The 1,153,433-nt window shown below is 36.0% G+C and overlaps 10 protein-coding genes and 1 long non-coding RNA gene across 31 annotated transcripts; 6 read left to right on the top strand and 5 right to left on the bottom strand.

The window, feature by feature from the left end:
• The first annotated feature begins 10,153 nt into the window (after positions 1 to 10,153).
• LOC149078614 (uncharacterized) lies at positions 10,154 to 70,930 on the top strand. 2 transcript variants are annotated; one of them, XM_089240746.1, is made up of 3 exons: positions 10,154 to 10,526; positions 64,120 to 65,646; positions 66,818 to 70,930. In XM_089240746.1, the coding sequence occupies exons 1-3, from the start codon at positions 10,516 to 10,518 to the stop codon at positions 67,431 to 67,433; spliced, it is 2,154 nt and encodes a 717-aa protein (XP_089096872.1). In that variant the 5' UTR covers positions 10,154 to 10,515; the 3' UTR covers positions 67,434 to 70,930. The 2 variants fall into 2 exon arrangements, with proteins under 2 accessions (XP_089096872.1, XP_089096871.1); XM_089240745.1 differs by lacking the exon at positions 10,154 to 10,526 and adding an exon at positions 14,841 to 14,980.
• Positions 70,931 to 87,003: 16,073 nt separating this feature from the next.
• On the top strand, positions 87,004 to 137,571 carry LOC149078613 (solute carrier family 28 member 3-like). 2 transcript variants are annotated; one of them, XM_089240743.1, is made up of 13 exons: positions 87,004 to 87,355; positions 106,327 to 106,495; positions 107,959 to 108,129; positions 119,654 to 119,880; positions 120,754 to 120,895; positions 122,530 to 122,748; positions 123,019 to 123,180; positions 124,282 to 124,407; positions 128,693 to 128,820; positions 128,919 to 129,087; positions 131,241 to 131,399; positions 136,537 to 136,717; positions 136,817 to 137,571. In XM_089240743.1, the coding sequence occupies exons 1-13, from the start codon at positions 87,297 to 87,299 to the stop codon at positions 136,840 to 136,842; spliced, it is 1,938 nt and encodes a 645-aa protein (XP_089096869.1). In that variant the 5' UTR covers positions 87,004 to 87,296; the 3' UTR covers positions 136,843 to 137,571. The 2 variants fall into 2 exon arrangements, with proteins under 2 accessions (XP_089096869.1, XP_089096870.1); XM_089240744.1 differs by lacking the exon at positions 87,004 to 87,355 and adding an exon at positions 104,684 to 104,906.
• A 77,344-nt stretch (positions 137,572 to 214,915) lies between these two features.
• Positions 214,916 to 782,968, bottom strand: LOC149078611 (fat-like cadherin-related tumor suppressor homolog). Of its 4 annotated transcripts, XM_089240739.1 has the most exons (44): positions 782,425 to 782,968; positions 712,360 to 712,428; positions 624,783 to 627,085; positions 585,772 to 586,834; positions 408,322 to 408,642; positions 369,732 to 369,793; positions 353,151 to 353,309; positions 349,296 to 349,445; positions 346,478 to 346,721; positions 344,616 to 344,755; positions 342,837 to 343,000; positions 341,069 to 341,391; positions 336,031 to 336,699; positions 331,400 to 331,996; positions 327,503 to 327,768; positions 322,707 to 322,878; positions 319,217 to 319,438; positions 318,163 to 318,186; positions 303,070 to 303,339; positions 298,112 to 298,465; positions 294,695 to 295,000; positions 292,680 to 292,888; positions 274,675 to 274,822; positions 272,712 to 272,999; positions 272,395 to 272,595; positions 271,964 to 272,284; positions 271,359 to 271,618; positions 270,130 to 270,283; positions 269,622 to 269,861; positions 263,526 to 263,912; positions 256,694 to 256,908; positions 253,516 to 253,653; positions 252,482 to 252,625; positions 249,118 to 249,580; positions 248,025 to 248,446; positions 247,049 to 247,214; positions 244,635 to 244,811; positions 242,175 to 242,332; positions 241,682 to 242,070; positions 235,980 to 236,601; positions 222,757 to 223,204; positions 221,204 to 221,323; positions 219,671 to 219,796; positions 214,916 to 216,721 (listed from the first exon to the last, which is right to left on the bottom strand). In XM_089240739.1, exons 3-44 carry the CDS (start codon positions 627,048 to 627,050, stop codon positions 216,195 to 216,197), a joined length of 14,097 nt encoding a protein of 4,698 aa, XP_089096865.1. In that variant the 5' UTR covers positions 627,051 to 627,085; positions 712,360 to 712,428; positions 782,425 to 782,968; the 3' UTR covers positions 214,916 to 216,194. The 4 variants fall into 4 exon arrangements, with proteins under 4 accessions (XP_089096865.1, XP_089096867.1, XP_089096866.1 ...); XM_089240741.1 differs by lacking the exon at positions 318,163 to 318,186; XM_089240740.1 differs by lacking the exon at positions 712,360 to 712,428.
• LOC149078612 (uncharacterized) lies at positions 472,911 to 474,441 on the top strand. Its single transcript, XR_016193850.1, has 2 exons — positions 472,911 to 473,038; positions 474,226 to 474,441. It is a non-coding gene; the product is annotated as an uncharacterized LOC149078612 (long non-coding RNA).
• Positions 782,969 to 799,861: 16,893 nt separating the features above from the next.
• On the top strand, positions 799,862 to 827,392 carry LOC149078610 (uncharacterized). 8 transcript variants are annotated; one of them, XM_089240735.1, is made up of 5 exons: positions 799,862 to 799,998; positions 803,249 to 803,297; positions 803,426 to 803,505; positions 818,033 to 818,135; positions 827,079 to 827,183. In XM_089240735.1, exons 1-4 carry the CDS (start codon positions 799,941 to 799,943, stop codon positions 818,089 to 818,091), a joined length of 246 nt encoding a protein of 81 aa, XP_089096861.1. In that variant the 5' UTR covers positions 799,862 to 799,940; the 3' UTR covers positions 818,092 to 818,135; positions 827,079 to 827,183. The 8 variants fall into 8 exon arrangements, 7 of the variants coding, with proteins under 7 accessions (XP_089096861.1, XP_089096860.1, XP_089096863.1 ...); XM_089240734.1 differs by lacking the exon at positions 827,079 to 827,183 and adding an exon at positions 824,478 to 824,612; XM_089240737.1 differs by lacking the exons at positions 818,033 to 818,135; positions 827,079 to 827,183 and adding exons at positions 809,583 to 809,608; positions 809,702 to 809,813.
• A 2,264-nt stretch (positions 827,393 to 829,656) lies between these two features.
• On the top strand, positions 829,657 to 836,756 carry LOC149078609 (replication protein A 14 kDa subunit-like). The gene is made up of 4 exons (XM_089240738.1): positions 829,657 to 830,359; positions 833,005 to 833,079; positions 834,086 to 834,197; positions 836,635 to 836,756. The coding sequence occupies exons 1-4, from the start codon at positions 830,261 to 830,263 to the stop codon at positions 836,700 to 836,702; spliced, it is 354 nt and encodes a 117-aa protein (XP_089096864.1). The 5' UTR covers positions 829,657 to 830,260; the 3' UTR covers positions 836,703 to 836,756.
• On the bottom strand, positions 836,697 to 877,821 carry mio (GATOR complex protein mio). 2 transcript variants are annotated; one of them, XM_089240729.1, is made up of 28 exons: positions 877,753 to 877,821; positions 875,160 to 875,266; positions 871,826 to 871,899; positions 871,602 to 871,634; positions 868,888 to 868,955; positions 868,016 to 868,095; positions 867,863 to 867,909; positions 865,932 to 865,990; positions 865,666 to 865,840; positions 864,125 to 864,226; positions 861,602 to 861,696; positions 861,443 to 861,484; positions 860,404 to 860,459; positions 860,185 to 860,300; positions 857,911 to 858,029; positions 855,298 to 855,426; positions 853,596 to 853,667; positions 851,028 to 851,215; positions 849,155 to 849,226; positions 848,830 to 848,942; positions 848,565 to 848,734; positions 846,186 to 846,251; positions 844,780 to 844,852; positions 843,359 to 843,539; positions 840,634 to 840,814; positions 839,551 to 839,671; positions 837,078 to 837,168; positions 836,697 to 836,943 (listed from the first exon to the last, which is right to left on the bottom strand). In XM_089240729.1, exons 2-28 carry the CDS (start codon positions 875,207 to 875,209, stop codon positions 836,853 to 836,855), a joined length of 2,664 nt encoding a protein of 887 aa, XP_089096855.1. In that variant the 5' UTR covers positions 875,210 to 875,266; positions 877,753 to 877,821; the 3' UTR covers positions 836,697 to 836,852. The 2 variants fall into 2 exon arrangements, with proteins under 2 accessions (XP_089096855.1, XP_089096856.1); XM_089240730.1 differs by lacking the exons at positions 868,888 to 868,955; positions 877,753 to 877,821 and having other exon boundaries at positions 875,160 to 875,265.
• Positions 877,822 to 882,198: 4,377 nt separating this feature from the next.
• LOC149078607 (inositol hexakisphosphate kinase 2-like) lies at positions 882,199 to 987,053 on the bottom strand. Of its 7 annotated transcripts, none has more exons than XM_089240722.1 (6): positions 986,879 to 987,053; positions 895,664 to 896,063; positions 892,195 to 892,330; positions 890,081 to 890,163; positions 887,907 to 888,082; positions 882,199 to 885,116 (listed from the first exon to the last, which is right to left on the bottom strand). In XM_089240722.1, the coding sequence occupies exons 1-6, from the start codon at positions 986,924 to 986,926 to the stop codon at positions 884,496 to 884,498; spliced, it is 1,464 nt and encodes a 487-aa protein (XP_089096848.1). In that variant the 5' UTR covers positions 986,927 to 987,053; the 3' UTR covers positions 882,199 to 884,495. The 7 variants fall into 7 exon arrangements, with proteins under 7 accessions (XP_089096848.1, XP_089096849.1, XP_089096850.1 ...); XM_089240723.1 differs by lacking the exon at positions 986,879 to 987,053 and adding an exon at positions 975,737 to 976,139; XM_089240724.1 differs by lacking the exon at positions 986,879 to 987,053 and adding an exon at positions 937,687 to 937,928.
• A 33,138-nt stretch (positions 987,054 to 1,020,191) lies between these two features.
• Positions 1,020,192 to 1,057,195, top strand: LOC149078606 (tyrosine-protein phosphatase non-receptor type 3-like). Of its 2 annotated transcripts, XM_089240720.1 has the most exons (13): positions 1,020,192 to 1,020,640; positions 1,029,059 to 1,029,229; positions 1,044,123 to 1,044,311; positions 1,047,940 to 1,048,009; positions 1,049,206 to 1,049,372; positions 1,049,489 to 1,049,579; positions 1,049,688 to 1,049,755; positions 1,050,694 to 1,050,777; positions 1,051,429 to 1,051,620; positions 1,051,817 to 1,051,965; positions 1,052,576 to 1,052,711; positions 1,053,022 to 1,053,067; positions 1,054,193 to 1,057,195. In XM_089240720.1, the coding sequence occupies exons 1-13, from the start codon at positions 1,020,623 to 1,020,625 to the stop codon at positions 1,054,231 to 1,054,233; spliced, it is 1,422 nt and encodes a 473-aa protein (XP_089096846.1). In that variant the 5' UTR covers positions 1,020,192 to 1,020,622; the 3' UTR covers positions 1,054,234 to 1,057,195. The 2 variants fall into 2 exon arrangements, with proteins under 2 accessions (XP_089096846.1, XP_089096847.1); XM_089240721.1 differs by lacking the exons at positions 1,020,192 to 1,020,640; positions 1,029,059 to 1,029,229 and adding an exon at positions 1,034,318 to 1,034,782.
• A 3,384-nt stretch (positions 1,057,196 to 1,060,579) lies between these two features.
• Positions 1,060,580 to 1,085,650, bottom strand: LOC149078604 (transmembrane protein 177). The gene is made up of 4 exons (XM_089240718.1): positions 1,085,477 to 1,085,650; positions 1,070,341 to 1,070,512; positions 1,067,766 to 1,067,817; positions 1,060,580 to 1,063,334 (listed from the first exon to the last, which is right to left on the bottom strand). The coding sequence occupies exons 2-4, from the start codon at positions 1,070,481 to 1,070,483 to the stop codon at positions 1,062,603 to 1,062,605; spliced, it is 927 nt and encodes a 308-aa protein (XP_089096844.1). The 5' UTR covers positions 1,070,484 to 1,070,512; positions 1,085,477 to 1,085,650; the 3' UTR covers positions 1,060,580 to 1,062,602.
• Positions 1,083,882 to 1,085,093, bottom strand: LOC149078605 (P2R1A-PPP2R2A-interacting phosphatase regulator 1). The gene has a single exon (XM_089240719.1). The coding sequence runs from the start codon at positions 1,084,859 to 1,084,861 to the stop codon at positions 1,083,965 to 1,083,967; it is 897 nt and encodes a 298-aa protein (XP_089096845.1). The 5' UTR covers positions 1,084,862 to 1,085,093; the 3' UTR covers positions 1,083,882 to 1,083,964.
• Positions 1,085,651 to 1,153,433: the final 67,783 nt, after the last annotated feature.

The following is a 1,153,433-nucleotide window of genomic DNA, read 5'->3' as shown; positions in this document are numbered from 1 at the left end:
CGCAAGATTCAGTGATTTCGCAATTTAAACGCAGTCTATCTTTACTAGAAAATATGATTTTACTTCTCTTTTCGTAACACTAACTGTTATGGCTTCGCTTGCGAGGATTTGGTAATCTGAAAATTACTCAGCGATGATTCTCCCCATGTAACATTTAAACGCCTCACGACCCCCCGGGGTTGAATTTTCAAAAATCATGTCTTAGTAGGTATTTACATTAGTAATGATAATAAATTTATTGACACACAAACATACGAAAAGGGGGGGGGGAGAGATACAGCATGAATAGAGAAAAACAAACACAATGGAATGGGGACGGAGGGGAAATCAGTGAAAATATCCATAAAATAGTGACCCAAGAGATCTATATATGATCTATCCCAGGTCAAACCACAAAAAATTTCATCGCATAAAAATTATAAAATATAATACTAACCAAATTTCATGTTTATAGCTTCAGTGGTTTCGGCTCGGCTATGATTGCCCCAAATAACATTTGAACCACCTTATGGTTCAGCGGTTTCGGTTTGACGTGGTTTCTCTATGTAAACTGTGAACCCCCCTTCCCCTTCTTATGACCCCCTAGAGGTCGAATTTCGAAAAACCCATTGTTGGTAAGTATTTACTTAATCAAATAAAACTACTGACCAAATTTCATAATTATAGTTCCCAGCTGTTTCGGCTCGGTGTGATTTTTCTATGCAACCTATGAACCCCCTTATGACCACCTTAGGGGCTGAATTTTGAGAAAAACCCCTTCTTCGTTAGTTTTTACGTCATCAAATGAAACTACAGACCGAATTTCATAATTATAGTTCCCAGTTGTTTCGGCTCGGTGTGATTTTTCTATGCAACCTATGAACCCCCTTATGACCACCGTAGGGGTTGAATTTTGAGAAAAACCCCTTCTTCGTTAGTTTTTACGTCATCAAATGAAACTACTGACCGAATTTCATAATTATAGCTTCAGCGGTTTCGGCTCAGCGTGATTCTCTATATAACTATTGTACACAACCCCCCTTAAGACCCCCTTAGGGGTCGAATTTTGAAAAATACTTTCTTAGTGAGTCATGAAGTAAAACTACTGACAAAATTTCATATTTATAGTTTCAGTGGTTTCAGCTCGGCGATGATGAATCGGTCAGTCAGGACATATTAGTTTATATATGTAAATAGCCAACACAAAATGTATTCTCGATATTTTTTCCTTATTTTGTTCTTTCATTATGTCTTTCATTTTTGAAAATAATGCTAGTTTTACACATGAGCAATTACAAATTCATATGATGGGAAATCCAGATGGATAATAAGAAAATCCTCCAATATACAAACATTAAACTTTCTCACACCTCGCAGATTAATTCGTAAGCCATGAACATCAGAGGCTTTCTAGTGCGAGCCTAATCTCTACACAAGAGACCATCCTTTAATTTAATTATTAAAAAAATGATTAAATCCCGATGATGTGGGAGTTTAAAGCAGCTAAGTCAAGCAGCTAAATATTTCAGTGAAGTTTGCATAATGGGATAAATTGAATTTTCTTGCTTAAAATTGTTTAAATAGTCAATCAAGCAATCGCATGAGTGGGTATACCGGTAAGCATTATTTATTATTTATAATTAACATAGCCGGAAAGCCTAAAAAGCTATGCTGCAGTGTAAATATAATAAAAAAATGTTATTTAACCATAGATTTATTCATATTCGATACACATATTTCTGATTCTAATATGCTATGCTAGCGTTTCTCAACCTATGGTACGCAGGCAGACTTGATAATTCGATTCGACCTCAATGAAAAATTAATCAAAATTGTTGTAATTTATGTTACTAATATCCATGTGGGCTCAAATAAAAATTGTACCTTCATACTTACTCTAGGTTCACCATACCTCATCAAAGAAAATGCGGGAAATCGCGATCCTAAATATGGGATGCCACTGATTGTAGCCAAAAGATGTATTTTAGAACAAATTTGCTAATTACTGCAGAAATGAATGAAAGGGAGGGGGGGGGGAGGGGGAATACAAAAATAATACAAATACAACGCCACAACAGGCAAATTGCCCAACGAGGTGGCTGACTTAAGAACATCATGGATCCCCTAGCCATTTTTTTGGAGGCCCTACCTACTACTGCTACACCACACATGCACCCCGCCCACACCCCCCCCGTGGAACCCCCAACGAATCGGTACATGCGGGAATATGCGTGTATGTGTAGTGAAACCTGACGTGAAGTTTGTTTCTGTGTAATGCTTGTTATGTGTAGTGCTGCCACTATAACCACTCGACCACCACAGCAGCAATAATGAGCTAAAGAACTAATTTTGTTTCTGTACCAAGAAAATCTCACTTCGTAAGAATAACTTTTTTGCAAATCGTATACAAATATACCGATTCCTTCAATTTCATGAATTTTTAAACTAGTTACGACTTACATGGGGCACCCTTTATAATGGAGAATATGTGTACCCAATTTGAAGTAAATCAATCGATAAATAATATTTTTGGCATAACTAGCGTATGTTTTGAGGTTTTTGACATTTTAAGAAGTACGAGACTCCTTAAATAAGAACCAAACACGAAATTAAATGCTTCTGGTTGCGGACGACATTACGTGTCCTTGCATCACTGACGGAAGAAAGACCCCATAATAAAAGCAAAGACCGCAGATTCACGTTTCGATTCTTCTCGGAAAATCTTGTCTACATGAAACGGACGGTTCAGAAACATCTCACCAATGGTATTTATTTGACGATTGAGAAACATCCCGTCTTTTTCCTCGGGTACGAAGGATGAGGGGGAGTAGGGGGGGGGGGAGGGAATGGACACAAACGCACAACATCGGTGACCAATCGTCGTCATAACGACTGTCCAGCTTATCGGTCAACAACAGTAGGAATAATACATAATAAGATAGGAAAAATAAAACTGGAGACGTGTGTTCTTAGGCGATGGCTCGACACGCTTATTTGCACTTATTCATCGTAATCGCGATAGTTTGCTCAATTTTATGGAAGATGGAAGAAGTGTTGCAGTCGATTTCGGTCCTCTTTGTGACATCGCGTGGGCTTTCGCAACATGCCTTTTGTTGTTATTGTTGTTGTATTCCAGTGTAATAACCGAAAAAAAAAGGACGTATAAGGAGAAGTCCTTTAGACCTTCTTTGGTCCTAATCCATATTTTTATGGATGCGACGACCGCAGTCTGACGATTTTGTCATTTTGGTCGGGGCTATTCACTTTTATGACCGGCTTTTGTCCTGAAAAGAAGAGAAAATTTTTTTTTCTTCTCTTTTATACATAATTTATCTATTCAAATATTTATTTATACTATAAAACGATGATCCCGTTGTAGTAGAATAGTTTTTCGTAACGAAATTCATACTTTTTGAAAAAATATTTTTAGTAACTTATTAATTTTTTTTACAAGTTTACTGTCTTTTTTCACTGTCTCGAACCATTGACACTAAATCAAAAATATTCGTATAAGTTTTCAACTTTAGGGATATCTTTTTATTCTCTTGTGAAATAGGACATCTTGATGTGGTACATATGATTATTGTGAGCTTTATCTTTAAGACTTTACATAGACATATATATTTTTGAGGTACCATTCGTAAACACTCTAAAAAACATTTCAAATACTTATACTTGTAAGCGCAATAAAATAAACCAGAAAAATCATTTCCTATGAAAAATGTACTTCTCGGTGGAGAAAAACAACTTTTTCTATAAAACAAAAATGATCAGAATTATTTGTTTTTAAAATAACAAGATCTTCAGTAACAATGGGTTTCAGAACAGATTATCTCCTAAACAATAGTTTCTGAACTATAATTTCTGTAATAGTTGATTTTCAAATAATATCAAAGAAATATAAGAAAGTTTATTCTTTTTTTGATATATAGTTTTAGTAACTGTTTAAGTTTTCCACACGTTTACGTAATATTGTCTAGAACCATTGAAACTAAATCGAAAATATATTCATATAAATTTTCAACTTTAGTGATATATTTTTATTTATTTTTTTTGGAATAAAAGACTGCTTGATGTGGTACTTATGATGGTTATTATTCGCTATCTTTTGGATTTTGAACGTAAAAAAAATTGATATTTTGGAAAAAATTGGTATTTTTTATCTACTGCTCATAAACACTCTGAAAAACAGTTCAAACATTTATATAAACGTAATAACATGAACGAGAAAAATCATTTCCTATGAAAAATATACTTTCCAGTGGAGAAAAACAGTGGATAAACTAAATGGTCACAACTATTTTTTTTAAATCATCCTCCATATAACAATGGTTCCCAAATTCTTTCCAAAAAATAGTTTCTAAATAATAATTTCGGTAATAGATGATTTTTTTTTAATAATATGTAAATTACAATAAACTGGATTTTTATGTTCTCAATAAGGAAAAAAGTTTCTTTTTATTGTTAAAAATTCGAACACACTAAATGTAGGTATTACTAACAATAGTTTTGAAACAATACTTTTGGTGGAATTTTTGGAGTTTTCTCAAACAGTGGAGAGTTTTTTTAGTCCGTTTTTTTTTCTGTAATGGTTTGTGTTTTGGAAAACCGACGTGTTTTCTGAAAAAAATGGCAGCAACTGTGGATTTTTTTTTAAACAATGACATTGTCAGGTCTATTGCTTTATAAATTAGACTTAGAAACAATGATTTCTGGAATCAGTAAGAATTGTTTCGAATTTTCAAGAACAGAGTCGTTTCAACAGCATCATGGCAGGACCAGACAAAGTAAAGAAGCCTCCCTATTAAAATGAAAGGACAGCATTAGATTATCAATTTACATACTGTATGTATGTATTCTCGCATATTATAGCACCAGATCTCATCATCATAGATCCTCTTCGTACCTTAGACGGCCGAGACATAATAAATCCTATCAGTGTTATCAAAAAATATAACTCTGAAGAGTAATTTCATGCTTTTCCAAAATTTCAAGGTGTACTTCTGTAAAAAGAGGTTCTTTTTATCTGTTAGAAATAACTGTATAAAAAAAAAATATATATATTACATAAAATATGAGTATTTTAAATTCTCAACAAAATTTGGAGGAGTAAAATTGAATTTTGATGCATGAAAAAACACTGGGACCCATATAATGAGGTGACCCTATTCACAAAAAATATTTTTATGCGTAGATAAGAAAGTATAACAATTTTCATCTTGACTTTACTTTTTGATTTTCATTTTACACATAGAGCTAGATCATTCAAAATGTAAAATATTTATAATGGAAATTTTCTATTAAATCATGATAGAGTCAAATTATCACTGAATTAACCCTTTATCTACAGTCGAATCCCGTTTTAACGAATAACGTTATAGCAAAAATCTCGTTTTAACGAACACGTTTCTAATTCCCCCAGATAAGTTTACATAGGAACAATGCAAAAACTTTGAATTCCTTTATAACGAAATTTCGTTATAGGGAAGTGATTTCTCCGGTCTCTTGGAGTTCGTTATAACGGGATTCGACTGTACTATATACTGACGATACTTTAACGTACCACTGGAGGTTAGATAATTTGTTACGTATGTTCATTGTTTGGAAAACAGTACCTTTTTATTTTTCTTTGTTTTTATTAAAATTAAAAAGACCTACCAAATAATTTACATCATAATTATTTATTGTTATAATAATATTTATCTTTTTATTTATTAGAGCATTTTCTTCTTATTATAATTTTCTCAATGTGATGGATATAGGGTTAAAAATAAATTACAAATTCACGAATCAATTTCAGAGAAAATTCTTAATTAAAACGCTGAACACACATTGAAGAGCGAGAACAAACAGATATTGTTATTATTTAGCGCCATTACATTGTTACTATTTAGCACCGAAATTGTATAATTCATTACCACTGGAAATACAGAACATGGTCATACGTGACATTAAAAAAAAAATCATTATTCAAATAGACGATGTAAACTCTTATTTGGACGATAGACTCTTATTTTGGCATTTAGGGAGAGCAAAAATTTTTCCATTATAGCTTTGCCACTTTATAATTACAGTATTAATTCAGAAAAATTTGTTCTTGTTTGTGTTGTGTTGTGTATACTTGTGCGTGTTTTGTCCTATGTTTTGTTTAATTTGTACTTTTATCTGACATTACGAATTTTGTTTTGTTTGTGTTGTATTTGTGTTCTTCTTTTTAGTGTTTCGTGCATTTCGTATCTTTTAGTTGACATTCCTAAAAAAATTCAATTCTTTTTATCGTCTTTACATGCATCTAATTGCTTCTAGATAGTCTTTCCATGATAAATTTCTCAAAAAATGATTTTGATATTTTTCTATATGGAGCAGAGAAAAGAATAAAGTTGGCGTTATTTTATTATTGATGAAGATATGTATCTTTCACATTTAAGTAAAGAAGATATAAGAACAGAAACATCCGAATGAGAATGATTATATAGATGTCACGGTGAATGTGATAAATACGGCTATTTCACATAATAACCAGTTATTATGCATAATTGGCGAACATTTTGGCAAGTTTTATAAATTTCCTAAATTTATCACTTTTACCGTGATTATGCCTAGTACCCAAGCGTCATTGGTAAATTCCACAAATTTCCTTAAATTAATCATTTTTACCATGGATTAGATATAAACCTAAGTGTCGTTGGTAAATTTAATAAGTACTAAAAAACATTATCACTTCTTCTGGTGGTTATGCATAATACCCAAGCTTCAACGTGATAAATCGTAGTATATGATATACTATACATAATAATTCATTCATTTATTGTTTTATTATATCGGAGTACGATCGTAAAATTTGTTATTATATCACACTTTAAGAAATTTCATAAAAATCAGATTAGGAATCGCAACCAATTGAATCACATAAGGAAATTTCATCAAAAAAATCACACACTTTTCAAATTCCATAATTAATTACCTAGGGTGATTGCGTAATTGCAGATAAAGGCAATAAATTTCAAGTATTTATCAAATTTATGTATTTATATATTACCAACGACACTTAGTTATTATGCATAAACGTCAGTAAAAGTGATAATGTTTTCATTATTAATCAAATTTACCAACTACGCTTGTGTATGGGTTAATATGCATATTCACTGGTAAACGTGATAAATTTATCAAACTTACCAAGACGATTGATAAGTATGTATAATAACTGGTTATTATGTATAATAGATTTATCACACATTCACCGTAACATATATATAAATGAGGATTAAAAAATATATTAAAAATTAATTTTGGTTTTTCTAATGTTTTTTTTTAAATAAAAAAAAACTCATTGGGGAGAAAATTATTACGAAGATACTATGTGAAAGAAGAGAAGAATTACATTTCATTTCATATTCAAATTTTGTACATCATTTGCTATCATTTTGAAGAGGTGAAAGTATTATTCATTGCTACCTCTTCATTTACGATAAGAGTCAGAACGTTCCGTTCTGTTTCACTCACAGAATCTGGATCTTTTTATTCATTAGAGAATATACATGCATACATACATATATTTATGCAGATTCTTTTCTTAATGTATTTTCAGTTTTTTTTTGTTTCTTATCTCTCACATGTTTGCAAAGTAATTTCACTGGGATTTCGAAGAAGAAATAATAAGGATCGAAATCCTTTTATCCTTTTGCTTTCCTCTTTCTTTTTTTTTTCGTCTTGAAGCTTATTGAATTTTATTTCTCTCTGGAATTTCCCAACTAGATAGAGAGAAAGAGAGAAGAAAATTTAATATTTAAATAAAAAAATATGGATGCGCCATCATGGTGACGTATGCTCATACATTACCGCTGTTTTCAATAAGATTTTTAGATAAAAAAAAAAATTGGCACAAATGTTAAGTGAATTTCTTCGACTTACGATTATTATGACTATTTACAGAAGAAAAAACAAATTTTAAGTTTATAATTTTTTTTCATAATTATAATAACGGATTTTAATAAGTAAATATTTATTCATTTTTAATGAGGTAACACTCAATATTGAAGTGTATTATTTCTAACCTAAACATGGCAACGCAAAAACTTGTTTTAGATAAAGTTAGAAACTCATATTCAAAATATTCAATGACTTTAAAAAAAAAAAAAAAAAAAAAAAAAAAAAACACACACACACCACCACCACCACCACAAATACTAAATTAATTATTAAAAAAATTTCAGTGTAAAAAACAAAATTTCATATTTTTATATCTCGCATCACACTTGGACCTCTATTCATACTAAAACGCTACATTTAAATTCAAATAAAAATGTAAAAATATAGTTTTATCATTTATTTATTAACAGACAATATTGTAATGAGTAATACAGCAATAATTAAAAATTTTGCATCAAAACTTTTATAAATTTTTATATTCATTATACTTTTTAATTTACCATTTAATAAAAACTAGACAGATTTTTTTTTTAAGATATGAAATTTTTTAAAAATATGTCTCTTGCAAGGTTGGATTTTGTACAGGCTACTTCACCTACTCTTAAATTTTCTTCCAAGAATTCAAGCTGATATTTTAGTACAGATTATTGCTCTTAGTATTGTAAAAATCTTGCTTTGCACAAATATGGGATTGAGAACGGAAGAAGTATATTGCTCTTGGTATTTGTAGTAATACGATATTTAGAAATTCCTATCTAAGTGTTAAGCAAATTGTGAATAAATGTTTGCTGCTGAATACTCTAATTCCAACTTTTTGCGATTTCTGATTTCTTTAACTATTCTTCTGTAACATTTAAATTAGCTGCTTAAAACAAAAGGATTTCTCATCCGATCCAGAAATATTATGCCAAGCGTCACTCCTATAAATATGCTTCAGATTTCTTTCTTCTATGGAAAGTGGTTTAATCTATTTTCTTTAAAACATTTTTCGACACACCTGTTAAAAAAATCCTCATGTAACAACTTCAATACATCGAACATTTTTAAATATTATTTTTATTTGTTGAACTAAAAAAAAAGACAAAATATAATTATTTTCATTTTTAACCCTCTATAGTTCACCCCCATGAAAAAACATATTGAAATATATTTTTAAAAAATACGCATGTAAATAAGTGTTGTTAGCATATTTTTGATTCAAACAATAAATCACCACGACAATTAGTCGAATAAAGGTCAAATATACATTTTGCCTTCGTTTTAATGCTATTTATAAACAGATAAAATCTTGTTCAACGAAGTTCAATAGTTTTAACCTGGAATTTCACTTTCAATTCCCTCAGTTTGGTGCGATTTTATAAATCTCTCAGCACTTAATTTTTTTTCAGTTGCTCTCAAAAAATGACACCCTCAAGGAATCAACTGTTAAAAATATTGTATTTACATAGCCTTATTTTCTTCTGAAATGACACTAAAAGATGTACTTTCCAAAATATAAAAAAAATTGAGAAAAGAAATGGGTATTATGGGTTTTTTTTGACTAAGTATTTGCCGTGTAGATTCAAATATACACAGGATCATAGAGGGTTAAGAAATCTAGTAAGACATATTAAAAAACAGTAACGTCAATCTCTGGGAAATCTCTAAAAAAAACCCACAACAAATTGTAAAAAGGAAAGCATATCACATTATAACATTGAGTAAGATCTCTCTATCTTACAAAAAACCTCAAAGGGGCAAAGAGCGAAATGACAGGTAACTTTCTAGATCGCTTTCTGCAGACAAGACAAACTCGTTAAATAAAAAAATAAAAAAAAAGTACATACACAGACAACAAAGGATTTACTTTCATCAAATAAAAAAAAAAGAAGAAACAATATGAAAGAAAAACCCCTAAAATAAACAACATTGTCGAGCTCCATTGTTGATATCATTTAAGGCAATTATTGATCTATTAAAACGAACTCCGTAGGCTTTACAAGTAGTACGTTGCACTGTTCTTTATAACGTTTTTTTTTCACTAAAAAAAAAAAAGTTAAAAGTATTTATCTTTTTTTTTCTTTTTTCAAATAATTTCCCTTTTTTTTGTTTCTTTCTCTTATATTTATTTACTTATTTATTTTCTTTCTCCAGCACACGTTTTTCGAGGCGAAGACCGGTAAACCCGGTTAGACTTGTAGCCGAGACTCAATAAAAATTGAGGTCAGTTGTCCAAGAGACTCGCTATAAAACACAAGCGATCCTTTGGATAGAGTTTCGACTAATTTTGTTTTCACGCAGATCAGATCTTTTTCGGATCTGAGAGGCTGTGAGGTAAAAGAAAAAAAAAAAAAAAAAGGGAAAAAAGTGAAAAATAAAAAGGGCAAGAAAAGAAAGTTTGTTCTATATTAAGGAGATCCGTTCACTGGTTAGAGTGAGTTGCTGGTGCTTCGACAACCACCAGGGGAACCAGTCAACGGGTGGCGGGAATCTTAGAAGTGTGCAAAGAACGAGGGATAAGAAAAGGAAAAAAAAAAGAATTAGTCTACTTTGATTACTGTTATTTTATAAGTTAATCTTTTCTGCAAATTTACAAGAAGTCCTTGGTTTAAAGAAGAAGACGTAGAAATGGGGTTAAGGTAAGTCATTAATTCAATAATCATTTCTTTTTATATATACATTTATCTCCTATCATATTCATTACATGTGTGTTTTAATGTCCCGTTTAATAAGTGTCATTTTTTTACATTATTATTGAGAATCTGTCACACCTGGTCCGTGTATAAATGTCCTTAGGGTTTCGTGAAGGACGTAAAGGTGGGTTTTAATATTAAGATGACAATGTTAAATTGATTTTTTTTTCCATGTTTTCTTTGCTTGGTTCCGTTTTTCTGCTCGTTTTATTTTATTTCTTTTTCTTGTTGTAAATCATGGGTAAACTTGTCACGATCGCCTAAAGGGCAAAAATATAATTTTTTCTTTTTCTTATCTTCTATCTAACGTTTGTAAACGTGACTTACATAATCATGGACTTCCTCATTCTCCATATAACGTTACTTTAGTTTTAGAATACATGTTAAACACGTTGAAAATATTACACTGAAGTTTTTTGATAAAGTTTGTAAAAATTCTATTTTAAATAATATTTTCTAAGGTATTTGGTGGAAATTCCTTTGTGAAATCTTTAGTTAAAGTTTTTTTTTTTTCAAAGAATTTATTGGATAATATTTAGAAATTTAGTTTCAAGTAGTTTCAATAGTTATAATTGAAGACCAAGATTAGATACTCAAGATAATTTTATCCTATAATGGAATTAAAGGTTTACTACCTCAAAGTGGAAACGTCAACTCAAATTTTCATAAGAAACAAAAACTTTTTGTTTTTTGAAATACCATAGGATGTAAAAGAAAATAGATAATACAATTTCCTTTCTCATTTAATACGTCTTCATTAGTTTTATGTATCTCTAAATTTCTATGATTAATCTTAATGTATTTTGAATAACTAAAAAAAAATATTTTATAAGATTATATACAAAAGAAAAAATATTTTCAGTGAAGAATATTTTGACAGAAAATCTCTTTCTTATTTACCATAACAAAATATTACATATAGAATAATAAAAATCATTCCCATGGCACAAATTCTATCGAAAAAAAGCCGAAATCGAGTTAGAAGTAAGAGATTAAATTTCTCGTTTGGCTAATGATAGAATCAGGTAATATGTAATGGAATATAAATGTACAGTATATGCGATTGCTATTGATAAAAAGGAAGTAAAAATGCAAAATTTTAATCAAAATCAAACACAAAAACGCCTTTTCTGTTGTTTATAGCTAATGGAAATAATAATAATGAATGCCAAAGAAAATGGAAATGAAAAAGAAAATGGCTGCGGGTGATTTATTTATAGAGGAGAAAATATGTGTTCTGGATACCCACGTGGACAGAATATAATCTTCTCTCTTATTAGATATTTATTTAGTATTAAAAAAAAGTTATTGCTTCAGGCATAGTACACTTTTTGTTCATGTTACTGTATGATTATCCTTCCGAGAAGACGAATAGGTATTTTTTAAATGGAAAAGCAAACTCGTTTATATACGGTGTAATACGTATGCATTTCATTATACATTCCACGCTGAATAGCAATTATTTATGTTTCAGTAACCTCATCGTTAGTGGGAGACAGCAACGGGGGAAGAACAATCCTCCACCCTATACCAGTTTGGGACCTGAAAACTTACTGACATCTGAACTCCACGAATATGCCTGAAATTTAAATATATCTGTTTTGAACCTTGTATATATAGCATATCTTTTCTTTCATCTTCTCTCCCATTTTACAAGAAAACGTATTTAATCATTTTTTCGTACGTGCCAGACTTCGTACGTAAGGTTGTCTCGATATACGCAAGGCTCATCGAAATTTCTGGTGTCATTGTTTTGAATGAGCACAAATTTTCTTAAAGAAAAAAATATAAACTATTCAAGAGAAAAGGATATTCAACTCTTAAATGCTCATTTTTTTGTGATAATTTTTTTCCGATAATTTCCCTTATACTTAATGACACGCATTGAAAGCCCGAAAAATCATTAAAAAAAAAATCTGTTTCGAATTATACTGGTTATACAGGGTCTTATTGAAGACGTGCAAAGCCTCAAAAATCGCGCTTAAAATAAATGTATTGAAGTAATATTACTTTCATATATAACTACCTTCTTTGTGATTCAAACTATAGTAAGAAAAATTTCGGATTGTGAACTTCAAGGTGAAAAAAAAAAAGAAATAAAGAAAAAATAATTTTGACATAATAGCGAAACCACAGCCACACATGCTATGCAACAAACAAAGAGTTATTGTCGTTAATCGAGGACATCTAACAGTAAATTCAAAAACGTAAAAAGGAAAGAATATGACCTCACTTTATGTGCAAAGACGATTCTGAATTTTTATCTTCTAACTGGCTAAAGTAATAAATGTTTAAAGAATCATTTGCACGTATAGAAAGCAATGCGTATAAAGGTTAAGATGATATTGGCTAGATAAAGCGAAGTTGCGCTCAAATTTTTTGGGTAAAAACTGAAATTTTGATAATATTTAATTGAAAGTTCTTTACGAGATACCAAAACTGGGGTGCGAAAGAAAGACATTTTTTCCGATTTATGTTAGTAACATCAAAAAGTGTAACTTTTAATTTTAATTTGATATATATGACACTGACCAAGTGTTTTCGAAGTGAAAATAGAGATTATATTAAGAAAATAAATTCCAAAGTTATCGAACTATTGGACGTGACAATAGCCATATCTTTAGCAACGATTTATAAGAATTCATATTTAACCTTTTATCTACCACATCATGAAAAAGTAGAATAAGAAGAAAATGATAACAAACAAAACAAAAACTGTGACTGTTTAATCATTCTCCAAACATATATTTGTATTTACTGACACGAAGTACATTTATACAAATACAAATACAAATACAACGCCACAACAGGCAAATTGCCCAACGAGGTGGCCGACCCAAGAACATCATGGATCCCCGAGCCATTTTTTGGAGGCCCTACCTACTACTATTACACCACACATGTGCCCCCCCCCGAAACACCCCAACGAATCGCTACATGCGGGAATGTACGTGTAGTGAAACCTGACGTGAAGTTTTGTTGTTTCTCTGTAATGCTTGTTATGTGTAGTGCTGCCATCTGCCACTAGTTTTTCTAACTATGAGTGAAGTGTTATGATTGAATGATTTATTGTTGTAGGACTGTTGCTCTCTGTGGCGAGACTTTTTAACGGGGAGATCGGCTCGCATTTGCGCCTTGAAGTTGGGAACCACAGAAAACCAACTTCAGCCGACCACCACTGTGGGGTTCGAACCCGGATCCTCGCATCGCGAGTCCGTCACTATAACCATTCGACCACCACAGCGGCAGTGGTGGTACATTTGTCTGTGGTTACTGTATATACAGTCATAGTACATTCATACAGTACGATAACACTAAATATATAACTGCAGTAGAAAAAAAAAGTTCTTATCTGTAATTATTATTGGAGATTTTTATAAAATTTTTACAATGAATGCATTCAACGACGGCTCTTTTAAAAGTTTAGATTATGTCCTATTTTTGTAAAATCGGCAAGATTACAGCATCTCAATCTAGAGCATCTAATCTAGATTACTTTTTTTGAATTCTCACTGAGATATAACTGCAGCCACCTCCGTAATTGCTTCTCAACTAATACAAAGAAGATTGTTATTATTCTAAACACACAAAACGCAAATTAGAAAATTTTCTCTTGTGCTCTCAATAATTACTAGAATTGTATTTTGCCAAACCCATAACACAGTGAGCTTTCTAATAAAGCTTAAAAGTGAGCCCATGAAAGTGAGTTCCTAGTAAATGACGCTTAACTAGATGAAAATTATGACAAAATTGATGTAACGAGTAAATTATGAGTTTTTTTAATAGCCAAAAAATACATTTACACAATTAGATCGATCTATAATTAAACCTATTATGCTGATTGTATTCATTGTAAAAAAGAACAAACTTTACACTCAATAAAATTCGAAGTAAATTGATTGAAAAAAAAGGGTCATTCATTACGAAAGAAAAAGTAACACTTAATGGAAGAAAGAGTGACTCTCTCTTTTAGTAACTCCATTGAAATGCAACAAGCCGTTAATAATAACAACGATAATAAAAGAAAACTTGCTCTAAATACATTAACATTATTCAATGGGCAGTGCCAGCTTCAGACAAGTTAGTCGGCATCGCTTACGTGAAACACTTAATGCCTCGTTCGTCGTTGTTGTCGTCGTCGTCACAATCAGTGAAAGCGGCACAAAAAAAGTACTTTTATTTATTTAGTTTTTTGCACGCTCTTTTCCTCGTTTTGCGTACGTGTGCGCATCATCCGTGCTCCAAATTCATCTTAATTCCAGTTATGAGAGAAAACTCCTCTGTGTCCTCCATAATCCCTTTTTCCTTTTCTATATAATACAGTCTTTCAATAAGCTTTCCACATCTTTAGAGTTGACGCTGATGGATTTAATATCTTCGAAAAAGAAAAACCTATTTATGTGAGTATTCGATGCTATAATAGCATTGCGATGCCATTTTTGAAAAAGGGATTGTTATGAACGCGTTATTGAAATTACTGTTTCGTTCCAATTTCGATTTCACATGAAATGGGAAAAATATATACGGTGAATGTAGACCTACATAATTTTAAAAATGTATTGCAGCAAAATGTGTGGATTTTTCCTTTGAGTTTCTCTAATGGTGAAATTTATTTTCTATTTACTTATTGAGAATTAAAGGGGGGTGGCTCACGATCTTGGCTTCTCATGCTTTTCTATGTAAAAAAATCTCCTGTTTTTAGGAGCATTCAAAAACACTGTCTGTGCCACATTAAGCCCTCAATTTTTTCTTTAAATTTTATGATTATTTTTATGCAACTTAAGGAGCACTTTTGAGATTTTAGTTGCTGGTTTTTTTTCGAATTAATTAATTTTTGTACTAGACCCCTGTATTACTAGACTTGCACCACTATGCAATTGGCTTTATTAAACCAAACGCACCTCCACGTTAATATTAATGAGGAACTTCTCAAATATTCTTCTTTAATTGATTTTTGATTGACGCCTCTGATTTGGATCCAACCCCGATTATTGCCAGAAATATTTAGTGAGCAAATCTGCCACACATGGGATTTAGAGCGGGTTCAATTACGATTCCATATGATGCCAAACTCGTTAGAATTCTACGGGGCGGAGGGTGTCATGGGGTTTGAGGAGTCAATTATTAGATCAAGTGGTCGTGTTTAAGAGGGTTGGTGCACGATCTTTGCTTCCCATGCTTTCCTATGGGAAAAATCTCTTACCTTTAAGAAACATTTAAAATTTTTCTATTCACTTTAGACACTCCTTTTTTTCTCAAATACTATGGATAGTTTTATACAATCTAAAGCGAGTATTTAGGATGATTTTAATTGTTGGTTATTTTTTCCTCGAATTTTAACTTTAAAAATATAGAACTTTTTCAAAAATCACCAAAATTTACCCCTATTTTGTATCATAAAATTTTTTAAAAATAATTTTAATGAGAAGTCATCTCGTTCAAGTATATAACACCTCAGTGTTGAAAAACACACAAAAACAAGTGATGTTTAAAAATATGTTTCTTATATGACAAAAAAATTTTGAGAAAAGCGCATTTTAATGGAAAAATGGTGGGCATACCCAATTATAATGTGTGTCAGCGGTTGTATTAAAAAAATTAAAAATACTTCTCTCATGCAAGTAGAACCAAAAGTCAAACCCAGACACAGAAAATGTAATAGTATTTAAAAATTGAAAGATTAAAAAATGTGTTTTTTGACAAATTTGCGTGCACCAAACCCCCAGCTCCAAATTAATCTTAATTCCAGTTGTGAGAGGAAAACCTCTATACCGTTTATATATAATCCTACTTTTCTATTCCATATAAAACACTGCAGTCTTGCAGTAAGCTTTCCATATCTTGATACGTGACGCTGATGAATTCAATATCTTTGAGAAAGGAAAAACCTATTTATATGAATGTTCGATGCTGCAATAGCATTGCATGCCATTTTGGGAAAGAGATTATTATGCATGCGTTATTGAAATTGCTGCTTCGTTCTAATTTTCATCTTGTAATGAATGGAAAAATATGCTGGATTCTGACATGTATTGCAGTAAAATGGTATGTTGGCATTTCCTCGAGTTTTTCTAATGTTGAAATTTATTTGCTGTTAGCTTAATAAAGTTTAACATGACAGAGAATATATATTCTAGAGCAGTTCTCATTTCATTGACTATCAATATATATTTCATCTCTGTCCATGTTTTGCAAGCGTGTCAAAAATATTGTGACATGCGTCGTTTGATATGAGAGTGTTATAAAGGAATAAAAAAAATTTATGATACGCTTTTCTTTCATATGAAATTTCTATGGCTTACGGAAAGATATTTACTATGCGATTGACATTTTCGATATCGTTGGTGAAATTCGAGGAATATTTCTGAGAATTTTCGGTGGAAAAAAAGAAAAACATAAAAAAGATGGCTTAATTCTCGGAAAAGAATTTGGAAAGCTTTATCAGATTCATAACGTCACGTATATTGTTAAAGAAAAATACTAAGAAAATACATTATTGGGGTCGTTGAAACAGTAGCTGTTTCAATTTCTGTGCTCTCCAAGACGGAACAGTAAATTATATAAACAGTAAATATATAAAATACTTGTAAATGGGTATAATTATAATCAAGTGCACTTGTAACATTGTAACATACACCGTGGATATAACATACAGTTTCGTAATCCCTCCAATTTTTCGACTCCTTTCATTGCCCATTCACTCGTTCACATATTTTTATCTCTGTTGTAACATACCCTGCTCAATACATACACTGGATGATTATGAACTCGTTAGAAGACTACGAATGCGTTCTTGAAATTGCTATTTCGTTCCGATCTCACAATAAGTGGACGAATATACATGATTGTGACGTGTATTTCAGTTGAAATGATGTGGATTTTCTTTCGAGTTTTTCTCCGTTGAAATTTACTTGCTGTTAACGTACTGAAGTTTAACACGAGAGAAGTTTTCATTTTATTGACTATTAAATATATATTTTATCTCTGTCTATATTTTGTGCGCCGAAAATATTGTGACATTCATCTTTCGATGTGTCATGAAGGACTAAAATTTATTTTATGATATGTTTTTTTTTTGACATGAAATTTCTATGGCTTATGGAACGATATTTACTATACGATTGACATTTTCGATATCTTTGGCGAAATTCGAGGAATATTTCTGAGAATTTTCAGTAAAAAAAACCATAAAAAAGATAGCTTAGTTCTCGGAAAAGAATTTAGAAAGCTTTATCAGATTCATAACGCGTCACGCGTATGCCATTTAAAAAATTCCAAGAAAATACGTTATATTGGGACCATAGCAAGCAGCAGCTGTTCCAATTTCTATGTCTTAGCAAACTATATGAAACAGTAAAAGAACAACTTGTAAATGTGTACTAAACTATTCTTTTCCCGTGTTTTTTCACTCGTAACAACGACGGCCAAATGTAACACGATATCGTGATGAGACAAAAGAAACAAAAAAAAAAAAATAATAATCTTTTATCTCTATTCAATCACTTCTCTTTTTACGACATATTTTTACTTACATATTATAACATGAAGGTACATAAAGCTGAAAAGGCTGAGACATGTTCAACAGATCGTGAAGTTATTCTACGATCCTTAAAAAAAAAAAAAATCTCATTCAAATCTATTTTTGAATTCATTCATTTCCGTCAAGGTGCACTTTCACAGAATAATATTTCCATCATTGTTCATCAGAAGGATTAAGATCGTCGATTCGATTCTAGACTTCAATATTGAATATCTATCAAGAATCAGGAGAAAAAATAACTCCATTGTATCATCTCGAAAGTAACCCAAACTTATATAGACATCCTCAAAATGGTATTATCAAAGAAATATTGATGGATGAGTAAGGAAGTATTTTTTTTATTTTTGAGAGTATATCTTTTCCATTTCTTTGTGTGTGTGTGCTAGTCGGCTTAATGGGTAAATACCTCTTTTATAGACTCGGTCACATTGTTCTAGTTTCTCGAGATATATCCTTTTATAAAATCCCACAAAAGAATTCGACGCGACCTCAAAACTTTCACTTTGCTGGAAAATAAAAACCACATTTACACTCAAGTATTTTCTCTTTTCCGTTACTGTTACCATCATTTTTGGCCGAACTTGATGATTCACTCGTGTTTCAAATCATCGGGCGTTGTTTCGTACACACCACTGTGATGAAGGGCGTCATTTTTCTATTTCTTTTTTTAAAAATTAGTTCCAAGAAAATAACGGTTTTAAGCAAAAAAACAACTAGTTATTTCGCTTCTGTATGAATAGATGTCAGTAGGGAAGATTATGATGGGTTGTAGAAAGTCAAGATAGAAAAATGTTAGTTCTCACCAATAAGAAAACTAGCCCAAAAAACACCCACGAGAAACCTGTTCTTTTTTGGAACCGCAACTTTCGGCAATTTATTTATTTATTTTATACTCAATTTCTGCTTTCTCCACGTACGTTTTTTTTCTTGTCTTCTGTACGCGACAAATTGCCCCGAAGATAAAACATGTTTCTCTCTCACTCACTAGTTTGCGATGATAAAAACCCAGAGAGTTGACCCCATTCTTCGGAATATCTTCTACTTCTTAAATGAATTCTTTACCTTTTCTCTGTAATAAATACAATTTCTACGTAGCTTTTTTTTTTTCTTCTGTTGTTGTTGTTATTACTTCTTCCGCGAGAGCCTTGGAATTTAGGGAATGACACGTAACTGTCCCGATGTCTTTTTCAGTCAGCCCATAAAAAAACTGTTTTCTTCTATCTTGGTATGATTGAATTCTGGAAGCATATCTACATGATATATCACGTCGAGATTATATCCGTCTGAGATAAATCCTTTCTCTCTTGGATGACTTCTGGTTGTAGTACGAACACGTACGATCTTAAGAAAAACCCATTCAGCAATCTTGATGTGAATGAAGTGAGGGTAGTTTTTATTATTATTATTTTCTTTAATGAGCGGAAGACATTTTTTTACATGGAAAAATGATTTCCGTAGACTGTGTGTAATGAATTAAATAGCTTAATTGATGTGTGTCTGGCCCGGAAACATTTCTTGATTTTTGTGTTGATAAAGAGATTCTTGAAACGTGGATTTAACGTAGACTACGGTTTGTTTTTGGGTCTCCTTTTAAACGTGGGCCAAAAAGTTTTAAACTTTCTAGTAGAAATGCCATTAAAAATATTATGTTACAATTGATTTGTTTAAAAATTTTCATGAATATTTCCGATGATTCACGGAAAATGTCTCGCAACGCAATTCATCGATAGGAAAAATTAATCGTTAAGAAAACTCATCGACGAAAAAATAAAAACCGGGTAAATTCACAGACAGCAATTCGTTACCAGTGAGTGAGTGACCGTATGTATTATCACCGAGTGAGTAACCGTATGAGTGACTTAATAAGTGAGCGAGCGAGTAACCGTATGAGTGACCGAGTAAGTGAGCAAGTGAGTAATCGTATGAATGACCAATTGAATGAGCAACCGCATGAATAACCGAGCTAGTAAGAACCACGTGAGCGATCGAATGAGAACCTTCTGAGTGATCGAGTGTGAGAGCCGTCTGAGTGATCGAGTGAGTGAGAGCCGTCTGAGTGATCGAGTGAGTGAGAACTGTAAGAGTAATCTAGTTAGTGAAAACCGTGTGAGTGGGCGAGTTACCAAGTGAGCGAGTGGTTGAATGAGTGAGCATATGAGTGACTCACTCGCTCACTTTCTCACACACCCATTTGCTCACCCGCTCACTCACTAATTCCCTGACTCATTTGATCAATCACTCACTCACTATGCCATTTTGCCAATGAATTGTTTGTCGGCGATTTATTCCAGCGGTAAATTGTTGTCGGCGAATTTTCCGGCAGTGAATTGTTGGCGATGAATTTTTCACACGTGATTTTCTATTGTACATGCTATGCTATGCCCCAATACATTGTTTCACATACCTTTAACACTTATGTTTTACGCAGATTTTCAAATATTAAGAAAAAAAATTTAATTATTAACACATTGAGCGCATGATAAAATGACATGACATCAATGAAATTAATGAAAAAAAATTATTTAAAATAAAGAAAACTGTTCAGTTCATAAAATGAGGCAAAAGATTAAAATTAGATTGACTCAATCTTATTCGAAATTTAATTAAAATTTAATTTTAAAAATTTAATAATTGTTTTTTTAAATCAAGTACAGGGTGTTTATAAATAAACTGACGCTACTCAGCCGTATGTAGCGCCCGTTTTGATGGAGATGTTTTGATGAAACTTGATATATAGGATATTCAATAAAAAAAAAAGTTCAAGTTTTGGTCACCAGGTGGAAAAGTGACGATTTTTTCATCGCAGTTATCTTTTTCCCCCATGGTCTAAATAACGTATATGTTACCGCTAAAGCTCGAAAGCCGTTAATGTGCACATTATCTAGCTAATCTGCAGATTAACTGATTTGATACGTAGATAATCTGTAGAATAACTGATTTCTGCAGCTTAACGGTAACATATATACCAAGTTTCAATGAAATGCGTCCACTATAACGGGTGCTTCATAGGTCAGAGTAGTGTCACTTTAATTATACTCACTGGCAATCCCCATAAATGTATAACAAAGTTGCTCATCCCTATAGATGCCCAAGAGCTTCCGTGCCATCAGAAGTAGTAAGGTTGTGTATTTTCCCAGCAATTTGTAAGAAACTTGCTAAAAATATTTATTTTTGCATTTTTTCTATTACTTCCCGCGTTTTCCCAGAGATTGCTGATTTATTTTTCCTTGTACCTCTGAATATTCTGTCTCTCACCTTTATGGGTATGCGCATACTCACCCTTAGGGGGGTGTGTGAGAGGTGTGATAGCACCAGCCCCCCGTACTCCCGGTAAATTATTGGAGGATTTCACCAGATTTCAAATTATTTCTTGCAAAAGAATTTAATTCTGAATTTTCACTAATTGTGGAATTATCAATTTCATTAATTCTTAATTTTTATCAATTCTGGAATTTTTTTTGTACCGTTAATTCTTAATGTTCATCGATTGTGAAGTTATTAATTTCTTCAATTCTTAATTTTCATCAATTCTGGAATTCTTAATTTTCATCAATTCTGGAATTCTTAATTTTCATCAATTCTGGAATTCTTAATTTTCATCAATTCTGTGTGGAAAATTATTTCTTTCATAAATTCTGGAATTATTTATTTTATCAATTCTAGAATTATTTCTTTCGTTCTGAATTTTCATTAGTACTGGGGAATTATTTCTTTCAGTTATTTTTAGTTCATCAGTTCTAAAACTTTCGTTAGTTTCGGGAATTGTTTCTTTCATTAGTTTAAAATTACCCTCAGTGCTGAATTTTCATAAATTTTTGTGTTAATTTACATTTAGTTACACCTTTAAAATTTTTGTATGAAATTTTTTCAATATTCCTGTCTGTTCTGAAGCAATTGATGCCGATTTCCCTCCTCCAGCAAAATATATAAAATTGTGAAGATGCACCTGGCCCCGCGTCTGGTAAGAGCGACCCGGGGTATGCGTACTACAGGTTAGAAAGAATGGAGGAGAGCATTGGAATGCCTGTGCCTACGCGAAAAATACGTCCCGTGTGAAATGATTTTTTTTTTCCAGCAACTGTGCAATCCGACGTATCCTGAAATATTGATCATATCCCTCAATGATGGGATATGAGTCATGTTAGTTACTTCTATAAAACACAGGCAGCTGCTATTTTAACTTCAAAATGTGGAAAACCGGCGGTATAGCACCAGTACAACACAAAACATGTACATAACTCTGACAACATAAATACTTTGGCGCCACACAATGCACTCAGACACATTCGGCATGTACCAATCCGTTAGAAATCTCCCATAGGAATTTTTACTAGTTGTATGTATGTTTAAGTAGTAGAAGCAGAAATCTGGTTAAGAGCTTAACATACGATACACGTAATAATATACGAATTTTAGCTTGCAACGTTGTTATACGTGTCCCATAAATTGCGCAAATAGCTTGGAAGTTCATAAAAATTGGTATACGTTGAATGTGGTTTGCGAAAAAGTTATTTTCACGATGGGGGATTTTTTTGGCACAGAAAAAAAAAAGTATTTGAAATTTTTGTCAATAGAGGACGCTGCACAGCAGTCTGGCTAGAGTGATTGGACCTGAACCTTTCTTCAAACTCTTCGATGCCCGAAATGCTCGTGAAGCCGGCGATTCGTGGCTGAGTTTCACCAATTGTGTTTTATCTTCCGATGGCAGCATCACAATAGGAACCTCATGCAAGTGCCAGAACAGGAAAATTCAGAAATGAGCTAGAGATGGCTTGATGATATTTTTTCTCGGCTAAGATACATGAAATCAATAGGCTTTCTGGATATTATGCCGAGGTTAACAAGAAAAAAGTGTTGTTTCTCTCCACCGGGAAAGAGCTGTTAATCGTACACACTGCATTTTATAAGACTCTGATCTACATATTTCCAGTGATTAGCTTTCATGCAGCGTCTTCTATCTGTAGAAAGTTGAACTAATTTCATTTCTGTACCAAAAACATTCTCATTTTGTGAAAATAGCTTTTTGGCAAACCGCATTCAAAATATGTACCAATTTTTTTTTTTCAATTTTTATGCGTCTATGGGACACCTTGTACTCAGATACAGATGAAACATCCATAGGCGGCCACCTCTATTCAGCGGCCAACTTCCCATCGCGGCGTTTGTGTCGGAACTAGGCTAGTCAGAATAGGCTCCATAGACATAATACAAAAAATCACCCCTATTCCGCAGCCACCTCTGTATGCGGTCAGCGGCCACTTTTTTTTGACACGTCCCTCTCTCTCTCTCTGAAATGTGTTTTTCCTGTCATACAACCTCTATTCGGCGGTCACCTCCACAGACGGCCATTTTACGGATCTTAATTAAGGACTGTGAAACATTAACGTTAAATTAATTAATTAATAATTTATTTATTAATTTACATCGTATGATCCAAATGTAAATTTGCACCGTCTTTCAGCCATGTTTATAATTTGAAACTTACCATTAGTTTTAATGGACAAGAAAAAATTGAAAGTTTTTCTGACGTCATTCAAAATGGAATTAGTGACTTCCGATGAATTTTTCAGTCACACATTAAGATGGGTTTATAGCTCTTCTTCTGTGATGAGTTTTCCTATTTCAAGTACAGTTTCATAGGTACAGCTTCACGCAATGCATTGAAGGGTTTAAAGCTCTTCTGTGATGAGTTTCCACATTTTTAAATATAGTTTTTCAAAGATAAGAACCCAGTGGCTGACCAGTAATTTTGATAGCATCCAAGTGCTAACCTTTAGATATCATTGGTTAACCTTTATCGCTCTTTAAGCAGATTGATCACAAAATATAGAAAAAATTACTCTTCCTTATCAACAACGTATATCGAAGAAAATATACACACGTAGACATTTCTTCGAAGGAAAAAGAGAAAAAGTAGCCGAATTTTTCCTCTTTTAAACTAATTTTTTTTTCTTAGATATTTAGAACGACGCCAGAAAGGGCCGAACGATGCCAAAACACAACGGCATTAATGCATCGATGCAAAGTATAAATAAATCGCGAATGACCGACCGTACGTACGCGTACTCCTTCGCCTTTGATTGAGGTCTTTATTTATTTATTTATTTTATTATTTTTTCTTTTTTACCTTCCCTTCCTTCAGGGTTGGACATTATTTGAAGCCAACACGTTTATATAAAAAGTTCTCCACCCCGGCCCTTGTTCATAAGCCTAATTTTAGTGCCCTAGGCAAGCGAAACATTGAAAAGGCCGAGGAGTTCATCGGCCCCGGACATTTTCTTTTTGAACACACACATACGTACTCCACTCGCCATCTCTCTCTGGCTATTTTTCTTTGCTATGGGTCAACCTATTTTGTGTTGGGATCAGATGTTTCGCTGCGACCCCTGGTGTCATGCTATATATCATGCCTGGGGTTCGTCAACAGAGAAGGAAAAATTCAAATAAACAAAATTCATTAGTCGATGTATTTTTTTTCCTCTCTTAAATCATCGACTGTTTGATGACCATAATGGTGCGAATTTAATCTTTTGTGCGATATCTTTCTTAATCTACATCATAGTGATTTCTTTCCATGTCGGATATCATCGACATGGTCGTGACCCAAAGGAATGAGAGGAAATAAATCTTTTACTCATTTGTGTCGTATCACTAGGATTGGATGTTTACCAGATTCGTAAATAATGACTATGATGATGATAATATGAATAACAATAATAATAATAATAAATACTTAATGCTTGTTTTCGATTTCTTTATCTACTTGACCCATTAATAACGAAATGGCTCTCTTCAAACTAAGCCTGCTACGACGCCAAGGGTCAAATTTTTGTTGATAGAGGACGCTGCACGGAAGGGAATCAATTTTTTACGTGAACCTTTTATTTACCTTTCTTGGATCTCTTCTGTGTCCGAAATGCTTGCACAGATTTAGCGGCGATCCGTGGCTGAGGTGGAACTACTCAACCAATAGTGCGTAATCCATCAATGTCGGCATAACAATAGAAACCTTATATAATGCGTCAGTAGCAGGAAAATTCAAAAATGAGGCGGTTATACAATCGTAAACCTTGTATTTTATAGGATTCTGATTTGCATATTTCTACTGATTTGCTTTCTTACAATGCTCTCTATCGACGAAAATTCGCACTAACCCATTTTTTTGTTTAAAAAAAAGAAGTATTTCCCACTTCGTGAGAATAACTTTTTCGCAAACCGAAACCGCATTCAAAATATACCGATGCGGTTAAACAAAGTAATTTACAAACTAGTCAGAGAGATTGTTAGTCAGGTACATATATTGCTCCACACACTAAAAGGCGCATAGATGTCTTTGAGGGACTCTGTTTGGTTCTATACCAGTGTTTTTCAACCTGTGGTCCGCGGATCCCCGGTGGCTCTTGAGCACTATGTAAGGCAGTGGTTCTCAAACTTTTGTCACCTGCGTCTTCTCTGCCTAGTTCATTGTCCATATGCGGATCCCCAGAATAGTTTGGTAGATACTGTATTTTTAGATATAAAAGATCCACTTCAAAGCATAAGTAAGCACACAAATCAATAGCGCCGGATCACCTCGACGCCCCTGGCAAAGACATGCGATGCCCCTAGAGTCACGACACTGGAGGCCCATACTTTGAGAAACACTGATGCAAGGGGTCAGAGGTATCATTTCCATTTCCTACTATTGCATGAATGACACATTTTGTGTTATAACACATTGTAATTTATTCAATTTTTTATAATACGCAAATTGTATAAAAAAATGCATTTTTGGATTTTATGGGAGGTGGTTGTAAAAACTGACCTTCTGACGCTACGGGGGTTCCGCGAAGCATTAACCGGACCCGCATGTGTGGCGGTGCGTTAACTTTCAGGGGGGGGGGGGTCCGCGACACCAAAAAGGGGACATCAATTGGGAGAGAAACACTGTCTTATACGATAATAAATTTAAACAAGCTGCCCAAAGCTATAAAAAGTGACAAGAATGATTTCATGGTGTGTTTTTTATTCGTCCTTATGTTGTGAGTATTGCGATTTATGCATCAAAAATGTAAGGGGTAAATTTAAGTACCATTCATCCTGAATGTGAATTTCATTTGATTGGATATTTAAAAAAACAGTTCTGAAGAAGGGCATTTTCATGCAACAAACCTCCCTCTTCATTTCCTCCGCTTCTTGTAAAAAGCCTGCTAGGTCATTCATGGAAAAGAATTTGCAGATCAAAAACCACAGGATAAAATTTCGAAATATTTGAGTGATGACACGCATTAAATTTTTTAATACCCCAAAAATGTTAATTTCATAAAAAAATTTGTATGAATATTAATTCAATTTTGTTTTAAAGAAAGCGTTGCGCAAAAGCGTCATCCAAAAATAGGTTTGTGTTGAAAAACACACACGCACGCACTCATGCACGCACGTACAACACACACACACGCACACACATAAAAAGACACAACAGCAGCAGCTGAAACATTATGTTACCAAAGACCTTTCCAGGACGACCCGAAATAACTGACCACTAGTTGTTGAAGAGAATCATTGACCGTATACAGTGAAACCTTCTTACAGCGATACTCTATGGACCAAGAAAAAATATCGTTGTAGAGAGGTTACCGTTATTGACAAAGGTCGGCATTATCATCAGTCGCTGCCAAATTTATGCTGTTGTTGGCGTCTCTTCTAATTGGCGTTGTTGCTACCACCATGAAATAAATTTATAAGCATTTATTCACAGAAAAAAAAATTAATTGACTTAAAATCCAGTTAGTTGTTCTACACTGCGAAGTGGATTACCGCACAGCACTTTGTGTACTACACAAAAAGTAGCTTCACGGCAACTTCATTTACACTTTCGAACGGTAGATAGCGCAAAATACCGATGTTATCAAACACCCACGAACGAACAAACACTGATAACGAATTAAAAAATATATCGAAGGTGATTTTATCTTTTTTTGGTGGTTTCGAAACATCAAAAAATATCGTTATAAAAGGGGGTTCATCGTAGTAAAGGATATCGTTGTAACTAGAGGAGTTAAACATTAGACTATATGCTATTTCAAACAAGATCTAAAAAAATATCGTTTAGAGGGAATTTATCGATACATCAAGTATCGTTGTAGCGAGGTATCACTGTATACGATTACGAATCCCCGTATGCAACCTAATTATTCATCCACGTAATATCAAGAGATAACGACTCGAGATGATTTCGAATTGTGAGAAATTCGGAGAAACTAGACCCAAACCGGCTGAATGCCGTATCATGTCAATACCCTTTCGGTTTACTCTGCGCAAGTTGGTACACATTCAACAAAATTATCAGTGTTAGATGGATCATTCGAACGTTCATTCAAGCATGTTTATGCGATTCGGGAAGATTTTCGCTATCGATAACTGCAATGATAATAGTGTCATCAATACAGACGTCGAGAAAATTGATTGTTTTTCTTTCAATATTCCGCAAATCTACATGAACTGAAATTTTCTTTTTTTTTTCCTTTTGGAGCCTTGAGCGGAATTCAGAGCTTTTTTTTTTGGTTTAAGTGTGTCAAAGCGAAAGGGATAAAAGAAATAAGAAATTATGATCTATATTACAAGACTTCTGTCTGCGGCTATCATAATGGAGAGACAGGGAATGAGAATTGCACTGCTAGTTTGACAATGATTTTTTTCTTTTTTTACTTTGGCATTTATCAGTAATTTTGTTCGTTGACCTGATGAAGAGCGGCCTCTATTTATTGAGCACCGATTCTCGATGTTTTCAGTGTTATTAAAATTAGGAATTAGGAAGAATTTTTGTTGAAAGAAAAGACAATTTGTGTGTAACTCGTGATTTCTATTTACACGTGGGAACTAAAAGAAGTGTCTAAATGATAATTTTCGAAATACAGTAAAACTTCGATAAGTCGCCACCTTATGTTATCGAAAAGTTTTTGACTGCTTAAGCGGAGTGACGACTTAACCGAAGTGCCGTCAGTTTAATGTGCAATACTGTGAAAATCGTATGAATTTAAAGTAATATAATCTTTTAAAATATAAATTAAATTTACAATATCAACAAAATTTATGGATTGCAAAAGAAATAGACATTTTTACCTTTTTTTGAGCTTTTATTACTTAACTTATTATGGTAAAATAAACTGGTACACTTTGATTTATACTAGTAATTTGTAATTTAGACTAATCCCACTTTTCACTTGAGGAGGCCTTGGGTAGGGAAAAGCATACATTAGAAGATGTCTGGTCGAAAATGTCTGCTTTTCAACAAAAATATTTTGCCTAAATTTGAAGCCCTAAATTAGTGGGGCCCATGCAGAAATCAGGTTTAGCTCGAACATAAGGCTTTTATGGTGACTTTTAAGCATATGGCAATGCTGTTAACAAGCTTATTTTTTAAGGGAACCATAAAATTAATCTGTTCCACTCTCAAACTTTCTCACAGTGACGTGCTAACCGAAATTTTCTACGAATAAACGAGGGTTTAATAACATTGTCGTTTATGAAAGCTAGACGGGCCTGAAGAAAAACGACGACTTAATCGAAGTGACGACTTAACGGGGTTTTACTGTACTTACATTAGGACCTCCTCCAGACCAACCGTGACCTCTGCTCTGCCTCCCTAGGGGTATAAGCTGGTTCGTCTCAGCAGACGTGGACTACGGTGGAAATACATTAGGACCGCACTTGATCATTTTGAGCCCCTCTATAACAGCGTTTCTCAACCTTTTTGAACCCAAGGGCCAGTACAATATCTGAGATGATTCGACGGACCTTTAACTCTTTTTTTTTATTATCTCCCCGTTAAAAAGTCTCGCGACAGAGAGCAACAAGCCTAAAAACGGTACAAATATTCAATCATTACGACTCACTCACTTCACTTCTGAAATAAAGATGGCAGCAGGTGCTCAGTTTGAAAGAATAAAAGGACCTCTACTTACAGCATAATTTGTGTGATCACGTGTCCTGTATTTTATGGGACACTCCCATATTTTTGTCCGTTCCAACTTTACACAATTGTTTCGTTTTTTTCAATGAAGCTTATTCGAATTTGTAATACTTAATTAAAATGGTGAATGAAGATAGCTTTCATGGTTTATAAATTTATACTATGAAGGTTATGACTATTCTGAGGAGAGAATACGCATCTCACATACTCTCATAATCATTTCTTTCTGTGAACTACATTTCGAGTTACTGGATGAAGGAACGCCGGAACTTCACCACTGGACTTATCCCGTTGCCGAGATCTCTTCCAGCCCAACTTCGTGGCAGAGTGAAATACTTTATTTTATTTCAAGTTACTGTGAGTTCTAGTAGTGTACTTTCCCATTCACTCATACATAATTTTCAGCCATTTTAGCAACAAGTGGCGATTTTGCAAACTTCTGGCAATGTTTAAGGAAACAATTGGCAATATACGTATTTTGCCATACTTCAGATCACAGTTTCCCGTGTGGAAACTGATCATGAGAGTCCTTCAAACCCTTGTCCAGAGCATATAGATATTTCTAACCAAATCGGAACGGTTCCGATTGCTTGGATTCTTAATTTCGACAAACCCTTCGTGGTCAGTTTTTAGTTATTTTCAAATAATCAGAAGCAGTACCGATTGGAAAATTTCTCACATAAACGCTAAATCTCCGGAAGCAATGCAATGAAAATGCAAATGCTTAATTAATCATTCCGCTTCCATGTTTTCAAAACTGCTTAGGGACGTATTCTCCGACATGGTTTAAACTGTAGTCATAATTTTCTTATAAGAGATCAATATAGATTGGTTAAAAACTTGAATTTAACCAATCCGTGTCGATCTCTTATCAAAAAATTGTGTGATTATAGTTTAAACCATGTCGGTGGATACCGCCCTTAACGAATCATGGATTGTGATTGAAGTATTATCGAACTTGAAACACATAAAGTATTTAAACGAAATCGAGTCACTAGGACAAAAGTTCTTGAAAATGCCAGGAAAAACAATAGCAACGATATTCATTAATATAAAAAAATGCGATTCTTGTTATACTGCCTTTATTTTTAGTGATCCGATTCCAACAAAGAGATCCTAGTCGCTTTAATTCTTAATTCACAAAAATCCATCGTTTGTTTGTTGTAGATAAATTAAGTTATTTTCTATCCATCAAAAAGCAGTATCAAGCCGGAATATTTTTTTCCTTCAGGTAAACATCAAAAATAAGTAAATGCACTAATGAAAATGCAAATAATAAGACATTAATCCATCTCACTTATACGTTTCTAAACTGCTTTACGGATCTTTGATTGAAGTACTGATTATATTCATTCTTGATGTGTTCTAAAACTCGAATGATTTTTCGGGAAAAAAGACAATTTATAAGCAGTGATTGTTATTTACATATTACTTATATCGTGAGAAATCAAATATGAATGCCAAATATCCAACTTGAAATACGTCATATAGTATTTAAGTGAAATCGAGTCACTAGGGCAAGGCATTGAAAATGTTCAAAAAAAAAAACAATATCAATGATATCATTTTAATAAAAAGAAAATTGTTATTTTTGTTATACTGCTCTTAATCTTTTTGATCCGATTCGTTTGGATTCTTAATTCCCACAAAGCCTTCATTTGTTAGCTGTAGACCAATTAGGTTTTTTTCCCTCTATCAACCAAAAGCAGTATCAGGCCTGAATATTCTTCAGGTAAACACCGAAAATGCAAATGGTAAGTCATTAATCACATCCTACTTCCAAGTTTCCAAAATGCTGGATTGAAGCACTGACTATGTATTTATCTAGCATCCAGTCTTGATGTGATATAAAACTAAAGAAGACAAACAAACTGTGATTTTTATTTACACGTGAAAACTAAAGTGTGAATCTAAAATATTAAACAAGAAATGCATCACATTTGCGTAGAATCGAGTCACTAGGGCAATATCGACCTTGTATCAGAGAATCTAATGCACAAGGGGTATAAAACACATATACTTAACATTTCACTCACCCCCCCCCCCCCCGTGCTTTAGGCCCCTTCATATTTGAGTGAATTTACGGAAAATTCACCGTCACTGCTAGAAAAATTCACTGCTAGTGAAATTCACCGACTAACAATTCATCGACAACAGTTCGACGCGAGTCAGTGAGCCAGCAGAGTGAGCGACCTAGTAAGTTAGTGATTAAATGAGTGACCTAGTCAGGAAGTGAACGGCATGGTGATCGAGTTTGTGTGATAGCGTTAGCAACCTAGTGAGTTTACCGTTTTACCCGCATTTAATGTGTTTTTTCCCATTTTCTCTCCGCGTTTTTCGAATTCTATATATGTAACATCTCAGTGAATATTGCACTCAAAAACGTGGTTTTTTTGTTGGTATCAGGAGAGACAGGACATCAACTTTTTTAATTGGGTTTTTGAGCATACGGGGACTATAAAAAGTTAATTTTTTTACTTTAATAACTATACTACCCCTTGAAAACATGAATGGCATATCTGAGTACTTCCAAAGCCTTCTAGTAGTATCTAGGAGGCTTTGGTACTATACATTATTTGAAAACTTTTTCCTAACTGAAAGAATACTTTTAGGATCAGTCCGGAGTTGCGAGCGGTTCTATCTATCTATCTAGGATCAACAGTTCACCAGTAAAATGGCATATCTCCTCCCCCTGTTTGCTATGTACCCTGCATATATGGCTCTATTATACAGTATATTAAAGCCCCGGAAGGGCAAAAATTCCGTGATTGATTCTGATATCGTGGGAAATATTTATGCACATTGTTCTTTTTCACAAAATATGAGGCCCCTTCTGTTCTGCCACCTATTAAATAAAAACTAAAAACTATCTGTTATATTTTTTTAAAGTGAAGTTAGTTGTGTTGGTTTCAAACCGGTATGCAACATGAAGACGAACAAATGTATGAAATGACGAACATACGTAATGGATACTGTATATTGAGCTTATATTGCATATTGGAATAAATTTTACGCATAAAAATACCGGTTAATACCGAAAACCGAAAAACCATAATTGGTGAGACAGGGTTAATAAATTTTCTATATTTGTTACTAAATCACTATTTTGTAAAAATAAAAAACAACTAATAACCGGGTAATTTGGTGCATAAAATTAACATCGATATGCAGCGTAAAAATGAAAATAAATAATAGTTTCACACTTACATGTTGTTCATTTTCATTCTTCTGCACATCAGTTTAGAACCAACTATAACTTTTTTTTGGAGAATAAATAGTTTTGATTTTATTCAATAGGTGACAGCAGGAGTCCTAGCTCAAAGCGGTTTCTCGTATTTATAATAGCAAAGCATTTTAAAATTGAATTATAGTAAGTCAGAGGGGGTTATAAAAATAGGAAATTTTCCTCCAATTTTCACCGGTTTGCGAATTATTTTTCCCATTTTTGTGTTAATTCGCAAAAATTTTTACTTTACTTCAGCGGTCTATAATAGAAAAAAAAGTTTGAAGCACAATGAACTAAAAACAGTATAAGGACCGGGCTTTTGATGCTAATTGGTAATTTTATCAATTGCTTTACAATTCAACACTTTTACAATGTCCTCTGAAAAGTTTTCTTAAATACGTCCCTTGGTTTTTATCTGAATTTCCGTTACGTCCTGGTTTTTCAATCGCATGATCTAGCCACCCTATCCTAGGTCCGGTCCCGTACCGTACCGCAAATTGGCTATGATTCTATAAGTGATTAATTCTTTTTGAATTTAATGATTAATAGATTCTTTTTGAATTTTCGTCTTTCTTTCGAAATTTCGATTAAAAAAGGAAATTACGCCATTTTCGATATGTTTTTATCAAATAAATCGTGTTTTTTTTAAATTTCTAAAGTAAGTAAATCCAGTGTGAGATAACATTTTTCGGGTATGTAAAATATTGGATTGGGGGAATGTTATTTTTTTAAGTTTCATGCCAGAGCGGGTCTATAAAGTTTTTGAGATTTTGCCCTGATGGTTTATGAAACTAGAATGAGATTTTTCTGGAAAGAAAAAAAATAAACTGAATTTTTATTTATATATACACGCGGGAACTAAAGCGTGAATATAGGTAAAATGTTTATCTTGAAATAGACCATATTTGCGAGGAATCGGCTCAATAAACGAAAAAGTTCTTGAAAATGTCAGAAAAAGCGATAGCAACGATGTCAGTAACAGAAAATTCTGTGATTCTTGTTATACTTCTAATCCTTTCTGATTCGATCCTTACTAAAACATTCGATTCGCTTGGATTCTTAATTCACACAATTGCTTCATGGTCGGTTAAGTTATTTTCTATCAATCAGAAGCATTGTTACGGCGGAAACATTCTCATGTAAACACTGAAACTGCGGAAGTAATGCAGTAAAATGCAAATGATGTCATTAATCATCCCACTTCCATGTTTCGAAACTGCCGGATATTATCTTGGCTTGATCGAAGTGAAATATCGAGTGCATTTATCAAGCTTTATTGATTCTTTAGTCTTGGTGTTCGCTATTTCTAAAACTAGACCGGTTTTTCTGGAATAAGACAATTTGTAAGCTTATACGTGAGAACTAAAGCAATGCACAACAAAAATATCGACCTTGAAATACATCATATTTGAGTGGCATCGAGTCACTCACTACAAGATTCTTGATAAAAGCAAAAAATAACGATATCATTAAATAGGAAATTGAGGTTCTTGTTCTGGACCCGATCCCGACAAGAATTCGATTCTTCTCACCCATTGGAACATTTCCGATTCGCTTGGATTTTCACAGTTCACATAAATCCATCATGTAGGGGTCAGTTTTTGACTATATTCAAATAATCACAAACAGTATTTGGCTGGAAAATTTCTCACATGAACACTGAAAATACGGAAGTAGTTTTTTGTATATGCAGATGTCATTAATCATTAAACTTCCATGTTTCCAAACTGCTGGAAGGATTTTGGATTGATCAGAATGAAATACTGACTATTTATCTTCACCGAGTCTTGATGTGTTCTAAAACTAGAATGATTTTTCTGGAATAGGATGGTTTATAAGCTGTGATTTTTGTTTATGAATGAGAATAAAATAAGCGGAATCTAAAATATCGATATTACATCATGTTTGACTACTACACTAAACACCAACTCTGGCCATATTGCAATTTACTTCCAATAATAAGATGGGTTGGAATTGAGAAGGCGCTGTCTATCGGTGTTTCGCCCCAAGCTCGTTAAGGAAAATATCTTATCTATATTCTCCCTCGGTTTTGCAACTGGGACCGTGACAACAACCTTCACGGTGGTAGACGAGCATTTTACCACCACGTCACTCGGGAACTATCATATTTGACTGGAATCGACTCACTAGGGCAAGATACTAATCTTGAAACGTCAAAGATACTGATAGAAACTTGTGATTCTTTTACTATACTGCCCCCTTAATTTTCCTGATCTGAACCTAACAAAAATCCGATTCACTTGGATTCTTAATGCACACAAACCCTTCATGGTAAGAGTTAGGTTATTTCCCGTCAATAAAAAGAAGTGCCAGGCAGAAACTCTCATATAAACACCGAAAGTGTAGAAGTAATACAATAAGCGAATGATAATTGCATTGCCGTCTGGCGATCGAGTGGTTAGGGAACTAGCATCTCACTGGTCCCGGTTCGGGCATGGATGTGTCTACTAACATTAATAAATTCCCTGGACGGATCATGCCGATCCCTTGGGAATGCGTGAAGGTCACGTATATTATTATAAGTTTTTAATATTATGCAACGTTTTCATGTTTACAAACTGCTGATCGGATCTTGGATTGATCGAAGTGAAATACTCACTACGTCTATCGAGCTTTATCGATCTTGGTGTTCGCATTGTTCCAAAAGTAGGTTGGTTTTTCTGGAGTAAGACAATTTGTAAGCGACATGAGAACCATAGGAATGCACACCTAAAATATCGACCGTGAAGTACATCGTATTTGAGTGGAATCGAGCCAACTAGAGCAAGATTCTTGAAAAAACGAAAATAACAATGATGTCATTAATAAGAAAATTGAGTTTCTTTGTTTTTAATCTTCTCTCTGGATCCGATCTTGATCAGTATCAGATTCTTCTAACCAAATCGGGCAGTTCCGATTCACTTGGGTTCTCAGTAAACACACGTTTTTTAAGTTTTATAAATGAATTTTTATCAAACTTACATATTGTAATACCGGCCTAAGGAACCAGTTACATTCAAGTGAATGTAACCAATAGGGTAATCAGATGCTTTTCCAAGTTTTGTAAAAGATCTTTTATCAAACTTTTGTTGTGTAATCCCATTCTAATACCGGCCTTGGATTGATCAAAGTGAAGTACTGACTACGTTTTTCGAGCATTTCGTTTGGTGTTCGCAATGTTCTAATATTAGGATGATTTTTCTGGAAGAAAGCAATTTATAAGTTGTGATTTCTATTTACAAGCGAGGACTTGGAGAGTACATCAAAAATAGCGATCGTGAGATACACCATATGTAAGTGAAATCGAGTCACTAGGACAAGGCTCTCGAAAATAAGTGTTAAAAGGCAATAACAAACGGGAACACCATAGGGGAAAAAAAAATTGTGATGTTATATATTCTTTCTAATCTTCTGGATCCGATCTCAACAAGCAAAATGCGATTCTTCTAACCACATCGGGATATTTCAGAGATTCGCTTGAATTCTCAATACACATAAATCCTTCATGGTCAGTTTGGCTATCTCCAAATAATACAGACTGGAAACATTTCTCACATGAACACATCGATAGAGCGGATGCAATGCGATGATAAAAATGTAGATGATAAGTCATTAATCATCACACTTCCACGTTTCCCGCAAGCTAAAACGGGTCTTGGAAGTGGAACTAAGATGGTCGCGTACAATCGAACGAATCAGAGCCTAAAATTTCATCAGCTTTATCCAGTCGACGGGAAACTTCTCACGCTATAGTGAATATTTCACTCTAAAACGTGGAGAATTAAACGGATAACTGACGATGTGTGTGTTTGTGTATCTTTTGTTGTTGTTGTTTCTTTCCGTTTTCCATAACATTGAGTTTCGACCTGAAAATCACGCGCTCAGCGAGACATGAAATAGCTGGTCCGGTCATCCCTATATTGAATGTAGCTAAAATTGTGTGAAGGTTATTTACGGGCACGTGTGTGTGTGTTGGGATTATAAAGTGCCTTTATTATAACAGAAGAAAACCATAGATTTTATGGCTTGAAGATTTTAGCTTCAGCCACACACTGTTCAGGGGTGACGTGTAACTCCTAATGCGGTCGTTATCTCATATAATCATTCGTCATAGAGGTAGGGTTCTAATTTAAGAAATGCTCAAAATTTGTTCAAAAATCACTCTGCACCAGTTTCAAGAGTGAAAAATTCAGTGCGTCATAAAATAAACAAAAATCTAAATTTCTATACGGTCCCCGCTTTCCTCTGACTTCAAATTAGAAAGTTGTTGCCCTGTCTCTCCTGAGACAGACAAAAAAAATTCTTGTTTCTAAGTGCTATTCACTGAGATAGTTGAATTAAGAAAATCAGAGAAAAGTTAGGAGAATAACATCATAAATGAGAGAAAGGAACGCAGTCCGTTATTTTATGCTGTTCTTTCCCAACTTTCGGATTTTTTTAAATTAAAATATCTCAGCGAATAATTAAAAACATGGAATTTTTTTTGTGTTGGCCTCAGGAAAAAGACAGGGCAACAACTTTTTAATTGGAAGTTAGAGAACGGGGAAGAGCGTGTAAAAATTTAGGTTTTTATTTTATGACACACTGTATTTTCACTCTTACCAGAGTGATTTATGAACACATTTTGATCATTTTTTAAACTCGTACTTTTACAACGAACAGTTGATGAGATAAAGGACGCATTAGGATTTACAGGACACGCTGTATAACCATAAATCAGTAGACAATTTGAAGTTTAGACATTTATTCGAATTATCAGATAAATACTGGATGAAACATTCTGCAATTTCAGGCATGTAAACATGGTGCTTGAACTCGCACTTGCCAGTTCAGATTCGATTATTTTCTGCATTTGATAATACCATTGAGTTTGTTCATTTTGACATCACACACGCGTGTCAAGGCCGCTGCAGACTACTCTGACGTTACGTGGTCACACGTCACATCAGAGACGTTGTGTTATTCTAATTCGTGGAAATTTTTCCCACGTCACAATATAATCGAGAAATACCAATTGGGAAAAAATCCCTTATCATCTAGCTACTTTCAGCAAGTGACAGGAATTTTTTCTCACTGTATCGCCGATATCTTTCTGAATTTTCACGACATTCAACTGAAATTTTTATATAAGTAACACTATGAAAATTTGGCAATCGAATTATTTAAAAATAAAATTTAATTGATAATTCCTGCGAATGTGCGTGATTAAAAAATTACTTTAAAAATAATTTACTCTTAAAATGCTCATATCTCTCATCGAATAATATATTGTTGCATTTTAAATCCTTATGCCGTGTGTTTCATGTAAGGTGTCAAATTTTCTGTAAGTTTTGTAAAAATTTGGTTGAAAACTCCGCATATTTTAGCAAAAAAAAAAAACACGTGATGAGAAACGTGGAATTTTTGTAAGAAACATTTAGATCTTTGCGGATATACGTGCTATTTTCACGAAAAAGCACATGCGTATTGAACCAAAGTAATAAAAATATTCTGTAGAAGTTCAAAACCATTTTCCGTTTTTATGTGATACGGTGTAGATAACTTTTTTTTTCAAATTTTTTGTCGATCCCCTGAAAGCGTTCGTGACCAAATAAGCACTGAAAAGTGAGTTTAAGTATTATGCTTATATGCCCGAAACTACAGAACGATTCGTCCAATATTTTCCCTAGCTATTTGAGAAAATGTCTAAACTCACCAAAGCAGGCTGGACAAATCTACGCACCAGAACAATGCTTTAGGCACCAAAAAATTTTCCCACTTAGAAAAAGGTCCAAAATAATGCGTTTTTGACATTTTTAAAGCATAGTGGCTGTTTCACGTTGGCAGATACGCTTCTATAAATTGTAAAATTTTTATGCTGTTCGCAGCCTGCAATTTAGCAAAACTACACAAAGAAAATTTTAGGGTCCAATACCAATTCTTTAGTAGCCTGGGATTAGTCCAGCCCTGCTCCAAAGTGTCCACTGTCTTATGACTATTATAGTTTAATTTTAGTACTCGTAAGCTTTAGCAAGGAGTCAGATGAAGTTCTGTCTCAGGTATATATCGTGTCGAAGGTGAAGACTCAGGCGTTTGCAGCCGATCTAAATCTATTTTAAGTATTCTTGTGATTAGCCTACGTGAGAAATAACCGAAGAGCTGATGACAATAATAGAAACAAAAGAATTGCGTATTGTATAATGTTTTTTATTTCTAGAAACTGATTACCATCTTGAAATGTGAAGATAAAGATGATCATTTCGCTTGAAATAACTGTTGTAATCATTTACGAGGTCTTCGAACGCTTAAAACAAGGCCAGTTGTCTAGGGCCAGGCCATTTTCGGGGACAAATGCCAAGGTCACGAGCTTGACATTTAACCTCGAAAAACCACCTTTTCTTTTATTTTCATTTTTCCGTGTAATGAGTATTTCTTAATAAATGGCACCATGTTCGAGCCCAGGGTCTCGTCATGGTTCAGTCATCCTACACCTGTCATCGCGCTTAGTGAAGACGTCGAGTTTTGCATTGTGAAATTTTGTTCCAACTATAATTACTTTTTCTGAGAACGAAATTGGGGATAGGAGGAGTTGGTAAACATTTTCCCCTGTTCTATTTCTTAATCGATAAATTAGGACATTTTAAACAACTTGGAGCAGCTTTTACACGCTGTTCGCAAAGAATGCATACAAATTTTGATACATTGAATCCAGGCGATGGCTGCCATATTATGCTTGAAATCCTCGATGAATTTCGTTGTGATCATCATAGGCCCCTCTTCTTTCGAAAAGTTTATTGATAAAGTTCTTTAAAAATACTGAATCAATGGCTCCCGTATTATCATTGATGAATTTCGCGCAGATTAAAAGTTAGTTTTATATCTTTAGAGATTTAAAATTTCTCTTTGAAATTTTTTAAAAGAGTAGGAAGGTACACACACATATTATAGGATATCTTTATATAACTTTAATATAGGATTATAGGAGTTTTACTGATTTCTATCAAAGACGTATAACATAGAAACATTTTCAACACAGCTGTGCTCAACATTCAACATAAGTTCCATAGGATAGAAAAAGCTCAGTTTGGTCCTAAATGAACCAATCAATTTACGAATTATTAGTAATTAAAAATTTATAATCTTTTTTAAACGTTTTTCTTTAAATTTTAAATTTAATATCGATTTTTGTGAGCTAGAATACAAGAAAATAATTGAAATATTTTTGTTGTGTTGAATAAATGAATTTATTGATTATTGTCTATTACGTAGTACGTCAGTTACAAGATGTATTGGAGGGTTGTAGTACAGTATCCTTATTCAGATCCATCTGGAAGGGAGGGGGGGCAGTGGACGAAACAGCATCAAACTTGGTTGGCTGGTTGTTTTCACAAGACAAATGGGGAAACCATTTTGTGTTTAAAAAAAGTTTTTAAGATTACTGACAGGAGAAAATTTAGCACTTCGAAAAATAATAAGTGACACGAAATGCAACTGGTTATGAAAGAGTAGATAAAAAGCAGGAAAAGTTTTTCTATAAAATTCTGAAAATGTCAATCATATCACAGGTTTCCATTGTTCTTGGAAGATAAATTTCAGCTGCAAAGCACTCTCAACATCATTGCGATCGTCGAATAATGTTAATTTATCATTTTGTGATGGGCTTTTTTATGTCACGAACTTCCAACCCGTTACCGGAATTGTATTCAACAAATTCGCGCAGACAAGGCCATATATTTACCCCCATCGGTCATTTTTTTAAAAACTTTTCTGTAAAAAAACATTTTCCTTAAGTAAGCTACACACACGTTCAGGTTTGCTTGTACAAGTACGTTGAATGAAGAAATCAATACGTTCAGGTAACAAAATAAATAAAATGAAATGCAGTTATACCGGATGGCCTCAAGTTTACCTGTTAGATAACCTGAACGTGCGTAGCGGTCTTTATGGTCTAAAATGCATATTAACCATGTGTGGGACAGTTTTTCCCAATGATTCTGTCTTTGAATAAGGACACCGCATTTTCCTGCATATATATATATATATATATATAATCGGGCCTTCGTGACGTTCATTTCTCCCTCTCACCTACTAAACGGCCCAAGAGGTTTCTATGTAAGAAGGCGAAAATCACGAAGGCCCCGGTATAATCCGCCGATTATAGGTTAAAAACATAGGAATTTTTTAGTGCGAATTTTATATAAACCACTGCTCATTTTATCTATAGCTTTCCCCCCCCCCCTGAGGAAATCAGAATAGAAATAATTATTTTTAAATAATGATTTTATATAAGAAATAAATTCCTTTGAAGATTTATGACGCATAAGATAGCAGAAGAAAAAGAAAATCGATTAATTTCCTCCAAAATGTAACCAACAACCCCTTGAATTCCTCAAGATTTCATTATTGGTGAAATAAATTTACGGGCTATTTTCAAAGAAATTACGATACATTAGTTATAACCACTCAGTATATGGGAACGGCTCCACGCGGTGAAAATACTTGAGACTATAATGACACTGACATGGTGCAATGGACGAAATGAAATACAACATGTGCGTTTTTATGTTCCTAAAGAAAAGCTCTGCAGGAGCTGAAATATTTTCGAGTTTCATTTGTATAACGTAATAAAAAAAACAGAGAGAAAAAGTGAGAGAAAAGGTTAAACTTACTTAAAAAAAACCGGTCTACGAATTACTTCAAAGCGAATAATTTTTTTGTTTTTGATACTATTTATTCCGCTTCGAAGCAATAAAAATCGAATGCAATGCATTTCCCATGGTGTGTAACGAATTTCTTTCTTGTTATCTTTACTGTTCATGTGCATCGTTACCCTCCATTTACGAGTGTCTGTCTGGTTCTTCTTCTTGTTTTATTCGATTTCTTTGACGAAAGTTGAGAGTGCATTGACTTTTATCAAGTGAAACTTTTCGAGTATGTATATATCTGCGCAACATTTTATTTCATGAACGAGTTTGATTTTTATTGATCCGACTGATAAGGCACTTGAATATGATGTAAAAAAGCACTTCCAAAAGCCAGTTTGAGTGGGAAGAGGAATAAATAAACAGAGAAAGTATTCACTTTCATTTCCGATTGATAAAGATATGAGACTATGTAAGACACGAACGATATACAGACCAGTATTCTCCAACTGCTGGTCCACTGACCGGTGCGGTCAGTCGAAATTTCCTACTTTTCAACGAAACATTTCATCCGATTAATACAGCCCTTAAGTAATTTTAGATTGAATAAATATTATACCGTCTTCTATTAGGTTTTTATTTCTGCCTCAGCCGCCGGCAGATCTGCAAATTATTACTCCCATTCATTTTTAGCTGGTGCGTAAATTATCTCTCCCATCAATTTTTTGCTGGCCCTCAAATATTTATCACATTCATTTATTTTTTGCCGGACCGCAAATCATTTCTCCCATTTTTACCGGTTGCCGGTCAGCAGTTATAAAAACGTAGGTTGAAGACAGAACACTGGACCAGTGTTCTTTAACGGCTAAGACAAAAATTGAAAACTAATACGGAGACGGAAAAACGCATTTATTCAAATCTAAAACTGTGTAGTGCCTGTACTGAATTAACTGGGCGAAATGTTTTGCCTACCGACACCAGTCCGTGAACTTATGTTGAAGAATGCTGGTATAGATAAATCGATCACAAAATATATAGGCCTATCATTAACTAGTATGCAGGTTATTTGTATGAAAACTTACATGATATACTAATACTAAGTAATACTACTAATACAATGTCTTAAATGGTGACATTGAATTCCCATATTTTCATGGAATATATATATATTTTTAATGCATAGCTAAGTGCTAAGGAGGCAACAAGAGATGGAACGGCTTCAGATAAAGTACTCTCTTCCCTCACTCGGCAGCCAAAACGACCCTATGGAGAGAAATATGATGCAAGAATGGCAGCTAGCATGGGATACCGTTTTTCCGGCACGACCGCTCCCTCTGGGGTACAGAGCTTGTATCGATGGTTCGACAGAGCCTGGTCATGCTCGGTTCGTTTAGTTTAGTGTAATCCCGGGCCTAGACGCATTCAATACTGAGTTAACAGTGAAAAGGAGAAGTAATACTTCATTCGATAACTCACAATTACGGAAACTTTCTCATAAAGGACTACTTATCTCGAAAAGTCTATTTTCGACTTACACCACTGTTACACACAACAGCTCATACCGTATGTATAACAATAATAAATATAGGAAAGAAAAAAAATTACCCCCCCCCCCCCTATCAGTGATATTTAAGGATCGATAGCTCATTATATCGATTGATTTTTCCTGTCCGGAACATCGTATATATAGTAAAATCTGCTAAGAGAGGTAAACCATTTTTTCAGGGAAGGACCACATCACTACCCAGAACTACACCTTTTTTGAGTTTACCAGAAACATTTTGGTCATGGTGGTAAACTTACGCGGGCTTTAATGTATTTTTGAACGTGTAAATTGTGTGGCAAAATTAACTGCTTAAGTAAGAAAACTATTGGGGTACATTTCTCAAGTTTCTACCTGATCAGATTGTGACCATTCGATCTTGCTTCATTTGAGGTAACGGAAGTAAGTTGCTTTGCATCAGTGTGGGATTTTGTGTGAGCGGTTCTATTTATCTATCTAACCATTCTGATCCAGCTGATTCTGACCACGACGAAGATGATTTTGACGACGTTTGTTTTGAACGGACGCACCCTTTTTTTCCCAGCTGAGCAACCGGGAGTGAAGATTTGGTAACCAACCAAAAACGGATCGCTGCCAACGTGAATAGTTACCCTCCGAAGACAGCACCCATTGTACGTGTCGAAACGCGCTGTGTACGAATTTTCGTGGTTTTTCCTTCATTTGCCTTTGTTTTTTCGTTGCTCTCCTTGTGATTAACTCTTAGATAGTTTGCTGATCATTTTTAAGACATAGTTTTCAACAAATTTATCAGTTATATTACTATTATAACGAGAAAACACTAAACCGTCACAGCTAGGGTACATGAAATATTAATTGTCATTAACTGTTAAATTACAATCTATGAATATTTTACGTCTCGTGAAATTCCTTTAGTAGACATTTAAGAGATATTCAGCCTATTTGTTTACGCAAACTTCTGCAATTGACCTCAATATCTTTCCGCATCAGCTGCTCTCAAATGAGCTGAATTAGAGAGAGAAAAATAAAAGTAAAAACCTTTTCGCTTCCTTTTACTCTTAAAAGAAGAAAAATCAAAAGTAAGAACAAAAAAAAATCGATTTGAACACGTTCGAATAACCTGTGAGAATAAAGAGCGGAAGTCTGAAGAGAACGTTTTCCTGTATATGAAGTTAATTTAATGGCGTCGAGTCCACCATAAAACAACATGCATGACAATAAAATGTAAATTTTTACGTAAATTTAATGTAAATTTATATATATTTTTCACAATTTTTATTGCGAATTTTTTTTTCTACTCCATTGGAGACATCTTTAGAATGACAAGTAAGAAAATATTAGTCATAATTATTCGTAAAATAATATACAAGTAAGTACTTTAAAATTCTTTTCAATCTTGAATCTTGACTCGTATATCGGGGTGCCGTGGGCAACTCATACCCCCTCCATCATCGCTCTGCCAATTTTAATGCAGTTCTGCATTGAAACTGCCACGGTTGGTATAAGAGAATAGGGATGATGGCAGTTTAAGAGAGTCATCTCGTACCATCTTTGAGATGGCGAAAAATTTAAAAATGTGACTAAAAATGAATCTTTATCCCGGGAGTACCTAGCCACCTCCACAGGAACTAATGGATATAGTATATTGATGTTAATTGATGCTAACTAATTATATGTGATAATATGATGAATATGGCCACCATACGATGAGTAAGATGCATCATGTTAATAGTGATGTGATTAATGATACATGAAAATGAAGATATGTAAATAATTATGAATAATATTTCACTCGAGGTAAATGGGGAACATAATGTGTAGTCATGAAGTATTTACAATGACATATGCACAGCGTATCAATTCTGTCAGTACCAGAATGGACAGAATTAGCCATATAATACAAGTACGTGTCGAAGACCCAGAACACTGGGTCTGGACATCTCGCGAAAATTTTTAGGCAGGGCTAAGGACTTGCTTGCCTTTTTTAATAACTTCAAAATAGTGATGGGCGAACGAAAGACGTTTAGCGAAAATTACACCAAGGTATTTATGTGTATCAGAGGAATGAATAATGTTTCCTCGCACGTTTATAAATGCATTTGGGGGAAAGATCAATTTTTCCAGTTGCCTACATGAAAACAGTTTTTCTAGCATTTAATTAGGCCCGATTTTGAAGACACCACTCAGAACTTTTTGGTCCATCTTTTAAAGATTTGATAAGGCTTTCCTTGCTTTTTTTACTGATGGTACTATCATCAGCAGCATAAGTAGCAGTATATACAATGTTTTTATCTATTAAGATAAATTAATTTAAACAGTTAGATTGAACTTCGGAAGGCTAAGTTCAATTTAACTGATAATTGAATCAAACCAAACCACAAACAACATAAATTTGTAAATAGTTTAAAAATTTGCACAAACTAAAGTATGTTTTACATTTGAATTCGATTGCAAGTTTGAAAAGTTTTCAAGTTGACAAGTTTTGCAAATTGAAAAGTTTTTCACACGAAGGGGGGATTTCTTTTAGTACAGAAAAAGTTCAAACTTTTGACAGTAGATAGCGCTTTCTTTGTAAAAATTTGGAAATTATTTCTTCATTAATTAACTAATTTTAATTAATTAATTAATCTTCATTTATTTTAATCTTTTTCATTTATGAAATGATTTATTTTCTCGATGATGAAAGTGTTTATCTCATTATTATGAAATTGTTCATCTCATTATTCTGAAATTGTTCATCTCATTATTCTGAAATTGTTCATCTCATTATTCTGAAATTGTTCATCTCATTATTCTGAAATTGTTCATCTCATTATTCTGAAATTGTTCATCTCATTATTCTGAAATTGTTCATCTCATTATTCTGAAATTGTTCATCTCATTATTCTGAAATTGTTCATCTCATTATTCTGAAATTGTTCATCTCATTATTCTGAAATTGTTTATCTGATTATTCTGAAATTTTCCTATTATTTTGAAATTCTTTCTTTCATTATTCTGAAATCTTTTCCAATAGTTCCGAAATTACTTTTAATAATTCTAAAATTCTGAAACGATATTTTCATTTCCATTTAAAAATTTTTCAGTTATGAAATCATTTATTTCTCGCCGTTTTTGAAATATTTTCCATCACTTAATTCTGAAATTATTTCTTTCATTTTTCTGAATTTATTTCCTGCATTATTCTGAAATTATTTCTTTCATTAAATGGTTTCCAGTATTTCTGTAACTATGTACTTCATTTTGCATGTCGACTTTTCTCTCCTGAACTATATAAAATAAGGGAACTAACATTGATGAACTAGGTCGCGAGAGATTCTCCAAAATGAATCGAGCGGATAAGATAGAGTCGAATCCCGTTTTAATAAATACTGTTATAGCTAAAATCTCGTTTTAACGAACACTTTTCTAATCTCCCAGATAAGGTTTCCTAGGAAAAATGCAAAAACCTGGAATTCCTTTATAACGAAATTTCGATATAACGAAGTAATTTCTCCGATCTCTTGCAGTTCGTCAGGGAAACTTGTTAAGTTCAGGAAAACTTGTCTGGGAGATTAGAAAAGTGTTCGTTAAAACGAGATTTCCACTATAATGATATTCGTCAGGAATTTTTTCGGGAAAACGGAATTCGACTGTATTTCCAGTTAGTATTTATACAGGGTGAATCAGAAAGAATGTTCTGATTTTGAAATTATACATTTAAAAAAATTGAAAGCACAGAATGATAAGTAATATGCGATATAAGTAAGTATATATAAGTAATATGCAATCAATGACGCTAGTTTGACGTTCACAACTCGCTCTTCACTGAAGAAATAAAATGACGTCTATAGTCAACAAAAATCTTTCTGAGTTCTTGCGTTTTCATCATATTAGCCTGTAAATACCGTTCAGAGTGATAATGCGTCCACTGTTTAGCGGGTGTTGAGGAAACAAATGGGCTACAAGCCTGGTGATGAGCTAAAACAAGTGAAATTCGAAACGTGCATAGTTTGAAATTTCATGATAAAACAATCCAGTTGACTAAATATTGAAAAAAAAATTGATTTCATTTATCAATGAATGCGCAAACTAAAATCGAGATGAACAGGCGTCACGGAAAGTGCTTTCGGGGAGTGACACATTTGTCATCGAAAAATCAGGAATGTTATGAAAAAAAGGGACATATGGTCAACCTGTGTCTATGGGTCGCTGATAAAATTTTTGTGAAAAGGGAGAGTCGTGCTTCAAAAAAGTTTGGGAACTACTGCCGTTATGTATTCCTAAATGGGTGATTTTATTTCATAGTTACTACCGGGTACCGGCTAATACGTTATAAAATCAACATTAAAAATACACTGTCTTTTTCTTACCTTTGGTTATCTCGCTCAAGGCTAACGACATAAAACTTGACGGAGAATCGTATCAATTTTCGTCAAGGCAAACAACTCGATCTTCTCGAACTTCCGGCAGGCGGATTCGAATTGGCAAAATAAAATGATAACACACGGACCTCTCATAACAGATAGAGAGTAACACAAAAAATATCACTCGTGGCATGGAATATTATTCATTACTTATAAGTATCAATACAACACACACACACACACACTAGGTGGGCTATTCGAGCCCTCCTTTTTTTAAATATTTTATTTCATATTGTACTGTAATTATGTGTTTATTTAAAATTTTGAAATTCTCCCACGATCGCACAATCTTAACGGAGAATTTTGATGTTATACTATGGTTTAGGACTGTTGAAGTCTCTACTTGTTAACTAGGAGAAGACCCTTCAATTGCTTCATGATGAGGACTTGAAGGAATCGACTAGGAATAGAATCTTAAGGTACAATCCGCACCTTCTCATGGTGCAGCCCGTTAGCAGCCATGCTTGAAGAATACACGTGGTGAACGGACACGAATGGGCTTCCTACAACCAGCACCAGCTAGAGTGGAAGATTACGGTCAAAACCCTCTAAAAAGAAATATCAGACAGAATAACATGGAAAAATTTAGAGGAGATCTTCATCCAGCCGTGGATTGAAAATGGTTGATGATAATGACAGGTTTAAAACGTCATTTTGGAAGAAAATGTGGAAGTTTATTATTTTATTTTATTATGAAAGCATATTTATTGTAGTTCCATAACAGGCCTTGTTTTGTTTATATGATGCTTAGTACCGAAGGTACGCTCACTTTAGTACTACGTTTTTACATGCAAGTAATTCGTGAATGAAAACTTGAAACGCGTTTTACGAAGAATTACTTTTTTTGACATTCTACTCTTGAGTTTGAAACATGATTTTTAAAAATCTATCGATTGCATCGTTACGAAATTTTAATATAATATTTTGTCATATAATTTTAAAATTGTGTACCAAAATCTAAGGTCTATCAAATATACTTTTCTAATTACAGGGGTTTATACACGATATGTGGAAAGAAGGTTACGCGATACCTCATACTATTTAACAAAATCTATGTGGAAAAACAATTTTTTCCATATATTTTTTAATAAATTATTTTTGTTTATGGTCAGAACAAGAAAATCAGGATAAAACCGCTGAAAATTTAATAATTTTCAAAAAATTATAAAAAAAATTGAATTTCTTTGTGAAAAACTTTAGAAAATACTGGCACTCATAAAACCTTTTAGTTTCTAAAAATGATTGCTTATTACAAAAATTTGTTTGAAAACTTTTTCAACGAAGTGTTTCGTAAACACAACGTCAGTCAAAAAGGGTTCACGCCGAAGTCCTCAAATTGTTTTATGTAATCATAGAAAATAACGAATATACTATGACTAGGTAGTAATTATGCACGAAATTAAACAATGTGCTTGTAAACGAACATGTAATCACATATATTATCAATACATTAGACTGAGAAAATATGATAATACATATTATATAAAGTGCTTATAAAATCAGCATAATGGACGGAGGAAATTTCGTAATAACATTTTCAGTATATTTAATGCAGTTAAATGTTCGATACAAAACAAAAATCGAGTTTCCTTTAAATTATTCCTTAAAGTTATTCACAAAGAAATAAAGTAGCTTAAAATTAATTGCACAATGACTATTACAGAACGTATTTCTTTGAAACTATTAATTCCAAGTACAGAATTCAGTTCAGTATGGGAGGGATATACTCGTATTTCGAATTTTAATTAGTTAAGATGTTTTAGTAATTTAGTAATAAATAAATATTCAAATGTTTCATGCATACAGAAACCGAGAGGATTCACTTTTTTATGAATTATTTTTATTTCTTTTAGGCATTAAATTTTTCTAGTCCCGTGTATATTTGAATGTACATGGCAAATACATGGTAGAAAAACCCATTATACTCAATTTTTTTCCTATTTTCGATATTTTAAAAAGTACATTATTTAGTAGAATTTCAGTAAAAAATACGGCTATATATGTATAATCCTTTTCTTATCTTGAGAGAGTTGATTCCTTGCCGGTGTAGTTTTAAAATCAATCAAATCAAATTTTATATGTTCAGAGGTTTATGGATAGATAGAACCACTCACAATCCCAGACTGATGCAAAGCAACTTACTCCCGTTACCTCAAAAGAGGAAGGGTTTTGTCGGAAAAAGTTAGGAAATATTTATAGCAGTGATTCCCCCTTGCTCCGTGCTCGCAAGTATCAAATCACTCGCGTCGTTCTCCCCATGAAGACAGCTATCAAGTCGATATAGCGTACAAGCCATTTGACTGAAAATGGATAACTGAACTCAATGATCGGGGAGAAAAATTGCACGTGCTCCGAGTGGCACAAAAGGGATATCACACCACCTCTGGTCATACGTCATCACACGGCGATTTCCAACCAGTGGAGTGAGAAATGAAGGCGCCATCTAACGGGGTTCCCCCAGGATCGGTAGACAAGGAACTCGTTTCTGATGTTCGATGCCCGGGTTCAAACTCGTGTACTTTGATGGTAACCTTCAAAGTTGAAGACGAGCATCTTACCATTGCTCCAGTCGGGCACGCACATAGATTTATAAAAGCACCAGAGATTTATAAAAGCGCATCAAATTTTAAAATAGGATTGGAAATATAATTCAAGGTAAAAACTATTAAACTTTAGTAAACAAGATTTTATCAGTATATAACATTTAAATCAAGGCAAAAACTGTATATTCTACCCACAAATAAATATTTTCGCTAATTAGAAAAATTCACTCTAATTGATTAAACTTCTGTGTTGAACAACTTTTTTGACAGCTTTTTCGTGAAAAAATATTCAATATGTTTTTATGGGGGTGACCATAGAGGGTTAAATAAATAAAATATATTCAACGTAATCGCGAAGATTATCTTAATGATATCATCTCGTTATACTTCAACGAATTCTTCAAAATTAGAAACCAACGACAGAAAAAAAAAAAAAAAAATACCACACCCAAAATAAGCAATAGTTCCATAAGTTGAAAAATAGTAAATACGTTTATGATAGCGTAGGCAGTAATTTTACTTGTTCCCCTTGAAAAGTAATGACGCTGGTTCGAAAGAAAAACAACTTATAGTACAATAGTACGCCCTTTAAGTAGGATACGGTAAGGTTTTATACACACCACCTACATTTTCTTTTACTCTTTCTTTTGGACATTTATATCTTTCAATTCGTTTTCTACTTTATAAGTTCAGAATTATCCACTGAAATTCCCTATTTCTGTTTCTATTTACGAAACGTTAAAATGTTTGGTAGAATTTTTGGGATTTGTACGTAAATTTTTATTTTTACTGAGTTATCAGTTTGAATGTATATACAGGGTGCCCTGTGAGTCCTAATTCAGCCTTTATCTCATCAATCGTTTGTCGTAGACGTAGAGATATGGTTTCAATTTAAAAAATGTTCAGTATACATTCGTTAGAATGAGGAATATTAAAGAGGGGTCTATGTACAGTTGAGAAGAAGTAGTAATAGTATAAGTGTATTGTTTGCCATGACCTTTGCACTTTTATGGTAACAAAAGAATACCAGTTGAATATTTTAGATAGTAAAATCAATGTTATATAGGTTGTGGTAATAGATGAATTTTTTTTATTTTATTTACAACAAAAACCTCAACGGCATGCAATGCACTTACAGTGGAAAAGTGATAATAGGTGAAAATAATAATGGAATAAGATGATGTTACTTAAGAACTTCTTGAGACTGATTTGATTGGAATTCATGATTATGATTTTATTGAAGATTCTTGATTATAATTTCATTGAAATTCATGATTATGATTTTATTGAAGATTCTTGATTATAATTTCATTGAAATTCATGATTATGATTTTATTGAAGATTCTTGATTATAATTTCATTGAAATTCATGATTATGATTTTATTGAAGATTCTTGATTATAATTTCATTGAAATTCATGATTATGATTTTATTGAAGATTCTTGATTATAATTTCATTGAAATTCATGATTATGATTTTATTGAAATTCATGATTATGATTTTATTGAAGATTCTTGATTATAATTTCATTGAAATTCATGATCATGATTTTATTGAAGATTCTTGATTATAATTTCATTGAAATTCATGATTATGATTTTATTGAAGATTCTTGATTATAATTTCATTGAAATTCATGATTATTATTTCATTGAAATTCGTGATTACGATTTCGTTGAAATCCTTTAAAATGATTTCATCAAAAATTCTGAAAGTGATTTAATTACAATTTTCGACGTTAAAATTCTTGAAACTGATTAAATTAGCAATTCTCAATATTGGAATTTCATCATGAAATTCTATGTCTTGAAATTCTTAAAATTTATCTCATTGGAATTTTTTTCATATTTATCTCATTGGAATTTTTTTTGAAATTTATCTCTGAAATTTTTGAAATTTATCTCTGAAATTTTTGAAATTTATCTCTGAAATTTTTGAAATTCATCTCATTGAAATTATTTAGGATGATCTCAAAGGAATTCTTGAAATTGATTCCATTAGAATTATTTAAGGTGATCTCATTATGGACATCGAAATTTCGGTTTAAATTCTTGAAATTGATTTCATTTAAATTTTTGAAATTGATTTCATTTAAATTTTTGAAATTGATTTCATTTAAATTTTTGAAATTGATTTCATTTAAATTTTTGAAATTGATTTCATTTAAATTTTTGAAATTGATTTCATTGGAATTGTTGAGATTGAAATTTTTCAAATGAACTTGTGGTTTCAATTCTTGATTTCGAAGTTTTTGAAACTGATTTCAATGAAATGCTTGAGATTGATCTCCCACAAACAGTAAAATTCTTGATCATTGATAATTTTTGTCACACCACGGTCATTTTCTGCACACGAAGGCTAATTAGACAGGGATCTACAATTTATTGCCGATTCCGAACGGCAGCCTATTTTTATACTCATCGAGAGGTGTGTGAGCTTAACGCTTGATGTGGAACTCCCTGCGGTAGCAATATTTTTCTGTGGTCATGTCATCGTTTCTGTTGTACCCCTGTGTCGAGAAAGTTTCTGACAAGGGTGAACCCCCCTGGTATCGAACTCGCGATACTTCTAAACATCCTTTGGCACTTCAGGCGAGTATCTCATCGACCAGGGCTACCGATCCCAATTCTCGTAATTGATCTCATTGAAATTCTCGAAATTGATCTTATTGAAATTTTTTAAATTTATTCCAAGGAAATGCTTGAAACTAACTTCACACACAGGCACACACTTGAAATTGTTATTTCCGATCTCATTGTAATTCTAGAAACTTATAACTGTTAATAAAACTAAATTGTAATAAAACTATTTAGTTTTATTCACGTAACATTAGACAGATTACAGTATCTCTACAACAGTGGATAACACAGAGCAATCGAAAAAGAAGTGGGATCAGCGCATTTAGTAATTATCTCATGGTGTCTCACCACATTGCTTAATTAAAGGTATTGGAAGTAAAACCTTCTGCCGATGACCCGAACTATGTTCATCTAGAGAATTTCAAAATAATTTTTACCGTTTATTAAGAAATTTCCATCACTATATCTTGGAAATAAATTGTAGGGATGGGTTATAATTAGATTTGTTTTTTCATGTGATAGTTAACAGTTTAAGTTCAAAAAAGAACACGATATTTATTCATTAAAAAAAGTAATTTTTCGAAAAGCTATAAGTTGTTTTTTTTTCATTTCAAATGCACATTGACGTTGTGGATGACCCTCGCGTAATACTCAGTCACTAAAGGGCAGTTACCACGGTATCGGTTTCTCCAGTTCGGGTTCAACATTACCATCATTGGCACAAATGGTGATGCAACATACATACCAAACAACTGTTAACGGGGAGATAGGTGGAGGGGAAACAAGCCTATAGGCTACATTATAACTCGCAATGAAGAAGAAAGAAAGAGGTGGTCTCTCGAGAAAGAAAACTTGGAAGAAAGGAAACGAGGTTTTTCGTACTAACCATTCAGAAAAATAGAACTACTGCCCTACTTATATATATAGAGGTGGTAAACATAACCGCCGTAAACCGGAAAGTACTCGGGAAAATAAAATAATAATAATAATAATGAAAAAAATTGTAGAGAATTTCTCTGGAAAAAGAAAAAAAAAAAAACCTGTCGGATGTAGAAGCAATACACGTAAAATCTACAAATCTTTTGACCAAGTTTTTTCTCTCCATCGCCGTTGCAAGGACGTCTTGAAGAACCAGTTGATGAGATGGTCAGTTGACGTGAATCTTATGGGCAAGTTTAGCGTCGAAAGAGGGCATAAAAACTATTGATAACACTACTTTTATCAGCTTTGGTTCGGTTTCGCTTTCCCCTTCTTTAACATGTTGCAACGCACCTTTTTTCTTAATATTTTAAATCGAACACATCCCAGGCTCTATAGATTTTAGACAATTTTAGCCAATGCCCATGTCAAAGGGCGGGATCACGTGAAAATTATATGTACAAACTCAAAACTTTGCACACATATAATCGAATTCGGTTATAACGGCATAGAAAATTCTGTGAAATTTAGTCGTTATAGCAGAGGTTAACGTTTTCAATAACTGTTTTTGACGAAAATTTAATCGGATGTGTAATCAAATGCTGTGTATGAAGTTGTTTTTCATTGAGATCAAAATTTTCTTCTGTCAGTTATTTTCGAGGCATCGCAAATTTAATTGCATACACGCATTTTTGGCATCAATTCCAGAGACTGCATTCGAAAGAAAAAAAGGGAATTCGAATTATAACGGCATTTATGCAATTACGTGTAGAAAACTAATAAAAAATGTATATATATCTGGTTTTCAATTCATACTTGCACCCATTTTATACTTGAAAAATTTCGTTGTTCATAGGATTTGTCTTTATTAAAATAGATCAATTACTGTGGTGATTTTATACTAGTCGTACCGGGTGATGAGATTGTATTCGTGATCTTTTCTTTTCTAAGCACTTTTCACTGAACAACTAAATGATTTTTTGTTATTGTTACATTGTTATTTAATGTACAAGGTCTTTATAATTAAAGTTCCATTTTGAAGTGGCCATAAAAGGAAAACTACTGCACAAAATGTTATCAAACTTAGAAATAGTTTATAGGAGATCATGGGATTTAATTTTCCACAAAAAATAAAAATTGAAAAAACTCACCACCAGCAGGGAATGGTGCTGTATGCACTATTGTTAAACGAAATAAAACAAATACAAATACAACGCCACAACAGGCAAAATACCAAAATGCCCAACGAGGTGGCTGAGAAAAAGATGCCCATAAAAATATGGATGTCATATATTTCAAAAATACAGCAACCCAATTAAAAATGCAATTAACAAAAATTATAAACAAATATATACACATGACAAAATATTATACAATGCCCATAAAGAATACTTATGGTTGTCTTATTCTAAGAGTCCCTCTGTAGGTATGGTCTCCAAAACCTTACAGCATAATCCAGTCCAGGACGAACTAAGCCTCGAAAAGCGGAAGTAGATATTCATTAATTTCCCTCTGATGGGTGCTCTGTGGATAGTAAAAATCCCAGGCGCCAATTCACCATAGCGACTAAAAAAATAGGATTTGCACCTAAAATATTTTATGTGCGATTAAACTGGTATCTGAGGGGGCAATACAAAAATCTCGGAATTCACGTCATTGTGTCTCCTAACATGGAAAAAGATCACTAAAACCTTGAAAAGTCGGAGAAAAAAAGATAGGTTTTAGACTGTCTTTTATTCACGGGAAAAAATTGTCTGGCTCAAAAAAAATCTGACTCTCCGGCACCTAATTTTTTTAAAATTTGTCAAGCCCTGGTAGTTAGTTCTGAATTCGAAATGTAGTCATACTTTTCCCCGTCATTATTTCACTAAAATGCATTTTTTTTCAGAGATATCTGTGGCCTCTTTAATCACTTGATATAGCTCTACATTTTATTTGATTTTCATCCGTGGCCCCTTTAAAACACGAAGACATCGGTTTAAAATGCTGTTAATCGTTTCTAAAACGTGTTACAAAGCATGTTCAATGTGGTGTCTACCATTTTCTGAAAGCAAGTTAAATCGCATTACTGCGTTCTCAACAGTAGCTCTTAGCATATCAGGAGGAATGTTACGGCCATGTCGGTGCATCACATTTTTCAATTCCCCAAATTGTTTATGTTATCACCAAAAACAGTGGCTTTGAGGTAATCCCATAGCCAGAAGTCACAGGGGTTGAGGTCTGGTGACCGGGATGGCCAAGAAATGGGAAAGTGTCGGCTTATAATCCGGTCATCCGTGAAATGGCGCTGAAGTAACTGTTTGACGCAACGTACCAATGTGAGGTGGAGAACCGCCCTGCATAAAAATCGTGGTGTCTAAAATGCCACGTTGCTGAAGTAAACGTCCTAACATCGACTCTAAGGGAGCAGCAGTCACAGTGCATGTCACGGGCCCAATTGTTGATTGCTCTTCGAAGAAAAATGGAAAAGAAATTAGGAACGATTAAAAACTTTTTAAATCAATGTCTTCATGTCTTATTTCGTTCAACAATATTTCATGCAGTGCCATTCCCCACTGGTGGTGAGCTTTTGAACTATTTTTTCTTGCGGAAAATGATCTGTAACCATGACCTGTAAACTATTACCAAGTTTGATAACATTTTGTCCAGTAGTTTTTCTTTTATGGTCATTTCAAAGTGGAACTTTAATTATAAAGACTCTATACATACACTCTATATTATTCCAATTCCTCAAAAATTATATAAGAGAGTGAAAAACGACCAACGATCTCAAGTATTTTTCAAGCTCAGATTAAATAATTAATTTAATGACAGAATAATAAATTTTACATTGAATTTTCAATAATCCGAACGTGTTGCGTTGATGTAAATGAACAAAAATAAATTTAATCACATTTATTAGCTCTACGTCTACGTAATATGATTCCACACTGACGGAAAGCTTTTCATCTACGCAATCCATGGTAATAATAATTATCTAACATTAACTAAGAGCTCCCTATTCGTAACGTGTGATTAAATGTATTTTATAATAAGGATAAAATTTCCATTAACTGATGAAACGCTTTGCTATATTTTGTTCTGTACCCAGAAAACGTGAAAAATTTCTCGGTTGGGTCCCTATTTAGAAAATAAAACAAATTTAATGTATATACAACATTAATTTATTAATCAATCAGTTGGTTTTAATTAGTGGAATAATTATTAATGTTATGCAATAATAATTAATATAAAAAGCCCCTCGTATTCAATATATAGTAATTAATCATTAAGTGATTATTTATTGTCATAGGAAGAAGTAAACGTTAAGACCGGGCTCTGGACTCGTAAATTTTATTTACCTGGCCGCGGTCCCAAAAAGGTTAAAACTACTGTAATATACCGTATTAATGTTTTCTTCGAAATTTCGATTTTTTTTAAATGACGGCTAAACAACATGTCCACCCACAAATACCGAGTTTCTACCCAAACAATACGAATAAGTAATGTGTGGGCGACGGAAAGCGATATTCAGAGGAAAAAAATAAATTTACTGCCATCGTTTAAAAATATTTCCTTCCCATTTACTATTGGGATTTTCCGATTGTTCTCCCCTTGTGGGCGTAACACATGCACAGAGAAGGTTTAAACGAGATTTCAGGAGATCATTATCGCCCACACTTTTATTTTTATCAATGCCAGACAAAATCTCGTATAAATAGTTAGTTACTCTTATTTGAATATGCACGGAACCAGAATATGAGCCTTATTTCTCCTCAGTTTCAAAAGATATTTAGTTTTGATTACCATTCAGGGAAAAAGTTAAAACCAGTGACCTATCACACAGGATGTGGTTTATAAGAAACTTGTTTTTTGAATTACATCTTGAAATATTCGAGGAGCATTAAATTACATTTCCTGTGCAGAGCGTTGTTGGATCCCACATAATTCAGTGAAATTTCTCAAGTTGATATAAAAGCCAATTTTCACGGAAAATTAATTATTATGAGATAAATCTCACATTTTAGAAGAAAGTCTAAAAAAAAAAAAAACTTTTCTGGTTACCGTTCATTGAATCTACTATTCATTGCTTGAGGGGTTTCGACCTGAAATACGATAATTATGCAGCTGCAATTAAAGAAAAAAAACTATTTCAGATCAATGCTTTGGTGATTTCTAAGAGAGAAAAATTAATTATTTGAAAGGAATAGACAATTTTCAGGAAATATGAATCAAGAACAAAAGAAACCATACGTTTATTAGAAAAACATAATTTTCAATGCTAAGCTTATTAAGTATTAAGCTCCATCAATCAGAGTATTGTATTGATCAGTTGACAGGGGATTATACTGTGTTATAAAGAAGTTTATGAAGATAAATCTCTTTAAATCCGAAGCTTTCTATAATTTGGTAAATCAGCATGTGACATGCTAATGTTTTTTTTTTTTTAATTTCTGAATTTAGAGGACTTCAATCATGATTTTTATCGTAATTAAAAGTGTCTTTGATGCGGTTTTCAGCTGAAAAAATTATATGATTTACTCAGAAAATTGGAATTTTTTTCAGCAATAGCAAAGATAATGCAATGCTAAATACATTGTTTAAAAGTGACAAAAATTTAGAAATGAATAAAAATTAAAATCTAGAGATATGTATTTGTGTGTAAAAATATGTTCATCAAGTATTTCTACGATGATTTTGGATTCCAATCCCTTTGAATATTTGTTCAAAACCAAAAAATATACAATTAGGGATTCTTAATCCCTTTCAAAATTCAAATTGGTAATAATATTTCAAAAAGAGAAATTTTTGATTTGAATCGCGTCCCTGATTTGTTTTTACAATGAAGTTTATTAGAATTTGTTATCAATAGTTTGTTATAAATCTGCCACTGATGTGAAAACGAAATTTCAATAGAATTTATTTCTAGAAAATTTCAGTTTTTAAATAGATTTATGTATTCACACATCATGGGAATTTGTGTGAACCGGAGGTTCTTATCCTTTTCTGTTCGACGGACCAGTTATGTTAATGAGATAAAGAGCAGGACCCTTTATGCCAATGAGATGAAGATCCCTAACCATTTTACAGAAAATTAATAAGTAATGGTTTAAAAACAATAAGTTAATTGTTTTCTTATCCAAGCACATGGTTCAACTGAAACCATGAGCCCCAAGTACCACTGGTTAAGAAACCCTGGTGTGTATGTGTAGACAGTACGTATTTACATTTTGTTGGTTTCTCATTCATAACGAGATTGTTACAACAGAAAAAACTATTTAAAAAAACGATATTTTTCCAATTTATTTCACATTGAACTTTATGGACATGTTCCAGAATTTATTTTACAGCCAGTTAGTTCCTTCCCAAACGTAAATACAATTTTTATTCTTCATAATTAATACGAAAAATATTTTGAGTATCGGTCTGAATAATTGGCTTCTCATTCTGACCACGTTTTTGGTTGGTATAAAATCTCTTTGCACCCACGAGTATCGAAACAAATGTGGTGTGTTCTCAAATATATTTAACAACTTTACGATCAAAGACGTAAATCGTAGTATTGCGTCCAGACTTCAGTGGGATAAATTCGATCAAGTTGTCTCTGTTTTCTTTTCACTCTCCTCATCATCGTGAAGCGTTGTTGTAACGAAGTTAAATTTTATTTTCACCTCCGCCTATCTCTATAATACTATTAGTGGTTTTTTTGTACATATGGTCTATCCTTCTGCTATATACATATAAGAGCGAAAGAGAACAGGTAAGATGAGGGCGAAAAGAGGAATATACTTCGTTACTACTCTCTTATCAACTTATCTATTATATTGTTTATTTTCATTTGTTTTTATTTCTTCCTTTTTCCTTATACTTTTTCTTTCTCCTTTCTTTTTGTAACGTGCGGTTAGGTTAGAACAATTTTACCATATTTATCACCGATTGGTCAAATAGAGATCATCGAAATTCATCGCGAATATCTTGCAAGCGAAATGGTTAGAGCATGAAAAATTCGAGCAATAATAATAACTTTAACTAAAAATATGAAGGAAAGATGGCACCACCAACAAAAACACGAAATAAGCACAATTCTAACATAATAAATATATTGGGGTCACACATACACTCACAAGACACATTATGGGATGAACCAGTTCGTTAGAAATTCCGTAGATGAATGTGTACGGGATGCATGTACGGTTAAGTAGTTGTAGGTATGCATCTCGGGTTGTTATCTTGATCAGAAAAAATAATATTAGAACGAATGAAAAAATATCATAATTATTGAAAAAAAATCAGAATTTGTGAAAAAAGTATCAGATTTGGTGAAACAAATAATTTCAGAACAATTAAAAAAAATAATTTCTAGAAATATTGAAAGGTGATTTTTTTGAGAAATATCAATGATTTCAGGATTAACTGAAAGAAATAGAATCAGCACCATTTGAAGTAATTTCGGAATTAATCAATCAAAAAATTACCAGAATGGGTGATGAAAGAAATGATTCCAGAACGAATGAAAACCTTCAATAATTTGGAGATCTTGCTTTATCTCGGTTGCCAATCCATTAAGATGCCACTGTGTATCACGTAAAGTCCTTGGGCATCTGGATTATATCTTACAATTCTAAATACCGCAATATGACTTTGTGTGGTGGCCCACGGGCTTTATGAGTAGTTCGAATTTAGACCGCAATATCTGAATGGTTGAAGGCCCTACTCTACACGCTTTATCATTGCACATACAAATACCACAATTTACTTCAAAATTTTTTTTAGATACATGCTAATGTAAGTGATTTTGTCAAAAAATCTCAGTAATATTTATTTTTCTGTAAAATGTCGAAAGCGGTTGTTATTTTTGTGGCACCCTGCATTGTTTTTCTATTTAGAAGTCCATTTTCACCTTTCCCAAATTATTCAGGAAAGCACAAATACCTGATTTGAAAAATAAATATATAATTGCATGTTGCAATCGATTTAGTTTCTTGGCCATGAACAATGAAGAAGCTTATAACAGGTCTGCATTTATGTGTCATGACAGACATCACGAAACACAGAGAGGAGAGTATAAAATAATGAAATAGTGAAATGGGGAGATGCTCTCGACCTCGTTTCAAGCCTTTTCTTTCGACCCGTCAAAGGTCAGAGGTCGACGGGCATATGCCAAGGATAGGCCATACGAGACTGAATCAAAGAACACTGTATTACAATACCAGAAAAATCCAAATCCGACGAGGAAAGAAAGCAAAAAGAATGCAATTTCATCCATGCTATTCTTTTTATTCAAAGATTATAATGCTATTTTTTTTGTTATTGGAATGAGCTGTGCGATGAGATTTCAATGAGCAACTCATTCCATCATGTGTGAAGGTTATTAAGGGCTGGATACTTAAGGGGTCTCATACCTTTTAACATGGCCGAAAAGACTCAAAAACTATGATCTATTGAAATAACATCGAAAATATTAGTTAACCATTGATTTTTTACCTCAAGTTTGGTTTACATATTTTGTATAATATGCTATGAAACTACTATTTTTTGCATATCTTGAATACAAGGTGTCCCATAAATTCATGAATACTTTAAAATTCATAAGAACTGAAGGAATCGGTATACGGCGAAACCTCGCTACGACGATACTCGATATAACGATAAATCCATTTACAACAATTTCCGTTTTGTTTGGAAATGTTTATACTGTAATGTTAAACTGATGTCGCTAGATATAACGATAATCCCTTCTACAACGATATTTTTTCTTGGTCCACAAAGTATTATTATACCGAGGTTTCAATGTATTTGAATGCGATTTGCGAAAGAGTTATTTTCCCAAAGGGGGGGGGATTGTTTTTTGTGCAGAAAAAAAGTTCAAATTTTCGTTGATACAGGACACTGCACGAAAACAAATCAACAGAATTTTATTCCTGAACTTTTCTTCAATACCTTCTGTGTCCGAAATTTTCTTGAAGCTTCAGACGGGCTGAGGTAAAACAACTTCACCAATAGTGCGTTATCCACCAATTTCAGTCAACATCATAATGAGAGTCTTACGTGAGAGTGACGGAAAAATTCCGTACACCCTGCATTTTATAGTACTCTGATTTGCATATTTCTAGTGATTTACTTTTGTGCAGTGCACCCTGTACTTATTTTTCAAACATTATGGGGGGAAAAATGTATTATCAATAACTTTCATGCATGATGAAATAGCATAACATCTTGAATAAAAATGTATTCAAAATTAAAAAAAAAATAGTTTAGTTCATAAAATGAGGCAAAAGAGATTTCATTGACTTAATATTATCAGAAATTAAACTTAAATTCAAATTTTTAAAAACTAAAAAATCAAATATTAATGAATAAATTCTAAGATACTAGTACTGTACTCATTTTGTTTCCTTTATACAAATACAAATACAAATACAACGCCACAATAGGCAAATTGCCCAACGAGGTGGCTGACTTAAGAACATCATGGATCCCCGAGCCATTTTTTGGAGGCCCTACCTACTACTGCTACACCACACATGCACCCCACCCACACACCCCCCCGCGGAACCCCCAACGAATCGGTACATGCGGGAATGTGCGTGTACGTGTAGTGAAACTTGACGTGAAGTTTTTTGTTTCTCTGTAATGCTTGTTATGTGTAGTGCTGCCATCTGCCACCAGTTTTTCTAACTATGAGTGAAGTGTTATGATTGAATGATTTATCGTTGTAGGACTGTTGCTCTCTGTGGCGAGACTTTTTAACGGGGAGATCGGCTCGCATTTGCGCCTTGAAGTTGGGAACCACAGAAAACCAACTTCAGCCGGCCACCACTGTGGGGTTTGAATCCCACAGTTTCCAATGTTCCAAAAAATGATCCAATGGTTTAAATCATTTTTTATTTAATTCCATTGTACTTTATCATGTGCTATTTTACATGTTAATAATAAATTTGTGTCTTTATATTTCAAAATTCACAAAAAATAAGTGTGAGAGGCATGTAAAACATCGTATTGGCATAACTTAATAACTTAATAACAAATACTAAAAGAAAAAAAAATGCGTACCGTGTTTGAAACAAATCAATGGTAAAATACCATCTTTAATGACATTTCTACTAGAGCATAATTTTTGAGACCTTTGACCACGTTTAAAGGTATGATATCCCTTAGAAAATAAATTTGCATTATATTATATTGTGCGTATGCATTTAATAAGATATTTTTATAATATTTTTCCAACTCTCTCAATACATTGATAAAATATGTGAAATTATCACTATTCGGTATTTATTATTGATGGAATGCATTTTTTGATCTTTCTTAGTTACTGTACACTTTGAAAATGACGGAAAAATTTCCCGAGACATTCTTATTTTTTTTCTTCTAAACCATGTCTGAATTTATGCAAAAAAAATTAAAAATGTTGAGTTTCATTGCGATTATAATGAACTGAATACTGATTCAAGACTTATTTGCATTTCTTTCAAAAGAAAAAAAAATCAAAATAAATAAATAAAAGTAAATTCCCAGACTGAATAATTGATGCATTTATTTTTTGCTCGAAGGTCCCATTTTTTTTTTCTCCAGTAATGATCTTTTATAACACCTATAACTTTCCTGTTTCCTTATATTAAAGAAAAAAAATAAATGAAAATGTTGATGAGAGAAACTGTGCATTTATTTTATTATATGGCTTTTTTTTTTTGAATGAGATGTCGGTCATCTGTTTCATTTCAAGAGCAATTTACGTTTGACCGCGAATGCCACTTTCGAGTGAATCACATTTTCTCGCGTGTTCACTGAGTGGATATCCATATAATAATAATTATCGTCATTTGCCTGTAATCACATCTGCCCATCTAACTGCTAATATTACCTGCTAGTTTTTCCTCTCCATTTTCTTTATTGACTATATTATTACTAGACACGCCGATATACGTTCTTTTTTGCACCGGAGCCGTTTTTTAACGGGTGGCGTGCTGCTCGTCATAATTAAAGGGAGTGTGGAGGTTATGGTAAAAGCAGGCCAAGCATGGTGGAAGTGTAACACATTTATTTGTGCATATAATAAAACGCCAATTTGTTCGAGCATGGTGTCTTCATATGGGGGTTCTTGTCATCTTTCAAGCAGCATTTGACTTTTCTTTTATGTGTTATTTACAGGGCCGTACCGTTGGAGATTACCGTTCGGGGCCAATATGATAAGCGTTCTACGTCTAATTTGATTATCTAAGGGGACTACTATAAAGCTCATGACCCCAAGGTATTGCCCTGGTTGTCCTAGCGTAATTACGGCCCTACTTTTTCATATTTCAGTGGAATGTTATCGAATAAGATCGAAGCTTGTTGGAATCTCCTCCTTATATATCCAGGCCGTTCCGATTAATCCTTTCCGCAGTTTTTAAATTTCACTGATCCGCATTATAACTCGTACAATAATAAAATAATCAAATCATTCTATAAATGCCACATCTTTTTCCAAGAAGTCTTTCCAATTTTGTGCAGCGAATATTGCGCTTAGAAACGTGGAATTTTTTTGTGGGCACCAAGAGACACAGACAACAACTTTATAATGACGGTTTTGGGCACAGAGTATCCATATTAAAAAGTTGAGTTTTTTATTTTAATAACTATATAACCTCGCGTGCAACATGAATGACGTAGCTGAAATTTCTGATTTCGCACATTTATATTCTGTAAGAACGTATAATAATATGTCACCGTTTCTTGGTATCCCATTTTGAAAACCGCCAGTCGATTGTGGGACACTGTATATTTCAAACACCGCCTCTATCTTCCTCAGTTATCAAATAAAAGCTGACTCCGCCCGGTAGATGACTCCCCCACCACCTCGGCAGTTGATCCAAAAGGTTGGGGGAAATCAAAAATATATTCTTAAGAGAAGAAAAGTATCTGGGGTCGTCATTATCGAAATAAGAGAGTTTTAAGGAGGCAAAATATCTCGTCATTGCCGTAATATAAAGAATCAAATTAAGCGGGATATCTCGTGAATGCCACTTGGAAGGTTAACGAAATGAGAACGTGAGAGACTATGGGGTAAGTTTAGTTTAATATGAACAGTTTTGGACACGAATTTTGCTATTGAATTCAGTATGAACCTGTAACCGGACTAGGTTAATAGACATTGGGGACCCCTTTGCAATTTGAACTATTTTCTTGATTTGATTACACATGGACGTTTGAGATTTTATGACCAAATATTTAAACGATGTTATATAAAAGTATTTTTTTTCTCCTTCCAGGTTGCATCTGTATACATTCTTACTGCAGGCGATAGCCTTACAAGGACTTTATTCCGCTGAAATCAGGAGCAGAAGAGAAGCTCCGATTACAGTAGAAAACAAACAGATTCTAACAGAAAATATCGATAAACTTAAATCTAGTCTTGGCCTAAGGGAATCGTATCATCCTCCCTTGCTAGCAGCACCGCCAGCTCCGACCGTGACGGTACGAAATCCATATCAGCCACCGCTTCTTCTTGCTCAGTCAAACGACTACAAGCCTCTGATTTCCTCTTCTCAAACACAGTCCGTGAGGTACCAGCCACCAAATAGCCCACCACCGATTCCTGGAGCACCCATCACTTATTCATATCCTCAGTCAGCTGCTGCTGCTGCTGCTGCTCATCCCCCACCGCCAGCACCTCCTGGATATAGTGCACCGTTGCTGGCTAACATTCAACATTCCAATGCACTGCCAGCTTCCCAGGACTCCAGACAAGGTGGATTGGTTTATGCTGGAGACCACAGTAATCTGAATCAATTCAGCCAGTCTCCTCCTTCTGCTCAAGCGCAAGGTGCAGAAACCAAACCAGGAAGTGTCGTCGTGCCTAGTAATAGCGACGGCAAGCTCAACGACGAGTATGTGGTCTATTATTATTACTACTACGACAACGATACTGCGGCCAATGGCAGCTCGAACTTTGACGATATACCAACCCTGGAATCGTACGACGGAGATAAAAGCAAGCTCGAAGCCGATAAGAGCGCTAGTTCGAGAACTTTGTCCACCGATTTGAACTCTGTTCCAGTGAATGGACAAGACAACAGGAGACTCCAGGATGTAGGATTGTCCTCCCAACCGAGGTCTGTCTCGAGTGGTAGCCCAGCTCAGCAAGCTCCATTCATCAGATCAGACAAGCCTCAGGTAATACACGAGGACCCGAATGTCCAACCCTTGAAACCAGTATCCAACGTTTTCCGCTACGGTAGTAACGAAGTGCCCAGGTTTCCAGTCCTTCCTAATTTCGTGGTTTCCGAACCGCCACCGATTACCAGATCTGGAAATAATTTTACTCCGGACCATGTCCCACAAGACAGTCCCAGCACAGAAACAAGTGTGAGTGCTGCTGGTGGTGCCCAGGGCAGACAAGTTGACGGAAGCAACAGCAACAACAATAACAACAATAATCCACCTGAAGGAAACGACGAAGATAATACAGTCGTTGATCGTATTTCCGATGCCAAACCCGAAGAAGACCAAAATGTCGTAGAGGAACCGACCACAACGACTTCAACTGAACCACCCACGACAACCGAACCACCGACTACGACAACGGAAAAGTCACGAAGACGTCCGGGAGCTGGCGGCAGGCGGCGTTTCAATCCAAGTCCATCTTTCTCTCCCAGTAGACGGCCACCTACAGCTCGTTCGACGACAAGCACGACGACAACAACAACAACAGTTTCCCCCGGATCTTCTTCTACTAGAGGATCTTTCAGAGGGTCCAGTCGAACTCGTCCGAGGCCAACATTGGGAAGCCGAACCAGGTAAGAGACATCGCTGTTATTTTTGAATAAAAAAACAATATTATTATTATGATTTTTATATAGAAGGCGTATTCTTTCTTTCTGCTATAGTACAGCTTTATCAAAAACCGATGCTTTGAGAACAAAGGCATACTCTAGTTACAATACTTTGAGTGAGCACTGTTTGAAATACCTGCTGTCCACTTTCGCATAGAGGTAAATTAAAAATAACTGAGCCTGATTTTTTTCCCCGCCTCAATTAATGCGTCGTAACAAGTTGTCTTTCTTTGGATCGTGAAAGAGCCTTCGAATCATCTAATGAACGGAACCAAATGAGTCCAACCCACACCATATGTTCTTGCCATCAGCCGATAGTTATGTGAGAGTCTTTTCCTCGAAAAAAGTCGGGAAGTCGGGTACGAACTCAAACATTTACGTTATGAAAGCGCAATGAGATTCTTCAGTTCAGTCCAAGCGACCCCATTTAACTCTTCATTAGCTCAATAGGAATGAGTGAGTACACATAGTATGGGGAAATACCGATGTGAATAACATTTAGCGTATGCACACGAATGGCTACAATGACACACCTATGACTACAATGTACGATAAACTATGCGCACGCACTGACACATTGCTTCATCATCTCCATCAAACTTACTGTTAATGTCAGACACAGATGAAGTTTTCTCGTCATCATTTATGGACTCCCAAGCAAGAATTTTACGCAGGGCGTCAATTGCATGATAACCACAGCATATCATGAAAAGGTAACTGAAACAACATAGCTCTAACTGGACTTTCATTCTTTTTAAATACTTCTAAACAGCCTTTTGGCCATCATGACTGCCCTCTGTCGAAGTCCAATAAATCCTTACCGTGTCCTCTGCTGCAACGACACGAACCACTGCTCGACAGAGCACGATCTTAGGCATTTATCTACCACCTTTTCCATTTGATTGTCCCTAAAGACAACTTCTACTCGTAAAACTCTAGTAGTTTTAATGTTTATATGTTCGATGAATTTTTCAAATTCCGAAATTGAATAAAAATTCAATTAATTTACGTCTACAGCAAATGATGTGAAGAAAATTTGGACATGCTTTACAATGATGTGAATACGTATCATTCTTACAGTAATATTATTTATTCGAAGTGAGATATAATATTCTTTTTATCCTTAAAACAACAGGCCATCGTACAACAGAAACGCACCGTCATCATCAAGCGCTGACAGCGAAGACACTACAAAGTTATCATCGGAAGTTTCCTCGTCCACCACATCAACGACGGCCAGACCGAGATTCGGAGCGTCATCATCATCATCCTCAGGATCTCAGAGAAGATTCCAACCAACCAGGACCAGGTCCCAACCACCCGTCCCGTCCCAGAGATCGACCCGTTCTACAACAACCACTACGACAACCACGCTGCCTCCAAGGTCTTCCAGGCCCTCCGCGGGAGCACCAAGGCCCAGACCGAGTCTCATCCCGAACAGGGGACGATCAAGACCCAATTTCTTACGTCCGAGACCCGGTAGCGAACCGGAAGAACCAGAGACCACGACGGCGACCCCGGAAACTCCGACACCCGACGAGCCGTCCCCACCGTCTTCCGTGAACGAATCCTCTCTGGCGGAAGAGGACGAGACCGACGAGGATTCTGACGAGGAAGACACTGCCGATACGGAACCGGAAGTGCCCACCACAACAGAGAAGAGTAGGTTTTCGGCACTGTTCCGACCGAGGAACAGGAGTCCATTGAACAGACCAAGACCCCCCGTCCCAAGCAGAACCCGTAGGTCCTGATGAACTAATTGAAACTTTTATTATTTTTTCGGTGACATTCAAGTCTGTCTATCTATAATACGAACAATTTTCGACCGACATCATATGTAATTTGCCATACATATATATACATATATACTAGATGATTCTACGGACTTGATCGTATTTAAAAAACAACAACGTAATAATGACTTGGAACTGTGCTGAACTGATTGGCAAAGAGAGATTTATTTTGTATATGAACGATTTTTAGTTATTTTTTTCAGTGAATGCCATGTCAGCATGTACTCTTTGCAGCTTGAATAGGCTCGAGGGGCAAAGAGTAGTTAAATAATTGTGATCATTAATTAATCTGAATTAACCGTAGAAATTGCAATACTTATCGAATTTGTATAACCAATCACAATAGAGAGGAATGTATAGTGTGACCACGAACAGATGGACTCTGACCTTGTATGACCTTCATGAGGGAAAAGAGAGGGTTCATTAGGGAGAAATGAGGGAAAATAAACATCCCCAACGGTTGCTGCTGTGTAGTCCCCTTTTCCCCCCATTTCTCCCTAATGAAGAATGAATCCTCTCTTTTCGTGGTGAAGGTCAGATAAAGTTAGAGGTTATCTTTCAGAGGTCACTATACTTTTCTTACATGTCCATGGGGAATGTTGACCTCTCTTCCTCCGTTTCGTCACGACCATAGTCATTGGCGGATCCAGAAATTTTGACTATGAAAATTTTCACTCCGACATTTCGCTCCCGGTACGTTTATCCCACGATATTTCGCCTGCCCTGAATGTATGTGTGACCAAGTAAGTTACTGACTATGCCAATGACTAAGTGATTGGGCGAGTGAACGGATGAGTGACCGTAAAAGTGAGTGAGTGAGTGAACGATTGACTGTATGAGTGACCAAATGAGTTTGTGATTGACTGTATAAGTGTGTGATTGACTATATAAGTGTGTGATTGACTGTATAAGTGTGTGATTGACTGTATAAGTGTGTGATTGACTGCGAGTGCGGGAGTGACTGTATGAGTGACCGTATGTTGTGACTATGGGTGAGTGAATGACTGTATGAGTGACCGTATGTTGTGACTATAGGTGAGTGAATGACTGTATGAGTGACCGTATGTTGTGACTATAGGTGAGTGAATGACCATATGAGCGATCAAGTGAGTATGCGAGTGACAGTATGAGTGATCAAGTGAGTATGAGAGTGACAGTATGAGTGATCAAGTGAGTATGCGAGAGACAGTATGGATTATCAAGTGAGTATGCGAGTGATAGTATGGATGATCAAGTGAGTGAACACGTGAGCATTCAAGTGACAGTATGAATGACCACACTAACTTGGTGTCTCCAACGGTCATATACTGTCACTCATGATCACCCACTCACTCATTTGCTCACTCACGGTCATTCACATACGGTCACTCATTTCTTCAATTGGTCACTCATACAGTCACTCATGCACTCATTTGATCACTCACTCACTCACTCACTCACTTGATACGATCATTAACTTGATCACTCATATGGTCACACACTTGGTAACTCACACGATCAGGACAGGCGAAATGTCAGGGGTGAAATTTTCGGGGGCGAAATGTACCGGAGACGAAATGTGCCATGGGCGAAATGTTCTGGGGACGTAATGTTTCAGGGGCGAAATGTTGGAGGTGAAATTTCCGTAGACCGGCCACTGCGTATTCTTAGAAGCGCGGTTATTATAAAATATTTTTCTTCAAAATGAGAATTTTTACGTCTAGGAAACGTATATGTTAACAACAAGTGAACGTTGAAATGGGACACAAACGCACTTCGGACCATATTTTCTTCTCATACCCGTCTCACGAACAGCGCCTCTCCCTTCACATCTAGAACTTTCTACTTATTGAATTGATTTTTTCTGTAAACTAATAGTGAACAAATATTTTGTACATTAATTTTGTCTCCGAACCCCTGGGCTAGAAATCAGCTTCCCTCTTCTCCTCAATGACGTCTCAACATCATTGGCCCTTTGGCAAGGTGATTTCTGGGGGAAGGGGGAGTACCTAGAACAGGAAATAACGATAACAACAACGATAACGCATTTACTACCTGTTTCCGAAAATCATAGTATACTAGATCTCATCGAGCAGGCCATTTATGTGAACATGATTCCCCTCACACACGGGATATTCCCATGCGTTAAGATAGCCCTGGTTCTATGGGCGTTACTGCTTAGATTCTGAAATTAGTCGCGATTTTTTCTCACCCATATTTCACTTGAAAGCGTTATTACTCTACGACCATATGTCATGGCTTCCCTTCTATTTGATCTTCACTCGCGGTCCCTTTAGAATATCCCAGTAGTACAAGGTGGTCATATGTGTGATCCTCTGTTGAGAATCACTGTTTTAGAGAACCCCCATGAAATAATATCCATATTCTACAGTTCTTAACATCACTAACTATTTACACTGCTATATATGTCAGTATTTCTTACGGAAACAATGAATACCACAGAGTAAATAGTAGTTATAGTACGGCTATTGATTAGCATTTCACATGGAAATCCAAACGATGTTTCAGAAAATCCTGGGGTTCCGTGAAAACTCAGACGGGGAAGGGGTAACAATGGGCCGGAACACGATGGAATTGTCACTGCCAGCTCAAAACACGATTTTGGATGCACGCTCAGAATACTAAATCTGAAATATTAATAATAAATCAATTTATCAGTTATGAGGTAACTATTTTGACAACTTGACACTTTACTCGAATGATTTGTAGACTACCAAGTTGATAATAGACCAATAACAGTAGTGTCTTGTCTTAACGGGAAGGCCAATGAGGCCCGTGCCTCTAATTCCAAATCAAACAGGTGTTTCGAATCGCTTAAGACTCGCTTTCATTAATTCTGAAATTATTTCTTTACTATTTTTGGCACTATTCTAAAATTATTTTTTTTGTATTAATTCGGAATTTCCATTAAATATTTTTTGGCGAGTGAAAGTTTCAGCATTTTTGTGTATTATGTATACCTTTTTGGATGGGCTGGTTTTTTACCTTCAAAATTTGCTGTATAAAGAGGGTCTCAAGGGCCCCCTCCACCCAAATTTGTTAAGATGGTCTTGAACGAAGATCAAAAACAAAAATATAACTCCAATCTGATATAACTTTTAAAATATCGGATAACCGTAAGTTGAATAAATTAATCTAAGTAAGAAAATTAATCAACGTATAAATTAGGTAACAACGAAAATGAAAAAAAAATGTATCTGAATTTCCTTTTTGAAGAAATTTCGATGAAAAGTGTTTAACGATGAATATACGAAAACATACTCAATATGTTTACCTTTCGAAGAATTTTTAAGAAAAAAAAAAGCAATTTAAAAACCCTAATTAAAATGATAATTCAGTAGATCTTGCTTTTTTCTTAATTATAGAAAACAAATCAGTGTGTGAAAAAGATGAATGATATTTTCTTTTTTTTGTATGTTTGATTATAAAGACGAATAAAGCGATTTTGTCTAACATTTGTATGAGTATTTATTGTAGTTTTGTATATTTTTATACATCACGAAAACATAAAATTTTTCAAACAGAGAAAACAAGATAGGAGAAATTTCATTATTGTAGAAGAAAACAAGTAGAAGACAAATTTTTATTTGCACATAATTTCTAATAATAAAAGAATAATTTCATTTTATTTGTACTGCTAAACGAGAATTCACTATAAGAAAATTCAGGAAAACTCTGAAGTATATAATGATTAAAAGTTTTAAAAATATAAAATTTGTTTTTCAAAATTTACCTTATTATTTTTGTACAGAATTCTACGATATAATAATTTAATAAAAATTTTCATAGTGTAAAAGATAAATTTTAAAGAATAGAAATAATTTTAATATCAACAGATATTAATATCTTATGAGTCGTATGCACAGTATTAAATTTGCATGTTTGTCGCGAATTTAAATTTTTTTGTAATTTGTGTAACTAATTAATCCTGTATGTACTCAATGCTTTTTCAATAATTATGAAATGAGAGTGTATACAAACCTCATTATAATGCGTCAAGTAAACTTGTTTTAAATAACATTTATTAATGGATACCACTCAACTCTCATATCAAATTAACCGAGACATTGGCCAAGTGACCTGATGACATGATTAAACTGCATTTCTAAATATTGCAGAAACAATTTGTGTTTTAATTCTCATTTATCTGATCACTGATCAATTAAACCAGGCAATTCAATATTATAATTTTTGATAAGCTGAATGGCGTGATTAATTTTATCCAAGTAGAGCTGCCGTGAATACGCAGTTGAAATCAAAAAATGAAGAAAATATGTAAAAAAATATGTAAGAAAAAATGTAAGAAAAAATGTAAGAAAAAATGTAAGAAAATATGATGGCAATATGATTTAAAAAGCGATTATAAAGAGTTTACTTTTATACCCTCAAGGTATCATACCTACATTCCTTGGGAGATCATACCCTTGTATTCAGTTTGTGTGTAGTTTATGTGTTGTTTCTGTCATTTCGTTGTATGTATTTTATTCATGAAAAAATATAAGGACCCTTTTCCTCTCTCTCTTTCTCTCTCTAAAAAAACAATGTATATTATCACAATTCACACAATCTTTAACCACGTTTTTCTGAAAAACGTAAATTTTTGTCATTGCACTCATGATTACTCAAAAATTGTTTGACCAATCATTATGATTTAGTTTCACACTTACTAAACGAATATAGGGCTATATGTTTAGTAAATGTGAAAAATGTGAACAAGAATTTTTGAGATTTATTGAAAAAATTAAAAATTTTAAAAATGTTCAAATCTTGATAAGTGAAAGAATTCAAAATTTGAGCTCATAATTAGAAAAGAAAAAACTTTCCTTCGTAATTTCTTGAAACTGCTAGTGCATTGAAATTTCACATTCGTATCCATGAGAAACAAGCAAAAAACCATAGGTCTGAGTAAGAAATTACTAATATAATCATGAGTGCAAGATCAACACCTACTAGAGAATTGTTTTCTAGTGGGTGTTGGCAAGATACCCATTTTTCTGCAGGGGTACAATTTAATGCATGAGTAGTATGCTCCAAAAGTAGCCAAATATTGCTAAAATCACGGTCAATCACCGATGCGGGAAATGAAGCACTACTGTAAATTACAGTGGATTTAAACGAATTCCGTGAAATAAAATGTTCACCATGACAAATATGTTGTGATTATCATAAGCTAATTTATGAACTGAAAATAATTCCAATCTTTGATTTCAATAAATAATAAAAATTAAGGTTTCGCTTAAAAAAAGGGGAAAAGCGGGACATTTTTTCAAAAAAGTCGGGACGGCCAGAAAAAAAAAACCAGGATACGGGACGTATGGTCATGCAAGTAATAACCGATAACAACATACGGATACGGTTAAGGCTACAAGGTACGGAAACGAAGAAAGGAGGACGCATGCGCGCGCATCCTTAGTGACGTCCCTCATACCAATTTTCACAATAGATGACGCCACTATTCCGACCAATAAAACCGGCCACAACAATCATTTTTCTTTTTTATACAAAAATTGACACGTTTTTAAGACAAATAAAATTTAATTGGTCGAATGGTAGACGCGTGTGAATTTTGACCACGAGTTCCTGATGCCACAGCTCTCCATTGTAGAGCCGAAACGCGTCGACCAATTAAATTTTATGTCTTAAAAACGTGATAATTTTTTTGCATAAATTAAAACCAGACAAAGTTCTAATTTTTGTTGTAATAATTTTTCGCAATTCTAAAACAGAACTGCTTAAAAAAAAAACAGAAAAAGAAAAAATCCTGGGAATTCTTGTGGCTATTGGTAAATGCGTGTGGGGGGGGGGGGGGAGACACAAAATCCCTGATGTCAGTGAAGAAATATGTTTCGAAATGGGGAAAAAATTTCTCCGCCAAAAGAGAAAAATAATTCCGGAAACCTGAAAATAAGGACAAAAGAGCGAATTTTGTTGAAACGTAGGAGGACGCTTGAAATGGCATAAAAAAAGGAGGACGGTTGGTAACGTGAGGGCAAAGAAAGTGATATTTTTGGTGCTGCCATCTATGAGATACTCACATATATATAAACAACGGAGTAATATCCTTCCAGTCGAAAATACGATTACTGTACCCCATTATGTATCTGCACTGCATAATTGACTATATGTACACAGATATCAAAGACAGAGATTAATAAAATTTAACAACAAATTTTATTTTAAATCTGCGCCAGTAATAAATCAGATGTTAAATAAAATAATTTACATCTGCATTCGACATTATTATCAGACGCGAAGACAGGTTAATAATTTTTTTTTTATTCATTTCCCCACATCTCGCAGGAAGACCCCCAAGGATGGGAAATTTCGCGGGACCCTGGCCAAATATATTACGAGCCTTTTACATAGTGAATTCACAGTGTGAAAAATCGAAAAAGAAAAAATCAAGAATCGTCTCATGCTCCGGGCTGGAGTCCGGTCAGCTCGACCCTTGTAGTGGCCATGAATTTGATTACCGTATTTTAACGTGTATGAGTAACTTACCCCGACCCAGTGAATATGATTCGCCATACGGGGCTTCCCCGGAGGGAGCATTTATTTTTCTCAATGAAAAAAAAAACCATACGTCTTACCCCAGAGACCACCATCAACATCTCGCGAGCAGCAATTTGGTACCAACGGGGTTTACAACTTATTTTAATAATTCCTTGTATAGGGAACCCTCCCCCCCCCCACCCCGATTGTTTTGCGCTTAAAATTTTGAAAACGTTTTTTATCAATGATATTTTTCATGTTGAGATATAGGATACATAGATAGAAAGAACCACTCACAACCCCGGACTGATGCAAAGCACCTTACTCCCGTTACCTCAAAAGAGGCAGAGTTGTGTCGGAAAAGTTAGCAAAGATTTATAATGGTGGTTCCCCTTGCTCGCAAGATTCGTCAAGATCACTCGCGTCGTTCTCCCCATGAAGACAGCCATCAACTCGGTGCAACGTACAAGACATTTGACTGAAATGGACAGCTGAACCGAATGACTAGGGAGAAAAATTGCACGTGCACCCAGTGGCACATAAGGGCCGGAGACCGCAGCTTGATATTTCGAAAGAAGTGTAGAAAAGACTTGTGGGGAAGAAAGAAGAAAAAGAAGCTGGCATGTTGAAGTAGGAGAGATTTGAGAATGGTCTAAATACACAATATATACAAAATATATATATACAGCGCCTCCACTGCGACGGGAAACGAAGAAACAAAGCCTCCGTCCACAGTGATGGCAGTTTTGTTTCCCTTTCCTTTTACAGAACATGCAATATACACACACCTGTATACACCACCACTTATACACCTCTTATACACCACCAATATACACAGAGCCTGCACTGCGACGGGAGTACTCAAACAGAGCCTCCGTTGACAGTGCTGGTTTGAATTACAAGCAAACATTATTTACATTACAAAATTTCCCTTTTTTTATACTATTGGGAATGCACATAAACATTACTATGAAGGGGTACAAATATCACCATGAGCTTCTCGCATACAAATATTCAAGGTTACAAAATTACTAGCATATTATAAAAGTGCGGTGGGAACAATCAAATACAGCCCCCGCTTGCAGTGCTGAGTGGTAGCGATCACATTTAAATTACCCACATATATTTACATAATATTTATATAATATACGCTATTTACATAATATATATTTGCCTTTTTTATATAATTGTTGATACACATAAACATTACTATGCACGACACATATATTAAAAACAAATGCCATAATGAATATTTGCTCATACAAATATTCAAGGTTACTAAACCACCATCACACTATGAAATTGTATTTACAAAAACATTCATAAATTATACAGGGTGTATTACTTTGAGATATAGGATATATACATATAATACTTTTTATTCACTTCATAGAAGCCATTACTGCTCATGATTTTCATCTGACAAATCACATGACTACTTCATATCATCATCAGAGTTACTTTCATTTGAATTTGTTAATATCTATAATTCTACATGATAAGCGCCCCCTAATCTTTCGGACCCAGTTTTCGGGAAAGGGAAGGGGGTTCTTTATACGCATGACCTCCACATCCCAGGGAATTTCGCCTGTTGTGGCCTTTTATGAAAAAAAAGATTAAAATTCTCATACGCTTTGAAACACGGCAATTATCATTGTAATGGAAATTCACGTTCAGAGGTTTGCAAATAATTTCACAGCAAAAAAGACTGACACCGAGTAAAAAAAAGTATTTTATGTTGAAATCAGTTAATTTTTATCCATTTGTATATAAGAAATTTCCCCCTCCTCACATAAAAATTGAGAAATTTCATTGCATTTCTCAGAAATTAATCTATATAAATACTATTTCTCTCATGGGCAAGCTTTGCATTCGTCCAGAGCACTGATTCCCAACATGGGCGATGGAATGTTCCAGGGGGGGGGGGGGGCTGGTAGCAGCTACTGACTGGTATAGCATAGGATCCTATGGGTTAGATTTCGTTGGGAGAAAAAATTTCTGAAGGTTGGTAAACTATGGTCTAGAGCATAGTTTTTCAAACTATTTGTTCCTTCGCTCTAAGGAAGCCATATTGCCCACTTTGGACCAGAGCCTCATAAATGTAGAGGAACCAGAATTCACAAATTTTTGTGTATCCAATTATCAATTACAGAATATCATTCTTTTTATTTTTTATACTGCACTTTGGATTTATATCAACAAATTATTAATTTTTTTATAGAATTCCCTAGATGCCGATGAGTGACTTATTACTTAAATACTTTTATGCACTTTTGTTGGATTTCAAAAACCACGATATAGGACACGTATTTCTCGAAGCGATGTGAGTTTGAAGAGATAGATGGCAGCAGCAAGAGCATAATCATGAAATTCAACGCGAAAACTCGATTCTATTTTCAACAGATGGCGACACTACGATTACTAATCATTCACTATTCTTCTATATATATATATATATGTGTATATATATAGTGCTAAGAGATTATTTTTTTATTATACAGGGCGTCCATAATTAAAAACACTATTTTAAAGTATCAGTCAAAAATTGCGAAATCAGTCGTCAGAAAAGTGTGAAATTTTGTTGCCGTTGCTACTTGATGCGAAGTACCGAGCACTAAGCTCTCGTCTTCTGAAATTTTGTGGAGGACTTCACGAAGTGATGGGAATTTGTTTCGGGGGAGAAAAATCCACGTCGTGTCACCACCGGAGAGCGTTTCACTTTGAATACCTGTAGTAAACATGTAAATTTATGTGATGTCACGCAGCAGCTGTTATAAAACCTAGAAACATTCGCGGAGATCTTGTTTCTCAATGTGTTTGCTGCTCACAATGACGATAAGTTTACGAGATCGCGCTTTCGTGGTCTAATTGTTTTACCAAAAATCGCAGTAACTGTTCTATGATGAAAATATCGGACTCGGAAGAGGATTCGAAAATGTCCAATGAATGTTAAAAACCTTTGGAGTACGATGACGAAATTTGAAACCACAGGGTCGTTGGCTGTTCGTCCTGGAAGAGGAAGAAAATTCGTATCTATAGACGCAGTACAGGAGGTTTCGCTTCATGTGGAAGAGGGCAGAGCTTCGAATTCTCGTGGTAGCACTAGTGTCTGGGGTGTAGCACAGGCGTCGGATAGGCAACGTTCAACTATCCATAAGATCATGCGGAATATCCTCTGATATTATTCGTACAAACTTTCACTTGTGCAGCGGTTGCTTCCACAATCATACACAACACTAGATACGCACTCAGACTGTTAGGTACACGCACTTACACTTCCGGCACAACTCACTAGGTAGTAAATTGCCTATGGCAATAGACCTGAGTTGTGCTCGGTTTGAAAAAAAAAAAGGTTGCTTCCACATGATTATGACACTCGACTCCGGTTCTCACTGCAGTTTCTAGCTCCTCGCGTTGAGGTCGATTTAGAATGGCCTTGGAATATCCTCTGGGCAGACGAAGCGCATTTTCACTTGGATGATGCAGTCAATACTTACAACTGCCGAATTTGGGAACCAGAAAATCCGCACGCTATCATAGAGGTTCCGTTGCATTCATCAAAAGTGACGGTATGGGTGTGGATTTACTGCATCATTTATTCTCGGTCCCTAGAAGTAGGGATTGAGAAGTAGGAATCATCCTACTCCATGACCAGGGATATTCGTATGCTTTGCTCTGAACATCCTCACATATCCCTATCATGGGTCAAGGCACATGCACAGAACTGGGAGAAATGACGCAGCGGATCGACTGGCCAAAGTAACGGCAAAGACCAGACCAGACCAGAATTAAACTCTTTAGCCAATTCCTAGCCCATGGGGCCAACTGCCGGCATAAAAACTGGCCAAGAAGGCCTGTGAAGAGGAAAAAGGTGATAGTGTTCGTGAATAGATATATGATGCATGTTTGTGTAGTGCATGTAGAAAGAACTGGTCATAATTGGTTAAAAGTCATGATCTGGCGAAACAGGCAAAAGCCACCCCAACCACAGAAGCAAGCCCCACGGTCTGAAGTCAGCATCATCTGTTCGAAGTGGAATGGGGGAAAAACATCACATGGGGACCGTGACGCGAAAAACACCCAGCAGAAAACATCAAAAATGCATATAGGTAATAAAGTTCTGTTTCAGTGCATCAGAAATTAAAGGGGAATAGTTGGTAAAGTTTATGTCAACATCACAAGTTCAGATCATAAAGGGACTTCACTCTTCCCCCCCCCCCCCAAAAAAAAAAAGAAAAGAAAAAAAGAAAACCATATACATTATATGCAGTTCAATGGACCAGTGTACCAATTGCTAGAGAAGTGCGAGTGAATAAAAAAGTCAAATGATGCAGGTCATGGATACGAATAATGGATAAATGTGAATAATGTCGAATAGGTGTGAATAATGTCAGATAGATAATGTCAGAAACACAAATAGATATGAAAATGTCGAAGCAAATACACTCATGTCCATAAATTAAGAATAACTCAGAATCACTCGGAAATCGAAATCTAAAGTAAAAATTTCACCTGTAGAATTATCACACACATGTGCAAGAATGTTATGCAAATTTCAGGAAGCCACCAGATGATGCCGATAGTACGTCACAATGACGAGAGTGTAAGAGGGGGGTATATAAGGAATGGTGGCAAAGAAGTAAAATTGTTCACAAGAGTTCTGTAAGGCACTCAGTGCCATAAGCGAATAGTTATGACACAGAGGACGCATGTGGATGGATTTTTTACGTGGTAGAATTATCGGCCGCCTGGAATGTGGGCGTACTCAGATGAAAGTTTCCGAGGAACTTGGAATTGCCCAAAGAGTCATCTCTAGGCTTTGGCAACGATTCCAAGATAACGGAAATGCCAGTAGACGTTACAGTACAGGTCGCCCCCAAGTTACAACGCCGAATGAAGACCGGTATTTGGCAGTAACTGCCAAAAAAAAGCAGACGGAGCACAGCATCTGACCTGTCTCGTCAGCTATCTGCAGCCACGGGTACCACAGTTTCAAGGCAAACCGTGTACAGACGTTTGGGAGATATTGGTCTACATGCTCGCAGGCCTGTCAGATGTGTTCCGCTCACGGCAACTCACTGTCGGCAGCGATTAGCCTGGAGTAGAGAACATGCAATGTGGACATCGTCACAGTGGGTTTGTGTGATGTTTTCCGACGAGTCCAGGTTTAGCTTGCAGTCTGATTCGCGTCGAACTTTCATATGGAGAACGCCAGGTACCCGTTACCACCAAGACAACATCATTGAACGACAACGGTTACGGTGGTACAGCAGTGCTCGTTTGGGGTGGAATTATACTGGGTTCCAGAACAGATCTGCATGTTCAAACCGGAACCATGAAAGCCCAAATTTATCGAGACATCATTCTGGAACAACATGTACATTTTTTAGGGGTGCCATGGGCGCAGAATTTGTGTTTATGGATGACAACGCCCGTCCTCACTGAGCAAACATCGTTAACGAATGCCTTGAATCTGAGGATATAACCCGTATGGAATGGGCAGCATTCTCACCTGACTTGAATCCGACGGAGCATGTGTGGGACATGCTTGGCCGATGAGTTGCAGCCCGTCAACCACCTCCTACATGTGTATAGTCCTCCGACCACGAGATGAATTTTCGCTGCGTCACGTCACATCACGTCGGATGATTTTATTCAATTTTTTTTTGGTAAAACGATTGCACATCGAGAAAAGTTCATCAGTGACTGAGCTTTCACGATTGGCATGTCCTTCTAGGATAAAATAGAATCGTTTGACGTGACATAACGTGCCGTAGCCAAATCTCTTCTCGTGGTAGGAGGACTATACCGGAACTTCGGAGAGCATTGCTTGCTGAGTGGAGTGATCTTCCCCAAGATCAGATCGATAATTTGATACTCAGCATGCCTAGGCGTTGTACGGACTGTATTTCATCGCATGGGAGACATACAATGTATTAACCATCATACCAACCATGTAATAGTAAGGTTTTGTGAAGGAGATATTTTTTACAATTGCTCCAGGGAGCAAAAATCGTAGTTTTTATGAATGGTATCATACATACACCATCGTTTTTGTTCTTTATCTTTTGTTTAATAAATGGGCTTTATGAATAAATAACGTTTGTTTAGTTTCTGAACCTTTATTTGCCCGAGCTGGCATTATCCTTAATTTAGGGACATCAGTGTACATACAGAATATGAAAAGGTGTGGATATAGAAAAATGATTTGGGGAAAGTGCATTTCACAAATTATTTACATGAGGGAAGGTATCCTTACAAATTTTCCCATGTAAGGTGCCCAATTTGCTTGGGCCTCCTATATTTTCTCAAGAAGCCATTGTCATAATCAACAATTGCCCTCAGATGTTCGAATTGGGAATTAAACATTCGCTCGAATTGATCATTGTTTAATTTCTTAATGAATGTGAATATGTGAAGTATGTCCAATTCTTGTCTGATGTTTATTCCACGAACAAACCAAGGGGCTCCAACAAATCTTCTGAGTATTTTGTTCTGCATAGTCTGTAGTTTCTGATATTCGTTTTAAGTACAAGCATGCGCCTAAGCTGGCGAAGCATAGAGTAGAGTAGGTCTTATTATGGATTTAAAAAGAATAATTTTGTTCTTTAATGAAAGTTTTGTCTGTGGAAATGTGATACGATTGAGCATTCCCAAAATTCCGTTGGATTTGTTTATTACACATGATCAATGAGTGAAGAGAAAGATAGATTTTTATTGAGAATGCAGCCCAAATATTTTATTTGTCTGACAGGGCTTAATGATTGTGTGCCAAACGGCAAAGAGTGAAGAGATCGGTGTTTCACTGCCTTCCCCAGTTTTGTGGGCCAAAAAACTGTTGAAGGAGGATCTATTCAATAGATGGCAACATTACTGGGACTCCACAGTTCGTTCCGGGATGAAGTTCGCGAAATCCTCCCAGCAGTGGCCTTCCGGCGTCTCGGATGGACTAGGGAAATGATCTACTTCTTCACAGAGCAGGGCCATTTCCCTCGTACCTTCACCGATTTGGTAAGTGTGCCAGAGTACCTGTAAGTGCGGAGGTGAAGGAAATGTGACACATTACGCCATTTGAAGTGCAAATTTACCAAAAACTTTCATTTTGGGAAATTCTCTGAGGCAAACAAAACTCTCTGGAGAAAACATCTTCTTCAGAAGAAGTCCTGCTGTCAGCAAATTGCCAAACTAGTTCGTTTCATTGAAGACAATCATAATTCCATAATTCCCAAATTACATCTGAGGTGTCAACTAACAGATCCGGATGCTGACTCGTCGTCAAATTCTGATGAAGATTTCTTGCTATAAACAGTCGGTACCCACACGGTCACTGACATTCGGCCGATTTCCGTCGCTACACGCTATACTTGCGCGATTCGTCACGAACACTGGCAACTCCCTTGCTGGTCCCATACCCTTTCTTGTTCGAATATGCTATTTCTGAATTGCCAACCGAATCTCATGCACAGAGTTTTTTCGATCTTTCAAACGTTCTGTGAAATGATTCTGTGTGTTCTGAACATCTTTCGATACATTAATTTGCAAACATTCCGTTGTGTCAGTGTTCTGTAGTTGTATCAGGAGTAACCTTTGTCAAAGTTTTATTGGAAAGTGATTTGAATGTGATCATGCAGCAAGAGTAATTTTCAAATTTTAGACCGAATTTTGTATACTGAGTTTTTTGGCGTATATAGATGTTCGGTCAATCCTTCGTTATATTTGTATTTATGTTAGCACAAATCGAATGTTTTTGACTTTTCAGACTTCTTTTTTAAAATTTTTGATTTTGTACGTCGTATTTGTTGTATCTAAAGTATGATCACCATGTATCTATCATTCGCAATTCTTTTGTATCTTTTCATAATTGCATTGTTGTCTATATGCTCATATGTGTATAAATATATAACTTGTATAACTAGTTTTCGTGAGCCCCACTCGTGGCCTGCAGACGATGTGCGTCTCTGCACCTGTCCATGTTCACCCATGTGGAACATGTTTTGTTGCAGTAACAATTGTAAAAGTGATTAACTATTGTTAAAATTGCAAACGTTTGCCTAAATGTGTCATTTCTTAGTAAAACACTCTTTGGTGGCGACACGTGCAACTAGTTCTCTCCCCTCAAACAAATTCTCATCACTTCATGAAGTCCTCCACAAAAGTTCACAATTTCCTGATGACTGGATTCGCCTGTAGACTAATTTAAAAAACGGTCTTTTAATTTTTTTTTTTTTTTTTCAAACCGAGCACAACTCAGGTCTATTGCCATAGGTAATTTACTACCTAGTGAGTTGTGCCGGAAGTGTAAGTGCGTGTACCTAACAGTCTGAGTGCGTATCTAGAGTTGTGTATGATTTTTTAGTGCTGCCATCTATATCTCAGAAGTGAAGTGAGTGATGTGTAGTGACTGAATATTTGTACTGTTTGTAGTACTGCTGCTCTCTGTGGCGAGACTTTTTAACGGGGAGATCGGCTCGCATTTGCGCCTTGAAGTTGGGAACCACAGAAAACCAACTTCAGCCGACCACCACTGTGGTGACGGTGGGGCTCGAACCCGGGTCCCCGCGATGCGAGTCCGTCATTATGATCACTCGACCACCACAGCGGCAGGGTCTTTTAATTATGGATGCCCTGTATGTAGTGCATTCGGGTATTATGAAATAATCGGGTAATATGGAAATACGGGTTTTCTCCGCTTTCGGGTATGGCCGCTAAATAAAAAAGTTTACAAAGGCGTTTATTAATTATTGGAAATGTGCCCATTAATTTGAAACTAAGCACAATGTGCATTATAAGTGTTTTATTTTATTGTGCTGTGCTAATTTTTAGCTTGCGATTCTCTCCGGTAAAATGAAACTTTTTTTTTTACAGATGATGTGTCGGATAATATGGAATACATAAGTATTATCTGAATTGGGTTAGAATATCTCTTAAACATTGAAAGTTTAGTAAGATAAAAGAGAACAGGGGGGTGTCTACTAGTAATGCATGTCCGGTTCTCTGTGGTCCTTCCTTGACGGTTTTAGAGCAGATTAGAGGAATATTGCATTCGTGACTCTTGTAAATAGATTATGACGCCACCACATCATCAACTAAAGAAACATAAGGTAAAAGTATTATTTTTTGTTTAATAGACTCATTAAATTTTGTTTTGATAAAATTCGAATTAGTTTTCTTCATTTTGAATCCCCTTATTTCTTATCACCCGACTATTCTATATCACTCAATACTCAAAGAAAATGATTTTTTTAATGCCTTCTTTCATAGTTATGATATTTATTATCAAATACAATACATTTGTTAATGCAAAGACAATAAACCAAATTTTATACAAATACACGTATCAGGTTTCTTCCATGCTTCAACTTGAAATAATTGAAAAAAATAAAAGTGGTATTCCATATTACCCGAATGTACTCTATATATTAATTTGTTTTTTTGAAAATATGAATAATGTAAATTTTTATTAAAATTTCTCTTAGCTGTTATAAACGATTCAAAATATCTTTTCTCTCTCGGGAAATTAAAATAATTGCACGGGGAAAAGACACATCCTGAAACAGAGAAATTTCTTAAAATGCGAGATGTCTGATATCACAATTTCAAGATATTGACATTTTTCTCAGGTAATATAACTGCTTTTCTTTATCAACAAAAAGCAATAAACCCTCAAACAAGATTCGTTACCTTTGTTTATTTATTTATACAATATTGTTGGCCCTAGGGAATTGACCTTAAGAATTGAAACAGTGTTTTTAGCTCCCCACGCTGTTCATATTAATCCCGCTAATCAACACCAGTGAAAATACTTCTAATAAATAATTTTCATTATTAGTATTCGACCAAAAACACATCGCATAACAATGTATAATAATAATTAATGAAAGTATCAAAGGGAATCGTAACTAATTCAATTAATTAATGTGTATTTTTGATTTTCTCTATGAAAACATATTTTTTCTCCTATTGTTATCAGCGACAAGTCCCAATTACATTGATTGGGAATGAGTCATAATGAAAATTAAGTAAAACATTAAATTGTCAAGCATGTGATTACGTGCGTATCACTTATCGTTCGGCTCGGTGAAAGTAAACGCCACCTAATCCGATTATAAACTGGATCAAAATGAAAGCCACAATCGGTAAAAATAAAAGCTGGAAAAATAAGTAACAGTAAAGCAAGACGCAATTAATTAACAATGATTTTTATCACCTTGAAAATGGGAATTTCTGTGATTTTCTAAAAAAATTCCGAAAATAATTGCTAAAATGATCTCATATGGTGAATTCCGAGAGAACCCTGTGACAAATTTAACAAATATAGAGCTAACGTAACGGCATCGACTTTCGGAATCGGAAAACCTACCGCACTATATTCCGCTACCCTTATAGAAAAGACTTCGCAAACTTCTGATCTGAAGGTCCTGCTTCATTAAAATCTGATTAAAAAAAAAAAAATTTCAAACATTTTATATTCATGAAGTGATTTCATTCTTAAATATTTCAAAATGTAACAACAATATAATTATAGTTTCATTTTGTTCAGGTTTTTTCACCAATCCGTAGCGGCATAAATTTCGGAATAGGGAAAAATGACGCAAAGAATACCATTACTACTACTACTACTTAACCGAAGATGCACCTCGCACACATTCCTCAGCAGAATTGTTAATATATCGGTACGTGGTGGAAAATATTGTGTGAGTGTGTATTTATATTCAATGCCCTAACGTATTAATTTTGTTGTGACGCAATTGATACGTTGCTGAGTGGAGCTTGTTTCGTTTTCTTTCCGGTGCTGCCATCTGTGTTCTATCTTTTGAAGTAAAGATGATAAATGCTTGAATTTTCATATGTTATGTAAGTATCATATTGTAAGTCTGCCTGCGCTCTGCGGAGAGATTTTTCAAATTGGATACCGGTTTTCCTTACTCTAAAAGACTACAGACTGTCCCGAACTGTTTGCACAGCGGACTTCTCTGCCACCGTTGACTTCGGAAACATACTTTCAATTATAAAAAGTTTTCAAATGACTGGCGGTTATTCAAAATGTCTTAAACTTTTTAAGGGGTCGTTTATGTAAAAAAATAGAAAATTTTCTTTTAACTATTTCACGTAGAAGCTTTTGGTAACAAATTTGGATTGCAGTCGACCATCGTCGAACTTAAGTTCGACCAAACTTAATTCGTTCCTGAAGCCCGTTCGTAACCGACATTGCTTATATACGGAAACGATTTTTCACGTACATTTTATGATTGATTGTAAGAATGAATTATATCCAAATGAATTAATCCGTTCCGGGCACCCAGAAGTTTTCTTGTGTGCATTTTTACAGCAGCTCCTGTGGCTAACGTGAAACCGATGAAAATAATTTAATAACTTACCGAAAGATAAACCGCAGTATATAAAAGAGACAAAATGAAAACGACGCTGTAGCGCAATGTCCGATTTCATTAATATCATTTACAATAACCTACCAGTGTCAAAGCCCTCAAAATCTCTGCGTCCCTACGCAATCTAGACACAATATCCTCCAAGCCCAATTCCTAGTTCTGTAAAATATTTGTTGTTACGCTTTGTAGATGGTAGCAAATGTAATACAAAATTCGCAGTATGCAATGTAGAATATTAAAATAATGTTTCGCGAAGTAATTGAGAATATAATGCCAAAAATTATTGTAAAACATTTTTGAAAAAGTTTTCTGTTGTAGAGCTTCTTGAAGCTTGAAATGACTTGCGATCCATGGATTCCAGAGTGCATAATAGGAGTCGTATTTTGGGGCGTGAACACATTACTCAGATGAAATCAAATTCTTAAATATCCTTCTCTTGAGATTCGGTCCTTTTTGTGTGTTCATAAACAAAAACTTATTCGTAAACCAAATCATTTTCCGTTGTTCGCAAATCGAGCCATTCGTAAACCGAGGGTTGATTGTGTCTCTATTCGAAAAATCAGCAATGAATCTCGTCCTAACCTAATCGCACGTTAGAAAAAAGAAGGGGGAAAGGAAAAATATATAAAAAGGAAAAAGTATAAAATAGTGGTAAGAAACATAAGATAATTTTCAGGGTCCTCTTTTCACCCTCACCCCTACGTGTTCTCTTTCGCACTTACATGCATATAATAGAAAGATACATTATATGTGCAGGAGAAAAAACAACAACAGGAGTATAGAAAGAAAAGAGGCAAAGAAAAGCTGAGAGAAATGTTGAGAGAAAGAGAAAGAAACACATCTTTTTAAAATAAAAATCAGTCAAATCACAGAAAATCCATTTTCATCTGTCGTCCGAATAAATGCGAATTTTCAAACAATGCTATTTTTCAATAAAATGTTCTGACTTTTTAAAATAATGCTTATTCATCATTTTTTCACATTTTAACTAATGCTCATTTATTATAATTCTTTACATTTTATGCAATGCTTTCTAATCACGATTTTGACATTTCACCCGATATGCTCAAGTAATAAATTTTAACGAAGACAGGTAAACAATTTCTAAACAATGGTAAATTAAAAACCGTTCAAGAACAAAACTCGAACAACAATGCGTTTTAAATAACAATGATAAGATAAGTGTAACAATTATAAAATGATGGAACTCACAAGGCAATAAATCAACAATCTAAAATTTGAAATTAATCGTTTATAGAATTTTAAAATCAAATCAATAAAAAAATATGCGATATTTTTGAAATTCTCCTAAGCACAAACTGCAATCCTCGTAAGCAATTTAAAAAAAATGAGCTATCTACCTTGTGTATCTGATTTTTCAGGTACCTTTTAAATAAAAGTCAGATCAACGGAAAGTCTATTTTCATTGGTCGTCCGTAAATGCGGATTTTCCACATTTCCTTCCTTTTTATATATTTTATTTACTTATTTGTCTCATGCGAACAGATAGTCGTTATTTAGATTGTTAGGGATTTTTGTTTTGGCTGAAAAAGGGAAAAATGTAGTAAAACAGTAAAAATGCGTATATCGCAACTTCCTTGAGTCGCTCTCACTCGCGTATTCTAAAACGAAAATCGCCAACTTTTTTTCCTCTCTATCCGCTTATGCAATTTAGCGTATTGTAACCGCGGTAATCAACCAGTCCAACAACAAATTTTTTGGTGTCTGTTTTGAAGAATAGATTGTTGGTCAGCAGCCGACTGAGGACGTTACTCGGACCAACACGCGCGTTCTCAATCGTATTTATCATGTGCGTGGTCAATAGTTGATGTCATTGCATCAAAGTTCTTCCAGGTAATGAACTATTATATAGTTATAGTGCCATGAGAATAATATCAAGGATGATCCAGTGAGTTTTAGGTGGAAGGTAAAGAAAAAGACTATGACGCATAAAACCGGTCCAATGAACTCTGAACAAACTAGTAACATCAATAGAACGGGGTAAGTAGATGTTATATTAGTATAAATAACCAATTTTTTTTAAATACATGTATTTCACAAGGCAGAAAAAATTATTTTGAACTTTATTCTGTCCTCCGAAACCTATTATAATAGAATCTGCTTATCCCTATCTATTGTTTACCCCCATAAAAATGTATTAAAGTTTCTTTTAAATGGATGTAAATTGGTGCTGTTAGCATATTGTTAATTAAAATAATACATCAACACAACAATTTAATTAATGAGAGGATTGCATATTAAAATACACAGTGTGGGCACTTAACTCACTGTAGTTCAACTTCAAAATAAACGTATTTAAACTTTTTCTCTCACAAATATGCATGTAAATTAGTGCTGTTAGCCCCTCTCTCATGCTTTAATTTAAAGAATACATGAACAAAGCAATTCACCTAATTCGAGTGGATTTTTTTATTAGTTACAATGGTTAATTAAGGGTAAAATATAAGGGTAAATATAACAAAAGTTTTTTGTATTTTACAGAAAAACTTTTGACTTGATTACCTTATCAAATCTTACCTCGAATTTTATTTTCAATTTTCTCGGTTTGGAGCGATTTTATAAATCCCTGAACACGTAAAATTTAAGCAGCTCTCAAAAATTACACCAACAATGAATCAGCTCTTTGTAGATAAAAAAATAATTTCACTTATGTAGCCGTGTTTTGTACTGAAATGAAACTAATTTATCTTCTAAATGCAATGAAATTTTGAGAATAGAAATCGGTACAATGAGTTTTTCTGACTATATTTGCTATGTTGCCGAGGAAACGTCTTCTTCCACTCAAATATACACTGGACCATTAATGGTTAAAATGTAATTTCAAATTTGATCCCGGAAGAAAAATCTTATAATCTATTTTATCATTAATTTTGTGTTTTTCTCAGATGGTATGTCAGAATTGTTTGATAAAAATAATTAACCTTGATTAAATGGATTTCGATTGAAGAATTTCTGTTATCCATCGCCATTGATGTCTATTATTAATTTTTTTGTGCCTATTGCTTTAAAATTAAAATTTATTTTTGGCATTTTGTGTGTGTGTGCGTTAACCGATTTGAAAAGTTAAAAAACCTATTAATTAAATTTGTTATTATGATTAAAATTATTTATTAAAACTTAATGCACAATTAAAAACTATTTATTAAATTTACTAATTTGGGTGTAGATTTCATTTCAGTTTCAAAGAAAAACTTAAAGTATCATCATCCTATACTTTAAATGAAATTTTCTCAATACATTTTATATGGATACCAAAACATGTATGCAAATATAGATAGAACTATCCTAATGGAAATTGTTTATAAATTATGGTTAAAAGACATAAATATTACGAGATTTTTCTTTTCTAGAAATTCTCACAGATCCCGAAGGATAATGTAAAAAATACTTTTCGTCAAAAATGCATAAAATCTTTAAATACCAGCTTTGCGTAGTTTCGTTTTGAGATTGAGGTCATGCTTTTCTCTGATGTTTAAGTAACAGTTGTTAAGATATGCATTTTTAACAGCACTTATTTATTTATATTTTCTTGAAGATCCTAATTTGGCAAGTACAACATGTCACAACATAAGTAAATTATTTTACATCGTATATTTTTATGAACAGGAAATTACAAACTAGTAATGCTCAGCTTTAATGTTCTAGAGCAGCGTTTCTCAACCTCTCTGAATTAGAAAAATATCTGGAACAATTCGTTCGACGATTTGTGGCCCGTATTGCGGGACATTCCTGTATTTGTTTTTTGTTGTTCTGGCATTTTTTGCTCATTCGTCCCGTTCTTTAAACGATGTTCCTTTGAATTTGTAATATGCATTCATTGAATCATGAATAAACAGCGTTTTCTTAACTCATAAATTACATTATGATAGTTGTAGCTATAAATATAAATGCTCATCTCATATTTGTAAAGTTGAACGTTTTTTTTCCCACTGTTTTAACACAATTACTGATTTTGCTGACCTACAGCAACATGTTTCACGGCAAATGGCGATATATGTACAGTATTTTGCCGTATTTAAGATCCTAGTTCTTTTAATCAATGAAATATGGTTACACCGAATCATTCAGATGATCGATCTTTCGTGAAATGCATTTTCGTTTACTGTGATTTATAGCAGCTCTTTCTTTCTTTACCCTTTAGCGATTTTAGCAGTAATTAGCGTGCATTTCGTAAATTGAATTTTTTGGCTGTAATTATTGATAGCTTGTCCGTATATTTTCTAGATGATGTATGGCGAAGTATGAAGGTATAATATAAATTAACACTGGGTTCAGTTGAATTCAGAGTTGAATTAAATTGTCAAGTCTGCCAACGGTTCTGGAGTACTTATTCATTTTCCACTTTTGTCTGAATAATCTGAAACAAGTAAAATTTTTTTTGATACAGCATGAATGTGCTTATATCATTCGTACTGTTCCCGACTTTTTTTCGAAACGTTTGGTGTGCGAGGAAACTATTTCTGTGGCGAGGAAACGTCTTCTTCCACGCAAATGGGATGAAAGAGTTCGAATTCATAGTACACACCAGGAGAACAAAAGGACGATTTTCTTTTGTTTTCGAACTCGTTAAATCCGTGAATTATATAAGCCCTGTTTTTCCGAACATGACAGACGAAAATCATTGGGACGTGTTTCGTTGTGTTTCCCAGCAAAAAAAAATTGTGACGATGGAAGATGGGAAAAATACCAGGCAGTTGATTCATTAGCATACCAATCTTCAGTTCTACAGGCTCAATGGCACTGAATACTAATGAGTACCATTCAAGCCAGTAGTTCCCCTACCGATGTTATGCGAACCCCTGGAAGTACACGGCGTGTCATTAAGGGATACATGAAAAATAAGCAACAACAGCAGGTCGAGTAAAATAATAATAAAACGAATGTTCCGGCATAGAGTACAGTGTCAAGTGCCCAGACTTAGGACAGCGTCCTACGGTAACTTAGGAGATTTGGAGCTTTTTGTATTAATATGGGGAGGGGGGGGGGTTGGTAGTCCTGACGGTTGTTGCAGATTACGTTTAAAGGTCATACGTTTGATTGTTGTAAGGTATTAACATTTCATGATAGTTTCAATAGTGTAGAACGTGTTTCGCTTGAGAAAAAGTTTTTCATGTGCTTTCCAGGAATTCGGTAAATTTTTTTGATGAACTACTAAGGTTTGCAAGGTTTGCACCATAGTTACGTTTAGACATGAAGGGTTTCATGATCCAGGAAAATGTTAGGTAATGTCCCAATAAAATGCCGGTTCAGTCTTTTCGTTTACCGCCGTTGTTGTTAATTACAGCCCGGATGAGTAGAAAAACTCAAATTTGTCTACACTTGGGACACTGTCCCTCTGTTACGCACATGTGACATGAAATTACAAATTAATTGCATAGGAATGGCCATAGATGCTATTTCAGATGGGCAGCTCTTCACAATCCATTTCTGTAATGAAAATTCACAATCCATTTACACGTAATGAGAACTTGCATGGGTAAAACAGACGTATTATCATTTTCTGATGATTACATTGATGAAGTTTCAATGAATTGTGAAACCTCTTATCGTCGTCTGAGGATTGTTTACACTTTTGTTCTCTAACTTTTCAAACATTTCAAAATATTTTGTTCTTCGTTCGTGTCGGCCAATGTCGCTACACACATTAAAGTTTATTTCAACCACACTTTATAAAATATGAGCTATTCTTAATGACACCTTTACTAGGAATGAGAAAAAAACGAGATTCCCCCCGATTGATTGAGAAGTTCTCAAAAGACCTCCTTCTCCAGTAGACCTCTCAGATCTGAACAGACGCTTCATCTCATGTCCTGTCTCACTTATAAGTGTCCACTCAGTGCGTGGTCACAACATGCGTGGTCCTTGAGTGATTTGCTGGACTCCCGTACATAAGCAGATACATGATCTTCGGGGGGGGGGGTGTTCCGAGAGTGTGCGTGGTGATCGGGAGGGGGGATTGTCTACTTTTACCCTGCTGCCTTACGTATATTCTAGAAGGGCAATCCGAATCATAGGTGGACACAGGATCAAGGCACAAAAGGCTTAGAGGGCGCAATGAATTTCTTAAACAGATATTTTGAGTTCTTTCAAACAGCATAGAAATTAACAGAAATTGATTGTTAACGTATAAGGTATTTTCTTCCGATATTTTAATTTTTTTAAAAAATATTTTTAGCATTAAAAAAAAGCCGCTGCGGTGGTCGAGTGGTCATAGTGACGGACATAGCATCGCGAGGATCCGGGTTCGAACCCCACCGGCACCACAGTTGTGGTCTGCTGAAGTTGGTATTCTGTGGTTCCCAACTTCAAGGCCCGAATGTGAGCCGATCTCCCCGTTAAAAAGTCTCGCCACAGAGAGCAACAGGCCTACAACGTTACAGATATGCAATCATTAATTACACATCACTCACTATTTGAACCCACTATAGATGGCAGCACTGAAATATCATACACAGCACTAGCTACACACTCAGACTGTTAGGTACACTCACTTTGTTTCAGACTCTGCTATGAAGCTGGCTGAAAGAGATCTCGGCAATGGGATAAGTCCAGTGGCGGAGCCCCTGGTGTTCATTCATTCATGCATTAAAAATAAATTGCCGAATGCCTGGGGGCATAGGGTCACCACCCACGTACGTATCAATATGCATTGGGGGTGGGACAGAGCAGACGAAATTTTGCTGACGAGTGTGGAGGGGGGGGGGGCAAGAGTTTTGACTTATGCTGACTGGGAAGGGGGGGGGTAAAAAAGAAGCTAAAGATTAGCGGAATACTTTTACGGCCCGCCTTGAGTAGGTATTACGATTTTAAGCATTTTTTAAATCGGCTGTTATATATAAAGACGGAGAAATGTCCAAAATAATGGTGACTTCAGGTGAACTGAAAGTGTATAAAGATTTTGTTATCTCCAACTTGCGATAAGTAGATCTGGAAGTGTATTTTTGTATGTCACTGGGTGAAGCTTGACACGCACACATTATTTGTCTGCTTACGTGTTGTCTTTTATACACCGACATAAGACTTTTATTATTTTCGTCCATTGTTATCCATTCCAAGGGCACTATGTAAAGGATAATTTCTTTTTTACAAGGAGAATTACTCAAGAAAGAGTCGTTAATACGGCAACTACTAGTTTCTCTCAAGTTGTTTCCTCTTTCATTGTATCACATTTTTCTTCTATTATTTTCTGGTCACGTCACCTTTGTAAAACAAGAAACTACAATTATTGTAGTATAGTACAACTTGGTTGATTCGAACTTCGTATACAGTCCAATCCCGTTATAACGAATGCCAAGAGACCGGAGAAATAACTTCGTTAAAACGAAATTTCGTTATAAAGGAATTCCAGGTTACCTAGCATTGTTCCTATGTAAACGTACTTGTGGGATTAGAAAAGTGTTCGTTAAAAAGAGATTTTCGCTATAACGGTATTCGTTAAAACGGGATTCGATTGTATTCGAATTATGGATAAATCAAACTTTTACGAATTCCCCTTGAGTTTTCTATCTAATTTAATGTTATAATTTATTGTTTAATTGAATTTTTTTTTTCGAATTTTTCGGATAACTTGATGTAGGAGGAGGAAAATCATGATCTTTGTATGGGCAAATTTAAGTTTGGGAAAAATTCAACAAGAAGTCAGACTTGCTTTTCTCTGTCAAGTTGTTGAACAACAAATTTTTAAATACTAATAAAAGTTTGAGGACAATAAATAAAAGCATGAAAATTTAGATTTTTCTCTACTCATTTTTTGTTTTGATAATTTAATGCTCATTTTAACATTGTAAAGCTGGAGTGCATCAAGGCTGCTGTGTACGAGACTGTGCAAACATTCAAAATCTGAATCTTTTTGTCTTCATTAAGAAATTAAAGTATATTTCATGAACAGTTTCATAACGGATGATCGTGAACGCTCACGAGATATATATATATGATAATCACCATATATGTTTCCATAAGTCAGGCTTCGAACACGGTCAAGAAATTCTACAGTGATGCCGATTCCTGAGCAGTGGAATGATGTAGCAGCTAAGATCAATTATAACTAATAAACTATTAAAATTTTGGAAACAGTTTTGAAACCAATAATAACATTTAAAAACTGATAACCATTATCCCATGTGAATGCTGATGATTAAGTTGCAATTTATAGTAATTGTGCAGATCCAATGATGATCAATTGTGTAATTCGAATTTTGGATAATTCCAACCCTTTTTTCAGTGACTTTGGAATTCGAACTAACCAAGTTTGACTGCAGATGCTTGAAAAAAGGAGTTAATCCTTGAAATGTACAACAAAACAAAATGTATCCGTTTCATAATATTCACGTTGACTATAATATTTTAAGGTCCATAAATATTTTCTGGGAAATTATAAAAAAAAAAAATGGAATAATTTTTACAAAGAAAACACATTTTCTTTGAGGTTGCTTGGGAACAGTATTAACTGAAAACTAACGAAGACTGAATATTAAATACTTCGTCGTCATGAATGAATAAATCATTAAACATTCTCAGCTTTTCATTAAAAGTATAAGATATCATCTGATGTGAGAAATATTTTCCGTAATATCTTGAAAATCCCCTTTTTTTTCGGTAATTCACCGAAATTTTTATGGTTTCTTTCGAAATTTCTGGAAGTTTCGTGATTTTTCTTCAGATGTTTTTCTCTTAGAAACAACAAAAATTTCTTTGAAATAGTCGTTTTTTTCCAAACATTCCCTTAAAAAATATGTTTTTTCCCCCTTAAGTTCGCTGAATAAAAAAAAAACAAACCTTTTTAAAAAAGTAAGAAAATCCTTTGTTTATATACAGAATATGAAGTTGAATCTCTAAAAATATATAAATGAGATTTCATAAGAAAGTATTTAGAAGAATAGAAGAATATTAAGATGTTTCTCTCGCGTTTGTTTCATAATTTATAGTTGGTACGAGAATTATATACGCAATGCTTAAAACTTTTAGAATTTTAAGTATTTTTTCGGCGTTTGAGGTATTAAGAGGAATTGTATTCATGTTTGTTTTTCTTTTTAACCATACGAATAAAATTCGAGGATTAAAATATACAATGAAGCTGCGGCGTATTTCCAGTGGCGTATTTACAGAAGTGCGGCAAAGTTGAGGAATGAATGGCCGAGAAAATTAGTAGAATGGGAGATGGTTGGTGAAATTTGTACGACCCTAAATAAATCCACCCCTGCCGAGAAGTGCCTTCTTAACACATGGGTCTACCGGGCGTCTCAAGAGCAGAGGACAGGCTCATAAAAATGAGATCCGGTTAAAATTTTCTAGAGTAAAGAGTGTAAATTGGTACGGAAAAGCATTTTTAGACAGCTTAGGGCCTCAAAAATATCATTTTGCGCAGGAGCACTTGATGCTCGCAAGGTCAGCGAGTGACCAAAAACGTGACCTAGAGAAATTGCCAGCACGTGAGTGGGCAAAAGAGTGACTTGTAGCTTGACCAAGCGTATGAATGAGCAAAAGAGTGAGTCACAGAGCGAGGGACCAGGTCAGTGAATGGCTTAGAGCAAAAGAGTGAGCGAGAGCAGAGTTCTTTCTCCAACTTTTTTCCTAGTCGCGAGCATTGTCTTTACCCATCACCAATAAAGAACACATTTACGGCAAGTCTGACATACGAATGCATGGAATCAGGATGGTTTCAGTCCTTGAATGCAATTTGTAAAAGGTGTTTAGTTGGAAAATTGACCAAGTGCGCACCGAATCGGACACGAGCATCGAGTACTCTGGATTCCTGACCTTAAGCATGTGTAAACGATTAAGCTAGTGAACTATAAAGCAAATAATCACGTCATTGCGTGACCAAAGGAATGATCTCACTGACCAAAACAGTGTACAAGCATGTGAGTGACCAAAACAGTGTACAAGCATGTGAGTGACCAAAACAGTGTACAAGCATGTGAGTGACCAAAACAGTGTACAAGCATGTGAGTGACCAAAACAGTGTACAAGCATGTGAGTGACCGAAACAGTGTACAAGCATGTGAATGACTAAACGAGTGACAGATAGTGTGTGAACATGGGAGTGACCAAAAGAGCAACTTGAAGAAGTAGGTGTACTTGGAGGGGGAGGCCAAGCGGGTTATTGTACAGGGCGACGAATTCGGGGAAAGAGTAGTCAAGAAAATTAGACTGGAATTTGAGATGTGGGCGGCAAAATTCATGTAGCCCACAGGCGGCAAAACCACAATTTCGCCTCTGTGCAGCTCATACTGATTGTCTTTTTGCTTGGAAACAAATGATAATTTTACCACGTAACATATCACAATTGTACATCGATTTTTCATTTGGGAAATGAAAATGCCACCAAGATGGCATATGGCTACTTCAAAACTTACCGACACCGAACCGGTTAGTGCGTCAACCTACCTACGATAGACATGGAAGTAAAGCCAATCGAAATGACATTTTCAAACCTTGAAGGGTGGAATGAGGGTCCTCACTGGGTGTAGAATCAACTGATAGCCTCTTTATCATATCCATTCTGATTCTAAAACATTATTGCTCTAAGCAAATGACTTTAGTAGAGAATAATAGAGAATACTTTAAGAGTTTTTTTCTCTGGCGCCATTTTTGGGATAGAAAAACACAATGGATCCAGCAAAATCAAGTTAGACGGTGGGGGAGGAGGACCATACCTCTACCTGGTATAATATTATCATAGGTTAAGCAAATTTAGATGTGTGAAGATATTTTACGATGATAAGGTGAATAGTACTAAAAATATATATTGTGAAAATAATGAGAGTTTTTTAGTTAAAATTGTTCTCGATAGAGGGCGTTACATTAAAGCCCGACATGAATGAATGAAAACCACACAACAATGGTTCGACCTAACCTTTCTTCAAGCCTTTTTGTGTCCGAAACGTTCTTAAAGCTTTATATGGTGATTCGTGGCTCAGGTAAAACAAATTCACCAATATCAACGAAGAGGATAAAATGCAGGGCGTGCGATTAACAGCTCATTTCTGAATTTTCCTGTTTCTGGCGCATAATTTTTTCACTGTACCTCATTTTTAACGGTTTTAAATGGTTTTTAATGATTCTTTTTTCAAATCAAGACCAGAGCTTCACATATGTAATAAATGTAATAAATAAATAAATAAATAAATAAATCGATTAATTATTTGTTCTTCTGTTTAACGGGCTCCAAAAAAATCAATCTAAATTTCTTTTAATAATCAGTTTTGGCTCAGATGTCAAGATGTTGCAGGACTATGATTTGCATAATTACAGTGATTTGCTTTTGTGCAGTGCCCTGTATCGACAAGAACTTGAGCTAATTTTTTCCCTGTAAAAAAAAGAAAGAAAAAGAACCGTATTCAAGTATACTAATACCTTCAATGATTCCTCGAACTTTTAAACCACGAATTTTAACGAATTTATAGGACACCCTGTGAAAGGACTGGTTTCTTAAACAAAATATTTGAGAAGTGTAAAAAAAAATTGGAAATGTATTTTTACCTCGTTTTTCCTTTTAATTGATGGAAATTTCACGTTAATATAAATTAATTAACTCAATTTGATTGAAATAAGTGATTGAGTGAAATCTCATGCATCATGTACAAAAAATTTCACAATTCACAGAGAAATCTTTTTTTTCCTTTTGTTTATTGTCATGGAAAAGAAAAATTCCAGATCGAAAATCAGTATAAAATTTCTGAAAATTTCATTTCTTAAAAGCCATAAACAATTTAATTTCTTTGTAAAATTTTCTTAAAAAATACTTTGGCACTGATTGCATCTTTTAGTTCCTATAAATATTCGTTTCATACAAAAATTTGAATGAAAATTATAATTTTTAAACAAAGCGTTGTTCAATCTCAAAATCATTCCAAAATTTCACAGATGACTGTAGTAGCTCTTATAAGCATAAAACGATCCTGGTGCGACGAATAATCAAATACCGTTGACTTTATCTATAAATATTAGATGAGATTTCATATTCGGACATTGCCACTACTCATGTATATTTCTTTTATCTTTGTGTATGGCAGACAATGAATAGAATTTGACAACTGATAATAATTTGGGCGTCCCGTAATTGTTTAAATTTGACATTATTTCTCAATGGAAAACGAAAGACGCAGATAGTAATCTAAACTGCCATGAATGCTGATACAGCATAAAGATAATGAAAGTAATAGACTTATAGCTGTGTAAAATAAAAGTAGAATAAACAGAAAAACAAAGGCAGCCATTGGCAAATGGTTCATAGTTCACTTATTTGAAGAATCGGTTTTTCCCAACCTAATCATCTTCGATAGCTGACATCATTTATCTCATTAAGGTTGATCAAATAAAAAAGATGATGAGGGTTCGCTGACCACATACTGCAATATACAGGTTAGTTAGGAGTAGCCCTAGGCTTGTAGGCAGAAATCTTATTGTTCCGTCAGCCGGTGCATGTCCTTCTCAAAGAAAAATTCGACACATCTGATTGTTGACGGTGGCTCCGTGTTAGAAGAACTCAATCAGCAGCTGTCGTTGACCATCGAAGAAAATGACCCAAGTGCAGCGTTGAAAGTGAAATACTACTACGACTGCTCAATCGTATTTACACGTCTTAAACATTTCTTTGGAGAATTTAAAACGTATTGGTGCATGCTGGAAAGTATTGTGACATTTTTGTGCGGCCTTAAAATTTTTATGATGTCTGAAATTATGCGTGTTTGGGGATTGAGGGAAGTGCTGTCATGGGCAGGGCCGTCTTAAGAGCATCATGGGCCCCCGGGCCAAGTGATTTTTTTGAGACCCTACCTGGCAAATTTTCGAAAAATTCAACCAGTTCTCATTTTTCTTAGGCCCTTATTCTTTTGAGGGCCCCCAGGCCGCGCCCGAGTGGGCCCATGCGTTAAGATGCACTGGTCATGGGTCTTCTATATCAGACGTTAAAGTGGCAGATGCCTAGATTTTCGTGTTTTACGGAGATTTTTTTTAATATGGCTTGTATTCATCCTCCGAAATCGGAAAAACGTAGAAAACCGTTGTCTACTGCACTGCCTGCTGGTATTGAACCCGGGTTCTAACAATTGCTATAGGACCGCAAAGTGGCTGTGAGTGTGTCTTGGACAGATAGCATTTCTCGCGATATTTCTTACTGAAGATCAAAACGTAATCTGTTGTACACACTATGAAAATTACCCAATAAACGTTCGAAACAAGTAATAGTCGTACTACGCAAGACACCACATTTGGTTTCAAAAAATGTGCCGTGTATTTTTTTCCGCCGCACTGTCACCCTTTCATTTGATCAAATAATCAAATGTCCCTATTGGATCATTAATTACTAAAAAACTAATTCCAGGAACCACTACTCGGGTTACTTGAAGAGCTATACCCCTTGATTTAATTCTCCGTCGTTAATTAAAAATACAACACAATACTATTCCTCCGAAAAACAAGTTATTCATCGAAATATCTGTCCGTAATATCATTTTCCTAGAGATTTAAAGCGTAGGAAACATATCCCACACCAATGGTATACATCCAATTATAATTTTTCAAGCTCCTGACGCTAATTGATCTGATCAGATGATGCGAGCAAACGGTAAATAACGATACGCTAATATTCCATGAAGTGAACCTTCGTCGCATAATACTCTAAATCCACGCGAAATTCGGCGAAAACGTGATTTTCATCCGCCGGAATTCCAAACAGGATTGAATAAATTCCTCGAATTGATATGCTGTAAATCGACCGACCATATGCACGGGAGAAGGTGGAGTATGGCTTCAAAAGCATATATAAGAGCCAATATATTCGTATATACTCATATCTCTCTCTTTCCTATGCTTACCGCGAACTCCGTGATGGGTAGTTGAGCAGACATATAATATTTTATTTTCCCTCTTCTTCGGAAATATGCCCGCTTCCTGGATATTTCCGCTTTTTTTTTTCACTTCATATTGCCGGTAGATATCTGGCAGGTCGAGTATTTGCTCGGTAACCTAGCTGTATCCCGGAGGAACTGATGTTTTCCTCCCATTTAGAATAAAACCTCGCAATTTTAGTAGATTTTCTTATTTTATTATATATTACCTACTGACATGGAGCTTTATAAAAAAAAAAACATTCAATACGCATCATTGGCATTTCTTTACAGGCATTTCTTTCGAGTAAATAACAAAAGCACGTATATACATTGGTTTTCAAATAATTTTACGACACTGAAACAAATTAGAGCAGAGTTGAAATGAATGGTGAGATAGATTGAAAGAATAAACTGAACAGAATAAACCCGTGCATCGAGCATGTAATTTAAAATAATATATGAGAGCGAGCGAGAGAGAGAATGAATAAATTTTACATGCCCCGTATATACATATAAATGTCATCACTAGATTTACTTACTTTAAAACATTTAAAAAACGAATTGATTTATTTGCATAAAAAGTATCGAAACACATGATAATTTTCTCTTGAATATGATAATTTTGAATTGAATATGAAAATTCGAAAGGAATGTAGTCATCAATTAAAAATCTAAAATTAGTCAAATCTATTTCCCGCACTGCTGGCGTCGGAAAAGAAGTCAACTCGTGGTTGACTTCTTTTCCTCAATCTACCTAATTCAAAGTTCATCTGTGACTCCAGAGATTTTTTTTATATATTCACATAAAGTAATAACTTCAATGAGACTTCAAAAATGACTTCAACAGCTTCATAGAAAGGCACATAAATCAACATCTCAAACTCGCAGCGACGCACTTTTGGAGAAACACTGCCGTCCGAGATCGGACGACAGGCGTGGGCCTAAGATTTGGAAATTTCCCGACTGAGAAACGGGACAAATCCTGATAGAAACCTGGACATATTGAAAATGTTTTTTTTTTCAGATATCATTATAGTGTGGAATTGTAAAGCAATGGAAAAAATTAATTTTTGGGATATATATAGGCCTATATATATATAATCCTGGACCTAGTACGGTTAAGTTGAGTGTTCTTCAACCTTTTTCTCATTGCAGACCGCTGAAATTAAGCGAAAGTTTTCGAGAACCGGCATAAATAGAAGAAATAATTAGCAAACCGGTGAAAAAAAAAATTGGGCGACAATTTCCTAAGCTTCTGGCTTATTATAATTTAAAATTTTTTTAGTTTGCTATTATAAGAACGAAAAATCGCTTTAAGCTAGAAAATCTGCTGTCACCTATTGAATAAAATCAATGGTCTTCCATTTAAAAATTGTTACTCCACAGAGAGTTGGCAGACTTTCAACACAAGGCCAGTCATTTGTCATGCCTGGTGGCAGCACCAGCAGAGCATGAAACAAGCATAATTCTGACAGCATAAATACTTTAGGGCCGCATATACAATCAGAACACACATTTCGACATGTACCAATTCGTTAGAAATTACGCATAGAAATGTTTGAGGTGCATGTCTGCTAAGTAGTAGTAGTAGTAGTATGATTCATATTTGACATTTCATTCGTTACTACATTTCAAAAATTTAAATACGGGATAAGCATCATACAGAAAATATTTCCGGGACACTAGGACATTTCTTTTGACTTACGGGGCAATTTGAAAGTCCTCTGATAGTATGTATCATTTATGGCATTTGTTGTTCTATCACTACCACCAGACCAGAACATGATCCCCGCTCTGTCTCCGAAGGGGACTGAAGCAGTGGGATAGACCGTGCGCTGGGAGAACTTTTTAGCATCAGTGCGGCCATGAATTCCCAGTGGTACGCCTCAAGGAACTAAACTGAGCGGGGAAATCTGAAAGAAAATTGTTAAAAACATAGAGATGCAAAATTCAAAGGAATGAGCATTGAACGAACATTGATAAGAAGGTGCCCACTACATTCTATGGAAACAATCCATCAGAAGACATTGAGGATACATACAATCAGTATTAACTAAGAGAAAAATGAAATAAAAATATAAACCAACGACAAAAGATTAAATACACGCCAATTTGCACTAATTAGCTATGCACTATATTATATACATTCAAATTATAGAGATTATTATACCATCATTCAGCTTAGACTACCAATTATATAGCAGAAATCCTAGACATCATTGCTCATTGAAAATATGCATTCTATGCAATGAAAATATGCAGTAATTAACAAAAATCAAGTATTAAAGTATAGACGATACGCATGACACCTGGAGATCATTGGACTTCGTTGTCCAATAAAACGTATACAAAGTTAGTAGTTGTAATCAAAGAACATCACTGTTAAATGAAGTTGTAGATACATTATGTACGCAGAATAAGAAAAGTGACATTTTTTTACCTTCAAAAAAATCAATGGAATGAAATAGAATATTAACGAGAAGTCCACTATTTGAAACAATGGAGTGGAAATATAAAGAACATCACTGTCTGTTTTAGGATTTAAACAAAACATAACAGTGGAAATGTCATGAAAATATGTAAAATAAAATGAATAAAAAACAATGCAATTAAAATATTATATTGTAGTGGGAATGAAAGAACCTCATTGCACACTGTAAAATATGCATTATATAAAAGAAAAATACACGAAGAATAAAAAAAAAATTACATATGACATGAATGTCGCTCTCCACTTGTTAATACAAGATATACGGAAGACTGGATGTTGTGAAGATATTTATTATTTCAGATGTTTATTTTTTAAGGAAGGAAAAAACTCATCTCTGCCTCTACCGGGAGTCGAGGGACCCGGGTTCGACTCCCGGTAGAGGCAGAGATGAGTTTTTTCCTTCCTTAAAAAATAAACATCTGAAATAATAAATATCTTCACAACATCCAGTCTTCCGTATATCTTGTAAAAAATTACATGATAGTGCAGATCACTAGTCTCCATTGACCAAAAAGCTCATACAAAGTTAGTGGAAATCACGGAACGCATCACTCTCTATGAAATTGTAAATATATCATGTATACAATATGTATCTAACACACACACACACACACATATGTTGTTTCAGATGTTCTAACGGCACGCATGAAAAATGCCACATCCATCTAAAATAAAGATTTTCACAATTATTCGACGACAGCCGGATACAGCGTCAGTAGTATGTTCATCAAAACGTTAAACGTTTTTTTGCTAATATCGAAATTCCATTTGTCCTCAGGTAGACAACTGAAGCTGTTGGGAATTGCATCATACACAAAAAAAAAAAAAAAAAAAGATTTATATAATAGATGTCATAGTCTTTATATAAAGAAAAAGTCTAAATGACCTTGTGGTTTTTTTTATGTGTTAAAAAAAACTCTTCTTTCTATAAAATCACCATGAATACGAATAAGTGTTGCTATCGAGATATTTCAGAACCATCTTAATAAAAGACATTTAAAAAACAAACAGGTAAAGAGAAAGAGTAAATTTTTTCCCCCTATTTCGTCGCATATTAAACAATCGTTTCGTGAAGTCTTTTCTTGGGAAATGGATTTTTTTTTTCTCCCCCGACGAGACGTTTCGAAAGTGACGAGACTTTCAATTTCCATGTCTTGTGCTGAAATGAAATGAATGACGCGACTTATTCTTGGTTGTCTCTTTATCTTTTTTAATACAAAAACTTGTCTAGGATGAAGGTATGTTATTGTGTGTGAGAGGAATTTTGTGTTTTTATGCATCATTTTTTTCATTTGAATATCTCCCCCTCCCAAAAGGCCTTGAACGTACCTCCTATGGCGCGGGCTGGAAACAAAGAACTTGATTCTGGGCTGTCGTCAGCGGGCCACGCATAGCTTATTGAAATAAGAATGAACCTATTTTTTTGTCTTCTCAATACTTTTGGAAGAGAATTTTTTTTTTTTTTCGTATAAAAAAAACGAACTTGAAAGGAATAAGATTATTGATATTTTTTCGAGAGATTTTTGTACTTTGAGACGTTTTTTTCATTTGATGTTGATAAATATTATTATAGACTCTCGTGGATTGTTAGAGATTTTTCAGTAAGAGTATCTTCCAGATACAGTTAATAGTCATAGAATATTTTCGTATATTCAAAGTGATGTAGGTACCCGTCTTTTTTTTGAAGTATTGAAATTGGTTCTGCTATGAGGTTAGCAAATCACTTTATGAATTTTGTATGAGTGACTCAGTTTTTCTTCAAATTCAGCATACGTTTATATCAGGGGTGTACCATCTTTTTAGTCCAGGGGCCAGATATGCGATATTTTTTCCGCTTGCGGGGTAGAAACTGTTATGCATAGGGAATAGGGAGGCCCACAAGACCCGTATTTGACCGGAAACTTTGGCCATCCCGAATTTCATAAATTTTTTCATCTCTAAACTGACCATATTTTCCTAGAAAATACATACGGGAAATTGGTATCTCTAATACGGCAAAATTGCCACCAAATATTTTTGTCAATCGTTGGTAATCGTTAAGCAAAGTTGGTATATGTATATATGCTTATGTATTCATATATATATATATATTTCCCCCCCCCCCCAAGTTGTAATGTGACAAACTACACAACATTATGACACATAACTAGCTGTCTGGTTAACTTCCAAGTGCTAATCGTTGGATTCGCTTCTACTACCGGGTTCAAGTACCTCGAATCCAAGGTTTTGGTCTTCGAGTTTCTTGTAAGCTTAAGCAAAAATTTTTCAAGTATGTGGTTGCGGTTCTTTGATCATCTGCACTTCCACTAAACGAATATTTGAAGTTGCCTCAGCTGCATTATGGCCCAATTCCAACTCTTGAAGTAAATGCTCTCAATTTTGCAGCGTTGTACGTTTGCGCCTGTAAATTTTCACCTGTGATACTAAACAATGCTTCCGATTTATCAGCGCGACATTTGCCATACTAGACAACCTCTCAAGTAGCTTATTTTTCGGTGCAACCAGCGTTCCGGCACCTCACAAACTACACTATCAAGCAAATATTGCAGAAATGTTGTCCCACATCATTATTATCAACATCACATATGCTATTATAAGTAACAGCATTTGATATCATCAGTAAGGTAGAAATGTGTACTTTTTCTACGTTACCCGCGGATTAATATTGATTGAAATAGCACAGCTGTACAGGTGTATGTTATTGTAAGTAACACACACCTGTTTACATGTACTGTGTTACGACTTTTATTTTTGTTTCTTTTTCATTCATTAATCTCAGATTTCTTCTCGAAAAGCACGAACTTACTTATTCCAGACAAGAATAGCGCAGCAAATATGAAGTATCATTACTCGAGCTTAGCTCAGCTGAAAATTTTCTGCATTGTATTATCGTTACTGACTCGATAAGTGCAGCTCGAGTTCAGATAGCAGAGGAAAAAATAACTTTCACTTCCTAGGAGTTTCTATGCTTTCTGTTACAACTTTATGCATTGAGAAGATAGCGAATGCAAGTTCATGAGTTCGGCGTGATCTTGCAAAATGTGTATCTAATGAAAAAAAAAAAAGAGATGCAAGCAGAAAATCTATAGACCGAGAGGTTGAAATTGATTTCCTATGCGTCAGGCAATCTTATGAAAACATTATGGAGAGTCACATCTCTTCATAAATATATTCATTAATCCCTAATTCACCGTTTTCAATTCAAAAGGTAAGTAAGGACCTATTAGTAAATTTCCATAATAGCCATAATTTACCATTATTTTTCCCTTTATGTTTCGTTGGATTATTTTTTATGCATTTTTTCATTGATCTCGTAATCACAGCAAAACAATTTCCAAGAGTATAAAAAGACCGAATACCTGAAATATACAGTTTCCATTACTTTGACTGTGACTTTACAGTCATCATTATCCAAGATTTACACTGATTCGGTGACATCTGATCGGTGATATTTTGAAGTACTCAAAAAGACTACAACGCCTGTGGGGTGATTTTGTGTACGTATATATGTTAGGCCCTAACGCATTTATCATAGTAGCATAATTATGCATGTTTTGTGTACCAGTGGGGCTGCCCACTGCCTTACATATTAGAAGTGAGGGTCGCAGATGCTTGAATCTTCATGTTATCTAAGTATCATGTCGAAATTCAGTTGTTTAGCAGCAGTTATATCGAATCGCACTTAGATTATACTTACGTAACATGAAAATTAAATCATTTACCATTTTTACGTCAAAATACGGGAAATAGATGGCAGCAACAACAAGAACAAGTACAATTACGATAACATAAATACAATAGGCCACACACACACGCGCGCGCGCGCACGCACATGTACACACACGTCCTCATGTTAGAAATTCCACAGAGGCAAGTGTACCAGGTGCATGTACGGTTAAGTAGCACTATGAGCAAAGAAATGAATGTTTACGACATTGAGTTCCTATTTGAATTCAGTATTTATATAGTGTAGTTCCTATTTGAATTCAAATGGGAACTAAATATGGCTACCACTAAAACTCACTTGCACCTCGTAAACATTCATTTTTTAGAGCCGTTTCAAAACAAATTGGTGCATGTCGAAATGTGCCGTGTCGTGTACTTATAATGCGTACTAAAAATGTGTTGTGTACTTATGCTCTTAATGTGAAGTTTGTTTCTGAGGAATGCCTGCAAAGAAGAGAATTCTTGAAATGTGCCTGCAAAAAAAAATATTGGTATATACTTGGTATATTTCCCTTAAAGTGTGAAGTACTAAAGTTAATTTAAAAAAAACCAAAAATTTCATTCATTTCAGCGCGTATGTCATTTATTTTATTTAAATCACTTATTTTCAACGAAGAATAAAATTTGATTTTTTTTTTGGTTTTTAATTCTAATGTTGTGTCTATGGACATGGGTAAGCGCGAAAAACATTCAGGAATTTGTTTTTCCATGAATGACTTGTTCGATTGGTATCGAAACTGAACGATCAGAAGGGAGAAACAAAAGGAAGAGATAAAAAAAAATTCAATCCTTATCTAAATTCGGCCGGTAATAAGGTTATTATGGATATAATAATTTCGTACATTTCCTATTACATCCATGCATGAGCGACAAAATTTTCTTATAATTTCTTTCGTTTCTAGGAGAGTAGCAGATGAATCAGAACAACCATCCGTTGAATTGGATAACATAAGTTCTTCCGATAGGAACCATACAGATCCACGAGATGATGAAAATGCACCAGTAAAGGATGATGGCCTATGTATATCCCACCAAGGATGCGACAATTCTGCTTTCTCGATACATGACGAGGTAATTTCCGTTTTAAACTAACATACAACGATTCCAAGGAAACAGATTATGGATTTTATACCGAAGTCAACTCGGAAAGAAAAGTCTTCTGGTCCCCACCGGTAGTCGATCCCAGGCATTCTTGCATTCCGGGTAAGCACGCTACCATCTACACCTCTTGAGATACGACCCTGCCTTCCTTATTTCACGCACTGTCAAGTGAGGTGATGAAGTAGATGCATCAGTAGCCTTTCTTAACTTATCCCTAGCAAATTGTCCCTAGGTGAGACGATATCGATAGACGGATTTTTTGATAGAAGGAGAAACAGGTATTTTCTTGATTTTATGCCGAGGTGAACCAATACCTTCTAGATCAGTGTTTCTTAACCGCTGGGCCGCGGCCTGATACCGGGCCCTGATACGAGTCCCACCGGGTCCCCCGTGAGTGATTTACCTTTCCTTTTCCCCCATTTACTTTCCGTAATTACTTCATGTGTATGACCGGGCTTTCCGCCCGGATGTCACTGGATTTTTCCACCGTGGCCCACGTCTGCTGAGACAGACCATCTTATATCCCCTAGTGGGACAGAGCGGGTTGGTCTGGTGGGCTTTCCGCGCACAAAAATAAATGAAACCGGGCCGCAGGCTTTCAAAGGTTGAGAACCACAGTTCTAGATAGCTTAGTATCTAGGAGGTATTGGGTGAACTCGGAAAGAGAAAAGTCATCTGGCGGAGATCAGATGACTTTTAGAGGCTACTAATGCCTCTACTTCAGCTCCTCACACCACAGTGCGTGAAATAGGGGGGGGGGTGTCTCCAGTGGTGTAGATGGTAGCGTGCTTGCCCGGAATGCAAGAGGGCCTTTGTTCGAGTCCCGGTGGAGACCAAATGATTTTTCTTTCTGAGTTGTTCACCTAGCCATAAAATATATCTTTCCTTCATATGTTGGGCTGAGGGAAGAAAAGCCGTCTATTTCTATCTAAACAATGCTTTCCCCCTTCTTTTGTATGCTGTTCTTTCCAAACTTCCCTGCGATTTTTAAATTCAAATATCTCTGCGAATATTGTGCTTAGAAACGTGGAAGTTTTTTTTGTTGACATCAAGAGAGACAGGGCAACCACTTTCTAATTGGGTTTTTGGGAACAAGGTGTTCAAATGAAAAGTTATTTCTTTATTTCAGTAACTATCAGAGTTCTACACGTTAATTGGATAATTTTTCCAACTGGAAGTATGCCTGTAGGATCAACGGTTCACCGGTGAAATGCGACGAGGGGAATTAAGTAATGACCCTGTGTAAACAGTGACGGTTTTTTTAAAGACATAAAAATAATTTTGATATTCTTCACGGAAATAAAATATCAAAATTTACAAGGAATATTAGAAACACATTACGTATAAAACTCGTAAATAATCCATGTCCATTATGTTTCGAAACTTGTTTATAATTATGTGAGTTGTATACGTGTCACAAAATCCAATTTCAGGAAGTCCAAACAAATGTAGATATGCAAATAGAAGAAAACGGAAATGATAAAAAGTTATCTGAAGTGCCGGAAACGCATACCCGGAAGATGATCCATTTCACCTGCCGGTTGAAAGACCGAGTCCGTCAATGGATAAAATCCAATAAGAAATACTTGTGCTTTTCTTTCAAAGTAAGTTTTTTTTTTTCAATATTTCAAATACTCGTACACACATACATTCAGACAAAAGCGCAAAAAACACAGTGAACATAAAAAAGAAATGTAGACGAAAAACAATAGAGAAAAAAAACCAAATTTTTCGACTTGTATGGATCGTATGATACGTATGCAATCCTTCCATCAGGTCTAGATGAGACAGGTTGTTGCAATGCACCAGCGCTGGTTACTATGATATTTTAGTTGGTATTATAATATTCCGCTCGTTAATCTTATCTGAGTAATATTCAGGCGGAAAAAATTCCCGGAAAAATAACCGAAATGAAAAACGGTTTTCAGGTCACGGGGAATTTTTTTGACAGGAAAAAAAAAAAAAAAAAAACCAGCCGATAGGTAGCGCTTACGTATACAAGTAAAAGAAAAGATTGGCAAATAACGAGCAGAATGCCTCTGAATCGTATATTACAGCAGTACGTGTTCCACATGACCACCACCACAGGGAATCATACATAATGTGTTGTATAATGTGTGATAATGTGTTATTCATTCCCTGTAGTGGTGGTGGTGGTGGTCACGTGGAACACATACTGCTGTAATAAACGATTCGGAGGCATCCTATTCGTTATTTGCATATCTTTTCTTTGACTTATGTATGTGACGCCACTTATAGGCTGTTTTTTGAGTGTTTTCTTCCGTATCTTAAAAAAATTCTCGTGACTTAGCGATGCTAACCCTGCAAACCGTTTTCTATTTCGGTTATTTTTCCGGTTCTTATTCATTTTTAGTTTCTACGGACTTTTTGCCCACCCTGTATGTATGTGTGTATATACATATATAATTCAAAATTTTTTTTTAACAGTAAATAAATCCAAGAAAGTATTTTTCTGGAAATGAATACTGTAGCAGTAAATTTTTCTCCCTTAATCCCAATGATTTCCATCAAATCTTATTATATGGAATCTTTCTTTTGCTGATGAAAACATTTCAAAGTATGTGTAAAAGATGTCCCATAAATTCGTAATTAGTTTAAAAATTCATAAGAGTTGGAGAAAAATATATTTGAATGCGGTTCGCGAAAAAGTTAATTGCACGGAGAGGGATTTTTGTTTTTATTTGGTACGTAATAAAAATTTAGTTCAAATTTTTGTCGTTAGAGAGTGTTGCCCGAAAACAAACCACTGGAAATATGCGAAACAGAGTTCTGTAGAATGTAGGGTGTACGATTAACAGCTCATTTCTGAATTTTCCTATTACTTAAGCGTACATGAGGTTTTCACTGTGATGCTGACATTGGTAGACCAGACATTATTGGTGACGTTGTTTTACCTCACCTGCTAATCACCGGCTGAAGCTTTACTAATGCTTCGGACACAGAAGAGATTGAAAAACGTTTTAAGTCCGATCCTCTATGATTAGTGCTATCTATCGACAAAAAATTACAATAATTTTTTTTTCTTTACGAAAAAAAAGTATCTCTTTTGTGAGAATAACTTTCTCACAAACCGCATTGTACAAACCAATTCCTTCAATTTTTACGAATTTTTAAATTCTTTACGAATTTATGAGTAAAGTTCCCCTCTTCTTCTTATCGGTCGTAGGTCCTCGGCTGTACCTCCACTACGATTCCAGGGCGAAATAACTGGATTCTAGACTCCCAAAAGGAAGAAAACAACACTTTATTTAATTTATTATCCAACACCTCCACGAAACCGTCCTGTCTCTTCGGTACAAACTTTTACACTCCTCTTTTTTTCGAATGTCTCAACTCGTTCTCGTTTCTCTCTCTCGCGACTCCTGTTTCTCCTCGGCCTTTTTTCCAACCTCTTTTCTCCTGAACCTTACACGTCCCATCATCGAAAAGCACATCCATCATTTTTAAATGATGATGATGCTTCAAGAGCGTAACTCGGTTTCTCACTGCTACTGTGACAGGGCGTCGGCGTTATCTTGCGTATCACCCTTTCGGGTCCCCCAGGCCAACGCATGACGCTATCCGGTAGGCGAGTGTTGTACCGTGCAGTAGCAGCTACTTTGGCGGCGGCCATACCACCCTTGAATGGCATGTGGCGCTACTTGTCTTGTACAATTTTTATATTTTTATTATATTTTTTATGCCACTTACTAGCTAGGCATTATCTGGTGTGTTCTTGTATTGGAGTTCAGTCTGGCTCCAACTGTCGACCGAACATGTCCTAAAAGTCTCTCTCTCTTCTATTAAATAACTAAAAAAAGAAAGGAGTCATGATTGTATGTTTCCGAAATAACAACCAGACACATCCACCAGCACTAGCATCTCCACAGAATTGGTGACCCACGTAAAGCAGATGTTTGACAGCCACGAACTCGAAAGCAGACGAAAACAAGTACTCTTTCTCGCTTCGTAATATGTTACTTGCTGCCTTTCTTCTTTTTTTCCCTGTGTGTGGTGCGTTTGCTGACTGATTGAGGGGGCATCTCCTCAGTTCTCTTCCTGGATTGTGCTGCACTTTTTTTTGGATATGCCGAACGCTACCGAAGAAACAGGTATGTCTTCTGAATTAGAACTTTCGCGTGTTTCTTTTCGCGCGCCTTCGATTTGGAAATCCGATGTCGATCTTTGGTTTCTTCAGATTGAATCGAACTTTAAAATTGCCGGAATTACTGATCCTAAAACGCAATTTCACTGTGTTGTGACAGCTCTCGATGTTGAAGTGTTATCATATGTTAGCGATTTGATCAGAGCTCCTGTTACAGACGATTCTTACAACCAGTTAAAAACACGCATTTGTCAACAGTTTTCACTGTCGGAAACTTCCCGCTTACGAGTTCTACTCCAAGAGCTCACTCTTGGGGATAAGCGACCTTCTCAGTTGTTGCATGAGATGCATACATTAGCTGGCAAGAAAATTTCAGATGAAGTGCTTAAAACCCTTTGGTCACAACGTTTGCCTATCCATACACAGCAGATACTTTCTGTTAGTAAGGATACATTGCCGGATTTAGCAGAAATGGCAGATAAAATTACCGAAGTCACTGGGCACACACCGACTATTTCTGAGGTCAGCCGTAATGAAACCATCAGCTTGCAATCACTTCAAAGTCAAATTTCGACTTTGACCGTTGCTGTTAACCGCTTATCCCGCTATAGAGAGAAAAATTTTAACAAAAAGGGAAGAGTTCGTTCAAATTCTCGGTCTAGAGAGAGGTCTAGTGGTGATGGTACACCCAAACGTAAACCTTATTGTTGGTACCATTTCAAATTCGGTCGAAAAGCATCAAAATGCATTAAACCCTGTGATTGGTCGGAAAACTAACTGGCCCATCTGTTTTGGCGACAGCAGGTGATGGCCGGCGTTTAGTTCGCCTTTTTGTTCATGATCGAAAATCCGGTACTGGTTTTTTAGTGGACACAGGCGCTAGCATTTCGGTTTTCCCACGAGATACACAGGTACATAAAGCAGCAGATACAAACTTTTCGCTATACGCAGCTAATGATACTAAAATTTCTACGTATGGTTGCAAATCTTTATCAGTGGATTTAGGGTTACGCAGACTATTTAGATGGTCCTTCGTTATAGCTGATGTTAATCGCCCGATATTAGGTGCTGATTTCTTAGAACATTATGGTCTATTAGTTGACGTAAAAAAGTCTCGTTTGATTGACAGTTTGACTTCACTTTCAATCAAATGTAGCAATGCCAGTTGCCCTACATTAGGCTTAAAGACCATTAGTGGAGATTCGCCCTACTTGAAAATTTTATCTAAATTTCCTAATCTAACGAATCCTTCTATGCTTGGGGCTACTTCTAAAAAACACTGCGTTACACATTGCATTACTACTAAAGGTTCTCCTGTCTTTACCAAAGCCCGCAGACTTTCTCCAGAGAAACTTGCTATTGCAAAGCGTGAAGTTCAAACGCTAATGGATCAGGGCATACTGAGACCTTCAAAAAGTCCATGGGCAAGCCCGATACACATTGTTCCTAAACGTAATGGAGAATACCGTTTATGTGGGGATTACAGAAAACTTAATTCTATAACGTGTCCAGACAGATATCCTATACCACATGTACATGATTTCAGTTACGGTCTGCAGGGAAAAAACATTTTTTCTAAATTAGACTTGGTTAAGGCTTATCATCAGATACCTTTAGATCCCGAGTCTGTTGAAAAAACTGCCATTATTACCCCATTCGGACTTTATGAGTACTTATATATGTGTTTTGGATTGTCTAATGCGGCACAATCATTTCAACGGTTCATAGATATTGTCTTAAGAGACTTGAACTGTTATGCATATTTAGATGACGTACTAGTTGCATCAGCAACAGAAGAAGAACATCTTAAAGATCTAGAATTGGTTTCTGAACGTTTAAACAGTTTTGGTATAATTCTTAATCCTGATAAATGCATATTTGGAAAATTTGAGATAGAGTTCTTGGGATTTTTGGTTAACAGCAACGGCATTTCTCCTTTGCCAGAAAAAGTCGACATTCTTCGTAATTATCCGCAACCAAAAACGGTTGATGAACTTCGAAGATTTCTAGCAATTCTCAACTTTTACCACCGTTTCTTAAAAAACGCAGCATCTGACCAGGCTCCCTTACACGATTTGTGCAAAGGAAAGAAGAAAAAAGATAAATCTCTCATCGCCTGGTCGGGGGAAACTATTGCTGCTTTCGAAACGTGTAAACATGCTATTACCAATGCAACGCTTTTGGCTCATCCTAAACATGATGCTCATCTTTCGTTGACCGTCGACGCATCAGATTTCGCTCTCGGAGCTGTTTTACAACAAACTTCCGATGGTGTCGTTGAACCACTCTCATTTTTTTCTCGAAAGTTAACGACAACTGAAAAGAACTATAGTACTTATGATCGCGAGTTGCTTGCGGTTTATAGTTCTATTAAACATTTCAGACACATGTTAGAAGGCAGACCATTTACGATCTACAGTGATCATAGGCCTCTAACTTATGTTTTTCACAAAGTTAATGATAACAGCTCTCCCAGACAACGACGTCATTTAGAGTATATATCACAATTTTCTACGGACATTCGTTACATTCAGGGTGAGCGAAATGTTGTAGCGGATGCTTTTTCCAGATTATCCGAAATTAATTTACCTGACTCGATTGATTACGCAGCTATTGCTACTTCACAGAGTACAGACGCTGAATTAACAGCCCTCCGACAACCAGGTGGGGTGCTCGATATAAAACCTATCAAATTCGGTCCTCAGGGTACAGAACTTTTTTGTGATTTATCCACTGGAGTTATCCGTCCCTACGTACCAGAAAAACACCGATATCACGTGTTTACGGTCCTTCATAACCTCGCCCATCCAGGCGTTAAATCAACTGTAGACCTTATTCGTCAACGATTTGTGTGGAGTTCAATACGCAAGGATGTCACACGATGGACCAGGGCGTGCATCGAGTGCCAACGTTCAAAAGTGCATCGTCACACTCGATCTTCCATCGGTGCATACCCTTTGCCTCAATGCAGATTCTCACACATTAACATCGACATTGTTGGTCCTCTTCCTCCTTCTCGGGGTTTCACCTACTGCCTTACCTGTGTGGATCGATACACCAGGTGGGTAGAGGCTTTCCCGATGGAAAACCAAAAAGCAGAAACTGTCGCAGAGACATTCTACTCTGGCTGGATTAGCAGATTCGGAGTTCCGGAATCGGTTACCACCGATCAAGGGAGACAATTCGAAAGTGATTTGTTTCGCGCATTCGTTCGTTTTCTTGGAACTCAGAAAACACGCACGACAGCGTATCATCCGTCCTCCAATGGCATCGTTGAAAGATTCCACCGGCAGCTCAAAGGCGCCATACGCTGCCATGCCACGGAACGTTGGACTGAAGTGTTACCTACTATACTTCTGTCCATCCGAGCCAGCATCAAACCGGACATCAACACTTCTGCTGCTGAGATGGTTTACGGATCACCATTGCGCCTACCTGGTGAATTCTTCCGTAGTTCCGACCCTCAGCCAACACAGCCGGAATTTCTACGTGCTCTACGAGATCACATAAACACTTTACGTCCGATCCAAACTTCAAGGCATGGGACTCACAACGTTTTCGTTCATAAAGAACTTGCTGTTTCTTCCCATGTGTTCGTGCGGCTGGACACCGTACGAAAGCCCCTTCAACAACCATATTTGGGGCCATATGAAGTGATTGAACGATCTCCAAAAGTATATACAGTGAACATGAAAGGCAAACTAGCGAAAATCTCAATAGACAGATTGAAACCAGCATTTTTGCTTGATTGCACTTTTAATGAGCAATCACCGTTCACTGAACCGAAACAGCCTTATGTAACTCGATCAGGGCGTACGGTTCGTATAAGAATTCCTTAACATTATTCTTATTTGCATATTTTTTGAAAATAATAATATTATTGTTTTTTTTTTTTTTTTTTGCAACATTTTTTGAAAATTGGTATTATGTTTTGCAAAAAATTTTCATTTTTCAATGTTCTTATATGTATATTATATATGTCTATTATCTATTCTAGTAATCGTTTTTGCATATACATACATTTACTAATTTTTGATCATTTGTAATTTATTTTTTTTCCTCGACTATTAATTTGTGCATAAGGTATTTTCGTATTACGTATTTTTTGAATTTTTCGATTAAAAATTTTTTTTTGCACATGTCAATGCCATATTAGTTGCCGTAACGATATTGTCAAATCGTCGCAACTATACTGTCATATCGTCGTAACTATATTATCATATTTTGTACATTGTGCCATATGCCGTCCTTCAGACTCGTGGGGGAGTACTGTGGCGCTACTTGTCTTGTACAATTTTTATATTTTTATTATATTTTTTATGCCACTTACTAGCTAGGCATTATCTGGTGTGTTCTTGTATTGGAGTTCAGTCTGGCTCCAACTGTCGACCGAACATGTCCTAAAAGTCTCTCTCTCTTCTATTAAATAACTAAAAAAAGAAAGGAGTCATGATTGTATGTTTCCGAAATAACAACCAGACACATCCACCAGCACTAGCATCTCCACAGGCAAATAACGGTTGTTCATCCAAGAGTTTATGGGGTGGTGGTCACCACCGGCACAAGAGAAGGATGACCTTTCCCTGCCCTGATTCCTGGGTACGCCGTTGTTGACGATTGAAGATTTAGCCGGTTGGCTTCTGGTTTTCTCGGTCTTCGACTGCCGGTTCGTAGCTCTGTTGATTCCTTTGGCAAATGGACACGAAAACAATCGCCAGTCCGATTGCTTGGACGTTTCCTGCCTAGCCGGGAACTGGTTCGTTGCCGATCTCCTCCTGTTGACAGCATGACCATCGTCGTATCGTTTCGAGTTCATCTCCTTGAGCTGCGAGGCCTTGCCCTCGGATGCGGACGCGTCCCGATTGGTCTTGCACTTGACGAGGGCGAGCGTCTTCTTCACCATGTTCCCGTTGACGTAGGGACAGCGCCTCGTACAGACATATGGTATCTTGGATCCTCGATTGACGACTGCCACGTCGACGACTTCTCCGTGTTCTGATATAAACTGCGACACTGACTCGGGTGTCATTCCCTCGGACGGCATGTTGCAGACCGGGGTCATTTTAGCGCATCTGGTCTCGCAAGCCGGTACGGGCACAATACAGCGCACTTTAGTGCCTCCTCCGTTGACTTTAATTTGTTCGAGTTCCTGAGACAGTACCGGACGACCCTCCAGTCCTTGGTCAGAGTCTTGACCTTCCTGAAAGATGAGACCAACCTCAGGCTGATGTAGCCCTCCTTGTTTCTCTGGATTTGTTTCAGCAGAAAGTTGTTCTTCATGATGTTGAAGTTGGTGAAGTATCTCTCGACTTGGGATATGATCCTCTCTTCAAGTTCTTCGTTAGGTATGCAAAAAATCGTTGTTATTGCCGTTGTTGGCCTTCTGTTTGCCATCGGCAGATGAAGTACACACACCGTCCCTACGGCTCGGCTCATTGATCGGACTTGGAACTGGTACATTTTCCAAGAGTGCGTCGTATGCCGTCGGACATATTAACATTTCATTTATCAAGCGACTCGACACTGCGCAAGTAATTGGCACGTATCCGTGTTTGCCGTCGCTGATCTTCATCATACATATTTTGAGAGGGGCTATCTCACTTTCGCCAAATGCGGACTTGATCCTTATTCTCCCCTCGCCTTCACTGTCGTCGATCTCAACCAAATCAGATCTAACGACTGAGATCTGGGTCCCAGAATCAACTACGTCTCTTATTGTCTTCTGACCACATTTCAAACTCACGGTCTGCGGTGTGTCAATGTCCGCACCAACACCAGCTGCCGGCACCGTGATATGTGCTGTTAGAACTGTGGTTTCTTCAATCGTGTCCCCCTCTTCTGTCTGGACAGAGTTCACCTGGGCCCGACTCAATGGCTCCTGCTGGCCTCTTGCAGAACAAAACCTTGCTATATGGCCTTCTGCTCCACACGCATAACAAGTGACTGCAGCTCTCTCTCTGGAATTCGAACCCATCGTCACCTTAGGTGGGCAGGACTCACCCTGAAGCCTCTGGTTTCCGTTGGCTTTCCATCTCGGATTTTGATGAACCGGTCTTGGGGTTCTCGTCCTGTCACTAGGAAAGGGTGTCTTCAGAGTCCTCTTCACATCATCGAATCTATCTAGTTTCTCCGATAGCTCACTTGGTGACACCATATCACTCCATTCGTCCAGATAGTGTTCCTTAAAATCTGCTGGAACGCGTTTTTTCATTTGATCGCTGATGATTAAATCTCTTAGTTGCTCAAACGTCGTGACCCCCAAAGCCTCCGTCCATCCATCAAAATAGGTACACAGTTCGTGGTAGAAATCTCTCCAGGTGCCCTCTTGATTCTTGTGGCGCGAAGAAAACATCTGTCTGAACTTCTCTGGGGTGAGTTTGAATCTCCGCAATAACAATTCCTTAACTTGATTATAGTCCTGTACTTGCTCTTCCGGCTCGCGGGCAATTAACTGGTTCATCTCGTAGGGAAGAAGTCCCAAGAGCTCAGCTAACCAATCTTCCCGTGCCAGGGCCGCGCGACGAGCTTGCCGCTCGAACAGCACCAGGTACAGACTTATGTCTTCTTCCATTCTGAACTTCTGCATCATGTTCTGGAAATCCCGGCTGGGGGTTCTGCCGCGCCCAGCTTGATTATTCTCCTCTCTTCTGACTCCTGTCTCGATCCTCAGTCTTTCGAGTTCATGTTCCATCTCCTTTTCTCTACGCCGCGCCTCTCCTCCATCTCTTCTCTTTCTTTCCTATTGCCTATGATCGTTTTCAGCATCTCTCTGCACGTCGCTTCGTTGTACAGTTCACTTTCCTGTATGGTACTCACTAGTTGCATTAAGTTGAACTCCGGTCGGAATTCTAACCCCAAGTTGGCGGCCATGGTCTCCAGATCCTCCTTGTTCCCCTTTGCCAAATACGCCATCTTTATTTATCGTCTCGATACCGCCGTACAACACTTGCTCCTTTTTGCCTGGGCAGGATTGCCCCTCTCAGCACCGGTTGTCGGGTTGACTTCACGAAAAAAAAAAACAGCGTGGGTGCTCGACGCTGCTACTATCCTTCTATACGAACCGGGTGGTTCCACCGTCGCTAGGACACTCTTCTTCGAATTCAGCTCGCAATCTTGAGTCGTTGAAGCTACGACCTCATCCTGTCGACTGCGCCAGTAAAGTTCCCCTCTTCTTCTTATCGGTCGTAGGTCCTCGGCTGTACCTCCACTACGATTCCAGGGCGAAATAACTGGATTCTAGACTCCCAAAAGGAAGAAAACAACACTTTATTTAATTTATTATCCAACACCTCCACGAAACCGTCCTGTCTCTTCGGTACAAACTTTTACACTCCTCTCTTTTTCGAATGTCTCAACTCGTTCTCGTTTCTCTCTCTCGCGACTCCTGTTTCTCCTCGGCCTTTTTTCCAACCTCTTTTCTCCTGAACCTTACATTATGGGACACCCTGTGTATATATAGTCAAATTCGGCGTAAAACGTTATTTATTATTACCGTCAATTAAGGTGAGAATTGCTAAAATTACACGCATCTTGCTGTGCTACCAATACCCTTTAACATAGAGCCACTTCATTTTGTGTCACTGTACAGAAACTCCTACTCACCCCAAATTAAAACGAACTATTAATTTCTGAAAATTCGCTATGATCTTAATTTGAATTATGAAATTTAAGAAATACGCTCATTTTCTCTCACAGCAGCAATAGCTCGAGCACCACACACGTTGTTAACATCACCGGCAACGGAGGAAACACAGCTGTTCTAGAAGTGATACCAACATAACAAAAACTGAGCGAAATCTCTTATTTTTGCTAAATTTTTTTCTACATAAAGTTTATAAAATAAAATTTCAAACATGCTTATCATGTATAAATAGGTTGGTATACGTTTGAGCAAACTCGGTCCTCAGAGAAATGACGACAAGATTTTTTCGGAATATTTCTGAGCAAAAAATTGTGATTTTCTCCTCGTCTGACAATTCTTAGGCCAGGATTACACTATAAAAGTTTGATAAAACAAAAATTCTACCCATAAGATTATCGGTTACATTGTAGAAAATACAACCGACGATCTTATTGGTAGCATTTTCCAAGTTTTATAAAAGGACTTTTATCAAACGTTTATAGTGTAATCCCGGCCTTACCCTAGTTTGACGGTAACCAAACTTTATATTTGACCTCTCTTCGTAATGACATAGCTCAAGTCGTCTCTCCCATACCCATTCTACAATTTGCAGATGATATAAAGCTATTCTCAACGACGGACAACACAATGGGCCTCGAGACTGCCTGCTTTCGTCTCTTACCAGTGTAAGTGCATCTGCCTACTGGGTTGTGTGATAAATAAATAAATAGTATATTGACGAATAATTCGGGTGAAATGCTAAAAAAAAAACCGTTGTAGCATTTTGAAAATACTCTACAATACATTCTAAATATAGAGGGATTTATCGTAGCTAAACTATACCATTGTATCGAGAGGAGTTTAACATTAGGCATTGCGCAATTCCAAATATGATTTGAAAAAATATCGTTGTAGAGAGGATTATCGTTGTATCACGTGCCGTTGTAGTGAAGTTTCACTATATATAGACGATTCGACTTGAAAAGCTGATATTCATCAGTTTTAGCTTAAAAATGTTAAATATCAACATGAGATGAAAATATTTTTCGTTTCTTTTCTTACCTCAGAAAAGCCTGCTTTTACGGGGTTTGCTTCTTTTATTAATTCTGAGCACCTGAAACAGCATTCATAGCGGCTTGGCTGCCTGAAGCCTATAAATGCAGCTGCACAAATAACCGCCGTGGAAAAATCTTGATAAATCGTGCATGGAAATCGATGACGAATGCACATTCGTACATTTACAATTTTTATGAATTGTATCGGAAATATTTCGAATTTGGATCTGAGCAATGAATAATTATTATATTTCTAATCTTGGTTTTTATCACTTCGTATCTAATTACTATTTAAATAATTATTTCACATTCAATTTCGTATCTCTTTTCTTGTTATGTGGAGCTAGTTGCTGTTGCTGGTTCTGTACAACGTGTATCTGGGATTTGCGACGAGGCTGACGTGGAACGAAACGCCATCATGGTGCGAAGGTGTCAAGCTGCTGGTCCTGATTACATCTGTGGTGTACGTGTACCTGTTCTCTAAGTATTTCTTCAGTCCATTCGTATTGGCTCCGTTAGGGCGAGTAACGAAGCCTCTAATCGCCAGAATAGCGCAATTCAAGCACAGCAGCAAGTAAGAATATATTTGCAGATACGGTTTTATTAAGGTAATAAAATTTTAATGCTACACTATGTCGTAATCATAGCTTTTTATGAGCTCGACCAGGTGACACCGGTCGATCCAATAGCGTCGTCCGATTTCTTCATTTTCGATGCGTAAAATATAGTTGACGCCACTTATTAGAATCATGGATAACGCTATCGTTCGGGTATTAGTGTCATTTTTGCAAAGAACGGAACGAACCAATATCACAACAAAGGGATAAATTTGTTTATAGCTATCGGGACTTCGGATAGTGTTATTACTTCTTTTTCCGTCGAAAGCTTTTTAGTGTATTCTGAAGCTAAAGTTATACCTACCTTGTTATCTTATCCCGTAAGTTTTTGTTCTACCAATACTTGTTTTCCAAACGTCCCGTGGAAAAATGTTCCTTATCAAACTTAGTTTTGAGGAAAGAGCATTTTAGTGAAAAGCATTAGCATGTGTAATGCCTGCCAGCAGTTTATATTAAAGTATTTTAAAAATATTTTATAGTACAGGTAGAACAAAAACGTTAACATAGTTAGGCGCAAAAAATTTTATACTATTTAAAAATTGAAAAATTAGGAAATGTGATTTTTTTGGGAAATTTTGCTTGTACCAACCTCCTTAAATTTAAAATCAGGTAGTAATTATATGAATTGAACGAATTTTTCCCAGATCGGTAGGAAATACCCACGGACTGGCACCGGCCCTCCGAACAGCGGTTGAGAGACACTGCTTTAGAAGTTAATTTTTTCGCTTAAAAGAGGTAGCTACATACACAAACAATATTTTTATGCAAAAAAAAATTGTAAGCGTATATTCAGAAGTTTTGTTAATGCATATTCAATTTTATTTTGCCAGAATCATTTGGTCAGCCATATGGATAGCAGTAGTCATATTTTTGATCGTCGACAGCCAAAGAAACCTCAGGAGGCTTACATCAGCAGCTGGACTGCTTATTTTCCTCTTCTTCGGATACATATTCTCAGTGGCACCATCAAAAGTCAGTAGAGCACCTAAAACATATGAAGTTTGTCCCATATATTCGTAAATACTTTAAAAATTCATAAAAATTGAAAAAAAAATAAATTGGCATATTTGAATGTGGATTACAAAAAGTAATTCTCACGAAGGGGGAATTTTTTTTGGTACAGAAAAAAATTAGTTGAAAATTTTGTCGGCAGTAGGCACTGCATGCCAGTCCTGCAGGAATGATTTGATATTGACCTTATCTACAATCATTTCTGAATCCGAAACGTTTGTAAAGCTTCCGTTCATTTTGTCATCCAACGATAACGTAAAAAAAAGAATGGAAACCTCTTGCAAGCGCCAGTAGCAGGAAAATCCAGAATTAAATTGTAATCGTAATACAGTCGAATCCCGTTTTAACGAATACCGTTATAGAGAAAAAAATCTCGTTTTAATGGACACTTTTTTAACCCCCAGATAAGTTTACATAGGAACAATACAAAGACCTGGAATTCCTGAAAACAAAATTTTGTTTTAACAATGGGATTTCTCCGGTCTCTTGGAGTTCGTTATAACGGGATTCGATTGTACTGCATTTTATAGGACTCTGATTTGCATATGTTCAGTGATTTGCTTTCACGGAGTGTCATCTATCCGATAAAAACGTTACCTAAATTTCCTTTCAGTACTAAAAAAAATCCCCCCCCCCCCTTCGTGAGAATAACTTCAACCGCATTCAAATACAATAAATCTTAAACTATTTATGAATTTATGGGACACCCCCTGTACAGTACTTGAGCTATTTATTTTATTATTGTAATTGATTGTCTGGAGTTTTATAAGAATAATAATCATCACCATCAGAATAGTCAAACTCGGTTATAACGACATCGCAGATTTCGCGAAATTTTGTTACAGCCAAGATTGACGTTTTCTAGGCATTTTTTGGATTAGAAAATTCTATCAGGTGCAATCAAGTACTCGGAATAAAACTGTTATCCTATTTTGATTAGGGTGATCACACATTTGATCGAGCAAAATATGGGAATCATGAGATCATTGCTAAGATTCTCTGGTTAAAAATGTAGCCAATTTTCGATAACACATTGCCAATTATTCCATATAAATTACTTTTGGTGAGAAATGTTAAATATTAGGACTGTGAAAAAATAGATGAAAATACGTTGACTATACACATTTGCATCATGGCAGCCAAAGAAAGCTTTCTGTTACAATTTCATGCTTGTGTGTGTAAAAACATTTGCATCATCGTCGATGAAAAAACCAGAAAACAAAAATGGTATTTTTTCTATATGCATGTAGTTGAAAGTAATACAGTCGAATCCCGTTATAACGAGTTCCAAAAGACCGTAGAAATCACTTCGTTATAACGAAATTTCGTGGTAAAAGAATTCTAGTTTATTTAAAAATGTCCCTACGTAAACTTCTCTGAGGGATTAGAAAAGTGTTCGTTAGAACGAGAATTTCGCTATAACGGTATTCATCTGTACATGAATATCCAGTCAAAAGTTTTACATGCACCAGGCAACATATTTGCTCAATCCTGTATAACCGATTCAACTGTATAGATCTACTGATTATAAATTATGTATTCAGTGCGACGATTCTCATTGCGATAATTTAATTTTTTTTTGCGCATTTTACCAGATTGTGTGGAGACACGTTCATTGGGGGATTTTGACACAGTTTATGTTAGGGTTGGCAATCCTCAGGTGGAACGCAGGCCGAGACGTATTCCACTGCCTTGGCAATAAAGTAGGATCTTTCTTGGAATTTGCGGATGCAGGTTCCAGTTTTGTTTTCGGTTACCTCGTCACCGGCCAGCTGAAGGATATCCCCTCACAAGACGCCATCTTTGCATTCAAAGTAAGCGCAACGCTCTCTTTCTTTTTGTTTGTGCGTTAAGACTTCTTTGAAATAGTATTAGTACCAAATTGCAACTTATAGAGGTACGTGACACATTTAGGACATTATACGGTACACCAATACTTGTGCAAATAAAACTTTTCATAAATTTACATAGATACCTTTTTATATAGTACTGCAATCTGTGAGAACTGTTTTCTTTTATGATACTGTGTTTTTTCTTCATGTTTTTAAAAACGCGATTTTTATAATTATCACCTATTGTTTTAGGTACTGATGGTGATAGTGTTCTTCAGTTCGATAGTCTCGGTGCTGTATTACTTAGGAGTGATGCAAATGATTGTGCAGAAAGTAGGATGGCTTCTTCAAGTCACGGTCGGTACGACGGCGTGTGAATCGATGAACGCAGCGGGTAACATCTTCCTTGGAATGGTTATTGATTTCCTGAGACGTAATAAATAAATTAATCAATTGACGGAGTCTTTTTGGACAATTAAAATAATTGCCAATCAATGAAACATTTTTCAGTACACAACGACATTAACATTCCGTACTAATTTGTTCAATAGTTTATGTACAGGGGTTGGTTCTTTTAATGATGGTAACTATATTTACAAGTGTCACATAATATGGAATACCATACATGATTCTACATTAAATTTCACAGGCATTTCATGTTAGTCACTGGGATTCCGGAAGAGCGCGTTGACAGTGATGCGAAAGCCGTACAGTGAGAGAGAGGTATAATGTAGGGGTTCTCAAACCTTTGCCACTCACGGCTCCCTTGCTCTACTAATTTTTCATTAACGGCTCTCCGGAATAGTCTCGAAAAGAACTACTTCATAGCTCTAGATAGGAACACATCTATTTTGACAGCTCACCGTATCACCCCCTAGGAGCCACGACACTCATTTTGAGAGACACTGGTCTAATGTCTAAAGAATATCTGCAACTGTTCTAGAGTGAATATCGTGAAATGGTTCATTTAAATCTCAGATCCACACACAAGTGGTGTGTGGCTTCATACACACACACACCACTTGTGTGTGTGTGTATCAAGCTCTCTTGATACTGTTTTGTATAGTATCGCAGTTATCCTGCAAGCTTGTCGGAGTCTTTGGTGACACTATATGACTTCTTAAATAATCGATTTCTATCCAGTTCTACTCTGCATCTGATTTGAAAACGTCGTGATTATGTTAGACCACGTGCACACAATGGTCTTTGTTCCTGCCGCAAGTGCCCATACTCACGTAATAAAAGGAAAACTCATTTACTTTGAGGCATGGATAGATATGTAAAACACATGGTGCAAACGATATTGTCTGGCTCTGCTTCGTGACGTTTTTTCAGCAACGTTGCCACTATTGAAAAAACAACCCTTGCACATTCCCATTTCAATTTGATCGCATTGAGCTGATTTCTTTTTTTTAAAACTTCGAAGATTAGAGGAAACATTACCGAAAAGAAAAAAAAAGTTATAGTAGAGGTACAAGAGTATTAAAATAGAAAATTTGGAATTTTTAATTTCAGACCGAAAGTCCATTGCTTATCCGACCATATTTGCCACAAATGACGAAATCAGAACTGCACGCAGTTTTGACTGGAGGATTCGCAACTATAGCTGGTTCGGTGATGGCTGCGTACATCAATTTCGGTGTAAGTAAAAAATTTCTTGCTGGAATTAATGATATGGGAAAGATTACTAATATTAGTTACGTATTTGTATAGAGATATGCCACTTTCCACTATCCATACAAAGTATAGACAACTGGATAAAATGTACAGATAATTATTTTCAGAAGAAAAATTTACAGGCTTTCGTGGGGAATCTATACCTTGTCAATAATGGAAAGTGACATCATCTTTATACATTTCACCATCTGGTGGCTAATGTCGTTCAGGAACTATTAGCTGAGTCAGGCCACGCTATCATCACTTCACCGTACATGCACCACGTATAAACATTCCTCTACGGAATTTCTAACGAATCGGTTGCATGCCGGAAAGTTTTGGGTGTGTAAACGTGGTTTTATGTTGACATAGTTAGGCTAGTATCGTGTGATACTGGTGCTGTTATTTGTTTTCCATTTTGCTAAGTGAAATGGAAAATGTCAGAATTTTCAGGATATGTAAGTCTCGTGTTGAAAGTCTGCCTGTTTTCTGAGGAGGGAGAGTCAGGTCAGACTATTCATACATTGCACTGTCCCGTTAAGAGTATATGTGCTACTAGGAAAAAGTTTATCAGTGCTTCTGTAGTGAATTGGTTAGCTCACTCAGCGGGATTGCAAAGGGACAGTGATTGAACAGTGATTGACAGTGACAAAAGGACAGATTCACCACAGAGGCCAAATTTTTCTTTCAAAAATCATTACGACTACATTGAATTCAATTGACTATATCTCTTATTGGTTATTTTATTTACTGTCTTAGGCTGCTGTCATGACCGGCGTTCAATTAAGTACATATACAGCTTCAGAGCTGTAAGGATCTTCCAATTTCTCAGTCCTGGTCCGAAAAATTTACTTCTTGACGTTTCGCCTACATCTGTGTCGAACATCTTCGGACGTTTAGTAACGCGCAGGTCTCTGCGACAAGCGAGAACGACGGCTGCATACGACGCATGGCCTCATAGCTCGGAAGCTGCACATAATTCATTGAACGCTGCCCACCAAATATCTTAAGACAATAAATCAAATAACCAATATAACAACAAGTATGTAATGACATTTATTACTGCTAACTGCAGGCAAGAAAACTCCCAGAGAAATCTCGCGTTACATTTTACTGCATGGATATTCCTTCATATTTATTGCGAATTCGCGAACCGAAACAATTCCGCATCGAGATAACAAGCATTTACTATATTTCATGATCTAGTGCAGCTGTTACTGAATGCTCGACTTGACTACGTTACCCCCCATGTGATGGATTTTCGTCGCCTTATGGTTAGTAGCCTTGCTCGGTTAATCTTCTAGGAGAAGAGACGATCCGGCTTAACAAAGACGGAGGAGGAGGAGGTTACGAGAAAATCGTTCGACTACCCACTCCTTACATTCGAGCACGTTATTGGAAGGAAACAGGATTGCTATACAAACCATTATCGTACGTAATACCCATTCCGCAAGCTACACATCATCTTAAGCAGGCATAAATTTCAACGTACCCACATATTTTAACCACGGTATCTTGGACGCGGCCCGTTAATCTGTCTTGTTGTCTTTAGAGCCATAGAGTTGGTGACTTCATCGAGACAGAGAGAAATCGGGGTTAACGTTGTAATAAGGCGTTTGGGCTATTGTTCATTCCATTGTGTCTCCGAGTCACTTCGCTGCTCACAACGCGGGTATTGAATTAAGCAGGGGGTAGTAAATTGAAATATGCATTTCAACTACCGTTGAATGAATGAATATAATTTTTTCTTATAATGCTATGAATATTACGGTATATGGGCCAATCAAATTGATGATTATATTATCGAAAAATTACTTTGCATATATACAAATTTGAAATCTCAGACCACAACAGGCAAAATTACCAACAAGATGGCTGGAAAAAATACATATACATAAAAATAAAATTAGAAACCCCCCCCCCCCACCCCCAATAAAAATATGGTTGTCGTAGTGTAAATACAGCTTCCCAATAATAATAGTAAGTTAGAAAAAGAAATTAAACAACTGAAAAATCTGCCCATAGGAATATGGGTGTCATTCACATTTAAATATGGATAGTTTCTCGATTACACCAATTGATCTTATCGCATTTTCTCTTGAAAGTGGGGAATTCACGACATCAGAAGCTAAGCTATTCCATGAATTCACAACCCTGTTGGAGGAAAACTCCCTGCGACAAAACAACCTGGAATTATCCCTAACTAATCGAAATGCGTGTCCCCGAGTCAAAGCATTTGAAAGAGGCGTAACAATATTTCATGATCCATCATATATCGGTTCCCTTGAAAATCTTAAATACTTCAATCTCCACGACTGCTACGTTATTCCAAAAGAAAAAGAACATATTCAATGAAACAAGTCTCTCTTCATAGCTAAAGCCTTGCATATACTTGTATAAGGTGCTTTGTGGACACAAGTGCTCTAGCGGCTAGACACCCCTTTCAATCAAGTCTATATCCTTCTGAAGATAGGGTCTCAAAACCGAACGGCGTACTTTAGAACAAGGCGAACCAACCCCCGGAAAAGTGGAAGGACGGCTCTAAAGAGAACACGAAGAGACCTTTTCAAGGACTAAACCGAAGATTCTATTTGCTTTCTTTGGTCACCGTGAAATAATGTTCAGATAACCTCAGCCGCTCGTCAATAAGAATTCCTGAATCGGTGAGCCTAGTTGCATCCAGAATAGTTTTACCAATTAGCTCGTGAGTTAAACGTGGGTTGTTCGAGCCAAAATGAGCGATCATGCATTTATCAACGCCGAAGATCATGCTCCATTCATTTGTCCATGCTGCAATCTTATTTAAGTTGGTCTGGAGCAACTCTCCCCTTCCCCCGATTTGGCTTTTATATTCTTTTTGATTACAATTATAGAAAGCGTGAAGCGATAATATGTTACGAGTTTTGATAATGATGTTCTATCACACACAAATAACAACTGTTTACAAAAGTTTCGTAGCAAACTCGATAATTTAATTTATATATATTATTGCTTGTAAATTATGAACTACTATCATTTTTTTAATGTCTCTATATATATAGCCCTGCTATAGCAACCCCTTATATTTTAACCATTTAAGTGCCAATGACGAGATATCTCGTCTCCATAAAAGCCTCTTATTTTAGCATTGACAAGCCGGATATTTTGTAAAGTTGATTTCTCAATGGAAAACACTTTTCTCTACACCCCTTATCGGAAGTTAGGGGCGAGGGGGGGGGGGAGGATTTCTAATTGCCGCTTAAAGATTAAATCATCAACGTCACCCCCTTCAAGGGGATCGCGACAAACACTTTGGGAACCACTGTATCAAGGTGCTGGAAGTGAAGAAAGAAAAATCTTCTTTCTTATCTTAAGGGCGGAAAAATAGTATTCGCCTCAGGTGGTAGAATTTCTAGGACCGACCCTGGCCAAGAGTTATTTATCAGCAATGTTTGTCAACTTCCCGACAACACTGGCAACATGCTCGGTGAAAATCGGAGATGTCACATTTATTGTCTAAATTTCCCGTATTTTTTTCCATCAAATATGGTCACCGAATCATAATTAATTAAAAACTTCATGCGTAGTGTTTTATATTGTACCCGATTATATTTCTTAGGCCGGGATTACACTATAAAAGTATTATAAAAGTTGTTTCATGAAACTCGAAAAAAAAAAAAAAAACCAATAAGCTAGATTTGTTCGAATGTAACCGATACAAAGGTTTTTAACAGCTGGTTGATGCGAGATATATTTTTGGAAAGAGAGAGAATTCAACTGCCCCTGCGGGAAATCAAACCCACGTCCTTTCACTTTTGGGGTAAACGCACTAGACTAAAGAGGCAACGAATATCTCAATCTTTGGAGCTCGTGTGCACTGAACGGGACCGTGCATGGACGATCGGACACAGTTCAGGCCAAAGCTCACAATTGCTGACGATGGCACCAGATGGCGAATCATCTGAGGATAATGTCACTCTCCACTATCCATTGTTAAAAACCATTGTATGGATAGCGGAGAGTGACGTCATCCTCGGATGTAACCGATACGCTTATTGGTTACATCTTTCAAGTTTCATAAAAGAATTTTTTATAACTTTTATAGTATAATCCCAGTCTTACAGTTGAAAGGTCTTCAAAATATCCTCTTTAAACATCTGAAATTGTAACAACGCCTTGGTTGTCAGACACATCGGACCCTCAAACTTTCGGTAAATCTTCGGTGACGACGTTATAACCGAATTTGACTGTATTATGCTTCCAAATGTGATTACTGTATTTATATTCCCAGATAAGTCCAAGCCATTTACTATCGGCATCAGTCATGTCCGCACCAGCCGCCTTAGCGTATTCCAAAATGCTCTATCCGGAAACCGAAGAGAGCACTACAAAAGCGGAGGACATAAAAATCGAAAAACCGTAAGTTTCTATCATAAAAACAATTATTTTTCGTCCTTTTTTTTTTGGATAACTTTGAGCATAAATCGAGACTCACACACTATTATCTCCAACCGCAGGAACGAAAGGAACGTCCTAGAAGCCGCTAGCAACGGTGCGTCGACGTCCATCGGTCTCATCACGAACATCATAGCGAACCTCGTCGCAGCCGTATCCATCATAGCACTACTGGACGGTTTACTATCCTGGTTCGGCTCTTTGGTTCATTTTGAATTCATTACATTTGATGTAATTTTTTTATCTTTCCTCTGAATAATGAAATTCTTAGAAAAAAAAAAAAAAACCACATCTCTTAGGGAGCACGAATTACATACCCACTGTCGTCGAATAAATTAATTTGAAACGAAATGAATAAATAAAATGCTAATTTGCAAACAAGAAACATACGAAGGACTATTTAGTGAAATGCAAATTAATGCGATATTCTAATCGAAAAACTACACTGTAATTTGTAAGAAAACAGATGCAGAGAGAAAATTGTTTTTTCCCCCCCGTCTCTTTGTTTGTCTCTCTTAGATCGAAGATTAGAATTCCGGATGATAAATAGGCTTTTAACGGAATCTTGACTATTTAATAAGTCTCGGAATTAATAGTTTATGGCAGGTATTTTTCGATTTTGAGTCTAATTAGTGCACCTGAACTGAGACTCGCGTTTTAATTATATTTTAGTTTTTTTTTTCTATCTCCCTCTCTCGGGCTCAGATCTGAGATGAGCTTAAGTTTTGAATAAGTTAGATATTATGTAATACGCATTTCTTTTTAATCTATTTGTCGTCTTCTACTTGTATCAATAAAGGCACTTTAGGAAAATAAATTAATTCGTGTACCATTAAAAGTACCGACTTCCATATTACACGTTTTTCGCGCTGATAATGAAAAAATCTATAGTTGGAATCGTTTGAATATTTACTGAAACAGAAAAATAGATGGATTGTAGTTGGAGTTGTCATATTGTGTGTATGACGCAAAGCAAAACTAGAAGAGTTGGCTATACAGCAAAAGTTCGTTTTATCGCGAATCTCGCTATAACGAGTATTTGGAAGTAATTGTCAAAAGATATAAAAAAAAATATTTGGTTATAGCCAGTTCAAAAATTGAGAAGTATTCGCTTTTAACGTCAAAAACATGATCAAAAATGCCGGTTTTGGATGTCTAAATTTTATGAGTTGAAAATCTGACAAACTTCAGTAAACGGAGTATAGTAGACTCTCGACTACCCTTGCTCCGTATTATCCTTCTTAGTTTAAAATAATAATTACATTAATGACTTAATATTCTTTTTTCACATTTATGTAATCATCAATGAACGGTAAAACAAGTTCAAATAATATTTGTTAGAGCTTAGTCTATGCTTTATACGTTTATGCTTTGTTCATTTTGAAAGTGTGTATTTGCACTGTACGGCAGTGTTCCCAACAATGCAATGGACTCCTTCAGTAAAAGTGAAGGCTATAACGGACTTTATGTAGCGAAGGTAATTTTCCACGAAATCTCCAAGTCTCCCCAAGAAATCCAGAATATGTGTTGTTTCTCATGATTTGCATATCAAAATATTGACAATTATTATTGATTATCAACTTCAAAGTATTGAAGTTGAAAAATTACAAAATGTGAATGCAATAGTAGTAAATAATGATGATTAAATGGAGGCCATTCCACGGAGGACGGTCTCACGGGGGTCAGTTGAAAAACACTGCTGTACAGTGTATATGATTTTATGTTTCCTGCAATTAAGTTCGATTTTATAATGGTTTGATCATTTTATCATTTTTGTTGCACCACAGTCATTTTCTGCACAGAGGGCTAATTTGACCGGGACCTACAATTTGTCGTCAATTCCGAACGGCAGCGTTTTTTTTTATACTCACCGAGTTGGTGCGCTAACCCCTCGGTGTTGGACTCCCCTGCGGTAGCAATCTTTTCCTGTGGTTATGCCACCGTTTCTATTGTACCCCTGTGTCAGGAAAGTTTCTGACAAGGACGAACAAGGCATCGAACTCTCGACACCTCTAAACATCCTTTGGTACTTTAGGCGAGTATCTTATCGACCTGGGCTACCGTGACCACTTTATGAAGCTTATCTTGAAATATGTGCAATATTTTTATTCTTGGACTTCCTTTTCCGGATAGTTCTGTGCAGTAAATTTTTAAAACAAAACAGTTCACCGAAGTACATAACAAACACTTATTAAGTACTCGCATGTACGTCGAGGTCAGATAATATGAATAAAAAGTTTTTTGGTATAAAAAGATATTTCTATGGTGTGTGGGGGGGCTTCCACCACATTAGGCCGTATAGTACTAGTTCGATTTTTATTGAAAAGTATAATTTTTGAATTACAATATACATATGCTTTTTTTATAATTTTTTTTTGTATTAGTGGTTGATGTCGAAAGTGTTTGTGCCACTTTCGTTAGTGATGGGAGTCGAATGGAAAGATAAAGAGATGGTCGCAAATCTTCTTGGACTGAAGACAGTCGTCAACGAGTTCGTCGCTTATAGAAAGTTGGCGGAGTTTCAAAAGGAGAATCTTTTATCGGTATCTATAACACCATTCCTATACTTTAATCTTTTGATGCCGAATATTTTCGAAAATAATTTTTGTTACACAGTAATACATGTGTATTTCGAATCGTTGTAAAATATAAGAATATGCTAAACCAGGGGTCTCCAACCTTTCAGACCTTGCGGGCCAAATTAAACTTTCGACGAAGTCCGCGTCTATAAAATGTATTTGCAGCATTAGATTTGGCATTGCCATGCAGAAGTCCCACCGTCCAGACTTTTCAATTCCGTGATTTGAATGTGTTTGATCCTACGATGGAAAAAAAAGCCAAATATAATTTTACATGGATTTTTTTTCAAGAAGGAACCGAAAATTACCACGTTACAAAAAATGTTAACAGAAAATTGATTACTTAGAAAAGTAGCGGAGGAGTATTGTACGTTCCATGCATGTAAGAATATTTGACCCTTATGATACATAAAAGACTATTAAAGACGTCGGCGCACAGACATTTGTCAAAAAACACATATTTTTGGATTTTTTAATTCTTTAAAATTTTTTGCATCTAACTGCGTTCAAGTATTTGTTCTATTTGCAATGAAAGTATTTGTTCTACTTGCAATGAAAGTATTTGTTCTATTTGCAATGAAAGTATTTGTTCTACTTGCAATGAAAGTATTTGTTCTACTTGCAATGAAAGTATTTGTGATACTTGCAATGAAAGTATTTGTGATACTTGCAATGAAAGTATTTGTTCCACTTGCAATGAAAGTATTTGTTCCACTTGCAATGAAAGTATTTGTTCCACTTGCAATGAAAGTATTTGTTCCACTTGCAATGAAAGTATTTGTTCCACTTGCAATGAAAGTATTTTTAAAGTATTTCAATATTAACCATTGGCAGGCATGCTACTGTTTGCCATTGAAACGCTCTTTTCCTCAAACTATGTTTTTTGTCTGATAAGGAACATTTTTTTCGAGTGCGTCTCTCAGCAATGAAATGTTACATGCTTCGCTTTAACGAAAAGATTTCCCATTAAAATGATTAAAAAAAAAATTATAGTGCACAATATGGGTGAATTTGGGTGATTTCAGAGAGAGAAAATATTGCATGTTGTTGAAGTTAAAATTCCAAAAAAATAAAAATAACCAGCATCTAAAACACTAAAAGATCTTGCTAAATTGTACGAAAATATCCACAGAATTGGAGAAAAAAATTGAGGGCCTAAAATGAGAATAGGAAATTTTTCAATGTTTCTAGGATTTTCCCCATGAAAAAGCATGGGAAGCCAAGATCGTGCACCAACTCCGTTAAAGTTGAAACGACAAAAATGTGATGCACAAAAACATATTTAGCGCAAAAAAAAAAAAAACCCCACCAGTTAAACAAAATTGCAGTGCTTTCTTCCAATCTTAAGCAATACGATTTCGAAATAACATCTAATGGAAATTCTCTACTCAATTGAACAATTTTAAAGTTTTCTTTTTCTTTTATCCTTTCCGCTTCCATTTTTATGAAATGCAATGTCACGTAACTTTTCTTTTGAAAAAAAACAAAAAAACTTTTCTAGTTTCATGTATGCTATTAGACGCTACCAAATGACGTAACCGAATGTCGAAGTGAGAAAAAGGAGCCGTTATAAAAACAAAGCAAATGGGAATTATTGTTTCTGCGCCATCAGTTCGACTTTTACTTCTTTCTTGGACCAAAAGTTTGAAGATTGGAAAAGAAACTTTGTGTCCTCTATATACACACACACACACACAGAGAAAGTTGACGTCGTCGGTGGCAAAGAAAGATAAAAAGAGAAAATACGACTGTCGGAAAATCGACATACTCCGGGATGATGTTATTTTTGAGAGTGGAACTATCCAGTAACTCCGTAACATATCAAACCTATAAAATACTAATAAGAAGAGCAGCGAAAAATCAGGAAGAAAATGACAAGGAACTTCCTGCTCATGATTAAGCCGTCAAAAGACGGTATTTTCTATTTTTCTAAGGAAAAGGAAAGACGAAAACGTGACAAACGGGCTGTTGTAATGGGAAACAAAATGAAATTACAGTTAATGTTAAGAAGAAAAAAAAAAAAAATCACGATCCTAGAAGTAGTCATCGCTTTGCTGAAGAGCTTGAAGAAAGCAGTTATGCTTTAATGATAGGGGAGATCGTCCAAATACAGTCGGACCTGCTCAATCGCGTAACATACAGATAAATGGATATCCCGCTTGAACGGATTAAAATCACCTAGAAATAAAAAATTTCCCGTACAATAATAACCTTCCCTGCTGCATAGAATAATTTCAACTTCTCTCGTTATCGTATCTTGCAATTCACACGATAACTGTAAACATATTTTTACCATTATGTATATAGGGTGTACTGTAAGTCCTAATACGACCTCATCAACCGAGGGTTGTAGAGGTATAGTTTTATGGTTCTAATTTAAACAATGCGCCAAATGTGTTCAAGAATCACTCCGTACCGGTTTCGAGAGTAAAAAAAATCTAAATTTTTATACGGTCCTACTGTTTTCTAACTTCCGATTAAAATGTTGCTGCCCTGTCTCTTAGGAGGCCAACCAAAAATAAAATTCCTCTTTTCCAAGTGCACTATTCACTGATAGATTAAAATTCGAAAATCGGAGAAAAGTTGGGAAAGCACCGCATAAACTAACGAACAACGCTCCTTTCCCCTCATTTATGCGATTCTTTCCCAACTTTTTTTCTGGGTTTTGAATTCAAATATCTCAACGATTATTTCACGTATAGATATGGAATCATTTTTGTTTGCCTCAGGAGAGACAGGGCGACAATTTTTGAATTGGGAGTTAGAGGACATCGGGGAACAGTATAAAAATGTGGATTTCTTAATTTAAGACACGATATATTTCACTTTTGAAACCGGCGTGAAAGTGATTCCTAAACACATTTTGACACATTCATATTAAAACCATACCTCTACGACGAATGGTCGAACTCGCTGGACACCCTGTATAATATTTTTATTATTTAAAACATTTGATAATTATGGCAAATATGTTTGTAAGGTAACAACACTCACAAAAAACATAGACTTGGGAGGGGGGGGGGCTTAAAGTTTTTTAGTTGTATTCAGTACATTTAACTATTTATTTTACTTTTTGTTCTCTGTTGAGGGGCCACATACTTCTTAACATGGGAAAAAGTTAAAATATCATTAAAAATATTATTTAACCATTGATTTATTAGAGTTTTTTTTTATATTTGTGAATTCACATATTTGTGATTAAATATTATATGTTATATATACAGTATATGCTGGTATAAAATTTTATATATTTCTGATACTTAATGTTTTTGAAAATTTTCAACAAAAACACAATAAAAACAGCTTGCGTGCATGATAAAATGACATGAAATCAGTGAGCCCTTACAATATTGAAATTAAAATGAAGAAAAACGGTTCATTTCATAAAATTAACTAAAAGATTTCAGATCCATTTATAAATACTTGAGATTTATAAAAAAAAAAAATATATTTTTTTGAATTTTTGAAAATTTAAATTTTAAATTAAATTTTAAATAAGAATGAGTCAATGCAATTTTAACCTTTTAGTTCAGTTTATGAAATGAACCATTTTTTTTCTTCATTCTAATTTTAATATTGCATGGTTACATTGATGCCATGTCATTTTCTCATGCACGCAAGCTGTTTTTAATGTATTTCTTTGAAAAACTTTAAAATTTAAGTATTAAAGATATGCAAAATTTTATACCAGCATAGGATACGATATTTAATCGAAAATATGTGGAAAAAAGTTCTAATAAATCAATAATAGTATTTTTAGTGATATTTCAACTTTTCCCCATGTTAAGAGGTATGTGACTCATTAAGCCAAAAGGGAGCGCTGACTTTTTCAATAGAAGCAAATATATCAAAAATTTGTCTAAAAAACTATGGCTGTATGGTATGCAAAGATGTAAAATTAGAGAAAATTACCGCGCAAACAAAAAAAAAAAAAAGGATTTGAGTTTGTGCAATAAATTAAAAGTTTTGGGAGCAATAAATACAATAAAAAAACTCAAACTGAAATGGCCAAAAAGTATGGGATTTCTCAGAATGTCTGCATTAAGGAAAATATTAATGAAATTGAACATTGGCGAAAAAAACGGAAGCTTGATCAGAAGAGAAAATTTAATTGCGTTTGTATATTGCGATATTTTATGCTGAAAGAGCCAAAAATGCGTTAATCAACGACGCCATCATTAGATAAAAAGCACAGGAAATCAACAAAGATTTTGAGAAAACTGTGAATACTTTTCTGCTTCCGAAGGATGGTAAGTAAAGGAACAATTCGATTTCTAAGACATTGCGAAATATGTAAGATATCTTAAAAACTGTACTAATGGTCTAAAACATCAGTTGAATTATTACCCGCATAATCGAATACCCAGCTTAATCGGATAATATGTGCTTTAACACCGATATATTTCCGTTTAAGCGGTGCCGACTGTATGGTCCTCATGCTTCATTTTGGGGCCTGGCCAAACTATATGTACCTACTTTCACGATTTTGATATTTTTTAATACAACTGTTTTTTATATATAATAACGTGCTCCCCACGCATTCCTAAGGGATCAGCATGATCCGTCCAGGAAATTTGTTAATGTTAGTAGACATCCATGCCCGAACCGGGATTCGAACCCAGACCAGCGCAGTGAGAGGCTAGCTCCTCTAACTCAAAACATGTAAAGATGAAGATAGGAAGAAAAACAGGCTTTTAAATTATTTCGTGTATTTTAAAACAAATTTAATTACAAAAGTTTTGAAAATTGTAGTTTTTAAACGGTTTTCTAAATATGGACCCAACCGCCATGTAATTGGATAAATAATCTCTCAAAAAGTCAATTAGAAACATAGCCAGCCTTCGGAATACTAATTTTCTTCTCCCTGGGCACCCCCAGGATCTCCCTCTGCTTATGGCCAATGAAAGCCTATGACATAGTATCTATGTAATAAAGATCTCTTAAAATTTTTACCCAATTGTTATTTTATATAGATGCCACTACCACATTGAATTTTTTCTGTTGATCGTTTTTCATATTTATTTTTAGTTTTAGAATCACTTCCTTCGCACACGATGTATGTATTTGTAATAATTTTGTTCTCTAATTATTGTTTTTTCAGAGCCGTTCCGAAGCAATAGCGACTTTTGCTCTGTGTGGTTTCTCGAATATCAGCTCTATAGGTATCCAAATAGGTGCGTTAGGTTCCATGGCACCAGATAGGAAACCCGAACTGGCATCTCTTGCTTGGCGAGCGATGCTTGCTGGGTCTGTCGCTTGTTTTATGACAGCTTGTATCGCAGGTAATTCTGGAATACTTTTATCACTGCAAAAAGAAAAGTCTTCACTGTTTGTCCTTTTTAAATTATTTAACATTTATATTTTTCATTCTTGATATATAGGTGCGTTGCTGGAAGATTTCGATTGAGCACAAGCCATTGAATAGGATTGAAAATGTCGAATGAATAACTTATAGTGAAGCAGTGTTTCTCAATCTTTCTGTACCAAAGTACCAGTAAAATGTCTGGAACAATTCAACGGACCAATAATTTACAGCACGAGTAGTGGTCACGTGTTCCGTAATTTATGGGAAATTCTTGTATTTTCACATATTTTTTGCCCGTTGCGAATTTCTTCACGCAACTGTCCCGTTTTTTAACGAAGCTTATATTAATTTATATACGAGGCAAAATTTCAGTAAACATTAGTCACTCAAATTTTGCCTCTTAATAGCTTTTCGTATTTTTTTCTGTGCAATATAGTCGCCTAAGATAGGATGAACGACTTTTTTTTCTTCGTGAAATACATTTTTGTCTACTGTGATTTGAACAAGGGCCTTTATTCTTTGCAATTCAGCAATTCTAATGAATTCGTCCGAAATTGCATTTTTCGCCTACACTTAGCGATATCCTGCATTTCTATCGATGAGATATATTTAGTTATCCCGAGCATGAAGGCTTCATTTTCTTTGTTTGAATCCATGAGGATATTACTTATATCAGTTACAGAATTGGATGATGTTTCATTCAATTGCAATTAAATTATCAAGTCTGCTTGCGGACTATAGGTTGAGAAACGCTGCTGTAAAGAAGCAGTTTATGAGTGAAATGCTTAGTGATATTGTTTTTAAGTGAATAAAATAATTTGTCTTCAATTTTATTATTAGATATAGTGTGTCATTGATGGTGTAAGCACAATGTTTGAAATGCCTTTGGATATTACAATTCATTATTATATCACGGTTCATTGATCTATGCCCGAGATTCACCCTTAAAATCCACCCATGGACCGCGATCCTAACTCGAGTCGCAGGGCTTCCAAAATGGGTCGTTCAAATCCATCAACAGCCAAGGGCTCTTGAGCTATGGGTCACGTCCGAAACTTGATTCGCAGAAGCTTCCAAGACGAGTCTTAAAATCCACTGAGAGACAAGGATTCTTGAGCTATGGGTTACGACCTAAACCTGATTCATAGGGGTTTCCGAGATGGGTTGGTCTAATCCACTAACAGTCAGGGGCTTTTGAGTGACGGCTGACGAATGAAACCTGATTCGCAGGGGCATCCGAGATAGGTCTCAAAATCCACTTAAAAGCAGGTCACACAACCAATACCAGATTTGCAGGGGGTTTCCTAGCCGGGTCGTGCAACTCCACTAACAGGCAGAGATTCTTGAGCTAAAGGTAACGACCCACACTTGATGCGTCACGGGTTTCCTAAATTTCGAAAAACCAACAGTCCCATGGGTTCACGAAGCTGATATTGTTGTTGAATTTTTCTCGCGGCTGGGAAATGGTTAAGAATCCTGATGTGTGTATTTTCATGAATCTTATTTTACAAAGTGGTACGAGAAAAAAAAAAGATCTAATGTTTGTACGCATAAAATATTTTTGCTTAAAACTTCCCACGCTCCAAGTTTAAGACGCCAATTAACTAGAAGAAAAATTCGTATTTCCTGCGGACTTTCTTGGCGGAAAATGAACTTTTATATATTCTATTTTTTTCCCCTCTCATTCTTTCTCCCAGCTTTTGACAAGGGAGCTTATAATTAATTTCGTGTCTTATTAGATCATAAGTAAATGAAATGAGGAAGATGAAAAATATAAGAAAAGAGAGAGAGAGAAAGCTTAATGCTTTCTCAAAACAACGGGAAGAAAAGAAAGAGCGGAATTTTCAAGGGAAGCCCTCGATCAATGCGGTTACTTTATTAAAAGCCTCGCGCCAGGGCTTTTTTAAAAAGCTATGTCTTAGGTGACAGACTCCGAGTAATTCGTGGCTTGACGTCGCTGTTTATATAGCTATAAATGGTTAATTAATTGCTCGACGCACATGCATATCTTGTTCGCTAAAGAAAGGTTGACGGGGGTGAGAAACAGCTTTAATACATTCTTTACATTAATCGGAACAGCTGTTGAAAACAAAGTTAATAATTTTGTCATTTTGTTATGACACTTCTTTTATGCTAATGAAATATGTACATACAAGTTCACCGATCCCCTAGCCTTTTGAATAAATTGTCTCATAGACCGTTTCCTCCCCTCCCGAAATTCTTGAATGATTTTTTTTCGCTATTATACACTGAAAAAATAATACTCATTTGACCCAGTGGCTTTCTGCCCTTCCGAAACCAAGGACCTGTAAAATGTCTGAAACAATTCGACGGACCACTGATTTACAGCGTGAGTATTTTCTTTCTTTCAAACCGATTACAGTCCAGGCTCTACCGGCTTTAGCGAATTTTAGCCATTGTCCTTGCCAAGGGGGTGGGATCGTGTCAGAGATAAAACTTTATTAAACTCAGTTGTGTGAATGTATAAGTTACGGTAAAAAATGCTCAAATCCTCTAACTGCCAGGGGCTCTTGAGTGATGGGTGATGACTTAGGTATGCTTCAAAGGGGCATCCGAGATGGGATAAACTTAAAATCCACTTAAAGCCAGGGATTCTTGCGGTCACGCCACCAATAGCAGATTTGCAGGGGTTTCATTAGAGGGGTCGTACAACTCCATAACAGGCAGAGATTCTTGAGCTAGAGGTCACGACCCACACTTGATGCACAGCAGCTTCCTAGCCGGTTAATATATATAATAACCGGTTATTATGCATACTTATCAATCGTCTAAGTAAGTTTGATAAATTTATCACTTTTACCGGTGAATATGCATAATACACAAGCGTCGTCGTGAATTTGATAAATATGAAAATAATTCCAAATGAGTCTAGTATGTGTGATGAATATAGTCGGACCGCGCTATAACGATAACAAATTTTGCGATCGTAACCCGATATAATGATAATTTTACGATCACAAGAAATTATTATTATTATATTATCAATTTTAATTTACTTAAAATTATAAAATAATGTAACAAATTTGACGATATTACACCGATATAATGATACAATACATGTATGAATCACCATGCAATAATATAGTACGATTTATCATGTTTACCAACCACGCGAGTATTGGGTAATATGCATAATCTGCCCCTGAGTGTCTTGGTGGTAAGATGCTCGTCTACCAGCGTGAAGGTATCCGTCAGGTCCCAGGTTTGAACGGGGGGGGGGGATAATATACATAACAATACATTTTTTCCATAACGAGCTTGAGGTGACCACCGATAGATGGCGCCTTCATTTCTAACCCAACTTGTTAACGGCAGTAAATTGCATCAAAATGACATGCCGGGGTTGGTGTGTGGTGAAGTAGTCGATTTAATCTTTTCGGTAGTTCAGATATTAATGAGATCGAGACGGAACGAGATCAGCACATTTCCAGTCTTAGTCTCAGTAACTTTGAGACAAAACGATCTCAAACTCTGCTCCCATCTGCATTGAAAATGTCTTTTGTTTGTACATGGATATTAAATACTTTGGACATAAAACTAGACATAAACATAATATTCTTCTAGATCGTGATACTCTTTAGCACGTTATCTTCTTGCACAACTAATACGTCTGATTTATCCCAGGTGTAGACGAAACACTGAATCTTATATGGAATTGCCGTCTATAATTACAGACCTCGGTATACCCTGAGTACAATAAAACGCCTTTTAACAGACACCTATCAGATGCGGTCACCCCTATTTTATGGCCAAATAATAATTTCCCTGGTATTATAAAATGTATGCATCTCAAACCCCTGATTAACGGTCACCCCTCTATTAAGGACGCATGTTTTTGTCCCACTGGTGTCCCTCAAAAGAGAAGTTATACTGGATCAATAGAATTTTCTTCATCAATTAATTAATATTAATTTTATTCATCAATTAATTAATATTAATTTTATTCATCAATTAATTAATATTAATTTTATTCATCAATTAATTAATATTAATTTTATTCATCAATTAATTAATATTAATTTTCTTTATCTCCGAACGCGGTCCTTTCCCCTCTTACCTAGAACGCTTTAAACATAGAACAAATCTATGTAAATGCGGTGAAGAGGGTACCTGCCATTACGCAACATCATTTAAATTCACGGAAAATCTTCATTTTCTCGCGGGTGCACAGAAAAAAAAACTCGATTGTCTAGAAACACAACAAATAATTGAAGACAAGCCAAAGAAACAAAGGCTATTAAAGATTATCCAGTTCATTGACAGCAATCAAGAACAGGTGATCTCTGCAGAAACAATTGAAAGGAAAATTCCTCCATCGCACAGCACTCCAACAGCTACAATGTCTGACTCAGATTCAGACCTATTAATGGTTGAAGAGGATGGGCAATGAAGTTTGGATATTACCGTTGTCGTCAAATATTGTACAGTGTGTGTCTCAATAAAAAATATGAATGCTCTGCTTTATAACCGTATAGTGCATTTAACAAATGTTTTCCACAGATACATGGATGATTGTCGCATCAGCTAGGCGCTGTCTGCCCATATCCTCTGAAAATATCTGTACATATTACAGCCTTGTCTGTGCATATTTGTGCTTTTGTAAACATTTTTTTCCCTCTTTCTATGCTTTTTAAAATTATTTTTTTGTGCTTATTTATTTTATTTTAAATTAAAATTTTTTTTTTAATTCAGTTTAATTTTTATTTATGTAGGCTACTAATTTTTAAATGCAATAAATATGGGGCATGCAGAGATACATTGGGTGGGGTGTCACGAGGGGTGAGGTTGGCGTCTGGTCTCCCAGGAGCGAGGAATACTGCTAGGCTTTTTTTTCATGGCCCAGGTCTTTGACCACCATTTCTTATATCTCTTCGTTGAGACAGAGCGGCGGGTCCTGTTCTGGCCAGGAAAAAAAGCTATGCACCTGATGACTGAATAAGTGCAGGGTGACTTATTGACGAGCAATCCAAATTTGTTAATTATATCAGAGGAATCATCCTAAATTGACATTATAAGTGGGTGACGTTGAAAGTTATAGATGTTTTATCAAGTTCTGACTATATGAAAGTCTTGGCAAATATTATTGCATACTGTATTTGGTGCGTGAAAGACATTAAAATACAACTTGATGCACAGTATTTGATTGGATTTGATTGTGTTTTCCGTTAAAAAATATCTTGAAAACGTTGACCTCTTAGTTTCAACGTAACTTTCTGGATTCTTTGGTGACATTATGACCAAGTTTGACGGTGCATTAATAGACTTATAATACAATCGATATTATTTTCAGAATATGATTCAAACGTGTTCCCGACACGAGCATTTGAACTCCAAATTAAGAATTATAAGGTGGATGAAAATAAGGTGGACGAAATCATATAGAAATGGCAAAGGAAAAAACAATACCTATGGTCGTAATATTATTTATTGCAAACGTTAACAAAGTAAAAGGCAAAGCAAATCAACATTTTCACCCTAAACCCTGCCGAAATTTATACATACTCTTCCATTTTCATGTCAGCCATATAAATAACTCCCATATTCTCATAAGAAGCCTGGAAATTTTCACAATAAATAAACATAAATGATATTTGCTAATAACCTTTTAGTTGCCGCAAGTACGTTAAAACAGTGATTACATGCTTGAATCTTGATCAAACCCAAGTGACCATAGTTATAAACATAACTCATAAATAAATAAACTAAACCGTATGCTGTGTAGTAGAAGCACCGGGGATATAAATTCAGCTCACAGACCTCGACCCTAACGACCATGTTTTATTAATGGGGATTTTCTGACACCTTATGATGTTATCTCTTGTTCAAATAATAATGAAACATAAAAATAAATAAATGAATAAAATAACACATTTCACGTGAGACGGTAATTACTAAATACAAGTAAAAAAAAAAAAATAAAGGTTTTTTTTCACCAAAACGATTCCAACGCATTTTTTTTTATGGACTAAATACAAAGAAAATAGACTAAAATAAGGAAAAAGAGGGAAATATTTCTTAAACATGATGGGGGGGGGGGAGAATAGGAAATGCAGGATTTCTTAGACAGAAGACTTATAATACAATTTTTATTATATTCAGACTATGGTTCAAACGCGTTTTATGAACCCTAAACAAAGAGGTTAAAGAAATACAGAAATGGCAATGAGAAAAAAGAAAATCCATGGTCGTAATATTATTTATTGCAGACGTTAACAATGTAAAAGGCAGTCTAAAAAAAATATTTTCACCCGAAACAATGTCGTAATTTATACATATTGTTCCATTTTCATGTCAGCCATATAAATAACACCCGTATTCTCATAAGAAGCATGAAAATTTCCACGATAAATAAGAATAAATGATATTTACTAATAACCTCGTAGTTGCCGCGAGTCCGTTAAAACGGTGATTACGTGCTGGAATCTTGACCAAACCCATTTGACCATAGTTATGATCATAACTTAAATAAATAAATAAAAAACTAAACCGTATATGATGTGTAGGAGGAGCAAGAACGATCTTCCGGGATATTCCAAGCTATAAATTCAGCTCACAGACCTTAACCTTAACGACCATGTTTTATTAATCGGAATTTTCTGACATCTTATGATGTTATCTCTTGTTCAAATAATAATGAAACATAAAAGAAAAATAAGTAAAATAACATTCCACGTGAGACGATAATTACCTAATACAAGTAGAAAAATAAAGGTTTGTTTTCACCAAAACGATTCCAACATACTTTTTTTTAATGGAATAAATACGGAAAAAAAAGACTAAAATAAAGAAAAAGAGAGATATTTCTTAAACATGAAGGGAGGAAAAAATGAGAAAAAAGTATGAAATCCAGGATTTCTCGGACAAGACGCGGAAAACATGAGACTCATCAAAGTATAAAAACATTTAGGGTTTCTTGTTTTTGTTGCTCCCGAAGAAAAGAGAAAAATTGGGGAAAAAAAGAGTTTTTCTCCTTTTATCTGAAATTATATATATTATTTTTTTATTTTGGAAATATCATATTCTTTAAATTACATGTCCGAATAGAAAAATGTATTTTTATTTATTTTTTTTACTAATGTATGTGATAAGTAATCGAGGGGCTATATCCGTTTCGTTGAGAGATTTCCTTTTACTGAAGTTTTCATTTCGTTATGTTATTAAAGACCGAAAATAATCGGACCAAAAAAAAAACGGAAAAAAATTGATTTCTTAAAATTATATGTTTCCGACGGTAAAGTTTCTTCAATACTTCTTCTTACGCTGGTCTCTATTACGTAGTGTATTAAAACCCTCTCTGTCAGTCAATCATTTTTTTTTCTACCATTAGGGTTTTTTAAATCGTCAAATTGAACTTTCTCCCACGGAAACATTTCTTTTCAAGTTATAAATTTATGTTTTTATAAAAAAATATTTTTTTTTTGTCCTTGAGAGTAATGCCACTGTCAACTCAATCGGATGTATGAGTCCACAATTCCACGATGACCTATAATAATATTAAACCAAAAGAAAAAAAAAAAAATCTCGTAGTAGTGATCCATCATTATTTTCCTCAAGACCAATTCAAATAATGATAGTAATAATAAAGCAATGATGGATATCATTCCGGAAGTTTCCCGATCCTGAAATGTACAGGCATATAAAAAAAAGTATGCCCGGTCAAAATTTTTATATGCACAGGGCATGTCGGGTAATAAATAGATTTATCCAGCTCTGGGTCCTACGTTCAAACATAGCAAATAAGCATTACGATATTCAGTTTTACGTTATTTTATTTGTTCAGGCTCATGAAGGCAGAAGAAACATCGTATTAACCGATATTTCACTCTATTCGATTATTTTACAAGTGGGCACAACTTATCGAAATAATCAAGTATTCTAAAAATTATTGAAAAATTTATTTTTTAAATAAAAAAAGAACGACAGAGAAAAAGAAGTAAAAATAGGCCTAAAAATTCATGTATGAAATTAAAAATTACTCTTCAAAGCGAAACACAGATGACGCTAAAAACTTAACTAATTTATTCTGGCATGCACAAGTATCGAAACCGAAACTGACTAGAAAATTCTTTTTCCGCAAAGCAAAAAAAAAAAACAACTATGCTAACTGATAGTTGATTGAATCAAACTTCTCTCTATATAACTGAACTTAACTATAATAAATTTTATCAAATATAAGTTTATAATTAAATGAATCCAAAAAAATTGATAAACATGTGTTGCTAAAGTGTGTATTAATTCAAAATGCAGTGTTATAAGTCAACAGCAAATGACGCTGATAAGATGTTTTTTTATTGAAATGAAATTATTGGAATTGAAATTGTTGAAGTTTGGAAAGTCAATTGTAAGTATTGGGTACACGCTTAAAAGCACCATAGGTTCCAGGTTAACGTGATATTTTGGCGTCTCTAATTAGCTGAAAGTACCCGCTTATAAATATTTGCCCGGCCGGGGGCTAGTATCTCTTGCCCGAAAATAATTTCCATGATTTCTTTTTGAAAATCATAGCACGAAATCTCTCATTATGACAAGTTCCCCTTATGCATTTAAGGCCCCCGGGTTGTGCCCACGGCCGCTCTTATCAGACGCGGGGCCCGGTGTGAAAATAGTTTCGGGACTCGTTAGCCCCGATTATATATATTTTGTGTGGGGAAGGATCGGCACCGAAATATTCATGCATTGTCACAGAATATACAGGAACGCTGAAAAAAATCCACTCAAAAAATGTAGAGACAATTAAATGTAAATCAATTAACACAAAAATTAATGAAAATTTTGAATCGATAAAAATTCACAACTGAAGAAAAATTTTAAATTGATGAAAGAAAAAATTTCAAAACGAATGAAAATCAGAGCCTAATGATCTGAGAATAAATGAAATTTTAGAACTGATGAATCAAAAATGAAAAATAATTGAAAGATATGATTCCAGTAAAAATGAAAATTTAGAATTAGGTAATTAAAGAAAAAATCCCAGAATTGATGAAAAATCATAATTAACGAGATAAATAATTCAAGAATTGATGAAATAAAAAATATCAGAATTTTGAGAGAGAGAGCGACGAAAATTCAGAAATAACGAGGGAAAAATCCCAGAATTGAAGAAAGTTCAGATTTACAGAAAGGAATAATTTCAGAAATGGAATTAATTCGAAAATTCTATAATCGAATCAGTTTAAGCTCAGACACCTTATTTACTACAAAAATAAAAGAAAAAAACAATATAGTCTATATTGTATATTTTTTTATACTTCTTTTTCCACAAAGTGCCCTGCCCCGGGTTCATTATTGTTGTGCCCCCAGGGTTCATTTGTTGTTGTGCTTGTTTTAAAGAGTAAATACAGTTTTCAAACTTAGTTAAACATAAAAAAAGTTTAAACCAATTTTTTTTTTATCTTCAAAGGAATACAAAATGAATAATCGATATAATAAACAAAGGTAATTTTTATACATATTTATTGAAAGTCGTACAAACAGGGATGTATTGTACAGTCAAACTCGATTATAACGACCTTGGTTGTAACGAAACCTAGCTTATAACGTCAGTTTTGTGGCTTGAGCCGATTCCAATAGAGAATAATGTTAATGAACCCCTATAACGTCGATGAAAATGCTATGAATTCGGATATAACGACACAAGTTTCGCCGTTTAATGACTTTTTGATACCTAACGATGGGAAAAAGGATTTTTACGAAATTTGGAGCTCCGAAGTGTTCCTAATTAACATGACCAGTATACAGACATAACTATTTTCCTTGTAATTTCGTCCTTTCCGATTTTTTCCATTGCAAAAATGGCAAAAATCTTCTCCGGTAATTTTTTTTTGGCCTAAATTTACTTTAATTACTTATTCTTACTAGAATAAGTGATGGAGTTTTTTATGCATAATTTATAAACTGTATGAAAATGAATATATGGCTAGAAATATTCCTCTCTCTTATTTGGCATGTAAATTTTTATTTCCCGTGAAATGCATTTTAAGTCACAGTATATTTTCTTGTAGTGTATTTATTGTCATATTTGGCGATTTCTCTTATAGTTGGCAATATTTTTGGCGAGAATCGGTGATAGCTCGTATTTATGATCCAGATTTCTTGTTTTCTCTTGATCGAGTATGGTCATCCTAATCGATAATTAAATAGCTTCTTGCACAGCAAGCTGATGCAGGGCCACCCTTACCAGGCGTGAGGCCCAGTGCGAAAATTATAGCGGGGCCAGCGGCGTCTTAATAGTTTCGGTGCTGCTCCTTAGAGCCGATTATATATATTCTGTAGGAATGGAAAATGTCAGAAAATGGCAATGATGAAAATTCAGAATAAATGAAATAATTTCAGAATAAGTGAAAGAAGTAATTTCAGAATAAGTGAAAGAAATAATTTCAGAATAAGTGAAAGAAATAATTTCAGAAAAAATGAAAAAAATAATTTAAATTCAGATTTCCAGAAAAAGATAAAAATTCTAAAATTTATTTTAAAAAAAATTCCAGAATTACTGGAAATTCAGAATTTAGGAGAGAAATAATTCCAGAATTATTATTTATTTCTGGATAAGAAATGCAGAATCTATGAAAACTCAGAGTTCATGAAAGGAATTATTGTTACCATAAGCGGGGGGGCTCCTCAAAACGCGGGGCCCGGTGCTACCGCACACCCCCTAAGGGCGGCTCTGAGCTTATATATATATATATAGTTGTAATATTTACTCGCAAATTCAGTTCTACGAAGAAATCGAGAGACGGGTAATATTTCTGAAGTATAGATGGCGCCAAATCACAGTAATAAAATTCCCCGCTTTATTAATTGCTAATCAATCTCAGTAACCTTTGATAATTATGATGATGAAAGAAACCTTTTCCCAGGAATTGTTACGGTACTTATTATTTTTGCATTAATTTATTTCTGAAAAAGCGGAAATGAAAGGAATGAAATCTAATTCTCACCTAAACTGAACAATATACTATATAAAAAACGCATGTATTTTATCTAAAAATGTTTCATTAATTTAAGTTTTTAGGGATATTTCAGCTTTGAAGATATATTTTTACTAAATTAGAATTTAATATGTAGTTTTGATAAATTATTTATGCAAGATTTATAGTTTCTGAAAAAGTGATTCAATGAACTAAGGGTGGGGGGGGGGGGGGTCCTGACGACTTCGACTTAAGGAGGTTGGGAGCAGTGGCAAAATTGGCATTTAGCAGGCTCCCTTATAGTTAGGGTCAAATATATTTGGTTAGGGTTAGTTAATATTTTATGCTATTTGAATTCGGAAATGTGTGTTGTTGTTTATCGATAACTTGTAAATTTTATCAGTTCGTGCGGACATGTATGTCGTAAACATTTCTACGAGCAGTGCCTTCGGTGCCTGTGAGTACTGTTGGTGCTCATAGGCGGAAATAGACTTGAAAGTCTGGTGGGGGGGGCAAGTAAGACATTTGCCCTGGCCCTAATCGCATAAACTCAGATTCTTTCTAGAAATACTTACGATTTTTCATACATTGACATAAACTGTTGTATTCCACACATGGTCAACAACATCATAAATGAAGGATTTTTCAAAAGACAAATACAGACTCGAATCACACAGAGATTCAGAAATAAAATATCTTTTCTCTCACACAACAGAAATCAATTCCTCACCTCTAAAATTCAATATAAATACCCTTCAACACAATAACCCTGCAAATAGAACTTTCACGCATTCCAAAAAGTATATATTCAACAAAAGAGTTCGGTGAATTCTATTTTGAAACATGAAATATGTCCAATGTTCCTCCAATGAAACAAAATGTACTTTCTCTCACAACAGCAATCAAATCTCCACCCTAAAATGTAATATAAATACCTATCAATAAAATAACGCCGCAAATCAAACTTTTAAGCATTCAAAAAAATGTTCAACAAAAGAATTCAGAGAATTATACTTGGAGACATGAAATATTTCCAATATTTCTCTAATAAAACACAAAATAAAGATATGAAGACATACTCAACACATCCCATAACCCAACGAGTGCAAAAAAACAAACAAATTTCCATTAGATAGAAACATTTTCCCACAATCTTTAACAACTTTAAATTACAATTTTACGTGGAAAAAGTTCCGGTCTGAACCATTATTTTCAATTACATCTCAAAGAAAAGAATCTGCCCATCGTGTTAATAAACTTTATGTCTCGCAGTTCCAATAAGTTTTTTTTGAAAGAAAAATATTTCAATCTTTTAAAAAATGTATGATAATAATTTTATTTATATATATAGATTCCCCGTTTTACTTTTTTTTAAATATAAAATATATCAAAAAACGGAGCCACATCATATTTGAGAAGTGATAAATGTTCTTAATATTTGGACAAGTTCAGACAATTACTCATAAACTTTCATCTCTAGTGGGTCTTTTTCAATTTTCAAATACCACAGAAAAACCAATTTTTTAAATGGAATATTTTTTTTTGATATTATTTTTTTTTTCTTTTCTTGCCATTGGGAAGATTTCTCCCTCGATGTTCCCAAAAACCCTTTTCCCCTCGAAAATTACTGGCAAAAAAAGGCGAAGGTCCGATGCGTGTCAGTGACAAATGAAGTGGAAAGTCCGATAGATTTATGGCGAAGAAATATTTCTTTTTTTTTGTTATTATTATTAATATTTTTATATTTAAAATATTCCTCCGTCTTCTTTTTTAATATTTCATATTCTAACGTCAAATTCCTAAAGTAGAGATTGAATCGTCCATATAGTGAGACAGAGACTTTTATCTATTTTTTTTTTTTTTTTTGAAATTCAATATGAAGGTCACAAGAAATGTCTGAAAAAATATTGACGGCAAAATCTTTTTGAAATTAAATTCGATTTTGTATCAGTGAAATATGTTAAATTTATAGCGTTTTTTTAGCTATGGTTATTGAATTTGTATTTGGTATTTTTGTGTTCACCGTCCGTGGATTGGAAATGTTCATAAAATTATCATTATATAGTTCACATGTGAAAATTTCATTCATCAATAATGAAATCTTGAGGAGTAGAAGAGTTTATTTACCACAATTTTGTGAAGAAAATGACGATTTTTATACTGAAATCTGAAAGCCATATATATTAGGGCTGGTCTGATTAATCGATTAATCGGGGATTATTTGTTAATCGCAGCTAAAAATTTTAGTTGAGTTAATCGACTCGATCAATTCGATCAAAATTCGATTAAAGTTTTTATCAAAAGTTTATAATTTTACGTGATTTATTTGACTGAACTGATTAAATATCTTAAATTAAGTTCCTATACATGATATTTCAGATAAGTGACCTTTTAAATGTGGTCATAAGTTAAGAAATTCCAGGATATGAAAGTTTGTCCAGCATACCGTCCCCCTTATGTCAGAGACCATCCCAAATGTGCAAATTTTCACTTTTGGGTTTATCAGCTGGTTGCATCACTGGTTTTGATAGAAACGTGCAAATGTGCATCCCCTATTGAAACACTACTAAATCTACTTGCAAACTATTATACCGTTTAGGAGCTAGGAATAATCATCATTAAGAGGCTCGTTAATCATATTTTACAGGTCATTTAGAGAATAATCTGAGTAAAGAAGGATTTTGTGTCATGTTTCTTTTCTTTCAAACCGAGCACAACACCGGTCTATCGCCATGAACAATTTACTACCGATTGAGTTGCGGACTGTTGCTTTTTCTGGCAAGACTTTTAACGGGGAGATCGGCTCGTATTCGCGCCTTGAAGTTGGGGAACACAGAAAACCAACTTCAGCCCATCACCAGTGTGCCATTTGCATAAATGATCAGTTTCCCATTTATCATTTTTTTATTCATTACGTAAATCATTAAGATATACATATAAGGATAGCAGTGGTCCCAAAATTGACCCCTTGAAATCTCCGCCTTTGATCGACTGACTACTATTTAGTAAGCAATCTATTTCTACATATTGGTGTCGGTTTGCCAACTACGATTTGAAAATTTTGTACATATATATATATATATATATATATATATATATATAGACATTTCCAAGGCCTTCGATACAATTAATCACGAAAGTTTATTATATAAATTATGATGCCAACAGAAAATAATTTATATAATAAACTTTCGTGATTAATTGTATCAAAGGCCTTGGAAATGTCTTGAAATATTGCAATTGTTTCTTTATTATTGCCTACATTATTAAAGGTAAAATTAGTGAATGAGATTTGGGCTTCTTTCAGTGTTAGACTCAGGCAGAAATTCATATTGGTTTTTTGTAGAAGAAATGCATTGCATCTCGTTAATATATTAATATGAGTTTTAGAGAAAATTTTTAGTAATGTTGCATCGATTTCGTCTTCGTCAGAGCTTGTTCTTTCATTCTCAATCTTAGTATAATGGTTTGAACCTCACACTGGTCAGTTTCTGTATAATAAAAAGAATGCACGTTTGATTTTATATAAGACCTGAAATCATTTTGTATTACATTTGTGGAGTGATTCATTGAGGTGAAGCATTCATTGAAATAATGAGCTATGTGCCAATTGTCCCCCTCAGGAAGTATTGACCTTTTATTATTATTATTATTATTATTTTAAAATAGCATTAACAAACCCCCCATTTTTCTCTACTATTTGCGCATTCTTTAAGACGTTTGTAGTAATATTAATTTTTTGCTATTTTGATCTTATTTCTAAATACTTTGACTGTTGTTTTGTATGAGATCTGATAAAATTTATCTCCGGAGAATTTATTCATTAATTCGAAAAATATTTATTTATTTTCCATCTTCTCAGAAAAATTAGCTGCAGATAAGACGGAGCGGTATTTAATCCACAGTAAGAAATTCCGAAGTTTTATAACGTATAGTACACAAAAAAATAAGATTATGTAGCAAACAACCGTGTTCATGTAAATTTACCCGTGCACGTGACTTGAATCTATGTGAATATGCTGTTTGTTTATAAGCTCGGTTCAGAAGCAGTCACCCAAAATTACGATCGCTGCAATCTTAGAAGATGTTGCACTGCTGCAAAGGAGATCTCAATCATAAAAAACTGATAAAAAGTTTAATTAGATGTCTTTCCAACCCATTTGTACAAAAAATAATGTGAAAATAATTGAACGTAATAGATTTTTGAGCCGGATACCAGTGCTTTCTTTCTTTCAAATCGACAGAACAACTCCGGTCTATCACCACATGGGGAAGTTTCCTACCGAAGGAGTTGTACCAGAAGTATGCTTATGTACGTAGCAGTTCACGCGCGTATCTAGTATTCTGCGTAAATAGTGCTGCCACATATTTTTCAAACGCATACCTGTGCCGAAGCCTCGAAGCATTTCGCAGTGGCCTGGCGATTAAAATGCTTACACCTTACGTAGTTACCGAGTTTATAGAAATAATGAAGGAAAAACCTCAATGGAAATTGTATTCTAGAATTGGTGGAAGAAATAATTTTAAACTCCTTTTTAGAAAATATTTTCGAATCAATGACAAAAATAATAATAGAAATGATTTTACACATATTGACAGGATTAATTCAGAATTACATTGTATGATATAGAAAGTATTTTTGAATTAATGAAAGTTCATAATATAAATGAAACATATTTCCAGTATTATTGAAAGAAATGTTCTGAGAATAAAATGTAAGATATATATTTAACGAAAAAATAATTTCAGGATTGATGGAAATTGATATTTAAAAAAATAAATTTCGGAATGAATGAAAATTTTCACCGTATTAGATAAAAATAAATTTTAGAATTAATGAAATTATTATCAATGAAAAAAAAGGAATTCCAGATTAAATGAAATTATTATCAATGAAAAAAAAGGAATTCCAGATTAAATGAAATTATTATCAATGAAAAAAAAGGAATTCCAGATTAAATGAAGAAAGTAATCCCAGGATAAATAAAATTATCAATACAAGGTGCTTTTTCGTTTGAGCCCTGGGTCCCACTGGGTTCAAAGGTTAAGACGCTATATAGTGTGTGAGTCCAGATACCGCAGTATTTTATCTGGCCCGCAATGTCTGAAAAGTCGGACCCATATCTATGGAATGTTTTGAACTGTCATTATGATACAATCACGCACATGCCCTACAAAAGGTGTGTAAATTTCTAGACACCGGTCTATATTTCAATAGAAAAACCCCTCATAAATAAATTTTCATAACAAAATCAATATAAATGGATTAAAATTAATCACATTTCACTATCGTGATTTATATTTATTTCTATATTGTTAAAAATGGAACTATAAATATTTATCAAATATTTTTTATATTGTTTCATAATGAGAGCTTTATGCGGTTATTACACAAGAAAAGAAGCCGAAATTCCTCTTTTAAAAGATATTAAATTTTTGGTTTACGACGTAATAGCTTGCTTAGTAATTTCTTTTCATCATCAGAATGGATATAAATTTTTAAATTAGATTTTTCTTTAGTTTTTCTTTAATATTATCAAAAACCTTTTTTTGTATATTTCTCCGTGATAAATGCATGTCTGAGGACACGTCTGGTGCTTTGGGGGTTTCTTGAAGTTGATAACATTAAGAGATATGGAAGTTTGGCGATTTTTCTTCGGCGTCGCCAAGAGGGGATATCTTATTTATAGTCAGTTGTCTGAAATGTTGGTTCCCTTGCATGTTTTAATGAATTCGGAACTAGATAAGTAAGCGGGTTTTATTATTTACCTATCCAGAAGAGAGATTGATCGAAGTTTTTTAAAGAAAGTTCTGTGAGTGATGCTCGTCAAACAGGAGAGTGTAATTTTTCCTACAATGAGAAAAGTGAGTGTTGGCAACCCCAAAGTCCCAGGAGATTAATATTGACTCACGTTGTTTCTTTGAGCATGTCACGACAAAGTGTGTCCTGCATTTTTAAGTTTTCTTTAATCTTATTTCTTTCAAAATCCTGATAGTATAATTACTGAGCGATGCAAAAATAAACAAGAAGGAAATATTTTGATCAAATCTCAGTCTATGATAACATTTTATCCCCTTCACGTACAGGCTTTTGGCAACACATTTGGATGATTTCTATTTGACATATTAGAGCTAAATCTGGTAGTCTTGTCCTAACCTAACTGCATGTTAGAAAAAAGAAGAAGAAAAAAGCGAAAAAAAAGACCAGAAGAAAAGGAAGAAAAAATAAATAGAAAATGAGAGAAAAACAGGATAATATAAATCAGAAGATAATAGAATATACAATAGATTTCTTTTTCACCCTCACATCCTAGGTGTTCTCTTTCGCTCTTACATGTGTATAGTAGAAATATACAGTATATGTGGAGGAAAAAGTCACTAAAAGTAATATGAGTATAGAAAGAACGGGGAGGAAAAAACAACTTCGATTCATAGGGTTACAAGAAAGTTTCGTGATCGTGAGAAGAGAGGAAAGAAAACTGGATTGAATTTATCCCAATATCATAAAGGCGGTTATACAATATTTTCTGCTCAGGGGAAGCTGGTTTTTCTCTTAATGAGGCACTAAATGGACACAATAATAAGCACAATGCTTGTGAAACAAAAATAACCGTGCATTTCTCCAGAGGATGCTGCACAGTTCAAAAATGTGACTGTTGTATTACTTTCTTTCTTTTACTGAATCGTTCATCATCTTCGGACTTTAGCGCCCTCCCCAATTTTTTTCCTGAGACATTTGAAAGACAAAAGTATCGTGGACAAAAACCAATAGCTAAAGGAGACCTCAATCCTTTATTTGGCAATGTTGCTCTCAAAATTAACCCGAGTTTCTTACATTTTTCTAAGAAAGACATTGTATATTTTGAGCTCGTTCCGACATTGATGCTTCTAAGAAACTGCTAAATATTCAATTACTTGTGAGATGTCCATGAAGTACCCCGACAGAATGGCTCAAAGGTACAAATGTCTCCTATTTCTTGACAAGCCGAGGCAAGAACAATTTTTGACCCTTGTATTCTGGAGCAAAATACCATGTGTGGAGTAGACATATTGCTGTGCATTTTTCAACAATGATAGATAAGTAATTTGGCAAACAATGAATGCCATTTAGTACTATTCAAATCTACGTAGATGATATAAATACAGTGTGTTCCCTGAAGTGCACAATCCATATTTTTTTAAATATTGAAAATAATTTTTTTTTGTCTTTTAATAGCGATTAGGTTACGTACCTTATTTGTTCAATATATAACTCCTCAAAAAATTTTCTCCTCTGAACATTTCAATGCCTGTCAATTGAAGGGTTAAGCAGCTTCTGAATTAATCTAAAATAGTATAGAAAGAAAATTATAAGATCGATGTGCTATTATTAGTTTTGTTTTTACAAGACTTGCATCCATCCTTCGGGAAGGTTTGAAATCACATAAGTGATGGGAAACTGGGTACATCTGTACTTCAGGATCAGGTTCAGTGCTTATACATTTTCTTTTTAAAAATCCTAAACTAGTTATAACTATTCCTGTATTATTCGAGAGAGGATAGATATGGTGGCATGGATTTAAGGTATAAAGGTTTTGAAGTAAAATACAGGTCAAACTCGGTTATGACGACATCGAGGATTGCACAAATTTCATCGTTATACCCGAGGCTGAAGTTTCCAAGCCGCCCCCTTTTTTTAACGAAAAATAGTATGATCAGATGCAACTAAATGTCTGAAGTTGTTATTTAGTTATGGTTTCAGGCAGAGGCGTATGCGAGGGAGGGCATAGGATGCTCGTGCTACCTTAAGCTAATCAAAAATTTATTTTTTTGTAAAACATTCTAGTAAAAAAAATTAAATATCGAGATAAGATACCTTTTATGTACAGGTATTATTTTAATAGAAGTGATTTTGTGTGAGTGAAATACAAATTAATATAGCGATTTCGAAATATCGTCAAAAATGACGTTCTAGGTGGGTTTATCGTAATAAAGGATATCGTTGTATCGAGAGGAGTTGAGGAGTTTAGCGATAGACTATAAACGAACAGGTAAACCACTCGCTAATTGTACGAAGTATAGATGACACTGGATGCAAAGCGAAAATAGCTTCGGAAAGAGAAGTCACATTCCTCCGTGGGGAATCGAACCAAACTATAGGCATTTCCAAAAAAGATTTGAAAAAGTGCGTGGAATCATTATATAGACTATAGAGTATCGCTGTACCGAGGTTTCACTGTACCTTCGAGAAGTATACATGTTGCCTTGAAGAGCGCAAACATCTCGCGTTGGGCGCAACACCTCTCTCTCTCTCTCTCTCTACACAGCATGGCTAATCAGTTTATTGTCATTTTGACCGTGTGTATATAAAATTATCGCTCCGGGGAAAACTTCGAGTCCAACCAATAATTTCATGAAATTTGTGATTTTTCAACCAAATCACCTTCACCCAACGTCGCCCTGATAAAATTTCCAGCGGCATTCCTAACAACATTGGTTAATTATACCGTCGGAAATTTCATTAAATCATCTTTTCTCAAAAATATGTAAATGATTACCATAAATCGTGTTTCATTAATATCAATCAATCTCATAAAGCGCAAGTCTACTCAAATCATCTAATTAAGATGCATCATCATAATCATCGTCGTTGTACCGAAGCATCCCGTGCCTAATAAAGTCGCCGCTTAATTGCTGCCGTCGTTTGGGGCAAATAAGTTTATTCAAAGTAATAATTCGCGAACAGATTATTCATTTTTACATCATGCACACATTTTTCTCTCCCTCGCACTACTTTCCTTATTTTGTTGTGGATATTAGCCCAATTATCTCTCCATAAGGCGAGAGATTTTCATCTTTTTCTTATCAAAATAAGGTGTATATAAATCGGTAAATATCGTAAAAGAAAAGCCTCGCTACAGAGGAATTAAGCGAATCGCTTACGATCAGATAGATGCATCCTTCGATGGTACCGGGAGGAAACACTTTTTCTTTTTAGATTATTATAATTTTACGTCACACAATTACCGTCGAATAATACCCATGAATAATAAGTGGAGAAAACTTTAGCAACTCTCTTCTTATCTTTTGCTTGTTATGAATATAAACCACGAAAATATTCTCTAAGATGGCGTTTCTCAACCTTTCCAAGCCCAAGGACTGGTAAAATTTATGAAATAATTCGACGGACCATTGACTTTCAGCAGGGGAGTAATGTGACCATAAGTCCCGTATTTCATGGAACATACCTGTATTTTTGGCCGTTCTGACTTTTTGTCATGCAATTGTAGCAACCAAACGAAGTTTATTTGACACTGTAATCTTTACTGAAATCTTCAATGACGATAATTTCAATGCTTTATGTTATATTATGAGAATTACGGCTATGAATATTCATTCAACACAAGGGTGGCCAAAGCCACATTACTGTGTATTAAAATTTATTTTCTTATCATTATTTGAGCCATAATTTTCCACAGCAGACCTGATTAATAGACTGCTTACATTTATTATTTATAGTGACGATAGTAATTAGCTATGTTCTCATCACACTGCCTATTCGTGCACAAGTATTGCTCTTAAAGTTTGTTGTGGACATTTTTGCGCCATTTCTTTCCGCCACCTCGTTAGGCCAGTTGCATTTTTGTAACCCCTGTACTGTTTATAGCTGAATGCTTGTTCTGCTCACAATGACGAAACTTTTTCGAAGTGGAAGCCAACTCCCGATGACACCTCGAAATTACAACCTACTATTCTACGCAGACCCTAATAATTCCAAAGAAATGAAATGTGTCATATGGGATGGTCCAGTTCATATTTTGTGGTTGAACAAGAGAGTTCCACACCCAGACACGACGCTTTTTAGTGTCGAAAACAGAGAAGCAATCATCTCTAAATTTTGACGCAGCAGGTTGGTGGCATTCCACGTGGAAGCAGACTAACACTTTCTCAAACTAAAATACCGATATTCTGTTCCCAGCAGGTAACTGAAATATCTCAAATTTGGTTCCGTGTAGTCTCACGGACATACAAAAGCACCAGGTAATAATGCGTGTGCGCATCATTTCACATGCACAGATAGTTTACTTAGTTCATTTTATCTCGTTGATATTTCGGGATTACTCATGATAGTCAATACTATCCACACGACTGGCTTTTGGCACGCTTTCAATCAAAATAATAAAACTCCTCTTGAAGTCTACCCGTGCGTGAATCAATTCCTTGTGTGTTTATTCGACCCGTACTACTTGCAAAATCAGGAGTTAGGGATAAAAATAATTGCAGAAAAATTACTTTGCCTGTAAAATTCAAACTATGGATGTAATTGGATGGACTAATTTGCAGAATAAACTGTAATTTATGATGCATTGCATCTACTTAGCTGGAAGAACCAGAAAAACACTACTTCACACAGAGAAAGCTAACACTACAAGACATAAAATATGTTGTAATGGATTTTTTTATATTCTCACATTTTTTTTCATATTTATTAGATTTTCGAACTTTATTTGCGAACTAAGCATAATCGGATGCAAAAATGATATAAATATAGTGAAATTTAACCAAACTTTCTTTATCGAGACGATTAATGATTATGCATAACTACCAGTGTATCACTTCTACAATAACACATACACACATATAGAAATCAACCCATTCCCGGACGCTCCCCGTTAACGGACAACATTTTTGGTTCCACTGGTGTCCGCTATCGAATACTGTATAATTCTGTTCATATAATCGTCTTTTATCTGAATGAAAGATTGCGCAGAATATACAGATGCGTATTTATGGGGCTGGAGAGGGGGGGGGGGCTTAGCGGGCTATATTCCAAGGTGGCAAGTTCGGAGGAAAGGTAAATTTGGTGAATGAGTGGTAAAGAAAATTATTAGAATGGGAGAATCGTCGTAAAAAGTTTTATAGCCGACAAGCGATAGAAATCATAAGTCTGTCTCTGCCTAGAGAGCGAGACACTAGGTCAGTTAGTGACCAAATGAGTGACCCACATGGTTTGCAAACAAAGGAGTGTGCACGCACGTGAGGGATCAAAAGATTGACCAAGAGAGCAAAGACACTGCTAGTGAGTGACCAAAAGAGTGGCCGAGAGAACGAGGGATGAGGTCAGTTACCGACCAAAGAAGTGACTTAGAGAATGTCTGAGCGTGAGAGTGACGAAGATCAGGTCAGTGAGCGACCAAAAGAATAACCAAAAGAGTGTTTATGCATGTAAATAACCAAAAGAGCGTGTAAGCATGTAAATAACCAAAAGAGTGTGTAAGCATGTAAACAACCAAAAGAGTGACCTAACTAAAGAGTGACAAGGGAATACGTCAGTAAGTGTCAAAATAGTGATCCAGGGAGTATAGGAGCATGGGAGTGAACATAGATATCAAGGGACCAGGTTAGTGAACGACTAAAACGTTGTGAAAGCAGGGGAAATAACGAACACAGTGACCTACACAACGAGGTACCAAAACAGTGAGTGACCTAGAACCTTTGTGAGTACGTAAAGTAGCTAAAACAGTGCGTGAGCATTTGGGTGACCGCAAGAGTGACAAAAAGACAAAGGCGTATTTACAGAGGTGAGGGCCAAGAGGGTTACGGCGCGGGGCAGCGAATTCGAGTCAATAACATTAGACTTGAATGAGAGAAGGACGGCAGACTGCGCATAGCCCTCAAGGCGGCAAAACCATAAATACCTCTCTGAGAATGTACGAGAAGATCATCCTGTGACACACATGCATGTGCTGCCTCATTTTCATGTCAGGTGTTTAAATTGCGTGTGTGTGTCCACAGTCTTTCGATCAATTAAAAAAATGTTGTCACTTATTTTCGGATGAGCTCTCATCGACAAAGAGATATAAGAAAAAAAATTGTAGGGGAAAAATCCGATATATTGGATAATCGGAGTTTGTCGGGCGATGTGAATGCCACCGCCATAACAGAGATCCTTCCATTAATTACGCCAAGTTTTCAGTTTTCTCTACACTAAAATTAAGGTCCGAATTTTTTTTTTTCAAGTGCCACTTTCCTCGGAAATTGGTAGAAATTAATGAGTTTTCTATAAATCGAAAATATCTCCGGAGGTCGCGCCAAGTGAAATAATTGAATGGCCGGAGGAGTTTCCCCCAAGCAACAAAATATGATTTAATGTCGGTGATTCAACGACGACGAACAACCTCCTCCCGTCGTAAAATTTAATGCCATCCTCGTAAACTTTTTGGAACGGGACAGAGATTCGGCTAACAGAAATTTAAATATATGTTATGGGCATTATGTTGAATTACCGCCCGGGTTTTGTTCAAATCGTTCCTACAAACAGTTACGAATGAGAAATGCCAGATATCTCCAGATAAATCTCCTTTAAAGTATTTAAGTTTAGCGCTATTGGCTATGGATGAATTCTATACATATTCCTTTATAGATATCGTTTTAAATTTTTTTTTAGCATACATAAATATAGAGACTGTACGGAATTTTTAAACATTTATAGATATTTTTTTTAAAGGAAAGACTTTATGCATTTAATGATATATACAGGATTTACTGTAAAAGCTAATGCGGCCTTTATCTGATCAACCGTCCGTCGTAGAGGTAGTTTCAGTTTAGAAAATGCTCAAAAGGCGTTCAAAAATTACCCTGTACCTTTTTTGAGAGTGAAAACACAGTGTGTCTCAAAATAGAAAAATCTAAATTTTTTCGCGGTCCCCTTGTCCTCTAACTTACAATTAAAAAGTTGTTGCCCTGTCTCTCTTGTGAGGCCAACTAAAAAAATCTCTAAGTTTCTAAGTGCAATATTCATCGAGATATCCGAATTCAAAAATTAGAGAAAAGTTGGGAAATGACAGCATAAATTGAAGGCACAAAAAGTGATTTTATAGCTATCTGAGGGCAATATTAGCTGAGATATTTGAATTTTAAAAAATCGAAAAGAGATGAGAAACAGCATCATATATGAGGGGAAGGAGCGTTCAAGTTTTAGCTGTTCTTCCATAACTTTTCTCGGTTTTTTTGATTTCAGATATCTTGTCGAATATTGCACACACTTAAAAACATGGAATTTTTCCGTTGGCCTCAATAGATACAGGGCAACAACTTTCTAATTGGAAGTTAGAGAACAAGGGGTGGACCGTATAAAACTTTAGATTTTTTTTTTGTTACACACTGTATTTTCACTCTAAAAACGGGACCAGGGTAATTTTTAACGCCTTTTGAGTATTTTTTATATTGGTACCATACCTCTACGACAGACGGTTGATGAGATAAAGGCAATAACAGGACACCCTGTATAGTATTCGAAAATTATTGAATTTTCTGACTGGTCTAATCAATAAAAATTGAATTCGACCAAAATCGAAATCCTAAAATTATAAGCGAGAAATCAGATTTAAGCTTATTTCAAAGACATTGAAAGAAACAAAAAAGGCATACATATTTTTAGGGGAATTTCATTCCCGACAAGAAAATAGACATAACATAATAAGCAAATAATTGACTCCTAAAATTCGTCGGTCACTCACAGATAGAACAACAACAAAATCCCAAACCTAATCCCATTATTAACAACAGCAATTCCCAGAACAAATCGAATATATAAAAGCACTCATTTCATAAGAAATACATATTATATGCCGTTGAAATAATTTCTCAATATCGAACGATTCCACGGTCGGCCACCCACCACAGCCACTTATCAATATGTCATTTATAATATGGTAAGCGATTTAACCTAAAAAATAAATAAATAAACAAAATAAAAATCACATCTTAAACGAATTCAGTGAAGGGAAAAACCGAAAAACCAAATCCTGAAAAGACAGTTTTTTTCCCCTCAGAAATATTAATATAACTTTCTTTAAAGAAAAAGGTTGAGGCGGAAAAAGCAAATCCGCGTATAACTTTCTCTTCCACTATTTTTTAAAATATTCTCAACACACGCTCCACTAAAGATCCATACGCTTCTTCAAAAAAAGATAATAAAAGAAAAATGTATTTAAATGGAATATATTCCGCTTTTCTTATCCATGGAATATAATAGGAATATATTAAAAAGAAAAAAAAAATGGAAAGATACTTTGTTAAGGTATTTACTTGTCCTCAAGCTCCTCTAATTATCTTTCCGCTTCGGTTCAAAAAACTGATAATGATTGAAGAACTGCCTTGTGTTTTATATTAATATTATATTATAATAAAAAAGCTGCCGCCGCTGCTTTTCATCTATATTCCAAGGCCGCAAAAATACTTTAATAATGAAGATTAGAATAAGACATTAATAATAATATTATTTTTTTTTCAGTACTATTATCATTACTTCTTCGTCGTCACTGATACCTCATCGCTTTTTCGGGAGAGAAGAAATGCGAAAGCTTATTAAGAAGCTACCATTATGTACGAAACCCATTTTTTTTATGGTTATTTTTGGAACAATATTAATGTAGTGAGGAAATATTGGATGCAAAGGTTGTCATCGATGCGTTTTATTAGCTTCGGATTAAATTCTTTTGTTTCATATTTTTATGTTTCGATAAATTAGAGCGTTGAGATTACGTTTAATAAAATTGTGTGGGCGCGAAGCATAAACGGGACTAAAATAAATAAGTAAATTCACATATAAAAGAAAGTCTCGGGATTTTGAGTTATTCTAGTTGGATAATTTCCTTTATTCTCATTAATTTCAATATGATGTGTGTTTTTATGTCGTATTGTGAGGATATACACGTGTATATTATTTTTTTTTTATTGCTTGAATAAATTTCGAAACGTCCTATTGCTAATTGAGTAGAAAAATTCAAGGGAAGAATTTGTTTTTTTTGGGTTTTTAAAAACTATTTAAAAAAAAAAAGTGATTTTTTTATGTAGAATTCGAAAAGATGTGAGAAATTCTAAATACCTTTTTTAATTTTTTTATTAAAAAATTAAGAGTTAATTTTTCATGGAATGACTTCTTTAAATTCTTTAGAATGATGGTTTTTTTTTTAAATTTGCGGATAATTGGTTAATTTCTTTTAATGAAATTGTTTCAAAAATTTGCAATGTTTAACGTCTTTAAAATGAGAAATAACAGAAAAAAAATGTTTATTAAAGATAGATCTATTTCTCAATGCGTATTATTACAATGAAGTTAGATCGCTAAATTTTTTTTAAAATTAATTTCTCGTACACCGTCATTGACAAAATCCTAATACAATCTATTGCAGTAACCTTCAGCTTTTTTTTATACATCATGAGCCTCTATTTGACATCACTTTTGTTTCCATATGTTTTCATATTCATTTCCTTCCGTTTACGTATCTTTATATATTGTATTTTTGTGCAATGCACCTATTTTTCGAGTTTTTTTATTTTGGGTAGACCTGTCTTTGTCTTCCTAGTATCGAATTATCAATTTGTATTTCATTACGTATATATGTTTTTGTATTGTGTTTGTTGAGGATTTAATTCTTAACGTGGGAATCGATGAATTATTATTGTTTTACTTCCCTTTTATGTTTTCATTTTTGATGTCCATAGTGGTTTTTCATCTCTGTAATTGGGCTCAGCCTGTTGAGATACGTAGATGGATAGATAAATAGCTTCGGAATGACTAATGAATAAATTAATTTGCATGAAGCTCAAAAAGTGATAAATGGTAGAAATTATTGATATACCGGCGAAAAATAAATAGGTTAAATAATTTGCAGACTGTCCAAAATTGACATTTGAGGGAGAAGTAGTTTACTTCTCCCCAAGTAGTAGGACCCACACAAAAAAATTTGAAATTATAAATTAATTAAGGACCGACTGATATTAGGTATTTATATAGCGTAAATAAGATACATTATTACCAGACCAACAAAAACTAAATAAAAATAAATAAATTTGCGGACCGTGAACAAATAAATGGGACATAATACAAATAATGTGTATATAAATACAAGGCGGGCAAAAAGTCCTTAGAACTTTAAAAATGAATAAAAACCGGAAAAATAACCGAAATAAAAAACAGTTTGCAGGATTAGCATCGCTAGGTCACGGGAATTTTTTAAACAGGAAAACAAATAACTCAAAAACAGCCGGTAGATGACACTGACGTACACAAGTCAAAGAAAAGATATGCAAATAACGAACGGAATGCCTCCAAATCGTTTATTACAGCAGTATGTGTTCCACGTGACCACCACAGGGTATAACACATTGCATTCGAGTCACTAATGGACTGGATCGATGCACCCGGGATTTCAATTATCCCCATAACCAGAAGTCTGCCGGTGTCAGACCTGGAGACCGAGGAGGCCATGGGAACCTGCAACGCCTGCTAATGATTTCGTCTTCCCCGAACGTCTCCATCAGAAATGAATTGACCGGAGTAGTAGTGTGACTAGTTGCTCCATCTTGCATAAACGTGACGGTAGAAATCGCATTTCTTTCACACAAATATGGCACGATCTTCTCGCGCAGAAGCGTTAAATAACGCTGAGCATTCACCGTAGCCATCATGCAATAGTTTCTGCGTGTACTCACGTGGATTAGACGTCAACCCAGATGCGTCTGTTATGGGTATTAACGTCACCATGAAGCGAAAAATGAGCTTCATCTGTCCACAAGATGTTAAAGACCCAGATGGGACTCTGCATGATTTTGGAGAAAGCCCACCTCGCAAATGCTTCCCTCTGTACGGTATCCGCTGGTAAAAAATCACGGCTCAACTGCAATCTGTACGGGTGCATATCAAGGATTCCATGAAGAATACTGCGTATCGAGGATGAGGATAAGCTTAACGAGCACTGCTGGTCCCTGCAGCTGATTCGGACGCTAACGCTTCCATTTCTGCTGCAACATGCGGCGAACGTTCGCAGTCAGCATCCTTGTTTACATACACGGTTTACAACGATGAACTGTTTGTCGATTAGGAGTGCAAGTTCTTATAACCGTCTCATTTACATATTTTCATCGAACCAGCGCCATCTATAAATTGTTTTTTGAGTTATTTTTTCCTATCATAAAAAAATTCCCGTGACCCAGCTATGCTAATCCTGCTAACGGTTTTTTTTATTTCGGTTATTTTTCGGTTTTTATTCATTTTTAAAATTTCTCCGGACTTTTTGCCCACCCTATATAATGGACATAACTAATGTGAGATGTGTCATTTGCAAACCTGTTTGAGGGCTAAGACTGAAATAAAACCCATGTAGAGACTATGTTGGTAAGTATTCAAAATTAAATCTCCTTAATTATTTAACAGCTTTATGAATTGGGCGAAATCTTTCGCCGATCGAGAGAAGGTTAAGACGGACCAGCGATTAAAGAAAACTGACCTATAATTACATACAAGGGGCCGTGATATTTTTCCGTTTTAACGAAAGTACAGTCGAATCCCGTTTTAACGAATACCGTTATAGCGAAAATCTCATTTTAACGAACACTTTTCTAATCCCCCAAATAAGTTCACATAAGAACAATGCTATGTAATCTGGAATTTCTTTATAACGAAATTTCGTTTTAACTAAGTGATTCATCCGGTCTCTTGGCGTTCGTTATAACGGGATTCGACTGTATTAGCGAAACCGGCGTTTTAGTTTTACGGCGTTTTAGTATGAAATATACATACAATGAAAATACGAATGCGTTGTGATCGTTTTTATATAGTATTATGGTATAGGAAATCTTCGGCATTTAAGAATTCTACCCCATTATTAGAGCTTCTAGAAGCCTATGTATGTAAAAGAAAAATCTAAACCACGGAACTAAATTTGACTGGGAAACTAAACAAATCGAAGTTAATCATGTACAATAATATATCTTATTGTCCTTGATATCAAATGGAAAAAAAAATTAACAAATTAATATATTGAGCTCAAATTCTTAAAATTCCTATTGAAAACGAAATAATCTTTCACATAAAAGTGAAAGCAAAAGTGTTCGTCTTAGGTCTCTTATTTCCTAAGTCTTAGCGTTTTCATTGTTGTTATAAGCGAAATTCATTAGCATTACTGTCTTTAAGATAAACCGGAAACTTCATTAATTGATGCTACTGATAATGTCTCTTTACAACCGATTTCAACTATACATATTTAGTAAGACCCGACAGTTTAGGCGAAAAGTAAAATAAGGTATATTTTGAATTCGAATAAAAATTGTTTTCGGACGAATCTATGTATTGAATTGCGCAATTAACACCACATTATTTTTTGATTAGCTCATCATTGTATCAGGTATCAAATGGAAAATAAGAAAAACCTTTTAACAGTTTTTTGAACGGGAAAATTCATTTACTTTTTTTATTTTAGGGAAAGGTATCAGTAATAAATTATGCAGCTTTGGCGAGCAAAATATCAATTGCATTTTTTTTCCACATTTGTTATTACATTTTATTGATGTTATAAGCGAAGTTCATTAGCGTTAACGAATCAACAACTTCAGAATTAAGTAGCTTCAATTAGCTTCAGAAATCAACAGAAAACGCCATTTGTTGAGGCTACAGCTGAAGTCTCGTTACAACCGATTTTGACTACACATAAGTATAGTCAATTTCTACAATTCAGGCCAAAAAGGAAACAACGTTATACTATATCCTTTCAAATTTCGAATAAAAGTCATTTCAAAAGTTGATCACAGCACAGCCCAAATGATTTAAAAAGTTTTAAGTAATCAATATTGCAAAGAACACTTGGGCAGGTTCAATCAATCTATATCGCCGAATTCAATACAATTTATGTCGCAGGGAATTTTTCTCTAATAGAGTTGTTAATAAATGGAATACCTTACCCCCGGAGGTAGTAAATTGTAACACAATTGACACGTTTAAACAGAAATACTATAAACATGTTGGGGTTCATCGAGAAGCTATCCATACTTAGAATAAGACAACCATAAGTATTCTTATGGGCATTGCATAATTTTTCATCATGTATATATATATATTGTTTGTAATTGCATTTTTAATTGGGTTGCCGTATTTTGGAAACATATGACATTCATATTTATTATGGGCATCTTTTTCTCAGCCACCTGTGTGTATACTGCATATTCTGTAAAAGGAAAGGGAAACAATACTGCCCAGCACTGTGCACGGAGGCTTTGTTTCTTCATTTCCCGTCACAGTGGAGGCGCTGTGTATATATATTTTGTATACATTGCTGTTTAGACCATTTTCAAATCTCTCCCATTTCAACATGCCAGCTTCTTTCTTGCCCACAAGACTTAATTTTTCTCCCTAGTCAATTGGTTCAGCTGTCCATTTCAGTCAAATGTCTTGTACGTTGAATCGAGTTAGCTGTCTTCATGGGGAGAACGACGCGAGTGATTCGAAACTTGCGAGCACAGGGCAAGGGGAGCCACCACTATAAATGTTTGCCAACTTTTCCGGCACAACTCTGCCTCTTTTGAGGTAACGGAAGTAAGGTGCTTTGCACAAGTCCGGGATTGTGAGCGGTTCTATCTATCTATCTATCTCAGTCACCTCGTTGGGCATTTTGCCTGTTGTGGCGTTGTATTTGTATTATTTTTTGATTACCTCATCATTGTATAAGGTATCAAATGGAAACAGGGATAAAACCTCACAAGAGTTTTTTTGAAACAGAAACATTCTCATGTACTGTTTCATTTCAGAGAAAGGTATCAATTACAAATTACGAAGCTTTATTTTTCGACGAAACAAAGTATCAATTGCGTTTCTTTTTATAATTGCTATTACAATTCTACGCTTTGTTGGGCTCCTCTGTTAGAAGCGATGAGACAGGGTCGTGATTGCTTTTTCATTTGTCTTATCTCTGTTTCTTCCAAGCAATCCTTTCTTATACTATTATTCGTGATCTACGATCATAAAACTAATTATACTTTCTTATGAGAATTATACTTTCTTTACAAATGACTCAGACCTTTTGTCCTTCTTTTGTGGTTTTTTTTCTTATTCTTCTTCCGGAACAGTTACTGTCCATTCTGTAATCTTGTCACGTTGTTGTCCGTTCAATACTTTTTTACCCGTTCTTAGCGTTCTTCTTCGGTGGGTGTATGGCTCGTTTAAATTCGTTGATGCAAAAATAAATGGTCTTTGATGATGATACAGCGTCCCCATGAACTTCTTCAATTCAGCTTAGATCTGGCCAGCTTTCAACTTTTCTTAGATAAAGATGCCTTTTTCACGACAAGGCACTTACAACTATTCGTTTTCAAAGTAACTGCTAAAATCCGAACTTAAAACTACGCCAAAAAAAAAAATAATAATAAACCACAAGACTTTTACAGCTCAAGCTTGTTGGGTTATGTTTTGAAGAGTGATACTTATAATTGTAATAATTTGAAAGCAATCGTGCATCTATTTCACAGAAATTTATCTAACGACTCACGTATAAGCGAAATTCGTTATTATTCTCTTCAGAAATCAACAGCAAATGTTGATTTTTGATACTGATTTCCATATACGGCGTTACAGCTGAAGTCTCGTTATAACCGATTTCGACTACACATAGTTAGCCAACCCACTACAATTCAGATCAAAAAGAAAACAAGACTATCCTATATCTTTAAAAATAAAAATTTCTGATAAAAATCGTTTTCGGATCAATCTATCCATTAAATCGCCCAATCAACGTCAAATTATTTTTTGATAAGCTCATCATTGTATCAGTTATCAAATGAAAAACGAGAATTCAGCTTTAAATAATTTCTTTTTCCTCTTATTCTTCTAACGGATGAGAAGAGTTTTTTTTGATTAAAAAAAATCTCATCTACTTTTTCATTTTAAGGAAAGGTATCAATAGCAAACTGGGAAGCTGTACTTTACTATATTTACTAATACATTCTTCGTTTTGTTGGGCTGTTTTGTTTGAAGCCATGGGACATTTGGTTGTCCAAGCACACACGATTGCTTTTTCATTTGTCGTCCTATCTCTCTATCTCTTCCAAGCAATCCTTTCTTCTACTGCTATTCATTTCGGCGACCGTCTGGGAATTATACTTTCTTTACAATGACCCGGACTTTGCTGTTATTTGTTATCCTTCCTTCCTCATTCTTCTATTGGATCAGTTACTACCCATTTTGTTATCTTGTTTAACCCTTGTTTTCAACGGGGGCACCAAGGACGTTTTTCTTCTGCGGTGGGTGTATGGCCCGTTTAAATTAGTTGAACCAATAATAGATGGTCTTTGATGACGGTGCCGAGTCCTCATAAACTTTTTTTTATTTTTTTTTGAATTCAAATGAGATCTGGGCATCTTCTAACTTGTTTTGTTTTTTGGATAAAATTGTGTTTTTCACGGCAAGGTAAAGCACTTACAGCCACTGGTTTCCAAAGTAACTGTTGAAATTCGAATTTGAAACTACTCCAAAAAATAAACATCTCACACTGTTGCGACATGTTTTTCAAGAGTGATAGGAATCTGGAAGCGATCGTGCTGCTATATCATAGAAATTCACCTTACTTATTCACCTCATAGAAGTGAAGTTCATTGGTGTTATTCTTTTCGGTAACTAATAGGAAACTTCATTTACTGACACTACACCTGAAGTTTCGTTATAACCGATTTTGACTGCACATAGTTAGTCAGCATCTACAGTTCAGACAAAAAAGAAAGAAAGGGTATCCTATTTCTACCTACACCAAATTTTCAGGTAAAAATCGTTTTTGCATCAATCTATCTATCGAATCGCGCAATTGACGTCACATTATTTTTTGTGAAGCCGATTTTTTTTGATTAGCTCATCATTGTACCGGGTATCAAATGAAAAACAAGAATAAAACTTTTTAAAAATATATATTTTTTTCCTTATTTTTCTACCGGATAAGTTTTTTGACAAAAAAAAAACAAATTCTCATCGACTTTTTATTTTAAGGAAAGGTATCAATAACAAATTGAGAAGCTTTACTTCGACGAAACAAAATATCAATTGTAGTTTTTTGTTGTGTTTGCTATTACATTCTACGTTTTGTTGGGGGGTTCTTTTGTTTGAAGCCATGGAACAGGGCCGTGATTGCTTTTTCATTTGCCCTGTCCCTCTCTCTCTCTCTGACTCTTCCAAGCAATCCTTTCTTATATGCTATTCCTCTCTACGACCGTCTGGGAATTATACTTTCTTTACAATGACCCGGACCTTGTTCTCTTCTTTGTTATCCTTTTTTTTTCTTATTCTTCTACCGGATCAGTTACTGTCCATTCTGTAATCTTGTCACGTTGTTGTCCGTTCAACCCTTTTTCACCCGTTCCCGTTTTTTTTTTTATTTTATTCTGGAAACAACTCTGTCTTCTTCTTCAACAACTTCCCTCACATCTCAAATATTCTTTTCTCTCTCGCATGTCTTCATCTTTTTTCTTAACACGGAATTCCTTACTGTTATTTTTTTTTTCGTATTTTCTACCGTTTTTTTTCAAAGAAACGTTTTTTCCCCCCTTCAGAATAACAAATATAAAATACTATACAGCAGAATAAAGAAGAGGTGACCCGTCAATAGGAAAAAAGGAAGCAAGAAAAAATAGAGAATAGAAAGTAACTTCATTTTTAAGCATGGAAGAAGGTGTTAGACATTTTACATGCGCATTTTATTCTGTCGGATAGAGCCATTTTACAGTTCACCGAGTTTTTCCTTTTTTTTTTTTCTAACACTTTTGTTATTTTACCGTATATTTCATGATCTTGTTTACGATTTATTTACCTTTTTTTTTTTTTTTGTTGCTCTCCTGGAAAAAAGGATATAAACAGGAACATCTCGTAAAGATCTCCCAAACGGTCACAAGGCTATGTTAGGTCGTAATATTCTTCTCCTTTCAAAAGAAGTCTATCTTGAAAAATGTTTTTTCCACCCGTCATGAGAAATATTTTTAATATTTTTTATAGTGTGCATATACATAAACGTTTTTATTTTCATATAGAAATTTTATTTATTGTAATTTTTGTATGCGTGTGCCATTTATCGATCGATGTAAGATAACTCCCTTTTTTTTTGAACTTTGCATTTAAAAATTTCTATTTTTTTTATTCATAGTAATTTCATTTTCAATTGGTGCAATATGAAAAATATGAATATAGCATGCACGGTAAAAGTAAATTTAAATTCGTAAAATACCCCAAAGCTTTCTGAATTAAATAACTTCCCAGAACATTACATTTTCAAAATTTCTTTCTTTTCCTCCAAAAGTTTTAGAAAATGAAGCTATCTGGTATTTATACTGGGCTCTTCAGTTCCTCCTTGATTATTACTAGAACCCGGAAGTTCAAGGAAAATGCGATTTTTTGCTTATTTTCAAACTTTTTGTGAAAAAACGCCGTTTTTTAAGTTTTTACTGTCATAAATGCTTAATTTGAACATTGTTTAAAGTTTACTCTTGAATTTCAAAGTCTATATTCTGTAGAACTGTGATATTTTGATCACCGAGATCTTCAAAAGAATTGTTCCTTTTTAAAATCTCCAACTCTTAGTATATTAAGTATTATTAGAGGAAGCCCCCTCCCCACTCCAGCCCTATTTAAACGCGAATAAGTGCAAGTGCCTGAGAGATAGAAAATTTGGTGTTGCAAGCATTAACTATTGTTACTTTGTTTCGGCCGGATCTATGAGAACAAGAGGAGAAGAATGAGAAGTTTTTGTTTCTCCCAGACGTTTAATACAGAGTCTTGCTCACGCATTGGACTGCATTGTATATGTGTAGGTCTGTCCCAAGAGGTCATAGCTCACACTGGGCGGGGTAGGAGTTATAATGCTTTGGCCCTGCGGGGGAGGGGTCTCCATGTCGTTTTGATTTCTTTTTGCACCATAAATGCACTGTAAACAATCATGACCAATTATTTTAGATATATATTCGGTATTCCATTAATTGATCAGAGCCGCCTTCAGAGGTGTGCAACACAGGGCCCCGTGCTTGAAGGAGGTCCGCATATGTGGATAACACAAAAAGTTAAAAAAGAAAGAGTTAATTTTTTTACAACAATGTAACAAGGTAGCCATGCTTTAACTCTAAAAAATTTGATGAATATTCCAAATAACACAGCGAATATAGAAGATATATTCGTAATTCGAAGAAGCCCCGCGATCACTTTCTCTACTGGTTCTGTGTCTGATAGCGGTGGCTCTGGAATCGACCTAATCCTAAAGAACCAAAAACTCTTCATTTTCGGCATGAAATCTATTTATAATAACTGCCTTATCATCCAAGTTAAACTTGTTTGAAAGAGTAGATGAAGCCACTGAAGCCAAATTTTTGACTGTTTTCGGACATTCAATATCTAAACTTTTTGTTACGTTTCCTTTTATTTATTAATTATAAACGCCTTTATAGGGATTATTTTAAGCATTTTTCGTGCCTTTTTGCCTGCCTATTTTGACCATTTCTAGTGCATAATCATCCGGGTTCTAATTAATATTAGTGAATTGCTATATCGGTATTAAAGACGACCTATATTTCATTTCCATTTTGCATATTTAATTTATTTGTTTGAAATTGTGCCATACTAAGCTGAACTACTATTTTCTTTCTTAGTTTCAGCAAATAACTCTTTCAGCCAGCTCGTTGTGCATTTTTCTCGTTGTGACCTTTGTATTTGTATGTGTGAAACACGTATAAGGGAAAACAAATTGAAAAAAAAAAACTTCCAGGTGACGTAATATAATTTCGAGTATTCAAATTCTGGCTATGAAATTAAATCACTTTTAGCCTTTCAAATATCCACATATACAAATGAGTATTCACCATAGGTATTTCTCCAAACCATCTACGCAAAAAAAAAAAAAAAAGGAAAATAAGTTCTTTGATTCCATCACTTCGATGGACTGACTATATGTATAAGCACACTGTGTGTATCTTTTGATGTTTTTTTTTTCCTATCTGATGGAGAAGCGATTCATCATCAATTTTTCTTTGTGAAGTTACATTACGCGTAGAACAAAAAAGAAAGATGAGGAAGTGGAGCAGTTCGTTTAACGCCCCGCGGTTGTGATCTTTTCAGTTACTTTTTTAAAGGCTTTACAAAAACCGGAAATAACTCGATATTTTCTCTTTTCGTTTCCAAAAATGTTATTTTTTTTTCCCCTCCTCTCTTTGTTTTTAGTTCATCTTTTTTCGTTCAAACGAGCGATAAGTTCGACTTTATTGAATTTGTTTTATGCCTGAGGCGAATCGGTTATAGGTGCTGTATAGAAACATTCGATACACACACACACGCACTCACACACACAACCCTAAATAACTTTTCTTGAGATGAAAGCTCAGCAGAAGAAGGTTGTCTTTAGATGGAGGAAGGTGATGGTTTTTGTTTGATGTGTAACGTGTGTGTGTGAAACGAAAATAAATCTTGTTAATCGATATCGGTAATACACTATTTTTTCTATCTGAAATCATATTTTCTCAACAAAACAAAAGAACCCATTTACTCGAAAATAATGTAATATCAGTTATTATTGTCTCGAAATGCTCATCTCAATCAGGAAACGCTGCATTTTTTTTTTGGACATGACAATTTTTACCATTCAGCCACGTTCACTATTCACATAAAAATTTCACTATTTCATTCTTTCAATTTATTTTTGGTAGGATGAGCATGACAGTTTGGTTCTGGTTCAATGTGGCAATGGTAGCGTTATTGTGAAGATTTAGAAATGGCAGGAATTGTTTATTACCAGTAAGAAATTCATCACTACCTGAAGAAGAAATTTGGTAACATCCCCAAAGCAGAAAATGCTGAAATCTCCGGTGCACGTCGAAGAACGACCAGTGCTTTTGCAGAACAAACTGGAGGAATTTTAAGAAAAGTGTAGAAAACACTATTATGGTAATTTTTACCGCAGAACATTTCAAGTCAGCCGAGGGCTCGTTGCAGAACAATGCAAAACGTTCTGCTTTGGGGTTAACATGAGTCTTATGAAGAAGAAATTTGTGCTATCAGCTGCATCGGGAAGAAATTTTGCTCCATCGGCACTAGAAGAAAAATAATTGAGAAAGAAAAAGTAGCTACCACTAAATCGAAAACCGATTTAGCGTCATCTGTACTGGGAAAGACAGAATCGAGATGAAAAATATGAATGCCAAGGCTGTACAGGGAAGAAATTAAGAAATTTGGTTCCATCTGTACTGGAAACGGCAGAATCCCAACAGAAAATAAAGATATAAGCTGAATTTGAAAGACATTTGGTACCATCTCCAAAACAACAAAATCGAAGAAATGTATGTATGGATCATGGCATCATATGTATGAACCATTAAAAAAGGTTTGGTGCCATCTGCTTTAGAGAAGTCGGAATAAAAAAAAGGATGTGTATATACTAGTTGAATTTGGGAAGAAATTCGGTGCCACGTGCACTGCAAACGAGAGAAGTAGAAAGAAAATAAAGATGACAGCTGAATCGGGAGAAGACATTTTGGTTCGATGTGCAATAGAAACGGCAGAATCCGAAAAGAAAATATAGATACCAGCTGGATGGGGGAAAATTTGGTGCCACCTACTATGGAAGTGACAGAAAGGAGAAGACAAATGTAAATGCTATATTAGATTAATCAGGAAGATATTTGGTAGTATCTGCACAAGAAAAGACAGAATCCAAAAAGGTGATATAGATCGGTGGTTCTCAACCTGGGGCCATATGGCCCCCTTGTGGTCCTGGGATATTCTAAGGGGGGCCACGGGAGAAAATCAGAAGAAAGGTGATTCACGACAGGTGGTGAAGGGAGTCATAGAGAGCTGTGAAGAGAAAAAAGCTTTAAAAGTGAAACATGGTTGAAAAAAATATTACTTCTTTCACAATTCATCAGATCCGTTCATAGAACCAGGGTCAGCTTAATCCTTGGTCTATGTGGGCATGACCCGGGTCTTCATGTCTATAATGGAGGGAGGGGAACTGCACTATATGGGAATCTGGTATTATGATTTTCATCTGTTACTTCCAGCAAGTATGGAGGGCGTTGATGTGTTGGGAGGGTCGATTTATCGTGCATGTTCGTTGGATTGTACCGTATTTTACACAGACTGCTTTTTAACGTATAATTTGACTCCTGGGAGAGATGATAATCCGCCATTTTTGAGTCCGTGCCTAGCCAGGATTCCAGAGATTGGTCTGATTTATTAAAATTTCATTCATAATAAAAAAATAGAAAGTATCTCAGTCTTTGATGAGGGGAGAGGGGGCCCTGGATAGGACGGGGGGGGGCACGAGAAAAAAATGTGATCCATAGGGGGCCATGAGCTGAAAAAGGTTAAGAAATACTGATATAGATGCTAGCTGAATTGGAAAGAAATTCAGAACCATCTTACTGCAAACGACATAAAGGCGAAGGGAAATAAAGATGTTAGCAGCTGTATCAGGAAGACATACGATGTCATTTGCAATAGAAAAGACAGAATGAATGACAAAAATATAGATACCAGCTGAATGGGGAAAAACATTTTTGCCACGTGCACTGAAAACAACTGAATAGGAAAGTGTAACTTGGATGTCAGCTGAATCCTGGAGGAAAACCCAGTGACAACTGCGTGGAAACTGAACTCGGTGCCAACAGATTTGAGAAGAAATTGGGTTTCAGATAGATCGCAAATGGAACTATTTGATTCTTTAAGAATGCCCCTTTTTAGCTAGAACACTGGTGAAAAGACGCGAAGTATCACGATGTATATACGATCACGGCTCCTGTGCTCTTTTACGCTGAACTGATGACACCAAACGTAGTGTACTTATTTCTTTTATGAAAAAAGATTGGCAGTCAGAACGGAATCGAGTTGTTCACGCATGGTAACTAGAAAATAAACTGATAACATCAGTGACTTTCATCTTGCCTTCTACAAGAAACTCGGTATTACCAAGTTGAGAATTTTAGTGTTTCTAGTTCGGTGTTTCGAAAAAAAACTTTGTTTTCTCTCTTCAGTTGAATGTTTGTTTTCCAGTTCGGCAAACCACGGAAGCAAATCCACAGCGACATCAATTAAATTCTTGCCTGAATTCTCACCACGTAAACATTCGGTCCAGAGCCTAATAAAGAAACACCTTTGGAGAATTTCTGTGTTCCCGCTCTAGGAAACTTATACAGAAGGAAAGAAAAGCAACCGTAGAAACGACATCAGGAACAAAGCATCACGTACTTTTACTCTGATTTTCTTTTGTTTCGCTGAGAGAAATGTTTCGACTCTTCTTTTGTGATATCCAGCCATTGAACATTTACACAATGACAAAAATTACTGAAGAGGACAGACATGGGAGGGAGAAGGAATAGATCTCGCTCTCTCTTCTCCCTGTGTCTTGTAATGACCCGCTACTGTGCCATAAAAATCTGTACTCGTTATTACGATGACAACGACACCGGGAACTAACTACACGTAAAATAAATTATTCATTGGAATGGACTCTTACGCATCAAATGAGCTGCTGGTTCCACGTCGGAAAGTCTCGGAGCCATCCCTCCATCTACTCTACCCTGTATCCTATCTCCCTGTTTCTTACAGCTAAAACCCAAGTAATGTAGTTTACTGAAGACAAACGCGATATTCGTGAAGTCGTTAAAAAAAATCCGCGGACGAGTACATCATAACAAAAGTAGCAGGAAATCCTTTCTATTACATTAAGAAATCAAATTACTTCGTTTTTTTTGTCTTTCCCGCTTCGTTATTTAAAAGAACACGGGATTTATTATGTGGGTAAAAAGGGGAAAAAAACCCAAAACATTTCTACTCACACAATTCGACACAATCTACGTGATTTTGAAATGGTGATGTTTCTAAAAACCACGAGTCTCATGTTTTGAAACATTTCCAGTATTGTTAATCGCGATTCATCTAGCTCACGGACCCACTGAAACCTCTCCAAGGCCTCCCGTGGGATCCATGAACTCTTGGTTGAGAAACACTGGTATAGAAAATAATCTAAATCTTAAGAAAAAGCAAAAAAATAGATGTGGTTTACTTTGACTATTTGTATTTGTGCGTATAAGGCCATCCTATAGGCGTCGTAAAATAATCATAACTCAATTTTTGTCAAATGCTTTTGGCGGAAAATTTCCAGACCATGTGAATCATGGATGCAATCTCAATGCCATCCATCAGCAGGCAAACTTTTAGACCTGCCATACACATGCTACTAAGTAGCACGAAAGCATGCCACTTTCGAGCATATGCAACCAATGAGATTATTAGTAAAATTCATGCAATTGTTACCAATAATCTCATTGGTTGCACATGCTCGAAAGTGGCATACTTTCGTGCTACTTAGTAGTATGTGTATCATGGGCTTTAGTTCTACAGACTTGTGCACTTATTCAAGCTAAAGCAAGGATGTCTTTGTACACCCAAAACGGATGGACCCTAACCTGAAGGTTTCAATATGATACTTTCTTGACAGAGTGAAATAATTGTGCCAGTCAGTGAAAACCACATAAGTCTACTCTTCAACTCTCAAACACTACCTCAGTTCTAAATTAACCTTTCAATGTAATTTTAATGGAGTAATTTCCATGGAGGTGTATAGAGATTCATTATTTAGCACGGTACTCTAAAACAACAGTTTGAGGATGCCTGTTCTAGACATATTAGAGCAGCGAAAATTGCTATCGCTAGCTGGCTCAGCTTGTTTGTCATTATAACTAGCATTTGGAATGTGATGCCCATGGAGGTTTCCAGTTTTTCTAATGATTTAACGCACACATGCTTAACGCTTAACCTGAGGGCCAAATGCGTCCATTGATGTCATCTGATGTGGCCTGCGAAATCAAACTTAATTTTGTAAAAATGAAAAAAGCGGGACATTTTTCCAGATCACTTAAGTGATTCGCGGTAAAGTTTTACATGACTTGAGTGGCCCGTGACATATTCCCAGATCACTCAAGCGGCACGCGGAACACTCTGTCAGATCACTCAAGCGGCACGCGGAACACTCTGTCAGATCACTCAAGCGGCACGCGGAACACTCTGCCAGATCACTTAAGTGACCCGTGAGGCAGTTCCGGGTCACTTGAGTGTTTTGATCACATTCCCAGGTAACTTAATTAAGTGACCCGCTACACGTTCTCAAATTACTGAAGTGATCTTCACTCTTATAAAGATTGACCACTCTTGATCTAATAAGATGGACAAGCTCTCAGCATCTACACTTTCGCTTATATATATATATCCGCTCAGTAGCAAACAACTAAATTTCAGTTTACCCCAAAATCTGATCAACTATGTTTTCATAAGAAAACTATACTTCCAGGGAAGAGAACCGAGAATACACGAATCACTTGAATTAGAGCAATTCCACCTACTATTTCACACGAGACAGGCATCAACAGATTGCAAATTATACAAAACTTCCAACAAAAAAAGTCACAACGAACTGAGACATATTTCACATCATTATAAGAAAACGTTATTCCTTTTGAGGAACTCTCTTATATATACATTTATGTAATTTGAATAATTCATACGACGTCTCTGAATATTCAATTAGTTAATGAACCCGACTGTTGAATCTCACTACGAGTAAAAAAAAATAGATGAATGGGTGTAACTTATACACATGTCTTGAGGACATATCAAATGAATACACGCACATATCGAGAAAGTTATTCGCTATATTCCAGGATTCCTTTCTTCCCCTTCATTGAAATAACCTATCCATTTAACAAGTGTATCTTCAGGTTCCTCTTTATCATGCAGATAAAGCTTGAGAGTTGCTTTTCATGTTTAGTCCCAGCAGTTATTATTTTATATTCATAGAAAACTCCATTCCCTAACAGAAAGCATACATTGTCCTCCTCAGAAAAACTCGAAATTTATACACACTTTTATTCCTTTAAATACTTAAAATACATTTCCTAGAGTCCTAGTGATAATTCCACCGTAAGAGGCAAAAAAATAATATATACACGCATATATATATCCCAAGACCTGCATCATTCAGAGCGGAAGAATCTCATAGAGATAATATAGAAAACGAATAGAATATTTCAGACAGTTATAATACACACTGATAACTCTGTTTACTTTCCATTTTTTTCCCCCTTTTGGAATTATCATATATCCAATTTTTATTTCTAGAAGATTCTTATCATACACGGAACAGTAGTTGCGTCATAATTCTGTATGATAACAGCTGAGGTTTCATTTCGGTTCTTTCACATGAAAAAAATAGAATCATGAAAGCGTGAGAAAAATTAAAAAGAAATATATATATAAAATTGAAAACAGTAAATAAATCGATCCTACTGACACAAAGAAGAATCAGCTAACGGTAACTAAAGGAATGGAGAGAGAAAAAAAAAATAAGAACTTTAAGATAAGGTGTTCCGTAGGAAAAAATTCCAAGAATGGAAGAGAAATTCCTCAAGGAATCAGGTTATGCTTCTTTTTTCGTTTTTACTTCTCTTATACCTTTCTTGTAAATGATCCAATGTTGAAATGTGGAGAAAAAGATGAAAAAAAAAAAGAAAAATTGAATTGGATTTGAAAAAAGAAGAAAACCCTCTACCATGTCTATCTGAACCCTTTTCTCGTCTACCAGAGGTTGTCGATAAATATACGTATATCACGTTCCTCTATAAGCTTTTGTTCCACCCACCTTTTTTCCGATGTGTAATCTTTCAAAAGGCAAGAATCAATGCCATATACATCAGAACATGTTCGATGTTAGTATGTATACCTCTACTCACGGTGTTTGAGAGAAATAAATATAGATTTATTTATTTTTTGTTCCTTTTACGTAAGCTGGTAACGGTGTGAATTTTTCAGGAAGTTCTCTCGTGAGCTTCTGTTTTAAATAAAAATTGGTGATATTTTTTAGCATTGAATTTGAAAAAATATTCAGTCTAGTACAGTGTTTCTCAACCTATGGTCCGCAACGATGGCACAGATGGTTCACGGGAAGACTTGGTATTTTAGTTTCAACTGAATGAAAAATTGTTCAATTTGGGTACCATAAACCGGGGTAACTTTGTGACGTTGGGACAGCGGATTATTTTCGGCTTTTGAATTTTCCAGCCAAAATGTAGGGTAAACATATCTCGGCGAGAAAAATACGGGTAATGGATATCCTAAACGTATGACATCGCTAATTGTAGCAAAAGGAAAAAAAATCAATTTACGCGAAATTTACTGATTGTTGTCTGAAATCACTGTAGGGAGGGGAAGTAAAGAGCTGCTACAATATACTTATCCGTACATGCACCTCGTACACATTTACCTACGGAATTTACAAATACAAATACAACTCCACAACAGGCAAATTGCCCAACGAGGTGGCTGACTTAAGAACATCATGGATCCCTGAGCCACTTTTTGGAGGCCCTACCTACTACTGCTACACCACACATGAACCCCGCCCACACCCCCAACGATCTAACGAATTGGTTCATTCGGAATGTGCGTGTACGTGTTGTGAATCTAACGTTGTTTCTAAGTAATTGCTTGTTACGTATAGTGTGCCACCATCTGCCATCAATTTTTCTAACTATAAGTAAAGTATAATGATTGAATAATAGTAGCTTTCCTTTCCTTGGCAAGACTTTTTAACGGGGAGATCTGCTCGCATTTGCGCTTCGAAGTAGAGCTGCTGCAAATCGCAGTGGACAAAAATTTATTTCAATAGGAAAACATTCATCATGTGACTTGAGTGAGAATATTCCATTAAGAAAATTACGGGAAATTGGGATCTTAAATACAGTAAATTAGGGAACATCGGGAACAACATTTTTTTACCGAAACAATGGTTGCCACATTTTGGTGGGTAATTAAGTGGTGGGTAATTAAGAATTATGCTGGAAATCACAGGGAGTTAAAATGTATTTCATTCATAGAAAAACGCATAGGACATATAATTAACATATTATATTTTATAATTATGAAAATTATTTTCACTCATGATTTTGTTAAACATCACAAATTCAAATATGCTTTGTTGAAAAAAGCGGAACAAGTCGGAAATATGCTAGAATATCATTTAAAATACAGGACATTACTGTACATATATTTTATTCCCGAATTTTAAAAGTCATGTATTTTACGGGGCTTAGGGTCCCTTTACCGATGCCGTAAGTGGGTGGTCCGTCGAATTGGTTCAAACATTTCACTCAACGCGTCTATTTTATGAACATGAGAGCTAATTAGATCTGGCCTTCAACTTTTCTCATTCATTTTGATGTTTTTCATAGTTAGCTATTCAGAGTGAAACTTCCTGCGATTGCAAAATGCTTTTGTCCTTCAATAGCTGGGAATTGTAATTGTGTGCCAGGAACCGTTCCAACGGGGGATTGAAATGAATTTGAATCTTAATAGATGCGGAAACCTCTGAGTCTAGTTTCGTATAGTAGGCGCTTGTCATAGAGTGACATTTCACAGTTAACAGGAACATTTTTATAGTTTGAAAGCTTAATCTCATTGGATTTCCATCTCCAAACTAGAAATTATAGTGTCAACCGAACCAACTATACACATGTGACTAGGGCTCTGTTATAGACTGGTATTTTTAGTCATTACCTTCGTAAAAGAAGCTGTAGCTAGTGTATTAACCAAACAACTACCAGACTTTATGGAGCGATTACTTAAACTTCTAATTCTGACTTTTCGAATGTATAGAGATAAAAATAGCAGACAGGAGTCCGCTAGCTTTATGACTTATGATGAAACAATGCGTTATTCGTCTCCTTCCATCTAATAAACCTCGTTGTACCTCGGACAGTGAAAGAAGGCGAAATAGTACGATTCACTACATCAGCAAAAATATCAGATCGATTGCAGCTGTAGAAAACAACAGACCATAAAAGTACGCGAAGATATAGAAACACACACACACCCACACAAAATCAATACACAGAAATAGCAAGTCGATAATAGGGATGAATCAAAAAATTCAATATTTCTGAACGATTTTCTAGATACAAATACCCTAGTAAACACAGAGTCACTATAATTAAAGTTTCTATGCTCCGAGTTAACTAAAGCCATCAGAAAGTTACAGCATTTTTAAAATAAATTTATAAACCCTTATCCCTTTCAATGGCATTGACGAGATGTCTGGCCTCTCAAAAGCCTGTTATTTTAGCATTGACAAGACCAGATATTTTGTAAAGTTGATTTCTCAATGGACCACTTTTCCCAATATTCTCTTATTCTGAACCTGCTGAAAATCAGGAGAAAGCCTATTTCATTTAAAAAGATATACAGTATGTAGCATTTTACAGGATGCATTTACTGCTCTGACACAGATAGGGCTAATGAAGAATGGAAAAGAAATCCAACTTGGAACAAAAGTCAGGTCCGACATTAACCAGTAAAAGACATTTTTTTTTATAACGCTCATCATAATTTTTACTACCACGTGGCACATCTATCCGAGATTCATAGCAGGGTATCTAAACATCTTCAACTCGGGCAACTTGCATTCTTATTTCCGCACTAATGGGTATGAAGTTGACTTTACAAGAACACGCTTTGCTGGTGAAATTCTTTTACGAACACGATATCAATTATTTTCCTCATCAGAAATTTTATTAAGATTTTCGGTCCTTGAAGAAGGAGTTTTATATAATTCTCCCTATGAATTGATTAAATCATCACCGAGATTTTATAGCTATGTAATGAATATTTACAGCTATATAGACAGACAGAGAAATTTCAACAATAGTTACCATGTATGAAAACGTCTTCATGTATATGAAAACGCATAAATATTTATTCACGTAAGCGTTTAAAAAAAAATATATCCCGAGAGGTTTTCATCACAGTACCGCTCAAAACGAAGACGTTCTTAAAAGCCGTTTATGTACATATAACACTGAAAATAAGAGAAAATAAAATCCATTTGTTTTCTGGAAACTTAAAGAAAACTCGAGTTTTCAGGGAGAAAATTAGATAATACATGGGGTTTTTTTTTTCGGAAGAGAAAATAATAGACAAAAAATGAAGTAAAATAATAATAAGAAACGAAAAATTCGATATTATTATTATTATTTATTTTCTTTTCGTTTAACAGTAAATATTTCGGTAGGAGAAGTGAAAAATGCCACGTTCTAAAAGGCTTTAGGGGGGAACATACACATTTAAAAAAAAAAAAGATGAATAAAACTAAGTAAAATCGCACCAGTGAAGAAGAGTGAATTTACCCCGGAAAAAGGAAGTTGTGTGTATGTGGTGCCGCGGCTTATATTCCATTTGCAAGGGACGGTGTGGCATGGTTGGTCAGAGGAAAAACGGGACAGCGGTAAGATGTTGTAAAAAGAGAGGAAGTTTAAGATGAAAGGAAAAAAAAAAAAAAAGGTTTCCTCGCACTTAACAAGATTGAGGTAGCAAGCAAGCAAGCCAAGCCCAGTAGCAGCAAGTGGAGATGCAATTTGTGGCCGTATTCTCCAGGATTCGACATTTTCCTCTCTCTTCTCCACAAACACATTGCGCGATGTTGAATCTCTCTCTCTCTCTTTCTCTCAAACTGCATTCCACAGATTTCCTCTGGGTTCGAAAACCTTTCTGACGCCATCTAATTGTAGACATGGACATGAAAAAAAAATAAGAACTGGATTTTTCTCTTGAATCCTTTTTCTTTTTGGGCTTTTCAAGAAATGTGCGTTTTTTATTGCGTGAGGTATAAGTCTCTTGAGAGAAATTCGGACTCTGCGTTTGTTTGTGTCAAATGCATGTGCGGCCTTGAGGAATAAAATAAATATATAAGGTATATTTTCATTCTTGATCTCTCTATTTTTCAGAAGTAAAATACAGTAAAACCTCCTCTAACGGGAAACCTCTGAACAACGGTAATTTACGATTTTTGTTGGATCCGAACGCGTCCCATAAACTTAACATTACAAGAAATCTCCGAACAACGACCACTTTGCACACGGAGTCGGGAAAAAATACGCACATCGCGGTGCTAAAAATAATTTTCAACCTGATTTTTAAGGGATTTTTCTCCCTCCCCGAACTTTATGGGGAGAGAAAAGATTATGTATGCTTTCTTTTCATAGGTACAAATGCTACATGGATATATTGAACGCAGTGGAAAGGGGGAAAAAGTTGTTTTTGTAATATTACTGTAGATCGATGGATTATTATAACAATATTATTATGTATTTTACTTATAATATTTCAATGTAATTTTAATATAAATATATAACTATCGTAATCAGTTACAGAATGGATTGTCATTTCATATACTATGTACGTAGCTCACAAATTTTGGTTTTTTTTTCCTTCCAGAAATAAAACTACCACTCCCAATAGCTACCACATTTTCACGGTCCCGCTAGTGGCCGTTGTTGAGTGGTTTTACTGTAACTGGACAAAAACATTTACTGCCAAAGAATGGGAACAATAATATGTTGGGGCAATAATATATCCAGGGTTATTGGGGGTGTTTGTCTAGGTATCTACGTTTCACCAATATCAGGAATTTTCAGGGGTGTAATGGGAGATATTCTTGCTGATTGCAGAGACCCACGCTCAGTGACGCTTCCGAAGATATCCTCAGAAATTTTCTAGACAATCATCCAACATCCTGGAAGCAAGAGAAAAACCGTTATGCCGGTGTAACGAATATTAACATTTTTTTCTCACTAAATAGAAATTTGAAAAGCATACTTCTCACCCGTCAGTCATGTGGTCACTTCAAGATTTTGGTGAAATGTTCGGTGAACTGGCAGGAAATTACCACTTACCAGCGGTTGAAAAACGTCCTCTATACTCTATTATAGCATTTCTCAATCTATTGTCCGCGGACCAAAGGTGGTCTGCCACAATGGCGTAGGTGGTCCGCAGGCAGACTTGATAATTCAATTCCAATTGGATGAAAAATTATTCAATTGTTGTAATTAATATTATAGTATTATCCATATGGATTCACAAATAAAAATTGCACCTTCATACTTAGGTTCATTATTCATTATTCATTCACCTCATCAAGGAAAATGCGGGAAATTGCGATCCTGAATGCGGGATATCACCAATTTGCAGTCCAAAAATGCAATTTACGACAAATTTGCTAAATACTGCAAAAAAGAGGTGAAGGGGAGGGGCAATAAAAAAGGTTACTAAAAATCACAGAGAACAGAACTTTGATGGAAAAAAAACCCATTCAAATGACACGATTTTCGAAAAATACGGGATGCATAAAAATACTCAGAAAAATCCCCAATTGTAGTTAAAATTGCTGAAAAATTGAGGAAAAAAAACAGTTAAACTTGACAATGGTGAGATGAATATACGTATTTATACCCAAAATTATTAAAAGTTATAAAAACACTGTTTATAAACGACTAGCTATAATACCCGGCGCTGCCCGGGTTTTCTTCAATGAGGCTTTTTTGGATCACGTGATATCTCCCTCTCTTTTTCTTGAGGGACATACAAACCGTGTCCAAGTTAACCAATATGGCGACCTGCGCGATTCATGAAATAAACAAATCTAGATTTACACAGAAACCTAGAAATGAATATATATTTTTCTTTTTTTAAGGAGCGCTAGGTATTTCGATCCCCCCCTGAACTTCAAGTTATCCATCTGTCTGTTCCAGCTTCCAAAAATCCTTAGTTAAAGCTGTGGAATTTCTTCGATGCACTTTTCACGGGCTCATAACTAATTTTAAAATATCATAACCCACATGAATTTATGCAAATAAATATCAAAAGAGACAATATGGAGACATTAATTTTCATACTTGAGAAGATATAAATGAAATCAATGATATTGCTCGAATATCCAACTCAAAAGTATAGGTTTGGCTAATTACTTCATATTTAATCTCCTGGGCTTCGTATATCTCTAAGCGAACTGAATATTTCAAAAATCGAGAATTCAATACAATTTTTAAAATTATTGATGGGGCGGAAAATCCCACTAATTTCCGCATTTCTACAGTAAAATCGACAATTTTAGCACTGATTTCTATGAGGATCACCCTTTTCCTGACTCTCAAAGCGATGCTGATGATGACTATGACGTCTATTCAAAAAGCCTCATTACTGAGAGTATATTGAAAATGAGCCAAACCATTATAAAGGCATAAACTATTATACATATACTAACAGGATTAAAGAAGTGACAAACCGTTGTAAAGGCATATACACGTCTTAAACGCATTGCTAGGGAACCACGGTAACCAAAGTAAACGTTCGGAAAGTGATTGTTGAGGCCCAAAAACCATTGTTGCCGGAAAGTTTTTTGCCCATTTGGGGCATTTGCCCTGGTCTGACGAAATTTTAAAGTAGCCTATCGTTCAAGTCGGGTCCCATTTGGTATATATGAAAAATTTGGCGACGATCGATCTAAAATTGTAGATTTGTATAGAGAACACACACACACACACACACACACACACACACACACACACACACACACACACACACACACACACACACACACACACACAGAAAATGAATTTTATATATATAGATAGATAGATTTCATTGAACATTATGAATTTAAATAAAATGCAGATGTATGTATTTATTTTTTAGAAGTCTCGAAGCGAGACGCAGATTCTAGCCTCTGGGACAAACCTATGGTCACCAGCGGGTCATTTAGCTTCGAGTTCTTCAGAGAGCAAGTCCAAAACGAGGACTCTTACATCTTTTAGCATGGGCTCAACAGCCACCACGAAGAGGTTATTATGGACAATTGGCTCTTTGGGCTTTCTAGCCCAGGGGTTCTCAAACTGTGCTCCTCCAACCTTTGTCAGGGACGCCGCGGAGCGGTGAGGGGTGCTTCCAGTTGAAAAAGTTTGAGGACCCCTGCTCTAGCCTAATCCAACTTTGGCTGATGCGATATACTAAAACTACATGATCTTTCTTGGATCAAAAGATTCGGGAATCTGTCGAATTTTAAACTTTAATTCTCACACAGTGTTGACGAGATATCTCGTTTCGTTTAACCCTCTTATTTTGGCAGTGCTGAAATATCTCGTTTCCTTAAAACCCTGTTATTTCAGCAATGTAGAGATATCTCGCTTCCTCAAAACCTTTTTATTTCGGCAATGCATGGCTCAGATATTTTTGTAAGTTTTCTCCTCCAGATAGAGTATTTCCCAACGCCCCCAACCTGTCAGATCAACTGCCAGTGGGCGGAGTCAACTTTTGTTCAAAGTTTGATAACAGAAGAAGAAAGACGGTGTTTTTATTTCCCTTCTGGATAGTATAGGAATATGCGTATAATATAAATAATAGAAAAATATAGAGTATTTCTTTGCATTGTGTTTATTTTTTTCTCGTTATTAAGGGGGGCGAACACCCATCAGCTGCACAAAATCGGGAAAAATATTCTTGAAAAAAAAAAGTGGTATCTATAACAAAGGTTATTGTGAGTTTCACTGCGGCGGATCAATGAAATTTTGAAAACCGCTTAAAGGGTTGAAAGCCTCTTATTTTAGCATTGACAAGGCCAGATATTTTGTTAAGTTGATTCCTCAAAGGAACACTTTTCCCCTGAGCATGGAAGAGTAAATAATCCTTTGCCTGACATAATCACAAAACAAAGGCACCGATAAAAGGCAAATACAATGAAAAATACGGAATTCCTAGGAATTTCGTATCTTTCAGTGTATTTGTCTTTCTTCGTTGCTCTTGTTTTGTGACTTCTCCCCAAACCCTTCACTGATAATAATCAGAAGAAAGCGTACTTTATTAATTATAATATGATATTTTACTAGAGGAGGGTTGTAATTTCAATTATCCCGCGGGAAGTGTGTCAATAAAGCTATAGCCCCGTTAGACGCTGACCAAAATTCAATTAAAATGTTAAAATTTAATATCTAACTATTAGTTTACTGTCGGTGTAATTAACTACATCATGTAATGAAAAGCTCACACATTGTTATATTTACACAGGTAATAAGAAAGTGTTAACAAACTTACCGAAGGAATGAAAATCAAACGAAGAATCGGAAAAGTAATTCGATTTCAATCTCGAGTCTTTCCAGAGAAATACATCACCATTTGAGGGAGACCAACTCTAATACACGTATTTCCAAATTCCTTCCATCCATACATACCTCGAGATAGTTTATTAGTTTCTTGCGCGTCACTTAATGTTCAGGTATTTGATGGAGTGAAAAATTAAGACCGAGGGCCATGAAAACAGATAGGAAATAAGGAAGGACGCCGGGAATTACCTCTGCAACGACCCCCCAGAGGGCATTGAAGTTGTCGAACATTTCCACCACCTCATCGACGTCGAAAGCATATCCTTCTAGAGTTTTAACGGCTCGACGATTTTTAACTCTTTTCTCCACCTTTGCCATTGCACCCACCAGCCACCGACGACAGACAGATAGACAGACACCTTTGGAAAAGTTTAGTGTCACTGTTGGGAATACCACCTCCTCCTCTTACCCAGTTGTCAAGTTTTGCTCAGCTTATTACCTCTATTTCCAGCGACGACGACTACGATAATCTGTTGAAACATCTTTTAAAGGGAACTTTTCCCCAATCGTTTTGGTCACATGGAGTTTAAAAGACGACTTCATTCGGTGACATATCCGGATGTTTCAAACGGAATACTCTGGTGATTAAAAGGGAACATATTCGAAATTTCTATGCATAATTCAATTTCGTGAAATATTTCAGTTTATAATTTGAGATTTGTATAGGGAGTTTGGGTGAGAGAGATAGGGAGAATAGCACTTTTATTTTTTTTTCAATTATTCTGATTTGCAACATTTTAAGAACCTGAAACCTCTATTTCAATAAAATTTGATTTCTTGTCTTTTCATCGACAAGAATTTCGTATTTAAAAATAAATTTTACAACTAAGAAAAAAAGGCATTGGAAAAATTCATGTTTATCAGCTAACATGGAATAGTCGGGTAATGAGGAATAGAGGGTTCAAAATGAAGAAAATTAATTCGTATCGATCAAAAAAATATTTAATGAGTCTATGACAATGAAAAATAAAAACTGTATCGCATTTTTCTTGTAGTTGATGATGCGGTGATGTCATAGCTATTTACAAAAGTCACAAATGCAATATTCCTAATCTGCCCCAAAACCGTCAAGGTGGGGCCCACAGGGAACAGGACATACATTATATGTATATATTTCTGGACACCATTCCTCTTCTATCTAACTAAACTTTCCATCTTTCGTGGCACACATTCACTCAGAACACACATTCCGGCATTTGCTGATCCGTTAGAAATTCCGTAGAGGAATGTGTACGATGTTCATGTACGGTTAAGTGGTAGTAGTAGTAATAGCCCGACTCAGGTAATTACTTATAGTAATCCATATTACCCGACACACTATCTAGGAAAAAACAGCGTCCTAGGTAACGGAGAGACTCGATAGCTATAAATGAGCATAGCACAGTAAAATGCAACATCTGTGATGTACATTTTGTTTGGTTTTAAATTAGTGACCATATTTCCAATAATTAATAAACACTTTTGAAATCTTGAATAAAGTGAATTTCTGGAGAGACGTGGAGTAAAACATAAATTCTCCTATATGATGGTGACAACCGAGCGACGCTGTATCTATATAGCAGTGATTCCTAACCGGAGGTGCGGGAGAGCATTTTTGGAGGTTCGAGACGGAGAAAAAAATTACATGTTGACTTGATTATATTCAGAAAAATTAAAATTATTATAAAAATTGAATTTTTCAATTTCTAAAAAAAAGATATAAATCATACCAATATTTTGACATGCTGACATAAATGTGCCATACGAATTTTGCGTGGTTTTGTTACTTTTTCCATTAGCAATCGTAGTTGTTTTAGATTTCGGTTGAGAAAAAATACCATTATTTACTTTCACTATTTCGTAGTTTGTTTACATGCATCGTGGTAATACATCGTGTTATTAGCATGTTGTGCTTATATTTGATACTATTGTCAACACACATGATTCAAGAAAAACGGCAAAAAATGCAATCAAGTGTCAAAGAAACATTAATTTATAGTTGTTGCGGCTGTGGAATCAGTGAGTTATTAAACCAATATTTTCATCTTACCGCATTTCACAGCATTAGTCAAATTTTCCGGTAGTACTCGTATTTTCCAGCATGCAAAAATTCGAGTCACAGACTATAAGAATTGATTGAATTCGTTCTCGCATTTTAGGGTCATTTGTGTTTTACGAACTGTTCTCAGACAGTTCTAGCGTTATGTGCCTGCTTTTTGCTATCACAAATCTTGGTTATACTGCAAATGTCACATTCTTAGCGTATTCGTTCACGTAGATTAGACGAGCTAAATATAAAAACAAGTAGACTGCGAAGTATTTGGTATTCTTTAATCATGTGTGTTCAAGATTTTTGAATACGTAGAGCAGAAAATTGAAGGACTGATTGTTTTGTAAAACATGTTATTGGAATATAAAGAGACAGCATATTTCCTTAATCTCTAAAATAAAAAAAAACAGCGACAACATCTGTATTTCATATATCAGCCTGCGATAACTAAGTTAGAGCGATGAATAAATGCTTATCCAAGGGGATGATACCACTCTCCGCTATCCATATAAACGTTTTTAACAGCTGGCTGATGCGAAGATATATTTTGGGTGAAGGCCTTAGACCACTAGACTATAGAGGAAACAGCATCGCAATCTTTCCCTGGAGTCTAGTGGTCAAGAGGTATAGGGTGTTCACCCGGAAAGTGAAAAGACGTAGGTTCGATTCCCCGCAGGGGCAGTTGAATTTTCTCACTTTCCAAAATATATCTTCGCCAGCTGTTAAAAACCTTTATAAATGCTTTCCTTTCATTTTCATTATCAAACTCTTGGTCACGTGCGCCTGTGTCATGACTGGACCAGAAAGCTGGAGTACGGTTCTTGGACTTTTTAGTTCTATGTTTGTTACAGTGAAAACTACTGTATTGTTCCGATTCGCGTATTTATTGAGTATTTTATACCGATTGATATCAGTCCTTTGAATGTATCATGCAATTCTTATGGAACTTCGCGCTTCCCTGCATGCTTGGACAGGCGCGGATCCAGGACGATGTGATGTGAGGGACGAAATGTGTAAATTCGTTTGACCGTCTCGTATTTTACGGAACCGACACAATTTTCCATATTATTCAGCTCTTGGGAGGGGGAGTCGTTCCCATCGTTTCCCCGTATCCACACCTGAACGAAGGCAGACATCTTCTGCTGCGAGTGAAGCGGAGGCAGGCATCTTCAGCTGCTAATAAAGCCGAGACAGGTATCTTCAGCTGCGAATGGAGCGGAGTCAGGCGGCTAGGGCGATGTATCGGAGAAGCGACTTATTGCGTGCATCGGATCATCCCGTATTTTACGGGACAGACAAATTTTCCCCATATTATTGTGTTATTGGGAGGAGCAATCGCCCCCCCCCCTCTGGATCCGCGCCTGTGCCCTGATTGGACCAGAAAACTGGAGTACGGTTCTTGGACTTTTTAGTTCTATGAAAATAATTTATCTCCTACCATCTCACAAAAAAGGTGAATTTAATGCTTGCACCCCCCGCCCCCTCAAAGAAAGGACATATTGAGCAGTATGAATACAAAAAATAAATTCTTTATATATAGAGACGTTGGCAATTTTTACAGTCGATGAGCTCAGTTTTGCTCGGAAGCGAGACACGAGGGGATTCCATACGTCACAAGGGAGCTAAAAACACGCTATCGCTTTTCCATTTTTACTAAACCCCAAGTGAGATGTTTCGGGTATGTTTATTCTTCAGTAAAATATCCTTAGAAGTTGTTTTTGTGTACGTGAAACTCTCCAAAAAAAACAAAAAAAAACAAAAAAACACCGTCGTCAGAACCTGAAAATTTAAATACAAATTTTGTTTTTTCATGCTTATCCCAATGACGTGCGTGACTTATTATGTACGATTAGAGCAGTGGTTCGCAAACTTTTGTTCACTGTGGCTCGTTTGCTCAATTCATGGTTTATCTGTGGCTTCGCAGAATATAGTTACGGGGATATTTTCCCATATACAGGAATGTACAGGAACCACCAATTTTGCAAGTAGTTGTTAAAAAGGCACACAAATCAATATCCCGAGGTCATCGTGACTCCTCTGGTTGAGACGCCCCTCGGAGCCGCGATGCACATTTTGAGGTACACTCGAACAGAGTGATCACATGACACATTATTTTGTTTCAGGACTTTCTTAGGAAAATGACATGTTTTTTCTTAACGAAGCTTTCGTCATTTCCAATATTTACTGAGATCATGAATATAGATTATTTATATAAACTTGTAAATTATATCATAATATATAGTATATGATTATGAGCAAATATATTCATCTCACATTTCTATAATTTAACATTGATTTTTTTTCATTTAATGTATTTTAATCCACTAGATTCGCGAGCTTATATTTTTCGTTCTTCTGAAATTTTCAAGCAATTTTGCAAGTATTTGCTAACTAGCTCCCGAGTGCCGAGGTGGTAAGATGCTCGTCTGCCACTGTAAAGGTTACTGTAGTGATCCAGGGTTCGAACCCGAGGGAGGATATAAGTACTAGAGGTAACCAACCAATAGACTGTGCCTTCGCTTCCAACCTCATTAATGGCAGTAAATTGCAATACAGCGATATTGCCAGAGTTGGTGATGTAATAGTTATTTAACGCTGTTCTTTCCAAAATTCTTCCATAATTCGAATATGTCTACGAATATTGCACTTAGAAGCATGTAATTTTTTTTTTTTTGCCATCCGGAGAGAGAGGGCAACGAGGCTTTCTAATTGGGAGTGCACACAGGGCCACAGTATAAAAATTTAGATTTTTTTTATTTCGTCACAAACTGTATTTTCACTTTCAAAACTGGTACAGGCTAATTTTTTGCTCAGCAGCCTGTTGAGCATTTTTTGAATTGGAACCATACCTTTCTACTATGGGCGGTTTGGAAGATAAAGGCTGTGACCGGACACTCTGTACATATATAACCAATTATATGTGCAGCCGTGCACACATCTGCAAAATTGGCATTACCGGTCGGGCATGTAACTTAAAATAATAGATGCCCGAATAAAAATTTTACGTTCCCAAGAAATATTATCACTGGATTTACTTACGTGGAAAAAAAATTTAAAAACAAATCGATTTAGTTGCATATGAAAGGTATCGAAAATGATGTAATTCTTATTAAAATCAAAATTTTGAACCAAATATGGAAATTAAAAGGTAATGTGTGGTCACCAATTATAAAATCCAAAATTATTCGAACCACTAGTTATGATTTTTCGTGCTGTTGGCGTCGAAATACAGAAGTCACCAAGTTACAATTCATCACGCTTAGAATCACAGCCGATTTACGGTGCGGGACCGAACGGCAGGCGCTAGCCTAGGATAGGGTGGCCATATTATGCGACTGAGCAAACCGGAACATCTTGGAAAAAAAAATTTCAGAAGGCAATTGGTAAAATTACGTATTGTCACCAAAATCGTGGGCCTCGTACGGTTTAGTTCAGTGCTCTTAACCCTTCTTTTTTCATTCCGGACTTGTAAAATTTAGTGGACAGTTAATGTATTCAGGCCTAAAATAGTAAATGCTCAATCATGACACTTTACTCATAGTTCGAAAAATAGGTAGCACTATAACAAGCATAACACAGAAACAAGCTTCATGTTTATTTCACAACACGGACACGCTCATCCCAACATGTACCAATTCGTTAGAAGTTCCACGGAGGAATATGGACGAGGTGTGTGCGTGGTTTAGTAGTAGTATTCAATGTATTTGTACTACCCAAGTTTTTATCTTAGTTATTTGATTCTTCCGTTATATTTTTTTGAATTTGAGGTCGTTATACATAGTTGCCGGCCATTTTTATTATAGGTATTACTTCCCCTTTTTTGTTTACTCAGCCCCCTCGTTGGGAAATTTGCCTATTATGACCTTTGAGCTTGTACTTTTACAATTATTAGGACCTTTCTTATCGAAATCGAATGACAAGAATCGCATTTAACAGTTTCAAGATCGTATATAGAGGGGAATTCTTTTCTCAAGACAAAGAAGAATCTTCTTCTACCTAGAGAATATAGCATTGTCTTTGTCCATCATGGGGGGGTTCAAAGCTCTCTTTCTTCCTGCATTTTATCTATATATGTTGAAGAATTACAATTCTTTTTTACTTATTCACTCTAAGACGTCTTTTGTTCTTTGCGAGAGATTTAGTGGCTGTTCTCTTGGATAAATGAAGTAGAAAAAAAAAAAGAAGGGGGGGGGGAAATAGCCATTCCTTCTCCTTCCATTGTTTCAACAACTCACGATTTCCCTTGTTGAAGTGAATCATTCATTCTCATGCAGATCTTGAAAAAATAAGTGAAAAAAGACTATCAGTACAGTATTTTAGTCCCCTTTTTTTTTCCTGCTTATTGTATTTACATTGGCTTAAAAATCCTTTTCTATTTGAAGAAAAGAAGGTACTTTTTTTTTTTGCTCTTGTTACATCCTCCCATCTTTTAAAAATGCACTTGGTTTTCAAGAAATGGAGCGGCACACGTTGAATCCAATCTACGTTTTTGAGATTTCTTTCTTATTCTAAGAAATATATTTTTTTTTCTTGGCTATTTCTTCTTGTATACTGTCAAATCGAAACTTTCCCCAGTGAATAACATGGACTCACAAGAAAAGTCCACGGAAACAAATTCGTTTTCTTTTTTTTTCCATTCCAAAATGTCGTATTTCAAAAGAGCTCGTCTACAGAAATCAAGGATAGCTTATATAGATAGCAACTGGAATCGAAGATGGATTCGGTTTATTTTCTTCATTTTTATTTCTAGAGTCTTCTGGATCGGGCCCATAATTCAGTTGTGGATATGTCTTCTGGGAGAAAAGTTCATCGTTCTCTTGTGGATTTATTGAAAAAAACATATATGCCATTATTGTTATTATTAGAGAGAAGATGTTGATATGAACAACGTTTTTATAAACAAATACAAGTACAAGGCCACAACAGGCAAAATGCCCAACGAGGTAGCTGAAATGGTGGTGAAGATATACAAGTTGTGATTGGAAACTTTGGTTATTTCTGGTTATTTATACGTCGAAATTGCTGCATACTAGGGTGGAATTTTTAACTTTTATCATGGAATGTTTGGAATTAGGTTATCAGCTGTCTTTTCATTGAAAAGCATGCCGCAATGCTTTATTATCTACGTATTGCAGAAATCCAAGCTTCGGGTAGAAAAAAACTAAGTGAAAAGTTTATTATATATTAAATACAATGATACCTCGAAAGCAAAGGTGATTCGTTCCGGAATCAAGTTCGTTAGCCGAAACGTGATTTTACATAGGTTTCTATGGAGAATCGTTTGATTTGTTCCAAGATCTGCCCAAAATTTAAAGATAAGTTTTTAAAACATCAAGGAAGGCTTTAAAAAAAAAAGCAAAAACTGACCGAAGGCTAAAAGAACACCTTTAAAATTGGATAAACGAGAATCTACAGGAAGATGAGAGATATTAAAGATTTTTCATTTTACACTAATGCACACAACCAACACCAGCTTTAGCCTACTAAAGTTGGTGTCGATACAACCCAGTCGAGTTCATAAGGTGTCCCCATCCACTTGTGATTTGGTCAGCTCATTGTCTAATACAGCGGTTCTCAACCTTCCTGACTTGCGGAGCCCTTTTCAGTGAATAATTTCTATGGCGGAGCCCTGGTTAACTCGAGGAGCCCTTTTTAGTACATTATTTATATGGTGGTACCCTTTAGGCCTCTTTTTTGTTTGTTTATCAAATTTATTTATTTACTTTACTATTCTCGAGTAGCCGCAGAGCCCCTGGGAAGTGCACACGGAGAGGCTCCGTGGAGCACCGGTTGAGAACCACTGATCTAATACATGCAGATAGAAAAGATAAGCTCCTAGAATGTGTCCAGACTGAACAGTCTAGAGATATCAGTCCGAGGTATCACAGTTTGATGCTAAGAGTCTTGCACTGAAAGAACGCGTGCTCTTAATAATTTAGACATTAGTTATTCGGGTGACAGTAAGGTAATTCTGTCTACGATGACGATTGACCAAAAGATTTCTCTCACGATGCGGTTGTTTTATGCTAGCACGTGCACCCATACCCAAGAAAAAATATTCTTTAGTCGAATCCGTATTCGTCAGCTGAGGCTACAAAAAAAGCTTCGTTAGCTGAGGTATCACTGTACGTAACTTGAAAATGAAATTCAAGTAACGAAATGGAATTAAAAAAGACATTTAAGACGATTTCACAAAAACTGAAGAATTTATATACAAATACAAATACAAATACAACTTTCAAAAACATACTTCCGACGGGTTTCAGCACCAATTAATTTCTGCCAATTATGAAGCCAAGTCCAGACGGATCAATCAGATGCTCAAAACAACAGCCATGTTTATGACGTAGAACTTAGCCTGTGAAGTATGTGTAAAGAATAGCGGACTTATCATTTGAGCTAATTGCGCAATAGGGTTGCTCAGGGCTATGGCCAGAAGTAGTGTCTCGGACATCATTAAGAAAAAGAAAAACAGGATAGGCCAAAGTGATTCGCTATCACACTTTTCCTAAAAGATGGCGCATTGGTCAGTTTGGTATTTGTAGGGACTATAGCGAAATGTCCCATCGAAGTTCGTGATTAAAACACGCATCATTCCCATTTTTACCTTTGATAATGAAATCCAGAAGTGTCGACACGAGTCAGATGTTTTCCAGTCCTTTGTGAATATTGTCCTGATAAGTTATTTTAAGTTAAATTTATTTGATGTTGCAGAAAAAGTACAATTTTCCCCGACTATCTACGAATTCTCCGCATTCAACTAGCATAGAACGTTGGATTTAATGGATCAAATTAACGGTTTAGTTCGAAATTTTTAAATCGCAGTTACTGTATATGTGGCTCATTTTCACAAAAATTATGGAAAACAGTTGGCGGCACCAGTATAACACGAAACAAGCATAACTCTGACAATATAAATACGTTAGTGCCACGCATATGAACACACTTCACGTTCCAGCGTTTACCAATTCATTAGAAATTCTCCAGAGGAATGTTTACGATGGGCATGTACGCTAGCAGCAGTAGTAGTAGTAGTATACGTGACTGACACGACGGGAGCCGTTGATTGATTTGGACTTTTTTTGCCACGTCAGGGGTACACAATACTCCGATAAGGCTTTGTACCACGGATTTTTGTCTTATCTACCTCTAGATTATCTATATAATTTCGAAAAAATCTATTTGATTAAAATAATCCGACACTGGAAAGATTATTATTGACCTTTACGTCCCAATTGCGCGCATTACGTACGAAGAAATCGTGTTTACTAATTTAGTGTCAATCGTATTTTATAATCATACTCATTCGACCTAATAAGAAACGAGAATTATTCACCCCATCAAGTTTCCAAGCTCATTTATAATGATTGCAAAGATGGTGACCACAAGTAAATGTCATTTCCCATGCTATCCCTAATGACCCCCAGTGAGTTTCGCAACAAACGTGCCAATAAACAATTTCGCCTTGGCGCGTGAAACGCGGTGCAAGGTGTGCTTTAATTGCTTTAGAGGTACTTGAATGTCACCGTGTGTAAATAGGCATTGAATAATATGCGAGTACTGAAGTGAATATAAGTAGGTAATATATACAGGTCTTAGCATACATATAACAGCATCATCGAAGGCAATCAAGACCTACCCAATCACAGAGTGATTGTTATAGCGTGCAGAGCGAGATGTTATAGCGTGCAGTGACAGTCAGTTATTTGTGCCATAATACGGGGAATGCAATATCAGACCATCCGGAAGAAGTACGTCAGTTGCACGTAGTACGAGACTGGTTGTCTTTGACTGACTTGTTTTGATACGATACATAATATACTCTATCTCTCTCTCGCATCAATAAAAATTTTTCAAGTGCGAGAAGGGAAGCGCATTCAAAAAGAAAATCAAATCCAGAGATATCGTATACGTATGGCATTTTTCAAATTCCTAATACAGACATTCCAGACAATCAGTGAAAACACTGGAAGCTCGCCGAGTGAACAAAACGTTATCCGGAGGAAACAAGAAATGCAATTTGGCCTACTCCTGATGATGGAAACCATTAGCGTTGTAGAAACATTGACAAGACAATGAATTCAAATTATGAAAGTATTCATTCGCAGACAGTAAAAGTTTGCAAAGTTCAAGTTTTCTTTTGCTTTTAGTAATTTATAATCGAAAAGAATAAATACCAGAATAAGCCAGGCCAGGGAGGACTCGGACTTGGAAATTCTTACTAATGTTATTTTACAACATCTAAACAACAACTGTTAAAATTTCGAGGCAAACGCAATAATTCAACACGAAAAAAAATATATTAATTTTTATAAAGTATTTAGTAAAGATACGGTATTGTTTCTTTTAATGCAGCACATCAATCAAGAACCGGTCACCGACTCCAGTAGAAGAATTATAACAGTTGTGCTTTTTATTTGATAGGTGACAGTAAGAGTTCTAGTTCAATGATGTGTTTCCTATATACATGTGATATAATACTGTACGGCTGATAAAATTTTATTTTTACCAATTTGTTGATTATGGACAAAAGTAACTGAGAAAGGCAGAATTTTTTCCATGATGAATAAGTTTACAAAATATGGACGTTTAGAGTCTGAGAATGACTGACAATGCTTCCGTGTATAGAGAGTTTTTTGCAGTGAAGCAACAAATTTCCTACATTGTATTTGGTGTCATGTTGTTTTCTCATTCTAACCAGATATCAAAATTCTGTGCGCAGAGAAACAACAGGTCTGTGCAGGTGAACCAAAAAGAAAAAAAAGAGAAAGTGTTCCCTATCTGAAAAAAGTGAGAGGGCATTATTAAATTTAAATACATTTGTTGCTTTTCCTTGGAGTGCCACGGTGCTCACCATGGTCCAACATCCTAGAAGCAGACACACCTCTCCTCACCCACCCAGACTGAGGCCGTTGATGTTCCTCCTCTGTAGTGTGAAATTATAGTGCAAAAAATAATAAGATTAGTCCTGGGCCCCTTGCTACGGCTCTGCCAGTCTTGCGTGGGTGCCATGGGTCACTTAAACCATTGAGGATTGATGCGTAATTTGGTTCTCAAGAGATATGCACTGACAATTCAGATGAACACACTATTATTCAATGATTAGCATAGTAGATTAACCTTTTAACCTTTTAATGGCCAAAGTTCGCAATTGCATCGGTTAAAGAGCATTATGCATCGGTTAAAGAGCATTATGCATCGGTTAAAGAGCATTATGCATCGGTTTTATTAGTTAGAAAAACATATTTTTCTTACATGAAAGCATTTGATTTTTTTTCCCGTGGAAGTATGAGATTCCGAAATTTGCAAAACAAAAATTTTATTCATTTCAGTACATGTCATAATTTTTTTAAATGTTCTGTTTTTAATTTTTAATTTTAATGCATTTCCGCGGGTAAATCCAGAAAACATTCAGGGCACTTTTTTCTCGAATTTTACGGTTGATATCTCTAAAGTAAAGGATCAGAAGGGGAAAGAACAGAAAAAATAATAATAAGAAGAAAATTACATTACTTGGCCAGAAAAACGTTAATTGAGTTCAAGCATATGTCAGAGTTCTTGTACGGGTGCTTTTCTTCTGGCGATGATAATTACACCCGGATTATATGCGCCGAAAAGTGACGAAATATGCTCTAAAATATGCAAATATGCCCTTAAAAATGCTGAAATATTCACTTAAAATGCCGAAATATGCACTTAAAATGCCGAAATATGCACTTAAAATGCCGAAATATGCACTTAAAATGCCGAAATATGCACTTAAAATGCCGAAATATGCACTTGAAATGTCGAAATTTGCACTTAAAAATGCTAAAATATGCATTGAAACCCAAAATATACACAAAACGTTCATGAAAAAGTTAAAAATGATCAAAAATGAGAAAATATGCAGTTAAAAAATCACCATGCAAAAAAAGCAGATATGCTTTTAAAATGAATATTTTCTATTTTTTGTGCATATTCATTTACAAAAACATCCCCACATATATTTACCTGCATATGCGGAAAACTTCTGCATATTTTTTATATTTAGGCCTTTTTAATTTCTAGTTTGTTGTAGCTGCTCAGTAACGAAATACCAGTAACAAAAGAATTTCAACACTATTTCTAAAAAAATTTAACACTTTTTATATATCTCTAGAAATAGCCTTAATAATAGAACACTTGATATTTGTAAAATACGAACATCTCTATTAATTCACTAAGTTACACCTGCGGCAGAAAAATCGATGTTATAAACATACAGTGAAACCACCTCTTCATGGGCACCCCCTCACATGCGGTCACCCTTCTTTTACGGCCAAATAATATTTTGGCCTTGTATAACAGAAGTATTCATTTCGAATCCCTGATCAACGGCCGCATCTCTTTTTCGAACGAATATTTTTATCCCGCCGGTGAACGCAAAAGAGAGGTTTTAATGTATTATTAGCAATATTTATTTGGAAAAACATAAAAAAGTGATTACGCTTAAATAAACTTTCAAAAATATGCACTTATTTTGAAAATTCTTCGATTTTATGCATTTATATGCATTAATACTAAAAAGGCCAAAATACGCATATAATCTGGCACTAGTATTAATCAAAGCTCTTCATTATGAATATGCTTCCCAATAGGCTGACAGGGCTTCAACCTTGTGGCAACGCATTGACTTTAAGGCGTAGTAGTGCATATGTCTTAAGAACATCCTGGCCGTTCGGGGCACGTTATTTTCAAGTGCACCTATCTGGTTGAAATTCACAATCTACCGGTTTAGGCCTACATACTTTGTCTCCAAAATCACACTGCTGGATCCCAAATAATACTGCTACCCTCCTATGCATCCATAAAATAATTGAAAACACAAAATAATCGAAATTTGAATTAGTGGAAAACCCTTTATCATTTAGTTATATTCAGCAAGTTTCGAAATTACAGCTCACTGTATACCACCGATATCTTTCTGAATTTTCACAACATTCAGCTGAAATTTTCATATAAATTGCACCAATATCTAGCAATCAAATTATGAAGAAATAAAATCTATATTTATCTCGCCCATGCGCAATGGATAATAATTTACTAAGAATAATCATGTCTTATTCGGTAGTAATTTATCATATTTTAAATTTCTATACAGTATATCTCATGTGTAATGTCATTTTTTTCGTAAATTTTGTAAAAATTGGTTGAAACATCGCATGAAGCATTATAAGCAAAAACCGTGAGGTGAAAATTGGAATGTTTATAGAAATTCATATTTTCGTGAATGTACGTGCTATTCTCACGAAAAAGCACAGAAATATTACACAAAGTTACTAGTCATTTGTAACTTTTTCCAAAGGCAATGAGGACCCTACAGCGAATGCGGAATGCAGCGGGACCGCAGTGGGGCCTCAAAACAAAATACCGAAGGATTCTCTATACCCAAGTTGTGGTTAAGATAATTACATATGGAGCAGCCGCAGGGGGGGGGTGGGTCATCTATGACGGATGGATACATAGTGTATATTCGGCAAATTGGTCCGAGCTCTCAACCTCAAGTTTTTGCCACCAACGCCATATTACTTATAAAAAATATTGAATATGAGCCTCTGTCCAGAATTTTTCAGCCTGAGATGACCTGGTTCCCCCCGCCCCCCAACCCCGAGGGCCGACGTGCTAACGTTGCTTCTTGCGACAGAGCCTGGGTGACTCGAGGTTTCGCCAGTATTTTTTAGCCCCCCAAATTTTTCTTATAACTTCACGCTTGTGCCTATTTCATTCACAAGTTCCGATCACAGCAGCTTTCCGACCGATTCAAAAAAATTTTGAAATCCTGACTCTCAGAGAAGGGACTTGATCCTACTTCATTTTTTCACGAAATAATTTCTTTCAATTTCGTCTGTGTAGTTCAGCGACATTGGATTCCTCTGAAAATGAAATTCAAAGGAATTTCCGAGTCATGAATCACAGTGAAAAAAAGGTATTGAATATAGAGAAGAAATCAATTACTGTAACACATCCAAGGAATTGAGGAGTGAGAAAAATCATGTAATTGGTGAACCTTCTTCGATCGCTTCCCCGTGTTGCTCATTTAATTCGATGAACCTCATCCGAAAAGTAACGAGCGGTCGTTGTAGGAGATCCTGTCGGAGTAACGTCCCCGGCATTACTAGAGGAGCTCGTTAATTTTTAGCGTCCCTTTCTCTAAGGTTGGTGGGTTCTTTAACAAGCTACAGGTTGGTTGCAGCAGCAGCAGCAGCTATTACCGTATTGCAACCTGTTTCCTCGAGGATGGGCCCCATAATACCGTATCGTCGTTACTTTTCACCTCCACTTGGCCCTTTCACCCCCGTTCATTACATTAACGCGCAATTTCGCGGATTAAACACATGATCCCCATTCCTTCAATGCGTACTATGAGGCAACACACCCTTCCCTTTCTCCTTCTTTGTAATTACTTTAATGCGCTATCGTGGTAAAGGGGCTTAAGCTGCTAAACGCACGTGTGAGTGCTGCGGAGGAAACTACCAACAGTTATAAACCACACTTTGGCTGTTCTCTCTGCGTGTGTATCTCTCTCTCTCCCCAAAGTAATTTCGTGGCCATTATTAGTGTATGAGTTCAATTTGTTGTTTGCTCCATTATATGCACTACCGTCGATTAAACGCCTTTGCTTTCTAATTAGTGAAATTTCAACTCGAAAGGTGCGAATATGGGACCCTTTTATCTCTACTACCTTTTCTCCGTAAAAATTGAAGAAATTCTACTCTTTTGGGCTTCATTTTTCTAAGAGAGACGGCGAGTATGGGATTCAGGTAACAACAGGCTCTTTAATAAATTTGTTCATGAACTTTTGGTCTCTCATCAATTCTTAAATTAAAGACTCGAGGATCTTTCATCATATCCAAAGAGCTTGAACAATCAGCCGAAAAATGCATGGGTTATGTACCAATAAGTTTCGGAGAAGGAAAAGTACGATCGAACTTGGAAAAATGGGATTCAAGAGGCTAGTGTTATCCGAAAAAGTAATTTTGAAGATCCAAAATTTTAGGGTATTTTTGTAGAAAAAAAGGTATGTTTTTTAATGATGAGAGAAATATATAACTATATCAAAAGAATTACACTGAAGAGCCAAAAAAACTGGTACACCTGCCTAATATCGTGTAGAGCCCCCGCGAGCCCGCAGAAGTGCCGCAACATGACGTGGCATGGACTCGACTAATGTCTGAAGTAGTGCTGGAGGTAATTGACACCAAGAATCCTGCAGGGCTGTCCATAAATCCGTAGGAGTAAGAGGTTGTGGAGATCTATTCTGAACAGCACGTTGCAAGGCATCCCAGATATGTTCAATAATGTTCATGTTTGGGGATTTAGGTGGCCAGCGGAAGTGTCTAAAGTCAGAAGAGTGTTCCTGGAGCCACTTTGTAGCAATTCTGGACGTGTGGGGTGTCGCATTGTCCTGCTGAAATTGTCCAAGTCCGTCGGAATGCACAATGGACATGAATGGGTGCAGGTGATCAGACAGGATGCTTACGTATCTATCACCTGTCAGAGTCGTATCTGGAGGTATCAAGGGTCCCATATCACGCCAACTGCACACGCCCCATACCATCACAGAGCCCCCACCAGCTTGGACAGTCCCCTGTTGACATGTAGGGTCAATGGATCCATGAGGTTGTCTCCATACCCATCCATCAGCTCGAAGCAATTGGAACCGAGACTCGTCAGACCAGGCAACGTGTTTCCAGTCCTCAACAGTCCAATGTCGGTGTTGTGGCGTAAAGCTTTGTGTCGTGCAGTCATCAAGGGTACACGAGTGGGCCTTCGGCTCCGAAAGCCCATATCGATGACGTTTCGTTGAATGGTTCGCACGCTGACACTTGTTGATGGCCCAGCATTGAAATCAGCAGCAATTTGCGGAAGGGTTGCACGTCTGTCACGTTTAATGATTCTCGTTGGTCCCGTTCTTGCATGATAATTTTCCGGCCGCAGCGATGTCGTAGATTTAATTTTTTACCGGATTCCCGATATTCACGGTACACTCGTGAAATGGTCGTACGTGAAAATCCAAATTTCATCGCTACCTCGGAGATGCTATGTCCCATCTCTCGTGCGCCGACTATAACAACACGTTCAAACTCACTTAAATCTCGATAACCTGCCATTGTAGCAGCTGTAACCAATCTAACAACTATGCCAGACACTTGTTGTGTTATATAGACGTTGCCGACCGCAGCGCCGTACTCTGATTAGTTCCATATCTCTTTATTTGCATACGCATGCCTGTACCAGTTTTTTTGGCTCTTCAGTTAATATATATACATACCTAAAATATGAAGGAGTAGTTTCACTTTTTAACGAAATTCAGAGTGAAATAGAATTTTAGTGCGTATTGACGAACACTGTCACTACCTCCTACATACAACACTGTACGGTATTATTTAAAATGCAAGAAATATCATTTAATAGAGCTCATGCTGCCACCTATCATGTAAAAAATATAACTGTTATAACTGATGACAAATTTTAATTTATGTTTGCACCAAAAAAAAATTCTGTGTGAAATTAATGATAATTTTTAACAACAATATTAATTTAATTATTAAGTGTTTACTTCAAAATTTTAACAACTGATGTTTATGGATTGTAAAATGAAATTAGTAATATCCGCAAAATAATTATTTTAAAATAAATACTGTCACCTGAAAATGCGATGGTAGTTCTATTTTTCGGAATTTACCAATGTTATATTACAATGCAAAAGCGACAAATATTGAAATTCCGGTGCAAAATTGATAATCTGATATCATTGTTTAAAAAATAATTATAATGCCATATTATATCGTTTTTTCGTGCGGACACATCCATCAAAACCGGTCACCAATTTCAATTATAACAATCATGCTTTTATATGGTAGGTGGCTGCAGAGGCTCTAGTTCATGTTTTTTATGTTTTATATTATACTGCATATACTGCAGCGTTATTAAAAAAATTGTTTTTTTAAAGTAAATTTCACTCCTTTTCAAAATTTTAATGGTAATTTTTTAAGAAGAGAAGAACTTTTTTAAAGAAAAACAGAGAAGCAACTCCATTAGAAACCCCCCCCCCCCCAGCCCCTTAAAATTTGGAGTATTTTTACTCTTCGATAAAAATTTGAAGAAATTGTTTTTCAGAGATGAGTGGTGGCTGCTCAGCATGCGGACAAACCAATCTTAGGATTGATGCACCATTGATGATGGTGAATGTAATTTGGAGGGGTAAATTCGAATTTTATAATGCATGAGTCACACATCTAGATGCGTATTGCGAATAGTGCGAGATCGAGAATTTTTACAAGGTTCCGTTAAAGCCGAGGTTGAGGTTTTGAGACACTTTTATGAAAATTACAATGTAATGACACCACAAAATGATTAATTCAACAATAGATAAATAATGGATAAATAAAGAAATTGCAGCACCATGAGTTTTGAGGTTTTCGTATGTGGAGCACATTATAAAATATGAATTCACTAGCTAAAATACTCGGCGCTGCCCAGGTTTTCTTCAGTTACTGCATGGAGATTGGAAAAAAACCCAAAACCATTATAAAGGCCTGAACTATTGCTGTATTATGTATTACATAATACTGGCAGAGCATAAAAGAACTTGACGAGTTAGAATTAACTACTAAATTACTCGATGCGAGTAAACGTGCTTTTACCCATGTAAAACTTCGAATCACTTTTCACTAATCATTTTTTCACATTTTGCGGAACCAATTTTTGTCCCCCCCCCTCCCTCAAAATTTATGTTTTTTCGTTTTGTTTTGCTGTTATTTTGTTTACTATTACGTACTTGTGTATCATCTATACATATAAAATTGATTCTCTGTCTGTGTTTTATGTCCCTATGTGCATGTGTAACCAAATCAACAATTTTGAGCCGATCGCCGCCAAATTTCGCATATACCCCAAACAGGAACGGACTCGAACGATAGGCTACTTTAAAAGTTCGTCAGAGCTGGGAAAATGCCCGAAACGGGTGAAAATCCATCGGGCAACAATAGCTAGAGGGCCTTAACAATGACTTTCAAAATGCTTACTTAAGTTACCGTGGTTTTCAAACAATGCCTTCCAGACACATTCACTACTCCTTTACGATGGTTTGTCACTTTATGAATACTCCCAGTGTATAGAGAAAACCCGGGCAGCAACGGGTGTTATACCTAGTTTATTATAAATTGGCAATGCATCAACTAATCTGAGTCTCAACCCCTTTGGCTGATTTTTTCTGCTAATCGTGAATTTATGTAAGAAATGAAATCAATAACGCGAAATATATAGAAATCGGAAAAAAAAAAAAATCGATTGAAGCGAGGAACACCTATACAACACATCCTTCATTCACATTACTTCAACAATGGGCCAAAAACGGCAGAGAAAAGACACCAACAATATTCAATGACCCATTTCCCACAAGAAAACATCGACCGAAAACGAATCGGACAGCAGCAGCAGTAGCTACAAAACACAAAATTTCAGTCGGAAGTTAAAAAGAAATATATATATATATAGGACAAGAGACTAGAGAGAAGAGAATATTTTCAGATACTTGTCAAATCCGATAGCAATGTGAGATCTTCTCACGCAAGTTAAAAAAAAAAAAAAAAAGTAAAAGAATACACATAGAAGAAAGACACTTGTCGTTGTTCTAGGCTGGAAGATCCTCACTTACTTATGTCAATAAATCATGTGTACGAGCGACGCTTGTATCCAGAAGAGAACGGGTTGCACATTTTCCTCCAGTTCCTCTTCATTTCTCCTTGTCTTCGATCGGGTTCCGTCCTTTTCTCTTATACCCATTCTTGAACTGGAAGATCATTCATTCACTTTTCCGTTCTATCGCTTTTTTCCCATTTGTCACATGGGAACCAACTCTAAGGTAACAGCATTCCTCTAGTCGCGAGTTATATATCTATATATCCATTCTTTTTTTTTTTCTAATGCCCATCCTACATGCAGAGGAATGGAAGCGCCGATGATACACTTATCGAAAAACAAATCCTCTCTCTTTCTCTTATTCTTTTATATTTTCTTATATACCTATTGTTATTCGTTTTTTTCTTTCTTATTTTCTAAGGATAAGAAAAAGTGAGAACTTTCGTTATATTTATATGTTTTCGTACTTCGAGATCGGGCACTTATCTTACGATTTTTTTTATTTTATCGTAGATTAAGTGGAAGGTTTTTATTTGTATCCATTTTTTTTTCCGGATTCTTTTGGGAATATAAGAGTTTTATCGAGAGAGTGAGAGGGAAAAGAGGTTATAATTTATTGAAAAGGCTCTATCCACAACTATAGGGAGTTCTCAGTTTTTTTGATGAATTGTTATACGAGTCCTTCTGGCGAGGGGAAGAGGGACATATACGAAGACACGAGTTATTTCGTGGGAATGCTATCTTCGAGACTTGTCTTGATGTCTTATATGATAGATGGATGCATTTTCTCGCGTTAAGTGAGTTGTTATAGTGGTTTGGGGAGTACGCACCTGGGCAATATTATATTTTTATGAGTGATAGCGGCATAACTGGCACTTACATGGTTTCTTGTAATATTGAAATGATCAGAAACATTTAAAAGGGGATAGAGTGTGATAAATGTCTCTGTTCATCGGTGAAAAGCAGTCATAGCGTTTGTCTGAAAATTCTCCCAAACAACTCGTATTGATTTTCATATTTGAACAATATTTTGATTGTATAAATGCATGAATGAAAGTAATTTTTCTCGAGTTTTCTAATAGATATATTGCTTTCATATGATTTTTTAATGATAAAAAAAAATACAGACTCATCTCTACCTCATCTACGTTTTCGGAATTTTCGAGAACACGTATTTCAAGCTATCCGACTACGTTCGAAAGCACTTTTTTGTAAAATTGTAAGAGAGTGAACTTTAATGACATTTTTTTATAGAAAGTATCTCAAAACAGTGAAAACAATAATAAATTTAGGACTATATCACAGGTATAGTCCGAAATTTATTATTGTTTTCATAAGATAACGCATAATACTTGTGTTATTTTCTGTGAAAAAGTAATTTTTATGTCAAACTTTAAGCAAAATTCGTGTAATATTCGCAACACGGTTGCAAAAAAATTTATGAATTTGAATAAGAGGAGATACATCAACTTGTTCAAATCGTACTTTCATATCCAACAACAAGTAAGCATAACTAGCATAGTAAAAGTGAGTCTGATAGATAAGAAGTGGGATATTTCAGGGGTCGGTTCTGCACCTCCCCAATTTTTTCATTATTTATATAGTATTAATTATTTACATGATCTGCATATAAAAAACAAATTTTTCGTGTTTGTAGACGAAATTCACAAAATGTATGGATACACATATTAATTACTAGCTATAATGTCTATCGCGGCCTTAGTTTTATCCCGATACTGGCAGTATTGAAAAAGTTAGAAACCATTGCAAAAGAGTAAACATATATGAAACGCATTGTTAAACGATACGGGATCCAAGTGGAGAAATTGGAGAAACTACTAAATTTTACAAAATTCGTAACCTCAAAAATTCAGAAAAAGTTTCAGTTTGTTATCGAAATAGTGCAAAATCACTTTTACTTTCCTCTATATTTAGTTTTTTCCCCAATAGCTAAATTTGGTCTGGGCACAATTTGGTCTTGAACTACATACGCCTGTAAGCCGGCTTACTAGCATATTAGCATAGGTTATTATATGTATGATGCATACTTAGCATATTATATGATGCCCTATACGTTGTGAAAAAATATGTTTTCTATCTTGCTTAAAGATTTCAAAATAGTGCAATAAAGTTCCCAAATTCATCACTTGGTGGCGTTTTAATTAATCTCATTAAAGGTCATCTGGCATTTACTCATATTGTTATAAGCTACATCACATCAATTCTCTAACTTAGGCGTTGGCGTGCAAAGAATTGTTCAAGTTTATGTGCAATCAAAACCACGCTCTACATTTTGTTAAAATGTTTATATTTTTGAGCACCAAAACGATTTGAAGACGTTAAAAATTATCGTAACAGGCTGCGTTCTTACGTCCTAATGCATGAAACATTGAAGTGTTTGCAATTTACAACTTGTGAATGCATAAAAATAAAGCATCTTAATTTTATAACTAATTGTATTGAAGTATTAGGAGTTGTTGATTTTTTTTACCATCAATGTACTCATTTTGAGTGAATTGTATACTTCGACAGTTTTACTGCACATTGCTGCATAATTTTGCGTTTTAATTTTACTCCAAGTTTGCCTGGTTATCGCGATCACGCTAAAAAGTTCACGAACTAACCACCAGGGGGCGTTTCTGACCAGCTTAACTTGTAGCGCATATCCAATTTAGTAAACATTGACCTTTGTTCCATCGCTCTATCTTTTTCCGATCACAAGTTATAAACACTTTAATGCTTTATAAGTGACACATGCAGCCTCTGAGGATCATTTTCAACATCTCTAATCATTTTGGGATGCCCAGGAGCAAAAAGATAAACATTTTAGAGAAATGTAGAACATGGGAAATTCTACATAAATTGGAATAACTCTGGAAGTATTGTAGACAGAATCGTGAAAGTAATTTAATGCTATAGTAATATGGGTACGTGCAACACGATGAGCTGACTTTGAAAGCCACCTGGTGACAAATTTAGGAACTTTCTAATACTGTCTCAAAATCTAGGTGAAATATACAAAATTTCTAGTCCCCATGTTATAGAGGAACATCTAGTTAGTTTATAGAAATACGCAGTTTGAGAATAAATGTATCGATGTGTACTTGATATTTAGCTGTCTATGCATGAGGCAACGCGATCATTTTTCGGAAGGAATGACGTTACAAAAATGTATTTTTCCTCAAAAGCAGAAAATATTTTGAGGCAGTGTTCTTCATTTTGAAAGAATTTTAGATGTGAAAAACCTAACACTATTTCTGTTACGAAACCATTTTTTTTGTTACGATGCCCATATGTTTTTCAACGATCTTCGACATTTGTTAAGCTGTGATAATGTTTTAACGTACACTGCATTCGAGTAGGTAGTCTTTATACGAGTATATGATAAATAAAGATTGGTCAAAGAATTTCTACAGTTGTAATTCGTAGATTTCTATGATGAATAAAGTTTAATAAACAGAATTATATTACATTCTGAGTCATTCCATTGTTTAAAAAAATGCTACAACTATAGTTTTATGTAAAACATGCTTTAATTTTTTTTCTTCAAATAATCTCTGTTAGTTTTACACCAAGAACAAAGCGCAGAAAACTTGAATGTATCCATTTAACACGTCACATTAACTGATTAACAGTTTCAGGGGAAGGAAAGAAAACTAATTAAATTCCAATCACCAGAACCTGACGTTTCTTAAAACTTGAGGCAGGCAAAACGTTGTATAATCTCAATCGCGGGGTAGAAAAGCATTTTGTTGATTAATTAACGAAGAGAACGTCGGAACTTTTAACTTCGACACACACACGCGCACGCACCATCCCCCTAACCTCCATTTTATCTCTAGAGAATGCAACAAGTTCAACATAACACGATTCCTCATAATAAGAAAGAGAAGTATAATAGTAATAATAATAACAGCACACACTCACTAAAGTTCTTCCAAGAAAGTTTATACCGTGTTTTAAGGGCCTTGCACTAAATTTGCTTTCGCCGAGTTCGGGTTCAAGGGGAAGAAAGAGGTACTGTGTACATACAGTTCTGTGTGTGTTGCTTTCTCTCTCTCTCTCTCAATCAGTTGCAGGTGCTGTCCCCGTCAGCACCCATTTAATTAAAACCAGCGTTAAATGAAGAAATTACGCTTTCACTCGAAATCTCTTAAGCATATACTCACGAAGCCTCTTTCAAAAATGATTGGCTTGACAAGCGGATACTCATATTCCACAACGGTTGAACCCATTGCTTCCGCTTCGCCATCCACCAACGGTAAATACCAACCAATCTCACCCTCTGTTCTTCCATTTATGAACGCTCGATTATGCAGTACACAGTCGAAGAGAGGGGGTGGAGAGATCAGCCATTAAATCTTACCTTAAACTTAACAACGTTTTGGTTATTAGTTATTAAGCTTCACACACTCAACGTGACGAGACGATGATGGTGATGGCTGCTGAAAAGTTCTCTTGGCATCCATTATTATTGCTTCATTACTAGCGTGTCGTGGTATTTCACTGTTTAAAGCTAGTAATTCACTTAACGGTATCCATTCTTAGCTTTTTACCGTTTAAACTGCAGCACTTACAGAGTTTTTCACGTCCCAACTGGATATCATAAATTTATTTATAGCTTAAGCAGATCAATTTACTGGATGAAATATAAAAACGATATAATTTTTTATAAGGTATCGATTAGGGGTTCAGAAAGATTCTTTCTGGAAAATTCGAATCGCATTTAATCTGAGTATATTTTTCATTTTTTTCCTTTGAATAGTATGTAACATTATTATGGAAAATTACAGAATTTGACTAATGAGAATCATTTCATTATTATTGATAAAATATTAATATTGCTGTAACGCTTAATCGTAAGAACATGCGAATAATTTTGAGACGTTTCGTGCTGGTATAGGTTATGAAACTCTCTCTCACATTGTCGATTATACCCTTATTCACACTTATCATAATAATCAAAATCCATTACGAACTTATCACAATGATATGCATTTATATTGAAATGGTAATATAATAGCAGTATTATTATTTTAGAACACCATTTTTCACCCTTTAGTTTTAAGCTAAGACTTTGTAAAACAGTTCAAGTTAAAGTTTATTTACTCTGTCAAGTATCCTTTTCGAATCCTCTTCCAAGTCCGATATTTCTGTGGAACAGTTACTGCGAAATTGCTGTTTTGGTAAAACAATTTGACCAAGAAAGCGCGATCTCGTAAACTTATCGTCATTGTGAGCAGCAAACACATTGAGCAACAAGATCTCCGCGAATGTTTCTAGGTTTTATAACGGCTGCTGTCTGTCATCACATAAATTTACGTGTTTACTAAAGGTATTCAAAGTGAAACGCCCTCTGGTGGCGACACGTGCAACTAATTTCTTTCCCCCTGAAACAAATTCTCATCACTTCATGAAGACCTCCACAAAATTTCACACTTTTCTGATAACTGGTTTCGCCTGTAGGTTACTTTAAATTAGTTTCTTAATTATGGACATGCCCTGTATATTACAATTCAGTGCGATGCAAATAGAAAAAGTGAAGAAACACTGTCTTTCCGTAATGATTCCCAAACTTTTTACGAAGGGTACCTATTCCCCCAGGGTGCCTATGCTCGATCTCAAACAGGTACGGATCCAGTGACATGTGTCAGAAAAGGGGTGGGACTCGGCAAAAATATGATAGTCATATGACTAGTGTGGCCAGATGTCCCGGTTTTTCACCCTGTCCCGAAAAAGGCTTTTGAAACGTCTGTTTGTCCCGGTTTTTGATTGCGCACTGAAATAGAATTATTTCCAATATTTTTCCAATTTAACTTTTGGCCACGGTAGATTAGGCCACGGTGCTAGGAATTCGTTATTTTAATGTTATATTTTTGCCTTGTTAATACTGTACAACACTGCACTGAATTGCAGATAGCTCTTACTGGATATGGCAGTATACTTATTGACTGTATTGATTATACTGATTGGCACCAAGTGTGACTTACAGGAAATAAAAATTCAGTTTTGAAGGAATTGTGAACAGATTGCTTTGCAATCTTTCACAATTTTTTCACAATCTTTCACAAATTTCAAAATTTCTTCTCAAAGAAGTTTTGACATTGAGATTGTAGATGATACGGTAAAATCCCTCTTAATGGACACCCCTGTTTTACGGACGATTTTTCTTTTGTCCTACCGGTGTCCGCAAAACAGAAGTTACTGTATTAAAAAACCAGACATAGTCCCGCCTTTGTTCCGATATAGGATATAAGCCTGTTATCTCGTAAAATTGGGATTGCCTCTTCTCGGGAAAAGCGTTTTAAGTGTTCATCTAATGATTTCAATCGGTTTTAATTCATGCCCTTGAGCACAAAGCACTTCTGTGAAATTTCACACAAAAGTATTCGGAGTCTTTAAAATGAATTAATATTTCACATTTAATTCCTATGAAAAAAAAAACTATTTTGGTTCATGAAAAATTCAATTTACGAACGGACTTCCGGTACGTATTACATGGAGTCAATTCGTAAACTGAGGGTCTACTGTTCGTATAAGCATAGACATTATAATATGAGAGACCAAGAGTACTCATGCCCCACTCCCCACCCAGTAATTTATGAGTGCAGTCGAATCCCGTTTTAACGAATACCGTTATAGCGAAAATCTCGTTTTAACGAACACTTTTCTAATCCCCCAAATAAGTTTACATAGGAACAATGCCAGGTAACCCGGAATTCCTTTATAACGAAATTTTTTAACGAAGTGATTCCTTCGGTCACTTGGCGTTCGTTATAACGGGATTTGACTATATTATGTTATGCATTTCACCTTTCATGACATACGCCCTTTAATCACGTATATACGGGACGTCTGACAACCGTGGCTCCCATCCCGATTTTTTACTCATTTTTGCGGCTCTGTGTAGAAGTAGTGCGATAATATTTCATTATGCGTTCCCACTTTGCAATTTTACACTGTAATACCCACCAAATGAGAGTTGAATCTTTTGAAAATGTCCCGGTTATCATTAATGGATGTCCCGGTTATCATTAATGGATGTTCCGGTTTTTAACAATAATTTACAGGACTTGTCCCGATTTTGCAGGAACCTCATCTGGTCACCCTTCGTATGGCAGCGGTTCCCAAAACTTTTGTAGCCCGCGGCTCCCTTGCCTGATTCATGGCTCATCTGTGGCTCCACAGAATAGTTTATAATAAATATTTTCACTTATAATAAATAATCACTTCAAGCGTAAAAATAGGCACACATATCAATATCTACAGCTCGTCACGATGCATCCCAGGAGCCGCGACGCACACTTTGAGAAACACTGACGTATGGTGACGAAGAGTCCCGTATTTATATTGCAAAGAACCATTTTTTCCCTAATTATTTTGTGTTGTGAGGCTATTTAGGGCAAAGGGAGGGGGATTGATAGATACCTTCTGGATCCTTGTTAGATCTTAAAGCGCTAAAAAGGATTTATAACAGTAAAAATGCCGCAGCAAACCTTTTAGGAGCCTCAAGTCACACTTTACGTTCAAAATCTTGCTTTGAGTTGTGGTTGAGGTGATTTTGCAGTCAAAAGCTAGTTTTTGCGCGGCTGTTTAGTGCGGTGTATCAGGACCTGGCTTTCAATGTCTCGTGGTACCAAGTGGAGAAATCTCTACCTGAGGAGCTTATTTTTACTATCAGAAATTATTTAAGCATCAATGTAAATGCATCTTCTGATCTGAAGAATACACAGACAAATACAATATTTTAAAAATTTATTTCGGCTTTTGTTAAAAACTATGAAACATACAATATTGCATTTTTTCATATTTTTTCATCTTTCATATCAACAGTATTTTCAGTATATACAAAACATTATTTTTGAGAGATATTTTATGCCCATTTTATTATCAATATTTTTTTCTTTTCAAACAGTGGCGGGCATATTATATAGATATATATTTCAGGCAGTATGAAAAACAAACAAAAACGTAGCACCATATACATACATACATATATAATATATTTTTTTATTATATAGATATCTGTAATTTATTTACTAAATTTCCACGAATTTGGTTTTCCTTTCGCCAAATATTTATCAACATTTTAATATATTATTCGCGAAAAAAAGGATTCTCATTAGAGTGAAATTATTTGTTTTTAATTTAATTGTGAAAAAAAAAATTATAAAATTTGTCATGATATTGGAAAAAAAGGAATTTTTTTATAAAATTGAGAAAAACAGAAAAAATACATGAAATTCATTTTTAAAGTGAAAGAACATATAAAATTGGGAAAAAAATTAGATGAAATGTGTCCTAAAAGGTGAAAAATTTTAAATAATTTTTTTTCAAATACAAAAATTTTCCATCTCAAAAACTTTTCATTAAACTGGAAAAAAAATAGTGAAATTAAAGGAAAAAACATTTTTCTGAAATAGTCATTTCATTTCACACAATGAAATAGTCCAGAAGTTGAAAAAACTAAAATAAAATTCTGAAAATGGAAAAAAATGAAACGAAATTTATTTGGAAAGCAAAAAACTTAGAATTTCTATTTTTATTCCTAAAAAATTTCAACCCCATAAAAATTAATTTTTCACTAAAATTAAAAAAAATGGCAAATTAAACCACTCTAAAAATGAAAAAAAAAATCAAGTAAAATTTTTTCCTAGAATAAATAAATAAATAAACAAAATTCATTATAAAATTTAAAAAAAAACAAACTAATTAAAATTTTTAAATTTTTTCGTAAGTAAAATTTCAGAACTATTTTAAAATACAGAAAGAAATGGATGGATTAATTAATTTCATATGAGAAAAATCAGTGTGTTTGTGTATTTGTTCGTGCATTATAAAATTACATACAATATGGTAATTATTTTTCTAAATGAGAAATAAAAAAAATGCAAATTTTGATGAAAATTATATATTTAAAATATTAAAAAAAATTATACTGAATTAAAATTTCCGATGAAAATTTTTGAAAACCTTGAAAAAAATTTAATTAAAAAAAATTCAATGAATTTTTCGGAAAAAATGCATTTCTTTTTAAAAAATTGATAATTTTTGTCATTATAAAAGATGATATCACAGTCACGCTTTACAATCCTACGGGAGTCCGATTCCCGGAGAAATTTTATAATTAGTACTTATACATATGTATGTATAAATCTACTTATTCATTAATTTATAATTATAATTGTGTTTATGGTTTCATACAGCTCCAGGCTGATATTACCATTGTTTTCAACAATGTGACGCAATACATAATTTACAATACAAAAAAAAAATGTATTTTTGTATTTTTTCAACTCCATTTTCCTATAATAAGTTACTCTTTTCCCACTTGAGATCACATTCTTTTGCCCTTTCAAACTACTTACATCATGCTCGTGTAATATATGTATAATATATAGATATATATTTTAAAAAAATGAACTAGAAGGACCATAACATTACAAACATAAAATAGGAATATAGTATAAGAAATGCATGCAGGATTAATTATTTAATCCTCAGGTTTTTGGTCATGAAAATTGTTTATTTGAAAAATTTAAATGCAGTGATTCGACATGAATCGTCGTCATGTAAAATTCAAACATAACAAAGGTCCAATAAACGTTTTTTTTTCTTCTTTTGTGTGTGTGTGTCTTGGTATTTATTCACCATGTATGTCATGAGATGCTCCAAATGTTTTTTTTGGTTTATGATGATCGCCATTCGAAATTATGTTCCGTGCGCATGGATTTTCATATTGACATGAAAACATTTGATTATTGTAATTGATTCCTTGTGTTCGTCTGAAGCGTTATGAAACTTGCAAGACAGAGAAGTCAGTATAATAACTTTGGTCATTTTTCTCTCACGTTGTATGGATTCCACACACATTCTGGCGTCGAAGGTAATAACTAAATTTTACATGTTTAAAAATATTGACCAGTCAAAAATCACGGTAAGACCAGGCACTAGTAGATCCACTGGAATAATCAGGACAACAACAACTGTTGTTTTTGTTCCTCATAGTCGCACAAGTCTCGCTACGATCAGACATAGCTAGGTTCTTTGGCCATGTAGCATTTAGGAGGCCTGATATCCGACTCGTTATTGTCGTCGTTGTCGGTGAATTCCCTGACTCGACCAGCGGTTAGTGGCATCGTCCTTGCTGATGGACTGCGTGGAGTACCGGCAACGCTCCCGGATGACGGAGGCGGGTCGCCTTTCCCGTATAACGACACCGGGAATCCATACCCACCCGATGGCGGGAACCCGTACGTCTTGACGTCGTCGTCGTCGTCGCAGTCGTTGGCGAAACTCTTTGGAGGTGAGCAAACGGCGTTGTCGGGTTCGTCGTCGTCGTCCAGTAGATCGTCCGTGCTGTCCGCAACCGAATCGACGATGTTGTTCTTATCCGAACGTAGGAGGAGGTTCGAGACTGGTAACTCTATCTGGCTGACGAAACTGTTAGAGTCTGAACTCTGCGGACTTGAAGATTCCTCCTTTGGAGAAATATCGAAAGCACTGTTCACCACAGTCGGCGAGGTCGCCCAGTCTGATATGTCCCAATGATACCCTTCAGAAACATACAGAATAGAAAAAAAACAAACGTCAAGTCAGGAATTAAATTATACATGATATCCACGGCTGAATGAATATTAAATCACTGGAACGGCTGAGAAAACTTCCAAAAGTTTATTATCGTCATTTACTAAGCATATTTCGCGTATTTATAAAAAAAACCCACACACACGCATACACCAAGGGATTTTCTTGAGATTTTTGGCGGAAAATACGGAAGCTTAACGAGAAACTCACTCAGACAAAGATAATTCACGAAAATAATCATCGAGGCAAAAACTTTCCAGCGTGACTTCAGGGCATTAAACATGAATCCATCCATTAAGCATGAATACAAATATAATTTTTTTTTCTCCCTATTATTATTACTTCCGATTTTTGGTTGAAGAATAGCTTCTTACGAAGAAAAACACATGAGCATATTTGAATAGAAATTTTCAATTTTTTTTTTTTTTGGTATTTCTCAAACTGCTCTTGAAACCGTGAAATGAATGCTGTAATAATATGCTAACCAAATTAATTAAGAAATTCATTTAATATCACAGATATTCCTAAAATTTTCATAATTGAATTATAAAAGAAAGAAAAGGAGTTGCAATTATGCTTGTTAATACTATGTGCATGAATCTCGATTTGGAGAAAATTAAAAAAAAATTCTGTTGAGAAAATTTAAGAGATATTTCGTTTGATATTAAACGTGTATGTTTCAGAATATTTTCAAAGCTACTTAGCTTGTCGGTATACATATTGAGACATGAATGATTATAACACATGATAATACAAGACGAACATCAACAGCAGATTATCAAATACGCATTTGAAGTACATAGCATGTGAAGATGATCGTTAGTAAAAAGCGATATGCGTAACAAGATTTTACACATAGGATTATATTAAACACCGAAGACAATACACAACAATGATCACACAGGTCTGCAAAAAAAAAGTACTTTCTGAAAGCTTTCTTAGTTTTAACAACTGATTGTTATATTATATTTTCAGTGCTGATTCTAAAAATGCAATCCATTTTTTTCCATCACGTAAGGTTTTTTCAGAAAACAATTCCATATTTTGGGGGAAGGAATAACTCAAATGCAAATATTTTGAAATTGTATTTTAATTTTAATCCTCTCATAAATACATACTTCAAATTTATATCTTAGCTCTGCCATTATGAAGTTCTAAAATCAATGATATATACTATAGTCAATGATTCACTATATTTATTCATACGCACAATTTCAATGCGATTTGTATGCTGCTTATGTAAGCAGCGTAAATTTCAATTATCAGTGAAATTTGATTTTCACTTTATCTCAAAATTAGAGCCCACTTGACAAAACCAATGCCGGATTCAGAATCAGAGCCCAAAATCACCATTAAAATTCACTGGAATGTCTTTGAAAATGATTTACTACATTTGAATATAAAGCATAGATTTAATGTGGTTTGTATGCTTACTTTGCATTACTATTGAAACTTAATTTTTACTTCATCTCAAAAACTAGACGTGATTAAATTATTATTCCAGTAACCAGCATCCCAAAAACTATAAAAATATACCAATTATTTTTAAAGAAAGCTTTTTCGTCGCATACCTGTGTTATAAGAAAGGTGGTTGAAAGATTCGGACGTTCACACCAGTAGAGGTCTGATGGTACTAGAATTTCACACTGGCTGGAATTTCTCCTACATGACCCACTTACGGTTTACGCTGTTATTTTAAGATAAGCCTATCTGCTTTTTGAACTGTGGACATTGGCAGTCTGACTTGTTCTGCCGAAAGATTACAATGGTAGTAAAATCGGAATTCGAAAATGCCGTAGAAAGTAAGATTGTATTGGACTGATGTTGATAATACGATATCCTTGGTGTTTTGATATTGCTTCTTAGCCTAAGGCTGGGTACACACTGGACCGATACGATAACGGAAGCAACCTGTGACTTGACTCGTGAACACTGTCTAATACTTTGAAGTTGTAAGAAACAGTTTAGACATTCAATTTCAAAAGTATAGTGCTTTGCATTAGTTCCGTTCATGAAATCTTAGGTGGGCTGAAGGAAATCAGTTCAGGTCGAATTAAAAAATGCCGTAGACTAAATGTCATGAACTATGACTAACTCTGGCCAACCGCGGCTTTATAAAATAGTCTTTAAAAAAAGCACACTTCAAAACACTGAATAGTCAGTCCCTCTTTCTCATCAATGTCGACAGCTCACCGCGACACAATTAACAAAGGTTGGCGACGCTCCTAGGAGCCGCGAGGACAAATTTAGAGAGACACAAGCATAGATCAACACACAAAGTCGATTGTGTGACTTGCACAAAAAAAATTCACATTGGAAATTTAGTGCACCAACCTCTCGGTAAAAAAACGCGTGGTATAATTATCATTCTCAGAATCAGCCATAAACTGTAGGCCCTGCCTAATCAGACCTCGTGCATGCAAAATCAAAATGCCCGTGATACGTCAATAATGATGGAAGGATCTCGTTAGTTTGTGATTAATTAGGAACAATTTAGTTTCAATTTACATGCTTAATTACAAGTGTAATGCATTTGTATAATTGGAGTAATCTAGAGAAAAAAAATACAATTATGCCAAAAATTGTTTTTTTCTTTCTTCAAATAATGTCTGGCACAAACGAATTGATCCCATATAAACGGAATTACTTAAAATTCACACATAATATTTAAGCAAATTACGTAATTGGAGCTGAACAAAACAATGCAACACATGCACGAATTTATTCGGTATTATCTATCTATTTCGTTTATGGTTAGCGTTAGCGAATGTTATGAAGAGAAGTGCGAAAGTAGCAAGCAGCGACAACGAATGATTAGTACGTGCCAGTGCAATTGAAGCGAAATAAATTGCATACGTATAAAGCAAATCGCAGGCATCGCGCATGCTTAATTGGCGCCTAAGGAAGGCGCTCTTACCCTGCTGTGGCGCTGATGCATCCCGAGGAGGGAGCGGAGGGGGAGTGGTCCTGCAACTAGCACCACTGTCACCACTGCCACTAGCACCGTCACCATTGCTGCTGCCACTGCTGATGTTTTCTAGGCCTGCATCAATACATTAGTCTCAATTTTCTATGCATAACACTTAACCCTACCCCTCAAGCAATTTACTCAAAGTTAAGGTAATGCTAATAAAGTGCTAAGACAATTGATAAAAGTGACAATAAAATTCGTGCTTAAAGAAAAAACGAAAACAAAACAAGACATCAAATATGTATCATTTTTGGTTTTCTTTGTTTGAATCAACCCAAAACATTTCAAACATAAACTCTTTCATTTTATCATTTTTGTCGCACCACGGTCATTTTCTGCACACGAGGGCTAATTAGACCGGGACCTACAATTTATTGCCGATTCCGAACGGCAGGCTTGTTTTTTGTACTCGTCGAGGGGTTGGTGCGCTAACCCCTCGATGAGGGACTCCTTGTGGCAGCAATTTTTTCCTGCGGTCGCGTCGCCGTTTTTCTGTTGTGTCAGGAAAGTTTTCTGACAAGGACGAACCGGGTATCGAACTCGCGACACCTCTAAACATACTTTGGCATTTTAGGTGAACATCTTATTGACCTGGGCTACCGCGCCCTGTATATTTTCAAATTCAAGTGTTGAAAGTATACGAAGTATTTAGTTTAAGCGGTTGGCTAAAGGCGATATTAATATGAAAAACACGTAATTTTTTGATCGAAATAGAATTAAATTTTAGAAATTTTTTAAAAATTTTGATGTCCAAAAATGAGAAGAAACGTATTAACCTCTGGGACTTTGGTGAATTTTGTGTTATTGTATGAGTGTCTTTTGCAGTAAAATGTTTTTGTGAATATTTACAATTAAAAAAACAGTTCAGAAGTTCATGCATAGATGATGTATCACAAAACATTAAAAGAATAAATTGATAGAAACAGTTGCCATACTTTAAAATATATATGTTTTTAAATGTTACAACTGTGTCTTAATGTGTGCACATGATGAAGTTCAATTTCCTCCTCCTAACCAGAACATGGCCCACGGCTCTGTCTCAATGAAGCAATATAAGCAAATGAAGTTCCACCCACATCTGAACAATACTTAATTTCATTGCACGCTTTACTCCACATGGTTTGTGGAGAACTCGATTACTTGCGCAATTCAGTGTACGAAGTTAACCCTTATATTGAGTCATCTCACCTAACTGGATACCTTTTATTTCGGCAATGCCAAATTATCTCGCTTCCTAAAAACCCTCTCATATTGGCAATGCCGAGATGTGGTGGTTCCCACTGCGGCAGTTATAATACAGATCAAGGAAATTTTAAAAACCGCATAGAGTTAAACACATTCAACATGATAAACCAACTACAAGTGGAATTTTGAAGGTTATTACTTTTTTTAAAGCATGCCATTGAACTTCGCCCCACCCCTTATTTTTCGGAACAAAAAATAAAGCGTTATCATAATAAATGATAATTTATCACCAACCTGTGCTATCTTCCATAGAGGAAAGGCTAGGAATGGCTGATATTTTGGAAGATTTCAACAAACTGTCCGGGCACTTGTTTTTCCCTTTTGAGGAACTCAATGAAGATGATGGACTTAAATCTAAAAAGAGAAAGAGAAGATACACTTAGAAAATTCAACATCAAGACTTAATCTTAACCATTATTTTTCAGAGAATCCTAAAATACGGAAACGCTAGCGAAAGCAATCTATTTTTTATAGCACATCAATGCTAGTTAGAATATTCAAGATAACTAATAAAAATGATCCAATTTATTCAATTAGGTTTTGTCTAATACGAAGTTTCCAAACTTCGCTAATACAAGAGAGAGTGTTTCAATCTGTTAAACTGGCTGATCGTAATTAAAATCGTTCTTTTCAGATCATTTTGTAGCTTCCACCAATGTCAGCCGATCGGCACTAAAAATGGATGACACATATGATGGACTATTATAGTCAGCCCATAGTCGATTTAATTGTCAGTATCTTATGTGCTTTGTAAATTAGGATCGCAGAGTTCTGAATAGGCTAATTTCATTTACTATCACCGCGTTCACAACTCGACCATTGAATGAGTCAGGCATTTTTCCTTAACGGATATTAAGGTTGTCCCGTAAATTCGCCAATAAGTTATCAATTCATAAAAATTGAAGGACTTGGTATGTGGTTGGCGAAAAAGCAATTCTCACGAAGGGGAACTTTTTTTTCGGTACAAAATATAGCTGAAATGTTTGTAGTTAGAAGGCGCTGGAAATCAGTCCAGCAGGAGTTATTTGACCTGAACTTTTTCATCAATATCTTCTTTGTCTGAAGCGTTCGCAAAGCTTCAGCCGGCTATTCTTTGTGGCTGAGTAACAACTTCACCACTAGTGCTTTATACATCAATGAAAAACTTATTTGAGCGCCAGTAACGAGAAAATACGGAAATGAGTTGTTAATATTGTATACAATGCATTTTACAGAAATGAGTTGTTAATATTGTATACAATGCGTTTTACAGAAATGAGTTGTTAATATTGTATACAATGCATTTTATAGAAATGAGTTGTTAATATTGTATACAATGCATTTTACAGAAATGAGTTGCTAATATTGTATACAATGCATTTTACAGGAATATTTTGCATATTTACGGTTATTTGTTTTCGTACAGCGTCCTCTATCGAAAAAAACTTGAACTCAAATTTGTTATGCACGTGAAAAAAAATCGCTCTCTCTTCGTGAAAATAATTTTTTTCCCCCATACTGCATTCAAAAAACCAATTCCTCCAATTTTTATGAATTGTTAAGCTATTTACGAATTTATGGGACACACTGTTTTACATATATCCAAGTAGGACTTTTCGTAGTTTTGTAATGAAGTTATACAGGAATGATATACTTCTAGCTCCAGAGTTAGACTTTGTTTTAAATTGCCAAATGACTCTACGTATATAGACGTTCGTACCATAGACTCTACGTACTGTTATATCGACAAAACAAACAAAAACATTCCACCAGATGGAAACTGTTCTCGACTCCGAATCGAGACTTACTGTTTTGTATTTTCTCTTCGCAGATGTTGTCCTCTGAGCAACGATGGTCATCCTCCCAGTCACTTTTCATCTTGAGGGAGTCCGTGTCTGAGGAATTGGACGGTGGAGGAGGGCTCAGAGACGTCGGCACGACGTGATGATGGTTATTAGGCTTGCCACCAAGATTGTTCTGAGTGTATAGGGCCCGCGGGTTGCGTCCCTCGAGGTCTTCGGCAGCGCTCCCGTAGCTCCGGGCTGTGTCGAACTTGGCCAAAGCGTTCAGAGACTCCTGCGTGCTCGGCGTGTATGATGCCGGCCTAGGTGGCAGGGGTGGGGTAGCGAAAGTCGCTTCGAGGCTCAACTTGCTGAGGTGGTGCTTCACGTTATCGTCCAGGATCGGGTTCTTCAACATGAACTCGTTGGCGGCTGGATCGTCGACTAGCTGGAGACCCGGACGCCTTTGTCTCCTCTGCCATCGTAAGAAAATAAGGGGTATAAAATTGTTAATAATCATATTCAATACAGATCAAATTTTTTTTATAGATGATATACCATAGGATGTTTCAAAATTCGCGCACATCATAGTTTATCAATTCTTTTCTTTAAAATGAATATGAACTTTTTAACAGAAAATTGAACCTTATATATAAATGTGAAAGTATGTATTGTACGTTTGTTTGGTTGTTCTTCATACAAATTTACACCGTTGATCGTATCACTTCAATCAATTTGTTTTTGGATTTTACGCTAATGTGTGGAAGAAGCCGTAAACAAAAAATATTTTTTATGAAATTTTTTTATCGCAGAAATTTCTCGAAAAAACTCCCCCCTTTTTTTCACCATTTTCCCATGTTTTTAATCAGGTGCAATAAATTTTTCCCCCAAATTTTTTCTACCCAAAAGATGCCCATTTCAATGGGTTTTCCATTGCAATTTGAATTTTAAAAATCGATTATAACAAATAACGGAGTCAAATATATTTTTGTTCCATACAAAATCTAAATTTATGAGTACAGAGAGAGAGAGAGAGATATTGCTTTGATCACCGTATTTCTTTTTCGGTGTGTGCTGCGATCGGTGTATTATCATTTTTTAAATAAGTGATGCATTGATCAGTGTATTATTTTCTGCCGTGTTATGAGCAACAATCAAATACAATCACGTGAACAAATCTTTAGTGAGTATTTGAGTATAATCGTAAGATAAAATATAGGATTCCTAAAATAATTCCAGGAAAAATTTAGCTTTGATTTCTTGATTCGTGACATATTTTATCATTGACAGAGAGACACACACAACACAAAATTAATCTTTTTTAAAAACGGTGAATTTTTGTATTTAACGCACTTTGTCTCACTTTGTTTCTTCGTTCATGTGTTGGTAATCCCAAAAATTTGCACATCTACATACCAGATGGAAGAACAAAAATGTTGTGCATCCACAAGTGATTGCGTGGAATTTTTAATTAAAATTAACTTTTTTTACTTGATACATAAATTGTTTTTGCTTACAAAATAACTAATAAATCAAATCAATTTTTGAACTTCCAAAATTATTAAATCTTATTGTCACTTTTAACATTATTGAATCACTTTCTTTCAGATGATCCTAGAAAATACCGGCTGTGATTGAGCTATACATATACAATGTACAATCGCATACCTCTGTGATTGAGAGGTATCAGCTAGTTTACAATAAATGTTGAAAATGTTGGCCTTTTCATGGACGCATAGGCACATTTGTTTTACCAGATTTCTCGAGACTTTACTAAGTCTGAGAGAATTAATGTCTGATATTGCATTTTAATGATGTTATTCTTCTGTTTATCATCGAATATATCCCTTTGCGGGATTTCTGGACGAATTGGTGCATGTTGTACAGTAATGTGCATGCATATGTTCTATACATAACATGGAATTTGTTAATGAGGAATGAGTGGTTATATGTGTTCAAGAAGTGCTGCTACCGTCTTTCTAATTCAGAAGTAAACAACTCGGCAGGTCATTCTTGCGTGCAGTGTTATGTGTGAATTTTTTAAATGTTGAATGCCTGATTGTTCTCTGTGGAGAGACTTTTTTTCGAATGAGAGAACGGCTCGCATTCGCGCCCCAAATTTGAAAAAATCACAGATAACCAACTTTAGCAGATCGCCACTATGCCATCAGTGGGGGTTCGAACCTCGATTGTCGCGACGCGAAACTTGATAAATGCTACTAGTTTCTAACCATGCATGCACCTCGTACATTCCTCTCCGGAATTTACATGATTAACACTACAAGCCTAAGTTCGCATACCATAATTTTTGAATTTTTTGAAGTGTATGCTCTTTTTTGTTTTACCCCTCTATGCATTAATACTTTATGAACTTACATTCTGACGTGACATGCATCATTTTTCTTTTGGCTAAGATCAAAGTGCATTACATGCCATGACATGCACTTTACATGTGTTTTTAAAGAGAAAATGTATAAGCATACGCCAGAGTTTAAAGGATAGATTAAACAGGAGGATTATATACTGTACAGTTTTGATTCTCGAAGAATTTCGCTTGTAATATAAAAGAAGCCACAAAACGTGAAAAATACTTGTACTACAGTGTAATACATAGATCTATGTGTTCAAAGTGAACGTTACAAACAAGCCTTCGCAAGTGCAGCGTTTTACGGCTCGTCAATGATTATTTCCTCTGCATTTTATGATTTAAAAATAAACTTATAACCACATTCTAATGCACGATAAATTCGTATTTTAAAATTTCATATGAAATAACGAAGTATATTACCAAAATTGTTACAAAAACGAGGGCCCATTTGGTTATATAAAAAAGTGGTAAGTTTGATGAAGTTATTTTTAATATGAATAGTTTTTCCTCTTAAATTTCTCTTTCTTTTCTCGCGTCACATCGAGCTAATCCATGGAGCTACTATATATAGCCCCGTATCACACATTGACGATGGAAAAAAAATGGATGAGGCGCCTACCGAATCGTGTTATATCAGCACAATGAACTTTGGCCAGGGAGCTCAAGCTACATCGCGAATTGGCTGGCCAAAGCCCGAATCATTTCTAAAAATCAGTTTGGCCAAAACTCTTTTCCAATTCACGAGTGGCCGGCCAGTTACGAATAGGCCGCGCTTCGGACTTAAGCAGTAACATATATTGACCGGAGCGGGCAAAAATTTCAGTCCCATAGTATCCGTTATCGAGTGGTTCAACTGTAGTATTAACAATAACTTGCATCCTAATAAAATATCATACCATCATGCTTAAGGTACCACATCTGATCGAGAAAATACAGGAAATTGCGATCGTAAGCTTGGGTAACTCACGCGATTCACTCATAGGGTATACGCCGATATCTGATGACTCGACAATTGCGACAGCAATTCAACATAGCACAAAAGGCTTGGGAAGGCTCTACTCGCATCCTTATCTAAAAAAACGCAAAGAATTACAGGAAGAACCTAATATTACCTAAGAGAAGATTACCTAAGAACCTATCGAAATGGTCATTAAAGCAACTCCCTCCAAGGACCAAACCATTTCCCCCAAATGAAATCAAAACGCCTTGTATAACTCGCCAGAGGTGCGGCAATAAACAGGACATCGTCACTGTCAGAAAACTTTGCCATGACTCGGTAAAAGTAATCAAACATTGCTGAAATTGCTGGAAAATCACCGATGGATAGGAAATAAAGGTTTACAGGAAATATTGAAGTCAATTAAAATGCAGTTCAGAGAAATGTTGAATAATACAAATATATACGGGGTGATTATAAAAAAACTATCCCGACATATGGGCCCCTAACTATCATACCATTCACAGAAACTGAATGAAATTTTGGCATAAGGTATTTTGAGGTATGCGCTCAAGAATGATTTGGAAACAGTGTCAATGAACAACAGTGTCACTCTAACAGTTACGGTTACAGTGAGAAAATTTCTAAAATATCAAATGGCAACACCAAGTTTTTTGTATTGGAATGCGATCTCCCTACTGAAAAACACTAAATAGCGTTGGAATGGCACCTGTAGCACGGAAATCCCCGGAGCTAGGCAAGGAAAAAGTAAAAAGGACTTTGCCGTGCACCAGAGCATTAATGTTTGCTTCATTCGTCACACCGTTTCTTCGGCTGAGATCCCAGCCTGATTAGTCCTCCACAAGGTCATGTGGAAACACAATAAAATGCTTTATTTTATGCTGCTTCTCTGTCCTTATTGGTTGTCCTCACTTTTAGCCTATCTACCGCCGGTGATTTTCATGCTACAGTTGCCGTTCGAACGCTATTTAGGGTTTTTCACAATGGAGATCGCATTCCAATACAAAAAACTTGGTGTTGCCATTTGATATTTTCGAAATTTTCTCACTGTAACCGTAACTGTTAGAGTGACACTGTTGTTTTCCATATCATTCTTGAGCGCATACATCGAAATACCTTATTCCGAAATTTCATTCAGTTTCTGTGAATGGTATGATAGTTAGGGGCCCATATGTCGGGATAGTTTTTTTATAATCACCCTGTATATATATGATGTAATTTAGCGGTTTGCTGAATTATATCAGATTTATTACTTGTCCTTGGGTGCAAAAATCTCGAGAAAAACGCTTGATCAATACATTTGTATCTCTCATTGTCTCTTAAGGGGGTTGGTACACGATCTTGGCTTTCCTATGGGGAAAAATCTTTTTTTTTTAGGACCATCTAAAATTTTTCTATTAACTTTAGGACCCTCGGTTTTTTTTCTCTCAAATACTATGAATATTTTTATACAATTTAACACGAGCATTTAAAATTTTAATTATTGGCTATTTTTTCCTTCAATTTTAACTTCATTGACATGCATCTTTTTCAAAAACCACCAAAATTTACCCCTATTTTGTGCTATAAAATTTTTTAAAAATAATTTTAATAAAAAATCCTCAGGTTAAAGTATTCAACGTAGTGCCGAGAAACACACAAAGTTTCAAGGCATTTGAATGATTGGTGTTCGAAAAAAATATCCCTTATCTAACAAAAAACTCAGTTTTGAGAAAAGAGCATTTTAGTGGAAAACATTAGCATAAATAATGCCTGCCAGCAGTTTATGTTAAAATACTCTAAAAAATATTTTTAGAACAAAAACTTGAACAGAGTTAGACGCAGAAAAAATGTCATACTATTTGAAAATTTAAAAATTCGAAAATACGTTTTTTTTTGGAAAATTTGCGTGCACCATCCCCCTTGAACTGTTTTGGCACGAATCATGTATTTACGACTTGTTCAGTTCAACGAACATGGGAAAAAATACTTTAAATGAAGCGAGTAAAAGAAAAAAAAAATACAACAAAATCCCCGTTTTTTACATCAAAAACACAATAATTCACGCATCAAAACCCGTAATACTTCCAATTCCGTTGTGTATGTAACTTCCTGTGCTCCAATCTGAAGAATTTCTCGAGTTATAAGTCATAAAAATAATTTTTTTTTCTCTCTATCTTTCCTCCGTCACAGTCGAACGTATATATTTCGTCCGGTTTACATCTTCCCGATATCGAAACACCCATCAAATCAATATTACGCCGATGTTTTCTCTTTCGAGAAAGAGACCGTTTCTAAGAAACTTTACCACGAATCTCTCAACACAGAAAATAGTGTAACATCTGTTTCTCTTGAACATCCGTCGATTTACATGCAGGAAAAAAAAAAAAAATAAATAAATACGCACATGTTTTACGACTTGCTAACGCGTAAAATTACTCTTTTTCTTCTCTTCCGACACCAATTTTCCCCCCCACTTTTAGGAAAATATTTCCAATAAATGTTGAGGAATATACAATATATATATATTAAAAAAAATGTATCGGATTCGAGTTGCGATTTCACTCATTCGTATGAACTTGAATCTTCTAATATTTAAGAGGAATAATAAAAGAAAAAAAAAAAAAGACTATTTTTCCACTATTTCTACGAATGTGTAATTTTATTCTCTCGCGATAAATCAACAAACCATGATCTCAATACCGTGGGAATATATTACCATAAGAGCTAAAGGTGGGGGGAAAGGAACAGCTTAGAAACGTTTGAAAACATCCTCGAACTTTCTAGAAAACGTAGCCGTTATGTAATGTGTCACGAAACGGGCACTGAACGGGAAAGAGAGAACCATTAAAAGTTCGATCCACAGCGTTACTTTATGTGTGTGGCTGCGTATGTATATTATACATAACGCAGACACTGATCTGGGAAGCCAGAGAGAGAGAGAGAGAGAGAGAAGACTATTTACGATCCAGAGATCTCCAGACCGAAGGGAATTCTAATGAGAAAGAGGCAACACACACATAAAAATATGCCAGCAAAAGGCATTTATGCACATACGTACCACGTGGAAAGAGATTTCCCTCCCTCCCCCCTTCACCTGGGCATGAAATATCGGCTTAAACACACTGGAGCACAACGCGAAAGTCGTAGATTTGAATTAGAGAAACAGATGGAAGTTATATGTATAAAGGCTCGGATTCTTCACAGATAAGGCTTAATGCTATCAGAAGGTACACGCTGGAAATTTTCTGATTCACACGCGAATTCGAATGTGATAGCGGTGTCAGTAACACCAGTCGCAAAAGAGTAAATTCTGCTGGAAATGTAAGTAAAGAGAGTCGATTCATCACTATTGAATTGAAGTCAGGGTACCTGAGATGGCCGAAGACGCGAATGCTATTTAAGAGAAACAGTCGTGCGGAAAAGTCGGCAAGTTCTTGCGTTGGTAGGAATTAGAGAGAGATTTAAAAGGAAAAACGGTCAATATTGGTATATGCTAGTAATTTACTCTGGTGAACCAAATACTTCTATCCTGAATAAAAGTCGTGCTGATCAGGACGACCGATTTTAAAAGCAGGCGAGTATTTAAGGAAGTTCAAGAACAAGTTTGCGTTTTAAGAACTTCTGATGATAATTCAAGTTATCTACTCAGACCTGAATGAATGAACGCCAGGGTCTCTGCCACCGGACTTATCCCGTTGCCGAGATCTCTTCCAGCCCAGCTTCGTGGTAGAGTCTGGAACAAAGTGAGTGCACCTAGCAGTCTGAGTGTGTAGCTAGTGTCGTGTATGATATTTCAGTGCTGCCATCTATACTTCAAATTGTGAGTGAAGTGTAATGATTGAATATTTGTAACGTTGTAGGCCTGTTGCTCTCTGTGGCGAGACTTTTTAACGGGGAGATCGGCTCGCATTCGCGCCTTGAAGTTGGGAACCACAGAAAACCAACTTCAGCCGACCACCACTGTGGGTTTCGAACCCGGATCCTCGCATCGCGAGTCCGTCACTATAACCACTCGACCACCACAGCGGCCATCTACTCAGACCTATGTAGAGACCGTTCTGGTTGACGTATTTCATTGAAACTTGGTATATACGTTATATGAAACAAGGTAAAAAGAAAACTGCTATAAAAATGATATTTAGAATTTCGACCACCAGGTGAGAAAGTGGCGCATAAATTACGTGAAAGCGCACGGAATATAAAATTGGAAACATAAAACTTGCGTCAGTCAAAGCTCGTTTTGAAAATGAGAAAGCTCGTTTTTGCATGTTCAATAGTAACGCGTAAGGTTTTTTGAGGAATTGTAGCAAAAAATGGAGTGTCACGTTTGCTTTCAATTCAGTCAGAGTCAGTGTGCTTCCTCAATGAACAAGATCTTTTAGAAATCCTCGATACTAGAAGTCACAGGGATTCAAGTCTAGCCACTCGAAAAAGTTCTCGAAATAACCAGAACAACTCCGAAAGTGAGTAACAATCCAGTCTTTCACTTGTCGGTCAATACACTATTGACATTACAAGTTATTGACACCACACTATTGACACCACAAAATAGTGTTGCATTACACTATTTTGTGGAAAGGCGGTTATCGCTTAAAATTCCCGTTCTTGTAAGGAATGACTTACTGCTGCAAAAGTTCGTAGCAATGGGCATTTTGCAGGACCTTGAACAAGGCACACCCTTAAGAAGACTCAGATTTGAACATGTGATTGGCGTAAATCGAATTTTGCACATTGAACAAATGCTGTAATTAAATAAAGTTTTATGTTTCCAATTCATGTTTTTTACTATTTATGCCTCACTTTTTCACCTTATTGTTCGAAATTTGAACTATTTTTTTATGCAGTTTCCTTGGGTTCCATGGTCCCCTATGGTCCATATAAAGCAAGGGTGCTGGCCACTTCATTGGTTTGAAAATGTGCGCGGGCTACTTAATATAGGGATTTGCGACAGTGCCGGAGGTCACTTAAGTGATATCATTTTACATGTGCTGCGTTCCGCTTAACTGCTCTGAAACTGAACTCCTTTCCGCTCAAGTGATAATAATATGCACACGGGTCACTTAAAACGTCTCGAAATGTGTCGTGTGTCACTTAACTGATCTGGAAATGTACTCCATGCCCTGAAGTGCACTGGAGCTGTGTCGACGATCACTTTAAGTGATCTGGAAATATGTTGCGAGACGCTCAAGTGATCCGGAACAGCACCGTAAGTCATTGAAGTGTGTATATGTGCCACAGGTCATATATAAATACGCCACAGGTAATTTAAATGATCTGTAAATTCGCTGTGAGTCACTTAAATGTCCTGTAAATGTGCCGTAAGTCACTTAAATAATCTGGAAATGTGCTACCGGACGCTGCAAATTTGCCACAGACGGCTCAAGTGATGTGGAACTGCACCGTGGGTTACTCACGTGATCTGAAAATGTATAGTTTTGTTCGTTTTTGCAAAATTAGGTTGAGGTCATGGACCACATCGGATGACCACATTTGGTCCTAGAGCCAATGGTTGAGCCAGTGTAGTATAAAATATATACACCAAGTTTTTCAACAAAATACGTCAACCAGAAATATATGGGTCTGCGGAGGGTCACTTTAATTATAACTATTCCGTATTTGTTTGGGAACAGACTTCTTTCTATCCTTTCGGCAACTCATTCAATTAGTGGGACTTACTACTAGGTAAAAATTTGTGTTCTTAAAGAAAGATTGCCGTTTCTTCTCCCAGTGTATATATGCAGATAATTGAATATACCACAGAAAGCTTTACGGGAAAAAGTTAGGGTGCTAGAGGGCCCGGTTATAACGGACCCTCTGGTCGTCGAGCCACCTGTTGATGAAGAAGCAATCTCCACGAACAACGACATTTTAGAGGGCGAATGGGTGGTCGTGGATGAGGTAGAGGGGGATAGTGATAGGGGTTTAATCATCGGCGATTCTATGGTTAGGGAACTTGGGAACCGAGTGTGTAGGGATTTTCGGGGTTTCGAGCGCTGTTGTCTTCCTGGGGGGAAGATTGGCAACGTTCGAGACGTTTTTCATCGCCGAAAGTTGCCCTTGCGGGTGATTCTGTGGGTGGGAACAAATCAGGTAGGAGCGAATATTAGTGAGTCTCTGTCAGAATACCGGGATTTACTATTATCCGCTAGGGAGGGGGGTTCAGATGTGGCAGTGATTCCAGTGCTGCCAAGGGGTAGTAGGGGATATAGGAGTAGGATCCACCAATTCAATATAGGCCTGAAGGACATTTGCTCCTCACTTGGGGTCACGTTCTTGGAGCTTCCCGCATTTACCGATAGGTGGCTTCGTTCGGATGGGATCCATCTAAATAAGAGAGGGGTCTGGGAGGTTTACGATAGTCTTAGGTCAGGTTTTTTACTCCCAGACCACGTAGTCGGGAATGCGGGTTAGTTAATGATAATCACAACAGTATTGACGGGGAATTACCCACCTCTGACTTGGATGGCTTCTCGATTGACAACAAACCACCGGGCAAATTAAAATGTGTTATAATAAATGCCAGGAGCTTGGGTAATAAGAAAGATTTTTTAGAAACTATGATAGTTGTGGAGGGCTTGGATCTTATAGCCATTACAGAATCTTGGGCAAACGATGGGGATGAATCTTTCTTACACATCTCAGGATACGATACTTTTTTGAGAAATAGATCTGATAGGAAAGGGGGTGGAGTGTTGATATACGTGAAATCATGTTTGAAGGCTAGAGAGTGTAACGTGCAGAGAAGTGATATTGAAACCATATGGGTTGAACTTGAGAACAAAAGACGTCATAAGCTTATTGTTGGGGTTTGTTACAATCCACCGAATAGGGATCAAAACTACATCGCCAAAATGCATGATGAAATTTCCTACATGTGTAAGCGAAAGAGGGTTCTCATACTAGGGGATTTCAATTACCCGGGTATTGATTGGGAGAACCTTTCATCTGGAAATCAGTATGAAAGAGACTTTCTTAAGTTGGTGCTCGAAACTTTTTTGTATCAGCATGTATCAGAAGCCACTAGGGGTACTGCTATTTTGGATTTAGTTCTTACTAGTTCTGAGGATCTAGTTGAACATGTTTCGGTGGGGGAAGAGTTTTCTTCCAGTGATCATCGTATCGTCAGATTTCAATGTAACTTTTCCTCGGGTAAGGTTGATAACAAAAGACTGGTTCCTTGTTTTCGGAGAACTAACTTTGATGTTTTGCGAAGAAGGTTAGCGGAAGTTTTCAAGGACCGGTTGGAATCAGTAGGGGTGGTAAGTCAATGGGAAGAATTTAGTACGAAGCTGTCCTCTGTTTTGCACGACGTCATACCCTTTGTTCGAAAAAAGCGTGTTTGTACATCACACCCTCTATGGTTCACGGATAGCGTGCGGAACCTTTATCTTGAAAAGAAAAGAGCATTCAGAGAGTATAAAAGTGGACGAGGTGACCTATCATTGTTTACTGATAAAAGAAGACTGTTGAAGAAAGCGATAAGGGATAGTAAAAAGCAAGTTGAATCTAGGTTGGCAGATAACATTGGCTCTGACCCAAAATCATTTTTTCGATATGTCAATAATGGATGTAAGGGGACAGTTGGCCCCCTCTCGATAGGAGGCTCAAAAGTAGAGAGCAATGTAGGCATGTGCAGTGCTTTCAATGACTTTTTCGCGTCGGTTTTTAATGGAGATAATGATATTCGATATACGGGTGTTGCATGGGGTAATAAAACGCTCAACGATATTCAAGTGGAAGACGTGGAGGTCCTAAATCTTCTAAGAAATGTATGTGCAAGCAAAGCACCAGGACCAGATGATATCTATCCCAGGGTTCTCAGGGAAGGTGCTAATGAATTGTTGGGGCCAGTCGCACAGATATACAGGAGCAGTGTTGCTGAGGGTATCGTCCCGAGAGATTGGAAACTGGCTAACGTTGTTCCGATATTTAAGAAGGGTAGTAGAGAAGTGGTGTCTAATTATCGTCCAGTGAGTTTGACGAGCTCCCTCTCGAAAATTTTGGAAATTATCATCAAAAGGCAGTTTGTGAAGTGGATAGACGAGAATAATGTATCGTCGGATAATCAGCATGGGTTCAGGAAGGGAAAGTCATGTGTAACTAACCTCCTTTGCTTCTATGATTACGTGACTAAGGCTTTGGGTAAGAGCAAAAATGTCGACGTTGTTTACCTTGATTTCCAGAAGGCATTCGATCGGGTCCAACATGGCAAACTCTTGAAGCGTTTACACGAGATTGGAATAGGGGGCAACTTGCTGAATTGGATAGAATCGTGGTTAAGAGATAGGTCGCAACGAGTTATGGTGAACGGGGAATTCTCTGGTTGGACAGACGTCACAAGTGGAGTTCCTCAGGGAAGTGTCCTTGGCCCCATACTTTTTTCACTTTTTATCGACAAACTCGATCAGGGTATCGATGGAATTACTAGCAAATTCGCAGATGATGTGAAGCTAATGGGGGTAATCGGAAATGAAAGTGATAGGGAGTTGCTCCAGACCAACTTAAACAAGATTGCAGCATGGGCAAATGAATGGAGCATGACGTTTAGCGTAGATAAGTGCATGGTCGCTCATTTTGGTTCGAACAACCCACGGTTCTCTTACGAGTTGAATGGTGTCACTATCCCGGATGCAACTAGAGTCACCGATTTGGGAATTCTCATTGACGAGCGACTTAAGTTTTCTGAACATTGTTCAGCGGTTGTCAAAAAAGCGAATAGAATGCTTGGTCTCATTTTCAAAAAAGTCTCTTCGCGTTCTCCTAAAGTCATTCTTCCGCTTTTTCGAGGCTTAGTTCGTCCTGGACTGGAGTATGCTGTAAGGTTTTGGAGACCATACCTACAGAGGGATTTAGACTTGGTTGAAGGGGTGCAGAGAAGAGCTACGCGTGTCCTTATTGGCACACGGGGCTTGAGTTATGAAGAGAGACTTCATTTTTTGAATATGTTTACATTGGATGAACGCAGGTGTCGAGGAGATATGATCGAAGTGTTCAAAATTTTCAATGGGATGGATAGGATGGACCATGAACTTTAGTACACCGCCAATCGACTGCTTTTACAAGGGGACACCAGTATCGATTGGTGAGGGACAATGCAAGGTTATGGTGTCGCAGGGAATTTTTCTCCAATAGGGTTGTTAATAAATGGAATAGCTTACCCCCGGAGGTAGTAAATTGTAACACAATTGACACGTTTAAAAAGAAATACGATAAACATGTTGGGGTAAATCGAGAAGCTATCCATTCTTAGAATAAGACAACCATAAGTATTCTTTATGGGCATTGTATAATATTTTATCATATATTGTTTGTAATTTGTGTTAATTGCATTTTTAATTGGGTTGCTGTATTTTTGAAACATATGACATCCATATTTTTATGGGAATCTTTTTATCAGCCACCTCGTTGGGCATTTTGCCTGTTGTGGCGTTGTATTTGTATTTGTACAAACTGCATAGAAAACGAGTAGTTTAAGCAATGGCGGATTAAAGTCGGTCGAAGCCCCAGCCGGAAAAGAAAATTTAGGGCCCCTTGAATTAGAAAAAGAGTGTGAAGTTTGGTTGTTTTGGGAGCCTTTTCGAAGTCGGGGCCCGGGCGCGCCCGGTGCGTTCGCCGTTAAATCCACCTCTGAGTTTAAGCAACAATATACGGTTCGGAAGGGCTGTGTTAGAATTCTAGTTGAAGTCATGGAAGCGAATGGCTTTTCACCTTTCTAACCATACACGGCTGAAGATCTATACACTGTTATCAATATCAGCCGTTGCTTCTGTTAAGGGGAGGGACCGTGCTTGGAAACATAGCCAACGACTTTGAATTGTAAGTACTGATTAAATTAGGTTTCCCGAGCACAAAAATTACGAAGATTCGACGTGATGCTCGAAAAGAAAGAAGGGGGGGGGGAAAGGAGATATATATAAATTTGGTACACGAAGCAATACTCACCTTATGACGGATCCTCCAACAACAAGCTAGGATACCAGCCAACGCCATGATGAACACCACGAGAACCGTGATACCAATTATCTCTTCGAGGGTGGTATTCCACCTGGTAGACGTTATAGAGTTCGCATGCAAGGGTTCCGTGCACAGCACACCAGTCACGTTACTCGGACACAAGCACCGGAAGGAACCCGGAACGTTCCTGCAGGTCGCACCGCCGGCACACGGCTGCGCCTGGCACTCGTCGACGTCATACTGGCAGAGGTCACCGTAGAAGCCCCTGCACTTGCATAAAGCACCGTAGGTCCCCTCTTCGCAAGCCCCGCCGTGGTGGCAGGGGTTCGGATTACAGTAGCGGCCATAGTCACAACGCGCACCGCTCAGCCCCTGAGGACAGTCACATCGGTAGGTGTTGTTGAAGTTGTGGCAAGTGGCACCGTTGAGACACGGGTTAGAGGCACATGGGTTCGTGTCAACTTCACACTTCGAGCCTAAGAACCTGGGCAGGCACTGACAGGTATAGGCACTTTCCGAGGCACGGCACGTGCCGCCGTTGGCGCAGGGCTGGCTGCCGCAGGCACCGGGGTCGAACAGGACGTTACACTGAAACTCCACGTTGACGAACCTATAGAACAACAAAAACATCAGAATATAGAGATTAAGAGTTCCAGAAAATATAATTAACGTATGTGAAAACAGTAACTAGAAGCTCTTTCTTAATACGTTAGGAGAATATTAATACATTAGATTACATTAGGCAGAAAATAAAAATACAGTCGACGTTCGTTATAACGACCATGTGTTATAGCGACCCCAGTACGATAAGTCTCAACTTCTTGCCTATTCACACGAAGTTAGTTTTCGACCAATTGACAAGACCATTCAATCCAATACAACGTCCGATTTCATCTCTGGTCCTGTTATGCATAGAAATGTAAAAAATCCTTTTTTTTTTAAATTTTCCAAAATTGAGTTCGACCTTGACCCCTGATATTGAAGGATTCGGTTCACGGGTGTGTAATTTTAATTATTACAATCCAATTTTTTCTTCTAACTGATGCATTTCCATTGCAACTGCTAATATTCTGGGGCGTACGCAGGACCGACCTTTGGAAGGGGCAGCATAGAGAGGGCATTTTCTTTCGATAGTTCAAATTTTTTATCGAAATATTATTTTTTTCTAATTTTTGGTTGTCTTGGGGAAGGGGGGGGGGGGGGTACGGGCCCCCTTGAGCACCCCTTCCCCTTCTTACACCTCTGCGTATATTATACTACTACTACTGCACTTATAACCGTATATACACCTCGTACACATCAAAATAAAATGAATATAATGTTTCATTCCGTCAGAACGGTGAATTCGCTTAAAAAGCTAATTTTTGTTCAATTGTTCAATATAACGACCTCCAAATATAACATCCGTTTTCTGTGGAACGAGGTACGTTATAATGAACGTCGACTACAGTCGGATGCTTCAGCACCGGTTTTTCCTTCACTTCAAAGCATTAATATGAGCACTCCATTGAACCAAAACAGAATGTTAGATGAAATTCTTAGTTTTAAAACCAGTGTGAACTGCTCATTTGCTTCGTATCGGATGTGGTGTCTTCACAAGCGTATATATTACTCATTTTTAATCTGTTGCTTACGAGCACCATGGTGCTTTCACAAAGAACCATAGATAACCCGCGTTTCCATATTCAATAGATTTAAATCGATTCTTCAATTGAACATATCATTCTAGCTGAGTTCAATAATGTGGATTTCAGTTTTGTTAACTCTAACACTCGCTAGAGTAGCAGTTAAGGTATCCTTCTTCTATAGAAGAACACAGAGAGACGTGCTCATGACCCGAAAAAACTTGAAATGCTCCCCGAAGATTTCAATTGGAAAAAAATTTCTAGATATCACGATAGCTTTGCCGTAGAAAAGCGGTCAATACAGTGAGAATCGGCAAAAATAGATACCCATTAATGTCTTCTATTTTAGCTTTTAGCTTTTCGAATCATACATATACAATCTACGAGACCTTTCCTTACAAATCAATTATCTGTGATTGTACATTAGAAACCCTTACATTCTTTGAGCAACATCCTCTATTCCAAAATATCGACTAAATCTTTTTTTTACGTGGTGGGAACAGCATCAATAACCATTAACCAACATATCTATTCCTGCCTTATAAATTCTAATGCACATGCATTTATTTATTTCTTATACCCCCCCAAAAGATGGTGTTTTATCGAATTTGCACGTAGAGTCAATGTTTCCCACTAATATCAAAAAATACATCGAACACTTCCCACGTAAATATACGACGACAGCGTCGTTGACGCAAATGCGTGAAGTGATGAAAGGAGAAGAACCCATTAATTTCGAATTTAACGCGGAACAGCTCGACATCGATCTTCGTCGTCACTAAGTTTTCTCGGATATTTTCATCAGGTGAACACACCACTACCTTCACCACCTATACCAAGAAGTATATTTATTCACTTTCAGTGAGAAACCGTTCAGAGAGAAAAGAGAGAAAACGCTCCATTATACTACATGAAACGAAGAAATATTTGGTATGGGTGCATAGTGCAGTAATGTGTTTTCGCAAAACGAGCTCGAGGCAAACTAGTACATGCGAATCGAATTCTATTGATGAATAACTCCACTAATTGCGAGATCGGTATGATACGAGCCTCGAGAGATGGAGAGGGTTCGACCGAGTTCAATCTCTAGGTACATATTAGATCGATCCCTCAACCGCGTCAGTGAAATTAATGAATAAAGTCTGAACGACACGTGAATGGAGGAATCATATTTGTTTTCGTTAGCTTAAATGTCGTTTCGTGTCTCAATTTTGATTTTAAAAAGTGCCAGTCGACAAGGCCTTGAAATGCGAATTCTTTCTGTACACCTCGTTACGTTGCAATGCGTTTAGTCTGAAGACCCAAAGGCTCAATGTCGAATATGAATGTTGTACCTTGGAATTTGTCTAAAAGAGATAGATCTACCTGTAGACATTATACTAGCTTTTGAGTCAGTAAGTTATCTGAGTTTACCGGAGGACTCCAGAGCCGAAGGAAAGGGCCCGAAGCCGTCCTCAAAAAATTATGAAAAAATCTCAGTGCGTACATGTCCCCCAGAAATACATAAAGACAAATTAGCGGCTTTAAATTATTAAAGCAGCAAAAAATTATCAACAATGACAACAATTGGCTACTCATCACCTCTCGCGCTTCTTGACGTTACCTATAAAAAATTTCTTTTCACTTTCTCTTTACACACTCTCTAGCTCTCATTTTACTTTTCTACCTTTTTTTCTCTTTTTTTGTGTGCTGCACCTGATCATGTGTTGTTTGAATGACGTCACTATGGGGTTGGGGGATTTTTAAATTCATTTTTGGCCTCTCTTGGTGTTGAAAAAACTAACATTTACATTTTTTTGAGTGATCCAGATTGTGTTAAGCCAGATTTTTTGTATTTTTGTGCGTATGTAAATGAGTGGAGTCCAGTGGAAACTTTTTCGACTTTTTTTGAAGATGTCACCCGAGACCCTTTCCTTTCCAAAGTACTTATATATCCTAGTGTTCTAGAGCTGGCTATCTCTCGGTTCCAACCAATATCGCAGCTTCTGATCACTCTACTACTGCTACTTAACCGTACATGAACCTCGTAAACATCCCTTGGTACGAGTCAGAAAGAGCCTTCTGAGTGTATATGGCACCCTAACGTATTTATGTTGCGTGTAAACTTATGCACGTGCATTGTGTTCTACTGGTGCTGTCACCTGTGTTCCATATTTCATAAAGTGAAAATGGCAGATTTCTGAATTTCTCTGTTATGTAAGTATCGTGTTGAAGGTCTGCCTGCTTTCTGTGGAGAGACTTTTCCAAATAGGAGACCGACTCGCATTCATGCCTTGAAGCTGTGAAAACCGCAGGAAAACGACTTCAAACGACTACCACTGTGCCGCCAACGGGGTTCGAACCTGGATCTTCACGATGCCCACACGACCACACTGAACGCTAGCTTTTGACTGTTCTTTGACTTCTCGTATTTCCTCTAATTTTCTAAATAAATCTCGTTATATTTTCGGTTATTTTCCACTTCCAAGTATGGAAGCAAGCTGGCATCATCCCGCAACTAGCGAATCACGCATACTCTGGCAACATAAATACGTTAGTGCCACACAGACACTCAGAACACACGTAATGACATTTACCGTATAAAAATGTTACTCAAACCCTGAAGAGGTATTCACATGAATGGAATATCGTTGGGTTTGCCTGAGCGAGATCTCTATCCGTAGACATAAAAAAAAAATTCTAATAGGTTCCACATACTCCTAAAGATACCGTCAAATGGGATGACTTGTTTACTAGCAGGGTGACTAGGATACATGCTTAGATATTTTTTATTTTAGTTGACGCCATAGCGAATGCGAATTAAGTATAGAGATGCTTCCAGGTCCAGCCGCAAGAATGAGCTCCATGATCACAAAAATTGTGCTCAAATCTCTCATAATTATCCCGTCTTTTTTTTTTCCGCCTACTTTTATCATCACCTATGTTTTAAGGTTTAATGAAATAATTGCAAACTTAGTTTATAGACCTTAGTGGTTACATGTTACGGCCTTGATAGAAGTTTAGTGTGGTAGGTATACTTATTGTCGGAATTATATGGATGATAAATTATCTAATTAAATCAATTTGTTACTTGATGGTTTCATGACTAGTGGAATGTTTAAAAATTGCAGGGTGAATGTTTAAAAAACGTGATAGTTTTTATATTAGTTTTTCCCAGGAAAAGAAATTACCATTGATGATCTGGTTAGTCTAAAACCTAAGGAGTCTTCAGCCAGTAGCACTAATCATAGCAGAGCCAAAAATAAATAAACCCCATAAGCGACAGAAAGAAAGACAGTCTTTTCAAGGCCAGTAGATTCTGAAATCGATGTTCCTGCATCACAAGACAAGAAAGATAAACATGTTGACTCCTATAACAAGAACAGTTTGATGACGGACAAAGTAGACCGACATCAGAGTTGGAAATTTTATTTTAGGTAAAATATGAGGGAAGAAAATAACGTTACTCAGGTCAGATTACTGAAAATATTGATGATGAATATTTATTGGGGGAAAAAATGTCAAATATTGGAAGTCAGAGTTTTTGAGAAAGATAAACCCCTCCAAAACAAGCATGTTTGAAGAGGCAGATTTACATTGTAGACATAAAAATAATAATTTTCAGTAATCTAAATATATGTAATAAAAACAGAATTTTTGTATTAACATTATTTAATTAGTATTAACGAATTATTTCCAGTAGGTGAGATGGAAATATACGCTTCGATAGGCAAAATATCAAGATAATAGAGTAGCGTACTCAAGTTACTCCACCTGACGAGGTGACGTGCGTACGATTTTGTATTCATTTTCCTCCATTATAATAATTTGCAAAACAATTACCCTTGCACGAAAACATAGAGAAAAATTTTAACTCATGAGGGAGATAATACAAAAAAAAAAAAAAAAGGCCAAAATTTATACCCAAGTCACCCCATTTGATGATATGTGTGCCTTTTGGAAAAATTAGAATCCGCCAGAATTGATGTAGCTCATTCGATCGAAGTCTTGATTCTGCGTTAGTTGTTACTTTCGAAAAAACTTCAATAATTTCTTAAATTCTCTAATAAAAAAAAACCAACCAACCTTCGTAGAACAAGAGAACTGATGCCAGGAGAAGATGCGTGAAGCGGTAATGGTATGTTATCGAGTCGAATGTCGTCGATGCATCCGACGAATCCCATCCGGATATCTTCATAAGTCGACGACGACGACGACGATGACGAGGTCGACGGATGGTGCCTGACCTCTGCACCGAAATACACGTCGTGACTGTTCAGGTTGAGGACATCGTGAGGACCCGGTGCGTGGCCGGACGATCTCTGGACGCCATCTACGACGAGTTCGGCCGCGTTACCCCTGCGATCGAGCTTCACCTCGTGCCATTCACCGTCGTTCAACGGATTCCCCGCCACACGCACCAGGCCTTCACCGCTTCCGCAATCGAATCGATACTGGACGAAACCATCGACGATCTACATTGACAATAAAAAATATTGAAAAAAAACCCACACAATATTGGGGAATCATTACATTCACTTATTCTCAGAATGATATCGATATAATACAGAAAGCTCACCTCAAGAATGCTATAGTCACGTATCCCAGCCGCATACATGAGGTTTCCGGTCAACTGCACAGTTCGTACGTGCAGAAGAACGTTCAAATGTCTATCCAGAGGATTCACTAGAGAATAACAAGCGTAGCTCCTTCCATTATAAGAAATCGGGTTCTTTTCTGGAAAAACAAATCGCTACAGTCAATGAAAGTTGTGTTAATCCCCCATCAATTCATAAAAATCTCCGAAAACATCTCACATCGATATTACTTTGGATGCATAACTCAGCATGCTTTATGATAACGCAGCATTCAATTTACTGGTGCTTTATACTTAGTGTTTCTGATTAAAGGTGCACGATCTTGGCTTTCCATGCTTTCATATGCAAGAATTTCCTTCCTTTTAGGAACATTTAAAAATTTACGAATTTATAGGATACCTTGCGTGTAAATGTATGATTAAATAGTACTTTTAATGAATTCAAATCAAAGCACAGATTTAAACGTTTCAGTCATGTTAAAAGGCACGAGAGTTTTCAATGCTATTAATTTTAATGAAAATTTTTATGATCCTTAAAGAATTTTTTTTTTCGGTCAGTGACATCAAGTTTTCCGAATTATAACGTTAAAAATTGTTTCATACCACAGAAAATTAAAAAAAAAAAAAACCCCACATAAGTAGGAAATCACAATTTCCTTCCATGTTCATCCCGTTAAAACGACATTAAAACATTTTATCATGTCATATACACTGTTACAGCAGCAGTGATCAATCCGTAAGCATCTTTTTACACGTTAACGATTATTATCAGACAAAAAAAAAAGCGCAAAGACAAGAAGAGAACTTTTCATCATGCCGTGCCATTATATCCATGAAAATTTATTGTTAATTTTTTTCTTAAACAATGCTACTATAACACAGCAGAAGAAGATTTCGCGGTCGGGGGCAGAGAAGTCATAAAAACCAATATTAAAAACCGCAGGAGAAACTTTATTGCCTTCATTAAAATCTCATTTATGCCTTTCCTTTTGTGATGAAGCGCAAAATCTTCGCAGAAACATAAGTCGGATAATTTCATTTTTTTTCCCTCTTTCATGAGATTATTAAAAATGGAGACTTATATGCGTATGTTACCAAACGGAAAAAAAAAAATAATAATTAAGGCACGCGTTCAAAGAATAGAAATAAAAAAATGTTATCATACACCGAGATGATTAGACTCTAGAATGCTTAAAACGCGATGAAAGAGATTATTATACTGAGATATGGTACCACTAGCTCTTTTGATGAAAATTATTTATTAAGTAGATGGAAAACACCGATAGAGAAATTATAAGAAGGATCATTTTTATGGTACCGTAAGAGGATTTCAATACCATTGTTTGAATTTGTTTGCGTGCGTATTATGTTCAGGGTGTTCCCCCATAAATTTGTAAATAATTTAAAAATTCATAATAATGGTATTAATTGGTATGTTTGAATGCGATTAGAGAGTGAAAAAAAGTTATTCTCACGGAGGGGGATTCCTTTTTTGGTATAAAAAAATAATTAATTCAAATTTTTGTCGGGTACTGCACGAAAGAAAGTCACTGGAAATATGCAAACTAGAGTTCCTATAAGATGCAGGGTGTACGAATAACACGCAGCTAATTTCTGAATTTTTCTCTTACTGGCGCTTGCATAAGGTTTTAATTGCGATGGAATTGTTTTACATCAGTCATGAATCCTCGGCTGAAGCTTCACGAACGTTTCAGACACAAGAAAGATTAAAGAAAGGTTCGGGTCCAAATTTCTGTGATTTGCTTTCGTGCATCGCCCTCCATCGACATAAATGAGAACTATTTTTTTTTCTATACCAAAAAACATCCCCTTTTGTGTGAATAACCTTTTTTTTGCCAACCGCATTAAAATATACAAATTATTTAAATTTTTATGTATTTTTAAACTATTCAAGAATTTGTTGGACGCCCGGTATTAATGAAACGATGGCATCGAAATATTCGTTGGAGTTGAAACTAGTGTTTCTCAATCTGAAGGTCGTATGGTCCTTGGTTTCAAAGGGGCCATGGGTGATATACGAGTTGAGGGGGTGGGGCATAACAGGCTGCAAACAAGGCTGTGAAAAAAAAAGATGTAGAAATGAAGCTTTTTCGTGAAATGTAGTGGGAAAAAAGTGACAACTTTCAAAATAAATCAGAACTGAAAAAAAGAAGCCCATAGAACCAAGACTGTGTTAACGCACGGGGCTCACCTGAACCCAGCCCGTGCTGTTTTTGAGTGCGTAGGAGGCCCCATGATGACCAGATCTGATACTATGTTTTCGTGAACAGGCGTATAAATTATTATACAGATGCTCTCGGCTAGGTAGAGCACCCCATTGATGCTGCTGAAGTGTTAATTTTAACGCATGATATCACTGATATCATAAGATTTATATGGATAATATTGCATGCCAGAAAAAATTTCGGCGCTAAATCTTACCTTCGTAGCAGCTATTTTGTTGACACGTTTTAGCTTTCTCTCGCTCACACATCGGACCTGTCTTGCCTGGTGGACATTGGCAGATGTAACCCAAATCCGAAGGATCTGGGAAACATATGAAGTGAGCTGAACATGGTTTACGGGCGCATTCGTTGATAACAGCGTCACAGAAGGCACCTATGGTTATCGGTAAAGAAACCATATTATTAAAAACCATATATAAAACCAAAACCGTATAAAAAAAATCGGTAAATACAATTAGAATGATTAGGATCGACTCACACACACACAGATAAAATTTTTCACAAATCTAGGGGATTCATGAAATGAAAAGTCGTTTTAAAATTAACAGACGTGGTTATAAATTAGAAATATGATTTTACATTACTATACAAAAAATGGATTTTTTAAATTTAATTTTTGGCTCAAACGGCTTCAAAATTCTTTGTTCTCCTGTCATATATTTCGATATGTACGTATACATTAATGTACGGGGTGTTTCGTGAAAAGTGTCTAAAACAAATAAAAATTCTACGAATGATTCTGAAATAAATGTAAAAAAACAGAAGTTATAAGCACAAGAAAAGTCAAATCCAATTTTAATAGTTTCACCTTCGTAAAATAATTTGAGGACAATAAAAACATTTTGGCTTTTATAGTGCCCCGATCAAAAAATGCTAATTCCGTGCCTTTCTTTACTCGTAAAAGAAATTCACCTCAAAATATTTAAATGAAAATTCTCTGAGACATCGGTGATAGAAACTCTTCTTATTATTCACCTTTTCCGAAGCCTTGGAAAATTTTGTGTTGTGATGTGATAGACTACTTAGCATATGCAAGTGGCGAAAATCAAGAATTTCCATAATTAATAGACATATGTATTAATTAATATATATATATATATGAGTGTATTAGTGAAAAATTAAACATTTTTCACACAGAAAATAAATTTAATAATAATAAAAACATAAATTATGTGATTTTCGACTTCGTCAGACGCATAGATTACGAAACCATTTAGATGAATGTATTAAAAGAGTATATAAGAACTGAGTATATTTTAACTGAGTAATTTAACTGAGTATTTTAACTGAGTATATTTTAACTGAGTATATTTTAACTGAGTATATTTTAACTGAGTATATTTTAACTGAGTAATTCAACTGAGTAATTTAACTGAGTAATTTAACTGAGTAATTTAACTGAGTAATTTAACTGAGTAATTTAACTGAGTAATTTAACTGAGTAATTTAACTGAGTAATTTAACTGAGTAATTTAACTGAGTATAATAAAGAGTATATATTAACTGAGTAAAAGTAAAGAGTATAATAATAAAAAAGAGAAATTGATGTACGATAAAATTACATTATATTGAGCTTCACGATAAGCAACTTAATTATGAACTTTATTCAGATATATACATAAACGAAAATACATTTGAAGACATATCTAATGAATATAGTTATGATGTTGCATATTATATAAAATATTCTATAGCTTATTTCTTTAGGCGTGCTGGAAGGACTTTATAGTCTCTTGAGGCTATATAAAGTATTTTTTGTAATATGTTTGAATCCATTTTTTGTGTAATTATATGTTTGTATTCGTGTAACACATGTCTAAATCTGCGTATTACATGTTTGTATTCGTATATTACATGTTTGTATTTGTGAAGTAAATAAATTAAAAAAAATATGACGAAAAATTTCCATTAAAATATTGGGGTAAACTTCTTTTGACACAATAAAGGAAGGCACTTTTCAATGAATTGTACTGTTCAACAAAATTTTCTTTTAATGTTCGTAAGGGGATTTTAATGGTTTTAGGGGGTATATTGGGACTTTGTTGATTTGAAAACTGGTGTTTTGTCTAATTTTGTCGAATTGGTTCTAGTTTTTGAGATAAAACATACTCTCAACTATATGATTTGTATGCTACTTATGTATTACCATTCAAACATAATTTCACTTTATCTCAAAAAGTAGAGCCAACCAGATAAAACGAATGCCAGATTCGGAATCAGCGCCTTAAAATGATTCTAAAATTGATGAAATATCTTTGGTAATGATTCACTGTATATATTTATAATGCGCAGTTTAAATGTGATTTTCATGATGCTTGTGTATTGGCATTGTAATTTAATTTTCACTTTATCTCAAAATCAGAGCCAAATCTGACAAAACCAATGCCATATTCGAAATCAGCACCCCAAAATCACCCTAAAATCACCGAGAGAACAAAATAAGTGTTGAGCAGTTATCTTATTTTATAGAAGTGATCTATCTTTCAGATTATACATATATTTTTATATTTTTACTTCGATTCAACTGTGGATTTTTATTCCTTTCGGATACTTTCGGGAAATACTCTCTATATCTAGCGTGCATTTTGAGTGAGTAGTTTTATTGATTACCTCCATAACCAGGCTCACACAGGCACTCGATCTTTCTGATGTGTTGTGGCGACACGTAGCTCAACGAATCGGTGCTGATGGTAACGACGTAGGTGTCATCAAATAGGACGTGATCGACGCAGTCCCCGTGAGCACAGCGATCAGTGCTGCAGCGATCCTTCATTATCTACGACGGAACAAAGGAAAAAAAGAAACGAAAGGATATTTCAATGGACTAAAAAAGGACTAGAATACAGATGATACTGTATAACTAAGAAACAGTGATAAATACAATGGTGAAATAAGTGGTTCGTTCAATTGAACAGGCCAGGAATTTCAAATACGCCGGAATAGGGAATTAGTTACGAAATTGGCTATTAAAATTGTGATATTTTTAACTCTTGCAGTGGCAAAGACGAGATATCTCGTCATTACCGCGATATCTCGCCTAACTTAATCCACTTTATTTAGGCAATCATAAAATATCTCAGGCTCTTAAAACCCTCTCATTTCGGTAATCATGAGCCCATCTACTGCGTTGAAGTTGTTTTTACTGTTCATCTCTCCACAAACCTGTCATTCAACTGCCAATGGGCGGAGTCCGCTCTTATTTAAAGTCTGATAACAGAAAGGAAGAGAGAGGATGTTTTTCTTTTCCCTTCGAGAATATATCCGTTTTTGTATACAGCATGTGAATAACAGAAAAAGGTAGTTTCTGTTTCCTCTTCCTTCGACTCATGCTGCAAATAATGATCTTTAAATTGCCCACGGAAAGAAGTTGGTGAAGTAAAACGAGTGTGGCACCATATATATGCTAAACTTGAGACCAATTTTGCAACTTGGGGCGTTATGTGGAAACTTCATTCCTTCCCACTGAACGAACTATTTGTCTCACCATTCTATCCATCACTGCTTCCAGGTTATGCCATTTCAAAAAAGTTAGGGAGACCATTCTAAAACACTGCGTATGAGTTGCCCCTATATGACTGGTACTGACCTTTGTGATTTTGAGTCCTGAAGTCGATTCAAAAAGAGCTTGCTTTTCTTTGATTTTGCTAGCGATCTGTTTGGCAGGGTAGAATAGGTGAGACGACTTCCGCACTGCGAAAAGCACGTCAAGGTCCTGACTCGTGGTTGCCAGAGACCTCTTCTTGACCTTAAGATCTTGAGTGGCTGGTTGAACGCTCAACAAGTCTATATCTTTAGATCTGACGCTGAGTGCATTCCTGAGACCGAGCACAAAGTTCCGCCGGTGGTTGACGACGAAGTCTTCAGGGGAGAGATCGGAGAGTCTGAGACCGATGCCGTTCTTCAGGGCATCCTCAGATATCAGGTTAACTTCCACAGACACTGCCCCGTAACTCGTGAACTTCCCGTCCGATACGCTTACGTTGATGGTGTACGTCCCGACATCCAAACCTGGAAAAATGGATTGTTACTAAATACAAGTAGAAATAAATAAAAGAGAAACATTGAGAAAAGAATGCAGTCAAACGTCGATATAGCGTCTCACCTGGATAACGCGTCACGCCAGATTTGACAGAGCACTGCTCCAATATGGGAAAGACCTGTGGGTGGTCTATAACTATTGCGGTCTATACCGCTTTTATCATCTAAAAAAACGTATCGATCTCAACTCTTTTTGAAAACTGTTTTTTAAATTTGAGTTTGATTACAATATGAGTTGAATTCCTTTTTGTTTCTCATAAATGTTGTGATGGCTTATTACTTAATTTTAATTAAAAGTAATTTTTCGACTGAAATCTGAAATGGGATCAGTTAACTCTGCCATTTAGCATTTAAAGTATTTAATGATTCTGGATGTCAGGGTTATAGTCAAGATAAATAGTATAAACTAAGTTAAAAATTAATCAATCATCAAGAGTGAATTACAAAAAGGTTATTTTGTATGCACAAATGCATCAATGGGAGAATAGTGAATTGCGGGGAAGTAGTGTGGTCATGGCTCACGCCGTTTATCGGATCACTCCACTTACTTGCTCTCCCAAGAGTGACTCCCCCTCCCCGCCTTTATCGGGGTTTTACTGTATTATCATAAACCACGAGGGCTATTCCTGTACATATCTTACCTGGCAGGGCAATTAGCGTCCCATCCTCCCGATCGACGGAGAATAGATCTTGCAAAGGAGAAACCAGACCGAAATGCAATTCGTCGTATGGATCCTTATCGACAGCGTGGATCCGTCCCATAACTCCACCAGGAAAATCATCCAAGTACGAATTGATCGCCACTTCCAGCGGATGGACGGTCGGCGGGAACTGGCTCTCTTCTATGACCAGCACAGTTGTCCAGACTTCGCTGGATAGCGCAGGCGATCCATTGTCCGTTACCCTGACGAGTATCCTATACTGATCCTTCTTCTGATGATCGAATTTCGTGTTGGTGCGCAGCGTTGCGTCCTGCTGGACTACGCGGAATGCGCCGTCATCGTTCCCTGATATGAGGGCAAGGGTATAAGGCCCCGTGTTGGGTGGAGAGTCCGCGTCTAGAATGTTGAACTTGAGGATGGTATAACCGATAGGTCTTCCTTCCTATGAAATCGAATAAAAACATTAGTATGATAGAAACTGAAACAGAACTGACAAAAAACTTGGAATCAAGTACAACTTATAAACATTCGCGAACAGTAAAGGCTTTACAAAAAGACAATAAAAACTTTTGAAAACTCGTCTGAAGTTATTTCTGGAAACTGAAAAGCAAATCTTCTAAAAAGCAGAGATTATAATGGTGGCAATAGTGACGCTGACTACCGCTACTGCAGTAAAATCTGGACTATCCGGCCTAATGTGGGGAAGCGCGGGTCAGACAACAAAAAAGTCGGATAGGCCGGAGTTCTTAAATACTCATTTCCTACCCGCACCATACCATCAAAAACACCATTTTAATACCAAAAACCACTCTTATCCAGAAATTTGACCTTTTGGGGCAGGTCGGTAATTTATGCATAAATTTAATGTCTTTATACATAAATGTATATGTTACTGCCAAAGCCCGAAGTCGTCCACTGCGCGAACTTGCCGGCCCAATTGACCCGGCCAATGACCGAATGTCGGGCTTTCGCCTCCAATATATATCGATCCCTAGGAGTCGAGGTCATCGCCACGTTGGCGTATTTATTTGTGATAATTATGGCTATTTATAATTAGCCATAGCTAACCATAATTATTAGGACAACCCTAAGGATCAAAGGAATCTGAATATCGATATCTTAGTGATCCATATATAGAGATATATAGGGATCGACAAAGAGTCCGGCAAGAGCACGAGATTCGCACATTCCCGGATCAGCTGGGCCGTCCAGTTCGCGAAGTAGACAATTTCGGACTTTGGCGGTAACGTATACATAATGTACACGGTTGTTTGCAAAGGTGCTCAACTCATGGAGAGCGTGGGCTACTTCAATGATTTGTAAACCTGTCGCGGGCCGCTTAAGGGATTGAATTGACTGAATTCGTGAGCCGATTGTTTGGTTTGATAAACGTTGGTTGTAGCTATCAAATAGAATGATTCATTGCTTTGAGAATGTTTCTTTTACATTTTATATTGCACGTGAAAATTTTAGAACCACGTTAATTTTTATTTTAAACAAGGAAACTATCTATGCTAGAAGATGGTGCGATTTCAACTATAGGCCCGTTTGAACTCATAGTGGAAGTCAGAGCTTGATTTCCGCATTGGCGATTGGGGCATTTTGTGCATAGTCTTAAAATTTGGACTACACTGAACATATACACTGACTAACCTATAATCTTTGATGGCAGTTGCAAGGGGCCCAATCCATCACTCATTTCCCGGGTTGGGGGGCGGCCCTTCATGTCAAAGTCGCGCCTGTAGTAGTTACAGTGGAAGGACCACTACTTAATCACCAGGGCATAGAAAAAAAACGCCAAAAGATACTAGTGTGAACGATCATTCTGTTCATTTTAACCAAAATTAAGTGCGAGGTCACGGGCCACACAAGAGAACTCAGAGGGCCACATTAAGAACTGAGCAACGTCTCCAAACCTGTGTCTCGTAGACTTCTAGGGGTCCGTGATGTATTCTGTAAGGCGGGATTATTTTAATTTATTAACATTACAATGAATCATAAAATCTTTACTGTGAGAAATTGTAATTTATTCAATTTTTATGATGTGCAAATTACTAAAAAAGCCCTATATATTTTGCAGTGGTGGTGTTGAAATTGACCTTCTGAAGCTACAGGGGGTTCGTGGAGCATAGATTTTTACTACAAAGAAGGCCGCAGAGCATCAACCTTCACTACAAGGGGTGCTCGATATACAAAAAATTGGGAAACACTGCAGTAGAGCATTATGGGGCAGGGGGGGGGGTGTATTTTGAAGTTAAGTATCTTCCCACTATTCCCACGGTTCCCAACCCTTTCTGACTCGCCTTTACAGTGTATAATTCCCATGGCGGAACTCTGTTTGACTCGAGGAACGCTTTTTAGTAAATAATTTATACGGCGGAACACTTTAGGCCCCTTTTTTATTTATTTATAAAATTTATTGATTTATTTTATCTTTCTCGAGTGGTTGCGGAACCCCTGGGAAGTGCACATGGAGCCCCCATGGGCTCGGTGGAGCGCCGGTTGAGAATCGCTGCACTATATTCTATTTGACGTACTTGTGTGTGTGTGTGTGAAGGCGACATATACCTTACTATCCCATAATACCCACACATTCTATACTATATTCTGCATGTGAACCACGTTGATATTACCAATTGTATTTTTTGCTTATTTCAATTCCAGCACAAAAACTCGTTAAGAGAAAGAGTTTTTCCTCTCGAAATATTACATGACTTCTGTCCATTTCAAGAAAATATTCCACATCGACGGTAACCACTTTTTCTTTCCATTCGTCATATTCTGCTCCGAACCGAATAAATGAGAGAAATTCGTAGAACACTGGAAGAATTTTTCCTCCTCAAACAACTAACTCATTACAATTGTAGATGAGGAGCCGTAGCTCTAATGTGTGTGTGTATTTATACATGTGTGTCTATATATATATATATATATCGGCCAGTGTGTTTTCTTAGCCGTTACCTCTTGTATTGTCGAAGAAGAAGAAGAAGAGCCTGCCCTGCCTCCTTTGATGTGTTTGGCCTAGGGTAAAGTGAAATCAATTTACTTGTATCTCCGGCCATATAAGCCTGCTGTGAGCTAAATTCAGGAAGGCGGAACCCCGTGACCGGCATAGCAAAAAAGTTCGCGCGGGAACCAACGCACGAACTCGATGTGGCTCGCAAAGAACTAAGTAAACAAGGAAAGTGTTCTGGGTTTGTTTTTTTCCTATATATAATTCGTAATCTTTTACTTTTCTTCTTGAGACACACTTGCGTACTTTTTGAACGTCGTCATACTGGGAATACTCGTTAGGCCGAATAAAAAAAAAAATTTCAAGGGGATGGGAAACAGGCATTTTTACCTGCACGACTGCAGTGTAATTTGTCTGAGAGAAGAGTGGTGCGTTGTCATTGACGTCCGAAACTTCAATGTTTACCAGAGCCGTTGTGGATAATGGAGGGATTCCGGAATCTTTGCATTGCACGTGTAGGATGTAGCTTGGCACCTGAAAAAAAAAAAAAATATCGAAAAATTTATTTAGAAAAATAATTTTCCACGTGGAACTTTTTATGAAAGTGCTAATTTAATTTGTTGCATATTTATTTCATTTTAAAGGTTAATAATTAAAAGTTTCAGTGTAGTTCCAAATGTACTGTATTTCATCAAAAAACGTTTTCATATGAATAAGGGCTTGGAAAATCTCCAAAAATTACATGCCAAGTCGGGCATGTTGTTAATGTTGTAATACATAGTAAATGGTTATTATGGACAATACTCAAGCGTCATTGGTAAATTTGATAAATACTTGAAGTCTCTCGCTTTTATCTGTAATTATGCATAATAGTTTAGTGTAATTGGTGAATTTAGTAAATATGAAGAAAAATAGATTCTAGCATGTATGATGAATGTACTTGGATCCCGATGTAATGATACAAATTTTGCCATCGTACCCCGATGTAATGATACAATACATGTATGAATTGTCATATATCACATACTACGAATTATATCATGTTCACCAACGACACGATTCTTGGGTATTACTCATAAGCGCCGGTAAAAGGGATAAATTTAGGGAAATTTAACAAATTTACTAGTGACGCCTGGGTACTATGCATAATCACCGGTAAAAGTGACAAATTTTAGGGGATATTCATCAAAACTTGTTGCGAAAATTCTCGGCGACTATGCATAATAACCGAGTTTATCCTATTCACCGTGACATGTATAAGAAATGTAGAAACAGCGAGATTATCTTGTCATGTCTATAGCAGTATTCGCTTGCTGTAATGATATAATATAGGAATAAATGATATGTAGGATATAATGTGTCTATATGATATTCTCGGTATTATATCCTTCATGTATACCCAATATCGAGAGGAAAGGACTTACGAGTTCTCGATCAAGTGGCGCAGCTACTGTCAGGAGACCCGATTGGCTGTCGATGGCAAACTGCCCAAGGCTGTCCCCACTAGATATTGAGAAAGTAATACGGGCGTTGGTGTCACTGTCTGCATCGCTGGCAACCAGCTGGATTGAGAAAGACACATGATGTTATAATGCTTATATAAAGTAAAACTCGATAAAAATATATCTCGTAGCAAAAATATGCATTGTAGCTTCAAATATGTCTTAGAACAATAAATATTGCAGGTGTGTGAAAATTACATGAGCTTGTAGCATTAAGATAAATATCCTATGTGGTGAGCACTTAGTCACCTGGCAGATATCAATGTGATAATTCAGTTTTTTTGCAAAAATACCACGCTAGTGCTACTTAACTGCACATTATGGAACGTGACGTGTGTGTGTAGCGGTAAAAGCACGAAGACTGTTAATAATACCTACAGATACCGGTAAGACCAAGGTTTTACCAAGGTGACTTAGTAAAACCCCGAAATATGCTTGTAAATGTTTTCATTTCGGAATTTAATCAAGCCAGAGACGGTTTTTAATGAATCAATTAATCATCGTGAGCGTTTTAGTTCCTGACGCTAATTAATTCATTAAAAATATTACAATTAATCAATAATTAACTGCAAAATTAATTAACAACCATGAACTTATCATTTCCTAATGCAAATTAAGTAAGTGCAGGGTCATGATGAGCTTGTTGCGTGGAAAAATTGTAAACATAAATTAATTATGACAAAAATCAAGTATAATTTATTAATTACAAGTTATTTTCATAATTAACTAATAATTATAATTATTTAATCATTATAAATATTAGTTTATTGTGAAAATCCTTTTACAATAAATTGATTATTAATTGAGATATAACTTATTAAAAATTATTATTTTCATAATTTTAATTATTTATTACATTTAATTATTAAAATACTTATTAATTAACCTTTAACTGTTAAGTAATTATAATTATTTATGAATTAATTTTCGTCAGGAGCTAATGAGCTGATGATAATTGATCCTTTAAAAGCAGGCTCTGGCTTAGTAAAAGTCAGAAATGGAAAAGTTAAGCGTATTTGGGGCTTTTACCAACTCGCCTTGGTAAACCTTACATCTTATCGATAAAATCTAGGTTTTACCAGTCTTCAGGGTTTTATTATATAAGTGTGATCCTAACTTTTTTATTTTGAGAAAGTTATGCGCATTTTTGCTCCAATGGTGTTGCCATCTGTCTTCCACATTTTGAAATGAAAATGACAGATGCCTGAATTTTCTTTCTGTAGTAGGTGAGTATCGCTTTGAACGTCAGCCTGATCACTGCGGACAGACTTTTTGAAATAGGAGACCGACGCGCCTTGGGGAAACCGCAGAAAACAGACTTGAGCCGATTATCACTGTTCCGAAAATACGGGGCAAATCCCATTGGAAAGTATCAAGCACTCACTACAGTCAGTCATCCCGTGTTTTAGTATAGGCACAAAATAGACGAAACACGAACATTTATTGATTCATTCAAACCAAACACAAGTACGGTGTATAGCTATGGTCAATTTACTACCAAGTGAGTTGTGCAGAAGTGTGTGTGTGTGCACACCTGAGTTCATATCTAGTGTCACGCATGAATTTTTAGTGTTTCCATATGTATTTCGAACTGTGAGTAGAGTGTAATGATTGAAATATTTGTACTATTGTGTAGATCTGTTGCTCTGTGATGAGACATTGTAATGGGGAGATCGGCCCGCATCCGCGCCTTAAATTTTGGAACTACAGAAAACCAACCGCAGCCGACCATCATTGTATCACCTCACTCCACAGCAGCGACTGTTTATTAACAATCTTGACACAGAAACCCTGAATCCGCAAAAGTTACCAAGAATTTACAAAAGAGAAAGAGAGAGCGAGAGAGAGAGAAAGAAACGTGAGATCTCGGGAAACCTCCCCTACCCACACAAACTCATGTAAGGAATTTGGAATTTCATGCATTAAACCACTTTACAGGGTGAAAAAAATTACAGTAGCCGAATTTTATTAATTAACTAATCAATTAGAAATTTCCGTTTCGAATAAATGATTATTAACTTCTACGGCTGCACTAACAACGTCAATTCAGAACAGATGCGAACAACAGCATAAAATTGGCGACAACGACGACTGATGATCCTGCACGCCACCTCTCGATAGAACGATAACCTCTGTGAAACGATATTTCTTCATAGTCCATAGAGGATCGTTATATCGAGGTTTCACTGAATTAATTTCCCTACGCCGAAATTGCCTTTAGTGTCGAAATGGTAACTCTTAGCCGAAATTTTTTCTTCTTTTTCTTTAATGTTTCGAATCAATCTCATCTCCAGTAGAAAATGATTTATGTATAGAGCATATGAAAATATTATTCATCCGGCTCACTGACGTCATCGAAAAACGTCACGATAACGATACTTTTAGGGTGAATTTCTTACAAGGTAACTATGTTATATATGGAACAGGATAAAGAGAGCAGAAATCACGAAACGCCAAATCACCTGGGAATAGTTTTAATCACGCTTTTAAGAATAATTTATCTAATGCCAAAAACGTCATTCCCATCACAAAAGTTATTTAAATGTTTTCACTGTCTTACGTATACTTTTACTTCGGAATGTTATTAATAATACATTACCATAATTACACACATACACACACAAAAGAGAGGAATGAATAACACAACATTCATTCAACAAGTTTCACCGGCGGTGAAGGACAGTTGATATGTAAATGAATCATGTTTAAGTACTACCAATAATTATGCAAATCACGGTAGGAAAATGTATGCGAAATATATTGCATGATTTAGATGATTACGTGAACGTCGTATTTCTGGAGGATGTTAGTTGGGGGGGAGGGGGAAATGGAAAAGATGATGGCGGAGGAGGAAAACCGATTACGGAACATTGCAAATGTCCTTAGTTGATATATGATTATGTGTGTCTTGATGGAAATATTTTCTTCTAATTTATGTAGATTGAAGAAGGGGAGGTTGACGAACCCCATTAAATTATACCAGAGTTGGTTCGAAGACATCTAATTAATATCAATATTGAATTTCTTGGGATTTTTTTCTTCTTGGTCATAAGTGATATGACGTTCAATTACGGGAATGATGGAGTCTTAATACCCTTACCTGTATAACTTGAGTATTTAAAGTGGCATCCTCGTGGACGAGCGCACGGTACGAAGTCTGGCTGAAAACCGGTGCGTTGTCATTTGCGTCTGTCAGAGTGACGTTTATCACTGCCTGGCTACTGAGAGGTGGCGTTCCAGCATCCACTGCCTGTATGGTTAAGAAGTACTCGTGCATCACTTCGTAATCCAGTTGTTTCGCCACAGTGACCATACCTATGTCAGTAATTAAAGTGAAAAAGATTTTATAGGTATTAGTCGAGAAAAATGTAGATGGATCTTTTTTTTTCTTGAGGTACACACACTTTGATATGAAATTTACTCCCCAGGTCCAGTGTATATTTCAATATACATGGCAAATACCTGGTCACAAAATCCATTACACCTTTTTTCATTTGTTTTTGTAATTTAGACGGTACATCTTTGAGGGTGGTATTCACCGACAGCGTTTGAACTATAGTCACAATTTTTGGATAGGAGATTAGTTAAAAACCTGAATTTAACCAACCCGTGTCGATCTTCTATACAAAAATCGTGACTATAGCTGTCCTTACTCCCAGCTAAGTACAGAACATCTCAGAATATCGCTTGAAGTCTGCCGGTGAATACCACCCTTAGTGTAATTTTAGTACAAAATACGGCCATAGGCACTGGAACCTGGGACTGAAGCTATTTGAGCCTCCTCCCCAATTCCAATAAATTTTATGAGGAGGCTGCCCCGCCCTATTCCCACAATTGATGAATGTACAATGACACTCACCACTCCCGCGTAAGGACTTGAATCCCGTATATACGGGACCACTGACAACTTTCAGCCTCGTCAACGTTGTCTTCATTTCGGCGTCTCTGGATACGGTTACGTAAAAATTCAATAAATTTTTATTTACTTTTTATTTAGAAAGAGTTAATTTCTTGCTGGTGTCGTTTTTTTGAGTGCTAACGCAATTTTACGTGTTCAGAGATATATAAAATCGCACAAAATTGAAGGAATTGAAAATACAATTGAAGGTAAAAACTATTCAACTCCAGATTTTAACTCTTTATAAACAACATTAATATCAAGGCAAGGTGTATATTTTACCCCCAATTAATCATGTTATCTAATCAAAAATCAACTCTAATTAACGAAATTTTTGTGCTGGTGTATTGCAGGGGTGCAAGTGCCCCTCATCCATTTTGGAGCAGCAAATTTCATTTTTGGAGCAGAACTAAACACGAACTATATCTGTGATATAAGGAGTAATTTTTCTGTGAAATGCCCATAGTTTTGCCAAAAATGGTTGGAACAAATAATTCTAAATAAATTTCATTCACAAATTAAAATTCATTAAAATTTTTTCTGAATTATCTTATCTGTCACTAATAAAACATACATTAGTGAAATGATGAATAAAAATTATTAGACTCAAATTAAGCAACATGCATACTGAAAACCTAGACAGCAAGAATTTCTGCAGCTTGAACACCAAAATCTTATTCATCCTGATATAGCAAAAAAGTGTGTGCAGAATATAATAAGAGTTTCCGTGGAAAATTGGCTTCTCACAGAATTTAAAGGAATTATTAAATTTAAAAGCAAAATGCAGAAAACGAGAAAAATATAAATACCTTATTTACCTAAACAATTTCTCAACCTAAAATAACATGTTAATAGATTACGAATCACGAGTCGCTTTCAGAAGTACAGTATCTCAATGCCAATTTTTTTCCAATTTTTTATGCCCTTGAACATAAGATTGTGTATGTCTTATTCCATTAAAACATTGGATGGACAGATTTTTCAATGTTTAACAGACTTTCTTTATTTGTTAACAATGAACTCTCTTTCACTGTCTGCGTTACCATATGCTGAAGATAAAAAAGCCTTCACCAAAACTGGCAAAATTTTGAACTTTGGGCTGCTTTCAAAGTTACGAAGTTTGAATATGTCTACCCAATATCTATCTCTCTATTCTTTGAACTGATTTCACTTCTTGTAATTATTTGCATTGTAGTGCAACCCATTCATCACACATAATCAATACTTCTGTTGGTGATACAATGTTCAACAACATTCCAGCAATACATGAGGGAGTAATGTACCATCCCAGCAATGCACGAGAGGGAGTGCAAAAAACAAGAAAGGGTGCAAACATTTCATTCTCTCCAACAACATGTCTTGGAAAGGTAGGACATTAATATATAATAGGTATCTCACAGAAGTTATGTAAAATGAGCATGCTCCTAATACAAACTCCTTCCTCTGACTATTGTTAAGAGCATGCCCCTCCCCCACCAATGCAGTGGCGGACCGTGCGGCCATATTGGGCGCCGCTCAAGGAAGGGTGCCCAAAGGAGTTGAAAGGGTGGAAAAAGGTTTGTCGACCAAAAGAACGTGGTCAGTAGCGTCAAAAAAAAAGGTTCTGCATGGGTAGAAAATTTTTTCCCTCGAGCCGGCCCTGTTCACCAAATCCGGTTTTTCGCGATGTGAAATTGTTACGATCGGCAACCGCCGACGATAACCACACGACCTCATAGTGGCTAGATGACAAAACTATGAATATATTAGCTGGAGTTTTTACAGATCCTATTTTTTCCCAAAGATCTCCGAAAAATTTCGGTAATTTAAACGAGTAAACCAATCCCCTTTTCGATGTATGCCGCAGGTCTTTGAACGCAGGTTGGCAGCCGCGAAATTGCCGTTATTTTCAGCATATAACCTATAACCAGCAGGAGAAAAAACGGTCTCCGAAATCGGAAAATTTGGCATATTTATTCAGGGACTTTGATAGAACGCCGGTTATACCAATAACAGTACAGGACTTTATACTTCAAGGTAGTATAACTACTTTCCAAGGTCACGAGATAACGCGATTGTGGTAGATGGTGGGAAGTGAAAAAAAAAATTGAAGTTTCTCCCCCCCCCCCCCCCGTATCTTTTTCCGTGTCTCCGAAAGAACGCGTCCCGTGATCAAAATTTTCATGTTTCTTTTTCCTAAATTAAGGGTATTTGACGTACAACAGTGCATTAGCGGTACCTCCGCGAACCACAAACAAGAATTGGCGCAAATGCGCAGGGATTCGGCGCTATGGCGCACCGTGTAGCAAGAGGACCGTTTCGGCGCCGTTTGGCGCAATTGGCGCAGCTCTTGGACCCCTGGTATTGTTTCATATAAAATAGGCTAACAGCACTAATTTACATCCGTACTTTCGGGAAAAAAAAATTCAATATGTTTTTATAGAGGGTTAAGTATACGTGATGAAATCGAGTACTACCATTTTCGAGAGTAAATATGAATATATATGAATTGTATGAAAATATACTCCCAGCTAAGTTGGGGACCTCAGAAATCACTTTAGAGACCATGATGTTAAGAAGATCCTGCATCGAACCCAGAAACAAAAAGGCACACACTGAATAAGGGGTCAAGAAACTAACCTTATTCATGAAATCTTTTCCTTCATTTTAATCAAAAAATTTATTAAAAAAAAAATCAATTCAGTGAGTAGAAAGGGACTTGCTCCTGAATGACGAAGAACCCATCGACAAGACAGTGGGGATGGGCATATAAAAAAAAGGTCCACAAGAGTCCATGGGGGAAAAAAGTTTAAGAAACTGTGCCTAATAAAACTGATAACACTATTCGACAAATCGAAGTTTTGCAGACACGTAAGTTCGTGAATTGCATGGTTAAGAGCAGAGTTTCTCATATATTGTTTGGTTCCACGCAGCCCTACTTCTTCCAAAATGATTATTTCTCATAGATTCCCCTCCCCCCCCCCCACTTCTTAAGCTAACTCATAGGATCTTATATTAGGACCACACTCACGGGGCAATATCGCCCAATGTGAGAGATACTGGGCACACACACACAGTACAATTCAATCCACAAGGAAAAAAACTTCATTGGAAACTTATTGTTGTTTGTCATTTTTCGGAAACTCATTGTTGTTTGTCATTTTTCGGAAACTCATTGTTGTTTGTCATTTTTCGGAAACTCATTGTTGTTTGTCATTTTTCGGAAACTCATTGTTGTTTGTCATTTTTCGGAAACTGATTGTTGTTTGTCATTTTTCGGAAACTGATTGTTGTTTGTCATTTTTCGGAAACTCATTGTTGTTTGCTATTTTTCGGAAACTCAGATACAGATACTAATACAAGGGCCAAGGGCCACAACAGGTAAATTTCCAACAAGGTGACTGGAAAAATTTGCTCATAAGAATATGGATATCAAATATAACCAAATTCATTGTTGTTAGGCATTGCTACACATGAAACGTTTGGAAATTCGTTGTGGTTCGAGTATTGTTAAAAATTTATTGTTGTTATTCATTGTTTAAAACATTTACTGTTATTTATTGTTTAAAACATTTACTGTTATTTATTGTTTAAAACATTTACTGTTATTTATTGTTTAAAACATTTACTGTTATTTATTGTTTAAAACATTTACTGTTATTTATTGTTTAAAACATTTATTGTTGTTATTCATTGTTTAAAACATTTACTGTTATTTATTGTTTGAAACATTTACTGTTGTTATTTATTGTTTAAAAAAATTATTGTTGCTATTTATTATCAAAATGGATATTTTGATATTTTTCCATACGAAAAAAATAAAATTCATTTGATTCTTCAGGTATTTTTTTGCAAACAGCTATTGTGTCAATTGTATAAACTGACAACTATTGTATTATTGTTGGAAAAATTATTGTTCTTCAGGTATTATCTGGATACTCACTTTTGTTAGGCATTGTTTAGGCACTCCTTTTGTGTTAGGCACTGTTTGGATGCTCTCCTTTGTTAGGCATTGTCTGGATACGCACTGTTGTTAGGCTTTCTTTAAAACCCACCATTTCACATGTAATGTTTCAAAACTTTGTCTTCCGGGAATTTTTTAGAAATTTATTTCAGTTCCAATAGAATTCCAAACACTATTATTTGGGCGTTGCTTGAAAACTTCCTTTTGTTTGAGAGAATTAACTATACCTGTAATCTTTTTCCACATTATGTTTCAACATTTATTTTTATTATGGGATGACTGTAAAAATAATCGAAGATTTTCTCTATGTTATCTCAGATGATACGTCCATTAAAAGAATATTTACGAAACATCAGATAAATTATTTAAATCACAAAGCGCTATCGATCAGTGTGAATGAGAATTAATTACCAATTTTTTTGAAGAGGAAAAGATCGCGTGACAGAATTTTGAAACACAATATTCAAAACATAATTTTATTTATTTATTTAAGAATTCTAAGGGATTATGATCAAATTCTCAAGATAATTAAAAATTTATCCCTTTCTTTACGTTCTGAAACAAGATGGAAATATAACGGGATTGACTTTTATTTACAAAGGGATATTAAAAAAAATATCCTTTTTTTTTTGGGTGACAAGTAAAATGACGCTAATAACACGGAAACTAACTATCATTGACATAATTTTTTTGTTCTTGTCAAAAAAGCAAAACAACATGAATATATCATAATTCGAAGTGATGACCAATCAAACTCAAGTTACGACAGTGGAATTATCTCCCTTGTGATGCCAATTAGTCGCTATATTTTAGTCAGAGGTTTTCAAAATTTGAAAGAAAAACTCAACTTCTAGCTTAAAGAAGGAGAAGGTTTTTTGCTTCTAGAATTTCCATAAGATTTTGTAAAATTATGGCGATTATTCTTCGTGAAAAGTGGTTCTTTTTTTTTGTATCTCCCAAGCACTTCATTATTTACCATTTTTTTCATGCTTATCAAGACAAAGTAAATGGCTCGAAGGCCTCCTGTTGCTTTCACTTTTCTTGTCCATCGACTATTTCTTTGAGGATGATGTTCGACAATCCCATTAAATCCACATGTTTTCCATCCCAACAGCTCAAAAATGTGCGCTGGAAATATTTTTCTAAGACTAGAAATAGATTGAAAATTTTCTGAATCCACGCCGTCTGCACAAAATGTGCCGCACTTTTGAAATATTAAAAAAATCTGATATAATTAGTGTTCGATATAGGATCCTCCTGTACTCCTACGAATTATGTAGCATTCATGATTTTCATCGAATGATCTGTAGAAATCATTTTCTAGATCAGTGTTCATGTCCGGTCCTTGTTATGGTGATGGTCTGCGAAACATTTCGCCTAATTCATGTAGCCGATACATAATTTTTTTTTAGATTTAATAGATAAAGTACATTCTACAAACTGTTTTGCCGAATTACTTCTCCTGTTATGTATTTTTTGTCGATTCGCAAATTACAGTACCTCTTATTGATGTATTTTTTAGACCCGCAAATTACAATATATCTCTTATTTATGGATTTTTTGTAAGTCTTCAAATTATTTCACCTATTTGTTTACTTCATACCGGTCCGCATACTATTTATATGTATTTTTCGCCGGTCTGCAAATTATTTCTCCAGTTTATTTATTTTTCTGCTATTTATGTATTTTTTTTCAACACTAAAATTATATTTATGAATTTTTTCTGATCCTCAAAATATATCTCCTATTTGTTTACTTTTTGCCGGTCCGCAGATTATTTCTCCTATTTTTACCGGTCAGTAGCAGTAAAAAGGTTGAAGAACATTGTTCTGCGACACTGTTTCAATGATTGGTTTGCAGAGTTCTGTACGTCAAAAAAACACCGAGAAGTGAGTTAATGTAGAGTCGCAATCCTGTTTTATTCTTCTACAATTTTAAGGAATTTTAATCTACTTCCTTCATGTCACAATGCTTTTTCCGGTGCTATGCTTTTCTTGACAGTCTCACCGGCATACAACGAGACATCTCGTCTTCTTAAAAGCGTCACATCATTGCTTAAACATATGCATATAAATCGATTGTAAATCTTACCGCTTTCGGGATCGATACGAAAAGCACCTCTCTCGTCCCCTCCGATTATTTCGTAAGATATTTGAGCGTTAAGGCCAATGTCCCTGGAAGTGGCTCTCACTTGAACAACGTGGTGTCCGAGCTGAACACTCTCGATCACCGACGCAGACATTATCTTGATCTCAAACTCCGGAGGATTATCGTTGCAATCCAGGACGGTCACGTGCAAGGGTACCACAGACGCTAGTGGAGGATCGCCGTGGTCCGTTGCCTGGACACTGAGATTGAAAGAAGATTGTAACTCCCGATCAAGCGCTTTCTGTAGGCGAACGATCCCCGATTGAGAGTCGATCACGAAATGGCCATTGGCGGACTCGGTCAAAGAGTAGCTTACCTTGCGGTTAGTACCTGCAAAAGAAAATAATTATTTTATGCTAATGTGTTCAAGGAACCGAATAGTTTTTATATCTACAGTATCATCTCTCCAGAATGTCAAACAAATTTAATAGAAATTAACGATGAAAAGAATTTGGGTGGAAAACGTGTGATATATTTCACAAGAGCCATCTTTGATTCAACGAACCTACTTTATGGCTAGAATAATGAAAATATGATGCATTCTTTGGTTCAATTAATCCCATTGAAGCTAAATTTCTTGTGAAGGTGTGTATGTATAGTTTAGGAACGTTTTTAAAGTTCCTAAACTATACCATATAATTCCATTCTGATTGAAAAATTATTCAACTGTTGGAAGCGGTGTTAGTGATATCCACGCGGGCTCAAATAAAAATTATACCTTCATACTTGGGTTTAACATACAGCAAAACCTCTCTTTATTGCTGTCACCGGCGGGACAAAAATTCGTCCGTAAAAGTGGGACGACCATTAATCAGAGGTTTGAAGTACATACTTTTATTATACAAGGGGAAATTATTATTTGGTCGTAAAAGAGGGGAGACTGCATCTGAGAGGTTTCAGATAAGATGGGTTTTACTGTACATGATCGTGGAAAATGCGGGAAATTGCGGGCCTACGGGATGCAGGGTATCACTAGGTTTGGTCAAAAAATGCAATTTACAAATGTAATTTAGCGTTGCCAGAAGAAGGTGCAATCACTTTGTCATAAAAATTTCTGAAAAATTGCGAAAAAAACCCCGTTGAATGAAAATTATGACTAATGAATAATATCATGTATATACAGTATTATGAAAGCGCTGCGTATATATTGACGACTAAACTTCTCAAAATTGAAAGCATCGTCGACAGAAGGAAAAATGCATACAAATACAAATACAACGCCACAACAGGCAAATTGCCCAACGAGGTGGCTGACTTAAGAACATCATGGATCCCCGAGCCATTTTTTTGGAGGCCCTACCTACTACTGCTACACCACACACCCCTCCCCCCCGCGGAACCCCCAACGAATCGGTACATGCGGGAATGTGCGTGTACGTGTAGTGAAACCTGACGTGAAGTTTTTTTTGTTTCTCTGTAATGCTTGTTATGTGTAGTGCTGCCATCTGCCACCAGTTTTTCTAACTATGAGTGAGGTGTTATGATTGAATGATTTATCGTTGTAGGACTGTTGCTCTCTTTGACTTTCTCTGTTGCTCTCTCTGACTTTTTAACGGGGAAATCGGCTCACATTTGCGCCTTGAAGTTGGGAACAACAGAAAACCAACTTCAGCCGACCACCACTGTGGGGTTCGAACCCGGATCCTCGCATCGCGAGTCCGTCACTATAACCACTCGACCGCCACAGCGGGAACAACCAAAAATAATAATGCCCCGTAATTACGTCCACAAATGGCCCACCAAATTATTTCAGACATTTTACTGGCCCTTATGCGAGTCCCACTGTATCACGTTGAAGGCCTGCTTGCTCTCTCGGAACAGGGTTCAAAACCCGAAATACATTGTGAAATGGTTTTCCAGAGAGCAATATTGTACTTGGAAAGAAATCAAAGATATTACGAGACACTATATATAAGATTGATTCGATAAGAGAGCGAGAGAGCGTTATATAAACTTCGCGCCTCAATTAAAGTAGATCAAGGGAGTCGAAGAAATGTCCACCAATCCCGAAGGTGACCAACCGAATTCCTGACATCGACCTGCTGCCTGAAAACACACACACACACACACACATACGTACCAAATGGAAGTAAATAAATAAATGAATGAAATGACTGTCAATTCGGATCAAAAGGCATTGGGGTCTAGAAATGTGAGAAAAGAGAGCCAAAGCACAGAAACTACAATAAATCAAAGACAGATGGAGGGGGTGGCTTTGACGTTAATAGCATTTTCTTTGGACATTTTTCTTTTATTTTTTATATATTTCTTCTGGGATGTGGGAATGGTCAGCACATACAGAAAGAGGGAGAATTTCTCCCGTCTGGAGCATTCATCAAGACTATTGGCCGGAGGAGTCCCCCTTTCTTTTTCCTTTATTTTTTGTCTATTTTCATTAATTCTCCCATGGGGTTTTTCTATATAATCTCCGGGAGTACTGTGTTAGGAATTGCATTTTGTCCCTGTACAAATTTCAGTTGCAAAGACAACACGGGTATTGATGAAAACAAACAACGGGGACGAAGCGAACAGTATATTGAGGGCGAAGAAAAAGAATAGAAAGGTTTATTGTTGCCCTGGCATTTGAGCTTCCCATTTTCGGCAAATGAGTTCCGAGATTGTTTATTGTCAGTAAATCTGAATCATTTCTTGGAATGATACCGTTTTGTTTGCTTCTTCGTCTTATCTCATTCGGAAAACATGGAATAGCCCGATTTGAACGAGAAATCCTGGGATGGAATTCAAAGAAATGATTGCCATCTCATGTACGAACTTCATTCGTTTTTTCCTTCATACTTTATCGTATATTTTTTTAGGTCTTCATCTATTTGAATTTATATACAAAAACCATTTTGTCTGTTTATTTTATAAATATGCCCTCAAATTCACATGGATATATGAGGATAAACATGGCATTGCTAAACGAAATGCATTTTATATCCTGTTTCTGCAATTGGAATGACTAGAAATGAGAATGGTTTTTTTTTTATGAAGATTTCATACATCTTCGTTTTATTTAATTTTGTTTTTGTGTTGATGGAGGGTGAGAAAGTGAGGAAATTGTAAAGGCGTAATTTGAGTATACTTTACACTAGGGTTTCCCCCAAAAGGTGTGCCATAAGAAGATCGTAGGTGTTCCGCGAAAAATTTCAGACAAAATTAAACTTTTTTGTAAAGAAGCCAAAATTCGTATGTTCAAACAAAAATTAGGACACCATACGAATAACATCATGTACATCATAAGAATGAAAATTGCTATTAGAAAATTGTTCAAAAACTCATTGTTATTAGAAAATTGTTCAAAAAGTCATTGTTATTAGAACATTGTTCAAAAAGTCATTGTTATTAGAACATTGTTCAAAAACTCATTGTTATTAGAAAATTGTTCAAAAAGTCATTGTTATTTGAAAAATTTTTTAAAACTCATTGCCATTCCGACATTTTTCAAACTATTTGCTGTTCGGGATTTACTTAAAAATTGATTGGTATTCGAGCATTCTTAACACTTTCGAGTCTGAACTATTTCGACTATGTTTGTCCCTGTGGACTGATAGTTTTTGGCACTTTTCATGGTTTTTTTTTAAAATACTTAGACTATATACATCTCAACAGTTTTTTTTAGCTAGCAATTTCAAACTCTTTTCTTTCATAATATAGAAATTATAAAAGGTACTAACAATTAATAATTAATGAGAAATAATTAAAAGTATGTTTTAGAATTAAAAAAAGTTCCGCATAAGAAATGACATTATTGTAATGCGGTTAAAACATTAATTACTAAGTTAAAACATTGTTGTAAAACTAGTTGTTGCTCGGGTAATGTTCGGTTGTCACTTTTATCGAGGGAATGAAACGTCATTGATGTTCGTGTATTATTTTTCTCATTCAGACAGTGTTTGAAACTCAATATTTTTTCTTCTCAGGTGTTTTTTCAAAACTTATTGATGACTATTATTAGAAGAAATGATTGATCCACGACGAAAACTCTATCCGAAAGACATATTTTCGCTGTTTTACCCTATATACTTATAGAAGGAAATATATTCAAACCATCGTGCAATGAAAACCTTTATTTATTTCTAGATTCGAACTGTCAACGGAGGCTTAGTAAGCAACCTTTCCGGGAAATCTCAGTCAATTTCATTTACTGCATCCACGAAATTAGTTTATTGGAAAATACGCACGTACTATCTCACGATGGCTAATAGTTAATTTAATAGGATTACGGGAACGCAAGGATGACATCAAACATATAGCATTACGGCGTTAGGAACATGGTGCCTATACGGAGAGACGGAGACAGAGATTAATACACAGCAGTGACCAGTATAGTGTCACGAGCTGCAATCGTTCTCAGAGGACGTAGGGTAGCTCCAAAAACCGTTTGTCGATAACGGCAATGTCCAAGTGGAATGTCACCGTCGTGGATTAGCCTGTTTCGCGCCCCATTTACGGAATCTCCCAGACATTACCACTCCGGAGAAAGCTCCAGTATTCATGTCCCAGAGGTGGTCGGAAAAGGAACGAAGACGGGAGGCTTCTTGCGACTCCCAGCGGCAAGCTTTTGCAGACAATTATCTCGAGCCATCTGGGAAAATGTCGTCAAAGACACAAATGAAAAACTATAAAAGACTTCTGTTTCCGTCGAGATTTTTTTTTGTATTGTTAAGAAAAACAATTTTCTTTTCGTTGATTGAAACAACAATCGGTACAATACCGAATTTTTTTTTCTTCGGAAAATAGATTTCTAGACCGTTTTTCTTGGATAGTTAGATATAGGATATCCATGGAAGTTCTTAAAAAATTTTGTTCCTTCACGGTAAGGATATGATTGGTATCACGACACATATCTAAACTGACCACGTTCCCTTCTTAAAATACGGGAAAATGGGATCCATACGAGATATCGCAAATTATCGTAAAAAAAAAAAAAATTGTCAAAGGCAAGTAAAATTGACAATTATCGCCAAAGGCAAGTGAAATCACCAATTATAGACAAAAATAATTTTCAAAGGCAGGTAAAGTAGCTAATTATAGCTTTACAAATTTATAAAGGCAAGTAAAATTGCTAAGTATAGCCCAAATATTGTCAAATGTCCCCGAAATAGTAATGCGAATAGCCAGTGGAACAATAATGTACCAGGACCAGCAAATAAGACAACGAAACAGAAACAGTTATATACGTACGTGTCTGAACACTTATTTTAGTAGAACCCGGATTATATGCACTAAAAAAAAGTAGCGAAATATGCTCTAAAAGCACACAAATATGCATTTAAAAATGCCAAAATACGTACTTAAAAATGAAAAAAAATGTACTTAACAATGCAAAAATGTGCATTTTAAAAACCCAAAATATGCAGTAAATATACTAAAAAGTTAAAAATTCCGAAACATGTACCAAAAAACGAAAACAAATACTGTATGCATTAAAAAAAATCACCATGCAAGAAAAAAGCAGATATGTTTTGTTTTTAAAATGCATATACTTTCTATTTCTTAGTGCATATTCATTTAAAAAAAATATGCCCACATTTTTATATTTTAGGCACATAACTTCCACATACTTTTTATTTAGGCAATTTTAATTTATATTTCGTTGTAGCTGCTCAGTAACGAAATATCAGCAAAAAAAAGAATTTTAACACTATTTCTAAAAATAATTGAACACTTTTTACGCACGTCTCCAGAAATAGCATTACAATAAAACGGTTGATCTTTGGAAAATACTGTAGCTAACTACAAACATCACAATTATTTCACTAAATCCCACCCCTGGGGAAAAAAACCGATGTTGGGAAAATATTATGAGCAATAGTTACTTGAAAAATTATAAAAAAAAGTGTGTGTGTGTGTGAGATTGAGCTTGAATAAACTTTCAAAGATATGCACTTATTCCGAAAAACGCTTTGATTTCATGCATTTATATGCATTAACGCTAAAAAGGGCCAAAACATGCGAATGCATATGTTCTTGTATATACTTTAATTAGAGTAGGGAGTGCATATTGTTAGTTGGCAGTATGAAATTTCGGCCTACCTAAGTCAGTGTCGAATGCGTGGACCTTCGTCAGAAGAGTGCCTATTGGGGCATCTTCGGCCACGGCGACCGTGAATGCCGCCTGAGTAAATACTGGTGGGTTATCGTTGATGTCATCCAGATGGATGTCGACGCTGCTGCTGCATTCCCATTCCGGATGGCCACGATCTTGTACTCGTACGGCTAAAGAGTATCTAGGTTGCTTCTCCCTGTCGAGATTCTTCACTGTCTTGATGACGCCTGGAAGACAACGGTATGCGTACGTAGATAATAAATGTAGAAAATTGTAAAGATTATTTTTATAATGTCATCACTAAATTGAAAACATTAATATCCAGGTAGAAAATACCACAGACATTAGGCATAAATAAAAATCGTCATATTATCTGGAAATACTGGTAGTAAGTATGTCTCTGGAGTTAGTAAGTTATGTCACATTCATGCCATGAATATATCATAGACTCATCGATTACATTCGCTATAAAGGGGAGAATCGAATATCTCTCACCTGTCGCCGAATCAATGATGAAATCATCAGACCCTGTTCCAGCCAATGAGAAGAGCCGCAGCGCGTTCCGGCCATCATCCGCATCTGTCGCCTCTATGGTCGTTACGTACGTGTTCGGCGGCACAGATTCCGACAACCATTCGCTGTAGCGAGACTGGAAAAGCGATAATATTTACATCACATACCGATGATCAGTTAAAACCACCCGCCCGAATATAAACACTATCATAATGTAACACAATTCGACGTAATTTAGTAAATTCGTCGACTGTGCATATATATATAAATCTAAATTGACTCGACGACGACGAGATTAACGCTGTCGGTCAGTTGCAGGGAATTCAATTGAGTATTTGGTGATCATCATACCTAAGCTTCTATTTCATTCAATTGCATGATTCACTTAATACGATCAAGCCAACGTGCATGTGGCTCGGCAACCCAACATTAAAGCCCCTAATGAACACTCGCATACGGTAATATCACTGTGAAATACTCATGTAAATATTACCGTAATGCGTTGCAGATATATAAGGGCAAGTCGAAATGACGGGAAAGACCTCGTTGCAATATATATAACGTTATTCAAATTTTGCAGGTAGTTTTAATCAAAGTAATTTGCATGACCAGATTTAAATAAGAGAAACCGAGACATGAAGCCAATTCTCACTAAGTATCTAAAACTTTCGTCAGACATTGTCTATTTACAACCTAATTATGACCTAGGACGAACCTGTGTTTATCCGGGACAAAACGTAAAAATCGTCTGGGGATGCACGAACACGTCCTTCAAACAGGAATGTCTGGTCACCTGACCTATTCAGAGTCTTCTGTAGTGAAAATCAGTGAGTGAAACAGCAACAAATTTGATGATGAGCATTTCGAATCGTGGGAAAAACGATTTTTCTAAAAAATCATCGATTTGATTCAAAAAATTACCGGTAAGAGAAAATATGACATTTACGTTTACAAACTTACTGCATATAACGATGGAAAAGGGCGAGGTGTGATAGAGCCCATGGCATCTACATACGGGCAGAAACCTGTTTTAGTCTCCAACATGAACTCTTTGGCTCAAACACATCCAAAACAAAGTCTATGTCCAAAGGAATAGTCATCTCCTATTATCTCTAGTGGGGTTGTGGCCTCTCTTAGTGGGGTGGGGTCCCCATTCAGAGTTCTAAACGCATGCCCGATTTCTTTGTTATGACGCACAGAGCAAAACTCACCTTGAGACATATCGGCGGATTGTCATTGGCGTCAAGAACGTCGATAGCGACTTTGGTGGACGACATGAAAAGTCCATCAGTGACGACGATTTCCAGCAGATAAGTAGCGACCGTTTCTCGGTCTAAAGGCTTATTGATGAAGATTTCCCCAGTTTGGCGGACTTGGAAATTTTCCAAGGGGTTCCCATCGGTTATGTAGAAGTCAACTTTCGTAGACTGGAAGTCGGCGTCTCTGATTTCTAATGCTACGATATCTGTGCCTGAATAAGAAAAAAAAAAAGAAATTCTTATCTAATTTTATGATTATGATTAATTTGTTGACATGAAAAAAAAAAGCAAAAGCAAATTGGAAACCGCAAAACAAAAAAAATGTGACTTTAAAAATGATTGATCGAGATTAACGACAAAAAAATGGTGAATGTTCATGGGATGCGGGGAAAGAAGATTCTCTGGAAATCGATTATGTTACGACTGATATCTTATTTTTCAAGGCTCTTCTCACACAATCAGTCAATGCCAGAGATTCTTCTTATCACGTGACACCCCATAATTGAAGCGAAACTAATAAGTGACGAGAACTATTAACACAGTAAGTATTATCTCACCTGGAGCGGCGTTCTCGTAAATGGCAACGTCGTACTTTTGGCGTTCGAACTTTGGCGGGTTATCGTTGTAATCGACTACGTTGATGACGACGGAAGCTGTCGAAGATATTGACGGATGACCCTTGTCCCGAGCAACGACGCTGAAGTTGTAATAGGTGATGACTTCGTAATCCAGTGAACTAAGAGTTGTGATCCAACCCGTCTTCGAGTCTAGTCGGAAGACGTTCGCCGCGTTTCCGACGTCTTGACCGAAGCCGTAACTGACATCTGCACTCGTTCCCACGTCTGCGTCGTGAGCCACGACCCGTAACATGCTGGAACCTGTCGATATCAAAGTTAAGTCAAACATTAAGTCGACATTCAGTTAAAGTCAAAAGAGTGACGATGAATCCATAAAACCATTTCAAATAATCCATCTTAAAACGACTTACCTTTCTCGACGTTTTCTGCGACACTGACAACGTATGGATCCGACTCAAAAACCGGAGGGTTGTCGTTCTCATCCATAACCCTGATGGTTAAATCACAGAAAGCCATGACCGATGGATCACCGAATAAAGTCTCAGCCTTCACCGACATGCGGTAAACCGAAGTCGTTTCGCGATCCAGGGCTGAATTCAGCACTATTTTACCTGTTGGTATAAAAACACCATGAATTGATCATGGACAAACATGAAAACAAAATTAACATGAAATACAAGAAAATTTGATACTTCTCAATATTCTCTTGAAAATCTCTTCCCCCTACCTTGATCGGTAACAGCGAAAAGAGACTGGTAAAGTTCGTTTGGCGAATCTGGTGCAGCAAGTACGAATGCATAGCGAATAGGCTCGCTCAACGGGAACGAAGTATTCATTGCTGACACCACGGTACCTATAGGAGCTCGTTCAGATACGAAGAATTCATAGCTCGGCTGTTCGAACCTCGGCAAGATGACGTCGTCGTGAAGGACTATAACGTTGACGGGTACTTCGTTCTCCTGAAGTGGAGATCCACGATCGCTCGCCCTCACGAAGAATTGAAACGCCTGGTGAGCTGCGAGAAAAGATTTAAAAAAAAAAATTCTAATCAGTATTTCGTATAATAAATAGTGTATGTGTGTGTTTGGTACATTCAATTCATTCAAAAGCATATTTATTTGTGGATACCATAGACTTCTATTCACATTGTGTACTTCCTGATATTCAGCGTGATATGTTTTCGTTGCAGTAAAGTACACAAAGCGGTATACACATTCGTGGCATTCGTAGTAGGATCCACCTTTGATGGGAAGGACAGCAAATGTTCTCCCTCTTAAAATTAATTCTAAGTTCCTGATTTTCAAAAAGTATCATTATAAATCGTAAGATATTGGTAAAATAAGCTTAAAAGTATTTTTTCACCTTCGGGAGGGAGATGTTATCCATTGTACTCCATCTTGGGTATCCATTCGTCAGATTAGTAAGATTTATCAGTAGATACCAGATAAGAAATATTTATAAGCAGATAAGCAAGATTTTTTAGCAGTAAAAAAATAAGCAAAATTTATCAGTAGATGGCGGAAAAGAATGACTTATCGGTAGAATGGTAGATAAGTAAAACATCAGTAAATGAAGAGACTCGCAAGATTTATCAGTAGGTGGCAGATAAGCAAGATTTATAATGCGATGGAGGGGCGGGTTGGTGGGTTTCTGCACCCGATGGGATGCTCTGGGCCTCCGTAGGAGGTTTAACTACTTTCCTACGTGCTCCCTATACATTAAAGGTTCGTGTTGGAATGTTAACGTGGGAGTGTGTGTGATTCTCAGATAAGCAAGATTTGTCAGTAGATGGTAAATTTTTCAGTAGATGTAGATAAGCAAGATTTTTCAGCGGTTAACAGATAAGCAAGAATCATCAGTAGATGGTAAATTTTTCAGTAGATGTAGATAAGCAAGATTTTTCAGCGGTTAACAGATAAGCAAGATTTATCAGTAGATGGCAGAAAAGCAAGACTTATCGGTAGAATGGTAGATAAGCAAGACATCAGTAAATAAAGAGACTAACAAGATTTATCAGTGGGTGGCAGATAACAGATAAGTAGGATTTATAAGAAGATAGATAGCAGATTTTAAACAAGATTTATCAGTAGAATGGCAGATAACAGATAAGTAGGATTTATAAGAAGATAGATAGCAGATTTTAAACAAGATTTATCAGTAGAATGGCAGATAACAGATAAGTAGGATTTATAAGAAGATAGATAGCAGATTTTAAACAAGATTTATCAGTAGAATGGCAGATAATAGATAAGTAGGATTTATAAGAAGATAGATAGCAGATTTTAAACAAGATTTATCAGTAGAATGGCAGATAAAAACAAGACTTATCAGCAGATGGTAGAATAGCAAGATTTATCACCAGATGCTACTAGCTTCTATCTGCAACCCCAAGATACCGCGTGAAATTATTTCATTGCCATGCTGTGCTACCGATCTGATACCCAAATCTGAAGACGTTTATTATACCAGTGAGGTATCGTTGAATTTCTCTATACAATAACTATCCGCAGATATGAAAAAACTCCATATATTTCGTATACTTCATGATATTTAAGCATTTAAAGTATTTTTGTGACATCACAACTTTTGGATATGCATCTAGTTCTGGCAAGTAGTATATTTGTAAGATATTCATATAAAAAAAATAACCAATTCACAAATAAGGATCAATCAGCCTTATTTTAACATACCATGCTTGATGAGACTCTTCTTCAAGTATATCTCTCCTCTGTCTCTAGATATTCCAAAAATTTCACCAACCGAAGAAGTGTTGCTTGTGTAGATACTGTACTCGATATCCGGCACAGTCACGTCGTCATCCGCATCCACCGCATGAACCTAGATGGAAATTAAAAAAGAATCAACGATCGTCGTTATCCACAGATTGAAACCGCAACCTCATTGTCTTTTTAATTAGCAAAAATCAATTATTTTTTCCCAGTGTTTCCGATCTCACACAAATTTCCTTTTAATTCCGTTGAAGCTGATGCTAATTTATTTTTCTCTTGCTCTTATCATTATATTTCCTCGCAATAAAGAGCAAGTAGTGATTCCCACGGCGATCCGAAAAAAAAAACCCCGGAAAAATAAGGAAAGAACCATTATCGTCGCCAGTCTGTTCCGTTGATGAAGTCGGAACGAGCAAATCCTTCGTATGAAAATCACACGCACACACACACACACTCTCTCACGCATACATACACTTAACTCAGCCCGAAGGATATTACTTCGATTTCGCGGGGAACTTTGTGTAAAAGAACCGATTGGGGAACAATAAAAAGCCGTTAAGTGAGTAGTAATCCGAGACGATGGGGGGTTGCAGAGAGCGAGAGAGCTGATAACTCTTAAACCTGAGGACTCAAGGGACAGAGAGGTACATCGCAGTAATTTTACCTGCTTTAACACAATCGAGACAGAGATAAAAAAAGGTATAAGGTCGAGAGACGGAAAAATACGAGAGTTTATTTCTTTTGCGAGAGAAAGAAATATATTCGGATCGCAACTCTGTAACGGTTTCGACAACATTAGCTTGATGGTACGTCGTCTTGTTATGCGACCACTTCTTTATCAGAAGATTGTAATAAGGTACCCTCGTTGAACAAAAAGTATGGTTATGATGACATTTAAGAGGCCACGAAATAGTGTCATTTAAACCGTGGTGGGAAGATGTTCCGAATTAAATAGCTAAGTTCGATGCGATTTGATTTTTTTTCAAGTTTCTTCCATATATCGATTGCAGTCGTCTCTGCATAGCTGAGATCGCAGCGACTTCGTGCTTGCCACTACTGATGAGGTGGTCTCCCCAGATGTGGGCGAAACCATCTGGTAAGTCAGATTGCATTGCAATGAATACCAGCTCTTTATCGTGGCGCAAACTATCTTTTCAGAATGACTACGTAGTCGGGAATCCGTTCATTCTTCTACCCAAGCTTGCATCATGCCTTTTGAAGGTTAGCAACTCAAACTTTTTCTCGAAGAAATTCCTTGAGCCCACTCCGAAGGGCAATCCGGCGTACACGCTCATGTCCTCATATGCATCATGGTGTATAAACTGTGGTGCGAGCCGATTTAATCCGTTCGAGATTCTTATCCGGAGTGCGAAGCAGTTTGTAACGAGTACGTTTCATTTTTACTGATCATTTGATCATTTTTGTCGCACCACGGTCATTTTTTGCACACGAGGGCTAATTAGACCGGGACCTACAATTTATCGCCGATTCCGAACGGCAGGCTTGTTTTTTTATACTCATCAAGAGGTTGGTGCGCTAGCCTCTCGATGGGGGACTCCCTGCGGTAGCAATTTTTTGCTGCGGTCAAGTCGCCGTTTTTTTGTTGTACCCCTGTGTCAGGAAAGTTTTCTGACAAGGACGAACCGGGTATCGAACTCGCGACACCTCTAAACATCCTTTGGTACTTTAAGCGAGCATCTTATCGACCGGGCTACCGCGCCCCCATTTTTACTTGGCTCTCAATTGAATAATAATCACTCGAAAAAGAAAATATTCAGCTTTCACATGGCTCTTGAAGTAATGATTCATCTTTTATATACAGCCCTCAAAAACCTACGAAATTTTTGTACAGCAGTCAAATAAGTGATTCAAATTTTATATAGCCGTCGCGTCGATGAATTTCAGCTTTCATAACGGCCCAAGAAAATTTTTTCAGCTTTTAAATGGTCCTCGAAAACGTTATCCAGATTTTATACTGCTTTGGAAAGAGTTATTTAGTTTTGGTACGGGTTTGTATCTATCCTATGTGAAATACGGCCGACAAGTTTTTGCACCAAAACATACACAGATGCAGAATACACTTTGGAATGATAATAAAATAATGGGTTTTTTTTTTACATTAACGTATTACATGTATGCTCTGAAGTTGAATTGAGAAATCCATTTGAAAAAAAAAACACATAGCTTAAAGAGATAATTAATAAAAAAATTTAATGAGTTGAAGATATCAATTCCCTCGAATGATACTAGTTTTTCATGTTAATGCTCACATGTATAATGTGTATGCAAGGGGGGGGGGGAACTGAATAATCATACAATGAATCCTATTTCCATTGTCAAAATTACCATTAAAAAAAGCAGAATACTTTCATGAATGTATTTTCAACGTGCGATACATTTCATGAATTCGTTGAGCTAATAAATGTATTCGGATAAGTTGCTCGGAAAAACACAACAAACGCTAAAAGAAAAAAAAAATGTGTCATTATATTCTAGGTTGTTGCATTTTGTTGATTGTCGTTGAAAGCGCAGTTTATTATAGCCAGGGCCTGGATGTTGATGGCATTTGAATTTTTTTGCATCTTTCTATTTTTTTTTTCAGTTAGGGGATTTTTTGGCATTTTTATGATATTTTTTCAGATTTTTGACAGTGGGAAAGATTTAAAAAATTTTATGAATACTGATTGCATTAAGCACTCACGAGAAAACATGCTTGAATTTCTTAGAAAGTAAAATAAAAGATACTTTTTTGCTTTTTGGCTTCCTAACCATAGGCATACACAGGATTTTCTCGGGGGGGGGGGGGGAGTTCATTTTTCGTTTTTTACTGAAAAGAAACACTATTCCCCCTTCCCCCTGTACGCCAGTCATGACCCCCACATCTTGCAACAGGGCCCTCCGATCAGAATCTTCACGGGTCTCTCAATAGTGAATTTCTTGTGAAAAAACCAAATATCATAACTGTCTCAAGCCCTTGAGCCGGAGCCCTGTCAACCCCACCGTTGTGGGGGGCATAACGCACGTGTTCCTAACCGACAAATGAATTATAATTCGTTTATAAGAAAAATTGTTATTTTTGATTAAATATAAACGAGAGAGAGAAAAAAAAATTGAGAAAAAAAATGTACACATGGTTGCTGTGAAAACTTTTTCTTCCGACATTCGCAGATAACCGGTGTTTTAAGAGAATTTATTATTTTGATGGCATTTTTTTTCAATTTTTAGGCATTTTTTAAAATCATTTTTCAAGATTTTTCACGGCAACACATCCGGGTGTTGATTATAACATTACTGAGTATTCTCTAAGAGAATAAATAGGATGTCACAATTACTTATCGACGTTATAATCGACGTATCAAGACTTTAATAACACTAAGTTCCCCTGTTAGTGCGTGCGAATATTGTTCATCAGTTGAATTTTTTTGTTAAAATACAGGAACAGCAGAAAATCTTGAATTGTCTTTATGTGAAACACCGAAATAAAAGAGAAGAATTCCAACTTCAAAAAAGGAACTAATGTCAGCAACGGGGGAAAAAAAATACGTAGCCATTTTATATAGCTGCAAAAAAACCCCCACTAATGTACCGTCCGTAAGTGCATTAGATGCCTAAGCAATTGAGACAGTTGTCTTTGCAATTGTCTCGGTTTTCATTAAATTGCAAATGCTCTGGGATTAGGACTTGCCATTAAGAGCTTTTCGATTCCTCGAATGAATTCTTAAACACTCAAGACTTTTTATGCATCGGATTCGTTTTATACACGAAGTTTTCGCTAAACCGTGACTTTTAAAATGCAATTCAATTTTACTTCACCTGCCTGGATGTTCACTCTAACTGAAGATAACTCTGCAAATATAAAACACGCGGCAGTGTACATGCAGTGCAAATGGTGACACTCAATCTGCAATGGATGGCTGCATATCCCAAGATGACCACTCCAAATCTAGGCAATTCTGTAAATGAGGGGTCTTCAAGCTCCCAGACCTCGCGGGCCAAATTGAAACTTCTCATGAAGCCCGCGGGTCACCAACTCATACTAAGGTTCACGCATTTCGAATTATAAGATGGAAATTTATACTAATAAAATAGCACAGTGACACCACAGAGAGCAACAGTCCTACAACGATAAATCATTCAATCATAACACTTCACTCATAGTTAGAAAAACTGGTGGCAGATGGCAGCACTATACATAACAAGCATTACAGAGAAACAAAAAACTTCACGTCAGGTTTCACTACACGTACACGCACATTCCCGCATGTACCGATTCGTTGGGGGTTCCGCGGGGGGGGGATGTGGGCGGGGTGAATGTGTGGTGTAGCAGTAGTAGGTAGGGCCTCCAAAAGATGGCTCGGGGATCCATGATGTTCTTAAGTCAGCCACCTCGTTGGGCAATTTGCCTGTTGTGGCGTTGTATTTGAATTTGTATTTGTATCTTAACAGAAGGGAAAACGGGGGCCCTGAGTTAATTGGGGGGGGGGACAAAATAATTGAGGACTTCATTTATTTTCAAATTACACCTTTCATTGATCATCAGTTTTTATCAATTCTGATATCATATCTTTCACCAATTCTGGAAAAGTTTCTCATTTATTACTTCTTTTAATTATTCTGAAATTGCTTTAAATGGTTCTGTAATTATTTATTCCAGTAATTCTGAAATTATTTCCTTCAATTTACACAACTTGAAATTATTTCCTTCAATTTACACAACTTGAAATTATTTCCTTCAATTTACAACTTGAAATTATTTATTTCATTAATTCCAAAAATATTATCATCAATTCCAAAAATATTATCATTAATTCCAAAAATATTATCATTAATTCCAAAAATATTATCATTAATTCCAAAAATATTATCATTAATTCCAAAAATATTATCATTAATTCCAAAAATATTATCATTAATTCCAAAAATATTATCATTAATTCCAAAAATATTATTATCATTAATTCCAAAAATATTATTATCATTAATTCCAAAAATATTATCATTAATTTCGAAATAATTTCTCTTACAATAATTCCGAAAAAAAAATATTTTTTTTCAAAAATTAATTAATTTAAGCAGTTCTGAAATTTATTACTCTCCTATTTAAAAATTGCTCATCAATTGCGAAATAATTTCAATAACTCCGAAATTATTAATTAAATTTTTCGATTACTTCTTTCAAAAGAAGAATAATGAGCTTCTTGTCTTGTACTCCAGAGACAAGCCGAGTCCTCTTCAATTTGGATTCTCAGCAGGCAAAACTGATGCCATCAACTAAGTCTCAAACTTCGTGGAAGACAGTTTTCGGAAAAATTCTCAGGGACTAGCTACAGCTTTGGACGTAAAGGGAGCATTCGATGCTGCCTGGTGGTCAGCTATTATGAAACAACTTAGAGATTTCCACTGTCCAAAGAATCTATTTTATGTAGAAAAGAACTATTTTTCGGAGCGATCAGCTTGTCTGTCCACCTCGTGTTGCAGTATCCGAAAAGAAGTAACGATGGGCTGGTTCAAAGGGATCTTGCTGTAGGTCCAGTTCTTTTCTTCTGTTCTCTTTATTTTGTATCTTCTTTTATTCCTGTTTTCTTTTGTTTCCTAATTTTGTGTATCTTAATAATATTTTTTTTCCCATTCTTTGTTCTTTTTAATTCTGTTTCTTCTTAAATATTTTTGTTTTTTCATTCTTTTCAGTTTTCTTTGTTTTGTATCTTCTTAAATTTGTTTTCGTTTGTTTTTTTGGTCCTTTTTTGTTTCTTCTTAAATTTTATTTTATTTCATAATTTTCTGTACCATAGAATTTTTGATAGCACTTTTCTCGCGCTCCAACTGATTGTTCACACGTACATATTTTTGTTGTAAATATTGTATATATTTTTTTACCAATGTCTCATATGTCTTATAATCATTATTATTTGTGTTTACAAATTTTATTCAATTTATGCATACTCGTATTATATATACACTCTATTTGCATGTAATACGACTTCTCGTCATGGAGCATGTGGGAATAAAATTTTTACACACACACACACGCACGTCTCTCACTGGCCTACAGGTACGTATATAAACAAATTATTTTTTCTTCTTACTCACCTTTCAATGTTTATAGCCATATTTAAAAAAAACGGTCGGCGGGCCACGATAAAAAGGTTCGAAGGAAAATGAGGCCCACGGGCCATGCGTTGAAGAACCCTCGCTGTAAATATAACACGCGGCTGTGTTTATCATTGAGAACTATGACTAACTGCAACGGACGGCTGCACCCGCATTCGGAGGTGCACAGGCAAACATTTAAACATAAACACGTTGCCATCGTTTTTTCAGTACTTTCGAACTGCGACAATGGCTGCTGCACATTTCCAGATGCCGCCACTCCTACTGGTCTAACCTTAGAATTGATGAAAAAATAATAATTCCAGAATTGATGAAAATTGCAGAATCAAACCAGTTGAAGCTCAGACACGCTTTGTTTGCTACATAAAAATGTATATATTCGATGTATGTATATATTTTCACTGTGCCAGACCCAGTTGCACAACCCTAAGGGCGACTCTGGGCACAGTGTGTAACATTGAAATAAAAGAAACAAAATGGGTAGGGCGACTAGATTTTAATAGTAGAAAACAGCATTTATTACTCGGGAAGGAGACAAAGCTCGCGTAAAGGGTTTAAGGCCCTAGAGGTAAACACCTTAACGCTTGTAAGCCATACTTTTGCATGAGCGTGTAATTATTGGCCAATAGACCATGAATATTTCTATATGTCTCCGTCTGCACAGGGCACGTGTCCCTCTATCTTCACTCATATAAGATCTCTGCTATAAGATGAATGTGTGTATATATATATATACGCAAGAGAGGCATTTCTTGCTTTTTTTTTTCCTACAACGCGAAGACGCCGCCGTGATAGGTTGCAGTCACTTGCCCTCAGGTCATCGATCAGAGGACAGTGTCTTCGTCATCCACTGACATTAACGGATAAACAAAACGAAAAAAAAAACGCAAACTGTCTCTGTCTTTATTCTGGCATTGACATTTTGCTGCCTTTGGACACGTTCCTTTCCGATAAAAGCGTTAGGCGGATTGTATTTTTTACTGGTTTGATTAGAAACCTCTGGCGTCTTCTTTCAACGTATCACGATATTTATGTTTAGTAAAAATTTATATTTTTTGCTATGTGCGTCTTCGTTTGGGGGGGGGGGGAACTCGTCGTCAACAAATTCACCGCCGGGAAATTATTTGCCAAAATGATATAGTGCGCGAGTGTATGAGCAGGTGAGTGAGCCCCAGTAAGCAAGTGAGTGAATGATTGATGGAATGAGTCAAGGAGTTAGTGAATGTACTTGTCAGCAAATGAGTGAGTCAGTAAGTGATTGTGTGAGGTTAGTCAGTGAGCAGGTGAGCAAATGAGTGAATGAATGAGCGAGTGGGCAAATGAGTATGTGAATCAGTGAGCAAGTGGGCAAATGAGTATGTGAATCAGTGAGCAAGTGAGTAAATGAGTGGATGAATGAGCGAGTGGGCAAATGAGTATGTGAATCAGTGAGCAAGTGGGCAAATGAGTATGTGAATCAGTGAGCAAGTGAGTAAATGAGTGGAAATATAAGCAAGTGAGTAAATGAGTGGAAATATAAGCAAGTGAGTAAATGAGTGGAAATATAAGCAAGTGAGTAAATGAGTGGAAATATAAGCAAGTGAGTAAATGAGTGGAAATATAAGCAAGTGAGTAAATGAGTGGAAATATAAGCAAGTGAGTAAATGAGTGGAAATATAAGCAAGTGAGTAAATGAGTGGAAATATAAGCAAGTGAGCAAATCAGCGAGTGAGTGAGGGAGTCGGTGAGAGAGTGAGGGAGTCGGTGAGAGAGTGAGGGAGTCGGTGAGAGAGTGAACAGAGGAATGAACAAATGAGGAAACAGATGAGCGAATGAGGGAGTGAGCAGGTGAATGAGCAAATGAATAAACAGATTAGAAGTTGCGTGAATGAGTCACTCATAAGGTCAATCCATCATAAGTTCACTCACTCAGTCATATGGTCACTCACTCAGTCATATGGTCGCTCATTCAGCCACTGATAAGGTCATTCCGTCATATGTTCACTCACTCATTAGGTCATTCATTCGGTCGCTCACTCGGTCATTCATACAGTCACTCGCTCACACATACGGCCAGTCACTTTCATTCATACATTTACAGACTTGCTGAAACACTCGGTCACTCACTGGTGACAATCTGTTGTCGGTGAATTTTCTCAGTGGTGGATTTCCCTATCTGTGAATTACGGGGCGGTAAATTTTCTGTGAATCGCGTCTTTAGAGTCACAAATAACTTTTCTATTGTGGAAAATGAATCTCTTATAAGAACTCACATATAGGCCAGTAATGAAGTCTATCATTCTTCCGAATTGAAATTAGATTGGTAGAACGGTAGATGCAAACTTTAGTTTCTCCTAAAGTTATTCAAAAACCACACAGGAATTAAATTCGCAAACTTTGGTCGTGGTTTTGGGATTCGTTGCTAATGATGACTGGCAATCATGAGCCTTAGAAGGAGATTCGTTAGGGAGCATGAATAGAATAATCAAGATGAATATCCTTCAAGAAGAGACTAAAAGTAATTCATTGCTTCCGACCCGTGACAGTGATATGTAAGCATATAAGAATATTCCATGGAGATTTTTGATGCGGCGACACTGAAAATTTGATAACACCATAAACAACTCTGACTGGATCTAAGCGGGAAAGCGTCCCGTGTGTCTTTCAGACCTTTTGATGAACCTTCGTTGCTGGAATATTGTATTAGCATTTAAAATTAAATGTGAATAAATGTACACAAGTAGAATATTTATGTGCATATACTTTGCATTTTTTTTTCAGGTATTGTAAACAAATGTTACTTTAGCCCTGGGGTGTTACTTTGTCCCAAAAAAATAATAATAATGATGATTTGAACATATGTGTTACAAGCTGATTTCTTCACGTTCGCATTGTAGCCGGTGATTCTGCCAGGCCGGAACACTAGCTTGTCGACCCCACTTTTAATAGAGTTCTAATATTCGCCGCTAGGTTGCAGCAGAGCTGTTTTCATGACCGTGTTTAATATACGTGTTTTGTCGTTGTCAAATTTTCGTTTGTGCAAAAAAAATCCAGTGCATGCTTTAGTTTAGGTAAATGCCAAATTTTAAAGCCAATATCATTCTGATTAAGAATATATACAATGCTTTTGTTGAACTACCGACGTTATTCCAGTAAAATGCACAGATAAAAAAAATAGTACTAGTAACTACAAAAAATCGATCACTTTGTCCCCCCAAAAAAAACTGGGCCAAAGTAAAGGAAAACGCTTGAGCCAATACCGAGAACTGGTAGTGGAAAAACTAACAACATTCCTGTTGAGAAAAATTACTCATTCGTCTCAACTCCGCCAAAAACTGTAGAAACTTAATCTCTAAAGCACACTTTGGAAGAAGGAAATGTGTTGTAGTAGTTGTTTGGAGAGGGAAAATAATTTCCAGGATTGGTCATGTGTGGGGTCATTCAAGTATTACGTCAGCATCGGGGGGGGGGGTTTCGGATTTGCTGACTTTTGATGAAAAGTGGGGGGGGAAGGGGGGTTTGACGGTTGCTTACGTCATCAACCACCCCTTTTGAATATATGAAATATTCTAAGCTGCTGACGAAATTTTGCTGGGGGGGGGGGGTTAGTGTTTTGCTGACAAGGGGAGGGGGGAAGTCGAAAATGGTTGAAAATCTGCTTACGTAATATTTGAATGGCCCCTGTGTAGCAGAAACTGGCACCATCGTGAATTGCATGGAGCCTATAGAAAACGATTCGGAGTGGCCAACAGAGAAAAAAAAAACCTTTTTTTTTACAAATTGTCTATTATCGCACAAGTAATCATGCTTCGAAAATTATTGAAAAGAGGACTTTTCTGTGGACATTGTATAGCCAAGAATTGTTTTTGAACTTGTTGGGAGTATGAGAGGGTGGGGTGTAGTTTCTATTCAAGACAGACAACTTTTTATGTTACACGAAAGGACGGACTTTATTTACACAACATGCGCGCCGATCTTGCAACGCAAGCCCCCTGAAGCGGTTCTAATCCACTCGGGGGTACACAAACTTCCTTTGTGTTCGTTCAAAAAACCGATTGCAGGTGGGTCCAGTATGTGTGTGAAAACAGCTCAAGAATGGTTCACAACACCGCACAAATTACTGAACAACTTATTGCGAATGCTTTCATTTCATGATCCGCGTGCTAGTGTGTGTACACGCGCCTTTAAACAAACTGCGTGATAACTCGAAACATCACCCGATGGCGCTTCGAGCGCGTACGTCAATCACCGCTCTGGGGGTGCGACTTCTTCTTTCCGCACGTTTCGGCGGCGACGCCACAAACTTATAGAAGACTGACACAAAGATTATACTAAGGGACGGTACCTGCGTAAAACTTTTAATACGACACTGATGTTGTGTTTTTTTTTTTTTTTTTTTCATTGATTTGTAAACATTTCTTTTTTTCACACAGAAGTACCGATGCAAACTAAGAATAAACAAAGTGCATTTTTATATTGATATGTGAGAGTACACTTTTTCTTCAAAACCAGTGGGTACCATTGCTTCAAGCATGTTTTACAAAGTTTTAAAATAGGAACATTAGTTTCGGTGTGCAAAAAACTTACCCTAACTTATGATGGGGGGACTATATATACGTTGGCCCTGAATTAAATGAAAATAAATACATTTTATAAAAATATTACAGAAAATGGATTTGTTATGTCACAGTCTTTTTTAAGGAAAGGTTTGAAATATCTATAAACTACCTTAAATCTCATACATTTGTTATCTTCATTTAATAGAAGTGGATCAAAGAATGGGGCACTATGAAACTAGAGACTTGGGTTGTAATATGGTCTGCCCCACTGTGATAGTTGTGTTCGGAGGGAGTTGTCTCCTTGCAAACCATATAAAGTTGCATTTACCCTCGTTTAAGACCACTGCATGTAGCTGACACCAGATCTCGACCCTTCGGACCATTTCTTGCAAGTTCCTCAGAGCTTGCTGAGGGTCCCTAGATGCCATAAGGATTTTAGAGTCGTCAGCATAAGAAGCTAAGATTCCTCTTTGTGGAGCAGGAAAATCGTTAATAAAAATATTGAAGAGTATTGGTCCAATTACCGACCCTTGACAAATAGATGCCTTTAGTGGACGTCTGGTGGAAAGGGCGTTTTTGATACGGACCTGAAATGTCCTATCCCTGAGGTAGCTGTGAACCATATGTATAAAATGGGAAGGAAACCTTCTAAGTATCATAATGACAATCAGTGCTGAGTGAGTGCTTAACCTTATCGAAGGCCTTCTGTATGTCTGAATCAAAACATGCTACATAATCCTTGTGGATGAAAGCATCCTGTATGTACTCCACAACACGGACCAGTTGTGTTACACAAGAATGTCCGCTACGAAAGGCATGTTGTTCATCCCGGAAGCAAGCTGATCGGGTGAAAATCATTCGCATATAGACTTTTCTCCCTAGTGTTTACTTTGATAATGGCATATTTCCAGCTACTATTTATAATGTTATCTTGAATATTATAATGAACACAACAACTGTTGATACACATCAACCGATATACATATATATATATATGTGTATATATGTGTGTGTGTATGTGTGTGTATATATATATATATATCCTAACCTAAATCCTAAATATGACATAGTGGCCTGTGGGTTCCGACTGAAATTGGCAATCAGTGCATACCCCTGAGTCATTTCTTAGCCATCCTGGACTAGTAGTGCTATTTTCGCCATGGTTGTATATGTTTTATTTTTAAACTACTTAGAGTTTAATATTACCCATATTGGGTTATTAATCTAGGGGGAAAAGAAAGCTTAAGTAGGCTGGAGGAGCAGAAAGCAGAAAGTGTCACTCAACAGGGCAGTGACAGAATGTCACTTCATCAGCCTGTTAGGACGTCATTAAGTTATAATTAATGCTATTCTTTTAACATTAATCATTCATCATAATGCATATATTACCTACTCTCATTTTTATGTTCAGCGTCAACTATAGATCATATTAATAAATGCGATTATATGTTATTAAATGCAGTTAATTATGATTATTTGATTAAATATATATTATCTACAAATTTGATATTTTGCAGTTGGTCTAATTATTTACACTATATATAGTTGCTTATATACACTTTTCACAATCCCGGTACCTCCGGTCTTTTCATAACCAGAAAGTTTTTGGGTCTGGAAAAAGCTGATATCTGATCTTTTGGGTAAGTGGATATTTCCCTAAGATGTTGGTATTCTGACTCTTCAAGAGTTTGGAAGAGATTATTAGCCAGCTTTTGAGCAAAGGCGTGTATGGTGGGCATCCCTATATCGTTTCTTATACATCTATTCCTGATGAACCAATTGGCTCCCAGCATAGCTCTTATTGTTTTGTTTTGATATTGTTCTAATTTAACCATGTGTTGATTGCTCGAGTAGAGCCACACTGGTGCAGCATATAAAAGTATGGATCTGATAGCCATTTTGTATACATTTAATTTGTTCTTGATTGTCAATGTTGATCTGCTTGCAAGTATGCGTTTTAAAGTGTGTTTTGCTACGTCTGCTCTTCGTATTACATAATTGCGTTGTTGCACAAATGTCAATCGTTTGTCAATTATTATTCCCAGATATTTAGTACTTATAACAGGTTCAATGAATTTCCCCCCAACCACTATTCCGGCATCTGGGGGTAGATCTAGTTTTCCTGTGATCCACATAAATACTGTCTTGTCTGCATTAAGTTTAACTCTGCTGTTTTCGCACCATGTTTCGACTTGATCAATTAATTCTTGTAAATTACTTAATGCCTTCTGTGGTTTTCTATCTGTACAAATTATCATTGAATCGTCTGCGTACAGCGCAGTAATACCCTTAATTGCCACTGGAAAATCATTCATGTGATAATTGTGGAGGCAAGGTCCTATAACACTGCCTTGCACTATAGATGATCTAATTCGTCTAGTTGTAGATATTGTGTCATTGATTTTTACATAAAAAGTTCTTGCTGCAAGATAATGACGTACAATTTTAATTATGCTAAAGGGTAGGGCCATTCTAATCATTTTATAGAGCAACCCCTCATGCCACACTTTGTCAAATGACTTACTTAAATCCAACAGTGCAACTGCAGCTGTATCATGATAAATTCTAGCTATTGGAGTGTTTCTATAACTCTTAATAATTGTGTGGTTGTAGAATGACCGTCTCTAAATCCATGTTGTTCGGGCCCAATTGTTGGATGAGACTTTTCGTAAGTGTTGATACGTGTTACCACAATTCTCTCGAATAACTTTCCAAAATTACTAAGCAATGAGATGGGTCTCCAATTGCTTGGAAAGTGCAAATCTTGGCCAGCTTTTGGTATAATTTTAACAATTGCTGTTTTCCAGTTAGATGGGAAATATTTGAGCTCCAGCAATCTATTAAAAATTTTGACAATATATTCTAAAATATTATTGGGCAAATTCTTCAGTGCCATATTTGAAATTAGGTCATGCCCAGATGCTTTCCGAATTTTCAAATGTTTTATTATTGTTTTTAATTCATTGATATCTGTTGGAGTGAGAGCTGTTTGTGTTTCAGGTGGAGGATTATCAAAATATTCATTAATAGTTCTAAGCACTCTCTCGACCTGAACATTTGAAGTATTAGTGTTTGGTGAGAATTGCAGTTCAAAGGTATCTGCAAATACTTCTACCTTATCTTCATCTGTATATACCAGTCCATGCGGGCCATGTATAGATGTAAGTCTTTGGCTACGGGGTTTTTGTGCTCTATAAATTTTATAGAACGACCCATCCTCACAATTAGCATCTTCTAGGAACCTAAGAAATCGTTCACTTGTAAATTCCCTGATTTCTCGACGTGTATTGTTTCGTAATGTTGTATATCTGAGCCTATGTGTAGCATCTCTGGTTTTTTGCCACCTTCTTCTAGCTCTATTCTTTTCTCTTATCATTTCCCTCAGATATCTGGGGAGTGCTAATGGGTTGTTTTCGTTTGACCTTTCCCGAGTGGAATTATTAACAGTGTCCTGCAATTTTTGTGTTAATGAGTTTATTTCATTTTCTATATCTATGGTACACTCACTAGCATTATCTGGTGTTTCAATTCCTGTAAGCACTTGCCTATATAGTGGCCAGTTTGTAATTTTTTTGATTTTTTGTTGTATGGGAATTTCGAAATCAACATCAATAATTGTTGGAATGTGATCTGATGTAAGTGCAGATATTACCTCTACTGCTAAAGGAACACTGAGGTTTTTGACCAGTGTAATATCTAGGACGTCTGGTGTTCGGTTGCTGTCATCCGGATAGTGTGTCGCAGCACTTGGCCCGTATGTAATAATATTTTTATTTCTGCAATACTGCTCTAATATACGTCCTGCTGCATTGTAATTATTTGAATTCCAAATTGGTGATTTAGAATTTAAATCACCGCTAAGAATTGTTGCATAATTGCAGTCAAATATATGATTTAACAGAGAGATATCAAATTGATTATTTGGTGGTTTGTATAAAACACAAATTCGGATTTTTCTAGTGCTAGTGAGGTGCAAATCCACTGCCAACGCTTCGCAATCTCGGGAATGTGGGAGGTCAACAATGTCATAATTTAAATGCCTTTTGATATATATGGCTACTCCCCCTCCTCTTTCGTGAGTTCTATCTTTCCTTATACAATCATAATTTGCTATCTTAGCTGTATAACATGGTTTTAAAAATGTTTCGCAAATTAACATCAGATCAAAATCTTCATCTGCAACAATTTCTCTTAATTCTTGGAGATCACGAATAATACCTCTGGCGTTCCACGCCATGATCTTGAGATATTTATATCCTAACCTAATCCTAAATCCTAAATATGACATAGTGGCCTGTGGGTTCCGACTGAAATTGGCAATCAGTGCATACCCCTGAGTCATTTCTTAGCCATCCTGGACTAGTAGTGCTATTTTCGCCATGGTTGTATATGTTTTATTTTTTAAACTACTTAGAGTTTAATATTACCCATATTGGGTTATTAATCTAGGGGGAAAAGAAAGCTTAAGTAGGCTGGAGGAGAAATAGAAAGCAGAAAGTGTCACTCAACAGGGCAGTGACAGAATGTCACTTCATCAGCCTGTTAGGACGTCATTAAGTTATAATTAATGCTATTCTTTTAACATTAATCATTCATCATAATGCATATATTACCTACTCTCATTTTTATGTTATTATATTATTAATAAATGCGATTATATGTTATTAAATGCAGTTAATTATGATTATTTGATTAAATATATATTATCTACAAATTTGATATTTTGCAGTTGGTCTAATTATTTACACTATATATAGTTGCTTATATACACTTTTCACAATCCCGGTACCTCCGGTCTTTTCATAACCAGAAAGTTTTTGGGTCTGGAAAAAGCTGATATCTGATCTTTTGGGTAAGTGGATATTTCCCTAAGATGTTGGTATTCTGACTCTTCAAGAGTTTGGAAGAGATTATTAGCCAGCTTTTGAGCAAAGGCGTGTATGGTTGGCATTCCTATATCGTTTCTTATACTTCTATTCCTGATGAACCAATTGGCTCCCAGCATAGCTCTTATTGTTTTGTTTTGATATTGTTCTAATTTAACCATGTGTTGATTGCTCGAGTAGAGCCACACTGGTGCAGCATATAAAAGTATGGATCTGATAGCCATTTTGTATACATTTAATTTGTTGTTGATTGTCAATGTTGATCTGCTTGCAAGTATGCGTTTTAAAGTGTGTTTTGCTACGTCTGCTCTTCGTATTACATAATTGCGTTGTTGCACAAATGTCAATCGTTTGTCAATTATTATTCCCAGGTATTTAGTACTTATAACAGGTTCAATGAATTTCCCCCCAACCACTATTCCGGCATCTGGGGGTAGATCTAGTTTTCCTGTGATCCACATAAATACTGTCTTGTCTGCATTAAGTTTAACTCTGCTGTTTTCGCACCATGTTTCGACTTGATCAATTAATTCTTGTAAATTACTTAATGCCTTCTGTGGTTTTCTATCTGTACAAATTATCATTGAATCGTCTGCGTACAGCGCAGTAATACCCTTAATTGCCACTGGAAAATCATTCATGTGATAATTGTGGAGGCAAGGTCCTATAACACTGCCTTGCACTATAGATGATCTAATTCGTCTAGTTGTAGATATTGTGTCATTGATTTTTACATAAAAAGTTCTTGCTGCAAGATAATGACGTACAATTTTAATTATGCTAAAGGGTAGGGCCATTCTAACCATTTTATAGAGCAACCCCTCATGCCACACTTTGTCAAATGACTTACTTAAATCCAACAGTGCAACTGCAGCTGTATCATGATAAATTCTAGCTTCTTGGAGTGTTTCTATAACTCTTAATAATTGTGTGGTTGTAGAATGACCGTCTCTAAATCCATGTTGTTCGGGCCCAATTGTTGGATGAGACTTTTCGTAAGTGTTGATACGTGTTACCACAACTCTCTCGAATAACTTTCCAAAATTACTAAGCAATGAGATGGGTCTCCAATTGCTTGGAAAGTGCAAATCTTGGCCAGCTTTTGGTATAATTTTAACAATTGCTGTTTTCCAGTTAGATATATCCTAACTTGGGAACATATTTGCTATTATTTTGAAATATTTTAAAAATATTATATATATATATATAATATTTTTATTGGATAAAATATTTCAAAATAATAGCAAATATACTCCCAAGTTAGGATAAACCGAGACTTGTGGGTCCTAGTCTCAAAGTTTCCATGTTCCAAGTTGTCTTCTGTAAGTATATTTAATTATTTTAACTTCGTTCTCTCTTGAGCCCATAGAGGGCTCTCACTTTCGCATTCAAAAGTGAAAAAAAAGGTATGTGATCGTTGCAAATACATATAATTTTCTACGACTGGGAATATCGATTGAATTTTTTAACTGTTAAATCTAAAAAAAATTTAATCGGTTAATCAACCGATTAATCGAACAGTTTTCTTAACCGTATAATAATAATAATTGCTGCTATAAAAGTGTACTTTATTAATGTCTTGCGCTTTCCCACACTAGACGTAAACAAATATAGGAATACATTAAGAAATTGAGGCCGCCCGCTTTAAGAAATTTATTATGCTAAACATATTTTGTCAAATCACTGAATTTCGTCACTTGGATCTTCTCGTTTTTCTCAGAAAATCGGTTATTTTAGGTTAGTTACTGATTTCGAAACCATTTTCTATCATAGTGTGTTGCTTGTTATTCCAGAATTACTCCCAAATGTTACTAAAGGTATAGAGGAATTAATGCTTCCCGAAATACAATAAAATTCCCGAGACAATAAATTTCGGTTTTTGTCTTCTAAAACTACCATGAAACTTAATTTGAAACTGAAATCGTCACTAGCTTCCGTTAAATCAATTCGTATTTTCCGATAACCATAAAATTTGATCAAAATATTTATTCAAATGTTTGTAGACCCATGGACCAAAAATTATAATACATCTTATGAGTTTCGTCAAACTCAAGTAATTTAAAAAAATTATAATGAACATTTTAATCGGATTAATATCAGTCGGTTTGAGCTCAACTAAAATTTTTAACTGCGATTGACAGTTGAGATCGATTAATCGGACTAGTCCTATAATTTTCCTTTCATTTTCGTGTGTGATTTATTCCAGAAGCTTTATCAATATTGATATTCTTCATGATTTTTCAATATAAAACCTGTACCAATGGTTATACAAACCTGTACCAATTGTTTTACAACAATTGAACATTCTGCACATAATCGAATATACACCGCTTAATCGGATATTGTGTTCTGAAACTGTTGATATCCATTTAAGTGGGGTCGACTGTATTTATGAGTTGGTATTTTAATTTTAGTCTCGCATGTCAATTACCTGCAATATCGTCGTTCCGACAGAGGTGTTCTCATGAACGTAAGCTCTATATTCAGCAACAGGGAACACGGGTGCATTATCGTTTTCATTGGTGATGGTAACGCGTACAGTTGCGTATCCGGGTCTTCCACCGCCGTCGAATGCAGCCACTGGAACTTCGTACAAGCTCTGCCTTTCACGGTCGAAGCTTACAGCCGTGTACATGACTCCTAAAAAGATGGGATGAGAGTCTCTTATGTATTATTTGGCAGAAAAAACCCGTGCTTCTTACACAAGGTGCGTTCCATAAGAACTTGGAGTAAAATCATAAAAAAAAAATTAAGACATATAGGAACAGCAAAAAATAATTTATTCTTTTTCAAAAAGTAACTTCCCTTTTTAATATGCATCGTTCAATCCAAGCAAGTAGAAATTGTAAGTAGATTGAAGTAGAGAAGGGTTTCCCTGGAATCTCCGTATCAATAAACCCCACACACAGCTAAAATAATTAATAATTATCCCACGTAGCTTCTCCTTCAACATCGGAAACAGGCAGAAATCAAATGGTGCAACATCTGGACTGTAAGAGGGGGGGGGGGGCTGTGACCTGATTTTATTATTGCATTTGCATATCGATGGCTTAGCGGCAAGTGGCATTTTGTTGATTTTTCAGAAGAACATTTTCAAAGCATGGTGTTTCAAAAAAAAAAACAAAAAAACAAACAAAGCATTCACATAGCACATCAGTGAATGATGAAACTCAGCTTTCCTGTTTACTTATTCCTGTTACTTACTACGCACTAAACCAGTGATTCCCAAGTGGGCGATGGAATGTTCCGGGGGGACGGTAGAACCTACAGGTATAACATAGGATCCTATGGGTTAGATTGCCTTCGGGGGCGATGGGGAGAAAAAAATTTCTGAACAAGGGGGCGATGGGACAAAAAAGGTTGGGAAACTGTACTAAACCATCGATATTATGTTTCAAATTTGAAAAGTTTGTGGCAACACAAACGGACTGGTAGAAATTTCAGTTGTGCAGCGTTCACTGAGGAAGTTTGCAGAAAAAGCCATCTCTACTTGCTTTGAAAAACGTATTGAACGATGGGACTATTGTACATCATCTGAGGGAGTTTGAAAAAAAAAATTTTTTGCTTCACCTATATTTCTTGATCGTTTGTGATTTTACTCTTAAGTTCTTGTGGAACGCACTTTGTAAACCATTTGCCGCCGTTGGAAGCATCTTTTGAACTTAAAAACGGATATTTTTCACTAAGTCTATTTTATAGTATAATATTAAATCCAACGGAGTTTAATTAACGATTAGTGATAGTGATATTTAATCGTTAAAAGAAACCCCGTTGGATTTAGTATAATCGTTAATTAATTTGGCTTTTACGATTTGGCTTTTATTACGCCGTAATTAATAAATGATTAGCAATAGCGATAATTAATCGTTGCTAAAAACCCGCTAGATTTAGTATTCCATTAAAAAACGGATACATTCCATTTAAAGCGCAAAGTGTCCGTTTTATAGTGGATATCACATCCAAACTAAAGTGCAGTAAATTCCATCCCAATTTTAAACATTTGCTAGTTCATTTAAAGTGCAAATTATTCGAATTATATACAGTGCAAAGTATTCGAATTATATATAGGGCAAAGTATTCGAATTATATATAGTGCAAAGTATCGGAATTATAGTTTAATGTACTAAGCTCAAAGTATTCTTTTTAAAGTGCAAAGCATCCGAATTATAGTTCAATGTACCCAAGTGCAAAGTATCTGTTTTAAAGTGCAAAGTATCCGTTTTAAACTGCAAAGTATCCGTTTTAAACTGCAAAGTATCCGTTTTAAACTGCAAAGTATCCGTTTTAAACTGCAAAGTATCCGTTTTAAACTGCAAAGTATATCCTTTTCAAAGTGCAAAGTACCAGGATTATAGTTTTATGTACCAAGTGCAAAGCATTCGAATTGAAGTACTCTTAATACTACCCCATTCCTATATCACTTGTGGTTGCACAAAATTTTGTCACCTGTTTCGGGATCCATCGTGAACAGCTTCCCGTACAATTGACTACCGATGCTGTACATCAGCTTGCCGTAATCACCACGGTCGATGTCTTGAGCTTTGACGGTGGCAACGGGTATCCCAGGATCCTGGTTCTCGGCAACCGTCACTTCATACACGGTTCTGGTGAAGGCGGGAGAGTGCGAGTTCGAACCTAAGACGTCGACACGTATGCGAGAATAACTTGAATAGACACCGTCCGTGACGGATACGTTCAAAGAATACACTGATTGATTGCTGAATTGATGTAAATTGGATAACGTTATGATTCCTGTGGGCAAAAGAAAACAATCACGTTATTAGCATTTTTCACATGTATGTACACTGCTTGGTTTAAAAAAAAAGCTTAACATATTTTACTGCACTCGCTTTGCAACCTACAGGCGGAAGTGTTGTGATCTTGATTGTATCGGTCGTTTGTACAAGGGTCAGCAATAAAATGACAAAAAATGAAGGCTATTGAGTATTTCAGCATATTTAATAACTACATAGATGTCAATTTCCAGACTTGAAAAATTCGTAGTTTGTCACGTGACAATATTTCGCTGTCGAAGAGAAAAGATGTCTACAAATTAAAAGGGGAGGTGGGTGCGATTTTTTTGGGATTTCATGGGTTGCCCGTATGAGCCGTTTTCCAAATGCATCCCGTATTTTTAAGTAGTTTTGTCATAATTTTCTAAAATACGGATTTGGCGTTTTTTTCCGTATTATCAACGAGTACACGAAGTTTTATTCTCCACGGAAATCAATGATTAACCTCTTTACGATCACGGCCGTAATATTACATCCAAATTCCAGTGGAATAAATTCAAACAAGGAGTGTGTGTGTTTTCTGTGTTTTTTCCCCTCTCTCTCTTCAAAATCGCGAAACCTTATTGTAAGCCTACGGAAGTTGCTTTTCTTTTTCCCTTTCCCTTATGATGTATCTTTCTAATATATACACGTAAGAACGAACGCAGGGTGAGGGTGAGAAGAGGACTCTAAAAAAATACTCTTTCTTATCCGCCTTTTATCTATTATACTTTTTTCCTTTTATATATATTTTTTCTTCCTTTTCTAACACAGCCTCCGACCACAGTGCTGGGCAGTTTTGCTTCCCTCTTGGCCGAGGAAAAGGTAGTAATGAGATGAAAATACGATTATATCTCACATCACTATCACTATCTCCTCATCATCATCGCGTGTCGGCCTTTTAATCTAGTCGGCCTTTCAAGACCAAGTGCTTTTAATCTAGCGAGCGGTCTGCGCTATAACAAACCATTTTCCCCTGAAAAAGGGGCTATACTAGCTTTAAAACTGCTGTTTCGTGTTTCACGTTTTTTTTTTGCATTTTGAGGTGTAATCGCTAGATTTAACTTTCAACACTGCTCGAAGGTATTTTCTTTAAATTCAGATTACCTGTGTCCAAACATTTGGTTCGTTATCCTACGAGTCCCCCTCGTTAATCCTGTCGACAGCCTACGGAACATATCGTACAGGTGTCTGAGGAGTGATTCCACTCTTATTGGATCCACCAAAGATCTTGGTGAACTATTAATGGAAATATGGCAGAAAATAAGTGTTAAGATATATAACTTTCTAAAATTAATGCCATGACGAATGCACAAACTTTTGGACAAGACTTGGTTGTTTTTTTGGCCAGGCAGTGTATGTATACTGAGCGAAAACATGGGCATATTCCGAGCCATGGATCTGTAGAGAGGAAATTTATAATAAAATATAATTGGAAGTATATTTCTGTCGTGCCCATGTGAAAATGCGTTTCCTAATCAAGAGCCAAACTATTCCCAATCACTAATAGAATCAAGAATAATTCGCTAAGGAAACCACTGTTTTTACCCCAGGCATATCCATTCAAGTTGGTTATTATACTGTATATGTTCCCAATCTTCCTTTGAAGATTACAACGTGATACGTGGGTGCAATTTCTTGAGACCGGCGAGATTTCGTTCTTCCCGGATGAGTTATTAAACCGACACACACACACACACTCTATAGTGACGTCTACCGAGATATATAGGTTTAATTAATTCGGAATTGTGCAAAATATTATTTCGGAACTCGATGCTTGAAGGGAGGAGGATTAGATTTTGGTACGCCTTATTTTTTGTATCCACTCTACTGGTTTTGTTAGTTCCGGAGACTGGGAAAAAATGAAGTCTGCATATTAGTTTTGGAAAATTAGTAAGGGATGTGCAAGGGCTCATCCAAACCGTTTAAATGATGGAACAGACATTTTGGAGATGGTGAAAAGAAGAATGTAACGAAAGTATATTCCGGAACGGTGGATTATGAGAGAATGTTGTGTCAGAAGCGAGAAAGAGACTTAATCAGGGATGTGTTGTCGTTGTCCTTGCCGTCTAGGATGAGCACACGAATGGGAGGACAGCCGTGGGAGGATATTCCCTCATGCGAGGAGGAGTTCATTACTGTAATTTTCTTGAGAAGGATTACTTAATTATGACTCCTGTTCCGAGAGACATCTAAGAAACCCTGTTAGGACAAGGATAAATCGGGATACAGCCTACACACAAACACACGTGCGCGAGAGAGAGAAAGATGACTTTGTGTGAGCTGATGTGGTCTTCGTTGACAGAATCTTTCGCTAACTTTTTACTGTGAAATTTGTTAAACCCATCTAGAGAACAATACGCTCAAGATTCTAGAGGATTTGAGGAGATAAAATAGACTGTCACATCAAATGTATAATTCCCGTGTTATTATTTTAGGATTATTGAACCATGACCCAGTGGGTCTCATGCCCATAGGGGCTTGCATGATAAGATCTGGCAATATGTCTTTTCTCGACTAAGTACGGAAATGTGAAAGGTTTTACTTTCAGCTAAGTATGTGACCACAAAACATCATCAGCCCGAGGAAGGAAAGCTTACTCTCAAGCTCTTGTTGATATTTTCCTTCAATGAACCCCTGCAATTAGAAGGAAGATCACTGAAATCCGGTCCAGCACAGGGCAGGCTCGGATACAGGATGATATTCCGGGAGGGACAATTTATTTGTGTAAGTTCCTTGGATTGTACGGTATTTCATGTGGGACACCACTTTTTCCTATATAAATTCTACTCTTGGGTGAGATGATTACTCCCCATCACTCCGCCCCTTTTATAGATGTGTAGATGATACTCAATCTTTTATAAAAGTTTTGTTTATCAATTTAGTTTCGACTAAATTGAATTGATTGAGTAGTTTCTATTAGTAGAGACTTGCTCCTGGGGGGGGGGGGGAGGAGGAGGAGGAGGTGAAGCTGGATACAATAATACGGGGGAGGGGGCGTGAGAAGAAAATATGTATCAAAGGAGGGCTATGTGATTAAAGGTTAAGAAACACTGGGATAGATAACTTCCGTCCAAACCTAATGGCTCACCTTTCACGGGATGTATCGCAAAAGCCTGTTGCTCGTTGCCTTCGACAAGAGCGTAGGCCAACTTGTTGCTATCCGAGATGTCCGGATCCGATGCGATGACCCTGGTTACAAAGTGGCCCCTGGGAGCGCTCTCGCTGACCATGCAATTAGACGTGGCCTTGTCGAAACGAGGCGGGTTATCGTTCATGTCGATGACGTCCACAACGACTGAAGCCGTTGCGCTGAGAGATGGTGAACCACCGTCCGTAGCCAGGACTATGAACTTGTGAGAAGAATCTCTTTCACGGTCTAAAGCTTGCTTGACGAAGACTATACCTTCCGTGGATTCGACGTGGAAGTGAGACGTCGCATTGCCTTTGAGAAATTCAATTGTTTAATAATTTAGAGGGAGACACAAAACAACATGAAAACATTATTATCAATTCACGCGTCAATACACAAGCACATAACCATTTAACAATTTAATGAGTAATTTTGAGCTAATTTTTCAAAGACATGACTTTCCTATCAATGATATTTTCATTACTTATTGATACTGTTTACTTATAAAGTTATGCATAAATAAGAAATTAGTTGAATAAATGAGAAAGTAACGAGGGACAATTAGATGAAATATTCATGACACTGAGAAGTAACTGCCTTGAGCGCGAAGGAAGGCATCCCAGTGCCTTTCAATGGATTCGGTGCGGAATGGGGCGGTCTTCTTAGACATTATCACGTTTTTTTTGAACGTAGCCCCACATTTGTAGGGATTACGAAATGGTATCTCCGATGGAGGCAGAGCCAGTACTACGGTGGGTTGATATCCCATTAGTTCAAAAATGAGCGTACGTCTTTCTGAAAGAAAGTGTTGAGATCAACCGAAACTTCACAATACTCCTTCACTCAGGGTCAGCGACTGACTTCCTTATTTTAGATGATTTTCGAGAAAGTAGAAGAGGCCAAAAAAGCGAAAGCCCCAACATGAGGTGTTCGAACTGTGGGGCGGATGTTGCAGTTTATTCAACAACATTTATCGAGAACATAAACATTGTTTTACGATAATTGAGACTGAATCTTTGAGAGTGAACTGGACCGATAGCATTTCTCATCCTATAATTTCTACTTCCGCCCTTCCGCATATGACGATAACTATTTTTTTTTAGTGAACGAAGGATGGCGGTGATCGCCCCATTGCCTACCTCCCTGTATCCGCATACAACTCATACCGCTTGAAGTAAAGGAATCTTCTCTCCAAACGTACAATGTCCTGCTGATGAAATAAACAAGCAACATCTCACACATTTATCCAGTGCAAAACAGCACATTCAGCTCTTGCAACTTCGCGTTTGATCATACCAAATAGATTCAGGTGTAGGAACACGATAGAGTCTGAATAGAATACTTCTTATCTTATTTGGATTTTCCTCGTGCATAAGAAAATGTCATTATAATACCGTAAGAAAAAAAAATATAGGTATATATATTTGAGCTTTGTTTTTTAATCATCTCCTAAGAGAAGATTAAATTCCACGATAACTCCAGAAGCCAGGTAAAAAAAAAAAAGCGAGATTCCTCTCAGAAATGGGAATCGATTCGAACGAATTTCAATTCCGTAGGACGCATAAGGACGTTGCTCGTATTATATTGTAAGGGGTTTTCTAAGTTTCCACAATATAACGCTTTTATTTTCTTAAAGCTATTTTTTTCCCCCGTTGCCTTCATTCGGGTAGAGTTGAACGAAGATTAAATGTCTTACCCGTTCTGTAAAGGGCGGAATAAAGCGGCGCATAGGAGCGTGGTTTGTGGAATGTAGTGGTATATTATATACATATATAAAACCTGTCGTAGGAGATTACGCCGAAGGAAATAAATTGCCCGAATTTGACCCCGACTAAAATACTAGCAGCACATAAAGCTACTTTGAATGTGTGTTCTAAGTGTATGTGCGACCCTAAATGTATTTGTGGTATCAGAGATATGTTTCCTCCGTGTTATACTGATGTGCTGCCATCTTCCTTATAAAGTGAAAATGGCAAATGTCTTAATTTTCATGTTATGTGAGTATCGTGTTGAAGGCATTTCCCTCTTGCGGAGGAAGGGGGGGGGGGAAGAAACTTTTTCAAGGTCCGGACTGCAGGGTGGATGTTCCAGTTCCTCCAAACGAATTTTGGCGAAAACATTGGTTGTAATTCATTAGTCGATCAAGGACGCCGAAGCTTTGAAAGTGAACTACTGCTTCAAATAAAAGACTCTTCACTCCGAACGTGTAATGCCTTTCTGAAATAGACAAGCGTCATCGCCAACATTGCCTTGCGCACAACAGTAAATTCAGCTCCCGCAAATGTACTGTGGATTTTTTTTCTGTAGCAGCTCTATTCTATACAAAATAGATTCGGTATAGAATCTGAATATTTTCATCTTATCTGGATTTTTCTCTTGCATAAGAAAATATCATTATGATACCGTAAGAAAAATATCTAAGCTTTGTTTTTTTTTAATCACCTCCTAAAAGAAGATAAAATTCAACGGTATCTTTAGAAGCCAGAGGTAAAAGAAAAAGAAGCGAGATTCCTTCAAGAAATGGGAATCGATTCGAACGAATTTCAATCCCGTAGTCATAAGGACGCTCCTCGTATTATACCGTAAAGAGTGTTTTCTAAAAAAAGTTTTCATAATATAACGCTTTTATATTTTCTTAACCTTTTTTTTCCCCGTTGCTTTCATTCGGGTAGAGTTGAACAAAGATTAAATGTCTTACCCCGTTCTGGTAAAGGGCGGCACATAGGAGCGTGGTTTGTGGAATGTAGTGGTGTATTATATACATATATAAAGCCTGTCATAGGAGATTACGCCGAAGGAAATAAATTGCCCGAATTCGACCCCGAACAAAATGTTAGGAGAGCACAGAAAGCTGCTTCAAATTTAAAACTCTGAGCATGTGAAATTGCGTAAGAGAGAGATCGAAAAAAACTCACCCCCCCCTCCTCTATTCTTTCTTTAGTTCAAGTTCTTCATTCAGAAACCCCTTCTCTCCTTGGACGCGGACCCGAAGAGCAAAGCTTGTCACTGCGGTTTTATGTCGAAAGAAATAAATTGCATTATCTCTCTAGCGTTCCTCCTTTTCTCGAGGAAATTTCGTCTGAAACGGGAACTAAGTTACGGAATCTCTGGACTGTCTTATATAGATATATCCACCCTGTTCGCTCGTATTACTGGCATTTCAAGAACAAAAAAATTCCTGGAAACGATTCTGAGTAACTGATTGTGACTTATTTTCAAGTTACCGAGAGCTGTACTTATGGCAATATCCCCCTGTGAAGAGACGTGGGGTTTTTTTTTTCTTTCTTTCTCTCTACGCTTTTTCTCATGTGTTTCACATGAGTAAGGAGAATTTTCTGTGTGGGAGTTCTGAAGGAGTTCGTGAATCTGTAAAGATTTATTTTGGCATTGAATCGGATTTCGTTTCAATGGATTTATATCGTATATAAGTTACGATACGTATGTTCCAGTACGTACGTATACAATCAATGCCGGTACGTTTTCAACCGATTTATATTTTAACGTTTTACAGACGCTCTGAATAGTGAGCTTGAGTCCTGAGAAGGTGGAAATATTTTCTTTCTTTCAAATTGAACACGGTGCATGCTCTAAAGGTGAAAATATTTGTGAAGATATTTGCGAGTCAGAAAAATATTATGGTTGGTCAAAGGAAATAGTGACGAAATTACCTGACGAGATGAAATGCACGAAAAAGTAATGAGTAACCACCTTCGACTTGAACGCTTTTCATTGCAAACTCTTTGTTTGAGAGTCCTTCCAAGAAGCAACTAGTTACATTAGTGTGAATAAACAGGCGCGAATTCAGGACAATGTGTCGAAAGGGGCGAATCGTGCAGGTTCTTCGAGTAATCCCGTATTTTACCGGACAGAAAAATTTCCCCCATATTATTCGGCTCTTTGGAGGGACATCGTTCATATTGTCTCTCTCTCCCACCAACTGGATCAGAGCCCGAGAGAAAGGCAGACATCTCCTGCTGCGAAAGAAGCCTAGGTTGATATCTTCAGCTGCGAATTAAGTGATGGCGGACATCTTCAGCTGCAAATTAAGTGATGGCGGACATCTTCAGCTGTGAATGGAGAGGAGACAGACGGAACCAGGACGATGTGACGGGGGAGCGACTTATTGTGAAGGTATATTGAATCATCCCATATTTTACAGGGCAGACAAATTCACCACATATTATTCGGCTCTTGGGAAGAGCGATCGCCTGCATAGCACCCCCCCCCCCCTCTGGATCAGCGCTTGTGTCTACTGGTGAACTGTATTTTTTAGAAGCTTTTTGAGGTGGGTCACAATCATTTGTAAGTCTCAGTATAGTAACAAACATACGCGAGTCTCATATGGGAGTTTTTTTCTCGCATTAGCTCTCTAGGCAATGAGCGTGTATCGTGTAAGCGACAGAACCTGGTCGTGCTCGGTCCATTTTGTTCTACGAGTAGAAACTTATTACTTAAAAAACCTGCATCGCATAAATATTTAGCAGAGGAATTTCTAACGAATTGGTACATTCTGGAACGTCTTGTGTGTGTGTGTGTGTATATATATATATATATATATATATGCATGGTCCTAATGTATTTATGTCATCTAAGTTACATGAGTGCCATGCCCTATTGGTACTGATATATTTTGAAATGAAAATAATATATGTCTGAATCTTGTGGGAGGAATCCGGAAGGCCAGCCCTACTCGTCCTGGTTCTTGTCGAGGATTGCTCTTTCTGTCGGATTGAATATTGTCCAAAAGATGCAATAATCCTCATTGCTCTGCGGATGACACCATATTCGATTTGCAGAATGTGCTGTACATTTTGTTTCCTAAAACCTTCGTCACCCTTTAATTTGACCACAGTTAATAGGATTTCAATTCAATGAAGTTAATTATCAAATTTGAGGTGATTTTTTTTTCCAGTTACCTATGATATAATATTGCACTCTCTTGTGCTGACCGGAGTCTCTGTCGACGGCCCTGACCCGCAAGACCGAAGTTCCGAAAGGAGCGGCTTCAGAAACTGCTGCTTCGTATGAAGAGCTCTCGAATTCGGGACTGTTGTCGTTGACGTCTTCGACGATGACGTGCACAGCTACGTCCGCAAACGCACCTGACACCGAGTCCGTGGCCCTCAGTCTGAGTTCGTAGCGCTGCCTTCTCTCGTAATCCAGACCTTCCAAAACGTACAATATACCTGCAATAAAGTATATTGTAAGAAAAAAAAATGTTTTAAACACTATTTTTTCAATAAGTCACGTAGAAAACTTTTTATGTACGTCATCCACTTTACCTGATACCGAATCTCTTCATCTAATAAATCACAAGGGAATGAAGCATCGCGAATACAGTGCGATGTAATGAATATGATTGGACAACATGGAACAGCAAAATATGAATTCCTTCCTTGAAAACTGCACACACACGAAGGGGCGCACAACCTTTTCGGTCCAGGGTCTAGATATGCTGTATTTCTGCCGCTAGCGGGCCAGAAACTTGAATATATAGCGGGTGACAATATATTGACCCGGTATCTTACGGGACATCCTCGTAATTTTGACCGTCCCGACTTTTTCATGAAATGCCCCGTTTTTCCCTGCTTTTTTCAACGAAGCTTTTTATGCTTTACTGAAATCAGTAATTAAAATTAATTTCTTTATAAATTGTATCACAATTTTGACTTTCGCAATTAAAATTATACGTAGTCATAACAATATGTTACTTTCGTAGAGGTCTTCAATATTTATCGCCATTTCTTGATCCACGATGGCGTGTAATTCTAATGGTTGTTATATACAGGGTGTCCCATAAATTTGTAAATATTTTGAAAATTCAATAAAAATTGAAGGCATTGGTATAATAAATGAATGCTGTTTGCGAAAAAAGTTATTCTCACGAAGGGAATTTTTTACAGAAAAAGAAAATTTGCTCGATTTTTTGTCGATAGAGAGCGCTGCACAAAAAGCAAATCACTGGAAATGAGCTAATCATAGTACAATAAAATATGCAGAGTGAACGATTAACCGCTCATTTCTGTAATATCCTGTTAGTGGTGTGCTTTCTTAAACTTTTTATTGTGATATTGACATTGATGGACACCATTAGTAAAAATTGCTTTACCTCAGCCACAAATCAACGGCGGAAGGCTTTATGAACGTTTCAGACACAGAAAAGATTGGAATAAAGGTTCATGTCCGCCCATTTCTGCCGTAGCGCCCTCTATAGGCAAAAATTTGAATTGTTTGCGCTAAAAAAATTCCCCCTTCGTGTGAATAACTTTTCGTCAACCGCACATTCAAATCTATCAGTTCCTTCAATCATTAGGAGTTTTTAAACTAAAGTATTTGGGAACTTATGGGACACCCTGTATATAACTCCTTACGAAATGCTAAGCATTGGATGGACATTTCTTGCCTATAGATTATAAGCAAGAAATTACGGTAATAAAAAAAACGAATCACGTGAATGTTACTAATATAAAAAATTCATTAAAACTAATTGACATTGATTAATCAAGCAAGAAACGGTAAAATTGACAGCCAAGCATTCAGGTAGTTAATTAGCCGTTAGCTAAAGAATATTTAAATTGACCATAAAGTACAAGAAGAACAAAGAATCAGTTGGACAGTTCAGTGCCTTTCGTAGCTTTTAAACTAGAAACAATCAAATATCGACACACAATTTTTTTTTTTTCTCGAGTAAAATGCGTTGAAAAAAACTAGAGGAAATATTCTAAAGGATGTGTTCTCTCGTCCGTCTAAATGGCAGCGAGAATTTGACCAAAATGAAACACAGTGTACATGCGTGGCAGCATGAACACGAAGCATGCGCAACTCCATAACATAAATACGTTAGGGCCAAGAATACACTCAGAACACACATTCCGGCATGTGACGATTCGTTAGAAATTCCGTAGAGGAATGTGTACGAGGTGCTTCGGTTAAGTAGTAGTATAGATGCGTAATAAAAATAAATTACATCAGCGAGTCTTGGCGAGATTTTTGCCTCAGAAATACAAAACAAAAGAAAGGAAACGAGATACTGATAGATACAACTAGTTATAGCTGTAGAAAGCTTTGAATGCTTAACTTGTTTTCTGCTGCACTGTATGAGAAAACCGATGAACATGCCAAAAATCGCATGTATATATTACTGCCACAGACCGAGATCGGGAGGTTCGTGAATTGGCTAATTCCGTTGTAAATTGACCGGACCAATATCCGAATGGCTGACATAGGACATTGGATCTCCAGATACTTCACGAATTGGCTGGCCAAAGCTCGAAAAGAAAAGGCATGATTCGGGGTCATCACCATTTGGTATATTTTTTCGTTATGGTACTGTTCACGTCAGCTATGACAAACCATCATATCGCAGTCACGATGCTGTAATTTGTTTCCTTGAAAATTTGACGGAAAAAAACTATATTGTAGAGTCTTATTAATATATGAATAGTTTTTTCTCTCCCAGCATTTCTGTCCTTTCTTCTCTCTCGTCACATAGAGCTATTCAATACAGCTACTATATATATATCCATGTATCATACGTTGGCGATGAAAAAGCATTTGGTGCCTATCGGACCGTCTTGCATCAGGCACATCGAACATTGGTTGGTCAGGGATCTCCAGCCATTTCGCGAATTGGCCGGCCAAAGCCCAAATCATTTCTGCAAATCGAATTTTGGCCAAAAGTCCAGACCATTTCCAGAATTCGCAGCATTTCGATAGTAACATATAAAAAATATTGCATCAACTAGACTTGGCGAAATTTTTGCCAGAAGAAACACACACACAGTTAATTTTTAATAATAAGTTATTGCTATTCAGAACCGCATGGTAGTAAAAATTATTAATTCACTAATTTGAATCCATGAATCGCTACTACTCCAGACTTTGGTAAATTGAACTATTTGATTTTTTAAAACATAACTTCAGAACAAACTGGTTAGTACGTTAGAAATATTACAAAACGGATATAACAGGATTCATAAAGTTAAAAGTAAAACATCGAATGCATGCCAAGAGCGATTCGTCAACCGCCTTTTTATACAATACTAGCGGTGACGTTACGGCAAAACGGAACTTTCACAGCGACACCTACAATCTCGTTGTTTCCCAAAGCTGGCGTTTGGAGAACAACCCCATGTAGCTGAAACTCTTTTGAGAGTCATTGAAAATGAAAAAGCGTGAAATTATATTTCGATCAAAGAAAAATATTATAATCCTCTTTCATACACATGACAAGATTTCATGTTGGAACGTGAATAATGAGAGAGAGATAATTTTTCATTCTAATTCGAACTGGTGCCAGGTAATAGAAGGGTTGAAGGATATATAGATCCTCCACGTAAAGAATTAAGGCGGGGATTTTCACAGTGACATACACACACACACACACACTGAATAATAAAATACATGTGGTAAGAAAAACAGGATAAAATATTCCAAAGAACGCGTTTGTCCATGTAATGCCAGCAAGAATTCGACCAGTATGAAACACAGTATATACATTTATACAGAAAAAAAATTCATCAACCAGACTTGGCGAGATTTTTGCCTCACACAAATACGAAACAAAAGAAAAAATAAACTAGATACAAAGTATTACAAGGCTCTTGTCACTGTCATTTATTTTGAAGGATGGTTTTGGTCTCGCACATGAATCGGAGGTCCAGACTGATTAATGTTCACAACCGAATACGTAGAACGATAAGTGCATATCGCTGGGTAGATAATTTCCGCAGAGTAAAAATATATATAAAAAAAAATGAAATAAAATATAAAAAAAAGAGGAGTGAGAGTAGGTGTCATTTGCATCGTTATGATGATTAATGAGATCGGTAGTCGCACATCTATAGTATATTTATCCATGTGACCACCGATCTCTTGATACTAATGGCGCGAAAATAAATTAATCGACTACAGTTAATCAGAAAGTTGGGTTTTTTTTGCTCTCCTTTACATATTTGTCAAATAGCGATAAAAATTTTCGAGGTTTTTAATGAAGGACGGGAGCAAAATACATAGAGAGAGAGTTATTCTAAAATTTTCTAATCCTGCATGTGCTTCAGAGATGCAGAGCAACGTTATCTGGAAATAAATTCGATCAAAAACGTGACAGAAAATTTTCGACGTAATGTCTCGAGTACGGTTATAGCACACCCCGTTAGTGATTCAATAGTATATGTTATAACCGACGTGTATATTCATAATTAGAATGCCTACTAGGTGATCAAAAAGTAGCAAAAAAAAAGTAAACATTCAATAGTTTGAAAAGCATAGACAATGCACTGAGAAAGACAAGATTGTATTTAAAAACAAAAATTTTCATTGTCAGAATAGTTGTATTTATTGTCAACAGCTAACAGTAGAGCTAAAAAATTTGTTATAACGTCATCTGTTAGTAATAACTGTAACTATTTTGAAAATAGAATTTCTCGTTTTATTGGAGAAATTCACGCCTTTTTGTGAGAAAACGCCGAGATACCACTGGCATACAATGTATGGTGTACAAATAACTCAGTTTTTGGCTGAGTTTTTCATTTTTTTTTTGCTTGCGGTATGTCATATCCGAATTATTTTCTGGGTTAAGACAGTGTTTTTCGTACGTTACATCAACAGTGTATGTTTTAAGAGGAGAATGTAATAACACAGGTGAATGGGTCAGAATCCGGGGATTAAAAAACCGTAAATAGCAACTATCCATGATGTATGTTATATCCAGTTTATGTTATAAGTGTACTCGACTGTTTTTTATTCTATTTTAGGACTGGCAACCGAAATGTTGTATTCGAAACGATGATACAAATATTATTCGTTTCTTCAGTTAGATAACATTCTTGCAAATGGAGATATGCGATCATCAGAAAGTAGATGGCAAAATTTTCAACAGTATCGTGGATTTTGGAATTTGTATGACTTACTGTGTAAAGAAGATATGCCTAGAATATTTCATCGAATGAGAGGTAAATATTGCATATTCTGTAAGCCGTTGTAATAGCCCTGAGGGCAGATCTCGGCAAATTCTCGCATTCCGCAAATATTGCATTAATAAGAAAACTATGAATATTTAAAATATGTTTATTTTTTTTTAATATTCCATATTAATCCAGTTATCATGCATAATCCCCGAGAAGTTTAGTTGTTTTTTTGTTCTGTCAGGGTAATTTTGTGAGCTCTGATAATTTTACATTTCCAGAGATTTATAAAATCCCACCGAATTAAGAAAATATTGGAAATAAAAGTCAACGTAACAGCTATTCATCTTTGTTAAGTGAGATTTTATTTGTTTGTAGATTAAAAAAAAAAATAAAAAATTTGTATATTTTACCTTAAAAATAGGCCATCGTAACTAATTAAATTTACGTTTTCACTCTAATTAATTGAACTGTTATGTTGATATATTGTTTCAATTAAATCTTTGCTAAAAACACACAGAATATATTTCCATCTGTATTTGTAAAACATAATAATTTTAAATACGCTCTTATGGGGGTGAACCATAGAGGGTTCAAATCGTGACAGAACTGCTCTTGAGACGAGTTGTATCCATGAAATATCCTTCATACATCTCAGGTTTGTCACATATTTTGCCTCAGAGCAATGTAATTTTACTCAATGCACGTGTAAATGTAAGAGGCTTAACGATGAGACTGTTTTTGAATCAAGAGCAGTGGAGCTGGATGGAAATTTAGTACACTAGAGATCGTATAGTTTCAATAAGAGGCTACAAGACTTTTGCGAAGAATTTTTATTAGCTTAAAACAAGAACTTTGTTCGAGTCCCAAGAACTTTATCAGAAAAAGAGGACCTTTACGACAACTGTAATGCAGGATTTCACAAATTTGCATAACGCTCAACTTTGAATGAAATTTGAATTGGGTATTCTGGTGAGAGAAACGGCCAAGACTTTACCAGAATTAAATCAAATCATCGAGCACTCTTGGATGCAACATTCAGCATCAGATTGTAGACACAGAACTATAGAAATCTTCAACACTCGAGAGGATACTCGAGAGCAGCACAACACGTGACTAATTTGTTCAGTCACAAGAGTCGAGAATTGCTCTACTAACCACATTATTTCCCGATTCAAGCCTCTGGACTCCGACTAAATTCTCATAAGCATTAATCCTTAAAGCATTAATTTCTATTTTAATTTAATTAAAATTTATCCTGTTCGACCATCTTGATCCACTTTTCTACGGGAGTTTTTAATAATTTATCATTCTCTTTAACGGGCTAGAACATAAGAAAAAAACTGAAATTTTTACGCCAACCATATGGAATAATTGATTAATCGGTTGATTGCAGGTTATTAGCTACACGTTTCGTTAAAGGGCAAAAATCGAAGAAGAACCTCTTAGAATTCATTCCAGAACAGTTGTGTGAACAGGAAATGAAATTATACACCGCTCTCTTCGCATTATGAACAGATTACATGGCATCAACGGCCACCGCCAAGGAACTGCCAATATGTTTTACGGAATACTAGAGACTATATCGAAAGCCAGAAAAAGTTGAATTTTTCCTGAAAATTTAATTTGAAATGTGAAATGGGCTATACATTAGGAAGCTGTGATTGGAAAGCGATATTTATTCCTCTATATCAAGAGAAATTACTCATATTAAGAAAAGAAATATGTAGTACCAACAATAAGTTTCTACGAAGAAGAAAGAACAAACAGAAGATGTTTTCATGAAGTACTTACTACAAATGAATACGTAATTTTACTAATAATTGCCTCTGGTGGAAAAAAAATCCGAAGCTCCAAGAAATGTCATACAAAATTTGAACCAATTTGCATTAATTTCAAAACAAAGTGAATAATGAAATGAATCGATAATTTTCTTTTTTCGAGTATTTTAATTTGCACTGTCAAAGTCTTTTCCGGTTGTGTTAAAACCCTCTACAATTGCCATTACTTAAGAAACGAAATCTCGAACATATAAAAGAAAGAAATATCAACATCCAAATACAAAATGAACCGAAGGTGTTATATTTTGTTCGATGAAATTCAAGAATGGAGGAAAAACAACTAGAAACAATCTGCAGATAACAAAAAAAGCATTAAAAAAAAACAACAAACATCGCAATTAATTATTCAAAACATCTCGAGACTTTTTCATTGGATACATTGTTGGCATTACCCAGTCTCATAAATACTGACTTAGATATTACACACGCTGTCTGTATATAGAAACAAAAAATAAAAACGTTTTTCAATTTCCGATAAGAACCGTGAGAGAAGATAACGAAAAAAAAAATATTTCTGTTTTCTTAGGATATTACAAAAAATAGAGAAATATGTATAAAAATACACACACACACACACACATCGCAGATCCAAACGTGAGGATTGTGTGTGTGTGTATGTATATGAAATATCCAGAGTTTTTATTCCGAAAGCCCTCCGGAATATTGAGTCGAGATTGCGATCTTTTAAAAATCTGCGCATCAATCTTTCAAAAAGATTCCGAATTTTTGCGATACTAAAAGCCACGGGGAGAGTGAAGATATGCGAGTTCGAACGCGTAGGTACAGTGCAAAAAAAAAAAAAAAAGTGGAAGTACCGAGGAATGTAGGTATATGCATGAGGAGGGGCTAAAGGAGAGAGAAAAAATAAAGAAAATATGTAAGGTTATAGAAAAATGAAGTGGAGGAGAAAAAAAAAATGGACGGAAATATATCGATACTTTCTACAGACGCAGCAATCCTTCGCTCCGGATCGAACCTCCATTCATCTAAATAAAAGAAGTATTCGATCAGGACACACTGTATGATGAGATAGATAAGTATGAGTGGAGTATAGATAGATACATAGATATATAAAATCTAGAAGGAGAGGGCTAAAAACGAAAGAGGGCGAGAAAGCTCCTGGGAGATTTGTTGTCAGGTGAACGTTCCAAGATAGGATGAATCGAATTGAAATCGTTGCTTTTACCTAGAAATCCTCCATTTTTACCACTATTTCCGTGAGAGCTCGCCTTGTTTGACGGGGCGATTTTTCCTGATCTGCTGTATCGTGAAATTGATGCCCAGAGTGACCATAAAATAAATAAATAAATAACTACCCCGGGTTTTATTTTTATAAGGAACAATAAACTCTCGATCGGATCGGATAAAAGATTAGTGATATATCGAATATATAAGGATACGGAAATTGAGATTAATAATCCGCGATTACTTTTAGTAAGATTAATGTTGCGAAATAAAGTTGTTTGTTTTGTGCGATGTGTTTTTACCTGAAATCTTTCTGATTGAATTTTTTGGAATTATAAAATTATCCGAGATGTATATGAGATAGTAATCTAATTATGTCTATATCCGATACTCAGGGATTGTCTGATCCTTAAGAATTATGCAATGCTCAAAATGACCTCATAACGTTTTGATGCTAAAGAATTATCAGATGCCTGATGACACTTTAATGGCCAAGAATTATCCGATGCCTGATAACACTTTAATGGTCAAGAATTATCCGATGCCTGATAAAGTTTTGACGGTCAAAAATTATCCGATGCCTGATGACACTTTATTGGTCAAGAATTGTCCGATGGCTGATGACACTTTATTGGTCAAGAATTGTCCGATGGCTGATGACACTTTATTGGTCAAGAATTGTCTGATGCCTGATAAGGTTTTGAGGGTCAAGATGCATGTAAAACTTTGATGGTCAAGAATTACCCGATGCATGTAAAACTTTGATGGTCAAGAATTACCCGATGCATGTAAAACTTTGATGGTCAAGAATTACCCGATGCTTGATAAAGCTTTCATGGTCATGATTTATCCGATGCTGATGACATTTTGATGCTCAAAAATTGACCTCATGACACGTCTGTACTTAGGAAATATCCGGTGCCTTATGATGCTTTAATTTCCAAAATGTATCTGAAGCGCAATTTACCAGAACGTACTATTTATCTGCATGCACTGAAATGCTTAATATTGATCCGATTATGCTTTGATGCTCAGGAACTAACCGATATCCAAACTTGACCTGATTACGTTTTGAAGAGAAAGAACTACCAATACACACTAAAATTTGATCTGATAATGTTTTGATGCCGAGGAACTATCTAGTGCTTAAAACTGATCTGGTGATGTTTGGATGCTCAAAAATGATGCAATTACACATTGATGTTAAAAATCCTCTTCTGTGAAATCGAAGCCTAAGAGTGAACATAAAACAAATAAATAAAAATCTGGGGTTTTACTCTTTTGGCCTATTTTTTTTATAAGAAACAATAAACTTCGATCGGATGGGGTAAAATATTAGTGATATATCGAATATAAGGATATACAGAACTTGAGATTAATACTCCGTAATTACTTTTAGTAAAATTAATATTATGAAATAGGCTGTTTTTTTACGCGCCGCGTTTTTACGTGAAATCTTTCTGAATCATTTTTTTTTGGAATTATAAAATTATCCTATATGATAAAAATTCAATTGTATATTTCCGATGCTCAAAAATTATCTAATGCTTAAGGATTATCTAATGCTTAAGGATTATCTAATGCTTAAGGATTATCTAATGCTTAAGGATTATGCAATATTTAAAAATTACCAGATATTATCCAGTGCGCAAAAATTGATCTCATAACGTTTTTTCTGCTCAAGATTTATCCGATGTCGATGACCCATTAATGCTCAAGAATTATCTGGTGATTAAGAGTTATCAGATGCTCAAAAATTGACCTCTTGACACTTGGATGCTTAAGAATCAACCGGTGATTAATGATGCTTTAATTCTCAAAATTGAAATTGATGCTTTAATTCTCAAAATTGAAATTGATGCTTTAATTCTCAAAATTGAAATTGATGCTTTAATTCTCAAAATTGAAATTGATGCTTTAATTCTCAAAATTGAAATTGATGCTTTAATTCTCAAAATTGAAATTGATGCTTTAATTCTCAAAATTGAAATTGATGCTTTAATTCTCAAAATTGAAATTGATGCTTTAATTCTCAAAATTGAAATTGATGCTTTAATTCTCAAAATTGAAATTGATGCTTTAATTCTCAAAATTGAAATTGATGCTTTAATTCTCAAAATTGAAATTGATGCTTTAATTCTCAAAATTGAAATTGATGCTTTAATTCTCAAAATTGAAAAATAATTAAAAACTTTCATTTATCCTCAAATATTTCTTTCATTAATCATCAATTTTGATTAATTCTGACATAATGTCTTTTCACTAATTCTGAAAAAGTTTTTGGTTAATTACCGATTAAATTAATTAATTCTGAGATTAATTTTGATCTGACATCACTTCAAATGATTCTTTATTTATTATGAAATTAGTATTATGTATATATGACATGAATGTCGCTCTCCACTTGTCAATACAAGATATTCAGAAGACTGGATGTTGTGAAGATATTTATTATTTGAGATGTTAATTTTTTTTTTTTTTTTTTTTTAAGGAAGGAAAAAACTCATCTCTGCCTCCACCGGGAGTCGAACCCGGGTCCCTCGATTGCCGGACGAGTGCTCTGACCACTAAGCTACAGAGGAGATAGAGATTTTCCTTCGCTAGAGCGGGTTCGACTCCCGGTGGAGGCAGAGATGAGTTTTTTCCTTCCTTAAAAAAAAAAAAAAAAAAAAATTAACATCTCAAATAATAAATATTATGTATATATTATCAAAGTATTAGTATTATTATTAAAATACTAGTATTATTGATAATAATAATAATAAAGTATTAATTAATAATAATAAAGTATTAGTATTATTATTAAAATACTAGTATTATTATCAAAGTATTAGTATTATTATTAAAATATTAGTATTATTATTAAAACATTAGTATTATTATTAAATATTAGTATTATTATGAAAGTATTCTTCTATTGATTCGTAATTTCTATCATTTCTCTCATTGATTTATAAGTTATTTTTTTTCACTAATTCTGAAATTATTTATTTTAAAAATTCTAAAATGATTTCTATCAGTAATTCTGAATTTTCAGTAATTTTGGTATTATTCTTCTCATTTATTCTGCAATTATTTCTTTTATTCATTCTAGAATTACTTTTCATTTATTCTGCAATTATTTCTTTTATTCATTCTAGAATTACTTTTCATTTATTCTGCAATTATAATTTATTCTAAAATTATTTTTCATTTGTTTTAGAACTATTTCTTCCATCAATTCCGGAATAACTTCTTCCATTAATTCTAGAATTAATCATTTTTCGATGCTTTCCAACCATTTTCTGAAAATGTTAGGTGGGCCACGACAAAAAAAAAAAAACCGAGGACCAAATGTGGCCCGCGGCCTATGCGATGAAGACTCCCTACTCTATCCTCATATTGATGCCCCAGAGTGCCAATAAAACAAATAAATAAAACCCTGAGTTTTATCGATTTATTTTTATAAGGAGCAATAAATTTCAATCGGATCGGATAAAAGATTAGTGATATCGAATATAAGGATACAGAAATTGAGATTAACAATCCTTGAATACTTTTAGCAAGATTAATGTTGCGAAATAAGTTTTTTTTTGTTAGCTGTGTTTTATTTTTTACCTGAATATTAAATTACTGATTTGATTATATTTCCGAAACTGTGTTCTGTTTCAAACTACACTTATCTCTGATCGATCACATTGCGATACCTTCTAATGTTTAAGAAAAACAATCTAATGTGAATAAAAGAAATTGTTTTGGACGGTTTTTATTGTTTTGGAAAATTCTGGAAGATTCTTGAGATATCGTTTTGAAAAATATTCTCATGTATTTTTTTCATTTCATTTTTTTGAGTTATGAAATGATTCGATGGTACTTTCAAAAGTAAAAATCAAATGTAAAAAAAAAGTACTAGCTAAATATTCAATGTTCAAAATTGATTATTCTAAAAGATGATCAAAGAGGATACAGTGATAAAAAAAAAAAAATCTTGATTTTTGGATTTTACGCTAAAAATATTGCTTCGATGACACTCCGATGATTAAAGCTTAATTGGTGATGTTTTAATGCTAAAAATAGTCGGATAATTCTTGCTTTGATGCTCAAGAAACATGATGTTAAAAAAATGATCTGAAGATGATTTCATGCTCAAAGAATTATCCGAAACTCGAAATCGACCTCATGACACGATGGTCAAGAATTATCCGATGCTCAGAATCGATCTCATGACGTTTTAATGCTCAAGAATTATCAGATGCCCGATGACGCTCGAATTCTCAAAGTTTATCTGCGTGCGTGTGTGTATGATGATGCTTTAATTCTCAAAATTTATCTGATGACTCTTTGATGCTCAAGAACTATCCGATACTCAATATTGACCTGATAACACTTTAATGCTTAAGAACTATCCGATACTCAATATTGACCTGATAACACTTTAATGCTTAAGAACTATCCGATATTCAATATTGACCTGATAACACTTTAATGCTTAAGAACCGTTCAATGTTCAAAATTGATCTCATTATGCTTCGATGCTTAAAAATATCCAATGTTCAAAATTGTTCCGATCTCACTTTGACAATAAAAAATTATCCGATGTCGAATATCGATCACATATTATTTTTGCGTTGATCTTCAAAATGGATATGATAATAATAGAAAATTATCTGATGGTGGATGACACTTTGACGCTCAAGAATCATAGGACGTTCGAAATTCATCTGATGACGTTTAAAAGTTATTCTATAATGATTTGGTGATCAAAAATGAGTATCTTTTTATTATACGGTTCGATGCTAAAAAGTCAATCTGTGTGATTGCGTTTATATGACGCTTTGATACTCAAAAATGATTCGATTACGCTTAGATGCAAAAAATTAATTCAATGATGCCTCAACGGTAATCTGATGATGCATCGATTCTCATAAAAAAGGAGAAAAAAATGAATGCTAAAAAGCCTCAAAATTATTGAAAAATCTTATTACGAAAATACACAAACTTTATTTGATGCTATGAAGAGCTTATGTCATAATTCCGATGTTTGAAATGCAATGATAATACTGTTCACGTTCAATCTTTTCAAGTATTCAGGCCAGTACAGCTATTTAGTAGTACTGAAATTTCTTCGATGGGATCACTTTTGTAATGAAAGAAAACGGCAGGACATGAGAGAAAGCATTAGAGTTAAGAAACAAGATTCCTACCCTCTTTTACGTTATCCGTTATAAACATAAATCTCCGCGGAAAAACTAATCAAGTAATCAATGAATACCGATGAGGCTTGCTGCCTAAACGAAATGCCACGAGTAAGAGATACACCTCTTACATGGTAAATCATCTTGGACTCGCAAAACAAAATCTCATGCATCTTGAAGTAATTCACTTTTACGCTTCCTTTTAAGGGAAACGGAAAACTCTCTAATAACAAAATTTTCAGAATAATTTTCTTGTAATTCTGAAAAAAAGAAAGTGAAACAATTCGCATCAACTTAAGAAAAGAAAAAAATTGGTGATTCCAGAGTTTTTGTGATCGCACAAAATATTCATGAGAAAGCATAACCGTTTATTACAAAATTCAAATTTTTTTTTCCAATACTAGGCTTTTGGCATTTTGGGAGTCCCCTGTTTCCTCTTCTGCTTCTCTTACGTCTCTTCATCTTATAAAATTTATGGGATTATATAACGGCTCGTTCTGCAAGGATTTTATTTTTTGATGGGGCACATCAAGGGCCCTACAAGTCAATACCTTACTTGTAGGTATACTGACAGCGATATTTCATGGGGACTGGAGAGAGGAGGAGGGATAGAAAAATTCAGGCTTTTGTTGGTGCAAACTGGAAGAAGACAGGTCCATCGTACATCTCTTTGCATAATGCGGTCATGAATCATAGTTTACTACAGCGCGAGCATCTCGAGAACGTTCCAAAAATGCATATGTTTCGATAGGATTATATTACACTTAGGAATGAGTGACCTTAGTCATTTTATATGTCACTGCAAAAAAATATGTTTCACACTGATGTAGTAGTTTAACCTGAAGAAGTACTATTCTGAGATTTAAGAAATTCCCATTTCAAGATACATATCTGGTAAAGGTATCTCACGCGTTATACAGGATATGTTTCTCGCTAGAGGGCTCCCCAAGTGCGTTTCTTAAACTTTCTGAACCCAAGGCCCATTAAAATGTCTGAAACAAGTTTAGGGACTACCTGTGGTCCGTATTACGGGACATCCCTGTAATTTTGATTCTTCAGACTTTTTTATACATTTGTCCCGTTTTTTTTTTTTTCGATGCTTTTATTTTAATTTGTAAATTTACTGAAGTCATGAATACGCGCAAAGTTACAGAATACAGAGATGTTCCTATCCAGAGTAAGATTTCTGCCGATTCTGATAGAGATGATCACAACGAACATTGTTTTTAATAACATATTTCGTATCCGTTGCGGGACACTCTGTAATATAATATTGTATATATATTCTAACTGCATTACCAAGAAACATTCGAAGTGCAAGGGGTATGTGTGTTTTAAAGAGGAGGAGAAAAATAAAAATTTCAACATTCTTTAAAAAAGTGATACCAAACATGACACACTTAAAGTGCAAACACACACACACACGTAAATATATATAGAAACATATAGATGTAAGTAGGGGGAAAAAATTGTTTGTTGAAAACAATAAGGTGTAGACAAAAAAATGTAGATATGCATTCATTACACGAAAATAGAAAGAAAAAAAAGTGAGTAATTTAATCACATTCGCGAGTAAACAAATACAACCTCACGCACACACACACACACAGAGAAGTATATTTACCCTTTGTAGAAAATGCAATGGAGGAAACTTCAAAGTGTATAATAATGTATAAATGGAAGTTTTTAGTGCGATGAAGGGGGGAAAAGTGTGAAAACAAAAAACAAGATTAATGGAAATTATACATTGATTATTTTGAGGGTGTCATTCGCCAAAATGATAGAGATCGAATGTTATTGAAAGAGAGAGAGAGAGAAGGACTGGAGGTGAGTGCGCACACGCAGAATAGGGCTCAAGCATAACGAGCAAAAGAAAATAAACAAAACAAAAGTCATCTACTCACATGGCCCATTGCTTTGACCTGGGTCTAAATAGCGAAGAAACGATCGTAAAAAAAAAGGAAAAGAAAACATAAAAATCACAGTCACTATACACATAAAGAAAAGAAAAAAAAATTAACATAGCAGTGCTAATTTCTAGAAAATAAAAAGCAACACATATATTTGAGCTACAAATCAAATTATAGATAATTGTATTTGTGAAAAACAAGATAATTTTTCGCGAATTTCGCAGCTAAAACAAATAAAATGGCTGAAAATTCGGCAGCTACAGGAAAAGATAAAAGTGGATGCAAAAGAAAAATGTAAATGCCATTAACGGAAAAACAAATACAAAAAATAGCTTAATGTAATTATTGATTTTACTACAAAATCGCATTCTGTGACACTTTTAAGTTTAATTGCATGTAGGGCCGCACCATTTTTATTGCAAACGCAGATTTGGATTCCATCATACGGCACATCTTCAATGCTTGTCTTGTGTCAATATGAAGCCATCTATAACGAATCCTCCTTTATTTAATTAGCTATTTATAATTGAATTAATACTTGTATAATTCGATATATTCGTAAGTATTGCGGAGAGAGTTACAATATTAATACGATTTCCTTTTTTTTGCTTAATGACATAAAATAATTAATATTTTTATGTGAAGAGTTGTATCTAAATTAGAGCTAATAATTTTTTACCGTTACGACATTGTTATTCACGCAGATAATACGTAATTTATCGCAAATATTTATCTCGAGTTCGTTCTCACGTTTAAAAATTCATGTATTCGATTACGTAAATTAAAGGAAATAATAAATGTTTGTCACGCTTTTATTTAAAAAAATGTGGAAAGCCCCTGAGATTTTATAGCCCCATGATGTTAAGTAGATAGTCACATATTTCCTCGTAAATGTCTTGCGAATGTAATCGTTGTGCCGTGACTGAATCGTAAAAAGAGATCGTAAAAAAAATACCGAGATACCCTTAGATCCTCGGAATAGTCGGGCGGAAAAGACCTGGGTGATGGGTACCACTAAGTATATGTGTATATGAGTGTGTACACTTACCAGTATTGAAATCTACGTCAAAGTCCTGTTCGTCGTTACCTTCGACGATGTTGTATATGAGTTGGCGCCCTTCTGGGCTGTCTGCCAATACTGTCAGCACGGCTGATTTCGGTGGTAATGATTCGGCTACGGAGACGTTGTAATAAGGCTTCGGGAAAACTGGCATGTCACGATTTATCAGGCGTATTGGTACTTCAACTGTATTTCTTAAAGGAGGGTGACCTAAATAAAACAGCAATGGTATGATTATTGTTATGACAATTTCACTCTTTTGCAGTTTCAGAGCACACCAGAGAAATCAAGAAAATACTCTAATGGGCCGGTTCCCGAGATACATAGCAGATCTGAATATATGAAATACAGGAAAACCACTCACATGAACTAAACTGGGGGGGGGGGGGGGCACGTAAATATAAGATTGAACTTGGAAGTTTGAACCGATAACATTTTTTGCATTTGATTATACTTATTTGCCGAAGAGATATTTCACAACACGGTGATATTTTATTTTTTCTTCTCATTTCACTTCTTTCCCCTCAAAATATTGAATAATTACTTTTTTTATAATTTTTTTTTCAAAAAGAATGAAAAGTATCTGATGCAAGCAATCAAAAAAAGGCATTTGCCTTCTAAATACTAATTAAAATAATCTTAGTAAAATAAATAATAGTTTAGATTATTCCATTTGTGTACAGTCGCTAAAATCAGAAATGTTCAAGTCGATACAAACTTTGGCGATAAGTCGCCAAAACATAGTAATTTTTCATCATTGATAACTCGATAAATATTGCATTTAACCCCCAGAATGCTTTCATCCAGACCAGAATTGAACGTTTCCGTCGCCGCCTAGCCTTTGCAGGCTGTCTGGCGACTTACAGATCACCAGGGGTGGTATGTGAAGGAAAAAGAAAAGTTTGTGCATGTGTGTAAGGTGTATAGTGTATGTATGTGCAGAGAATGAAAGACACAGGAGAGCATTGGGCACAAATCTTTGGGAAATGAGTGCTCTTCGAGATAAAACACAGCACAGTCGAAGAAAAAAGGGGAAATGTTATAAGGGAAGTAGCTGATGATATGCTATTCAAAAAACCCCAAACATTATAAAATTTTACATAATCGAGTGACACCAATCAGAGATGTTTAAATCAATAAAAGATTAGTTCATGCCTAAATTTTTGTGTAAACAAGTTCATTCGGCAGTACAAATACTGTGAAACCGGCATCAGTAATATAACCATAATCAAGAACGTCAAAGAAAAAGTTATAATGAAGACATGACATGCACCATCTCTGAATTGTAATCACATCAATTGCAGTATCACATGAATTTGATGCATTATTTGTTCATCCAAAAAAAAAATAATAATAATTAAAACAATAATAACCAAGAATATGGAAAACAACTATATTGTTGACATTGCAAAAATAAGGAGAAAATGCAACTGCAAGTTATGCACAATGCAGAAACAAATCATGAATAAGTGAGATAACTATGATTAATTAGAATGTTTCATCATCCACAGATGATCAGTATAGTAGCCTGCTCAATCATCATGTGATGATTTGAATTTTTTCCTTTTGACATGAAGTTCTTAAAAGGAAGTATAGATGGCCTTGAGGTCCGAATTTAGAAGATAATTTTTAAAATAGAACGATTTTGAACATTTTGCAACCAATTATGTAAGAAAGAAAAACAACCCTTTTTACCAATGCCCGTTTAATGTCCTATTCGACCAAACGGGATGTATGGTCATCGTACTTACTTTCTGTACTTTTCGGATATAGTTATCATTCGGTTATTGTTATCAGAAACCCCGAATCTCGATGCGATCACTCATTAAGCGGCATGAATTGATTTTTGTTTTTAAATTTAATTCCACGATTATTAAATAGGAAATTGTTAAATTCATATACTTTCCTCACCGAGGATTTTTTTAATCCCCTCCAGCATCTCAAAATTCATTATCGATTCATATTCATAACGGGAAATAATTGCAATTATGACAACGTATAATATTATTATGTAAAAATATATATACATAAATATCCCCCCCGGCTGTGTAATGCAATATTACGCAACGACCCCCGCATTCTATTTTTTCTGAAAAAATAATTAAAATGATGCAACTGGACGTAATCAATAGCTTTCAATTAGTCAGTTTCAAATTGATAGAATTAATCGGGGAAGTAAATTGGATATTTCGAAGAAGAATTTCGATCAACACCGTCGGGAGAGAGGCTTCCATTTAATGAGGAAACAGAGCTGGATGTCTCAATTAATTTAAATGCTATTTATTAGTCCCGTTAATGTCGCCGTATAACTTTCGGGTAAAAGCCTCAAAAAGAGTCGCTATAAATAGTCTGATACCTACTATTCCTCACACGAATAGCCGATGTTTCAAATATAAAGCGTCTATTTGAGCCGGATCGTGGAAACTAGAGAGACGATAAAATTACATTCGTTGGCCAGTGGTAAGTAAATATCTGCGCATTAATGTTAGCGCTGAATATTCTTCAGCTAAATATAAGGATGTACAGTATTTAGAAAAGCTTATTTTGAAGTGTAGTTTCTCTCGGCTAAAAGCCTCTGGTGTTTAATTATACCGAAAATTTTGCTTCGTTGCAGATGTGTTTCCAGAACTCACGAAATAGTTTTTTTTTGGTGAGGCAGTGAATGGCAATTTTTAATGGAGTAAATTTTCAATTTTCTCTAATGATTTTAAAATTTGAGTCGGAAATTTTGGAGTTTGCAGATAACTTCCCACTGGAAGGCTTTAGTTATTTACATAAGCAGGTTCGTAGGACTATATATGTGTATGTCTCCATCGGAAAATGGAAAAGTTCTGTTTCGAAGAGAATGAGCGTTCTCCCGTTTTAACAATTTAAGATAAACCTAGGGTTTTTAATTTAGATATTGTGTATATACAGGGTGCTCCATGAATTCGCAAATGGTTTTAAAATTCGTGAAAATTGAAGGAATTGGTACGTGTGAATGTTTGCGATAAATTATTGTCACAAATATGGCTTTCGTGCAGAAAAAACTTTAGTTCAAATTTTCGTCGATAGAAGACACTGCACGAAAGTAAATAATAGAATTATGGACTACAACCTTTTTTCAATCTCTTCTGCATCCAGAACAAACAAAAAGAAAAACAAAAGCGCAAACCATCGCAAGATAGTTTCTCTGGGCAGTCAGAGGTCGTGTCTGTCTGTATCCAAAACGTTCATGTGGCAATTCAGTTCGGTGGGCTATTCTTGACTGAGGCAAAACTTCAACACATAACAATAAAAACCTTATGTACGTACCAGGAACATAAAAACTCAGAAGTGAGCTGTTAGTCGTACACTCTCCATAACTCCGTAACTTTTTTGCATTGAAATATTCCAATCCCTTCAATTTTCATGAATTTTTTAACTATTTACGAATTTATGAGCCAGCATGCATATTAATGCACGTGATTGTATTGTACGTTTTATAAACCATTTTTACCAGAATCTACAGCAGCAACTACGAGGGTGTAGTCTAACTTGGTTGTCGGAACAGGCTGGAGCAGTATGATTTCTCCCGTTTTACGGTCGATATAAAACGTTTGGTTGTCACCTTCCACCAGCTCATAATGGACTCTTCCATTAACTCCGACGTCCAAGTCAATCGCATGAACCTGAAAAAAGTTAGAATATATATAAAGCACAGCGCATAAAGTAACCAATTTTCAACTCATAAAATATGCACATGCATTTTTGAATATGTTTGAGGCAAAAGGGGAACATCTACCCAGACGTTACCGTTTAGCAAACCTATAAATGAGTCATCACCAAGAAAATTCAGGATAGTAAAAAGGTTGCAGAAAAAACGCAAAACTTGAAATGTATTTCCATCTTAAGGCTCCTATAAAAGAAAGCGGTCTCGAAATGCATTTCCACCTAATAGATTTGCAGCTCCTAGTGATTTCTCGAAAATCGTTGGAAGAAAGAAAAATGCGGGATAGAGAACAGCGATTGGCTATAGTGATAGTATAGATGCAACAGTCTTGATCAAAGATGGTGAATGAATCAGCTTGATGTTTAAAGTGCCTCTAGTATAATACTAATGTATAAATGCCACATTTTGGCGTGAATGCGTCTTATAAATAAGCGTTCTTCAGTCTTTTTCAACTTGCGGATCGATGAAATTATGTGAATAATTTCCCGGACCGGCATGAATTGGTGAAGTAATTTGGAAACAGGCGAAAATCAATAATAGGAGGAAAATTTCTATGTATTTCTAATTTATTGAATTAAAGCATCGTTGGGCTTGGAACCTTTCTGCCACCTATCAAATAAAAACAGAACCATCTGTTATAATTCTTCGAGTAAAATTGGTTGTTGGTTTCAAACTGGTCGACAGTATGACAATGAATAGTATATGACATGATATTACACATTTTCTATTTTCATGATGTAAACGGGTGTGAATTTTATGCATCATGATACCGGTTACTATGTTTTTATGAGGACATTTTTGACAAACATAGTTTAAAAAAATAAAAAACTACCGTATTTTAACATGTATGAGGAATATCTTTTTGCCAAAAATTGGGTTCCAAAACAGGAGTGGTTCCTTGCACATGGATAGTATTATAGTATATTTTCAACTTTTTTTTCCAAATTTCAATTTTATAAAATCAGGAGTTTCCTTATAAGCATCAAAATACGGTATTTGCTCTGTGACCCCTGCTGCCACCTATGAAATAAAAACAAATAATTGTTATAATTTCCCAATCAAAATTGGTTGTTTATTTCAAATCGGTGGGGCAGCGTGGGAATAAAAAGTTTCAGTGGTGGACAAATTTATCACTGACATGTTTGACGATGTGTTTAGGTAAAAAAAACCCATCGAATTTAATCAATAAAAGTGACCCATCATTGCCTTTGATGACCACCAAAAATCTTTCACACAGACTTCTTCCATAACGTACATTCAACTTAACATTCACGAGCTGAATTTTCTGTCAACACACGGACTTTTATTCATTTTTTTTTCTTGCTTCCATTTTAATATGTCCATGCGCATGACTACTTGCTTCGTTTGAATAAGAGCATGATTGATCGATTCTTCTGGATGCTCCTAGAGATTCCAATGATTAATCAACACTGAGTATAATTAAAGCGCTAGATGACAAGATGCGAAAAGTTGTTCGGACAGTGACACATTAATCGCATATTTAGGCGGATTGGACTTCACTATTTGCATTGATGCCTCAAGGGTATGAGGCACAAAGAGAGAGTGAGAATAAACTCAATAACCATTAGCATAAGGAATTCTGCCGTTCCAGCGTACGTTGTGTGAACACCTGACTGCGTTTCATTTAGGTAAGAGCTTCGCATCAAAACAACGAGGCGATCTCGTGACGGCGATGAGAACACTCGGAATAGATAAATTACTTGACAAATATAGCGCATATTCTGAACATGTTTGATGGTTATAAATTGTAGGAACTTTACTCGACGAATCTGCCAAGAAAAATCAAAGTTTCGATGGCAAGTTTGACTTTAGTCAGACAGAGGGAAATCCGGAATTACTTCCCTTAGGCCTGCAGGAAGGACTTTACAGTCCCTTGAGGTCAAACATTGCTTGTATTATGTTGGTATTTGTAAAAAAAAAGAAAATAATTGTGATAGAAAATCAGGTTTTATACAGATGGAGCACCTCACTTAAAATCTCACGCCAAGTATATTAGTATAACACCTTATCACAATTCAATAGCTGGATACCAACTAGATAACACTTCAAATGCTTGGAAAGAACTTTTTCTCTTTTGATGTCATCGAAAAAACCTCGACAAGTCACTCCAGTATGCAAATGACACAATCACTTTTGAAACTTCCTACACCGTGAAAAAAAAGTGACATAATCTCAGAATGTGTCCGCATAACATGATTTGACACAGAATCTTCTCGAATACTGGTGGCTTCCAGATCGCTTTAAAATGTATTAAAGTAAGATTTTCCAGGAGCCACAGTCGCGCAAAATAGTGGACAAATCGTCAAAATTTGGTTTTGGATAGGAAGCCAATTGATAGAATTTAAAAGCATGGAATCAATTTCAGTTATCGTGATGAATTAGGTAGTAAATAATAGGTATGAAATCATGAACTTCAATTCTTATTCCTGTAAAACAAAGTAACGTAGTTTTTGCTGCGTATAATCCGCATGTGCGAATTTCATTGCCACCCACTAATAATGAAATATTTATGAATGGAAGGGGGGTTGTTGGTTACGTGTTCAAGTAACGAATGACGATTTTTCTATTCACAGCTACACGTAATCTAAAACCTATAAATTATTATTTTCAGAAAAAAAATTATTCCTATTCCAACTTCTCGGAAAAAGCAGCAGATTATGCGCAGTGGCATGAAAGGTGCATAGGTAACAGGGAGTATGGCACTTCACTGGCGAACCGTTGATCGTAGAAATATACTTCCAGTTAGAAAAACATCCAAATAACGTATAGTACTCAGGCATGCAATCCATGTTGCAAAGGATTATATAGTTATTTAAAAAAAACTTTTCATAAAGACACACTGTGCTCAAAAACCTAATTACAAAGTTTTTTCCCTGTCTCTCCTGATACAAACTAAAAGCGTTCCACGTTTCCAATTACAGTCTTTTTATTTGGCATCGGGAGACACAGGACAACGACTTTCTAATGGGGCTTTTAAACATACGGGGACGGTGTAAAAAGTTATTTTTTTATATAACTATGCAACCCCTTGCAACATGAATGGCATATCTCAGTACTACAGCCTCTAGGATGAACGATTCGCCAGTAAAATGCTATACGCCATGTTGTTACCTACATGTATAATGATCCGCATATATATCCAGTAATAATAATCTGCATTAACAAATTCATATATTTTTTTCTACATACAGCGGATATATATAGCTATAACCAGCGGATTATACGCAGGTAAATACGGCATCCCTTGACTTATTGACTAAGCAAAAAAGAATAAAGGAACTAAAAGCTCTCAATAGGAATGTAGGTAAGTGTGTGTTGTGCAGATTTATTAACGAAAATAACTTTGGAGTAACTTCTGATTGGTTATGATGCATGCATTTGTAGGTTTTTGTGAAGAGAAATAAAAAAATGTTCTATGAGTAAATCTTCCTGGCCTAGGTATCAATACCCTTGAGCATATCGGTGCCCGCCACAGCTACTGTTGACGTGTCACTGACCAGGGTTCAGTAACCAGACACTCCCATCTCTCAAATGTAAAAGCAAACTGCGTAGTAGTTCATGTGTAAAGAAATACGTACTCCTCACTTGTTATTACAAGACATAATGAAAATCGGCTGTTGTGTAAGATATATAAGCATCCAGTTTTATGTAACATACTGTTTACGTAAAGGTCCTGTTCTTTTGGGAAATTTTCATCTCTGCCCCTACCAGGACTCAAACCCGAGTGCTGATCATTTGATCATTTTTGTCGCACTAGGATGATTTTCTGCACACGAGAGCTAATTAGACCGGGACCTGCAATTTATTGCCGATTCCGAACGCGGCAGGCTTGTTTCTTATTCTCATCGAGAGGTTGGTGCGCTAACCCCCTTCGGTGTGGGACTCTCTGCGGTAGCAATCGTTCTTCTGTGGTCATGTCCCCGTTTCTGTTGCACCCCCGTGTCAGAACCCAAGTGCTCTACCAACTAAGGTTTTCTGACAGATGGGGGTATTGTTATATCCCTCTTGAAGCGAATATATTTGTTGAATGGTACCGTGTGATGGATGGTGACCACAAACAGCTAATGGCTCGTAAATGATATCAAGGCCCATCAGATGGTAATGTATATGCAGAGAAAGATGCATTTTTTTAAGATATATATATGTCACTATCTGGTGACATTGATGTCATTTACGAGCAATTAGCTGATTGTTGTCACCGTCCACCGATATCATTCAGCATATGCATGCGCTCCAAGGAATAAGTATTCTATTTGCCACTATAATTTAATTTGTGGAGCATTCGGTCGGCATCCGAGGGTCCTGGGTTCGAGTTGGGGCAGAGATGAAATTTTTCCAAAACATCCGTCTCTCTACATAAACAGCAAGTTTTCAATATATCTTGTACGTTGCATTTCAGTTGCATTAGCATATGAAGCAAAGTTTTCTCAATACGTGTATACGTGGTATGTATATACTACTCTCTTATTTCCTTATGAAATGCTGAAAGTGTATATTTCTCTGTGTGTGTCGCCCCCCGACGTTTTAATAAATTGATTGCAAACGAAGTTCCATATACAAACCTTCCTGACTATATATCCTTTCTGGGCTTCGGTGGGAACAACGGAATAGTAAGGTAGATTGACGAAAATCGGAGCGTTGTCGTTGACGTCGATAACGGTGACGTCGACCAGTACGTGTGCGATTTTTTCCGACGGAGTAGCCGCACCAGCACCACCACCTCCTCCTCCTCCTCCTTTTCCTTTGACTTCGACAACCAATCTATAGGAACTTTGGACTTCACGATCGAATACTTGGTTTCTTGTCCGAACGGCACCTGATGTACGACCTGAGAATAAGAAAAATAAAATAAGGAATGGGGGAAAAAATATATGAAATGAAAAAAAAAGAAATCAGATTAAATTCCGATCCACTCGAAGGGAATAAATCGGAACTCAAGAGTGAAGTCTCAAACAAGAAGAACTGAACAGTTTCAAATTAATGTTCTTATACATATATATACAAACTTAGAATATTTACGTGGATAAAAAAAAAAAATTGAACTAAAGTGAAAGCTAAAGTGTCATACAAGACAGCAAACTTGAATAAATTGAGAAGAAAAATTTTTACAAGGAGATTTTCTCGACAATTTACAAAAGGAATCACGGGAGTGAGAGGAAACATAAGGAAAAATAAATAAATAAAATAAAAATGGAAAGGGATTATTGTATTTACCAAGGACTGCGAAAAATTATTTACTGTCTCGTTACCGTGACAAAGCGAGTGCATAAATCATTTTTCTCCTTTAAGAGAGAGAAATGACTAAAATTGCAAAGAAATTGATGGAGTTAGTTTGGATTGTTTGAATAGGATGGGGGGAAAATAAGACACGTGCGAGAGAGAGAGTTGGTAAAAAGGCACGAAATACCGAATATTGGTAGAAAAGAAATCAAAGAAAATGCAAGAAAAAAAAGTATCACACAATTAGAATTGTGAAACGGAATGGAAATTGGTACATAAAAGGGTGTATTATTCGAGAATTTTAAAATATTTACGAAATTTGACATCTTTGTTGTTCACGATTCAGCACAATTGTAATATTTTTTTCCCTACCATTCACGATCGACTGATTATGAATATGAATTGTTTCACAATGTCGTTAATTTACGAGAGATTTTGAAAAATTTTCTAAGATGGAGGAAACAAAATTGAAAATAACAAATGCCTTTTATGTTTTTACTATAATATGTGTAACAATGACGCTGTATGTAGTAACTTTGTGTTGGCGAAAAAGAAGATATAGTGATTGATCATTATTAGTCTGTATATACGGAAGTTGTGGAAAGAGACTAATGTATCGAAGATATACATGTCGTTTACTAACTAAACTTTCACCATTAAGTGTCCTTCAATCGAATACTTCGAGCATTTTCGTATCATTAATCGTGTCACAATAATGGTGGGCAAGACAAGAAACTTTTTTATTGACACATGAATTGATGGAAATTGTTCAACTTGTTTCCGTGTTTGTCATATGCTCGGTTGCTTTAACATTTCCACACATACGAAAAAAAAAAACAAAAACCAACGTAAACGTAACGATAAATTCTGAGAGTTTTCGGTAGATACATGGTTTCAGTTGCTGTTGTTGTCTTTATATCTCATTTCAATGGAAAAATTGTGGTAACGCGAAGAAGCTTAACCCTTCAAACGCGTAGCTTTGTATGTGTCAGTTCTTTAAACGTTTATTACTGTAGCCGGTTTGAAGATAAAAATTCAGAATCACCTTTGCACGAAAGGTGAGGTTATATTTTTTTCCATTTTATATTTTGAATTCACTGGTAGATGTATCAACTAAATATAACGACGATGTCTCCTTATTTGTGGCACAACATGAGGGGCTATCATTCCGCTAATTCGTTACAATGTTTTGTCTCCATTTCTATTCTTTTTACTTTGAAGTTTTGCAATCCGAATTTTTTTCTTTCTATTGTTTGAATCACGAAAAATATTAAATAATTAAAATTGAAATTAATAAAAATATTTCTTCAATACATTTACTTCATGTACCATTTTTTCAGCTCTGTACGCCCTCTTGAAGACCCTGTATACGCAGTGCAATTCGAAATAGATTTTTTTAAATGATTTTTCTCCCGGTTTCAATACGTGTCAAGGGGTTAAAGACCACTGAATTGTCCAGTATGATTTTCACCGTAATCAGTGCATTTTGAATATTCTTACAGTTAGTTCTTTTATGACTGGTTAAAAGGTATATTTTAGGCTATCGATTTATTTTTCTTTTTAATGAAGGTAAAGTTGCTAGAATTTAAACAAAATTTATCAAGTCACGTATTTGCACGTTGAGCATCAAGTGATTTAACGATTCGCGGATTTTTCAATTAGATAATTCCAGTGTAAGAATTTGTTTCTCCTCAGATGCGATCAGTTCCCAGAGTTTAGAATTCAGGAACTACTGCAGAAATCGATTTATAGCGAAACAAACTTTTATAAGCGAAAATCGACGGAAACCACCCAAAATTGACGATACAGAACTTACCAGGCATTATGAACATTTTTTGAATTTCAGTTAGCAAACATTTCGGCAGCAAGTCAGAGGGGAAATTGTATAGATATGCATTTTATGTGTGTGTCAGACATTCTCTGAAATGTGACAGGAAAATATAATTAGGCTTCTTCACTCGTATCTAATATGTTTCGTCACATTCACTATACTGACGAGAAATCATGTCTCGTCATGTTTCATTTGTTACACACTCCCTTCAAAATATTTTATGAAATGAGTCATTCTCTTTGATGCAGATGCCTTCAAAAATGCCTAAATAAATATATTTATCTATTTGGTTTTCAAATAAGCTAGATTTTACAAGAACGAAACCTTGAAATTAAGCGAAAAAACTGTTCAAAGCTGTTGAATAGAAATAGAGGATACTCCAAAGAATATAGATAATGCCTTAGGCCCGGAGATTAACTATAAAAGTTTTAGAAAAGATCTTTTACAAAAATCTTTTACAAAGTTACATTCGCTTAAATGTAACTAAATACGCTCATTGGTTACATTTTAAAAATTTTGTGAAACATCTTTTATCAAACTTTTATAGTGCAATCCTGACTAACTTATTTTCTTCGCTCAATAACGTACAAAAAGGAATGCTTACACATTCGCAACGAATTATTTTAATTTCATATTATGTGTTTTTATTATGTATATATATTGCTTGTAATTGCGTTTTTAATTGGCTTGATGTATTTTTGAAATATATGACATCCATATTTTTGTTATGGGCATCTTTTTCTCACCCACCTCGTTGGGCATTTTGCCTGTTATGACATTGCATTCGTACTAATAGAGTAGTAATGTATTTGTACTACAGAGAGATCATATCTAAATTGTATTGTTAACTAACCCATGTCTCAGGCCGGGATAATATTCAGTACTATAAAAGTTTTAGCAAGTTCTTTAATAGAACTTGAAAAACGAAACTAATAAGCGTATCGGTTACTACGAGCAAATATAACTAATAGGCTTATTGGTTTTTTCTTCAAGTTTTGTGAAAGATCTTTTATCAAACTTTTACAGTGTAATCCAGGTGGAACATGACGGAAAATGACTGCATTTGTAAAATTAAAAGGACAGAAATATATGGAGAAGTAGGGGAATAAAAGAAAAATTCAGTATTGGAATCGACATGAAAACAGATTTTTAGAGCGATTTGCGATTAGAACGAACCAAGAAACGCCTCTATAATAAAAACAAAATTTATACAGTCTAACCTCGTTAGTGCGTCACCCGGTTAACACGTCAATCCGCTTACCGGGTCACTTTTTGGTAGTCCCAATTGTCCTCAGGCAGGAATAGGCACAGCTCCGTTTAACGAGTCACTCCGCTTATTAAGTCACATTTTTGCTCTCCCAAGAGTGACTCATTAACGAGGTTTGACTGTATTAGCATTTTCTCTTACCTATTTCGAACATTTGCGACGGGTTCAAAATGCTGAACTCAAGATGTTCGTTGAGAGCTAATCCCACGGGTGTGACGACAGCCACAGTAACGACGCCAGTCGCATTTTCGACGACTGTAGCCTCGTACATCGGCCTGCTGAACTTGAACGTCGGTTGTTGAGGCTCTTTCACCTTGACGGATACTTTCGCGCTGGCCTCGAACTCGGAGTCACTGGCCGAAACGACCAGCTGGTATTCCTCGCGCAGGTCCTCGTGGTTGCGCACGTATATGACGCCGGTGTCCTCATCTATCCGGAACTTGTCGCCTTCGTTTCCGGAAACGATGTTGTACTTCAAGGAGCCCGTGCCGACCGAGTCCGCGTCCGTCGCCTTCACGGACGTGACAATGACGTCGCGGTACGTCGGGAGTATGACCGTCGCAGCGTACGTGCGGTGCTCGAATTCCGGCGGGCAGTCGTTCAGATCAGTGATGATGACTGTGACAGTGGCTGGGATCAGGGCGCTTAGCTGCGGTTTTCCTGAATCGGTGACTTGGACAGTGAAGGTTAAATTCGCGAATTTCTCGTGGTCGAGTGTTTGGGCAGTACTGATAGCCCCTAGAGTGGAAAGAAAAAAAACAAGTGAGATTTTATGAAAATACAGTCGACGTTCATTATAACGACCCCTTTCGTTCCACAGAAAACAAGCGTTATATTGAGAGGTCGTTATAACAAACGTGCGACAAAAAAAGTAGTTTCTCAAGAGCATTTATAATTTCACGGAATAAAAATTATCTTACGCCGGGATTACACTATAAAAGTTTGATAATAGTTCTTTTATAAAACTTTAAAAATGCATCCAATAAGCGGGGATCGGTTACATTAGAGCGAATGTAACCAATAGGCTTTTTGGTTTTTTTTTTCAAATTTTGTAAAATATCTTCTATCAAACTTTTATAGTGTAATCCCGGTTTTATTCATTTTTGTATTGTAAGCAGTTGCAGAAGTGTCAGAATTTTTTAGACCTGTGGGTACTCATCTATATTTTTAAATATTGGTTGATTTTGATTTCTGAATTAAATTTGGGGGAGGGGGTGACTTGGACTGACGCTACGGCAGCACTCACAGAAGAAAATAATAATTAAATTGTAATGATTAATTTCATGCATACACCTGCGTACAAACCTCTGCAATACCTGGGATCAAGGTCAAACAAAATTTGGCAAACGGGAAACAAGCATTTTGTACTTTTCTTTGTAGTGAAAGGAGGAGAGCTGAGTTTGGATGTTACATTGGATTGAATGGGGTTTTTAGGTCATTTTATTGGATGGAAATAATATGGAATTGAGTAGGAAAACATTTGGGAATTGTCACTATGGTCGCTATAATGGAAAGGTCGTTATAACGACCGCGGACTGTAGTAGTAATCCCTGCAAGGCGAATGTCAGGAATCTTCTATTTCTTGCTCTCGATCTACCAAGAGTACTTGATGTAGTTAAGGTGCCTATAAAGGAGAGCAGAGACTCGTTTTTTTTAAGCAAAGAAGAGCCCCCTCGTTACAGTACACAGCTCGGTATCGCTCAACCCTTGCAATCCCAAAATATCGGTTCCTAAAACTCTCTCAAAACGGCAACCACGGGCCCATATGCCTTTGTAAGTTTTCTTCTCCTGATAACATGTTTTCCTCTTCCCCGTCCTGTTAATCAGCTGCCAGTGGGTGAAGTCAGCTTTTGTTCAAAGTCTGATAGCGGGGGAGAGATGATTTTTTTTCCTTTCCCCTCCCAGGTAGTATAGTATCAATATATTATTACGCACACATAAATAACAGAAAACGATAGTCCTCCCCTTCTTTATTATTATTATTATTTGGTGTAATGGGGGAACGCATTTATTAGGGCGCTATTGGGGAGGAGGATCTTCTTGAAAATAGGTAGCAATTCCTAGAAGATTTCGTGATTTTCAAATGTGGCAGTTATAATACACTAATCAGGAGCATTTTACAAAACCGCTTAAAAGGTTAAAACTTATTTAAAACATTTGAGCTTTCCGGCATGTCTACTATCAACTTTTTCTCGTTAACCTTATGCTCACAGGTCGAACATTCGTGCGTATGTCGAAGAATTTTCAACATTGAGTAAGTAACAATTTTTTCCGATGTGAATCACCGTGTTTATTAATTCCCGTAACAACTACAAACTTGCTAGCATAATTTAATATGTTATAAACCAACATTAAATTTACGAATCCCTCGGTAATTGAATTATACATCAACTTTCGTTTCGACTACGCAAATAAATTGTGCTCGCACGTCTGAGGTTACCAAACAGCCAATGCCAAATACAAGTTTATTTGACAAACGCAAATTCCCGATGCGATATTCGCTTTGAAGTTTGTGATCTTTATCATACTATGAGACCATATTCATTATCAACATTAAATAGAATAGCTGGAAGTTAGAAAGAGAGAGACGCTAACCCTATCACCAAGTAAAATGCAATATTAATCATGTAAAAATTCACTTGTATTGAGTAGACATTGAGAAAATTCGACTTCATCTGAACACTTGGAATTATACACTAATGAATTATTTTAATAATATTTCTAAGCCATTCAGTTTAAATTAGATAGATTAACGATCGATATCGGAACTCTTTAAAAAGGTAGATATTAGATAGATAGAGATCCAAATTATTCGGGAAAATTTATTGGGACCTTGAGAAGTAATCGAGCTAAAAATGATTTTTTTTCCAAAAAAAAGGAAAAGAAAAATCTTTATTTCTGTTGAACCGGAAGAAAGTAAAAATGGCGGGATTTGCGATTTCCGGTCGATAAATTGTTTCAAGTTCTTGTCACATGAGATTTTTCTTCTCGATACGGATCTGAAACAAAAAACTGTTTTATTCCCCCAAGATCTGAATTAAACGTCAGTATATAAACTTCTTAAAAATATATTTATTACTGCTTTGGTTAAGGAAATTCATGCAATTTGTGGAGCGATAAATAATCCAAAGATTCTTATGTAGGAGTTTTTAGACTAAATTTGCGTCGCATTAAACTCGCGTTTGAAGAACAGTTATGATACGATTGATTGAATTAAAAGGGTGTCCCATAAATTCGTAAATTGTTAAAATAATTCATGAAACAAGTGAAGTATCCAGTGATACTTTGGGTTAGGGATTTTTTGGCTAACGAAGATTTTTTTTTCTTGCAATTTTTCTGCCTCGGCTAACGAATACGGATTCATCTAAAGAACATTTTCGTTGACGTAAATTCACGCTCAAACATAAAATAGCCTCGTCATGAGCTAAATTTTCGCACCAATCATCAGCAGAAGTAGTGTCACTGGAGTTCGATTAGCTCATGTCCACCTCGGAATCTTTTTTCTAGGAGTATTGTACACCCACGCTGAGTTGGCCTCTGGCTACGTCATGAAACGTCACGATGGGCGATTCCATTTATCTTCTGTCGGTGAAAAGGTTGCAGGGAAAAGGAGCAGGTTGGTATTTTCCGTTGGCGTCTTTTGCGCTATTTCAGCAAGTTTTTTTTCCCCCTTTTACCTCTTGTTTCCCCTCCTTGGAAAATGAACCCTCCCTTCGCGCGTCAACGTCAGAAGCCAACTCAGTACTTTCATACAATACCTACACCTCTCTTTCTGAAACTCTTTGAACCATTTCATGTAAAATGAAAGATTCAGCTAATAGAAAATGGATTGAAAAAAAAAAAATAGCCTATTTTTTTTAGAGTACGCGTTCTTTCAGTGCAAGTTTCTTAGCATCAGGCTGAACAGTCTGGGCATTCTAGGAGCTTATCTTTTCCATCTGCATGTATCAGACACAGAAACTAGTAGATTGAAGCTGGTGCTAGTTGTGCACATACTAGAAAATAAGATCTTCAGCATCTCATCTTCCTATAGATTCGGTTTTTGTCTTTTTATAGCATTCATGTGTTTAAAAAGCGCATCCTTCGTGTTTTAAAAAGCGTATCTACAAATTTTTGGGCAGAAGCTGGAACGAATCAAATGATTTTTTTATAGAAACCTATGGGAAATCACGATTCGGGTAATTCCGGAACGAATCATCTTCGCTAGCCGAGGTATCAGTGTATTTGAATGTGGTTTGCGAAAAAGTTATTCTCAAGATTTTTTTTTTTTTACGGAAAAATTGTAAAAATTTTTGCCGACAGGACGATGCACGAAAGCAAATCGCTGTAAATATGCAAATCAGTCTTATAAAATTCAGGGTGTACGGCCTGCAGCTCATCTGTAAATTTTCCTGGTATTGACACTTTCATAAGGTTTTCATTGTGATGTCGACATTGGTAGATAAATCACTATTGGTGGAGTTGTTGTATCTCAGCCACGAAAAGCTTTACGAACGTTTCAGATCCCTATCGCCACAACCAGACTTTCAAGCAGCGTCCATTATCAACAAAAATGTGAACTATTTTTTTTCTGCACCAAAAAAATGTATTTTCGTGGAAATAAGATTTTCACGAACAACATTCAAATGTGTAATTTCCTTCAATTTTTACGAATTTTTTTAACGATCTACGAATGTGTGGGACACCCTGTATATATTTTGGTCCTGATTTGGCAGGTTCGAAATATTTTGAATAAATACAATGTTTTCTCACGCATTGAAGAAGATGCTCACCTGTACTAGCGTCGATGCGGAAATACAAGTTGGCCGTCTTCTCGACGATGCTGTACCTCAACACGGCGTTCAGTTCCGAGTCGTCGTCGACTGCCGCGACTACCAGAGGGGCATTAGAAGTGTCCAGCACGATACTGTCCGAGTCGGCCGCCTCGCTTATTACTCCCGCCACCTCGGTCTTCAAGAAACGGGGACGGTTGTCGTTCCTGTCCAGCACGTGAACAATGACCGTTGCCGTTGAGCTGCTGCCGACCATATTGGTCGCTCGAACCGTGACGTTGTAATACTTGCGTTCCTCGAAATCCAGCGGGACCGACGTCCTCAAGACTCCCGACGTGGGATTTATGAAAAAGCTATCGTTTGAGTTGCCGGCTACGATTTCGTAATAAACGGAAGAACGACTTGTCGCCGATACGGCGGCCACTTTGGCTTCCGAGCGACCGTTCTCGTAAACCTCCACTATGTATTGGGGCTTGTCGAACTTTGGTGGGGCGTTGTCTGCAACGGTAACGATCACGTGTACTGTGACTGTGCTGTTTAGAGGCGGCTGGCCGTTGTCCGTGGCTCGGACAATCAGGAAGTACTCGGACATCAGACGTCGGTCTAGTGTCTGCGAGACGTATACGATGCCCAGGCTTGAGTCTATGGAAAATGTTGATCCGACGTTACCTGTTTTGCGAAAGAAAAAAAAAAAATTTTTTTTTAAATTTCATATTCCCCGAATAGAGTAAAAAAATGGTGAAAATAAGAATATTTTAAGAAAAAAAACCCGTTTTTCTTTGTTTCTGGGAAGAAGTTGTCAATTCTGTATGTGTTTAGCCTAAAAAATTATGAAAATCATTTGTTATTCCCTCTCTAACTTTGCTTTTGTCTGATTGGGTGACTGGAATTTCAAAATTGTGAATTTTTTCCCCACCTTGATAAAGGGTCGTTCAAGTATTTATTACATATGCAGCGATGGGGGGGGGGGGGGGTTCCAGGTTTACTGACTTTTGATAAGACTCGGGGAGGGGTTTGAATGATGCTTACGTCATAAACCATCCTTTAAAAAAACGTGAAATACAGTCGAATTCCGTTATAACGGAACGCCAAGAGACCGGAGAAATCACTTCGTTGAAACGAAATATAAAGGAATTCCAAGTTACCTAGCATTATTCCTATGTAAACTTACTTGGGGGATTAGAAAAGTGTTCGTTAAAACGAGATTTGCGCTATAACGGTATTCGTTAATACGGCATTCGACTGTATTCTTAATGACACCTTATTGGGTGTGTCAAACACGAGAAAAACCTTACGCTCGTTTTTGTGGGTGCCTGAACTAACATTCTCCCTATTGATAAGTCCTCTACGCAGCAACTTTTAGTGACCTTTAAATGTCCTGCTGATTCTTCAAAGGAACTGGGAATGTGTCGCGGCCCGCTTAAGTTCCCTTTAACTTGCCGCGAGTCACTGAAGTGATCCGTAATTATGTCACGGATCACTTGAGTAATTCGGCCGGGAATGTGCCGCCGGTAACTTGAGAACTTGAGTGGTGTAGAACTGTACTGGGGGGGGGGGGGCGCTTAAGTGCTTCAAGACTGTGCCACGTGCCACTTAAGGGATGAGTGGGCTGAGTCAAATGTGCCATGAACCCCTTAATTGTTCTGGGAACTGTGTCGCGGGTCACTTAAGTGACCTGTGGATGTGCCACGATCATACTTAGTGATATGAAAATGATGAATGATGAATGTTGAATGATCTGGAATTGTGCCACAGAACCCTCGAGCGATCTGTAAATATGCCGCTTAGTTCATTAAAAAAAATAGGTTTGAGCTGACGGGCCACATCAGATATCCCGGAGGGTCACATTTGGTCCGCGGGTTATGGATTTAGCATATACGGCTTAGAGGGTGGGATGCAATGAATTTTTATAAAGAATTTTTTTTGAGTTCTTAACCTTCAAATAGCATTGAAAGTTACAGAAATTGGTATTTTCGGCCGGAAATATTCTCAGATGTTCGGCATAACATACTGGATGTTATGCCGAAACTAATATTTCGAAAGAAAAGTGATTTGTCTCCTCCGGGAATCGAACCCGAGCCCCCTTGCATACCGGGCAAGTGCACTAATCAATACACCAGAGACAGAATGAGACTGGAATTTAAATGTGCGTCTCTCGTGTATTGGTTAGCGCACTTGCCCAGGCTTGCAAGGGGACCCGGGTTCGATTCGAAATAGTTTCGGCATAACATAAAGAAAATTCAATTTCTCAGTAACAGAACTTGATTATAATAATATATTATAATAAGAAATAGTTTCTTCCGAAATTTTAAATTTTAAAAGAAATATTTTTTACAGCAAAAAAATAAATCTTTGATTGTCTGGTGCCCTTCGCTCCCATCTCCCCCCCCCCCGTAAGTTTCTGATCCCAACATGCTTTAGGAGGCAGGGAGCAGAGCCGACGAAATTCTGTCGGGGGGGGGGGGTCAGAGTTGTGCTGAATTTTGCTGATAAAGGGGGGGGGGTCAAAAATGGCTAAAAACCTGCTGATGTAATATTTGAACGGCCCGTAATCATTTTAAAAACTGATAATAATTTTCACAGAACATAAGTCACGCGTGTGAACGTTTCACGGGAAATAAAACTAGAGTTTAAATAACTAGAGTTTAATTCGAGAAATAATGGGACTTTCTTCCATTTTTATTCTTATGTACACGTTTTACACCTTGTCATCAATCTGCTTGATATTTTCGATGGAATTGGTGTTCTGATATAGATGCTCCAAGCCCTGAACTTCTTGGAAGAGGTGCCCTTCTGAGTAAGCACCAATGCTTCCATTGAATTTGTCGAGATGTTAATCTCGACTTGGGGTATGACGTGTCACTTGCAGAGACATTTGACATTCCTATTTTTATTTAGATTTATGTGTTTTCACAAGCTCAAGATGGTTTTTGGTCCTGTGATTACGCGGGAGACCGTTAAGCACTTCACGTAGGGGCAATAAATTTAGATTATTTCTATTTGACGAATAGGCGATAAATCTGGTAACCTCGTCCTAACCTAACCACAAGTTAGAAAGAGGAAGGGGGGAAAGGAAAAGATATATATATAAAAAGGAAAATGCCATATATATATATATATATATAGATAAGGTAGACAAGAGAGTTTTCTTTTAGTTTTCTTTCACCCTCATCCTACGTGTTCTATTTCGCTTTTACGTGCATATTGCACAAAGATACATTGTATGTGTGTGGGAGAAAAATCATAGAAAACAGTATAGAAAGAAAGGAGGGGAAAGGATAAGCAACTTCAGAGTTGATAAGGCTACTGTAAAGCTTCGCAATGGGTGAAGAAAGAGTTAAAGAAAACACATAGAAAACACTTGTTTTTGAATTTATTCCACTGGCGTTTGGAAGCAATACAGTCGAATCCCGTTATAACGAACTCCAAGAGACCGGAGAAATCACTTCGTTAAAACGAAATTTCGTTATAAAAGGGAATTAAAGGTTTTTTGCATTCCTTCTATGCAAACTCATCGGGGGGGAATAGAAAAGGGTTCGTTAAAACGAGATTTTTTTCGCTATAACGGTATTCGTTAAAACGAGATTTTTTTCGCTATAACGGTATTCGTTAAAACCAGATTTTACTGTATTAAAACTGTGATCGTAAAGAGGGTTAAGCAGGCGAAGAAAGCTATCCCAAAATTCTTCTTTGTCTTCGAAGTTTTTTTTTTTTTTTCATTTCCTTATATTCCACATTCTTTACAGTAATCCGATGAGACCACTCTTTTAAACGTTTGTCACACAAAACATACGGAGGATGCTGTAGGTGTTTTAATGCTGCCGAATGTTCATCTAGGATTGGGAAATATTATATAATGGTGCCAATTTTCTTATGCCTAAGGGGCCGTTCAAGTATAACGTCATCATCGATGGGGGGTGGGAGAGGGTTTCCGATCTGCTGACTTTTGATGACAAGGGGGGGGGGGCTTGGATAATGCTTACGTCATCAACAACCCTTTATGAAAATATGAGTTAGGATTCAGAGGGGGCAGAGCTGATGACGAAATTTTGCTGACAAGGGGGGGGGGTGTCAGCGTTTTGCTGACTTTTGCTGACAAGGGGGAGGGGAAGGGGTTCAAAAATGGCTAAAAATTTGCTGTATTTAATACTTGAACGGCCCCTAATGGGGTATTTATACTTTTCGTTGATCAGAGGTGTGAAATAAGCAAAATGTTAACTTCATATCGTAACATTGCATGACGCAATGCCGAGTAAGAAGCAGAGGCAGTGACTGTGATTGTACGGATATTTATACAAATACAAATACAACGCCACAACAGGCAAAATGCCCAACGAGGTGGCTGAGAAAAAAATGCCCACAATAAATATGAATATCATATACTTCAAAAATACAGCAATCCAATTAAAAATGCAATTACAAACAATTTATAGTTACATTAAAAAATATTATACAATGCCCATAATGTATTTATGATTGTCTTATTCTAAGTATGGATAGCTTCTCGATTTACCCCAACATGTTTATCGTATTTTTTTAAAATTTAAACGTGTCAATTGTGTTAGAATTTACTACTCCCGGGGGTAAGCTATTCCATTTATTAACAACCCTGTTAGAGAAAAATTCCCTGCGACACTATAACCTCGCATTGTCCCTTACCAATCGATACAGGTGTCCCCTTGTAATTTATCTGAACTTTATGGTCTCGAATCAGATATTTTTCATTTGCCCTAACTTTGGTTTTCGTAATGAGAAGGAACGTGGCCATTTTGATGATGACGAATCATCGCCATTAAAACATAAAATTTAAATTTTCTTCGTGAGTCATTGGGAAATGAGGCTGGTTTCTCGTTGAAAAATCGTGTTACGTAGTGTCCATTGCAGCAGCACTAATGAAATTCCATCCAGAAACATTCCGTTCTTTGTTTTGGGATCAATGGAGAACAAAAATTTTATTCATGTAACGCGTGGGGACGTGAGGAATAAATAAGAAAAATGATTTTGAAAAGAAATGGATAAAGTGAGACGATGCATTTACCGGAAACAATGGAATATGCTATCTGAGCGTTTCTGCCTTTGTCCCTGTCGACGGCTGTCACTTGCAGCACGGCCGTCCCAAGAGCTGCCGTCTCGAACACATGTCCCTCGATCATGCTGCTAAGGAATACCGGAGCGTGGTCGTTGTGATCGTGGACGTTGACTTCGAGTCGCGTGAAGCACCTCTTGGAAGGTGTTCCGCTGTCCGTGACCGCCACGGTCAGGATGTGGCGCTGGGCTGTCTCGTGGTCGAGGTGTTCGGACACCGTCAGCAGACCCGACGTCGAGTCCAGGCGGAATTTCGAAAGACTATCTGGACTAGCGCTGCGACAAAAAATGAAAAATTATGATACATCTAATTGGATATTTTTACGTACAACATATCATAATGAAATGCACTGAAAGCTTTAAGAAAGCAATACCGGGACAACGCCAAGTGTTTGTAATAAGTCATTTTGGCAGCAGTTTTGACGTAGTCGTTAGTTTAAAATGTTACCGACAGATGATGCTGCAAAACTCCGGGAATGCTAGTGGGTAATGAATGAAAATTGCATAAAAGTATTTGCACTTTCTTCGTCAACCATAACATATCGCAATCTTGAGAGAAATTGGTTGATATTTTCTGGAACGGCTTGAGAAAAAATCTCAACCTATGCAGGGCCTACTTCTGGCTCCCCCACATCACATGTTACCGACTGGAGAAAACCCAGTAATGTGTGAATGAAAATCGTGTGATAATGTTCGACATTCTCTTCGTCAACCAGAATAATACGGCACTATCTTGGAAGAAATTGGATGATTGATAATATTGATTGAAAATTAATTGAAAATATCATAAATGATATTTCTGTTACGTGGCTACCGGAACGGCGACAAACAAGGGCGGCTCGATTTCTACCCATTCTGAACTCAAATTTTTGGCACCCACGACCACAATTTTTTGGTCAACAGTATTTTTTCGTTCCCTCAACTCGAATTTGACGCCCCTATAAGAGCAGCATCCTGTGCGGCCTCTGGCTACACCACTGTGATGCAATTCCTCTTTCACGTTCATGAAGAACGTTTGGGTATTTTTTTCATGTATCATCCTTCAAGTGGTCTCGAAGGAAAAAAAAATTCAAATTCGAATTCAGTGAATATACGGTGGCCACTCCATTTACTCTCTGGAAAGGTAACAGACATGGGCCGGGCTTTTCCGGAGTTGAATGTAAGCAGGTCGGTCCATGCTGGAGAGATGTAAGGATGCTTGGACGGGTACTATTGAGCCACTTGCCCTTTTGAGTACTCTTTTGAGCCCCAGTCTCCTTGGAGGGGCCCTAATCCTCATCCCTTATCTGGTTCAGAAGAAGTTGTTTAGAATAATAATTTTTGAACTGGTGGCCATGTGACAACTTTGAAGTCCTGATAGGGAGCCAAAGGGTGAAAATCAAATAAAATGGGAGCCATAGCAGATTTAGGAAGCCGCAGAGTTCCTAAAAAAGGAAGCAGATAATTGAAAAGATGGGAAAGAGGTGCGGGCGGTGAAATAGTGACCATTGTTAATATACCCAGTAGAAGTACTACTTGTAAACTAACCCCCCCCCCTTCTTACAAGGTAGAGGCTGACAGGGTTCCAGATTTGCGGTGAGAATAATATATATAATAATAATAATAATAATTTTTTTTTCAACACGGATCGTTTTCCTGGTGGTATTTTTCTTGAGAAACCGTTATTCCACATTTTAAGATATCCCAAATCAGATTAATGACCAAAAATAATCAAAAAATACCTGTTGTGGATCGTGTATATGAGGCGCCTGTCTTGATCCCTGTCTATAGCTTCTAGACGTAATATCTTAGTATCTATCGGGCTGTTTTCCGATATGTCCACTTTGTACGTGTGCTCCAGAAATTCTGGCATGTAATTGTTGATACTCATGACCCTGATACTGAGCTGAAAATGGTAATGACACAAATTAAAGAGCTCTCATTTTTAACGGTTTTTAATGATTTTTACATATATGCGTACATAACTCAAGTGGTCTTAGTAAATAGTAACGAAATCGTGGTTCAAATCAATTATTATTATTTTTCTGTTTAAAAGCCATTTTGCATACAATACACACGCAGCAATCAATCAATCAAAAAAAAAAAAAAATAAAATAAATAAATATGGGTAGGTTGTGTCATAGGCAAGGTCACAAGTTTTGACATGAATACTCTTTTTATGCCTTGAATCGCCTGGTAAGTACTGACATAATGAAATTCTGTCATTATAATTGGCATTGGAATATCTAACAAACGGTAAGAATATCGTCTATTTTCGTTGTGGAATGCTCAAGGTAGAGCGGAAAACATATTTTTTTAAGAATCAGGACAGCGGGCCTACGACTTTACCGCGCACCAACTCCAGTCATTTTTGCCAATGGCAATTTCCAACTAGTGGAGTTGGGTTGGGAAAGAAGGCGCCATCTATCGGTGGTCGCCCCAGACTCTCTAGGTGAAGAACTTGTTTCTGATCTCTTTTGGCTGGATTTGAACGCATGGACCTCGACGGCAACTTTCATTGTGGAAGACGAGCATCTTACGATCACAAACGGCAGCGGGCCTGCCTGGTGCCCAAACGGGAAGAGATATTAAAACCGGAGTTGCATCATTGAATTCAGAGGCACATTTGTAATGTGCATCTGTCGATACCATTGCGTATTACCGTTTGACTGGAATTGGGTACTTTCTGAGATATGAGCGTTTAAAGGATTTCGCGCTACATTTTGCGAATGCTTCTAGTACCGTCAGATAATTTAAAAGACGTATTCCCATCAAAAAAATGTAATCGTTTTGGCTCAGGTGTGAAGAGGATATACAGCCAAATACAGTAAAACCTCTCTTTGGCGGACAGCGGTGGGACAAAAAAATTCGTCCGTAAAAGAGGGGTGACCGTTAATCAGGAGTTTGAAATGCATACTTTTATTAAACAAGGGCAAATTATTATTTGGCCGTAAAAGCGGAATGTCCGTTAAGAGAGGTTTTACTGTATTAGAATATAGTTTCATAGGCGACGGCTATAGCATGAAATGAATAATCGTATGCGACAGATACGGAAATTGGCTGACGGAGGAGATATCGATGTTTGAGGAAAGGAAAATTTTCATCTCTGCCCTCACGGGGACAACACATTACATTATAAACAATTTTTCAACCCTTTCAGTGCATTGACCAGATATTTCGACTCACCCCTTTTAAAGCCTCTTATTTAAGCATGGACAAGCAAAGATATTTTATAAAGTAGATTTCTCTCAATGGAACAAATTTTCCTACACCCCTTAGAAAATCGAAATAAGGGCTACTTGATTAGAAATGATATGACATTTTAGAGGGTGGTCATTGATTTCTACTGTGCCGCGAAAGGTTATGACAATTACTTTACTGCGGATCGCATTCTTCAATTGCATTTTCGATTGATTTTGAATAAATTTTTCAAAATGTGTCGTGAAACTTTCAGACTCATCCCCTGAATTTCTATAAACAGCACAAATCTTTAACATAAAATAATAATAATAAAATCGTACATAAGTCTGTATACTAGCGAATCCATCGGTGACGGTAATGGTCAAATTGTAGAAAGAATGCATCTCCCATTTCAGTTTGCGGGCGAGAAGTATAGCTCCGCCATCCGATTGTATCATGAACATTTCTCCGACATTTCCAGCTGAAAATATATGATGTAAGATGAGCTCGGGAATGTACAGTATGCACTTAATTAAAGTTCCCGAACTCTGAGAAGTTTTTTTTTTTGTCAAACACCACTCGTATATCCGAATGCAGCCAAATTTTCAGGATATCTTAAGACCGTGGGAGAGGAATTTATGCGATAAAAGAAAACGGTTGAAAATTTTCGACCCCAGGTGATAAAGTGGCACTTTTCTATTGCATTTTCCCGTGATCCATGTAGCGTGTGCACCAATTTTCAATGGAATACGCCTACCAGAACGGGCGTTACGTGGTCTTAGTAGTGTCAGTATACTTCTCAAAACTATGCAGCACCCGTCAGTATACTGACACTAATCAGGCCTATGTAGCGCCCGTTCTGATGGACGTATTCAATTGAAACTTGGTATATGAGTTATATGGACCGCGGAAAAATGTAAAATACAATGAAAAGCGCTACTTTTACAACTGAACAGAACAAACCGATCACGACCATGTTCTGCCGTATTAGCAATATAAGCGTGGTCGTGCCTGCAGAAGCTCCAGTCGGTGGTCCAGCCGAATAATTAAGGGGAAAAGATGGAAAAGGAAAGAGAGAGAGAAGGAAACTTTTTCAGCTGGTGGTCGAAAATTGAACAATTTTTTTATTGCATAAATCTGTCTCCCATGGTGAAAATTCGTTGTATACGAATGAGCAATGCAAATTGCCAAAGGGGTCCCCGAACTCTTTGTATAACCCGATTATTTTCGTTATTGCTGACCTCGCACATGATTTTTGAAATTGTACCGGTATGAAAATGACTGGAACGTTTAGGTCCCACATCAGGGCCGCCAGCCTGATTTAATCGTACGATCTCGCACTTTCATATATGTACACTTGTGTACGCTTCTACAAATGTAGCATATGAATAAATCAAAAGATCCTCTAGGCGTCTAGGCTCCCTAAAATAGGGGGGGGGGGCGAACTTCTTGTATGATCTGATCATTTTCGTATTTGCCTGCCCTCACACATGCCCTGTATCTTAATTCAGATGACTCGAATGTAATTTAAGTTTCACGCCAGAAACTCCGATTCATTTTTCACTTTTACTCATTGGTTTTGTACAGTCTCGCATTTTTGTGTATATATTTATGCTAGTGCATGCCACTTTGAATCTCGTATTTGAATGCATATTGTCTTAGGGTCCTCTCGGTACCCTAAAATAGGTGCCCCCTTAACTCATTGTAATATCTAATTCTCTCCGTTATATGTCTGACCTTGTACCAGGGCCGTCTTAAGAGCATCATCGGCCCCCGGGCCAAGCGACTTTTGAGACCCTACCTGGAAAATTCGCAAAAAAAATTCAACTACTTCTCGTTTTTCTGAGGCCCTCGGGCAGTGTCCGGGGGGGGGGGGCATGCGTTAAGACGGCACTGCCTGGTACATCTTTTTTTTCGAATTTGTGTATGAATGCACTTATATGATTAGGGGTCCTTTAAGTCCTATGATAGGGACCCCAATTATTTTTTTTCTCTTGTAACTTAGAATTTTCTAAGACATGACTACGCCCTCCGGGGCAACGAGCTTATATCGCGTACGCGACAGAGCCTGGTCATGTTCGGTCCGATCAGTGTTCGGATAAGTACTCTCAGAGAATAAGAATTTTAATTACAAACACCCTGTATTTTAATGGCACATGCTCCGATCTGAAAATCAATAGGCATACCAAGTAGTCACTTATACCTGTTATAGAGTACCATAACCTATCATTATCAGGATCTCTGGCCTGAACCAACGCGACAAGCTGCCCAATGCGTTCACTTTCGGATAGAACTATCTGTGATGGCTCGCCAGTCTGTAGGACCTGTTGCTGGACGATGACTGGAGGACGATTGGATGTCTTCCTCTCCTCCGGCAGTGAAATAATTTCCATGATGACTCTGGCACTGGACGACTGACTCGGTTTACCGGCATCGGATGCCGTCACCTTCAAATAATGTAGATGCAGAAACAACGGTAACTATATATATATTGGTAGCTTATAGTTTATATAACTTTGCAACTACAGAGAGGAACATGACATGTTATATCTATAAAAAAAAAACCAAAAAAAATCAGATTTTTATTGAAAAAAGTCATTTTTGCTATAGATTTGTGTGTGTGGAACCATCAATAAAATTCATTCATGGAGCTGTCCCGTTGTTGGTCCAAAATTTAACTATTAGAGGGCACTGCTCATTGATGGATATTCAATGCCTTTGGGTAAATTACTTATCCAAGACATTCTGGTTCATGTGAGATTGATTTGAATCCGTGCGATTTCCAACTTTGTAGTCACATGAACGAAAAAAATTCACATGAAGCACGAGGGCCAACAAGACATACTGCGGCATCTGGTTTCACACAGTGGTATCTTAACGGGTGGGATTAACGAGGGCACGAACACCGAGTCAAACAGAAGCCATATATATATATTATTTTAGATTTTTTTTTTCAATTCTGAGGTTTTTTTAAAATTAAATATTGATTTTCCTGAACTCGATATTTAATAAAAAAAATTGATGGTAGAAATATTTTCCGAATTAATATTTTTCTTCCATCAATTGTGAAAATATATCTTCATTATTCATGAATTTCCATTGATTCTAACAATATTGCCAATAATTCTGAAAATATTTTGTCATCAAATATGAATTTCCATAATTTTTTTCAAAAATTTATTTTTCTCATTGTAAATATGATATCTCATTCCATTAATTCTGAAAATTATTTTTTCAGTGAACATGAAAAAAATTAGCATTAATTCTAAAAATATTTCTGAAAATAGTTTTCCTTAATTCGGAAAACATTTTTCGATATTTCTGAAAATATTTCTTTCTTGGAAATACTCTTCATTAGTAAAGAATTTTAATGGGGAACTACATTTTCTGCACAGGTTGTGAAATTATTTTTCCCAATATTTATGAAATTGTTTCTCTGACTAGCTCTGAACTGTTCTTTTTTTTTTTTTAAAGAAAATTTGAAATTACTTATTTCACCAAAATTCTGGAATTAACTTTTCAATTCACATTTTCTTTTCTCTCTCTCAGCATTCGTATAAATTCAGTAACTATGTAAGCTTTTCAGTACCAGCAGGAATGTTTGAAGCACACATGTACCCTGCGGGTCATTTGTTCAAGAGCCTTAGATAAAGTCAATCTCTCTCTGAAAGATCTAGAAAAAAGTATCCACATAACGTGTTTTACTCAGATATGCCATTCATGTTGCAAAGGGTTCTGTAGTTATTAAAATATAAATGTTAATTTTTTTTTTATATGGACAACCTAAGATCAAGAACCAAATTACAAAGTTTTTGCCCTGTCTCTCCTGATGCGAAAAAAATAATAATTTCACGTTTATAAGTGCAATATTCGTCGAGATATTCGAATTCGAAAAACGGTGAAAAGTTTGAAAAAACAGCTTAGATAAAACGATTTAACCGCATTTATAGTTTATATTTTTTCCAAATTTCCTCAGTTTTTCCGATTAAAATACCTCATCGAATATTAAATTTAGGAATGTGGAATTTTTTCGTTGGCATCAGGAGATAAAGGAACATTTATCTAAAATTGGTATTCTCTCTTGAGCATTATTCTAATAACTGTACAAAAAACCCCCCTCGCAATATGAATGACATATCTGAGTACTACACGGTATTTGGATACTTTTTCTAAGTGAAAGTATGCTTCTAGGATCAATGATTCACCAGTAAAATATCATACGACCTATTATCTCTACGCACACTGCAAATTCAATCATTATACTATCAACAGGTTTTGGTTTGGCAGTGACATCTGTCTGTAAGATTTTGTACTAACAATAACAGCCTTGTAAAAAAATTTTGTGGCCTGTTCCATGATATTTTTTTTGTACTATAGGAATTATTATTATTATTTTTGATATAAAGTGCAAATAGAATATTTGTACCAATTTTTCTCCAATTATTATATTGGCAAAATAGGCGATTTGCTAAACGAGGTGACGGAAAAAACCGAAAAAAATATTGCCCGTGACAGAAGCATTATGAGCAGTTTGAAAATGTAGTACATAGTTTCCCAACATTTTTTGTCCCATCGTCCCCCAACGCAATCTAACCCATAGGATCCTATGTTATACCCGTAGCTTCCACCGCCCCCCTGGAACTTTCCATCGCCCACGTTGGGAATCACTGATGTAGTATATGCTGAGATGATATAGTAAATTATTTTCATTACTAACAATAAATGAATATAAGTAACTTTCCGCTGTTGGAACGGAAATAGCTCAAATAATGATCACAAATTTGATTTAGAACCCTTTGTAAGTTATTTATTTTACTTTGATAATTTATTTTTTACCTTGTTGGGGGGGGGGGGGGGGGCAGCACAAAATCACCTTGCGCACCGCGGGCCAGCTGTTGGCCACCCCTCGTATACGTTCACGCGGGTAATTAATGTATTCGGTGTACAATATAATGTTTCGGAATGAGATGTATCAGTCATGAGGCAAATTATCATTAATCAGCGTCAGTTTAACTACTGACCAGTAGTTCGAATTGCTGGCCGCCGCGGACTACGCCCTGGCTGTGTATGACGCCGGTTTTCGGATGTATCTGGAACAGGTGAGCACTAGAACCTTCCAGCGTGTAGCTGATATCGCCATTCGGTCCCGAATCTTCATCTATAGCCAGGACCTGAAAGATCAATAAAATCAGGATTATTAAATATGAACACAAGTAATACAAGGCAAAACTGTTCTATGTATCTAAAACTATCCGGTAACTTTATCGACTGATAATTTATAAAAGACTGATCGATATTAGAAAGAAAACGTGGAAAAACAAAATGGAACTTAAAACACACTCCCATGAGGAGTGTCCCGCGTACGATTTCGGTCCAGTGCTAGCTGATAAGCCCTGTTACCCAGGGCTTCGCTATTCTGGAAAATTCCTTCTTATGACCCCTTTAGAAATTGCGTTTCGAAAAAAATACCTTTTTAGTGAGGCTACATTATAAAATAAAACTACTGTGACCAAATTTCAAATTTATAATCTTCAGCTTTTCTTTTCTCTATATAAAGTTGTTCGAAAAATCCCTTCTTAAGGGGCCGTTCAAGTATTACGTCATAATCGATAGGCGGTGGGGGGAAGAGGGTTTCCGATTTGCTGGCTTTTGATGACAAGGGGGGGGTTTGGATATTGCTTACATCATCAACCACCCTTTATGAAAATATGAGTTAGGATTCAGAGGGGCAGAGCTGATGACGAAATTTTGCTGACAAGGGGGGAGGGGCCAGCGTTTTGCTGACTTTTGCTGACAAGGGGGAGGGGTTCAGCGTTTTGCTGACAAGGAAGAGGGGGAGGGGGAGTCAAAAATGGCTAAAAATTTGCTTACGTAATACTTGAACGGCCTTAAATGAGCTTCTACGCCACAAAATGAAACTATTGGCCGACTTTTATATTTATAGCTTCAGCGGTTCCCGCTGGCGATGATTTCTCTATAATGATCTTTGAAGCCTCTTAGGGATCAAATTTTGGAGAAACCCTTCTAAGTGGGTCCACTACCCCTTCTAAGTAAAACCACTGACTAGATTGCATTTTGACTGATGAATCAGTCAGTACATGTCATTTACCCCCATTTTCAAAAGATAGGGGTAAAACTTGTTTTATAGCATTTTTTATCCTGTTTTTCCCAACTTTCCTAATTTTTTTGAATTTAAATACCTCACAAAAAAAAAAAAAAAAAAATTCACTTAGAAACATGGAATTTTTTTTTGAGACAAGGTAACAATTTTGTAACTGGGTTCTTGATCACAGGTTGTCTGTCCATATAAAAAGTTAACATTTTTATTTTTTAATAACTATACAACACCTTGCGACATGAATTGGAAGTATGCCTCTGGGATCAATGATTCGCTGATGATTTGCGGTTCGTGCTGCTAGCTATGCACCCTGTGCATAGATATGGATCGATCAAATAAAATCTCTTCACGAGTGGACTTTTTGAGATGGACGAATAGTGTGGTACAATTAAAAGACAATCTAAAAGCAGGCCAGAATTCCGTTGTGTTTTGCCATTCAGACAGGCATCCAATTTTTTCAGGAGATGGCAGATTTCTCTCATAAATAAGGACTTTGATTGGTCCGCTGCAATAACGTATGAACTGGAACAAACTGCACAAAACTATCACGGTCCAGATGAAAAGAAATCCCGTGTTGACAAATAATAAGATGGGCGGCGAAGAGCTTAAAAAAAAACATTTTCGTGAAAAAGCATTTTACACAATGTTTCCAACATCGCAGCAAGGAAAAAGCAAGCTGGATTCATATTGATTTGTGCAGCGGATCAAAACAAAGTCTTAATTTAAGGACGGAAAAAAGCCACTTTTTTCTGACAAGTTTGACGATTTATTGTTGGCAACCTATTGGTATGCCAAAGTATTCTTCTAACGAACCATTCTGGTTTCTTTTTAAAACGTGTCCCAAAGTTCACGCAAGATTTGAATTTTGTGCCATTTGTGCGGTAAAGTGTTGCCAACGGAAAAAAAAGACAGCGTGACAGCTGACAGTTCAGGGTTATTAAAATTTAGCGCTACACGAAAGAACAACGCGTTTTCATTGTGGAGCAATATTTTAAAAATAATGAAGGTTTGGCAGCTACAGTTCGCAATTTTCGTACAAAATATGGTCGGAATAGTGATTTAACTTCATCAAGTGTGGAGAGATTAATTAAAAAATTTAGGGAGACTGGATCAATTAGTGGTTTTGAACACTCTGGCCGTCCTTCAACAAGTTGTTCAACACAAAACATCGAAGCAGTTCGTGAGAGTGTTGCTGAGAGAGTCCAGGGACATCAAATTATTTTTTCTTTTGGGTTTCTGAAGTTTAACTTTTATGCCAACAAGCCCACGTCTTGGAGAAAATTGAGCGCTACATCAACGAAATTTAGCCACATTTATGCAAAACGGTCATGGAAAATTTCAACATAAGAGTGAGTATGTGCTAGCAAAGCCGTGGAGACCATTTACTTTATGAATCAATAAAAAATTTACAATTTTTAATTATAAACTTGTGCTGTCTATCAAAATTACTTCTTGCGTGAATTTTGGGACATTCATCAGACTTCGGTACCGGTTCTGTTAAAAAAAACAAGGCTTTATTCCCACAAACTACATAGTTTAAATTTAGCTCGATGCGGTCTTTTGAAACAGTTCTCATTGGATTTTTTGAAATTGGTCCGGCGTGTTTGCTGGAACCCTCTTTTGACAAACATTATGCAATGGCTTACGTTCCGCTTCATAATTCTGTTGATTAGTGAAACCGTTGGCCCTGCTGTTGCGATTTCATTCAAAGAAAGAGGATAAGATATATATAGGAAACACCGACCAGAAATCAGGATCAAAGCTCTCCATTACTCCAATCTTAGCAATAGACGTATATTTTGGTCCATCACAATCCATCCTCTCGAACGAGATCGAGTTTCATTTGATCGATTCTTATATAATGGGTGAATCATTTTACGTTAAAAAGAAATTAAACATAAAACGTCGTAAAAAGATGATGACTTGAAAATACCACTATAAACTTCCCTCTTACAGAAAAAAAGTACAAAATTTCGAAAGCAAATTCTATAGAAAACGTCGAATTCTCGGAAACCATTCACCTTAAACTGAAAATGTTTGCGGAGCTTTTTAGAAAATAATACGAAACAAACCCGAGTTTTTTTTTTTTCCATTCAAGATTATTTCCGCGGAACCAGTTACGGTATTCAACCGTGACATTGAGTCAGCAAATAGTCGAACGTACTAAGTTCACTTGTAGTAACATTCTACTACTACCTCTACGGCAGACTCTTACTGAGAAGGAAGTATAAAATATAAAAAAAAAAGACTCATCGGAAGAGAAGAGAAGAGATACAGCTAACAAAGAGAAAAACCAAAACCATGCTCATCAATCAAGTAATTATTCCCGAGAGATAAACCAAACCCACCAAGGAACAAGAAACAAGAGGAAACAAACTTGCTCCAGAAAGAAGATACATCCTTTAATTCCATTGCACACTTAACACGTTAGTGCTAAAAACTCCATTACGAAACTCAGTAAACTACTCATGAAGGATAGCTCGTTCGCCAGCAAATAAGAAACACGCTGAAATAGCCATGTAAGTAAGTAAGTACGGGAGGGAAAAAAAAGTATATTATACGTTACACTGTATGTATGTAGTAGTAAGTAGTGGACAGAAAGATTGGAACTCAGAGCTTTCACTCAATTAAGCTACCATCAACCGTGGGAAGAAGGAGAAAAATTGGAAAAGTCGACAAGAGAGAGAGAGAGAGAAAAAAAAAGAAGCCATACACATAACACGCAAAGAAAAATATAATAATAAGAGTCATTAATTACTTGACACAGAGTGGTAGATCCAGGCTTGGACATTTCTGCGACGTAACACCGCAAGAGCCTCTGGAAAAATGTCGGCTCGTGGTCATTGACGTCTATGATTTTGACAACCACGCGAGTTGTCGACGACAGAGGCGGTCGCCCGTTGTCGCTAACTGTCACCTGTCACGAGCGAAAAAGACATATTAAAAAACAGCAACATCAATGAATGCTACTTATTTCAAAAAATATCTTAATCATTCATCAACGACAATTAACATTTAGATGAGTGTGACGTGTGAAACCGATAAAGAAAATAAACTTGTAAAAGAGGGGAAATGCGTAGAGACATATGGCGTGTCTAATATTTCTCAAAAAGGCCCCCGCGTATCATATTTTTAGAAAAGAACTTTGAAGTTGTGCTGCCAAAGAGATGAATTGCACGCCTGTGTTAGTGTCAGCTTGCAATTTAAAAGTGGCTCTAAAATTGATATTTCGCATCTGGTAATGACGTGTATGTGACCGTGAATGAACGGAACTTGAACTTTACGGCTTCGCTCGGTTTTTATTTTTTTAATTTTGATCATCGGCTTCTTTAAAAGTTGGCGCCAGAACAGCCTTTTACGAATTCAAAACGTGATTGGAGAATTTTTGTTAATAAATAATTCAATACGGTTATACCCGCCGAATCGATCATTATTATTCATCGATTCCGTTTCCAAAGCAGCCTTGAAGCGTATCATATCTTTCCTTGTGGCGAGACTTTGGCGAATCGCAATAAATAAAATAGGGCAAAGATGGAGTTATTTATGATGTTTTTTGGACGATAATGGATTTATGTATTATGGCTATTAATTGATTTATCATCGGAACGGATAGGGAAAATGATGATTGATAAACAAGCTTAACGGAAGGGGCTTATTATTTTTCCCTTCTAAGAATGTATCGTTTACTAATTCATCGTTCTCGTTCCTGATTTGATTATATTAATTAATAGATGGACTTATTTGAAACTGACTGAAGGTATTTGAAATTTAATGGTTATAAGTGGTTAAAGAGACTAAACACGAAACCAGTTACACGACCGTTTCATTATGCAATTGTTACCTGGTCTATGATTTAATCAATTCAAATTTTTTATAATAATCTCTTGTTTTATATCTTACCTCTAAGCCCTGGTTCGTTATCTTGCGTTTAATCTTATTAGTGTGTATTTGGGGACTTAAGATTCCGTAGAAGCCTAATTGGCGACCAAAATTATTGTGCGTATTTTGTTGCTGTGAGCAGCATATTTAGCATTTTGTGGGTCCGGAATTATAGCTACAACGTCAGCAGCACTATTGTGTTGCACAGAATCTACATATGCAAATGTAGATTCTGTGCAGCTGTATGATGTCATAATTGCTTTGAATCCCTAGGGTGGGGGGGGGGGGATTGAGGGTTTCATCTTGTCACCCGGACAATGCTGGTCAGCAGGAGATCGTTTACTGTCTGAATAGGAGCCGGCTTTTTCATTGATAAAACCTCGCCAAACCTTGAGAGTTCACAGCATTTCACACAATTCTCATCGTTTCATATCATTATTACATTATTAGCTATTACATATTTTGATATTAATGACGACACCTAGAAATAAAATTTTTATAGACGTCTTATTTTATTGCCAACAACAACCCGGGCATATTGTCTTGGGGTAATTTGCAACCTGTTACTTTGCTACCTCTAAGACTTGAGTTAAAATGATATGAAAAGATGCAAAAAATAAAAATAAAATGTAAAATATTTAAAAGTATCAGTTTTTCTGCTTCGATTGTCACTGTTTTTACGTGAAGTCCAAGTTATCATCGCTTTTCATTTCTACAGACACATACCAACAGTTTTCGACACATCTCTGCTGAAAAGAAAACTAACGTAATTTCTGGAAGAATTGCCTAATCAAATTTGAAACCGTTCAGAGAGAGAGAAGAGAAACGCCTCATCTAACATACCGCATTTTTCTGCGTGTAATCGTGACACTTGTATTCGCATTAAATTGATTCAGAAGTTTTCAACATCTGATTCATAAGTTAATTATTAAGAAAAAAAAATCAGATTTCTTTTTTTTGCTGCGTATTTCTTCCTGACTTTTTTCCTAAGAAAGTGGAATGGGAATGAATATTTTAAAAACTTAATTTTCAAAGATTCATGGATGGCGTGTAGATTCAAGTAGAAAAATCATCAACACTTTTCCTACAAAAACGTGACAGCATGTCCTTATCCATCAAGCTAGAACAATGGTGTGTTGCGACTGATGAATATTGTATTGTATTAAGATTTCCTTTCAGTTAATGAAAGTTTCTTGTGAAAGATTTCCTGATTATAGTCCATAAAATCTATAGTATTTTTATCTCCTCGACATTAGAATTATTATTACTGAACCACACACACATGCACCATTCCTATGAGAAACTTCTCAGGGATGGGTGCTTGTTGGAATGTACTGTGTATGTGCTGTGTACCGATCGAACAGTTTGTTTCTGAGGAATGCCTGCTATGCGTTTAAAAAATCTCTTCCAACTAGGATATAATTGCTGAATACATTCATTTTCGCAAGTTTTTAGTATGTGGACGGCAGAGAGGATGGCCAAAGCTATCATTAACCCATACATTCTATTGCAAAAAAAAAAAAAAAATACTGGAAAAAAAATTGCTCATAAACACGTAAACAGCTAGACGCTTTTAGAATTCACGTTACTTTTCAGCCATAAACCTCGTAATGAATTCACATCCTGCTCTAAATAAACAGATTTTCATATACGTGCTAGAAATCCACAAAAATATGAAATTCGCATTCATTTCTGACCGGATAATCTCTTAATTAAGGAGGCTGAAGTTCAAATACACCGACAAAAACTCAAAACATATATTCATGCATATCAATGATTTCGCATACAACGATATAAACGATCCCGCGCGTAGTTTCAAAATTTTTTTCTCGCTAACATAAAGAACTAAACAGATCGTATCATTGAGGGTCAGTGTCTTAATTCAACTTCTCGATAACAACCCAGACATAGACAAAGAAGAAAATGGCTAAAGCACTTCTCTTAAGAGACTTCCATCGAAGTCCGAACGGGAAATAAGTTTACGTCCGATTATTTCGTAGACGGTTTCATCCTAATCTATGAACAGATGAGGACGATATAGTGATATAATTCTCTTTCGGCTATTCTGTATTTTCTTATACTTAACCTTGGTCCAGAAAAAAATAAGAATAGTCTCGTAACGATCTTAAGGAATTGTATCTGAATAGGAAGTAAGTGCAGGGCACTTTAAGTAAAGTAATCGTAAATAAATCTGAGTTTTTTTTTTTCCATTTGCCGTTTAGTCGACGTCCATCAGACTCTGTCTATTACTTAGAGAGGAAACGCCGGGAACCGGATGATTTAAAAAGAGTTCATTTGAATCCGAAATGCATAAAGAACCTTCTGTTTGTCTTTTTGAACTAAAAGCTTCAAAAAAGTAAAGCTTGAGCTTTTATTTCATTTTATTATTATTATTATTTTCTTTTTTTACATCTATACATTAGAGTTGCTGCTTCTTGGAACTATTTTCCTGGTTTAATGAGGGAAAGAGTTGCATGTGCAGAGATAATGCATTCAAGGTGCACAAATGCGATAGAAACTTTTAAGGTTCAACGAATTTTGCTCATCGAAGTCCGATTTTTGTACTTCTTTCTTGTCAAAAGTAATGGCGTTGAATTCAAGAAAAGAATAATTCAGATACCAATGGTCAAGAAATGTATGTTTTTGTGGGATTTATGGTTAAGTGATTATGGTTATACGCCGAACAATTTGGCGTATTTTCATGGATCTGCCCTGGACGGACATAGGTCCCTTGGGCGATTATACCCTTGTATTCAATTTACATGTAGTTTATGTGTTGTGTTATTTCTGTTTACATGTCATTGTATGCATTTTATTCATACAAATAAAAGCCTCTCTCTCTCTCTCTCTCTCTCTCTCTCTCAAAGTGAGGTGTTACTAATTAGGGAATGAGTGTACCATTTAGTCATTTCATAGAATTTAGTGACCATGTTTATTTTGATATAAAGATTCTAGTATTTCAGAGACAGGCAAATTGTCACTTTTTGGGTTCATCAGCCGATTGGGTTACTTATTTTGCTATCTAATTTTTCCAGAAATGCGAATGTGTGTACCTTATATTGAAAAACAAGCTATCAAACATTTTAGGAAAATTACAGCTATAGTGTAACATAGGTAGAATAAACATCAAAACATCACTAATCCAAGTTTTTGAGGTTTGCACATTCATGTTTCTGGAATAAGGGGAACGATATCTCCCCCTTCCATGCTAAAAGCACGAATGCAAATTTTTTTCAATATTTTTTAATCAGCTGATTCGATACCTTATTTCGCTTCTCTAAGTTTTGCTTGAAACACGAATGTCCACCCCTATTGAAACACGATACAAAAAATTTTAAGGGAATAACTTTCGTAGATTAACATAAGTAGAATAAACATTTCAACTTCATTTTCTTCATTTTTTTACCAAGGACATTGCACATTCGTGCTTCTAGCATGAGGGGGAGAGGGGCGATATATGATTCACCAATTCGCCATCAGGATGGTGAAAACATGATATAACGGAATATTGTAGCCAGTGTTAGTAAAACCACAAAAACTTGCCATTTGTCACGGGAATCTAACGAATTAGTGATAACTAACAAAGTGATATCTAAAACACATCTGGAAATCACAGACTCAGAATGTATTTCATACGGAAAATGTTGAAACCGATAGATATACGAGTTAAATCTTAATATAGTCGACGATATACAGTAGTTGAAACAACCATTGCATTATTGTAAAATTTCCACAATAACAACCGATACGTCCTTATTCAAGCTATGTGACTTTCACCCAATATAACAGCCTAAAAAGATCATTCAATCCAATACAACGTCCGAATTTAGTTCTACCCCCCCCCCTCTTTTCTGCAAAGAAATGTGCAAAATTCGCGCATTTCGTTTGCGAAAATGTGTTTGACCTTCGACAATGAAGAATTTGGTTCATATGCGCATGCATGCTCTTAATTATTACATCATTCTTCTTATTTTTAACCTGATGCATTTTCACTTCAACTGCTTACATTATAACATAATGAATGACAATTTTTATTCCGCCGAAATATAAAATTCTATGATTTCGACTGACTGCTGCCTTCGAAAAATCTTTCACGGGTTTGGTTTGGATATGGTATGAAATCAAGAAAATAAATGATTTTTCATGAACATTTTGGCAAAAAATTTTTTATGTAAAATTAGCGTATTTTTAGTTCTTCTAGCTATTGTTCACTAGAAACTACTGCTTGTATCAGCATGTTCTTCACACATATTATTGCTATGACATAGTTCTGCGCAATCAACTACAAGATTTTGAATACCACGAATTATTTTTTTTCAGATATGATTGTTTACGTGAAAAATACACATTTTTTTAAAAAAAAAGTACTTGATATTCCCAATTCATAATCATGTAAATCAAAAAGTTTCAAACATATCGCTTAGTTTTTAGTTCAACTGACAGAAAAAGCTGTTTGAAATACAGTGTGAATGTTTCATAGATATATTTTATGTTTTGAAAATGCTTGAAAAATCAAGTTTTTTCTGAAGTGAAAAATAAAACCACCCAAATTTTCAGAAAACGCATTCAAAAATTTCATTTTCAGACTAAGAGCATCAAATTCCTTTTACTTAATTTGGCAATAACTTTGCTTCTAGTTATTGTAGGAATGTAAATAAAGGAATTAATGGTTTTACAATAATTGCACTTTCAAATAAACACTTTCTTTTTCAAAATTTAGCAAATTTCAAGATTTTAAATTTTTTTGTGATATTCATCATTTGAAGGCAGGCAGTTGCCTTAAGAGAAGTTGACTTCCTTTCAAACTTTCAATACAACGGATTCCCAGTATAACGTCCGTTTTCATTGGAACGATGGAAGAGAGCCGTTATAACGAACTTCGATTGTTTTGACAGTTATCTACATCTACGATTTCAGGGAAGATAACGAGTTCAAGTTTGCATCGTTGGAAATAATGCTACGGACAAAACTAAATTTATTGAAACCATGAGATAGATGACTGAGAATGTAAAAAGTAGTCTCATAACACGCATTCTAGTCATGCACACAATATAAAATTTATCTCATTAAAAAAATGCATTCTTGCATTCGTATACAGGGTGTCCTGTAAGTGCTTGTGCGGCCTTTATCTCATCAATCTGTCATAGTGGTATAGTTTCAGTTTAAAAAAAATGCTTAAAAGGCGTTTAAAAATCACTCTTTGCCAGTTTTGGGAGTGAAAATATAGTGAGTCACAAAACTTAATTTTGAATTCGAATATATCACCGAATATTGCAGTTAAAAAGCATGATTTTTTTTTAATTTCGGCACAGACAGGACAACAACGTTCTGATTAGAAATTAGAGGAAAAGTCAGACCGCGGAAAAAATTAGGTTTCTTATTTTGTGACACACTGTATTTTCACTATCAAAACTGGTACAGGGTGAGTTTTGAACGTCTTTTGATAATTTTTTTTTAAATTGAAACTATACCTCTACGACAGTTGATGAGATAAAAGTCTTCATTGCATTAGTACTTACAGGACAGCACCCCATCCCCCGTATACAAACCATACTGCTCATCTCCACGAAACGGAACGTTTCAACTTCCAACATTTATTTATGAGACGATCCGCGATTGAATTTCCACTGCCATTGTTTGTTTACTCGCGAAATTTTCTCAGTGTTGGATTTCGATTTTTGTTTTTATTTCGCATATAAATACACACACACACGACTCGTTCTATTTTATTCAATATCTTTCTTCTCCTTAGTTTATATACACAAACATAAATATAAATCTGAGAGCCGAGAGAAACTCTATTTCTCTCTCTCTCTCTCTCTGCACATGCTTTTCCACGTACTAACATACATACCCGCAATTTTTATATCCCTGAAATTGCTTTTTGACAACATCGTTTTTTTCATTTTTCTTCTTTATTTCCACATTTTTTAACGCACTTCTCACGCACATTTTTTCAGCCCAATATATATATATATATATATATATATAACGGCTATTGTATGTAGTATAGTCTATATATCTGTAGGTATTACTCTGTTCTTCTAAAAAGTTGAGATACGAAATTTTTATAGCTTTTAACATCCGTCGAACGCAATTCGATTTCCAGTGTTATCAATCTAGCTCAGTCTCTCTTTTTCTTACCTTCCAGCTAAAATCCCTTTCTTTTCTTTTTTTTCCCCGGTTATTTTTCTTGAGATGGAACAATGCAATACACAGGACGTTTTATTTTCCCCTTCAAATATCCTGGTTGTGGTCATTTGCTAAGTGCATTTGCAGTGTGAAACGCAATTGATTTATACCGTATTTCTTTCGTAAACCCCCCCAAATAAAATACGATGTATTTCTATGACGTCTCTAAATGTTGGAGAATTTCATTTCTGGTATCGTAACAAATAATGCCGTGTTAAGCCTCGATGTTAATATATTTGATAAATTTTATTAAAAGTAGTTTTTAGTACTATAACATTAACCCGGTCACTGGCACTGACGAGGTATCTCGCCTCTTAAGAGCGTGTTATTTCAACATTGACAAGCCCAGATATTTCGTAAAGTTGATTTCTTCAATGGAATACATTTTACTACACCTAGGATATATAATTTTCGTATTTAAATTCAAAATTAATTAAATTCGAAATTAAGCTATTTCCGATGAATGAATGTGAAAATTTGATTTATACCACTTTTCCGCAAAATCTTGATAATTTACACTTTTTAAAGTGAAAATAAGTACTAATTTTGCTGAGCACTTGAATATTCTAGAACTTCCAATTAAGTACAGCACTTTTGTACTTGGCCTCGTAATTAAACTTTAAAAAAAAAATGTGTCGTTAGTTAAGTTCGTGCTTATTGCTTATTGAACATACTAACTAATTTTATTAAGATCTAAAACGAATGGAATAGGTGCCAATTCACAGACTTGAAAGATATGTAGTTTATCCCGTGATGACGTATTCTACATCAAAGAAAACATGTCAAACAAATAAAAGGGAAAAATCGAGGACTTTTTTGAAATTCCAAAAACTCGTGAGTATATATGTATATATATATATAAATATATCAATCGCGTTTTTCCGGGACGCATTTTTCCATATCCTGATTTTTTCAGCAATTATTACCCACTTTGCTTGCTTTAATCATCATATTTGGTGACAACTACCGTTTTTTCCTACTCAAAATAAATATGCCCCATATTTTTCCTGAGAAAACGTTGTCAGCGTGAAATCGCAAGGACTGAAAGAGTATTTGCTTTAGAGACTTCCCATTCAAACAATGTTCAATTTGAGGACTTTCAGGGATTTTTCTACGAAGATACGAAAAATCGGAAGACTTAGATTTCCGACCGGAAGATTTTAATAAGGCTGAAAAATCGGAAGCATTGGCACCTATGAGGATGGAAGCATTGGCACCTATGAGGATGGAATAGGTTCCTAAGAGCTGCGCAGTGTATGTTTTGATTTCGTTGTAGTGACTTTCTTTTGTATTGTATATGTTTGTGTTTGTGCTTTGTTTTGCAATTAAAAAAATTATTAAGTACTGTAACAATGTTTTGTTAAATCTTATGGATAATCGGCAAAAACTTCAAAAATTCGAACTGAGAAAAACCCATTCTTGGTTACTTTTACACAGTCCTCCCTTTTTTCCCTTGTATTCCAGAAAAACCGATCCGATTTACACGAATGCTTTTGCATTCAATTTGCAATCAACTCAAATATGTTTTCAAGTAATTTTGAAAAAATTGACATTCTGAAGTCAGGGGTCGCTACACCATTTAAATCTTTAACTTCCTTAACTTGTTTTCAGAGGACCTCTATAACAATGCGACTTATCTACCATGTAATTATAATTTTACAAAACTAATTTAAAAATATTTCCAATTTGTCTTCACAAGTTTTCTTCCTGCATAGAAATTCATTTACCCGATTGAATTTATATTCTATCATATTCATTTTAAGTTGAGTGGAGGTTAATGTGAGTGTTCTTGAATAATTTTCGATTTAAGTGACACTTTTAGTCACATTGAATCGGTTTATTCGAAGAAACGTTTCGCAAAGTTCCATCATCATGGCCTAAGGCAAAACATTTTCTTAGCAGATGGTATCTGAGAAATGAAAGCCAGTGCAGGGAAAATGCAATATAAGGAGAAGATATTCGCGTATAGCTTTTAATAAAGAAAATAATAGTGAATAAATGCAAGTCACCAGAAATCTCGTGAAATCAATCCTAAGCCGGAGAAATATTCCACAAAAGGATTTTTCTCCAAGCACATAAACTTGTATATGAGTATATACGCGCATGTACGAAAGAAATGAAATTATGTTTCCAGAACCCCAGGTCATCATAGATCCTGTATCATAACTATGGTGTCCGTCGGAAATAAGATCAGAAACTTGAAGAGAAGAAATACATATAAAAAAAAATCATTCGTTCAAGAATAAGCCTCGACAAAACCGTAGCCCTGAAAATGAGATGGGATTATAGAGGAAGAAAACGTAGACATGGTCGAAAAGAAAATAACTTTAATATAACAGCGACAAATCTTATTCCCTTAGAAACTATACCAGAGATAAAGCCGATAGGCGCACATTGAGATAAAAGAAAGCGGACAATAAAAGATTGAGCGGAAACTATGGAAAGAAAAGGACAGAAAATCACGGCATATTTGATTGTGTATACACCTACACATATCTGTCCTGGACAAGAGAAGGTCAAAAGGTTTCTATAAGTTGTCGCTTTTCATACATAACCAGAATAAAATGTTATACTTTACCTTTTAATCTACTTTCAAGAAGATCTTCAAGAAAAAACAGGAAAGAAATGTTTTACGTGAGATTTATGTTCGATACTTAGGTATTCCATGGGGACAAAAGCCGAATAAGATGTACTGAATGGAGAAAATATTTTATTAAAACGTAAACTTTTCGATATACTTTGTCGGCCATATCATCTAAGTAAGGTGACTGAAAAATAAATCTATCTTTAGACTCTAATGGGTATTTCCAAAATGATCGGGTATAACATACACACACATATCCATGATATATGTTATGTTGAGAATGTTAGAATGAAGGAAAAGTTTGTTATGACACTCGCTAAATAGAGTAAGACAGAGTAATTTATAACTTGGAATCTCCATTGATGCTTCCAGTATTTGAGAACGAGTATTATTCGGTGAAGAAGTATTATTAAATTAACATAACTATTCAAACATTTCTGATATTCTACAAGTTTTGTGAATAGTTTTACTTCGAATTTGATTACGTTTAAAAAGAAGTGAGAGCTCATTTTGTTTGACAGTATAATACATGGGATATTCCACATATCGATTCGGTAAAGAATAAGAATTTTGTGGTTGAATTAAAAATTAAAGTAAAATTTTAGAAATGATCAGCATAAAAGAAAAGAGAATAAATGTGCTTGGATAGTTTCCAAAAAATTATAGAAATGGAAAAAGAGAAAAAAGTAGATTGGTGAAATTTCTCCGCCTCCTTTCATCTCGCATTGAAAAAAAAAATTGTACCTAAAACTTATGGATATTCTACCTAATCTTATATCCGCCGAGACATCGAATTTTGAAATTCTTGCTGTGAATGGCAGAAAATCACAGCATATTTGATTGCCCTTGCAACTATATATGCACATATCTGTTCTCGACAAGAGAAGGTTAAAAGGTTTATATAAGTTCTTCCTTTTCATCCACATCCAGAATAAAAAATACTGTATTTTACAGATTTATAATCTACTTTCGAGAACATTTCTATGAAAAAGAAAAATTTCGCGTGAAATTTATGGCTGGTACTTTTGTATCCCATAGGGACAATAGCTGAATAACATGTACCGAATAGAGAAAATACGTTATTAAAATGTAACTTTGCTCAATTCTATTCAGTGCCATCTACTTGAACTAATCAGACTACCGTACCAGAAAAAAAAACCTATCTTTAGACAAATGAGTATTTTCAAAACGATCGGATATATGTTAGATCCATCTAACACATACCCATGACGTATGATGGAATGAAGAAAAAGTTTGTTATGCGCTCAATAAATAGGGCAAGAGAGAGTGTAATTTATCATCTCAAATCTCCACCACCGATATATCCTGTAGCTAAGAATGAGTATTATTCCGTTTTTGAACACAATTATTCCAAAAAATCTGATATTCTACAAATTTTATAAATAGTTTTGCCTTGAATTCGAAAAAAAAATTAAAATAATAATAATAAAAATAACTCATTTTGTTTATCATTATACATGGAATATTTCTCTTACAGAGTCGTAAAGGAATGAAAATGTTGTGGTTAATTTTAAAATTAAAGTGAAATTTCAACAATTACCAGAATGAGAGCAAAAGAGAAGAGAGAAGAAATGTGCTTGGACATTTTTTTTTAAAAAAAAGTATAAAAAATGTAAGCAGAAAACAAGTAAATTGGTAAAATTTTTCCGCCCCCCCTCCATTTTCACGTTGGAAGAATTTCAACTTGTAACTTTTTGGTAAAAATCCTTCGAGACATCAAAGTATTAAATTCTTGATCTGAATGACGGAAAATCACAGTATCTTCGATTCCGCAGACACCTGCACTGCATATCTGTCCTCGACAAGAGAAGGTCAAAAGTTTTATATATAAGTTCTCTCTTTTCATATATATAACCAGAACAAAACATTTTATCTTTTAATCTACTTTCGAGAACAGCTTTAAGAAAAAGCACGTAAGAAAAGTTTTGCATTGGATTTATGGATGATACTTGTATATCTCATAGGGATAAAACCGAATAAGATGTACCGAATGGAGAAATATGTTATTAAAATGCAAATTTTTCGATATACTTTGTTCAATTCCATTTAATGTCATCTAAGTGAGCTGATCAGACAACCGTAACAAAATGAAAAATATATCTTCACATTAATGGATATTTTGAAAACGATCGGAATATGCATAATATGTTTTAAGGTGGGGAAAATGTTTGTTATGACAGTCGCTAAATAGGGTAAGAGGGAGTAATTTGTAATTACGAAATCTACACCGATTCTTATATTTAAAAATGTTACAGTTTTTCAAGGTTTAGTTTTTTTGAAATAAAGACGAATATTCCTAAAATTTATGAGATATAAGAAATTTGTGAAAAAAATTCCTTGCATATGATAATTTCTGAAAAAAATATGAGAATTCTATTATATGGGATGTTTCGCAGAGTATGAATGAAAATTCTCTTTGGTTGATTTTAAAATTAATGTAGAATTTTTTTTATTAATGATCAGCAAAAGAGAAGAGAGAAAAAATGAGCTCGTGAAAAGTTTCCAAATTAAACAAAATACAAAAATGTGAAAAAAAAGGAATTGGTGAAATTTTTCTCCTTCCTCTACTTTTCATTAAAAAGATTCAACCTGTATCTTCTGGGTAGAAATTCGTCGAGACATAGATGTTAGAAATTCTTTATTTGAATGTAGGGAATGCTATAAATAGGGTAAAAATCCGAATAAGATCTACCGAAAGGATAAAATTTCATCAAAGTGTAAAAAAAAGGGGCGGAAGGACAACGTCTAAATTAAACAAATTGATAAAATATTAAAATGTTAATGTAAAATAGTTAGTTGGTGAAACTTTGCAGTAAATTCAAATTTTTTCATCGTCTCTTTATATTTTACATTGAAAGAAATACAGACTTCAACTTTTGAGTCAAAATTCGTCGAGATATCGATGTTAGAAGTTTTTGATTGGGATGCAAAAATTGTTGTAAGAAGTGAGAAAAAAATTGATTTCAAGAGATGTTTCCGTCAAGTAATTGAGAGGAAAATTTCTTTCGGTATATAACAGATAGATGAAAATTTTAATGATAAACATTTATTTTTTTTGACTGAGGTAATAGAAAAATTTTATAATTCTTTAATTATTGTTAATTATCAATTTAAGAGAGTGAAACTATCGCAGTTCCATGTGTTTTTTTAGAATATATTCTTCGCGTTTCATGTCTGCAATATACAAAGGTATATTGTAGACATGAAATATACAACTCTATTTTAGAATCATTTATATGAAATTTTTCTCCTTTTGTAAACTTCTCGCGTTGCGTATTTTTAACACTTTCCGCGTTCACAAAAAGGAAATTTTCAAATACATTCGTTTTTGAACTCGAATGTTGAACTATCTAACGAAAATGTTTCAGTAGAAATTATTAAATTTTTTATCTCCCATTCTTAAAATATATTTTTTATCATATATTTTAACTACTATATGATTGGTTTATATTATAATGTAGGTTTTATCTATTTAACATGTTACACAAAATTATAAAGAAACCTAGAGAGATTAATAACATACAGGATTATTATAAATTACTTACAGTTATTAACAATATATTAACATATTATTTAGCATCCAGACGAACCAGATTTTTTGATATTCTGAGAAAAACTTGTAAATAAGTATTCGATGCGCATAAGTTTCCAACTGAGCTATGGGCACAGCTTGCATTTAATTTAGTACATTTTCTCTTAATCTCTAAGGAAACTGATCTGCATTTTAAAGCCACGTTTACGTTGAATGGAAAGCTTAAAATGATAATTCAATTTCTCAAAAACAAATTAACAAATACTTTTCTAAGACTCAAATTTTCACTGAAACCTTTAGAAAACACAGTCGTGAAGATATTAAAATTTTTCAATTAAATTTCGAACAAGAAAATGTATTTCCTTAAGAATTTTCATAATTTCTATAAATATAGCGAGAAAAATTAATCAAATTTATGCTACAATTCTTCTTGCATTCATAGCAGAATATTTTGTTAAATTATTTTTATGATTTAATTTTATTGCTGGAATAAAAGTTCGAATTGTACTGTGAGCTATACCGTGAATGATGAATATGGAGTTATATTAACCTAAGCAGCGAACAAATATTAGCACGTATTGTTACTTCTAGTCTGAATGAAAATAAATACTGAGTTTTCCACTTGTATTTCTGAAATCAAATAACGGCTATCAAATACACGGTAGGCAAAAAGTCCGTAGAAACTTTAAAACTGAATAAAAGCCGGAAAAATAAAATATGCAAATGAGACGGTTAGAAGAACTTGCGCTCCTAATCCGCCACCAGTTCACCGTTGGTGGTGGTTATGCCGAGCACTATTGCTGTAGTAAGCGATTTGGAGGCATTCTGTTCGTTATTTGAGTATCTTTTCTTTGACTCGTGTACGTCAGTGCCACCTATCTCGGCTGTTTTTGAGTTATTCTTTTCCCTATCAAAAAAACTCCCGTGACCTAGCGATGCTAACCCTGCAAACTGTTTTTCATTTCTGTTATTTGAATGAATTTCTAAAGTTTCTACGGACTTTTTGTCCACCCTGTAGTTGAAAATTATTATTTACAATCTTAGTCATAATTTTTCTCATACAGCTGTTTATCCCAATTATTAAGACCTGAAAGAATCGTAAATTCAATAATTTGGATAAACACACATCAAATTTGTGCACGAGCTAATGAAAATTATTAACTAAATTTGAAATTAGTAGTTGCATTGAAGATAATAAAGATACAAAATAGAGTATATCTGCCTATTCAAGTGATTCACGAATTAATGACTGATTTGTGTACTACCTACCAACTAAAATATTTTAAAGCATTGATTAATGTGTACATTTCGTACGCAATTTATCAAGTAATTAATGTTCATGTAATTTCAAATAAAATCTAGTTTACGATTGAATACTTTTTATTAAAAAGCCTTGATGCTTACTTTTTTTGAAAAATATGATAAATCTAAAGATTTCTCCGATGAGAGAATTACTCAAATTGAAAAAAAAAAAACCAATGTTTGCAAAAAAAAAGTGAACAAAAAAGCGTGTTTTTTTTCCCAAAAAATAAAAAAAATTAAATTATTCCAAAAAAAATTCTTTGAAATTAATTTGAATATTAAACAAATTCAAACTCACTGAATTTTTTTTTTTCATTTTTATGGTTTTTATTTTATTTCTTTCATAATTAGGTACTTAAGTATTCAAATACAGATATTCTTAGGAATTCAAATGAATTTTGTCCTCTTTTTCCTCAACAAAAAAGTTCCATTTAAAATTCTCACAACCTCTAATCAATGACTAACTGGATTTATTCGGGTTCTTTTTGTTATTTAGATTCTCAAGAATGCATTTGTAATTTATTTTATTCGACAATACTGTACATATTATATACATGTGAAAGATAAAGAAGAAGTTTATGTATTAGAGTTTGATTACGTGCGAATTTTTGGATTAGGAAAGATTTACATATAGAAATATAAGATATCGGCACTATTACCGTGTTATAAGATACTATCTGACATAATTCTGTGATGGGAATTAATTTTCAGTTACAGGTATCACCAGATATATACCAGGAAGTATAAGTGAGTGTCGGATCTGGAAAATTTGGTGCATCTTCGTACTTTTATGATAAAGATTTTCCCTTTCAGATCTACCGGAAAGTTTTAGAAATGCTCACGTTGTTTACCGATTCTACTCGCTGCATATATTTAGTACATTACATTATACATGCTCAACCCATGACCCTTGAGTTAAATGTGGCCCTCGGAATCACTTCATGTGGCCCGCGACCTCAAATCTACTTTTGTATAAATGTGTGTGGGAACTATATTTAAGCAGCACATTTCCAGATGACTTCAATGCAACTCATGGTGTAGTACTACATCACGTGAGTGGCCGCGCCAGTGTTACATATCACTTAAGTGACACAACACATTTTGAGATCACTTAAACGACAGTACATTAACATATCTCTTAAGTGACCCGCGGCACATTCACATATCTCTTAAGTGAATCATGGAATATTATAGTGTCAGGCGGTACAATTTCAGATCACTTAAGAAATCCGCGGCACAGTTTCAGGCCACCGAAGGGCTCGCAGCCACATTTTCAGATCCCTTGAGGGAATCTCGAAATATTTAGAGATCACCGTGACACAGTTCCAAATCACTAAACTGACCAGCGGCACATTTTGAGATCACTGGTAGCTCTCACTTGAGATTAATTTCGCGGCATATTTACAGATCACTTGAATGACTTGTGACATAGTTCCAGATCACTTGAACCCGCGACATGTTTCCGAACAAGTTGCTCGTATCCACCTAAAGGTCGAACGTCTTTGTTTTACATCATTTAAAAATATATGCTGATCAACTGTCCATGATAAGATTAGCACAACTTTTTTTCGTGACAACAGCCTATTCGCAGTATCAGAAATAAAACAACAAATTTCAATATACGTTCAAACATAATGCGAATTCCCGAGTGCAACTTGAATAAAGTGGTTCAATATGCTGCCAGTGAAGACTTCGCGAGCACGAAATTAAGCCCAAGCATCAAACACTCTGAGATGCTTCAGTGAGCAGTACCTGGCTTGTGGAAAGGAAATTAATATTGTTTAATTTGAGATTAGTTTTAAAATGTAAGAGGAAATGAAGTAACTTACCTCGAGTACATGTTCCGCTTGAGATTCTCTGTCCAGTGCACGAGAAGTAGTTGTTGTCAGACCTGAAAATTAAAACCGAAATTTATTATTATTATATTTTACTAACGGGGCTATTATACAAATAAAATTATGAAAGCATTAAAATTTAAATCACATAAACATCTATAATCATTCTATTTATTCGTATAGAGCAGGGTTGCCAAACTGCCGACCCCAAAGAAACTAATAGTGGGCCGCATAATCCCAACAAAATCCAAGAAACTTCTTTTTTAGGGGAAAAAAAATGATTATATATATAAATTTGTAAACAATTTTTAGATTAGGATTAACTGTGATGTGAATATTTCTGCCCTAATGAAGATGGTACTGTTCAATGTTGATTGCTATCCGTTCTTTGAGTCCAAATCTTGACATCAGAAAGGGGGAAAAAAAAACATTTATGCACCTTTTAATGATCAAAAGTGAACATTGATTTGTGTTACGTATTTGGTGTACGTGTCACACATACAGTACGTGTACTGTATATATTAAACGATGTGTTTGCCACGAGAAAACATTTTTGTGTAATTTTCATGGATCTGCCCTGGACGGACATAGGTCCCTTGGGAAATCATACCCTTGTATACAGTTTGGGTTTAGTTCATGTGTTGTGTTGTTTTTTTGTTATGTTGTTGTATGTAGTTTATTCATACAAATAAATCTTTACTCTCTCAAAAAAAAATTAAAATTATAACCAATAATTTATTATACTCAAAAAGTTAATGCTGAATTATAATTGACAAATTGATAGTTCTTAATTTTATGGCTTATTTATAATTCTTCTTTCAATTCCCTTTTTATTCCAATTTGATGCAGTTTTTCGTTCATCTCATCTCTTTCGATGCAGTTCTCTAATATAGAGGTTAAGAACTTTCAAAATGAATCAATAAAATAAAATATACATTTGAAACATTTTCTAACAAATTTCTTAATCTCGTTAATTTTATTTCTCACTCAAAAAACAAAAAAAATCATGTTATCAGGTTATTTTTTGACCGGAAAAAGCTGTAATTTTTTACGTCGATTGCGAACAATAGTATAAAGACGTTCGCGAATACGAAACCAGATACCGTTGTTTTAATCTGGGGGAGGGGGAACTTCAAACGCAGAAAAGAACTGACCAACTGTTTGTAGGTGTAAATCAGAGACAAGAATCATATTCTATTGTGTTAACCGAAAAACTGGAGAAAAAGTCATGCAACAAAGAGCATTTTTATATAGGTCTTCAAACAGATATGTGCAAGTGCATCTTAAATAATTAACTTGCATTCGAATTCAAAAACATGATTAGTTTAGACATTGAAGTTCAGTAACACAATATGACACGGGCAGGATAGGAAACTCCAGCTAGCCATGGACCATCCCGCGGATCGCTAGTTAGAGACGCACTGGTCTAATTACTTGACTATTACTCGGCGAAATATACGTGTATGCGTGTACAGACAAATATACACTACATATAAGCGAGTTCACTGAGTGCCGGAAAGGAAATTCTAAGATAAATTCTAAAATTAAATTAAAATGTGACAAAAATATCAGCGCAAACAGAGGGAAAAATCTTATTTGCGATTGTTTTCATTCTCTTAAAACACAATAATTGAAGTTGGTGTAAAAATTGAAAATTTACTGCACAATTTACACGGACCTCCATTCACTGAAATGCTTTAGTTAAAATTTGTACTATTACGAAAAAAATATTCAGCCCGTAACGCTTCGATGAAAATTCACCGGGATAATAGTAATTGAAACTCTTATTTTTAGCTGGATTTCACACGTATATTTTCATGTCTTGAAAATTCTTAAGACTTTAAGCACGTTTAAAATTTAAAAGAATCAAGAACTTTAATTACTGATATTACAGCGAATTTTTATCCAGATTTTTAAAAAGTAAATTTTTTTCGGAGAATCTGAGAATCATATAGATTTTACTAATTGAAATCTTTTTGACTGAAGGCAATTCACAGCTGAATATTAGTTTTCTTGTTGATCATTTTTCAACTTCAATTTGATTTCGGAATCATTAATGGAACTTTTATCATTATCAGACATTTTTGATGAAATACCGTATGTAATGATAACTACAGGTGTTCCATAAATGGATAAATAGTTAAAAAATTGGAGGAATTAGTATATTTGAATACGGTTTGTGAGAAATAGTTATTCTCACAAGTGGGAGAGATAAATTCGTGTTTTGGTACAAAAACTGTTATAAATATTTTGTCGATAGAGGGCGCTTTAAGTAAGAAAATCACAGGGTATATGCAAAAAGAGTCTTATACAATGCAGGGTGGGAGATCAACAGGTAATTTATTAATTTTCCTGTTACTGGCACTTACATAAGGTGATGGTAATACGTTGTGATGTTGACATTCGTAAATACAGCACTTTAAGGTGGAGTTGTTTTACCTCAGCCACTAAAAGCTAGCAGAAGTTTTACGAACGTTTTGAACAAAGAAGAGATTGAAGGAAGGTTCAGGTTCAACCATTCCCCAGCGCACTCTATCGACAAAAATTTGAAATAATTTTGTTCTGTACCAAAAAAAAAAAAAATCCCCTTCGTGAGAACAGCTTTATAACTTTATAATCAATTCCTTCAATTTTTATGAATTTTAAATGATTTACGAGTTCATGGGACACCCTGTATGGAAAATAATACGACGTCAATTTTGAAATCATCAAAAATATATGTGCATTTAGTAAAACGCCCATTTTTATTCGTTCAATTTCCACATTTCACAGTCCTTATCCAATACGTCTCGACTGTTGAGAAAATTTGCATAACTTAAGAATTTCAATTATCGCTCACGAAATTTCGAAAAATCTCTGTTAACACACCTCGAAACAAGAAGAAATATTGATTCAAAAGCTACAACAATGGGCTCAGAAATAACAATGAAGCGAGGAAAGATACAAGCATCAATAAATTCCATAGGAAAAATAATAGGAAAATCGAGGCAATATTGTCATCGACCATAAATTTCCTTACATTCCGTGCAGATGGTCATTGTTGATTAAAGCGGAATAATAGCATGGAATCCATACTCCAACAAAAAAAAAACACTTCTTTTATACGTAAAGCATATTCTTTTCCGGTATTTTTTTGCTTCTATTTTCGTGGGGGGAAGGGTTTTTTACTTATTTATACTTCTTTTTCTCCACTTATCGATGACAAAGATAAGATTCTTCTCTAATCCATTTTTTTTCCTGCCCCAGCTCTCTCTCTATCTCACTGATTTGAGGAGAATAATAACCTAACACAATAAAGTACTCTTTTTCACAGGGCAAAAGATCCTTCAAGGATAAATTCCACAGCGGTATAAAAAATAAGCGAAGAAATCCGCGTTTTCATTATTATTATTAATATTTTTTAAGATGGTGGAAGAAAAATGTTTCAAAGAGAAAATCCGTGACAGATAAGTAATTGCCATCCTGATTGCAAAAGAAAAGAAAAACACATTTTCTTTTTCGATCGACTTTGCGGCAAAAATGAGGTATAACAAAAATAAAAAAATTCGGAAATTCTTTAGTATAACTAATGAATAAACTAAATGTCATTCTGTTCGATTGCTATTTACCCATAAATACTGTTGCGATTTCGATATGAATATTAAAAGGGGGAAAAGCTATACACAATACCCAATAATGTCTGCCCGCAACGATGAGGACACTTAAACCTTGTTCGTATTCCGATTAAATATTTCGGAGGAAATGGGAAAATAGTAGGGGAAAAATGTCTTTTTCCTCATTAAATGCAAAGAGATTATCATTTTGTGGGGTTATTCCGAGGGGGAAAAAAATGTTTTTTTGGCGTTCTCCTGCTTTGCATAATCCGAATTCATTCGAATAAAATGTGACATGTTTTCCGAGAAATGTGAATTTTATATTGCCTTTTAACATTCGTCTTGGGATTAGAGGAGTTTCTGTTTTCTTTAGCTACATTGGTTTTTTTAATTAATGCATTATGTATTAGAAATTGAATGTCTGTTTTTCAAAGTTTTCTAAGTATTTACATAATTTATATGTAAATATGTTATCTGAAAAAAAATGTCGGAAGTTACTGATGACAATAAATACTACTGTTTCAGAAAAAATGATGAGCATACTTTGACATTTGTTCTTGGACAGGGGTAAATTACAATGATTTCTCAAAAATTGCATTGGATATTATTTTGTTGTGAAAATGTATTAATTTGTTATATAGGCTTTCTACATAACACTAATTTACTATTGATTTTCAACACTAACAGTGATACTGAGAGTTTCAAGAACGTATCGAGTGATATTGACTCTTTCAACAATGCACTGAGTGATAGTGACACTTTCAACAATGCTCCGCGAGATACTGACACAAAAAGAAATATTCGGAACTATTTATTTTATTTTCTGGCATTTTCCTGCTTTGCATAATCCGAATTCATTCGAATAAAATGTGACACGTTTTCTGAGAAATGCGAATTTTATATTGCGTTTTAACATCCGTCTTGGGATTAGAGGAGTTTCTGTTTGCTTTAGCTTTTGCAGTAGCAGCATTGATTTTTGTTTTTTTAAATTAATGCATTATGCATTTGAAATTGATTGTCTGTTTTTCAAAGTTTTTAAACTATTTGCATAATGTCTTTGTAAATATGTTATCTGAAAAATATCGAAAGAAGTTACGGATGACAATAAAAATGCTGCTGTTGAAAAAAAAAATTGACTTATTTTGACAGTTTTTCTTGGACAGTGGTATGTTATAAAGGGTTCTCGAAATATTTACTGGATATTATTGACTTTCAAGAATGCACTCTAATTTGTTATTGACTTTCTACACAACACAATTTTAGGATTTATTCTTAACAGTGGTAGTTGTTATCGACAAAAATGTATTACTGACTTTAAACACTATACAGAGAGATACTGACACGTATGGCAAATATGACTAACAACAATGCACCAAGTAGTTCTATTCTTGAGTTTTTCAGTATTAGTAATGCGCTGGATAATTCTTTCACTAGAATGCACTGAGGGAATTTAAATAATGCTCTGCTAATGCTAGCTTTCTCAACAATGCACTGGATAATATCGAATCATTCCGCAATGAAATGGGTAATGTCGAGTCATTCAACAATGCGATGGGTGACACCAACTCTTTCCCAACAAGCTGGTGAAAAAATATGCTGACTCTTGAGTCTTTCCACAATGTACTGAATAATAATAACTTTTCAACAGTAAGTTAAGTAATTTCAACTTTTCAACAGTAAGCTAAGTAATTTCAACTTTTCAACAGTAAGCTAAGTAATTTCAACTTTTCAACAGTAAGCTAAGTAATTTCAACTTTTCAACAGTAAGCTAAGTAATTTCAACTTTTCAACAGTAAGCTAAGTAATTTCAACTTTTCAACAGTAAGCTAAGTAATTTCAACTTTTCAACAGTAAGCTAAGTAATTTCAACTTTCTAACAACCAACCTGGTGATTTTGACTTTTTATTAATGAGCATTGTAATACTGATCTTGTAAACATAATTATTGTTGGATTTTGGAAATTCCTGGGCATTTCAGACTTTTGAGGTAAGCATTACTGATCTACTAACAATAAGCGTGATGTTTAGAACGGTGATGACCGACACCTATGCTCGAAAATCCATGATTTCAAAATGGTGAGTCGAGTAAAACATTAATAGCTTTCAAGTAATGTTAAACCCTCCCCCGCCCAAATAAACACTCTATTTCTCATTCCACTCAATTACAAAAATATAAATTTTCAAGAGGAAACTCTCAAATACATATTACACACTATTTCGTCTTCGTTATAAGCAAAAATCATTATAGTTGAATATTTTTTTTTTTTTACTGTGAACACATTTTTATATATGGGGAAAAAATGACAGAGGTAAGACCTCACGAAAACTTTTGAAAAATATCGCTGAAAACCATAACTAAAAAAAAAACAAACTATATTTCTCTTTGAAATGTGAAATAAAACGACAGCCCGAAGTCGTTAGGGCACACAAATCGCACAAACAAAGGACGCTTCCGAACATCAGACATTGAACGATTTCTTAAAGATCTGAAACCATTTAAAAAATATTTAAAAAAAAAATGTTTTTCCTCTCAACTAATGACCCAAAAAAAAACAGAACTTCGGTAACTTATATATAAAAAAAAAATAACAGTATATAAGAAGAAGAAGAAACGTGAACGGAACTGAAAAATTATAACACGCGTATCTTTGGAACCCACCGCTGCTACTACTACTGTACTAGGTATCGACATTAACATCCATTAAAACGACCGGTTTCGGGCAGAATAATTTCACTTTATTACTTGTCAAAGGCGAAAACGAACGTTAAAGTAAAAGAGATGGAAAAAACGAGGCAGAAAATGATGAAAAATTGCTAGAGGATGAAAAAAAAAAAAAAAAAAAAAAGGATTTCCAACTCTAGAGAGAGAGAGAGAGAGAGAGAGAGAGAGAGAGACGCCAGATTTTAACAAGGCGATGCCTCTTTTACGGAGTTATGTATCCTCATAAAGCAATCGCAGAAGGAGAGACGAGTTTTTAATGATGGCAGTAACGTGTTCCTCATAACCCTCCTCTCGTTTTACCCTCACGTTTTGGAACTTTCAGAACTGTGTGCATGTACGTATAATGTATACGCACGCGTGTGAGTATACATATATATGAATGCAAGTGATGAAGCGGCAGGGTGGACGGCAAAACTAGCAACTGCTGGTGATTATTAAATTCCTATAAAACGTTAACATGCTTCTATTTTCCGTAGACATCCATCAGGACCTCTCCTCCAGACTCTCGTGGATGCGTATTAAATGGAGATTCCGCCGCCGGGGCCGTATAAAACTGAGTGAAGAGTCCCTAATGAGAGGTTAGTACAGTCGATGGGCCGCTTTATAAGAATTTCCAACACGGAATTTCGAAGGCTCGACGAGCTCTCGGAGTAGTTGACCGTGTAAATACGCGCGTAGGCTATTCTCTCGACTCTTGCGGCGTTTATAGCCTCTCGCTGAAGTAACTCGTAAAATATATTGCTCGTGGGTATGTGCATAGAGTATGGGTGTTATTTCCATGAGGCTCCTAGAATCAATTTCCGGTGGCCGGTGCGGTAATTATGGCGGCTGCCTTCCGGTGGAGGAACGGTTTCATTAAAATTGGGGGAAAGGGCAGGCATTTAACGTTCGGATTCAAATTTGGTCTATATTTGGAAGCTAGAATCGGTGGCATTTATTGGTAAGAAATGGTCGCAAAATATTATGAACTATTTAAGAAGAAGACGGAAAAAGAAAAAAAAAGGAGTTATAAAACTCTTGGTAACGAATGCTATCGATTTATGGTCCGTAGAAAATCCGTAATTTAGTTCTCAATGATACCGTAAAAAGCTTTGCCATCCAAAACTCGATTTCTTGTTACTTTTTTAGTTTATATTATATATAAACTAAAAAAGTATATATAAGTATAAATATAAACTATTACAATATAATACGTATACCAAGAAAAACCTGGTATACGTATTTTTTATACCTGATGTAAACCTGTAAACCTGCTTTCGTATATGTAATGTATATGCTCGTGTGCATAAATGTAAGTAATGAAGCGGCAGGGTGGGGACAGCAAAACTAGAAACTGCTGGCGATGATTAAATTCCTATAAAACGATAACATGTTTCTATTTTTTATAGACATCCATCTCTCTCTGGAGAGGTCCTCTCTCCTCCAGGCTCTTATGGATTCGTATTAAATGGAGATTCCGCCGCCGGAGCCGCGTAAAACTGAGTGAAGAGCCCTTAATGAGAGGTTAGTACAGTCGATGGCCGCTTTATAAGAATTTCAAACACGGAATTTCGATGGCTCGTCGAGCTCTCAGAGTAGTTGACCGTGTAAATACGACGGTAGGATATTCTCTCAACTCTTACGGTGTTTATAGCTTTATAGTCCCTCACTGAAGTAACTCGTAAAATATATTACTCGTGGGTATGTGCATAGTATGGGTGTTATTTCCATGAGGCTTCTAGAATCAATTTCCGGTGGCCGATGCTGTAATTACGGTGGTTGTCTTCCGGTGGGGGGAACAGTTTCATTAAAATTGTGAGGAATGGGCAAAGCATTTCACCTTCGGATTCAGATCTGGTTCAAACTTGAAAGCTAGAATCGGCTACATTTATTGGTAAGAAATGGTCCCACGTGTCCCGAAATTATTATGAACCGTTTATGAAGAATGCTGATAAGAAAAAAAAAGAAGTTATAAAACTTTTGGTAACGAATGCTATCGGTTTATGATCCGTAGAAAATCCGTAATTTAGTTGTCAATGCTATCGTAAAAACTTTGCCGTCGTAAACTCAATTTGATGTTATTTTCGTTTCTTTTCTTTTTTTTTCCCATGGAAACTTAAAGGGTTTTGATTCTGGCTAAAAAACACTAAAAGGTTTATAAAAAAGCTATATATTTTTATATAATAATTTACATTTCAAATTTGTCGCAAAATATAGTTTTCCTGAATTAAAAAAAAAAGAAATCATTTCCGAAAAATTTTAAAAATCAATAATTCTCTATTTTATTTAAAAAATAGTCACAGCTGCATTCCATGTTAAATATTTTTGCCATAATTTAATAACTCAAAACTAACGGGAAAAAAGTTTGAGTATTATCAACATAGTGTGGCAGTTTTGAGGTTTTCTCATCCCGCGGAAAGATTGAAATAATTTTTCCATTATAACAATTTTTGTTATGATTATCGGGACACAATAATTACTTTGAAATAATTATATTACTTTGTTTATATAATAATTTTTAAAAACACGGCACACATTATAGAAAGGATATTCTTTTGTTCATTTTTCGGTGGCATACTTCTTTTACCGGATGAAAATGCTTACAATGACGTCATTCATCCACAAAAGACTTGCGAAACAAATTACTCGGATGAATCAAGTATTGAAATACTTCAGTAATTTACTTAAAAGTATTTCTTTTTTTCAGAGGCCGTAAATGTGATGAAACGCAATGGACTACGAAACACATAACTCACTTGATCTCTCAGAGATCCATGTTTTATCAAAATAGGATTTGACATATGAAATATTTAAAGTATGGTTCCATCATAAATTTAAGCGGAGAGCGGAATTGTTTTAAAAATATAAAAACTGCCAACATAAACCGTATCGATGGTTGATATTGCAACGAAAATAAGAAGACAGTGACAAATTATTGTCCTTATAGAGTTAAAATCTTTGCTTTCTAGAATTACCAATCACGAATAAGCATTAAGTCAATGTCTGTTTTGGCATATTTACAGCAAGTTGTGAAAATTAAGGATGTATATAATCAAAATTCTCCCCGGTTTGAGATGTTACTGTATCTATTCACCAAAACACTACGGAACTTTGGGAATGTCGTAATGAATAGATAGCAAAGAAATAGTGAAATCGAAATAGATTCCTACATCACTATATGATATTTTCTATGCAAATTGTAATCTAATACTTTTCTAATTGTAATTCTAATACTTTTGCAATATGTCACCAAGCTGCACAAGTTTAATAGCAGTGTAGCTGAACATTTCTCCACCAGAAACATTCATATTATTATTTCTTCACTAAGCAGTGTGAGGTTGAGGTTTAAAAAATGTTCTTTATGCGGCGAAACTCTTTTAACCAACTCTGTGATTCCACACCAAAATAATGCAGGGAATTACGTTTGAAAGGCGGCTCAAAAATGTTCCCCAAACCTTCATTACAACATTCGCAAAGTTTCATAATTTTCTGATGAATAGTTACGGCTGTAGACAGTCTAGAATAGGAGAAATTTTTCTAAATCCACCCTGTGTGTAGTTACTCAAATCCGAAATAATTTTTACCAGTAATGCGTGAAGGTCCACAGTATTTCAAAACTTTATCTGGATGACAGAATCACTGATCACCAGACGGAGAAAAATAGAAAATTTCAGAAGAAACGTCTAGTAGATCGTCAGTAGATCGAAAATGGTTGCTGATAACTATTGCAAATATAGCAAAAAAAAACACAAACTCCAGTAATTTAATTTAAGGGGTTGGTGCACGCAAATTTTTCCAAAATCACATTTTCCAATTTTTAAATACTATAAAATTTTCTGCGTCTAATTGCATTGAAGTTTTTGGTCTACCCGTGCTAAAATATTTTAATATAAACTGCTGGCAGGCATTATATACACATGTGCTAGTGTTTTTCACTAAAATGCTTTTTTCTCAAAACTAAGTTTTTTGTTAGATAAGGAACACCATTCATTCAAATGTCTTGAAATTTTGAGTTACTCTCAACACTATGGTGTTACATACTTTAACACGAGCTTTTAGGATTTTATATAATCGTTGGTTATTTTTTTCTTGAATTTTAACTTTAACAACATCCAACTTTTTCAAAAATCAACAAAATTTACCTATATTTCGTACCATAAAATTTTTTTGCATAATTTTAATAGAAAATGCTCGGGTTTAAGTATGCAACACCATAGTGTTGACAGACACACAAAGTTTCAAGACATTTGAATAAATGGTGTTCTAAAAAATGTTTCTTATCTGACAAAAAACTTAGTTTTGAGAAAAAAAACATTTTAGTGAAACACATTAGCGTATGTAATGCGTGCCAACAGTTTAAAGTGAAATATTTTATAGTACAGGTAGAAAAAAAAAACTTGAACACAGTTAGACGCAGAAAATTTCATAGTATTTAAAAATTGAAAAATTGTAAAATGTGTTTTTTACGAAATTTGCCTGCACCAACTCCCTTAATAAAATAACATTTCGTAATCCATTATGTGTAACATGCATTTCTCAAACTTCTTATCGAATAGGAAAAAGAAGTCATACAATCTTTAAAAATATCAAATCCCTTTACACTTTTACGAAAAACCTAATGAAATAAAATTAAAAGAAAAAAAAAACATATATATATATAAGAGCACTTAAGACACAAGAAGAGATCGGATTAAAATCAGTTAAAATAATCCGATCTTTTGTTATTTTCAACAGACGGCGTAAAAAAAAAATAAAATCTATATCATTGCTATACTTATTTTGAACTGCGATTCTTTGAGTAATGAAAAAAAATGGGGAGAAAATTCTACTCAATCGACAAAATACGAAATTATAAGAACTACAAGAGCAAAAATATATCACATAACACACGTGTGTGTGATACTGGTAATGATGAGAAAATGTAAAAAAATTGAAATAAAATAAATAAAAGTGTTTTTTTATCCACATTCATTTCAAGTCTTCTCGAAACTTAGTCGAATAAATAATATCTTAACAAACAAACACGTGCTTCCACCAGAATCTTGAAGAAATTACTTTCTCTCATTTCTTTCTTCCTACTTTTCTACTCACTTTTCTTCATTCCTAATGGTTTCCATTGCTCTCAAAAACTCATTTATTTGCTTTCAAAACAGAATAGCAATGATAAGAGACAACAACAAAGAAAAAAAAGAGACGATTTTTTTTTTTTGCCAAAAAAAATTTGGAGAGGCATTTAAACTGAATGATGAAAAAAATATTATAGGAGAAGATTCTCTCTCTTGTTTCGATAGTATTGAGATTATTTTTCCCTTGGAAATCTCTTTTTTTCCCTTAATCCTCTTCGTTATCTGACAGTTCCTATATATATATATATTTTTTTTTTTGCTTTTTGGCATAAAAGAAATAAAGATGGCGGAACATTTTCTTTTCATTTCAAATATACGTTATATTCGGAAAGATTGTTATAAAAATCACGAATCACGACTTTTTTGCCCAGGAAAAATATATAATAGTCTTTACCTTATTTTCTTATACTTGTTTCTTTGAATTTTTTTCCCGTTTCTCTCATCCATTATATTTTTTAGGACATGATAATTCGTGAAAATATGGTGAAATCTAGGATTTTTTAAAAATTTTTTGGGTTTTGATTTGGAGGAATTATAATTTCTTTTAGAAAGTAATGAAATATGGAACTGAAAGCAAATGACATGGTTTTTACAGGCTTTTTTTGAAAATTTCTGAATTGAGTAGTTAAATTATAATTTGCTCAATAGGAATTATTAGTAATTTATTAGATTTATAGCTGCTTTGGAGATGATGGCGGATAATATTTTCTCATTTTTGTACAAAAGAAATGAGGATGGCGGAGCATTTGTTTACTCCACATATACGTTATATTCGCGGAGAAGATTGTTATAAAAATCACGAATTACGACTTTTTTGTCAGGAAAAAGATATAATAGCCTTTACTTTATTTTCATATATTTTTTTATTTTCCCACATTCCTTCTACGATTTTTTTTCCCCCAGTTTCTCTCGTTCTTTATATTTTCTAGGACCTAATATTTCGCAAAAATATGGCGAAATACTTTTTTTGGAATTATTTGGGTTTTGATTTGTTAGATTTGAATGAATTACAATTCCTTTTGACAGTAATGAAGCAAATGACGTGATTGTTAGTTTTTTTAATTTATGAAATATATAGTTCAATTCTAATATATTCAACAGGAGTCATCAGTAATTTATTAGATATACACATTGTTAGGTATGACGACGGAACATTTTTCAAATTTCAAACAGGCGTTTTGGAGAATATTGCAGTAAAAATTGGGAATTACGACTTTTTTGCAGCATATTCTCATATATTTCTTTATATTATAGCATTCCTTCTACGAGTTTTCCCCAGTTTTTCTCATCCATTATATTTTTAGGACGTAATATTTCGTAAAAATATGGCAAATATTTTTTGGGTTTTTATTTGTTAACTTCGAATGAGTTAGTAATAACTTCTTCTTTCAGAAAGTAATGAAATATAGAATTAAAGCGGATGCCGTATTACTGGACTTACTGGTTTTCTGGAGATTTTTGAAATCTATACTTTTCAACAGAAATCATAATTAATTTATTGGATACACAGGTGTTCAAACATGACGAATAGCTGTGTATCAACTTTCTTTTCATTCCAAATAGACGTTATGTTCGGAGAAGATTGTTATAAAAATCACGAATTACGACTTTTTTGTCAGAAAAAAAATATAATATTACCTTATATAGTTTACCTATATTTCGTTATTTCTCTCAGTCCTCTGAATTTTTTTCCTGTTTTTCTCATCCATTATATTTTTTAAGGACATAATAATTCATGAAAATATAGTGAAATCTAGGATTTTCTAAAACTTTTTGGGGTTTTGATTTGACAGATTTGGATGAATTATAATTTATTTTGAACGTAACGAAATATCTCATAGAAGCAAATGACATGGTTCTTTGAAAGTTTCTGAATTTATTATTTACAATTTTTTTAATTTGATCAACAGGAATCATCAGTAATTTATTAGATATATATAGCTCTTACAGGGTGATGGCGGAAAAAATTTTCAGTTTGGCATAAAACAAATAAAGATGGCATACGGTTTTTTCCAAATACACGTTATAATCGGAAAAGATCGTTATGAAAATCATGAATTACGACATTTTCGCCAGGAAAAATATGCAATATATAGTCATTGTCTTATTCTCATACATTTTTCTTTATTTTTTCTTACATTCCTTCTCCGAATTTTTTTCAATTTTTCTCATCCATTATTCTTTTAGAACATAATTCATGAAAATATGGTGAAATCTAAGATTTTTCGAAACTTTTTGAGTTTTGATTTGTTAGAATTGTGTGAGATGTAATTTGTTTTAGAAAGTGATGAAATATATGGAATTGAGAGCAATGAGAGTTTTTTTTTTCTGAAAATTTCTGAGTTGAATAGTATTTTTAAATTATTTTATTTTGAATTTAACAATTTAATTTATTTAAGATGAATTATAAGTAATTTATTAGACATGCTGCTGCCATAGATGTGTAGTTGCTTTTGAAATGTTGGCAGAACTTTATTTATTCCTGCATGATTCGGAGGACAGAATGTTAAGAAAAACCACGAATTATACGACTTTTTTGCCAAGAAGAAGGTATAATAATCATTAACTTATTCTCTTATACGTCTTTATTTTCTAGCATTCCTTCTCTGAATTTTTTTTCTGTTTTTCTCATCCATTATATTTTTTAGGACCTAATATTTCATAAAAATATTGCGAAATTCTTTTTTGGGATTTTTTGGGATTTGATTCGTGAAATTTGAATGAATTATAATTTCTTTTAGAAGGCCACGGAATATGGAATTTGAAGAAAATGACGTGGGGTTTTTACTTTGGTATTTACGTTTTCTTTATTTTCTCAGAATTTGTCAATGAATGTTTTTCGCTCAGTTTTTCTCATGTAATATTTTTAGAATATTAAAATATGTTCGCAAAAATATGGTGAAATATAGTATTTTTTTGAAATTCTTCGGTTTCGATTTCTTAGATTTGTATGAGATATATTTCTTTAAAAAGTGATGAAATATGGAATTTGTCGCAAACAACGTTAGTTGTTATAAGATTCATTGAGACACTGGTTATTTGTGGAGATGAAGATTACAAGGAAAAAATTGAAATTGAATTTTCTTCCTTGTAATCTTCATCTCCACAAATAACCAGTCTCTCAATGAATCTTGTATTGATAAGTGGAGAGGACATTTCTATATGCAAACGTTAGTTGTTTTTCTGTGTTTTTTGAAAATTCCTGAAAACTATATATACATGATAAAATATAATACACTGACCATAAAAATGTGTATGGTTGCCTTATCTAGTTACAATTTAATTTATTGAACAAGAATCATTAGTAATTTATTAGATATTTAGCTGCTTTAGGAATAGTGGCAAAACACTTTTTATTCCTCAGAGACGCTATATTCAGAGAAGACATTGTTAAAAAAAAAAATCACGAATTACGCAACTTTTTTCTCTAGGAAAAAGATATAATAGTCTTTACCTATTCTCATATATTTCTTTATTTTCTCACATTCCTTCTACGAATGTTTCTTCCTCGTCCATTATATTTTATATGGCGAAATATTTCATAAAAAATATGTTGGAAATTATGGAATTTTTTAATGTTTAGAGTTTTGATTTGTTAGATTCGTATTAATTAAAACGTTGAGAAAGTAATGAATTATAGAATACGAGCAAATGTGACATGATTACTGCAATTTATTTATTTTTTCTCTTAAGGGCACAAAGGGCGTCTAAAATCAAGGTAATATTTCTTTAATGTTTCAGCTAATGTGTTTTTAAATAGCGTGAACACACACAATTAATGCATTTTGCAGAATCTAATGAAATCATTTGATATTTTTTTATGTTTAATGAATAATTTATTGAAAAGCAACTGCAAAACTGAAAAAGAGCTATATTTCGCCCCTGCGTTTTCTATTTTGATGAAATCCATTGATATTTTTTTTTTTTTGGTGCTTCGAAAGATACACACACACAAACATTTATAAGCGTGCATTTTAGGATGTGTGGAACGGTAGGTGAGAAAAAAAACCAACTAAAAACGAAAAATAATCGTACCAAACGACAAATTTTTTTGGCCTTTTTAAGAATGAATTCATATTTTTAGCAGTAAATATTGATGGATTTAAAAGTGGATGCTTAGTTACCTCAAATAGGACATAGAAACAATTGTATAAAATTTGGAGTAAATTGAATAAAATGTGGTTGGCCAGGAACATTTTGTACATACGTTTGTGACGAAAAATGAACACGGAGAAAACTAGAAATTAAGATATTATTTCCCGTAGAGAACCACGATTTTTTCAATTAAAGAAATCGTAGTAGAAAAATAACTAACAAACAGATTTTAATGCGGTTTGTTGATAAATATTTTACGAAAATTTCGTTATTTTTCTGTGTAATAAAAACACTTAATTTTCATGATTTGGAGGTCCCATATCCCCTCACGAGTTTGGAATATCATGGTGAAATTTTAATTAACATTAACCATCCAGATATAGCTGTTTACGACTATCGTATTGTCAAGTGAACTTTTCGAAAATAAAGTGAGAATTTTTGAATAGTTAATATAAATAATATTTTTTACGAATATGCCATGTTTAATTATCTTAATTATCTTAATACATAGAAATGTACCTTCACATTATAACAAACCTCATATTAGGAAGATTGTATTATTTTTCGGATAAAAATATAAATGCTCGTACATTCAATGAAAACAACAAACAGATTATATTTCTTTCCTTTTTTGAAAAATCTGAATACAATGTTTAATGAGCAAAACAGAAATTATTCGATTCATTAGTGAATTGACGTTAAGCAATCATTGCAAGAAAATTAGATGTTACGGAGTGAAAAACAAAATTAGCAAATATTGAAGAAAATGAGAAAATTCAAAGAAATCCGAGCTTCTTTGTGTTCTTTCACAAAAGATCAAAGAAGTTCGATTAGCGAGCATAATTACAGGGCTATCTATTGTTATCCGGAAGAAAGGAAATTGATTAAAAAATATTTTTGGGAATTTTGCGATACTGCATTGATTGAGTGATCAATTTCTTAAGTGGTCGTGAACTACGTTGAGATTTCATTCAACCAAGCAAAAAAAAAAGTGTTTCCATTTCTTAATTACTAATTGGAGTTTTTCAGTAGTAAATTCTTGAATTTGGGAAGCTGATGGTAAATGTTCAAATCAAAAAATGACGTACGATTAGTATTTCTCGGTACGTGGTTTATACTTCCTTTTTTTTTTTAAGCCGAACACAACTCAGGTCTATCGCCATGGACAATTTACTACCTAGTGAGTTGTGCCGGAAGTGTAAGTATGTGTACCTAACAGTCTGAGTGCGTATCTAGTGTTGTGTATGATTTTTTAGTGTTGCCATCTATATCTCAGAAGTGAAGTGAGTGAATAGTAATGACTGAATATTTGTACTGTTTGTAGGACTGTTGCTCTCTGTGGCGAGACTTTTTAACGGGGAGATCGGCTCGCATTTGCGCCTTGAAGTTGGGAACCACAGAAAACCAACTTCAGCCGACCACCACTATGGTGACGGTGGGGCTCGAACCCGGGTCCCCGCGATGCGAGTCCGTCATTATGACCACTCGACCACCACAGCGGCCGTGGTTTATACTTTTTTTTTTCAAACCGAGCACAGCTCAGGTCTATCGCCAGAGGCAATTTACTACCTAGTGAGTCGTGCCGGAAGTGTAAGTGTGCGTGTACCGAACAGTCTGAGTGCGTATCTAGTGTTGTGTATGATTTTTCAGTGCTGCCATCTGTATCTCAGAAGTGAAGTGAGTGAGGTGTAGTGACTAAATATTTGTACTGTTTGTAGGACTGCTGCTCTCTGTGGCGAGACTTTTTAACTGAGAGATCGGCTCGCATTTGCGCCTCGAAGTTGGGAACCACAGAAAACCAACTTCAGCCGGTCACCGCTGTGGCGACGGTGGGGCTCGAACCCTTCGAATTTTGACTGGCCATTTCACGAAGTGTCTGGAGATCCCAATCTTTTAATGGCGAACGTATGACACATGTATATATATATATCAGCTGTATGGGATTAGCTCCATGTGACGAGAGGAAAAAAGGGAAAATTTTAGAGAAAAACTGTAAAAATAATTATATAAATATGCCTGTATTTTATTTCTGCCAACTTTTGGAGAAAAAAAATGATTACCGCACCTTGACTGTGGTTTGATGGGTTGCCATAACTAACGTGGAAGTAATTATCATGAAAAAACACGACAGCTTGACGATGATCCCGAATTATGTGTTTTGTTATCGAACTGGCTTGGCCAATATTTAACGAAATTGGCCAATTCTCGAGTTGGCCAATTTCGGGCTTTGGCAGTAACATATACATATAAACGCTCAAGGAAGAAATATCCCATCTGTTTCCGTAGATTAGGGGTTAAGCAGTCATCCGGCATAACCCCACCGTCGCCATAGCGGTGGTCGGCTGAAGTTGGTTTCCTGTGGTTCCCGACTTCGAGGCACAAATGCAAGCCGATCCCCCCATTAAAAAGTCTCGCCACAGAGAGCAACAGGCCTACAACGATTAATTATTCAATCATTACACTTCACTCGTATTTAGAAAAACTGGTGGCAGATGGCAGCACTACAGATAACAAGCATTTCACAGAAACAAACTTTACGTCAGGTTTCACTACACGTACACACACATTCCCGCATGTACCAATTCGTTAGAGGAATATGAACGAGGTACATGTGTGGTTTAGTAGTAGTAGTAGTCATCCGGCGTACGAGAGACCGGGGCTGAAGCCCCCGTAGAGGCAGAGATGAATTTTCTACCTAGATCATCATCATCTCCAGAAATTTCATCAATCTTCCGAAAATCTTGACGGGATGTCTTAATAAAGGAATTGGAAGAATTTAGGAGAACCCTTTTAATTCCAAAAATATCAGCATAGCTTTTAGAATAGAATTACCGTGTTCGTAAAATAGTTCCATCAGCAAAGCACGTTCTTCTATAGTCCACTTTGTGAAGTGAAGAAATGACAATGGAAATGGTCTTGCTGGCGATTTTTAGATAACATGCCGCGAAACAGCAGCAGTTTGGTCCCATGTTTGCAAAAGATTACCATGTGCACTATAATTTCCATAGAAAACGCTCTCTAGAGACGAATGTGGGAAATAATTTTTTTTCCCTCTCTATTCAGTTTACCACCACATCATCAAGGCGTTTCTAACGTTCCGTAAATTTCTGATGAATGGTTACGGATGTAGACAGCTCAGACCAGGAGAACTTTAATTATGTACACCCAGCCTAATGAATGTTCCTATTTATGTATATGATAACTCTAGAGCGCTGTTGTCTGTGGTTAATGTCGATCAGGAATATGCTTATTAAGAGTTTGTATCGAAACGTGGGGATGAAATATAACATTTGATAGCAATATAATAATTTAATACATTTCAGAAGGTCGTATACAACTGTCTATTCAAAGCATATATGGTTTATAAAACACTTCCTATCCATATTTATCGAAGATTTGATCGCAGACGTATTGAGCCGATTGTCCGCACGAAAAAAGAACTATAACAACAGATAGTTAAACATTTTCTATGATGAACCTTATACAATAAAAATAGGTGAATTTCTTGAGGATTCAAAACATCCAATTTTAATACACATGATTCACTTCAATTTTCCGTCGTTATTTCAAGAAAACGTGATTTCAGAGAAGTTGTTATTGTGGATAATTTTCTCACCAATAGCGATCCAATTTTATAACGCATCCGTGGAAAATAATCCTCGAAACGGCAAGAAATAGAAGTTAGAATATTTTATTCATTCTGATTCAATATCCCCTAGCCATTGAAAAGAAGGAAAAAAAAAGTCGAAGTGAATCAATATCGATCGAATCAATTCAGCTCAACAACTATTACGAGAAGTAAGAAAAAAAAAGAAGGCAGAGGAAAAAAATTCGCAAGTCAAGAATTTTCCAAGAATCAGGAAAAAAAAAAAGAAAACTTCCAGACCTGGAACGATACGTGGATAATACTAATAGATTCAATGAATTCCACCAGAAATTTCTTTTCGGGGCCTTTTCTAGGAATATTTCGCGCAATTTTCGAAAACACGGAAACGTCAAAGTGCAAAAGAAAGAAATCTCAAAAAAGAATTCTGAACTCAAGGAAAATTTTTTAAAGAAAATTATAGAGAAGTAGAAGAAAAATATAGTTTTTTTTTTCAATAGAAAATATATAAAATAACGAAACCTAAACGTGAGGTTTCATTGTATAAACTAATTGTATGGCTGTTATAGGGGGCCATTTAAGTATTACGTCAGCAGATTTTTAGCCATTTTCGACCCCCCCCCAAAGTCAGCACACGTCAGCAAAATACTGACACCCCCCCCCCCTTGTCAGCAGCTTAGAATATTTAATATCTTCAAAAGAGGGTAGGATTCAAAGAGGATGACGTAACAAGCTTTAAACCCCCCCCCGTCATCAAAAGTCAGCAAATCCGAACCCCCCCCCCCCCCCCCACGATGCTGACGTAATACTTGAATGACTGACCCCATATGATCAGTAGGGTTTTATGCGATGTGTTTTCTGGGTTTAAAAGTTGATTAGAAAAATGTTTTTTCCAGGGACTTCATCGAAACCCGGGAATGAAATATAACATTTGATAACGATATAATGATGTAATACCTTTGAGAAGCTCATATAAAACTGCCTATTCAAAGCAGATTCAATATGCTTTCTGGAATACATCACATCCATATTCATCGAAGATTTGATCAGTGGATTGTTCTTCCGAAGAAAATGTCAATTAACAGATAGTTAATCATTTTGAATGAATAATAAATTTCTCGCCACACGACAGCAGATAAAGCCCTTGTAAGCTTCAGATCAAAATTTTAATACACACGACAGATTCATTCAATTTTCCGCGTCGTTATTTGAAGAAAATATAATTTCAAAGAAGTTACTATTGTTATTATTGATAATTCTAGCCCCAATAGTAATTCATTTTATAATGAATCTACAGAAAATAATCTTAAAAAAGGCACAAAATAAAAGAATATTTTACTTATTCTTATTCGACATCTAGTCTTAGATTCCTATCCTTTGAAAAGAGAGAAAAAAATTGAAGTGTATGGATTGAATCAATTCAGCACAACTATTACGGGAAGTAGAAGACAGCAAAGGGGAAGTCAAGGATTTTCTAAGAATCAAGAAAAAAAAAGGAAATTCCTGGACCTGGAATAATACATGGGTAATATAATAGAATCAATATGAATTCCACGAATATGAATATGAATTCCACGAGAAATTTCTTTCCGGGGTCTTTTTCTAACAATATTTCACACAATTTTCGAAAACACGAAAACGGCACGGTGCAAAAGAAAAAAATAGAAAATATATGAAATAAGGAAACCTAAACATGAGGGTTACACTGTTTGTATGACGTCCTGATAATATGCAAGGTATATGACCAGTAGGGTTTTATGCCATATGCTGTATGATACTTGTGATGTTTTCTGGGTTTAAAAGTTCATTAGCAAAATGTTTTTCAAGAATGTTGTATTGAAACGTGGGAATGAAGTATAATATTTGGTAACAATATAATAATTTAATATATTTGAGATCATATAAAATTGCATATTCGAAGCAGATTCGATATGGTTTCTAGAATATATCCGATCCATATTTATCGAGGATTTGATCACAGACTTATTGAGCCAATTGTCCGTTCGAAGAAAAAGTCGACAAACAGATAGTTAATCAATATCGAAGATTGATACATGATTGACACACGACAAGGCATAAAGCTCTGTAAGCTTCGGACCGACACAAGACAGTTTCATTTCAATTTTCCGTCATTATTTCAAGGAAACAAGATTTCAGGGAAGTTCTGCTAGTGTTATTATTATTGATAATTCCCTTACAATAGTAATTCAATTACATGATCAAAATAATCCCCAAAACGGAAAGAAATAGAAGTTAGAATATTTTATTCATTCTTATTGAAGAAAAATAAGTTTTGAACCCAGCCTTTGAAAAGAAAAAAAAAAAAAAACGAAGTGAATCAATATTGATTCGAATCAATTCAGCTCAACAACTTCTACCTGAAGAAAAAAGTAATAGCGAAGAGGAAAAAAAAATCGCAAGTAAAGAATTTTCCGGGAATCGTGAAAAAAAGAAAATTCCCAGACCCGGAACGATACGTGGATAATACTAATAGATTCAATGAATTCCACAAGAAATTTCTTTCCGGGGATATTTCCAGGAATATTTCGCGCAATTTTCGAAAACACGAAAACGTCAAGGTGCAAAAGAAAAAAAAAATTCCGAACTCGAAGAAAATTTTCAAAGAAAATGATAGAGAAGTATGAAAAAAAATAGTTTTTATAAGAAATAAAATAGAAAAACGAAACCTAAACATCGACGAACCCGAAACACTTGACATCTCCGAACATTTTTCGTTTCAATCTTGGACAACAAGAAAATATAAAATAGAATATATATATATATATATATGAAAAAAAAGACAAATCGTAGAGGGGAAAAAGTTCCAAAATCAATCGTGAAGAGTTCCATCTTAAACATGCAGATTACGATATCGAAAAGGAGGCTTACGTCGAAGTTGTAGTACGGAATAAAAGAGAAAACAGAATCAGAAACAGGGCAGAAACCGATATAAAAACATAACGGAAAAGAGCAGAAAAAATCAAAGAAAATCTGTCTAGCAATCCAGATAAAGCATCTAAAAAAAAAATGAAAATTTTACTTCTCTTCTTTCCACATCTTTCAAAAAATACGACACATACAATGCAGATAGGATAGGGAAAAAAAAATTTCAATAACACTTTTTCGAAGGGCTTTTTTGCCCTTTAAGAAAAGAAAATTCACAAGAAGAAGTAGTCATAGAACGAACCTTTCGATATAGCGAGAAAAGTTGAAGAGTAGTAGTAATTCTTTTCCGATTGTTCCGGTACGTCAAGATGAATCTAGAATAAATTTCGCAGTGGGTAACGTAAAATACACGTTTTTTTTAAAAAAAAAAAAGTTTGAAGAATCCACAAATATACAGAATTAGAGCTGACAAAAGGAGAATGAAACGAAATCGTTCATACATCGTGCGATGAATACTCGAAGAAATTTCGTCCTATGTATCTTAATTCCGTGACAGAATCAAATTTCGTGTTTTGAAATATCTATGGGACTGTGAAAAAAAAGAAATTAAATAAAAGTATACAGTATGTAAAACAGTCCGTATACCTTTCTCTTCCATCTCACTGAATTTTTATATTATATACAGTACGCATAATGATGCGGAGGAGGATTCGAATAACAAATTGGCTTAACGAACAGCTTTGAATATCGAAAATTGCTTTATCATGTTGAAAAATTTCATTTTTTCCCTTCTTCGACTTCTTTTTTGAAGTTATATGTGTGATGATAGGAATATATATGTATTTTTTGAAAGATTGAAGAGATTATAAAGGATACGCGTTACTGTGTATATGTATAAAGTAAGCACGAGGAATATTGATGGAGATTTCACTGACGGAGATTATGTGAGAAATAAAATATGGAATAGGGATGCTTTAATACTAAAATTTAAGTAAAATAACAGAGAAGAGGAACTGTTGATCAATGGAGGTTTTATGATAATTTGATTTTAATACGTGAGGAGATTGTTCATTGATAAAATAATATTATGCAAAGGAAAAGTGGGGCAATGAGTTATACTTGTGGAAAATTAGTTTGGTAAGTTAAAATTTTAATGAATCTGTTAATTTCATGCTGAAATAAATTTCACCAGAGAAGAGTTTCGCTGAATTAAAATGTGTCATTTATCTGTTTTGAAGGAGATTTATTTGTCTTTTCTTAGTGATTTATGATTTTAAGCAACTTTAAAGTTGTTGAAGGAATGTCGAAAACCTATTTTTTTTACTATTGTGCATTACATGATCTTTTAGGATTATCTCTTATGTGATTTAATTTCCCTGAATTTTTTTTATTTCATACATCACCGTACGAACTTACAGTGATGCGGAGGAGGATTCGAATAATAAATTGGCTTAACGAACGATTTTGAATATCAAAAATTGCTTTAGGTTGAAAATTTTAATTTTCTCCCTTCCACTTCTTCCTTGAAATATTCAAAGATATACATATGATGATGGACTTATATAAACGCATTTTAGAAAGATTGAAGGTATTACACATTGTGTGTATTATGTATAAAATAAGCACGAGAAATATTGTTGGAGATTTCACTGTCGTAGACTACGTGAGAAATAAAATATGGAATAGAGAGAGAAAGAAATTTAAATTTAGACAAAAATATCGGAGGAGAATAATTGTTGATCAATGGAGGTTTTACGATAATTTGATTTTAATACGTAAAAGATTGTTCATCGATAAAATAATTTTCTGCAATAATGGAAAAGTTAAGAGTATGAGTTGTATTGGGAAATTAGTTTGCTAAGTTAAAATTTTCAAAACGCTGTTAATTTCATGCTAGAAATTTATTGGGGAAAAGTTTCACCAAATGAAAATGTGTTACATTTGCGTATAGGTTTTCTTGATGACTAATGACTTTAAGCAACTTTAAAGTTGTTGGAGCCATACTGAAAAACTTATTTTACGCTACTATTATACGTTATATGTTTTTCCAAGATTATCTATTTCAATTAAGTTTTCCCTGGAATGAAGTTCAAGGTTGTGGAACTACTATTAACCGATGAGGAAAAACTTCCTTGTGGTTGTTCTATGCCATGCTGAGGTCCATGGGATTCTTTGGTAAATTTATGGGAATTGCTATCAACTAATGTACAAGTATTCATGAAATCATGTCATGGGAGCATAAAAATCCCTAAACCTTACTCTCATACAGTACAACTAACGAGATCCGTTGATCAAATAACGAGCAAGATAGGCAAGATTCCCAAGTTCTTGGATTAGATTTAGGACAATTAGGATTTACGTTAACTTTCTCGTTAACGTAATGCTATAAGCGGGTGGTTGAGCTCAGAGCCGCTGTGTATCACGGATTTCTTTTCTTGTTCTATTCTCGTCAATACACGCTCCTGATTTTCCCTTCATCATTAATCTTTCCCAGAGAATAATCCCTTTTTTAGATTACAAATTTAATCAGGTAACCGAATACAGTATATTTTATGTAAAATTAATTATGCGACCTTTTTCGGGGAGTGAAAATTCTGAAATTTTTTTAAGAGGGAATATTATTTAATTGTATATTTAAAGCTCAGTTATATTTAAATTTGAATTCGGTTTAAAATTACCGTAATTTCTAGTAAATAAGCGTCCTGGAGAAAAATTTACGTGGGGTAAAAAAAAAATGTTGGTAGAAATGCCGCAGCTTTTTATAAAAGCCGTATGAAATTTCTTACAAAAAGGGAAAAAAAACTATTCGAATAAAACTAAATTTTATACTTTTGATCTTATATTTTAACTTTTCTTTGATAATTTCAAAATATTGCATTAGGCATTATCCTGAATCGGGGGGGGGGGGGGCGTCCTTTAACGCATGGCCGCGGGTCACATGTTGTTCTCGAAGCTTTTTTTTAAAGTGACCCACCGACGAAAAAGCTTAGATTGTTACATAATTTACAGAAATGCAGAGGGGAAAAAAACCTCAGTGTAAAAATGTATTCCAGAGTTGGTGAAAGATGTAATTTCAAATTTGGTGTTAGAAAACACTTCATATTCAATGGTAAATAAATTCAGAATTACTGGAGAATAATTTCAAATTAGCTGAATTTTTTTTGCAGTACTAGGAAAAAAACGGCATTTCATAATTCATAATTCAAAATTATTGGAAGAAATATTTTCAGAATTAATCGCGATTTCCATATCCAAATATGAAAATAACTTCAGGATGAACAGAATTCCCAGCGCTCCTATACATAGCGCCTCCTATTTGACTCGGATCACCTATCTGACTAGGCATCATTGGGACTCTCCCGTTGAAACGCCCCACTGTATGAGTTTGAATACTACAATGAGACATGATTAGGGCATCAAGGGAATTTTTTTTTTTTGGCCCGCAATGCCTGGAAGTTTGATGACGCTTTTCTCAGAGTATAAAATGAATAACTCTATTAAAAATAAATGCATGAAGCTATGTTGATAGAAATTCATTAGAACCCCTCGAAGTTGGAATATCAGAAAAAAAAATTATATGTAAAGGTCGCGCCTTAAAACTATCCACCAGAGCTGAAATATAAGTTCTAAAGCTTTATAAGTTGCGGTTTAACCACGAAAATCGCAGCAATCAAATAAACTAGAAGAAATGTTCTCGTACTTAGTAATACTTCAAAAGAAAACTTCATCAACATAATATAAGTGGATATAATTTCATGTATAAAACATGTATAAACCCATTCATCATGCTACAACATCTTATACAAATCCTGTCAAAACGAACTACGTAGCAACACAGGAAACATCTGAGCATTTGTATTCATAGCATAAATGGCGAAATGGCATACATCCAAGCTGTTAATTCCGCGAGCAAAATCACTGACCTGGCACCACACCAAAGATATTATGACTACTCATATAATAGTGACACGGGTAAAGAAGCATACACATAGAATTTAAGGTCCGAATAATACACACATACTGCAAACAAACTACCACTAAAATTCTACGAACACGGAAACGGACTTCAGTGGGAAAGTCGTTTTGAGAGAACGGACTTGCATTTTACTTGACAGTTTAGACGCAGATCAAACGTTTAAAACTTGACTTTGTGGACGACGCGAAGACGACGATCGCGATATCTCTGGAGTGTGGTCTGTTAATTCACTTCGCATAATTAAAAGGACACCGACTACCAAGCATTTTCTCGAAGCTAATTTGCAACAAGGCTGAACGAACGATGCGTTTGCTATCCATCATGAAGCAAGAGTAATGGGCTGCAAGAGGGAATTCGAAGTTAACTCCGTGTAATGTGATATTCCCGGTAATGTGACCGCAGTGATACGTTGGACGATTCCGTGATATATATACCTACAGTCTCGATTGAACACTGATGAATTAGGGATCCGTGTTTGTACGTGAACGCATTTTCGCTACTATTTACCTGTGACTGAGAGAGAGGAATGTTTTCGATTTTCTGCACCATTAAGTTCGTGTTATGTATTGCGAAAAAAAATACTACAGTCGATGCTCGTTATAGCGACCATTCCGTTATAACGACTGGTATGATAAGTCCTAAATGATTGAATAAGTCTCATTGAACAACGACTGTCATATATTTTTATTATCGATACAACGATCCTCCGAATATAACGAACGTTTTCAACCAACCGGGGGGGGGGGAGTCGTTATATCGAGCGTTGACTATATATGGACCAGTGAGGTTAAATGAAGAATTTCTCGCGAACTGGCATGAATGGGGGAAATAGTTTGCTAACCGGCGAAAAAAAGAATAATGGGAGGAAAAATTTCTGATTTTCTAACTTATTACATTTTATTATGCGAGAAACATCGTTGAACTGAGACTAATGCTGCCACCTATCGAATAAAACCAAAACTATTCGTCATAAATTCTTCAAGAAAAATTGGTTGTTTGTTTTAAACCGGTTGGCGGCATGTAAAAGAATAATGTTTGGTATGATATCACGTGTCTTTCATTTTCATAATGCTCAAAAGTGTAAATTTTGAAAACATAAATTAATAAAAACATAATATCGGTTACTACGTTTTTTATGCAGACATTTTTGACACATATAGCAAAAAAACGTAATTGCGTTTGGACCCCCTATCACATGAATACAAACTAATTGTTACGATTCTCAAATCGAAATTGGTTGTTGGATTTAATTTGGCATGCAGCATGATAATTAATAGTGTATGTGGTACAATACAATATATTTTTTTACTTTCATTCAAGACATTGATGAAAATTTTGTAACCGCTTAATTTAGTGACGTCATAACACCGTTCACAGTGTCGGATTAAAGTCGGGCGAGGCCCCAGGCGCAAAATAAGATATTGGGCCCCTTAAATTAGAGAAAAGTGTGAAGTGTGTGTGGTTTTTCGGGCCCTTTAGAAGCCGAGGCCCCGAACGCGTGCCCGGTGCGTAGTGCTGCCATCTACCACCAGTTTTTATAACTATGAGTGAAGTGTAATGATTGAATAATTTATCGTTTTATCGTTGTAGGCCTGTTGCTCTCTGCGGCGAGACTTTTTAATGGAGGAGATCGGCTCGCATTTGAGCCTCCAAGTTGGGAACCACAGGAAACCAACTTCAGTCGACCATCACTGACGGTGGGGTTCGAACCCGGATCCTCGCGACGCGAGTCCGTCACTGTGACCACCACAGCGGCTTAACTCAATAACTGCATGAACAGGAAAATGCAGTCATCTACCACTTTACCGAAGATGATGTCACTCTCCGCTATCTAAGCAAATGTTTTTTAACCGCTGGCTGATGCGAAGATATATTTTGAAAAGAGAGAAAAAATTCAACTGGCCCAGCGGGGAATCGAACCCCACGTCCTTTCACTTTCCGGGAGAACGCCCTAGACCACTAGACTACAGAGGAAACGAATATCTCAATCTTTCCTTGGAGCTCATGGACCGTACATGGACGGTCGGACCTTACTCAGGCCAAAGCTCACAATTGCTGACAATGCCACCAGATGGCGACTTATCCGAGGATTATGCAACCCTCCGTTATCCATACAAAGGTTTTTAACAGCTGGCTGATGCTATATATATATATTTTACAATACATATTAACATCAGTATCTACCACTTTCCTTTATTATATCCATATTTCACTGACATATTTCACGACGGGACAGGAGAAACCGTGAGACGCCCAGGCTCTGTTGCCTTTAGTGACGTAAGCACTTCAGCCCTCCAACAGCAGCGAAAAAGAAGAATGAAAACACCACTTTTTGAAACACACATAGCTCTGACATCATAAATGCGTTAGGGCGACACCTAATACATACACAAAACGTTCCGGCATGAACAGATTCTATGGCACACATGCACGCATTTGTCCCATACCGACGGACTCGCAACGCAATTACCTGGATTCGAACCCCTCTGGCGGCACAACGGTGGTCGGCTGAAGTTGATTTTCAACAATTCTCAATTGTTCTGAATGTTTATGAAGAATGATAATTTTAAGATGCATCTGTACATAGCAAATTTGGTGATTAAAATTCCTCAAAAATGTGTACGAGGTGCTCGAAGTTCACAATTTCGAAACGTAAATACGAGCCGATTTTCTCGTTAAAATGTCTCACCACAGAAAGAGAGCGGCAGTCCTACAACGGTACAGATATTAAACTGTTGCAATTCACTCACGTTTGGAAAATAGATGACAGCTCTAAAAATTCATTCTGAACGCTAGTTACGACTTCAGACTGTTAAGCACACATCCGCACTTCTAGAACTCTTCATTGGGTGGCAAATTGTCAAGGCCGTTTGGGGAAAAAAATAGACTAATTTGTCTAACAAGTGTATTCGCACGAGGTAAATTTGAAAGGACTGATTGCAAGTTGTTTTCTTCTTATAAAAGAAATTCACGAATACAGCTTTGTCTGAAAAATGCCACTCGAACCAAATTCATCGTGTTCTTTTAAAATGAGCTATGTTACTGTGTCATAAACGAGGGTTAGCGCCCTCTGTGTGTCTACATTGAATTAAAACATTTTGCTCTTAAAAGAAGCAACACTATTCGTCATACTGTAAGCTCTGTTTTAAGGCCGAAACACATCACACTGATGTGACGTGATTTCACGTCATGTCAGAGACGTTGTGAGTCCTGATTCGTTCAAATTCTGTGAGCGAAGAATTCCACGTCATAGAACTCCCGTGAATCAGAATTTATAACAGCACTGACGTGACGTAATAATCACGTCAAGCCAGTGTAGTTCGTTTCGGCCTTTAGACCATCCGGCGCTGATGCTTGTTATGCACGACTAAGCGTATCGTACAATAGCTGTTGCATGCCTACTTTGTTTGCAATATATTCACCTATGCACATACTGAATTTCATTTAAATTTGTCTAGAAGTTCTAGAGATATTCGGCCAAAAGCGAAAATTCTCTTAATTTTGCCCATCAGTGTATTTTTTTCAGTTTTTTTAAGTTAGTACGCAAGTTTGATGCACCCGGAATATGATACAGCGATATGGCATAATACTGTATCGCAATTCCTCCGATTCTTGTTATCTTCCGAACCACGAACCACGTTGATATTGCCAATTTTTGTCCACGCGAATAATGTATAATGTCGGTTGAATAAATGCTCGATATGAATAGTCACAGGAAAAATCATATCAATGGGATTTTCGTTCGAATCCAACTAATTCCGCGCATCTCTAGCGTTTCGGATTCCAGCCTAATCCGAGTTGGATTTAGTCCCATTATCTAGGATTATTTGGAATATATCCCGCTAGAATACTGTTCAATACTGTCTCACGCTCTATCTTATTGCTGTGCGCGGTAGCTATCCCTTTCAGACCGTGGTGCCACAAATGTAAGGGTGGCTTGTTCTCACTGTAGAATTTTTTCTTTTGACCTCAGGGAATCGGGCCATGACTTAAAGAGTTGTGTAAGTTTTGAGTTGATCATTTGTTGGATATAAAATTGTGGTGGCTTTCATCAGAGGACAGCACTAAAAATCGAACTTTCAGGGGCTATTAATAAGATTTCTTCCAGGGGAAAATAAAGTGGCTCTGGGGAAAAAAGACGGTTTATTACACAAAATTTAGCAATAAAATTGTGGAAAAAATCGTATGTGAAGATGAATATATCTTATATCCTCTTGGTTGAAAAAAATGTGGACAAAATTAATATTTCTTCACAGGAAAGTGCAAAACTTTAAAAAGAATGAAAAAAATAAAAAAATTACTAAGACTATTATGTTTTCAATGTATTTTTTTTGAGTAACAAAAATGCAAAAACATTTGAAAATTGGAAAAAATGAATGCTCGGTTTTCATGTCACACAGTCAGCATGTAAATAGAAAATACACACCAAATGGCTTTCCTCATACACTTTTTTACGTACATGTGTAAGATTTAGCACCATTTTTTGTTCCATAAAAACTTTGAACTAAACCCCGACACAGCTAAAAATTTCTCTGGTCTTGTTTTCGTGCTCAAACTAGAATATATGCATACAGGGTGTAAAGTTAAGTACTTATATACCTTCTATTTTTCAAACCATTTGTTGTATTTCAATTCGAAAAAGTATCCAAATAATATGCACGTGTTAGGTATCTAATTCATTTCACAAAGAACCGTGAACGCTCTGTGGTACAAAATGTAATTTTTTCACGGTCCATCCCTGTTCTCTAACTTCTAATTACAACAGGGGTCTTCAACCTTACAGACACAGCGGGACAAATTGAAATTTCCCACGAAGCCCGAGGGCCATCAGCTCATGTGATTTAGTGCCATCTTAATGGAAAGGGCCAATGGGACCCAAAGTTAAACAGGGAGAAAAATAATTGAATACTTATTTATTCTGTAATCATTTCTTTTATCAATTTCGATAAGTTATTCAATCATTTTTCCAACTATTTTGAATTTTTTTTGATTAGATTACTTATTAAATTAATTAATTCTGAGAGTAATTTCAATCTGAAATCACTTTAAATGATTCTGTAATTTTTTATTTCGGTGATTCCGAAATTATTTTTCTTCTCAATATATCTTGAAACTAGTCATTTATTGATTGTGAAATAATTTTTCACGTCAGGAAATACTAAATTATTTTTTTTATTAATTTTTTTAACGAATTCAGAAATCATTTATTTCAAAAAAACTTGAAATTATCTGTTTCAGTAATTCTGAATTTACATCAATTTGTTCCGGAATTGATTCTTTCATTTAATCTAGAATTCTTTCATTTAAACTTGAATTATTTAATTAATACTAGAATTATTTCTTTCATTACTTCCGAAATTATTAATTTAATAAGTTCTAGAATTTTTCTTTCATTTATTCTAGAATTTTTCTTTCATTTATTCTAGAATAAATCGTTTTTCAATGTTTTCAACCATTTTCTGAAAATGATCGGAGGCCCATGACAAAAGGCCAAGGGGGCCAAATGTGGCTTACGGATCATGCGTTGAAGACTTCTGAATTACAAAGTTGCTTCCTCTGACTTATTTAAGCTCAAAAAAGAAAAAAAAAAAAATTTCGAAGTATAATATTCGCTGGGGCCTACTGCTGATTGAAAATTAAGGGGACATCTCAGTACAGTAGACTCTCACTAATCCAACACACATCAGATAGACCAGGGTGTGTCAGATTACCGAAATCGTCAGATCGCTGAAAGTTAGCTGAAAAAGCCCATTTGAATAATATAGACTTATAAGCATACACATGCCATGACATTTTTTCCTCCTCCTCTACGGGCTGCAAGACTAAACGAGTTAGTAGTGACCCCATCTGTAGAGGTTGTTTGTACAAGGTGATTCAGAAAAGACTGGGAAAACTTTAAGAGGAATAAAATGATAGACATGATAGTACACAACAATACAAAGAATTTTCATCAAAGAATTCATTGTCTAACATGAAACGCAAACGTTAAAACGGCATTCCCGTTGAAATTTATCGGGAGAAGAAGAACACCATGCATACAAATGTAACCTGGGGAAGAAGAAACCACATGAAATCTGCGTTACAGTGAATAACAGGCGCGGACGCCAGCCCTGTGAAGTTATTTCAGTGCGCAGCCGTTCTAACAGCTGCAACGTACTGGATAATGGCGCACTTTTGTAATACTGAAAAAGCAAACATGCATTTAATTTACGGAGTTGCAAATGAAAGTATCACAGAGGTAGTACAAATGTACGGTGAGCGGTTTATTTACTTCATTATTATTTTTGGGATAGTACAATAGATAGTATAATACATTGCTGGTTGCACTGATAGGTTCCATGGAAACACCTACCCATAAGTCTAAGTCTAACCCTTTAACCGGCATAGCAGAAATCATTATACGCCCTGTAGAATTTCATATCTGTGTTTTACATTCTTCTGATTTTTCCGTCATGTGAAAAATAAGGTTGATAGAAAAATGTTTTCCTTTGAGAAAGCTTTAGATTTTTTTTGTAAGGGTAGGTGGGTTTCATTGCTGCAATAAAAAAGGCGAGATATCTCGTCAATGCCGGAAAGAGCGTTAAAAAATTAAATTCATTCTATTTTCCAAGACGTGAAACACTACAAGGAGGAAAAACGTCAAATTCCCGTAATGAAGGAATAATGTTTTCAAGTAGGAAATGAAACAATCTTTTTCCAGTATTAATTTTAGTCTCGATGTAAAATAATTAAATTTTTCCAGAAAATAAAATTCAAAACAGTTGCGCACAATAGGAGAAATCCAGGAAGTGAATAAACAAGATTAATAGGACATGTTTCCACTATAAAAAAGAGAAAAAGAGGTACAAAAACAAGACAATAATAATGATAACAAGCGTAAAACGCGGACAAAACGATGTAGTCGAACGACGTCGGAGGGGAAAAAAAAAACCCAACGTTTTTGTTCAGAGAAAGGAGGAGGATTGCTTTAGTTACATTCAATGGTAAGAGAAACACGCCTTACATGTAGACGGAGAATACAAGAATTACTCCGTGTTGAGGACCATCTATTCGGACGCTCAAAGCTACTGTTACAAGATACACTGCGAAAAAAACTAAATAAATAAAATAAAAGGGCTTATACAGCAGCAGTAGCAACAACGAAGGAAAAAGGAGTAGCTTTTCCAGGAGCAGCCATAGGAACAACTGCACCATCATCTAAGCTCCTCTTTCCATTGCCATCAACGCAACCTTTTATATATATATATATTCTTTTTTTCTTTTTGGAGGCCCTGTGCTTTTTCCAGCACATGCCCCGTAAATGTACTTCTTTCTGCTTCTATTGCAGCCATTAAGACGACCAGAAAGTTCACCCTTCTTCTTATATTTTGTTCCGTCTGCACTAAGGAACGAGGGGAAGAGAAAATTCTGGGAAAAATTCTTACTACAAAAGATGCAGGAGAAAGAAAAGATATATAAATCCCAACAAAAAGGTGGGTAGAAAAGGAATAAGAGAAAAAAATAAAACCCGAGTTTTTGAGGTCGATCAGAGTAAACAGCTACCAGAAACCAAAAAACAATAAAACAAAAAAAAAACCACACAAACACATTGGTTTACTACTCGATTCTGTTGCCACTACGAAGTTATGAAAAGATGGAGAGTAAACGGAAAAGTAAATGAATAAAAACAGGGCCAAAGAAGTGGTTTGCGTGACAGACATCGTGCCAGCGGCAGAAGCACCACATACTACCTCATTTGTTCCGCCAAAAAAATGAGAAAAATTGTATATATTCGCATACAAACACAAGGAAACCAAAAAAGGAAAAATCGACTAAGAACAGTTTTACGGAAACATTTGAGATTCAAGACAAAAAAAAAAAAAGAAAATAAAAATAAAGACAGAAATTCGATGGAAGCGTTGAAGTCTTCTACCAACAACAACAGCGATGGCAATAGCCACAAGATGGAATGTCGAACGCCTGTTCCGGCGTGATATAACAACAATAACAACAGCAAAAAAAAAAAAGTCGAGGACCTCTAATGTTCGGAGAGTTCCAATACCTATGGTGAAATATCTATGCACGGCCTTTTAGCTTGCCTTCCCTTTCGATATCCATAACGGTTAGGGAAAAAAAAATATGTTGGCAGTGAAAGAAAAAGAAACATGGAATGCACATTTATGTGTGGATGGACGAACACATTATTGATAATCGAAGTTGGTGTTGGCTTACGGGCCGAAAAAACAAAGCAATGCTCGCATGTTTTCTTTCTTCCCTTTACAAGGGGGTAGAGTTCGGGGCGTGAGAGACAAATTTAACGAAATGCTCAATAAAGAGCCATTTTTTCGAACTTGAAGTTTCAATCAATATCCATGATTAACGTTATGTTTCTTATAACGATAACAATTAAAATTAGTTATAGCATTGGCCCTCCACATCCTGCCCCTTAGGTTTTATGATTCACTCACTATAGTGAATTTACAGGCTGTCCCAATTTTTTTTTTTTTGTGCATCTCTGCAACCGTTGACTTTAGAGAGAAACGTACTTTAATTATAAAAGTTTTCAAATGGCGTGCGGTTACTCAGAATGTTTTAAATTTCCCAAGGGGTCGTATACGTAAGAAAATAGAAAAATTAACTTTTTATGTAGACCCTCTGTATTCCAAATTTTCCAATTAGTGGAACGTTAATGCTCTGAAAAGTCATGTACAAAAATTGCGAATGTTTAAATTTAATATTAACGGAGGTATTTGAATTCTACATTTTCAGAGTTTATTGTCAATTAAATGTGGGTGTGATTCAGAAATTGCAAAACGTAAATTTTTCAACGTTGTAAAATTTCTGCAATTGTCATGTGATTGCTGTTCATTGTGAATAAAAAAATGAAATGATTGAGTTGATTCTATTTGTGCACAGCCCCTCAAAGTAGCAACTTTTGATGCAGTACAAACTTGCCAACACATGGAAAAGTTGTCAAAACATGGTGAATTTATATATTTAATATATCTCAATGAATATTGCATTTAAAAATATGAAAGTTCTTGCAAATGACTTCGGTGGTGACAGAGTGGGATATATATTAGAAGTTTTATCACACACACGGGGATCGTATAAAAATTTAATTTCTTTATATTTTTATGTAAATGACCCCTCAAACCAAGTTTGACATTTTAATTATCTGCACATCATCTAAAAACCTTTGTAGTTGAAAAAGTATGCTTTTAAAGTTGACAGTTGCAGAGGTATCTACTGTGCAAAAATTTATAATAGCATAGTCTAATAAAACGGACAAAAAAACATGTGGATTGTCTCTGGTACCTTAGCTGAGCCCTGTCAGCTCCAACCTTGTGGAGGGCACATGGTTATAGCAACCTCGGAGGTAATGCCACCTCTCGGCTTTATTTTCTATGCAGTTCGAGTTGATTTTCGTTAGGAATAATGCTAATAAACATTGTTTATATAACGAGAGCGCAACGACTTCGGATATAACGTATCTTTCGTCTGTTTTGTTGATTTTTTCAAGGCATGTTTCCAAGAAATTCAAACAAATATATATCATCGTATCGACGCAATGTTTGACTGTTTTTCTATTGATGCCTCAATTCGAATAAAAATATTTATAACATGCCTGACATTCCAAATCACTCATTACGTAACGGCAACGTGACCCGAATTAGGGGCATTGTCATATATTTTCCCATAGTTTTGCTCTTTCCAACCTTTTTTTCTCATAAAAGCGTGCTGCTTTCTCATTTTGAATTTATAATCCTTGCTACAATCGAGGTCAAAGGTAATTTGCGTAATTGCAAGTTTTGTTAGAGTGAATATGAGTATAAATATTCATCTCACATATTTACCGACAGAAATGCCGTAGAGTTGTGTTTCTCATCAAGGGTTATTTTTGTAACAATATTTAACAATTTCAACAACAATTGGCAACAACATTATTTTTTGTGTGAGAATTAGCGATTCCCTGTATTTTTTGTCAATTAAATATGGGCACCTAAATAATAATGACGCAACAACTTTGCACACAGTAGTTGCCCACTTCATCCTCAAGAAGGATCTTGAAAACGTCGGCCTCTGTTGAACGACATTTCTGATATGGCAACAAATACTTTTGGAATGTTAGATGTCGTTTTAACTGAGTTTCAATGTATTTCCGTCAGAGGACGAAGTACGGTTTATGCATGTATGTATTTTCGTCGAGGTTTTATACGTATATAAGAATCTGCTAAGTTAATATGATTATAACGCCTACGTGTTGGCTTTTGTAGTCAACAGACTATTCTGCAGTGAAGCAAACTACTAGGCAGGCAAGGAAACGGGGGAAATCGATTATAATTTGAATTGATAAACCCGTTTATCAACATTGAACGTGTTAGTGGATTATATTAAATGTTATTCCCACTGGGGGTTTCTCAACAAAATTAGCATTATAAGTGCTTTGAATGTTTTGAATTGTAAATTTTTCGAGGGAAAGAAACTACTGTATATAACAATTCCGGATTAATTTATGAATTGGTATCAATTTTCTATCGTGTTAAAAACTCGATAGTGCTATGTAAATAGTATCCAACACCATTAGCATAATTATGGAAACTTTTTAAAGCGTATTAACACTGTTTTTTTTGTTAAAATTCCGTTTGATCGAAATCCAATTTATTCCGTTTTAACGGAGATAACTTTCGTCTTGAATTGATGGGAAAGGAAAATTGCGTCAATGGTAATTCTGGGTGACCTTTTTATTAATTACACTAATTTGGATAATCATACGAAGACGACGTTGACAAATGAAAAAAAGGGTTAGTCACACACACACACATATTAATTGAAAGTATCTTGTATTGGCCAAGAAAATTTCAGTGTAAGGGAATCACTGATTAACTCAAACATTTGCAATCTATCATTATTATCAAATATTATAGGTTATAATATGTGTCATAACCACATTATGCGTTCTGATACATTATGCATGTGTCAATTTCCCGATTCGTCCAGTGTCATCTCTATTCTACCTAATGATTATTGCTGGTTGCAGAAAATTATATCATGCTTCCGTAAAATGGGCTTTGTCCCTGCATGTTCTGCAAGAAAATTTGTCGGAACCGTGGTTCTTCCATTAACTGCAGCTGTTTGGTCCCCACTCATGCAGAAACGAGGTTCGTTACTCTTTGTAACGAAATAGGACGACAGATCAGCTAAATTAACTAAAAACCTCTTATAATTGATCAAGAAAAATTCCAGGTAATAATAAGATCGATAATTTGCTCCAACAGTCTCCATCATCGCTGAAGAATAGGTTATAACATTTGTTTCCAACTGGGGGGGTTCTCTGTCAGCTTTCTTGGGGGGGGGGGGGTAACACATTACCAAACCCCCACAGAACCCTTAGAAAAAACCGGAACTCGGAGAGCTTTCAAAAAAGAAAACTTTCTTGTTACTAATTCTCGCAAAGCTGTTCGCTATTCGGAATTCCTACGAGATGTGTCTGGAAAAAAAATTAAACCACTGTTTGGATAACTAAACAACTGCAAAACAGTAACAGTAAATTTTTTCACATAGATTTTTCAACCAGAAGGGCATTCATGACCTTCTGTTCCATCAGGGAATTATAAGCTGTAAAATGGATGTGGTGCTTATTTTTAGAAATTTTTTATATCCGCTAGTGATATTCTTGAGAGTGACGATTATTGAATTGCAGAACTTACGTGTGCTTTATTTGACACCAAGAGTCATCTTAACGCGCGATTTCAACCCGGGCACAGCACAGGAACCTCGTTTACATAGGGTCCTCCACAAAAAGATCTGGTTTAATGGTTTATGACAATAAATGTGTAAATTAAGAGGTGGTGCCTAAGCCGTCTTTTATTTTCCACTGGAGTTATGAGACGGCAGTATGGACGCAGTTTTTGCTGCGAAACCAGCAAGATGGGAAATACGATCCCTGTAACAGATCCCTGTAAACAGGGTGCATAGCAAACAAGGGGGTATAGCGTTTTACTGGAGAACCGTTGATCCTAGAGGTATACTTCCAGTTAGAAAAAGTTTCCAAATAACATGTAGTAGTCAGATATGTCATCATGGGCGGAGATACGGGGGGGGGGGCATGAAATTTACTGATCTAATGTATATATGCATATATGAATTGACATCATCATCATCGTGCCCCCCCCCCAGACTTCCAAGTCTATCACCGCCTATATATGTCATTCATGTTGCAAGGGGGATTGTATAGTTTATGATCCCATTACCCCGTTATCAAACAAACATGCCTTAGATTCTAAAACTTATGAAAAATGCCTCAAAATTACTGAAAATCGTGAAAAAATGCCTTAAATTTATTGAAAGTCGTGGAAAAAAATGATCTATCACGTAAAAATGGCGAAAAATGCAAAATCATAAAAAATATGCAGTCATAGCAATCCGAGCCCTAGTGATACTCGCTGTCCATTATACTATACTGTTTCTTTCCGTTGTCTCTAGAACTTGCTAACAAGGTTACCAAGTTTATCGCCGATACGTCAGAGTTCTGCACATCAGCAAAGTGAACGCTCATCAGGATTTTACAGGATTAACATTTTGCATTATACGAAAATATATTATGATCATTTGGATAACTTACCGGTTGTTTTGTCGATGGTGAAGAAACCTTGTGGATCTCCTGCAGTTATGCCATACGAAATCCTCTGTTCACCCTCTGGAGCAGCATCTAAATCAAAAGCGTCCAACTTGGCGACGGAAGTACCTTCGGGACTACCCTCGGGTACACTTGGATAATAGGCTGGCTCTATGGTGAGTGGAACGTTATCGTTTTCGTTCTTGACCTCCACGTAGATGTCCAACCGCGATGTTAAAGGTACTGCACCTCTATCTTGAGCGACTACGGTGAACCAGTACCTGGTACTCGCCTCGCGGTCTAATATGGCACGGGTCCGAATGATGCCTAAAAATATTTAAAAAAAAGAAAAGACATTGTATATTTTTTTGCAAAAAATCACAGCCGAAGTTTATACCAGAACTTACATTTGCTATTGACATCAGTTTACGAAGAATATGCTGCAATTGCTGGAATTTTTAAACTCAACCTTTAACGATTGAGTTGTGAATTATTTTTAAAATGAGTCAGTTGCAGTTGAAAAAACCGAACTAATTATTTGAATGAGAATATTCACTGATGCGTATTTTTAAAATATTTTAGTACAGAAAGCTGTGGAAGGCATTACAGGTGCTATATACAGAAAAACCTCGATAAGTCGTCACCTCAAGTTATCGAAAAATTATGAGGCTTAAGAGGAATTCCGTCAGTTTTAATGTGCAATGTTATGAAAATCGTATAAATTTAAAGTAATATGACATTTTTAAAAGTATGAATCAAAATAACAATATTAATAAAATATATAGATTGCGAAAGAAAAAAAATAATAGAAATTTTTTATCTTTTTTTTATTTCTTATTACATAAATTATTGTAGTGAAATGTAATGTACACTTTGATTTATACTTGAGTAATTTTTAATTTAGATTAACAGAGCAACTGTTTGAATAAGTAGCTTTTCTTCATAACAGAACTCTCTATTTCACATTAATTTTACATATACATCAAATTTAATTTTAGTGTTTGAATTCTTCATCAGTAGTTTATGATGCAACTACAAAGTAACCTCGAACACTTTTGACTTGGTGGAAGGGCCCTGGGCAGGGAAAAGTAAACAGAAGACCTCAACTTGGAGAAAGAATGTCAAATTTTTTCAAAGAATTTCGTCAAATATTTCAACAAATATATTTTGTTCAAATTTCAAGCCCTAAATTAGTAGAGTCCATGCTTACTATGATTATTTATTATCCGTGCCCGTTGCACTTTGACTTTAACTTGATTAATTTGATTCTTCGATTTACATAATTTTTGATTTCCTTGCACTATATGTAATCTTTGACATATCAATAAATTTTGGTTTTGCCGGAGATGCCCTGCCCCCCCCCCCGCCCCGGCGGAGTGGGGCGAAGTGCTTACGTTGCTTCTTGCGACAGAGCTTGGGTGTCTCGCGGTTTGTTCATTTTCTCCAATGGAGCCCAGGCAGAAATGAGATCTAGCTTAAACAGTCCCTAACGTTCCAGAAACCTTAGTCGGCAAATGAACTTCCCCAGCGTAAGTTTCGTCGGAAAACCGAAAAAATCAAATGGTGAAAATCAAAAGGTGATTTTTTTTTAAAACTGCACGTTGTTGAAGTTAAAATTCGAAAAAAATAACCTACCACTTCTAAAATCGAAAAAAAATCTCCATGAACTGTACAAAAGTATCCGTAGAGTTCCAAAAAGAAAATTGAGGGTATAAAGTGAATAAAATTTTTCAAAATGTCCCTTAAAGCCAGGGGATTCTTTCTATAGGAAAGCATGGGAAGCCAAGATCGCGCATAAACCTCAAGTTAGAAAAGAGAAAAAAAAAATTAACCGAATTTTCACACGGTTATGATTATTTCCGACTCATAATCGTCACATAATCAATCTCCACAATACAGAAAATATTCTTTAGGCCCTCATAAATTTATTATAAGCTACCCTCGAAAAACATTTTCACAAGGATCATCGCATTTAAATGGATTTTTCAACTCTCCAAAGTTCCATTTCAAAATTTTTCTTCTCGTTTTTCGATAGGAATAATAATCAACTTTGATAACCGTTCCCTCTAATTTCCAAGCGCCTCGCTTCTCCGAAAACACAAATACGAGGATAATATTTCTTGATTCAGTCGATATTTCTGTTGGAGTAGAAAATTAAGTGTTGTTTCCAATTGTAAAACAAACGTACACGGTACACACAGGAATGGAATCGACATGTCGATAACTCTCTCAAGAACTAGTAACCGAATGTGTGTGTATACGTAGTAGCTATAGGGAATACAAAGAGCCCCGTAGCAAAAGAGCGATTTTTAGGGAGAAATCTTATACAGGAGATCGATTTCGTAATAAATAGATTAAAACGAGGTCGGAAGAGAAAGGGGGAGGAAAACCCTCCATTTTACCCAGAAGCGGCAAAATGTTAATTCGGAAAAGGGTGGAAAAATGGTAGAAATCTCTCTCTCTGTCTCTCTTTCCTCTGTCTTTGAATTCGAGCATTTCATCTTAGGCATCCGGTTGCCAAGGTAACTGAGATACGATTTCACCTTTATGTGACTATCCTTTCCGGACCCCCCCCCCTTCCTTTCAATTATACAGAACAATGGAGAGAGTGGAATGACATCTTCGAGACGTCTTATCGAAGATCTAAGGACGTTTCACTCTGTGTGCCGAAAAGAGGTAGATTTCTTCAAAAGTGAATAATACGGATCCTTGAGTCTCCGAACATATAATCACTGCATTAGGCATGATCAAATGAAAAAGGTGACGCAGGCTGCAGAAAATATATACAGCACATTTTGGAAAATCCGAATCGTGGTGTTTTTAGATTCCATAATGTGAGCTATGTTATATTCACGCGCGAGACGTGGTTCAGAGCCCCTGAAAATAAGCTGTACGAGTTGTCGGGTCACATAGTTCAGTTGTTCTTAACCTGGAGACATGCCCTACTGAACTTCTCAGAAATAAGCTGCTCAGTAGCAGCTAATTTCTGGATGTTACTGGTGCTAACATGAAGTTTTCAGCGTGATGTTCACCTTGATGGAAAAAGCACTACGGGTGAAAGTGTTTACCCTCAGCCCCGAATCACCAGCTGAGGCTTTGTGATCGTTTCGGACACAGAAGAGATTGAAGAAAGGACCAGGTCCAATTAGCGATGATTTGCTTTTGTGTAACGCCATCTATCGACAAAGATTCGAATCTATATTTTTTCTGTTCTAAAAATAAATTCCCTATCGTGAGAATAACTTTTTGCAAACCGCATTCAAATTTATGAATTCCTTCCTATGAATTTTTAAACTATTTATGAATTGATGGAATACCCTATATAATATCCCAAATTGATGTTATGCTACCCAAAAACCCCAAATTCAGGTTTTTTTTTCACTTTTATGATTTTATAATTCCTTCCACTATCTTGTTTTGTGTTTTATCTCCATGAGCACTCATTTTGCAAAGATTTGTAAACAATTCTCCCCTGGCACTTCATTCTCTACACATGCACACACTACATAACTCACGCACATGCACAAACTTGTCTTTCCCCTTCACATACCACCCCCGGTGATCTGTGAGTCACCGATAGCCTGCAAAGGCTAGGCAGCGATGGAAACGTTCAGGCCTGGTCTTTTGATATCAAAAGCAAAAATAATGATAAGAGTTAATGGAATATTTTAAACAAGTTTAAAGTTACGAAACGGGAATTAATCCTTCACCAGGAGTCCTAATAAAAGCTCCTCACAGCTCATGAGTTTATGACGCATATATGCCAGTATCATTCGCGAATATTTTCCGACGCAAAGACACGTGTGTGTGTCCAAAAATATACGTATACACCTTCTAGAACGGAAAAGTGTGTGACCAAGAGCCACTAAAACACTACGAATGAATAACAACGAGAGAAAAGCGTCCACTCTGGAAAGTTGCAGAAAAGTTCTAATAGTTCCGGACATTAACGATGATACATAATATAGCATTTACCTAAAGTTCGCCAACCCCCCCCTCCCTCCCGCCAACTCAGAAAATTCGCTTCCCTATCTCAGAAATATCCCGGAAAGTTCGTTCTCCTTGGTGATGCAATGGCATTTAATATGTCCGAGTTAATATCACTTTGTCGCCGCGTCTCTCATCCAAGCAAAGCAGCATTTTGCTTAGCAGTAGAAGATCCCACGAAAGACGCCAGAGAGAGAGAGTTAAAGTAATGAGAGAAGGAAAAGGAGGATATAACCAAGAGGCGTTACGATCCTGGGCTTCCTCGGAGCGTGGAAAAGGGGATCCCAACACTGCTTTGCCTTGCTTTTCTCTCTCCATCTTCAAACTCTTTGATATGTTTCTCCGGCACCAGTGCCAAGTGCTCCACCAACAACATTTCCCTTCATTCAAGAGTTTCCTCAAACAATTCCGACAAGGGGGTAATAAAGTTTTGCCTAAGGTTATGTTTTCATTGTAGAACATCTCTGAATAACGAGCTCATGTGTATTTAGAAATGTCTGCCATGATAAAACCAAAAATCATAGAAAACAATTATAGATCCAAGTAATATGCAACGTGGTTGGACAAATCGTCAAAAATTGACATGCTCGGGGGGGGGATATGTCACTCAAGGGGGTGTCATGACCCCTGGAGTCAATTTTTCAAGTATGACTACTAAAAAACTCTCATTTAATTGCAAATCAAATGCAAAACATTTCGTGTATCAGTTGATTTGTTCTTTCAAACTAAAAGAAGTAATGGAATATAGTGTAAATGTATACAAGACTAAGCAAAATTTAAACGATTTTCGCAGTTAGTTAGTTATTTAAATTCGTCCATAAGATTAAAAAAAAGAACTACCGCACCAAAAATTCTCAATTTTTTCAGAAATGTTTATATTCGACATGTGTTAGTATGACCATTTTTTTTTTTTTGGCACACCACGGTCATTTTCTGCAAACGACGGCTAATTAGATCGGGACCGACTGCTACTTATAAACCACACTGGCAGTTCTTCCACACATTCTTCTGCGGAATTTCTAACGAATTGGTACATGTTGGAATGTTCTTGTTCGTGTTGTGAATCCGACGTGAAGTTTGTTACCGTGCAATGCTTGTTATATGTAGTGCTGCCATTAATGTTTTTTTAACTATGAGTGAAGTGAAATGATTGAATAATCGTACCTTTGTGGGCCTGTTGCTGTCTCTGAGGCGAAACTTTTTAAAGAAGAAGATCGGCTCGTATTAGCCTTAAAGTTAGGAATCTGAAACGGGAAATACAATTTATTGCCGATTCCGAGCGGCAGCTTTTTTTATACTCACTGAGAGGTTTTTGCGCTAACCCCTCGATGTTAGACTCCCTGCGGTACCAATCTTCTTCGATGTCTGAATCGATAATTTACATGCCCGAAAAATAAAAGTAAATATTATCCCCCTGTTCTCTAACTTTAAATTAGAAAGTTGTTGTCCTGTTTTTTCTGAGTCCAACAAGAGATATCCTATGCTTTTAACTGCAATATTCGTAGAGATATTCAAATTGAAAATCAGAGAAAAGTAGGGAAAGGACAGCATAATTGAGGGAAAGAAGCGTCGTGTCCGCGTCGTTCTTTCACAATTTATTCTCCTATTTTTGGATTAAATATCTCAGTGAATACCTTGGAAGCATGGATTTTTTCTGTTGGCATCGGGAGATACAGGCAACAACTTTCTAATAGGAAGTTAGAGGACAAGAGGACACACTTATTTTGTTGCACACACTGTATTCTCACTCTCAAAACTAGTACAGAGTAATTTTTGAACACATTTTGAGTGTTATTAAATTGAAACCATACGTCTACAACCAACGGCTGATGCGATAAAAGCCGCATTTGCACTTGCAGGGCACCCTGTACAGAAAAACCTTTCAAAATCTTTTCCTGAGGATTAGCGATGATTCCAGCCTACGGGATGCGAGCGCCATGACTGCCCAAGGCGGCAAAATACTAGGGATCGTAAAAATAGATCACCGTACTGTATGTTGGCCACACATTGCATCCTGACTGCCTAACAAAGATTTCTTGTGTGGAATTCTTTCTACACATGTGTAGGAACACTTGCCGATAATAACAAATGGAAGCATTTGAATGTTTTTTATGGTGTTTTCTTTTCTTTTAATGTAAACTATGTCGAGCATGTGGTTCCAAAAAATACATTTTTACACGTGCATACATGTCGGGCAATAGATTTGTCCAACCCTGACAACGGGGGTTCTTTAAAGAAAGGCAAACGGGTCACCTGTGGGCCTCGAAGCTGTTTTGCAGTAGCCCGCAGATGAAAAATGCTTTAATAGTTACAAAACTTTTTAGAAAAATTTCAGATCTAATCAAATAAAGAAATAATTTCATATTTATTGGAAGAAATATTTTTCTGATTATTGAATGAAATATTTTTCTGTTTATTAAATAACTTTTTTAATAACTGAAGGTTAATAATAAATAATTTTTGATTATTAAAAGAAACAATTTTTGAAGTGAAATATTTTTCAATATTGCAAATATTGAAAAAACATAATTAAATGAAAAATACATCCAGAAATAAATACTTCAAAAATTAATGGAAATTCATAATTTCAGAATTAATGAAACTCATGATGAAAAATAATTTTCCAAAAAATTAATGAAATTCATGATGCGAAAATAATCTCTCAATGAATGAAATTCATGATGAAAAAATAATCACTTAATTAATGAGAATTCGTATTTTAATGATAAAATAATTCCTCGATATTACAAAAAATTCGTATTTTAATGATAAAATAATTCCTCGATATTACAAAAAATTCGTATTTTAATGATAAAATAATTCCCCGATATTACTAAAAAAAATACCGATTTAATGAAAAAATAATTTCACAATGAAGTTCTCCAATATCATAGCTACTCCCGCCAATCAGACTCTGAGCGCTGGGCCCTGTTTGACCCACCCGTTAAGACACCACTGTGTAAATCTAGATTCCCCAGTATAACTTCTTGGCTCTTGGGCTTCGTGGAGAAAATTTTTGGGCCCGCAATGTCTAAATAGCTGGAAGCCCTCTCTTATAGAAAATCCACCATCAGTATCCCCCCGCTGCACCTCCAATAAATCAAGCTAATAGATTCATTAACGAAAGCGATATTTATCGGAGAAAATGTGAATTTTTTCTTCTAAAGCTCATTACCTTTTAGTATTTAGAAAATATAGGATTGTTTTCTCGATAATTCTAAAGAATGATTGAGATCCCAATTATCCTCATCGAGCATTTGTCGCTAAAAATAAACTGTTGTTGGTTATTTGGAATTTAATAGGACGCGTGAAAACGTTCAAGATACAAAATTAACGAGCTTTTGTCATAAATAGCGAATAGCTTCAATTATAAATACGCTCCGGGTCGTATCAAGCGTATGTATTTAAGAGAATATCGTAAAATATCTGATCGCTTAGAGCCTCGTGTGCTCTTGAGCTATAAATATAGTATTTCGACGATAAATAATTCTGAAAGTGGAATTGAAATCTCCACTGATTTCCATTAATTTATAAAATTTTGTAAAAATTTATGTTTTCTACAAATCGAAAATTTACATTCGTGTTACGATGATTAAATTTGGAATTTTTTTTCTGTATCAGAAATCAATATGGGGGAAATTCAACACACGAATCAAAAATCAGATATATATATATACACACACACACAAAATATTCATATCTTGAGGCGGGGCTCTTCAATATTTCATACATTGCGGGCTGGATTCGAACTTCCCTTGAAGCCCGCGGGCCACCACATCGAGTCATATTAAGGTGCTTAAAATTGTAACATGGAATATCGAATTTCGCAAGGACTTAATGAAATGTGCAGTGGTGTCTTAACGGATTTGCCAAACACGGCCCCGAGTGAAAACGGGACCTCCACATTATTAAAGATATTTATTTGTTCTGAAATCATTTCTTTCACTAATTCTGATATTACTTTAAATAATTCTGGTATTATTTATTACATTAGTTCTGAAATTATTTCTTTCAATATATCTCGAAATTGTATTTTTTAATTATTCTGAAACTATTTCTGCTAGTAATTTTGAAATTATTTTTATCGCTAATTCTGAAATTATTTTTATCACTAATTCTGAAATTATTTTTATCACTAATTCTGAAATTATTTTTATCACTAATTCTGAAATTATTTTTATCACTAATTCTGAAATTATTTTTATCACTAATTCTGAAATTATTTTTATCACCAATTCTGAAATTATTCATACCACTAATTCTGAAATTATTCATACCACTAATTCTGAAATTATTCATACCACTAATTCTGAAATTATTCATACCACTAATTCTGAAATTATTCATACCACTAATTCTGAAATTATTCATACCACTAATTCTTAAATTATTTTTATCCCTAATTCTGAAATTATTTTTATCCCTAATTCTGAAATTATTTTTATCCCTAATTCTGAAATTACTTCGGTCGCTAATTATGAAATTACTTCGGTCGCTATAATTCTGAAATTATTTCGATCGCTATAATTCTGAAATTATTTCGATCGCTATAATTCTGAAATTATTTCCATTGCTATAATTCTGTAATTATTTTTTTCAGCAATTTTGAATTTTTTTTTCAGAAATTCTGAAATAATTTCGTTCAACAGTTCTGAAATTATTTCTGTTTGTGATTTTGAAGCTATTCCTGCTAGGAATTTCGATGTTATTTATGTTAGTAATTTTGAAATAATTTCTGCTAGTAATTTTGAAATTATTTGTTAGTAATTTTAAAGTTATTTTTATTACTAATTCTAAAATTATTTCGGTCGCTTATAGTTTTGAAATTATTTTAATTAATTAATTTTTAATTTTAATTTTTTTTCAAAAATTCTGAATTTACTTCACCACTGATTCTGAAATAAATTTTTTTGTGCAATACTTGTTTCACCGATTTTATTATTATTATTTTTTTAATTTTAATTGTGCTTCGTTATTTTTTCCAGCTATTTCCGGAAAATGATGGGCAGGCCACGCTCGAAGAGCTCCGCGGACCGTACGTTGTAAAGCCCAGTCTTAAAAGAAAAACTAATTCCACAAAAATTCTCAACGAAATTGAATAAATAGTCAATAAAACCATACGTCACAAAAGTCAAACCGTGATTTAGTAAGAAAAATAGTAATTTAAAAAAAAAAAACGAATCGATAAAAAACCAGAATCGAGAAAGCCAATTACATACACTTTAGAATCGAATCATACCGATAAACATAATAAGAAATATTTAAGAAAGAGCGTGTATAAGAAGGAATTAGCAAATGAAAATTAAAGTATTGTCAAAGATGAAGAAAGAATGGATCTTAATTAAAGCAGACCCCCAAAAAAAAGGAGAGAGAACAGAGCAAGAATTAAGGGATAATTAGGGTAAAACGGACAGAGTATTTAAGAAAAAAAAAGCAAGAATGGAAAATGAGGATGAAGCAGTATTACTTAAAGTGAGTACTTTTTCTTGAAACTTGGGGAAGGGGGCCACAGAAAGAAGAGAAGCGCCCGGGGAAAATGATAGAGGGCCGTCAGCCCTCAGTGATTAGGAGTAAAGCTCAACTCGTTAAAAACGGGGATTTTTGAAAAGAACCGCACAATTACAAGCTATTTGTGGAATCTTCAATCGAAAAACGAAATACAGAAAAAATTACAATATATGTATCAAGAATTAAACAAAAAAAACCAAAGTATTTGTTTTTTTCCCCCTCATCGAAAATGATCAAAGATTTCTTCTCCTTAACAAGCGTCATCCGTTAATGATTATTCATTCGGAAGAAAAATAATTAATTGTTAATTGCGATGTTTTCAAAAACAAAGATTATTGTTCGGTTATTATCTGAAGAAAACTCTCTATTTTTCTAGAAGATAAGTTGTAAATCAGAATTTTGGATAACTATATAAGGGGGGAAAAAACATTAATTTTTAAATTCTAATGATGGGGGTTTTTTTGTTTGCTTTTGTATAAGTGACGTATTTTATTTTGGACGTTTGGTTTTTAATTAAGACATTGAAATTAATTGGAATAGAGTTTTTCTACGAATGTTGATCCTGGAAATTATAATTAGTATCCGAGTGTGTGTTTTTGATATTAATCGACTGTGTGTTGATTATTTAAAGTAGTACTACTAAAAAAAAAGGTTTACATTAATGTTATTCAACCACTGGTCCAGCATTTCGTCCAATTCATATAGGCACTGTATGATTTTAGATTTCTTCCATTTATTGTTTTTTTGTCGGTGTCTCAAATTATTTCTTATATTTATTTATTCTCTGCCGATCCACTAATTATTTCTTCCCTTTATTTATATTTGCTGGTCCGATAATTATTTCTCTTATTTACTGTATTCTTTTTTCCCCGCCGGTACTGAAATGATTTTTCTCACATTTATTCATCTTTTCACCGGTCATCAAATTATTTTCCAATTTATTTATTTTTTTATATCCTAGTCCGCTACTTATTTTTGTTATTTACGATATTTATTTTTTACTGGTCCTCAAATTATTTCTCGCATTCTTTTAGTTGTTTTTGCTGGTCCGCCAATTATTTCTCTTATTTATGGTTTTTATGTTTTACTAGCCCGAGAATTTTTTCTTCCATTTATATTTTTACGCTGGTTCACTAATTGTTGATTTTGTTTTTGCTAGTCCTCAAATAATTTCTCCCATTTATTTATTTTTGCTGGTCCGCTAATTACTTCGTTTATTTAAGGTATTTATTTTTTTTGCCAGTCTCAAATTATTTTTTCCACTAATTATTTTTCTTATTCATGACATTTGTTTTTACCAATATGCAACTTTTTTTTCCATTTAGTTTCTTTGCTGGTCTGCCGGCAATTATTTTCCTTTTTTTCGGTAATTTTTTTTTTCCCAATCCGCAAAGATTTTCTCCAATTTATTTTTTATTTTAATTTTTTTTTTGATTTTCTGCTAATTACTTCTCTTATTTAAGGTATTTTTTTTGCTAGTTACCAAATTATTTCTCCCATTTATTTATTTATTTTTCGCTAATCTGCTAATTATTTCTCTTATTCATGGTATTTATGTACTATTACCAATCCTCAAATTTCTTCACCCATTTTATTTTACTTTAGCCGGTTTACCCTAATTACTTATATATACAGATTTATTTTTTTTATATATAAAAAAAAATATATGTATATATATATATATATATATATACAAATCATTTCATTTAGCTCACTGTATTTTTTTTCCGGTCCGAAAATCATTTCTCCCATTTATTTAGCTTTTTTCCTTTTCCGCTAATTATTTATTTTTTTAGCCAGCACGCAAATTGTTTTCCTTATTTACGGTATTTTGTTGCTGGTCCGAAAATTATTTTTCCCATTTCCACCGGTCCGCAAAATTGCTCATTTCTTTCACCGGCACGCAGTTGTAAAAAAGTTGAAGTACACTAGTTTACACGAAGTTGTTTTCGATATCCTTTTTCTCAACAAAAACATTCCATATTTTATTGATAATTTCTAAACTATCGGCATTTACTAATCGCGAGTAATTATCGAGTTAAGTGTTTCTGAAACTTCTCATATAAATCTATGATATTCAATGAATATATTTGAAAATGTAATCAATTACAGCCTTATATCCCGACATAAACGGCAACTCAACTTGAATGCCGTGGCCTAGTTCGGATTATAAATATGAATTAGGAAAGTGTGAAATGCTGGTCTATGCGAAATATGATAAATCTGTGAGAGTATATTTCCGCATCATGAGGAGGGGAGAGTTTCATTATGGGAGGCATGTAAGGTAATGTTTTACATAATGCATGCAGTAAGTGGACGATTTCAATCTCGCTCAGAAATTTCTGTCAACCGTACCTAGAAGACGCAAAAATGATTGATTGAGCCTGGGAATTTAGAACCCTGTATCCAGATGGTGCCGGTGGCTCGATTTCGTGTCTACACGTGACTGTAAATCACCGGACGTGTCATAATAATGGACGTGGAGCTTTCGACCGACTGCGGACTTTGGCAGCGTTTCTCAACTTTACGGAGAGCGCGAAGCCCCTTGAGTGATTTGGAAACCTGCCTCGGACCACTCACCTGATTTAGTGATTTTTCTCGGGATATTTACTCGGTCTAATAAACAATCACAGCGCGGGTCGCAGTCAATTAACATTTTGTACTGAAAGTTATTTACCTTTCAAAACAAATAAGCCTTTCGTGGCCATTATGTAATGTAAAATTCATGGTTTTTAGCCCTCTTTCTCGTAATCCCGTGGACCACCTCACAAAGTACTAGTGGACTCGTTCGGATTAGCGAACCACAAGTTAAAAAAACATAAAGATGAACTTATTCAGATAAAATTGTGGACCAATTTTTTTCAGCCATGGATTATACAGGGTGTTTCATAAATTCGTTGTTTAAAATTTCATAAAAAATTGAAGGTCAGGTAGATGTCAATGCGGTTTGTATAAAAGTTGTACTCATGAAAGTTTTTTTTTCGGTAGGAAAATCAGAATCATGTAAAATGCAAGGTGTAAGATTAACAGCTCATTTCTGAATTTTCTTGTCATTGGCACTTACATAATGTTTTCATTCTGATGGATGAAACAGTATTGGTGAAGTTTTTTCTCGGCCACGAGTCTCCGACTGAAGATTTACGAACGTTTCGTATACAGACGAGATCAGAGAAATGGAATTCCATGGATTTCTGTGATTTAGTTTCGTGCTGGAATTTTCACGGAAATGAGCCACACTTGCCTTTCACCAATAATTTTCATGTCCTATACCAAGATAAAACACCCCTTCGCGAGAATAACTTTTCGCAAACTGCATTAAAATACAGTATGCAATACCATGCAGTTACGCAATAGGTGATACCGCCAAATAAGCACGTAAGTCGGGGTGCAATTTGGCATAAAGATACATTAAATAGTGGTTAATGGGAACCAAATTTTCTGAAAAACCCCAGTCTTTTCGAAAAAAAAATTGCAATCAAAAATTGAGGTTTTCTTACATGTATAATCACAAAGTCTTCATTAATGGTTTTAAATTGCTCTAAAGTATCTAAAAATCATAAAACCTTCACGCAATATTTGTTAACATTTTAATCCACTGAAAGAAAGAGGCTTCTAGCGTTGAAGCAAGGTGATTTTGTTATTAGTTTTCGTTTTTTTGTATGATGCCAAGTAAAGCTTCGAATGTAACCGATACGCTTATTGGTGGTTTTTTTCAAGTTTTGTAAAAAATCGTTTTTAAATCTTTTATAGTGTATAATCCCAACCTAATGTTGAAAGTGATTTTCAAAATCTCTGACAATGTTTAGATCTAGAGCTCGGTTTTAGCATCTTAAAAATCAGCGCAGCTTGGCTACATGTGGTGTTTGTTTGAATGGACAATATATTTTTTACTTGACAATAACACCATAAAATGGAAACATTGCTTCCATCTCAGCTGTAAACCTATAACGCTTACGAAATGTGTTGAATTCAAGAACCAAAAATTTGCGCAGAAAATAGCGTAAATTGAGGTAGCGTAAGTCGAGATGACAGTACCAATTCCTTCAATGTCTATGAATTTTTAAACTATTCACAAATTTATGGGACACCCTGTATAACGATCCCGACTCAGTGTAAAAAAAAAGGAAAACATTTTATTAAAATTATAGAAATTTCTCACATTTGCACGTTAAATAATCCGTCAGACGTGATATTCGATACGAAAGTCGAATAGAAAATAATTTTTCAAAAAGCAAACCGGCCTAGCAAAAATTGTTTCAAAACTTTCCACGGGGGCTTTTGCTCTTAATTTTTCTTAGCAACCATCTCGATGTAAGATGGAAAAAGAAAATACGAACAGAAGAAAAACGTCCTTAAAAGACAAAGGCGAAAAATAATTATAAACGTTGGACACAATCATTTTCCCACGGAAATAGAGATTCGAAACCTCCCCTCTTTCTCTCAAACATGACAAAGAAAGACGGAGGCCGATCACCCGCCATAATTACTCCGTCCAGTAAATGCTCTGAATAATTAGAAGATGGCGAGAGAAAAGACTTTCACTCTCTCTCTCTCCTCATGGAAAGGCATGCATGCATGCATGTGCGAACGAAAGGAATCCACGGCAGTCAATTCCAAGAATTCATTTCGCTTCATTATGCTTAAGGTCTTCGTATGATATCGTTTTCTGCAGCAGAGCTTCTTTGTGTCCGTCATGGCCATTCAACTTACAGACGCGTTTATTTCCAGAAACTAATGACTAAAGGCTCTATAGTGCTATTTCTTGGTTCTCCCCACCCTGCCCCCACGTTGAGGTTGATGAAGAAATCTCTATAATAGATATCGCTGATGGGAGGGAGCTTTTCTAATGGCATCGATCCCAGTGGGACGTGGTTTATCCAATTAACAATTCTAGGTTATTATTAACAGCAACGATCACACAGAGCTTATATTTCCGTATATGATATTAAATGCTCTATCGTTTGTTAAGTGATAATTTATAATGCAGTATGTTAAATTTTAAATTGCAAACTCCTCACTTCCACACGGGGACAAATATCTTTTGCTATTTTGGACCGATTGTTAGAGCAGAAAAAAGTTATCGTGTTACAATTCACCTAGCTCACAGAATCATTGCCGACTTTAGGCTATTTGCTAATGTCCAAATACGAGACCGAATGAGGTTTTTTTAATAGACGTCATAATCATCATCACAGTACCACTTTGAGAGACAGGCACAGGATGATCCCCATAGAAATCAGTGTTAAAACTGCCGATTTCGCTGTAGGAAATGCGGAAATTTGGTGGGGTTCTCGGCCACATAAATATTAAAAAAAAATTAAAATTAATTCTTGACTCTCGGAATATTAAGTTTTCTTTGAGACATGAAACCCAGAAAATTAATTAAATGTAAAATAATTACCTTTACCCACACATCAGTTGGATATCCATGCAATAACATTGTGAAGATGTAAATAAAAAGTTGAAATCAATGATGAAAATAAAAATTAATGTCTCCATATTGTCAATTAATATCCAACTACATCAATCCATATAGTTTTTAAAATTAATTATACGCTCATAAATTACATTGACGAAATTTCGCAGCTTTAATTGGAACATTTTTTGAAGCAAAAACACAAATTTGAACTATCTGTGCGAACTATCTAGCGCCCATCAAAAAGAAAAAAATAATTGATTCATTTCCTATATTTCTCTGGTCTAGATTTCTTTCTTTCATGAATTACGCAGGAGAGAGAGAAGTCACCAAGTTGGTCACCTTGGATATGGTTTGTATGTCCCTCGAAGCCTTCACTAAAAGAAGGAAATATCACGTGATCCAAAAACCCTCATTGGGCAGGCACGGGATAGGGTGTCCATATCATGCCACTGAGAAACTGGGCCAATTCCTGATAAAAATCGGGACATGACGCAAACTCACCGATAAAAACCTAGACATACTGAAAAAGAAAATCTTCATTTGGCATTATAGTCTTGAATTGTAAGGCAAACAGATAAAACACAAAATTATTGGCACAAAAACCTGAGCCTCTTAAGCTTTAGTTCAGTGTACTTCAACCTTTTTTTTTTCATTGTAAATCGTTGAAATTAAATGAAAATTTTCGTAAACCGACATGGATGAGAGAAATAGTTTTCCAAACCAGTAAGTGAAAAAAAAAATATTATGAGGAGAATTACTCTCTCTCTCCTAACCTTCTAACTCATTATATTTTCTATTCATATTTTCATATTTATTATATTATATTCATACTTTTCTATTATAAATGCGAGAAACCACGTCAAGACTCCTGCTGCCATCTATCGAATAAAAAACAAAATTATTTGTGATAAATCTTAAAATGAAATGGTTGTGTTTTAAACTGATGTGCTCAAAGAAAATGAACAACACGTGGGCTATATATATATATATTTATTTATTTATTTATTTATCTATTTATTTTTGTGCTGAATTATCGGTGTGAATTTTATTCACCGGATCCTACTTGTTTTAGTATTTACAAAAAATCAATTTAGGAGCAAGTATAAAAGCCTATTAACCGGCATTTTGACGAATGGAATTTATACCGGTATGCAACATAAAGACAAATAATAAATATAGTTTCATAATACATTTTGTTCATTTCCATGCCAAATACTGGTTTGGATTTGGCAATTAACTTTCAAAAAATTGTAACAAATATAGTCAAGTTTCTATTTGATTGGTGGCAAAAGGGGACCCATATTTTTGTAATGAAAATGGCGTTATTCATCACAAAAATATGGTCAGTTAAAATTTTTAAAATTTTGTATTTTTTTTCCCCCTGATATTTTTGTATAGAGCGTAACTTTTGCGTATTTTGTGCGAAACGCACAAAAATACTTTCTATTATTTTAGAATCAATTGTAGAATTTTTGTCCTTTGCGGACATTTTATGTACTATGTAATCAGGTCAGTCATATATAACAATTCTTCTTTCTTTTTTAAATATATTTTTACGTTTTTATGAAAATCAAGTGTTTTCTCTTATTACGTGAATACCATCAGGGCATACTAATTCGCTGGAAGTGAGACATTATGTTTTCCAGAACAGTTCCTTTTCAATATTATGAGGGCCCCCATCGGGCTGCTTAACATTATAAACGTGAAAATAGAACAAAACACTTTGAGTACACATTTGTATCATGACTGCTTAAGAAAACAAAATATGTGGAATTTCATTCCTGTGTTGGGAATACTTGCATCATCGTCGATAAAAAAAATTGAAAGAAACAAACCCCGGGCATGTCGGGTAATGTATTTATCGAGTGCTGCTGTTTCACAGTGGTTCATAGCCTTACTTATCATGAATATCATCATTGCTGTGCACAGTATACACACAGATAGCAAGGAATATGACAATACGATAGAAACATTTCTAACATTTATTAGCCAAAACTGTTTTTTTCCTTAAATATATGTGCATTAATTTCCATGAAGCTTTTTCATCTCATGAAGCTTTCCTGGTAGAAAAAATTTTAGTTGGCAAATTTTTGAATTGAAGAATTTCTAAAAAAAAAAAAAAAATCTTTCAATAGAGTGCATTAACTTATAAATCAGCCAGGATGCATCGGATCAAGTGCAGCAATTAAGCCGAAACAAGCGTGGTCGCTGTGAACTCACGTGATCACCCACCTAATGAAAAATCAATACGGACCTCTACGATAAACAGCCAGTTTGGCGTTCAACTCGGATCGAATTCTAAACACTTGACGAAAACCGTCTTTGATTGGCCAGTTTGACGCCCAAATAGTTTCGTCGTACGGGATGTTGAACCGATAAGTTCCCGAAATCAGTTCAGATTTACACCAGTGATAAGAATTCGAAAAGAAAAGAAAAACCACATAGTTTCTCTCTCTCACAATTTGAATTCATTTTTATGTACAGAGATTCTTGCGGTTAGAATCTTATTTGAATATTTCTCCTCTTTGCAAAGAAATATGAAAGAAAGCCTAAAATATTTCCTTCGATAGATATTTACCTATGGGCGCAACCAAGGAGCATTTTCTCGTCATGCCGTCGGCAACGGGAAGGGTTTTTGCGATTTTCAAATAAATAAAACATTTTCATGTGGAATGAATGTTAGTCTCCAACACGGAGTGCTTACCGTGTAGATAAAACATGTATTATTTCCCGTATATTTTTCTTACTTTTTATACTCTTAACTCAGGGTGTCCCATAAATTCCTAAATAGTATAAAAATTCATAAAAATTGCAGGAATTCGTATATTTGAGTGTGGTTTGCAAAAAGTTATTCTCACTGAGAAGACTTTTTTTTGTCTTCGTTTACTAAATTTGAACTAAGTTTACTAATCGATAGAGGGAGCTGTACGAAAAGTGCGACAGGAATAATTGGACCTGTGAACATTTCTTCAATCTATTCTGTGTCTGAAACGTTCGTAAAGCTTCAGTCACTCATTCGTGGCTGAAAGACTCCATTATCTACCAAAGTCAATATCACGATTGAAACCTTATCCTCTTCGATCTATTTTCAACAGTTTTAAATGGTTTTTAATGATTATTTTCTTCAGGTTAAGAGCTCAGATGTGTACCTTACTCAAACAATCCTAGCAATGATATCGACTCAAATTAGTAATTTTTTTAAAGCCATTTTGGCATGCAATAAACGCAAATAAATCGGAAAAAAATTAAAATAAATTTTGGTTAAGGTATGAGGAGGTTATGCAAGCATAAGGAACATGAAAATTCAGAAATAAGTTATTAATCGCAAACCCTGCATTTTATAGGACTACTACACCAAACACTAACTCTGGCCCACTACATTGCAATTTACTACCATTAATGAGATGGGTTGGAAACGAAGGCTATATTTCCAGTAATTTGCTTTCAGCTGTGCCCTCTATGGACAAAATTTTCAGCTAATGTTTTTCCTAAAAAAATATAGACAAAAATTTCTCATCATGAGAATAGTTTTATCGCAAAAGCCGCATTTGAATATACCAATTCTTTCAATTTTTATGAATTTTTAAACTATTTACGGATTTATGGGGCACAGTGTAATTCAAAAACCGAGTCGAATCCAGCGCACAGTTCTCTTGTTTTTTTACCCAAAAACTAAAAAAAACAATATTATAATATGAGTTACTGACGCATAAAAATTAGGACGCGAAAATGTCACTATTTCACCCAAAACTTGCTCTTGACAAACGTCTCCGCTGCGGCTGTAATTTAAGGGTTTTCAGACTGACACGCAACGACGACGGACGGGTGCATCGAACATTAATTCCGTGGCCCTTGGTTTTAGGCTGTTCATATAAATTCCTGGAAGGAGAACACGTCCTAATGATGCATAGAACGAGTCGACGTCGAAAGGCCAGAGAAGTGAAATGTCTTGTTTCGAGTGACGTGATATCGCACGGGGGACATTTCGTAGCGTGACCACCAATAACCCAAATGAATATGGAATTCCAGAGAGTGATGTACGGAGACACGAATAACCAACATATATCCGCATAAAACGACGTATATACAATACATGCACGCACGACAGAAACGCAGGGAGGGGGGGGGGGAAATCGGAAGTATCTGGAATTTTTATTCATTCCACTTATTCAAGTAATTCATGTATAGAAAAACCGAATCACTCTCTAAGTTTTAATGGATTCATATACAGTTGAATTCATTTATAACGACATCAAAGATTCCGTGAAATTTTGTCGTTTTAACCGAGGCGTGCGTTTTCAAGAACTTTCTAATGTGAAAAATCTTTTATCAGATGCAATCAAATACTTTGCATGAAGTTGGAAATTTCATTACGATTCAGGCAACCACATGTTAAATCGAGGGAAATGCGGAAAATCGGGATCATCAACAAAGGACATTGCCAGTGTTGCCGGCAGTTAAAAAATTTTCTTCATCAAAAGCTAGACACCAAGCTAAAACAACAAGAATCATTTTTGATTATTATTTGACCATACGACCCGTATTTCCCGGGACATGCCCCCGTGTTTTCACATAGTTTCATAATAGACTACTATACAAAGGAAATTGTTTTGAAAAAGATCAGAAAAACAACTAGTGAAACAACAAGAAAAACAAATAGAACAGATATTTTTATCAACTAATGACCGAAAAAAAGACCAGATCTAGTTAGAAAATGACTAAGTTGACAGCACTGGACATTGCCAATTCTCACTAAATGTTGTAGACTGTCAGAGATATTGCCAATTACTGCTTGTAAACAGCAGTTGGCGGGAAATTAAGTGCTACAGCAAGTTTTCATTGAATTAACGCCTTCGCTTTCAAGCGAACTGGCAAGAAATTAAGATACAAATACAAATACAACGCCACAACAGGCAAATTGCCCAACGAGGTGGCTGACTTAAGAACATCATGGATCCCCGAGCCCTTTTTTACCCTACCTACTACTGCTACACCATACATGCACCCCGCCCACAACCCCCCGCGGAACCCCCCAACGAATCGGTACATGCGGGAATGTGTGTGTACGTGTAGTGAAACCTGACGTGAAGTTTGTTCCTGTGTAATGCTTGTTATGTGTCGTGCTGCCATCTGCCACCAGTTTTTTTCTAACTATGAGTGAAGTGTTATGATTGAATGATTTATCGTTGTAGGACTGTTGCTCTCTGTGGCGAGACTTTTTAACGGGGAGATCGGCTCGCATTTGCGCCTTGAAGTTGGAAACCACAGAAAACCAACTTCAGCCGACCACCACTGTGGGGTTCGAACCCGGATCATCGCATCGCGAGTCCGTCACTATAACCACTCGACCACCACAGTGGCCTTGGTAAGATGTATGTTGGTAATATTACATTCACTTACAAACCCATTGCTTCCACTAAATTCGAAGACCAAAAAACCTGTTAACTTTCCCAGTGGCAATGACGAGATATTTCGCTAAGTCGATGCCTTGTATTTCGGCAGTTACGAGATATCTCAGCTGCCTAAAACCATCTTATTTCGGCAGCAACAAGCTCAGAGATCTCTGTATAAAGTAGGATTTTTTTTTCGCGAACGTGCTTTCCAACCCCTTCCCCTACTCTGTCATGTCAACTGCCAGTGAGGTGGAGTCAGCTTTTTTTTTTTCAAAGTTTGTCGGGGTTGTATACGAATATATTTACAATATATAAATAATAAAAATAGTCAAAGTATTTCTCTTCCTCGGTTTGTTATTCTGGGAGGTTGGGAGGGGAAAGCACTGCACGAAATCTGAAATATATATATTTTTTAAAAAGTGTGACATTTTACATAGGGTTTTGTGACTTTAACTTCATCAGTTATAATGCGGATCAGTGAAATTTTAAAAACAGCTTAAAGGGTTAGTAAGGAATATTTAATAAGAATTTCGAGAGAGAAATTTAAAATAGACAAATGGGTCGGGAAGTTAGTCGTAATTTTGATTTTAGGTGACGATTTTAAAAAATATAATAACTGAATAACCTCAGCACTAACATAACAGACGAACATTCCTTGAATGTGAACAGCCTTATATCTTGGAACTTATGTGTGAGGAAAAATGCCATAAAAACGGAAGCAAAAGCGACGAAAAATCTGTATCCACACAATGCCATGTAGTTCATACCGCATCATGGGGATCCTTCAATTGTACATCTCCTCCTATACTCGGTGACTCAATAGGTTTTAAAATGCCCATACTACGTACGTGTTGCTGTATCGGTGTTTAAAACTTAACGCATTTCAAGGTGTTGCATTTTCTTCGTCAGGTACTACATAATGCAAAATAAGTTATATTGAGAAAAGAAAAATAGGCTGCAGTGTAAGATTGGAGACTGAAGTTCATTGAGTATGAAGATACGATCATATCCGATGACAAAACGCGAAATTGTATCCATATTTCAACACCCAGTTCGTCGATCCCATTCTTGAGGATACCGGAACTGAAGCAGAATGGGGTGATGGAAAGGAAAAATAGACAAATGTGCCAAGTATGTATAGCGAATTCTTACTTAAAAACTTGATGAGGATGGAGATGGTAAGAGAGTATAGAATGAGAGGAGCCTTTGAGGAGAGATGAGGACATCTCAGAGAGAGAGAGAGACTTGAGATAAAACCAGTGCCAAGAGTATTTATAAGTCAACCAAACCACTCTTAAATGAATGCTTTCGGGAATTGAAGAGTGGGTGGCATTCAACACAACACACACACTAGAAAGAAACACATTCGCATCCAATCGTCAAGATAATGTTATAAACCTCGCGTAAAAGAACGTTCTCTTTATTCTATTTTTTCTATCCCTTGGGTGTAAGTGTATTTTTCCCCTCGCCACACACACACTTCAACTGTTGCCAGCTACTGTTTTAAATGAAGATGAATTGTAGTTACGACCTTGTGTTGTTTTTTCTACGCGAATTGTGAAGCGTCGACGTGCGTTCAACTGTGTCTGAAATTAAGCTATAATGATTTCATTTATCTGTTTAATTTTTGTGAGAGAAGTTGGAGTGTGAATTAGGCCGTTTCGCGATGCATCAAGTTCTTCAGAATCACCGCTTTGATTACTTTTTGTTGAACCAAGCCATTCAAGCACACGGGGGCGAATTACGAGTAGTTTGGAACCTAGAGGTCGCTATACGCGTAACTATAAGCTTAAGCAGCATACAATGTTAAATCTTTTTGTGCACGCATGCTTCTTCTTCGTAACTTCATATGCACCTCGTTCACATTCCTCTGCGGGATTTCTAATTCATCGGTACATGCAGGAACGTGTTTTGTAAGTTTAGGTATATGCATGGCCCTATAATATTCACCAACGAATAAGGCAAACGCCAAAGTTTTTCAAGATTACATATCCTGGTATGTTTATTATGGTATGTCTTATTCGTCGGTTATTTTTTTGAGCATTATTAGAAAAAGTCATCTACTCTTCCATATTCCCTACAGCAGCGGTTCTCAACTGGTGCTCCGCGGCCGCTCGAGGTAAATTTAGAAAAAAACTGAATTTGAAAAAAAATCATTGTGAATATTTTTAAATAATAAAAATAAATCAGTAACTTTGATGAATAAATAAACAATGGGCCTACGGGGCTCCGCCATAGAAATTATATACCAGAAAGGGCTCCGCGAGTTGAAAAATGTTGAGAACCGCTGCCCTACAGTATTTATATTGTTAGAGTCGTGCTTGTTTGGCGTTCTTGCTGGTGCTGTCACGAGTGTTGCATATTTTGAAGTAAAGATGATAAATATGCTTGCACGCTTGCATGGTAAAAGCAAGCATATCGGAGCTCCTGTAAAAAAATTCTGTGCAAAATCATTTTGGTAGTACAATCGGCTTGGAGATTGAATAACTTTTGATTAGGCATGCTTGTATGAATCGCGCCTGCGCAAACAAAATTGAAGATGTCTCTTTAATGCACCAAAGATCATTTATACTGCAATTATACAAAAAAAATACACTTGAAATCATTTACAAAGATAATTACCGAATTGAGGATAAGTGGGAGGGGGAATGTTATCTCAAGTATGCATATTAATATCAATGATATAGTATTTATTGTATGGAAATCTCGTTCTTCTGTATCATTAAATAAATATAAAAGGAATCCCATATTCCATGGAAAATAATTCCAACAATAAAAAAGAAGTTTTTTTTTTTTACATGTCTTAATATTTTCATTGAAGTAAATGAATTTCGTGAAAATGAAATAATCGAGTCGTCAGAAGTGCAATTATTCACGTGAAACATCCTTAGATGCTATCCGAATTAATATGCATAAAAAAAGGGAAACACGGAATTGGAAATGTAATTGAATATATCTCTGGAAAAATATGCGATTGAGCGGAAATATGAGTTAATGTACAGCTACGCATTTCTAATTGAATTCGATTCAAAAAAGCATTGAAATGGAGATAATTGGAGCCTATATCGGTATGGATTTTTAACGTTAAAAACCGATGGGTTTTTTTTTCTTCTTGTACGGATATGTTATAATTAAACTACAATTTTCTTAATCTTGTCCCTTTCATTTAAGATAAATGGCTGTTTTAATGGGAGCTGTTTAGATATTGAGGAACAGGGAGATTTCGTGTCACACTTTTCAAGGGAATGAAAAGTGGTGCCGAAAACCCTGAAAATGGTGCAGATTTGAATGTAGGGAATTCACAGGGTGGACATTAAAAAAAGGTTCCATATAGAAATGGGTCTCAGAGCGTCTTCTCAGCCCTGTGTACATAACCCCCCCCCCCCCACCGAAGTCCTGGGATGAACTCCTTAGAGCCACGGGTGAAAGTTATGCAGAAAGGGAGCTACGACAGGGGTGTTTGAAGGAGCCAAAGAAAGCTACGGAAAAATATTCCGATGAAAAGATCTGAGTGAAATATTTTAGGGAGGAAATGTGATCTACTTACAGACTCCAGCACAGTTGTCCAGGGAACCAGGGTCATCCTGATGCATGGAACTGCGAGCATGAACTGGACTCATGCCCATAGGAAACGTACGTGAAGAGATCTAGTGCTATTAGTAATTGCTAGTAGTAAATTGTAACACAATTGACACGTTAAAAAGAAATACGATAAACATGTTGGGGTAAATCGAGAAGCTATCCATTCTTAGAATAAGACAACCATAAGTATTCTTTATGGGCATCGTATAATATTTTATCATGTGTATATATTGTTTGTAATTTGTGTTAATTGCATTTTTAATTGGGTTGCTGTATTTTTGAAACATATGACAACCATATTTTTATGGGCATCTTTTTATCAGCCACCTCGTTGGGCATTTTGCCTGTTGTGGCGTTGTATTTGTATTTGTATTTGTATTTTTGCGAGCAAGAGTGCAAATATGTAAGCTGTTACTTTCAGCTAAGTGTGAGGTCCCATGACTTTTCCCCAGGTCCTACGGGATCCACGATGTTGAGACGGCTCCTGTATAGAACCCCCATAAGAGGGAAGCTCACCCTAAACTCAAGCCGAGGAAAGGTGCGAATCCCAAAGGGGAGACATCATGTAGGTTTGTTAGATCAACTTGTACTTTACGAGACAGTTTTGTCCATTATGAATTAAATTTTTCAGAAAAGTTTTGTTCGTTATAAATTGTTTGATTAAATTCAATTCACATTTGTGTGAATCTCAGTGGATTTTACCAATTCACGTACAATTGTTTGGCAACAAATTATCTGTATTTGATGAATCGGCGATAAATCTGGTAACCTCGTCCTAACCTTATCGCACGTTAGAATAAGGAAAGACGAAAGGAATATGTGTATAGTAGATGAGCTAGATAAGAAAGTTTTCTTAGAGTCTTTTTTCATCCCCACCCTACGTGCTCTCTTTCGCCCTTACAAGTATATAATAGAATATATATTATATGTGCAGGGAAAAAATTATCAACAATAGTACAAAAAGAAATAAAAAGGAACAAAAATCCACTTCAGCATAGGATTACTATTAAGCCTCACGATGGTGGAGAGAGAGGAAAAAAACCACGGTGAATTTGTTTGAATTTATTCCACTGGCGTTTGAACGTCCGTGATCGTAAAGGGGTTAAATGAATTCTAGGAAAAGAAAGTTCAAAACATACGTGTGGAGAGGACGTGGGTTGGATTCCTCGCAAGGGCGGTTGAAGACTCTTTCTTTCCTGAATTCATCTTCGCATCAGCCATCTGTTAAAATTCCTAGTTAAGAACTTGTTTCCGATGTTTTGGACCGATTTGAACCCGTGGTCATTGACTGTAACTTTCATGGTGGCTGATGAGCGTCATACAACCGCATCACTCAGTCGCGACAAATAAATAATAGAATTCTTTTAAAATTTTTCTGCTTTATCCCTCAAGGACAACTAAATTTCAGCAATGTCGTCGAATATACAGGGTGCCCTGTGAGTGTCCTTTATCTCATCAACCGTCCATCGCAGAAGTAGTTTCAAATTAGAAAATTCTCAAAAGGCGTTAAAAAATCACTCTGTAACAGTTTTGAGAGCGAAAATACAAGGTATAAAACATAAATCAACATTTTTATACGGTCCTCCTGTCCTCTAACTTTCAATTAGAAAGTTGTTGCCGTGTCTCTCCCCTGAGGAAAAAAAACAATGTTTCTAAGTGCAATATTCACAGAGATATTCGAATTCAAAAAATAGAGAAAAGTTATGAAAGAAAAGCAAAAATTAACGGACAAACGAGCTGCTTTCCCTCATTCATGCTGTCCTTTCTTAACATTTTTTCCCTATTATTGTAATTCAAATATTTCAATGAATGTTGCACTTAGAAACGTCGAAATATTTTTTCTGCCATCAGGAGAGACATTTCAGCAATTCTCCAATTAGAAATTAGAAGACGGGGGACCGCATAAAAATGGAGATTTTTTTTTAAAATTTTGTGAAACACTGTATTTTCACTCTCGAAACTGGTAAAGGATAATTTTTAACGCCTTTTCAGAATTTTTCTAATTGGAACCATACCTCTACGACAGACAGTTGATGAGATAAAGGCCGCGTTAGCACTTTCAGGACACCCTGTATACACATATAAATTCTCATTTAATAAATTAAATTAAAAATAATAAATGCTCTTTATTGGAATTAACGGCCGGTTGTTGTCGGTTGAGTTCTTAATGAGCGATAAGTGACGTTCTTAAAACTAATAGTTACTAAAACTGATAGCTGATAAAACGCTCAGGGCTCGGCTATATATTCTGCGTCTTTCTCTCCTCAAACGAACTATCCCGATCCGTGGACCAGTTGTCGGAATGGCAAGAATGTTTCAAGCTCTCTCTCTCTCTCTCTCTCTCCGAAAGGGCGGTCAGGAGAAAGAAACACTGTGTCCTGGAATCCCGCCAATTCAGCAAGCGGAGAACGTTAAACACTCCGTTTTCGTGTAATGAGCCCGAGCGCAGCTTTCGTTCGAACCTCGGCAACGAAAACATTTAACGTAACGAGAGCGCGAGAAAGTTCAAATCTAGTTGCTAAACGATCGAATAAAACAAAAAAGTAGTCTACTTGGTCTTCATGGGTGGAGGAGATAATCGAAAATCACATTAGAAAGCAAAACACAAAATAAAATTCAACTGAATCATTATTTGCGAAAAAGCTTGCGAAAAAACCGTATCGCTATTTGGAAGAAGACAAACGAAAATTATCGAAAAACGACATTAAATTCTGAATTCATTACTTCCGAAAAAAAAAGAAAGAAACTACTATTGTGCTTGACTAACTGTAGATGCAACTCGTACACATTCCTCTGCGGGAATTTCTAACGAATCTGTACATGCCGGAAACTCACTCCGGAGTTTGTGTGTCGCCCCCAACTTGTGAGAGTTGCGCTTGTTTCGTGTTCTTGCTGGTAATTGACATGTGTGTTCCGTACTTTTAAATGAAGATGGTAAATGTTTGAATTCTCGCGGGTCATGTGAATATAATTTTGTACATCTGCAGACTTTCCAAATGGGAGGCTGTGGATCACATGAAAAAAAAAAACCACCAGTTTTCTGTTCTATGAAAGCATGCGAGGTGATATCCATACTAGATCGTCCAACTTATACTGAGCAAAACACGCATTCAGCTTTTATAAGATTTCCCTTGCAACTTCTCTGCAGCCATTTTCAATTAAATCATGAAACCGCGAGAACCATGCATCGCAAAAACATCGGTTTTGGGGTGTGGCAACGCAAAATCGACAATTAAAATCATCCTTTTTGTGTTAGCCACACCTGAAAAGCTGGTTTTGTGCTGCCCAATTCTGCGGTGTGGATCCTGCTTAATATTTTGGCTAGGGCAAAGTTTCTCAAACTTTTTTACGTACATTGTACACTCTTTTATGACCATAATCAGAAACGGAAAAGTACCAACATAACAACTCTTGAAAAATCAAATTAGTATATCGCTAATCTTTTAAATATTCAAACGGACTGTATATGACTGAAATACACGTATACTTATATATATATATATATATATATATTCCTAAAGCACAAACAAAATTAGGAAACTGAATTGATCGGAATTCTAATGTATTCGATGTTATCAAAAAATGTCGTCGATCTAATGAACGTTCGCGGTACACCTGGGAATGAGATTAGAATTCAAGTAAGGACAATGTCAAGTAAAGACACCCTTAAACCTAAGTCCTCGTTATACACTATAGTAGAGGTCTTCAGCGTTTTGCATCCGGGGCCACATCTAATGGGAGGTGAATCATAGGAGATGGGCAGCCCCCCTCCCGTGACTATACAATGAGTTGTTATGGTAAAATTTATTTTACAAAAATGAAAGATATAAATAAATTATATATAACTATCAATAATTAATGAATAAACAATCATTAATTATTAAGAAGTAACCAACGAATAAGGCAAATACACGAAAAATACAAAAACTCCTAATGCATGTCGAGACACTATGGGTAACGTCTTCAGAGTAAAAAAAAATATTGTATAACCACTGATCACGCTGACCGAGGATCCCACTTGGGTTGGATATGGGTTGCATGAAGCTTAAAGCCTGCGTGTGAGACTGTTGCCGGACGCTTGCGAAATGGAGCTACCCGATTGGCCTATTCGAATTTTCTTAGAATTCCCGCTCGTAATGAATCTAAGCCATTAAGCCATAGCGTTGCGATCGGTTCGCAAGCGTCCAATCAAGACGGCGGGTTTGTCTTACACGCAGGCCCTGAGCTTCATTCTGGACATGATGTTTCAAGTGAACAGACATATACTCTTTTCCGCTGAGTAACCGAGAGTAGAGGTTTTGTATGCAACCCAAGTGGGATCCTCAGTCAGAGGGATTAGTGGATATGCAATGTTCCATCCTCTGAAGACGGCACCCATTGTGTGTCGGAATGCATTAAGAGTTTTTGTGTTTTTCGTGTATTTGCCTTATTCTTTGCTGGATTCTCATTATTCTTGGACGAAGTTAATCTACTCTTCGGAATCAATAATTTGACAAATTTTTACAGTTCGCTCACTCTGAAAGTTTTGTACAATAATAGTAACCCAGAACTATCAGTTTGATGTCGAAAAGAAAGAACACGCACTTTCATTTTGATACAGCAAATTTATTCCGAGGTTTTACCCCTCGAGAACGCTATTGATGAAAAATTTTCTGATGAAATTTAAAAAATGTTAATACATTTATTTTTCTTATCGATTTAATGTGCAGACTGGCCCGTAGGAATTCTGGTCAAGATCTGATTTTTCTGCACAGATGTACCATTCGGCCGAGGACTTCGGCGTGATTGCTTATACTGAAAATCAATGACATTGACATATTCTGGACTGAATAAATTCAATTCCATATTCTGTCATATACCAGACAAGATTATTTTGTGCGATCACCTTATATAAGGGTATTGGCATAATTGCGGACTGATTAATCGCGGATAATCACAATTTTTATTACAGATTCCTTATTGTGTATATGAAATATAGTTGTTTGTTATTTTTACATAAATTAATAAATTTCTGGGTGCACCCATCCTTCGGGATATATATATCTATGTATCTTATATATATATATATCTATGTCTGACCCCTCGATATATCTATGAGATACGACGCGGGGTGTGTGCCCTGTTATTCAATGTTTAATGTAGATATACCAACTGTTCGCACAATTAGAAAGAATATCCAAAATGAATGAGAATTTCGATCATGATTTCAGATAGGTGGAATGCTCCATAAATTATTACTACACCGTTATCGACTGTTTTGACAGCAGGACACCAATATCGATTGGTAAGGGACAATTCGAGATTGTGGTGTAGCAGGGAATTTTTACCCTAATAGGGTCGTTAATAAATGGAATAGCAACCCCCCCCCCCGGCGGAGAAATACGATAAACATGTTGGGAAAAATCGAGAAGTTATCCATACTTAGCATTAGACAACCATAAATATTTTTTTATGGGCATTGCATAATATTTTACCATGTTTATATAGTCTTTAGTTTTAACAATTGCATTTTATATTGGGGGTTGCTCTATTTTAGACATATATCATATCCATATTTGTTACAGACATATTTTTCCCAGCCACCTCGTTGGGCATTTTGCCTGTTGTGGCCTTTGTATTTGCATATTTGTATTTATATTTTTCACTAATCAAGTGTCAATGGCGGGGCACCGAAATGCCGTCGGCGAGCCACGGGTTTGGGATGCGTGCGTAACCTCTACACTTTAGCCTCAGAATATTGTCATGAGGAAATGTATATTAAAGTTATATTCAACCCATAGCGAAGACAAAATCATTAAGTACTGCGACGCACTAGTTCAAAATTTCGTCGAATTTTCGATATAACTTTATATTTAAAATATCTTGCGGCACAAGGGACATCAGGTAACAATCACTTACATAAGCATAATTAAGGCTGGGCATTGATACGGAGATCAAGACGAATTTATTCAATATACTCAAATCGTGTTCACGTAAATATTGCAGTTGAAAAATTACTTATCCTCATATTATAATAATATTGAGGAAGTTAAACATAATACTGCTTAATAATGGTTGAAATATACAGTATACGTATACTGTATATTTCAACAGAGCGTTATAAAGCTGACAGTTTCTCGTTTTTCCACTTCAAAAGAGCAGCAAGCATTAATAATCAGAGTTGATTATAATCATCGCGGATGTGATTTGCGCTTCACTTGGCCGCGGCTCGAATAAGTTAATCCTCGAATGATATTTAAGGGATTTCATATGCGCAACAGATTATACACGAAATACATTGTCATCTCGAGAGCAACATCCTTATTCATCGTCGGTGCGAAAATATTCATGCGTATGCAGAATGATAATGGACATAAGTACAGTGATTGGATTCTTGAAAGCAAATGCCATGTATGAAGACGTGGGATATATCTGCGACAATTCTATATCCGGAAGCTTATTAATCTCATTTGCATACATAAGAGGATTCGCGTAGTTTAACGTTAGGTGCATTTCCAGTGTGATTTTTGCTGGGATGATTTAACATCATGATGCCAATTTCACCGAAAAAACGCGAAGAATTGCAAGTTTTTTCAGTACGTATTGCGATACTAGAATCAAAGACCTCATGAAAATTATCAAGTTTATTATTTATACAAATACAAATACAACGCCACAACAGGCAAAATGCCCAATGAGGTGGCTGAGAAAAAGATGTACCACAACAAATATGGATGCCATATATTTCAAAAACACTGCAATCCAATTAAAAATGCAAATTCCCCCTTCAGCTTGGTCAACTCCTTCAATGACCAAACACATTACTAACTGAGTTTCTTCAACACTGAGCAGCCATCAACAGTATAGCCTACTTTAGGGCATCGCAAAATGTGCACGGTGACGTTAAACAATAAGATGTTCTTGAATTCTCGAGAGCAAGTGTTGTGGTGTGGTTTTTGCGAGATAATGACCTGACCCATAGAAAAGCCAAATGCTTTTGTTTATTTTCAGTGGAACGTACTGGAACACTCACCCTTCAGTATGGAACATTGAACTACCCACATCTCTGAAAAACATCCGAGATGATGTAAATTGTGAAGAAGTGGTTTCTCTCACAAAGAAAGATTCACAAAACGTATGAGATGCATGAGGAGCGGCTCGCAGCTGGACTGAACATATCAATTCCCGCGAAATGCATGCGCATTATTGACTCAAAAATTGATACATTGAAATAGAACCGCTATTAGCATCAGCTTTTGGCGCGGTGAGTAGGACATACAACCAGCAACCCGTAAGTTGATAAATCGAACCCGTCACGTAAACCGCAGTTGTTTTCTCTCTGTTATAAAATTATGAAAAAGTATTGCAAATGTATCGTTTTTAATTGTTTTGCTAATTATTTAATTACAATATGTTTCTCTACCAGGCAGAAATGCATGGGGTTACAGGATTGTTGCCGAAACAAGAATGTGGCGGCACGGATGAACGGTGGCGGGGAGGCGGCCCATTTCTTGGTTATCTGTTCATAAAGAAAATAGATTCAGTGGGAACATTTCATTGCGGTAATGCGCATGCGCATTCTAATATGGTGATTCCTGCGTACTACTGCTACTTTACCGTACAGCAACTCTGGTTACATTGCCATATTTACTACGCATCGAGTTGAGTCAGAAATGAGGAAGCCATCTATCGGTGATCGCCTCTGGTTTGGTAAGTATAGTACATGTTATCCTTCCCCACGATCGGACCCGAGGACCTGACGGCAACCTTCATGGTGGTAGACGAGCATCTGACCACTGCGTTACTTCCAACTAGCACGTATATTTCATCAATGACTTCAAGCACATCTTTCATTCTATCAACTCTCATAGCAGTCTTAGACCATCTGTAACGACCAAGCATTCCAATTCATAATCAATATTGTCCGAAAAAACTGAATGATAATTGTTCAATATACATTACAATTCAAGGAAACATAATTTCTGGATATTATTCCGATGTGAACTTGGAAAAAGATGAGTCGTTTGGCCAGCGCCGGGATTCCAACCCAGACCCTCTTGCAAACCGGGAAAGCATGTTACCATCTGCACCACTGGGAACACACGACTCTCTGCCTTCCTCATTTCATGTACTGCAACGTGGGGCGTAACTGAAAATTATAACAAGTTGGCTCTTCTTTTCTCAATTATCAAAAAGCAAAACGCACCCCTTGCAATTTCATTTCTCTTTTATCCTTTCTGCAACATTTCCCGATATCTGTTGGCAACGAACGGTCCCTAAAGAAACAAGTCGAGAAACAGTAAAAGAAAAAAAACAAAAAACACGAGAGATCTAAGAGAAAGAATTTGTTATTGCCCGTAACCGCGTACATTTCTCAGACGCCAGCAGCAGTTAACGTCGACAGCGAGAGAGAAATCTTCAGGAATGACTCCCGTTTTTTGTGTTTTTACTACTATTTTTCCTCGTTCTTTTCTTTTATAACTAAAACCCGCACAGGGAGTGAGGAGGAGGGGGGGGGAGAGGGTGCCCAGAGAAATAAACTACATGCGAGGGTAGGAAAAGAATACGAAAGCAAGGAAAAAATAAAGAAAGATCTGAGAGAGGAACGTCCTCGGGCTATCAATTCCTGGAAACGACGTTCCTGGTCCATATCCCGGGCCATTTTCTCACCTGTGAAACCACTAAGGCGAGAGAAAAGGGTCGCGGGCTCTTGACCTACGATCCATGAAAAGACTCCCTCAACAAAGTAGAAAACACAAAAACCAAGAGAGGAAAAACTAACATTATCTATCCAAAGACCGTCCATCCCATCATGGATGGTTGTTGAGGAAAAAGAAATGTTTATACGCCTACAGAATAGATTAACGTGCCAAACACGATGATAACGATCTCTTCGGTTGCATTCACGACGTGTAGATAAATGGACCGAAACTTCGTCGGGAAATATGATATCGGTTGGCATTTTTTTTTTTTTTTTTTTGCAAAATGCAATTCAGTACCTCGTAATTCATCTCCCTATACATATGATATGGCTTTAAAAAGTTTGACGGCCGAGAAAATCTGAATATCTCTCCGATCTTTTAAAGGAAGAACTAAAGATGGAAAATTTGCATTCATATTAGCATTTGGAGTGTGTGTGTGTGTGTGTGTGTGTGTGTGATGGCCTTATAAATAACGCTTCGATTTCTGGTTCTTCAGGTGGTATTGAATCAAACCCGGAAAATATTACAGGTATATATTGCATTTTGTGGTGTAGGTTAGACATGATTAACCCTCAAACGCTCTTTTTTTTCGAGCTGATAACTTTTTTCCAGTTGGTAACATGTATTGAAAGCTGCGAAAACCCATTTAAAAAATCTATTTCCATTTAAACTGCTTATACAGGGTCTACGGAAATTTCATGTAAAATAAATGTATGGATGTAATGTTGCTTTGAAAGTATACAGGGTGTCCTATAAGTGCTAATGCGGTCTTTACCTTATCAACCATCCGTCGTAGAGGTATAGTTTCAATTAAAAAAGAAAAAACGCCCAAAACGCGTTCGAAAAATTACACTGTGCCAGTTTTGGGAGTGAAAATACAGTGTGTTACAAAATAAAAAAAAATCTGAATTTTTATTCGGCCCCCCCCCCTTCTTCTCGTATAACTTCCAGCGCTGTTTTCCGTCATTTTTGCAGTCCTTTCCCTAAATTATGCTGTCACGAGTTCGATACTCGATCGTCCTTGTCAAAAAAATTTCCTGACACAGGGGTAGAAAAAAAAACAAAAAACAATGGCGACATGACCGCAGGAAAAAATTGCTACCGCAAGGGGTCCCCGATCGAGAAGTTATCGCACCAACCCCTCGAGGAGTATAAAAAAAACAAGCCTGCTGATCGGAATCGGCAATAAATTGTAGGTCCCGATCTAATTAGCCCTCGTGTGCAGAAAATGACCGTGGTGCGACAAAAATGATCAAATGATCATCTGTCTTCCATAGTTTAACGTGAAAATAGCAAATGTTATTCAATATGTTCATGGTATTCAAGTATTGTGCTTGACAGTCAGCCTGCAATCCACAGGAAGACTTTATTCACGTGGGAAACCGGCTCGAATTTACGTATCGAAATTGAAAAACAACAGCCATCTTTAATTTTTTTTATGATTTTTCACAGATTAAGTTAATAATAGGTATTTGTAACTTGATTTTAGTACGAACGATTAGAGAAAAAAAATTTTCAAAGAAAAGAATATTTGAAATGTTGAATTTAATTGAAATTTTCCGGGGCATTTAGAGATTTCATTAAAATATCGGACAGTCTTGTTTAAGTACGGAAACGTCTGACAGCGATAAATCAGAGAAATGATAAAATAACGAGTGACACTCGTTGTCTTGCGCTTTCAATCAAAAGCTTAATATGCAAATTTATGGTTTTGATTAGCGACAATTTCTCAGAAAAGAAAAATATATATAGCAATAAGTTATTAATTCTTTCTCTGTAACATTCCAATGATGTGACACAAGCTGGGATATATCCATTTAATAAGCATATTCTGAAGGACAAACATGAGTCAAATATGTGAAAAAGAAAAAAACATGGTGAAATAATGATAACTCATTCATCAAACTTCTTTGATATTGAACGCCACACACACAGAAGTACTTATTTAGCATTATTCACTTATTTAGAGTATTGCACACAGGATAAACAAAACATCGGAAACGTGTATCAATTTGACATAGCTGTTAAAGGCGGTTATTCATTTGACAACAAGGTCATACAAAATAGACACGAGCCACGTCAGCACCGTGTCAATTATTCCGATTACTTACGAAAAGCTCGCAAATTGCAGTTACGTCTGGTAGCGTTAAAGCTGATCATTTTGTCATAATCAACAGTGTATCAGAGTTGATGTAAAGATTTCTCAATTAGGCTAAGAGGTATCGAAAAAAATGGGTTGGCGGTGTCAAGTATGGCATTTTGAACATGTGCCAGTTTCAAGTGCTTTTGACAGAGAGAGAGAGATGTGTTACTGATGTTATCACAGACATCGAGACATAAAAACAAGTTTTATGTTGGCCAGACCAAATCAAATACCGAATATAGTCACGATTTCTTTATGTAATTCATAACGTATCGATACTTTTTTACAAAAATCCAGCGAATCTTGTCGAATTCAATTTTATAGGAATTGAGGGTATTATGGAATGGTTGGATAATATGAAATGCTGGGTTTATTCTACATTCAGGTATGGTAATCGAGTTAAAAAGTGGTAACTACATTAAAATGAGCCCTTGATACCTTTATAGTCAGCGTCGCTACGTTGTCGCCATCGTCAAGTCTGAACTTGAAGGACCAGATGCATGCAGATTCCCATTATGCGATTTCAAACCTTTCCGAAGGATGGATGCAACTGGTCATTCTCAATCAATCTCAGAAACCCTCACAGGAAACATCCTGCCATTGTATCAACTACTTTACTGCGATAATGCTCAAAACTTGAGCAACAAAATCAACAATGCTTATAAAAGCAAATGTTTTGATTCTTTTTTTTTTGTTTGAGTTTACACAGATCATAGGGTGAGAAGCAAAGGTCAATCTCTTGTGAAATTGCAAAAATCCAAAATCGAATAACTGGCGTAGAAAAGAAAAATCATATGTTGAGCCACAAAAAGTTCAATGGAGAAGGTTGTGAGGCATGTGGTCACCTATGCTGGATAAACAGGCTCCAAAACATTGATACATAACAAAAATAAGATTATCAATGACATCTTGCGCTATCAGGGTCCATTTAAGCGAAAGGCTTGTTCGCAGCTCACCGAGGCTTTGAGGAGGGTCATACAGAGCAGTTGAATGCTTTCCATGGATGCCTAATATTGGATTCAGTTTAAAAGAAATGGGTGGCTATTTCAGCGTTTTTAGACTGAACGTAATGCTCGACAACACAAACTGCGTTAACTTTTACATTATCGTCCATAAGTATGGTATCAGGTCTCGTGGCAGAAAGAAATGGTGCGGACATATGGGTGGAAGGATGTCATCTCCATAGCGCACTACCGTCTCCGAACCTCTAGTGAAGACACTAAGGTCCATCCGGGGGCCTATAGCAATTCCCTATAGCAGGAATTGCCCCAGATCACTATACCGTTACAGTGGAGAATTATCAGTTTGCGCTTAAATTTTGAGCATGAGTGTACATAAATGCGATGCAGAATAAATTTTCACGACGGAAGGTTTTCGGACAATAGAAGAGGAGGTCTGGGAAAAATGTCTGTCCGGTTTTCTGGTAGTTTCTGGGGGGCCCACCTTAATTTTTCTGGTCAGGGAAAGAATATCGAACTCTTGACTTTTATAAATGGACTTTAACACCCCAGCATCATCTATGAAACTTCTATTTTTTGCTGTCACAGTCTCATTAAATGTCGTTAATCAATTTCAGTTAGTTTTCTTCATTCTGTGAACACCCGTATTCCATATTATCCTCCTGTTAACATTTCTTTCTTTGTATCTCTTTTCTCAGACATGAGACTTGTTCATGTAACGAAAAGAATCAAAACTTTATTAAAAATCCATGTTTCAGATCCCATCACTTTTTGACATGGAATAATATGAACAACAAAAATAGCATTCCATAATCACCGCTCTTGCACTCTATATACTACACTTTCTCCTTCATTAAAATGCAATTCAGTTTAAAATTCTGAAACATCCTGAAACTTGAATTATTTTTCCTGATTAAAATGGCAAAGTGAAAATTTCTAAGGAAAGTGTACACGATAATTCACACATTCTTCAGTTTCCATTCTTCAAGTTAATCGTGAATTCACTATTATAATGAGGTACAGGATGTTTCGAAAAAATCTCATCAACTTTGAAATCACATAATTTAGAAACAATGATGGACAGAAAGATGAAGCATGTAACATGTGGTCCGTTTGATGAGCGGATCTGAAATATCAAACATAACTGTTTGCAACATCATTAACGATCTTAACTGATAGATGACGCCAAAATCGTTTCATATCATGGCTTCCTTCTATTGGGCCATTTGTAGTTCATTGTTTACAACAAGATTACCCAAATGCTGTTCCAGCTTGAACACTTCGACCGTTTGCATCAAATTGCAGTGGAGATAGTACAGGAGAGTGTATATAAATCCCGGCTTCTTTGTCTTGTTATTTGCTAGGCAAGGCCAACATTTCGAATTCTTTGTAATGTGATTTAAACCAAGTTTGCGAAGTACAATATCACCCACTATTTAAAAGGCCCTGCACTGAGACTGCGGTGAGATATATTGGGTCACAGTAGCTACTAATTTTTACAAACCGGTGAATTTGAAATCCTAGGCCTGCCCATAAAACGCATTGCAGTAGATTCTCGATAAACCAGCCGTGCGCTGGTCCAGTCATTCGGAATTGTGGGTGGGTTCTGTTCAAGCATATTTAAGAGGGAAAAACTATCACTGCTCACCCATAGACTTAAAATATAAATAGACCGCGCACGCTATTCATAAAACTTGTCGAACGTGAAGAAAAGATGAGCAGTATTTTCGGGGAAAGAACAGGTTCTGCGCTATTACATTTGGCGCGTTTTCGCAGAAGCTAGGATGTTGCTGTAACGAAATTTGACTCAATTCGATCAAGTTGATGAAAACTTTCCTTCATTTTTTCAATGAATTTCACTCATTTTTATGTGAAATATTTAGGGAGTATCAGATTTGAAAAAATAAATTCTATAAAATAAACAAATATTGGAAAACGGAATTTTTTTATTTTCCATTAAGGGATAATTCTTAATAATTTCTTAACACATGGGTTTTTAAATTTTTATTGAATATATAATATTTGAAGGAAGTGAATATAAACAGTATAAATTTCATGAAATAAATTTTTTTGGCACAGTTTTTAATAGCTTTCTAAATATCTATACACACACAGGAAACAAAATATTGTATACAACAAATATATAATGTTTATGTTACTGTAAATTTGATAAATCCGTAGTGCGCGTTATCTTCAAAAATTATGCACAATAGTTGGTAAATATATGCATAATTACCAATATTTTTAGTAAGTTTGATGAATTTCGTAGCATTTATCACTTTTTACGAATGAATCGAATAATTCTCAAAATGAAGTTAGTAAGTTTGATGAATATGGAAAAAATCCATGCTGAAATATCACTTTATTTCAACAACTTCGTTCTGCCCGTATGAGATGCGTGCACTACACATATTTCGCCATAAAAATTAAATTAATAATAAATGCGAAGATAGAGAGAGATTTTTTTTCATCGGCTTTGTTCATGTTAGCTTTTGCTGTATTTATCAGCATATGCAAACATAACCGTTACGAAGAGGGGTAAAAATACTATTATTTTTAGAGGTTGTTATGCATTTTTATGCAAAACTGCAATTGTCTAGGGGGGGGGGGGAGTTTTCCTCACATTCTATTTAAATAGAATATTTTTCATAAATTTATCCTTCTGAAAATCATATTTTCTTCCAAGTTGAGCAAAACTCGAATGAACTCACCAGCTCGCCAAATCTCGCCAAATCTTGCGGAGACGTATATTTCAGTTAAAACTTCATAAAACTCACAATTTCAATCATTTATTGCCAAAAATTCTATTAAAACATTTAATAATGATTCATGACATTTGAATTTTACCAAAACTTGGAACTTTAATTGAATTAAATCCAAAATGGAGTCGTTAAAAACTGAAATTACGTCAGAAATCCATTGCATCGTCAATTTAATATTCCAATTTTTAATTTATAAGAAGGGAAATAAGCAAAAAAGTATTCCTTTGTGAAAGGATAATGTTCCTCCTTTCCTAAACCGTTCCGAACATCCGAAAGCTGCACACGTGGTGACCATTCTAATGAAAAATAAGACAGCACTTGGAGATCGTCATACGAACAGCCATAAGGAAAGCATTGCCAGCGAGATTCCCTGACCAGCCTTTCGACTGGAGTCACGTGACTCCGGATCTTTGCTTCACATTGTAACCCCTCGCGCGCACTCTATAGTATTATTACTCTGTGTGCTCACCCGTGAGCAGATGTTTATATTATTAAATGGGGGTTTTTCGGTGATCCGGTACACCCTGGTCTCATAGGTACCGGATTAGTGAGTGTCTACTGTACTTGTTTCATCTATGTATCTATCAACGTTTCCAAGTCAAATCATGAAAAGGTTAGGCAGTCCATTCTGAAATACAGTGTGCATCCACATTTATTCTTCCTAAGACAAAAAGTTGAAACGAATTAGCTATAACTCGAGTGAATAACAACTGCTGGGACGATGAACAGAAACTTTAGTACAGTCAAAACAAATGAGAAGGAGAAGGGATTAGTCAAGAAAGGAGGAGAAAAAACACACACCGAAAACGTGATCAAAGTCGAGATATAAAAAGAGTCTATTCCCCACCTCTTAATGCGAGTTTTCCACCCAAGACGGACTCACTCACCGTCACGGGGCTTACCACAGACTTAAGCCGAACAAATTAGCATCGTCCCACAATCATCGCTAATTAAATGTGATGCGTTAAATTTTCTAACGAGCTTAAGCTACTAATATGATGATGGATGGCGGGAGTCTCTTCAAGGAACTGTTAGCCTTGCGGCTTCCCAACTGAGGTTAGTTACTATCTTAAAAGAAATAATAGCTAGAGAGTAGTGAAATAAAACCACTGGAGAAAAGAAAACGAGTCAAGACGAGATTCCACGTCGATCGCTCAAAGCCAGGTCTCATTTCAACTCCGGATATCATAGCCGGATCAGAAATTTAACAGCAGTGATATGCTGGCCGGAATTCCTCCTTTACTATCACGGACGAAATATTTCGTCCACAGCCAGTGGAATAAATTTAATCCAGTTCTCTGCATTTCTTTCATCTACCCTCACCATCGCGAAGCTTTATTGTAACCCTATGAACCAAAATTGTTTTTTCCCTCCCCGTTCTTTTTATACCGCTGTTAGTGATTTTTCCCTGCATATTTGGTACTATATGTATGTAAGAACAAAACAGGACACATAGGGGTGAGGGTGGGAAGAAAAAATCTACTGCGCACTCTTCTACTTATCTATTGCACTGTTTTCCTTTTTTACAGAGAGAGGGAGAGAGAGAGAATTTTTCTTTGTTTTTTTCCCCCTTCCTTTTCTTCTGCCCTCTTTTTCCTTTCTCCTCCTTCTAACGTGCGGTTAGGTTAGCACTAGGTTGCCAGATTTATCTACCGATAGCTCTCTGCGGCGAGACTTTTTTAAAGGGGAGATCAATTCCCGTTCGCTCCTCAAAGTTGGGAACTACAGAAAACCAGCCACTCTGGCGCCGGTTGTTATTATATCCGAGTTCGTTCCATTGGGTTTCATAGACGTTATAAACAAGATTCGCTGACATTGTTCTTTACGAGAATCAGTGACGCGTTAAATTTTCTAACGAGCTTAAGCTATTAATATGATGATGATGGATAGCAGAAGACTCTTCGAGGAACTGTTGGCGGCTTCACAACACGGGTTGGTTACTATCTCAAAAGAAATATTAATAGTGAAATAAAAGCACTGAAGAAGAGGAAACAAGTCAGGACGAGATTCCACGTCGATCGCTCAAAGCCAGTTTTCATTTCAGCGACGGGTATCATCATACCCGAATCAGAAATTGAACAGCAGTAGTTTGCGGGCTGGATTAAGAACCGAAAAATAATAAGAAAAACTAGTGCTTTCAACTTCAAAAAAAAAAAAAATGGTGATAGACGGGAAAAAACAAGGTGATAAAGCTTGAGAAAGTGGTTTTTTTTCTCCTCCGGATGAGAAGGAGGAAAAAGGAACGACACTCTCAAAGGGAAAAAGACATAGAGAGTGCGAGAAAAAAGCGGTATTATGACGGGAGGACCATGATAAGGATGATTGAGGGCTCAACCTCCTGAAGATAATGACATCGCTTCCACGAGATACCCGAGATCTCTACACTTTTCATGAGGCATCAATAAATGAAAGGAAAATCTTCCAAGAGAGAGAGAGATCGGTAGGAAAGATCACAAACTGTTGCGTGTGGAGAAACAAGAAGAACAATCAACGAAAAAGAACTTTCACAGACACACACACACACTCATACTAGTCTCATTGTTGTCCACTTTTACGTCACCCGAAAGTAAAGATAAATGTCACGCGGTTAGAGCAATAAGGGCCATAACCGTAAAGTGTGATGAAACGATGGCGAGGAAAAGAAAAAGATGATGCTCTCTCACACACACACACACACACGTAACAAAAGGGCAAATTCCGTACCAAGGGAGCACGACACCGATGGGTAATCGATAAGATACAAGTGCGATTATCGAGAAAAAGGATGGCGATTATTAAGCTTTTTAAATTTCTTTTCCGGACTTTTAAAAAAATAAAGAGAGATAAAGTTTAATATATTTTTTTTTCTCCTGGCATTTAATCCTTCTATACCGTGAAAAACACATTAAAAGGGATTGGAGAAAAGCGAAGTCAAGATAATATCAAGTGATGATGTGCCCGGTGAGATATGGTCATTTAAGAAATGGTGGTACTGAAAATTTTTACGGATTGATCCAACGAGATGGATGATCTAGCGATTTGTTTTTGTTATTCTTGCAAAGTGTCTTAAGAGATAAATACAGTAAAACCCTTTTTTTTTGCCGACAAAAATCTTGGAACTTGTGCTGTCATCTAGGGAGCATAGTTCCAACCAAAATTGCAAGTGTTGGTGTCCGCATAGGGGTTTTAGTCCAATGAAACGAATGATGAAAATTGTGTCTGTGATCATATCTAAGGGTGACCGTTAAGCTATATTTCGAAAATAAATTATCTACACCGGGATATTTTTATTTGTCCGTAAAACTGGGGTGCGAACGTTTTAAGTATGCGAAATATAATCAGATGCAATCAAATGCGATGCACGTGATGTTTTATTAGTTGGTCTGATAAATTCGTGAGTAGCTGAAAAATTGATGAAAATGGAAAGAATTGGTATATTTGAATTGTGGTTTGTAAAACATTATTCTCACGAAGAGGGATTTTGTATGCACAAAGATGAATTCACTTTAAATTTTCGTCGATGGAGTGCACTGCACGAAAGGAAGTCACCTAATTGTGTACCTGAATCTTTCATCAATCTCATTTGTGTCGGAAACTTCCGTAAAGATTCGGTCCGTGGTTCGTACCAACACCCCACAATGACAACCTTGTGAATATGCACCAGTAACAGGAAAATTCAGAAATAAGCAGTGAATCGTGCGACCCGCCTCAAGGGACTCTGATTTGCTTTCACGAAGCGCCCCCTGTCGAAAAAAAATTTAAAGTAACCTTTTTATGGACCAAAGTAAAAAATCCCTCTTCGTAATAATAACTTTTTCGCAAATCGCATTCAAATACACAAATCCCTTCTTTCATTATAAATTTTTAAACTACAATCGACGCTCGATATAATGACCCCCCACTTTGTCCCGTCGAAAACAGACGTTATATTGTAAGGGACGTTATATCAAAAGTAAAACATGATATTTGTTGGTATATTTGTTGTAAGGGACGTTATATCAAAAGTAAAACATGATATTTGTTCTATGAAAACATTTGGAACTTATCCTACCGGTCGTTGTAATGGAATGGCCGCTAAAACGCGGGTTGTCGTTATAACGAGCGTCGACCGTATTTACGAATTAATGGGACATTTTGTATGATTACGGCTTTATACAGCTCACAACACATAAATTTAATGGCACCCTGTATATAGTTTCTTCTTGCTGTGTTAATTTTAAACTTTACCATAGCCTATTTTCACACGGGTTCTATTCGGTAAGCTCAATACAGAAACATCTCGGATCACTTGTCCAGATGCAATACGGAGAGAAAGCCGGGAATAGCAGGAGCGATTGCTATCGCCAAACTGCGAAGACTAATGACAAATATGAGCAGGAAGTCATTCCGATGCAAGACATGCATAGCTTGAATTGTCATCTAGGAATGCAAATAAGCAGTTTTGTGCAAACGGTGCAGTTCGGGAAACATCACAAGGAGCTGCCTCGAAATTGAACCGGAGCACGCACAAGCCCGCGTCCCGAATGCGCCAGACTTGCTTGTCTGTGTATCTATCAAGAATATCCGAAGTCCTTTTGTTGAGATATAAGACTTGCTCGTCAAAATAGGAGAAATCTAAGCTCTCTGATTCGTTTCTAGAGAGATTTTCCAATACAAACTGCCTGACGCGCGATATCCACCGTATTACTCCCGTACCCACGAGAAGAATACCTTTATCCCGAATGATTCCGTGAAAGGTTAAAAGCCACAGAATCGATCTACGGGAACCAAGAGACATGCGAATTCTCTCATGTTGGGAAATTGAAAAACTAAAAATGATTTTAAGCACGAGAAATATTCATTGAGCCTTTTTCTTTTTAAACAAAAAAAAAAATTGAATAACGTTCTATTACATCTCGCCATTAATTTAGTTTCTGCAAATTTATCACGTTTATTGCTATAAAATCAAGAAAAATATAGTTTACTGCATGTTGCAAAATAAATAAATCTTGTATGTATATAGATTTTTGTTTGCTACGATGGACGTTCGTTAAGTTCGAACCTTCGCAAAGTTACAGGCTTCAAAGAATATGTGGGTTTTCTTTAACGCTTTCAGCGGCAATCCCGAGATATCTCGTCAAACTTGATCTGCTTTATTTCAGCCACACCAAATTAAAATAATAATTATTATTTCATAATTAAAGTGGCCTGGCAAAACAATATTGAATAAATAAATAAAATGCATTTCAATCCCCTGATTAACGGCCATCCTTCTTTTACGGACGATTTTTTTTTTGACCCCGCGAGTGATCACAAAAGAGGAGTTTTACTGTATTATGACCTTTTTTTTCGAGCTTTTATTCGAAAATAAACGTATACGTTAAATAAATTCATAAAAGAAAACATCACAAGAAATGAACAAATATAAATCAATAAATGAAAATAAAAAATTTCGCTGTACCAAAAGAGTTTTTAGAGTGTCATACAAATTGTAATATAAAAAAAACTATAAACTAGTCAACGTGATATTTTTATATTAGATCTTCGAACAACTTAACACAGAGAAAAGGGTAAAAAAACACCGCAAATTTTCCCATAATAGAAGGTCTCAGAACTGAACAACGAAAGAATATAATTTCATCCTGGAGCTATGACGGACTTTTTTTATGATATGATGCAAAAGAAAAAGAGCGTTGCTTTTTAGTTTTAGAATTAATCACAAAATTTTCTTTCGTTTTGCATAGGTTCTTTGTAAAACAACAAACGCATCTAATTCAAAGGTCATTTGCTGTGCTTAAGTTGTGTCATAACAATCCATTTCTTATCCATTCAAAAGCACTTTTCAAGTGTTGTAAATAATGGTTCAGGAAGGTTCAGGAACAACTTCCATTCGTCCCTCGGACATTTTCCAACTAAACACACGACCACACACGTATAAAACTCCACAGCATTACTCTATTCGTTTGTATAGCATTAAAAACGAATAAATCCATATTCAAATCCCAATTATACCAGGAAGAATCCGGTTATTCGAGCTACTAGGGTTTAAAAAAACCCCTGGTCTATTCATAACTGTCGTTTGCATAAAATAAATATTATGCGCTTTTTTGAGCTCTCACTCGAAAATGAACGTATATGTAAAATAAATTCATAAAAGAAAACATCATAAGAAACGTACAAAAAATAAATAAATAAATAATAAGAAAGCAATTTTGCTTCACCACAAAAATAGAGTTGTTTTTAGAGTGTCATACAAAATGAAATATAAATAAACTATAAACTAGTCCACGTGATATTTTTGTATTAGATCCTCGAACAACTTAATACAGAGAGACGGGTGGAAAAAAACAACAACAATTTTCCTATCATAGAAGGTGTCAGAACTGAACAACGAGAGAAGCTAATTTCATCTAGGAGCTATGCCGGAGTTTGTTTATAATATGATGCAAAAGAAAGGGAGTGTATGCATGTGAAAAAATAAAATAAAAATTGCAAAAAAAAAAGCTTCTGTCTCACTCTTTTCCAGAATCTCATTTGCATGCGGTTGGAAAATCCGTATGCTTTGGGAATTTTTATCATTTCTTTCCTCTATTTATTTTTTTATATATATATACTCTTTGCTGTTAGAGTAGATTTTCTTTAGCAGAGCTCTCTCTCTCTCTCTCACTATTTCCGTCAAATTTAGTCCACAACAAATAATGATAGACCAGGAAAAAAAGTAAATAAAACTTGAGGCTGAAACTGAGCAAAAATAAGGCTTAAAAAAAAAAAAAAACGCATGAAAGATATATAAAACGAGAGGTCCGTCCAGCCTTTCGCGCTGCATTATTTATACGAACCGAAAAAGAAATTTTTTTGCATCCGCAAACCAACTTGAATGGAGAATGATGTGTGTGTGTGTGTGTGTGTGTATAAGGTATATGTATGTATGTATTTCAAGAGTATAGCCCTCCCTCTTTCGAGATTTTTCAAGGGAAAAGATCCATCTAAAAGAAAAGGATGAGGAAGGGCCGAGGTTCAATCCCCTACTTGCTCCTTATTTTTCTCTTACTCATGTTCATGCATAAGGAAATGGTAGGATAGAGAGAAAGAGAGAGAGTTGGTCCCCTCTCGTGATTTCCTTTTTCGCTTCGGTACCGACACGTACTACTTCAAGATGAGAGTCCGAATCAGCATATATATTTGGTTTTATCCACAAATGAACAATCATTCGTCGATAAAGCGCGCTGCCGAAACTAAAATAAATAAATATAAATATGAAAAGAGGTAGAAGAAAAGACAATTTTCGCTGATAAGAATGAAAATTTTGTTTTTGTTTTTTTTCCCTTGGCTAATACATATAAAATTTTTGGAGGTGAAACTCAGCCTGAAAACGTCTGAGATTTCCATCATATTTTCGGTCCATGGAAATATTGGAGAGGGGGGGGGGAAACCTTCAATATATATATACTATGTATGTATGCGGAAACGATTACGTAAGAGTTTTAGAATTTTTGCGTGGAGAAAAAAAAATGCCAAGTCAGCTATGAAGAATATATTGTCATCCAGATCAAACTCGTTCACCAATCATCTTTTCCGCTGAATGGAGTTCACGGACGTTATGCGCCTGCTTTTCGGACAGGTTAAGATCTTGCCCTATTGGGTACCATGTATTTTATCATTCATTGTAGATTGCTGAAAAATTTGTGTGATTCGCGAGAATAATAAACATGACCAGGATGATCTGCAAAGACGAAATTCAAACGATCTGCCGCACGGAATTCAAGTGATCTCTCCAAGGACGTAATTTGGGTGCTCTACAAATACGTGACCCGAATGAACTACAAATACATAATCTGAATGGAGATTGTGAAGTCGATCAGTTTGCACAGATGGAATCTCCATTATCTACAAAGGCGTAATCCCCTAAGATCTGCAAGGTTAAAATTGCAATGATCAACAAGGACTAAATTGAAATGACTTTCAAGGACGTAATTGGAAGGACCTCTAAAATTTAATTTCGAAGGATCTATAAGGTTGAAATTCAAATTACCTGTAAAATTAAAATTCGAAGGCTAAGGTTGAAATTCGGAGGACCTCTAAGCTTGAAATTCAAATGGCCTTTAAGGACGAAATTCCTACTCGAACTAAATTCAAATGAATTTCAAGGACGTAATTCGAAGGATCTACATTCACCGCTTTTAATTATCAAGTTGATGTTGATTGACAGAATATCAGAAGAAATGCATTAAAGATTGCATAAGGTAACCGATAAGATAGGTCTGTCCTGAGTAAAATATCCTGAAGAAAAGCTTCATTGTGATTCAAGTAGGGCAACTCAGATGTCACAGGGCATCGCGGAGATTGTCACAAAAATGGGATCGGAAACTGAAAACGACATCGAATTCGTAATAGGAAGGTTTCATGTGTTTGATGTGATGGTCTACATTCTATACAATGTTTTGAAATCTCCAAGTTCAAGTACCACGATATCAGAACAAAGAAACCGCACTTGCAACGAGAAGAACGCGAAATGATACCTTCATAGTATATTCAGAGTCCAGGTCGTACGTTTCTGATGAAGAATGAATTTTCGAACCAGAGTAACTAGTATATAAGTTTTCACTGACGGACAATATAATGAACCCCCATAATTGTTGATTGGTGAATGAGCTGTATCTTGATGAAGTTATTGGATCATTATAAAATTTCTTACATTCATTTGAAATAAAAAGTCAGACCTGGTTGATCAAATATTTCTGACGTGAGCTCAACGGCTTCATATAATATTTCGAGAATGACGCCTCTTCTACTTGAAATACAGCTCGTCAGGCTAGATCATTAGCCCGATGAGTGATAATAATAATTATTGAGTGAGAAAAATATCATAAATTATAACACGAATTTTTTCTTTGGAAGCTTTTTTAAGGTGTGGCGTGAATAGTAATTATATATCGGGTGTTTCGGAATTGTTGTGATTATTATTAGTATTATGGCTGCTATAGCTATTAGGGACTCCCGATCGTGTCCTCCCCACAGCTAGAAAAACTTTGAAAATAACATTTCTGATTATTGGTATCAATGTATAAAATAGCAAAAGGACACAGTATACAGGGTGCATAGGTAACAGCTGGCACGCACCACAATTTACTAGCGAACCGTTGATTTTAGAGGTATACTTTTAATTAGAAAAAGTATCCAAATAATGTGTGGTCCTCAGATGCTTCATTCATATTGCAAGGGGGTGGTATAGTTACTGAAATAAAAAACTTTTTATGTGGACACCCTGTGCTCAAACACCCAGTTATCAGAGAGACCTGTCTCTCCTCACGCCAACAAAAGAAATTCTGGAATTTCAAGTTCAGTATTCGCTGAGATATTTGAACTTAAAAAAAATGGAGTAAATTTTAGGGAAAAAACAGCATAAACTAACGAAACATTATTTTTTCCCATATTTATGCTGATGTTTTTGAAATCATAGTGAATATTGCACGTAGAAACATGAAATTCGTTTTTGGTGGCCTCAAGAGAAAGACGCGGCAACAACTTTCTAATACGAGAACAGGGTATACATAAATATAAAAAGCTGTTTTTTTTATTGTAATAACTATGGCACTCCTTTGCATGACGTGTATCTGAGGTCCACATGTTATGCAGATGCTTTATCTAACTGGAAGTATGCCTCTAGGATCAATGGTTCACCAGTAAATTGCGGTGCCAACTGTGCACCACAATTAGCTTGTGCAGTCATTTTCTGCACTAGCTGTATGTGTACAGGAAATAACCGTGGTGCGACAAAAATGGTTTAAAAAAAATGATCGGAAGAGAAAAAAAAAATAAACGCAACAAATTAGTAAGAGGAGTTATTTGTAGTAGGTGAAGTAAGTTAATTGTAACCATATTTCATTATCGTTATATCCGAGTTCGATGGGATAAAAAGGCGTTATAACACAGGTTCATTAACGTGATTCCAAAGGGAATCAGCCCAGACCGCTTATTCATGTCCTTCTACCTTAGTTTGACTGTATAATTAAATAAGTACGGATAAATATAATAGGATAATATTTTTCATTCTTATTTAAGCAGAGAATTACTTGTGCTCATTATTCCAGTGAATTCCAAGCATCCCAGTACGCTTCACGCTAGTTTAATTAATTACGACCAGAACAACAAACTCCTCGCCATAAAATGGTTATAGGTAGCTCACACAATAATAATTCCAATAATTTTTATTCGGAATTTATTTTTAAATAGCTTTCCCCCGCGCATCTTCCGCCCTTATAACCAATGACAGAAACATTGAAATAACCTCCGACAGAATCTGCCAAAAGAAGTTTCCTGACACTTCTCGGGGAAAATCACTTTCACCCAGTCATTACCCGTGATAAGAAACTCGCATAAATCCTTTGACAGGGCTTTTTGAAAAGCTCTCAAAATGAATAGCGGAAAATTTCCCTTCCCCTTGAGGAGCTTTTACCTGTATCTATCAGGGGGGAAAAAAAAGCAAAGTGATCAAGTGGGGCGAAAAGAGAAGAGTAGTAGAACAGCAACACCAAAGACACACCGTGGGATACATATACTCCCATTCATTCAAGAGCAATCAACGAGAAACTAGTTGATGCCCAATGAACCTTGACAGGGCCAATCCTACGGCAGTACCAGTATGTACTTGTGCCGTGCACTCGCACACGCACACACCTTCTCCATCAGCGTAATTTCACTACCATCCACTTTCTTGTCAGTATTCCTCACAACCCACTCGACACCTCGTGCTCGCTCACACATAATACCCATCACAGAAAAGCAAAGTAGAATCAATATTATCGACAAATTACCTACTTTTACTGGGGGGTTAAGAAAAGAACGTGTATATATAAGCATATTGAGAGAGGGTAAGTAAAAGGAAAAGCACAAAAGGAGAAAAGAAAAACGGGACGCCTTATAACGGTACCAGAGGGGGAAAAAAAATAAGGGACGAGGTAAGAAAAGTACAGTAAACTGGAAAAAATATAGACGAGGAAAACTGGAGAAAAGAAGGCTTTTGGTCAAGGAAGGAAGGAAACGCTGGAGCCGTGTCCCTTAAGGGAGATGATTTATGAAAATGGAAGGTGCCCAGTTTTTGGAGAAGAAAGAGTAAAGCCCCGGCAGAAACTTTAGATAAGAATGGAATAACAAAAAAAAATAAATAAAATAAATAAATATATATATATAAAGGGCAAGGGGAAAAAAAATTGCCAAGGACTCTCACTGTCCCTTCAATATATATAGGGGAAAAACAAAACAAAAAAAAAGGAACCTGCACCACACAACCTCATTCTGGACGAGTTCCAGGCTATTCGGGAAACCTTTAACAATATATTTTTATTTTATTTTATTTTTCTCCTTGTTTTCTTACCTCTCGAATGCTTCTGGAATTTTCATGTGGTTCTGGAAGAGAGAGAAATAAAGGGAGAAGAGAGAAAAAACAAATGGGTGGATTTTTTTTTTGTCCAATTTTTGCTGGTTTTTATTTTTTCCTACTTGCTTGTAACGCTACCAGAAAACACTGCATTTTTTCTTTCTTTCTATCATATGCGAATCGGAGAATTCTATCTGAAATTGACTCGAATATATTTTCTATGTGTCTGATCCCGATGATACCTTCATCGATTCGGTAACAATAGATTTCTGATTGTTTTTTTTTTTCTGGAAAAGGGTAATACAGGTGTCTTTAACCCATGATTTTTTTCTGTGGCCCTCTGACCAATTTCAGAAAATAGCTACTTTACATAGAAAAACGAATTCCGAAAAAACAAACAAAAAAAAAAAACTTTAACCACTTGCCCGTGCCTAGGCAAAACCATCTGGCTATAGATGACCTAGCACGGACATCGTAATCTTTGACCCTAGAGGGCGCTAACGAAAAGTTAACATTTAAGTAAATCTGCACAAACGCTATGGCTTCATGCAACAGCAATATAATGAGATCTACATACATAATCTTGTAATCTAATTACATAGACACATAACCTAGTTCAGTTACATAATCTATCTAAAATAATTAGAACATTTATATTCCATGAAAAAAAAAAGACTCAAATAAGAGCTTTTGAAAAAAAATTTTAAAAAAAGGTAATAAATAAATCAAAATTTTAAGATTTCTTTGAATTACAAAAGATTGAGTATGATTCTCTGTAATTATATATGAATACAGAAGAATGAAAAATATAAAAAAACCCTTATATTTTCTGTACACAAATAATTAAAAACCCTTCAGGCAAGTGGTTAAAGAGCTCTGGACATTAAAAATCTGTACTGTTGTATTCAGAACTGTGAAATACTCTTCTGAGATTCAATAACAAGGTTACGCATTTGATATATTAAAAACCGTCGTTATGAATTCGGGGGGACCCTGAGCAATAAGAGTTTATGAGGCCTATGATTTCATATAGGCTACATGTTTCGAAAGGCCAAATTCAACACTCAAAAAATGCTATACATACATAGATAGCTAAAGAAAAACAACACCTTAATGAAAGAAATAATTTTAGAATTTAAATCTATAGTTTTTTAAATAATAGTTCCGGAATTACCGAAAACAATATTTGCAGAATTATTTTGAGAGTGATTTCCGAATTATTAATTGCAATAATCATGAGAAAAAGTGAGCATTTTTTAAAGAAATAATTTCATGTTTAATTTTGAAAATTTAAAAGGAGTGAAAAAATAATTTCAGGTTTGTTGGCGAATTTCGGAATTAATTAAAGGAATAACAAATTAAAATTAATTAATTAATTGACAGGAAATTTTCGAAAATAAACAAAAACTCGAATTCAATGAAAGAAATCGATCCAGAGTAAATAAGAGTGTTCAATAAATTTGGGGAAATCTGTTTAATAACGGAGAATACCGCAGAATAGTGTCATTAAAAAAAAAAATTGATGAGTAATTTCAGCCCTTTCCAAAATAAGGGGTATTTTTGGAAAAAAAGAGGAGGGGTATTTCTTTTTTTTTTATCAATGAAAAATAACTCTATTAAAATAAAATTTAAATTTGAAGGAGTATTTCACTTAACGAAATTTGCGGGGAATAAAATTTAACTTTGGTGCGTGGATTACGCATCTAGATGCGTATTGCCGAACACTACGTGGTTTGACTTGGTGACCAACGAGCTACGTGGAAAGTTAAATTTGGCCCACGACGTGTATAAGGGCCCCTGCAATGTAACCCCTGCGCTAATAGCTTCCCTTGTTCATCGAGGTGACCCGGAAAGTGAAAGGATGTGGGTTCGATTCCCCACAAGGGCAGTTGAATTTTTTTCTCTCTTTCCTAAATATATCTTCGCATCAGCCAGCTAGCTGTTAAAACTGTCATCTTTTTTTTAATTTCACCAATTTTTCTAAACTGATAAAATCAGTGATGAAAATCAGGTTTGTTATATAGATTTCCTCTTAAAAAAAATTTATTTGCTCCAAATCAATATGGGTTTTTATAAGGACTCAGTACAGAAGAGGATTCACGAGACTTTAGAAAATTTATTTATAGAAGGATCGAGATGCCTATAAACAAAAAATGTAGCTATTTTTCTTGGTATATCTATGGCATTTCATTCCATAAATCACAAAATTTTAATTATCAAATTATGTCGTACTGGTGTCAGGAAAATCGCTTCTTTAAACGTCAAAAAAAAAATAATGTTGCAATTAACAACTCATTCGGTACTAACCCTAACATCAGTAGAGGAGTTCCTCAGGTATTCTTTTTGGGTTCATTACTTTTCATACATGTTTTGACTGACCAACATGCACTGTGTCTCATCCCCTGCTCTATTGTACGTATTTTATACGTGTTCTTTTCGAACCATGCAATATTCAAGTCATATGCAACGTAAGTTAACGCTCACATATGTAACTAATTAATTACTAGTTTTTTTTATTAATTATTACCTTTTTTAATTAATTATTAGTTTTTTTTCCTTTCGTGATATATGCTTTTATATTGGGTTGCTGTATTTTGGTAATATTTGACGTCCATGTTTTCTATGAGTACCTGGTTTTTTTAGCCACCTCGCTGGGCAATCTGCCTGTTGTGGTCTTTGTGATTGTATTTGTATTTTTAGTCCGGCCCATTTGTGACACTGTAGGCCCCGTTTCGGGGCTCTGTCTGAGTGGGGAGCAGCGAGCTACCTGGAGTTTCGTGGCTTTGGAAAAGTCGGTTTTCGCGCTGCTTAACGGGCATGCACTGTAGGAGTGTTTTACCACGGGGAGGAACTTGTCTGGCCGAGTCACCGGTTGGAATTTTTTCCACATCCTTTGGGGGGAACTGGTCTTATATCGCTTAGGCCAGTGGATCTCAAAGTGGAGATTGCGCAATATTGATGTGTGTCTGGTCTTTGAAGCGGTTATTATTCTTAGAATATTCTGGAGAGCCATGGATACATGTTTGCCAGGGAATGTAGCCAGCGAAAACTAAATTTTGAGAGTATTATAACTCATTGTCATGAAAAACACTAAATTTAGAAATCCATAAAAGGAGATTGAATCGTATTTCCCACCGCTATAAATAGTCACTTTCATCCCCAATTTTACATCACGAATCACTAACAAAACACTATTATTTCTGCTCGCAATTAAGAAAAAAAATCTCTTTAAAAAAAAATCAAATGGCTTAAAAAATTTTCCAAATCATTTATTCAATCTTTCAAGGACGGAAAAATTCGAGAGTAAGAAAGACTTCGTAGATTTCACGCAAATTATCTCCGACAATTCAGCACAGCTTGCGCAAGCTAAGCCAGAAATAGCTAATTGCTCGAAAACACCACGGCAAATAATCATTATATATGCTTGATTAAAGATTCCCAAGAATGTATGTGTGTGTGTGTGAAGTTCAATTACCGCCTAAAAGCAATCCCCCCCCCCCCCCCCGTAACCACTGGAATCTACTTATTCCCACAGTATATAGAATCCTAGTTTGCTTCGACAGCACTGATTCGGCAATCTGAAGGAGGTTGAAGGGATTCGTAAAGATAGAGAGAATACGTTTTGGCAGGTACAATATTTATTTTAAGAGGGTACGCACACACACGCGTAGGTATATGTATGTATGTAAGAGAAACGTTGTAAATACTAATTGAACAAGTAACGCTAAGCATTCATTTCCAGGTCAAGCATGTGGGAGAAGAGAATGGAGGCCGGAAAACAACGGACGATGTTTGCGACAGAAACACCCGGTAACGCTTGTGGCTCCGACGAATAGCGTTCTGCAATCGATCTACTATTCTCTACCACTAGACACTCTACTCTCTCTCTGGCACAGTTCTGTTTGTGAGTGAGTGTGTGTGTAACACTGCTGCTACTGAATTCCGTAGCATCCCTTCACAAGAACATTTCTTTCATCATAAATATCGTATCGCCCTCCGTCTATCTCTCTCTCTCTCTCTCTCTCTCTCTCTCTTTCCTTCAGCATCTTAGCATTCCGAAGGAGAAATGGAATGCGATTTCTTGAGTCGCCTTGTCTTGATATCTTCTCGTCTCCGGATTGCTTATTAGCGACCCGGCATGTTAATGATAGCTGATCTGCTAACCGAATATCCTGGAAAAATAACTCCGTTACATGAACAGTGAGAAATATGACAGGGATAGTTTTTTTTTGGAATTTTTCTGTTGGTTACTCTTTATAAAAACTCTTCCCCCCCCCCCCCGATGTGTGGTTAAGAGTGGATTTGTTTTGATTCGTAATTTTTTTATACAGAATTGAACTTTATTTATAATTTTTAAGGTATCCTTAAAAAAGGACTAACGTAAGGACTACTTTGAAAACGTCATTTTGGAAGAAAATATAGATTTTTATTTTTTATGAAAAAAAACTCTATTCTTTTTTTAATTCCAAAATACGCCTTGTTTTGTTTTAAATGACGTTCGGAATCGAAGTTACGTCCAGTTTAGACTTTACGTCCACGTTAAAGTTAACAACTTTCTATTTCTATTAACGAATTCTATTTTTTTGACAGTTTACTTGACTGCGAAACATGATTTGTAAAATTCTCTTTATTATATCATTACGAAATTTTAATATGATATTATAATATTTTGCTATACAGAGTGTCCTTAAGTGCTAATGCGGCCCTCTATCTCATCAACCGTCAGTCGTAGATGTACAGTTTGAATTTAAAAATGCTCAAGAGGTGTTCAAAAAATTACCCTGTATCAGTTTTAAGAGTGAAAATACATTGTGAAACAAAATAGAAAAAAAATATACATTTTTATATAGTCTTTTTGTTCTCTAACTTCCAATCAGAAAGTGGTTTCAATTGCAAGTTTTTAAGTGCAATATTCGCTAAGATATTTGAATTCAAAAATCTGAGAAAAATTCGGAAAGAACAGCATAAATGCGGGAAAGAAGCATTGCCCGTTAGTCCGTTAGTTTTTGATAAAACTTTTTATAAACGTTTTGGTAAAACTGTTCTTTCATAGGTTTTGTTTGTTTTTGGATTCAAATATATCTCAGTGAATATTGTCTAGAAATATGGAATCTTTTTTCTGAGATAGAGCCTCAAGATTTACAGGGCAATAACTTTCTAATACGAAGTTGGAGGACAAGGGGGGGCTATATAACAATTTATATATATTTTTGTTATACACTCTATTTTCACTCTCAAAACTATTACAGGTTGATTTTTGATTGCCTTCTGAGAATTTTTTAAAATGGATTAATACCACTACGACGGACGGTGAAAATTTGAAAAGAACTAAATATAAAAAAGAAGTGAAAGATGAAAGCCGTATTAGCACTTACAGGACACCCTGTATATTTTTAAGGGTATGAATTAAAAAATCTAAGGTCTATCACAGACATATGTCTAATTACGGTGTTTTATAGACGATATGTAGAATGAAATTTTTAAAAAAAATCGCAAGTACATTAACAAGTTTGAATGTAATTTATGAGCATGTCATACAATCCTTCAAATTTTGGTTCATAACGTGCACTATAATTACCTGAATATACTGTAAAAATAACAAAACATTCCATTCATATAATTATTTACAATCATGCTTCTAATGTCACACGAATTTTGCTTAGAATTGACGTAAAAGTGACCTTTCATAGAAAGTGACATTTAAGTGGTCCACAATGTGTTGTTTTCATATTTTGTGACACTTTCTATGAAAAATATGTTATTAAAGTTCACTCTGGTACCATTTTATAGAAAAGTGTTTTCAAAACGCCTTGATGGAAAAGGAAGTGAGAATTCTAAAAAATTCAAAAAACAACCGAAATGGATAGTCTGAAAACTTCTCAAAATGCATTGAACATCTTAAGAAATAAGAAAAATACGGATTCAATATTCTGAAAAGTTCAAAGAAATATATTAAATAAAATTTTTAAAATTTCTAAAAATATACGGAATTGAAATTTGAATAAAAATTTTAAATGAAATATAGTAAAAATACTGCAAATTTATTAATTAAAATGCATAAAATTTTTTCGAAAATTATTTATATATATTAGATGAAAATTCAAACAATTTAAATTTTTTAACATTCAAAATTATCTAAAATGGAAATACTGAAAACATAAAAATATATACACGAAATTAAAATTCCGATAGAGAATTAAAAATAGTAACGAAGTGAAAATTTGAAAAAACTAAATATAAAAATGAAGTGAAAGATGTGGAAAGTAAAAATTATTTTTAACAAAGATTGGGGAAAATGAAAAATTTAGGGAAATAATAATTCTGAAATACTTTCACGAAAGGAAATCTGGGAAATTTAAAAAAAAGATTTTTAAGATGAAAAAATTACATAAAATATGAATTATGGAAAATTTAAGAACTATAAAAAAGTAAAAATTCGGAAACCTGAAAAATTGATAAAATTTATATATATATATGAATGGGCTATTCTTGAAATTTTATAGTCATTTGACATTAAAATGAATTCATGAAATTAATTTTCCACTTCGAAATTTCTCGTGTGTTTTTTCGGTATTTTCTAAAATTACTTCAAATCGACATTTAATTTCCAATGAAAAAACGTGTAAATTTTGGACGGTATGCATCAGGGAAAGGGGAATGCCCGAGTGACGTGGTGGTAAAATGCTCGTCTATCATCGTGAAGCTTGCTGTCCCGGTTTCGAACCCGTGGAAGGATATAGATTAGATATTTTCCTTAACTAACTTGAGGCGACCACCGACAGACAGCGCCTTCATTTCAAACTCATCTCATTAATAACCGTAAATTGCAATATAAAGTTCTAGCCAGAGTTGGTGACGTAGTAGCAAAAAGGCTATATACATATGTAATAAATATAATTAGCAACATTCATTGTATGATCCAGGACGGTGAACTCGAATGTAATGTTGGTTTTTTGCTGGTGGCGTGTGGAGAAAGCCAACGTTACAATACCGATAACGTTGTTATGAATTCTCTTATCTTCCTCATTCTTAGTTTAATTTAATTTGATTTTCATCGTAAAATATGTGCAGTGCACGTGTCATGTACGGGTAAAAATAATTAATTGGGTTGAGAAAATTATATATTTTTCCATATTTATCAGACTTTCCAAAAGTATTTGGAAATTACGCATAATCGTCGGTAAAAGTTATAAATGTAGTGAAATTTAGTCAAACTTTCTTCATCGACACAATTGGTGACTATGGAACTATTGGTGTAACCTCTTTTACAGTAACATACATACTAACATCAAAATGTATTCAAACCAATCCCGAAAGAAGCCACTCGCTGTAAAAATAATGTCATATAAATGAAAGTCGTATGAACGAGGTTTCGTTGTACATCGTTCCTCCGATAGCGGACATAAATTTCTGTCCCATGGTTGTCGGTAATTTAGAGGCTCTACTGTAAAAACTCGACATTGACAAGCTACTCTCTCTACTTATCCTTCTCAGTACATCTCGAACTACTCTATACGTAATAGTGATCAGCTGATAACACCATCAGTTAATTGGACTTCATGAATCACACACATAATGCTTAATAAATAATTATTCCAACTCGTGTGTATGTCTCTATCGAACCGCGGAAAATAATAACCTAAAAAAAACACTATCGGCTTCAGTCAATCAGTAAATTGAAGTATTGGAAACGATAAGAGAACATATTTCGACTGGAATGTGACCGAATAAGTGATTTAAAGGAAATTAAAAAGGACGTCATTTGATATATACGTATAGTCATACATGGAAAAAAAATGAACGGAGCCCCTCTCACATTCACTCGTGTCATGGACAGGCCAAGCATAGCACTTCAATGCCCTTGCTCAACGCTCTCTGGCACTCGAAACAGTTGGACGTGACTGATGCTGGGGGAAAAAAAAACAAAATTCTCTTATCGTCATCATTACCATCACCCACGAGGACACGAATATCATCATCATCATCATCACCACCGTCATCAACAGCATTACAAGTGGCAAATATACCTTACACGGCATCTCAGCACCCTATTTTTTTTTTCTGTATCTGGAGTGGTTTCATTTTCTTTTGACTGCTGGCCAACAAATGCTATTGCTACGTATAATAACGACTAGTATAGGACGGTTGGGGGGAAATGAAAATCCTATAAGGAACCGTGGAAAAGTACGGAGAGAGTAGAAAAAATGTAGAAAAAGCTACTGACTCTGCAGGAGAAAAAAAAAGTATCGAGATGGGAGGGATATAATGGTGTCTCACCAATGTAGAGTTTATCTATCCATCCAAACTGAAGGAGATTTTTCTCAGTCTTTTTCCTCTTACAGTGGAGTGGCTGTTGCTGACAGTTCGGACAGTTTCCTGGGCGTCTGACGTCAAGGTCTTTTTTTGTGATTGAGGGTCTTCAACGAATTCACAGAAACCTTCTTATAACGAGATATGGGACCAGCTGAACTTTCACGAATTTGTCTGCATCCCTACGATGAAGCTGATTCGGTAAGAAATATATAAGCAGAAGAGCGACACATCATCTCCACAACACACACACACACAAGAAGAAACTCTAGAAGATTTTTATTTATTCGCTTGTGATATCGTGAACGATAAATTGGAATACATCAACTATCACCGGTGGAAATGCTGGTTGAAAAATCTGTGCCTTTCTATTTCGCTGGACGGAAAAAAGGATTTCTTTGGCATCATCTTCAAATCAAGATGATTGCAATCGAGGGAATTCAGTTCTTTTTTTGGCGATTTTTCTTCAAGATATCAAACGACCTCTACGAATTAATCCTTATATGTGTGTGTACGTTGTTCGATAGCGACGCTCAATGTACAAATACAAAAATAGAAACCATAACAGGAAAATTGCCCAACAAGGTGGCTACTTTACCAAACACCAACTCCGGCCGCATTGCTATGTTGCAATTTAATGCCATTAATGAGTTGGGTTGGAAATTAATTCGTCATCTATCGGTGGTCAACTCAAGCTCGTGAGGGAAAATATTATCTATGCAACAGGGTGGTGGAAAAAATAACAATAAAAAATTAGAACTAGAAAAACGCGCCTAAAATTATGGTTGTCATAGATCTAACTACAGTTACCTACAAATAATAAGCTAGAAAAAATATCTAAACAACTAAAATACCTCCCCATAGAAATATGGTTGTCATTCTTTAAATATGGATAACTTCTCGATTACTCCCACCCACATTATCATATTTCCTCTTGAAGGTTTCTCTCGTGGTGGAGAATTCATGACTTTAGAAGGTAAACTATTCCGTGCATTTACAACAGTGTTCGATAAAAACTCTTTGCGATACAACAATGTGGGGATTATCCCTAACTAATCGAAACTGGTGTCCCTCGAGTTGAAACATTTGAAAGACGGCGTGTAACAATATATTTTAGGATCCATCTATCATTCCCTTCGCACCCCCTTCAACCAAGCCTATATCCTTCTGAAGATGAGTCTCCAAAACCGAGCTGCGTACTCTAGGACATAAAGAACTAAACCTCGGAAAAGCAGAAGGATGGCTCTAGGGAGAACACGACGAGACAGACCTTTTAATGAATCAAACCGAACATTCTGTTTGCTTTTTTTGACCACCGCGTAACATTGTTCAGAAAACCTAAGCCGCTCGTCAATGAGAATTACAAAATCGGTGAGCCTAGTTGCATCCAGAATAGATTTACTATTTCGCTCGTAAGTGAAACGTGGAACCAAAATGAGTGACCCATGCTCTTGTCAACGATAAAGGTCATGTTCCTTTCATTTGCTCATGTTGCAATCCTATTTAAGTTGGACTGGAGGAGCAGCTCCCTATCGTTTTGATTCCCAACTACACCCATTAATTTAACGTCATCCGCAAATTTTCTGACAATCCCATTAATTTCCTGATAGAGTTTATCGATAAAAATTGAGAAGAGTGTAGGGTGTAAGGACACTTCCCTGAGGGACTTCACGTGTGACATCTGTACAATCAAAAATTACCCGTTTACCATAACACCCTGTGACCTATCCTGTAACCACCAATTCTATCAGGTACAATAATCCCCCCCCCCAACAATACCAATCTCATGTAAAAAAGCTTGAAGAGTTTACCATGTTGGACCCGTGGTTTTTTTTTTAATGTCTGAAATGTCTGAGTCAAAAAGTATCAGTTTTAGCATTATTCTGACTCGAAAAACACACAAAAAAAACGACACACTAAGTGTAGCATAAATGTGGTCCAGTGGTTCTTAACATTTTTATTGGACCATATCCCTTGTGAGCTTTGATTAACAAAATCCCACACCCTCAGTAAAGTTAAATTTACATAATCACACCTCTTCAAGAACCATGTCATAAAACGTTTTTCTCAACTCACACTCCTGAAATTGCTTTTCTGCACCCCATTGGCGAAGATAAACGACTGGTTAGGTTTTAAACCACCGATCTAGTCTAATAATAGTACTTGAAATAATAATCTACTCCAAAAATATCTGTTCAAACAATGGTTTAGTTCAATAATAGTTCTTCGAACATTCATCTATTCCGATAAAGGCTTTTAAACAATGATCTAGTTCAGTAATGTCTTCAAACAATCATGTAGTCCAATAGAAGCCAATAATGACCCGTGAAACAACGAACTAGTCTAATAAGTGTTCTCAAACAATGATTTAGTGTAGTAATACGCAATGGTGTAGTAACACAATAATCCCTCCAATAAACAATTATATCACCTAATGATTGCTCTTCAAACAATAATCTCGCCAATAATAGTTCTGCAAACAATAATCTCGCCCTTCAGATTGTATTTCACCTAACAAGCCACTCCGAATGGAGTGGCGAAAAGATACTCGTCTACCACAGTGTCGGTTGCTGTGAGGTCCCAGGTTTCATTCGGGGGAAGAATATAAATAACAAGATATTATTTCTAACAATCTCGGGGCGACCACCGAGATATGACAACTTCATTTCCAACCCAACTCTTTAACGGCATTAAGTTGCAATTTAGCGTTGGTGTGTGGTGAAGTATTAGTTCACTTAACAATGAATGACTTCTCAAAATAATTGTTGCCAGTAATAACCTTTATGAATTCTTAGATAAAACCTTTTATTTAACATTTTAGATAGAAATTTTTTTAGAACCACATAAGACATCAAAGAACAACTAAATCATTCAGTAAACAACAAAGAAAACTAAAATGTCATGTTGAAAAATGTTGTGTTCATTGAGAAAAATGACATCGCGCATATTATTTCCTATATTAACACCTTAAAGCTCCCACATAGAACAGGCTTACCAGACTGTAAGCCAGGATGAATCTACCTTATTTTGTGTTTTTACACTCGAAACCTTTCAGACCCTTGCATACACAAAAATGGGGTGGTCGCTTTTTCTCACTGTAGAATTTTTTTTTTACCTCATTGAGGTAAGACCTGACTTAAATAATTCAGCCCTTGTGCAAGTTTTAAATTAGAAATATGGTGAATATGAATTTTTTGGGAGCTTCCATCAAAGGACAGCACTTAAAGTTGAACTTTCGGAGTTTTTTATGATGGCCGCCAAGAGAAAATGCCCCTGGGGAAAAGTGTGATTTATTGCATAAAACTTAGTTATAAAGTTCTGAAAAAATGTATGTGAAGATGAATATACCCGGCGTCATCTTGAGTAAAAAATTTTGAATGTGGTGAATATTCTTTGCTTATGAATCTCCCAAAAAAAATTGAAACAAATAAAGATTTGCTGACATTTATATTTTTAATGTATTTTCTTGAATTTTTCTTGTATTTTTCATCAAAAATGCAGAAACATCTAGAAAATTGCATAAACTGTATACTCGGGTCTGAAAGGGACAAATTTAAGAAAGGGAGTGTGAACAACCCTACCTGCAGGATGGAATAACTACCCCTACATCACCTAAGAAAAATAATAATTTGATCAAAACCTTCTCCTTCTTAAAAATCTTGGAAACATATTTATAAATAATTTGATATAAATTCTTATAAAGCTAGTAAATATATCTCCGGTCCTAGGAACTTTTCAATGGTAATTTTTCCCTCTTTATTACGGAACATTATCCATAAACAAACGCCCATACAATAAGCAACGAATGGAAAAATACTCGAATGAAATTTAGAAGAAATAAAGATAAGAAATTCTTACGTGTTTAATATCACGAACCAATATGAAATAATTTTATATGTATTTTTTTCCTACCAGATCGTGTTTTTCCTCACCTCTAACACGAGAACCAACCATCACAAAAGATCCAATGAATTTCACGAAAAAAAAAAATCATACCATACCCATACAGAAAACAAAATCATGCACGAATCGAATCCCAGAATACGAACATACACAAACACCATACGTGTATATATAGATTCAGTAAAAAAACCCCCGCAAAATTGGTTCCAGAACCGAAAAACATATTCAACATTTCCCTTCGGACTGGATGAAAGTTTTCGGCGGCAACAAAATAATAACAATATACACACGGTATAATATTTTCTTGGCAGTGTATAGCTGTGTGTTGTTGTTGTACACATTGCATTAAGGGCGCCGCCACCTACTTACTATACCAGGGCGTTACTGAAAGAAAATTATTATTTCCCCCCCCCCACCCCCACTCATGAGAGGGATAGAAAAATTGAATAAAATAGGAAAAACTTGGGAAAAGTACAGTATACAAAACGCTCGTACGAATTTCAAATGATAACAATAATAAAAACAGAATCAATTTTTATATATTATTATTATTATTATTATTCCGAAACTTTCGTTGAGTCTGTAATGGAAAAATATACCAGAATTGTTCGGATGGAAAAAGTTGTGTGATGGTGAAATAATAATAATGGAGACTATACCCGGAGGCCTTAAAAAAATGTGCCTTTGGAATAAGGGCATTTGATGGAATCTATTCAATATTATTTTTTATTATTATTGGTTTTATTTATTCATTTTTTTTGCTATTATTTCGTCTAAAACATGTCGTAAAACCAGAAATTTCCAAATATATATGTATATATATATACCTATGAATGCATTATTTCTGGAAATAAAAGATGGGGATTCTCTGAATCGTTTTGATTCGATGTTAGTATTTCTATAGCCATTACGGTTAATACGTGGTTGTTAATTCTCTTATTCATAGTCGGTATTTTTTTTGGGATAAAAAATGTAGTTCTATAAAAATTGGTTGGATTTCTTTTGTTTTTTTGTCTAAATTACTTCCTGGATTTTTTTTTAGCGCTGTTGATTTTGCTGTCTGGAGCGAACAAAAATTAATTACAATACTGTGGTTCTACTATTGAGGTGGCTCTTCTCAGTCACCTCGTTGGGCATTTTGCCTTTTGTGGCGTTGTATTTGTACTGGAAATTAGCAATTTCCTGTCGATAATTTCTTTTAGTATCATTTCGTGAGTAAATATTTGTTCCAGGTTATATTTATGAACTTGGAAATTGAAATTATATTGATTTTATAAAATGTGTATGGTACGGTAAAAGTGATAAATTCGTAGTATTGTGGGATAACCGGTTATTATGCATAATCGTCGAGCATGTCGGTAAGTTTGATAAATCTCCCTGAAAATTAATCACTTTTACCGGCGATTATGCACAATAACGAACAAAGCGTAGCGTCGTTGTTGAACATGATAAGTCGTAAAATATGGTATACTATACGTGATAATTCATAAATGTATTACTTATACATGTATCATTATATGGGAGTTCTGTGGTTCCCAACTTCAAGTCGTGAATGCGAGCCGATCTCCCATTTAAAAAGTCTCGCAACAGAACTACAAACAGTACAAATGTAATTCAATCATAACACGTCACTCACTCCATTTCTGAAATATAGATGGCGACACTGAAAAACCAAACAGAACACTACATACGCTCTCAGACTGTTAGGTACTTACACAGTTACACTTCCGGTACAACTCAATACGCAGTAAATCGCCCATAGATGGTGATAGACCTGAGTTGTACTCGATTGGAAAGAAAAAAATATTTGGTGTGGCCATCTATTTTTCAAATGGGAAAATACCAGAATTTTTCGGATGGAAAGAGCTGTGTGATGAGAAGGCATCGTAAAATAATAAATAGTGGAAACTATACCCTGAGGCCTTAAAAATATGGTTTTAGAATATTTTTGTACTTCAGGAGGGGCTGTCCTTTAATGGAATCTATTCAATATTATTATTATTATTATTGGTTTTACTTTTCTGTTAATTTTTTTTCCCATGAATGTATTAATTTATGAAATAAAAGATAAAAATTCTAAATTCGTTTCTATTCGATGCAGTATTTTATAGCCATTACTGTAAGTGTGTGGATGCAAATTCTGTTATTTGCAGTCAATTCGGAATAAAAAAGGTAATTTTATAATAATCGAGTATTTTTTTCTCTATAAATTACTTCCCGGATTTTTTAAGCGCTGCTGATTCTGTTCGTGGAGCGAATAAAAATTAATTTTAATGCTGGAAATTAGCAATTTCCTGACGACAGTTTTTTTAATCATTTCGTAAGTAAATTGTTGTTAAAAGCGATTTAAAAATCTAAAATCTTCAATGTGTTTAAAATGTATAAAAATATTAGTAAGCCTTTTACGTTTGACAGTGCTGCTCTCAAAAAGAGCAACACTTTTATTTATTTATTTCTTTATATTCTTCATTATATTATAATTTCTTATATTTTTTCAAATAATATTGTATATTTTGAGCTCGTTTCGGCATTGATGCTTCTAAGCAAATCCTAAAGATTCGATTTTTATTTGTGTGATGTTCATGAAGTATTTATAATACCAGCAGGATGGATCAAAGATACACATGTCTTCTATTTGTTGCCAAGCCAAGCAAGAATGGTTTCTGACCCTTGCATTTTGGAGGGAAACATCATGTGTGGAGAAGACATATTGTTGTGCACTCTTAAACGATGATGGAAAAGTAAGTTATCAAACAATAAATGGCATTCTTATACTGTTCGAATGTAAGCAAATCTCATAAATACAGTATGTTAATCATGAAGTGCAACATCCCATATTTCTTTTAATTATCGACAATAAATTTTATTTTGTCATGTAGCGCCATTCAAGGTACCTAATTTGCTTAATATTACCCTTCAAAATTTTATCTCTTGTGGATATTTCAATGCTTTTCAATTAAGAGGTTAAAGTAACTGACTACTACTACTTAACCGTACATGCACCTCCTACACATTCCTCTGCGGAATTTCCAACGAATCAGTACATGCCGGAATGCGTGTTCTGAGTGTATGTATGGTCCTAACACATTTAAGCTGTCAGAGCTTTGCTTGTTTCGTGTTCTTGCTGCTGCAGCCCCCATCTGTCTTCCGTATTTTGAAGTGAAGAGAAATTTTGTTCCAATGTTCCATCACATACCACGAAGATTTCAAGTTTATATCAAGAGTGGAAGAGTAGATCGACTTTGCCGAAGAATAAAATGCATTAGGAGCTCCTAATGCGTGTTCATAATGCATTAGGAGTTTTTGAAATTTTTCGTGTATTCGCCTTATTCGTTGGTGAAAATACACGAAAAATTACAAAAAAAACTCCTGAAGTAACTGATTGCATGGGGGCACAGTGAAAAGCCCTCAATACTGTCCTGTGAATAGATAAAATGAGACCATATCAGAACTTTCATTCGGATAAACTTATCGAGAGGAGATTGTTTAAAAAATAATAATTGTTGCGGGGAAATGTTTTTAAAGTTATTGTTTGAAACCATTTTTTTTATAAAGAGACATTGACCAGAGTGGTAAATGTTTGAAACCTTCATGGATTTTCCGAGATAGATTACACACTCCAGGTATATCCCAATCAGCCAAACGGTTTCATACTGAAATAATTTGAGCTAAATCAGAGAACTATGGTTGCTTCCGGCAAGTTTGTGCAGGTTCGAGACGTTCAAGTATATCAATTAATTATTTTTATCTTGACATAAACAATAGCGGTTCGACTTAACCGTAATATCGGTACACGGTGATTATAGCCGCTTACAACACTCAATAAATAATATATATATGACTTCCTTGAAATACAAAACCTAACCAGACAACGACTACTACGGCCCAGATTTAAGTACTATAAAATCTCATATATCATTCGTTTCAGGCATGACATCCTTGAAATCAAAAGAGAACAACAACAACTTCAAAGAACCAGTAATGATGATTCGGTCAGTATTTTACAGCCATTGTTTCATCATTACATCGTGTCGACCTTCGAAGCAACCAGAGCGAAGAAAAGGTTACGACTTTTAAGCTGGCGTAACCAATAATAATAACAACAATAATAACCGTGCTTTTAAGCTCGGTCGAGATTAAAGGAGTTTGAATACTATCATTATGGGACGGACACTCTAGCCGACCTTGGAATACCGAAACAGTATCTGTACCTCGAAGCATAGACAATGGATCATCCACAAAAGACAAAGCACGACAAACGAAAGCTCAACCTCTTGTATATAGAACAAACGAGTGTTTTAACTGGTTCGATTGCTTCATCTGGAGCAATACAAATACGCCAACAATAGCCAAGAAAAAGATATTTCCAAGAAGAGCAGATTTCAAACAAAAACTTTCAGCATAAAGTAATGAAATTGTTGTCTCTAAAGAGTTTTGGAAATAATTGTTGTCGACAAGTTATTTGGAAATAATTATCGAGAGGAGATTGTTAAAAAAATAATAATTGTTGCGAGGAAATGATTTTAAAGTTATTGTTTGAAACCATTTTTTTTATAGAGAGAACTCGAAAACCCATTTTTGGCGAAAAAGATTTTGAACGCCACTGTTGTCAAGACAATATTTAAGAATGATTGTTATCAAGAGCAGACCATTGTTATTGAAAGATTGTTGAAAAATAGTTGGAGTCAGCGCGTGAAATTAATTGTTGTTAAGAAAATGCTTAAACTATCGTGTTAATTTGAAAACCCATTTTTGGGGGAAACTACTATCAAAGAATGCGTTTGAATATGTATTAACATTACTTTTGTCGAGAGAATGCTTGAACCGATAATTGTGTAGAAAACGTGTAATTTATTGTCTAGAAAACGTGTGAAACCATTACTGTCCAGGAATTTCTTAAAAAGCCATTACTTTGAAGATGCTTGAAAAAATTATTATCCAGAAAATGTTTGAAACCATTATTTATCCCAAAATAATTGTTATAAAAGTGTTGAGTTGTTAGGAAAATGCTGAAAGTAATTATTATAAAAATGCCTAAAAATGCTTGTTATGAAAAGTGTTCAACAGTATTTGTTTTCAAGACAATGCATGATGCAATGAACTATTGTTGCTAAACTGCTAAAAAATTGTTTTAAATGAAATACTTGAAATCATAGTTTTCAAGAAAATGTTCATACAGATATATTGTGAATATGCAATCATGTACTAATGTTCAAAATATCTGTATTCCAAAGAGAATGTTCAAAACCATTGTTGTCGAGAAAGTACCCATAAATATTTCATGTTAAAAAATGTTCGAAGCCCTTGTTGTCAAAAAACATTTGAAGGCGTTATTGTCAAAAAATAATTATTGAAGTCATCATTGTAAGAAAAGTATTTGAAACAAAATACACCGAACCCAATCCCGGTCTTTGCTGGTAGTTACCGCTGGATTGCAGATAACTACCATTGCGGGGAAAGGATTGAAAACTACTATTTGAAGCCATTGTTGTCAAAAAAAAATCTTTGATTATATTGTTACATAAACATTCTCTGAAAATCATTTTTACTAGGGAATCATTTCAAAACCATTACACAGTGCTGCATAGGACATTTGAAAACCATCTGAAAACAAAAGATAGAATATTTAGTAAATTTTAAATATATGATAGAGTATTACTTAACCCCTTCACAAAAAGCCGATTGGCAACAAATTTGGAACATCTGTATTTATTATATTAAGGTATTTATAGTTAATGTATATTAAGATATATCTAGTGTGAAAGGTCGAAAGGTGCATTACATGTGGCGGGGGGGGGGGGAATTGGATAGAAGAAAAAATGTAATCATTGGGTTACAGGGAAGTTTAGCGATGATGAGGAAAGAGGTATGAAAATCACTTCGTTACAGCGAAATTTCGTTATAAAGAAATTCCAGGTTTGCTTTGTTCTGATATAAACTTATCTGAGGGATTAGAAAAGTGTTCATTAAAACGAGATTCTCGCTATAACGATATTCGTTAGAACGGGGTTCGACTGTATAATGAATCCCGTCATAACGAAATCTAAGAGACCAGAGAAACCACTTTGTAATAAATAAATTTGGTTATACAAAGGGATTTCCACCTTTCTGAACTCAAGGACCAGCAAAATGTCTGAAACAAAATGACGGAACACTCGAGTCCCGTATTAAGGGACATTCCTGGAATTTCGGTTCCTCCGATTTTTTGTTTAAACATTTGTCTCGTTTTTTTCCAGTTTATTTGAATTTTTAATGTCTACAAACGTGAATACAAAGCGTTTCCATAATATATAAATTATATTATGCTAATTATGATGAGAATATAAATATTCATCTCAGATATATATTTGTCAGAGATTTTTTCAACATTTTTCAGCAGTTTCAATAGCAAATGGTCATCATTGTATCTATTTCTAAAAATACTTTGGATCGCAATTGACGATGTCCCGTATTTTACTGTATTTAAGATTTCAGTTTATCGTATTTACCTCAATGAAATATAGTCATCCAATCATTTGAATATTTTTTTTGTCGAAACAAATTTATTTTATTGCGATTCACAGTCCAGTAATTTTAGCAGTAGTAATTAGCAAGTTGCATTCAAGTTAATAAATTACATTTTTCAGCGAATTTCAGTGACATCCCGTTGTTAATTTAAGAATGAAGTTGTAATCTTTGTCTAAACCCATACCGTTATCACTAATATCAATTACAAAGATTGAATAATTTTTCATTTATTTAGTAGAATTAAATTACCAAGTTTGTCTGCAGACCACATACACCATCGTTGCGGACCATAGGTTAAGAAACGCTGGTCTATACAATAGATATCGAAAATTCTCTTTTCGGACTTTCTTCTTCGATCATAAACAACGTAAACGAAAGATATACAGTGTAAACATGCATATATAACGTATAACACAAAGTAAAAAAAAAAAAAAAATTCGTGGCCACCATGTAAAAAATAGCATAAAAAGAGTATAAAATTTGAAGGGCCCCCAGGATAGGAAAATGAAAAAATCGAAATAAATGAAAATAAAAAAGGACGCATGGTCAGTGAACCGCCACTGATAGCATTTGTTCAAAGTTCATGCGTTGAATTTGTGACTAGGATAAATGCCCTTATGTAAGAAAACGATATTTCATGGCCCTGTCTTCTTCTTGTTCTTCTCCTTTCATGTATTTTTATATATTGCCCAAGGAAGAGACAGTTTCGGTTATTTTATTTTTCATTTATTTATTTATTTTCTATATAAGCCTCTTCTTAGGCTTTTATTCAGACTTATTCTGTTTCTGATACAGAATTGTTCCAGAGAGAAGAGACTAAGACGAATCGGATGCTGTTCCTTTCTCACTTTTCTTATTCAATATTTCTTTTATTTTTCTTGACATTCGGTTCCTTATATGGAGGAGGAGTGAAGGATATGGTTGGTCCCTTTTTGTTTTGGTAACGTGGAGCTGAAGGGAGGGACACTGTACGTCCTGGATAACCCAAGGACTGAACTTGAAAGACATAATATGTCTTAGGATCTTACCCAATCTTTATATTTTCTTCTTATTACTTTTTTTGTTGGCCGGATTCGAACCCGTTCTTCTTGTTGTGAGAATATCGATGGCGAGAGCACCGTCGATTCTTGTTCTTTAACGGTTACCATAGCAACCGTTTTTCTTGTGTGTCCCTCATCATATGTTTACGAATACATGCGATGGTAAACGTTGAACAATACGGGGAAAATAATGTTTCAAATATAGATGTAATCATTTCACGCATGTATTTTCGTAAATGCAGAGAGAGATTCCTAATTTTTTTTTCTTCGGCTGTGATCCGAAATCAACATGATCAACTTCGCGACCCATGGGCATATTTTTAATTGGAAAAGTCTTGTTAACTCATGTATGCCCAATGGGCTTAGTTTTCGACCCACGCATAAATATGCGCTTTGATGCGAGCTCGTGCACAACGGGTTGTGTACGACCCCTGCGAGATTTCTAATTCTTTGTAAAAAATGTCATACTTTCTTGACATAAATACAGCAAATATATGAATTACCTTAATTTTTCTGGAGAATAAAATGTTTCGGACACAAATGGGTGGAATATTTCTAATTAAAAAATGTTTAGTGTTCGAAATCAGTGAACCTAGTTTGTAATATCAAAATAGTTGGTCCAACAGGGGGATGAGCCCAGGCAGTGCTGTCTTGACGTATGGGCCCACTCGGGCCTCATAGTAAAACGTGATATTGTTAAAGTATTCAAGAACAGCATTGGAAATTGGCAAGCGTGTAATTTTATAAATGTAGGAGCCTCAAAAACAAACTTTAACCATGTTTTCATGATGTTTGTTTTGGACGGCCGTGATCCCAGAACCCTGAATTAAACAAGGACTCAAGGAAAGAGAAGAGACTAAAGGCCGCTCCACACTACTCTAACGTGATGTGGTCCCACGTCACGACGTGGTGATGTTTCACAACTTTAAATGCCTTTGACAATTTTTGCGGCTGTTGGCACCTTTACTTGGTTTTTTTGAAAACTTTTCAGCTTCAAATACTAACCGTAATTGCCCTTGAAAATTTTGTGTCTGTAAATGGCAACTTTACTAGCCTTGACAACGTTTTTGGGCGTTATTCTATATTTCTATGAAAGAAATGTGGTCATCTTGGGTATTCATCGCGTTTTGTGCATCGATACTTTTTTACCGGAACAACTTCCCGGGCCGGATGGAACTACTTGACGGGCCGCATTCGGCCCGCAGGGGGTTATTTACATAAACATAAATTTATAGGATTTCACCCAATCTTTATATTGTCTTATTATTTTTTGGAGCAATTCGTACCTGTTCTTCTTCTAGTGAAAATATCGATAGCGGGAGTTACATCGATTCTTGTTCTTTAATGGTTACCATAGCAACCGTTTTGTGAGTGCGTGCGTGTGTATGTGTGTGTGTGTGTCCCTCATCATATGTTTACGAATACATGTTTTCTTAGAGTAGAGGGTAAACGTTGAACAATACGGGAAAAAATAATGCTTTAAATAAATGTAATCATTTCAAGAATGTATTTGCATAAATGTTTTTATTTTTCGGTTGTAAATGTTAACAATAAAAGAAAATAATATTTGTTTGAATATTATTATTATTATGGTTTTTTTGCTGTGCTTAAATGGGAGGAAAGCTTGTAGCGTGGGGAAATTGAAAAATACAATTTCATTATTCCATAGGACAGCCGGGCGTTGGTTGGTTTGTTTGCCCAAGGGGGCGTCCTGGAGCCCTTGTTTTTATTATTGCTATTATTATTATTATGTTTTTTCGTGTAATATTACTTTTACTGGAAGTTACGTCGAGTGGAAACAATATCTACTATGAGATAGTATAATAATATCTCCGTTTTTTCCATTAGGATTTTTTTTAGTTTTCCGACATTGTTTCCACGTGGATTCTCTTCTATGTTGTTATTTTAAGTGTTTTTGTCCTGGATCTCCTCCAGATCCGTGATCTCCGGTGTTTTCCGGGTAATTTTGTGATGTTAAAGCCACACCTTCTTGAAAAATTGATAATTTAGCATTTACTTTTCTGTGATTTTTTCGATTTTTGTGAGATAGCAATCGATGTCGGAGACACATTGATTTTTTTTTTGTTGCTTGTGATATCATTTAACAATCGTGTTGGTCACGAAAGTATTCATTTTTGTTCCCGAGGAACGCTGCTATAGGCTATCCAGAGAAGTAAGAATATCCTAAATAAATTTTTTGTGAAATATAGATTCAAACGGAAATTCGAATACAAGAATCTCGGTCCCAAGTGAGATAAAAATTTATAAATCTATAAATTTATTTTCTGTGTTTTAATAACGGAAAAGCACTTGATGCATGAATTCATTAATCTTCTAGCAGTTGATATAGTCTATCGTTGATAGATTGTACATACTGTTGATCATTATTAAATTTTCCCCTGTTTTTTCCGGCATTCAAGGTAATCATACTCGAATCAATTTCTCATTAATTGAATAGTTAATGGTTAATAGTTAATAGTAAAAGCAATTAATAGATTTTAATTACCTAATCAATTTAGTACTTTTCTATCAACTATTATATATCTAAATACATATATAATTTCTTATTGATCTTGTCTTAGGTGTATCTTATTCATCTAAGACATATTTTGGAGTATAATTAAATTATCAAATGTTTTTCCGGCATTATATACGTATCAATTTTCTGTAAGTCTTTTTCAAGGTCAAGTCAAGGTCAATTTATTGATAATTTAATAATTTAAATAATTGAAGCTTTTTACGGATTTTAATAACTGAAGCAATTTATTACTTGATAACTGAGACAATTTATTAATTTATAACTGAAGCAATTTATTAATTTCCTATCAAATGGTATACAGTATATTTAAACTTATTTTCAGAGTATAATTAAATTTTCACCAGTTTCTTCTCAGCATTAAATGTGCCAATAACTATATAAATTTATTAATCTAAAAACTGAATCAGTTCATTAATTTTTTATCATCTGATATACAGTGCATCTAAACATATTTGCAGAGTGTAACTAAATTCTCTCCTGTTTTTCCAGCATTAAAGCGCGTGGAACTTCATAAATAAAAGTTGGATGCATCGAAAGAAAATCCTTTCCGGGAACTGAATTAAGTGACATATTCAAAAATTTACTGAATTCCACATAAATTTAAGCTACAGGCGAAATTAACTACTATAACGTGAAATTAACTAAATTAACAAAAAAATTAGTTTGCCTGTAAGACGAATCGTCATTAGTATCTGATAAATTATTTGCCTCATGTAAAAAATATCAATATATTCATGTATTTTGATGTGAAACCTCTTCAACGTTACAATAAGCACAATTTTAAGCGCGTGAAATCTGATCACAATAGAAATTATGTATTCATAATCCATTCAATAAAGAATATCTATCGTAATTAATCTTCAAATCCAAAAAAGGAAATAACTCAAATGGAAATATAAAAAAGTGAAAATCCAATAGAAACAAAGTCAGCTCCATTAAATATAGGGAAAAAAGGGAATATACATCCCGGTGAATGTAACCTCGCGGCTAAATAAATGTTCATAACTAACAACGTATTTGCTATTATCTCTCTCTCTCCGGTTGGGAACATTTCTTTTGTGACTTTATTACACGACGGCTGTTCGGCAAGGCAAGAGATGGTTTCTGCCCTCACACACACACACACAAATCTTATTAGGTTCAGCTTGGCATATTTGCATCCATCTACTTGTGTAGGATGTGTCCCTCCGTTATCCATCCACTTCGTCCCAACTAGGCTAGAGCGAGTCAATATCGAATAAATTGATCTTTACATTAGCGCGAAAACTTAAATTTCCAGCAGCGTTTTACTTGATAAGCGGAGATAATTTACGAAAAATGTGTGTCGCCAAGAGAAGTTAGTTCTTTAGAAAATGTCGGAAATGTACTTCTTTTTTGTCGAAAATAGAGAGAGATCGCATTAGCGGAAACGAATCTGAAATGGAATTTTGAGAGCTCCCCGAGCTAAAAACGCACGGATATTTGCCGATCGGTAAACTCATTAAAAACACCCTGTAATTATCGGAATATTTTTTTTTTTACATCTATGTCGGAAGATAATAGGGAACAAAAAAAATGGATATCAGTGAAAATGAAATGGAATGGACGATTCCGGACTTATTTATACATGGAATAATAATTATTAGTTATCCTTATGGTTCATTTCTTATGAGGCAAAAAAAAAATTATTATGAAAAAAAGATACTCGTTTCTGACAATTACTGGTGTTTACTTACTTTCTTCTAATTATTTTTCTTTTGTTTTTAGCCTGAATTTAGTTTCGCCTTAATTATTATTATTTTTTTTTTAAATTGAGTTTACAAGACTTAAGCTGAGCTAATATTTGCTTTCTTCCGACGATTTACTTTTCACAGATCGTGCTCATTAACCTAAAATTTTTTTGTTTCTTCTCTTTACTCGACAGGCAGCATTATCTTAATTACTGACGAACGTGACACATTTTTTTATAACATTATTACGTAAAGGATGTCCGGTGTGTGACTACACAAAGAACAAATTCAAAAAAATTTAGAACACCTTACATGAAGGAGGAAACTGATCTGATAAATTAAAAAGAAATTATAATCAGTGAAAAAGGGATTTTTCTGAAAAGTTTTTCTGGACTAGCCTATTCATGTCACGCGGAGGATAAAGTAATAAATTAGGTTTTACTAATCTTTTTTTCAAGTTTTCGGCACGCTAATTTTGAATACCTCTCTTGCAGTTTTTTCAAACTAAGTGCAACTCCAGTCTATCGCCATGAGCAATTTGATACCGAGTCAGTTGTGCCAGAAGTGTGACTGTGTGTGTACCTAACGGTCTGAATGCGTATATAGCGTTATGTTCGATTTTTCAGTAATGCCATCTATATTTCAGAAGTGAAATGTAATAATTGAATATATTTATACCACTGTAGGAACGTTGCGATACATATTTACTTCCCTGCATTAGTGCTAAATTTCGAAGAAGTTTGGTGGCACCCAAAATACATTCACACTTTTGATAGGAATCACGGACCTATTACCATTTACTTTCAATATATATGATTTCAATCCCAAAATATCTCGTAACATCTTGTGACCAAATTTTTAAATTTATTACTACGTGAATCGAGAGCTGTATTATCGCGGAGTGAGAAGAATGCTTTTGTAATTTCTATTTATATGAAATAAAATAGTGTTCAGCAGTGTCAGAAATGAAACCCAAGACAGGAATCGAATGGAAGTTAACCCTTACACCGGCAACCCTGAGATATCTCGTTCTCTTAAAATTCGTTCAAATCGGCAATCTGGAGCCCAGAGAGCTTATCTTAGTAACATGTATTCTTTCCCCCTCCCTGGTCCTGTCAAACAGCTGCAAGTGGGCGGAGTCATCTAACGTAAGACTATGTTAGCATGGAAGAGTAGATCAACTTTGTCCAAGAATATTAAGACGTCCAAAACGAATAAGTCAAATACAAGAAAAATACAATGTGATATGTTTAGTATGTTAACATTACGTATGCCTCAAAATCAGATCTTGTTAAGCACCAAAACATATCAACCAGTATTTTGGCGCATGAAATATCCGCCAGTATGCAGTATAAAAACAGAGAATATACATCATACCACATATTTTTCTTGCTGCACACCGGTTTAAAATCAACAACAATTTCAATTCGAGAATCATAATAGATAGTTTTGTTGTTATTGGATAGGTGGCAGCAGTAGTCCCAGCGTGAAGATTTTTCCTCTCGTGTATAAAAACAACACAATATCGATACACTAAAACTCTTCCTTTTTTTCTACACGAAAAAAATGCACATCGTGGGTTGTCCACTACAAAATATCCTACCGCACTTTCAAAGTGCACACTTTTTTGAAACCCAAGAACCATAGGTGCTGACTTGAAGACTTCTGGGCGTCCCATACGTACCAGGTTTGAGGGGGCCACCACACATTGCCATGCATCGCATCAATTATTCCCCCTTCCAGGTTCCAATGCTTATTCCCACCGTAGTGTAGGTAAAATGAACTTTTATAAATCCCATAAAACGGGATGATGGTCTTCGCGTTAAAATTCAGAGTGTGGAACGCTCATTAAAAATTATCTCAATAGTACAGTAATTTTGCATATGTATACCAAATAAGACCCGACTTGAACGATAGGCTACTTTAAAAGTTTGCCAGAGCTGGGCAAATGCCCGAAATGGGCGAAAAAACTGTCAGGCAACAATGGTTTCTCGGCCTCAACAATCACTTTCGGAATGTTGACTTTGGTTACCGTGGTTCCTTACCAATGCGTTTCAGACATGTACAGTACGTGCCTTTGCAATAGTTTGTCACTTCTTTAATCCTGTCAGTAATTGAAAGAGAATCCGGGCTGGGTATTATAGCTAGTACCAATATATTATCAATAGCACTTAACAATAATTACCTTTCAAATTTATTCATTTTTAATTAATTTTTCCCACTCCCTATTATCAAAGAGATTCCGGCCATAGATTTTACACAAGTGAATACCGAAAAAATAATTGATATTTCCTAAAATGTTTACTGAAATGAAAATTAGTGGTTCCACTACCAAATAAGATTTATAAAGGATCTTCCATTAATATAATAAAAAATTAATGGAATTAATTTTAATTAATTAAAATTATAAATCTAAATAATAATATGTTTTTTCAGTGAAAGAATGCTCTTCAAGGTCTTCTCTGAAATGAATATGTTTTTGAATGATAGAAAACAATCTCTCTGATAAGAAATATGCATTATATACTTTCATATTCTCTGAAAATTCTTATGCGTTAGTATTTTGTTGATGTTTTCATGTAGAAATCGGGAAGAAAGAGACTGAAATAAAAAAGTAACGGGAGAAAACTTACATTGAATTAATTGAAATTAAACAATAAAATAAATATTATTGAATGACACGAATACTGAACACGAAAGCTGAATTTCGATCGATACGTTCGTTACCACTTTGAAAATTTTCTTCGACCAATGTATTTTTCTCTTACAAAATAAATCAATTTTGCAGTCAAAATTTCAACAATCTTCTCTTAGAAACACGTGCATTATGCACACAAAGGGTTCCAGGATAAGTGACCGAAATAAATAAAAACATTTCCGTTTGATTCTAAAATTAACGGAAAATATGCAAAAATTGTCAGCAAAGATAGAGTTCAGCATGACCCCCTAGTTAAGGATATCAAATTGAAAAATTTGCAACTCTACCTCTCTATTACACTGAAAGAAATTTGGTACGTAATAACGTCAATGAAAATTTACAAACATTATCATTGGATTAGTGAAATTATTAATTCGTGCCTGTTTTTTATGATCGCCTAGGAGTTATTTTTCAGACCTGAATATTTTACCACTAAAAAGATAACAAAAATTAAAAATTTCAACTATCGATACCTCGGTGAGTTTTAATTTCAACATTACGCATTTCACTTCTTCAGGTATGATAGAAAAAGACATAAAGTTTAAATTTGGAGAATTAGAATTAGAAAGATATTGGCGAGGATCAAAACTTGTTTTTGTACGAATAGGCAAAGGATTTTTGAAAAAAAAGTATGGATTATTAATAAATATGAAAATAAAATCATGAGTTTCTTTTCTTTTTTTGGAAAAACGTGGCATCCTCCTAGGGATCACTAATTAGCACAAACACACCAATCATCACTAAACAGTAGTTTGAATCGCCTTCGAAACAAACCGAGCCAACCAAAAAATTCGCTATTAGGACCGAAAACGGGACATGCAGACTGAACAAAAAGTATGGTCATTCAAGAGATACACATAATCTCGCAGGTTCGAATATCGAGATGACGACTGCCTACTTGGCTAATTTTGGCTTCCAAAATAAAACATCCCCTTCCGTATTCTGACTAAATGGCGACAATTTAAATTACACTTACGACTTGGCTGACCAAATGGCTTCAAGAAAAATGCGGGGAGTTGGGATCTCAAGTACGGAAAATACCGTAAACCCCAGTCATCGTCAAAAATGATGCCAAATGTGAGCGAAGTTGCTCTAATTATAACTGAAAAAAAATCATCTGTGGTGGTAAATGAAACGGTACCTACTGCAAATTGCAGTTAGTTGAAAGGTATTCAACGAAAAAAAAGTTAAAAATGGCAAATACGTGAGATGGATATTTGTATTCACAGTTTTATGATAAATTGTCTGTGAGAAAATCACTGTAATCCTTAATTCCAGCAAATAATAATAATTGAATCAGACTTCGTTGTCAATTCATAAGAAAACAGACGTTTTTGTGAGAAAAAAATTCGGGATGGTCAAAATTTTGGAAAAAAATACGGGAATATCCCAGAAAATATGGATCATATGGTCACCCTACACATGACATCATTTTAGTGAGGGGAAAGCAACGGTCTTTAAACGGAAACTGTTCGGTTTCATGTGTATATATTGTTTACAATTTTTGTTAATTGCATTTTTAATTGGGTTGCTATCTTTTTGAAATATGACATCCATATTTTTATGGGCATCTTTTTCTCAGCCACCTCGTTGGGCATTTTGCCTGTTGTGGCGTTGTATTTGTATTTAAAAAATCCCCTAAAAAGTACGGACTTTTCGCAATCAGATTTTTCGAAATTCGGGAGTCCGGGAGATGGAGTAGAATTTCGGGAGCTTCAAAGAAACTCCGGGATACTCGGCAGTAATACAATTTTTTGTCATAGACCATATAAAAATTCCAGTTATTATGCTTCCCTTAATTATCACTTTTTCCAGAGTATTCATTCCTTTCAGCCATTCTTCATGGAAATGGGAAATGCCCAGTATACAAACACTATAAACATCCACGACGCAGAGATTTGATTCTCGCAACATATACGACACATTATACATGTATCCCTGTTAATCATTGCCACTTGCAGAACCCTATTCCAAGCAATCGATAAAGCGGAGGAAACGACTAAGCGCACACATATGCATGCATCAGGTCTCGAATATTACGACGCTTCCGCACAAACGCTTGATAAGCATCTTCAACGCCGATATTGAGATCGAGTAGACAGGCTCAGTTCATTTTGGTCTGAAGCGAAGGATCTTCTCAGGCCATTTAAACTATCAACACTTAGTAGGAACTGTTGAGACGAACTGCGCAGAAACGCGTCCAGCAAGGAAAATGTAGTCGGGTCACGCCACGAAACAAGGACAAGCGGAACATAAAATCCAGAGAATGTCCTTCGAGGGAATGGGGAGTTCACAGAAACAACTTGTTTAGGACTCGGATATTTCAATGTGGAAATTCCTAACTGTAGTTAATGCTCATAACTCCCGAGCACCTACAATGTCCCGAGAATATTTACTTTAGAAGCTATTTAATTTAAAAGATAAATAACAACTGCTCACACACACATGGGGTAGCCGAAGACGTTTTCCTCTGAAAGGAACCATGTGTTAATAATGCCTATCATGAATACATCCACATCGCACGCACAAAGAGATATACAACACTTTGCAGAGCATTTTCAGGACCATAATAACTAAACTCTGCACAAAATGGAAATATTTTCTCCTCCTTCCTCTTTTGAAAAATATATGAAGATGGGTCATCGTCACACTTCTCTTTCAGATCGAAGAAAATTCAAGTCTTAAAAGCAGAAATGGTATTTTTTTTCGGCCTGAAATATACTGAGAAATTGAATTTTCTGGATGTTATGCCGGAACTGATATTTGGAAAGAAAAGTGATTCGCCTCCTCCGGGAACCGAACCCAGGTCTCCTTGCATACTGGACAAGTGCGCTAACCAATACAAAAGAAAATGTGTGTCTCTGGTGTATTGGTTAGCGCAATTTACCCGGGTTCGATTCCCTGAGGAGGCAAATCACTTTTCTTTCCAAATATCAGTTTCGGCATCACATCCAGAAAATTCAATTTCTCACTTAAAAACAAAATTTATTATTATGAAAGGCGTGTGTTCACAGCGCTACCCATCGGTAAATTTGAAAAAAATATATATTTTCGCTTCATCTCAAACAAAATTCCATTGCTTCGGGAGTATTTTCAAATACTCCAAATATTTTCAATACAAATATTCTCAAATTTTCAAGCCATTCTGACCAGTAGGTCTGAAGTTGAATCTTTATTTATAACCACCCGTTACACAGCACAAAACAATAATTATTAACTATTTTCCTATATTTAATGTCATTCAAATTTATTTATTTATTCGTAATTACTTTTTACACTCCCTACTTATATAAAAGCCTCCAGCTATTGATTTTTAAAGAAATGAATACCTAAAAGATAATTGATATATATATCTATTAAAATGAAATATCTTCTCGAACGAAAATTAGAATATTTCACAAAAACAAGTGATTCCACTGCGAAATGAAATTTATAAAATATATTTTCCCATTAATTTTAATCTAAATTATTAATACGTGTTTTCGACGAAAGAAATGGATTCCAGGGTCTTCTCTGAAAAATAGAGAATTTTTCTTGGAAGCATTCTCTGATAAGAAATGTGCATGATGCGATTTGATGTTTTTCGAAAATTCGGGTATATTAGAATATTGATGATGTTTCCACGAAGAATCGTGGAGTAAGAAGCAGAAATAAAATTTGATATAAAGAAAGTTATCTTAAAATCATTTTAAATTAAACACTCAAATAAGTTTGATTGAATGACACGGATACACACCACGAAAGCTTAACTTCGACCATTATTTCAATATTTTTTTCTTTCAAAACAAATGCATTTTTCATTTAAAAAAATAATTGAATTTTACAGTCAAAATCTCAATAAACATCGATACCCTTGAGACGTCCCTATGCATACAAGGTGTTTCAAGAAGAGTGTCCGAAAAGAACAAGAAGTTCATTCTAAAATTAACATAATAGGCTCAATTGATTCGGTCTACACGAAGGATCTTCTCAAGCCATTTAAACCATCAACACTTAGGAACTGTTTAGACGACCCGCGCAGAAACGCATTCCAGCATAGGAAATGTAGTTGGGTCACGGCAGGAAACAAGGACAAATGGAATACAAAATCCGGAGAATGTCCTTCAGGGGAATGGAGTTCATAGAAACAACTAGTTTAAGACATTTCAATGTAGAAATATTATGAAATAGTACATTTTTCAATGTAGAAATTCCTAAGTGTTGTTGATGCTCATAACTCCCGAGCACATACAATGTTCCAAGAATATTTACTTTAGAAGCTATTTAAATTTTAAAAGATAAATAACAACTACGCACACACACACACACATGGGGTAGTTGAAGACGTTTTCCTCTGAAAGGAACCATGTGTTAATGCCCATCCTGAATACATTCACATCGCACGCACAAAGCGATAGACAGAACATTTTCAGGACCATAATATCTAAACTCTATACAAAATAGAAATATTTTCCCCTTCTTTCTCTTTTGAAAAATATATGAAGATGGATCATCGTCACACTTTTCTCTCAGATCAAAGAACTTCCAAGTCTTGAAAACAAGATTTATTAGTATCAAAAGCGTGTGTTCACAGATATTACTATTTACCGAATGTAAACTCCTTTCGCTCTCCTTAATAAACAAAAACATAAAGAAAATACTCGGGCACCAGAAATACGGTGCCAAGATAAATGACCCGGATCAAAATCGATAGGGACAAATGCGAAAAAGGAACGCTATCACGAAAGATAAATGGTCATGGACGTAAACAGAGCAAAGGATCATTCCAATTTTATGCCGTACGTAATTCATGCACTACATACACACACACACACACTCGTGGGGTATAGACAGAGGGAAACAGACGTCCAAGTATAAGAGCAGCAACAGAAAAGGTCGAAGAAACAAAACACACACAAAAAAAAAAAGAATAAAAACGAAGATGTGGAGCAATAAAAGGAACACCCCATAACAAAAATTCATGGTAGCATGTTACAGCATATGCATGAATGTATGGAATGAAAGAACCCCAAAAAAAAACCCCCATCAAAGTTGTTCCGGATGAAACCAATAGAGATACGCGCACACACGCGGCTGGAAGTTCAAGCTCCCGGAAACAGCCAGAGGAAATCGTCTAAAATGCACATTTATCTCAGTCCAGGCATCACACGTTCCAAACACTCACACACACAAAAAAAAACATGTACGATGAACAAATACTGCGCTCGGTAAAATACAGCAGCAGCAGCAGCAGCACCGAATGCCGAACGAACAACGTTGAGTATCGGATGATCTTGAAAATTGGGATCGTAAAATACATTCCGTTCATGTTCACAACATCGAAAAACTCGGATCCAAAAAAAAGTGTAGGAGAGAGAAAAATATACTTTTTCAATTTTTTTTCACGTATCCCGGTCGTGATAAAACGTCTCGCATGGGAAGTTCACTCTCGAACAGTCGTAAAACACTATCTCTTGAAGAGGTGAAGTGGCCTTCTCTTTTGGAGGAAAGAAACGTCAGTATTCGTCAGACGAGATCATGCATCTAGATACACTACTGAGACTAAACCACGCACGCAACTCGTCCACATTCCTCTTGCGGAACTTCTAACGAATTGTTGAATGTTGGAATGTGCATGTTGTGTGAAACTGACGTGAAGTTTGTTCCTGTGTATAAGTGTATAATGTTCGTTATGTATAGCGACGCGTCTGTTTTTCTAAGTATGACTGGATTATAATGATTGAATAATTCTATCGTCGTAGTCTGTCGCTCTCTGTGGTGAGACTTTTTGACGGGGAGATCGGCTCTCATTTGCGCCTTGGAGTTGGGGTATCCAGATACTGATATTCATAATGTATCGTGGAATCTGATAATATGAAATCAAGTCTGGCGCATTGATTAAACAGGGTGCGGTAGCCCAGTTCGATAAGATACTCGCCTAAAGTACGAAATTATGTTTAGAAGTATCGCGAGTTGGATACCCGGTTCGTCTTTGTCAGAAACTAGCCTAACGCAGATATACAACAGAAACGGCGACTGACAACAGGAAAAGATTGCCACTGCAGGGAGTGCCACTCCGAGGGGTTAGCGCACCAATCTCTCGGTGAGTATGAAAAGAAGGCTACTGTTTGGATTCGGTAATAAATTGTAGGTCCCGGTCTAAATAGCCCTCGTGGTACGATAAAAATGATCAAATGATCATAATATAATGCATAACTATTCAAGGCTTAAAAATCAATTCATATTGTGTTTATATTCATTTTTGAACATGCTTGAGCTAACCATATAAAATACAAGGTACCTATAAATAAACTGACATTGATCAGACGTATGTAACACCCATTCTAATGGAGGTATTTTGATGAAAATTTATACATAGCCCATGGGGAAAAACAGATTCAATAAAAAACCCGTTCAATTTTTAATCACCAGGTGAAAAAGTGGAATTTTTTCTATCGCAGTTATCTTTCCCCCATGGTCCAAATAACGTAAAAACCAAGTCTCAATGAAATACATCCACCACAATGGGTGCTACATAGGAAGTTGCAAGTGTAATTAAACTGACACTACTCAGCTTAATTATACCGACACTACTCCGACCTTTGTGGTGCCCGTTGGTGGGCGTATTTTATTGGAACTTTGAAACTTTGTTGTAACCGAGTTTGACTGCCCGTGTCTACACCAGTGGTTCTAAACCTGGGGTCATACGACCTCCTAGCAGCCCTGGTATATTCTGAGGGGCGCTACAAGTGGAAATAAATCGGAAGTGAAAATTATGTCAGGTAAGAGGGCGGCCACAGGAACAACACAGATGTAAAGTATTTGAGGGAAATAAGGAGGGAAAAATTGTGATTGCTATTTAGAATCCTGTAGAGCCCCCATGAGAGGTAGGCTGACCTGTGAGGGGATATCCACCTTATTTATAAGGGTTTCACTCTTGAATACTGGAGTCCCAGGTTAGCGGGGGCGCAAAAAAAAAAAAAAAAAAAAAAAAAACGTAAAAAGTGTCCATGGGCGAAGGGGAGTCAAAAAAGATCTGTCTTCACCACGTTTCATTCGAACATTTCCTTAAGCGAGCACCGCGAGAGTGTACAGATGCCGTCAGCTCAATTATAAACACCCTGTATATTTCCAAATATTCTCCCACTTTGAACAGAACACAACAATCGATCAAATAATTAATTACCTATTCTATTCACTTATCTTCGAGCTGACTTAAATGTCCATACGATGACCATAACTCATGAAACAATCGGAATCCAAGCAAGTATTGATCATTCAAATCTCTGCAATGCGTGCTTTTCGGTAGGACTTACGCAATGGAAACTATCAAAACAAACTAAACATCTTATAACATTTTAGGAAAATCAGAGAGAGAGATTGGACATTCTATACATACATATATTCCACTGCTATTCGGTATTCCGCCTATTAGGTCCTTCTGCCGAATATTCTGTTCGGCCGAATATTGCTTAAGTATTTGGCCGAATACCTTTATAAATCTGAGTATAGCAAGCAAATGTTAAAAATTATATTAATTGGAATTTTTCCATTAAATTTAAAATTTACTGATTACACCTTACTGTGTGGTGTGTATATCCCTCTCTGAGAAAAATTTCATGTCGGGTTGGATTTCTAGGATGTGAAAAACATGAAACTGAAAATAGAATCCTACTGCAATTTGGTGGAAGTGAGCATGAATTACAGTTGAATCCCGTTTTAACGAATACCGTTATAGGAAAAAAAAATTCCTTTTAACGAACGCTTTTCTAATCCCCCAGATAAGTTTACATAGGAAAAATGCAAAAACTCTTGGAATACCTTTACAGCGAAATTTCATTATAACGAAGTGATTTCTTGGAGTTCGTTATAACGGGATTTCACTATATACACAAGTTCACTAACTGAAGGATGTACCTAGACAAGATACGTATTGAGCTACTAAAAGAGGCAAAAGGGGCAAAGAATATCTAAAGAGGAAAATAAGAAAATTAATAAGTCGTAAATTTCGTGATGCGTAACTAAATGACGAGATGAGTAAATAATGGTTGGCATTTCCTGAATTAGATGAAAAATTATAAAAAACGTTGAAAAAAATTGATTGTATTTAGATATTGCTTTCAGAATCAATTTTTTTAACGTATTTTACAATTTTGACTCAAATTTAACGATGATATATTTGAAATTTGATTGTCAGTATCATGCAATAAAAGCCTTTCAATTACCAGTTTTTTTTATGTTCATTTAAATAATAAATTGCATAATTGAAATTCTATTTCACACATTTAAAATTACCAATAGTTTTATTTTCAATTAAAAAACAAAAATTTTTATTCATAATAGTGATGAATTTTAAAAAAAACTTGATATTCGGCCAAATCACTATTCGTCCCATTTCTAAGGAAAAAACGTGATTTCTGTTTCATTCTGGTAATCATATTTTGGTGTGTAAATAATGGATAATAATGGGGAGGCGTGTTGCGCGCAAAATTGCATCGTTTCGCTTGTTCCAAGATTCCGGATAAACAGAGAAATCCCACTTTTTTCTGAGATGGTTTCGCTTCTTTACCAGTCTCATACAGAAATGCAACATTTCCTCACAATGAAGTAATATTAATTTTCTTTTCTTTTTTTCTGCATTGTTTTTACGGTTTGGTAACCCGTTTCAATAAAATCTGGCAAAAAATGTACCAGAATAACCCGTTATAGAGGATTTATTGTAAGCAATATAACGGTTTTCCCCCCATCTTTTTCTTTCTCTATTCACTATGCATTCATATCCAAACCAAAAGGAAAAAATGTGAAGAAAATAATAAATTTGGGTCATTCTTGATGTCATGTGTTTATTTGTTTATTCTACCATCTATTCAAGGATTTCACTATTCGCCATGTCTTATCGTAAGATAGATTCAAGAAAGAAAAAAAAAGAGAACTTTCTTCTTCTCATATATTATATATTAAGATTTTTTTTTCGCTCCACAACTACACGTTTCTGAGAAATCGATGATGACCCGATAACATAACAGATTAATCAGCAATTAGTTCGAAATTGAACTATGAATTGGCCGTGATAAGAACGTCCCGGGGGAAGACACAAAAACAAACGTTGATGGAATATGAAGAGAAATAAATTACTGTAGAAATGACTGCTTATTCATAAAAATAAAAATATAGTAATATTAGTCTCAATTTTTGGGAATTAGACCGGCATTACACTATAAAAGTACGGTTATATAAAACTTGAAAAAATGCAACCACTAAGCTTACTGGTTACATTCGTGCGAATTTAACCAATAGGGTTATTGGTTGTTTTTTCAAGTTTTGCAAACGATCTCTTTTTATCAAACCTTTATAGTTTAATCTCGGCCTTGGACAGTAGAACTTCGTAATACATTCATACGACGTTTGACTTTGGTCGAAATTTGTTTCTATATATTAATGCGCAATCTCCGGCCCGCCGGGGCAAATGTGCCCGTTAAGAAATTCCACCAGACCCGCGAAAGGGGTTAAGGTAGAAACGTATCAATACTCACAAACGATAAAAGCATAGGCTGACAATATTTCTTTCATAAAAATAGGAAAAATAGAGATCCATACGCGAATTATCGCAAAAAATTGTCAAAGTTTGTCAAAAGTTGTCAATCACAACCAAAAATATTGTCACATAAAGTCATTAATTTGTCAAAAATCGTCATGAGAATAATGAGAATTCTTGATTTAAAACATTCGAATAAGCCTCGTTGAAAATAAGATATAACACGGGACATTTTACGAAAAAGTTGGGACGGCCAATATTACGAAAAAAAATCCCCCGTAAAATATGAGTCATACCCCATTCCTACTAGTTTCTGTCCCGCAAGATGCTAAATTACCTCATATGTGGCCAATATAATATGTAATGAAAAGGTCATACAAACCATTTTAATGTTAGAAAATTTCATTTATTCGACGGAAAACTCCAATTATTCGACGTTTTCCCTTCTATTCGAACTCCAACTCCTTTTTTTTTTTTTTGGAAAAGTCTTGCCATTGGGAAATTTCCCGATTCTGAAACGTATCAGAAATCCCGGCCAAACTATTTACGCGTCCCGGGCACGTCGGCCAATATATATATTTTTCTACGTCTGGTTCGTACATTGAAAATATAATAAATAATCATTATTAAATGTAAGTTTATAAAGGGAATCAAATTTTTAAATGTCGTGATCTCAATGGTTAATGATTAATGAAAGCAGTAGAAACATCGCATTAACCGATATTTCACTGTATCCGATTATTTCATAATTGGGCAGAACCTATCAAAATGATTAAATATTTTGAAACTTTTTGAGAAATTGATTGCTTGATAGAGTAAAAAAAAAGATAGAAACTTCTTTTTTTTTTTTAAACATTATCAAAAAATATAATGTGAAATTAGAGAGTAGTGTTTAGAGTCAGAGATAGATGACGCTAGAAACCGAAACTAATTTATTTTCTCACGCACAAATACCGAAACTGAAACTGAGTGAAAGTCGTCACATTCTCCGGCAGAACAAAATAATAAAAAAATATGTTAACCAATTATGTTATGCAAGGAATTTCTCAATAATTAAGCTTAACTACATCAAATTTTAGTTTAAGTATAACTTGTAGTATAAATTTATTTTAAAAAAAACAGGTAACATATTTTTTAAATATGCATCAGTTCAGAAATTGTTGTTTTAAGTCAACAGCAGATGACGCTATAAAACAATAATTTTGTTTTTGGAGTACGAATTACTGAAACTGGTACGGGCAGGGTCACATCTTAACTACATGCCCGGGGGCCTAGAACCCTGGGCAAGTGATATTCTAGGCTCGCTAATTAGCTGAATGTATCTGCTTACAAATTCCTATGCTTTTTTTTCCGAAAATCGTAGCACAAAATCCCACGAGGTCCCTTGTGCACTTGAGGTCCCCGGGCCGTGCCCAGGCGAGGGGCATGCGATAAGAGAGCACTGGGTACAGGTCTACCATAATATATATAGACACACATACATAATATATCAGTTCTTTTAATCATTACAGTGGATTTTCTAATGTGCTGCTAATTTTATTTCTCTAAGCTATTTATATGGCTTAGAGAAATAAAATTAGCAGCATTTTAAAATTTATTTTAAAATTTTTGAAAAAACGATTTCAAAATTTATTTTCCCCCTCAAGTACAATTGAAATGATTTTTTTATACAGGGCGTCCTGTAAGTGTTGATGCGGCCTTTGTCTCATAAACCGTCCGTCGTAGAGGTATAGTTTGAAAAATGCTCAAAAAGCGTTCAATATTTACCCTTTATCAGTTTTGAGAGTGTAAGAAAATAAAAAAAACTAAATTTTTATACATTGCCCTTGTCCTCTAACTTTCGATTAGAAAGTTGTTGCCCCGTCTTGCCTGAGGCCAACAAAACAAAAAATCATGTTTGTAAGTGCAATATTCGCTAATATATTTGAACTGAAAAAACAGAGTACAATTATGAGAGAACAGTAAAAACTAACGGACAAGTTCCTTTCGCTCATTCATGCCGTTTTTTCCCAACATTTCTCCAATTTCAAAAATGATAATTTCGAGATTATTATTTTTTCATTAATTTCGAGATTATTATTTTTTCATTAATTTCAAATTATCTCTTTCAAAAATTCTGCATTTTCTTTTCTTTCTATCATTTCTGTAAATTCTGTTATCAAGTATACATTTTTGGGTCCCCAGAACCTGCTCGGAGCGCCGGGACCCCATAATTTTCAAGGTAACATGCATAATTGGTATCGGTAAATCTGGAAAGCATCTCACAATTGCAAATGTCGAAGGCCTGAAATCTGAATGGCCTGCGTGCTTGATCAAATTATTTTTTTTCATTTAATTGGCTTTTAATGTTTTTAGTAAGCTTTTAAAAATTGTTAGCGGGCCACGGCATAATGGTTAAAGGGACACAAGTGACCAACGGGCCACACATGCTTTAAACATCACCGTCTTACTCAGTCACAAATGAAGTTCGTATTCATCCCTTTGAAGGTTCCTAGCAATAAATATGATGGAAAAGGACAATCGTAATTTATTAAAAACGATTGCAATGCATGCAAGGGTGAGATAAGTTTGTAAAATGAATTGTATTAATCATTTTTAATAAATAATATACACAAAACTTTCATTTTCATGATTATTATTATTTTTTATTGAAATATTTCAAAGATTTTTCTGTGAATTTATTTCACTTTTTATCGGAAACGACTTGAATTTTAAAACATTATTTATTGAAAACACTAAATAATTTACGTATGGATTTTTTAAAACATTTTCTCTATTTTTAGACTTAAGGGGGAAAAACATTTATCGAATAAAAAAAAAGGAAATAACTCAGACATGATTGATTGTCTAGATCTTAGTCCACTGATTATATATAATTAATCAAATAATAATTAATTAGTCTAGTCGAAAAACTTGAAGGCAGAAGAATATTGAACTGAATAAAACGTAATTACATATAATGTATAAATTCATTTAAACTCTAAAAAATCTGCGAAAATTCGGTAATTTCGATAATATAGAAGGTAAATAGGAAAAAAACTATTGTGGAAAATAATTATATTTATTATATACATGTAATTATGAAATGATGCATCAGATATATTTCTTACAAATGAACACTTTAATGTTTCATGAAACTCATTACTTTTTTCAACTTTTTCTTTCAAATTATGTCTTACATTACACATTTTCTTAATATGTATATGTTACTGTAAATATGACAAATTCCGTTGGTATTCAACTTTCTTATGCTGAAATGTTGTTAAAATATTATTTATGCATTGGTTTATTTGATTTATTTCAAATTTTTACCAAATGCATTTGATTAGATATGCTACCCTATGCTAGTAAAAAATGTTATAATACTTATAATGCTCCAATACTTAATTTTTTACAAATTTAAAAAAAAAATGCATTAAAAACAGCTTGCGCGCATGATAAAATTGTTTGAAATCAATGTAATTGATGTTCATTGTAAAAATGATTCAAAATAAAGAAAACTGCTCATTTTATATGATGATAAAAAAATACATAGCGATTTTATCAACTCAATCTCATCCAAACTTAAATTTTATGACTCAAGTATTTATGAATTGATCTCAAATCTGTTTTGCTATTTTCTGAACTGAACAGCTTTCTTGATTTAGTATCAATTTTTACTCAATTTCATTGATGTCGTGCAATTTTATCATGCATGCAAGTTGTTTTTAATGCGTGTTTTTGAAGGTTTGCAAAAAAATTGAGTGTTAGAGACATGTAAAATTTTGAGCTGTCATAGGACAGCATGTACAATAAAATATACGTGGTAGAAATTGAATATAATCAATAGATAAATAGTATTTATTTGATAAGAAAGTGCTTTACCATGTTAGCAAGCAGGAGCCCCCCCCCCCCTTAAGCCTGTTGCTCAGAGCCAAACTACAGCCAAAAGGCAACGCTCGAAAGGCAACACGAAGTTGAAGAACTCGAAAACACGGGGCCCGTTTCATACCACCATCTATATTTTTAATTAGTAGCACATAAAAGAAATATTGGAATGCATTTTTGTTTGCAGAATTATTTGGTGTGCCTACTATCGACCGTACTGTGTCAAAACTCACTCTTGCAGCAAGCTGGCTCTCATTCGCTATGCAAAGATAACAATCCCATCTCTCAAGACTTCTTGATCGAACAATTATATCAGCTCAGGACGATGTATCACCTCCTCATCCAAAGTTTCAACAATTTTTTAAGGCAATTAAAATTTCACGAGCACAACATTCATCCTTCATCTTTATCTAAGAACAAAAAGCAAAAAAAAAAATAAATAAATGAGGACCGGATTATAGTTAGGAACGAGCAGGTAGTCCAATCGTAGGGCACTTACGAGAAATTTATTACACACCATAGAGAAATCTATTACCATTTTGCAATGACAAGGGTGTTCGGAAATCCAAGATACCAGTAAACCATCATATAATACCATTTCCGATTACTCAGGAAATCAGTAAATTCTTAATTGAAGTGACAGATTGCAGCTGATCTCAATGCTAATCCCTCTAAATTACGGTTACGTTTTCGAAAGAAAAAAAAGCACGGTCACGCTAATAAAACCGTACCATGAAAACAAAAGAGAAAGATGTAAAAGCCATATTAGGTACACTTTCCTGAAAACCCGATTGATTAAAGTACGAGAATCGGAAACACCAATCCTTTATAACTCAATAAGTAATCAGAATGTTGATCAAGTACGTTTTATTTGTTTACTGCGTTACAAATAAACACGAACTAAGAGGCGGAAAGAATGATAAAAAAATATAACAAAAAACAATGGCGTACGTTTTAACCGAATCGTTTCGCGATTTATGGACACCGGACGCATAAATCTGAGACTTAAATAGTTAACCGAAGCGAAACTAAGCAAGCAAGTAATCCCAGTAAGCAAAACACGGGAAACACGAGCAATAAATCGAATGGTTTGACATGGACAGAGTCGAACGTTTAGGTCAATAAGAGAATGTGCGAGAGAGGTTTTCCCCTCTATACCACCGCCATAAAAGTGAGTTTAGTTTATTCCAATCAAGTCTTTCCCAACCAGAAAATACGATTGACACCGACCTTGTAACACAAAATACGGACGAGAAACAACGGGTATAAAAGGCTTTCACAAAACGCACACCAAGGGAAATTAGAAATGACGGGTTTTGTGATGGGTTTTATTGCAATCTCTCTCTCTCTCTCTCTCTCTCTTCGGGAATAACGTAGTAGTTTGCCAGTTTAAGTGAGCGACCGACCGACCGACCGACCGACCAAAGACGGGCCGTAAATAGATGGACGGGGCTCGAGGAAGCAAGTCTCAGTCAGTCAGTCAGTCAGAGACGAGTCAAATTAGTCGTCGAGGGCATAAAATATATATATAATATATCTCTTTTTCTATCTCTCAGTAGGAAGTTTGACGATTCCGGCGCCGGATAGTCCCAGACATGATTAAGAGGGTGAAGAAATAACATGAATATAAAAAGAAATAAATAAGAAAAAAATGAACGATTTCTTTTACTTTAATATTGTGAATAGATCATTTGTCTTAACAGGAAGAAGCGATTGCAAACTGCGCTGATTGCCAAAGCGTTAACAGAAAAACACCAGCTTGATTCGTGTGAGTGTGTATACCTACTATTTTCCCAACAGAAATCATTCTCTTCCTGTCCGTGTAATACTTATAATCAGAGCCCGGATGTCGATGAAATTTCACTTTTTTTTTTTTGCATTTTTTCAATACTCTTTCACTTTTAAGGAATTTTTTTTTCAGGTTTTACGGCGTTTTTAGGATATTTTTTTTCGCTTTTGAAAAAGGGAAAAAGGGGGGCTAAATCTAAACAAAAAATGCGTTACTTTCATCATCCTTTATAGAATGGCAAAGCCACACTTTACCAAACAGTAAATGAAAGTGAATTCGAAAAATTCTGATTCTATATGAGATGCTGAGAGAGAGGAATTTTCATTATACAAAACGGGGGCGTGGTATAGTACTTGCATGTAATACAAAAGAAACTTTAACATCTGCAAATCCGTGTTGAATGATTTTGATCCATAAGAATGCTGCATGCAGTAAGATTTGGAAACTTTGGAGTGGGAATATTGAAGAAATGATGACGCCCATGAGATCAATCTTCAGCATTCTAGTTTCTACCATTGTCCTTGCAGAAAAGTATGGAGCCTATTGATGGTATCGATAAAGTCAGTGTGATAAAAGTAGCCCGAGTGGCCTGGTGGTAAGATGCTCGTCTACCATCGGGAAGGTTGTTGTCAGGGTCCCGGGTTCGAACCTAAGGGAGGATATTGATAAGATATTTTCCCTAACGAACTCGAGGTGAACACCGATAGACAGCGCCTTCACTTCCAACCCATCTCACTAATGGCAGTAAATTGCACTATAGCGATATGGCCAGAGTTGGTGTTTGGTGAAGTAGTGTGATAAAAGTGGGGTTGGCCAATTTGCTATAATGAAATTTGAAAATTTTGATGTTTTTACGGAAACGTCTAAAAGTTTTGAAATTGTTGAGAAATTAAAACTGTGAGTAGATCAGAACCTCCTCCCGCCAAATATTCCCTAGAAACTCTGTTGATATTGAGAGAATTTTATATTGTCTTTTTCGGAAATTTCTATTTGGTTTCTATTTCTATTAAATTTCTAACCCACTCATAAATTATGAATTGTTTATTTGAAAATTCTAGTGGCAGTTTTTGATGCAATCTAATGTTAATTGTATGAATGCGTATGAATTGTTGAAATATAATAATTTTGTATGAATGCGATTTTCAATATATACTATTAGAATTTTAGAATTTTCAAATTTTGTTACTGAATTTTTTTTTTATTTCACCTCCAGTCAATATACTGACTGGTTCAGTTTCTAAAGAAATTTGTTTTGTTATTTTAATAGCATTTTTTGCCATTTTTGAAAGAATTTTTCTTTTATTTCCAAGGCATTTTTTTTTTAAATTTTTAGAGCATTTTTTTTAGTTTTTGGGTTATTTTTTAGGATTTTTAGGTCAACATCATCCGGGCCTAGCTTACAATTCTATCATCAATTTGTGGAATTTTAAGGTCAAGTATCAATTAACCTTTTAACGGCTAATGTTTGGAACATTGGTTTTATTAATTTAAAAAAAAATGTTATTGTTACACGAAAGCATTTGACTTTTTTCTTCCTGAGTATGTGCGATTCCGAACTTAATTTGCGAAACAAAAATTGCATTAATTTCATCATTTATGACATAAATTTATATTTTTTAAATCATCTTTTATTTAAATGAAAATAAAATATTTTTTGTTTTTAATTTTAATGTTGTTTCTATGGACTTGCCCATGCCCATTTCCACGGACATGGACAAATCTATAGAATTTTTTTTCATAAACTTTATGGTGGATAAGCCTGAACAATTGAGAAAATCAATTGAAATCTTAATTCGACCTGTAAAATAGATCAAACCTGCTAACAAACACATGCATCTCGTACATATCCCCTTATGCAACCTCTAACGAATGAATTGACACATGTTGGAATGAGAGCGTTCGTGTTGTGAACCTAATGGGAAGTTTTTTCTGCGTAAGGTTTGTTATAGTGCTATATCTACTTTTCGAACTATATTAGTAAAATGTAATGACTGAATATTTCTGCAGTTGTAGGCCTGATACTCTCTGTGGCGAGATTCTTTATCCAGGATATCGGGGAGGTTCTTAACCTATGGGTCACGACCCAAACTTGATTCCCAGGGGCTTTCTAGATCCAAAACAAATCCACTTGCAGGCCTGTCATAAATGCACTCATTGCGGCACTGGTTTCGCTAATTTTGAAAAACAGATATTGTTACGGCTAGCGAAACTGATCTTGTTGCTGAGTCTTGGTCCAGGCTGAAAAATGTTAAAATTGCAAACTTCTCATCGATTGCCAAAAGCGTTTACAGAAAAACACCAGCTTGATTCGTGTATACGTGTTTTTTTTTCAGCAAAAATCGTATTCTCTCCCTATCGTATAATCCTATCATTAAAACTTCCTTTTGTAGAATTTTAAGGTTAACTATTAATTAACGCGAAAGAGTCTCGAAATGCACGTCACGAGTCATAAACTTGATTAGCTTTTGTGCCATTGGAATTCCGTATCGCCAATCTGTGGACTTTAATGAATTGCATTGTTCTCCCCCCTTTCAATCGCCGATGCTTTTCATTTCGCGCAAAATGATGGAAATGAAACACAAATTTGGGTCAGTTCCTGGCTTATGTTGATGAATAATTATGTTCGTGTTGATCGTTGGAAACGGTGAGAATTGGGAAACTTTATTATCGGGTCACCACTGAACTGACCAATCTGTACTTTGTCATTTGTTTCCCCCCGTCCGAAGCCGATCAATGTAATTCTAAAGAGCTATAGAAAACAAAATTCTAATGAATGGGGGATTAACGTCGTGAAAATATTCATTGGATCGACTGTCGTTGAACACAATCAAAAACCGGTATAAAGCAAACTGGATATTTGGATGAAAATGTGAATTCTATATGCTTATAGAAAAAGGGTATTCTACCTTTAAGAGAGTGCGGGCTACTTCATTGGTTTGAAATCGTGTTACGGGCCACTTCGTTAGTTTGAAATCGTGTCGCGGGCCACTCAAGTGATCTAGAAATGTCCTGCTTGAGTACTCTGGAACTGTGCCTCTGTAACTTGAGTGATCTGTAGATGTGACGCGGGTCAGTAAAGTGATCTGGGAAAGTGCTGCGGGCCACTAAAGGGATCTAGGAAAGTGGTGCGGGCCACTTAAGTGATGTGAAAATGTACTTCAGATCACTGAAGTGATGTGAAAATGTACTTCAGATCACTGAAGTGATGTGAAAATGTACTTCAGATCACTGAAGTGATGTGAAACTGCTTCGCGGGTAACTCAAGTGATATGCTGCGGGTCCCTTAAGTTGTCTAGCAATGCGCCGCTTAGCTCATTTTAGAAAAATTGCGTTTGAGGTCGCGGGCCACATCAAATGACTTCGAGAGCCATGGGTTGACACGTGTGTTATTCTGGGAATCAAAGAAAATGGACAAGAATTGGATGGCCAAAAAAAGCGGCTTAGTTTTTAAACACAGGTGTTCTCAAAATTTTTAGGAATGAGAGCTTTTGTCATCAATTCTAAATTAGTCCAATTCGTCTAATTTTATGTTAGCTTGAAATTTTTATGCATAATTTCGTTGAAGGTCGTTGCTTAAGTGTTGGGCCATGTCTGGTTCGAACTTTTATTTAGTTTGAAATGAAACTAAGGTTGAGCAGCTGGCTCTCTCAGTTTGACAAATGACCCAGTTATCTCAAATATACAAATACAAATACAACGCCACAACAGGCAAATTGCCCAACGAGGTGGCTGACTTCAAATGACCATGGTCACGTACGATTTTGAATTGAACTAGGACAGTGTTCTTCAACCACTGGATCGCGAATCGATGCCTGTCCGCAAAACACTTTGACTGGTTCATATAGCGGTTACATAATTTTACTTTTATTAAATATTATACCGTCCCTATAATGGCTATTATTTAGTGCCCATCCTCAAATAATTTTTTTTAGTTTAGTTTTACTGCCCCACATATTATTTCTACTATTTATTTGATATTTCTCATATTTACCCGTTTTTTGCTATTCCGCAAATAGTTTCTACTTATATATTATACAATTTGTCATATTTATTTACTTCTGCCGGTCCGCAAATCATTTATATTATTTATTTATTGTTTCTCGTACTTTTTTCCTGTAGGCCTATATAGTCTGCAAATTATTTCTACTACATATTTATTTATTTATTAGTCCTCGTATTTGTTTATTTACTTATTGCCATTGCCAGTGTGAATTTATTTCTATACTACTTATTCATACATCTCATATACTTTTCTGTCGGTCAGCAAATTATTTCTCCCCTTTCCGCCGGTCCACAACAGTGAAAATGTTAAAAACTCTGTTCTATAGGAGACCGTAAAATAATACAATGATGCACTATACTGCAAGCGAATATAGAAGCAGTTGTGGCGATTTTTGGCAAGAATTAAATTATGCTTGGAGAGAATGAGTTACACGTCTCATTTTTGTCTTTTAAAATTCTCGCAACCTTATCTTTAACAATATCTCGGAAATTATTAATATAAATCGGATAATATTTATTTTCTTCCGATCCCTGCTTAAATTTATAATAACCTTGCAAAAAAGAATAAATAAATACATTCCGAAAGAAAAAAATATAAATTAAACTTAAATCAAAATAAATCACTCTAATAAGAGAAAGAGCTACTATACACACGCAATTTTTCTACGTAATGAACATTTGCAGCAATAATAATCCACATACCAATGTAGACAATACACGTAATTTACAAGATCAATCACGGGAGAAAGAATTGAAAAATTAGCCGTAATTCACGAAACACACATTCTACGAGCGGGGAAAAACATTAAATAATAATAAAAAAACACACACACACGGAGAAAAAAGAATGAAACTATTTACGTACATAATAGGAACGAAATAATTAAAATATAATAAGAAACAAATTGAAAATAACACACTTACTCACACAAAAGAAAGCAGTATCGCCCCGCACACACACACACACACACATACAAAATGGATAGTAGTAGAATAATCGCAGTGGAAAAAAATCGAATTGTATTACGAAACGAGGAGACGAAATTATCTCAGGAAAAAAAAAAAAACCCAAAAAATAAGTAAAATAAAATAAAAATTGAATCTCAAGGATAAAAGAGAGGGTGGAAAAAGGAGGAAAAAACCTAAGGAGCTAATGAAAAAAAAAAAACATAGAAAACCGGGAAAAAGAACCATTTAGCTGAATAATTAGTGAAAGGCATTTAAGCAAAACAACACCCGAATTACGACACCAAAAAGAAGAAAAAAAACATAAGCCCCCCCCCCCCACCTTCCAACACCATAATATATGTATAAGTAAAATGTGGGAATGGGACGTAGGAAAAACCAATCAATACACTCAATGCCCAAAAAAATAAAATAAATGAAAGAAAATTGTAAAAAAAAAAACAAACTTAGTGAGCTAATTACAAAAGTTGCTGCGTAGTATATGCCTATCTTGGAAATTTTCTTGAAGGAAATGAGAGAATACGTACTAACAATAAATTCAAATAAATATACAATTAAATTGAAAGGCAATGCAGGAGGCTCCTCCTATTATGTATGTGTATAATATAACGCTAAGATTAAATGAGACCGGAATTCTTTCACACGTCCTGCGATTCATTTAATTTTTTTTTGTTTTTTTTCAAAAAAACAAAAAAACAAAATTGGTAATAGTGGCGTATTGGATGTGTTATTGAGGTTAATAGCGATTCTTATAGAAATGAGATAACGGTAAATCATTAAGGATCGAGTTTTATACTGGTTTCAATGGGAAATTATCTGTAAAGGAGTTGCCGGTTTCTAATTGTGTTTTTTAAATTTATAGGCTATATATTATACTATTTTTTAGCTATTTTAGTGCATGACTTAAAAGTCAATAGGAATCGGGGGAAAAAACTATTAAAACTGAAGCTATTTTTTTGAAAAAAATTTAATTTCTTTCGTAAATTCCTATACAGCCTTTATTAGTCTTTATGGATGACCGTTTATGAATTGCCGTCGAGATGTTTTTGAGGCCGGTGATATAGAAATTAATTTTTTTATTACCTAAACATAGGATGATTAATTTTTCCTATAATTATTAGATATTTACTAGGTGGTCATGAATATATCCATAGGTTTGAAAATATTTATTAAATTTCACACATATAAATTTTAATTATTTTTATCATCGTATATCAAGAGTATAATTGTTTAATTTTGCAAAGCAATCACAAAACCGAAATGAACTAATACAGCTATCTTAGAAATTTTCTTGAAAGAAATGACTACGTACTAACAATAAATTCAAATAAATATACATTTTTTTATTCGTGTGTATGGATGACCGTTTATGAATTTCTTTGAGGCCGGTGTAGAAATTTATTTTTTCTTTTCTCAACATAATACGATTGATTTTCCCTATAATTATTAAATATTTACAAAGTAATCATAAATTTATCAAGAGGCTGGCCGTAGCTATTATGAATCATCCTCACCAAAAACTTTTAAGATTTCATTTATTTTAACCCCTTTACGATCACGGACAAAATATTTTGTTCGAACACCAGTAGAATAAACTCAATCCACTTTCCTGTACTTTCTTTTCCTCTCCTAAGCATAACGAATCTTTATTTAACCCTATGAACCGACCCAGTTTCTATACTCCTAATAGTGATTTTTCAAACATCATAATGCATCTTTCTATTACACATACATATGTAATACTAAAGGAGAACACGTAGGGTGGAGGTGAAAGGAGGAGTCTACTGTATACTCCCTCATCTACTTATCGATTATACTGTTTTTCCTTTTACTTTTTATTTTTCGTTTAGTTCTATTTTCTTCTCTTCCCCTTCTTCATTTTTCTAACGTGCGGTTAAATTAGTACAAGGTTACCATATTTATCGCCAACTCGTCAAACAACGGTCATCCAAATTTATTGCAAAAAGCTTGCACGTTAGGGTGTTAATCTACGGAAAATGGCGTGATAGATGGCGAATATTTGCAAACAGTACAATTTATTTTATAACCTGTTTTTCAATCAATGAATACCATTAATTTCTAATATAAAAATTTTAGTAGTAACGATAATGAATTAGATTTAGGTACATTAATAGAAAGTTAAATTATATTGATCGTACTTTTCTTTTTATACTAAGACAAGTTTTGTTATTGATTTTAGCCTGTCAGGATTTTGGCTCGTATAAAATGTCTGATCCCTAAAACCACAAAATGAACCAATATTTCACGGGCTTTGTAAATATTGCGGAAGAAAAGTATGATCAGAACCAAAATCTGTATATTTCGACCAAAAAAACACACATAAACATAGATATATGGGTTAGGTAAAGATATACGACATCATAGAGGTGATATAGCTGTGCAATTCATTTCCTGGCGCGGCGAGGCCACCACAAAAATACCGGAATAACATTCCTGCAGCCAATTTTTTTTTTATGTATATATTTTTCTCTCGCCCCGCCGTTACTTTTTCTCTCACAAAAGAAAAGTTATGGAGTCGAGTCGTAACTTGCACAAACGACATTGATCGACAGGCGAAATCTCGGCCTCCCCATACTTGGGAGTTACGGTCCTAGAAATGTGAAATTCCGACGTATATTTCGATACAAAATCCTACGTTTTGGAGCACAATCTTTGAAACTCGGTGGGAAAAAATTCGAACTTTTTCGTTGTTCTTGTTATTTCATGTTTCGTCACAACTCTGAAATACAACCTGTATCCGTAAAGATCACGTTCGATTTCCCCGCATATTTATTTCTTGTTGCCAATTTCTTCTGAGCCCTCCCCATTTATTTTTGGTTTTTTTTTCAACTTGTTTCAATCTACATGGTACAGGTTTTTGCCCGTAATACCGTAGAATTATCATTCATTATAATTTACTACTGTCATTTATTATGGATTTAATATTATTGTCTATTATTGATTTACCATTATTTTCAATTATTGATTTACCATTATTGTCTATTTATTGATTTACCATTATTTTCTATTATTGATTTACCATTATTGTCTATTATGGATTTACTATTATCATTCATTGTCGATTTACAATTAACATTCATTATGGATTTGGGCGCGGTAGCCCGGTCGATATGATGCTTGCCTAAAGTACCAAAGGATGTGCAGAGATGTCGCGAGTTCGATACCAGCTTCGTCCTTATCAGAAAACTTTCCTGACACGGGGTACAACAAAAAACGGCGACTTGACCGCAGCAAAAAATTGCTACCGCAGGGAGTCCTCCATCGAGGGGTTAGTGCACCAATCTCTCGATGAGTATAAAAAACAAGCTTGCTGTTCGGAATCGGCAATAACTTGTAGGTCCCGGGGTCTAATTAGCCCTCGTGTGCAGAAAATGACTGTGGTGCAACAAAAATGATCAAATGATCATTGTGGTTTCACAATTATCATTCATTGTGGATTTACAATTATCATTCATTGTGGATTTACAATTATCATTCATTGTGGATTTACAATCATCATTCATTATGGATTTACAATTATCATTCATTAAGGATCCAAAACAAATTAAAATTGTAGTATCAAAATTGCGATGTTTTTTTAAGCCGGAAATTCTGTTGACATGAAGAAGAAACAAACAATGACGGTAGCAAGAAAAATCACTAATTCCTTAAACGTTTCGACCACTATTGTCATTGATGATATCTTCGGGGGGGGGGGGAAATCATTATTACACTGACTGAGGATCCTTCTCAGGCTTTTTCACACACATCGGTTTTGTCCGGAGAAGAAAAATCCCGGTTGTCTGTTTTTCCGTGGGTGGGGGAGCAGTAAACTGAAGAAAGGAAAGAATAGGACCCTTTTACAAAGGCTCCTTTTATCTGTCCGGTGGAGCTGATGCAGCTGGCCCAACGACTAACAAAAGACAACGACCGGACGACATTTTTTTGTCCGGACGAAATCAGTGCGCGTGTGGAAGGGACCTTAGTTAAAACAATTACTTGGAAACACAAGCGGAGATAAACTTGGAAGTCTGGGGGGGGGGGGGCATGGTCATTATTTCTGGAGGGGGGGTACGATGATGATGTCAATTCATATACGCATATATACGTTAGATCAGTCAACTTCAATTTTGACGCTGGGGAGGGGGCAGTAATTATGAAAGAAATGTAGGAATTCCTTACACGTTTCGACAACTATGGGCGAAATCTTCTGGAAGAAATACATCATTTCCATCATGCTGACTGGGAATCCCTCTTGAATTTAAACTCAATCTTATCCCGGTTACTCGAGAGGACGGAAAGGCTATTGGCACAATTACGAAGAAACCAACAATAAAGGAAAATAGCAAAAAAAAAACTCTCCATGGATTTCTCTTACATGTTTCGACCACTCTATGGGCATCATCTTCCGAGAAAAATATAATGATTATTATGACGCTCATAGGGTATCCTCATTGAATTCTGCCTAATTCTGATTTTAGTTTACTCCGGAAGGCTGAAAGTCTGTTAACACAATAAAGAAAAAATCAACGATAACGGTGATTTTATAGCAAAGGAAAAATAATCAATTCCGTTTCGACTGCTATGGAAGTCATCTCCAGGAAAAAATTAATATCAACATTATCACTCTGGCAGGGGACCCCTTTTGAGTTTAGACAAAATCTGATTCTAAGTTACTCGGATTAAAAAGAAACCAAGCTACAAGTCAGACGTTGAGGTGGAAATGAATATGTATGAACTCCCAGAATGCAAGTCTGAAGAAACTTTCTGATTGGTTACTACTACTGCACCAAACACAAACTCTGGCTATATCGCTATGGGCATGGGGGGTCCTGTTGCTGGTTGGCTTGTGGCTTCGCGTGGGTGGTTTGCTGGTCTTGGATGACGTTGGATTTTTCCACCGTGGCCCACGTCTCCTGAGACTGGGCCAGCTTATATCTCCTAGGCCCGCTCTGTCCCCCAGGACCTAGGGGGACAGAGCGGGGGTCACGGTTGGTCTGGTGGAGGCCATATCGCTATATTGCAATTTACTGCCATTAATGAGATATATGGGTTGGAAATGAAAGCGCTGTCTATCGGTGGTCGCCTCAAGTTCGTTAGGGAAAATATCTTACCCATATCCTCCCACGGATTCGAACCCGGGACCGTGACAGCAACTTATTGGATTACTCTGATTGGAAAAATCGTTAATTTCATTGAACAGTGAACAATTTTCCAAGATTTCTGCCAAAAATGAAGACCGAAATCAAGATCAAGTGTACGCACTACACGTGTTGAGTATCAAGAAAGCCACAAATCGATAGTCCCTTGCTTTGCAAGAGACCTATAAATTTTATGATGCGAAAATTTTGAAAAATAAATAAAAGAATATATTCTTAGATTCGTTTGGAGCATCGTCAATAATGATAAATTTGCATTACTGATTACATAGCCAAGGTACGGTTCATTTTGAGAAGGGATCTTAAGGAAATTGGAATAGACCAACTCGATTCCACAAGCAATCACACAGTAATGATTTAGACCCCAGACTTGGGATTTACATACAGCCTCGTTCCAACAGCGCCTGATTTATGCAGACGTACTTTTTTTTCCGCTGAGCAACCAAGAGTTAAGATTTGTTATCCAAATAGGATCAGCCGAAAATTTGAATGCGTCTCCTCTCTGAAGACAATACCCATATTGTTTCTATAGCAAACGAGGTTTTCCTCGATATTTGCCTTATCATCGGTTTCTTTATTGTGGTAGTACTATATTACGTAGATAGAGGATTTCTGTTTTTCCATATATTGCTAACTATCTATTGCTAAAGCAAATACTATACATAAGGAATTCACATATACAGTAAAACACCTTTTAATGGTCACCCTCAGATGCGGTCGTCCTTGTTTTACGGTCAAATAAAAATTTCCCTTCGGAAAGCCTATTTAAATAATGTTCTTCGAACCCTCTGTTTAGAGTCCACCCTCAGATACGGTCACAGAAAAAAATTCCATCATTCATTCCACTGGACTAAAACCTCTATACAGACACCGATAACTAGAACTTTGGTTCGAATTTTGCTTACTAGATGGCAGCAAAAGTGTTTTTTAAATACTTGATCAACTTTTTTTACACTACATTTGGGTTGAAGTAAGTTAATGTTTGGTTAAACTCTTATGTCTGTTTAGAATCTAAAAGCACGTGTTGCTGGTTGTGCTCGTACATTATCCCCTACTGTTTTATATGGCCAGCTCTAGTAATCGACGCACTCTATCGCTAAAAGAAAAAAATTGATGCCTCTAATATACAGTGAAATACGTAAAATTGGAGTTTATTCTCTTGCAAATGAATTCAATACATTGATTATATACATTTTCCTGTAAACACAATGACGGAAAGTCATTGGATTTAGTCTCGCAGCTTAAAATATATTTTTAAGTAGTTGGAATACTCAGTAAAACCACCACCTTCCACAGAAGAAAGCCTCCCCGCGAAGCTCGTGACGTAACTGCAGTCGTCCATTTCACCTATAGTCATTAGATATACTGCAAAAAAAGGGTAAAGATTTCGCATACGTCCGACCACTATATCCAATGGCTACAGGTGAAATAGACGACTTCAGTGACGTCAAACCTTCGAGCGGAGGCTTTCTGCTATAGAAGGTGTTGGCAAAACCCACCAAACATAGATTGATCAATTTTCACAAAAGACGTAAATTCAGTACGTGAACTTAGTATAACATTTCTTTTGTAATTTTAATCACATATCTGTGCAATAATTTATGTATTTTCATGTTTGAACGCATCTCATATTGTCAAAATTTCATTCATATTTCAACAACGAGGCATTTTTAATGTATTTTTAATACCATATAATACAATTTAAACACGAACCCCTTTAAGTGCGATCAACGCTCTTTTACGGACAGTTTTTTTTTGTCCCACGAGTGTCCGCAAAAGAGGAGTTTTACTGTATTTCACTTACTGCATTTTTTAAATTCAAAAACATATCCTACATGAAAGGCTCGAAGTCTTATCTCATTGCTTAATAACAAGAAGAAAGACATAGATCGTGTCATCGATATCAGTTATTCAAAGACAAACCAAACAGTATTTACGGAGATGGCAATCAGGATACAATGTATGAATGTTTATTTTGAAGGCTTCTCACTTTCATAAACTAGAAAACACGAAAAGAAAACAGTTTATAGAATAATCAGCCATTGCTTCGATGAATGAAAGTAGGAAAAGCAAACAAGGAGAAAAAAAAAATGCTTCTTTCATCAAACGTCAGTCGATTGATCGCCAAATCAATGGTTTTTATTCTTTCCTCCCTTGAATAAGATTAGAGGCGAATTCTCGGACTTTGTCCACACGCCATGCTATAGCTAGTAATTATCAGCAGAATGAGGAAAGCTGCGAAGCAAATCACGATCGTGAAGATATTCTTGTTTATACAGGCTCAAACAAGCTCGTGTGTTACAAAAAAATGTTAAGAAAATATCGTTTTATTCCAGGACTAACTGATCTCAGCGTCCTTGGGTCACAATATGCACAAAGACATCGTATAGATATACACCACACATGATACATCTGTGAATATATGCAAATACAAACACAAATTGCCACACCAGGCAAATTGTCCAACGAGGTGGCTGAAAAAGATGCCTATAAAAATATTGATGTCAAATATAACCAAAATGCAGCAACCCAATATAAAAGCATATACCACGAGAAAGAAAGCTAATAATACTGTATAATACACTTCTGCCTATAAAATCGATTATGGTTGTCTTAGTTCTATGTAGGGATAGCTTCTCGATTTACTCCACCATATTTATCGTACTTCTTTTTAAAAGTGTCAATTTTGTTGGAGCTCACGAACTCCAGAAGTCAGCTATTCCAATTTATTAACAACCCTAATAGAGAAAAATTTCGTGAGATGCCACAACCTGGAGTTGTGGTGTCTTACTCTGTGGTGTCTATACTGATGTGTCCCCTTGTCGAAGCAGTTGATTAATAATTCATGGTCATAAACATTTCGATCATATCCCCCATCGTCGACACATGCTGATATGGTCTCCAGGTATGACGACTGAAAATATCTCATTATAAAAATAAATTCATACAATGATTTCTATACTCATTTGTGGATACTATTGCAAATGCCTGATGTTGGCACTCAAACCAATAACCATAAAAAGAACAGCAATGATCATTTCAACTAGAGGGCACCACGTTACACATTGCTATGGTAAACCTAACTATTTAGCATGTTTGTCGGAAAAAAAGAGACTTTCTGAATATTAATGCCGAGATACATTCAGGAAGAAAAAATTGTTTCAGCCGGAAATCCAACTACGGTCATCTTGCAATCCGGGCAAGAGCACCATCCAACGTACCACAGACACACGAACCTTCATTTTCTCCAACACGCAGGTGAGCGTGGCGTGCTGATTAGACAAATAATAGTATCATTTAACCCTCTAAGCGGTTTTATAAATTTCACGTTGATCCGCATTATAACTGGGTCCAGTGGAAATAACCAAACCCTCCGTAAAGTACCACACGTTTTCCAAGAAGAAGACTATTTTCCAATTTTGCGAATATGATAATGCCCCCCACCCAAATCCGAGAAAAATAATAAAACAAAACCAAGGTAGGGAAATATCCTTTTTTTTAACTGTAGGCATATGCATATATTACGCCAAACGAAAGGAAAGAAAAGTTATATTTTTCAAACACAGTTTTTCCTTCATTCTATTATCAGACCGTAAACAACAGCTAGAAGTATCCACTGGCTGTTAATCGACAGATTGGAGGGGATGGAAAACATACTCTAGTGGAAAAAAAAAGTCTCTGGGATCGTTATTGTCGAAGTGAGAGTATTTAAGGAGGAGAGATATCTCATAATTGACGAAATACAAAGCATCAGTTTAGACGAGATATCTCGTAAGTGCCGAATAACAAAGTATCAAGTTAGACAAAGTATCTCATAAATGCCGAATAACAAAGTATCAAGTTAGACGAAGTATCTCACAATTGCCGAAATACAAAGCATTAAGTGAGTCGAGATATTTCATAAAAACAGCTGAGAAAGTTATTACAGAAATACCCCCTTCCCCCTCTTTAGATAGTAACGGCAGAAAAAGAGATGTGGGCTGAAAAAAATTATCTCTTTCTCGTTCTTTCGCTAATGTAGCCTATGGCTGGTGGTTTTTGTCCATTATTTTGCATGAGTTATAATTTCCCCATGAAATATATCTATGGCAATAAGACGCAATAATGGACTACAGCCTTAACAAACAACTTCTCAAAACAATAGATGTTTTGTTTTCCTAAACAATTTGTTCATTATTAAAAATACGAATAAAATTCATTTTCACATTCAATAACTAATTTTAGCCTTTTGTTCATTTAAAATCTAAAGAACTCGAAGTGCCTTCATCATGCGACTCTAATTGCAATAACAACCACTCCTGATTGGATTGTGAATTCTCGAGAATTTCAAATTAGATTTTCAAGTTTAAAAATGAATTTGAGGTTGTTACGGAGAGAGAAGAGTTCAGTCATTGATTTTTATTCGTTACAGTAATCAAGGAAAACTCATGAAAAAAATTATATGACATAAATTTTGAGACTCGAATATTCACCTTGCATTCGCATCAACGTTTTGTTTTTGGAGTACACAAGTATTTCCTTATGGTTACCAGACCTCTATATTTTCAACATTCTCTCAATCCACACTATAATGTTTCACTGCAGACTAAACTCATCACTTTAAATTATTTCGAAGAACTGATTCTATTGAAATGCTTACGCTTTATAATGAATTTCAATGGAATTTACAGTGCCTTACGAAATGGGTTTTTTTTTCTTCCAGTATCATATGTAGGATGTCTTAGAACCTGGGAATGAGAGAATAGGCTGTTTGCCGCTAATACGAGAGGTGTGATAGTAAACAACGAGACAAATAATTTTTACAATTTAAGATAGGGTCGCGCAGATACGTTTTTTTCTCTTGCGTGTAATTCAAACCAATGGTGCCAAAGGGGGATTCTTAAAGCAACCCTTGAGTAAGAGGGAAAGGGGTATTTCCCCCCGCACATAATACGAACACGGAGAAAGAAGGAACAATTTATTTTCCCCCCGTGACTGGAAGGAAGACATTTTTCTGTCACTTCTCATGATGTAAGGAAGGTTGCTATATTTTGGCAACTCCTGATGTGGGGTTGTGCACATATCACTCGAATAAGTGGTTAGTGACTCTGGGTTCCATCCAAAAATTGTTTGTCTCTATGTGTGCTATAAGCTCTATAATTTTAAAGATTCTAATTTCAACTGTGAAATGACAAAAACACTAACCGTGATGTAAATTACATTAACCCCTATATACGTTCACGGGCGAAATATTTTGTCCAAACGCCAGTGGAAGAAATTCAATCCAGAGATATCTATGTTTTCTTCTCTTTCTCCTCATCACCGCGAAGTTTTACTGTAACCCTAAAACCGAAGTAGTTTTTTTTCTTCTCCGCTCTTTCTATACTCCTATTAATGATCCCCCCCCCATATAATGTATTTTGTCTACTATATGCATGTAAAAGCGAAAGAGAACACATATGGTGAGGGTGAAAAAAGAAAGCTACTGTATACTTTCTTATCTACTATACCGTTTTTTTTCTTTTTTCCATTTATTTTTGCTTTTCTTTACTTGTTTTCTTTTTCTTTCTTCTTCCTTTTCTAACGTTAAGTTAGGCTTGGACAAGGTTACTAGATTTATCGCTAGTACGTCAAATTGAGGTCATCTAAATTTGTTGCCGAAAGCCTGTGCGTAAATATGGTAATAAACACGAAGCAAAATATGAGATATATACCATTAACACACAAACCGACCAATACATTTCTAATCAGCAGCGTTTTGCTGGGCATGATTTGTCTTCGATCACGGTAACTTACCCAGCTAATAGGCATCGATTGGCGATAATTGGCTAGATGTCCCGTTTTCTTCTGAATGAAATATAGTCAGCAAATTGTTACACTATTATTCCCAATTTCCAATAATCTCCAGGAATTAATAGACCACTAATTAAACAAGAAATTCTGACTTGCGTCAACGACTAATACAAACGTTATCCGATCGATAATATTTCCCCTTAAATATCATTAAGCTATCAATTATAATTTTCAATGAGTATTAAAAGGTTTTCATCGCAGCAGAATTATTCATTATTAATATATCGGGGGGGGGGGCTCATACAGCGGCGTAGTTCAAAGTGCTCCACTGATTAACATTTTCCTCCTCCTCCTCGTGCAACGGCGTCCAATCATAAATACATGTCATAACAAAAGCACTCATTTCCCATAAAATCCCGGAGAAGGAACGTGTGTTCGTGAATGTTGATAAGTGTTTCAATCTACATGCTCACATTCAAACTGCCAAATACGAAACAGCCGGGTAATTTATTCATTCAGTATTTCCAACACGCAGGTGTGCTTACTGGTAAGGCGAAGTAACTAACCTGAATCCAAACACCAGCCGGAGATTATAAAACTAATAAATACCGGAAAACTACTCATTAGCTTAAGGGAAGAAGAAGAAGAAGAGATCGAAAACCATATATACGGAACACCGTTAACACCACGTATCTCTTTCAATTAATTGTACCGGCAAAGGAGGCAAAGAATTAAAATTCCAAACATCCCTCTGTCCTACAACTTTATTGTGTAACCACCGTAAAATCCGAACCCTATACCAAGACACAGTACATAAAACATACTACCGGCACTAAACGCATTGGAAAATCGTAAGGGACACATCAATTACGACGTCACGGATTACTTGTAGTAAGAAGGGATTCTTGATAAACGGGTGTTGGTGCAGAAACACACACCCTGATGGGTAATAAGGTGCAACACCAAGGTGAGTATCAGAAAACAAGTTGGCACTGGGAAAAATGTTCCTGTGCATTCGGTTTTCCAAGAGAGAGAGAGAGAAAATGCCTTAGATTTTTATTGGGCACTTCGTTTTCCGACACGAGAGCGTTTTAGGGATATCTAACCTTTCATCTGCGATAACAGAGATGAACTGTCTACACATCGCAATGTGTAACGATAAAAGGGATGAGAAATGTTAGAAGCAAATGGTTATTCACGTGCGGGACTGAAATATTTTAACGTGTGAACAGGTATATTCATCATGTTTCCAGATTTTAGGATACGAGTTGTGTTTTTCAATATCTAATCTGATGTACATGCTGTAACCGATCGCATACTCAAGTATGTTCGAGGTTTTTAGGTGGTCATGCAGCAGAGCTTTAACGTGATACTTACACAATATGAAAACCCGGGCATTTATCATTTTCACTTTCTAATATACAAGTCGAATGGCAACACTACTAGAAACAAAACATGTATAAATCCCAGAACAACTGATACAAGTCCCGTTGTATTTTGAAAACCAGAGATCATTTCATTGAAATCGAAACAGATGCAAAACCTTGATATTCAGAGTCGTAGCCAAGGGAGTCGTAATTCATGAGAGGACCGTGGGACTCCCGATAACACTTTTGACCCCCATGTTAATGGAAGCAAAATTTAAAATAATAATAATTATTATTAGAGTCCGGAATTCCATGATAAATGCTATAAATGCCTCTTTTTTGTCTATTTCCAAACTTTTTTTATAATAATGCCTTTTTGAATTTTTCCTGCCGTAAATGACTATTTTGAAATTTTTTGTATGCTTATTCGGAGTTTTAGAGAGTCATTCTGTAGAATATGCAACCGAATGTAAAAATTAAGTTCAATCTGGTTAAGGAATTGGAAGACCGCGATCAAAAATATCTTTTGATGAAAAATTGTTCATATATTTTAGTGCCCTCTACTTTTCAGTTAAAACAATAATTTCTGAATTGATGAATACTATAGGAATATTTTCATCTGTTTTTGGAGAAATTTATGTTCGTGAGTAAGTTATTAGTTTAAAATAAAATTTATTAAAGTTGAACCTAATTACGGTATATAAAAATTTGATACAGTCAAATATATCAGATAATATATTTTTATTTTGATACGGTAAAAAAATTTAAAAGGAATTAGGCAAAACTAAAATTTATAATAACAATTTTAGACAACTATTATAAGTTTTTCTCTGGAATCTATAACTGCATATCCCATTACGTATACATAACTGTAACACTGCATACATACGGTAGTTTTCAAGTCGTAATCATCCCATAAAAAGACGTATTTTATATCTGAGCATATTCAAATTGAAAGTCACAAAATTACTAAAAAGCACACACGCAATAAACGACACGTGCATTCTCTCATTCAGGAATTGATACGCAAAGCTATAACGACACGTTTAATAGCTCCAGCTGTTTATTCAAAAACGTAACATTTCTGACTCCATAATAATGACATTTTCAGGAAAAGTCGGAAAGTAATAATCAGTTATCTTCTCGCAGACGGGGGGCTTGTTTGTGCAATGAACGGTGCAAACTAAGAAGGGGGAAATGGAGACGTAATAATGGTATACGTGCATAACGAGGAAAAGACCTTTCCTCTTGCCGTCACTAAAAGTCAAATTTTTGTATGTTATGTGTTACCTTTTCCAACGATCCGATTCAAAAACGTTATCGAATACACTATCTGCTTTTCTTTGTGTGGAGGAAAATGAAACTCGAGCCATCCGCATCCCATTCTCACCACATATTACAACTAAGAACATTATGTTCAATCTAATGCCTTCCGGGAGTTGAAGGCAACGAATCGAGGGAATGGCGATGGTATACACCGGAGAGAATGAGACATTTTTGCTGAACAACAAAGTCTCAGACGTGACCTTCCACTGCGCAAAATAAATTGGGAGTTTAATTAGCAGCGGCGTCGCATAGAAATTAAAGAGAGTAAAGAGCCCTAATTTGAATATAAATATCCTCCGGCGGAATAAAACGATGCCAAAGAGAGAATGGGAATCGGAGGAAAAAAAAATTTATTGTTATTATTTTATTCCTCTCCTTATAGAAAATTTTTAAAGTGAGGGGGAAACACGTACGGGGAGAAAGGGAATGAGATTTTCTACTACAAATCGGATATAATAAGAATTAATTCGTTTTTCGAGACACGTGACAAGAGCACCATCTTGCGATGGGGTCGTTTGTCTGTTACATATGGAATTTTAATGGCGTTTAATTCACGAGATATTGAAAGAAAATTATAATGATGATGGGAATGGACTCTAAGCAGGAATGCTTGAAACTGATAAGGGAAGGAAAGGGAAGCAATTCAGAAAACAGGAGGACAAGAATTGACAGAAAGTTCGGGAGTAGAAATTGTGAAAATGACAAGAAGGGGGAGGGGAGGCAAAATTCAAGAAAGTGCGGTGGGGAGGAACCGAAATTCAGGAAAATGCAAGGAAATAAAAGGATTGGGAGTAAAACGTTCGAGCTAAAAATATTTAAGTTAGTGTCTGCCCCATAAAGCGCAAATGATAGCAGAAATTCGGGAAATATGAGGGAAAAGGTAAATTGTCAGAAGAATGGGTTGAAATTCAGAGCAGGGGGAGGGGAGTTGAAATTCAGATAAAAGCAGAGCAGGGCAGAATTTAAAAAAGAAAATGAAAAAAGTCGAAATTCAGAAAAGAGTAGGAAGAGTGGAAATTTCTAAAAAAAACGTAGGGAGGGTCAAAACTCAGAAAACAATACATTTTTTGGAATAGCTTAAACATATCTTCACACGTTTTTCTTGTAGAAATTCCAAACAAACACGGACATGGTATATGAAACATATTCGGAAGGCAACACGAACTTGAACAAATGACATCGAAAACCAAAAAACACTAGCGTAAATGGCCGCCCCTTTCTCATAGTAAAAGCATACAAGTTCCTTTACTCCCTTCGCTCTAGTGCACCTGCCTCTGAATTTCAGTCTCTGATTGGGGCAAGAAACATAATATTTTCACTCGCATAGTAAGGGTGTTCCCATAAATTTGTAAATAGTTTAAAAAGTGAAAAAAATTGAATCGAATCGACACACTGTTTGAATGCGGTTTGTGCGAGAAAGTTATCTTCACGAAGAGGTTTTTTTCTTGCTACAGAAAGAAATGTTGTCGCCTTTAGGCGCTTCACGAAAGCAGATCTCTTGGAAGTATGCAAATCAGTGTCCTAATAAATACAGGGTGTACAACTAAAGGCTCATTTCTGAATTGCCCTGTTACTGGCGCTTAGATAAGGTTTTTATTATGATGTTGACACTGATGGATAATGCACTTGGTGAAGTTGTTTTATCGCAGCCACAAATCCCCGTCTGGAGGTTTACCGACGCTTCGGACACAAAATAAATTGAAAGAAAGAGTCGGGTTCAATCACCACTGAATTTTTCGTGCAGCACCCTCTATAAACAGAAATGTGAACTAATTTTTTTCCCTGCCTGAACCAAAAAAAAAATCTCCCTTTGCGGGGATAAATGTTTCGGATACCGCATTCAAATACATTAATTGCTTATTTTTTTTATGAGTTTGTTAAATATTTACGAATTTATGGGACGCTCTGTCCATATATAGAGCCAATCTCGATTATAACGTCCTCGGTTTTAACGACAACTCGGCTATAACCTCAAGAATCAGCGGACGAGCAGATTCCCATAAAAATAACTTACATGTTACACAAGGTAACGACCGACGTTAGTTGATCCAAAATTACAAAAAGAAACGATGGCTATACGCGTTTCGGAACTATATGAAGTTCCTTCATCAGTAGCAGAAATAGTGAAAAATAGTGTAAAATACTCCTTATAGCGGGTAATAAGGATCCCGCTATAAGGAGTATTTTACCTTATATTATCTAACCCAAAAAGTAATTCATTTCTACTTACATATAACGTCGATATAAAAAAAAAACAACGGCATCGAATATATAACGTAGTTTCGTCCGTTTTTACATAAATATTGAACAAAACCCATTTCAATTCCATTCAGAAACTAACAGATATCTATGAACTCATATATTCATATCCATTTTCACTTCAGGTAGGAGGAGGAAAAACAAAAAATCTCAAGCCAATATTATCGATCCGGATATTGAAAGAGAAAAAAAAAATTATTACTTCTTTTTTTGTCTACGTATTTATAGTGTCTGCAGCCATTTTCACAGCTTTTACGCCCGAAGCTATTTGTGCGTCATTTCTGATCCATTTTGACGATAAATGAAGATGATTTTTTTCAAGGAGAAACTCCATATGTCGGTGGTGGGAACACAGAGAGTGCGTGGAATGACGTAAGAAAAACGGAAAAATTATATATATTTTTCCCGCTGACAAAGTACAGTGCAAAAGAAAACTTCGAACTAAGGAAAGGAGTACATAAATTAGGATCAGTAGGTAACGGATATATATACGGAGTTTTTAAAAAAATAAAATTCTAAATCGGATTCTCTCTTCTCTCTACTTCTTTATCTTCTCGACGAAACTAAATATTTCTATTCCCCGCTCCGGAATCGAAATTCCAGCATTAATCATACTCGAGCAGGAAAATCCTCCGGAAGAAAATTTTGAATTCACGATCGCGAAAAAAAAAGAAGAAATAATACATTTATAAGAAGACTTTGGGCTTTTTTTTTCTTCTTATATTTAGGTAGTGACGCAAAAGCTTTCAAAATCTGATTCATGAATAAATACTCGTGAGAGTGTGACAGTTTGTTTTTTGGTGATTAAGAATGCATTTGGTGAATGGAATTGAGCGCTGGAGGTTGTCATTATCAGGAGATTTCCCAGTTGAATTTCAGTATTGTTGTAATCCTGGCAATTTTTTTAACTGATCGCGATCCTGTGGCTATCGTCATGAATTAGAATTTTCTCAGACTGGAAAGAGCTATCTAGCCTCAAGCGGTGTTGCTGGTGACATCTACTCTTGATCATTTCCGTGATCAAAACTTGAAATTTTTCCTGACGAAAACTCAAAAATTTCACTGACTTTTCTTGACGAACACTCAAAAAAATTTCTGATTTTCCCTAAAAAAACTAAAATTTCCCTGATTTTCCAAAAAAAAAAGATTCAAGAATTTCTCTGGTTATCCTTAACAAAACCTCAAACCTGACAAAAACTGAAGAACTTCACTGACTTTCCTCGACGAAAACTCAAAAATTTCCCTGATTTTCCAAAAAAAAAAAAACTCGAAAATTTCCTTGGTTATCCTTGACAAAAAATCAAAACGTGACCAAAACTCAAAAATTTCACTTCCCTCTTCATTTCTCAGACCTGAAAAGCCATAGAAATGAACAATGGTCACGGAAAATGAAAAATATGTGACAAGAACAACGGCAGTTCTTTGGTACAAAAAGCGTTACAAGCCTCATCAACAACATATAATAAGCCATATCACTATCTTCATTCATTCCAAATAACAGAAAAAAAAGGATCAAACGATTCCGATGCTACATTATGGTATATATATTTTGAACCTTTCAGAACACAAACCATTCCCCTAAAAATAAATGCCACAAATGCAATTATCCTCGAAAAAAACTATAAGGAAACACCCGTGATGAGATGCGGTATTAGCTGCGTATTAATTATTATTCATCATTTCTCTTCTATTTTTCCATTTTCGTCTTTAACGTGATAGGAAAAAAATAAGTACACGGTAAAGGGAAGAGGAAAACTCCGGTTTTGATAATCGTAACGAAGTTATCACAACGACGTGATGCGAATTATATTACGTCGGGATATCTCGGGAAAAGTTGTTGATTCAATTAGACGAATGCATAGATAATAGCTCGAAGGAAATACCGTCGCCAAGAAAAATTCTTCGCTCCTCCGCCAGGTGGCAAAACATTAGGGTAAAAATCAATTTTAATCGTCACCGGCATTTTCGCTAACCACTTACGGTTTCACCAAATAGGACGCAAAAACTCGTCGATACGTTTCCCGTTCGCCGAACGCGCATTCATTTATGGATTTTAGATGAATTTTTGCTCTTTCCTCACAAGCAGGTGAACACGTGTGTTATTATAGGGTAGAAGCTAAAGCATTATTCGAAATATTGATTGCATTATGTTGCTTTTAATGAAATTATCTAATTATTTTCCATCTTCCAATTCGTGCAAAACGACCCACCAGTTTGCATTAAAGTCGTACGCGGCGATAATTCCGGTTATGGAAATTGAGTTTTCTGGTACGGTTTTGATGAGAATTTTGCTGATTAGCAAGAAGATTCTCTTTGAAAGATAATTATTTCATTTCTGTCAGTTATTGGCTGCAACGAAATTTTGTTGTCTGTTTATGCCGTATTCAATCATTCAATAGCCTATTGAGTTTATATCTGTTTCATCAGAATTTTATCAAATTTATCATGTGTGTATTAAGTTTCAGAATAACACAATACTATTAATGGCAATAAAAAAAACCTCCACGATGTTTTTTATATGCCGTGGCAAACAGGCTTTAGGTGTTTTCCTGAGAAATTCTCTGTCAAATTGTTTCTATTTGAATCTATTGGTTCTGGCAGCTAATTATGGCAGCCCAGGCTCATCGCCCCCCCATTTTTTGTACGAAATAGTGCTTTTGCCGCTTCAAATGTCTAAGCAATAAAATGTTGGATTTTGTGAACTTAACTACCGACTCAACTTTCACTCTGCTTTCAATGGTACGGTCCGAAATTCTCAATAAGAACCTGACTATTAAGGTTCGTAGTTTTTCTAGGAATCTGCAGGTTCAGGTGCAACAGATACCGTCTGGCCGTCGAAACGGATAAGCCAGGCCTTTTGCAGTGCTCTAATGTAGAAATGACATTCAAGAAGAAGCTGCGTGGTACCTCACTGTCATGCAAATGAGATGTTTAGCAGCAGACACTCTCGACTCTCAAAAAATGACTCTCGAAGGTATATTTACATCTAGCTGGATACAGTGACTTATCTGGCTTCCCAGCACCCGTCTATTTTACTGTGATACGGTGATTCAGAGGACGCTGCTGAGCTCGGATATGTTATCACTTCCAGATTCTAATAATTTGCATGTAGTGAAATTTTTTCCACAAACCCGTGGTTTTTTTTTCACAAACTTTGTTTTTCTAAATTACTCTGTTTTTCATTCTATGTAAATTTTGTGATTCCTTCGCGATATTGTAATTTTAAATCACATGAGTACGCCACGTCACTCCAACAGAACATAATTGGCACCTATGAGAACATGGGTAAAATGTTCTTGTGCTTGCGAAGTGTGGCATACGAACACTCTCGCTCTGACGCTTGACCACAGTCAGTCTTTATAACCTCCATGATTAAAATGTGCGCATACAGGTGTAAAAGAGTATTAAACTTTCCCTTAGAACTTCATAAATTCCCTTTAACGTCGACACAACAGACAGAGGTCGCTTCAAGTGTCACTGCGCAGAGAAAGTTTACCTACATAACAACGCATATTTCACTGCATAATTTTCAAGAGCGGCCGTAGATAAAATCGACTTTCAGGGGTCCTTTAATACACGTATTCTCGCGGAGGAAGGACACATTAATGAAACTTTAAAGGGGGAAAAGGAAAAGTCCTTGTTTTGGGGCTGTTGCAAATGTGTTCGTTCGGTTAATTAAGTGAGCCTCGACGCGATTCAATTTGCCCCCGTCGCCAACCATCTTTTTTCCGGCATATTTTTTTCCTTACTTAATTGAATTTTTCAGAGTTGTTTTGTGGTTGAATGACCGACCCTCACCATGTTTTAATTTTTTTTAATAACATCTACATGACCGTATCTACCTAAATTCTTTATTTTATTTTTCCACTATCGTAATGATATCTTAAACCTTTAAAAACTAATTTTTTTCCTCGTATTACATTCCAAGGTATTGCGCGATTATTCATTTTAATGACTTTTGAGCTCTGATTTGAGGAAAAAAACGTTTCTGAAAATTCAATTTCAAAACACGTTTAGGCATAGAAACGGCGTAATCGAACATAATCGTTTCCTATAGAGAGTTAAATACATCAAAATTTTAATCAGAAATACCACGTATATTTAAAACTCGAAATACAGGCTGTCCCAAATTGTTTGCGCAGAGTGGATATTCTCTACAACCGTAAACTTCAGAGAAAAACACTTTCAATTTTAAAAAGGTTTTCAAATGACCTGTGGTTACTCTCAAAACATGTCTTATATTTTCCAAGTTGATGTATACGCTAAAAAACAGAAAACTAAAATTTTTACGTCGACTGTACGTACTAAAACTTCTAATTAGTAAAATATAAATGCGGCCCTGAGATTCATTTACAAAAAACTGCATATTTTTAAACGGGATATCAGTGGGGATATTTGATTTTGAGCTTCTCAGCGTTGGTCGACTATGATTTTGGGTGTGGTTGACAAATTGACAAATTGAGGAAACGGAGGAAATGAGGACACAAAATTTCAAAGATGTAAAAATTCTGTGATTGTCTAAATAACAGACAAAAATGTAATTGATATTTATTGTGATTAAAAAAAATAAAATGGTTGAGTTTCATTTTCTATTTGCGTACAGGCCCCCTAAAGATGACAACTTTTGTAAACTAATGAAAACTTGCTATAGCAGTGAAACGTTAGTACAAGATATGCTATATAAAAAAACTGGCTGTTAATGTAGAGATACTGATTTTTTTTTTTTTTTGGAAAAATTTCGTTTTTGCCCCTATCGGGACGCGAACCCGAGTCCCTCGGATGCCGTCAGAGTACTCTATCAGTGTATACCAATACGCATAAAAATTCAATTTTGCTCCAAAAATTTCGTTGAGGATTGGAAATAATCCTTCAGATTATTAGGGTTTTTTTCTTTAATTATCAGTTCTCACTGATAAAAAAAAAAGCCCTGTTTTACAAAAATACCCCTTAAAATGAAATTACTCTTCCAAATTGTATTTCGGATGAGAAAAGTTGCCAAATCTCGACAAATATTGCATTTACAGATATGATTTTTTTTTGCAAGTGTATATCCCACTCTGATCTACATTTCAATTAGTGGATGTTTTAGCACACGAGAACTGTCTTTTATCAGCCACCTGGTTGGGTATTTTGTCTGCTGTGGCGTTGTTTTTTGTATAAAATTTGTATAAAAAAGTTTATTTATTTATGTATACGATCATTCACGCAAATTTTGAAATTTTAAGTAGCTGCATGTCATTAAAAAAAAAAATGTAATTGTGTTTATAGAGTCAACGGTTGCAGAGATATCTGCTGTGCAAAAAATTTGAGACAGCCCGTATATTCCCGTATACCGAGACACAGGCTATATCTATTCAAGTTATTCAATGAAAGCATATACTTTCAAGGGGGAAAAAATTCAATAAACCGCGAATAAGTAAATAATGTCATATTTATTGATGGAAAATTTTTAATGATGGAATATATTCAGGAATATGGCAAAAGATTGAACGGATGTTTTCATTAAAGGCAACAGGACAAGGTATAAACGCGTTGGAGTAAGCAGTGGAATTGAGAGAGTTTCATCTTCGGTAACCTTCAATTTGGGTAAATCCATCTGAGGATATTTATACGTGTTTACTCAGCAACTCGAGTGATCGTTGCCTCCCAATGATTTCTGTACTAGTAAAAAAATACACAAAATAAATAAAAAGGAGAACGTATAAATGTAGAGAAATAAATAGCGTCGAATTCCCTTTTCCACTCGCGGCGATTACTTTTCATCAAATGCGTGCAATTACTCCCACGAGCAATTTCTTCCAATTTCGCGTTTTTTTATATTTGCTACTGCGATTCGAAATGATATTTCATCCGCTAATGCTGTGTGTGTATATATATATGTATTCTGAAGAATTGAATAAACAAGAAAACGTGTATTTTACTCAGCCCAGTGTCCTTTTCTTAGCCAATCCTCGACCTAAGTAAATACGAACAAAATTGTTTTAGGTGACTGATAAATCTCAGATTGACAATGATAGTATTTTATGAAATCAATTTTACACAGTGCGTGAAATAAGGAAGGAAGGCGGGGTCGTGTGTCCAGTGGTGTAGATGGTAGCATACTTGACCGGAATGAAAGAGAGGGCCTGGATTCAGAGAAGTTTTGTTTCTGAGTTCATCTTGGCTTAAAATCCAGAAAATATCTGTTCCCCTGATAATTTTAATTTATTTAATAGAGATGCTATGGAACTGCCACGTAATATTCAGATTTATTAAAATTTATTTACTGAAAGGAAATTTATTAGCTATGTCTAAAAATGTCGGTGTACAGTCCGCAGCACAGCGTATAATCCGTGCGCAGAAATTTTATTACTTAAGGACATTCAAATCATGAAAAATGAAGAAATGTTTTTATTACACAGAAAAGTAACACGAAATTTGCGTACAATATGGAAATCTGTTTGTCAGTTGTTTTTCTACTGCGATTTCTTTAATTTCAAAAATCATGGTTATCTACGAGAAATATCTGCATTTCTAGTTTTCTCCGTGTTTTTTTTTCATCACAAACTTGTATAAAAAATGTTCCTTGGGAACCGGATTTCATTGAATTTACTCCAAATTTTACAAACTTGTTTTTTATGGCCTATTTGAGATAACGACGCATTCATTTTTAAATCCATCCGCATTCACTGCTAAAAATTTGAATTAATTGTTAAAAGTGCCAAAAAAAAAATGTCGTTGGTACGATTATTTTTAATTTTTTTCAGTTTTTTTTCTCACATACCGTTCGACACATGCATGCTTATAAATGTTTGTGTGTCTTTGGAAATACGATAAAAAATATGAATGGACTTCATCAAAATAAGGAAACGCAGGGGCCAAACATAGCTCATTTCAGTTTTGCAGTTGTTTTACAGTAAATTATTCATTAAACATAAACAATTTCTAAATAATTTGATTAGATTCACCAAAAATGCATTTATTGTGTGTTTACGCTATTTAAAAACACATTAGCTAAAAAATCATTAACGACGTACAATCTTCATTTTTAACGTCCCTTGTCCCTTAAATTATGAAATTTATGAGCAATAGAGGGGATTGTGTTTGTCACGTATTTGTAGATAAAATGTCGATTTTTCTACTCACGGCCATGTTACGGTACATTGATAAATCTGATTATTAAGCTTAATAAAACCGATAAATCCTGAGTTATTGTGCACAATAAACGATTTATCATATTCACTGTAACATATATCTTTAAACCATAAGTATTCTTTATGGGCATTGTATAATATTTTATCATGTACATATACTGTTTCTAGTTTTTTGTAATTGCCTTTTTATTAGGGTCGCTGTAATTCTGAAGTATATGACATCCATATTTGTTATGGGCAACTTTTTCTCAGCTACCTAGTTGGGCATTTTGCCTGTTGTGGTGTTGTATTTGTATTTGCAAAGGAATTATTTTCCGCAAATTAATTTATTTCTAATAAATGTGATAAATTTGGTTATATTATGCTTAATAACCAATAAAAATCTGGTTATTACGCTTAATGACTAATAAAATCTGATTATGCTTAATGACTAATAAAAGTCTGGTTATTATGCTTAATAACTAATAAAATCTGGTTATTATGCATAATAATCGATAAACGTTCGGTTACTATTTCAGATATTATCACATTTCACATACATTTATCACGTTTTCATCTAATAACACTTTAATTTCATTGAATTTTTGTGGCAAAATATGTGTAGTGCACCCATTCACGTACAGAAGATACCGATAAGCTGTTGAGTTCAAGTAATATTTTCACATGATTTCTTTCATATTTATCATACTTAACACCTTCATTCGGGAATTATGCTCAGTCACCGGTAACAGTGATAAATGTAGGGAAATTAACAAACTTACCGAGATGATGGGCGATTATGCATAATAACTGATTAATCACCCTCTCAAAGTCGTAGGTCTACTATGATGGGCGATTATGCATAATAACTGATTAATCACTCTCTCAAAGTCGTAGGTCTACTATGATGGGCGATTATGCATTATAACTGATTAATCACCCTCTCAAAGTCGTAGGTCTACTCAAAAACCACATTCCTTCAACTTATGAACAATCTCAAAGTAACCTGTATGTACAGTATGTGTGAAAAAAAAATGAAAAACACTTATTGCAAAAAAAAAAAAAAAAAATAGAATTTTTTTCGCAAGTTCAGGACGACAATCTATCCAACGAAATTACTCGAAATAGATTTTTTTATTTTTTTGATTATTTCTGAAAGAATTATTCTTATAACTATTGCTTATATTAAAAAAACTCTTTTCAATGATGATTAAAAACGATAAAAAATAATAACTTCCAAACCATGTTTCAGTTGAATGTCAGCAAAGAATTTTCCCTATTAAAAATATTTAATTATTTTCCAAATATGAATTTCCACGATAATTTTATATTATTTATTTCGAATAAAATTTTTAAGAATCACCATTCTTAACTATCTTTTTTTGGGTAAAAAGTTTCCGTATTATTTTTCTTTTCAAAGATTTTAACAACTGGCTGTTGCGAAGATGAATTTTCGGAAAGAGAGAAATGTAACTTTTTTTTCGGGGAATCGAACCCACGTCCTGTCCTGGTGAACGGCCTAGAACTCTTAACTGCAAAGGCAACGAATCTCTCAACCTTTTCTTGGAGCTCGTGTGCACTGAAAAGGAACGTACATGGACGGCCGGACCTGACTCAGGCCAAGCTCACAACTGCTGACACTGCCACCAGATGGCGACTTATGTAAGGATGATTCACTTAATAGGGCAAGATTCGATTCCCCACGATTCGATTTTTTCCCTCTTTCATTAATATATCTTTGCATCAGCCAGCTGTTAAAAATCTTCGTATGGATAGCGGAGAGTGACATCATCCTTTCATAAGTCACCATCTGGTAGCAGCAGCGTCAGCCGTTGTGAGCTTGGGCTGAGTTGGGTCAGCACCTCCTAGAGATAGAAGGCCTCCGCACTCTGCTTGTGACGTCAGTAAGTAGTCCATTTTCCCTCAGAATATTCAGGGGAAAAAATTCACTCGTGCCAATATCACCGTTGTGAGAAAAAGAAATAATCGGGCTCAAAATTGGCGATTTCTATGTCCCACATCCAATCACTATCCGGTATTTGCGAGCCAATCAGGAAGATGGAAGATTCTACGCCAAAATAAGAAGAAACTGAAGAGGATGGTGTGTTTCAAAATGTGGCAAACTTGCTAGGTAGTCTGAATGACGTTTATGGCAAACAGTGCAGAGGTCTTATCTCTAGGTGCTGGTCAGGTCCGGTTGTCTATATACGGTCCCTTTCAGTGCACACGCTCCAAGGATGAGATATTCGTTTCCTCTGTAGTCTAGGGTGTTCACCCGGAAAGTGAAAGGACGCGGGTTCGATTCTCCGCAAAGGCAGTTGAATTTTCTCTTTGCAAAAACTCATCTTCGCAACAGCCAGTTGTTTAAAATCTTTGCATGGATAGCGGAGAGTGATGTCATACTTTCACATTTTTCTTTTCCCTTGAAACCAGATCGAGTAATTTGCATTCGTTTTCGGTGCAACGAAAATACCGTCGATTTATTGAGACTGCTCCATTACAATGACGGATACGATATAAATCCGAACTTTTTTTTTCTACCTATTTCCTCCCATGTTATTTATTGTTAGTATAATAGACGACCTAAAAATAAATGTATTCCAATACAAAAAACAAACTACGCTTTGCTCGGCTTCTTTTTTTGAAAAGAAATACATTAAAAAAATCCATGTTACTCATTTGCTAGAATTGTGGTTGTTCTCGACATTAGATGCCGGACACTTTGAGACATGGGAGCGTGAATGTGACTAATTAATACAATTTGATCATTATTATGATAATGATTACATTACAAGAGAATTAATAACATTATTTTTTATTCTGTCAAATTATGGATTCTCTCCGCTCCTGCAATTCATGACCAAATTGCACAATTCTTTTTTTTTAATATTTGATAACTGGTTATTTGAATAGCATATTTGAGAAATATAAAATAAACTAGGAAAATATTACAATAAATATAATACAGTATATAAATAATACGCGTGTTTTTCTTTGTAATTAATGCAAATTCCCAATAATTTAACTTTTTAATTAATATGAATTAATTAACTTCATTTCATTAAAATAATTGTTAACTGTGATTTTGGGAAATCTCATGTTCATGTGTCATGTAACGAACGAAATTTAAGAAGAAAAACTTTTTTAAATTACATCTGTTCATGGTCATGGAAATAAAATTCCAGATTTTAAACAAAGCGCTGCGCAAATGTAACGTCAAACAAAAATGGGTTGAGAAGCTAATTTCTTTCAAACGTTCGATATAACGATCTCCCAATATAGCATTCGTTTTTTGTTTAACACAGGGATTGCTATAATTGGAGCCCGGAATAGGTGTACTAAAAAAATGGCGAAATATGTAAATATGCACTAAAAATGCCAAAATATGCACTTTAAAATGCCAAATTTGCACTTTAAAATGCCAAATTTGCACTTTAAAATGCCAAATTTGCACTTTAAAATGCTAAAATGTGCACTTGAAAACGCCAAAATTTGCACTTTAAAACGCCAAAATGTGCACTTTATAATGCCAAAATGTGCACTTTAAAATGCTAAATGTGCATTAAAAAATCGAAAACATGCATAAAAATTCTAAAAAATTAAAAATTCTGAAATATGTACCAAAAATTAGAAAGTATGCATTAAAATATTCACCATGCAAAAAATCACGTAGATATGTTTTTAAAATGCATATTTTCTACTTGTTTTGGTGCACATTAATTTACAAAAGAATATCCCTACATATACATTTACTTTGCATACGCAAATAACTCGTACATATTTTTTTTATTTCTAGTTCGTTGTAGCTACTCGGTGACAAAATACCAGCAAGAAAAAAATTTCGACACAATTTCTAAGGATAATTGAATGCTCTTGTGACACATCACTATAAAACGCTTGATACTTGCAAAATTACCGTATTAGAAATATTTTTATTAATTTACTAATTCTAATATACGAAAAAAACCGATATTATTTAAAATATTATTAACATTAATTGAAAAATTATAAAAAATTTGTTTGAGCTTTCGCAAACCTCCAAAAATATGCACATACTCCGAAAATCCTTTGATTTTATGCATTAATGCTAAAAGAACCCAAAATATAAAAATTGCATATGGAGATATGAATTTGCATATAATCCAAGCTCTAATTGTAATGAAAGCCGACTGCGTATAGATATTGGGGAAGAACGACTCTATTATATTTGTATTTAATTTATGTGATCTTAAATAAATGGATTTTTTGTTCTATGGAACCGAATGATTACTATCGACATCTTCCCAAAAAAAGGTGTTTTTGCTCTATTTCGATTTTCTTCCGGATTGAATAAAACAAAATTGAGATTAAATCCAAACTCATCGTCGTCATCATCATCATATTGAATTACGTTAATAGGATTACTCTCGGAGGAGATAGAAAGATATATATTCTGAGAGAGTTAATCTGTACTTCCCAATCGTAAACTACTCAACTCGTGATTTGAGTTGGAGATTCCGTGACATCGACTTTCATTAGACTCGTGTCGGACGTTAAGTTCTTGAGAAGCATTCGATACATCGTTTTCGATATTTTCTGCGAATGTAGATGTCACTTATTGCGAAATATTTGAATATTCATTTACGCGCGCATTAAAGAAAAATTATTTTGTCATTAGATAGTAATGGTACTTGTTTTGAAACTCTCTGTTGTTCATTTATTTTGCAAACATTTTTACGATTCTTCGAGAAACACCCCGCCGTTGTTTTCACCCGTATCAAACACGCACTAAACCTTCCAAACGCAAAAGTAGAAAAAAACGCTCCAAAAACACATCATCTAAACTTTCTAAACGCACGCCAACTGAACCTAATCACACACCAAGTTAAATGCACATAAGCCTTTCTTTCATATTTTTCTGTTTGTTTTCATTTCATTATTTATATATTTTATTTGCAATTTATTATCTAATTTTTTCATTAATTTATCGATTTTTTTTTGTATTTTTAATGTTAATCTGAAGTATTTTCAATTTTTATTCGTTTATTTCATTTAATTTTAAGTATTTTTATATTCGTTTGATACATTATCTTTGTTTATTCTTTCTTGAATGATCGCACATCAACCGAACCTTGCCACACACACGCAGACTAGACCTTCCGAATGCACATCAACTAAATCTACACACACACACTAACTAGACGTTCCAGACGCATATAAACTAAACCTTAAAAGCAAATAAACTAACAATTTCTAACATTTTAAACCTCATGAACGCATACAACATACGCGTGCAAAACGTACATTAACTGAACCTACTGCAGTCTACAACCAAAATATCAATTCCAACAGAATCTGAAGCAGTGCTTAGAGATAGCTTCATATTACATTGCACAATAAATATACAGGGTACAGGGTGCATAGGTAACAATGCGTATGGCTTTTCACTAACGAACCGTTGATCCCAGAGGCATACTTCCAATTAGGAAAAATATCAAAATAAACGTGTAGTACTCGAATATGTCATTCATGTTGCAAGGGGTTGTATAGTTATTATAATAAAAAATTAAACTTTTTATACCGTCTCCGTGTACCCAAAAAGCAAATTAGAAAGCTGTTGCCCTGTCTGTCCTGATGCCAGTTGACAAATATCCCACGTTTCTAAGAGCAACATCCACTGAGAAATTCGAATTCGGAAAACGAAACGTTGGGGGGAAAAAAGCATTTGCCCAGCGTTTTCCCGTGTTTAATGTTGTTTTTTCCGAACTTACCTCTGTTTTTCGAATTCGAATATATGAGTGGATATTGCACATGGAAACGTGGATTTTTTTTTTTAACTTGTATCAGGAGAGACAGAGCCACAACTTTCTAGTCGGGTTTTTGGGCACACGAGGACGGTATAAAAAGTATTTTTAAAGTACTTTTATTTTAATAACTATTCAACCCCTTCCCACATAAATGACATATCCGAGTACTACACGTTATTTTGATATTTTTTCTTATTCGAAATATGCCTCTAGGATCAACGGTTGCCCAATAAAATGTCATACGGCCAGTTAACTATGCAATTTGTATAGCCCAATAGGACGGAATACAAAATTAATAAAAATATAAAAATTCTTAAAACTTTATGATTTGTAGCAGAGTTTTTATTTATTTAACCCAAAATATTGCATACGGCTGTTTGGATCATGCATACAGGTCAACTGGAGTTCTTGAACATATACATCACCTTGAAGTAGGCGACAAACTCAGTGGGGGTGATATTAGGCATCAAGAGAAACAAAAATTGCCATAGTATACTGCATGGTATCACAAACCACATTTAATCAGAGAAAATCGAAAAAAATACTCATGAAGGGTGTGACGTCGAGTGGGACAAAAAGGCCAATAATAAGTAGGAAAAAAACCATTTATTTGACAGCATGATTGCAACACAGCCCGTGGTTTCAACTCCGGTAATTATTTCTCTTCGTCTACTTTCTGACATTGAACTGCGCTGCACAGACTGTATTGTAATCATGTTGTGTCAAGTGAATGGTTTTTGTACTTATTATTGTACTTTTTATTTTGTACACCACAGTCCGTGTTGTAATCATGTTACTTTACCGCACACCAACTCCGGTCATGTATTGCCATACGGCGATTTCCAACCAGTGGAGTTTGGCTGAAAATGAAAGCGCCATCTATCGGTGGTCGCCCCAGGCTCGGCAGGTGAATAGCTGCTTTGACGTTCTACTTCCGCATTCGAACCCGTGGACCTTGACAGCAACCTTCATAGCGGAAGATGAGCATCTTACCACTGCGTCACTCGGGCTCTTAATTGGAACCCCATGCTGTCAAATAAAGGTTTTTTCTACTTATTAGAGGCCTTCATATCCCACTCGACCGTCACAGCTTTCATAAGTATTGTTTGCGATTTTCACAGACTGAACGTGGTTTGCGATACCATATTATATGGCAAATTTTTGTTCCTCTTGATGCCTGATATCACCCCGCTGAGTTTTTCGCCCATTCAAAGGCAACACCTTGTACAATTATAACTAAATATTCACAAGAATGTTCGAGTTGAAGAAAATACCCGTAGTAGGAAATACTTCATCTGAAATGCACGCATAAAAATGAGTTTTATTCCATCAGTACTGAAGAATATTTTTACACTGAAAGAGATAAAAAAAAACACAGTACATAGCCGGTTTTTTTTTGCTTTCCTTTTCCTTGATGTAACCGAACGATCCATTATTTTTCGAAACGAACAGCTAACATATCACCATATAAGTTGACTGTTCAAAGACTTTCTGAGAGAAAGCAGCCAACCAACCACTTACGAGAAACCAGGAAAAAAAATAATGCACAGAGCCATGAATTCATGTGCCACAGGAGATGGGAGGAAAAAAAAGTTGCACTCGACGGAATAGCGATGAATGGAGGTGCCCATAGGAAGGAAGAGAAATCTCATATATTCAGTATGAGACCCGAGAAATTAGAGAACACATTGCGAGGCACGGCATCCCCCCCCCCCAAAAAAAAAGACAAATAAACAATTCGCAATACGAGAGCTTAATGGCTGTTGTACTAAGAAATATGATACAATATCGCTCTCCTCTTACTTTTCCTTCGGTTATATTTCCTTTTTTTTTTTGTTATCCCCTGAACCTTACTAAGTATATGATAAGAAATACTCTCGAGGGGGAAGATTAGTTTTTGCTATATCTCAAATATTTATAGATTAACAGTATTGTGCTATGAGGCAGTGGTTACTAAAGTGTGGGGGGGTTGCATTAACGAACTAGGTGGGTGTGCCGTGAGAGAATTTACAAGATAGAAGCAAGATGAACAATTTATTTTCATCTTTCACAACGTAAATAAAAATACAGGGTGATTATGATTAAAGTTCCTCTACTCTGAGTAATTTTCTCAAAAACTTCTCATCCAAATGCAGCCAAATTTTTAATGAGACCATATGCGAGAGATTCATGAAATTGAAAAATAGTTCAATTTTCGTCCACCAGGTAGAAAAGTGGAGTTTTTTATTTCATTTTTGATTTTCCTGTGGTCCATATAACAAGTTTCAATGGGATATGTCTACCAGAACGGGCACTATGTAAGTCTGAGTAGTTTCAGTATACTGACACTACTCCGACTAATGTAATGCCTGTTCTAGAGGACGTATTACATTGAAAATTGATATATACGCTATACGGTCTATGGAGAAAAAAAGAGAATTCAATAAAAGAACCTCCACGTTTTCACCTGGGGGTCGAAAATTGAACTAATTTTTTTATTTCATAAATTTCTCTTCCCATGGTCTCATTAAGATATCTAAAAAATTTGGCTGTATTCGGATAAGCAGTTTTTTGAGAAAAAACTACTCAGAGTACAGAAACTTTAGTTGCAATCACCCTGTATATCAAACCAATGTAATGCTTTACAATGGTTTCCGTAATATTTTTAAGCGCGAAGCCCTTCTTCCGATAAGAATACTGATCGTGACACCTATTCTGACAAGATTTTTATGGATGCTCCTGCCGTAAAATAGCTACATTCAGAATAAAATGCTGCCTGTACCGCCAGTTTAGTATCAAATTAATTTTCTTAACTTGCTTCTTATTGTTTCTATGCATAATTGACTATGCCATTCGTATCTATGTTTCTTTGGAAATTATTATCGGGAAGTCAGTTAATGGGGGTGGATAGATGAGAGTGGCGAATTTCTACAGGAACAGCATGGGCTCAGGAGGGGGAGGTCATGTGTGGCCAACTGGCCAACCTCCTTTGCCTCTGTGATCACGTGAGTAAGGCTTTGGGGAATGGCAAAAAGCGTCGACGTAGTTTACCTTGATTTCCTGGGGGCATTTGATCGGTTTCAGCACAGTGAATTCATGAAGCGTTTACATGAGATTTGGATTGTGGGGGGGGGGGGGCTTGTTGAGTTGGATGGAATCGTGGTTGGGAGATGTGTCGCAACGGGTTATGGTAAACGTGGAATTTTCTAGTTGGGCAGGTGTTAAAAGTGGAGTCCCTCAAGGAAGTGTCCTTCGACTCATTCATTTTTTCACTTTTTATCGATAAACTCGATCGGGGTATCTATGTAATTGTTGGTGGGTTCGTGGATAACGTGGAATCGAAAGGGGTGGTTGGGAATCCGGGCGATGGGGGTGGGGGGAATGCTCCAGGTGAAGTGGAATGTGATTGCAGCATGGGCTAATGAATGTAGCATGGCCTTTGGTGTTGATGAGTGCATGGCCGCTCATTTTGATTCGAACGGCCCGCGTTTCACTTCCGAGCTGAATGGTGTTGTGCAACAGGAGTCACAAATTTGGGAATTGTCACTGACGAGAACCTTAGGTTTTCCGGGCATTGTTCGGTGGTGAACAAAGGGACGAATGGAATGCTCGGTTTCATTCTTGGAAAGGTCTCTTCGTGTTCTCCTGGGGTAATTCCTTCGCTTTTCTGAGGCTTGAATCATCCTGGATTGGAGTATACCGCAGACTTTTTGAGACCATATCTACAGAGAGACATAGACTTGGTTGAGGAAGGGGGAGGGGGTGCAGAGAGGTGCTACACGTGCTCTTGTTGACACTCAGTGCTTGAGCTGTGAAGAGGAACTTGATCTCTTGAAAGTGTTTTACGTAGAAGGAACGCAGACGTCGGGGGGATATGGTAGAAGTGTTTAAAATTTTTAACGGGATGGATAATATGGATCACGAAAGGTGGCGGGGTGGATCAGCGATAAAATTCTTGTCAAAAAATGGAGGAGTCGCTGGCAACATTCTTATCGGGGGAATGGTCGCTGTCGAAATTTTTGTCATAAAGACTTGGGTTGCAGAAAAAAGTGTTGTCAAAATGAATGGAGTCCCTGACAAAGTTATTGTCAAAAATAGGGTAGAATCATCAAAAAAAATTCCTTTGGGGGGGGGGGAAGGAGAGGGACGAAAATTCTTGTCAAAGAGAGGGAGTTTGGGAGTTTGGGTTTTGGAAAAGAGTGCTTTCGGTATCGTGGATAAAAGTCTTGTGAGAAGGAGGAAGTTGCCGATTTAATTCTTGTCAAGAGGAAAGGGGTCGGCGACAAAATTCTTGTCAAAAAAAGGAGTCTAGCTTCGAAAAAGTCCAGAACCACTGTAAAAGGAATATATAAAAAAGAAGGGATCGATTCGTTCGAAAAACTCTACAGAAAACTTTTATCAATATTGTACATAAAATATTCTATCAAAAAATTCAGGCTCTATGGTTAACTCCACAGCAATGTTAACGCACCCAAAACACCAATTACCTGCTGATCGATTCGTGATTAACGGCTTTTCTCTCCCGCATAATAAACAGCACTAAGACCGGAGAAAACCAGCGCATAAACGATAAATCACTATCACTACAGTTATTATAACCATCACTAAAACATTTATTAAAACTTAGAGTGTACCATAATGTCTATCATCGCCCAATTTACACTTACTTATGACGCCGAAACGACCGAAATACGGTTGCCAAGTATAAACGATGAATCGAAGTTAACCGTGAAGTTGTTGAGAACGTAAGACCCATGCATTAAAAAACAATATCCATAATTAGCATCGCGCATCACGCTTCATAGACATTATACCGTTAATACCACCGCATAACTAATAATTCCAAAGGCTTCGGACACGCTCGAAACCATTTTTCAAAAGCCTAATTATCAATTAAAATTATTCAGGAACCAGCAATATCCGTAGAAAGGCCAGATGGCAAGGTGTTGAGAAATCCTCTCTCTCTCTCTCCGATACCATACATACCCATTTTACGAACGATCGGATTTGTGTGTGGCTGGGGGTTTTAACTTATAATCCGGGGCACCGCAAAAGATGCATTAGAAATCATTTCCCGTTAGTTTTCCACCCCACAGTCGGATTCGTTTCGGATTCCCTTCATCGGATGCGATTCCAATCAAAATAAGCTCCCAGGTTGGTGAAGGGTGATCAGGCCGGGGGTTAAAAGTACGGGCCAGAGACGTATACATGAATATAAGTGAACCCGTAAAACGTAGATTAAGTCTGGAGAAAGCGAGAATTAAGAAGTGCATACGAATGCTCGAATACCCACTTTACCGAGCCTCCACTCTCCTCTCCCTCTCATTTAGCCTCTTCAAATGAGCCTCGGCGAGCATACATGCTTAGCGAAATGTTGGCTCATTACCCAAACACTTCATGTGTAAAGTTGACGAGAATTCAGCATTTATGTAAATTAGGAAGGGAATTCGCGACGAGAGGCGGCCGCGCTTCATTTAGGCAGCAACGTGGATTAGAGGGTGCATTTGAAAATCCTGGGTCCCCCCTTCTATACATGAGAATTCGTTCATCAAACATTCCTCAAATGTTCCAACTCACCTTAAGCTCATAGACGACGAAGAAGAGGAATTAGAAAAATCATAATGAACCGTAATTAGTCCCTTGGTGAGTTTTTGAACTAGACAGCATACATATATATATCCTCGTATTAAAGTATAAATATTTACGTACATTTATGACTTATCGGATACCGAGATTCATTTGATCGATTATAAGAAGCATAAAAGACATTAATTACCCTAAATACCATTCTTTACCACAGAAAGTTCGTACATACAACGAACATCTGAATTCATTAAAAATAATTTAGCAAATTTTTATATACGTACACTGATATTCCAAATTGATAGAATAAACGTACTTTTTCGAATCTGTCAAAAAATATCAAATACAAAGCCACAACAGGCAAATTGCAACGAGGTGGCTGACTTAAGAACATCATGGATCCACGAGCCATTTTTTTTGGAGGCCCTACCTACTACTGCTACACCACACATGCACACCCCCCCCCCCCGGAACCCCCAACGAATCGGTACATGCGGGAATGTGCGTGTAAGTATAGTGAAACCTGACGTGAAGTTTTTTGTTTCTCTGTAATGCTTGTTATGTGTAGTGCTGCCATCTGCCACCAGTTTTTCTAACTATGAGTGAAGTGTTATGATTGAATGATTTATCGTTGTAGGACTGTTGCTCTCTGTGGCGAGACTTTTTAACGGGGAGATCGTCTCGCATTTGCGCCTTGAAGTTGGGAACCACAGAAAACCAACTTCAGCCGACCACCACTGTGGGGTTCGAACCCGGATCCTCGCATCGCGAGTCCATCACTGTAACCACTCGACCACCACAGCGGCAACAAACTGAACTTATTTAAATTTGGTGTGGACAGAGATGTTGACACATCACAAAATCTTCTGTACAGAAACTGTTTCTAAAAAATGTTCTTTGAAAATTATTTTCAAACTATATTTGTAAATACTTGTCTCTAAAAAGATGTTCTGTGTGCAAAAACTTATTATCAAACTCTTCACTCCGTACAAAACTTGTTTATAAAGAATGTTATAAGCAAATATTGCTTATATTAAGAATAATCTGTGCAAAAATTGTTTACAAAGAATAACCTGTGCAAAAAACTATTTTCAAACGATGCTAATTCAGCACTAAAAGATAGATTGAGAGAAAATTATTTACAAACTGTGTTACTCAGCCATTGTTGATAAAAAATGTTCTTTTCTTCACTAAACTATGCTTCATACAGCAACTGTTTCTAAAGAACGCTCTGTGTAAAAATTATTTTATGATATTTGAGAGCATGTGGATTGATTACAAATAATACTATAATAACTACAATAACTTTCTTAAGTTTATCTGTAGAAAAAACGTCTTTAATAATGTCTCAACGACAGAATAATCTTAAAAATATTTTCAACCTAAAAGGGGATTAGAGATTTCTGATACTCTGGGTAAAGGGTAAATGCGTCAAACGGACATCATGACTTCAATCAAATTGTACCGAATTCATTATTTTCAAAAGTGATTTGAAACAACCTCATTTACATCTCCAATATATTTATCCAACACATTCTCATCTATTCTATGTCTTTCATCTACCCACAGTACAAATTCACTGATTCAAAATAAAGTCATTGAAAGTTGAAGGTAAAAATTTGCGTTTAAAATATTACACTCAAATTTATTGTGAATGGTCATCATTATTGTAGGAAATTTCAGTTAGGCTAATGAAAAAGCCGCATTACCGTTTCCCCAATGAAAACAAAATATATTTTTTTCTTATTTTGACCACTAGTGCTTAATCAACCAGCCAACATTGACGAGATATCTCTCCTTCTTAACAGCCTTTTATTTTATAGCAGTGACAAGCCCAGACATTTTGCAAAGCTATAAAAATAAAACACATTTTTCCATCCCCCCTTATTTTGCAACTGCTGAAAATCGAATAGAATCCTTATCAGCCTACTCCATAAAACAAGGTATGACATTTTAGAAGTGATTTAGTGGTTTCTGCTATGCCAGGGGGAAGAATTAATACCAACAGACCGAATTAGTTATTTACAAAAGTGATTCGAAATAACTTCACATATCGGATAATACATTTTTAAACATTCTAGTTTATTGCATTTCTCTCTCATCAATTCACAGCTATAAATTTACTAACAACGTCATTGAAATTTGAAGGTAAGCATTTGCTTTGATTATATTGCACTCAGACTTATTGTGAATGGCCATCATCATAATAGGAAATTTCAATCAGGCTAATGAAAAGATCCAATTCCCCTAAAAGTCTAAATACTATATTTGACTTCACGAGCTCAGCCGAATTCTTTAGATAAAGCGTACGGGGACGTCCTACACACGTATAATAAAATTCGCAAGACAAACTCGAATCAGAATTCATATTGCGTTTAAACGCAGCCAATTCCAGACAAACATATCTCTCTCTTTGCTCCCATTTCTTTATTGCCAACTGGAAACAAACACAGACTTCACAGGAGAAATAAAAGTATTTCACCGTGAATTGTGATTGTGTGGTGCGTGAAATAAAATATAAAAAAAAACAGAGAGATATTTAAACTTTTAGAATTTTCAGTTGACACAAGCTTTTTCTCCGGAAAATAAAAACCACGTTCTCACTAAATGAAGGATATGCTGTATATTTAAAAAAAGAAAGAAACTAAAATATTTATCTAGAAAGAAAATTTCAATCGATATTTCTTGGATGCGTGGGCGGATAAGAGACAAGTTTTAAAGCAAAAAAACAGAACGGGTCGATCGAAGAGAGCTGGAATGAGCGCAGCATATTCAGAATACATTTAAGAAACAGCAAAAGGAAAACTCCATTGCCTTTTCCTCTCTTTTTTTCCCAGTGTACATATCCATGTGTGTGTGTATATCTTTCTTTTGCAAAATTCAGATTTTCAATCGGATAAAGGAGTTTGCTCCAATAAATATGTTGCTTGATCTGCCATCTACTTCGAACGGCAACGACGAATACTACTGCTGCTATCTCTCTCTCTGTCTCTCGCTTACGCTTCCAGTGGCGTAGTGAAACGTGATCAATACTGGTTGAAGAAGAGATATCCATACAAACGTACAGAGATATAGGAATCACGGTCACCGCATGCACAATAAAAGAGAAAGGGATAAGGTACATATATGTATAGAAGATAAGTACAATACCAAAGAGAGAAAGATTTCAAAAAATAGAAGATCAGAAGCTAAATAATAATAAAAATAATAAAAATGGAGCTGGTACGACATCGAAAAAGCACGTAATTTGGATTTTTTTTTTTTTTTGAAATATTTTCAATAAAAAGACACAAAAATTTCTTGTAGTTCGATACTTGAAATCTCTCTCTCGCCATTTATTTTCCACGTACCTTCTATATTCTATTGGGAACATGCCGGGAATAGGCCAAAAAATATAGAGAAGACTAAGTAATATCTTATAAGAGTGTAGAAAGTTTATGGAATTTATAAGATTTTTTTTTTCCGAATGTTTCTTTTAAAGTCGATTTTTCTTTTTTGAGTTTTCAAAGGAACGATATCGGTTCAGCAAAATCTCTTATATTACCGGGATATTTTTTTGTTGAAAAATATATATGTTTGTGTATGACATATTTGATCGATCATGAAAGTTTTCTCATATCAGCGGAATTCGTGTCAAGTCGCATTTGGACATTTGTGGTTTTTTTTTTTAATTTAAAATATAGAATTTTTCAAAAATTTTAATGTGACGTACATCGCTAGTCCGTCGACTGGTGTCGGTACGCTAAACAAGCATTTCGCCCAATACTCGCTGTATAATTTCAGATTTCTCCAATTAATTTTTAGCCGATCCGCAAATTGTTTCTATTATTTGCGGCTTTTTTTTTTTTTTTGTTTGCTGGTCCAACAACTATAAAAGAAAAAGGGATAAGTTATATATATACATTATAAGGTGCATAGCAAATGGGGGTATGGCATTTTACTAACTAACTGTGTGATGGTTCGGTCCATATCCTACGGTACTTCTAACCAAAAAGCCATCACCGGGAAACATATTTTCAACATGGTTAAAGTGCAAAATAAAATTGTTTACACATATGTGCATCCCATTCAGATTCCATAATTTCCAAACGTGTTAGAGACAAAAAATACAGACAAACATCAGATAACAAAAGCACATATGGTTAGTCATCAGAGATGCAATACGCTAACATAGCGTATACTATGTATAATATAGAGATTATTGAATTCTGGTCACATTGTTAGTCTATTTATGGCATTTTACTGGTGAACCACTGATTCTAGAGGTATACTTCCAATTAGATAAAGTCTTCAAGTAACGTGTTCTACTTGGATATGTCATTCATGTTACAAGTTTAAGGGGTGGTTTAGTTATTAAAATAAAAAAATAACGTTTTATAATCACCGTGTGCCCCTAAACCCTTTTATGAAGACTGTTGCCCTATCTTTCCTTATGCCAACAAAAAAAATTCCATATTTCTAAGTGCAATATTCACTGAGATATTCGAATTCCAAAAACGGAGGAAATCGGGGGGGGGGGGAAACAGCGTTGAATGCGGGTAAAACGGTTTTTCTGCATTTAGAGCTTTTTTTTCAAATTTTCTCTGTTTTTGAAATTTGAATATCTCAGTGTAGAAACATGGAATTATTTTTGTTGGCATCAGGAAAGACAGGGCAAGAATTGTGTTTTGGGGCACACGGGGACTGTATAAAAAGTTAACTTTTTTATTTTAATAACTAAACAACCCTTTCAACTTGTAACATGAATGACGTAACTAAGTAGTACACGTTAATTGAAGACTTTTTCTAATTGTAAGTACACCTCTAGAATCAGCGGTTCGCTAGCAAAATGTCATACCTCCGTTTGCATGGTTTATTCCGATGTACCTTCTGCGCTCTAGTAACAGCCTGGCGTGATGGTAAGATGCTCGTCTACCACCGTGAAGGTTGCCGTCACGGCAACAAGTCCAGACCCGGGGAAGAATGAAGATTAGATATTTTTCCCTAACTGACTTGTGACAACCACCAATATAGATGCACCTTCATTTCCAATCCAACTCATTATTAGCAGTAACTTGCAATACAGCGATGTGGCCAGAGTTGGTGTATGTTGAAGTAAATGGTTCCCTGAGCAATTGCATCGCCACGTGCCCCCAGACTGAATACTTTCATTTTGCCCGAGTCCAGAATCGCCTCCTGGAAGATAAGATTTCTAGACAGCCCTCTTAACTTTCGACGTTTGCAGAAGTTGATTCAATTCCTGGACCGTAACCTACACAAGAAGGCACGAGCTGTAGTAACAAGTGGACGACATTCACGCTCAAAGGACCCGTCTTATGAGCCAACAAGAGAGCTAGCACGGATATCTAATAGAAAGTATAACATACGCTCAATAAGACAAGCGTTAGCTCTTTCATACATTACTTACTGGTGGGCTTCGATGAAATGGAGGTGGCGGCCTATGGAAGACTATATCTTATTCCGGCGTGATTACTGCAAATCAATTAGATTGATATATTCTAAATTTAAATGGGAGGGGGCTAATTGACTAATTAAGGTCCATGCGTGATAACTTCTCATTGCATATAAGTATATACAAAATATTGCTCTTTGTTGTTTCCACTTAAATTAATAAATTAATTAAATTAATTATTATTCCCCTGAAAGATGGGATACACCCATCTTTCAGGAATGCTTCGTTATTTCTGAGATGAGAAGCTGGGGTGTGCCTAGCCCTTTAATGTTCAAAGTAGATCTGTGATCTACATGGGAATTTCTTGCCCGTCCGCAAAAAAAAGAAAATCTTCCACTTCGTATAATTTTTAATATAGTACCAGATTTCTCTCATTTATATATTTTTAGCCGGTCCAGGAAACGTTTCTCTTATTCATGATTTTTTTTCTGTCCGCAAATTGTTTCTTTTATTTTTCATATTTGTTTCTCGCCGGTCTACAAAATGTTCATTTTGTTTGTGCCATTTATTTTTTGCTGCTCTGTTAATTACGGCATTTACATTTTTATGTCAGCCGATCATTACTATTATTTTCGGCATTTTTTCGCCGGTCCACAAATTGTTTCTGTTATTTACGACATTTATTTTTTAATGGTCCGCTAATATTTTTTTCTTCGATAGTTTTTGTTTACTGGTCCGCTAATATTTTTTTCGCTATTTTTCGTTCATTGGTCCGCTAATATTTTTTCTTCGCTATTTTTTTTTTTACTGTTCCGCTAATATTTTTTTCTTCGCTATTCTTTTTGCTCGTTCATTGATTATTTCTCTTATTTACGGTATTAATTTTTTGATAGTTCGCTGATCCACCGATTACTTCTCTTATTTATGGTATTTATTTTTTGCCGATACACAATTTTTTCTCTTATTTACATTATTTATTTTTAGCCTGTAAAAGAAAACGATTTCTCTTATTCCTGCCGCTCTGCAATTGTAAAATGGTTGAAAAACAACATTGCTTTAGAAAACGTATTTGGTGGAAATTTAGTTTTTCAGTACTTGGCAATGACAGGGATTTTCTTCAAAATTATAATATTATTGATGGTCATGATATTCATTTTTAGTATTTGCATGATTTCAGTTGGTACGCATATATATATATATATATATATATATATATATATATATATATATATATGCGTGGAAATTTCGATATATTCAAGTGAATCAATAGAAATAGAAAGTTCTGCATGAAGAAATGATTGAGAGCCAGTTACGATATGGATATTGTTGTTAACCCGTTTTAAGACATCTATCTTCGATGATTAATGTCCTCATCAATCAGAAACTTCGAACACACGAGAAAATACTAAAACTCACGAAATGGTGGTTGTTAAATTAGTTTAAGAACCACAAGATTTGTTTTCTCCAATAAATTTCTCTGTGACATTTCAGAAAATTCAACTCTCTCCGGAAATACATTCGGTGAATGTGATAAATCGGAGAAAATATGTATAATATTACATATCATCTCAAAAAGTTTCATAAATATTTCTGCATTGATCACTTTTACTGGTGATTATGCATAATTCCCAATTGAAGTTGGTAAGTATGATAAATATGGAAGAAATCATACTGAAATAATCACGCGAATTTCAACCACTTATCAGTTTTTTTTTTCATATGTGATGGGTGCACTTCACAAATTTCGCCATACAGACTAAATTAAATTCTAGTGTTCTAAGAATGAAAACGTAAATTATTATCAGCATTGTAATGTTAGATTTCTTCACATATATCAATATTTTCAAACATAATCGACATCCTTGATCGAATCCATCATTCCAGACTGAAGTTTGGGCAAAAATTCCAGTAAATTTCAGTTACTAATTGACGATTTCATCATAGCTTGGAGTTAAAAGATCACCGGTAAATTTGATAAATTCGCAAAATTTATCAAACTTAATCAAAATGGTCGGTATAACTATGCACAATACCCGGATTTATCACATGAATATATCGTGGCATTTAACTTCTTTCACTGAATAAATTCAAAGCACTCTACCCGTACATGTCGGAAGTAGATAAAGCATGAAAAATACGCTTTTATGGAAAATAACTCCCGTGACTTTCTATATTAAAATGGAAACAAAACACACTAAAAATTTATTATGTCATCTTGATATAATCCTCCTCCAAAAGAACAAAGCTCAAGAAATCAGTCGTTAATAACATCGCTGCCGCATATGGTTCTTTATTAACTTCACCCGAAAAAAAAAAAAAAACAGGCTAAAGGGAAGCGATAAAACTGCTCCAATTGAAGAGAAAAAAAATTAGAAAAAAAAAATAAATTAAAGTAGGAATCATTATTTGCCCTCAACTAGCATCCGAACGATTCACTAAATGTGTCGCCATTTCTGATCGATCAACGCTGCTGTAGAGCTACAAATTCGGTATTTCGGAAATGAGATTTTCACCGCCATATATATAAGTCGTGAAATGTTATGAGGATGGAGAAAAGAAAGAAAATGGAATAATCTATTTCAATTTCAACTGCAGCGATCAAAAAATATTTGTCACGAGTTGATTTGATCCGAAAAAAAACAACAACAAAAACTAATCAATAAATCATCAGGGGCATCTCAACATTTATCTATTATTTATGCATATAGTCATTTATTTATTTCCATTTAAATTAACCTCTGCACAGATTTTGGATCCGTTTTTTTTTTGTGAAATGACCTTCTTCAACTTCAGTTTATTTACGACTAACTAGATTTATTTTCGCGATAAAAAGAGCATTAATACTATTTATTTTTTTTTTTTATTTTTTTTTTTTGCGTAGAGCGTTTTTTAGAAGCAGTTGTATAGAGTTTGAAAATAAATTTTGTGAAGAGCATAATTTACAAACAATTTTTATATAGAGCATTCTTCAGAAACAAATCTTGTATACAGAACCTTATAGATAGCATAAGAAATTATAATTTGAATAGCAAAAAGACACTATAATTAGAATAGCAAAAAGACACTATAATTAGAATAGCAAAAAGACACTATAATTAGAATAGCAAAAAAGACACTATAATTAGAATAGCAAAAAGACACTATAATTATAATAGCAAAAAGACACTATAATTAGTATAGTAAAAAGAAACTAATTTGAATAGCAAAAAGAAACTCTATAAATACTTGTACCTCTCTAGAGATGAAAGCAGTATTTTCCCATGGGAAGTACTTTCCCATCAATTTCCAAACTATGTTTTGTGCAACAACAGTTTGCTCTGTGTAAAATTTATTTTTAAACTACGCTACATACAGCGATTGCCACTAAAACACGCCATGTGTGTATATGAATTAGTTTCCAGTCATCTTCTATGCAGAAATTGTTCCCAAAAAAAAAAAAAAAAAATTGAAAATTATTATTAAACTATGCTTTATTAAAAATTGTCTCCAAAAAAGAAGATACTCTGCGCAAAGATTATTTTCAAACTCTTTGCTCTGTGCAAAAACTCTTTTTAAATCATGTTCGATGTGAAAATTACTTTTGAATTGTGGTCGATACGAAAACTTTTTTAAATTATTCTGGATGCAGCAATTATTTATAAATGACGCTGTATGTAAAAATTAGTATCTCGAACTATCTTCAATAAAGAAATTGTTTTCAAAGAATTTTTTGTTTAATTATTCTCAAACTACGCGTCATACAGAAATTGTTTCCAAAATTTAAAAAAATGATTTGGGCAAAAATTATTTTTAAACTCATGCTCTATACAACAGTTGTTTCTAATTCTTACTTCGTAAAAATGATTTTTAAATTATTCTCTGTGCAAAAATTATTTTTAAATTATGCTTGATCCAAAAATTACTTCTGAAAGATGCTACGTGCAGTATTTATTTTGAAACTATGTTTCATACACAATATTTATAAACATGCTGATGGTAAAACATGTAAAACCTGCTTTCTAAAACATGCCTATACAGGTAAAGTTAATTATATTCAGGTACGTTCCGCACAACAATTTTTGGCAAAGAATGCTTTGTTCAAAAATTATTTAAAAACTATGCCCCAATATAACATTGTTTCTAAACCATGCTAAGTGAAAAAATTATCTTAATGATGACGTTTCAGAAAGTCGTGTGTTAAACAACAATTGCCAAAACTTATTTGTAGGGAAAAACAATTTCAACAATGTCGGCAAATTTATAACCAATGCTTTAATTAATAATAAAAATTCACCCCGTAATTTTCACCAACAATGATTAGATAAATTGTCTAAAACTGTGCATTTTTCTGATTTCTCGCATTTCTATAGAAATACATTCTTGTAGAAAGAATAAAGCAAAGAAAGAATAAGAGGGAATAAAATATAATGCTTCATCGGAACATAACACCTCCATTTATTATTGTTTTATAAATTCTATTTTTCCATTAGGAAATTCATAGATTCAGCAAGTCTAGCCATTGATGTCCATCCGAAGAAAAATTTTCCTTGATTTTTTTGAAAAGAAAAATGCAGCTGGAGAAACATCCAACTTTACACAGAATGAACCGGAATGCCATTAAGCCTTGGGCTTTGAAATGTCAAAAATAAGTCAACCAAAAAAAAACCTCAAGACTCTGGTACCAGCACAAGGCAAAACAAATACACCTGAGGCGGTTAAAAGAAATATATAAAGGTAACTTGGGGGGTGACCTACCAAACCGCATATAAGACACACAGAACTCAGTTTCTTAGGGCTGAAGGGTGTGCTGTTCGCACTGTCCTCCCACGTCCACGAACAAATCTATACAAAAATACACTAACACACACACCAAAGGCGACATGCACTTTCCTTCTTGCATGTGTAGAAGCAGCAGCAGCACATGCTGAGAGATGTCGGAATCCCCGAAAGATACACGCAAAAGAGAAGCTCAAATATTTGTCGCTAGAACAGGAAAACATCCTTGTTTGGTTGAAATGTGTACTTGGAAATCCTACGAAATATCACATGGTTGAAAAAGATGGTGAGTGAGTTTGCAAGACGTTTTTAAACACCCAGTAGTAGAAAAAAAACCCGATATAAAGACATTCAAGAGGCCGTGGAATTGTGGAAGTCCGGTTTCTTAAGATATTGGTATGAGATATAGTGTTTGGAGGTAAAAAACAATGACCATTTATATAGTGAGAGAACCGCACATAACTTATTACTTATATAAAATAATACTTAATATAAAATAATAAATAAATATATATATATATATATATACTGTGGCCTGAGGGAAAACAGTGCTGAAAAATTCATATTTATGACGTCAACGAAAGAAACAAATCACAGTCGGCCCCGCTCGTTCGCATAATGTATAACCGAATACCCCGCTTAACCGGAGAAAATTTCAGGGACCAAAATTTCCACTATAGAGACAATGTTAAAGTCCCCTTCCCTCCCGCTTTTACTAAATAACTTTAGCAGCTTTAGTTCTTTTGATCGAATATTATGGTACACGAAAACTATTAATGCGCATATCAAAAACTATTTATGTACCATTTTCTATGGGATAAAACTTTTGAAATTAATGGCAAATATGTTGCGAATTTAAGACACAGAAACCTAGATTTGAGAGAGGGAACTGTTGCCCCTTGAAAGTATCTAAGTTGTCTTTCGTATGTAAATTTAATTATTTTATTTTTGTTCTCTGTTGAGCCCTAGAGGGCACTGACTTTGAAAATGAAAATCAAAATTATTAGGTATTGTGATCGTTGTAATTTAATATAGTTTTTATTTCATTTTGATGTTTGATCTATTCCAGAAGCTTTATTAATATTGATCTGGCTTAATTAATAAAGCTTCTGTGGTAACTTTTCCGTTATAATCATACGACGCATTTTCGACACCGAATTGGGGCTTTTTTTCTAGTTTCTTTCCTCATGCTTATAGGCATGAATATACTATACATGTATTTTTTAATTAGCTTGTGTATAACTAATATTCCCATTATGACTGCTGACTCCATCATACTGATGCATGTCTCGAAGAAAATTCGTCAAGACATAAAAGATGGCAAGTGGTATGGTTATAACCAGTTCCGCAACAAGAGGGCTGTATGCGGATCAGGTGTCCCGGGCGCCGGAATAGAGGGGGGCACAAATTTCACTCTTTAACCTCTCTTTCAACATTGTGAAGGGGGCGTCAAAATGCGTGGTTTCCCCGGGCTGACCAAGCATCTAGTTGTGGCCGTGGTTATAACGTAAGCCAATAATCCTTCGTTCGTTGTAACGTGCCATTAATCCTTCATCAGTTTTTAGTATATAACTACACTAAATGAGTCAAACAGAAATCGGCTTATTCCCCGTATAATCGAATAGCCGCCTAATCGGATGTTGTGTGCTAGAACCACTGGTATCCATTTAAGCGGGGACTGATAAAGTGATGAATAGGAAACGGGGGAATCATCAACATTTTGAGCTCAAAAACTCTACGAATTTAGAAATATAAATATTGAAAAAGTAAAAGAAAAAAGTGCTGTAAAAATCTCACTTTTTGAAGTCAGTGGAAAAAAAAAAAATTATCGTCATTTATTGACGTTGTAACCGAGTTTAGCCGTGGTTGGTAAATCAAGACCCAATCCACGGAGATAAGGAAACTAATATAATTAGTTTCACATAAAAACAAACTATGTTTAATGCTTACGATTTTTGTTTCGACATTGTAATAAAACACACACACACACACCCTAACGTTATACACAAGCAAGAACAAACATAAATTGATCTAATAATAAACAGCAAAAATGAACGCGAGACTGATCGAACACTCATAAAAATAACTGATACCTCATCTAAAAGGAGGAAAAAATAAAAACCAAGGAAAAACACACAATCTCCTCTTTTTTGGTGTTGTTACTAAAGCTCTCTCTTAGTTCGGTATCAAGCAAAAGATAACACAGTGAGAGCAAACATGCGAGCAAGAGAGAACACACACGCATATATCGATAAGGTATCCAAACATAGTTGGAAGAACAGGAAATACTACGAAATTACGATAACCCGGATGGAGAGTTACGAACCGCGATAAAAGGGGCTACTTAAACCCATTATAACAACGGCATCTCATCAGACAAGCCTCGGGAGTAATTTGAAGGCCCTTTTACAAGAAACGGAAACAGAACCCTCCCCCATCCCTTCCACACCCTCCTCTGACCGCCGTCCGATCGCCGCCTTGACCAAGTACACGGTCAACGCACCAATGAATGAATGAATATTGACTTCCATCGTCAACACACGCCACTAAAACATGCCGAGTTTATTCTGTAACATTTGCGATAACGTCAAGATTACTTGTGTAATGATCTGGAATGGAGATATCACTGTTTAAAGTTCTAATGAAATCGGTTGGTTAAATACAGGGTGTCCGGGCTGAAGGTATCCAAAAGTTAGCTGATATTCATAGACAGAAATTCTTGGTTATGAACAAGTCCCGGATGTTTCGTTACCGTACAAAAATGACTAAAAAATTTCCAAAAAATTGGGAAAAAAATGCCATCAAAGTAATAAAACAAAGCTCTCTGTATGCTGTGTTTTCCCAACTTTCCTCCGATTTTGGAATTTCAATATCTCAGTTAATATTGCACTTAGTAATGTGGGATTTTCTTTGTTGGCCTCAGGAGAGAAAGAACAACAACTTTCTAAATGTGCTTTTCAGGATAGGGTGTCCGTAAATTTATTCATTTATTCAATATTGTTTGACCGAGGCCTATACAAGAGGATGTGGAGGTTCTTTATGATGAAAATGACGGTTAATGGTACATGAAACTTCGGAAATCGTAGTACGAACTACAATATTTGGTGGTAGGTTGTTCCAGTCGATAATAGTTCGATAATGGGAAGAAACTAAATTTGCGGCAAAGTTATAAAAAGGTATAAAAAGTTATTTTTATTTTTATTTTGATTACTGTACAACCCCTTGCAACATGAATGGCGTATCTGAGTTCTACACACGTGTCATTTCGATAATTTCTCTCTAATTGGAAGTATGCCGCTATTATCAACGGTTCGCCAGTATAATGCAAAAAGGGCAATTATGGAATCACCCTGTATACACTCACACAACACGTTCCGAGATATGTGCCGATTCATTAGAAACTCAACTCCGCAGAGGAATAAAGGTCAAGTAGTAGTATCAGCACTTCTGGAACAAATGACTTCCAGGTATTCATTCTTCAGAAATAATTTCGAACAATTTTACAAAACACACACGCGGCACATTTCCCGACAGGCGCTAATTTATAAGAATTTTCTCAGAGGAATGTTTACGATGATTAGTAGTAGCTGCAGCATGTGAACGTCACAACGTAAGGTTCACCACGTGCTAACTGAATTTCAATCAGCGACTCATATTAAGCACCGTGTATAAGCTGAGTGAAATGTCGACCTCTCAACATAATGTGAAACAGCTTATCTCTGCAGCAGTTGATTTTTTTCACTTCAGGCTGTGAACAACCTGTATGTTATTTTCTTAATATTGATATAGCAAAACCTCCCCTAACGGACTCTCCATTAACGGACACTTTTCTATAAGTCCAATGGATAAGGTCTTTAATGTATTTCACTTTCTGTTACGGGATACTCTCGATAGCGGACACTAAAATCAGACAAACGCTGATTTATTAATTTTTGGTCTTAAACCGAGAATTTATCATATTTGACTTAGATTATGTTTAATCCCAAGCACGTGTTGGTGACTATGATAAATCGTCAATTAATTACTTAATTAACTGAACATAACTATGGTCCAGGATGATGAATTCAAATGGTGTAATCTTGGTTTGGTTTTTGTTGATACGTGTGAAGAAAGCTGACATTACAAGGGTGACAATGATATATGTTATAAATGTTTTTATTTTCTTCACACTTATTTTAATTTAATTTTTATTGTAAAATATGTATAAATATGTATGCGTAATGCACGTATCGTGTACGGGTGAAAGTAATTAATTGGTTTTATAAAGAGAAGACAGGTTAATTTCCCCCTACTTTACTTGGGAATTATGCATAATCACCGGTAAGTGATAAATGTAGCAAAATTTAATCAAACTTACTTTATCGAGACGATTGGTGATTATACATAACCACCGGTGTATCACTTTTACATACAGTAACGCATACATTTTAACATTAAAATGTATAGGAGCCAAACGCGACCGAAGCAAACGTCGCGTAAATGTGAAAGTCGATAAACGAGGTTCCACTGTATATCGTACTTCCCTATTAGCGGACACTTCCCGTTTGCGGACAAAATTTTTGGTCCCCATGGGTGTTCGTTGTCTCGAAACGTTTTACTGTAATAAGGATTATCAAACTTTTCTTTATGCCAGCTGGTTGTAATTATTATTTTTCCTTTTGTAGTGCTGAAATAAATGGAATGAATAATCAAATATTAGCTGATGTTGCGTTTACACCACCAATCACGTTCGGATATCTATCACGGTGCATCCAGTTTCGATTATACGTCTAGGATCAAGTACAGTTTGACATGGATGCTGTGGTGCCTTGCGTGACGGTGGCAATCTTCTTCTTTTACTTTTCCAAGCAATTCATAGAGTGTATAAAGGAAAATCAAACAGATATCCTCTAGGATAACATGCTCTGACATGCGCTGGCCACCATTGTTATAGGTCTCAAATATTCAAATTTATAATATATCATCTATTACGGTGTTTCGTACCGTATGCGTATGTAATGTATACTGCAATATGCATATCCGCCTAGGTAATATTAATGTCTTCAACTAGCTGTCCTGAATCGGCTCTGAACTGTAAATTCTTGTCTAATTAACTCGTATACGAGCCCATATTATAATGGACCGCGGTGTGTTAAAATGAGTCATATAGTCATTTCAATTATATGCTTATGGGTTATATGGAGAGGAAGACTACATTAGGGTTTTGTGTAAGTGTTTAGATGAAGCCCCGACACTCAATTATAGAGCAGCGGTCTTGAGCTTCTTCGAATCAGGAGCACCGATTATGCCTATCACAAAAAGAATATTGATATAGCGACTTTAACATGTACTTAACCCTGTATGGTCCAATTTTTATTTGAATATACGTCGCAAATATACACGTTTAAAAATCTCATTAAAAAAATTATTTTTTGATACTTTAGGATGTATGCTGCTTTTACAAGGGGACACCAGTATCGATTGGTGAGGGACAATGCAAGGTTATGGTGTCGCAGGGACTTTTTCTCTAATAGGGTTGTTAATAAATGAAATAGCTTACCCCCGGAGGTAGTAAACTGTAACACAATTGACACGTTTAAAAAGAAATGCGCTAAACATGTTGGGTAAATCGAGAAGCTATCCATACTTAGTGTATGTATGTATCACATTTGTATATATTTTAGTGTAATTTCAGTACAAAATGAGGCAATATAAATAACCATACCTTTTTTTATATACAAAGAGTTTATTCTCTGTCTGTGTAATTTTTTGAGAGCTGCTAAAATTTCATGTGTTCAGAGGTTTATGAATTGATTTTTGAAATTTATAATAGCCAAATTGAAGGAATCTGAGATAAAATTCGAGGCAAACACAATTCAGCTTTGTAGAGCAAGATTTTTATTTGTTTATGAATAACATTAAACTCAAGGCATACTATATAATTTACCCTTATTTACATATTGCGGCTAATTAAAAAATTTCCTTTAGTTAATTGAATTGCTTCAATTAAAAATATGCTAGCAGCACCAATTTATATCCGTTTTGGTAAAAAAGAAATTTCAATAATTTTTTATAGGTGAACCATAGAGAGTTAAACTCCGATGAGAATAGTTTAGATTCTAGAATGGAATGGTTTAATTGAGGCTAATATACATATTAGGGGTTTATATCTCATACTAAAAGAGAGCTGCGGTCATCCCTATTTACATTATAACAAACACTTGCAATCACAAAATTGAGGACAACCAACGAAATCTTTTGAGGGCTTCAGTAAGCATCAAATTGACGATACTGTACCATTTATATAGCATACGCTTTACAAAAATGCTCTTAACTTACTCATCCTTAGCAGATTCAACTCACCAAACTCTGAATTATCATGGGAAAACTCGAGCTAACAATTTACAAAAACTAAACAATTGCAAAGCTTTACAACAGTAATAAAAAAATACATTATTTAACGAAATGGTATAGCCATTTTGCACATTTCAACCACTCAAACAAGCGGAATATCGAGTGAAAATCTCAACAACAACGGTTGAAAATACCGAAAAAAACAGTCGAGCTTTTTTTGAGCATATCAATATAGTTCGTCGGCGATAATCATTTATTATTTCCCGTGATCAAAACAAACAAAACAAATCCCGAATCTCTAATATAAGAAACAGAAAGTTTCTCTTACCCATAATAGCGTAAGCTTTATATTTACGTTCATCCACAATTGAAAGGATAACTAAAATGTTTTTTAAAAAAAAATTAAATATGTAATTCAAAGTTATTGAAAAATTAAAATTACGGATGAAGGCAAATGAACATCTTCCTGTGGAAGAAAAACATCTTCCGAAAAAAAAAATTTACCCTCTAAAATTTATATACAACAGAAAAGTTAAAAAATGTCCAAGACATTAAAACAAGTAAGAACAAAAATGGCTCCACGCACACACACATAAAAGATCTTTTTAAGCATAAAAAGTTAATTACAATCATTTTTCTATCCCAAACGACAAAAAAAAAATTAAATATAAAACTTTAAGAGAAAAATTGTTTTTTAAAGGGTATTTTTTTTCCTTAAAGATTTACGTGATTAAGAATTATCGTATCATTTGAAGAAGTTAAGATTCAACAATTAGACGAAAATATTTCCCGTAAAAAAGGAAACCTAAATCGGTTCTTCACAGAAACTATCGTTAAAGTTCTTATGAGTGGGTGAGAAAAAAAATGAGATTTTTTTTGAAGTAATAAAATAAGTAACCGTAACGTGAGGCGACATGATTAGATTTTTTTATCATATGAACATGATTCTACCATGATAATCATTATTATTTCCCGTGATCTAAAACAAATCCTAAATCTCTTATACCCTCACCAGAAAATTTCTCATAATAACAATAACGAAATGAGCTTTATATTGGCGTTCATCCACAAGAAATATAGACAAAATAGAATTAATTCAATCTATAGAAAATGGATGAATTCTTTAAAATTCTTTCATTCTCTGTGAAATAAGGAATTTCAAGAAATTCATTCTCTAAATTAGACGGAATTTATGGAACCCAGACCTGCACAGCCCTACTGGCAGTCGACGATTTTTTTTTTCTTTAAATATTTACAAGATAAAGAATTACCGTATCATTTGGAGAAATTAAGATAGAACAATTAAACGGAAAAAAATTTCCGTAAAAGGAAAACCTAAATAAATCGGTTTTTCACAGAAACTATCGTTAAAGTTATTTTTAGTGTTTGAAAAAATGAGATATTTTCGAGTAATAAAATAAGTAACCGAAACGAATGTGAGGAGCCATGATTGAAAAATATAGACAGAATGGAATTAATTCCTTTTATAGAATGGTCGAATTCTTCAAAATCCATTCACTCTCTGAAAAAAGAATGGAATCCTGAATATTTTAACCACTCGAACAAGCGGAATATCGTATAAAAATCTCAACCACGGCCAAAAATACCAAAAAACTAGCCCAGCATTACATTCTTTGATCATGTGAACATAATTCTACCGTGATAATCATTATTTCCCGTGATCTCAAACAAATCCTAAATATTTTATATCCGCACCAGAATATTTCTCACATCCATAATGAAATAAGCTTTATATTGGCGTTCATCGACAATTGAAAGGATAATTAAAATTATTTTTTAAGAATAAAAAGAAAACGAAATATATAATTCAAAGTTATCATCAAAAGAAAAATTACGGATGAAGGCAAATGAGCATCTTCCTGTAGATAATTCCGAAAGAAAAAAAAATTACAACAAAGAAAATGTGCTAGACGAATAATAAGTAAGAAAAAAAAAAACATGGATGCACACATGCACGAAAAAAAGATCTTCTTAAGCATAAAAGTTAATTACAATCATTTTTCTCCCGCAAACTCCAAAAAAAATTAAATGTAAAACTTTAAGAGAAAAGTTAATTTTTTTAAGGATTTTTTTTTTGTCTTAAAAATTTACGCGATTAAAAATTATCGTATCATCTGAAGAATATTCAACAATCAGACGGGAAAGATTTTCCCGGAAAAAAAAAATCAAATTAGTTCTTCACAGAAACTATCGTTAAAGGTCTTTTAAGTGGATAAAAAAGTATTTTTTACAAGAGATAAAATAATAACTGGAACGAACGTGTGGCACCATGATTAAAAAAATAGAGAGAATAGGTTAGAAAATATTAGAGAGAATTCATTCTTTCTAAAAAGAACGAAATCCTGAATATTTTAATCACTCAAACAAGCGGAATATCGAGTAAAAATCTCAACCACGGCTGGAAATACGAAAAAATAGACCAGCTTAAGATTTTTTATACCATATCAATATAATCAATATAATTCTTCAGTAATAATCATTATTATTTCCCGTGTCCTCAAAACAAGTCCTAAATCTCTTATAAACACCAGAAAATTTCTCATATCTAACGTATTTACGTTCATTCAAAATTCAAAGATAACTAAAAGGACTAAAAAAAGTGAAATATATAATTCAAAGTTATTCACCAAAAAATAAAATGAAATTGCGGATGAAGGCCAATGAACATCTTCCTGTAGCTAATCCCGAAAGAAAAAATTACTTTCTTAAAAGCATGAACAAAAATAGGAAAAGAAAAATCGTGGATGCACTTACACGCATATAAAAGATCTTAAACATAAAAATTAATTACTATTTTTCTTCCGCAAACTACAAAAAAAAAAAAAAAATTAAATATAAAACTTCAAGAGAAAAATTGTTTTTCTAGCATTTTTGTTTTTTAAAGATTTACGCGAATAAAAATTATCGTGTCATCTGAAGAAGATTCAACAATGAGACGCGGAAAGGATTTTCTCAAAAAAAAACCTAAATCGGTTCTTCACAGGAACTATCGTTAAAGATCTTTTAAGTGGTTTAAAAAAAATAAGATATTTTCAAGAAATAAAATAAGTAACCGAAACACGAATGTGAGGCACCATGATTGAAAAAATAGATAGAATAAGGAAAAATATAAAATAAAACTTCTAAAAGAGTCTTTTAAACTCGGAGCGAAACATGATTAACACAACCGTCGAAAGAATATGACCAATGACTTTTCGGTGGTTCTCTCTCTCTCTCTCTCTCTCTCTCAGTGACTCTTCTCCACTGACAACCATCAACGCTGTATCCTCGACCGCTTTAAGACGTTCGTTCTTCAGTTTTAAAAGAAACAGTTAAAAATCTAGATTGATGAGGGCAAAACCTCATAAAACACTCGCCTCAAATTAGAAGACAGTATAAAAGAAGCCGCGTTGAAAAAAAGAACGAAAACAATAATGATAAATAAAACTGGAAGGATTACATGTGATACATCATCACGTTAAGTATACCGATATAACTTGAGAATAAGAAAAAAAAATGGCGTAAAGAAGTCTCAGTGGCGCCCCATAGCGTCCGAATGTGTCAGTGTCACATTATTAACCCGTTATAACGGTGTTTTATATATACACCGCGTCATTGAAAAGGAAGAGGTGTCTTCTTTCAAATAATAATAATAAGGAAAGGAATAACGTCTTCTTTCGGCGGTGTAATGACACTTTGTGGCATCTGAATATTTGAATGATGTACTTGAAGAGAGAGCGATAGAGATTTTTTTTTTTTAAAAATGAGACACTATATGATACGATACATATTTTAATGAGTTGACGGCAAACGCCGCTAAATAGGCGCTCTCGTGGAGAGCTATTAAGAATTTAAAAAAAGAAATAGTAATAATAATGCTTCTCTATTTCTTCTGACGAGTGAATGGCCGAAATGATATGAAAGATGAGAAATGAAGAGACGCCGTTTGAGGAAATGACATGTCGGACGATGAAACTCTTGAAAATGAAGATGCTAATCTTTACAGAAATGTCTTCCGTTTGAGAGATAAGAAATAAATACGCACTATTTCTTTCCGAATTTTTTTTTAAATATTGAGTATAGTTCTTCAAAAACAAGAACGGAATTGGATACGGCCCGTCAAATGATAACGAACGATTTCATTCTGTTTTTTATAGGTAAAGTGGTCAAAAAATTCTTTTAAGGAACTACTACAAGATCATATCTTTCAGCTCTATATTGGCCTGCTATAAAATCGACTTGCAGCGCCAAGGCAGGGCGAAACCGAAGATGAGACGGAAACGACTTGGCGAAAAAAAAGCCAATTTGTGAGCAACCCAGAAAGATTTTTCGCCGTTTCTTCCCACGGTTAAATAGACTTTCTTTCCGAGGAACTTTACGAAATTCACAATCCAATTGTTTGAGAGATATAATTACAGTGCAATCTGATATAATAATCACCTCACACCAAAGTGCCGGCGATGGCCCTGTATGATCCTACATTTAAATAAAGTGAATTGCGTCTGAATATAGCGACCACTTGTTTTTGAGAGTAATATACGAGAGTTTTTGGGTAATCAATTTATATATAGGCTCTGGTGCACTGAGTATGAGCTATACAATTGATTATGATGTTTCGTAGTATCATGCATCGAATATCCCATCTCCTCTGGAACACGATAATGAAGCCGTTCATCAATATCAATGATCAATGGTGTCTTAATTGGTGGTTTAATTAGCCCAGTTCTAAGGTGAGAATCAAACACGTCTATTCCACATCTTTAGAATTTCTATTTGTTCTGAAAAGCAATCAAATATTATTATCACTAATTTCTTAAATGCACTATTTCATCTCACTTCATTATTTACAATTCCACTTGATGATTTAAAGCCGGAAGACATTTTTTAGAAAAGCTCAGATGGGGCGAGGACTCCGGAATCTCCTGAAAGGGCACTGAGGATTATTAATGGTTTTTAAATTAAAATCATAGTAACATTGGCAGCTTATCCATTTTGTAGAGATTTTCTTACAATTGAGATGGATGGATCAAAAATTGTTGATCGAATAATATTATTTTAAGATGATTTCTTCATCTACCGATGATGATAAAGGCCTGAAGGTCAGGATATGAAACATCTGACTTAACATTTGTTGTCATTCTGAGTTCACGTACCTCTCAAAACTGAAAAATACGTATTTAGTCATGATGATTCGATTAGTAATCAATACTCGGAACAAAATTCTGGACAAATTAAATACTTAACTATTCAGTCAAGTCTAATAGGCTTTTTCGTTGTTAGTCTACACAAAATTACTCACAGTGGTGAGGGAAAAATTTAAAATACAGTCAGTATATAGTCATCAACCCATGAAGGTACGCAACTGTGCAGAAGCACCAGTTTCCTAAGGCAGGCGCGAGAACCTACAAATATTTTTAAAAATACTCAACACCAAACAATATTTTGATATGGATATGGCATTGGGAAAAGCGTGCGAATTTCTGAACCTCAGAAAGGTCTTGTGCAGATTCCGGAAACTGCAGAACCTGCAGATGCAGGAAGCCAGAACAACAACAACAACAAAAAAGGAAAACTAGCTTTAATCTAAAATTAACAACGAACATCGAACACATGATTCCATAGTGAACTTAAAATCCCACACATCTCCCATCCCACATATTTTTCTCTGTTAAAAAAAAAATTGGGTTATTCTGTGTTAAGCACGGCCGTAAGTTTTGACGTGAATAAACTTTGTGCCTCGAATCACTTGACAGATTCCGATACTATGAAATTGGCACTCAGCAGAATGCACTCAGTATCATCAGACGATTTAAAAGACAAACTTCTAAAAAAAACTTCTAATTAGAACTCAACTCATCGAACATCAGCAAAGAAAATATCATTGTAACTAAAACAAAACGAAATTGATTCCTATTCCCAAACGTTCACGTAAAAATCTTGAACCCGTATGAAAACTTAGGTCGATAGCGTAAATTTCCCGACATCTAATTAGATTCACTGGAAGTAAAACGAATTCCCGGGGAAAATAGAATAGAAGATATATCCTTAGAAGTACACATACATATAACGTTAAGACACTATCTTATAACAAGTTAAGAGATTCCCTCTCTTGCGTACGAGAGTGAAGTAAAATAAATTGTGAGAAGTGTTGTTCATTTCGAGTGGTGAATTCGGATACGCCACTTATCCTTCTTCTTCTACTACTGCTTCACGAGCGACGAATTTCCCTATCAGATGAAGGCAAAAAGGAGTGATGCCAGAAAAGAAATAGCAAAATAAAAACATGTATAAAAAAGAATTCCCAACATAACTCAACGGAATTTAATTCTGTGAACGTAAGCAGTATCTCTGCAACGTCCATGAGAATCCTGATGAGAAAAGAGAGAGAGAGAGAGTTGGAGGAGGACAAACTAATTTGTCAGCCAACGTATTCCTTCTTTGTCGTCTCTCGCACGTGCCACGTGACAATCCTTTTTATCTTTCTCATTTATTTATTTTATCTTTTTTTTTTTATTTTTTAAATGTCGTCTTTCTCTTTGGCGCTAAAACTAGGCGTGTATCTGACGTCTTTTGTTACAAACGAGAATTTTTCGTCTTTCCTTTTAGTATCTTTTATTTTTCCGCGAGAGAAAGAGAGAGAGAGTTTGGGTTCCGTTAATCACCGCAGTTAAACAGGAGAACTCCAGAGGAAAAATATACAAAAAAAATTTATGGGAGTCTCCAGTGTATGTATGTATGTATAAGTTAAAATGGTTCACCTATCTTCTAAGGTGATGCCTATTTTTCTTTCAACAATAATGTCGTTTTGTATGGATTGGATGATCTGTAGCCGCGATATTTCTCGACGCGTCGCTTCCTTCGGAGATTGGAAAAATTGAGAAGTAACTCAAGTGAACGGTTTTCTTGTTAGAGTTAATACAGTAGATGATAGGGATTGACGAATTACAAAAATTGAAATACTGGATAGGTTTTTCCTCAACGAGGTGTCAACTTGAACGATGGATTGCACCTAACGACTTACGTAATCATACCCACACGATGGATGGCGCTGCAGTAACGAATAAATTTTCGGTACTCTTCAATGATCGTTTGTATACGAAATTCATTTTATGACTCTGTTGAGGGATATTTCGAAGCTATCATAGACAAACTGAGACTTATCTATTTAAATTGCGAAAGATATGGAAATCAAATGTTGTGTTTTTCTTTGGCGCTGAAACTAGGTGTGTATCAGACGTTTTTTGTTACAACCGATAACTTTTCGTCTTTCCTTTTGATATATTTTTATTTTTCCATCAGAGAAAGAAACAGTTTGGGTTGCGTTAATTACAGCAGTTAAGAACTCCAGAAAAATATACAAAAAAATTAGGAAGTCACTAATATAGGTATAAGCTAAAATGGTTCACCTATCTTCTTTGGTAATATCTTTCTTTCAACAATAATGCCGTTTCATGTGGTTGAATGATCAGTAGCCATGGTATTTTTCGTCGCTTCTGTTGTAGATTGGAAAAATTGAGAAGTCACTGAAATGAATATTTTTTATTTTAAGGTTACTATATTCGATGAAGTGATTTGTACTTGAAACTTGACATGATGTCCAATTGGAATCGAAGAAATCTCATCATTAAAATGTGATTTATTTTTTTCCTCAACGAGGTGTCAACTTGAAAAATACATCACACCGCCTACGACATACGTAATCATAACCATGTGTAAGATAATTTGTGGAAAGTGTGCTGGCATTAAAGTATCAAAATGATTTTGAACATTAATTTTTCCTGGTTTTGAAAAAAAATTTCTCAAATACTTCCGATAAAATACAGTCGTCATTTTAAGATTTTCAAATAAAACTAAATTTTTTTGGCAGCGTAATTTTCTCGTTACGTCATACGCAACAGGAAAAATATAAATTCTGTTTTCTGTACCGTAGACAAATTATTCGGGTGAAATCTTTTAAATTGTTCTTTGAACGTTAAAAAACGGGACAGATAAATGTCCCATAACTATTATTGTTCTTTCCTGAACGTTTGTTTGCTAAATTCTAAACCTGGGGAAAAAATATCTAAGATTCTTGAATAATTTCTGTACTTACAGGAACCAAGAATTAAATATAGTAAAAATAACTATATTTATAGGAATTAATAGTATATTGCAGTATTATATACCGCAATCGCCGAAGACAAAAAAGAAATTCTGAACGCCAACAGCAAAAATTAAACAAATAAGATGACCATAGGTGATCATTATCAATGTGCAAATACAAATTATATTATAATATTTATTAATAACTAGTTTTTTGGAATATTTCCTATGCAACTCCAATTAAAGCAATCTTGTTAAAGAGTTTATTCAACCAAAAAATGCAGAAAGAAATTAGATTAGAAATTTGAAAATTTATGATGTAGAAATGGAAATTCCCTTGACATCTGTGTTAACAAAAAATATATTTATATATTTTCTCGTTCTTTAAAACTTATCAGATCACTCAATTTCCTTTTTTTTTGTTAGTCTTATCTTTTTATATGCACCAAAACTTTCCGAATCCCGTTTATGCTCGCAAAATAGTCTTGGTCCCTCTTCACAATTTTTTTTAACCATAGATGAGCATTATTAATGTGGAATTATATAGAAAAATTAGAAATATATGAAGTATCATTAGTTATAATAGTTATTCACAATTATATTTTCTGAGGAATATTTTATAAATGTTTCCTATAAAACTCCAATAAAACCAGTCTCATATTCCAAATTTTGTTCAACCAAAAACCACAGAAAACAAAAATTAGATAAGAAATTTGAAATTTTATGAGGATTCACGAAGTTTGCACATTATAAGTTTTTTCTTTACATTCCCTTTAACATCCGTTTTAACGAAAAACACATTTATTTTCTCGTTCTTTTGAACTTACCCGATCACTCAAGTTACGTTTTTTTTTTTGTAAGTCTCACCATTTTTTCTCACCAAAACTTTTCGAATCCCGTTTATACTTGCAAAAGAGTCTTGGTCCCCCACCTCTAAATTTTTTTTTATATTTTATACAAATTTATTCTACAATTTTTTTTTCTCCCGGTTCTTTCTACAACGTATTCGATCACGAATATCTCCATTAATAACCAGTTGTCACGTCATATTCGAATCTCGCATTCAATATTCCAAGCGAAGAAAAATAAAATAGAACATCAAATTTTTTCCCCCCATATATAATCTCTGTATCTTTAATTTATCTCATTTTCCCATATTCACTGTGAAAAATGGAAGAAAGGAGAGAACATAAAATTATAGTGTTCTGGCCATTTTCACGTCATTTTTTCCTCTTTCACATCAATTAAATACGGCAGGGGCTGGAAATTCGACGACACGGTATTTATTCTTTTACCCAACACGTATATTTTTCTATTATTTTTTTTTTTTTCCATTGACCTGATATCAATTTCCACGAACAACTATCATCAAATGCAAAAAAAAAGAGATACGTAAAAAAATAAGAAATGCATTTTTTGGGGTAATTTCGTTCGAAAAACTCTCTCTTTCTCCGAAAAATCCATTGATTTTTCTTTTAGAAATCGGTTCTCAATTTTTTTCTATTTCCGAATGTTTGAATATATATATATTTTATTGCTTTTAAGAATGAATATCGTATAATATCCGAATTTGTATAGTAAAAGAGGGTATGGTAACAATATTTTCCTATTTTTTTTATGGCTAGGCTATTGTTCAGAATTATGGCATTTCTCTAGGGTTTTATTTTTTTTTTGGGCTGTCAAAGAGGATGGTGTAAGCTCTTTTGTATCGGCACGAATAACTGCAATAACTGCAGATGAAGGGTCGGTGTTATGTGAAGAGAAGAATAACTTCTTATAGATATATATTCTCCAATTTTATTTTTTTTTTTATTGTTGTTGTATCTATCCAAATGGATAGGAAAAACTGTTGTTTGCACCTGACTATCTACGAGAAAAAAAGCAAAATTGAACCTAAAGCATCGTTACATACATCTTCTTTTTGTAACATCCGGATGAGCTTTATATTATCAGATTTTTTGCATCATAAAACCTTAAGGAAAAAAAAAAAATGTAGGAAAATATTTTTCGTAAATATTTCCACGGGTGCCTAAAAATTTGAATTTCCCTAACGTCTTTTCTTTTTTATATTTTAAATAACAAATGTGAAAGAGTAAGTGTGGAATATATTTTGAGTATATTTTTTGGGCATAGTTATTGCTTATTCTGTAGGAGTTTGTACTTATAAATACTGAATTAATTAATTAATTATCTGAAATAATGAAAAAATAGGTTTTATTAATTTTTTATCTTGCTAGTTTAAGGGTCTCCTACTTTTAGCATAGATAGTAAAAAACTTTTTATGGATAAACATTGTTGAAAATAATAGTTATTGATTAATTATCGGTTGAAATATTGTTTATCTATTAATTATCGGTTAAAATATTGTTTATCGATTAATTGTCGGTTAAAATATTGTTTATCGATTAATTATCGGTTAAAATATTGTTTATCGATTAATTATCCATTAAAATATTATTTATCGGCTGAAATAATATTATCATTGATTTATTTTAAGATTTCACCACATATGTGTATGTGTTTAATCGTGTATGTTATCGTATGTTGCAGTACAAAATTTTACTTATCTCTAATACTTGATTTTGTTTTACAAATTTTCAAAAAACGCGTTAAAAACAGTTCGCGCGCATGATAAAATAACATGGCATCAATGAAATTGAATGAAAATGGATTCAAAATAAAGGAAACATTTTAGTCCATAAAATAATGACAAAAAAGATTCGAGATCCATTTATAAATACTTGGATTATAAAAATATTTTTCTCAATATTTTTCCCAATCTTATGAACAGAACAATTTTCTTTATTTTGAATCATTTTGTATGCAATAACATTAATTTCGTTCAATTTTATCATGCTCGCAAGCTGTTTTTAATATTTTTTTAAACTTGTAAAAAACTTAAGTATTAGAGATATACAAAATTTTGTACTGGCATAGGATAACATACAGAACCAAATATATGTGGTAAAAATCGAATTGAATCAATGGATAAATAATATTTTCGATAATGCTTCTGCATACGGAAGTTTGTCAATATGTTAAAAGATAGGAGACCTCTTAAATGAAACTTTGAGAAATTAATGATTTCTTTCATGTAAATTGTGCGTATAATAGAATATAGATTTTTAACATTTTTTTTTCATGTGCATTTTCGTACATTTTATATTTCACACATTCACTTATCAATTGCGATAACATTCTCCATTGCCTCAGCGTGATGGGCTCTACATCTTGAAATATCTTGGGAAAACACCATAAACAGAAACAAAAGAGATGAAACATGTGTCGTTATATCCTAGGTTATTGACATATCGTCGACGTTGTAAGCAAGGTTTCTCAACACTATTCTGTACAATAAGTCTGTCACACCAATTATTGACGCTATAACCAAGACGGCATTACAACCGAGGTCATTATAATCGAGTTCGACTTTAGTTATTCTATCCAAATAGTACATTTATTGCCCGGCAATGTCAACCCGTTGAAGTTTCTAAGCTTTTCAACTCAAATGAAGCACGAGATAACAAATCGTTCTTTTCTTCAACAGAAAATAAGCTACAATCCTAAAACGTTTTACCAATCTCTCGATTCCGACGTGGCTTGTAATTAGAAATAAGACAAGAAAGAAAAAGCAACAGTCTTCAAAATTAGATAAAATAAACCATCTGAAACGACTTTCCTCTTCATATACATATATTCTACATCACGGGACAACGAATTCGCTACCCGCTTTCCCGGACACGGAAAAACTAAGGTCCATTAAGAACAATCCATCCATCTAGAAAGACATTGTTTTCATTCCGCGATGCGACAACGTCGCACCAATAGAACAAGAAGGAAAGTAGACGGTATCTAGGGAATATCCTAAACCTCCTCTCTCTCTCTCTCTCTCTCTCACCCCAGCTACAATTCCAACAACCGTCCGAATCTTCTGGAATTCAACTAACCACGCCATTCATCAATTTCTGGACGTGTGCAAAAGCAGGAAAATAGGAATGAGGGGGAAAAAAAAGTGTTCACTTCTACCAGAATACACTGGCTATTGTATATGTCTGTCTCAGTGAGAGGGTGAGAGATAGAGAGAGAGAGGTTCTTCCAGAATCCACACGGCATCGATCTTTTTCCACCCATCTTAAGAAGCTCAGAAGCAGCAGCAGCAGCAAACTCCTTCGTCATTAATTAAGTTGGGTTCCGTTTCCGCGGTTTATTGGAAAAATAAGGAGAAAGAGACGACGGCATCGATAACTAGAAGAGAGAGACTTTTCCCGAGAAAAGACGTTATTAAGTATCTGTTGCTGTTTAAATAAGTGATTACGTGACTCCGGAAGATCTTTCATTTAATTTAAAGGTAGAGAGAGATAAAATAAAATTTCTCAGCGTAAACTTTCGAACACCTTTAAACTGTCTCACACTCAGAAAATTGAGATGATTCAAAGGTACACATAATCCAGTTTTCCACGAAAAGGAATAAGGTGATCATTGAGACACGTTTATAGAATCTACAAACAAGATCGATTTCGAATCTCGTCGTTGTCGTATCATTTTCTCTCTTGCAATCGTTGAAAAACACAGACACACACACACACTCCACCGAAAAAGATAAACATGTTTTATCTTACAACTGGTCGGAAATGATATTTTTGACATTTATCTCCCCGTGATCTTTCAAATTTCATTGGTGGCGAGTAAATAGTTTAGAAGTGCTGAACAAATTGTAATGCGATAAAGTCGACTGTTTTGTACCGAATCAGTAAATAATGGAGTACTTGTTTGCTTTTGTAGAAGCGGTTAATACATTATTATGCAAGCGGAAATTAATACTTTGATAGATGGGACTTCAACCCGTGTATCCGCTTCAAGAATATGGTGTGAGCACACATGAGGTTACCAAGTCTCGATACAAAGAGCAACTGGCCTACAACGATACAATTATTCAATTATCACACTTCAGTCATTGTTAGAAAAACTTTGATGCAGCACTACACATAACAAGCATGACACAGAAACTAACTTCATCGTTAGATTCACAACGCGTGAACGCACATTCCAACATGTAACAATTCGTTAGAAGTTCCACAGAGGGATATGGACGAAATGCATATGTGTGGTTTAGTTTTAGTCTTCCTCGTTTGACAGAAGACACGCCCCTTCTCGAAACATCTAAAATGTATTCTTTTTACCAATTTTGCAGTGCTTAATGTATCATTTATGCAATGGGAGTGAATAAAAACGATCCCGAGGACCAGCTACGAAGTGTTCGTGGACGCCCGGATGTCAGCGGACCATAGGTAGAAAAACGCTGAAGAATATATGTGATAATGAAGACAGAATACTTGCAGAATATATGCAATAATGTAATGCATCTTTTGGTCGTAAATTGCCAAATTTTTCTCCTTTGCATCAGAATGGTAGAAAGAAACCTTTCTTCAATATCTTCTGATATTGAAGAAAGGTTTTGATCCAATCACTACTTTCGCAGGGTTGTGAGCAGTTCTATCTATCTATCAGGTTTAGCAAGAAGTCCCGGTTTCGTCTTTTTGAAAATATGGTCACCCGAATACATCATATAATATTGAAAAAACAAAAATGTGATTTCGACAATGAATCGTTAAAGAAAAGCCCTCGAAAAGGATTTTAATAAATGTTCTCAATGTGAAATGTTCAAACGTGGTTAAAAAAAAAGTGACAAAAGCAATTTGATGGCCAAAATGCCAAAAAGTTGGTTATTACTACTCAGCCGTACATGCATCTTCTAAACATCACCATGCGTAATTTCAAATGAACTGATAAATGCCGAAATATGCGTTTACTGAGCGTATTCTGTTACCTAAACGAATTATATGTTGTCAGAGTTATACTTATTTTGTTTCAGTAGTGCTGCCATCAGACTTCAGTATATTCGAGTGAAGATGATAAATCCTTGAATTTTCATGTGAATACCATGTTGAAGGTTTGCCTGCTCAAATAGGAGACCGATTTACGCTTGTACCATAAATTTGGGGAAAAATGTCCGAACCACAATTCAGTTTCATGTACTAGGTAATATATATATATATATATATATATATATATATATATATATATACGTGTTTGTTGTTACAAAAATTAGTTCAGTTTTTTGCCGATAGAGGGAGATGTACGACAGCAAATAATTGGAAAAAAATGCAAGTCGGAGTCCTGATAAATGCCGAGTGTGCGATTAAGAACTCGTTTCAAAATTTCCCTCTTATTGGCGCTTATAAAAGTTTTTCATTGGGATTTTTACATTTGCTGAATGAAACACAACTGATAAAGCTGTTTTACCTCAACCACGAATCGCCGGCTAAAACCTTATGAACGTTTCGGTCACGGAAGATATTGAAGAAATATTTTGGTCCAATCACTCCCTTTTCGCTCTGTCGAAAAAAATGTGAACTGATTTATTTTTCCCTGTTCCAAAAAAAAATCCTCTTCGTGAGAATCACTTTCTGGCTCACCGCTTTCAAATATGCCTATTCCTTAAATTTTTAGGAATTTTTTAACTACGTATTTACAAATTTATGGGTCACTCTGTGTTATAAACTGCATTATTCTTCTGATATGTCTTTAAATAATTTTTCTGGCAATATTTTTCGTTAATCCTGAAATATTTTTGAATAATTCTGGAAATACTTTTCATTTATTCTGAAAAATCATTTCTTTTAATTGATTTGAACTAATTTCTCATTCATTGTGAAATTATTTTTCTCATTAGTTCTGAAACGTTTGCTCAAAAATCGTTTTTGGTCACCAGTTATTCTCTCGAATACATTTCTTCATTGAGGTTTTTTTCAGTATATATTTATTTCTGTAAATTCTGCAATCACGTTTTGCTAATCACAAAAAGCTTGTGGGCCACACATGGCCGCGATTCACGCTTTGAAGACCCTTGCTCTATATAACGCTAGCCATGAGGAATTTTCAATACTGTTTGATTTCAACCTCAATACGCTTCAAAATGTTTCTGAGGTTGAGCGATGAAAGATGCTGAGATTTCAAAATTATAAATTTATGTCTACTCCATGTCTATAACCTGAATTTTGTATGTAAACTCATCAGCAAGGCGGGTTTACATACGAAACTACTATTCTTGTAATAATAATCAACGGCGGGCTTTTGTCATCCGTAATCGGATCCGCAGGATGACCAGAATCAATCGCAAATGGTAAACCGTTCATGTTTTGACTACGGGACATTACTATGCACAGCAGCAGCATTGTCATAGAAAATTATTCGAGAGGAAATTGTCTGATTAACGAGCGAAATGTTATTGTATATATACGTTCATGTGTGTCTATCGTTTAAAAGCATTGTTTTGTCTCGTCTAGGTTGCGGTAAACTATACTCAGATCTACTTAAAATTCGCTTTCTAAACATCACCTGTATGTAAATGAAGCTTTCCTACCCCTTGTTCTTCCTTGTCCTGTTTGGGAAAGCATTGAAGTAAATGTAAGGAATGGAAATCGAAGAAAAATGACGAGGTTAATTAGGTGTGATTGCGCATTGTATATTCATTGAACACATATTCAGAGTTAAATAATTGAAATATATTCAGAGTTATTTAAAGGAATATTTTCAGAATTAATTAAAGGAATATTTTCAGAATTATTTAAAGGAATATTTTCAGAATTATTTAAAGGAATATTTTCAGAATTATTTAAAGGAATATTTTCAGAATTATTTAAAAAATAATTTAAAGAAATATAGGGCGATTATAATTATAGCACTCATTCGCATGCAGCCAAATTTTAAGGATGTATTAATGAGACCATAGGAGAGAGATTTATGCAGTAAAAATAGTTTAATTTTTCAACACCAGGTGAATAAGTGGGTCATTTTTAATGCATTTTTCATTTTCCCATGGTCCATATAGCGTATATACACCACAGACCGGGCGTTGTATAGGTCTGACTTGTTCCAGTATACTCTGCACTACTCAGACCAATGTAGCACCCGTCAGTGTATTTTGCTACTACTCCGACCTATGTAGCGCCCGTTCTGGAGGGCGTAATCCATTGGAACTTGATATATATACTATATGGTCCATGGGAAAATAGGAAAATAGGAAAATCTAGTAAAAAAAGTGAAAATCTTTCACCTGGTGGTCAAAAATTGAACTACTTTTTTATTTCATAAATCTCACTCCCATAGTCTCATTAAAAATTTGACTGCATTTGGATGAACATTTTTTGAGAAAAACTACTCAGAGTACGAGAACTTTAATTATAATCACCCTGTACATTCAGTTATCCAAGGAAATATTTTCAAAATTATTGAAAGTAATCTTAGAATTATTTAAAGAAGTATTTCCACAATTATTGAAAGGGGGTACTTTCAGAATAAATGGGGATTGATATTTAAGGAAAAAACAACTTCAAAATTGAGACATGATTTAAAAAATATATATTTCGAGATTAATGAAACTTCATATTTGATGATTTCCGAATTAAATTCATATTCATTGAAAAATAATTCCAGAATTAATGAAAATTCATGTTTGGTGAAATATGAGAGTAAAGTCTGAGGTTAAATAAAATTCTCAAATAATAGTCTGATATATAACACTATTTTCTAGCTTCATACAAGGGGATCCCCGTGTTTGAGTTGAAGCCCTGTGCCCTGTTGCGTCCACTCGTTGAGATGTCACCGTGTGAATTTAGATACCATAGTGCTATGAGAGAGACAGAGAGAGAGGTTTGACCTCGAGCTTCATGAAAATTCTTTTTGGCCCGCAATGTCTAAAAGAATGGACGTATTGGATAACTTTACGTCCCGTATATTTTACACTTTTCCCCTGTGTCATAGCGTTTGGATTTAAAAAAAAAAAGTCCCATTTTATTTAGTTATCATCCAAACAAGCAAAAACTTGAATTTATTATCTTTACTGAAATCAGGAATGCTGATGATTTTGTGACTTTAAGTAAAAGTGTTTAACTCTTATGTTGATATAACTTTTATATTTTTTTCAAATGAAAAATTTACGTCATATTTAATGAAATTCTGTCCTTTATTTTCGCACTAATCGGTGATTATTTCGGTTATGATTAGCAGTTTGTAGATAAGTACCGTTTCCGTCTCTACGAAATATGGTCGTAATATAAATACAGAATATTCGTCGAATATTACAAAAATTACTCATGTATGGCTAAACATGCTCCATATTAGAGAGAATCGCTCAACCGTCTGATCTTTTTATTTAGTCCAGGCCCCGAAGGATGTGTAATAAAAATGTACTTGAATAATACCTTCCGGCCATACACGCATTAATAAACACATGGAATGGAAATTTGTGGAACGTAATGTATGTTCATTACATAATACTCAACAGGAGGACTTGGAAGTAATAATTATTCACGGCTCCTTAGACATTTAGTTTTACGAGTTTAATTCGTTCCTAAAAGCTAATAACGATTACATAAAGAACTCTTATCTTGAAGCAGATTTTTTTCATTTGAAATAATTGCTCTTTGATTCATCCCACGCCCTTATTTTATTGATGCTCACTTTGTTAATAGGTGGAATAGCTTATCTTCGGGGGTGGTCGTGAATTCTAACCCGATTGATACGTTTAAAAAGAAATACGATAAACCTAGTGGAGGGAAGCTACTTTAATAAGATAACCACTATCTGTCTTACGGGCAATGTATTATATATTATTAATTACTAGTTTTTCCTTCGTTATATATATATATGCTCTTATATTAGGTTGCTGTATTTTAGTTATATTTGACATCCATATTTTTTATGGGCATCTTTCTTCAGCCTTTTCGCCATCAGCGTCAGTCAATTTTCTTGTTTTTGTATGAATATCATTCAGCATTGTACAGTACACTATATTCGATAGAAATTGAGGCATTTTACAGCGAAAAGGCATCGAATGTAACTTTAATTACCATAATTTCCTTCGCATAAATTCTGTAGAATAAACTTTAAAAAAAAATGATTTTTTTAGTATGGATTATATACCCCACTGCTTATTATCTACAGCTTTTTTTCTTAGAGAATGGAGTAAAAAGGAATATAATAATTCTTAAAAATATAACTTCTCTTTAAAAATATGTCCATATCTTTTTAAATATAAAAAATAGCGTAAAAATTCGATTATAAAAACCGAAAAAAAAATTTCCAAGAAAACTTGACCAATAACTTTCTCTCGTTTCTTAACACTTGGACATTGTAATTTCTTTAAGAAAAATGCAAACAAATGCACAAACATTTTTTCTTTGTCTGTTGTTTTGCATAACATCAATAAAAAAGATAAACGAACTCAATTCGGGCTTCATGGAAAAGAAAACACTATTTTTTCTGTAAAATAGTGTTTAAAATATAATCAAATCACATAATAATATACATTTTTTCTATTACATAAACTAAACTAAGACCTCGCTGTCAAGGGCTTAACCTCCTCCGTCCTGCCATCGCCTATAAGATACACCAGATAGCACTTAGAAAGAGTTCCACCAAGCTATATAAAATGCTCACGGAGACCTCAAAATTAGTTCTAGATGTTGTAAACATTTGGTAGTAAATTATTCATACTCATCTGTCGACAGAAACTAATTTTAGGCAGCACCGCAGTTGAAAATAAACCAACACACGCAGAAAACATAAAACTCAAAGTTTCCTTCAGAGCTGAGAAAGTTAAGATTTCATAATTGCTGAATAAAATTTGCATATACGAATTATACGAGAACTTTTTTTCCCTCAAAGTAGCGAAATTTGAATATACACAGAATATTACGATATGGTATTTCCAAAACGAAAACAAACTTGGATACGTCATGTCGAATGATTCCATTTTTTACTTATACAAAAACCAATGACATCTTAATACATGGGCCTACCTGGGTTCCTAAAGCGCATAGAAAATCCCTCATTATTGCGAGATATGGTTCTATAATAGAGAAGGTATCGTAATTTTCCCACGTATTATACGCAAAAAAAGCACCGGAATTTCTTAGGGCTTTATTATACAGGGTGTCCCGTAAAACCTATTCCGGCAGTTATATCAACAACCGTTCGTCGCAGACTTCAAGTGGTTGGTGGTTTCGTGGTTCTAGTTCAAAAAGTGCTCAAAAATAATCCTGAACCAGTTTCAAGCGTGAAAATACAGTGTGCCAATTAGAAAGTCATTGCCCTGTCTTTCCTAAAGCCAAAAAACGTTATATGTTTCTAAGAGTAAGTTAGACGACAAGGAGGACCGTATGAAATTCGAGATTTTTCTTTTTTGCGACACGGTATATTTTCACTCTCAAAACTGATACAGGGCGATTTCTAGACGAATTTTGAGCAGTTTCTAAATTGGAACTATACTTTTACGACGGGCAGTTAATGAGATAAAGGCTGCATTAGGACTTACAGGACACGTTATGTACCGCAGAGCCTTATCAGCTTTTTCTTCCCCCATCATTTTTTTATGTAGTTTTTTCATCCTTGTGGTCCTGAACGTGCTAAAATCGCTATGTAGCGCCAATGCAGAACAAAACGCATTGAAACGGTGGAAAAGATCTGTTGACAAAAACTTATTTGCACTAAGAGCATTCTTGGAAAATATCGGCTAATACTAGTTAAATCTAAAATACCAGCAACCCCGAGAATTCTCTCCCTGCATTAAAATCAAATCTCTTTTGCAAGGGATGTTTCGAGAAAGCCTTTCTAAATCTTGCAGGACTGTACTTGACTAATAAATCGGGACACATTCATGAGTCTCACTCACATCCTACAACGAAAAAAATCGGATAGAAAATAGTAATTTCCTTGCAAGTAAGCCACGACGTTTGATTCCACTCGAATAACGACGGTCTTTGAACGAATGTACCGTGGTACGGGTTCCCGTACAATAAGGTGCATTTTGCCGTTGTTCAAGTCTCGAGTGATTTCCACGTTATTTTTTTTTCAACCTTAAGACACATACGAAAACTTCCATTCTTCCAAACACACACGAACTCACAAAAAAGAGCATTTCCTCCAGCCAAAGTAAGTAGAAAGGAACTAAAAACCAAAAAAAAAGCAAACTCAGGTTAAGAAAAAAAAAATAAGAGAATACTCTATTTCTTCATAGGTTTCTTTCTTAAGTTTTTGTGTTTTTTTTTATTCGCTCGGCCAGTCTAAAAGCATTAAACTAGCCTTCCGGAGATACTTCCTCTGAAACAAAAATCGAGAAATCGCATTCAATGATTGTACCAGTCGAACCCTCAACCGAAAAGAATCTCAGGAAAATAAATAAAGAAACACAAAGAAAATGTTCATTTCTTTTCTCCTATTTCCTAAGAAAGTTCTTTAGAAATGAAAAATAAAAATAGAGAAAGGGTAGAAAAGCCCCGTTTTTCCTACACTTAATACGTTTACTACACCACAGAAAACCACCCAAAAAAAAAATAATGAAAGGCATATGTGTGTGTGTGTATATATAAACAAAAAAAATAAATAAATAAAAAGACTAAATAAAGAGAAACAAATACGGAAAGTGACGAGAAAAGAATCGACACAAGATCGAAAACAGAAATAATAGAAGAAAAATTTAATGGTAGGATAAAAAAAAAAACTCTTATTTTTTTTGTTTTTTTTCAGGTGGATATTTCCACTTTAACCAATTGAAGTAGAATTAGGAAAAAAGAAGTCGGATGATGCACCTAAAAGGAGATGCCCTGACTCTTTTTCCCCTCAAAAAACAAAACTTTCTATCTATCCTTGTTGTGCTTTATTTCTCTCACCTCGGTTCCTATTTCGAGTAAAAGAAAGCCTTTCCTTAAATATAAAAATAAAAAGATGATTAGACGATGGCAACTGGAAAGTTTCTTTCGTTTTATAAAGTTGATTAAAAGTCAGACTTAAAAGACTGGGGTTTTTCGTTTTTTCGAATGGAAAATCAGCTAGAAACTTTTGGATGGATGAATTACAACGGTTAAATGGTATTTTGGCGTTTTAAAGTTTTTACCGGGCTTAGAAAAGGGGAAAATAAATATTCGAGAGAAGCCGGAATCGATTCCAACTAGAGGCTTGGGAGACACGTCGCTTTTTCACGCACTATTTGGGAATGGCACTTACGTTTTTTTTCCTCCTCGTATGATTTATTATAAATTATTTCAGAATTTATGACAAATAATTTCAGAATTTACGAGAAATAATTTCAAAATTTACAAGAAATAATTTCACAATTTATCAGAAATAATTTCAAAATTTATCAGAAATAATTTCAAAATTTATCAGAAATAATTTCAAAATTTATCAGAAATAATTTCAAAATTTACAACAAATAACTTCAGGATTTACAAGAAATAACTTCGGAATTTATCAGAAGTAATTTCAAGATTTATCAGAAATAATTTCAAGATTTATCAGAAATAATTTCAAGATTTATCAGAAATAATTTTAGAAGTATTAAAACGAAATAATTTTAGAAGTATTAAAACGAAATAATTTTAGGAATATTAAAACGAAATAATTTTAGACGTATTGAAGAAAATATAATTCTAGAAGTATTGAAGAAAATATAATTCTAGAAGTATTAAAAAATATATAATTTTAGGAATATATTAAAACGAAATAATTTCAGAATTAATGAAAAATATTTCCAGAATTATTATTGAAGTAAATTTTTTTCGGAATTATTACTGAAATAAAATATTTTCAAGAATTTATCATTAAATAGAAATATTTTGAAAATTTTCGAAAAAAAAAATGTTTTGAGTAATGAAATTCATATTCAGTGAAAATATAATTTTTTAACTCTAATGACGCTCCAATAAATAAACAAATATATAAAAGAAAAATAAAATAAAAACCACAACGAAGAGAAAGAAGTACAGAAAGTGACGAGAAAATTATCGAAACAAGTTCAACAGAAATAAAGATTAAAAAAAATTCAATGGTGGAAAAAAAAAAACACGTTATTTTTGTTTTTTCAGGTGGATATTCCCACTTTAACCAATTGAAATAGAATTAGGGAAAAAGTCGAATGATGCACCTAAAAAGAGATATGCCCTCACTTTTTCCCTTAAAAATAAAATTCCCCATCTTTCCTTGTTGTGCTTTATCCACTTTCGGTTCCTATGTCACACACATAAGTAAAAGAAAACCTTTCCTTAAATGAAAAAGTTGATTAGATGATGGCAACTGGAAAGTTTCTTTCCTTTTTTAAAGATGATTAAAATTCAGACTTAAAAGGCTAGATATTATTTTTTCGAATGGAAATCAGCTAGAAACTTTAAATGGATGAATTACAACGGTTAAATAGTATTTTGGCATTTTAAAGTTTTTACCGGAATTAGAAAAGAGAAAATATAAATATTCGAGAGAAGAGCCGGAATCAATTCCAACCAGACGCTTGGGAGACACGTCGCTTTTTTCACGCACTACTTGAGAATGACACACTTAAGTTTTTTTCTCCTCGTAGAATTAATCGGAAATAATTTCCAAATTTATCAGAAATGATTTCAGAATTATTGAAATAAAATCATTCTAAAAGAACAGATATGACTGAATACCAAGCGAGTATAATTGAAAAGTCACATTCCCCTGTGGGGGAATCGAACCACCAACGTCCCAATTTTCGAGTACCCAGGGAAGGAAATATCTGTGCTCTGTAGCTTAGTGGTACACCACGCGCCCGGAATAGTGCGAGGTTGGTGGTTTGATTCCCCACAGAGGAGCGTGCCTTTCCAATTACCTTTGTTTGGTATTCAATCTATAGTTCGTGCAACTGGAAAACTTCTTTCGTTTTTAAAGTTGATATTGAAAGTTCCAATTAAAAGACTAGACGTTTTTTCGAATAAAAATGAGTTAGAAACTTTGAATGGATAAATTACAACGGTATTTTGGAATTTTAAGGTTTTTACCGGATTTAGAATAGAGAAAATAAATATTCGACAATCGATTCCAACCAGACGCTTGAGAGACGCGCCGCTTTTTTCACGCACTATTTGAGAATGGCATCTGCGATTTTTCTCTTCGTAAAGTCAAGATGTTTCGATAAATCAAAAAACTGAGAGTGTATATACATGTGTGGATGAATCGCGTGTCAAAGATCTTCCTACGGTAACAAAGAACCACCCACCAGATGAAACTGCGTGAATCTAGAATGGCTGGACAAATCTCCAAAAAACTTTACATGCCCGGTCGGACTTACAATAATAGTTGCCCGATTCCAAATTTTGAACGCCAGAAAAATATTGTCTCTGGATTTACTTGAAAAAATTTCAGAACCAACTTGATTTATTTGCATAAAAATATTAAAACTCATTTACTTTTCTTTTAAATCGAAATCCCGTAAGAAACACGACAGTTTATAAGGAATGTGGTCACCTTCTCGAAAATCTAAAATTGGTCTAACCACTAATTAGAATTTTCCGCTCTGTTGGCATCGGAAAAGTCACCAAATTACAATTCCCCTCATTACTGGGATCATGGCTGATTGACGGAAGCTCGGACCTAGCATATAGTGACCATATGATGCAACTGAGAAACCGGGACAAATCCTTATAAAAAGCCAAGACGTAACACGAATTCACTGATAGAAGCCGGAACATATTGGAATTTTTTTTTTTTCAGAGGACATTATAGTGCTGAATCGTGAGGGTATGAATGAAATTAAGTATTCACACCAAAAAAAAGCCTGGGTGGGGGGGCGGGGGGGGGTCTTATACGGTTTGGTTCAGCGCTCTCTTCAAAGTTTTTCTCTTTGCATACCGCTGAAACTAAGTGAAAATTTCTATGAATCGACAAAAATTGCAGAAATAGTTTACGAACCAGTGAAAAAAAAAATTTAGGAGAGAAATTTCCTAACCCTCCAACTCTTCTTATTTCATATTTATACTATGCTAATATAAATACGAGAAACAGCGTTAAGCTAGAATATCTGCTGTCACCATTTCAATAGAAATAAAGCCATCTTTTATAATATGTAAAGTAAAATGGTTTTAAATGGATGTGCAGAATGAAAATGAACAATACACGGTATAAAAGTATATAATTTTTAAATTTTATGTTGCATACCAGTGGAAATTATATTCATCACACTTCAGTCATTGTTAGAAAACATTTGATGGCAGATGGCAGCACTACACATAACAAGCATTACATAGAAACAACTTCCCGTTAGGTTCACAACACGGAGATGCACATTCCAACACGTACCAATTCGTTAGAGGTTGCGCAGAGGAATATGGGTGAAGTGCATGTGTGGTTTAGTAGTACTAGTAGTAGTGGGAATTATATTCGTCAAAGTACTTTGGCACATAAAATTTACACCAGTATGCGGCACGAAATCAAATAATATCTGATACCATAATACGTTTTGTTCGTTTTCATGCTGTGGGCACAGATTTGAAACTAACAATCAGCTTCACTTGAAAAATTATAACAGATATTTTAGTTTCATTTGATACCTGGCAACAGGGATGTGATTTTTTTGCTGGATATTTTTTCCTATATTTTTGTATGCAAGAGAATTTTTATTCATAAAAATTTTACGCAATTTTAGAATTAACCTCATAATTTTTACCCCCCTTTTGGACACTCTATATGCTGTGTAATAACACCATGTAATACATAATTGCTTTTTGTTATAATTAATTTTTACGTTTTTATGCAAACAATGAAGTCTTTGACTTCTTCCGTGAATACTATTAGGATATACTATTTCGCTGGAAGTGATGTTCACCGTTTTCCAAAACAGCCCAGTTGCAATATAAGAAAGCTCATAACCGCACCAAGCTGCTGAATATCAGAACCGTGAAAATCGATCAAAATACGTTTGTATGAAGATTTTTTACAACTGGCTGAAGCGAAGATGAATTTAGGAAAGAAAGAAAATTGCCCTTGTGTGTGTGTGCGGGAAATCGAACCCATATCCCCTCGCTTTCCGGGTGAGCTTCCTAGACCACTAGACAACAAAGGCAACGAACAACTCAATACTTCCTTAGAGTTCACGTGCACTGAACGTACTTGGACAGTCGCGGACCTAACTCATGCCAAAAATCATCATCCTAAGATATGACTCCATTTGTTGGCAACGTCAGCAATTGTGAGCTATGGTCAGAGTTGTGTCTCTACAGGGAGTCCCTTTCAGTGTACACGAGCTCTAAGGAAAAGTTGAAATTCGATGCCTTTAAAGTCTAGTGGTCTAGAGCGCTCAACCGGACAGTGAGAGGACGTGGACTTGATTCCCCGCAAGGGCAATTGGATTTCCCCTCTTTCCTAAATTCATCTTCGCTTCAGCAAGTTGTAAAAAAACCTTCATTTGAATTTCAGAGTGACATCATCCTAAGAAAAGACGTTTGACTACGCATTTTCATCATGGTTACCAAAAAGGAAACATTTCAATGGAGAGGGAGAGAGAATTTCACTCCTGTGTGTAAGAAGTTGCATCATCAACCTCGTGTTTAAATTTTTTGGGTTTTTATATATACATGCCAGCAACGGGCATTTTGTCGAAAAAAATGCATGACCGCCTGAAATTTCTACATGCCCCGGGCACGTCGGACAATAGATTTGTCCAGTCCCTGGAATCTAGACACCGCATCGTGACTTGTTGGTTCTCAGGCTACACAGAATTTTTTTTAGCCCGCAATGTGTATCAAAGGTTGAAGTCAAATGTATTTCAGTCGAATGTCTTGTATGTTGCATCGAGTTGGCTGTCTTCATGAGGAGAACGACGCGAGTGATTCGAAACTTGCGAGCACGGGGCAAGGAGAGCCACCACTATAAATGTTTGCTAACTTTTCCGACACAACTCTGCCTCTTTTGAGGTAACGGAAGTAAGGTGCTTTGCATCAGTCCGGGGCTGTGAGCGGTTCTATCTATCTATCTATGAAAGGTTGAACAACCTTGGCATATGTATTTCTTTGGAAATGTCGAAGGATATTCTATAAATCGATGAATCTCAATGTCACCTGTCTATGAACCAACAGTGACTGTGCGTTATATCTGCTATATTACATTGTTTCAAAAGTGATTTTTCGGATTTCCCCCTTCACATTTATACGAAACGGAATAGAAGCATTTTATTTATTTTGTTATGAATTGCGTGGGATTTTACAACACGCTTTTTTAAAACCATATAAATTAGTGTCGAAGCGCCTGTGCGACGGGAAAGAGGCGCGTGCGATGAGAGGAGGAAAAAGGGGAGGAGAGAGAGAGAGCTATATCTCCACATTATACGCATATCGATCGCTACATTATTTACTCGGAAATTTTGCAATGTATGAATGCTTTAACATGTTATGCTCGAGGAAGAATTCGATCAATCAAACACCACGTGACGGAAGGAGTGAGCGTCGTTCGATGCTGCTGCTGCTGCCTGCCGCGATAAATATGCATACATACCCAACGAAGCCTGCATGTTTTATTTCAGTGCTCGCGTTAAGAGACAAGTGTTTTATGTCTCACTTCTTCTGATTTACACTCCTTGGAACAAGTGACTGTGATTTTTGTGGTTTTGCGGTTCCCCCCCCCCACCCCCTTCTCTACACTCTCTGCATTATCGTTGTACAGAGACAGGTATTTAAAGATCGATTTAGAAAATAAATTTTTGACTGTAATCTGTGAATAGTAAAAACTTTACATTTGTTATCGGGGGTGATTTCGGCTTTTTTTAAATTACAAGGTGCGTTCCATAAGAACTTAGAGAAAAATCATAAAATATTAAGAATTATAGGTATAGCAAAAAGTACAGTCGAATCCCGTTTTAACGAATACCGATATAGCAAAAATCTCGTTTTAACGAATAACGTTCCTAATCCCCAGATAGATTTACATAGGAACAATGCAAAAAAACTGGAATTCTTTTATAACGGAATTTCGTTACAATGAAGTTATTTCTCAGGTCACTTGGAGTTCTTTATATCGGGATTCGACTGTATATTCATAAAGTATATTCCTTCAAATGATATGGAATGGTCCCACCGTTCACAATCATCTTTTCAAAGCAAGTAGAGACTCAGTGAACCCTGCACAACCTTCAACGAGTTCGCGACGCTTTCTCGATATAATATGTTGTCACTATAATGTTTCAAAACTGAAACACAACATGTAAATGCAATATTTAAATCATGAAAAAAATCCCCTCACAGTCCGGATCTTGCATTATGCAAATTCTGGCTGTTTGCGACGTTGAAGGCAAAAACTCTATGTATGAGAATTATTAGTTATTTCACAGCTGTGACGAATAATTCACCGAGACAGTTTCCACAAAAAGCCTTCTCTACTTGCTTTGAAAATGGGGATTGTACGATATGGGACAATATAATTGCATATCATCTGAGAGAAGATACTTTGAAAAAGAATACATTATTTTATGCTGTACTTATGTTTCGTGATTTTCCATAATTTTACTCGAAGTTTTTATGGAACGTACCTTGGAATTTAAAATACCGAATAACGGTTGAAATTGATATAAACTGACTAGATCAGCGGTTGTCAACCTTTTTTTGACTTGCGGAGCCATTTTTTTATTATATAATGTCTTTAGCAGAGCTTCGTAGCCTCTTTTTTTCAAATTTACTGATTTGCAGTGGATCCCACTTATAATGGTCCTGAAAGAACCACCTTGATGAAACGTTGTTAAGCGGGAAAACGATTTAAAGGGATATTCTCGATGAGAACTACCAGCAAAGGAAGAAGGTTAGGCGACAAAAAACAATGCGTACCAAGTGGGAAACATTCTAAGAGGGAACATTACGCGATAGATCCCCGGTATTTTATTTTCCTCCAGAGGCCGCGGAGTCCCCTAGGAAGTGCAGACGGAATCCCTAGTGCTCCGCGGAGCATCTGTTGAGAACCGCTGAACCCTATCCCCACATTAGCTCTACTAGCCATTTTTTGGTACAACTTCGCCGGTTGATCTCGGTAGAATCTGCTAGTTATTTCCCAACTTCGAGGCGCGTGAATACGAGCCAATCTTCCCGTTAAAAGTCTCGTCACATAGAGCAACACGACCACAAACGGTACAAATACTCAATCATTACACGTCACTCACTTGACATCTGAAATATAGATGGCAGCCACTGAAAAATCAGATGCAACACTAGATACGTACTCAGACAACTGTTAGGTACATTCACTTACACTACCGGCACAACTCACTAGGTAGTAAATTGCTCTTAGCGATAGACGTTAGTTGTGCCCGAGTGGCGTGGTGATAAGGTGCTCGTCTACCACCGTGAAGGTTACTGTCACGGCCCCAGGTTCAAATTACCCCCCCCCCCCACGGGGGAGAATATAGATAAGATATTTTCCAAACACGAGCTTGAGGCGACCACCGACAGACGGAGCCTTCGTTTCCAACGCAACTCATTAATAACAGTAAATTGCAATATACCGATATGGTCAGAGTTGGGGTTTGGTGAAGTAGTTCTGAGTTTTTGGTTTGAAAGAAAGGAAGTTCTTATCCCATTCAGGTATTTATCCACTTTAAAATGTGGAAGCCAGATGGTAGCAACCGCATAACAAGCTCTGCGACATAAATACTTCAGGAACGCATACTCAGAACGCGCATTCCGGAACATGAACGGATACAGTCTCTTCGAACGAGAGAAGCAAATCGCCGATGTTGTGTATAGTGAACAGATGAAGGAGCGATAGCCCCCATGCCTATCTCCTTCTTTTATGCCACTCAATAATTAATTTTTTCCATTGAAGCAGGAAGGGCGTGACGAAAACGGCATGTGCCAGTTCGTTAGAAATCCCCCCCAGAGGAATGTTAACGGAGTGTATGTATAGTCAAGTAGTCATTAACTTAAGTACAAAAAATGAATTTTACCCGTGAAAGTTTCAATGTCTTAAGAACCGGTTCTAACTTCGCAGACTGAATACTAAGACTAAACAGCTGAGGAGATGGTTCATCCCCGATATCTTGTAGAAAAAATACCCTGTAATTTTCTAGTTTAATACCCGTTCGTAAATACAGTACAATCTGCGAGACTGCATTCAAAGACACGTCCGTCTGATTACTCTGATTCATAATTCTCTTTCTCGTTTCTTATTTTCAGCCAGACCCATATAACTACTTCACTAAGGTATTTGGTGAATGAAGAAATAATGCACACACACACACACGAGTTCCCAGCAAAAATCTGCTTGGTTATTTCCCTGACAGAAGTCAAAAAATTTCCCAGACTCTGAGAAAAACACCCGAAAAAAGAAAATATAATTCAAAATCATAACTTTTTAAATGTTTTTTTTTTCTATTTTCAGGTTTTTCCCTCCATACCCTGACTTTTGCCACGTGTTTTACATTCTCTTCCCACCATTCCCTGATATATTTAATTTCCCTGATTTCTCAGGTCACTGGAAAATCCGTATTTAGGATTTAGGTCAAGAATTCTTGGCTTGAAATCCAAGTGTCTGGCTAATTATTTCTCTTTAAAAATTTTTTTACAAAGTTAGCGATCAATGTATTTTGGCGTCGTCATTTCAACATGTCATCACCTACATGGAAACGTAATGCCCATTCATGTAATTTTGTTTATTTCCTTCCATTGAGTATGTATGTATGTATGCTGCTATACTCAGCTGACTTCATTGTGTTGCTTAGTTCAGCCCCAACACAAACAACCCTAGATATGTAACACTTCCTCCAGAGACTTGTATAATGTTTTGCCACTTTTATTTTTTGCACTTATTTTCTGCGTGTATCCACGAAAGCGGCATGAATTGAAAAATTGAACTGAAAAATTAATCAATATTTTATTTTTAAAAAAAATATTTTTGGGACAGATTAAAATATCTTTTATTGCTGAATCAGATATTTTTTTTACGTGTCCAAGAACTTTATTGTCTCTCTATTGTGTCTTGATACAAGATGGTTGGCAGCATTGGACACCTTGAAACAACTGATTAGATGATATAGCTGAATCGCGAGAGATTGGCGTACGAAATTCGAATACCGAATCTAGTGAAATGGTGATAAAATTGCGACTTACCTTGGTCGTCGATGGAAAAAATCCCAAGTCCATCTCCATCTCTGATGGAATAAGTCACTGTGGAGTCCACGCCGGGAGAATCGGCATCTGTGGCCTTCACTTCCATGACCACAGTTCCCTCGGGCTGATTCTCGAGGACAGTTCCGGCGCTCACAACATCCTCGAAAACCGGCGCGTGAAAGTTCTCGTTAACATCTTCAACCTCGACCAGTAAAAACGCCATAGAACTCAAAGGAGGGTCGCCGAGGTCACGAGCCATGACCGTAACGTTGTACAGCTGTTTGCTCTCGAAATCTAAGGGCTGAGCTATACGGACTACTCCCGTGGCCGGATCAACTGAGAAAGTGGCATCCGAGGCCTCGTAGGTAACGCGTCCACCGTCTCCGAGATCCGGGTCTCGGGCGGACATCACCATCACTACGGAACCGACTGGTAAGTCTTCGCGCACTTTGACCCAGAACTGAGACAGCCCGAACAATGGTGCGTTATCGTTAACGTCCTCCAGACGGACCCGTACCGTCGACCACGACGTAAGAGGTTTGTCCGGAGACGAGTCTCGAGCCCAGACCCTCAGGAAATAATTATCGGTGGTTTCTCGATCCAGGGAGCCCGAAACCGTAAGCAAACCGGTGCTCGAATCGAGGTGGAAAGTGTCCCAAGCGGGGCCTTCGAGGCCGTAGTGCACCACCGCGTTCATACCCTCGTCAGCATCTTCGGCTCGAAGCCTTAGTATGCTGAATCCATTTGCGACATTCTCGGGAATAGCGAACTGATAAGATTCCCTCTCGAAGACAGGAGCATTGTCGTTGATGTCTCTGAGCTGAACGACCAATGTCCTGGACGAGGATCTCTGGGGTTTGCCGAGGTCGAAAGTAGACACGTTCAAGACATACTTGGCCGTCTTTTCTCTGTCCAGATCGGAGTCGACGATCAGTCTGCCGGTGTATAGGTCCATCCGGAAAGGCATGTCAGCTGCGTCATCGTCACTGAACTTCTGTGAGACGACATACACCAACAGACCTGAGTAACCATGGTCTCTATCCCTCGCTCGTACTGCCAGGACCTAGATGAAATGAAAGGAAGTAAATTAATTACAATGATGGGAAAACCGTTATTTTCGTATGTAGCCACAACGTAACTACATACGTTGCTGCTGAATTCTGTTTATTGCATTTAAAAGTGTTTGAGGAATAAGTTTGTTATTTTTCGAGGTTTTTAATACCACATTTCACACATCAATTGAAAGATCACTCACAATTTGTAGAAATCATTTAGCATTAAACAACATCAAATATATTAGAAGTCAATAGATAGAAAGTGACTGCATGAAAAATATTCAGCACATTTTGCAAATGCAATTGTACCGTACAATGTGGGTGATGTTGCATAAAAATTACCTGTTCGCGCCCCATTCCTCCCTCTAAAAGAAACAATGAAAGGGCATAGGTTTAAAATATTCTCGTGGGCCGTGTTCAATGAAAGTTATCGATTTCAGGGCTGTTAGGCCATAGGTAGGCATGTAAGTAATAATTCGGCACTGCAGTCCCGCTGTTGAAGATGTTTACCAAGTGTACGAGTGAAATGCCAAGACATGGACTAAAAGTCCGGAAATCAAATAAATATTTATCATAGGTTTACCTGGACGAGTTTGAGGCGGGGGGGGGGTGGTGGTCTTCAACGCATGATCCGTGGAAAACTTGTAGTCCGCCGAGCTCCTTTGTAGCATGTGTGTAGTATAGCTTAGTGATCCGTGCTGTGTCAACGGTTGAAGGCACCTTTTGTAAAGGATCAATGCAGCTTTTGAAGACTGTTCTGTCCTTAGAGAAAGACATAACTGAGTTGCGAAACCATGGGGATCTCTGCTTTCAGGCTCGAGACACTCTCTAACTGGTACGCATATCTCATTGTGTCATAGGCTCTCGTCATCTTTTTATTTGATCAATCTTAATAATATGCGCGCGGCATTTACGAGATACTTTGCCTAACTTGATGCTTTTGTATCTCTGCATTTACGAGATGTATCCCTTCTTATTTCGTCAAATGACGAGTTCAGATGCTTTGTAACTTTGCCTCAGAACATGTTTTCCCACGCCGCCTCCTTAACCTGTTAAGCCAACTGCCTGTCGGTGGAGCTAGATTTTACTCTCATTTTAATACCAGAAGACGTGTTTTGAAATTTTGCATTGTGTTTGCAATTTTTTGTCCCTTCACTTCGCGAGCTAGGAGTAATTGAAAAGATACAGTGAAACCTGTACGAAACGGAACGTCGACAGACAGAAATAATATTCCGTTTTAAACAGATTTCCGTTTTATAAAAGTGCAAATAAAAGCATTAATCATTGAAAAGACTGTATTATGATCCCATTAAGACAGGTTTCCGTCTCGTACACAGTGCCGTCTTAACGCATGGGCCTACCCGGGCACGGCCCGGGGGCCTCAGGAAAACGAGAAGTAATTGAATTTTTCAAGAATTTTTAAGGTAGGGTCTCATCACTTGGCCCGGGGGCCCATGTTGCTCTTAAGACGGCCCTGCTCGTACAGTGTCCGTCTTACACAGGTTTCACTGTAGTTTTACTGTACAGTATAAATACCAGCGAACTTGGTTAATTCGATGTCCAAAGTCACTGGGAAAAAAAGCTCGAATTATCCAATTAATCTATCCTCGATCTGTAAAATGACTACAAATTGCAACTTATCACATTCACAAAGCATAATAATTATCAATTATTAAAGTTTTAGCATGAACTACGGAGCTTTTTTCCCAAATTTTAATAATTTATAACTATAACGTAATTTATCTTAGCTGCTACATAATTCCCCTGTTCTGGAATCAGCATCACTGCAGAATTTCTTAACCATGTTCAAAGCCTGATTTAAGGAAACAGTTTATGATCATCAGTTATGAAACTGTTTCCGAATTTTGCTTATCCTTCTTTTGCTACCAAGGAAATATTCTTTCATTAACGTATTACAATCTGAGAAACCAAAATTCGAATTAACCAAGTTCTACTGTATAACAGAAAAGATAGAATATTTCTATTCCATGGAGTTAGAGGGCGGGGCAATGTCACCTGCACTTATCGGAAAAAAAGTCTTCCCGCAAAAAACTGTGGCATTTTACGGAAAGTTTGGTTATTATTTCCACTGCGTCAATTACAATGCGGATCAGTGGACTTTATAAAAACATCGGGAAGGGTTGAAGTACTGAAACGAGGAGGCTTAGTACTGAAGAAGACTTGCACTCTCATGATATAGGATTATACGACGTATCACTTACACAGCAAATAGACAGAGTAAATGTGATCATTAGAATGTGGAGAGGAAATGTAAATTCAAATTCAAGGACTACAACAAGCAAAATACCAAACGAGGTGGCCGTTAGAACAAAAAAAAAAAAAAGCCATAAAAATATGTACATCAAATACATCTAATATACAGCAACCGAGAAACCATTTTCACGAAAACCAAGAACTATGAGGAAAAAATACAATGCAGAAAAAAAATTAGGGCTGCCTTCATCTAACTATGGATAGCCTTTCTATATCTTTCAACTTGAATATCGTACGTGAATGTGTGGACGAACCTAGATAAGAACCGTAAAGCTGGAAAAAGCTCAGGTGTGGTCTAAACCTTGATGAATTCAAATTACAATAATGAGTCTTCCCAAAAAAACAAATTGCAGCGGGAATAAAAAAAACAATTCAACTAAAATCAATTGAGTCCAAACGACACATACATACACTTACGATCGATTTACTTATCTCTTCACTTACATCGATTTACTTTTAGCTCTTCATGTTAACCCTGGAGGACATTTTGTCCTGTTTTTTTTTTTTTTAAATCTTTCTACCATTACGTGGGAAAGAAGTTGAAACTAGTCTCGACCACCATGATGTCTTGCGGCCTACCAAGTGAAGAAGTGGAAAAATAAAATAAAATGCCCATCACATTGGTCTGTAGGGTACCATTTGTCCGATTCGGTTTATATCCGAGATCCAACCGAATCGAATCATGCATTGGAGTCATCACCACGTTTGGATCATTGACCTCGCTCTCTCTCTTTTACACTTGCTTTTACCTTTTTCTTTTACGAGTGCATCTTCAATCCATGATTTGCATTTCAAAATGGAATGAATGACGATTTTTATTTATTGCCCATGTCGTAAACACGTCAACTTTTATCCAACTGTCCCTAGATGACCATCGCGAGGAGAAATTTCCATCCGCAATAAGTGGAATTAGATATGCATCATCGTCGTGTCTTTTTCTTTGCCACTCGACGCAAAATTTATACCAGGTATTGTCAGAACCCGGATTTCTGTATTCATAGCATGGTTTCAAGAGACTGATATTGAAATTTCCTGTTTAAAATTCTAATAAATGGAAGAATCTTCAGTTTGGAAAGATGTGTAATTTATTATTCCCATGCAATATCAATCATCCGCCATCATTGTTTTATCTGTCATTTACTTTAGGAAATACACTTGAAAATATCAAAATACTATGATTTTGTTTTGTGTTTTTTTTTTTTAAGAAATACGGAAACGGGAAATGATTGAGCGTGTTATTATTTAGAGATTCGAATTCTTTCAGAAACAAAATCTATCCTTGAATATATCTGTAAACATTCAGTATTTCATAATCGGTGATTTATGAAAAAACCGTGAGACACACGTCACCTTAATGTCTTTTCCATGGACTTGAGAAACGTTTAGGCTTCAAAATACTCTCCCCACAGGAAACGATGTGTGTGGTTGCTGATGAGTTATAAATAATTGTGTTCCACGATGAAGAACCATCAATACTCGTATCATGATCACATGCCGTTACATCGATTCTTCATCTTCGAATTCTGACGTTTAATTTTTTTTTCAAATATGCATTTTGTCTTGTATTGTATACGCAGTCGAACTACATTAATGTGGCCACCAACTTGTACGTAGAAAAATCGTTTTGTGCAGACAGCAACAAGCGTGTCCGGGAAATTCACCCTGAGAAAAATTAATCGCCAGGAAAATTCACCGTCAACAATTTCACCGAAGGAAAAATTCACTGCCAACAACAATTTCACCGAAAGAAAAATTTATCGTCAACAATTTCACCGGAAAGAAAATTCACCGGCGACAATTTTTCGAAAGGAAATTTCACCGACACGGCTCGTCACCAAGAGATCAAGTGAGTGCAACTGAACGAGTCAGTGAGCAAATGAGTGAATACGTCAATGATATAAGTGACACTCTCTCATTCACTAAAATTTCTCACTGAACCGGTGAACTATTTCCGGCGATTTTCAAGTGAACTGTGTTATCGATTGGTAGTAATTTCAGCAGTGCATTATAACTAAACATTTATGAGCTCTAATCGCTTTCCCACTCTAAGTATTCATCCATATTTTTGAGAGAAATACGCATGAATATCGATTGCAATAGAAAAGCTTTGCGCTAGGAACCTGCTGCCACCTATCATACGAGAAGAAAACTATTTGTTAAAAATTCTTTCAGTAAAATTGGTTGTTTTTTTTATACCGTCGTGCAGCATAAAATGAATGATATGTGGTTTGATACTATATATTTTAATTTTTATTTTATTTTCATGCTGCATACCGATATAAATCTAACGCGCAATTACCGGTTACTATATTTTATGTTTACACCATTTACACATTTACATAACATTTACACCATTGTCCCCCAGGGGATGTAATTTGCACCAATGTATAACATGAAAATTAAAATATATGGTACCGCACACCGCATATTGTTCATTTTTACGCCATACAAGGTTTGAAACCAGAAACCGATTTTACTTGGTGAATTGTAAATACAGTAGTTTTGTTATCATCTGATAGGTGGCAGTATTGCTCAACTATGACGCATGACTCAACTTTTCAAGCATGATAAAACATAAGTGAGAAGTAAAGGTTAAGAAATTTGCCCTTTTTGCCGCCGCTATTTTTAATTATTTTCCCCCTTTATGCCGGTCCGAAATAGTAAAAAAGTAAAGAAAAGTAGTAGAAAAAGTTATATCACTATATTGTAATGATTTTGTACAATAGTGTCAGAGCACTAGTGTAACGATTAACAAACTGATATCTGCAAAACTTTAAGCCATTAAAAGTATTCATGGTGATATTCGTGTTGAGCAGGTGAAAATCATTCAGAGTGATACAGTTTCGCGCCGGACGCAATTTCATTGTTGTGCAGTATAATTCACCTTATGATATCGTGAAAAGCCCTCTTCTGATAGTAAGATGAATTGTCTCTAATCACTGAAAATAGATACAGTACACAGTCAACATCGCGATTTGTACGTTATAACCGAGCTTGACGTTTTCAAGAACGTTTTTGATGAAAAATGTAATCACAGGCAATCAAATGCTTCACAAGTTTTTATTTTTTATGATTAAAGTGACTAATTTCATCGAGAAAAATACGGGATATCACCAATTCTCGCATAACATGTTGGCAAATGCCGACGAAACTACTAAAAATATTGTTCATAAACAACCTTGGGCAAAACAAAAATCTTGGACTACATGCTACAATAATTCTACTAAAGTGTATTTCACAGGAAAAAAAAGAACTTGAAAAATATATGGATGGAAATTGTAGTCACATTCATTATGACATAATGTATAAATTGTTCAAATTACCTTGGTTTTTGATTGCAGCACACATTGGGAATCAAAGCAAACTTTATTGAAGAAAAAAAAAGAATATTCGAGAAGGGCAAAATATACGGAAATGTTTCGCATAATGGTCCTGTAAATGAGCAAACCGGAACGTCAAACATGCAATAATTTTTTTTTTCAACGTTAGGTAAAAATCAACCGATGACCATTCCCTGCATGTGTTTAGCTCTAATCACAAAAACTTCTTGGGAAAACTTCATTGTGAAAAAAGAAACACAAAAGTAATAACGAGAAATTTGTCGTTATATCTGAGAGATGGTTGCTTTTTCATCGGCATTGCAAGCAAGGTTCTTTAACATTATTCCCTGTAGAAATCAGTCCAGACCGACAATTATTGACGTTATAGTCGAGGTATTGTAACAACCCAAGTCCTTATAACCGAGTTCGACTCTAATGAAAATAATTTCATCATTCCTTATTTTCTTTCTTTTATATTATCATTATTCTTAGTCGATTGACAAAATAAGTACGAAATATAAAAACTATACAACGGCGACTCAGTTTAAAATGTTAGTTAAGCGGTTCCAATTAAAAATGAGAGGAAAAAAAAACTAGGAGGAATTAAAAGAGAGGAAAAATATAAAATTTTAAATTTTTAACGAAGGAAATTGCCATTTCGAAACTCATCTGGAACAGAAAAAAAAAAATTAATTGGTGCTTAAATAGCAAGATGCACATTCGTTGTTCAAATAGCCCGCCATTATCAAGGAGCAATCACAACGACTTGCAGAAAAGAGAAGAAAAGAAAAAGGTAGGGTCATTTTCATAAGAAATATTCCTACTAAAAGACCATCTTCCACCAGAAATATGATATCACATAATGAGATACGTGATTTTCAGAATCCAAAAACAAAAAAAAAACGTCTGTTTTTACAGAAAGTATCAAAGTAAAAAAACGGAAAAAGGACGTTATTATCGTACGACATTTTAACGAGAAGAAAAGAGTTACGATTATGGGAAAATATCTAATAATTCCACGTAGAGTCGTTAATAGAAATACTATCGAGCGGAAAAGTATCGTGTTCAGCAAAATAAGGTAAAAAAAAAAAAAAACTTACACGGACAGAGCAAAGCGATCGTCTTGTAAGAGTAAAGACGTCGTTGGTTGCCTCTACGAGTAATTTATATAGATTTACGGAGGTTGAAAAGACCGGCAGGGCATTTCCGAGCAATTGAATAGAACACAAAAAGTTACCACTTTTCTACACGTATGATTCCTGTTACAATATAAAAGACTATAAATCAGTGAGGAATACCTCACAGTGGGATATATACCAGAAGCAAAAAAGAAATTGTATATATATATCGGGTTCTTCTTCCCGTAAAAAAAAATGTTTGATGATCTGTATCCGAAGAAACAGCGATTTCTGTGAAAAAAGACACGTCTTGCGAGTTCGATTATCTTGCCTAGCACCATTACATAGCGTCTCTTTTCCCCCCAAAGGGTACACAGAAATAAAATAAAGTCATTAATATTGGAAGAGTTTTATCTGGTCGTACTTGTTGGGCAATATTTTCTTCCCGAATTCGACGCTTATATACTCTTATATTGATATACCATAATGTTAAGGAGTTTTGGTGTTGTATACCAAAACTCCGACCCATGAGACAATCCGTTCCGTTTGAGTTTTTTTTTTTTTTTATCCGGCAGCAGAAAACATTTATAAACAAGTACAATCGACGCTGGATATGACGACCTCCTTTCCCGTTCTTCCCGACGAAAACGGACGTTATATTGGGAGGGTCGTTATATCGAAAGTAAAACATAAATGATAGTCGTTCTGTAGAAAGATTCGGGACTTACCCCACCGGTCGCTGTAAGGGAAAGGTCGCTATGACGAGAGTCCACTGTATATTTAAATTGATTTTATCGTTGATTTTTCCCATTTCATTTTTGTCCTACGAAAAGGTAATCTAAATTGTTGTTACTTTTATACGGTCTTTTCCCAGAAGTTATTCCGCTTATATATGACGCGCGAAGAAGTCATTAGGTTTTATATGACTCATGAAGGAGTTGTGCAGCTGTTATTATGACCCTTGAGATTGTTAATTTTTTTACAATGGTCTCGAGAGAAATAATTCCACTAAAATACGGCCTTCAAAAGCTTTTGATAGAAACTTCGTGGAATTTTTTCAGCTTTATATGGTCTTTGAACAATTTATTTAGCTCTATACGGTCTTTTTTTCCCCCCTTTTATATGGTCTCTAATAGCTCTTCCGCTACAAACTTCGCCAAATTGATTCAGGTTGCTCGAAAAAATTATTCAGCTTCATACGACTTGTTAAGACATTATTCGACATAGTAGAAATTTACTATTTAAAAGGTATCGTGAAAAGTTTGGCTCGGATCGCCAGCCAAAGATTCCACTCAGAGGCCCTGCTCCAGGATGTTAGGGCTATCCATGGGACACTTGAATGATCTTTGAATGTGCCGAGAGACACTTAAGTTATTGGAAAATGTGCCACAGATCACATGAGTGATCTGTAAATTTGCCGCGGGTCTCTTGAGTAACACGGAACTGTGCCGCGGGCCGGTTGAGTGACCTAGAACTGTACTGCTTCATATGACTCACTTTTCTACACATATGATTCCTGTTACGATATAAAAGACAGTTCATGAAAACTGCCAAAAACAGTCATTTTCTTCAAAAAGATTATCTCTTTTGATCAAGATAGCTCTTCTAATATAATTTAGTTCACAGCATCATCGCGGAATGACCACTTTATGCACTCGGAAGCGCTGATTCTACTAAAAACTCGATTAGTCAAAAGCGAATCGCGCGAGTAAAGCACTCGAAATTCAAACCGATTCAGATATAACTTACGAGTTGCTAATTCAAACCACTCAGATGCCTCGTCGGCTGCAAAATCCCGTAAGATTAACCAATGAATTTTCATTACCTAATAATCGGCGATACACTCATCAAACCGACGGCATTTCCCATCTGCCGTAAACGTTTAGCCTTTCCCCCGATCTTTTCCTACCAGATTCCTCATGTTTAATACATGTAAATACGACCCAACCGACCCGAGAAAGGTCAGCGCATAGGCTACTACCCTTCAGTAATATAATTAACCGGGCAATTCTAAAACGGACCGTAATTGCTCTCGAATTCAACATCCGGTTAGTTCTTTGATAAGAGCTGATTCTTTATCATTTCCATTATGCTTTTAAAATTGGCTTCTGTGAATAAATTTGAATGAATCCATTTAGTAGCCCTTTTTCTTTACCCTCTTAACGTCCCATACCTGCATTTGAATAGACTCTATCTCTCTAGGTTTAAAATAACAGATGTGGTCAGACTGAATGCAGACTGAGTAGGCGGAGCCTGTACATGCACAGGTAGTTCACTTTTACTTCAATAGAACCACAGCAAACACACGGGTTGGAAGCATAAACACACCACACACGTGCTCCGACCGGTCGCTTTTTACTTTTTTTTCTTTTTCACAAAAGAAATAAATGGGAGCGGGGAATGTAGAAAAAAGAAACTAAATAACGCTCTCAGGGTTCTTTGGTTCAAGTGGTCTCTTCACCAGCAGAAGCCTGTACAAGAGGAACCGCGACGGGTGGTTTTCTACAAATAACATCGGCCAACGCCCTCTCTAGTGGATGCAGGTGCTGTGCTTTCCATCTTAACTCTCCACATTTAAAAAAAAAAATAGTCCTATATTCTAATGCGAATATTTTAAACTTCCCATAATGCAGAAGTGCGCAACCTCCGGCCCGCGGGCCAGGGGATTCAATCCTCTTGGCATGTGGCTATAAACATAAATACGTGTTTCATCATTTTTGTCGCACCACGTACATGAGGACCTACAATGTACTGCCGATTCCGAACGGAAGATTTTTTTTAATACTCACCGAGAGTTTGGTGCGCTAACCCCATCGATGTGGGACTCGCTGCGGCAGCAATCTTTTTCTGCGGTCATGTTGTCTCCATTTCTGTTTGTACCTCTCTGTTAGGTAAGTTTCTAGCAAGGGCGAACCGGGTATCGAACTCTCGCGACATCTCTAAACATCCTTTGGTATTTTAGGATAGTATCTTATCAACCTAGGATACCCTGCCCAAATATGTATTTTACTCATTTGTATGTTCAATTTGTCCTCCTAAACTACATTCCAACTCACTGCAATTTTGCATAGCCCTATTTCCCCTTTTTCCATAGCAGCTCCCGGATGATAGAATGTTCTCAGAAATTTCAGCAACAATTTTATTGTCTTCCAAAAAATGTCAATGTGTGTGTATGTGTGTTTTCTGTTCCCCTACTTTTCTTTATAAAATATGGTCATCAATTCGTAGTGATTCCCCCCCCCCCGTGAAATTGATTTTTTTTTTATATTTCAATTAGCAGATTTGAGTAAAAGATTGCAAAAGAAGTGAATGAAGTGAGGGGAAGACTTGTGTGGCAAGTAAGAAGATGAAGTTGGCATGTTGAGGTGAAAGATTCGAATGATGAATGATTATTTTAATTCCAACTGGATGGAAAATTAATCGATTGTTTTAATTGATATTATAGTAATATGCATTATTGATTCACAAATAAAAATTGTACCTTCATACTTAGGTTCATGATACCTTGTCAGGGAAAAAGCTGGAAAATGTGATCCTAAATACTGGATATCACTAATTTGCAACCCAAAAATGCAATTTACGACAAATTTGCTAATCACTGCAAAGAAAGGGTGAACGGTGGCGAAACAAAAGATTGCTACAAATCGCAGTAAACAAAACTTTGACAAAAAAAAAAAACCATTCGAATGACACGATTACTGTAAAATACGGGACGTCACCAATTGTTTTTGAAAACGTTACCACATTAAGTCAGCAAAATCCCCAATTGTAGTAAAAATTGCTGAAACATTGAGGGGGAAAATAGTTTAACTTGACAATGCGAGATGTGAATATTTGTATTTGTACCGTAAGTTATACAAACGCTGTTTATTAACGATTTTAGTGGATATTATAAACATCATTGAACAAACGGGACAAATGTATAAAAAGAAATTCAGAACCGCTAAAAATACAGGGATAACACATAATACGGGACGCAAGTGGTCCGTCGAATTGTTTCAGAAATTTTACTCGTCCTTGGGTTCAGAAAAGTTGAGAAACAATGGTTTACACCATTGCCTCCAAAAATAACAAAAACGAAAAAAAAACTTCGATTGTTTTGTTTCGTTATAAATCTACATAACAATGACTCTCCACGCTTGAAAATGACCTCTCTCTCGAGTCTAATTATATCACCGTAGAAAAAAAAGTGTTACAAAAAAAAGGAGAAGGGGGAAAATGATCTCATTGTAGAGTCTGCGGTGGATTAGCATTAATTTACTACCAGCTGACTTTTTTCCTACACTACACTAAACATACCCGTTTTTAACGAGTGAGTCATTCCGAAGAGACAATCTGTCAAGCGTCGTCCTCCCTCAACAGACTCGCGACACGACGCGCAAACGAATACCACGTGTGCGGTCATCTCTCGTCACTAATTATGACACCCCGTGACGTGACGGACACGCAATTATAAAAGATAAATGCCAATAAATAAATTTCCTCTCGATTAAATGACCTTCCCCCTACTGATCCAAACTCTAGTAGTAAAAAGAATTGGCGTTGAAATATATATATATATATCGCCATGTGTGTTCGTTTCTGGTTGAAAAGACTCCATTCATCAATTATATAAGACATCAAATTGACATCGCGTAACCCGTGTCGGTGCCCTCCCGTTGCTTGTGGTCCTGCTGTTGAAATTCCTTCTAACGACACGTGATAAAAAATAATAATAACAAGAAACGACTTCGTTACCTTCGATCGTCTAAAAAGGATGCCGAAGTAGTCCATTTAAAGGCCTTTCATAAGAAGGATTGAGCGACCGACACAAGTAAGTAAGTGACTACACCCATTAGTGTGTATAGATTATTTCTCCCATTTATTTACGAAGAGAAACGTTTCGTGGGTCGGCAAAATGTCGTGATTCTGATTCCGGGGGGATGACGGATGCACGGAGGTTATCACTATTACCATTGATGGACTGTGGACTGACGTGTTTATTGACGTTCATGAATAAAGGATTGGAATTTTAAATATTTTGAGGCGTTTGTGTATCACACGCACAGGTTGAGGATCACAGCCCTGTGTCGCTGGCCTATGGAGTAATGACGATAATGTATATTTTCAGTCTATGCGCTAACCCTACGACAGCTCTTTTCTCACCCTTACTTCTACAATCGTTCGGTTTCTTCGTTATACTGAGGATAGCCGTCCGTAGGGGGTGTGCGACTTGTGTGGTCACATCGTGCCCATCGTTTTGGAGCACTCCGCACTTAAAAGTAACAATTTCTTTCATTGGAAAATTCTCTATTTTCATCTAGAAAGAAATATTTCTGGAATAATTTCATAAATTCTGAGTTTTCACCAATTCTGGAATTCCATCTTAATAAATTCTCAATTTTTCCACCAATTCTGGCATTCTGAATTTTCATCTTTTTTTGGAAGTCTGAATTATTCGAATTATTTCTTTGAATCTCGTTTATACGACTAACAGTTAGAATATTTATACGAGGTTCCGCTTCTGTCTCAATTGGTTCCTAATAATTTTAATGTTAAAACGTATATTTTGTGCATGTTATTCTGAAGAGTGACACACCGGTTGTTACGCATAATTTCGTTCGCATCAATCGTTTCGATAAAGAAAAGATTAAAGTTCGCTGCATTTATCACTTTTACAGGCGATTATACATGAAACTGGAATAAAGTTGGAAGACCCAAATAATGTTGAAAAACAGATAAATATGGAAAAAATTATAACCTTTTTTTCTCTTCATAAAAACAAATAATTAATTTTACCAGCATATGGTACGCGCACTGCACGTATTTCGCAATTAAAATTAAAATGAAATAAGTCTGAAGAAGAGATGAAAACATACATAACAGCATCATCAGTCTCGTAATGTTGGGGCTTCCTTCACAAATTATCAACAAACCAAAACTACCATCCGAATTCACTATCCTGGACCATAAATATGTTCAGTTAATCAAGTAATTAACTACCGATTTATCATATTTAGCATCTCCGAGCTTGGGATTTCACGTAATCTTAGTTGAATATGATGAATTCTCGATTAATGATTAAAATCAATAAATTGGAGTTTGTCTAATTTTACTGTCCGCTAACGGTGAGTGGAGTACATTAAAGCCCTATTCCACGGGACCGGGGATCAGAAAAATATCCGATAACGTTAGGGCAGGTTCTACTATAATACGGTATAAAAATTTTTTTATTGCGTAAGAAGTCTTTTCCCCCGTTTTTAAAAGAAACAAAATACCCCCGAATACTTAGAAAATATTTCTCTCTCCCGCTCTCTCAAAAAAGAAGAGGCAATTAAGCGAGATTTCAAAAGACGATTACTTGTGTTACGCTCATTTCAGTTTTATTAATTGCCGCAGATTTTTTCAAACTTAATAGTAATAGGAAAAAAAATAAAAATTTTAAGTAAGTAGCTCTTTTCCTTCAGCCGGCCATATTTTCATTGTCTGATAAGAATGTGTTGTATGTGGGAAATAAACTTCTTAAAAACCTTCAATACCATTCCTTAATTTTTCTTCTCTCTCTCTCTCTTCTTGTAAATAAGCAATCACAGAATTTACGGTGGAGTAATTATTCGAAGAATTATATGTATTTTTTTTTTATTTATTTATTTCCGCCCATACCTCAAATACGCACGTAATTCTCTAAGAGAGAGCTTTAAAATGCTCATTCATCGTTCCAATTAAAATGACTTGAATTACCAGAAAAAGCAAAAAAAAAAAACTGATAAAGTAGTAAAGACGGTGCTATTTTTTTCTTATTATTTCGCATTATTTCTGCTCATTAGCCTCAGTTGAACGAACGTTTCCAGCAATTGAAGTAAAATAATAATAATAATAATAATAAATAGAAAGCAATTTTGTGTTATTATAATGTAGAAAAAAATATCTCCGTGAAATTTTCCAAATAAATTTGGATTTTTCGGATTTTCCAAGTCATTAACTTACTCATTTTCTAGATATGCGAAAATATGAAAAAAAAATTTCTTTAAAATGTATATTTAATCTCTAATATCATCAGTTATTTTTCAAGCGATTATAATCGAGCAATATCATCTGTGGCGATTCTAGCAGCACTTACGAATCCGCGCGATTATTTAAATTATGCGATTGTGTGTTTGTTATCGCATATTAGTGATCTGATATATTTTATACCGGTGTAAATGGTTCCAGAGATAAAAATTTTTTACGACCTCTTAATGGTCAGTTTTTAATGTGGAATGGAGTTGGTAGAAGGGACTCGGATATCGATTAAACGTGCATTATGGGAAGTTTTTAGGAAATATAGGCATAGTGTAGGAGAAGGGTGTTCAGCCTTTAGGGCAGTGGGAGCCACTTAATTGATTTAAGAACGTTTTGTGGGCTACTTGATTTGGTCATCTGGAACAGCGGCCGCAAGTCACTCAAGCGATCTGAGAATGAGCCGCAGTCACCTGTAAATACGCTGCGGGTCACTCAAGTAATCTGGGAATGTGCCACAGGGTCATCCAAGTGATTCGAAAATGTGCCGCGGCCCGCTTGAGTGATCTGGAAATATTTCCGAGGAAAGTATAAAAAAAAATCAATAAATAAAATAAGCAATTTTGCGTTATTATAATGTGTTATTAATAATGCCGTCTTGAAATTCTAAATGAATTCGGATTTTATAAGTCATTGCCTAAGTCATTGCCGGGATTACACTATAAAAGTTTGATAAAAGATCTTTGACGAAACTTCAAAAATTCAACCAATAAGCGTTTCGGTTACATTCGATCGAACAGGACCAATAGGCTTATTGGTTGTTTTGTTTCAAGTTTTTTAAAATATATTTTATCAAACTTTTATAGTGTAACTCATTTTCTAGATATGCGAAAAGAAAAGAAAATTCCGCCCGAAGTGCGGCCAATTCGTGACGGGACCGGCCACTTCGCGGCCAAAGCCCGAATTGCAGGAATGATTTGGTGTTTGGCCGGAGATCTCTAGTCAAAGCTCAATGTATTGATGTAAGACGGCCCGGTAGGTACCAAATCCATTTTTTTTATTGGCAACTTGTGATACATGTCTATATATAGTAGCTGCATTGGATTAGATCCATGTGACAAGAGAGAAAAAAGTGAAATTTGAAAGAAAAAACTATGAAAAATAATTATATAAACATACAGTTTTTCCCGCCAATTTTTGGAGAAAAATGATTACATCATCATGACTGCGGTTTGACGGGTTGCCATAACTAACTCGGACATAATTGTCATGAAAAACACGCCAGAACTTAACGATGGTCTCGAACCATGTCTTTTGTTATCCGACTTTGTCCCGGGATCACCACCACTTCATGAACTGGCCAGCCAATGTCCGAAATTCGGACAGAACGAAGAAAAAATGTCAGACTAACGCGTACATTTCAAAGCCGATATTTCAAACGCGCATCCTGAGATGCATGAGAAGCACGCATCATGAGAAATTTGAAGGCATTATCAAGCAGAGAGGCTAAAGAGCCACATTCAACACTTTTAATATGCAAATTGACGTTCAAATTTATTTACACAAGTAACTACCAAAAAAGGAATCGCGATTCTTTCGTTTCTCGCAATATTATAAGGTGCTCAATAATTAATGACATGAAATTAATAATTACTAAAAGTTGTTATGGTATAAAAGTGCAGGTATATGTAATAATAGCAATTTAAATAATTAAGTATAGATTACGTGTCAAGTGCTTCGTATTATTTACTTCTTTGTATTTATTTATTGAAAAGAAATGTTATTACTGTTGGAGACGTGTCAATAAATGGAATTAAACATTAATTTGTTCATTAAAAAATGATCATTTCATCCGTTTTACATTAAATTTGTTTTTAATAAGTTATTAGAGAGCCCTCGATTTTAATACAAATTTATACACTGCCTGGCCAAAATAAATAAAAACACGTCGCACATTACAGCCATTTGTAACACTGTTGTTGGATTGTCTTCAACATGAGTCAGACACACTTTTACATTGGAATCATTTATACGAGATCATGTATAATGTCCTAAAATTATTTTTTGTTGTCCGGATTTACTCATGGATGTTATGAGTTGAGTGACCTCTCACTTTTTTCACTCATGAGCTCTGAAATGGATTGAGGTCGAGATTTGCTGTGGCCTGCCCGAAAGTGTCAGAATAATGCCTCGTGCTCTTCCAACCAATTTTGCACGGTCCGCGATCAATGTATTTTGGCATGGTCATTATAACAGTTTTAGCTATCAGTCATCACCTTAAAAGATGATCATTGCATATGCTCAAATACTTAACTGATTTTATTTTGATGCTGAGCAACAATGCTGATACAAACCAGTCAAACAGAAACAATCCCAGATCATAACACTTCTTAATAAGGCTTACATGGTAAGTACGTCATAACCCCCTCACTTCCTGATTCCGGGTCACTAAGCTAGGTCACCCGCGGCTCTCTTTGCCCAATTAATGGATCACTTGCGACTCCCCCAGAATAGCTTAGTTCATATTTTCACTTATAAGAGAACAACTTCAAAGCGTAAATAGCCATCTAAATCAATACCTCCAGCTCACAGAGACGATCTAAGCAAAGGTTGACGACGCCCATTGGAGCTGCGATGCACACTTTGAGAAACCACGGGTATAAGGCATTAGTTTCGATGCCTTTATTTCGGAAACCCTGCATTTATAGAATTGGCTAATTTCATTTTAAATTGACTCGGCCAAAGGCTTTAACCAGCCTGTTCGCAAAGTTGCTGAAGCCAAAGTTGCTCCCAAGCCAAAGTTCGAGAAGAAAACGTATGATTCTGGGTCACCGCCATTTGGCGTATTTTTTTTCTATTATGTATGATAATTATGTCCACGTTAGCTATGGCAACTATCAAACCGCAGGCACGATGAGGTAATCATTTTTTGTCTTCAAAATGTGACACAAAAGCGATACGTGTATTTGATAACATAAATAGTTTTTTCCGTCAAATTTCTCTTTTTTTTTCTCCCTCTCGTCACATGATGCTCATCCAATACAGCTGCTACATATAGCCATATATCTCATGTTGGCGATGAAAAAATTGGATTTGGCGCCTACCGGACCGTCTTACATCAGCACATCGAACACTGGCCACGGATCTCCAACCAATCCAAAGCCCGAATGATTTCGCAAATCAGACTTTGCTCGGCAAATTCACGAATTGACCGCATTTCGGGAGTATAACATATATACACAAAACAGATATTTATCAGATTGAAAACACTCGATATTACCTTTTATACTTCACAAAAAAAAATTTTTAGAAACCGATTAATATTCAATATATACAAGGAAAAAAAATCGTTTCTCATATATTTTCTAGGACATCACAGCTCAATAGCCATTAATCTAATCACCGGTTACTACTTCAAAACCTTAGATTGTTTTAGGGAATATCTAATTAATAAAAAAATAGGAAAATCCTGAATCAGGAGAATATATAACTTTTTTTTATAATTTCTTATAATGATAATATCACCAACCTAATACTAAAAAAAATCATTATTTTCGGATCACATATTATATTCGGATACAGCATTAAAATTCATTAAAAAAAACAAAGAAAAAACAATATTGTCTTTTAGGAATAGGTGAGCTTATATAGTTTTTTTATGTACTTCATTTGCCAAAAAAAGTCTTCGATATACGTATGCTAACTAATTTTAATTACCTTTCACATTCTTCTTTCTTAGTATTCTATAAATGGTCTGCCTTATTAAAATATGTAAAAAAATTATGGATATGAAGTTATTAAAAATGTTCAGCGTTTTTTTTCAGTATGTAATATATTGAAGCTAACTCAGCATTAATATATAATAGGAAGGAAGCTCTCAAATAAATAATAAGCGACTAAAAAAAAATAAATTATGTTAGCTTGAGGCGAAAAACGCGAGGAAAAAAAAATTCCAATTAATTACTTTGAGCTGATATTTTTGCTTTCACACCAAGTGCTTTCATTGCTTTTTTTTTCATTACTCTTTATATTATCGATTCGATTGATGGTGGGAAAAAAAATGTATTAGAATGCGCACATTGATTCCCTTGAGGAACTTCAAACGATATCTATACTTGCGTGTTTTTTTTTTCTGGAATTTTCCATTTCGTTTTACTTAAAAAAAATATTTTTAAGTACACCAGTATTATGTTAAGAGGATTCGGAACGTTCAAATCTCATGAAAATGATGAAACGTTTTTTATTTCACAAAAAAAAAGTAGCGAAATTTGTGCAAAATATTTTTCAACAAACCGCGTATTAAAATCGGTTTGTTAGTTATTTTTCTACTGCGATTTTTTATGATTAAAAGAAATCATGGTTGTCTACGGGAAATAATATATCCATTTCTAGTTTTTTATGTGAGTGCGCTTTTCGTCACAAACTTACGTTCAACATGTCCGTTGCCAACCAAATTTCACTCAATTTACTCTAAATTTTACGCATTTGTTTCTTATGTTATAATTGAGCAAACTGAGCATCAATTTTTAAATAAATCAATATTTACTGCTGTACCGTTCGACACATCCTAAAATGCATTCTTGTAAATGTTTATGTGTGTCTTTGGAAGCACGATAAAATATACGAATGGATTTCATCAAAATGTGAAACGCGCGGGACAAATATAGCTCGTTTCAGTTTTGCAGTTGTTTTTCAATGAATTATTCATTAAACATTGGTTAGATATGTTGAATTTGCTAATAACGCAAATTGGGTTCAAGAAATAGTGAATAACGGTCTTCTTCAACCTCTTTAGAAGTGCGGACCGGTGAAACCAGTAAAACAATGTCAAAAATGAGAGAAGTATTATGTGCACCAGCAAAAAATAAATAAATATCAAGAATAATTTACACACCGGCAATGAAAAATAAATATGCATAATAATTAACATACGAGTAAAGATAAATGAATATGAACAATAATTTGCAGACCGACTATGACAAAAAAAAATTATAAATAGGTATGAAGAATAATTGATAATAATGAGCGGCAATAACAAAAAATAATAAATAAATATGAAGAATAATTTGCAGACCGGCAATGATAAATAAATAGGAATAATAATGCAGACCGGCAAGGATAAAGAATTAGGAAGAATGGTTTACAAACTGGAAATGATAAATAAATACGTTATAAATAAAATAATTTACAGACAGGCGATAGTAAATAAATAGGAAGAGTAATTCGTGGACTGGAAATGATAAATGCATATGCATAATTATTTGCAGACCGGCAGAGATAAATAAATCGGAAGAATAATTTAGTGACCGGCAATGACAAATAATTAGAAAGAATAACTTGCAGACTAGATGTTTGCAGACGGGCTATGACAAAAAATGATAAATAAATATGCAGAATAATTTGCAGACCGGCAATGACAAATAAATCGGAAGAATAATTTGCAGACCAGGAAAGATAAATAAATAAAGGGAAAGTTTGCAGACGGGCTATGACAAAAAAAATGATAAATAAATATGCAGAATAATTTGCAGGCCGGCACTGATAAATTATTTGGAAGAATAGTTTCCAGGCCGGTAAAGATAGATAAATATGAAGAATAATTTGTAGATCGGAAGTATGCAGAATAATTTACAGACCGGCAAAGATAGATAAATATGAAGAATAATTTGCATACCACCAATGATATATAAATAGGATATCTAATTTGCGGACCAGCAAAAGATAAATAAGAAGAATGAATATCTGTCCGGCGGAAGGCAAAAAGACATTCTGAGGACATTTCATTTTTTAAACATGAAGTAAAACAGCGGCTATATATAGATTGGACGAAATGTTTTTTTTGCGGACTGGCACAAAAAGATTTTTTATGGATTGTAAGAACTCGTTGCTGAAATAGTTTTCCATGCGTAGTGTCGTCGAAAATTCTAAGCTATCTCTTTATTCGCGCACATCTTAAATCAGGAGTTGGTTCTATAAATACATATTTAAGTGTAACATTTTATGCATAAAAATTTATCTCCTAGAGAACACTAAAATCAGTAGAAAGAAAAATTTCTAAATGAATCTGTATATTCAATTACGGAACATAAAAATGCAAATTTTAACAAAAGCGTATGAAATCGTGAAACTCTTTTCACGCAAAGGAAACTTCTTAGGAACAAAATTATAACAACTTAGATGCTCATTTCTCGAAAAGTGTGAACCGTATAATTAAATTAATAAATAAAATAATAAAAAAGATTCGAGATAATATATCACAAACTCCAACTAATTTTACGGAATAAAAATGGGTAGCCATTTTATTCAAGCAAATTGAAAAAGTAGAAACATCATTTACCTATAAATAGCGGAAAGAAAATTAATTCACTACACAGCAAAACTATGAAAATAATTATTCTATATGTGGATCGAAATCAATAGACTAGGATCCCCAAGGATTTTCTTCCCCCAAAGTTCCCAGCAATATACACTGAACTCGTTGGGTAAATATTTAATTTAAAAAAAAAAGTTCAATGAATAGGACACATGCAGGTGAAAGGTTCAAAAGAAAACGAGAAAGAACTTATATTTGCCGATGGCGTGTCTATAAGCACCGCCAAAGAACACCGCAAATGGATGGGCTGCTGCACGCGAATTCTACACCAAACAAAGGCCTCTAGTGTCATAAGATGAAGTTGTGCAAGGCCAATCCACTTTAAAAGAGAGAGGGAAAAAGTATCCAATACTGTGAAAGAAAAGCGTCCTTTGTTCTTTCAATTAAGACACGTTAGTTTGTACTTTTTTTTCACGATTGGGGCCACTAGAAGTATGCAGAGGGTCATGCCAAAATCATCTGCAGCAGATTCCTAAAAGGATACATCCTCCTAAATATTCCTACTGTTAATCTCTATTATCAATTACGTAAGCAAAATATTTGCGCGGATTCCTCAAGACAAGTATGCTGCTACGCAATGTGCACACGCGTATAGTTCAGTGATGTAACCAGTGCTTTCGCATTAAAGTCTGAATTTTTATTCAAACGGCAATCACAGTCGGGCCCGTTTAATCGGATAACAGATAAACATACACACCGCTTAAACGGATAAAAAATCCTCCGTCACCAAAATTTCTCCCATAGAGACAATGTTAAAGTTCCCTTAATGATATGATAATTTCAACGACTATTTATCGATTTTAACAAAATAACGCTAAAACAACGCTTAATCGAACATTACCCTTTACACGTCAACTGTTAATACATATCAACCATTATACCACATAATGTTTTTATCGAATGAAACATTTGACATTAATAAAAAATATATTACTAGGTCTAAGATAAACACACTTGAGAGTAGGTACTGGTCTTGACTAAGTTGTCTCCAATACGTACATTCAATTACAGTAGAACATCGTTTATCCGAACATCAATTTTCCGAACAACTCGGTCAACCGAACACCTTTTTTAACCTAACTTAAAATAAGTTTTCTATAGTCAGTGAGGCTCAACACTTGGTATTTCCTTGAAACTTGAAACCTCTTTTCTCCCAACTCGATAGCTTCGCTCTATTGTACACTAATTCACTTCCAACAATTGTACATACCATACTTATGAGCTATAGATATATAAGTAGGGGTGGGGGCGGCGGAACCGGGTACAGTGTATGTATTTATAAACGATTGACAAGCAAACAAACGTATGAATAGGGGCAGATTTTTTTTCGTCTGACGAATTCATCTTAAATTCAATTTACTCCTTTGCTTCATCGAATTAGTTTCTAAATAATTTTCCGAACTTTTCACTTTCCCGAACACCCTTTGCTCCCGATGTGTTCGGATAATCGGGGTTCTACTGCACCTGATTTTGTCTCTGTTGAGCCAACAGAGAGCGCTAACTTTCGTACTGAAAAGTCTTAGGTATCATGTGATCAGTGATCACTGAGATCATTGTAATTAAATAAAATTTTTATTTCATTTTTGATGTCTGATTTATTCCCCCAGAAGCTTTATTAGTATTTAACCTTTATCAGTTTTCAATATACAAACTATACTAACGTTGTAAAATGTCAATTGAATTATTGTTGCTCCCTGCATAATTGGATATTGTGAGCTGGAATCGTTGATATCCGATTAAGCGGGGCCGACTGTATACTCCTTACTTGGATATGCTTGCAGAAATATTCCAAAAATAAAAAATTCAGAATATACAGTCAAACTAGATTGTAACGACACCTTGGCTTTAATAACTCATGGTATTGATTCTCAGAGAGCATAATGTTATTGAACCTTGCTTATAACGTCGATAAAAAAACTACGACCTCGAATAGAATTTTTTTTTTTTGCCCTTTTTTTATCAAAAATGTCTAGAACTGGAATAAATTACATGCACGCTGGGAGTACACAGGGGTTACGTGCCCAGGGGCTCGTGCCCTCCTCTAAGGCGATCAAAAATTGAAATCGTTGATATCCGATTAAGCGGGGGCCGATTGTATATTCCCTACTTAGATATGCTTGCACAAATATTCCAAAAAAAAACATTTCAGATTATACAGTGAAACTTGGTTGTAACGGCACCTTTGCTATGACGTTAATAATTGACGGTACTTATTCACGAATATTTTTATATATTTTTGTAAAATTATCGAAACACCCAAATATGCAGTTTTTTTTTGTATGGAACGAACATTTTTGGGAACTAACATTTGTTTACGAATACACTTAATTTTTTTTTATGACTTTTCACAATTGAAATATTCAGAAACTTTATCATGATTTTCGGTCTGGAATTTTTTTTCCATGATCATGTGAACAGAAATGAATTTTTCAAAAATAGGGAGAAATACTTCTTACCAATTTTTTTTTTCTCACATTGTGTGTTCATGCGATTTTCTAAAATAATAATTACTAATGACTTGATTAATTTATAATAATTGGAAAATTTGGTCAATTGGGAAACTACGTTAATTAGGAAAAAAAACATGCTGAATTAATGGTCTTTTTTAAAACTTCGCAAATGCGTTATTTAACTAACTAGTTATCATGCAGTGTAGAGGGTATTCAGTAAATTCGTATGACTAGCTTAAAAATTCATATAAATTGGAGGAATTTGTATATTTCATTGCGGTTTGGGGGAAAAGTTATTCTAAAAAGGTGGTTTTTTTTCCACAGAAAAAATTAGTATTGTGCTACATGCAAGCAAATCAGAATTCCAAATGTGAACCTTTCTTTAATCTATTCTGCTTCCGGAACGTTTCTAAAGCTGCAGTTGACCATTCGTGGCTGAGGTAAAACAATTTGACCACTAAAGCTTATCCAACAATATTCAACGTAACAATTAAAGCCTTATGTAAGAGCTATTAAAAGTAAAATTCAGGAATGAGCTGTTTTAATCATACACCCCGCATTTTATGTCTCTGATTTGCATATAGAAATTTCAACTTAACCGAAAAGAAATCCTCCATGAGAATATTTTTTTGCTAACCGCATTTATACAGTACATACCAATTCCTTCAGTTTTTATGAATTTTTAAACTGTTTACGAATTTATGAGACACCCTAAAAAATTTTGTAATTTGTTCATGAATAGGACGATCGGCCTGAAATGGCCGAGTTTGACATTTCACGAGTGTTTGACATCAATAATTTGTACAACCAGAAGTCCATCAGAAGCCCGGGCGACCCAAGCTTGGATCGCGACCCATACGCTGGGAATCCTTAAGTTAAATCTATATAAGAAAGTTTTTTACCGTATTACAAAGTAGGAGACCCCCCCCCCCTTAATAAACTCTATGGACTCAATTTCTTTTTATAATTGAATTGTGTGCTGGAAATGTCTGCACTGTGCCCTCATTAGTGTCGCTGTACTTTCTTCTAATTATAATGCTAAGATAATGCGTTCCGCAGGTGGACTTGAATTTTTTACTTGAATTTTTTACTGTTTTGTGTGTCTACTGCGAAAAGAACTTTTGAAATGTCTGTAAGTGACATTCGCCTCGGACGAGTTGGCTGATGAGCCCATTCATAAAGAGAAGTGCGAGCCCCGTGGAAGCGCAATTAGTATGACAAAATCAGTCGAGCTTAATTGAATCGTCTGTCCTCGGCACTGACGACGCATACCAAATGAGGTACCCTAAACCTCAATATATATACGCTGGAGGTTTCACTGGAAATTTTGAAGAAGTTTTACGAGGAATTTGCGTCGAAGAGTTCGGAGGAAAAAGTTTTAGGTTCGGAGAGTTGAAGTCACTACCACCTAAATATTGCAATTTCTATTTATTCCGTTTCGTGGATTATTTCGGACCGTTTCTCAACGAAAATCCCATTCAATAAGGAACGGATCAATTTAAATACAGGCCATATGTCCCTAAAATCACATTCCTGAAATGTTACAGACTCCCTCCCCCCCCCCACCTCCCCCGTCTCTTCAAGATATTTTCACCGAAAGAAATTCATCGAAAAACGACTTGGTGAGTGAGTGAATGAAAAGTACTTGAAGAGTACTGAGAGGAAGTTTGGTGAAAGAGCAGATGAGAGAGCATACGGTCGCTCCCTCAGAAATTCAACTGTCAGGCATTCACTCACTTGGGCACTCGTGCGGTCTTTGACTCGCTCACTTACTCGGTCACGCATTCAATCACTGACTCTCTCACCCGGTCATTCACCCATTTACTGGTTGGTTACTCAATTACTAAATCACCCATTCACTTGGTCACTCATATATGATCACTCACGCGGTCATTCACTGCTTAATTCATAACACTCACTCACCCTACAGTTACTCATTCAGTCACTTGGTCACTCTCTTACTCATTCAATCACTTGGTCACTCACTCTTTCATTCAATCACTTGGTCACTCACTCTTTCATTCAATCACTTGGTCACTCACTCTTTCATTCACTCACTTGGTCACTCACTCTTTCATTCAATCACTTGGTCACACTCACGCACTCGCTCACTCAGTCACCTGGTCATTCATACACGTCCACTTTCTCTATCACTCATACGGTTACTCACTTACCCGCTCACTCATCTACTCATTCACCAACTGATTCAGTCACACATTCACTCACTGATGACTAACTGTTGTCTCTGAATAATTCGTCGGTGAGTTTTACTAGCGTTAAATTCTTCTATCGGAGAATTTTCCGTAAATCCATCAGCACATGACGTACAGTACACAATAGCTTTCAATTAGATAAGAAATCTAGTAATAAAATAGTTATAATAACCGGTTTCGTATGCATGTACATAATTATATCATTTTACAGAAATGCTTTTATTCCTTTGACGATTAAGTAATTATAAAGGGGGGGGGGGGAATTTTTCCCATTATATTAAAGGATACGTTAAACTTCTGTTGAACAGCGTTTTAAACTTGCACGCCCTCTGCGTCGAAAAAATATGCTGTGCAATGGAATTTGAATGTCGGTTTGATAAAAGAGTTCGGTATGATAAAATCTATTATTAACCATTTGTACTTAAATTTACGATAGTTTCATAATACAGGATGGGCAAAAAGTCAATAAAAACTTTAAAAATTTATAAAAACTGAAAAAATAACCAAAATAAAAACCGGTTTGCATTCTTAGATCACGCGGATTTGTTTTAAGAAAGAAGAAACAATAACTAAACAAATAGCAGATAGGTGGCGAGACATACACAAGTCAAAGAAAAGATACGCAAATAACGAACAGAATGCCTCCAAATCGTTTATTACCGCAGTATGTGTTCCACATTACCACAGGGGATAACACATTGCAGGCGAGTCACAAATCCAGCAACGGCAGAGTGCAGCAAGTCCGGATGTATACACAGAAGTGCCATACGTCATGGGATGCCTCTTAATATCGTGTGGGAATTCCTCTTACCCGGCGAAGTGCAGCAATATTAAGGGACTGACTTTTGGCACTTCAGTGCACATGACACCTCTCGGCGGATCGCATCTCTCAGTTCCGACAGATTGGATGGACCGGATCGATACACCCGGGATTTCAAAAATCCCCATATCCATGAGTCGGCCGGTGTCAAATCTGGAGACCGAAGAGGCCATGGGAACCTGCAACGCCTTCTGATGATTTTGTCTTCCCCGAACGTCTGTATCAGAAATGCCTTGACCGGAGTAGCAGTGTGACTAGTTGCTTGCATAAACGTGACGTTAGAAAGCGCATCTGTTTTACGCAAACATGGCACGACCTTCTCGCGCAGAAGCGTTAAATAACGCTGCGAATTCACCGTAGCCGTTTATGATGAAGGAACCTGTGAACTTACACCACACTGTGTCACTTTTGGGGAATGCATGGTTTCTGCGTGTACTCACGTGGATTAGACGTCACCCAGATGCGACAGTTATGGGTGTTAACGTCCTCGCCATGAAGCGAAAAATGAGCTTCATCTGTCCGCAAGATGTTAAAGACCCAGGTGGGATTCCGTTCGATTTTGGGGAGAATTCCACCTCGCAAATGCTTCCCTCTGTAAGGTATCCGCTTGTAAAAGTTCATGCCACGACCGCAATCTGTATGGGTACAGATCAAGGATTCCATGAAGAATATTGCGTACCGAGGATGGTGGTAAGCCCAAGCGTCTGGCAGCTCCACGAGCACTGCTGGTCCCTGCAGCTGATTCGGACGCTAGCACTTCAATTTCGGCTGCAACACGCGGCGAACCTTGCCTTCCTTAAACATGGTCGCCCGGCTCTCTTACACGATCCTCCAGCGTTCCAGTTTCCTCAAACCGCTAGACAAGCTTTAAAAAAGGCTCTTTTCCAGTTCTCACATTTTTCTGAACTTGGAATTTACGCTAGACAATGGTAGCCGATTCCTTTTCTTTTGGTTCACGTAAAACAACTTCACCAACAAAGCTTTATCCTTCGCACTCAGCATCCTTGTTCACATACACGGTTTACAACGGTGAACTGATTGTGGATTAGGAGCGCAAGTTTTTATAACCGTCTCATTCGCATATTTCCACCGAAGTCGCTCGTACCAGAGCCATCTATGGTTGTTTTTGTTTGTTTTTTTGTTTGTTTCTCCTGTCAAAAAAATTCCCGTGACCTAGCGAGGCTAACCCTGCAAACCGTTTTTCATTTCGGTTACTTTTCCGGTTTTTATGAATTTTTAAAGTGTCTACGGACTTTCTGCCCACTCCGTATAAGTCAAACAATGAAAATTCAATTTATTGTTAAACAATAAATTTTCTAACCGAAATTATTTTTGTAATGGCTTTTGTATTCAGTTTCTACCAGGAAAATAATCTGTCTCCTGTATTGTATAGAATTCATTTCATTTCTTTGAATATCGAACAGTAAACGTAAATAGGACGTAGAAAATATATGTAACATTGCATTTTCATCACATTTTCAAAACAACATTTCGATTCCAAGTAATTTACCTGACAGCCAAGGACACCCTGTAACCATCTAGGTAATAAATTTGGCGTGGCGCAAAATCCAGTTGTGGATTCCTTTTTTTGAAAAAAAAGTCAATGCGTCATCGATTTTACATGTAGATAATCGGATTGTGATACTGAGAACAATAATGCACTCAACCAATTCATCATTTATATTTTATTTTTTTAGGAATATTTTTCGTTTAATTCTGAAATTATTTGTTTTATCAGCACTAATGCATGTATTATTCTCACTATTTTTTTCATTTCCTCCAAATTTCCAATGATTCTGAAACTATTTCTATCGTTAATTCTGTAATTTACACTAATTCTGAAATTATTTTTTCCACTTGTTCTGAAATTAATTTTCCCCTTATTTTTGAATTATTTTTCCATTTATTTTTCACTTACTGTTCCGCTTTTTTTTTTTTTAATTATTTTTCAACTTATTCTGAACTTTCTTACACTTATTCCGAAATTATTTTCAATCACTTACAAAATTATTTTTCCTACTTATTCTAAAGTCAATTTTATATTATAATATTAAAAATTAATTCGCTTCTTTAATTAATTTTAAATTATTTCTTGTATCAATTCCGAAATTATTTTCACACTCATTCTGAAGTCATTTTCCTACATACTCTCAATTATTTTTCAACTTGTTCTGAATTTATTAAACATTTATTCTGAAATTTCACTTCCATGTCTTTTGAAATTAATTCTTATATTGGAAGAAATTATATTTAAGAAATTAATTCTCTTCTTCAATTGATTCTGCAAATATTCCTCGCATTTATTTTGAAATTATTCATTGCATTATTTCTGAAATTACTTATTGCATTAATTCTGAAATTGTTACTTACATTAATTCTTAAATTGTTACTTACATTAATTCTGAAATTGTTACTTACATTAATTCTGAAATTGTTACTTACATTAATTCTGAAATTGTTACTTACATTAATTCTGAAATTGTTACTTACATTAATTCTGAAATTGTTACTTACATTAAATCTGAAATTGTTACTTACATCGATTCTGAAATTGTTACTTACATTAATTCTGAAATTGTTACTTACATTAATTCTGAAATTGTTACTTACATTAATTCTGAAATTGTTACTTACATCGATTCTGAAATTGTTACTTACATTAATTCTGAAATTGTTACTTACATTAATTCTGAAATTGTTACTTACATTAATTCTGAAATTGTTATTTACATCGATTCTGAAATTGTTACTTACATTAATTCTGAAATTGTTACTTACATTAATTCTGAAATTGTTACTTACATTAATTCTGAAATTGTTACTTACATCGATTCTGAAATTGTTACTTACATTAATTCTGAAATTGTTACTTACATTAATTCTGAAATTGTTACTTACATTAATTCTGAAATTGTTACTTACATCGATTCTGAAATTGTTACTTACATTAATTCTGAAATTGTTACTTACATTAATTCTGAAATTGTTATTTACATTGATTCTGAAATTGTTACTTACATTAAATCTGAAATTGTTACTTACATCGATTCTGAAATTGTTACTTACATTAATTCTGAAATTGTTACTTACATTAATTCTGAAATTGTTACTTACATTAAATCTGAAATTGTTACTTACATCGATTCTGAAATTGTTACTTACATTAATTCTGAAATTGTTACTTACATTAATTCTGAAATTGTTACTTACATTAATTCTGAAATTGTTACTTACATCGATTCTGAAATTGTTACTTACATTAATTCTGAAATTGTTACTTACATTAATTCTGAAATTGTTACTTACATTAATTCTGAAATTGTTACTTACATCGATTCTGAAATTGTTACTTACATTAATTCTGAAATTGTTACTTACATTAATTCTGAAATTGTTACTTACATTAATTCTGAAATTGTTACTTACATCGATTCTGAAATTGTTACTTACATTAATTCTGAAATTGTTATTTACATCGATTCTGAAATTTTTCTGAATGAATGCAAGAAAAATCTGAAAATTATTACTCAAAATTCTGAAATTATTACTTATGTCAATCGTGAAATTACTTGTTGCATTAGTTCTGAAATTATTTCTCAATTAATTCGACAATCATTTATTTTGGTGATTAAGAATTATAATTGATTTCAAAACATAGCCTATATATATTTTTTTTTTCATTCATTTTTGACTATTATCGATTTTGAAATAATTTCATTAGTTCTGACATTATTTTTTTCCTCAATTCTCAATTTTCATTTATTTTTCTCGAATGTACGCACTTTTATGTAGGCATTTTTCAGAATATTTCTGTACGTTCTCTAATTTCGTGCAGTGAACAACAGCTTCCACGAGTGTACACCAGTACCGTTTAGTAAGGGACAATTCCGGTTTGTCGCGTCACAGGGAGTTTTTCACTAAGTTGTTAATAAATGGAATAGCTTACCTACGGGGGTCGTGAATTCTAACCCAACTGACACGTTTAAAAAGAAGTGGGATAAATCGAAAAGCTCTCCATACTTTGATAAGACAACCATAATCTGTCTCTTTTTTATGGCCAATGCATTATATAGTATTGATTATCCGGTTTTTTTTTCCTTTCGTGATACATTCTTTTATATTGGTTTGCTGTATTTTGGTTACATTTGGCATCCATATTTTTTTATGGGCATCTTTTTTTGCCACCTCACTGGGCAATTTGCCTGTTGTGGCCTTTATGTTTGTATTCGTGTTTGCAAAACTGGCACTCTAGATGAGATTGAAAAATATTTGGGGCTTCGAATTCGTATTTTACCCACGAAAAACGAAAACCTAACTGCGGAATGCTTTAGAACTGGTAAGAATTTCCAAATTCCTACATTTTTTCGGCCTTTATTCATATATTTAATAATTACGTGCGAGTGTGACAGAAAGGAAAAATAAAGTGAGAATTTTCGGAAGAAGCTTCAAAACTCCAATATAAGAGTCGAGAACTCTGTCGATAACACTTAATAGAGTCTCTAAAGAGAAACGATTCGGGATCAAGCCAAACAAATAAAAATGGCTCGCGCACACAGACACACAAGTGCAACAGATTTGCGACGGAAATCGTGTACATTAAGTATAAGGGCAGAGAACCATTCAAACACAAAAATATAAAGAAAACCATTTAGTCTGTGTTTTGTTTTTGTTTTTTTTCCTCGTACCGTATATTCGCAAGTTGAGCAACTTTAACGGCTGCGAACTGTTATTTATTAGTTTAGTTTCGTCGCTGTTTCGACACACACACACACAAAAAAAATAACAAAAATTGGAGGAAGTTTGTCTAGTTTTCAAAGAACTGGTTACGGAATAGTCAAACATTTCAAGGAGAAAACAAAGCAAAATAAATTTTTTTTTTCCCTTTTGAATTAGCATTACGTAAGGGAATTGTTCAGAAATGGATGGACTTGTGAACGGATTACGTGGTTACGACACTGCATTGCTTGCTGCGCGGACGGAGGAAATTTCTGAATAATTCCGGTGCTCATTACATCACTTTCGTTTTTCAACACGAATTCCCTTCCTGGACATACCTGTGTTATTTTCACGTGAATTCGTAGTGAAATGCGTATTTAAATATATGTGCACTGTATAAGAGTGTAAAATATTTAGCACGCGGCTTCGACCGATAGCTGTGTTCATATATCATTCCAATGATTATTCAACGATTCTGTGATTTAGAAAATAAGTTACGAATTTTCACACCATAGAGTGTGCTTTATTACTTTATGCCAGTCTGGTGTGGGTTGCCTTTTCTACGTTCATCCCTTGCGGTCCTGAGCTATTCTAAAGATATCGGAGGGAGGAGTTGAAAATAAAATGAAAAGGAGCCATGAAAGGTGATTAAGGGGGTCAACACAGAAAAATGTGAAGAAATAAAATATTTATAACCTTTACAAAAATGCAGGATAGAGAACAGTGGTCAGCTATAGCGATAATACTGACGTCACATTAGCACTCAAATATAGCAGATGAGTTAGCTGGTGTTTCAAGGAGCCGTACTGACAACGATTGTCTGGAGTTTCCCGTGTATGTCTCAAATAAATGTGACAAACCATGGTATTTTATAACTTTGTAAGTTGAAAATCTGATAATTCAAATACGAGCCTATTGTGACTGTCCCACCACGGTCATCTTTTGATCAGGCCTATAAGACCGGGACCTACAGATTACACCGGACGACTTGACAAAGACATCCATTGCATACCTAAGCTTATACAGCAACCCATACATGTCAAGCAACCAGGTTTTGACAACCCTACTTGACATTACAAGCGACTCTAAACATTCCTTCGGAGAATTTCTAACGAATTTGCACATGCAGGAGCGCGTGTTGTGTGTTTTTATATATATTTAACTACAACGTATTTCTATTGTCAGAGTTATGCTTGTATCGCCTAATGCTGACGTTGTCATGTCTTCTATACTTTAAAGTGAAAATTTCAAATGATTTTTTTCCCTCTACGACATCATCACTGCTGGATAGCATTTCGCGTTATTTTTTGCCGTAAAAACTTACTTGACATTCTAAAAGCATAATTCCAAAAAAAAAAAAATTTGTATAATTGACATTCAATTAAATTATTATTAAAATGAATTATTATTATACTCATTTAAGCCATAAACCCCCTCTGTTAACATATTTTATAATATTGAAATTGGGTGAAAATGTATTGCGGAAAGTTGAAGGAAAACCTCGATCTGCCCGCAACCTATTCGATCACAAAATTTCAAATGCATGCAAAATTTTCGTATTCAAAATAAATTTATTTTTCCTATGAATGCAATTCGTTGTTTCTTGTTGGGCTTTGTTTTATACGTACTTCCCCGCTGAAGTAACGTGGTCAATGCATCATGTAACTAAATCCGTAACAAAGTCGGAATCTTTGAAATATTAATAAGCCTATGCTGTAGGTTCTCTCAGTAACTCCGAAAGTTCGCTGCTTTAAGTATATAAAATTCTTTTTCCAGTACGGAAATAAACTTCATTTGAGATTTATTATTCCGATGCGGGATTTCAAAAGGATACAAGTAGTAAAAAATATACAAATATAAGAAAAAGGTTCCAATGACTCATTCATTCTCCATTGGGAGGAGGAAAAAAAAAGATGGCGTCAGCGCGTCGTTTATTACCTCTTTTGAAAACAGAGAAGCGAGTTCCTTATCAAAAGATTCGTTCATTTATTTATTCCACATGATGCATCTTAATATTAAAATGGCTGACGAAGGATTTTTAATCCACGGGATGTTTGAAATCTTGTAAAAATATCCTCACAAATATACCATTTACGCACATCGTGAGATATCAAAGCTTCATTCTTCCGTATTTTAGATATTGGAGAATCACGTTTCATTAAATTCTTAGTCTATATCTATAATTAGTTCTAGTTTAGGATTTTACTTCGAAATCTTCGCTATCTTTCGAGAATTTTCGAAATAAATTCCGTCTTTGTGCAATTTGGATGGTTTGGAGGCTTTTCGAAACGTTGGAGAGAGTGATTTTTATACATAGAAATTTCCAAAGGAAAGGTACGATCTCAGGTCGATATGTCGATTGTGATAAAGCATTCTACGTGCAAGGTGTTCCGCAAAACACTCCCTGGTTTTAAAATGAAATAACTCGGGAGAACGGTGATCTACAGAAGAATAAAACAAGCGGTATGTTTATTCTGAAAGCCGTATAAAAATTGGATACAGTAGTTTCAAAATTAGTTACAAATATTACCGACAAGGGGTGCTGTATGCTGCAATCTCAGTTTGGAGTCTGAGAAATAGACTATAAACTGGCTGTCCTTCGCGAGCAGTCGTTGCAACCACATCGCAATAGATTCAAAAATGTGCACCTTTCGCAGCACAGACAGGGCGAAAACTAAGAATGAAAATTTTCAACTCTGTACAGTGCCTCAACGGAAATGAACGCAAGTGCCTCACAGATAAAATCTTGAAGATCATCCAGTGTTGCAGTATTTTTCCGGAAAACATTGTTCTTCAATTTGTTTCGTAGAAAGTAGTCTCAGGAGGTAAGATCGGGTGACATGGAAGCCAATCCATGACTGTTGAAGTAAATGTAAAATAATTCAATGCACTGACTCTGTTCCCGAAGTGTTCCTCACGAAAGGCAAAAACCATTGTGGTACGGTGTGGGTGGGTGGGTCCCCCCCCCATTTTGCATGAACGTACGGTGTGGGTGGGTGGGTCCCCCCCCCCCCCATTTTGCATGAACCTCGTAGAGCCTCGTCGATCCTCTAACCCAGGCGACAAACTGTTCTACAACTGCAACGTTCAGTAGTGATCGTTTGAGACATCTCTGTGCTGCGGAAGGTGCACATTTTTGAATCAGTTGTGATGTCATTGCACCGACTACTTGCAAAGGACGGTTCATAACCTATTTCTCAGACTCAAAACTGCGATTACGGCATACCAAAGTATATCCATCTTCACATACAATTTTTTTTTCCAGAATTTTATTGCTAAATTTAACGTAATATAAATAATACAAAATCCCTCTGAAAATTTAACTTTAGGTGCTGCCCTCTGATGAAAGTTCCCCCCCCCCCACAAAAAAAAAAGTTTATACTCACTATATTTCTAACTAAAAACGTACACCGTCCTTTAAGTAAAGGCTTAACTCCCTAAGGTCAACAGAAAGGAATTTTACGCTGAGAAAAAGCGACCCACACATTTGTGGCACCAGGGTCTGAAAGGGATAGAGTTAGGGTGCTCAACTTTTGGAGAGAGCGGACCACTTCATTAGTTTGAAAACATGTCGCGGACCACTTAAGTGATCCGTAAATGAGCCGCGGTCGGGTCACTTGAGCTATCAACGTGCTCAAGTTAGCACTAGAACTGAGCCGTAGGTCATTCAAGTAACCTGGAAAAGCACCACAGTCAATTAAGTGATCTGGGAATGTGCTGCGGGACACTTAAGTACTCTGGAATTGTATCGCGGTTGTCTTAAGTGATCTAGAACATTACCCCAGGTCAGTTAAGCGATCTTTGAATGCGCGGCGGCGCCTCAAGTGATCTGCAAATGTGCCGCGGGTCACTTAATTAATCAGGTAATATGCTGCAGACTGCTCAAGTTAACAGGAAATGTGCCGAGGGTTACTGAAGTTATTTGGAACAGCACCGCAAATCGTTCAAGTAATCTGGGAATGTGGGGCGGGCGTCTTAAGTGATCAAGCGTTCTTCCGAGAGTCACTCGAATGATTTGGAACATCACTTACGTGATCTGATAATGAGCCGCTTGATTCATTTTCACAAAATTAGGTTCCAGGTTACAGGCCACATCAAATGACTCCAAGGACCACATTTGGTCCACGAGCCACACTCTTTCCTGCACACACTGAACGCATATTACCTCACACACCCTATCGTTTCACGTGTGGTTGATTGAACAAGACCAGGCTCGTGACGAAAGAGGAAAAAAAACAAACTTGTCGAGCTCGTATAAAAGAAAGATCATGTCTCGATCAGTAGGAGACGATCGGAACTAGATAATCCCCCCGTTGTCGGGGTCATTCATGCAGGATTGACTATACAGCACATGATAGAATGATAATAATACTAATAATATTGATATTATCGATGGAAGAAAAGAAAGGGCGCTGTTCCGAACGTGTTATTAGAGTTGGACGTGACAACTCGAGGGGATTTTGATTATTTTCTTTTCCCCCTATTCACATATAGCGTGTGAACATACCTATACAGCATCGCCGTACCAGGCTGGGCGCGCCAGATCGAACCAGCAAGAAAAAGTCCTTCGATCATTATTAGCAGTTTGTTCATTTCCTGGAAGAAAAGTTTTCCGCCGATTGACAGTTTATGGGATGAAGTCAGGCCAAATTCGACGCGATTATTCATCTCTCGCTCTAGCGCGGCCCTTTCTTATTCGTATATTATTGGCAATCATAAATCATAATTTAAGAGTTTTTACAGACACGAGCAATTTTCTCTAATTTTTATTTCGTTTTTTTTTTTTTTTTTGCAATGCGCGCGATAGCCTTGTCATCAGATCTCTAGGAATACCGGTCCGAGATATTATCTGCGTGTCGTTTTAAGTTTAGCGTGAAAGGAGTAGACACGCTCATCAAGATTTCGTGGGAAAATGAATATCGAGTGCCGTAATTCCCTGCATGTAATTCAACGGTGGTGTATAAGGGTGCCCAGAAAATTCGTAACCATATTTTAATGCGGTTAGTGGAAAAATTATTAAACAATTATTAATAATTATTAAACATTATTAATAATTATTAAACATTATTAATAATTATTAAACAATTATTAATATTTTTAACAATTTATTAATAACCCCTCAAAGAGGGGGGGGGGGTTTGATACAAAAAATAGATTAGTTTAAATTTTTGTCGTTAGAGGGTGCTGCACGGAAGTCCGGCAGGAGCGATTGGACCTGAACCTTTCTTCAATATTTTCTGCCTCCAAAACGTTCGTAAATCTTTCAGCCGGCTTCGTGGTTGAGATCCAACAATGTCAACAGCACGATAAAACCTGCGCCAGCAACAGGAAAATTCAGAAATGAATCTGTTGATCGTATACCCAGCATTTTATAGGACTCTGATTTGCATATTTCGTGATATTTTTTCGTGCAGCGCCGTCTATCGTCAAAAATTTCAGCTAAAAGAATTCCTGCGCAAAAAAAAAATCTCCGTGGGAATAACTTTTTTCGCATATCGCATTCAAATGTACCGAATCCTTCATATTTTCTTTAAATGAAGTTTTACACTATTTACGACTTAATGGGGCACCCTGCATAAACTAACAATGCGGATTTCAATGTTTTGTGGGGAAAAATTCATCCTTCATTAATAATTTTCACTTTTCCGCACGTTTTATCATTATCACGATCGAATCTTGAGGAATTAACAGGTTGTCGACACACACACGTTTCTCCAGGAAAAATTTTGAAACTTTTACTTGGGTCTATACTCTTTCAAACCCTGGTGCCACAAAAATGTGGGTTCCTTTTTTTTCGGTGTAAATATTTTTCTGTTGACCTCAGGGAATTAAGTCGTGAGTTAAAGGATTGTATAAATTTTAAGTTAGAAATATGATGAATATGAAGTTTAAAATCTTCCATCAGAGGGCAGCACTTATAGTTGAACTTTCAAGGGGTTTTTTTTGAAGACGGTTTCCAGGAAAAAGTACCTCGGGGAAACGCATGGTTTATCACATAAAATTTGAAAATAAAATTCTAGAAAAAATGTGTACGTGAAGATAAATATAGCCTGCATCATCTTGGCTGGAAAAAATTTTGAATGAAGTGAATTATTTCTTCCCAAAAAAAATTGAAAATTTAAAAAAAAAAAGTTAAACATTCGCTGACATTTATGTTTCTAATGCATTTTTTGTTTTTAGTATCAAAAAATTCAAAAAAAAATTTGAAAATTCCAAAAAATGAATGCTTAGGGTCTCAGAGGGATACGCCATCCCTGAATGCTTTTACGAAAAACTATATTTGTATGGAATATTTTTAAAAATATTCTAGTTATATTACCCTCATTCTGTGATTATTCTTTGCCTCAGAGAAAAGATGTAGAGATAATCCACACTATATAAGAAATTTAGATTTTTAAACGAATAATCCGTGGATTATTATAGTTAGGAAGTTAAGGTTAAACATACCATATATGGATGTTATACTTTCACGAGTGTTTCTCTAACTGGTAGTTACTTTTTCCCCGGAGACCATTAATGTTATTAACGGTTGATCATCGTTCATATTCTTAGATAATACGAACAAAAGAGACTTTTCTTAAGGAAACATAAGTATTCATAAATTTCTGACTTAAACGATTCGAAAAATAACAAAGATAAACTTACTACGATTACACAGCTATGTAACTAATTTTGAAACACTAATACGCAGTGGTATATAATTCTCATGTCAAAAACTTCATTCATCGATAATGAAATTTATCATAAAGAATGGAAAAGATTTTTTTCACGTTTTTGTAGAAAAAAATGCTATTTTTTCTTCTTTCATCTACGCGTCTTGTATTAATTTTCGAAACATTTTTTATTATACAAATTAAATTCTGAAATATATGGTTCCTATTCCAACCTCTCAGAAGGGAAGAAAACACGGATTTTTCGCCGGAGAAAACTGTGTGTTATACAGTTTCTTCATGAAATGTTGAAAGTACAGTCGACCCCCGCTTAATCGTATAAATGGATTCCCCGCTTGAACGGATAAAGCGATCTGGCACCATAATTCCTCTTATAAAGCCAATGTTAAAGTCCCCCGCTTAATATTATAATTCCAATGACTTTCCCCCACTTAATCGAATATTACGCTTCACACGTCAACTCAATGCACATAATATTTCTATTGAATGGAACATTTGGAATTAATGGAAAATATGATGCACTAAAAAAGGTAAGATTCAAAAGCAAAACACATTTAAGAGTAGGCACTGGATGCTAAGTATTCAAGCTGTCTTCAATACGTACATTTTAATATTTTATTTTTGCTCTCTGTTCAGCCAATAGAGGTCGCTAACTTTCCTAATGAAAAGTTAAAATCTTGGGTATGTGATCATTGTAATTAAATATAATTTTCATTTAATTTTTTTATGTCTGTGATTTAGTCGAGAAGCTTTATTAATATTGAGCTTTCATCAGTTTTCAATATACAATCTATAATAACGTTGTAAAACTCAAATTGAATTGTTCCCCCGCACAATCGGATTTTGTGAGCTGTAATCGTTGATTTCCGATTAAGCGGAGTCGATTGTATCTATTTCTTTTGTACCTACCCTGAAATTGTTTTTATAGGTTTTGCTATAAGGGAGGGATACGCCATTCACACACACATTGATAAAAATTGCAGGTAGATAATCAATGTATGGAATAATGTGTTATGTACGTACCTCAGTTCCTAAAGGTATCGACTCGTTTATCTTAATTTCTTTAGGTACGGATGCTAGGAACTCGGGTGAGTGCTTGTTCTCGCCGAATCGCTTGACGCCGCCGTTTTTGGCATCTGCAGTGGTGTTCGTCGGGCGATTGCTGATGTTCCCTTGCTGCATCTGCCGTTCGAGTTTATCGGCGACACCAGCGTCGCGACACTGGACGTTAGGCCAACGAACACCAGACGAGGACTGGAGGACACGAAAACGCACTGCGGTGACGTCAGCAAAGTGCTGTCCGTCTGTAGCGGACACGTTGAGCGCCCACTCCTCGACGCCGGAACTCCTATAGGATTTCAAGTCACAAGACGTCCGGAGTACTCCCGTGGAGGCGTCCAGGCGGAAGCAAGGGTGGTCATTGGAAGGCACTACGAGGTAACGGACGATGCTGCCAACGTCGAAGTCCAGAGCGGATAGCGTCAGGACTTCGGAACCGCTTTCTGTCGATTCCGAGATCTCGACCAAACAATCCACTTTTTGAAACAAAGGTCTATGATCGTTTATGTCTCTGATTCGCACGCGCACCACCATTTCGGCTTGACGCCTGTATGGCGATCCCCAGTCCGAGGCTCTGACACGGAGGGCGTACTCCCTCCTCATGGTCTCGTAGTCTAGAACCTCAGTCGTTCTGACCTCACCAGAAAAATGGTCCACTGTGAAAGGCACGGGCTCCAAGTTGGCCAAACTGTATGTAACGTAGCCGTTGTCGTCTTTGTCGCGATCTGTCGCGTGTACGGTATACACCAGGCTACCAGCCGTCCGGTTCTCGTCAAAAGTAACCGTGATGGAAGTCGCGTTGAACACGGGGTCGTTATCGTTATCGTCCAGTACTCGTATGTTCACGATTGCCGTCCCCTTCCGACGACCGTGGTGACCTCTCTCCACAGCACTGACAGTCAGCGAATAGTAAGCTCTCTCTTCCCTGTCCAACTTTTTCACCGTGGTCATCAAGCCAGAACGCAGATCGATGCCGAAGGCACCGTCGTCGTTTCCGCTTTCGATGGCGTAAAGGAGAAGCTTCTCCCGTCCCTCGGCGTAGGCGTTAAGTCTGATCAGCGGGTAACCTACAGGTACTACTTCTTCCACTTCGACGTCATAGTCTGATTGAGCAAATTTTGGTACACGCCGAGAGCTTTCCGAAACCTTGACGTGCACCACTTTCACGGACGATCTAGGAGGCGAACCTCTGTCCGTAGCCTTTAGTGTCAAGGCGTAGTCTCCTGGCGTAAGGTCTTTGTCTCCACTCAGCTGTATTTTAAACTCCCCCTTGGCTTCACCGGCAGTAACGTGGAAGTATCCATTTTTGTCACCTCCGACAATTTGAAGACTGTCCACCTCCCCGTGAGGTCCTTTATCTTGGTCACTGACCCGGACAATGGCGTAAAGTTCCGGGTCGCTATGTTCGAGAATGGCCGGGAGCTGACGAACCTGTATTTCCGGTGAGTGTAAGTTCACCGGCGACACTTTGATGCGTACAGTCGCCGTACTCCCAGACCGTGTGCCCGTCACGGCACGGAACTTTGGCCCGCGGTCTTCTGCGGCCACCGTGAGGGTATGAGAAGGTTGAAACTGGTGGTCTAGGGGCCTGGTGAGCGAAAGAAATCCCCCAGTCGGATGGACGGCAAACTCAAGCGACGGCTCTACGAGACTATAATACACTTCACCGTTGATTCCTATGTCTGGGTCTGTCGCGGTCACGTGCAATATCGCCTTATGCAAGGGATAATCTTCGGGGACGGAAACTCTATAATCCACGGGATAAAAAAGCGGATTGAGATCATTGGTGTCCAGTATCCGGACGAAAACGTCCGTGTGTGCCTTCATCTTGACGGATTTCTTGTACGTCGAAGTAATGGTCGCACGTACGCCCAGCGTGTACGAGTCCTGATACTCCCTGTTGAGAACGGCTTGTTCTTCGGTGCGAGTCCTTAACAAAAGGAACGAAAAATCACCCACGGTACGAGATTCGGCTTTGAACATCTTCTGCGGATCTCCCGACACGATCTTGTACCTGACCGTCAACGACTCGTCGGAGACGAATATGCCCATCTTCTCGTTGGCCAGCACGTACGTCTTGCCGACAGAATTCTCTGGCACCGTTCCGTTGTAGGCGGGTCTCGTGAATTCCAGAGCTTCGTAGGGGTTCATAGCCAGCAAGGTTATCCATGACAGCAGGAGGAAGAAAGCGGCAGGTGACCCCGCCACAAGGTCGGGCCTTAACGGCCCCATGGGGCTCTAGCCGACGGTCACCTATGCATTGGAATCTGCAACCAAGGGAAAAAAAATCATTAATTAAAACATAATTGAATTTCAATAAATGCATTTATAACAAGTTAACACATCACAAACAGAGAGAAACAGCACCAGTAGCAAACGTCCCAAACAAAAACTTTTCACAACAAATACTTTTTACCTCCATATATACGAAAGTGTGTGTTCTTACAATTATTGGTAAGTAGGTAATGCGTACAAACATGGTTATCTTGTTATAAGCTGTCTGCAACTGCAACTGTTTCTCAGAAATTATTGGAACTTGGAATCGTTTTTAATCAGAACTGGAAATGTGGGGTGGGGGGGGGGGGCAAGGAGGTCCCGGGCTGTGAAATTTGGGGGAGGGGGTGGAAACAAAATCCCGTTATAAAATAATTGTATTTTACAGTGATGGATGCCGGCAAAAGCATCCCCCCCCCAAAAAAAAAATCTTGGTAAAAAAAAGGAAATTATGCAAGACTCAAAACAAAAATTGGGTCCCAATAAGTGGAAGAAGGGTTTCTCGTATATGAATAGTATATTTTAGACATTAATAATTTACTCAATGCCTTGCAATTTACTATGAGAGTGACTCTGATGATAATCGTGACTAGTTGATGTAGCTAATTGTGATGCAAGCGGATCAGATTGATGACGAATATGATGGGCTCTATAATGAGTAAAAAACACATTTTTTTACATTTTAAGATAAAAAATATCTTCGATGGAAATTTTTTTCCCCAATTTTAAGCCCCAAAAAACAAGGGGTTTCTTTTTCACGTTACAGTACGGTTGAATATGCTCTTTCTAACTAGGAAAAAGAGGACGAGTTAACTCGTCTAGATCAGTAGAGTGTTTAAAACAATAATTAGTTTCGTCGTAATTTTATCAGTAACCACAGCTATGATCAGATCAAGACGTGTGAACCTTCAATTACTCATGCAGAGAGTGAAAAATGTATTGCGTTAAAAATTTATTTAATCAATTATGAAATATTTTGAGCTAAACCCATGCAAAAAAAACCCGCACACATAACTCTCTAAGCCAGATCTAATTGATTGAAAACACTAAGGCATAGGCTCATCACCATCGACGTACGGATTGGTTTCCAGAAAGAAAAACAGAGATCGATCCCTAGCACATATCCCTATAATAGCACACACGGGTAATTTTCCCAGAGGAAACCTATCTTATCCTTCCCCCTCGTAACAGCACTGGGTGGCAGAAATTTTAATTGAAGGTAAATAAGCTTATGAAATCTAATACGTCCGAAGAAGAGAAGGAAAATGAGAAGAAAATAGCTTAAAAAACAATACTTTTTTCTTCTTTCAACTGGATAACAAGAAAACTTGGGGTATCATCATCATCATTATTATCCAGTTACTAAACGCATCAATCTTTCAGAATTTCGTTACCAAAAACTAATGAATTTATAATTTGATACTCCTTCCGCTTCCATCAGATTATACACACGTGCCATTCTTTTATCCATTAAATTTTCACGAGATGAAAATTGAATTGTCAAATTTTTGAAAAATCCATCTCCAATGTACACAATACCCTGATGATAATGATAATATTAGAACGAAAGGTGGGGGGTGAAAAACGAATTTGGCGAGGAATGTGGAGAAAGAGAAAAAGAAATTTAATTTGTTATGAATATTCAAAGTTTAATCCGATTTCTTTCAAGTTTCCGAGGAAAAATCGTAATTTTTGTTAAGATTAAAGGTTTGTTTTATTCGTATATATATATACACTGCATTATATGTATGAGCCAGTGTATATATACTTACCGAGTTGCAGAAAACTCGTCGATATTTTAATTATCTTATCAAATATTCATAATTGAATATACCGGTAACGAGAAACAGTTTTGACATGAAGTGACGTCAATTTTACATTATCGTTTAGTTTATTCTAATTTTAAATTATAATTTTATATGGATGTTACATTAAACGCTTTTCCGACAACACTCTGCATCCGCAGTGAAGAAGAACAAGCATTAATTAGGCTTAGTCAATGAAATCTCTAACTTTTGCTTCATTTCAGGAAACTGTTCAGTTTTCTTTATATTTTGAGTCGGTTTTTATTCAATTACATTCATGCCATGGTATTTCAGCCTGCGCGCAAGCTGTTTTTTTTTTTAAATTTACGAAAAATTAAGTGTCAGATATGCGTAAAACTTTTTACTAGCATAGGAAAACACATGCAATCAAAAATACATGTAAAAATTTCATATAAATCAATAGTATTTTTATAATGCTATTTCTATTAGAGCAAAGTTTTTCAAGATGTTAAAAGGTATGAGAAATCATGTTCATTTATGCACAATTTCAAAAAGCATGTGCAAAGTCAGGTATACGAAAATAATCACGTTTCACAAGGATTTCAGCCCTTTTCCCATTTTTTGGTACCTAGAGGACCCATTGGCAATATACATTCAAATATCTAATCAGGATGGGCTCACTTTTCCATGAAGAACATTCCTACAAACTTAAAATATAACTGTGGATACACAAGGCTCCAATTAAATTCGTGTCCACATCCGAAAGTTCAGTCCCCTCGAGCATATGAAACGATCTCAATCCCTCTCAGTCACTCTCTCGTTCTTTTCAATTAAATCTAAACGATTACTGTCCGAATTTTCGTGAATATACTGACCAGACAATGCTCCATCAGCATGATCCATCCACAACTTTCGGAATGAGTTTCATTCATTACCATCTTCAATTCCGTTCACTTTAGAAGAGACCGTCCTAAGCGTTACTGAACATGAAAGTAGTTAGTTCCTCCGGACTAAATTACATATCATTCACGTGGCTTGGATATTTAGTTGGTTGCACACACACACACACACACTTCTGCCTCACATATCCAAACTTCTCCCGCTTTCCCTTCATTACAACAAGTACAGCCGGTGACTTTTCAGGAGAGAAATAGGAAAAGGTGAAAAATAAATTTCCCAGCTCACGGAAACTCGAAATTTTCCCCGAGTACGTTACGCATAAAAATTATGAACCTTGTGAGATTGTATATTATAACCACCACCCTGTGTTACTTTTCATTTCGCCCTCTCTATGAGTTTTCTACTTTTATAAACTTACATAAAATGACTTTCGCGCTACAAGAAGAGGAACACATAATATTAACTTTTCGCAAACTCTCTCTCTCTCTCTCACTAATGCTACTAAACTCTCAGGCACGAAAGATAAATCAACGGCGAGGTATTTCAGGATAGAAAAGTTAATATGTGGAGAGTGGTAAAAGGAAAGAAAGAAGCAAGATTCCACTATGGAAGCCCGGCATAAACGTCACTGTAACGACATTGAGCACCACGTGGATGCAGTAAAAGCAAAGGCAAAATGAAAATCCCATCCCACCTTCTTACACACACATATTAACTCCGGCACTACCACTACCAAAAAGCAGCAGCAGCAGCAGCCATACTCATTTTCTATAAAAGTAACAGCCAGCCACTGTTCCTTTTGGCCCATCCGAACATCTATCAAGCAAAACTCGTGAACGATAAGCTCATGGTAAAAGATAAAGCTCTTAAAATGTTTTAACTCACGTGGTAAAAGTGCAGATAAGAACTATGTACTGAAAACTGGGAGTCCTAGACATAAGAGCGCCGTATCCGAATCTTTTACAAGCACTTGGGAAATGTCCATATTATCTCTCTCGTAGCTTTAGCTTTATCCTTTTTATCGACCTCAGTACAAATCGGGACTCTCTTTCCTCGAATATTTACTTCCACTCGTGACACTTATTTATCTAACGGATGAGTTTTAATCAGGAATTAGTGCGAATTTATATGTATGGAATCCGGGGGAAATATTAGTGATAACGCTGAGATTAAAGGATTGGAGACGGATATATCCGGAATTTACGATTAAGGCCACGAGATTAAAGGATATCATTCGAGTAAAAAATTCACGTAACATAAAATATACACGACTTTATCGATTTCGAGTAAGAATTAATATCAATTTCGTTTTACAAGTCTATTCTAGAAAATTTCAAGGATTTTCGCCGTGAACTCCACCAAGGGTAAGAACATAGTACCCGCTGGTTTTCGTGGGGGTTGAAAAATTAGCAGTTTGATTGTCGTAAATGAGAAGCGTATTAAAATGTTTTTTTTGAAGACTTGCAATTACATTAAATTGCAGGAATGAAAGATGACAGCCTGCAAAAATGCCAGACTGTTTTTTTAAGCCTTGAGATTCCATTTCTAAGAATCTCACGGTTAGAATTTTTTATTTTAACAGCTTCTCCAGTTTACAGTGTAACCTCTCGAAATTCAGCACAGTTTCGTTACACATGGCTAGGGCGTAGCGGGGGGGGGGGGGGGGGGACTTGTGGGTGTGGTCCCCCCCCCCCCGAAATGTGAGAAAATGACCGAAAAAAGGGAAAAAGATGGCCAAATCCATTGTTCTGTCACTTTGGTCCCCCCCCCCCCCGAACGAAATTTCTGGCTACGCCCCTGACACATGGTTTACTAAACAGTTATCGACTAAACACAATTCTTATTTGATTAGCACTTAATAATTGCTTTCATCTCTGAAGTAATGAGAATATTTGGATTTGAGAAATCTGCTTCTTCACAGAAAATCGCGTAAGTCGGGGTATGCCTGTAAGCAAAAACCTCGCTCTCTCTCTCTAGTAATACAACTTTTAATAAATAATATTAATTCATAAGAGAGAAAATAGCAAAAATGTCAAAAATCTGTACTCAAGTCCCCCTTTACGGTACAAGAGATCGACTTCAGGTTTGAATTAATAAATTTCGTCTCTGATAAGTCTTTTCATTAAATTCCGAGGATTTCCGGCGGTAAACTCGACTAATACGATAATTCTCTTATCTGCTCTTGAATAAAATAAAAAACTCTTCCTAAATAAATAATTTTTCTCCAAATAAACTCTTAATTCTTCTTTAAAAAAAGAACTCTATACAAAAAAGTTGGTTTATTTAAATTGTCTAGAAGCAAACACACACACACAGAAGTATCTCGACTATCACTGGCGATTGATGTGTCTTCTATTATGGTAATTAATAGATGGCTGTGAATGCGTTGAACGGTTGGCGATAACGAATTCCAGTGAATGGCCATTACAAAGAAAAATTTATGTGGATGTAGTGACTAACAAACGCCTTTTATCAGGAAATTAATTTCGTTGGAACGATAATTTTTTTTTTTATTCGATTGATTCTCCTCAATGAAATTGATTGATTTTATGGTCGACGCCAGATGAAAAAAAAAATGTGTCTAAGAAAATTACTTTGGAACTCGAAAGATATTCGTCTCATATTTTTCTTTAAAACAAATGATTTTGACGTTAAAACTACCGTAATTTCCTGCTTATAATCTGCAAATGACGATTATGTTTAGGAAAAATGTCATCATATAGTCCGCACCGCACATGCAACTCGCAAATATTCCTTTGCGGAAATTGTGCTGAAACGGTGCATATTGGAATCTGCCGTGTATTTGTTGTATTTGTTCTGTATTTAAATGAGGTTTGTTTTTGAGAAATGCTTTTTATGTGCCCAAGATGTGTCGCCATCTGTCTTTTGAATTCGGAAGTAAATAATTCGGCAGATTATTTTGCTTGTTGCATTATGCGTGAATTTTTATATGTTGTTAGTCTGATTTCTCTCTGCGCTGAGTTTTTTTTTTTCTAATGAGAGATCTTTTTTCATTCACACCATAAACCATTGTATGCCAAACCTCTATTATTTGACCTTTTCACAAAAAAATTGCATAAAAATGGTAACGAATGAAATATGGAAGGAAAACTATTTGAGGAAAACATTTTTTATTAAACCAAACTTATTAATCAGTAATTAATTACTCATTATTTATTTTTAAAAATTAAAATATTTTTATTGAATTTGTATCGTTTATAGCAGTCAGTTTAAAATTTGGATACAACAATTAAAAATAAAAATTTCACAGCCTAATTAGAAATAAAAACAAGCCTCCCAGAAAAGAGACGATTATGAATGATGGGTTGAAGATGGAAGGCCGCAGAAAACCAATTTCATGAAACCAACACTGTGTCATCAGTGATGTTCGAACATCGATCGTTGCAATGCAAGTCCATGACGATGCCTACATGACAGCACAGCGGTGTATGAAGAAAACTAAGGTATCAACGGATAATCAGATTTTCTTCAGATAATCTCCGGTGAAGGGAGGGGGGGGGGGATAAGTATCCTGTGTGTGTGTGCCTCGATGTTAATCTTTCTACGTATACTTAGCTTATCTAGCGGTATTTTCTTTGAACCGCGGAGCATTGCCCGGTCTAGTTACGGTAATACTATCGATGTAGGATATTACGATTGGTATAAAATGGACGTTAAGTTGATAACGTCTAAAGTGGGGTTGATCTAAGGACACACTCATGTCACATTATAGACAAACTCGAATCAATCCAAAATAAATCCACCCGATTTGCGCACGACTGCTGGTCGTCTTTCGTTTCCGTAACCGAACTTAAAAACGAACTTTATCTCCTCCCTCTCTCTACTCTTCCTCTCATTTCTCGATTAACATCGTTATATAAAATTTCCCATGGCCAATTCAATGTAGATACTTCTGGTATCTTAGCCAAATAATCCTACATCTCTAGAAGATTCGACCATTCCCTTAAAATAAAACCTATTTTTGCTTTCACTGACTGCTTTAAATAGAGCTTCTTTCCTCATATCATTGGTGAATGGAACAAACTCTCGAGCTCTGTTGTCGAATCCCCCACTATCACTAGTTTTTTATCCAATATCTTTGTCATTTTCAATCGCATCCTCTTGTATAGGCCCCAGGACTAACAATATTGTAAAAATAAATAAATAAATAAACGTCAGCATTGTCCAATAGTCATTCGTTAATATTTTTGCTAATGTTTTTTGCGATTTAATTTCTGCAATGAAGCACTAGCGGCATAGGCTGGCAGCACACTGGCTCAGCTTGACCTAATGTTTCTTGTCAAATATTTGCTTCTCGAACTTTCTCCAAGGATAGTGTTGTGACTGTTACCGTTCTTCGATCAGATGGAACGGAAGCGCCAGAGTGGCGTGGTGGTAAGATTCTCGTCTACCACCGGGATGGTTGCCGTCACGGTCCCAGCTTCAAACCCGAGGGAGGGTATGGATAAGATATTTTCCTTAATGAGCTTAAGGCGACCAGCGATAGACAGCGCCTTCATTTCCAACACATCTCATTAATGGCAGTAAATTGCAACACAGCGGCGATATGGCCAGAGTTGGTGTGTGGTGACGTAGATGGATCGGGAAGAAAATGTGTGGATACTTTTACTGTGTGGGGGTAGGGGCTAATTCCAACCAGCCTCTAACATTTGACGATCATTGCCAACGGTGTAGCGGCCACATTACTCTAGAAATGTTATAATCTGGGTCAAGAGATTTCTAAAAACAAAAGTTTAGGGAATGAAGTCAAGAAAAAATTAGATGAATAGAAGACAAAGTGATCCCACAGATACCGTATCAGCTAGAATTAAACGTACAAAACCGCACCCACCTCGCCATTTACGAATAAAAATCATAAGTCATGAACTGTAAAGAAGACTGGTGGAACAAAGAACATTATATAATGCCTTGGAAATCGGACAATTTTTAAGTCGATTACCATTTTATACATAAGATTCATTATTTATTTCAATTTATTTAGGATTTTATATTCGAATTATAGGATTTAATATGCGATATAGCATTGCACATTTGATTTATGATTGTATACGTAGATCATGATCTTGCGACTCCATTTTATACTTAGATTATGATTTTATACTTGTTATAATTATTACGTTATATTTTGTAATGTATGTTTTTATAAACATATAAATTGCAAGAGTATCCAGTCCGTGATGATAATCAACCGATATTGCTATATAACGATGTGGCCTAGGTATCCATCGGTTTGACGGCGACACTACTCGCCAATGACTAGCCTTGACCTAGGTCCTGGTCGTTCTGACAGCCTTCCAATGCCTTCGAGTCTCCAACATTTCACGATCATTACCAACTGTGGAGCGGCCACACTACTCACTCATGAGCACCTTGAACCAGGCTGGACACGAGTGTGACCACGGCTTTACCAGACCAGCCGTATTCCACTGTAACGATGTGTTAAAGGTATACTTATTCGCGTTCAAACTTGTATACACGGCGCAGTCCTCTCTTCCCGCCATTTTTTTGGAATATTTCATTTTCAATGTTAAAATAAACATTCAGACACTTAGGCAATAACTCAAAGCAACCGAAACTGGTGAAAAAATAAAATTTTATCTCTCATCCCGATCCCGACATGACGTACCACCAAGTTTTCACTCTAATGCAATTTATACAGCAATTTTTTGTTCCTTGCGTTAATATCACTGAAAGAAAGCATCGCAATAGCTCAAAAGACACCACCATTATCTCTCCCTTTTCTTCGTATGATTCCTCAATACCCTTCCTTGTATGTTTTTTTGTTATTCTTCTAGTGTTTTCTTGGTTCTACGGTCCATCAATCTTGTAAACGGTCCACATATGTCACCGACCGCATGCCTCCTGCTCAGTCAGTCCACGAGAGTAAGAGAGAGGAGATTGGGACGCTTTCAACTTTCACAAGCAGATTCTCCTTCAATGTTCTGAAATGGAGTCTCGCTTTCATTGAATAACTTGTTCCGAAAAAAAAAAAGTAAGAAAATAAAAGATATCATCGGGAATTGGAGGATTTTTAGCTTGTCGAGTGGATGCTGTTTCTTGAAAAGTATCTTTCAACGTCTCCATTTTTCTTGTTGTGACATAAAATCCATCATGAGTGTGTATGTAGTTGTTGGAAATTTCTAATTTTTGCTTCATAGCTGTTTTGAAAATGAATAAAAATGATAAAAAATGCCCACCTGCTGCTAAAACTAATTTGAATGTCCAATTCTTTATGCAGTCGGAAAAAGTTCCGGCACAATTTCGATTGTGCCGGAACGGGAATTGGTTGGTCGTGAACGTGAATTAGTGCCAACGTGATTATGTGCTTGGATGCTCTCGTCTCATTCTTTAATGAAGCACTTTGTTACTGGAAAGTGGGAATGAAAATAATGATGTCATTTTAAAGCACCGTAAAAATAGTGGTTGGTATGATCTAAACTTTTTATTTTCCTGACCATTTTCCTCAATTCTTAAAGTCTTCTATGTGTAATAAGTTGCGAAGTTTTCAATCAAATAACGTTGGATGCAATCGGGGATTTGAAAAACGAAAATTTAACATTGGAGGAAGATGACATCTATCTGTCTTATAATTATGAGTGCAGAGATGGTCCCATGAAAACGTCATGCACGTCATTATTCCTGGAATAAATCGAAACTTCCAGCTGAGGCACAAGAGAAAGAGTGAAATGAATGATGCATAAATAAAACGGAATGATAATGTAAACCAGGGTTGCAGAATCTGCGGCCCGTGAAAGGTTTTCCGCTAGAAAAGTATCAGTGCACACAAACGCACATAAATGCCATAGGCTGACCATATTTCCTTCATAAAAATACAGGATATTGCCAGTTATAACCAAAAAAAAATTCTTTTAACGCAAGTAAGGTTGCCAATTGACATCTAAAAAATTGCCAAATGCAAATAAAGCGGCCACGTGAACAAAAAAAATTGTCCAAGTAAAGCTGTCATTTATAGCCAAAAAATTGTCAAAGCGAAATGAAGTTACCAATTTTGGCCAAAACAATTGTTTAATTATAGAAAACGTACTTTTGACAAATATATGAGATTAAATACATGACTACAATTAATTATGATAGGGCCTTAATCACCATAATATAATTTATAAATCATGAAAATAATTTCAATTCTTGATTTCAAAAATTCAAGTATAACTTTGACGTGACAAGGCTCCAGCCCTAAAGCCCACAGCAATTCTCATCTTTTTTTTCACGCTATAAATTCGCTACAGAGGAGCTCGTGAAAAGTCAAGTCTAGAGGCTCTCCAAAGGTCCCAGTTGCGACGGTCGAAATTACGAGAATGTCGCGCAGAAATACGGGTCATATGGTCCCCTTATATACACAAGTTCCTGGCCTGCAGGAAGCAGAAATACATGATGTCTGGTCCGCGGACTGAAAACGTTGTGCACCACAACTTTAAACTACCAAAGTCACGTGTACCGAGATTTTGAAAAAATCCGCACACATTCATCAAAGAGAGGCCTATCATGTGCGGAGTGGTTCGTGTGTAATAATAACATCGATTGGCCAGTTCTTATTTTAAGACACGATCACTGGTACACTGTATCTTAATATGCATTCAATCATAAATTTTGACTTTCAACTAACGGGGACCTCAAAAGATGATGCTCATTGGAGAAAGGAGCCTGCAGGCTGCCATATTGCATGCGTTACAGAATATACCGTATATACACGTGTATAAGCTGAGTTTCCCCCCCCCCCAGTTCAACGCCACCAAAACCGCAATAAATTGAAACACTACGTATAAGCCGATCACCCTTCCCCCATAAAAAAAATGAGCGCATTTTAGAGGGGTAAAAAATCCTTATATTTTTCATGGCGTCTTCAGTTCCGCCCATCGTGTTACTGGTGCAACACTTTTCTAAATGATTTGATAATAATTTTGATGGAAATAGAATTTCACACCTCGTGAACGCACTGGCACACTAGGCCAATGGCGGTTTTCTTTAAGGCACCGCTTTTTGTTATTTTTTTATCTTCGGAACTCATCCATTCGGTCCACAAGTTCCTTAAGGTTTGTTGACACTCGCATCTAAAGGCTATAAAATTGACGTAAATTAAGGAACAAATTTTTCAACAAAAAATCTGTTTATACAAACGAGTATACCTATACGGTTCTTAATGCAGCTGCGGTAAATTTGCTTTCAATATACCGTAATTTCCTGCGTATATTCCGCAGATGCAAAATTTGTTACTTTGAGAAAAAAATATCACCGTATATAAGTCTGCAGTATTGTATAATCCACGTGTAAAAATTTTATTCATCAATACGAAATTATTAGGAGTAGAAAACGCTGTCACGTTTTTATCGAGAAAATGCCGATTTTTCTACTCTCATTAACACGCCATCTATTAATACTTGGGAAAAAAAACGTTTAATAATTAATTTGTAAAACATTTATTTTTCTTCCAACTTCTCAGGAAATAGTATGCTGAAGACAAGATGCTGATAGTACTGATTTCCGTGCTTCACATATGATCAGAGAATGATACAATTAAATTGTATTTTTGGATTTACAAATTATATAAAGGCCTGTTCACACGTGTCAAGTAATTTAGTAGTAAAATGATTAAATTGTTAAGTAGTAGATGAGCCGTCAAGTACTAAATTCTGTTCCAACATAAGTAATCAGTTAGAGAATGCTCATTGGTTAATAAGAGAACGCGCCCTCTAGCGCATGCGCATACAGCTTACTTTACTGAAAAAATAAATCGGATTCTATTCCACTCGTCAACTTGACAATTATATCAATTGACAACTTAACAACAAAACCCGTGTAAGCGGCCAATAACGTCTGCGTACATTTTAAAGTACTTGGTGACTTGAAATTTGCCTCAAAAATGCCAAATTGGAATCGTTTCAGAATTACAACACTGAAATGTATTTTCCGAAAAAAGTGTTGTATTGGAGATGAAACGAACGAAATAATTTGTTTTGTTCTATGATTGTCCGAAAACAGTTCAGGTCAGAAAGCGTTGAAACATGGGATGTGACGTCTCTGGAATCACTAAGAAACGTCAATAACCACTTTGAAATATTGGAAAATCATATCAGTTTAGCGAAATATCAACGATCAACACCAAATTCCACCAAATATCTATTAATTTCAATCAAAAATCATCACCATTTTTTTACGATTTTTTTTCGAGACCACTTTTATCAGCATATAATGAAATAAATGTCTATACATGTGAAACAACGAAACAAAAAAAAATTAATTAATAACATTCATTCCCAACCTTAATAGTCATTATAGTCATTAATAGTCAACCTTAAAAATAGGTTACTAAACTTTTAACCCAGCAGCAGTTCCATTAAAAAAAATCTACTCTACTCTAATATACTTATAATATCTATAATATTTTCTCATGTCTCTCTCTCTCACTTACGAGAACCTTCTCGGTGGTCCCCACTACATAAAATAAGATATCATCATCATCACCATCATCATCGCAGCCTCTTTTTTATTATTATTAAAAAAATAAATAAAAAAAATAAATAATATATATACTTCTTCTCTCCTTTTTTCATAAAAATGGATGACTCACAAACGTTCGGTAATGTTCGAACCACCACCACCACAAGTGATAGCGTATAATTTATTTCCAGAGCAATAAAAACGGCGTCTGTACGTCCCTGCTCCGGGGCGTGTGTATGTGAGAGAGAGAGAGACGTATATATTCGTTCAAGCCACAACCATTACCATAACCTTGAATTTACTTATACCTACACTTCAGGAAAAGAAATAATATTCTCTCTCTTCACCCCTTTTCTTACATTTAAACATGGTTCGTACTCTTCCAACGAAAAAAAATTCAAGGACTATTCAAGCACTTTTCAAGGTAAAACTTAAAAATTCAAGGACTTTTTTTACAAAAGCATATTTTTAACATGAATAGGCGCATATTTAATTTTGATTAAAACTTTCAGAGATTACATTTCTACCTACTTTATTTCACATCTGTAATGAATAAAGGAGGCCACATACACATATATATCATACAAAACATATGACACACTGAATAACACAGTTCGTGCCTGTCAATTTCCTCATTGAAACGTAGTTTAGTCTCTAAATATTGCAATTAATTTCTTTTTAAAGACTAAAAAAAAGAACTCTTCTAAAGATAAAAAAAAGATTAAATTATTTCTTTCATTAATTCTGAATTTATTTCTTTCATTAATTCTGAATTTATTTCTTTCATTAATTCTGAATTTATTTCTTTCATTAATTCTGAATTTATTTCTTTCATTAATTCTGAATTTATTTCTTTCATTAATTCTGTAATTCTTTCATTAATTTTAATTCTGTAATTCTTTCATTAATTTTAATTCTGTAATTCTTTCATTAATTTTAATTCTTACTTTCATTAATTCTAATTTTTTCTTTCATTAATTCTGGAACTATCTCTTTCATTAATTTTGGAATCATATCATCGATACTGAAATTATTTCTTTCATTTATTGTTTTAAACTCCTTTAAACAACTATGGATGCCATTAGAAAATAACGGAGATGCGCCGACATTCAACGCGTCACGTGATCTTCCAAGTAATTATGTAGACCACTGACGTCATACCAGCGTCGGTACTAGAACGCGGGAGGGGGGCAACTGCCCCGGGTGGCAATTTTTTGGTGAACACCGTTATAAAATTATCGAATTCCGAATTGGTGGGGGCGGCAAGACAATACAAAAATCCTAGTTATGGCCCTGCGTCATACTCCCTCCAGTAATATAAGCTCAATGGATTTCAGCGCCGATTCACCCATTGAAGTACAGCTTGCATTTGGCGACATTTTTGTCTGGCACACTCAGCAACCAATCTTGATAGAAGGGATTTTTCAGCCACACAAGTAATTAAAAGTACACACACTTGTTACTCATTTTTTGTTTTCTTTCTTTAAAGAACCTTATACAACCTTAGACAGTATGGGCGGAGATACGGGGGGGGGGGGGGGGGAGATGTGAAGTTGACTGATCTAATGTATATATGCATATATGAATTGACATCATCGTGCCCCCCCCCCCAGACTTCCAAGTCAATCTCCGCCTATAGTTGACAGTAATCAGAGGAAGCTTCGCTCACTTACGGACCGAAAGGCTGAAATTATTTCGGCAAAAATTATGACACTTTTTTATTAAGATATTGATTTCTCAAGTCCTCCAGAAAAAATACCTTGTACAAAAGTTTCATGACTTCCAACGACTCCAAATACGTCTACATATCGAGCGGTTCCATCACAGGATACATGCTACCATAAAGCCGGGTTTTCCTAGAAGTGGGTTGTTGCAATACCTTCTAGAACGGAAGGACTTCTACTCTAGAAATAGGTATTGGTTGGTTGTTGGGGGGGGGGGGGGGGGTCAGAGTGTGCCGACTGAGCTGCAGAAAAAAAACAACGATCGGAAGTTCATTTTGAACTCTAGCTTTTATTCCATAAAAGTTGCAAGGAAAAAAAACAAGATCATTAACGATCATAAAAGAAATAAATAAATAAAACGGCCGACAAATAACAACCGGCAATCTCAGGGAGAAAAAAAACAATCCCGACATAGACGCGGAAAAAAACCAGCCTACAGTACAAAGCCGAGCTCCCGTGAGGGTGAGAGCATGCCGTCAGCGATTTACATATTGCGTCGGGCCGAGCGGTTCCACGTGCACAGAGAATAAAAATGGAAAAAACATTCCAACATAGGTTTTTGGCGCCGCAAGAACCGAACTGTATCATTTCGCGTCGACAGAAACGTTTTACATAATCACACTACGCGTTCGTGTATTCCTACCGTGGCGCATCAACTCACGGCCCTGCTATCAGCTACTCTGTCATCTGCATGCTCCGGTTTGAAGGGAAGCATCGAGCTCGATGAAGGGAAGTGAAAGAAAACAAAAATGAAGAGAAGATCGGTAAAACGAGTGGCGCACAACGCATTTGACTCCTCCAGAAACAGTCGGCCAATCACGCCCGACGTAAAACACTGCCGTGTGAGGCTTGTTGCGCTCTCTAGGATCTAGGTTTTCTTATTATTGGTGAGTGGACGGCGTGTCACGTTGGGCGATTCACTTTGCACGCGGCACAAAAAACCTGCTCCTACGAAAACTCGGCTTTATAATAATGGGGAAAAACGTGCTTTAAATCCAATTATCCAGGGTTATTGGCTACTAAGGCTTTTTCCCTATGCTTTGCACTTTTTTAAGGACGTCACTTACGAAGTAAAAAAAAAAGTGGCGAAAACTTTCGGAAAACACAAATTTTTCAAGGACTCTCACAGAATTCTTAAAAAAAAATTCTTTTTCAAGGACTCTTATTTATTTTCAAGGACTTTCAAGGCCTTGAAAATGAACTTTTTTTTTTCAAGGACTTTTCAAGGTTTTCAAGGACCGTACGAACCATGTTAAAAGCATATTCAGGAAAATGAAAAATAGGGAAAAAAATACATAAAATAGCTCCCTTTTGCAAAGAAAATATATTTCATAATATATATATATATATATATATATATTTTTTTTTTAAATATATTTCGTACAAAATAAAAACCTGGTGTATTACGGCTCTTAAACAAACTGGTTATGGATACGAAATCCATTTCTTCTCCCACCGACTAGAATTATGGAAAAACTAAATATTTGTGTGCATTTTAATGGATGGAGACAGACGAAATAAATGGACCTTTTTTCTCCGAGAAATGACCGTGTCTAGACCGTGGATAATTCTGCATGTATGTTTGGAGCGTATATATTCGTCAGTTATTCTGAGATTTCGTATGTTATGTAACGAAAATGAAGTCTGGAGAGAGAGAGAGGGTGGTTTTTCCTTCTTTTGAGAAATTCCAAAATGATGTAATATAAGTTGCATTAACCGTGAGGGGAAATGTTTATTCATTTAACTAAACCAGAACTTCAAAATTCATGATTTAGTTCATTAGGAAATATTTGTATTTGTGGATATTGGATGAAAGGGGGTGGATACAGTCGAGCTCGGTTATAGTGACAACGAAGATTCTACGAAATTTTGTCGTTATAACCGAGGTTGATGTTTTTAAATTTTTCTTTTTGACGAAATAGGTAGTTAGAGGCAATCAAATATTGTGGATGAAATTTTTATTGTTTATGATTAGGGTGACCTGTTTAATCTAGGAAAAATACGGGATATTGGGATAATTAATGCGGGACATTTAAATACAAATATCAGGAATGATTTAAATACAAATACCAGGTCCCGACGGGCGAAATGCTCATCGAGGTGGCTGAGAAAAAGATGCCCATAACAAATATGGATGTCATATTTGTTAAAATATAAACCTTTCTAAATATAGAAATCCCCAATAAAAAATTCAATATATATATGATAAAATATAATGCAATTCCCATAAGAAATATTTATGGTTGCCTTATATATATAACCATAACCATAAGTGTGATTCCCACCAAACATGTTGCCAAATATCGGCGAAGTTGCCAAATATTGTTTATGAACATCCTTTGACGAGAAACACATTCCTACAGCAAGACTGCTGAAATGCATTTCGCAGAAAACAAAAGGAACTTGGCAAAAATATGACATGAATATTTATAGTCATATTTACGGAAACACAATTCATAAATAATGCCAATTACCTTAATTTTTATTTATTGTAAAAATTAGGAAGTAAAGAAACTTTTGTTGAAAAAACGGGTCATATTTTTATAAGAAAAAGTTGGAAACGGCAAAATACAGAATGTTTTGTATAGTGGTCATGTCAATGAATTTAGTCGGAATTTATAACATGCAATACATATTTTTCCAACCGAAAAAGATTTATTGCATAATTAAATCCACATCAAAAAATCATATTTATTGATATTCCAACAATTTAGGAATATACACCTAACGCGTGTAAATACAACAACAGAAGAACCGTCCCTGCATGTGATAAGCTCTAATCTTAAGAATTTCGTGGGAAAACGCCATCAAAACAGAAACAAAAGTAACGAAAATTCGTTAAAAAGTGTCGTTACATCCGACGGGGTTGCTTTTCATCGACGTTACAGGCAAGGTTCATTGATGTTATTTTCTATGGGAATCAGTCTGGACAACCATTTATTAACGTTATAGCCGAGGTGTCGCTACAATCAAAGTCGTTTATCCGAGTTTGGCTCATGTGCTAAATATTTTAATAACTTGGCCCTCTCTCAATGTCTTTAAATTGCACATAGATACGAATTTATCCGGTCACCGAGCATTTCTGACGTTTGTCTTCTTATCATACTAAACTAAACATTCTGCGGCAACATAGGGAAGTTCTAAGGTCGAGATTACACTGAAAAAGTTTTAAAAAAAGAGTTCTTTTATAAAACTTGAAAAATGCAACCAATAATCTTATCGATTACACTCGAGTAACCAATAGTCTTTGGTTGTCGTTTTTTTCACGTTTTGAAAAAAGTTGTTTATCAAACTTTCACAGTGTAATGCCTGCCTAAGTCTACTTTGAGATGTCCATGATGGATTTTATTGAAATCGGTGAATTTTGAATGCGTCGAAGAAGATGATGCTTTAAGGATGCATGTTCGGACCAGGTAAAAAATTGAACCTCGGATTCACCAGATGTGATCCGCAACCTCGAACTTAATTTTGTAAAAATTAACTGAGGAGTACATTTTCAGATTACTTAAGTGACCCGCGATGCAGGTCCACATTACTTGAGTGGCCCGCGGTGAATTCTCAGATCACAGGGAATGAAACCTGGAACTGTGCCGCTGGTAAAGCCGGGTTTTCCTAGGAGCTGGTTTCTACAGCGCGCGCAGCGTGAAAACGCTGATTGGTTAAAAAAAAACCTGAATTTCAGGTTTTTAACTAATCAGCATTTTCACGCTGCACACAGCGCAGAAATTCTACTCCTAGGAAAACCCGGCTTAACTCAAATGATCTGTTAATGTACCATGGATCATTTTTTCTAAGTCTTATATCAGAGATGCAAAGAAGACAATAACATTATAAAAATTATCATCTTGAATAGCGCTTGTAATATTATCTCCACCTTCATAAAATTTTAAACAGGTTATGAAGCAATCTGCGTTTTTAAACAGTTATTTTTATTCAAATTCATGCCTTAATGTTTATTCACTTTATTTTTGCTGCAGGATAGTAATTTTTAGAAAGAAAAAGAAACAATGCCGAATAAAGCAGCTAGAAGGCTTATACTACTTACAGTCCAGACTGAAGCCTTATCCTTTAAGCACTCGTTGGTTTTCTAACTATTCAGCTGCTAGGCGACACCATTCAGAATATAATTGTATGGAAATATTATACTTTAAAAACAATGGTATTATATACGTCTCGTTGGATTTTGAAATCTTAAGTACAATGGCGAGAAATCTTAGTTTCGAAACTTGAAGTGTATGAGATCATACACATTTCCCAACATAATACCCAAACAAACCAACAGATCCGCTGTGTTCATGATAAGCATGAAGGAAATTAATTTAATTTGAAGAAAATCAAATTATATATAGAGTGATTCCATAATTCTCTCTCCCTGCAGCATTTTACTGCCGAACCGTTGATGCTAGAGGCATAATTCCAATTAGAAAAAGTATCCAAATAACGTGTTGAATTGAGATACGTGATTTAGGTTGCAAAGGGTTGTATAGTTATTTTAAATGCAAAAATCAAATTTTTATACGGGCAACCTGTCCTCGAAAACCCAAACAGGAAATTGTTGCCCTATCACTCATGAAGCCATCCAAAAAAAAAATTCCACGTTTTGAAGTGCAATATTTGCCGAGATCTTTGACTTCAAAAACTGGAGAAAAATTTGAAAAGAGCAACATAAACGAGGGGAAAGAAGCGTTGCACGTTAGTTTTTGCTGTTCTTTCCCAACTTTTCTCAGATTTTTGAATCCGCCGCTATATCTCATCGAATATTGCAGTTAGAAACGTGGAATCTTTTTTGTTCGTCTCAGGAGAGACACAGGGCAACGGCTTTCTAATTGAGTGTCTGAGGACAGGGTGTACGTATAAAAAGTCGATTTTTATAATTTGATAACTATATTACCCCTTGAAACATGAGTGACGAAGCTGAGTTTCACATATTATTTGGATAGTTTTTCGAATTGGATGTATGCCTCTAGAATCAACATTAATCAGTAAAATTAAGGGAATTGTGGAATCACCTGTAAATATTCTTTTAAAAAATGCATTGGGGGGATCTTTTACCGTATTAATACAGTAAAAGCTTTTTTATGAATAAACATCATTAAAAATATTGTTTTTTCATTGATTTATTTAAAATTTTTACCGCATATATTCCACTATGTATGCTATCCTATAGCGGTACAAAATTTTACACATCCTCCAGTACTTAATTGTTTGCCAGTTAAGAAAAACACATTCAAAACAGCTTGCGCGCATGTTAAAATAACATGACATCAATGAAATTGGATAAAAATTTATTCAAAATGAAGAAAACTCTTCAGTTCATAAAATAATGAGTAAAGATTGAGATTTCATCGACTCAATCTTATTAAAACTTAAATTTTAAAAATTTGATTAAAATTTTTTAATAATTTTCAATTTTATAAATCACTTTATAAAATCAACCATTTTCTTCATTTTGAATCAATTTTTAGTCAGTTTCATCGATGTCATGTTATTTCATCATATGCGCAAGCTGTTTTTATTGCGCTTTTTTTTTTGAAAATGTGTAAGCAAACGAATTAAGCATTAGAGGTATGCGAAATTTAGTACTGACAAAGGATAGCATACATAATCAAATATATGTGGTAAAAATTTTTAATAAATTAAGGGATAAACAATATTTTTAATATGTAAAATATTTCTACATAAGAAAGTTTTTTCCCCATGTTAAAAGGTAGGAGACCCCCTTAAGTGGCATTATATACGTCTCGTTGGATTTTAAAAGCTTAACTACAGTGGCGGGAAATCTTGGTTTGGGATGAAACTTGAAAGTGTATGAGATCATACATATTTTCCAACCTCACATCATACCTAATCAAACCAAGAAGTCCGCTCTGTTTTCATTGAATCATGCGCAGGAAGGAAATAAATTATAAGAAAATAGAAGTGACTACAGGGTGTCCTGTAAGTGCTAATGCGGCTTTTATTTCATCAATCGTTTGTCGCAGAGGTATGGTGTTTCAATTTAAAAAATACTCAAAACATGTTCAAAAATTACTGTACCAGTTTTGAGAGTGAAAATACATTTTGTCAAAAAATAAAAAAATCTAAATTTTTAAACGGTCCCCTTGTCTTCCAACTTCCAATTAGAAAGTGTTTCCTCGTACTTGCTGAGTCCAACAAAAAAAAGAGATCCTATATCTTTAACTGAGATGTTCGAATTGAAAAATCTGAGAAAAGTTTTGAAAGAACGGCATAAACGAGGGAAAGGAGTTTTCCGTTAGTTTTTGGTGTTATTCACTGACCCTTCGATTTTTGAATTAAAATGTTTCAGTGAATATTGCAGTTAAAAACATGATGTTTTTTACGGGGGCAACAACTTTATAATTCAGAGATGGAGGACAAAGGGACCGTATAGAAATTTAGTTTTGTTTTTATTTTGTGACACACTCCTTGTGAAAACTGGTACGGGGTAATTTTTGAACGCATTTTGAGCATTTCTTAAACTAACACCATACCTGTACGACGGACGGTTGATGAGATAAAATCCACATTAGCACTTACAGGGCACCCTGTACAAAGAGGAAGTGAAACATCATTCAGAACTATAAATGCTCTTCGAAACCGCGCAGGCGCGATGAAACGTCAGAAGATAAAGCACATCTATCATTACGATCAATAAGATCTCTCTCTCTCTTCTCTCTCGAATCATAGTATTTCACAAAATCTCCACAAAACGTGCATAAACACACACACCACACACAGCAAACCATTCAACGCGAATCGTATCGCGATGGCGTTATATACCACAACGGTGGCAGCGACGACGCATAATTATCACACGCCAGCACTTACATACATACATACGTACTCATTTCGAAGCTATCGAGTGCCAACCGGTATCTAGCGACAGAACGACGCCGAGTTAATGATGATGAAGTAGGAAAAGAGGGGTTTCCATCCCAGAAATCGTGTTTGTAAAATAAGATCAACATTCAAAATCAAATGATTAAAAACGTTTACACACGCAAAAAACTAGTAATTAATGGCGGGCTCTAATAGCACCAGTTATCTAGTTATCGCGAGGCGTATATGTGATGAATATAATTTGCGTTTCGTATTTACTGTGCGTTAAAATACTTGACACAGATATGGAAAATAAAAATATACCTCGTTAATGATCGGCTAAGTCTCATGATCCAGTTAATGGGTTCTAACGCGTGGTTCTGGACATTGCATGGGAAAAATCGTGAAGAAACGGCATTTGAAAGAATACACGGTGTCCCATAAATTCCTAAATAGCTTAAAAGTTAAAGGAATTGGTATATATATACCTCACGAAGGTTTTTTTTCTCTTGTGTGGGAAAAAATAATTAGTTCAAATTTGTGTCGATAGAGTTCACTGCACGATAGCTACTCACTGGAAAATATGCAAATCAGAGTCCTATAAAGTGCAGGGTGCACGATTAACGGCTCATTTCTTGATTTTCCTGTCACTATGACTACTTTACCGTACGCCAACTCCGTTAATATCGCAAAACAGCAATTTACTGCCGATAGAGTTTGGTCGAAAATGAAAGTACCATCTTTAGGTGGTCGCCTCAGGTTGGGTAGGTAAAGAACTTATCACCACTGGTTTTTTCCCCGGGTTAATTAATGGACCTTACGGCAACTTTCATGGTGGTAGACGAGCATTTCGCGCTTACGTAAGGTTTTCAGTGTGATGTTGACGTTATTGAATAAAACGTGAATCTAAAATCTTTCAGCTAGTTATTCAATGAGAGACTCTATGGGCTTTAGGTCAATGATTACAACCGCTATTGATGGAGTTGTTTTACCTCAGCCACATAGCGCCGACTGAAAAGCTGTACGAACGTTTCAGACGCAGAAGTGATTGAAGAGAGGGTTCATGCATGTCCTTTCATGTCCGTTCGAGAGAGATTGTGGAAAAACTCGGGTTCAATCATCTGTGGATTGCTTTCGTGCAGCGTCCTCTATCGGTAACGAACTGAACTAATTATTTTTCTGTAACAAAAAAATCCCCCCCTCGTGAGAATAACATTTTCACAAACTGCATTCGAATTTCTTCAAATTTTATGAACTTTTAAACGATTTACGGATTTATAAGACACACTTTATATGCTGACATTATCCATTCTACAAAGAAAAAAAAATTTTTAACACTCAACTCAGAATTTCACGATTTCCAGATTAATGTATGTGTTTTAATGTGTACTTGTATAGTAGGGAAAATATATTTGAGCTTCTCAAAACCACTCATGCCTTCAGGGGTTCCTATTCTTGGGGAGGGGCCCTAAGCATAGAACATCTCTTTCCCCAGAAAACCTCCCCCCCCCCATGATGTTGAGATCCCAGGTGTACAAGCGGGGTGGGAGCACGAGCCCCCTGTGCCCGAGTCAACCAATAATTTTAAATATTTTTCGTGGGAAAAATTAAAGTAACGAAAGAAAATTCCGACCTTATTTATAAACACTTGTTGATTGTACATTTACTCGAGAAATTGATTCAATAATTAGGAAGAGTCCCGCTTCTAGACATAAACATATTCACAGTAAAAGTGGGCAACAAGTTAGGGGAATAATAAATCAAGAAAATGAGACTATAGAACACGAAGAGCAAGGCAAAACTACAAAATTCGCCTCTGCTCCTGGATGAGGGTAGAGAATGGTCGTGGATAAGTGAAGCACCACCAACTGAAAATACAGTCAAAAGAAGGTCATTGGCGAAAACTGAAACGCTAAACTACCTCCATGCAATTAATAAAAGAAACGTTCGGTTCTTTTTTCCGGGAAATCCAACAAATCTCAACGAAAAATGAGCGTTCCCGTTGATGGACGAGCAACACAAATTGGAAACCGATCAACAAGAATTCATGAAAACTGCGATGTCTTCATTCTTTCCACCTATTCTAATGAAAAAATATATATATAGTAATACACAACTGCAGCAACTTCATAAGCGAGAAAACATCGAGAGAGGAAAAAAACAAAAACCATCATGTGATACCATTTTAGTCAACTCGCGTGAAAATAATCGAGAGTGATGAGGTTCACAGAGGAAATCCAAACTCGACATGTAGAAGAAACATAAACCAAACGTAAACAGAATAGAAATGTAACGGAAACATTACGAAGAAAGAATCGATGATCATCATTTCCGCCTACTCTTTTATCCCCATCTTTTAGGTATTTTCAAGCAAAAACAAAAATTCCATCAAGAAATGGCGGACCCAGACCACACTGATGATCGCTTTAAGAAACAACCATTTAAGAAACGTGTGGCTTAAAGTTATGATCCAAACTGGAGAAAGGGAAAAACATTTCTCCAGTGTATGTGTGTGTCGGAGAGTCGTCGTTTCCGATGACTTTCTTTTGTTTAGAGATAGAGTCACTCTCGTTTCTTCACATACGTGATTCCTTCGAAGGGAACTTCAGCGGCGATATACCAGAGAGACGTTTGTATGTATTGTGTATACAGTACAACAAAAAAAAAGGACAGGTATGAAGCCATAAAAGTGAAGTGGGTAACAGAGAAGCATTATATGATGAAGCGCAAGGAATTTTTCTTTTCTACTGGATTACCACTGAGAGAGAGAGAGTATTGACAATTCCGGGATAAAAAAAAATTCTTGGAAGAAACTTGTCGAAACGTGGTTCAACACACGATTTTATTTTAGGTAAATAAGAAAAAAACGCAAGAAAGTCGGTTTTTTTTTTTAAGACGAAAGCATCTGAACGTGAAGACAAAAAATAAATAAATAAAATAAATAACTTTTGTTCCAGAAAATGAAAAATTTTCTTGTGTTTTCTCAATAAACAGTCTTCTAAGAAATTTATACGAGACGCATAGCTAACACCTCTCGCCGCAAATTACTAGCGAGCTGTTGATCCTAGAGGTATATGTACTTCCAATTAGGAAAAGTACCCGAATAACGTCGTGGACTTCAGATACGTCATTCACGTTGCAAGAGGCTGTGTAATTATTTAAATCTGGGATGGTACGAATCCCAGGGGCCAGGTTGCGTTGGTGACTAAAAAAATTCAATTGTGCCTAATATTTTGTTTTTAATGTATGATAACCTAATTGAAGTCGAAGGACAGCACAAAATTATCGGAAATTATGTCAACGTGTCTGCTAGCATATAAAGGGGTCTCTAAATCCTAGACAAGCCAAAAAAAAACAATAATTTCGACCGATTTTGTCGGGAATATTGCTTGGCACCTGTGAAATTTTTTGCTGGCACCTAAATTTTTTTTTTCGGTTGGTCAAGCCCTGATTTGAATAGAAAAATTAACTTTTTACACGGCCACCCTGTTCTCAAAAAACCCAATACATACCGATATTCTTTCGCATAGAAGAAAAATAAGCAAAAATATTGCTTGAAATATAGTAAAGTTTTTCTTTAGGATTTCTTCTGTGCCATCTATCAAATAAAAAAGTAAAACTATCTGTTTTAATTCTTAAAATGAGACGGTTGTTAGTTTAAACCAATATGTAGGATGAAACTATAATTTTTTAAAATTTATGCTGCACATCGGTAACAAATTTATGCTGTACATCGGTAACAAATTTATGCTGCATATCGGTGCAAAATACCGGTAACCAGGTGTTTTTGGTTTAAAAAAAACTATTCATCCGAATAACAGCCAATTTTCAGGATTTCAGCCTGCCAGGCTTTCTGTAAGCAGATGTAATCGCCTTGAGGGCAGAGCTCGGCATACTCTACTCGCATTCCGCATTTTCAGGATATCTGAATAAGACCATGGACAAAAGATTTATGCAATAAAGAAGAGTAGTTCAATTTTTGACCACTAGGTACAAAAGTGGCTCGTTTAATATCGTACACCAAGTTTTAATGGAATACGTCCACCAGAACGGGCGCTACATAGGTCTGAACAGTCAGTATACTGAAACTACTCACACCTATGTAGCGCCCGTTCTTTTGGACGCATTACATTAAAACTTGATTTTTATGCTATATGCATCACGATAAAAAAAGAAAACACACAATAACAAAGCTCCACTTTCTCCCCTCGTGGTCAAAAAGTGAACTATTTTTTGCATAAATCTCTCTCCCGTGGTCTTATAAAGATATCCTAAAACACTTCCTGCATTCGGATGTGAATAGTTTTTGAGGAAAAAAACTACTCAGAATACGGGAAATTTAATTATTAAAGCCCTGTATATGCCCATTGCGGGTTACGGAAGGAGTAAAAAAAAAAAATTTGCGGGGGGGGGGGGAAATTCCAGATACACACAGTGGCGTAAAGAGCGTGCAGCTCAGCTGCCTGTAAACTGAGTTGAGAAAGGTGAACGGAATAAAATAATAATACCCAAAAAATATATACGGGGAAAGTTTTCTTATCAGAAATCACGTCTCGTACTGCTGGTGGTACTCGCACAGAATATGAATCAGTTGTCTCCTGGATGTGAGTTCAAATGGAAGTTATATATATATAAATATAAAGCGTAGAGAGAGAAGAGAAAATGGATGGATGTTCTCTCACGAGCTGATGACCCTATTTCTTACTGAAAGGATCCATCCCGTTGGAGGATTTATACACTCGCTGCTCTTTTTCTTTCAATGTTACCCTTCTTCAAATCAATGTGGGTATTAATCATTGTAATAGATGTTGGGGTTTCCCCCCCCCCCGATTTTCATCTAGCTATTTGGTAACATAACCATCCGATTGACTTCTCTCTATAGTTCTTTCTTTCTTTTTTTTTACCACGTCCTGAAAGTTATTTGAAAATCGAGAAGTGAAGGGTTTTTTTAGAAATCATATATCACACGCTTTCGAGAGTGTTATCGTGGGTTTCTGTACTTCAAGTGATGGTGGTTGCAGCTTTTATAGCCCTGAATATGAGGGTAGGTAAATATGTATATGTTACTGTCAAAGCCCGAAATCGGACAGTTAACGAATTGGCCACCTTCGTTGCAACCAAAGTCCGAATTTCGGGCGAAGTGACTGGAGATCCCTGGCCAAATATCGATGAGAAAAGGCACGGCTCGGAGTCATCGCCATTTGGCATATTTTTCGTGATAATTATGTTCCCGTTAGCTATGGCAACCCATCATATCGGTCACGAAGTGGTAATTTTTTTTCCTTCAAAATTTGACACAAAAACTATGCCTATATTTATATAAATAGTTTTTTCTCTCGTTCCATGGGACTAATCCAATACAACTGCTATGCATATAGACATGTATCACAAGTTAGCACTAAAAAAAAATGAATTTCGGCCCTATCGGACCGTCTTACATCAGCACATCAAGCATTGGCCAAGGATTTCCATTCACTTCGCAGATTAGCTATCCGAACCCCGAATTATTTCTGCAAATCGTACATTGGCCACAACTCTCGACCATGTAGCGAATCGGCCTCACTTCTGGCATTGGCAGTAATATATATATACATACACACTGAATAACCAGCCCTATTAGAAGAGACCTTCGGCCACCATATAGTGTACCCATGCCACGCAGTATGCGTGTTCAGACGCTAATGCGAAGCGTTCTCCTATTTGAAAAGTCTCTCCGCAGAGAGCAGCAGAGCTTCAACACGCTATTTACATAGTACCATGAAAATTCAGGCATTTGCAATTTTTCACGTCAAATATAGAAGGCAGAACAGGCATAACTCTTGGTACATGAATACGTTATATCGCATACACAAACACAAAACGTTCCCACATGAGCCAATTCATTAGAAATTTCTCCCAAAGGAATGTTTACTGGGTACATGCACGGTTAAGTAGTAGCAAGCGTTCATTTTGAGAAGATTCAAGATTTGTTGTAATTCGCTGCTGTCCTAATGTTTTATACAAGTTTAGACACTCTCCGTTCTATTCACTAGTCGATAATTACCACACGATGCACATTCAGACCCAGTTTCTTGGCTGACGGTCCAGTCTTTAAACACTTTAATAACAGCTACCCTTGAAAAATTTACGAATACGGTAGTTTTGCTGATGCATTGCGGCTCCTAGCTCCTACAATCATTTCACGTTCAAGTCTGCCAAATCGCTTTATTTACTCACATCTTCACAAACAAACCGCTTCTACTTTTTCACAATTGCGAAGCTTCCGTTCCTATTTGTACCAATCTCGCCCTCTAGCGGCATCGCCATAGTTAATTTGGTTAACACTGTCAGGTGGTCATAATGAATTGGTCACTTTTGAGTTGTAGGACTTTTATTAACAGAGCCTCTATCAATTGAGGTCTCTATTTAACGAGGCATGTAACAGGACTTGGAGGTCGCAATTTCAGGCAATGGATGAATTCCAGGAATTTAGAGAAATCGGTGGGGGGGGGGGGGGAGTTTCCATGAAGAGTTTGTCCCACTTGTTGAAGGTTTAAAAGGCAAATTTTCGCTAGAAAAACCTATTTTATTATCAAGCAACGTCCTTTTTCACTCACTGCCGGAAATACTTGTTTCAGAGAATACAAAAGCAGTGCGTCTAACCACCGAATGAGGCAACATTAATACAGCCGATGGACTATTGACAACTGAGGGAGATTCCACATTATCTAGTTAACCGAGATTCATGGTTTAATGCATGAAATTCAAACACCTACCATCTTCACTTCAAAAATATTGAATACTGGCAGCACATGCAGGAACACGAATGAAGCCCAACTCTGACAACATAAATACGCTAGGGTCACACATACTCTCAGAGAACACATTCCGGTACGTGGCGATTCGTTAGAAATTCCGCAGATGAATATGCAGTAGGTGCATGTACAGTCAAGTATCAATGCTTAACCGATATCCAACTGTATCGCTGAAATTCTCAACATAGGCGATCAAACAGAACTATGCCCGAGTTGGTGATTGATAAATCTGATGTCTCAAAGATTCGATAATGCGCTGAATAGGACATAGTTGACTTTCAGAGAGCATCATAGCTCTCGCGATGTCTATGGATCGAAATTTGTGAAACTAAATGTCATTTCCCACTATTTTTGTCATGCGCTTTAATAGAACACGTTATACATCCTCGGTACGATTCCTTCTCAAATTTCCTTTTTTTTTTTTGTATTTACAAGGCATTTTTGCGTTCACCAGCTAATTTCATCCCAAGCGTTAAGACAAAATTAAGATTGGTTCTTTTCTAATCGAACAGCTTCATCAATTTAAGATCGAGTTGATCAAAGAGCTGATCACTTGTTAATAGAATCAAGATCACCTGACTCTAATCAATCTACCGATTACACTCCGTAATAAAATTCTGTACTTGATTCGATGAGCACATTCAAACTTCACTAACGTGTCTTTCTATTCACATATTTCACTGGATTTCTTTTAACTTGAGAGCGCTCCTCTTCCCATGTATATTTTTGCATATTAGATAGAGACCCGAGGAAAGATTTCATGCACGTTATGGGGTGGGGGAAGAAGTTACAAGTTAAAAATGAACACACACACAACACATATATAAGAATTCCGTGAACAAGAGTTACTTCAAAACTCGAGATTATTATATAAAATGCACTCGTGGCATTCAAAGATGTGCGTGCACCCTTGCGTGTATGAAATACGTATACAATGAAGAATAAAAGCACACATATCTACAGGGGAAAAAGAAATGTCTATGTTACGGTTGGTAAATGCATTGAAGTTTTCGCTCAGAAATTTCCTCTCAAGTAAAAGTATACTTTTTTTTTTTTCAACTCAGGACCGTGATGATATTTGCCAGCTCCGTAACTCATACAATATGTTTGTGTGGGCGGTGGAGTAGAGTAGAATAGATGGTTAAGAAGAGCTTACCCCACTGGAAATTCTCAATCGCCAGATCGTAAGCGACCGTGTGTACTGGGTATGAAGTGGAATGGAGTCGAGGAAATGGAGTACGGTCTTCTTTTTTGGCGAAATGGAACTCGCGGAACAAGTGAAAGAACGAGCTTCCATAAGAATAGATCAGATATCGCTGAGAAGAAAACACCTTAGCGTAGATTGAACTTCAATACATATACTATATATATACACTAGTACATATATAGTATTTCTCTTCTTCGCGCTATACTTCCTTTCATTATCGTACGTCTTCAATCCTCTCACGGAAATATACGAACCGAGAGAGAAGAGAATGAGAATAAAGCTTTTTACACACATACGTACGTACACATGGAGAAACACTTCTCCGCTATAGATAAACTATTCTCATTTGTGTACGTGAGCTCTTTTTTGGATACTTTTCATCGTGAGTATTCGTTTCTGATCCATATGCATGAATACATACTTCCGAAACCTATCGTTATGGTAACTTTTATCACACCAAAACAATGAAAGTGAAAATTTCCGAAGTAAGTCACTGTAAATCCTATTAAATAAATCTCCAGAAGAACGATCTACGCGAACTATTCGAATGAGTACAAATTTTGCACATAAAAATATAAATTCGGAAGCCACAACAGGCCGTTTCCGAGACGCGGCGAGTGTAAAAAGTTTAAAATAACGCTCAATGTATATACGAATGTCAATTATACTTAATATGAAAACCCGGGTGTAATCGATGTAAAAATATATATATACATTATTTTACCTTGAACCTCAAACCTTCACTCGTATATATGGGTGCCGTAAACAGCTCATGCCCAATGTTATTTTACCCAAGCAATTAACCCAAAAAAACCAAACTAACTTTTAAACCAAAATCAATCAATCAAAGAAACGATGTACAAGTTGGACGAGAAGGTTTGGACACATTTTAAAAATGAAAAACAAATCAACTTTTTAATTAACATTAAAAAGAGTGCGATTTGCACTAAAATAATTAACATGAACTAGAGTGCTTTCGTAAACAAAAAGAAAAATTCAAATTTCACTCACAGGTAGCGCTGTAAAACGGAAAACTCGACATAACACATAAAATGCAGCACAAACAGTATACAGAGTGCATAAGTAACAGGTAGCATGGCATTTAGTATACTTCCAATTAGTGCCCAAAATAACGTGTAGTACCAAAGCCTCTTAGATACTAATATCTAGGAGGCTTTGGTAGTGCCCAGATATGTCATTCATATTTCAAGGGGTTTTTGATTATTAAAATAAAAAAATTAACTTTCTATACGGACACCCTGAAAAAACAGTATTAAATGTGGGTAAAATCGTATTAGGGGGTTTGGAGTAAAAAAAAGTGGTGCTACTATAAGAGGGAACCAAATAAGGGGAGGGGGGAGGTGAAAGGAAATTTTTGAAAATAAAATAAAATCTAGTTTGTATAAAATTCAAACCATATGAATTTGTTGGATGGAACAATTCGGAGAGAAAACCGCAATTTCCTGTGACTATCACGGTAGAATTTATATTCCATGCATTCATAACCCTTTCATAGGAAAACATCCCCGTGACACCATAACCTGGAATTGTTTTTAACCAACCGGTACTGTTGAACCACTGGATTGACGGCGTAGTAAAAAGTGAAATTGGCATGGGACCTTGGATACTTCCTTGAGGAACTCAAATTGTGACACCCGTCCGTTTAGGATAAATTTTTGAATTCTATGAAGTCTGCAATTTTGAAAGTGCTAGCTAGAGTTTGGTAAACGGATTTGCAAGTTTCGCACGATCAGATGTAAGATCATTTCCTTCAAACAGGCGCCATTAGGTAACATTGACTAGACGCTTGAGAAAGACTTTACAAGGTTAAAAAAAACTTTCTAACATTGAAATCGCGTTTTCCCGTGAAGGTCACCTCACGGTTCAACGTATACGGTTAAATATATATCTATATTCATACGTTTACTCTTTTCTTATTATACTACAAACACAAATAAGAAAAGGAGGAGGAGAGAAGAAGAAACTGAAAGAAAAGAGGTCTAGTCTTATCATCATATTGAATGGTACGTTGATTATTTAGTAATTACAGTCAACCCTCGTCACTCGTGTACAGTCACTCCATTTACTGAGTCACTTTTTTTGAGATATCGTTTGCCTTCTGTTATGTTCTTATGTTAATGAACTTCTGATGCGTCTCTACACTCCGCTTAAATGGTCACTTTTGTGGAAGTAAACTTTCTTGTTCCTTCGCAAATTTTCGTAGCAATCAGGATTTCTTTATAGAATGTACATGATAAGCCCAATTCTCAGTTATTGATGTTTTTCCTGCCGTTCGACAGTGGATGGGCTCCCGCATGGGAAGGCTGATGGGCCCTCAGCCCTGGTCTAAGATATGAACAAGCCCTGCGACAGAGACTCCCGATTGTCATGTTCATAGATCACCCACCCCCCTTTACAAAACTCAACTTGAGGAGCTTATCTTTAAAAGGGAACATTTCCATTTTTGCTAAATTTACAGAAGTGTAAGGAAACCTTTTTTCTCTCCGGAATGGACTGCTTTACGAAAGTAGAAAATAGTCCAAAATGTAGTATAAAGGAATGATATAAGAATATTTAAATAATCAATAATTAATAATTTTAATAATCAACAATCATAACTGTTCAGCATTCGAGGGCGTTATCAACATTCAAATTTTGGAAATGTTTCGTTTTGAAAGAATGTTAATGAAAATGTTACCTTTTGACCAAAATTAGAGCTGGTTAAGTCTAAAAAATTGGAAATTTCTATGCCACCCGTTGATTCCAGAAGGTTTCATCTAGCAAAGTAAGGTACCCTTACTTCTCTCTCGTGAGTAACATAAAAAAAACACGATCGTTCTACAGTGGAACCTCCCATAACGGACACTCCCGTTAGCAGACACATCCACGAACGTACACTTTTTTGAATTACGTCCACGGAACTCAATGTATTTTATTTACTGTCCCTTAACGGACACTTCTCGTTAGTGGTCAAAGTTTTCGATTCTATGGGGTGTGCATGTGTGGTGTAGCAGTAGTAGGTAGGGCTCGGGGATCCATGATGTTCTTAGTCAGCCACCTCGTTGGGCAATTTGCCTGTTGTGGCGTTGTATTTGTATATTGTATTGTATTAGCTATTTTATGGCATTTCTTTCCACGAACTTAGGATGGCGGAAAAAATTAAAGTAAATAATAGATAGAACAGCCCACAATCTTGGACTCATGCAAAGCAACTTACTTCCGTTATCTCAAAAGAGGCAGGGTTGTTGTCGGAAAAAGTTCACAAAGATTTATAGCTGTGCCCCCTCCCCCTTGCGCCGTGCTCGCAAGTATCGAATCACTCGCGTCGTTCTGCCCATGAAGATAGCTATCAAGTCGATGTAACGTTCAAGCCATTCGACTAAAAGGGATAGCTGAACCCAACGATTAGGAAGAAAAATTACACGTGAGCCCAGTGGCAGATAAGGGCTACTACTACTACTTAACCGGACATGCACCCCGTACACATTTCTCTACGGAATTTCTAACGAATCGGTACATGCCGGAATGTGTGTTTTGAGTATATGTGTGACCCTAACGTATTTATGTTGCCGATTTGCGCTTGTTTCGTGTTCGTCCATGCTGCTATCTGTCTTTCATTTTCTGAAGCAAAGATGGAAATGCTGGAATTTTTCATGTTACGTTAGTATCGTAAAGCATAAGTCAGTATCGACACATAAGGGCTGGGAACCGCAGCTTGAAATTTCAAAAGAAGTGTGGAGAAGATTTGTGGGGGGCAGTAAGATTTCTTCAAATCCTTCCAGATTGTTCTGCAGTAGCACTGATCGTCCTATGATGTATGTCGCAGATTTCGGCCTATTCTGATTTGGGGCATGTCGCATCAATCGATGTAATGGGATGATTACGGACGGTGGTTATAACAGGAATAGACTATATAAACTTCTACGCACAACATATTTTTCTTTTCTATATGTGAAGAAAACCCGCCAAAATCACTGGACGGGCCGGACCAGCCGCACGGCTGGATTATCTAGAGTCTACTGCAATTTTCAATTTGAAAGGTACCAGGCAGCCCTCAGCTCTTTTATGGGTAACTGGTGTAATAAAATATTAGACTCTCTTAAATGGACGTAAGCCATTTTAACTTTCGGGGTGGGGGGGCGTAACGGGGACAACGGCATTGTCCCGTAATTGCTTACGAAAAATCATTGTAAAGGCAGTTGAAAGTAAATAATATAAATTACTATAATATCAAGGCAATGGCTTACTCTGCTTACCAGGTCAATCTGCTTACCGGGTCATATTTTCAAAAGATCCATAATTGAAAGAATCTCCCCTCTCCCCCCCCCCCCCCATAAACATGGTTTGACTGTATTCACCGCGAGTCTTGCTGACCATTAATGGATATTTCCAATTAATACAGAAATAATTTTAGTCGGGGAAAAGAAAACATAGAAATTTATCACTAACATCGAAAAATCATCCAAAAAATAATTATTTCAGACTTTTCACTTAACAAGTTTTAAGACTTATCCCATTTCTAATAACGATTCCAACCCAGACTAGTCACGAAATGCAATCTCGGGCTTATCTCAAAACGAAAGCAACCGGTGAAAAGAATCCCTAGTGCTGTCCCTAATTTCCCACCTCCCACCTCCCCTTATCTGTCCTATATCCAACTCCAAATTAAGTTACGGATAATTAACTTCCGACAACTCGGTAATTAATTTTCGCGAGACTGAATTCGGAACTTTTCCGATGGAAGAATAAAATAATAATTTTTCAGATAAAAATCCAAACCGAACAAAATCCAGACGTTTCAAAGCCAGACGCGAATTATGCGAGGCGTTTCCCAGGTCAAACGCGATTCTTCGTTATTGATCTCTTTACATACATAACATCAGTTCATAGAACTCATATGATCATGCACTAAAGCACCCAGAAGTCAAAATTAGCATGCAAATTTTCAAGTGGCGCTGACGTCGCATAAAATGAACATAAATGGGCAGAGATTAATCAGTGCTTTTGAACCGCACTTTCGTGAATGCTGTGAAATCTGCTCAAAAGCGATTATTGACTATATGACAAGAATAATCAGAATCTGAAGGTGGGATGATAGAGGAGATAAATATGCACGAGACACCCAATGAGTGTCTAGAATTGTTCGGACATTCATCATTTTTCAATCCACAGTGTCGAGGATTCACCGACAGAATTCCTAATTGCAAGCATTTTCTCCCCCACGGTCAAAACAGTGACCAGCTACGTCTATTTCAGTGTTTGCCCAATCCTTCTGATATCGTGGACACTGCAGTGGAGGTCAATGCACCGCAGAAACCCCTGTAGTTCCCATTAGTGATCCGCGCCACCTGTTGCATTCGACTCCTATCCATAAAATCAAAACATGTATTGCGTTTTTTTTCAAATTTGTATGCCATAAAAATTAAAAAATCGTGATTTCATTTGATCATTTTTGTTGCACCACGGTCATTTTCTGCACACGAGGGCTAATTAGACCGGGACCTACAATTTATTGCCGATTCCGAACGGCAGGCTTGTTTTTTATACTCGTCGAGGGGTTGGCGCACTAACCCCTCGATGGGGGACTCCCTGCGGTAGCAATTTTTTCTGGGGTCACGTCGCCGTTTCTGTTGTACCCCTGTGTCAGGAAAGTTTTCTGACAAGAACGAACTGGGTATCGAACTCTGAAACATCCTTTGGTACTTTAGGCGAGTATCTTATCGACCTGGGCTACCGCGCCCAAAATCGTGATTTCACTGCATAAAATATGTCATTCATACAGTGGTAGTAAAAAGGAATGATCCCGCGGACCGCAGAGTACTCACGGACACTCTCCAGGTGGATGAACCATAGGTGGGGAAACACGGTTCTATTTTTGTGACCGTGAACATCGATGTCTGATCTGTAACGTCAAATAACACCAACATTTTAATGAACTACCTGCAAGAGATATGTCGATGAGCTCAAAGCATTTGTTGGTATATGTCAGCAGAAAGCAAACCAGATTGCCTTTACTGCCGTCATGTGTTCAAAAGCACGTTGTTCGAAGTCTAGATCACGAAAAAGCATTGCTTGATTTCAGTTGTTAGGAGCTGATAGTATGGTTCAGGTGTGGAGCTTGGCACTAATCTCCCACCCTCAGATTATGATGATATTGAAGTTCTCAACAAGACACTGTGCAAGCTGTGGGTGTGACTTTGAATATTGTGTAGAGAGTTTACTTGGTATGGTCTCTTGTCAAATGAACTTTTCATCAACTAGGAATGGCTATTAATGATCATCTAGAATAGCTGCTTGATGATCATCTGAAAGAAATTCTTGTACCCTAATAATGAGATTCAACCGGATGATGACGTGGCGTGACATGGGACCACGATTGTTCGCTATTGGTTTCAGGAACAATCTGGACAGCCCCAACGAGTGACATTCGTCCAACTAAATCACTAGGCATTCATTCCGTGGAACATATTTGAGATGCGATCGAAAACTTCATCCTTGCGCAATATCCTGCATCTACAACCACCCAATCAGGAAGCAACAGTGACTACAAAGAGCTGGACATCTATATTCTTCAGGGAACTCCCACCAATTTGTAGTAGCCCATTCCTCATCCAATTCATGTAATTCACCTTGTTAATGTAGGTCCACACGACATCAGACGTCCATTTCATGACTTTTTAAATTTCAACGTATATTATCAGTATCACAATCACTTGCAAAAATTCATATTTCGGATCGATTTGCCATCAAGATTCTCCCATCGTCTATTTTTCCATTATTCTCACTTTTTATCGCTGTTTTTCCCTCCCACAATTTCTTCATCTTACAACCTTAAGAACGAGATAAAAAGATAATTATATAAAATGAATAATCCGTGATAGGATGGTTGAGCAGAGTCCGATTACGTTGAGCCCAATGAGCAGATGCGTTCAGTGAAGACGAACCATTTATTCTTACTGTTATTATTATTTTGTCTTACAATAATTATTATTTTCTTCTTTCCTTGATGAACACCAACTCTGGTCAAAAACTCTGTCACTCTTATTCCACACTCTCCATCATTATTCTTATATGATTTTTCCTAATTAATTCTACTATCCTTGAGGTGTACTAATGCTTCCATTGGGATTAGAAAGAGTTCTAGAAATAAGGTGATGGAAGAGGGTTTTTTTTTTGTATAAGATCCGATAAACTTGAATCTTTTTTTTCTATTATTAATAGAGAGAGACTAACTAACTTCATTGTCGAATCTCTTCTTTTTAATCTTTTAAGAAACACTACTAATTGATGAGAATTATAACACTGTTGGAAAAAGGAAACACAACACAAGGAGAAAATATTAAAATGTTTCGGTTTTATAATAGCCATCCATAGCGATACCAGCCTGCCATTTAATGACTTTTCGAATTTCAGCGTATTTTCAGAATTATAGTCAGTTGTAAAAATTCCTATTTCGGATCGATTTGCCTTCAATTCATTCCACACATTGTCTATTTTTCCGTTATTCTCACCCTTTATCACCGTTTTCCTCCCACAACTTCTCCATCTTACAACCTTAAGAACTAGATAAAAAGAATAATCCATGATAGGATGGGTGAGCAGAGTCCGATTACGTTGAGCCCAATAAGCAGAAGCGTTCAGTCAAAACGAGCCATTATTCTTATTATTATTTTATTTTTGTCTTATAATAATTATTTCCTTCATGGACATCAACTCTGACCAAAAACTCTATCATTCTGTCTCATTCCATACCCTCCATTATTATCTTCTTTTTTTTCCCCCTTAGTAAACTCCACTATCCTTGAGGTGTACTAATGTCGCCATTGGGATTAGAAATAGTTCTAGAGATAAGATGATGGAATGGATTTTTTTTTATATAAGATCGAATAAACTTGGTTTTTCTTTTAAACATTAAGATACAGAGACTAATTTCATTGCAAGATCTCTTCTTTTATCTCTCTTATTAATCCGGGTTTTTTTTTTATCTTTTAAGAAACATTGATCAATTGATGAGAATTAAAACACTGTTGGGGGAAAAAAACACATACAATGAGAAAACATTAAAATGTTTCTGTTTTATCTTATCTCTAGTCTACTTTTTTTTTTTTTTTTTTGGTGATTTCGTGGATTTCTTTTCCGTCCCTCGAAGCTATTTACGTTTTATCTGAAGTCATAAAATTATCGAGAATTTCGGTTTTATCGGTTTCTTCGTTTCGTAATTTTTTTTTTTATTCCCTAATATGTTATTTGGTTCGATATTGTGATTAATAAAATGTGTTTGTTCTTGTGGAATTAATTCTGTTGGAATTACTCTGAGTTTTACGATTAGATCTTATGTAGTGTTTTTTTTTTGAGGGGGTATGGTCTTTTGTGTTTTTTTATGAGTGATGGGTTAGAAAACTTGGTAATTTTCGATTTTTTGAAGAAAAAAAAAGAAAAGTTCAAATTTCTGTTTTAATGTATTTGGAGGCCATTAGATTTTTTTTTGAATTTGTCGTCGGGGAGAAAAATTTCGATGCACTAGAAATTTTGATTTTTTTTACAGATTTTGGGCGGAGATTTGAAGTTACTTATCTTTATTTGTCATTGAGGAAAAAATTTTTAATCATTTGTAGTTTCTTTGAGTCGAAAAATGTTTTAATGGGTGAAGTTTTAATTGGTATTTTCTTTGTGGCTATGCTGTGTTTTTTTATATATATACAGGGTGTCCTGTAAGTGCTAGCTCGGCCTTTATCTCATCAACCGTCCGTCGTAGGGCTATGAGATTTTACCTGTATTCAACGTTGTTCTTCCCCAAATTTCCTCGTTTTTCGAATTTGAATATCACTGTGAATATTGCACTTAGAAACATGGGAATTTTTTTATTTTTTTTTTGGATGGTATCAGGAGAGGCAGTGAAACCACTTTGTAATTGGGTTCTTGAGCACAGGAGGGACCGTATAAAAATTTAGATATTTTATTTTGTGGCACACTATTGACAGACGGGCTGAGTGATAATCACCACGAAATTATACACTAAAAAAATTTAGCTCTCAATATTAGCTGTGGAAACAGTTTTTGAAATCTATCTGCAAGTGGCGATAATAGCCATATAAAATCTTGACAATACTATTTCAGGAATACTTCTAGTGCAATACTTCAACAATGCATTCGGAGTAAACAAGTTCCGTGATTAAAATTTTTCATGAACTTAAGAAAATTTGTGCATTTTCTTTGCACAAGAAAATGAAATTGAATTTACCGAGGAAGACGTAATTTTAACATCCAAAAATATCGAAAATAGGCAAAATGTGTTTCCAAGTCCAATAGAATTCCAATATTGTTTTCGTTACCAAATTGCCATCCTCAACTCAATTTTAATATTCAAAGTTCAAAATTCACATTTGTTTTTCTCGCATTAGAAAAAAAAATTTCCATTCTTCAAAAAAATCCAAATTTTTATTTATTTTTAATCAAAACTCCCAATAGTTGGAAAAAAAAGGAAGTAAATAAACGGAACAATTCATATGTAGCAAGCATTAACCAGAATCAGATTGAACTTGCAATGAACCAATTACCAAATCTCACTACGATTATGCAAATTTCATCCCAGTGATTTCGAAAATATTTTTCTCTAAAAATTTAGAACCAATTTAACCTCGGTCTAATCTTATCAAATCTCAAATATCAAAACCACAATAATAATAATAATAATATAATTCCAATTATATCTCAAAAAAAACCGACTGAACATAACATACGCGGAAAATCATTAGAAGAGACAATAGATGCGAGTTCAACTGTTGTGTGCGTGTGTTACAATTTTTTTTTTCGATCCTTCACAACAAAAAGAACTGAAAAATAAATTACTTTGAGGATAAATGACAACACAACAGAAGATTAGTAGTTCATTATATATATCCCATCCCTTCCAATCACTCTTTTACGCCACTTATTTTCGTAGGTCTGTCGGTGGTCACCCTCCTCAACAAATACAGTACAAAACAAACAGATCGGGATAAGAAAAAAAAAAGCGTAAAAATAGCAAAAGAAAAAAAATTCAAATTAAATTGCTCCATCAGGTCGTCGGTAATAACCACGAAGTGATTGTGTGAAGCTGGTAAGTTGGTACGCATACAGGAAATGTCACAGCAGCGGCGGCATCATTAAAAAACGTTTCGGAAAAAGGGTAAAAGTAGGTAAAAAAAAAAAATTACAATGAACCAATTACCAAACCTCACCACGCTTATGCAAATTTATTTCCTGCGAGTTTCAAAATATTTTTCTCAAAAATTTACATCCAATTTAACCTCACTCTAATCTTAAATATTTAAATAATAAAAAAAAAACAAACCTTAATTATATTCGAAATAAACGTAACACACACCATAAATCATTGCAAGAGATAATAGATGCGAGTTCAATTGTTGTTACAATTTTTTTTTTCTCTCGGTCCTCCACAACAGAAAGAACTAAAAATAAATTACGTTGAGGATAAATAGGAACACAACAGATGATTAGTAGTCCATTATATCCCTCATCCCCCCCCCCTTCCAATCACTCTTTTACGCCACTCATTCTCGTAGGTCTGTCTGTCGTCACCTCCTCAACAAATACAGTACAAAACAAACAGATCGGGATAAGAAAAGAAAAAAAAAGAGTAAGAACAGCAAAAAATAAAAAAATGCAAATTAAATTGCTCCATCAGGTCGTCGGTAATAACCACGAAGTGATTGGGTGAAGCTGGTACACACACACACACACAGGAAATGCCGCAGCAGCAGCAGCGGCGGCGGCATCATTACAAAACGTTTTGGCAAAAGGGTAAAAGTAGGTGAAGAAATACGGACCGAAAGAGAAAAGAAACGCTAATGGAGTTAAGAAAAAGGGGGGAGGGGATGGATATTGAACGAACGACCCGCCAAGGTCCGCTTCAACTTTCATTTGATGAACAGAAAAATAAGAAGAGAAAAACAGACTTAAGACGATAACCAAAGAAAAGGGTCTAAAGGTTCACGAGAAACAAAGGGATCGTCTTTACTTTCTATGGGCTTCGTGTCAAAGATTTTTATCTCCTACAAACTCCGATAGGATTCAGTCTGGTTTTGTTTTTTAAAGAAATGTTTGACAATAAAATAAAAATGCTTTAAAAGTTTTAAAGGGAGAGGGGAAAGAAAGCTTTTTAATAATAACAATGGAAATTTTAACAACATCTGAGATGGGAATATTTCTCAGGGATCGACGTGGTTGCTGTTATCAGTCGAGCCATCTTGGATTCATCCATCTCTGAAGCATCTCTTCGTGACATGAAAGAAAATATTTTCGTTCCGAACTCGAATTTAATGAGAGTTATTTTATTATTATTTTTGTTATCGTTTTTTTTTTTCATTTTGTGTCTATATCTGCATTCGCTAATTTTTTCTGAGTACGTCTGTCCTGAGTGTTTGTGTGACCCTAACGTATTAACGTTACCGGAGTTATGCATGTGGTAATGGTTCTGTCATCTGTCTTCCATATTTCGAAGAGAAAATGGCGGATGCTTTCGTATTATGTAAGTATCGTGTTAAAGGTTTGCCTGCAAAATCGAAGACAGGCTGGCATTCGCACCTCGAAGAAATCAACTACTGCAATAAATTATGGCTTTTTTACATAATTCATTAAAGATTGCTTTATTTACCATCCGTTTATCTGCACCGATAAAGAGAACTGTTTGGTTCGGCATGCTTAAAGATATCATCAGCCACCGTTTTCGACCTCTTAAATACTTCCATCATGCGCAAAATCACAGTCGCTAACGATCACCTACGATAAACGTTCCATGACGAGGAACATATTTCAAGCATGGGGAATTTAAATATGCCCCTGTACGGAGTGAAGAACATTTTGTAAGTATCAATTACTCATGGAACGATCCCTCATGTTTGGTCCCTGAGTTATACGACCACCCACAGGGGAATACAGGGTGTGACATAAAATTTTTAAAAAGTTTAATTATTGATAAAAATTAAAGTCATAGGTATATTTCAATGTGATTTGCCGAGAAATTTATTCTTTAAGAGAGAGAGAGAGGGGGGGGGGGTTCATTTATTTATTTATTTATTTATTTATTTATCTATATATATATATATATATATATATATATATATTTTTTTTTTTTTTTTTTTTTTTGTGTAGAAAAAATGGTTAAAATTTCGTCGGTAGAGGGCGGAGCACGATGGAAATATGAAAATCAGTTAAAATGCAGGGTGCGCGATTAGTAGTTCATTTCTGAATCTCCGTGTCACCAGCACTTACACAAGTTATATAATGTTAACATTGGTGGATAAAGGACTATTGGAGAATTTGTTTTAATTCAGCCATGAATCGCAGACTGAAGCTTTACGAGCGTTTCGGGCACAGATGAGATTCAGGAGACGTTCGCGTTCAATCACTCCTGCCGGACGAGCGTGTAGCACCGTTTCAAATTTTGAACTGATTTTTTTTTCTGTATCAAATGATATCCTCCCTCGTTAAGAATCTCATTGAATATTTTCAATGGAAATCTTATTAAGAAGACAGCAACGAATAAGGCAAATACACGAAAATACAAAAATCCTAACGCATTTCGACACTTTTCGCTTTTCGTGTATTTGCCGTATTTGTTGGTGTCTTCTTAATATTCTTAGGCAAAGTTGGTCAACTCTTCCAAGAGCCATCTTAACAGCAATCAACTGGACATAACAATAATCTTCTGCGGTGCCTTTTTAGTCTCACTGAATAAGTTAAGTGAATTAACACGTTTTAAAATTACGATATCATATTGGGATAAATCGAGAAGATATCCATACTTATATCGCTTACGTGATTTTAGATCATTGCCACGGAGGGCGCGGTCGTGCCGGAGAAAATTCTGAAAGACAAGGAGGGAGATTGCCCCCCCCCCCTTCGTAGGGTACAATACACATTCTTTAATCGTTATACATCGTATAATTCGTTATACATGCAGTCGTTGTGACAATATACATAAAATCGTTGCGACAATATACATACAATCGTTGTGACAATATGCACTGGTGTAAGAAATTAAGAGAATTTGCAGACCTGGTCGATTATCTCTAGAACTACTGTACCGATTTTAATGAAATTTGATATGAACATACATTGATATAATTCAATAATCGTAATACACGTCGGAATGGAGTCGGAAGGCAGGGCCGTCTTAAGAGTATCATGGGCCCCCGGGCCAATTGATTTTTCGAAGGCCCTAGCAAACAAATTCTCGAAAATTTCAACCAGATCTCATTTTTGTGAGGCCCCTTTTCGCTTGCGGTTCCCGGGCAGTGCCCGGGTGGGCCCATGCCTTAAGACGGCACTGTCGGAAGGTATGAAACAGCGGTTGCAGAATAAACAAAAAAATGGGTTAATAGATGGGTTAATAGGGGGTATGGTCCCCTCTTACAGATATACAGGTCTCGCAGCGTCATTTCATACTTGAAATAAGGCAGTTTATCATTTCCTGTGGCAATTGGTCCCACTCGTTCAGCAACGCTGTTTTCATTCCCTGGATGGTTCCCGGAGGGGGGTTGCGAGTTGCAATTGCCCTCCCCAGAGCGTCCCAGACATGCTCTATAGGGTTAAGGTCTGGAGATCTGGCTGGTCAATCCATCCGGCGAATATCCTCACTCTCTAGAAAATCGTCGAGCAGAAGAGCTCTATGTGGCCTCGCGTTATCGTCCATTAAAATGAACTCGGGGCCAACTGCACTCCTGAAAAGGCGAACATTGGGCTCCAAGACCTCATCCCTATACCTCACACCAGTCACAGTGCCTCTTTCAAAGACATGGAGAGGTGTGCGGCCATCCAACATGATGCCTGGCCAGACCATTAAACCTCCTCCGCCATAATGGTCGATTTCGCGGACATTGGAGGGTAGGTAGCGGGTTCCTGGTTCTCTCCATATGAACGTACGGTGCTTAGGCTGAACCGGGACTCATCAGTGAAGAGAACGGTCGCCCATTGATCCATACTCCAATCTCTTTGCTCTCTGCACCATGATAAACGGATTTTCCTGTCCGTAGAAGTGAGCGGGACGCAAACAGCAGGTCTTCTTGCAAACAACCCTCTCTCATGAAGTCTTTTGGAAACAGTCACCTGTGATACACGGGTTCCTGTGGCTGCATACAAGTCACGAGAGAGCTGAGAAGCTGTAGCACTCCTGTTACGCCTCGCTATAATCGACAAATGGCGATCTTCTCTGGCTGTCGTGGCTCTTGGACGACCTTGCCCAGGCTTTCTCTCGATGGATCCGGTATCCTGGAACTGTTTCCATAAGTTACACACGACGCTGGGCGTTAAATTGATCTCTCTACAAATCTGGTCTTGAGATTGGCCTGCTTCTAGCCTCCCCACAATTCGCCACCTTATTCCATCATCTAAACGTTGGTGGTTACTCATTTTTACTGTTACAATTTGAAATTAACCGATTGCTGCAAAATAACACCAAGAAATTCGCCGAGGTGTGCTAGCGAACGAAATGCGTCTTAACTTACGCGCGCTTACAAAGCCTGTTTCTCTACTGGCTCCGCCTACACACACGTGTACGCTTACGTATTTGACGTACAAGATTTGCATTTTTGTCTAGAAGCAGTGGTTTTACATTCAATTCAGTTCTTTTCATGAAATTCGATAAAATATGCAAATTCTTTTAATTTATTTCACCAGTGTACATACAATCGTCGTGACAATATACCTTCATTCGAGATTCAAAAATATGTAAATGCAATGTGTTGCGTAAATAAATGCAAAATTACAATAAGGAAAATCGGGAGCCCTATCGTAGGACCTAAAGGAAGGGACCCCCCCCCCCTAATGCATTTTATACATAAAACAACCAAAATTTCTTGTGTGACAATATGTTTTTTTTTCTCTTTTTTTTTTTTTTTTTTTCATGAAAATTGCTTTTATTTTGGATTGCTGAATTTTTTTATTTTTATCCGACATCCATATTTCTTCTAATTTTTGTTTGGTTGTTTTCTTCAGCCACTTCTTTGAGAAGTTTGCTTGTTGTGGCCTTCGTATTTGTACTTCAATAATTAAATTTCTCACTGATCTTCGATGTAAACGGGTTTTCTAATTTAAAAAATAATAACAATGGTTGTAGTGAAAAGGCTATTCTTTTACAAACTTACAAATATAGCCCGGATTGTCACACATGTTGGCCTCATTTTTAAGTCTTCTTACACCGAACTTTACCCTAAAAAAAGACAATAAAACCTCGGTAGGATTCCCAGATAATATACAAGTACGTGACCGAAAGCTTGTTTGACGCTTTTTACAGCTGCAATGATGTGGCTTTTTAAGCTCAAAAAAGAATGGTGAACAACTAAAAAAAATATTCAAATGTTTCTTCCAAAAACTCAAATATACTTACTACAAGAGACGACCGCTACTCATTAACCCATTTTTGACCGCTCCTCCAATTCATGGCCAAATTGCACAATTATTTTATATATAACTGGGTACCTTAATAACATATTTTAGAAGTTTCAGAAAATTAGAAACTTATCACGTTTTCTTTGTAATTAATATAAATTTTTAATTAATTAACTTTTGATCGATGTAATGGTTAGTAATTATGGCTTTGGAAAATCTCATTTATCACACGAAAAAAAAAATTTTAAGAAAAACTATTTTTTTTTCTACTTTTAAAAAATTTATTTCGCTACATATGATCATGGGATAAGAAAATTTCCAGATTGAAAACCAGTATAAAATTTCCAAAAATTTCATTTATGGAAAACTGAAAAATTTAATTATTTTGTAAACAAATTTCCAAAAAATACTCTCTATGGCACTCATTAGACTTTTCAATTTTCAAAAATGTTAATTTCATACTTATAAAAATTAATTGAAAAAAATTAAACAAAGCGTTGCGCAAATGCAACGTCAGTCAAAAATGGGTTTCAATAAACTTAAAATTATCATTAAAAAAATAACCATTCCAAAAACAAAATTCAACAATTTAAAAATTTCATTAATTCTTGAATACGAAAAAAAAACCACCATTAATCAAATGCCAATAAAATCCCATAAATTTAAAAACATCATTTTAGAAAGTGATACTATTTATACCATTTTGTTATCGGAAAAATTTTGTCTCTAAGAGTAATAAATTTTTTTCTAGTTTATGCACATCTACGACAAATGATTTTATCTTCCCCCCCCCCTACATGGTTATATCAGATATGATAATATTTAAAAGAATAAAAAAATCGAAACATAGCTATAAACTTCAGAAAAGATCCCGAAAAAGCCAATAAATTATTTCACTAACGCGGAACAAGAGGAAAAATACATAACCATACGCTTTTGCATATTTACGAGCTTTTGCGGTTAAGCTTATTTATAATAAGCTTGCTTTCAAGGCAAAGAGAAAGAAAAAGACACAATACAACAAAAATACTCTGTTTCACTCAAATTCTAAAATTTTATTCAATCTCTATAATATTATACTGGTCACTATCCCGAGTCCACATTCAGCACATACACAACAGGCTTATTTAACTGTTGAGTAAAAATAAGTGCATTTCTATGCCTTTGTACACAGAGAAGTGATTACGTCTAACATTGACGTCTCCGTTTTGTGGTGGATGTCTATTATGACCGCGATCATCCTAACAGCAGAATGAGCGCCTTGGACCGAGAATACCCTAAGTCTGAATGATTCGGTGGTGAAGCTGCTACACAGAAGGAATGCCGCAACGGCAGTCGCATCATTACAAACCGTTTTGGAAAAGATAGCTAAAACTATAGTTCGTTTCAGGTTAACTTTGCAGTGAAAGGGAAGCTACGAGGGAACCGCATCACACGTTGCTATGGCAACGAAAGCCTTTCAACCAATGTATCGATACGCGGTCATGGTAAGGTATAGCTCATTCTCGCCAATCTCACTGAGAAACATCTCTTTTTTTTTACGTATAATGGTGACCTAATTTAAAATTCTTGAACGAATAAAGATCGATTCAGAACAATATTTTTTCAGTATTTTTTTTGTTGAATCATTCAAAAAATTGAAATATTCTGCATAAATGATCATCGTAAGCCTCCGGTATATGGGAACTATATTTTGCGGCGAAGGAATCCACTTTCTACCTTTCTCTGCACTGCAAAGTTAACCTGAAACGACTATACTAGGTGAAGAAATAAGGACCGAAAGAGAAAAGAAACGCATTGATTCTTTAATACGGGAAAAAAAACCCATTAATCAAACACCAATAAAGTCCCATGAATTCAAAAACCATCATTTTAAAAAGTAATATTATTTGCAACATTTTGTTATCGGATAAATTTTAGCTCTCTAAGAGTAATAAAACCATTTTTCCTGTTTATGCATCTACAACAAGCGATTTTTTTCCCCCTACAAGGTTATATCGGATATGATAATATTTAAAAGAAGAATAAAACAAAAAAAAATCGAAACATAGCTATAAACTTCAGAAAAGATCCCGAAAAAGCCAATAAATTATTTCACTAACGCGGAACAAGAGGAAAAATACATAACTATACGCTTTTGCATATTTACGAGCTTTTGCTGTTAAGCTTATTTATAATAAGCTTGCTTTCAAGGCAAAGAGAAAGAAAAAGACAGACAAAAAAAAACCAACAAATTCTCTCTTCCACTCTATTATAAAATTTTATTCAATCTCTATAATATTATTCTAGTCACTATCCTGAGTCCACTTTCGGCACACACACAATAGGGTTATTTTGCTGTGGAAAAAAGAATACGTGGATTCTAGGCCTTTGTACACAGAGACGTGATTAAGTCTAACCTTGACGTCTCCGTTTTGTGGTGGACTGACAAGGTCGGAGACCTTCATCCTTCTCTTTCTCTAGTTTAAAATAATAATAATAATAATAATGCTCAATTGCTTCCTTTAATCTCGTGCTAAATACTCAAGACAGAAAACCAGGCGAAAAATGAATAAATAACTTCATAACTGTAAGGAAGAAAAGAGCTACGCATTAAGTTTATGTATTCAGCTTATGTACTAGCTGATTTTCTCCTCTCCATCGACGTACCAGTTCATTGGAATTTCAAGAGTGAAGCCAAGGAATAACAAAAAAAAAAACCAGAAGCATATTAAAGGACATTAATCAATTATTAAGGTGCAAGAATAAGAACGATTAATTATATTTCTAACGTGGCAAATTAGCGGCTGTTGCCTTACTCGGCTGGATTTGCGGAGAAAAGGAGAGGTGTGGAAGAAAATTATCTGCTATATGAAAAAAACAACATAGTAATTACGATAACTCGATAATAACAGTGATAATAATAATGAAATGAAGGATATATATATATATATCCTGACCTTGGATAGAAAGTTATCAACCAATTTTACATTATTAATTTGGAAATATTTGAACGTGAATAATAAAATCGTTTTTTCCGGCCAAAATGGTTATGATAAATGTCTGAAGTTTCTCGTCGGAAGCAAAGATTAAGGCATAATCTTTCAAAAATTACAGTACTCAGGACCATCTTAAATACCGAGATAAGAGGGGACGGTATTATATGTATATGTAGAAAATTTATCACTCAAAAATAATTAAATTAACAAATAATTACTCAGTTCTAGCCAAAATTTTGTATGATACAGGGTATCTTGTAAAGACCACGTGATTTCTTCAACATAAGAATTCTCACTTTGAGTAGATGAAAACCAGATCTCTACGACTCATAGTTTTCGAGTAAAACACAAAATGCCTCATATGGGTCTGGTGAACACCATCTGTAGCAGACACCATCTTCGCGCGAAGCTCGTGACGTCACTGAAGGTCATCTCACCAATGAATATAGCAGGCCGACGCATGAGCCAACTTTACCGTTTTTTGTAGTATATATCCAATGGCTATAGGTGAGATGACCTTCTCCAGTGACGTCACAAGCTTCGCGTGGAGGCTTTCCGCTATAGATGATGATCTGGTTAAGCCGGTTGGAGTTCGAATCGCCACAACGATCGCCAAATCGCAAATCCTTGGGGGTTTTTTCCTGAAACCATCCGAAAAAATTGGTGTATCAAATTCCTTACTAACAGATTTGGTTGAGATCTTAATGCTGTAAATTGTCCCAAGGTGATATGTCGGACGAGGGTCAGTTGCACCGCTCATAAAACCTGTCGATTAAATCCGAGGGTCAATTTCACTGGGCTCCCTTCTCATCAGATGGGTTTAGTTGCACGGGAGAGGGCTAGATCAGATTCACCGAACCTTATCCCATTATTTTATCTATAGTAGATGGCGTTGGAAGAAGTATGTACTAGACAGTGGTTTTTAACCGAGGGGGTGCCCCTGGGAAAGCATTTTTGGGGGTGCGAGATGTAGAGTAAAAATTTAACATGATGGTGATTATATTCTTGAAAACTAAAATGTGATACAAAATATTGAATTTTCCATCTCAAAGATACGAATCATACCCAGTGCGCGCACCCGGTGCTCCCGCTTCTATTTATAGGTATTTTTCAAATGCTTTTTTCAAAGTTTCTTTTTCTGTTAGCGAATTCAAATACATTTCTTTTTGAACTTATAATAAATTATGGTAATTTAATAAATGGCTTTATTGGAATGCGAGCCTGCACAGGTATTTGAATGGAATTTCAAAACTCTCTTATTTAGAACTAGTTCCGTGTGCTCATTTGGAACCAAAGCCACGGAAGACAGCTTTGAAAACACTTCTACTAGTCGCTGCTCATTTGCGAAATGGGGTTTTCATCACTTTTGCTAGTGAAAACAGTAACCACAAATCACTTGAATGCAGATGATGATATGCAGGTAGCCTTTTCAAAGAAAGAATCTCAATTTCAAAAGTTCACTTATTATGAAGAAACGGTTTATACGGAAAATTCACCGACCAGTAATTCATCGACGGAAAATTCACAGCTAGGAAAAGTCACCCACACACTCGCTCGATCCCTCACTCACTCGCTCATGGACTCAGTAGCTCGCTTTGAACAACCGTACTGTATTGCATATTGTATGAAATTTGGTGATTTCCGAGTGGAAAAAAATCCGCAGGATTCAACAGACCTTCGGAGATGAAGAAATCGGCACCACACCGATAAATGAATGGTACAACCGCACTCGTTGTGCAACTTAACGTGTACACTTACTGTCCTCGTGTCAAGTATCGCTAAATAAAGGGGTTTTTCCACCCATTATTGACTTGTCATTTCTATATCTTCCAGATGATCCGGTAGGGATTTTCCTGTCATACATTTCTACGTGATCCTGTTTTGTTTTTATGTTTTCTACCTCCCCTGAAAGTTTGCAAATTAAGTTTTGAATCACCCTGTATATGCTATATAAAGACTTGACATTCTCTTCATAATCCATTTACTTTTTCCGACTACACATAACTATTATATCGTGGAGGATTATTAATGGGCTCACCACAAAACCGTTCAGAAAAATAAAATAAAAAACATTAGCGTAGCGTAAACATTACGCGTAGTTTATTCCAGGGAATCACGCGATATATGAGGATCATCGGCCAAAAAGAGTTATTCATCCTCCATGAATGCAGTAGAAACTCTTCATAACTTATACCAGCAGCCATGACATTGGATTTAATGCGTTTTTGAAAGAAACAATGGACATTCATCCGTATTCACTAGATATTGAAATTAGTTTCTCATTCTATCCTCAAGAACTTTTCTACCATAATAAAATGATTTTTCTCCCATCTACACTTCATTATGAAATCACCTTTTTTCCTTTAAAAGAATATTAAAAAACTTGTAGATATGAAAATAAATTGAAATGCTTGTGCAGCTTTTTTGAAATCTTAGAAAATTATTTCTTGATTGGTTTTTTCATTTTCTGTTTTTACAGCGTATATATAACCACAACAGTAATTTTCTATATAATTGATCACTTCGAAGTAATCGATTGTTGAAGATCTAGCAGGTTTTACTGTTGAATATCATGTTGAATCATTGACCTATAGGAGAAATGAAATTTTGTGATTGTGAATAATTCATTTTCGGTTTCCTGTGCTTTTTGATAAGGACTCGAATAAATTCTATTAACAATGCTCTTTTCAATATGTTGTCCTTTTCATAGCTGTTTATTCAACAAAAATTTGAAAATATTTTTTCCCCCAAAAATCGTTTCGAAAAGGTGCCTTTAAACACCACCATTGAACGATTTTTTTTTTTCCAATATAGATTTTGGATAAGGACTCGACTTGAACCTCAGTATATTTTGAAACTTTCACCGAGCTCAATAAAAGTCCAAAATCGTCAAAAGGACTGTCTAACAAATATGGTTGCTTAACAATGGTTTTCTATAATCATGATTTTTGTTTAAAAACAGTTTTTCAACAGTGGTGTTTTTCCAACAATAGTTTTTCCAATAGTGTGGTTGTTCCATTCAACAATAGTGTTTTTCCAACAGTGGTAGTTCCATTCAACAATAGTTTTTCCAACAGTGGTTGTTACATTCAACAATAGTTTTTCCAACATTGGTTGTTCCATTCAACAATAGTTTTTTTTTCCATTCAACAATGTTTTTCCATTCAACAATGTTTTTCCATTCAACAATGTTTTTCCATTCAACAATAGTTTTTTTCCATTCAACAATGTTTTTCCATTCAACAATGTTTTTCCATTCAACAATAGTTTTTTTTCCATTCAACAATGTTTTTCCATTCAACAATAGTTTTTTTCCATTCAACAATGTTTTTCCATTCAACAATAGTTTTTCCAACAGTGGTTGTTCCATTCAACAATAGTTTTTCCAACAGTGGTTGTTCCATTCAACAATAGTTTTTCCAACATTGGTTGTTCCTTTCAACAATAGTTTTTTTCCATTCAACAATAGTTTTTTTCCATTCAACAATAATTTTTTTCCATTCAACAATAGTTTTTTTCCATTCAACAATACTTTTTTTCCATTCAACAATACTTTTTTTCCATTCAACAATACTTTTTTTCCATTCAACAATAGTTTTTCCAACATTGGTTGTTCCATTCAACAATAGTTTTTCCAACATTGGTTGTTCCATTCAACAATGTTTTTCCATTCAACAATGTTTTTTGCACTCAACAATGTTTTTCCATTCAATAATGTTTTTACATTCAACAATGTTTTTTTCCTTCAATAATGTTTTTTTCCTTCAATAATGTTTTTCCATTCAACAATGTTTTTTTCCTTCAACAATATTTTTCCTTTAACAATGTTTTTATTTCTCAAGCAATGCCTTTCAGGAATACAGTAGAGCATCGATTATTCGAAACAGTTGGGGGCTGGAAGTGTTCGAAAAACTGATTTTTCGGAAAGCCGATCATTCACGGAAAAAAGTTGTACCAGTGTCATAGGAGCAATATGAAACACAGAAGCAGTACACGTCTTATAAACAACGCAGAGGACTGACTAATCTAGTTTGACAAGTTCATAATGGCCATTAAAGTAGGTCTACAGTTTAGGAAAAGAAGTCCAAAATTTTCTTTTGCTTCCGAGCTGACACTCGTTTTTTTTCCCGCTAAACTCGCAAACATTTTAAAGACAGTAATTGGACAGCATCACATTCTTCTTGTTCTAACCACTTCATAGCCGTCTCAAGGTAGTGAATTTTCCCACTAGAACGCTTTCGGTTAACCGATGTTTAGGTTGATCGGTATTTGGATAATCAATGCGCTCAGTGGTTCTCAACCTGGGGCCGTATGGCCCCCTTGCAGTCCAGGGGAATTCTAAGGGGGCCACGGGAGAAAATCAGAAGAAAGGTGATCCCCAAGACAAATGGTGAAGGGAGTCATGGAGAGCTGTGAAAAGGGAAAAGCTTTAAAAGTGAAACATGGTTGAAAATATTACTACTTTCAGAATTCATCAGATCCGTCCATAGAACCAGGGGCATCTCAACCATGGGATCTATGTGGGCATGACCCGGGTCTTCATCTCTATAATGGAGGGAGGGGACTCCCCCGCCCATATATCCCATATTATGTGATCTGGTATTATGATTTTCATATGTAAGCTGTTACTTCCAGCTAAGTACGGAGGGCCGCCAGAGCAACGGTTAATGTGTTGGGAGGGTCGATTTATCGTGCATGTTCGTTGGATCGTCCCGTATTTTACACAGACCGTTTTTTACAATATAATTTGATTCCTGGGAGAGATGATAATCCACCACTTGAATCCGTGCCTAGCCCGGATTCCAGAGATTGATCTGATTTATTAAAATTTCACTCTTGGATGAGGGTAGAGGGGGGGGGGGCCTGGATAGGACATGGGGGGGGGGCACGAGAAAACAACTTGATTCATAAGGGGGCCATGAGCTGGAAAAGGTTAAGAAACACTGCTTTACTGTACTCATTACGATTACATGGATACCGATCGATGGGTTTTTAAAGAAATGTCTGATACGTGATTACATCTTCCAACAATGATTCGTTACTCTTCTGAAGCATCCAAATGCGCCAACATTTCACGTCCTTTAAATTGAAATTCTATTTAAAGGCATCTTGAGAGGGAACCCATTGTGCCACGGTCCTGCCTTTTAACGGGGACAGCGGCTACTACACTGACAAGTGTCGATATAATCTGGGCCGTGTATGGTTTGAAAGTGCCGCAATCTGCGGACGCATGGACATAGCGAAGATCCAGCTTCCAACCCCGCTGAAGACGCAGTGGTTGTCGGCTGACGTATGTTTCCTCTGGTTTTTAATTTTGAGGTGCAAATTCAAGCCGGTCTTCCTTTGAAAAAATCTCGCTTGAACAAATATATATATACCTGAAACTTATATAAATTCACTGTTAGGATCCGCAATAATTAATTCCGACAGTCACCCCTTCGGAAGTAAAAAGGTAATTAAAAGTAATTAAAGGCAAATTTCATCTGGTGGTAAGACCGGGCTGCGTAGGATTGGTAGAGTAAAATAGCAAAATAGTGCCAAACTTGGCTGCTACACTCTTCAAACCTCAGAAAGATAACTTTTCTTTTTAGTTTTCAGTTTGTCGCTTGTGTGATGATGCTGTCTATCATCGCTTGAATGTGTGCTTTACAGCTAAAGTTGAAAAAACGTGATTGCAGTTGATAAATTCGTAAAATCACCAATTGCAGAAATAAAATTACGTAAATTCTATCTCTGTTATTAGAAGTGAGAATTGCTGGTTCCTGAAAATTCGTGTTTTCGTTAAATTAAAATTCAGACATACGTTATTTTCACTTCCCACATAGGATAAGATACACCGAGGAAGGATCAGGATCACACACAAGCTCATCATCATGAAAATCTACATTGCTAAGAGCAATTTCTTCCTTTTATTAATCCAAGGTGGAAAGGAAAAAAAAGCCAATGGGGCAACAAGCTCATCTTCCACCTTTTCCAATTGGATAAACTAGACTTCCAATATACAGTAAAATACACGTGGCAGCACTTCTCAAAAGCAAAACGTGCATAACTCGGACGTCGTGAACACGTTAGGGACATACACGCAACGAATTCTGACGTGCACAAATCTCCCAGAGGAATGTTTACGAGTTTACAAGGTGTATGTGAGGCTTCAGTTGATAGTAAATGAAAGGAAAAAACCCTTTCTCGTGTTTATTATCGCCGTTTCATCACAATTTTTCATGCATCATTTCACCACTGAGCACTTTTCTCAATGTTATAGTTGCTACTTTTGGCCATTTTTGGAACTGATTTCGCTAAAAGAAAAATTGTTTTCATATAATCTGAAATGCGCAACCCAAGTTTATGCTTCTAACTCATCGTCTAGTTTATTTAGAAGCACCCTGTATAGAATAATCAAGGCAGCACTGGGTATTCCTGCTCTTTTACAGGAATACTCAGTGCTCTGTCTGGATTCAGAAGTATTATCTCTCTATCGAAGAGAGATAATACTTCTCTTCGATAAAAATGAATAAATAAGAATTTAATATGCGTTAATAAATTGTATTCATCTTAAATGAACTCGGAGGAAAAGCATTACCAATATGCAATGAGACAAACGAATTATTTTACCGAACGAGCCAAACACCGAAACTCAAACGTACGTACAGTACACTCATTGTGAACGCCAGAAAGATTTTTTTAGCAGGAAAACTGCTCTTAGAGAGTAATTTGATGGCCTCCATCACGAGATTACAAACGGCTGTTAGAGCTAGCTGCATGGTGACCATCACAGTTCAAGGAAGCATAATGGAACAAACGCTCCTCGACTAACCATTAGCAGTAATGTTCTGCTGGAATTTTAGTTTTACGGAGAAACGGAGGTGTTCATCGCGATGGGGTGCTCGTACAGCCAAGATACAGCGAAATGGATATCAATGTGTGTGTGTGTGTATGTATGCACGTATACACGCATTGTATGGAAGCAGTTGATCCATAATAGAGACAGTGTTGCCAGCCAGTATTAAACCGTCCAACAGATACCGAAACATGAAAAATGCATCCGGGTTACTAATGAAGAGGAATGGACATCGACCACTATTTTATAATCCACGCTCAACCGTCACAAGAAGTTGGGAGGGACGGGAGATTTCGTTTCCGAACATGCTGAGAATTATTGGAGGAAGAGGGATGACTAGAGGAGAGGGAGAGAGAGGACGAGGACCAACCGAAACTTCCCAAGCAAAATCACGTAAAGCACGTTACGTGCAACGACTATCGGATTCACGGCAGTATTAACATGAAAATGTATTCGTCGGCCGTATACGTGACCGTAAACCAACTTCTCGTCCCTCCACCACTGCGAAAACACGCGGTCTAACTACGAAATCGTTACTGAAGGAATATGAGGTACAACATACACACACACACAAGCATTCATACAATACGCATACGAGAAGTTACTCGCGAGGAGGTAACATTCGGTTCCATGCATTCTGATATCCATAATCACGTTGCTCGTGCAGAAATGACAGGGCGAGGAGTAAAATAAGAAGAACAAAAAAAGTGAAAGTCCAAAAGCTATAGAATATTTTATTCGCAATGCAACACGCACAGCGTTACAAGGAATATGAAACGCAAAAATGCTCGCACGTATCTCGGCCACTCCGTCTAAAGAATGGATTCGAGTTAAATGACTCACAACCTCTTTCTCTCTCTAGTCTTATATTGAAAGGTGGAGGAAAATAAAGACATTGAGATTCATAGACACACGCGGAATTTTACCGTTTTCCTTTTTGTTATCACCTTCTCTTTTTTGAAGTTACAGCCCTCGATAGTTCGTTAGCCCCTCTCTAGCGGAGCTTGATTTTTGTGAGGTTGTGTAAATATGCGGAATCAAGCTCACGATGTTCTCGAAAAATCGTGCTGATGCATAGATTCCGGCTATATATCTATAGCTGCTTCCTTCCCGCAAATACTGAGAAATCAAGTGAAAAGACGGTGGAAGCACCATTTTCTCAAAATAAGATACTGTAAGATACTGTTTCTTTGCAATAAATTCCAGGGTGAAATATTTGATACTAGAGAAAATACCAGGCGTTGTGCTCGGGTTTTTTCTATATACTAGGAGCAGCATTAGGGGTGTGATACACCAATATAAAGGGATAAAAATTGTCTGAAACGCATTGCTCGGTAACCACAGTAATTGAAGTGAAAATTCCAAAAGTCATTGTTGAATCCTACGAACCATTGTTGCCCAACAGTTTTTTTACCCATCGTATCTTCGCTACTCCGTGTGAATTATGGGTTCTTAACCTCTTTCAGCCACGACCCAAAATCAACAACGAGATCAGCACAACGCTGATTATATTTATTTTTCGAAATTGGTAAAACCAGTGATGCGATAAGTGCATTTCTAACAGGGCTTTAAGTGGGTTTGTACGACTCATCCAGGAAGCCCCTGTGAATCAAGTCTGAGTTGTGACCCATGGCTCAATAATACCTGGCTGTAAGTGGATTTGTACGGTCCGTCTCGGAAGCCCCCTGCGAATCAAGTATGAATCGGGATCCATAACTCAAAAAATCCCTGGCTTCCGATTAGAAAGTTGGTATACTGCCTCTCGTGAGCCCAACACAAAAAAAATTCTCATGATTCTAAGTGCAATATTCGCTGAGATATCTGAATTCAAAAACAGGAGAAAAGTTTAAAAAGAGCAGCATAAACTAACAAGCAACGTTTCTTTCCTTCATTATGCTAACTCTTTTTCTCCGATTACTGAATTCACATATCTTAGCGAATATTGCATTTAGAAACATGGAATTTTTTTTTCTTGACCTCAGGCGAGACAACTTCCTTTATAAAGGCATGCGACCAGATAAAAATTTAGGTTCTCCTTTATTTTGTGAACTAAACTTTTCACTCTCAAAACGTGCACAGAGTGATTTTTGAAAACATTTTGAGAGCACATTTTAAACTGGAACTACACCTCTACGGCGAACGGTTTGTGAGATGAAAGCCGCATCGGGACTTACGGGACACCCTGTATAATAGCCCTCAATAAAATTTTATTATTGAAATATCTCACGATAAACCTGATCAATCGAATTTCTCTAGGATGTAGCGGTCCCTTTGAAAAATCACTAAATTGAAAATTCGATTAAATTATGTGCAGGAAAAAAACATGTACAAGACATACCGAAAACTGAATATATGTAGAGATGCCGACTTCTTTAGAAAGAAAAAACTCATATATATGCCACACTGGGACTCGAACCCCGGTCTCTCGTATGGCGGACGAGTTAGACAGGGTTCGAGTCCCCCTGGAGGCATATATGAATTTTTCTTCCCAAAAAATCAGCCTCTCTATATATAGCCATTTTTCCGTATATCTTGCAGCACCAAAACGGTTGCGAATGCAAGCCGGCCTCCCATTCGAAAAAGTCTCTCTGCAGAGAGCAAGCAGACCTACAACACGAAACTGACAACACATGAAAATTCAAGCATTTACATCTTTACTTCAGAAGCCAGATGGCAGCATGAACACGAAACAAGCGGACCTCGACAACACAAATACGTTAGTGCCACAGAAACACTCAGTACATATAGTACATATATTCCGGCATGGCCGATTCGTTAGAAATTCCATAGTGAAATGTGCACGAGGTGCATGTACGGTCAAGTAGTAGTAGTAGTAGTAGTAAGAATGGGAGCTCTTGATCAAATTTTTTCAATTTTTGCCACGATAATGTCCTCTATTTCTTTATACATGGGTTCTTTGTCATTAATAAAACGGAGAGAGCACATCTTTCGCTACAGAAAGATATGCGATGAATTTTCACTGCAGCTGATGAATGTTTTATGATAAAACTTCAAAGTAATAGATAATAAATATCAAGTAGTCATTTAAAGCTGAAATTGAAAATGACTGAAAATTAATTAACATTTTTTTAAAACATTTTCTGATAACTAAAAAAAAAATTTTTTTGTAAATTTCCTTCATAATTGCAATCGATGTTGTATGTATTCCGAGTGCTAGAACGAACATGGTGTGTGAGAGTATGCATCGGCAAATATTTCCGTCTTTATTAGATGCGTGAGTGTGGGAGATAATTACCGTAGGAAAATTATATTGGGCGGTGAAGAGAGAGAAAGAGAGAGAGCACAAAAAAAAGAAGATAACAACAGGAAACTACAGAGAAATAGAGAAAGATGACACTTATGAATAATTAAAAATCCATTAAAAACGGGATCCAATTCCACAGCCTACGAGAAGTGCTCGTGAAAGCTCGGGTGCTCGATTCCACTCTCTATTGATATTTCCAAGTTCCGCCCTTTTTCCCATTATTATTATTATTATTATTATTATAGATTCTAAAAATCACTTACGAATTTCCTCCAAAGTAAAATATAGTCGGTCATCCGATATTTTTCCCCGTTTATTTCAGATACGCTATGAATGGAAATGCTCTGAAGTACCGTGATTTTTCAATTAAAATTGATCAACACGTGAAAATGATGATATCCCCGAAATTAGAATCGCGGGGAAAAAAATAATTATTCATCTATATACAGGGTGATTATAAAAAAACTATCCCGACATATGGGCCCCTAACTATCATACCATTCACAGAAACTGAATGAAATTTTGGCATAAGGTATTTTTATGTATGCGCTCAAGAATGATATGGAAAACAACAGTGTCACTCTAACAGTTACGGTTACAGTGAGAAAATTTCGAAAATATCAAATGGCAACACCAAGTTTTTTGTATTGGAATGTGATCTCCATTGTGAAAAACCCTAAATAGCGTTCGAACGGCAACTGTAGCATGAAAATCACCGGCGGTAGATAGGCTAAAAGTGAGGACAACCAATAAGGACAGAGAAGCAGCATAAAATAAAGCATTTTATTGTGTTTCACAAATTTTCCACATGACCTTGTGGAGGACTAATCAGGCTGGGTTCTCAGCCGAAGAAACGGTGTGACGAATGAAACGAACATTAATGCTCTGGTGCACGGCAAAGTCCTTTTTACTTTTTCCTTGCTTAGCTCCGGGGATTTCCGTGCTACAGGTGCCATTCCAACGCTATTTAGTGTTTTTCAGTATGGAGATCGCATTCCAATACAAAAAACTTGGTGTTGCTATTTGATATTTTCGAAATTTTCTCACTGTAACCGTATCTGTTAGAGTGACACTGTTGTTTTCCATATCATTCTTGAGCGCATACCTCAAAATACCCTATGCCAAAATTTCATTCTGTTTCTGTGAATGGTATGATAGTTAGGGGCCCATATGTCGGGATAGTTTTTTTTATAATCACCCCGTATATAAAATTGATTTTCTATGGGACCCAACTTGAACGATAGGAACGTAAGTCATGAAGTATTTACAATGACATATGAAGAGTGTATCAATGCTGACAGTACCAGAAGGGAGAAATTAGCCATTAATGCAAGAACATGTCAGAGACCCGGAACATTGAGTCTGGACGTCTCGAGAAAATTTTTAGGCTTTTTGAGCCGAAAAATATCAGTGCTATTATAATCGGAGATTTCACAAAGATGCTCTCTCTCTCTCTCACACACACACAGTCAGGATTGTGTAGAGAATCAAAGCAGTTCCTGGGGAGCCGTTTAGCGCAATCCACGATTGTTTCAATCTTGGTATATTTCTGCGTATATGCCTTATTTCTGATGAACCAGAGGGGACCTGGTAGAACTTCAGACTGTTACGTTTTGAGAACATTCAAGAGCAGTAATATTAGGACTTCTAACATATATCCGAGCAGGAACTGCTTAAAGTGATGTAAGATCTTGTGGAATGCTGCTCGAAGAAGGATTAAAAAAAACAATCCTGGACAAACTCCTCACTGAAGCTCGGAATATTCTCTTCAAATGGGTAATATGACTTTGAGTCAAGGGTTGCATTTGAACTCGAAAAAATTTATTTATCCCAGATATTGTGTAATTTTACGATTTTGACAATATTTCTCATACACGAACGTACATTAAATACATTACATCATACTTACTGACGTACATTAAATCCATTTTCTTAGGCTGTTTACTTATTAGGCTGTTATTAGGCTGTTACACTCATATAGCCTGTCTGTAATCCTACCATCAGCGCTGAGGGCTGGGCATGGGGGGTGAAAATTTGAGTCTGGTCTGGTAAGAATTCGTATCCGAGGATAATGTCACTCTTCTGCTATCCATACGAAGGTTTTCAACATTTACCCGGAAAGTGAAAGAACGTGGGTTCGATTCCCCGCTGGAAAAGTTGAATTTTCTTTCTTTCCTAAATATATATCTTCGCATCGCAAGTTGTTAAAAAAGCCTTCGTATTAGAATTATACGAAGTCCACGCTGCAGCTATTTACGCGGTTTCCTTCCGCGCGCTGATTTCACTGTTTATGAGAAAACATAAATACTCGTTTCCAAAAAAAAAGAAGTAGAGTTCAATTAATAATTCCTTCAACTTATATAGTATTTAATTGAATGAGGAGGTTAGTTAATTAATTCAATGTGCCAAAGTTAATTACTAAAGTGGGTGCGGCTTATATGCCGGAGTTTTGTCCCTGGTGTGGCCCTCGACACTGCGTCTGGTCTGACCATTATGTTGGCCCTCGAGCAGAAAGAAGTTGGTCACCCCTGGACTATACTTTACTATCGGACTGAAACACTCATAAACAGTAAAATACACGAAAAAATGAAATGCACACAAAAAAAATCCCGTAACAATATTTTTTCGGCTTAAACAGTGCCTTTTCCAACAACTTCTTTTCGTCACCGTGGCTCCCTAATCAAAAATGTATTTTCCAACAGCGCAAATATGTTCACATCTCTTCAAATGCACCAAGCATGCAGAAAACCTGAGCAATACCGGGTATTCCTCCAAGTATTATATACACACAAGTGGAATTATTACCCCCTCGAAACTTCGAGTATAACCCTCTTTACGCCTTATAATATCATTTCCTTAAAAAAATATATATATTTTTCAAAATAGTTTTCTTCTCTCACGGGCGTTATTCCATTCAATGATAAATGGTTGGACAAACATCCACGGGAAAAAAAAAGCCCCTCGATTTCAACCATTTTCTTTTCCATCATTACATTAAATGGATAGCGCAATACATCAAATTTTATTTTTCAATTCGTCCGAGAGCTATTATGGGACTTGAAACAAAATCTTTGAGGAAAAAAAACATTCGATTCATGCGAAAATATCCATTCGCATTAAAAATACGTATTTACTTTTGAACGATATACTGTATTTATCACGTATCTACTCAATGATATGTTTTTATATATATTTTTTGAAAACTACTATGTAACGATTTATCGTTTGTATCGGTTATCCAAAACAGAAATATGATTGAATATCCAAGAGAAATTTCATTAATATAAAAAAAAGTAATAATAATAATTTATAAAGGATGAAATATATTTTGACATAACCTGAAATCATCCATAAAAGAAAAATAAAATACAACCATAAAAATTCAAAAAATTTTAATTTTATTATTATTTTTTTTTTATGGAATAAAAGTAAAATTTCCGTTTAAGAAAATTCAGAGGAAAACCAATTTATTTCAAAAAATCTTTTTTTTTTTCAAGGGGGAAAACGTTCCATTAATTTTTAAGTGGGATATATTTTTTTTATTATTATTATTATTATTTTCCTCTCTTTCTCTCATGAAGATATAATATTTTTTAAAGAAAAATTGTTTAGAAGAAGGAGAAACGACACGCCATATGACAAGGACAAATGCTCTGCTTCTTTCATTTCTTATAGAAATTTTTAAGGAAGAATTTTTATTTTGCTTTTGAAGAAGAAGAAGGAGAGGGAAAAAAAACCCCTTTAATACCGTAAAAATCTTTTCTATCATGTGTAACCGAAAATTCGAATGAAAAGCCTTCTTTCTTCTTCTTATTTTTTTACGAACTTTCTTTGTCAGATAAGTTTAAGGATTCTTTTGATGAACTTTTGCATGCGTCGCCAAAAGATTTAATGATAAAAATCACAAAATAAAATATATATGGCGCGCACACGTTGTATCTTCTGGCTTCAAATCCAACCGTGGGGGGAAGATTGAGAATGCTTGTAGTGACTTTATACCTTTTTTCTTTTGTTTCTTTCAAACCGAGCACAACTCAGGTCTATCACCATCGATGGGCGATTTACTACCGAGTGAGTTATACAAATACAACGCCACAACAGGCAAATTGCCCAACGAGGTGGCTGACTTAAGAACATCCTGGATCCCCGAGCCATTTTTTGCAGGCCCTACCTACTACTGCTACACCACGCATGCACCCCGCCCACACCACCCCCAACGAATCGGTACATGCGGGAATGTGCGTGTACGTGTAGTGAAACCTGACGTGAAGTTTTTTTTAGATTTTTAGGAGCTCATCCAGAGCATGTTCCCTCTCTCGTGTCTCACTCGAGAATCCCAGAAAAATTCTGAAAAAAGTTGAGCCGGAAATGTGTAACTGTGTGTGTACCGAACAGTCTGAGTGCGTATGTAGTGGTGTTGTGTTTGATTTTTCAGTGCAGCCATCTATATTTGAGAAGTGATGTGAGTGATGTGATATGATTTAATTACATTTGCGCTCTTTGTAGGTCTGTTGCGCTCTCTGTGGCGAGACTTTTTAAATGGGAGGCCGGCTCGCATTCGCGCCTTGAAGTTGGGAACCACAACTCAGGTCTATCGCTATGGACAATTTATTGCCGAGTTGTGCCGGAAGTGTAAGTTTGTGTACCTAGCGGTCTAAGTGCGTATCTGGTGTGGGCGCGGTAGTACAGGTCGGTAAGATACTCGGCTGTGAAGTACCGAAGGATTTTTAAAGTCGTAGTGAGTTCGATACCCGGTTCGTTCTTGCCAGAAACTTTCCTGACATAAGGGGTACAACAGAAACGGCGACATGACCACAGAAAAATGTTGCTACCGCAGGGAGTCCCGCACCGAGGTGTTATCGCACCAACCTCTCGATGAGTATAAATAAAAAGGCTGCCGTTGGGAATCGGAAATAAATTGTAGGTCCCGGTCAAATTAGCCTTCGTGTGCGGAAAATGACCGCGGCGCGACAAAAATGATCTAACTGATAGCGTATCTAGTGTTGTGTCCGATTTTTCTCAGTGCCGCCATCTATATTTCAGAAGTGAAGTGAGTGAGTGAATAGTAACGACTGACTATTTGTACCTGTTTGTAGGCCGGTTGCTCTCTGTGACGAGACCTTTTAACGGGGAGATCATCATTTCATCATATTTGTCAAATAGCGGTCATTTCCTGCACACGAGGGCTAATTATGCAGGGACCTACGATTTATTGCCGGTTTCGAACACACGGCAGCCTACTTTATACTCACTGAGAGGTTGGTGCGCCAAACCCTCGGTGTGGGGCTCCCTGCGGTAGCAATCTTTTTCTGTGTTCATGTCCCGTTTCTGTTATACCCCTGTGTCAGGAAAGTTTTTATTAACGGAGAGATTGGCTCAAAGTTGAGAACCACAGAAAATAAACTTTCAGCCGATCACCTCTGTATTGACGGTGGGGCTCGAACCCGTATGCCGGGGTCACCCTTACAAGACGTGAGGCCCGGTGCGAAAACAATAGCTGGACCAGAGGCGTCCTCATAATCTCGGGGGTCCACTTAGCCCGACATTATATATTGTGTGAGAGAAGAGGAATCAGCATCCAAAAATTAATACATTACCACAGAATATACGCTGAAAAAAATATCCATACAAAAAATGCAGATGCAATTAAATGTAAATTAACAAAAAAAAAGTTAATGAAAATTTTAAATTGAGAAAAGAAATAATTCCGAAAAACCGATTGAAATTAGGACCCAATGAAAGAAATTATCTGTGAACAAATTAAAATTCGGAATCGATGAATCGAAAATTAGAAAAATAATTGGCAGAGATAATTCCAGCAGACCCCTTCATTTCGAACCCATTAAATTTCAAATCAAATTTAAGGAATACTTCTAGAATTGGTGAGAATTCAGAAAGATTAAATGAGTGAAATAATTCCAGAACTGATGAAAGTGCCCGTCTCCCTAATTATTTTTTTCCTAGATGATAATGCAGGTCTCCAGAATGGATGAAAATCCATAAATTAGGAAAGAAATAATTCTAGAATTTATGAAAGTAATAATTTCAGAATATAATTCCCACATATACGCGCGAGGCCTGGTGTGACCACACTTGTCACGCACCCCTAAGGGCAGCTCTGCTTTATACATTGGATGAAGTAAAAGTAAACGCATAAGCCATTGTTTTAATCAGGGCCATCATGATGCCTCTACGACCGCGGCAGAAACTTATAATATAAGAATAGTATTTTGCAAATTGACAAGGGTTGGAATATTTGGAATTTGAATTCGAAATTAATAAAATCATTCAATATTACGCCAAAAATATTAGCAACACAGTAAAAGTCCGATATAACGAGTATGGCTTATAACGAGAATCTCGCTGTAACGAGTGATTTGCAAGTGATTGTCAAACAGCTAATGAAGATACGAGAAATATTCGGTTGTAGTGAATTGAAAATTAGGAAGCATTCGCTATAACGTCAAAATAATTCCCAAAAACACGTGCAAGTTTTCTCTCTTCTTTCTCTTCAAGAGCTGCACATAATGACTCTTATCATAGCACGTGCTCCTCGTAAAAATTACATACTCTTATAGGACTTCTAACCAGGGCCGCAATTAAGGGGTGCAAGCGGATCTCGTGCCCCGGACGCTAGACCCGAGGGAGGAAAAATTTCATTCTGAAACCTCTCCTTCAACATTATAAGGGGGCGTCAAAATGCACGCTTGCCCCGGGTGATCAAGCATCTAGTTGCGGCCCTGCTTCTAACAAAGAATGGACAATGAATGATTTGTTGTACCTTCTTTTTCCTATTTTTTGGCTTTCCCACTGTACACAAGGGTTATGCACTATACACAAGGGTTATGCACTATACACAAGGGTATATTTTATACACATGGACGATGTGAACATGTCGATATATGTGGTCACATCGTTACCATCGTCAAATCAGTACAAATGTTCTTTTCTACTAATGCCAACATTCTTTACAGTTCGGTAGAACCTAAAGCCGCGTCCGCATCCGCACAACTCTGCAGCCCAAAACCGGTTTCCAGGTGTGTCTAGTACAACAGGTGATTTTAATGGCAGATTTTGCGTATTCCCACCCCAAAACCAGTTTTTGTGCTGCGGAATTCTAGGTATGAACTCCGCTTGACAGTGCTTTGCATCAGTGCGGGGTTGTGTGAGCGGTTCTATATATCTATCTATCTATCTGCTTGACAGTGTAGATGTATGTATAATTCCATCATAGGCGGGGATAGATGTGAAAATCTGGGAGGCACGATGATGATTGCTGGGAGGGGGGGGGGCATGATGATGACGATGATGATGGCAATTCATATATACGCATATACATTAGATTAGTAGGCTCTAGTTATATATTATCTTGATAATCCTCCACCTGAAACACAAACAGCTCTCACTCCAACAGATATCAATGAATTAAAAACAATAATAAAACATTTGAAAATTCGGAAAGCATCTGGGCATGACCTAATTTCAAATATGGCACTGAAGAATTTGCCCAATAATATTTTAGAATATATTGTCAAAATTTTTAATAGATTGCTGGAGCTCAAATACTTCCCATCTAACTGGAAAACAGCAATTGTTAAAATTATACCAAAAGCTGGCCAAGATTTGCACTTTCCAAGCAATTGGAGACCCATCTCATTGCTTAGTAATTTTGGAAAGTTATTCGAGAGAGTTGTGGTAACACGTATCAACACTTACGAAAAGTCTCATCCAACAATTGGGCCCGAACAACATGGATTTAGAGACGGTCATTCTACAACCACACAATTATTAAGAGTTATAGAAACACTCCAAGAAGCTAGAATTTATCATGATACAGCTGCAGTTGCACTGTTGGATTTAAGTAAGTCATTTGACAAAGTGTGGCATGAGGGGTTGCTCTATAAAATGATTAGAATGGCCCTACCCTTTAGCATAATTAAAATTGTACGTCATTATCTTGCAGCAAGAACTTTTTATGTAAAAATCAATGACACAATATCTACAACTAGACGAATTAGATCATCTATAGTGCAAGGCAGTGTTATAGGACCTTGCCTCCACAATTATCACATGAATGATTTTCCAGTGGCAATTAAGGGTATTACTGCGCTGTACGCAGACGATTCAATGATAATTTGTACAGATAGAAAACCACAGAAGGCATTAAGTAATTTACAAGAATTAATTGATCAAGTCGAAACATGGTGCGAAAACAGCAGAGTTAAACTTAATGCAGACAAGACAGTATTTATGTGGATCACAGGAAAACTAGATCTACCCCCAGATGCCGGAATAGTGGTTGGGGGGAAATTCATTGAACCTGTTATAAGTACTAAATACCTGGGAATAATAATTGACAAACGATTGACATTTGTGCAACAACGCAATTATGTAATACGAAGAGCAGACGTAGCAAAACACACTTTAAAACGCATACTTGCAAGCAGATCAACATTGACAATCAAGAACAAATTAAATGTATACAAAATGGCTATCAGATCCATACTTTTATATGCTGCACCAGTGTGGCTGTACTCGAGCAATCAACACATGGTTAAATTAGAACAATATCAAAACAAAACAATAAGAGCTATGCTGGGAGCCAATTGGTTCATCAGGAATAGAAGTATAAGAAACGATATAGGAATGCCCACCATACACGCCTTTGCTCAAAAGCTGGCTAATAATCTCTTCCAAACTCTTGAAGAGTCAGAATACCAACATCTTAGGGAAATATCCACTTACCCAAAAGATCAGATATCAGCTTTTTCCAGACCCAAAAACTTTCTGGTTATGAAAAGACCGGAGGTACCGGGATTGTGAAAAATGTATATAAGCAACTATATATAGTGTAAATAATTAGACCAACTGCAAAATATCAAATTTTGTAGATAATATATATTTAATCAAATAATCATAATTAACTGCATTTAATAACATATAATCACATTTATTAATATGATCTATAGTTGACGCTGAACATAAAAATGAGAGTAGGTAATATATGCATTATGATGAATGATTAACGTTAAAAGAATAGCTTTAATTATAACTTAATGACGTCCTAACAGGCTGATGAAGTGACATTCTGTCACTGCCTTGTTGAGTGACACTTTCTGCTTTCTATTTCTCCTCCAGCCTACTTAAGCTTTCTTTTCCCCCTAGATTAATAACCCAATATGGGTAATATTAAACTCTAAGTAGTTTAAAAATAAAACATATACAACCATGGCGAAAATCGCACTACTAGTCCAGGATGGCTAAGAAATGACTCAGGGGTATGCACTGATTGCCAATTTCAGTCGGAACCCACAGGCCACTATGTCATATTTAGGATTTAGGATTTAGTAGGCTCTAGTTTTGACGCTGGAGAAATTGCTCCCATACCCCCTTGTCTCTCCGCCTATGAGTTCCGTGGATGTTCAGTAGGGTGCAGCCATCTTTATTCCAAATGAGGGAGAACTGGGTTATCTATGTATGTGATCCGAACTAGGATTTTAATTTAAATCATCACAGCTATTGGTTTGTTCACTGACCAATGACATGAATTCATATGCACAAAAAAAATAATAATTAAAAAATAATTCTGGAAAAAAACACGATAATCATACATAGAATGGATGAAACACATACAGAAGTAAAAATATTAAAAGCATTCATGTTTCTGGAAAATTAACGAATCTGCATTGTTTCATTCGTATGTAATTAATTCATCTAATTACCCGAGAGAGGCGGAAAAAAAATCCACATGAAAGAAATTTTCCTTCATAAAAATATTGGTGGGAACGTTTTTTTTTTGCATATAACTGACTGCTGAAGCTTAAACGATTTTTCTATCGAACGACACAAATGAAAAAAAAAAAGTAATTGGACTCTTCGGAACTTCGTAATAATATAAATTAATTAACATACCCTTCAAGTAATGACTTATTAAGACACTTCTTTATTCATTAAGATTCTTAATTGATTGGGTAGATACGCATTTTTTTTTTTTTTTGTCACAGGTACGACGCAAAAACCACGGGAAAATACTTATATTTTTGCATTTTTCTTCCCCGTTTAAATATTTCTAAACTAGTGACAATATTTTTTTTTTTTCCAGCTTGATTTTAACCAAGAGAATTTATGCGCGTATATAATGTTGAAACGTGCTTATGGGGCGACATGAGCAACATACGCTTACATTCAACATGACATTCATTCACGAGAAAAACGCTAATTGGTAATCTAATAGAGAGAACTCCGTGCGGGGTAATCTAATCTAATCTTGAGATACGTGAGCCAAAAAAGGGGGCATAAAATCGTCACACGTGTCTAAAGCACTACGTGACATTTCGACGTAAACCCCAAAAGGTAACTTCCATTCGAGTGAGATATCGAGCCCATAATCATTTGAAATGCGAACAAGACTGTGCTTGAATAACACGAAAGTTTCTCAAAATATAGAAATTTGGAGTTTGAATTACGGATTCATTTTAATGAATTAATTATACGATCAAGAGAGTTAACTTACATGCAGATTAAATAAACTATTACGACCAGCCCCCGCTTAATGTGATCACATCGGAGAACTCGGAGTTTCTAATAACAATAACTTTATTATAACTATATCCGAAAAATGCCGTTTTCAAGTATGGTGACCATACATCCTGTTTGGCCAAATGAAACGTATGGTAAACGAGTATCAGAAAAAACGGGGGGAAATTCTATATTTTTCTTTCCTACATAGTAAGTTGCAAAATACAAATACAAACACAAAGGTCACAACAGGCAGATTGCAAACGAGGTGGCTAAAAAAAGATGCCCGTGAAAAATATGGCTGTCAAATATATGGCCAAAATAACAAAACAAAATGTTCAATCTCTTTCCGTGTTTTTTTTAATTTCCAAAACAGGACTTTTTCCCTACTTTCGAGGTGGATTCGACAGAGGACCACATCAGAAAACAACGGTATTTCCTTGTTACAACGGCCTTTTATGATAATAGGGAGGCCCCTGTGTGAATTCGGCTCCGCAGCAGAATTCATAAGATCTACAAAAGTTGCAAAGGTAAAAAACATCTAGAAGCCTTCCTCATTGCGGAGGAGGCACCATAAAGTACGAACTGTGCCAACGAAGTGCCGGAAAAACCTCTGTACCGCAAAGGGTTTACTCACTGGAATTGAGTGCACTGAATTGAAAGTGCATTACGGAATGCACTTTCTTAAAGTAATTTCGTTTTTACTTGTTCGACAATTGAAACGCATTTCTTCATTGATGATGGGGTTTTTTTTTTCCAGTATTTCTATAAATCCTGTAACTATGTAAGCATTTTCGTCGGCAGACTATGCGTTGAAAAACCCTGGTCTAGAAGTTGGGTTTCGGAAGTGGATGGTGTTATTATGCAGGGTTTTAGCAAAATCTGCTTTATGATTTTTCCTGACGAAAACTCCTGAAGAAAGAAATCCGATCCACAACCTTAACCATCCAAATGTTTTTCGAGATTAACTTATAATGTCGCTGAAGGCATCTGTTATGCAGGTGGATGTCGAAAAAAAAAATTGGCCTATCAAAATTTAGAAGATATTCCAAACATTCCTGAACTCATCAAACATTTCACGAACCCGATTCGGAAAAGGAATTTACATGAACAATGTGACACATGCTTCACAAAAGCACCAAAAAAGACTCATTTATAAGATATCATTTATCTTTAGTCAGCGAAAATGAATTTCACGATAAGAATCGGATATTTCCTCGCATCCACTATACTAACCATTCATACAGCGACATCTCACTTTTATTCATTTCGTTCTCCTCCAAATTCTTTATGTGGCAAATTTCACGGTTGTGATGCTGTCGGAACCGACATGGAAGACATTTTTTTTTATCTCCAAAATAGTTAAATTCTACATGGATAGAATTTCGAAAAATACCCGGAAAATAGTTTCGAATTCGTCGAATAAAATACAGATATAAGGAGAGTCTTAAAATTTTCTACACTTGAACGCTGACGGAAACAACACTCAAAACTTTTAAGACGACCTAATACAATATAACAGAGAAATGGGAAATTCTATTCGCAAAACGCTATCAACAACACCGTAAATGTTTTCTCATGAATCTAGAATCTTTCCGAAATTTATTTTCTTACGTCTAGTAAAACATCGCTCAGATACGGCTTTCAAGAACAGTTCTGGAGTTCATTGACAGCTATATGTAAATTAGGTGGATCGAAGGAGAGACAGCTCTAGAGGGTCTCTCTCTCTCTCTCTCTCTCTCTCTCTCTCTTTCTCTTTCTTATTTTAAGAAAGACAAAAAAAAATGAGTGACAGAAAAAAATAAGAAAAACTAGCGTTTTCACAAACAATCGCAGGAACTCGTATGAGACAAAGTGTCGTCTACATGATCTTAATCAGTATTTTGCTACGTCTGGTACGTGGACTTGTGCCGGTCCGCGAAATATTTGACCTATTTTATGTAGCCACTACATGATTTTGGATTTAATAAATAAAATACAATCTATATCCTAATTAGTTTATGTACTTTTTTTGCAGGTCCGCAAATTAATTCGCTTATTTATGTATTTTTTGCCTGTTCCCAAATTACATATTTTTCGCTAGTCAGCAATTATTCAGCATTGAAAAATAATTAATTTATTGAAAAAAAAATATGTGCAGTATATATAACATGTATTACACAGTAAAGTATATATAACACAGTATTCTACTCAAGGGATCGCTTGATCCGTCCAGAGTTATACAACATATAAATTTCTTCCGTGGTATAGCGAACACTTTCATGGTAAATATCAAGTACTCTAAAGCAAAATATACAAAGGCAAATGTTATGAAGGCCTTGGTGTGAAAACACTGTGTATACCGAGGACTGAAAAGTATTTCATTATTATAATAATAGGTTAATACAATTAATTGTTAGTTTTTAAAACTCTTGATTCATTTTCATATTTTATTTCATTTGGCATGTTATTAAAATATAATGAAGAAAAATAGATGGATTTATCTTCTATTTATTTACCGCCGGTCCGCAAATTATTTCTCCTGCATTTATGTATTTTTGCCGGTCAGCAAATCATTTGCCGTACGTTCATTTATTTATTGCCAGTCCTTAAATTATTTCTCCCATTTATTTATTTTTTGCCAAATATTTTTGTGTTTATATATATTTGTGATGACCAAATTATCACCTAAAAATATTGTCAAGTGCTAGTTAAGTTACTGATTATTGCCAAAAAAAAATTTAAAGACAAGTAAAATTGCCAATCACAGCTAAACAATTGTCAAAAGCAAGTGAAATTGAAAACTATCGCTAAAATTGCTGAAAAATCGCCAATAACGGGAAGTAGGGAACTTCAAAGACGCAATGGGGAAAAATTTATGTTTCACCAAACAAAACGTATATGTGAGATGAATATGTTTATATCACTATAATTAATTATGATATAAAATTATATTATGATCATTATGACTAAGTCATGAAAAAAAATCATAATTCTTGATTTCATAAGTCCAAGTGAGCCTCATAAAAAATGACAGAGAAAACGAGAAATAGCTACGAAAAAAAGTTGGGACATCCGAAATTACGAAAAGGTCCCGTAAAATACAAATCATGTGGTCACGCTATACATACAAGGCAGAAATACCACATATCTAGCCCGCGGACCGAAAAGTTTGCGTATCCCTGATCTAGATCGTATCCAAAAAACATAGATTTGAACATAGAAAGGAAAATAAGGAGATTCTTAGCGATATATATATAGTAGTAGAGTAGGAAAAAAAAAGATAATAATAAGAGAGTATTGGTCGATTGTTACGGGCAAACACAGAGAAAGTAGTGTGTTAGTGAGAGTTGAGAAGCCATGCGATCGACGACGACACCAAAAGCGTTTGAAGTAAAAGGAAAAAAAAAAAGGATAGAGAGAAAACAGCTTTTAGCTTTTATGGATGAAACAGCACTTTTCTTTATATATATTTCCCATTCCCTCCTCTTTTTTTTTTTTCGGAATACCTTAAGAATCAGGAAAAACGGGATTCAACGGGAAAAGAGGGCGGGAAAAATAAAGAATAGAAATGGCTTCACCATCTTCTCTCCCCAAGGGTGCGCTCGGCCGAACCAGACTGAGAGAGATAGAGCACTGTGAAATCCAATTACAAACACAGAGAAATGAAGGACTAAACACTTTTACTTCAGAATCTCCAGAGAGGAAAGCTTGTTCTTCCATCAGCATTTTTTTCCTACCTCCTTTTTTTTTCCTATGAAGTTTTCGGATTCCTTGCTTCATTTTTCTCCATCATACCTGTTCCACTTTCTGTGTTTATACTGTTTATTCTATTTTATTCCGTTTTATTCTGTGATGGCCGACGAAGCGTTTAATGTCCGACCACGACATCTATTTCAAGAAGAAAACGAGATTTCTCTTCCCCGACTCCTTTTACATGTAAATTAAGTATCTAAAATACGACTAAAAAAACTTCTATTTATTTATTTAAATCTTATCCAGAGAGATTTTAAAGGTTCGGCTGCGATGACACTACCTTATACATAAGTGGATATGTTCTCCATTTCGGAAAATACTATTAGGTTTGCAAGTGCGTCATAAGCTCTGGTGCGCAATCTTAAAAACGCTGAAGTGATTTTTTTTGTTGTTGTTTAAATGGAGTCTAATGAAGCAGTGATATTAGATAAATTACAGGGTGTTATACACTCAAGTGCTGCTGTCCCGCCCCTAAGGGCATGCAGTTGAAATTACAGGGTGTCCCATAAATTCCTAAATACTAAAAAAATTCATAAAAATTGAAAGAATTGGCATATTTCAATGTAGATTGCAGAAAAATTATTCTCGCCGAGGTGGACTTTTTTTTAAAAATTGTATATTTTTTTGTCGGTGGAGGGCGCTGCGCGAAATCAAATCACTGGATACATGCAAATCAGAGTCATAAAATGCAAGGCGTAAGATTAGCAACTCATTTCCCTGTGTTAGAGGTTTTCGCGAAATTTTCATATCAGCTAATTTCAGTTTAGAGCATACATGCTCTGCACGCGCACCAAATGTATCCCCCCCTGAAGCCATCTAATATAGCTTACGAGGCTAAACTTAATATAAGTACAGTAAAACCTCTCTTTTTGGCGGACACCGGTGGGACCAAAAAATTCTGTCCGTAAAAGAGGGGGGGGGTGACCATTAATCAGGTGTTTGAAATGCATACTTTTATTATACAGGGTAAATTACAATTTGGCCGTAACAGAGGCGGGTGACCGCATCTGAGGGTTTCACTATACTATCACTCTTGATGAATATTATTTAAATAAAAATATATGAATATTAAAGCTGGTGTTACAGTTGCTTCTATGCGAGTCGAAATTGTTGATCCTGATCACACTGCTGTCTTAACGATTTGGAGAAGCTTCAAATGAGGGAGGAGCCCCTGTTTGAATTGGGTCCTGTTTTCCCCAAGTGGGGAGGTAAAAATTGAAAGAATGTGTGTGTTTTTCAATGCGATTTGCGAAAAATTTCTTCTCGTAAAGGAAGATTTTTTTTGGTACAGAAATTAATAGTTATATTTTTTTGTCGATGGAAGGCACTGCACGAAAACGAATCTTCGGAAGTATGTGAATCAAAGTCCTATAAAATGCAGGGTGTGATTAACGGCTCATTTCTGAATCTCCCTGATACTGACGCTTACATGTGGTTTTTATTATAATGTTGTGGCATTAGTAGACATACTTCACTATAGGTGAAGTTCTTTTACCTCTGCCACGAATCGCCAAGGCTTTACGAATTTTTCGGACACAAAAGAGATTGAAAAGACGGTTCATGTTCAATCACTCCTGCCGGATTGCGGTGCAGCATACTATGTAAAATTAGAACAAAATTTTCCTTTCTGTACCAAAAAATATCCCTCCCCTTCCTAAGAATAAATTTTTCGCAAACCGCATTCAAATGTACCAATTTTTGTGAATTTTTAAACTACTTACGAATTTACGGGACGCTCTTCAATTATCAACCTCATTTATACTAAATCTCAATCACATCAGCTGTAACTAAAAAATTTTCCTCCGATAAACAAACATGCAAAAATTTCAGAATCCCACGAAAATCGTTAAAAGATAAAACTAATGAATTCCCAGAAAATTCGATTTTACGATTAAGATGAATGTCATTTTGTAGAAACGATTAAAAAAAATTACATCATCATCATCAAATAAAACAAATAACTTATCATCAGTAATAGTTATTTATAGCTTAACAGTAATTTCTAAGCCATCGTAACGAGAGAGAGAAAGAGATCGGCTTGGAAACGAATCACTCCACGCGATTCAGAATCCATTCTCTCTCTCTTCCAGATTCATTATTAGAATTTCACTAACAAAAATAAAACAAAATATAGGAAATGAAACCGATGACGTATGATGTCATCAATCTTCTCTCCGCGTACGTACTCACTCCCTCAATCGGTCAATAGCAACACCATTAACTGGGACATAATCCGGTTCCGGAGTAACAGCAGAAAAACAGCGATGTGAATTACAAATTACGGATTTTCATCTCGAATATAATAAGAGGTAAAGAATAAAACGTTTCTCTGGAATTCTCTCTCTCTTCAAAAAATGCTCTCGTTTCATCCAACTAATCATCGAAGTATGTTATAATAATGTTATTCAACCTTTTTTCTGATTGCGGACCGGTGAGATTTGCGGTATAAACGGGAGATAGAAATAATTTGCGGACCAGGCGAAAACAAATATTAGAAGTCAAGTTTCTCAACTTTTTAACTTATTATATTTGATCGTGTGAGAAACATCGTTGGTACGGACCCCTGCTGCCACCTATCAAATAAAAACAAAATTATTTGTTATAATTCTCCAAGTCAAATTGTTTATTGGATTTTAAACCGGTGTGTACCGCATGAAAATGCGCAGCATAATAGCGTGACCCCAATCATTTTTATTTGCATGATGAACACCGGTGTAAATTTTATGAGCCATAAATACCGGTTACTATGTTTTTAGTTTTTACACACACATTTTTGACACATAACTAAAAAGCCATTGTGTTGGGTCCCCTGTTGCCCCTTATCAAATAATGAACAAACTAATTGTTATGATTCTTAGTTTCAAATTCGTTGCATGTTTCAAACTGCTGCGCATCATGAAAATGAATAGTACATAGTATGATGACATACATTTTTTTTTTCATTTTCGTGCTAAATATTGTGTAAATTTTATGTGCCAAAATGTCAATTAGTATGCTCTTTTTAACTTCACCTAAAAATAATTTTGCTGCAGCAGACATAAAAATATAATAACCGGTATTATGGTGCATAAGGTTTACATCGGTAAGCAGCGTAAAAATTAACAATGCATGGTATAATACCACATATTATTCATTTCGTTGCTACACGCATGTATAAAACCAACAGTTGGGAGAATTTATAACGAATAGGTTTGATTTTATTTGATAGGCGGCAGCAGGAGTCCCGACACAAAGCTTCTCTGTACATTCCTCTTCTACACATAAACATCGAAACGGTATTCCTAAACATGTAGCTGCAGCAAGAATTTGGCCAAATATTTTGTGGTCCAGCGGTTGAACAACACTACGTTAAAAACATTCATAACCGCTATTATCAAAACCAAAACAAGAAGAAAATAACGGATCTTTCCAGATCTGTTCTTATTTTTCGCATTTCTACACATATTCTTTCTTTCGAGCGTCTTAATGCCATATTTATACATATACCATGGCTTTTTCACCTCCAAACCAAGAAGCAAAAAAAAAAAAAAACTAAAGCATTTTTCTTCTACCTTTAATTTGCTCCGTACGAGCTCTGGAGCCATAAACATCCGAATGGAAATGAAGGTTAAGGGTGTGTAGGTATATAATACTAGCACAGAGTAAGAAGGATGGGGGAAGAGCGGGTTGGGAAATATCTCTTTAGGAAAAGATGATTGCCAACAAAAGTACTTTCCCTCTAATAGGGTAGGAAATGCAGTGCAAATGCTTTTGAATGCCTCTTCGAAATGATCGGGCTTTGATAAGCGGCACGAGTAAAGAGATAGAGAGAGAGAAAATTGGATGAAGTAATTTGGGGAAGATCGAAAGTAAGAAGAAGAATATTTAAATGAGATGTATTCACGAACAAAAGGACCATGAAGATGTTTTCGACTTCAAGGGGGGAGGGGGAGGAGGAAAAGGTGTAGGGATGAACATTTTGAATTCGTAAATTCACAATTTGCAATGGCTGATGAAACTAATACAGAACGGGAATGCCCCCCCCCCCCAACGTGGATAAGTACTGAGTAGAGTTTATATCTGAATCCCCATGAATTCCCATCATTGGAAGAATTTGGATCCAACTGGATTTCAACTTCGGGAGATAAAAAGAAATCCCATCTCTATGATTTCGATTATGGAGATACCATTGAGAATCGGAGACTACTTGGGAGAAGAAGTGCTTTCTAGGAAAGACAACCGAAAGCGATTATGTGAAATTATGTTTCTAATATGCGTAACCTCTTTCATAAGAGTGATCGTAAGCCTAATGGCGTCCATTAGAAAGAAAGTGTATTTGCCTTTAGTTATGAGTATTAGTTATGGCGATCTGGACGTTTAAAACTAGTGAGATACGACTACATGTGAACCTCCTCCAATTCTAGTCTAATTTTTATGGTCGATTTCGCCCCCTCTTCCCATCTAAAAGCTTGACGCGTTAGGATGTAGTCCGGTCTCAAGATGAAATAACGTGTCTTTTTCAGAAACTGAGTATAAGGGGTCATTCAAGTATTACGTCAGCATCGAGGGGGGGGGGAGGAGGGGGTTTCGGATTTGCTGACTTTCGATGACAAGGGGGGGTTTGATGGTTGGTTACGTCATCAACCACCCTTTTTGCAGATATGTAATATTCTAAGCTGCTGACGAAATTTTGCTGACGGGAAGGGGGGGCGCCAGTGTTTTGCTAACTTTTGTTAACGGGGGGGGGGGGGTCAGAAATGGCTAAAAATCTGCTTACGTAATACTTGAATGGCCCCTAAGTTGTGGATTAGGAGTCGTTTAGTTACATCATGTTTGTCGTGTCAAGACAAGCGCCAAGAAAAAAATGGCTGTACTCATCGTTCTCCACTTTGGAAGAAAAAACTGGTTTTGCCGCTCCAAGTGATGTCTAATCGGAAAAAAAGCAGGATAGAGGGAAACATCGATTGGCTATAGCGATAATACTAATGTCATGTTTCCATCAAAGACGTCGGATGAGTCAGCCTGGCGTTTCCAGAAGCCCTAGTCACTCTAAAATATCCAATTCAATTGATTATATTCACTTTAAAATAATCACTCTCTTCATTTGCATGGAGACTAGATGAGCCGTGTTTGCGACACTATATTTGAGTTGTCCTGGGAAACATATTGCACTTTATTTCTTGGCCTATCTGCCCTTGGGCACGTTTCTAAAAACAGTAGTTTTGAAGCATAGTGGTGTTATATACGCAATAATGCAACACTAGAAATTTGCTAAAATAAACATTTTCATGAACATTCAAATTTCAACTAATCAAATTGCATTTAACTCAGTCGAACTTAACAATTTAGCAATAATTTTCTTGCAAATATTTATTTATTAGAAATTTAAAAAAAAAATTCTGGTAATTGTAGGCAATTACATGTAAATTCAATTTTTTTTTCTCAATTTGCGCTTATGCCAAAGAATATTTGATACAATTTGCGCACACAAAACTGGATGTAAATAAGGCAATATTTCGCAAGAATCGGATCAGTGATTCCCAAACTTTTGGAAACGCAACCCCCCTTTTGGCAAGAATGTTTTCTGGGACCCATCATCTACAAAGTGACCATATGCCCCGTTTTCCTGGACATTATTGCTTTATTTTGTTAATGAATACGCTTTAGTTTCCTTAATCGGTGGTGAATGAAATCAAAATATTTTTCGATATTTAGTTTTCAGAACTGCTTTATTATGAGATTTCAAATTACTCACATGCTTTTTAGCTTTGAATTCAGCGGAGGGCATCATCAACGGAGCCGCAAGTTAGGACGGAATTCCTATCTAGCGCGTCGTGTAATGGTGCAGAGCGGGTAACCAAGCTCAGGGTCACCATTACCAAACGCAGGGCCCATTGCCAGAATATTTTCGAGTTCGTTTTGTGGGAAGGAGAATTTCAGTTGATATTTGTTATATTATTTTAATATTCATAACATTTCCATGGTTATGGCACATCCACTCTTGCTGTATTATGCACACATTTTTAACACATTTTTAAACTACAGGAATATTTTTTATTATAGCGAGTAACAATTTCTGTTATAGCGACCCCACAATATTTAATCCAATACTCTCCACAAATTATTGTGAGAACTATTGGATTGTGTTTGAATTGGGTGATCACCAAGTGTGGGTAACGAAACTTACTTTGGGAACCACTGGTATGGATATACCAATTTCATCATTTCAAAATTTCTTCACCCTACTTGAGGTGCTTTTAGAGGATTTCAAGAAGCTATAACCAATACGTGTTTCCCTAAATCCCAACACCATTTTATTTTTATATAATTTTCCATTAAGTATATTCATGGGCCTACAAATGTAAAATGATGAAAAATGCCACCACTTCTTCTAAGTGTTTTCAATAAAAGACTTCAGAATGTCTACTAAAAATAATTCATGCATTGAATAATAGCAGATTACCGTTTAATATTAGAAACTATGTTCCTCTACCAAATCGATAAAGCATTTTTCTAAGAGGACTCTTTAAGAGGCAGTCTGGACTCGAAATCAACAAGACATTTTTCCGTGAGGAATGCCCAATAAGCAGCATTAACAGCAGCACATGAGTCATCAGACCACTTCTCATCACCACCAGGAGTCACGGACAATCCTTATCTGCCAACACTACTGCCGCCGCTGCTCGAACATTATTTCTTTCATACCCTGTGAGAGTAAAAATCCTGAGAGCACATTCAGAAGAGGAAAACGGTTCTTAGAAAATAGTTACTATTTTCATTTATCGCACGTTGCACTAAAAGAGAGGAAGCAATTCAGTTTATGAATTGCCGTAAATGGGAGGTCGAAACTCGACAACAACATCTCGAAGCTATTTCAAGAGGACGAGAAGAAGCAAAAGAAATAATATTGGGCGTCTTATTTCTTCTTTTTTTTTATGTATTTATAACAACACACGAAAATGTTCGAACCTAAAGCAAAAAAAAACAACAAAAAACCACACCAAAATCGCAAGTCGGCGTCAAGTGGTCGGATGTGAATATGTCCACTTGTGAATGTCAAGTACAACCCAACCAGAAAAGACTTCAACCTTAACACGTGAAGAAGAAACGAAACTATTTTTCCTCTTCTCTTTCAACTTATTTTCCTGTTTTCTCCTTGAAATGATAAAGGAACAGAAAAAAAAAGAAAAGAAAAGAAGGAATCAATAAATCTAGTACTTGCGCAGACAAGTCTTCCATAAAAGAAGAAAATATTACGTAATATTCTTCCTGTCCCTGGTACTTCTGGGATAACACATATCCAATAGCCTGTTTCTTGGTGTACAGCAATAAATTTCTGCCTTCAATCAAAGATTTATAGCTGGTTTTCTGATATGTTAACATTTCTTTTTTATTAATCTATATGAATTGATGGGCGTCGTTATCAAAGTTGCTAGTGATAAATTTCCTATTTATTTCATTGCTGTTGTTTGAATCCATTTTTTCAACCACTTTACGATCACGGACGAAATATTTCGTTCAAACTCCAGTGGAATAAATCCAATACCCAGTTCTCTGTGTTTTCTTTTCTCTCTCTCCTCACCATCGTGAAGCTTTATTACTGTATACTCTTATATCTACTTATTTATTATACTGGGGTTTCTTTCACTCTCTTTCTATTTATTTTTTTCTTCCTTTTTTTTCTCCCCCTTATTCTTCACTTTTCTAACGTGCGGTTAGTTTAGGACAAAGTTACCATTTTTATCGCCTATTCGCAAATAGAAATCACCTAAATTTGTTGCCAAAAGCCCGTACGTGAAGGAGTTAAGTTTTGGTATTTTTATGGCGCAAAATAGACACTTTCAATGTCTCAATAGAAAATACTGTATATCCATTGATGCGCAATTTAGGCGCACGAAAGGTATGCGGGGGGACAGTCTCAATGCACACAAACATGAGAAATGCATGTCTAGCCTGACCATATTTTCTTCATGAAAAATACGTGAAATCGTGGTCCATACGGGATATCACCAACTGTCGACTGCAAAATTGTCAAATTCAAGTAAAGTTGCCAATTACAGCCAAAAAATTTTCAGAGGCCAGTGACGTCGTCAATTACAGCGTGAAAAATTGTAGAAGACAAGTAAAGTTTCCAATTGCTGCAAAAAACTATCAGAGGAAAGTAAAATCGCGCCTATTACAACCCCAAAAATTTTTCAAAGGCTTGTAAAGTTACCAATTACAGCAAAAAATTTGTTGAAGGTTTGTAAAGTTGCAAATTAAAGCCAAACAAATTATCAAACGTTTAATTTATACGTCATGAAAATAATCTGAATTCTTGATCTCAAAAGTTCAAGTAAGCCCAGTTGAAAAAACCGGGATATTTTTGGTATCATGAAAAAACTGGGACGACCAAAATTACTAGAATTTCCCGTAAAATACAGGCAACTCTACATGTAGAAGTTTTTGGCCCGCGGGCTGAAAAAGTTGTGCTTCCCCCTGCTGTAAACGGAAAAATTTACGTGATCTGAATGCATGTTCGATGTTTTTCGCTTAAATTACGAACTTTCTTAGAGCAAACTCCTCTATGAAATGTCACTGCAATAATCAAATTCCTGTCACATTAGAGCAGCGATTCTTTATCTCTCGCTTACCATGGACGTATTCCCCTAGGAATCAATATTTAAATTATTAATTTTTCTGAAAAAAAATAATGAACGTGAGACGTTCACGTATATCCTAGAACGCAGAAGGCACAGAGACCAGTTTAAAGGCCCGTCTACATTCGTGCTCTGTACTTGCTGAAATTTCCCATCCACATGTATGGCTGTCATGAAATTCAGTCCGCCCCGTTTAACTCGTTATCGGATAAACGGATAAAACCCCCGCTAACACCGATAAAATCTTAAGTGACCAAAGTTTTTCTCATAGAGACAATGTTAAAGTTCCCCCTGAATGTTATTATTTTAGTAATTTTCCCCCGCTTAATACAATCTTCTAATTATGGGAACCACTTCAACCGACCACCACCGTGGCAACGGTGGGATTCGAACCCAGGTCTTCGAGATGCGAGTCCGTCACTACGTCCACTCGAACACCACAGCGACAGTCCAGATATTCTGATGAAAATGGTGTCATTTTTGGGGATTTTTTCTGTGATTTCTAAAAATGTGTTCAGTTTGCGTGTGGTAGTTCTTGCAGAAACTTGATAAATTTGGGTTTGTTCAGACTCTTGATGCATTGTTTTTTCATAATCGATTATCCTCTATAACTCAAAAACAGTTCGAGATTGGACGGGGTTGGTAGGGTGTTTCATGTTCCACTTGAGCTCGTCTATCACTCCTTTTCCTTTGGCAGAACAGGTCAAGTTCGCCCCTGTATATCACGCAACACCGTAGTATTGTTTTCCTGACAGCATATACACTGACTAACAATAATTGTTCGTAGATGCGTGAAGCCACACCACCCAACATAAAATCTCGTGAATTTGCAAAACCACATTTTCGGTATGAAAACGTGGTTGTCGATATGTGTATACGAATTTGTTTTTTATGTAATATGATATATTACACTGTTGTGCAAATATATGTTATGTTCATTTTATGAGTAATGTCGACCCCTGATTTCGATGAGGGTTCTACACGGTACAACACCATGGACGAAATACCGGTCCGGAGTCCTGTACTTAGCCGGAAGCAACAGCTTACGTATATACTGACACACTCTTGCAAATCACTGTACCAGATCTCCTCATGTAGCGCCCCATCCCTCAGTGACATCAGGTTCAAGGAAGGTCATGCTTGGATCGACCCTTATGTTAAGATGATCTCCTGGTTCTATACAGAAACATTGCAGCAGCATCAAAGGGGTGCCTGGCTGGGAGTACCTATATACATACTTGTTCTCGAAAAACCATGGTGCTCATACGCCAGATCTCATATCACTGGGTCTTCTACGCACTCAAAGCGCCAGGACTGGGTTCGGGAGGGGCCATACACTACGACAGCCCCGATTCTATAGGAACTTCTTTCTCAGGGCAGAACACGTTATGTTCACCCGCTAATTAATAGCTGATGTAATTGAGTACAGTGGAACTAGTTGTTAGATAATTCATTTTTTTCATGTAATACTTTTACTTGTATATATTTTAACCACTATATTTACATGATATTTTCAATTAATAAAATATTTAAAAATTATTTAAAATATGTTTATAGTCAAACCAATAAAATATACATTTGAAGCTTTGAAGCGTCTAAGCTGTCTTCAATTTGTTAAATTATTTTATTTTTGTTCTCTATTAGTCCAATAGAGAACAAAACATTAACGTTTAAACCGCTAACGTTTTTGATTAAAGTATAAAATTTCAAAAAAAATCTCCCCAAAAAGTCGCTTTGTGCAATGTCTTGAAATAAGAAAAAATTAAAAGTTTTGGAAAACTCAAAACTTAAATTGACATAGAGTATGGAATTCCTTAAGCTCGGGTGACCAACATTAAAAAAAAAAATTGAAATAAAATTGAAGAGAGAGCTATTGGCGAAAGACCGGAAGCTTGATCAGTACATAAAATCTCATTTCGGCGGTATGGACTAATTTGTATTGCAATGGTTTCATGCTTAAAGAGCCACAAATGTGTGAATCGATGGCGCCTCTATCAGGCAAAAAGCAGAGGAAAAATCGCCAAAAAATTTTGATAACTGTGGAAATTTATCTACTTCAAAGGGATGGTTACACAGATAGCACCAAAGGTTCAATTTGACGTTAAAAACATTGCAAACCATCTAAAACATTTTACAAACCAAATTTACAGTGTGAAACGGCGATTCAATTGTTACCCGCATAATCGAATACCCAACGTACTCGGATATTATGTGCTGGACCTGTTGGCATCTCTGTTTAAAGCAATCCCTGGTTAGAGAGAGATCCTTATCAAACCCTCAAGTCCTTGGAAGGGAGCAGAGGATGAAACAAAACGCAGGACGTCACGGATTTATTCACAGAGCAGGTATTTACAGGCAGAGATCATGACGGAACGTGACCTGCAGATAATGCCGTCTTCCCAATACAATTTCAGCAACTTTTAGTTCCGTATATTTAGTGGCGCTACTTATAAGGGGGCGCGGTAGCCCAGGTCGATTAGATGCTCGCCGAAAAATCAGGTTCAGCTCGAACACTCCCTAACGTTTCAAGAACTTTTGTTTTTTAGACGACAAATTGGTTTCCTCAACGTAACTTTCGTTATTTTCACATATTGATTCAAAAGCCTTTTCATGATCACTTTCGAACATGTGGCAATGCTGTAATCCAGCTCTTTCTTCGAAGGGAGCCACATAAATGCATGTGTTCCTCTGTCCCTCAATCTCTTCCACAGTGACGAGTTAACCAAAGTCAGCGACGAGTAAATAAGGGTTTATGAATATTGTTATCCTATCACAGCTGGAAGAGACCAAAAAACAAAAAAAGGATGACTACCGGAATGAAGACGGGGTGACGACTTAACGAGGCTTCCACTATAATTCCAGAATGCGTGTAACAAATTCATGCAACTATCTTACATTTCATCTGCAACGGTACAATTATTCAATCATTGCACTTCACTCACAGTTAGAAAAATTGATGGGAGATGGCGACACTACACATAACAAGTATTACACAGTAACAAACTTCACTTTAGGTACACAACACGCAAATTCCAATACGTGCCAATTCGTTAGAAATTCCTTAGAGGAATATGTGGTTTAGTAGTGGTATATCAGGTATGAAATATTTAAATTTTCTATTTCTTTCACACACACACACACATCCCGAATTTCTCGATACAGTTCTCTTTTTTTTCAACAACTAATACAAACTCCACTTGAAGTCAAACATTACATTACAAATATACAGTTCTTTTCCGTTATTTGTTTTAATGAAAAACATTTCACGTGGGTACAATTTTCAGACTCATGCAGAGCCGGAGAAATTACGGTTGTCGAAAATTACTGCCGGTATCAAAAGGGAATAAGAAAAAAAAACACCCGCGGATATACCTTTCTTTTTTAGAGTCTTGTGGAAGACGTTTCCATAATAAAATAAGCTACCGAAATGGTAGCGGCTTTCACCGAATCTTTGAATTTCGAAGGGGGGGGGGGGAAATCCATTAGCATATTTCCGCTCTTCATTTCTACAACATCTATGGGTTATTCCCTATTGGGATACGATTCCGAGTGATAAGAAGAAGAAAAAACTCAATATATATTGAATCAATCCTATAGGGTTTTTCTTTCCTGTGTATTTCTAGCTCCGTCTCGATTTCCTCGATGGTATCTGAAGCCATAAAAAAAACTCATATTCCCTAAGAATATATCGAAAATTCTGAAAAAAAATAATATCATACCGGATCTAAAAAAAAAATTACTCTACTAAAAAAAAGTATGAAACGGAAATGAGAAATAGATGTTGAAATACAAAACGATTCCGTGGATACTCAAGTGGCATATTTATGGTGTATTCGGTATGACGAAAATTTGCAGTCCTCTCATGAATTTAAGTAACATTTCGACATTTCCTTTCTCCTCAATCCTCTTTTTCGTTAAGTGGATTTTTCCTCCCGCAATAAATACGCAAAATGTGTAAACATCGTGCTTCAAGGGTGTGAAGTGATGTGTAAGGCTCAAAGCGTTTTCTTTTAGAATTTGAAAACTCTAAAATAGATTTTTTTTTTTTTTTTTTATCGAGGAATTGCTGAAATTATTTTGAATAAATTTATTTCTCTAATGCATTCGATTATTTACCCTCAGAAGCCGAGCATTTCGGGTAGTAAATTATTCAATTATTTATTACCTTGATTTGTCATATACTTCTGCGTCCGAGTGGTAAGATGCTCGCCTACCAACCTGGTAGGTTGCCGTCACGGTCCCAAGTTCAAGGGGTCCTGTTACTATAAGCTATTACATCCGGATGTTTTTAGTCCAGCCACGCTGTGTTTGAAATTGATGTTGCCATTAATAGCTAATATAAAAGTAAATTATACACTGTAGAATCCGGACTATTACGGTCTATTGAGACATTGAACAATTAATAGTCACTATACACAATAATTTCAATTTCAACCCTCATTTCTTATGGGGGGAAAAAGTTTCAACTTTAATTATCCGTAAATTCGTCAATTTTTGTCGTGAACTTATACGGATTTTTTTCTTACTCAACGCATCTCAATAAATGAATATCCTTTTTACTAAATATGATTTTATAAGACCTGGGGACCGTATAAAAATTGAGAATTCAAAGCTTCTTCAGAAACAACCTTTTTAACAAACGATTCTAAGATGACGTGCAACAACATTTTGACATTTTTTTGTAATTAAAAGCTATTTCAAAACGACTAAAGGTTTAGAACTTCACTATTTGATAACGATAAAAGTATGTATGGACGTGCTAAAACCTAAAATAAACGCATCGATAAGATCACAGCTTCTAAAAAAACTGCCTATGTTCCTATGTAAGTTGAAATGAATTGAAAACTGGTCAATAATCGATGAGCATGCAAGCAATCCTGTTTTTATCATCTTAATTAATATGATAATTAACTATTCGTAGAAAATTTAAAGACGCATTCCATAAATGTATATTTGGGGTAAAACTTTAATAATTTCTAGGAAAATGTCTCAAAAAAAAGCGCTGGAAAATTTATCGCTACATTCGAGGAATGTTACAATTTTTTTAACGTCAAAATCGAGTGAATTCAGAAGAATCAGTTGAAACCACCGCTTATAGCCGTTATAACCGAAGTATCGTTGTACCAGAGTTTGACCATATTTCAACTAAGAAAATGCCATAAATCGAATCATATCAAATATTTCACACACACAATAGATAGCTTTTCTCGTTTTATAAGCGTTATTAATGAGACTTACATGCGGGAATGGCCTTTCGTCTCCACTGCAACGGAATAAACACCGATATCAAAGTAGAATAATGGAAACCTGTTAATGAAAATATTTATTACAGTTTATAAATTGATTTACGCTGGAGAGTTAACTCTGAAAATATTAAAAAACAAAAAACAAAAAAAACGATACACAAAAGCACACTTTTCTGTTAATACCCGCGCTTCAAGAGCGGAATCTCTTTTCAAAGAGTTATATAATCGCGTTTCACCTCACAGGCATAAAGCCTCATCATAATTAAGATTAACGACAATAACGCCAGTAACACAAAACAAAAACCAAAAAAATTACAAAGAAACAACAGCAAAATAAAGGTTGAGTAACCCCCCCGATCAAAATTTTCCTCAACTTTATAATTTTCTTCCACAAGAAAAACGCACTTTCGCTTTCATTGAAAAGCCGAAAAATTACCATAAATTCATTAAACATGAAAAATTACAAAAGCCTTTCATTCAAAAATCAAAGAACTAAACTCTCTCTCTATCTCTCTCTTGTATGTGTATAATTTTTTAATTATTATTATTATTTCTCTAAATATGAATATATTATGACCGGAAGGTAAAGACGATGACGATAAAGTATCTAACACTTAATTGGTTTTTTTTTCCTAGAAAAAGGCTTAACTAGAGTGAAATTAGTTCAGTAATGAACCCAAACTATTCATCATGATCCAATAAAGCTGCTTTCATTTCCCGCTTTTAATAAATTTATATTGGAAGATCGATCTGGGAAAAAAGAGAACCCTAAAATAGAAGAAATATAATTCTCCCTTTTTTTTGTTTGAATTTAAGTTTATGTAAATTAAATGAGGCTGATCATTGATTGTCGTTTTATGGAAATCAAATGCGCGTATTGATTTGGAGAAGAATAATCGGATCTCGATCGTGATGAGCTTGGTGGTTTAAGGAAACTTTGACCTCCGACTTTTCACCTCTGACGTTTCATCCCCCGACATTTCCCCTGCCCTGACGGTATGAGTGACCAAGTGAGTGACCGTATGAGTGATCAAGTTGGACATTTACCCTCGAACATTTAACCCCCAACATTTCACCTGCCCTGACCGTTTGAGTGACCAAGTGAGTGACCCTATGAATGATCGGGTGAGTGATTCTGTGAGTGACGGTCACTAATACAGTCATTCACTCAACCATGCAGTCATTCATAGTAACTTACTCATACTGTGACTCAGTTGGTTTATAACTTGGTCACTCATACCGTCTCTCACTTTGTCACTCATAGTCTTTCACTTGGTCACACTCATACAGTCTCTCACTTGGTCACACTCATACAGTCTCTCACTTGGTCACACTCATACAGTCTCTCACTTGGTCACACTCATACAGTCTCTCACTTTGTCACTCATAGTCTTTCACTTGGTCACACTCATACAATCTCTCACTTGTTCACTCACTTGATCATTCATAAGAGATACTAACCCCCGGCCCGGCAAACATAGTTCGCCATACGGGGTTCCCCGAAGGGAGCATTTATTTTCTCCACAAAAAAAAAAAAAAAAAAAAAAAAATCAACTTTACATCTTGGCCCAGGGAGCAACCATTAACAACTCGCGAGCAGCAATTTAGTGTCCCTGGGGTTTATAATAATTGCTTCACTTAAGTATTATATTTTACATTGTAATTATCACACTGTAGATACACATTCACATATCACACATGAGTCCGACAATCATTTGATCTTTCAACATAAAAAAAGAGAAAAAGAAAGAAAGAAAAAAAAAGAAAACCTATACACACATTAAGTCAGCTGAAATACACGAAGCAAATCAGTCCGTCAATCAGCTAATTTTGCACGAGATCGAAGAACACTGTACTACAAGTTATATTTCAGTCGATTTTATGCATTGTAACCATGTATTAGATATTAACATATATTTTATGTGCACTGCTCCACACATGCTATCACGAACAAAAATTTACATATTTTCGTAAAAAATCAGTATATGACATAAATTTTAAAAAAATTGTAGTACGTATTATTAAAATTTACAGTATAACTCAGCAACAAAAAAGATCAAAGTGAGAACTTTACATTGAAAAAATGGTCTACGCTAATCCAGTCTAAATCAGAAAATCCTTTTGGTATTCATCAAATGCACTTATATACAATGTTGTATTAACACCTTACAATTATTCAACTTTTCAATAATATCTATATATTTAAAACAAATATATCATATATATTATGTATTCATTTAAACCTTGTCATAAAATAGGACATTATTGGTGATGTATATAATATTCCACGCTTTTTTGCATGATGGATTTTAAGAAATTAGTTATTTTCTTATTTTTCACCAATGTTAAGATTTTTATGTTGTGATCGCTAAAATTGCATTCTTTTCTGTCTTTGTCCCATGCTTCACATCTATATACTATATGTTGAGCGTCGCTAGCCTCCTTCTTGCAGAAGATACATAATGAGTCTCGTCTGTGGAACCTTGCCTGATAGACTCCCAGTGCCCCATGTTGAGTCAACAATTGGTTGATGTAGAAGTCTCTATAGATGTTGGTTGTTTTAACCTTCGGCATTATTGAGTGTGTAAATCTCCCTTTTGTAGTTGAGTTCCACAGCCTCTGCCATTCATCCTGTATATTTTTTTTTATGGCATTTTTAAGTTGTATTTTAGTGATTTTAGTTTTAATGTCAATTTGGTCTTTTTTTGTTGCCTCTTTAGCTTTATTATCCACATAGTCATTTCTTTTATTATTATTATGCGCTTTGATCCAATGAAATTTGATATTATTTATCGTTGCCAGATTTTGTATTGTACGATGAATTTCGTTATAATTGTTAGGGTTTGCTAGCGCTTGTAGTGCCGATTTCGAATCACTAAAAATGTGCACATTTTGAAGGTGATTTTCATGAGTATATTGCACCGCCTGTGATATCGCTGTAATTTCGGCTCTAAATACAGTGCTATGATCACTAAGCCTTGTTAGTTGCTCCTTTTCAATCTGTGTGTTTTTATAATGCACATAAGCACAGCCAACCCTGTTTTCAATCCTGGATCCATCTGTGTAAATTGAATTTTCCATACTATCCTTTTGATCTTCATTCCAGTCGATCTTCTTTTTCTCCCACGGTGGTATTAGAGCCGGTTTATCTTCTTCTATGTGCTCTCTTTTAACAATATTTTGATTAATGCATATTTGTTCTCCAAGTTGAAGCAATTTGTAACGTTTCAGCAGATTTTGAAGCGTAATCTGTATGGGTGGTATCCCAGTAAGTACATTCAATGCTTCATTAGAAACCGTAATATAGCATTTTGAGATTACAATTAAAGCTTTCCTCTGGATAGAAATTAATTTGTCATCCTGAGTTCTTGTATTTGTGTACCAGATTTCGTACCCATATATTACCATTTTCTCCAAGCATTCCAAATAAATTTTTTTTAGCACTTCAGCTTTGACACCCCAAGTGGCCCTTGATCTTTGAATAATTTCTTGCGTCTTTTTGGCCATTTTGTTCTTAATATATTGTAGATGGTCAGTCCATGAAAAGTTTCTATTGATGACTACGCCTAAGTATTTGAATTTTGTTACATATTTTAGTGATTTTTTATTCATCTTTATGGAGGGGATCGTTGGTATTTTGCCCCTTTCTTTTATTATCGTAAATAGACATTTCTGAAGATTAAATTTCAAGCCAAATCTGTCCGCCCATCTTGCAAGCTCCTTAAGGATGTTCTTTGATTTCTTGATGAACTTGTATGGTGCTTCTCCTGTTATTATGATCAAGAAGTCATCAGCAAACGCTTGTAGTATTATACCTTTAGATGTAGCCTTTTTTAAAATCTCATTTGCTGCAATGTTCCATATCATGGGTCCCAATACCGAACCTTGTGGTACTCCAATGTTATATTCTTCAAACTTATTTGTAAGTTGATTCCAATACGTTCTTTGTTGTAGGTAGTCAAACAATATATTTTTTAGATATGTTGGTATTTTCATTTCACTGATGACAATTTTAACTTGATCTTGATCATTCATAAGGTCATTTACTAAACCGTACAGTCACGAACTCTTACTTTCTCATCCGGTCACTCATATGGTCACTCACTCAGCCACTCATACTTTCATTCACTTAGTTACTCACTTGGTCACTCATACGGTCAATCACTCATACAGTCAATCGCACTCCATTTGGTCACTCATAAAGTCACGCAGTCACTCATCATACTGTCACTCACTCACTCATCATACTGTCACTCACTTAGTCACTCACACAGCCAGTCATGCGGCCAATCACTCATACAGTCAATCGCACTACACTTGGTCACTCATACAGTCACGCACTCCACTCATACAGTCACTCATACAGTCACGCACTCATTCATCATACTGTCACTCACTTAATCACTCACACAGCTACTCATACGGCCAATCACTCATACGGTCCCTCACCCACTTATATGGTCGCTGTATGGTCAGGGCAAGTGAAATGAATGTCGGAGGCGAAGTTTCCGGATCGCGTATATTGATTTTATGAAGGGGGGAATCGGATCTCGATTGATGAGTTTGGTAGTGACTTGCAGTCGGAAGAAAACTCCTCCCATCACTTAAGATGTGTGCAAGGCTTGGAAATGGAAAATTATTTATTGCGTGTGTGGTTTTAATCGGTCTCTCGTCTAATTAATATTATCCACTCGTTTTCTTCGTGAACAGTGACTGTTCCCCCCCCCCCACGGGAGACTCGCGGCGTCACTTGCCAAAATACGTAATTATCTATCGCGATTTGGCACCGTTTCAAAATATTCTCGTAGGTGTCTAAAAGACTTCAACCGACGGGAAATAACGAGTGTACTGTCACGTGTCAGTTCTTCAGAACTTTTCGGATGGACCGTTAAAAAACCACTTGATCATTCATATTTCGGATGGGGATCGTGAGTATCCCGGAAAGTGTCTAATAATGTGACACTCGCGAGCGATCATTTGCTCACCGTGGTGGCATTCAAAAATGCTTGACGTTCACTCAAACGCTTCATTTCATGTTTCAGTCAGAATTAGTACGCGTACTTCGTGCTATGGGAGTTGTTTTCTATCTGAACAGGAAAAATTATACGGATTCCTCTTGTAAATTGTAAGGTCTGATCATATGAAAGGTGAGGGGGGGGGGGCTGCAGAAAAAAGGCATAGCACATTTTACAAAAGCTGAATGTGATATTTGTTAACGCATAGCGAGGCTGATATTACGCAGTGCCGTCTGAAGGCATGAGCCCACCCGGGCACGGCTCGGGGAACTCAAGAGAAAAGAGCCCACGAAAATGAGATCTGGTTGAAATTTTCGAGAATTCGCCCGACAGGGTCCCAGAAAAATGACTCTGCCCGGGGGCGCATGATGCACTTCAGACGGCCCTGATGTCACGTTCTCAGTACAACAAGATCATCATTACGATTCTAGACCAGAGTTTCCCTGGACTTTTGGTTCGAACTTCCCCTCTTCAAATTTTTTTTGTTCTCGTCGCAACCCACCCCCCAACTGAAGCCAACTCATAGGATCTTATTTTATACCCATAGAGAGCGTCTTAGCCCAACACACACCAACGTGGCGTTTTTCGGGAAACCGTGTACTTGGTGGTCGAAGAGAAGCGTCAAAGTCTCTTCTTTCTCTCTATGATAAGAAGCAGAATAAGTAGGCTCCGTTTCACACCCCATTACAAGATCTACCACACAGTACAACAGATCTTACAGATTTTCAATCATCGCACTTCACTTACAATTTGAAACCTAGATGGCAGCACTAACTGTCGCGAATCGTGCCGTACTCCCGTCTTGATGATCCGTGTTCGAACCCCGTTGACGGCACAGTGGTAGTCGGCTGAAGTGGCATTGCATATTTGAAAAGCCACTCCGCAGAGAGCAGGCAGACCTACAACACGATACTGGCATAACATTAAAATTCAAACGTTTCCATCTTTACTTCAGAAAATGGAAAACAGATGGCAGCTAAAGCACAAAACAAGCGCAACTCGACAACATAAATACGTTAGGGCCACACGTACACTCAAAACATACATTCGTTAGAAATTCCGTAGAGGAATGTGTACGAGGTGCATGTGCGGTTAAGTAGTAACAGTAATAGCACTAACTATCCGCAAAACACTACATAAGCACGTAGACTATATTGAGCACACAAATTTCCAGCGGTGTTAAACGGTATTCTCCCCACAGTGGCGATAGACCAAGGTTGTGAGCTTTTATTAGAAAAAGTCCCCTTTACTCGTAAATCTTCAGCTTTCTTTTCTTTTGCGACCAAGGAACTCGATCGAAGCAAAATCTTTGCTTCCTTCCTTCCCCTCCCCTCTCTCTCGCTATCTATCTAATGGAGAGTTCTCTCTATCGGAAGTACTGTAGCACATTACACTGTCTGCATCGCTCTGAAAAGAACAAACGTTCGGAAATGCTGTGTCTTTACACAATTATGCTCATCTACAATTTCCACTAGTGAATAACACTAACCTTCTCGCCAAATCTCGCCAAAAAGTACTAGAGCATCCACACTACAGTCCGGACTAGTTACTCATTTTCACTTGTTTCCCATTGGAAAAGGACGCGGGATAGCCTCGGACGCTGAGTTGAAGGAAATCATAAAAGACTGGTTGCTCTCATAACCGTAAAAAATCTTCTTTTAGAATGACAAACATTAGTTTGAAAAAAAATTAAAAAAATAACCGCTGGGTATATTTTAGCGTCAGGGACTCTCGCCAGCTTTCCATTTGATCAACCCCCTAAAATACACCTCATTTAAATTACAGAAAGAATTTAACCATTCCACATGAAATATGATGCGTATACTTTTCTATGAAGTCCACGGATATGTATCAGAAGGTTTTGTAAGCTGTCTCTTCGAATGACAGTTAAATGGTTAATATCAGTTGATGGCGGAGGGGATTCGGTTGCTCTCCCAAGCGTGTTGATCATAAATTGTGCCTCAGGCCCATAAAACGTTGGGTTGCTTTTACTCATCGATAAATACCGCAGATAAAAAAAAAGCGTTTGCTCGTGTGTACATCCATTAACAAGTTTTACAACGTAAACAAACGAAAAGTGTTTGTTGAGCAAAATCCCCGCTAGGGAAATTATTAACCATAAAATTCATATGCTGTGTACATACAGGAGTGTATCATACAGGAAATGGTATGAGTTCGGTATTTACTTATTGGTCAACGATTGTCAAATATCCAGATTGAATCACTGCTGAAAAAGGTTCTTAACCCATTATTTACCATTGTTCCATTTTTTGGGACGCTCGTTTTCATTTCTAATTAAGCAGTGGAATTTTCAGTTTCGATTTGTTCTACCTAAATTTTTTAACTTACTGCTATAAGAGTTACAAACTCAATAAAAATGTTCTAAAAGTATTAATAAATAATAATTAATTTATTTATTATTATTATTTTATTTCAACCACCTCGTTGGGCGTTTTGCCTGTTGTGGCGTTGTATTTGTATTTCAATAAAACTGTTTTCCTTAACAGTTTTCGTTTCATACTTCATTCATGTTATCATTTTCATGTAATTTTCTTTTGTTGAAAAAGTCAAATAATACAGTTTTATGGCTGTTTTTACGTGCGATGTTTTTGTCACGGCGATGTTTTGACGCGCGATGCTTTTGTCATGGCGATGTTTTGACGTGCGATGTTTTTGTCACGGCGATGTTTTGACGTGCGATGTTTTTGTCACGGCGATGTTTTGACGTGCGATGTTTTTGTCACAGCGATGTTCTGACGGCGATGTTTTGACGTCCGATGTTTTTGTCACAGCGATGTTTTGGCGGCGATGTTTTGACGACGATGTTTTGACGTGCGATGTTTTTGTCACGGAGATGTTTTGACGTGCGATGTTTTTGTCACGGAGATGTTTTGACGTGCGATGTTTTTGTCACGGAGATGTTTTGACGTGCGATGTTTTTGTCACGGAGATGTTTTGACGTGCGATGTTTTTGTCACAGCGATATTTTGACGGCGATGTTTTGACGTGCGATGTTTTTGTCACGGAGATGTTTTTACGTGCGATGTTTTTGTCACAGCGATATTTTGACGGCGATGTTTTGACGTGCGATGTTTTTGTCACAGCGATGTTTTGACGGCGATGTTTTGACGTGCGATGTTTTGACGTGCGATGTTTTGACGTGCGATGTTTTTGTCACAGCGATGTTTTGACGGCGATGTTTTGACGTGCGATATTTTTGTCACAGCGATGTTTTGACGGCGATGTTTTGACGTGCGATGTTTTTGTCACAGCGATATTTTGACGGCGATGTTTTGACGTGCGATGTTTTGACGGCGATGTTTTGACGTGCGATGTTTTTGTCACAGCGATATTTTGACGGCGATGTTTTGACGTGCGATGTTTTGACGGCGATGTTTTGACGTGCGATGTTTTTGTTGGCGATGTGTTGACGCGATACCGGAACTGCCAATGTTTTGCCATTTTCTGAACCAATGACTATTTAATATAGTGATTTTTCATTTTTCACCGATCTGAAAATACAGCAATTCTACTATTTTTTCACTGTTTAGCCAGTGAAATTATTCATCCCATTTATTTATTTTTTACAGGTCCGCAAATTATTTATCCCATTCGATCAGTTTCTGCTCTGATCCACAGATTACTTATCCCATTCATTTATTTTTTGCCAGTACGCAAATTAGTTCTCCTACTTAAAATTTTTCACCGTCCACAAATTATTCATCACATTGGATTATTTTTTGCCCGTCCTAAACTTATTTATGCTATTTATCTAGTGTCTGCCCCGTGTTAAAATTATTTATCCCATTTATTTCATTTTTTGCCGGTCTAAAAATTAATTTCATTCATTTAGTTTAGTTGGTCCGCAAATTATTTCTCCCATTTGTTCAGTTGTTTACCAGTTAGCAAACTTTTCCACCATAAAATTATCTATTTCCTCCATTCCGCAAATTACATTTCCCCCATCACCACCAGTCCGCGAAATCGTTCAACAACTCCCAGTTTCGGAAACAGGTTGAAGAACACAACACACTGATTTAACATTTAAAGACGATTCATTTAATTGTTAGCCATTTGATGCGCTTCCCGTACCCGGTGTTTTTTTGTTCTTCAAGGTCATTGCTCGAATGAAAGTGTCGTTAATTTACCATTTATGGCGCTTTCTCCCTCGCTCTTTGTTCCGCCGAGCCGCGCTATCAAACGCACGCAACGCATCAACTTTCCAATTATCGGTCCAACGAGACAATGGAAACGGTCGATTGTGAAAGTGCCGATGACTTCCTGATCGGTTCTGCCTCCAGGGTTGGTAGGCATCCGTCATGTTCAAGTGAATGAGCACCATCTTGTTAAAATTTCGCACGACGAAGAAGCCATTCGACTTTTATATCGCCGGCCGTCACGTGGATCGCGGTGATGCATTATGACTTCAGTTCGATTTTCTCCAAAAGCGATGGGATTTACTGACTTTTATTTTTTTCTTCTGATATTTAAAGCCTGGATCAGTGAGGGAGGGGGCTGTTATAAAACGGAACTGACGTGTCGCCATTTTTTTTAACCCTTAAGAAACGTTCTTTTCCGTATGAGTTCCGTCAAGAAACGTTTCGAGAAATAAATGCCCATGAATTCTTGGCTCATTTCACAAATTCTTGACACTAATATTTGATTCATTTCGCCTATATCTAGTGCTTACTCTGAATTCTTTCAAAAATCAAGACTCAAAATATTCTCTAATAAATTCTTTAGTGTAATTTCTTTTGGATGTGAATAATGTTTAATTCGCACAAAAATAAATCACTGGGATACGATAAATGAATTTGTCACACATACAGCAGAATAATTCTATTAATTGAAGGTGAATGGATCCGAATGACTCCGTTCAGTGGATAGCTCAATGGTGACCGTGGTACTGAGAGTGGGAATTCCTTGGAAAAGTTCTCAGAGGGAAAAATCATCAGGAAAATGCTACCAAAAGAATGGAAATCTGAAAGGAAGAATGGCACACTGGAAGGAGAAATCAACGAAAAAAATTTACTAATAGTGTAAAACCATCTGAAAAAATTTTAATAAGAGTGGAAATAATATCTGAAAAATGGTACTGAGGATGGAAATCATCGGAAAAATGGTACCAAGAATAGAAATTATCGGAAAATACTACCGAGAAAGGAGAAATCATCGGGAAAAAATGTGACCAAGAGTGTAAAGCTCATCAGAAAAATGATACTAATCAAGAAATGGAAACCATCTGAAAATGTTGCTATGAGTGGAAGCCATCAGAAAAATAGTGCAGTAAAACCTCTCTTAACGGACACTCCTCTTTAACGGCCTAATAATTATTTCCCCTTATATAAAGAAAATATGCATCTCAAAACCCTGATTAACAGTCACTCAACTTTTGCGGACAAATTTTTTTTGTCCCGTCAGTGACCGCAAAGATCGATTCTCAATCACAGAAGAAACTAATGCTATGAGTGGAAATCATCGAAAATGGTACTAATAAGGGGGAATCAGAAAAAATGGAACCAAGAACTGGAAATTATTGGAAAATAAATACTTAGAGGGCAAATCCTCGTAAAATTTTACTGAGATGGAAAACGGTACCAAGAGTGTAAATCATCGAGATAATGGTACTGGGGTTAAGAATCATCAAGAAAACATTACTGAAACGGAAATGATTGGAAAAATGGCACTAATGGTGGGGAATCATCGGAAATTTGCTGATTTTCGGACGAGTATCAGCTCCAATTCGTCACACCCATCAGCATTTCCGCATCCTAAAATAGTGACTACAGCCGACCTTCGTCTGTGGCCACGTGTTCCGGTTAATAGAAGCCTCGGTTAATCGAGGTTCTTCCGTACTTGAATCCATGGAAAAGATCTCTCCGACGCGATTCAGTTTTTGTATCAATGTCCTGGCATTGATGCACTTGAATGCAGACAGCAAAGTGTCATAATCACATGAGGTAAAAGTTATTTGTCGCACCGAATAAATGATTTATGGAAATCAGAGGCACGAACAGTAAATCGTCTCAAAAGCGCCGAAGAGTGTTGAAAAATCGCCATTTAAATCTCATAATCTACCTGAAAGGATCTCTTTTCTTTTTTTTTCCATCACATTCCCAAGACAGATAATTCTCGCCCCACATTCACACTCTTTCTGCCTCTCTAACCTATCATCTCCCGTAAATCATGAATACGAAATGGGATGATAAATCACCTCTTAAAAGTCTGCGACAGGGCTTTGAGAACGAGCTTTCTTTTCACAAAGGACGAAATGTCTAGACCAGTCTCAAGGAGGATACACCTGCATATACTCGCAACAAAAGAAACTACAGAATGTTTAGGGGGGGTTGGAAAGAAAAAACATCGGGTATTATACATATATAGCAAGTGTAATATGAATAGATATCATCTGTGTGTATGCGAGCGTGATGACTGATGATTTGACTATAGGTACACGTGCGGAAGCATCTCAACTTTGAACTTCGTATATGACGTATTGCCGACGCCTTCTCTTCATATCGAAATGAGAGAGACGATTTATTTATTTATTTTATTTTTTTTCTAGTTGTCGTTCGAGTACTTCTTATGGTAATGTTCATGTAAAGAAATTCGAAGACCCTCTTTCTTGGGTTCGTCCAATGAAAAGCACGGAAGCAATGACCCTATCCCACCTCGGTTTAACGTGGAAGCGATGATGTTTCGCGAAAGGGCATCCAACAACGAGGATGATGAGTGAACGTGACCGGACTTTGGGCAACGCGGATATTTATTCACACGAATGGCTCGAAAAGAAAAACAAGTTAACGGCTTCTCGTCTTTCGATGAACAATTTGGCATTTATTTTCTCTTATCTAATATTATCTTTTTTTAGAAATGGTTGCAAAAATTTCTATTATTATTATCGTCGGCTTTATTAGTTTTCAAGGACGTTGATTTTCGGAGGGTGGCTTCAATATTGACTTGAATACGTTTTTAAAATTGGAAATTACGGGCATCTGACCAGGGGCCGTCGGAAGTGTTTCGAACATTGTGTCGAGTTTCGTGTAGGAAATTTTGATTTGGGAATCAATACTTTCTTTCTTTCTTTCAGACCGAGCACAACTCCGGTGTATCAATATGGAATATTTACTACCGAGTGAGTTATGAGGAAGCGTGTGTACCGAACAGTCTGAGTGCATACATCGTGTTGCTTATGATTTTCAAGTGCTGCCCAGTGCCGTGTTAACTTATATACGCCTCAAGAGAAGAGGGAGGGGGGGGGGCCTCAGAAAAATGAGAAGTAATTGAATTTTTCGGGAATTTGCCTGGTAAGGCCTCAGAAAAATCACTTGGCCCGAGGGCCTATGATGCTGTTAAGAAGGCCCTGTTGTTGTCACCTATATTTCAGAAGTGAAGCGAGTGGACTATAATGATTGAATATTTGCACCGTTGTAGGCCTCTTGCTCCCTGTGGTGAGACTCTTTAACGGAAAGATCTTTTTTTAACGGATAAACGGATACCCCCCCCCCCTTAAACGGGTAAAGTCCTCCGCCGTCAAAATTTCTCTCATAAAGACAAAGAGTTTTAAAATTTGTTGTTATGATAATTTCAACTTTTCCCCGCTTAATCGAATATTACCCTTCACACATCAACTGTTAATGCATATCAACCACTATACACATGTTTTATTTAATGAAACATTTAGAATTAAATAGTAAATATGTTACACTAGATTAAGATTTATAAAAAAAATACATTTGAGAGTAAACACTGGACGTCAAGTATTCAAGTTGCCTTAAATACGTACATTTAATTATTTTATTCAAGTTCCTTGTTGAACCAATAGAGGACGCTAACTTTCTTTAATGAAAAGTAAAAATCTTAATTATTTTAATCATTTTTAATTAAATATAATTTTCGTTTCATTTTTGATGTCTCATTCATTCGAGAAGCTTTACTAATATTGATCCTTCGTCAGTTTGCAATATACAAACTATACTGACGTTGTAAAATGGCAATTGAATTGTTCCAGCACATAATCGGATACCCCCCCCCCCGTTTAATAGGGTATTGTGTGCTGGTATCGTTGATATCCGATTAAGCGGGGCCGACTGCATTATTGAGATCGCTGAAGATACTTTCTAAATGGCAATCCAGCTGACATTATGGAAATTCAACACTGTATGACAAAGCCCAATTAAGTAACCATGACTAGTCCCCATTCGGAATTATTCTGTCACTCATTTTGAATGTCATATTTTACTCGCACAAATGACTCTGAGAAAGTTCAGTACTCAGCGTAATGACGATATTCTTTCTACCAAAAAAAAAAAAAAAAATGGAAGCGAGTAATCGCCAAGATGGAACAAAAAGGGATGAACCATTATATTGTAGAAGACAAGCTGACAGAATGGAGAAATTGGACAGATTTAATGATTCCTTGGTAAAGGAGAGGGGAAAATAAATGGGAAGGCAGCTCTAATTCTATTTCTCCGTATGGCATCAGCCGCCTTGGAAACCCCTTCGGTGGCATTGTTGGTCCATTTGCTCTTTCATCTACACACACACACACTAATCGATCCGTTCTTTCTTCGATGGATAGTTATATGCGAAGGAATGCCAAAAATCCATTGCCCCCTTTCTACACACTCAACACACGTTCAAGAGATAGAATGAGAGCAGTGTGCACGTAAAAATGATTTTCTCATTACCCCCAGTGCAAAACAATCGCAATGTCATGAAACAGCATGTAATTACTAAATTACCGGTAATGAAACGTGATTTGGTTTCAGTGTGATTAGCAACTGGTTTCATCGTGAAAATAACAAAACACTGCATCCATTTGCGTCCCCGTGAATGAAACCGGAGGACATAAAACGTTTATTTCACCAACGGCCGGTGGAGCCAAGAAGAGCTAGTAGCCAAGTAACAAGATATAACGATAATATTGTTAAAGCTCGTGATTTTCTCTCTCTCTCTCTTGGCACCGGCAGTCATCGCCAGCAGGGATTAGTTGAGGTATGCAGGACCGAAATGACTTTGTGGGTGGCCCCTAGACGTCAAGAGATAAGATAGCGGCAGAAAGGTGGCAAATACCATTCAAGAAATCGCATAAGCAGTATTAGACACTCGTGGCTTTCTCGTTTCGCACTCTGAACACATGCAAACAGGAATATTCCATACTCTACTTCATCGCGGAAATCACTAGGGCTATTTATTACCTGAAAACCGACAGAATATGCTCATGGACGAAAAGGTTAAGAACCCCCCTGTTCCAGAACAAAAATTTTAATATTAATTTATAATATAATTTCCATAATTGTTGTGATGGTAATTCGTGGGGAAAAATTGGCTGAAAAAATTGGAAAATGGAAATTTTTTAGCGTTTGTGAGAAATTTTGAGAGTTTTTATCGAATATAAAAATTGTTTATTTATTTTTTTTTAATTTTGTGCTTTTTTTTAAAGCTAAATACACTACTTGGCTAGGTATTTTCACTTACAGATGGCAGCACATTAATTTTGAATTTGTAGAACAAAAAAATTTGTTCAAAAGGGAAATTTTGGCTGGATGAGATTAGTTGGTGAAACGACTTCTCTATTCACAGCATCAACACTTCTCATTATCATATTACTTTGCTAAAATTAATGTTATTTGAGATAGGAAAGAAAAATATTTTAGGATGTAATTTTCGTTTTACAGGGCATATTTGCAGTTTTAAGAGCATAGATGCATATTTTATAGAGCATTTTTTAGACGTTTTTAGAGCATAAAAAGGATTATATCGAGGTCCGACTATATTCATCTAACAAACTACACTCATTTGAATTTTTTTTTTTTTCATATTTATCAAATTCACCAATTGCACTAGGGTGTTATGCATAATCACGGATAAAGGCGATGCAAGTACTTATCAAATTTACCTACGACACATAGTTACTATGCATAATCACCTGTAAAAGTGATAATGTTTTCAGTATTTATCAAATTCACTAACGACGTTTGGATATTATGCATATTCGCCGGTAAATGTGATATATTTATCAAACTTACTAAGACGATTGGTAAGTACGCATAATAACCGTTTTATCATATTTACCATAACATAGATGTTAACGGCCACAACTGACCAATCAGCGTGTGGTCATGTATTCTTTCCTCCGATATTTGGGAGTATTTTATAAGAGACAAAATATTTACGATCAAATCGTTCTTTTACAACGACTTTTCCGGAGATTTTAGTATAAAAAAAAATCATTGTTGCTATTGTTAATATTATCAATTTACTCTCCATTGAATTAATTACCCTTAATTCAGACAATCTATTCAGAGAGTATAAAGATAATTAGCTTACAACTATTCACATATACAGAATAATTATCGTCACAAGCTAATTGATTATTGTTTTAGAAACATTCTTTAAAACCTAATGAATTAACTATTTGTAAAACTACGGATTCGCTAAACCAATTAATCACAAATTACGATTTCTCAATTAGTTGAGAATGCATTAACTTTAAAAAATGGGTGATATCGCTCCTTTGGGAATGCTAAAACAAATGAGGGGGAGGGGCAATGAAAATAAAATAAAATATATTGTGAGCTGTTTCAGCATCTCCTAAGTGCTTCCTAAGAGTTTGACAAATGGGCGATATCACCCCTTGGGTACCACTGGAATAGACGAATGGGACTGTAGCACTTAATAGACACAATTTAGGACCCTATGGGTCATTAGTGCAAAGTCAATTTAGGAATCAATTTAAAAAAGGTGGAAAGGACGAATAGAACAATAGAAGTTGTAGATCAAGGGTGCTCAACCTTTCGGAGAGTGCGGGCCACTTTATTGGTTTGAAAACGTATCGCAAGCCACATTAGTGACCTATAAATGTGTCGTAGGCCACTTGAGGGAGGAATGAATGTGCCGCGGGTCACTAAAGTGGTCTGGAAATGTGTCGCGGGTCAGTTAAATGATATGGGAAATGTGCCGAGCCACTTGAAGGATTTAGGACGGTAACAAGGTCACTGATCTGTATGTGTGCCACAGGTCACAAGTTTTCTGGAAATGCGCCACGGGTCACTAAAATGGTATGGGAAATGTGCCATAGGTCACTTAACTGATATAAGAATGTATCGCGAGCCAGTTGAAGGATTTAGGACGGTGCCCAGGTCACAATCTGGAAATGCGCCGCGGGTCACTAAGGAATCTGGTTATGCGCCGTTTAGTTCATTTTACAAAATAATTGAGTTTAATGTAGCAGGCCATATCAGATGACTTTGGGTATCAGATGACATTTGTGACTCGCGGTTGAGCATGTATGCTCAATTCATGTGTGTGGTCGTAGTAGATACAATACAGGTTTCTATTTTCTATCGATTGATTCGAAAATTAATTACAAAAATATTAGAAGCTCTTTTCGCCTTCCTAGAACACGCCTCATAGTTTGAAAAATGGGCGATATCACTCACCTCTTGGAAAGGACGAAAAAACTAGTAATTTAGAACCTGTAAGTACAATTCAGGATTCTCTATGGGTTGACTAGGGAAATAATTTTTAAAATTTCGAAGCAATCGCTCCTCCCAGTATTGCGCCTCACACGTTGACAGATGAGTGATATCACCCTATCGACACCACTGGAACGGACGAAAGGGGCGATGGAAGTTATAAGCACAATACAGGATCCTATGGGTTGTCATTGCAGAGTGAACCAACCGACTTGATAAATAATTTTTAAAAATTTTAACCTGTCTCACTTCCCCTGGAGCGATGTTTCTTAATCTTTTTTTTTTTTTTTTTGCCCGTGGCCACTTTCGGAAAATTTTTTCTTCTCATGGCTCCCTTGTCCTACCCAGAATCCCTTCCACCCTTATACAAGAACGAAACTCTTCCTACATGCTAAATTTACTTCTTGAGTAAGTTAATAATGGACACACCGAACAAAAATTTCATAATCGAAGTCGACCTCCGGACCCCTGATGCAATGAGGGTTCTTGGACCCTTGGAAAAACTTTTTGTTCTGCACCCCCACGTACCTAGCTAGAAGTAACAGTTTATATTCACAATATTCTCGAATAACACAGTACCAGATCTCCTCATATGGGGAGGAGGTAACCCCATTTACATCAATACCCGGATGAGCCCTATGTATTCAGATGGCCCTAGCCCTATGTAGGGGCCAGGGTTTATGTTAGTAGCATCAGCCCCCCCCCCCATCCTGTCCGGCTGGAAGTACCTGCCTACTAATGCATGCTGTACTTATTTTCGAAAAACTTAGCATCAGCTCTTATTACGATGAGGACAACCTATTCACTCGAGGCATCGTGTCATGGTGGGGGCCTTTGCGTTCAGACGGCACTGATTCTATGGGATTTGATTGGCTCCCCCTTCGATTCAATTTGCACCCGTGCCCCCTTGTAATATCTCAGAACCGCAAGGGGAGGGGGCATCTATCCCTAGAGATCACGCCTCACAGTTTGACAATCCCTTGCCAAACGCTATGTGTTCGTTTGGAAGAAACATCACAGAAAACCGCTCGTTGAACACCAAGGATAATAAACAAATATAAAGTCTTTACAGGTAAATACAATGAAGTCTTTTTTTTTTATTTTTCATTATTTACTGTCGTTTTTTCCGTGTATACGGAATAATTTAATGAGGAAGCGGCGCCTCTTGTTGCGACGCCTGACAAGGAAACAGGAATACATATACAAAAAGTCGCTCCTCACTATCCACGTACAAGTGAATGACGAAAGAATCAATTAATCCTAGACGGGGGTCTCCGTGCAATTTAGTTTCGGGGCAATTGCAAATACGAGTTATTTGCTCATCACTGACTTTCAGTCAAACGCGCAAGAATACAAAAGCAAATTAGGAATTCCCAGTTTATCTTCCGCGTGTATATATATATATATATTCAGCGATTCTGTCCGGGAGGATAAACTGGAATCCAATTAATTCCTCTTCGGCGTTTCTTGAATCCAACGGGTGTCGGAATCTACCTATAACAACGCCGTTGTATGCCCAGCTGGGACATCTCAATCGTCGATTGCGATCACACACACTTAAGTCTTCCATTATTTTTTAACTGTGTAAATGTATGCTTTTCCCCTTAATTATAAAAAAAAAAAAAAAAAAAATGTAAATCTATTTCACCGTTACACGGGGTTTCCCATAAATTCGTAAATAGTTTAAATATATTCATTTTAGAAAATTAAATCCTACATTTCAATGTGGTTTGCGAAAAAGGTATTTTCAACAAGGGTATTTTTTCGTCACTGAAAAAAATTTAGTTCAAATTTTTGTTGATAGAAGGCGATGGAGGAAAAACCGGCAGGGGTGATTGGACCGGAACTTTTCTTCAATCTCTTCTGTATCCGGAGCGTTCATAAAGCTCTTCAGCTGGCGATTCGAGGGTCTGAAGTAAAAAAGACTAAACTTCTAGAAATAATTATTTATACCTTTTTTCCTTCCATTGATAAACAACATATTAATAAGGAATCATCCACCTCACCCATGACTGTAAGGCCGGTATTACACTACAAAAATTTGATAAAAGATCTTTTATAAAACTTTAAACATTTAACCAATAAGCGCATCGGTTACATTCGAGCATATGCAACTGGTGATCTTGCTGATTGAATTTTTCAAGTTTTATCAAAGAGCTTTTTTTACAAAACGTTTATAGTGTAATCCGGGCCAACGAGTTACTTCTTCAGCCACGTGATGGCAAAGCCAGAAGCTCTCGTGAGAATAACGTTCCGCAAATCGCATTCACGTGTTCCAATTCCTTTAATTTTTAAACTGTTTACGAATTTATGGGACACCCTGTATAACGGTGTAATTGATGTACAAAAATTTTATATAATTAAGTGGGAAGAACAGTCTGGGAATTTTCAAAAGCTCACATTCTGGTGTGGTGGTCAGAAAATTATAATTTTTTCACTGAAACTTCATTACTGCTTCTCAAATTGTAAGTTATGTTATCACCGTGATGACTTATATTAGAATTTTTTTGCAGTGTAACTAGCGTATCAGAAAACAATACACCAAGGATTAACAAATAGACGAAAATATTAGGCGCCAGAAAAATTTCTGGGAAACCACGCATGGTTTTTCTTGAAAAAAATTACCCCTAAATAATGTTTTCCGACTTTTTTTTTACGGATACAATGATCCTTTCCTAAGCTGGAATATAGAGGATAGTATTCGCATAGATTTGTACTTCAAATTTTATATGGAAGACAGATGGCAGCTGACTGAAACACGCAACAGAAGCACGTTAGAGCCACACATACATTTAGAATACGTTCCGGTTTGGACCAATTGGTTAGAAGTTTCCTAAAGGAATGTTTACGAGGTGCATGTACGGTTAAGTAGCCGTTGGTAAGATGTCATTAAATAGTGTGAAAGTATCTGCTTTATTGTTTTTGTTTTCTCTGAGAGAAAACTGAAACAGAAGAAATATATCTGGACATGGAAAACTATCTCTTGCTATGTGCTTGTATGGTTAAGTAGTAGAACACAGTGGCGTATTTACAGGGGGAGGGGCTTAGCGGGCTATAGCCCAGGGTGGAACATTCGGGGGAAGCGATTTGGGGTGCAATGGCCAAGAAAATTTGCAGAAGGGCAGCAAAATTTGTGGAAATCTCAATATATCCACCTCAGCAAGAGACTAGGTTTAGTGGGTGACCAAAAGACTGGCCTAGAGAGTTTGCAAGCATGTGAGTGAGCAAAAGAGTGGCTTAGAACGTGAGCAAGCTCCTGAATGACCAAAAGAATGAGGGCTAAAGCATATGCAAACGCGTAAATAGTTAAAAGAGTTACCCATAAAGCAAGGAACCATTTCAGTGAGCAGCCAAAAGAGGGACCTAGAGTGTGTGCAAGTGACCGAAAAGTGTACAAGCATGAGAGTAACCAAAACAGTGTGAAAGCACGTGAGTGACCAAAAGAGTGACTTAGAGAGTGTGTGAGCATAAGAGTGATCAAAAGAGTGACACACGGGTGTGCTTGCAGGAGTGGGGAGAGGCAAAATGGGTTATAGCACAGGGTGGCGAATTCGAGGAAAGAGGGTACTCAAGAAAATTAGACTGGAATGGGAGAAGACACAAAACCATAACAACATTCAATGGACCCATGCAAAATTTACTAGTGTGTAATTCACATCATGTTATGCACATGGTAAAAACAAAATTAAAAATATCCTACACTCTAAAACATTTTGCCACGTCAGTTTCTAAGTTCGCCAAGATACTTTCATACTTGAAAATGTCAACTAATTTCACTCAATGCTCATTCAAATTCACGAACTTGTTAAATCAGCATTCGGAATCTTTAGTGGTCGCGGTACCCTTGGAAATGATAATGAAATGAAATAAAATATTCTTAAGGTAACCTTCTTTGCTTCCATGGTAAAAATTTACAATTCAGCAGCACCCAAAAAAAAATGCAGGCAGTTCACTATCATAATTGCAGCTGAAGAAGAAATAATTTTAATCGCCAGTGTCATGTGAAATGGTATCCGGAAGCATTCAAGGCTCCCCATTTCAGAATAAATTTTTTATCGGTAATAAATCGTTATACGGTCTCCCGTCTCCTGATGCCAACGAACAAAAACCCCAAGTTTTTAACTGCAATATTCACTAAGATGTTCGAATTCAAAAATAGGAGAAAAGTTGGGAAAGGAGCGTTGTCCGTTAGTTTTCGCCGTTTTTCCCCAACTTTTCTCCGATTTTGGAATTAAAATGTCTCAGCAAACATTGCAGTTAAAAACATGATTTTTTTTTGGGGGGGGGGGGTAAAAAAAAAGCGGGGGAATGAACTTTCTAACTGGAAGATAGAGAAGAAGGGGACAGTATAAAATTTAGATTCTTTTTTTATTTTGTGACGCACTGTATTCACACTGACTTGCAAACGGTTTCCGGGTTATTAGGTCATGGTCTAGGAGATTTTCTTCCTGACGTTTCGCCGACATTTGCGGCAGGCACCATCTGAGGTTAAATAACCTCAGATGTCTATGGCAGGATGTGGTGGATGTCATCTGTGGCAGGATGTGGTGGACGTCATCTGTGGCAGGCATCATCTGAGGTTATTTGGACGTAAGTCTAAATAACCTCAGATGATGCCTGCCACAGATGTGAGCGAAACGTCAGGAAGAAAATATCCTAGACCATGGCCTAATAACCCGTAAACCGTCTGCAAGTCATTTAACGCCGGCCATGAAAGCCTCAGACAATGTATTCACACTGTTAAAACTGGTACGGAGTAGTTTCTGAACGCGTTTTGAGCATTTCTTAAATTGAAACTTAAGCGAACTCTACGTCGGACGGTAGATGAGATAAAGGCCGCATTAGCACTTTCGGGACTCCCTGCATATTGCGACAATTGGCGCATTCCAACTTCCCGAACCTGTTCGCAAGTCGAAGAATTTCTGTATTTACAATTACACAACGCAATACCTCTCTTATTTTCCTTCCGATTCCTCAGTTTCGATTAATTCACCGCAAAAACCCTTTTCTGAAAATAAATACAGCAAATAATTATTTTCCCCGACAAAAATATATTCTCTTTTATTCATAGCATGAGGTCGAATTTCAAATCCAAGATAATACTAAAACAACGTAACTGAAATACCAACATGGATAAAAAAAATTCCGAAACACATTTTTCTACTGAATTTCGAAATTAGATAAAGTATCACACAAGAAAAAACACGTTTTTTTACTCACGTAACCGAAAATTTAGGTTAACAAAAAAACCTCAGAATTACGTGTTATTTTCCAAAATCACCGTCCATTTTTTTTTTTTTCTCAACCACGTTACTTCATTTTAATTAACTGGATTTTTCTCCGGCCCTTACACTATTATCCTGTCTTTTACAATATTAAATTTTACAGGGTCTCCCATAAATTCGTAAATGGTTTAAAAATTCATTAAAATTGAAGGAATTGGAGTATTTGAATGCGGTTAGTGGAAAAAGTTATCCTCACGAAGGTGGAACGTTTTGATGGAGGGGAAAAAATTATTTCACATTTTCGTCAATAGAGGGTGCTGAAAGAAAGCAATTCATTGCAAATATGCAAATCGGAGTCATAAAATGCAGGGTGTATGATTAACAGATAGTTTCTGAATTTTCCCATTACTCGCGCTTGCACAATGTTTTTATTGTGATGTTGACATTAGTGGGTAGAGTACTATTGGTGAAGCTGTTTTACCTCAGACACGAATCGCCAGCTGAAGCAATACGAACGTTTCGGACACAAGAGATTGAAAAAAAAGGTTCAGGTCCACTCACTCCTGCCAGACTAGTTTCCAGCGCCCTCAATCGACAGAAATTTAAACTTTTTCCCGTAGCAAAAAAAAAAAAAAATCCCCCTTCGAGTGAATACCTTCATCACAAACAGCATCCTAATATACCACCAATTCCTTCAATTCTGATGAATTTTCAAACTACTGGCGAAATTATGGAACACTTTGTATTTTTCCTGAACGTCGGAATCTCTCAAAGTGTCCTCTCTTATCATACTTGATATCCCTTGTATCCTTTGCTTTTCTATCGACAGAAAATTTCGAAAGCTACAAACCACATCCATGGTGAATGTTTTTCCTGTTTTCCATCCCATAATAAAACAGTACCAAACACACACACAAAAAAAAAAAAATGAGAATCCAAAATAGCAGGGCACAAAAGCAAATCAAGGAACATCATGATCTCGAGACATAAACAAGATGAGAGGGTAGAAGAAAAACGAGAGAGGAATCGAAGAAACCAAAAAAACAAACATTTCCAAAAAGACATTTCGAAATTTACTTCAGATCCAAAAGGATTTTCCATTGCTTCAAGGAATACAATAATAAAAGAAGAAGCATGAACTATCAAAAGATCCCAGTTCTTTCCGGCAATAAAACTGGTTCACCTTTCGAATCGACGCTCTCTCCTCTCTATATCTGGGCTTTCCAGCAATTTCCAGAAGAAGAAAAATGCAAAACATAAATAGAAAAAATAAAATAAAGGACTTATAAGAAGAAAACAAAACAGCCTTTGGGCTTTCGCTGATATAAAAGGCCGCATATGTTCAAGATGGAGGAATAGGAAACGAAGAAAAAAAAACAAAAATGGATGAAACATTCATCTGGTTTTAACAGAGATCATGGGCGAGTGCCAAAACAATATCATCTATAACTACACTTGGATGGATACTCCTCTGTACTCCTAGGATAAGTCTTGGATACTTGTATACTTGGAATACTTCTTTTACAGTAATGAATATTAAGAAAAGAAGAGGTCCCCTTCTATGAAGTACAGAAAAAATATTGTACTATTTCTTCCTGTTTTTTGATGGGAAAAAAAATGAGAATTTTGCTTCTCTTTTCTGGTTCGAATCTGGAATAATTTTCTTTCGAATTCGCGTTGTTATGTGAGCGGGAAAAATTCCATCAATTTTTCGAATTTTCCATCACATTTGTTTTATGGTATTTTTCCTAGTGTGGCTATAGAACTAGATTTTTTAACTCGAATATTACACTATATGCTGTCGAACTTCATTGATAAAGTACTGATCTTGCTTCACTGTTAACGATTTAGCTTTTTGTCGAGTGATTTTTTTATTACTAAATCTTTGTTTTCCGGATATATTGGTTAAGCAACGTTGCCTGAGCAATTATTGGAAGTTATTGGTGTCCGGTACTTTTGATTCAGCTTTGTTGAGTCAAACAGTGTTTTTAAAATTTTCAAAAGCAGTGAAAAAACTTTTCATTTCAAAAGTAGTTTAGGAAGGAAAAATTAAAGAAGGAATTCGTTTAGGGGATTCAGAGTATAAATACAGAGGGTGGCTAACTCATACCTTTTCCTCGGTTCCCTCAGCATTTGATCAAGGGTTGCTCGGGTGAGTGATAATTTAAAAACACTGTTCTAGACCAGAAATCTGAGTCAAAAGTGCGTGGACAATAAAATTTTGCCAAAATAACACTCTGGACAACACAGATTAGTAAAAAGTATTCCGTCAAAAGTCAAAACCATTGCAAAACAACGCTTACAAGAATGCTTTGGTGAATAATTTATCACAAAAATGGCTCAGTAAACAACGCTTACAACAGTTTTTACAACAATGCTCCAGTGAACAATGCGTACAACAACAACAACGCTTACAATAACGCTCTTGTAAAACAATTCATCCACTCCTTCAATAAGAAAAGAAAAAGCATGAACTATCAAAAAAATCCCCTTTTTTCCCGGCAATAAAACTGGTTCACCTTTCGAATCGATGCGCTCTCTCTCTCTCTCTACATTTGAGCTTTCCAGCAATATCAAGAAAAAAAACACACGCAAAATGCAAAACATAGATAGAGAAATAAATAAAATAAAAGACTAAAGAAAACACAAGACACCCTTTGGGCTTTCGCTGATATAAAAGGCAGCATATGTTCAAGAATAGGAAACAAAAAAAATGGATGAAACATTCATATGGGGTTTTAACAGAGATCATGGGCGAGTGCCAAAACAATATCATCCATAACTACACTTGGATAGATACTCCTAGGATAAGTCTTGGATATTAGTATACTTGGATACTTCATTTACGGTAATGGATACTAAGAAAAGAAGAGGTCCTTCTCTGAAGTACAGAAAAAATGGAAATTTTGCTTCTCTTTCTCCGTTCGAATCTGGAATAATTTCTTTCCAATTCGTGTTGTTATGTGAGAGGGAAAAATTCCATCAATTTTCGAATTTTCCATTACATTTCTCTTATGGTCTTTTTTTTTTTAGTGTGAATATAGGAAGGACTACACATTTCAACTCGAATGTTGTTTTGAATAAGTGCGTTGTCCAGTTTCATTGATTTGAAACTGATCTCGCTTCATTGGTAATGACTCCAGTTCGATTATCTCTATCTATACTCATTACTTTTTTCTCTACATTCTAGACCAGAGTTTCACGAACTCTTTGTTCCACGCCTCCCCCTTCTTCAGAATTTTTTTTCTCCTCGCCTTCAACACAAGCGAATTCCATTGGATCCTGCACTATACCTATAGCTTTCACCGAACCATTCTCTGTTGAAGGCCTGCAACAACCTTTGGTGGCCTTCAGGCAACGATATTCATTTGGAACCAATCAATTTCGAAAACAATGCTCTAATCGAAAAATCATTAAAAATATTATTAAACCATTGATTTCTTTTACGTTTGATAACTGCAGTATATTGTTGATATTACAGCGTCCCATAAATTAAAAAGTCTCGCCGCAGAGAGCCACAGGCTCAACAACGTTACAATTATTCATTCGTTAATTCCACTTCACTCACTATGAGTTGAGAGAAAACTCATAGTTTACAAAATTGATTGGAGATGGCAGCACTACACATAACAAGCATTACGCAGAAATAAACTTAACGGACGATTCACTATATGTAGACACACATTCCAACATGCACCAATTCGTTAGAAGTTCCGCAGAGGAATATGGATGATGTGCATGTCTTATTTAGTAGTAGCAGTGTCTCATAAATTCGTGTAATTTGAAAAATCATAAAAAATTAAAGGAATTGGTATATCTGAATGCGGTTGCAAAAAAAAATTATTCTCACGAAGGTGTTGTTGTTGTTGGTGTTTTTTTTACTCCAGAAAAAAAAATTAGTTCAAACTTTTTTCAATAGAGTGCGCTTCACGAAATCACTGGAAATACGCAAATCAGTCATAAAATGCAGTATGTACGATTAACAGATTATTTCTGTATTTTTCCGTTACTGGCACTTGCATAAGGTTTTCATTGTGATGTTGACATTGGTGAATCGAGTAGGCTACTATTGGTGCAGTTGCTCTACCTTAGCCGGCTGACGCTTTACGAACTTTTCAGACACAGAAGAGATTGAAGAAAGATTCAGGAGGGCGCAACCGCTCCAGCTAGACTTGTTTCCAGCACCCTCTGTCGACATAAAGGTGAACTAACCTTCTTTGCTTTACCAAAAAAAAAACTCCATCGTGAGAATATCTTTCTTGCAAACCGCGTAAAAAATTCCTTCACTTTTAAGAGTTTTTAAACCACTTACCAATTTACAGGACACCCTCTATATGTCATGCTATGTTAATGCAAAGTTCCACATATCTCCAATGCTTCATTAATGTGATTGGATAGCAGTTTATTTAAAACGAAGGAAACTTCGGTTCATATAAAATAACGCCAAACTTTTCAGATTCATTCACAAATGCATGATTTATAAAAAGAAATTATTAAATTTTTTTTTAATTTTTTATAAAATTTAAATTTTCAAATTTAATTTCAACTAAGATTGAGACAACGAAGAAATGAAGATCAAAATTAATTTGAAAAGATACGCAGGCAGGTATTTTCCTATGTACAATGACGGCCAATATTGTACGGCCTAAAATTAAAATATGTAGGCCTATTCACTAGTGATTGATAATAACCAATTCTTCGTAATTTAATTTAATCTAAACAAATAATGAAAAATAAGAAAAAACGCCTACTTTTTTCTTTTTAAACATGCAAAAAATTATAGATTATGCTTTTTTCGTATACTTTAAGGATACAATATTCTGTCACAACCTCTTTCAACACTTTTGCCATTAACATTTTACATTATTACAAATATTCACGTGCCTGAAATATTGCATTAAGTACCTTCATTCCGTTTCATTCAAACAATGCACGGAAATTCTATTTTTTCCCCCTCCAAGTTTCATTTTTCAGGAAATTTCGCCTTCTTTCTTATAATGAAAAAACCTGACCCATAAAACCCATTATTCATTATTCATTATATAATATTCATTTTTCCCCCCATTCTCATATTTCGTTAATAACCTTTTTTTTTCCACAATAGTTTCTTTCACATTAAATACTAAAAAAACCAGTTTCCACGCCATTATTCGATCATTCATCGCCGTTTTTTTTATTAATTTTTTTATGATATTTTGCGTTTCATATTTTGATATAATAAGGTCATTTTCAAGTCCAATATAGTGTGTGTGTGTGTGTTAGAACCTGATGGATGAAATAGTAAAATAAGAATTAACTGAGAAAACACGTGAAAAAATCTTAATTAACTAGGGGGTGGGGGGAAAGAAAACCTTGGTTAATTAGTTTCGTATAATCAAATCTCTGTAATTTCACTTTAATGTTATTACCGCCATCTCGCGTGGGAGAATATCGCAAAAATAATGCTTCCTTATTCCGAATATCCTTGAAAACTGAATTTATTCATATAAGAAAATAGGAAAGCGAAAAAAAAATGTTATTCATGACATATAATTTTATTTATTTTTAGTTTGGTGTGTCATATTTTTTAACCACTGACACTATCCGACTTGCAATCAAGTCCCATTCCGAACACCGGTCTGTTAATAGGAAATGAGTCGATGTGTCAACTCCATAATAATAAAAGAGTGTGTGTGTGCTGTGACCAATGCCCACAAAGTTTCAGGGTCTGAAAATTATCCAACACACACAATTAATTTCTCATCAACTTAAATTCTTGAATAGCCTCTGTATAATTGTGTGAACGCTAATAAGTTGCGAAATAAGTAAACGCTTACTACACAGGATTTCTCAACCTATGGTCCGCTGGCCGAAAGTGGCCCGCAAGCAGACTCGATAAAATTAATTGTAATAAAACTCAATTCTAACTTAATGAGCAATTATTCAAACTTTGTAAATAATTTTAATAATATCCATATGGGTTCAAATAAAAATTATACCACTATTCTTGGGTTCAACGTACAGGGTGTTCCAAAAAGAATCACCCGATTTGAAATGCGATATTACGAAAAATATTGAACATAGACACTTAAGATTAATTTTATATTACATGGCTAATCATCAAGTTTTTTCACAAACCAAATTAAAGGTGCTCAATATGCCCACCTTGGGATGCAAGGCATATGTCTATACGGTAGCCAAATTCATCCCAAACTTTTGCGAGCATGTTTGCATCCACTGCTGCTGTTATGCGTATCTTCAGTTCGGCTAATGTATCTGCAAAGGATGGCCCATGTAAACGTAGTATTTCGCACACGTAAATCGCACACTGTGAGGTCCGGAGATCTTGGAGGCCAGTGATGTTTAACTGAATCGCCAGGTCCCGTCCAGCTGATCCATCGTTTAGGAATGCGGTTATTCAAAAGTTCTCGAATATCCAAGCACCAGTGTGGTGGTGCCCCGTTCTGCTGGAAAATGAAGTCATCCGAATCGGTTTCTAACTATGGGAAAAGCCAATCTTGACAAACACTGAAGTCGCGGCCGAAGGAAGAGCGTTAGCGCTATCTGTCGGTAGCTGCGTGAAACTCGAGATTTCTCTCTTTCTACCTATACATTATTCGATCAAAACGCATTAAATGCTGGATAGTTATGATTTTTTTTAAATGATTCTTTTTGAAACACCCTGTACATCATCGTGGAAATGTCAGGAATTGCGCTCCTGCGATAAATACAGTGTATCACTAAATTTAGTCAGAAAATGTAATTTGTTTGCCTTAAATGCAATTTACTAATTACTGCTGTGAAATTGCTAAAGGAGAGGAAGGGGAATGAAAGACTGCAACAGTAAAAAAAATGTATTTCACGGGGGAAAAATATTCAAATGATTAGATGACCATATTTCATTGAACAAAATTCGTTAAACTGGGATCTTAAATAGGATAAAATACCGGACAATGCCAATTGTCATCAAAAACGTTGCCAGAAGTAAGCAAAATCACCAATTATCATTAAAATTGCTGAAAAAATTGCGAAAAAAAAAACGTTGAACCTAAAAAATATGTGAGAGCAATATTTATTCATAATTATCATAGTATAATTTATGTCATGAAAATGCTGTATATTCATGACATGACCCTTGTAAATATTGCAAATTCAATACTTATTGTATAAAAAAAATCGGAACCAAAATTAAAGGAATGGTCCGTAATACGGGGCACACAAGTAAGTCTGTCAAATTATTAAATTATTTCATCATTCTACTGGTCTTCAGAAGGGTTGAGGAACGCTTCCAGAGCATATACTGTAGAAGCCGCTTATTAGAATCACGGATAATTTTATCATTCGGGTTTGTTATCACTTTCGCAAAGTACGGAAAGGATCGATATCATATTTACGGAGAAAATTCGTTTATAGTTACAAGGCTCCGGTTTACGTTATCTATTTCATTTCGTCGAAAGTGAAAGTGGAAGCAGACTTTTTCCCTCCTCCCCATAAGTCATCATTATCAATCCGCAAGACTATGTAAGAAATCAGCAGGTGACCCTTCTATTGTTTATAAGCAGTTCCATACTCGGTTCACAATGCCCTATTCGGGCAGCTATAATTCATGTACGCATGAAAGAAGATACACTTGCAATGGCCTACCTATTGTGGAGTGGACACAAACAAAATGTAAAAACAAAAAGCTCCCATCTTTTCAGTTCTCTGTCAGTTTCTTTCAGTTGACTAGACAGACAGTTACTCGGCCAAAAGACTTTCTCAGGGGAATCTGTGTAACTTACCATACATTAAAAAGTTATCATAATTCATGAAACATAGTACACCAGCGGTCCTCAACCTTTTTGACTCGTGGAACTCTTTTTAGTGCAGTCTAATAGTTTTAATGAATACCGTTCTAACGAAAAAATCTCGTTTTAACGAACACTTTTCTAATCCCCCGGATAAGTATGCATAACAGCAATGCAAAAACTTGGAATATTTTTACAACGAAATTTCTTTATTCCGAGCTGATTGCTCCGGTCTCATGGACTTCATTATAACGGGATTCGACTGTATATAATTTCTATGGTGGAGCCCCAGGCATAGGCGTCTTTTTTCATTTATTCATTAAATTCACTGATATATTTAATTTTCTTGGGGCGGCCACAGAGATCCTGGGGGAACTAATGCACACGGAGCAATGCGGAGCAGGTTGAGAACCGCTGTAGTAGACAATTCAAATTTTTCACAATAGAGGATAATGCAGTGGAACCACGTTTATACGTCTCTCAGTTGTACGACTTTCATATTTATGTGACGACTGACTTCTGTCGAAATTGGTTTCCATACATTGTTAGAATATTCAATTTTATTCGAAGCAAAACTGCAATTGTTCCACGCTTTCATTTCGACTCGACCGAAAACGACCTCCAAATCTTTAAAGAAACGTCATTTATATCATGGAGTGATTTTTGCAGATAATGAAAACGCGTAACTGAATATTGCATATTGTCAACGCAAAAGCCATACATTTTCAGGGTGATTGTTGACTGTACGAAATTAGCCATTGAGCTTTCTGATAATCATTTACAATGGACACTTGAAGTGATTTGTTCATTGCTTGTTTCTGAGAATACGCAGACGCTGCGATCTCCCAAGAAAACGGATTCTAATTGTTTCAAAGACAGTCCACATGGTCACGTTCAGAATTTTTTTTTCCCAGTGTTTTCAGCGTTATCCTCAGAGGGTGGAAAAGTCGTCCATTGTGAAGGTACAGGTATGGCAATGAAACTGAAAGTGGTACATTTAATTTCAAATTCAGAATTATCGCATAACCAAATAATACGTGATGACAGCGGAAGAAAGCTTTTTTGAAAATCATGCAAGTAGAAACCACAACTCTCATGTCATTACGTAAATTTGCCTATCCCAAAATGTTAGGGCATACAAAAAATCGTTTGCCCGGTCGGAACTTTTATGTAATGTAAAAATTCATTTTGTTCATGTAAAAATTCTAACATGTAAAAATTCATTTGTCCAGTTCTGGTTCCTACATTTAAAACATAATAAAGAAGCACTATAGCAAAAAGAAACTAGTTTTTTTAACATTATTTTAATGGTTCAGGTTATGAAGGTAGAAAAAAACGTATTATCCGTTATTTCACTGTATCCGATTATTTTATAAGTGAGCAAAACTTATCAAAATAATCAATTGTTCTGAAAATTATTAAGTAATTGATTTCTCTCGGATAAAAAAAAAGAAAATATATAACCGAAATTAATGTGTGGTATTGAAACCGAAACTAATTTGAAAATTTATCCATCAGAATAGATTAAAAATATTATATTAACTGATAGTTGACTGAATCAAATTTCTTTATAATTAAGCTCAACTATTATGAATTTTATTAAAATAATAACTTATGATACGAGTTCATTCAAAAGTCCAATAGTGCTAGACCAAGTCCAATATTGCTCAAATATGTATCAATTCACAAATTAGTGTTTTAAATCAACAGCAGATGTCACTAATTTTTTTTTTTTTTTTTTTAAATTTTGCATTGGTTGAAGCTGAAATGAAGGTGGAAAGTCCATTGTAAGCATTTGGATGGGAGGGTACAGGCAAGTCGAGCGAAATGATATTCTGGAGTCTAATTAGCTGAAAGTAGGAACCCCAGAATATCACTGGGAATGAAAGTGCCTGCTTATAAATTTCTGTTTTCGTTCAAGAATTATAGCTCCATTATCACGAGTCTCCATATGTTCTTGAGGCCTCTGGACCATCCTCGGATAGGCAAATGCGCTAAGACGGCACTGAGTACGGGTACACCCTAAAGTTTAGGTTCCTCATGAGAGATCAGCCAGAATTTCCAAGAGGTATTTTGTGGAGGGGGGGGGGAATATATGTGAGTAGTATTTATATTAGTGATTCTTTTACAGTCATTCCCAATCAGTGTGTATCTTCCATAGAGTACCTATGACTACTTAGTCACTACTTAACGGTACATCCACCTCGTAAACATTTGCGAACATGCGTGTTTCTTGTTGTATTTGTGCTGCTATCTGTATTTCATATTTTAAAGTCACAGTCATGATCACTTAAAAATGTTGTGATGCTTGGATTTTCATGTAAGCTTCGTGTTGAAAATTCTGCCTGCTCTATGTGAAAAGACTGTTCCAAATGGAGGACCGGCTCGCATTCACGCCTCGAAATTTGAAAACTGCAGAAAACCGATGCCGGTTCTAATGACTGCACATGATTGGGCAAGGTCACCACGAGGAATCAAAAATTTCAATCTCATTCCCGATGATTTTTCCGTGAACGTTAGCTATCAAATTACCTATTAAATATCTACCATTCGTGATCCTACCAAGTTCATAAGCAATGAACAGTATTATCAGGCAATCAGGCAAATTTAAAAACCATATTCACCAAATATTTTCCCAAATATCGCCAAGCATCACCCCAAACTCCGCCAAATATTATCAATAGGATTTTATCATTACCGCAGAAAGGAATAAAATAAATAGAAAATTAATTTTAGTCATCACAATATCTAGAATAATATTTTAAATTAAAATATTCTATTCCACCTCGACATATGATTATGCTTTTTAAATTCAAAATTTCAAATCGAGAAAAATATGTATAAATCATTATCCTTGAATTCCTCTATGTCTGGCGTCATAGCTATTTTGATACGATATAGCAATATCTAGTCTATATGGATTGATTTCTTTTTCCCTTCTACAGACCCATGGCATCGATCAATACACGTAGTAAAATAAATCTAGATGATGGTAATAACAATCCAAACCTTGGATCACCGACGAAACAAACAAAAAAAAAACAATATCGACATTATTCCCGGTCCAAAGTACAGAGAGAGGCGAAAAAACAGGGAACGATCTCTCACCAACAATCTATGGCATAGATACTTGAATTACGGTCAGGATATAGGTACGTACTTTCACTTCGAAAAGGGTAATTACCCTCCGAGGCCACAAAAAATAACAATAATCATAATAATAATAATATAATACAATAGACCCTCGTGCGGAACATCTTACAAATGACGAATGCTCGGGCACCGGCCACAAATAACGAGCAACCACTGAAAGGCTAGGAGGGATCTTAAGGAGTAGGCACGGAACCTATACAGAGCAAGTGGACAAGACAATGGGCCCATCGCTCATATCCATTTCCAAGAGGAAGAAAAAAGTAGATAAAGGAAAGGACGGTTCCCATAACAGTGCACTGATCTAAAAATAATACTCTAGGACAGTGTTTATTAACCTTTTTTCGCTCGTGGCCCCCTTTGAATGATATTTTTTTCTCTCGTGGCCCCCTCGTCATATCAGGAACCCTTCCTCCCATTAAAGAAGAGCGACCCTTCCTACGAAATGAATTCATTTTTATACCAAATTCATCGGTAACAAAAATTTCATAAGTAAATTCGACCCCTGAATTCAATGGGCTTCTCATGGGGATTCTTAACACCATAGGCCCTTGGAGAAAATGACGTTCATGGGCTTCTGTACTTTAACTGGATGTAACATCTTAAATAGCCACTTTCTCAGCCGCCTCGTTGGGCATTTTGCCTGTTGTGGCGTTGTATTTGTATTTGTATATTTACTTTATCTAGCAAATCATTGCACCAGATCACATCATGTAAGTCCCTCCCCCACAGTATCGACATCAGGCTCATGGGCCCCATGCGTTGGGATGACTCAGATCTTATGCAGGGCCATTTCAGCAGTATAACGGTGCAGACCTTCAACATGATTCTCTTAATTATAATATGTAAATTCAAGCATTTACCACTTTCACTCCAAAATATGGAGAACACACATGGCCACACGAGTGTTCCAATATGTTCCAAATCATTAGAAATTCAGCAGAGGAATGTGTACAACGTGCGTGGACCGTTAAGTACTACTGTACTTGTAGTATCGGGGGGAGGGGGCCTTACCTGGCTGGGAGAACGAATTTGCATACTTATTTCCGAAAAATATAGTATCGGATCTCTTTGCCATGGGACCTCATACGCACTCGAGGCCTCCGGCTTTGTCTGAGTGGGTCCCCTCCCCCCCCCCATTCGTTAAGAGGGCCCTGGTTCTGCATCATTCTGGAAGAGAAGTCACATTTTCTCCCACCATATTTCACTCGAAAGCTTCTACGTGTGAATGGGTTGTTATTTTTTTTCATAGCTCTTTGCGGCCCTCCCATAGCAGCCTTTCATGGCACTCCTTTAACTCGATTTTAATCCGTGCCCCCCCCCCATGGGAATATCTCAGGACTGCAAGGGGGGGGGCCATGTGGCTCCAGGTTGACAAACACTGCTCTAAGAGGCAATTTCAAGATAAAAGAAAATGTTAGCAATGCATTTATGCATTTCCTACCCCATATCAATACACCATGTAAAAAAGCACTTCGAAAATTTTCTTTTTCGTCCAGAAAAACATGGGAAATACTTTTCATTATCTCAGTGATTTTTTTTTTCTTTTTCCCGCTCACTCTCTCAGGCTGTAATGTAAGCATCGCTGTTGGTGGTGTTAGTAAGATATGTAGGTTTGCGATCAGAGCGATGGTGGTAGTAACCGTTGTAATCTTAAGTGGAAAAACACGATCAGTGTCAAGATTACATAAGTGAACACAACGGAAAGAAAACTTTTTTCTTTCCGTCCGGTGGAGTTAAAAAAACAAGAACTGGGGCCCCTGAAGGAAAAGGGCACGGAATGTTTCCAAAAGTGGTGATATCAGCTCTTTTGCGGCGATACGAGTTATAAATACATGTTGAGATTCTATGGGTATGTTTGAAAAAAAAAAAGAGGACCGATACGATGAGATCAGTGTTGCGAACAATCAAAAAATTTTCCAACAGGATTCTTCATTAAAAACAACTAGAAACCCAGTTTAAAACAACCAGAATTAATTTTTTCCATTACAGTTGAATCCCGTTATAACGAACTCCAAGTGATCGGAGAGATCACTTCGTTATAACGAAATTCCGTTGTAAAGGAATTCTAGTTCTCTGCATTTTTCCTATGTAAACTTATTTGGAGGATTAGGAAAGTGTCCGTTAAAACGAGAATTTCGCGAATTTCGCTATAACGGTACTCGCTAAAACGGGATTCGACTGTATTTCGATAACCATACGGCTCGTATTTTCACGTAATTTATTATAAAAAAACTACTGAAAAAAAGATCGACAGAAAGTTTTTTGAAAAAGATCAGAAAACAACTGGCAATTACAGTCAAATCCCGTTATAACGAACTCCAAAAGAGACCGGAAAAATCACTTCGTCATAACGAAATTTCGTTATAAAAGAATTCCAGGTTTTTGCATTGTTACTATGTAAACTTATCTGAGGGATTATTAGAAAAGTGTTCGTTAAAACGAGATTTTCGCTATAACGGTATTCGTTAAAACGGGATTAGACTATAGATGAGTATTTTTTGTGACAGCAACATGGTGAATTAGTACAAAAAGACGAAAACAGTAACACAGAACAAAAATGCACACATACATTAAAATAAATAAACATAAAATTAGGAACATTCAGGCCCCAAGGGACTTGGGGTCCATCATTTGTTTTTCCAACCGAATGATCGAAAAAGAGAGCAGTTGGAAAATAACCAAGTTGCCAACACTGGATAAGATTAGCCAGAATTTTCCAGCCAATCAAAGATGATTCAATATGATCCTCAAAAAAAATTATCGGTAATGAATGAGCAAACATCCAAAATAGAAATTACCGCGAAAACTATGTTTACTAATAATCTTATTATTACTATATTTCTAATATAATTATCACCGTCAGAATCAAATTAATAGAATTCACAGTTATCTAGACACATTTCTTCCATTTATATTTTGGTGGTATGCAAATTATTTGCCCCATTTATTAATTTTTTGCTGGTCCATAAAATATTTCTTCTAAATATTCATTTTTCGTCTTTCTTCAAATTATCTTTCCCATTCATTTACTTTTTCTCGCGGGTCCTCAAATTATTTCTCTTTCACTCGTCAACTAATTTCACCGATTTGCTGAAATTTTTGTCCGCAGTTGTGAAAATAAACGTTGAAGAATACTGATCTAGAGTTGCTTTTCGCCGGCTATCCCTGGGATATGATTGGGCCACGGGTGAAAATCGGAAAGCTACAGCAAATTATGAAAGGAGGTCACAGAGACCTGTGAAATATATAAAACACAGATTTGAATTACTTAAATGAAATTTTAAGGAGGAGTGTGAATACTTGTTGGGGCATCAAGTAGAACCCCCAACAAGAAGAAAGCTAAGGGTACTTCAACACTCGTATACAAAGTCGTGCAACAAATCGCTCGATTTGTCGAGCGTCAAGTCGCAGAACGCGCAAGTACGCACGTATCCCCCTCCCCCTATTCAAACACATTTTAGGAGAAAAACTTTCATAGAGTAGACACAGAAGTGGATTTTAGTCAGTTGAGGCCCCTGGCGCAAGAGAAAATATTGGGCCCCTTAAATTAGAAAAAAAGTGTAACGTTTGGGTTGGGTTTTTCATGGGCCCCGGTGTGCGCCCGTTGTTAAATTCGCCTCTGAGTAGACAACATTCAAAAGTCGTTTTCCATGGACTAGAAATTTGCACATTCATGTTTCTGATAAAGGGGGACAATATTAAAATAGTTTCAAGCGGGCGCGGCCTTCATTTCTTAACTATTTCTATATTTATTTACATCCATTTAACAAGTTTTGCAACAGGTCGACTCATATGGGGCCATTCAAGTATTACGTAAGCAGATTTTTAGCCATTTTTGACCCCCTCCTCCCCCCCCCCCACTTGTCAGCAAAACACTGACCCCCCCCCCCCCCGTTAGCAAAATTTCGTCAGCAGTTTAGAATATTTCATACCTTCAAAAAGGGTGGTTGATGACGTAAGCAACCTTCAAACCGCCCCCCCCTTGTCATCAAAAGTCAGCAAATCCGAACCCCCCCCCCTCGATGCTGACGTAATACTTGAATGACCCCTATGTATGGTTATAACCAACACTACGTTTGCTATGAATGAATAGCATTTGAGAATACTCGATTAAAATTCAATTAATCGATTAAAATTTTTTGATTAACCAGTCAAACATTTTAATCGATTCCCAGCCCTAAATTTTACTCAAATAAAAATGTCCTAAAAGTGCCATTGACGGGGAAAACTATTAAGAAACACTGTGATATAGACCTCTATATATTCGATGAGAAGAAAACTTTTACGAGCGGAAAAATATATTATATAACACTGCGAGAGTATTTTTCGAAAGATAACCTCTATCTTTGGTTTTCGAAATATATTTTTGTTTTTCAGTTTTCCGACGGATTTATGAGCTAACAATAACGTCAGCCCATGAAAGTTATTCACGTTCTGCTACACGAAGAAAAAAAGTATTATTCCACTCACAAACTCCGATTTTTTTTTTTTAAATGGGAGAGGATTACTTAAAATCCGCTTTTCACTTTCCCGTATGCGCATTCCAGCGCTAAATCCCAGCCGAGGAAAATTCGCGGAAAACCCGATTTTCTTTCCATACATACACCAATTTTCCAATAGTTAAGCTTTAACGCCACTGCGTCGAAAACCGTTTCCGCGCAAAATGGTCGACTGTCACGCGATATACTAGAAGAGATTAGCTTATTTTCCACAGCCGCGTGTGTTTTCGTCCTTTTCCCCCCCAACCGTTTCCTTATCTCGAACACCTATAATTATGACTCACAGAAATGCAAATTTTACGTAGCCTTAACTTTAGCCATTTCAGCCTACAGTTTCACGCACATATCTGTTGCCTGGTTCTACAACCCCCAAAAACAACTTGTACGCGTGATACTTCGAATAAATAATTTTCTGCATAAACTCGGCACCTTTCCTACGGAAGCAAATCTAAAAATTCTAATTTTCCAGCCAAAAAATAATCCACAAGATGGTGCCGTGGTACGTGATTAAGAACAATTTTTTTTCACTCTTAACCTGGGTGACCATACGCCTCGTATTTCCCGGGACAGATTCATGAGTTTTCTATGATTTTAGCAATGGTTGGCAATTTTGCTTACTTTTGGTAATAATAAGCAATGTCCCGTATTCGGCAGCCCAATATTTCGTATTTTTCTCGAACTAACATGGTCAGCCTAGTTTTTATCCTTTGTTTGGCAGAGATACTCTCTAGCAAGATGAGTTTCTTACATTTTTTAAGTAAAGGCACTGTGCATTTTGTGCTTGTTTTGCCATTGAAGCTTCTAAGCAACTCCTAAACATTCGATTTTTACCTGTGGGCTGTTCATGAAGTTTCTATAATTACCGGCAGAATGGCTCAAAGGGGCACATGTCTCCTATTTCTTGACAAACCAAAAGCAAGAACGATTTTTGATCCTAGCATTTTGCAGGAAAATTCCATGTGTGGAGGGCATATACCGGTATTGCTATGCAGTCTTCAACAATGATAGAAAAATAAGTTGGTAATTAAACGATGGCATTTTCATACTATTCATATCTATGTAAAATCAGGGATTCTTAACCTATGGGTCGCAGGGGCTTTCGAGGTGGATCGTTGTCCGAATCCAAACAATCCAAACACTGACAGGGGCTCTGAGCTATGTGTCCCGACCGGGACTGGATTCGCAGGGAGTTCCGAAAACTGTCGAACTAATCTACTTACAGCCATGGATTCTTGAGCAATGGATCACGACCAAAACTTAATTAGCAAAGGAATCCTAGAGGGGTCGTACACTAACAGCCAGGGAATCTTGAGCTGTAAGGCATGACCCAAACTGAATCAACAGGAGCTTCCGAGATGAGTCGTAAAACTTCACCAACAGTCCGGGCTTCTTGAGCTATGGATCACGACCTAAACCTCATTCGCAGGGGATTCCGGGAGGGGTCATACAAATTCACTTATTGCCAGATATTCTTTAGGTGCAGGTCACGACCTAAACTTCATTCGAAAGGGCTTCCGAGAGGTGTCGTACCAATCCACTAACAGAAATTGATTCTTAAGCTATGAGTCCACGACCCAGTCTTGATTCGCAGTGGCTTCATAAATGGGTCGTAAAAATCCTCTTACAGTCCTGTAATAAATGCCCTTATTGCATCACTGGTTTCATTAATGTCGAAAAACAGTCTTGTGGTTCGCAAAGTAGCACTTGTTGCTGATTTTGGGTCACGGCTGAAAAAGTTTAAGAACCTCTGATGAAACCATATAAATACTGTGTGTTCTCTGAAGTGCAACATCCCATATCTTTTTAAATATTCACAATATTTATTTTGTCAAGCAATAGCACTCGGGGTACCTCATTTGCTTAATTTGCTGCCTCAAATTTTTTTTTCCTCTGGATATTTCAATGTTTACCACTTAAAAGGTTAAGGTATTCGACTACGTTCGAGAGCACTTTTCTATAAAATTGTACTGGATTGAACTTTATAAGAAATCATAAAAATATGATCAAAACAATAAATTTTGGACTGTGTGTTATTTTCTATGAAAACGTAATTTTTAAGTCAAATTTAAGTGAAATTTATGTAAAATTCAAAACACGATTGCAAAAAATTCCATGAATGAAATGTTTCATTATTTCAGGCTTCTCTCTCCCAGCAAAACCTGCTTGATCTTGCCTCTTCCTGACCAAAAGCTCAATAAGAAATATACATCAAAATCTTTACCTTTCAAATTTCGAATTTTTTTTTTTTTTTTACCTTTTCACAGACTTTTACCTTGACTTTTGCCAAATGCTTTACGTTTTCCTTGACTTTCCAGGTCACTAGGGACCTTGTTAGAAGTCGCTAGACACATGGTTTTTCACAGTATATAATCTTAATTATGATGCAGGTAATGAACCAAAATTAAAAGGATTGTGTGAATGGTGTGCTCATATGTTACACTCAAATCTGTCAATGTACGCGTAAATTCTTTTTTCAAATGTCAGTTGACATACAGTGCAGGTATGGGTTCGGATTCCGGTTCGGGCATGAATGTCTACTAACACACTAACAAATTCCCTGGTCAGATCGTAAAGATCTCTTGGGAATACGTGATGATCACGTTATTTATTTAAAAAAAAAACAACATATCGTGCATGAAATACTGTAATTAGAAAAATACACGTGATCAACTTCAGATTTTGGTTCATAATCTTAAGAATATATGACAAAGTTAATATATTAAAATTTAGCCCGAGTGGCGTGGTAGTAAGATGCTATCACGATCCCAAGTTCGAACCCAAGGGAGGATATAGATAAGATATTTTCCCTAAAACGAACTTGAGGCGACCACCGATAGACGGCGCCTTCATTTCCAACCCATCTCAGTAATGGCAATTAATGAATGCCCGTTCATACTCATTAATGGCAGTGAATTGCGATATGGGCAGAATTGGTGAAGTAAGTAATATTAAATTTTTGTACTGCAATTAATAGACATTTAGAAATTATGTATCAAACTCAAGAGTAAAATGTTAAAAATATCATTATTTTCCTAAAACGCGTTTAAAGTTTTATAACCACAAATTACTTGATGTAAAAAACACAACACTAAAATGGACACTTCGATTCTAAGCGTCATATAAACAAAACGAGGTCGGTTTTTTGAATCACAAGAAATAGTGCTTTCATACAAAATAAGAAAACAAAAATCGATGTTTTCCTTGCAAAAATTACGTTTTAAACGTAGTCAGATAACCTTACGCACAGTCAATCCATCACGGTAATGTTGCACGGCGAGACAGAAAGCGGAAAATATGAGGTGCATTTTCCCGGTCATTTCTCTAGACAATTTGAAAACAGAGGAGATCCACGTGTATCAAGATGCCGTGTGTGACCTCATTGCTGGTATTGCATCACTACAGCCCGACCGACGAGAGAAAGAGAGAGAGAGATAACTAAAGATAATTCGAGAACAGAAGAAAGTTTTGGATTTCGCTGCCAAATTGGAGGAGCAAAAAAAAGTAAAATAAAAAAAAATACAACATCCATCCAGTTATATAATAAGAGAAGAACCAGTTCAGTTTTCTCCTAGTTTTCTGTTTTTACCTTCGTACTGGTGCTTCCTGAAGCGGAAAATACAAAAGGAAAAAGAACAGGTTTACTTCAAAATGGCAAAAAAAAGTGAACGTGTATTCTCTTTCAGGAAAAGTATATAATACGTGTGTATATATACGTATAATTTATTATACCTCTGTATTACGAATAGCGCATGGGTCTGACAGAGACTCTGACCTCAACTGGAAGGAAAGATGGCTCATATTTTCATGCAACAGCTTGATTTGTGGGACAATATTCAAAATTTCAAGATGGAAGTACAGGCGGTCTCTGGTTTACTCGATTAAACTAATTCCGCAAAATAATCGTAAGGTAAAGGTGCTCAAACTTTAGGAGAATGCGGTCCACTTCATTGATTCGAAAGCGTATCGCGGGCCACTTAATTAAGTGATCTGGAATGGCACCGCAGATGACTCAAGTCAGTGTTCTCAACCTTGGTAAGCCCGCGACCCGGTTTCATTCATTTTTGTGAGTGGAAGGCCCGGTCAAACACAAGACCAACGGAAAATGAATGAGAAAAAATGAAACGGCTGATCACTCGCGGCCCGGTATGAATGATGTCAGTTGCCCGGTACCGGGCAGCGGCCCGGCGGTTGAGAAACACTGACTTAAGTGATCTGGGAATGCACCGTGGGGTCACTTGAGTAATCTAGGAATGTACCCCGCCTCTGGAACTGTGTCAAAAGTGACTTAAATAATCTGAGAATGTGTCGCGGGACTCAGAACTGATCTGGAACTGTGACGTGGGTCACTATGTGCTCTGGAACTGCGCCGCTATGATCCGTATGTTCCTTTAAATATTTCCCCTAAATCAAAGGGGGGGGGGGTCTACGCATCCCTTGGGTACCTTGAAGAGATTTCAGGGTTTCCGTGAACTTGGATAGGAAAAGAAATTAGCTTATTGTTTTTAACAAATATTATTTTGTTAAGATGTCCGTGGAATTCAGTTTATTGGCACAGGAAGACCGTGTCGTTCATCTTATTCTCATAAAGGATCCATGGAGCACAAGAGAGAGTTTAAAAACCCTGCGCGAAATCAATATCAGCGGTTGGATTACTGGCCTATTTTCCCCCCAGTAATACACACTTAAAACACCCCCAACTCTAAACTTTCCGAACACACCTCCATATTTTATCTTTAAACAACATTTATACCAGAACACAAGAAATAACGCGAAATTCCCATCGTAAATTTTAATTGATGCCCCAGTCGCTGGTGAATTTAGTACCAACACAAAAACGCACAAGTCCAACTAACACTTATCTCTTATTACTAAGTCACCAACAAAATAAGGGTATTAAATACCCCCCCCCCCGTATAGACATCAGTCATCATACCATAAACTATCATACCCATGACTATATCAGTCATCGCACGAAATACAATTTATGTAATAATAATAATACGCCTAAAAATGAAGAAACTAAATTTAATGAGAATTTCGAAGAAATTTTCTCAAGGAAAAAAAAATTATTTTGATTTATGAGGAAAAACATCTGCTAAAATCTATAAAAAAAAAATTCTTCAGCAGGGAAAGATCGAGTTTTATTACGCTGGTGTGTAAACTTGAACGTGTATGTTATACCGATATAATTTTTTTTGCGTATTATCCGGATTCCCTATGTAGTCAGTCCAGTGAACTCAGTGGGAAAAAAAACAGTGCGTTCATTTTTCCTCTTGAAAAGTTTTTCGAGTGTTTACATCTCAATCCTGTAAATCATCGTAAGATGGGGAAAAAAAAATAGGAAAATTACGGAAAGAAAAAACATTTTTTACATTTTTTTTCATTTTCTTCTATCAACAGGTTAAGATTACAAGTGGAAACACATCACTTACAAGACATGGTATGGACCAGAAAAAGCTAACAAAAAAAAAGGCTGAAAAGTGTAGAAAAGAAATGCTCCTTGATGTAACTAACAACATTTTGAAAAAGAAAATGGACAGGAAAATTCACGGCCTCTTTCTCTTCTTCGGAGGAAATAAACTTCAAACCGAGACAGAAAGCAATAAATATATATTTTTTTTTTTTTGCCTATTTTTTTTCATTTTTATGCGTGGCAACAGCAAGACATGATTAGCTAACTTTTCTTCTTCTCCAATGGGGCATCAGACCCTGTCTCTATATATAATGAGACACTTAATGGGAAAAGGAATAAATAGTCTTTGAAATATAAACGATTGCGATGAAATCTGTAACTTTTTTTTAATTGCAGTATTGTTGTTTTCCAAATACATAAATATATCAAACACGAATTTGAGTGTCTTACAAAATGCGTTCTTCTTCTAAAAGTAAATGCGTCGTTGATTGTGTGTGTACGCAATATATTCATTTGTTTCAACCTGTGCCGTCTTTAGCACATGAGCACACGAGAGCATGGCTCTTATAATATTATTCCATTGCAAATAACAGCTAGATCTAGTAGGTTTCTCGAAATTTCTTACCGGGAACTTTAAAATAAATCAAATTTCATTCATAAATAAATTATACAAATGAATTCATAAATAAATTATATAAATGAATTCATAAATAAATTATATAAATGAATTCATAAATAAATGTATAATCTACTACTCTATGTTCTTACACGTCAAACCTTCGTGCAAGGGGCCGTTAAAGTATTACGTAAGGAAATTTTAGCCATTTTTGACCCCCCCTCCTCCCCCTTGTCAGCAAAATTTCGTCATCAGCTCTGCCCCTCTGAATTCTAACGGATATTGGTGGGATCAGAGACGTACATGGGAGGCAGAGGGGACTCGTGCCCCCCCCCCCCCGACGATCAAAAATTTATTTTTTAATGCAAGAAAATTTTTTTTTTTAATTGAAATTTCGGAAGAAAATACTTTTATATGTTATTATAACAAATTCCTGTTAATATTTTAATGTTATTTGAAAGCTATGAATTAAAAATTTATCTTTAATAAATTCATTGCGATTCGTCCTCTAAGCCATATAATGATAAATCGCATAAACGCCCTTGGCCCGCGGACCAAATATGGCCCTGGGGGTTATCTGATGCGGCCTGCCCTTCTCAAACCTAATTTTGTAAAAATGAACTAAGGGGCACATTTTTTTACAGATCCCTTAAGTGTCCCGTGGTACAATTCCACAACATTTAAGCGGCCCACATTGTGACATTTTCATATCACTTAAATGACCCGGGACACGCTTCCAGAACACTTAAGCGACCCGGGACACATTTAGAGACATGTGACGTAGTTTTAGAGCACTTAAGTGCCCCCCCCCCAGTGCGGTTCTACATCACTAAAATTACCCGCGGCACATTCTCAGATTATTTAAGTGATGCGTGGCACCGTTCCAGAGCACTTAAGCGGCCCGGACACATTTCCAGATCACTTGGATCCGCGAAACATTTAGAGATCACTAAAGGGACTCTGTAGGGCACTTATCAATAGGGGGGAATGTTACTTCAAGTGCCCACAAACTATCGAAAAGTTTTTCTCGTTTTTGGCTCACCAGGTAAAATGCCATTAAGAATATTTCATATTTTCATAAAGGGTGGTTGATGACGTGTAAGCATTATCCAAACTCCCCACCCCCCGTCATGAAAAGTCATTAGCAAATCGGAAACCCCCCCCCACCCCCACCATCGATGCTGACGTAATACTTGAATGGCCCCTAAGGAACACCTCCATTCAAGGGGACGGATGTCCTGATCCGTGTTTTGCCAAACATTGGCTATTTATGACAAGTAGAATGACCAAATTGTGTTTCGGGGCGATTCAATGATTGGCAGGGACAAAAAAATATGCTGAAAAGTGAAAAGAAATGCTCCTTGATATGTGTGGGCAGGGAAATTCCCGGCCTTTTTCCTCTTCTTTAGAGGAAATGAACTTCAAACCAAGACTGAACGCAATATATATATTTTTTCATATTTTTTTCATCTTTGTGTGGCAACAACAAGACATGTGATTAGCTAACTTTTTCTTCTCTTTTTTTTCCAATGAGGCACCCGACCCTATCTTTATATAATGTGGCACTTAGTGGTATAATAGAAATACAGTCTTTGAATGGCGATGCGGTGAAATCTAACTTTTTAATTGCAGTATTGTGTTTTTTTGCTAATACATACAAACACGAGTTATGTTTGTCTTGCAAAATACATTCTTCTTCCGAATGTAAATGTGTCGTTGATTGTATTGGCAATACACCGTATTTATTTATTTTTGCCTGTGCCGTCTTAATTAACACGTGAGCACCCCAGAGCATGTGGCAGGAGGTCTTTCATAACATTTTTTCACTGCTAGAAGCAGCGTAGGCGCCCCAATTTTATTAAAAGGATCCTTAAGATGACCCTGATTTTATCTCAAAAGCGGAAAAACTAAAAATTTGTTGATAAAAAAATTAAACTAAATTAATTAATTAATTCAATTAAATGAATTATATATGATCTACTACTCTCTATGTATGTATGTCACTGACAAAGCCCGAAATTGGTCAATTCACGAAGTGGCCGGTGATCCCTGGCTAAAGTCCGATAACAAAAGACATGATTCGGGATTATCGTCAAGTTGGCACATTTTTTAGTGGTAATTATGTCCACGTTAGTTATGGCAACCTACCAAACCGCAGTCGCGATGCGGTAATCATTTTTTGTCTTCAAAATTTGCATAAAAAAACTATATGTTTATATGATAATTTTTATAGTTTTTCTCTCAAATTTTTCACTTTGTTCCTCCCGTCACACGGATCTAATTCAATACAGCTGCTATATACATATGGACATGTACCTCACGATGGCGATTAAAAAAAATGGATTTGGCTCCTGCAAGGCCGTCTTACATCAGCACATCGAGGCTAGGGATCTCCGGTCACTTCGCGAAATGGCCGATCAAAGTCCGAATCATTTCTCACATTTGGACTTTAACCAAAACTCCTGGCCAATTCGAGAAGTGGTCGGCCCCGTGCGCGAATTGGCCGCACTTCGGGCTTTGGCAGTAACATATATTCATATACAGTCAAACCTCCGTTTAGTGAGGCGGCAACCTTAGGCCAGCGGTAGGCGTTCCGGTATAAAACTGTCAATACACGCAACATGATATAAATGGGGTACATACGCTCACAAAATCTCCTTCATAAAAATGCGTGAAATCGGCATCCATACGGGATATCATCAATTATTGCAAAAAAAACCTGTCAAATGCAAATAAAGTTGCCAATTACCACCAAAAAATAGTCAAAGGTGAGTAAAGTTGCCATCTATCGCTGAAACTGCTGAAAAATCGCCAATGGCGGAAATTGAGGGCTACTGCAAGTCACACAGTTAAAAATGTAATTCACTAAAAAAACATGTATGTTAGATAAATATGAGAAATGAACATTATATGAACAGTTATATGACTATAACTAATTATGAGCGAGTCATAATTACCATAGTATAATCATGAATATCAATTCTTAATTCTTGGTATCAAAATTTCAAATAAGCCATGTTATAAATGAGGGAAAAAAGGGACATTTTATGGGAAAGTTGGGACTGCCAAGAATGTCCCATAAAATACAAATCATATGGTCACCCTTTGTATGTATATACAAGTTTCCGGCCCGCAAACAGCAGAAATATCGCTTATGCAGGCCGTGGACTTAGAAGGTTGTGCATCCCTAGTATAAGAAAGTGCCTCTTATGCTAGGGATGCGCATGTCACAGATGTTTCTAGTGTCCGCATTAGAAACATCTGTGTTAAAGGGACGAATGTCCTCATCCATGTCCGTTTGAATAAGGACCGATTTACCTCTAGTTAAGGGGCAAAAGTCTGGTCCCGTGGATATCCCTCATTGAGAGGTTTCAATGCATGGGGTGTCCAACTTTCGAAAAGACGAAACCGTGATATCCAGCCGATTCTCACAAATATTGCTATTTTTTGCCACATACTGCCTATCTGCGACCAAATTAATGTTATGGCCTCTCAGTAAAACTCAAAAATCGACCGAGATACTGGGACAGGTCCTTCAACCCTTTAACATGTGATTTTTTTATTCTATAATTTACCATATTTACCAATTCTTTTTTCATCATGTTTTTTTTTTTTAATTTGAAACATTTCTGTAGTAATTTATCAAGATAATTATATTTCTATTTCATGTCGTTCATGATGAATGATTTGTTATAGATTGAGCGCGTAGCTTTATAACAATAAGGTGTCTAGCTTCACGATACATTGAATACTAAAATTGAGGACTGTCTAAATCAATCAGAGATGTCTGGTCATTCGATGGCAGTGGCTCTTAACCAGGGGTCCTTGGAGAATTTTTTTTTTTTTTTTTTTTTTGGGGGGGGGGGGGGTTCCGCTTTGGTGAGATGATAATTACCGAATTGCTGTACTATTATTTTGTACTGAATATTATTCTGTGAATGAGGGACCCTGGTTTTTGTCTTCGGGGTCATTCAAGTATTACGTCAACATCGGGGGGGGGGGGGGTTCGGATTTGCTTACTTTTGATGACAAAGGGGGAGGGGGTTTGAAGGTTGCTTACGTCATCAACCACGCTTTTTGAAGATATGAAATATTCTAAGCTGCTGACGAAATTTTGCTAACAAGGGGGGGGGGGGTCAGTGTTTTGCTGACTTTTGCTGGCAAGGGGGAGAAGGGGGTCAAAATGGCTAAAAATCTGCTTACGTAATACTTGTATGGCCCCTTATTGGCACAAAGAGCCCGTAGAACACAAAAACAAATGCGGATGTAATAGTTCAGACTATTACATCGGCTCAAAGAAGGACTGGAAGTCTACTAGTCTACTACGAAATCACACATGTATCTCGTCCGTATTCCTCTGCGGAACTTCTAACGAATTGTTACATGTTGTAATGGGCGTGTCCGTGTTGTGAACCTAACAGGAAGTTTATTTCTGTGTAATGCTTGTGACCGCGCTGCCATCTACCATCAATTTTTCGAACTATGAAAGAAGTGCATAGGCGTTGGAACCAAGAGGCTGAGGCTCTTTGAGTCGTCGTCGTCGTCCCCCCTGAAAAAAATAATGCAATGCACCTTCCCTCTCCTGCGTACGTGCTTGAGTCCCGTATACGGGATGACCAGCAACTTTCAGCCTCCCCAAATATTTTCTTCATGTCGGCACCTCTGGTGGAGTGTAATGATTGAAAAATTGAATAATGAGGCCTTTTGCTCTCTGCGGCGAGACTTTTTTACGGGGAGATCGGCTCGCATTCGCGCTTCGAGCTTGGGAACCACAAAAAACCAACCACCACTGCCGTAGAGATGGGGTTCAAACCCGGATCCTCACGATGATATTCCGTCACTACGACCACTCGACCACCGTAGTGGCCAGTCGACCTCTCAGTCTGGAGACAAAAAGTTAAGAGCCCACTGTTTTATTCTTATATAATACGACGTAGGTAATAACTAGAGCCCGGATTATATGCAAATGCATACTTTGGCCTTTTTCAGCATTAATGCATATAAATGCATAAAATCAAGGAGTTTTCAGAATAAGTGCATATTTGTGAAGGTTTATTGAAACTCAATCACACACACTTTTTCATAGTTTTTCAAATGAATATTGCTCTCAATATTTTCATAACATGGTATATATTTGGGCACTTTTAAGTGCATATTTTAGCATTTTAAGTGCATATTTTAGCATTTTAAGTGCATATTTTAGCATTTTAAGTGCATATTTTGCCACTTTTTAAGTGCATATAATTCGGGCTCTAGTAATAAGACAAAAAACACACAAAAAAAATTTATCATTCAAAAAACCTCAAACTAATCCCCTCAAGAACATCAACTAAATAGTTTGATATTTTTACTGCCCGGAATCGGTAAATATTCGTTTTAATACATGAGATGAAAATGCCTTTGGAGAAAGAACACACATCTTAATTGGAAAGCATTCAATGCTTCATCATATGGGCGAGATTTCGCATGAAATGATTCTTATTGCGGTTGTGTGATTTCGACCTCCCTATACAACTAAAATCCGATCCAGACGCAGAGTCGTAAATGATGCATATGTTGAAGGACACCATAATAGGAATTAGATTAGAAAACTTGGTTCGAGAAATTCCATTACGGCGATGGGAAAAAATAATAATAATAAATTCCGTGTACAAAACAGGGAAATGATTGTTTTTCCCGCATGTGAAATTAAATTTCTCTGGACGATCAGTTTTTAGTGTGGTTTTTATAATTTCCAGATGTTCTGCCGATCCCATATCAGCATAAAGTCACCGCAATGAAAAACTCTTTCGAAAAGATAAATGAATAAAACCCACAAAATATGAATGCGCAGAATTAAAAACCGATTCCAGACATCGCTGCGTGCAAAAATTTTATATGCGGTCGTGACTTCGTGTGATTTATTCGGTATGACCAGCATTTGAGGGGAGAAGAACCAAAAAAAAATTAGTTTCAAGCTTTATTTTGTATGTAAGTTTACTTATACGTACCGGGACCTGCTCTGAGAATACCGAGAGCATACAAAAAACCTAAATGAGAGAGACCGGTTTTTTTTTTAGCACAACAAGATGTTTCACATTCACATGAAGACCTAAATCAAAGTACAATTTTAATGAAGATTTCGTAACGCGTGAAATCTTGTTATTTGTATAAAACTGTCATACAAACTATCGAGACGTTTTAAAAAGAAGAAAATCCTTAAACAGGGTGTCCTGTAAGTAAGTCCTGATTCGGTCTTTATCTCATCAACCGTTCATCGTAGATTTTCTGTTGCAGTTTAAAAAAATGCTTATAATGTGTTCAGTAATCACCCGGTATCAGTATCGAGTGTGTCACAAAATAAAAAAGCAAATTTTTTATGCGCTATCCAGTCAACTTTCTAGTTAGAAATTTGTTGCCCTGTCTCTCCTGATGGCAATAAAAATAAAATCCCATGTTTTCAACTGCAATATTCGCTGAGATATTTGAATTCGAAAAGCAGAGAAAAGTTTTGGAAAGAGCAGCATAAATGAATGAAAAGAGTGTCGTCCGTTAGTTTATGGCGTTCTTTCCCGACTTTTCTCCAATTTTTGCAATTTTAGAATTAAAATATCTCGGCGAATATTGCAATTAAAAAAACACTGGTTTTTTTTTTATGACTGCACAGACAGGGCAACTTTCTAACTGAAAGTTAGAGGACCGGAAAGCCGTAAAAATTTTAGATATTTTATTTTGTGACGCACGTGATACGTGTGAAGAAAGCCAACATTACAAGACTGATAATGTTGATAAATGTTGATAAAATGTTGATGTTGATAATGATAAATGTTTTCATCTTCTTCACGCCTATTTTAGTTTAATTCAATTTTTATTGCAAAGTATGTGCAGTGCACGTATCGTTTATTAATTAAAAATAATTAATTGGACTTATGAAGAGAAGAAAGGTTATAATTTTTTCCATATTTATCAGGCTCACCAAATTTATTTGAGAATTATGCATAACCACCTATAAAAATGATAAAAATAGGGAAATTTAATCAAACTTTCTTTATTCAGTCGATTGGTAATTATTCATAAGTGTATCACTTTTATACACACACACACAGTAACTAGGAACGAACCAACTGCGACCGAAGCCAAACGTCGTATAAACCAGGTCCCACTGTATATCCTACGTCCCCATTAGCGGACAATTTTCAGCCCCATGGGTGTCCGTTATCGAGAGGTTGTACTGCCGCATAAAAACAAAACAAAAAAACCAATACAATAATCACGCCCACAGACAGACAGAAAATCCGAAATGAATAGTTAACCTCTAAAGTGTTTGGAAAGTCACGACTTAATTCGACATTAAATAAATTAGTCGCGAATGCAGCACGAGACTTTCTCCTACCTCGAAGGCATAGATAAGAAAACAAAAACAAAAAAATAGGAACAAGAACTATTTGCTTATGCACGAAAATGATTCGTATGTGCTCCACTTACACACACATACAAAAAAAAAAGGAAATGAATGTTTTGGCCAGATTCCACAATGTGTGTTAGAGCTGAAATAATCTTAAGTACCTGAAGACTACAGATAAATAAATAAGACCTGGAGGGAAAAGAGAAAACACAAATTGTTTCAAGGGCGCTCACACACACACACACATATAATATTTAATGTTCTAACATATAAACAAACAACAGCCGAGATAGAGCAAGACGTGATAAATAAATGAAAAGAAATAAATTGGATGAAATTAAAATATAAAAACAAAATGGACACGGTGGAATTATACCTATATTTTTTAACTAAAAAAAAAAGAAGTCAATTTCACCTGCTCAGAAAAGGCCAGACACAGACATTGTAGAAACCGGTTAAGGCAAAAAAACAAAACAACAAATACATAGGAAACCTGGGAAACCAGTTCATTGCCACTATAAGAGAAAGGATATGTTACTACACGCTTGTTGGTTCTCTTTCATGGTTTTTATTTTATTTGTTTCTTTTATATGTATGGAGTTTTTTCTATGTCAGCTTTATAGCAACGAAAATCAACATCTACACATGAGAAAGGTATATTTTTTTATGAAATAAATTTCGAATAAACTTTCACTAGGTTTGGATTAGATGGAAGTTTCTTGCTGAGAAAGTTTTATGAATCCAACTTATACAATAATTTCGATTTGAATAACAAGTGGCGGCTCTAAAAAATGAAAATATAAAAATGGTTTTAAATAAATTTTACCCTGTATATGGTCCGGTGTATATTTGAATATACGTGGCAAATACACTTTCGAAAAACCCATTATACCGATTTCTTTTATTAATTTTTTTGGCGGGTATTTTAGGCCGGGATTACACTGTGAAAGTTAGATAAAAGATATTTCGCACATGAAACTTGAAAAAAAAAACCAATAAGCGCATCGAATGTAACCATAGGTTTAGTGGTTGGTTTTTTTTTCAAGTTTTGTAAAAGAACTTTTATCTAACTTCCATAGCGTAATCCCGTCCTTAGAGCGTCATTTTGCTACAATGTACACATGGTTATGTAAGTGCAATACTTTTTAAATGTAGAAAGAGCTCATTCCTTGTCGGTGTCATTTTTTGACAGCTGCTGAAATTTTGCGTGCTCAGAGATTAATAAAATCGCACCAAATTAAGGGAATTGGAAATAAAATTTAAGATGCAAACTATTCAACTTAGCTAAGGCAAAATTTAATCAGTTTATAGATAACAGTAACACAAAGGAAAACTGTATTTCTTACCCTTCCTTAATAGGCCATTGTAACTATTAAAATATCCACTTAAGATAATCAAATTTCTGTGTTAGTGCATTGTTTCAATTAAAAATATGCTAACAGCATCCATTTACGTCTGTATTTCTAAAAGCATTTTCTTTTTAATACGTTTTACTGAGGTAAACCATAGAGGGTTAAAGCATTCGCGAAAATTTGACTTCGGTCTACGACAAAATTTATGAAAAAATTGAGAGCTATATCACAGTTTTGTACAACATCTAGAATTGAATATTTATATAAATGCTAGATTTATTTCTGATTTATATACACAAAGATGGATGATGATATGATAACGTAATGATTTATATGTTAAAAATACGTCCTCGATGCGTATACGAGAGTAATAATCTTTTTCCTGACTTTCATCAAATATTAAGCTATTTCTCTGATGTTTGACAAGCATTTTACATACTCTCTAACCATTTTTCAATTCTCTGATTTTCCCTAACTTTCCAGGTCTCTAGGAACCCTCCTGATACCTTTTGAAACCAAACTGGGAACCCAAAAATATCCACAGGTACTTTTAAAATGTAGCGAAATATATATCAATTGATAAATTTCGTTAATAAACCTAAAGATTATTATTTTTTCATTCAGATTCATTCGTGATTCATTGAGATTCAAAAAGAGAAATTATTAACAAGTGCATTATTTATCCTGTCATAAATGTGTATTTGTGAAAAAATATTAAATCGCAAACTATATAATTTTTCAGATTAAATTAAACTACTTGGTAACTAGAAATATATAAAAAAAACTATTAGTTTTACATATTCGGTTCAATTTTCAATATTCCTTTGTATTTTTAATATGAAGTTTCAAAGACGTTTATAAGGAAAAGGGGTATATACACGCTATAAAATGTTATCGTTACGTATTCCGTGAGGAAAAACACTCTCTAAAACTAAAAGTGTTTTTTTGTTGTTTTTTTTCTAGAGGATACGCGGATGACCCCTCAGAAGAAAACGAAACAACCGCTTGATAAATGATTTGCTTTAATGTTTCTCGTAAATATTTTAGCAGTTTTTAAAATGCGTGTCTCGTATTTTATAGAAAAGGAACGAATCAATTACTCATCTCTCTCTCTCTCTCTCTCTACAACCAATCGTTAAAACAATCGGTATATTCTTATATATTCTTCCCCAAGATTCCAAAAGAGAAAAATTACTAAAAAAATTTACATTTCTAAACAAAAAAATATATTCTAAAAATAAGAAGGGATCTTTTACCGAATGCGTTTTTCTTTTTCTCTTCTTAAATACCCATAAATCAGAACCATTTTTTTCCCCCCCGTTATTTGTCATGTCTCTAAGTTTGGATGATTAATTTAAATTTTAGTTCCTTTATTTATTTTGTACAGTAAATTTTGGCAGCAAGTTATCGTTGTTTATTATTGCTATGATATTTAAAAATAAGAAGAAAAAAAAATTAAATAAATAAACAGCCAGAGCTTTGATATATAGATATACGTTGGTGCAGCCTACCGAAACCTTCTACTAATTGTACTTTCACTGTAGAAGAGCCAAAGAATAAAATAGCATGTATAACAGGAGGGGTGAACAAGAACAAGATAGTTCTTTGTAACAATAAAAAAAATATATTATATATATATATATATATATATATATATATAATACAATATAATGCATAAAAAAAAAATTTAAAAGAAATAAAAGTCTACCAGCAAAGATGAAGGATTAAAGGATGTTGAATCCCTTTTGGCCTGTCTCCAAAACTAGTAGAGACGCCCTTAAGCTATAAAAGTAGAAAAAAAAAATAGTAGAGAAAAGAGGCCTGATAACGTGGTCGTAGTTGCGAAGATAATCTACCGAAGAGAAAAAAAGAATTTTTGAATTTTTTCAAAAAAAATTTTGGCTGCTGTTTTCATGGATATTTTCTCCCCCAAGTCTTGCTTATGTATTCTTTAGGTGTACTATGACATATACTCACTCTTACACCGTATACTCTCTAGTCTAGAGAGAAAAGGTACCTATATATATATATATATATATAGAAAATGTAGTAAACTTGGTCAATTCAGACGCCATTGAAAAAGTATAGACGTCAATTTTTGTTGTTATTTTGAAAAATAATAATAATAAAAAGTGGAGAGAGAGTTATCAGTATTCTGAAGAAAAAAAACGCCGAATGTCTTTTCAACTGGACATTTCAGACCCCGGAGTACGTTTCACGGAAGATTTTTTTGAAGGGATAAACGTTTTTATTTAAGCCTTTTTTTTGGAATTTAAGCATTTGAGAGTCAATTTTATGTTGTGTTTTTTATCGGGATATTTTTCTTTATCATCGTAATGTCAGTTTTGAAAGATCTAACATTTTCTTTTCCCTTTTTTGATAACTCGAGCTTATGTGTGTCGATTTCTTAAGCTGGACATTTCTCTACAATAGTCTTTAGATGGACTGAAAACATCAATAAATCAATGTAAAATTGATGGTTGTATTTTCATCTTAAACGGAAAATGGAAAAGGTTCTGAAGTTGTGCGAAATGGCTCTGAAAATATGTATTAAGAGTATAACAAAGCAAATATCTATATTATTGTTTGCCGAGGTGGACAATATCGACTCTCAAGGGTGATGGAATGGTCTAGGAGGGCAGGTAGAGAAACTACGGGTATAACGTAGGATCCCTTGGGGTTAGCTTGTGTTGGAAAGGAAGCTAATACGGCGTTTATCTCATCAATCATCCATCGTAGAGGCATAGTTTCAGTTTAAAACATGCTCAAAAGGCGTTCAAAAATTACCCTGTACCAGTTTTAAGAGTGAAAATACAGTGCGTCACAAAGTAAAAAAAATCTCAATTTTTATATGATTCCCCTCGTCCTGTAACTTCCAATTAAAAAGTTGCCCTGTCTCTCCTGAGGCCAACCAAAAAAAATCCAAGTTCCCAACTGCAATATTCGCTAGGATTTTTGAATCGGAGAAAAGTTGGGAAAGGACAGCATAAGTGAATCTTAGTTTCTGCTGTTCTTTCATAACTTTCCTCCGATTTTTGAATTGAAATATCTTAGCAAATATTACACTCAGAAGCATTGAATTTTTTCTGTTGGCCTCAAAAGACACAGGGCAACAACCTTCTAATTGAAACTTAGAACTCGGGGGACCGTGTAAAAACTTAGATTTTTTTTTTTTATTTTGCGACACGCTGTATTCTAACTCTCAAAACTGGTACAGAGTAATAACTTTTGAGCATTTTTTTTAAAGTGAAACTACGCCTCTACTACGGACGGTTGATGAGATAAATGCCGCATTAGCACTTACAGGACACCCTGTATATACGCCATGTATATACGCCTTTGACAATATTTTTTTTTTCCAAATTAAATTTGTTAACGTTTATTTCCATTTCAACTTCCCAGGAAAAAAAAAAAGCAGCGCATAATAAGCAGCGGTATATATTCCGCACACCAAGAAAACTTCCTATGTTTCTTGTAAACATATAATAAGCAGGAAAATACGGTAAATATATTTGCAGAACGAGAGAGAAGTAGTTGATTTCTTTCATCGTAGCTCGATTCCAGCAACCAAATAAACATCACAGAAATTTCATCTTGATAGGCCGTAAGTAGTTGTGGGGATTTTCATGGATGTAAAATAATTCCTCGACACTAATTTCTCAGCAGGGATACACCACCATAAAGTTATCAGCACAGGATAAACAGTAAATGATAGTTTTGATCATCGAAAATTTATCATCTATCCCATGGGAAAACTTTTCCTCCCTCGTTCCTTGAGAAGCAAAAAAAAAAAAAAAAATACATAAGATTGCAAACTAAAAAAGAGAAAAACTCGCCATCAAGGGGAATCTGTAATCTCGGCAGAGATAGTGGCGATATGTGTTTGCGTTATAAAAGAAAAACAGAATCAGACAGGCAATCGAAAATAATTCCAGAAAACCTGCCCTCACTGCTTTTCTGAGTTCGTTAGGGGATTGGTGCTTATCCCGTGGAGAATTCCATCTGCGATCAAAGGCAAGGCAGAGTGTGGGAAAAAGAAGTGTTGAGAAGATGGGGGGGAAAAAGAGGTTAGTTGGTCGTCGGTGAAGGCGGATGGATGTGGACGATGGCTACGTGGAGGAAACTGGACATGGTATGCACATACGCACAAGGCATAGAACGAGCTCATCGATCGAAACCAATGGTCAAGGAATTGAGATGCCCTCCGGTACGGGGGGGGGGGGGGAATGGGTCGAGAATGAAAGTAAATAGGAGAGGAAAGAGAAGGGGGGGGTGGGAAGAGAGAGATCAAGAACTTTATTATCATCACCAGAGGAAAGTGATGGTACCAAGAGAAGAGAAAAGGGCCATGTCTGTGCATTGCGAGGTGAGAAAACATTAATGAAATAGAGGAAAAAATAGCATAACTAACACACGCATGTGAAGTTCTAGTCGGTGTTCTTGAAAGCAATCAAATTTCTTGGAAAAAATTTCACTTCAAAGCAGTCAAAGTCGGTTGTAACGACACTTCCACTATAACATCAATAATTGGTGGTGCTAGTAAGTTCCCCATGGAGCAGGAATTTTCAACGCGTGGGCCTCCAAGGGCATCCGAGATCCTACAAGGGCCAGCGAGAGCCTCTGAGATCATCCAAGGGTCTCCAAGATCATATAAGGGCCTCCGAGATATTCTAAAGGTCTGCAAGGGACTCATAGATCCTCTAAGATCTTTAAGGGGCCTCCCTAAGGGTCTCCAAGATCATATAAGGTCCTCCGAGATATTCTAAAGGTATGCAAGGGACTCATAGATCCTCCAAGATCTTTAAGGGGCCTCCCTAAGGGTCTCCAAGACCCTTTAAAGGTCTGCAAGGGACTCATAGATCTTTCAAGATCTTTAAGGGGCCTCCCTAAGGGTCCCCAAGACCATATAAAGGTCTGCAAGGGACTTGAAGCTCCTCCAAGAGCATCTCCGAAGGATCTCCAAGATCTTCCAAATGCCTCCAATATCTCGTAGGGGTATTTCTAAGGTCCTCAAAAATTCTCCAAGATCATCCAGGTGCATCCCTAAGGGCCTTCAAAAGCATTTCTAAGGACCTTCAAGGGCATTTCTAAGGACCTTCAAGGGCATTTCTAAGGACCTTCAAGGGCATTTCTAAGGACCTTCAAGATCCCCAAGGGCCTCCTTTTAGGAAAATAGCTAAAAACATTGAATACCGTCGGATAAGTCCAGAAAGTGTTGATATAATAACTATCGCTATATGTTTTCCTTTCGATGTAACGACCACCCGACATTACGTCCGTTTTCAACGAAACGATGGAGGTCGTTATAACGAACTTCGACTGTACGATGAATTGAAAATAAGAATTTCAGAAAGAAATAATTTCAGAATTTCAGAAAGAAATAATTTCAGAATTTCAGAAGGAAATAATTTCAGAATTTCAGAAGGAAATAATTTCAGAATTTTAGAAAGAAAAATTTCAAAATTTCAGAAAAATAATTTCAGAATTTTAGAAAGAAATAATTTCAAAATTTCAGAAAGAAATAATTTAAAAATTTCAGAAAGAAATAATTTAAAAATTTCAGAAAGAAATAATTTCAGAATTTTAGAAAGAAATAATTTTTCAGAAATAAATGAATAAATTCAGAAATAAATTTCAGAAATAAATACTTTCAAAATTTCAGAAATAAATACTTTCAAAATTTCAGAAATAAATACTTTCAAAATTTCAGAAATAAATACTTTCAAAATTTCAGAAAGCAATATATTCAGAATTTCAGAAAAAAAATTATAGTACGGAATTCCAACTCACGGTATTGCATCTTATTATATTTTTCCGTGGAAAAAGGTCTCGAAAACAACACCTCGGTTATAACGGCAAAATTTCGCAGAACTTTCGATATCGTTATAACCAAGTTGGACTTTCGATTTCCATTGTTAAAGCTGTATTATTCAAGAAAACTCGAAGCATTTCTTTATCCACTAATTATTAACCATTAAATTTCACTACTAACAGTTTCATGGATACCTTTGACAAAAAATAAAATTATAGTGTGATTCAAGAATTACAAAACAAAAAAGTCAATTCATAGGGAAGATATATTTCGATACTTGTACGGGAGAGTGTATCTGACACTTGACAAAAAAAACCGCAAATTTTATGCAAGACGAGCGCTAGAAGTATCTGTCGGAAAAGCCGTAGAATAAAATCAATTTCATATTTGTTATTCTTTGATAATTGCTACTCAGTATTTTGTTCATGTCAAATGCAGACATGGAAAAGCGAATTTTAGTCGACTGGATAATGAAAAAAAAAACATTGAAACTCAGAACGTTTTAATAATGTTTCTTTTTTTTAAGTTTAAAAAATGTATATACTACTGCCATTTATTTTAATAGTTCTAACTAGAATTTTAAAATGGAAGAAATAGCTTCTAGATATGAAAAAACAGTTCTAAAAATTGAAAGGAAAAAACGTTTTGAACATGTTTTCTTAATGAAATTTTGAATTCCGAAAATCAAAAAAAAATGCTTTCAGCTGTAGCTGTATCAAAATAATGATGATAATAGTAAGTAGTACAGCAAACAAGAGAGAAATTTCATAAATTATTTATCGGTCATTAAAACTAGCTAAAATTCAAATAGATGAATGAGTCTTCCAGCATTTTCGTGATAGATGCTCCGATGTCTCCGAGTATAACATTTTGGCTTTTATGAAATATTTTACACCGGAAAGAGAGAAATGATCGGGACTAGAACCTTGAAGTAATAACCGCGTCATTTATCGTGACTTATTATCAGATATTTCTCGAAATACTTGCAGAAATTCTCTTATAAGAAAGAGATTGGTTCTTATTTTAATTTCCAAGCCATATTTCTTACAAAAATACATCACATTTTTTTTTTTTTTTTACATTTTTTTTGGAGAAAGGAATATTAAGAAATATTTCTCTTAACTCTTAAGATATCGAAAACATTTTGGATTTCTAATAAATTCAATAAGTAGCTATTGAAGTTGTTTGCGGACCTGGTTACTGTTTTCCATCTCAGACATGTCTGAATGTTCTCAAGAGTTCGAAATGTCTCTTCCAGTCTAGAATGGCGTGATATTTCCTTCCATACCACCGTTGCTGTCATTTAAAAGTTATATACTGAGTGCATAGCAAACAGGGAGTATAAGTGGCCGTTCAAGTATTACGTCATCATCGATGGGGGGGGGGGGTCCGATTTGCTGACTTTTGATGACAAGGGGGGGGGTTTGGATAATGCTTACGTCATCAACCACCCTTTATGAAAATATGAGTTAGGATTCAGAGGGGCAGAGCTGATGACGAAATTTTGCTGACAAGGGGGGGGGAGGGGGTCAACGTTTTGCTGACGTTTGCTGACAAGGGGGGGGGTCAAAAATGGCTAAAAACTTGCTTACGTAATACTTGAACGGCCCCTAACATTTTAGATAGAATAGGTTACCAAATTACGTGTACTACTTAGATATGTCTTTCATGTTGCGAGGGGTTGTTTAGGTCTTAAAATACAAAAATTAACTTTTTATACAGCCCCCTTGTGCCCTAAAACTCCATTAGAAAGTTGTCTGAGTCTGTCTCTCCTGATGCCGACAAAAAAAAATCCCATGTTTCTAAGTGCAATATTCACTTATATTCAAAGGAAAGAAAATTTTTCAGCAAAAAACAGCCTTAAATACGAGTTAAACGGTTTTTCCGTATTTAACGCTGTTCCCCCCCCCCCCAAATTTCTTCCTCTTTTCGAATATCTCAGTGAATATTGCACTTAGAAGCTTAGTTGGAGGACTGTATAAAAAAGTTAATTTTTTATTTAATAACTATAAAACCCCTTGAAACATGAATGGCATATCTGAGTACTACATGTTATTTGGAAACTTTTTCTACTTGTAAGTATACCTCTAGGATCAAAGTAAAATGGCTATACCCAATGTTTGCTATGCATCCTGTATTAACGGAATAAAATCAGCGCACGAGAACAAAATTTTCAAATTATGAAAACAATAATTGGAAATAATTTTTATCCATATACAATTATTAATAATGTTTTTTTGCAATGCGGTAAAAAAATAAGAGACATAATTTCCCCCCCCCCCTGTAAATTACAATTGATGAAAGTATTACAGAGTGCGATTGCATTGAATATAAAAATATATTATTTCATAACCCAAATAATAAAAAAGTAGTTCAACCCTCTATGGTTCATCCCCCGCCCCAATGAAATGTATCATAGGCGGAGATAGACTTGGTAGTCTGAGGGGCACGGTCATTATTGCTGGGGGTGGCACGATGATGATGTCAATTCATATATGCATATATACATTAGATCAGTCGACTCCACCTTTGACGCTGAGGGGGCAATGCCCCCTCCCCGTATCTCCACCCATGAAATGTATTGGGACGGGGGGATCTATCAAATGGAATTTACTAAGTATATTTCTAATTGGAGCAACCTAGAAATTCAATTGGTTAAGGTGTATTTTTAATTGGTTTCGATGGCCAATATCAAGGGTAAAAAATAGTTTTTCCTTCATTTTAATGTTATCTATGAACTGATGAAATCTTGCTCAACAAAGTTGAATAGTTTATTTTACCTAGAATTTTATTTCCGACTCCCTTTTTCAATTTCGTGTAACTTACTAAATCTCTGGATATGCGTAAAATTTCAGCAGCTCTCAAAAAATCATGACGGTAAGGAACCAATTCTTTCTAAGTTAGATGAAGTATTGTACTTATATAGCTGTATTTTCTTCTGAAATTGCACTAATTTTTGTATAGTAGTAGATATACAGAGAGTAACAGACCTACAACGGTACAAATATTCGATCATTGCATTCACTCATAGGTGGTAGCACTGAAATTTCGAACACGACACTAGATACGCACTCAGACTGTTAGTTACCCACACACACACACACACAAACTTCCGGCACAACTCAATTGATAGTAAATTGCCCATGGTGACACACCAGAAATGAGCACGGTTTAAAAATAAAGTACTAAATGTACAGCAGGTCCCGCTTAATACGGTAACAAATAAACGGATACCCCCGCTTAAACGTATAAAATCCTCTTTAACCAAAATTTCTCGCATATAGATGATGAAATTTCCAGCTTAATTGGATACGTTCAGCAACTTTTCCTCGCTTAATCGAATACTCCGATTCACACGCCAACCGTTAATAAACATCAAGACCTCTATATGATATCCGTTTAAGCGGGGCCGACTTTATAAACTAGCAAAAAAATCGAGAAAAGAAATTGGTATATGTAATGGGGAGTTTTCGATCATGTATTTGCCATATGTATTCAAATATACACCGGACCATAAAATAAGCAAACCAATATTGCGTAAAAGAACAACAAGTTTATTACAACATGGAATAAATGCTTAATCAAGAAAAATCAGAAAATTCGAGATGAGAAATATTTTCCTTAAAATATAAAAACATTTCTACCACTGGGGAAATTTTTTTTTGCAAATCTAGTTTAAAATCATGAAAAAAAATTCAAAAATTTTTCCAAAATCATACATAATAGTCTACCTTTAATATATATAAAATAATATAATAATTAGCCTATAATAGGCTACCTTTTAACATTTTCAAAAGAACACTCAAAAATTATACTCAAATACTGAAATATCATTTAAAAAATTCTATTTTTAACCACTGATTTATTTCAAATTTGTTACTCGTATTTTTGAATGTATATTCTATACTATGGAAAAATAAAGTGCTTTATATATCTCCAATACTTTTTATTGTAATTTTCAATTTTCCCCTTGCGTGGTTTGATAAAATAGCATAATATCAATGTAGCTGAGTAAATATTGATTCGAAATAAAGGAAACTGTCCCATACATTATTTGAGGCAAAACATTTATATTTCATTCACTGAATCTTATATATATATTTAATCAAATTCAAAATTCTAATTTTTGAAAATTGAAAAAAAAAATCAAATAAATTTTTTTTTTAATGTAAATCAAGTATTCGTGAATGGATCTCAAATATTTTGCCTCATTGTATGAACTGAACAAATTCCTTTCGGTTCAAATCAATTTTCATTCAATTACATTGATTTCGCACTATTTTATCATGCATGCAAATTGTCGATAATGCAGTTTTTTATTAACGTTTCAAAATTTACCAACAAAAAAAAAAAGTACCAAATGTATGTAAAACATCGTATAAACATAGCATATTATCAAGGAAACATTTATTTTCTGGATATTATTCTGAGATGAACTCGGAAAGAAAAGTCATCGGCATACCCGGTATGCAAGAGGGTTTGGGTTCGAGTCCCGGCGGAGACAAGATGACTTTTCTTTCCGAGTTCATCTCAGCATAATATCCAGAAAATAAATGTTTCCTTGATATCTTGGGCTGAGAAAAAAGCCATCCATCTCTCTATAGCATATCGTGCCATCAAAAATATGAGCATAAAATTCGAAATAAATCAACGGCCAAAGAATGTTTTCAATGATGGCTCCTACTAAAACATAATTTTTGAGGACTTTTAAAAATGCCAAAACCTATGAAACCCCTAAATTAAGTAAATAAACAAACCGGGAAATGGCGCAAAACAGCAACAAGTTGATTTGGAACGGGGAGAATTTTTTTTTTTTTTCCATCAAGACAAATCCCAATAGGATCTAAGATAAGAAATTTGCTTTTTAAATATAGAAACAGTTTGACGGCTACGAAGAAAAAAAAAATCTACTTTGAAATCACGGGTGAAAAATGACAAAAAGTTTGCCAAAATCATAATAATAGTTTCGGCAAATCAAAAACTCGAATAAATAAGACAAAAGAATACGGTAAATAAGAAAAATACTAGACTAGCTTCTTTAGAAGAATAAGATGTGCAATGAGAAACAAAACAAAAAAAGCCTGGAATCCGCTTTCACCACCACATGACAGGTGTTTCTCACCTGTCTCAGTTTTTCTGTGTCTTCTTTTTTGTTTCCAATGAAAGGCACTTGTACCAAAACAAGAATGAAAAGGGAAAAAATGAGTCGTTTGCTGACGATTTCGAAGGTAAAAGAGAATCAAAATATGTGGAGGAGGGGGGAAAAACAACGGAAAAGGAAAAGAAATTACAAGAAAAAACAATATAATCAAGCCACTTTAATATCAGATTTTAGTAATTTAAGCTGACACACGCATCGTGAAAGTTCAAAGATTAATTAAAGATAAATTAATTTGTGTGCTGCATCTTTACATTCGCAAACATTCGAGGTTTTTACCAATGTATATTCTTTAATCTCATTGTCTTTTTAATGAACCGCCCTTAAGGGGTGCGCGACAGGTGCGGTCGCGCCGGGCCCTGCACTTACGGTAGAAATATTTTAATAAATTTTGAATTTTCATCCATTCTGGAATTCTGAGTTTTCATCAATTCCGGAGATCTGCATTTTCATCTGGGAGAAAAATAATTCCGGACTTATTCCTTCAATAAATTCTGAATTATCCTTCAATTCTGCAATTCCCTTTCTTTTGGATGGATTCTATATTTTCATCGATTCTGGAATTGATGAAAATTCAAAATATATTCTATATATGCGGATTATTAAAACGAAAACATCAGAATTTCTCGGTGTGGATCGTACCGGAAACCTGACGAGTACAGCAACAGACCTACAACAGTTCAAATCTTCAATCATTACATTTCACTCATAGTTCGAGAAATATATGGTCTTATTACGTGGCCCTAATGTATTTATATTTTTATAGTTATACTTGTTTCGTGTTATATTCGTACTGCCATCTGTCTTTCATGTTTTCAAAGGACAATTACAAACGTCTGTATTTTTATGGTATCGTGTTGACTTTCTGAATGCTCTCTCTCTCTCTCTCTCTGTGTGTGTGTTTGTGTGTGTGTGTGGAGAGAGACTTTTTCAAATGGAAGACCGGCTTGTATACACACGAAGCTTTCTTTTCTTTCTTTCAAACCGAGCACAACTCTATCGCCATGGGCAATTTACTAATTAGTGAGTTGTGCCGGAAGTGTAAGTGACAGTACCTAACTCTCTGTGCGTATCTAGGGTTGTTCCCGATTTTTCAGTGTTGCCATCTATGTTTCAGAAGTGAAGTTAGTGAATTGTAATGATTGAATATTTGTACGGCATGCAGGCCTGTTGATCTCTGTGGCGAGACTTTTTAACTGGGACATCGGCTTGCATTTGCGGCTCGAAGTTGGGAACCACAGAAAACCAACTTCAGCTGATCACCACTGGGACGCCAGTGGGAGTCGAATCTGTGACCTCGCGATGCGAGTCCGTCACTATGACCACTCGGTCACCACAGCGGCTGTACACGAAGCTACTACTTAACCGCACATGAACCTCGTACACATTCCTCTACGGAATTTCTAACGAATCGACACATGCCGGAATGCGTGTTCTGAGCGTATGCTTGGCCCTAACGTATTTATGTGGTCGAGTTGCGCTCGTTTCGCGTTCATGCTGCCATCTGGCTTCCATTTTCTGAAGTAGAGATGTAAATGCTCGAATTTTCATGTTTTGTCAGTATCGTGTTGTAGGCCTGCCTTCTCTCTACGGAGCGACTTTTTCAAATGGGAGACCGGCTCGCATTCGTGCCTCGAAGCTGGAAAACCGCAGAAAACCAACTTCAGCTCACCGCCACCACTGAGCCGCCAGTGGGTTTTGAACCATCGACAATGGGATGAATAATTTTCCGACCGACTGATGGGATAAGGTAATTAACGAACCAGATAGAAACAATATTTTATTTATCAAATCTAAAATTATGTAGTAGCTATACAGCATAGCGAATGAAGAACACTGGACTGTCTATACAGCTATATTTTTTCTGAACGCATTGAAATTGCGATACACAAAAAGTGCAACTGAAATTCATCAGAATCACCTGGAAGTCGAAACAACACAAAAAAAGTCACTGAATAGATCGTGGCTATGGTTTAGTCAAAAGAATTAAAAACTAACTTTTTACAATCGATATGTTATGCAAACTGCGACTTTATTTCTGAACATTACGTTGATTTCAAATGACATACAGTCGAATCCCGTTGTAACAAACACTTAGAGACTGGAGAAATCACTTCGTAAAAAAAAAAATCGTTATAAAGGAATTCCAGGTACTTGCATTGTTTCTAATCAAACTTGTCTGGGGGGATTAGAAAAGTGTTCGTTACAACAACGAAATTTTCGCTGCAACGGTATTCGACTGTATAAAAAAAAAGAAGTCATTTTGATTTAAGCTATTGAATATTGAATTACCTAGCAAGTTAAGATTACAATTAGTATAAATTATTATTCCTATCGAATACAAACGTCACAATAGGCAAATTGCTCATCGAGGTGACAAAAAAAAAATTATTTTAGTAAATACAGTCGAATCCCGTTATAACGAACTCTCAGAAACCGGAGAAATCACTTCGTAATAACGAAATTTCGTTAAACGGGAATTCCAGGTTTTTGCATTGTTCCTATGTGAACTTATCTGAGGGATTAGAAAAGTGTTCGTTATAACGAGATTTTCGCTGCAACGGTATTCGTTAAAATGGGATTCGACTGTATATGAAATCATCTGTAAAGTCTGGTTTCGTGGGGTTTTTTTTTTTTTTTTCATGAATAAAATATCAATAAAGTAAATGAAATCACCCACTTGGAAAGTTTCTAATGAAAACTATAATAAAATGTAACACATGAATTATTACACACGCCACCCAGAATATATATATAAGCCAATTACAAATCCATTATTCCTTACATTCTTCAGATGCGGGGAGGGGGGAAAAAATACTAGCAATGCAATGCAATTGCCAAGAATTTTCTTCCATCCACTCTTTTGTGAAAATACAAATTACGCCCATGTTGATTCCTGAACATCATCGAATAAAACTCGCATGCGAGGAGGAGGAGGAGGAGGAAAAATAATTATTCAAGCCAAATCACCAAAACACAAATTTAGTTTATAAGTTTGTTTCCTATTTCTCATTCTCGTCATAACAATTATAATAATATATTATACGATGTGTGTGTGTGTGTGCGGAATTTTCTCTACTGAATAGAATTCGTTGGAGAAGAAAGGAAAATATTTCTATGTATTACTACTACATATATTTTGTTAAGAGCATCGTATAATTTTCTTTGATCTCGGGAAATGATTTTTCTTACCTTTTTCCGTAATATAAATAAGGGAAAAATAACCAGTATATTAATAAAAATAAAAACCTTCTTCTCCGCGAGATTTCATAAGAAATTTCTTTTCTTCTTTTTAACTTTTTAATACGAATTTTGCGCGGTTCGCATCAAAGGAGTTTTCTCTCTTTTTCCTCACAAAAAAAAAGCCACATGTAAGCAGATTTCTGTCCCGAAGATTGCGAAACAGCGCATGCGAATTACTCATTCCGTTGTTACAGACAGGCAGGTGTGTTTTCGAAATTCAACAAATTTATAATATGCCGATAGCTATCTCTTTCACGTAAGTCACTGCGACTCGTGCAGACATTTTGAAAAGAGAGAAAAGATTGTTATAACACACTATATATATATATATATATATACAAGTCTACCAGCAAAATAAATGCGTACCTGGCTTTCACCGTAACATGCTGGTAACCATGAAATTCCAGAGACCTTTTCGAGATAATACAGATAATAATGTCCGACATTTTGAATGGATGTGACGTTCAATTCAAGTCCCGTGAGATCATATCAGAAATAATAACATCAAGTTTACGGAGGTTAGATATTTATGGAGTTATATTTGAAAGGAAACGTTTTTATATATAGTAGCATAAAAAATAGTTATCAAATCAGGGATATATCCTGGTCAATATACGGGGTGCATAGCAAATAGTGGGGGTATGGTATTTTACTGGCGAGCTGTTGATCGCTACATACTTCTAAAAATACTTAGAAAAAGCTTCCAAATAACGTATATACCTGTAGTACTCAGATATGTCATTCATGTTTCAAGGGGTTGTGTAGTTATAAAAATAAAAAAATTAACTTTTTATATCTAGTCCTCGTGTGTCCTGATACCCAATAAGAAAGTTGTTGCCCTGTCTCTCCTGATGCCACCAAAAAAAATTTCATGTTCCTAAGTGCAATATTCAGAGATATTCGAATCCGAAAAACTGAGGAAATTTCGCAAATAACAGCGTTGAATGCGGGTGTAAAGCGTTTTTGTTTTTTTTTCCGCATTTTTGACGCTGTTCTTTCCTAATTTCTCGAATTCGAATATCTGCCGGGAATCACTGAAGTGCTCTGTAACTGTGCCGCGGACCACCCTAGCGATCTGTTAATAAGCTCCGGGTCACTTGAGTGATCTGTAAATGTGTCGCGGGCCACTTGAGTGATGTGGAACTGCACTACGGCCACTGAAATGTTCTGATGCTGTGTCGCGGGTCATTTAATTACAGTAAATCCTCTCTTAACGGATACCTTTCAAATGCGGTCACCCCTCTTTTACGGCCAAATAATAATTTCCCATTGTATAATAAAAAAAACCGCATTTCAAACCCCCTTATCAACGGTCATCCTTCTTTCACGGACGACTTTTTTTCGTCCCGCTGGTGTCCGCAAAAGAGAGATTTATTGCATCTGTAAATATTCCGTGGGTCACTCAATAATCTATGCCACGGGGCACTTAACTGCTTTGAAAATGTGCCGCGGGGTCACTAAAGTGATTTTGGAATACGCCACAGCCCACTCAAATAATGTGGAAATGCATCGCTGGTCACTTGAGTGATCTATATAAAAATGACTTGCTTAGTTCATTTTTAAAAAAAATGAGGTTATATAGAAGTAGCGGGCCTATCAGATGACGTCGAGAGGAGCCACATTCGGACCGCGGGTCATGGGTTGAACATATATGGTATAATGCTTTAGTACATTACAGCTTGTCCGGGAGGTCCTTACCCAGGCCTTTTTCTTCTAAACCGTTGGTCGAAGACAAAAAAACTTCGGATTGCAAAAAAAATTTTTAAATGAAGTTGGCATTCGTATTATGGTACTTTAGTGTGTTTGCATATTTGCATATTACGGTCTTTGTTTGTTTTGTCCCGCCGGTGTCCGCAAAAGAGAGGTTTCACTGTATTATTATCTGAATATTCGATAAGGACGAACGCCAACAACAATAGCAAAAGACTATTGTATTTTGTATACGGTCTCGTAATCGACTTGATTACACATGTCTGACACCATAGACATAGAATTATTCTTACTCTACATCTGATAACGGTACTAATAAGACTTCCCTTTATTCACCTTGTATTGTTTATCACGAGAGAAAACGAAGCCGTTAAAATACAATCTCCACATTTTAAAACGGGGAAAATCTGCCGAAAAATGTATATTTCGAAGTAATTATTTTGCCTTGATTTCAGTAGGAAAAATACTCTTTCTTGCGTCTCTTTAACCTTTCATTTTGAATCTAAATTTTATTTGCGCACGGTTGAGTACGGCATTTACAGACACAAAAATATCTGCATAAAATATCTGTCGAAAATATCATAACGCAGTACTATTGATGTATTTTTCTTAATAAAATAATATAAATATCCATATCTTATCTTCTATTATTCCTTTCGGCTGACGAAATGTCACGTTAAAATCTTTCTCGACGCTCCTCCTACTGATGGAAATTCACAATCGCGTCCCATATAGTATCTACATCGTTCATTTATGAATCAATGTACGTCACATGACACGAGAAATAAAGCACGGCGTAAATTAGAATGCGTGAAATCTCGATCAATACAACAACTATATGATTCGTTCGGCATTGCACAACACCGTAAATACTACGAAGCCGGTCGAAATCGTTGAAGCGAATTTCATCCATAATTCGATTCGATTTATAGCACGATAATAATTTATATCGATAGGAAAAAGCAATTCATCCTATAGATTTAAGCTTTCCTCCATTCTAATAACTAAGTAGCTTTGAAATGCGAATGTATATCGGTAATTTCCTAATCGAATTCAATCCGTTTTATTCATCATGCAGCCACTTGGCCATTACAGACGAAAACCTTTCTAAAGTGCAATGAAAATTCTCAAAAATTGCAACGAAAAATATTTCATAGATTACAATGAAAAATTTAACGCAAAAAGAATTATTTATTAATTTATTATTTTATCCAGCAGGAAAAAATCTACTATATTTCTACCGAAATATATAGGTATATTCATATTTTATACAATATAAAATACCTCGCATTTATGCATTGTATTTTTAAATCTGCGTGTCGAGATCAATAAAGGTCTTGATAAGGTTATTTATTTTACCATTATTTTCATATGATTTCGTTTTATTCACCATATAGCCACGACCACTTCAAACGAAGACATTTCTAAATTTTCTAATGAAATATTCAGTGGAAAATATTTCATTAGGTTACAACAAAAAAATTATGTATATATATACGTATACATATTGTTGTTTCTCACTGATATAAGTTTTCATATTGGGGAAATAGAAGATATATTTACCAGTAAAATTAAGGGTTCCCCCCCCCCACCCCAACGTATACGTAATTTAAACACGAAAAGAATCCCATTAGTCTCAAAACGTCTTTTCCTGCAAGATCAAAATCCATTTTTGTCTCGCAGGAAAAAAAAAATCCTTTATAATCCTACCGAGATAAATTTAATACTACAATATAAAATACCTGGTATTTATGCATTTCATTTTTAAATCTACACGTCGACGATCAATAAACATCTTAAAAAGGTTAATTGAAAAGCGGAACTAGAAGGGGGATTTCTACGGATTCCGTATTCCATCATCTCATCACAGGAAAAACACAAATTAAAAAATGATTTTTATTCTCAAAACAAGTCCTGGGGATTGTATAAAAATAAATTATTTGAATCTCTCTCACGTAATCCAGCTTTTCTCGCTTGATAAAAATTACGCAATGTTCCCAAACGACAAAACAGTATAAAATCACCGGCGAATTTATATTATTTATTCCTTTTTTTGTCTAGAATAACGAAGAAGAGTCTACTGACCCCGATCAACGGTGAAATTCTCATGATCACGTGATCTCCGCAAATAAAATATACATGTATGGGGGGGGGGGGGAAGAGTATATATACATGTTATTTTTTTTATAACAATGAATTAATAATGTAAATATAATGCCGCACACACTCACCTGCTGTGATTGCGCGGAGAAGAGATTCACGGCGATGAGATATAGACGATTTCTTTCTCAAATGCTTGCAAGGTATCGAACCCGGGCCGTTAATTCTCCTCCACGCAACGTTACTTGATCCGCACTCAGGTAGGAATCCAATCATTCGAGACTGAGATTATCCACTCCACACTCTATGTATATATATAATTTTTTTTTTTTTTTTGGTTGGTATTTATATTATTCGTAAATATAATCCCCGTTTTTCTTAATTGCAATTATCACTCGACGGACACACCACGAATTAATTATCTGTGGGATCACATTCAAAATAATTAATTAGAATAGCCGAACCTATAACCACACAAAAGCATAATCACAGACACACACACACACTCACTGTGAGGAGAGCACACCTCGAGCAAGAAATAATCGGTGGTGGTAGAAAACAGCTGCCTCTCTCCTCTCTATGTAATATGTATGGTACGAAATGTGGTAATAAAAATTCGGCACAAAAATCCTTCCTCGCGCGACGACGGGCAACAACACACTGCGAGATGATGATGATCGGTTCGGTTGTTCGCATTGCTTCAGATTGTTGAGCGGCGGACGGGCGGCGCTTCCTTCCAGTGGGTAGATGGCGCTCGTGTGAGTCGGCCGCTGTCTGTTTCCCTTCCCCCCTCCCTCTTCTCCCTCGCATTGTAACGGAAGCGACCATTGTTATACAGAATATATGAGACTAATATTCAGGTAAAAAAATAATTTTTTTAATAATAATAAATTTTTGATTTAATTTTTATAACCGTAAATTCCAAGTTTTTCCTAAAATACCATTTATACAATGTATAATATACATTGGCATTCCTCTATTTATTTGAAACAATGTTCTTAAACCTTTTCACAACTGTGCGGACCGATGATAACAACCCCGTCCCGGGGTTCTTAACCTATGAGTTGCGGTCCAAACTTGTGTGTTGCTGGGACTTCCGAGATGGGTCGTTCAAATCCATCTCTTGAACGAACTCTTGGGACACGACCAAAACTTGATTCGTGTGGGGCTTTCGAGATGGTCACGACTCAAACTTAATTCACAGGGCTTCTGAAATGAGTCGTACAAATGCACTTACAGTCAGAGATTTTCAAGCCATGGGCCACGACCGATGAAACTTGATTCGCGAGGACTTCCGACAAATCCACTAACAGCCGGGGACTCTTTGAGCTATGGATCACGACCCAAACTTGATTCACTACTTTACCGCACACCAACTCCGGTCATATATCGCCGTATGCCAATTTCCAACCAATAGAGTTGGGTGGGGTAACGAAGGAACTATCCATCGGTGGTGACCCCAGGCTCGGTAGGTAAGGAACTTGTTTCTGATGCCTTTGCCCGGATTCGAACCCGTGGACCTTGACGGTAACCATCGTAGTGGAAGACGAGCATCTTACCACTGTGACACTCGGACACTAAAGAAACTTGATTCGCTGGAGCTTCTGAGGTGGGTCGTAAAAATCCACTGATGCTGCAACAACACACTACGAGATGATGATCTCGGTTGATTGTCCGCATTCATAATCCATTACTCTAAACTGACATTCTACCATTTATCTAAAGCAGAGGTCTTCAACGTAAGGCCCGTGGGCCTAATACTCCAGAGTCGGTAAAAGAAGAAATTACAAATTTACTTTTATAGAAATAATTGCAAAATTAGTGAGAAATATTTTCAGAATTTCAGCGAAATAATTTCAGAATTAATGAGAGAAATAATTTCAGAATTAATGAGAGAAATAATTTTAGAATTAATGAGAGAAATAATTTTAGAATTGTTGAAAAGTAACTTCACAGTTCTTGAAAGTAATAATTTTAGAATTATTAAAAGTGTTTAGAATAACTGAAAAAAATAATTTCATTACTAATGAGAGTAATGATTCCGTAATTATTGAAAAAACACTATTTCAGACTTGGAGGGAAGAAAAGTATTTCGTTATTCATGAAAATTCATGATTAGTGAAAAATATTTTCAGCGTTATCGAAAGAAATATTTTCAGACTTAATGAAAAATATTTCCAGAATGAGAGAAGATTCATCTTCAATGTAAAAATAATTTCAGAGTTCATGCAAATTATCATTAAATGAAAAAATATTTCAAGATATAATGAAAATTCTTTTTTGCTTGAAAATGATATAATAATATAATGTAGGAATTAATGAAAATTCATATTAAACGAAAGAATAATTACAAAATTAATGAAAAAGTCTCCAGAATAAATGAAATTATCAAATAACATAGGACCCCCTTCCCCCCTTTTGATTCGGATTTCTAGGCACCATTAGGCCAACCCAAGACGCCGATGACATGTGAATCTAGATACCGCAGTATAATGTTAGCCATCAGACTTCATGGAAAGCCCGCCGCAATGTCTGAATAGTTGATAATAATTTAAATAGCTAGATTTAAAAAAATATTTCCTCTCGTCTTGTTGTCTGATCCCCGTGTAAAAAAGACTCTTGTTACAGTATATAAGGAGGGGGTTACTATGTAAATATTTTCATAATATTTCTTTTATTATGTATGAATAAATAATCGAATATTTGTTGGTGGTGGGGGGGGGGGGAGGGGTGCTCGTGCGTATATGGAAAATATGTGCGAATGAATTATTTATTTATATTTACTTATGAGAATGTAAGAGCACGGAAAGCTTGTTGCATAAAATAAGATGAATCGGAATTTATAGCACGAGTTTTGGCATATCGATCCGAATGATGTTTTTGCTGGGAGAATGAAATATGGATGATTTTTGTGAGTTTGGAGTCGTACCTAAGAGTAATAATATTGTGAACATTAAAACGGTACAGTATAAACAAAAAAGAGGAAAAATGAACACCCACTCTTTGTGATCTAGAGGGATTTTGAATCCTTCCATCAGGTCTAGATGAGGCACATACTTGTAGTTGTGTATCGTCAATAAATTTAAATAATTTATTGATGATTTATCATATTTACCAACACAAGTTGGGGATTACCCAGTGAAAAATAAAACTTATTGAACACTTACAAAAATGGTTGGTGACTATGCATAATAGCCGGTAATTATGCATGGTAACCGGATTGATCAAATATTTCCGTAACTTAGAAAGAGCTTTAATTGGGAAAAATTCTTGCGATGGTGGGTTTCTTTTCTTGGAAGGAAAGTACGCTATCTGTTGTGAAAGTTAAAAAAAATTACGTCATCAAGAGTGCGCGCAGGCGTCTTCCTTTCTGTTTTCGAATCACTAGTAACCCTACCCTATCCTTGCTGCCACAATAATGTTCGTGTTCAATTAGTGGTGTCATCTGTCGTCAATATTCTTAAGCAAAAATGTAATTGAATAATACTGATATATAATTGATATTTGATGTCCATGGTGAAGAAATTAGGGTATCCGAAGAACCACAACATTGTATAAAAATGTGACTTGGTCATTCTGGGCAAGCACATAATTTTGAAGCGATAATGTTTGTTGATCGAGCCTCAAAGAAAGAGAAATGGTAAATTCAGTTCCCGTCTGGACTGAGCCTGAATGATCTAGCATACCCTACTTCACATCTCCTCCTTTGCCGGGCCGGGGGTAGTATCTCTTATCATGGGCGGAGATACCCCCCCCCCCAAGCATCAAAGGTGAAGTCGACTGATCTAATGCATATATGTATAGATGAATCGACATCATCATCATCTTGCCCCCCCCCAGCAATAATGACCGTGCCCCCCCCAGACTTCCAAGTCTATCTCCGCCTATGTCTCTTATAGAGAGACATCGAAATGTCCATAAGCCGACGTGCCCCGTTTGGACTACTACTACTAATTAACCGATCATGCACTTCATACACACCTTACTCTACGGAATTTCTGACTAATCGGTGCAAGCCGGAATGTGTGCTCTGAGTCTATACGGGACCTCCTCCCCCCACTTTAGCCGCGTTCACACATGCAAAATCCTGAGAATTCCACAGCTCTTCCCGGTTTTGAGGTGTGGCTACGAAAAATCTACCATTAAAAAAAAGGTTTTTGTTAGTTCCTACTTCTTGAAAAAAAAGGGGAGGGGGGGAAGTCGCCCGCACTCTGCTACCCACACTTCAAAACCAGTTTGCGTGCTGATGAATGCTGCGTGTGTGTGAACCCGGCCTAACGTATTAATGTTGTCTGAGTTGTGCTTGTTTCGCGTTATGCTGGTGCTGCCATCTGACTTTCGTATGTAGAAGTAGAAATGACTGATGCCACAAATTTTCGTGGCATGTGAGTATCGTCTTGAAGCCTGTCTCGTACGTCTGGACCAGCATCCTACTTATATATTTACCTCAGTCGCGATCTGAATATTCTGATTCAAGATTTAAGTTGAAATTTGTGCATGAGGGGGAATATAACCCCATTACATAATTTTTTTTCTTACCATACACACCGCAGTCAGTCGTACTTTTCTGGTAGATTTTACTTTAGAGTAGGTAGTTATACCGTTTTCTTTTCTATAAAAAAAAAAATATTGCATTTATCACTAAATGCTCAGAACCAATTCCAGATAGTTTCAATTCGAATGTTGTATGATAGTGTTCATAATAAAGATAGTGTTTCTTTTCTTTTTCTTTTGGTACCAAAACATAGGTTCCAAATCGGTAACCGTGAGCCTCATGTTTAAGTATAATTTCCATACATTATATATTGCCAGTGGAATTCGAATATAATTTACCGCCCCGAACGCGAATAGTAGATCGTATTTACTGACGATCTCTCATAACATCTCTCAATGTAAAATAAGTGAGTTTATTTCAACCGGAAAGAAAACGCTCTCTGACACCACTAATCTTTGGTAAAATCGAACTTTTTCGAAAACACGCCTCTCAAAAATTTGGCTTCTTTATTTCACGCGAGACCTTCAATTACTGTATTTTACCCTCCGAAACTAAAATTGACCTTAGCTCAGCGTAATTAGTCGAATATACTGTAAGAGTTAAAGCTCTCCTCCCTCCTCCCCCCCCCCTCCATCCCAACTCTCGTATAAATAAACGAGCAGAGAGTGTTCATCAATTATGATCATCGACATCTGCTTAATAAGCCACCCACACTCTACTTCATTACCTTCCTAACCCTTTGCTGATCGGAAATTGGAGAAAATATAGCAGTGCTTTTTTTTTTATTTCTTTATCAAGTTCGTTTGAAAAACTCTTGCCTTTATTTTTCATGGGAGTGGAATGTATTCTGAAATAAGAAAATAGCGCTATATCAAATTTCATAATAGATACTGTCGACCAGGAGTGCACAAACTCCGGCCAGAAGACTAAATGTGGCCCAACAAGGTGTTCTATCCATCCCGCGCAAAAGATGTTCCGGCAAAAAAGTACCTAATAGACACATGATAAATACCTAGGCTGACCATATTTCCTTAATAAAAATACGGGAAATTGGGGTCCAAACGAGACATAAACACTAATTATCAATAAGAATGTTGTCGAGGGTAACTAAAGCTGCCAATCACAGCCAACAAAGTTTTCAAAGATTAGTAGTTACTAATTATTGCCAAAAGAATTGTTACGAGTAAGAAAAGGGGTGAACTATCAATCTAATTGCCGAGAAATCTCTAATGACAAGGAAACAAAGAGCTACTGCAAGTCACAAGGGATAAATATATGACAAATATTCGAAATGAATATATTTATGTGATTGCAATAAATTACAATAATCATAATTACCACATTATTTAAAGGTTGTAAAAATTATCTCAATCCTTGGTTCCAGTAACAACAAAATTCAAGTAAGCTTCGTTGAAAATACGGGGGAAAACGGGACAGTTAAAAAAAGAAAGTCAAGATGGCCAAAATTACGGGAATGTGCAGTAAATACCGGGTCATATATCGCGGACCGGGGTGTGGTCCGCGATAGATCCTGATACGTACAGTTTGAAACCAACAACCAGACCAGACCAGAATTGAACCTTAAGCCGATTCCCAGCCCGCGAGGGCCAACTGCCGGCATAAAAACTGGCCAAGAAGGCCTGTGAAGAAGAAAATGTGTACAATCTAACAACAGACTTCACTTAAAAAGTCTCAAAAGATAGTTTAGTTTTCAGTCGATAGCTGACAGCAGAGACCTCATATTTTTGTGACATATTTTTTCCGATAATTTTGTGTAAAAGAGAAATGCGGAAAAAATAAATATTTTCTACAATTTTTTCAACCAATCGCAGAATTTTTATCTCTTTCGGGTACTTTATATACTGTATAATACGATCATATAATACGTAATTTTATAGGAAAATTCTATTTTTACGTTTTTATGAGCAACTATATGGGGTCTTTTCTCATGAATACCATCAAGATATACTATTTCACTGGAAAAGAGATTTTCCACTTTTCAAAACAGCGCAATTTCAGTATGTAAGGGTCCCATGACCACATCTGGCTGTTAAATATTAGGACCGTGAAAATTGATTGAAATACGTTTACTATACACATTTGCATCATGGCTGCCAAAGAAAGCATTTCTGTGGAATTTCACGATGTGTATAAAGTAGGAATACTAGTATTGTCGCCGATGAAAAAATTAAAAAAGCTGGGAAGTGCTTAAATTATTTTATTTTTATGTAGTCGCCCGGTCTACATTTAGTCCGGTCGAATTTTTTACATGGCCAGGGCATGTCGGTCAATAGATTTGTCCAGCCCTGATGTGATATACACATACACACGTAAGTGAAGTATATTCCATGGAATAAATGAAATATGAATATACGAATGCCCTTGTAGGCGATAAAGAATATATATTGCCGTTGCTGAAGGTGGAATTTATGAGGCTGCCGTTAGACCAGCTGCTACTGAAGCATTCCTCGGCTATTCCGATATTTTATCATTTGTTTTCCTACTGGGCGAATCTCTTGAAATAGTATCTTGGATAACTCGTCTTTTCTTTTAGGTAAAGAATGTGAAATGAATAAACAAGTAACCAGTAACAGCTTCATTCCCAGAGAAGCGGACTTGTCCCCTTCAACCACAGAGAGCTGCTCAACCGTTTGGGGAATGCAGGCCTCTAATGTGATTTTATAACCTGCTACAGGTCACTGAAATGGCTTTGTAACTGGTCACGGGCAGCAACGAAATGAAAATTTTCAAATAAAATTAATATAGACGGCTTTTTTTCTTACTAAGGAAGTACTTACTTTTCCAAATAAGGAAGGCAAGGGCCGTGTCTCCAGTAGTGTAGATAGCCGCTGTGTTGGTCGAGTGGTCATAGTGACGGACTCGCATCGCGAGGATCCGGGTTCAAACCCCACAGGCACCACAGTGGTGGTTGGCTGAAGTTGGTTTTCTGTGGTTCCAAACTTCAAGGCGCGAATGCGAGACGATCTCCCCGTTAAAAAGTCTCGCCACTGAGAGCAACAGGCCTAAAACGTTACAAATATTCAATCATTACACTTCACTCACAATTTGAAGTATAGATGGCAGCACTGAAATATCAGACATAACACTAGCACACACTCAGACTGTTAGGTGTACACACTCACTTTGTTCCAGACTCTGCCACGAAGCTGGGCTGGAAGAGATCTCGGCAACGGGATAAGTTCGGCGGCAGAGACCCTGGCGTTGATTCTTTCAGTAGTGTAGATAGTAGCATGCTTGCAAGAAATCCTGGGTTCGAGTTCCGGTGGAGACCAGGTGACTTTTCTCTCCGAGTTCACCTCGGCATCTATCCAAAAAAGTATCGGTCTCGTTTATTTCATTTTAAGCAGTGGAGTAAAATTCGAGTAAAAGCGACATTCTGATTACGAACATTCAACTGGAACACTCTGGTGGAATATTCATCGGCCGCGCTCTGAGTGTGAGGAGGGAGGAGACGCACTCAAGTTAATAGAAGTCAAAAAATATATATATCACACAAACATAAATTACATTTTTTTGTACCGACTAAACCAGTAGGGGCCAACCTTTTCCGAAGCCGTACCAGAATCAAGATCATTTTCAATGCACGTGCCGCTCGAATTTTAACATGCAAGCCATACATACATATGGGGCACGAACATCCTCTCTGTATCTGCAAACTATTGTTCGACTGTCCTTTGATTTTTGCAAAAATGCTCAGTTTGTTTATATCTTTTAAGTTATTAATTATATTTATTTTCCAGTCATAAATCCGATTATCGCAAAGCAGATTGTGTATGTGGCCTACGTATATCGGTAGAAGTTCATCTTACCTACACAATGTTGGACATAGACACCTGAACCTGAGAGCTTACGCTGCATGTACCCTTCCCCCCCCCCCAATAAACTATGTAAGAGGGTTTTGCCCCCACCCCAAGAATTCGTGGATATACAATGTAATTATGCATGTGTTCCCCCATGTGGACGATCCTGAATCTCGTACACCTCGGATGTCCTGCAACTATGCTCCAAAAATGAAACCGTAACAGAAACGCATTGAATAGAAGGTCATCGCAGTTATTATTTTAAGAGTGCCTACCATACCTGCAACATATACCTACAACTTGATATGGGTTTAGCAACCTACAAGACCATCATTCATGAAAAAAGGATTGTTTAAAGAGTTGGAGAGAATTTCTTTCATTGAAAAATGGGATAGAATTTTCCTTTAATTTTTGAAAAACGTTCGCGTGCCACTCCTGATACCATGGCGTGCCGCGGGTTGGCCACTCCTGGACTAAACGAAGGTGCCTGAGAGAATTATTCGTCTCCCCGAACAGATTAGTTCTTATAAATTATTTCTTTCATTGGTCTAATTCTCGTTAGTTTTTTGGTATAATTTATTTCATTAATTTAAAATTTTCTTTAAATCTGAACTATCATCAATTCAAAATTTTTATTAATTTTCATGTTAATTTGCATTCAATGTGTGTTTATTTCATTTTATTTTTTGTACGGATATCCTTTATATTCTGTGATGATGTATGAATTTTTGAGGTTGTCGATTCGCTTCTTTATTTTTAGTATCGCATTTTTTACTGATTTGCCGTCAAGAATACGAAGAAAGAAATAAAAAATTAATCAATCAAATAGGATAAGCTGGAGTTCTGACCGTAGAGAATTAATTCAGATGTAGAGATGAGAGATAGAGATAAGCATGGCCCCCGCATCCCGGAGTAGCCCCCCCCCCTAGGCTGGGATCTTTTGCATGCCCCGCGGGCACATTTTCCACGGGCCTTTTTTTATAGCGTGAAAAAGTAGAGAATGATCAGAATTGTCCCGGGCCCTAGGGCTAGAGCCTTGTCAGCCCCGTTTTTTGGGGGGTATGCAGATAAGAGAGATAGACAGATTTACAGATCGAGTGAGAGGTACCGTATATAATTCATAGGAAAAATAATCAAGATTCTATTGAAGAGTTGCTAAAAGATCATTGCTAATATTACTTTGATCGTTTGACTTACAACTGCGAAATACTTGCTAATGGCAATCAATTGCTATTCTGCACTTGTTAAAAATTTAATTACCCGATCTCAAATGAATCCAGTTACTACATACATGACACATTTTAATTCTATTATAATGGATTGCATCACATTCCTTCATCACTAACGTCTTTCACAATAGCTATCCTAATCCTAAAAATATTTATGTTGTGCGAGAACTGTGGAAGAAAACAAAAAGTACGTAACGTGAACTAAAAACTCGCTATTTTCAATCAGGGCCGGCCATTTTAAGAGCATCATGGGCCCCCTCGGGCCAAGTGACTTTTTTGAGGCCCTACCTAGCAAATTCTCGAAAAATTCAATCACTTCTTATTTTTCTGAGGCATCTCTTCTCTTGAGGCCCCCGAGCCGTGCCAATACCGTCTAGAGCAGACCGTCTACTCTAGACGGTATTGGCCGTGCCCGGGTGAGCCCATGCGTTAAGACGGCACTGTTTTCAACTGGAAACATTTTTTTTAATACTCGCTCGAATTATTATTGGTTATTGCCGCCATCTATCAACGTGTTCAAGAACTAATCGGGCAACGTAAATTTCGAAAATAAAAATTTTTCACGTAAAAAAAACTTTCATATTCGGAAATTTCGCTTTTACTCGCCAAAGTAAAAAAAAAAAGTAAAAATTGAGAGTAAAAGTTGTAAAAGAAAAAGCATTTTAAAACTTTTATAATGCAATGCCATCTTACAAATGTTTTCTTAAAATTCTTTTATAAAACTTGAAAAATGCAACCAGTATGCGCATCGGTTACATTACACTATAAAAGTTAGTTAAAAGACCTTTTACACAACTTCAAAAAAAAAAACCAATGAAATTACATTCCGATACTCTTACTGGTTGCATTTTTCAAGTCTGATAGTGACACACCAAGTTGTTATGCGCAATCACTAATAGTCCCGATAAATGAAGTTTGATTAAATTTCCCCACGTTTATCACTTTAATCGGCGATTATGCATAATTCCCAAGTAAAGCTTGAAAGTTTGAAAAATATTTAAAAATGTATAACTTTTCTTTCCTTCATTAAGCCAATTAATTATTTTTACCCGTGCATGATATATGCACTACACGTATTTTGCAATAAAAATTAAATTAAAATAAGTATGAATGAGATTTAAAAACAAAAACCATCATCATTCATGTAATGCTGGCTTTCTTCACACGTATCAGCGCGTGCAAACAAAACCAGCATTACATTTCGAATTCGCCCATCCTGCATCGTAGTATGTTCAGTTGGTAATTGATGATTTATCCGAGAATGATGTCACTCTCCGCTATCCATACGAAGGTTTTTAACAGCTCTCTGATGCGAAGATATATTTAGGAAAGAGAGAAAATTCAACTGTCCTCTTGCGGGGAATCGAACCCACGTCCTTTCACTTTCCGGGTGAACGCCCTAGACCAGCGTTCCCCAACCTTTTGAAGTTCGCGGCACCTTTGCGAATAATATTAAAAACTTGTGCAAAGATAAATCCAAAAAAGAAAATTCAACTAGCCTTGTGGGGAATCGAACCCACCTCCTCTCATATGCCGAGTGAGCGCCACTAAACTACAAAACCAACGACTCCTCTTTCCTTAGAGCTCGTGTGCGCTGAGCCACCGCCATCTTGATATCTCATCTTGATATCTCATCTTGATATCTCATCTTGATATATGAGATAACGATGGTGACGGCTGAACAGAGACGTACATACATGGGCAGCTAGACCTAACTCAGGGCGAAGTTCATATTGCTGATACTGCCACCAGATGTCGACTCATCCGATAAATCTGTCATGCACGAGAGTAATTAATTCGACTTAATTTAAGACCTTAAGTGGACGTAATATTTTTTTATTTATCTCCATAATATCTCGCGGCACTCTATGGTACCGGGACATACCGGTTGGGAATCACTGCCCTAGACTATAGAGGCATCGAACAACTCAATCTTTCCTTGGAGCTCGTGTGCACTGAACTGGACAGTGCATGGACGGGAGGACCTAACTCAGGCCTAAGCTCACAATTGCTGACAAGGACACCAGATGGCGACTTATCCGAGGATTATGTCACTCTCCGCTATCCATACGAAGGTTTTTAACAGCTGGCTGATGCGAAGATGTATTTAAGAAAGAGGGAAAATTTTATTCACCCGGAAAGTGAAAGGACGTGGGTTCGATTCCCCGCAGGGGCAGTTGAATTTTCTTTCATTGAATTTTTCCATCATTGAAATCAGCAGTGAATTATTTAAATATACAATTTCGTGAAGCACACAAGAACGATTCAAACAATCGTACACAATTGCAAGTTCTTCTGTCTTCGGAAATTCATTTTTTCCAGCTCGATTTTGGTTTTTCAGCCATTCTTCTTGTCACTGTCCCCTTTGTTTTAAAATGGAACATATCTGTGTCCTCCTGACATTGAATTCATTTACAAGACCACACGAACTCCAATTTTACGGGATTTTTTTTCACTGTATTCGATGGTATCAATTTTTACTCTTCGGAATCTCTTCTATAAGCGATAGAGAGCAACGATTACTAGAGCTGGCCATTTCAAACAGCGTGAAATTGCATAAGGTATATGATCACCATCAGAAAACTGACATCAGAACTGCCAAACTTTAACAAACTACAAGCAAAAAATTCCATTGAAAAGTAGCCAAAAAGTAGATCAAATGTCAGAACTTGTGCTGGTGAGCATAGTTTGAACCGACATTGTAATTATTGGTGTCCGCAGGGGGTTCTAGTCCAATGGAACGAATGATGAAAATTACGCCCTTGACCGTATCTGAGGGTGACCGTTAAGCAGGGGTTCGAAATACATTATTTAAATAGGCTTTTTGCCGGGATATTTTTATTTGGCTGTAAAACAGGGGAGTCCGCATCTGAGGGGGTGACCGTTAAGAGGGATTTTACCGTATCTCTTTCATTGTGTCTAAATTCTGTGGTGTTTGGTCAGAACATGATATCTCCAAAAAATGGCTTTTTGATCTAGTAGTAAGTCTTGGTAATTATAACTAATTAGAAGTGAGATAAATGCACAAATACATGCGTACGACTAAACAACATTCTAATGTATGATATTTTCATTTGTATTTATGTTCGTGCTTTATTTTTGATTTTTGAATGACAATGGAAATGCTTATATCTCAAAAATGGGATTTTGGAGTTATCATGTTCTGACCAAACACCACAGAATTTTCATTATGGAGAAATGGAATTATTTCTTCCGTTAATTCTGAATTTTCCTCAATTATGGAACTATTTTTTTCCCCCGTTAGTTCTAAATTTTCATTGGTGCTGGAATTGCTTCTTTCAATTATTTTAATTCATCAATTGTAAAACTTTTATTAGTTTCGATCATCGTTTCTCTCATTAATCTAAAATTACCTACAGTGCTAAATTTTCATCAGTTTTTTGAGTTAATCTACATTTAATTGTGCTTTTAAATTTTTTTTGCAGGGATGTTTCTCACCATTCCTGTATTATGCTGTAAAAATAGATGGCGGTTATCTTCCCCATATACGTATATAAAATCAAGGCAAAAAGGGTAGGGGGGGGGGGGGTCCTAAACATTTTTGAAATTGTTGAGATGACCTTTCCCCGTGTCTGGTGAGGGTGGCCTTTTGGTCAGGATTCACTGAAAATAAGAACCCGTTTGCCTCAGAGCAGGACAGATAAAATGAGCTCCATGCCATATGAAGGGCTACTGAGTGTCATCTCAACAGCATCGTGAGCCCCGAGAAAAGTAATAATATTACAGGACCCTTCTACCTGGCTGGAAATGCTTGCCCCTACCAATTTACATACTTCTCAAAATCACGGCAATAGATCTCGTGGTCATGTCTGTGTGGAGCCTTCTATGCACCCCAGAATGGGAATGTATCGAAAAATTAATAATTATTTCAATTGTTATCGAGGGATAGGGGTCATTCAAGTATTACGTCAGCATCGATGGGGGGTTCCGATTTGCTGATATTTGATGACAAGGGGGGGGGGGGTTTAAGGACGCTTACGTCATCAACTACCCTTTATAAAAATATGAAATATTCTTAATGACATCTTACTCGGTGAGCCAAAAACAAGAAAAAACTTTCGCTACTTTGTGGGCACCTGAACTAACATTCTCCCTATTGATAAGTTGATAAGTCCCCCTACAGAACCACTTTAATCATCTCCAAATATTTCGCGGTTCCAAATAATCTAGAAATGTGTCAGGGCCGCTTAAGTGCTGTGGTTTGTGAGCTCGAAGTGTGTTCCACGCATCACTTCGGTAATTATGCCGCGGATCACTTAAATAATCTGGAATGTGCCGCGAGTAACTTAAATGATGTAGAACTACACTGAAGGACTCTTAAGCGCTCTAAAACTGTGCCACGTGTCACTCAAGGGATCTCTAAATGTGCCACGGATCGCTGAAGTGTTCTGGAACTGTGTTGCGGGTCACTTAAGCATGCTGTAAATGTATCATTTTTACAGAAAAAGGTTTGAAAGGGCAGGCCACATCAGATATCCCCCAGGGAAACATTTGGTCCTCGGTCAAGGGTTTACACATATATGGCTTGGAGAGTGGGTGTCAATCAGAGGCGGATTACACGGTGGGCGCAACGGGCTCGTCCGGAGCGTCTTGCAAACGTAATAAAATGAGATGTAGAGAAGTTTCAATTATGATGGTCCAGAACAGAGAAAATTGCATTTTAATTGCATCAGCATAAATCTTTTTTCAATTGGTCCTATACAAAGTGATTTTTAAACGGCATCCAACTTCATTACTATTATTATTGTTCTAAAGTAATTTTTTAAAGGAATTTTGTTTTTCTGAATAATATTTAAAAATTATTATGGAAATGATAAAGAGAGAGCTCATTATTAAGTCTCGTTAAATCTGAATAACTGTGCTAGAACTTCTTTTTTTTCGAGGTACGTATGAAATGGTTCCATCGAAAGTATGTTCGCGAATGTTCTAGACTTTTCTTTTTTTTTCGGCAACTTCAAGTTATTTCTCGGAGAGAGCCTTACGTTAGCCAACAAAAAGCGTTTTTGTGAACCCCCGTTTGCATTAGGAATGAGGCTGTAGTAAGATCATTAGTGTTTGTGTAATTATGAAAAAGGGGTAAAATCGCTGGTTTATCGACAAAAAAATTCGTGCACAAACTGTCATCGTTATCTGTAACTATAACCCTGATTTATAATATACGTGTTACGGTAAATGCATGATAAATGTGCTTATTGTATATATAATAAACCGTTTAATTATGCATAATCGCCGAGCCTTCTGGTAAGTTTGATAAATTTATTGCACAGCGCACAAGCATCGTTGGTAAATATAATAAGTACAAGAAACTTTTACCGTACGATACCGTCCTATATGATATACTATGAACGATTATTTATGCAAGTATTGTATCATTATATCCATCGTAAAATTTGTTATCATAATCTCCGGGTACGATCGTAAAATTTGCCATCATTATATCGGGGTCCGACTATATTCATCACACACATTATAGACTCATTTGGAATTTTCTTCATGTTTATCAAATTCACCAATCACACTAGGGTATTATGCATAATCGCAGATAAAGGCGATAAATTTCAAGTATTTATCAAATTTACCAACGACACTTGCGTATTTTGCATAAACGCCGGTGAAAGTAATAAAATTATCAAACTTACAAAGACTAATTATGCATTATTATAACCGGTTATTACGTGTAATGACAGATTTATCACATTTACCTTAACATATATGTTGTGTTTTTGGAGCCTATCAGTTGTTCAAATGAAACAGAGGCAAAGCTACAAACTCACATGTTTGACTGGATGACAGCCCTGGCAATCGGCTGAGTTGGTTTTTTGTCATTTTTCTACGAGGAGTGAATGCAGCCCGGACTCCCATTTAGAAAGAAAACAAAAAGATTTTTCACAAAGAACAGACGAACTTCAAAGCGATACTTGCATGACATGAAAATTCAGGCATTTTTCATTTGCACTTCAAATTATGGAAATTAAATGGCAGCATCAGTTGCACACGAACTGAGAGCCCTAGTGGTGCAGCGATACGATGCTTATCTTCCACCATGAAGGCTACCGTAAGGGTCCACGGATTCAATCGGGGGAAAGAACATGAAAAACAAGTTCATTACCTACCGAGCCTGGGGTGATCACCGATAAATGGACCAACGTGAGTTGCTCGCGAAACCCATCCTTGTTGGTTAACAATTCGTTGGAAAAGGGAAGGAAAATCGCCAAATATATATAGACTCTGAAAAAAAAATTGCAATAAATATTATCGCTGAAAAAAATTATTTGCATTGTATACATCTCCTTTTTTAGAACGATAATGAAGGAAGACGACGCAGGAGACGAGGGATTCGCCCCTTTTTTGCCTGTAGGGGAAGTCGCGATTGAACGCTAATAGTTTCCACGCACATTCCCAACCGCACATTTTTTACGCCTTTACACGCACACTCTTGAAGGCGGTTCTGAAGTTGTTTTCAGCTATCGCGCGCGCAAAAGCGTGCGTGTGAAGGAGCCTTAAGGTGAACCCGAGGGGACTCTGAACACATCTACAAAGAGCAATCAAGCCTATAACATTTAAAATTCACTCAGAATTACCAGCAGGCAAATTAACATGTCACGCATTCACTTGCGGATTCGGAAGACAGATGGCAGCACTTCTTAAACACATAACAAACATTTCTCAGAAACGAATTCCGTGTTAGATACACATTCCGGCATGCGTCAATTGGGAAAACTGAAGAATGTTTATTAGAAGCAAGCGAAAAGCCATCACTAACGAACTATAACCATTCTCAAGCCATACATGGCAGCAAATTCATCACTCTTTATTTTTTTTACTGCGGGTCGAAGCTGTTCCTTATTAAGAGCAGCAAACATGGCAGGATTTTTTTAAATATATTCTGTAGATGGCAGCAGAGATTCCAGTATAACATGGATTTCGTCTGTTATTTAGTTTTGTATTCTCACTCATCTGATTATTGCTCCCATTTTCTGGAACTTTACGGACTCTCAGACCGCTTCTGAAATACAAATTTCAGTAGGGTTACATGACATCCTCCTTTTTGATGTTATTTCAAGCATCGCACAACACTTTGGAAAATTCGCTCTTTTCTCCTCCTTTTCAGGTTTCTTTGCTTTTTACCCCATGTATACACGCTTTGACCAATCACTGTTCAAAAAATCCCAGAATACAAGAACCCATAAGAGTTGCCTTCAAGCAGGACAGATGCTATTCCATCCATGACCTAGCTTGCCCGAGGATAATATGAAATATAGCCCCGGAAGAAGAAAATCTCAACATCTATTTTAAGAATACCAATGTATGCTCACCAATGGCTAATGTCGTGTACTAAAATGAGGGGGTGGGGTGGGAAGTGCCATCTCTATCCATTCAGAAATAAAGAAAATAGAATGCAAACAACACTCAACGCTGATTCTTTGGCGAAAAAAACCCACTCGTGAAAGAAGAAAAAAAATCTTCTTAGGGTAGAACTTATAACAAGGTTATGAAGGCTTTCAGAACTGCCAATAAATGTAAAAAAAGACAAGTTTGGTGGCCAAAGAAAATATCACGCAATGCTCCAGGCAAAGCAACAAAACTCTCTAGACGGTGGGAACAATTCATTAAAATGTGAAGGAACGAAATGGATCCTTAAATTTTGTTCCTTTTTCTTTTTTGCTGTTTTAGTAGTTCTGTTTTTGTTTGGAAAAAATTATTGCGGTGATGGTTTTCTTGACAGAGTAGTAACGCCATCTATACAGAAAATTTGGAAAAGTGACATTTTTAAGGGTACGTGTGCAAGCGTCCTCTTTTCTTGGTTTTCGAATCCGGTAACCCTAAATTTGAGTGAACTTTGCTTAAATACGTCAAAATATGGTGAATACGTCACCTAGTTTGTCAAAAATACGATAAATGTTACGTCGAATAAAGGGTTATAATATGGTCAAGTATTTCTATCACTTCGATTTGGCGTCGTCGTGACGTCATGTGCGTCAACAATGAGAGAAATTCTCTCATCCACCACTTTTAAAACAGAAGATGGTGGGGATGTCTTGTGTGTTTAAATTTCGGCATGGTGTTGTGTATTCGCTGTCATGGTTTCGCGTCACGGGTGGCTGTTGGAGATAAACAATTCCATGATTGATTACGAAGGTAAAAAAAATCATGATCAATAATTAACGGGATTGTAGCTAACAATTATTATTTTTCACGCTGATTGTTTAGTTTCGCTCATGCGTCGACGGGGACATGTCACTCACGTTACAGCTGCTGTATCTTTGGCGTTTGCATGATTTGTTTTCGTGGTTTTTAACTTTCAATCTGTTCTGTGACAAATTGATGATTGTTTTATTATTCGATGTATTTATTTGATTATTATTATTTACTCTATTTCTAAAAGATTGTTACAGCTCCGAAAGGCCCGAGTTTGGTGTTGAAGTTGATCGTTGGGTAGATCTAGTGGTTGGGCTTCCTTGGAGTCCTAGAATGTTTTAAGGGAGCCAGGGCCGTCTTAAGAGCATCATGGGGACACCGGGCCAAGTGGTTTTTCTGAGGCCCTATCTAGTAAATTCTGGAAAATTTCAACCGTATATCATTTTTGTGTGGCCCCTCGTCTCGTGAGGCCCCCGGGTGGGCCCATGCGTTAAGACGACACTGAAGGGAGTCAATGGTGAAAATCACATGAAAGGAGACCCGTGACGAGGGTGGAGGGGGAGAGGCCGCAGAGAGATATGAAGAAATAAAGCTTTCAATATGTTGGTGGAAAAAAAATTGGGCTACTTTCAGAATCCTGTGTCCATTAAACCTGGGCCCCCATCTTAACCCATGTGGGCAGGGCCGCAACCAGATGCTTTGTCACCCAGGGCAAGCACAAATTTTGACTCCCCTTTGTAATGTTGAAGGAGAGGTAAAAGGGTGTAGTTTGTCACTGCCTGTGTCACTTTGAAGCGCCCAGGACGCCAAAACCTCCTGTTATTCCCCGCCCCCCCCCCCCCCCACAGTTGCGGCCTAGGCAGCAACTGTGGGGGGCTTGGGAAACTGTGCGCAATATGGCTTGGGAAACTGTGTGCAATATGGCTTGGAAAACTGTGTGATATGTTTTGGGAAACCTCATGTATCTAAGGAGTACCATGCATTTATTCACACACAACGCGTTCCGACACGGATGTATGCAGAACTGACCTTCTGAGGGGGCACAAAAGTCTTTGGGGGAGGGGCGCAATTTTCTTCCCGAGAAATTTCATCGTTAAAAGCATTTAAATTAACAGAAAATAGCATTTGAAAGGTAGCCTATTTTGTTTAATATATATTTTTTTACTGAAATATTAATGTTTTCCTTCTAGTTTTTTTCGGCCTGTTGGAAGGCACCTTCCCTTTCCCCGCTGCAGTACAGTAAAACCTCCCATAATAGTCGCTTCCCAACAATGGCCTCTTTTTTTTTTCTTTTTTTTTGGAACAGAACACATCCCATTAGTAAAACTGCTGAATAACGGTCGCTTTTTGAAATTATAATGAACGAAAAATTATACATTATCACATAAGAAAAATAAGCCTAAAAGTTTGCTGGAACACAGCTCCAATCTGCCACCACGGGCAGTTTACTACCGAATGAGTTGTCCCGGAAGTGTGAGTGTGCATATGGTGTTATGCGTAAATTAGTGCTGCCATCTATATTTCAGTTCATTTATTTCTGTATTTCAATCCATCCATTATCAGTTTCCTTATCACGTTTTATCTTGTGATGATTCCACTCATAGAACTTAATAACATCTTCGCTCATGCATATGATCTTTCCAGACTTTATGTGCTATGGAAAAAAACAATCATTTTCAAAATTTTTGGTTTCCTTACACAAGGGTACAACAAAAAAATGGCGACTTGACTGCAGCAAAAAATTGCTACCGCAGGGAGTCCCCCATCGAGGGGTTAGCGCACCAACCTCTCGATGAGTATAAAAAAAACAAGCCTGCCGTTCGGAATCGGCAATATATTGTAGGTCCCGGTCTAATTAGCCCTTGCGTGCAGAAAATGACAGTGGTGCGACAAAAATTATCAAATGATCAAAATTTTTGGGAAATAAATTTTTTTAAAAATTGTTATGATTATGTTGTCTAGGGAGATGGGGGTACCGTAGAAAAAGTAAGATGGGTGTACCACCCCCCCTCCCCCCACTTTCCCTAATTTTTTGAGTGGGAGCCCTGTGAATACTGTGGTTTTACCATGAGGTGTACAGAGTGCAAAAAAAAAAACAGAATCCCAAAGGGAACAGCCCACTCTGGTTGATCTCAGTCATTAAATAGCAATGTAACTCAGTACAAAGAAAGAAAACACTATGCTGTTGTACGTAAATATATAGCAAATGTGTAGTTGCGCATAATAACTTCGTTATCGATAATCTTTTTTAACATAGCATTTTTCATGGGAAAAAAACAAAAAATTTAAACTTTTTTTCGTGGCTCATAACTGAGAAGTACCTTGTAAAATGAGTGGTATAAATTAAAAACTCCCGAAAATAATGTGATTGCTTTTACATATCTATTTGGCCGAGAGCAGAGAAAATTAAAGGTTTAACTAAGAGAAACATATAAGTGAGGGATCGCTGTATGTTGTTGTTGTGGTGAATGTGATAAATTGGTAATTATGCACAATCACCAATCGTGGGATAACTTTGATAAATTTCACTGCATTTACGACTTTTTCTGGCCATTATACGTTTGTAAATGAAGTTGGTTGATCGGTTTGATAAATATCAAATCACTATCGAAATAATGTATATAACCACTTATCAATTTTGCCAATGATAAATATGTATTAGCCTTAGGATAGATATGGAAATATTGATCAGTATTTCTATGTTTATTAATTGTGTAAACATGACCAACATGACGAATGGATCATGCTAGACTGAAGTTTATGGTAAATGGGATGAATTGTCATTATTTATATAACATATCAAAATGGTTAATCATAATCACGTTTACTGTAACATGGATATTTTATTGATTATTCCATGTACCATGTAACCCTTTTTTTTTTTTGTTCAAAAATTTATTTTATTCGGGGGAGCAGTCGGCTTATACATGGGTAGGCCTCCAACCACGAGATGAGATGGCTACGTCATGTCTCGTCCCATCGATCGATCTTATTCTATTCTTTTAGGTGAAATGAGTGTGCATTGAGAATAGCTCATCAGCAACTGAACTTTCATCTTTAGCTTGTCCTTTTAGAAAAGAATACAATTACCTGATGTACCATGCATGATGTGCCACAGTCAAGTCTCATCTCATGGTTGGAGGAGTAATTTACATAAATATTATTATAATAACAATGTTAATATAATACTATTCTATGTATGCTGCAATCCTACTTTGAAAATATATATTTTTTTTTTCATGAATTGTAGTCACTGTTTACAGCAGCAGTTACTCTTGGAAAAATGCATTTATTGGTCAGTATGTGAAGAATTTTATTTGTCTGTAAAATACTGCTTTTATCTTTAACAATAGTATACTCGTGTAATCTCTATATCATGAGCAGATACTGTATCAAGAACTACACATTTTTTTATATTTGCATGAAGGACGGAAAATGAAAAAATAATATCCAGTACTGAAACAATTTTCACGAAACTATTCAAAGCATTGACAGACGCAGTCATCTGTAAGTATTATGGTATTATGTGGTTGTTCGGCAGTGAAATAATGTTGTAAAAGCATTTATCTTTATAAAGATGCATTAACGAGAAAAAGAAGAAAGTAAAAATTTTTTATGTAAATGTATACATAAAATATATAATGTTATTTATGTATATGAATTTTTGTTTCTTAACCCTAACTAAAGATAATTACATTTGTTTACAGTTTATGAAATATGTGTGTAGTGTTTTATTTTGTTGCAAAATTAATTTATTGAATATAAATGAAATTTTAAATTAAAAATTTTTGGCTTTACAAACATTTAAGTGCTAGAAAATGAGTTATGATTTTAGGGGTCAGTCCAGCTGAAACTAGGGTAATTTTTTTGGACCAAAAATTAAAAAAATTCTTCACAAAATTCTGGATATGTAAAATGGACCATTCACACAAAATACAAATTGAGGAAACCATAAGTTTGGCATTTCTTTTGTGATAAATTAACTACAGGGTTTTGATTTCCTCAGAATTACTTATTTTTCACAAAATTAATAACCTGTTTCACAAAAACAGGATCTTATGCAAAAGGAGCAGCTTGGCAAAGAACAATCATTTGTTGTATTATTTAAAAAGACGTAAAGGGGCCATTCAAGTATTACATAAGCAAATTTTTAGCCATTTTTTACCCTCCCCTTGTCAGCAAAATTTCGTCAGCAGCTCTGCCCCTCTGAATCCTAACTCATATTTTCATAAAGGGTGGTTGATGATGTAAGCATTATCCAAACCCCCTCCCTCCCCACTTGTCATCAAAAGTCAGCAAATCGAAAACCCCCTTCCCTCCATCGATAATGTTGTAATACTTGAACGGCCCCAAAAACATATTTGTGCCAGCTATACTATGACTCCCCAGCGCGACCCAACCCACACGGTTAAAAGGCTTATATCCTGGGAGGGACAGAGCCTGGGTCGTGTCTGGTCCGTCAGAGCTATACTATGGATTTCCACCATAAAATACGGAATCACAGTCAATCGATAAAAACTTCAACAGTCTGTTTTTTGTTTTTTCTTTAAGTATTTGTTTTTGATTAGTGATACCTCTATCGATTACAAAGTCATCTCATGCAAAGACTGCATCTCTGAAAAATGATTATTGATCTGAATTTTAAATGAAGTGAAGCAACCTTCTGTTGATAGTAATTGTAAAAAAGTTTGCTTTGTTTGGCTTTCCGCACATCCGCAAGTTGAATCCCAGGTGGGGTCTTATTCTGAAAACATTTAATTGCTGAATGGGGAAAAAACCAAATAAATAGAAGTTGAATATTCAACTTCTATTTATTTGGTTTTTATAAATTATTTAATTTATAAAGTTTCTTCATAACATTTTTCATGGATAAGTTTCTACAAAGAAAGCGAGAGAGAGAGATGTCGATGACAACCAAAGTAGTGATAGCATCCTGTTCCCCAAAATCAACAACTTTCATTGATTTCGTGAGCAATATTCACGGCAAACAGGCCCAAACTTAAAACAAAACACGCTAATGTTAATCAGAGCTGGGTAAATGTCCGATATGTTTAAGTTGAAAATTGATTTGAATTTTTAAAATAGTCATGAGGGGAAGAAGGGGGGGGGTCCCTTCCTCTACCGTCGTCAAGCATTGCCACTGGGGAGAGGTTTGGTCCCAAAGTTGGCATTTATGTAAATATGTTTTATTTTTTATGATTACCTCTTATTATAATATAAAGCCAATTTCGATATTTTGTACCTTTTATTAGAACCTAGATGGAAGTTTTTGGTTACATCACATTTTTCTGTCTCTCAACATACACAATATAACTTTACGAAATTGTTATTTTAGTTTGAAGTATTCTTTTTTCCCATGTCAGTTACAGTGGAACCTCCCTTAACCGACGCTTCTCATTAGTGAACACCTCCCGTTGTCAGACATTTTTCTGATCCCTAGTCCCGTGGAATAAGACTTTAATGTACTTCACTCCCTGTTAGCGGACACTCTCGATAGCGGACAGTAAAATTAGATGAATTTTAATTTTTTTTTTCAAACTCTGTGAATTTTCGTTCATGTATTGAAAATTTATCATATTCAATTTCGATTATGTGTAATCCCAAACTCGTATTGGTAGATATGATAATCTATCTATTGATTACTTAGTGTAACTAAACATAATTATGGTCCAGGATGGTGATTCCGAATGATAATGTTAGTTTTGTTTGCACATATTGATACGTGTTGAAGAAAGCCAACATAACTGATAATGTTGTTATGAACGTTTATTTCTCTCTTTTCGTCACACTTATTTTAATTCATTTTACTTTTTGTTGCAAGCTATGCGTAGTGCATATATCATCTATAGGTGAAAATAATCATTTGGTTTAATGAAGAGAAGCAAAATTATAAATTTTTCTATATTTATCAGACTTTCCAGCTCTATTTGGGAATCGTACATAATCGCCGGTAAAAGTGATAAATATATTGAAATTTAATTAAACTTTCTTTATTGAAATAATTGATGATTATCCATAGCCACCGGTGTAGGCCTATCACTTTTACACACAGTGACATATAGGAACCAATTGTAATGGTGTTCTACTGTACAATTTTACCTTTCCAACATAAGACAAAAGTTTGGTCCCATAGGTGTCCGTTATCGAGAGGTTCTACTGTATCAGTTATTTTAATGTTTTAAAACATTAATTTATCGAAACGAATGATGATTATCCATAGCCACAGTGTATCACTTTTACACACAGTGGCATATAGGAACCAATTGTGACCGAAGGCAAACGTGATGTATAAATGTGAAAGTCTTATAAATGGTGTTCTACCGTACAATTTTACCTCCCCAACATCAGACACTCCCCGTCAGCAGACAAAAGTTTTGGTCCCATAGGTGTCCGTTATTGAGAGGTTCTACTGTATCAGTTATTTTAGTGTTTTAGACAATAACCCTTATAATAAGTATTTGTTTTTTATGTAGCGTACTAATGTAACTAATTTTTGAATGTAGTGTGTCTCAATAAAGTATCTGATATACAGTCAAACCTCGTTAATGAGTCACTCTTGGGAGAGCAAAAATATGACTTAGTAAGCGGAGTGACTCGTTAAACGGAGTGAGCCGTAGCTGTGCCAATTCCTGCTTGAGGACAATTGGGACTTCCAAAACGTGACCCATTAAGCTGAGTGATGTGTTAACCGAGTGACGCACTAACGAGGTTTGACTGTATAAGTGGAGCTGTGTGTCTTTCCATTGATCCCTACTTTAAAATACATCTGGGTGGAAAAATTCATTGATTTTTCTTGGTTAGCTGATCATGTATCAATCCAGCGGCTTCTGAGGTAATAAACTTCATAGAAAAAAGAAAAAAATAAGAATAGAGCATTATACCACACAGCTTTTACAGCAAGAAATCTTTGAGAGCTTCTGCTGTAATTGCGAGAAATAAAATGTTGTGTAATATCTAGCTTGTGTTGAACATGTATAGCCCATTATTTAAGCTCTTTTGTGTGGCAGATGGATGGGAAATAGAATATTATCCTACAAAAAAAATCAGGCAGTTTTATACTTTTCTTATAGTTTACTTTTATTTTTATGATTGCCTGTTCTGTAATGCTAGACTTTTAATATCTATGTGCCCCAAAGCAAATGTTTTGCATTGTTGTGCAATGAGCCCTAGGTTGACTTGAAATGTTCTGCAGTAAAAATTCCCATTATTGTGTTTTCTATACTTTTTGTTGACTTTTTTGCTTTTCATATCAACAGAATTCAACTGCATTTAAGTTGGCATAACATTTGCTATTTTCAGTCAACACTTATGGCATGATATTCAAGGCTTTATGAACACATTGTAGACGGGTTTTTTAAGGAAAAGCTGAGTCAAAGCAGAATGTTCCAAAATCTGCAACGTACGTCACAGAACAATTGGGAAGAATTTTAAGAAAAAGAAATTTTAAAAAAACACATGTATGGGGAATTTTACCGCAGAACGTTTCTCCAGTTAGCTGAGGGCTCGTTGCAGAACAGTGCTAAACAGTCTGCTTTGGGGGTCACCACGCCTGGCTACATATCAGTATGAAAACACAAGTTAACTCTTGACCGGAGAGCAGTCCATTGAAAAAAAAGTAATTTCCCTACTTCTTTTAATTACCCAACATATTTAATGTTTTTCTATCATACTGAATGATAGAAACAAACAAATAGAAAATAGTATTTCAACAGATGCAGAAGTATCTCCCCTTTTTTGTCTTTACCAGCCTGAATTCAAATGCATTGTCCACAAATCAAAGAAACATTTAAGTCACTATACCCCCCCCCCCACCCAGTATGAAATCATAAGGGGCCGTTCAAGTATTATATCAGCAGATGTTTAGTCATTTTTGAACCCTTCCTCTCATTGTCAGCAAAACTCTGACACCCCCCCCCCTTTCCTATCAGCAAGTTGTTGTCAGCATGCCCCCACCTCCTAACGCATATTGGGGTCAGATACGTACATTTGAAAGGGGCCACGAACCCCATTATGCCCCAATAAATTAATATATTTATTTATTTATTTTTTAAATGCAAAAATATTTAATTTTGTGAAAATGAACAAGCAGCACATTTACAGATTGCTTAAATGACTCGTGGCGTAAGTCCAGAATATTTAAGTGGCCTGTGAGACACATTTTCAGATCACTCAAGTAGGCCCGTATCACGTTCATAGATCACTTGAGTGACCCGCGGCACAGTTCCAGAAACACTGTGGTACATTTAGAGAGATCCCTTATGTAGAATGTGGCACAGTTTTGGAGCACTTAAGCAGCCCGGCAGTGCAGTTCTACATCACTCAAGTTACCCGCGGGACATTCCTAGTGATCAACGGCATGGTTACAGACCATTTGAGTGATGTGCGACACAATTCCAGAGCACTTTAAACTGCCCAAACACATTTCCAGCTCACTTGAAGGATCAGTGGGATATTTAGAGATCACTAAAGTGGTTCTATAGAGCAGTGGTTCTCAACCATTTTTTTGCCCATGGCCCCCTTTTAAACCATTTCTCATTCCTGTGGCCTCCTTGCGACCATGATTAATTACCTACCTTCTCACCCCCTCTCCCATTTTCCCGTTATAAGACAATTATTCAAATATTATTTGAAGTATAAATATGTGCTTGAATTTAATTAATTTTTAATTTATGAAAAGTATTTAAAAAGCAAAATAAACATAATACAACACAGTAAAAAATATATAAATTATTTTCAATCAGGATGCATAGGTAACAAGACGTATGATATTTTACTGGTAAACTGTTCACCCTACAGGAATACTTTCAATTAGAAAAATTATCCAAATAATATGTAGTACTCAGATATGCCATTCATGTTGCAAGGGGTAGTATAGTTAGTAAAATAAAAATGTTAACTTTTTATTTGGACACTGTGTGCTCAAAATCCCAATCCAATTAGAAAGTTGTTGCCCTGTCTCTCCTGATGCCAACAAAATCGTTCTATCTGCATTTTGACATCAAATTCAGCAAACCAAACCCCCTCCCCCATTTCCCCATCGATGCTGATGTAATACTTGAAGGATCCTTAAAATGGATCCATCTTATCTAAAAATCTTATGATTATTGATACAAAAAATCTTGGGATATTTATCCTTTTGAAAAACTAAAGTTTTTCTATTCAATTCTCTTTCACAAAAAAGCAAAACGATTTGGGGAACCGAGTACTGGGCTGCTATGCATTGTTAATATTCAGTGTAATTTTAAGTTTAGCTGTGTGTCTTATGGTTTTTTTCCTTACATTCATTTTTTAATAATCTAGGAATGGAACAGCTGTCTTTCTGTACCATATATGCATAAAACGATTGGTTTGAGAGTTCGTTTTTTTTAAATATATCTTTAGTATTTCTTTTAATCAAGAAATTAAAGACTTCACCACATTATAACAACAGGCAGAACATACAAGGTTATTGTTGATAAGAATTTGATTTCAAGAAAAGTAGAGTTTAAATTTTGCGATTTGTATCAATAAAAAAAATCTCAAGTGATTTGAGATTAAATCAGTTTGCCACAGTTTCTAATTTATATTTCCTATTTAATTTTCAGGTAACGTCTTTGTGTACGCTTAGAAAGTAAGAATTAATCTAAAATTTTTGAGTGTATGCATTAAATCTTTTTTTAATAAATATTTTGAAAATTGCTTCAACCACATTTTCTTTGTGTAGGTGAATACTGTGGAAATCCTCCAGCTATCTTGCCCTAAAAATAGACTTGGGAATTCTCTGGTTTCCGCATCCTTATACTGTGCTAAAAGCATTATTAGCCAACGAAGTGGACATATATAATTCTTGTCATCACTTAAACATTAATCATGAAGTTCTTGCAACTGGATCCAGATGACCACCAGCTGTTTGGTTTAATCACCCCTAAAGAAAGAATTATAAAAGAACTGAATGATCCCAAGAGATTTGTAATTATGTATATGTCCCAGGGAGAAACATTCTGGTTGAGGTATTTGATGACTTTAAGATATTATTATTATCGCCACATTTATCTGCAGGATGCTGAGACTTTCTCAGATAAGTGTGAATTTAATATTATCAAAGCGGTTGAGGTTTCTTTCATGAGTTTCTGTCAGATGTTCACTGAATCGAAATCTGATCCTTTCGTACTGTATTCAAACCTGATTAATTTTGTCGAATTGGTTGTTCGATTCGATATTGATGATGATTCAGCAGATGTCATTCAAGCAATGATGAGTGAACACAAAATTCTAAAAGGGATATGCAAGTACTCGCAGTCTGTCTGCCATTTTTGGGACAAAAGTATGATCATTGTGGTGAAATGTTTCATGCACTTTTACACATCCATTATAAATTTGATGAGGAGGTACGATGCAGCAGAAGATATCAATGAAAAGTGTGATAACTCTAGCAAGCAATACTGGCAGCCATTCCAAATATGGAATCATGAAAGTTTCGTGCCAAGCTATTTTGATAAATTTATTGCATCAGTCTGGGGAGATGATAATTTGGTGGAAATGTTATCAATAGCACCATCAACAATAAAAATTTTCAAAAGTTACAAGGGTCACCATTTCTGCTCAGCTCTTTTAGAGAATGAAAGAAAATTCGAAGTCTGCCAATTTGTTGATATGGTTCCCTATTCTTACCCTAGGCATTGCTGCATCCATAAAAACTGTTGGGAACGTATTTCTCATGATCACGACTGTGAAGATCCCCACTTCTGTTTTGAGTGCCCCGTTTTATGCGATACAGTGATTTCCCAAAAATTAAAAAAATTAAGTAAAAACCCTTCAGTCTTTTGGAAAAAATTACAATCCCAATGCTATGTGGGATTTAAAGAAGGTTATACTGATGTCAGTGTACAAACAGAGTGTATCTATAATCATGTTAATACTTACAGTTTGGGATACACATCTGAAGAAAGCTTAGAGCCACCCCCATTTATTTCATGTTCCCAAATGAAAAATAGCTTCTATCATCTCAAACGAATAGTCGATGTAAAAATTAGGCTGCGCAACAAACTAATAAAGAAAAAAGGGGATAAATATATTATAGATTTTGCAAATGTTTTATATAGAAGAGCAATGAGACAGTTCAACAAAGATATGAAGTCGCAAAAGATCCAAAACTATACTAAAGATTACAATGCCCTATTTGAACGTTTGCCATTTCTAAATCAATGTATGGAGACTCCAGTTTCATGCACCAAAAATCAATGTGATTCAAATAAAAAGACCAGGAGTGTCGGTTCTGGTTATGATGAAATGTCGTTTGTTACAACTGTCTTCAAAAGAAAAAATGAAAATACTGACTTGCCGGCTGTCAATGTTAAGATAACCAGGTTTAATGAAGGAGTTCCAAGTTATATTTCATGTAGTTCAGCTAAAAACCTGTCAGATAAATGTGTGATGAATAAGGGGAAAGCAACCAATAAAAAGAAAAGCTTGAAAGAATCAAATGCTGGTGGGATCTCCAAAATTAGAATGAAATCTGAATCCAAAACTGATGCCAAAATTAAAGGAAAAGGCTCGGATGAGCAAATTGCATTACATGTGACAAGTTCCATTGTTACTTCCAAAAATTTGCAAAGTAGCATAGAATTTATTTCTATTCATACCGAAAAGAAAACATTGCTGCAAATTAATGTGGATAACCCAGTAGAAAAGAAGATCACTTCAAAACCTATAAAAAGATCTGGTGGGTGCTCTTTGAAGAACTCCTCGGCGATGACCACCGAAACAAATAAAAATACCCACAAGCTTGAAGACGAAACCCTTACGAAATGTTCAGCTGCTGAAACTATCAGTCCAGATAAAGAGGAACCACTCTCTGAACATTTGAATCGATCGCAAAAGCTGTGCGCGTTTTGTGGCATGATCGAAGTCAAAAAGAAAAGCTTCAAAATGTGTGGCTTATGTAAAATGCACAAGTTTGAGCCTCAGCATTACTATTGTACACGGGAATGCCAAGAAGCAGACTGGGAAGAGAGTCACAGGGAGGAACATAAAGTTGTAAATTCATGAAAGTCGTCTTTCTTTTTCTTTTAACCAGCAGAAAAATCTGGTTCTCCAATTCATCAGTTTTGTGTTCATATTTTGTGTAGATGTAATTTTTCTTTTTGTGTTTCTAATACTTGATTTTAAGATTTTCTAGTCTGTGATTTTTTTTTTTTTTTTTGAAAATATATTTCATATGAAATACGAGAAACAAACATAATACATTATTATGTGCTTTTCTTCTTTATTATTCTTTTATAGTATTGTGTTCCTGGGGATGCAATGCAAAAAAATATCTATATGTATTTTTTCTGAATGTAACATATATATATATATATGTGCTCATGTTTCCTTTTCATTTTCACAAGTTTTTTCTTGATGCGCACAAAAGACAAGTGGGTTATTGTTCATGTCCTTGTTCATGCTCGTTATTAGTTTTGGGAGGAAAAAAAAATTTTATATGCAGACTCTTCTCACTTTTGAAAGGAGAAAGATGAATGTAATTGCTTATTTTTATATACCAGAAATATTGAATGTATATTTTTTGCTTCTGAAAATATTTCGCTAAGAAAATTGAAGGATTTTTTGTAAAAGTGGTTTCATGTATGAGAATATATCATGAGAAGTTTTCTCATTCGGTTAAATAAATGTTTTAAAAAATTAAGTTTTGTTTTTTGTGAAATTCATCAAAAAAAATGAAAGGTCTTGAGTCAGTAATTCAAGTCATAGAGGTTCCCCCCCCCCCCATAATAAATTTATCTAGGTGTAATAATCTGCACTGATATCCATTTCCATCTTAACACAGCACTCCTCACATTTTATCTATATCTAAGAGATTTCTGAATGAGTTCAGTATTCATTCCCGAAAACCAAGACCTAATTTTGCATCTACTGTTTTAAATTTAGTTTCTTTCATAAATCAATATAATGGACTGAAATAATCGCCCAAACACTATCATCAAAAGTCTAACAATGAATGGTTATATTTATAATGGTAAACAATAATATATAAAATTTCACACAGCCCCCAGCACATTCTCTTGTTTAGGCCTCCACAAATCAATATTTAATAAATTTGTAGACTTTTTTATTATTCGAGGTGGTTGCACTTAACAATTTCAGGGTCAGGTTCAAATTCTTAGGCATCATTTCGTGTGCGATGCATTGAAAATCCTACATTTTGCCTATGCTGGGTTAATTTGGCCTAATCTGTCAAACAAAAGTATGTGATAGATGAGCCCATTGTAGAGCATAAAGCACTATTGCAGCCCTATACTGTCTCTAACCATTTTTGAGTTAGATAGATAGAAAGAAATGTGTCAAGCATGAAAAATCCAAATTTGTGTAGTTTCTGAAAGACCTGCACGTAAAACTAACTACTTTTTTTGGAAAGAGCAAAAATAAATCTTATAAGGTGACATGCAGAATATTTGGATCAGAATATTATATCCAAGCTACAAGCACTGTGAGATTGGTGTAATACAAAATTGAATTGTTGCCAAAATCTACTAAAACAAGGCTGGACAAATCGCAAAAACATCTAGGTGCCAGAAAAAACTTGTAGTTGCTAAAAGTTTCACCCAAACAAAAAGGTCCAAAATAATGCTTATTTTCACTTTTTCAGGGCATAGTGGCCGTCTTTCATGGCGGATATGCTGCTTTAAATTCCAAATATTTTGTACTGCTCTCAACCTGCAATTTAGCAACTACACAAAGATAGTTTCAAGTGACAATACCAATTTTTTAGTCACCATGATCACCTTGTGCCTGGGATTTGTCCTCCCTGCACTAAAATTTCTATTACTAAATATTTATATCAATTTCAGTGATGTATTGCAAACAAGAGGCTAAATTTCATCTGAAGTACAACACTGATATAGTTTATTGCAGGCTCTTTTTTTGGAAGCTAGTGGAATGGAATAGTTTTTCAGTAAATTTAGCTAATTGTAGCTAAAATGGGTTTGTGTGGAATTGGCGGTTGCAGACAGTTTGATTTTACACTCTGTCAGTCTCAGCTTTTGCAGCTCACCCATTGAATCCAGATATTCTGATGGAAATGATGCATCTTATAGGAATTTTTCAGCTTGTTCTGAATATGAGCTTAGTTTGTGCGTAGGTCTTTCAAAAACTTCACAAATTTTAGTTGTTTTTTTTTTTTTTCAGATTTCAGGCATTTCCCTTCTATCCACCATAACTAGAAAACGGTTAGAGGTAGAATGGGATTGCTATGGCATTTTATGCTCCACATGGACTCATCTGTCATCCGCTTTAGTTTGGCAGATTAGGTGAAATTCACTCTGTATAGCTATATCACTCTCTGAACCCAGTGTAATTTTAATAGTGCATATTCTCCGTCTCTAATGATGTAACTTCTTCATAGTGATATACATTTCTCCTGTCCCTTCAGTGTCATTATGCATGTGTTTCACTGTAATAATGGTGGGGAAAATGTTGGATGCATATTTTATTCAATTATAACCCCTTTAAGTCACATGAAGTTGAGACAGTTGTGGAAAATACATACAAATGGGCTATTCCTCAGATGTACTGTCAAAGTCTGTGATGATATCAACATAACAATTGAGTTATCAAATGTATGTTATTATTATGTGACTCATGGCCTTTCAGAATTTAGTTGAGGGTAATATGAGCAACAAGGCTCTCTCTCTAATTCTTAAAGATTCAAAAAAAATATAAACTTATTTTTTAACAAATTTATTATTGTATGATATAAAGCATCAATGATTTTTTTTGTCTAAAAGAAAATTATAGTATTTATCATGTATTATGGAGGTAGCCTGTAAACATGTAATTTATACTAATAATGATGAATGTGAAGAATATTTTAGATATTTTGCCAGACCCGATGTATTATGTTTTGACTTTGGTGAGATATCTTGCACCTCTTTTGAAATGGCTTATTTCAGCAATGACCAGAGGCGGGTTTAATGATGGGTGCACTGGGTCCTGAAAGACCCGAACTTGACACTTTTTTCTAATTTAAGGGGGCTCAACCGACCTTGATTCGCCTCTGACAGTGACCAGCTCAGATATTTTGCAATTCTGATTTCTCAGTGGAACATTTTCCATATCTTCCTGTTAGCTTGCAACTGCCCAGATATTTTGCAATGCTGATTTACGAGCAGAATATCGTTGGTGTGGGTACAAAATGTCATGTCAGAATTCTCTATTTTTTATGCCACTAAAAGTTTCTTTACATGTGTTTCCATGTTCTGTAAAAAATGTCATGTTTCTGACAAATATACAGCGCCAGCTATGCAGTGCTGTCTTAACGCATGTGCCACCCTGGTATGGCCAAGAGCCTCACAAAAATGTGATCTAGTTGAAATTTTCGAGAATTTGCCAGATATGGTCTCAGAAAAATCACTTGGCCCCGGGGCCCATGATGCTCTTGAGACAGCCCTGCAGCCATGGCATTATTACAAACTGACCTGTGTGAAGTGCAGTTGTTAACATACAACATTTTGCATGCACATAACGTTATTTTTCATGTCTTCCTTCATTGCACCTGCAGAAAATCGAAACAAAACTTACTTTGAGAAAAAAAATATGTTGTATTTTAAAAAAGTTTTGTGATTTCTATTATGACATTTACAATGTGTACAGCAACCTGTATCATGAAAAGACCAGGATAGTCTTTAGATCAAGTAAAGCTTTAATCTCCATTAACCACTGATTAACTCAGCATTCTGATACCTGAAACCTCTAGATCTGAAAACAATTGTGAAATTAATTTGATCTGTGGTTTACAATTGTCTTGTGTGCATGTATCTTCAAAATATAGAAGGCAGATTGCAGCACCAGTAAGAACACGAAACAAGCGCATCTCTGATAATATAAATATATTAGGGGCGACACATTCACTAAGAACGTGCATTCAAAATTCTGCTGAGGAATATGTACAATCAAGTGAATAGCAGCTATCTTGGGTTACTTAAACCATTGATAGTTTCCAATCACACTAATTGTATGCAGTGAGATTAGTCAATAAAAACCCTTTGTTTGGTTCACTCGTTGCTACTTGAACATGCCCACCATAATTTCCTGTCTACAGGTTGATTCCATAATTCCCTTTGCCACATTTTACTGGGAAACCATTGATCCTAGACGCATACTTCCAATTTGAAAAAGTAGTCCCTATCCAAATAACATGTAGTATTCACATATGTCATTCATGCTGCAAAAAATCCATGTTTCTAAGTGAAATGTTTGCAGAGATATTTGAATTCAAAAATCGGAGATCATCTGGAGAGACAGGGCAACAACTTTCTGATTGGGTTTTTGAGGGCTGGGTGTTCGTATAAGAACTTCCATATTGTAATAACTATGCAACCCCTTGCAACATGAATGATGTATTTGAGTTCTAAACGTTATTTGGATAGGCCTATCTTTTCTAATTGGAAGTATGCCTCTAGAATCAACGATTCACCAGTAAAATACTGCAAGAGGAATTAAGTAATCACCCTGTATAATCCCGCACATTGGTTTTGGCTGTTTTCATCGCTAAGAATGAAAGGCTAAAAAATGGGAGGGTTTTTGTTTGTGGCAATACTGTTGGTTCATCTACTCATATCTATACCTTATTTGTGATCTATTTTTATTCCAACCTTTCTGCAGAAAAGCTGCAGGTAATATGTAGTGGGTCTATAATCTGCACCAAGCAATTCATTTATTTTGTACAGATTATACACTGGAAATTACTGTACTTATATTTTTATTCCTAAAATTCTGGCCTAATCCTCACTTGCTGTAGGATAAAACAACCATTTTGAGCAAATAGTACAAAACTACTAAAGAAAATCTTGGTAATTTGTGTGTGCAAGCGCATGTCAATTTTGTCCTTGTAAGCAAGGTTTGTTCAAAAAGTATCCAATCATAATTTTTCATGCTTGAGCCAATTAAGCTGAGAGAGACATGGTTTGGTCCATGTATATAGGCAATCCTAGTGAGCATACTTGAAGTTTTCCTGCCTGGGAAGCTGCTAGTTGCTGGCAAACTGCCAATAAAGTGTAAGAGAGCGCTGCTACAGTTTCATTTTTGACACAATGGCTAAAAAAATTTGAACTATGCTGCAGCATTAATTGTGATAGAGCTTCCAATTGAGACGCAGAACCTCTTGATAGTACTGCTTGGTGAGGGATGTGCTGTGCGGTGCATACTCGTGATGAACCATGCCACTAGAGTCAAAGAAGATAGCAGCATGACTTTGCACTTTCCATGACACAGAAACAAACTTCACGTCAGGTTTCACTACACGTACACACACATTCCCGCATGTACCAATTCGTTAGAGGTTCCACAGAGGAATATGGACGAGGTGCATGTGTGGTTTAGTAGTAGCAGTAGCATGACTTTGCATTGTATTTCCTAAAGACCAAATCATTGGTCAAAATAGAATAAACTATGAATCTGGATTTTTAAAATTCTAATTGGATTCACCTTGTTTGCAAGTTCCTTGATCATGATTCGATTACCTGCATTGCCAGAGTCCTCACTTGGTCAATAACAATTTCGTTTCTGGATGTTGAGGACCTTCCTGAACATGCTTCACTCTTCATTGATGTGCGGCCATCTTCGAAATGGTTGTACCACTCCTTTATTGCTGTATTGCCCATTCCTTCATCTCCAAAGGTTTGTTGAATTTGGCAGATTGTTTCCATTCAGGAATCACCGAACTTCATGCAAAACCTAATTCAGTAACATTGTTCAGAAGGTTTTCCCTGCCCATTTTTTTGTCAAAAACAAAAATGTGATGGTCCTCACTCATACATCAGCACTTGGCCGCTTCTGCAGGCAGGTAAAAATTCAAGTATGCATGCACTGGGGTGGCCTCCCTAGCTCCATTGGTTTATGCACAAAAATTTTGAACAAATCTGGTATATATTCTTATTGGACAGTTCTAAACATTTTTTAACAGTTTTATCCTGTTGAATATAGCTATCCTCATAAACGCTAGTCAATTTATAAGAATAACATTTTAATTATGAATGAACTTTTACCCTCGTATTTTCAGATGTTTTTACAGAATGCGGTAGCGAGAATTCATGTCAAATTTTAAGTAGGAATCAGTGATGAACCTAGGACACAAGACCATTGACAGAGCTGTTCATAAATAGGTAAATACTTTTACATTTTTATCATGAGCACTTTTGTTCATAGCATCTAACTGTGGAGCTACTAACACTAATTCTCTGGACAGATATCAAAGATCTCATGGGAATGATCACATTATTTAAAAAAAACAAGATGCTGCACCACAAGCTTTGGTACAGTGTGTTGTATGTCTAATCTTATGGGAAAACTTTATGGTAGTCGAGCACATGTTGAAATGACCTCTCTCTCTGGTTGAATGGAGGTGGGGGGGGGGGGGCATTGCAGTGAATGTCTCTGAAATTGCCCGTTCAGTACTTTGAAGTTGTTCTTTTTTTACACTGTTCTGGGGAGCTGCAGATAAATGTTCACTTGGGTAAGGAAGCTGCAGTTGACAAAAGTTTGAGAACCACTAATCTATAGGTTAGACAGACAATATGTGCACAACATTTTTGGCATGCATCAATTCCAATTCATTAGCAATTCTTCAAGATGTTTATGAGGTACAGTCAAAGGGCCATACTTGGGACAATTTTGAACTTTGCACTGAAAAATCAACCCCTCAATGAAACGTTAAAATTTAAAGAAAAGCATTGTGAAAGGTGTCTAGGTCATTTGTAATAATAATTTGAAAATTTTAGGCGTACCCTAAAAAAAATTAAATGTTGTTTGTCTCAAGTTAGGCATAAATACCCTAACTTTGAACAATGCCTATAGTTTTGTGTATTTTTTCATGTTTAAGTGCCTATAGTTTTAACTTGGGACTGGTTAAATCTTTTTGAAGAAAGTCCTAAGACAATATCAGACTAAAAACAGTTCAGAAACTGTTTTATCTATCAAAAATAATGTCACAGCCTTCATGACAAAATCATAGAGTAAGTTCTCTGGTAAGAAATTATCACAGCACAAACATTAATCAATGCAGCGACTATGGCTGATGCGAATGAACAAAGAACAAAGCAATGAAATATTTGAAAAGCTAGAGGACAAAAGCGTAACAATCTCGGACGATGCTAAAGAGTTTTCCTCACAATTCTCTGCATCTCATTTATTGAAACTTCATTAATGTCCCTCATGAGGAAATGAGGACACATGTGTTTTACCCATGTAGGTTCTCATAAAATGAATTATGAACAGCTGCCAATTTGAACTAGCATCTATGACCATTCCTATGTAATTAACTTGCAATTCCATGTAATGTGCCTGACATGGAACAGTGTCCTAAGTTTTGTGTCTGAGTGACATAGTGGTAAGATACTCGTCTACCTCCGTGAAGGTTGCAGTGGGGTCCCAGGTTCAAACTGGAAAAAAATAAAGATAGCGAGATATTTTCCCTAACAAGAACCAGCTTATGGTGACCACTGATAGATTGTGCCTTCATCTCCAACCCAACTCATTAATGGCAGTAAATTGCAATACAGCGATATGGCCTAGTTGGTGTTCGGTGGAGTAGTGGCGTAAGTTTTAAGTTCCTACAAACTTGAGACTTTTCCTATCAAGCTGGGCTGTAACTAACAATAATGGCAATAAAATAAATAAAAAAAGATTTAGCCAGCCTTTCATAGGGGAGACATTACCTAACATTGCAATGTCTAAATGTAACTGTGGTGCAAGCCTTAACATTTAAAAAAATACCATTAAAAAATGTTTATTTTTCCAAGAAAACACATGAAAAATGTTTTTTCAAATGTTAAAAATGTTTTTTTTAAATGTTAAGGCTTGCACCACAGTTAAATTTAGACATTGCATTATTATTTGCCACAAACATTTAGACATGTGTTAACTGAAACACATTCTATACCACTAAAACTAATCGCAATGTTAATGCAACAACAAAGAAACATGATTGCCTTGCTTTAAATGTAATTTACAACAATCATCACAGCTACCATCATTTTAAAGCAAAAAAGTCCAAAATCATCCCAAGTTGGGCTGCTGTCCCAGTATGGGCACTTGACTGTATGCATATAGCTATAGACAGGGTTTGACAAATCCCAGGCATCAAGTTGCCATGGCGAGTAAAAAAATTTGAGTTGTTTCCTGAAATAGGTGCCAACTATAACATTTTTTAGGGAAAATTTATTAATAATTCATAATTAATCTTCACAATAAGTTGTAAGGTTCAATTGGAAAAGCTCAGAGCAAAACAAAATTTGCTTAATTTATGTCAGTGTTCGAGGCTGCTGTGGTGGTCAAGTGGTCATAGTGACGGAGTCGCGATGCGAGGATCCGGGTTCGAACCCCACCGGCGCCACAGTGGTGGTCAGCTGAAGTTGGTTTTCTGTGGTTCCCAACTTTAAGGCGTGAATGCGAGCCGATCTCCCCGTTAAAAGTCTCGCCACAGAGAGCAGCAGGCCTACAACGTTAGAAATATTCAATCATTACACTTCACTCACAATTTGAAGTATAGATGGCAGCACTGAAATATCATACACCACACTAGCTACACACTCAGACTGTTAGGTGCACTCACTTTGTTCCAGATTCTGCCACGAAGCTGGGCTGGAAGAGATCTCGGCAAACGGGATAAGTCCGGTGGCAGAACCCTGGCGTTCATTCATTCATGTCAATGTTCGAGGATGATGTCACTCTTGGCTATCCATTCAAAGGTTTTCAACAGGTGTCTGATGTGAAGATAAATTTAGGAAATAGAAAATTCAACTGTCCTTGCAGGGAATCAAACCCACATCCTCTCACTAGCCAGGTAAGCACACTAGGATACAAAGGCAACAGTTCTCTGTCTTTCTTTAGAGCTCGCGTGCTCCCATTCAGTGTTTTGGCCTGAGTTAGGTCCGACCGTCCTGTTCAGTGCACACACAAGCTCTAAGGAAAGATTGAGATTCATTGCCTTTGAGTGGTCCAGGGCACTCACCCAGCATGTGAGAAGATGTGGGTTCGATTCCCCCACAAGGGCAGCTGAAGTTTCTCTCTTTCTTAAGTTCATCTTTGCATCGGCCAGCTGTTGAAAGCCTTCTTATGTCAGTGTGTCTACCATGAGATGAAAAGTTCACAAAAATCTTTTTGTCTGGAAAAAAAATTCATTTTTGTCTGTTTTTTCCCGGAAGAAAACACTTGGCCTCTAAAAAATAATGGGCTGTCAAAAAAAAATATTTTTATTTATTTATACAGCTCTGATTTAATAGTAGCAGCTACAATTGCTGTCAATGTTTGGGTGAATAATATATTATTGATATCTTGTCAAAGCTGTGCTTCTGAATACCCTCAATATTATTACTTTAGAGTCAAAAAAAGATTGTAAAATGGTAAGGGCCAACACATTTCAGCATTGATATCACTATACCAACCCCCCCTCCCCCACATTGCCTGGAATGCCAGGAATACACGTATTTCCCAGTATGCTGGAATATTTAAGTTATAGATTCTGGATATTTCTTAAATGTGTTCCCTGAACATGCAGAAAAATGTGTAAAGTACAGTATTAAAGTATTACACTTATCAAATTGCTCGGAAAAACGTGTTTTTAACGGGGGAAAACTATTCTTATTTGCTTATTTAGTTCATTACTTAATGTAAATTAATATTAGTCTTTAAATGTATTCTGTGATCCTTATCCTAGGTGACTCGCTTTTCCTAGCATGCCAGAAATTCAATCATTACACTTTATGCATAATTAGAAAAATTGATGGCAGCACTACACAACATTACACAGAAAGGAACTTCAAAAAACGTTCACACTACACACATGCACATATATTCCAACATGTACCAATTCGTTAGAAGTTCCGCAGAGGAATATGGATGAGGTGCATGTCTGATTTAGTAGCAGTGTGCCAGAAAAGTATATAGACCAGATTTGCAGCATTCAAAAAAGCTGGTGTTCTCGAGTTTTATGACATGCCACCTAATGGGGGGATATGGTACATGAATGGCCTTTTTTTGAATGGAAAGATAAATCAGAGTGAATAAGGCCGATCACATGGTTTGGTTGAACTAGATCCATGGGCAGAGATGCGTGGGGGGGGGGCCAGCATCAAAGGTGGAGTCGACTAATCTCATATATATGAGCTGACATCATCATCATCGTGCCCTCCCCCCCAGACTTCCAAGTCAATCTCCGCAACTAGATCATACATGCTCAACCCATGGCCTGCTGGCCAAATATTGCCCTCTGAGTCATCGAATGTGGCCAGTGACATTGAACGTAATTTTGCAAAATGAACTCAGCTGCGCATTACTAGATCACTCAAGTGCCCCATTACATAGTTAAAGCATCCAAACATCCTGCGTCACATTTCCAGATCACTGATATGACCTATGGTACAGTTCCATCAATTTGGAGGTCGCCAGAACACAGATCACTAGAGTGACCAGCTGCACAGTTCCATATCACTTTAAAGACCCACATCATGTTTTCATACCAATGAAGTGGCTTGCACTTTGGAAAAGGTTGAGCACCCTTAATCTATATCAGTGTTTCTTAACAGATTGTGACCACACCCTGGGATATGACAAAGCTTTTTTTGAGATGGGAGATGAGAAAAAAAAATTGTAACATTCACCGATTTTTCATGAAAATTGAAATGATAAGAAGAATTGAATTTTTCAATATCTTTGAAAATATGAATCATACTTATATTCCGATACCTCATTTTTCAGCTGTTGCTTATAGGAATGTTTTATTTGAAATTCATGTTGCAAAAGTTTCCTTTTTTGCCCAAAATATGTTCCAATTTGTTTACATTCATACCTCGTGTTGTTAGCATGCTAAAAATAGTACTAAAAATACGTGTAATATTGTTGTTCCTGCTGGAATCAATAAATGAAGACCAATCATTGAATCTTTTTCTTTGAAGTTTAGAAAAATACCAAAACCTAATTCAGTCAATTCTTGTTATAACGACCATTACATTTAAACAACCAGTAGGATAAGTCCAAAATGTTTTCACAAAACTGTCATGTATGTTTTCCTTTTAGTACAATCACCACCCAATGTAAGGTCAATCATTGGCAAAAGATGAGAGTCATTATGAGTAGCAACTGTAATATGTTTTAGTTTAGTTTTTGAATTGATTTTTAAAAAAAGCTGAAGCATCAACTATTATATCTAGGTCAAAAAAGGAAATTTAAAAAATATGCAGCTGGTTCTCTGTATTTGCAGTTTTTGTATTTGTGGTCTCTTTCCCAGTTTTGTGGAAAACACTGTTGCAGTGCTAATACTTGTATCGGAACAAAATATAAGTTATACGTGTTAAATAAACATTTTAAAAACCACCTCTAAAGTTTTTTTCCTGTGTTTGAGTCTTCTATATGCCTTCTAGGTCTACATCTGGCATTCAGCTGCTTGATTGAATGTTATGCGAGCATTTATGGCTATCTATATGTATTACTCAATGAGGATTGTACAATTGGCAATCAAAGCAAATGCAGGAAACGTCTAAAAGTCAGGATGAATTTGCATCAATTCCATTAGTGTCTATGCTAGAACTGTGGAAACTATAAAGATGGGAAGACTAGTACATGATGAGCAACATGGCGCAAGGGCTTTGTAAGTTTAAATGAGCAATGGATTGTTTCCTTCACATAGATTCATCTATGGTACTTTCTTCACATGTAGAAAAATTGGAAGAGAAGTCTTGTTACCATACTCTCTTTCTTTCCAACCTAACATGCCCGTCTCTATAGACTTTAACCAATTTTAGCCATTGTCCCTGTCGGATGTTACCATACCCTAACAAATTAACTGAAATGAAGAAACGACTAGAACAGACATAATATTTTTCATAAAACATCGACAAAAATCACTTAATGCTTCCTTTTACATCTGCTGATGTAAGGGAAGATCAGCAGATACAAGTGTGATGTCTAAAAAACAAAAGTTTATTGTTTTGTTGTTTGCTAATTTTCCATATTCGTGATTACCTCCAGAACGTAACCCAGTGAGTACCGAAAGATGATTATAAAATAATTTATAAAATTAATTAATGGATAATTAATGTAATTAAAAAAAAATTATTTAGAGAAAAAAATATTCAAGGGGGCTGTGGAAGGTAAATCGTATTGTACTGAAGGGTGCGGGATAGAGAAAAAAGGTTAAGAACCACTGATCTAGATTCTCTCTGTATGAAAAATCTCATAGAAGATTCCTAATGTTTTTGTACACAGTTCTTGAAATGAAAGCTCTATCAACCCATTTTGACCCTCTCTCTAAATTCGCTACCTCTCTACTTGTTCACCATGCACAGTTATAAAAAACGGTTTTTTAACATAGATTATTCTGCTCCCTGTGAGATAAAAGAAATCTACAATTTGCAGATTATTTCTGATGCAAATACATTAAAATTGATACTTTCTTTGATAACGATGTGTGAACTTGTGAACTCATTTTATTTCTCCTGTTTTCTTTCCAGAAACAACTCGCATTACGAATTCATGCTTTTCATCATATAAAAATATTAATTTTTAAATATAAAAAAACCAGTGATCAATTAAACCGCTTGGCCATGAAGTTCTTGAAAATCAGCGAAGATGATGATGAACTTTTCAACGTGGATATAAAACTTTTCATACAGTTTAAGAAAAAACTACTGGATGTGACTGAAAAAGAGAATTTTTTAATAATGTACGGCACTCAGGGAAGGACGTTCTGGTTGCAATTTATATTAACGTTTAGATATAACTACTACAGAGATAACTTCATGACGGATATTGGAAAATTTAAATGCCAATTCTGCGACTCTGATATCCTTGAGGTAGTTGAATCAACTTTTATAAACATACACAAGCAATATCTAGAAGATGGGTGCGATCCACTGAGATTGTTAGAGACAATAGTCAGTTACATGCATTTTTTGGAGACTTTTAAAATTAGACTGAAGCAAGCGTCTAAAGAAAAGTGTTTAGTAGCATACAGTGATAAAGAAATAAAAATTTTCAAAGACATAATCGGGGAGTTCAATCGTTACGGCAAACCTTTGTTTCTGTTTATCAAATGTTTATTTGCAACACGTTGCTACGCTAGGTTCTTTATGTGTGTCTACAATTTGCTGCAAAAATATAAATTGGCCGAAGACATTTCAAAAACTTCTTTGAAAAACAACCCTAATAAACAATACTGGCAGCCATTCAGCATATGGAATAACGAAAATTTCATGCCCAGTTTTTTCGAAAAGTATTTAGTATCGCATTATGGCAAGAAACTGCAGAATATGTTGTCTCTGTCTCCAGCTGCTTTTGAAATATTCGAAAGTAGACAGATAGATCACTTCTGCTCAGTTTCTGAAAATATTGAACCATCGGAATCAGATATCAGCAATAGCAGATTGGTCTGCCGGCGTAAGCAGTGCACACTTCACAGCAACTGTTGGGAAAGGATCTTTCACGAAAAGAAATGCAAAAATCCATACAATTGCTTCAGCTGCTTGCTTAGCTGTGACACCATTTTGGAACAGAAAATGAATACAATGGGTGAAGGAATTCTGCATTTTTGGAAGAATTGCTGCGTTAGTTTCTATCCCAGTGTTGTTGAAGGACATAGGGATGCCATGATCCAGACAGAAACATTATTTACTAGCACAGAGAAATATATTTGTGTAGATAGTGCGGAGGTACATTTTTATGTCAAAAGAAAGTCTAAAAAATCATGGGGCTCTTCTCCCTTGGTAACACATCTTCCAGCCGAGATGCCAAATACATTGAATCAGTTGAAGCGTGAGTTTATTGTGAAGTGCAGATTGAGGAAGAAATTTGGTAAAAAAGAGGAAGAGTGCAATGATTTTACTACCCATGAGCATGTTAACCCTATATTCCGTAAAGCAATTAAATGTGTGGATGATGAAGCGGCATCACATGACAACAATAAATATTCCAAGAATTATGCTTACCTGTTTTTTATTCTCCCATTTTTGCAAACAAACATTTTACCTTCTTTTTTAAGCAACCCATCAGTAACGTCTGGTCATACAAGAGACATAGGGGTTTATTGTGATGCACTGGCGCACCAACAAGTTTTAATAGCCAATGCACCAGTTAAATCTAAAGCGAAATGCAGTTCAGTGTTCAGTCATGTTTATGAAGGTTACAAAAAATTATTTCCCAAAGAAAAATATGCGAAGGACCCGAACTCTTCTAATAAGTCAAGATCTGGGAATGAAATAGCTTGCAGGAAAGATGCTTTTACGAACACTGACGAGCAAAATGTAAATAACACCATACATATTAATCATAATGACGATTCACAAGATGCAGCTATGGGAACTATTTACTCCCCTTTTATGCCTAATGAAATTATCTCGGAACTGGATTCGTTTAAAAGCTTCGAAATTGATGAAGACGCAGCTAATGTGGATCTTCCGGGTGAACAAATATCAGAAAACAGTGGGTTCGACCTGTCCAAAAACAGTCGGGAAGACGAAAAAGTCGAAGAGTTCTTCTCTCTCATAAGATCGGGTTGCAACAATGAAGAAACGCAGAATGTGAGTGCCAGAGAAGAAAATGCAAGATTGGTGACAGCCTCAGATTCCGGATTACATGAAAAACAGTGTTTTTATTGCGGGATGATAGAGGTCCAGAAAAAGAGTTTCAAGAAATGTGGCCAGTGCAAGAAAGAGAATTTTGAGCCAATGCATTACTACTGTTCGAAAGAATGTCAAAAGGAGGACTGGGTGGAAAGTCACAAGAAAGATCATTCCCCAAATTAAAAATATTTGTTTTTACGTTCTTATTCTGATTAATTCCTCTAATTAATGTTACCGGTTGTGCGTTGATATGCTAACGCAATCGTCCGTGCCATGTGATTATACTTTTTATTGTATCGAAAATGATCACTAATGATTTTTATAATGTTATATGGAATTAATTTTTTTTGATTTCGGGTATTAAAATTTTGTTGGTGGTCCAAAAAATAAGTATTTGTGTGCCATTTATTTTTTAATTTGATCGTATGAAAAATGACGTAACATTCACATACATGAGCATATTCATATTGATATAACTTTTTTTTTTCTTTATAGTCTGGTCCTCTGTTTATGTAAGATAACGCTGTATGTTTTCCATAACATACTGCATGTTCCAAACATTATGTACAGATGATCAACATGCGCCATGAAAATCTGGGTAGAGGATTGGCATTTTTGTTGCAAGACTTTTGTGGCATATACTGGCAATCAGAAATTCATAAAAATTTAATGAATCACTTTTCGGGGGTGATTTTGGCTGATTGGTTATTGGCGGCACAGATTTCCTTTTTTTCTTCATTACTAAATTTACTGATAAGTGGTGCAACCAATAAAAATTACACTGTGAGGTTGTGATATAAGGTGGTTATATATTGAAGACTGAGTGACGGATAAGTTCTTTATTGTATTGATGTGTGTGAATTATGCATTTTCCGGATGAAAAAAAAAAGGTTTGCTATAAATAGGCATGAATACTTGATGAAATCTGGGCCCATTATCTTTTGGCTCGGATGGAGATACGGAGGAGCAATAGCCCTCCCCCGAGCCATCTTAAGGGCATCTTGGGCTCTACCTGATGAATTCTCGAAAAATTAAACTACTTCTAATTTTTCTGCCCTCCCCCCCTCTTCTCTTGAGGTGTCGGTTTGACCCATGCCTTAAGATCGCAATGCCCCCCCCCCGGAAAATACACTATATTCTCTGCTCAAGGAAGAGGGTTAACAATTGTTATGGGAGAAACGTTAAAGTCACTATGGAGGGGGCCCCAAAGACCCCAGCATTCAACGCCATTTTTAGCATCATATTTATCAGTTACCAGGTGCCAGATCAGAGGGAAAGGTTTAAATTTCACCTTTTAACCTCTCCTTCAACATTACAAGAGGGTACCAAAATGTGTACTTGCGCCAGATGACCACATTAGCTGATTGCAACCAGCTAGTTGCAGCCCAGCCACCCCTGTCATAAATAGAAGTTACAGATTATATAGAACTTTCACCCAATCCCATTGTTTATATTTGCACAATTTCCATGCAAACAATTTGCAAATTGTTTCCTAAAGTGGGCATTATCCCCCCCCCCCCCCGGGAAATTTTTCAATGGTTCGGGGGGGGGGCAACAGAATCTATGTGTATATCAAAGAATGCTATGAATATAACATAGTATAATGGATTGACTTAAATTTGGGAGGATGATGAGAACAAAAAAAATTCTTAAGCGAGGGAAAACAAAGAGTTTTGTGTGGGCAGTTCTTCCTATACCTTTGTGCTGCCCTATCAAGTAGTTTTTCTGCCAAAGGTCCTGGTCTAGGGGCCCTGCTGCAGGATGTGGGGGGGCATAAAAGAAACGTGAAACGTTTGAGGCAAAAAAAAAATATGGTGGGGGAAAGCGTGTAACCTCAGTAGGACCCCATAACAGACAAGACCCTACCTAGCCTAAAGTATTAAGAGCCCTGGGGCAAATGATTTTTGTGAGCCAGGCCCCCCCCCCCTCTTCTCCTAAGCGCCACGAGAGGGTTAGCCCATGTGTGAAGACGGCACTAGCTCGAAGATGCCTACCTACCACTCATACTCTTCGAAATCATCATACAGAATTTCATTATCTCAATGCCCCTAACCCTATGCGCTTGAGGTTGTGCCCGAGTGGGTCTTTAGATGAGGTATCCACTCTAAGGGTAGGTCCTTACAGACAGAGATAGACTTTAAGGTCTTGGTTGGAGGGGGGCATGATGATGTTAATATGTATATAGTATATGCTAGAATAAATGTGTAATTAACCGGTAATTGTCCATAATAGCAGGTAATTACCCATCGTCTGAAAATAAGCAATGATAAATATAGAAGAAATCATGTGAAAATGTCACTTAAATTCATAGGCCCTCCACTCCTGCAGCAGGGCTCGTAGGCTGGAGTCTTTAAGAACCCCAGGCCAGATCATGCGGGGCCCCTCCATAATGAATTTTTAGTGTTTCTCGCATACCAATTACCATTACCCCTTGAGCCGAGATTATGGTGTACTTTTTACATTTTACAATAAATAACCCCCCCCCCCCGCTGGAAGTCCTCAGACAGAAACAATGGGAGAAAATCCTGCATACTACATATATTAGCTCAACCATACACATCTTTGATGTTGGGGAGGGCAGTGCCATCTTAATGCGTAGCCCACCTGGGCACCTCAAGAGAAGGTGGAGGTAGCTCAGAAAAATGAGAAATATTTTCATTTTTAGGGATCGGAAAAATTGCTAGATAGCTTCCCCCCCCCCCCCCCCCCCCCCACCTAGGGGGCGTTAACGCCCACGTTGGGAATCATTGCTAAAGACCTTCAAGTCTATTTCTGCCTATGCCCTTTCCCTCCACAGAGTCCAAGAGGTCACTAAATTCTAGGGGGGGGGGGGCAGCACCAAAAAGTTTCTTTCCGCTCAGTTCTTGAATATTAATTTAACGTCTAAAAATCGGGACTTTTGATTTTATCTATGGGCAGTCAGAAAAACCGAACAGATTAGGTAACTGCTAATGCCATCTAAGATTAATAATAGAGAAAATAAAACTTTCTTCTAGTGTTATCCTTGAACACAAGATGGCAGTAAACTCGTCGAAGAAATATTTTTCGCGCCATGAAATCTTCGGTCAGAGCCGTACCACTTTAAGTTTAACTAGTTAGTCAAGACCGACAATATTTACATCAGTAATTTACGTCAATAGATTATTTTGTACATGTCGGTTCTATTCTTGACAACCATTGGAGCTTTTTCCTTCGATTGACTCTTTTAAGGGAGCGTTTGTTACATCGATATCGTGAGAAACATTCAAATACTTCCAGGCTGACCACAGGTGTTGACATAAATATCCAGACGGCTTTGACTAATACTGGAAAAATATCTCATAACAAGAATTTGCCGCCATCTACAGTTCAGAAATAGTACTACCTGACAGTTATTCATTTGCTTTTTCAATAATAGATCGCAGCATAAGTCCCTTTTATTTATGATTCGTTAATAAAGTTCTGAAGTTGTTGGATAGGTAGCAGTAAGAGCTACAGTCTCAAATTGTGATAAGCACAAAGCTGACCATATCAAGTTCAAGCATTTTATGGGGTAATTTCTAAAGTTGGTTTTGGCTGGAAACTTTTCAAGGACCTGGCAACCTTGACTTCAAGTCAACCAAAACAGATTTGGCGGCAATCTTTGTTTTTGTGAGTTGTATGAGCACCTGAAATTAGTATTATCATCATTATTAATAATGAGTGAAATATTTGAAGTGAGCCATCCCAGAGTCAACGGGTCCATGTTGAGTCAATATTCGGGGAAACCCGTTTGCTTGATTGGCGAAGTTTTGCAGGTCAGTTAATTTGTTTCTTATTGTTGAGTTTGTGTAAGTTATGTCTCCTCCCCTATTTTATAAGCTCTTTTGAATGTGATATCAGTTGGCCTACCCCAAAGTGCATTTTATTCAATACTAATAGAGGTCTCAGTTTTTGAATCACTTGCCATGAAAAAAGATTATTATGATTTAGGCTTATACTGTCATGTATAAAATCACATAAATTTGTCATTCCCTCCCCACGAAGGTATTGGCGGGGGGATTTCTGGGATCTACAGGTGTATGTACGGTGGGGGGGGGGTGTTGCTTATAAAATGGGCTATAGCCTAGCATGGTAAATCTAAAGGAGTGGGTCAAGAAAATTAATAGGATGGAAGAAGGGCGGCAATAGCTGTATAGCCCACGAGTGGTGAAATCATAAATCCACCTTTGCCTAGACAGTTTGGGAGACTCGGTCTGTGAGTGAACCATGGCGTGTTCCCCAGATACTTTGGAAGCCTGAGCTGGCGGACAGCTTGAGGTTGGGAGTTCTAACCACTGGTGTTCTATGTCAATCGGGTGTCCGCACTAAGCACAATGTAGATATGGTTGTTCCGGGGAAGGGGGGGGGGAAGCCCATTACGACCAGGTCAATTTCTAAGTGAGTGACCTAGAGAGCTTGCAAACATGTGAGTGACCAAAAGAGTGGGTCTGCATCAGCAAAAAAGTTGGGAAACGCTGCTCTAGATTACTCTTGATCGCTCAATCTCCTAGAGAGCAAGGTACCCAAAAGTGACCCTGCAGAACAAAAGACAAAGTCAGTGAGCGATCAAAGAGAATAATCTAGAGCAGTGTTTCCCAACGGTTTTTGCTGTAGCATACCCGCTTTTTGGGAAGGTCAATACACCCCAAACCCCTGTGTGGCGGAGATCAATTTTAATACAGCCTTACCATAAAATCCAAAATGTATTATTTTTTTCGAAGTGCATATCATTAAAGTTCAATAAAAAAATTACAATTTTACAGCATTATCATCACTAATCATTGGCATCCCAAGAGGGGTAGAGCTTGGGCAATTTTGCCCATTTCCACAGCACTAAATGAATCCTTTTTTAATGGTAAATGAAAATGATCCAAGGAAGGCCTTAAAAGGTACCCACAGACCTCCGGGGGGGGGGGGGGGAAAGCGGACCACAGGTTAAAAACCACTGATCTAGAGTGTGCTCAAGCTTGTGTGTGACCAAAAGAGAGAGGTACCAGGTCAATGAGAGAGCAAATGGACCAGGTTGGTTATTAAACTAGATCTAGGGTGGCCAACGGCTGGCCCATGGGCCGCATGCAACAGGTAAGGTGATTTTGTGCTGCAAGTTAAATTATTGTGCAGTGAATTGATTTTCTTCTCATTATTTAAGCCATTATTTTCAACAGCAGACCTTAATGAATTCCTTCCAACACATTTTCACCATAGTGGGCACCCTACTTCCCCAAAGCAGAATATACCGGAACAGTCATTGCTGCTACAGAACAATCTGGAAGAATTTTAAGGAAAGTGTAGAAAACACTATTATAGTGATTTCTATTGAAGAACATTTTTCGAATTAGTCGAGAACTTGTTGCAGAACATTCTGTTTTGTGGGTGGGCACATCTGTTTACAATGTGTTCTGTAGGTTTCAGAAAAATGTTCACTCTTCAAAGGGTTAAGAGACTACTACTACTACTTAACCATACATGCACCTCATACACATTCCTCTACAGAATTTTTAACGAATTGGTACATGCTGGGATGTGCGTGTCCTTGTTGTGAAGCTTTTCTGTGTAATACTTGTTGTGTATAGTGCTACCATCTATTTTTCGAACTATGAGTGAAGATCTTACCATTGTAGGTCTGTTGCTCTCTGTGGTGAGACTAACAGGTAGATCGGCTTGCATTTGCACTGAAGTTGGAAACCACAGAAAACCAACTTCAGCTGACCATGCCTGTGGCAATGGTGGGGTTTGAACCCAGGTCCTTATGATGTGAGTCCGCCATTATGACCACTCGACCACCACAGCGGCGTGGTTAAAAGACTATTTACATTCATTATTTCTAGTGACTCTAGTAATTAGCCATGTTCTCACATTGCCTTTTTGGACACATGTACCGCTATGAAAGTGTACATGGTCATGTGTTTTCCCCTTATTCTTTCCAACACCTCTTTGGGCAAGATGTCTTTTTGTGGCCTCAGTGTCTGTAGCTGATTGCATTTGGTTCTTTGCTCACAGTGACAAAACTTTCAGAAGCAGATCCCAATTGAGGATGATATCTAGAAACTTCAACAGACTAGGCTACACAGACCCAATGATGGGCTTCAAAATACCTAGCTATGGTGCTGTATGGGATGGTCGGGTTAATTTTATGTGGTTCCACAACCCAGACACGATATTTTGTGTTGAAAACAAAGAAGCACTCAACTCTTAATTTCGATATGGCAGGTTGGTGACGTTCCCCTTAGAAGCAGAGTAACACTTTCTTACACCAAAATACCTATTCCAAGAAGGTAACTCAAGTAATAAGAATCTGCAAACCTGGTTCTGTGTAATGCCATAACATGGCTACAGTAGAATGAGTGAATTCGGTAAACATGATTATATAGACATGATATTAGTTTAAATAAGAGATAATTCTATTTCTTTAATATTTCAGGTTGAGCCTAATGGACGGTCATTCAAACTGAAAACATGCGACAATCAAGTTATCAATGTTGTAATGCTAGAACCAGTAAGTTCCATTTCTATGACTTTGTTTATTGCTGCTATAATCAAGAGTGCCCTTTGAAAAATCACTTAAATGCTCATTCGAGTTATGTTGTTACTGCTTATTAGAACTTGCAAAGTCTACAAAGTTTTTTGCAGTCAAAAATAATCTCTCTTGACGTTGTCACGCAGATTTTAACTCGTAAACAAGTTGTTTGTTGAAGGGGAAAATGGACAGGCCAGGGGTGGAGTAACGTCCAATAATTTACATGTCAGATTTAAAATAATACATGCCGAAGTCAGTATTTTTGCACTAGCATTGGGAATGTCATTGCCATGATTCTTGGCAAAATGCTTGAATCAGGGGGGGGGGGTCTTCAACCTGTGGCCTGCGTGCCAAATGTAGCCCTCCGATCATAGGAAAATAGCTACTCAACATTTAAAAAAAAAAGATTAAATTACAAAAGAAAATCAAAGAGTGCTGGTGACTAAAACTATGTACCACTGTATTTAGAAATATGAGATATTTTCTAGATTCAAATTTGATACATTAAAAGGGCCATTTCAACAAATTCAGAGGATCAGGAGCCAAAACACATTTTCAGACCTGTTATTTTGTATTTCAAGAGTTAAACTTTAACATCCAAGAGGTATAAATAATCTCAGAATTTACAAAAATGCTGGAAAGAAAAAACCTTAATCTGCAAAATAATTATAAAATTATTTTAAAATATAATTTCGTAATTGATCTTCATTGGCTCACACACAAAAATAATGGTCGGATTCTATTTTACAAACCTTATAGAATCATGAGTTGGCTTTAGTTGGGGACGATGAGATGAAAAGTTTTCTGAAGTAGTCGGCGATGGAACAAGAAGTTTGAGAAACTCTGATATTGCAATTAATATAGAAGACCATCTTCTAGTGTTTGGGAGAAAATGTTATTTTTAAATGTTTACTAGAGAAGTTAAAGATGACTTTTGGACGTGAATGCAAAAAGAATTAATGCTTATTATCTTTTTTAAATTCAGGTGCAAGATCTGCTTGAAGGAGTTGTTGAAGTTCTGGGCATAGCCTCACAAAACAAAACTATCCAGTGCCAGTATCACATCATGTTTCCCAAAGAGAGTACAGAAAATTTCGGTAGGTTACCATTTTGTGTTTGCAATTTAAAAAAAAAAAAAACTCTTGCTTGAATGGTGTGATCAGATGTATCTGAAGCATAATTATTTTCCTCAAGACTGCATCATAAAAAAGATGAGTCTGAAAAATAGTCTGTTATCGGAATAAATTTGTAACTTTCATCAAATGTAAGGTTATATTTGCAGACATTATTGTCTAACAATTTTTATCAAGACAAAGTAAATGTTTAGAAATTCTGGACACAAAGAGCATCATTCCCTAAAGAATTATAATGATGCCTTAGCTGCAGTTGAATTTTATTTCCGAATCACATCAGCCAGCTGATGAAACCTTCATAATTGTGATGATTTGCACGAAAAGTCATCTCACAACATGGCTATGTTAAGTCGGCATGTTTATTAGCTGAATCTATATTCATAAGCCAAGGCATCATTGTACACTTTGACTGCTGGTCTGATGCTAGTCCACAAAAAATTTCAACCCCATTTATGTAGCGATAAATATAATCTTAGATTCATTCTCAAATATTATTTCGTCTCTACATTGGTTTTTATTCTCAGTTTTTTAAGGTGCCTACCTTCTCTATCACAAACATTTTATTGTCATTACTTAGGGATAAATAGTTAATGTTTGTGATATTATTTTATGAGTTGTAAATGCGTAACTGCTAGTATATAGTCCATATCCTACCATCACTATCTTAATCCCTTCAGTGGTATGGTCAGAAATCTTTCTTGAAGGATCAAACCAAATCACATTTCTTAAAGGATTAAGAAAAAGGGTCCCAGAAAAAAGTCTTTCAAATAACGAATTGATTTCATTCAGCTGGAGGAAGGTTTTTGGTTAAGTACCTGTAGAAAGTCTATTGCAAAAGCAGTGCCACATGTACATAAATAATTTAATTGCATTTTTAATTGGGTTGCTGTATTTTTGAAATATATGACATCCATATTTATCATGGGCATATTTTTTTTCTCAGCCATCTCGTTGGGCATTTTGCCTGTTGTGGCCTTGTATTTGTATCATGAAAACTATGAAGGTCTAATGAGGATAGCATCCACAAAGTACGAAACAATTGTCAAGACATCTCCTTTGTAGGGAAAAAAATTATCTTGTCCACAGAATTCATAATGCGCGAAAAAAAAAAAAATTGAAGAAATCTTTCTCCTGATTTCTTACAATTTTTTTCTTGTGTGATGAAAAACGCCTGGTTTGTTATTTTGCTAAAGTGATATCCAGGATAAGGTCATTTAAATCAGCTTGATTTTTTGCTGAATTCATTTTCCTTTGTATTAACTTCAATGATGGTCAAGTAGAAGTAGCCCCTAGTATGGTTTGCATGTTAATTCAGAATGTGTAACTGCACTAAGTACTGTATTTGCAATGGGGTACTGATAAAAAAAAGTTTAGAACAGAAATTAGTTTTTGCATGAAGCCTTGAATTCTTTCATAATTACTGACTGGAAAATAATGGATGTTGTACCAACATAACCACTTTAGTTTTTTGTATTAAAATCCAAAGTTTCAGATTTGGTTCAGAAAAAACGAACAGAGAATAAAAATGTGTAAACCATTAAGCAACATCATGCAAGTCTGAAAAACAAAACAAATGCATCCACCAATTGTGTAAGAAACAATCAGGTGAACAGTGTTTTTCATTTATTTGATGCCTGAATGACCCTTTGGTTGTATATCACATGGATCAAGAAGCCTACACCATATTTGATACCGAAGTGTCACCAGGTATTTACATGAAGTTAATTTGGTCTTAATGACCATTCATGTTACATAAACACATTTTGGTGCCTTATAGTATATTCATTAATGATAAATTAAATTTGAGAGATTAACCAGCCATCTGACTTAACTGCTGTGGTAGTCGAGTGGTCATAGTGACAGACTCGCATCGCGAGGTCCAAACCAAACTGGTGGTCAGCTGAAGTTGGTTCCCAAGTTTGGCTTACATTTGCTGAAATATAGATAGCACTGAAAAATCAGACAACACTAGGTAGTAAATTACACATGGCGATAGATCTGAGTTGTGCTTGGTTTGAAAGAAAAGTCATCTGACGTCGATGGTATGTAAGGTTGTGATGATTTTTGGTCCAGTTAAAAACATGAAGCCAGTTTCAATGTATTCACACAAAATTTTATCAGGAATATATATTTTATTAGCTTCAAACTTATAAAAACAGAAATTAATCGGCCAGGTGACTAGTTATAAATGTTTATTAAAACAAATCTTGTTAATCATTAGGTGGAAAGAAATATGCAGTCAATTTTTTTCATACCCGATAATATCTGCAAATCATTAAATGTATTTCTTTTATCCATTAGATTTGATGATGAACTGACATAGTTTAATTGCACACTGAAATATCTTATGTATATAATTTCTCTCAGTAATATAATCCTCCATGAATATTTCTTTTGACAGACATGACTTTGTACAATGAAGCAGCGAATCTTATGGCTCAGTATACAGATCACTACGTGATATCATGAACAAAAAAGAAAATTTTATTCTCTTGTAAATTTTATACAGTTGCATTTGGCGGAAAAATAAAAATTATTGCTTTTTCTTTATATAACTTTTTTTTTTTTTTTGCATTTTCACAAGTTTGATCACAGATAATATAAAAGATTTTGCATCACCTATTCACCATTGTTAGATTTCACTTTGGCGATCGGGTCTAGAGAATAACACTTGCAAGTGCAGCCAGTGACAGGACATTCGATGTGTTCCCTGAAAAAAAAAGTAATATTAAGTGCTTTATCTCCTAACATAGAACAATCAACAAACAAGTAAAAATCATTTGCCCTGTACGAATTTTTTTTAAGCTTTCAATGCCTATTGAAAAGAATATTTTTTGCACTCACTCAAACCAAGATAAAATATGTACAGCGTGACCTCCATGACGACACGTTTGACACCAAGTAAACCAATTCGAAAAATTTGTCAGTTTTTTCTCTGTAAGGCATGAAAAAAATTGTCAAAATATGAAATTTGATTTGCTTACAAACCATAACTAATACAGGGCTTGACAAATCGCAAAAAGATCTAGGCGCACAAACATTTTTACCATTCATAGCTACGTTGATGTAAATTATAAATAAATTTGTTCAGCCCTTGAAATTCGGTAAGGGCATGATAGCCCAGGTCAATAAAATACTCACCTAAGCTACCAAAGGATGTTTAGAGGTGTAGCGAGTTTGATACCTGGTGTAATAAGCTACTCGATACAAAAATTTGGTGGAACTATTAATATTGAATTCACAATAACTTAATTTTAATAGAAATATTTATGAAACCAGACAGTCTGGAAATTAGGTCCGGTCTTTTATTTAGGAATGAGCAAATCTGTATTTAGAAATAGGTGAGGTGCTACTTCCAACACCTATGGAAGGTTCTCAGAATTGACCTTGCCTTGCCAGTGCAGACCTGCCAACTCTCCGGATTTAGGTGGAAGACTCCAGATTTTTCATCCTGCTCTCCGGATTTGTTAAAATTTCTCTGGATTTTTGCAGAAAATTGCAGGTTTTACGCGAGCTTTCAAGTCGTCATTAGGGAAAACCCATAGAGGATTGCCATTTCCATCGAGCAGCCATAAAACAAAGTGTTGGTGACTGCATTTAAACAACTGGCAAAGACGTGACTTGGTTTACGTAGTGTTTATCGGCAATCATTTATCAGGGGCATGACCTTGATTGCCGAAATTCCTGTATAATCGTTATTGTATTCCATTAACAGCTGTGCAATAAACACAAGTTTTTCCGTCGGCAGCTTTGTATTTTGAAGTTTTTTAAATTATTTTCCCTGATTAAATGTCTTCAGAAATAAAATATAAAGCTTTTAAGAGTTCACATACCCAAGACTATTAATCACTGATAGCATCCACGAAAGGAAACACTTATGTTTTATGAACAGTATGTAGATGTGATTTCTCCATTCTGCATGGAAGGACTGACATGAAATTATATTCTGCTCAAGAGCAATGCAGAACCTGCCTTGGGGGAAGGAGAAATAGAACTTTTTTTTAATTGATTAAAAAAATTTCTTTTGTGAATTTGTTTTCGATAGAGTCTGTGAGTGTCGAGAATCACTGGGCACCCCTAATACTTCTGTTGCACACAGCAGTTATAAACGAGATGTCTTCTAATAAAGCAAATGTTGACAGTTTGAGCTATCTTCTAAATTCACTGTTACCTCCCACACGAACACCGAGGGACAACTGTATTTATATGGAAATGCACAGTTTAGTTTCCTGTTTCCTCCCCCTTTTTTTTTTTATATTTGTCTTCAAAGAAGAGCTGAAGGCTGTCAAATCCTGAGGATTCGATTTCTCATTACCCAAAACCCACAGATTTAAGGACATTTCGAAAAAAATTGTTATATTGAGGATTTTTATTTGTTGAATAAGGTTGACCTCTATTTTCATCAGAATTTCAGAAAAAAAAACTAAATTGAGAAATTTAATCTGAGTTTTTTTTAATCCGGGTCAACTGTATTTGTTTGGTCAATTCTTGACAAGATCCCCTCACCTAGAATGCTGACAGGAAGTGAGTTATGTTGTCAGTGTTATACATGTTCTGGGTCATACTTCTGCTGCCATCTACTAAACCACACATGCACCTCGTTCATATTCCTCTGTGGAATTTCTAACAAATTGGTACATGTCAGAATGTGCATGCCCGTGTTGTGAATCTAATGTAAAGTTGCTTCTGTGTAATGTGTACTGCTGCTATTTGCCATCAATTTTTCTAACTATGAGTGAAGGGTAACGATCGAAGATTTTACCATTTTAGGCCTGTTACTCTGTGGAAAAAAACTTTTTTTATTGATAATATCAGCTCGAAGTCGGGAACCACCAAAAACCAATTTCAGCCAACCACCGCTGCATGCTACCATCAGCCTTCCCTATTTCAAAGGAAAAAATTACAAATCACTGAATTTCCTGTTAGGTATCATGTTGAAGATCCATCTGCTCACTGCAGCGAGACTTTTCTTGAAATGGGAGGGAGACCGGCTCACATTTACACCTCTGAGTTGGAAAACTGCATCACTTGATTGCTGATTCCTAAAGATGCTCGTCACCAATGCAAGTAAAATGCCAGGTCTACTCACTCATCCACAACAGTGAGACAGCCTAAAATCTTCCTATCACAGTATAAGCAATAATAGTAAAAGCTTAAATGTGTTTTGCTTGATAACGCTGCACGGTTCTAGCTAGAAAAATCCGACCTATCAGCTTGTAAAACCACATGCCTGTAATTATTGAAGTGGGCGGTTTAAAAAAATTCAAAATTGTTACCATAAAAAATTTGAGGTAATTATTGTGTCAAGTATTATTACCAGGTTCTCTTCTTTCTTTTTCTTGAGCAGATTTCCAGTACATGCCGGCTGGTGTTCCCATTCGACTTAGGCACAGTGAGCAACGTGGCAGAGGCTTCCTGCAGCTTGGGCAACAGGTCACCTGCCCCCCAAAAAATTAAACATTTTATTTATAAATATCAACTATTTTTATATATGTTATGATAAATGTGACAAGTCTGGTTATTATGCATAATCACCAATCATTTTGGTAAGTTTGATAAATTTCTCTAAATTTTTAATTATTTTTACTGGTGATTATGAATAGTATCCAGGTCGTTGGTAAACATGAGAAATCATACTATATATTATACATAATAATTCTTAAAAGTATTGCATCATTATATCAGGGTACAATTGTAAAATTTTTTATCACTACATCGAGGTCCAACTATATCCATCACACTTACTAGACTGATTTGGAATTTTTTTCATATTTATCAATTCACTAATTACACTAAGGCAGCGGTTCTCAACTTTTTTTGACTCGCTGAGCCTTTTTCAGTATGTAATTTCTATGGCGGAGCCCTTTTTTTTTGTATATAATTTTTATATCGGACCCCTGTATATCTCTTTTTTTTATTTACCTATCAAATTCACTGATTTATCTTATTTTCCTAGAGTCGCCGTGGAGCCCTTGGGGCTCAGTTGAGAACTGCTGCACTAAGGTATTAAGCATATAATCACAGATATAACGACGATAAATTCCAAGTATTTATCAAATTTACCAATGACGCTTGGGTATCATATATTTACCAGTAAAAGTGATAAATTGATCAAACTTAACACGCGATTGGTAAGTACCCATAATTACCAGTTACTATGTATCATAACTGATTTATTACGTTTACCATAACATTTACACGGATTTAAACCATGTCTATTTCACATCAATTCATAAAATATGCATAAATATTTAAATATCTTAGCAAAAAATTACAGAATAACATAACTGCCAACCCTGAAGAATGAAAATTAGGGAATTTTTTTGCACAGATACGTATTCAACAAAATAAAACTGTCAGTTAGTTAAAAAGTTGGAGTGTGATGGTACGTAAATCATACCTTAGTTTTTAAAGGTGATGCGGCTGCAAGCTGCGGGAATCGGCTACTATTCGCAGGCGCAAGAGAGTGCTGGAGATAGCTGGAAACAGACTTCCCACAAAATGTACAACTAACAAAAACCTGTTGGCGTGGCCTCTTTTCAGGTGCAATTGACTTGTACCACAAAACATCGAATGAAGCTCTACGGAAGAAGAAAAAAAAAAGCAATTTCTGAATTTTGACACGTTTCAAATACACATTTTAAGGAAATATTACCAGTAAATCAATTCTAAAAACCTTAGCAAAGCTGTAATATGAATGTTATAGATTTGATTATCTTATCTTATTCTTACTCACTGACCTAGCTAGCTAGTATGTGGTGAAATACAAGTCGGAACTATGGTTACTAGACATCATTTGTTGTCACTACCTACTAATTAATAGTACATGCACCTTGTACACATTCCTCTGTGGAATTTCTTTCACTGCAGAAAATAAAAATGTCAATGCCAATCGTATATCATTCTTAATGGGTGTTTCTTTGTTTCCTCTCTATAACACATATTTAGTGTTATCAGATTCGGAAACTGAGAAATTAAAGCACCTGCGCATGCACTCTTTGTGACTTCATTTTTCTCACTTTTCACCACAGATGGTGCCACTATACTGACTGAAAAAAACCACCACCACAATACAGAGCTACACTTAGGGGTGTGAGGTCACACTGGGCTCCGTGCTTTGTGAGGGTCTGCACTCTCAGCAAATTATTGGAAGCTTTCACCAATAATTTCTTACATTAATTCTGAATTTTCATCAATTCTGGAATCATTTCTTCTGTTAATTCTGAATTTGTTCATTTATACTGGAATTTTCATTAGTTTCGGGAATTGTTTCATAACTGCATCAATCATAAGATCATTTTTGCATCAATATTTCTCAGCTTTCCCGTGTATTCTGAAATTGAAATGATGAATCTTTTCCCCCCCCCCGATTCCCCTCCCTTACAAAACATATAAAATCAGGGGGGGGAAGAAGACAAATAATTTTGGGCCCCAAAATTGTCGAGACCCACAGCGCCCCGCGTCTGGTAAGGGCGGTCCTGCCACAATAGTTTTCCCTAACTGAAACAGAACTGCTAACAAAAGCAAAGAAGATCAAATAACGATCTGTTTTCCTCTGCTAAAAATGAATTGTACTATGGGACTTTGGCTGGCGATTGGTCAAAGCTTATAAAAATTTGTTACGGGAAAAACACTCATGTCAATGAAGAGATATATGTTTCAGAGTGAAAAAAAAATTCCAAAGAAAATAATGCTGGAAAACTAAAAAGGAGGACAAAAAGGTGAATTTTCTAAGAGGACACTTGAAATGATATAAAAAAGGACATCTGGTAACAATAAAAATATTTACACCCTTTGAACAATCACCGTCAAAATCAACAGAGAACTAGAACTTAAGTTGCCTCCAGACAGGACAGATGCTGTTCTAGCCAAGGTCCCGAAAGCGCCATTGTGGTAGTAAGAAAAAAAAACAGTTATTGAGGAAGAAAACCCACTCAAAAATCTGGAAAATACCATTGTTCGCTTAGCTAATGCCATAGGTTTCCTTGGTGCAGGTCTCAACAGCATTACACCATTATGAAGGAAGTGTCTACGTGGCTGGAAATTCCGACCAACCAATTTACACATTTTGCAAAATGTTCTCTAACCAAATCCCATTATCATAGTCCAGCTATGCACCCAGGAGAGCCCAGGCATCAAGATAACTGTGAGATTACCTATTCCATTTAAAAATAAACCAATGGATAGAACACAATGTTGAAAACCTGCAAATTTTTGTTAAACAGTAGTCTTAGCATTCCATCCAGTCTTAGTATTCTTTCTAGTCTTTTGTACTTTGCCTTCTATGATGCCAGATTCATCAAGACATACTCTGTTGAAAAGCACCTTGATACATATTTAAAGGCGGTTGTTTTGGTTGGTAAAACAATGGCTATTCTTCGTTAGTTAACTATAGTGGCACTATCTGCTGAAATGTATATGTACAGTAGATCTCATTTATAACATTCCTTCTTGAACATTTTCCCTTATTAGTAAGACTTATTTTTGTGGACCCATCTTTCACTAATACTCTTCAAGATTTCTTGTTTGAAACATTTTCCCACTTGCAATGTTTTTGCATGATGATTTTTGGAAAACGTTATAAGCAGGATTCACTGTAAGTAATGTTTTAAAGCATTGGCGCACGTAAAGGGGCACCCCCCCCCTCAAGCAGAGATTATAGTGTTATTTTTCCTGAAAAAAAGTAACACACCCCCTGAGGTATTGAGGAAACATTGTCTGACAACATCTGTTTTTGCAAACAATACGAGTTATAAACAAAGTGTATCCCTTAAAAATTCAATTTATGAGCAAATATTCCACTACTGGCAATGAAACATTAAGAAAAGCCTCATTCATCTCACATACACTTGAATACTCTGAGTAAGTCTCAGAGCCAGCAAACAACTTTCAATAGTCATAAAATATTTACTACTCCTACTCAATTTTTATGCATTTTAATATAGGATAATCTGGCATGAATTAATGGAATCATGAATTATTTCATATGATTAATTCTAGTAATAGGATTTTCGTGATACAAGCTACTTTCCGAAATGAATCGATCTCATAATTTGAGCTACCACTGTATGAATTCAAATTTGAATACTTTTAAATTGGCATAACATTTTACTTAGATTAATTACCTTTGCTTCCAAAGTCTCCACCTGTCAAGAAGTTCTTTGTAAGCATCAACCCATTTTTGCACTTGAGCATTTTCAGAAATATGACTAGGTAATGTATGGAGAGCAATAAGGCTCGCGGTTTGTACATCAGCTGAATGATCCACATAGTTTTGAATTAGTGATATTCCATCATTAGTTAAACCTGTTGCAAGAAAGATTTGTTAGATTCTGATTGGTGAACAAAACAAATGTGAAACATACTTTTCATGTTAGTGCTCAGTCAATAAAAGTTGGAGAAACCGAAAAAACAGAAATTAGGAAGGAATAACTTTCACAAGAATGTTTTTTATCACTATTGAACCAGTTATGAACAATGAAAATTCAGTTATTACAGTGAACCGCTGTGCAGTGCATTGTGCAGGACTCTCGGCCTGAGGATCCAGGTTCAAACCCTGTTGACAGCACAGTGTTGGTCAGCTAAAGTTGGTTTTCCAGCTTTGAGTGTGTGTGTGTGTATATATATAAGCCAGTCTCCCATTTGAAAAAGTCTCTCCGCAGAGAGTAGGCAGGCCTATAACACGATACTGACAAAACATGAAAATTCAAGCACTTTTACTTCAGAAAATGGAAGTCAGATGGCAACATGAACTCGAAACAAGCACAACCCGACAACATAAATACATTAGGGCCAAGCATACACTCAGAACACATTCCAGCTTGTGCCAATTCATTAGAAATTCTATCGAGGAATGTGCATGTTCTGTTAGTAGTAATTATTACAGTGGAACCCTGAGAACTCAACACCTAAGGGATTGAAAAACATAGACTTAAGTGAATATGAAGTTACCAAGACTTTATTTCATTTCATCTTGAACAATTTTTAAAGATTGTCAATGTTAAGCCTTCAATTTTAAAAAATTGAAGGCTTAATTTATAATTCCCCTTGCCGCATTTTACTGGTAAACTGTTGATCCTAGAGGCATAACTTCCAATTACAAAAAGTATTCAAAAATTATGTAGAATTCACAGAGATACTTCATTCATGTTACAAAGAGTTACATAGTTATTAAAGTATAAAAATTAACTATATATGTGGACACCCTGTACTCAATTAGAAATTTGTTGACTGTGAGGCCAATAAAAAAAATTGACATGTCCAATTGCAATATTCACCGAGATAATTAAATTCAAAAATAGAGGAAAGTTCGGAAACAACAACATATACTATAAGACAATGCTGCTTTTCCTTTGAATTGTGATAGCGCAGTATAAATTATAGTCAACTTAAGCAGGATGTCATCATGTGTCGAGTTGGAGAGGTTGAATTTAGTATACTACAAATCATGGAAATAAAAAATGTCAAGTTATCAAGGTTGCACTGTATAAACATGTTTTACTTATTTAAGTGTTGCATAAATTTTTTTTAAAAACTGGTACCTCACCTGTTAAAAGAACCCCATCAAGGTTCCCAGCATGCATCATTTTAATTTTCAGAACATCAAGATACTCGGCTAGCTAAAAACATAATTGTATTAATTATGTACTTAACATACTAACACACAAACATATCAGTCAAATAAATTCACTTAAAAAGGTAGTGAAAGTACCAATGAGTAAAGCAAATGAATGCGTCATGAATAACCTTTCGGGTGAAATACAGAAAAGTATGATGTGCGGGAAATCTTCAATTGCATGAACTTCAATAGAGATTTTAAAAAAATTGTTTGCACTGCAGTTTATACAACTGTGTTTCCTCAAAGCAGTAAGATTTACATCTGCAACTATACATAGGCAAAAAACATAACATCTATCATTAAGGAATTCTATATATAGGGTGTTAATTAAAGTTGCAATTTCAAAACGCTTTGAAAAAAGAACCACTTGTCGGAATCACTTGATAATTTGTGTAAATACTCCTGAAGTTATGGAATTTTTTTTCCGGCAAAGTAAAAAAATACTTTAAAATTTACTAGTACACACTGTACTTGTGAAATACAGGAAATTTACTTGCAGAATGAAAATAATAGTAGCAAAGGACAAAATTACAATTCAATAACCATGGCAAAGTTTCATAATTCATGGAAACCACAAAAATGAAATGGCCAAACAAATACCTATGACTTGCATAAGAAATCTTTCAATACAATGTCCACTGTGTTCGGCTACGAGTTTGAAGCTGAAAACTACTTGTTCCTCATCCAACCAGTGTGTTCTCCACAAGATCAGGTAGTAATGCTGTGGAGGGACCTCAAGAATGTTGTGTACAATAGTCACATATTGCAAACTTTGCTGAATTGACGGTCCGCAATAATCACCACATCCACAGCATTACCACAGCACACTCTGATCTGTTGTGGAATATGCAGTTTAACACTTTAAACTCATAGCAGAATATGGTGGAAAATACATTGAAAATCTGAATTGATAAATATTTTTTTAAGATTCGTCCATGAATTATGAAATTTTTCAATGTTAATTAAGTTGTGCTCCAGCTATTGTTTCCATTCTGCAAGAGAATCCTCCCATGTTTCATGACTATAGCGTCACCTATCGATAAATTTTTAAGTTTTTTACTTTTAAAACAAAATTCCATTGCTTTCATGCAAATTTTCAAATCACTGACCAGTGGTTCTTATTTCAGTGTTTTGAAATCAGAACTTTGACAATACAGAAATGCTCACCAGTAAAAAATTTATTAAAATAAAGCGGAGTCATTATTTATCATGAGGTGAGCAATTCATTCAAGCATTCAGCTCATCACCCAGACTTGGTATTCCCTGAACAATTTCTTTGCACCAGAATTTTAGAGACATTGTGCACATACAAACCAAAAATCATGTAAACACACCTTTGCATCAGGAAGATAGATCAGAGCTAGAGCAAGCTTATCTTGGACGGATATGCAGTCTTCTTCCTGAAAGCAAAATTGTATGTATGATGAAAGATAAATAAAGATACACGACAGAGGTATCACACAAATTCAAAAAAAAAACACAGTGGTCACCTGATTATAAGACAACTTGGCGTAAAAGCGATTTCCAAATTTTTGTGAAAATATTGAAGATTATTATTACTGTATTTTCACGCAACAGTCACGTGGTCCCTTTTTGTTCTGAGAGATCTGTCTCTTCTAAACACATTAGAATAAAATTCTGAATTGTAGCCGACGAGTGGGAATGGGTAAGATAATAGAGGAAAGAATAAGAATAATGTTTTTTTGAACTGAGACAGGACTGATCTCTCAAATATATACCATAACTGATGTGCATGCATAGACCTTTAAAGAAAGAGAAATAAACACGACAAGCTATAGGCTAGTAATAACAGTATCTCCAGCTCTCTTAACCCAAAGGAGGAAACAATCCTGTGAAGGTACTGCATACCCCCGTCACTCCTAACCATAACATAAAGCAATGACTAAAAGAATTCTATTTCAAGCATAACTTCTTATCAAAAACTGTGTTTTTTGGGTCTTGAACCAGTTTTTTTGAACAACTGACTTTGATTGGTTTTAAAATAAAATATTTCAATTTGTACGGGTACTACAATACCCCGAGTCACGGTTTAAGCTAGATAAAAATTCCTTTAGCAAAAATGGGGGAAAGCTTTAATAAAATGCTACAATGAAGTTATGGAAATTATGGTTATTAAAAATTAGATTGTAGCTTAAACCTTGCCCCGAGTAGTTTCAGTCATACATAGAAGAAAAATAATATATCCCCATAGAAAGAAAATATGAAGAATGCATAAATTCTTGGATGAAGTTATGAGAGTTCATCTCATTAGTAAGAATTAAGTATCCAAGGATCATGCAGAGGTGGATTTTGGTTTTGCCATCATGAGCTACACAAATTTTGCCACCCTTATCCATTGTATTCTAATTTACTTGATCACTTATTCTTCAAATTAGCTGCCCTAAGCTATAGCTCTCCGAGACCTCTCCCATGTAAATAGATTTATCTCCAAGTCACTCAAATGCTAGCACACTTTCTTAGGGACTCTTTCAGTTGCTCACTCATTAAATCCTTTCAGTAGTCTGTCCAGACTTTTCTTTAGGGTCCTGTTTTTGTGAAAATAATCATTAATTTGGTGAAAAATAAGTTTTGTGGAAAGCAAAGCAATCTAGTTAATCCATCACAAAAGAAATGGAATCCCAAATTTACAGCTTCATTAATTTTTATTTTGTGAAGGGTTCATTTTTAGATCCAGAATTCATGAAGAGTCCGGAAAACAGACCAGAATTTTGGCTGGACAAATTCCTGCCTTTGCTCTCTAAGTCATTCGTTGGGTCACTTACATACTTGAACACACTTTAGATTACTCTTTTGGTCACTCACATGCTTGCAAACTGTCTGATTCTCCCTTTTGATTGCTCAGTCACCTTATCCTCTAGATTACTCTTTTGGTTATTAATATGCTAGAAATGTCTCTCTAGATTACGTGTTTGGTCAATCACTGACTCGGCCCCTCACTCTCTGGGCAGACGTGGATTTATGGTTTTACTACCTGTGGGTTACGTAAACACTGCCATTCTAATTTTTTTTACCATTGGTTTTCAAATAGGATGCTCTAGGCTACAGCCTGTTAATCCCCCCCCCCCACACACAGTAAATACGTCTCTAAGGACCTGTTAGAAAGCATAGTAGATTTATAAGATGATACACCATTAGGCTTAGATCACAACACTGCTTATTTTCAGAAAATATCCCCTTCTCGATATCTTTAGTGAATAATGTTATAAAAAATAATGCAGAAAGTCAGTTTAAAGAGATTTCTGGAAAACCAATCATATAGCAGTTTTACCTCAATTATTATGAACCATTATCCTGCCCCCTGCATAATTAGCACATTTGGTTAACTAATCATTTAATCACCCAACTTATGAACCAAATTTTTTGCCTCCCCAGTGGTGATGGTATATAAATGTCTGACTGTCTCTTAAAAGACTACATGCCAATTTTTGAGACAAATTTAGGAAAACATACTGTGTCTAAGTCAGATAAATACAGTAGCCCACATATTTTTTCACCATATACAGTCAATTCACAACTGATAGAATATCTATTTAACAGAATTTTTCATGTGAACCCCCAGAACATTTAATGATAAAGAATACTTCAATGAGTAGGACTGATTTTTTCCCTATCGGCCACTGCATATTCGACCAATCAAGATTTGACTGTGTAAGAAAAGCCACTAGTTAAAAAGAAAAGCTATTCAACACTACCATTATGGTATCATAGTTGTTTCCATCCTCTAAAAGAAACGTAAACATTGCTCGTAGATGTGGATCAGACAATCTTGTTTTCAAATCAGCAGTAATTTTACACCACAGGGCTGTTTTCTCATTAGTATATCCTGCGAGGGCCATTGCGACTGCATTCAGATCCGTGACTCCTGTGATAAATAATAATCCAACTTTAAATTCATTAATCAAAAAACATGATATTGTTTGTGTTCCACTTGGGAAAAAAGGTAATGGGTTTTCATACCGATTTCTTTTTCTGAAACAGCACCTCTGTTCAGTATCTCGATTGCTCTTGTAATATCAAGGTTGAAAACTGAAATCGCTGCTGCTCTCAGATAAGCTCCTTCGTGCTCTAGTCTGTGAATATATTATAAATTATTTTATATTCTCAGTACTTAAAAGATTTTCTTCAAGTTGGCACATACAAATTTTAATCCTTTGAAAAATTATAACACAAAGAGAGGAAGTAATTTTTGCCATGCTTAAAAAGAAATTGAAATGAATTAAATTTTTACAAAACAAATATACAGGATAAAACAAATATTGTTACTTATGAATTGACGACATACCTATCGAGGAAAGTAGAAAATACACTCGAATCTGCTTCAGATCCCCATCCACACAGCTGCAATGCTCTCTCTCTAATATCATGAGCAAAACAAGATTTCAATTAATCCCTTTTCGATCTTGAATAGCGTAAAAACAAACAGTTTACATACTATCAAGGATATCAGATTCTTCCCCCCCCCCTCCTCCCGCGCGCTTCTAGTTCATGGGTGGGTAATTAGACACTCAATTATTCGTGAAAAACTAATAAATAGAAAAGTATTTTTTGTTTCATGACCAGACGAATATTAAGGAATTTAACCTTTAGAAATTTTGTGATGTGTCAGTAACGGCTAGTTATGTGCCAAACAACGAACGAAAAAAGTTTTCCCCTCATGCAGCAAGTTGCAGATAATTAAAAAAATGAACTGAAGTATTCAATTCTATTAGAAGCCAAGTTCAGTTATTTTCTTTCATGAGAGATTGGCACTTTTTTTTTCTTTTTGCATAGAGTGATGTTAACCTTGTTATTACGTGTTCGGCAACGGGATAAGTCCGGTGGCAGAGACCTTGGCATTCGTGTTATTACGTGTTACCTTCGACCCACTATATTAGTAAATTTATCACTGTATTTGAAAAGTGTTAGCTAAACGAGATCTATTGGAAAAAAAAATTTTCCCAAAATCAATACTTTTTTTCAAATGTAATAATTATGTGTTTTCTTTCTTTCACTGTTGATTCACATTTTTTTAAGGGAAAGGGCAAGAAAAAAAACAGCTTTGCACAGCTTTAGCTTTCTTGATTACTCGTAGGGTAATATAGGGTACGTATAGCATTGCTATCAGCTTAAAAGCGCCAAGTTGTACGTTTGCTGCATGTTTGGTGAATTTGGCACAATTCGAAAGTAAGGTCATCAATTTTTAACGTTTGCAATTATAACTCTATAATTATTGGTCAAATGAAAAAATTAAAACACTTTTCCGTGTTAGTTTTCCCTCAAAGAATCACATGTGTAATTATTCAGGTTGAATACTATATTGACTGCCCAATAATCAAAGCAAGGGGTCTGGGAAATGCAAAATGTTAAAAACTCTTTTGTTGAAAAATAAGTTTGATATGGTTCAGCTCAGCAATTTCTACAAAAAAGGGTATAAATAATTTTATTGAACCCAGTGAGAGGACTGGGATTACCAAGTTAGCAAGTCAATGTGAGGACTAGTGTATTTGTGCACAAAGCAACAAAATTTTCGAGTGCAATTTTTTTAATGATCATTTTGATGTGAATAGGTCTTTTACATGATGACAATAGGAAGCAATACAAATCAAAATCAATGACATCCACCACTAATACCCTACTGGTGCTAATCTATTTTAACTTGGTTCAGGAAAGATGTCTTGCAATTCAAGTAGTACATATCCTGAAGCTTTGGATTTTTATAACCTGACAAATCTTCTTTTAAGAATGAATAAATGGTAAAATTAGTTACCATAATTTCTTGCATATAATCTATAGAGATGTTGATTTTTAAATTTTGAAAGAAAATGTGTGGTGGCATATAATCTGTACATGCAAATTTCATTCATCAATAATGAAATCGTAAGGAATAGAGGGGATTGTTGGTCACATTTTTGTAGGAAAAAGTCTGCTTTTCTTTCACATCTATACGCCACCTAATAATCTTAAAATTATTTTTCACAAGTTATTTTCTCTCCGGAAAAAAGTTCAGATAATACATGGTAGTACATGAATCTGAACATTCAAACAATTTTTAATGTATAATCCATGGATTACATGCAGAAAATACAGTTACATATTATGAGATGCTGTGAAATAATTTAATTTCATTCTGGAATAGCATTAAAATGATAAAACTTGAATTGTTTAGAAATATTCACCTCTCTTCACTAACGTATCGTGTCCTCCTACAGCTGGAAAAATCCTCTCCAATCCATGCTAATTCACGGGGTTCACTATTACTGATAGTTCCAGATCCATTTTCTCCACATATAATGGTATGAACACCTTCATATTTATGAGTACTTTTTGATCTAGATTTTTTATCGTGACGATATGACCTAATTAGTACATGCATGTTAAGGTAAACCATTGAAGACAAAAAAAATGCCAAAATTTGTTTTATAATGCAGTAGAACCTCTAACACACACTCAATTACCCACCAGATAACTCATATAAATTAATAATATAATAGTAATATAATATTATATCTCATAACTAATATTTATTCTCATGGTTGGCATAATACTAAATTCGATGGGGACAAACCTTTCTAACTTGACACAAGATCGCTAAACCCTGCTTAAGTCAACTAGGAGTCACATTTTGTTTTTACAACTACTTTTTGAAATTGCATGTGGATTGGCCAGTTAATAAATTCATGTTGTCTCAACAATTCTTTGTTTATTTTTTTCTTTTCATCATTTGTTGGTCAAAAATACATCTCATACAAATACAAGGCCACAACATGCAAAATGCCTAATGAGGTGGCTGAAAAAAGATGCCCATAACAAATATGGATGTCATATTTCTAAAATACAGCAACCCAATTAAAAATGCAATTACAAAAACTAGAAACAATGTATATAAATGAATAAATATTATACAATGCCCATAAAATATATTTATGGTTGTCTTATTCTAAGTATGGATAGCTTATCGATTTTTCCCAACATGTTTATTGTATTTCTTTTTAAACATGACAATTGTGTGAGAATTTACTACCCTTGGGGGAAATAAGCTATTCCATTAATACCTTGAGGGTAAGGTAATTTTCCATTTTTTAAAGCTTGAAAACTCGACCCGTGGATTACAAAAGTCACAGATAAGCATGGATGATATATGAAATGTCTGACCAAGAGATTGTTGAATAAGGGGTCATTCAAGTATTACGTCAGCATCAAGGGGGGAGGGGTTTCGGATTTGCTGACTTTTGATGACAAGGGGGGAGGGGATTTGAAGGTTGCTTACGTCATCAACCACTCTTTTTGAAGATGGGAAATATTCTAAGCTGCTTGCGAAATTCTGCTGACAAGGGGGGAGGGGGTCAAAAATGGCTAAAAATCTGCTTAAGTAATACTTGAATGGCCCAATGACAATTTTGCACTGTCACTTCTCACTGAATTAGATACATATCACTTATAACCCCTTTCCCCCCCCCCCCCCGATTTGTGTTTCTGTAAGGTCCTAATGGCATTTTCAGAACTTAACATTTTAGTCATTGAAAATCATTCATACAGCTAACTACTACTTCTACTTCACCAAACACCAACTCTGGCCATATCGCTATATTGCAATTTACTGCCATTAATGAGATGGGTTGGAAATGAATGATCTGTCTATCGGTGGTCACTTTAAGCTCTTTAAGGAAAATATCTTATCTATATCCTCCCTCAGATTCGAACCCGGGACTGTGACAATAACCTTCACAGTGGTAGATGAGCATCTTACCACCACGCCACTTGGACTCATACAGCAGACTAACTTCCAATTTGAAAAATTGATTTTTCAATATTTCAAACACATAACATGCATGCTACAAGACAAGGAATACACAACCTCTGGCCCACAAAAAGGTTCCATCCAACTATAGCGAAAAGTATTCTAATACAAAAGTATCAATACACAACACGATGCCTACCTACATTGATCATGTTTCCTCAATAAAAATATGGGCAATTAGGAGATCCCCACTAAAGTTGCCATTCATATACAAATAAAAGAGCCACAACAGGCAAACTGCCCTATGAAAAGGGTGAAGAAATGGTCTTAGAAAAATTGGCAAATTTATAGTTATAATTATGATAATTATAGTCATAATTAAATTTTTAAGTTATGAAAATCATCCTAAATCTTGATTTCAATAGAAAATAAAAGTCAAGTAAGCTTTGTTGAAAATAAGAAAAAAAAAATTTTTTTAAAAACCAAGGCGGTCAAAACTACTGGAACATCCTGATCATAGGGTCAAAGTTCTTGGGCCTATGAGAGATAGAAACATTACATATCTGGCCCGTACGCTGAAAATATTGTACACCCCTCCTACAGGCAACCACAAATATGTTAGAAATACATATGGATATACTTTGATATGCACAAATTTGTAAGGAGAAATTTATCAGGAGAATATTATCTGAGGCTTTCATGGCCGTTTGCAAGTCAACTATCAGGAGAATGTTTGCGAGGCACGCCCATGTATGGTTAAGTAATTATTCATTAAAATTCAAAGCATGGAATTGGGCGCAACTCATGGGCAGTTAGAAGGCTACACCATTGCACATTTGATTCGATCTGCCGGATCTAACAGTTTTTAATGCAGTCAACACATAGAATGCTCTTTTGATATGGGCATTTAATTTAGCTGAGTAATTTTCATAAAATATTTTAGCTTTGGTTTCCTTCCGATCTTAAATTAAATACTTTGTCTTTCAAAAAATATGAAAAGGATATGGTCCAGCCAAACCCATACTCCATGCAAACTGGGATCTTCACTGAGATAGCTATTCACCAAAATCTGTTGTGTCTAAAAGAACAAAAAAAATCACATTTTGAATTATCGCTTCAAGATATCATTTTGAACTACTATATAATAAGGCTGTTCCAACGACATTATTAGCTCAAGTCATTGAGAGGTTTGATAAATAGAAACTTTTTTCAAAACAAGGACTTGTGTACATTATTTCTGTATTGGCTTCAAAAACATTTGTTGCAGGATAACAAAAAAAAATTTAATGCGGGGGCAATGGAACAAAAAGTTTGGGAAACTATGGTGTAAAACAGTGGTTTTCAAAATTATGTCACCCGCAACTGTCTTGCCCAATTCATGATTCATTTGTGGCTCCCGTCAGACCAGACATGACCCAGGCTCTGTCCCTCCCGGGATATAAGCCTTTTACACATGTGGGGATTTGTGGCTCCCAGAATTGTCTGGTAGATATCCCCCCCATATAAAAGAACTATTCAAAACTCTTAAATAGGCATAAAAATCAATATCCCCAGCTTGCTGTGGTGCCCCTGACAAAGATTGGCGATGCACACTTAGAGAAACAATGGTGTAGAGCATAGTTCCTCAACCTTTTTTTGTTCCATCAGAATTTTCCTTGTTCCTTCAGAATTTTTTTCCCCAAACGAAATCTAACCCGTAGATTCCTATATTATACCTGTAGCTTCTACCGCCCCCTGGAACATTCCATCGCCCCCCAGGGGGGCATTAACGCTCACGTTGGGAATCACTGGTGTAGAGTAACAGTATCTTTAATAATTAGTAAATATCTTTAACAGCATCACAGGACCCCAGGGCAAAGTAATTTTTCTGGAGCCCCCACCTGGCTAGAAATACCTGCTACCCAATTCATATAGTGAAACCTTGATTTAATGGTGCTCTGTGGACCAAGGAAAAATATTGTACATGGATTATCATCACACCAATAGGCAGCAGCTTGACATTACAGTATAGACATTTCTAAACAAGACTTGTAAAAATATTGTTATAGAGAGATTTGCCATTATATCAAGTATCATTGTAGCGAAATCTCACAGTGCTCACTGCTGTATATTTAACTGAATCTGATTTTCATGGTCTCTGGGCTGTATCTTGGTGGGCCCAGATGTTTAGAAGCACTGAATAGATGAAATGATTTTCATTTATTTGCATGACAAACAAAAAAAAAACTTTAGGAGGCAATTAGTTCCATGCACCAATTATGGAATATAATTTTAAATAATATCAGATCCAATATTGTCGACAGTAATAATTCTATTAAAAAATTCAAGATGTTTTCCCTATCAGTTAGAAGTATGCCTAGCAAGAATAAATAATTCCACCATAGTAATACAGACCTGCGCAGACCGCAGTTCAGCTTATACAGCAAGTTGAAAAAACACTTCTGCTTTTACTGGCATAAACAGAGTATATATTGCAAGCTATCTTGGCTAATGAGAATTGCCTAATAACTTTCACAGAATCAGTGCAGTGTTGCAAGTCTATAAACTTTTGGAAGTCTACTTAATATATTTTTACAATTTTTCGAATTTTTATATGGACAAACTATTTAATGCACTAATAAAAAGTTCAACAAAATTACAGAAAATAACACAACACATTATTTTACTATATATTAGCAGAAAAATAAGAAATAGCTTAATCGACATACTTTCAAGCCATAACCTTTGAGCGCTCTCCTATACATTACTACAGAAATATCGCTCAATTCATTGCAATCTGCAAACTGAAGGGAGTTTTTCCCATGGCTCCAAGCAAGCTCAAACCTAGCAGAAAAATTCTGAAATGAAGAATATACTTGAATGTATTGTGTTACATGATATCTTATGGTAACAAAAATGTATTCACATTTTTACCTAACAATTTTAGCAAAACAATTTCAATTTACATATAATGTAAAACCACGTAAAATTATATAGCGCACGTCGCTTAATGTGATGACATGGATTTCTATGACTGCATTTTTTTTTTTCACATTTTGCTATTTTTGCATGATAGAGCATATTTTAATGATTTTAAGGCATTTTGCATATGTGTCTGCCATTTTCAATGAGAAATAATTTTTTTCCACGCCATCTCCTACTGAAACACTTGTACAAATTTGTGATTTAAAAAAAAGAAAAAAGAGGATCTTATTGTTCAGAACATCTGTGCATTCGTCCTAGTGAGAACACTAATTCTTTCTCCCTATTTAAGGTGCAGGCAGAATTTTATGAAGTTAGACTTATTACATGCTAGTCTTGTACTCAAGGTTTCCTGGTGATCTCACATTCTCAATCCACTGTCTTCTCTCTCCCCCCCCCCCAAGTATAACGCGGCAGTAAATTAATTTATCATTTATGTTGTTATGTGTTGAAGTATTGCCATCCATCTTCATACCGGAAGCAACAATTCAGTAGGTTGTTTTTCATGTATTACTACATCAATTCAGAAAAACAAGACAAAATACAGTCAAATTTATTTACAAAGTCAAAAAAATACTCAAAATTTTGTACTAGCCAACAAAACAATGAACTGGTGATACATGAAAAACTTGATTTATATTAAGTGAAAAATGATATTGGTTTAGTTTATCTTTTTATAATTTTTTCTCTATCCCATTTTAACAGAGTTTATAGATAAATTTGTAAGTTCAAGTTTGTTTCCCCTACGGGATATGCTTTAGGGCAGTAAACTTTCAGTTTGCTACAGGAACCAAAATAATTCGGAAAAGCTCTGTTACTGGATGAGCTGTGAGAGGCCTATACATATTTGGCAGTTGGTAATTGAAGCATTTTTGTTCAAGCTACAACTTATTTAAAATGGCTTTCATTGCATTAATATTTCTCATTGGTATATCATTTCACTAAAACTAACTTTACCGAAAATGGAAGAGAAAAACTTTTATGTCATTTTTCTTTACTTCAGAAAATGGAAGAAAGATAGCAGCAAGAACATGAAACAAGTGCAACTTGACAACATAAATACATTAGAGCCACACGCATTCAAAACACTCATTCCGGCATGTGCCAATTCATTAGAAATTCTGTAGAGCAGCAGTTCTCAACCTTTCTTGACTTACTGAGCCCTTTCTGGTCTATAATTTGTATGGCAGAGCCTCGTATGCATATTTTTTATTTATTCACCAAAGTTACTGGTTTATTTATATTTAAAATATTTATATATATTTTTTTCAAATTTACTGGTTTTTTTCCTCGAGCTGCCGCGGAGCCCCTGGGGAGTGCCCAAGGGCTCTGCAGAGCACCGGTTGAGAATCACTGCTGTAGAGGAATGTGTACGAGGTGCATGTACAGTTGAGTAGCAGTAGTTTTTTAGAGCATAAATGCATTTTTTTATAGAGTATTTTCCAGCAGTTTTTAAGGTCACAAAATTCTAGCTCTTTGTGATCACACATTGGGAGCCAGATTTTTTTTATAACAATAACTGGGAGATAACTGTATCTGAAAAAAAAAACCAAAAAAAACATGCTAATAAGGACCATATGTCCTGTTTTGTGTGAAAAATGGGACATTTGTTTTTTACACAAAACAACAGGCACATAGTTTTTGTGTTTTGGACTTCAATTTCAAACAATATCAATTAACCTGTGGCGGTGTGAGGCTTTCAAAGATTGCGAAAACTACATATAATTCTGAAACCTCCAAATTGCTGCAAAATGTTTAATTGTGCTGCTAAATTTCACTAATTTCATGAATCTCTCATAATTTTGTTTTCTTTTAAAATAAGAGAGTCTTTTTTAAATTTAGTCATTGTGAGAAGTTAAAATCCCGTTTATGTGAATTACGATGCTTTTTTAATGTAAGGAAAGATGCACAAATCCCTTGAGAATGTCTTGTTCGTAGAACTAGACAACTGGAACAAACTGATCAAGAACTGGAGAGGGCTATTTTGACACTTCATTTACAAAGGCCACATCAGAGAAAATTACCACGAGGTGGCTGAAAAAAGATGCCCATAACAAATATGGATGTTGAATACGTATTTAAACTACAACTATATCAAAAATACAGCAACTCAAAGAGAAATAAAAAACCAATAATTATGATAAAATATAAATGTAAAAAAAATTATGGTTGTCTCACCCACCATCCCCAGAGGTAAGCTTTTCCATTTAGTCACAACCCTATCATAGAAAAATTCCCAGCAACATCTCAACCTAGCATTGTCTCCTTACCAATCAGTACTGGTGTCCCCTTGTCGATGTAGTTGATTGACGATGTATTAACATAAGATTAAAAAGATATAGAGCAGGAAAATGATTTACCATTGTCACTTGATCAAAAACAGTATAATCTACAAGCTTGTTATTCTGACTGATAACAATCATTCGATTCTCCTGAGTTGGATGCCAATCAAAAGACATCACTGGTGTTGACTCAAATGCTGAAAAACAGAACTTCTATCAGTTTCAGTTCAAAAAAAATGCCATAAAATCATGAAGTCAATAGCAAGTTGATAACAAAGAAGGCACAGATAGGCTGTGTTGGGCCACTACTGCTAATTTCTATGTGAATATGTCTTTAAAGCCTGAAGCAGTAAAACTTTGAACTTGATTAAGAACCAATTTGACTTATGTCTTATGGAGATCTTTAGTACCATCTTCATTGTTCGAGATAGCCCTGCAGTATAGCAAAAATGGGAACGATCAAAGTATGCTGTCAATTATGAAGTTTTAGTCTCTACTGCTCATTCTTTCATTCTTTGTTCACATAGACCATCGTCCATATTATCATAATAAAAGTTGTATTATGCATCATTGGATTATTTTCAGCAAGATCTGTTTTACCCATTTCATATATATCTGTTTGTGATTCTTGGCAAAACTAATTAGGACATCGATTATGCTTCAAATTCAAAAAAGAGCGTATATTTTTTGTAATTTTTTCCCTCAGAAATATCTAAGTTTCTGTTCAACATGTGTTTTCTCTTGGTTGAACTTAGAGATAAGTCGCTATCACATCACAAAGTTGACTGATTGCATCAATACACAAAAGCTGCTTTTTTTTCTTGATGAAAGAGATCAAGCTGAACTTATGAAACCGCCTGTAAAAACTTTTATCCATCAGCATGATTAACTTTAACATGCATCATAAATTTTGTGACATCACATGCATCATTCCCTCAAGGGTTTTGACACATGAATAACTTCCAGTAGATCACATGATCAGGAGTACAACTTCATCACACACCAACTTCGTCCATATCGCTATCCTGCAATTCACTGCCATTAAGGAGTTGGGTTAGAAATGAAAGCACCATCTCTCAGTGGTTGCCAGCTCATTATAGGGAAAATATCTTATTATCTATATTTTTCTCCCCATATCAAACCTAGAACCTGACAGCAACCTTCACTGTGTTAGATGAGCATCTTACCACCACGCCACTCGGTAAAGGGTATTGGTGTCAGTCAGATGGCTGCAAAATACCACATTGAAAAAGAACCCTCCTTCCTAAAGAGAAGGGAGGGAGGTGAATTTGCAGATTTTCTTTACTCTTTATCTATTTATAGTTATATTATATGACTCTTTCAAGAAAATATTTCTCTCAAAGAACACAATGTCAAAGGCCTTCAAGCTTTGCTCAAAATGCATCTAATTGAAAACAAAAATTTTTAGCACAAGATGACGCAAATGTGGGGTTATGTAAGAGTCTGGGTATTACTGTACATTCAAATGCCCCTATATAACCACACTCAAGGAAGCATAGAAATGTATTGTTAAGGAATTATCGCACATTGATTATATATATATATTGTCACGAAAATCATGTTTTATCATTGTTATATTCCACCTGTAATTATCAACAGTGCAATTTGTCATAAGCCCCTCAAAATGACAAGTTTTAGCGATGGCAAACTGGGAAAATGTGAAGATATACTTAAATCTTCTAGAGATTGATCTAGAAACTCTTGTAACTCGGCGACTCACCGTCTTGATCTAGACCTCAAGACGGTGGTGTCGCCAGTTGTTGAACTAGACTTTTCTTTCCCGTATCTTTAAAAATGATGCGAGGAATAGAGAGGGTGGTCAGTTGTTGGACTTAATGCTCAATGCGAGAACTCTGTCATGTAAATAGCTGTTTTCTGTAAAATAAATCCATGATGTCCCGCAAATTTCCTCTGCTTATTTCACGGACTTGTGAGAAATTATCCAGAACAATATTAAGACAATGAACTCTGAACCAGAGAGTCATTTACTAGATAGGATTTTTACTGCAGTGTAGTGCAAGGGTAAATATTCATTTCAAATGGTTTTGAGGTAATTTATTTTATAAATTTCTACCCAAATGCCAAGATTACACTATGAAAGTTTTACAAAAGTTCATTTATAAAACTTGAAAAATTCAACCACTAAGTGCATCAGTTACATTCATTCACTCAAATGTAACCAATGGACTTATTGGTTGAATTTTTTAAGTTTTATAAATGAACATTTCTCAAACTTTTGTAGTGTAATTCTGACCTAAGGCATTGTTAGAATTAGCAGCAATACAGAAAAGAAAAATTTCAACTGAAAAATTTTGCAATGTCAAGACTTACGTTGCACATTTCGTTCTACAACAGTAGGTTCGATTTCATCATTGCCAGTGGATGACTGAATGTTTAAAAGCTTAATAGCATTACTGTCCTTGATGAGAGCAGCTAAAAAGCTTAACCTATACACATATAAAATATGAAAATGAAACACATTTAATAGCATAAATATGTGTAGAATAGGAACAATGGCAAAAGCAATGAAGGTTAAGAAATGAAATTGACCTAGTTGGACACCAGCTTATTTTCATAATAGGCTTTTGCTCATGTGCAGTAGCTACCTATATACAAAGTTAAGGAATATATATAATACGGGGAGGGGGACATTAAAACATTTAAAATTAAAAGAAATGGGGGGGGGGTAGTGAAATAGTGCCAGAAATGATACTGCTATTCAGTTCATTATAGATATCATCCAAGATATAAATCTTGAATGAAATTAAGAACTATAATAAAGGTTTATTAAATTATGATGCACTGAGCTTGTTTTCATTTGAACCAAAAGAATAAACAAAGATCTTTGAATCTAATAATTAATTGAATAGAACTATTTTTCTGGTGTTATACTGTTACCTACTATACAATCACACATTGATAATCCCATACCCGCAGCATTAAAAGACTGCAATATCCGAGTATAATGTCACTCCATAAAAAGGTTTTCAACAGCTGGCTAATGAGAAAATGAAATTAGGAAAGAGAAAATTCAATGTCCTTGCGGGGAATCAAACCCAGGTCCTCTCACTTGCCGGGTTAGCACCCTAGACTTCAAAGGGAAATAATATCTCAATCTTTCCTTAGAGCTCATGTGCACTGACCGGGACCATACGTGTACGGTCAGTGCCTAATTCAGACCCAAGCTCAGAATTGCGGACACTGCCACCAGATGGTGACTTATCCAAGAATGGTGTCACTTTCCACTATCCATTTGAAGGTTTTTAGCTGCTGGCTGATGTTGAATTTTCTCTTTCTTAAGTTCATCTTCACATCAGCCAGCTGTTAAAAACTTTTGTAAAGACTGCAATGGCACTATTATGCAGCTAGCGTGCGTGCGTGTTCTATACAAATCTACAATTTCAGACTGATTGTCGTCAAATTTTGCATATATATCAAACAGGACCAGACTTGAACAATAGGTTACTTTAAAAGTTCATCAGAGCTGGGCAAATGCCAGAGATAAGCAAAAATCTGTCGGGCAACAGCAGTGACTGAGAATAAATTAATATATATTAATTAAAAATAAAATGATATATTAGAAGGATACAGGCTTCTCAAAATTTCTCACATCCCAAACCACCAGCAAGTTCTGCAAGATAAGAATCAGCTTCATCAATCACATATGAAGCAAAAATTACACCACAAAAATCACATTAAAATTATTCTTATGTTTGTTTCAGCGTATGGAAAATTTTAAATGATTTACCTCGAAGACTGATGCAAGTCTGTGTTCATAATAAGGATCAACACACACAGAATGAACAGCTTTTGTAGGGGTTGAATTCTGATGTTTAGATGGATCTAAATTGACATATAAAATTTATGACTCCGTTAAACTCATTCTAACATCACAATATAAAATGACACAAATACGCGTGAATTCATTATAGGAACTTGCATTGCTTCAATTATGTGAACTTATGTAGCATTATGAACAGACTTCGTTATTCAATGTCAATGGAAATCAATGTATCAAAAGATTCAAAAGGAATTAATAAAATTGCATGAAATATAAACAAACTTCTGGGAAAAAATAAAAGCCCTTCAATCTGGATATTTTATGAATTTATAGATGGAAAGAAAAAATAATAATTTACAATATGCACCATTCATCCCCAAATGCAAGAATCAATGAAAAAGTCTTAACTCTGGCATAATAGAGTGAAACGGCTCTATAAGAATAATCAAAGGACCAGAGAAATGTATTGGTGGGTGCCGAATTCCCCGACTGAAAAAATTTATTGTTTGTTACATGACAAAACATTTTGCTGCCGAAGAAATCATGCCACACAAAAAAAAGGGAAATTGGAGATTTTATTGGGACCATATTTTACATTTTATTGGGACCATATTTTACATTTTATTGGGACCATATTTTAAATTTTATTGGGACCATATTTTACATTTTATTGGGACCATATTTTACATTTTATTGAGGACCATATGATTGGTTTTTCCAGGCCCTTTAGACTTGTTTTAATAAAAAATTGTCTATAATTTCTTCCCGTATTTTCAACAAAGCCTACATTGAAATCAAGCTGATTATGACTGGATATTCACCTCACATATTTGTTGTGCTGGTTTTTTTTTTTTTTTTTTTGGGGGGGGGGTTTCGTGGAATTCATTTTAATCCACTGATTTTTAATAGTACTCCATTTTCTCGTCATTGGAAATTTTTATAGATTTTAATGATAGTTGGAAACTTTGCTTAGTTTTGGTATCATACTTGGCGACAATTTGCGATTTTTCACATTTTTCTCGAGAAAACATGGTCATTTGGGAATAAAGACTTACCAGCTGTTAGGACATGACCTTCTTTTTCTTTAGCATTTTGCCCACAGTTGTGGCAGGCATCTTCAGAGGTGCCCTTATCAACTTTCATACCGGTATGCAACTTTCAACTCGGTAGTACCAGACTCACTTCTGAAGATGCCCGCCATAGCTGTAGGCAAAAAGTCTGAAAGAAATAGCAGATTACTGCCTAACAGCTCGGTAAGTCCTTATTCTCAAATTAGATGCCAGTAGTAAAAGCCTAGGCATTCCAAACATGGTCATTTTGAGATTGCAAGGGAACTGTGGATATTCTTTAGAGATTTTTAATTTCTGCCAAAGCATGATTTGAGGGCTTTTCCATAAAGATATGAAAAATCTGCAGGATCTGTTTTCTGACTGGAAGATTTTGGTACAATCAGAAAACTTCCAAGTAAATTGGAAGCATTGGTACCTATGTATATTGTTGTAAAGGAGTTATCGTTATAGAACATATTAAACACTATTAAAGTGCATCAGGATCAGAGGTATACATAGAGAGAACTATACAGACAGATAACTATATAGGAAATCATCATTATAGAGCAGGAGTGGCCGACTGTTTTTCAAGCTGTGCCAGAATCAACATTATTTCTGATGTGTGTGTGTGTGCCACTCTATGAATTTTAATGTGCCTCCTATTTTTACGGGACATGAGCATTTCTTCCCTTCATGTAAAATATTGCCCAGCTGTCCTCTCATTTGTGCAAAAATATTCAATTTGTCACTCTTTTAAGTTCTAAATTTTCTATTTTTGAATCATAAATTTCATAATTTCAATGCAGGTTGTGTATGTACATTTGTAGGTAGAAGTTCATCTTACCTACAACATGTTGGGATAGACATCAGAAACTGAGGGGACTCTCTGGTCCTTCCCTAATAAATTTTGTATGGGGGGGGGGGACCTTAGCCCCTCCTAAGAATTAACGAATATGCAATGTGATTGAATGCATGTCCTCCATGCAGACTATTCTGAACCTTGTACAACACATGGAACGTCCAGCAACTATGCCCACAGATGAAAAACCGAATAGAAACGCATTGAATAGAAAGAGTCATCACATATTTTAAGAATGCCTACCATACTAAATATAGGTTTGGCAGCCTATAAGACTGTCAAATTAATTGTTTAAGAGTTGGAGAGAATTTCTTTGATTGAAAAATGGAATAGAATTCCGTTAATTTTTGAAAAGCATTCATGTGGCGCTCCTGATATCATTGCGGGCCACAGTTTTGTCACCCTTGTTATAGAGGATATCATTATATAGGATTTTCACTGCAACACAAATCTTCATTTTACAATATTGATAGAGAAAGAATTCATTGACTTTAATACTGAAGTTAATCACTTTTAATGTTTTAAAAATGTAAAATATTAAAAAAAATCTCAATGCAACCAATTCACATGGAAAAACTTTACCTCTCAAATCGTAGATCTTTAAATGTTTATTATTCGTTCCACACACAATGAGATTCGGACTATGATGAAACCAGTGAAAAGACTGGGTTGATTCCGACATACCTGAAGATAATTTTGTTTCAGATACATAGCAATGATTCATAAATAAGTTGATCAAAAATATTCATCATTACAAAATTAAAGTCAATAAAGTCATAAAGTAATTAAAGTCCTTTTCTCTGCATTTTTGAAATTTTCAATTTTTTTTTTGGACCAGCACTTATAGAGTAAAAAAAACAAATAGAACAAAGTGCATATGCTTTGCACAAGCACTCAAAGATAGAGCTTTTAAAAAAACCATGAAACATCAAATATTTCACAGAAGTTCAGAAAAGTACGAAGAAGACTGGTATTGCAAATTATTAACTGAATAATTCTGTAATTGACAACTAGAGATGAGACAGATATTCAGCTGCTATTTGGTCCTTTCCTACCAAGTATTCAGTTCCACCAAATAATGCTTAGGTATTTGGCCAAATATCTGTAGATCTAAGCAGAACTAATTTTAAAAAATTATGTTAATTGGAGTTTTTTTTCCTAAATTAAAAACTTTCTGATCATACTTTATTTTGTGGTGAATATCCCTTTCTGTATAATAGGTTATGTCAGTGAATTTCTAGGATAAGGGAAACATGAAATTGAAAATAGAATCCTAATGTAATCACACAAGTTCACTAACTGCAGTATGTATCCAGACAAGAAATATAAGCTACTGAAAGAGGCAAAAGGGGGCAAAAAACATCTAAAGAGGAAAAATAAGAAAATAAGTCTTAAATTTTATGATGGATTCCTAGTTAAGAGTAAAATAAGTTGAAATTTCTTGATTAGGTTAGATGTATAATTGCTAACAAGTGCTGAAAAAACAATTGATTCTGTAAGTCAGCAGTTCTCAACTGGGACTCTGAGTGTATTCTCCAGGGGGCCCCGTGGTCCCTCAAGAAAAATAAAAAACTGTAAATTTTTTTTAAAAATCAAAAATTTTTCAATAAAAATGTATGAGTAGCTTTGATGATTTAAAAAATAGGCCTATGGTGGCTCCTCCAGAGAATGTTTTTTTCTAACAAGGGCTCAGCGAGTCACAAAATGTTGAGGAAAAAACTACTGCTGTTATTACGTATAATAGTTTATATGTGTGTGCCTTTATAATGGTTTGTTACTTTTTCAATCCTGTCAGTAACTGAAGAAAACCCAGGCAGCTGTGGGTATTATAGCTAGTATTAAAATCCAATAAATATCATCGTTAAATTTTATTTCAGTATCAGGGCAATAAAAATCTTGCACAATTACGTTTTTAATATTTAAATAATAAACTGCATAATTAAAATTCAACTATTTTAAATTACGAATAATTTTATTTTCAATTAAAAACACCAATTTTATTTATAATCAATATGGAATTTTCTCAAATTCCATATTCGGCCAAATCACTATTCATCCCATCCCTATTGATAACATGAGCCAATGTACAAGAGGTGAAATCATTAACAAAATAAGAGCAATACCCAACTCTACAGCAGGTTTCGAGACCGTGGTAGAATCAGTAGAATATACACTGCCGAAGGTATGGCGTTTTTCAAAAGGTGAATGAATCGTTTCCATTGGCACATAAACTGGTCTTGTGACATCCCAGATAAGGACTCCATAATCAACCCGATTCTTGTCTAATCCACATGCCAGCTAGAAAAAATAAGTGCAATTAGCAAAAAAAAATTGTGGGAATGAAGAGATGTCATTATATGGAGACTCAACTGTATATGAACGTGCTTACCAGTTTGCAATCCTCTGGATTCCAGGCTATACAGTTACATGGACGAGAGTGCTTAGGAACTGAAGAAAAGATTTTTGTTTATAATAATCATAAAATATTTCCTCCATATATTAGACAAAGCACATAACAAGTAATTGTTTGATTAAAAAATGCAAGCATACAAATTTCTATAATAAGTAGCTGCTGTAATGTATTACTGCTATTCTTTATTTTTAATATTAATTATCCATGGTTACTGAACAAATATGCATGAATTCCAGCCTATTTGAGAATTTTATCTGATCCCAGAAAAGCAATATTCCATTATTAAAATATTATATTGAACATATTAAATGCAATATGGATGCAGATTAGTAGTATTGAGTAGCATAAATTACAGAAATAGCCCAACATACATTTTCTTAAATTTACGTTGTCTAAAAATGGTTATTTTCCACTAGACACACTTTAAGCATAAAAAGGCTTTTGACACCAGGTTCTCAAAATGAAAATTTATTCAATTAACCCACAAGAGTTATATCGAAAAGATAAATATATAAGAAGGGGGGGGGAGAAAAACCTGCATATTTACTTTACTTCTCCTATAGAGAAAGAGGCATTATCAGTAAATATACTACTATATTCAAGAAGTTCCGAGACTTATTTTATTATGGAAGAATGAATACAGATAGAACCTGTTTATTCTGTGTTTCCTTTGAAGTAACTAACTACCCTGTGAATTTTTGCCAAAGATGTAAACAAAGATGTAAATGCGGATTGCAAGTTGTCTTTTTTTTTGCCACATCCTTCAGTGCCTTCATCGCTGCACTTCTTCCGAACCACAAAATCGTTGTCCCTCAAATTCTTTATCAGAGAAAAAAAGGGAAGTCACATGGGGATCAGGGGAATAAATTGGTTGTGAAAGTATCAGAATGTGATGTTTTCACGGGTAAATCTGATGCCAGAAGGGATCTGCGAGTCCTTAAACGTCTGCATAATTTGGTGAGGTAAAAGCGATCAGATCTTTGAAAAGCCAAGTTGTGGGTGCTCTATAACGATAATGTGCTGGCTCACAGGTCGCTCGTAGTGTCAGATTTACCTATCAAAATATCACTTTCCGACACCCACAACCAACTTAATTTGCTTATTTCGCCTTGTGTGCCTTTTTCCCTGGATAAAGAATTTGCTTAAGAGGAAACCATTCTCAGTTTCCGAAGAAGTGTAGAGAGCAGCAATGAAGGCACCAGAAAGTGACAAAGAAAAAGCCTGCATTTAAATCCTTGTATGATCTATGAACAATGGCAAAAAAAACACATAACACAGGGTAGTTACTTCAAAGGAAACACCAAATAAACAGATTGTATCTGTATTCATTCTTCCATAATAAAATAAATCTAAGAACTTTTCAATGTAGTAGTGTTTATCTCAACATGCCTTTTCAATTGACTTCATCAGTTTTAGAATAAATTACTGATGTCAGGCTGGGTATCACTGTATAAAAACGATTGGTGTTCACGAAAACTTTTACACCAACTAAAAGCCTGTGTGAACTAATTTTGCAAGTTTTATTAATGCCTGTTTGGCCCTTGGGGAAATGTTTAAGCTATGACAGCGGTTCTCAACCAGTGCTCCAGAGCCCCAAGGGCTCCTTGTACACTCCCCAGGGACTCTGTGGTCGCTCGAGGAAAATAAAAACACAGTAAATAAATCAGTAACTTTGATGAACAAATAAAAAATAGGCCTATGGGACTCCACCATAGAAATTATAGACTAGAAAGGGCTCCGCAAATCAAAAAAGGTTGAGAACCACTGGTCTATGGAATACAGCGAGAATCAAAAGTGGAACCTATGAGCTGATAAGTCTGTGCACTGATGTTATATTATGAAAATTTTTGTTTCCAGTAAGAAATTAAAGTTGATATATTAAATATATTTCTAAAAAATCTACTCACTGAACTCTCTTGCACTAAATTCGCCAAGATCACTATTTTCTTCGAAGCTGAATTTCAATAATAAAAGAATATGTGTTTAATAAGCATGAAAAAATGTATAATTTTTTCTTTGATCACAATTTTATGAAAAATAATGGAATATCTAAATCGCACCTGCTGATTATTGCTTTACCCTGTACAGAACCAACCGCTAATAGATGAGGGTGCTGGGACTTCGGGTACCAAGAAACACACTGAAATTAAAAGCATTGCAGTTCAAATTTAATAATTTGTTATATCATTTGTTATATATGATATATTATATATATATATTGTTTGTTATATACGATTTATTTTATTTCATTTAAAAAAAGTGATATTAAACTTCATATACAGCCTATTAATGATTTATTCACTTTTCAAGTACAAAAAAAATTGCATCGCACAACATTGGTCATACTTAAAATAATGGTTGAAGAATTTCATTGCTATTAGTCAATACATTCACGATAAGTTAAACTCTGATAACTTGAATATCTGTTTAAGTCAAAGTTCTTACTAAGTCCCAGAACATATTGAAATTGTATTTTAGTGTTAAAACTTTCTCGACTCGACGTTTACTTCCTTTGAGTCAAAGTTTTCGGGAATGAGAAGTTGTTTTAAAAAAACTTACTTAGTCATAGAATTTAATATTTATCAATGAAATTCAGCAACCTAAATTTACCATTTAAAAATATAATTTGGCAACTTCAATTTGGCATTTAGCAACAGAATTTAGCAGATTCATTTGTCTGCTTGCAAAAAGTGAATGATTTTTTTCACGAAAGGACAAAGTAAAAAATTATTGCATTTGTTTGACACTCTGAAATTGTAATTTTTTAGTCAAATTTATTTTAAAGCCTCATGTGCCATCCCTACTAATGCTTATTGGTTGTTTTTCTTCAATCAATTTTTTTTAATAAGTGAAACTAATGATAACCCCTAAGTTTTTGTCAGCCCCTGCACATTAGACTTATCAAGATTTGACTGCACTTGCAAGCACTTACTTTTAAGTATTGATGATCCACATTTGTTGGCAGTACATTAGTGATTGTCCCTTCTGAGCTGGGAATAGCTTTGAAAAGAAATGTGTAAGAATACAAGTAGAATATTAAATACTGCAAGAATACGTGAAAAGTCAGTTAATATTCATCATATAAAATGGCGATAAAGTCAGTGAAAGGAATTGTAAATAAAATATATGTATGTATGTGTATATATATATTAGTTTTATATTAAATGATTTTTTTTTCAGATTCTCTTTTACTAACTCATTTTTATATTTCAGGGAAAGTCTCATTCCCTATGATCATGCCATAATGAAATACAGAAGGAACCTCATAATCTCAGCATCAATTAACCAACTTTCGAGGGTTATCTGAGGCACATTTTATGAAATTTCAAAGATTGATAAAATTACATGTGAAACACTTTGTGTTTAATCTGGTCTCAAGACTTGGGTATGCAGATTTAAACACCAGCTTTGATTTAAATGATTAAAATCACAATTCAAATCCTGATCAAAATCACAAAACTCAAATTTTGTTTCATCTATTTAACATTATTATTCAAGTAAAAAATAACCAAGTAAAAAATGGCATGCATGTTATTGTAATGTGATAAAGCCATAAATTTCTAGATCAAAAGAAATACATAAGAGATGGTGGTATATATAGACTTAATTCTTATCACTGGATACAGTGCAGAAAAATAGCTGTTATATTTCTAGATTTACTTGTGTATGGAAAAACTTGAAGAAAAATATTAGGAAATGCTAAACTTGGGTATAACTGCACCAACTTAATGCAGTTTAAGAATATCACTTACATAAACTTCATTTACATAGGAAATGAAAAATCTGATGTCCATCACCCCTGCAATAGCCAAAAATCACAAAGGGTTATGGGGAAAGGGTATGCACCACAAAAATGATTGTAGAAGAGGATGTAAATATTTTCTTCTCTTTTATTCCTCTTTCCCTATGAAGGAGAAAAAGTCGCCAAGCGGGTGATAGATTTCCCGATGCCACCACAATACTGCACATGTAAATGGGGTTTTTATGGCCAGTATGTATTTTAAATGGATTACAGCAGAGCACTCAGTTCCCTCAATTATCTCAATTTTGTGAAAGCGAACTGACAGCTTGAAAAAAATTGTTTCAAAAAGGAAAAATCTGATATAAAAAACTAATGAAGCTCTGAAAAGCAGCTCAATTTCATACTTCATTTTGAAGAAAACATTCTGTCCCCAATGTGTACCCTTCAGTAACATTTTTTTTCCATGTCTATAGTTCAGCACACAATGGTAACTTTGAAATAAGTTGAATGGGTAAAAAAAAAAAGGAAATAAGTTCTCGTATAAAGCCTTTAATTCCATGTTTTAAGTGTGGATCAATAATAAATGTTGCACCAACATACAGCTGGATTCTGTGAATATGAAAAATGGGAACGTCACTGAAACAAAATTATAGTTTTTTTTACGTTCATATTTCTTGCTGTTGGAATTAATTCATTTATTCATTAATGCTGAATTATATTTGAAAAATTGGAAAGATATGCATTCCTAATGGTTAACAAGATAAATTTTGCTTCGTAAGCAATCAGTCAATTTAAATGAAAAAAAATATGACTTAAACCAAATTAATCCAATGTTTTGATTTTTTTTGTTAAAAATCACGATTTTTAATACCCTGAAAACAATGCTGCACAATGTCGTGTGAAGGTGAAGACTTGAACCAGTGTTTCACAAAATAAGCTATATAGCCCCTTAGACAGGGCCGGAACTAGATGGGGGCAACTGCCCTGGAGGGCAGCTGTTTTAGGTGGGAGCAAAGAACACAGTTATAAAATTATCTAATTTTAATGTTGTTGGAGGTGGCAAGAATCCCAGTTACGGCCCTGCCTTGGAAAGCGATTGAACCAACAACAAGGACGGTAGAAACTACCATAAAGGGGCCATAGAAATATATTTTTTCCTCAGATGAGAGTAGAGAAAAAATAAAAAATTTGGAAGACTTTGGACTAGACATGAAGTGCCTGAAGCATTTAAGAGTGCTTGATAAACAGAATACATTGAAAGGCCATTTTTAAAAGTATGTAGTCTTTGAAATGTTGTAAACTGTTAAATAAGTTACAGTGCTCCATGTAATTTTATATTATATTAATGTGAAATTTTTAAATATTTAATTTGAAATAGAAATAACTTGTGTAATTTTCACCATTGATGGCTTTATTCTTGTCATTTAACCTCAAAAGTTTTTTGTGAGATCTCTATTACACACATGGTCATTGTAATTAAATTTCTCATACTCTCTCAATGGTTTCTTTAAACTGCTTATGTGAATACAGCCATATTTTTAGGATATCTTAATGAGACTATGGAAGAGAGATTTATAAAATTTAAAAAAAGTAGTTAAATTTTCGACCACCAGGTTAAAAAGCACCACTTTTTCACCTGATGGTCAAAAATTGAACTTTTTTTAAATTTCATAAATCTATCTCCCATGGCCTTATTACCCCTAAAAATTTGGCTGTATTCACATAAGCAGTGTTTGAGAAAAACTACTCAGAGTAAGGGAGCTATAATTATAATCACCCTGTATATCTGAAGTTATCAGATGATCGGCTACTGTATAACACTAATCTGAGATTTGCCTAAAACATTTGATTGATTCCTGAATATTGTGCACTAAAAAATGAGAAAAACAGATAATCTAATGTACCTGAGGACCAGAAATCTTTAAACACCACTGAACCTGGAAAAAAAAAATTAATGTTTAAATGAATGTGGAATGAAAAGTGCTGTGTAAAATTATCTAATAAACAATAACAAACTATAGTCAAGATAATGGCCATTAAATTATCCAAATTAATAACTAAAAATCATAAAACATAACAATTTTAGATTTTTGGCCAGATAAGCAAGAGTATCTGCAGTAGTGACTACCTGTTGAACTTTCATTGCCAGATTTTCCGCTGCTTACTTCATAGAGTTGTATACCATTCCCTATAGTTATAAACCTAGAAATAAAATTAATCAATAGAAGAATTTTACTTAAAAAATTAGTAGAATAGAGCAAGAAAATATTGCATTTGTTACGTTTTGATATACAGATGGAACTGCTTATAATGAAGTCAGGAGAGCGAAAAGAAGCAAAAATATTAGTTATATCTGTACCGACTTGATAACCATAGAAATATGAAATTCACTGAAAATGATAATTTTGTGATGTGTACATTATAAGTGAGTCAGAAAGAATAAAATTAATTTTCTGTGTATGTGTGTATGTTCTTTAGACAAATATACAATTTTTGACCGATCTTATAAATTTTGTACATGCATCAAACAAGATCCTACTTGAATGATAGGCTACTTTTAAATTACGTAAAGGCTAGGCAAATACCTTAAATGGTTGGGAAAGCTGTTCATAGGCCTCAACGACTTTTGGAATGTTTACTTTGATTACCGTGGTTTTCAAACAATGTGTTTCAAACATATTTAGGCTATCACTTTATAATTCTCTCTCTTCTTTAATTCAGTATATGGGGAGAAAATGTGCAAGTAGATGCTGTACTTGGCCAGTAGTATAATCTATATATTTTGTGCAACCACATCATTTCAACAGTTCAACAGCATCAGTACGTGGATAGCACAACTTTTATCAAGATGCACATCACAATACCAACAAAGCAGCTGCTGAAGAACTATTCTGACAATAACAGGATGGCACGACAACTAGCCGGCCGTCTTCACCTGACCTTAACCCTTGCAACTTCTGGCTGTAGGGGTGGGGGGTACCTTAAAATGTTGTAAACAGAGGTCAGATTACAAAGGTGAACTGCAAGCATATCCACATGACCATGACATAGTCTGATCTACTGTTGAACAAGCATTTTTGTGCTTTCACCTCATTGCTATTTTACGGTGGACAATATATTTAACATTTCTTGAGTAAGTTGTAATTATTTGTTTAACTACTTCATTTTTGCAATGTGTCCATGAATTATGAAATCGTGCAATGCTATTAATTTATTATTCAGCCCTGAATAGCCATCGTTCCTATTCTGCAAGCAAATTTGAGTTGGATGAGTAGTGCCGTTAACTTTTCTTTTTTAAGAATTTTTTTCCTCTTTGCCATATAAAATCCCATTGTTTTAGGAATATTCATGTCAATTTTCATTCCGACAATGGCTCTTCTACAGTGTTTTAAATCAGAATTTTAGTTATATAATCACCCTGTAAATAGTAAATCATTGCTAATTAATCTGCATTATTTATGCTTCATTAAATGCATTATATTCACCTAATTTTTATCACAGTTTTTGTAAAATAGCTTCCTAATTAAATATACTGAAAGTAACTGGAGAAAACACTTTTAAATTATATGGTTAATAATAACATTAAGAATTTTCAAGCACAAAGTAATTCATTAAGCAAAAAATAATTAAATTGCACAAAAGGTGGTGCAAGAAATATTTATAGATTAATATGGGAATAGTGTTAATTACATTAATAAACATTTCATTTCAATTAAGTATTACAAGTTTGAATTATTTTTCTCAGAAATGTTACTGTTTTTAATGTCAATGCTATTTAAAGCAAAAAACAGTTTACACCAAAAAAAACTGGGTTTTTAGGTTTTTTACCAACCCTAATTTAAGGTTGATATCTTTAGTAGGACCATTGCAGTTTACTACCTATATGTTCACCTCAGGTCTCAATTTGAAAAAATAATCATTAAAAATATTTTAAAAACCTGAGCGGTCCACATATGAGGACCTCTAAAACAAAGAGGCTATATAACCAGACTTGACAAATCAAAAAAAAAATCCTGGCACTAGCCCAATTTCTAAGGAAGCAAGCATATATATATATACAGGGTGCATGGCAAACAGGGGACATGGCATTTCACAGGCAAAACTGTTTATCCTAAAGGCATACCTCCAATTGGGAAAAAAGTATCCAAATAACTTGTAGTATTCAGCTATGTCACTCATGTTGCAAAGGTGTTGTATAGTTATATATAAATTAAAAGCAAAAAAATTAACTTTTTATACCATCCCCATGAGCTCAAAAACCCCATTAGAAAGTTGTTGCCCTGATTTTTCTTTCCTGGGACTTGGTGACTTTTTTTCATGTGTGACATACCATATTTTAACGTGTACATATAAGGAACTCTCTCTCACTCTTTGCCAAAAATTGCATCCAAAAGTAAGGGGTTAGGGTATCCTTATACATGGATAGTATTATAGATATTGTTCCGAATCATTTCTCACAAGTCCTTGAAATAAGAAGACAAACAATTTGCAGGACATCACAGATTTATTTCACAGAAAACAGCTATTTACATGACAAATAGAGTTCTCGAATTAAGAGTACAAAGTTCAACTCCGACTCCCTCTTGATCTCATCATTTTTATAGACTCAAACTTCAGAGAGACAGATGTTTCCAGACAATTCTATTTTGTAGTACCAAGTTGGTGGTGCCACTTTCCAAATGTCAAAAGAGATTTTCCACACTAATCTAGAAGCTTCGAGCATATCTTCACATTTCCGGTTTGGCAACAGGGGATTACTGTCCCGAGGGGTTCTCCACAAATTGCGCCACACATAAACTTCATAATAATATTAACAAATTGCTTAATTCCTTGAAATTCACAATGAGAGAGACTCGGATGAGGATAATGGACTAGTTGATGTAGCTGATTGAAATATATCAGATGAGAGTAGTGAGGAATTTAATGGTTTCTATAATGTGTGTGTGAATAAAAAAATATCTTTTTATATATCTTGAAAAATATCTTCAATGAAAACTTTTTACCTCCAAATTTTAAGCCCAATTAAATCGGGTACTGGGGTTATCATACACATTAAAATAAGGTAATTGAAAAAAAAGTTGTCTTTCCACTCCATTCTACTGCACATATAAAAGTTTAGGTGTCAGTACAAATTTTTTTCCGGTTGTCACGGAGTCATCCTCCAGTCAACCTAGCAGCGCGTGGAATTTTCCAAGGTTCTGCTACATGATAGAGGGAATTTTTTTCAACCGCAAATGTTTTGTTTGGGGGGGAAAAAGATCTATAAAAGTTATATAAATGTTTTGTAAATTAATCAAGGGGATTGTGGGACAAAAATTATCACAAAGTTTTTAAAGCAACCACACATCGGCAGTCAATCAATTTTTTTTTTTTTTTAATTTGTGTCAATAAAACCAGAACTTTGAAAATAAAAAATGTGAACAATTACTAATTACATATTTAATACTTGAAATATAATATACCTATTAGGATTATGTGGCGACCACTTCAAATCTATTTTCATCCCGCTCATTTTCCAAGGTGCGAGAAAATGCTCTATTCATCAGCAAACACCAATTGAGATTCAAGACTGAAAATTAAATTAAATTAACAAAGGCTATACATAAATACTAGAAATATTTTATATATTAATCAGTCATTTTGAAATCCATTGATAAATACAAGGTCAAAGGGTAATAAGGAAAGGGGAGTAGAAACCATGTCATTCTTCGCATCCATACAAAATACAAATAAGTGGATACCAAGCAGAGATCGATTTCGAAAAAAAAATTCACATGCCTCTGCGGAGAATTGAACCACTATGCCCCTAGTTAGTCCAGATAAGTTACCATTATGCTACACAGAGGACTGACATTTTCTTCTCCTAGAGCACATGTGTATGCTGAACGACACTGCATATAGACAGCCTCTTAATAACTCAGCTAATAGCTTAATGACAATAGCCCCGACATGATGAGACAGAAAATTAGTTAAGTCATCTTAGTCGATTAGCAGTCATCTAAGTATTTAAATTTTCCAAACTGTTATAGGTTTTTAAAGGGTTAATCAAAGACAGGGATTAAAGGATTATTTCCTATGGTCATGCAGAGCGCAACTAGATATTTGGTCACCCAGAGCAAGTGCGCATTTTGGCGCCCCCTTGTAATGCTGAAGGGGAGGTTTGAGAATAAAATTTGCGCCCCCCCCCCCAAATGGTCCAGCACTGTTTCCAACAGATGACGTCACTTTTATACTGGAAAAAAAATCACAGCCACACAATTTTTCCCAACTAAAACAGAACCGTAAGAAAAACCAAAAGAGCAAATAACAATTTGTCCCCTTTCATTATAATGAATTGTTCCCACCACCTTGCAAATTTTATTGCTTTGCAGGTTTTCTTTGGCCAAAACCTTGTCTTTTACTACATTTATTGGTATTTCTTGGGAGCGCAAGACGATTCCAATAAATTTTTTCACAGTGTAAATTCCCAATAGAACAATAGAGGAGCCTGCCAAAACTCCTAACCTACGGCCTGTGCTCCAGGATGTGGGTGCCATGACCTTGCTTAGAGACAACTTGAGTTCAAGGAAAGTTTGACAGGGATTGGTCAAACCATGTAAAAATGTATGGGGTGAAAAAAGACAATAAATTTCATACCTTTTAGGCTGTTATGCCATGTTCCAAACTTCTTTAAAGCAGATGTTTTGTCCACTTCTGCAGTGGGCATTGCCAGTGCTGTTTTTGGTGAAACAACCAGAGATGAAACAACCTTCTTGGGTGACCTTGGTTGTCTTCTGACGCTCTCGCTGGAGCAAGTGACATGTGATGGATGTTGATGGGACGTGGCGACTTCTGATTGGGTGGGTGGGGATCAGAGTCCACCTACCCAATCAAAAGTCCCCACGTCCCATCAACATATCACTTGTTCGACATCACAATGACGAAGTTGATCCTTCCACGTCTCCAGCAAGTGTCAGAAGACAAGAGTCATCCAAGGAGTTCATTTCATCTCCTCGCTTACCAAAAACAGCAGAAGTGGACAAAAACAGATACTTTTTAATATAATTTTTGTTTTCCTTCCTGTATTAATTATCATATTTCATTCGTTTTATTTCTTGTTTATGAAATAAATTACATTTTTTGTAAAATTGTATGTGCATTTTATCGGCTATTTTTAATTGACCGCCAAATGACAATAGTTTGATAAGGAAAAAAAAATTTGTCATGTTGGCAATGACCATGCTTATGGGAAATTAACCGAATTTTGAGTTCCTTGCCTTCAAGTAACATTGAAACAGAAAAATTTATAGCATGCAAAGGTATATATATTTTCTTCTCATTTTATTTTTAAATAAAAAAAGTTTTTGATCATTGGGGGAGGGATGGGGGCATGAGTGCCCCCCCCCCCTCAATCTCTGATCACAATGTGAGTTAGGTGGGGGTGACAAACTTTTGCTGACAAGGCCACGGGGGATAGGGAGTCAAAAATGACCATCAGGGGGGAAGAATGGGAAATCGTGCCCCAAACACGTCTCTGATGCTAATGCGCATTAGGAGAGGATGCAGAGCTGACAAGGCGACAGGGGATAGGAGGAGTCAAAAATGACTAAAAATACTTAAGTGGCCTCTATAGGCAGTACCGGCTGGCTGTCAAATTTATTTTACCAACATTACATAATGATAACAATAAGTTACTTCAGAGCGCGTCATTAACCTGAATGGGTTCAGAAAATAACTCTCACTACATGGAGAAGTTTAACATCTAGTGGTTAAATATATTATGTGACTGAACAGAGGGCCTAAAAGGCCTAGAATGACTCGGGCCTAGAAAGGACTCTGGAAGCGAAGGAAAGACGGCGTGCAAAAACTCGGTCCTCACTAACTGCGAGGGCGGCACGTGCATCACCACTGATAGCTGGTGGTTATCTTTTAACGCTATCGATAAAATTTAACTAGGTTAATTTTATTTTCTAACACGTAAATTACAGTGAATAAGCACTGCAGAGTCTCGTTAACTGTCCCACAATTAACTGTGGTTACGCAAGTGTTGAATTGGTCAATAAAATACACATTTACCTAACCACTCATATTGGGTTTCATCCCTCTCTGGCAAATCCAAAATTCAAAGTGATTTCATATGTAAACAACAAATCCCAAATGTTGCCACCGGTAGAAACAAAATAATATACGTACTCTATAGCTTGTGACGTCATGTACGGAAGTGGAGGAATCAATGGGAATGTAATGTGGTCGCATGTGTGTGTGACTCCTCATTTTACCGGTTTTTTATTAATTTTTTCATACTTTTGAGCTTCCCAACATTTTTAGTCAAAAAAAAAAAACTCATCTCAATTACTTGTCACATAATGCCATCATAGTTATTAAAAATTAATTCTGATTATTAAATATGTTCAACGTTTTAATCAGTGAAACACATTTCAATACATTGCATCCCGTTTTCCAGGAATTTCGTCAACAATCGGCAATATTCCTCACGTTTGAGATTATATTTTGGTGTCAATTGGTGATTTCTCGTATCTGAAATATTAATTACCCTAGAATATGATCAGCCTAGTTATATAAAAAAATATTCTCATCATGATGAGGGAAAGTCTATTCTGTTTCTCTGAACTCGTTAAAAAAAAGTATGATAGGGAACAGCGATTAGCTATAGTTTGACATTGACGTCACATTTTTTTTTTTGTTCAAACATGGTGGATGAGTCAGCCTAGTATTTCAAGGAGCTCTGTAATATTGCTTATTGAGATATGAAAAGAAAAAGTCATCGAGGAGAAAGTCACTCTAAAACAGCGGTTCCCAACCGGGGGTACGCGAGAGGCCATTAGGGGGTACGCGAAAAGAAAATGGTAATGGCGGCCATCCATCTAAAAAAAGAGCAAAATAATTAAAAACATTAAAAATAATTTTTAAAAGTAGGTACAGGTTTTTACTAATGTTGTCAGTTGTAATATATTGACCTCCCTATCAATAAAATATTCTATAACAGAGGGGTTGCTGGAAGGTTAGGTCTTCCCTCCTCCCGCCCTCGCCCAACTTATGAACCGGATTCACGCACTCCTTCCTCTCGGCTCACTTTTCTTCGGCGTGTTAGATTTGATTGTTGGCGCATGCCGGACTCTGCATAAAAACAAAAAATTAATTTGTGTTGTGTTTAACTTTTGTTGTGGGCGTGTGTATTGAGGCGTGTGCGTGTTAATCCCACAATTTTCTACGTCATCTTTACTGCCAAGCACCTACTACTCACGTGATTTGCGCTATGGATCAGTGGCTAAAAACTAGATCTGTGCGGAAGCGTACTGAAACACCAAAGTGAAATACCGTGGACCTGTAAACGTGAAAACATATTTTGAATCTTCCAAAAGTAATTCTGTCAAAGCTACCGAAACCTCCTACTACAATAGCTATCGTATTGCGAGACGAGGAAAAAATCACACTATTGGTGAAAATATGCCGTCAGATGGATTTTTGCAGAGGAAAGTGCTTTTATAATGAGTCTATATATATATCTCTTAAATAATACGGTGTCTCGAAGAATACAGGACATGTCAGACTGTTGAGAGCACAGTCATAAGTCACTTCAAAGGTTGTGAATTTTTTGTGTATCCAAGTCGACAAAAGTACCGACGTTGCGCAATATTCTGTGCTACTTGTAATTGCCAAGTACTTGAAAGACTTAGAATTCGAAGAAAATCTTTTTATTTGTCACCCATTGACATTACGACTGTTAAAGACTTTTTTGAAGCAATTAATCATTATTTCCTTGAAAAAAGAATTCAATGGTAAAAATGCACCGGGCTCACTACACATGGAGGAAGATTCACGGAAGGTTGCTACTCAGGCCGTCGTACACGCGTGGCGGAAGTCGTTCACAAAATGAAATGGACTCATTGTTATATTCACGGCCATGCATCGAAACCGTTGGCTCCAAATTTGCGAAACGTTCTTGATGAAGCGGTCAAAGTTGTCAACATTGTCAAGGTGAATTCTGCCAACTACAGGTTGTTTAAATTGTTGTGTGAAGACATGGATACATCCTTCATATCGTTTTGCTTTTGCACACCGAAGTTAGGTGGTTGTCCAGGGGTTAAGTCCTGACGTTGCTGTTCGAACTACGAGGTAGCCCTTTTTTTTTAAAGGGCTTTTTCTTTCTTTCAAAGAAGAGTATTTTGAACCGGCTTCATTGTCGATTCCAGAAAAGAAGAAATTGCTAGAGCTCACATCAGCTACCACTCTGAAGATTCTCTTCGATGGTGGAATGGTGAACCTAGTCAGTTTTTGGGCTCGTCGCCGTGACGAACACAGTGAACTTTCTAGAAAAGCCATAATATTTTTGTTGCCGTTTTGTTAGAACGGAGCTTGTTGAACGGGAGTTTTCTTCGTATACTTACACAAAAAATAAATATAGAAGCAAATTGAACGCGCTCCGGATTTGAGTTTGTATTTATCTTCTTTTAAGTTTAATTTTTCAAAACATTGTAATTCAATACAGTCCCAAACATCCCATTAATTTCTTTCACAAGCTTTGTGTAAATTTGTTTGCTCACTTGAAAAATAAAAAAGCTAAGTAATGAAAAAATAGACCATTTAATTTAATTCAACATGTACCTTTTTGGAAGTTTTTCGATTTTCGAAAACTGTAATGGGTGAAACAGATTGGAGGGGGGGGGGGGAGTCTGGAGGATTCGGGGTTGGGGGTACGCGGAAAGGAACCGAGCCAGCTGGGGGTGCGCGGACTGAAAAAGGTTGGGAACCACTGCTCTAAAAGGAAAAAGCGGTACCGCGGCAATTACTTTTTTTTCCCCAAAAAAGAAACTTTCCGTTGCTTTTTTTGCTTCGTGAATTTCGATTGCTTTTTTTGCGGGAATTTTCAATTCGAATGCCTCTTTTTCAATGAGTAAAAATCGTCATGGCCATCCCGAGATATCTAGTATTTTGAACCCCCCCCCCCACACACACATTACGGCAATCCTGAGCCCAGACAACTCTGTACAGAAAACTTTGCTTGATAACATGTTTTCCTTCCCCTCCCCCTCTTGTTCAGGGCCGCAACTAAATGCTTGATTAGCAGGGGCACACACACACACACACACAAAAGTACGCATTTTTTCGCCTACCTAGGTTGAAATTTTCGCCCTCTTTGTACCGGCGCCTTGGGCATGAGACCCACTTGCTCCCCCAAGTTGCGGCCCTGACTATACATGAGACACATTGTGAAGAAATGGTTATCACAATTTTATAGTTAATTTTTTTTCTCCTATGTATTCGATGTGAACATTTCAAGTTCATACTTTCTAATTAAGCATGCGCATAAAATATTTATTATACTTTTCATAATTTAGTTGCCAGATACATAGTGGAGAACTTCCACAAAAATTTCAGTTGAATGTCGTGAAAATTCAGAAAGATATCGCTCTAACCAGAGCCGCAATTAGACACTTTGTCGATCGGGGCAAGCAAAAATTTTGGCACCCCTTACATGTAGAGTAGATGAAGCAACAGGGCCATAGCGTGCCTTTTCGGGGAAGACTTTCCTTCGAGGCCATTCTTATTATGCAAAATAAGTAAATTTTTGAGGGTTCCTTATTCTTTCTTCGCGGGGCCCTGGGGAAGTGCTCCAGTTTCCCAGCCTAGTTACGGCCCTGTGAAGCAGCTAGAGAATGAATTCGGCGCTCCTTCTGGTGCAGCGTCAGGGGCACCAGATTCACCTGCTTCCTCCCTAGTTGTGACCCTGGTCCTGTCAATCAACTGCCAGTGTGAGCGAAGTCAACTTTCATTCAAAGTCTGATAAACGAAGGGGGAGTAGAGAGAAAGGATTTCTCCCCTTTTCCTTCGAGGCTATATGATTGTTTTGTATCCTTGTTTTTTTTTTTTAAATTACGTTTTTTTGGGGGTAAGAGAAGCATTTTTCAGCTCACGCAATTCTTAAATCGCTCCCTCCCCCGAGTCCAGGCTTCTTTAGAAAAAAACACCCTTCTTGAGAATAGGTGAGTTTTTTTAAAAGGTTTAATTATTCCCACTGAGTGATATAAATGTGGATCAGGACTTTGAAAACCATTTAAAGGGTTAACTTGCTGCACTCTGCCGTATTACTGGATTTGTGACTTGCCTGCAACGTGTTATTCCCTTGTGGTGGTCATGTGGAACACATTATGTTCGTTATTTGCGTATCTTTTCTTTGACTTGTGTACGTCAGCGCCACCTATCGGTTGTTTTTTCCTGTCTTAAAAAATTCTCGTGACCTAACAATGCTAACCCTGCAAACCGTTTTTTTATTTCGGTTATTTTTCCGGTTTTTATGAATTTTTAAAGTTTCTACAGACTTTTCGCCCACCCTGTATTTCTTCCACTTAAAAAGCTTCTAGGAGGATATATGACAGGACTTGGAATATTTTTTTATAATTGAAAGAAGTTTTCTTCAAGACTAACGGTACACAATACTGATTCATAATTTAGAGAGAGAGTCAGTGAAGAGAACACACAAAAAAGTGAACAAACAAATGATCATGAATGAATTCCACACTTTACTTAGAAATAATAAACACACACAGCGTGGTCCCACACGCATAATACACATTACATTAACCTTTTAGGAAAAAGGCAGCTCTTTTTATAATATATTTACATAGATTACTTATAAAGTAATCCACAACTAATTCTTACAGTCAGGTACAGGATGACAGACAGTAAGGCGCCATATCTCTTTTAGAATAATACGTACAATATATGCTACAAAAAATCAGCCAGCACCTACGTTTACATTGTGCCGTGCTTACAACTGATTTTAATGCCTCCATTACATCTCCATGTGACATATAAACACTCAATTTCCACCTCTCCTATGAAAATAGACATTTATATTAAACTTTGGATAATTGTTGAAAGCCTACTTTTTTTATTTTTTTAATTTTTTCCCCCATTTGGAATTGTGTAAAAATTTTAAAACTTAAGAAAAAATAGATTAATATGAGTATAAACTAACTTTTAGAAATTCGATTATCAAACTAGTTAAAATTTTCTTAAACATATCCTAGCCTAAGTTTTTTCCTTGGAGGAATTCATGTAATATATATATTTTTTTATATTCTTGATGTTTATGGTAAGGAAGAGACCATAGATATTTCGAGACTACTGAATATGATGCCTTAGCACTGATTAAAGAAACAAGAATCGCTGGATTCAAGGTGACTGCTATACCAGAATACAATATATATATTTTTAGGAACAGAGTATATCTCACTGTCTCTCACTATCCTGCATTAATTAAAAATTTATCTATAATATACACAAACGTAACGCAACTTGAAATGCAGTTTAATTTAAATCTCCTCAATATATATATTCATAAGAAAATCTAGATTATTTTAGTTTGTATTGAGTTTTAAAGTAATAAGAATTTAAAAAATGAATATTCAATGATAGTTATTGATCATGAAAAGAATATGTAGCGATTACCATGTTGAAAAGCATATTAAATCCACATGAAATTAATACTAGGGAAAAACTATTTTCCCACTGATATGTTTTTCAACTTGTTTCATAATAATCGCTCATTCGATTCAACCACAATTTTTTTTAAATAATGATTATAACAATTGCCGATTTAACAAGATACCAAAAAAGCATACATACATAAATAAAGGCGGTTTTATAGGTTGTATTCTATTCCCAAATTGAAGAAAACCTGGCAATTTTAAATGCATAACTTTCCATTCAATCTGGATTGGATTCTTTTTTTATATCGATAATACTTTTATTGTGCAGGAATAATTAACGGCCATTTTAAAAGGAGAAAAATACTTATACATTTTCAAAAATTGATTACCCATTTTCAAAAAGACAAAGACTTATATCAACTGAAATACCTAATCGTTTTAATAATTTAACATTTTGTTCAATCTTCTTTAAATGAAAGAAACAAGAATCAAGATGATTTGGGAAAATTGTTAGAATTGGCACACCGCCATGTTACTAACACAATTCACAAAAGTATGAAGTCGACAGAGAACACACGAACATGACATCACTCTAAATGCAATTCGATGGTGTACATGTATAGCAGCAGCAGCGTGCGACTTCTAATCCTAAAAACACAGCACTGTACATTCATATTTTGTTTTCGAAACGCAGATGATCCTGATATACATAACTGTGTCCTTTTTCTGTTGAACCTTTTTATACAGAAACTAAATTACACAATGAAAAAGATGAGGCTGTTTTACATATATATTGAATATATACAATTCTAAAAAAATGAATTTTGTGATGAATGAATCGGTTACGAGGGAAAGGGTAAAGGGTTTTAAGAGATTCAAATATCTTAAAAGCATCTATTTAGGAAGATGCACCAACTAGAGAAGATTACCGTAACATCATCAGCAGCAAAAAAAAAAAAAAAAAAAAGAGAGAGAGAGAAAAAAATATATTACTGCAAAGCATGTAATTTTTAAAATATTAAAGTTGGAAATGCAGATAGTGCATTTCAAGTCAAATAGAAGTTCAACAAGCGGTATACAAAGTTCACTAAATGTGATCTAATAGTTAAAAATGTTAAAAGTATTTTCAACAATACAACCATTCTAATCTGTACAAAAAATTCTTGGATTTATAGACATAAAAAAAACTATCGTTAATCAATATGAATAAAAACAAAACAAAACAGAAAAAAATACCCAGCTAGTAATTACCCAGAAGCTGCGAAAGAAGCCTGGGGGAAAAAAATAATGACAAATGAGAGAGGAAAAAAATCACAAGAACTGAAAGACTGAATGTATCGGCATAAAGCCAGGTATTGCCTGTTTCTATTTGCATTCGCTGTGTTCGACTTCCTGCAATAGCTTTATTAAGCTGTCTAACCCCAACAAATAACCACTATCGGGCCCACTGTGAACAGTTGTATCACCATCGTAGCCCTCGTATGTTGTATGAGCGAAATCTATCATGCGTACATCAACATCTGGTCCATGTCTAGCATTGCATTTTTTACTGCTGCTGAGAGTAGTTTTATGAGAGGATATCCATGACAGAGATGCAGAAGCGGAAGTCGAATCGTTGCTGCTTTCAAAAGAAGACTCTTCATCCATGGAACACGAACCTAGCTCGTATCTTTCTAGGCCCTCATCGAAACAAGTGTCATGGTTTTTCAGCACATCATAGAAATCATCATCATCTGACACGCGATCTTTAACGCACCCTTCATAAAGTATGAGAAGAGAACTGGTATAAAAACGAAAAGTGTGCTGCTTCTCTACTGTTTTCCGAAGAGCAATCAGCCGCTCAACAACCTTTTCTATGAGCTGGAACCTCAGATGCAAGCCATTGTGAAAGAATTGATAAAGAGCACGCAGGACACCTCCTTCATCCAGTTTGCGGCCATAATATTTATCCTTGCTTATGTAACTATCTGTGCCTGCCTGATAAACCTGCAACGAGAAAAATAATACTCTCATTAAGTAACATTAGAGATGCCAGAATGGTTAAATATATAGTATTATAATTGAATACCAATTTTTTTTGTTTATAAGGATATACTTCGTTAAAGACAAATATTTAAGAATCATCCTGCATACAAAAAAAAAAAAATTCTGAAGAATCTGATAAATATTAAAATGTAATTTTTCATGTGTTGAACCATTCAGCATAAAGAGTATTTTTGTCTAGATCAATGTTTCCCAAAGTGGGTAATGGAATGGTCCAGGGGGCGATAGAAGCTATGAGCTTAACATAGGATCCACTTCAGTTGAAAAGCGATGAGAAAAAGAAATTTCTGATGAAGGGGGTGATGGAACAAAAAGTATAAGAAACCATGGTTTAGATCAGTGATTCCCAACGTTGGCGTTAACGCCCCCTGGGGGGCGATGGAATGTTCTAGGGGGGCGGTAGAAGCTACGGGTATGCATAGGCGGAGATAGACGTTGGAAGTCTCGGGGGGGGGCACGGTCATTATTGCTGCGGGGCAAGATGATGATGTCAATTCATATATACATTAGATCAGTCGACTCCACCTTTGACGCTGGGGGGGGGGGAAATGCCCCCACCCTATATCTCCGCCTATGCAGGTATAACATAGGATCTTATGGGTTAGATTGTGTTGGAAGTGATGGGAGAAAAAAATTTCTGAAGTGGGCGATGGGGCAAAAAAGGTTGGGAAACTATGGTCTAGATCAGTGTTTCCTAAAGTGGGCGATGGAATGGTCCAAGGGGGCAATAGAATCTACTGATTTAACATAGGATCCTATGGATTTATGTGAGTTGGGGGGCTATTAGAGGAAAATATTTCTGATGAAGGGGGCGATGGAACAAAAAGTTTGGAAGACTATGGTCTAGATCATAGTTTCCCAAACTTTTTGTTCCATTGCCCTCTTCTTCAGAGAAATTTTTCTCTCATTGCCCCCCAACTCAAGCGAACCCATAGGATCCTATGTTATACCAGTGGCTTCTATCGCCCCCTTGGACCTTTCCATCGCCCACCAGGGAGCGAAATTGCCCACTTTGGGAAACACTGGTCTGGATCATAGTTTCCCAACATTTTTGTCCTTTCTAGTCCTGAGTGTCACATATAGACGGATTTTCATACTTTTTTTTAAATTTAATAAATGACAAGAGCATCATTGGAACTACCTGTTAAAATTTTGTTTCATTTGGAGCAGTAGAACGCACTTCAGAACTCTCTGAAGTGGGAAACTTATATTTCTTGCTCACACTCTGTATTTATATATATAAAATAAATTTTTTTTGGGTATGTCAGTGTTCTTTATACAAAATCCACAATTTTAGACTGATCTCAAAATTTTGCATGTCTAACAATTACGGCCCGGCTTGAAAAATAGGCTACATTAAAAGTTCATTAGAGCTAGGCAAATGCTGGAAATGGGCAAAAAAAAAAAAAAAAAAAAAAACTGTCTGCATGGTTCTTGGGCCTCAGCAATGACTTTTGGAGCATTTACTTTAGTTACAGTGGTTCCCTAACGTATATGAGACATGTTTACCCCTTTATTAGTTTAAATAGTTCGCCATTTCTCATGCCTCCAAGAAATAAAAAAAACCCAAGCAGCATCGGGCACTGGGTCTGACTGATACTTTTGCTAGAAAAAATAAAACTCTGCCAAATAATTGTGCGTCATTACTCATCTGACAGATTAGAGCGATTATCACTAGATATTTTCCAGAGAGAAGTTTCAGGACGAGTTTCTCTGAACCCATTTAGAATTCACGACCAGTAAAATGACGACTATATATAAAAATTTGATGGACCCACTATCTCATTGTGATTATCCAGACAACACCAAGCTTCAAATTATTCGCCCATGCAGCAAAACTTACTAATGCAAAACTATAACTCTGGCAGGGTTGCCAGAAAAACCTGCTTGATCATTTCCCTAACCAAAACTCCTGAAGAAAGAAATATAATTCAAAATCGTAACCTTCCAAAGGTTTTATTTAGAGTTTCGGTTTTTTTATTTCTACTTCACGGGATTTTTTCCCTGACTTTCGCTGAATATTTTAACTTTTGATATATATTTTACATTCCCTGACTTTTGATAAATATTTTTTTTCTTTACCCTGACTTTCCACGTCACTGAAAACCCTGTGATGGGTGGATTCACCTTTTACTGTAATCACTGTTGCCAATCTCTCGTGAAGGCTACCAAACAAGCTTTGATTGAAATAGCATGCTATTCTTGCAGAGAGCTAAAACTAGTTCTAGCATAGATTGTGATCTGATGTGCAGCAAGCATTCTAGTTCATCCAGAAGGTGCTTGGTAGAAATCAGACCTGGCTAAGAGTGTAACAATCTATTAGATACCTATTCCAGGAAACTGGATGAGTACAGCATGAGCAGGTGCTGGATTGTGCTGAAACAGGCTTTCATTATACCATTGATACAGTGCAGGGAGATAGCAGAGTTATTCATAAAGCCACAATACGTGGCTGGCTGTGATCAAAGTGACATGCAAGAAACCAGCAGGGTTGACTAGAAATGAGTGTAATCTTTCTTTAGAACTTTTTGAATATTACTGATATTTGTGACATAAAATTGAATAATTTTCTTTGCACTTCACTCATATCAAGCATGTCTCAGGACCAACTGTCCTATCTTCATGGTAGAGATACACTGACTTTTTTTTTAGGAAGAAAACCTCTAGATTTTTTAATTTATACACATTCTAAGTAAAAAAACATCAAGATAATTATTACACAATAAGGCTTACCTGCATGCCACATAAGCGGACACCCAATCGCGCAGAAGTACTAGCAGCACATTTAGCCATTTGACGACTACGCTTGTCAGGCGAAGCATCATCACCATATTGACGAGTTCCCATTTTCAGGTCTAAAATGCAGGGCTTGTGAAAATTAGATGCAACATTTTCAAGCAGAAGGAAATCTGAGCAAAAGTGTTAAGGAAATAAATTTCATGTGAATTCCCATCCAGCACATAAATTCCAAAAGTTTTTCATTCACCCTCCTCCCTGAAGATTAATGTAGCCCTTTTCCTGGGAAATCACATAGGATCTTATATTGGATTCATAATTATTATCATTTCCTTGTTACGTTCCATTCCCCCGAGGCAATATTGCACACTTTGGGAAACATTAATTTAGCAAAATAATTTACAGAAAAATTATTCTGTATATCAGAAAGAAAATATGAATACACACAGTTCCAGAAAATACAAAAAAAAAAAAAGATTTATCACATTTGGCAATTTTTTACTTTATTGCTTAATTGTTATTACTTTGCCACATATAAAAAATAATTTTTGAAGGGACCATTACAGATAATTTCTTAGAAAAATGACAATCTAATTTTTTGTATACAGAAAATTACTATATTATTAAATTTACCTTTTAAAAATACATAGGGATCTTGGGATCTCTCTTTGAGAGAAAATTAAACAGAGCAAAAAGATACTTTGAGATACAAGTTTTTAGGAAGAATTTTTTTTCCTTATGTAAAAGAAGAAAAAAAAAAAACGTGAATGAAATGACAAAAATTTTGATTGAGGAAAACCAAAATACTATATTTTACCATATATTCAAAATCATTTCAATGGTCTTAGTAAAATTTTTGAAGTTTTTCAAAAGTCACAGTTTTTCACTGATGAGAATATTTTTCTTCCCTACATAGAATAAACTATTGTTAAAATCATCTATCAATGTCAGAATTAGATTTATAGATTTTTATCACTCTCCTGATGTTGTTTTCATGTTTGTCTTAGACAGTTTCTCTGTTTCATATTATTATTGAAAGGGAACCACAGAGAAATTTTGAACTCACCTGCAACTTCATTATTATTTACTATACATAAAAAATTTAAAAAATATATTTTTCTTCCCCCACTGGAAAGACTTCAGACTTATTTCTACAATATTTTTTGACAGCAAACAGCATTTACTCATGACACTACATATACTTCACCAAACACCAACTCTGGCCATATCGCTGTATTGAAATTTACTGCCATTAATGAGATGGGTTGGAAATGAAGCCTCTGTCTATTGGTGGTTGCCTCAAGTTCATTAGGGAAAATATGTTTTTACGTTATCCCTCGGGTTCAAACCTAGGACCGTGATAGCAACCTTCACAGTGGTAGACGAGCATCTCACCACCCCACCACTCGGGCGTGCCATTTATTTTTATGGTGCCATATGGTGCCATTTATTTTTCACTTCTAGGCAGCATACCAATTCTTGACCTATGTCCTGCTTTCTTTACTTTGTTTAATGTTGACCAAAATATGCTTTGTGACACCCCCCCCCGCCTTCTCCCATTTTAACAGTTTTACACATCTATGAATGATATGAATGACAATATCCATCATTATGATTGGTTGTAATTCTATCAGGAATCCCCTTTCTTGTTTTTTTTCTCTTCTCTTCTCACTTTCAGAGGAAAGAAGTCAGCTCTAAAGGAAATGCTTCGATACAGAAAGTTTAAAATGTATTAATTGATTTAATATTACAAATAATAATTATACATGAATGTGACTGGTGAGGATAGTAAATTGGACAAGCTTTCTTACTAAGCATAACTCCAGTATATTGCCATCAGTAATTTACTACCTGTGTACCTGACAGTCTGAGTGAGTGTCTAGTGTTGTCTGTGAATTTTAATTGGATTAACTGCATATTTATGCTAAAACATCAGGCAAAAACTTAGTATTACATATTCAGTAATTATTTAAATATTGAGAATGACTTATGACACCTTTTTGTATTAGAAATAGAAATGAACAAAAAAAATATTAACGGCACAATTATTTGAGAAAAGAAATCACATATCAAATGTAGATGCTACGTAATTAGTGTGAATAAACCAGGTTATGGATTATCAAATATGACAATGATTGACAATGAATTTCTGAAACAGAATGAAAGGATACGTCTAGGACTAGGCCCATTCAGATGATTATGAGATCGACATTGTCGAACTAACTTCTCATCATTGCAAGCATGAATTTGAACCCTGCAATGGAAGAAGGAAAAAAAAAAAAACAAGTTTAAGGTTGATATAATCTACACTATTAATATCAATAACTTCTATATTACAAAACACATTCTTTTACACATTTCACAAACTTGTCACTGTTTACAATGTTTTGAACACATAAAAAGCAATATTTAGTGTTTAAAGCTTAGTTTGCACCCCAACCTATCCCAAAGACACGATGCTGCAAAACTGGCAATATGTAAATGACAAAGCAAGACAGGTACAAAACCTAAATTGACATAGATAGCAGAAGGCTGAGTTGAGATATGGCAATACTTGATTCTCCTCAGACATATCGCAACTAGACAGACTCTAGTCATTAGAACAAACCTGAGGCCATCAGCTTTGATTACGGGATCAGCATCCAAATCAAAACTGTGACAACTTGAACTCTTCACAACCATGTTTCCCGGGGGACATGAACTCTTTAAGGGTAAGTTTTACAAGGAACATAGCCAGGAGATAGCCTGGCCTATCAATGTATATAAATGAAACATTTAGCCATGATCAAAATAAGATTTCTAACCACAACATGAGTGTATCTATGTCAAAAGGCTTGACAAATCCCAGGTTCCCATAAAACAGAGGTTTTCAACCTTTTTCTTGCCGCAAGCATTGTCTCTACCCAACCTCATACGAAGAGCACCCTTGCGACAAGTTTGACATACGAATGCGTGAAACTAGAATGATTTCAATCCTTGAATGCAGTTTGTAAAGGGTGTTCAATTGGAAAGTTGATCAAGTGCTTGTGAGCACAAAATTAGATACGAGAATTGAGCACTCTGGTTGCTTCAGGGAGCACTGTAGTGCTCAAGAGGAGTGATTAAAGATGCCTGCCATAACGGCTAAAATATTTGATTGGGGGCCTGTGCGAATGCCAGAACTCTGTTGCATACTTGTCCCATTACAGAGATCTCTTCTATCCCAACTTTGTGTATACCTTTAACCTTTGTGTGTGAAATCTACAATTTTCCATGTGTGATCACTGAATTGGAGTCTGAAGACATTTTCAGACTGCACAGGCTATATCGGCAATCATCAATTTCAGCCAGTGCTTCGGTTAAGAGGGCTGGGTGATGTGTGTGTCGGGTGCTTTATTTTTCATGTAACCAACACATACATTACATTCATAACAATAAAACACATTAAAATAACAACAATAAAAAGAAATTCACACACTGAAAAAAATTACTATGCACAATTTTATAGAGAAAGAAAGAACACAACATGGCGGGAGTGGGGGGGGGGGAGACAAAGTGCCACGACAATGAAAACAATGTTTGCAGAGAGCTAGCTGTGCAGAAAAAGGGGAGACACAGTACTTAGAGGAACTCTTAGCAGCAATTTAGAATTTAGACACGGTTACAAATGCAGGCCTATATGTGGACAGCTAAACAAGATGTAGATGACAATTTAATGCAGGTGATTCAAATACACAAAATTTTTCATACTTGGGGGAGACAAAGAGTGTTGGGACAATGAAAATAATGTTTGCAGAGAGGGGTTCCTCTGCAAGGGGTTCCCTTGCTATATTTGAGGAAAAATTCAACTTTTTGTGTGTCATATTTGGATACTGATACATATACAGACAAATGTGAAAGGGTTATACAAAATGTGAAATTTAAAATATAAAGACTGTTCAAGAACCCAAAGCTGAGCATGCCTGAGGTTCTTCTCAAGAGGGTTCCCTTGCTACATTTGCACAGGAACTTGGATTGATGTTCAACAATTTAGACACAGTGTAGTCTGAAGACAACATAACATTTCTGGGATTCGTATTAGTGTGTCTAATAACATGGAAAGTAGTCAAACAAGTCCCAGAAAAGTAGAAAAATAAATATCTATTGGACTACTATAATTCCCCAAAGAGAGATAAAATAATCTCATAATCTTGCTTACCACCTAATTTTTGAATGTGGGTTTATCAAGTTGAAATCTATGTTAATGCTATTTATTAAAACAACAGCGTTCAAAGGTATTGTTTTGAAATTAGATAGCTTGGATTACCTTAGCTCTGGTGATGCATGGTGCTTATGTGCTCTTCTAATCTTATCTTCACATTCCTCATATTTGCTGTCTTGAAAACCTTTCAGAGGATGGTAGATAGTTGGACTGTTGTCCATGCGATTGACTTGTATCACACCTATAAAAGTTTAAAAAGTAAAGATTTTCACAAATGAGATCACAAAATAATTAAGAAATCTGCAAAATAAACGATTTGATTCATAAAAGATGACACTGAAGGAAAAAAAAATGAAAGTAATTTTACATGTCACTGGCCCTCAAGATGATCAAGTTGCCAGTTGGCAATTAAGGGTTCTTAAAGGTTGGCATGTTTTTTTTCCCCAAGGCTGGTTGAGTGTCCTTTCGAGACGACAAGCATTCGGCACAACCAACCAACAGCAACATACCAGAAAATCTGTGTGAACTCGCTCATAAAGACTGCAAGAGAAATATTGTTTTGGTCAGCTCTATGGTGAGAACCAGTAAAAGAGTGAGCTAGGATATTCCTTGGAGATACCTTGAACATGCATGATATTAAGTTCGTGAAAGTTGAAAAGTAATCAAAAGCGACAATTCTGAGCTTCATAAATCAACAGCTTAATATGATTTAAATAAAAAGTGTCAATTTAAATGAAACTCTAGAGAATATTGAGTAAATTTCACAGATTACTTTTTTTGTGTAGATATTTGGGCAATTTTTTCTTAGAATTTACCTACAAAGTTTGTTGATGTTGCTTTACATGGATTTATCTCCATAATGATGATTTTGCAATGTGATTATATATAAATTTTTAACTCATATAATATACAGTCAAATCTTGATAAGCTGAATGTGCAGTGGCTGACGAATCGAGTTATCGTTAGTTTGACTTATTTTTTTGTTGTAATAACAGTGACATTTAAAAGGAATGGTGTATTAGTAAATAATTTCAAACTACTCGGCATGAAAAAATTGGCAAAGATGAATTATTCTAATGCCTAATTATTGAATGAGAATATTGAAAAAACAAAACACATGGACATATGTATTATGAGTATATACATACACACAATATTTGTATAAACTGAGCATATGAAGAAAGAGAAAAAAAAATTTATTCTCTAAAAAAAAATTCAGTAATTTTTTATTGCCTTTAAATTTTTTCTTATAAATGTTCAAAATGATCTTTGCGGGAATAATGTCTCTCTCTTTCATTTTTTTTTAAAGATTGTTAATATGGTATTCAGAGGGATGCTTTACTTTGAGCTTTTTCTTCAGGTTTGGATTTCCCCCCATTTCATCAATAATTTGCTCTTTTTTCCTTCAAATTTGAAGATTTCAAGCTGCAATTCGAAATTTTTGAAAAATCTACACTCAAAAATTTGTACTGACGCTTGGACATTGAATTCACCTAAAAGTGAAATGGCTATTTTGACAAGGTTAGATGTGCAACAAATGGTTTGCAAGTACAGATGACCACATTCATTGTCATTGCTCAATATTTATATTAAAAGAAAAAAAAATGGAAAAGGGGAAGGAAAGAAAATTCTTTATTAATGTATATGCCAAACCTTTAAAATTCCTCACTTTAATTCCCCCCCCCCCCCGGTGCATTCTCGTGTTCCTCCTTGCAGTGTGAATGCTTCCAGATTAAAGGAAGAAAACCTTGACTTTAAGGAAAAATTCTAATCATAAAATAACATTGAAGGTTTTCTGGAGCAGAGAAAAGACTTCGACTTTAACAGATATTCAACTTATCAAGAATTGACTGTATTTGATACATAGCATATTATATCCTTATCTGAAAATGAAACACCCCAAAATAGTGTTCATTTAATGGTATGATACTTTGCATGTAAAGTCCTATCTCACAATGTTAGTTTTAGGAAAAACTATACTACACTTGTTACATTTTGACGAAAATAAAGTCTCTTGATATACTGGACATGGTCAGAACTCATTGCCAATGGTTCTTCATATCAGAGCCGTTGTTTTTAAGGGGTTGTATTAGCTAGTGAACAATGCTTCTGTTCGTTTTTTAAAGGCAGCCTCGAAGATAACTAACAGGATGAATTTGGCAGACATTATTTCACAAGTTCTAGAATGAATTACCAGAGAGTAACTAAGATTACACAACAATGTCAGCATTTCTGTCACTGTCAAAAACTAAACTGATCAAAGATATGTATATATTGCAAGCAAATGATTTTTCAGAGTGTAATTTTTTAAAATTGCAATAGAAATGCACAGGGGGTGCAGAAGCATATTTACAGAAAGGTTTAAAGGGCTATAGCCCAGGGTGGTAAATTTGAGGAATAAGTGGTCAAGAAAAAAAAAGTAGAATGAGAGAAGGGCGGCAAAATTTGTACGGTCCACAAGCACTATAAATCTGCCTCTGCCAGCAGAAAGAGTGACTTAGAGCAGAGCTTGACAAATCAGAAAAAATTTTAGGTGCCACGTCCCCCCCGACAAAATCTATCAGAAATAGTAATAAGATTAGGTACCAAAGCCAATTTTTTAGTCGTCATAGCTATGTGGTGCCTGAGATTTGTCAATCTCTGACTTAGAGTTTGTGTAAGCATGTTTATGACCAAAGGAGTGGTCTAGAGAACAAGGGACAAGATTAATAAGCAAACAAAAAGATTGACCTAGAGAGTACATAACCATGGGTATGACCACAAGAGTGAGGCATAGAGTGAGCATCAGGTCAGTGAGCGACTAAAAGTGTGAGAATGTGAACATGGGAATCACCTGGGTAGTATTTCTCAACCTCTGGGTCGTGACCCAGCACCAAGTCGTGACAAAAAGTCACACCTAGCTGCAAGTGATTCACAATTTCATTTTTCCAATAAATTTCTCACTAGTTGTATGTATGACCGGGACTAGAGACAAAATAAATTTACTGGGTTGCAAGCGTTTAAAGGTTGAAAACCACTGACCTAGAGATCATGTAACAATGAATGGGAGTGACCAAAAGAGAGAAGGACCAGATCAGGAAAAGACAGAAGGAGCAATTAAGAAAATGTACATGCACACGAGTGATCAAAAGAATGACTTAAAGACCGAGCTATTTGCAGGATTGTGGGTAGAGAAAGTGGGATGCAGCACACAGGGCAGCAAATTTGAAGAATGAGTGGTCAAGAAAATTCATATGATGGGTTCTACAGGAGTGTCATTAGTGTTTTAGACAATAGGTGCTCAGCTTGAGCTTTATGCAAGATAATTTTATTCCTGAAATGATTCTGAGGGCCCAGCGCTACAAAATACTGCAAACTTCCATAGATTCCCAGGCTGATCCTGAACGCAGATTTAAAACAACATGAACAGTATCATATCGATGAATGAAAACTACTTTCAGTTTTGTTACTAAAAGAGAAGAGGGTGCAATTTACTTATATGTACATGCAATGTTACCTCCAAGGTTATCGTCCTCGAAAAATTTGATACATAAAAAAACAGACTGATAGTTGCGCATTACATATCAAAACATACCTTTATATTGTGGAATGAATCTTCGCAGATCTCTCGGCACATTTAAGTAGAAATGCAGCTCTCTTTGTATAAGTGGTTTGCAAAGTGTACTAGCATCGAGAACTAGAAGCTGTGTGTGTCCACCCACCTGATGGGTGAACGGGTGGAGAACTGTAATGGGGCTATTAGCCGCTTTCGCCTTTTCCAGCAATGATGCTGCCATCTCCTCATGATCCTCCATGTCACTGGTTGCTGAAGGAGAGCTCGTATACACCATGACCGCCTGCGCTTTCGACTGCGCACAAAGTTTCGGAGGGAATGGCTGGGCTGGATCTGCTGGCCCTGCGGATGCCCAGAAGGCAGCAGGACAGCTGCCCTGACTTGGTGCACTTTTGTTTGTTAGTCTGGCACAACAGCAGACCTGGAAAGAAAAAAAAAACCACCATTAAAACAGTGCTTTCAATGTTAGTGATAATAATAATTTACAATATAAATTGTATACAAGTTCATAATCACATAACAAAATAAAAAGTAATAGCTTAATCCAGTGGGTTCCCTGGGCCCCTCCCTCCTACTTGATAGAGCTGAAACCAGGAAGCCCCAGGATATGTTTTGTTATTAGAGCAAAACAATATAATTGTTCCCTTTCTCTGCTATTCATATGAAGTGTGAAAGACTGGATACCAAGCAGAGATGAAGATAAAGTTCAAAAAGAAAAAATGCATATGCCTCAGCCAGTGCTATCGTAATGCATGGGGCCCACCTGGGCATGCTCAAGATCATGAGTTTGAAATGTACAGGGGGGGGGGGGGAGCTTTACAATGAATAGATCTGGATACAATTTTCAAAAGTAATAGGTAAATTGACAGTCAGATTTTCGAGCCAAGTGGGGGAGGTCCCCCATTGAAATGACTTTGCCAAGGGCCCACGATGTTGTATAGCAGGGATGGACAAATCCAAGGTGCCAGGATCATGATGATTAAAAAATAGGCACTGGCACCTAAAATTTCCACATTGTGCAGTTACTAAATTGCAGGCTGAGAGCAGCACAAAATGTTTGGAATTTATAGTAGCTTATCGGCCAACATGAAAGAGGATCACTATGCCCTGAAAAAGTCAAAGGAAACATTATTTTGGACATTTTTCTTCGGATAATTTTTTTTTTTTGCCACCTAAGAAAATTGTTGTGGCACCAATGGATCATGGATCCTTATGGCTCAGCCTCGACTTTACTAAGTAGACGGTGCTACATAGCACGCACTAGTGCGACTGGTGATTCTGAATATCAATCAAAAAATACATAATTTGATAATTATACCTGGCAATCATAAAATTGTTATACACCTTTTATTCTTGAGTACCAATGCCCATAAACATATGTAAGGGATGCAATTCAAAGGGACAGCGTATTCAACTGGTTGGTAGTCACGAATATATTATAACTGGGGAATATATATATATATATACAAAATTTGAATATAGGCTGTGAAGTCATGTAACCCCGCCATTTCAAGGACCCAGCTCAGGAAATGGGATCCCCCTATAATTACCACCTGTGGCACTACTTATTTATAGCTAGTTAGAAAAATAGATGGCAGCAAGTCCTGAACACACTAGCTTATGGTAAAAACCAAGGCCGTAGCGGGGGGAGGTAGGGGACTAGACTGGAAGGGGGAAGGTCTCATCTGCCTTAAAAAAAATTTCTGACAACGACCTTGGTAAAAATGCCTTGAAAACCAACATTTTAAAGACAATACAGGATACACATTATACACATTGTTATGCCCTACAAATCTTAAGCCTCGGAGCCACACACACACAATCGCTCTCTCTCTCTCTATATATATATATATATAGAGAGAGAGAGAGAGACAGAGTAGTCATAAAATGAGACTCAAATCGCAAAGTCCCGGGGTTCCTCACTGGTTCCCAACTTTTACGCACGAATGCAAGCCGATCTCCCCTTTAAAAAGTCTTGCCACAGAGAGCAACAAGCCTACAAACATTCAATCATTGCATTCCATTCACTTCCCTTTTGAAATAAGTGCATTTCATGCCTTCTGGGGTTATTATTATTGTAAATAAAATATAGATAGCAGCACTGAAAAATCAGGCACACCACTATAGATATGCACTCAGACTAAGGTACACATGCTTATACTTCTAGCACAACTAACTAAAGTAGTAAATTGTCCATGGCAATAGACCTGAATTGTACTCGGTTTGAAAGAAATAAATAAAGTTTAGGAGACACAATTTGACGGGACATCTGACACAGGTAATGAGGGGCCCATCCAAGGAGAGGGCTGACACTTATTAAGGAGACCCTAAATTGTAATAAGATCCGAGACTGGTTTTTGAAGATCAAGAATACTAAGTGCAGTAGCCCAAGGCCATCTTAAGAGCATCATGGGCCAAGCAATTTTTCTGAGGCCCTACTGGTAAATTTTAAAAAATTTCAACCAGATCTCATTTTTGTTGGGGCCCCTCTTCTCTTGAGGCCCCGGGTGGGCCCATGCGCTGCAATGACCAGGCTGCAATATACCAGGTATAAAGCCTTCATATATAGGCATACTCATAGCTGTAGGGTGCCTACCCTGGGACAAGACATGTGTACATTATTTTGTGGGGGGGGGGCAGCCTAGTTACGGGCCTGCAGGTAAGGGGGCTTTAAGAACATCACTGATCCGGGAAGGCGATGCCGCTGTTTGCATTTATAAATGCAATCCTATCTTTGCATTCACAATAAATTTTTAAAATTTTTAAATGCGGATTCTGTAAATGTCCTTACCAGAAATGGTCTTATTTCGCTTTTGTTGCTATTATTACTTACGAACTGTCAACTCAACTGCGAGTGTTTTCATTGCTTTCTCTGACCGCGAAACCGAAATCAGCGCCTTCTTACGACATCCATGTAGAATCGATAGAAAACAAATAAAACACCATCAGTATGAACAGCGTCATCTAGTAGCATTGTCTAGAAGTACTACAAAGAGGATGATTTTCCCTATATCATTTCTTTATGAAGCAAACAAAAGCAGCAGCAGGCATGACAGGGCAAAGGCCTGCTCGCCTCTCACAACGGCTTATTTCCAGAAGGGAAAGCGGGGTAGCGGGCTTTAGACTGGCGCTAAAAAAAAGGTTGGATAAAATAGGCTAAAATAGCCTTGGAGGGAAGGCAAATATCAGGAACGATTGTTTACGAAAATTAGTTGAATGGGAGAAGAGCGGCGAAATTTCTTTCTCTCTTCCACAGGCGGTAAAACCATAGATCCATCTGTCAAAGCCTAGCAGGGGTTGTTCAAGCTCAGAGTCACAACTGTGGAGCAGGCCGAATTCACCCTTTAACTGCTTCTTCTACATGGCAAGGTACACCAAAATGTTGGTTTGCCCCGGCTGACAAAGTTGCGCCCTGTTTAAGCTTACCTGCCACCCGGGTGCGATACTTGCCGCTTGTGATAGAGTACAGGGAGCAGCACTTGGCCATGCGACCCATTAAGGCCGCACGGGGCGCCGTTCAAGAGGGTTGCTAAATCCGGGGTGAATGGGTAAAAAAAGTTCCATTGGCTGAAAAACAAAATCAAAGAAAATGTTTTTTCTGTCTTTGCTCTGGAGAGATGAAAAATCCGAGAGGAAAGGGCGAAATTTTTTTTTTGTTAGGAATTGTTTGGATAAGTTGTAAGGGAGGGGGCATGACCCCCAAGGGTAAGGCTGACAGGGCTCCTGCTTGAGGCCAGGAACTAAATCCTTATAATTTTTCTTTTTTTTCACATTATGAATTAACTGTAGAAGGTAGAAAGTTTCCACCCTGACGCAAGATGTAGGGCTATGGGAGGCAATAGGCAGGAGGCACAAAAAATAAGTCCCGCACGGGTACAGATTTTGTCCTGAGCTACCCGATAGCTTACATTCTTGTTTATCGTATTAGGGGTCATTCAAGTATTACGTCAGCATCGGGGGGGGGGGGGAGGGGGTTTCGGATTTGCTGACTTTTGATGACAACGGGGGGAAGGGTGTTTGAAGGTTGCTTATGTAATCAACCACCCTTTTTTGATGATATGATAATCTAAGCTGCTGACGAAATTTTGCTGACGGGGGGGGGGGGGGAGCAGTGTTTTCCTGACTTTTGCTGACATGGCGGGGGGAAGGGGTCAAAAATGGCTGAAAATATGCTTACGTAATACTTGAAGGGCCCCTTACGGTCAGATGTTCTGTCTATTTTCTCAACGTCTCTACTGTCGAGGTATGACTCAAAAGCGTGATGTCATGTGAATTTTACTGTGTCAAATTTTGGGGTCGTAACTAAAGTCTACGCTACCGCCCCTTATAACCTGTCACCAGAGTGCGCCGCGCCCCTTGCACCCTCGCTTAAGCCTCACCTGGGGGCCTAGAGAGTTTTCAAGCAAAAGACCGTCAGTCACATGCGAGGAGGACTCTCGCCTGACTTATCCTGTTTGTCGAGATATCTTCCAGCCTAGCTTCGTGGCAGAGTCTGGAACATATAACACTGTATATGTTCCACACTGTATACAGTATCAATATTTTTCTAGAAGACACATATTTTTGCTGATAAAACGTTATTTTTACCCCTTTCATTGGTTATGGACTAAAGTAACTAAGAAAAACACCATTTTTTTACGGTTTTAGTTTATTAAATATGGACATTTAGTGTCTGAGAATGCTTCCGTGTACACAGAGTTTTCTTGCTGCGGAGAAAATAATTCCCTGCAGTTTATAATGTAGTATGTTAGTTTGTCATTCTGCACAGATATCGGAATTCTGTGCGGGGAGAAGGTGAAATAACAAGAATGTGCCCCTTCTGAGAAAAAAAGTTATAGGGAACATTTTTCATGTAAGAATAAAATTTAACTTTCCCAGCGAGCATCTCGGTGCTCACAATGGCCTCCCCCATATCCTGGATCAAAGCTTCCTAGACTTATGGACGCAGGTAAAGTTGCCAACTATTGCTAAAATCACTGAAAAATCATCGATGGCGAGAAATGGAGCCATCTATTGCAAATTGCAGTGGACCACAATGATTTCTAGGAAATAAAAATGTATTTGCCATGTTTAAATATGACAAGCACACACGTGGGATGAATACAATCTTATTTATAGTCGTTATTATAATATAGTTATACCTATATTAGGAGGTAGGAAGGGAATTTTAAACCTTGGTTTCAATAAAGAAAGAAAATTACACTTGCCTTCGTTAAAAATACGTGAAAAAACGGTACATTTTTACAAAAAAGCTCGGGATGGCGGCCAAAATTACGTAAAAATAGGGGGAATGTCCTCGGAAATATGGAACGTATGATTCAATCAGTAGCATCAAGATTATTACAGTTGGAGAAATATGCCAGAGTTCCTTTTCGAGAGCGAGGTTTTCTTCTAGTAATGATTGTAATCAAATCTACATTCATTAATATGCTTTCCATTAGGGTGACAGGACTCAAACCTTGTGCTTACGCATAGCCTTTATGGCTGCCTTAAGAGCATCATGGGTATTCCAGGCAAGTGATGTTCAGGTGGTCCTATCTGGTTGAAATTCACAGCCTACCAGTTTACATACACTTGCTCTTGAAAATCATACGTCCGGATTTCAAGTTATCACGAGACCTTCTCCTATGCATGCGAGGCCTCCGGGTAGGGCCCCATGTGTTGAAAAAAGTAGCGGGAGTTCTTACTTATCGCTCTAAAACAGTGGTTCTTAAACTTTTGTCACCCGCAGCTTTCTTGTTCAATTCGTGGTTTATCTGCTTCTCCCTTGAGTAGTTTAGAAGATATTTTCACTTATAATAGAACCAATTCAAAGCATAAAAGCACATAAATCACTATCTCCTTCACGCCGCGATGCCCCAGGGAGCAGCGACGCACACTTTGAGAAACGCTGCTCTACAAGACGTCAAAAATTCCCATTTTCAAAGGTCAAGGAAAAACCATCTTAGAGTAGCTCATTTGAATATTTGAATTCTCACAGATGTCAGAACACTACCCTTCTTAACATAAACGTCCAATTAAAAAAAAAAATTAGCCGCGGGTTGCAGCTAGTACCTTATGCGTTTAATCCCTACTTGATCTCCTCCAGGAAAAAAAAAAAAAAATTCTAGCTACGGCCTTGATTTAAACACACACTCGTATATGAAAACATAACTAAAAGCTATACAAACACACAAGGAATAGGAAGAGCGTGTTTTCCTTTCTAACGGAAGGAAGGAGAAAAAAATTTCTATTGCGGGAACATATAACTAGAATTCTGCCGCACAAAACTGGAATCTGTCATCTTATCCTTTCCAGCCCTAAAAATTATATTCATAGGCTTGTCTTTGAACTGATTAATCGGTCAGATGTGAAGTTTTTAAGTTAGGGTTGAGCGAGGGCCAAAATCTGATAGGTTTTCCTGTGTACTGTGTAAATACGTATAAAAACAATCTATCTATGCAAAGAACAACTCCAAAATAAGCAACGTATCTCACTCGCTACCTTAAATAAAATCAATGAAAGCATCAGATTGTGTGGAACAATAATTTCCGAGCACGGGCAGCTCCCCTCCCCGTCGGTGAAAAAGTTTATTGGCATAGGCTGTTTGGGAGGAGGTGGATATTCATCACCCCCCCGTTCACTATAAACACCCTCGATGATTCGCCTCCTCCTGATCTACACCTTTGCGTACCTAACTCAAATAGTGCTAGTAAAGATATCGACCTAAATTAAATTAATTTAAAAAAAATCTTTCTTCATAGGGCATTTTGACATACACAACAAAGACAAATCAATGAATTATTTTTCCAGTTTTGGCTCAGGTGTGAAGAGGTTGCGTTTCCAAGCGGAGTCATATGCGCCCTCCTCCTTCTTTTGGCCTTGCAGAATGATTAAGGGGTGAAAAAATAATAAAAACACATATGTTAAGAATCTAAGTAAATCAAGTGGAATACGGTGGGCAAAAGATTGACTAACACTTTAGAATTCGTCAACCGAGAGAGGCTGACGGTTATTTAGCCGGGGGGGGGGGGGGTTCGGAGATACACTTTATTTATAAAATTTTCGCGCGCTATATATTCACCTGAAAATAAATTTAATAAGTAGAAAGGGTCTTGTTTTTTGATGGTGGAGACACAAGAAAAAATGAGATGTTAAGAGGTCACTGGTGTTAACTATAGAGTACACCGTCTATACAGGGCGTATAGCAGGGGTTCTTAATCTATGGGTCACGACCCAAAATTGCGTCGCAGTGCTTCCGAGACAGGTCTTACAAATCCACTTACAGCCGGGGATTCCTAACCTACGGGTAGCGACCACGGTTGCGTCACGGTGGCTTCTGAGATGCGCCGTACGAATCCATTTACAATCCTGTTATTGATGCACTTATTGCGCCATTGGTTTCAATAATTTCGAAAAACAAACAGTCCCATGGGTTGAGAAGGTGATCTTGTAAAATTTGGGTCAAAAAAGGTCAAAAACTCCCTCACGTATAACATTTAGGTGCGACCTGAAATAACTTGAGAACGGAGAGAGCTCTATACAGCTATGCAACTCTATAGTAAAAAAAAGACTACGCCTGAGAAGCAACAAATAGAAGTGCATAAAAAAATGACCGGTGCCTTTACTGTATGCTGAAAGAAACTTACTCTATAACATTCGTATCAAAATTCGCCGAGATATCGGTGACTGAAGTTTTTGATTTTTTCAACTGTTAAAAACCATCTTCGTATTCCTTGTAAGACTTATTTACTTCCGAAAAGTAAAAAAAGAAAGAAAGAAAAATTTCAATCAGATATTTCGGTGAATTTTTATCCAAATGTTCCTGTGTAGATTTCTTTCAGACTAGAATACATACAGGACAGAGGCGTAAATTTTACTGATTGTGGGGGTCGCGTATGAAAAAGGTTTTATAATTGTGGGAAGCATAATGGATAGCGACCCGTTTATGCTTCCCACAATTATTTCTTCACTCGTTTCTGTTTGTTGCATCTGATTGCGTGATCATTTTACAACATACATGCTCAATCCATGGCCCGCGGGCCCAAATGCCGCGCTTGGAGTCCTCTGATGTGGCCACCCAAAACCTCAAACTTAACTTTATAGAAATGAACTAAGCAACACATAACCAGATTTCTTAAGTGAACCACGGCGTACTTACAGGTAAATGATCCGCGGCACATTTAAAGATCAATTAAGTGACCTGGGACACTGTTCTAGATCACCTATGTGACCCACGGCACATTTAAAGATCATTTAAGTGATCCATGGCACATTTACAAACGGATTAAGTGACCTGGGCCTCCAGATCAGCGGGTCTCAATCTTTAGAAATGCCCACGGCCCGGTTTCATTTGTTTTTGCAAGTGGAAGGCCCGGTCAAACACACGACTAACGGCGAATGAATGGGGTAAAAAGAAACGACCAATCACTCGTAGTGAGAATGATGTCAGGGTCAGGCGGTTGAGAAACACTGCTCTAGATCACTTTAGCTCGCGACACATTCGTACCAGATCACCTAATTGACCCGTGGCACATTCCCAGATCCCCTTAAATGACCCGCAATGCATTCCAAGGCCACTTGGGAAACGCAACACAACTTAAGTGACCTGCGGCACAGCCCCATGTATAGATCACAAATATGACCCGCGATATGTTTTCAAACCAATGAAGTGGCCCGCATTCTTCAAAAGGTTGAGTAACTCTTGCTTTACAACATCGATATCTAAGTTTCATAGCTGTAAGTTAACAATTTCTGCTGTTTTCATAAGTTATTTCATTTCGAAAAGACCTTCCTCACTGTGTATAACAAAAGTCCTTTTTATCATTACAGCCTGTTTCTACTCTTTTCTTTTGAAATGTTTAACACTTTCCGGAATTCGAAGCAGTTGAAAAGTGGAGGGAAAAAGGAAAGAAGGAAAATATATTGGTCGAAATGTGAAAAGGATAATCCTGCAGTGAATGAAATGCAGTCCTATCCCTCGTTACTTTGCGAAGTAAACACCACCGAACTATGTATACAAACCCCCATTTGTAAAAAACTGGCCTAAAAATGTGTCTACATTAAAAACTTCACCACGAATGATGTAATTCTGCTGCACTGTTATCAACGGTGGACGATGGAAGGAAAAGAGTGAATCCTGCCGAGTGTACAACTCGTGTTAACAGGGCTGGAATTCGACTCGACGGTGTTCCGTAGATCGTTCCCAGTGATATACAAAGACTGACGCTTAAAATAGTACATACTCACTACCCGTGTTTTTAGAGCAAAGGATACAAAAGAGGAAAATGATTTGTGTAGGGTGCACCCATAAGCCTCTGGAGGAACAATATCCATTGACGTGTGGGAGAAGGTTTAATACAAGGTGTCCCATAAATTCGTAAATAGTTTAAAAATTCATAGGAATGGAAGGAATTGGTATATTTGAATGCGGTTTGAGAAAAATTCATTCCCACGAAGGGTTTTTTTTTTTCGGAACGGTAAAAAAGGTTCAAAAGTTTTTCGACAATGGGCTCTGAACGAAAAGCTCAGTGAGAGTGAGTGGACCTGAACCTTTCTTTAATCTCGTCTGTGTCCGGAACGTTTGTTAATCTTCAGTTGGTGATTCGTGGCTGAGGGAAAACAACTTCACGAGTGGTGTTTTATTCACCAATATCAACATCATAATGAAAATCTTGTGTTACCAAATCATCGTACACCCTGCATTTTGCAGGACTATGCTTATATTTTCGATGATTTGATTTCGTGCAGTGGCCTCTGTCGATAAAAATTTAAACTAATATTTTTTTGTACAAAAAAAAAATGCTTAAAAAAGTGATAAATACGTATATGAAGTACAATCTCTTAATAACGGTCACCAATGGGACTGAAAATTTATTCCACTAACGAAGAGTGTCTGTTAATTGATAGCAAAATACAGGGTTTGCGCAAATGAATGACATTATAACAAGAATAAATGTTTTCAAAACTATTTTGCATAATCGGTGTTACATTAAATTTTTTCAAATTTTTCCCCTCATCGCTCAATAGATGGAAGCACTTCCACAGAACGCAGTGACTGAAATTAACTGAATCATTCTTTTTTTTTCCCCTTCCAGTTACAAATTTCTGAATGCGCGCTGCACAGCGGAAACAACTCTTGCATATATTCTCCCTAACACAGAGAAACTTTTATTTCCCCCCCATTGTCACCATTTTTGATATCAAAAACTGCGTCCTGTGGAAGTGGTGCCATCTGTTGTGAGCGATGTTTAAAAAATTCGAAAGTTTTTCTTTCTTTTTATGTGTCACAGATTATGTTATGTGCAATAGTTTTGAAAATATAAATATCCTAAAATCGCGTGTCATTCATTTGTACAAAACCGAGTCTCATCAACATAATTCAATAGAGTCCAATAACGGGAGGTGTCCGTTATACTGAGATTCAGCTTCTCTTTTGTTAAAGAGTGAAGAAAGAAAACCGGAAATACCTATCTCTTTATTTTGGGCAGGGGAAAAGAACATATCTACACCAATTTACTGCATTTAGGTGAGCTTAAGCGAATTATATTTGAATTTGAAATGTAGGGCACGGATTTTTGAGCAACGTTTCCTCGACAAACATCTTCCAGTAACATACATATCATGCGTAAAATACAGAAATTTTCAGGTGAAAAAAAAAATTCTCATATTTTTTTTCGAGGAAGGTTCTGGTGACCGTTAACCCAGTCACCGTCGAATAAATGCTAATACAGCAAACCCCCTGACTGACTTACACACTGAAAAATATTCAGTAAGCTACTATACTGCGAACACAGAAAATGGTGTGACCATAGAATAAGGATTGCACAACTGCAGTGACACATTAGCACGAGGATTGCAGTGTTTACGACGATGCGTTTACCCTCTTTTTTGTTTCTAGTTTGACTCTATCGAACTTCCTGATTTAATAGCGTTAGTTTTTTTTTTCCAGTTCAGTGGCACAAACGCACACATGAGAGAAACATTAACCGTATCCGCTTCTGTTTGTTTTTCCTCTCTATCTCTGAGGACTGTCAATTTTTGCTTCCTGGAAACCGGCATAATAAAGTTCAATGGCTTCCCAGGTCTCTATAATATCTTGCTGGTATTGATCGGCTTACCATACTTTGAGCAAGCTTTATGAGTAATATGAATTTCGGAAATGCTTTTTCTTTTTAAGGGTTAATAAACTTATATGTTCCGACATCATTCTAGGAGCAATCGTTATTGATCATTTGGGGAGATTTATCTTGCCACGAAATCTTTTCTAAATAAATGAAAACCTTGAGAAACCTGTTAAAATGAAGCCCTTTAGAAACCTGACAAAATAAAACCTTTTAGAAACCTGACAAAATAAAACCCTTGACCAATGAACCATTGAGATACTTGATGAAATGAAACACTTTAGAAACCTAACAAAATGAAACCCTTGATGAACGAATCCTTCAGAAGCCTGAGAAAATGAAACTCTTGACCAATGAACTCTTGACAAAAGAACCCTACAGTAACACCCGACAAATGGAATGTTCGTTAAACCATTTCTTTCCCACCAGTGCCTGTTAAAACACTTCTCTCCACACACACACAACATGTCAAAATATTTCTCTCCAACAATGCTAGAACATTTCTCCCCAGCAATGTTAAAACATTTCTCTCCATAAATGTTAAAACATTTCTCTCCATAAATGTTAAAACATTTCTCTCCATCAATGTTAAAACAAAACATTTCTCTCCATCAATGTTAAAACAAAACATTTCTCTCCATCAATGTTAAAACAAAACATTTCTCTCCATCAATGTTAAAACAAAACATTTCTCTCCATCAATGTTAAAACAAAACATTTCTCTCCATCAATGTTAAAACATTTCTTCCCAGCAATGTTAAAACATTTTTTTCCAACAATGTTTGTTAAAACAAATTCATTCAAGAATGGTCCCTAAAAAACGTATTCATGAACCAAGGCCATCTTAGCGAGTCCATTGCAGCAGGATCCGAACACTTTTATTGCATTTATTAACATACGCAAAAAATTATTTTTGAGGTAAAATACTGAATCGAATTACCCCGAAGAAAACGGAGTAAAATAGCGATGTAAGAAATAACAATACTAAAAATCAATACTAACAATAATAAAGTAACGCAATAAAATTTAAGAATGAATAAAAAATTTCTATCTCCTTTTCGATTCGAGGTTCTGGACCTTAATGGCCATCCGCCAAAACATTGTCTTCATAAAAAATTAGTTCTTAAAACTTATTAATTTCAACAATATTCTTTCACATTATATTCTTTGAACAGTATTCTCTTAAAACCGGATCATGTTTGCAACGAGCAAGGGTTTTTTAGTGTCCTTTTACTTCTTTGGTAGAAAATTCTTGCAAAGGTAAAAACAGCGTGAATGAAATACTATTTCAAAGAAAAATGAAAAATACTTACTTTAGCATAATTTAAGAATGAGTAAAAAATCTCTAATCTCTTTTGATTCATTAATTGAGACACAACTGCTTTCAACAATGGTTTCTCAAGGAAACGCTCATTCAAAAATTGTATCTTGAACATGCTAATTCAATAATGGTCTTATTCAATAATGAAAACGCGCTCCCCCAACAACGACTAACCTAGCGACGCCTGGAATCTGCGTTACGATGGCCCAGTAATAATGATCAAATGTTGAAAATGTTCGTAGGATGTAATGTATGGCATAGGTTACTTAAAATAAAGGAGAAATTTCAGCGAATAAATCAGTCGCGCTTTCAACTGTTCTGGGAATAAATTTAACCGGGACATTTGAACAGATCCAGACGAAAGAAGAAAATGGAAATTGAAAAATTAACCGAAAGTGTTATTCGTTTCTCTCGTGTCGGGAGTAATGGAACCATTTATAGTCGACGAAATGACGCAAGAAACTTTTCTATAAATTTCATCAACTATAAAAAGGGCAATTCATTGTGAAACACAACCGTGAAATCATGAAATGCATTTTGGGGGGGGGGGGACAACGCAATTTGTGCATTTTTCTCTTTTCAGAAGGAAAGAAAACTGATTTGACAAAATTTATTTAACCTTTTGTATCAATTTATAAAATTTTTATTAACTCGAACCACATTGATCAATGAATGAAGATGAAAACATCATTGAAAAGTATTTGCACTCGATGAAATGACGAAAGAAACTTTCTAACAGAAAATAGAAAAAAATCACCTTAAAATTTTCGAATAAAATTGAGAAAATGTCATTTCTGTATTTTAAATTTAAACTTAAAAAATTTTAATGAATTAAAATAATGACTAAATTCATTTAACCTCTCGAATCATTTATTTACTTCTATTTAGTTCCAATCATTGCATTGACCAATGAATGAAGCTATAAACCAATGTGTCTCAAAGTATCGCTTCCCCCAGGGTTAGGGGAAGCTGTAAAAACTGTGGCTTTATTAAATAGGATCCCGTGGGTTGGCTTGAGTTGGGTGGTGATGAGAAAAACAAATTTTGAAGAAGGGGGCGATGGAACAAAAAGTTTGGGGGACCTACGCTATAAACAAAAACCATAATTTATTCAATAAAGTAAGTGTGTGTGAGAGATGCAAGAAACCTTTCTATATATTTCTCTAACAATAAAAATTGCACTTAGAAATTAAAGAAAATCTCGAAATCATTGAATAAATTAAAAAAATAGTCATTTCGATATTTTAAACTTGCAAAAAAAATTATATAAAACGAATTAAAAAACTATTTAACCTCATATGGTATCGTTTCAAAAAATTTTATTCGGTTCGAAGCATTGCATTGACAACTGAATGGAGCTATAAACCATCACTGAAAAGCATTTGTAGCAGATAGAATGACGCAAGAAATTTTTCTATAAATTGCTGGATATATTAAAAAAAGAGTCAATTCGGCATTTTAAATTTGAACTAAACCCTTTCTGGTTCACCCCCCATAACAACGTATTTAATTTTTTTTTAGCAAATATGGATGTGAATGGGTGCTATTAGTATATTTTTAATTGAAACAATAATCATCATCACAACAATTTAATTAATTGGGGGATTTTTTAGCCAAAAATGGTTAATTAAGCGTAAAATATACATTTTCCTTTTATGCTTAGCAAAGTCGAGTAGTTTTTACAATGAATTTTAATTCAAATCCCTCGATTTGGTGTGATTTTGTAAGTCTTTGAATATGTAAAACTTCAGCAGATCTCAAAAAATGCCACCAATAAAGAACCAACTCTTTCTAGATAAAACGTATAGCATTTGCAAAGCCGTATTTTTTACTGAAATGACACTAAGAGATGTACTTTTTTGAAATACCGAAAACATTGAGGATATAAAACATTGAGTGGTATAATGAATTTTTTGACCATGTATTTGCAATGTATATTCAAATATACACAGGACCATAGAGGGCTAAAAAAAATTGAATGGATAAACATAACGACGAAATTTATTTACCCTCTTGCATCATTTCTAAAATTTTGATTCAGCTCCAATCATTGACCAATGAATTAAACTAAAAATATCACTAAAAAGCACACTGACAGATGATGCTAAATTAAGAACTCGATCACGGGACCGTACAGGGATGAAACACAACAATAACTATCATCAGCAAGCGAAATTTCACTTATGTAAGCAACAAAGAATACGTACATCCCATCACAATCAAGCCAAGTACCAAGTTCAAAGTCACAAAACGGAGAAGACGTATAAACCAAAAACAAATAAAAGGAAAAAAAAATAGACCCAAAAAGAAAACGTTGGAAACGAGAAACCCGGGATTTCATTCAAAATATTCAGTCGAAAATCAAGAAAGATCGCAAACTAAAAGCACAAAACGATATTCTTTATTAAGGAATGCGATTGTGAGCTTTATGCACAGAAAAAGAAGTGGAATGCGATTTTGAGGTTATATTATAAGCATTGACCAGATTGCTCACTCAAGCTAAAAAAAAAACCCCATCATTAGGAAACACACTAACAGATGATGCTAAATTAAGAACTAGATCCCGGGACAATACAGAGATGAAGCACGGCAATAACTGTCCACAAGCAAATTTTCTCTAATTAAAACACTAAAAATATGCAACATCCCTTCACAATCAGGCTAAGTACAAAGTTTAAAGTCACAAACCTGAGGATGGATACACCAAGAGTAACTAAAATAAACGCAAAGATAACCTTGGTAACGAGAAACCAGGGATATCATTCAAAATATTCACTGAAGCATCAAATAAAGATCGCAAATCAAAAGCACAAAATACCCAGAAAAACTTAATGCAAATCTCATCGTTTCATTTGTGTGATGAAGCATATTTTTTATTAAGGTATCCGATTATGAGCATTATACATAGAAAAAGAAGTGTAATGCGATTTTGTGGTGGTATAAGCATTGACCAAATAACTCACTCAAGCTAAAAACATCACTAGAAAGCACACTGACAGATGATGCTAAATCAAGAACTAGATCCCAGGACAATACAAGGATAAAATAACATAAGTAACTGTCATTCACAAGCAAAATTTCATTAATTGAGGCACTAAAAATATGCAACATCACCACCAAGTTCGAAGTCACAAAGCTAAGGATGGATGCACCAAAAGAAAAAAAAAATCCAAAGAAAATCTTGGTAACGAATAACCAGGATTTTTAGTCAAAATATTGTCAAAAATCAAGAAAGATAAGAAGCCAAAAGCATAGAAAACTTTATGCAATTTTTTTTTCTTTTTCGTACGAGTGGTGAAGTATAATTCTCGATTAAATATCCAGTTATGAGCTTTATATACAGAAAAAAAAAAGTGGCAATGCGATTTTGCGTTTATATAAGCACTGACCAAGAAACATCACTAAAAAGCACACTGACAGATGATGCTAAATTAAGAACTAGATCCCGGGACAATACAGAGATGGAAATACAGCAATAACTAACACCCACAAGCAAAATTTCACTAATTAAAGCACTAAAAGTATGCAAAATTCCATCTCCACCTTTGGCAGATGGAAAAGCCACAACTGAGGATGGAAGTTCAAAGTCACAAATCTGATTATGGATACACCAAGAGCAAAAATAAAAAAGAAAACGAAAAAGGAATCGGAAGAAAAAAAAAATCGTAACGAGAAACCGGGGATTTTTCATTCAAAATATCCAGTCAAAAATCAAGAAAGATCGCAAATCAAAAGTACAGAAAACCAGGAAAATAAAACAAAAAAACTATTGCAAAATCTCATCTTTTCGTTCGATTGGTGAAGTATATTCTTTATTAGGTATCAGGTACTGAGTTTTATGAGTGAAAAATAGATTAAGTGGAAATACGATTTTGTGGTTATATAAGCTGCTCACCTTTAATTTTCAGAGCAGTCTTCTCGCTGGGTCGACTTGCTTCCTTCTGGCGTCGGGAAGATCGATACCCAGTTGTGCACAATGAACACGGCAAGAAGAAGAAGAAGCGCGCCCCCCCCCCCCACATCTCATTCTAACATCAATGAAAAGGCCGCGCAAAGGCTCATGGGAGTTTTATAGTCAGCTGACTCGAATCGATATTCGATCCACAATTTTTTTTTTTTTTTTACCACCTCTATTCAAACCAATTGCTAGCGACCAGATAAAATTCCTGCTGAGGGTAATGGACAGGTGGCTAGTGAACTGGTTCGTGGTGAGAGAGAGAGAGAGAGCGAAAAATATATAAAATAAAAAGTGCTATTCGGTATTCCCACAGTGCTACGGCGGCACTCATGGGGTTTCGGGCACAAGGACAAAGAGATATATGCAGCCTTTTAAAGAGCGAGAGGGCGAAGAACATAAAAACCAAACGACGGAAAAATGGTATCTTCGCTGTGAGTCTGAATGAAAATCCACATCGACTTTTCTTTTTTGTAATGGCCATTACAACATTATGCTCGCTAGAAAATTTATCCTCCCGCCTCCTCTTCCTCACATCCTGGACATGGACGAACAGGGCCGTCTTAATGATGCCCCTATCCGCCCCCCCTCCGTACTAGGCCTCGGTTAAAGGGATTTTTTAGAGTACTTCGCTTCCCTCTTCCTAGCCAGAAATACCTGCCTAACAGTTTACATGCTTGCTCTTGAAAATTGCAGCTGGATCTTATTATCGTGAGGCCGTGCCTGGGTGGTCTCCATGCATTAAGATGATGCTGATCCTGGAGAGGGGCATCTAGATATATTTCATGGACCACTTTCTTATGAATTTGTTGTGAAAGAAAACAAATAAAGTTGATAACCCCCCCCCCCCTCTCACCAGGCTAGATTTTTTCATGCAAGAGCCATGGATATCCGTGCTCAAACCAGGCCAAGTTGCTATATAGCTATTTCAGCGATATATAGACCAGTGGTTCTTAAAAATGCGGTCCACGCCCCTTGATATACTTCGGGGTTCACAGCATGTTGTTAAAGCGTCCGCGGGATGTGCTTCGGAAATTAGATCGAAGCAGCTATGGTTTGATTCCAGAGTCAGAGTCAGTACTTGGCTGCCTGGTGAGAAAAACAATTTTATGAAGCTCCAAGTGGTTCTTAAGCAGGAGTTCATAGGCTCCCTTGGGGTTCTTGGATCTGGCCCTCGTTTCTTTGGTATAGAGGATCCGTGGAGCACAAAAGGTTAAAAATTCCTCCTCTAATAATATCTAAATGCATCGCCTTACCGGATGACAGCTTAGAGGTGTGAGGAAGATAGACCTAAACGTTTTTCAATTTTTTGCGCTATAAATTTTGCAGTAAAATCAATTTAAGGAGTCAGTTAAAAGTCATCACTGGTGGGCGGGGGGAGGGGAAAGAATGCTTCAATGCGTTTATTATGAAGGCGGAAGGCGCATTTGTTTTTTCATATTTCATATGACATTTTTGAAAATTGGTAAAATTTCAAAAGCGCGGGGCTTCCTTAGTCAATATCAAAAAATGAGTGAATAGTCAATGCCTGGTATTTGATTCCGTTTCACGGCCCTACAACACTTTCGAAGCCCGGTGCGACTGTACAATTCCCACCTGCTCAAGTCCGACCCTGCTTGGTTTTCTCGGTCTGAGACCACAGTGGAGGGGTTTTTTTTGGGATAAGTAAGCGCTGATTGTGGAAAACACTGATATAAACTATTTATAATCTCTCAGACAGTCTTACCGGACTCTGCGTAAAATGCTACTTGCGATTCCAAACAGAGGTTGAAGGACTCCCTGTGTTAGAGAAAAAGTGTGATCGACGTGTCCTTGAAATGTGTGGCATAAAACAAAGAGGAAAGACAAAATTGCATTCATCCGTCATCGAATGTTAATTATAAATTCATCATATCATCACGTAGGATAGGCATTTTTGAGCGTCGGGCGCGAAGTAAAATAATAGGAAATACTAAAGAAATACGAGAGGTGGGGAGATATCAAAATGTGCATAATCACACACTACAACAAGATCCACGTGACAGTTGAAAGAAATATCAGTTACAGAGTGACTATGCATCCTGAATCATCACTACATCTAGAGTAAGAATCATTTTTAAAAAAAAATCTCGCACCAGATTATTACAAAAATCCACCATTATCTCCGACAAGTGAAATTCACAAATGGTGAACGTACAGGTGTTGCTGCTCGAGTTCATCGCTCCTCGTAATCCCATTAAATTGTACTCAAAGGATGCAACAAGGGCCGTTCACGATTTCGTTCTACATTCCAGTAAACGAGGTACTACTTATGACCCTCCACGCCTTCTTTTAGTTTTCCCCATATATAAGCGTACTATACTAATTTACCCCTCACATGGTAAGTCCTGATTAGAGAGTGGTTGCAAAAGAGGAAAATGTACATCAGCTTGATATTTCAAGGGCAACCAACCAATTTTAAGCTAGGTCAGATATTAAAAAAAAGAAGAAAAAATTGAGTTCAATTACCTTCATCATCATGAGTCATCACCATCTATCTTTAGTTACTTGAATGCAGGGGGTGAGAGAAAGAATGATGATCTGTGATAGGATTTCCTTTCGTTATGGTCCAGCAAGTTGGACTATGAGAAATCCCGGATCAATGGTAAGAAACGGACGCGGTACATTTTTTTATATTTGTCTTGAAGAGAGAGAGAGAGAGAGAGAGAGAGAGAGAGAGAGAGAAAGAGAGAGAGAGAGAGAGAGAAAGAGACAGCCACAGCATCACTCATCCATTACTCAAGCCCCTTATACAATCATTACAGTAACAAATATTAAAAAAACACGATTTCTTTTCCCATTGAAAAACACCCTCACCAAAAGCAAAGAATTTTAATTTTTAAAGAAAAATTTCTAACATTTATACACGTATCTACAAGCCAATCCGAGAGCTAACAACTTTCTCGCAAAGTTCAATCACAACTGACTTTTCATCGAATCTCTCTCGAGCCTCAAAATCTCACAACTCCCTTTATACGTCTGTCGAAACTTCCAGAAAAGAAACATTCCACAAAATTCTACTTTAGAGTTTCCAAGTTGGCGGCGCCACCGTACGGAGGTGCGGAACCACTGTCTGGAGGTCTGGAGGGGCGGGACCTTCTAGAATGTTCGCACCAATCGCATCTTTTTCTGATAAACCAAAACCGGTATCAACTCTCGTAGCCAACAGAAGATTTCGATTAAGACTTGCGCCATCTATCATTTATAGTTCGTAACAATATTTATGTTATTTGTTTCTGTTCTGCATAACCGGTTTTAATTATATGTGCTAAAATAGAGGTTAATATATTTTTTATGTTTGCCACCAGATCATTTTTTGTAAGCATCAAAAATATAACAACTGATATTTTGGCGAATGAAATTTACGCAAGTATGCAGAATAAAAAAAAAGAACAAAGAGAAGAAATTACAGTTTTTTCATACTGCATTTTGTTCATTTCCATTCAGCATATCCTTTCAAAACAAGCAATCATTTTATTTTGCGAATTATAACAGATAGTTATGTTTTCATTCAATAGGTGTCAGCAGGAGTCCAAGCGTTAAGCAGGTTCTCGTATTTATAATAAAAAAATTATAAAATTGCGAAATATAATAAGTCACAGATGAGTAGGAATTTTGCCTCCAATTCTAATTTTTTTTTTTTTACACCGGTTAGTAAATCACATTTATGCCTATTTGCGAACATTTCCATTCAATATCAGCAGTCTGCAATGAGGGAGAAGGTTGAAAAACACTCAACTGAACCGTACAAGATCAAGGCTTTTAGATATACTAGGCTATTGGGTAATTTTTATCCACTGCCGTGCAATTCGACACTATAATGCCCTCTGAATTTTATTTTTTCACGATATCCCGGTTTTCATCAGTAAATTTGCATTATGTCCCGATTTCACAAACTCAATTTGTCATAATTTCTATCTGAATTTTTCGCGGTTTCTCACTCGCATGATCCGGCCACCCTAGCCGCGCCTGCCTGATTCTGCCATGATTCAAAAAAGCGAGGCGAATTGTAATTTGGTGACTTCTTCTCCTACGACAACAGCACGGAAAATCACAATTAACGGTTTGACTAGTTTGTGATTTTTTTTAATTAGCGTCCACATTTCTTTTGAATTTTCTTATTTCCTTTAAAATTTAGATTTAAAAAAAAAATGTTTCAGTCTCGATATTTTTATCGAGAGGAAATATGCAAATAAAATCAATTTGCTTTTATAATTTTTTCAAGTTAGTATACTGAGTGATAGTATTTTTCGGGCATGTAAAATATTGATTCGGATATATATTGTTTTAAGTTACACGCTCGACCATGGATGTAAAATTTTTGGAGATTTCTCCAGCTCTGCTAGATAGTTGATTTAGCGCATATATTTCCTCTACCTTTCGAATATATCAATTTTTCAGCATGAGTCTCATACACCGCGTAGGCCACAAGACAAACGGGGACTTACTCGTTTGAAATTTTTATTCAGTGTACAGTAACAGACTGTGGGGCGAGGAAATACCCATAAATACTATTTCCTCTTTTGTCTCACATTTCTCCTCTATTAAAACGCATTATTAAAATCATAAATCATATTTAAAATCATAATTAAGGCTGGGATTCCAATGTTTTAGCTAATACGGGAATATTACGAAACTTTCCCCAAGGGACGTGCATGGCCCCTACAGGAGGGAGGCTGACAGGGCTCCACCCATGGGGCCCGGGACGATTCTCATCATTTTTTTTGTTTTTTCACGCCATAAATTCACTATAAAGGGGCCCGTGAAAAGTCTGGTCTGAGGGTCCGCTAAAAGTCCCATCCTACGGGCTCCGCTCCAGGATGTGAGGGCCATGGGGACGTGTAACAAACACAAAAAGTTTCTCAAATTGATTCATTTTCATACTTCAAATTTTAATTATTTCGTGGCGTTATACAATGTGTTGACGTCACGCATGTAATTAAGTTCTTTTAAAAAATTAATCAATATACCTTATGAAAATTATATTGCCAAGGCCAAAAAAAAGTATTTTTCGTCAATTGCAATCAAATCTAGAAACATGATTCTCTCTCTATAGATTACCGTATCTCATCATAACTCATATCCTCATCTCTGACTGAACGTATGCATACAACGTACTTCTAGGGATCTAATTCCATTCGTTATTACGACCAGTTGTTTGAAGTGTAATGAAAAAAAAAAAACTTTAGGTCAGAGAGGGAAAAAGAGAAACAGCTACAAAAGAATGATGAAATACACAACCATGTACGTAATCAGAGAGCTTATACAGACGAAACATATATACACAGAAAGCCACATAACCACAGGACGTGTCACTGGTTTTTTTTTTTTTTGGTTTGTTCGTGGAACATACACGAAGAAAATGGAATCAATGGAAACGCAGATCAACAGGCACAGACATGAACGTCATAGTATATTGTGACATAAGCCTTAGACCGCAATTGCACTTCATAGAAAAATAAAATATAAAAAGTAAAAGTCGTTCCAACACACAATGTTACAAAAGTCATAAGAGAATAAAAGATATTTCTGCAGAGAGCAAAAGAAGAAAGGAAAAAAAAACCCCGAAAAGACAATCCACACACACACGCATAGATAATTAATATCGGCAGAATTATGATACAAGGAAAAGAGTGGAAAATATGATATGTACACAGTAATTCGAAATACAAATATTTTACGCTAAAACTTATAAATCCGGTGATCAATGCCCAATCAGCGGATTAATAATTTTGGTAAGTTAGAAAAATTTAGCTCATACGTTGTGAATTTACGGCGTAGGTCAAAAAAACGGATGTATAATAAATCTTCAATGAACTTTCTTAAATTTACTGAAATTGTGCGTAAACTTCAAGATAAATTCTGTAGGTAATGTTGGTTTTGTTTGCACAGGTTGATACATATGAAGGAGATCAACATTTCAAGATTGATGATAATTTTTATGTTTCTTTTTTCTCACTCATTTAAATTACAGTTAATCAAATTTCATTGCAAAATACATTCGGTGAACGAAAAAACTGGGCAAAACTGGTAAAATGATTAAATGAAGAGAAGAGAGGTGATAATTTTTCCCCCATATTTATCAAACCCACCAACAACATTTGGGAATGATCGCCGGTATAAATAATAAATGTAGTGAAATTAATGAAACATAGAGACGATTGGTGATTATGCATAATAACCGGCAATCGCTTACAGTTACTGGTTTATGACTTTTACCGTTACACTATAAACTGATGCGATTGCCGTATATCTGAAATATTTATTTCCGGATGACATGTTGAAAGTACAGTATATACGAGCAGTACATACGCGGTGGGGGAGGGGGGGGGGTAGAGCTGAGTTACAGTGTTATTTTTTGCTAGAAAAGATGCAACCTCGCCCCCCCCCTTTGGAGAAAGAAAATGATGGGGGACCTTCCCCTCTCCCCCATTGAGAAAATCCTGCGTACGTCTATGTATATACGAGTACGTCAAATCAAGAGACTTTCTGGATACTATGCCGAGTTGAACTCGGGATCACTCCGGTTGAACACCGGATCTTTTGCAATCCAGTGCAGTCACCCTGGCGCAATACCTAAAAAGTCAGATTTGACTTGTGGGCAATTTTTTTCTCTACAATATATGCAGTTTATTTATTTGGTGACACACTCTTTAAAAATGCCCCCCCCCCCTCTTTCAATCTAAGTTTAGCTAGAATTAATTTCTCGATTTTTTGTCCGTTATCAATCCGTACTGACTGTTACGGTATCAAAAATTAGAACCCGCGGAAAATTCCAAAAACACTTTACAGATTAATTAAGAGTACTCTGATTAAATTTTATTATATATATCACACAGCTTTCTTTGAATTTATTTTAAAATATAAGTCGTAGAGAACTTCTTTTCTGCTTACCCGTGTAAGTCCATACTCTGTTCCTGAGCTTCTCTACGTATACTACAAATAACGACGATTAAAAAGTAAAAGGTGAAATTTTGCTCCCTTTTTTATGTATTTTATGGTTGCCGAAATTTATTCGGATGATGGTTTCAATAATGGGAGTGTACAGGGAGGACAAGATCTTACACGATGCATATTAGGTGATTAACATGATCTAAAACATACACATGATTTAAAAAAAAGACGAAAAAGTTCTCTGTTACCTGATCTCTACCAAGAACTACGTCGGTCTGGAAACGTAAGGCCTGAGAATGTGACAAAATAAAAAAAAAGATACTCACTCTCACCAGGCTTTGGGCAACTCTATGAACAGCTGTGCGCGTGTGTGCCCTACTCAAAAGCCGAATTACAACAACGCATTTCACGTTATAGCGCGCGAGAGAAGCATTTTACGGTTATTATTATTTTTTCCCTTCCAGATGGATCTACAAACAATGATTCATCTCCATACTGAGGATAAATAATATATATATATATGTATAAAAAAACCAGAACGAAAATATGTTTATGTGGGATTTTCAGGATTATCCCTTACCGCACATAAAAAGGAAAAGGGAAAAACAAATTTATGGCTTATTATTATTATTGTCATTATGGTGTTATTACAGAAAGTACCTACTATATATATCTTTTTTGTATATTTTCCCGTCTCGTTGTACACGAGCGCGAAGTCAGTTTTATTCTGGAGATGTTCAGCGCATAATAAAATTGTTATTCCGTATTATTGGCATCAGAAAAAAAAGACCAAAAAATCACTTCTTCATTTGTTTTTCCGAACACCGCTAATGCGTTTTCTTTGATATATTTTACATACTATAAGGTTTGTTTTTCAGCATAACAGCTGCTTGATTCGAGCGGTGAAAACTGATAACAAAGCGCCCCCACGCCCATGCTAGAAGCACGAATGTGCAAAATTTTCACTTTTTTTTTTTTATCAGCTGGTTGGATAGCTTATTTTGCTGTCTAGGTTTTGCCTGAAACTCGAATGTGAATCCCCATTGAAACTAATGTTACAAAAAATTTTAGGAAAATAACTTCTACAGAAGTAGCATGGGTAGAGTAAACATTCAAACCTCCGTTTCAGCGTTTTTTTGTTTTGTTTCCTGGGGACATTGCACATACATTCGTGCTTTTGGCATTGGAGGGGGGGGGGGTGAACAGGGCCGTAATATGATTTTCGCCACCTGGGGCTAACATTATTTTGCCACCCCTACAACTTTAAAGTTCGATAATTTTGTAACGGTGTTCTTTGTTCCCACCTAAAACTGCCACCTCTAAATTTTGCCACCCGGGGCAGTTGCCCCTACCTCCCCCCCGGGGAGGGGATATTTAGATGACTTTATTGACACTTAAAAATGATTCTTTTGGATTAAAACTGGCGTTTTTCTAAATCTACTTGGTGCAACGTAGTGATTCTTGGACTTTTTGCACTAGACTAACTTGGTCTATGAATATATACCAACCTACGATGCAAGGCCGTAGCGAGAAATGTGAGAAAATGGGTGGAATATATGGAATAACATGGTTGAGCCTATTGTCCTACCACTTTGGTGCCCCTCACAGAAACATCAGTTGTCTTTTGGAAAACTAGTTGGAGTTGGTTTTCTGTGGTTTTTCAACTCCAAGGCGTGAATGCGAGCAAATATCCTATTTAAAAAAGTCTCTCTGCAAGGAGCAAGCAGACCTACATTATGATTAAAGCACATATTCATCTTTATTTCAAAATATGGACACTCGAGTGACCTGTGGCACAGTTTCCTGCGGCCCATTCATAGATCAAGTGACCAGCGGCATTTTTACAGATTACTTCAGTGAACCGCGGCACAGTGCCAGATCACTCAACCGGCCTGCGACATATTTCCAGAACACTTGGGCCGTACGAACAGTGAGGCGACCAAGAGGTACGAGAGTGCACATAACAGAGACTAGCGACCTCACTTACTCGAGGAGCGAGGCGAAAAAAGAGAAAGAGGTCAGTCATACAACGAGGTGCGGGAGTTGAACAAACATGTTTGTTTTCAACTCGATCTGCTGATTTTCGCTATCTGCTTGCTGATTGGTCCGTTTCTCCCCCCTTTTTTTCCCTTCTTCTGCGGAGGGATCATCATCATCATCATCATCACACCCTTACATTTCAGAACCACTCCAGCCATTTTCTCTATCCCCTTCTCTTTTACCATGCTCTTTTCTTCCTAGTCGAAATTCTTGGAACTCGTACCTCTTCGCTCATGTATGAGCGCAGTCTTAAGTCACTGTTACTGAACAATTAACTCACGGTGCAGTTACACATCACTGTGGCTTGCGGCACATTCCCAGACCGCTTAACTGATACGCGACACATTCCTTGACCACTTAAATGATCCGCGACACATTCCTTGACCACTTAAATGATCCGCGACACATTCCTTGACCACTTAAATGATCCGCGACACATTTGCAAATCACTTAAGTAACCAGTGGCACTATTCCAGATCACTTAATCAAGTGACTTGCAACAAAAACACCCTCTTTGTATACAGTACTATATGCTGGGTCCTAAAATGTTTTTCCAGAAAAAAAATCTTATAAGGGAAGTTCTAATATACCCTGATATATCGCCATTTATCACCAATGTTCGCGTTTAGAGAGAGACGCCTATTCTTCATAGGGACAGAGAAAAAGGGGGAAAAAATTTATCTTCTCGTTTTTTGTCAATCGTTAATTTCACATTATCCTTTAGAAAAATAGGGCGTGCCGCAAAATTGGCATTTCTTAAAGGCGAAGCCCATGGGCGGACGACGGCAACGCAAAAGATCTTCTATTGATGCCGGCGCTGAGAATGATGGATCAATCATTCATTCGTTCATTCATAAGCCATCGCCAAATTTGGAGGCTTTCATTCTCTGAACTTTTATCAAAGATATGAAAGAAAGCCATCAACACAGAAGCTAGTTATAGCTTCTATTGTATGGGACATAGTTACTATCAAAGGAATATATAGTTAAGTAGTGTCAAAAAGTGGGGAGAAGGCCGATAATGATAATATGGATTAACATTATGAGACCGACAACATTTCACACTGCCACACAATTTATCGATGGGAAAATTCATCGGCGGAATAATCACCACCGAGAAAATTCACCAACAACAGTTCGTCATCAGTGACTGTATGAATGACCAAGTGTGGAACTTTATGAGTGACCGAGTGAGTGGCTGAATGAGTAACCACATGAGTGACCATACGAATAACCGAGTGAGTGACCGTATAAGTGAACAAGTGATTGGGTGATTGATCGAGTGAGTGATCTCATGAATGATTGCCACCTCGTTGGAAATTTTGCCTGTTGTGGTGTTGTATTTGTATGAGTGGGTGCGCGACCGTATGAGTGATCAAGTGATTAGGTGATTGGCTGAGTAAATGGGTAACCATATTTGTGATCGAGTGATTGGGTGAGTGAGCGATTGAATGAGTGATCAAGTGAGTGAGTAAGTGAGCGGTTGAGTGACACTATGAGCGAATGGGTGAGTGAGTGAGAGAGCCAATGACCGTATGAGTGATCTAGTGAGTGAACGAATGAGTGACAGTATGAATGACCGAGTGAGAACGTGAATTACCGAGTGAGTGAGCGTGTAAGCATCTGCATCGTGTATCTCATCTGCACACTCACCAACTACTTGACTCACTTGTCAACCACTCACTTGCTAACTTACTCGCTCACTTGCTCATTCACTATATCACTTTGTCGATGAATGATGAATTGCTTGTGGGTGAATTTTCCCAGCAGTGAATTGCGTGGCGGTTAATTGCTGAAACATTATACGAAATCTTTTTCTTTTAATACACTATTTTTTTGTATTACATAAATTTTTTTTCCGAGTATCGGCAGAATATAAAGTCTTGAAACAAACTTTTACATTCTGAAAAACAAAATTCCTCATTCCCGTGCATAAATGACAAAAATCCCCGTCGAAATTCCTATGAAAAATCCCCACGAGTCTTTCGCCTTCAATCAAAAGTACCGTTCTGGACACTCATGTGTAAAAAATGGTGAATCCTGTAAGAGACAATGAGGGAAATAACTATTATTATTGCTTTATTCAAAAATCATAAGGAACAATGGGAAATTCCCTTCTGGCAATATTTTTCATGACATATTTATCAACTACGACTCGGGAAAAATCTGAAAAATACCGTTAAGCGATGGGGGAAAAAAAAATTCTCATAAGACGTAATCATCTTATAAGAGGCTCGAGACAATAGCGTAATGAATAGGCATATACGAGCCACCGATTTTGCCCTATCATTATTATCCCTTTTATGCGCTATGTAGTTTCTAGGTTTTTACCAACAGTCGGGCAAATCACAGGTCTGTAGTACAATGGGCCAGTAATAACTGGTAGACATTGTACAGGCTCACGTCATATACGGTGTTTCAGAAAGGACACCCCCCCCCCCCCCCTAACTTTGAAATTACATAACTTGAAAAGAGGGATAGAAAGATGAGCTGCTTATACACTCCGGCCGGCGATTCGTCATACGGGGGTTCCCCGGAATAGACAGAAAGATGGAACAAGTCGTGTGTTTGATGGGTGGGCACGGAATTTCAATTACGCCGGTTTATGGAAATCAGTTACAACTTTTGCTGATAGATAGTGCCACAGACTCGATGCAACGTCTTTTAAACTGTTGGTGATGTTGTCCTTCGTAAACGAGAGTAAAATCACGAAACTATAGAATTCGAAATGGTCGCTTTGTCTGAATGAATGAACGCCAGAACTCTGCCGCCGGACTCATCCCGTTGCCGAGATCAACTTCGTGGCTTAGTCTGGAACAGAGTACTTGTACCTAACAGTCTGAGTGCGTATTTAATGTTGTGTCCGATTTTTCAGTGTGTTGCCATCTATATTTAAAATTGTGAATGAAGTGCAATGGTTGCCTTTTGCCTAACAATGACGGGATAGAAGTGAAGAGCAGAGTTTGAAACCACTTTCTTGCAGTGCGGTATATTTTCTACGCGTGTTATACAATGTGTGCATATCACACTTTGCTGCAATGTAGCCTATGTCTCCACTGCAATGAATGCATATGCCTCAGAGCTGAGCTGTTCAAGCTGATGATGAAGCGTTTGAGGACTGGTCCTGTAAACAATGACCTTCAAATAGCCCCACAGGAAGAAGAAATGAAACCAACCGACTGTGGCGCTATCTATAAGTTAAAATTGTAATTATTCTTGCAAACCGGTGTATTGAAAATTCCAGGTCTATCTATCAAACGTACCACTTGTTTCAAAGTTATCTCATTTCAAAGTTAAGGGGAAACCCTTTGTGAAACGTCCCGTTGGTTAGCGCAGTGTTTCTCAAATTGGGCGATATTGCTGTTTGGGGGCGGGGGGGGGGGAGGAGGCAGTAAAACCTACAGACACAATGTGGGATCCTCTAGGTTGACTTAACAAGGGCAGTGGTTGATGGGAACATTTTTTTTTTCTGAGAAAGGGAGTGACGAAACAAATAAGTTTGGAAGACTATGGGTGGTCGTATCATTCTCGAATAAGAAAGCCTATGCTCCAGGGCAGGCATCTTCAACCAGTTGCTCGCGAGCACCATGGTGCTCCCCGAACCCACCCAGAGTGCTCAATGCTCTTATCCGATTCGCGCTCACGAGCATTTGATCAACACTTCCAATTAAACAACATGTACACACATTACATTCAAGGATTGAAATAATCCTAATTTTTCATGCATTCGTATGCCAAACTTGCTGTAAGGGTGCTCTTCTTTTGATAATGAGTACAGGCAGTGCTCACGAGTAGGAAAAGGTTAAAGACCTTTTCTTTAGAGGGAGAAGGCATAGAATTTTCATAAATTCGTAAATGGTGCCAAATTAAGGAAGTTGCATTGATTTTAACGATCAAAAAATGCACAATAAAATGTGTTTGAGCTTTTGTGGTGTGAGTCATAGAAAAATTACATAGTTGAGAGGGGGTCGAGCTGCGATTATTGCTATATTCAGCATGACAACTTCGACAAAAGCATAAATTCAGATTAGCATAATACTCTTCCTTAGATAAAATTCGAATGGAGTGTTGGTAATTTAATTTGTCGTAAGAAAAATTGAATTCTTAATTTGGGGATTCATTACTTCAAAAATATGAGGGCAACACTCTTCGGTACTTCCGTGAGCACCACGAGCAGCAGGTTGAAGATGCCCGTACCAAAGTTCCCCGAGAATAATGATCTCTCTTCCTCGATGCCTTCCAATGCTCAGCGTAATTATTCTTCCACCCATGATTAAGAAGGAGATGGTAATCTTGCTCCATTTCATTGAGAGGGAAAAATTAGGACGGAAGGGAAGGAGAAAACAGCTATATACATAAAATGGCAATTGTAACAAATACAATGATTGAGATTTAGATCACGAACACAGAAACGGAGCGTAAGCGTATGCATGTGAAGGTAAGAGACAATGTACTCTTCTAGGGCAGCGGTGTTTCCAACCTCTTCCGAGGTTCAATTTCCCACTGGAAATGCTCATGTGACTAGAATCCCTTCTCTTTATTTCTTCCCATATCATAATTTTTCAAACAGATCATTTTTCACCCGAAGAGTCCATCCCCTACTCCTCGGGTAAACGGGCACCACAGTTTGAGAATAACCTAAAAAAAAATTTGGGACAAGGATGAACCATTTTCACTTGTTTCTTTCTTTCTTTCAAATCGCGTGCACAACACCCCCCCCCTCCCCCTATCGTAAATTCTTCGGTTTATTTATCTATATGGTCGATTTAATACTGAATCACAGTCGTTCAGGAAGGTGTGCACGCGTACCTAACAGTCCGAGTGAGTGTATATCCAGTGTTGTGCGCGATTTATAGTGCTGACATCTATTTTTTAATTATTAGTGAGGGGGGGGGGTGATTGAATTTCTGTATCGTAATATGTCTGCTGTGGTGAGCAGGGCCGTCTTAAGAGCACCATGGGCCCCGGGCCAAGTGGTTTTTCTGAGGCTCTACCAGGTAAATTATAGAAAATTTCAACCAAATCTCATTTTTGTGAGGCCCCTCTTCTCTTGAGGCTCCCGGGCAGTGCCTGGGTAGGCCCATGCGTTACGACGGCACTGGTGGCGAGACTTTTTAACGGGGAGATCAGCTCGAATTCCCGCCTCGAAGTTGAAAGCCCACAGAAAACCGATATTATTTACTTAACTCTTTCAGACCCGAGCATTCATTTTTTTGAAGTTTTCAAATTTTCATGAAAGCCCCCGATGTTCATATTCATCATGTTTCTAACTCAAAACTCACACAATCCTTTAAAAAAGTCGCCAACTCCCTAAGGTCAAAAGAAAAAAATTCTACAGTAAGAAAAAAGAGTGAACAAAATGTTAGACCTTTTTACTAAGGCTTGACAAATCTCAGTCTCCAGTAACGCATAGTAGTAGTATCAGGAACGTACGCGGAAGGGGCCTAGAAGACTCGTGGACCTCCCCCCCCCCCCCAGAGGTAAAAAAATTATTTTTTAACGCAAAAATTTTAAAAATAAATTATATTTTCTAAAGAAAATACCTTTATATGTTACTAGCCATAATACCCGGCACTGCCCGGGTTTTCTTCAATGAGGCTGTTAGAAACACGTGATATCTACCTCTTACTTTGAGGGACATGCAAACCGTGTCTAAGTTAACCAATATGGCGACTTCCTGTGTGACTCATGAACTAAACAAATCTAGATTTAAAGAAACATAGAAATGAATATATACTTTTTTTTTCTTTTTTAAGGGGGGCGCACGCGCGCTAGGTATTTCGATCCCCCCCCCCCCCACCCTAAACTTCAAGTTATCCAATCTGCCTGTTTCAGCTTTCAAAAATGCTTAATTAAAGCTGTGGAATTTTTTCGATGTACTTTTACGGTCCCATAATTAATTTTAAAATATCCTTACCTGCATGAATTGATGCAGTTGAATATCAAAAGACAATACGGAGACATTAAATTTCATGCTTGAGAAGATATAAATAAAAAGTTGAAATCAAGTCAGGCCAATTACTTCATATTTAATATATTTCTTGGGCTTCGTATATCTCTAAGCAAACTCAATATTTCAGAAATTGAGAATTCAATACAATTTTTAAAATTATTGATGTGGCGGAAAACCCCACCAAATTTCAACATTTCTACAGTAAAATCGCCAATTTTAACAGTGGTTTCTATGAGTCTCACCCTTTTCCTGACCCTCAAAGCGACGCTGATGATGATTATGACGTCTATTCAAAAAGCCTCATTACTGAGAGTGTATTGAATAGTAGTATTGTGTAGTATTGAAAGTGTTGGCAAACCATTATAAAGGCATAAACTATTATACATATACTAACAGGATTAAAGAAGTGACAAACCGTTGTAAAGGCATATACACGTCTGAAACGCATTGCTAGGGAACCACGGTAACCAAAGTAAACGTTCGGAAAGTGATTGTTGAGGCCCAAAAACCATTGTTGCCCGACAGTTTTTTGCCCATTTGGGGCACTTGCCCTGCTCTGACGAAATTTTAAAGTAGCCTATCGTTCAAGTCGGGTCCCATTTGGTATATATGCAAAATTTGGCGACGATCGGTCTAAAATTATAGATTTGTATAGAGAACACACACACACGCACGCGCACAGACAGACAGAAAATCAATTTTATATATATAGATTGTAATCAATTTCTGTTAATTTCAATGCCATTTGAAGGGTAAGAACTAAAAATTTCTCTTTAAGAAATTCATTGCGACCCACCCTTTAAGCCATATATAGTAAACCTTTGACCCGCAGACCAAATGTTGCCCTGAAGGGCATCTGATGGGGCTTGCCTCCTCAAACCTAATTTTGCAAAAATGAACTAAGCGGCACCTTTACAAATCACTTACATGACCCGTGGCACAATTCCAGAGCGTTTAAGTGGCCCGTGGCGCATTTTCAGATGACTGAAGTAGGCCTCAAAGATCACTTTCACATTCAAAGATCACTGAAGTAGGCCTCAAAGATCACTTTCACATTCAAAAATCACTGAAGTAAGCCTCAAAGATCACTTTCACATTCAAAGATCACTGAAGTAGGCCTCAAAGATCACTTTCCCATTCATAGATCTTTACTTAAGTAAACCGCGACGCAGTTCCAGAACACTTAAACGATCCGTGGCACATTTAGAGATCCCTTGAATGACATGTGGCACAGATTTAGAGCACTTAAGTGGCCCCCAGTGCTGTTCTACATAACTCAAGTTACCCGCGGAACATTCCCAGATTACTCTTGAGTGATAAGTGGCACAGTTCCAGAGCACTTAAGCGGCCCGGATACATTTCCAGAGCACTTGAAGGAAGGGGACTTATCAATAGGAAGAATGTTATTTCCGGTGCCCAATAACTATCGAAAGTTTCTTCTCCGTTTTTGGCGCACCGAGTATAAGATGCCATTAAGAATATTTCATATCTTCATAAAGGGTGGTTGATGACGTAAGCATCATCCAAACCCCCCTCTCCCCTTGTCATCAAAAGTCTGCAAATCGGAAACCTCCCCCTCCCTCCCATCGATGCTGACGTAATACTTGAATGACCCCCAAGCATATTTACCGAAAAGGACGAGGGACTCTATGTTCTGGAATATTATTTTGGAACTGTTTTTTTTTTCAAAAAAAAAAAAGTTTCGCTCCTAAAAAATTTTTCTGTATCTAAATTATTTTTTTGGTGATTTGTCAAACAGTGTTTGTCACTTAATACAGTCGAATCCCGTTTTAACGAATACCGTTATAACGAAAATCTCGTTTTAACGAACACTTTTCTAATCCCCCGGATAAGTTTACATAAGAACAATGCCAATTACCTGTAATTCCTTTATAACGAACTTTCGCTATAACGAAGTGATTTCTCCGGTCTCCTGGAGTTCGTTATAACGGGATTCGACTGTGTTCATTTCGAATATGTTCATTTCCCTGTGCATCATGGAGATGCTTCACTGATTCAAGCACATATAAGAAGATAGAGTAAACCCCCGACAACGAGCGAAAATTTATCACCACGAAATATATATAAAACCGAAAGAGAGTGAAACAGTCCTTGAAGGAATCTCTTCTGAGACTTTTACGTTGGGGACCTTGGAATTAATTACCTTTTGGAAAGCGAGTTCAGCGTAACGAGATGGAGTAAAAACAAAATGCGTTCAGCTATTGTCTTTTTTTTTTTGCAAGCAAGACATGCAAGAAAAAGCATATTGACAAATTTCTATCGACTTCTAGATGGCAACTATCCAATGCAAATTGTTTTTGGGGCCACACCAAGAACAAGAGGAAAAGGGGGAAAAAAAAGAAGTTATTGGAAAGCACCGATGACGGGACGAGTACGTAGTAGTATGTAGTAGTACGTACTACGATACACACACACTACTTACTTACTATTGAGGGACCAGTGACGAGAAACGAAAAAGAACTCAAGTGGAAAACGTGCCAAGGGAGCAGTGAACCCAACAACGCTTCTTCAAGCCAGTGAACACATAAAATTCCTCGCTTAGTGCGTTTCCTTGTTGTTGTTATTGTATAGTTGAGTCACTTAAAGAGAAGTAAAACGAAAAAAAACAGCCGTCAAGGTAATGAATGAATGCGTAATGCATCACAAAACTTACAACGCCTCGCTTCAAACTTACGTTGATGGAGGAAATAAGGGTAATCAATAAGTGAGATAAGAATACAAATTAACAATGAAATCTCGATGAGTGATTAATGATTCGCGCAGTTTGGTTTTTGGAGCAACTTTGCATGGCGGCAAGTCACCGACATACTAAGAGAGAGATTTGTCGTGTACTCACTACGTAAGGAGTGCTGATCCCTTGCTGCAAATAAGTTGAGAGCGCTGTAAAATGCTAGCTTCATTTTGGCCTGATAAGGGGTCATTCAAGTATTACTTCAGCATCGGGAAGGGGTTTTGGAATTGATGACTTTTGATGACAAGGGGGAGAGGGGGTTTGAAGGTTGCTTACGTCATCATCAACCATCCCTTTTTTGAAGATATGAAATATTCTAAGCTGCTGACGAAACTTTGCTGACAGGGGGGGGGGGGGTGTCAGTGTTTTGTTGACTTTTGCTGACAAGGGAGGAGGGGGGTCAAAAATGGCTGAAAATATGCTTACGTAATACTTGAATGGCCCCTAATCACGAAAGCAAGATTCCCCAGGGCCGTCATTTCAACTTTTTCCAGGGGGGCAAAGCACATGTACTCAATGTATGATTATGTATATATTTGTATATATATATATATATACCATTTTTAGCGTATTTTCGAAAGCCGGGGGGGGGGGTGCTAATGACGGGTCTGAGACTCCCCCCTCCCTTCCTTATATATATTCAATGACTAACAAAACATCTTTGTTAACAATGCCTGCTTGCCTGCTTTGACAAGGGCTTCTCCTCAACATCATGAGGTAACAGGTTCGAACCTCACAGGCAGTACAAGGCAACCTGTAGAAATTGGTTTTTTTTTCTGTAGCGGGAATGAGAGTCGGTCTCTCCTTTGAAAAGGCCTCTCCACCGAGTGCAGGCAGACTTTCAACACAATACGGATACTGTATAGGAAAACAAATAAATAAAAGACACGAAAATCCAGGCATCTGCTACGTTCATATCTGATACGGAAGACAGGTGGCAGCATTTCCCGATCCCGAAACATGCATGGCTCTGAAATTATAAGTACACTGGAGGCCACACAAAACACTTTACTGCGCCAATTCACTAGATATTGCTCGAATTTTTTTTTTTTTTTCACGAGGAGACACGTGGTCGTGTAGGCATCGTGCTGGACTCTCATCACAAGATGAGAGTTCAACCTGGACCTTCGGACCTTTAAAGCGAAACCTACGTAACACGAAAATTCAAGCATTTGCTATTATATTTTCATTTTGAAGTATGGAAGAACATATGGCAGCACCAGGATAACATGACGCAAACATAACTTTGACAACAATAATTTTGTCACCAACTTACCTATGATGGAACACTGGGATGACTTGAGAAAATCTCTACCCATGGGGTACCTATTTTTGCCACTCCCTGCCCGCATTTTTTCCCTTTGTGGTCGATAAAGATTTTTTGCCCTTTCAACTCGGGTTTGGTGCCCTTTCTAGAGCGGAACCCCGCACGGTCTAAGAGCCACCTCTGATGAGACCCAGCACTTATTCATGCTTAACGACAGCAATAATCAATGTTTATTGATACACATTTGTAATAAGCTAAGACAATACTTATTGATAATAATGTTATTCATGGAAGATAATTAATGATTGATTGATATACTTGGTTTCTAAGCAGTATACCAAGTCAAAATACGTATATGGCCGGGATCACACTATAAAAGTTTTGTAAAAGTGCTTTTATAAAACTTGAAAAATACAACGCAGCTGATAGGTCACATTTGCTCGAATGTAACCGATCAGTTTATTGGTTGTATTTTTCAGGTTTTATAAATTTTAAAAAATGACAACATTTTATAAAACATATAATAGTATGATGAGTTGATCTGGAGCGCTAATATCGACATGGTTTCCGGGGGATCATGGTTTGTCCAAGGCCTACAAGATTTAGGAAATGGAGTTTCAAAAACATACCAATTACAGCAGAACCTCTCGATAAAAGGCACTCATGAGGGGCCAAAAATTTTGTTCGCTAACGGGGTGTCCTCTAATGGGGAGGTACGATATACAGCGGAACCTCGTTTATACGATTTTTGGCTTCGGTCGTAATTGGTCCCTATTCATTTTAATGTTAAAATGATTTAGGAGCAAAAAATTGTTCTCTAAAATAATCGCCAGTAAAAGTTATAAAATGTAGTGAAACTCAACCAAACTTTGCTTATCGAGACAATTTGTTATTCATTTTAATGTTAAAATGAATAACAAATTGTCTCGATAAGCAAAGTTTGGTTGAGTTTCACTACATTTTATAACTTTTACTGGCGATTATGCATAATTCCGAAATGAAGTTGAAAGTCTGATAAATATGGAAAAAAATTTATAATTTTTCTTCTCTTCATTAAACCAATTAATTATTTTTACCCGTACATTACACGTATTTTATAATGATAATTAAATTAAAATACGTGTGAAGAAGATGAAAACATTGATAACAGCGTTATTATCAGTCTTGCGCTGTCGGCTTTCTTAAAACAGGTTACGAAATCGTGCAGTCAATTTCGTTGCACGCATTTAACGCGAAAAATGTTAATCTCCTCATCAGCGATGCACCGGAACAGAAAAGAAACCTCATCACTTTTTTCGAGCGTGTTTTCACCATGTCGTTGCGACATGAATTCGGGTATTATGTATAGCATCGTATAATGAACGTTTCGAAATTTCTCGGAGCACAGGAATCCCTCGAAGAGTCGAAATACAAATATTTGCGGTTGTTTCGGGCGGATATAACTTAGTTATGCTGATACACACACACGCGGTATGTTTCTCTTCTCTTTCTTATTTTTTTTCGCTCTCACAGATGGATGACACTTGGACTCGAACCAAGAACAAACACATAAAGAGGAGGGAGGGACAAAATTCCCCCATCAGTATAACATTCCACAGAATTTTTCTGGCGTCTATCGAAAGTAAAAAACGTTACTCATTGCTAATAAAAAAAAATCCACGAAACCACAGAAAAATCATCGATCATTTCATGTCACGCTGAAAGAAATGATAGACGCTCTATTTCTCTCTGGTCATTAAATGCTGCTGAAAAGCCTTTCAACCCTGAACCCTTGAGACGACATTGAAGCATTTTTGATATTGTACATTACCTGTCAAAAAGATAGACAATTTTCGTAGGTACTCCTACCCTGTTAGACTTCGTAAGTTCCATATAACGAGGCACTATAATCTCAAAAATGGTTTCAGCAGATCCACCCTTAGGGGTGTGTGTGTATGTGGGACAGGTGCGGCCGCACACCGGCCTAGCAAAATTTCGAAAGATAGAAATGATATACAGTATATTAGGTAATGAAAATATCAGGTAAAATGATATAAAATATTATGGGTAAAAAAAAACAGCAAAAAAGGTGACTGCTCTTCAAAAAAATAATGATTGCAAGAAGTAATAAAGGCCTACTATTTTATCGAGGAAGATACAGAATAGAACGCAGCCCAGCATGACTAGGCTCTGTCACTTAGGCTGCGGTCATACTGAGCCGCTGTGGTGGTCGAGTGGTTATAGTGACGGACTCGCGATGCGAGGATCCGCGTTCGAACCCCACAGTGGCGGTCGGCTGAAGTTGGTTTTCTGTGGTTCCCAACTTCAAGGCGCGAATGCGAGCCGATCTCCCCGTTAAAAAGTCTCGCCACAGAGAGCAACAGGCCAACAACGTTACAAATATTCAATCATTACACTTCACTCACAATTTGAAGTATAGATGGCAGCACTGAAATATCATACACAACACTAGCTACACACTCAGACTGTTAGGTGCACTCACTTTGCCCAGCCCAGCCACGAAGCTGGGCTGTAAGAGATCTCGGCAACGGGATAAGTCCGGTGGCAGAGAACTCCTGGCGTTCATTCATTCATTGCGGTCATACTGAGGCGAAGAGACACGAGTTACGAGAATTGTGACTAGGAAGAAAAAAATGCATCGGGGTAGAGGAAGAGATGACCGCACAAAGTAAAAAAGGAGGAGGATAGAGGAAATGACAGTAGGGGGTTCTGAAATCTAAGGATGCGATGATGCCTTCGCAGAAGGAGGGGGGGGGGAAAGGGAGAAACGCACCAATCAGCAGATAGGGAATAATTAGCAAATCGAGGTGAAAACAAACAGGTTTGTTGAAATTGCGCACCTCAGTGAGTGACCTCTTTCTATTCTTTATCCCGCTTCTCGAGTATGTGTGGTGCAGAAAAAAACAATACAAATTGTTTTCGTCGCTAATCTCTATTATGCACACCCGTACCATTTGTTCCCGGCACTACGCGCACGGCCTTAAGCGATATAAACTCCTGCCCCGAAAGGCGTCATCGTGCTGGAGAAAATTCTGAGTCACAAGGAGGAAAAAAAATAATAGGGGTCCCTATCATGCAACACGAAGGACCCCTAGTCACGTATGCACATTCAGATGCAATTACAAAAAAAAACATGTCAAGGTCAGAAATATAACGAAGAGAATCAGATTATACAATGAGTTTGTGGGGCCCACTATTTTACGGTACCCTTTGACAATATGCATTCAAATCCGAGATTTAAAAGTGACATGTACTAGTATAAATATAGCCTACGGGATGTCCTGCAAGTGCTAATGCGGCTTTTATCTCATCAACCGTCTGTCGTAGAGCTTTGATTCCAATTTAAAAAATGATCAAAATGCGTTCAAAAATTATCACCCTTCACCAGTTTTGAGAGTTAGAATACAGTGTGTCACAAAATAAATTTTTTTTTTAATTTTTAAACGGTCTCCTTGTCCTCGTATTTCAATTAGAAAGTTGTTGTCCTGTCTCTCCTGTGAGGCCAACAAAAACATTCATTCTTCAAAGTGCAATCTTCACTAAGATATCTGAATTCAAAAACAGGAGAAAAGTTGTGAAAAAACAGCAAAAACTAACGGACAAAACTTATTCTCCCTCATCTATGCTGTCCTTCCCCAACTTTTCTGAGGAGTTCCACCACATAAGGCAGTGGCTTTCAAACTTTTTTTTTTTCCTTTTCCGCCCACGGCTCCCTTGGACTTTTCATCGTTCATCCGCGGCTCCGCAGAATAGTCTGAAAAAAAAAATGTTATTCTTGAAAGCTCCGAACGGGCACACACGCAATAACGCACCAATTCCCTCGCGAGGCTCCTAGTAGCGACGACGCACACTTTGAGAACCACTGGCATAAGGGGATTAGAGAAAATTATTCTCGAAATACTCCACGTGAATGAGCCCCGCGATTATTCTCGCACCCGGTAAGGGCGGTCCTGGATTGTGTACACACTCGTCGTCGTCCCCGTACACATTTACGCAGCCGAGAGAACAATTTTTTGCTCCTCCTACTCTTCCATTTTTGTATCTTCAACCAACGTAAAAGAAGGGGGGGGGGGAAAAGAGTTTAAATCACGCCATTGCTCTCTCTCTCTCTCTACGTTTGGTAACACGAGGGCTAAATTTAGCTTAGTAAGGAATCACATTAGTTAATGGAGGGCTTTGTCCTAATGACGCGCGCTTAAAAAGAACTGCACTATCTTTTCTCTTTGATGTGAAGTAGGTCTTCTGTCTTTCTTATTCGCTATACTCACTCAGTGATTTCTGTTCTTTGATTGTGTAATATTTCTACGAAACATCTTCATCTCGAATACGCTTCTCCTCCGTGAGTTACGCGAATCCGGCTATTAAAGATCTTCTCGGAGGAATTCAAATTATTCAATGCGTGCGTGCGATTATTTTTCGAGGATTATTATTATTTCCAGGTATTTTTCAGCATCGGTGAAAGAAATCATTTCGGCATTAATGAAAATTGATATTTAATGAAAGAAATAATTTCGGAATGAAAGTCTTTTCGGTAATTTGGGGCTGTTTGACTCGGAGCCCGATTACTTACCGTTATATAGAACTGAACAATGCATTCTTCGTGTAAATCAGGATACCATCCTACAACTTTAAACGCAGTGGTATGACTTTTCACGAGATTGGAACAGCCCGTGCAGTATTTCCTAACCCTTTGAGTTCCGCAGACCCTTTGTGCCAATAAAATGAGGGCTACGCGGGCCTCTTTACAGAATAATATTCAGTAAGTGACAATTGAAAAATGAGTTAATTAAAAAAAAAGTTTTTCTGGGTATCTCACCATCCAAATTATTTCTCTCTGATGAGTCGTTTCCTCATCCAAAAGCTCATGAAACCCCCCCCCCCCCCTGAAATGTCTCGAAGGGGTCCGTTGATCTCCGGTTAAGATCCCATGCCATGTAAATCCCTGATCCCGTTAAATGCACCTAATATAAACACTATCTGGGCGCAGAGATAAATATTAAATTCTGTGGTACTAGTTGAAGGCTGGCTCACCGCAAATTTTGCTTCCAGCAGTACGAGACCATAATAAGCTTTCTCAGCTCATATGTAAGTGCTTGAAAAAACTGAATTCTTATTGTATGTCTCTGTTAATCACGTCGTGGGACAGGAACCATTTACCAAAATTTTTCCCAGCTAACGAATTTCTATTTATGTGACTATCCCGGACGTAACCCATTACGAATGACGGAATTTCCCCTTTTCAACAGCTGGGACCATTTCTCGCGTGTACTATGGAATGTAGAAAAGCATCATCTCTCAAATTCAAATAAGTAATTTTTTTGAGCTTCAGTGGCACTTCCCCCAGTTGAAAGCGTAGGCGTAAAGTCATTGAAAATATTAGGAGGAGGAGGGAATATTGAGGACGGGGGGTGGTGTGTTTATGAAAAACTTTTCAATAGACGTAATGAAGATTGTGGAAAATATTGGGGGGGGGGGGCCTGGATCCATGAACCAAATACAAGTTTAAGCTTACGGGAGAAAGAGTTGAAAGGTGGGGGGAAAGGATACAAGCGACTTGAATGGTGTTTCTCGGACTGCAGTGATACCTCGACTTACGTCAGTAATTCGTTCCAAGACTGACGACGGAAGTCGAGGTGAACTTCTCGAATGATAATGATTCTCCTTCCGAAAAAGAGGGAGGTTAAAAAAAAATTCGCTGATTTTCATTATTCTTTCTTATTTATCTATTCACCCTTTTTTAAGCGTCTCTATCGAGGAATCATTTCTCTTTAAACGTGACGTGAAAAGCCTTCAAGCAGTGCCCGTTTTTTTCATGGGGCACACGCCCAGAGCCCACAAATTTTCAGTGCTTCAAAATTGACTGGCTTTTGTATTTTAGGTACGGCCTCACATGCCTTCTCCCACCCTTGCATATGACTCCATCTCAAACACTATATATAAAGGGCTACAAAAAAATTCATATTTGCCCGGGGTCCGAACTTATAAGAAACTGGCCATGCCTTCAAAGCAGGGCCTTTATTCAAAATGCGTCGTATTGAAGAAAAATAATACTTAGGATAAAAATGATGTAAATGCTGAATGACCAAGTCGTTGTATATTACTGTACATAGCTTTTCACCACCGTTTTCCTACGTTATACACAACTTTTAACTTTTTTGACAGCTTACAAACGGCTCTTCCTTTCAACGCTTCTGTTCAGAACCTTCAAGCATCCCCCTGGAAATGAGTAAAAACCTTGCGTACCCTCCCTATACGTAACAGACACGTTTGGCGTACCTCTAGAAATTTTTTTCAAGGTGCTCGTATCGAAAATATTATACTTAGCATTTGATGAAAAATAATTGAGGAAATCAATCGTAAATTTGTAATAAGCATTTTTTATATATATTAAAAATCCATCTCAGAAGAGATGAAGAATAACAGATGTCTTTTTTTGCGATAGGTTTTCAGTGTGAAACTTCACATATTAATATTTCAATTAGCAAATTTCACGTCCAGGATGTAAAAATTTGTAAAAATGCCAAACTGAAAGTTATTTCCTTGTTTAAAAAAAAAAAAAACAACACCGCGACATAATGGTGACACAACAGGAAATCGGAAGGAAGCAGTGGCAAACTTGAAATAATTCTCTTTTGTTATCAAAACCAGTCGAAATTCGCTACGACTGGAAATTAACTGGTGAACTTGAGAAAAACAAAACCAAACTTGCATCCAAGTTTTCGAAGTGTTAGTTAGCTATTTACCTGTACAAATTTCTCCGTACAGTCCCGCAATAGATGACAGTTTGATGTATCCAGGGCTTACATCCGAAAGATAATGTTAAAAAAGCGCCATGAGAGAGAATGGCATCGGCAGCGTCACTCTTCACAGGGCACAATGCACACACACACCACACGCACGCACACACATATTATTCTATCCATACACGCACACAGAATTGCTCTCTCTCTCTCTCCGCGTCAACCGCGAGCCTTGCTCACACTGGAATAAAAATAAAAACGAATAAAATTCGAGCTGTTATTATTATTAACAATTCCCTCCCGCTTCAGTTTGAACCAATCACGAAGCGAGATCTTGCGGAATATTTTTCCCTAAAGTTTGATCTTTTTTCCCTATTGAAACCCCCTCCCCCCCCTTTTTATGTCTCTCTCTCTTCCTCGTAACCGGTCTTTCAATTAGAAAGATCATCGTATGGAGAGAAGTGGAATTTTTCTCTAGTAGATTCGAATTCTTTTTAATATAAAAGATTACTGAGAATTTTATTTCTATTGGATGGCATTAGAAATCATGGAACCGGTTTTTTCCCCCATTAAGGTTTTGTGTTTAATTGACTTGGGTGGAGTGAATAATAATAATATTAATGGGAAAAAGAATCACTTTGATATTACAGATACTATACCGAGATTTTGTTTAAGATTTTTTTTCTCTGGATTTTTTAAAAGGGTTTTCATGGGTTACACCATTTTTATTTAACGCCATTTACTATCCTATCAAGGACATAGAACTGAGGAAACTTGATTTTTTATCGTCTCCATTTCGATATAGCATACACAATTTCATAGTATGATGGTGGTTTAGTAACCTTGAATATTTGTATGAGCTCATTATGGCATTTTTTTCCAATATATGTGTCGTGCATAGTAATGTTTATGTGTATCAACAATTATATAAAAAGGGAAATTTATATTATGTAAATAGCGTATATTATGTAAATATATGTGTGGGTAATTCAAATGTGATCGCTGCCACCAAGCACTGTGAACGGGGGCTGTGTTTGATTGTTCCCGCCGCACTTTTATAGTATGATAGTAATTTTGTAACCTTGAATATTTGTATGAGCTCTTGGTGATATTTGTACCCAATACTACCTTCAGAGTAATGTTTATGTGCATTCCCAATACTATAAAAAAGGGAAATTTTTGTAAAGTAAATAATGTATGCATGTAATTCAAATGTGAATGCCCAGCACTGTCAACGGAGGCTCTGCTTGATTGTTCCCGTCGCAATGCGGGCTCGGTGTGTATTCTGCACGTGCAATTTTTCTCTCTAGACATTGGATTCAGTCACCCATTTTTGTCAAATGGCTTATATGTTGCATTGAGTTGATGGCTGTCTTCATGGGGAGAACGACGCGAGTAATTCGAAACTTGCGAGCACGGGGCAAGGGGAGCCACCACTATAAATCTTTGCTAACTTTTCCGACACAACTCTGCCTCTTTTGAGGTAACGGAAGTAAGGTGCTTTGCATCAGTCCGGGGCTGTGAGCGGGTCTATCTATCTATATATCTACAGTGGAAGTCCGATATAACGAGTGTGGCTTATAGCGAGAATCTCACTATAACAAAGGATTTACAAGTGATTGTCAAATAGCTAACGTTAAAGATAAAAAAGTTATTCGGGTACACATGAAGCCATGGAACTATGGAAGTGACATTAATAATTGAGAATTTTAATTGTTCAGTTGGATAATAGGAATATTGATAATAGGAAATTCTATGCCAAAATGTCTTAGACAATCAACAGCTGCGTAGTATAGTTCTTTTCATTCGTTAGTATCAGCACGAAATGATCCAAAAGACATTTTAATGCAGATAAACCACCAATTTTCGACAATTTTATAACCTGACAGAGAAAAAAGATAGATATTCGTTTATAACGAAAAGTCCGTTATAACGACAATGGCCCTCATGATTGTGAAAGGTCGTCGTAATGGACTTTTAATGCATTTTCAAAATATTTGGCATCAAGTTGATTCCAAAACTTCATCAAACCTATGTTTAATATGAATATTTGAGATAGTAAAGTAATACCTCGGTATTACGTTGATCACTTTTAATGTCATCTCACATATAACGTAAGTGTTTGCAGAAGGGCTGGAAAGGCCTTCGAAAATTTACATGCCCGTCCGGGAATGTACATTTTTGGAGTAAAGTTTATATCTATTAATTTCAGTTTTTCAACTTGAAATAATGGATGACTGGATTTACTTTAGCACATAATTCATATTAATATTTTGCTGAATGCAAAAAACTGCGATAAGCTTTGGGCCTCTGCTGCCATCTATTGAATAAAAACAAAACTATCTGTTATCATTCTAAAAATAAAATGGCTGTTGTTTTCAAACCGATGTGCAGGAAAAAAAATAACAACATTGGTATGAAACTATAACTTTTTACTTTTGTGTTTTTATTCGCGAAAATACCGGCAACTATGTTTTTGAGCAACGACTCAAACAGCTTTTCAAGTCCTGGATTGAAATATAAGAATATTTGGTATGACATCGAAATATGCGTCTGCACCTTTTAAACAAACTCGCACCCAAATCAAAATGAAAACAAATAATATAAAGGGATACAAAATGCATGAGCCTAGCCCTCAGTAGAGTCTCAGTTTGTATAGAGGACAATATAACAAAAATTAATTGTTGCGATTTATATCAAGATCTACAGACACACAGATGAAAAATCTAAACCCGATGACAAATACGAGAATTTAGACGTACAGTCGGCCCAGTGTAAACGGATATGAACGACTCCGGCACATGATATCCGATTACGCGGGGAACAGATTGCAGTTTCATACCGTAGTATAGATTCTATATTGAAAAAATTATACGCTCTGTGCATATATATCATATTATCTGAGCAGAAATATATCAGAGTATAATGAATTAAAAACATCAGATTCTATAAAACATATATCCTTATATATAGTAACATACCAATATCAATACCAAAGACAGCTAGAATATATAGTGTGATAATATAGGACGAAGTGAATTTTCAAAAAGCAAATTATCCCACTGCTGAGAGAGAGACAGAGAATCAACATTGAACATTGAATAACCGGACACACCCCGCTTCCCATCTCAAGGAGATATCAAAGCGTTCCCGAAAGATGGGTGCATCCGGAATTTTATTAAATATGTATATGTATATATATCTATATAAATTTGTATAACAGAATAACAAGTCCAATTACAGGAGTATAAATCAACGAAATAATTATGATAAATCATGATCTAAGAATCGAAATCTAAATTGATATTATAGCGTCCTTGGGGCACGTCCAGACTCGATAATCAAATTCCGTTGGTGGCGGTCCGTCCGCGTTCGTTGGATGTCACTAGTCATGTAGGCCGTACAACGACGAATCGATGTCATGTTTGCGTCACATGTCCTGGTCCAAGTGTCCAAGTCAGCCAATGTTCGGACACCCAGATGTTTTAGCTCATTCTAGGAACACATTCCTGTTCCATGAGCATCCTACGTCTTAATTCTCCTGGGCAATTAGGAGATTTCATCATTCCCGAAGTTACATCGGCTGGCTAGCTGGATTATGGGGTGCATTGATTCACAACGTTAACATGTTAAGTGTTTATAGTTTCTCCAATAAAGTTCACCGTTCAACGTGAATTTGGCAATTTCAGTTTGTTATTATTATTATAATTGCATTCAAAACTATCAATCTGTTTCACAAACAGAAATTCTTTCTTTTCTCCTAATATTTATCTACTTCTAAGTAGTTAAATATTAAGCCATTAAGCCATGGCGTTTGTACAGATGTTTTTTGATTTCTTCTTTTATTTAAAATGTTAGTGAACTCTATGGGCCAAACAGTGAACAAAAGTAAAATAAAATAATTAAACGTACTGAAGATAATTTTGACATTTACAGGGATGGATTTTTTTTTTTATAAATTTCAACCGTTCGTATATTTTACTTAAATTCCGAATGCTTTATTGAATAAAAATATTATGTACATAGTGGTTGATATTAGAATGCTTGGTTAAAATCGAATAGAATGCTTGGTCTCATTTTCAAAAAGGTCTCTTCGCGTTCTCCTAAAGTCATTCTTCCGCTTTTTCGAGGCTTAGTTCGTCCTGGACTGGAGTATGCTGTAAGGTTTTGGAGACCATACCTACAGAAGGACATAGACTTGGTTGAAGGGGTGCAGAGAAGAGCTACGCGTGTCCTTATTGGCACACAGGGCTTGAGTTATGAAGAAAGACTTCATTTTTTGAATATGTTTACATTGGATGAACGCAGGTGTCGAGGAGATATGATCGAAGTGTTCAAAATTTTCAATGGGATGGATAGGATGGACCATGAACTTTTAGTACACCGCCAATCGACTGCTTTTACAAGGGGACACCAGTATCGATTGGTGAGGGACAATGCAAGGTTATGGTGTCGCAGGGAATTTTTCTCCAATAGGGTTGTTAATGGATGGAATAGCTTGCCCCCGGAGGTAGTAAATTGTAACACAATTGACACGTTTAAGAAGAAATACGATAGACATGTTGGGGTGGATCGAGAAGCTATCCATTCTTAGAATAAGACAACCATAAGTATTCCTTATGGGCATTGTATAATATTTTATCATGTGTATATATTGTTTGTAATTTGTGTTAATTGCATTTTTAATTGGGTTGCTGTATTTTTGAAACATGTGACAACCATATTTTTATGGGCATCTTTTTATCAGCCACCTCGTTGGGCATTTTGCCTGTTGTGGCGTTGTATTTGTATTTGTATTTGTATTTGTATATGTATTTACAGTTGTCGTGTGAATTCCAATATTCGATTAAGTGGTGAAAAGTTTTAGAAATTATCACATAAATACAAATACAAATACAACGCCACAACAGGCAAATTGCCCAACGAGGTGGCTGACTTAAGAACATCATGGATCCCCGAGCCATTTTTTGGAGGCCCTACCTACTACTGCTACACCACACATGCACCCCCCCCCCCCGCGGAACTCCCAACGAATCGGTACATGCGGGAATGTGCGTGCACGTGTAGTGAAACCTGACGTGAAGTTTTTTGTTTCTCTGTAATGCTTGTTATGTGTAGTGCTGCCATCTGCCACCAGTTTTTCAAACTATGAGTGAAGTTTTATGATTGAATGATTTATCGTTGTAGGACTGTTGCTCTCTGTGGCGAGACTTTTTAACGGGGAGATCGGCTCGCATTTGCGCCTTGAAGTTGGGAACCACAGAAAACCAACTTCAGCCGACCACCACTGTGGGGTTCGAACCCGGATCCTAGGCTAGGAACTTTGCTTAGGATTAGGCTAGGAACTTTGACATAGTCTCTATGGGAGAAATTTTGGCTCCAGTGAATTGTGTCAGTATAAGCGGGTCCGACTATATTTCATTTAGCATAGATAACTATGCTGCATATTTTCACTCTTTAGTGTAAATTTTCTAATAAAAATTTCAGAATGATTCTCAGTTAATTGGAAACACTCACTTCAAACTAAATTCCAAAGAAGAAAACGCTAATTTATTAATTTAATCATAAATGGAGACGTAAATGTCAAAATTAAGGAAAAAAATATGCAAAGAAAAATTACTCAAACAGCAGTAGCTGTTCAACAGGTGCGCGAAATAATTTACGCAACTGCATTTCTTAGTTTATTATTTTTTCCCTTCGGAAACACTTCTATTACTTAATTGATCACGAAATGTTGTTTGTAAATAAATAAATACATCACGAGTGGATGGTAAAATCCATAAAATTTTTTTTTTTAGTTTTTAGTGTGGTTTTTCTTTTCTCTCGGCCGTAGAGAAAAGTCTTCACAAGGACGCGACCTTCTTCATTTCCCTAAACGTGGACGAGAAAAAATCCCTCGAGGGAAAAACAGTCAGAGCGCATGCGTGAACTACTTACGTGTCGATTACATCATCAGCTCTCTCTCTCTCTCTCTGAGGCTGACGTATTTTGCAAAAAAAGGGAGAGCTGGAAGATTTATTTCCAGCTGTGTGGGGCGCGTGTTGTGTTTGAGTTTATTGTTATTTTCGATAGAAAATACTTTTTTTGTCTTTGTATTATCATTTTTTTTTAATATATTATCATGTTCCTAACACACGAGATATGCCAGGAGTTATATGGGAAAAGCATTTTATTAAGGGGGAAAAACATTGCACCGGAACAAAGAAAGCGAAATATTATTTCACCTTGGGGAAGTTATTACCGTTTTAAATGTAAGAAATTTATGGGTCTGTGTGTTGCACGGAATGGAACACACAAAAGAAATATTTCGTGGGGAAAAATAATTTCTTACGTAACCAGGAAATACATTTGATTAATACATAGCATAAAATAGCAATTGCTTTATGGAAATTCTGTTACATTAGAAATTGCGTGTGGATGAGAAAGTGTTACATTTAAGGTTTTTTAATTGAAAATTTTAAAATGATTTTTTGAGTTTTAATTGAAATAGTGATGAGTAGGGCTCGGATTTTTATGACCTGAAGATGAAACGGCGTTGCTGTTCGGTTAATAAGCGACGATGTTTCATCTTCAGGCCATAAAAATCAGAGTCCTAATGAAGAGTTAAAATCATAATTTTTTTTTCAGGTGAGTTTTTTTATGAATTTAATTAATTTTTAAATGGAGTTATTGGAAATGCTTGAATGCACATAAAAGTGTTACTACTATTTTACAAAACCAGTTTTTAGATTTCTGTTCAGGCATATTTATGAGTATCCAGGGTATTCAAGAAAGAATCCTGAACAATTCTATTTTTCCAAAAATTAAAATTCGTTAGAATGTTGTTAAGAGCAATCTGAATTTTATGAGAATTAATTATTTTTGTTTATAGGGGTGCTTCTCAAACTTTTGGGATCCACGGCTCCCTTACACGTAGTATTACTTATACATAGTTCATACGCGGCTCCCCAGAAGAGTCCGGTAGATATTCCGCAGGTAGATATATTTGGGACAGAGTGGGAGCCATGTTCTGGTTTGGTGGTGGTAGATATTCCGCATCCATGAAAAAATCCCTCCACAGCACTGACAACAGGAACACATCAACGACCCACACTTTGAGAACCACTGGTCAGCTGCAGTGATTTACAACAAACCTGTGGTTCATTTTGTTTTGATTTAATTAATTAGATGCGATCTACTACTTTTTTTTTTTAAAGGATATTATGGAATAACATTGAAAAAACATCAATACGGAAATCACTCGAATTAGTTATAACGTTAATTTATTCCTTCTCCAAAAAATGATTAACAACATTTTCCGTTCTTTAAGATTTCATTATTGACGAATGAACTATTAACGTGTGGGGAATTTATACGCAGGAAATTACGGTATTTTTTACATTATTAATAAATGTTTTTTCTTTCGCTGTGAGGAAAAAAAAAAATCAATGTGTTTTTTTATTAGTTCTTGGCTTTTCATGTAGTACGCTCGTAGCGTAAGACCCTTCCTTGGCCTGGAAAACCATGCTGACCCAGAATGTTGTTAAAAAAAAGACAATTTTTTCTACAGTGTATTTGATAAGCATTGTTCGAAATGAATTTTTTTTTATCACCTTTGTTCAAAATAGAAATTTTTACCATTGTTAAAAAAAAAAGTATTTTAAATCGATTTTTTCCCCCCAGAGGAGAATTATTACAAATGCTATTATTTACGACAATGTTTTTTCATTGTCGTTAGAACAACATTTGCTGATTATTCTTTGAATTTTTTTTTGTTGTAATTTTGTTCGAATTCTTTTATCTCCTCGATACTCCATAATTTAGTTATAGTTCATAACTTTGAAACACAAACAACCCATTACAATAAATGGTACATTTTACAACTAATTTTCAAGAAAAACATCAATAGTAATATCAAAAGCCCGGTTCAAGCTTAGTTCAGAAAGATATTCCACCAGCAATGCCAAGTTTGGCGGGCAATATTGAATTGAAATCGAGATACTCTATGAACGTTATTCATACCAATTTCGTCGTACTAGCTAACATCGTATCTCTAATACTGAAGCACTTCTGAATATTCATACAGTAAAACTTCTATTGACCGTCACCGTCCGGACCAAGGCTGTGACGGATAACCGAATAGACGGATAACAGAAATCGCCAAGTATATTTGTACAGTAACGTGATTTGACTGTGGGCTTGGGAAGAAAATGAAAACAAAATCCTTTAAAAGTGAATAATGGATACATATCGTATTCAATTTTACACAAAATGTTCAATATAAACTTCAATATAAGGCCAGCACAGGCAGTGACAACATTGAAAATAGCGTACTTTATGTTGTATCTCTTCCAAAATTCTCTGACAATCATGGCATCAGATGAAAGTAAGCCTTCGATAAAAGCCTTTTTTGTAACGTCGCTTCATATTTTCAATTACGCCCTGGTCCATAGCCTGAATAAATGGAGTTGTATTCGCTGGGAGAAAAGGCATGTTATTTAGACATCACCACTTTTGAGTTCACAAGAGGGGTTGTGTCGGGGCATTGTCCATTAACAGCAGTGCTTCCTGCTGCAACTGGCTACTGCTTTTCGGCCATATGAGCTCTAACTTGAGGTGCGAAAGCGTTGTGGAACCATTCTGGAAAAATTGTTTGGTCCAACCAAGAACTTTTTTTGGGCGTAATAGTTCACAGGCAATGCGTTCATATTTAAATTTTTGGAAGCACTTGGTTTTTTTGGATTTACCAATTACAAGCCGGGGTAATCTATGATTGCCGGTGGCATTTGTACAGACCATAGCAGTGATTCGATCTTTTTCGCCCTTAGAACCTGGAGCTGTTTTTTTCGTATATTATTTCTAGACGATGACGGATAATAGAAACTGACGGTTAAACGAGTGACAGTTAATTGAAGTTTTACTGTATTTAACTTATGTTGTCTGTAGTACAGTGCTCCCCACATTAGCCGCATGATGAGGAACACCAGCTTTTTTGAATGGTGGTAAATTCGCATGGTGGTGGTCTAATCCACTCCCGCCATGCCGGGAAAAGCGAGGTTTAATAAGCATCACAGATTACATATTCAGCTAGTTCGGTAAATTCTTACAATAAATATATTTACGAGTTTTCAAAAAACTGTGACTTCAATTTCGCGGTTCACGGCATGATGGTCTCCCTCACTGTTTCCCTGCATGCCGGCTAATGCACGGGAATACGGTAATCTAAATTCATTCTTGGAGCTTTCAAGTTTAGAAATGATCATAAAGTGATATTCAACTTCCTATATATCATTCCATTTGAAAAAGTCTCTCCGAAAACAGCAGGCAGACCTTCAACATGACACTTACATAACGTAGAACTTCAAGCATTTACCATCTTTATTTTAAAATGTGGATGACATTTGGAGGCAGCAGCAGCAAGAACACGAAACAAGGCCAACTCTGACAACATAAATCGAACAATTGAATTACTGATTTTGCATTATTATAAGCTGAATAATCTGTAAAATGTCTGTTGCTTTCATCTTAATGGCAGAGGACATCCCTGGCCTTCCTCTCATTGGCACAAAGGGTCCCGTGGAACACAAACGGTTGAAAAACCCTGGCCCAATGAGCTCAGTGTCCTGGCCTAAACGATGTGCGTGTGGAGTAATATCTCACCCAGAAAGGGAACCAAAAACAAGCATCGAGCACACTTTTAGGTGCTTTATTGAACACCACAGTGCTCCATAAAAAAAGTTTCAAGATGTCTAACTTTGTGGCACGACGCAGTAACCTCGTACAAGAATGAAGTGTGTGATGATTTCCCAGCTTCCTTCTCTCTTCAATCATATTGGCGGATAAATTTTAGAAACCCGCTGAAAACTTAACCCTTTACTTCCTGTGAGTTACGACGAATGTGTATGTTTTTGTGTGTGTGTGTGTGTGTGTGTATGGAGAGCGGAGAAGAAGATGGTGTCGCAGAAGATCCTTTGGCTCTAGATCTTCTTCAAATAATAAGATCTTCCCCCCCCCCCTCTCTCACTCCCCCACCCCATTCATTTTTTATTTCCATCTCGTGCCCTTGAAGTTTCAAAGCAAGCATAAAAACAAGGCGGTGGTTTGTGTGAGGAAAGACGAGTTGTTGCTTGTATATCGTCTCTGCCAAAAAAGAAAAAGACCTATTCATTTTGTGGGACTCCACACTGGAAAAAACGAGAGTGAGATTTTATTTTGGGACTGTTGGAATGAAGTTTAACTGAATTAAACCAACCAACCAAGAGCCTGCACGCGTGTATGGCTGTTTCTCTCTACCCTGCGTGGGTTTTTTGTTCGTGAAATTCAGTGTGTTGAAGTTTTAAGGGCACATGTGTGCATCTTATATCCGTTTGGCAGAACAACCAATTACGCTCGAAGTTGCTAAAACAATACTTTCCTTCATCCTTTCTTGTGCAACAGCAGCGGGAGAAGTCACACGAGGATAACCGGAATGAATCATTTTCTGCAGGAAAAACAGTTTTTTGTTACTGCAGTATATACATAATTTCTGACTTTTCTCCTCGTTCTTTTAAATGACCATTTTCAAAAGGTCAAGGTGATACGTGACAAAGAGTTACGCGTCGCAATTATGTTCCGCACATCAACATTTCTTCTCCATGACTAAGATGTTTCAACGAGGTTTGTTTTGACTGTCTGCCATGTCACAGATAATGTCATCTCTATCTGGTGGGGGGGGGGGGAGACATTTTTTATGCAGTTTTTCTAAAAGCAACTCGTTACAAAAATACAAGTCTGGTCTCGATAGCTTTTGGATGAAATTAAAAAGTTAAGGATGAAGTTACGAAATAATATTTTTTGTTATGTTTTGAAAATTCCTCATGTCCAAAATTAACGTTGATTAATGAAAGAAAAATTAATTAGCTTCTCTTCCCAAAACGGAAGAAGCTGAGACATTTTCTTGAAGTAGATTTGATGTAAAAATCTAATACTGGATATACATCGGCGATGGTTCAAAAGGGGCGCGGTAGCCCGGTCGATAAGATGCTCGCCTAAAGTACCAAAGGATGTTTAGAGGTGTCGCGAGTTCGATACCCGGTTCGTCCTTGTCAGAAAACTTTCCTCTGACATGGGGTACAAAAAGAAAAAAACGACGACTTGACCGCAGCAAAAAATTGCTACCGCAGGGAGTCCCCCATCGAGGGGTTAGCGCGCCAACCTCTCGATGAGTATAAAAAAATAAGCTTGCCGTTCGGAATCGGCAATAAATTGTAGGTCCCGGTCTAGTTAGCCATCGTGTGCAGAAAATGACCGTGGTGCGACAAAAATGATCAAAATGATCAATGATGGGTCGAAAAATTGTGAATTAAACTACAGTAAAACCTATTGGACAAGTGGTCCTTCAATAGAAATGAAGGAATCTGTGAGATTAAAATCCAGAATGCTAAAATATTGGTATTATGAGTGTTGAAAAAATCCTCCTCCCTAGAGGTTTCACTGTATTTCAAATTGGCATATTGAATTGAAGCAAATTATTTATACCTATTTTCATACTGATGATTATCTTGAATTATTTTAGTATTAAAGGAAAGAGACTTTCTGGATATAATTCTAGGAAGACTTTCTCTCTTTGCCGCGTGGGACATGAACTTGGTCGAGAGGGAGTGCAGAGAAGACCCACGCGTGCTCTTGTTGGCACATAAGATCTCAAGCCTATAAAGAGAGACTTCAGTTTTGAATATGTTTACATTTTTAAAATATTTTCAGCATTTTTTTTAACTGGAATCATACCTCTCCAACGAACGGTTGATGAGATAAACGCCATATTTGGACTTGCAGGATATACAAGGGGATCTTATATACCTTGTATATACCCTGTATATTTTTCTCTAATAGGGTTGTTAATAAATGGAATAGCTTATCCCCGGGGGTAGTAAATTCTAACACAATGGACACGTGTGAAAAGAAATACGATTAACATGTTGGGGTAAATCGAGGAGCTATCCATACTTAGAATAAGACAACTATAAGTATTCTTCATGGGCATTGTATAATATTTTATCATGTATATATACAGGGTGATCAGCGAATAAGCCCTTATTTCAAAATTAAATATCTCTACAACAAAGATCAATAGAATTATGCGGTAAACGGTACGTTTATTAGCAAAACTGTAAGAATGTTGTCCAGAAATTTCGAAAATTTAGTTTTTTTTAAATTTTTTTTTTAAATTTAACAAAAAAAACAAAAAGCTGGAGATTTTGGGAAAATCCTCATTTGTGTGAAGAGAAACCACTTCATTCGCCTAAAGTTACTGCATGGGCTGCGGTATGCGCCAGAGGCATTATCGGCCCCTTCTTCGTGCGAGAAACGATTACTACTGAACGTTACGCTACAATTTGGGAGCACACATGGCGCATACCACAGCCCATGCAGTAACTTTAGGCGAATGCAGTGGTTTCTCTTCACACAAATGAGGATTTTCGGAACCCCAAAATCTCCAGTTTTTTTTTTTTGATTTCAAAAAATTATAAAAAAAACTAAATTTTCGAAATTTCTGTACAACATTTTTACAGTTTTGCTAATAAACGTACCGTTTACCGCATAATTCTATTGATCTTTGTTGTAGAGATATTTAATTTTGAAATAAGGGCTTATTCGCTGATCACCCTGTATATATATATATATTGTTTGCAATTTTTTTGATTGTATTTTTATTTGGGTTGCGGTATGTTAGTAATATATGACATCCATACTTGTTATGGGCATCTTTTTCTCAGTCACCTCGTTGGGTATTTTGCCTGTTGTGGCCTTGCATTTGTATTTCTTTATTTTGTACTGAAATAAGACCAAGAGATTTACTTTCTATAAACTTTTACTTTTACTTCTTACTTTTTTTCATCATGTATTTGCCATGTATATTCAAATATACATGGGACCATAGAGGGTTAAAGTCCCTTTGAAATGAATAAAGTGATGTAGTACTGAAAAGGTTCAAAATCCCATTGACTACAATGTGATACTTCTGCACGATATTATTTGTCTCCCGGACATTTCATGAAAATCAGAAATTCATCGAAACTCCGATAGTTTCAAGGTTCCCTAGATTTCCTCTTCAATCTAAAAAACAAACGGAACAAGGTCATATTTACAAACGCGAAAAATTTCCCAGGCTTCTCATTACAGAAGCCATTCCATTAAAAGAAAAAGTGTACGAGAAAAAAAGCGGAGCCTAGCACGGCATGATTCTCAAGGGCATTGAGTCATATATAATGAATGTAGTATGTATTTCCTTGATTATGCGAGTAGGAAGTGATCAAAATATTGCTAGTAAATTAGAGAAGACTAACCTTGAAATAAACTTCGGGGAAAAATTATAATTTCTTGCGTTTAAGCAATCTATCGGAATGGAGGAGAGATTCAAACATCACCGGACGGCACCGGTTCGTACACTATACTAGAATCTGAGAAGAGGAGAAAGAAACTCTCGAGATATATTTAAGGCTTCCAACTATGTTTTAAAAAGTCATTTTTGGAAGAAAATATCGATTTTAAATTATGTCCACAAAATTATCAATCTCATCAACCGTGCGTCGTAGATGTATGATTCTAATCAAAAAATTGCTCAACAGGCGTTCAAAAATTACTCTGTACCAGTTTTGAGAGTGGAAATACAGTGTGTCACAAAATAAAATAAAAAAATCTGAATTTGTATACGGTCCCTCTGTGCTCTAACTTCTAATTAGAAAGTTGTTGCGCTGTCTCTCCTGTGATGCCAACGAAAAACATTTGATGCTTCGAAGTGTAACATTCACGGAGATATTAGAATTCGAAAAAACGGAGGAAAAATTTGGGAAAGAACAGCGTTAAATACGAGTAAAACGGTTTTTACGCTGTTAATCGCATTTAACTCTCTTTCCTAAATTTCCTCCGTTTTATGAATTTAAATTTCTCTATGAATATTACACTTAAAAACATGGGATTTTTTTTTTGTTGGCGTCAGTAGAGATAGGGTAACAACTTTCTAATTCGTTTTTTGAGCACACGGGGAACGTATAAAAATTTGGATGTTTTTATTTTGTGGCACGCTGTATTTTCAATCTCAAAACTTTCACGGGGTAATTTTTGAAAGAATTTTGAGCATTTTTTGAACTGGAATCATACCTCTACGACGGACGGTTGATGAGATAAAGGCTGTGCTAGCACTCACGGGACACCCTGTATATTGTTAAAGTTATGAACGAAAATCTAAAGTCTATGGCTGTATTTGCCTGATTACAGTGTTTTACACACGATATGTCAAATAAAATTAAAAAAAAAAATTAATTATGAGCACTCCCCCGATGTTGATGACATCTGCATATTTTTGCATCTTTTGCATTTTTCTGCCGTTTTCAGGGCAATTTTTTGGCATTTTCAAGATCTTTTTTTCCGCTTTTTACATTTTTTGAAAATGGGGAGGACTGAAAAAATCCAGGAATACCGACAAAATTGAGCACTTAGGAAAACATTTGCTCGAATTTCTTGGAAAATATAATAAAAAGGATGTTTTTTGTTTCTTCCTAATCATAGATATACACAGGATTTTTCTCAGGGAGGGGTTCATTTTCCATTTCTTTACTGCAAAGGACCTTACCGCCAGCCAGTCATTGTCCCCATCTAGCAACAGGCCCCCCCAGACTGGGATCTTTGTTAGAACCCCCCCCCCCTTCCCGGTGAGATTCCACACGAGCCTCTCAATAGTGCATTTATAGGTATCATCTCAGGCTCCCGAGGCTGGAGTCCTTTCAGCCCCACCCTTGTGGGGAGCATAACGCCAGTGTTATTAATCGATTTGTGAATTATAACTCATTCATTAGAAAAAATATTATTTTCGATCAATCTAAAGGTTGAGAAAAAATATTTGCATATGATTTTGATGCTACTAGAACTTTATTCTTTCGAACACAATCGGTTTTTCAAGAACTTGATTTGTTATTTTTATTGCATTTTTTTCTAATTTTTTGGAAAATTTTTGAAGTCATTTTCCAAGGTCCGGGCATTGCTTATGAGCATGCCATACGATTCTTTAAATTTCTGGTTCATAACCAGGACCGTTTCAAGAGCAACGAGGGGGTCACGTGGAAATTGTTTTTTCAAAGGTTCCCGTATCTGACTATGAATAATTACATATCAATTTACACACACACATGCTCAATATGAAAAATCTTCATATCTCATGACAATGAGCCCCCTCCCCAGGTTTATATTACTTGGGCCCTGTATAATTGAGGCCCCCATTGGCCATGCCCGGTGAGCCCATGCATTAAGATGACCTGTTCATAATTTACATCTAGCTGTACTGTAAAAATAACAAAACATTTTATTTACAGAATTTTTACAATCGTGTTTCGATATAACCCTTATACCCTGACAGTACTTTAAAGTACTAGGTTAGATAATTTCATTTGAACTAATTAATTGCTTCAAACACATTGTTTTTTTGTCTTTAATTAGAACTAAAATGACTTACCAAATATTACTATAATAATTAGATAACTATTTATTGTTATCATTACATTTATACTTTTAATTTAGTTTATTATAATTTTCTTCTTATTCCACTTTTTATAATGTTGGATATAAAGGGCTAAAATTCAACATAAAAATGACGTTTTTTTATAGAAAATGACATAGGTAGTCCAAAATCGATTATATTTTCCCCCATTTTGAGACATTTTCTATCAAAAAATGTTATTAAGGTTCACTTCAGTACCATTTCATAGACAAGTGCCAAGAAAGGTAGTCGGATGCGTTAAATCACGTGAGACATTTTGACTTTTCCTTTCACGATTCGAGTCAATTAACCGTCTTTTGTTTTTGAATCGTGCGTCAAACGTTGATGAATCAACAGCAACTCAGAACATTCTGCATTCATCAGCGGGATGATTTCGTTAATTCGTAGCATCGACAAATACAAAGAAAGAGTTGAAACAAAAGAACGATTCTTGGCAAACAGTTTTGTTTCTGGAGGAACAAAAGAATACTACTTACTGTCTTGTTGGGTATTGAGAAGGTCGAAGAGAATCTTTCTCTAGTCCCCATGCTGTCTCTAAATCTCCGACACAACTTGGAAGTCATTATCACAACAAAAGTAAAAAACGAGTTTTCGTGTTTGACAAAGCAGAGTTTAGAGTTTTCTTCGCTGTTCAAGGAGAACATTTGTCTACTCCATTAAGACATTAAATTTCAAGTGCATTTGAAAATGGGTCTAACCAAATCAGGGTCGCCCTTATCAGACGGGCCCTTTGAGATAATTATTTCGGATTTTCAAAATCTCAGAATTGATTGATGATTATTCAGAATTAATGGGAGGAAAAAATTCCAGAACTGATGTAAACTCAGAACTAATGGGACAAAAAAAAAAACCTCAGAATTGATAAAAACTCAAAACTAATGAGAGGAAAATACCAGAATTGATGAAAAAATTCCTTTTTAATGAGAGAAAAAAACTCAAGAATTGATGAAAATTCATAATTAATAAGAGAAAAATCCCACAATGATGAAAATTTCAGAATTAATGAGAGTAAAAGATTTTAGAATTAATGAAAACTCAAAATTAATGAGAGGAAAATCTCAGAATTGAAAATGCATTATTAATGAGAGGAAAAAAATCGCGCACACACACAGATTTGACGAAAATTAAGAATTAATGAGAGTAAAAGATCTCAGAATTGATGAAAACTCAAAACTAATGAGAGAAAAATCACAGAATTGATGAAAACTCACTATTAATGAGAGAAAATATCCCAGAATTGATGAAAACTCACTATTAATGAGAGAAAATATTCCAGAATTGATAAAAATTCAGAATTAGTGAGAGTAGAAGATCTCAGAATTGATGAAAACACAAAGCTGATGAGAGGAAAATCCCGGAATTGATGAAAATTCAGAGTTAATGAGTGAAAAAAAAATCCCGGAATTGATTAATCTTCAATTTGATATTTTCTATACGTATATTGTTTTCACTTCTTTTTCCGTGAGTGCGGGGCAAAGAAGAAAGAAGCCATTCAAATGACACATCACACTTTTGAAGCTTCCATGATTCATATCGATTTATTGAACATCTTTTAAAAGATCTAAACTCCTAGTGTGAAGACAATTTAGACGAATTTTTGTAGAGGGCATTTGAAATTAACGATTTTCTACCGAAAATCTCAACCATGAGTGATTTTGAACGATGAAAGTTTCAGCAAAGTATCTAAAAGAATCCGGGGATTTTAACAATGAGTTGCAACAAAGAGTTTCCAATAATAAAACTTGATTAACGATTCTTTTTGAAATGATAATTTTCTGTAACGATTCATTGGTAAACAAATGAAATTTATAGCTCAGTGTCAAACAATTAGAACTTCAACCAAAATTTGCTATAAAAATTGAATTTTCTGAAATAATCGAATTCTTTTGCCCCAAACAACGAATTCTTTCTCAAATAATTTATTGTCAAGCAATTAATTATTTTTTGAAATAATTTATTGTCAAGCAATTAATTATTTTTTGAAATAATTTATTGTCAAACAATGAATTTGAATTTTTTCTTCAATAATATTTCTTCAAACAATGAATTTTCTTTGCGAAAATTCAGCTTTAAACAATATTATTTATTTGTTTGCAATAATTTCATTTTAAACAATGGATTTGTTTCGAATAATTTCATTTTAAACAATGAATTTGTTTGCAATAATTTCATTTTAAACAATGAATTTGTTTGCAATAATTTCATTTTAAACAATGAATTTGTTTGTAATAATTTAATTTTAACAATGAATTTGTTTGTAATAATTTAATTTTAAACAATGGATTTGTTTGCAATAATTTCATTTTAAACAATGGATTTGTTTGCAATAATTTCATTTTAAACAATGAATTTGTTTGCAATAATTTCATTTTAAACAATGAATTCTTTCTAAAATAATTTGTGTCACACAAACATTGATTTCTCCCTGAAACAACTTGGTTTCAGACAATGAAATTGAATTTGCTTTTTCAATAATATTTCTTTTAAAAAAATATGTTTTTTTTTGTGAAAATCCAGTTTTAAACAATGATTTCTTTTTAAAATTCAGGTTGAAACACAATTTTTTTTCCTGGAAAAAAATTGTTTCCTACAATAATTTCCTGCACAAATTCAGCTTTAAAGAATAGTTTTCTGCAAAAGTTCGGCTTCAAACACGGGAACTTTCTGCAACAATCTATCGTCAAACAAACGAAAATCACAGCAAAATTCGGATAAAAACAATTAAATCCTTATTAATAATTTAGCTCCAAACAAATGAAAACCTCGGTAAAATGTCGCTTCCGTAGTAATTTGGCTGTGAAACACGATAATTTCCGCAAACAGCTCGGAACAATGCCGGTTCCAGCAAAACAATAGTGCAACATCGTAGGGCTTCAAGCGAATGAAAACTTCAACAACAACGATTTTTCAACAATGAAAAATTAGGGAACAATCCGGCCTTGAACAATGAAAGCATCACCAACAATCTGTCTTCCGAAACACCAAAAAAGCGAGAAAAAAGACACCACTGGTTTTTGAGGCGGTGGCCAAATAAAATTATTTTTCATGTCTCATTTCTCCCACGCATGTGTTGTTACTCATTCCAATGTGTGAAAAGAAAATTCCGAAATTTTAACAGCGATGTTTGTTATTTTAGATAGACATTGTTTAGCATATATCTCTTTCAAACGGATTCGTCCGCTGAAACACGTTATGGGAAGAATGTTGAAGAAATAAGAAACAAATCTTAAATAGCTTTCAAGCTTTTAAAAATAGAAGCGGGGAAATAAAATAAAAATAATAATGAGATGAGGGAAAAAGGCGTCAAAGTCTTAAAGAAAGGGTCAAATCTTAAGATGGAGCATGAAGTGATGTTTTCGGCGAATGTTAGACGCCGTGTTATTATCTAAAAAAACGAGGACAAAATCTTAGAAAGCTGCCAAAATTTGCAGCGTAGGGAAGTAGAGTCTTTCCCAAGGGGAAAACACATAGGAACGTTCTTGAATATTCAATCATATTAGAGTATACCAGAGAAAAAGAAAGCCTGGATACTATGATACGTGACTCATACATCACGAACTAATACATCAATACTTGAAGTTTATTAATATTTTAGTATGCATATGCATTCCATGATTGTACATTTGCCTTCGGTGCCTATCTTTTTTTTCATCTAGGACATAGCTATATTAGCGGAATTCAGAAATAGCAGTGCGATCATGAAACGAATGTAAAAGCAATCGGAGGGAGATATTCTGTCCAGATCTACTTACGAATACATATGATTTATTTATGCATTGCTTTAGACTTGGTGCTCATCAAAGAATACTTTTAAAAACTTGAGAAAACTTAAAAGCGAGAGATTGACTGAATATCTCGTAAATTATTCTGTTTGTACTATGGAAATATCGACCATTAGTTCGAAATACTCAAAATATCACAAAAAGAATGAACAGTTTCAACTGATATAGATTTCGACTCGCCGGAAATGTTATTGGAATGTATGTATGAAATTTTGTTTTAAGGGGTCTCCTTAAAGCAAAACTCAACATTAAAAAAAACTTTCTTATGTAGAAATATTATTAAAAATATTATTAATAAATTTATTTATTTCACATTTTTACCGCATACATTTTTGATTGCTTATGCTATCCTGCGCTAGTACAAAATTTTACACATATCTCTGATAATTTTTTTGTTCACAAATTCACAAAAAAAAGTGCATTAAAAACAGCTTGTGCGCATGATAAAATTGCACGATATGAATGAAATCGAATAAAAATTGATTCAAAATATATATAGAAGAAACTGTTCAGTTCATAAAATGACGAGAAAGATTTCAGAGATCCATTCATAAATACTTGTGCTATGAGATTTTTTTTTTCAAAATTTAATTTAAAATTTAGTTTTGAATAAGACTGACTGGATAAAATCGCAATCGTTTTCATTATTTTATGAACTGGACAGTTTTCTTTATTTTGAATAATTTTTTATTCAGTTACATTGATTTCATGCACGCTAACTGTTTTTAATACATTTCTTTGAAAATTTGTAAAAAATTGAGTATTGGAGATATGTAAAATTTTGTACTAGTACAAGGAATAGCATATACAGTCTAATGTATATGGCAAAAATTTGAAATAAATCAATGGATAAATTATATTTTTGAATAATATATTTCTACATGAGAAAGCTTTTTATCATGTTAAAAGGTAGGAGACCTCCGAAGACACTATTTCATTACAAAAACCCATCATGTTCTCAGCATGATATGTAGGGCGATTCATATTGTTTGTCGACAGGACTATCTCTGCAACCGCTGACATAACACACAAGTATATTTCCATTTACAAAATGTTTTTCAAGTGGCACACGACTTCTTCAAATATGGTCATTTATTTTTACGGGTCGTTCACATAAAAAAGTAAGAAACGAACTTTTCAAAAGTCCTCTGTGCTGAAACTTTTAATTAGGGTAATGTAGAACCTGCTGCGCGGAAAGTTATTTGCTAAAAATTTCATACTTTTAAATGAAATATTTGCCGAGATATTAAACGTGAAAAGGGGAGCGGTAACCCAGATCGATAAGATACTCGCCTAAAGCACCAAAAGATGTTTAAAGGTGCCGCGAGCTCGATACCCGGTTTGTTCTTGTCAGAAACGACACAGGGATACAACAGAAATGACCACACAAAACACGACCACAGAAAAAGATTGCTACCGCAGGGAGTCCCACATCGAGGGGTTAGCGAACCAACCTCTCGGTGAATATATAAAAAAAGACTGCCGTTCCGAATTGGCAATAAATTGTAGGTCTCGGTATAATTAGCCCTCGCGTGCAGAAAATCAATGTGGTGCGACAAAATTGATCAAAATTAAACATGAATAAAAAACCCCTATGTTTCGGCGACTTATGTATATCACTGTATTGGAAAGTTTGTTTTGGCTTGAAAATCTCCCGTTTTAAGGAATACAAAAATGGAATATAATTACAACTATTGATTATTTTATTTATATATAGATCATTTTATAGTGCTTTTTTTTAAAATAAATGCATTTCATCGTACTCCGTGTCAAGCACTTCTTATCCTTCTCGAAAAAAACCCATTTTGGATTATGAAAAAGTAATTATTTAACCTTTTGTAGACGAAGACAAGAAATGAAAAAAACAAAAAAAAACCATGACGTGTGTAAAATGTCTCTCCGGAGCAAACGGTGGTTCCAACTACAAACCATTTGTCACCCGAGAAACACAAATGAAAAAGATGATTTCGTTGTGAAACAACATGTAAAAAGACTATAATTGAAATTATTAGAGCGTGTGAAACTATTTTATTTTTTATAGTCAAAATGACAATTTTTGCAATTACGTTTTTTTGCAGAATTTTCCTACTTTGAATTTGATTTTTCGCAATTTGTGAACCACACTATCAATCATTAGCGATAAATGCCGAAGATGTCAAGGACGAATATCTCCATAAATACTGTATTTCATTTGAAATTTGGATTTTTTTCTGCATATCACTTTTCGGAGCAGGTTCCAAATGTCACTATTCGGAAGTTTTAGAATATGGGAACTGTATAAAAAGATAATTTCTTCATTTTTTCATGCACAAACAACCCCTCAAAAAATTACATTTCGAGAAACCGGATACCGTTTGAAAACTTTTTGTAACTAGAGGTATACTTTTTGATGTTAACGGTTGCAAAGATAGATAGATAGATAGAGATAGAGAGAGAGAGTCCCAACAGTTTGAATCGGCCTGTATAATATACGTACTGTAGTTGGGAATAGGACGCATCATGAATTTTGTTTCGAATTAATAACATTTTCATATTCAAGGAGGTGAAGGCAACCATAATTCTTGTTGGACAATGTATTTTGCCTCTAGCTTTAGTTTTTTCATGAAATTTACTTTCGTTTTGAGTTGCTGCATTTTAGATACAGTTAACATTCATATATTTTAACACGTATTGGTACTTAGAGAAGATGCAGTTTTTTCACAGAAAATCGAGCAATTCCTACATTATGTAAATAGGGGGGGGGGGGTTCGGGTTAATTCCCGTATTTACCTTTTCCAGGAAATGTTTGTCATCGCCAAATGCATTAAAAATGTGATATATTGGTGAAGGAAATCCAAAGCAACAGTTTCCACGCAACGGACAGACACAAAAACACGATCGATCACGCCATTGTTTTTTTTTCATTTTCCCACGAATATTATTAGGATTTTTCCAAGAAACAAAAAATGCTTCAGTGGTTGATGTCCTTGTAATAAATCAATAAACTTGACGAACCTTCGTTTCAATGAATCATTTTTTTTGTAGCACCACATTGCAGGGCTATATAGTAAGGGCTGTCTTATCCCTTCGAAATTGCCGCCTTGACTAAGTGGGCGTGGTTTCGGATCAGGTGCTTGACGTCACTTCTCTAATACTTTTAATTAAAGTTCCACCTCGAAATACCAGGGAAGCCAACGGCAATTAACCAGTTCTTTCAATGAGATGACGTGAGTTTGTACAGACTCCGACGTGTCATGAGACAGCCCTTACTAAATGTCCCTGGCACCATTGGAGGTAGGTTTTATACACACAAGGTCTAATTATATGAAGGATTCAACAGCTGGCTGATGCCAGAAATTAATTCAGGAAAGAAAATTCAACTGCCTTTGCGGGAAATCGAACCCACGTTCTAACAGTCACCGGATGAGAGCGCTAGACAAAGGCAACGGAACCTCTCTCCTTAGAGCTCTTGTGTGCTGAACGGGACCGTATATGGACAGTCAGACCTAACTCACAAGGAAAGGGTCCAAAGGTGACGTCTTCATAAAGATTTAAAAAGAAATTGCTACTGATTCTACTCATTTAGTAAATATGAACAGAAAATATTAAAAAAATTCGTCGGAATTATTATGGGCAACTCAAACTTTTTTAAACATTAATATTTTCAATGCCAATAGAGGGCAAAAATGGATTTGAATATCCCATAACCCTAGAGCAGTGATTTTCAACGTGGGCGTTAACGCCCCCTGGGGGGCGATGGGACAAAAAAGGTTGGGAAACTATGAACTAGAGCAGCGGTTCTCAACCGGTGCTCTGGGGAGCCCTTATGGCTCCGTGCGAACTTCCAGGGGCTCCGCGGCCACTCGAAGAAAATAAAAAACCCAGTAAATTTGAAAAAAATAATTATAAATATTTTTGAATTGTAAAAATATATCAGCAACTTTGATGAATAAATAAAAAATAGGCCCACGGGGCTCCGCCTTAGAAATTATGTTCCAAAAAGGGCTCCGCGAGTCAAAAAAGGTTGAGAACCGCTGCCCTAGAGTGTTATAGTGATGCCATTGAAATAACACAAGATCAAGTACAGCACAGACAAAGAAAGAGAGAGAGAAAAAAATGAAATAAAACTAGTTGTTTTTTTTTTAATAGAACAGCGAACCTATAGGAAAGAAAGGAAAAGAAATTGAAAATAAGTTTTTCATAGATATCGCCAAGAAGCGCGAGAGGCGACGAGTAGCTGACATCAATTTTAATAATTTTTTGGGGCTTTAATAATTGCATTCCGTCGCTGATTTTTTGGTTTTCATTTACTTCTGGGCGAGATGAATGCACTTAAATTTTTCAAAATTTTTTGAGGATGACACCATGGGAGCCTTTGTTTGTTAGGTCAAAGCTCACAATCACGAACACTGCCACTAGATGGTGACTTATCCGAAGATGATGTCACTTCAACCACTCGACTGCATGTTACTGTGACTCGGGATTCCTCAAATCCTTTTCTGAGTTGCGAGCACGATCTATACTAGTCATCTGAAGAAGAGTATGCAACTTGCAAGTCTGATATCAGAGTAATGTTAATCCTTGAAAGGATTTTTGGAATGCTTGATTCAGTTCTGGATCAAACGAGAGAGAGAGAATGTGTTTGCCTCATTAAATCTATTTTCCTTAGTTGCTTTGTCAGAGGTGCCTTAACGTGTTTGAGAATCCAGCTAGGCACAAAATTTTTTAGGAGCACCCGTCGAGCCCAAATTTCATGTTTTTTTTTGAGGAGAGGAAACAACATAGAAAAATTCATTCAAAATGAAAGAATGTACAGAAATGCTGAGAAACACCAGCTCAAAGATATCCGTGCACTAAACAAAAGTTAATGAAATTTCAGAATTAATAAAATAATTTCAGAATGGACGAAAATTTAGAATAAATGAAAGAGGCAATTTTATAACGGAAGGAGATTCACACACCAGACTTAAATTAGGATGGAAATAAATTTAGAATTGATTTCAGAATGGAAATTCAAAATTATTATCAGAATCCATGGAAATTCTGAACTATTTTCCGAATAGAAATTCGGAATTAAGATCAGAATAAATGGAAAACTAGGATTCATTTCGGAACGGATAGAAATTAGTTTTGGAATATGGAAGAAGCAGAAAAATTGTTTCAGAATCGATTAAAACTGATTACAGAATAGATAGAAATTCAGAATAAATGAAAGCAGAAATTCCAAAATGTGCGCGACAATTAATTAATTTAAAAATAGATTAGAATTCGTAAATAGTTTGAAAATAGACCATAGTTCCCCAAACTTGTTGTTCCATCGCCTCATCCTTTCAAACATTTTTTCTTTTCATTACCCCCCAACTTGAGCCAACTCATAGAATCCCATACTAAACCCAAAGCTTCTACCGCTCCCTTGGATCTTTCCATCGCCCCATGGAGAACGATGAAATAGGATGGAACAAGAGATAGACGGAAATTTCAGAAATAGTTCCAGAATAGACAAAAATTCAGAATTGTTGAAAAAACTAAATTCAGAATTAATGAAAATAAATCAGATTTTATGAAAAAAAATAAAAGATTTTTCAGGACCAATAAAAGAGCCTTCAATCATTTATCGTCTCCTGATTGATTTCAGGCTATGGGTCCTTTCCGGACAGTCCGGGTCCCATCTACCTATTGTTAAAACGGGAGCTTCCGTGAACACTGGAGTCGTTACTGATTATTAATTAACAAGAGGTTGAAGATGCTTGTTAATTATGCTACATCCAACACTTTAAAAAAAACGTCATGCAACCTAATCTAAGTAGGATGTGAGCACCATTGAATTGTAATTCGAATCAAAATAGGATCACACCCTCGGGAGAACGATCCGTAATGGCTGGGTAATTGAGGATTCAACCAGTGGCCGCTGAAAATTACCTGCCGCCCGAGTGCAAAGCCTCATGTGCCGCCCCTAAAAATTAAACCTGTCGGGGGGGATGGACTGACATTGCTGGTGACTCTGGTCAAACCTGATTTTTTTCAAGCACAAAGCCACACATAACTGTTTAACGAACAAAATGTTCGTGACCACACTCACCTCACTTTTAAAGAAATTACCCTGTATTTTGGTCAGGGATTATTTTACCATTCTTAATTGCACCAGATAACTTGATCTACATTGCAAATCTTACTGATGAACCATCATTACCAGAGCCCCCCCCCCCCTCCCCCACGACTTGCAGGCAGCAAGGCATAGACTAAAGATATAAATCTTATTAAAGATATTATTTTTACTCTGTGCAGCAAGGCCCTTAGGCTGGGACCTTTGACGGCCCTCTCTATAGTGAACTTATAGCGTGAAAAAAAAATGACGAGAATCCTCCCGGGCTGGAGCCTTGTCAGCTTAGCCCTTGTGAGCGCCATGATCAAAACTAACACTTATCCCGTGCAGAGCGTGAAACATAACGAGGAGACTTTGGAGCCGAATTTTTCCTTTGCTTTTTTATTTGGCCTGCCCAGAATGATTACAGGGTGGACACTAAAATACATACTTGCCCCCTTAAAAAGTACATTCTTGTTTCTGGCATTGCCATTCCAGGTGCTGTCCGTTTCTTAAAGTTTTCTCAATATCTTCATCGTCAAAGTAGGCTTATGGCTCAAAAGCGTTATGTCATGTAATGTGCGTTTTTACTATTGGAAATGTTTAAAAAATCCCGTGTCCATCTGAAGCCTAAGTTTCCGCCCCCTTACAACCTGCCGCCCGGTTGCAACCCGCACTCTTTGCATAAGCCGCCCCTGGATCCAACCAACTTAAAATTTCTGATGCTTGAAATATTCATCACCTCATATCACTGATGCTAGACCGTGTCATAAACATCTGCAGTCACACTGTATTAACCACAATTTCTCTGAATAACCATCTCACTCACATATAACAACATGGTGGTTTCTTCCCATGCCTTGTCTTCTACCATAGAGAGAGAGAGAGGGACCAAACCTGTGATATTTCTGGAAAAAAAAAGAAAGAGGAAAGAGATGGTTGTGAAACTGTTCTGAACGTCTCCCAAGTTTTTAGTTCACGGATCGTTACCTATGTCTGAACTGAGAGGAAAGATAAGAAATTCTTCCACGGAGGAATTTTTCTTCGCCGCCATCAGTTCAGTAACTCACTCGGATCTGAACCCATCTTAGATGCAAATAAATATTTTTTTTAGACGTTGGTATTTATTTAACAAACTTTTCTTTTCTGAATGGTTGCAAATGTGTGTGTGTGTGTGTGTGTCTTTCTGTCACTCTCGCAACTTATTATTACTCCCCCCCCCCCACCCTCTTCTATCCTCTTATATCAGACAACTTTCTTGTTGATGTTGCGAAATATTTCGGAAATGGTCTGATTCAAGATCAACATCAAGGCGAAACTCGATGCTGTGAAAGCATTGGGAAAGATCGCGAAGAAGAATTATCATAAAAAGATATACTGAGACGAAGGGAAATAGCTGTCTGTTTTTTTGTTTTTTTTTTTTCATTTATCTTTCTCGTATACGCCATAATGGACTTCCATATATAAGTTGGCGCTTACATCAGCATAAAAACAGATGTGGGATCATGACACATGTATATACACACACGCACGCACAATGTTTTCTTTCTCATGTCGCTCTTTAACCTTCAAAAACTGCAGGAACCTCGTGACCCGAATCTTCACTTTTCCAGTAGAGTAGGGATCTTCAACCTTTCATATATCGCGGGCGGAATTGGAACTTCCAACGGAGCCCAAGGGCCACCGACTCATCCTGAGGTATTTATAATTGTAAAATGAACACATACGCACTCACGCGCGTGCGCACATATAACTTATAGTGGTATCTTAATACATGACCAACGAGGCCCCGAGTTAAACAAGGCACTAAAATAATTGAAGACATTTATATATTTTGAAATTAGTTCTTTTATCAATAAAAACTTTTTTGATTTGTTCTGAAATTATTATTTTTTCACCAGTTCTGAAATTTCTGATTAATTACTTCTTTTAATCTGAAATCACTTTTAATGATCCTGTAATTACTTATTTAGGTTGTTTTGAAATTATTTCCCGCTCAATATATTTCGGCATTAGCTTTTTTAAATCTTTAAGCGGCATTGACGAGATATCTCGTCTTCATAAAAGTCTCTTATTTTATCGCTGGAAAGCTCAGATATTTTGTAATGTAGATGTCTCGATGGAAAAATTTTCCCTATACCCCATAGCTCCCTATACCCCTATACCGAGCGCCTGAGAAAGCTTATTTCATTAAAAAGATATGATACTTGGGCGCGGTAGCCCAGGTCGATAAGATACTCGCCTGAAGTACGAAAGGATGTTTAGAGGTGTCGCGAGTTGGATACCAGGTTCATCCTTGTCAGAAACTTTCTTGACACAGGGGTACAACAGAAACATGACCACAGAAAAAGATTGCTGCAGCAGGGAGTCGAGGGTTTAATCGCACCAACCTCTCGGTGAGTATAAAAAAAGGCTGCCGTTCGCAATCAGCTATAAATTGTAGGTTCCGGTCTCATTAGCCCTCGTGTGTTGAAAATGACCATGGTGCGACAAAAATGATCAAGATATGACATTTTGAAGGAGTGGGGGAGGGTTTAATGATTTCTAAGTGCCGCTTAAGGGTCAATACATTTTGAAATTATTTCAATAAGTCTTAAAATTATTTCTTTCAACAATTCTTGAATTAAATCTTGAAATAATTTCTTTCAATAAATCTTGAAAAATTATTTCTTTCAATAAATCTTGAAAAATTATTTTTTTCAATAAATCTTGAAAAATTATTTCTTTCAATAAATTTTGAAATCACATTTTGTAACTCCCAAGTTACAAAAAAAAATAACATGGCAAGAAATGCTATGTAGGCTCAACATCATCATCAACGTCACTGAAGATACGCATGCAGAAATTTTGTTAGTAAGTAAAAAAAAACCTATAATACCCTCTTTTTCAAATGTTTTAAGCCGTTTGCCTCTATCTTTAACATTTTTTTCCTAAAGAGGTCACGACTTCTGGACCCATCCTGTATATTCGACTACCAGCCCTATATACAAACCGGAATTCACTTCAGAAATGCATCACGTTTGTTTTTTGAAGGAAGGACTTCAAAGAAAAACGATCACGTGCGATATTTATACACACACACAGAGAGCTCTTGGAGTGTTTTCAGCGAAATTGACAACAACAGCCACTTACCCCCACTAATAAAAGACACAAAAAGGGTTAATAACCCAACAGAGAATAACCTGTTCGAAGCCGCTGTTATTAGAAGCTAACCCTTTTGGTAATTCATCTCCAAGGTCATACATAGCTCGAGTTTGCGAACCGTTAAGTCGACATCCCATGGACGATAATGATGATGAAGAGTCACACGGAGGACAAAGCATATATTCGCGTACTTTGGCATATAACATGGCAGAGATTGTTGCTGGAAACGACCTAAATACTTTGAGAAATTATTTGCACCTTTCAGGAAGTGATTCCCCCGAGTCACAACAACACTTCCTTGAACCTTTTCTCCTCCATCTTCATTTTTTTTTGTTTTGGTCCGGGACCTGTTTATTATTAGCAGACAAATATGACAAGGAACGTCAAGTAGCGAATGACTCACCGAACTGATCTTGTTGTTCGTTGCGTTCACCCGATTATTATGAGTCACCGTCAAGTTTTAAAAGTAACAGAATGTGAAAAAAAAGATCATGTTGATATTTGAAAATATGACACGTGATGAATCAGAACATGCTAGAATTTGATTATAGCTCAAAAGGCTGAAAAGGTTTTTACTGGGAACGTGATACGAAACCACTTGACCGTACATGCACCGAGAGCCGCATTTATGGTTTTGCCGCCTGCGGGATACACGAATTCTTTTTGCCGCTTTCTCCATCAGTCTAGTCTAATTTTCTCGATTACTCTTTTTCTCCTCGAATTGACCACTCTGTACAATACTCCCTGTACAAACCCGTTTAGACTCCCTCCACTCGTGTTGCTAAGTCACTCTTTTGGTCACTCACATGCTTGCACACGCTCTAGGTCACTATTTTGATTGATCACTGACATGGTTCTTGATTGATCACTGACATGGTTCTTGATTGATCACTGACATGGTTCTTGATTGATCACTGACATGGTTCTTGATTGATCACTGACATGGTTCTTGATTAATCACTTACATGGTTCCTTGCTGGATCACTCTTTTGATCATTTATACATCTACTTATGGTCTAGGAATTTCTTATGGTTATTTATACATTTACTCATGGTCTAGGAATTTCTTATGGTTATTTATACATTTACTCATGGTCTAGGAATTTCTTATGGTCATTCATAAGCTTGCATACGCTCTAGATCACCCTTTTGGTCATTCACATGCTTTCAAGCTGTCTAGGTTACTGTTATGGTCATTCACAATATTGCACACGCTCTAGGTCACTGTTATGGTCATTCACAACATTGCATACGCTCTAGGGCCACTGTTATGGTCATTCACAACATTGCATACGCTCTAGGTCACTGTTATGGTCATTCACAATATTGCACACGCGCTAGGTCATTCACTGACCTGGCCCTTCGCTCTGTTGGTCCTTCTTTTGGTTATTCACGTGTTTGTAAGCACTCTAAGTAACTCTTTTGCTCACTAACACATTGCAAACTCTCTAGGTCACTCACTGACCTAGCCTCTAGCTATCTCGCCAGAGGATTGATTGAGGGTTTTAAAAATTATGCCGCCCCTATGAACTTGCAACCCGCTAAGCCCCTCCTGTAAATACGGAACTGATTGCACCTCGTAAACATTCCTATTGAATCGTTACATGATGAAACGTGTGGTATGAGTGTATGTGGACCTATAAGGTACAGGTTGTCCAACGAAAGGAGAACAACAAATTTCCAATTCGGAATTAGCTCGTAAGCAATCTATAAAACAATGACGCTAAAAGAAAAACTGAATGAAGAAATCCTCCAAGTAGAAATTAGGGATTTTTTGTTTCAATTTTTTTTCTTTTGCAAAAAAAATGTAAAATATATAACAAAACAATGCAAAATTGTGTTAACCGATATTTGATAGCATCAAGTTACTCTATAATTAAGATTGAGTTAATATTTATTAAAATATTAGATTTGATTTAAATTCATCCAAAAAAACGAATAAACATATTGCTAAAAGATGTATGAATTCAGAAATTAGTGTTCTAAATCAACAATAGATGCCGCTAATTCAAAAAACTTTTTTTTGTAACGCTCAATAATTGAAACTGAAATGATAGAAGTATATTGTACGTATAAGCATTTTTTCTTTTGAAGGGTACGGGTTTGACAGTCTCACGCACCATGCCCCGGGAAATTCTGGGGTCTGATTAGCTGAAAGTACCTGCCCATATAAATTTCTGTTTTCTTTCGAAAAGTCGTATATACAGTCGAATCCCGTTATAGCGAAAATCTCGTTTTAACGAACACTTTTCTAATCCCCCAAATAAGTTTCCATAGGAATAATGGGATAACCTGGGATTCCTTTATAACGAAATTTCGTTATAACGAAGTGATTTCTCCGGTCTCTTGGAGTTCGTTGTAACGGGATTCGACTGCAGCACCAAATCTCATTATCACGAGGCCCCAGAAACACTTGACGTCTCTAGCTGCAGGCCTGCTAAATAAGTAACATGTACACTACACACGCACAAGGTATCAGTAATTTTGATCATTTCCAGTGGTGCTTGGGTTGTTGGTTGTGTCGATAAAAGTTTAAAAACCAATGTTTTTTCTTCCATCTTCAAAAGAATGAATGAATGCTATGCGAATAATTGAGATAGAAGCAAAGTATTGTTCTGCTAATTTTATTTCTCTGATTGATTTGAGATTTGGTTTTAAAATTCAATTTTTGTTCTTGTTTTTCCCCTCAACTATGATTGAAATAATTTTTTTATATAACAGAATTGAAGATGAAATTGGGCACATTGACTTTTTTAATGTTTTGAATATATGTATGCAGGGAAAGGAGGCGGGGGGCTATTTTATTAAAGATGTTTCATCAGTTGTGCTACTTTTGTATTCACACGCCGTTTCGAATCGGTTTCTTCAAAGTCGTATAAACGAGGTTCCGCTGTAGTTGGAAACGTTTATGACAATGTGACCCGCATTTTACAGGACAGGTTTTGGTTTTTTAATCAGCACTTTCCGAAAGTATTTATTTTCTGATTTTATCAAATTCATTCGATTAAAATTAATTTAATATTATTAAGTTGATATAAATCTATTTGAACAATTAAAATTATGAAAATCGTTGATGGCCCCAGGGCTCGAGCCCTGCCAGTCCTCCCCCCCCCCTCCCTCCCTTGTGGGAGCATGCAGCTGCATAAGTAATGGAAAATATTCGATTGAAAAAATTTAAGTCTACTATGCATACTTGAACCTGGGGCCTCTGTTACCAGGCACTGGGCCCATTGAGAAAATAATAGAGGAGTTTCTCAAAAAACAATTGATTAATAATATTTCACTTCTATTACCGTCGATGTGTGCCTGTGGGGATCCTCCGTTAAGAACCACTGCTCAAAATACTGGTGTGGTTAAAAATATTTTCACGTGTTGTCTCTTCGTGATCTTTCTCATATATTTCGATGAACACAGTTTTTTAACGATCTAAAATTTTCTAGGGAGGCTAGAAACGTCTTCAGGCCTTCTTTGGGAGCTTCCCTAGTTTTGGAAGCAAAAAAACAACCTTGAAACCGTCTCTTTCAAATGCTTCAACCCGTTTGTCTCTATCTTTAACAGTTTATTTATGAATAATTTTCTCATAACAGGTCCGAACCTTTGGACCACCCTGTATATTAATTGACTAACATAAGATCTTTGACGATAGTCGGAGTGGTCTCCTGATTCCTGCTTTGTCCAGGGCTACGGCATGTTAAATCCGGACCCTGTAGACATACTGCATTCACTTTTTTTTTCTCACGCATACAAGCTTCGCTCATCTCTCGCCACACAGAGCAACAGGCTTACAAACAGTACAAACATTCAATAATTATCTGAAATATAGATGGCAGCACTGAAAAATCAGACAAACACTAGGTATACACTCAGTCTGTTATGTACGCGCACTTATATATACACTGCCGGTACAACTCACTAGGTAGAACATTGCCCATGGCAATAGACCTGAGTTGTGCTCGGTTTGAAAAAAAATAATGCTCATCGAAATGTGGGAGAGAAAGATCACGGAGAGACAACTTGTGAAAATATTTTTAATCACACCAGTATTTTCAGCAGTGGTTCTTTACGGGGGATCCCCCCACAGGCACACATCGGCGGTAATACTAGAAGGGAAATATTATTAAACAATTGTTTTTTGGGAACCTCCTCCATTATTTTCTCAACGGGTCCAGTGCCTGGTAACAGAGGCCCTGGGTTCAGGTATGCATAGAGGACTTTGAATGTTTTCAATCGAATATTTTCCACCATTATTTGTGCAGCTGCATGGCTCCCACAAGAGGAGGGGGGGGGGCTGACATGGCTCAAGCCCTGGGGCCCGCAACGATTTTCATAATTCTTCGTTATTCACAATACAAATTAGCTATAGGGGAAGGGAACCCGTGGAAATTCAAATCTGGAGAGCCCGCCAATGATCCCACCCTAGGACCCCTGCTGCAGGATGTGGGGCCATGTGCATCTGTATATTTTATATAAGTTAGCTCTTCCCCCCCCCCCCTTTGGGTTCTACGATAGGGCTCCAGATTTTTCTTTTCTGATTTTTCATTTACACAACACATTGCATTTACATGTTTTTGAATCTCGAATGAAGGTATATTGTTACAACGATTGTGTATATGTATTGTCACAGCAATTGTATGAATTATACGTATGATTGTAAAGAATTATCCGATGTATAACGATTAACGAATGTATATTGTACCCTACGAAAGAGGACATCCGCAATCCCCGTCCTTTTCTTTCAGAATTTTCTCCGGCGTGACCGCGCCCTACGGGGCAATGAGTTAAAATCGCATAAGCAACAGAGCCTAGTCGTGCTCAGTCTGTTCTGTATATGCTTTCATTCTTTCAAACCGAGTACAACTCAGGTCTATCACCATCTATAGGTGATTTACTACCTAGTGAGTTGTACCGGAAGTGTAACTGTGTGTGTACCAAACAAGTCTGAGTGCGTATGTGGTGTTGTGTTTGATTTTTCAGTGTCGCCATCTATATTTCAGAAGTGAAGTGAGCGATGCGTTACGTTTGAATTACATTTGTATTGTTTGTAGGTCTGTTGCTCTCTGTGGCGAGACTTCTTTTAAAGGGGAGATCGGCTCGCATTCGTGTCTTGGAATTGGGTTCTGTACATGCTATATACCGTCGCAACTAACAAGTATTCATAAGAGCACTTCGATCAAGTATTTCGAACCTCTATATAATGCCCAGTGCAGTTAAAAACCGAAAATTTTCAGCCTCTCGAATTTCGCAACCCAGCTGCACATTCTACACATGATTAAATACACCAGAACCGTATGCGAGGTGTTGCAAACTAATTCCGGTGAGCTACGCGGATCGTTTCAAAAATGCTCGTAAAGGCGTTATAGCATTAAATAGCTAATATGAATCATACGCACAGAATGCTCTTATCTTACCATTAGGAAGCGGCCGATAATCTCGTCGCCTCGGATTTCCTGTAAATATGTTTACAAAAGACTGTCGCGACGTCCAATAAAAATAAAACGCGACTTTTCACGGCCAAGTTTCAAATTCATACTCCGTATGCAATTTTTTTTTTCCTCTTCCTCCCATACGATTACGAAGAGCCGTGACATAACGTGACATAACGCCAACCAAGTGTTACTTATAGTGATGTGGTTTTTCCCATCTTTGTTACGAAGAATGGCATGTATATAACGAGTCGGATCGAGGAAGGAGGGTTTCTGGGTTTTTTTCGGACGTGTAAACACGTCGACAAATCATGCCTAAGAGAAAGTTTGTTTTGGCTCGCGTTGTGCCTCCTCTCTCAGCAGACAGACTGCGATAGAAACTTTCAGCAGAGCCTCTATTTTTCCTAGGGGTTTTTCTCTATCAAGATTTCCAACTAGACTGAAAGCATATTTATACATTCCGCAATATTTGGCACCTTCCGCTTTTTGGAAATGCGGTATGTATGGAACAGTATATTTGAGTATACTATTTTAGTCACGTATTCGACAGATTTTACATGAAATTAAGCCTCTAATTCTTCTCCGGGAAGTAATGTACAGACGTTTCGAAGAAAAAGCACTTGCCATGCATATAATACATACTATCAATTATCACACCACGGCTATCACTTCATGTAAAAATTTATTTTTAGTTGGCCATATGTTTTGGCGCAGTTTAACTTCTCATTGGTCTTTGGGGAAATTCAAGTATTACGTGAGCAGATTTTCAGCCATTTTTGACACCTCCCCCCTTGTCAGCAAAAGTCAGCAAAACACTGACTCTCCCCCACCCCCCCCATCCCTGTCAGCAAAATTTCGTCAGCCGGAATATTTCATATCTTCAAAAAGGGGTGTTTGATGACGTAAGCAACCTTCAAAACCCCCTTCCCCTCTTGTCAGCAAAAGTCAGCAAAACACTGACTCTCCCCCACCCCCCCATCCCTGTCAGCAAAATTTCGTCAGCCGGAATATTTCATATCTTCAAAAAGGGGTGTTTGATGACGTAAGCAACCTTCAAACCTCCCCTTCCCCCCTTGTCAGCAAAAGTCAGCAAAACACTGACTCTTCCCCCCCCCCCGTCAGCAAAATTTCGTCAGCAGCTTAGAATATTTCATATCTTCAAAAAGGGGTGTTTGATGACGTAAGCAACCTTCAAACCCCCCCCCCCCCATCATCAAAAGTCAGCAAATCCGAAACACCACCCTCGATGCTGACGTAATACTTGAATGACCCCCTTTGCACCAAGGAAATCAAAATCCAATTCAATTCAACTTTCTGAAAATCATCACGATTCCACTGTTATAATCATTGCTTTGTTACTGTAATGTGGACAAAATCTTTATACGCCACCATCTTATAATCCCGTTTATAATTTTGATTGCCCATTGGCGTTGATTGATTAGATTTTATTTATTTGTTATATGACTTCACGGGTTGACGATCAATTTTTATGTAAATTATTTTATTTTTTTGCTGCCTTCGTATGAGGTGGTCATGTTGCGTTGTTTTTAACAAAACTTTCCGGATACACCCATCCTTCGGGAACGCTTCGATATCTCTCTAAGATGGGAAGCGGGGTGTGACCGGCCTCCAAAGGTCAAAGGACAAAATCTTTGTCCATAAGAATCCAATTTAACCCTTAAACTGCTCCCAACGTCTAAAGATGATGATGGGCGTAGTTAGCCAGTTAGTATTAAAAATAGTTTAAACACTGGAATCTATGAGATTTTTCCCCGATGCTGAAATTCCTATATATATATCCATTCATGAAATCCTATTCTCCTCCTTCACACATTCGAATTCCCACACAAAGCCTGTTATATTTCATCTTCACCGTCACGATTTATCGCCCGGCTTAGATTCAAACAGCTCAAAAGTCTAGATAAATCCAAGCTGAAAGTCATAAAACATTACTAAGCTTTGCCAAAGGGTTTGAGTTTCTGGGAATACTTTTTTTTCTTCAAAAACAAGTGTTTCAGCTATTAATAAAAACCTACGGGGAGTAGCAATAAATCTTTGAAAACAAGCATTCGGTTCCTAAATGAACTATTATTATTAAATGGTGATCCAATTGAGAAACAATAAAGAGTATTCGGCGAACGGAGATTATATCAAAAAGCATTAATAATCAAATATACAAGATATCTTTTGTTATAGTCTAACTGTTCTGAGTTGCCAAAAACAGCCGGAACCATTCGTTAAAATCAAAAGAATTTTAAAGCACTGTAAAAAGGGATGGGAAAGACGTTCATAGAGAAAAAAAAAGCTAAAAAATTAGCAATTGAATAACGTTTTCTACTTCGAAAAGTGGCATTTAAAGTGAATTCTGCTTTAACGTTTTTCAAAGTACTGTCGTGAAAAAACGTTGTAAATGGGAGAACGCTTTAAACGTGTATCGGAACAGTTGGGACCACGAAAATGAATCATACTAAGCGGCGGCGGGGGGGGGGGGAACTAAGTGGGAACGTTATAAGCGGTGTCCAGTGTAGATGCTGATTTCCACACTCGCCTGACTGTGTCGATTGTGTTGGACAGCTGCAGAGAATACTCCAACTCAGACTTATCCTGTTCGATTCCCAGGTTTAAATCCATGAATTTTTTTAGCTCTGGCGGCCATGTCCAGACTTGCTTTATCAAGAAAACACATGACATCTTTAAAACATTTCAAGCAAACAATACACTCAACTGTTGAACGCACTCATCCACCAGATGATAGACGAGAACGGTAGTCATAATATTGAACATTTTTTATTTGATGTGACACCAATTCGTCACCTCAGTACTAACAACTTGATTTCTCGAAAATTCATGATTTTTAGGTAAGTACAAAAAAAAAATGATACGTTTTAAAAGCATGCACTTCGAATATACCACTACTTTAGACGATCTATAACACAAAAGTCGAAGTGAAGTTATTCTTGTTTGTTCCTATGTAATTATAATGTTAAATACGGTATACACTTTATTTCAGTGTTTAAATGCGTTTTCCTCAAAACATCCAAAATAGAGAGATATAGATGGCTTCTTTCTCAGCCAGAGATATCAAGGAAACAGTTATTTTCCGGATATTATGCTGAGGTGAGCTCGGAAAGAAAAGTCATCACGTCTCCGCCGGGACTCGAACCCAGGCTCTCTTGCATACCGGGCAAGCATGCTACCATCTACACCATCAACTGTTTCCTTGATATCTCTGGCTGAGAAAAAAGCCATCTATATCTCTCTAAACCGTCCCACCCGGGGGCCATTTCCTGAAGTTAAGAGAGGCTACTAATGCCTCTACTTCAGCGCCTCACGACACAGTGCGTGAAATTAGGAAGGCAGATTCATGTGTCTCTAGTGGTGTAGATGGTAGCATGCTTGCCCGGTATGCAAGAGGCCTGGGTTCGAGTCCCGGCGGAGACGTGATGACTTTTTCTTTCCGAACTCACCTCAGCATAATATCCGGAAAATAACTGTTTCCTTGATCCAAAATAGAGTTATCTAGTTGTAGTATTGACAGGACTAATTACTATCGAGTTTTAATGTTAAACCATGAATATAGCTGCAATACGCCATCTAGCGTCGAGTTTCAATACTATTTTTCTGTCACACAGTACCTCTTTTCGATCCCTTTTCTCTCATTTACTATATACACATGAATTTCATGGATTTCTAATGCCTATTTTGGGCTGTAGACAGCTTTAAATAATTCGCGTTAACACATTAGAAATCATTAAACTGTAATTAATTAATTAATCTGTAAAATGCAATATCTGTTTTTTTTTTTTATGAATTAGGCTTAAGATTTTCAGCAGGTGCAAAGTAAGGGTATAGGAAAACATGATTTGTTTATAAGAAAATCCCTTTTTACAAAATATCTGGGCTTGTCATTGCTAAAATAAAAAGGCTTTTAAGAAGATTCCCCGTCACTGTCAGTAACGAAATGACAGTGAGGGGTGTTAAAAAAGTGAAATTTAACAGTTTGTGTAACTGGCAGAATTGCAATTAATTGCTATATGTGTTCAGCTAAAATTCAGTGGGTGCTGAACTAATTTTATTCAAATGTGAAATATATCATTGATGCTACATGTATTATATTTTTTTGATCATTTACCATGCCTTTGTCTTTCATGATTTCCTCCGACATTGAGCGCAAATCAGGATCCCTGCGACGCCACCATCACCACCGACACTGTACGAGAATCTCCGTAAAAAGATGCCCAGAATAAACATTTCCGTCGGAAGACTTCGACCGAGAATAACATATGGGGAGATTATTCCACGTGTAATATATATATTTAGGCTACGATATCACCTCACCACATGATCACAGGCACGTAATCCTTCGCGCTTCATGTTAACGTGGGAACATCGCTATATAATGCTTGGATAAAATAAAAAAGCATTCCAAGCTACGCTCTCACAAGAATTCTAGTAGTATCATCTCTGCTCGGAGATCTCTAGCGGCTACGAACACTTTCGACAAGACACTCCTTCGTTCGGGCAAACTTCCCATTCCTTGTGTTTTTTTTCCTAGGTTTTCTTTCAGAGCGAGGGATAGCATCCACTAAATAGCCTACATTATGGCTTTTTTTTTCAGTTCAGCGTTTCTCAACCCTTCTAGATCCAAGGACCAGTAAAATGTCTGAAAAGATTCGACTGACCTCACACACACAACATGATGGTGTCCCTGACGGTCAGGCTGTTCTATTACACAGTTTTTATACAATAGTCGCGTTTTTTTTTTGTCAACGAATCATATTTTAATTTGTAATTAAGATAATTTTCATAGCTTATAAATCATATTTTGATAATTATACGAATAAAAATACAATGCCCACAACAGGCAAAATGCCTAACGAGGTGGCAGGAAAAAGATGTCAATAAAAATATGGATGTCATTTGTAACCAAAATAAAGCAACCCACAATACAAAAGCATACACATATCACGAAAGAAAAAGAAAACGGATAATCAATGACATATAATGCACTGCCTACAGAAAAGATTATGGTTGTCTTATTTCTAAGAATGGATAGGTTCTCGACTATTGTACTTCTTTGTAATAATTGTTTCAGAATTCACAACCCCCTCGGAGGAAAGCTATTCTATTTACTAACAACCCTATTAGAGAAAAACCGCGCACACACACCACAACCTGGAATTGGAATTGTCCCTTACTAAAAGATACTGTTGTCCCCTAGTCGAAGCAGTTGATTAACGATGTATAATGACTAATGGTCGGTCTTATCTATCCCGTTGAAAATTTTAAACACTTCGATCATATCCCCTCTTCCCGACACCTGCGTTCCTCCAATGTAAACATTTTCAAAAAAATCAAGTCTCTCTTCATACTAGATTCAGCCTTGTGTGCCAAGCGTAGCTCTTCTCTGCACCTCTGCCCCCCAACCAAGTCTATGTCCCCTGTTGGTAGGTATGGTCTCCAAAAACCTCATAGGGCTGTCATAGCCATTGTCACTTTGAAAGAGGATATCATCTTCAGTTCCGTCCATCGCATTGCTGATGCAACACTTTTTGAAGGATCGGGTGATAATCTCGGTGGAAACAGAATTCCCCGCCTCATGTACTTATTGGCACACTAGGCCAATGTCAGGTTTCTTTCAAGGCACCACTTTTTGTAGTTTTCTTTATCATCGGAACTCATCCATTCGATTCTCAAAATAGTCTTTGATAGGCTTGTTGATGCTAGCCTGTATAATCGACGTTAGCCCACCTGGTATCAAAGCCAATGATGTTTCCGATTTCTTTGTCTCGGCTTTGACATTATCGGTTCTGTGGCGTTTGGACATATCCCATAACAATAATGCCGGTTTCTCCAACACTGCTACAAAAATGACTACCGATTGCGGGGGGTGGATATTTCCTCATCAAAAACTGTCCCGAGTGTAAGTCAACACCCCTCCCCCCCTGAGGAACGAATTTTTCCACAAAAAACTCGGCTTATATACACGAGTATATACGGTACTTTCCGATTTCACAAGCATATATAAATTTTGGTCTTGATTTTCCACTTTCTTCCGTTTTTTAATAAGAAAAATCAATTTCTTAATGATTTAAAAGATACTTGATTATTCAGTTGTGATCCCTTATAAAATAATCGGATACAGTGAAATATTGGTTAATGCGACGTTTCTTTCTTTGAGCGATATGACCCACTCTGGGGGATATTTTGTATTATATAATAAGATTTTCGTTTTGTTCGTTTGCTGTATCCTTGTATATAATATGATAAGTGCAACATAACAGATGAGGTGCCATATATGGGCTCCCTCCAATCGCTTCTAAAATACACCTTAATTAATGTACATTCTTCTTAACAAAATCTCGGAACTTTTCTCCAAAACTCCCAATCCCATCTCATCTATTATCACTACAAAATCTGTGAATCGTGACAGTACCCAATTGTCTAGGGAAAATACATTGCAAAAATTCTCTCTGTATGTTTGTTAAATTTTCTTTTTGGCTCAAAATATAAACTGTTCTGGATTCTGCCACGAAGATGGGCTGGAAGAGTATAAGTCAACGGTGTAAGTCCAGTGGCAAAGTTCTGGCGTTCTTTCATTCATGCCTTAAACAGCCAACCTGAATCATTTAAATAACGTTTGAAAACTTGATTCCCTTTGTAATGCATTCCGTATTGCTTATTTATTTTGTTTTAAATGCAGGAACTAGAGCTGGATGAATCTATGTAATGTAAAAAATTTGATCGGCCATACATTTTTTTATATTTCTGTACGTTTCAGGATTGAGAAATATCCGAAATGACAAAAAGCCCTAATTTCTAGTTGGATGATTTGTCAAAAAAAAGGCTTTATTCCGCTTTTATTTTGGTGTCATTGTATATTATTTGGCTATGAGCTAACTCCGAATCGAAAATTTGTTGTGTCATTTTCATTGGCAGACTTGTACCTTCCATATGCTTACAATGAACTTTCCAACCTGAACACTGAAAACATTGGGAGTAAAAATTCTTAAAGGACGTATGGCCATCTTTCAATCTCTCAAGTATTCTCAGAAACAAGCGTAAACAGATCAGTTAAGGTTATTGGCGCAATAGCTATTTTCGTATGTGTCAACAATCACCCTAAAATTTATGACATTTGCTGTGACAATTAGCAAGAGGAACTATTTCAGCAACACGTTCTCACCATAGACTTAAGATATAAATAGACCGCGCACGCTATTCATAAAACTTGTCGAACGTGAAGAAAAGATGAGCAGTATTGTCGGGGGAAGAACAGGTTCTGCGCTATTACATTTGGCACGTTTTCGCAGAAGCAAGGATGTTGCTGTAACGAAATTTGACTCAATTCGATCAAGTTGATGAAAACTTTCCTTCATTTTTTCCAATGAATTTCACTCATTTTTATGTGAAATATTTAGGGAGTATCAGATTTGAAAAAATAAATTCTATAAAATAAACAAATATTGGAAAACGGAATTTTTTTATTTTCCATTAAGGGATAATGCTTAATAATTTCTTAACACATGGGTTTTTAAATTTTAATTGAATATATAATATTTGAAGGAAGTGAATATAAAGAGTATAAATTTCATGAAATAAATTTTTTTGGCACAGTTTTTAATAGCTTTCTAAATATCTATACACACACAGGAAACAAAATATTGTATACAACAAATATATAATGTTTATGTTACTGTAAATTTGATAAATCCGTAGTGCGCGTTATCTTCAGAAATTATGCATAATAGTTGGTAAATATATGCATAATTACCAATATTTTTAGTAAGTTTGATGAATTTTATCACTTTTTACGAATGAATCGAATAATTCTCAAAATGAAGTTAGTAAGTTTAATGAATATGGAAAAAATCCATGCTGAAATATCAGTTTATTTCAACAACTTAGTTCTGTCCGTATGAGATGCGTGCACTACACATATTTCGCCATAAAAATTAAATTAATAATAAATGCGAAGATAGAGAGAGATTTTTTTTCATCGGCTTAGTTCATGTTGGCTTTTGCTGTATTTATCAGCATATGCAAACATAACTGTTACGAAGATGGGTAAAAATACTATTATTTTTAGAGGTTGTTATGCATTTTTATGCAAAACTGCAATTGTCTAGGGGGGGGGGAGTTTTCCTCACAATCTATTTAAATAGAATATTTTTCATAAATTTCTCCTTCTGAAAAGCATATTTTCTTCCAAGTTGAGCAAAACTCGAATGAACTCACTAGCTCGCCAAATCTCGCCAAATCTTGCGGAGACGTATATTTCAGTTAAAACTTCATAAAACTCACAATTTCAATCATTTATTGCCAAAAATTCTATTAAAACATTTAATAATGATTCATGACATTTGAATTTTACCAAAACTTGGAACTTTAATTGAATTAAATCCAAAATGGAGTCGTTAAAAACTGAGATTACGTCAGAAATCCATTGCATCGTCAATTAAATATTCCAATTTTTAATTTATAAGAAGGGGAATAAGCAAAAAAGTATTCCCTTGTGAAAGCATACTGGTCCCCCTTTCCTAAACCGCTCAGAACATCCGAAAGCTGCGCAAGTGTTGGCCATTCTAATCAAAAATAAGACAGCGCGTGTAGATCGTCATACGAGTAGCCATAAGGAAAGCATTGGCAGCGAGATTCCCTGACCAGCCTTTCGACCGGAGTCACGTGACTCCGGATCTTTGCTTCACATTGCAACCCCTCGCGCGCACTCTATAGTATTATTACTCTGTGGTTCTCACCGTCGACAAAAACGACGCGCATTCAATCAATTCAAAAATATATATATATATATATATTGATGGGCCTTATACAGAAGACAAGACCAAAATTTATTGTCTCCACCGTGAAAACAACGGTTTTCGTGTATTTCGTATGCATTTTTGACATCCGTAGTTTTACAGACATTTTTTTTTTCTCATCCACTTCGTTGGGCAGTTTGCCTGTTGTGGCCTTTGTTTTTGGGAAGCAGCAGCAGCTCCTCTCCCAACAAGTACTACCCGGTAAGAGTTTCTACAAAAACAAGCAATATTTCTTGATTACGTGAAGATTGGAAGTAGTTTCGAAATCAGCGATAAACCTAAAATAGCTCATTTAAATGACAAAATCCAAGTGAAGGAACTGCAAGATTTGACAAACAACGCTCAGCATCCTAAGTTGCTTCACGCGGGCACCCAGCCTTAATTTTAATTTTTTTAATTTATCCCTATATTTGTTTAAAACTAACGAATAGGTGTATGAAATGAATAAAACTTAATTTTTATAGCATCAGCTAATATTACATAGCTACGAAAAATATTCAATTAATCAACGAAAAGTTCGATTAATCGATCAAAAATTTTTTGATTAACCAGTTAAAAATTTTTAACCGTTTCCCAGCCCTAATAGAAATCAATAGCGCGACCGAAGCTATTATTAAATAATATCTTTATTATTAAATTATAATATTATAAGCTTTATTAAATTATACTGTACACATGAGAGACGTATAAACGAGGTTCCACTGTATTACTCAATCGTTATTATAAGAATTTGAATGATCTACCATGTTTCACGAATCACGATAATATTTTTTAATATACGGCGAATTCTATAGATTCCCCCCTGAGAAAATTCGGCCGAGTAACTGTAAATCTGTTTAACTGAAAGAACTTGGCCAACAGCTGAAGGAGGGGGGGGGGGCTGAAGGAATGCAGTCCAATCCTCGATTTTGGTAAAGAAATAAAAAATTCAAGTGAGTTTCGTCGAAAAAATACTGGAATAGACGAGAATTTTACAGCAAAGCAAGAACAGCAAAAATTTAGGGGAATGTCACGTTTTATACGGATCATATGGTCACAAGACTTTGGTCCGCGAACGATAGCAATATCGCCTATTCGGCCCACGGAGTGAAGAGGTTGTCCACTCCTCGTTCTAAGGTCAGTGGGTTGCATACGGGCAAACAATTTGAAGCACCCTGTATTTAAGATTTACGCGTTATTTGAGTACTTTCCCCCGATTTTGAAGTATGCTGCTTTAGTGAACGGCTTGAAAAAAAAGTTAGTGACTTCAATCGGCACCTAGGGCCGCCCCATGGGCGGAGATATGGGGCATTGCCCTCCTCCCCTAGCGTCAAAGGTGGAGTTGACTGATCTAATGTATATATGTATATGTGAATTGTCATCATCATCATCATCGTGCCCCCTTAGCAATAATGACCGTGCCCCCCAGACTTCCAAGTCAATCTCCGCCTATGGGCCACCCTTACCAGACGCGGGACCCGGTGCGAAGATAATAGCGTTGCCAGGTGCGTCTCAACAATTTTGTGGCACCAAAAATGTTTAGGACCTACTTTGCCTCGATTTTATATATTTTGGCGGGGGGAAGGGGAGAATCAGCATTCATTATTTCATAATATACAGAAATGCTTGGAAATATCCATAAAAAATTTTTTAAAAACACAGAATTAAATGTAAATTAACGCTAAAATTGATGAATAATTCAGCAATGAGAAGGATAATTTTAAATTAATGAGAGCAATAGTTTTCGAAACTTAATGAAAGTTTCAGAATTGATGCCTAAAAAATAACTGAAAGAAACAATTCCAGAATTAATGTAAATTCAGAATTCATGAGAAAAATAGTTCTAGAATCGACGAAAATTCAGAGTTAATAACAAAAAAATAATTCCAAAATTAATTACAAAAAAATAATTCCAAAATTAATTACAAAAAAATAATTCCAAAATTAATTACAAAAAAATAATTCCAAAATTAATTACAAAATATAATTCCAGAATTAACTAAAAAGATAATTCCACAAATTAAAAAACCTAATTTCACAAATAATGAAAATTCAGAATTAAGGGAAGAAATAATCCCAGCGTTCATTAACGGAATAAATAATTTCAGAATTAATGAAAACTCAGAATTTACGGAAGAAATAATTCCGGAATTTACGAAAACTCAGAATTTACGGAAGAAATGATTCCTTAATTTACGAAAACTCAGAATTTAAGGAAGAAATGATTCCTTAATTTACGAAAACTCAGAATTTAAGGAAGAAATAATTCCAGACTTTACGAAAACTCAGAATTTAAGGAAGAAATAATTCCAGACTTTACGAAAACTCAGAATTTAAGGAAGAAATGATTCCTTAATTTACGAAAACTCAGAATTTAAGGAAGAAATAATTCCAGACTTTACGAAAACTCAGAATTTAAGGAAGAAATGATTCCTTAATTTACGAAAACTCAGAATTTAAGGAAGAAATAATTCCAGACTTTACGAAAACTCAGAATTTAAGGAAGAAATGATTCCTTAATTTACGAAAACTCAGAATTTAAGGAAGAAATAATTCCAGACTTTACGAAAACTCAGAATTTAAGGAAGAAATGATTCCTTAATTTACGAAAACTCAGAATTTAAGGAAGAAATAATTCCAGACTTTACGAAAACTCAGAATTTAAGGAAGAAATGATTCCTTAATTTACGAAAACTCAGAATTTAAGGAAGAAATAATTCCAGACTTTACGAAAACTCAGAATTTAAGGAAGAAATAATTCCAGACTTTACGAAAACTCAGAATTTAAGGAAGAAATGATTCCTTAATTTACGAAAACTCAGAATTTAAGGAAGAAATAATTCCAGACTTTACGAAAACTCAGAATTTAAGGAAGAAATAATTCCAGACTTTACGAAAACTCAGAATTTACGGAAGAAATGATTCCTTAATTTACGAAAACTCAGAATTTACGGAAGAAATGATTCCTTAATTTACGAAAACTCAGAATTTAAGGAAGAAATGATTCCGGAATTTATGAAAACTCAGAATTTACGGAAGAAATGATTCCGGAATTTACGAAAACTCAGAATTTACGGAAGAAACAATTCCGGTGCGGTGTCCCACAAAGAGCAGAGCCCGGTGAGTCCACAGCTGTCGCACACCCCGGAGTGTGATTCTGTTGACACCCTGTGATATCATCGAGCTTATCGAGGAGCATCAGATGACGTTCCTCAAGAAGTTCTCAAAGTCAATGTACTGTAGTGTCAACTGATTGACTGGAATTTCGGCTTCGGAGTTTTCCGGAATGTATTGTGACAGCAGGAATTTTAATTACTTTCTGATTGGGCTTCTCCCCCACGTCGGTTCGGGATTCTTCCGAAACTTGGAAGAACAAGAAGAAGAATGGACTTAATCTTCACATGTCCATTCTCTGATAGCGCGGATCACTTTTTGATGAATCGTCGTCTCATTATCGCTCGAGATTAAAATACTTCGCAGGCAAGAGCATAAAAGAAATGTACTTCCATTGGGAAATTAAGTGGTGCAAATTCTTCCAGAAGTATTTCGAATATTTTAAGATTACTGTATGTAGTTACTTGTATACTCATTGGCTTACGGAAAGGAGGTGTTTTGGGGGTTCTAACCCCCCCCCCTCCCTTGAGCAAAGATTATAGTGTTATTTTGCAGGAAAATACGTAACCCCCCTCCCCCCAAGAAGGAAAACAAATCTGAAACCCCCCCTCGAGAAAATTCTGCGTATGCTTGTATACTAACTACTACTCAACCGTACGTATTCCTCTCTACGGAATTTCTAATGAATCGGTTACATGCCGGAAATGTGCGTGTACGTGTTGTGAACTTAACGCGGAAATTGTTTCTGTGTAATGCTTGTTATGTGTAGTGCTGCCATCAATTTTTCTGACTATGAAATATAATGATTGAATAATTGTGCTACGGATGGCCTGTTGCTCACTTTGTCGCGAGACTTTTTAACGGGGGTGGGGGTGGATCGGCTCGCATTTGCTGCGACTTGGGAACCACAGCAAACCCCACCATTGTGGCGAGGGTAGGGTTTGAACGCGGGTCCTCGCGGTGCGAGTCCATCACTATGACCACTCAACCACCACAGCGTCGGAGTTAGTTGCGCTGAATTTTTTCTTTTTTTTGCTTTCAATTCTTTTAACGAGAGAAATTTCGCTTAAACCCCTTTCTTTCCTTTCAACCCAAGTACAATCCCGGTCTATCGTCACGAGCGATTCATTACCAAGTGAGTTAAGCCAGAAGTTTGCACGTGTACCTAACAGTCTGAGTGCGTATCTAGTGCCGTGCGGGAATTTCAGTGCTGCCATCTAATTTTTAGATGGCAGCATAAAATTTAAGTAAAAAAATAAATATAATATCATTGTACTTAAATGTATGATTAATAACAATGATGAAACGGTATTTACCTGCGCATTTAATTGGTCCATATATATATACACTTGGCACGTGATCGGCAATATTTTGTAGGGGGGGAAAATCACTAATACAGTCGAATCCCGTTATGACGAACTCCAGAAGACCGGAGAAATCATTTCGTTATAAAGGAATTCCAGGTTTTTTTGTATTGTTCCTATGTAAACTTATCTGAGGGATTAGAAAAGCGTTCGTAAAAACGAGATTTTCGCTATAACGGTATTCGTTAAAACGTAATTCGACTAATATAATATACCTTTCTATCTTTTATTATTATTATCATCATACACCGTCAATAAACTGCTTCGACAAGGAGACAGGTTTGAACCCCGTTGACGGCACAGTGGCGGTTGGCTGAAGATGGTTTTACGCGGTTTTCCAGCTTCGCGGTGCGAATGCGGGTCGGTCTCCCATTTGAAAGTCTCTCCACAGAGAGAATGCAGACCTACAACACGATACTGACATAACATGAAAATTCAACCTTTTCCATCATTACTTCAGAAAATGGAGCACAACTCGACAACATAAATACGTTAGGGCCACACATACACTCAGAACACACATATACGACATGTGCCGATTCGTTAGAAATTCCGCAGAGGAATGTGTACGAGGTGCATGTGCGGTTAAATAGTAGTAGTTGTATTGTTTAGTAAGGGACAATTCCAGGTTATGGTGTCGCAGGGAATTTTTCACTAATAGGGTTGTTAATAAATGGAATAGCTTACCCCCCCCCCCCGGGGTGGTCAATTCTAACAACATTGACACTTTTAAAAAGAGGTACGGTAAACATGGGACGTAAATCGAAAAAGCTATCCATACTTAGAACTAAGGCAACCATAATTTTTTTTATGGGTAGTGTATTACAAATTATTATTATTATTTGGTGATACAGTCGAATCCCGTTTTAACGAATACCGTTATAGCGAAAATATCGTTTTAACGAGCACTTTTCTAATCCCCCAGGTAAATTTACATGCGAAGTGATTTCTCCGGTCACTTGGAGTTCGTTAAAACGGGATTCGATTGTATATGTTCTTATATCGGGTTGTCCCACTTTGGTTATTTGAAATCCATATTTTTGGTTTCTTTTATTAAAGATAGATGACAATCGAACACAGATATTGCAAATTCAGTAGAATCGAAAAAAAGAGAATGATACGAACACCAAAATCTGGGTTCGAACCAACACCACGTATAAAAGAAGGTCTCCACACGAAGCTCGTCACTGAAGAAGACCATCACCTATAGCCATTAGATATACCACAAAAAACATGGTAAAGATGGCGCATATGTCGACCGCTGCTATATTCAATGGGTATAGGTGAGATGGCCTTCTTCTGTGACGTCACGAGCTTCGTGCGGAAACCTTATAGGGGTGTTGTTGGAACCTATACTGTCACTGGTACACCTTCAGTTAGTGGCGATGACCTTTCAGTTAGAAATTCCTTGGAATATGGACTGGGTCACAGTTCGGTTAGGATGCCACTGGCACACTAATTGAATGAAGGGCACTCTATAACCACATCAGGCCACGCTCATGTATCCTACACAGTACATGCAAAACTGCTTAGAGATTGCAGAAAAAAGAAAAACTGCAGAACGTAGATGCGTACGCCATCTATACGTCATTTTAAGAATTGCTTAAAAATAAAAATATTTCAAATCATCACAGGATGATTGCGCAGGCAACTACGCTCAACATCTGTGGATCATGGGAGCGCTTCAAGTGTTAAACCAAACAATCACGGGCTTAGAAATCGTTATAGTACCCAGTACCATTGCTGCTCAATAGATGGTGCAACAAAAATTAATTAAAAATCAGCCGAAACGATTGAGATATGTCCTATATGGTAATTTTTTCACATAACGTTCGATGAATATAACGTTTTTTATACAACAACGTATTTATGTAGAATAAAATAAATAAAAAGCATATATAGATATATAATTTACAAAAAAAAAATGAATATAATATTATAATTAATAATGTAATGATGTAATATCTAGAAAAGGAATGATTAAGAAACGATATTTACCTGTGTATTTGATTGGTCCATATAAACTTGGCACGTGATCGACACCATTTTGTGGGAGAAAAGTGGGGGAATCACTAATAGTATTCCTTTCTCTGCTTTATTATTATTATTACGATATATTTTAATTTATTTCTTTTTATAATTATTTCCTTCTCGACGTTATCAGAGAGTTTTAGGACAGACGGAAAAGAGCCATTGGTTTTTATATCGAATGCTAGAAGGGGGAGGGAATGCCCCAGTCGTCCTTCGCTTTAATACGTTTCAATCTTTCATCGAGACTATGAATAATGCTTCATCGTCATCATAATAATCATCATCCGCCAGAATGGACTTGAACCAATCGTTTCTCTCTTTTTGTTTGTTCATGGACTCGGGGACCGAGGAGAAAACAAAAATAACAAAAAAGCCATCAAATGATTTCGATACAGACTGTGACCAGACAATTTCCACGAAAATGTATGATAATAATAACAAAATACTACTATAGAGCGCATTTATTCGTAATTTTTAACCATTTATATACGTTATTAGTTGCCTTTACGAAAGGTTTTTTTTCTCAAGGTTGGTATCAAAACCGCAACTTGAGGAAGTTACAGTTTAAGTTGTAAGGGGTTTTATCTTGGAAAAGAAACTAATGTGAAATATGAACTTTGATCTTTATCATTGATTACAAATTTATTAATTATTTTCGGATCGATTAATTTGATTGTTTTGAACGCAACTATCGTTAGAAACTCCTCAAAAATCATTCAAGGCGACTGAATATATATAATCGGGGCATTCTATTTTCAATTAGCGTGGTTTTTAAATTTGAAATTTGATTTATTTTTTCAATTATGATACGCTTTATATAAAATAAATAAGTTCAGTAAAAGTACTGAAATGTTTTGGCAACTTTTTGAGATATCGGATATTATGTTCTAGTTATTAGCGGAATGCCGGTACTTACGTCAGACCTTAAAAACTACATCCCCGACTTATATATACACTGCTGGCCACCCAAATTGCAACACCAAGAAAGACAAGAGATATCGCAACAATATTTATTTTGTAGATAACATGTTGACCAAGCATCAAATGATTAAATTTATAGACTTCTGTGAAGTGTGGTTCCTGCCAAAATCAGTAGCCAGAGTAGCCACCATTGTTAGAGATCACAGCTGCCACACGCCTCGGCATTGATTCAAAGAGACTTTGGATGTGTTCTTGGGGTACAGCAGACCAAGCAGCTTCCACGCGTTGCCAAAGTTGATCTGGTGTGGCAGCTGGGGATGTAATCTGGGTCAATCGTTGAGCAACCATGGACCACATGTTTTCTATCGGCGAAAGATCCGGAGAGCGAGCTGGCCAGGGAAGCAATTCAATCTGGCGATTGACGAAGAACCTTTGGACAATGCGTGCCACGTGTGGTCGCGCATTATCCTGTTGAAATATGGCTGTGGGCAAGCCCTGTAGGTAAGGAAGGACAACTGGCTCCAACACCTCGGAGATGTAGCGCTGGCTTTTTAAAGTACCGGCAATGCGTACTAGAGGAGTGCGAGAGTGATATCCAATACCGCCCCATACCATAATACCCGGTGCAGGACCAGTGTGGCGGTGCATAACGCAGCTGTTCAGCATCCTCTCTCCACGGTGTCTCCAGACTCGAATCCGACCATCGTGGTGTTGCAGACAGAAGCGTGACTCGTCAGTAAAGACAATTTCATTCCATTGTGCCGTCCACATCCTTCTTTCATCGCACCATTGGCGGCGGAGACGTCTGTGGTTCTGCGTCAAGGGTAGACGAAGCAATGGACGTCTTGCGGACAGACCACTCTGCTGTAAACGGCGTCGAATGGTACGCGCAGACACTGGATGATGCGGTACAGACTGAATGTGCTGTGCTATGGTTCGTGATGTGGCTGAGCGATCCGTCACTGTCATACGCACAATACGCCTGTCATCACGTGAAGTGGTGCACTGAGGTGGATGCGATCGAACACGTCGGTCTGTCGTACCCTCCTGCATCCAACGATCACATATCTGCATTACAGTTGTTTGGTTTCGTCCAACACGACTACCGATTTCCCTGAAAGATAATCCACAATCTCGGTAGGCCACTATCCTTCCTCTGTCGAACTCGGATACTTGATCAAAAGATGATCGCTGTTTTCTACGAGGCATAATTGATCGTTTTTTTGAAAAAACCACAAGAAAAACACAATTGCCGTACTTCAAATCGTCGAAATCTCCAAGCCTTAAATAGCGCTTTGAAGTGGCGCCACAGACGCGCGTGATGTGCGTCTGCGCTGAAATTCTAATCATTTGCATATCTCACCTCCGCTAATGCATGTTGTAAATTTCATATTATTTGCATGCTTCCTTCAGGGTGTTGCATTTACGGTGGCCAGCAGTGTATATATATATACGAACAGGTTCTGTTCTGAATGGAAGTATGAAAAATTTGGCGTGAATTCACTGATTTCGCGAGTTTTTCCACCGATACTTTCCACTGTTCTTTGTTAACCCTTTCCCCGGCACGCTATCCTTTAATGTTGGAATTTTAAAAAAAATGTAGGCAGAGTTCATTCAGGCCTAGAGTAGTAAGCAGGTATGATTTTGTAAAGATTGCACACATACCGTTTTAATTTTGTGGATGTACCCAAAAAGGGCGCACTTTGAATAACAGACGTGGGGTTCGGTATGAAAATAAAATAGTGGGGTTCCTTATATTTTTCTTCTGCGAGAGAGGGGAATCGAAAAAATATTCAGAAAATGAAAATTCAGAATAAAGGCTAGATATAATTCAGAGTGGAGAGAAGTTCAGAATTCCAGAATTGATGAAAATTCAGAATTTTTACAGAATTTATGAAAATCAGAATTTTTTTTTTTATGAAAGAAATTATTGTTACCGTAAATGCGGGTCCCTCAAGATGCAGGGCCCGGTGCGACCGTTCCTGTCGCACACTCTTAAGGGCGGCTCTGGGCCATACATACCATCAGCACACACATTCTGAAATACAGACGAATCCCTTTATAACGAACGCCAAGAGAGCGGAGGAATCACTTTTTCACTATAAAGGAACTCCAGGTTACCTAGCATTGTTCCTATGCAAACTTATTTGGGTGATTAGAAAAGTTCGTTAAAACGAGATTTTCGTTATAACGGTATTCGTTAAAACGGGATTCGACTGTATACAAATTCGTTAGAAATTTCACTGAAGAATGTGCACGCGAGTTGCATGTACGGTCACGTAGAAGTATGTAGTAGTAGCTCTTCATTTCACACCCACCGGCAGTCTTTTAATGATTTGAATCATGATTAGCAATTTTTTCACCATTTGGCAACGTTTTTGGGCGATGTTCAATATTTTTCCGTATTTGGGTCTTTCTCCCGTATTTTGCTCGATGAAATATGGTCATCCTACCTATGAACCATAGATCACCATACAACCAGCTGAACACGGTACAACAAAATCACCAAACAATCGCATTTCAAAATTTGTTGACGGTCCCTGAATCGATCTCAAGATCCCAAATCAAATAAATAATTAATAGGAGTTGCTGCAATGAAATAAATATTTCGGAAACATTGATCTTTGGATTCTTTATCTATTTTTTTATGGTCCTTTATATCCTACTTGATCTTTTTCTTTACTCCCGCGTCTTCACAGAAAAGATTTTTTCAGCGATTTCTCTAGAAAATACTGAATAATTTAAGCCCCATATTTATATATTTATTTTATTGTTATCTTTATTATTTTATTTGTCGCGTGTTTCTGGAGATCAAATAACGATCGATGACGTTATTATGTCAAAAGCGCTCAAAATATTTATTTACTGTTCAATAAGAAATATTTTGTACGCTCGCGCTCTACCCCCGTCATTATGCGCAACTATGAATTCCAAAAAAAAATACTAAATTGTTTTTTCCGTGAGCTTAACGCGCAATCATCAACAAAGGATATGGTCTTCTAGAAAATTCTTCGCGTGTTATTTCAGCTGTCATGTTGACAACAGGTGCTTGGCAGCTGATCATGTGATGACGCTTTTTTTGTTGAAATCATTGGCGGCGATCTTTGTCTCAGAACTTAGCCTCGAACAACAGTATCCCATATACTACTCTTTTTTGCAACCATGTTGATACAGCTGCTCATTAAGAACATGGCTATCTACGCAATACATGTTTTTTTTTCCCTGACATTCTTCTTACACATGAGGACTATAAATACATAGTTGCTGTTGTAGCATGCAACCATATTGTTCCCACTTTTCTTGTAACCTTTTGAGTGTTTAGGGTTGATAATGTTGAGGTGTTGATGATGATATTGTGCGCAGTGATATTCCTCACGTCAGTTATGAAAAGTTATATCGTTATCCTGTGTGTTTTAGGTAGCTTGCTTTCGCCTAGAAATTCTTAGGAGGGGTGTAAGTCCTTAGACAGGGGTTGCCAACCTTCTTCGAAGCAATGCCAAAAACAAGGTTATTTTCGGTGAACGTGCCACTTTAGATTAGCGCATTTTAACAAGCAGACCATACGTCCCGTTTTTACGGAACTATCATTATTTCCGTTCCTGTAAAATATTATTGAGCTTTGCTCTTATTTTCGTAAAAATGTTCGATTTGCCACTCTTTTGAGTAGAAATGCTTAGGATTCTTAATGCTTGCTTACTCCTAGAAATTCTCAAAATGCTTGATGCTTGCTTATTCTTAGAAATACTTAGGAGGCTTGCGTACCCCCTAGAAATCCTTTAAATCCTTGATACTTGCCTACTCCTAAAAATGCTAATATGCTTGATGTTTCCCTACTCCTAGAAATGCTTAGGATGCTTGCTCACTTCGATAAAAGCTCAGGACTCTTAATTATTAATTACTCTTAGAAATACTTAAGAGGCTTGAATATTCCCTAGAAACTCTTTGGAGGCTTGTTGCTTACTTACTCCTAGAAATGCTTAAGATGATTGATGCTTGCTACTCCTAGAAATAGTTACACTATTGCACTATTATCTAGAAATTCTTTGGTTGCTAGACACTTGCATTCTCCTAGAAATGTTGAGAAGGCTAGATTTTTGCTTACTCCTAGAAATGCGTGAAGGATTTGTTTATTTTCAGAAATGTGCAGTAGGTTAAGTGAACTCCCAGAAATTCGTGCGAATCGTTCGTCTCAAATTGTTATATTGTACCGTGACTATGTTTTACACTTTTTTTCTTTATCACTTTACTCGTTTTCTTCCTCCAATGGTGATTATTTCTTACGTACTACCGAATAGCCCGTCTTAACAAGGTTGGGAATCACTGTTCGAGAACATTGCAAGAACTTCTTATCATAAATAAACACCGCAATTTTTTCTTGATGCCTCGTTTAGGGGGGATCATAACGGTTTCGTGTAACCCCGGGTGAGAAACGCTGACTTTATATACGAACCATTTTAAAGAGGTGTTGAAGCTATCATGTTTAAGAAACCGGAATTAAATTTCAGAGAGAAAACCATTGATGTTTTGCGTAGCACTTCATCCGAAACCCGGTGCAGCATCCATTTTCAGAGTGATTAATGTATCAGTTGCATAATATTGGTGCAAACTGGTCACCAAAGCACAAAATTTATTCTTTGGGAAGTCTTAAAAAGGAAGAGTCGCATAGTACCGACGCGCACAACATTATTTATCACCCGAATGATGATGCAAGTGACAAATAATATTTGGTGCTATTGTCTGGTCCTCACACAAATAAACTGGTGTTTGTTATACTGTAGTCATTACACGTAAATACTAGCGTTAAATGCGTAGAGATGGGTCGTTTAGTATAAATATCAACACAAATGTTGAATCTTAATAAATTCTTATCTTATTATTATTATTTATAAGGTTTTTCGAAGATTTCGTGACGAAGGCTGCGACGCATATTTTAAGCGCGTCAGACCAATACGCAAAACGAACCCAAGAAGATAAGGAAAGCGTATCAATGATAAATCACTTGCGCAGTTCCCTTCCAATCCCCTTTCTGGAGGGCAACAGAAATAAATGCATCTAAGTCTCAAGGTCGTGGCCTTGAAATACAATCCTCATAATCAGATTTTAGGAGATGAGAACATCTGCACAGAAAATATGTTCCATTATCTTCTCATCTGCACCAATTTCTCTTCTTTGGATACGAGAAGAGAACTCATCAGCACTCATTTAAACGTCCTGTAATCGTTTCATCAAGTGATAATCTGAATTGGAGTCAGATCACAATGCAGTAGGCCTATTAGGCCAGTGTATAGGTATGACCATATGACCCGTATTTTACATAATTTTGACCTTTTTAATTTTTTTTTCTCATAAAAATGTCCCGTTTTCCTCCTCGAATTTTTATTCTTTATTGAAATCAAAGATGAAAGTCATTTTCCCCAACTTATAAATTATATTATGCTAATTATCACTATAAATATTAACATTCATCGCACACACTTCATGCTCAATGTTTTTTTCCTCGCCGTTAAATATTGTTTCGATGCACTGCGGTTCGCAGCAGCTCTTCATATCACGCCAATAGGAGATTTTTCCGCCTTCACTAGAAGTTTTTCTGACGTTTGGCGCAACTTTACGGGGCGAGCATTAGTGATAGCTCGCATTTTTCCGTATTCATCATCAAAATTTCCCAAATTTTTCTCGATGTAATATGGTCAGCTAACCAGTGGGAATTATGTTTCTCACACTGAATGTTCTAGCAATCTACAAAACAGCCAAGATTTGGGAGGGGGGGGGGGGTGATACAAGTCATACATAGCTCACTTAGAAAGTTACAACTTATCGACAATCATACCGTAAACCGGAGTAACTTCATGTGTGTGACAAGCATTATTTTCATACAAGATGTACGGAAGACATTTATTATTTGAGATGTTAATTTTGTTTTTTTAAGGAAGGAAAAACTCATCTCTGCCTCTACCGGGAGTCGAACCCGGGTCCTTCGATTGCCGCACGAGTGCTTTAGCGCACGTCTCTATATACGCTCTAGCGAAGGGAAATCTCTATCTCCTCTATAGCTTAGTATTCAGAGCACTCGTCCGGCAATCGAGGGACCCGGGTTCGACTCCCGATAGAGGCAGAGATGAGTTTTTCCTTCCTTAAAAAAAAGAAAATTTAACATCTCGAATAATAAATATCTTCACAACATCCAGTCTTCCGTACATCTTATATTAACAAGAGCGACATTCATGTCACATTATTTTCATATTTGAAACTTTCACTTACTTTTGCGTTCCAATAAAACGTAAATTAAGTGAAAAATTTTCAACCTTTCACAATTTCCCATCACCTGTATTTGGAGAAAACAGTAGCTTAAAATTTGACTTATTATTATTTATGTCTTTATTCAGATTCATTTAATTTTTGTAATTGTTGAAAGCTGTATAAAAATAAAATTTCTAGTTCTTCTTACACTTAAAAGAACAAATAGAACTTAACTAGGAGGAACAACTTTAAAAAAAATTGTTTTTAAGAAACCAACTGTGAAAAAAAGGCAATTTTTTCACTAAATCTTCTCCTGTAGAATTTTTACTCGCTAATATTGAGATAATAGTCGGCTAAGAACACTAATATGGCGCGTCCTAAAGTTATCCCAGAATGCGGGGTAAGTTTAGGACGACAGAATTACTCTATTTATTTTGTAAATAATTTCAAGTAATAATCTGTGGTAAGCAGCTGATGGCTGTAGCTAAATTTTCCCCCTAGAAGTCATGTTTTTTACACTCACAGCTCACAGTACGTATACCATATTCAAAAAATGGGCTATTCCTGTCCTAAATTTATTCTGGTTTACGGTAGTTTTTACTTTGGCGAGAATCTTAGCACTCTGTAATCATAAGTATCAGGTAGTTTACACCTATGATTAGTCGTTTTTCATTAGTAAAATTCGAAAGACAAGATGTCGGAGTGGACGAAAGTGGATTATCGTATGTTGCGCTATAACTTGTCATGGGGGTTGAGCGTTGATATTTCTTTGTCAGAAATGTCTCCTATCCTAGAAAATTTGGTACTCTGTGCCGTCACGTACCTTCAACGCGATACTTACATAACACGAAAACTCTTGATATTTTCACTTCAAAATTAGACAGATGACAGCACCAGTATAAGTCGAAACAAGCATAACTCTGGCAACATAAATATATTAGGGTCAAACATTTCCTTTAAACAGTGAGTGATAAGCAAACGTATCTTTAGCAAACGTGGGTCGAATCCCAAAACGACGGATTCGAAATGGCTACCTTTCTTAGTAATGACATGACAAAAGTGCTGGGAGTTTAATGTCACTTTCCTGTTATTTCTCTAATGAAATGGATGATCATGTCTCTCAGATAAAGTGTTCGAGCTGATACAGCATTTGAGGACTCTTGCCGTCAACAGTGACTTTCAAATGGTTTCAGAAAGGCGTTGTGGTGCTATCTATAAGTTAAAAATTAATATTGCAAACCGTTGAACATTTATACCTTGGCTAACGAAGATAATTCGTTCAGGAATCGTTTCCGTTAGCCGAAACAAGATTTCCCACAAGTTTCTATGGAAAATCGTTTAATTCGTTGCAGAAACGGCCTAAAAATTTGAAGATAAGTTTCATAAAACACTGAGAAGCACTGTAAAAAAGACAAATACTGACGGAAGGCTGAGATAAAAAACTGCATGATTGAATGAAGGATAATTTGCAGAAAGATGAGATACTGAAGATCTTTTTATTTGACACTAATGTACGCAGCCATCATTTTCGGTTTATTAGTAGACTAAAGCTGGTGTTGGCTGTGTACATTAGTATACATTTACGATTGGTCAGCACATTTCTGTGCCTGATACATGCAGATGAAAAAGGTAATCTCTCAGAATGTCCAGACTTCAGTTTGATGCTGAGAATCCTGCACTGAAAGAACTCGTGCTCTGAAAACATAGGCTCCTTTGCTTTTCCAATGCATTTTCTATCAGCTGAATTTTTTCATGAAATCATGAAGAATATTCATTCACTTTCATTTTACACGAAATGGTTCCAAAACTTTCAGAAAGAGAAGTGGACGTAACATCTGGAAAAAAATTCCGAGGCGGACATGAGTCAATCGGGCTCGAGTAACAGTAATTCTAATGGTGACTGGTGCTCAGATTCAGCTCACGACGTGGGTGTTGTACGTTAACACACTCAATCCATATTGAGGAAAATGTTCGTTACCAGAATCCGTATTTATTAGCCGAGCCAGAAAAATCGCGAAAAAACCTTCGTAAGCCGAGAAATCACTGTATTTAAAATTCCATAAAAAGTTGTTTCATCTTTCTAACTATCACTGTTTCCAAGTTATGCCGTTTCAAAGTTAGGGAGTCCTTTCTGAAACAACCCGCAATTTCAATGCTGTGTCCCTCTGCTTCTTCAACAGTGAAGACTCGAATCAACATCATAACGTATATCGGGCGTAACTGCTTCTTGATTCTGCGACAAATGAATGATGCAATCACGCAATTGTTTTCGTACCACAAGCAGAAAGATTCATACTCTACTCAGGAAAAGCAAAAACGGCTGTTATTTGAGAGAGATTCAGCTTAGAGTAAGTTTCTGCCCGAAAGGCAGCGTTCTTAGCATTTCTAGAACAGGCATCATTATCATTTTTTTTCCATGGCAGCCAGCTGCGAGGCAGATTCGTGCCACTTGCCATTCATTCATAAGGCATAGCAGTTACTTAAAAAGTTATTCATAGAAAAAAAGAAGGATAAAAGAAAACCCACCAAAGAATGAGCCACAAACACGCACGACGTTCTTGCTCTCGGTACGTAAACACACCAACATACGGCTTGGTCATGGCAGTCTTGTCTTTTTGTTGGAGTTCTCGCAATTCTTTGTCGATTTTCTCGGTTTTCTATCTCGTATAGTAGAGCATAGTTCACTTGGGAAGTTTCCAGTTTAGCTCTTTTTCGGCTACCGACCTTGAAATGCTTCGATTCTCTGCATTCACTGAAAGTTTCTGTGCTTTTGGATAGAATGCAAAGATGCATTCGGATGCACAATGGATAGAATTCAAAAGTTCCGGGAAGAAAAGCATTAATCTCTCCCTCTGTTGATATGAATGTCTGAATTCTTCCAATATTCGAAGAGATGTAGCATGAAAGGGGACAACAAATAGCTTCATTCAAATATTTATCTGTGGAGCCATTCAGACACATACAACACCAATGCGCAATCTCATTTGAGAAAGTTTTTGGTCTCTACGAATGAGAGGAATGGAAAATTAATTTGCATAGGTATTATTCTATACGTAAGGAACTGGAAGAATTGATGTTTAGTAACCACAAACCTATTTTGTATACAAAGTATACATAGGCGTACGCAGAATTTTCTAAAAGGGGGTTCAATTTTTTTTCGTTCACAGGGGGGGGGGGAGGGTTTACTCTTTTCCTGAAAAATAACACTATAATTTCGGTTTGAGGGGGTGTTAGAACCCCAAAACCTCCTCTTTGCATACGCCAATGCTGGTGCACCATGAGTTATCAAATTTAGACCATACTCTGTCAATAGTTGAATAAATTCCGACCGGCAACACGAAAACGCCTGGTGCTTTGGTTAAGATTCGAATCCACATTTGACGGGTCTGAAACTAGTTTATATTTCCCACTTGGTAGTATGGCACATTTTAGGCATTCGTTATAGTGTTCAGGTACTTTATTTTCTTAATATAACACGCCAAAAATTTTCTCCTCTGGATGTTTCAGTGCTTGCTAAAGTTCAGTTAAAATTTATAGAATGCTATTCTGAAAGGTTTTTGGTCTTCATTTCATTGTTTGGTGCATCTATTTTATTGCATAAGGGGTTCTCAAACTTTTCCCACCCGCGGCGCCCCTTTTCCCTATTCAGTGTTTATCCGTGAGTTCCGCCGGCTCCCCAGAGCGGTTTAACAAAGGATATTTTCAAAAAACCTTTGTCAGTATCACACCGCTCCGTGGCACCTTTGACAAAGGTTGGAGGTGCACCAGGGCACCGCGGCGCATAGTTTGAGAACCCCCTGGCATAAGACACGGGGGGATTCTTAACTTTGTGTGTTCCATGGACCCTTTGTGCCAATAGACGAAGGCCAAGGACCCCATTTATCTAGATGTATGCCATGGACCGCTTCAGAGAATAATATTCAGCACATAATAATGTAAAAACAATGAGTTGATTCTCATCTCATCTAAGCACACTGACCCCTTGAAGGTGGTGGAGACATATCCAAGGTGGACTCCTTGTTAAAAACCATAGGCATAGGGTGTCCATGACCTTTATTTTATTGACTCAAACTGTCTATGAACTCAATTTTCCCCCACAAAAGGGGTGGGGGTGTTTATGGACTTATTGAGCAAAGGGTCCGTGGCACACAAAAATTTAAGAAGCCCTGCTTTAAAGGCTCGAAAAAAACCCCGACTTGATCCCCAATCCTTCGGGGTACAGCGCTGATATCCCCCCCCCCTCCGGTACAGAGCCTTTGCGATCACTGTCTGGCTATGGTGTGTTGCGGTGCCATTCGTCTATGAATTTTTTCCCCTTATATACTTATTTATTAAGTGGTGGATGCATAATCGGTGTCTGTTTTCCGAATTTGGTAGCATTTGGGACAGCAGAGCATCTTTCGAAATCTTTCGAGTTTGGAAAAGTATAATTTCGATAACCCTGTATACACAAGGAGATGTGTATGTCAAGGCCGTAGAGAGAGGGGAAGGGGGAACTGGAAGTCTGCCCCCTTCCTCAAAATATAGGAGAATGACTGAAAAAAGACAAAAAGATGGCCAAATCTATTGTTCTATCACTGTTGCTCCCCTTCCCCTCCGAAATGCGAGTGGTTCCCCGTCCGAACGAAATTTCTGGCTACGGGCCTTGTGCATGTCCGAAATAATTTCCACATTTACAGACCACTTAGATGACCTGCGCCATCGTTCCAGATCACTTGCAAGCCGAACTCCACGTTAAAAAGTCTCGCCACAGAGAGGAACAGACTACGGGCTACCTACAACGGTACAGATACCGTAATATACCGGTATAGATAACTTTTTTTTTGCGCGACCCAACCCGCATGGGTGAAAGGCTTATATCCCGGGAGGGACAGAGCCTGGGTCGTGTCTGGTCTGTCGGTATAGATAACGGTACAATGGACCTATAACGGTACATCACATTTCATCCAATAATGACCAAAAAAATTAATAAAATAAAATTTGATAAAATTAATTTATTGGCATCAAAACAGTCAATAATAATCCGACCTTGAAAAAAAAAATGAGTGCAATGGCTGTGAGACGATTTTTCTCCAATATCGTTATGTTTTGGAATATTTTCCTAATAGAATTATAGAATATTATAAAAATCATTTTCTACCTTTTTCCTCACGTCAATTTCTGGAAATAGATCTTTGCCTTATTTATCTCTGAGATAATCTAGATCATGAGATCACGAGATCACCATTCATATGCACTCGGCGTGACAGGAAACAAAAAAAAAAAACTTCACGTGCTCGGTTCGAAGTTTGAATTTTTTTTTGTTTTTCATGGAATCGAAACCCAAATATTTATGATAAATCATAAAAGTCCCAGAGTTCTCTTCGTTCATCGATGCCCGAGATACGAACGAGATAACGAACCAAAGTCAACGACATGTTGATTCATCTTATATAACCAGATGGGAAGAAAATTATCTTAATTGATATTACTGTACCAGTGTCTGTGATAGTGGATTTCCGACCGTTCATAAGCCCCCCGGAAAATAGCTTACAATAGACATAGAGCATACATGCTCAACCATGACCCCGCGGGATAAATGTGGCCCTCGAAGTCATCTTATCTGGTCCGCGACCTCAAAACCTAATTTTGTAAAAATTAATTAATCGGCACATTCCCAGACCACTAAAGTGACCAGCGGTACGATTTCAGATCAATAAACAGCACTAATCACCACGTTATATTTACAGATTACTTTAGTGACCCGCGCTACAGTTCCAGATTACTTGCAAGCCGATCTCCGCACTAAAAAAAAGTCTCGTCACAGAGAGCAACAGACTACGGTGTACCTACAACTGTACAGCTACCGTGATATAGCGTTATAGTTAACGGTACAATAGAGCTACATCGCTACAGATACCGTAATATACCGGTATGGATAACGGTACAATAGAGCTACAACGGTACAGGTATATGCAATCATCACATTTAATTCACAGTTTGAAAAATAGACGGCAGCACTAAAAATTCACGCGCAGGCCGTACATACGCATTCAGACTGTACATGCAGGTTTCCGGCACAACTCATTCGGTAATAAACTAGTAAACTGATCATGGCGATATACCAGAGTTATGCATGGTTTGAAAGAAAGAACGTTCCAGATAACTCGAGTGTACCGCGGAACATTCTCAGATTACTTAAGCGTTTGCGACACATTCACAGATTTACTGATCACTAAAGCGGCCCACGTCGCATTCACAGATCATCTAAGAAATCAGCGGCGCTGCTCCAGATCATTTAATTCAGTTGCCTTCATTGGCGTACGCAAGGGGGGGGGGAAGTTTGGGGTTCTAACCCCCCAACCGAGATTATAGTTTTATTTTGCAGGAAAAAGTGTAAAAAAAAAAACCCTTGAGAAGAAAAAAAATTGAAAACCCCCTTGAGAAAATTCTGCGTACGCGTATGGTTGCCTTCGACGCGTTTTCAAATCAATGAAGTGGCCCTCACTTTCCTAAATGATGAAATAGAGACCCTTGCAATAGAGGCGGTGACATGGACGGAGATATGGAGGGGGGGGGGGCGTAGGGGGCATTGCCCCCCAGCATCAAAGGTGAAGTCGACTGATCTAATGCATATATATATAGGTGAACCGACAACAGCATCATCTTGCCCCCCCCTCCCAGCAATAATGGCCGTGCCCCCCCCCAGACTTCCAAGTCTATCTCCCCCTATGGACGGTGTACTTCTCGAAATGCATATGTAACATGCGTATCCTTAAGAACATGTAGAAGGCGTTACGCCTTAGAAATGCATAGGAGACGTGCGTACCCCACGATATGTGTATGAGGATTGCTTACCTCCTACTTATACCTTACACGTATCGCTACAAATACCGACAACTAGAAATCTATTGTTATCTGGTTGGAAAAATTTCCCGTTGTCATATTTGAATTTGCATTTCATCATTGGAATCGTCGCTGAAGATAAATTTATGCTTGGCAATTTTGAAACTCACGCTCAGTTTCGAAACCAAATCTCGGAGAAATGGTGAAAAGTTATGCGTATTTTCTCTGTTATTATTATTATTATTACTGATGATTTGACATTTAGATGCACGTCATAGTTGAATATTAACATCACGAAAGAAGTCTCCTCTATCACCGATGACGCTCGATGATAACGTCAAGGATCAACGCCATTGTGCCTTGCGAAACGATATTTATTAATGGAAAAAGAAAATAATTTCCCAATTATATAATGATTTTCATTATTATTACTATTTGCAGACACACAATGAAATTTCGAATGAGAAAAATTATTCCATTTTATACTAGAAATATTTCCGTACAAAATTAATTGTTATTACTCTCTGGGGATCGTCTGAAAGACATAATGCGCGGTGATGCAAAGTGATTTTCATACCTGAAAAATAGGGTATCTCATACAATGCACTCAAAATTTCCAGGTACATAGGAATTTATTCTTAGGGAATCCACCTATGCTTTTCTAGAAAGTACGCATTCCTAGGCTCACGCACGCCTCATGCGGATTTTTACTGTCACAAAACGCCACCTACGCATTTCTAGAGGTACGCATATCTCGTAGCGCGGCGTTTCTCGACTGTCGGCTCGCAGCCCGATAACGGGCCCTGACATATGAGTCAAACCGGGATTTGCCATTTAATTTTTCTCCCTATTTATTATCCATTAGTCTTGTGTATGACCGGGAAATCCGCTTACGAAAAGAAATCAACCGAGCCGCGGTCTTATCAAGGTTGAGAGACTTCCATCTGAGGATACGCACGTTTCCCACTCATTTGAAGGTGTTAACACGCAATCTACGCATTTTTACGAGCACTCAACTCATATGTAGGGTTTAGGCAAGTCTCGTATACATATCGTAGGGTACGCTCGTCTCCCATGCATCTCTAGGGGCCATCCATTTCCTATGAATACCTAGTCAAGCCTAAGCTTTTCAAGGTGAACACGATCCTATATCACAGGGAGACTTCAACGCATAGCCGTCCCGTGGACCACACGTGGCCCTCGATTTTTTTTTTGCAGTGGCCAACCGATGTAAAAGCTTTTATAGTTACATAATTCATAGAAACGCTGAAAAAAACTGCATTGAAGAAAATGTTCTGCAGAACAGGTGAAAGTAATTTCAAATTTATTTTTAGAAAAAATTTCAGAATAAATGAGAGACATCTCGTCAATCGATGAGAAATCGTTTCAAAATTAATGAAAGAAATATTTTTAGAATTAATGAAGATTTAAATTTAATGAAAAACAATTTCAGAACAGACAGAAATTTTCAAATTTAATGGGGAAAAAATTCCAAAAATTAATGAAAATTCATATTCAATGAAAAAACAATTTCTTGATAAAAAAAGAATTTAAAAATTAAGAAAAAATTTAGAATTAATGAAAAGATAATTTCGGAATTAACGAAATAATACTTTGAGGAATAATAAAATTCATATTCAATTGAAAAAAAATTCATATTCAATTGAAAAAAAATTCATATTCAATTGAAAAAAAATTCATATTCAATTGAAAAAAAATTCATATATAATTGGAACAAAATTTAGAATTAATGAAGATAAATATTTGATAAAAAAAATATAAATTTTGATAAATATTTTCAAAATTAATGAAATTCAAATTCAATATAAATATAATTTCAGAATTTATGAAAATTCACATTTAAATAAATAAGATCTACGGTGATTTTAAAATCCGAGGATTCCTCTCTGAATTTTTTTCTTTTCAAATATATATACAGTATATAAATAGTATAACTACTATAATTTTAGAGTACGTTCTGTTTTAAATGTGAAATTTTTTGTTTTAAATGTAAAATTTTTTGTTTTAAATGTGAATTTTTTTGTTTTAAATGTTAAAAATATTACATTTTAAAAATGTTAAAAATGCTCTGTTTAAAGTATTAAATGTTCTGTTTTAAATGTTAAAAATGTTCTGCTTGGACTGTTAAATATTCTGTTTTATATGTTAAATGTTAAGTGTTCTGTTTTAAATGTTAAAAATTTTCTGTTTTAAATGTTAAAAACGTTCTCTTTTAAATGTTAAAAATGTCCTGTTTTATATGTTAAAACGTTCTCTTTTAAATGTTAAAACGTTCTCTTTTAAATGTTAAATGTTTTCTTTGAAATGTTAAAAATGTCCTGTTTTATATGTTAAAAATTTTCTGTTTTAAATGTTAAAAATGTCCTGTTTTAAATGTTAAAAATGTTCTGTTTTAAATGTTAAAAATGTTCTGTTTTAAATGTTAAAAATGTTCTGTTTTAAATGTTAAAAATGTTCTGTTTTAAATGTTAAAAATGTCCTATTTTATATGTTAAAAACGTTCTCTTTTAAATGTTAAATGTTTTCTTTGAAATGTTAAGTGTTCTGTTTTAAATGTTAAAAATGTTCTGTTTTAAATGTTAAAAATGTTCTGTTTTAAATGTTAAAAATGTTCTGTTTTAAATGTTAAAAATGTTCTGTTTTAAATGTTAAAAATGTTCTGTTTTAAATGTTAAAAATGTTCTGTTTTAAATGTTAAAAATGTTCTGTTTTAAATGTTAAAAATGTTCTGTTTTAAATGTTAAAAATGTTCTGTTTTAAATGCTAAACGTTCTGTTTTAAATGCTAAACGTTCTGTTTTAAATGCTAAACGTTCTGTTTTAAATGCTAAATGTTCTGTTTTAAATGCTAAATGTTTTGCTTTAAATATTTTAATGTGCATACATTTTTTTCTGGAACACCATGTATTCAATGCGCATTCATATGCATTGCATTTATCAAAATAAATGATTATATCGACTTATGAATTTTTTATTGATCAATCAATTTTTCTTCTCCTCTAACATAACGAATCCCATTCAGGCAAACCACAGACATTTCCGAAATGATATTAAAATGTATACATTGAAAACAACTTCGAAACAAACCATTGTTATGTCTTTAATAATAAAACAGGTTTCACGTTTGTTTTTTTTTTCAAAAAATAACAACTAGTTAAAAAAAAATATGTTCACGGTCGTACGTGACTGGTGTCAGGGTTTAATATTTGAATACCGGTTTCGTTTTTTTTGTGGTTGTTGCATCAGTATGCACGTGCGCGTTCCTCATTAATATTTCATCAGAAAGTCGACATGCAGTCTGAGCTGGTCGGATTCGGACTCTCACACGTGATTGGATGGCTCTCTCATTCATTCGTCTTGTTTCAAAACTCCACCCTTTCGGTTGGTTTTTTTTCTTGTCCCGGTTCGGAACTAAAATCGAATATGAACCGGTTTCCCATGTGTATGCAATTATTTATTTTAATTTCATTTTAAGGTGACACTTTCCCCCCCCCATTATTATACGAGATTAATTATCTGATGATTAAGAAATTTTATCGATTACATTCGTGGAAGGAATTATTACTATTATGGAAGAATGATTGGAATTTTTGTATAGAATGTTATACGCAGAGGGCACTAGGGAAGTTGTGTGAAGCCTAAAATATGATAATAGCAGCTTTTATTTAAGATTCATTGGATGGATTGGATTTTGGTTTTTTTGACGCAAGGAAGGTAGGTTTGGCCAAATTAGGCAAAACTGCGCCAAAAGAAATGGCCATATAAAAAACTATTGGCTTCATTCCTTTTAATTATTGAGCTTTTTTTTTTTTTTATAAACATCGGGTGGTTTACCAGTCACTGAGGATACGTGTGGGTTTCGTGATGGGTTTTTTAATCGCGAGCACCCGGGTTCAATCAACACAAGTGGCATATTAGTGGTTTAAGATTCATCGAAAGACTGGTTATATTTGGAGATAATGATTTTAGGAAGAAAAGCCATCTCTGTCTCCATGGGGACTCGAACCCCGGTCTCTCGTTTACCGGACGAGTGCTCTGCCCTAAGCTACGGAAACGGTAGAACATTTCTTCCTCGGAGGTAAATATATGTTGAGTGGCTCCGAACATATGGACGGTGGCCGAAATCAACTAGTAGCTCGTGAATGACATAGGCCACCAGATGGTGATATATATGCAGAGATGTTCTCTCCACTTGTTAATACAAGATTCTATTTGGAGATGATGATTCTATTTGAGACGCCCACGCACATGATCATCAAGATGAAATCATCATCTCCAAATATAACCAGTCTTTTGTGAATCTTGTATTAACAAGTGGAGAGGACATCTCTACATATAGTGGTGGCTCACTGAAAGTTTTACCAGCATGGCCCAGGTCTTATTGGACCATCTGCTTATATCTTTTTCAGATAGAGCGGCAGGCCGTGATCTGGTCAGGAGGAGGAGGTTCACTGAAAGTGGTTTTCCAACTTCTAGGCGTGAATGCGAGCCAATCTCTCATTTAAAAAAGTGTTTCCACAGGGAGAACTAAGCCAACAACATTTGAAATGCACGTATAATAAGTAGGCAAAATAACTTGCCCAATTGCTTCTTCTGGAATCAGAAGACGGATAGCGGCACTTCTGGATGGCATTACATTTCAGTCATGTATTGAAAAAAAGGTGGCAGGTTGCAGCACCATAACAAACTTCCACACAAACAAACTTCACGTTGGGTTCACAACACGCATATTCCAACATGTACCAATTCATTATAAGTTAAACAGAAGAATATGGAAGAGGTGCATGTGTGGTTTACTAGTAGTAGCACTTTTTGAACACATAACACGCATTTCGCAGAAACAAACATAACGTTAAGTACATAACATTCATGAGAACACAGCTCATTCCGGAATGCGCCGATCGTTAATTTTCTCAAAGGAAACTTAATGAGATGAAATTATTACCACTGTTACCCCGTGGAATGTACTGATGCAGAGTAGCCATTTGACAGATGAAGGATACTGCTGGCGTTCTTGTAATAGCTGTGAATATCATTCTAAAAACTTTTCGCGCGAAGAGATCCTCGCGTGAAAAGTTTGTTCATTAAAAGTGCCTCATTGCCCGATAGGCATGACGTATGAAATGGTGCAACAAACTGCTGAAGACGTTGAAAAAAAGAATAGTCCAAAATATGAACAGCATTTTGACAAGGGATGAATCGTAACATCCTGAAAAATGTCAAAAACATGTAGATGTAGATGTCTGGTGACGAAGCAACACCAAAAGTTCGAATATCCAGGTCTGTAAGAGAATGGTTGTCGTTTTTGTACAGTAAAAAGTATTGTGGATAAAGTTGTGCTTCAGTTCCACTCCAGTTGTGCTTGGAAACACGATGGCAGTACAGCAAAGTACTTCGTCAATCACTGTCACACACTCAGAAGACTTCACTCTTAGTGAAGGCTCAATATAAATGCATATGGCAGTGCTACCACTCCCAGAATGACCATCTCAGCGGCACCATGAGCCACTGTGTGAACGAAGTGAAATTCACGGGCCCCTATCAAGCTACTACTACACCGCACATGTCTATAACTTTCCCTCCTACCTATCTGGATGTACTTGCCTACCAATTTACATACTCTCGAAGATCATATCGTCAAACCTTATTATCAAGAAACCCCCTTTTGCATTTGGGTCATCCTGGCCGTGCCCGAGTGAAATCGGGCTTCCAGAGCAGATGAATGTGGGATGTTTTTGACGTGAATGTGTCTTTTGAATCGCCTGAACATACTGGGAGCATCCGCAAAAAGTTGCTTGACGAAATTCTTTAAAGGCTCATACCTCAGAAAGAACCTAACGCAAGTCAAATGCAATGATATCGTCTGTTGTACATGGCAAAGGTGTAAAACCAATGATATCATTCCGGTTTCAATATATCTTCCCGTCTGTGCACTGATCTAGCTGCCCTGATTCGGAACAAATTGTTTTCCGCTATATCTCGAGCAGTTAACAACGAAAATAGACGACATTGCTATCGTTTGTTAGATATTCCAAAGACAAAGCCTATGATAATGGCATAATTTCACCATAATTTCATTATGCCATTATCATCGGCTTACCAAACATGCGATTCAGCGAACAAAAAACGTATTCACGTCAGAACTTGCGGCCTTGTCTTTACAGCCTTTCTCTAATTTTTTTATTTTAGAGGAAATGAATGTTTTTTGGGTATCGGCTCACATTCTCCTCATAAAATTGCTCTTGGCCTTGTACCATTTGAAAATGATGACCCGTTGTAAACATTCAATCGTTTACGAAAACGAAAACGTTTCTGCTAAACAATCATCTGCGTTCAACGCAAGCGAGAAGTTATAGCGCAAAATTACATGGACTTCTATTTCCATCTACGATGAAAACTCCTTGTACTTTGCATTTTGCTGAAGAAGAAAAACAGCTACTCACAGATGCAAACCACCAGCTGGTTATATGATTACACATAGAATGCCAACCTTCTTTCCAAAATTGGAAACATTCTCGACCTAACTGTTTTGTGTAGAGTCGCAAAACTTTCCTAACGTCCTATTTATTCCGATAGAAATGTTTTTTAGTTTGATGCTTCACTAATATAATTGATGCTGTTTTTCCACAGAGTCAGGCAAGCCCCCGACTAAGCATAATAAAGACAGCCAGAAGAAATTAAAAGCTCCAATATTTTTGACCTCTTCAAAAACAACAACAACCAGTATGGAAGGGTTGAGTTAGAAGAAAGAGCTAACGAGCGTCGACCCACTAACCTGCCTTTTTGCTGAGGATGGATACCTACTTGTTGAAAGAGCAGAGAGAGTGACTTATTGCTCGACTCGCTGAAAGTGTCCAATATTCGGTGACAGGTTGAACAAGAAGAGACGTGACAAAAAAAAAAAAGGAACCTTGACCGAGATGAACCTGTCGTCTTAGAAGTAGACTTCTAATACCGCTAATAATTGTCAGCTGATGAAAGAGAAGAGACCTCAAACGATCTCTTTCAAGAGCATGGAAAAAACATACCTCTTCTTATTTTTAGACTTTGACCGAAATACTGTGAATGAATTCGCTGACACTAGCTTTTTCTTTGTTAAATATCATATTCTTCTTCTTTTTTTCATTTGCTAAATGAGCGAAAACTTTTCTGAAGCCGACGAAAGAATGGAAAAAAACATGCATGCAAAAGAAAAGTGAGAGTTATTTTTGTTTTAGTAAACAAATCCATATTTTTCGGTAAACTTGAATATAGTTATAAATAGAGCCCGGATTATACGCAAATGCATACGTTCTTACGCATTAATTTGGCCTTTTTTGACATTAATGCACATGAATGATTAAAATCAAAGAATTTTCAGAATAAGTGCATATTTTTCAAATTTAAGATAACTTTTTTTTTAATACAAATACATTGGAGATTATTATGAGAAAAATTACATAATTTCTCATAATATTTTCATAACATGGGTTTGTTCAGCTCAGTTCAGCACATAACAAGCATATTAAGTGCTCGCCTGTACTTACAGGTCATAAAACATGAATAAGAGCAGGGTTTGGCATAAAAGAGAGTGTTTTTGATGGTATGTGGGAAGGGGAAGATAGTAAGTTAACATTTATATACATTTAGCCTACCCCGGCTTTTCTGTTACTCTCCTTCACCTCTTCCGCCACACTAGTCCGAATAGTTCAGAGTTTACTGTATTCACTTCAAATATTCACTATTTTGCTATTTCTAGCCCGAAAACCCTATATAAACTACAGTACATTTCCCCTGCGAGTGGGATTTATTGAATTGATAGAGATGTTTGAAATGTTTTCCAAATATCAACCGTTTTATTATAACGCTATTTCAGAAGTGTTCAATTCTTTTTAGAAATAGCGTCGACATTTGTTTGGTACTGATATTTCACTGACGAGCAGCGTCATTGAACTGACTCATTAAAAATGCCTGAATGAAAACATACGTAGAAGTTATTTGCATATGCAGCACATACATGTGTGGCTATATTTTGATGTAAATGAATATCCACTAAGAAATAGAAAATATGCATCATAAAAAAAACATATCTGCTTTTTTTTTGCATGGTGATTTTTTAACGCAGATTTTGTCATTTTTGATACAAATTTTTGAATTTTTAGCTTTTTCAGGTTTTTAATGAATATTTTGCCATTTTAAATTCATATTTGCATATTTTTAGAGCATATTTCGCAAATTTTTAAGTGCATATACTCTCTTATGAATGAAGATTACGAGGTTCAGAATCTGGATCAGATGCACACACAAGTTGTGTATACTACGATTTTTCAAATAATTGGTATTTCAGATAGTGGTCCGAGCTTGTCTACAGTAGGCTGCCCATATTTTCTCGAGCAAGCTCAGTTCAGCACATAACAAGCATATTAAGTGCTCGCCTGTACCATAAAATATGAATAAGAGCAGGTTTTGGCATAAAAAGTGATGTTTTTGGTGGTATGTGGGAAGGGGAAGTTAGTAAGTTAACATTTATAGAAATTCAGCCTATCCCGGCTTTTCTGTTATTTTCCCCCGCCTCTTCCGCCACACTAGACCGGATAGTTCGGAGTTTACTGTATTCACTTCAAATATTCACTATTTTGCTATTTCTAGCCCGAAAACCCTATATAAACTACACTACATATAAATCATGTGACTGTGTGAACGTCTCGGGGCATTATCTATCGGTGGATGTAGGTCAGACAGGTATTAACGAAATTGTGAAAAATCCATCGGATCCGGATATCACGATCTGCAGGGATCGGCATTGAAGTAGAGATTTTGTAGATAAAAAAAGCATAGGCTCTACATAATAATGTGTCCTCGGCCTAGTGATAGGGCTAGGCCGTCTTAAAAGCATCTAAGTGCCCCCCCCCCCCTCCCATTGAGCCAGGTGATTTATCTCAGTCCTCATACCTGCGTAGAAATACGCGCTTTCAAATTTTCATAAATTATCCCGAAAATTGATGCAGATGTGATTGAGTCCCCACCACCATGTAGGCCGTGCCCGTGTGAGCACATGCGTTGAGACGGTACTGTGATAGGGACTAATTTAAGTGTATGTGTGGAATGAAATTCCTCTGACATATCTACCCCAAATTGGTGGATCAACTGAACGAGGGTCAACCAAGAGCTTTGAAATATTACGCAGATAGTTACCATTATAAAATAACCATACCAACTCAGGGCCGTATCTACAGCATCATGCAACTCGATTTTGTGTCAATGCGATATTTTCAAACTACTATCGGGTTTGAAAATACTACCTGCCAATTTACTTATTCACGAAAATAATGGTGCCAGATCTCGTTATAATTGAGACCTTTGCGCACCTGAGGCACTCCGACCAGCCCCAGATGGGATCTTACGGCCAGACAGCTCTGTACAAACCTTACTGCTACATTTAATGTGTGATATAATTTCAAGATATTCGTTTATTTGGGGGGCATATCTAAGATTTGAGGTAACACAGAATACTGAATAATACAGAACAGGTAATACAGGTAGGGGGTCATCAAAGTATTACGTCAGCATCGGGGGGGGGAGAGGGTTTCGGATTTGCTGACTTTTGATGACAAGGGGGGGTTGAAGGTTGCTTACGTCATCAAACACCCCTTTTTGAAGGTATGAAATATTCTGAGCTGCTGAAGAAATTTTGCTGACGGGGGTGGGGGGGGGGGAGGGTCAGTGTTTTGCTGATAGGGGGGGGGTGAATTAAAAATGGCTGAAAATCTGCTTACGTAATACTTGAATAGCCCCTAAACACAGGTAATACAAAAAGCTCATGTACCCAGGGTCTCAGAAACGTGCAAGTTTGTCTTGATTGCATTTGGAGGAGTACGTTTCTGTGTGTTAAATAAACTGAGATAAAGCAATTGCGAATTTGAGCTTTTATTGAAATGCACAGGATGAGCGGAAAGTCCTGAGCACATTTTGAAAATTAATATAAAAATATCAACATAAAACTGATAAAAATATCTGACATAAAACTAACAACACACAAAAAAATACTTATCAAGGGGGCCCGAGAGTTTTTATGAATAACAAAAGAGATTTTCCTCATCGATGGCGCTGTTCCACGAAGAACTCTACCAAAAACATAAAATGCGACACGAACAGTGTATAATTAATGTTTCATTACTTATAAAAAACTACTACATTTCAATATGAGAACCCTTTCATTCGTTTAGATGCATCCTGAGCTAAAAAGGGCGTTCATGTTTAAATGCGGTTGTTTTATGGAAAACGCAAATCCTAATAACCATTAATTACGCATCGTTTGTACCGTATTTTATGTAGTTTTTTTGTGATGTAGCGTCATCTGTGAACTCATAACAAACATTACACAGAAACAAACTTCATGGAAGGTTCGCTCATGAGGCGATATAGGCGGCGATAGACTGGAAACACTGGAGGAGGAGGGGGGGGGGCACATTATAATGATGATGAATTCATGCGCATGCACACATGAATATATACATTTGATCAATCGCTCCGTCGTAGACGCTGGAAAGGCATTGCCCCCGTACCTCCGCGTACGCGTGAGAGTTTCATTGTGATACTGGTATATTGATATATTGTGATACTGCATTGTATTCCCTGGTGGATAAAGCATCATTAATGAAGATGTTTTACCTCAGCCATGAATCACCGGCCGAAGCTTTACGAACGTTACGGACACAGAAGGGGTTGCAGAAAGGATCAGATCCAATCATTCCTAGTGTACTTCTGTGCAGTGTCCTCTATCGACAGAATCTGAACTTTTTTCTATGTACCAAAAGAACTGTTCTCCATAAGAATAACTCTTTCGCAAACCGCATTCAAATATACCAATTACCGTATCTTCCTGCGTATAATCAAAGCCTCCTAGAAGTAGTATCTAGGAGGCTTTGGTATAATCCGCTGTGGCGCATAATCCGCATGTGAAATTTGAAAAAAGGGGGAAAAAAACGTATAATATATCCGCAGGATTTAAAAAAATAAATAAATGAAAACTTTTACCTTCTGTTACAATAAGAAATCCATTTGTTCACTACGCTAATTAATAATGACATAAACAATACAGTCGAATCCCGCTGTAACGAATACCGTTATAGTGAAAATCTCGTTTTAACGAACGTTTTTCTTATCCATCAGATAAGTTTACATAGGAACAATGCAAAAACCTGGAATTCCTTTATAACGAAATTTCGTTATAACGAAGTTATTTGTCCGGTCTCTCGGGATTCGACTGTATAACATTATTCACACGCGAAACAAAATTTACAGTTCAATCAAAAACCTCCACATTCCGACTCATCAGAATACTCATCAGGCTGATAACATAATTTTCTGCTGATTTTCCGCAGCGGCAGATAATCAGCATTGTTTAATGTTTAACCACTTTTTTAACAGATAATCCGCTGATTATACGGAGGAAAATACGTTAATTCAATTCTTATGGGTTTTTAATATTCACAAATTTATGGGGGCCCACGTATCACAGAGAAATGTTGTTTCTGTATTTTGATTCATTTTTCAAGACAACAATGTTAAAAAAATTGAGATTTCATGCCGGTATTGCGTGAGGCTGCATGTTATCAAATCTAAACAGAATAACAGATATTTCGGCAATATCGCTTTATGCCTGATAGATGGCGGCAGCTGACATTGAAGAAATCCAGCGTCAATATACATGAGTGAGGTGACCATATTTTCTCGAGAACAATACGGAAAATTTGGATCTTAAATACAGGAAATCCTAAGGTGACCATACGTCCCGTATTTCCCGGGACAGTCCCGGTATTTTCTGTTTTTTTTGGCCGTCCCGACTTTTTGGCGAAAGTGTCCCGGTTTTTCTCGTATTTTACACGAAGCCAACTTGAATTTTTATTCTTTATTGAAGTCAAAGATTGACATTATTTTTCAACTCATAAATTATGTTACGATAATTACAACTATATATGAGAATATTAATCTCCCACATTTGCCTTGAACGTTTGTCTTTCGTGGAATACATTGTAATCCACTGCAATTTGCATCATTTCCCGCCATTGTGATTTTTCCGTAATTTCAACAATATTTGGCAACTTTGTTTGGTTTTGGCGATAATTGGCGATGTCCCGTATTTCCCCGTATTTGCAAACGCAATGTCCCGTATTTCTCTCGAGGAATTATGGTCAGCCTAGGAAATCCCCAGTCGTCACCAAAAAGGATGACAGAGGTAAGAAAACTTGCCAATTATCACAAAAAATTGCCGAAAAGTTACCAGCTGTCGGAGTCAAAGCACTATTGCAAATCGTAGTGTGTGTATGGATTAAAATTGATTTCACGTAAAAACGTTCAAAACATGACGAACATTCATATCTATATTCATAATTACCATAAAATATGTAATTTACAAGCTCGGGAAAACGATTTTAATTCTTGATTTCAGAAAAGAATAAAAAGTTTGAGCTCATTTTCTAGAAAATACGGGACATTTTTATAGAAAAGTTGGGGGGGGGGGAACAGTTAAAATTATGATCAGGTGACCATACGTCCCGTATTTACCGGCGCAGTCCACGACCTCCTGTATGACCTATAGGAGGTTGTGCACAGTCTCGATTTTTTTTCTGTTCGTCTTTTTTTGCAAACCATGCCCCTGTTTCTCCCGTCTTTTTAAACGGAGTTCACTTGAATTCGTTATTTCCATTAAAAACGTTAGCATAGGTATTTTTCATAACTTATTAACTATGAGTTTGACGAGTCGACATTATTTTTGGTGATTATATGTATTTGTATTTTATTTGGATAATTACACGTTTTGTAGAGTGCCTCACACCTGTTCGAGTTCGAGAAATTGAGCTTATTTTTGCTTTTTCTGCTGGCACAGGGGAGCCAGGGCCCTCTCTATTCTAAGAGACGGCCCTGTGTGGGAAAGCCCTATTAGCTCCCTATTAACTTTATCTAAATTTCGCAGGCGCAGGTTTTTTATGTTTTCAATAAATATTCAAAAGATTATCTTATAAATACGAATTTTCTGAAATTCTAAATTACTTTTTCATTAAATAATGAATTTGCACCGATTCTGAAATCATTTTTTCATTAAGTATGAATCTTCAATAAATCTGTAGGTATTTTTAATTAAATCTGAATCTTCATTATCTGGAAATATTTTTCATCAATTCCAAAATGATTTTTTCATTAAATACAAATTTTCATTGATTCCGATATGCTTTTTTTATTAAATATGAATACTCACTAAATCCGAAAATTTCCTCATATAATCATTAATATTACTTCATTATTAACTCTGGAAATGTTTTCCATTAATTCTGAAGATATTGCTTCACTAAGTTATTCCTTTCATTAAAAAAAATCTGAAATTTTATTTTTGATAATGAATTCTGAAATTATTCCTTACAAATTCTTAAATTATTTCTCTCATTAGTTCTGAGATGTTTTTGTAAATGTGATGTGAAGTTTTTTCTTACCAATCCCGCAATACATTTACTGAGGTTTCTTTCTCAATTTGTATAAGTTTTGCAGCAATCTGCTAGCCTAGTGTTATCGCCCTCAGTGGGAGATGGTCCAGTGGGGACGATAAAAGCTACTGGTTTAATATAGGATCCTATAGGTTCACTTGAGTAGGAGAGCGATGAGAGAAAAAATTTCTGAAGAAGGGGACGATGGAACAAACAAAAAGTTTGGAAAACTATGCGTTAACCTTTTCGTCGGCGGGTTACTGGGAGAAAGCTTCGAGGGACACATGCAGTCCGCGGGCAATGCGTTGAAGACCCATTGCTTAGTTTGAAGGTCTCATGGTTAGACCCTAGTCAGGGTCTGGCATAGATGTTTTGCGGCCGGTGCGAAAAATAACTTTAAAGGCAATTTAAATAAAAAAAATTTCTCAACCAAAGGAAAAACCACGCTTTACGAAACAAATGCCAAACTTTTTGATTTGGGATTTGATTACAGATACATAGGCTGACCATGTCTTCTCTAGAAAGGGAACTGGGAATCCTAACTGGGAAGGGGGGGGGGGGATATCCCCAACACTCGCCAAAAAAGATGCAAAAGATTAGCGAAATTGCCTATTATTATTGCTATAATTGCCGCTAAACTGCCAACGAATCAAAAAGATATGACAAAAAAAAGATGAATATTCATATCTTAGTCATAATCATCATAATACATTATATATGAATGTGAAAGTTTGAATGTATGTTTGTTCTTTATACAAATCCCCACCGTTGATCGTATCACACCAATTTTTTTAGGATTCTTCGCTAATGTGTGGAAGAAGCCTATTCCCCCCAAAAAGTATTTTTAACAATTTTTTTTTTATTGCAGAAATTTCTTCCTTTTTCGATATTTCCGAAAAAACCTTCCATTTTTTTACAATTTTTCCATGTTTTCAGTCAGAGATGCAACAATTTTTTTTTCTAAACGTTTTCTACACAAAAGATGCGCATTTTAATGGGTGTTCCATTGCAATTTGAATATTGAAAATCCATTAAAAAAATAATGGTGTCAAATAGGTTTTTGTTCCACACCATATTATATAATTTATGAGTACATATTAATTTGTGAGTACAGATTTTGCTGTGATCAGTGTATTTTTTTTTTTGAAAACATGGGATGCATTGCTGTCTTATGAGCAAAAATCAAATACAATCACGTGAATAAATCTTTAGTGAATATTTGAGTATAATTTTTGGGTAAAATATAGGATTTTTAAAATAATTCCAGGAAAAATGTAGCTTTTATTTCCTGATTCGTGACACATTTTATCATTGACAGACGCACAGAAAAACAAATTAATTTTTGAACTTTCAGATTATTAAATCTTTTTGTCACTTTTAACACTATTGAATCACTTTTTTTCAGATGAGCCTGGAAAATACCGACTGATTTTGAGCTATAGATATATAATACTTTTAAGGGGGCGGGCAACGGACACCAGTTAGTAATTTATAAAATAGAAAATTGATTTTAATTCTTGATTTCAGTAAAGAATGAAAATTCAAGAAAGCTTCGCTGAAAATTCGAAAAATATCAGGACATTTCCATAAAAAATTCTAGATATTTCAGAACGCGTTTGAATAATTAATAAAATATTTTATTTTATGAAAAGAATTTATTATTTTTTTCGGAAGGTAAGAGATTCCACTTAATTTATGAAATAAAAATTTCATTTATTTCAGCACTTTTTGCTATAAGTTAATTTTTTTTCTAAATGTTTTTAGGGCAAAGGAAAATCTAATTTTTTGTTTTCAGTTTCAATAGGGCTAATATCTGATTAATCGATTAATCGGAGCGGTTAATCGATTAATAGGGCCGGTTAATCGATTAATTGTTAATCGCAGTTAAACATTTTAGTTGAATTAATCGACTAGATCAATCAGATTAAAGTTCGATTAAAATTTGAGTAAAAACTTAGTAATCTCATTTGATTTATTTAATGAAACCGATTAAATGTAAATTATTGCACCAATATATAACATTTTCAATAAGGGGTCATATTTAGAAACATTTTAATCAATATTTTGATAAAATTTTTTGGCATTGAGAAGCACATTGAATGAAAAATTCTGATAATTTCAATTTCAAATTGAGTTTAAAATAATCTATTAAAAAAAAATCACATGCTCCAAATGAAGAAATTCCAGGTTTCAACACAAAATATGTTCAGCATACGAGTATTAAATTGCTTCAAGTGGTGAGAGATACTAACCCCCGGCCCGGCAAACATAGTTCGCCATACGGGGTTCCCCGAAGGGAGCAAGTGGTAACTTTCAAGTGGTAACCTTCAAGTGGTAAGCTTCAAGTGGTAAGCTTGAAGTGGTAAGCTTCAAGTGGTAACCTTAATTTCTTAGTCTATTCCTATACTTGTTTACATTTAGCGAATAGGTGAATGAATTGCATTTTTATAGCAACAATTAATATTATATACTTACGAAAAATATTCGATGAAAATTCGATTAATCAGTCGATTAACGGATTAAAAATTTTTGATTAACCAGTTGAAAATTTTAATCGATTCCCAGCACTAATTTTTAATGTTTCCATCTAGGAAAATTAACCGGGAATTTATTTTTTTTCCGTGAATTTTTCGATTGGTGTCTCTAAATCAGTGTTTCCCAACCTTGTTTTCGCCATGCCCATGCCCCCACCTAAGCTTGTTGTAAAATACTGATATCCCCCCCCCCCCCCGCCCATGAAAGATGCACACACGGGAGGGGGGGAGGAGGATATGCGGCACAAAATAATCTAAATTGAATAAAAAATTGCGAAAAAGAGTTGAAATATATTGGGAATAAAATTCTTCAAATGTGTGTGTGTGTGCTGTTTTAATCTATTTCTGGGAATTCGGAACTCTTTTTGAAGATTGATAACTCGAAATTCCTTCGGAGAGATTCTCTCTGTGCTCTTCAGAAAATTTACATTAGCCTGTGTGCTTCCCAACCCCCTCCCCCAACAGAATCCATGTGAAGGTAGCTCTATAGCCTGGTCTGAAGAAAGAGAGAGAGAGCGCATTTGAGTTTTCAACCATTAAGACAGTGTGGGCCAAAAAAAAAAAAAAAAAAATTCCGTGAAGCCCAATCAGTCACACTGTGGTATCTTGGTTCTCGTAGCAGCGTATTAAACCCTACGGGGCCCAGGGCTTAATTAGCAGCTCTCCATTATTGGAGAGTTTTACTTATTCTGGGATCGTTTCTTCATTATATATATATATACAGTCAAACCTCGTTAATGAGTCACTCTCGGGAGAGCAAAAATATGACTTGGTAAGCGGAGTGACTCGTTATACGGAGTAAGCCATAGCTGTGCCAATTCCTGCTTGAGGACAATTGGGACTTCCAGAAAGTGACCCGGTAAGCGGAGTGACGTATTAACCGGGTGACGCACTAATGAGGTTTGACTGTATATACGAATTTTCATTGATACTTAAATTATTTCCTCATTAAATATGACATTTCATTAATTTGTGAATTATTTTTTTTTAATTGGATATGAATTTATTAATTCGGAAATTATTTTTTCACTAAAATGGGGATTTTTCTTAATTCTGAAATTATTTCCTTATCGAATATTAATTTTCATTAATTCTGCAATTACTTTTTCATTAAATATTTTAATGAAAAAAAAGTAATTTATTTTCATTAATTCTCAAATTATTTTCCCACTAAATGTGAGTTTTTTATTAATACTGAGAAATTATTTTTCATTAATTCTGAGAAATTATTTTTCATCAAATATATGAGTTTTTATAAATAATGATTGATCCCTTAAAAAAATTAATTTGCCAACCCCCCCCCCCCTCATGCCCCACATTGGGAATCACGGCTCGGAACTAAAAAAAATAAATAATAAATACAATAATAATAAATAGAAAAGGAAATTATAGGAAAAATAAAATAAAAAAATCAATCTGAATCTAAATTATATCTATAAAAGGTTAAGGTCACCTGAAGTTAGCTGATAAGGAGCTATCAAAACCTTACATTAAATACAACATGCCAAAACGATTAGAATATTCGATATATAGTTCTCTCACAAAAAAAACTAAATCAATCATTTCCCATCCCAACTTATTACATATACAGGGTTGCCAGAAATTCAGAAAAACAACAAGGGGGATTAAAATCATGAAAAATGGCAAGGAGCCAAAATTAAAAGGGCAAGGAAGTGGGGAGCAGAAGAAATTTAGAAGGAAACGGGAAAGAAATTCAAAAATGGGCAAGGAAGGACAGAAATTCGGAAAATGGGGGGGGGGTGAATCAATGTCATCCATAATCAAGCTAACCAGCCGATGTAGCTTCGGGAATGATGAAATTCTCTTATTTGTTCAGGAGATTTTAGATGTAGGATACTTATGAATAGGAAATAGAAAAAGAATACGAAGTAGAAAAGTGCGCCTAGAACGAACTAAAACACCTGGGTGTCCAAATATTAGTTGCCTTGGACCAGGATTCCATGTGACGCTAACATGACATGGATTTGTCGTTGTACGGCCTACACGACTACAACTTGTGACATACAACGCACGCGGACGGACCGTCACCAACGGAACTTTGGTTATGGAGTCCAGACGTGCTAAGGACGCTTCAATGTCGTTAGACTTCGATTCTTAGACCACGATTTATCATATTTTGTCGGTTTATACGCTTAGTCGGACTTGTTATTCTGTTTTATACAAATTTATACAGCTATGTACTCATTTAATAAAATTCCGTATGCACCCATCTTTCGGGAATGCTTCGATATCTCCTTGAGATGGGAAGCGGGGGTGTGCCCGGTCCTTCAATGTTCAATGTATAAAAATATCCATACTATTTGAGAGAAAAAAATCGAGTGCCTAAAGAGAATAGAAAAATTTTAGATGTTTCTTAAAGGAAGGAGATTTTTCCCATAAGAAAGCATGGGAAGCCAAGATCATGCACCAAATTATGGCCACCTGCTTATCCAATTTAACTACCCAGTGAGCCTATGCCCATGTGTTAAGACGGCCCTGCATTCTGGAACCTCCTCAGAAAGGTTCTTCGCCGGACCCGAAATCCGAATTTTAGAGGGTCCCATAAATTGATTTTCCATGAATGTATAGATCAAAAATAAGTTAATATCTCTCTGAACGTAATCCCTATGAAATCTTTCGTGGGCGGGGTGAAGTGGCATACTTATAAACATTAAAGAGGACCGCGAACTGTTTTCGCCGATGACCAAGTCCGACCCTGATCGTCTTTGAGCCTGAATTACACACCATAAACATTTCTAAAAAAACCTCTCATTTATTCATTTGAAACAAACCATCCCCGACATCTCACGCTGTTGATCCTTCCATTTCCAACACAAAATGTCTAAAGCATTTCTCACGTTCAATATAGGCAACGAAACCATCATTCGAAACGTCCTCTCTCTTTTCTTGAAGACATCGTAGGCGTTCTTAAGCTCAACAAGATCAATAAGGAAGCGCTTCTTTTTTTTCCTACAGGAGTAAATAATACTTTCCTGTGAGCGTAATGGCATCACCTGTGTGCGCAACGCACAGCGGTCTCGGTAACGTTACAATACTACAATATAACAATAGGTCGCTCACTCTCTCACACACACACACACTCTCTCTCTCTCTCTTACTCTATCTTTACAACACACACGCGCACAACCAGACTGCGAGTCTGAACGGATATCTATCTCTGACTCAACGTTTACGTTTAAAAAAAAAACGCACCAAAAATCGATAAAACGTTCACGATTTTGTCCCTCGCAGCGACACAAACCAACGGGAGAGAGTACACACACACACAAGATAAAATAGCTATCGGAAGAGCGGCACGGTTTCGACTTACGCACACAAAACACCCGGAACGTAATTTTTTACAGAATGATGCGTTTTTTTAATCAAAACAACCGAATTTAAACGCGCTTTCCTTACGTAAATAATTGTTCCTGAAACAGTAAGAGAAAGAGATTATGGCGTCTTGTTTGGAAATGACCAGCTGGGATCGTTCTTTGATCCGTGGATCAAATACTGTTTACGGTTTTTGAGCCGTGGTTTTATTTTTATTCCGTCATAATTCCAGTATAATTCGTGGTAATTTATTGACTAGCGATTATCACGTGAGAAGATCAAGTGACTTTTGTGTGTTTGCTTCTCTCTGGACGAGAATCCGATGCAGGATAATCTGGAAAGGATTACCGAGAATAGACGGTTTGGAATCGGAGGCAAATGGCTCAAGAAATCCAGGTAAGATTAAGAAGAATTGCGTTGGTGGTGGTGGGGTTCTACGTCATATGGAAATGACGTTTGATAATTATTAAGATTAATAATTTGGATAATTAATTGAAAAAAAAACTGATGTCGTATCATTTCGAAACCAGTGTGTTTATTTGCGTGATTATGGCTGGAAATATTTTCTTAAATGAAATGATAATTTTATTAATAATTGACATGTCCTGTTTATATGGGAAGAAACATTAAAATTATTATTTTTAATGTAAGGAATATTTCCCATACGTATGAATTAGATTGTATTTTTTAAATATTAAATGTTTTTCATATTTGAAATCATACATAAATGAATTTTGATTCAAATGTTTTTTTTTTAATTTAGACGTTTAGTATACTATAGTATACTAAACGTCTTTTAGTATATTATAGACTGATAATTTAGATAATTGTTTGATACTGATTAATTGATAATTGGTTGTTTCATGATAATCTCATTGATTTAAAGTATTGTATCAAAACCAGCTCATTATGGCTAGAAATATTTTTTCTTATAAAGACTGTGATAATCTGATAATTAATAATTGACACGAATGTTGATGTTGACATCAGATGAAAATAAACATTTACTTATAGTTTAACATTCAATTGTCAATATTACGGAATACTTCGTATGTACACAGAATATCGACCATATTTATTGCAAATTTTTAATATTGGTTGATCTTATAAATTATGCATAACTGAATTTTAATTTAGATAAAACCCAAATTTGTTTATAGTACATTATAGATTAACAAGATCAATAATTAAGATAATTGATAAGGTTTCATTGATTAACTAGTGTTGTATCAAAACCAGCTGATTATGGCCAGAAATTTTCTCTTAAATGAACCTGATAATTGATATCGGATACCAACATGAAAATAAACATTTTAACTTATCATTATTATTTTCAGTGTAAAGAATATTCCGTTATGAATTATAATTATGGTATTTAAATATTGGCTGTCTTAAAATTGTATTTAATTTGAATTAAAATGCTTTTTAAAACTAAAACTTATTTGCACCGTAGTATTCATTAATAAGATAAATAATTTAGATAATTGATAAAGTTCTATTGATTAACTAGTATTGTATCGGAACCAGTTGATTATGGCCAGAAATATCTTATGAAGATTTTCATGAGCAATAATTGATATGAATGTTAACGTTGACGTGAGTTGGAAACAAACATTAACTTATAATCATTTAATTGTCAAGTAATGAGAAAGGAATATTTCGTATATGAATGGATCATGCTTATTGCATTTAAATATTGGCCGATCCTAAAATTTTATGCATATCTCAATTTTCTTTCAACGATTTTTAATTTAGACGTGCCCAAAATTTATTTATGATGTATTAATGGATTAATAGTTTAGATAACTAATAACTAATAACGTTTTTCATTGATAAACTAATATTTTATCGAAAAAAATGTAATTTTCCTCTTAAACGATAGTCGAAGCCAGTGAAGTTTCCCTCTTAGATTGATAATCAATAAATAATTTATATGAATGTAATGTGTGCATGAAAATATAAACAGCATTAATTTTCAATCATTCAATTTTTAGTGTAAGAAATATTTTGTACATATATGGGTCATATGTTTTGTATTTAGATATTAGCCAGTTTTTAAATTGTACATATATATATATTTTTTTCAATTTGAATCATAATGCTTTTTAATTTTAATGATACTAAAATTTATTTGTAACATATAATAATATTTAATTAATTAACTAGTATTCTGTTGAAACCAGTAGAATTTTTTTTCTCGATTGAATGTGATAATTACTTGACAATTGTAAGACATTGTAAGAGATCTGTTCACATTGATAACAGATAGCAGCGACTTATAATGTTACTACTATTATTTGATAGTTAGATTATGGAATATTACGTACATGCTGTATATGGATCATATTTTTATACACTACTTAAAACAATTAGCGAATATGTATTATTTATTAAAATTTATTGGATATTAACTCTTATGACATAATTCTTTGTGATTAACTAACAATGCTTTTTGTCTATATTTTATCAATTAAAATGTTTAAAAATCGCAATTAAATAAAAACCACATTTTCCCTAATTGTTTCAAGCTGGGTATTGAAATTTTGGCTGAAGATAGGATTATGTATATAAATTTTCCCATAATCTTTTTAATCTGGAGGAAAAAAAACCTAAAATTTATTTATAGCACACATTTACTTTTTTCTACGAGAAGCCATCAGACAAATCGATTTTCTCGACCAGTGTCCGTCACACCCTTGAAAATGGTTGGGAAAATTTATTTCGATGACGTCAAGTGCAGTTCTTGTTCAAAAATTCGCTTATTTATTTATTTAATTATCATTATTATTAGAACATTATGAATTTTATCTTTTTTTGCAGTATGATCTTATACATTCATGTCCATAAATTAAGGATAATTCAGAATCACACGGAAATCGAAATCTAAAGTAAAAATTTAACCTGTAGAATTATCACACACATCTGCAAGAATGATATGCAAATTTCAGGAAGCCACCAGATGATGCCGATAGTACGTCACAATGACGAGAGTGTAAGAGGGTGGTATATAAGGAATGGTGGCAAAGAAGTGAAATTGTTCACAAGAGTTCTGTAAGGCGCTCAGTGCCATAAGCGAATAGTTATGACACAGAGGACGCATGTGGATGATTTTTTACGTGGTAGAATTATCGGCCGCCTGGAATGTGGGCGTACTCAGATGGAAGTATCCGAAGAACTTGGAATTGCCCAAAGTGTCATCTCTAGGCTTTGGCAACGATTCCAAGATAACGGAAATGTCAGTAGACGTTACAGTACAGGTCGCCCCCGTGTTACAACGCCGAATGAAGACCGGTATTTGGCAGTAACTGCCAAAAGAAGCAGACGGAGCACAGCATCCGACCTGTCTCGTCAGCTATCTGCAGCCACGGGTACTACAGCTTCAAGGCAAACCGTGTACAGACGTTTGGGAGATATTGGTCTATATGCTCGCAGGCCTGTCAGATGTGTTCCGCTCACGGCAACTCACTGTCGGCAGCGATTAGCCTGGAGTAGAGAACATGCAATGTGGACATCGTCACAGTGGGTTTGTGTGATGTTTTCCGATGAGTCCAGGTTTAGCTTGCAGTCTGATTCACGTTGGACTCTCATATGGAGAACGTCAGGTACCCGTTACCACCAAGACATCATTGAACGACACCGTTACGGTGGTGCAGCATTGCTCGTTTGGGGTGGAATTATACTGGGTTTCAGAACAGATCTGCATGTTCAAACCGGAACCATGAAAGCCCAAATTTATCGGGACATCGTTCTGGAACAACATGTACGTTTGTTTATGGGGTGCCATGGGCGAAGAATTTGTTTTTATGGATGACAACGCCCGTCCTCACCGAGCAAACATCGTAAACGAATGCCTTGAATCTGAGGATATAACCCGTATGGAATGGCCAGCATTCTCACCTGACTTGAATCCGATAGAGCATGTGTGGGACATGCTTGGCCGACGAGTTGCAGCCCGTCAACCACCTCCTACATGTGCACCGGAACTTCGGAGAGCATTGCTTGCTGAGTGGAGTGATCTTCCCCAAGATCAGGTCGATAATTTGATACTCAGCATGCCTAGGCGTTGTACGGATGTATTTCATCGCATGGGAGACATACAATGTATTAACCATCATACCAACCATGTAATAGTAAGTTTTTGTAAAGGAGATATTTTTTACAATTGCTCCAGGGAGCAAAAATCGTAGTTTTTATGAATGGTATCATACATATACCATCGTTTTTGTTCTTTATCTTTTGTTTAATAAATGGGCTTTATGAATAAGTAACGTTTGTTTTGTTTCTGAACATTTATTTGCCGGAGCTGGCATTATCCTTAATTTATGCACATGAGTGTAAATACAGCATTTAAACGTTAGAATTCATTTTATATGTCAAATCATCTTAAGCGTTGATTTATATTAAAAACTTAATCTCCAAAAAAGAAAAAAATTCAATATATTTCTCATGTCTTGAAAATATGTTTGAATGGCTATTTATATATAAAATTTGAATTTTTTGAACTGAATAAATTAAATTTGGGTAATTAATAAATTTTAATATGAGGTTTTCTTTCACAAAAATGCCAGAAAAAATGGGTTTTCACATGGGATATCTGGCAACGAAAAAGCTGATTTATTGTAGGACATTTTAATCTTCATTTATCTCATTAACTAGTTTTTGATGGCCGATTAGTAAATTAAAACACTTGATTTTTATTATGGTGAGAAAATTCTACATTATATAGATTTTTTATGTACTTTTATTATCAAAGTCGCAAAAATGTCCAATTAATATCATTTTCCCTAGACGTGTCTAAACTTATTTTCACCTATTGACATTAATATTTTGCTTTGATTCAGTTTGATGTTTAATCTCAACCTTATGGTCAGTGGAAAAGAGTAGCGAAGTTTTAAAAACTTAATGGTATAGGCCTATATATACTATATTTCTAGTAATAAACGACGGTCCTATAACCACTTCTTTGTCGACTGAACGCTGCAGTTCGAATCCTATCGAATCAAACCATCAAGAACACATGGAAAAGCGAAACTGCACCCGGAGAACTCTTGTCTATCAAGCCGAGCTTCTCGTTATCCTCGAAGCAACTAAGGAGGCCAGAAGCCTGAAAGTCCCGGCCCACATCGGGACGGATATATTTTCAGGAATAATGGCCATCCTGAACCCGATTATAAGGCACCAGACGGCCCGAAAGATTCAGCAATTGCTCCTCGGGTACAACAACGTTAAGATCTGGGTCAAAGCTCACGAATGCCTGTGGGGCAATGAAGAAGCTGATCACTGTGCAAAGGTTTGCATCAAAGATGGAACCCTCCACCAACGACATGAAGCGTCCCCCTCCCCGCATCCACTGCAAAATCCAGACTCTGGAGGGAGATGCTCCTCGACTGGCAAGCTAAGTGGGACGACCCAGAGATCTCTGGGAGATCTATCCACGAGGTAATTCCTCGGATCAAGGCCGTAAACAGCAACTGGCCCAGAGAGGTCATTATGTTTGTAATGGGTCACGGCCCGTTCTCCGACAACCTGAGAAGGTTTAAAACCAATCCCCAACAACCGTTGCAGCTGTGGAGAGATCGGAACCGAGCTACATTACGCCACCTATTGCCAGCATATGGGGATCATTCAAGTATTACGTCAGCATCGATGGGGGGAAGGGGGGTTTGGATGATGCTTACTTCATCAACCACCCTTTATGAAGATATGAAATATTCTTAATGACATCATCTCTAAACGTTTCACTGATCCTACAAGTGCTCTGTGTCCGGGTCGCTTAAGTGCTCTGGAACTTTGCCACGCATCACTCAAGTGATACTTAATTATGCCACGGATCACTTAAGTAATCTGGAAATGTTCCTCGGGTAACTTTAGTGATGTAGAACCGCACTGGGGGTCACTTAAGTGCTCTAAAACTGTGCTACACGTTACTCAAGGGATCTTTAAATGTGCCACGGATCGTTTGTGTTCTGGAACTATGTCGCTGGTTACTTAAGTGATATTTGAATGTGAAAGTGATCATTGAGGCCTACTTCAGTGAACTGAAAATGTGCCACGGGCCACTTAAATGCTCTGGAATTGTGCCACGGGCTATTTAAGCAATTTGTAAATGTGCCGCTGAGTTCATTTTTACAAAATCGGGTTTGAAGGAGGCAAGCCACATCAGATAACTTTCAGGGCCACATTTGGGCCGCGGGTCAAGGGTTTACCATATATGGCTTCGCAGTGAATTTCTTAGAGAAATTTTGAATTGAATTCTGACTAGCACAAGTATTGCGGAATCGCGCATTGATTACTGTCAAAGGGTTCCTTAATGGTGCAATGTCACGATGATTCATATCAGTTTGCAAATGTTCCTGATTTTATGTACCTTATGTGTGTATATTTATGCTATTTGCAAGTTGAGAGAATGAATATAAAATTTTTCCGACTCGGCCACTCCATCCAGGACAATGAGCTTAAATTGCGCAAGCAACCGTGTTTGGTAGCCTGACCGCGTTTGGTAAATAAGTTTTAATCCTAAAAAAAAAAAAGCGAAATTAAATTTTTTTGACTCTGGTTATAAAATTTATTGAGGAAAATCGCTGCTTTATCTGCTTCAAAATGTCTCTTAGATCATTTCGTTCTAATATTAACGAATGAACAGAACTCTAGTCACATGAAATTGATTTTTTTTGGTCTCAGAACAGTTTATTTTCTTCTAAGACATTTTATCATAGAAATTTCATACTATCAAAGCGTTTTAGTCGACCAATCAAATAATTAAAATTCCTAATTATTATATCACTGCTCCCATTTGTGACTGTATAGACTCGTTAACATTTTTTCGCTAATTAGAAAGGTTTATATATTTACCATGATTTCTTCCAGTTATTCGGAAACGTTTTTGAACTGTAAGTTCTGGTCCTGTGGTCTCTTAATCACGGGGCGAGACGAGTCAAGTAAAATCATCGCATATCCCATGTGTATCCCAAAAATAGGAACAGAGTTGATTCTTACGAGGAGCATGCACCATGATGATAAACGTCATCATTAAAGTCAGGAAGTTGAGGCAAAATGCCATAAATGTCTTTTTTGACTATTTTCAAACTTTTTTTTGTAAAAATGCCTCTTTTGCTTTTCCTGCTGTAAATGCCTATTTCGATATTTTTATGTTTATTCGTTAATTTTAGAGGTCTTATTCTTCAGAACTACACATTTTTAGCATTGAGAACTTAAAAAAGAATTTTATGTTTAAAATATTTTCAATCCTTAGTATGAATAAGATGGGCCGATTTCTATCAAAATGGAAGGTTTGAATTTCCGATAGGTCGATTTGTCCCGCTCTGATTTTCATCACTGTAGGCGATAGAGGGGAGTGGGGGGGGGGTTCGAAACTTTTCAAATGTTACTCAACTAATCAGTAATCATATGTAAAAACTACGTGCAATTTGGGAGAAATTGGAACAACGATAAAAATGCATTGATGCAAAAAAAATGTTTTTACTAGCGTCCTCTGTTGTTGACTAATAAAAATTCATTTCTGAACCAAAGTATATCATAGTTTTGTTTTTTTTGGAAAAATATATGTTATAAGTTATTGTTTTAATAAAATTTATCATAGATAAACTCAATTATAGAAAAATTTTATGCGATAAAATATCGGTTAATGTATTCTTATTTCATCTATTATCATGAATAAATTTTACTTTGTTAGCGTATCATTTTCATATTTATTACAAGAAATTATGGCTTTGTTTTTTTCTCACTTTCTATCATTTTTTTCTATCCGAAAAATCAATTTCTCAATAATTTAAGAAATAATTGATTATCTTGTAAGTTATGCCCACTTCTAAAATAATCGGATACAGTGAAATATCGGTTAATACCATGTTTATTTTGTGTTCATTGCAATGCACGCGTATTTCGTAGTATTTATTTATTGTGTCTTGAATGTTGGAACCATACCTGGGAGGGGGGAAGGGTTGTATTTCGAGACATGTAAACATTTTGATCGTCTTACGTTTCTTTATATACGTTTACGTTCGCTTTCGTCAATCCACGAATCACTCGTTTTCCCGGGATTCTCGTTATAAGTACTCGTTTTATAAGGGAGTTTCACTGTACTGGTACTGAAAAGTTTGTTTATCCGCATTGACGCTTGTATTGTGGCAAAGAAGCCCACGCACGTTGCATACGAGTAATTCCAGTTCTGGTATTAATGAACTTATCTATCAATTTAACGTTTTCTTTTTTATTATTCAAACAGCATTTGTAATGCGTGTATCTAGGGAAATATTTGAATAGGGGACGATGTGTGATCATATGCTAATTTTAGCTATTACAATTCTTATAATTCCGTAATTCAAAATTAAAAGATCATTATTAAAGTATTTTCGAACCTCGATGGGCAATTTGCCTGCTGTGCCCTTTGTATTCGTATTTGAGAATTGTTTAAAAATTAATTTTTTTTAATCTAACAGACATTATGCAAGTTATTACTGAAATATTGAGACTGTTGCTGTTGGATTTGACAAATTTTGTCATTTGTAAAAGGTGGAATTTTAAAGTAGCTTATCTTCCAAGTATTGGTTTTTGGTACTGCATATATATATTGATTTCAAAGAAGACTGTCCAAAACATACGTATTTGTATGGATTACATGCAAAAATATGAATATTTTACGTTCATTAATTGAAATAGCAATTATTAGCTAATAATTTATTCATTCGTCCATGACATCATAACATCTTGAGAAATTATTCTAAAGCATAATAAATAAATTGGCAATTCACACACGTGCTTAAAATAATGAGCGTTTACGTGTTTTACTCGCAGAGTCAGTACAGTTCTTGTACTGAGAAAGAGAGTTCTCGAAACAGCAGCAAATCTGCAAAAGAGGCAGCTTTCTCACCGGGAATCGTCGAAATTGGTTTCATCGACGAAGAGACTGAAGAAGCTGACGTAACCAGTGACCTGTCCGAAGTTTCTCTCAGTGAAGACGAAAAGGTATTCATTCAGTATTATGTATATACTAAAAACAAATCCACACATACAAAAAAAATACAGAGTGCTTATAATTAAAGTTCCCGTACTTATACAATATAAAGTAACTTTTCCCAAAAACTACCAATTCACATAGTCAAACTTTCAGGATATCTTAATGAGACCATGGGAAAGAGATTTTTATGCTATAAAAAATAATTTATTTTAACCATCAGGTGGAAAAGTGCCGAATTTTTTATAAAACTTTCCTTTTCCCCATGGTCCATATAGTGTGCGTACCAAGTTTCAATGCAACGCATCCACCAGAACGGGCACTATATAGGTCTAAGTGTCAGTATACTGACTGGCACTATATAGGTCTGGGCAGTATACAGTATACCGACGAGCGCTACATAGGTATGAGCAGTTTCAGTATACTGACGGGCACTATATAGGTCTGGGCAGTGTTATTATACTGACTAGCACTACGTAGGTCTAGGCAGTGTCAGTATACCGACGAGCACCACATAGGTCTGAGCAGTGTCATTATACGGACGAGCGCTACATATGTTTGAGCAGTGTCATTATACGGACAAGCGCAACTTAGGTCTGAGCGGTCTCAGTATAATACACGGGCGTAACATAAGTCTAAGCAATGCCAGAATACTGAAACCACTCAGACCTATATAGCATTCGTTCTGTGGTGGATGTATTCCATTCAAACTTGATATATACTCTATATGGACCATGAGAAAAAGGAAAATTTAATAAAAGAGTGCCACTTTCCCACCTGGTGGTCAAAATTGAACTATATTTTATTTGCATAAATTATTATTTATTTCTGCATAAATCTCTTTCCCATAGTCTCATAAAATGTCCTGAGAATTTGACAGAATTTGGATGAGTTAGTTTTTGAGGAGAAATTACTCAGAGTACGGGAACTTCAACACAAAAAAAAAACAAAACCATCCTATACATCACTTCTAATCATGAGGACTTTATCCAACGTCCTTATACATTTCTGAGATTTCAGACAATGCCCAAAGTCTGGCAAACTGCCGAGACTTCAGACATTGGCCGCCGTAACATGTGTAAATAAAAAAAAAGCTATTCAAACGAGAGATATATCCATATTTCCACACAGAAAACATACATTCAGCTTAACATAATACGATTGATCGTAAGGAAACTGAATTTTATGAATGTGACGCCACACTTACACACGTTACATAATACTAATACATCGTCACGTCCTGTTCCATTTTACGCAAAGCCAGTTTGGACTGTGTCCAATGAAAAAAAAAGATAAGAGAAGGAAAGAGTTGCGCGGAGAAATAACTCGTAAAAATTCATAAATAACTCTGACGGAGCCAAGTTTAGGAGAGAAAAGCCATTCATTCATCGGATAAGACGTTTTTTTACGTTCAACGAAGATGGTGATGATGATGGGCTCGTTTAAGACGCTTCAATGAAAAAAAATAAATTACATAGAAGACGTCAAACGTACAAAATACTCATTTTACGTAATTATGCACTTTTTTTTATGCCTTAATTTATAGTGATGGCATTTTCAGACGCAAGAGATTTTTTATGAGTTGTTCAAAGAAAATCACATTTAATGAATGTTTTAGTTTGAATGAAGTGTTTAGTAAATAATATGAAATGCAAATTGGGGTCATAATGGAAGAAATGGCCGCTATGAGGCATCTTAAAACTCATATTAATGTGTGTATGCTATGCTACGGTAAATGCGATAAATCGGTTATTATACATAATAGCTAGTTGTTATGCATACTTACCAATCGTCTTGGTAAGTTTGATAAATTTATCACTTTTTACCGGTGAATAAGCGTCGTTGGTAAATTTGATAAATACTGAAAACATTATCACTTTTACCGGTGATTATGAATAATAACCAAGTGCCGTTGGAAAATTTCATATGTGCTTGAAATTTTTCGCCTGTAGCTGTGATTATGCATAGTACCCTAGTGTAATTGGTGAACTTGATGAATATGAAGAAAAATTCCAAATGAGACTAGTATGTGTGATGAATATAGCCGGACCCCGATATAATGATACAATACATGTATGAATTATCATGTATAGTATACATATCACATAGTACGATTTATCACGTTTACCAACGACGCGACGCTTGAGTATTATGCATAATTACCGGTAAAAGTGATTAATTTAGGGAAATTCATGAAATTCATGTTTGGTAAGTGTGCATAATAGCTGGGTTATTATATATAATAACAGCATTTATCTCATTTACCTTAATATATATATATCATACACAAGCGTATTCAATTTCGATCACGAAATTTTAATTAGTCTACATAGAACATAGGCAATAACCAGGCGCTGATCGTGAGGGAGGCGATCGCCTCTTTCAAGAACCAAATAATATGGGAAAAATTGGTCTGTCGTAAAATACGGGACGAACAACGAGCCTACACAAGAAGATCGTGTCCAATAATAAATATACTTTATGCTTTATTTATAAAAATGCCCCATTATTTCTTGTTTTTTACTGAAGTTCACTTGAATTTGTAATCTTTACACACATGGATGAAGATAATTTTCCACAAATTATATTATTATAATTATGAAGATAGATTAAATTTTTTCATCTCATTTATCTCGATCAACATTTTTCTTTCTTTTTTATGTGTGTGTGAATAACATTACATTTCACTGCGCTTCGAAGTCCTTATTTTCCGCCATTGGCAATATGCATGCGATTGATTTTCCTCATAATTGGCAATTTCGCCAATATTTAGCTCAGGGACCTACCACACGTGTAGACCCCTGATAGACCCATACATGGGCCACATTTGGACCTTAGAGCATTTGTTGTAGTCCACCGGTGTCATTTACAGAAAATTGTTGAAAACATTGAAAAACAATTGAATCTAGAAATAAGGAAACAAATAATTCAAGAATAAATGAAAGAAATAATTCAAGAATAAATGAAAGAAATAATTCAAGAATAAATGAAAGAAATAATTCAAGAATAAATGAAAGAAATAATTCAAGAATAAATGAAAGAAATAATTCAAGAATAAATGAAAGAAATAATTCAAGAATAAATGAAAGAAATAATTCAAGAATAAATGAAAGAAATAATTCAAGAATAAATGAAAGAAATAATTCAAGAATAAATGAAAGAAATAATTCAAGAATAAATGAAAGAAATAATTCCGAAATCCATGAAAATTCAGAATTATTGAATATAATTTTAGAATTTTTGGAACAAATGATTTCAGAATTAGTGAAAACAACAACTAATGAAACAATAAGAGAGATAATTTCGTAATTTCTGATAGAAATTACATAGCTATCAATAAAAGAGTAATTACATAATTATTAAAAGAAATGTTAACGAGATGTATTGAAAACGAAATAAAATTTCAGAATTACCGAAATAAATAATCGCAGAATCATTAAAAATGATTTCAGATTCAGATTAATCAGAATTAATTAATTTAATTGGTAATTAATCAAAAATGTTTTCAGAATTTGTGAAAAAGTGATTTCGTAACTACTCAAAATTGATAATTAACGAAACAAATAATTTCAGAATAAATAAAAGTATTCAATTATTTTTGTCCCCCTTTTAACTCGGGACCCCATTGGCCGCTTCTGATAAGATGGCACTGAATTGAATGAGTTGGTGGCCCGCGGGCTCCGTGGGAAGTTTTAGTTTGGACCGCCGTATATGAAAAGTTGATTACCACTGATTTAGCCGGTTCCTTTGGCGATAATTTGCGGTATCCCGTCTAATTTTGATGGATTTTCTCTTAGCCACCTGGTTATATTTTTTTAATTAATAAGACTTATCATGATCATAATTATATTCTTGCAACTCTTGGTGTATATTATATAATCAAGTACAGTACAGTAATGCACAGAGTGTCCCACAATGGCCTGACTGTTTTCAAAATGATATAGCAAGAAAACGGTGACAAATATTATAGTCATTCTTGCGGAATATAAATGAGCGAGGTTAGGAATTTCAGCCATGTCACTCATGTTGCAAGAGAATTTGTAGTGATTAAAATAAAAATAACTTTTCATACGTATATCCTGCGCCTAGAAACCAAATTAGAAAGTTGTTGCCTTGTCTCTTTTGATGCCAGCAAAAAATTTCGCGATATATTTCCAGTTTCATCATTTCTGCATTTCTTAATTTAGCAAGTGGCAAATTGGAATTTTTTTATTATGTAAACACGACATTAAAATTAGCATGTTTAAAATTAGCGTAATGTAAACTTTTCCTCATTTTCCGAATTACTTCTGACGAAGTTATAAAAATGGAAATATCTTTTAAAGCACTTGTGAAAGGTCGTTGAAACCCGGAGCTTTTTTCGGTGCTCTAAATATTGCAATGGTAATGATCCCAGAGTGGTTAAGAGCTTGATGGGTGGGACGAATGCTGACATGATAACTAAGCCGAAGATTAATTCCCTGCAATGAATATAGAAAGCCACGACGAGAAGCCATATAACATAATCAGTAGAGAGGGAAGAAAGAAATATACATATATTATATCTACATCCATGAAGTAAAAAAAGTAATGGATCACTTTCGGAAGTTGCTTCGTGCAGCAAAGAACGTCATATCTCTAATATTTTACTCAAAAAAAAAAAAAAAAAAGAGAGTAACAAGACCAAAAAATAACAAGGCAACAAGACGCAACACCAGTATAATCTCCGAAACCCATGCTACCAGATGGCCGGTTGGTTGTTGCTGTTGCGCAAATATTGTTGATGGCATTTGGCACTTGAGGGAAGCAGTAAAAAAGTTCTCGAACGTAGTAGGAAAAAGATCGCCAAAAAAACACCACAAAACCAACCCCATCAGGTCCATGATGAATCATCTCGAGGTTCTTGAAAAAGAACGAAATTGACGTGGACTCGAGCCAAAGCGACCGAAACCAGGCAGGAATCACTGTCAAGGGTATATGGTAGAAAAACGCTGAGTTGTGTCAGAGATAACACAGAGAACTGTTTTGTTAACGTCACTCTCTTCTTGTGCATCCTCTAAAGTGGAAATTTGTTTAAGCGTCAGCTAATGTTGAAAAAAAAAAAGTGCCAATTTTTTTAGGGGGGGGGGCACTTGAGAGCAAGAGGCGCCGCGCCAAACGGCGCTAATCCTTCAGTTCCTTTCTGTGACTCGGAATGTTAATAATTCCTGCGTGAAACCATCATTCTTTGGATTGATTCGTGATTGAAAATTTCTAAGATTCCATTGTTGAAATTCTCAAGAAGTGTAATTTCTAAATGTTAGTTTCGTGTTCATGAATTTCTCTCGTCGACTGAAGGAATTGAAGACTCGATGGTGTATTTCGTGTTTACATGCTTTGTAACACGTGTTGTACCTGTGATGTTTAAGTGAGAGATTTATTTGTCGCACCGTGCTATCAGTGCATATTATGTGTATTGTGATGATTGAAGAAGTATCGATGAGAGCACAATGGATATGATTGATCTGTGGGAATTGTTGTCCTACGCTGATGATTGGTCTTTTGAAACTTTTCCGTGGGATCTGTTTTCTCTGTGCTGCCCGAAGGTATTTTATGAATTTTAATGTATTTGATTGATTTTTATTACTTCTATAATACACTGTCGATTTAATTTTTTTTTCATACGTTAAATGATGATTAAGCGATTGTTAGTAACCAGAGGGATGTGTGATTTCATGATTTCTATTTCTTAATTAATGTGATGTTGTCTGATGATGCCAATTGCATTGTAAGACATGATTTTCGTTTGTAGGCAGGATTTTTTCGGGGGGGGGGCGGGTTGTTTAAGGTTTTTCCTGCAATATAACACTATAATCTAGCCTCGGGGGGGGGAGGTGTTATAACCCCAAACCCCCACCCCTTGCGTACGCCAATGCTGTAGCATCAATGAAAAATCCATTTTAAAGACTTTCGTTACCGAGAGATCTGTAGATTTACGTCGCTTACAACATTGTTTTAAGATATCTTTTAGATGTAATAGGAATATATTTTGTTCGAAGAACTTTGTTGTTGACAGTATTGATTGAAAATAATTTTTGCTGGGAAAAAATGTTTTGAAGACATTTTGTTGCTGAAATCATCGTTTGAAGATCCTTTTTTTAAATGTTATAGGAATGTAGTTTTCGAACACCTTCGCTGTCAAAGCACTGTTTTAAAAACTCTGTTGCTAGATCATTGTTCCACCAGTTATTGGAACATTTTTCAAGGACCACTATTACTAGAGAATTGCTCCATGACCTCTGTTGTTGGATCACTTTTCAGAGACCTTTGTCGTTAGAGCATTGCTCTGAGACCTCTGTTGTTGGAGCAATGTTCTAAAACCTCTGTCACTAGACCATTGTTTTGAGACCGATGTTGTTAGACCATTGTTTTGAGACCGCTGTTGTTAGACCATTGTTTTGAGACCTCTGTTGGTAGACAACTGTTTTGAGACCTCTGTTGTTAGACCATTGTTCTGAGACCTTTGTCGCTAGAGCATTGTTCTGAGACTTCTATTGTTAGAGCATTGTTCTGAGACCTCTATTGTTGGAGCATTTTATCATGTTATGCTACAACGGACATCTTTGTTGTTGGAGCATTTTATCATGTTATGCTACAACGGACATCTTTGTTGTTGGAGCATTTTATCATGTTATGCTACAACAGACTTCTTTGTTGTTGGAGCATTTTACAGACATCTTTTTTGTTGGAGCATTTTACAGACATCTTTGTTGTTGGAGCATTTTACGGACATCTTTTTTGTTGGAGCATTTTATCATGTTATGCTACAACAGACATCTTTGTTGTTGAAGCATTTTACAGACATCTTTGTTGTTGGAGCATTTTACAGACATCTTTGTTGTTGGAGCATTTTACAGACATCTTTGTTGTTGGAGCATTGTTCCGAGACCTCCGTTGCTGAAGCATTGTTCTGAGACCTCCGTTGCTAGAGCATTGTTCAGAGACCTCCGTTGCTAGAGCATTGTTCTGAGACCTTTTCTGTTAGAACATGTTTAGAGACCTCTGTTGCTTGAGCATTGTTCTGAGACCTCTGTTGCTTGAGCATTGTTCTGAGACCTCTGTTGCTAGAGCATTGTTCTGAGACCTTTTCTGTTAGAACATGTTTAGAGACCTCTGTTGCTTGAGCATTGTTCTGAGACCTCTGTTGCTTGAGCATTGTTCTGAGACCTCTGTTGCTTGAGCATTGTTCTGAGACCTCCTCTGTTGCTTGAGCATTGTTCTGAGACCTCTGTTGCTTGAGCATTGTTCTGAGACCTCCTCTGTTGCTTGAGCATTATTCTGAGACCTCTTCTGTTAGAACATTTTTAGAGAAATCTTCTGTTAGAACATTTTTAGAGAAATCTTCTGTTAGAACATTTTTGGAGACCTCTTCTGTTAGAACATTTTTGGAGACCTCTTCTGTTAGAACATTTTTGGAGACCTCTTCTGTTAGAACATTTTTGGAGACCTCTTCTGTTAGAACATTTTTGGAGACCTCTTCTGTTAGAACATTTTCAGAGAAATCTTCTGTTAGAACATTTTTAGAGACCTCTGTTGCTTTAGCATTGTTCTGAAACCCTTGTTGTTGACAGCATTGTTCTGAGACCCTTGTTGTTAACAAAATTGTTCTGCGACCCTTGCTGTCGATAGCATTGTTTACAGACCATTCTTTTGGAGCATTTTTCAGAGACATGTGACAGCTACATCTTTCAGAGACCTGTGACAGCTACATCTTTCAGAGACCTGTGACAGCTACATCTTTCAGAGACCTGTGACAGCTAGTTCATTGTTCTGAGACCTATGACAGCTAGTTCATTGTTCTGAGACCTCTGACAGCTAGCGCATTGTTCTGAGACCTCTGACAGCTAGCGCATTGTTCTGAGACCTCTGACAGCTAGCGCATTGTCCTAAGACCTTTGTTGCTAGCGCATTGTCCTAAGACCTTTGTTGCTAGCGCATTGTTCTGCCTTCTGTTGCTGTGCTAAGAGCATTGTGTGCTCGTAGATCGTTGGGACTGAGAGAGTTTCCCGTGGAGTTTTGGTGATGAGAGGCTTATATGGCTTATAGATTTTTGGTGATGAGAGCATTGTCTTGAAAATTTTCACTACTGTGAATGACATTTCGAAACCTTTACACAACTGAGGACATGTTTGTGTAGTTTCTGTTTGAAAGGTGAAGAAAATACCCTTCAATGAATGGAAAATTTTATTTATTTTTGCTCTTACAAGGTTGTTCAACGAGTACGCTTTCTAAACTCACTTCCTACAGTAAACGATAAAACGAAAAATATATTCAAAATTGTTCGGTACGTAATAATCGTTATCTTTTATGGAATCTTTGAATAAGAAAAGAAAAAAAATAAATTCCACCGAAGAGGATAAATAAAGTTGTTGTTTTTTTTTTTCATTTTTGCATAAAACCCATTGAAAAGCGGATTCTTTGCTCATTTCTTGCGCAATATCTCCACGAACTTCATTCATTCCACTCCGGATCAAAAAACACGGAAATAACGGAAAAGACTTTACTTTTTCTTCTTTTTTTCAAGAAAAACCATTGCCAGAAGAAAAAAAACAACAACATTTAATTCATTCCCAGTTTTGGGAAGTTTCCAAATATTTTCAAAAATGGTAATCTTTATATCGTGATCTTTGAATTTCTAAAGAAAAAAATTTGAATTGATAAGGATTTTAAAGTTTTTTACTAAAATTCCTCTGGATCTCCAGCAGTAAAGTCTGGAGAAGTAGTTAAAGCACGAATAGAGCCAATATGAAATATTGGAGAGCAAACGGTGCAACTACCCCGGGAGGCAAACGTTTCGGGGCGGTAAGTTTTAGAGGCAACAAAAAGCATTGTCAAGATTGCTTTTTAACTATTTAATGGGAAAATCGGCTCGCATCTGTGGTTCCCAACTTCAAGGCGCAAATGCGAGCTGATCCAGCACCTCGTAGAGATAGAAGGCCTCTGAAGTGTTTGCCATAAACGTCATTCAGACTACCTAGCACGTTTGCCACATTTTGAAACACAGCATCCCATTTCTTTTCTTCTTATTGGGGTAGAATATTCATGATTGGCTCCCAAATACCGCATAGTGATTGGATGTGGGGCATAGAAATCGCCAATTCTGAGCCCGATCATTCCTTTTCCTCACCACGATGATACTGGCAGGAGCAGGAAATTTTTTCCCCTGAATATTTTCAGGGAAAATGGACTACTTACCGTCGTCACAAGCAGCCTACGGAGGCCTTCTATCTCCTGGCTGATCTCCCCGTTGAAAAAAGTCTCGCCAGAGAGATCATCAGACCTACACAACGGTACAATTATTCAATCATAGTTAGAAAAACTGATGGCAGATGGCAGCACTACACGAAACAAACCTCAAACTAGGATTATCAGATTCGCAAAGTGAGAGAGGAGGACGCCTACGCACGCATTCTTACTGATGTCAATTATCTCAATTTCCCCAATAGATGGCGGCACTATTCTTACCAATAAAACCGGCCTCAAGAATAATTTTTCCCAACTCTAAAACAGAATCGCTAAAGAGCAAAAATCTGGGAATTTCGACGGCTTATGCTGAATGCATGTGGGGAAAAAAACAAAACCTTTCATATCGATGAAGAAATATGTTTCAAAGTGGAGGAAAAAAATTTCCATAGAAAAAAAATAATTCCGGAAACCTGAAAAGGACAAAAGGGTGAATTTTACGAAATGTAAGAGCACGCTTGAAATGGCATCAAAAAGGAGGACATCTCCATCTAAAGGAGGACGGTTGGTAACCTTACTTAAATAGAAAGAAACTGCAAGGTTAGTTTCACAACACGTACACGCACATTACGGCATGAACCAAATCCCTAGAAATTCCTTAGAGGAATTTGTACGAGGTGCATGTACGGTTGAGTAGTAGTAGTGTCGAGAACGGGATGATTTTTGAATTTTTCTCAGCCAAATGTATGAAGGTAAGACTTTTTATATGGATTTTTTATGTTTGAGGTGAACTCGGAAAGAAAAGTCTGCCAGTCTCCGCCACGAATCGAACCCAGTCTTCGTGGACAGACTGCTAGTGAATGCACATTCAAAGTGAGAATGGCTGATGCCTGAATATTTGTGTTTGTGCATCGTGTTGAAGGTCTGTCTGTCTGTTCCCTGTAAGGAGACTTTTTTTGATATACGCTGTGAACACGATTGCATCTGTTTGAGGGCAAGAAACACCTAAAGATACTGTGCATGTGGCAAAAATACAAAAGCGCGTTTTGCAAATAAATATAATCATCACCAAACAAAGATAAGAGAATACCCTTCGTATATCAATGCATGGAAAGTAACATTTGAATTGAATAAATGCAATGACTATCTGACCAATCCGTTGTTTTTGATTTGCTATTTCATTCAAACTGCGTATTTTCCCGAATATTTCTTACATTTTGAATACAGTGCATTGGGCGTAGAACAGCAAGTCAAGCTGTGATAGCCGTCTTCATGGGGGAGAACGACGCGAGAGATTTGATATTTGCGAGCACGGGGCAGGGGGGGGGGGAAGGTATAAATTTTTGCTAACTTTTCCCGACTTAACTCTGCTTCATTTGAGGTAATAGAAGTAAGTTGCTTTGCATCAGTCCAAGGTTGTGAGCGGTTCTATCTATCTATACGTGATTTATGCACTATTTCTGAGATATATATCGCCGCGGCAATTGTCATTCGATTCCCCTGTTGGTTAAGAAGATTCAAAAGCATTATTCGCACCCCCTCAACAATAGTTTCCTTAACATGTAGTTAGTTGCTTTAAGAATTCGGCGAAATGTTTCGTAGAGCCCGGCAGGAAATTCCCACGAACCGGCACTGTTCCGCTGACGAACGATTGAAAGACTGGTCCTACGCAACGTGATTCAAAAATCACTGCTGTTTTTCTTGAAGCGTTTTCTAAACCTATCATTTACATACTTTATGAATGAATGACTTCTCATTTTCAAAAAGGTCTCTTCGCGTTCTCCTAAAGTCATTCTTCCGCTTTTTCGAGGCTTAGTTCGTCCTGGACTGGAGTATGCTGTAAGGTTTTGGAGACCATACCTACAGAGGGACATAGACTTGGTTGAAGGGGTGCAGAGAAGAGCTACGCGTGTCCTTGTTGGCACACAGGGCTTGAGTTATGAAGAGAGACTTCATTTTTTGAATATGTTTACATTGGATGAACGCAGATGTCGAGGAGATATGATCGAAGTGTTCAAAATTTTCAATGGGATGGATAGGATGGACCATGAACTTTTAGTACACCGCCAATCGACTGCTTTTACAAGGGGACACCAGTATCGATTGGTGAGGGACAATGCAAGGTTATGGTGTCGAAGGGAATTTTTCTCTAATAGGGTTGTCAATAAATGGAATAGCTTACCCCCGGAGGTAGTAAATTGTAACACAATTGACACGTTTAAAAAGAAATACGATAAACAAGTTGGGGTAAATCGAGAAGCTATCCATTCTTAGAATAAGTATTCTTTATGGGCATTGTATAATATTTTATCATGTGTATATATTGTTTGTAATTTGTGTTAATTGCATTTTTAATTTGGTTGCTGTATTTTTGAAATATATGACGTCCATATTTTTATGGGCATCTTTTTCTCAGCCACCTCGTTGGGCATTTTGCCTGTTGTGGCGTTGTATTTGTATTTGTATTTGAAATATGCAGGATGTACCATAAATTCGTAAATAGGTTAAAAATTCGCGAAAATTGAAGCAGTTGGTAAATTCGAATGCGGTTTGTGAAAAAGTTATTCTCACGAAGAGGGATTTTTTAGTACAGAAAAAAAAGAGTAAGATCGAATTTTTTTTCGATTGACTTCGCTCCATAACAGCAAATCACAGATCTTCCAACCTGAACCTTTCTTCAACTTCTTCTGCGTCTGAAACGTTTGTAAACATTCGTAGCTGGGGTGGGGGGGAAACCCCGTTAATATTGCTTTATTCATCAATCTCAACATCACAAAGGAAAACATATTTTGCGGCAATAACAGGAAAATTCAGAAATGAGCCGTCAATCGTACACCCTGCATTTTGTGACTCTCACTTGCTTATTTCCAATCATTTGCTTCCTTTCACCACCCTCTATCGACAAAAACTTACGCTAATTTTTTTTCCTGTACCAAAAAAAAATCCCCCGTGGTAACTTTTTTACAAACCGCATTCAAATATACCGATTCATTTCATTTTTATGAATTTTTTCAACTATTTACGAATTTATGGCCCAACCTGTACTAAAGCGGACCTAACTTGAAAAATTCACAAAATATCAAAGCCAATGCAGAATTATTCATATTTCATGTATTCCAATCATATATTTCACATTTTTTCTTAGTAAAATATAAACTAAAAATTACTTTTTTAAATAACGATAATCAATAACTAGAAGAATAAGCAAACTTGTTAATGTCAGTCAGAAATGTTATCAACTGTTCTATTATTCATACCGAATGATCTATTAGTTTCGTTACGCTATGATGGCAGTTTCCAACCTGATGATTTTTCAGCCGTTAATTGAAATAGATGAAGGTGGCCATTTGTTTTGTGCCTGATTGTAAGCCATTAATAATGACGTGAGATCATTTATTTCAGTGTGGTTACAGTGGGAATGAGTAATGGACGCGAACGATAAACATTAGTCAGTGGCGTGACGAAAATAGAAGAATCAAAGGTTATTTCATAATTTAAGCGAAATGTTAATGGCAGATTATGCAGCATACCTTGACAGAGAGAAATGTGTGGTGTTTCTGTCACAGAAATAGATGCTTTTAATTTTATTAAATAACGAGTAACATAGAACCGACAAAGGCAGCAAAAGTAAATTGATTAGGGGGCTTCAAAAATCATCCATACAAAAATATCACGAGGGGAAAATACAGTGTCAGAAAAACTTTTCCGACACAACTCTGCCTCTTTTGAGGTAACGGAAGTAAGGTGCTTTGCATCAGTCCGGGGCTGTGAGCGGTTCTATCTATCTATCTATCTACAGTGTCAGAAACGTTTCTTCATTATTTTCGTATTTCTTCATTGTTGGTTTTTTTTTTTTTTTGTGTTTTTTGTATTTCTTCAGTGTTTTTGTGTATTTGCATTTTTTTTGTATTTTTGTATTCATTTTTTTTTTTTTTTAGTTTTTTAATTTGTTGTGCTGTAATATTTTGTGTGTATGAGATTCAATGTGGTCCTATGTACATTGGATTGTGTATAATAAAGTTTTCTTCGACAATTTCCGGCTCCTTCACAGGGGCAATTGCTAAAATTGGCTAAAACCAATAGAGGGCCGTGTTCGGTTTGAAAGAAAGTGTGTCATAAAATACAAACAATTCTTATACGATTTCCCTGCCCTCTCATTTCGAATACAGAGCTGTCTTTCTGTCTGTCCTGAAGCCAACAAAGAGATTTCCATATTTTCAAGTGGAAAATTCAAATTTTTTCAACCAAGGTGATGCAGAGTATATTTATAATCACACACAATTTTTTTTCCAGAATTTTATTGCTAAATTTTTTGTATACAATATGTGAATCTCACTTTCTGGGAGGGACCTTGAAAACACGCGAAGTTCAACTTTGAGTGTTGCCCTCTGATGAAAGCCCCCAGAGAGTTCATGTTCACTATATTTCTAACTCAGAACACGCACAATCCTTCAAGTCAGGGCTTAACTTTCGGAGTTTAGGGAATAAATATCTATAGTGAGAACAAGCAACCTCCCTTCTTGTTTTTGTGTTCAGGGTCTGAAAGGGTTAAGAGACAAACTCGTGAAAAAGATTCGAAACAATCTGTTGCAGTTTCAGTTCAATAAAACTTTTCTAACTTCTTAGATGTAAGCTTAACACTTTCAATCAGCAATACAGTCGGATCCCGTAATAACGAACGTCAAGAGACCGGAGGAATCACTTCGTTAAAACGAAATTTCGTTATAAAGGAATTCCTGGTTACCTAGCATTGTTCTTATGTAAACTTATTTGGGGGATTAAAAAAGTGTTCGTTAAAACGAGATTTTCGCTATGATGATATTCGACTGTATTTCACTTAGAAATATGGAATTTTTTTCACTGAGCAGAGAAAAGACATCGACCTTTCTTACCGGAAGTTAGAGGACAGGGTAGGAGACGTATAAAAAATTAAATTGTATAAATCACGACATATACTAGCCCTAGTAAAATGGATGGCATATCTGAACGGGCGTATTATTTGGATATTTTTTCTAATTCGAAGTATGTTTCTATAACAGCAGTTGCCAAATTACTATTTCAGCTGAAGCAAACTTAAGTTTCCCCGTATAAGAGACATTATAAAAAACGCATGGCGTTACCCGGGATTTCTCCGTACACAGGCAAAGCCATCTAAGGCCTCCGCGAGAAGCTCGTGATGTCACCGAAGGTTATCTCACCTATAGCCATTGGATATAGCAGACCGACGCATGTGCCATCTTTATCCTTTTACAGCCCCCAGATTCCTGCTCTTATGATACAGGGAGCATTGAAGAAGTGTCAAACCATTGTAAATTGATAAACTCGTCTGAAATGCATGGTTAGAAAACCACGGTCAACTCAAAAGTCATTGTTGATGGTCACGAACCATTGTTTTCCGACTGATTTTTTGCCCCATTTTTTTGGGCATTCACCTAGACCTGACAAAATTTTGAAGTAGCCTATCGTTCAAGCCGGGTCCTGTTTGGTATACATGTAAAATTCAGTGAAGATCGGTCTAAAATTGCAGATTTGTATGAAGACTACATGCAATTACATATAGACATACAAAGAAAATATTTTATATACATATGTTGATTAATATTTTTGCTTATTTATATATAAAACAAAAGAAAAAGCTGATAGAGATTTTTTTTTTACTTTTCATTTCCAATGTATTTTATTTGGAATGTATTTTTTTTCCAGTTGAATGTCGTCGATTCATCGACATCTCAAAATGCGCAGCAATCAAACAATTGTAATAACGATGAAAGAAAATCCTGCCTTTCAGCACCAAACAACAGTATTAGTATTGTTCAAAACGGAAGGACTTCCGATTCGACTTTGCACCAAGAAATATTAATATCACCAAGTGCCAATGTGCCTTCATTAGAGGTTGGTCATCAAATCATATTTGGCATACAAAGCATTTGATTTTTTTTTTAGGATGAAGCGTTTTAGGAATCACGCCATTCGTTTTAAATAACGGCGTGATTTACCAAAAGTGTCCGAAAGGCAAAATGCTGTACTAAGGCATGGGCCTAACTGGGCACGTACCAGGGGCCTCGGGTGCATAGGAAAGCATCATGATCACGAGATCTGGGGCTTGAAAATTTGGGTGAACGTACGTAAACTTGAAGGCGCATGGACAAGTGAAGAATTTGCCCAAGGTCTCATGGGACCTTGGAAAATTTAAACAACATATATTCATTGAGAAGGTTTTTAAGAGCTTTCTGATGTGAAGATGAATTGAGGAAAGCAAGAAAATTCAACTGTTATTGCGGGGAATCGAAACCACGTCCTCTCACCTGCCGAGTTGCCCTAGGCCACGAGCTCTAAGGAAAGACTGAGATTCGTTGCATTTGCAGTCTATTGGTCTAGGGCGCTCACCCTGCAAGTGAGAGGGCATTGGTTCGATTCCCCGCAAGGACAGTTGAATTTCCTTCCTTTCTTTCCTGAATTCGTATAGATGGCGGAGATTGTCATCATCCTTGGATATATTCATTGACTTAGAGTTGAATCCATAAAATAAATAATTGAACGTAAAAATACAAACAATTTTTTTTCATATAATCGAGAAATTTTCAATTATTAGAATTTGCGCATCCCTCGGTTTTATTGGAAGAATTTTAATTTATAACCTGAGGCGCATTTATGGTTTTGCCGCCAATGGGCTACAAGATTTTTGTCGTCCTTCTCCAATTATAGTCCCAATATATAGTTTCTCCAATTTTATTTACAACTCTTACCTCGAATTCGCCACCCGCTTGGCCTCCCACCTCGCCCCCCCCTTCCTGAAAGTACACTTGTGACTCTAAGTCACTCTTATGGTCACTCCCATGATCACACACTTTCTAAGTCACTCACATTTAGTCACTTCTCTGCTCACACACTATCTTAGTCACTCTTTTAGTCGTTCACATGCTTGCACACTGATTCTGGCACTCATATGCTTGCACACTACCATTCAAATGCTACATGTTCAAACTCTATTTTAGTCACTCAAATGCCATATGCTTCCGCACTGTTTTGGTCACTCCCTTGCTGTCTTAGTCGTCACTCTTTTGGTCAGTTCATGTCATTTCGCCTCATTTTCACAACAGATGGCATCGCTTTTCTGACCACTACATCTGACCTCACCACTTTTCTGAAACAGAACCACATAAAAAAAGCAAAACAGGAGAAAATCTGGCAACTCCGACGGTTATTGGTCAATGGAAAAAGAACCACAAACCCCCCCCCCCCATGTCAATGAAGAGATATGTTTCTCTTCATTGACATATAAAAGAGGAAAATTTTTTCCTGGGAAAAAAAGAAAAATAATTCCGGGAACATGAAAAGGAAGACAAAAAGGCGAATTTTCCGAAACGTAAAAGGACCTTGAAATGACATCAAAAAGGAGGACGTCTGATAACCCTAACTTCAGTCATCACCATACGGCAATTTCCTACCCATAGAGTTGGGTGGGAAATGAAGGCGGCATCTATCGGTGGTCACCCCGTGCTCAGAAATTTTCCTGTTACTGGTTACTTGCATAAGGTTTTCATTGTGATGCTGGCATTGGCGGATAAAGAACTAATTATTGTTGAAGTTGTTTTGCCATGAATCGCAGGTTGAAGCTTAATGAACGTTTCAGACACAGAAGAGATTGGAGAAAGGTTCCTGCAGCACTTTCGTGTAGTGCCCTCTATCGATAAAATTCAAACTAATTTTTTTCCGTGTTGGAAAATTCTTCTTCGCGAGAATAACTTCCTTGCGTACAACCGCATTCAAATTTTCGAATTCCTTCAATTTTTAAACTAGAATTTATGGGACACCCTGTATGTCATTGCGAGCGGGAAGTGTTGTTGATACAGATCGGGAGCCTTGTGCTAATGTAAATTGGTACTATGATTTTCTATGCTTTAAACGAGTGTTATCAACCTTTTTCATCCCATGGGCCCCTTTGGACCATATTTTATTCTCGTAGTCTCCTGTTTTACCCAGCGTTCCTTCCCCATCCAAGAGCGAGACACTTTCTACTTATCGAATTAAATTTAATCGCAACTAAATTTATAATGACAAAAATTTTGTAAAGAAGATCGATCTCTGGTACCCTGGGCAAGGCACGGATCCAGAAGGTGGGGTGATCAACCCTCCCAAGAGCCAAATTATGTGGAAAAAAACGGTTCGCATAAAATACGGTACGATCCAACGAACCTACCGAAACATTACCCTGGGCTAGATTTTATGCAATGCCGTCTCAACATCATAGGTTCCCCGGCAAAGTGATGCTCCATGATAAAGCCCCATACTTAACTGGAAGTAACAGCTTACATATTTATATTCGAAAATCATAATGCAAGATCTCATCGTGTAGGCACCAATATGAAGGACCCCGAGTCATGCTCACATGGGTCCCCATGAGTTAGACCAAACAACTCTGCTGAAGTCTGAAACTAGTCGCATTCTCTCCCACCATATTTCACTGGAAAGCTTTATTTTTCACGACTCTTCGTACCCCCCCCCCCCTTCCACCACTTGTCATCTGATTTTCACTCGTGGTTCCTTTAGAATATTCCAGGACCACGGGGTGGGAGGCATATGGTCCCAGATATAGAACTACTAGCTTTAAACGATGAGAATAAGCATGTGCATCGGTGCAGGTACTTCCAGCTAGGTATCATGGATCATGGGCGGAGATGCGGGGGCGGAGTGGAGGGTATTGCCCCCCCCCCCCCAGCGTCAAAGGTTGAGTCGACTGATCTAATGTATATAGGTATATATGAATTGACATCATCATCATCATTGTGCCCGTCACCCCAGACTTCCAAGTCTATCTCCGCCTATCATTTCACTCGCTATGTTGTAAGGGCGTGGTAGACCATGTCGATAAGATACTCGCCTAAAATACCAAAGGATGTTTAGAGGTATCGCGAGTTCGATACCCGGCTCGTCCTTGTCAGAAAACTTTCCTGACACAGGGTTACAACAGAAACAGCCACATGACCGCAGAAAAAGTAGCTACCGCATTGTGGGGGGTAGCGCACCAACCCCTCGACGAGTATAAAAAACAAGGGTGCCGTTCGGAATCGGCAATAAATTGTAGGTCCCGGTCTAATTAGCCCTCGTATGCGGAAAATGACCGTGGTGCGACAAAAATGATCAAATATTATGCTCTAAAGTTAGTCCTTGGCGTGTCGTGCTCGTGACACTGGAGTTCCATGTTTTCACATGCCCCCCTCCCCTATTCCAATATACACAAGGACTCATAGTTTCTGTACCCTAGTGTTCATTTACTTTCGGCTCTTGTCTTTTTTTGTAAATAATTTTTCATATTTTACTTGAATTTTAAAATGAATAGTGACATTTTGGACACTGTTCGTGAAACACCCCGTAAATGCTATGCTAGAGTATATATATACTTGTAGTTCAAAAACACTCTAACTCACTGATTAATGAATTTTTATAAAATTAAATGATGGTGTTTTTTATATAAGCAACATTATATATCCCCAATAATATAATCAAACTCTTTTTGTAGGTTTCTTACACGAATCATTCCAATGACGATAGCAATTTCATAACATTCGATGCGAAATCTCCTGATGAAGGTAATGATCGATTGTATTTTAATATCACATTTAATTATTTTTAATATTAATGGTAACCACTCCTCGACTTACGAACAGAGTACGTTCTGAGCATCGTCCGTAGATTGAAATCATGCTGAAATTGCGCCAATTCGATGATTTGAGATCAAAAACACAAAAATGGAGGCGGGTATGATTAAAACATTTTTGACAAAATAATCGCAAAAATCCTCAAACTTTTCGGTTCGTTAGGGAGCCATTCAAGTATATGTGGGGGGGGGGGTGTTCCCCCATTTGATGACTTTTTGTGATAAGGTGGGACGGGATTGAATGATTGATTGCGTAAAGGTTATGAAAATATGAAATTGTGAAATGATCTATGTGATTTCCGAGGATATGTATGTAACTTAGAAGGCCTTATCCTTCTGTGAAACCAGGCGTGGCCCGGGCTCTGTCCGCTACAGATGTGAGCTCATTACCCTGTATTGTTGCACCATGCTGGGGGGGGGGGCTAGCCTTATTCTTCTGGTGTTTGCAGTACCAGAGGAATAAGGCCCCTTATCTCCCCCTTCTGCAGTACCAGAAGGAAGCAACCAGTTTTCTAGACATACGTTTTCCGAAAGATTATGGGCTAGACGAGGGCAGAAATTTGCATTCGTGAGTGCCAATCTCTTGGGACAGCAAATTTTAGGGGGGGGGGAATTGTTTTCAAGCTCTCCTTTGGGGGGGGGGCATTAATGAATTGAAGGTTCAGGGGAGGGATAAATCGTCCAGATAAGTTTTAAATTTCAAGCTTTCAGAAAGCATTTTATAAATTAACAAAATTGATTAAAATAAAAAGATATTTTATTTTTAATGTTTTGGGAGAAGGGCCCTATGCCCCTGCGTACTCCTCTGGGAGTCAGCGAAGTCTCCCAGATAGGGACTAACACCAGTCTAGAAAGCTTTGGCCCAGCTTACACTTAATTTTTCTGCTGACAAGAGCAGAGGATCGAAAATGGTCAAAAAATTCTGTGTGCTTATATAACACATACTTGAATGACCTCTTACTCGAAAAGTGCATTAGACCGGGAGTGCGGTGGTATATTCACAATTTACTCTCTTATATCGACATTATTATATTATTGACTATTATATCGACATATTGCTGTATATCTTTCTCTCGGCTGGGAAAATGAGCCATTTAAAATTTATAAGGTACAAATTTTATACTTTAGAATCGACGGGGTGTCAAAAAGTTGTCGTGATCGATCCCGTTGGGCAAACAGCTGAGGTTGAAGATCCAAACATCAAGGATCATCCGCAGGTACTGAGCACTCTTGAGGAGTCTATAGCAGCTCTACAGCAATCTTTAGACGATAAAACAGTTTCGTTAGCTTTTGAGGTGGGTAAAGTTATGGTACAAGGAAAAAAAAGAAGAAACATTGTATTATAATTCATATTAGAACAAACCGATAAGACATATGATAAATTTTCGAATCGCAACTTTATTTGCTGTAGAAACTTAGCAAGAAGAATCCCGATGCCACTGTAGATGTTGCGAAACTTCCTGAGAATGGTCAGAAGAACAGATACAAAGACGTCCTACCGTGTAAGATTCTCCACTTTTCATTACTTTTAAAAGTTATATGATAATTTACACATGATCATTTACTATTTAGACTTTACATTTATAAGCTACTTTTTTTTTTTTTTGCAGATGATGAGTCCCGTGTACCCCTGACAGGATCGGAATCGGGTGATTACATCAATGCATCTTTTGTGAAGGTAGTTATCGGAAAATTGTACTGAAACGCAAGCTCTATTTTTCGTCATTTTAATTATCCTCTCTCATCGGTCTACTTCATACGTTAACTATTCCTCGGGGCAGTGGTTTCCAAACATTGGTACTTGATGAGCCATTCAGAGTACGCGAAGTATAATAAGGAATGGCGGGAAAAACGAGTAAAGAGTAATAAAAACGTGCAATTCCTGCGGAAAATATAAAGGCCTCCTACACATTTCAAGAAGAACACAAACCTTCTATGCACTCTTAGAAATAAGCAAACCTCTTATACATTCCCAGGGGTTTCGTACACCTCCTGTGGATTTCCAGGGATGTGCAAACCACCCAGGCATTTCTAAGCTTCAGTGCACCTAACACACATTTCTAGACTTGAGCACACCTATCTCGCATTTCTAGACTTGAGCATACCTAACACACATTTCTAGATACACCAAGGCTCATGCGCATTTGAAGTAGTGTGCACGTATTTTAGGCATTTTCAGGCAAGTTCTCTACACCTAGTCAAGGAGAGTGCTTAAACTTCTTATGTATATAACAAGTACTGCGTATATCTCTCACCCAATTTTAGGCATACGAAAATTTCTTACGCACATACCTAGGTTTATGCATGACATCCACGCATTTCTGAGTAGCCAGTACGAAACCCGTATACGCAATTTCAAAAGAAGCGCACGTCTTCTACGCAATTTCCTAGGATATACTTGAAGCACGAAAAATTTGGAAACCAAAGTAAATTGAATTAGGGTATTCGATTTTATGAGGATAAATATTAAATTGAATAAGGATGTGTGTCGAGAGAGAGTTATAATGTAATGAGTATCGCGCATGGCCTCTTTTATTCCATAATAATTATTTGCATTCGATAATTAACAAATTTAATGTACTAAAAAGAACTATAATAATAGAAAATATATTACAGATGACGATCCCGCCTTTGAATCTGCAACACGAGTACATAGCTGCTCAGGGACCTTTACCTCATACGTGTGATGATTTTTGGCAGGTGAGTTGATCATTCATTGGATAAGTTTTCCCATATACATGTAATACAAACGGAAGCAGTTTTTTTTTTAAATGTTTTACATGAAACTGAAAACATTCTATCAAACCAGTATAGCAATAACAATATGTGCAATCACTAACTACAGCCTATTCGAGATTTCAATCCGACTTTCTACTTATTTATCCGCTATGTATATATAATAAACCGCTATATATAATTATCCACTATGTATATATACCGCGATAATAGCGTACTCCGATAAATTTTATAGCATACTTGAAACGCGATACTCTCGTTGCCCGCGGCTGGAGGGTGGTTAATCACTCACGTCCGAATTCATAGACGTAGTATTTCACGGCTTTGGGGGCCATTCAAGTATTACGTAAGCAGATTTTCAGCCATTTTTGACCCCCCCCCCTCCCCTGTCAGCAAAATTTCGTCATCAGCTTAGAATATTTCATATCTTCAAAAAGGGGTGGTTGATGACGTAAGCAATCTTCAAACCCCCTCCCCCTCCCCCCCCTTGTCATCAGAAGTCAGCAAATCCGAAACCCCCCTTCCCCTTGATGCTGACGTAATACTTGAATGACCCCTTTATCGTAGATGAAAAATAAATTGTCCATGTATATTCAAATAGTACTATGCTTTTAGATGGTGTGGGAGCAGAACTGCTGTATCATAGTCATGGTAACGACGCTGAAAGAGCGAAACCGAGTCAAGTGCCACAAGTACTGGCCGGACCTGTGCGAGATGGTCACTTACTCCGGCATTCAAATCACTTGTTTCCATGAAACGACGACACAAGCTGTCATCACCAGAGATCTACTGTTAGCTAATGCAGAGGTAAAAATATCACAAAATAAGGTTTGTCTATTATGTTGTGTAGATATCGATAAAAATTAAATGCAGCGAAAATAAAATTTATTACGGCATTGAAAAAAAATGCGGACTATTAACATATAGTGCTATTTCTTTCGGGATTTTTTCGCGAAGGAGAATTTTGTATTTTATAATTGTCATTTTTTTTTTAATCATATAGAAAGACGAAGAGCGTCACATCATTCAAATACAATACGTAGCTTGGCCTGATCATGGGGTTCCGGATGATGCAACCGAATTCCTCGACTTTGTACAACAGCTACGGGAATGGCGGAAACTCATTGGAGGAATGGTCATTGTACATTGCAGGTATGGTTGCCTGGAACTTCACAACCTTATTAGAAAAAAACAAAACATTCTTTCAATACTGTGAGACCCTGACTATCCGATCTGCGATAGACCGATCCGATTCACTATTCGTAAATTGATTATAAAAATTAGACGCAGTAAAAATGTGAGTTCCGACAAACCGTTTCAAACAATGCTTCAGATTGTAAGAAGAGCTTTCCGAGTTCCGAAAGTAAGGCCTAAGGATAACACCTGCGGTTGATACACACTACTCTGACGTGACGTGGGACCATGTCATGTGAGAGTAGTGTGCAGCAGTCTTTAGACCAGTGTTTTGCAAAATAGGTGATATCGTCCCCGGGAAGTGATGGAACGGATCATTTTTACGGAATGAATCATTTTACGGAATTTTTTTTCCTCTAGAGAAACTAGTGATAAATAGTTTGTGATAGGATAATAATTTTAACTCTTTCTTTTTAAAATTGCTTAATTTTCTTTGCAATTCATTTATTCAAATTTATTTCAAGAATTGAATTTTTTTCCTTCTTTTTTAATTGAAAGTTTTACGAATGTTATTTTTTTTAATACAAAACTTTAATTAGTAATTAATTGTTTATTGTCGTAATTTCAGTGCTGGAGTGGGTCGGACGGGGGTCTTCATCTTGATGGAAACCGCAATGTGCCTGATCGAGTCAGATAATCCAGTCTATCCGCTGGAACTAGTCCAGGCGATGCGTGATCAACGAATGATGATGGTTCAGACCGTTGTAAGCATTTGTTGATTTTTTTTTCTCTTTAATTTAGCTGAATCTAAACTTAATTTTAATAGAATTTGAAATTGAATAGAATTAAAACTGAATTTTTCTTTGGATCAATTTGACAAAAATTGCTCTAATATTTTACCAATATATAACAGATATTACAAAAATAGGATCCATTTTTTACTTTACTTACTGACATCAAATAAATACTCATCGATTGACTCATAGATCAGTAACTAAATAAAAAAAAAAAATTTTAATAAATATTTCTATGTATTATAGTTGATGTATTTGACAATTTATTTTTCATTCGTAGGGACAGTACAAATTTATCTGTGAAGCCATCTTGAAACTTTACAATGGTAAGTTGATTAGCAAGAAAATTCTCACGGATTTCGTTTTGTCAGGGGCAACTACAGCATCGGAAACAAGTCTTCACGCTTCAATTACCCCTTAGAAAAGAGTAGGAGACTTGGAGTAGAAATGTCTGGACGCTTGCCTAGAAACGCATAGGAGTCTTACGTAACTTTTGAGAAGCATAGAAGACTTTGGGTATGACTAGAAATGCGTAGGACGCTTGTTTACCCCAACCAAGACATGCGCGTGAACCGCATAGAAATGCGTAGGATGCTTGCTAAGATATTTCCCTTTTTTTTATAACTTCACTCTTAGTCTGCGTTTACTGAAGTTATATCCTAGGTTTTGCAACAACCGAGTTTAACCGTGCTTTCTATGCTTTATACAAAACGAATTTTAGTCCTTCACGTAAATTCCTGCCATGTTCGCATAAGGCATCGGAAGTGTTTTTAGATCGGTGGGTGCTCAGATTGAGCTTTATGCAGGAAATTGTCATTAACGATTTAATTCTGGTTGTGCTCAAACCTGTTCCAAAAAATTCTGTGGATGCTCCAGCACCCACTGAATGTTGGATAACTTGAAGAGCGAAGTAAAGGAAGAAAATTCCATAATTTTGATGGAGTAAATTTCAGGTGAAATAGAGTTTAATCTGCTGTTTGGAACCTATTGGTTTAATCTGGCGAAGGTTGGCTGAATACTCCTTTTCAGTTTCAATGAAATAATAGTATAATCATAATTTATTTTTTAAACGTATTCTCAATGACTCAAAAATGATTATACCAGGGAAAGACCAACGTGTGTAGACCCAAAATTGCAAAAAGGAACCTCGGCTAAACGCGTTTCGGAACTATATGAAGTTCCTTCATCAGTAGCAAAGAAAGAATAGTGAAAACACTCCTTATAGCGGGAGTTACTCGTTGTTGTAGAAGACTCCCGCTACAAGGAGTGTTTTCACTATTCTTTCTTTGCTACTGATGAAGGAACTTCATATAGTTCCGAAACGCGTTTAAGTCGAGGTTCCTTTTTGCACTTTTGGGTCTACAACACGTTGGCCTTTCCCTGGTATTATCTCACTCAAAAGGTAAAAAATAATTCATTTCCATCAACAATAATTCTCTCTTTTTATGCAGATCACGAAAACAGTACAAGCGGAACATTAGCAAGTCGATAGAAGACCTCCATGTTTGAACTCGCTAACAGCAGCAGTCAGACTGTATTCTTTGCTTTAGCTCAGCGAGTCAGTCAATCGAAGCAGCTAAAAACAAATACGTTACGCTCGTAAGAAAACACATTAACGCCACTATTATGCGCCAGAGGTCGTGGCAAAATAACAAAACATCTTCCAGCTGAAAAATATGAAACTTTTCATTTTTGGTGAAGTTTTTGCTATTGTAGATTGTGTGTTGCCATTTTTCTGAATAGAAATATCAGTCAAAAAAGTTCCTTTTTCTTTCGAATAGCAAACATCACTAATTTCGAGGACGCCAAATAAATATTATGAAAGAAAATTGAAGAATGAATTTTTTGATTTCATATTTTCAAAAAATACATCTATTCTTTTGCCATATTTTTCTTAAAATTTACATTCAATCGATAACTTTAACAATCAACTTTAACATTCATCAAGTAAAAATTGTGATTTTTTTTTTCTGCATTTGCCACAAGAATATCTGCAGTCTAAGCAAAATATTTTGCATTATTGTATTTTTCTTGCCATTCCAATGAAAATTTCTGTAATTTTTTGGGAAACAATACGATCACCAATTGATGCTGAAAAAAATTAATCGGGAAATTTCTTCCAAAAGAAGAGATAGATCTGTTTTATTTTTAAATAAAGTGATTTAGAATTCAATTAAGCATTGCTTACGACCAACAATTACAGCCCACATTTTGTGTGCCTTCTATGAAATTTTCTAAAACCTTTTTATATACATGACCGAGTAACAATTTCAATATAGCACAATATTATTGAACTGTAATAATCTCCATTTTTTGCTGAATGTATCAAGATATGTGTGATTTTACGATGCATTTATGCCATAAACAAAATCTGTATGAAGTGTGTTTAGAAATTTTCTGTTGTTAATGTGTTCTCTCTCGGTAAGGAAATACTACAAAATGTGTTTCCGAGATCTTTGCTGTTGTAGATATGAAGCCATCGATTTTAATGACTAAATAACTCAAAACGTGAATGGAATTTCATTCTCAGTTTTTCCATTATATGCGTTGCTTTAAAAAAAAAATACATAAATCTATTCAAAAGCAATAAAGCATAGAAAAATGCGAAGCAATTAGTTTTTCAATTAATTTTTCTATCACTATTTATCTAAGTCAAAACTATAAAGTTCAAATTCTCATTAAATATTGTGATATGTCTTGTGATGATTTCCAAAAAAGTCTGTTTCCGTAATACTTCAAACTGAATTGCCTTCATTCACATGAAGTGCTTATACCAATGATGTTTCTCAGCCCTTTTCATTTTCAGGGTTTTAATTTAACAAAATATAAAATTCAATATTTCTATCCCGTAACATGAACGAGATAAAAAAAAATACATAATGAAATTATATACGCTACAATATACAGAGGGTGTTCACGCGCATATTGGGAACGATTTTGACATCCTAAATAAAATGCGTGTAACACGAATAAATTACCTTTTTTCTAACCTGTTCTAATTAATATAGCAGTGTCTATTGACTGTCATATGCATTTTTATATAATAGTTTGTTTTTTTTCAAAATCCCAACAGAATTTTCATTTATTCCATAGGGTATCCAAAATAGTTGGCTGGCTAATTGGCCAAGCCTGCTTTAAAATCCCAAACACGCAACAAAACACCGGTTTCAATCTGTAAACTTGGTAGAGATATATCGAAATGGTATCGACTTTTGACTGCATTTTATTACCTCACTTTCTTTAGAAATGTGACTATTTTTTGAGGTTTATAGCTTCTCGCTTTATCTTGATAAAGCTTGCTCCCCTACGGTCATTTAGTCAGTTCTGAAATATTTTCGATTGAAATTTATCTTGATAATATTATGCAAAGTTGATTTACGAATTATTTTTATTATAAGCAATGATCATATACAATTTACTAAATGTTTCTTCGCAAGCCTTTTTCGGGTCTCATTTAATACATAAAACAATATTTTTCTAGAGAAAGATGCAGCTTTTTGCTGACATTAAGGGAGGCTACTATGCCTATCTCTGGTGTATAGGATGGCGCGCTTGCCCGGACTACTACTTTTTTGTGTTTTCTAATTCGAAAAGAGACTTCTCTTGGGAGTTCTTTACTTACTAAGTATGAATGCATTTCTCCAATAAAGCAGATACAGTTTTTTCAGATCACAGCTTCATTTCGCACAGCAACTAAATTTTCAGTTATCAAATACTAACTTGCTATCCCAGATTCGTTTTCCAGTCCTCATAAGTTTTTTTACTATTAAAATTCAATATATCTAAGTCTTTCCCAGTGTGTGTAAGCATCCTCTGCAGGTATTATCATTTTGTTAGTGAGGATTGCTGTACAATATTTATTAAACGATAACTTATAGTGAAGGATAATCTACACGGGATAGAAAATAATCCATAGAGTTGTGAATGTGTATATATATTTAAATACATGTGTATACATAGTGTTTTTGTGCGAGGTTTTAGAAACCAAGTTGAACGTATTTAATGGTTGTGTTGACACGATAAATCTGATGTAGTGATCCTCATATGCCGTCCTTTTGTATATTATAATTTTTTATATATGTATAATCATGCTGTTCATTTATATCCTATTTCATATTATTTATACAATGCCCGAATATTTCAGAAAGAAAGCTGTGTGATAATAATGGATTGTCCTATTGAAAACAATGAATTGATAATCTGTATTCATGAATCACTTGAAAATGGATAGCAACTTTACTTTGAAATGTGATTCTAAATGCAAGATTTGAGATCATTAATTATAGAATCATCTCTTCCATTCCCCTATCAACAAATTTTGATCGAGTGCAATGAGTTCGCAAACACAGCTTTCCATCTGTGATTCATTATATTTTCTTCCTTCCCAATTTTCTGTGAAAACACCCGCATCATTTTATAGGCAATCAAATAAAGCGAAAACCATTTGGCGTACAGTTTGAATTTCTGTTAAATTCATTTTTACTCTTTCTTCATAATTTGTCTTAAGATACACTGGTGAAATAAATTAAGAGAATTTGCATATTTTATCGAATTTCATGAAAAGAAATGAACTGAATGTGAAACCACTGATTCTAGACAAAAATGCAAATCTTGTACATCAAATACGTAAGCGTACACGTGTGTGTAGGCGGAGCCAGTAGAGAAACAGGCTTTATAAGCGCGCGTAAGTTAAGACGCATTTCGTTCGCTAGCACACCTCGGCGAATTTCTTGGTGTTATTTTGCAGCAATCGGTTAATTTCAAATTGCAACAGTAAAAATGAGTAACCACCAACGTTTATATGATGGAATGAGGTGGCGAATTGTGGGGAGGCTAGAAGCAGGCCAATCTCAAGTCCAGATTTGTAGAGAGTTCAATTTAACGCCCAGCGTCGTGTGTAACTTATGGAAACAGTTCCATGATACCGGATCCATCGAGAGAAAGCCTGGGCAAGGTCGTCCAAGAGCCACGACGGCCAGAGAAGATCGCCATTTGTCGATTATAGCGAGGCATAACAGGAGTGCTGCAGCTTCTCAGCTCTCTTGTGACTTATATGCAGCCACAGGAACCCGTGTATCAAGGGTGACTGTTTCCAAAAGACTTCATGAGAGAGGGTTGTTTGCAAGAAGACCTGCTGTTTGCGTCTCGCTCACTTCTACGGACAGGAGAATCCGTTTATCATGGTGCGGAGAGCATAGAGATTGGAGTATAGATCAATGGGCGACCGTTCTCTTCACTTATGAGTCCCGGTTCAGCCTAAGCACCGATTCTCGCCGTACGTTCATATGGAGAGAACCAGGGACCCGCTACCTACCCTCCAATGTCCGCGAAATCGACCATTATGGCGGAGGAGGTTTAATGGTCTGGCCTGGCATCATGTTGGATGGCCGCACACCTCTCCATGTCTGAAAGAGGCACTTTGACTGGTGTGAGGTATAGGGATGAGGTTTTGGAGCCCTATGTTCGCCTTTTCAGGGGTGCAGTTGGCCCCGAGTTCATTTTAATGGACGATAACGCGAGGCCACATAGAGCTCTTCTGCTCGACGATTTTCTAGAGAGAGAGGATATTCGCCGGATGGATTGGCCAGCCAGATCTCCAGACCTCAACCCTATAGAGCATGTCTGGGACACTTTGGGGAGGGCAATTGCAACTCGCAACCCCCTCCGGGAACCATCCAGGGAATGAAAACAGAGTTGCTGAACGAGTGGGACCAACTGCCTTATTTCAAGTATGAAATCAGGCTGCGAGACCTGTATATCTGTAAGAGGGGACCATACCTCCTATTAATCCATCTATTAACCCATTTTTTTGTTTATTCTGCAACCGCTGTTTCATACCTTCCGACTCCAACGAGTGTTACGCACGATCATGCGTGTGTATTACAATTATTGAATGGTTATTTGTTTTGTATTATATCAATGTATGTACATATCAAATTTCATTAAAATCTGTACAGTAGTTCTAGAGATATTCGACCAAGTCTGCAAATTCTCTTAATTTCTTACACCAGTGTACACGCATATCTCTATTTACTCACTTCAAAGTAAACTCATGTGATTTATCAGCGAACAAAATTTTCCAAAGAAATCATTTTAGGGAGGATAAACTATCTGCATTAGATTCAGTAAATACATTGAATATTATGAAAATACTAGTTTTTAATTGCATCAAAAGCAGGGGTGGCCAACTTCTTTCTGTTCAAGGGTTAAGTTCTTCTGTTTAACAGTCAGCTGTAGAGTCGCGGGTCACATCACGGGTGTCACACCGTTGTATAAGCTGCACCTTAGCAAAATCACCCAGAAAACTTGCACATTTGTATATGACATAAAGGTAATATGGTAAAACAAGGGCAATTTATTCGCTAAAATTTTACACTGGGCATTATATTCCCTTTCATATTCATTGCTCATCTGGTTGCATTTACAGCCACATGTAATACATCAAAAAATAGTTTATGCAAACTATTCCATCTAACCCATCCATATTTTGAATTTTACAAATGAAACATTTGTTCCGATTTTTCTTCAATTATTATTTTGGTAAAATAGGCAATTTGCCAAACAAGGTGACGGAAAAAATTAGAAAAAAAAAATTGCCCATGACAAGATTTAACAGCAATTTGAGTGTTCCAAAAGGTGGTATGGTGATATATAAATTATTTTTGTCACTAATAACAATCAAAGTAATTTTCAGCTGTTGAAATAAGAATAGCTCAAATAATATTCACACATTTAATTTAACAACTTATGTAAATTCATTTTAATTAGATAATTTATTTTTACCTTGTTGGGGCCACCCCTGCCACAGAGCAACAGCGAGATATTTTGCTACCAAAACAGATAATTAGGAAAGCGATTGCCACTAAGCAACATCACAGTTCTTTTGGGGTGCTTAAAATTATGAGAGAAGTTATTGCAAACTCTGATTTCATTCACAAGAATGTAATGAACGTAAAATGTTCAATAATCCTGTTCTACAGGTGTTGATATAGACAATATATGTACCAAGATAATATCAAATACGCCCTCAAAGTAGTGAAAAGATAAAATAGAATTATCCGTAGACTGGATTTCACCATGCTCACTTAAATATACATTGTACATCAGGGGTTGAGAAATCCCAGGCGCCAAGTCACTGTGATTAAAAAAATTACATTGGTACTTAGAATTTTTAATGTGTGATAACTAAATCTGTCTGAAAACATAAAATTTTTGGAATTTATTTAAGCTGGAGCCTAATCTTTTTCCTTTGATGATTTCTCAAGCTCTGTCGACACAATGACATGAAATAATTTATAAAATGGTTCAAAAATCGGTTGTCCCTTCCCTGTTAAATTAACAGATGATACTTAATACCTGGCACAAGTGAAGATAGACTTGAGGGGGGGGGGGATGTCACAACCCCCGCATTTCTGTCCATGCACCCTAGCAAACTTATTGAAGCACAAAGTTTTGTTAAATAAAAAAAAGTAAGCATTTTATGATAACTATTTCAAGCTTAAGATTTTAGAACCACATGTATCACATTTCCTTGTGTTGATGATGATTGCCAAGTTGATACTGCTTCATTGAGAATGCAAACTGCGTATGAAAAAATAGTGAGGCATCACATACTACAGTTGACAAAAAAAAAAAAAATCGTATGTTACCTTCTCACTATTTTGCTGACTGATGCTTGATGAAGTTCATGCGCTATTTTGTCCTATGAAAATTATTTTTAGACCAATTCCATTTTAAAATAGTATATTGCGTAAATATTATTAATGTGACCAGTCTAGTTCATTCCTATAGAAAAAAAAAAGCAATGAAGGGCGCAGAATAAATCCACACAAGTAAAATTAAGATAACAGTTTTTACTTCCATGTAAAACCAATCTAAACAATTTTTAATACATAAAAAAAGGAAATAACTGTTCAAAATGCATTTAAATACTTATGCAGTGAAGTTGTGATAACATGAAGCAGTGGAGGCTATAGCAAATTTATTTAACAGCAAATTTCAAAAACAAACATGATTGAATGATTTGAATTTATATAAGTAATTAACAATAATTTTCTTGTATAACACAAACTTAATCACTTAAAAGAGTGCACTTGGGTAATGCTTTTGTTTTGATTAAATATTACATTTAAGTTTTTTTCCAAATAACTGCCCTTTCATATAAAATAACATTAAAAATTGATTTAACCAATGTTTTTACAAGTTTCTGTGCATGTATTTGTGTTAATTTCAACCTGATATAACAATTTTAAAGCAGTTCAAAGAATAAAAATGTTGGTTCATCTGATTTGTTAACACTTTATATCCTGATAGTACTTTAAAGTTAGATAATTTGTTTTGAGCTAATTGTTCAAAAATATTGATTTTTTATCTTAGAAGTAAAATGACCTATATATATAACAAATAACTTACATGATATTTATTATCATTACATTTATACTTTTAATTTATCATAATTTTCGTCTTATTCTACTTTTCATAATGTCAGAGATGTAAAGGGCTAAATCAAGGTTTGACTATACAGCGTGTCCTGTAAGTCCCGATGCAGCATTTAATCTCCTCAACCATGCGTCGTAAAGGCATTGTTCCAATTTACAAAATGATCAAAATGTGTTAAAAATCACTCTGTATCAGTTATGTGAGTGAAAATACAGTGTGCTGTAAAATAAAAAAAAGTCTAAATTTTTATACAGCCCCCAAGTTATAACTTTCAATTAGAAAGTTGTGCCTAAGACAAAAAAAAAATCATGTTTCTAAGTGCACTATTCGCTGAAACCTTTGAGATTAAAAATGGGAGAAAAAGTGGGAAAGAATGGCATAAACTAATGAACAATGCTTCTTTCCCCACATTTTCTGATTTTTTTAATTTAAATCTCTCAGTGAATATTTCACTTAGAAATGTGGAACCTGTTTTGTTTGCCTCAAAAGAGACAGGGTAAATAACTTCTTAATTGGAAGTTAAATCTAAAATAATTGAAGTATTTTATTTTGTGGCACACTATTTTCACGCTCAAAACTGGTACACAGTGATTTGAGAACACATTTTGAGAATTTTTCAAGTTAGAACTGTATCTCTACAAAGAATCGTTGATGAGATAAAGACAGAATTTGGATCTACGGGACACCCTGTATATTTTTTAGGCATTTTTATTTTCAATCTCAGAAATTAAAGAAAATAGACATGGACAATGTAATCTAATTATATATAATATGTATATAATTGGCATAAAAAATAAGTTTAAAATAAATAAATAAACAGCAGAGAATCGCTGCCATCTCACCATCTTTATTAAATTTATTTTATAAGAACTAAAAATGTGAAAAAAAAAATACATAAGGCTCAATTACATTTGGCGAGTTTACTAGCTATTTTATGGCAAATAACGTAGCTAGCACGCAAACCTGTTTCAACTAGCGCAGCAAATTTCAATAACAAAGGAAATTGTGCTCTAGATGATGAGCAACTCATTTTCTTTCCCTTCCTTTTGTATATTGTCATCTTTCTCTTTATTCGCTAACCAAAGCGAGAAGAAAAAAAAAAGTAGTCACACCCATATTGCACTCGAGAGAAAAAAATGCTGGCAGTAACAAGAAAAGTAGTCTACCCTTCAACTTTACTCGTACCAGCAGAGCAAACAAAGAATTTATACTTGATAACATTATTATGCAGAACGACTTCAGTTGCAGCAAGTAGCTATCAAACTTGCCCGATGTAATTGAGCCTATAGAAAGCTTTACGGTCAGGTATGGTGCAAAAATTGTATTTATGACACAGAAATAGTGTATTAGCTACAGCAACGACAATGTATTTCACAGTTCTGTATGACCGAATAATGACAATGATCGCAACACACATTCATACTAATCAGAACCTTCTTTAATTTTCTTCTCTAATTCTTGAAGGAGCTCTAAACGTTTTGTAAAAGGCAACCTCGGAACAAATAAAAAGTAGTTTTCATTTCCTTCATGCGTGAACAATCTCTCCCCTTTCAAACCCATCAACTCTCTCAATTCTCTGTTTTTGTTCAAAGTCTTTTGATAGAATTCGATTCCCCCTTTAAGGTATTTATCATTTATTTGTGCTGCTATTTCGTCACATTTTTTGTCTCTCAGATGTCTTGTTGGATGCTTGACACAATAGTATAGCAGAATGCCTAAGAAGTAGTTTATGCTGTAAAATATTAATCTAGTTTTTATGGGCATCTTAAATGTATTGAATCTTTTATTTATAAGATAACTGAGTCTTGCGGGTATCAGAACCATTAATAGAGCGGCTATACCAGCATTTTCTATAACAAGTTTTATGTCTGTCAATAAAATTTCACGAGCGATAGCAAATTTAATCGCTTCTTTGGACAGCTGCATGGCATCCATCAAATCGAGTCCATCTATGCTCCAATTGAAATCTTCAACACCAGCCAATTTCAATTTGCTAAAATTAAATTTCATATCCCTCTGGAAATGAAATGGAAGTCCTATGATGGCACCCCATGGAGAATTTTTTCCTCCTGCGTGGAACGGTTCATGGCCTAAAACACTGAAAAATGATATCCTCTGTTTTTCCTTTTCTTTCAGTTCCATATCTTCCATAACCTACATTTGATGATAAAACAATTATTATTATCATCAGTCTTTATGTACCGCTAGAACAAAAAAATTCTTATTCAGAATAACAAGCACAGATTTCAGAAATTAAATCAAAATTATGTTTCCTATCTTTTGTTTTTATTTCAAACTCCTCACGTATTATCATGTGTATATCTTTGTCTTATCATACAAATTTGAGTATGATATACAGTCAGATCTCATTAGTGAGTCACCTGGATAACGCATCACTTCGCTTATCTGGTTACTTTTTGAAAATCCTGATTATCTTCTATGTTTTTATCAGGGTTTAAGCTGGATAAAAAATTTCTTTCGCAAAAAAAAAAGCCAAAATGGGGGGGGGGGGAAGCTTTAGCAAAATGCTACAATGCTTATGTAATGATTGATGGTTGGATGTCTACTTATTGCGTACCTCCTGTACGCATTTTTGCAAAAGTGGCTACTACTTTTTTCGCATTCTACGATTTTCTTTCGCATTTTGTGAAAAATGCAACCGTAGCTTAAACCATGGTTCTTATGCTATTTAAACTCCTGCTAATGTGTCTCCACACTCTATTTAAGAATCACTTTAGTGACAATAGGCCTTCAAAGTTTTTATAGAAACCAGAAACTCTTCACACAATCCAAACGGGTAAAGGGCTTACATACCAGAAGAGACAGAGCCAGAATCGTGTCTGGTCCGACAGAAACTCTTCACTCAATGTATATAAGCTTAAAGCTGAATTATTGGCAGCTTTCCTGCTGTTCAACAGAGCATAATGCAACCCCCCCCCCCCCCCGATTTAAGGGGCACTAATAGGCCTTTTGCCCAGGGGGGAGCGGCTCTAAGATAAGAAGCCCAGCAATAGAGACTCAATTTTTATGTCAATAAAAATTTTTATTGTTTTAATCCATCAATCTTGCTAAATTATCAAGCTGAATTATCAGTGACTAACTGCCAGTCACAGATAATTCCTAATCTTGTACAATTACAATATCAAACTACTAACTTTTTTTGACTTTGGTTTCATTAATATGAAGCCCATATATGCAACTGGACTTCAAAGTGGTACACATGCATTATGACAACCAAGCAAGTATTTGCTGGTCGAACAAATGTAATTTTTTCCCCTTTCAATACATTTTAATGATCTGGAAATTTTTATATTATTAATTATGAGAGTAGTTTTCAGCAAAGTCGAAACTACTTTCAAAAAGCCTACTGAAGTTAAAATGGCCATGTATTGGGCTTTTGCGAAATTCAACAATCTTGGGATACAAAAGAAAATTGAAGTAAACAATATAAACTAATGTAATTAACATTACATTAAGTTTATATTGAGTAATTATATTAGTAACTTAAATTAATAAATTTCCAACACCGAACTCATTTGAATAACACAAAATTGGTTTTATGTGCGAGTGCATCAATGTGGTGAGAGGAAATAGTGAGGTAAAGGTTTACTCCATTGACAAATCACAGGCTTCTGGCCACCATGGCAAATAAACAATTAATATTTGCACTTAAAATTTACTATGTATTATTATTAAAATGAAGTCGAAGGTGACACAAAAATGTCTCAATTTTTATCATTCTATTAATGATATGGGAAACATTCATTGTCACCAAAAGTTGAAAAAAAATTTGTTTGGCTCCTAGAGAACTGGACTAGTGCCTACATTTTTTTTTGATTTGTCAAGCCCTGTGGTATACTGTTTTACCAAACAATCAAACATTTTAGTCCATAGCAGAATTATATCATACAGTAAAACCTCACCAAAAATTACTCAATATAACAATACGTGGAAGAGAGCTTAATATAACAATACATAGCTTTTTACAATGATATTTTTTAAATCTTGTTTGCAACTGATTATAGTCCGATGTTAAACTCCGCTCAAATACAATACAAACTACATTATAATGAACCCCAATCTACACTGGTGTAAGAAATTAAGAGAATTTGCAGACTTGGTCGATTATCTCTAGAACTACTGTACTGATTTTAATGAAATTTGATATGTACATACATTGATATAATACAAAACAAATAACCATTCAATAATTGTAATACACACACATGATCGTGCGTAATACTCGTTGGAGTTGGAAGGTGTGAAACAGCGGTTGCAGAATAAACAAAAAAATTGGTTAATAGGGGGTATGGTCCCCTCTTACAGATATACAGGTCTCGCAGCGTGATTTCATACTTGAAATAAGGCAGTTTATCATTTCCTGTGGCAATTGGTCCCACTCGTTCAGCAACGCTGTTTTCATTCCCTGGCTGGTTCCAGGAGGGGGGGGGGGGGGTTGCGAGTTGCAATTGCCCTCCCCAGAGCGTCCCAGACATGCTCTATAGGGTTAAGGTCTGGAGATCTGGCTGGCCAATCCATCCGGCAAATATCCTCACTCTCTAGAAAATCGTCGAGCAGAAGAGCTCTATGTGGCCTCGCGTTATCGTCCATTAAAATGAACTCAGGGCCAACTGCACCCCTGAAAAGGCGAACATAGGGCTCCAAGACCTCATCCCTATACCTCACACCAGTCACAGTGCCTCTTTCAAAGACATGGACAGGTGTGCGGCCATCCAACATGATGCCTGGCCAGACCATTAAACCTCCTCTGCCATAATGGTAGATTTCGCGGACATTGTAGGGTAGGTAGCGGGTTACTGGTTCTCTCCATATGAACGCACGGCGAGAATCGGTGCTTAGGCTGAACCGGGACTCATCAGTGAAGAGAACGGTCACCCATTAATCCATACTCCAGTCTCTCTTTATATGCTCTCTGCACCATGATAAACGGATTCTCCTGTCCGTAGAAGTGAGCGGGATGCAAACAGCAGGTCTTCTTGCTAACAACCCTCTCTCATGAAGTCTTTTGGATACAGTCATCCTTGATACATGGGTTCCTGTGGCTGCATACAAGTCACGAGAGAGCTGAGAAGCTGTAGCACTCCTGTTATGCCTCGCTATAATCGACAAATGGCGATCTTCTCTGGCCGTCGTGGCTCTTGGACAACCTTGCCCAGGCTTTCTCTCGAAGGATCCGGTATCCTGGAACTGTTTCCATAAGTTACACACGACGCTGGGCGTTAAATTTAACTCTCTACAAATCTGGACTTGAGATTGGCCTGCTTCTAGCCTCCCCACAATTCGCCACCTCATTCCATCATATAAACGTTGGTGGTTACTCATTTTTACTGTTGCAATTTGAAATTAACCGATTGCTGCAAAATAACACCAAGAAATTCGCCGAGGTGTGCTAGCGAACGAAATGCGTCTTAACTTACGCGCGCTTATAAAGCCTGTTTCTCTGCTGGCTCCGCCTACACACACGTGTACGCTTACGTATTTGACGTACAAGATTTGCATTTTTGTCTAGAATCAGTGGTTTCACATTCAGTTCAGTTCTTTTCATGAAATTCGATAAAATATGCAAATTCTCTTAGTTTACTTCACCAGTGTATTACAAGATGTTCGGTATCGCTACTTTTTGCGTGATGCACCAAAGTGTATTACGATAAACCTCTTCACAGGGGCAATACATCTAACTCAATTTTGCTTAATCAATTAAATTTTTCGGTGTCAAATAAGTATTGAAAAGCACATTTGTTTTTGGTAGTACTAACAAAGCCAATTTAAAAAAAGTGCCAATGGCAGCATCAATTTGATGGCACGTGATGATAATGTTGCCTCTCAATATAACGATATTCCATATGCAATGATAAAAACAATACAGGGGTTTCTCATGAAGAAAAGTAATATTGTAAGGATTTTTCCTCTATGCAAAAACATGACATTGTGCAAACCATTGGCATTAACACGAAGTCGCCAATCATCACCGACCAGAAGGTTAAATTACCTGTCATTACACCTCGAATGAATACCTTGGAAGAGATCTTGGCAACGGGATAAGTCCAGTGGCGAAGTTCTGGCATTCATTCTTGTCATTACACCTCCAAATTAGAACTATCGTTACTAAATGAAATCTTGCTTACAAAAAAATTTCCATAGGGTCCCAAATGGGACATGTAAACTCAATGGGACATATGTCAAAGCATTTTGATGTATGACAAGTCATCTTGTCAATTTCAGATTTTGAAAGGCTGAATTGATGCTGCTTCTTTAGTGAAAAAAAACAAAAGCGATGGTCTTTTTTCCAGCTAAATTCTTAGGGAATAATCTTATCCCTCCCCCCCCCCCCCCACAAAAAAAGTAAATATTTTTTACAATCATAGTCAAAATTCAAGAGATGTAAGAATTTCTAGGGAGTCCAGAAAATGGAATAGAAATTTGGGACACTCCGGAAAAATCCAGGAGACCTGGCAGCTATGGTATGGACAGGACCTTTAAAATGTGAAAAGTTTTGGTTACCTCATTAGAGAAGACAAAAAGGCCTGATATAAATGTATATTATAAAATAAATTTTGCCCTTACTTCTTGAGCCAAAGCCATGGTGCTCTCATTCAGAAGAGCGGGCTCCTCATTTCTGGAGAGAGAGATAAAAAAAAGATTTTGATAATATGATGCAAACATAAGGAATGATAGCAAAATTCTTAAGGCAATATGAAATATATGTGTGTGTAGTCCACAATTCATATCAAAACAATCAACTAAATTTGGTTTGATTAAAAATTTCCAAAATTTTCATCATTTCCATGTGCAGCATATGTTTAACAAGTACAGCAACAAAAGAATATGCAAGTGTGAACGAAAAAAAAAAAAAAGTCCTTCCATTGCAGGAAACAAAAATATTAAGAATCTGCACCAGAAAAGTAATAGGAACTCAATAGTGGTAGTAACTACAGTACAGTGAAAGTCTGTTATAATGACTACAGCTTATAACGAGAATCACACTCTTGCAAGTAATTTGTGATTGTCAAAGAGCTAATGTTAAAGGTAGAGAAAATATTCGTTCATAGCAAAGTGTGTTACAAATGGGGAAGCTTTTATAATCAAATTTTCATTTTAACATCAAGCTAAATTCTCAAAAAAAAACACATTTTTTTCTTTCTCTCTTCAAGAATTAAACTAAAGAGATGGATTACTAATCACTTTTCCCATTGAATATGTTCCTTGTAAACATTATTCTGAGGTACTACAAACAAATTATGGATACAGCAAAATAATTTTTTTTTTTTACATTCTTAGGCTCAACCAATATGCAGGCATGTGACTTCTAGTGACTGACAGATCACTGTCATCATTCAATGCCAGGGACCATTTGACAGGAAGCTATAATCATTTCAGAATGGCTGTTAAATTGGCACTGAAAATGCTATTAAAGTGATTGCTAAATTTGAGTGTATGGATAACACAAAATTTTTCTGATTTCATGACAGGGTGTCTTAACACTAGAACAAAGGAAGTTGTCATTTTGACTGCAAAGTTACTTTAACATGATTACACCCGAACAATTTATCTGAAGTTATAGAAATTTCATGACTTTACTCATCTTGTCGAGGGTATAAAATTCTGAGAATATAAATCTTTTAGGTTTCTTAGCTTAGTGGTGACTTGACGTTCTACCTAGAACGATGTTAGCAGTTGTTTTGACTGCTATAGAGATATTTAATATGATTGAAAACATGCTGAATTGGACAGTCTAATTATAGGAACCTTAAATATTGAGGGAACAGATGCTCTATAATGGTGTTTGCTTTTCTCCAATACCCATTTTGTACCATTCAAAGGTACACTTTTGAAAAAAAAGCTCATCGTCATAGGTTATTCAATCCATTCAGTGTTTCTATGGATCTCTGTGTTTTTAATGCATTGCATTTACTGGGACAATGTTGCATGACAAAAAGAATCTCCATTTTTATCCATGGATAGAGATCCAGCCCATGGTCTGAGATGATTCTTACCATTTTTTGCTTCTTCACACTATAAATTCTCTATAGAGGGGCCCCCAACAAATATCCCAGCCTAGGTGCCCTGTTGGATGATGTGGGTGGAGGGTCATTATTTTGCCACATATCACACTTTTGACTGAGCAAAAAATCATTCTACAGTTGGTAAGCTGGGAAAATCTGTCTTGAGTGCCATGCACAGATGAAACTGATAATGCAGACAAAAGAAATTTCTGAGAAATTATGCTATTTTATTACTCTACTAATGAGTGTCATTGATGTTTTCAATAAAATGAACTCATTCAGCCCACGATACGATCAGCATTGAAAAGCTGTCTTATGAATGTATTTTACATTGCTCAGGTGGCGATTCACATTTTTTCCTTTTGCATATGCAATTTCTCAAGTGTATTGTACTTCAGACCTTGTCAGTAGACTGCCAAGTGAAAACGAAGCCACACATTGCAAGAGCTCAGAGGAAAAAAATAGTCAAGCCTATTTTCAATTTAACAAAACATGGGAGTAGACTTTGTCATAATAAGCCCTTCTGTTATTAACAAAATTCCAAAAAAATTGGTATGGACTTGGGTTTATTGTAGAAATGCATTAAAGAGATCGAGTGAATACTGTTTTAAGAAGTTTTGGCGAAGAAAAATAATATATGATGATTTATTTCCATAGAGGTAAAAAAATGATTGCTACCATCATTCTAGGTAGTCCCAGAAGTGTTATCAAATGCAAAAAAAATTCCTTTAAGACAGGTTTTCCTAAGCGAAACCATGCTCAGCTCAGAGAGAAATCTGGCTGGCACCTAAATTTTTCTTTGTCAACCTACATTAGGCTACTTATATGCATCTACTTTCCAGTATGCACAAATGGTAGTCCTTTTGCTGCAATCTTTTTCCCACAAATGGAAGCGGCAATTCTGCTATGAAAGATTCTGACAACACAAGCACTTAGAGAGGATGTCAAACTTATTTACTTTATCTGTTACTTAAGTTTCTTAGGCAAACTAGGTGGATGTCTTATCAATGTGGGTTACCCTCTCTCGTATTTTCGGTTGAATTAAAAAATTAAGCACAAATGAAAATCTATAAACCAGTAGTATAGCCTCTTCAAGATTTTTTTTTTCCAGATGAACTCGACCAAAAATCACTTACTCATAAAGGCTGACAATACTTTGGTATTTATCAAGAAGTGGTCCATGAAAGATTGCATTGGCTCCAAACACAGATGCAGATGCAATACCAACAACCGTTCTTGTGAAAAGACGTCCATTGCTAGTGGCAAACCAGGAAAACATCTGGATTTATGGGTATGATCTTGCAAAATCTGAAAAAATGTACTGAAATGATGATGAATTACCATACATACATACTTATTGATTTTTAAAACACTTGAGTGACAAAATATAACTGATATGAACCATCAATATAAATTTCTGGTGTATGCAAGGGCTGCACTATATTATTTCTCCCATAAAAAGTTTTGATATTAATTTGAAAGTTGCATCTGAGATGAATGCATCAGGATCAAAGAAATACTTGTGTTATCAACTGAATTGTCCATAATTAAAAATACCGAACCTGATGGCTTAATCAATGAAATCAGTGATCATTTTAGGGGGGGGGGGAGGGAGAGGGAAATTGTCCACACATTGTTGTAAAAGTGCTGTTCAAGCAAAAGACAGTAAACACCACTTTTTTTTTACTTTTTTGTGAAGTATATGGAAAAATGTGTTTAAACAAAAAGTATGGAACAATTTGCAATACGCAAGACAGAAAAGAATAGACACTTCATAGATTGTAACACACATTTAATGAGCAAAAAACTATCAGGATATATGTATATTTATTTACACGTCTATACAATGCTCACAAGTTAAACAAAGCAATAACAACAGTCAGAAGAGCTATATAAATTACAAATTATTTTACAAAATATGCACATATAATTTAGAAAGCTCAACATGATATCGAATCACTCGGTCTAAAAGTATTCTCATAACAACTATACACGTATAATTACACACAACACACACTAAGTAACACATTTATAAAAGAAAAAGGTACAATTCACATCTATCACAGTTCTAGGGCAAACTTTTCACATTGTTGGAATAATCAGATCTACTGAGAGATTTATATTACACACATACATATTTTGTCTCTCGTTTTCCTTCTTTTCCATGTAGAAAAAAATTTAACATCGACGTAGAAAATGCAAATTACAGTGACAAATTTGTAGAGAAAAGTTTCCAATGGTTCAATAAAGATTACAGCGATGTAAGAAATATTTGCATTTGAAAGAGAAAATATATAAATATGCATCTCTTCGAACACACATACAAACATATATGAACCAGTCGTGTACATACATTCAACTTGGTACAGAGAAATTTCCTTCCATAAAGTGACAATAAAAGAACGATGCTGCCACGGTCGACAAAAGACTAAATTAATTTAATTACACACACACACATGCTACTGAGCAGAGCACATTACTGTACAAAACTAATTACATACAAATACCTGATTGAACATTTTTTGAGGGAAAATATTGGAATCCATGCGACAATAAACACTATTGTTTTTATTAAGAACTATAAATTTGTTTTAGGTGTAAACATTTTGCACATGTAAGTCAGAAAAATTCAGAGTCAGAAAACAAATTTTCATAGCTGGTGATATGCTGGTATAGACAGTCATTTTGTTTTTAAACTAAGAACTTCAGTTCCTCATAATCACGCAGTCTAAAATATCTGTCAATTCAGATGTAAATCGAAAAACTTGGACTTCATGATTTGGAAAAATAAAATATAATAATCCATGCATTAAAATGTTATCAAGAACACATGAAGATATACAGCATTGTATTTTTGTAATCACTTGCCACAGAATGAGAATAGGAATTATGGTCATTTATTTATACAATTGTACATATACAGCCATTCGATTATTGATTGAACATGAAAAAAACCTCTCCAGTCCTAACTATTGAGACAGCACAAGTACTTTGTATCTAAACATGCTCAGTTCATTTTCACAATTTAATTACCAATGTTTTCAAGAATTTTTCTACATACAGAATGACGCTATTTCATGTAATTTGCACAAAATAAAAGTCTTTGTTTGAATTTGTAATCTGCTTCAGCAATTTTTTACCTAATTGTAATTTCTTTATATGTATTGTGACACTGATAATGAAAAATGAAGTGATAGATAAAACCCTTTCTCTTCCTTGTCACTAGTAACAGCAAATGAATAATTTGGTAAAAAAAAAAAATTTGTTTGCTTTGGATGAAAATTTACAATTGAAGTTTGCACCAATAATTCCTTTTACTGGTCAAAATCATCCAACTTCCAATAGCCAACCATTCAAAGTTATTGCTTTTCCAAGTATGAACATGGAAACAATTTCTACAGTTGTAGAATTAACAATTACACTGAAGTAAATTGAACACAATGCCAATCATCATATACAACAAATAAAAAATAATTCACAGTCTTCTGATAGTTACCATTTTAGATGACTTTTCATAAGATAAACTCAACATTTTAAGAAAAAAAAATGTAGTCATTACTAAACACAATCTTGGATGAAGTTTGAAATACATTAGAAAATTTATTTTCCAGTCTCGTACACATTTTTTCTATTAAATAATTTTAACAAAAAAAAATATTTTAAAGAAAATTTTGTAGTATTCATTTTCCTAATCTGAGTATCTTAGTTTCACATGTAAACACGAACATCACTGGTGTTGGATAGTTGTCAAAAAAAAAAACATAACATACATTTCATTGATCAATTCATGAACTTTCAAATATTTTGTAGGCTTCTCAAATATGAGGTATATAAATATGTGGCACATATTATAAACTGCTGATATACCAAGAGCCATCACGCTTTTAAAATTAATTTTATTGCAGAATCACGCTTTTTGAAATATAATAAATCACATGTAAAGGGAGATGAAGACAAAAAAGGTGATTCCTCTCTCTATGTATATAATTTTATATTCTAATCTCATTAATATTTTGTAATCATGGTCTGAATATACAACCTTGTTTGAGCATGTATCACCTCTGAATACAAATACTTTGAAATACATTTCCTAAATCATGTGAGAAAAAAAAACTAAGCACAGACATTATTCTAATAATCCAATGAAAATCAAGTAATAAAAATGTAAATTGAACAAATCAACCGATGTTACACACAATCCATACATTTTATCCCGTGGAGTAAAAGTGATGGCAATGCCCATTTTAACAATACTGACAAGAGCTTTCTTTCAATGTGACTTGACTTAATTCAATTTAGATGTCAATGAAATATATCTAATGAAATACTTCAGATAAAAATTCTGAAAATAAGTTTGATGGACTTAAAAATTATCAGGTCAATTATTTCATACAAAAAGAACTTGCACCTGGGATAAAAGTATAAAGGTCACGATACATGATGTCCACTAAAACATGTACAAGGTCAAACATTTCTTATATAAAAACTTCAATTTTGGCAAAATTAAATGAGACGAACACTTAAACTAACTACAAAGCTTGAATAAAAGTTTTCACATGTTTTGAACGAAGAGAACTAATTGAAAATAAACAATATACACATAAGTAATATAAATTTAATATATACACAGGCATTACATAAAAAATTATATCGCTGAGAAATATGAAAAAAAAAATCTTTTCCTCAAAGACACCTACATATCATGCTTTCTTTCTTTACACTCACATACATATATTACACAACCTTTGGTTTGCATTCACACGTACAGTAAGAATCAAGTTTGAATTTGTACACTTATACAACAAATAAAAGGCTTGAAAACAAAGTAAAAGTATATCATAATTCAATTCATTATAATATGTACAAGCAATTTCACTAATTTATGGATGTTAACAAGAAAATTAAAAAAGAAAATCCACAGAAATAGAAACTGAGATTTGCGATAGTTAATGAAGACTAACTTCATCCTTAGATAAAATGTATAGGAAACTTCTACAGCAGTATTTCAGGGAATAAGAAACATAGTGCTTGTACAACTGAAACAACTGCTGCTCATGTATAAAAAAAATTATCAAGTTTCATTTCTACCTCATGAAAAATTACATTTTTTATTGTAATTTCCAGCATATAATCTAAACGTTAGTTTCGCAACTTTGAGAAAAAATGTCATCCACATGAACAAACTTCATTCACCAATAATAAAATTGTTAAGAATGGAATGGCAGGATCCCCAGCAAAATCTGCTGGACCATTTCCCTGACCGAAACTAGAAAACTCCCTGACCAAAGCCAGGACTGTCTTAACACTAGAACCGCGGAGTGGGTCCATTTGACCCAAATGAAACTTTGTTTTCATTTATCTCGAAAACTTAGATGCAGATGTTAAAAAAATTTCGTGACTTTTCATGATATCATACAAATATTAATTCACGAAAATTTTATCTTCACATTTCATGTTTCAGAGCTATAAGCACTTATACCTAGAACCGAGGTTTGGGTCATTTTGACCCAACGTACTATTCTATAGGAAAAAAGGGGGTGTCAAATTTTCTTAGAAGTGGTTACCCTTTCTAAAAAGTATTTGTAAATGAAGATAGTGAAGAATAAAGGTCTTTCAAGGCCAAGGCCAATTTATTATCAGAGCAGATTATCTTTTTTTCAATGGAGAAATGGCAAGTAGAGCTAATTTTTTTTTTCCCTTGTAAACTTGAATACCTGGAATTCTGACAGAACTCAATAAAGATTTTGGGAGAGTAAAAGCTTAACAGAATAAAACCTGTAGTTGAAATTTCTGTAGGCAAACGATGTCACAGAAAAAAAAAAATTTGGCTTGCACCAAATACATTTTTCATAGATTTCCAAACCTTGGGAAGTATCAGCGTCCAACGAATCTCTCTCTTTCAGAGCACATAGTGATGCAACTGATCAAGCCATTTGAGAACAAGGCCAGAAATGTCTCAACCGACACGTTTTTTCACTACACTGAAGCTGGCTCAAATACAAAAAGCCAAAAAATATAAGCTTAGTATAGACAGTGAGACGAAATCGAAGAGCAATATTATCTGGCGCCCAATAAAGACAGTGAAACTACAGTTGTATGGAACAATGATGCCACAATGACAATTTATGAAGGAAAGAACAATATAAGTTTTTCATTACTCAGCATGCTTCATCTGGCAGTCGATATTGGCAGTAGTAGCCCACACAAACTATTTCACCCTACAATTCAACAAAGTGTAACGTTCAAATGCCCAGAAAATATTCGGTGAAGGTGGCATCACAGACGTTTTCTACAACGTCTTGGATCTCACTATAAAAATATTCTATTCCTGTATTTTGTATAGAACAGTACAGAAGGCCAGAACTATTTTTCGAAAGCAGTTCCTCTAAAATCTTATTGAAGAGCTGCGTTCATCATATGTGTTGCCCTTGCGCAAAAGGAAACGTTCGTACGTTCTTGATCATGTAACTGTTCAAGAGCGATCAAAATAATAATAGTAATAAATAAAAATAAACGAGTCTGATATGTCAGGTAACACAAAAATGTGGAAACAAAACAGTTAATTTTTGCATGGGATGTGCAACTTCAACATGCGATGAAAGTGCAAGAATAAAAAAAAAAAAAAATTGCTCAACTGCTCATCATATACCCCTTATCATCATTCCCCTTATCAGTAAGAAATCAATACTTATTTGACAGAATCATATTATAAACTTTTTCATACTCAATTTGACACGCTTATTTTACATCTTTGTCATATTATGGGATAACTGAAAAATATTTTTGGACTGAATAGAATAAATAATGTACACTAAATCGTATTTTTACTGAATTACATCATTTGTATTGTATTTATTTTTTAGCTAATTTTGAAGCCCATTTTATATTCATAAAAAAATATAGTTTTCCATTACATACACGCAATTAAACAACATTGAAATAAAATAGGGAAAAACCCAGGAACCGAAAATAAATTCCATGTTTTCAATATGAAACACAGTTTTTTTACAGTTTGGGCCAATTTGAGCCAGTCCGCGGTTCTAGGTATACCGAAAGTGCCACGGTTCTAGTGTTAAGCCCATGTGATTTTTCTGAGGCCCTACTTGGCAAAATTTATGTACTTACTTTCAAAAATTTTAACGAGATCTAATTTTTTTGGGGGGGCCCGTTTTCTCGAGTTCCTGAAGAAAGCAATTTGAAATATTAATTTTCCAAATATTTGATAAATTCCAGTTTTTAGACAGATTTCAAAATTATGGTGATATGGCCAAATATTCATGGCAGTGGTTCTTGCTCTGATCTTTTGGGGTTCCTTGGAGAGGTTTCATGGAGTCTGTGAACTTGGATGAGGAAAATAACTAATTGTTTTAACATGCGCTGAAATATCAAAGCTTGACAAATCCCAGGAGGAGACTATAAAATCGATATTTTATAGCTTTTCAGCCCCTAAGCTTTTCTGTATGTAATTGATAAATCAGAGTTATCAAACATGAAAAAGGGTGATTAAGTCTGAAAAGGAAAAAACCCCATTATTTGGGACTCCTAAAAAATTTGTCTGCCGTCTAATTTTTTTTGTCCCTGCTGAATATTGTTCAGTAAAAGAGTCAGAGAGGTCTTCACTTTACTGACACAAAGAGTCTGTGGAACACAAAAGATTAAGAACACCTGGTTTATAGCCCCAAAGCAGAACGTTCTGCAGCCAGCTATCAGGTGACTGAAAATGTTCCACCATATAAATTCATTTAGAGCGTTTTCCATGCAAAAAAGTTTTTTTCTTAAAATTCTTCCTGAGATTGTTCTGCAGTAGCACCGATTGTTCTACGATGTACGGTGCAGATTTCGACATATTCTGCTTTGGGGGTTTATAATGAACCTATTATCATGAACCTTAAATTAGTTATTGTGAAAACAGAATAAAGTGCAACTAAGAAATAGTTGTACAGAATGTGCATTCTGTATTTTTATAGTTGGACAAAAACGTTTCTTCTAAAGAAAACTAAAAAAAAAGTAAGCATGTGATCAATGTTGGACCAATAAATAAAAGGGGAAAATTCTCAAATATTTGACCATACTTTGATTGCGAGCAAAATAAAATCTTTTACACATGAAGCTACAGCCAATAATTTACAATTTTATCTATTAAAAAAAGGCATATTCAATTCATGAATTTGGCAGCAGTAATACTTTTAAAATGAATATTATGAATTCAAAATTTATTTTCGAAATATAAGAATTAACCTGTGTAAGGGCTGAATAATTAATAAATTTTATGCCTCAGTTGCGAAACCATAACTGTTACATTTAGATTATACCGGTTTTCTATACATTCATCATTTTGTTCTTCAATTTACACAGCATAAATAAAAAAATTGATTCAATAAATAAAATATATGCATTGCATAGAATGGTCAGAGCATTTGCAAAATTTTAGAAATTTTTTCCAAAAAAAAAAATATATATATTTGTACAAATAACAGTACGCCAAAGTCATTTACACAAAATGAACAAATCTACAATTCAAGTAAACTGCCCAGAGAAAGAAGGGGACTCCATTACTAAATTAATGCATCACAATGAGTGTATTTTTTTTTTCGCTCTGCTCAACACACGTTTCTGAAAAAATTCTGAAGCACACTGAATAAAAATTATTTTAATAAAGATGGCACACCCTAATGTGAAACGTATACCTGTGAAAAAAAAATTGTTGAAATATTATAAAGTTGACATTTCTGTCGGAGAATATAGGTCGATGTGATCAAAAGAGTTTTTGACCATGGGGAAATTACCAACAATGCCAAAAAGGTACTATGCAAAATTGAAAAAAAATACATGAAATGATCGGCACAAAATTAGTTTTCTCTGTATTAGATACAATTTCCAGAAACAAAAAACCATTACATTAATTTATTTTAAAAAAAGGCAAAACTGTCACTCAAAAACATTAAATTCTGGATGATAATGATACAGGCTAACATTCTAAAGTCTGGCTATCAATAATAAGACTCTTTCCGATTTTCGCCATTGGTGTTGGAGCGCATTTTCAAATTTACTGCATTGGTGCACAACTATTTTCTTGAGGCATAATTTAAGTTTTGATAGGGCTGTACTTGATAATCAATTGCTGGTTCTTGCTTGCATCTGCCAACAGGCATTCTCGCTCATTCCTTTTAATTTTATTATTTTTTGCTGTAGCATGGATTCAGCAAAGGAAAGAAGCGGCCCAAAATGTAAAAACTTAATTTCATTTAGTGTTTTTCTTTCTTTAAAGGACTGTACAGGTAGTCATTTATATGTTAGATATATACAGTAAAATCTGGCACTAATCAGGTCCAAAAAAGGTTGCCAGATTTTTAAAAATGTCAACCTGTAGCTATTTATTGCTAGTTCAGGATGCCAAATGATCTAAGCTGTGTCATGTACTAATGCTTCACAACATCTGCATGAACAGATTCATAACCCCAGGGAATATACACTACCACAGTATGATGAAACCCACGTGGTCTTCAGCACATTCAGAGAACATTTACTGAAATATTCCAGATGAGCCATTTCAGCAGCAGTTCATTCAGCACTCCCCAGTTTTAAGCAACAGACCTTACAACATTTGCAACTTATTCGAAAAATAATAATCAAAATCACAGATAGATGGCAGCACCTGAGCATAAAACTTGAATTTTGATATGATACATCATCGCTTTCGGGTAAGCCTATAACATCTTACATATCAATGCACCCTCGGGTTCTAAAATGGCTGATTCAGACACAGCCATCTCTTCTTGACATAAAATTATAATCACAGTGGAGTCTCAATAATCTGAAGTGAACTAGACTAACCTCAGATTACTGAAAACTTAGATTATCCGAAAGGTGTTAAAAAAAAAGTTTGATTGGAAGGGGGCCCTACTCTTACCTTATTTTGCACATCAATTCAATAGATTAACTCATTACACAATTGCCAGGACCCACAGACTCTGGTTAAAGGAGGCTGATAAGGGACTCAAGGTACTAGGATACAGCTATTTTTTGCACTATAAATTTGCTACAGAGGTGCCTAGGGATTCACAAGAAATCCCAGCCTAGCAATCAAGACCTTCCAACTAAAATTTACCGCATTCATGAAAATGGGACAAGGCAAAAAAAAAACCAAAAAAACTCATGCTTGGGGAAAAACAGAGGTTTCGGAAAGTATTTAAAAATAAACTCAAATAGCACCTTAGATTACCTGGAACCTCAAAGTTTTGAGACTACTGTAATTACCTCCTTGGTTATGGATTTGAGGGTTGTATTCTGCTGTTAATATAATCCTTACCCTCAATGGAAAATGTATAAATTGATATAATCTCAGAAAAGAACCTCTCTTATCCAGCGTCCCTTAATCTGGATCTTCCCCATATAAATTGACTTTGAAACTATCTTTTCTTACTAGGATTTTGTAAGTGATCTTATCATATTACTGAAGTAGGTACGAACATTTGAAAAATTCATGGCAGCACTAAAAATTCATGTGCACAATATTAGACATGCACTCAGACAGTACTTAGGCACGTATACGCACTTCTAGCAGTAATTTGGTAGTAAATTGCCGGTGACAAAAAAGAGAAGTGCTCAATTTGAAAGAACAAAAGTAAATACATACGGAAATTCATGGTATGTGGATGATTCCTATCAGGTCTATAAGACACAATATTCATTTTTTAAATTCTAATTTACTCAAGGTCCAAAGAGTATCCCGGCAATGAAATATTTTCTATATATGGTGTACCTTAGATTCAGTATACACCATATCTAAGCGAGTGGATGGGCAGGGGGGGGGGATTCGGTGGCCCAGGTGTAGAACCAGTGGGAGCATTGAATTCACTCTTTTACAACTACTTCAACTTAATGTATTAGGCGAAAAATTATATGCTTGCACCAGCTGGCCAAATATATATTTATGTTCCCTTGATCCCAATTAATAGAAGTTCTACTGCATCGCCTCTAACAGTCTCCAGCCTCATTTTCATGACGGCAATTCATTTTTGTCAGCGTATCTTGAGACACGTGTATAAATGACTGAAGTCGAAGAGAGTGGCTTTGCACACCGCTGCCAGCAAGTTTATTAAATAAGGGAATCGGTAATAATTACGAGATTTTCATGATTGAAAATGGCAGCACAATTAAAGAAATGTGCCGCCACTTTGTTACGGAAAATGTCAAAAAAATTTTCACGCTATATGTCAAGGTATATTTCTTATAAATACAATGAAACATCTATATAATCATACTCAAGAGGCAAAACAAACAAACATATTGTTAAAAGAAGTTATACAGTTGAATCCCGTTATAACAAACGTCAAGAGACCGGAGGAATCACTTTGTTAAAACGAAATTTCGTTATAAAGGAATTTTAGGTTACCTAGCATTGTTTCCATGTAAACTTATTTAAGGGATTAAAAAAGTGTTCATTAAAACGAGATTTTCGCTATAACGGTATTCGTTAAAACAGGATTCGACTGAATTGTTGTAGATGTAAAAGTTAATACACATTAACACTATGGAAAGTACAAAGGGACCAGAGAGTAATCATATTGTATAGACGAGTATAATTATATAGAATTTTCACTGTATGTATATGTACTATACTAGAGCTCGACTAATCCCAGGTCATCATGACAATGAAGATATTGGAATTGGTGTAATTTCCTATGTGTGATTGCTAAATCAAGGTAATTTTGAATGACCTTATATACTTGGGCTCTATTAGTATATAAAAAGGGAAACATCTGTTGCGCACATGTAAAAGTATATCTCTGAAATCGGTACTTTGCTACAAGAGTGCAGATGTTCGCTCTTGTACTCAGTACATTGTGATGCAATTGTGTTAAGTTTGTTGTAACATGCATATTTGCTTAGTTTTCCCATCTACGTGTACCTCTATCATGAAACATTTCATCCCGAGCCAAGCAATGGGCACTAGACAAATGTCAAATTTGGGAGGATAAAACAGTGATGCATTCGTCAAAGGAGCTTGGGATTCATCTCTTGATTTTATATAGCTAAGGCTGCGGTCAGAACCAGGTTGTGCATAGGAAGAGGAAAAAAAAAGAAAGCACAAGCACTGCAAATTAGTAAAGTAAAATCACAGTGAACAGAAGTTAAAGTGAGTTAGAATTTGAATATTGTTTTTGAGGTTTCAGCGCTCCACTCTTGTGAAGAGAGGCTCAGTGTTGATGCTGGACAATTTGAATCAAAGCAAAAAGTTTTCCCCGACTCATTTTTTCTATCCTAGGAATTCTCGGTCCAATGTTTAGTGAATGCAAACATTCATTGCACAATAAATATTTGTGCTTTCATTATTCTATATATGAAAGACAGATGGCAGCACCAGCAAGAATATTAGAAATTTCACAGAGGAATGTGTACCAGGTGCATGTGCAGTTAAATAGTAACTTCTTTTATCACCAAGATTTTTGACTAAGCCATAATCCTTCTTGGCTTGTTTTCGAACATTATTGGGTGTTTACATTGTACCACCGTAAGTTTAACAAATAATGTCGAATTGGATCCGAAGATGAAAAAACTCCAAATAGAACAGCGGTTACACTGTATATAGGGAATTTACTATCAATGGTAGTGGTGGGTTATCACAACAATCATTGGCATGCTTTTTAAAAAATAAGAGATTTATGAAGCGCACTTGATAATGGCTTGCCATGCCTATTCATACTTTGATTAAAGTGCAGAGACTGGTTTTTGAAAAGTTCCGATCCGATGAGACTTCGCTGGTTTCATGAGCTAATAGGCCAGTATAGTACATTTTAGACAGAGTTGGGTTAAAAGAAAAAAAATATACTACTCCAAATACATTAGAAATGGTACATATACAATGAGCATATGTTCTTCGCTTCCCCCCATGAAAAGTTGAAATGATAGGCCTGTACTACTACTTAACCGGAACACAATGCACCTCATACACATTCCTTGATGAAATTTCTAATGAATCAGCACATGCCGAAGAGAATGTGTGTTCTGAGTGTATGCTTAGCCCTAACGTATTTATGATGTTGAGTTACGCTTGTTTCCAACTTCCATTTTCTGAAGTAAAGATGGAAATACTTGAATTTTCATGTTTTGTCAGTATTGGTGTTGTAGGCCTGCCTGGTCTCTGCGGAAAGACATTTTCAAATGAGAGACCGGCTCACATTTGTGCCTTGAAGTGTACTACTACAGTTTAGTAGTGTACTACCACTAAACCATATGCATACAGCTCATTAACATTCCTCTGGGAAATTTCTATTGTAGCAGTGCATGCCAGAAAATATGTGTACATGTGGGGTACAGTTTCGACAACTCTTGGCATAAAAGCTGTTGTGCTGAGTATGCACACCAAGTGACACATGTGGCTTGATGAGCGTGCTCAGCCCAAAAGCTTTTATGTCAAGAGTTGGCAAAACTCTGCCACATATTTGCAATTCTAACTTAATTGTGATGTTGGAGTTATGCACTTTTTGTGTTTAAAAACTTCTGTCATTCCATATTAGTTTTAAAAGCGGTTCCTGACCATCTTCAGTGTTAAAAATGAGTGCCAGGTGCTTGAATAGGTAAAGAGACATAGTAAAGATTATGGCAATTGCTGCTAGTTTTGACCAATGAGCCTTTCCCAAGTATGTTTCAAGCATCAAACTTTTTATGTCAAAAATACGCTCATACATTTAACTACTCTCAAACTCTCTATATATATTTTCCGAAAAATAACAGATTATTCTAAAGTCTAGACATGTACCAGGCAGTAATTCAACGCTGAAAAATGGCCCAGATAGAGATTATGGGTATGTTTTGGAAGCTTCTGTTGTGTCGCACTGGAGGATGGCGAGAAAAATAGTAGTCAAAATTCTGATGAGTTTATTTTAAAAATAAATATTAGAACATTTAAGGAGTTAAGGGTGCCATTGTAGTGCTTAGGAGCCATACGATACTATAGCATAGAATTCTGTCGCGAATAATAGTTATATCAGCCGGGATCCGACCAGCCAAATATATTTTGAGATAGAAACGTTCAATAATAACCCCTTTCCATGCTGATACGAATTCGGAAAAATTTTTGATATCCAACACTTTAATTTAGTAATCACACATAGAAAATTTTAGTCACCATGACGATTTAAAGTCTAGGACTTGTACAGCTCCAATTCAACAAGTGATTCTCAACTAATGGATCACTACAATCTCAGACTTAGTGACTTTGTTGTTTGTTAAGCATGTTGACATTAATTCTGAAAGTTTTTTGGCACCAATAAAAATTTTTTTAGTGGCCATAGAAACCCATGCGGGATTCTGCCCTTTTTCCCTTCTCTTTTAAACCGGTGATGTTGCAGGGGATTTCGACACTGCTGCATCTTAAAATTTTGTGATAGATAGAAGAGAGAGATTACGGAAATAATCTCTCTACATATTTCAATATTATTTATAATCTTTTCCTCGTCGAAAAAAAAAATCAATTCAGAGCAGGAAAAATAATGGAATCACAATCTGAATTTCATAGCAGATGAAGGAGAAAGCAAATTATTACATTAAAGAACGAAAAATATCCAATGCGTGAAAGTCCATTAAGAAGTTCATATAATATTGAATTTATGTCAATATCGAGTAATTAGAGAAAAATAACAGTTGTATCACTATAGACTGACTACAAAATATGAAGATATTGTCTCGATGAAATACAAATTTATAAATAAATCTCGGTAGACAGTATCAAACTACAAGTCATATTCGAACTGTGTCTCAATCGAAAGAGCTCTGGTCCGCTGGAGCAGGATCCAAAGGCTTGAATGTTCCGTACGGCGAAGAAGCGCAGGTGACCAAAGAGTCATTTATTGAACCGCCCGATCTGCTGTCGTTCACGATGACGCTGCTGCACTCATCCATGGAAGTGAACGAAAGATTCTGGACATGAAGAGGATTAGGCGACAAGTCGGACGACGACATTCCGGTGTTTTGTTGCTTGGCACTGCTCGGGAGGTACTCGCCGTCATCGCTGTCCATATCATACTTGCGCTTCAAGGACAACTGACTAGGCCTGAGGGATATCGGGCTTTGGCTGCACCTGGTTAGATTCTTGCGAGTAGGACTCGGACTAGGCGTGGATGCAAAGGCACTGGGTACAACAGGAAGACAAGTAGACGGGGAGAAACACTGGCGGCCGACATTCGTGGGCGACGGAGAGCTGCACATCCCCGCGTGTGAGGTAAACACCCTCAGAGGATCCGTCAGCGAATGCGGCCTCTTGTTGTCATTGAACGACGCTTCGTCGAGAGTAAGATCTTCCAGAGAGTGAGACATCTGCAACCTTGACTTCGTCTCCCGTTCGTGAGCAGCCTCCCGGAAAACCACGTCCATCGACTCCTCGTTCTTGATCTGAACGACCCTGCTCAGGACCAGCGGCGACAGGGGAGCCGTCGGGGAATTCGGCGAGCGGCTCGGGCTGAAGCTCCCGCTGAAACGACGAGCGGGCATGCTCCTCGGTGTCCTCTGGGCAGCCGCCTGATGATGATGATGGTTACCGCTCCTGCTCTGCAAGCTACCGTGCGAGCTCGTAGGCGACGATGTCAGTTCGTTGATCATTGGTGCGCTGCTGGATCTTTTCAAGTTCGTAGTTGGGTTCGGTGGATCCACATCCATTTCAACGAAACACAATAACTTAAGAACGAAAAAAAAAAAAGAAAAAAAAAGGGGGAGGAAACGGGGAGAGAGAAAATGCGAACAATCAAGAACAAAACTTAGAAAGTATCTATCTTTCGTGGCAATCTCAAGACACAGCACATTCCATTTAGAAGTATAAAATCCACAGTCGAGCCCATATCGAGTATACAAACAATTCTTTTCCAGTATAAAAATTGAGTATACAAATAAATATTACAAAGATATCTACAATATAATAGTCTAAGGACCGAAATGTTCGTTTCCCATACGGTTGACCGTGAAGTCTTTGAAAGTCCCCATTCGAAGACTAGAGCTCAACAATGGCCCATGATCACAAATTAATTGAAAGCAAGACAATAATTATTAAAAACAATTCCGCGAACAACAACAACAACAATCGTAGTGATAACCATGCGATCTCTCGCGAGGTCGATGGTTTGAATAAAAAAAAGAATAATAATAATAAAATGTCTATTCTCGTCTGGAGCAGCAGCACCAACAATAAAAAAATAACTCAACAATACAATTTCACTTAGTCTAAATAACTTCGTGCACAACAATTATTAATTGAAATAATCAAATAATGGAACCTACTCCTCGTGAAATAATTAAAGAATTAATTAATCTCGATTGCGGTAATTATGTATTTCTTTTTTTTTTCTTCTTCAAATAATAACAATATTATATTATTATCCTTGGCACATTAATGGCCAATGTACTACCACCATCGAAGGGTTACTAGATATGACTTCTGATTTGTTCTCCTTCATTCGCCGTTGAAGAGTCGCCGGTGGCGGGACTTACTAGATTGGAGATATCGGGGGGGGGGGAAAACGAAAAGAAAAACTATTTCGAAAAACAAATGATATTTTTTATGTATATTTCGCATAAGACAGGATATTTTGAAAGAAATTTCATATTACAAGATGATAAAAAAAATAAATTAGCATCACTTTTGAATGGATATAATATGTAATCATATTTATGACTCATTAATAAAGTCATAATTAACGTTACCATATTACCTGTTTTTTTTACAAATTTCAGCTAATTTTTCTTTTTTTTGCTTATTACTGTTCGAAGAAAAAAAGTCCATTAAATTAGTTTGATCGGAGACATATGTTAATCCTCAATACTTTTGTTCTAAATTTGGTGTGTGGATTTCTTGACTTCCAAAGTAGAACCTGTGCTGTCACCTGTTGTCGTGTTTGATAACCTCCAAGTGTACTTATCACTCAGTAGATGACAGCATCAGTTCAGCATCCGAATTTTATTGTCAGTTTACTAAACATGAACTGACCATATTTTTTCGAGAAAAATATGGGATATTCAGATAGAAACTCTTTGAAGGAGAAATTGAGTAGAGGGAGGAAAACCCTTAGAGGAGATTTCGGAAAAACTTATACTTCTCCTTCATGATCCAAACTATAGGAAATGTGTAATTCGAAAAAAATATGTCAAAATCCCCCCTTACCCTTGCAGACGCCCATGGTGATGGAAAAGAAACACTGATTTTTTTTCTCTCGTTCACCAATTGGCCCTGCTCTATCTGGTATCGATTTCAGCACAAAATATCCGAATAAGGGGGGGGGGGGCTATCCAATAATGCGGGGAACAATTCAATTGCCATTTTACCACGTTAGTTTATAGAAATGAATTATCTTTTGGGTTAGATAATACAATTAAACGATCGACGTTAGTTGACCCAAAATTGAAAAAAGGAACAACGGCTATACGCGTTTCGGAACTGTGTGAAGTTCCTTCATCAGTAGGGTGACCATACGTCCCGTATTTCCCGGGACAGTCCCGGTATTTTCTATTTTTTTGGCTGTCCCGACTTTTTAGCAAAAGTGTCCCGGTTTTTCCCGTATTTTGCACGAAGCCTACTTGAATTTTTATTCTTTATTGAAATCAAAGATTGAAATTATTTTCAACTTATAAATTATATTATGATAACTGCAACTATAAATGAGTATATGAATCTCCCACATTTGTCTTAGTGAAAATTTTTTTCCGTGGAATTCATTTTAATCCACTGCAATTAGCATTAATGCTGCATTTCCCGCCATTGTGATTTCTCGTTATTTCAACAATATTTGGTGACTTTGTTCGGTTTTGGCGTCATTTTTGGCGATAATTGGCGATGTCCCGTATTTTCCCGTATTTGGAATCCCAATGTCCCGTATTTCTCTCGAGGATATATGGTCAGCCTATTCATCAGTGGCAGAAAAAGTGAAAAATATTAAAAAAGTGAATAATATTGAAAAAGTGAATGAATAATATAGTAAAAGAGTGAAAAATATTGGAAAGTGAAAAATATTTTCACTTTTTCTGCTAGTGATGAAGGGACTTCATATAGTTCCGAAACGCGTATAGCCGTGGTTCCTTTTCGCAATTTTGAGTGAACTAACGTCGGTCGTTCAATTGTATTAGCGTTAGTTTAGTTTTTCTTATTGAAGACTGATGAAGAATCAGCATTAATAAAGTTCATCGAATATTTAATTACAATGATCGCAATACCTAAGATTTTTAATTTCCATTAGAAAAGTTAGCGCCCTCTATTGGCTCAGCAAAGAACAAAAATAAAATAATTAAATGTACGTATCGAAGACTTAATTATTTAGAGGCCAGTACCTACTTTCTCTCAAATGCATGTATTTTTTAAATCTTAACTTAGTAACATGTTTTCCATTGATTCCATATGTTTCATTCAATAAAAACATCATGTGTATAGTGGTTGATGTGTATTAACAGTTCATGTGTGAAACACAACATTCCATTAATCGGGGGATATACTAAGCGGGGAAATCGTCTCTCTGGGAGAAATTTTGGAGGATTTTAAATACGTTTAAGCGGGGCCGTTTTTTTTATTGCACGTTTGAGTCAAGAATAATGGCACCGGTATTTTTGGGGTTCAAAATTTGCACCACTTAATATTACAAAATAATTATAGCGACAAAACACAGTAGGTAAAATTTCTTATATTTTCATAGATTTCTAAGAAAGTAAAAATCAAGCAATTGTAAGATGAAACAGATATTATTCTTGTGAGTACTTTTTCATAATTGAAATGAACTGTGGCATTTTGTGTGTAATCGAAAAAAAATTTTCCGTTCGAAAACTACTATTTCCCAGAACCTTTCACGTAAATGAAACGAGACACCATTCTTAGCGAAATACAGTATGTGATTAAAATTTTAATGATGCTGAAGTTTTCAAACCAAGCAGCTTTTCATGAAAGGAGCCCGAAGTACGAACGCCCCCTGGTGTATTTATTTATTTATGAGTTTTTACTTCTTTATTTCTCATCATTAGGCCTTCAAAATATAAATGACGAAAATAGAAAGACAAATGTTGCTTATCCAACTGTTGAGACTAAATTGCGTTTTCGTATTTGGTATATGTGCAACTTTCTAATTTCTTCCGGTTGTCAGTACGAGTACTTTTTACAAGTAGTTACTCTCCTAAAAGAGCTTTTCGATCATTGTGCTGGTGAATAACTCCCTAATTCGAACCTTTTTCTGCTTTTTTTACCAAAAGTATAGTCAATGTCTTTAGTGTAGAAAAACTTTTTCAATTATGCATATTCATTTTCCAACGATTTCCCTTGCCGATTTATGAATTAAGTGAGTTTTTTGTATTGCAATGATGGATATGGATTATAGTTGGTATAAATCAGTATTGGTTGAATCATAGACACCGGAACCTAGGGACTGAGGCCAATTGATATCCTCAATAAATTTTGTGAGGGGGGGGGGGGCTGAGCCCCCCAAATAATTTCTGATAAAACAATGCAATGCACTATCGCACTCCTTCGTACGCGCTTGAGTCCAGTATATACAGGACAACAAGCAACTTTCACCCCTCCCAATGTTTTCTTTATGTCGGCGCCTCTGGGTTGAATATAGTTGTTATAAATGGAAGGCAGGGTCGTGTCTTCAGTGGTGTAGATGGGTATCATGCTTGCCCGGTATGCAAGAGGGCCTGGGTTCGTGTTCCGGTGACCAGATAACTTTTATTTGTGAGTTCGACTGTTCATAATATCCAAAAAATACCTATTTTCTTGATATCTTTTGCTGAGAAAATGCCGTCTAAATCTCTCTCTCTCTACCGTCACACTTGGGGGGGGGGGGCATTTGTTAAAAGTTAAGAGAGGTTACTAATGCTTCTACTTCAGCGCCTCACGCCACAGTGAGTGAAATAATAAAGGCAGGGTCGTGTCTCCAGTGGTGTAGATGGTAGCATGCTTGCCCGATTTGCAATAGGTCCTGAGTTCGAGTTCCGGTGGAAACCAGATGATTTTTCTTTCTGAGTTCAACTTGGCATTAAACGTCCAGAAAAATATCTGTTAAGGAAGCGAAAATTTACTTGGTCTGTATTTCTTTTAGTGCCCATCTCCCCGTAATTTCCAACGGGAAAATGATCCCCCTTTTTTAATTTAACTCACAGGGCACTAGACCCTCAACCCCCTCCTCTCCAGTTGCGACCCTGCCTGAACAAGTATTAAAAATATCATTCAATAATTTATGTTTGAGATTCTATGATGGGTCACCCTGGACCTGGAATATCCTGGACTGCATGTAGGCTATAAACATTAACATTGAGAATGCTGAGATCTTTTTCATCCCGGTTTTATGACAGAGCCTCGAACACTCCTTTGTTTATTAAAAAATTAAAAAAACTAACGCATGGGACCCACGGGTCTTGTCGGTTCCGAATCAACTTTAAAATGCAGAATAGGGTCTGAAATATCCTTCATCGTATATTCATGATCGATTTTTCATGATTAAAGAAAACAGACAAAATAGAAACAAAAACTGTGAATATAACAATGGGATTTATTCAAAATGATTTAGTACGCCATATTGTGTAAAAAATGAAATTATACGTGCCGAAAAAATTAGGTTTCAACCAAAGGCATTTAATTAATGAAAGAAAAAACATCTCTTATTTTTTCTATACTAATATATTTTCATATTTTAATGGCTTACGACATCGAAAAATTATTAATTTTCTAAATGAATTTTGTAGGCTGTTAAGATAAATGCTTTAGGGGATGATATCAATAATCAGTCATTATGATCAAATTTAACATTTATTGGGATTGCTAATCTTTATTATAATGTATTCATAGTCGGAGATAGACTTGGAAGTATGGGGGCAGGGCAATTTTTGCTGGGGGAGCACGATGATGTCAATGCATATATGCATTAGATCTGTCAACTCCACCTTTGACGCTGTCCACCCCCGCATCTCCGCCCACGAATGTATTTATCTTTCTTTTATTGGACAGGTGGAAAGATGAAAGACCACCGCTTTTGGCCATCCTGACTTTTTTTTTCCATAAAAATGTCCCCGTTTTCCCGTGTACTTATAATGACGTCTACGCAAACTTTAATTATTTGTTGAAATCAAGGACAAAAATTATTTTGCCAACTTATCAATTGCATTATTATACCTATAACTAAAAAATATAAATATTCATCTCACATATTTGTCATGTTTAACATTTTCCCCTCCATGGATTACATTCGAATCCACTGAGATTCGTAGTAGCACTTCATTTCCCGGCATTTTTGGTGATTTTTCAATAATGTTTGTCTTAATTGGCAGCACTGCTGACCTTTAGCATCGTTTTTGACGGTGATTTCTCGTATTTTTCTCGGGGAAATATTTGTTGGCCTCAGGAGGGACAACTTTTTAATTCGGTTTTCGGGGACAGGGTGTCCTTAAAAAAAAAGTTAATTTTTATATTTATATAATTATACATAAATTTAGTAATTACTCGTGCGTCATGAATAACGTATCTGATTTCTTCACAACATTTGGATACTTTTTCCTACTTGGAAGCATGACTCTAGGATCAATGGTTCACCAGTAAAATGCGGCAAAGGGAATTCTGGAGTCAACCTGTATATGTATGAAGAAAACAACTCGTACACAGTCGAATCCCGTTATAACGAACTCCAAGGAACTGAAGAAATCACTTCTTTATAACGAAATTTCGCTATGTAGGAATTTCGGATTTTACAAATTCTAACATTTGTTACAAATATTCGTTGTAGAGGAATTTGATTCCAAGGAAAAAAAGTAACGTTTCCTGTAACGTTTTACAATGAAACCCTGTACGTTTCTGGAAAGTGTTTCGAATAACTGTTTTGCAAAGACAGCTACATCCACATCTTGAAAAGTTGAAAGTCTAGACTTTTTCTATGGGAATCCTGTAACTGCGGTTTAAATTTGAAATTCCAACTTAGTTCGATTTTTCAAAAATGTTTAAAGAATAGGCGGAGATATGCCGTATTTTAATGCAACAATGCCACGTTGTGTTTATTTACTCCAGCATCAACTTTAAAATGATCTGGGTTTTTTTCTTTAATCGAAAACTGTTTCCTTTCTAGGCCAGCTATTTTGGAACAGAAGAAATATGAAACATTCCTAAAGCGTATATATATAGCCATTGGCTTACTACAGATTCAATTCCTTTTTCGAGCACAGTATTCGGTTAAAATTTCTTTTCCCGCAACCTTACAAGCTACAGAAAAACGAACAATCCCTTCTTCCCCAACAGTTCAGCAAGTTAATTCTCTGAAACCGATTTCACGGATCATTTTGGGAACATTCTGTGCTCTTTAATTGATTTTCAGAAACTTGTTTTTGAATTCGTTACAGTATAATGGATTTCTTTATTTCGTAATATCGGAATTCGCAATATATTGTTCCCATGTAAACTTATTGAGGGATTAGAAAGGTTTTCTTTACAACGACATTTTCGCTGTAACGGTATTAGTTACAACTAAATTCGACTGTACTGTTATATTGCTATTTCAAATATAACAATGTATGCATATGATAAAATAATTGTGGTAATAAATGTTTTATAATTTATTATTGATAGTATGTCATTTATTCGAATTTTCAAGATTTGCAAGTTTTCCATGGTGTATATTCAGTGTTTCCTAAAGTGGGCAATACCGCTCCCTGGGGGCGATGGAAAGGTCCGGGGGTAGAAGCTTTGGGTTTAGTATAGGATCCTATGGGTTGGTGTATGGAGGTTAGTGGGCGGTGAGAAGAAAAAGTTTTTGATGAAGGGGAGTGATGGACCAGATTTTTGGGAAACTATGGTGTATATGTATTTCAAAAAATGACAATACAGAAAAAATCGTACGTAATGGAGATTTCTTGTAATAATATATTTAAATTCAGCGCGCACACCCCCAAAACTAGTCAAAGAAAACTTATTTCACTCATGCTTATAAAAAAAAAAGTAAAAAATTATTGACGATAATTATGGTCGGAAAACGATTCTCACATGCAGAGATAGTCGCTTTAATATCATGTGTACCGAGTACCTGTCATTTTGCAATCTGTAAAAATTGTTGCGAATTATCGATAAAGGACGTTTATCAATTTCATATTGAACAGTACAAAGAGTAACGCATGGTATGAGCATTCAAAGGCAAGAGAAATCGGTTATTAGGTAAAATTTTCAATGTGGTTCTAACTTTTTGACCGCTCAGGGTATTTTTATAAGTCATTAATTAAACCAACTTGTCACTTTTTAAAATTGAAAGAAAGAAAAAAGTGTCGACAGAACAGCTCTTAAATAGCATGGAATGATTTATTTACAATGGAGGGGAAAAAACGGGATTAATAAGGAGGAAAATAAAGAGAATGAGATAGTATAGAAAGGAGTGCTGGAAAAATTTTGTAGAAGCCTTCTATAGAGCTACTTAATATAGAGCTACTTAAATTCTGTTAATTATCCGATCTGTACGGTAGTAATTAGCGCTTCTTGCTAATTGAGTGCTTTCAGTGATTGCTGTATTTTAAGGTAAAAAAGAAAAGAAGAGAGAAAAGGCTTAACAGATTGAGTTTTAGTTGTTTTAATCCTGGCAAGTGTTTGGAAAACGACTTTTTGATGTGTTTGGAACCCATCGAGTCTCGAAAGAAAACACTAGATGTATTGGAGAGAAATCTGAACCCTCCCGTGACGTTCGGGACAACATTTACGTCAAAGTTCATAGGCTACATGTATTGACTTTTCGGAAGAAAATGAAACCCCCTCACCTGGAAATAGAACTGAAATATGTATTATTTCATTTGCTATTCGGAAGCTGGCGTAAATGATAGAAAATCGGCAGACGAAAAATATGTTCCATGCCAGAATGATTACAGAATGTACAGGGAGATTCTCTGAAGGAGTTTTTTTGCTTCCAAATAAGAATGAGTGAGGAAAGTAGTGATGATTGCCGAATTATTCTATGGCTTTAGTTGCTGAAGAACGATCTCAAAAATTTTTTCTTAATTAAATAAATTAAAAAGATTCTAATTATTTCATTTTCTTGAATCCTGCAATGTATCCGGATTTAAGAGCTTAAGATTTAAGTATCAACAGATATTATTATAGAGTGAAACCTCGCTATAACGATAAACGTTTCTACAAGGATAGTTTTTGAATCGTGTTTGGAATTACGTATAGTCTAATGTTGAACTTCTCTCGATGCAACGATATTCTACGATATAACGATATTTTTTGAAGAGATTGTAAAACTGCTACAACGATGATTTTTATATTTCACTCAGAATATCCTCCAATATATTATTTAAATTCTTCACGAGTTTATGTTCGTTTTAGGATGATTAATAACACTAGTATTTTGCACTATCTACCCCCCGAAAGTGTTAATTAATGAAGTTACCGTGAAACTACTTTCTGTGTAGTGCACGAAGGTTTTGTCTGGAAAACACTTTACAGAGGGAAGCAACTAATTAAATTGTTTTTGCTGCCGAATAAATCCTCATAAATGCATTTTATGGTGGTACTAGCAACGCCAATTCAGAAGAGATGCTAACAACAGCATAAATTTGACGGTACCTGATGTAACGATATATCGTTGCATAAGTTTCACTGTATTTCGTGATTGCCGTTCAGATATCGTTTAAAAGAATTTCGAAAGGGATTGGTTTCCACAAAAATATTTGTTTTTATGGAATCGACAAATTTATTAAAATCACGCAATTTAGGGGAAGTCTGAAATTTGCGGGACTGGAATGAAGGATATAAGTCTCGAACGACATCGGTTCGAGGAATGGACAGACTGACCATATTTCCTAATATATTGGCAATTGGAGTCCCGAATAAGGAAAAAAACACAGAAAATTGTCAATTATCACCAAAAGTTATGCCAAAAGTGAGTTAAGTCAACAATTATTGCTAAAGCACCGAAAAATTCCGATTTCATTCCGATTGGTTAGTGGATAGCATGAAAATTGAGTGACTATATTATCCGTTTTCCCCATGACATTCTCATATTTACAAGTAATCTTCGCCGTCACGCCTTTTTTTAAATGAAAATGTCACGTTTGTTCCAATATTTTCATGCTTGAATTTTCATTATTTACCGAAATCAAGGATTGAAATGATTTTCCTAAATTATAAATTGCGTTATAAATTACGTTGATCCTGATTATAAATATAAATATTCTTCGATCTCACATGTTTGTCATGCTTTGAACGATTTTTTTTTCGTAGAATTCATTTTAATGCTCTGCAACCCTTGCAGTAGGGCTTCATTTATCGCCACTGGGGATTTTTCGATGATCTTAGCAATACAGTAGAAACCGCTTATTTATTTATCTATTGTGAATGTCAAGGGTGGCGCTTACATCGCAAAGAGGGGGGAAAAGAACACAAACAAATAAACGTACAAAGGAATAAAATAAAATAAACAAGCATGTAAAATAAAATACAGGATACGAATAAAATACACACAACTAATAAAAAAATGTGTATGTAAAATTATATAAAATAATACAATGAAAAGTTAAAACCACAACGACATAGCAGTAGCTGCATAAGCTCGGCTTGGGGGGTGGTTAGAACCGCAACCGCCCCCTTTGCGTACTCCAATGAGTACCTGGCTCGCTCAGAAATGATAAAAACTGAAAGTTCCTCGGAAAAAAAAAAAATTAATGAAAAATGAAAAAATCATAGCATCGAAGATGGGGAGACAGATCAGGGTTTCTTAAACTGATGGATTGCGGGCTTCGTTACAATCTCACCGGGTAATGAGTTCCATATGCGGGCTGTGTGAATGAAAAAAACTATGGTATCTTGTACTATTTGGGCAGAATGGAATTCTGATAATCAACTTATAAGAATCACTTTTTATAAAAATAAACCGCTTATAAGAATCAAGTCAGCAAAAAAATTCAAACTAATTTTTTTCTCTCTCCGAAACTGCCGTTTATCTCAGTAGCAGGAACTTGTAAAATATCTTTGCTATTCACAAGATTACTTCTGAGGACCACTTTTATTGTCACTCCCACCTTTATAATAATCATCCTATATTGACTGTCCCCCCCCCCCCTCCCGGAAGGGCTGGCTTAAGATCATCATGGGACCCTCCTGGGATAAGCGAGAGCCTTACCTGGCTAAACATGTTTGCCTATAAATTTGAATGCTTGCTCTCGAAAATTCCAATCAGATCTCATTTTTATGGGGGGGGGGGGGCATTCTTCTCATGAATGGGGCCCCAGGCTGCGTGTGGGCGGGTCCATACGTTAAGACGGCACTGACCCCCCTCCCCCAAAACAGTCGGGATTACAACTTTGTAGTAAAGTGAGTTTCCATGAATGACAGACTCCACAACCACAGGGGAAGCAGCAGACGGGTCTGGTGGCCCGGGGCTGAACTGGGGGGGGGGGAAGCGAATTCACTCTTTTACTGCTCCTTGTACATCATACGGGGTAGCAAAATGAGTCCTTCTGCCGGATGACAAAGTATCTAATCGTGATCCTGATGACAAAACTTATCAAGAGGCCTATGGTAAAAAATAAATAAATAATAATAATAATAATAACAACAATAATAATAAAGGTGTAGGACCATTAATATAGCTCACTTCGGGAAACATTGATGAAATACGTGCTCGGACACAGTAGTAGTAGCACAGTTACGGTTTTCAGTCTATATTTACAAGAACGATATCTAAGGAAAAGGATATGCTATGGATATTCGAACTGATATTTAAAATTTTTATATTTAATAAGAAATTAATAAGGGTTTTTTTTTTGTTTTGTTTTTTTACTTCAAAAACATCATAATCTTGGCTTAAGCTCTCCTTCCACTCCTTGCGTACTATGTAGTGGTAGGTATGCAGCGGTAACTATGTAGGAGCAACAGAAAAAAACCTCCGGATATAAGAATCAGCCATCATAAAAAGAATAAAAATGACTGAACCAAACGTGATTTTTATAAGCGTTGACTGCTGTAATTGGTAGCTTTGTTTTACGTTAAACATAGTTTTTGGTGACAAATAACGATTCCCTTTTTGTGGGATCGCAATTTCTCGTATTGTTTCTTGGAAAATTTGGTCAGCCTACATGTCATCATAGAAGCTTTAATTATTAACACACATAAAAAAGAATGATATATAAGACAGATAATGAATTGTTAAGATAATGAATATCTACAATTTATTACTGTCCCTCTCTCATCTGAATGATTTCATTCACATTTTATGGGCGGAATAAACTTTTGGAAACAACTTGTTGGAGTTTGCAGAAACCTAAAGTTCTCGATAAGAGATCGAGTTCATAGAATCATGAAATATGCAGTAGTAGACCCAGAACAGCCGTTATAGTGAAAATAGTGAAAGAGGGGAAGTGGGAGATAGAAATAGGCAGATGGAAGATTCAAAATACAGTATATGGTGAATTATTCAAGAAGCAATGGAGTGAATTCGTGAAGTGGAATCCCCGTATGAACACACTTGTGATTCAAATCGAGCATTGAGAAATATCTGTATATGGATCATTTCGACTCTAAGGCTTCGCTTCACGAAATACACGATTGATTTACCAAAGTTTGGCATTTCTTAATTTTTATCCCGAATCAAATTTCGAATTGTTTGGGAGAAGAGCATAAACTTTGGAAGGGTTTTTACCGCATTTCTTATTAAAGATTCATTACATTAGTTGTTATAAGTCGGCCAGATTTGATTTGATATTGCCTATATAACTAAAAATGCAATAATTTCACATCCATACTACACTAAGCATCTTTTCAACATTAGTGAAAAAATTTATTCAAGGGGGGTCTCATGCCCTTTTAACATAGTAGCTATAAAAAACTATGCTCCAGTGGAAATACAATTAAACATACTATTTGACCATTGATTTATTTCAAATTTTGTATACATATTTACGCTGTCCTAAGCCAGAAGTTTTAAATGTCTGATACATAATTTTGTGCAAAATTTCAGCACAAAATCCTGCATACTTGATAAAATAGCATGACATCAAGGTAATTGAATAAAAATCGATTCAATATATAACAGGGTGTCCTGCAAGTGTTGATACGGCCTTTATCTCATTAACCGTCCATCGTAGAGGTGTATATATATATATATATATATATATATATATATAGTTTCAGTTTAAAAAATACTCAAAAGACGTTCAAAAATTATCTTGTACCAGTTTTTAGAGTGAAAATACAGTGTATCACAGAAATAAAAATCTAAATTTTTATACGGTCCCCTTACCCTTTAACTTCCATTGAGATAGTTATTGTCTTGTCCCTGCTGACGACAACAAAAAAGATTTCCAAGTTTCTAAGTGCAATATTCGCTGACAGATTCGAATCAAAAAGTTGGGGAAAGAACAGCATAAATAAGGGAAAGGAGTGTTGTCCGTTAGTTTTGTCTGTTCTTTCATAATTTTTCTGATTTTGAATTCAAATATTCCAGCGAATATTGCATTCAGAAACGTGGATTTTTATTTATTTATTATTATCTTTTTGTAGGCCCCAAGAGAGACAGAGCAACTTTCTAATAGAAAGTTAGAGAACAAGGGGACCATCTAAAAATTAAGATTTTTTATTTTGGGACACACTGTATTTCCTCTTAAAACGGGCACAGGGTAATTTTTGAACGCCTTTCGAGCATTTTTTAAATTGGAATCATACCTCTACGATGGACAGTTGATGAGATTAAGTCCACATTATCACTTATAGGACACCCTGTATAGTAGGAACAATAAATGAAGTGTGAAAAAATTTAGAGCCATCAAAATAAAAAATGAAGAAAATAGCTAAAATATCTTCTTAAATGACAAAAGCGCTAGTGCTGCTCAAAGTCACATGCTTGGAAACTCTCTGGGCTTTGATCTATCACTGGCCCTTGCTTTCTAGGTCATTCGTCTGGTAACTCACGTACTTGCTAACTCTAGGCCACTCGATTTGGTCATTCACCGACTCAGTCTCCCGTTCTCTAGGCAGAGGCAGATTTATGGTTGCACTGCCTGTGGGCTACACAAATTTCACCAACCTTCTCACATTCCTATTAATGTTTTCCACCATTCATGCCCCAAATATTCCACCCCTCCGACCTTGCCGTTCTTCCCTGTAAATGCGCGTCTGTTCAGGATATGACTGCCCAGTCTTTAGATTGATATCAAATTACAGATCCCTTTATGAAAGTCAATGCTGTCGTGGTCTTCCTGTAACACCTAATTCCTAAAATGATAGCGACAAGAAAAAAAAGGTATTTTAGATTTTTAATGTTTTAGAGAGAAAAAAAAAACACAGTTATCGAACTACCCTACGTACTAAGAAATTACCCTACGTACCTATCCTAATCCCCACGAACATCAGGAATTCGCAGGGGTCACTCGAGACAAAATACTTATCTGTGCGAAACATCGTTTCAGCACCCTCTGACTTATAAGCCGCGATGGTAAAACGACTCCAAAAAACTTCCAGTTATCCTCCCAGCTGATGAAATGACACAAAAATTAGTTTCATTTCTCTGCGAATCATTCCATTCATATCCATTCATAGTATGAATTTTTACAGAGAAAACATTTTTCTCTTCTAAATTTTTCTGCAATTATTTTGTTTTTCTTATACGTCTGATTTGGTGACCCACGTGGCCACACGGGTTGAACAACCCTGGTGACGGGCCTAAGCGGCATTATCATCCCGAAAATATCAACGTGAAATATTGGGAATATCCAGCACATGGGAAATTTATGTATCGAACGAAGCGCGGACAATAGTAGATTTGTCCAGTTACGCGGTTCCTACATTCAAAACATATTATTAACTACAAGTATAGTACAAAATACAGTACAAAATACATTGCAACTGACATCAAGTTTTTAAACGGTTTTTCAATGGCTCAGGCTCATGAAAGGCAGAAGAAGCATCATGTTAACGGATATTTCACTGTATCCGATTATTTTATAAAAAGGCACAACTTTTACAAATAACCAAATATCCTGTGAATTTTTGAGAAATTAATTTTTCAATGATAAGAAGTAAAAAGTATATCTAAAATTCATACCTATAAAATCAGGAACTAAAAAATATCAAAGATAGAAGGCACTGAAAACAAGACTAATTTATCTTGTCACTTTTCATGGTTTGAGATTCACGAAGTTAGAAGAGAAAATTGTATTAACCGATATTTCAGTATATCTGATTGTGTTGTAAGAAACTTCTTAAACTATATTTCTGAAATGATAAATTACAGTACAAATTGCAAAAAGAGATTGTTTTTCGAAAAAAATAGAAAGAAAACAAAATATCGTTCTCGTTTACACCATAAAATCAAAAAATATTACCAATAATTGACAATAGACGCAACTAGGAAAACCAAAACTAATTTTGATTGGAACGCGTAAATATTGAAAACGAAACGTAGAACGGAAATACATTTCAATAATTCCGGTGTATGACAACAAAATAAATAAAAATTATTTCAACCGATATTTGAGTGTATCGAATTCCACTGTAATTGAGCTCAATTGTAATGAATTTTATCAAAATAGTAAATAAAGATGTGAATTTTTCCAAAAAAAGGAGATAAATATATTGTTGAAATATGCATCAATTCAGAAATTAGTGCTCTAAATCAACAGCAGATGACGCTAATGAAAAAATACTTATTTCTGTCTGCGCATGTAAAAACATTTTTAATCGCTCTTTCAATTCTTAACCAAATTGCACATAATTGTTATACATGATTACTGGTTACTCAAATAATGTAATTAAGAAATTTCAAAATTCCCCTTTCCTCCCCCCCCCCCCCCCATCACCTACAATGACGAAAATCAGATTGGGGACAATCAAACCGAGCTTCCCATAATCTTGACTCAAGGTGGGGAGTGATGTGGGTGGTTCCTACCACCCCTCCCACTTTACGTACGAGAGACATGTTATATGAACATATTCAATATAACACAGTTTAACTTCATCCCCGATTCCAGTAAAAATCAAGAATTAAAGTAAACTTCGTTGAAAAAACTAAATTTCTATGGGAAAATGGTGAAACAATTACGGGAGAATACCGGAATTTCCAGTATACGGCTCATGAATGAGCATTTCAGTGTCAAACACGAATTTTTTTTTTTTTCAAGAGACGCGTGAATGTGATGAACTAATTTTCTAGGAATTTCTGAGAGAAAAAAACAATAAAAACGGGAAAAACGGGATGACGTACATCTGTCATTATATCCGAGTTCGTGCGTTTTCACCGACGTTATAAGCAAGGTCTATCAACATTATTATCTAAAGAATCAGTCCGGACAGCCAACTATTGACGTTATACCCGAAGTCGCATAAACGAATTAGACTGCTTTATGTAGGGCCTTACGAGTTGAGTATTTTTTTAAATTGAACTATGTTTGTTTTTAATCAATGTTTACAATTGTTATTTAAATTTGTGTTCTATTAATGGTTTTGGACGCTTGAGTAATTTCATTTACAAATACAACGCCACAACAGGCAAATTGCCAATGAGTGAAGTGTTATGATTGAATGATTTATCGTTGTAGGACTGTTGCTCTCTGTGGCGAGACTTTTTAACGGGGAGATCGGCTCGCATTTGCGCCTTGAAGTTGGTAACCACAGAAAACCAACTTCAGCCGACCACCACTGTGGGGTTCGAACCCGGATCCTCGCATCGCGAGTCCGTCACTATAACCACTCGACCACCACAGCGGCTCATAAATCATAAATCATAAAGAAACGTAATTTCTAAATATTTTTCAGTGAGTATTGGCATTCATATTTAATTTACATACATGGTTGTTTCCCGTTGAACGGTAGGAAAGGCATCGCTGAAAAAGCTCTCCACGTGTATGGATCAATTAGGACATTGTGAACTGAGCACAGAAATTGTTGTCAAAAAAGGGAGCCTTCTGGTATTTGCATTTAATATATATTTCTGGTATTTGATATGCTATTTATAAATGTTGGAAAAGAATTCTGATCCGTTCAAGGGCATCATAGGGTTGTTGGACCTGAACCTCTCTTCAATCGCTTCTGTGTCCGAAACGTTCGTGAAGCTTTAGCCGGCGTCCGTGGTTGAGGTAAAACAATTTCACCAATATTGCTTCATCCACCAATATCAGCATGACAATGAAATAATGACGTGATAATGACTTTTTTCAAATCTCATTTTCAAATTTTCCAATTTCTTCAATTTTTACGAATTTTTAAACTGCTGTCAAACTAATAACCTAACACGGTTATAACGACCTTGTTTTTAACGAAGCCTTGGTTATAACGCCAATAATTAGCCATCGGGTTGATCGACGTAGAGAATAATATTTATGAGCCTAGCTTGTAACGTCGACTGATATGTCACGAACTAGGATATAACGTCAAATTTTTCGTCGTTTCATGGCGTTTTTTATTCCTAAAGATGAAAAAAAACAATTTTTTTCAAGAAGTTTTGAGCTCCGATATGCTTTTAATTAACATGATCCGTTATATAGGACAAAAATTTACTGCATTTTTCCCCAATTTTGCCTTTTCCGTCTTTCTTTTTTTCTCCAGTTTTTTATGGACAAAATTTACTTTAATTGAAATCTTCATCAGAATCAGAGATGAAGTTATTTTGCACGCATAATTTATAAGTTGAAAAATAAATATGACCATAAATATCCATAAATATCTCATTTATTGGTCATGTCTATTTTTTCCCGTGAAATAAATCTTAAATCATCACTTCATATATATATATATTTTATAGTTCTATATTTCTCGCCATTCGTTAGCCATATTTGGCGATTTCACTGCTAGTTGGTTATATTTTTGGTGAGAATTGGTGATATCTTGTATTTATGACCCCAATTTCCCGTTTTCTCTCGATCAAGTTTCATCATCCTAAACATAATGAAATAACAATTTTTTGCACAGAATTTAATTATTTTTTTCCGATGAGAAAGATCATTCGGTAACATCGGTTGTAACGACAAAAATTTACAGAATCTTTCATGTCGTTATAACTGAGTTTGACTGTATTAACGAATTTATGGGATACCCTGTATGTTGATATTTTAAATACAAATTAATATGATGACTAACAGAACTGAAAAGCGACCAATTCCAAAATTATAACAGAAATACCTAATGACGCGAAAAATTATTGTGATATTAGAAACCCCGTACGAGAAACAATAAGTTGAAATGCTTCTGTTAGTATCAATCAAAAAATAACCAAGATTCTTTCCCGAGAAACTCTGATATTTTCCGTTCAGGATTCGCCAGTAGTTACAAACAATAAAAATTAAATATATAGAGATATTACGTCGTCATAAAAATGAAGGGAAATTGAATCCGTCTTAATCCGCATCGTATCGCGATCACGGAGATAGCAATCTATGAGAAAAACATTTCATAGAATTTAAAGGAAAGAAAAATCAAAGATTTATGGGAGATTGTTTTATTTTGATCAAGTTAACTGTATCTCGGAAGGAAACTGTGAAAGCGAAAATACTTACGAGAATTTTCTTGAATTCCTAAATAAAAATGTAGGAGAAGATAAATAGTGAACATGAAAGAATCTGTTATCTTCTCACTTCTTATTCTTCGAGTCTCCTGAATTCCTGAGATATTCTCGACACAAAGAACCTAGAGGAAAAAATATAATATTTACTTCATTATATCTTTAAGAGATCTATATATTTGGTATTTCTTTATTAGGAAGTAAATTATTTGCAGGCGTATGAGATTTTTTTATACATTGGTTATCGTTGTTTAGCCGATGTAATATAGTACTAGACCAGAACCAGTCACAATAATGTTAAAATAAATAAATAAATATAGAAGAGGAGAATGAGTTTCTGGGAAAAAGTATAACTCAATTTCCCCCACACAGATCGAAATTAATAATAGTGAGAGGATCTAATATCTTGAGGGACTTTGAGCAGTGTTTTATGAGTCGTCATATTGAGGAAATATCAGTTTGTTTACATGAGACTAGCTATAAAACCCGGCGCAGAGAGAATCAAAGCAGGACAAACCATTGTAAAGGGATAAACATGTCTTATACGTATTGTTTGGGAACCACGTAAACAAAGTAAACATTCCGAAAGTCATTGTTGGGGGGCCTATGAATCACTATTGCCCGATAGTTTTCTTTTGCCCATGTCGGGCATTTGTCCTGCTCTGACAAAATTTTGAAGTGGCCTATCGTTCAAGTCTGATCCTGTTTGGTATATTTGTGCAAAATTTTCCTTCTATTGTTCTAAAATCGTTTATGTCCCACAAATGAATAAATAGTTCAAAAATTCATAAAAAATCGGAACAATTGGAAATTTTGGATGAGGTTTGCGAAAAAGTTGTTCTCACGAAGGGGAGGGGGGGGGGGACTTTTTGGTAAAGAAAAAAAATGGTTCAAAATTTTTTTCAATAGATTACACTGCACGGAAACAAATGACGGAATTACGGACCTGAACCTCCCTTCATACTTTTCTGTGTCCGAAACGTTCATAAAGCTTCAACCGGGGATTCATGGCTGAGGTGAAACAACTTCACCAGTCGATTAAACATTACTTTCTCTACCAATGTCGACATCACAGTGAAAACCTTATGTACGTGTCAGTATCAGGAAAATTCAGAAATGAGTTATTAATTACACTCGCTGCATTTTACAACTCTGATTTGAATATTTCCACTGATTTGTTTTAGAGCGGCGTGCTCTGTCAAAAAAAACTTGAACTAAATTTTTTTCTGTAATTAAAAGAAACTGCCCTCTTGGGAATATATTTTTTCACAGAAACCACACTCAAACTTACCAATTCCTTTTATTTTTATGAATTCTAAAACTATTTACGAGTTTCTATGGGACGCCCTGTATGAGAAAAATACCTGAAAACAAAGAAAAAAGTCCGTAAATGTGTTAACTTTAAATCGTAGTTTAAATCGATTAAAAATTTCCGCTGGTTAGTCAAAACAATCTTTAATCGATTGATCGAACTGTAATCGAATATATTTTGTAACCATGTACTATTAATCTCTATCGATCCTATAATAGAAAACTATATTTTATTCATTTAACACACCTATTCGGCAGAAGTAGACAAATATGGTAATAATTAAGAAATTAAGGCTGCCCGCTTGAAGCAGTTTAATATGCTGAACATAATTTTGCTGAAACGTGTAAAAATTCTTCACTTGGATCTTTTCGTTTCTTTTTTTAAATCGGTTAATTTAGTTTGCTCACTGATTTCGAAACTACTTTCGATCATACCGTTGATTCTTTTTTTACCTAGAAATTCCTCACAAAAATTTCCTTTCGAGCTGATGCTTCGAAGAATACAAAAAACTACTGTTCATGGTGGAAATAATAAATTTTTGTTTTATCTTCTGAAACTTCATCAAACTCAATGCGAAACTGAAATCATCAGTTTTCTTTGAAACAACTTGTCAAAAAATTTGATCAAAATATTGACTCAAATGTTTTTATAAACGTGGTCACTTATTCAAAATATTATGATTAGGAACATAATTTGTAAGACATATAATGGATTTTTCAAACACATCAAGTCAATTCGCAAACTGTCGATAAAAATTTTAATCGGATTAATCGAGTCACGATTAACTCAACTAAAAATTTTTACTGAGACCAACAGATTGATTAATCGGATCAGCCTTAGTATTTACTATATTTATTGCACATGGTGTCCATAATACAAAACACCCCAAGCAGTATAACAGAGAGCATCATCATAACATAACTAACAACCTAACACCTACTTCAAGAGTAATCTGCTTAACCATGGAAAGGTAATGCTCAAAATCACTAACCATAGTTAAGGTTCGCAAGGGAAATATAACTTGTATGATTGTAACAGGATTTACAGCCATTTACGAATCAGCATATTAATAGTAACGTTTTAGCAGTAATAGCAGTAGTATTTGTACGTTCGTGGTTCATTAGTGTTATCGGCTATTTCGCTAAGTATAGAAGCGAGCCACAACTATTGAACCACCTACCTAATACGATGTTGATCCTTCTAGGGTTTGCGTGGGCCTAAACTCTCAACAGGGTATGATTAATTTCAGGGAGTTCAAGTGCGTAGTGATCTGTCCTTTGTGCAAATCAAATAAATCCTTTATACAGTACTCAACATGTATGCCAGGGTCAAATGAAACAATTACTGTGAGAAGCACCGACAATAACTATTAACAATTTAACAACTTTCATTAATCTGAACTATTTTTCGTTGTGCCGCCCATTTGGAATACCGTTCGGGGAGGGGGGGGGGGTTAATATTTTGGCACGACTTTGTATGGATACCATACATACATATATATTTATGATATATATGTATGTCCAATCGATTACAATATCTGAGTATATAGTTGCGATGATGGGGGGGGGGGGGGGCGATGGTATCTTGTATAACAATATATTTAATTTTTCTATGTAAAAAGAGGCAGGAATAAAAAGACTATATAAAAAAGAAGATATAAAATACTTTTTTCTTGACAACAACTACCGTGACCATTCACAAGCTCGTTCGAAAACTAACCATCTGCACATTCTTGACGACCTTGACTCTGTGGTCTGCTTTGAGCGAGTCCCTACAAGTGTTTAATCTCCGAACCGCATGCGAGGAGTGATCGCCAATATGCATCTACAGTAGATGCGTGATTCACGCATGGAAATTTGATTTCACTCCCCCAATTTCATTGAAGAGCAAAAATATAATCCCTCAAATTTTAGGTTTTTCATTTAACTTTTTCATTTCTCTTTAAGGAGAAAGTGTCCCACTCTTTTTCAAAGCTAACCGTTAAAATTTCAGAGCGAAGTGAAACTACTCTTCAAATTAATTTGATCGGGTATAACACTGCAATACAGTATCTATTATATAGCATGTAAGCAACATCATTGAACTGAATCTCCTGCTGCCACCTATCGTATAAAAACACAACTGTTGTAATACTTGGATTAAAATTGGTGACCAGTTTTTGATTAATGTGCCGCACAATAAAAAAAAATATGACGAGGTATTACTAAATATATACAGGGTGATTATAAAAAAACTATCCCGACATATGGGCCCCTAACTATCATACCATTCACAGAAACTGAATGAAATTTTGACATAAGGTATTTTGAGGTATGTGCTCAAGAATGATATGGAAAACAATAGTGTCACTCTAACAGTTACGGTTACAGTGAGAAAATTTCGAAAATATCAAATGGCAACACCAAGTTTTTTGTATTGGAATGTGATCTTCATTGTGATAAACCCTAAATAGCGTTCGAACGGCAACTTTAGCATGAAAATCACCGGCGGTAGATAGGCTAAAAGTGAGGACAACCAATAAGGACAGAGAAGCAGCATAAAATAAAGCATTTTATTGTGTTTCCACATGACCTTGTGGAGGACTAATCAGGCTGGGATCTCAGCCGAAGAAACGGTGTGACGAATGAAACGAACATTAATGCTCTGGTGCACGGCAAAGTCCTTTTTACTTTTTCCTTGCCTAGCTCCGGGGATTTTCGTGCTACAGGTGCCGTTCCAACGCTATTTAGTGTTTTTCAGTATGGAGATCGCATTCCAATACAAAAAACTTCGTGTTGCCATTTGATATTTTCGAAATTTTCTCACTGTAACCGTAACTGTTAGAGTGACACGGTTGTTTCCCATATCATTCTTGAGCGCATACCTCAAAATACCTTATGCCAAAATTTCATTCAGTTTCTGTGAATGGTATGATAGTTAGGGGCCCATATGTCGGGATAGTTTTTTTATAATCACTCCGTATTTAATAAGCAATGATATATTAGTTTACTTATTAAGTTTGGTTCAAAATTTTAACAGCTGTTGCTTGCGCGTTAGTAAAGGAAAATTTAGCACTCATCGACTTTTTGCAATTTTACTTACCACACTACAGACGCCAATAACCTTGGCCAATGGCAATATAATATACTTACTACTACCCGAAGACTTTCAATCTAAGGCTTTTGGATGGTCTCTCACCATCCCGCAAACTCGATTCAAGATCAAATCTCCTTGACAGAGAGGGATGAACTACCAACATCTCAAAGTACGAACATATTCACAGACAAGTGCAAAACCGTTGACGGTACCTCTGCTGTTTTCTTGGTGGTTAGAGACAAGACAATACTATTTCAATGATCTAGAAAGATGTCAATTTCCAATAGCGTATTCCAGGCCAAGCTCCTGGCGCTCTGGGAGGCCACTAAATACTCCGCCAGGACAACAGAAATCAAAAGCATCTATACGAACTCTCTTTCTTCTTCATATGCTATTCTGAACCCTCAGTCATCCCACTCCATAGCTAGGGATATTCGTCTACTTTGCTCTGAACATTTCCATATATTCCTGTCATGTGTCAAGGCATATGCACAGAACTGGGAAAATGAGGCAGCGGATCGACTGGCCAAAGAAACAACAAACAGCGAAGAGATCGGTGTCTCACTGCCTCCCTCAGTTTCGTGGGCCAAAAAGCGGATGAAGGAGGAACTATTCAATAGATGGCAACATTACTGGGACTACAGTTCGTTCCGGGGTCTCGAATGGACTAGGGAAATGACTTTTTTCACAGAGCACAGGTCATTTCCCTCGTACCTTCACCGATTTGGTAAGCGTGACCAGAGTACCTGTAAATGCGGAGGTACACATTCCCTTTCCACACACAACACCAAGGAGTTCAAATTTACCAAAAAAATTTCACTTTGGAAATTCTCTGAGGCAAACAAAATTCTAAGGAGACAACATCTTCTTCAGAAGTCCTGCTGTTAGCAAATCGCCAAACTGATTCGTTTCATTGAAGACAATCATGATTCCATAATTCCCATACATCTGAGTTGTCAACGGACAGATCCGGATGCTGACTCCTCGTCGAATTCTGATGAAGATTTCTTACCATAAACAATCGGTACCCACACGGACACTGACGTTCGGCCGATTTCCGTCGCGACATGCCATACTTGCGCGATTTGTCATGAACACTGGCAACTCTCTTGTTGATCCCATACCCTTTCTTGTTCGAATATGTAATTTCTGAATTGCTAACCGAATCTTATGTACAGAGTTTTTGTCCCACATTTACGTTTCGTCGATCTTTCAAACGTTCTGCGGGTTGGTTCTTATGCGGGGGGAGGGTGCTGCTGCTGGTTATTTTGTGACTGGCTTGAAGTGTGCGATTTGCTGGTCTTGGAATGTCGTTGGATTTTTCCACCGTGGCCCACGTCTCCTGAGACGGACCAGCTTCTATCCCCTAGGGGGACAGCGGGGGTCACGGTTCGTCTGATGGTGGTGGTATTTTAAGGTTATGAACCGAAATCTACTTCTGTCACATATATTTGTCTAATTACAATGTTTCATACACGATATGTTGGATACAATTTCAAAAAATTCACACGTACATCAACAGATTTGGTTGTAATTTAGGAGCATACCATACAATCCTTTAAGTTTTGGTTCATAGCCAGCAGTATTTAAACGCACTGCGAGAATAACAAAACATTTCATTCGTAGAATTTTTTGCGAGCGTGTTTCGAATATCCCATGGATTTTGCTCGAAATTTTTGACATAAAAATGACTTTTTCGTAGAAAATGTCTTAGATAGTCCAAAATATATTATTGTTTTAACCATTTTGAGACACTTTTTATCACAAAATGCCATTAAATTTCTCTCCAGTACCATTTTATAGAAAAGTGACAGGAAACATGACCGGAAACCTTAATTCATTTCGGCTCTTCTACTCTTGAAGTATTGTCTGGAAAGATCACGAGGAGACTGAGATGAAGAACTACGAGAACTTTAACAATAAAGAATACTGGTGTAGCACAGCGACGGACAGGAACCATTGTATAACATCTATTCCATGATACTGAAGAAGAGAGTTCTCAAGTTTTTCTTCTAAAGGCAAAAAAGAAAAATGACTTTGAAAGCGAAAACGTTAGTAAGAATAAATAGTAAATCATTTCTTTAAGGAATACTTTCGGTACATAGTAACAAATCTTATACAACTTCCGTATTTTCTACTTTGTGAGTATGTAGGTGATATAGAAATGCGAAGTGTATTGAATGTCACTATGGCGAAGTGCTTTCTGTAAGTGTAGAACTATTTACATGTAAACCTTCATATGGGAAAATGTCAAATACATAGAAAAATAATAATAATATATATATATACTATTATACGTAGCTTTTTGCATATTTAATGACCTCGGAAATTCTTAGACATTAGGATGAAAGTCAAAACTATACGCATTGAAAAAAAAATGTCTTGGCTATTATACAGGGTGATTCTTATGTACAGATAGAAAGAACCGGCCCAATTGATTCGCTAATAATTCAATAATTGATACATGTAACCGCAACGTTAAGGCTTGTTGTTCGAGCTTTTTTATCGTTTATTGACAAACATCTCTCGGCTTTGTAGAGTGATTTGTGAACAGCGCAAACAGGTGGCGGTATATACGGTGCTAAATTGAATGACACCTAAGCTCCCAAGATCTCTAGACTTCATAAGCGTTAATTTATTTTTTTTGTGGAGGGTTTTCTGGAAAGCAGAGTGTATATACATTGAACATTGAAGGACCGAACATACTCTGCTTCACATCTCAATGAGGTATTGAATCGTTCATGAAAGATGGGTGTATACCAGACTGTACCCAAGTGAACCTCATACTCACACATTACAAAATCTACAGAATAACATTCCAACTGTGATCGTGATTATCACCAACGGGACACTGCAACACACCACTAAGAATATGAAATATCGTGCGGCCGCGTGCCTTCAAGAAAACGGCAACCACATTTAAAACCTACTATAATCACAATGAATGGCACTCGATTGTACAGCATACAATTCAAGACCAGTTACATATCAAGCTCATAATCATATGTATGGTATCTTTTGTGATGTACCTCATTTTGTGGTGCCGGTTCTATGTGAATCACCCTGTATTTCGCCCGAAGTAATCTGTTTTTCTTGTCTGGAGGACATAGAGATTAGAACCTTATGAAGAGCAACATGGTGCGGAATCTATGGAAATCATTGAATAAAAGAATCCCGAGATTGCAATCATATATATATATGGAGAAGTATAATAAATATTAAGTACTCGAAAATTAGCATACGTCTTTACTTAAAAAAACCCTCTCTGTAATAATTGAAAAAAATTATTATTACATGGATTATTATTGAAACAATAAAAAATTGGAAGATGTTGCAATGGCTCATGTATAAATATTCAATGAGTCTATACATTCGTTAATTAAGGTGGAAATTGCAAATTTTTGAAAGAAGATTTATTAACCCACGGGTCTTAGAATTTTAATTACACTTGACAAGAAAATTAGCTTTGCTTCTTTGACATGAAAACAATCACAGTTTAAGGGGGATAAAAAACATTCCACAGTGTTGTTGTATAGGAATTCTTTTGCACGGATATACATGACAACAATCCTCAACTAATGCATACTTTGATATATATATGTGTATTTTTTTTCTATTCTAAGAATTTTCTAATGTTCCTATTCAATGCGTTTTTAAAAAAAATATTTTTATGTATATTTTTCTTACTTTATTCAATGTATTGTTTGTAATGTAAAAATGTGTCACGAATGTATTTCAGTCAGTGCAATCCTTTCCCCCATACTCAAATTGATGTATTGTCTCTCTCACACTTCAGTGTATAATATATATTCAAATGCCACCAAATTGTAATAGGCTCACGGCCTAACAATAAAATTTTATCTGTCTGTCTGTCAGTCAATCCTCAACTAATTCTGTTAGGTCTTCATTTTAAAAAAGGTATTATACAGGGTGATTATAAAAAAACTATCCCGACATATGGGCCCCTAACTATCATACCATTCACAGAAACTGAATGAAATTTTGGCATAAGGTATTTTGATGTATGCGCTCAAGAATGATATGGAAAACAACAGTGTCACTCTAACAGTTACGGTTACAGTGAGAAAATTTCGAAAATATCAAATGGCAACACCAAGTTTTTTGTATTGGAATGTGATCTCCATTGTGAAAAACCCTAAATAGCGTTCGAACGGCAACTGTAGCATGAAAATCACCGGCGGTAGATAGGCTAAAAGTGAGGACAACCAATAAGGACAGAGAAGCAGCATAAAATAAATGACCTTGTGGAGGACTAATCAGGCTGGGATCTCAGCCGAAGAAACGAACATTAATGCTCTGGTGCACGGCAAAGTCCTTTTTACTTTTTCCTTGCCTAGCTCCGGGGATTTTCGTGCTGCAGGTGCCATTCCAACGCTATTTAGTGTTTTTCAGTATGGCGATCGCATTCCAATACAAAAAACTTGGTGTCGCCATTTGATATTTTCGAAATTTTCTCACTGTAACCGTAACTGTTAGAGTGACACTGTTGTTTTCCATATCATTCTTGAGCGCATACATCAAAATACCTTATGCCAAAATTTCATTCAGTTTCTGTGAATGGTACGATAGTTAGGGGCCCATATGTCGGGATAGTTTTTTTATAATCACCCCGTATATATATATATGTAGAAAAAGTAAAAATGTAAGAAAACGGATTACCATATTTTCCTCCGTATAATCAGCGTGTTATATGTTAAAAAATGCGGATTATCTACCGCTGCCGGCAATCTTCAGAAAATGATGTTATCAGCCTGATGAGTGTTCTGATGAGTCTGAATACTCATCAGGCTGATGAGTCTGAATTTGAAGGTTTTTGATTGAACTGCAAATTATGTTGTGCGTGTCAAATAGTGCTATTGTTTCTTAAATAAATTTCATTAACTAGCGTATCAATGGATTGATTATTGAAACAGAAGGCTAGTGTATATTATTATTTTTGAAATCCTGCGGAAAATACGTCACCGCGCGGATTATAGTTTTTTTTCCCCCTTTCATAAAATTTCGCGTGCGGATTATGCGCCTCCGCGATTATACGCAGGAAAATACGGTACCATAACTAATGTAATATTTTTTGAGATATTTAAAAACAAAACATCACTATGGTTTTGGTGACTTATCACTGTGTTGGCGAGTTTGAATTGATTTGAAAATTCCCATTTTTATATAGGGACTGTAAACGAACCAAATTATATTTCCAATATTGGCTTATACACAGGGGATGGTTATACAATACCACTACCACTTAACCAAACATGTGTACCTCGTACACATACCTTTACGGAATTTTTAACGAATCGGCACATGCTGAATGTGTGTTCTGAGTGTATGCTTGGCCCAAACGTATTTATGTGGTCGAGTTGCGCTTGTTTCGTGTTCATGCTGCCATCTGGTTTTCATTTTCTGAAGTAAAGATGGAAATGATTGAATTTTCATGTTTTGTCAGTATCGTGTTGTAGGCCTGCCTTCTCTTTGCCCATTTTTTCCAATGGGAGACCGGCTCACATTCCTGTCTTGAAGCCGGAAAACCGCAGAAAACCAACTGCAGCCGACCATCACTATGCCGTCAACGGGGTTCGAACCTGGATCCTGAGGACGAGAGCCCAGAACGATGCCCACACGACAGCACAGCGGCGGTTATACAATACTGCACTTTCAGTTCCTCATCAATTAAAAGGAATGCAGGTCATTCTCAGGTCACTTCAGTGACTCGCAGCATATTTTACTGATCACTCGAGTGATCTGGGGTGCGTGCTGTTACAGATCACTTAAATGGCCCACAGTACATTCTCACTTCAATTAAGTAGTCAGCGGCACTTTTTCTGATCGGTTAAGACGCCATTTACATATTTACAGATCACAAGTATCCCGAGGCACATTTACAGATTGCTTACAACTTTTTATATGACCTGGGACGCTGTCACAGATCACCCAAGTGGGCTGCGGTACATTATCATTTCAATTAAGTATTCCGCGGGACATTTCCCGATCGATCGCTTAAGCAGCCTCGACACGTTTACAGATCACTCAAGTGACCCGCGGCACAGTTTCATATCTTTCAAATCTCGCATGGCACATTTGCAGATGACTTATAGTTTTTTGTAAGTGACCTGGGACGTTGTTACAGATCACTCAAGTATCCCGCGGCGCATTTCAACTTGAGTTAACTATTTCGCGGCAAATTTCTCGATCGCTTAAGCCGCCCGCGACACCTTTACAGGTCACTCAAGTGAACCACGGTACAGTTCCACATCCTTTAAACAACCTACGGCACATTTACCGATCACTCCAGTGACCCGTGGCACGTAAGTGGCCCGCGACACGTTTTCAAACCAATGAAGTGACCCGCTAAGACTAATAATAAGAATTTTAGCCGAATTGAAAATTTACGCTCTTATCAGAGTTAAAACAAAATTTTAAGTTATGAAAATGATGGGACTTTCTCCACCTGTGTTCTTACACAGGGTGTCCCGTAAGGGGCTATTCAAGTATTACGTAAGCAGATTTTCAGCCATTTTTGACCCCCCTCCCCCCTGTCAGCAAAACACTGACCCCCCTCCCCCCGTCAGCAAAATTTCGTCAGCAGCTTAGAATATTTCATATCTTCAAAAAGGGGTGGTTGATGACGTAAGCAATCTTCAAACCCCCCCTCCCCCTTGTCATCAAAAGTCAGCAAATCCGAAACCCCTCCACCCCTCGATGCTGACGTAATACTTGAATGACCCCTAAGTGCTAGCATGGCCTTTATCTCATCAACCGTCCGTCGTAGATGTATGACTCCAATTTAAAAATTGCTCAACAGACGTTCAAAAATTACCCTTTATCAGTTTTAAGAATGAAAATACAGTGTGTAACAAAATGAAAAAAGAATCTAAATTTTTATACGGTCCTCTTGTGCTCTAACTTCCAATTAGAAAGTTGTTTCCCTGTCTCTCCTGATGTGAGAACAAAAAAAATTCCACGTGTCTAAGTGCATATTCATACGCGGGTAAAGAACAGTTTTTCCCTATTTAACGCTGTTCTTTCCCAAATTTCCTCCATTTTTCGAATAAGAATATCTACAACTGTATGATGTGAATATTGCGCTTCCAAACATGAATTTTTTTGGCATCAGGAGAGACAGGGCAACAACTTTCTAACTGGAAGTTAGAGCACAAGGGGGGGGGACGTATAAAAATTTAGATTTTTTTTAAATTTTGTTTCGCACACTGTATTTTCACTCTCAAAACTGGTACAAGGCAATTTCTGAACGCCTGTAATTTTTAAATTGTAATCATACCTCTACGACGGACGGTTGATGAGAGAAAGACCGTGCTAGCACTTACAGGACACCCTGTATACACTTCATTTTCAGGTATTGGTCCTTAAATTTAGAGTAATATCCTTCATATTTTTTATTTGTTCGCCCTGATAGTGGCGGTTTAAAGCAGTGTTTCCCAAAGTGAGCGATATCACCCACCCATGGGGGACGATGAACCGATCCAGGGGGACGGTAGAAGCTACGGAAGTAACATAGGATCCTCCTATGGCATGGACTTGAGTTGGGGGCGATGAGAGAAAAGAATTGCTGAAGAAGGGGGGGGGGGCGATAGATCAATAAGTTTGGGAAAATTTCACAAAATGTTGAACCCATTCATTCTGTAACGTCTGATTTCTCAATGGAATAATTTTTCCTATCTTCCCTACCTTGTAACGGCATCCGAGAATTAACTGTTTAGTAGATATTGGAGTCCAGCTGAAGAGATTCGAGAAGTATACATGAATGTAATTAAAAAAGGCATGTGTGATTACAGGGTGATTACTCAATTCCCCTTGCCTCTATTTAGTGGCGAACGGTTGATCCCAGAGACATAGCAACAATCAGAAAAAGTATCCAAATAACGTGTAGAACTCAGATACGTCATCCAAATTGCAAGGGGTTGTATAATTATCAAAAAATATATATATATAAATTAACTTTTATATGATTACATAGTTAAAGGTGCAGGTTGTGAAACTGCAACATTACTATCTGAATATATTGTGAAAACTACTAAGCTTTCCGCTTATAGAACTTTTCGAAATCGTGTTTCGAATATTACATGCACTTTGCTTAAAATTTAACATGAAAATGACTTTTCCGTAGAAAATGACACGTATAGTCCAAAAGTCATTATATTCTATCCATCATTTTGGGACACTTTCTATCAAAAAAACGTTATTGAAGTTCACTCCAGTCACCATTTTACGGAAAAGTGCTGTCGAAAGTAACTGGATACCTTAAAGAAAGCCAGTGGAAACGATTTGACATATATAAATATTTCAAAAAATCCTGTCCAGAATGGTTAATATCAGTGCCCATGAATATATTTCTGTATAACTCAGATTAGAATAATTCTTACAGGGAAATTTCACGAAGGAAAAATTTGTATTAATGCTGTTTGCTATGCGTTCTTTGCATTCTCGTCTTTTTACCTTTCATATAATAGTCAACAATTTAATTCAAAATCGTTTCTCATTAGCTGAAATCTCATAAAACGATTGATCTAGAAGCTTATTTTTCTGGAGGTTTATATGCATGCGTTTAGCGTTTTTATATTCATTAATATTACTAAAAAAATTACAATTTCCTCTAAGCAATGTATCACGTAAAAATGCAATTTTCCTGGAGGGAAATCGTACAACGAAATTTTGAAATTTTCCAATTAACTTTCTTCTTTCATCACCAATTTTGTAAAAAATATTTATTTACATAAATTATTACCTTAAATTATTTACATTAAACAAAATAAGTAAATGTAAATGTGTTACACATTGTGCAATATCTATAAGAAAAAATAACTTATTTATGTGGGTAAAACTATTTATTAATGTATTTGTTAGAATATAAAATGGTTTTATTGAATTTGATTCAGAAGAAGTGAAAAATAGAGATTAACCATTGGGTGAATATAATCTTTACACATTTTTAGAATCGATTTTTTCCCATTTATATTATTGCATTATGAGATTTAATTTTTTTTGAGGAAGTTACATGAAAAAACCCATTAATCCTTTTGAATACTTAAATTTAATGCCTCAGGAAATCGAATATTAAATTTTCGCCATATAATAGTAATAAGGGGCCGTTCAAGTATTACGTCAGCAATTTTTTAGTCACTTTTGACCCCACCTGTCAGCAAAAATCATTAAAACTCTGACCCCCTCCTCCCCCTTGTCAGCAAAATTTCGTTATCTCTGCCCCCTCCCCTTCCTATCACATATTGGAGGGATCAGACACTGTACACGTGGAGGGGGGGGGACATAGGAGTGCTCCTTCCTGCCCCCCCCCAAACGATCAAAAAACATTTTCTTTTCAATGCAAAAAAATATTTAAAAAAAAAAAAATCAAAATTGCGAAAGAAAATACCTTTATATGTTGTTATAATAAATTTCTGTTAATTTCAATGTTATTCGAAGGCTAAGAACTCAAAATTTCCTTTTGAGAAATTCATTGTGACCCACCCTCTAAACCAGTGATTCCTAACGTGGGCGTTAACGTCCCCTGAGGGGGTGATGGAATGTTCCAGGGGGGCAGTAGAAGCTACGGGTTTAACATACAATCCTATGGGTTAGATTTCGTTGGGGGACGATGAGAGGAAAAAGTTTCTAAAGAAGGGGGCGATGGGACAAAAAAGGTTGGGAAACTATGCTCTAAACCATATAATGATAAATCCTTGGCCCGTGGACCAAATGTGGACCGGGGAGTTATCAGATGTGGCCTGCCCCTCAAACCTAAGTTTGTAAAAACGAACTAAGCGACACATTTACAGATCGCTTAGGTGACCAATGGCACAATTCCAGAGTATTTAGGCGGACCGTGGCACATTTTCAGATCACACAAGTAGGCCTGTGGCATAGTCACAGATCACTTAAGTGACCCGCGACACAGTTACAGAACACTTAAGCGATCCGTGGAGCATTTAGAAATCCCTTGAGTGACAGTTGGCAGAGTTTTAGAGCACTTAAGCGATCCCCAGTGCGGCTCTACATCACTCAAGTTACCCGCGGAACATTCCGAGATTACTTAAGTGATCCGCGGCATAATTGCAGATCACTTGAGCACAGTTCCAGAGCACGTAAGAAGCCCCGACACATTTCCAAAGCACTTGAAGGATCCACGAAACACTTAGAGATCACTAAAGTGGCTCTCTAGGAGACTTATCAATAGGGAGATTGTTAGTTCCGGTGCCCACAGACCACAGTTCAGGGGAGATGCCATTAAGAATATTTCATATTTTTATTAACGGTGGTTGATGACGTAAGCATCAACCACACCCCTCCCCTTGTCATCAAAAGTCAGCAAATCGGACCCCCTCCCCCACATCGATGCTGACGTAATACTTGAATGACCCCTAATAACAATAACTATATACCGTATAAAATTTGTTATATTAAAAAAAATAATTCTTCATATCGCCGAAGGGGAAAAAAAATGAAAGCATAATCCCCGCCATTGAGAAATAAAATATTTTAATATTTCGAATCTATTATTTTTCTTTAGCTCATAACTATTATCTTTTATGCAATTAGGGTTAATTCTGATTTAATATAAAACAAATGAGTATATCTCTTATTTAATGTCAATGTTTACAACAACAATTGTTATGTTACCAACAAATGCTAAACACCAACTTTCTGAAATATTTAATATTGAAAGAAACTAGAAATCACAAGTTTCGAAATAAGAAAGGGGATTAAAAGATTGAGATATTTTGTCACATAATGGAATAAAACTTCAGAATTAAATTAACTGACATGAAATTTATAAGATATGTATATTCTATTCTATGAAATTGCTCTTTGTCTAGCATTTGTGAATGTGAACATTCAAATTTTGAATTTTCAAATAATACATGTTCTAATATTTCTAGTTATAGCTAATTTTAATTTCAGATCAGTTTTTTAACTACATGTATATATTTGTATTTTATACGCTGTATTTGTATTTGGTCGCTTACAATATGTAGCTTAACCTAACCTCGAATCAGTAATTAGCTGGCATGAGTGGGTGGTGTATTTAATGAAACTTTTCCTTTAGGGTGGTCGATTTGACGCGCGGTAATGCACCCATCGCTTCTAGGTGGTCGGCTGAAGTTGGTTTTCTGTGGTTCCCAACTTCAAGGCGCAAATGCGAGCCGATCTCCCCGTTAAAAAGTCTCGCCACAGAGAGCAACAGTCCTACAACGGTAAATCATTCAACCATAACACTTCACTCATAGTTAGAAAAACTGGGAGCAGATGACAGCACTACGCATGACAAGCATTACACAGAAACAAACTTTACGTCAGGTTGCACTACACGTACATTCCCGCATGTACCGATTCGTTGGGGGGTTCCGCGCGGGGGGGGGGGTGCATGTGTGGTGTAGCAGTAGTAGGTAGGGCCTCCAAAAAATGGCTCGGGGATCCATGATGTTCTTAAGTCAGCCACCTCGTTGGGCAATTTGCCTGTTGTGGCGTCGTATTTGTATTTGTATATTAAATCTCGTTATTTTCAAATATAAAAAGTTTTTCTTTAATACATAAAATTTCAAATCTTCCGTTTTTAGTTTATTCTTTTGTCTGGTGTTATTGATCATTGATCATTTTTGTCGCACCACGGTCATTTTCAGCACACGAGGGCTAATTAGAGCGGGACCAACAATTTATTGTCGATTCCGAACGGCAGGGTTGTTTTTCATACTCATCGGGAGGTTTGTTCGCTAACCACTCATCGCTTCGTTCGCTTAATATAAATAATCCTAATAAAGGGATAATAGATATTTAGAGGAAACTACTAAAAAAAAAGAATTAATGTTTTAACCCTTTAATGCGTAGCTTTGCGTATGTGAGTAGGGTCATTTAAAAAGGTTCATTAGCGCAGCCAGTTTGAAGATGAATTCATAATCGCCTTCGCACATAAGGTGAGGGCATAAGCTTTCCATTTTATGTTTCGAATTTGCTGGTAGATGTCCCAATTAACGACAACTATTCGTTTGTTGCACAGTAAGTGTGACTGTGATTTCGGTAGTAAGTTAAAATGTTTTGTCTCCATTTCTTTATTTTTTACCCTGTGTGTGCGCGTGTGTGTGTGAAGCTTGCAATCCTTTTTTTCTAACGATAGATTGAATCAGAAGGAAGGTACAGAATACAGGGGTGTCTCGAAGGAAAGAATACACGGTGCGTAGCAAACGGGGAGTGTAGCATTTTACTGGAGAACCGTTGATCCTTGGGTTATACTCCCAATTAAAAAAAAAAAAATTAAATAACGTGTAGTACTCAGATATGTCATTTACGTTTCAATGGGTTGTATAGTTATTAAGGGAGTTGGTGCATGCAAATTTTCCAAATTTTCAGTTTTTAAATATTATAAAATTTTCTGCGTCTAACTGTGCTTAAGTTTTTGTTTTACCTGCAATAAAAATATTTTTAAAATATTTCAATATAAACTGCTGGCAGGCATTACACATGCTAATGTTTTCTATTAAAATTCTTTTTTCCGCAAAACTAAGTATTTTGTCAAATAAGCAGCAACATTTTTTCGAACACCACTCATTCAAATATCTTGAAACATTGTGTCTCCAACACACTATGGTGTTACATACTTTAACACGAGAATTTTTTATTAAAATTATTTTAAAAATTTTTGTGTCACAAAATATGGGTGATTTATTAGAAACAAAAGGATAAATTTCCCCTGAACTAGAATACCAATATACTTTTTTTTTTCAAGCCGAGCACAACTCAGGTCTATCGCCATGGGCAATTTACTACCTAGCGAGTTGTGCCGGAAGTGTGTAAGTATGTGTACCTAACAGGACTGTTGCTCTCTGCGGCGAGACTTTAATAGGGAGATAGGCTTGCATTTGCGCCTTCAAGTTGGGAACCACAGAAAACTAACCTCAGCCGACCACCACTGTGGTGAGGTTCGAACCCGGGTCCCCGCGATGCGAGTCCGTCACTGTGACCACTCGACCACCACAGCGGCAATATAGCTTATTGTAAGCTCTTTCGGAAAGCTGGTGCAATAAACAAGTTTGTAGTGGATTTGACCGGTTGTAGCTAGAAGAGTATTTGTGGAATTGGCGATTAAAAAATTATGGCGACAATTCGATTTTGAACTTTGCCAATCTTTCAGCGCTTGTAACTTGATATTGAGTCCAAATATTCCTATGAAAATGGTGTCACTTTTTTAAAGTAGTTTTTCTTCAACGCCCCAACTTCACTTCTCCGGGTTTTTCCGGACTTGACACATTTTCTTTCATAACCGAATATTCTCTATAACTCGAAAATGGTTCCAGATAGTACAAGGTTGGTAGGGTGTTTCATGTTCTACCTGGGCGCGTGTCTCACCCCACCCCACGTTTCGTTTGGCAGAACTAAGGCGACTAGATAAGGACCCTTATTCTAGTGGCTATAGGCAGATCAAGTCACGTTCACCCTCTAGCACTGGAAAGACGGACGGGGGTCTGTGTGACCCTTCGCGCTCTTTCTGCTCCCATATCTAAAGTAAGAATGAAACAAAAACTTTAAAATTTCCCAATTTTTCTTGAATTACCATGTTCTTAGCATACACCAAAGCTTTTTTCATAATCTTTCTTAGCAACGGAGATAAGAACGGATATACCTAGAAAGACGGAAGTGGGGAGAGTCATACTGACTCTCCCATATATTTTAGATCACATTCGCCATATATTACTACCAATATTGTCACAATGCCTCAGCAGATGCACGAAAAAAAATGCTACTAGAAACAATTAATGCAACCCACATTGAAACCACTAATTGAAACATAGAACTACACCAAAACGTCAACTGATTTCCCTAAACATCAGAGATCTCAACAACATCCCGTTTATCGGTAGCGAAGAAACTGCTGCAGATGAAAGTGTAAGAAATATCGTGGGACGTTCCTAGATCATTTTACGAGGAACCCATTGCTTATACAGATATTACTGAAATGTGAATTTTTTTTTTCAAATTTTAATCACCAAGCTTGGTCGAAACCTTTCGGAAAGACCATCGTGCTTCCAACCACGAAAAAAATATAACACACACATTCGTTGATCATATTCACAACCTAGAAGCGATGTAACAGTGAAATCCTATTGGGTAGGCCTATATAGAAAATACAGATCCCCAGACAAGAGAAGAATGAAGAATGCATTAATTGAACAGGTCAGTCATTTTCCGCGTTTCATAAATCTAAGTCCTTCTGCGTGTTACTCTGATAACTCGACACCTTTATAGGATCGAGAAAAATGCTCACTTAAGCATCTGCCAAGTTAGCGAAGCTTTATTTCATCCCACCTTCTCAATGATTTTTAAAAACTGTTTATGAGTATGTACCCGTATATACAGTCGAATCCAGATTTCTCGAAATCCAAGAGACCGGAGAAATCACTTCGTTATAATGAAAAATTTCGTTATAAAGGAATTCCAATAGTTTGCATTTTTTATACTTAAACTTATTTGGAGGATTAGAAAAAGTCAGCGTCGATACGAGATTTTCGTTATAGCGGGATTCGTTAAAACAAGATTTTCGTTATAGCGGGATTTGTTAAAACAAGATTTTCGTTATAGCGGGATTCGACTGTAATTAAAATTGTCTACATTGCATCATCTACAAATTCATAAAATCTTTTGATCTGAAACTTTCTATGATTTTCTTAATTGTGAATAAGCTTCAACTAGGCAGAAAAATCACATTTTGATTGCAGGAAGACCTTTTATTTCTGAATGAGCAGTGCAATTGTATACAGTTTGTGTGTAGTTCATGTGTTGTGGTATTTTTTGTCATGTCATTGTATGTAGTATCTAGCAAATAGCAGCGTGAGAAAAATGAATAAAATATGTTTTTTTGCAAAAAAAAAAGAAAAAAATGTCCAAAATAAGCAAAATTTTCCTGTTCTCACTTGAAAACATTTTTGCTTACGGTCAAAATCTGATATTTCGTTGGATGACAAGCTACCTTCAAGTGGCTTTTTGGTTCATGACGTGACCGCTCTCTCGCAGGCGAACGAAGCAACGTGCGTGTTGGCTTAAACACAACACAATATTTCCCATAACAGTCCGTACTATATTTCATATACAGGGAGCATAGGTAACGGGGCATATGGCATTTTACTGGCGAACCATTGGTCCTAGAGACATACTTCCAGTTGGAAAAAGTACCCGAATAATGTGTATTACTCAGATATTTGATTCATGTTGCCAGGGGTTACATAGTTATTAAAATAAAAATGTTAACTTTTTATGCGGACACCCTGTGCCCCAAAACCCAATTGGAAAGTTTTGTTTCCTGGTCTCCGACAAAAAAATTCAACCTGTCTAAGTTCAAATTTTCACTGAGATATTCGAAGAAAGTTGGACAGAAACAGCATTGAATGAGGGGAAACCATTTTACCCGCATTTAATGCTGTTTTTCCCAAATTTCCTCAATTTTTCGAATTTGCATATCTCGGTGAATATTGCACTTAGAAACGTGAAATTACTTTAGTTCGCATCGGGAAAGACAGAGCAACAACTTCTTAATTGGGTTCTTTGGCACACGGGAACGGTATAAAAAGTTTTTTTTTTTTTATAGCTATACAACCCCTTACAAAATGAATGACATATCTGAGTTGGACACGTGATTTGGATACTTTTCCTACTTGGGTATGTCTCTAAGACTAACCAGCCGCCAGTAAAGTGTCATACGCCGTGTTACCCATGCAGCCTGCATATACACGTAAAAAAATAACTCGAGACGAAATACAGTCAACTCTCATTTTAACAAATACCATTATAACGGGAAAAATATCGTTTTAACGAAAACTTTTCTAATCCCCCGGATAGGTATACATAAGAACAATATAAAAATCTGAAATTCCTTTCTAACGAAATTTCGTTATTACAAAGTGATTTCTCGGGTCTCTTGGAGTTCCGGTCTAATGGGGTTTGACCAAAGCGTAGTAATAAAGGGTCTTTAATACGCTTTGGGTTTCACTGTATTTCCCCCAAGAAAAATCTGACATTTTTGCAGTGAAGTAATTGAGCTTCCGCAATTTGATCTGAAAACAGTCCTTTTTATAATGATCATGTCCTTTTTACTTTTATAAATTTAGGAAGGAAACAAAAGGAAGAAAGGGTGAGGAGAAAAAGAAAAATGGCCAAGACGGGCTCGGTTGTGCGTAAATGCCTCGAAATTCCACTTGTGCGCAAGGGGATTCGTGCCTCACTCTCAGTTTTATGACAAAATTTCACATTTATGAGACGTTTGACTACGGTCACGATTAATCTCTATATATATAGCTTTCAATATTAAAATATTTCATTTATACGAAGCGCAATTTCAATTATTTGACACATTTTCATTTTGATTCGAACTCCAAATCTTTGGTATTTAGACATCATTTCCAACAATCAAATCCAAGCAGTTTTTGCAGATTGTGAAAACGCGTCGCTGAATTGGTTTTACATGCGTATTATCAACACTAAAAACCATAAATTTTAAGTTGACAGATACAAAGAGACGCATTGAGCGGGTTACGGACATTTCAAAGTGAAGACTTACGTGTGAATTTATTGCACTTTTTTTAGAAATCAGCAGATGCAGTGAGTCTCTAATAAACGGATTTAAATCGCTTTAAATGTAGTCATACGCCTTTTTAGAATTTTTTTTCTAATGTCCACAACATTGTTCTTTCAGGATAGGAAAATTGCATTGAAATTATTTAGGATGTGCTTCAGGCCAGTAGTAGGGCAGTTAAAAGGACGCATTACAGTATCGATTAAAAAAAACGTCAAAGATGTGGTGCCAATCTTAGAGGAAGTCCCAATACAGGGGCGGCTCGAGCTTACCTGCCACCCGGGTGCGAAGCCTCATGTGCCGCCCCTACTGGCGACCCTGCCAGGAGGATGATAGGGCTTCGGTGAAGGGCACCTGGAGATAAACCTGATTTTTTTTCCAGAAGAAAGCCGCACATCATTGTTTATCGTGCAAAATGATGTGCGTGACCATACGTCCCGCTTTTGAAGTAGAAATTTTTTTTGCCTTTGGTTTTTGTTCTAGAGTTATTTTACCATTCTTAATAAATGCCAGATAACTTAATCCTTGAAAGAGCGCTTATTTTTGTGAGCCATCTTACTTATCCTGTGAAGATGATATTTACCGGGGTAATTTTTATTAAGAAAATTTATTCAAAGGCGCTTCCTGTATTCCAGGGGCCGGAAAAGTGAAAAACCGAATTTTTCCTTTGCCTTCATTTGACTATTGTAGATCAAATTCTGAGTGAGGCTATGGGCCCCTAAGTTGGGATCTTTTGCAGACCTCCTCCCAGTCAGATTTCTCACGGCCCCTTCTATAGTTAATTTATAGCCTGAAAAAGTCAAAAAATTATGAGAATTATCCCGGGCTCTTGTGGGAGCCATAGGTGAGGGAACCAAAATGCACACATGGCCCTTGTAATTGAGTACAGGGGTGGCGCTTGGCCATGCGGCCCATTGCGGCCACACGGGGCACCGCTTAAGAGGATGCTAAATCCGGGGTGAATGGGTAAAAAAAATTCCATTGGCCAAAAAAAACCGAACTGTCGGCTCTGGGGGTGGGGGGAGGTGCAGAATCCGAAATGAAGGGCCGAAAAAAATGTTTTGTTAGGAGTTGTTTGGATAAATTGTGAGGGAGGGGCATGACCTTCTAAGGGTAGGGCTGACACGGCTACAGCTTGAGGCACGGGACTAAATCCTTATAACTTTTCTTTTTTCACTCCATAAATTAATTGTAGAAGGGGCCCCGTGGAAAACCACGAAAGATTCCCTGACGCAGGAGGTAGGGGCTATGCAGAGAGCAATAGGTAGGAGGCGCAAAAAATAAGTCCCACACGGGTACAGATTTTGTCTCGAGCCGTCCAGATAGCTTACGTTCTTGTTTCCGGTATTACGATCAGAGGCCTTGTCTATTTTCTCAACGTTTCCGTTGTCGAGGTATAGTATGACTCAAAAGCGTGATGTCGTGAATTTTTACTGTGTTAAATTTTGTCTTAAGTAAAGTCTAAGCTGCCTCCCCTTACAACCTGCCGCCCGGGCGCGCCGCACCCCTTGCACCCTCGCTCAAGACGCCCCTGTCCCAATACATTATCACAGCAATGTAGTTTTAAAAAATTTTAAATTTCGCGGGTATTTTTCCCCGTGTATGATTTCATCTCTTGGAGTTCGTTATAACTGAATTCGACTTTATTTCTTTTCAGCAGAGGCAATGGATTGGCACCCCCTTTAAAAATTCATAAAAAATACCCCAGAGCAATCATTCTCTATCCGATTTTTATAAATATATTCCCCATCAGACTACTCAGTGCCGGCTGAAGATAGCTTTGTGCTAAACTAAATGGCTATCCGTCTGTAATTGCATGAAAACGATGGGTTTTTTACAAGCTTTCATTTTTCACCACCCATCTACTTCTTGGATTACATTTACTACCAGCACTCAAAAGAATGTCAATGAATGGTCAACAAATCTTTGTTTTCTTTATGGCAGCCCTCTTTGAATGAAAAGTCTGAACACACACAATTTTGTCTTTACAGTTATTCCATGTTGCTTAAACCTCTTCTATAGTTTGTGTCAGGGCCTACTGTCACCCCTAAGTCGTAAAACCGCCGAGATTACATGAACCACTTTTTTTATTTCCTTCCTCATGTTAATGTTACTTGAATAGGGGAAAAATTGCGAAAAAGATATTCTCTGCATTTTGTTTGAAATTAAATTTTTTTAGTTAGAGTGACTAAAAAAAGTTTAATGTCACAAATTTCTTCGTGGCCCCCGTATCAGTAGCCGTGGCTCCCCTTTTGCAAGATTTTCATTCATGGCCCTCCTGGAATATCCTAGGGCCCCCGGTTGAGAACCACTGATCTAATGTATAGGCTTATGCATGTATGAGTTGACATCATTATCATCATCATTGTGCCCCCCAGCAATAATGACCGTGCCCCCCACCCCCAGACTTCCAAGTCTATAACCGCCTATGACACCGCTTATTCAAGTGTCTTTAAACATTGTCGCTCTCTCAGCACTGAGGTGTTACATGCTTTGGAATAATTTTTTTAAAAATTATAATACTGAGAAGAAATTTTGTGGCACAAGATATGGGTAAATTTTGGTTATTTTTTCAAAAGGATCCATGTTGTTGAAATTAATATCCGAAAACAAATAACAATGAAAATTGTCAAAGCTCTCGTTCATTTGTATAAATACACAGAATTTGGTGAAGGTGAAAATAAAATTTTTTAAATGTTTTTTTAAAATCGGGGATGTTTCTCATAGGAAAGCATGGGAAGCCACGGTTTGTTTGGGCTTACTTGATCCTTTTAATAGAGCGATCACTGGCTTTATCTGGCAACCCCGATTCCCATACTTTCTCAACGGACGCGCTGGTCACGTCACCTCCTGTTATTCTTTCCTCCATAAGCTGAACCGAACTGACCGTTTTTTTCTCTGTAATCCGTCAAGGGATACTAAAGACAATGGTCAAGGCACAATAGTGCACAATATAAGCTCACTGCGTGAAGAGGGGGAATGCATCTGAACTGCAGAATGTGGGAAAATTTGCCGAGATCTGACCTAAGGGCTATTGCAATGGCTTGCAGGAGGCCTGGGAGGCTGCATCTTAACTGAACGAATGTTGTTTAGAGATAAGTGGATGTCAATTGTCGTTCAAGGCTTAATTATGTAAAACGCGTTTTGTTTCCATTAGTCAACGCTAGATGGCGCTGAGGGTATTTTTATGGTTTATGTTAAATACTTGTGGTCAAAGCCGGACAAAGGTGATTGCTTTTATTCACGCTTCTGTGACCGAGAGCCCTGTATAATTATTATTGTACGCTTCTGTGACCGAGAGCCCTGTATAATTATTATTGTACGCTTCTGTGAAAGAAAGTCTCGGCCGAACCGATGAGTAACGATGTTCGATCCTATGAGTAAACTCTATTTAAAGTAAAAAGAATACGGCGCGAAAACCGGACTGACACAAAAACGTCACTGTGATCATAAAGAAGAGTGAACACGTTGGCAGCGAAAGGGAAAGTGTTGCAAGCTTGCCACCAGAGTTTTAGGTAAGTCATAAAACCTCTCAAAATCCACATGAGCTAATAAGTCAACTTTCGGAAGAAAGATAGCCGGTATTCGGGAAGGAATAATAAAGTAGAATCTCTCGATAACGGACACCCATGGGGACCAAAACGTTTGTCCGCTAATAGGGAGTGACCGCTATTGGAGAGGTACGATAATACAGTATAACCTCGTATATATGACTTTCACATCTATACGATGTTTGGGGTCGGTCACAATTGGTTCTAATGTATATTGTGTGTAAAAATGGTACATCGGTGGTTATGCATAATCATGAAACGTCACGATAACGAAAGTTTGATTAAATTTCGATACATAATTCCCAAACAAAGTCTGATAAATATGGGGAAAATTAGAATTTTTTTCCCTTCGTTAAACCCGCTAATTATTTTTACCCCTACATAGTACGTGCACTACACAGATTTTGTAATAAAAATTAAATTTTGAAATCAGTGTGAAGAAGAAATAAACGTTCGTAACAACATTATCAGTCTTGTAATGTTGGCTTTCTTCACACGTGCAGAAAAACCATTACCATTCGGAATCGGCATCCTGGACCATCGCTATATTCAGCTAATCAAGTAATTAATTGACAGATTATCATATTCACCAATACCAGTTTGGGATTATACATAATCACCGTTGAGTATGGTAAATTCTCGATTTATGGACTAAAATTAGAATTTGAAAAAAAAAATTAGTTTGTTTAATTTTACTGTCCTTTATCGAGAGTGTTACAATCTGTTATCGACAGTGGTTAAAATCTACCAGTCTGAGCTGAAAGTCCCTGGCCGTCCGTCCCAGCTGTGCTCTCCAATCTTTGCGGAATCGTGAAGTCCCGAACAGCCAATATCTTCCGGGGAAGGACCTCTTTGTCTTCACATCCGAATAGGGTGACGTGCTCTTTTGGTGTGTGCAGCTGGTTATTTTTCAAGTCCAAGGAGATCCCATGTATATCAGCCACGAAGACGGTGTGACGGTAGGAGACCGCAGCGAATTTCATCGAGGCTTCCATCTTCCCATGCGCCGTCATCTTGTCCTCGGTAGCGGTATGTAGCGTCAGTGAAGGTGGCACGTACAGGAGTCATTGTCGGAATTTTCGAGCCAAATTGGTCCGGACGATTCTCACATTGGCTCCGGTGTCGATGACCATCCGGCAAGAAAATCAGTCAGTTTTATCTTGCACGTACATTCCATGGTCTCCTCCGCTGTGAGCTATGAGAGACACTTCATGGGGCAACTCCTCCTTGCAGTGACCTCCGCCCTGCGAGATAGCCGCGTTTCAGTTTAACGGCTCGGAGCTTCGAGGAATGTCTCCCTTCGTGGGAACTGTCATCGGGCAGGATCCTCGTAGGTGACCATCCTCATTGCACGTCCAGCTGACCAGGGGCCTGTCTTTCCGATTTTCACGGTCGTTCCTGGCACTTTTCGGGAGTTCTTTCAGCTCTCTGATGATGTCCGCAGTAGCGTCCTCCGCAACAGCACTGCGGACCATTCGCCGTTCTCTCCCCGAAGTTTGATGGGCTGCTCCGAACTTCATAGCGTAGATCATACGCAACGCTTGCGGGATGCCGGATCCTTGACGGAAGCTTCGCAAGTTCAATCCATCTCTGATGTCCGGTGGGCAATCGAGGTAAGCCAACTGCGCGAGCCGCTCGATGTCCATGGCCACTTTTTGCAATGTTTCGCCAGCCTTCTGTTGCCTGGTCTTGAGCTGATGTCGGCGGAAGTCCTTGAGGTAATTTTCTCCGAACCTCAACTCAAGTGCGTTCGTCAGAGCTGGATAGCTGGATCGGTCTTCAGCGGCGATCGTCTGTAGAACCTCGGCGGCTTCATCTCGCAGAGCGGCGGCTAGGTGGAAGGCCTTGAGCATGCAGTCCCATCCGTTCGCGGAGGCAATCATCTCGAACTGGGTCCTGTAGATCGACCACGTTCACGTTGTCTTTCCATCGTATGTCGATGACTTGATGTTCAGCCGGTTGACATCAGCTATAGCTGGCACGAGCAGGTGGGCATCCGCGGAAGACGTTGTATCGTCGACAGCATTCACCTGTTCAGTCATGAAATTCATTTCTTGAGAGAGTTTTTTTACTCCAGCGACGGCAGTGGCAATGCCATCCTTCACTCCAGTTATGGCAATGACGATGTCTCCCTTCACAGTGGTCACATCCTCTCTAATTTCAGCGATGGAGGAGTTGACGGCAGCGATGGACGTGTTTATCTCGTCCACAGTGCCAATTTTCATCTGTCCCATCCCAGACATCAGTTGGTTCAGCTGTTCTCGCATCTCGTCCATTTCCATCCCTCTAGTTTTCACCATTCAAATTCTTGAATTTCCCACTTCTGACACCAAATTGTTCTGGATAGTTTTGTACATGTTCTTGATATAAGGAGAGGATGGGAACACTTTGCAGGACGTTACAAATTTATTTGCAGATCAGCAATTTTTACATGTATTTACAAGCAGAGATACACGCTAATCAAATCAGAGTTCTATTATTGAGCGTCAAGTCCAACAAATCTCTTCGTTTTTATAGATACGACGAAAATTCTAGAATTCTTCTATAGTTCTGGTTTTGTGGCGCCACCGTCTGGAGACCTTCTAGATTAGGGATTCCCAACGTGGGCGTTCACGGCCCCCCCCCCCCCCCGGGAGGCGGTAGAAGCTACAGGTATAGCATAGGATTCTATGGGTGAGATTGCTTTGGGGGGCGCTGGGAGAAAAAAATTTCTGAAAGAGTAGGAGGATTGGGACAAAAAAGGTCGGGAAACTATGTTCTAGATAAATCTAGAAGCTTCGAGCTTATATATCTTGACATTTCCTGTTCGGCAGCAGCAGATTTTTTTGTCCCGATGTGTTCAGAAATTATTCGTCGATTATATACATAAGAACTATTACGACTACGGACTGATTATCTGTGGATGATGCTATGATCGCAATCTTTACTCCAGATTATTGTATATGTGTATACAGTATCGTTGTTTGTTATTTTCACATAAATTAATAAATTTTCGGATACACCCATCCCCCGGGAAGGCTTCGATATCTCTCTGAGATGGGAAGCGGGGTGTGTCCGGTCCTTCAATGTCCCGATGCGTTCTTCAACAAAATTACGCTACGATATTTTTTTGTAACATTACGATTGTAACGCTACACGGGAGTGACTGCAGCTGAAAACTAATCACGGTATTCTGATGCTGGTGAGTGAATACGATATCAGCCAGAAGAAACTGTCGAGGCTCGATTTTACGAATCTCCAATTAACGCGAATACGCTCGTTTTTTACGAACTGGTCTTCTGTCCCGAACAGCATGCCATAGGGCATTTCGAGTATTACGGCAGCAAATTTTTAGCCATTTTTGACTCGCCCCTTTGTCAACAAAAGTCAGCAAAACTCTAACCCCTCCCGCTCTTATCAGGAAAGTTTTCGTCAGCTCTGCCCCCCCCCCAACGCATGTTAATCGAATCAGAGACGAATACGGGGGGGGGGAGGGGCGATCAAAATTTATTTTCTAATGCAAAAAATATTTAAAAAACATTAAAATTTCAAAAGAAAATATGTTTACATGAAATTAGAATCCATTTTTGTTAATTTCAGTACTATGTGAAGGCTAAGAACTCAAAATTTTTTTAAAGAAATTAATTGTGACCCGTCCTCAAATGTTGCCCTGAGGGGAGGGGATTACGATGTGGCCTGTACCCCTCAAATTTTATAAAAAATAACTAAGCGAACTAAGCGGTAAGTTTACAGATCGCTTAAGTCACCTGTGGCGCAATTCCAAACCATTTAAGCGGCCCGTGGCACATTTTCAGATCACTCAAGCAGGCCCCTGACACATTCACAGATCACTTAAGTGACCTCCAACACAGTTTTAGAGCACTGGTGCGGCCCCCAGTGCCGTTCTACATCACTCAAGTTTCCCGCGGCACATTCCCAGATTACTTAAGTGATCCACGGCATAATTACAGATCACTTGAGTGATGTGTACAGTTCCAGAGCACTTGAGCGGCTCGAACACATTTCCAGATGACCAGAAGAATATTTGATAAGGTTTTCGCGGATGGCACGAATCGGCAAGGTCATGAAAAAACATGAAGACCACTTTCACACTAACCAGAAAAATATGTGAAATGCTGCGATCAGCAAACCAGCCAGTGCTCGGGAATATTTCACTGACGATTGGTGTAAATTCATCAATCCATAGAGCATGGCGTGAAGCGGACAGTTATGGAAGTGTAGAGAAATATGTTCTCTCCACTTGTTAATATAAGGTTCCTCAAAAGACTGTGTTCCGGATAATTTTCCACAAGACTTCGATGTTGCAAAACAAAAAGCGGTTCGACGGACACACACCGATTTATTTACAGAACAGCAATTTACACGTATTTACAAGCTAATCAGAGAGCTCACAACTGACTTTTATCCAGTCTCTCTCTCTCTCTATCTGGAATCTCGAATCTCCTCGAGCCTGTCATCCTGTGAGCGCCACACTATATGTATAACCCTGGTAGAGAAACTGAGAGAAAAAGAACATTCTACAAAATTCTATTTTACAGTTTCCTGGTTGGCGGCGCCACTATACGGAGGTGCGAAATCACTGTCTGGAAAGGCGGGACTTTGTAGAATGTTTCCAGCTGTTCTCCGCCAATAGCAGGTATTTCCGCCAAACCGAAACCGGTATCAACCGATTTCGATATTTCTGAGAGCCATCGAACAAATCGTGCCATCTATCGTCTACAGATCGTAACAACTGGCTATATTTGGAGATGATGATTTTAAGAAAATTCAACTCTGCCTCCTCGGAGACGTGAACCCCGGTTCTGGGGTGCCGGGACGAGTGCTTCTACCCCAAAACTATGAAAACGGAACTTTTCGTCCTTGGAGTGTATATATATATATGTTGAATGGCTCTGTACATGGACGGCGGCAATATTCAACTAATAGCTTGTGAATGAAGACCATCAAATGGTGACACGTCATTTACGAGCTATTAGTTTGTACGGAGTCACAACATCTACTCTATAATATAAAATCACAGGGCGCGGTATCCCAGGTCGATAGGAGACTCGCCTAATGTACCAAAGAATGTTTATAGGTGTCGCGAATTCGATACCCGTTCGTCCTTGTCAGAAAACTTTCCTGACAACAGAAACGGCGACATGACCACAGAAAAAATTGCTACCGCAGGGAGTTCCCCCATCGAGAGGTTAGTGCACCGACCTCTCGATCAGTATAAAAAGCAAGCCGGCCGTTCGGAATCGGCAATAAATTGTAGGTCCCGGTCTAATTAGCCCTCGTGTGCAGAAAATGACTGTGGTGCGACAAAAATGATCAAATGGAAATTCACCGACTAGCAATTCAGAGACAACAGTTCGATGCGAGCCAGTTAGCGAGGGAGTGAGTAATTGAGTTACTGAGTCAATAAGCGAGTAAGTCAGCGAGTGAGTGACCTAGTGAGTATGTGAGTGATTAAGTGATTGAGCGAGAGTGACCTAGTGAGTAAGGGAGGGAGTGAATTAGTTAGTTTTTAACCTAGTAGTATCACCAATGATTAAAAAATCTGAAAGTTCATCGCACATATCCATTTTTACTTTATTATCTTTTAATTCTGTTATTATTCCTTTTAACGTTTCGTTTTAGAAGCTTCTGAGTAAAACATAAGAGTTAATGGAATATATTTTCTTGTATTGTACAACAGCAATTTGTGATTTCTTTCGTATCATCTAAATTTCTTCTAATAACACTTTCCGCCATATCTTTAGGACCACTCACTCACTCAATCACTCACTCACTGACTCAGCAAGTCAATCGCTCATTCCCTCGCTTACTGACTCGCATTGAACTGTTGTCGGTGAGAGAGAGAGAGAGAATTTCCCATGCTGTGAATTTTCCTAGAGGTGCATTTTCCTAGCTGTGACTTTTCCGGCGATGAATTTTCCTAGCTGTGAATTGCATGGCGGTGAATTTTCCGTAAATCGTATTGCCTACGGTGGCGCATTGCTTATTGCACTGAACCGCCGGTGGTGGTGCATTGCGTATTATGGATGTATCGCTTATTGTAGTGCATTGCAAATAATGGTGCATTGTGCTTTGCAGCGCATTGCATGATGTATTGCTTATTGTAATACAGTGCTTTTAGCGTATATTATGGCATAGCTGCCAAGTCTCCCGAATTTTTCGGGAATCTCCCGAATTTTATCTTCATCGCTTGATCTCCCGAAAAGTTCTTAAATCTCCCGAATTTTTACAAAAATCACAAAAATCCCTAATTGTCCCTAAAAATTCCCTACTTCATTAAAAAAATCCCCGCTTATGAAAACAATCCCTAAGGAATTTCTTGTGGGGCATGAAGCCTCTTTTTTTTCCCCTTTCGAAATGACGTCACACGTCGTAAATGGGGAAATTCCCTTTTTAAGGAAGTTTTACAAACCCTCTGATGGTAACAAGAAAGTTGTTTGTCTTATCGTGCAGGGAAATGGCTTAGCAGCCAATAGTCCTGGATAATAATTGAAGATTATGGTGATGCACATGTGGTCAAAATTTCTTTTGTTGAAGTTACGTACGTGCGATATAACAAAGCATGAATAATGATAAGCAAAAACATATTTAATCAATTTTAAAGATACTTATTCCGATGAATTTCCTTTCATCAAACGTTCCAGAAGAGCGCCGACTTTTCCTTTTTGTACAAGTTGTGTTACGGACATAAACATCGGTCATGGAAAGACTGCCATCATCAGTCGTGAAGTGAAAAAAAAACATCAAGCAAGTGTCACAAAAAGTCAGTGTTCTTCAAGAATTGCCGGTGTTTTCCTTCATCTTCCGATGATTTTGGGGTCATTCGCGGAGAATGTTTGTTCACAGCGTTTCTGATTGAACACAATATTTATTTTTACATCATTGAAGTTTTGACCTCCAATTTCACTTGTTTTTAATAATAATAATAATAACGTGATCTTCACGTATTCCCAAGGGATCAGCATGATCCGTCCAGGGAATTTGTTAGTGTGTCCAACTTCAATTGTAACAACACGATTGTTTTTGCGTAGGAATTTTATTCCCAAGGGTTTAACTTCCATGTGTGTAAAATCCCTATTTTAATTTGACTTCAGTTTTTGAGTAGCGATTTTATTCCCTACGCTTCAACTTTTATGTTTGGAAAATCCCTATTTTAATTTGACTTCAGTTTTTGAGTAGCGATTTTATTCCCTACGCTTCAACTTTTATGTTTGGAAAATCCCTATTTTATTTGGAAAAATCCCTATTGTATTTATTAGGGAGTGGTTTTAGCATAAAATACGGGTGTGCGCGACAATCTCCCGAATTTTCATTTTCAAAAGTTGGCAGCTATGTTATGGTGCTCCGCTTATTGCGATGCATCGCGTATTGTGGTGCATTACGTTTTATGTTGTATTGCGGTGCACTGTAAATAAAGGTACATTAAATATTTTTGGTGCATTGCGTGTCCTATTGCTTATTATAATGTCGTGCCTACTGCTTTTTGTGGTGCACTGCAATATGGTGAATTGCTGATTGTGGTGTCATGATGGTAAGGCATAGCTGCCAAGTCTCCCGAATTTTCCGGGAGTCTTCCGAATTTTAGCTTACCGAAAAGTTCTCAAATCTCCCGAATTTTTACAAAAATCCCTAATTGTCCTTAAAAATTCCCTACTTCATTTAAAAAGAATCCCCGTTTCTGAAAATAATCCTTAAGGAATTTCTTGTGGGGCAAAAAATCTTTTGCTTCTGTTTTCTTCCCCCTTTCGAAATGAAATCACACGTCATAAATGGACGAATAATGAGAAATTCCTTTTTTGAGGAAGTTTTACAAACCCTCTGATGGTAACAAGAGAAGTTGTTTGCCTTATCGTGCAGGGAAATAGCTTAGCAGCCAATAGTCCTGGATAATAATTGATGATTATAGCGACGCGTATGTGGTCAAAAATCTCTCTTTTGTTGAAGTTACGAACGTGTGATAACAAAACATGAATACTGATAAGCAAAAAAGATTTAATCAATTTTAAAGATACTTATTCCGATAAATTTCCTTTCATCAAACGTTTCGGAAAAAGGCAGACTTTTTCTTTTTGTACAAGTTGTGTTAAGGACATAAACATCGATCATGGTGGAAAGACTGACATCATCACCCATGTGAAATCAAAAAAACATCAAGCGTCACAAAAGTCATGTGTTCTTCAAAAATTGACGCGTTTTTCTTCATCTTCCGATGATTTTGGGGTGATTCGCGCAGAATGTTTGTTCACATCGTTTATGATTGAACACAATATTTTTTTTAGATCACCATTCCATTTGGAAAAATTCCTTTTTTATTTATTAGGGAGTGGTTCTGGTATAAAATACGGGCTCCGCGCAAAAATCTCCCTAATTTTCATTTTCAAAAGTTGGCGGCTATGGTAAGGTGACGACCTTGCAACTGATGGCGAAAATATTTTACTGCGAGGTAAATAGACTGTAGTTCGCGTTCGTAAGTACTCTTAGATTTCTGAGTAGAATTGAACGAGGTATTGAAGAAAGTTAAGGGTTTCAAGCGATCGAGTAAGTCGACGGGATCCTTATTTGTGGCAGTTGTGGTAATGAGCTGCCGAGATGAGCCTTGCCGAGTAGCGACGAGCTTGGACAGCAGCCGGTGTTGTGAAGAGCAGTCAGTCGAGCATGCAGAGGACGCATTTGTGTGGTTGTCATGAGCTGGAGGAACATCTGAAGAAAGTTCACAGAGAACAGCCCCAGCATGCGTACCACTGGCATCGGTAAGGAGAATAAGTCGATTTCGGATGCGGATGAGCAAGCAGAGTTGCGTCGGCGAGCGCTTGCTTGATGTCGGTAGTCGTCCGTGAGTTCGAGCGCACGTGTTGGCTTGTATTTACTTTAACGTTTTAGGCGGTGGATAGTCTTTGATGACCGCGACTTTTTCGGCGAGTGGTTTGAGACCGTGAGCGTTGATGGTATAGCCCAAGAAAGTCAGTTCAGGGACAACCAGGATTGATTTGTTGACATTGAGCACGAGACTAGGCATCAAGACGTCGGAAAACTTCTTCCAGGTTACGTTTGTGGTCGTCGGGTGAGGCACTGTACACCAAGATGTCGTCGAGATAGCAAAATGTGAAGGGAGACCACGTAACACCGTGCCCATAAACACCTGGTACGATGATGCAGCGACTTGCATCCCGAGCAGGAAAATTCGTATCTGCCTAAGGGGCACACAATTACAGTTTTGTATTCATTAGGGCCGTATATCGGGATTTGAAAATACGCCCGAGTCATATCCAATTTCGAAATAATTGTGCAGCCGGATACTGATTGTTTACGTCCTGAACGTGCGGTATGGGATACAGCTGTGGTTTCGTGTTGCGATTCAGCATGCGATAGTCACAGGTGAAACGAAAAAGAGTTGTTATCTTTCTTTTTCACAACATTGATCGGTGACACATACTGCGAATTGCTGGGTGGAATGATACTAAGTTCGAGCCATGTGGTCAACTCATTTTTTACGAACGTGTACTGTTCAGGAGTGAGCCGTTGGGACTTGCATTGCACAGGGGGATTTCCTGAGTCGATGTAATGAAGGACAGCATGTTTAGGTGAGTCAACTTTTGGGTTGAACGGCGGGGAATTTTTACAACAGCGAATGAAATTCGGAATTCACGGACAAGACAGGCGAGATTTGTAAGTCGACTTGCTTACCTTTTGTTGACAGTCCTGTCGTCGAGTCGATCAATCGATTGTTGCCGATATCCACCGTCAGCTTGTAGCGGTTCAGGAAATCCGCACCGATAATGGCTTGCGACGTTTTAGCGAAGATGAAACGCCAGCTGAGAACGGCCGAGATTCAGCGAAACAACTCGCGTACCACCGTTTGGTATTATCTCACCGTTCGCGGAGTATAAACTAAACTCGGTTGAAGAGCTGTGCCCCCCCCCCTCCTTGCGTACACCCCCTGGTAATGTATCAGATACATTGATTAGTGGTAGTGGAATGCGGGGGTTCGTCGATTTTATTTTGTCTATGTAATTGCCTTTCAATGTTTTTTTTAACTATTTCCTAATGGATGAATATGGTGGGCGGGTCAGGGCGAAAAACTCTAAGGGCCACATTTGGCCCACGGGCCTTTGTGTTTCGCAATGATATTCTTTCAGAAATATGATTGTTTTTGCACAATAATGCCATTCATCAGAGCCGTAGCTAGCCATTCCTGTGTCCTGTGCAAGAATTTGAATTTAGGCCACTTCGGGCCCATTTTCGGGCCCATTGAGGTCCTTTCTCGGCCCTTAACAGATGGGCCCTGTGCAGGTGCACCTGATGCACTTGCCTAGTTACGGCCTTGTCCCCCTGTCCAACTCATTTTAACTTTAAGACTTACTAACCGAAACGGCGACCCAGTCCATATTCCGAAGAAATTCTAACCGGTAGGTCACAGCCGGGGTAAAAAGAGTATGATAGGGGCAGGAAGAGCCAAGAAGGGGTGAAAAATCAAAATACACGCGTGCAGTTAAAAGCAAGGGGTTCGAACCCCACCGTCACCGCAGTGGTGGTCGGCTGAAGTTGGTTTTCTGTGGTTCCCAACTTCGAGGTGCAAATGCAAGCCGACCTCCCCATTAAAAAGTCTTGCCACAGAGAGCAACAGGCCTGCAACGGTAAATCATTCAATCATTACACTTCACTCATAGTTAGAAAAACTGGTGGCAGATGGCAGCACCACACATAAGCATTACACAGAAACAAACTTCACGTCAGGTTTAAGTACACGTACACACACATTCCTGCATGTACCAATTCGTTAGAGGTTCCACACAAAGGAATATGGACGAGGTGCATGTGTGGTTTAGTAGTAGTAGTAGTAGTCTAAAGCAAGGGCTGCTGGGGAAAAAATTTACATTTCTTACAAAATTGGGTATGCATGAAATTATACCTGGTACTTCCGGAAAGAGGGAAAAAGTGCGTGACGTACTGTAAAAAAAAAAAAAAAGAACTACACCGATAGTGCAACCTGCGGAAAGAACAGAAAATCAGTCGCCAGGGAAAGAACCCACACGCAGGTCCACCGCACCTCATATATCCAACACTACACCACTTCACAAAAATATATATGAAAAATCAATCCACTTGCAAACTATATGAACACACAAACAGCCGGGGGAAGCGCCACGCACTCCCCAGTTCATCAGAATAATAAAATAATGTGTGGGGTGTGAATACAAAATGGTCGCATGATGCACAGTTACAGGATACAGTACAGTTATACATGTACGCGAAGCGTCTCAAAAATACACAAAGAAGAAAAGTGAGAAACGGGTTTGTTAACAATGAGAATACATCGAGAATATTTTGAAGGAGTTTTGGAGAAAAATACAATATATCTTTGAATGTGATAGGGCCAAAGTATCGAAAAATACACGTACAGTTTAAAACAAGGGCAGGAGAAAAGAAATGTATGCTTGCAAAATTGGCTATACATGAAATTACACCTGACACTTCTGAATAGTGTAAAAATACATGGCATACTGAAAAAAATGCTGAATGGATACAAATGTAGTGACTAGGAGAAGAGTACGCATGGTAGTCCGCCTGTTGCGTTCCAAGTATCAAACAATGCACAATTTTTGAATCAAATCAATTTATTAATACATATAAGGTTAATAAAAAATATTACATTTGATTAATGAAAACCACCAAGGAGACACCTAGGTCCCATACTGGTTGTTACAATGAAGTTAATTTGTAAACACTAACAATTGAAAATATAAAATATAATTACAGTGTTTACTAATTTTGGAGGAGAAAAAAAAAGATAAAATCAAAAAATCAAAATATACTCACGCACATATAATACATAAGTTATATATAAAATACAATATAATTATGCCACGGGCAGGGGGTACATTATATATTACTTACATAAAAAAAATCTATAAATAAATCAACATGAGATTATATAACATGATTTGAAATAGTTGAGTTGACAACAAAGGAATTTTAAATGAGAAAATAACCAGTTGGAGCGGGAAGTCAATCTGTAGCAAAAAAGGGAGTGCGAATTTGAGGACGAAATCAAAAGTAGTTTTCAATATTGACTATTTGAAATAAGTATTGTTTAAGAAGTTTTTTGAAAATCGAAAATGTGGACGGCTGTAAAAGTTCATTTGGAAGGCTATTATAAAATTTAGGAATGAAGAAGCTAAAACGTTTTTTGAGAATATTTTTATAAACTAAAAGCAGAGAGTATATGAAATTATGTCTATTGGATGTTCGTGACGAATTCAAAGGTAAAGCGAACTGTTTTTTTCTCGATTATAAATATGGATCTAAAAAAATATAAATGCCTTTTTACATGAAAATAGATAAAAAGAACAAAATCCAGTTACACAAATTAATTGTAAAGCGCAAACGGCTTGGGGAAGCGTTACGCACTTCCTAGTTCGTGACTAATTACAGAGGAAAAAGAGTGTGACTGTTGTGGTCATAGATACATAGTTACAAGGGAGTATACAAAGCATATACATGCATGTAAAGTTTCAAAACCACACAAAGTAAGAAAAGTGAGAAGCAGGGTTCAGTTAAAAATGTGAATACATCAAGATAACTTTAAGACTATAGAAAGTCATTCTACGCTTTTGATTAGCTTTGTAACAAAATTTCAGGGAAGGGGAGAGTTGGCAAATGCATACCTTAAGGAACACGAGACCTTCCAGTGTATCATTTACTATGGAAATTCTGAGAGGGAAAAAAGGGGGTAGAGGTTAATTTCGTTTAAAGATAGCGTTAGGCAATGCAGTTACATGCAAATGCGTACATATAGCAAATAATTCACGAAAATATCTATGTAATGAATCAAAAAAAAGATTTGCTCTTAATTATTCTTTTTTTCACTCAAGTACAAATGAGATTATTCTTTCTCTACAGGAAGAAGTAACCCAACTTTCGAGGAAACCATGGAGCTAAACAAAGATAGTAAGTTTTAGTTCTTGATACAAATAAAAATACAGTTTTCTCAATTTCTTTTCTCTACTAATATACAGGGTGGTAACTATCGACCGCCCAATAATTACACACGTGATTCCTTGTGAAAAACTAATATGGAAAAGTGTTTTCCATTTATTAATGAGACAATGAGACTAACCCATAATTAATGAGTTATAACGCTTTAAAAATTGATGACGTCACTTAAAAATCCGGCCAAATTCACCAAACGTACACTAAATGTATAACTTTTTTACCAGTCATTTATGACTGGAAGAACAGTCATAACAGGTTGTTTGCATCTCACAAAGCTGGCTTCACACAGGTTATATAGATAAGCGTTAGAGGCCTTTCACGCGGATGCGGAAGAAGTTTTAACAATTGGAATATACTGGGCCTTTCAGACGAGCCGAAATATCTCCGAACCTAGGAAATGCTCATGCGGGTCCGGACGTCACCGACATCCGGGACCCGCATGAACATTTCCTAGGACGACGCGTCGTCCGCATGTGTCAAAACCTAAGTGCGGGCTCCGCATCCGCACATACAAGTTTCGACAATAGGCTTATTCGGAGCTATTCACACGATGAGGATGCGGAGCGAATTCATCCGCATCTTTGGCTAATTTTTAAAGATGATTTTGCGCGGAATTTTTTAAAATTATTTTGCCATAAATACTCTTAAAAGGCCATATGAAGGTCCCTGTTCATCAATAGGATGTACCCACATACGTCTATCCCTCCGTTTCCTTCTGAGATAGAGATATATCAACTTTTACTGCCTTTTGTCCATACTTTACAATTTTATACAATAAAGCCTGTCAACAACGGCCACTGACGAGAACAAAATTATAACCCGTTCTGTAATTCATTACGAATATTTAATTGACTACATACTTTAATAACTTTTAAATTAAATTTAAAAAATTTAATTTTCTTTCCTTTTTAAATATTTAAAACCATTTAAAAAATATAAATATTTAAAATTCTTGTAAATATTTATTTCTTTTATTTTTTAAATTTTTAATCTGTTAATTTTTTTAAACTTTAAAAAAAATACTTTTATTAAACAACGTTATCCACGTACGGTGTTCACTCAGGGCCGGATTAAGACGTTTGAAGACCCTAGCACTTGAATAGTTTTGGTGCCCCCCCCCCCTCCCCCCGATACATGCAAGTATATTTTACTCGATATTGAGTCTATAAACTTAAAAAAAAAAAGTTAAATTTTATATTTCAGAAGCAACACTAATCTAAGGATAGGATTTCACTATAAAAGGTTTATGAAAGTTATTTTATAAAACTTGAAAAAAGCAACTGATAAATTTATCAGTTGCTTTTTTTTTTAAAAGAATTATTATAAAATTTTTACAGTGTAATCCGGACTCAAGGCCGGGATTATACTATAAAGTTTCATAAAATAACTTTTGTAAAAGTTGAAAAATTCAACCAATAGGCGCATCGGTTGCATTCAAGCAAATGCAAACAGTGATCTTATTGGTTGAATTTTTCACATTTTATCAAAGAGCTTTCACAAAACTTTTATAGTGTAATCCCGGCCTAAGGCTGGTATTACACTATAAAACTGATAAAAATTATTTTATAAAACTTGAAAAATGTAACCAATAAACACATCTGTTACATTCGAGCGAACTTACTGATCCGCCTATTGGTTGCATTTTTCAAGTTTTATAAACGAACTTTTATAAAACTTTTATAGTGTAATCCCGGCCTAAGACAGAATTGTGATGTGAATATTTCTAAGCACAGACATTTTGAAAGTCTCCACCCCTCCCCTTTTTTTTAACTTGCAAATTCTTTGATATCTCCTGAATTTTTTTTTTAAACGGTAACGCACGATGAGTTTTCGCATCCGTATCATTACACGCAGGTGCAAGCACTTTCATCAGAAGATTTTCCGCGAAGGAAAGAATTCTGTCAATGGCTGCTTTAACAGCATTCCAATGACAGCACTTTCCTAAACAGGATTCTATGGACTGACGAAGCAACATTTACTCGTGAAGGTGACTTTAATATCAATAACAGCCATATCTGGGATTTTTCAAATCCTTATGCAACACGTCCAAATGCTCATCAGGTTCGTTGGGGAATTAATGTTTGGTGCGGCAGTATAAACAACAATCTTCTGGGACCTTATCTGCTTCCTTATCTGATTGCTGAAAACTACCTCGTTTTCTTGAGAGATTGCCTCCCAGACTTCCTTGACGACCTTCCCTTGGCTATCTTGCGAAATCTTTGGCTGCAGCATGATAGAGAACCGGCCCATTACGAATCGAATGTCCGATGCGTAATGGGCCGGTTCCCCCGTCATGCTGCAGATAAATCAAGAATACCCAAATCGGTGGATTGGCCGCGGTGGCCCAATACAGTGGTCTGCTAGATTCCCCTGACCTAAACCCTTTAGATTTTTTTTTATGGGGCCATCTTAAAGCACTTGTGTATAGGCATACTCTTGACTCGCAAGAAGACCTCGTAGCCGCCTTGCATGCGGCAGTGACAACAGTGACACCGACCATGCTGGAGCGGGTTCAGCTCTCCATCCCACGCCGTGCTTCTTCATGTGTCTCAATGGACGGAGCACATTTCCCGGGTTCAAACCCCACTGTCACCACAGTGTTTGTCGGATGTAGTTAGTTTTCTGTGGTTCCCAACTTCGAGGTTCGAATGCGAGCCGATCTCCCGTTAAAAAGTCTCGCAGAAGATAGCAGCAGATCTAAAAAACGGTACAAATATTCAATCATTACACTTCACTCACAATTTGAAATGTAGATGACAGCATTGAAACGTCAGACACAACGCTAGCTACTCGATCAGTCTGTCAGGCACACACACATTCACATTCCCGGCAGAACTCACTCGGTAGTAAATTGGCCTTAGCGATAGATCGAAGTTTTGTTCGGTTTGAGAGAAAGAAACTTCCTCTTATACCAAACTGACCTTAAAAAATTTTGAGAGGGATTAAATTATTCTTCAAAGTTGTTTTTTCGAATAATACTGACTCTAATAACTACCATAAAACTAAACGTTAGGGAATTAAACGTTGTGATTAAAATATCAAAATTTTAGGCCTGAAAATAAAACATTTTCATGTTTCCAAGGGAATTTTAATGGTTTTGAGGGTATATTAGGGTGGCTGATTTCAAAACTGCTGATGGTTTCGGTACAGTATCAATATTTCAATGTAGTCTGCAACCAATAATTTTTACGTAGAAATTTTTCTTTCCAATTTTTATTCACTTTCCTATTTTATTCAACGCATTATCACATTTATATGATTACCAGACATCAGTGATCTTTATGTATCAATATTAAGTTTAGTGGGCACGGTAGCCCAGGTCAAATCGCCTAAAAGTACCAAAGGATGTTTAGAGGTGTCGCGAGTTCGATACTCGGTTCGTTCTCGTCAGAAACTTTCCTGACGCAGGGGTACAACAGAAACGGTGACATGACCACAGAAAAAGATTGCTACCGCAGGGATTCCCACATCGAGGGGTTAGCGCACCAACCTCTCGGTGAGTATAAAGAAAAGGCTGCCGTTCGGAATCGGCAATAAATTGCCCGGTCTAATTAGCCCTCGTATGCAGAAAATGACCGTGGTGCGACAAAAATGATCAAATGATGATTAAGTTTATGAATGATTCACACACACACACACATGTAGTACTGTTCCAATGTGATTTGCATGCTGGCTTATGGCCTGAGCGGATCGAGAGCTCGCTGTTGGGAGAGGGGGATTTAAAAATAAGATTTTTTTGTGACATAAAAAATAAAAATGAACTAGTCAACTGCGAATAGGGTGACCATACCTCTTTTATTTTGTCTCGTATATTTTCCGGAATAGTCTCGTTATTTCGGTTTTTTCTCAAGTAACAATTTCGATAAAAGTTCAAAAAACCAAAAAAAAAAAAAAAAAAAAATACTGGCGTTTTATTGATCAACATTGTAATATGATTAAAACAACAATGTAAAATAATGATCGCGCAGTAAACACGTACGCACTGTATGCACCTACCCTCAGAAAATTAGACTTAATAGTGAAGGTAAGAAAATTGCACATGTTGGCAAAAAAAGTATTGATTTGGCTAAAAAAAATTTCAAACAGATCTCATTTGTCTAACATGGTACAAAACTTGCGATAAATTTGCCAACATTTAACGAAGTTAAAATGTAAGCGATACGTAATAGCAAGGTTGAAGTATCACACTACATGGAGAGAAAAAGTGCCAATCGTGAAGGAAGAAGGCCGAACTTGGCTTCTAATGGGATTGAATATTTCAGTTCATTTTTAAGAAGTAATAACCCGCGGCTGGCGGAGAAATGCATTTTGGTTCGGTGTTTGGCATGCAACTGACCGTTAGAAAAATGACACGTTACAAAATTTTAAAAGCTTACAACTCACTTAATATTCGTCCGATCGAAAAACGGAAAACACTTTTCCGTATTGGTTTTTCACAAGGAATCACGTGTGTAATTATTGGGCGGTCGATAGTTACCACCCTGTATAAAGGGTGCACAACTAACAGCACACACTGCAAATTACTGACGAACTGCTGATCCTAGGCGTCATAGTGTCAATTAAAAAAGTATCCAAATGACGCTTGTATATACACTGAAGAGCCAAAAAAACTGGTGAACCTGCCTAATATCGTGTAGGGCCCCCGCGAGTCCGCAGAAGTGCCGCAACATGACGTGTCATGGACTCGACTAATGTCTGAAGTAGTGCTGGAGGTAATTGACACCATGAATCCTGCAGGGCTGTCCATAAATCCGTAGGAGTAAGAGGGGGTGGAGATCTCTTCTGAACAGCACGTTGCAAGGCATCCCAGATATGTTCAATAATGTTCACGTCTGGGGATTTAGGTGGCCAGCGGAAGTGTCTAAAGTCAGAAGATGTTCCTGAAGCCACTTTGTAGCAATTCTGGACGTATGGGGTGTCGCATTGTCCTGCTGAAATTGTCAAAGTCCGTCGGAATGCACAAGGGACATGAATGGGTGCAGGTGATTAGACAGGATGCTTACGCATCTGTCACCTGTCAGAGTCGTATCTAGACGTATCAGGGGTCCCATATCACGCCAACTGCACACGCCCCATACCATCACAGAGCCTCCACCAGCTTGAACAGTCCCCTGTTGACATGTAGGGTTCACGGATTCCTTAGGTTGTCTCCATACCCGTACACGTCCATCAGCTCGAAGCAATTGGAACCGAGACTCGTCAGACCAGGCAACGTGTTTCCAGTCCTCAACAGTCCAATGTCGGTGTTGTCGGGCTCAGGCGAGGCGTAACGCTTTGTGTCGTGCAGTCATCAAGGGTACACGAGTGGGCCATCGGCTCCGAAAGCCCATATCGATGATGTTTCGTTGAATGGTTCGCACGCTGACACTTGTTGATGGCCCACCATTGAAATCTGCAGCAATTTGCGGAACGGTTCCCGAAACGGTTCCGAACCATAAATCATTAACATTGTAGCATTTTTCTAAAGCTTCCCCCCCCCCTCCATTTTCGATTTTTTTGCTAAAGACATTTTTTTTAATCTAGCTTAAACCCTGCCTCTTCGCGTGGATTTTTTTCAGATGTCATAGAGGAGAGTCTCTGAGATACCTTTCATATCTATATATAGATATATATAGATCTTATATATAAATGTGAAAGCATGTATGTATGTATGTATGTATGTTCTTTATACAAATCTACAGCTTTAGGCCGATCGCCGCCAGATTTTGCATATATATACCAAACAGGACCGGAATTGAACCGTAGGCTACTTTAAAAGTTCGTCAGAGCTGGGCAAATGCCCGAAATGGGCGAAAAACTGTCGGGCAAAAATGGTTTTGGGACCTCAACAATTACTTTCGGAACAACGTGGTTTCCAACAATGCGTTTCAGACGTGAATATATGCCTTTACAATGGTTTGTCACACCTTTAATTCTGTTATTATAACAGTTTATTCCTTTATAACGGTTTGTCACTTTTCCAATCCTCCCAGTAATTGAAGAAAAACCGGGAAGCGCCGGGTATTTCTGCTAATCTATATACAGGGTGTCCTGTAAGTGGTAATGCGGCCTTTATCTCATCAACCACCCATTGTATAGGTGTAGTTTCAATTTAAAAAATGCGTAAAAGGCGTTTGAATAATATTCGCTGCACAAGTTGGACGTATGACGTCGCTAACAACAGAGAACAACAACTACGATGACAAAACTGGGAATAAAAATGTTCAACGTCAACTGATGAACTCAATGCTTGCCTCAAATCATCAACACTCTGGCACGAAGCTAAAAAATTATCATTATCCACCAACATGCGAGTTCAACTGCAAAATGACTCAGCACTGCTATCATTTTCACATCAGTTGATCAAACTTGGCAATGGAAGAATTCCCGTAGATCCAAGCACTGGACTCATTACGTTCCCAAATGGATTTTGCTAATTGTTAAACTCAGTTCAAGAACCCGCAGACAAAGTCTTCCCAAACATTCAACAAAATCACCGAAACCATGAGTGGCTTTGTGAGAGAGCGATTCTGGCATTGAAAAATGAACAAGATCAACGAAAAAATCCTAAAAATTATTCCGGGAGACTTCACATCTTACAAATCGGTTGACACTGTCACAGACAGCGCAGACAGTTCTGTATTCTGCAGAATTCCTGAACTCTTTGGATATTCCGGGTGTGCCACCATACAACTTGACCCTCAAAGTCGGAGCACCTATAATGCTTTTAAGAAATTTGGAGACACCGAGACTCTGCGTGAAGAAATTGCACATCATCGAAGCAACGATTCTAACTGGATGTGCCAAAGGAGAAGACGTCTTCATTCCACGTAAATCCCAATTATCACCGAAGAAATGGCATTCACTTTCAAGCGATTACAGTTCCCGATTCGTTTAGCTTTTGAAATGACAATCAACAAAGCGCAAGGCCAGTCGTTAGCAGTGGCAGGTATCAACCTGCTTGAGCCCTGTTTTTCACACGGACAGCTTTACGTTGGCTGTTCACGTATTGGTAATCTCAAAAATTTGTACATCTACACACCAGATGGAAAAACAAAATATTGTCTATCCACAAGCGATTGCCTCAAGTTTGTACTTAAAATTAATTTTTTCTTGATGTGTGTGTGTGTGTGTGCAGAAATTTTTTTGATTAAGAAATAATTAATAAGCTATACATATATTAATCTTTTACGGGGTGGGAAACGTCGCCGGGTATCAGCTAGTCTATATATATATAAAATTGATTTTCTGTGTGTGTGTATGTTCTCTATACAAATCTACAATTTTAGATCGATCGTCGCCAAATTTTGCATATATTTAAAATTTCGTCAGAGCAGGGCAAATGCTCCAAATGGGCAAAAAACTGTCGGGCAACAATGGTTTTTGGACCTCAACAATCACTTTTCGAACGTTTACTTTGGTTACCGTGGTTCCCTAGCAATGCGTTTCAGACGTGTTTATGCCTTTACAATGGTTTGTCACTTCTCTAATCCTGTTAGTATATGTATATGCATAATAGTTTATATGCATAATAGTTTATATGCATAATAGTTTATATGCCTTTATGATGGGGTTTGTCACTTTTTCAATCCTGAGGGTTTTTGAATAGATGTTAGAATCAGCATCACATTGAGGGTCAGGCAAAGGATGATCCTCATAGACATCATTGTTAAAATTGCCGATTTTACTGTAGAAATGCGGAAATTTGGTGGGGGTTTTCTGTCACATCAGTAATTTTAAAAATTTTATTGAATTCTCGATTTTTGAAAAATATTGAGTTCGCTTAGAGATATACGAAGCCCAGAAAATTAGATATGAAGTAAATAGCCGGACCTACCTTCGAGTTGGATATCCATACAATAACATTGATTTAAACTTTTTATTTATATCTTCTCAAGCATGAAAATTAATTTCTCCGTATTGTCTTTTGATATTCAACTGTATAAATTCATATAGTTTAGGATGTTTTAAAATTAATTATCGGCCCATAAAGTGCATCGAAGAAAATCCGCAGCTTTAACTAAGCATTTTTTGAAGCAGAAACAGGCAGATGGATAACTTGATAAGTTCAGGGGTGGGGGGGGGGGATCAGAATAAGTAGCTCCCTTAAAAAAAAATATATATATATATATATATTCATTTTTACGTTTCTTTAAATTTAGATTTGTTTATTTCATGGTGTCGCGCAGGAAGTCCTCATATTGGCTACTTTAGACAAGGTTTGCATATCCCTCAAAGAAAGAGGGAGATATCACGTGATCCAAAAAAGCCTCATTGAAGAAAACCCGGGCAATGCCGGGTATTTTAGCTAGTTGCCTATATAATTGTTGAAAAAATAAAAGTGTATTTAGAATAATTGTGATTGCTTACTCTAAGTTAAACATTTCTGTCCACTTTGCTACGGGAAGCGTTTTGTAGTTCACAGGCAAAAAATTAAAAAACACTTCAAACTAAGATGTTTAAATACAAGTTATCAACCCATTGTCTGCCAGAAATATTTTTGAAAAAATTAAAAAAGAAAACTTTTCTATGTGCTATTTCGAAAAAATCACGAAAAATGATCAAAACGACAGGAAAAAAAAGTCGAATTTTTTTTTAAACTACTTTTTTTTCAGCCTGTGAGTAAGAAATAAGCTGATTTCATTATTTTAAGGGGTAAAAAAAACCAGCAGAAGTAATAATATTTATTTTTTTACAGCGATATTTGTTTTCGTGACAGAAAAATGTGGACAAAATCCATCATTTTTAGTCATAAAACCCAAAAAATATATTACAAAATAAAAGTGAAAAATATTTATAAAATATTAAACTTCATGTCATTGTGTGGCTATAATTTGAGATCAATTTTATTTCGAAAATTCATCTTCGAATTTTTCATCTCGAAATGTGGAATGCACACTTTTTTTGGGAATGACCGATATATACAAAGAAGCTTCAAATGTTGTTCATGATTTTGGAGAAAATACAGAAAAACATATTGTTTATAACCAGCTCTATATCTTCGAGTGTTACATCTCCAAAATCGTCGTTACTTGTTGATCTATATTTTGGCATAATTTTTTTGAATTTCGTTTATTTGTTGACGGCTATATAGCAATCAAGCTCATATACATGACTTGTTTTCGCTCCTTGTAGCTTCCAGTGGACGACTGGCTTTAAGTCCAAAATTGTGTGTTCCATAACATGTTACACAATTGGAGATTCTTTTTCTGTAAAATTACTTAATTTAGAATGATAGGTTAACTTAAAAATATCAGCGTGTTTAGTCATTACTGTTCCCACAAATAAAATATTATTTTGATTGAAACATGTATCAAAAATGGTACAAACATTTTTGTGGTTTTATCGTATATGATTTGAGGCATTTCGAAGTTTGTAGTTACATATTATGGCTACATGTGGTAAAAGTATCCATTCATTGAACTTCAACATTGACACTCATCAAGGGCGTCATTTGCACAGAATGAAAAATCAAAAACCAAATAATAATAGAAATATATTTATAGATCAATGATATCACCCACTAATTCTTTGTACTGTAACTCTATTCTGTCATGAAAATATTATACAGGTATAATATTGCAGTAAAATATTAAAGTGTTCAAAAATTACCGGGGGGAAAAAGCAATGGGGTCAGGCAGACCCCTTCCCGTATTTCTAGTGCTAGAATACCCGTTGGATTTGAAGATGGTTATCAGGTGTTGTTTTTCAGCATCTAGATTTTTTTTCTTATAAATCACGGTATGAGGGTAAAACTGGGTAAGTGTCCGTCTCTGTGAGTTGGCTCACGAAACAAGTTATTTGTTCTTGGCAGTTGAGAAGAACGTCTGAGAACAGCAGTTGGCGGTATTTATGAGTTTAAAGACTCCGCTACATTGACGTCTAGGGGAACGTTCCGGGCACATGGTAAACCCACCAGGATTGTGGATAAATCTCGAAAAGATTACATGTCAAATCGGGCATGTAATATTTTCGAGATTTGTCCAAGTAATTATTCAAAGTAATAGATGCATGAATTGGTATTTTGAAAAATATTACTATATAAATTCTGTTACTGAATTTGGATTTACTTCCTTCAAAAATTAATAATAGTAATTTATTAGCATATAAGATCCGGGCATGTATAAAAAATATGTAGCTGAAAAAATACATGTCTGCTCAAAGTTTTTACATGCACCGGGCATGTCGAGAAATAGACTTGTCTAGCCATGTGAACTGCCAATTTCAGAGATTGTCGGCCAAAATAATTGCGTGATCGGTCGAAGCCGGCACAATTGCTTTGATTCTGTTCTGTTGCAGTCAATCCCATCTAATATATTCCGATATCCATCGCTGACTCATCCGTGAAAGATGATGTTCGATTTGCAATCGATTGGATTGTTGTCCGAAACAATAAAAAAAAAAACAACAATAGTTGAATAAAATTTAGCATCGACGGCCACAACAATGAGACAGCAACTTATAAATAAGTGCGTAACGCATTGAGAAAACCATAATGGGTCATTTCGCGTTGCATCTCACGGGACATGGGTTTATAGTCTGAGTATAAATCTCCTGCCGAATCCGATGACCATCGTGGTTGATTCGTCCTATATGTCAGCTTCACGGCCGTAATTAAGCTGGAATGTCTAGAGCTTGGATATCTCACGAGGAGTAAAGGCAGAGACCAAACTTCTGCACGGTAGTTCGGGAGCTAAAAAAAGCATGTCGAACATTTCAATCGTAACAAATCACTGTAATTGGAAGAAACTTGAACTTGAAAAATTAAAGAACTAACTGAAAGTGAATGTGTTGACATGCGCCTTGGCCGAATCCCGTAAAACTTTACTCTTGAATGGATGTAACGCTCTATGCCTTCATTAACTTCACGCAGCCTCTTGAGATAAAAAAAAAAATCCAAGGCAACTACTTGCCTTGATTAATTAATTAATTAAAGAATTAATTAGGCTGAATTTTTCTTCTGGCGAAGATAAGGTTTGTCACTGCTTGGATCAAAGTCAATAGACATTGCCCCCAGATGTAACGTCTTAGACCCCGTGTACCATATTTTAACAAAACTAAATTAAATTTTAAATTTTGGGAAACGGTTCCGTTGCTCAAGGTAGCGGGGAAAAAGACTCTCGGGTGTGCGAAGTGAAAGGCGACCCTGATCTTTGCCTACTTTGTGATCATCTCTCTCTCTCTCTCACAGCAAGTTGTATTTATTCATTGAATTCATTAATTCTCTATATTGTTTGGCCAAAGCCAATGTAAAATGAGTTAATGCATAAAGGTAATTTCCTAGTTATATTTGGTGGTGGTATAAGTCATTCAAGTTGTTTTCGTTCTGAAATGTGTTTCAAGCTATGGCTCAATCACTAGCAGAAAAGACACATTTGGTGAAGTTTTTCCACGTATTTGGCTAACGTTGTGCCAAAAAGAGGTATCTATCGGCGAGAAATTTGACAATTTTTTTATGTCATGTCAAAAATAATAAATCTAACTCTTGGATACAAGTGAAAGAATGAAAACCGCAAACCGTTATGTCAACTTTTTGGTTTTTATGATTTTTTAAAATCCGTCCAAATTTATACGATATATCCTACATAGCATATTTAAAACTTCAAATGACTTTTTCAGAGTATAAGGCCCATATTTAAACTTTAACAGAGTTGAAATAAAATTTTATCAAAATTAAAATAAAAATGATGGAACTTTTTCAATTTCTATTCTTACATACACTTCACTTTCACGTATTTGTCCTAAAAAGTAGTATTATCCTTCATATTTTTGATGTGTTCGTCTTGATATTGGTTGTGTAAAAATCAATGTTTTCTAAAATGGGCAACATCACCCTCTGGGGTCGATGGAATGCTCCAGGGGACGGTAGAAGTTACGGAAATAACATAGGATCCGATGACGTGACTTAAGTTGGGGGCGATGAGAGAGAAACATTTCTTAAGAAGTGGTCGGAGATAGAACTAGAAATTTGGGAAACTCTCTGGTAGAAAAGCAAGGATTTCTTAGTGAAGGTGTTTGTTTTCCTGTGTGAGCACCTATGTCCTCTTCTAATGAGTATAAGTATTATGTTGAATTTCTGCCATCTCTCTTTCAAATAGAAGACCAGCTCGCAGTCTCGCCTGGAAGATGGAAAAACCTAAGGAAATCTATAGAAAATCTATCTAATGAAATTTTCCTATATCTCCGACCATTTACAATTTTGTAACATTGAATTCACATAGGAAATAATTATAAAGTTAATGTAATTTAGAGTTCATGAAATAATGTGTATTTTATTTGAGAAAAATTCATTAATTGAACAGGTCAGTCATTTTCCGCGTTTCATAAATTTAAGTCCTTCTACGTGTTATTCTGATAACTCGACACCTTTATAGGATCGAGAAAAATGCTCACTTAAGCAGCTGCCAAGTTAGCGAAGCTTTATTTCATCCCACCTTCTCAATGATTTTTAAAAACTGTTTATGAGTATGTACCCGTATATACAGTCGAATCCAGATTTCTCGAAATCCAAGAGACCGGAGAAATCACTTCGTTATAATGAAAAATTTCGTTATAAAGGAATTCCAATAGTTTGAATTTTTTATACTTAAACTTATTTGGAGGATTAGAAAAAGTCAGCGTCGATACGAGATTTTCGTTATAGCGGGAAAAGTCAGGCCACGGGTAAAAACAATCCTTCTAACGAAGGATTAGTGCGAAGGATTATTAACGAAGGCGAATAGTGTGAGTGTAAAATAAAATTTGAAATTTTAGAAAATGATGGAACTTTTTAAATTTCTATTCTTACATGCACTTCATTTTCACGTATTTGTCCTAAAAAGTAGTATTATCCTTGATATTTTTGATGTGTTCTCCCTGATATTGGCGGTGTAAAAAGCAGTGTTTTTCGATTTATCCCACTATTATATTCTCTAATAGGGTTGTTAATAAATGGAATAGCTTACCCCCGGAGGTAGTAAATTGTAACACAATTGACACTTTAAAAAAAAAATACGATAAACATGTTGGGGTAAATCGAGGAGCTATCCATACTTAGAATAAGACAACCATAAGTATTCTTTATGGGCATTGTATCATGTGTATATATTGTTTATAATTTTTATGATTGTGTTTTTAATTGAGTTGCTGTTTTTTTTAAATATATGGCATCGATATTTGTTATGGGCATCTTTTTCTCATCCACCTCTTTGGGCATTTTGCCTGTTGTGGCGTTGTATTTGTATTTGTATAGTACTTCTTTTCAAACTTATCA

Source organism: Pholcus phalangioides, unplaced genomic scaffold (genome assembly GCF_987345545.1).
Source record: "Pholcus phalangioides strain wild (caught in Gottingen) unplaced genomic scaffold, Ppha-v1.0 ptg000013l_1, whole genome shotgun sequence".
In the NCBI taxonomy this organism is placed as follows: domain Eukaryota; kingdom Metazoa; phylum Arthropoda; class Arachnida; order Araneae; family Pholcidae; genus Pholcus; species Pholcus phalangioides.
This window is presented reverse-complemented; position numbering and strand designations above follow the sequence as displayed.

What these genes read in the sequence shown, in the direction of transcription:
- LOC149078604 (XM_089240718.1), bottom strand. Translation starts at nt 1,070,483, where the DNA reads ATGTTTTCCTGGTTTGCCACTAGCAATGGACGTCTTTTCACAAGAACG. An exon ending in AGTATTGTCAGCCTTTATGA is followed by an intron (nt 1,067,818 to 1,070,340) that starts GTAAGTGATTTT and finishes CTCTCTCTCCAG; the next exon opens with AAATGAGGAGCCCGCTCTTC. An exon ending in CCATGGCTTTGGCTCAAGAA is followed by an intron (nt 1,063,335 to 1,067,765) that starts GTAAGGGCAAAA and finishes CATCAAATGTAG; the next exon opens with GTTATGGAAGATATGGAACT.
- LOC149078613 (XM_089240743.1), top strand. Translation starts at nt 87,297, where the DNA reads ATGACGCATAAAACCGGTCCAATGAACTCTGAACAAACTAGTAACATC. An exon ending in TTGAATTCATTACATTTGAT is followed by an intron (nt 129,088 to 131,240) that starts GTAATTTTTTTA and finishes TTTTTGTATTAG; the next exon opens with TGGTTGATGTCGAAAGTGTT. An exon ending in AAAAGGAGAATCTTTTATCG is followed by an intron (nt 131,400 to 136,536) that starts GTATCTATAACA and finishes TTGTTTTTTCAG; the next exon opens with AGCCGTTCCGAAGCAATAGC.
- LOC149078609 (XM_089240738.1), top strand. Translation starts at nt 830,261, where the DNA reads ATGAGTGAAATATTTGAAGTGAGCCATCCCAGAGTCAACGGGTCCATG. An exon ending in ATGTTGTAATGCTAGAACCA is followed by an intron (nt 833,080 to 834,085) that starts GTAAGTTCCATT and finishes TTTTAAATTCAG; the next exon opens with GTGCAAGATCTGCTTGAAGG. An exon ending in AGAGAGTACAGAAAATTTCG is followed by an intron (nt 834,198 to 836,634) that starts GTAGGTTACCAT and finishes TTCTTTTGACAG; the next exon opens with ACATGACTTTGTACAATGAA.
- LOC149078610 (XM_089240731.1), top strand. Translation starts at nt 824,571, where the DNA reads ATGAAGTTCTTGAAAATCAGCGAAGATGATGATGAACTTTTCAACGTG.
- LOC149078611 (XM_089240739.1), bottom strand. Translation starts at nt 627,050, where the DNA reads ATGGGGCCGTTAAGGCCCGACCTTGTGGCGGGGTCACCTGCCGCTTTC. An exon ending in TTTTTCCATCGACGACCAAG is followed by an intron (nt 408,643 to 585,771) that starts GTAAGTCGCAAT and finishes AAATATTTTTAG; the next exon opens with GCATCATTCGGACCCGTGCC. An exon ending in CGCAGAAAACGTCGAGAAAG is followed by an intron (nt 272,285 to 272,394) that starts GTAAGTCGTTTT and finishes TGATATCGACAG; the next exon opens with GTTCCAGCATGTTACGGGTC.
- LOC149078614 (XM_089240745.1), top strand. Translation starts at nt 14,943, where the DNA reads ATGGATTTAATATCTTCGAAAAAGAAAAACCTATTTAT. An exon ending in AAAAAGAAAAACCTATTTAT is followed by an intron (nt 14,981 to 64,119) that starts GTGAGTATTCGA and finishes TTCTCCTTCCAG; the next exon opens with GTTGCATCTGTATACATTCT. An exon ending in ACATTGGGAAGCCGAACCAG is followed by an intron (nt 65,647 to 66,817) that starts GTAAGAGACATC and finishes TTAAAACAACAG; the next exon opens with GCCATCGTACAACAGAAACG.
- mio (XM_089240729.1), bottom strand. Translation starts at nt 875,209, where the DNA reads ATGAGCGGGATGAAAATAGATTTGAAGTGGTCGCCACATAATCCTAAT. An exon ending in ATTTAGTGCAAGAGAGTTCA is followed by an intron (nt 865,991 to 867,862) that starts GTGAGTAGATTT and finishes TCTTTTCTTCAG; the next exon opens with TTCCTAAGCACTCTCGTCCA. An exon ending in ATCCAGAGGATTGCAAACTG is followed by an intron (nt 865,841 to 865,931) that starts GTAAGCACGTTC and finishes TATTTTTTCTAG; the next exon opens with CTGGCATGTGGATTAGACAA.
- LOC149078607 (XM_089240722.1), bottom strand. Translation starts at nt 986,926, where the DNA reads ATGGTGTCGATCACGTGCCAAGTTTATATGGACCAATCAAATACACAG. An exon ending in TGGACCAATCAAATACACAG is followed by an intron (nt 896,064 to 986,878) that starts GTAAATATCGTT and finishes TTTTCTTTCCAG; the next exon opens with GTCTGCTGTTGTGCCAGACT. An exon ending in GAATGGGCCTAGTCCTAGAC is followed by an intron (nt 888,083 to 890,080) that starts GTATCCTTTCAT and finishes ACTTTTGCTCAG; the next exon opens with ATTTCCTTCTGCTTGAAAAT.
- LOC149078605 (XM_089240719.1), bottom strand. Translation starts at nt 1,084,861, where the DNA reads ATGGATGTGGATCCACCGAACCCAACTACGAACTTGAAAAGATCCAGC.
- LOC149078606 (XM_089240720.1), top strand. An exon ending in CCAATGTGCCTTCATTAGAG is followed by an intron (nt 1,044,312 to 1,047,939) that starts GTTGGTCATCAA and finishes CTCTTTTTGTAG; the next exon opens with GTTTCTTACACGAATCATTC. An exon ending in CGTGTGATGATTTTTGGCAG is followed by an intron (nt 1,050,778 to 1,051,428) that starts GTGAGTTGATCA and finishes CTATGCTTTTAG; the next exon opens with ATGGTGTGGGAGCAGAACTG.